General features: G+C 38.0%; 3 protein-coding genes and 8 pseudogenes across 21 annotated transcripts; 6 read left to right on the top strand and 5 right to left on the bottom strand.

Annotated features, from left to right (window-relative positions):
• The first annotated feature begins 218242 nt into the window (after positions 1-218242).
• On the top strand, positions 218243-219213 carry LOC311615398 (putative MAGE domain-containing protein MAGEA13P; annotated as a pseudogene). Its single transcript has one exon. The product of its transcript is annotated as a putative MAGE domain-containing protein MAGEA13P (transcript).
• An 88042-nt stretch (positions 219214-307255) lies between these two features.
• LOC311615581 (nuclear prelamin A recognition factor-like) lies at positions 307256-308558 on the top strand (annotated as a pseudogene). Its single transcript has one exon. The product of its transcript is annotated as a nuclear prelamin A recognition factor-like (transcript).
• Positions 308559-316264: 7706 nt separating this feature from the next.
• FGF13 (fibroblast growth factor 13) lies at positions 316265-837726 on the bottom strand. 11 transcript variants are annotated; one of them, XM_084870237.1, is made up of 7 exons: positions 837436-837726; positions 811261-811472; positions 531759-531926; positions 401296-401406; positions 394744-394847; positions 318942-319140; positions 316265-317648 (listed from the first exon to the last, which is right to left on the bottom strand). In XM_084870237.1, exons 2-7 carry the CDS (start codon positions 811307-811309, stop codon positions 317512-317514), a joined length of 768 nt encoding a protein of 255 aa, XP_084726363.1. In that variant the 5' UTR covers positions 811310-811472; positions 837436-837726; the 3' UTR covers positions 316265-317511. The 11 variants fall into 11 exon arrangements, with proteins under 11 accessions (XP_084726363.1, XP_084726366.1, XP_084726365.1 ...); XM_084870240.1 differs by lacking the exon at positions 837436-837726 and adding an exon at positions 824291-824415; XM_084870239.1 differs by lacking the exon at positions 837436-837726 and adding an exon at positions 812647-812773.
• On the bottom strand, positions 462705-464087 carry LOC311615397 (ornithine decarboxylase-like; annotated as a pseudogene). The gene has a single exon. The product of its transcript is annotated as an ornithine decarboxylase-like (transcript).
• On the top strand, positions 585642-586665 carry LOC311614767 (glyceraldehyde-3-phosphate dehydrogenase-like; annotated as a pseudogene). Its single transcript has one exon. The product of its transcript is annotated as a glyceraldehyde-3-phosphate dehydrogenase-like (transcript).
• On the top strand, positions 693643-725381 carry LOC311615396 (choline/ethanolamine transporter FLVCR2-like; annotated as a pseudogene). Its single transcript has 4 exons — positions 693643-693709; positions 706181-706428; positions 722305-722450; positions 723977-725381. The product of its transcript is annotated as a choline/ethanolamine transporter FLVCR2-like (transcript).
• Positions 837727-960570: 122844 nt separating the features above from the next.
• LOC311615788 (uridine-cytidine kinase 2-like) lies at positions 960571-961340 on the bottom strand (annotated as a pseudogene). The gene has a single exon. The product of its transcript is annotated as a uridine-cytidine kinase 2-like (transcript).
• A 10173-nt stretch (positions 961341-971513) lies between these two features.
• Positions 971514-1008752, top strand: F9 (coagulation factor IX). Its single transcript, XM_084870216.1, has 8 exons — positions 971514-971743; positions 978513-978676; positions 978859-978883; positions 984471-984584; positions 989723-989851; positions 992912-993117; positions 1005275-1005389; positions 1006179-1008752. Exons 1-8 carry the CDS (start codon positions 971656-971658, stop codon positions 1006724-1006726), a joined length of 1389 nt encoding a protein of 462 aa, XP_084726342.1. The 5' UTR covers positions 971514-971655; the 3' UTR covers positions 1006727-1008752.
• Positions 1008753-1017181: 8429 nt separating this feature from the next.
• Positions 1017182-1088391, bottom strand: MCF2 (MCF.2 cell line derived transforming sequence). The gene is made up of 27 exons (XM_084870918.1): positions 1088084-1088391; positions 1071548-1071667; positions 1070318-1070434; positions 1068481-1068630; positions 1066667-1066800; positions 1066240-1066354; positions 1060771-1060890; positions 1056340-1056541; positions 1054602-1054792; positions 1053065-1053239; positions 1049304-1049341; positions 1046522-1046610; positions 1044895-1044961; positions 1044077-1044192; positions 1043904-1043973; positions 1041236-1041328; positions 1040168-1040260; positions 1036976-1037101; positions 1036116-1036337; positions 1031379-1031471; positions 1030284-1030362; positions 1029673-1029733; positions 1027352-1027461; positions 1025248-1025342; positions 1022071-1022177; positions 1021109-1021207; positions 1017182-1018609 (listed from the first exon to the last, which is right to left on the bottom strand). The coding sequence occupies exons 1-26, from the start codon at positions 1088132-1088134 to the stop codon at positions 1021144-1021146; spliced, it is 2898 nt and encodes a 965-aa protein (XP_084727044.1). The 5' UTR covers positions 1088135-1088391; the 3' UTR covers positions 1017182-1018609; positions 1021109-1021143.
• On the top strand, positions 1063410-1063804 carry LOC311615055 (histone H3.3A-like; annotated as a pseudogene). Its single transcript has one exon. The product of its transcript is annotated as a histone H3.3A-like (transcript).
• Positions 1088392-1095239: 6848 nt separating the features above from the next.
• LOC311614956 (large ribosomal subunit protein uL11-like) lies at positions 1095240-1095738 on the bottom strand (annotated as a pseudogene). Its single transcript has one exon. The product of its transcript is annotated as a large ribosomal subunit protein uL11-like (transcript).
• Between the last annotated feature and the right edge of the window lie 57695 nt (positions 1095739-1153433).

Here is a 1153433-nt window from a genome sequence, read left to right as displayed (position 1 = left end):
ATCCTGGGAGAGGCTACCATCCCTCTCCACATGTGAGGGTCCCTCTAGGGCCCTCCTGGGAGGTCAGAACGTCTTCTGACCTCCTGCCCGTGGTCTTATGGCACGTCTGCCAGACGTATTCAGGCACCAATTCCACGAGGGGTTTTACGTCCCTCCAGAGCACTCACACAAGGACACAAACAAACATACACCTACCGTGGCCAGTCAGGCTCTTCGGATCAGGTCCCTCATGGTCCTGGCTGGGGATCCCGAACGAATTCCCCCATATGTTATGCCCAGACTTCGTGATCCCCAACGACCACCAGGGAGCCGAGTCCGATGCAATAAACAAAAGAGCCTTTTCCATGCTAGCATGGGCTCTGTCCCACTCATGCCGGCAGCAAGGCGGAAGACAGAGCAAATTTCGCCTAGTCCAAGGGTTTTACTCTGGTCGGTGGTGATGTCACTGCCTTAGCTAACCCTGATTGGGCTGAGTCCAGTTACAAAATGGAGGATAACTCCTCCCTGCCCCACAGTGGAGTCAGGAGCTCATCCTCGCCCCGCCCTGCCCTCTCAATCCTTGTATGGAAACCAGTGGGGCTGGATGGCAATATGGAGTTTTTATCAGTCTTATTCCAAGAATAGTGGGGTGGACCATCCCCTCTTTTCAACCTAGCCACTGAGGATTCTTTGGGGTTATTCAGAGCCTTTGTTTCCTTTGTATAAATCAAAATGCAGGCAGGATGTGGCAGGCTGTATTCCCTACATTGAGGCTACTGTGCTGTCTCCCCATATTCTCTCTCTTTTTCCCAACATCTCTTCTGGGGAGAAATGGCCCCTTGGGTTTAGAGGATTATGAAGAGTCCTGGCCACATCTTGCTGTTCTGTCTCTCTCCCCAGCCTTTCCTCAGGCTCCACAGATCCATACCTCTCCCTGCACTGATGCCCCAGGTGAATTTTTGCAACTGAAAATCCTACATTCTGGGTTTAGCAAATAAAAGCAAAGACAAAATAAAAGCAACAAACAAAACAAAATACAAAACTGCATATTTATCTCCCCCTGCACTCAGCCATTCAGGTTGCTTTTCAAGCCATCTTTCATGGTGCAGCCCCCCTCCCCACCCTGTGGCCATGATTCCAGCTCTAGATTCTCTTGGTGCCATCAGCCCTGCAGGCTTTTCTTTTCACAATTGAGCATTGTGTCTGTCACCATGGGAAGTGGCTTTGGTGAAATTCAGCCTCCACCTCATTCTCTTGGCCTGGGCACCAGGCATTCCTCTCCAGATCCCCACTCCTATCATCCTTCAGGCATCCTCTGTATTTTCTTATTGAAAATTGTCTCCTAATCTGTGTCTAATTTGTTAATTCTGGGTGGATGTTCTATGATTTAGTTGCTTTTTCAGTCTGGCCCCAGGAGGAGGTGTGTGACACGTCTGCCTATTTGGCCATCATTTTATCCCCCCCTCCCAACAGCCGGATTTTTAAAATTCTAGACCCATAAGACTCATAATCAGAAATGTTTTCATATATTATTCAATTAAATTATTATCAAACTATTATAAGCATATAAATCCTCGTTAACATAAAATACTTTCCGGGAGCCTATCTATAGGTCCTATCTATAGGTCCTAAAAGATATACAAAAAGTGATTCAGGGGCAGGAAGCTCCGAAAAGCTATCTCCATAGCTTTTCTCCCATTCTTAATAACTCCACAGACTATTCCTTTTGGCTCATTAAATAATTCTGCAAAACAGTATTTGTATGGGAAAAATGAGTCCCAGTGAAAGAAAGAACTTAATTAAACCTCACTAATCTACTCAGTGACAGAGTTGTGACTAAAACCCAGGTCTTTTAGCTTAGTATTTTCTGCCATATCATCTTTCTGAAAAATTTACAAAATTTTCAGAAAACAATAATAAATTTATCTTCATATACATTCACATACTTGGGTGGTGGTGAGGGTATGTTAGTGCTCTCATTTCTAAATCTTGACTTTATCTCATTTCTTTTGCTCACCTTTTAGTTGGGTTTCTTATCTTGCATGGATGGAAGTCAGAGATTGGAACAGAAACATGATTTCAGGGAACAACATCCTAGTTAAAAAGCTTTCCAGAGCAGCAAATCATTTATCATTGTAATTGATAAATTGGCACTTAATTTGATGATAAAATGGCTATTAGGATTGACCTTGACCCTTAGTAGATGATAAATAAGTATTAGTGGCCTTTTATTCTCTTTTTCATTTAAGAAAATGTACATTGGAGGGCATATTCTCAAGTGTTAGGACAAACAAAGCACTTACAAAACAATATGATAATGACTGTGCAGATGAACACCTTCGCTGGGTTCCTCAAGGACCCAGGAGGTCTTGAACATTTTATATAATGAAATGCAAGCAGCACAGCCAGTGTTGTTCAGTGGTTGAGCTTCAACCTATGAGCCAGGAGGTCACAGTTTGATTCCCAATCAGGGTCTATGTCCCAGTTGGGAGCATTATCCTGAGTGAGGGGCCTGCAGGAGCCTGCAATGATGATTCTCTCTCATCACTGATGTTTCTCTCCCTTTCCCTTCCTCTCTGAAATCAATAAAAAAAAATTAAAAAAAAAAGAAATACAATAAAATGACCTTGCCCTAGTCAGTTTTGCTCAGTGGGTAGAGTGTCAACCTATGGAATGATGGGTCCCGGCTTGGATTCTTATCAAAGGCACATGCCTGGGCTGAGTGCTTGATCCACAGGAGCCAGCTGATGAATGATTTTTTTTTTCTCTCTCTTTTCCTCTCTAAAGTCAATAAAATATATTCTTTTTTAAAAAGGACCTTATATATTTATCTTCCCATCTGGCATCTCATCCTGCAAATACTCTGTCTCAGTGGTGTGTATTACAGATTTTTTTTTTTTAAAAAAATGCACAAAAGAGATGAGTTAGTCCTGCTTAGGAGCATTGTTATATTAATGAAATTAATCAGTTACAATGGCAGCCGTAGAACAGCAGGGAAGCTAACAAAATGGTAGCAGTTAAAAATTGCCTGCTGGAGAGAGGCATAATGCAATCAAGGATGAAATAAAGCAAATAAAGATTGTGTTTAAAACAAAACAAAACAAAACAAAAAAACCTCAGCAATCAACTGTCAATAGGGTCTTGGGATAAACAGAAAGGGAATTATTCAAACTCTAATGAAGAAAGTGTTTGCAGAGATTGTGGTTCCCTTACTATTTCATTGTTTTTTTTTTTATCATAGTTTCAATTTCTGTAAATCTCATAAATAGAAAAAAAAAATTCCCATTCATTGTACAAATATGTGACCATGTTCACATGGTATAATTTGGTAAGTCAGAAAAGCAGACTGAAGTACTGGGCCTTGGGTTCAGTTCTGCCAGTTGTCAGCCTTCCAATGAGAAAGTCCTTTCCTTCTTTAAGCCTTAGTTTCCTCATCCAGTGAATGACAGGGTAGACTATACACTGAGAGGGCAGGGCAGGGCGAGGATGAGCTCCTGACTCCACTGTGGGGCAGGGCGGAGTTATCCTCCATTTTGTAACTGGACTCAGCCCAATCAGGGTTAGCCAAGGCAGTGACATCACCACTGACCAGAGTAAAACCCCTGGACTGGGCGAAATCCGCTCTCTTTTCCACCATGCTGCCCGGTGTGAGTGGGACAGAGCCTATGCTAACATGGAAAAGGCTCTTTTGTTTATTGCATCGGACTTGGCTCCCTGGTGGTCCTTGGGGATCACGAAGTCTGGGTGTAACAGGATCTCTGACCAACCAAGGCCAGAGTTATCTTTTGGGCCTCTCCCAGAGGAGTGCCTCTGGGAAAACACATCTATCTGATCCCTGGATATCTAAACAACAACCTCACCTAAAGTCCTGACAGAAACAGATGTTTGAGTAAGATTGACAGCTGGAAGAGAGGCAACGCAGGCATAGTGGTCCCATTTGCTTTCAGTCAAGGCCTTTGAAGACAGACACAAGCAGAAGAGTGGTGGATCCCTTGGAGCTTCAACACAGTGCTAAACATCAAAGAGAGTCTCTGACAGTGGTCAGCATCTAACTACCTAACAGAGATCCAAGAATTGGCAAATAGAACAGAAGAGTGGAGACCCAAACCAGTCACATGGGGCATTAAATTGCAGCTGAAGCAAATGACACTTCACATTTTTATTTTTTTTATTTAATAAGAAAATTAATTTTTTAGTATTATCCTTTTTTAATTTTTGTTATTCTATTTTATTTTTTCATCCATTTCTTCTTCACATGTCCCTTTTTCATGCCTTTCTTCTTTTATTCCTGCTTTAGCTTTTCCCTTTTGTTTGTTTTTACCCCTTGTTAAAAAGTGATGTTCTTTATTTGCTTTATTGATGTGTTATTATTATTGTACTCTCTGTTGGGTTACTCATATATAATTTCCTCTTCCCTGCTCCTACTCCATTTGCCCCTTCTTTTTCTCTTTCTTCACTACTCAATTTCTTCTTCTTCTTCCTCTCCTCCTCACTTGCTATTTTTGGCTCCAATTTTTTAATTAGTTAAATACTTCCAGTACTATGTCAAACAAGAGTGGGCATCCCAGATTTTTGGAAAGAATCTTTCCAATCTTTACAAAAATCAGCCTTTTTTAAAACGCCTCAGGACGTGGGAAAAACTGTTAAAAATCAGGACTGTCCCACCAAAAGCGGGACGATCTGGTCACCTTATTCTTAGGGGAAATTTGCCCATTGAGTATGATGTTGGCTGTGGGTTTGTCATATATGGCTTTTATTATGTTGAGGTATGATCCTTCTATTCCACCTTATTAAGAGTTTTTATCAAAAATCAGTGTTGGATTTTGTCAAATGCCTTTCCTGCATCAATTGATATGACTGTGATTTTTATCTCTCAATTTGTTTATGTGATGTATCACATATATTGATTTGTGGATATTGAACCATCCCTGCATACTTGTGATAAATCCTACTTGGTCATGCTGTATGATCTTCCTGATGTATTGCTGGAGCCGATTTGCTAGAATTTTGTTGAGGATTTTGGCGTGTATGTTCATGAGGGATGTTGGCCTATAATTCTCTTTCATTGTGTTGTCTTTATCTGATTTTGGTATTAGGGTGATTCTGGCTTCATATAAGGAGTTTAGAAGTGTTCCTCTTGAATTTATTGGAATAGTCTGAGGAGGATAGGTTTTAGTTCTTCCTTGAATGTTTGGTAAAACTCTCCTGTGAAGCCATCTGGCCCTGGGCTTTTGTTTGCTGGAAGCTTTTTGATGACTGCTTCAATTTCTTTCATAGTTACTGGCCTGTTGAGCTGTTTAGATTTTCCTGATTGAGTTTTGGAAGGTTATATTTTTCTAGGAATATGTCCATTTCCTCCAGGTTGCCAAGTTTGTTGGAAGCGAGTTGTTCATAGTATTTTGTAACAATCCGTTGTATTTTGGTGGGGATCTGTTGTTATTTCACCTCTTTCATTTCTGATTTTTGTTTATTTGGGTCCTCTGTCTTTGCTTCTTGGTGAGCCTGGCAGGAGGTTCATCAATCTTATTTATTCTTTCAAAGAACCAAGTCTTGGTTTTGTTGATCTTTTGTATTATTTCTTTGAACTTTATGTCATTTATCTCTGCTCTGATCTTTATTATTTTCTTCCTTTGCTTACACTGGGCTTTTCTTGTTGCTCTTTTTCTAACTCTTTGAGTTGTAGGGTTAGGTAATTTATTACCATTGTTTCTTGTTTTTTGCAGTAGGCTTATGGAGCTATGAACTTCCCTCTCAAGACTGCTTTCCCTGTGTCCCATAGATTTTGGATTCTTGTGTTTTCATTGTCATTTTTTACCATAATGTTTTTTCATTTCTTCCTTGATCTCTCTGTTGACCCAGTCATTGTTTAATAGCATGCTGTTTAGTCTCCATGTGTTTGATTCTTTTAGATTGTTTTTTATTGTAGTTTATTTCCAGTTTTATGCCACTGTGATTTGAGAAGATACTTGGTATGATTTCTATTTTCTTGAATTTGAGGAGACTTTGCCTATGTCCCAGCATACAGTCTGTCTATGAAAATTACCCATGTGTACTTGAGAAGAATGTATATTCTGTGGCTTTGGGGTGAAATGTTCTGAAGATGTCAATTAATTCCATCTGGTCTAGTGAGTCATTTAGGATTGATGTATCCTTGCTTATTTTTTGTTTAGAGGATTTGTCCAATGGTGATAGTGGGGTTTTAAAGTCTTCTATGATTGTATTAATGTTAATCTCTCCATTGATATTCTCCAGTAGTTTTTTTTTTTAAAGCATTTGGGTGCTCCTGCATTGGGTGCATATATTTTTGATAAGACAAACCTCAAGAGGGATTCAAGTGCAGAAGGGGCATTAGAGTCAGAAGACCTCTATTATAGTTTTATCTCTGTTATTAACTAGCTATGTGACCCTTAGAAAGTCTCATCCTTCTAATAAATCTCAGTTTCCCTAATTATAAAGTAAAGAAGTTGGGCTTAATGAGCTCCATTCCTTTCAGGTATTCTGTTCTAGGAAAATGAACTAGGGGTAAACCACAATGACATAATTACTATGAAGTACTATAAAATAAACTGAGAGTAAATAACTACCTTGGTCAAAAACTTTGCTGCAGAACTGATGCTCTATCCACTGAGCCAAACTGATTAGGGCAAAAGAGCAACTATTGATACAATGTAGCTCCACAGTCGAAAGAAGCCAGCATTATCCACAGAAAATGTCTGAAGACCAAAGTGGATCTGATCTCCAAAGAAGACAGTGACTGCAACAGAATGTATCTGAAAAGGTACTATTGGCAAAACATAGCTCTGAAGCCAAAAGAAGATGGCATCATCAACAGAAAATGTCTAAAGGCCAATGTGCCTCTGAACTTGAAAGAAGGTGACAGTGTTGACAGAATACGTTTAACGAATAGTCATCAAGTACTACCAATACTAGTAGGAACTGCCTTCTCAGTAAAAATGGAGTACATGAGGATGCAATTCTCAAACATTGTTGTGGTGGAATGACTGTTAAATGTCAATTTTGCCTATCACTAAATTTCTCTGTTGAAAAGCCATCCGATGGGAAATTTACTCAATGTTGTAGCAAAAGTAAAGTCTGTCCAAATTATATACATTTTTCAGAATACCTGGCATATTTAAAAATATTAACGACAAAGATTCTGACAGTAAAATTTTCATGGAAAATATTTATTCCATAAATGGTTCTTTTGCTTTTGCTTCCATGGGTGCAAATATTGTATTGCCATCAGGATATGGGCCATACTGTTTTATAATACACAGTCAACTTATCATCATCCTGGAACTTTACTTCCTTTCCGTGGTGTTTCTCAGAAGTTTGCTCAACTTTATATTTTGAATATAGCCGAAGCAACAAGTAAAAGATGAGCAATGCCAGAAAACGAGGGCTGTTCAGAAAGACTCAAGGTCCACATCAACAACCACATGCATGAAATAAATGAATTAACAAAATCATACAAGATGCTGCAAGAGATAGAAAAAGAAGCCCAATCTGAAGCAGCAACACTAGTATTGCTCCCATTGAAGTAGCAATGGTGATTAAATATGATTGTAATAGTGATCTGGGTAGACATAATTCTCCTCATGTAAATGAAGTTGCTTTCATATTCAGAAACGAATATGGAGAACCTCCTTTTGAAAGGGACTTGTTCATTCTAAACCAGATCCCAATAATCCAAATGCCACTAAAATGAAACAAATCAGTATCCTGCTTTCTACATTAGATGCAATGACATATCCTATTCTTTTTCCACATGGTGAAGAAGGCTGTGGAACAGAAATTGCATTAAGACTCAGAGACAACAGTGTAATTGGCAACAATACTAGACAAAATGTAAGAACACAAGTCACATAAATGCAGTATTATGGATTTCATCTCTCTTTGTGGGACATGTTAAATCCTATTTTAAATGCAGGAAAATTAACTCAACAGTTTATTGTGGATTCATATTCAAAAATGGAGGCAATCAAATACATTTCATTAAAGTTGAGAATTGAAAAATATAGTAGTTTGATGGATTATCTCAACTCTAGATCTGAAAATGACAATGTGCTGATTGGTAAAATTATAATACTTCCATCATCCTTTAAGGGTATTTCCAGCCTGATCACCCTACCTTGACCCTCTGCCAGAATGATCACCCCTAACTGCCTCTGCCTCTGCCCCCAGTCTAGCCTCCTTCTGTGGGAGGCGACCTGGCAGATCAGGGGAAGGTACCGCCCCCATTACCCTACTGCTGCTGCCACTGCCAGGCTGAGCTTCAGCCTTCCACAGCCACCCACAGCTGCCTAATCTTCGCTTGCAGCCATTGTGGCTCTGTCTGGAAGGATGTCTGAAAGATGTCCACACAAATTAGCATATTACCCTTTTATTAGTATAGATTTGGGGACCATTACAACCACACGGAACATAAAGAAAACACATGGCCCTGGCCAGTTTGGCTTAATGGAGAGACCATCGGCCTATGGACTGACAGGTTGCAGGTTTGATTCTGGTCAGGGACACATGCCTGGGTTGCAGGCATGATCCCCAGTAGGGGGAGTGTGGAAGGCAGCTGATTAGTGATTTTTATCATTGATGTTTCTATCTCTCCCTCCCTGTATGAAATCAATAAAAATAATTTATTAAAAATAAAACACATGATCTTTACTCTGGGCTTTGTCATTTTACAATATCCTTTGTGCAGTATTTTAACTTCCCTCAACTTTCCTTTACCTTTACCCACCCTTAAAATGCATTCTATTTTGGGGAAGATGATCAAGAAAGTGATTCTAGTGGGTGGGTAGAAGGTTTTTTTTTTGAGGGGGTGGGATTGTGAAAATATTTAAAAATTGAGCATGGTGATTTTTGTACCACTCTGAATTTACTTTAAGAAAACAGTTCATTGTACACTTTAGGTGACATGTACAGTATATGACTTAGATCTCAACAAAGTTTTTCTTTTTATTTCTTTTTGAATAAAGACAAATCTTATAATCAATTGCAGATATTTTCGGAGACCTCCCCGGATTTGCTTACCATGTTCCCAAACCATGGCTACGACTCTATGACTCCCAGTTGCCTCTGATCCTGGTGGATCTGGATGGTGTGGTTTGTGAAGGAGAAGGTGGCGAGAGGCTTGTGGAATTTCTGCAACCCCATTCCCTTGGTCTTTTCATAGGGCACCCAGGCCATTTCTACTGTGCCAGCTCTCTGCTTCCTTTAACCTTCTGGGCAAAAGAATCCTGCGTGCTCTGGCTAGAAAGTGCATTCTCTCTTAGGTGGCCTGAATGCTTTTTTAAAGGTCTTTTTTATGGATACAAAACAATAAACAGACATGTGGAAAGCTTTTGTCAAATTCCTTTTACATGGTTCTTCCCCTCCTATGGGACGTGAGCCATGGTGCTGAATTCATCCCAAAGGATGTCTTTGTGCAAAAGCACCCAGAATGGCACAATTCCTGCAAGATGCCCTACACACTTTGCTGTCAGGACTCAGGGGGGCTTGAGGGTGAGTGAGGCAGTGGTGCCAGCATAGGACCCAGAAGACCATGCCCCTGATCCAGTTGGGGGTCCTTTCGTGATCGTTCATCTCGCTATCTCAGCTCCCTAACCAACTTTTCGGTCATCCATTCATTTGTTTTGGTCATTACAGCCCCTGGCTTTTTATGTGTTAAGGTTATTATTATTATTATTACCATCATCATCATTAGTCTTAATGATACATGAATATTTCAAAGAAAATTAACCATAAATTTTAAACAAATATGAAAACATGTTCTTAACTGCAATGCAATATTTGAATGAATTTAGATGATAAAATATAATATCTCAAAGCAATATACTAAAGTCTTCCCCTCTGTGGGGTAATATGGCTGGAAAAGTTGAAAAAACCCAGTGTTCCACCTTGCAATGTCTCATTCCTATCTGGCCACAATTTCTCAGACTCCAGTTTCTATGTGACTCCTGCCTCATGATTCTAATAAATCTACATTTCTCTTTAGAACTACTTGGGGAGAAACTATTTGTGTCTGTTAAAGTGATTCTACTGGAAAACTGTGACTTGTTTTCTAAAAAGTTTTCCTAATAAAAGGAATTCACCTATAATTTTGCACTTTAACTTAGACATTATACAGAAGCATCCCATTCTTCTTCTGGTGCTGTTTTCTTAATTATATACTGCAGGGGAAACACAGGATGAATAGGCAATACCCTTTTGTCCCATAATGCCAACACAATGTAGGGAATGAGTTTCTTTGTTAGTGCTTATTCCAAGAATTCTCATTAATTTGATTAATATGGATAGAGCTGTCAACTTTCATTTTCACTAAACAATAAAACAAGCCTAACCTTGAACTTATGAGACTAACAGCTCAAGAAGCAGATCAGATGAAATTGGGATATTAAAATTGAGGGTGATTTTGAAATTCAAAACTTGAAATATATTGCATTAATATGACTAAGTTTTCCACTTAACTAAGTCACAAATTAATCAGTTTTTAGAAATGTCTAGATATAGCTTTTAAAGGTGGGAACAAATTGCACCCAAAATATTTAACATTTTAGAAAGGATGTGAGGGCAGGAAAGATACTAATATTGTAGAAATCCCTTAAAGGTAACACTTTTAGGAAATAGTTGGATAAAACAACCAAATAAATAGATTGTTAGGGAGTAGGTATAAAAGCAACTGAAATTAATTGTTTGGAATTCTGGAGAAGGGCCTGTCATTTCCTGTGAACCCATTAGTGCCAGGAGAAATGCAAGAAGCTGAGAATGTAAGAAGCAGTGCTAAATAGTGGAATATTTTCCATAATAGAGCTTGTAGACTAATGGAGAAGATGGGCAAGTAAGCAATTTAGCAGTTCAATCTAGTAAGTAATAAGATATAGGCATTCTAAGTACTCTATAGGTGCATACAAAGGAGAATACCTAACAAGGATGGAAGGCTGGGGATGGCAAGGGCAGGCTTCTTGCAGAAACCTTGAACTAAGTTTTAAAGGAGAAATAGTTAGGGAAAATATAATCAAAATTAACATTGGGAGTACGAAAACCTGTGGTAAGAAAGGAATGAAGCTAAAACAATTAAAGATCCAACAATTTCACTTCTGAGTATTTATCCAAAGAAATTGCAAGTAAGGACTCAAAGCTATATTGTATATAAACTAGAGACCTGGTGTATGAAATTCATATATGGGTATGATTCATAGGCTTATAACATTATTTACAATAGCCAGGAAGGTGGAAACAATCTAAGTATCCACCTACAGATGAATGGGCAAACAAAATGTAGTATCCTATCTAAGAAAGGAATAATATGCAAATTAACCATCACTCTGCTACACCCATAAGCCACACCCACCATCCACACCAATCTGGAGTGAGTATGAAAATTAACCCACCCAAGTTGGCTGCGGCAATGGAGAGAGCAGGAGGAAGGCTTGGGTTTCCCTGGCAATGGAGAAAGCCAAGCTTTCCACACACCCTGGCTGGCCCAGACCTCCACTTAAGGCTACAAAGTTTAAATTATAGAAGATAAATAAAAAAAAAATGGCTGCAGCCACAGAGCTAGAGAGAGTACGCAAGGGTTTCCCCTGGAGATGGAGGGAGCCAAGCTTTCCACCTGCCCAGGCTATAAAGTTTCAATTATAGAAGGTGAATAAACCCCAACAGAAATGGCTGCCACCACAGAGTGAGCAGAAGGCTTGGCACTGCTCCAGGCTACAAAGTTTCAATTGTAGAAGATAAATATATCACTGATACCAGGGCCTCTGTTTGGATCACCAAGGGGCATGGCCAGCCTGCAAACCACCAAAGGCCCCTCGCCCAGGCTGCCCCAAGCCTGAAGGGAACCCTCACCCTTATCAGGGACACCCTTCAGAGCAAACCAGCTGGTCCTCACCCACGCACCAGGCCTCTATCCTATCTAATAAAAGAGTAATATGAAGATAGACCATCACTCCAACACACAGGATGACTGCCCCCATATGGTCAAAGATCCTGCCCCCTTGTGGACACAAGATGGCCACCCCAAGATGGCCAGCAGGGGAGGGCAGTTGGGAGGGACCAGGCCTGCAAGGGAAGGCAGTTGGGGGCAATGAAGCCTGCAGGGGAGGGCAGTTAGGGGTGAGCAGGCCGGCAGAGGAGGGCAGTTGGGAGCAAACGGGCTGGCAGGGGAGCAGTTAGGCATCAATCAGGCTGGCAGGGGAGTGGTTAGGGGTGATCAGGCTGGCAGGCAGAAGTGGTTAGAGGCAACCAAGAAGGCAGGCAGGTGAGTAGTTGGGAGCCAGCAGTTCTGGATTGGAGATTGTGCAGGCTGGCCTGAGGGACCACCCCCCACCCCCCGTGCATGAATTTCATGCACCAGGCCCTTAGTATACACATAATGGGCAAATAAAATGTAGTATATTGTATAGATATAATAGAATAGTATTCAGCTTTTAAATGAAAGGAAAAATGACACATGCTGCATCATGGATGAATATTCAAGATATTATGCTAAATGAAATAAGCCAGTCACAAAAAAACAAATGTTGTTTCATTCTACTTACATGTGGTAATAAGAGTAGACACATTTATGGAGACAAAAAGTAGAATAGTGGTTAACAGGAGCTGGGGTGAAATAAAATGGTGAATAAATTTTTAACCATTGGCCCAGTGCATTAAATTCATGCACTGGGGGTGAGGGGATTGTCCCTTAGCCCAGCCTGCACCTTCTCCAATCTGGGACCCCTCAGGGGATGTATGACTGCCAGTTTAAGCCTGATCCCCAGGATAAGACCTAAACTGGCATGCTGACATCCCTCTCACAATCTGGGACTGCTGGCTCCCAACCTCTTGCCTGCCAGCCAGCCTGATCACCACCTAACTACTCCCCTGCCAGCCTCATTGACACCTAACTGCTCCCCTGCTGGCCTGATTGCCCCAACTTCCCTCCCCTGCCAGCCCAGTCACCCCTAACTGCCCCCTGTAGGCCTGGTTGCCCCCAACTGCTCTTCCCTGCAGGCATGGTCCCCCTAACTGTCCTCCCTCCCCTGCAGATCCAGTCACTCCCAACTGCCTTCCCCTGCAGGCCATCTTGTGGTGGCCATCTTGTGTGAGGGTATGATGGTCAATTTGCATATTGCCTATTTATTGAATAGAATGGATACAGAGTTTCAGTTTGAGAGATAGATGGCGGTGATGGTTGCAGAACAATGTGAATGTATTTAATGCCACAAAAATGCATACTTAAAAAAGTAAATTGTTATTTTTCTACAATAAAAAGTAAAAGAAGAGATCAAGACTCCAAAGCCTCTTCCTTTTAAAATTAAATGTTATTAGGGCATCCTGGATACTTGCAATTAGATGGTTTCTACAGAGATCAATGGGCAGGAACAAAGAAACAGTATTTTAAGGAATAATTTTAATCTTGGGGGAATATGGAATATGGGTTGGCAGCCCAAGTTTAGCAGTTGATCCTATATTACCCTCTAAGGTGAGAGGCTTCATCTATCACAATATGTTGGGAGGCTAAAAAGTCCTCCTACCCTTGTCTCCAATGCATTGTAGCTATGCTTTCAGATTATTGGCTATTTGAGAGTGTGTGAGTATAAGACAGAAAGGCTAGACCATTGGAGAAGGTGCTGAACAGCATAGATTATTATAAATCTAAGGAAGAGACTTTATAGTTCTTTTATTCTTCCAAACTGTGGAAAGTAGCAGTGAAGCTATCACAGTGATGAATGGTGAAAAAAATGGTATGCAGATTGGTTTTCTTTCTTTCTTTTTAAAAAAATATATTTTATTGATTTTTTACAGAGAGAAGGGGAGAGGGATAAAAAGTCAGAAACATCAATGGGAGATAAACATCGATCAGCTGCCTCCTGCACACACCCCAAGGGGGATGTGCCTGCAACCAAGTACATGACCTTAACCAGAATCGAACCTGGGACCTTTCAGTCCACAGGCTGACACTCACACTGAGCTAAACCGTTTTCAGCAGAGATTGGTCTTCTGTATCTATGACAGCACATTTGTTTGTTCTATATAGTACTTCGAAGAATTGGAATTGGCCTGTCATAAAATATGCCCGTGGTAGTAGTGCCAATATTTTAGTGGTAATAATGATGGCAAGTTTCTTTGGAATTCTTATTACATTATAATCTTTGTCATGATGGCATTATCTAGTTGGCCTCACCATAGCAAGCATGTTCTAGTGGTGGTGAAAGCATTCTCTAATGTCAAGGGGGCATACCAGATTTCAAGTAAAGAGGCAAAGTGAGAGATACCAGAAATGAGAAGTGGGATTATTCCAGTAGGAATGACTGTGGTGGAATAAAATAGGTTTTCATGGTGAAAAAAATGGTGCTAAGAGACATTATTTTTATTTTTTATGTTATTTTTAATAAATCTTTATTGTTCAGATTATTACAGTTGTTCCTCTTTTTTTCCCCCATAGCTCCCCTCCACCCAGTTCCCAAACCATCCTCTGCCCTTACTTCCCCCCACACTGTCCTCATCCATAGGTATACAAATTTTGTCCAGTCTCTTCCTGGATCCTCCACACCACTTTTCCCCTGAGAATTGTCAGTCCACTCCTTTCTATGCCCCTGATTCTATTATATTCACCAGTTTATTTGCTCATCAGATTTTTTATTCACTTGATTTTTAGATTGACTTGTTGATAGATATGTATTTGTTGTTCATAACTTTTATCTTTACCTTTTTCTTCTTCTTCTCCTTCTTCTTCTTCTTCTTCTTCTTCTTCTTCTTCTTCTTCTTCTTCTTCTTCTTCTTCTTCTTCTTCTTCTTCTTCTTCTTCTTCTAGAATACCTTTCAGCATTTCATATAATACTGGTTTCACAGTAATGAACTCCTTTAGCTAATTCTTATCTGTGAAGCTCTCTATCTGACCTTCAATTCTGAATGATAGCTTTGCTGGGTAGAGTAATCTTGGTTGTAGGTTCTTGCTATTCATCACTTTGAATATTTATTGCCACTCCCATATTGCCTGCAAAGTTTCTGTTGAGAAATCAGCTGACAGTCCTGTGGTTATTCCCTTGTAGGTAACTGTTTTTCTCTTGCTGCTTTTAAGATTTTCTCTTTGTCTTTTGCTCTTGGCATTTTAATTATGATGTGTCTTGGTGTGGTCCTCTTCGGATTCCTTTTGTTTGGGGTTCTCTGCACTTCCTGGATTTGTCAGTCTATTTCTTTCACCAAGTGGGGGACGTTTTTGGTCATTATTTCTTCAAATAGGTTTTCAGTATCTTGTGCTCTCTCTTCTTCTGCCCCCCCCCCCCCCCCCCCCGCCAATAATTCAGATGTTGGTACATTTGAAGTTGTCCCAGAGGCTACTTACACTATCTTCATATTTTTAAATTCTTTTTTCTTTTTGCTTTTCTGGTTGGGTGTTTTTTTGTTTGTTTGTTTGTTTTTTTCTTTTTTTCCTGTTTTTTTCTTCTTCTTTGTATTTCAAATCTTTGACTTGATTTTTGCAATCTAATAGTCTGCTTTTGGATCTCTGTATATTATTCTTTATTTCAGTCAGTGTATACTTAATTTCTAATTGGTCAATTTTAATATCCTCAATGTTGAATGGAGAAGAGACCACCCAAGAGGCAGAGACCCCTACCCGGGAAACAACTCCAAATAGCCAATTGCGGAGTCAAATAACAAATTTATTACAGATTCGAATCTGGGCTGCCGCCACCAGGATGGAGCAGGCAGAGACAGCAGCCAGCAGTTACAAATCCAGCTTTTTATATACATTTCAAAAAAGGGGGGTGGAGGTCCACGGGGCTGGAGCTGACTGGTTTCTATATTACTTAACCTTGTGGTTGTATGTATCGGCCAGATGGCCTAATCTCCCTTCTTGGTTCGTTCTGTTCTTTTAGCCTTGACTAACCCAGACTGTTGATTTGGCCTTCAGGTCCAGGAGGGGGAGGGAGGAGTAACTTTCTACCCTCCAGGCAAGGTCAGTAATTTCCCACTCCTCAGCAAGTAATCAAAGGCCAAAGTCAGATAGCAAAGCTAAAATTCAAACAGCAGTTTTTACCAAAGTATGGTTGCCACTATATTTCACTCAATGGTTGTACTAAATGTATTGGTGGTTTCTAGAAAATTCTTGAAAAACCTTATAACTGTGGTTTTGAACTCTATATCCAGTAGTTTGCTTTCCTCCACTTCTGTCATTTGTGACCTGTTTTTTTGTCTCCACTTTTTGGCTGTTTCCCTGAGTTGATAGAGTAGCTTTTTGTGCTAGGTGTCCTATAGGGCCCAGTGGCTCAGCCTCCTCAGTTACCTGAGGTGGTCACTCTTGTTGCACCCCTTTGTGGGCTGTGTGCACAGTCTTGTTGTAGTTAAGCCTTAATGGTTGTTGGTTTCCCTGAGAGGAACTGACCTCCAGGCCAATTGGCTCTGAGAATCAGCTGTGTCTATGGTGGGAGAACTTCTGTGCTGGAGACATCCTTATGCGGACAAACTTGCTTCAGTGGGGCTTTGGTGCTCACTGAGTCTGCCCCCTGAGTGTGTCCCTCATGGATCTGCTGAGTTGTATTCTGGATGGTCCCACTCTGACCATAGGGTACACTGGTTCTTGGATCTTTAAGTAGGTGCTAATTTAGCCTCTGCATAAGGCCACTCAGCAGGATCTCAGAGAGATCTTCAGATTCCTCTTCTTTGTTTGGAGGAGCCCAGATGAGGCCTAGCTATGAAGCAATGCAAGCTGTTGTGGTGCCTTGGGCCTTCTTTTGGATGTTCTATGTCTCTCTGACTCAGTTGCAGTTTGTTGGGTAATTTTAGATTGCAAAGGACCAAGCCCTTCATATGCAAGAGCCTCTGTGCACTGCTTGGGTGGGGTGGGGTCTCAGGGAATCCACAGGATGGAGCAAACAGCAATGAATGATCCTCAGGTCTGCCATAAGAGGCCCCCAGGTCTCAGTGTCCTGCGGTAATCGCTGCAAGCATCTCTGAGAGAAAGCCACCCTTGAGTTCAGTCTGGGGACTCATGAGTATGGGTCCCCAGAGTCTCTCCCTGAACTGGGGTTAAGAGAAGTCAGGAGCTTTTGTTTCCCTCCTGATTGAGAAAGGCAACCGTGTACTCAGTTGCCAACCCTTTTCATGTGCACGCCTCCATACCTCTGCACTTTACTTCCGCACCTCCTCTGAGTCTCAGTGTGCTTTTCTCCTTCCTTCTAGTTGTAGAATTTCCAATCAGCCAGCCTTCCTGTGATTCTGAATGATGTCCATTTTATCTTTTAGTTGTAGTTTTGAAGTGTTTCTGTGAGGCAGCAATTTCCGATAATTACCTATGCTGCTATCTTCAAGAGTCATTATTTTTAAAGGTAAAAGTATTTGATTCTAGATTGGTGAAGGAGTACATAGTTGTTAACTATGAGAGACAGAAGAATGAAATTCTAAGCAGAAGATGCAGCATTTATAACACTATTTGGTCATCTCAGCAATCTCTCAATGTCTGCATTACTACCCCTCATGTGCTAATGAGGGAACTGAGATTCATCAATGTTAACTAACTTCTTCTGAGTTCAAGCATCTAGTGAATTGGTGGAACAAGAACTCCAACTCATATGTCAAACTCTAATGCATTAACCTTATTATCACAGTGTGTGTATTCCAGATATAATATCTGGTTGATATACCTAATAATCAAATATGTCAACATTTTAATTTTCAGACAGCAATTTTGATATTGTGTAGCCATAAAAAAGTCAAATTTGCCATGAATCAACAGTCTTACCCAAGCTTCTAACAAGGCTTCCAAGTTCATGCTAATCAAGTGGCACTCAGCAAAATGAGGAAAGCCTGAGGACCCTTACTTTTCCTGTAATCTGTGGAAGATGCCTGGTAAAATTAAGTACCATTAACTATCTCCTTAATTTGTATAATACATGGCTTGTTTCAAAAAAGAAATTCCAGAATTCACTACATGGTATATAGATGATATTCAATAAATGTTATAGTTGAATAGAATGAAAACAAATCCCTGCCTATCAGCACTATTTATATGCACAACAGTATTTTGAATTTGTTTGAATTTTTAAAAATTTCATATTTAATAAAAAAGCCTCTTTAATTTGTGCTTCTATCATTATGCAAAATGTCCAAAACTGTGTGTGTGGTGAGAGGGTTAAGTGAATTGAAGAAAGGAGGCTAGAGCTAGATAAAAGTAAGTTTGCCTACACAGTTGAGAAGTTATTGTATGCAACTCATGTTATTTTTCTAGGTATATTTTATTCAGGACAGCAACAGTTTCTGCAGCTGTCAATTTGTCTTTTCCCCTGGATATTCATCATGGCAAAAATATTTTCCTTTGTAAAAATAGTGGACTGAAGTGACAGCAATGTAATTTATGATTCCAGCCCAATACCAGGTTTGATGAGAAACTGTCTTTACACAGCACTACACAGTTTCTACCCACCAAATCTTTGATCTAAATCTTGCTTTCTATATGCAAGCACTGATGGGTGCTTTATTTTATTTTATTTTTTTATTTTATTTTTTTACAGAAACCTCTGATTGGCTATGGCAGAATCTATTTTGAAGATTCAAATGTCAAATAAATTAGAGCCCTGTGGCCAAATGGAAGTGCTGATTTGGGCCATGGTTAGTTTTATATCAGCCAATGTTTTCTTTATAGTAGCCTTTTCTCTCTGGTGTGCTGAAATGATGTAGGTCTGTTTCCAGCATAATCTTCTAAGAAAGATCCTATATAGATGATAAACTGGCTTAATTAATAACTTTTTATTATAGAAAATTCAAGCGTATACCAAAGTAGAGAAAATAATAGGACAAATGCCCATGTATTCACTCTCCCCCTATACTGAATTATTTTAAGGCAAATTCTAGACACAAGCGATTTTGTTTGTAATTACTTCAGTATGCATCTCTAAAAGGTAAGGTTTTTTTTTGTAAAACATTATCAAAAGACTGTTATCTTGCCTAAAATATAATGGTAATTATTTCATATCACTAACTACTCAGAGAGTGCTCATATTTGGATAAATTTGATTGAGGATTTCCTTATCCTCAACTCTCTTGCAGGTCCCTTTAGGGATTTTCTCTAATCCTTTTGAGTTCAGCTCCAGTGATATACAGTATAATATAGTGGCAATTTTATTCACCAGAATTCTCCATGAGGATTATTTGTAGAAAAAAATAGAGAGGGAATTTATGCCTCCTGAGAGACTTTATGCTTCTGCCTCCACTATGAGCAAGAGCAAATTTGGGACCCTGACTGGTTTTCTCAGTGGCTAGATCATTTTTGCCATGTGGACTGAAGGGTCACGGGTTTGATTTTTAGTCAAGGACATATATCTGGATTGCAGGTTCCGCAGCCCAGTAGGGGTGCATGCTAGATGCAACCAATCAATGTGTCTCTCTCACATCAATGGATGTTTCTCTCTTTCCCCTTCTCCCCCCCCCTTCTCTCTATAGAACACTTTTTTAAATTTAAATTCTTTATTGTTTAATGTATTACATAGGTCTCCTTTTTGCCCTGTTGACCTCTCCCCGGCCACCATCTCTGGAAATTAATAGAAAAAAATCCTCCAGTGAGGATTTAAAAAAAGAAAAACAGCAAACCAGGGGACATGGAACCTTCAAATGGTACATTGGGGCCATTAGGTGGAAACATAGCACCAATGGTCATTCTGGAGTACAGATTAGGGTTGCCATACATATCAAATAAATATACAGGATATGCAATTAAATCTGAATTTCAGATAAAAATAGAAAATAATGTTAGTATACATTTGTCACAAAAATTGCATGGAACATGCTTATATGAATAAACTGCCATTGTTTCTTTGAGATTCCAATTAGACTCTGTCATATATTTTAGCTTGCAACTGTAAGACAGGTGAAAAATGGATTTGGAAAAGAGGAAAATCACTAGAAGAGCTCATGAGGCTATGGTTTCTTGAAGAGTTGAGAGTGCTTATAGGAGCTGGAGGTTATGGCAGAAATGAATAGGACAAAAGCTTTAAAAAATGTTTTGGGGCTCTGAATTATAGCCCTTTTAATGCTTTTTGAAATATTTGAGTAAAACTCAGGATTACTTTTTTGCAATGAGTTTGGTTGCTTAGTATGTTTTTTTGAATGTGACACTACTCTGAAACTGAATCACAATTTTGTTTTTTTTAATAAGTATTAATTTTAATAAAATTCTATCACAGTGCTAGGAGTGTTTTGTCAGAAATGCAAATCAATTCCATACACTCTTGCATATGTATTTATTCTTATATTGTAACTAATGCACAAGTTCAGTGCACAAATTTGTGCACCAGTGGGGTCCTTCAACGTGGCCTGTGTGGTATCAGGCCAAAAACATCTCTCCAACATCCTCCAAGGGGACCTGGATTGCGAGAGGGTGCAGGCCAGGCTAAGGAACCCAACTGGTGCAGAATTGGGACCAGGGAGGGATGCAGGAGGTTGGCCAGCTGGGGAGGGACTATGTGACGGCTCCAGGGCATGTCCAGCCATCTTCTCAGTCCCTACCAGCCAGATTCCAGCAGCAAGCTAACTTACTGGTCAGAGTGTCTGCCCCTGCTGGTCAGTGCACGTCATAGTGAGCAGTTGAGTGGCCTAAGTATATCGTTAGCATATCACACTTTGATTGGTTGAATGGGAAGCTGGATGACCAGACATTAACATATTAGGCTTTCATTATATAGGATAAACAAGCATAAAAAACAATATTTCTTAATGAGAATTAAACCCAGAGAATTTGTGGGAATTCAACCAAAGATGTGTTGGAAGTAAATTACTTGCAATTAAAAATGAACAACTTTTTGCTCTTTTTATCAGATACTTAAATTAAATGCATATCTTGTTTATACATGAAAGATTTTCATGTTTGTATGTGTTTTATCTTTTTTACTAAATTTATTGGGGTGACATGGGTTAATAAGATTATAGGTTTCAAGTGTACATTTCTAAGATACATGATCTGTATATTACATTGTGTGAGTCCACCACCAAAATTCAAATAATCTTCTGTCACCATGTATTTGTCCCCCTTTAATCTTTAATTAATCTGTTGGACATTTGTATGTGTTCTTGGAAGAAGTATCTGTTCAGGTCCTCTGCCTATCTATTAATTGGATTGTTAGGTGTTGAGTTGTATGAGTTCTTTATATATTTTGGATATTAACCTCTTGTTGGAGCTGTTTTTTTGTGTGTGTGTTTTGTTGTTGTTGCAAATATCATCTCCCATTTAGTTGAGTGCCTTTTTGTTTGTTGTCTGTTTTGTTTGCTGTTAAGAATTTTTTAGTTTGATAAATTCTCATTTATTTATTTTTGCCTTTATTTCCTTCCCTTCAGGGGCAATTTCATAAAATGTTTTTGACTACCAAGTTCCATAAGTTTAGTACCTATGTTTTCTTCTAGGTCATTTATTGTTTCAGGTCTTATATATGTCTTTGATCTATTTTGAATTAATTTTCGTATAAAGGGACAAACTATTGTATAATCTAGTTTCATTCTACAGAGTTAAGGTCCCTCAGTGTAGTTTCTGGCATCTCCTCCTCCTCTTCCTCCTCCTTCTCCTCCTTCTCCTCCTCCTCCTCCTCCTCCTCCTCCTCCTCCTCCTCCTCCTCCTCCTCCTCCTCCTTCTTCTTCCAAAATCATTGTAGAGGAAACAAGATAGTTTTCTGATATTTACTTAGACACTCAAGATTCTCAGTCTTTTCAGTTCACTCCACATTTGTAGTCTTTGTCACAAACTTAGAATATGTGCATGGTCTGTTCAGTAGCAAAAAGGGAAACTTTAATCTGGTTTCATTTCTTTTCTTAAACTTGAACAGATAATTAGTATGAAAGCACCAGAAATGTCACCAATATAAAACTCCCTGGCAGCACCTATTATACAAGTGCCATTTGACCAAGGTCTCTAATTTGCAAATTACCTCAAATTTAGACTTTTGACATAGTTGCAAAAGAGATTATATATATGTTGTGTGTATGTTATAAATATCAAAATCACCCAGATTCTTATAAATATGTTTTGGTATGTTTTAACTTTTAATATATATGGAAACAATAATTTGAAACTGTCAAAATGAAGTATCTTAAGACTCCACTTCTGATTGTTTCTGCTCATTGGTAATGAAGAGAGATTGAAGATGATGTCCCAATAATTCCATAAAGGACGTATGCACAGGTGACCTAGTGTGCCTCAGCCAGAAATTTGACACGTACGACCCTAGGTACTTAATTAATAATCCACCAAGCATAAATTACACAGGAGACAAACATGCAATGCACGAATCACTCAAGGTTTATTTACCAGAGTCCTTTTGGGTTCCAGAATCCTAGGCAGGCAACTCAGGAATTTGCACTGACAGACACACACGGTTCACGGAAGACTTTGCAGCTGCAGCTCGGCTTGAGTTGAGGCCTCTCTCAATGGCTCACAGGTCCATTGCTCAGGGTTCGGGGATCATGGCTCAGGCAGAGCTTTGACTGGTGCAGACAGGGAAAGTGGAGAGCGACCCTCTGTGGAGGAGCAGAAGGGGCATCTCTGATCTTCTGTGGAGCTTGCTCTTTTTATGTGTCTTCAGTGCTCAGAGGTGTCTTCAGTGTGTCTTATCAGCAGGTCCCAGGAGCCTTGCTATCTGGTCTTACATATGGGGTACATATCATATGGGGTACAGTTTTCTACGTACAGGTCACTCAAGAGTGCTTATCAGTTTGTTTACATTCCATTCCATACTTTCAGATATCACACTTCAATTCCACACTTTAATACTTATACTATATTATTTTTATCCTTATTACTATTACTATAACAGATAATTTATAAGCCTTTGTGTCCATAGTTTCTATAATTTTACAAAACTCAGGTATAACTATTCATTTGTACAGCAGTCCACAGTTCACAAAGCCTTTTCATATTTCGTTCCATATCTCATTGGGTTTGCATAACAGTTCAATGAGGTAAGCATAGCACAAATGTGAAAATTAAGAAGTTAACATTTGCTCTCGGTTATATAGCTAGTGGGGGAAAGAATCCAGACAAAAATCCAGTTGTTTTCTTCCTAGTTGATTTCTCATTGTATGTACTATTCTGTCTTAAGTTTCAGTATAAGAAAAATTATATATTTTATACACACATCCTGACTGTCAGCCCATTTGACAATTAGAGACTTAGATGTCAGTTGATTTCAGTTTATTTTTTCCAATATTTTAAAACTCCTTTCCCAATTAGAAGACCATTTCCAAGAACATTCATAAAAATGAACTACATCATAAGCAAAACATTTGCAAGCCATTTACTCTTTGAAGTATATATTTTTAAACCATTGTTTCCTTATGAAACACTAAACCAATTGCTGACTGTCACTCAAAATTAAAAGTTCATCATTTTTCTGGCCCTGCTATATTTATAATCATTGGAAGCAAGAATAAACTTACCTAGGGCATGCACCTGTTTTTTCATATTTTAATGTCACTTATCTTGAGTTTAAAAAGAGTGAAAAACTTCACCAGAGTAATGGATGTTTTTCTAGAGCAAATTTTTAGTTTGGGTAAGAGAGTTTTAAGTAAATAGGATAATGTTTCCTGGCTGGTTGTTTTGGTTGGTTGGAGCATCGTTCTATGCACCAAAAAGGTTGTAGGCTTGGTTCCTGGTCAGGGCTCATGCCTAGGTTATGGATTTGATCCCCCACCTGGGTGCATATGGGGGATATTCAATAGATATTTCTCACATCGATGTTTTCTCTCTCTCTCTCTCTCTCTCTCTCTCTCTCTCTCTCTCTCTCTCTCTCTCTCATAAATTAAAATATCATTGGGTGAGAATTTAAACCAAAAAGAAAATAGAATAATATATTAACATAAAATTATATTGAAAAATGATGGAATTTTTCCCAATAGCTGATTCTGCCTTTAAATAAATTTTCATATTTGCATTTCAATCTGAATTCCCATTGGACTGACAAATGCTGGTACATGACAATTCTGGTTCCTGGCATTGAGTCTCTGGTTCATCGCCTTTCAGAACATCATCTTTCACTGCCAAGGAAGAGACAATTTTTTAGATGCTAGTACACAAATCTAAGATTAGAGCATTCTGAGTGATTATCCACTGATAATCTGGATAGATAGGTCAAACCCCACTTGTTATTTAGTTCCCAACCAATGAAGATAGAGACAGATGGTGAAGAGCTACCATGGAATCAATGAAAACTAATGGTAGCTGATTTGAATACGTAAAGCACAACAAAGGACATTGTGGAATATGGGTTGGTTATCTTGATCATGGGACTAACCAACAACTGGATTCCAAATTTGAACTTTAATATCATGAAGGAGAGGGGGGAAGGAACACTATTAAATCCATATCTTAAGTATATATTCAATGTTTGTCTTGACTGGTTTTTGCATAGATAAATAGACCTCCATTTCTTAGGAGAGATGTAACCTTTAAATGCATTCCTAGATTAAAATTTGGACTCTACTAAAATATCCACTTAGTCTTCAGGATGTCATCAACAAAGGAAACAAAATAGAATACCCTTTTTCTCATTAATGAAAAGATTATAGTGATGCTTAATATATCATGGATAGAGGAGGAAATTGGATTCTATTCCTAGTCCATTGTTAATGACTTAACTTCACAAAATACTTAATCTTCACTTTTGTGCTTATTGTGGAAGCAATGAGATAAGTCTTTCTGTAAGAACCAATTATCCTGAATGACACCTTTTAATTCTGTAATTCATTGATTCCCCTGAAGTTGATAATTTGAAACCAAGTTTGGCAGTGAGCAGTTAACTTAATTATTATTGTCTTAGCATAATGACTGTAGTGAATAGTGTCAAAAATGTCAAGAATAAAATAGGCAGTCATCACAATTGTAAATAGATGTCCATTTGACTTTAACGAATAGGTCACTGATAATTTTGATTTACATTTCAAATATTTATTGATAACCTATTATGCTTCAGGCACTGTGTTTTAAATATACACGTTTCATAGTAGGGAGAGGAATAAAAATCCCCTGCTTGAATTGAGTTAAACAAACCATGTCAAAGAAGAACAATGAAGTTGAATTTTTAAAAAAGATTGGTAATTTGCAAATCACCAGTTGTATTCAGTCAGTCAACTGTTAATTGATTATTTTTTAAATAACTGAATGCAACCAAATAACTTAAAATAAAAAACACTCTGACTAAAGGTCAATTGGTTTATATAGAAATTGCCTACTTCCCTTCTGTTTTTTTAGATTGCTCTTTTACATTCCAAGAAACAGGAATAAGCCTTTTTGACCAGATTACATGGTATAAAACCAGAGTCTTAAAGTTTCTGATAATTTCTGAAAAACATATGTAATACATAAATATCCTATTTAATGAGAAATCTGGAGCTGAAATGCTTCATTATATTTTATTTTAATTATTGTGAAGTTATGGATTTCCTTTTGAAATACTAAAGTTAATGTGTGGAAACAAGGGTATTTCTCCATGTGACCTAAAAACATTGGTTTAGGGACTACTATTGAGCTTAACATTCTACTAGGTGCTAGATACTGGAGAGGTTGATTTTCTTTATTAGACCTTTTCGGTGACCAGTTAAGTGAAGTATCTGAGTGGTATTTATTATTGTTTTTCAAATATATAATGGAAAGAAAACCCACCATTCTATTTAATAGAGAAAAGGAATGAGAGAAAAGAAAATAAACTTTTGAAATAGTTTTTTTTTTCCTTTTAATAAGCCCTAATTTCTTTCTGAGCAGGAAACATTAAAATTCACAGATAATTATTCTAATAGATATATAATATATCTTATTGAGAAAAGCTTGTTAAACTGGACTTTGGAGTTAATGATCAAAGAGGACCTAAGATACATCCATGCTTGAAAAGAGTAAAGAAGCTTAGGTTGTAGAAGAACATTTAAAATTCATGCCTAACTTATTTTCACAGTTCAAAAAATTGAGATCCAAGGAAAGAAAAAGAGATAACCCAGCTAGTTCTTTTGTAGGAGAATTGTACTAGAAACTGAGTTTCTGATTCTAGTCCAGTCCTCATACCAAGCACACACCACCCATGCTGATAAAATTTGAGCAATGTACTGAGAACTCATCTGGTTTGTTGAAAAAAAAAATGAGACCAGGCATCTGTAATGCATCATGTCTATATAGTATTTATTCTTTAAGAAATCTCCAAATAGTAGTCATTTTTACATTTATAATGACTAGTGTAGTGTGTGCTATGTTAGGAAATCATTCAAATGGGAAGTCAGAGATGAGTGAAAGGGGAAAATATGTCTTTGAAAGGGAAACCCCTTCTTTTAATTTGAATTATAGCATTGGGGATTTGTCAAGAGGGGAAATATGAACACTTGAGAAATATTTTGTTCTCAGTCTTTTCTGACATGGTTTTTCACAAGGAAAAAAAAAATTATTGACATTCCTCTGCATTAGTGAAGAACTAGAAACAGTCTTGTTGCTCTTCTAGGTACCAACTTTCCAATCCAAAATAACAGTCTGATGAGCATCAACTAAGTGCTCTTTCTCTGGATAATTGGCTTCGTGGAAGCTGAATCAGCACTCATTTAGCAATACAAGGCCAAGTAAGTCCTGGCCAAGGAAAAATAAAATGTAATACATTTAGTGCTAAATTAGACAGAATCCACAAGCTGAGTGTCCACGTGAATCAGAGAAATGAATCACTTTATGGCATATTTGCCCTGAAGACAAATTAAAAAAAAATCAATCAGTAATTTGCATGCTCTGCTTTTGATAGACTCTTACATTTGAAGACAATTACTATTATAGTGGCAATAATGACACCTTACAATTTTACTTTGTATAATGCTTTTTTGTATACTCCTTATAATTTTAATTTCTCTAAGTTTCGCAGGGGTCTTCAAACTACGGCCCGCGGGCCACATGCGGCCCGCAGAGGAGTCTGATCCGGCCCGCCAGGTTTTTTGGGCAGTGAGCGCAGCCAAGGTGTTACAGTAGGAATTAGTAGTTCATATAGTCCGGCCCTCCAGCTCTCTGAGGGACCGTGATCTGGCCCCCACTTTAAAAAGTTTGAGGACCCCTGGTTTAGAGGGAAAGTATATGACTTTTCAAAACTGATACAAAATGGCAGTTCAAAGAAAAATCCCAAGAGATACTAATACTCCAGTTCTATAGTGCCAGCCTAGATTATGTTTAACCAATATGTATGACATTTATCTGAATCCAGAATTTTATATGGGTCATTTGGGTGATACTCTATGAGAAAAGGTAATGTATAGCCTTGTGAATTTTGGTATAAAGCTTAAAAATAACTTGTATGTTTTCTCAGGGTACATCAGTTCAATGGTCAGGAGTAACTGATTACCTCCTAGTCAGTTGTCACATGTGCTAAATTATGAAGATTCAAATTTAAAGGAGACACTGCCTATGGTTTATAGAGAGGAAGGGCATATAAATACAAAGAGCAGCAGATACAGAGTCCTAGGGTTATGGAGATACATGCTTTATTGATTAAATACAGGAGTTCACTATGTGCAAAACATAGAGTAAAAGGGGGTGCAGGGAGTGAAGGAATAACAAAAAATAATTAAGAACAAATCATGGAGAGAATTATGGGTTTCGTTGAGGTGCACAGACATGAAGGCAAATAAGCATCACTAAGGGGAGATGTGATATGTGATGGAGAGTGATATGAGCTGATTTTTCTTTTGTAGAAAGACCACACATGTGACCTACTGATGAGGGAATGGAGGGAATCCAAGTTTGTAGTTTATGGTAATAATCCAGTAGGGATATGATAACAGGGGTTATGACAGTACTAATTGAGATGAACAGAAAATAATGAATTTGGTGTGCTTTGTAGGTAAAATCAGAAAATAATAATGATTAAATATGAGGAGATGAGGGGAAGAGAAGTGTCAAGGTGACCCATAAGTACTACCATACCCAAATATCAATTCTGTATATTACACCATATCTATTCCTACATCAGTCTACCCATCTCAGTAAATGACAACTTCCAATTACCCAATTTCAAATTACAAAATAATTCCTTATCTTTCTCCTTTCACTTGCCACAACCCATCTGGAAGTACATTTTGTTGTTTCTACCTTCAAGACACTGACAGAATATGACCATTCTTCAACAACTCCAGTACTACTATCCTAATCCAAGCCATCATCTCTTACCTGGAGTATTACAACAACATCCTGACAAGATGCCTTGTCCCTGCTCCCATATTCTTCAGGGTGATTAGTGATTCATCCAGTGATTTATTTTAATTTATGTCAATCTTATCAAGCCATTATTTCTAATTTCCAGTTCTAAAAATACAGGGGATAAAGGAATTAGTTAAATAACACAAAGAAATGATCAGACAAAGCTCTTCAGGATAACTGGTTCAGGCTCTTCAATAAGTTACTGCTATAGGAAAAAAAGGTGGGGGTTGGAGAGCTGTACTACATTAAAATGAATGTAAAAGTCTAATAATCAAATGCAATACATAGACCTTAATTCTATACAAAAACACTATAAAATAATTTTTGGAAAAATTAGGGAAATATTTTAATCAATATTTTGTTTTTTTAAATGGATGTATACTAAAGTATTTCAGGATAAAATTTCATGCTATCTATACTTTAGAATACTTCAATGAATAAAATATACACAAAACAAATATGGCATGATGTTAATGTGTTTAATGAACATAATGAGTTTATGGTCAATATGAACAAGAGTTTGCCTTTTTTATTGAAGTCCTCGGTGAATGAATAAGAATTAAATGAATACTTGTTGACTGAAATTATAAATAGTAAAGCCAGGTTTGGTGGAAAGACTAAATTGAGTTCAGAGCATGTTGACTTTGAGGACCTATAGCATAGTTATGTGAAAATGTCTTATTCTTTATTTGGCTTGGAGAAGTTGTGGCTTCGTATTTTCAGTGGGAAGATAAATATTTTCTCATCCGGTAGTTTCTATTATTTCATTAAAGAAAGAGGCAATGCCATCAACTGAAAACAGTACATAGATGAAACTTAAAATTATGGAAATTGATGGTCTCACATTTTACATAGTTACTTAAGTGAAGAGAAGAAATTCAAGGTTGAAGCTTTTGGGAATAGTGATATTTAAGAGGCAGACAGACTTAGAGAAGGTCATGAGAAAAGGCCAAAAATACATAAACTGAGATAAAGAAAAACAACCAGGAGTAACTGTTGTCATGTAAACTAAGGGAAATAAGAGTTTTAAAAAGAGATGGAGACCAAATGACCTAGCATCGGCCAGCAAATTAAAGAAGAAATTGTATTCTTATTGCGTGGCATTATGTTGGCAAATGAAAGGTGAAGTGGAGTGTTGGAGGCTTAATTTCACAAAGAAATGAGATAGAAGTAAATATCCAAAATATGCTACTCTTTAAAGGTTTGACGAATACAACATCAATTGAGTGACTTTTCTTTAGGATTAGAAGGCATTTAAACACATTTATATGCTGAGAATGAGGAGATAATAGATTAAAAATTGAAATCAAATACTGAGTCAAAGCACATGAAGGAGCAAGTTTTAGGAAGAAACAACATATGGTACAAGTGAACAGGCTGACTTTCAATAGGAAGAGAAACACTCAGGCTCATACAATTGGGAAGAAGAATAAAAGGGTGCAGAAAAGAAAAACTATAGGTAGAATACTGGGAATGAAGGATTTCACACCAACAGATTCCTTGAGAGTCAGAGAGTTGAGAGCTGGGTAGAAATTTTGAGTAGAAAGGTACAGATTTGGAATTCTTATTTTGAGAAATAGGAATGAATTAATAATAAGTAAAGATATGGATATGCCTGTGAAGGACTCAATTGAGGTAAGAAATCAAGTATTTGCTGAGGCATTCATATGTGTAATTCTATAGGATTCTCCTTACCAGCTCTCTGGTTCTAAAAATAAATAAGAGGAATATCTTACCCTTTGGGACAGCATGATGAACTTGGAGAATACTATGTTAAGAGAAATAAGCCAATCTGAGAAAGACAAATATCACATGATCTCACTTTTTTTGTGTGTGGAATCAAATGAACAAAATGAATTGACCAACAAAATAAAACCTGAAGCATGGAACAGACTGACATACTTCAGTTGAGGATAGGGGGATGAGAAGAGAGAAACCAAAAAAACTTAAATCCTTATATGCATAGCCCATGGATACAGGCAACAGTTTGATGAAGACCTGGGGTAGGTGGGACGGAAAGAGGGGAGAAAAAAAGGGGATAGATGAGGGGCATCTGTAATGCTATCAAAATAATTAAAAAATATATTATTTGTTTATTTTTAAATATATTTTATTGATTTTTTTACAGAGAGGAAGAGGGATAGAGAGTTAGAAACATCAATCAGCTGCCTTCTGCACATCCCTTACTGGGGATGTGCCCACAACCAAGGTACGTGCCCTTGACCGGAATCGAACCTGGGACCTTTCAGTCCATAGGCCGGCGCTCTATCCACTGAACCAAACCGGTTTTGGCAAAAATATATATTTTTTAAAAGAAAGACAGATTATATGCTAAGAATTTGTAGGGCAGGTGCAGCAGCAGGGGGCAGTATTGTGTTGTGGTTAAGAGTGGAGATTTTAGTCATACACATGGCTTTGAGTCCTGGTTCTGCTACTTACAAAGCATGTAAGCTTGGACAGCCTCCTTGTCCTTTCAAAAACTTAAGTTCTTCATTTATAAGATGAGGGCAGAATGCTCATAGTGTTGATAAAATTGGATGGAATAATCTATTCAAACTGCCTGACACTTAGTAAGTTTACAATAAATATTAGCTAGGCATTAAACCAAAACCGAGGTGGGAAGAAGTTGAGAGGAATGATGAAACAGAAATTTATGTTATTGGCCATGGGTTCTAGGCAGCACTGAAAAAAAGTGAGACTGTGGGCTGCAATACTGGAAGTAAATGGAGTCAATAGAACAGTTTTTATTAAACGTGAAAAACAGTGGTAAAATTAGTGAGAGAATTATATAAAAGGTAACTCTGAGACTGGTATTAACATTAGAGATTTAAGAAATAAAACAATATGTCTATGTTGTGGTCTTACACACTCAATACTGATGATATAGGAATCTTTGAGAATTGAATTTGGAATTGGGTAGGCAATAAGAGATGCTACATCTTTTGTGGAAGGTATGATCTTTCACCTTTGAGCCCTACTTTTCTGAAATGGTGATGATCATTTCAGGAAAGAATGATCCAACTCACATTGCCTAAATTCTCATTAGATTTGTTGATAAATTAATCACATTGAATGTATTCACTCAGAATTATAAATAAAAGTTACAAGGAATCAGAAATGTCTCTGTTGGCCAAATAAGCCCAATCTCCTCCCAGAAGGAAGATCATAAGATCTAAAGGTACCTTGATGAGTATGATGTCCTGGTTGAGGGAGGATGCAGAAACATCATAGGCTCTGGTGACAAAGAAGTGCTCCCTCCACTTCAATTGCTCTCAAGGTACAAGCTTCCTTTGCATAGCTGGCAAGACAAGTGCCCACTCCAAAAATTCTTTTTCTGGACTTGAACATGATTGCCCTATAATTGGTACTTCTTATTACATCATCTTTCTTGTCTAAATAGATTTGTAGTACCTTTTATAACTTCCAGGATGATAACTTATACTAATTGCATTTGAGGTTGGCTACTTCCTAGGAAGACACTTTAATCTTATTAATAATATGTCATCCTGCTGGATGGGTAACTTCAGGTAATTTTTCCAATAGCCAGTTGCTTCTACTCACAGGTGAATTTCAAGAAGAAAACATTTCTTTTCAGATAGTTTCCTATTTTACCCTTTTAACTCTTGCATGTCTACTTTGGTTCCATAACATCTTAGCTGTTTTTAACCTCTTGAAGACTGTTCATAAACTAACCAAATGTACATAACTAAAGTATATACTGCTAATGCATATAACTAGTGTTTATACTGCTAATGATATTTTAAGTTTTTTATAAAAGTCATTGTTTGAATATTTTTTCACATGTAAAACATGAAACATCCAAGTTTTAAAATGTAAAATAAAGAAATGTAAGTGTTCAGATAAATCTTTGCTAGACTACTTTCATTGGAAAAACTGTTATGTGGATAATACATCAATTGACACCAGATCATTAGAGATGGCCTCTATAATTAGTTCATTCTGTAATTAATGAAATATATCCATAAAAATTAAGCCCCTTTCCCAAGGCCATACAGCCAGCTCAGTTGCATTTCAGAACAACCAGGAGAGTACTTGCAGCTGCTAAAGTTATATGTGGGGGAACCTGTAACTCTTAACACCCCCATTAATTTGGTGCTATGTCATTTTATCTGGAAAATCAATCCTTGATCAATATTTTCTAGTCAATATGCAGTTATTATGAAAAAAACATCAGTTATGTTGAATATGTTAACTATTAATACCCTCAAACATACTTTTAAAGGAATCTATTTTCTTTAAAAAAAAAAAAAAAAGGTGAAAGGGGTAGATAGATGCACTACCATGCATTACATAAATCTTTGTTGCTTTGAAAACATGTGTACACATATCATTGAGTCCAAACCAGAAATCAAGAGAATATGTACAGACTGCATGGAGTTTTGCAAAGATCCAATATTTAAGATGAAAAAATAAAGTAACAGCATTACTCTTGTTAACATGGGTCCTGATTGAATCAGTCACTCAGATTGTGCCTGATAAATGTCCCAATTTCTGGTTTCACTAAAATGTCTGAATCAATATAACATTTAATTTTCTATAACTGAAAGGATGAAAAGATTGACCTTTTAATATGCATATTTTCATCCTATGTACTCAATGTTATGTATTTCAGAAAAAACCAACTGCAGCATTCTTAGTGCCAACAGAGGGAGCTCATAGACAAAATGAGAAACTGCAGAAACACATAGGAAAATGAGAGTTTTTGGAGGGGTGGGAGGGTGTTCAAGATTGTACATAACTAGAAAGAAAGTCAGCAACAAAAATAATTACTGAAAAAGTGCAGAGATGACATAAATGTAGCCAAGTTTTGAAATCAATTAAAAGGGTCATTTTTCAACTCCCACTCTTACTGCTTCCACTTCCTTCCATCTGCTGATTAGAATGAATTCAACGAGGTAATATTAGCATCCATTTTCAGATGAATAGAAAGAGTAGCTAAGCAATTTTTGAAACTTTCTACTTGATTCCTTTAACCATTGCTCTGAAAATATCTTAAAACCAGTGGCCTGGTGCACGGATTCATGCACATTGAAAGGAAATTAATTAGAAAAATATTATAATATCACTATTCACCCTTTCTCTATAATAGAAGTGTCAACCAAATTCATGATTGACAATGACAGATGGAAATGCATGCTTGAGATTGGTGCCAGCAAAAGCTTTATATGTATTGCGCATGTTCAAGTCAACTTAGCCTTTTATATATATAGAATAAACTTGCTTAATTAGACCTGCTTTCTGATGAAGCTAAACTTTTTCCAGCCCAGTGAAATATCCCAATTCTCTTTCAGGTAATTGTCAGCAACACAGCAGTAAATATAAACACAAAGCAGATTATTATTGTAGATGCTGCAGGGAGAACAAAGGGTAAAATATTTAACTGCTGCAATGCTTGAGTATATTCTGCACAGTGAGAAAACCTGAAGTCATTTTCAAGGTCTACCATTTCTTAAGTCTTTTCAGTCAAGTCAAGTTTCTAAACTTTCTAAATCTCCATTTTCCAACTAATGAAAAAAAATAGGATTCCACCAAATCTCCTATCTACCTATTCCAGGACTTCTGTGAGGATCAAATGAGATGAGGCATGGGAAAAAATGCTTCACAGACATTTGGTTAAAGTATGAAATGTTTGTACCTGGCTATAAAGCAGGTTGTGTTCCTGAGCTAAGGAAACTGCAAGGAGGCTAGTTGTCGCTAAGGAGAGGAAGCCAGGCATTGCTATGTGACATCACTACCCAGTGCCCACAGCAACCATTTTCAGGCTAGGCTGGGCTGTGGGCCACATTTTGCACCATGGGGTCTTAGCAGCATCAGCTGTGATTTGGTGGGCTGTTGCTTTGGGGTGATGGTGGGGCCTGTGTCCCTCTTGGGGGAAGCTGAGTGTTGCTTTGTGGGCATCAGGTCTGGAAGCTCCTGCTTTGAGTGTTTTCCCACTGGTGGTCAGTGCACATCATAGCAACTGGTCCCAAGTTCGAACACTTTGCATATTAGCCTTTTGCATATATAGATATGTGCTCTTAGAGGATCAAATTAATTAATTATAAATTAACTAGAGGCAAGGTGCACAAATTTGTGCACAGGTTGAGTCCTTCTGGGTGGCCTACAGGGATCTGGTCCAAACCTGCAGTCCAATGCCACCTGCAGCTCCTACCTGCCACTCTTGCTCATCTCAGCCCCACTGTGACTGCTGTGGGCTTGTGCCCAATCAGTCCCAATTTGGAGAGACTCGCACTGCCACAGCAGTGCTCATCAGCCATGATCCCTATGTCTGGTGCCCTCCCAAGAGTAATGACCTGCAGGATTGGGATGAAACTAGCTCTCCAACATCCCCTGAGGGATTGCAAGTGGGTGCAGGTCAGGCTGAGGAACTCCACCTGTGCACAATTGGGCTGGGGAGGGACCACTGGAGGGCTCCAGGGCATGTCCAGCCCATCTCCCTCAGTCCCTATCAACTGGATCCCAGCAGCAAGGTAACCTACCAGTCAGAGCATCTGCCTCCTGCTGGTCAGTGCACATCATAGTGAGCATTTGGGCAGCCTTAGCATATCATTAGCATATTACACTTTGATTGGTTGTTTGGTTGTTCTGTCATTTGGTCTATTTGCGTATTATTCTTTTATTATATAGGATTTGAAGCTGGTTTTACTACACAGTGAGTCTCCATCTTTTAATGCTCATGTACCTTTATTTTAAGAGGTTTTTCTTTCCCTGAGCATACATTTTCTTATAAACTTGATCTAAATAAACTTTATAGCTCATATATATGTGGAATCCTAACTCAAACCATTATTGTGTAAACAAATTGAAGCCCACCTACATTTACATATTAATTTATCTAACATATATTTATTGAGAATCTATGGACTGCCAGATATAGTGCTATGACCTAAGGACCTACCAGGGAATATGATGGAGAAACTTATAATCTGTTGCAATTAACAGGCAATAATTAATCAAATGAATAAGATAATTTTAGAGACATGTTATGAAGAAAAGGGGACATTGTGAAAGAGTGACTAGTATGGGAGAGAAGGCATGCCTTTCTGAGGGAGTGATATTAGCACAAAATCCTAAATAAGGAGACAGACATGCGAATATCCAGCCAGGTTAGACAACCTTGTTTAAAGTGCTTGTGAGTGATATTATATCTGACTCAACTACTCAACAAAAATAGCTACAGTCGATAGCAAACAAATGGGTATGGCTGTGTTATAATAAAACTTTATTTACAAAATAGATCCATAAAATGGAAAGAGTCTTCTATGCAAAGTGAACAGCAAAATCAAGTCCTAAATCATGGATTAGTTTGTTGTTTTATAGGAATAAAAGGTCCAGTGTGGCTAGTATATAGCGAGCAATGTAAGAGTGATCCCAGCTTAAGTGAGAGAGGTAAACAGTGGTCAGATCACATAGGGCCTTATAAGCTGTGGTAAGGAGTTTGAATTTTATTCTACATATGGGATGATGCTATTGGAGAAATTATGGCTGCTGTGTGGTAAATATGTTGTAGGGAAGAAGAGTAGAAATGGAAGAAGAGTTACTAGCTAGTTCAAGTGAGATAATGGCAGCTTGAATTAGGGTGATAACTGTGGAGATAGATAGTAATGAATGGATTCAGCATGTGTTTTGGAAGTAGAATTAATAGAAATTGTTAATGGATAAGAAATGAAAAAAGGGAAATCTAGGGTTTTAACTTGAGCCACTGGTATGTGGTGTTATTATTGGCTGAGTTGGGAGAGATTAGGAGAAAAGTAGGATTGGGGGCAAGAAAGATAGAAATCAAAAATTTTGTTTGGAACATACCATATGATCTCACTTATTTGTGAATCTAATGAACAAAATGAATTGACCAATAAAATAAGACCCAAGGCATGGAGAAATGGAACAGACATATCTCAGCAGAGTGGAACAGATAAACCAAAGAACTTATATCTTAGCTCTGGAAGAGATAAACCAAAGAACTTATATCATTACTAGGGTCCCTAGGCCTGGCCAGTGATCAGGGCTGATCAGGGCCTTCCAGCTTCTGGCTGAGGTCTTCCTTCCTTCCATGCCACCCCCCTGGTGGTCAGCACACATCATAGTGAGTGAGCGAACTCCCAGTCTCCCAGAGCTCCTGAGGGGACACTTTGCATATTAGCCTTTTATATGTATAGAGTCCCATTGAATGAAGATTCGTGCAATAGGCCTTTTCTTCCCCTGGCTGCCAGCTCTGGTTTTCCTATGGCACCCACAACCCAGACCTTTGTTCTGGCCTCAGTGGAGAAGCCAAGCCTTGAGCCTAGGCTTCTCTGCTCTGGATGCAGAGAAGCTTACTTCTCAGCTTCTATGCTCTGGCTGCAGCAAGGCTTGGCTTCTCCACTCTAACTGTAGTGGAGAAGCCAAGCCTCTTCAGTCTTAAGTCTTCAGTCTTCACTCGGGTGCAAAGCCTTCAGTCTTTGCTCCACACCTGCATATGCAAACTAACTCACCAATTTTTGTTGGGTTTATTTTCATACTCACTCCTGATTGGTTGGTGGGCATCACAGAGGTATGGTCAATTTGCATCTTTCTCTTTTATTAGTGTACATATGCATAGCCCATAGACACAGACAAAATAGTGTGGTGAAGGCCTGGGTAGGGGAAGTAGGGGCTGGATAGGGGGCATCTATAATACTGTCAACAATAATATATATATATATATATATATATATATATATAATAAAAATAATATTTCAGCTTCCTAATACACATACAAAGAGGCAATTGCATGTGCAAGATTTTGCAAACTGTAACACAGGCCAAGCCTAAAGATATAATTTGAGAGTCACTAATTAATAGACAATATCAAAGCCATATAATTGGATGAGCTAACCTAGGGAGAATTGTCACATAGAGAAAAGAAGGAAAACTAGTGCTTAGCCCAGAGGCCCTCAATATTTAGAGGCTTAATGGAGAAGAAAAAACAGCAAAAGAGACAAAATGAGTAGTCAATGGGATATGAGGAAATCTAGGAAAGTGGGTACTTTCTGGAAGTTAAATAGAAAAATTTTTCAAGTTGAGAGAGTAAGCAACAGTTGTTTGTCAGATTCAGTTCCTGGTCATGCAAGTAACTAGCAGGGAAACTAAAACCAGAGCACATTAACTATTGTGCCTCTTAAGCAGGGAAAACGTACAGGGTATCAAGCACCAAATTATCACTCTGCTTTTAAAAAGAATAATCAGTTTTAACATTTTGGAGGCTGTGTTCTACACACAACCTAAAATTCTCTATTTTAAGCCTCTGTGGTTGTTTCTGCATTTGTTCCCAATTGGCAAGGTAGTGTTCTTAATTAGAGAATGAATAGTGTTGTTTATACCCATAAGTCTGGCTCTATCTTATCCAGTTTCCTTCTCAGTTTTCTGTTACCATGTCTAACCTGGAATCAAATGACACAAGGCCTTATTTCAAAACATAAGTGCTGGAATATTTGATGTCTCAATCTCTTGAATAAATGAGAAGAGGGGATAGGGGACCACAGCGTGTGTCAGCAAAATGCCTGGCAGGAAAGCAACATTATTCTGGGTACACAAAAGGATTCAAGAACTAAGAAAGACCTGTTCTATTCCTGGCATTAGAGGAGATGCTCCTGGAAAAGGTCAAGAGCTGTGGTTGTCTTTGAGAATTCTAGTCTCAGTGTCTTTAATATTGCCATGAGACTCCACAAATTGACCTTTGCCTTTGTCTCCATTTTAAATAGAGCCACTGTGACTGAGAAAAGCAAGTTGTCTAGTGTCCAAAGAAAATAATAAACTAGAGAAAATAGGTAGATGTTTCAAAAGTTATGTTCCTGGGGAGGAAGAACTCTAACAATGATTTTAAAAGTCTTGTGTACTTTTCCCATTTGGGAATCATGTGTTGTGATTTTTTTTTTTTGGCTTGTTCTTTTTAGCTGAACACACAAGGTTCTTCATGAACTTGTACCCACAACCTCTTCAGCCCCATCTCTCACCATGTCTTCATATGCTTCCTGTACCCAAGAGGTCATCTTGAAACCCTTGCAGTCCCATAAATCTACTGTTCTTTCTCTCTCACACTGCTGAGCTTTTTGAGAATAAGCTGTTTCGTTTTTCTGTAAGGCCCGTCTCTACCATTTTCCCCAACCACTGCTGCTACCACCTTAATTTAGCTAAACCCTATTTACTTTGCAAAGCTCAGCTCATATTAAATATTCTCAAGAAAGCTCCTTTTGACTATCTTTAGTGCAAATCTTGCTTCCTTGTAATTATAGCACTTATGGTATATTGAAATTGCCCTTTTTCTCTTTTGTTTTTAAGCAATGATATCCTTAAAGGCAGATACCGTATTTTGTCCCTGTCCATAATTCTAGATGCTAAAATACACTTGGAGCAGAAGAGTGCTCAATAAGTTTATTTTGAATGAATATATGAAGTCCATTAATTTGACTTACCACCTTACTTGGATTCCATGACATTTCAAGCCTGCATTCTACTGTGTTGCTAAACTACACTAATAAAAGAGAAATATGCAAATTGACAGTACCCTCATGATGCCCATCAGCCTATCAGGAGTGAGTATGCAAATTAACCCAACAAAGCTGGTGGGTTAATTTGTATACATAGACTCTGAGCATCTGGGGGTGGGACACTTGCATCATCACTATGGCGATGACACAGGCTTGCCACCCCACCCCAGCCACTCTGAACCTCTGGGCAGCATGGGATGGCAGAAAGGCAACTATGGCCAGAGCTAAGGCAGTGCTGGAAGCCAGGGTACAAAAGCCCATTCTTGCATGAATCTTCATGCATCAGGCCTCTAGTTGGATATAATTCATTTGGAGTATGTTCTCTGTTATTAAAATCTTAGTTTGTCCTTTTGGCCAGCTTTTCTTCTGTGTACTTATTTGTTCATTTGTTTTTAACCTGTATTATTGAGGTAATATTCATATACCATAAAGTTCACCTTTAAAGTCTATGATTCAGTGGATTTTAGTACATTACTAATTCGTATATTTCTTAATTCCAGAATATTTTCATCAGTTCAAAAAGAAATCCAGTATCTATAACAATCATTTTCATACCCTCTCTAATCCCATCCCTTGGCAAGTGCTTTCTGTGTCTATAGATTTTCCTATTATAAATGTTTCATACACATGAAACCATATAATATGTCTGCTTTCTTTCACTTGGCATAATGTTTTCAAGGGTTTTTCATGTTGCAGAATTTATAAAAACATGATTTTTTATGTTCAAATAGTATTCAATTATATGTATATAACACATTTTGTTTATCCATTCATCATAAACATTTTTGTTTGTTCTACTTAAAAACTATTAAGAATAAGATTGTTAAGTATACTCACATGTTGCCGAAACTGGTTTGGCTCAGTGGATAGAGCGTCAGTCTGCAGACTGAAGGGACCCAGGTTTGATTCTGGTCAAGGTCATGTACGTTGGTTGTGGGCAGCTGGTCAATGTTTCTCTCTCATCAATGTTTCTAGCTATCTATCCCTCTCCCTTCCTCTCTGTAAAAAATCAATAAAATATATATTTTTTAAAAAGAATACTCACATGCAAGTTCTTGTGTGGACACATGATTATAGTTATCTTGTGTATAATATTAGGAGTGTAATTACTGAGTCATATGGTAACTCTATGTTGATCTTTTTGAGGATATGACAAATTGTTTCATACAGTCACTGCACCATTTAACATTCCTACCAATGATATTTGAGGGTTCCAGTTTCTCCACATCCTTACCCAAACTTGTTATTTTCCATTTAATAATTATTGGTATAACCATCCTTTTGGGTTAAAAATGGAATCTCATTGTGATTTTGATTTGCCTTTACCTGATGACTAATGGTACTGAACACCTCTTTATGTGCTCATTGGACATTTTATATCTTTTTAAAAAATATATTTTATTGAATTTTACAGAGAGGAAGGGAGAAAGATAGTTGGAAACATCAATGAGAGAGAAACATCGATCAGCTGCCTCCTGCACACCCCCCATTGGGGATGTGCCCACAACCAAGGTATATGCCCTTGACCAGAATCGAACCTGTGACCCTTCAGTCTGCAGGCTGACACTCTAATCACTAAATGAGCCAAACCAATTAGGGTCATTTTATATCTTCTTTTCAAAAATATAAAATTATTTTGTACACATTTAATAGTGTTATTTGTCTTTTTATTGTTAAGTCATAAGTTCTTTATATATTTGTCAGATACATTGCAAATATTTTCTCCATTCTAGAGGTTGACTTTTTAATTTGCTTATAACTTTCCTTGAAGAACTTTAAAAAAAAAATTTGACAAACTTCAATTTACCTGTTTTTGCTTTTGTTGTTTATCTTTTCAGTGTTATATCTAAGAAACTGTAGCCAAATTTGAGATCAAATGATTAACCCATATGATTTTCTAATAGTTTTACCATTTTGGCTATTACATTTAGGTCTTCGTTCATTTTGAGCTAATTTTGTATTATAAGGTAGGGGTCCAAATTCTTTTTTTTTTTTTTTTTGCATATGGATATACAGTTGTCACAGTATCACTCAAGAATAATTTTTTCAATCATTCAATGGTCTTGGCACCGTAGACCAGATTGCAATATAAAGAAATGATAAAAATTGCTCTAAGAATTTGTATATTCTGTAGGCAAATAGTTATCCCTTCTTTCAACTAATATTAGATCCACAAATGCAACATCTACTTGGCAGTCAAAAATCTGGATGAAAAGTGGGGAAAATATATATATATCCTTCCAGATATTTGGTGTAAGGCATCCAAACACAAAATTAAATGAAGAATTGAGAAGACCATCCTATTAATGTGGGGCCTACATGCTATCATCCAAAACATTTAACTAATTGAATTATTGGTCTTCATGAGGTAGAAAGAAACTAGAGATCATCAAGAAAGACAACTACCCTCTCACTGTGCAGAAGCAGACCCAAAGGGAGCAAATGAATTGCCCAAGGCCACAAAACAAGTTAGTAGTCAAGCTAGGATTATAACCAAAATCCCCTTATTTGACAGAGCTCCCTCCACATTTTTGTGTTTCCATATTTGAAGTGTCACTAATTCTAGCATTTCCCTGTCACCAGGATGCTAAATCCCATAAAGAACATTAATCAACAACATTCCCTGACCTAGAGAACTTATAACCTAGTGAGAAATATATAAACAGATAAACAGGCAATTGTAATACACTATACAGTTATGGGTATTATGAGAGTGCCTAGAAAAGGAATCTAACCTGGATTGGGACATAATAAATGACTTATTAGAAGTGACATCTAAGCTAAAACCTAATAATGATGAGAAGTGAGGGACAATAAAGTTTATGCTCACTAGGGGAAATGGCATGTGTGAAGCAAGTTGAAAGAGAGAAAACATTGGGGGAAAGGCTTGCTAGAGGAAAGGGCTGAAAGGAGTAATGTAAAGATGGAGCAGGAAATGTGAAGTAAGGACTGATAAGGCTCTTCAGACTGGCTAATACTCTGAAGAAGACAGAATTTTAGTATCATATGTGTATAGGTATATTTCAGGGACACTCTATCCACGAGTAATCAGCATATTGGGAACTCTACACTAGACACTCTGGGAGCTTAAAATTTTAATAATTATTATAGCAAGCACTTATTGAGCATTTGATTCTATGAAATAAGTGCTGTAATTATCCTATTTTGCAGGTGAGAAAACTCTCTAATAAATGAGAAATATACATAGATAGTATGATGAACACTCATTAGAAGAAAATGTCATAGGACTTGAATGCTCAATGAAGATAGAAGACCTTGATATAAAAATATAGAATTGGATTGTAAGGGAGAGTTCTGAGCTGGATTAGCAACTATGGTCTTAGATCACCTCTCCCAAAAGAGTGTCTATGGTGACAGAAAAGCACAGGCTGATGATTGAACCTTAAAAGATGCTTATGGTATCACTAGAGAGTGAAAAAAAAAAAACATCATCTAATGAGACCAAAAATTAAATCAAAAGGGAATTAACCTACAGTATCCAGGAGCCTGAAGGTGGGAGGAATTTCAAGGAATGTGTGGAATGGATGTGCCAGCTAAAACCAAAGAAGGAAGTTACTGTGACCTCCAACAATGCAGTTTTACTTTCACTTCTCATTACTCCTTCAACTGTACTATGTAACAAAACAAATATTGATAGTTTTCTTGAAATAAATACAAACTGAGATGCAGAAATATGATGTGTTGACAGGTATTGAAGACAAATCTTTGATGTAGTCAAATCCTAAAGATGTGTCAAAATATCCACAGCCAGAAAATTTTTGGGCGCATAACTAGATAATTTCTTTGCAAAAGTATATTTGGCATTTCAAAAATAAAATTATTGATTTATTTCATAGGAAGAATCTACTACTATAACAATCACTTCTTCCCCCTCAAACAAGAGCCACTTCTCTTAAGTAAATAAACTGGTTCAATGGCATAAGGTTATTCATTTAAGGCTAAATATCTAACTTCTAGTTAAATGCTCCTGTTAGAATTAGAAGCCAGGAATGTGAAGTTCTAAATGGGTTCTTTTTCCTCTGGTGGGCCTTTTAATATAAACCAAATTAAGAAGAAATTCACCTTCTAAAATGGCAGCTATCTTGCCTTCATTCCCCCACTCCCATACCCCAATGGTTAACATAACTTTTTGATTTTTGAGAAGGCCATGAATTTTAGTGAAGAATTATGAACCACACTGTTTGAACCAATGATCTTTGACACTGAATACTAAAATACAGGAAGATAGGTCAAGAATATTGCACTCCAAGTTTGCTTCTTTAGCTTGATAAACTATAATTTCTGACTTGAAAGCAATACCTTACATAAAGTCATGTATAAAACACTAGAGGCCCAGTGGATGAAATTTGTGCACTGGGGTGGGGGGGTGGGGGGTATCCCTCATCCAGGCCTGAACCCTCTCCAATCTGGAACCTCTTAGGATCAGGCCTAAACTGGCAGTTGGACATCCCTCTTGCAATCCAGGACTGCTGGCTCCTAACGGCTCAGCTGCCTGCCTATGTGATTGCCCCTAACCGCTTCACCTGCCAGCCTGATCACTCCCTAACTGCTCCCCTGTCAGCCTGATTAACACCTAACTGCTCCCCTGCCTGCCTGATCACCCATAACTGTCCTCCTCTGCCAGCTTGGTTGCACGCAACTGCCCTCCTCTGCTGGCCTGATCTCACCCCCAAATGCCCTCCTCTACTGGCCTGGTCACCCCCAACTGCCCTCCGCTTCCTGCCTGATCTTACCCCCAACTGCCCTCCCCTGCCAGCCAATTTGGTTCTGATTGGTCAGTTTCTATGCCAGTCAGCATCTCTGGGCCTATAATTAGGGCCCGATCAGAAAGTCAGGGCTTATCAGTAGCCCCTGTGGAGGCCTGGATAGAAATGGAGGCGCAGCTGCTGACCAGGTTGGGAGAGAAAGAGAGAGGCAAGTGCTGATCAACAGCTGCCACAGAGGCTATGGATCAGACCCTGCTTCTCTCTTCAGGTCTCTCTCCAGGACTGATTCACAGCCCCTTCAGCAGTCAGTGTTGGGTCACCATGGCAACCCAGCACTGACTGCAGGACTGACTTCCCGTTTCGTGAGGCTCTCGGTCATTGCGGATGTGACAGACCCAGGATATTTTTAATATTAGGATGGTATGCTAAAATTTTCCTATAACTTTAATGTCTGTGCTCCTTCACACATGCCTTTTTGAGCTCAGCCAACAAGGTTAAAGGGAATGTACACTATTTCAACTAAATAAACCAATGAGATTTTTGTTTTCAGATATTACTTTGGCTTCATGTAGACATCTGTTAAACAGACTTTTAGTGGAAAAAAAAGTTAAAAATGCACAATAAATAGAAAGAAAGGAAGGCTAGAAGAATAAAAGGAAACCCATAGCAGGTTGAATCATTTTCTGTCTGACTTTCTATTTAGGTGGCCACTGAAAAGGTCAAGTCTCTTTCTCTAAATGAAAGTGAATCTGATTTAAATGGCAATATTGGATTTTTCAGATCACTACAGAATGGCAATCATGCTATTCAAATGATTAATTTCTTTTGTTGACTCCAGTTTGTCTTCTAACCTTTATATAACTGAATAGCAAATGAAAGCTCCTTAAATAATGCAAGGAACTTCAAACACACACAGGGACTATTCACTTTTTTCTCTGTGTCTTTCTGATATAAACTTCATATTAACCCTAGCTAGCCAGCTTTGAAAAATACTGTGCCAGTTAAAAGAAGGATTTATGTATATGTCATGGGAAAGAGGAATTTAAAATCTAGGTCTCCTTTTCAGATTCCTCTTTCTATTGGAATGATCCAGAGGAGACACTGTTACAGAGGGGGTCACACAAGGGGGCTTAAGGGAACGAAGGTGTAATAGATGTTTGGTGGGTCCTCAGAGTCCAACTTCAGGAATGAGGCACTCATTACCATATACTGTATGTATAATGTTAGCTGCTGATGGATTCAAACTGAGTTTCTTACTAAGAATCAGCATCAGCCAAAGGGAAAGCCTCACTCAAGGTTACTCTTACTCCTCAGGGACAGCCCTCTTCCAATGCCTGGCACTGTGGGTGTACAAAACTAGGACCCTAGGCCTGACTCAGCTCTAAAACTTTCCATAGGATCAGTGAGCACTGTTGCAACTGCATCTCAGTAGAACTCTCTCTGATAAGCTTCTTCCCCTCCTTTATGGTGCTTTTCTGATAGCACTAATCCAAGAAAATGCCTGCATAAAGATTTTCAGCTCAAGGTCTGCTTGGCCTAAAACAGGGGGCGGGGGGGGGGGGGGGGGGTTGAGATGTCACTTGCTAGCAGCATAAGAAGGCCTCTAAGGAGCTGGATGTTCCTCCTTTATTCTAGGTTGTTGATAAAATACTATATTCCTGGCCTTCCACTTTCAGCCTCAGATGTGCTGAGCTTTTGCCAGTACAGAGGGGGTTTCTGATCTATTTATACTTTTCCATATCTAGTGACTCCACTGGGATAAATGAAATACCCTCTGATATTTTAACTTTATTGACTAATCAATTCAGTTAAGATGGTAGGCCCACTGAACTGTGTAGATAATAGCCAAAGAAAAGTGAATAAAATTGGACAGGGGAATTTAAGAATAACATCTAAAGACTTATGTGACTCATAAATCTGAAACTTCTTTCCTCAGATTAAATAAAGGGCTGATTTATAGAGAAAATGAGTGTATTAGTGCAGGTGCTAAGACAGGCATTATTGATTAATACACAAGCTATTATTCTTGCACTTACAAATGATCCAGGATGACAAATAAGAAGGAATGTTTTGTGCCTAAGTTTGGTCATTTTCTTTATTATTATTTTTGAGGTTTTCATTACATTTTAACATACTTTTAACATTATTTTTATTTTTTTAATTACAATTTATATTCGACATTACTATGTATTAGTTTCACTTGCACATCTAAATTCTATCTGCAATTCCATTTGATTCCATGGATTTCTTTGTTGGTAATTTTTTTAAAATGTCATCTATAATCATCCATCAAGATCAATATACATTTTGTACAAACATGGAAAGCATTGACCCTGGCTTCACGGAAAAGTGATGGGATAGATTATCTGTGCTTATTGACAGGACTTGTACAATTTATTGGCATACCTGAGGAGTTTCTAGCCAATATGCGAGGCATCTCCATTTATAGACAAGATGGTCTTATAATGCAATAAGCAGGGAGGCCTGGCTGAGAGAAAAGCCAAAGCCTCTCTTTGAGCTGCCTAGCTCCACACTACATACAAATCTCTCAGAGTATGGAAATTAAACTCTTATTTGATTATAAATCACATCCTACTTTGGTGTAGGGAGAGTGAGAACACTTCACATATTGAATAATGATGAAATATTAATTACTGTCTTTTGAAAACAATGACTGAAAATATAGAGGGACAGCAGAAGAGGTTCTTGGGCTACTTTAGATACACTTATACAGTGATAAAAATATGTTATTAAAATAGGGTTCATTTTGGGTTCTGCTTCTTCTAATTTGCTTGAATTAATCAAAAGCTTATGGGAAAGGATTATTCAGTTTAGAAATGAAACCAACACTGTGTCCAAAGGCCAATATAGTCAGATCACATATATAAGGGTTTTCCCATTTTGGAAGTCGCTTGACATCCATGCCTTGATTAATGGTTTTGCTGTGATGCAGGGGTGGTACAGAACGCTTTATGTGACTTCATAAGCAGCACTTATTTTAAATTTTATTTTGTTGTTTAAAGTATTACAAATAATAGTCCATATATCTCCTTTTCCCCCCATTGACCTCTCATTTTTAAATTTCTCTGTGTGTGGGTGCATTGGGCTCTCTGGAAGACCATCACTATCATTTAGACTATGAATTTAGTAATCTATGGATTTAAGATGACTTACAGCTAACATAATTGTGATTATGTGCTTCAAAAACACCCAGATTACTTCTTATTTATGTGATGGTTAGAGGGCAACCTCCTTTATTCTGTTCTCAAGATTCAATTAGATAGCATCTCAGAGGCAATGACGAGCAGGCACCTTTTTTATTCTCACAGTTTCAACAGAGGGAGGGGGAACAACTGTGGTGTATTGAAAGGCACTCGAATGGGAGTTGAGAAAGCTTCTCTGGAACCCTGGAGTTATTGACAGGGTAGATATCTTGACTCCACCCCCCCCCCCCATTTCAAGTAAATCTAGTTTGCTCTTATATGTTGTATATATTGAGTTTCCATGTAAATATTTCTGTCACTAAAAAGTTGAAAATATTTAATAATCTCAAAGATCTTTAGTTTCCAACATTCTACACAATATTCAGTCACTACAAGAAAATACTAAAAGTTAAGCATATGTTGGGCCCTTTTACTAAAGAGTATCAATTTCCATATATCCTGAGAGTTTGAAATAATACAAGTTGTTCTTGGTCTCATTATGGAAATAGATATTTCTGGATTTCCCATGGCTCATGGTGTTTTTACTTCTACACAGAAAGTCAGGTTTATATGGATAGGGCCATGGTGAAATAAACATGTGAAGAGGCTAGGTAATTTTATGCCTTAGACTCAATATATTGGGTAAAGCAAAGCAAAAGTTTAAGGTGAAATGAGGACTGTTTTTAATTTCTAAGACACTTGAGGCAGAGGTGAACTATTAGGCTTGCTTCACTCAGATAAGGCCTGGACAATCTCCAATTCTCCAGCCAATTAGGCAGCCCCTAATCCCTGTGGAAGTTTCCAATACTGCATACTGTCATAAATATGAGTAAAGTAACCCATATTGGCTGTGAAATAACTTGAAATTACAATTTAGTTTCATTTTAGCACTCTGTATTATCCATCTCTGTCCAAGTTTATTCCTCAAAACTATGTAAAAAGAAAATCTCATTAAAGAATGAGATTTAAAGTTATCCAATCAGCTCTAAAATGCTTTATTGATCAATAAGGCTTTTTAAAGAAGAATTAGGATAAGAAAACCACTCAAGATTAGAAATTAGAATTTACACCAAAGTTGGAACGTGACCTAGAGCCTTAGTGTATTAATTCTTCCAAACACTCAGAAGGTTCTGCTATCAAGAAAATCACTGTCTTTGTGACTCCAAAACCCATCATGGCCCAGGATTTCCCTGCCTTCTCTCCCTCAGGACCCTGCACCCTGGCTATAGAAGTGAGGAATAAGAATCTCCTCTTTGGGCCTCAGCAATTATTCCTTGGTGTTTTATAGTCTCCAGAGCAGTATAACAGCTATGTGATTTTTCTTATTTCTCCAACAAATTTTTACAATGAGGACACTTTGGAGAATGATATGTTCACTATATTTTGATTGTGGTTTTGGTTTCACAGGTATATACATATTAAAGTACATCAGATTGTATAATTGAAATATGGACAGTTTATTGTATGTCAATTTTACTTTGATAAATGTGTTAAAATGTTTATTGGATGTTTCTCAAGTGTCAGACAACATACTTGATACTGAGAATACTGAGATAAACAGGACCTCACAGTTTGAGTCCTGTTCAGTTGAACCATATAAAATTGCTCTCTGTATACGTAAGAAATGAACAGTAATAGTGCAACCTAAAAGCTAACAATTACACGTGCTTGTACAGTCACCATGAGATTGGAAGTGTGTGTTTTAATACAATATAGATAAGAAAATTGGAGCTCACACAGGTAAAGTGACTTGCCAGAGGATACTTTCCCTGAAATTCCCATGCTTTAGCCACCCATTTACTGGGTTGTCTTGTTTGAGTATACTGAGGCATACTTGTCCAGTGCTGGACGTGTGGACTATTGATCAGAAACATAAAAGAGTAAACTCTGGGTATGAGATTACTGTGGTTTCTATATTCCAAATGGCCCTCAGAGGTGCTATTTCTAAGGCAATTCTAAAAAGCCACAGGGCCCCAAAGATCTTCCCTTTTCTCCATGTTGACATAGGTCTCCTTGTGCTTGGCATTTCTCTGTGGTGTAAGATACTTACCTCCATTTGTTGCAACCTTACATATCACTTGGGGCTTTGGTTTGTACTCTTCACCTGCTTCCCCCCCGCCTCTATTTCCAAATGAACTTCCATGGCTTCTGACTTTCATTTTTCATTGGCTTGGATATAGAATTTCCTGTCCAATGGTGAATCTTATCCTCAAATTAGAAAGTGTCTTCAAGACTAGGGGCTAGAGGACACTCAGGATACCACAATATAATACATTTTGTTAATTACTTTTTAGTTCATAAACTTAATATTTCTATCAGATTATATTTCTTTATTTTCTGTTATTTTTCAGTTACTTCCTATTAAATGGGAACATTAAAGCTCCTAATTCATAAAGATGTTATAAGCATTAAATGAGATAATTCATGCAGACAACTTAGGACAATGCCCAGTGAATAGTCAGCAGTAAATAATGTTAGGTATTATTATTATAAACACAGCATTATATTAACAGTGTGGGGGCCTGATGAGGTGGGGGCCTGATATGGTGGGGATCTCCCTTTTCCATGTCCAGAATGGAAAGAAAGATGAACGAACCAGTTCTAAGTGGAGGCAGCCAGGGATTGAGAAATGAAAGAAAGGAGGGAAGGAAGGAAGGAAGGAGGGAAGGAAGGAAGGAAGGAAGGAAGGAAGGAAGGAAGGAAGGAAGGAAGGAAGGAAGGAAGGAAGGAAGGAAGGAAGAAAGGAGAGAGGGAGGGAGGGAGGGAGGGAGAGAGGGAGGGGAGGGAGGGCGGGCTGGAGGGAAGGAAGGAAGGAAGGAAGGAAGGAAGGAAGGAAGGAAGGAAGGAAGGAAGGAAGGAAGGAAGGAAGGAAAGAAGGAAGGAAGGAAGAAAGGAGGGAGGGAGGGAGGGAGGGCGGGCTGGAGGGAAGGAAGGAAGGAAGGAAGGAAGGAAGGAAGGAAGGAAGGAAGGAAGGAAGGAAGGAAGGAAGGAAGGAGAAAGAAAGAAAAAAGAAAGACGCAGAAATAGAAGCAAGCTGGGAGGCAGGTGGGATGCCATGCTCTCTGATGGAGAGGCAGCATGATGAGGACTCTGAGCCCTCGCAGCACATTTATTTTATAACCCCAAATACCAGAAAGTACCACCAAAAACTTAGGATCAAAGGAGCTTATTTGCATTCTTGAGTAGGCCAGAGCATTCCTAGTGCTTGACTGGATTTACATATCTAGACCCGCCCCTGCCAACACTGGGGCTGATATGAAGGCCAAGCTGACATATCCAGCCTCTTTGGGGAAGCATATTCCCAGGGCGTGGTTCTGCCTATCGCCTTGAGTTCAGGTGATGATAATTAAAGAAATGCCCATGTGCCTTCCCAGGCGGCCCTCTACAAAATAGTCCTTGGGATATGGGTTAGAACAGGATAAAATTAGGAGTAAAACCTAAATTGATAATGCAAAGGTACTGCCTGCAAGTTGTTTGCAACCTATCATGCAATTTTAATATAATATGATTATTATAATAAAACAGGCAAAATACTAGGTGTACCAGTTAATAATGTGGATTTTGTAACCAAAGAAAGCATGATAATTTCAAGAGAAACATAAAAAGTGATTTATTTAAAGTAATGTCCATCACTAGCTACACATTTCCCCATCTTTCAGGTAATTTGTGGATACCATCTCAGAAGAACTTTTCTTGTTTTCAGGCAAACAAGAGACCCAATTTCCATTTCTTCATATGTTTTGAAGTGCTGCTCAGAACGTCAGTGTGCCATCTATCAGAACAAGTGGTAATATGAAGGAGCAAGGTCTGGTAAATATGGCAGGTGGGTTAATACTTCCCAGGAAAGATCTTTTAACATGTCTTTAACTGGTTTTGAAGTGTGTTATGGTGTGTTATCATGAAGCAAAATTACTTTGCCGTGTCTTCTAGAACTTTCTGGTCATTTCACAAAGCTTGTTCAAATTGATTATTTGTTGTCGGTAGCGATCAATATTAAATATTTCAGCTGGTTTTAGAAGCTAATGATACCCCACACCTTCCTAATCCCACCAAATGCAGAGCACTGTCTTCTTTCCAAAAGGGATTTGGCCTTGCAATCAATATTGATGGTTGACCTGGATCAACCCATGATTTTGTGCATTTGGGATTCTCAAAATAAATCCACTTTTCATCACCAGTCACAATTCAATGCAAAAAGGACTTTCTTTCATGCCCTTGAGGCAACATTTTATTTATGACTTTTCAGTTTTCCATTTTCTTTCATTCAGTTGATGTGGCACCTATTTTCCTTCCTTTAAAATCTTTCCCATTGCTGGTAAACTATCAGAAATTGTTTGCTGAGCAACGTTTAATCTTTCTGCAAGTTGTTTTTGACACACATCTTCATCGAATAATGTTTGTAATTGTTGGTCTTTAAACTTTTTTGATTGACCTGGACATTCTTTGTCTTTCATATAGAAATCATCACTTTTAAAGTGTTTAAACCAGCATTCACAAGTATCTTGAGATGGAGCATGTTCACCATAAGCTTAATGAAGTATATAATAACTTTTCCTTCAAAGTAAAACAATAAACTAAAACTTCCTGCAAATGCTTTTTTTTATACGAAATTTGACATTTTTAAGTGTAAAAATATTCATGATATTAACACCTTCAGAAACTTTGACATATGAAGTTTTGAAGCTTCCTGTCAATACAACAAAATAGCATACACATCAACTCATATATATATCAACATATGTGTAACTCCATCTTTTGAAAAAAAATCCACATTATTAACCACTACATGTAGTACACTAGAGGAAAGATGAAACTCCAAGTTTAGGATAGGGGATTGTGAAAAACCTTCATGGAGAATGTAGCATTTAAAGTAGTCTCTGAAGGACAAGGCAGCTTTTGCCATGAAAGATGGACAGAAATGGAGTGAGAAGGGCAAAAGGAACCACATGGACAGAGACAGAGGTGGGAAAGTGTTCCCAGGCATTTAGAAGAAAGAGAAGTTGGTATAGGTACCTGGAAGGCCATAGGTTTCATAGGAGGTGAAGCTATAACAATAGGCTAAGATCATACGTGCAGTAGATTTCAGTGTGGAGGGATCATAAGTACCTGTTAAGAATACTTTGTGCATACTGAGCACAATGTTCAATGCTAAATGTTTGTCACAACTGCTAATGAGACTGATTCAGAAACTAACTACAGTGGGTAGCCCTATAATTTGCTTGTTCTTAAACTACCTGATGGGATCTATGAGATTACAGCATTACTTGTGACATTGCTACTAAGGATGCACAACTAGAATCTAATAATGAGGACACATAAGAGAAAATCAAATGGAAAGGCATTCTAAAAAGTAGTCTGAATATTCAAAAATATTAAGATCTTAAAAGTCAGAGAGGCCAAGGGATTGTATAGAAAGGAGAATAGAGAAACATAATTAAACATGCTGTTCTGAACTAGATGCCTTTACTATGAAGGAATTTATTGGGATAGTTGATGAAGCTTGAATGGTATCTAGGGATTAGATTATTGTTATACATCAATATTAATTTCCTGATTTTGATAGTAACATTATGGTTATACTAGAGGCCCAATGCACAAAGATTCATGCAAGAATGGGCCTTCCTTTCCCTGGCTGACAGCATTGTTTTTGCTCCAACCAGAGCCTCCTCTTTTCTCTGGCCTGGAGCCACCATTCCACCTTCCCACACTGTCCAGAGGCCCAGAGCATCCCGTTCTGCCCCAGGCCACTCAGTACCTGTGTATGCAAATTAACGCACCATTTTTGTTGGGTTAATTTGTGTACTCACTCCTGTTTGGCTGGTGGGCACCATGAAAGTATGGTCAATTTGCATTTTACTCTTTTATTGTATAGATAGGAGAATACCCTTGTTTGTAGGAAATAGTCACTGAAGTGTTTAAGAATAATGGCCATCAAAATAGCAACTTGCTCTCAAATGATTCACAGAAGAAAAAAAGCTCCCTGTACTGCATTTACTCTATTTTAATTTTTTCTCTAAGTGTGATATTGTTTAAAAATAAGTAAAATTACTAAAATAAGTTTTCCATGGGGAAATAGATTAAAATAATGTTACCAAGTATATTTTAAATAATGCTGTTTAAATAAGGCTTCCATGGTGTCTTGAAGAGTACTCTTAGATTGTCAGCCATCTGTGTGCAGGATGTGGTCCAGGAAGTCAGCATGGCAAAGGCTTCTATGACTTTTGAGGGACCACACAGAGAGAAAGAATATTTGGGAATGGTCTTCAGCTTTAGACCTTTTAGTCATATATGTTAACCTTTGGTCCCCTCACCTTGTTGTAAGAAGTAGAGAGCAGAGAAATAAAATTGTGACCCAAAACAATGTGATAATTTTCTCTGCTTATAAAAAAACATTAGCAGGTGTATTTATATCTTACCTCATACATTTTGATAAGCCCTATGGGGACCTAGAAAATAATTTATCATGTTTGGCCTCTTTACCTCAGCATAATCAGAGAAAGCTCTGGATCAATAGTTAAAATGCATAAGGGCCACCTACTTAAAGTGAGGTTTCATCAGGATTATTTCTCCTTCAGTTTGTTTAGGGATTGTGTAAAACCTATCACAGAGTATAAAAATTAGAACATTGTCAATCCTCACCCCAAACCCCTATCACTGCAACAGTATCTGCCACTGCCACCAACAGTATCACAACTACAATCTCCCACCCACTCTGTGACAGCATCTATTTAAAAATTCCAAGAGGTGTGCTACCTTGCCCAGTGGCTGAACCAACTCCCATTATTGAGTCTATGTAGTTTGAAAGGCCAGTAATTAAATCCCTCTGCCAGTTACCTGTTAAGAACTTTCTGTTTTTAAAATATGTTTTTTATTGATTTCTGAGAGGAAGGGAGAGGGAGAGATAGAAACATCAATGATGAGACAGAGAGAAACAAATACCAATCAGCTGCCTCTTTGCATGCCCCCCACTGGAGATTGAGCCACAACTTAGGCATGTGTCCTGACCCGGAATCAAAACTTGACTTCCTGGTTTATAGGTCAATGCTTAACCACTGAGCCATGCCAGCTGGGCCTGTTAAGCACTGTAAATAATTCATGTGTGTATTGTATGCCAGGCACTATGCTATGTGCTGGTGTATTAGTTAATTTAACTGGCATAAAATCCTATCAGGTGAGTGCTTCATTTATTCTTAATTTTATAGATTAAGATACTAAGATTTGCCAAAACCACTTTGGCTCAGTGGACAGAGCGTTGGCCTATAGACTGAAAGGTCCCGGGTTCGATTCCGGTCAAGGGCATGTACCTGGTTGTGGGCACATCCCCAGTAGGGGGTGTGCAAGAGGCAGCTGATAGATGATTCTCTCTCATCAATGTTTCTAACTCTCTATCCCTCTCTCTTCCTCTCTGTAAAAAAATCAATAAAATATATTTTTTTAAAAAGATGTCAAGATTTGGAAAGTTAGGTTTAAGATCACACATCTCTTATATTTCAGAGTTATGATTTGATCCTAGATCAACTTCACTCCAAAGCCTATCTCTTGGCCACTTTGCTCTACTATCTCTCACTCATTTGATCTTATCAATTAAATTATATACATACCCCAACACCTCAGTGTAACTCGTACTTTAGAGCAGTGGTTCTCAACCTTTCTAATGTCACCACCCTTTAATACAGTTCCTCATGTTGTGGTGACCCCCAACCATAAAATTATTTTTTTTCATAAAATTATTTTTGTTGCTACTTCATAACTGTAATTTTGCTACTGTTATGAATTGTAATGTAAATATCTGATATGCAGGATATATTTTCATTGTTACAAATTTAATTTAATTAAAGCATAATGATTAATCACAAAAACAATATGTAATTATATATTGTGATATATTTATTTCTAATTACAAATAAATGAATTTTTTTCTTGAAACATAGTGTAGCATGGGTAGCAGTCTTAATATAACAACAGTAAACTACATTGCCACATTTTGTGACAGTATGCGTAAAAAGCCAACGTTAGTGAAAAGGTTGAGATTGCTTCTTTCTCATCAGATCAGAATGAAGATCATCTTCTACAACAAGTCTACTTCTGTATTTAGACTTGATAACCAATAAGCTGGAAAACCCTGTTTCACAAAGATATGTTGTTGGAAATGAAAGAAGAAGGCACAACACAGTCCAGTCAGAACAGGATATGACTGCAAACACTTGATCCAGAATTTTGTAACTGGCATTGTAGAGAAATCAGTTCTCGCTGCATTGCTGTTAATAAGTTCAATGAACTACTCTTGTGCTGTCTCAGGAACATCTTGAACTTTGACTGTGAATGAGCTTCTAGCAAGTGCAAATGGGGTGTCAGGTAGATTTGGAAAGTACGATGACATTTCATCTGCAAGCATGTGCAAGTGTTCTTTCACAGAAATTATCACCATAATCTTTTTGTCTTGTTCAATGTCATGTTCCTCAAAGAAAGCAGATAAGGTAGGCAACATGTAAATTTTATTTTCATCTTTTTCTTTTTTTTTGCCAAAGATGAAATTTCATTTGCAATGATCAGATCTTTTCAGACAAATCAAGGCATGTTGCATTTGGTCCTTGCAGTGATAAATTTAACTCATTCAAGATGACAAAGATGTCAACCAAGTAAGCTATTTTCTGCAGTTCACTTTTATCGCTGAAACGTGCTTTGAACTGAGGTCTTGCTTTCTGATTAAAAAAGTGTTTTGAGTTCATCACGAAGATCAAAAACAGGTTTTAAAACTTTTCCTCTTGACAACCATCTCACTTCAGTGTGAAATAGCAGAGCATTGTTCAGTGCATCCAACTCGTTTCACAGTTGTGAAAACAGTCGATTGTTTAAAGTGATCGCCTCTACAAAATTGACAGAACTTATGACGCTTTTCATTACTTTTCGTAACTCTTGTGGCAGTGTCTTCATTGCTAATATTTGCCTGTGAATTATACAGTGAGTTCAAAAGAATTTTGATGACTCATTCAGTACCAAACGTTGAAATCCAGATCAACATCCTAGCATAGATGGAGCACCATCTGCAGACACCACAAACCTTTTCCCAAGAAATGAACCCACTGTGCCAAATACATCATATGTAGTAGTTGTTGTTTCAAGAGTTTTGCAAAAAATAAACTCATCTTTAAAGTTGCCATCATTAATATACCTCACGTAAACCAGTAACTGTGAACAGTTTGCAACATCTGTAGATTCATCAAGCTGGATATTAAATATTGGAAGTGGAGTAGATTTAATTTCCTAGATTACCTGATCAAGAATATCAGCAGACATGTCATCTATTCATCTGCGGACAGTGTCGTTAGATAATTAAATTGCACTCAATTTCATAACAAATTTGTCTCTGATCATAACTCGAACAATGTCTTTGGCCGCTGGCAACAGTAAATCCTCAGCAATGGTGTAAGGTTTCATAGCTCTGGCGATTCTGAGTGCCACCAAATATGAAGCTTCAATGGCTGCTACATTTTGTTTGTGGTACTTGCCACCAGTATCAAGTCTGAATTTCTTGAATCCATCAGCTTTGCATCTAAAATAGTTGGTATCCTTGCTGGCAAAGCTCAGATGCTTGTTTTCAAATGGCATTTTAGTTTTTTCAGTTTCATGGATTTGGCTGATAGAACTTTACAACAAATAACCCATTGCGGTTTCTCAATTCTTTCATTTCTTATTTTGTTTATTTGGGTCCTCTCTCTTTGCTTCTTGGTGAGCCTGGCTACAGGTTCATCAATTTTGTTTATCCTTTTGTAGAACCAGCTCTTGGTTTCGTTGATATTTTGTAATGTTTCTTTGGTCTCTATGTCATTTATCTCTGCTCTGATCTTTACTATTTCCTTCAGTCTGCTTACACTGGCCTTTCTTGTTGCTCTTTTTCTAACTTTTTGAGTTGTAGTATTAGGTAATTTATTACCATTGTTTCTTTCTTTCTTTTTTTTTTTTTTTTTTTTTTTTTTTTTTTTTTTTTTGCAGTAGGCTTGTGGAGCTATGAACTCCCCTCTCAAGACTGCTTTTGCTGTGTCCCATAGATTGTGGATTTTTGTGTTTTCATTGTCATTTATTGCCATGATGTTTTTTTTATTTTTATTTCTTCCTTGATCTCTCTGGTAAACCAGTCATGGTTTAATAGCATGTTGTTTAGTCTCCATGTGTTTGATTCTTTTGGGTTGTTTTTATTGTAATTTATTTCCAGTTTTATGCCATTGTGATCTGAGAAGGTACTTGGTATGATTTCTATCTTCTTGAATTTGAAGAGACTTTGCCTATGTCCCAGCATATGGTCTATATTTGAAAATGACCCATGTGTACTTGAGAAGAATGTATATTCTGTGGCTTGGGGTGAAATGTTCTGAAGATGACAATTTCATCTGATCTAGTGAGTCATTTAGGATTGATGTTTCTTTGCTGAGTTTTTATTTAGAGGATTTGTCCAATGGTGATAGTGGGGTATTGAAGTCTCCTACTATGAGTGTATTGCTGTAAGTCTTTCCCTTGATATCCTCCAGGTGTTTGTTTGTTTTGTTTTGTTTTAATGTATTTTGGTGCTCCTGTATTGGATGCATGTATGTTTGTTAAAGGCAAAATTTAAAAGAGATTCAAGTATAGAAGGGGCATTAGAGTCAGAAGACCTCTATTCTAGTTTTATCTCTGTTGTTAACTAGCTATGTGACCCTTAGTAAGTCTCAGCCTTCTAATAAATCGCAGTTTCCCTAGTTATAAAGTAAGGAAGTTGGGTTTAATGAGCTCTGTTCCTTTCAAGTATTCAGTTCTGGGGGTAAAACCACTATGACATAATTACTATGAAGTACTACGAAATAAACTGAGAGTAAATAACTACCCTGGTAAAAAAAACTTTGCTGCAGAACTCATTAAAAAGGCAGTAACTGGTAGATGAAAAAATAATTAAGACAGCTTATTATTTTCATTAATCATGTTATCCTAGAAATTAATCTGTTACCTTTCTCCCACAGGAGCTAGCCAAAGGTGCCAAATTGCAATTCTAAGAAGTAAAGAGCTCTGTATTCTTTTGAGAGAATACTAATTGCCCTTAGTTTAGCCAAAGAATGATGGTTTGGGGGCCTCTGCTAACACAGAATGTGGCTGCAGGCTGGGTATAGGTAATCACAGGTTCCCATATTGAGAGTTATGTGAAAGACATGGAGCTTCCTTACTCCCCCGACACACATACATGGACATTCTCCCTGAGGGCTTTTCCCCCTCCCCATGAATAAAATGGAATGCCTCCATAATGCACTGGAGAATTTGGACTACTTCTCAAACAACAGGTATAGCCTTTCCAATTTCATAAAGAAATAAGTGGAGGTAACTACAATCCCCAGTTGGGCCTAGGGATTGTAGGAATTAATCTTTTCAGCTAGAATTGTGATGGGAGTCCACAACACTTCTTAACCCTGAATGTCTCTCTCCTGCCAACTCAGAGCTGACAGGATGAATTCAACCAAGTCATATTCTCTTAAAGACAAAGGGTTGAAGGTGTGAAGCCAACTCTGTGATTTGGGAAACTTTAAAGTGATTGATGAGTGGCTTCAAATGTTGGGTTTAAGGCACTGAAGTGAACCCCTATTGGTGTCCTTTGGAAATGGACTCATTTCATGACAGTATTATTTATGACCTGTGCTGACTGCAGCAGTACAAGTGAAAGAACTTGAATGTTCACACCCTGTGTCTCCACCAGTGCATCATGAGCCACAAGACAATTCTTTTTTTTAGATTGAGAAAGTCATCTGGGCAGGACCCAAGAGACCTTGCTGACCTCTTCCCCCTCTCCCCCCACAATTGTGTAGTTTAGCAATTTTCAACTGATGTGCCATAAGAAGCACACCTGTATGCCACAATAATTTTTAAAACATGTAATACCTGACAATTTAGTAAGGGGTATTGGCCTCTTTTACCTTATAACGTTAAATAAAAAATGGAAACAGCCAACAAAACAATAGCTATCCAGTGTGAACAAATCAAGATTATATCTACATTTTGTTGCATCAGCAAAAAGTATAGGTTTTGGTGTGCCACAGAATTTTAGTTATTAGTTTATGTGTGCCAGGAGATATAAAAGGTTGAAAATTGCTGGTTTAGCTGAAGAAATAGGAGTGTTGAGCCTCAGCAGTTGGGTCAGGGATATGCCTTCTGGTCACAGGAAATTAATGGCAAAAATGAAAACTCAAAATCCTAGGATGAATAATTAACTAGAGCTCCTTTTCCTGACAGTGATTCTTAAATGGGGGCAGCGATGTTTCCCTATCACCACCAAGGGTTCATGGAGAGTCAGATTAACTCACAGTAAGGATGTTACTGGCATTAATACTCAGGGATCTGCAGGAAATTAGATAATCCCACATTTTAAATTGCCAACATGTCCCATTTAGATCCACTGCAGGCTATACCAGGCTATACTTAGAAAAACACAGAATAATACAGAGTCATGGCTTAACCTGTCTCTTTTTCCTTAGGGAAAAGTGTAATGGGTGTGAAATTTGAAACCTTGGTTCTAGTTCAAGCTCTGGCATCATATCATCATGTGACCTCAGACAAGCTTTCCTCACTAGACCTCTTCATCTGCAAAATAGTAGTTTTGCTGAGATGGTTATTAAGAACTCTTCCAATCTAATATTCTGGTTCTAGAATGACCAGGAACCAGTTTTTTAAATAAACTAGATTCTTGCACCCCACCAGAGACCTGCTAAATCAGAATTTATGAAGGTGGGGCACCTGTATCTGTATTATCCCCTCCCCTCAATAATTCTGAAGTGCAATAAGTTTGAGAACCAGCAGCCTAGTGGTGTAAATGGTGTAGTTGAATTTGGTCAGCTAGCACTCAGAATATAAAGTGGTCAATTATACCTTTCATTCAGAGTTACAGCAGCATTTGTGTGATGGCAGGCCTGTCCTCACTGAATCTCCAAAACTGAGCGCAAGTCCTTTTGTGGACTCACTACCAGAGACTGAAGCATATGAGAATGTCAGCTCAGGTATTGGGGGAGCTGGTGGAATAAAAGGGTCCAGAAGTGGCAGTCTGACTTTTGAAAACTGTAAGGTTTACTTCTCTAACAACTGAGAGGAGACAGCCTGCTTTTGTTATAGCCACCTGCCCAGCACCTGCTTTCCCAAGCAGCTGCCCTGACAGAGCTACAAGCTCAGACTCTATATTCCAATTGCTGTTAACTACACAACTTCTGTACTCAGATTAAGCAGTGCCTCTGAAGCCTGTCTCCTCATACAACTCTGGCAGCTGTGTCCTCCATCCCAGGACAGTTAGATGGAGCCTGCAGCAAGCACATGGCATACAAGACACCTGGAATTATTGATGGCTGCCTCCTATTGACTCGTGGAGTGCTTTGTTTTCTCATCCAACAAACCAAAATTAAAGGCCTCCATCATTGTTCAAAGCCTAAGACATAGAGTTTGCTTTTGGCTCGTTTGGTGGAGAAAAGGTTGGCTCTTTTAGCTTGGACTTAAGTGTCAGACAGACTGCTTTTATTGAATAGATGCAGGAATTGTGTTCCAAGGAAGCTTTAGAGATTTATTATCTGGTATTCTAGATGACCTTCAGGTTGACAGTCTGTCGGTAATCACCCTACTAAATAATGCAAAACATGTTGGCCACACTTTCCTCAGGAATTTCAAGTCATCTCAAGGCAACGAAAGAAGGGGAGAAGTTAATTGCCAAACATAAGCTAGTGAACCAACTTAGGATGGACCCCCTCTTTTATAGAGCAACCTTTTGGAGTTTATTTGGCCCAAAGTCATAAACTATAAAATGTGGGGGCTTATAAATAAAATTTAAATATCATATTTTCAACATGATGTTTCTTAAAAATGAACAATATGTTTCCTCATTCACTGCCCCCTTCCCCCAAGAAGAAAAATCAGCATTAAAGCATTGTTTATAGTTCCTGAGCTAGGGTACCAGTTTTTACTCAGAGAAAATGCCAAAGAAGGCATATGTCCATCATTCAAAGATTGGAGTTGAAGATTTAATTACAAATAATTTATTTGGAGTAAAAACTAACTCAAAATGAAGGCCAAATGACAATGCATTGTCCATGAGGTAGGGCCATTATATACCTATTGGAAAGCTTATTAGTTATCAATATCCCCTGACAGGAAGGAAGAATTTTTGTACCTAACAGAGTTGATAAATGTGGCAAACATAAGTTCTACATTTTAAAATCAATATGGAATATTTTTCAGAACAAACCCAGATCAAGCCAGCATATCAAACATGAATGACTAACAATAAGAATGAAGACTAATTATTTAAATGAGTTCCAGGGGACAAATAAAAATTAAAAAACAGAAATATAGAAGGAGATAAGGTTGATACAAGGAAAATAGACCTAGCCAATGTGGCTTAAAGGTTGAGCACAAACCTATGAACCAGGAGGTCAGAGTTTGATTCCCTGTCAGGGCACATGTCCAGGTTTGGGGCTAGAACCCCAATGGGGGTGTGCAGGTGACAGGTGATCAATGATTCTCTCTCATCATAGATGTTTCTATCTCTCCCTCTACCTTCCTCTCTGAAATCAATAAAAATACATTTATTCAATAAAAACAAAAGAAAAATGGGCTCAGCTTGGTTCATGGAAACTTTTCTCTAATATAAAGGATCATTGAAATGTGAAAGGGACTTATTATGACAGAAAGCAATAAAATGCAGACAAGAAATGAGCAGGGATTCAGTGAGAGGTCTTCACAGCTAGTGTACAATTTCGGACTAATATTGTTACTTGTGAATCAAAATCATACACAGCTATAATGCAGACGTCCTAACATAACCACAAAATCTTTCAGGTTGGAAATATTCCACTGAAGCTTATAATCTGCCTGGACCCATTCATTTATTCAATAATCACCTATAAAGAATTCTGGATATTCATTGGTGAACAGAACAGTATCCTTGCCCTCAAGGGGTTCACAGTGGCATAAGATAGAGATATATTGATATATGGAAAATTAACCTGCCATGCAATAACTACAGTAGCTGAAAGAGGCACAGGGGTATTGTGAGATTACAGAGAAGGGAAACCAAGTCTGAAATGGCAGGAATAGAATACAGATGGACTTTCATAGGGGGAGACTATGGAGTTAGACACATCTGAGTTCATATGCAGTTCTACCACTTACTAGTTGGTTGTGACTGAGAAAGTCACCAGTTTCCATGAACTTCTGTAAAAATGTTTTTAAGAATTTCATCTGTAAAATGGGAATAATTTCACAACCTACCATTTAGGGTCATGGTGATTAAATGACCAATCCATGGAAAGTGCTAGCACAGTTTCTGCCTTCTAAGTATTTAGAAAATAAAAGAGCACATATCTTTTTATTTTCTTTTTTTTAAAAGGAGTGGGTGCTATAGGCAGTAAGGAAGTAGGTAGTCTCCTAATGCAAAAGTTTTGGGTTTCTGCCATCTTTTTCCATCCTATATAATAAAAGCCTAATATGCTACGTGTCCGGTCATCTGTTCAACCAATCAGAGAGTAATATGTCAATAATATGCTAAGGCTGCTCAACCACTCACTGTGATGTGCACTGACCAGCAGGGGGCAGCTAGTAGGCCAGTTGACTAGTCACTATGACATACACTGAACACCACGGGGCAGATGCTCTGACCAGTAGGTTAGCTTGCTGCTGGGGTCTGGCTGATCAGGACTGAGCAAGATGGGCCTGACACACCCTGGAGCCCTCCCATAGCCCCTTCCCAGCTGGCAAACCTTTCGCATCCCTCCCTGGCCCTGATAGGCCTGGCCTACAGTCTCTCGCAATCCAGCACTCCTCAGGGGATGTCTGAGAGCTGGTTTCAGCCCGATCCTGCAGGCCAGGCCAAGGGACCCCACTAGCGCATGAATTTGTGCACCAGGTTTCTAGTCCTAATATATAAATACCTGAAGGATCCATCAACCAGAGGTCAGTCCTGCAGTCAGTGCTTGGGTTGCTGTGGTGACCCAACACTGACTGCTGCTGTGGCAGGCATAGTGACTCAGCACTGACTGCAAAGGGGGCTGTGGATCAGGCCTAAAGAGAGCTCCGGCAGAGAAGCAGGGTCTGATCCATAGCCTCTGTGGCAGCTATTGATCAGCCCTTGCCTCTCTTTTTCTCTCCAGACCTGGCCAGCAGCTGCACCTCTCTTCCTCTCTGTTCCTCTGCATGGTGGGGGTGGCGGGGGTGGGGAGAGGGGAGAAGGAGTTGCTAATCAGCCCTGCCTCTCTGATCAGGCCCAGAGATAGGCCCAGAGACACTGACTGGCATAGAAACTGACCAATCAGAACCAAATCCCTGTGAGGAGCCAATGGCTGCCTAGGAGGCAAAGCTTTTGACACTGACTGATAGAAACAACCAATCAGAACCTAACGTGGGGGCTGATGGGGGTTTTTAAAGGCAACAGCTATTTGCTGTAAGGTGTAAGAAAGCAGTTCAATTTTTTAATGACCAGTTTGGCAGCATAGAGAATATGGTTGGCTATCAATCCAGATATAGTAATTATGTACATTTGTTTGCCAAGAGCATCTTCTCCTGCTTAAAATGGCTCCCCCCCCCCCCCCCATTTAAGCAATGCTATCCTATCTAAGAAAAGGTAATATGCAAATTAACTGTCACTCCATGACAAATATGGTGGTGCCCATAGCCATAAGATGGCGGCACCCAGTCCTCTCAGCCCCGCCAGAGTCCCCCAGTCCTGGGAGGGCAACCACTGAGAACAGACAGCACGAGTGGCCTGGCAGAATGCTTGCTTCATTGCCATGGCAACAAGGCAAGCATTCCACTCTGGCTGCAGAGGGCCTCTGGGCAGTGGGCATGGCATGGAGAGGTTGGGTGGGGGAATGCTTGTGTCATTTAACCGGTGATCAGGCGAGTGTTTTCCACACCTGGCCATGGATGGGCCTCTGGCCAAGCCAGGGTATGGATGGGCCTCTGGGCCATGGAGATCTTCTGGGCAGTGGGCACAGAGTGACTAGGTACTGCAGAGAGCTACTGGCACATGGATTCGTGTGCAGGGTTACTAATCTATAGTAATAAACATGTAATATGCTAATTAGATCAGAATTAGATCAGGTTGACTGGCCATTTTCCATAAGTCAAACTTCTATCTGGACAAAGCCATGGTGGTGGGGGTCAAGGCAAAGAGGTAGTTGTGGGTGAGATCAGGCCAGCCTGGTAAGGCCACTGGGGGTGAGATCAGGCTGGCAGAGGAGGGCAGTTGGGGGCAACCAGGCCAGCAGGGGAGGGCAGTTAGACGCAATTAAGCAGGCAGGAAGAGGCAGTTAGGGTTGATCAGGCAGGCAGGCAAGTGAGCGGGTAAGAGCCAACAGTCCCAGATTGCCTTGTAAAAGTTTTCCTTCTGTTGCTACCCTTTGGGATTGGGCCTAAACCAGCAGTTGGACATCCCCCAAGGGGTCTCCAATTGGAGAGGTGCAGGCTGGGCTGAGAGAACCCCTGCCACCCATGCATGAATTTCATGCACCAGGCCACTAGTATAGATATAAAAAGGGAATGATTTTTCTGGAAGTATTTCACTGAATTTGTTCTACCAACTCTGGAAAACCACTCACACAACTGCTATTGATATCTACTGCCTTAGAGAAAGCCGGTAATTAAACACATGAGCATGTGCACATATACATATGCATAAGCTATAAACACACACACATATCCTATTGGTTCTGTCTCTCTGGAGAAATCCAACTAATGAAGTCACATATTTCATTTACATCTTTAGAAAGATCCATGAGAGTTAAATAGTAGTTTTCACATTCACAGATAAAACAATGAGGCACAGACAGACTAAGTAGCATGCTTAAGACTAAAGAATTATCCCATGAATTTATTTTTCCCCAGACTGATTTAAGATCCTATTTAAGCTCTCCATTTGCACAGAGCAAAAATTTACCAGTGGCTTACAAATGTTATCAGTGATTCCAATATAACTAGTGGTTCTAGGTTGTAATTGCACCCAGCTTAAACTCTAACACCCTTTGCAGGACATGGCATAGTACACACAGACATACAAATCAGACTCTCAAATGCAAATAGAATAATCAAGTTTGGAGTATACTTCAGTGTTCACAAAAGCTACTTCCATATCCTATAGAAACTTCTCCAATATGAAAGTCTGTTCTGCCTATAGCAAAGACAGACCTCCAATAAATCCAATTTTTCTCCAAGGATGAAAAATACAAGTTTGTAAAAACACTTTCTCATTTCTTATCAAGGTGCCTAATGTCCTGGGTAAAGCTTGGCCCTTAATGAAACTACTAAATGAAATTGGTATAAAAAAAACTGGACAGCAAAGTGGAGTTATAAGATTGGGGAGAGAGAATCAAATGGTAGACAAGATTAGATTTCATAGAGGTGTTGGCTGGTGTCAGATTTTCTGGCAAAAGGTTTTATTCATCCAACATTGATTGAGAGCCAATGCTGTGCCAGACATGGAAAACCAGACAAATATTATACTGTCTCTGTCTTAAAGAAGCTCATAATCTAGTTATATCTCACAAGATGATAGGGAATTCTTTTGTCTGTGGAGCAAATAGTTACCAACTGCCAACTATGTGCCAGGCCCACATGCTAAATACTAGACAGAGAGTGGTGAGTAAATCCTTGTATTATAGACTTCAAGACCCAGTGAAGTTCACAGTCTGCTTGGCTCTTACATCTGCCCTCAAAATCACCAGAATAAGGAGAGAACCCTAGAGACCCCTCCCCAATCTCCTTGAGTTGGTCTCTTCTGCAACAATGTACTATCTTTCTTTGTAGATTATAAATTCATTCTCTTTCTCAGGAACATAACCCTGTGACTGAGGAGAGATTACTGTATTTTAAATTTTATAAAAATTAATGCTTTGGGGGGAAAATAAGGCAGACAGAAATTATATTCAGACATGCAATCTCCTCAGCCAGGAAGGAAGGCAGCCAGAGGGAGCGCTGATGGCCATTCATCTTTCCTAGCTCAACCCTAAAACAAACAATCTTTTCTGACTATTAAAGGCCCAGGAACAATTTAGAGAGCAAGACTGCACTTGCTTTTTCTCCCATACCACATTAAATGAAATGCAATTCTGATGTTCAGAGAGGCTCAAACTAAGTACATAATACAGATACATTTTTCAAAGGGCCTGCCATGGCTTTTTATCCTCCATAGTATCTAATACCTGTCAAACATTTTAGATTAAAATAAGTATGAAAAACACAGCCTCGCTCAGCACTTCCTTTGCTCTGCAGACCAGAAACTGGGATGAAAATTATCTCTGGAGTTTAAAGTCCATATTGGAGTGTCCCTCTCCTTGTATTAGGCATTTACTATGTTTATAAATAGTATATTAGAAATAGCATTGGGATTGGATTTGGGCATACCACTGACCTGCTGTTGTCCTTGGGATGTCACTTCATCTCTGTGAATCTCAACTTTCTCATTTTGAGACTGGGAATAACAACCCTTATGCTCCTCTCAATAGGATTATGATGAGATTCAAATATATATAAGGGATTTGACACATGGTAGACACTTAACTAATAGTTGTCCATCTCCTTCATGTCCCCTGTCTTATCCTAAGGACATACTGAGAGCAGTTTCTTTCTTGGAGTTTATATCCCAGTTTTTTCCTGGGCTTATTTTCTACTTCTTTATTCTCTTCATGTAACCAGAAAATTCCAGAATACTACCTGACTCCCTTCAAGTTTTTATTGCTTCATTTTGGTCTCCCTTTTGCTACCAATTAGGAGGTAAGGCATCCATGCAGTATTTGTACAACCCAATCAAATGAGCATGTTCTGTCATCATGGAGAATATGTATTATTTAACTGATGAAAATCCTCTAATAACGATAAAGTTTCATGTTCCATATGAAAACAAATCTCTAGCGATTAACATCCTTTTGTTATCAGTATGTTGCAGCAGGTTGACTGAATGGCATGGGCCAGCTATTGGCAGCACTCCAAAGCCATTAGTTGAGAGCTTAGGTTTCTAAGTAGGCTGAAAGAAAATAATGTAGGAAAGAGGAAGAACCCTCAACACTTCTCATCTAATCGCATAGGAGTGGCCTAACACTAACTACCCTCCATACAGAAAACCCCAAACATTTTTATTTTGTTATCTCTTCCCCCATTTTGACCTTTTTTGGTTCATTTATTAAGCTGGCATGTCTATTGCAAATTTACAGTATGACTTGGGAAAGTCTCCTCCCTTCTCTTTGTCTCAATCTTCTCTGTAAATTGAATAATATACACTGAGTGGCCAGATTATTATGATCTCTGAATGAGTAATTCTCTGGCCACTCAGTGTGTGCATGTGTGGCATATATATTAGAGGCCTGGTGCATGAATTCGTGCATGGGTTGGGTCTGGCCAGCTTGGCCAGGGGGCGGGGACATGGGCGGTTGGCTGGTCTGCCTGCTAGTAGAAATCCTGGTCAAGGGGACAATTTGCATATTAACCTTTTATTATATGGGATATACACTGAGTGTCCATATTATTATACATTCAGAGATCATAATAATCTGGCCACTCAGTATAAAGGAGAAACTATGGAATCCACTGGATATTTTTATTGTCTTCACACCGCCCCCACTACTACATCCAACACTAAAAATTCCCTAAATAATTAAAAGGGGTTCTCCACTTAATTCCAATGAAAGGATTTGTGAGCACCACATCCATTTGTAGCTAGGGTTCAAGGTCTGGAGAAGGGGCTAATGCACAAATGAATACACTAGAGAAGAAATATAAATTTAGAAGGCATGGTGGAGCCAGGTGGAGACCTTTCTCAAGTAGAGAGGCTCTCTGAATTCTGGGTCCCCTTTGCTTTTATTCACTTGAATAAACATTTGCCATTTAGGAATTCAAACAGGCATATCAAATGTAAGGTTTGATAAGCAGTAAAAGGATTATCAGGTAAGGGCCATGGTTGGCAAACTGTGGCTCACAAGCCACATGCGGCTCTTTGGCCCCTTGAGTGTGGCTCTTCCACAAAATACCACAGCCTGGACAAGTTTGTTTTGAAGAAATGGCATTAGAAGAAGTTTAAGTTTAAAAATTTGGCTCTCAAAAGAAATTTCAATTGTTGTACTGTTGATATTTGGTTCTATTGACTAATGAGTTTGCCAATCACTGGATTAGGGATTGCCTTCAGCCATTTGGCCAACAGCAGGGCAATATTGTGCTGATTTTCAGCCCTGCTGAATATTGCATTAATATGATAACTACTTGTTGGTCTTAGCCTCTGGCATTTCTCCCTTTTTGTTTTCTTAATAAATTTAGAAAAGTGCATGCCATTTGCAGAGTGAGTCCTTTTAAGACTTTTCATTCGGCATCTGCAGACTAGAAATAAAGTTCTTTCATGTTCTTTTAAAAATTGTTGTCAGGTATTTGAGGAATTAGTCCATAGAAGGCTTTGTTCTGGGCCATTTGTTCTGGGCTTTGTTCAGTTCTTTATGAGTTCCCTACCCAATTACTGTCCCCTTGTGACATGACAGCAATGATATTCGAGTTCTGGATGGTGGACAAACAGTGGGCAATGGCAATGCAGGTCTGATCTTTTTTGGCTTTTTCTAGGGCAACCTGCACTAAGGCATAGCTGATAACTGCTAGCATGGCAAGGCATCTTTACCATCCCCCATCTCTGGACTGTTTCTCCTCTGTCTCGTCAGCGTGTTGCTTGGGGCTACTGCTATCTGTGGTTGGAGTAGTTGATTGTCTGAAACCACAAGTACAGGGTGAGGATCAGGGTATAAGGTCCTCTCTCAGATTCATGTTGCAGGTATCCACACAGGCTTGGAAGAGTTTTCTGGAAATACACAAGCATATCCTCGACCAGAGATTAATAAAGGGACCCTTCCATAAACTAGACTCTGGATCTTTCCATTTAACCAGACCATTTTCCTTTGGCTTATTCTGAGACTAGTGTAATTCCATGGGTGTCTTGCCAATAGCATTACAAGTGAAAACATTTAAAGTAACTGTGGCTTGGTGTAGTTTACTTACAGGAGATTTATCCACCATTCCCCCATTTTGTTTTTTTTAAGTTGGGATTTTAGAAGCCCTTGAGGCAGACGTAACATGTAAGGGAGACTTTTTTTTTTTTTTTTTTTTATAATTCGTTTTGCCTACTGTACAATATTTTGACAGGCAGATGTAAAAGCTGATGGGGATTCTGTGGCCTGTTTTAATAAAGTCATTTCCTTTTGTTAAAGGGCTAGGGCTTGTTTAAATAGTATAAATGAGAGGGCAGGGCGGGGCAAGGATGAGCTTCCGACTCCACCCCGCAGGGCGGAGTTATCCCTAGCCCTCAAAACCCCTGGACTGGGAGAAATTCGCTCTCTTCCGCCATGCTGCCGGCGTTGGTGGGAAGGGCCCATGCTAGCATGGTGAAGGCTCTTTTGTTTATTGCATCGGACTTGGCTCCCTGGTGGTCCTTGGGGGATCACGAAGTCTGGGCATAACATATGGGGGCTCGTCCGGGATCCCCACCCAGGACCATGAGGGACCCCAATCCGGAGAGTCTGACTGGCCGCGGTAGGTGTGTGAGCGCTCTGGAGGGACGTAAAACCCCTCATGGAATTGGTGCCCGAAGACGCCTGGTGGACGCACCATGAAGGCTACGGGCAGGAGGATCAGAAGACGTTCTGACCTCCCTGGAGGGCCCTAGAGGGACCCTCATGGGGAGAGGAATGAATCCTCTCCAGGACGAGGTGAGCGGCGTGAGCCGTTGCCTCACCTGTGGAAAGTGAGCCTTTCCCAGGTCTGAGTTTGGTATCTGTGGGCGACATGGCGCCCCAGGATGGAGCCGGTGAAGTGTGGCCGGCCTGGCGGTGCGGGGCCCCCTGGCGGCGTTGGGTCGGAGGGGGTGCTCCCGCGGGGCTCAGTCTGCGCGGTGGAGCGCGGTTGGGCAGTGGTGGCCTGGCTCAGGGAGCAGGCACCTGGGTTAATTTGCTGGCTGCCCAGAGAAGGGGAAGTGGAGCCGGGAAGCCGCTGGGGCAACCCACGCTTTCTCTCTGGGGGCCGCCTGAGTAGCGTGGCTGGGGCTGCAGTGGCAGCAGCCTCGCTCCGGGGGCCTGGGCTCTGGTGGCCTGGGCCGGCATGGAGGCATCTGGTCCCTGGCGACATCGGGTACTGGAGAAGAGCTCAAGGGTGAATCTCTGTGCTCAGTAAAGTGAAAAGGCCAGTTCAAAATGAGTGTGCATAGTTTTGGGCTGTGCTTAAAACTTTTCTGTGTACAGAATGAGCCAGAATGAGGTTTAAAAATGGTGAAGATAACCGGGAGATAAATTAAAACTAGTTTCCCAAGTCATTGTAAGCAGCTTTTGAAATTCCCAGCCTTGAGGCAGAATCTAGAGGATGATGGCTGAGAGGCTTCAGGTAAAGAATGTGTTCATTTGCATTTGAATGCTGCTCCAGCAGCAGGGAGTGGCAGGTGATTGGTGGTGAAGAAGCCCACAATGGTTCCTCTTCCTTGTCATTGGTATCAACTAAGCAGAGTCATATAGCTACTTTAGTATGAATTGTGATTGACCTATGATTTTCTGACATTGTCTTAAATCCTAGTAAACTGCCTCTGGTGTGGAGAGGTCTAGGGGAGGCCGGAGAGCGCAAGACTATTAGCTCTCCTACAAAGAGATTATTAGTGCTTTGTTTGAACTTCAGAAAAAAAAAAAAAAAATTTTGAGATCTGAAAAAACTGTATGATTAGATTTGTTGCTGAAACTTTACCCTAAATAAGCAGGATGTATTAGAAATGTAATGTTATTAATCTAAAAAAAATGCCAAATATATTTGACTTGCCAGCTTTAAAAGCTCAAAGTATAAATTGAATTAGAAAAAGTTAATTGCAGTAACTAGATGCCTAGAATATGGCAGGCTAAACTGTATTGTATGTATTAAGAATAAGCAATAATGATCAAAGATCTCAAGGATTGATTTATTCTCATTTGTCAGATGAAAAAGTATGTAATGCTTACACTTAAAACAATTATTTTAAGTCAGTTTTTCTGAAGTAATGTTTAATGTAACATGAAACTTTTATATTTGATTTGTTTTGTTTTGCTTTTCTCATATGCCATTGTTGTTGAATTTGAGCTTGTACCTGCATCTTGTATTTTGTTTAAACTTTGGAAATCATTTTTAGTTTCAATCATGTGTATCTCATGTGTATCTACTTTATAGGTTTGAGTAGACTTCATCACAAAGGTTTATAATTTATTTAGAATTGTATTAAAACAATGTGAAAACAATTATTTGTATGATTTAACCCCCCAAGACTGCTTGGACAATTTTCACCGATGTTCTGCATGGGGGGAGTAGAGGGGCTTAGAAATGCTGATAGATCTGTATCTGTAGGAAAAATGTGGCATTTTGAGTTTCAAGAGGCTGGGAGCCTGGGAACAGGTACTGGACCTGCTCCCTCCTCCCTTGCCTTTTCTTTAAAACTTGAGGCATGGTTATGTATTTTTGGAAGATAAGATTTTTATAAAAATTATAAAGATTATGTCCTGGCAGGTTAGCTAGGCGAGGCAAGCCTGTTAGTTTCCTGATGGGCATTGGGGCACCCTATTTAGTCTTGAGAGAGCCAATAGGACCAGGAAGCCACCGGACAAACTGCCTGTTTTCCTTGGACATCAAGAAGGACTGTGGTCCTCGGAAGGAACACGTACTGGGGGAATGCAGCTGTTGAACTGGTCCAAAGTGGAACAATGGATCTTTGAGGAGCTAAAGAAGGCTCTCATCTCAGCAGCTGCCCTAGCCTTGCCGGACGACGCGGAGCCCTTCCACCTCTACGTGAGTGAGGTAAGAGGCATTGCCAAAGGGGTTCTCACTCAGACTCTAGGTCCCTGGAAGAGACCTGTTGCCTATCTGTCTAAGAGACTGGACCCTGTGGCAGCAGGGTGGCCAGCGTGCTCCCAGGCAGTGGCCACCACAGCATTGCTGGTGAAGGAGGTATAAGACTGGCCATCAACCCTGCCGGCCTGCTTCCAGATGATGATGAGAGAACCCATTCATGACTGCACAGAGATAACAGACGACAAGGTACTGTTCACGGATGGGAGCAGTTACGTTCAGGATGGGACCTGATATGCAGGGGCAGTGGTAGTCACCTTGGACCACACCATTTGGGCACAGTTCCAGAACTTTTGGCCTTAATCCAGGCCCTTTGATGGAGACACTGTGCCATCCACAGAGGAAAGAGGGTTACCAACTGCAGCCAGAAGGAATTGGCTGAACAGAAGCAAGCCACTGAAGGACCAGATGGTTGATGGACCCTCCAGATGACAAGACTGTTGGTCCCAAAGGCTCTAGGTCAGAGTTGCCCGGTGACACCAGGTTAAGTGTCACCAACTTCTGAACTTCTGTGAGGCAAAGTTGCTAGAAGTACTGTCTGTGCACAGGTAAATGCTAAGCAAGGTAAGGGGATCCCCCCTGGGAATTCAGGTCCCAGGGAACCTCCCCAGGAGAGCATTGGTAGGTGGATTTCAGAGATTAAACCACCAGCATTAAGGTCTAGTTTTTATAGACACTTCAGATTAGGTTGAGGTATACCCCACTGTCAGATAACAGCCCCACCTTGGAAGCTAAGGTATCTCAGAGTATGGCAATAGCCTTAGGACAGGTAGGGCGACTCGGGAGGAAGGGGGTTTAACTAAATGTGTCTTAAAATCGGTGAAAATTGGACCAACCCCCTGTCCTTTGCCCTCTTAAGGGCCAGGTATACCCCTTACTGGGACAAGTTTCCCCTTTTTGGGAGGGGATCATGTATGGTAACCATTTTCTTGCTCAAGTCCTTACAGGCTCTGCAGTTTGCTTGTTCCAGATGCACTGCCAGTGCCCACCGCAGACCCTGTAGCCCCGGAACTCAATGTGGGTAAAGAAATTCACTGTCCAAGGACTCAAAGGGATGCTGCACTGTTATCCTGAGCACGCCTACTGCTGTTGAAGTAGATGGCACCCAGACCTGACTACATGACTCCCAGCTCCTGCATGGCCTGGATCCTGGCAACTACAGGCCAGGAGGAGAACTGATACCTGCAGGAGGGGAACTGGACTTCAGTGAGGACAATACTGATGGGAACTGTGGTACTAAGGGTCTTGTTAACTGTATTTGTTGTTTATGCTGAAAGGAAGTAGGCTGAGTCAATGATTTGACTAGGCACATTAGACAAGGGGGGAATGAGAGGGCAGGGCGGGGCAAGGATGAGCTCCCGACTCCACCCCGCAGGGCGGAGTTATCCCTAGCCCTCAAAACCCCTGGACTGGGAGAAATTCGCTCTCTTCCGCCATGCTGCCGGCGTTGGTGGGAAGGGCCCATGCTAGCATGGTGAAGGCTCTTTTGTTTATTGCATTGGACTTGGCTCCCTGGTGGTCCTTGGGGGATCACGAAGTCTGGGCATAACATAAATAGACTTTGGTCACTGAGTCATTTTAATTGAGTAGTTGCAATTCTGTTTACCAGGCCAGCAGCATAGGCATATAAGAAATAATATTGAGAGGCTTTTGGAAACTCTGCGATTCAGCCTTGATAGTATTTAATTATTTTCTTTTCTTTTCTTTCTTTCTTTCTTTCTTTCTTTCTCTCTCTCTTTCTTTCTTTCTTTCTTTCTTTCTTTCTTTCTTTCTTTCTTTCTTTCTTTCTTTTTTTTTTCACAGGAGTATTACTGGTCTGGATAACTTGGTCTAATTTATTGCATGATAAGTAGTTTTACCAGTAGAGGAGCCATCAGTAAAAAATAGTTAATGCTGTAGGAATAGGTTTTTGCTTAGTACAACTAAGTCCCCCTGAATATTCACTTATTTCAATTTGCCAATTTAAATCAGTCTGAAATAAGGTTTATTTTCTAATTTTATTTGTTGTTGGGTATGGACAGTAAATGACACTAATTGGATTTCTGCTATCAGTCTTTGAATATATTGATATAAGCTTTGTTTAGGGAGGCAAAAGGAAAATTATTTACTTTCTTTTTGAGGCCTATTACAATGATTTTAATTACAGTTTTCTAGATATTTGAAGGGAATCTCCTATTTTTTTCTCCCAGAGTAATTTCTAGGCCACATTTAGGGAGTTCCTTTTCAAAACCTTTTTCTTTCTTTTAAACAGAGCAACAAACTTGCTTGCTTTTCAGAAATACCAATAGGAGAAAGGTATGCTGTCAATACTGCAATGCATACATATCAAGTAAAAGTAAATATTTTTTTACTTGTGGTGTCTTATTAATGGTAAGATTTAATGCTTGAATAATAACTTTTAGTTTACTTTGTAAATATTAGTGGAAGAGATTTAAAAATTTCTCCTTTTTAATAAGCTTTAAATTTACTTATAAATAGTATTCATTTTGGCTAATGCTCATTTGCATATGTATGCAAATTTTACTTTGGACTTTGTTAGAACCAATTGTTCATAAAATACTGGCTTCTCATATAAATGAGTTTATATGAGACCTTGATTATATTGTGAAAAGCTAACACTAAGTAATTAAAGTATGCATCTTTATTGAAAAAGTAAAGAAAGCAAACTTATACATTTGACCTATGAAATACAGAAGCTGCCCCATGCCCCAGCCTATCTGAAGAGCAGGCTGTCTGAGGGCACTTAAAATTCTGCTGCTGAATAATCTGGTTCTGTATAACAAGTATTCGGTAACTTTGTCCTACCACGCTTAGACGTGTAAACCTTTATAACATTGAAAACATATGTATATAAATAAAACACAGTTATTAATTTTTATTTGATAAAGCTTCCCACATGACTTCAAGTATATTAGATTGAACTAATTTGGTTTAAAAGTATTTCTTTTTTTTTTTTTTTTTTTTTTTTTAAAATATATTTTATTGATTTTATACAGAGAGGAAGGGAGAGAGATAGAGAGTTAGAAACATCGATGAGAGAGAGTCATCGATCAGCTGCCTCTTGCAAACCCCCTACTGGGGATATGCCCGCAACCAAGGTACATGCCCTTGACCGGAATCGAACCCGGGACCCTTTAGTCCCCAAGCCGACGCTCTATCCATTGAGCCAAACCGGTCCCGGCTAAAAGTATTTCTTTTAAGAAGAGAGAACAAATCCTTGAATCATTTCAAGACGCTTGAAATGTCCCAAAGCTATCTCTCAGTTAAAGTCTTGAAATTTAGCTTGGAAAGACTATCAAATATACATAACCCAGACTACTAAATTTAAGCTGTTTTTTATATTAAAAATTGGTTCAGATCATAGAATTAATCCTCTTTTTTAATGAAGCCAATAAAATATTATATTCTAGGTAGAAATTTTAACACACGTATTACAAATAAAGACTACAATATATTTTTAAAATAAATCTTTATTGTTCAGGTTATTACAGATCTTCTTCTCTCCTCCCCATCCCCCCCATCCCCACCCCAATAGCTCCCCTCCAATGGCAATGCAGGTCTGACCTTTTTTGGCATATCAAAGGTAAAGTTTAGTAAACAGTGAAAGGATTATGAGGTTAAATTGCCTTCAGCTATTTGACCAACAGCAGGGCAATGTTATGTTGATTTTTAGCCCTGCTGAATATCACATTAATATGCTAACTATTTGTTGTTCTTAGCCTCTGGCAAGGATTGAGGTCAGAGAGGATTGGACACTGTACTTGTGTGTCTTCCCTAGTCAAAGCATGGTTTTAACATAAAATTGGTTTTTATATTTTATTGAAATTTAGTAACCATATATTTTAAAGTGTGTGTGTGTGTGTGTGTGTGTGTGTGTGTCCGTGCACACACGTGTGCACGTGCATAGCAGGAAGGTACCCATAAGACCAAACAATTATCTGACACCAGCTGAGTGTCCTATAATTCAACTCAATTCTGACATTATCTGCCCATAGACAGTGTTGGATCCCACAGTTAAGGATTCAGTATGAAGGGCAGGAGGTAAAAGTCTACCCTCACCCTTCAGTCATAAGGCCAGGTTATAACCTGAGCTTCTGAGCCAACCAGTTCTAGATTGGAAGTTCTAATGACACCATTCTTGGTTTGATTAATTTGCTCAGAGAAATATTTTACTTGCCATGTCACTGATTTATTATAAAGTTACATAAATCTAGAACACTATAAGGCAAGGTATCCTGAAAGGGGGGAAAGCTTCTGTGCCATCTCAAGGAGCACCATTCTTCCAGCACCCAGAAGCTCTCTTATCTGGGCCTTTTGAAATTTTATGGATGATTCATTAGCTAGGCATGGTTGATTAAATCACTGGTGATAGGTGATTAGATCAATATACAGCCTCTCCACCCTCTCTAGAAATTGGAGAGTCTGAAAATCAGGGACTGAAAGTTCAAAACTTCTATTTATGGTTAGTTCCTTTGTAGTCCAAGCCCCATCCATAGGTATTTTATGAAAATTGCCATATTTTTTCTCTTTTTGTTGTTGTTGTTTTGTTAATCTTCACCCAAGGCTATTTTTCCATTGATTTTTTTTTTTTTTTAAAGAGGGTGGAAGGGAGGGAGAGAGTCAGAGAGAGAGAAATCTTGATGTGAAAGAGACATATTGGCTGGTTGCCTCCTGCAAGCACCTACCAGAGCCAGGGATTGACCTTGCAACTGAGGTATTGTCCTTGACTAGAATTGAACCTGGAACCATTCAGTCCACAGGCCAATGCTCTATCAACTGAGCCAAACCATCTAGAGCAACATAAATTTGGTCTTGTGCAAAGAGTTTTGTCACAGGGACAAGACCCATTTCACCTTTATATCCCTGAAACATTTTTAGGAACTGATGACAAGAAAAAATATTATAACAAAAGATGCTTCCATTGCACATATTGCTCAGGAAATTTCAAAGGTTTTGGAAGTTGTGATCCAGGAACCACAAACATAGATCAAATACACATGAAAAAGACACTGAGTGGCCAGATTATTATGATCTCTGAATGTGTAATAATCTGGCCACTCAGTGTGTATCCTATATAATAAAAGGCTAATATGCAAATTGCCCCCTTGACCAAGAGTTCGACCAGCAGGCAGGTCAACCAACTGCTCAGGTCCCCTCCCCCTTGCCAGGCTGGCCAGATCCCACACATGCACAAATCCATGCCCTAAGCCTCTAATATATATCGGGCCTCTAGTGTGCACGAAATTCATGCACTGGGTGTCGGGGGGTGTGTGTCCCTCAGCCTGGCCTCTGCCCTCTTGCAGTCTGGGAGCCCTTGGGGGACATCCTTAGTGCTGCTATGAGCCAGGCTTCTGGCTGAGCAGAGCTTCTCCTAGGGAGCACACTGACCACCAGCGGGCAACTCCTACATTGAGTGTCTGCCCCCTAGTGGTCAGTGCATATCATAGTAACTGGTTGTTCCACTCTTTGGTCAATTTGCATATTAGCCTTTTATTATATAGAATATACACTGAGTGGCCAGATTATTATTCGTTCAGAGATCATAATAGTCTGGCCATTCAGTGTATATTTTCAATAACCAAATATGTATACTTTATACAAATCACAATTTCACAGAAATGTAACCAAAAGCACCAAGAGATTTATTGGCAGGATATTGGAAAGCTTGCAGAAGTAATAATTTGCTAAAGAAAAGACTTAGAAAGAGAAAAGAGCCAGGGCAGAAACAAATTGAGCTTAAGAGTACGTCTGCTTGCATGGATGAACTCCAATCATGTATATTTTGCCCTTGCATCACTCTGCTTAAGATTGAATGGACTCTTTTATTTCCATTTATGTCATCTGCTGGCCTTTTGGATATGAGACTAGTATAGGGCATAATGAACCTTTTTGACTTCAATAGTGGGCTCTACAACTTTAAATAACATGATTTAACTATTCCACTTAACAACGCACAAATCTTTTGCCTTCCTACATTGTAGCCTGAGAATATGAAGTTGTGTTCTCCTTTTATATCACCTCACCACCTTCCTCCAGCTTTCAACAGTTTGTTCCATTATTTTTCCTATTGTGAATGTTGATAAGATGCATGCTCTGCTTCATAACCATGCTTTTTCTATAGTTTTATTTTTTAAAAATAAATCTTTATTGTTTAGATTATTACAGGTTTTCATCTTTTTTACTCCATAGCTCCCCTCCACCTGATTCCCAACCCCACCTCATGCTCTTAAACCCCCCCCCCCCGCACTGTCTTCATCCATAGGTGTAAGATTTTTGTCCAATCTTGTCCTGCACCCCCACTCTCCTTCCCCCTGAGAATTGTCAGTCTACTCTATTTCTATGTCCCTGATTCTATTATATTCATTAGTCCATTATGTTCATCAGATTTTTTATTCACTTGATTTTTAGAATCACTTGTTGGTATGTATGTATTTGTTGTCATTTTGTTGTTCATAATTTTTATCTTTACCTTTTTCTTCTTCCTCTTCTTAAAGAATACTCTTCAGCATTTCATATAATCCTGGTTTTGTGATGATTAACTCCTTTAGCTTTTCTTGTCTGTGAAGCTCTTTATCTGATATTCAATTCTGAATAATAGCTTTTCTGGGTAGAGTAATCTTGGTTGTAGGTTCTTGTTGTTCATTACTTTGAATATTTCTTGCTACTCCCTTCCTGCATAGTTTCTGTTGAGAAATCAGCTGACAGTCATATGGGTACTCCCTTGTACAATAGATAACTAATTATTTTTCTCTTGCTGCTTTCAAGATTCTCTCTTTGTCTTTTGCTCTTGGCATTTTAATTATGATATCCTCTTATTTGGTGTTCTGTGTGCTTCTTGGACTTGTAATCTATTTCTTTCACCAGGTAGGGAAAGTTTTCTATCATTATTTCTTCAAATAGGTTTTCAGTATTTTTCTTTCTCTCTTCTTCTGGCACCCCAATAATTCGGATGTTGGTACGCTTAAAGTATTCCTGGAGGCTCCTAACACTATCTTCATATTTATTTTTATTCTTTTTTTTGTTTGTTTTTCTGGTTTTGTGTTTTTTGTTTCCTCATATTTCAGATCTTTGGTTTGATTCTTGGGGTACTTTGATTTACAATTGAATTTCTGTATATTCTTTGTTTTGGACAGTGTATGCTTAATTTCTGATTGGTCCTTTTCCATTTTTCTAGCATTCTCATTAAGATCCTTGATGGTCTCACTAAACTCCTCATGGGTCTCATTAAGTTTCTTGGTGGTTTTTAGAAGATTCTTGAGTAAACTTATAAATGTGGTTTTTGAACTCTGTCCAGTAGTTTGTTTTTTTCCCCATTTCTTTCATTCATGACATGTTTCTTTGTCTCTGCATTTTGGCTGCTTCCCTGTGTTAATGGTGTGGCTTTGTGTGGTAGGTGACCTATGGGGGCCAGTAACTCAGCCTCCCCACTCACCTGCGGTGGACGCTCTTTGTATTGTGGGATGAGTGCAATGTCGTGGTGTATTTAAGCCTTGATTGCTGTTGGTACACTGGGAGGAATTGACCTCTGGGCCCATTGGCTGTGAGTACCCGCTGTGTCTATAATGGAAGAACTGGTGCGCTGGAGACATGCTTATGGGGCACTACTTGCTTCAGTGGGTCTTTGGTGCTCACTGAGTCTTACTGTTGAGTGTCACTTATGGATGTGAGGACTTGAAATCTGGTGTCATCTCACACTGACCACTAGGTACACTGGCTTCTGGATCTCCAATGGGGCTCAGGTCAGCTACTATCTGAGGCCACCCAGTAGGAGCTACATTGAGAACTACAGTTTTCTCCTCTTTGCTTAGGATTTGGAGGTTTTGGAGCTGTCTAACCTGAGCTGCAATTTGTTAGGTTAAGCTGCAATAGAGCAGGCTGTTCATATGCAAAAGCCACTACATGGAGCTTGGGTGGGTTTGTAGAATGTGTGGGGTGAGATCTCAGGGAGTCACTAGGGTAGGGCGTGGCAAACAGTAATGGCTGCCAGTCAGCTGTCTCTGTGTCTCAAGTTGCCAAGTCCCCTTGTCTCGTGCCCCAGGGTAGTAAACAATGATTCCTGTGTGCAGCTCTGCAAGCAAGCCACCTGCACTTTCTGACCTCATCACAGATAGTCCGACTTCTCCCCATAGTAGTTTGGGTCCCCAGCATCTCCCCAGAAACTGGATATAAGAGTAATTGGGAGCTTGTCTCCCTTCAAGTTGAAAAAAGCAGCACACCCAGAAGCCCTCCGCCAGCCTGATTCGTGCACCTCTGTACCTTAGCTTTTCAGTACTTGTGCACATCTCAATGCTCTTTTCTCTTTCCTTCTAGTTGTAGAACTTCCACTCAGCCATCTTTCCCGTGGTTCTGGGTGATAGATGTTTTTTCTTTTAGTTGTAGTTTTGAAATTGTTGTGTGAGGCAGCAGTTTAGGTGTTTACCTATGCCACTATCTTGGTTCCATCCCCCTAGAGATTGATTTTTTAAATTTCATTTTTAATTTTAGAAATAAAGTTTAACATTTATGAATTATTTGATTTATTATTTTGTTTACATACCAGAATAATTGATTTCTCTCTAGTTATTTTGATTGTCTAAAACTTATTCTCTAGCAGTTTACTCACTCATTTCCAATTTTTAATCTCTGGAAGTGTTTAGGATTTTCTCTTCATCCTTGTTGTTCTGAAATCTTTCAGTAATGTATGTATGTGTGTAAGAGAAATAAAGTAATTTTTCTTTATATTTCTAAGCATTAGATAGGCTCTTTTCATCTGAAGTCTTATGCCCTTCACATCTGGGAAATTATCATCTATTATTTTAAGGAACAATTTTTTTCTTCTATTTTCTCTGTTCTATTATGCTAACATTTTATTAGTCAAGTTGTTGAACCTCCTGCAATGAGATTTAAATAGTAAACTTTATCAAACTATTGTTTAAGTACCATAATATGCACTTATTTTAAGTATATATCTTTCCATAAAACCATCACTCTAAAGCTATGGCATGATTCCTCATCATAATTTTGAATGCTTTTATTCTCCCAACGCCAGGTGCAGTGAACAATTGTTCTGCTTTCTGGCCCTATAGATTACTTTGGTCTGTTCTAAAACATCATATAAAAAGATTATACGATGTGTATCTGGCTCTTTCATGCCTAGTTTAAAAAAATATATTTTCATCCATATTATTGCACTTACCAGTAGTTCATCATTATTACTGAGTAATATTCTGATGTATGGATATACCATAATTTATTTATCTGGGATGTTTTATATCAAATTTTAGCAGATCAGAATATATGTAGAGACTATGAATTTTTTCCCTTTGGTGTTATACCTGTGGTTATGTTATATTACTTGGTAAAAGAGACTTTGAAGATGTATTGCTAATCAGCTGAACTTAAGATAAAAATAACATTCTGTAATGCCTGGTAGGCTCATTGTAATAACATGAGCCCTTAAAAGAATAAGAGGAGGTCAAAATGATATGGCAGAGGAGGGGAGTCATAAATATTTGAAGCATGAGGAGGACTTGATGTGCCTTTGCTGGCTTTTATGATGGAGGGAACCATGGTCCAAGAAATGCAGACAGCTTCTAGAAGGTGAAAACTTTCCCCAGGTTGATAGATAATAAAAAAAAAAAAAAATAAGGACTTCAGCCCTACAATCTAAGAAAAACAAAAAACAAAAAAACAAAACAAAAACAAAACAAAACTAGATTCTTTCAATAACATCAATGAATTTGGAAACAGAATTCATAGAGCTTCCTAATAACAGATCAGCTGATCAGCAATTTGCCCTTGTCCATTTTTTTTGTGAGAAAAATGGCACTTGATGATGCTTTTCTTTAGCATGTCTTCTCAGAAAACAGAAAAAAAAGAGGTGTGGAGAAGAAAGGCAACTTACTAAATGATACAAACTTCTTAACAAATCAATATAAGCATTTCTGGGGAAACCTGCTCTCCCTTGAGAGACTGTCTCTGTCTCTTGCCTGTGATTTCAAGTATTTATGACTGCCAGACTAAATGACAGAACAGGTAAGGAGCTGCTTGGGGTTTATTAAAGCTAAAACACAAGATGGAGTTGATTGTGTCCATGAATCATATGTTTATATATCACTAGGTACAGTCAAGCACAAAGTTCATTGCCACATTTTCCAAGGTTACTATTAACAACATATTAAAAATAAGGATATTTATTCTATCACAGTTTTGCTCTTCTATATTAGATCTGAAAATCCTTGACATGGCTATATTTTATCACCAACTCTCTCACTCAATATTTGCACATACTTTGAAATAGTCTTGAGAAAAATAGGAAAAATATCAAGATACAAAGGAAAATAATACTTAAAGGAAGAGTAGGATATGAACAGAAATAAACTATTCAGAGGTTGAGATTAGGAGATCTTGGTGATTTTTCCCCCAGAAGTTTCTTAGATCAGAAATCCATAATGCAGGAGAATGAAGAGTAAATTTTACATGTGGAAAGGTTGAGAAGGGGTGCCTAGGTGAAAAGGAAGAAAATAGGAGGGGGGGTTAAGAAAAAGTCAACCTCAAAATGGGGATAAGTGAAGCATGATTGTCTGTAGAGAATAAAAAGCCAGTAGAGAGAGGGATAAGGTGTGTGTGTGTAAGAATAATTGAAAAATTGAGCAGAAGAAAAACAACCTCTTTCTGCTTTTTCCTTAATTTTACCTTCCATACAACTCTGAGTATCTTATTATTTAAATATCTATTATCCTGCCACCATCTTATTTAAAACCAGCCAACTAACAAACGTTCCCACCTACCTACCTACCCACTATAAACATCTTCTGTGGTTCCATAAATTTTCAGTACAAGTAGAGGTAAATTGCTTATCCTGCTAATCAAAATTCTCTACAATATTGTCCCTGCCTTCCTTTAAAACTTTGTATTGTGCTTCTCTCTAAAGAAACCTCTTGATTCCAACCAAATGATTCATTTGCTATCCATCTACTGATGCTCTTTATCTGACCTGAAATATAATTCTTTCACTTATTATTATGTTTTTGCTAATATTCTTTCCATCTCTTAGGGAACAATTTGACTACCATTTCCTCCATCCACCCTTCTTCCCAGAAATGATGCTGGGCATACAATACAGAAATCAATAGTATTTTCATTTATATCCACCAAAATGATCTGTCTTGTAAAATCCTGCAATGCCAACACTGAAAATTCCTTCAAATATTCTTTAACCTAACTCTCTCACTGTTCAAAAAAGTGGGGTCCAGTGAGGGGAAGTGTCCTGCAACAGTGACACAGTGAGTATCTCAAGCCAAAGACATAACTGCCTCAGCTGATTGCCTCATTATTTATTCTCTGATTCTTATACATTGCAATATTCCAATATAAATATGTAATTGTTTCACACATCATTGAATTGTTCTGAGTTCCCAGAAGGCAGGTGATATGTCTACCACTTCTTTGAATTTCCCATTACACTTAATGCATTGCTTTGGACAGAACATGCTTAATTAAGCAAATAACTATTGATTGAACAAGAAAGGATACATCACAACTTGATATAAACCATCAATTTTCATTATATTATTATCATATTGTATTAATTAAATTTAGTAGTGGCCTTGGGACCCTGAGTAGTTACAATGACAAAGCATGATATTTCAATATAGTCTGGTAAATTCAAGGCCCTAATATATATTATTTAAAGCCTTTGAAGGGAAGATCTGGAATTGCCTTTGAAAGTCATTTATCATAATAGTCCCCATTTTATTGATAGGAAAACAGAGGAACAAACAGAACTTGCAAAATGGCATAGTCATAACCAGAGGCTAAGTCTCCAATTTCTTTTCTAAAAAATTTTTTATTGATTATTTAGAGAGGGAGGAAGGGAGAGCAAAAACTATATCATATGCCTCCTCAATCCCCCACCCCGCTCTTGGGGATCAAGCCCACAACCTGGGCATGTGCCCTGACTAGAATAGAGCCTGCACTTTCCTGGTCCATTGGATGAGACCCAACCAACTGAGCTACACCAGCCAGGGCAAGTCTCTAATTATAAATTCTCCATGGCCCAAGAGAGTGTGTTACACATAGTGATGTTTAAACAGTTAAGCAGCTGAAGTTTGAAGTCTGACTCACTTGGCTCTGCCACTTAAGCCAGTTTAATAACCTCAGTGAACCTCAGTTTCTTCATGTGTAATAATAAGCCTGTTTGGGCAGCTCTGAGGTCAGGCAAGGAGATAGTACTCTCCACAGACTGTGGTTCCTCTTGCATTAGATTAAAATGATCCAACAACCAGTTTGGGTCCAAAGCCACTCAGGCCCCTGAAGACACTAAATAGAGTCATGGCCTAAAACACAGATGTGCTTTAGATTTTTCCCATAGGCCTGAGATCAAGCAGAGTGCTTCCATGCCTGCCTAGCATAGACACAAACATGATGACAATTTGGAAGATTAACTAATTATATACTGTAAGGTATTAGTAATTACGCACTGCAGTAATACGACAGCATCCTCAGGAGCTATCTCTCCTCCATGACAGGATCTTTATGAAACTGTCAACAATGACAGCTAAAAATCTCTGAGTGGAGGAGGACATTTTGTCCCCAAGGCATTCAGTTGGAGCTGCTTAGTGCTAGGAAAGCCACAGGGACTCTGAGGTCTCACCAAAGGTTGTAAAACAAAGTAATAACCAGGAAATATAGAAATGAGTCTTCCAAGGATAAGTAGCACCAGCCTCTTGAGTGGCTGTGGCTACAAGTAGAGTTCAGACAAGGCTAGGTTGGGATTATGGACACCAGGGACACTTATTAAAAAGTAGTGGGAGATCAGGTCTGATGGAAATTAGAGGAATAAACCAATAAAATGGAATTCAGACCTAATATCAAGAAAGCAGATATCCAAGTAAGTGGCAGAAGGAAACTGTCATTTACTGGGTACATAAGATGCATAACAAATTACCACAAATTTAGTGGCTTAAAAATAGTATTCATTTATTATATCTCAGTTCTATATATTGAGTCAAGGAATGACTTAACTGTGTCCTTTGCTCAGAGTCTCACAGGCTAGTCAGGGTGTCACCAGGGTTGTGGTTTCATCCCAAGTTTGGAATCCATTTTCAAGCTTGTATGTTGTTCTTGTCAGAAGTCACTACCTTGAAGTTTTCTTCTTCGAGGCCAGCAGGAGACAGACTTCTGACTATGATCTCTCACTCTCCTTTAAAAATCTCACCTGATTATAACAGACTACATAGAATAATCTCCCTTTTTATTAGCTCAAAGTGAAACTAATTACGGACCCTAATTACATTGCAAAGTAGTTTCATCTTTACCATAAAACATAATCTAAGCACAAATGTGATATCATATTTGTAGATTCTGCCCACATTCAAAGGGAAGGATTATGCAACAAGGAATGAAAATATTGGAAGATATTTTAGAATGTTTCCTACCATAGCCTTCCATCTGCTGTCCAATGACACATATCTTCTATATGCAAAATACATTCACAGTGTTCCCAAAAGTCTGACCCCATTTATTGCATCATCTCAAAGTCCAAAGTTACACCATCTATATCTAAATCTGATAATATCATCAGCTCAAAAAGCAAAAATCTCATTTAAATCTCACCAGAAAATAGGTCCAAATATCATCAAGTAAATTGTCTACAGAAAATCAGAGATAGTGGCTGGTAGGACAGCAGTGAGGGATAGAGTGTGAGTGAAGGAGTGAAAGGGGAGTGTGTGGACATGTGTGTGTGTGTGTGTGTGTGTGTGTGTGTGTGTGGTAGAGTTAGATCCTATAGGAATTTCAGGAGCTGGCAGACAATGCTCTCCTAGACAGAGAACCCCTGTTATCACTGAAATCACTCCCAGGGCAGCCAGCTCTGGTAGAAACCACACTATCTTGAATGGAAGAGCTGCTATACCTAGCAGCTCAGCCTCACCATCACCCAGATTGTCCTCAGACAACACCCTGGATGTTACATGCATTCTAGCAAAGACCTGAAATCTCCGATGAAGACTCACAGAAACCAGGAATCCAGATTCTCCAGATGCGGGCTCCTGAGGGTCCTAGAGTGTGTCCCCATACTCCTGGCCCACCGTATCATTCCCAGGTACAGGACATCTTGTGGTTTAGTCTTGAACTGCACTCACCCCCCACAAGCACATGGCATCACCCCTGACCCACACATCTTGGCACCTGGACCCATATGTGAGAACAAAATTGGGGAGAAAAAGAAACAACTCCTAAAGGAAAGAAAAGAAGTCAGGAGAAAAGGGACTAAATGAAACAGAGGCATGCAATATATGCAGAAAAAGAATTCAGAATAAGGGGCATGCAGGTCCTAAACTGGCTTGAGGAGAAAGTCAACAACTTAGGTAAGAATCATCAGGAAATAAAAAGTGATGTGGATACAATAAAAAAATGAAAGGTTTCAACAGTAGACTAGAAAAAGAGGACAGAATTAGTGAATTAGAAAACATGGTAAAAAACAAAACAAAAAACAAAAAACAAAAACACACCCAATCTGAACAGCAATTGGAGAAAAAAAATTAGAAAGTAGAAGGAGAACCTAAAGGAGCTTTGCGACAACATGAAATAATTACATACATGGAGTGCCCAAAGGAAAAGTAGAGGATAAAGGATTGAATTTTTTTTTTTGAAGAAATAATGAAGTCCCTGATGTGGGAAAGAAAAAAGTCACACAAGCACAGAGAGTCCCAAACAAGATGAACCCAAAACAACCCACACCAAGACACATCATAATTACATTGGCAAACATTAATGACAAAGAGTCTTAAGGGCTGCAAGAGAGAGATAGAAAGTTACCTACAAGGGAACTCCAATTACACCATTAAATGATTTTTCAACAGAAATTAATCAGGCCAGAAGGGAATGGACTGTAGTATACAAAGTGATGCAAAGCAAGGGACTGAATCCAAGAATACTCTATCCAGAATGGTTATCATTCAAAATTCAAGGGGAAATCAGGTGATTCTGACAGGTATGAGGAGATATCTCACTGTGGTTTGATTTACATTTCCCTAGTAATTAGTGATGTTGAATATCATATGTAGAATATAAAACAAAAAAAACAATGAAGAAATGAAGCAAAATAAATAATTCATAGACACAAAAACAGATTTTCAGTTACAAGAGGAGAAGGGAGGAATGGAGTGAGCAAAAAGGGTAAAAGGGGTCAATTGTATCGTTATAAATGGAAATTAGACTTTTGGTGGTGAGCACAATATAACGTCTATAGATATAAAATGGAAAACATATAATGTTATTAATCCAAAATTTATATAATATTATTAATCAATGTTATCTCAGTAAAAAATTATAATGAAAAAAATTATGAATTACTGCTGAGGAATATAATAGGTAAAAATATGCGTCTTATTAACTGCACATTCGATTCAGTTTTAAGTATCTAAGCAGAGACTGTCAACTGAAGTACTCATGTATAGCATAGTTGTTTCAAATGCACCTGCTCATTAGGCCAGCTGAAGGACTAAGGATGGATTCAGGATTTGCCACTTCTGCTTACTAAAAGAAAGTGTCTCATCATTTTTTTTAATGTGCTGTATCAAAAATTCTCAAAGATCTCTGGGCAAAGGCTAGAAAGGTGATAATTAAGCATTGGGAGAATATTTGCTTTAGCAAGAACATATTTTTTTAAATGAGAGTAGCTGTTGGGTGAGATAATATTCTGCATGAAGAATTGATTGATAAAAGCACGGAAATAGTTTTCATTTTCTGATACCAGCTTTCTGAGCTTTGGGCTTATTTGTAAGGTTCCTTAAGTTCAGCTGATTACTGGTAGGAACTGAAAGGACTGTAGCAGAATGTTTCATATGAAATAATGGGCAAACACATAAATGCAGAAACACAAAAAGGCAATAAAATTTTACTGCTGTTTATTAGGAGAATGAAAAGTCAGAGACTGAAGTTCTTTATGGTGTGCTTCCTGAGTTAAAGCCACAAACCCTTCCTAACCTTATTCCTGCTGCCCTCTTCTCTTCTCTTGGCGGCCAATTTAAGGTTTTGGTTTTTTTTTGTTTTTGTTTTTTTTGTATGAAGTACCTGCCTGTTAGGATTTTTTGTGAGCTTAAGTTACTAAGCTTCTATTGCAAAGGTAACAGCTTGTTAAGCAATCAGCTTAACAACTAAAGGTTACTCTTAAATATTACATTGCACATTTATTTTTATGTCTACCATGCAAAACTGCTTACAAAGGAAGTGTGTGCCATAAAGTACTATTGATTCGAGAGCCCTTTGCTGCATTGTGGTACATACTGTCATAAGGCCAACATCTGAGATGTGAAGGATTCTCTTCCTGCAGCAGGAACTATGTGAAAATGGCCAGGAGAGTGCTACTGACATCACACTTTTGCTCCTGCTTTTCCAATATTGAGTGCAAATTCCTTTGGCCTTTTTCTGTGTTGTTCCTGAGAATTCTGAGGCCATTAGGAAGTTAAGGGTACTTACTAGCCTGGATTATCTCAGCATTCTTTTTTTTAAAATATATTTTTTACTTATTTCAGAGATGAAGGGCGAGGGATAGAGAGATAGAAACATCAATGATGAAAGAGAATCATTAATTGGCTGTCTCCTGCACACTCCCTATTGGGGATTGGCCCGCAACCCCAAGCATGTGCCCTTCGCTGGAATCGAACCTGGGACCCTTCAGTCAGCAGGCCAATGCTCTATCCATTGAGCTAAACCAGCTGGGGCTCTCTTAGCATTTTTAAGCTACTCTGCCTTATCCTACCTACCTCCTACTCTGCACGTTTCCGTCTTGATCTCTCAGTGGTTACTATGGGACTCAGGATGGAGGTGTGCATGTTTTAACATCTTTAGCTCCCTTTTCTTAAAGCAGCTCATACAATGTAAAGACTATAATATAAGACATATTTGGATTTTACTCTGGACTCTGCCATTCACTAGCTTTGTGCCCTTGAGTTAATGACTTCATATCTCTGAGCCTTATTTTTCTGATCTAAAAAAATTAAGATAAAAAGAGCTCATCCATAGAGTTGACAGGAGAATTAAGTAAAATGATGTGTCTAGCATTTGGCACAATCTCTAAGCATGAGGCAATCCCCATGGCCTTGCAGGATCCCTTAGAAGTACCAGGCCCTCTCTGCTCCCCTGACCCACTCAATGACTTCTCTGACTCTGCTCAGAGACTTCCAGCTAAGGTCTCTTCTCTCAGTCATGATCTTACTCCTCTTCTATCAGTATTCTAAGAATTTACAGGAATTAAAAGTAGTCCCTTTTTCACAATAGTTGTGGACCATTGACCTGTAGCATCTGTAGATTACTTTCTTCTTTTACCCAGAGCCCTCTTTAGTAGAACTGATGCTTTTTGTACCTTGGCAACTGGTTTAAGCCTTGACTTTTTTTTTTTACACCAGCAGATCCTGATTCTAATTGAGCTGGTAAGGGAGGTAGGGACACTATAACTTATAGCTTCTATCAAATCTCTGACCAAATGCCACAAAGATTGGCCATGGCCAAGACTAAGCTTCAAGGCAGGCAGTGGCATTGGGCTTTATTTCACTCATTCCACAGCTTTATAAGCTTGAAGTTTGCTAAGATATGGCTAGGTTCAATGCCAGCCTCATGGAGGGAAGAGCAGAGCTCCTAGTAGCAGTTGCCAATTTTTTTTTATGCTTAAGCTAATGAGTCCTTCATGTTTAAACTGCAGTCTGGACTGCTTTTGTCTGAACAACCTGAAGGCCTCCAAGCTTCATAGAGCTAGGAGGGGGAAAAGCATGCATTTGACTTACTGAATTTGCTGGCTGTATAATTTTACAGAAACCTAAAGCAAGTGCTAGAAAGGACAAATTCACTCAAACTAGCTCTTTGTAATAAAAAAAAATGGCTTAGTTAGGGAATAGAGGTACTTCCTCAAGGTGGCTTTGCCAAAGCAACAGGCCAAAATAGTATATACTCTTACAAAGCAGAGTCCTGCACTAGAAGACAAATGGATGGGACTACCTACTAGATGATTCAATGTCATGATGAGTTGCCAAGCCCCTTTGTCCTCTTTACCAGCAGCAAGGATTTCAGTAAATGTTAGCTCCCTCCCTCTCCCCTGCTCCTTAATCCTGGCACACAAATAGCCCCACCACCTTCCATATAGTCCTGTTCAGATTGCTGTAGCAAATATTTCATTTCAGGCTATCTTCCTTACAGGGGTCCTCAAACTTTTTAAAGTGGGGGCCAGATCACGGTCCCTCAGAGAGCTGGAGGGCCGGACTATATGAACTACTAATTCCTACTGTAACACCTCGGCTGCGCTCACTGCCCAAAAAACCTGGCGGGCCGGATCAGACTCCTCTGCGGGCCGCATGTGGCCTGCGGGCCGTAGTTTGAAGACCCCTAGCACCTCTAGGGACTGCCTATCATGCAGCTGGTGTGCACATTCAGATGGCAAGTGATTCAGGGACAGTGTCAGCAGAGTAATGGAAACCACAACAAGAGAACAGGTTGTCTGAAGAGACTAACTATTGTGAGCCCAAGTGCCCATTGATTATTGTTTTCAGCAAGCTGAAAAGGTGCAGTTTGGGCAATTGGATATTTTGCTGAGACTAAATTTGTTGGAATATCTCAAGATTTTTGTTGAGATATCTTGCCAAATTAGAGACATCACAGCAGGAAGAAAACCTGATTATTTACACAGTACAGGAGGTCAAGGGCACATATCTGGGTTGTAGGTTTCAGATTTTTTTGAGAGCTGATACATGCTAAGTCAGCAATATACAAAGAAAATAGGGAACATGGAATTACTTGCTGCTATCACTTAGGACATTCATAGTCCACCCCATGTCTATGAAAAGTAGCTCTCTTTTTGTTCTGATCCTCATGGCCTTAGAGGCTTCTCCATGGCATGATTCTTCTCTACATTTGTCTTGCCTTTTGACTCTCTCTGTATAAAATCTGATATTTCTGTCCTCTTTTACCCTTTCCCTTTTGTAAATTCACTTTTTTAAGGGAATTGATTTCCCCCCTCTACCATATTGTCCATTTTCCTATGCCTAATATGGCTTTCAGTTTGATCTGCCAGATTACCCCAATTGTCTCATTCAATTTCAGGAGTTTGCAGGTAGAAAGGACATCATTTGAGGAAATAAGGTTGCCCAAGAGTTAAAGTTACATGAAAAGTTAGTGGGCTTTCTAGATAGCTTATGAGATCTCCTTCACACAGGTACACTAGTGATAGTTCAGTGGCTCATTGATGTAGGTGTTGGAGGGAGGTTTTTAATATCTGATAGGGCAATGTTAGGGGGAACATTTTGTAAAGCATGGCTTTCCTCACAGCACAAGCAGTCCCCTGCCACCCATCCGCACTTACAAAGGCAAACTGAGCTGGTCATGATTGTTAAGGCATCCTGGCTAATTTGTATATTACCTCTTTGTGTATATATAGATGTTCCCTCTCAGACTTGATTCTAGTATATAATTTACTTTATATGATTTTCATTAGTTACTTATGTAACTGTTATTAAAACCTATATATTAACTGAATGTATTTTAAATGAAAACTCATAAAAAATAGATTTTAAATTGAGTTTAAAATAAATGTTGCATTGGAATATCAGAAGGAAGGCACGGGAGGGTGGGTGGGTGGAAGAAAATCAACCAAAGACCTTGTATGCCTATCTGTATAACCCATGGACACAGACAATAATGTGCTAAAGAAGGCCTGGGGTTGTGTCAGGGGTGGGGCTGGGTTGGAGGGAGTCAATGGGAAAAGGGCAGACATATGTAATAGTTTTAACAATAAAGAATTATTGTATTTAAAATATAAAATATATTAGGTATGAAATACAATTAAAAATAAATGCTAATATGTTTATAGATTTGAGAGCAAGAATACTAATTTGTTCCATTCATTTTTCATTGAGAAAATAAATAAATAAAATAAAATGAATGCTGCATTGACACAATTTTGTTATAACTTCTTATTCTCTCTAAACTATACCAAAAGTAATTTAAACTGCTAGAAGGTCCACTTATATATTTTATAAGCCTGAGATTTGTCATCTCAGGAACATAAGGTGTTAATATTTTTAAGATAATTATACTTCTCATGAGGAAATAAAATGGGCTTTAAGATCTAGAACTAATGAAGGATAGGCCATCTTGTTCTAGTAACCTCTATGTTGTAAAAACTACTGTTTAAAATTTTCTACTAAAATGTTCTTTTGTTTTGTGATTAACTTTGCTATTATTGGCTTCTGTAAACACCCTTGCTCGTATAATAGAGAAAATGAACTCACTTATCTGGTCCTGCAAGACCTGTTTACTTAAGCAATGCTCAAATTTTGGAAGGCCATAAACCATACAACCCCCAGACAGAGTTATCAATACAGGTGCCAGACCAGACCTTGAGATATAATCTCACTGCCCCATCCCAGCACATAGGATTTTTTTGTTTGTTTGTTTGTTTGTTTGTTTTTGTTTTTTTTTTTTTGTTTGTTTTTTTTTTTTGTGTGTGTGTGTGTGTGTGTGTGTGTGTTTTGCAAATCCTGTGAAAGGTCCAGAAGCCCCATTCCATATTTTGGATACAAAGAAACTAGGAAGGAAAATGAAGATGGTTGTCAATAGAAAGGCAGACTTCAAGATACTGTGTGAGTGAGAAAACAAAGGGAGAGTATGTGGTCACATGGAGAGTGTTTGTTGGTGAGTTGAGAGACAGCTATAATCCAGGAGACTGTGGGGGACTATTGAACGGGGCTCCCCTGACCGGGCAGCCCCCACTGCTGCTGGGTTCCCTCCCAAAGCAAAGAGCTCGGATGTGGAGACCACGCCATGTTGAAAGGAAAGTGATGGTATCTGATGCCTGAAAAGCCCAAGGAATCTACAATTACAGCATCCACAGAACAGCTGCGAACATTGGTCCCCAAAGTGGTGCAAGCATACAGATTCAGAGGAGCTCTACACTCCACCACGGAAAGGTCAGATTTCACCTGGGATATTGAGATCTGTGGTCCTGGCAGGAGAGAGGAATGCGCAAGTGGGAGCCGGAGACCTGGGGAAGTCTGCACCTAGAAAAATCTATGGCTGTTGGGTTTGATGTGACCCATGAATGTGGAAGGGGGTCCACAAAGTTGCTAACAGAAGGGAGCTCTAAAAAGCAACCTATTTTGATCTGGGCACAAAAGGACAGTCTAAAAATTTTTAAAGTGTGCCAGCTGCTTAGACTCAAGGGGAAAAAAGACTGCACAGACTTGCATAAAGCTCCAGAGTTTGCACACTCAACTTTGGCTCTTTTTTTTTCCTTTTTCTTTTTCCTCTCTAAATCCTTGCTCCTGATTACTAAGCCCAATAAATAGGATCACAGTTGGGGACACTATAAGAGACTGTAAGGGAAAGTTGTTTTTTTGGAATCTGGGGATCAGAGCAGGGAATAACCATCAGAGAACCAGCTCTGGGGCAACCTGCTCTCCAAACCAGTATTAAGTGCCAAAGGGAAAACAAAATCTAAACACTAGCTAGAGAGGACCTATTGATCACCCCCTAACCATTCCCATGTCAGCTTGATTGATGTCTAACTGCTCCCCTGCCAGCCTGTTTGCCCCCAACTTCCCTCCTCTGATGGCCTGGTCACCCCTAACTGCCCTCCCCTACAGGCTTGACCACCCCCAACTGCTCTTTCTTGCAGGCCTGGTCCCTCCCTTACAGGCCTAGAACATCCCAACTGCCTTCCTCTGCTGGCCATCTTGTGGTGGCCATCTTGTGTCCACATGTAGGCAGGATCTTTGACCACATGAGGTCAGCTATCTTGTGTGTTGGAGTGATGGTCAATCTGCATATTACTCTTTTATTAGGTAGGATAGAGACCTGGTGAATTGGTGGGGGCCAGCTGGTTTGCCCTAAAGGTATCCCAGATCAGGGTGGGGGTTCCCTTGGGGATTTATTTATCTTCTACAATTGAAACTTTGTAGCCTGGAGTAGAGTCAAGCCTCCTGCTCACTCCATGGTGGGAGCCATTTCTGTTGGAAATTATGTATTTTCTATAATTGAAATTTTGTAGCCTGGAGTGAAGGCCTGAGCCAGCCAGGGCTGCAGAAGCTTTGCTTCCTCCATCGCTCAGGCAACCCTAGCTTCCTGCTCTTCCAGCTCAGTGGCTGCCACCATTTTTGCTGGAATTTATTTACCTTCTATAATTAAAACTCTGTACCCTTGAGTGGAGGCCTGGACCCACCAGGGTGTGTTGAAAGCTTGGCTTTCTCTATTGTCAGGAAAACCCAAGCTTCCCTTCTGCTCTCTGTGGCTGCAGCCATCTTGGTTGGGATTAATTGGCATACTCACTCTGGCTGGTGGGCGTGGCTGGTGGGTATAGTGTAGTGATGCTTAATTTGCATATTATCCTTTTATTATATAGGATAATAATTTAAACAATAAAAAAATTTGCATGGGACCTCAGAGCAAGGCACTAAATGATAGGAACAAAAGTTGCTACTTTCCTATTAAAATTGAAAATAGTATGTGAGAGTCAATAAAGATTCAGACACAGGATTGAGACTTAACTATGAAATCCTCCTAACTAAGTGACTAGTCTTTTTAATATCAGTTTTCATCCATGCAATATGAGGATACTTCCTATCCTATTACGATGTTGTAAGGAATCAATGAGATCATTAATTTATATAAATTTCTTAGCATAGTGCTTGGCAATTGGTAGGCATACAATAAATTAAATTTCTATTATTGGAATAATTAAATAATATTTACACTAGTAGTGTTATATTGCAAATCAGTGAGCTAAACAGCAGACATCTTAATCAATAAGTCAACTTAATTGGGAGCTTTTATTACACTAGTGGTCTCAGAGGAGTTGTCTCTCAAAGTCTGAGCCAAATAACATGGAGGAAATATTCCCTTTATACCTTCCTAGCTTCTTTTTTTTAAATATACTTTTTAATGTTTAAAGTAGTACATATATCTCCCCCCCCATTGACCTTTCCCCAGCCTCCCCTAACCCCTGTCGCATGCCCTCATTCCATGGTTATGCTTGGTTATGCTTATATGCATGCATATAAGTCCTTTGGTTGATCTCATAACCCCCTCCCCACGGCTCACCAGCCTTCCTGCTGTAATTTGAGTCTGTTCGATGCTTTACTGCCTCTGTATCTATCTTTTTCTTCGTCAGGTTATAATGTTCTTTATTTTCCATAAATGAGTGAGATCGTATGGTATTTTTCTTTCATTGACTGGCTTATTTCACTTAAAATGATGCTCTCCAAGTCCGTCCATGCTGCTGCAAATGGTAAGAGTTCTATCAGCCGAGACCGGTTTGGCTCAATGGATAGAGCGTCAGCTTGGGGACTGAAGGGTCCCGGGTTCAATTCCGGTCAAGGGCATGTAACTTGGTTGCAGGCATATCCCCAGTGGGGGGTGTGCAAGAGGCAGCTGATCGATGTCTCTCTCTCATCGATGTTTCTAGCTTTCTATCCCTCTCTCTGTAAAAAATCAATAAAATATATTTTTTAAAAAAAAGAGTTCTATCTTTATTATAGCAGCATGGTATTCCATTATGTAGATGTACATAGTTTTCTAATCCACTCATCTGCTGATGGGAATTTAGGCTGTTTCCAAATCTTAGTTATGGTGAATTGTGCTGCCATGAGCATATATCCTTTGTGATTGGTGTTTCTGATTTTTTGGGATATATTCCTAGAAGTAGGATTACTGGGTTAATGGGAGTTCCATTTTCAATTTTTTGAGGAAACTCCATACTGTTTTCCACAGTGGTTGTACCAGTCTGCATTCCCACCAGCAGTTCACGAGGGTTCCCTTTTTTCCTCATCCTCACCAGCACTTGTCCTTTGTTGATTTGTTGATAATTGCCATTCTGACAGGTGTGTGATGGTACTGCAGTCATTTTATTTGCATCTCTCAGATAATTAGTGACTTTGAGCATTTGGCATATGTCTCTTTCCTTCTGTCTTCTTTCAAAAAGATTCTATTTAGGTCCCTTGCCCATTTTTCTATTGGATCATTTATCTTCCATTTATTAAGTTGTATAAGTTCTCTGTAGATGTTGGAGATTAAACTTTTATAAGTGATAACATTTGTGAATATGTTCTCCCATACAGTGGGCTTTCTTGTTGATGGTTTCTTTTGCTGTGCAAAAACTCTTTATTTTGATGTAGTCCCTTTTTTTAAATTTCTCTATAGCTGTCATTGACCTAGGAGCAGTATCGGTAAAGATATTGCTTCGGCATATGTTTGAAGCTTTGCTGCCTGTGGATTCCTCTAGTATTTTCATGGTTTCCTGTCTTATGTTTAAGTCCTTTATCCATTTTGAGTTTATTTTTGTGTATGGTGTAACTTGGTGATCTAGTTTCATTTTTTGCATGTATCTGTCCAATTTCCCCAATACCATTTATTGAAGAGGCTGTCTTTACTCCATTGTATGTCCATGCCTCCTTTGTCAAATATTAATTGAGCTTAGTGGTTTGGGTCAATATCTGGGTTCTCTATTCTATTCCATTGGTCTATATGTCTGTCCTTGTGCCACTACCAGGCTGTTTTGAGAACAGTGGCCTTGTAATACAGCTTGAAATCTGGTATTGAGATTCCACCTACTTTGTTCTTTCTCAGGATTGCTGTGGCTATTATAGGTCTGTTTTTATTCCAGATGAATTTTTGGAGAGTTCTTACTAGTTCTGTGAAATATGCTGTTGATATTTTAATGGGGAGTGCATTGAATCTATACATTGGGTAGTATGGGCATTTTAATGATGTTTATTCTACAAATCCATTAACATACGTTCTTCCATCTGTTTATGTTTTCCTCTCTTTTTTCAGTGTCCTTTAGTTTTCTGCAGATGTCTTTTACCTCTTTAGTTAAGTTTATTTCTAGGTATCTTAATTTTTTTGGTGTGATGGTGAATGGGATTGCTTTTTTAGTCTCTCTATAAGTTCACCATTGGTGCATAGAAATTTCAAAAATTTCTCAGCATTAATTTTGTATCCTGGTACATTACTGAATTCATTTATTAAATCTAACAGTTTTTTTTTAAAATATAGTCTTTTGGGTTTTTAATGTACAATATCATGTCATCTAAAAAAAAAGGAAAGCTTTACTTCTTTTCCAATTTGGATGCCTTTTATTTCTTCTTCTTATCTAATTGAAATGGCTAGTACTTCCAGTACAATGTCAAACAGGAGTGGTGAGAGTGGGCATCCCTGTCTTGTTCCTGCTCTTAGGGGAAATGATTTTAGTTTTTGCCCATTGAGTATGATGTTGGTTTTTGATTTGTCATATATGGCTTCTATGATATTGAAGTATGATTCCTCTATTCCCTCCTTGCTGAGAGTTTTTATCAAGAAAGTGAGTTGGATTTTGCCAGGTGATTTTTCTGTATCAATTGATATAATTATATGGTTTTTATCTCTCAATTTGTTTATGTGATGTATTTGATTTGTGGATATTGTACCATTCTTGCATCCACAGAATAAACCCCAGTTGGACACAGAGTATGACCTTTCTAATGTAATGTTGAATCCAATTTGCTAGGACTTTGTTTAAGATTTTTAGGACCTATCTTCTTCAGAGAAGAAGGTCTATAGTTCTCTACCTTTGTAGTGTTCCTTCTTCTTGAATTTTTTTGGAATAGTCTGAGGAAGAGAGGTTTTAGTTCTTCTTTGAATGTTTGGTAAAACACCTCTGTGAAGCAGTCTGGCCCAAGGTTTTTATTTGCTTAAAGTGTTTGATTATTTCTTCAATTTTCTCCATAGTTATGGGCCTATTCAGATTTTTTATTCTTCCTGACTGAGTTTTGGAAGGTCATATTTTTCTGAATCTATGTTCATTTCTTCTAGGTTGAACAGTTTTTCAGAATAAAGTTGCTCATAGTATATTTACATTGTTTTATATTTCTGTGAGGTCTGTTGTTATTTTGCCTCTTCATTTATGGTTTTATGTATATGGGTCCTCTCTCTTTGTTTCTTAGTGAGCCTGGCTAGAGGTTAATCAATCTTATTTATCCTTTAAAACAACCAGCTCTTGCTTCTATTGATATTTTGTATCATTTCTTTTGTCTCTATTTATTTTATTTTCATTCTGATATTTATTATTTATTTACTTCTGCTTACTCTGGGCTTTTCTTGTTGCTCTGTTTCTAATTTTTTAAGTTGTAGAGTTAGATAATTTATTATCAGTTTTTTGTTTTGTTTTGTTTTGTTTTTGAGGTAAGCCTGCAATGCTATGAACTTCCCTCTCAGAACTGCTTTCACTGTGTCCCATTGATTTTGAATTGTTATGTTTTCATTGTCTTTTGTTTCCAGGATGTATTTTATTTCTTTTTTGATCTCTTTTGTAACCCAATCACTGGTTAATAGCATGCTATTTAGCCTCCACGTGTTTGACTTCTTGTGATTTTTTATTGTAGTTTATTTCTAATATTATGCCATTGTGATCTGAGAAGATGCTTGATATAATTTGAATCTTTTTGAATTTGTAGAAATTTTGCCTGTATCCCAATATGTGATCTTTTTTTTGAAAATGTCCCATGTGCACTTGAGAAGGATATATATTCTGTATTTTTTGGTGGAATGTTCTGAAGATGTCAATTAAATCCATCCGATTTAATGAGTCCTTTAGGATTGCTGTTTCTTTGCTGATTTATTTGTCTAGAAAATTTATCCAGTGATGTTAATGTGGTATTAAAGTCCCCTATGATGATTGTATTACTGTTTATCTCTCCTTTGACATCTTTCAGAAGTTTATTTATGTATTTGGGTGCTCCTGCATTGGGTGCATATATGTTAACCAGAGTTATAACCTCTTGTTGTATTGATTCCTTTAGTATTATGAAGTGGCCTTACTTGTCTCTTGTTATGGTCTTCACTTTGAAGTCTAATTTGTCAGATATAAGTATTGATACCCCAGTTTTTTTTTTCTCTTCATTTCATTTTCAAAGAAAGATCACATATTGGGATATTTTTCCATCTTTTCAATTTCAGTCAGTGTGAGTCCCTTGTTCTGAGGTGGGTCTCTTGTAGATAACATATATATGAGTCATGTTTTCTTATCCATTCAGCCACTCTATGTAATTTGATTGAATTGAACCATTTAATATATTTATGTTTCTGGCTATTATTGATAGTTACTTATTTGTAGCCATTTTTATTCTTTATATCTGTATTTCTTCTTCCTTTTACGCCAGTCCCTTTAGCATTTCTTGCATTGCTGGCTTCATAGTGATAAATTCTTTTAGCCTTTATTTTTGTTGTTGTTGTTGTTGTTTTGTTGGTTTTTTTTTTTTTGTTTTATTTTGTTTTTGTTTTGTTTTGTCTGTGAATCTCCTGGTTTCCTCTTCTATTTTGAATGATAGCCTTGCTGGGTAGAGTATTCTTGGATTCAGTCCCTTACTTTACATCATTTTGTATACTTCATTCCATTCCCTTCTTGTCTGATGTGTTTCTGTTGAGAAATCAATTGATAATTTAATGGAGATCCTTTGTAGGTAACACTCTGTCTCTCTCTTGCTGCCTTTAAGATTCTCTCTTTGTCAGTAACATTTGCCATTGTAATTAAAACGTCTTTGTGTGGATTATTTTGGGTTCATCTTTTTAGGACTCTCTGTGCTTGTGTGACCTTTCTCTTCCCCTATCAAGGAAGTTTTCTCTCATTATTTCTTCACATAATTTCTCTAATTCTTGATGCTCTTCTTTTCCGTTTGGAACCCCTATTAAAGGTATGTTACTTCGTTTTGTATTGTCCCAAAGCTCCCTTAGGCTCTCCTCTTGCTTTCTAATTTTTTCCTCCAATTGTTGTTCAGCTTGGGCTTTTTTTCCTGCCCTATCTTCTAATTCTCTAATTCAGTTCTCCACTTTTTCTAGTCTACTATTGACACCTTCTATAATATTTTTTATTATAGTTATATCACTTTTGATTTTCTCTTGATTCTTACATAGGATGTTGATTTTCTCATCCGTTTTGTTTATAAACTGTATGGCCATTACTCTGAATCCCTTTTCTTACATATTGCATGCCTACATTTCATTAAGTTAATTTTGTGGAAGTTTTTTTTTTTTTTTTTTTTTTTTTTTTGTCTCCCCATTATTGCTGTCACTGAAGGATCCAGGCTCTGAATTGCACAGCTCCAGAACCAAGATGTGCAGCAGCAATGGATTGGCAGTAGTCTGACACATGACAAGTGTCATGGGTGAGCTTGGGGTCCAGGGTGCACAGATGCAGCAGGTCAACGGGAACCCTGTGCATTCAGAGAGTCATGGGTTTGCCCAGAATGTGTGGGACCTGTGCTGCTGTGGTTATAGGCAAAAGGAGAATGTGCTTAGTGACTCACAGGAGCCTGTGGCCTGGATGGATGGAATCTCGATATCTGTGGGTTTGCATCTGTGGTAGCAGGTCTTTGTTTAGAGAAGGTGTAGGGTCTCTGTTTTCAGCTGAGGCCAGTCTTGGTAGTGGTGGGGCTGGGATCCTATTCACAGCAGTTCTGCCCTTCTATGCCAGCACTGGCCGCCCAGGAGTGCTTACAGGAAGCAGGGGCTTCCTGTCTAACAATGCCTGGTCTGCCCACCCCTAAAAGTGCTGCAGAATCTAACTTACCCTCACTCACACACATGCATATAGTACACTACACACATCCGCACACTCTCCTTTCACTCCCTCACTGTCTCCACAACTGCCGTGCTGCTGGACACCATCTTGCTCAGTCTCATGTAACTTTTTGTTTTAGTGCCAGCAGCCCTACAAAATCCTTGATAGGAACCATCAGTAGGTTGTGACCATCCCTGTAGCTGTCATTAACTTTGTGAATTCTAGGGGAAGTGGGAATGCTGATAAAAAGGCTTTTGAGGATTCTACCAAGTAGAAAATTGCATCTTACTCTAAAGATATTGATTCCAGATTCTGAGATTCTAGAATCACTCACTTGCATGATCCATGTCTTCTTATATTTCTGTATTAAAATACCTTCTGGGGTTATGGAATGGGAGTGGTTATGTGTCTAAGCACAACTTCCACCCCACTATCCTTTGACGAATATTCTTTGAGTACTTCTTATATGTCTGATATCATCTTTATTTGACACTAGTCACTCTCATTTGTGTTTGCACAGATGTCTTCTTCCATTGGAGTTTCAATTATTTTTTTTCATTTTACTTTCTTCTAATTTATATTTGGAGAAACAGAAACTTCCTCAGTAGTTTCTGTTAGACACCCTGAGCTAGCCATGTCAAGCACTCTCTGGTCACCTTCCAGATAGAACAGTTTCTGAAAAGAAGTCTTCTAAACTCTTATAACCTGTGCTGTGGGTGGGATGAAATCCAGCTCCCTGGGCATGCAACCCATGTGCTTATTTAAAAAAAAAAAAAAAAAAAAAAAGCTTTGCTTAGAAGGGCCCAGACTAGGCTGAATGCTCTGCTAGCACTGTCTTAAATAAATTATTAATAAAATTTTAACAAAGCATCCCACATTTTTATTTTGCCATTGCCTGCACAAGTTTGGTAGGTAGTTATAGATGGGACCATGACCCACTGTGCCAATGGGAGCTGTGCTCACAGAAACGATTCTTCCTAGCCTCATGTAGAGCCCCCATATTGGATTGAAGGAGAGTGAAGAAATGAATGTCCAATAACCAGTGTTAAACATCTTTCAGTTATATTATATTTTGTAAATTGCTCTACAGGCACATACTTCAGCTATAGTATGGTCAAGTTAATTACCTGGTTTACATTTACCACTACCACATACAAGATGATCTTAATAAGTAACTTAATATCTTGGACCCTCCGTTTTCTATCTATAAAATTGAAATAACACTGTCTTATAAACATGAAAGGGTATTTGTTAGACTCAAATTAGATAATTTATTTGGATGCCATTGATTGCTATTCAAACTTTTGAAATAACTATAATTGTATATTCTTTCCAAGGTTTATACACAATAGTTTGAATTTTTGCCTATTTAACAGAATAAGCAGTAGTGATTATCTTTTAGAAAGCTGTAGGAGTTAGGAAATGCACAAAGCAATGGATCAAAAGGAACTTAAAACGTTGCAGAGAATACATGACAGTTCTTGTGTTGGAAGCTATCCAAGTAATTACCTAATCAGCATGATATTTTCAAGTTATTATTTTAAACTAGAGGCCTTGTGCACAAAATTTGTACATTGGGGCCAGGGGTCCCCTCAGCCTGGCCTGTAACCTCTCACAGTCTGGGACCCCTTGGGGCATGTCCAGGACTCCACTATCCTTACTGCCCACCTGCTCCCTGCTCCTTCCGCTTGACTCTCTGCACCTTAGTGTTGTTATGGAGGCGGAAGAAGCTCATGCCACTTCTGCTGTGCCTGCCAGCAGTGAGCCTGGCTTCTGGCTGAGTGGAGCTCCCCCTGTGAGAACACACTGACCACCAGGGGGCAGCGCTTGCATTCGGTGTCTGCTTTTGGTGGTCATGTGCATATAGCAACTGGTCCTTCCACTGTTAGGTCGATTTGCATATTAACCTTTTATTATATAGGAAAATAATTAAGATCTCATGAGCATTATTTCTCAGCTACAAATCTATTATCTTTCTGCATATTAGCCTAACACAAGCATATCAAACTCACTGCCCACAGGCCACATGTGGCCCACAATGAGTATTTTTGCAGCCCAGCTAATATAACATTATGTAAGAAACGTTTTAATAAAAATTTTGTAACTTAATTTTTATAATATCCTGTTATCTATAATCTACACTAAGAAAAGATAAATATGCTAATTAATCAACACTCTGTTAAGTGAACCCACACCTACCAGCCAATAAGGAATGAATATGAAAATTAGCACAACCAAGATGGCTGCAGGCCAGAGAGCTGGAGCAAGCAGGAGGCTTAGGTTCCCCCAACAATGGAGGAAGCCAAGCTTCCCACCCATCCTGGCCAGCCCACACCTCTGCTCAAGGCTACAAAATTTCAATTATAGAAGATAAATAAATCCCAACAAAATGGTGGCAGCCACAGAGCTGGAGCAAGCAGGAGGCTTAGGTTGCTTCCTGGCTGGCCCTGGACTCCACTCAAGGCTACAAAGTTTCAATTATAAAAGATAAATAAATCCCAACAAAAATGGCAGGGGCCATGGAGCTGGAGCAAGCAGGAGATTTGGGTTGCCCCTGGTAATGGAGGAAGCCAAGCTTCCCACCTTCCCTGGCCGGCCCTGGCCTCTGCTCAAGGCTACAAAGTTTCAATTATAGAAGATAAATAAATCCTAGATACTTGCTTCCAGCTGGCCTCTGCTCAATTGGGTGCTGAAAAAAAGAAAAAAAGAAGGGGCTGGGACCTTGGGTCACCAGGGGGTGATCAGGCCAGGATCGGATAGCAGGGGCTGTTGGGGGTAAGCAAACCAGTAGGGGGCCAGTTGGGGATGGACAGGCCATCAGTGAGGGTCAGTTCAAGGTGATCAGGACAGTGAGAGAGGCAGTTTGGAGTCAGCAGGCCAGCAGGGAGGCAATTGAGGGTGAGCAGGCCAGTGGGGAAGGAAGATGGAGGTGAGCAGGTCAGCATGGGGACACAGTTGGGGGTGATCAGGCTGCCGGAGTGGGCAGTTGGGGTGAGCAGGCCAGCACGCAGAGTGGATAGGGGCAATCAGGCCTGCAGGCAGGCAGGTGAACGGCTGGAGCCAGCAGTCCCAGTTTGTGAGAGGGATGTCCAATTGCCAGTTTAGGCCTGATCCCTGTAAACTGGCAGTAGGACATCCTTTGAGGGATCCCAGATTGGAGAGGGTGCAGGCAGGGCTGAGGAACAACCGCCCCCTTGCCCCCCAATGCACTAATTTTGTGCACTGGGCCCTAGTTACTAATAACAAACTACAACATTCCATAATGACTGATTAGTATAATCATGTTGCATTCATCTCCCTTACAGGCCTTCATGTAGGCGCATAAATTTCTCTCCACTAATGCTAGCAGCGACTATTTTAGCATCCGATTTCCACATCATTAGTCTTATACTGACTTGTTTGGTGACAGGAAATATTTCACTTTTGGAGAACAAGAAAAATAGATTTATTTGCATTACTCTTATTAATTTGTACAGATATTCAGTGTCTGGTAAGTTAATGTTCAATAAAAAATATTGTTATTAAAATGTAATATTATTTTATGTTAATGATTACTCTTTTATTTAAGCCCTTTGTATTCAGCATGTCTCTATCAAAATAAATCTACATTTCTACTTTTTAAAATGTTTTATTGTCTAAAGTTTTACTTATGTCTCTTTTTCATCCAATTGACCCCCAACTCCCAGCCATTCCCACTCTGGGCAAGCCCCCACTGTCCCAGTGTCAGTGTCCATTGACTATGCCAATATGCATGTATATAAGTTCTTTGGTTGCTCTTCAATTGACCATTCCCTACCATTTGTCTCTAGGTTGATCTATTCTTGTTTATCAAATTATGTTGATGATTATATACCACGTATGAGTGACATCTATCTCTCTCTGACTGGCTTATTTCACTCAGCATAAAGTTCTAAAGTTCCATCCATGTTGTTGCAAATGTTAAAAGTTCCTTCTTTTTTATAGCAGCATAATATTCCATTGTGTAGATGTACCAGTTTTTTAATACATTCATCTGCTGATGGACAGGTAGGCTGTTTGTAAATCTTAACTATTGTAAATTGTGCTGCTATGAATATAGGGGTGCATATATCCTTTCTGATTGTTTTTTCTGTTTTTTTGGGATAGAATCCTAGAAGTGGGATTACTGGGTTAAATGGGAGTTCCATTTTCTACTTTCCACAGTGATGCACCAGTCTGCATTCCCGCCAGCAGTACAAGAGTGTTCCTTTTTCTTCACATCCTTGCCAGCACTTGTCTTTTGTTTATTTGTTGATGAAAGCCATTCTGATCATGTGGTATTTATCTTTCACTGACTAGTTTATTTCACTTAGCATAATGCTCTCCAGATCCATCCATGCTTCTGCAAGTGGTAAGAATTCCTTTTTTTCTTTCTTTCTTTCTTTCTTTCTTTCTTTCTTTCTTTCTTTCTTTCTTTCTTTCTTTCTTTCTTCCTTTTTTTTTTTTTTTTTTTTTTTTTTTTTTTTTTTTTACAGTAGCATAGTATCCCATTGGGTAGATGTACCACAGTTTTCTAATCCATTCATCTGATGATGGGCATTTAGGCTGTTTTCAAATCTTAGCTATTGTAAATTGTGCTGCTGTGAACATAAGGGTGCATGTATCCTATCTGATTGGTGTTTTTTGTTTTCTTAGAATATATTCCTCAAAGTGGTATTACTGGGTCAAATGGCAGTTTCATTTTTAATTTTTTGAGGAAATGCCATACTGTTTTCCACAGTGGCTGCACCAGTCTGCATTCCCACCAGCAGCGCAGGAGGGTTCCTTTTTCTTCACATCCTCTTGAGCACTTGCCATTTGCTGATTTATTGATGATAGCCATTCTAACAGGTGTGAGATGATACCTCATTGTTGTTTTTATTTGCATCTATAGGATGATTAGTGACTTTGTGCATCTTTTCATATGTCTCTTGGCCTTCTGTATGTCCATGTTTGAAAAGTGTCTATTTAGTCCTTTGTCTATTTTTTTTACTGGTTTATTTATCTTCCTTTTGTTAAGTTGTATGAGTTCCTTGTAAATGTTGGAAATTAAACTCTTATCAGAGATAATATTGGCAAATATGTTCTCCCATGCATGGGCTTTCTTGTTTTGTTGATGGTTTCTTTTGCTGTGAAGAAGCTTTTTATTTTTATATAGTCCCATTTGCTTATCTTCTCATTAGTTTCCATTGCCCTAGGATCTTTTATCAGTAAATGTCTGCTACTTTGTTGCCTATGTCTTCTTCTAAGATCTTACATTTAAGTCCTTTATCCATTTGAGTTTATTTTTTGTGTATGGTGTAAGTTGGTGGTCTAGTTTCTTTTTCTTTTTCTTTTTATTTCCTTTTTTTTGTCCAGTTTTTCCACCATTTATTGAAAAGACTGTCTTTTATCCATTGTATGCTATTTCCTCCTTTGTCAAATATTAATTGAACATACTGGCTTGTGTTGATCTCTGGGTTATCTGTTCTGTTCCACTGGTCTATATGTCTGTTCTTTTGCCAGTACCAGGCAGTTTGGAGAACTCATTGTTGTTTTTATTTGCATCTATCGGATGATTAGTGACTTTGTCACTAGAAGGCCAAGAGACATATGAAAAGATGCACAAGTTGCTTTATAGTATAGCTTGATGTATTGTGATCCCCCCAACATTATTCTTCTTTTACAAGATTGCTGCAGCTATTCGGAGTCTTTTTGTATTCCAGATGAATTTTTGGAGTTTGTTCTTGGTCTTTGAAATATGCCATTGGTATTTTAATAAGGATTATGTTGAATTTATAGATTTCTTTGGGTAGTAAGGACATTCTAATGATGTTGATTCTACCAATCCATGAACATGGTATATTTTTCCACTTGTTCTTGTCTTCCTCTATCTCTTTCTTTAGCATCCTGAAATTTTCTGAGTATTGGTCCTTCATCTCCTAGTTAGGTTTATTCCTAAGTATCTTAATTTTTGTTACAATGGTTAATGGAATTGCTTGTTTAATTTATCTTTCTGTGAGTTCATTATTGGTATATAGAAAAGCCATAAACTTCTGGATGTTAATTTTTTATCCTGCTACATTGCCCAATTCATTTATTAAGTCTACCAGTTTTTTTATGGTGTCTTTGGGGTTTTCTATGTACAATATAATGTCATCTGCAAATAAGGATAGTTTTACTTCCTTATTTTTTGGATGCCTTTTATTTCTTCTTCTTGTCTGATCACAATGGCTAGTACTTCCAGTATTATGTCAAAGAGGAGTGGAGAGGGGGGCATCCCTTTCTTCTTCCAGTTCTTAAGGGAAATGTTTTTAGTTTTCGCCCATTAGTATGATGTTGGCTGTGGGTTTGTCATATATGGCTTTTATTATGTTGACATATGATCCTTCTATTCCTACCTTGCTGAGAGTTATTATCAAGAAATGGTGTTGGATTTTGTCAAATTCTTTTTCTGCATCAATGAATATGATTATATGGTTTTTATCTCACTTTCTTTATGTGGTGTATCACATTTATTGATTTGCAGATGTTGTACCATTGTTGCATCCCCAGGATAAATCCTACTTGGTCATGGTATATGATATTTTAATGTAATGCTGGATTCAATTTGCTAGAATTTTGTTAAGGATTTTGGCGTCTATGTTCATGATGGATATTGGCCTGCTATTCTCTTTCTTTATATTGTGTTTATATGATTTTGGGATTAGGGTAATGCTGGCTTTGTAGAAAGAGCTTAGACGTGCTCTTTCATATTGAATTTTTTTTAATAGTCTGAGGAAGATAGGTTTTATTTCTTCTTTTAATGTTTAATAAAACTCCCCTGAGAAGCTGTCTGCTCCACAGCTTTTGTTTGTTGGAAGTTTTCTTTTTTCTGATTCAATTTCCTCCATTGTTTTCAGCCTGTTCAGATTTTTTTATTCCTCCTGGTTGAGTTTTATAAGGTTGCATTTTTTTTTAGGATTATGTCCATTTCTTTTTTGTTGTTGTTGTTGACCAGTTTGTTTGAATAGAGTTGGTCATAGTGTTTTTTATGATTCTTCATTTTCCTGTGGGGTCTGTTGTTATTTCACCCCTTTTGTTTCTGATTTTTTGTATTTGCATCTTCTCTCTTGGCTTCTTGGTGAGCCTGGCTAGAGGTTCATCAATCATTTTTATACTTTCAAAGAACCAGCTCTTGGTTTTATTGATTTTTTAATTTTTTTGTCTCTATGCCATTTATTTCTGCTTTGATCTTTATTATTTTCTTCCTTCTGATCACACTTGGTTTTTCTTATTGCTCTCTTTATAGTTCTTCAAGTTACAGAGTTAGATGGTTTATTGCCAGTTTTTCTTCCTTTCTTTTTCTCTCTTTCTTTCTCTTTATTCCTTTCTCTCTTTTTCTCTCTCTCTCTTTCTTTCTTTCTTTCTTTCTTTCTTTCTTTCTTTCTTTCTTTCTTTCTTTCTTTCTTTCTTTTAGGTAGGCACGAGAGGATATAAACTTTCCTCTTAGGACTGCTTTCACTATGTCCTAAAGATTTTGAATTGTTGTGTTTTCATTGCTGCTTGTTTACAGTATGTATTTTATTTCTGTTTTGATCTCTTTTGTAACCAACTCATTGTTTAATATTGTGCTATTCACCCTCCATTTACTGTGTGCATGATTCTTTTTAATGTAATTGATTTCTAATTTTATGCCATTGTAATCTGAAAAGATGCTTGATCTAATTTCAATCTTTTTGAATTTGGAGAGATTTTGCCTGTGTCCCAGTATATGGTCTATCTTTGAAATGTCTCATATGCTCTTGAGACGAATGTATATTCTATAGTTTTGGGGTGGAATGTTCTAAAGATGTCAATTAAGTCCTAGTGAATCATTTAAGATTGATGTTTCTTTACTAATTTTAGTCTAGAGGATTTATCCAGTGTTGTTAATGGGATATTAAAGTTTCCTAATATGATTGTGTTGCTGTAAATCTCTCCCCTGATATCTTCCAGAAGTTGTTTTATATATTTGGGTGCTCCTGCATTGGGTGCATAAATGTTTACTAGAGTTATATTCTCTTGCTATATTGATCGCTTTAGAATTATTAAGTGGCCTTTCTTATCTCTTCTTGTTTAGGTCTTCATTTTGAGGTCTATTTTGTCAGACATAAGTATTACTTCCCCTGCTTTTTTTTTTCCATTCACCTGATAGATATTTTTCTATCCCTTCACTTTCAGTCTGTATGAGTCCTTTGTTCTGGGGTGGGTCTCCTATAGACAGCGTATATATATATGGGTCATGTTTTCTTGTCCATTCACTCACTTGATGTCTTTTGATAGAAGCATTTAATCTATTTACATTTAACATTATTATTAATAGGAACTTGTTTGTAGCCATTTCTGTATTTTATGCCTGTGTTCCTTCTTCCCTTTATATTTCTTCTTTTTACAGCATTCCCTGTATCGTATCTTGCATTGTTTGCTTCGTAGTGATAAACCCAATTAGCCTTTTTCTGCAAAGCTCCTGATTCCCTTTTCAATTTTGATTAATAGTCTTGCTGGATAGAGTATTCTTGGATTGACTCATTTGCTTTGCATCACTTTGCATACCTCCTTCCATTCCCTTCTACCTTGATGTGTTTTCTGTTGAGAAATCATTTGATAATCTGATGGAGGATCCTTTGTAGGTAACTCTCTGTCTCTCACAGCCTTTAAGACTCCCTTTGTCATTAACATTTGCCATTGAAATTTTTATGTATCTTGGTGTGGATCTTCTGGGATTCATCTTGCTTGGGACCCTCTGTAATTACATAACTTTTTTTCTTCCCCTTATCCAGGAAGTTTTCTGTCATTACTTCTTCAAATAGATTTTCTAATCCTTGCTGCTCTTCTTGTCCTTCTGGCAGCCTTATTATATGTATGTTACTTCATTACATGTTGTCCCAATGCTCCTTTCAACTCTCCTGCTTTTAAATTTTTTCTCCAGTTGCTGTTCAGATTGAGCTTGTTTCTCTACCTTATCGTCTAACTCACTAATTCGGTCCTCAGCTTCTTCTAGTCCACTGTTAAAACCTTCCATGGTGTTTTTTTTTATTATAGCTATATCACTTTTTATTTCTTCCTGTGTTTTTTTTCCCCCATAGGTTACTGATTTTCCCATTCATCCGATGTATTAACTGTATGACCATTACTCTGAATTCTTTTTTCTGTCATGTTGCATGCTTCAATTTCATTATTCTTTCTTAGTGACTCCTCACTTTCTTTCCTTTGGAGATTATGCCGTCTCCCATTCTGACTATAACCACAAGTTTCAAATGTCTACTTACATGGGCCTGGGCCATGTGCAGTGGGAGCTCCCACCCCGAGTGTCACTGAAGAACTCCGACACCAAGACATGTGGCTGCCATGAGTTGGTGGGAGCCACGCTTGCCCAGGATCAGAGTCACTGGTGCTCAGTGTGGCCTCATGTGCACACCTAGAATTAGGGACCCAGCCTGTGATGCACTGAAACAGAGACCTCCTGTGGCATGTTGCCCTGTGCCTGCACCACGAATCGAGTATCAAAGTCTCTGTTGCTTGGTGTGGCCTCACACTGAAAATCAGTGTTCCTGTGTGTGTATGCACCAAAAATTGGAATAACTTGCTTTTAGTGTGAATGCACTGGAAATCAGGCATCCCAGAAACACACAATGAGAAACAGAGTCAAGTCACTGATGCTTAGTGCTGCCTCTCACCTGAAGAATCAGGGTCCTGGTCAGTTTGGGGGACTGGTTGAACAGTAGCACTGTGTCAGCAGGAGGTCCACTCCTGCACTGTGGAAAACAGAGTTCCGTGTGCACTTGCCCAGAGTAGAAGTCAGGTATTGCCTGATTGTGTTGTGGGGAACAGATTCCCAATGTCTGCGTGCTCCCAGGTTTAAATTCCTTCAGCTATGCTGAGGCTCGTGGGAGGGGCAGGTCAAGCAGTTCCTTTGGCGCTGCCATCAGCCTGTGAGGAGGGGAATGGACTCTGTGACTCACAGAAATCTGTGGCCCAGATATCTGGATTCTTGGTGTCTGTGGGTCTGCAGCTGTGGTAGCAGGTCTCTGTCCCCAGTGGCTGCAGGGTCCCGGTTTGCATCTGAGATCAGACTGGGTGGTGTTGAGGCCAGGATCCTAATCTCAAGCAGCTCTGTTTTTTAAGATGGCATGGTTTCTGTGCCTGCACTGGCTGCCCCTAGTGTGTCTGTGGTGGCCACAGGGCTCCGCTGTGTAAGACAGCCTGGTTTGGCACCCCCTTGGAAGACCTGCAGGATATAACTGTCTCTAGCTCATACACACACACACACACACACACACACACACACACACACACACACACCATGTACACACACTCCTCTATTGCTCCCTCACTCTCTCACACTTTCTCCTCCCTACCTTCCTGCTGGTTGTTATCTTCCAGCATCCTCTGTGTCTATGAGTTTTATTTGTTTGTCTTGTCTATTCATTTGCTGCTTTCAATTTTATATTTCACATATGAGTGAAATAAAAAAGTTCAGAACCATAAGTTTAACTTGTATTGATTTTTTTTTTAACCAGAGGAGCCTGTACCCTCCAGAACTGTCAGTCTTCTGTCCTGTTACCTGGTTCAAGGTTAGGAGCCTAACCACTTTTGAAGGTTGAACTCTTGCATAAGCTTCCTCTCATTCTCTATAGTTGTTCTGACACTTTTATGGAAAGTTATTTCATCCTCTGATTTACACAGCGAGTTTATTTGGGGGCTCATTTGCCACATTTTCAGAGTAAATTGCATAATGTGCATTCCTGATTTACAAGCTGAGCTTTGTTTCTATTTCTTCCAAGTCTAGAACTTGCTTCTTGGTTAAAAACACCATATTTCCAAATTAGTAGACAACTAGTTGTGCCATATGCTGCTCTAAAAATTTAGGGAGGAAATATCTCACAACCACGACTAGGGCTACTTCAGCTGCAGGCAGCCCATTTTTTAGGTAGGCAGCTTTACCTAATTCATGCATAAATTATTCTAGCATCTAAGCAGTCCATATAATTTGGTTATTAAGATGGTCAGAAACAGCCGAAACGGGTTTGGCTCAGTGGATAGAGCGTCAGTCTGTGGACTGAAAAGTCCCAGGTTCGATTCTGGTCAAGGGCTTATACCTTGGTTGCAGGCACATCCCCAGTAGGGGGTGTGCAAGAGGCAGCTGATCGATGATTCTCTCTCATCAATGTTTCTAACTCTCTATCCCTCTCTCTTCCTCTCTGTAAAAAATCAATAAAATATATTTTTAAAAAAAGATGGTCAGAAACATTGATCAATCATTTGTGGTTTTGTTTTAATTATCTCGCACATATGGCATAAAGTTTAAAGTTAAAAAGCATTTTAACAATATACTTCATTTCATTTTGTTATATCACCAAGAGCCATTCATAAGTGAATCTTCATATTCCTATGGCTTAACCTCCAGTCTTAGCACAGATCCTTCCTTAGTACTTTAACTATTGAAGAAAGACCCTGGTTGGTATAGATCACTTGGTTGGGGCATCATCCTATATACTGAAAGGTCCCAGGTTCAATCCCTGGTCAGCATGCATATAGAAGGCAACTGATGGATGTTTCTCTCTCACATCAATGTTCCTCTCCTGGATTAGTGCCCTCTGGGGTGTTTCACTATATTTGTCAATCATTCCCCCAAGCATTTAAATCCTGTAGACTGGAGTACTTTGAAAGGTGCATATGCATGCAGCCTTGAACAAAATTTATCCCATTCAAAACATTAATGACAAAAGGGAGACAAAATGGAATTATTAATTTTGCTTTCTAACTAGCAAAAATAATTATTTTCCTGAACAACTGTGCTCAACTCCTTGAAATGAAGAATGCTGATGACACTAGGACCAGAATTTTGTGTGCTGCTCATGGAGTAGGTGTCCCCCAACCCCGCCTGGGAGCTGGTTGATGAATATCAAAGAAAGAACAGCGTGTATGTGAAGAGTGGGCTCTACCAATGGCCACTTGGGCCCACTACAAGCTGCTCCTTCCCTCATAGCTTCCATTTCCTTATTTGTATAAGCAAAGGGTTGGATTCCTCAGAATAACAAGATTTTTATAGGGAGGTGAAAGATCAAAGACTGTAGAGAACTGTGATAGAAAAGCATGGGCTAGGTAACCAGGTTGCCTGGATTCAAATTCTGGCTTTTTAATTTACTAGTTGAGTAGCTTTGGGCAAATTACTTTAACACCCTGTATTTTAGTTTCCTCATCCACAGAAACTGGGTAATAATACTGCCTACATCACAGCATTGTTATAAGAATGAAATGAACTCATACATGGAAAGTTTAGCATAATACCTGGTACACAGTAAATACTCAATAAATTGTAACTATTATTATTAGCCATGGTCTGAAAACTAATAGAGGTCCAGAATTTCTGATTAAGGTGATGTCTGGTCCTAAAGTCCCAGAAATTTCAAAATATCAGTTTCCTCATTGCCCCTCAGCAATCTCAATAGTAGATCACAATCCTCTTCACCTAGCTGAGCTATTGGTGAATGGAATGCCCCCCTGTTGCCCTCAACATACCCATCACATATACCCTATAGTGCCCCTCTCTTCACAATGCTTTACACAAACCACAAAGTATATCCACAGACACATAGCACATGCAGGGCCCATCATATCACATTTCCATGCATTATTCAAAATACACTCTCGCCGAAACCGGTTTGGCTCAGTGGATAGAGTGTCAGCCTGTGGACTGAAGGATGCTGGGTTCAATTCCAGTCAAGGGCATGTACCTTGGTTGTGGGCACATCCCCAGTAGGGGGTGTGCAAGAGGCAGCTGATCGATGATTCCCTCTCATTGATGTTTCTAACTCTCTATCCCTCTCTCTTTCTTTCTTTAAAAAAATCAATAAAATATATTTTAAAAAATACATTCTCACATACACTTTCTCGATCTAGCTTGTTCCAGTAATTAAATGCAGTAATATTTCCAACATGCAGTTTTAGGATAGTGGCTCAGCCCCCAAAGGCCACTTCCTCCACAGCACTATGTGCCTTGCCTCTCTTAATGGAATCGATGTGCTTCGGCTGACCTTCCATGGCCCCTCTGCAGCTGGTTGCCAAGCAAATGAGAATGTCTCTTATATGCATGCATACAAGTCATTCTGTTGAGAATGTCTCACATTAACTGACTGAGAGAAATCTTCATTACCTGAAGTTCAAAGCTCTTCTCTTTCCAACTCTGTATGACCGCCAAATGACAGAAAGAGTCCCTTCCTGGATCCCAATCACTGCAATAGTTGCTGCTTTAGAGGTCAATGCAAAATTACAACATGAATGATCTATACAACGTGAGTGATCTATAATCCCTTGCCTGAGCCTCTCCGTTGCTTCTGTGGCCTCTGTAAACCAAGTTGTTCTAACAAACATTATATTATTCCATAGTTTGAGGTACAGATAATAATTATTGGGTCAGTAAAACATAGCATAGCTGGGTCTCTAACTTATTTGGATTTGTGTAAAGCATCTTAAATTCTCCTCAACACTAGTTCAGGTCTCAGGACAGTCAATGAGAACAGTGGGAAACAGAAAAAAAAAAAGACTATTTGGTGGAAATTCGATTTAAGAAAATGAGTATCCCTTCTTCCAGCTGTCACTTTACACAAACCTTTCAGGGTCAATGAACCTCTATGGAGCACCTGCTAGTCTCAAATTTTCTTTTATTGTTTAAAAACTCTTCCTCCAATACCTTGTCAGTGGATGTACTAGAGCAGCAATACACATATTAATGTGCTGCAGAAAAAGTACCACCCATCACTAGACCACAATCCTGCTGTGAGAACTTATTCAAAACACTTCTCCACTTTTCTCTGGATAGCAGGTTTTCCATTTGTCTGTGTAAAGCTTATAGGCCTGTTTTTTTGTTGTTTTTTTTTAAACTTCCCCGTTGGTGAGTTGTCTGAAATTATCATTTGAGGTATACCCACTTATTTATAAAATTATAAGAGGTTATGTCCTGGATTTTAAAAGTACACTAGACCTAGGTACTCACCTTATACTTGTAATAATTTCCTAAAATCACTAGGATTCAGTGATTGGGACATTGAATAAAGGAGTGTGGCTTAAAAGCCCTTAGCACTTATAACTAGAAAGCCACTCTGAAGAAAACAGATCTTAATTCCTACAATTAAAGACATCTGAAGGCTGAAACCAGGACTAAAGAGCCCAGAGATACCACATTGGGATGGAAGGGGACTGGCCTATGGTTAGGGAACAGGCTTATGTTATGGTTCTGCTTTGCCACCCATATGCTGGGTGAGCCATTCATATGTCTTCTAAGGACTGAAGGACTATTCTTTTTCCATTTTTAAAGACAGTTGGACTAGATAGTCTTGAAGGTCTCTCCTGGGTTTTGATATTTGTTCCTTCCTCCCTAAAACTTTTGCATATAATATAACCTATTTAAGAGTTACACATGATGTCCCCAATCATGGTAGAGTGTTTGGTTGCCAGGTGAAACAAGAAAACATATATGTATGACCATCCTTATTGCCCTCACCAGTCACCAAGTGTGTATCCTTTCTGCTGACAGTGTCACCAGTCATCGTTGTGTTTGCACACATATTTATACTATTGCTTGACTTGAATAAGAGCACCACTGACTATCTGATAGACAAAATGGCAGTGGATCCTTCATGACTGCCTTGTGTGCTCCCACTGTCAAGGAAACTATCTGATCATATGTGCTGATAAATGTGGAGGGGCTGTGTAAAATATAAAGTATAGTAGAAATAAGAGCTGTTATTAAAATAGTAAAATATTTATCCAAATGGCACTACTCATGTAACACTGTGGTTAGTTCTTTCCATTTTTGTAAAAATACGTATTTTATCTTAGTATCCACCCATCCACATGAATATCACCCTGAATGTTTTCTTTATAAGCTACTCCCTACTTCAGTGAAGGAAAAAGGAATAGTAGTATAGATTTTTTTGTTCCTAGGACACTTAATTCAGTGAAGGTTTTAGACCTTCTTTAATAAGAAAATGCCTGCTTTTCTGGTGTGTACTCTGGTTATCTAACACCTTGCTAAAGTGATTAAAATGAGCACATGAATTTTTAAATATATATTTTATTGATTTTTTACAGAGAGGAAGGGAGAGAGATAGAGAGCTAGAAACGTCGATGAGAGAAACATCAACCAGCTGCCTCTTGCACACCCCCTACCAGGGATGTGCCCGCAACCAATGTACATGCCCTTGACCAGAATTGAACCTGGGACCTTTCAGTCTGCAGACCGACGCTCTACCACTGAGCCAAACCAGCTTCAGCAGCACATGAATTTTTAAAAGAAAAAGGTACTGGGTAGAGGGGGGCAAAAGTGGGGGAAATGGGGACATCTGTAATACTGTCTACAATAAATATAAATAAGTAAAAGAAAGAAAAAAAGAAAAGAATTGGATTTCTATGCTTTGGAATTAGGGGTGTCGAACTCAATCAGAGAAGGGGCCAAAATCTAAAATCCAGCCTAAATCGTGGGCCGAATGGTTTACTGAACAGTCATAAACTGACAATGTCATAAACTGACAGCGGAGTGCAGTGATGACAGCGCCGTGCGGGCCACATTGCAAGGCCTGGCGGGCTGGATTTGGCCCTCGGGCCTTGTGTTTGACACATGTGCTTTGGATTATACTTAAGGATAGGTTGGATTAACTTGATCTTGACTGAATAAAGGATACTCTCAACAACTGTAAAGTTATTCCAATTCCAAACATTGCTTTCTGGAATGCTGCAGCACAAAATGTCACTGTCATTTCATAAGCACAAGTATATTTTAGTGCATAAATAATGTACCTTTAGAGGCTCTTAAAACATTCACACATACATAGATATGTATTTACAATTGTTTTTGCTAAACCGCAATAGTAAACACTTAGTTGACTTGTAAGCACTTGTATTTTGCTATTTGAATGGGGAGAATTATGATTGCAGAGCAACTTATTTACATAACCAAGAGGTGGCAGTATTATATCCATTCTCTGTACCATGTATAATTTAACAATAAAAAAGTAATGTGTAAATGAAAATATGTAACAAATATTTTTGTCCTTATTTATCAATGGTTATATTAGTGGTAACCAGTAAAAAGCATACATTAAAGTGTGATGTTTCCTTTTAATTAATAATCATCACCCCCCCAAAAAAATATGAGAGCTAGAAACCACATTTTAATACCACTAGTGAGTGTATAGCAGCTCTGGGGATCCATACACATCCCCTTCACTAATCATTTGTTTTATGGTAAAACTTTCACATCCTTCCCAAATATAGTGAAAATTAATTTAAAATTACTTTGAGACTCCTCAAAGTAAGAGTTTCTCTTTCTATGTAAAAAGCAATTCATAAATAAATAAATAAATAAATAAATAAATAAAAGAATACAGATAAATAGCATCTTACAACTGATTGTTACTAATGAAAAATAACCACTTAAAATAAAACCCTTCTACCGAAACCGGTTTCGTTCAGTGGATAGAACGTTGGCCTGAAGACTGAACAGTCCCGGGTTCGATTCTGGTCAAGGGCATGTACCTTGGTTGTGGGCACATCCCCAGTAGGGGGTGTGCAAAAGGCAGCTGATCGATGATTCTCTCTCATCGATGTTTCTAACTCTCTATCCCTCTCTAAAAAAAAAAAAAAAAAATCAATAAAATATATTATAAATAAATAAATAAATAAATAAAACCCTTCTGATTACCCCCAAGATTGTTTTGACCATCTTCTAAGTTATGACTTGTGACTTGTGTTATTGTCCAATTATTTTTCACATAAATTACCTGAATTGGTTCTATTTTATTTTATTTTATTTTATTTTATTTTATTTTATTTTATTTTTTAATTTCTAACCAGTCTAGGCATCAAAACCTAATAACAGCAGAAGCAAAATTATTAAAAAATTGGAATCTATTGGGTCACAAATTTCCTATAAAACTATTCTTGGTAAAAGTCAATACCATAAATACTTACATCTGAGCAGTCATAAATGAGTATTTGGAATACGAGTTTTTAGAATAATAGTCTAAGTAACAATTTAAGCACATCAAACTTTCTGACAGTCTAGGAAAATGCTATTTTAAACCATGAGCTATGTTATACAAATTTTCTAAAAACCCACCATCCATGGAACTAAGCCATTTAAGCATTTGGAAATATATTCTATACTATTTAGATACTTAGGCTACTGATTAGAATTAGCACATAGAATGTCTGAAGCATTTGTTATACAGGTTCTAAGTTATTTTAAAACAATTAAAGGTCATTTAGATCATTGATATCTGACACATACCTAAACATTACCAGATTTCAATTTCTAAAAATATATTCTATAAAGCAGTCATGATATTGGAAGTTCCAATTGTGCACATTTGAATATTTTATACTTGAGGCTTGGTACACAAAATTCCTGCATGGGTAGGGTCTCTAGCCTGAGCCGGCGATCCCGGCCAATTGGGGACTTTCTTCCCCTGGCTGCCAGCTGCCAGCCAGGACTTTCCTTCATTCTGCGCTGCCCCTTAGTGGTCAGCATACTTCATAGCAAGCGGTCAAACTCCTAGTTGGTCAAATTCCTGAGGGGGCAATTTGTGTATTAGATTTTTATAGGATAGGGCCTTTTTATTAATTTTTTTTCATATATTGCACAAACAACAAACACTTCATATGTCTACACTGAGTACCTAGTTTGGGGGAAACTGATCTATGAACAGCATTCAAAACTCTTACATATGAAGATTATGTAATAAAATGATACAGAAGAATTATGTTGTGCCAATGATCACATGAGATCAAATACTCCTTTCTAATAACTTCAAAGTAGGCAAGGGTTTTAATTCCTAAGAAGAGTTAGGGGATTAATTTAATTATTATAATATCCCCTAAGAAATCTTCCAGTTTCATCACATTGTGGAATTATTTCTAATCTCATTTTCATTCTTAATCAAATTTGATGCATTATTTTGTCCTTTCCTACAACATGAAATTAAAAAATGTATTTCAATGTTTTAATTGAATTTAATTTATTTTCATGTGTATAAACTAGAGGCCTTATGCTCAAATTCATGCAAGGGGCTTGACCCTCACAGACCTGACTTCATCTGGAAGGTCATCTGGATGGTCATCTAGAAGGTTGTCCAGATTGTCATTCTGCTATTCAGTCTAATTAGTATATTAGCTCTTTATTATATAGAACTAGAGGCCCAGTACATGAAATCCATGCACAGGAGTGGGGGTGGGGTGTCCCTCAGCCCAGCCTGCACAGTCTCCAATCTTAGACCTCTTGAAGGATGCCCAAATGCCCATTTAGAACTGATCCCAGTGGGATAGGGCCTAAACTGGCAGTCAGACATCCCTCTCACAATCCAGTACTGCTGGCTCCCAACCTCTCACCTGCTGCCTGCCTAATTGCCCCTAACTGTTTCTGCCTGCCAGCCTGATTACCTGCTAACCACTCCTCTGCCAGTCTGATCGATGCCTAACTGCTCCCCTGTGGGCCTGATTGCCTCTAACTGCCCTATCCTGTAGGCCTTGTCCCTCCCAATTGCCCTCCCCTGCAGGCTTGATCGCCCACAACTGCCCTCCCCTGCTGGCCATCTTGTGGCAGCCACACGGGGGTGGACATCTTTGACCACATGGGGGCAGCCATCTTGTGTGTTGGAGTGATGGTCAATTTGCATATTACCCTTTTATTAGATACTGTGTTTCCCCAAAAATAAGACATCCTCTGAAAATAAGACCTACTTACAGGTTTCCTTCTGAGTGAAATATAAGGCATCCCCTGAAAATAAGGCCTCCCTAGGCTAAACATGAGAGATTTGGTCCAATAATTCTGAAAAAAATGGAGTCACAAGAAATTCACCAGGAAATTCAGGAGTTGGATTGTTATGATGATGTTCCAGAAGATGATGACATGATTGTCATTGAATAAATGAGTAAATTCTTGATACTGTAGGATTCACAGTTTGTTTGGTTTGTGTTGACAACTACCGTACTACCATACCATATACAGGTAATAAATATCCTTTATTTTCATTTAACAATAAATGTGTACCATATTCTTCTTCATGGAAAAATAAAACATCCCCTGAAAATAAGACCTAGCACATCTTTGGGAGCAAAAATTAATATAAGACACTGTCTTATTTTGGGGGAAACAGGGCAGGATTATGTAGTTGTGTCATGATAGCTTATGTTTCATCAGTTCCTCAACTTCCTCTATATACAGCTATTCCTGTAACACAGTCAGATTTCTACCTCCTATACTTCTATATTTTTAATGTTTTTTTAATTGATTTTAAAAAGAGAGAAAGGGGCCGAAACCGGTTTGGCTCAGTGGTAGAGCGTCGGTCTGCGGACTGAAAGGTCCCGGGTTCGATTTTGGTCAAGGGCATGTACGTTCGTTGTGGGCACATTCCCGGTGGGGGGTGTGCAAGAGGCGACTGGTCGATGTTTCTCTCTCATCGACGTTTCTGACTCTCTATCTCTCTCTCTTCCTCTCTGTAAAAAATCAATAAAATATATTTTTTAAAAAAGAGAGAGAGAGAAAGGGGAAGGGATAGAGAGATGGAAACATCAAATGAGACAGATAAATCAATTGGGTGCATCCTGAACATCCCCTATCAGGAATCGAGTCTGCAGCCTGAGCATGTGCCTTGACCGGGGATCAAACTCGGAATTTCTTGGTTCATGGATTGATGATCAACCACTGAACCACACCAGCCAAGCCCATACTCTCATTTTACCTTCTTGCTAAAAGATTTCTTATTCCTGGGAAATATGTGGGTGGTCAAGAAGAGAGGGAAGCAACAAAAATATCAATATTTATTTGTTTATTTATACAGGTATTTTGCTATGTTCTTTACAGTGATTATCCTATGTAATCATTGCAACAACCATTTCAGATAGACTGTTAGTATCCCTACTTAAAAATTAGGAAATTCAGATTTAGAGATGTGAGTTGACTTGCTTAAAGTCACACAATTGGTAAGTGCCAAAGATAGAACAAAATTCCACTTAATGAAGGCAAAACCACCAACAGCAATAGTATCCATTTACTGAATTGCATTATGTGTCAGGAACCATGCTAAGCATTTTATTGATACAAGCATTAGTTCCTTTAACATTACAAACTCTATGAGGCTGGGGCTAATATTATCCCCATTTTACAGGTAAGCAAATGGAGATACAAAATTTCTCTAACCTGCATAAGGTCAAATAACCAATAACCTGGGGTTCAAACCCAGCTCTCTTGACTCTAAAACTATTAATTATGCTGTTCTAAAGTAGAAGACAAATTGAAGGTGGGTTCCAAGGATGACTCATTTCATGAAAGTATTTTCAAATAATTCTATAGTTGTTCAAAGGTGTAAAATTTGACTTTATGGTTCTGGTTGGTAGCTTCCCTTCCAAAGTAGAGTCTGATGCTTTCTCTGCACAAAAACACACGTTTCCTCTTCCTTCAATACAATGTTTGGTTCTGTCCTAAAAATAGGGTCAATCCAGGAGGAATCATACCAATGTCAAACTTCTGACTCAGAAAAAATCAGTTTAATCAGGAGTTGAAGAACTTGTCTATACGGATACCACTTATAGGTCCAAGTGATTCTTTGCCAACAATCATACCATAAAAGCACCATGGATAGAACAGATCCCGTTGGATTTCACAGATCCTTTAAAGTGAATGGCTGCTTGAAGAGGAAGGGGACTCTGTCCTGGAATATTCACATTGAAAGGGAGAACTCATTGAAGGCTAAAATAAAGAAATGAATCACACATGTTAGAATTTTATATAAATTGAAAGACATTTTATAGACAATAGTGCATATCTAGGACTACAGAACATACTTTTTCTCAGGGGGGAAAACTGTTTTTAATTAATGCACCATGAAGCAGAGTTATCTACAAAATACTACAATTGAAGAAAACTTTATTGTACTTTGTACAAAAAAAGTATTTCTATCTTAGTCTCCAAAGATTAAAAAAGTTAATGTCAAAGAAAGAGACATCTATGCCTTGAATTATTAAAGTTGTCAGTACCTATTTTTAAAAAGTCAAATTAATGTGCAGTACTGGATATCTGAGCGTCATTTCCATTTGCAGAAGGCAAAGGCAAGGATGTTGGCTTCATCTCTCCATTTTTTATTTATTTTTTCTAAATAATGAACAGTCTTAAAAGATGAGTTATTTATAATCAATTCATTCATTTAAAAAATAACATGTTTAAGAATAAATACAAGTATCGTCAGTTGAAGGTTTAGTTCAGTGATAGGCTTGTCTTTAGAAATCTATGTATAAAATCTCATCTATTCATGTGTGCATTAGAAATTTACTGCATGCTAGTCTGCTAGGTTTTGCCTTGTGTCATGCAGTATGTTGTTGATATACTATTGTATATAATGAAAGAGATTGGTGATATGGCCTTACCTCAGAGGTTTTCTATTCAAGCTTTCTATTCAAGCATTGTGTGTATGTATGGGTAATTTCAACCTGAGTAAATACCATGGAAGTATGACTTCAAATAAAGCTCCATCCTTGTGACATTGGGCAAGTTAATCTCCCATGCCTTAGTTTTCTCTTATGTAAATTAGGATGTTTGATTTATTCATCCCATAGGTATTTTGGGGTACCTATTGTATGCTCAGCACTAAGGTTGTCATGGTGAATAAGTCAAAGCCCTTGACTTTATGCCACATTTAGTCTAAGTGGAGAGGTGGTCCATAAATATAGAAACAAAACTATAATATGTAATTTCAGAAAGTAGTATGGTCTATGAAAAAATAAAGCAGAATAAAGGAAGAGAGAGGGACAGATAGGATGGATGAACTATATTTTTGATAGAATGTTCCATGAAAGCTTTCTCAAAAAGGGGACTTCGGAGCAGAGATGAAAATGTAATAAGGAATTCAGCCATTCAAAGATTTAAGGGAAAAGGTTTTCATGCAGAGGGAGATATCACAAAGATTCTAATGTTAATGTGCCTAATATGTTGGAGGTTCAGGCGAGAACATACAGATGGCCAATATATATATGGGAAGATGTTTAATGTCACTAATCATAAGAGAAATATAAATTAAAATCATAATGAGATATCATTTAACACCTGTAAAAAAAACTATCATCAACAAATCAACTAACAATAAATATTGGTGAAGATGTGGAGAAAAGGGAACCCTGTGGACTGTTGGTGGGAATGCAAATAGGTGCACCACTATGGAAAACAATATGAAGGTTCATAAAAAAATTAAAACTGGAACTGCCTTATAGTCTATATCCCCTTACACATATACAACCTAGAGAGATTACACTTTCTCCTCAGTCTTCACTAGAAGCATAAGATCTGTGAGGAAAATAAAAGAGCAGGAGTCAAAATTCTGGGGAGTGGCTTGAGGTCAGTGTCATAGTTATGGAAAAGGTGCATCAGATTAGAGAACAAAATATATCTGGATTTCTCCTTTTCTTAATTAGATAATCATTGAAAGGAAAGGAAAATAAAACTTGTATTGGAATGAAACTTATAAAAAGACCTTGAGGAATAGACCTGTGATTGTCAATTTTTTTTCATTCCAACATATTTAAGATATTATTTAGAACCTAATCCCATTCATTTACAAAATGGGTATGGAGGAGTAGTTTATGCCAATAAATGCCTGACAGTATTATATGGAGGTACTGGTCATGGTCAATATTCTTTGTATTCTCAAATGATACTTAAAGTAAAGGAGAAACAATTTTATCTGAGGCAAAGTAAATATTGACTGCCATCTGAAGGGTTTATCTAGCAGTCTTTGTAAAAGCAAAGAATCTCCAGTGTGCTGAGGAAAAACAAATTCATTCTCCAGGTGCAGAGTCTAAAATCATCACCCACAGCCATGTAGGTCAGGAAAGGGAGCTCTCAGATTAAAAAACAACCTGCAGAGTAGATTTCAGCCCCCCCCCCCACACACACACACAATTTAATATTTGTACCACTTAATAGCTAAAGGCCATCTCTGCATAATATTCTTCATGAATGCTTCATGAATAGAGCAGTCAGTAGATGCATAAACTGTTTGTTGACATCTTTGTTCCCTTAGCTGATTGTGTTAATTTTTTAAAACTCTCGATGAGAGCTAGTGAGGAGGAAAAAAAACAAACTTTAGGCATTGTGGCATTGTATAATTATATCCATATTTAAAATGTTCTTTTTGTTTTTCATCAAGTTTTGAGGCTCACCCTATATCACTATGCACTGACAGCTTTAATAGAAGAAAAAATAAAGCAAACAATTAGCCTTGAGGAAAAGATATAAACTAATGCACAATTCATGAATTTGCTACTCATTTATACCTGCTGTGATTCTAACAGAATTGATGAAATACAACAGTGGATTATTTTGAACAATTTTGACTTAATCTTCTGGAAAAAAACAACCCTTGGTGTTGATATTATTTAAAATACTAGAGGCCCGGCGCACGAAATTTGTGCACGAGGGGTTGAGGGGGTGGGTTGTCCCTCATCCCAGCCTGCACCCTCTCCAATCTGGGACCTGGGACCCTCTGAGGATTGTATGACCATCAGTTTAGGCCCAATCCCACTAATGGGTGATCAGACATCCCTCTCACAATCCAGGACTGCTGGCTCCCAATTGCCCTCCCCTGCAGGCCTGGTCCCCCTCAACTGTCCTTCTCTGCTGGCCCAGTCACCCCTAACTGCTCTCCCCTGCTGTCCTGATCACCAACAACTGTCCTCCCCTGCAAGTCTGGGTCCCCCCGAACTGTCATCCTCTGCAGGACTTGTCATCCCCTAACTGCCCTCCCCTGCAGGCCTGGGTCCCCCACAACTGCCCTCCCTTGCTGTCCTGGTTTCCCCCAACTACCCTCCTCTGCTGGCCTGGTCACCCACAAGGAGCGGCCATCTTGTGTCTTGGTGTAATGGTCAATTTGCATATTACTCTTTTATTAGATAGAATGACTACTTATGGATTGTATGCAGCATGGTCTTTGTCTGATAGAGATTATGTTTAATGATGGGATTTGGTACAATTTTCCTAAGTAGGCTGGGATGACAATCAGGGCAGCTTCATTACTGCCACAAAAGCACCCCTTAATGGGATAGTTTCACACACACAGTTTCCATCTGCAGTTGTCACACTCTGGCTAGAATCCAAATCAAGCCAACTTATGCAAAGATGAGAATTTATTGGTTTAAGTGACCAAGTAGAAAAGCAGGTGTATTGCTGGTTGTGAGCAATGACTAAACCCAGGAATTTAATCATCCCCTAATTATACTCTTTTTCTCCATTACCAATCAGTTTATACATCACTTTTATTCTCTCAGATTAGCTTGATAAAGTTACCACTTTTATATAAATAAATGGTCCCTTGAGAGCTACCTCTGGGGAATATAAGACTGTCCATGTCTTCACAAAGCTTGCAGAGACCTACAACAGTGGCTTCTGGGTTTATGCCAGCCACATTTCATCTCCTGGTGATTCCCTGAGATCCTGATTCACACAGTTTGCAGTCCCACCCAAACTGCTTGCAGCAGTTTTTACATATGAATGACTTGTCCTAGCTCAGACTTGAGTTTCCTAAAATCTCTCTCAAGAAAGTAGTAACTGGACTCAGTGTGCCTCATATCCCTCCATAAGTGTCGTTTGGCCTGACACTAGCAGCAGCTTGCTCAGGTTCACATCTTGGCCTCTCCTGGTCATCTTCAAGCCCAACACAAGCAGCAGCCATCTGCAGATCTCTCTGTAGTTCATGCACGTAGCCCCAGACAGGGCACAGGCAGTGGCTGACTTTGAATCTACTGGGTGGCCCCAAAGCCAGTGAACCTGGTGGACAGCTTCAGATCATACCAGATTACAACTCTACCATATCCACCAGCAACATACTCAAAAGGCAGACTTAGTGAGCACCAAAACCCCACTGAAGCAAGTGCTGCTCCATAGTGGTGTCTCCTGCACAGCAGATCTCCCACTGTAGTCACAGCTGATCTTCACAGCCAATTGTCCTGGAGGTCAATTCCTCCCATTGATGCCAACAGCAATCAAGGCTCAACTATAATAAGACAGTACACACACCCCACACAGTGATGTACTCACTAAGTTCAGAAGAAGTAGCTACTACCTGCCTAGAGTTTGGAGCTATTCATATCTCAAACAAGATTAGTGGAAAACCAAATAAAGGAAAGGGAAAGAATTAAAAATCATATTTATATTTCAAAAAAATCAAATGGGTTTAATTTTTCTGGATTCTCCACAGACTCCCATTTTGGGGTTGAAGGGAGCTCATTACTCAGCCTTTTTCTCACTTCTTTTTAAAATTAGTCTGGAAGTAGACATAGGAACCATATAAAAATTAATTATTTGCTTATAGTGTAAAGATAGATTAGAAGAAATGGTTTGTACTGGTTGCCAAAGTGGATGTTGCAGATTACTTCCCCTCAAGTTAATATCATTGGACTTACATATTTGGAGAATTGCGTCTGTAGACGAGGCATTTACCCAGTTAGCTATACAGAAAGTATACCCCCTGAATGAGCAGGAATCAGAGGGACAAAAACCAGGAGATTTGCTGGCTTGCTGGAGAAACTAGGTCTTGAGCTTTGATCCAGATATCCTTATAATAGGTTGAAGCAGGAGTAGAGAGAAAAACAATTGCCCCACAATAGAATAAGTAATAAATATATGTTATTAATTATATAAATCCAACCTAGGAGAGGGAAAAAGTATGAGATCTCTGTTACTACTTCCTCCTGGGGAGTGGAACAAAAGCTCTTTCATGGGAATATGAGGAGCCATGATTATCCTATAGGTATATACATTCTTACTTTATACTTTTTTTTCACTTTTTATGTTATAAATATTTTGTGTCATTTACATTGTCTTCCAAATCATAATTGTAATAATTGTGTAATTCCTCATCATTAAGATAATTACTACTTCACCAGATAGTTTACTTTATTAAAGTAAGTGGTTTCTTACTTTTCTATCTCAGATGAAACTTAAATAGACATTTTTATGGCTATACCTTATTTTCTCTTTTTGAATTATTTCCTGAGGTTGAATTATAAAAAGTTAGTTTAGCAAGCCATATGTCATACATATCCAAACCAAAAATGTTTATTTCACCAGTATCATAAACATGTGCCAGTTTTCCCACAACCTTGTGAACATCATAGATGATCAATAACATTTTGATTTTGCCTAATTTCACAACTATAAAAAGCACCTCATTAACATTCTCTTTTTTATTTCTTTAACTAGTGGCCCAGTGCATGCATTCATGCACATTGAAAGGAAATTAATTAGAAGAAATATTTTAATATCAATATTCATCCTTTTTCTATAATAGAAGTGTCAACCAAATTCACAATCGACAATGATAGATGGGAAAACATGCATGTGATTGGTGCCAGCAAGAGCTTTATATGTATTATGCATGCTCTAGTCAACTTAGCCTTTTATATATATACTATTGATAGATGCTTGGTGAATGAAATTTGTGCACTGGAGGGGGGGGGGTCCTCTCAGCCCAACCTGCCCCTTCTTACATACTGGGAGCCCTCAGGGGATGTCCTACTGATGGCTGCAGTCTGGCCTCCCTTTGTGGGAGTTGACCGGGCTGATCAGGGAAAGACACCAGCCCCATCACGTGCTGCTATAGCCACTGCCAGTCACCGCAGCCACCAAGGTGTTTTCATTAATACAGACTCCGGTCCCTTCACCATGAAAAATGACAACTTTATTTAGGCATTTTCAAGATGTGTCTTTCATAGGATATGAAATTTTTTTCTTTATTTATTTCTTTTTTCTTTTTTTAAAATTCTTACCTGAGGATATGTTTCCATTAACTTTTAGAGAATGTGGAAGAGAAAGGGAAAAACAGAGAGAAATATGAAAGTGAGAGGAACACTTTGATTGGTTGCCTCCTGCATGAGTCCTGACCTGGGCCCCAGCCAGGGAGGAGCGTGCAAATTAGGTACATGCCCTGGATCAGAATCTAACCCAGACCCTGCAGTTGGCAAACCTAGGCATTATCCACTGAGTCAAACATCCTGGGGCAAGATATGACATTTCTTAGTCCTCCAGCAGTGGGCCTTTGTGGTTTTTTTTTTTTTCCAGGAGTGTGGTGGAAAAGCCCTAGATCACCTTTTTTGGATTCTTATACCCACATTACTAAGAATATTACCAGTGGCATATAGGGAGCTTAGCCATTGAGTGGTCCTAAAAGGTGCTTCCTCTGTAGTTCATACCTATCTCCTCCCAGCTCCACCCCTGCCAAGGCCTAAAGCATTAGGGACTAGGCAGAGCCCCACCCCAGTTCCCTCTAATCGCCTCCTCTGCCCTTGCCAACACCTAAAGCCTCCAGCCCTGGGCAGGGGACCCCCAGCTGGCTCTGAACACCCAGCACCACCCCCAGCCAAAGCCAGCAATGGCAGACTGAAATCTTGGCTTCCTCTATTGCTGGGGAAACCCAAGCTTCCCTCCTGCTCTCCATGCCTGCAGCCATCCTGGTTGGGTTTATTTGCATATTCATTCCTGATTGGCTGGTGGGCATGGCCTGTGGGCGTTACTTGTGGGTATTATGGAGGTATGGTCAATTTGCATATTACTCTTCTATTAGATAGGATAGAATAAACTTGCTTAATTAGACTGCTTTCTGATTTATCTAAATTTTCCAGCCAAGTATAGCACCCAACTTCTCTTTCAGGTAATTGTCAGCAGCACAGCAGTAAATATAAACATGAAGCAGATTATTATTGTAAAACATGCAGGGAAAACAAAGGGTAAAATATTTAACTGCTGCAATGTTTGACTATAATCTTCGCAGTGAGAAAACATGAAGTTGTTTTCAAGTTCCACCATTTCTTATTTCTTTTCAGCCTGGTCAAAGTTTCTAAGCTTTCTAGATCTCCATTTTCTGGCTAATGAAAAGAAAATAGGATTCCACCAAGTCTCCTATCTACCTTCTCCAGGACTTCTATTAGGATCAAATGAGATGAGGCATGGAAAATGCTTCACAGACATTTGGTTACAGCGTGAAATGTTTTCCCCTGGCTATAAAGTAAATCATGTTCCTAGGCTTAAGAAACTGCAAGAAGGCTAGTAACCCAAAAGAGGAAGCTGGGCATTGCTATGGGACGTTATTACCGGGACAGACACTTAGCATATTAGCCTTTTATATATATAGATTACTAGAGGTTTTAAATATTTTCCCATATGTTTATTGAATAATAGCACTTCCTTTTATAAATTGTTAATCTTAACTGCCTACTTATCTATTGAATGTCTTTATGTTTTTCTTAAAAATTTATGAGCTTCTTGGATTATATAGATATTAACACTTTGTCATGTTTACTAGTAATTTTTTCTTGTCTGTTTTTGCCTTATTATTTTAATAATTTTATGTGTATGTAGAAGTTTACTTTTTATGGAGTCTACTGGTGTATCATCCATTTATCCCTTGAAAATTTGTCAATAGCTTCAAAAATAATATTGTCAATCTTTTTCTAATATCCTTTGGGGGATACAGTTATTTAAAAAATAAAAACATGTCTAACTTCCAAAATTTTTTCATATAGATCACAACAACCTTGAATTCAACCAGTTTGTAAAAGCATTAGTTAATCTTTAAGTAGATTTTTTTCTTATTTATGTTGAAAAAGACTTTTTCTCTTTAAGCAACCAAATATGGATCACAGCGGGAAGTATTAACTTCTAACACTTTATGAAGAGCACAAACCTTCTGTTATTTCATTCACATAAAATATCAGTTGGCAGATGGTATTTATCAGAAAATTGGGAAGAAAAGCATTTGAACTGAGATTCATAAATTGAAATTTCTCTTAAGAAAAGTGCCTGTCTGTTTGGTTGTATATTTAACAGATAATAAACTTAGGGCTGGTAGAGAAAATGGAAAGACAGGGAGAGAAGGAATTTTGATCTTAAACATGGATTAATTTTTAACTAGTTATGTAACTTTCATTAGTTATTTACCATGTCTGGTCCTATTTTCTCATGGGCTTAATAAAAATATTAGACTGGATGATTTACTAAATCCCTTTTGGTTCTAGCATTCTAAAATTCTCCATTCATTTATTCATTACTTCATTCAATAAACACATCTTAAGCCCATAATATGTGGCAGGCACTCTGCTATTTGCTGGGAATAAAATGTGAAATACAACAGCTGCCCTGGCTGGTGTGGCTCAGTTGCTTGAGCATTTTCTCATGAACTGAGAGGTCATAAGTTCTATTACAGGTCAGGGAACATGTCCAGGTTGCTGGCTTGATCCCCATTAGGGAGTGTGCAGGAGGCAGCTGATTGATATTTCTCTCTCATATTGATGTTTCACCCTCTCTTTCCCTCTTCTTCTCTCTCTAAAAATAAATAAATAAATAAAAACATACTTTTGAAAAGTATTAAGAAAAACCCTTATCTTTACTGACCATTTAGTTGGGAAGAGAGAGAGATATAAGTGGAACATTGACATTCCATGTGGTCTGTCCCATAATTGTGGTGGAAAGCTAGAGAAATGCATTGAGAACTAAGGGAGCACAACAGAGGAGCACCCCACCTTCATGCCTTACTTAACACAAGCTGGATTATCAAGGAGAATATTTCTGGGGGAGGTAACACCAAACTTAAACTTAAATATAAATAGAATTTAGTTAAAGGAGAAGAGATGCATGGGATTTTGAGACATTCTATGCAGATAAATCAGAAGGAACAAAGGCGGAGAAGCATAAAACAGCAGGAAGCATATGGAGAACTTTAAGTTTTGATGTTACAAGAATTTGGAGTGTGAGTCACAAAGATATGGCTAGAGGATCCTCAGCTCATGGAGGATCCCTGCATTAAGCTAAAGAATCTGGAATGTATCTTCTACAAAATGGAGAGTCAACATCACAGAATTTCAGGTACCAGAGTGCTGGGGATCTTGTTCTAGCCTGACAAAGGGTTTAGCATTCTGGAGAAAGGGACTGTACGTAGATGATTAAAGAGCCAGAAGACGAAATATAATTTTGAAAGGCATTGGGGGTCAGAAGATCTTCAGCTAAAGGAGCCAAAGACTCTTACCTTGACCAAGTACTCATGATTTTATTCAGCACAATTTGTCCTAAGGCAAGGTGGAAATAATACACTTAAAAGGGTAAGGTATCAAAGGGTATTGTCAGACTGGGGAATAGCCTACAGCTGTTCAGGTATTTGGCCAACAGGAGGCAATAAAATGTCCTGAGCAGTATGGCAGTTAACAATCCTATTCAGATTTGGGGGAAGTGCCATTTAGCCATTTCCAACAGGTAAACTACATATGTGGCTCAGCCACTGTTGAGTCCACCAAGTCTCATCAACCTTTTGATGGAACTCTTGTAATTATTACATGCTGGAATTGGTTCCCAGCATCAGAGTACCATGATCAGATTTGTATTTTGGCAGAAGCATGCAGGGTAAATTGAAAGGTAGTAGAGAGTGGAGGCGGGATCAGGTAACATACTGAAAATCTATTGTCACAATCTAAGTGTGATCTCATGGGCTTAGATGAGGACAGTAAAGGTGGCTACATATGGTTGTTCAAGTTGTTCACTGAAAGAGGGTATCTCACTGAGGGGAAAATGGGAGCTGAGATTTAGTCTGCTCCAATCACCAAGGCTTTACCCTTCTGGAGAGACACTGTGCTCTAATTCAGTATCTATTATTGTTGAATCTCCACAATGCCTGGAGCTTCAGCTGGAAAACTAGAAGACTTGAAGACTGGTGACTAGAATTATCTGAAACCTTGCTCTCTCACCCACATCTATGGTGGTTGATGCTGGCTCTAAGTTAACAGATAAGCTTGGATGCCCAACCAGAATACAACTCTGTAGCCTGGCCATCCTCACCGCTTTGTGGTGAGTTTTTGAGAGTGAGAGTTAGGACAAGAAAATAGATGATAAGAGAATAGAAGGGGAAAGAAGTAAAGGGAAGAGAACAAAAAGGAAAAGGAGGTTTTAAAAAAAAATGGCTCATACAATCGTGGAGACTGGAAAATCCAAACCTTCAGGGTAGATACATTGAAGAGTTGATGTTACAGTTTAAATCTGAAGGTAATATACTAGCAAAATTATTTCTTATTCAGGGTCAGTCTTTTCTAGTAAGACCTTCAACTGATTAGATGAGGCTAACCCACATTATTGAGGATAATCTGCATTACTCAAAGTCTACTAATTAAATTTTAATCTCATCTTTAAAATACCTTAAAGAAAAATCTAGAATAATGTTTGAACAAATATCTGTACTGTACTCAAGCCAGTGACACATAAAATTAATCATCACAGTTGTCAAACAGTTGAGTATGCCTAGAGTGCACAACCCATGTGAAGAAGGAGGTTTTGCAAGTTGAAACTACAGAAACAAATAGAGTCCAAATCTGTGAGGATCTTATAAGTAAAGCAAGGAACTGAGGACTTTATCCTTAGGGAAATAAAGAGCTATTAAGAGACAAAATTTTCACTTTAGAATAATTATGACTACAAAGTAGAAACTTAATTGGGAGGGTAGAGTATGGAGATCTAGTAACAGAAAAATAATGTGGTTTAAGCAAGATATGATGCTAGCTTGTACTAGGAAAGTGGTGGTGAAGATGAAAATAAGTGATGGTAATCTAGAGATAATTTTGAGGCAGAAGAATTGGTCATTAATTTGATGTGATAGAGAGGGAGAAAGAGCCTAGGTTGACAGTTTGCTGTTTGAGGCCCTGGGTAAACAGAGATTTAATTTGCTGAGATGAAGTAAAGAATAGGGGTTTAAGGTTTGAAGGAAATTATGACAGGTTCATTTGGTATATGCTAAATTTGAGATACTATGATATTCTAGCTAGAGTGACAATAGAACACACAGTTATATAACCCTATCCTTTGTAAATCAGTGAAAGGTGTTTTTTTGTTGTTGTTGTTTGTTTGTTTTGTTTTGTAATCCTCACCCGAGGGCATTTTTCCACTGAATTTTAGAGAGAATGGAAGAGAGAGTGAAAGGCAGAGGAAAATTGATGTGAGAAAGGCACATTTATTGGTTGCCTCCTGCTAGATCCCTACCAGGACCCAGAGCCAGGAAGACACCTGCAGCTGAGGCACATGCCCTTGGTTAGAATTGAACCTGGGACTCTTTGCTCCACATGCTGACACTCTATCCATTGTGACAGACTTGTTAGGGCCAGTGGAAGATTTTTTAAAGTTACCATGATTCTTCTAGTTTTTTCTCTACATCAGGAAAGTGCATTTGTTGTGAATTCCTTGTAATGTTTCTATGATCTAATGATTTCCACCCCTCCTCCCTGGATTCACTATGTATGCAATATAGAATGAAACAGTGGAGCTGTATACACAAGAAGCAACAATAACTCCTGAATCTCCATAAGATTTTTACATTAAAATAATAGGATGTGGAAGAGAAGAAGATGGTGGCTGGCAGGACAGAGGTGAGGGAGACCATGTGAGTGAGTGAAGGGGTGAAAGGGGAGTATATGGATGTGGTGTGTGTGTGTGTGTGTGTGTGTGTGTGTGTGTGTGTGTGTGTGTGTGTATGAGGGAGGGAGGGACAGTGAGACCTTGAAGGAATAGCAGGGGCTGGCAGACCAGAATCTCTTGGACAGGGAGCCCCAGCCATTACTGTGGGCACTCCTGGGCTGCAAAAATTGGGCACAGAGCCCAAGCCATCTTAAATGGGAGAGCAGCCTCCTCTAGGAACTCAACATCACCATCACCCAGACTGGCCATGGATACTGTCCGGGACCCTGCAGCTACACAAGCAAAAGTCCTCCTGCCTCACCCACAGACCTGCAGACCCTAAGACATCCACCTCCAAGGGCACATGGCTCCCACAGCAGAAACTGGGACTTCCTCCTCCCCAGCTGCTGACCTGCAGAGACTGCAGTTGTGCCAATCCAGTATGCAGGCTTCCCAAGCTAGCCAACTTGGCAAGCAGCTCCCTGGCATCTCTCTAAGCCACCACTGGGCACATGGGTATCTAACCAAGGGTGCATGGCTCTTTCAGCAGAAACTGACTTCCCCTTTCCCAATTGCGTGCACATAGACACTGTGGTCACACTTATTCAGCGCACAGGGCCCCCAAGAGCCGGCTACCCCAGCGGGGCCTCTGTGAGCTGCTGCTGAATATGCACATATTCAACCAAGGAAATTCAGCCCTTGCAACAGAAACTTGGACTTCCCTTTCCTGTCTGCCAGCTCACAGATGCTATGGTTGAGCTGCTCCAGTGTGTGGGTCCCCTGATAATCTGCCACTCCAGAAAGTGGATCCAAGGCACTTCTGTGAGCCACCACTGGGCACACATGTATCCAACCAAGGATCATGGCTCCTAAAACAGAAACTGGGGCCTCCCCCTCCCTGGTGGCTGAACTTTGGACACCATGTTCATGTTGCTCCAGCACACAGGCCCTCCAGTATGCAGGTCCCTTTAGCCTGACGCGTTGGCAGGAAGCTCCCAGGTGCCTCTGTGAATTGATTCAAGGCACAAGCATACCTAATCAAGGATGCATGGCTCCTGCAGCAGAAGCTGGGTCTTACACCACCCAGGCTGCCAGAAACTTGTCTCTGTGGTCAAGCTCTTTCAGCCTGTGGGCTCCATGAGTAGACAAGCCTAGAAGACAGCTCTTGAACCCTTCTGTGAGCTGCAATTGGGTGCATGTCTAACCAAGGGCTCACAGCTTCCTCAGCAGTATCCATAACTTCCCCCTCCTGGCTCCCTGCTTCTGGACACCATGGTGAGTTACTGAGAACTCGCTTTCCTGAACAAGGTCACACTGTCTCATCCACAGATTCTAAGACTCTCATATCTCCAGCTGCTGGCTCCTGAACCCCCTTGTGATTTTCAGAGGGAAATAACTTTGGCCATAGTCCCTCTGCCTCAACCACAGACCTCAGGACAGCAGCCTCTCACTGTCACAGGATCCAGGACCCTAATAGTGGGTTGCAGAGTAACAATACCCAAGCAAGATTCACACAACATTGGCCAATGTCACAGTACTGAGCCTCAGGCCCTAATACCCCTTCCTCCCAGGCCATGGACTCCAGGAACTCACTGTGAGCACATAGCAGTGAGACTTTAGGAAACCCTTTTCATAAGAGCCAGAACCATGATCACATTCACAACAGCTTGCACAATGAAGATGGAGGTTAGTTACATTGGCAGACAATCTGTGGTGAGACTTCATCCGTGAATGAGAAACTAACATTCAAGACCCAACAACATCAGGAGAACACAAATAGCTCAAGTAGGGGGCTCCACTAGATCACCAAGCCCAAGGAATCTGTGAGACTGCACCACTGGGTCCTAAAAATTACCAACTACATAGCACCAGCCCCAAAATAACCTGAATAGCAAAGCAGTTGGTTCTAAGACACAGAAACAATTAGAACATAATAGCAAAAACTATGGATACAAAAAAAAAATCCAAAAGGAAAGAGAAAGAGGAATCCCCAGAAAAGAAATTAAATTAAATTAAATGGAGGCAAGTAACTTGTCAGAGAAAGAATTCAGAGGAAAGGTTATAAGGGTGCTTAAATGTCTGTATGACAAATACACAGAACTCAATGAATATTATAAGGAGCTGAATAAGAATGTCATCAACATGAAAAGAAATCAAGAGGAAATGAAGAATGACATACCTTCAAAAAATAAAGCAATGGAAGGTGTCAAAAGTAGATTAGAAGAAGCTGAGGACTGCATCAGCGAGTTAGAAGACAAGGTAGAAAAGCCACACCAACACAGCAGCAATGGGAAAGAAAACTTAAAAAGCAGGAGGAGAGCATAAAGGAGCTTTGAGTTTACATAAAAAACAACAACATCCACATAATAGGGGAACCAGAAGGACAGGAAGCAGAGCAAGGAATAGAAAAGCTATTTGAGGAAATAATGACAGAAAATTTCCCTGATGTGGGGAAGAAAAAGCCACGTAAGTCCAAGAAGCTCACAGTCCCAAACAATATGAACTCCAAAAGACTGACACCAAGACATATACTAATTAAACTGGCAAACATCAACAACAAAGTAAAACTTTTAAAGGCTACCAGAGAGAGACAAGAGGTTACTTATGTGGGATATCCCATTAGTATATCAACTGATAGTTCAACAGAAATACATCAAGTCAGAATGGAATGGAATGAAATAAGCAAAGTGATGCAAAGCAAGGGACTGAATCCAAGAATACTGTACCCAGAAAGGCTATAAATCAAAATTAAATGGGAAATCAGGAACTTCACAGACAAAAAAGGACTAAGGGAATTTATTACCACCAAGACAGCAATGCAAAAAATGCTAAAGGAACTTCTGTAAAAAGAAGAAATATGAAGGGAAGAAGGAATACAGGCATAAAGAATTAAAATGGCGACTAGCAAGTTCCTATCAATAATAACCTTAAATGCAATAAATGCTCCAATCAAAAGATATAGAGTAACTAAATGGATAATAAAATATGACCCATATATTTGCTGTCTAGAAAGAGACTCACCTCAGAACAAAGGACTCACACAGACTGATACTGAAGAAATAGAAAAAAAAAATTCAGGCAAAAGGAAATGAAAAAAAAAAACAACAACAAACAAACAAAACCCTGGAGTAGCAATACTTATATCTAACAAATTAGACTTCAAAATGAAGACTATAACAAGAGATAAGAAAGGCCACTTCATAATACTAAGGGGAGAAATTCAACAAGTGGCTATAACTCTGTTAAACATATATTCACCCAATACATGAGCATCCAAATACATTAAAAAAAACAACAACACACTTCTGGAAGATATCAAGGGAGATATTGACAGCAACACAGTTATAGTAGGAGACATTAATACCGAATTGACACTACTGGATAAATCCTCTAAACAAAAATTTAGCAAAGCAAGAGCAATCTTGGATGACTTACTAGATCAGAAGGACTGAATTGACATATTTAGAACATTTCACTCCAAAACTACAGAATATACATTCTTCTCAAGTGCACATATGACATTTTCAAAGATACAACACAAATTAAGACACAGGCAAAGACTCTTCAAATACAAGAAGATAGAAATCATATCAAGCATTTTCTCAGATCACAATGGCATAAAATTAGAAATCAACTATAATAAAACAATTTAAAGATATCAAACACATAGAGGCTAAATAGCATGCTATTAAACAATGTTTGGGTTACTAAAGAGATCAAAGAAGAAATAAAAAGTATCTTGTAAACAAATGACCTTAAAAACACAGCAATTCAAAATCTATGGGACACAGTGAAAGCAGTCCTAAGAGGGAAGTTCATAGCATTACAGGCCTACCTAAAAAAAAAAAAAAAAAAAAAAAAAGCAAAATGGCAATGAATTATCTAACCATACAACTCAAAGAATTAGAAAGAGAGCAACAAGAAAAGCCCAGCATAAGCAGTGGAAGAAAATAAAAAGAATAAAAAGATCAGAGCAGAAAGAAACAACATAGACACATACACCAAAATACAAAATATCAATGAAACGAAGAGCTGATTCTTTTAAAGGATAAACAAAATTGATGAAACTCTAGCCAAGCTCACCAAGAAACAAAGAGAGAGGACTCAAATAAACAAAATCAGAAATGAAAGAGGTTAAGTAAAAACTGAGTTAACCAACATCCAAAGGATTATAAAAAAAAAATTACTAGGAACAACTCTATTCCAACAAATTGGATAATCTTGATGAAATGGACATATTCCTAGAAAAATACAATCTTTCAAAACTCATTCAGGAAGAATCAAAATTCCTGAACAGGCCAATAACTATTGATGAAATTGAAATAGTAATCAAAAAATTTCCAGCAAATAAAAGAACTGAACTGGATGGCTTCACATGGGGAGTTTTACCAAACATTCAAAGAAGAACTAAAACCTATCATTCTCAGACGATTTCAAAGAAATCAAGAGGCAGGAGCATTTCCAAGCCCTTTCTACTAAACCAGCATTACCTTAATCCCAAAACCAGTTAAAGACACTACAAAGCAAAAGAATTACAGGCCAATATCTCTGATGAACATAGATGCTAAACTCCTCAACAAAATTTTAGCAAATCAGACCCAGCATTACATTAGAAAGACCATACATGGTGACAAAGTGAGATTTATTCTAGGGATGCAAAGCTGGTACAATATCCATAAATCACATAAACAAACTGAAAGACAAGTCATGTAATAATATCAATTGGTGCAGAAAAGGCATTTGACAAAATCCAACACCCTTTCTTGACAAAAACTTTCAGCAAAGTGAGAATGGAGAAAACATACTTGAACATAATAAAAGTCTTATATGACAAAATTATAACCAACATCATACTCAATAGGCAAAAAACAAAACAAAAACCATTTTATCTAAGAACAAGAATAGGACAGGTATGCACACTTTTGCCAAACTTGTTCAACATAATACTGGAAGTGCTAGCCACATTGATCAGACAAGAAGAAATAAATGGCATCCATTTTAGAAAAGAAGAAGTAAAACTATCATTATTCGCATATGACATGATATTGTACATAGAAAACACCAACCACCATCAGAAAACTACTAGACTTAACAAATGAATTTGGCAATGTAGCAGGATAAAAAATTAACATCCAGAAATTAATGGCTTTTTATACACCAATAATGAACTCACAGAAATAGAAACTAGAAAGACAATCCCATTTACCATGGCAACAAAAAAAATTAAGATACCTAGGAATAAACTTAACTAAGGCAGTAAAATATCTGTACTCAGAAAATTACAGGATGTTGAAAAAAAGAGATAGAGGAAGACATAAACAAATGGAAGAATATACTATGTTCATGAATTAGTAGAATCAACATCATTAAGATGTCCATACTATCCAAAGTATGCAATCAATGCAAGTGTAGATTCAATGCAATCCCTATTAAGATACCAACAGAATATTTCACAGACCTAGAACAAACTCTCCAAAAATTCACATGAAATTAAAAAGACCCTGAATAGTTGCAGCAATCCTAAGAAAGAAGAACAATATTGAAAGGATCTCAATACAGTAAGTGGCAGAATTTTAGAAAATCTCTGATTCTCATACATTTTTGTCTTTGGTAAAAAGCATCAATCCAGGCCACTTGATATGAAGCCTAAAGCTCCTGAAGGCAAAACTGTATGAAACTGGAGCAGGATGTTTTTGGTCTCTGCCCAGGTACTAAAGAGCTAGAAAAAACTGCACTTAGGCCACAGTTACTCTGATCTTTCAATGTCCAGAAGAGAAAGATACACAGTGATTTGGGGGACAATATGAAACCTTTCTAGAGCAGCTGCTCAGTTTGCTAAGGAATCAGTCATACTTGAGTTGGAATTCTCTGGACTTCATTCATCCTATATTGTCTTGAACAAATTATTTACCTTTCCAAAGCTGTTTTTTCCATATGTAAATGATGTTAATAATAGTGCCATCCAGATAAGTGATTTTAATATGATTATGGATATAAAGCCACTAATGGAATGCTTGACTCATAGTAGTGCTTATTTTGTTGACACCAAATTATGCTCAGAGACTGAGATTGTCTTTGCCAATAATTTATTTCACACAGGTTCACTCGGTAATTGTAAGTTACGATAATTTCATAAGCCAATAGTACACAGGATAATGTCTCTTAACAAGCTAATAAAAATAATGTACTATATTCCAAACCAATGATAGACTAATTGCACTACTGTTCTAGGCAAAGGGGAGATGAAAGAAATAAAGTCAAAATTTAGTTGAGGTATCCTGTTCTAAAAGTTGTTCTTGGAGGAGTCAGTTCTTCCAACTAAAATCTGAATATCAGCTACTGACTTAGGTCCCTCACTAGTAGGAAATGTAGCTGGCAGGCGATGGGACTGGTGTTGGCAGGCATGGTGGGGTGCTTCAAAGGTTATCACTCCAGAGATCATTACACAGCTTGTGCAACTGCTTATTAAGAGTAGCCTCACTAAGGCAGGAACAGATATCCATTTTCTTCCTGTAAGTACTGCATGATTTAACACCATTGCTGCCCAAGAGCCTGGCCATGTAGGACCAAGTGTCTCAAGATCTTCAGAGGGCTATTTAGATCAGCAAAGATTAGTTTTGCCCAGTCCAGACACTCTCAGTAAGTCCTCATTTACTTTTGGTATTTAAAGTTTAAATAATCATTGCATCATAGCCACTCTTCCATATGTTCTTATCCATAAGTCCCCAGTGGTGATCACCAACAGCTGAGCTACTGAATGCTTTAGACAAGAACAGATGTCTATGAAAACATCCTAGCACAGCTTCCTCAATGTAAACAAATTCACTTTTAGATCAAAACAACTTTACTTAAGTCATAAACAAAAGATTTGCAATCATAACAAACCAATACACAACAAAGCTCAAGAATGACACTTGTCATGAATGTTTCTCAAAGGCTCCAAACACTGAATTCCCCAAGCTTCTCCTCTTGTAGTTTCTAGTTCTTATATAATCTACAGAAAATACCTGGTGCTGCTATACTTCATTCCAAATGTGAAAACAGTTAGCAAGCCTTTATTTATTTAGTTCTCATGCCTCCTGGTCTGCAACCTTACCTTTTAGCCTTTCAGATGTTTATAGGTCTCCTCAAAATGGCTCCATATATGTTTCAAATTGTTGCCAGCTGCAAAAGCCTCCAAAATCAACCACCTGCTTGTATTTATTTCCCTCATTTCAGACAATTTTGTGGCTTTCTTAACAATACACAGTTTTTCCAGTTTGTTCCAGTAAATAAAATGCAGTTTCTTGTGTTTGTCCTAGGGAGCCATGCTGCTTCCTGATCAAGTATTATAAACTTTTTTTTCAACAAAAGGATAAATCAGGGGGTGGGGGGTCTGAGGATTCACTCTTCATCAATCAGAATCCTAAGACAGAAAAAGTCCCTACATATGGGAATTTATCATCACTTGGAAAACCAGACTAGAATGCAATGATTAGTTTGAAATGTTGTTTGACTTCTGAGCAGCATGCGTCTAAAAAATACAGAGCTCTAGCAGGCATTTCAGATCCCTCTTCAAACAGTCCTCTACCCAGGAAAGCTGATAGAGATTAATCTTTAAGAGTCTGGCTAGCACAGCATTGAACATCCTATAAGCTGACTATAAATACTACAAACACCATAAACACCTATAAAAGTTATATGGGCTGACCTCATGCAATGCAAGATATCATTCCTATCATCAGGATGTAATTGGTCATTTTTAGGACATTTGGTCCCTGCCAGGACTATACTTTGACCTGTGCAGCTGAGAAGAAAGTTGGTAACTGTGCAGGATATTTGTCTCTAAATGTCTGAGGAGAAAATATAAAAGTTATATGGGCTGACCTCATGCAATGCAAGATATCATTCCTATCATCAGGATGTAATTGGTCATTTTTAGGACATTTGGTCCCTGCCAGGACTATACTTTGACCTGTGCAGCTGAGAAGAAAGTTGGTAACGGTGCAGGATATTTGTCTCTAAATGTCTGAGGAGAAAATATAAAAGGAAGAGATGAAAATTATTCAGTGTGGTCAGTGGGGCAAGAAAGATAATATAGAGCTTAAATTGTATTGCTCCAGCATCAGGTTAACTGTATAACTAATGAATACAGCATGTAACAAAAGGTGAAATAGAAGATATTTTCAAAGTTCATCGTTAAAATAATTTTACTATCTTATATTTGCAGGCAAGTTAGTCAGGGATAGAAGGCTACAAGCCTCCTTATAGGATTGGTATTCAGAATTGGGTGACAAGGTCAGGCAGTATCACTCTTATTGGGATAAAAATTGAGAACAAAATAGATGGGGTTAGCCACCTGTGTAAATCTTTTCAGAAGCAACCAACCCTAACAGATTACTTGAAAATGAAATGAAAGCAAGTCCCTAAAATTTCCTCAGGAAGATGCCAATCAAAATGTCATGCATTTAGGATCTGCTGTGATCTCAGAATTGTTAATTAGATTACTAGTCAATAAGAGCTGAAGTAGTATATTTATTTGCTGAGTGACATTGGGTAATTTTTTTTTAACCTTTCTGAGACTCACTATGTTCTTCTGAAATATGGTAAAGGCTCATAACTACCTGACAGCATTGTTGTATTGTATGAAAACATTCATTAGAAAGTGTTTTGTAAATTATTAGAGCCCTAAAATATTAGGAGGAGGATGATAATGAAAAAAGTGCAAATGGCCATAGGCTATAGAAGAAGGAGAAATTCAGTATATATTTTTAAAACTGTGATTATGCCTAGGCCTCACTGCCTTGTTTAGGAAAATAATTGAGGATGCTACTTTCCCCTTTATATCTCCTTTAACCCTATCAGCTATAATTACCAGCAATTTGCATTAAAATTCCCATTCATCTCAGAGTCATTCTTTCTATCTGGAGACAAGTATCTTCCTTTATTTTGCCAAGCCATCCCCTTTCCTATTTTTTTCTCTCTCTTTCATACTTTCAAGCACTCCCTACTTCTTCTTGTAATGAAAGGAAGATGGGGAGTAGTTCATTCTCTCTCCAACATCTTTCTCTTTTCTTACCACTTCCTTTTGCTTCTCATTCCCCAAAATACATATGTATGTAAAGTCCAAAATATATGCCTTTGATTAAGGCCCCTAATCTCCAAGTGGAGCAAGGACCATATTGTGTTTTTTATTTTATTTTATTTTCAGTCTAGCCCAGAAACCCAAATGTTATGAGCATTCCTACATATTTTGGGGCTCATAGTGTTACAGTCATAAGATATCACCAACTGATATTTTACCATATGATTCTGCAATTTATTTCAAGTTTCTACTCATGTTTCTATCCCACAGTTCTTTTGTAAGTCCTACAAGATTGTGTGCTATATGGACTATGCACTGTCAATACACAATTCAATTTGGTTGTTTTGGAAAACACTTAAGATAGGGTTCTGCACTAGAAAACAGATTACTCCAGGGGAACTGAGTTCAGGTTATCAGGCTGCCATGAACTAGCTATGTGATCTTGGCAGATCATGTCTTTTGTTGAATCTGACTCTCATCTGTAAAACTGGTATGATCACTGCTTCTTTGCTTGTCTTACAGAGCCATTGCAAGGATTCACAGCATCCTACACTTGTGACTCTCATAGAATTTGTTACATTGTACTTCAATGTTTTTACTTACCTGTCTTCTTAACTAAAGTAGCAGTTTCTTGAGGGTCAGACCTACTAGAACCCCAGAACCCAGCATAATGCCAAGCACCCAGTATTGTTCTCAACGATATTTGGTGAAATAATGAACAAACTAATTAATTAGGTAATAATTGTGAAAGTGCAATGTAAATATAAAACCTTATTCAAGATTATTTCAAAATATTCTAATGCAAAAACTATTATAAATATCTGCATACCCATTTTACAGATGGAGAAATATACTCAGAGGGATAAAGTACATTGTCCAAAGTGATACAATAAATTGGTCAAGAAGAAAGGAAAAGAGCTCTTTTATCACACTGTCTCTAGTTTTGCTATCAGTATTATTACTATTATTGGTTGGAGTTTTGAGGTATCTTACTATGGGTCATGTGGGATGAGGTTGTTGTAGCACCCAATTTGGCCTGCACCTTTCAAAGACATTAAAGAGTGCACAAATGATTGATTGAATATGTACAATATTTATCTGTATAAGCTTTAAAATCAGTTTATTTGTAAAGTAATCCATTACGCCATAAATTCAATGCGAAAGGAAACAAATTTTTAGCAGAGTCCAGTTCAGTAAGAAACTGGTACCACAGAATTGAAGTTAAGAATATTTACTGGAGTGACTATTTGCAGATAAGTCAAATGGCAGAAAACCAGGCTCTTTTAAAACTCGTTATACCACTCCCACTGCCCTCAGGAAACCAAGTAACTTGCATTTTATTAAGAAATGGTTACCCTAAGATTCTTTAAAGCTAGAATGGATGCAGCAATCAGGTTTATGGAACAAGTGTAGGATGGCTTTCAGGAGCCCTGCAATTGCAATGTAGTGTCTCAATCAATTACATTGAAATAACAGCAGCTGCAGACATGCTGTTACCATAGAAACACAATAAAGATAGCTTATAGAAATGGACGACATGACCTAAGCACCCCATACATTTCTATGTGAAGATGATTCAGAGCATAATTATGCCAACTCATGCCACAGAGAAATACCCATTTTAATACACAGAACACAATCCTTGAAATATTCCTAAAGTTCCCTTTGGGGACTGTATTATAGCAAATATACTAAGTAACCAAACCTAAGTGGGGTTCAGGAAAACCCTGTCTGGATTCAGTTCCATGGGAGAACAGTTCATCCTTTCACTCTACTGTCACTCTCCTGCTCTAAGCAAGACCCCCATCTCTTCTCATCTGGGCTTGTGTAATAACATATTAGATTGACCCCTTGCCCTAGTTTTGGTTTACCTAGAACTCTTCCTTTACATTGTTTGAATATATGATTATGCTACTATCTAATGAAAACTATTTCCAGTGGTTTTTCATAACCTCAGCTGTGTTTCCAAAAATGTACTCATGCCTTCCATTTTCAAATAAGTTTGAGATGTGCTTCTTAAAATATCCCCACTTCTGGGCATTCATTCTGTATTCTAATGCATTGAGAACTGAAAAGAATATTATAAGAAATGTGTTAGGCTTGTTTAAGCCCAATGATTCCATACTTATGTCACCACAGAACGCTTTTCATACTACCTTTATCAACATGTTCAATGCCTGATACCAATTTATCAGTCTCTTCACTGTCAAAGCCATTTACCACTTTTGAGGAAATCATTGGGTAAGATGTTAATAACTGATTATATATATATATATATATATATATATATATATATATATATGCTGTAGTAGTTACAATTTACTGAGAAAATTGAGGTTCAGACCTAGGAGACCTACTTATTTTCCTAAACAAGGCAGTGAGGCCTACAACATTCAAGCAAAGTTAATTAAAAGAGTTAGCAAAGAGGAGTAGGTTTTGAGTTCAATTTACTGAGAAAAACAAATGTTATTTTTTAGCTCATTGACTTGAATTTTTGTTAATTAATAAATTTTACTTTATAGAGACATTTAGATTCAAATTTGAATGGAAGGTACAGGAAGTTCCTACATACTCTTACCTGCACACAAGCACAACCTCCCGTACATTTGTTACAAATTATGAACTTAAATTGATAAGTCATTATCACCCAAAGTCCATGATTTCATTAAAGTTCACACTTGGGTATATCTTAAGTTTTCACCATAAATGAAAGTTCCTTGTCCATTACTAACCTCTATTGGGATTGCTCTTTTATTTAAAAACTAGAATCCTAGTGCATGAATTCATGCACCAATGGGGTCCCTCTGCCTGGCTTGTTCTCTCTTGTAATCTGGGACCCCTCAGGGGGTGTTAGACTGCCAGTATTGGCCCAATCCCAATAGGCCAGGCCTAGGGGCCCCCACCAGTGCAAGAATTCATGCACTGGGACTCTAGTCTTATCTAATAAAAGAGTAATATGCAAATTAACCATCACTCTGCTACACCCATAAGCCATGCCCACCAGCCAAGCCCACCAGCCAATTAGAGCAGGTATGGAAATTAAATCCAACTAAGATGGCTGCGGCCAAAGAGAGCAGGAAGTTTCCCTGGCAATGGAGGAAGCCAAGCTTTCTGCCTGCCCTTGCCAGCCTAGGCCTCCACTCAAGGGTACAAAGTTTCAATTATAGAAGGTAAATAAATTCTAAGAAAAATGGCGGCAGCCATTGAGCTGAAAAAGCAGGAGGCTAGGGTTGCCCCAGGCGATTGAGGAAGCCAAGCTTCTGCAGCCCTGGCCGGCTCAGGCTTTCACTTCAGGCTACAAAATTTCAATTGTAGAAGATACATAAATTCCAACAGAAATGCCTGCCACAATAGAGATAGAGCGAGCAGGAGGGGTCGTGGCTGTCTTGCAAACCACCACAGGCCCCTTTCCCAGGCTGCCCCACACCCCAAGGGAACCCCCACCCTGATCTGGGACACCCTTTAGGGCAAACCAGCTGCCCCCCACCAATGCACCAGGCCTCTATCCTATCTAATAAAACAATAGTATGCAGATTGACCATCACTCCAACACACAAGATTGCTGTTCCCAAGTGGTCAAAGATCCTGCCCCCACCCATGTGGACACAAGTTGGCCACCACAAGATGGCCAGCAGGGGAGGGCAGTTGGGAGGCACCAGGCATGCAAGGGAGGGCAGTTGAGAGGGACCAGTCCTGCAAGGGAGAGCAGTTGGGATGGTTAGAGGGTGATCAGGCTGGCAGGCAGAAGCAATTAGGTGCAATCAGGAAGGCACTTACTTACCCCCAACACAATAACAATAACAACAAAACTCATGCAACTGCATAATAAAAATGTGAGAACGCAAACATAAAAGAACCCAGAACTTCCTAATGAAAAAGCAAGAAAATAAAGTTATACTATAAAGGAACAGTAATCAAATGGGCACCAAACGTTTTACCAGCAATTTGTGCTTCTATGCATATATTGCTCAACATTGAACATCCTGTAATTGAACATAATGAACACTGAACTATGAATATATCATCATTGAGTGTTCTTTCAAAATGCTGTAGACTCTATATTCTTCTTTCTTAGGGTATTACCTCATTCTGATCCATCACATAAATAATTCCTTAAGGAAGAGTGAGTGAGAATATTCAGAAACTTGAATATTTGAAAAAGTATTTGTTCTTTCCTCAAATGTGATTGATATTTTGTGTATAGAATTCTAAGATTAAAATTATTTTCTCTTAGAATTTTTAACACAGCACATTATTGTGTTTTCTGACACCCAGTGTTTCTTCTCTATAATTTTCCAATACCTTTTTAAAACTTCAAACAGTCAAATAATAGATCTCTTGGATTAATGCTTCATGTTTCACTTCTCTCATATATTTGTCTGCTTGTTCTAAATTGTGTGAAATCTCTATTTTTTTCTAACATTTTCTAAGAGCTCTTTAGTTATTGGATTCTTTTTGCTTTTTCTGGGTTTGCTTTTTCATGTTGCTGTCTTCAAATATATACTTATTATTTGCCCTTCATATTTTAAGATTTAGCAATAGAAAAGGTAGCCAGAATTTTTAAATATGCAAAAAGCTTGTTCACTCACAAATTTTGCTTTGAGGAGAAAAAACTATTTTATAAAGTTACTCACAGAAGCCAAAATCATCTTGGAGGTGCTAATTGCTACACTAGCTGCTCTAGTTAGTATGCCAAATATACATAATTAACTTCTTTGGGGAAGGCCCTTATAATTTTGTTTGCTTGTTTGTTTCCATGTATGATAAATACCTGTGGTTGGTGGTGAAACGTATATAAGCTTCAGTTTTTTTTCTTTTTTAATTGTTTAAAGTATTACATATATCCCATTTTATTTCCCCACTAGTGGCCCGGTGCACGAAATTTGTGCATGGGGGGTGGGGGGGTGGTCTCAGCCTGGCCTGCATGCACCCTCTCCAATCTGGGACACTTCAAAGGATGTCCTACTGCCAGTTTACAGGGCTTGGTCCTATACCACCAGTTGGACATCCCTCTCACAATAGGAGACTGCTGGTTCTAGCCAATCACCTGCCTGCCTGCTTGCCTGATTGCCCCTAACTACTCTGCATGACGACCTGCTCATCCCCAACTGCCTTCCACTACCGGACTTCTCACCCTCAAATGCCCCCCCTGCCAGCCTGATCACCCCCAACTGCCCCTCCTGCTGGCCTGCTTACTCCCACCTACCCTCCCCACTGGACTGCTTACCCCCAACTGACCCCTGCTGGCCTGCTCACTACAAACTGTCCCCCTGCTGTCCTGATCACCTCTAAATGACCCCCAATGATGGCCTGATCACACCCTGGAGACCCAAGGTCCCAGCCCCTCCTTTTTATCTTTACTTTTTGTTTTTTTTTCAGCACCTGCTTGAGTGGAGGCCAGTGCTGGCTGGAAACAAGAATCTAGGATTTATTTATCTTCTATAATTGAAACTTTGTAGCCTTGAGCGGAGTCCAGGGCCGGCCAGGGCAGGTGGAAAGCTTGGCTTCCTCCATTGCCGGAGCAACCCAAGCCTCCTGTTTACTCCAGCTCCGTGGCTGGTCACTATCTTGGTTGGGTTAATTTGCATACCTGTTCCTGATTGGCTGGTGGGTGTGGCATGCGGGCATAGCAGAGTGATGATTACTTTGCATTTTCTCTTTTATTAGTGTATATTGACCTCCTTCTCCACTCTCATCCTCTCCCCATGGATATAAACTTCAGTTTTTGGAGATCACATTTTTCTTTACTGATGCCTTAGTACTGAGTTTTTCAATGATTGCACAAGTCAAATTTATCTCTTCCACAGCTGTGGACTACAGCTTTTTCTATTTCATTCATCATTAATACTCTCCCATTCACTCTAGAACACCTTCAAGGAATTTGTTGAAATCTCTTTTTGCTAGTCACCTCCTCTAGTTATCATTATGATTCTGGATTAAATGGTGCCTTAGGAAAAAGAGGTGTTAAAGGAAGTTGGAGGTGGGTGGGTGGAAAGAGATTAACCAAAAAATTTATATGAATATATGCATAGCTCATGAACATAGACAATAGTATGGTGAAGGCCTGTAGCAGAGGGCTAGCACAGGCTAGAAATGGTCAATGTTAGGGGGGGCCAAAAACATGGCACCTGTAATACTTTCAACAATAAAGATAATTTTTTAAAAAAAATAAGTGTTCTTTATACAGCATGATAACAAGAAGCAAGAAGCCAAACAATCTGATTTTTAAAAAATGGGCTGAGGATCTGAATAGACAGTTTTCTAAAGAAGACACACAGATGGCTAACAGGTGCATAAAAAGTTACTCAACATCACTAATCATCAAGGAAATGCAAATCAACACCACATTGAAATATCACCTCTCACTTGTTAAAATGTCTATTAGTACAGACAAGATATAAAAAATGCTGATGAGAATGTGGAGAAAATGGAACCCTAGTTACTGTTGGTGAGAATGTAAAATGGTACAGTCACTATGGAGAATAGTATGGAGGTTTCTCAAAAAATTAAAAATAGAACTACCATATGATCAAGCAATTCCACTTTTGTGTGTGTGTGTATATATATATATATGAAAGATATGGAATGATTATCTTGAAAAGGTATTTGCACACTTATGTTTATTGAAGCATTATTAAAATAGCCAAGACATAGAGACATCCTAAATGTTCATCGATGGATGACAAATGTTGAAAAAGTAAATTACAGAAGAATATATATATATATATATATATATATATATATATATATATATAATAAAAGGTAATATGCTAATTATACTGGACATCCTTCCAGATGTCCTTCCAGACAACCTTCTGGGCAAAGCTGGAGCTGTGAGGGAAGCCCGGGTCCCAGGTGCCAGAGGGAAGCTGGTGCTGGCAGCCAGGGGAAGGCCTACTCTTCCACAAATTTCATGCATTGGGCCTCTAGTATATATGGGAAGTTGGACATCTCTCTCACAATCCAGGACTGCTGGCTCCCAACTGCTCTCCTGCCTGCCTTCCTGATTGCCACTAACCACTTCTGCCTGCCAGGCTGATCACCCCCTAACCACTCCCCTGCCAGCCTGATTGATGCCTAATTGATCCCTTGTTGGGCTGTTTGCCCCTAACTGCCCTCCCCTTCAGGCCTAATCCCCCTTAACTGCCCTTCCCTAGAGACCTGGTCACCCATAACTGCCTACCCCTGGAGGCCTGGTTCCCCCCAACTGCTCTCACCTGCATGTCTGGGTCCCCCCAACTTCCCTTTCCTGCAGGCCTGGTCACCCCCAACTTCCCTCCCCTGCAGTCTTGATTGCCACCAACTGCCCTCCCTTGCAGGCCTGGTCCCTCCCAACTGCCCTCTCCTGCTGGCTATCTAGTGTGGCCATCTTGTGTCCACCTGGGAGCAGGATCTTTGACCACATGAGGGCAGCTATCTTGTGTGCTGGAATGGTGGTCAATTTGCATATTACTCTTTTATTAGATATTATATATATATATATATGTGTGTGTGTGTGTGTGTGTGTGTGTGTGTGTGTATACATATACATACATGTATATATATACACACAATGTATATATGCTTATTTATATTAAGGTCAAAACTGGTAAAACTATATACTAATATTAAGAGATACACAGGTGTGATCAACTGCATAATAAACAACTGAGTACTCTAAACAAAATTTAGAAAAGCAAATCTGGAAAAATGAAGGAGGCTGCTATAGAACTGGAGCACACTGGGTATATTCAAGGTATTGGTAATTTTCTTAGTAGTCTTTTTGTTTTGTTTTGTTTTTGTAGCGTTTTTAATTAATTTTAAACTGAGGGGGGGGGGAAAGGGAGAGAGAGATGGAAACATCAATGATGAGAGAGAATCAGTGATTTTCTGCCTCCTGCATGCCCCCTATTGGGGATCAAGCCACAAGTCAGGCATACCTGACCAGGAATAAAACTGTGACTACCTGGCTCACGGGTCATCACCACTCAACCACTGAGCCACACCAACTGAGTTTTAGCAATCTTTAAACTGAACCTGTCAATATATAGACTCTTTGGTTAGATAATATAGTTCATAATTTTGAAATGTAAAGGAATGAATATTACTTAATTTAGCAAATATTTAGTAAATGCGTTCCATATCTTGGCTGCTGGTAATATATTTGAACAAAAACATAAAAATCTCTTTTCTATTGATGCTTAAATTGTAGTGGGGGAAGACAAGCAATGCATAAGATTAACTTATAAAATAATTTGCATTTTTAAGAGTGATAGTGCTGAGTATAAAACATAAATCAGGGAAGAAGTTATGACATGTTTGGAGGATGGATGGCATAGAAGCCCTAACCAAAAGGTGAAGGTATGAGAGATGAGGTCTGAGAAATGATGGGGATTGGATCATGTAAGACATTATAGAAAGGACTTTAGTCTTTCTTCTAGATGAGAAGGAAAGTCATTGGAGGGGGGTGAGCAAAGGAGTAGATATTATATGATATGTTTTAACAGAATCACTGTTAATTAATGCCACATTATTTGCATGAAAAATAAAATAGATGTCAAAATTGTTCCCTTGCCATGTTTTAAGACCCTAAAATATGGTATCTCATTATTTTTGAATTTTGTTTTTGAGAAGAATGTTAATATACAAGAATAATAAAATATTTTACAAAGACATATTGGTATCAGGCTAAAATCAAGGGTACTAGTTTTGCAGTCATAGTTCATGTGTGAGATCATGCTAACCTGTGATCGGTGCTAACCAGGCTTCAAGGCATTTGCTGTTAGAGCTTATCTTCATGTATGCATCAGGTTTTGCAGTAGTCACTCTTCCTTGTAGAGGTTTCCTTTCACTATAAAATAATGCCAAAAGAAATGACTGTTAGAAATCCAGGTACAAGCTACATATTGTCATGTAGAAATCATAGTTTCTAAAGTGAAATTGCCTGACAAACCACACAGCTATTCATTACTCAGAACCTGAGAATTATTTCTACAGCTAAAACACTAAAAGAAAAATATACTTGAAATATGTAAACCAAACGAAGATATCTTTGCAAAGAAATCTAAAAAATAAGTGTAAAAATAATGGTTTGGTTGTCTGCTCATATTTCAGTCATTGTGCATTAACAACTTTCACAGGTCCATTGAGAAATGAGTCCACAAGCAGATACTAAGATTATATGTTGAACTTCTTGTTTGCTTCTATTTTACAAAGTATGAATATGTAAAATTTTATATGTGATGAATTTGAGGAAAATAAAAATTAAAATATTAGAAGTATGAGTTTATAAAATACAATAATTAAATTAACAAGCTTATATTTTGCTATGTATAATGGCCATACCTATCAACTCTATTTCTCTTTAAGGCCATACCAATCAACTTTATTTTCCTAGAGGCCCATTGCATAATATTCATGCAATAATAGGTCCCTGGCTTCACTCCCAACTGCTCTGGAGCCAGCAAGTCCCTGCTCCCCAGCACCTGGGAGCTGGCACATCACCATTCCCCAGCTGCCCAGGAGCAGGCAAGTCATCGCTCCTCGGCCACCCAGGAGTCAGCAAATTCCCACTCCATGGCTTCCTGGGAGCCAGCACATCCCTGCTCCCCAGCTGCCCGGGAGCCAACATGTCCCGTCTCCCCCGCTGCCTGGGAGCCGGCATGTCCCTGCCCCTGGTTGCCCAGCGCCAGCAAGTCCCCACTCCCAGCTCCGGGCCGCCCAGACCTGGCATATCCTAACTTCTGTCTAAAGCACCACTTGAGTATCTCCCTCCGCTGCCTCCTACCCCTCATAGCAGGCTTCACTCCATGCTGCTCCTTTGTATGCAAATTAACCACCATTTTTGTTGGGTTAATTTGCATACTCACTCTGATTGGCTGTGGGCATACAAATGTATGGTCAATTAGCATTTTTCTCCTTTATTAGGTCAGATACTAGAGGCCCAGTGCATGAATCAATGCATAACTGGGGTTCCTTGGCCTGGCCAGCAATCTGGGCTGATTGGGACTGGCCAGCTGGGGCAATGGGAGGAACCACAGGAGGTTGGCTGTGGGAGCACACAGACCACCAGGGGACAGCTCTTGAGTTGAGTGTCTGGGCTTTATAATCTTTGTTACACAGAGATTTGTATTGGATGAAGCTATAGTGGGTAGTAATAGAGGATAAAAAATAAAAACTGAGTGTTATATGTTTACCTTGTGTCATGGATTAACTGGATTGAACATATTTCAATGTAGTCTGATGTTTTCTTCAGGAAAGAATTCTATACTCAGAAATGAATCAGTCAGAAGTACTTTATGGCAGACAGCCTTTCAGTATATAAAAGTAACAAAGGAGCCAGAAAAAAACAGATTAATACTGGGTTTATGCAAGGGCCAATCCTGTACTTTAAGGGAGATTAGCTGCATAGACCTAATGCTTTGATTTTCCCAATGATAGGTAAGTGTCAAACAGGGGAAATAATAAAAAGAAGCTCTTAGCAAATGAATGAGCAATAAAATAAAGCCTGACACTGAACCCTGCTGAGACATAGAGTGCTTAAATTGACCAAAAATTGACTGAGGTAGAAGTTCAAGGCTACCTATGTCAAGTAAGTTAGAAAAGAAATGACCATTCTTTTTTTGGTATTCCTTTTGGTTCTTGAGTAGGCTACTGTATTATTTTAAGCATATATAATAGTACTATAATAAATATTTTTTTTGTTCATTCTACAAATATTTATTGAGCAACTATAATGCAGCAGATACTTTGCTCAGTGTATATATAAAGTGATGAACAAAATAGATATGGTCCCTGTACTCATCAATTTAATATTCTAGTAGGATAGGCAAATATTAAGCAAAATAGCCTATAAATATATGAATGAATACATACAAATTGAGAGGGATAAGTGCTCTAAAAATAATTGTGTACAATAAAGGGGAAATAACAAGGGTACTCACAGCTGATTGTGTGTTAGAGAAGACTTCTCAGAAAAAGTGACTCATTTCATTTAAAACTCAAAATTGCCTGGCTGGTGTGGCTCAGGGGTTGAGCATCGACCTTTGAACCAGGAAGTCACTGGTGGTTCAATTCCAAGTCAGGGCACATGCCTGGGTTGTGGGCTCCATCCTCAGTGGAGGGTGTGAAGGAGGTGGCCGATCCATAATCCTCTCTCATCATTGATGTTTCTCTCTCTCTCCCTCTCTTCTCTCTCTGAAATCAATAAAAATATTTAAAAAAATAAAACTCAAAATAACTGTAAGTGAAAAGTGTTATTATTACCGCTATTTTACAAACAAGAAAAGGAAAATTTATAGTGAGTGTGGGAACCCTGATCAGAGTATGCTGGATGTTTAAGGCCAATTTGAGTGTGGTGGCCCTGTCCAGAGTACACTGGATGCTCAAGACCAAATTGTCATACACAGGAACAAAAGCAAGGACACAGTGATTATACTGTCCACAATGAGTAGGTGTGCCTGTCTGCAAGCCAAATAGGAATGTGACTACTTGGATAAGAATCCTCTTTTATCTAACATGATATAAAGATGTGTTGTTGACCAACCAGTGTGCCACTGTGTGGTAAGGGTCCTGTATTTGCTACTGTAATCACAAAGACTGCTTTTTATGGAGGGCTGGGCTGCTGGAAGCCATTCCAGCATGTCATAATTGCAAGAGCTTCATCAAAAGAAACTTGATGGAACTTAGGGACTTAACAAGGGCTGAGTCACATATGTTATCACCTGTTGGGAATGGCTAAAGGCATTTCCCCAAACCTGAAAAGGATGCATTAAATTAATTGCTCACTGGCAGACAGCTCAGGGCATCGTAATCTACAAGTTGCTGCCTTCTTCTGTTGGCCAAACATCTGAACAACCAAAAGCAATTCCCCATTCTGACAATGGATTCTGTATGAAACCTTACCTTTGATGTGTATATCTCCACCTTGCCTTAGGACAAATTGTGTTAATAAAAAGCAAGGGGTCCTAAGACAAGGAAAACTTGGTTTCTTTAGCCAGGATCCTCTACCCTCCCCCCCAAATGACTTTTAAAATTATGTTTCGTCTCTGGACTCTTTAGTAATTTATGCACAGCCCCTTCTCCAGATTGATGAACCCTTCTAGATGCCAGATCAAGATATACTGGCATTAAATGGCACCCAGCATCTGGTGTTAAATGGCACTTGAGACAAGGATGGAAATCTGTAAAAGAAGTATTCACCTGAGCGGATAAAACAGCTCTAATGATGGTGGTAAGATGAATTGTGTGTAAAGCCCATGTCAGTTTCGGAAGCCCATGAATCCGCAAGTGCGTGGGTGATGCTTTTTGTTTAAGTTAGATTATAATAGGAAAGAATTAGGTTAAAAGGAAAAATTATAAACAAATTGGAATATCAAAAGGTACTTTTTGAAAAATGTGATTTCTTGTTCAAATTAAAATTATAATTTATATTTGGAATTGAAAATCTGTAACAAGAAATAAAAACCCACTGCCGAATCCGCCTCTAGTGCGGAGAGAATCAAAAGTGTCTGGAGAGGGCAAAGCTATCAGCTCTGCTACAAAAATATTCCCTAATTCTTTTTTTAAGAACTATAGAAGAACACGTGGGGAAAAAGACAAAATTTGGCTAAAATCACTTTAAGTGCTAGTTTTTACTTTATAAAGATAATTAAGGAAAATTTAAAAATCTGTCTTTTTCTATTAAGCATGCCTTTAATTGGGAAAAGAAACAAGGCCAAATCAAAGCACGCAGGATGTGGAGCAAGGGAGACACGTGGTGACCCTGCAATATGGATGCCCACTCCCTGAATATACTTATTTAAAGTCTCCTTCTCACCATGAAAAGTTTTACAAAATTTAGAAATGTGTCTGGATTTCTATGCTCAAAAAGAGAAAAGCTAGCTTAAAACAAATGCAACAACTGTCCTATTTTTGGACATCTAGATAGAGTTCTGCGTGAAACTTGACTCTCTTTGGGATGGTACAGAATAAAATGCCAGGACGTTTATTTTCCAAAAAGATGGCAGATTTTACCCAGGAAAAAATATAGGCTAGGTTTAAGCAAAAAGATTAGTATTTCCATAATAAAGAATAATTTATAAAATTCTAATGAATCTCATTCAAAAGTTAACTTTAAGGCATCCAAGAAAATCAGTAAATTGTCTCTGTTACAAAAACTTGCCAAAGAAAATGCCTTAAAATAATTATAATTGGATTTAAATCTCAAAAATTGTTGAAACATAGATAAATAATATTTTAATTATAAAGATTTAAGTAGCCCATGTGAAGACTGGCTATGCCCTATGTTAATTAAGAAGGATGGTCACCTTTCCCCAGAAGTGAAGGGGCTAGGCCCTAGCTAGCCAAACACTAGTTTTTCCTGCTGAAAGAAACTCTTAAAGCAAAAAGATAACTTTTTAAATCAGCAAACAGAATGTGACAATTTTTCATTTGAATGGCAACAAACTTCCTCCAAACTCATTTGGCAGCTTAAAACTTTGGGAGTTTGTTAAATTAAATAAATAATCTAAATATTTGACTTGCCATCTCTAAAAGTTTAAGGTTCTAATTAAATTGGGAGAAATTATGTAGTTGTGGTAATTAATTTCCTAAAGTATAGAAATTTATTTTTGAAAAAATAATTTTTGTGTTTTCTCTGAAATAATTTGGAATTCAAAATATGTTGCTTATTGGTCTAACTAAATAAGAAGGATTAATTCTATGATCTGAACCAAATTTTTAATACTGAAACAAGTTTTAAATTTGATATCTTAAGATAATTATAAAAAATATATAATCTATCTATCTATCTATCTATCTATATATATATATATATATATATATAATGGTTTTTCCAGGTTATGTTTCAAGGCTATAACTAAGAGATTATTTTTTGAAAACTCCAAGGGCCCACAGTGATTCAAAAAATTTGTTCTCAGTTCTTGAAGGAAATATTTTAAATTTAGCCAATCTAATATACTTGAAATCACATGGAAAGTTTTATGAAATAAAAATTAATCAATATATCTTACTTATATACATATATTTTAAATTATATGAAGGTTTTGGCCTCTAAGGAGGGCAACATAAAGTAACAAAATATTCCTTAAAATCCAATAGCAGAATTTTAATAACAAAAGCCTCTAGCCACCTGCATTTTAAATAGGCTGGAAGTGGAGCAGCATTTCTGCCTTGTGAATCAGATGTATAAGTTTACTAAATTTAATTGTTTGATTTTTCAATAAAAATGCCTACTTTAATTACTTAATAAATTAGCTTTTTAAATTATAATCAAGGTTACATATAATGTCAGCTAAATGAAAAGCCAATACTTATATAAACAAATAAATTGTAGTAAAGTCTTCTAAGAAAGTTACTGAAAGCTTCCCATAATCCTTATGTATATGCAAATAAGCCTAAGGGGATACACTTTAAAAATATAATTGTAATCTTAATAAAAAGGAGAAATTTAAAAAGTTGAAATCTCTTTCACTAATATTTACAGGGTAAACTAAAGATTGTTGTTAAAGTACTAATCCTATCTAATAAAAGAGTAATATGCAAATTGACTGTATTTTTGCTACACCCACAAGCCCTGTCTACCAGGCATTCAGAAGCAAGTATGTGAATTAACCCAAATCAAGATGGCTGTGGCCATGGAGAGAGCAGTAGGCTTGGGTTTCCTGGGCAATGGAGGAAGCCAAGCTTTCTGCACAGCCTAGTGGACCAAGGCCTCTGCTTAAGGCTACAAAGTTTCAATTATAGAAAATAAATAAATCCCAACAAAAATGGCTGTGGCCACTGAGCTGAAGAGAGCAGGAGGCTTGAGTTGCCCCCAGTGATGGAGGAAGCCAAGCTTCCTGGCCAACCTAGGCCTGCGCTCAAGATTACAAAGTTTCATTTATAGAAGATAAATAAATCCCAGATACCAGGGCCTCTGCTTAGGCTGCCAGAGGCATGGCCAGCCTGTAAACCACCACAGTCCCATACCGCAAGGGAACCGCCACCCTAATCTGGTACACCCTTCAGAACAAACCAGCTGGCCCCCACCAATGCACCAGGTCTCTATCCTATCTAAGAAAATAATAATATGCAAATTGACCATCACTTCAACACACAAGATCGCTGCCCCATGTGGTCAAAGATGCCTGCCCCCATGTGGAAACAAGATGGCCACCACAAGATGTATAGCAGAGGAGGGCAGTTGGGAGGGACTAGGCCTGCAAGGGAGGGCAGTTGTGGGCAATCAAGCCTGCAGGAGAGGGCAATTAGAGGCGTCCAGGCCAGCAGAGAAGGGAAGTTGGGGGTGACTTGAATTGCAGGGAAGGGCACTTGGCGGGACACAGGCTTGCAGGGCAGAGCAGTTTGGGGGACCCAGGACTGCAGGGGTGGGTAATTAGGGGTGACCAGGCCTCCAGGGGAAGTCAGTTAGGGGCAAACAAGTTAGCAGGGGAGCAGTTGGGCATAAATCAGGCTGGCAGGGGAATGGTTAGGGGGTGATCAAGTTGGCAGGCAATTGAGCAGCTGGGAGCCAGCAGTCCTGGATTGTAAGAGGGATCCCAGATTGGAGAGTGTGCAGGCTGGGTTAAGGGACACACCCCATGCACGAATTTTGTGCACCAGGCCTCTAGTCTGACAATAAATAGTAGTCAACATAAGGGGAGTCATTGTAATATAGCTATTGGGCCACATGACTCAGTATTCAGCAGCAGCCCTGGAGGTTGCTTGTGTAAAAAAAGAAAGACCGAAACTTTTAAGGGAAACTCTAAAAGATGGCCTGGAAATTATGCTGGAAGGAAATAAAGAGAGGTTTCCTTCAAATGTCTGGAAAACTATAATTAAAGGTATATATATATGGCTTCAAAAACAAAAGTAAATAACTTGTGCTTTTGCCTCCCTGAATATAGCTAATGTAAAATTTCTTAAAGACTAGTAGCAGAAATTTAATTAATGTCATTTATTGTCCATAATCTAGGATAAAGTTAAAAAAAGAAACTTTATTTCAGACTAATTTAAATTGGCTAATTTAAATAAGTGAATATTCAAGAAAATTTAATTGTATTGGGCAGGAAACTGTTCTTAAAGCATTAACTAAATTTTTTTTATTGTTGGTTCATCTCATAATAAAATTGCTTAACATTCATTGAATCCATATCAATCATATTTATATGCAGAAAATTAAAATTAAAAGTTATCAAGACTGCATTGTAAGATTTCCAAAAGCCTCTTCATATTATTTAATTTTAAAAAATGGGGGGTAGTGGAAAAATATCCTGTAAGAAAAATTACATCAAGTCTTAATTGCTTTAAATTTTTACTTTTCATTTGTAATGTTGATAGCAAGACACCCATGAAAACACACATGGTATCAAAATAAGCCAAAGGAAAATTGTTTGGACAAAAATGAAGGGATCCCAAGTCTGATTTATAGAAAATATTCTTTTATTAACCTTTGGTTGCGAATATGTTTGTATATTTCCAGAAAACTCCTCCAAGCCAGTGTGGATTCCTGCAACAATAGGTCCCAGAGAGGAACTGACCAGACTGCTCCAACCACAGAAATAAGCAGTGGCCCCCAAGACAGAGGAGAAACAGTCCAGGAATGAAGATGGTGAAGACACCTTGCCATACTAGCACTCAGCAGCTGTGCATCGCTGCAGTTGCCTAGGACCAAACCAGAAAAGGTGGGACCTGCCCTAGGCTGCTATGTGTACAATGTTTGCTATAGCCACTTTATGCAGCTACTGCTTTGTAAGCTACTTTGAAGAACTACATTGTCTGATGGCCCCTTGTTAGCAATGGCTACTTGCTCTATAATGACTCTACTATACACCTATGACTACTTATATCTTCTCCATCTAATACCTGGCATCCATGGTGGGCACAGCCCCTGGCAGAGAAAAACCTGTATACTCCAACAGTTGGTGTAGTTAGCAGGATCAAGGAAGAACTTACTCTGACGGTGGGTAAGGAAAGTGCCAGCAGACGACTCAACTAGTAATTGGAAGAAACAGTCACACGAGGGCTACATGATACTATATTCCATGCTCTTCACTACTATCCTACACGAGTACCAGTTTGTGGATCAGATGTCTGAGAGTTTCCCTGAGCTGCTTTTTTTAGGCTTATATCTTTCTATTTATGCCACTTAACAACCAGCATTGTTTTACTTTCTGAGATTGAGCAGGGAACATTGTGTGGTCCCAAATAACAAAGAGATAACAACAAACCACAAGTGCTGGCAAGGATGCGGAGAAAAAGAAACCCTTGTGCACTGCAGGTGGGAGAACAGTATGGATTTTCCTCAAAAAGTTAAAAATGGAGCTCTTATTTGACCCAATCATCTCACTTCTAGGAATATATCCCAAGAAACTAGAAACACGAATCAGAAAGGATATATGCACCCCTATGTTCACAACAGCACAATTTACAATAGCTAAGATTTGGAAACAGCCTAAGTACCCATCAGCAGATGAGTGGATTAGAAAACTGTGTTACATATACACAATGGAATACTATGCTGCTGTATAAAAGAAAGAGCTCGTACCATTAACAACAGTATGAATGGACCTGGAGAACATTATGCTAAGCGAAATAAGACTATTGGATAAAGGTAAATATCACATTATCTCACTCATTTGTGGATTATGAACAATATAAACTGATAAAAAAAAATAGATTCAGAGACATAAAAGCATGGAACAGACCGTCAAACCTCTGAGGGAAGGCAAGGGAGGGTGTGTGTGTGTGAGGGGAGTAAGAGATCAACAAAAGGACTTGTATGAATGCATAATCAATAGTCACAGACACTAGGTGGGTGAGGGCATGTGCTGGGGGTGGGAGTGTCCAGGGAGAGGTCAATGGGGGGAAAATGAGACATATGAATGGCAAGAAACTACAACCAATTGATTCACTTGGCTAGGGCATATGCCATTAGTTCTTTATCCACTAGTCCAGGGGTCCTCAAACTTTTTAAAGTGGGGGCCAGATCACGGTCCCTCAGAGAGCTGGAGGGCCGGACTATATGAACTACTAATTCCTACTGTAACACCTCAGCTGCGCTCACTGCCCAAAAAACCTGGCGGGCTGGATCAGACTCCTCTGCGGGCCGCATGTGGCCCGCGGGCCATAGTTTGAAGACCCCTGCGACTAGTGTAATGCTGGGCACTTAAGGTTGCTTCCATAGATTGACTATCATAAATAATGCTACAATGAACATAGGGGTGCATATAATTTTTGAATTAGTGTTTTGGGTCTCTTCAGTTATATACCCAGAAGTGGAATTGCTGAGTCCTAAGGAAATTTAACTTTTAAAATTTTTGAGGAATTGTCATACTATTTTCGATAGTAGCTGCACCAATTTGCAATTCCACCAATAGTGCACAAGGGTTCCTTTTTACTCTACATCCTTGACAACAATTGTTGTTCATTGATTTACTTTTAATATTGATCACTTGTTATTCATTATGCTTCCCATTTCCTTTCACATTAATTAGCTTTATCATTTTTTATAAATTAATATTTATTGAACCTTTATTATATGATGTGCACACATACAAACACACATACATACTTTATTTTGTACTGTGGATACAGAGATTAAATGCAGTCCTTCAAGAACATCACTATACAGTGAGGAAGGCAGTCAAGTAAATAATTTACTAACACAATGCCTAAGTTCTCAGAACATTTATTATAACATCTTGAAACTGAAAAGTAGGGAAGTATTAATACCTTTCTCACTGATCTGTTATCAATCACCCATTAATCTGATTATTAATTTACATCTTATTTTTCCATCAACCCATGCTCAAACTGAGTATCATTAAAAAAATCTTATTGGGTATTTGTTTAGCATCTACAAAGATAGTCCCCATAATTCTTGCTACATTGATAACACAACATAATTTTTTTCATAAATAACATTTTAGACACAAATATAAATTAAGTTTTAAAAAGGTTTTTTTTATCAAACCTTATAAATATGCAGTCACTTTAGTAAAATGATTGGAAAAATGACACACAATTTTATTGCTCCCTTCTCTGTGTAGAAAAATAATAAAGCCATTCATTCAATATATAGTACTTCTTATGATTAATCCACAATTGAGGATACTATAGTTGGCTTCCCAAAATGTATGGTGAAATAGAAGGAATTGAGAGAAAACACATAAAACCTAGTCCCTCTTTATTGAAGGACAATTCTATTTGATGGGTTAGATGTGACCTATAAACATGGAGAAAATAGGACAGGGAAGAAGAGGAAAGCCTGGTAGAAAGAAATTGAAGGGTGGTTGCTATAGTTATAAAACTCCTAGACCTGATCAAAGAGAGAAAAGCCAAAGGGGTACTTTCATGTGCTGGAATAGGAAGTTTCAAATCTTTCTTATTAGCAATTATCTTGTTTATCTAATATCTGGGCATTCTAATGACTTTTTCTTTAATTTTATTCCAAAATAAGCAGTTCAGTCATGTTTATGAAGAGAAAGAAGATGTTATTAAAACACCTTCTTTGACTTTTACTTTTTTCCCTCTTTCCTGCAGTAAACTGCTCAAAATTAACCCCAAAATGAAAAAGTCACGTGGTAATGACTGAGCTCATTAATGTGAAGGGAAATGGAAGGCATATTGAATAACAAGTAAGTAACCAATCTTAAAAATAACTGCTAATTGATGAAGTGCTAGTGATGGTCATTTCATGGTGCTATATTTAGTACACATGAGATTCATCTTTTAAACTTCATTTTAGAGGAGATGGGAAATTTGAGCTTTAGAAGAACAAAAAGTGGGTTTTAAAAAATGAAGAGGAAATGAATGCAGAATATTCAAATGTTTGGGAAGATGGATTATTTTCTCAGCTATCATATATTTGTTTCTCTTGTTTTTCTGAAATGTTTTCTTTGGGCATCTGGGTTTTCAATACATTAAACATAAAAGTTGCACAAGATCAATAGCAAATATTTCACATTAGTGAAAAAAAAATTGATCATTTCTTTGTATTTGGAGTAGGGGGTAACAGATGAAGGAATAAAATTAATTCCTATTCCTTCTATATTTTAATTGCAAAATTTCAATGTAAAAAAAACAAGACTAATCTATATGTTTGTGGACAGAAACTCTGTGAGTGAGAGATTAATCAAAAGATCAAAGTATAAAAATAAAGAATGCATTAAAAGGAGGATTAAAAATGGCAGTGGAGTAAATGGGAGCCACACTGACACTCTTCCGGGACAAAACTGGAATTATAGTAATTAAAATGCAGAAAAACCATAATGAGTAATCAACTGAAGATTATCTGGAAAGAACCCTTAGAACCAAGGATGGAAAGTAGAGACCACATAGAGACTGCTAGGACGTACAGAGACACAAAAGGGGTGTCTGGGCTCCCACAGACAGCTGCTGATGGTCCTGAGGGATATCTCAGCTGTGGAGGTGTTCCCATGAACTCTACGGTGTGAACTTTAAACTTGTCTGCCCAGACCAGAGAATTAGAACTGAGAAAAGTGCCCAAAAGAACAACTGGCTGTGAAAAGTGGTGGGGTTGCTATCTGCCAGCCAGAGACAGCTGGAAATACAGGCACCCTTTTAAAGGGCCAATACACAAAATTTTGTTTGCATTCATTCACTTTTGGTTCCATAAGAAGGAGGGTAGAGTGAACTGGAGCTATATGAGTAGAGACCAGACCAGAATTGGGGTCTCTGGGGTGGGAGATCAGAGACAGTCACTCCAGTTTCCTATGTTGAGTCATTACCTTAAGCTGTGGAAGACATCTTTCTCCATGGATCCTTGCTATCCAGGAGGTTTTTGTCTGAGGGAAAGGGAGTTTCTCCACCCCGTTGTAAGACCTCTCACCCCACAATGTATAGCCTGAGGCTAATCAAAACTGAGTGTCAATTGGACTGCAGAAAGAGGCAGATTTCTGGAGGCTTTGAGTCTTTGCCTGATCTTCTTCTAGGCTTGGAGCTAGAAAAAGAAGGCTTTGGTGCACATCTTGGTCATTTCCAAAGGCACCCCGCCTCAGGAGAGGGAACAAGCTGTGGATTGCTGTTATCCACACACAGGGTATCTGACATTGTCCTGCAGTAGAGATTTGGAGTCATAGCAGATGTACTTATTACATACACACAAACCCAAACATGCAGCCAAAATGGGGAGACTAAAAACCAAGCCCCAAATAAAAGAATGAGAGAATTCTCCAGAAGAAGAGATAAATTAAATGGAGATAAGAAATTTATCAGATATTGAGTTCTGAATAATTATTACAAGGATACTCAAGAGCATTAGAAAAGATATAGTAACTATGAGAAAAGAACAGTTGTAAATGAAGAATGACATACCACTAATAAAGAACACATTGAAAAGAATACACAGCAGATTAGGTGAAGCTGAGGATCAGATCAGTGAATGAGAAGACAGGTAGAAAAAATCACTCAATCAGAGAACAAAAAAATTAAAAACAAAAACAAAAACAGGAGGACAGATTAAGGGAGCTGTGGGACAACATGAAAGGAAACAACACTCACATAATTGGAGTGCCAGAAGGAGAAGAAAGGTAGCAAGGGATAGAAAATGTGTTTGAATAAATAATAGCAGAAAACTTCACTAACATGGTAAAGGAAAAAGTCACACAAGTCCAGGAGGATCAGGCATAAACCAGCAGTCAGACATCCCCCAAGAGGTCCCAGATTGCAGAGGGTTCAGGCTGGGCATAGGGGACGGCCCCCATGCATGAATTTCATGCACCAGGCCTCTAGTAGAAATATAGAACAGACTATGGAATCTTAGAGAAAAGGTGGGGAAGGGTGGGTGGGTTGGAAGAGATAAACCAAAGAACTTGTATACATATATGCATAACCATGGACACAGACAATAGGGTGGTGAAGGCTGGGGTGGGAGGTTGGCTAAAAAGGTCAATGGAGCAAAGGTCGGACATATGTAATACTTTCAATAATAAAGATTTAAGTTCAAAAAATATCAAACTAGCCTTTTCAGATATAAATCTCTGTATGGTTAAGATTTATTCTCTGCAAAAATCTTTGGAGACAAACTACTTTGGTTCACATCACATCTCTTCCATTTGTAAATTTAATCTGAACCCTTTCTGGCATCCATATTGTCCCATGTTTTAGACTTTTAAAAAAATTATATATATATATTTGATATTCAAATGGACTTGAGTTTGAAACCATCTCCGTCACTTAACTGTGTAACCAAAGGAAAATTAAATCATTTTTATGTGTCCCAAATCTTATTCTTTAAAATTGAGAAAATGCCTGCTTCAGGATTATTGTAAGGAATCAATAAGTATTAGAACATGTCTGCTTAGTTTCTGGCACATCATGATCATTCAATAAATGCTACTCTTCTTTTAACTCCTAACTCACATGCAGACTAAATATTTCCTTTAGATGAGTGCTAATGGATAATGGAAAAATCAATCACTTATGCTGTGCTACTCCAGTAGGTAATAGACATATAAACTTTCTTAAAATGATAATCACTTCAAGAATTATTCAGGGAAGACTTTAGTACATATGCCTTTCAAATTATACACTACAGACCATCCCCACTACTACTGTATTAAGTGTTTACTACATACATAATTCTGCTAGAGATTACAGACATGTGTAAGATATAAATAACTCTTTGACTAAAGATAGTGACATTTGAGGTGGGAAGACATGAAATAGAAAGTACATAATTTATATCTGTGTCTAAGATAGTATTTGTCAGTAGTTCTCAAAGGAATTATCCAAAATAAGTAGTATGAGGCTTCAGAAAACTACACATTGGACTGATCTACAGGCTTAAGCAAATAAGATAAACTTAGCATTAGAGTTGAGTAACCTTAGATAGAAAGAGTAATGGGGCAGGAAAGAAAGGCACAAATTAAAAAACAAATAAACATATGTGTGTTTTTCAGGTCAAACCTTAGGCAATTACAAAAGCTTTTCATGGCAGGCATCAAAAGGCTATCCTCCCCACACTAGACTTGGTGAATAGTCAGAGCAGTAGAGTCTCTGAGGGGAGTTGCAGTCAAGGACTCAGATCCCTCTGGCTGGTCATCATCTTAACATATTTGCACTGCTAGCCCCTGTGCCTTTATTCCTAGGTATCTTTATCTGAATCCTTGGATAGAGGTATCTTTTAGGGGTCTCTGCCAAGGCCTCCTATTGACTGTGGAAAACCTTGGACACTTCCTTACTTTGACTTAGTACCCAGTACTTTTCTACTCAGAGCCCTCTTCCCTCACCCCTCTCTGCCTCACCTCATATTTCTTAAAAATGCTCATGCCTTTTGTTCCATATTCCTCCAACATTGAGATAGCCCTCATATTTACACTGATGACTTGACCCAACTGGTGCATGGTTCCATGGAGGAAAATGAAACAAGAGTCAGTCCTTGCTTTAATTTTAGCCTCTTGCTTATACTATCACAGAGTGATTAAAGGCCTAACCCTTTCCTAGTTCAGGACTCTTCAATTATACTATAGATGATGATATCCTTGGCATATAGCTAACAAACAAAAAACTGGTATTTCAGATCTGTTTTCTGAAATCTTTTAAGCTAAAATCACATGCAAGAATTGACTTTTCAGCGACTAATTTTGACACCTTTTAGATCTGTATGAAAGTGTGTTGTGTTGAAGCAGCAAACCAATGAGTGCTGCATTTTGGATATTTCGTTTTATCTTTAGTTAAACACCACCTCATGTATTCATTTATACCATTTAATTTATGACACACTGTTGTAGTATGTATAATTTTGTGATCTTTATTGCCCTTTCTGTTTATTTTTTTAAGTATCTAAATAAATTGCTGTGTTGTGCTTAATGTAAAAAAAGGGGGTGGGGAGTCATGACTAGAAAAAATTAAGATTGCATAGAAAGGACCTAGCTGAGTGGGTTTTATAATAGATTATTATATTATAAACATTTATGTTTTGAAAATCAGATCTGCTAGCTTTATTTCCCAAAATCAAAATGTAAAATAAAGACGTATTTTTTTGTAATGATTTCTGTAAGTTTCAATAATTTACCTTCTATTGTGTATTCCCTAAACAACTACATGGTTCAATGAAATTAAGCACCCTTCAACATTTGGCACTAAAACAATAAGCTTATTTGTTAAAAGTGTTGTCAAAATACTCTACTCAGTATTTCCACCTCTCGTGGAGTTAGCATGTTCTATCTCAGTGATTAATGTTATTTATGGTGGGCAATGTTAATAGCTCCTATTGGACCACCACTTAGCTGTAAGAATACCCTAATAAACCATATCACCCTTTTACCCATGCTAAGGAGTTCTACTGGTTAGTAGAGTTGGCTTTCAGGGCATCATCCTAAGTGGCATGGATGCTTGTGGTCCCATTTACAATTCATGACTATCAGAGTAGAACCAGATTCTCACTGGTCTTTCTCTCCCAAGCCTGGAACTCTAGATGTGGGAAGAGACACTTATGAATGACTCATTAATATATTGCTCCCTCAACTACAGGTAAAGGAGATGGAGGCCTAGCAGAGGCTCAGCTACATTATCTTCTTTAAAGAGAAAATTTTAATACACAAAATATTCCTTGACTGAGTAATGCAGACTAGTATAAAGCTATCTTTCAAATATTGAGGTATTTTGAAAGGACATAAAGACATAATAGTTAACATTTAAACTTCAGTTTGGCTTAAAAATTTGTTATAAAAACAAGAAAACATAGAGTATAAAATCTGCTTCATCATTCTTAAACCCAATATCTAAGATCAGATAATCACAAGTAAAACATGCCACACGTCCTCTACTGTCTATCAGTTCATCTAACTCATTGAGGCCGAGGGATAGCAATCATCCTTTGAGCCACTGCTTTTATCTTTATACCTTAGAAATTCTAGCTAAGAAAAAGGCCAACAAAAAAACTACGTGTCACAAAACACTAATGATAATGTGTCTTTACCATTAAATTATGTCTTTGTGTGTGTGTGTGTGTGTGTGTGTGTGTGTGTTTGGGGGAGGATTATTATAATTTGTTTCATTTTTATTATACCTTCCCATTTTTATTATAAAGATATTTTTTCTCAAACCTCTTGCTCTTGCTACTATGTTTACTAGTGAATAATCATAGGTAACAAAAATAAAAGATCAAATAAAAAACAGATGCTAACAGGAAAAAACAACATGCTAATAAAAAAGCTGTCAATGCGGCATGTGCAGGAGGCAACAGTAGATGTTTCTCTCTCATATGAATATTTATTTCTCTTTCTTTCTCCCTATTCCCTCTTCTTTTCTTCTACTCTCTCTGGAAAGCAATGGGAAAAATATAATCAAGTGAGGATTTAAAAAAAAAGCTGTGAATATAGTCTAGCTTTGAAATATTTGGTAAAACTTTTCAAGTTTATTTTTCAGGTAAGTTTTTTCTTAACATATGCATTTATGAGGACTTTCCTCTAAGACTGTGATTTTCAACTGGTGTTCCATAAGTGGCACACATGTGCATCCCAATAATTTTTAAAACATGCAAAAAGTATTTAGTCAGGGGCACTAACCTCTTTTCCCTTAGATTGTCAAAATAAAATAAAATAAAATAAAATAAAATAAAATAAAATAAAATAAAATAAAATAAAATAAAATAAAATAAAATAAAATAAAATAAAATAAAAATAGCCAGCACAAAAATAACTGTCCTGTGTGAATAAATCAAAAGTATACTCTTTTATCAGATCAGCAAAATATATTTTTTTGATGTGCCACAGAATTTTAGTAATTACTTTATGTGTGCCATGAGATGAAAAAGGTTGAAAATCTAAATCAATGTGCATATTATGCTGAAGCTTTGTTCTCAAAGAAAATAGTAAGTCAGAAAAGCAAGTGTAGCCTTATTGTATATGACAAAATAAATTTCAAGATAACAAGGGATAAAGATGATACTTTATAATGATAAAGGGACCACTACATAAAGAAAACATACCACTTCTTAATATATATGCATCCAACCAGGGAGCACCAAAATATATAAAACAACTACTCACAGACCTAAAGGGAGAAACAGATCAAAACACAATAATAGATCAAGCCTTAATACTCTATTGACAGCCCTAGACAGATCAACCAAACCTAAAATCAATAAAGAAATATCAGCTTTAAGTGAAATACTAGACCAAATGTACATAATTGACATTTAAAGAATTGTTTATCCCAGAACATCACATTATACATTCTTCTACAGTGTACATGGAACATTCTAAAAGATATACCATATGTTGTGTCACAAAACTAGCACCAAATTCAAGATTTAAATTATATAAGCATATTTTCTTACCATAATGCCTTGAAATTGCAAATCAACTGCAAAAAAAGAAGTAAATAAACCCACAAAAACATGGAGAGTAAACAACATACTACTAAAATATGACTGGGTCAGCCGAAGCCAGTTTGGTTCAGTGGTAGAGCATCGGTCTGCAGACTGAAAGGTCCCAGGTTCGATTTCGGTCAAGGGCATGTACATTGGCTGCGGGCACATCCCCGGTAGGGGGTGTGCAAGAGACAGCTGGTCGACGTTTCTCTCTCATCGATATTTCTAGCTCTCTATCTCTCTCCCTTCCTCTCTGTAAAAAATCAATAAAATATATTTTTAAAAATGACTGGGTCAAAGAAGAAATAAAATATGAGATCAAAAGATATACTATTTTATTGTTATTCTCATTTGTCTCTATATAGAGACAAATGAGAATAACAATAAAATATAGCAAAACCTCTGGGATGCAGTGAAAGGAGTAATGAGGGAGGTTTATATAATTACAGGCCTATCTCAAGAAACAGAAGAAATCCCAAGTAAATAGCCTAACATCACATCTTAAAGAACTAAAAAAGAACAAAACCAACCCAAAGTCAGCAGAAGAAATGAAACAATAAAAATTAAAGCAGAATTAAATGAAATAGAGAACAAAAGACTATACAACAAATTAATAAAAAAGGAGCTGTTTCTTTGAAAAGAATAACAAACCCCTGGCTAGACTCACTAAGGCAAAAAGAGAAAAGACTGATATCAACAAATCAGAAATGAGAGAAGATAATTTACCACAGATATCACAGATATGCAAAGGACCATATTAGAGCATTATGAAAAACTATATGCCACCAAATTCAATAACCTAGAAGAAATAGATAAGTTCCTAGAAATACATAACCTTTCTAGATTAAATCATGAAGAATGGGAAAATCTAAATAGACCAATCAGCATAGAGGAAATTGAAATAACCATCCAAAACCTCCCAAGAAACAAAAGTTTAGGACCAGATGGCTTCATCAGTGAATTCTACCAAATGTTCAAAGATTTAAAACCTGTCCTTCTCAAACTCTTCCAAAAACTTGAAGAGGCAATACTTCCTAAAATATTCTATGAGGCCAACATAACCCTACTACTAAATCCTGGCAAAGATAATACAAAAAAAGAAAATATAATCCATAGACCAATATCTCTGATGAATACATATGCAAAAAGCCTACTAAACAAAATAGTAGCAAATCTAATATAACAATAATGTAAAAATAATATATAATGATCAAGTGTGTTAATTCCAGAGGCACAAAGATGGTTTAACATATACAAATCAATCAATGTAATACACAACATTAACAAGAGAAAGCATGAAAATAATATGATCTTATTAGCAAATATAGAAAAAGCATTTGATAAGATGCAACATACATTTATGATTAAAAGACTCAATAAAATAGGAATAGAAGGAAAGTACCTTAATAGAATAAAGGACATCTATAATAAACCTTCAGCCAATATCATACTCAATGGTGAAAAACTGATCAGGAACAAGACATGATGTCCACTCTCACCACTCTTATTTAGCATAGTGCTGGAAGTCCTAGCCAGAGCAATAAGGCAAAAGAAATAAATAAAAGGCATCCAAATAGGAAATGTAGAGTCAAACTGTCACTTTTTGTAGGTGACCTGATTCTGTACATAAAAAAACCCTCAAGACTCCACCAAAAAACTATTAGACAAAATAAACAAATACATTAAAGTTGCAGGATATAAAAATCAATGTGCCAAAACTCATGGCCTTCCTGTATGCTAACAATAAAACTTCAGAAAAATAAATGGAAAAAAACAACAACAATTTCCTTTGCAATTGCAGCCAAAAGAATAAAATACTTAAGAATATACTTAACCAAGAATGTGAAAGACCTATATACTAAAAATTACAAAGCATTATTAAAAGAGATTGAAGAAGACACAACAAAATGGACGTATATCCTGAGTTCTTAAATTGGAATAATCAACAAAGATAAAATGGCCATAATACCCAAAGCAATAATCAGATTTAATGCAATTCCCATCAAAATCCCAATGTCATTTTTTTAAGAAATAGAATGAGAAATCATCAGATTTGAATGGAACCACAAAAGACCATGAATAGCCAAAGCAATCATGAGAAAAAGGAATGACAATGGAGGTATCCTGCTACCTGATTTCAAGTTATGCTACAGAGCTACAATAATCAAAACAGCATGATATTGGCAGAGAAATAGACACACATATCAATGGAACAGAATAGAGAACCCAGTTATAAAACCACATGTAAATGGACAGATAATTTTTGACAAAGGAGCTGGAAATACACAATGGAGTAAAGATAGTCTCTTCAATAAGTGGTGCTGGGAAAACTGGAAAACCACATGTAAACAAATGAACCTGGGTTACAGTTTGTCCCCATGTGCAAAAATAAATTCAAAATGGATCAAAGACCTAAACATAAAACCCAAAACAACAAATTACGTAGAAGAAAATATAGGTACCCAATTTATGGAACTTGGTCATGGAGAACATTTTATGAACTTGACACCAAAGAAAAGGAAAGTAAATGCAAAAGTAAGAGAATGGGACTATTTCAAACTAAAAAAGTTTCTGTACAGCAAAAGAAACTAACAACAAAACAAAGAGGCAGTCAACCTGATGGGAAATGATATTTGCAAAAATTAGCTCCAACAAATTTTAATTTCCAAAATATATTTAAAAAAAAACTAATAAAACTCAATACCAAAAAGCAAACAACACAATCAAAAAGTGGGCAGAGGACCTGAAAATACACCTCCCCCAAGAAGACACAGGAACAACTAATAGATATGTGAAAAGATGTTCAATGTCACTGACAATTAGGGAAATTCAAATCAAAACTACAATGAGATACCACCTCACACCTGTTAGAGTGGTCATTATCAACAAGACAAACAATAACAAGTTTTAGAGAGGTTGTGGGAAAAAGGGAACCCTCATCTATTGCTGGTAGAAATGTAGACTATTACAGCTACTATGGAAAGCAGTCTGGTGATTCCTCAAAAGTTAAGACTAGAGCTACCATAAGGCCCAGCAATCCCTCTCCTGAGTATATACCTGAAAAAACTCGAAATCATTTATTTACAAAGATATATGCACCCCTATATTCATTACAGCATTATTTACAGTGGCCAAGACATGGAAACAACCAAAGTGTCCTGAGATAGAGGACTGGATAAAGAAGATATGGTACATATACACAATGGAATACTACTCAGCCATAAGAAAGGATGAAAAAGCGCCATTTGCAACAATGTAGATGGACCTCTAGACCATTATGCGAAGTCAAATAAGTCAATCAGAAAAACCTAAGAACCATATGATTCACTCACATATGGAATATAAAACTGAAAATTGTGAACACAAACAGCATATGGTGACTGCCAGTAGGATGGAAATAAGGGCAGAAGTGGGTTCTAATAGATGGTGACAGGAGATTTGACTTTTGTTGGTGAGGACAGGGTACAATATACAGATCTTGTAACATAAAAACCCACACTTAAAATGTACATATATGTTCATGTGGACCATTGTCACCCCAATAAATTTAATACATAAAAGAAAAAATAGTATTTTGTCCCAAATATTAGCAGTTTGAAGCTGATTAACTAATTTGAGGAGTAACAATGACACTTCTATTAAAGTAGGCCTTCTGAATTTCTTTTTGTTTTATATCTACACTGATTCCCAGAACTTGAATTCCAATTAACTGAGCTCACACAAAGTGCCAAACATTTTGCTATGGAGATAGAAACCCAGAGAGGGCATGCCCTTATATTCAAAACCCTTAAGATATACGGGAAATACAGAAATAGAAGCAAATAATTCTAATACAGTGCAGAGTGGTACCTGTGACAATAGAGATATGTTCCAAGCACTATATGTAGCATCTACTTAGGTGGGAGAAAGGGGGGCTTTATTGAGGAGGGATATTTACTTTGGGTTTTGAAATATGATTATGAGTTCTTCAAACAAAGGACAATGTAAAAGGAGTAAAAATTGATATGAAGTTAAGATGACTGGTATAGCCAAATATATGGGGCAAAAGAAAAAAAAATCAAAAAAGCCTACTGGCTTTTTCTATTGATTTACAGCTTAATCATATGAGCACAATGAATATTTAGAGACTGTATGATATAAAAAGAACAATCAGAATAAGCTATTATGTCTTCCTGAATCTCATTTAAAACTTAATTAAGGCTACTGAGAAGTTGGCAAAGTCCCATCTGGGTAGAAAGAGATAGATCTCTCACTGTGAAAAAAACAAAGTCAGCTTATTTCTCCACAAGCCTAAGATATATCTTTAAACTCCACTTTGCAGTAATGGAAGAGTAGATAGTTTTGTTGAAGAGACATTTTGTTTTATAAAGTGTTTTTAATATATTTTCATCTGATCTGTATAACAACCCTTTGAGGTATGAAGAAATAGAACATGTATTATTTTCCACTTTACCGATATATAAGCTCAGAGAAGTAACGTAAGTTGCAGAGCCAGGACCGAAATCCAGATCTTCTAATACTACAATAAATTCTTTGCTCTCTACTATACCACATGCTTTACCAAACTTTACAACACATTTACAGAGCAAATTATGCCATGAAAATTGTAATTGTACTTAAATTGCCCTATTGTCATCTTTAATTGTATCAATTAAAATGAATTCATTCACTTCTTCACAATAAGGCTATTAATAATCATATCCACCTCCAAAGACATGTAGACATGAGGTAACTCCCTCCCCCCCTCCGAAATCCTTACAGTGTAAATCTCTGGGTGTTATTTATTATTATTATTCCTTGCTCTTTGCCCTGGGAGATTATCTTGTGCAGACTTACAACAACCATCTCCCTTGCCTACAGCTTCCCGTTGGGTTTGGCCAGTGGAAGACACTGGCATACCAGAAAAAAAAGTGAAAGCAAGGTTGGAGAATGTATTCGCTTGCCTCCCTTCCTGCTGGCCAATAATGGATGACAACGGTCCTCTGCTAAAGGCCACAGCTCCTGTCATGTGGTCCTCTACATATAACTATCCTCTCGAAGTTCCGATAATCAGTTCCCCTGTTGTTCCTTCAATACCAGATTTACTAACAGGTGCTGTTGTTATTCCTGGGTTACTTCACAATTCCTTATGGCTTTCCCTAAACCTTATTCACACTTTTGTAAATAGTCCCAGTGTTAATTTCTCTTCAAAGTATCCAAGATGTGTGTGCCATCTGTTTCCTGCTTGGACCCTGACTTATAAAGCCTCTAATGTTCCTTTTAGTTTCCTTGTATCCATTCCCGATAATCTTCTCATGCAAGCTCCTGATTTTCTAATAACCATCACATATTCACTGGGGCATCTTCACTCTCACTGTCCCCCAAATGCTTACTTACCAGTAGTCGCAAAGTTATTTACATGATTATCTCTGTCAGGTGAGCTTAGTAGTTAAGAATGTAACCCTTTAGTCCCAAAGGAGCTATGGAGTTGTTGGTACTTAAAACATAATTGCATTAGTTTAAGGACAAAACTCATAATACATTGCACAAACATGGGGTATATTTATCAGCTGGATCTAATATATATATATATATATATATATATATATATATATATATATATATATATATATATATATATATATTACAATTTTCAGCTTTAAGCAGTTGATAATGTGCTACTAAGTTTACTGTACTCCTAAATTATGATGACCCTGAATCTTAGAAACCATTTTTGTAATTTGACACAGTGACTTCTCTAGAGTATTTATGTAGTTGAAAGAAAGAAAAGTAAGAAAATGGATAATGACTTCTAATGCAAAGAAAATTTGTTAATGGGAGAAGAGCTGTTATTTTGAGTACTAACATTACCATGAACTCTCAGCATAAATTGGCTTTCCCTTGACTATATTTCCCTCTACATTTAAAATGAGAACCTTCTGAGAATGGGTTACTCTGTTGCAGGTTAGCACCTGCAGCTAGGACAAAAATCAGAGAGCTACTGGAAACAATCATCCATATGTCAGAGCAAAGCCTATATAAGTAAATACGCCCATAGAATAACTCAAGTGAGCATGAACACTTGAAGAATAAGATTCTGCAGAGCTGTTGTAACACTGAGTAGTATTTCTGAAGTCTTAATTCTTAACATATAATAGAGAGAAAGCATGAGCAAACATGTCAACAACAAACATGCTTGTTTGGTGTTAGAAAACTGCATCAGTTATTCTTTATGTATTTACTACTGGCTCCATGAAACAAACTCTCAACTAATTCAAATAACTCTTGCATTTTACTGTCCACTAAATTGACACTTTTGACCAAATTATTAGTTGCTCTGGTTTTCAGTAGCAGAGGTAAGTTCTGACAAACTCTAAGCAGATGGATGAAAGCAATATAGTTAATTTTGTAATGAACATCTACAAATGATCACCAGAAAAAAATCATCTAGTTTGGGATCACAAAAAGATTTCCTAAAGCATCATTACAATCCGGTTCTTTAAAAATAGCACAACAATGACAAAATTTGGTGATAACTTCTAAAATTGCATTTGAACTAGGACAACTTCCATGCACAGAAATAGAGATAATTTATTGCCAGGGTGTTTCTAGTGCCTGTGGGTTTTAAAAATAAGTTGCTGTTTTACTCTCGATCTGGAACATCTCATCATCACCCAAAGGAATATTTGGTTCTGGTGTCTTATATATTTACTATCTTTAAAAGTTAGCCAGAGGATTGCAATCCTTGACATTTACATTTATCAAATTTATTGTCCACAGGCTTTGAATTGCTTATTTAATTTAAATTAATGGGCCATGTAAAGCTAAACTAATTAAGGCAGAATAGTCTAATCAGTCACTTTAAAATCTAAGATTTACTGCAGACATTCAAGATTTGAATTTGATTGCATTTATTGAATCAAGTCAGAAAGCTACTTGACTGTAATGGTTGGGCTAGACCAGTCAGTGGTCGGCAAACTCATTAGTCAACAGAGCCAAATACCAACAGTACAACAATTGAAATTTCTTTGGAGAGCCAAATTTTTTAAACTTTAACTTGTAATGCCACTTCTTCAAAATAGACTTGCCAAGGCCGTGGTATTTTATGGAAGAGCCACACTCAAGGGGCCAAAGAGCTGCATGTGGCTCGTGAGCTGTAGTTTGCCGTCCACTGGTCTAGACTAATCTATAAGGAAGTCCAACCTAAGATTGAGGGTAGAAGTTCAATTCAGTTCAACACTTGAGCACTGTGTGCCCTACAGGTGCTGCGTACTGGGGAGAGAGAAATGGCTAGACATCTTACCCTGCCTTCAAGGATCCCATAGTCTATTGAGAGGAATCAAAAGGGAGAGACAATATTTCAAGGGATGAACCTTCCTATCTCTTCTCAGTCTGAAACTCACCCTTCTGAAGAGGCTATAACTTCCAGAGATGGATTAGCTAAAAATTTTTGCTGAGTACCTATTTCTATATGTCAGAAACTGATACTATTGCTAGTGACTGGAAATACATAGATCAAGTTTTTGGTTCTGTAATTGAGATGTACCAAGAGAAGACAGAGAAAATAAACAAATGTTTACAATAAAATAAGAATGGAGTAAAATGAGCACTGTGAAGAAAAGCATAACTTGTTCTGGAAAACTTGGGGATTATGAGATGTTGCCAACTAGTTAACTCAATAAATATAATAAACATTTAATAAGTGCCCACTATGTGCCAGTTGATGGGGGTGAAAAGATGAATAAGACATGGCTCCTTCCCTGAAGTAGTTCATGATTTAGTGGAGCTATAAATCTCAAGTTTTAAAAACGTTTGCATCAAATAATTAAAAAATAAAATAAAAATTGAATCCTCAACCTTCTGAAAGACATATTTCTGGTTTAGGGTAAAAATAATAAAAAATATAGAAAATTCTGTGGAAAGAACGAACAATGTACATTTATAGACTCGGAATTGTCAGTTAGATGAAGTTTAAACAATTGATTTTACTGAGTAAAAAATAATTTAAGAGCTGAAGTTCAAAAATCACTCACAATATAATTATAATTCCTATAAATTAAATTACATTAAGTTGCCTCAAATATTTTCCTTGGATTAAATTTAAATTATGACATTAGAGTGTTTGTATAATATCAAAATCACTGGTTGAAAAGTGTAAGATTTGGTTAACTAGTTTTTATCTCCTAATGCTAAATGTTGTAAATATAATAAAAATAATTTTCTATAAATATAAAAATGTTTAAACATTCACAAAATTGCTGCCTTAGTACATTTATGTTCAATAGGGAGTTGAATTGGCAAGGTACATAATTTTTTATAGTTGCATAAAGAAGTTTGTTTGCACTTGCACAGGACATATTATTTTCAAGTTCCAAAGTTCATAAATGTTATGATTATAAATAATCTCCCTCTAAAAATTTCTCTTTTATAGCTAAAAATCATTATTTTTGGAATTATTTTACATGTATAACCAATAGTTAAGTTTCTTATGGGAGATATTTATAAGGTTTTGTCACTTAGAATTATGGGAGGTTTACTGGAGAACAATTATGCCACTTGCACAATATGTGCTTGCCAGTCCACTGGCTTTACCTGCCACCTAAGTGAATCCTCAAAGCTGTTAGTAGTATGGGAGAAAAAATTACTACATCATCAACATGAATGGTCACTTGAAATTATATTAAGCTTTCAATATGAAATTTAAGCCTGCTATACTATAGTATATTTAGAAATCATACACATTTTTAACATATAAATATGGCAAAATCTCTAAATCTTTTCAAGCAATAAAACTATCACACAAATAATTCATATCACTCCTCCCATCTACCATTTTGTTTTCTAGTATTATAATCCAATCTTATTTTTTATCAAATCACCCAAAATTAGTCATTAATTTATGATTATACCAAAATTAGTCAATAGTGTGATTAGTCATTAATATGAAGTTAGTAAACTTGTTCTATAAAAATGAAATAGTAAATATTTTGGGCTTTTCAAGCCATATGGTCTCTTTCACAACTACTTAATTTGGCTGATGTAGCCTGAAAATGCCCTCAGACAATTTATATATATAAAAGTCTAAGCGACCAGTCGACTGATCACTATGATACACACTGACCACCAGGGGGCAGTCAACTTGGACAGATGAAAAGAGAAACAGGTGATTGAGTCTATGAAAGATCGCAAGCAGGTCGAGGTGAGCTGCAGTTCACATTGGGAGGCCAGGACATTGGCCCAAATTCTGCCACTCCCCAGGCACCACTCTGGAGGCATGGTGCCCCCAACCTCCATCAACCGCTCTGGCTGCATCCTCCCCAGGCAGCAGGACCAACGGACAGAGAGAAGGGGAAAAAAGAGACCACAAACTTGTTCTTATTGCCTGACATTAAAATACCTTGTTCCTCTGCTTTAACTTGAAACAACTTTGAAGGGTCCAGAGCTCCCCAAGGAATCATCTCAGACTTTTGTGTTGCAGCCATATTTCACCTATGACCAATCCTACATTCATTACTGCCTCACATTTATTGCCGACCATACTCCCCAGTAAAATTCCTACTTGAAAATCTTCATTTCAGAATCTGTCCCCTGGGGATCAGGACCTAAGACATCCTCCAAGTGGCCTCTCTTCCTCCAGCAGGTTTTCTTGGGCTCACTCACCTGAAGGTGGTTACAGGGTTCCCAAGAGCATAAAGGAAAACCACAAAGATTTTTAAGGCCTGAGCTCAGAACTTGCACAGTTTCTACTCTTTGACATTATTTTGGTCAAACACATCAGTTATAAAAACAATTTTGAATGGATTAAGTAATATTAAAAGCAGTGATGATGATAACAATGAATTTTCTATGTTTGATTTTCTCTCTATTCTAATAATTATGTATATAACTTATTTAATATCATATCATGAGGTAAACACTGTTGTTCTTTTTTTACAGCTAAAGAAACAGTAGAGTTTCATCAGATACTTACCTAAACAAGCTGAATCTACTACATAAAATCTATGAAATACCATTGATCCTAAAGTGGAGAAGGGTATCACAGTACTGTGATGTACAGAGCAGTCATTCAAATTGGCTGATTTCACTTTTGGGCTTTAAATCATGGAGCAATGCTGCTGCTAATGAGAAATTTCTTTAATTTGATCATTTTATCAAACAATTGAGACTAAGATTTTATTTTAATTCTACACATGTATTCATGGACCTTTACTATATTTTATTCACTAAGGGATTCCTAAACCAAATAAATTTCAGTTGAAAGATTAATCTGGTACAGTCAAACCCACTGTTGTGCAATAGAGCAGACATTTTAAGCATCAAGGCAGTTCATATTTGGATAGAGGTGGTTTTAATTACTAAAATGTCTGCCTTTTACTTCAATGATTGCTTTTCCTCAACTTTCCTTGATAATTAGAAATTACTTATTAATCGCTACCCATATACTACAGAGGCAGCATGAATTTTGCATGAAACTTTATACAGCTAAGAACTAACTAACCAACTGTCCGCTCTAACAGCCATTTTTGAAAGAGTGTGAGAGCAATGTCATTGCAACATTTTCACCTTATTGATAGGCAGGATGGATGTTTGGTCAGTCTGGCTAGATGGGTATTATCCTTTTCCCTCACTACTCAAGTCATACTTGACAAAGAGGCTGATTTGGTCATGAGAATGCAAGTTTGTACCCTCTTATACTAGAATTTCCAAACAAACTTCTAGAAAACAAAAAGTATGGTGTAAATACCTTACTATTACAACATATGCATTTTTCATCATTGTGGTATGGTAAGTTGCCTATTGTTGTCTTTGTGGAATCTCAATGTTAAGCTCTAACAATTCCCTGTCAATTGTACTATAGCTAGGACACCACAGATACGATTATTGATATAAACAGAGATTCCCTTTTCACTTAATAAAGTAAAATACAAAAGTAACTTCCCAACGTGGGACAATATTCAGTTAAATTATTAAAAAAAACTGATATCAATGCATTATCAAAGAATTTGGGGGGGTGTGATCTACTTCCTCTAAAATATAGCATTGATTTTTTAAAAAATCATAATCATGCTCCTAGGAAAGGAGACTGAGCACAAATAAAGTTTGAAAGTTTCCCCAATTAACAACACATAGCAAAATCAGAATATTAATTTTTATTTTATTGTACTTATCACTTGTTGCACATATTAAATAAATTAAGCTTAATAAACAGATCTCTATGTTAGGCTTCTTGACCTCAGTATTATTGTTATTTTTTAATATGGCATGCTTCATGAATTTGAGTATCATCCTTGTGCAAGGGCCATGCTAATTTCTGTAACATTCCAATATATACATACATATATACATACACACACATATATATATGCACACACACACACACACACACACACACACACGTATATATATAAGAGCCTAAGCAACAGTCAGACCGTTTGACCATCTGATTGGTACCTATGATGCACAATAACCACTAGGGGAAGACACTCAACACAGGTGCTGCCAAGCTATGACACACCCAGAACCAGAGGAAGGAGCCCGATTCTGGAGTGCATCACCTGATAACCACCCTCTCACAATACAGTACCCCTCAAGGGATGTCGGAGAGCCAGTTTCATCCAATCTCCTCAGGCCAGGATTCATGCACTGGGCCTCTAATTTTAGTATAGTCTTGCAGAAGCATGCACCTCAATATTATTATTGATGTTACTTGTGGAATAACTCAGGAAAATTATTTTGATTAATTTGTCAGAGGACTAAGGAAAGATTTTACCTCATTTCTGATTCATAAAATTGTTATTTAATTTACTTTAGTTGACAGTGGAAAAAATAACCATTTGTTAATTATCAGCCACTCGTGCCCTCTATTGTATTATATTTAGGTTTGTAAACTTCCATAAGTAGGACAGGACCAGAACACTGATGACAGAGTTCTTAGGGTCCCTGACTATTCCTTTCCACAGATCACTGGGTATTGTGTGCACCTAACTCAGAGAAAGTCCCACCTCACAAAATGTATCCAAACTTCTGAAATTGTGAGAACAGCAACATTTTGATTCATAGAGCAAAGTGCTAAAAGTTGTTTCAGCAAATGATTTGTTAGAACTGAGTTAAAAATGTGTAGCACTCCCTGTTTTTTCAGCTGGCTCTCTATTTGTTTTTACCATATGTGACTGACATATCAAAACAGAGGTAGAGAAATAATTTTTAATTGTGCCAATTAAAAACAAACAATAACCTTAAGGCAGTTTGTTTTCTCTTCTTAAGTATTCCCAATTCCAGAGATGACATCTTGTTCTAAGAAAATTAAAATCAAACCATCAGTTAGTTGTATCTATATACACAGATATTTTCTTCAGTATTCAAATCCCTTTGAAAGTATCTGTCCTTTAGCTCTTAATTTCTTATTGTGTTTTTGGTACAAGCCTGAAATCATCATTAAATTGTCACAGATGGTTATGCCTTGACACATTTTTCCTCAGACAGTCTTTTCCTTGATAGAGTTGAGAACTAGAGTTTTACTTTTATTTGAAAGAAATTTTGAAATCAGAAATGCTAATGTAATTTTACACCATATACTGGAATAAGTTTCTTTTCCTCCTCAGAATTCCTTGGAGAATATTGATTTAAGTTTTGTGGCTATTTGTGATCAACTGAAAACTTTTAACAAAATAATTAAAATAAATCCACTTTTTATTCATTCATCTGTCTAGATGTCCTAGACAGATGTATTTTAGGATCAATGTTTGAAGCCACTTTCCCTAGCTTTCCAAATTACTGTCACTATAAACCTGAGTGCCAATAGTCCCTAGTAATAGCCATGTGTGTGTGCTATTACACACACACACACACACACACACACACACACACTGCAAATACCAATGCTGATGTTTGTAACCTGTTTTCTCAAGTTCATGCGAAAATATCTACTTGGTTTATATGCTGGATTGATAGGGAAATTCCCTTCCATATATCTATAGACACAGACCCACTTCTTGATTCTAGCTGTGAGTTCTTTAAAGCTGAAGACCTCATTAACTTTGATTGTGAACCTTAAATAGCCAGCTTAATACTGTGGGCTCTGAGTAGATTCTTGGTAAGTTACAGACTGATTATCTGAAAATCACAAGATATGAAGAATCTGTTAATTATAATAAAATTAAGTTTAATCTATAATGTATACTAGAGCCCTTAAAATGATAAACATTATGGAAACCAAAATTCGAGGTAAACATGATTACAAACAGTCCAGAAAATGTCAATATTGGATTGTGTCCAATAAAAAGCCTGAACACCCCCTCATATACACTCCTAATATGTGCCCCTACTTCCTTCTTTCCCATTAACTGAAGAAGAGTTAAAGAAAGGAAAGCATATAGGGGGTGATGCTGTGCTTATCTTTCTTGTTCACTTAATGTGCTTATTATTTTTCTTCACTTCTTGATTTAGTTTGTTCCCCTTTGTATCTTCATTTGTGTATATGGGAAGTAAATAGTAGTAAGAGCATAGAACTCAGTTATAGCTTAAGCCAACTTAACTAACTTTCTGTGTATTACTGACCCCAAACAATTGTAGAAAATGGGTGGGCCTGGTAAATGTCCAAGTTGAATCTCCTCCTAATATTAAAGTATTAATAATGTTAAAATAAAGGAGGTAGTTTACAAAAGTTAACTTCAATTGTCTCATCTCTTTAGCAATTCATGTGAAGCAAAAAGAATTGGTGTCCAATGACAATGCAGTGCTTTTCTTCCTTCTCCCCTTTCAGGATTCCTCCAAGTTAGGATTGGCAAAAACTGCCTTTAGTGGCTTCCCATTCTGGGGTTACAGATATATGTGCTCCTTTGTATTGACAAATGTCAATCCAATATTGACATTTTCTGCTAAAGCTTTGGTGAAATATTTAATTGATTTTGTAGGAATACAGATTAGCACTAGACCTCTTCATTCTACACATGAGTAAACCAAGGTTCAGGGAGGTAAAGTAACTTGCCTAATATTACCCAGCTAGTTGGTTACACTCAATGCAAATACGATCATGCTATAATTCAGGATGTGGAAAACTCTTGCACATTATGTTAAATACAGTAATATTCCTCCACAAGAGCCATTTGTAACGGAGGCTTTGATGAAATGAGAACTTCGTTAAGATAGAAGATGGAGGTAAGCCCTACATGAAGTTGCTTAACTTTATTATATTCTCTTTGATAGGCCTGTGTGGAATGATATAGTAAGTATCATGAAAATAAAGGGTGCTTGAGTTATCATTTAAGTACTGGGAGACAATACTCATTAATAATTCCTCTCATTGCCTGGCCAACATGGCTCAGTGGTTGAGCATATATCTATAAACCAGATCATACTTCAATTCCTGGTCAGGGCACATGCCCAGGTTGTGGGCTCAATCACTGGTTTTGGGTATTCAGGAGCAAACTGATAAATGATTTCCTCTCATCATTGATGTTCTATCTCTCCCTTCCTCTCTGAAATCAATAAAAATATTTTTTAAATTCTTCTCATTTACTTTTCTCCTTTTTTTGCTATTGTAAAATGTACATATAGGGAATGCACATATCTTAAGTGTATAATTGATTAGGTTTGAATATAGAATATATCCATCAACTCAGAAAATACCCTTGTCTGCCTTTCCAGTCAATTTCTAACCAATCTAATGCAACCATATTTGGATTTTTATTATCATAGATTTATTTTGCCTGTTTTTGTACTTCATATAAATGGAATCATGAAGTGTTTACTTTTTAAAATTCTCTGGCTTCTTTAACACACATACAGTGAGATTCATTCAAATTGTTGCATATATCTGTTTCATTTTTTTAAATTTCTGCCTAGTATTCTATTGTATGCATATAATACAACTTGTTTATCTATTATCTCTTTGATGAACATTTATGTTGCTTCAAGTTTTAAACTCTTATGAGTAAAATTCTTATAAATATTTATGTAGAAGTCTTAGTGTGAACTTGTTTTTATTTCTCTTGGATAAATACCCAGAAATGAATCATAGGATATATTGAACTTTATAAAAACTACCACACTGAATCATAGGATATATTGAACTTTATAAAAACTACCACACTATATTCCAAAATAGTTGTGTCACTCTACACATCAACATACAAAATATGAAAGTTCCAATTATTCCACATCCCTACCAATATTGTGTGTTGTTGGCTACTTCAATTTTAGCCATTCAAGTGGTATGAAATACTCTCTCACAGAAGTTTCAATTTGCATTCCCTAGCCAACCGTTCATCACAGGCCTTCACCATCCTATTGTCTGAATCCATGGGTTATGCATATCCTATCTAATAAAAGAGTAATATTCAAATTAACCATCACTCCACTACACCCACAAGCCATGCCCATCAGCCACGCCCACCAGCCAATCAGAGCAAGTATGCAAATTAACCCCAACCAAGATGGCTATGGCCACAGAGAGCAGGAGGGAGGCTTGGGTTTCCCTGGCAATGGAGGAAGCCAAGCTTCTGCAGCCCTGGCTGGCTCAGGCCTTCACTCCAGGCTACAAAGTTTCAATTATGAAAAATACATAAATTCCAACAGAAATAGCTGCCACCCCAGAGTGAGCAGGAGGCTTGGCTCTGCTCCAGGTACAAAGTTTCAATGTAGAATATAAATAAACCCCAGAATCCAGGGTCTCTGCTTGGGTTTCCAGGGGGCATGACCAGCCTGCAAATCACCATAAGACCCTTGCTCAAACTGCCTTAAACTCCAAGGGAACCCCCACCCTGATCCGGAACACCCTTCAGGGCAAATCAGCCGGCCCCCATCCGTACACCAGGCCTCTATCCTATCTAATAAAAGAATAATATGCAGATTGGCCATCACTTCAACACACAAGATGGCTGCTCCCATGTGGACACAAGATGGCCACCACAAGATGTCCAGCAGGAGAGGGCAGTTGGGAGGCACCAGGTCTGCAAGGGAGGGCAGTAGGGGGTGATCAACCCTGCAGGGGAGGGCAGTTAGGGGTGACCAGGCCAGCAGAGGAGGGAAGTTTGGGGCAAACAGGCTGGCAGGGGAGCAGTTATATATCAATTAGGCTGGCAGGGGAATTGTTAGGGGTGATCAGGCTGGCAGGCAGAAGCAGTTAGGGGCAATCAGGAAGGCAGGCAGGTGAGCAGTTGGGAGCCAGCAGTCCTGAGTTGTGAGAGGGGTCCCAGATTGGAGAGGGTGCAGGCTGGGCTGAGGAACACCCCCCCACACACACACACACACATAGTGCACGAATTTCATGTACTGGGCCTCTAGTACATATATGAGGTCATTGGTTGATCTTTTCCCACTCACTCTTCTCTGACTTCCCTCTGAGGTTGGACAGTCTGTTCTATACTTCTATGTCTCTGGATCTATTTTTGTTCATCAGTTTATTTTGTTCATTAGATTCCACATATGAGTGAGATCATGTGATGCTTATCTTTCTCTGACTGGCTTATGCTTAGCATAATACTCTCCAGGTCCATCCATGCTGTTTCAAATGATGAGTCCTTTCAGTTTTTACAGCTGCATAGTATTCCATTGGGTAAATGTACCACATAGTCATTTCTCATCCATTTGGATTGGCAAATTCTTTTACAATGTAATCAACATAAAGGTTAATATATTAATCCAATGATAAACCCAAGTAAGAATCTCTAAGATGCACATAGTGCTCTATATTTTGTAAAGAATAATTATAGTTAGGGAATTGTTGTTGGATAATTATTTCCACCTCTTTTAATTTATTTGTTTATTATTCAACTTACTGATATTTATCAGAACTATATAACTTAGGTGATTAAGTAGCAGCACATAAAAAGCTAGTTCTGATTCTCACAGTGAGGAAGTGAATATTTAATTGTGGGAAGGGGAAGAAGGAAAGATTTTAAAGTCATTTGCAAAAGTACAAAGTCTAATAAGGCTTAAGGTATTTGCTCCTCTAGGCACATTCTCATTTTGTTGTTGGTGGTGTTTTGTTTTTGTTTGTTTGTGTTTTGATTTTTTCAGGACCACAAGAAATCCTGATCCAAATGAATTAAACCTCAGTTATGAAATTTGACTGCCAATGAAATGAGCAGAACAAATAAGTTAAATGTCCACCTTATTAGTCAGGGTTCTCTAGAGAAATAGAACCCTGTGTGTGTGAATAAATTTATTTTAAGTAATTGGCTTTTGTAATTATGGGGCCTGGCAAATCTAAAACTGCAGTGTCGGACAGCAGTTTGAAGACTAGGAGAGCCAATTCCCCAGTTCTAGTCCAAAAGCAATCTACTGGAGAATTTCCCCTTGCTCAGTGATACTGATTTTTTTGTAGTATTCAGACCTTCAGATGATAGCATGAGGTCCACCCACATTATGGAGAACAATCTGCTTTACCCAAAGTTCATGGATTTAAATATTAATCTCATCTAAAATCTCATCTTCCAATTTGACACATAAAATCAACCATCTTATAGACCTTTGATAAAAACTATTGAAAATATGTTTCTATTTGTTTACTTCTTATATGATTCATATCCTCAATTATACTGGATACTTTCATTTGCAGTTCTATTTAAACTAAAAATAGTCACATAAATATCCTCATATTTAAAATGTAATTTTATCTTCTATTTGTACACAGATATGAAAAAGAAATTATTGGAAATGATTAATCATGTAAAATTTGACAAATGTATATATTGAGAACTTATAATATGATAGGGATTATAGGAGAAATAAGAAATAAGTAAGACATAGTCTTTATTGTCACATGGAAGAATATTAATACTCTTATACAAGAAGTATGAACACAATGAAGGGGAATTCAGAGAAGGGCAACATCACATCCCATTGAAATAATATATGCATTCTGTACTTTCCTTCAACAAATATTTATGAAGTTCTACTACTAGGTCAACCATTATTTTATTTTCTAGAGATATAGCAGTAAAATAAGTAAACTCCCTGTCTTCATGGAATTTGATTTCTAGTTGGGGAGACAGACGCCAAACATAAAAACATAAAAACAAGTAAGTAGGGTGGTTTCAGGTCCTGATAGTATTTCACATACTGGGGTAATGGGAGAGAAGATTACTGGCATTATAATTTAAGTTAAGGTGGGCAGGCCTTTCTTTCTACAGAGTTGATTTGAGCTAACACCTGAGTGAAGAGAAAGGGTTATCTATGCCTATGTCTAAATGAAAAGCATTCCAGTTTGAGGGAATAGAAAATATAAAGCCTCTGTGGAAGAAATGAGATTGGGATGAGTCAGATGAGTCCAAATATATTGTAATATTTTATGTCCAAGGTAAATTCTTTTGCTTACTTTACATTTTGTACAAGTAATGAACAATTAAATACATTATGAAATATCTATCTAAAATCATGAAGAATAGGGTGAGGTCATCAGAAGGACTATCCAGAGTACATACAAAGCAGCAAAAGTCCTCTTTCCTCAAAGTCATTTGCTTTCTAATTTCAAAACGCGAATAATATGAAGTAAACTAGTAGCCCAGTGCATGAAATTTGTTCATGGAAGGGGGCGTTCCCTCAGCTCAGCCTACACCCTCTCCAAACAGGGACCCCTTGGGGGATGTCTGAATGCCAGTTCCGGGATTGGGCCTAAAGTGTCAGTCAGACATCCCTCTCACAATATGGGACTGCTGGCTCTTAACCACTCACCTGCCTGCCTGCCTGATTGCCCCTAATTGCCTCTGCCTGCCTGGTTATCCCTAACTACCTTCCCATGCCAGCCTGATCTTGCCCCAAATTACCCTCCCCTGCCAGCTTGCTCTCACCCCCAATTGCCTTTGCCTCAGCCCCGACCACAATGGCTTTGTCTGAAGGAAGTTGGACATGTGGAAAATGGCCACTCAACCTGGTCTAATTAGCATATTACCCTTTTATTAGTATAGATTATATAGCATAGGATTGCTTAAATGGGGGGGGGAGAGCCTTTTTCAGCAGGAGAAGATGCTCTTGGCAGACAAAAATACATAATCCCTATATCTGGACTGATAGCCAGACATATGCACTATGCTGCCAAACTGATCATTAAAAAATTGAACTACTTTCTTACAGCTTACACCAAACATATGTTGCCCTTAAACCCCCTCCTCAGTCCCCACCTTAGGTTCTGCCTCCACAGTTCACCCAGATTTAGTTCTGATTGGTTTGTTTCTATGCCAGCTAGAATATCCAGGCCTATCTCTGGACCTAATCAGAGAGGTGGGGCTAATTAGCAGCCCCTGATAAGGCCCAGAGAAAAACAGAAGAACAGCTGTTAGTGAAGCCCGGAGAGAAAGAGAAAGGCAAGAGCTGATTAACAGTTGCCATGGAGGCTGCACATCAGACCCTGCCTCTCTCTCCAGGCCTCTCTCCCGGCCTAATCCACAGTCCCCTCGGCAGTCAGAGCTGAGTTGCCGCACCCACAGCATTAATTGCAGGACTGACTTTCGGTGTTACGTCAAGCCTTTGGTCGTTATGGACCCTGGGCTTTTATTTTTAGGATAATTCTGTTTTAAAATGTTTTTTATTGATTTTAGAAAGAGGAAGGGAGAGGGAATGAGAAGTAGAAACACCAATGATGAGAGAGAATCATTGATGGGCTTCCTCCTGCACACTCCTCCTGATAAGGAATTGAACCATTACCTCCTGGTTCCTAGGTTAATGCTAACTGAGCAGCACTGACTGGGCTAAATAGTTCTTTTTATACACCTCAGTAGATGATTGAGTTTATCCCATTCATATCAAAGAAATAATAATCTTGATTGGGTAATGGAATACTTTCTATGTATACCAACACAATCTCAGATAATTGGAAGGAGACTTAAAATTATCTCATTGAAGTACCTCCAATGATTCTGTCCCCATCAAGACTTTTCTCACCTTATCCCATCCCTTAATTGGTCATCTTTGATGAAATCATTATCCTTGCAGCACTTATTCCTTGGTCTGAGACCTATCCTATATCAGTCAGAGTTCTTAGTTATAGGTAATAGAATTCACTTTAGGTAGTGTAAGTGGCAAGGGATTGTTTATAGATTGCAAGATAACTTATAGAATGTCTTGGAGGATGAGGGACTCAACCTTAGATATTACACGGCCAATAACAATACAACCAAGTGGAAAGCCCAACCACACGATGGGGCTTCTCTAGCAGAAATTCCACTAATACTCAGAACCAATAAGTTTAAACAACAAATTGTAGAACCTCTGCCATAGTTTCCCTGGAAGATTCACTCTTTATTCAGAGTGAATAAATATAACAGACAAGTGGATCTGACTATTGAAGCCTAGATCATGGGCACAATCTTAAATACAAGGGAATCTGGGAAATGCAGTTTCGTGGTTTCACGATTTTCTATAGAGGAAAGTATGGTAGAAGAGGATTAGAATGAATACTGAGTGAGACATTTTGCAATATTTTTCATATTTCCTCTCTGATCTTTCTTGACATTAAACATCTCCAGTTGCTTTAAATGTCAGAGGATGTTATGTTTAGAATCTGTTCACCATCCTGGTCCTTCTCCTCTGGGAATGTCTCAGTGCAGGTCCCTCAAAATGCCAAACCAAGAACAAGGTAAAATTACCAGGTATCTGTTGAACTGTGCAAAATGAAGCAGCTCTATCACCTTTTTTTTAGATACAGAACATCTAATAATACAGCTTTATAATGCTCATGGAATCTAGTGAGTAAGACAACAAAATTTATTTACATGTCCCTCACTTTTTAAAGGCACATTACCCCAAAATTGTACTACTGTACTTATAGAGCTTGTTTTATACACAAAAGTAGGCCATCAAAATGTGTCACTATTAAATTTCATATTGCTAAAATCAGAATCCAAAACTTAATATCAAGAGGCTAAAAAATAGGCAAAATCTGTTTTCCAATGAAAATAGTTATCTTTACTGCCTTTGTCTCTACTAAGGTTTGGCTATGCATGTCCACTATGTTCTAGCTCAATTCATTGATATAAATGATTAATGTGACAAGGCATAAGATAGGGACCCACAATGTTGATCTATTAATTAGAATAAAGATAAAAAACCCAATATGTATAATCACAATTGTCTGGTCCAAATATACCCATAGGGGAGGCTTTATAAAATATCATATATAAATCCAATTACATAATTTTCACAGAACACCCTTGATCTGTCATTCTGATAAAATTCAACATAATATCACATCACCTTACCCACAGAACAGATCTGCCTCTTGATATCCCTGTTTCTGACAAAGAGGCCCTTTCTCATTTAGGTCACCCAGGATTGAAAATTAAACATCTCTGATACCTTCAACTCCTCCCCATGATCAATTAATCACTACACCAGTTATTTATTCTTCATTGTTATGCTCTGGAAATTTTATGTCTTCATTTACTACTTTCAATGCCCTAATCCAGATCCTTATCACTTCAGAGATGGACCACTGCAAAAACTTAACTGATTTCCCTCGTTATTTTATGTAGTGACAGTATGAAGAATGGCCCCCTTTTTCTCCAGTCACTCCCATGTATAATGCACTCTCCTACTTTCTCTATACACATATAAAAAATTTGGGGGAGGGGCTGTAACTTGAAGACAAATATTATAGTATCAATCCCCCATTATTCTTCAAATAAATAATACAGAAATACTGCTTAATAGATATACAGTACACAAATACACTAACTAGTTGTTAACTACAGATAGAATCCATTGACTCAATTCACTTATTAAAGATAGATATGGAATATTCATATAGCACCACAGTTATGTGAAGATAATTAGATGCAACTTCTTAGAATAGAGACCACCACATTGAATTCATCTGAATGGTCTAGTGGCAAAGTATTAGGAATTTGTCATTTGAGAATCTTCCAAAGATATAGGATGCTACTTCAAGTAGAAATCTATTGGCAGACAAAATGACCTGAGTTCAATGCTTTACTTGCAGTGTTAGGCTAAATCATATTTGGCAGTAAAATCCATCGAGAGTCCTCTAGAGACCCATTAGAACCAGATAACACTGAAGTATAGAAAATGGCTTGCATTTGAACCATCATACCAGCTTAATAGATGTAAAAAATAAAATGATTGAATAGTTTCTTATAAGGAGGTTCATCTAACCAGGCAGTTCCTAAAAACAGTCAACATATATATACTTACTAGGTCAATATAGTTGAACTAACTCCTTTGAACTGTATGATCTAAACACAAGTGACAGGAGAGATGGACTGATGCCACACCAAATATGTGTTAAACAGAAAAATTAAATTATATAACTTTTAAAATAAAGTATTACTACATGAATATGCCTCATATGTATGACATAAAATTAGAATAGTCTCTCTATTGGAAAATCACTGGCAGCCACTGTTTTATTTGGTGAGCACATAGAACAATGGCTGCCAGTCCTGTATATGATATATATTTGTTTCAACTAGAACAATTTGTTATCATTGTAAGGCATTTGGAAAGTACATAAGCACAAAAGGAAAGTGAAATTCACTTAAAATACTACTACTCAAATATTACTGCTGTTACCAGTTGGTAAAAGTCTGTTATTTTAATATATTTTTACAAATAGGAATTTTATTGTACATATTATTAAAATAAATATTTTCTACAATCAAAAAAATTGTTCTCCATTTTATGTCATTTATATTGCTTAATTAAAATCCACAAATCTATTTTTTATTAAATTTAATCTGTCTTTCTTTAAGCTCCATTTTAAAAGACCTCATGAGGGCATGATAACTAATCTCTGATGAAATATGAAGGTCTTTGGTAGCTGTCAACAAATGTCAAATAAGTCCCTTGCAAGGAATACTGAATGTTTATATTATTTCTTGGAGCCTCTATGATAAAGAAGATTGCACATTGGAAAGCTGCTTTTCTGGGAATTGGGAAATCTGACCTCTACTTTTGGCTCTGCCACTAAGTGACTACTACCTCATTTTCTTATCTAGATATGGAATTAGAGAAAGGCAGAATATTTGAAATTATCTGAATATTCATTGAAAACCTATTACTATGTAGCTAGAAGGTATAGGTAATCAATGTGTCTATAGTTTGGATGTTGAATTACTGAACAGCATACACTATTCAAAAGGTTATGATACGAAGCAGTTATAGCTGTAGTATTAAATTAATTGAACATGTGGGAAAGGGTAAAGAGAAAAAAAATTGTCATCCCTTTAAAACCTGCTTTGTAATTAAAATAAACACACACAAAAGTCTCCTTTACAACAGAATTGATATTTATAAATAGTCATTAGATAATGCTAGGTCACTGATTTACTGAAGTTGAAGTCTTGATGATTTATTGGACCTTTCCTATAACAACATGCCTTTTTCTTTTACTATTTTTATTCATTCTCATTCCATATCAATGATCAATATTGGTAAATATCAAAGGAAGTCTCAAGCAGGATAGTTCATTATATTAAAGTTTTGAATTATAATATCATGTGCCCTACTTATATTCTAACTAGAAGCCCATTGCACGAAGAGATTCATGAATAGGCCTTCCTTCCCTTGGCTTCCAGCATCGGTTTTCCTTCAGCACCTGGGACCCAGGCCTTCACTCTGGCCAGAGTCTGTCATCTTCATCTTCACTGCAAACTTCAGAGTCTGCAGTCTTGTCTTCGCTGAGGCACTTTGCTCCTGTAGATCCCTTCGAGTGCCCCCCACCACACCTCCCTGTCATATCAGGCATTCTGCCCTGCCTGGCCACTCCAAGCCTGGAGCAGCTGGGCAGCTGCAATCTTTGGCCTTCTAATTTGCATACTCACTCTGATTGGCTATGGGCATAGGTCAATTTACATTTTTGTCTATTATTAAAGTAGTTATGTGCCGGAAACCAATCATTGTCTCACTAATAGAAAGAGGCTGGTCAACTTTGAAGCTCTGAAAGGTCAGAGCCAACCACACCCTATCTAATTGAGACAATGGTAACTGAGGCAACTTCCCCATCTTTTAATCATGTAAATCCTTACTGATATGATAATCCGCTTATAACCTGCCTAAGGGCTATGGGTGTTTCCCAAAGCTGCTTAAGGGTAATGGGTGTATCCCATAGCAGCCTCAATAAAAGGGATAACAAGGCCAGAGCCTAGAGAGTCTTCCCACTAGAAGTTGATTCCCGCCTGGCCCCCCATTTGTCCCAAATTAACTCTTTTCTAGTTTCTCTCTTCATTTTAGTGTGTGGCCTCCTCCAGAAACCAGACCTTGAGTGGGCCCTAATCACGCGGGTCGTGTTAAGGGTTCCCACAGTTATGTTAATCTTTCCTGAACTGAATCTGCTGTGAACTCTTTTTAAATGGACTAGGAAAACGATTGTATACATGTATTAATGAGGTAGCCTATTTTTAGTTTGTGGTCTCAGTTTTAATGACTCAAAGTCACTAAAGAATGATATTAACTGTGTGGCTCTTTAAGACCTTACAGCTGACAGAGAAGATAATGAATCATACAAAGGAGCAGAGCTCTGACATTTTTCACAGTGATAAAGCATTGGGCCCAGAGGCAGGAATAAAACTAGGAATCTCAAATTACTGTCACAGAAATCTCTTAAGTTTTTAATACTAATCACAAGCACTCTTCTGGAATAAGAAGGAAAAGTCCCACTTTTCTGGCCACCTGCCCTTTTCCCCTGTACTGCTCCTGTGTCTGCCTTCTTTAGACCTGGTTTCCTTTGCCTTTATTTAAATTTTTCCTCAGTTTTCTTTGATCACTGAGAGCAAAAAGTCAGCACGAAGTCTATGAGAGGTAGAAAGAGGCAATAAAATTCGGGGGGGATCAGAGATTTAGGCTGTGAAGTGCATTGCCCTGCTATTTCCTGTTTCTGGCCATAGGAAATATATTGACATATTGAAGAGTCAGATGAAGGGAGGACAGAAGGACAGGAAGCATTGAGTATCTTTTTCTTTTCTTCTCAGGGATCTATGGGGGCCTTGCTCTGAATGATATGGGGAAATATGATGAAAAGTGACAAAGCACTGTTACATGTACTGCAAAGTTTGGCAGCAGGAGAACTGACTGAAAGACATGTAAACCTTCATAACTGACACTTGTATCAACATTTCACTGGTTCTAAGCCAGAAAACTGGCTAAGGACTTTATGGAAAAGAAGCAGGGACCAAAGACTTTGAATGGAATCAGTGGTCAGATTACAGCTTCTCAAGAGAATAAGGGGTTGATAAGAGAGAAAGGCCTTTAGAGAAGCAACCAAAAGCTTTATCTTCTTTTGTTAAGTATTCTGCTTATACTCATGAAAAGTTTCTCTAAGACAACTCTTAGAAAAGCCTTGATAAAAATTAATATTCAAGATTTTGCCTAATAATGAAGAGCAAAGGGTTAACTAGACAACTGCTAAAGCCTGTCTCTAATATTTCTTCATCACACATCCCTGTTAGTAAAATAACAATTACTCCCAACATGGCTGACATTTAGCTAGCAAATTCCTATATAGCCCTACCTATTGTTTGCATCTGTTCTAATTGGCCAGTGCCCAATTAGGCTATAGTACTTCTTAGACAGATTTTGGAAACAGGATTTCCTTTCATAATTTAGCCTGAGATCCACTGTTTATGGATAGAAAGGTCTCTTTGGAGTTCACATGGAGCATAATTCCCTATTATTTATTTATTTTGTTAGTCCTCACCTGAGTATATTTTTTATAAAGAGGCTGTAACTATGAGAAAAGTAGCACTAAAATGTAAACATTCAGATTCTAAAGTAGAAGATTAACTCCATCAATCTCTACAGAAAGTGGAAGGGAGGGAAGAAGGGGAAGAGAGAGAGGGAAACATCAATGTGAGAGAGAGACATTGATTGGTTGCCTCCCACACATGTCCCAATGAGAGCCAGGGGATCAGACCTACAACCCATAATGGGGGGATAAGGACACATATGTGATACCTTAATCCAGTGGTCGGCAAACTCATTAGTCAACAGAGCCAAATATCAACAGTACAACGATTGGAATTTCTTTTGAGAGTCAATTTTTTTTAACTTAAACTTCTTCTAACATCACTTCTTCAAAATAGAATCGCCCACGCTGTGGTATTTTGTGGAAGAGCCACACTCAAGGGGCCAAATAACCACATGTGGCTCATGAGCTGGAGTTTGCTGACCACATCTTAATCAATAAAGAAGAAAAAACCTGCAACTCAGGTCTGCTCCCTTAACTGGGAATTGAACCCAAAACCCTTCATTTCCCCAGCGATGTTTTAACCACTGAGAAACTCCAGCCAAGGTCAAATTTTCCTATTTTACAATGACAGCCCAGTGCTGCCAACTATTTAAGGACTTACAAAATTAATAAGTTAGGGAAGACTTGGGGAAGGGGTAAATACAAATTAATAGAAGATGCTTTTGAGTCCTAGGAGGAATCTACTAATCCTCTCATCATCATTTCTGTTTTAACATATTGCTGGTTGAAGGGATATCTCATTGCTGCTCAGCTCTGCCAAAATCAGGACACCCCAGGACCTCTGGCTACTTCAAAAGCCACACAGCCAAAAGAAATCTAGGAAATGTCAAATAGCAGCAGGGACATGCTCTAGGTGGGTTCCCTCAAATAGCACCAGGTGGAGCAGCTGAAGCAACAATAGGACAAAGTTAGCAGTGGCATCACTAAGTTTTACAAACCCCAGAATAAGACAAAGATATCTGGAAGCAGTTAGTATCTCTGGTCAGATGGCTATAACTAGTATTCTGCAGTCTTTTCAGTCCAGCTTGTGGTTATTGGGTATGAAAGAGAATCACCACAGAACAATGCCAATACCAGTCATTCACCTCCTCATAATAAGAGGTATGAAAGAGGCTGTAAGTATGAGAAAAGTAGCACTAAAATATAAACATTCAGACTCTAAAATAGAAGATTAACTTCATTCTTATAAGCAAGTACAGGAGGATCTTTGAAGTTCATCATTCCTGCACATCACCTCATAGTGTAGGTGCAGTCCTACCAGGAGGCAGAGAATGGGATGAAATAGCTAAACATCCTTTTCAGTTTGATATAATGCTATCAGCGACACTGTCCAGCCATAAAAAAAAATTGGCTCAACATGTCCAATAATCTCAGAAAGATGAGTTCCTTACAAAGTGGGTTGTATCATGGTATGATCAAAATTACATAGATTATGGAGCTGGGTATACCTTGGTTTAGACTCCAGATGAGCCACTGAATGTGTGTCTTATGACTTAAATCAACATGGTCTCAGCTTGATCTTTTGTCAAGTGAGACTAATAATAGTAACTATTTACTGAAGTTTAATAAGGATTAACTAAAATATTGTGAAAACTCCTTGTACAATGTGCCCAATAAATGGTTATTTATTATTCTTCCACTTTGCTCTAATTTTTTCTTGGCTTCTTGGAGTACATGGGCTTAAGTCAGATACTTTTGTCCAGAGTCTATCTAAAGACAAAACAATTCCTGCCTTGTAGACTCAAAAAAAAAAAAAAAAAAAAACTCTTCTATAATCATCTGGGTTATGTAGAATGGATGTTAAAATAAACAATTAATTAAACCAGAACATTTAATTCACTAGTATAAGAGGCAGGAAGGAAAACCAGAATTCTCCAGGCTCCTTGGTCTGCCTTGTGTATCTTTGCTCTGAAGGCTTTGGCCAGATGGGCTTCATAGGATTTCAGCTTGTCAGGGTAGGGTATGTATGGGAAACTCATCAGTCCTCAAGCTTTGCCCCAAAATGCTTGATAATTATCCCCATATATGAAGATATCATATTGACTGATCAGAGAATTCTGGGAATTGAAGAGTACAGCTAAAATCTTTCTGGACAGCACAGCCATTTTTTTTTTTAGAGTAGAGAAGAGGAAGACCAATAAAGAAGGTTGCAAGCAGTTGTATTGCTAAGCATGCTGCCCTACTTACCTTGTCTAAGATCAGCCACAAAGTTTTCTCTCAGACAAATCTAATCGAGTAGTGGCCTAAAGAAGACATTATAAAGAATCTAGTTCAGAAAACAGCTGAGAGTGACAAATGCTTATCAGAGCCAAGTTGTTTCCCTAGCTAGTCTTTGCAGGTACTTTGAGAAATTCTGGGGGAAAGCAAACACGTTATACATGTGCCATATATTGTATGTAAAATTGGAATTTTCTCTGTTGAATTTGCTTGAAGATAACTTAGAAACTATTTCCTTATAAAAATACTCATACCAGGATTTATTTCAATATATTTTAGAATGGCTTATCTTCATATGCAACTTTTCATGAATATAGTTATTAAGTAAAAGTCCTGCACAAAGATGGATAGAAGTGATGATTTATGAAGAGCCAAGGAAAGCAGGCATGAGCTGGACACAACACTTTCTACTTGTTCAACTGCTTTCTCATTGGTCATCCTGTACTAACAACCAATTACCAGGGACAGCTGACAAAGTTGCTTAAGAGCCTGAAATTATGAATGTAGTTCCTTAATTTTCTGGAATCAAACATGGCCACAAAGTTGTTATGTGTAACAGAAGCTCTTGTAGTAAGTATTATGTTCTGTAGCTATATACTAATATTAAACCTATTAAAAAGTGATTCTAGCCCTGGTTTGTACAGCTCAGTTGGTTGAGCATCATCTCAGTCACCAAGAGGTCACTGGTTCAATTCCTGGTCAGAGCATAGACCTGATTGCAGGCTCGATCACCAGTAGGTGGCATGCATGAGGCAGCCCATTGATGTTGATATTTCTTCCTCTCTCTCCTTTTCCTTCTCTCTCTAAAATCAATAAAAACATATTTTTTAAAAAAATTATTCTAAGGACCTAGACAGTTCACATGTGTCAGCTATAGGTCTTTGGTAATAGAGAAGAAATTATAATTTAGAAAAGCAAGAAGAAAATCAAATTAGTTTCTATTAAAATTAAAGGAAAGTCTTAGCTGACTTCATTAAGACAAGTCAAAGCCATTAGGAAATCAAATTACATGTCTAAAATCATGAAGCCTACAGATAGAGCAATAAGAATGAAATATATTCCTTTTCTAAATTTATCCAGTATTACCTCAAAATCTTGGCTGAAACATAATTCATTTTCTTATGTCCCTTTCCTAGTTAGAGTTATAGAACTTTACATAAGAGGCTAAAATTATTCTATAATAATATGTTAGCAGGATTTTTATTCCGTATTTACACCTGAATTTGTATCCTGGCCAAAAACAGTCTATAACATCAAGAGCAATTTCAAAATAAGCCAAATATTTACTTTCATTTCTTAAACATTGTTATATCAGTCAGAAATCCAGCAGAACATAGATGACATAATCAAATATTATAAGTGAGGAATGTTTACAATAGGGGCCATTTTTACAAGGTGGTAGGCAGTGTAAGAAAAATCAACAAATAAGGTAAAATGTCTGGGTACAAAGAGCAGAGGGAAGCTGCTAACACATTAACACACTATACTGAAGGAGCTAGAGGAAGGAATTGCTATTACTAGAACTCAGTGAGAGCTGTAGCCATGGGAGAAGGGACTCTCATCATGAATTGTAGGTCTTAATAAAAGACTGCAGCCATGCCAAAAGCATAGCAGGTTGAATGTGGGATAAGGGAATCAATATCCTACTTAACTTCTCTCTCAGCACATCTTTTGATCTTATGTTAGTGCCTCCTGCTGACTGAATATGACCTTAGCCCCAGCTAGAGATCCAAGACATGCAATACCTAGAGCCTCTAAATATTACACACACCTGCACTTGTCCACTAGATTAGTGGTGAAGAGAAAGAAGTGAGAGGGAATGGTTCAGTCCAAAATGGTCATATTTAGTAGATACCTCAGATTATAACCATTGTTAGTATGTTCACTTTTAACAGTGTTGTGCACAGAGTGGGCAAGTAAGTTCTTATATGAAATAACTAGTCTTTCTAGACATTTAGAAGTGCTTTATGTACTTAAAAGTATAAGTAGTAGAACAATGCTTCATATAAATAACTTTTAAAACCTGATAGAAAATATTGTCTTTAGAAATGGAATTGTTAAATCACCTCTCCAAACAATGTACTCTATGTACTTGTTCACTACTAGGTTGAGGGAGGTGGGAGAAATTGAAAAAATATGTTTTGCTAGTGTGTAATAGAAAAATTTAGCTTATCTTTTGTAACCCTATATGTTACATGCATTTCATTTAACTTTACTGTATATATTGTGATTATACTGGACAAATAGGTCCTAACTTTATAATATCTAGTCTCTAAATATTAAAAAGGTTGCCAATGCATGAAAAAAGTAGAATTAGCAAACTAGCACATTTTGTACACTTTGTGTTAAAATTCATAAAAAAGCTGTCTTCTGAAAAGGACTTTGGAAATAAAATTGTGAAATCTACCTGAAAGTGATACATGTGCCTATTCAACCCATTGAGTTGATGGTGGTCAGGAGGAAATAAAGGGTTCCAGAATAGAATTTCTCTATATGGAAGACACTTTCATATATTACCATTGTTACATATGTGTAGTTTATTCAACACTACTGTGTATATAGTGGACAAACTTAAGTCCTTATTTGAAACATCTAGTATTTCTAGATGTTTAGAAGTGCACAAAGTATGTTAAAAGTAGAGGTACTAAAATAGCACATTTTGCATATATCCTTTTGTTAAAATCCATTTCAAATACTATGTTTTGGAAATGGGATGATCAAACTACGTCTCTGAGCAGTACACATTATTATATTTGTACTGGGAGGAAGGAGAAGAAAGTACAAAGGGCTTTATACCAATATGTTTATAGATATAAAAGATTAACCATCTTCCCTTGTGCATGTGCATTGTGTTTTACTTAGCTGTGTATATATTGTATGTGAAGGACACACTGATCTAATTTACAACATCTAGTCTTTCTAGATGTTCCAGAGGTTGTCAGTGTATGACAGAAGTAGTTACTAAACAAATACATGGTGTACAGTTTGTGTTAGATTCCTAAAAAGAACTGTTCTGAAAACATGAGAAGTAAAATTGTTAAAATCCTCTCTAAGCATTACAGATGCTTTACTGTACTGTCCACTGTGTTGACAGAGATGAAAAGGGGAAGGATTTTAGGCCAGAAAGTTCCTTCCTATTCAGAAGACACTTTCAGATTATAGCCTCTATGTGCGGTTTAATCAAACCAATACTTATTTGAGATGGCTAGTCTTTCTAGGTGTTTGAAAGTGCAAACATATGTTACAAGAGTTAAAATTACACCCTTAAGTATTTTTTTCTGTTAAATTATAGGAAGTAATTGTGGTATTTGAGGAATGGAATTGTTAAATTTGATGTCTTGGAGAGTATGCTGACTGTTCACAAGGGAAGGGGTAAAGAAGGAAGTACAGAAAAAAATGGTTCTGTGTCCATGACTTTAGAGAAATTAAAATTATCTAAGCATTGTTACATATGTGCATATTAGTTAATATTGATGTGTATTCAAGGATAATGCTTGAAGGATATTAAAAGTAGACATAATAAAATAATCCCTTTATAAAAGAACTCTTGTTTGTTCTTATGAAAGACTGTCATCTGAGAGTATCTTTGTTAATCCACCTCTTGGAGCCAGGTGTTCTGTATTTAGTCACTGACGTGGTAGAGGATGTAGAAGAGGAAGGGTGAAGGGAAGAGCTCTTTGCTAATATCTCCATAACTAGAAGAAAGTTTTGGTTATAACTATAGGTTTATGTGCATTTTTGTAAAGTTCCTATGTTTATTGTGGACAAGGTTCTTTATTTTGCAACATTGGTGTTTTTAAGATGTCCTGAGGTGACAGTGTCTGGCAAAAAGTAGAGCTAGTGAATTAACCAATTTGTAAATATATTTTTGTTATAATTGTTAGAAAAGAGGCATCTTGGGCATGGAGTTGTTGAACCATCTGAGAAATGGACATCAGGACTTGTTCATGCAAGGGGTGTGTGTTGATGTGCTTATATTCACATTGTGTTGATAATCACTGATGTGCATGCATCTCTTTAGACTGTGCTATAGGACTATGTTAAGTACTTCAGTCAAAACTTTCCACCTTGCTAGTATTTTAAAATATAAATCATAATTCTCTTAGAAGCATTATACTTTGTGTACTCTTGTTTTGGATCTCATTTTTAATGGAATATTAAGGGGACACAGTATTTTAATTATAACTTTGTGAATATCTTTTATAGAGAGGTCTGTTGCTATTTTTATCCTTTATGAAATTTTTTCACCAAGTAAGGCAGGATTACATTTTCTTCCAGATTGAGTTAATGTAGAATATTCTTGGTTATCAAAATACTCATGTCTTTTGGACTTTGAAATGGTAAATATTCATGATATGTGAGAAAGCATTATACATAACTGTACCATCTTAATTACATAAAAATGAAAGCTTAGTTGTATAGATGCACAGGACTTAGAAGGACACATGAGACTGTAAACTGCTTGTGATTATGGATAGCTTTGTTCTTTGCTTGAGTTTTTCAGTGCACATGCTAACTTTAAAAAAAATAAATGTTACTTTAAAAACCTAAAAAATAATCAAGAAGAAATCAAGAATGATATAGCTACAATAAAAAATCACAATGGAAGGTTTCAACAACAGACTAGAAGACGTGGAGGACCAAATTAGTGAGTTAGGATACAGGGCAGAAAAACACACCCAATCTGAATAGCAATTGGAGAAAAAATTTAGAATGCCAGGAGTTTAGTGATAACATGAAACAAAGTAACATATGTATAATAGGGGTACCAGCTAGACAAGAAGGGGATCAAGGATAAGAAAACCTATTTGAAGAAATAATGACGGGAAACTAGAGAGAGATCTACAAGGGATCTCCCATTAGATTATCAAATGATTTCTCAAAAGAAAATCATCAGGCCAGAAAAGGATGGGATGAAGTATACAAAGTGATGCAAAGCAAGGGACTGAATCCAAGAATATTCTACCCATCAAGGTTATTATTCAAAATTGAAGGGGGAATCAGGAGCTTTCACAGATTTAAAAAAAAAAAAAAAAAGGCTAAGGGAGTTTAACACTACCAAGCTAGCAATGCAAGAAATGCTAGAGGGACTGGTGTAAAGAGAAGAAATAAAAAGGTAAGAAGGAACACAGGCACAAAAAATAAAAATGGCTACAAACAAGTACCTATCAATTATAACATTAAATATAAATGAATTAAATGCTATAATCAAAAGATATCAAGTGGCTGAATGGATAACACAACATTACCCATATATATGCTATCTACAAGAGACCCACCTCAGAACAAGAGACTCACACAGACTGAAAGTGAATGGATGGAAATTTATTTGTCAGGCAAATGGAAATGGAAAAAAAAAATGGGGTAGTAATACTTATATCTGACAAAATAGACCTCAAAGTGAAGGCCATAACAAGAGATAAGAAAGGCCACTTCATAATACTAAAGATATCAAAACAACAAGAGGATTAACTCTGGAAACCATATATGCATCCAATGCAGAAGCACTGGAATACATTAAAAAAAAAATTTAAAAACCTTACTGGAAGATATCAAAGGAGAGATCGACAGCAATACAATCATAGCTGACATCACTGGATAAATCCTCTAAACCAGTGTTTCCCAAAGTGTGGTACGTGTACCCCCAGGGGTATGAGAAGAGTTTGGTGGGGGTACACGTTGCACCGGAGTTTGGTGGGGATATGCATTGCACCATGCTTAGCTGCACCTAATTCTACATTCTTATGAGTACGAGGGGTACTCAGCGTTACGAAAATTATAGAAGGGATACACATGTCAAAAGTTTGGGAAACACTGCTCTAGACACACACAAAAAAAAATCAGCAAAGAAACAGCGATCCTAAATGATTCACTAGATCAAATGGACTTAATTGACATCTTCAGAACATTTCACCCCAAAGCCGAAAGACATGGAATATATGTTCTTCTCAAATGCACATGGGGCATTTTCAAAGATAGACCACATATTGGACCAAGGCTAAGCCTTTCCAAAGTAAAGAAGATTGAAATCATATCAAGTATCTTCTCCAATCACAATGGCATGAAATTAGAAATCAACTATAATAAAAACACTCAAATACATAGAGGCTAAATAGTATGCTATTAAACAATGAATGGGTTATCAAAGAGATCAAAGAAGAAATAAAAAAAACTTCCTGGAAACAAATGACAATGTACACACAACTACCCCAAATCTATGGGACACAGTGAAAGCAATCCTGAGAGGGAATCTCATAACATCACAGGCATACCTCACAAAGTCAAGAAAAACTTTTAATAAGTTATCTAACCCTATAACTTAAAGAATTAGAACAGAACAACAAGAAAAGCCCAAAGTAGGTAGAAGGAAGGAAATAATAAATATCAGAGTGGCAACCAGAGAGACTAAACAAGCAACACAAAAGATCAATTAAAATAAGAGCTGGTTTTTTGAAAAGATAAACAAGATTGATGAACCTTTAGCCAGACTCATCAAGAAGCCAAGAAAGATGACCCAAATAAAATCAGAAACAAAAGAGATGAAGTAACAACAGACACCATAGAAATATAAAGGATTTTAAGAAAATATTATAAACAACTATATTCCAATAAGCTGGACAACCTGGACAAAATGGACATTTTCCTAGAAAAATACAATCTTCCAAAACTCAAGCAGGAAGAATTGGAAGACCTGAATAGGCTGATAAATACTGATCAAATTGAAGCACTTAAAAAAAACAAACAAACAAACAAACAAACAAACAAACAAAAAAACAAACAAACAAAAAAAAACTCAGCAAAACAAAAGCCCTGATCTGTATGGCTTCACAGGGGAGTTTTACCAAATATTCAAAAAGGACTAATGCCTATCCTCCTCAAATTATTCCAAAAAAAAATCCAAGAGGAAGAAATACTTCCAAGCTCTTCTTATGAGGCCAGCATTAGCCTACTTACAAAACGAGATAAAGACACTACAAAGAAAGAGAATCACAGGCCAATATCCCTGATGAACTTAGATGCTAAAAACCTCAATAAAATATTGGCAACTCAGATCTAGCAATATATTAAAATGATCATACACTATGACTAAGTAGCATTTATTTGGGAGATGCAAGGCTGGTACAATATCTGCAAATCAATAAATATGATACATCACACAAACAAATTCAAAAACAAAAATCACATGATCATATCAATTGATGCAGGAAGGGCATTTGACATAATCCAATACTTTTTTTGATAAAAACTCTCAGCAATGTGGAAATAGAGGGAGCATACTTCACAATAATAAAGTCCATATATGACAAGCCTATAGCCAACATCATACTCAATGGGCAAAAACTAAAACCATTTCCCTTAAGAAGAGGAATGAGATTTTATTCCACATAGTACTGGAAGTCCTAGCCACAGAGATCAGACAAGAAGAAATAAAAGGCATACAAATTGGAAAGGAGGGAGTAAAACTGTCATTATTTGCAGATGACATGATATTGTACATCAAACATGTCAAACTCAAAGGCTAGCACAGGCCAAATAAAGAAGGTTTAAGTTTATGTGGGCCACAAAAAAAGGTTCAATTTTCATAGAAACATAGGTTTATTTCAATAGAGACATGCTGAATATAAAGGGCTGAGATAAATTAGTAATTGTTAACATAAGTACATTTGAAAACAAAATTAATATTTTTGAACATTAACTTACCAGACACTGAATAACTGAACAAATTAATAAGTGTAATGCAAATAAACATATTATCTTTTCTCCAAATGCTAAATATTTCCTGTTGTGCACACCAAACAAGTCAGTACAAGACTAATGACGTGGCCATTGGCTGCTAAAATATTCCCTGCTGTATTAGTGGAGAGAAATAGTGCATCTGCGCATAAGGGAAATTAATGCCACATGATTATAGTAATGTTTTTAGTTGTAATTTGTTACTAGTGATTATATAATAGGATATTGTAAAAATTAAGTTATGAAATTTTTATTAAAATGTTTCTTACATATCATTATACTGGCTGGGCTACAAAAATATTTGTTGTGGGTTGCATGTGGCCTGTGGGCCATGAGTTTGACATGCATGTTGTACATAGAAAACCCTAAAGACTCCATTTAAAAACTACTAGATTTAATATATGCTCTTGGCAATGTAGCAGGATACAGAATTAACACCCAGAAATCAATAGCAGTTTTATACATCAATAAAAAATTTATAAAGTATATGATTAGTTTAACCACTATGCTGTACCCCTGAAACTAATACAAAATAATATTGAATATGAATTATAATTGGAAAAATAAAAAAATATACCACCTCTATGTTAGAATCAGTGTCTACTGAAAAAAAAATCTTAGAACAAAGGCAAATACATTATTTTCTGCAATTTAAGTAAAAACATACATTTCTAATGCAGGGCTGTATTGGTGTGCTAACCTACTCAGTATGCACTGAACTACAGACACTTATCTAAATAATGCTTTGGAATATCACAAAAAATATAGTTAAAACAAATGGTTTTGTTCTTTTGAAACTGTGCTCTAAGCATCTGTTAGCCATTTGTACATTGCTCGCTCTGCTCTGATTGTTATCCATCCCTAATGGATGTATTTCAACACTAACTAAGCCTCTAGTGATGAGGAGACTGAGTATGATGTTCAGCAGGTGGTACCATTCCCAGTTGGCAAGGTTTCAAATAATCACTAAACAGTAGGAAAATATCTCCAGTGTATTACAAAAAATATTTGACATGTAATTAGATTGTACATATTTAATTAAATTAAATTAAATATGTACAAATTTACAGACTGTGAAAGGGTGCAGGCCAGGCTGAGGCAACCCGTCTCCCCACCCCACCCCCAGTGCACAAATGACATGTACCAGGCCTCTAGTTTTAAATATTTTTATGTAATTATGTCATTCAATTCTCACCACACCCTATGACAAGAGGATTCCCATTATTCCCATTTTACAGATGAATGCAAAGAGGCTTAAAATGGTTAATTAACTCGTGCATGGTTTCACAGTTATCCAAAAATGTAGACCTTCAGTTTGAACATAGTTCTGTTGAACTCAGTATTAATCACCTTTGTCCAATAGATTATTAATGCTGCTACTAGAAATAAAGTCTAATAAGCTAAAAAAAAAAGAAGTATTATATTAAATATAAAGGAAGGGAACCATGACATTGTGGGGAGCAGTGAGGAAGGTAATTCCATGTAGAAGTATACATGAATAAAGCTAAAACTCTACAGATCATATTTAGGCAATGAATGGTAAGGAATTCTGACCTGGCAGATGGAAAAAGCAGAATAAGGAGACCAAAATAGCATTTTGGGGTAAGTCTGTCCCATGTTTGAATTTTTTTTTTTTTTTTTTTTTTTTTTTTGTGTGTGTGTGTGTGTGTGTTTGTAAGAAATTGGGCTTTATTTTTTAAGACAGTGGTCTGCCATAAAAGGTGTTTTAGAAGAAGGGTGACGAATTTAAAATTATAGGATCTCTATGCTTGCCTAAGTGGTGCTGCCATATGCTATTATACAGAAAGCTGCACATTTTCACTATTATGGTAAGCTGGTCCCAGTGTGGGCAGGTAAGATAGCTTGAAAAGCCCAAAGTTGGGCCAATTTCAGTACTAAACCTCTAGTACTATATTAATTATCATATAAAATGTTTGTAAAATCTGAGCCATTTGAAATTAATTTCTCAAACAGATAAAATTGAGACTAAACATTCAGGAATCACAAATTCTTCTAGGAACTGTATGAGTTACAAAGTGAAAGAAATATGCCATTTATATAGTGGTGATTTCTGAAATTAATTGTTTAATGAGGTGGTAAGATATCATATTAGGACTGAAAGTTAACTTTTCTATCCTATTGAAATTTTTTGTTTGTTTGTTACTTCCATAATTTCCCTCCCAACTCTCTTAGTCTTAGCTCAGTGTTTTGAATATAGTGAGCCCTCTTCATGAAATGCCATTGCTCTGTCTTTCTGCTTAATTTACTCCTTTGTTTAAAATTGATGAGAGAGAGAGAGAGAGAGAGAGAGAGAGAGAGAGAGAGAGAGAGAGATCACTGATTTGTTGTTCCACTTATTTATGTGTTCATTGGTTGCATGTAGTATGTTCCCTGACAGGGGAGATCAGAATCAAAACCTTGGCATACCAGTACAGTGCTCCAACCAACAAAGCTACCTGTCCAGGGCCTTGCTTGATTCATTCTTTAAAAAAAAACAACTATATTTATAATTGAAAGTATTAAAGATGTCTCCTTTTCCCCCCATTGGCCCCTTCTAGCCCGGCCCAGGCCTTCACCATGCTACTGTCTATGTCCATGGGCTCTGTATATATGCATATAAGTTCTTTGGTAAATCTCGTCCCACCCAACCACCCACCCACCCACCTCTACCTTCCCACAGAGATTCAACAGTCTGTTCCATACTTCTATGTCTCTGGACCTATTTTTTTCATCAGTTTATTTTATTCTTTATATTACACATATGATTGAGATCATGTGATACTTGTCTTTCTCTGACTGGCTCATTTTGCTTAGCATAATACTCTTCAGGATCCTCCATGTTGTCACAAAGAGTAAGAGGTCCCTTTTTTTTTTTTTACAGCTGCATAGTAATACATGGTATAAATATACCACATCCTTTTTATCCATTCATCTAGTGATGAGCAATTAGACTATTTCTATATCTTAACTATTGTAAATTGTGCTGCTATTCTTTATGATTGGTGCATACATTCTTTCTGATTGGTGTTTCAAATATCTAAGGAAATATTTCTAGAAGTGGGATCACTTGGTCAAGTGGCAGTTTCATATTTAAATTTTTTTAGGAAACTCCATACTGTTTTCCATAATGGTTGTACCAGTCTGCATTCCCACCCGCAATGTACTAGGGCTCCCTTTTCTCCACATCCTTGCCAACACTTGTCATGTGTTGATTTGTTGGTAGTAGCCATTCTGACAGATGTGAGATGATACCTCATTGTCACTTTGATTTGCATCTCTCTGATGATCAGTGACTTTGAGCAGTTTTTTTCATATGTCTCTTGGTCATCTGTGTGTCCACTTTGGAGAATTATCTATTTAGGTACTTTTTCATTTTTTAATCAGATTGTTTTCCTTTTGTTAAGTTGAATAAATTCTTTCTACATTTTGGATATTAAGCCCTTATCAGATTTATCATTGGTAAGATGTTCTCCCATACAGTGGACTCCCTTTTCATTTTGTTGATGGGTTTTTTTTTTTTTTTGCTGTGCAGAAGCTTTTTATTTTGATGTAGTCCCCTGGTGTTTTTATTTTTTTTTTCTCCTTAGATTCTTTTGCCCTAGGAGATGAATTGGTAAACATATTGCTACAAGAGATGTCTGAGATTTTGTTGCCTATAGTTTCTTCTAGGTTTTTATTATTTATTTATAGTTTTACAACTTAAATTTAAGTCTTTTTGAGTTTATTCTTGTGTATGATGTAAGTTGGTGGTCTAGTTTCCTTATTTTGCACATACCTGTCCAATTTTGCCCAACACCATTTATTGAAGGGACTGTCTTTACTCCATTGTATGTTCTTACCTCCTTTTTCAGATATCAATTGAGCTTAATAGCTTGAGTTGGTTTCTGAGGCCTCTGTTCTGTTCCATTAATCTATATGCCTGTTCTTGTGCCGGTACCAGGCTGTTTTGATTACAGTAACTTTGTAGTATAACTTAATATCTGTTATTATAATCCCTCCAACTTTGATCTTCTTTCTCAAGATTGCTGTGGCTATTCTAGGTTTTATTTGGTTCCATATAAATTTTTGGAGTATTTTTCTAGAGCTGTGAAATATGCCATTGTGTTTTATTGGGGATTGTATTAAATCTATATATTTCTTTGGGTAGTATGGACATTATAATGTTGTTAATTCTACCAATCCATGAACATGTTATATTCCTCCACTTTTTTATATCTTCTTCTATTTCTTTTTCAATGTCCTGTAGTTTTGTGGCTTTATTTATTTTTAATGGTTATGCAAGACTTGGTTTGGGTATCACCACCTTCTGCATTAGCTACCTATGCTTGTACATTTTTACCTACTCCATGCTTTTTTAAAAAATATATTTTTATTGACTTTTAGAGAGAAGAAGGGAGAGGGATAAAGAGTTAGAAACATCTATGAGAGAGAAACAGTAATCAGCTGCCTCTTGCACACCCCCTACTGGAGATGTGCCCGCAACCAAGTTACATGCCCTTGACCGGAATCAAACCTGGGACCCTTCAGTCTGTAGGCCAACATTCTATCCACTGAGCCAAAGCAGTTAGGGCCATACTCCATTCTTAATTAGGTGCACATTCTGTAGGTAACCAAAGCCTCTTATTCTCACTTCAAGCTTCCCTTATACTTCCTCTTATACTGGGTTGTAGTATTCTGTTTACTTCACTATGTCACAATGACTGTGAGTTCCATGAATGCAAGGATAGTCTTATCTTTGTGTAAAATAATACAACTTCTGTATAAGTTTTCCATGTAACTACATATGTTATAAAATTATGTTAAATGCAACTTCCAATCTATATATATATATATAAAGAGCCAGGGGCTGCCACATCTGAAATAACCAAATGGATGATCAAACAGGCTGCATGGGGTGACAATGCCAACAGGAGGTTAGTGAGGGACAACCAAATGACTGAACAGCAGGCTGTGTGGGATGACCAGATGGGCAGGGTGGGGCAGTGAGAGGTGACCAAACAATCAAACAGCAGGCTGAGTGGGGCAATCAGGCTGGCAGGGGGCTAGTGAGGGGTAACCAGGCCAGCAGGGGGCAGTTGGGGTGACCAGGCTGGCAAAAGGGCAGTTAGGAGTGACCAGGCTGGCAGAAGGGGCGGTGAGGGGCAGCCATGCTGGTGAGGGGCAATTAGGGGCCACCAGATCAGCAGGCAGAGGCGGTTAGGGGTGGTCAGGCTGGTAGGGGTTCATTTAGGGGCAATCGGGCAGGCAGGCAGTTGAGCAGTTAGGAGCCAGTGGTCCTGGATTGTGAGAGGGATGTCCGACTGCGGGTTTAGGTCCAATCCCCAGGATCGGGCCTAAATCAGCAGTTAGACATCTCATGAAGGGTCCTGGATTGGAGAAGGTGCAGGCTGGGCTGAGGGGATGAATACCCCCCACCCCCGTGCATCAATTTTGTGTGCCAGGCCTCCCTTTGGTTATATTATAAAGCAATTGTAAGCAAATTAGTGTGGGACTGACATAAAACAAACAGGCATACATAGATCATTGGAAAGAAGAGAGAACCCAGAAATAAACCCATGCATTTACAGACAATCAATATTCAAAGGGGGTGCCAAAAAGACACAGTGGGAAAAGAATAGTTTCTTTAACAAATGATGTTTGGAAAAGTGGATGTCTATATGCAAAAGAATGGAACTGGATCCCTGTCTCACACAATATACAAAAATAAAATATAGGGAGAAGCCTTTCTAACATTGGTTTTATCAGTAAAATTTTTTGTATATAACTCCATAAGCACAGGCAATAAATGCAAAAATGGACAAATGAGATTAGACCAAACTAAAAAGCTTCTAAACAGCAAAGCAAACAATCAACAAAATGCAAAGGCAACCTATGAAATGGGGAAAATATTTGCAAACCACATATCCAATAAGGGGTTAACATAAAAATATATAAATAATTCTTATAACTATACTAAAAATATGAATATCCTGATTGAAAATATGCAAAGACCTACATTGGCATAATAATAAATCTAAATGGTCAATGGTGCATGAAAATGTGCTCAATTTCTCTAATCATCAGGGAAATAAACATCAAAACCACAATGAGATATCATTTCACTTCTATTAGGATGGATATTGTCAAAAAGACAAGAGATAAGTATTGGCAAGAATGTGAAGAAATGGGAACCATTGTATACTGCTAGTTAGAATGTAAATTCATACCACTCTTATGGAAAACAGCCTGGAGAAAATTAAAACTAGAATGATATGGCATTCCCACTTCTGGAGATAGATCCAAAATAACTGAAAATAGGATTTCAAGAAATATTTGCACGTCCATGTTCATTGCAGCATTATTCATCATAGTCAAGATGTGGAAACAACCTGTCATTTAACAGATTAATGGATAAAGAATATTTAAGCCTGTCCTGTGTGGCTCAGCAGTTGAGCATTAACCTATGAACCAGTAGGTCGTAGTTCAATCCCATATCAGAGTGCATGCCTGGGCAGGCCTTGTTCCAAACAGGGGGCATGCATGATGATTCCCATCATATGAATGATGTTTCTGTTTTGTCCTCTCCCTTCATCTCTGAAATCAATAAAAATACTTTTAAAAAAGAAAATTTAACACTCACACACAATGGGATATTATTCATTGTTTAAAAAGAAGTAAATCTTGCTCTAGCCAGTTTGGGTCAGTGGATTGAGTGTCTGCCCATGACTGAAGGGTCTCAGGTTCCATTCAAGGGCACATACCTTGGTTGCAGGTTCAATCCCTGGCCGCCAATCAATGTATCTCTCTAGCATCAATTTTTCTCTCTCTGTCTCTCCCCCTTCTTTCCTCACTCTCTAAAAATCATTTAAAATTATCTTTGGGTGAGGATTAACAAAACAAACAAAGAAGTAAATCCATGTGCAACAACATGAATGAATTTGGAGGACATTATACTAAGTGAAATAGGCCAAACATAAGCAGATAAATGCTGCATGATCTCATTAATATATGGAATCTAAAATAATCAAACTCATAGAAGCAGAGAGTAGGATAGTGGCTCCCAGGCCTTGGAGGCAAGCAGAAATGGAGTTACGCTGGCCAAAGCATACTAACTTTCACTTATACAAGATGAAAAAGTTCTGGAGATATAATTTACAACAGAGTAATTATAATTAATACTACTTTATTGTATACTTAAAATTTGCTAAGGTGATATATCTAAATCTTTTACACACACACACACACACACACACACACACACACACACTGACTATGTAGAGATAATAGATATTTTAACCAGTTGGATTTTGGCAATACTTTCACGATGCACATGTATATCAAAACATCAAGTCATATACTTTAAATATATGCAATTTTTATGTGTCAATAATATCTCAATAAAACTGTTAACATTTTTGCTGAATGCCTATGTAACTTCACAGGTATTTCTGGAGAAGCAATTTGACTGCTTAAGAACCATTATTTTAATCTTAAATATTATAAAATAAGGTGAGATCCTATTTATCTTTCTTTTTAGTTAATGTTTACTTTATTTAATGGCTATATATTTACAAAGGAGAATTAATGGGGAAGCTAAAATTGGATGAAACAGAACTATTGGTACAGCCTTACACTGAGAATGACTATAAACACATTCAGAGGATACAGTAGAAATTATTAACTCCAAGATCAATTTGAAATATTATGTTCCCATATCCCATCAATACCAAGGCAACGTTGACTCCACTTCTTGGCTTTTTGCATTTGTCCTTTAGTTCTTATTTACTTTTCTAGTAAATTTTGGAAATCTTTTGTGTTTGGACCAAGCCAGAGATTCATTTTCTACTTTCAACTTACTAAAGGGAACTTTTTGCTAGGTATTTGAAATCCTGGCTTCATATTCATATTAAAAGTACTGTAGGACTACCAGGAAAAGCCTATTATAAGTTCTAAAAATTGGCACCCAACTTTCTCTCTAATTTCTTCACTTCAATCTGTTGAATTTGAGTTTTATGAAATACAAAGCTAATCTCAATAATTTCTTCCTCCACAGTGTTTATTGGGATAAAAGTAGCTTCAAGTCCTTTTCCTGAACACCATAAACAAATATCTAGAAACTGGTTTTCCCATTGGCATATGGAGCTACTATACTACATAAAGCATACATTCAATATACAACTTTTAAATATGGCAGATATTTCTCTTATGTAACATGTCTTCCTTATTATATAAAACGTCAGAGGAATTTTTCATCCTCCTGAAGGAATTTAGGAATCAACACTCCTCTCTTGGAGGGATGAAACTCTTATCTACAATGACACTGTAGTTTATGGTTGGAATGTACAGATCCTAGAGTCCCATGCTATGCTGCTTGTCATGCCATGAGCATGTTAGGCTAGTTGCTGAGAAGAAAACAGACTAAATCTTAGTACTCTGCAGTGTAGATAGAAACTCTGAGCCACATCCAGCAGTATTCCTGCCTCTATAATCTAGTAATGACTGTACACAGTAAGAACTTAATATATATTTGTTAAATTAGAAAGTCCATCTGCCTGACCATTTAAAGGTTTTTTTGTTAGTTTGTTTCTTGTGTGTCCAATAATATAAATTAAGTGATTTATTTGACTGCTCCTTCTTAAACTATATTTTATTTTCCAAATGTATCATATTTGCATAATTTCCTTTCGTTCCTTGGAAACTAAAGTTTTGATGTCCATCCACATTTTATTGAAATCATTGCCTTCCTATCAGCATAGTCCATAACTTTCATTTATGTGCATAAATTTATGATATGTACCTATGTGTCAGACCCTATCCACAACTCTGACTTCATCCATACTTTCTTCGAGGAAGAAATTCTAATTAGAATAGCTATAAGCATATTTAATGTTGTTAGGCTGATGCCTTCAAAATTGTGATGAGATACAAAGAGAACTTTTCAACCTTTCAGCGGCCTGAACTTCTCTCACTACAGGACAGCAGAACTGAGTTCTCTGTGACAGCCAGATAATGTGTGTGTGTGTGTGTGTGTGTGTGTGTGTGTGTGTGTGTGTGTGTGTGTAAATGAATAAAGTAAATAAAATAAAGGTCTTTTCTTACCAATAACAACACTGAGAAATAAGATACTGCATTTTGATATGGAATATTGAGTTGATTTACTTTATGTAACATTTTTAAAGTTTCTTGCATTAAATATCTCTTAAGAAAAACATTATCAACACAGTCTCCTTTCATACTATATTAGTATTATCTTAAAATTCAAGAATTTCTTTTTAAGACATACTCAAGGATGAATATGATTTAATTACAAGGAGAGAAGCCAACAAAAATACTTTGGCACAGAAATTTTGTACTCTTCCAGAATATAAGTTATTTCCGTTTTCACAATATTCTCCTTTCACAGCTCATTGTTTACTATATTACCATAAATATGAAGGAAAGAAAGGTTAGATAAGACATAAAGCACATGATTTTCACATTCAGCAACAGAAATAAGTTGAACATTCATTCATTCATTTATTTGACAAACCTTTTGACTATCCACTATATGCTACAATTATGGGTTGGATTCCATAGGAAGCCAGTTTTAAGAAATACTAGTACTTCCATGTGTAAGATGTTTTCTAAGGAATGCCCTTGAGATAAACATCTATAGAAGGGAGAGGAAAGGAAAGAGGAGTGGGCAGTGGGAAAGTAAAGTTATAATGTAGTCCAATTAAAATTTTGTCCAATCCCATAGGGATCTCTGCAGCTATGGTTGCCCTCCCTTTGGATGGGTGTTACCAAGACTTATATGTATTTGTATATCAATTCTCATTGTGTCTAAGCCACTTTGGGAAGTGATATGACCTTGAGCAAGGCAGTTCTGTGTAGCTGATGTGATCCCTGAATGAAAGCTGCCTGATGACAATACTCCCAACATCTGGGTCAGCTAGTGTTTCACCAAAGTGGGTTCCCAGTGGCATATAATTTTGTCCATCATACCTACACACTATACTAGGGGTTAGAAACACAAAACTAGGCACAATTCTTACCCTTGGAAAGGTCAAAATCTGGTAGGATAGATTGTCTTAGAAACACACAAAAACAATATGATTTGTTTTGTGCTTATGGTATTTAAGGCACTGTTACAAATATTTTGCATACATTATCTCTATTAATCCCCACCAGGACTCAATGTGAGTGGCACTGTTAATAACCTCCATATGACAGAAGAGGAAAAAGAATCAATGGTAAATGACTTGCCCAAGGTCCAATGGTAAGTGACTGATGGATCCAGGATTCAAACCCTTTTAGTCTGACTCATTTAATAGGTGATATAATATTTAAAGCACACATAAAAAAGCATGATGTATTTCGCAGAACTCTGTTTCAAAGAGCAGGATATTTTCTAAAACACAATGCAGATCACATCACTTCTCTGTTTTAAAGCCTTCATTTCTTGTCTCTTAGGTCAAGGCTAAATTCATCAGCATAAGGTTTTCCAAAGTACTTTATGAGCTAGCCATTCTAGCTCTTCATCCTTACCTTTTTATTAATTGTTGTGGTCTCTCTCTCCCTTACCCCTTCATTCACCCACACTGTTCAGGAGGACCAACTTGAAGCTTCATTACACAAATAAGGGTATGTTGTTTTAAACTTCAGAGCTCCCTCTTCCAAGAATGATTTTACCAAGATGATCCATGATCATCCAACCAAATCTTACATATTCTTTATAACTCAAGAGTTACCTTGTAAATCTCTGAAGCCTTCCTCATATTTCCCAGGTAGTATAATTTACTTCCTCCTCTTTATTCCCTACTGCACCTTGTACATAATTTAACTCTAGTGCCATCATGCAATCTTTTAATTATTTATATGCATTTATACTTCTTTTACCTGAAGACAGGGATTGTATTTACTTATATTTGTATTTCTGGGCTCTTGCAGTTTCTGGCACAAAATAGATTGATATATTTTTGGATTAAGTCTTCTGGATTCATACTGGCACTTCATCCCTCACCCAATCCGTCCTCAAGTCTTGTGGAATCTGCCTCTTAAATAAGATTCTGAACCTCAAATGTCATCTTCATTCCTGCAAGCATTGATTAGTTTATTGTAGTACCTCATCATTTCATACCTAGACTATATCAGCAGCTTCCTAAGTGGTTTTCTTTCCTACTTCCTCCTCTCTTCTCAGACTATCTCCTTCATGGCTAGCAGTGATTTGTCTGGAAATGTAAATGGGATTACACCAATACCTTAGCTAAATCTTTTCTATAAATCCCAATAACACATAGGATAAATTTCATATTTTACGTTACTTATGTGGCCTGCTGGTTATTTGTACCCTGCTGATCTCTAAATCCTTATTTCACATTATTCCCCTATATTCAAAGCCATAATGATAAAAAGTGTTACTCCCAGGATAGCTAATAATTTGGCAGGCAATCAAGTAAATATTCATTCTGTTCTCTTCCACATTTCACCAGGTCTCCAGAATTGTGAAAGAAAACATTTATATTTGAAGGCACTAGTTCATGAAGAAATCTCCATTTTGTCTGCAATGAATTTATTTTAAGCATAAAGGTTCAGATAGGCTAAAATATAAAGGAATGGGAAAAGTATACCATATTAACCATAATAACAAAAAGCTGCTGTAGCTATATTAATTTTATAGAAGCAGACTTGAAAACAAGAGGAATCATGAGAGATGCAGAACATAATAATAATAATAATAATAATAATAATAATAATAATAATTAAAAAAAAGGAATCAGTTCTCCAAGAATATACAGCAATATTAAATGGATATACAACTAAAAACAAAGTGATAGAATGTGTAAAGCAAAACCAGAGATAAAAAGAGAAATAGAAAAATCCATTATTATAGTGGGATTTGGATACTTCAATATCTCTTTCAGTAATTGATAGGTCTGAAAGGCAGTAAATCAATAGGGATACAGGTGACCTCAACAGCACTATTGATCAATTTGATCTATTGACATTTATAAAATACTCTATCCAACATCAACAGAATGCATATTATTCTGAAATGACATAAAACAGTTATCAAGATAGGACAAATTCAGAGCCATTAAACACACTTTAACAAATTTAAGAGAACATAAATCATACAAAGTATATTCACAAACTACTGTATAAAGGAATTAAACTGAAAATAAATAATAAGAAAGTAGAGTATCCCCCAAATTTTGGAAATTATATAACTTAATTCTAAAAAATTCATGAGACAAAGAAAAAAAACAGAGATTAAAAATATATTTTTGAAAGCACTGCCTTTAAATCTGATGTGTCTTGTTTGTAGGTTCATGGGCCAAGCAACAGTGCTAGAGTATAGGGACTTATTATAACTGGGACTCCAGCTCTCTCAAGAGAAGTACTATTTAAAAAAATAAAAAAGGAATTTAAAATTATATATATATATATATATATATATATATATATATATATATACACATACATACATACACTAGAGGCCTGGTGCACAGAATTCGTGCACTCAGCCTGGCCTGCACCTACTCGCAATCTGGGAGTCCTCGAGGGATGTCTGACTGCTGGCTTAGGCTCTCTCCCGGACATCCTTAGCTCTGCCACAAAGGCAGGAGAGGCTCCCACCACCTCTACTGTGCTTGCCAGCTGTGAACCCAGCTCCTGGCTGAGCAGTGCTCCCCCTATAGGAGCCCACTAACACCAGGGGCTCTAGTTCTTGCATTTAGTGTCTGCCCCCTGGTGGTCAGTGCACATCATAGTGAGCTGTTGAGAAGCCTTAGCATATCATTAGCAAATTACACCTTGATTGTTTGAACAGCCTACCAGATGACCAGACACTTAGCATATTAGGCTTTTATTATATAAGATCTGTAAAACAATAAAATTTTAAGAAAAGTAGATTAGAGTAAAAATCTATAAAATTGAAAACAGAAAAACAATAGAGAAAAATCAATGAAATCCAATGCTGGTGCTTTGGCATGATCAATAAAATTATAAACTGCTGGTCAGATTAACCAAGAATAAAAAACTATAGAATTAACAATATCACAATGAACTAGGGATCATCACTACTGATTCCATTAATATTAAGAGACTAAATAATGAAATACAGTCAAACCTTATTTCTCAAATATTTCCCATCTTGAACAATTCAGTTCTCCACCAAGTTGTTCACATAAAACATGTATTCATTAAAGTCAAAAGTCCTTTATATAACAAAGCAGGTATTCTGAATGCATATGTTAAAAATTTGACAAATTATTTTACCTGTGTTTACTTATGTAGACAAGTTTGTGTATTTAAATGTAAGTATTTATGAACATTTTAATTTCAGAGAAAAGTTTTCGATATCTATAACTATACTTTTAAATTAATATGGAATAGGTCTAGTAAATGCATGCATTCATCTGTCATCTTGATTAAACAAATGTATATGGCTGGGACATGCTTTAGCATACGTCTGAACACAGCTGGCCCACATTACTGCATTGAAGATGACAGCATAGGTAAATGTGGTACTCGCCATCTCCGACAACCATATCAAAATTTATAACTAAAATACAGAACAACCTTCATTCAGAACCACCTGATATCTAGCTGAATAGAAGTCCTACAACTAGAGAATTAAAGACGAAACACATTAAGACTGGTATGAGGTACTGAGAAGAGGGGTGGAATTAAATTGCAATCTGGCTGGGCCCACACCCACCTGTGGTGGTTTAAAATTGGGAGGGGTATCTTGGCTGTGGAGGATTGCCTGAGGAACAGAGGGTCCCTGCCCCATATCAGGCTCCCCAGCCCAGGGTTCCAATGCCAGGAAGAGAAGTCCCCCAACTTCTGGTGTAAAAGCAGTGGGAATTATGACTGTGTGACACAGAGGCTGTGGGAGTTCCTCCTAAAGGCCCCATGCATGGATGTATTTGGACTTATGTACTCTAAGCCCCAGTGTGGAGCCATACCTAGAATGGAACATGGAACATTCAGATGATCCCTCTATTCTAGGGACCCCCACAAGTTCATCCAGCCTTTACTGTAAAATTGATGTGGTGGGGGTTGGTAAGTATGGCCAAGTGTGATGCCCCTTGCTTCTTCCTATAGATCTCAGGAATGTGAGCTCCTGTTCTGAGAGTTTTGTTTCAGGCCAGTAGAGGAGTGGGGTCCAGGCTTTGACAAGAGAAAGATGAGAACCTTGAGTGAACACTGAGGGTTCCTTCCACCTCAGAATAGTGGGGATATCTAAAATTCTTCTCCCCACTCATGTCAGCACTGGAAAGGGGTAAAGATTGTGATTACAGTCTACAGTCTATAATGTCCACTCATCTCCCCTTATAGGGGCTCAAGTAATCCCTAGTAGGGGGAGGGTGGGTGAGGGATTTGGTCTGAATCATGTGTCCTCAAGTCAGAAGAACAGAAGAAGCCTAGGCAGTGCCCAGAGTCATTCAAAGTCAGGATTCAGAATATCTATCAAGGGCTCCACTCACACCAGAACAGAGGAGATACCACAGTGCCTGACCACACATAATCTACTGTCTCAACTGGAATTTATAGGCTCTGCAAGATGGCTACACCCTGAGGAGCTTGCTCAGATCCTCCTAAAGGTTCTTAGGGAACAGGCCAATCAGGAGACTCCTATAGTACTATCTAAGGAAAGACTTGTTAAGGCAGCCCTGTCAGAGCTTACAAGATTATGTTTCCCACACTATTCCTTTCTCCCTCAGACCATTAGTCCCCATCACCCAACCTGCTGCACACACTCTTGCTGCTGGCCCCAACACAAGTCATCATGCCTCTCAGTAAGAAGAGTCGGTGCCCCAAGCCTAAACAAAGCTTTCAGGCCCAAACAGAGGTTCCAAGCCTCATGGCTGCACAAGTTCCTCTAACTGAGGAGGGAGCTGCCTCCCCCTCTTTCTCCTTTGATTCAGAGCACCACAGAGGTTGTGCTTGCTGCAAGAACACCAAATGTTCCCCAGAATTTCCAGAGATCTTGCTCCTCCTCCACTGCCATCAAAGCCACTCCATAAAGCAAGTCAAATGAGGGCTCCAGCAGCCAAGAAAATGGTCCAACAACCTTGTAGGCTCTACCAAATCCTTGTTCATGGAAGTGCTACAAAATAAGGTGTCTGAATTGGTGCACTTCTTGAGTATCAAGTATGTAACAAATGAGCCCATCACAAAGGCAGAAATGCTAGAGTGTCATCAGTGAGCTCAAGGATCACTTCCCTGTGGTCCTCAAGAAAGCCTATGAGTGAATGGAGATTGTCTTTGGCATTGAAATGAAGGAAGTGGACCCCTCCAGCCATTCCTATGTGCTCATCAAATTACTAGACCTCACCTATGATGGGATGCTGAGTGATGATGACCAGGACATGGCCAAGACCAGCCTACTTATATCTATCTTGGGCATAATCTTCATGCACAGAAACTGTGCCTCAGAGGAGAGAATTTGGGAAGTGCTGAATATGATTGGGGTGCATGCTGGGAAGAATGATTTCATCTATGGGGAGCTTAGGAAGCTCATCGCTGAAGATCTAGTGCAGGAAAAGTACCTGAAGTGCCAGCAGGTGCCCAATAATGATCCTCCACACTATGAGTTCCTGTGGGGTCCCAGGGCCCATGCTGAAACCACCAAGATGAAAGTCCTGAAATTTTTCATCAGGGTCACTGGTAATGAAACAACTGCTCTCCCACACTGGTATGAGGATGCATTAAAAGATGAGAGAGAGAGCTAAGGCCAAAGCTGCCACCAGTTTATAGTCAGTAAAAGTTCCAGTATCATATCCAGTAACTTCTCCTGTATTGAGTGAAATCTGAGGAAGATTCTCAACTTGGTGTTTAAAGCGGGAATCAAGGTTCTAACTAGTGGATGATGAATTGCAGGGTTATTTTTTTTTCTTTTTGGTATGTTTCAAATGTTCTGCCTCCTAAAAGAATTATTAGCTTCAGAGTGTAGGTTCATGAATAGCATTGGTAATGCATTTAGTGCTGTTTAAGAGGTTTAAGGAAACAATTTTGCTGTTCAAAACATACACACACACACACACACACACAAACACACACACACACAAAAAAAAAAACAACTGGGGAACTTTCCATCTTACTTTGTGATCTGGAGCAGGATAGCATTGCATTGGAATGGGAATTAGAAATGTAAAAGTGCTCAGCAATGAAATAGATGAGTTTAAGAAATAGAGGAAAATGTACAAGATGGATATCCTAGGATTCCTATATTCCATTTAGTCTGTTGTTTTATAAATTTAAAGATATATACCTGGATTTGTTTGGATAATTAAGGAATATATGCAAAATTAAACATTAATAAATGTTACCCCCAGTTCAATGGCTCATTTATTCTTTTTAAAATTTATTTTTATTGATTTCAGAGAGGGAGCTAGAAACATCAGTGATGAGAGAGAATCACTGATAAGTTGCTTCCTGCACATCCCTTACTGGAGATCAAGCCCAAAACCCGGGCATATGCCCGTGACTGCAATCGAACCTGAGACCCTTTAGTCCACAGATATTGTGCTTGCTGCTGGAACACGAAGTGTTCCCCAGAATTCCCAGAGAGCCTGCTCCTCCTCCATCACCATCAAAGCCACTCCATCAAGCAAATAAAATGAGGGCTCTGTTGGAGGAGAATGCCTCTAACATCCCTACTTGGGGTCTCCTGTGGCTGAAAAAATTCTAGGAATTTTGAGTTGCATTCAGCTGAGGAAGATTTCCTCATATCCCAAATTAATACAGCCACAAACAAGGAACATTTACTGAGTTATATTTACAACTGGGATGGAAAACATCTGGCCCGTGAGCCATATAAGACCTGCAAAATTATTTGGTCTGGCCCTGCAAAGACATTAAGGGTTAATTAAATATTTGCCCAAACATAGCAGGCTAATTTTTAAATTGATAATTTTGTATGGCTTGAGAATGATGTTATAAATATCCAAATGGCCCTTAACAGAAAAAAGATTCCCCACCCTTGATGTACAAGTTTGGCTCAGTTGGTATCTTTGTCCTAGAATGATGCATATTCTCTGAGTTGTTATGGAACACACACACACACACACACACACACACACACACACACACACAATCACAGAGAAGCAAGTGATAAAGTCTGGAGTCAAAATCATATTAGAAATTTCTGCTTTTTATTAAAGATCCAATCAATGTGAGGCTTTATCCAGATGTTTTACTTACATTTCATATATTTCAGCAGTCCTTCAGGTCAGGGTTTATCAAACCCACTTCTCACATGAAGAACCTAAAATCCCTACCTAGCACTTGGCAATTTGCACAAGAGTATAATGCCTAATAAGTGACAGAACTAGGACTAGATCTCAGTCCTCAATTCACCTAGGCCTACACTATTCCTACCCCTCCCAGCCTTTCATTTTGTTCTTCTTATCTCTTCCCAGTATTCCATGTTTTTCAGGCAACAAAAAGAAGGGTCCTGGGCTAAGGTACTAGAAGCAGGCCTAAAGAAGGAAGGTGACAAGGAGAAGCAAACACAATTTGGGGGTTTATCTGTGGGCTTTATTTACCTATAGTCCTTCCTAAGCCCTATGGCTTCTTGAGAGCTGACCCTGCCCAGGTGTTGGCATTTTTATCCAGTCCCAGCACTTTCCTGTATTATGGCACCCTTCCCCAGTTTTTTTTTTCCATGTGTCCTCTTATACAACTATGGAACCTGGCCGGCTTACCAGCCTAATATTTCCTCTTCCTCTGAAGACTTTATGCCCTGCTACCAGAGAAACAGCCCAAGATTACCTACTTATCCCCAACATTGAACATCCTACCACCTGCAGAAGCCTCCTGGCTATTGCATCCCTCTTTTTGGAGTCACAGTAAAAAGTTCACCTGGAGGATATTTAGATAATGGATATCCCTCCTAGCATCTTAAACAATTCACAAGATGTTTTTCAAATAGACTGGTGAATAGAGTCTAGTTTAGTTTTCATATATGGGATATAACTCTGAAGTTAGTAAGGGTTTTTGAAGCCATATATTTGCAGTAGGATTCTAATAAGATGTCTTATTTGAAACAGACCACTGATCACATCAACATATGAATGAGCTTACCTAGATGGTCAGAAACCAAAACCTTCTTTATAAGTGGTAAATGAGGAAACACAATAGAAATCACAATATAAGCAAATATCTACATGGGCTGAATCCCTAAAGCCCTGGAATCCTCCTAGGTGATGAACAATGGTTTCTTGATGAGCATATTAACTTTAATTTAAAAAGAAAAAAAAAGAATTACCATCTTTCCCTGCCTTTTGTAAGTATATCTGCCCTATAAGAATATACTGGTTTGCAGTATACCTGATGGTATCTATACGGTTGGGGAATGTTCCATCATATGGAGGGTAGCAGAGACTCAACAGTTATCATTTTGACTATACATTATAAGGGAGGAAAATATTCTCAGTCTATTGAGATTATAGAGGTTATTTCAAAGGACAGTGTAGGAATCCCTGCTAAAATTTACAGAATTCTTTGAAAACAAGATGAAATCCTGTATTTGAAAGTACCTATCACACAGTAGGCACTTGAAAAAGTTGGCACTAGAAAAATTATAATTTTAGATATGGATCCCATGTTTCAAGAGAAGTTTTCAAAGAAACTGAATCCAAGAACACAAGTAAAACAGAGCAATCTGGTTGAAGTAAAGATTATAATCCAGGAGTACCCTTTCCTCTCTCTCAGTGACAGTGGCCCTGGCACCTAACCACAGAATTCTAGGGCTCTCTCTGAGCACTGCTGGGAAAGCTCTACTCTGGAGGACCCTTCCTCAGCCATGGACTTTGTCAGGCCCCTACACAGACATTCATCTTTGTAGACTCTATTCTGCCCCATGTGCTGAATCCCAGTTTTATTGCCTGGCTTTCCAGCACTGCCAACAACTTGTGAGCCCACAACATTTACATACCAAGCATACCTTATCATCCTGTTTCTTGTTCCCCAATTCATTATCCCACCACTGACCTAGACACACACAGTTACATACTGTCCTACCCACTCATAATTTCTATTATCAGAATGAGACTAGCTGCCTTCCCTGAAACCCACTATCCCCCTTGAGATTTTGTTAGGATTTTTCACTGGAACTTCCTTTCTGATGACAACAATCCTTGTCTCTTCCTTCATTCCTAGCCTTGTCCCCAACTGTTTTCTGCTAGTGCTTTATCTGGTAGCTTCTGAGTACCAAAAAACATGGAGGGCCTTCCAATGTTTCAATCATGTTTCACTATGAAGGCAAAAACCTTCCAAGTACTCCAATGACTCATGAATTATGAGGATTTCCACTCTGACTAATGGAAACAAGTACTATTTCTGAACCCATGTGAGTTACAGAGTTCTCTTTTGGTGCAGCAATTTTCTCTCCATTATTCTGTCTTGTGAATTCCAGCCTTCCTGGACTACTAGCTACAACTCCTCAACTCAAGGAGGCTGTCCAGCCTCTCCCTTTGTGCACTGTAGCCTGCATTATCTTCCTAGGCAATAAACTGCGTTATCGTAGGACTTATTTGTTTTTTATTTCTTAGAGATCACTTTCCTTTATGGCCTGATATCCAATAAATTGAAAGTTGTTTTTTCACATATTTTATCTGGATTTTAAGGTATATCATGTAGGAGTTAATTTCCTATTACACCATCTTTGCTAGAAGCAGAAGTTCTGTAATCCAAATTTAAAATCTAAACTTGTCTAGAAATGATAAATGTCCCACAAATTTTAATCTTATTTAAATTAAAATCAGATTGAAAGTCTGTGAGACACATTTATATTAATATAGACATGCACAACTGGAAAAATATCAACAATTTTCTCTACTAGTGGAAATGTAAGAGATTTATTTTCTTATTTATGGTTTTAAAACTTTCCAACATTTCTGAAAAACATGAATTATCTTTATAATTATAAAATATAAATACTTTTATAGCCCTGGTTGGGTGGCTCAGATGGTTGGAGCACTGCCCCTTTTGGCAAAAAAAGGTTGCCAGTTCAATTTCCAGTCAGGGCACATACTTAGGTTGTGGGTTTGATCCCCAGTTGGGGTGTATACTGGAGGCAACTGATCAATGGTTTTTTCATTTCTCTCTCTCTCTCTCTCTCTCTCTCTCTCTCTCTCTCTCTCTCTCTCTCTCTCTCAAATTAATAAATATATTATCAGGTGAAGAAAAAATATTTTAAGTGTGATTTGACTACAAAAAATAAATGCATATTCTCTAGATGGTTTGCTTGCCATATTGATCAATCTCTTGCCAGATTCTACCCAGCCTCTGCTGTGACTAATGCTTGTTTGACTAGAAAGGAAAAATTTCACAATCCAATTAGTAAGCTATATGCAGAAATCCAACTTTCCTTATACTTTCAAAGATAATGCTACACAGATAAGAATCTATCTTGTTTTTAAAGCCCTCTCTCCAGAAAGAGTATTAACGTATATTTTAAAAGAAAAACTTACATTTTTATCTAAATCATATTCTGTAGGATATAATTAGAGCCAATATTTATATGAAGGACAATATACAGGCAATTTGTGGAGAAGTAATTATAATTATCACATTTACTATTATGAGTGTTTATGTCTGTTGTCAAAGCTCTTACTAAATAAATCATATTGTTTAAAAATGTGTTCTCCAATTATTACTGCATTAATTCCAAGTTGTGCCTGAAAACTCACTTTTACTTTTCTGTTGTTGATGCAACATTTTTTTTAAAATATATTTTTATTGATTTTTTACAGAGAGGAAGGGAGAGAGATAGAGAGCTAGAAATGTCGATGAGAGAGAAACATCGACCAGCTGCCTCCTGCACACCCCCCACGGGGGATGTGCCCACAACCAATGAACATGCCCTTGACCGGAATCGAACCTGGGACCTTTCAGTCCGCAGACTGACGCTCTACCACTGAGCAAAACCGGCTTCGGCTGATGCAACATTTTAATAAGAATATTTATAATTTCCTTTCATAGAATATTGTCAACAGTTTAATCCACAATTATGTTTCACAAACCAAACTGTAGAAAGTGCCATGATTCATAATTTCGATAATGCTTCTCTACTGTATATGCTATGTGCTTGGTTGTTAGCTATACCTCACATAGTCATTTTACACACTCAATAGTTATACCATTTTGCTGAAGCCGGTTTTGCTCAGTGGAAGAGCGTCGGCCTGGGGACTGAAGGGTCCCGGGTTCGATTCCGGTCAAGGGCATGTACATTGGTTGTGGGCACATCCTCAGTGGGGGGTGTGCAGGAGGCAGCTGGTCGATGTTTCTCTCTCATCGACGTTTCTAACTCTCTATCCCTCTCAATTCCTCTGTGTAAAATCAATAAAATATATTTTAAAAAAAATAGTTATACCACTTTAATGATTTAATTAATACACTGTCCTAACAAAACCATTAATAGTCATTGATATCACTACATTTTATTTGTGTGCCTTAGGATTTTCTCATCACTTCCCTTTTCTTCTCTCCTTCCTTCTTTCTTCTTCCTTCTCCTCCTCTTCTTCTTCCTCCTCCTCCTCCTTCTTCTTGTTTTTCTTCTCTTCTCTCTCTCTCTCTCTCTCTCTCTCTCTCTCTCTCTCTCTCTCTCTCTCTCTCTTCTTTCTCTCCCACATAGACTCTTTCCTCCTGTGAGCATTCTGTGTTTATTTTTTAGACTATAGCCCTATTTCTGAAAATAATCAGTCCCTCAGTTTACCACATGCTTTTGATATAAATGTGTTTCTATAGACCTTCAGGTGTAAAATATATGCACATTATTTATTTCTTTGCAATAGAATAATCTTATAATACTTTTATTTTTACCTTTTTTAAAAAATTATTGAATTTTTGAGAGAGAGAAACATCAATTTGTTGTTCCACATATTTATGCATTCACTAGTTGATTCTTTTATGTGCCCTGACCAGGGATCAAACACAAAACCTTGGTGTATGGGGACAACACCTTACATTTCCCTTTTTAAACTATAGGTTCACATTCTTCAAATCAAGATGCAAGTGAACTAATAAGCACAGTATCATTGCCAATACCACTTTTTTTTTAACACCATTTTATATTTAGTAGCATTTTCCCTTTGCAAAATTAAAACTTTATTTCTCTACATTATCACCTTGTTTCCTTTATATGCATTTGTTGTAGATCTACATAATTTGATGATTACTGCACATTATTAAACAATGACAAATTACTACTATATTATAAGACATTTATTCATTTATATGCTTATTAATTGTCTTGTCATTTTTACCCTTTCGGCAAACTCCTGTATTACATATCATTTTCTCTACATGAAGAGTTTCATATACTTTAATCTTTAACTGCAATGGACTAGATATTTGTTTCTTCCCAAAATTCATGTGTTTGTAGGGGGAGCCTGTAGGAGGTAATTAGGTCATGAAGGTGGAACCCTCATAAATGAGCTAGCTAGTTCTCTTTCTGCCATGTAAGAATACAGAGACGTCAGTAGTCAGTAATCTGAAAGAGAATTCTCACCAGAATCCAACACTGTTGGTACCTTATCTTATACTTCTAGCCTTCATAACTGTGAGATATAAAATTCTGTTGCTGACAAGTCACCCAGCTTATGGTATTTTGTTATAGGAGCTTAAGTTGTCTAAATTAACACAGTGTCCAAAGCCATTACTTTGTAGCATTCTTTAAATTTTTTTTCAGCTATTTCAGATTCCCTGATCTTTTCAAAGAAACTGTTTTTGTTCTTCTAGTTTCAATTTTATTGATTTCTGCTCTTATCTGTATTACTACTATTATTCTGTTTGCCTGGGATTTAAGAGTTTTACTTTTCTTTTTCCAGTTTTTAAGGTAAAGCTGATATTACTGAGTTAAGTCTTTTCTTTCTTTTCTAATATAATCATTTAATAACAAATTTCCCACTTAGCACTGCTTTGGCTGAGTTTCTTAAATTCTGATATGTTGTATTTAGATTTTCATTCAGTTCAAAATATTTTCTAATTTCCTTTAATAACTTCTTTTGAAACATGGGTTAGTAAAAATATATTGTTTAATTTCCAAATATATTTGGATCTTGTTGATATAAAACAAATGTTAGGGTTTTAAATACTAGAGTGAGGGGTTTGAACCTAATGCATTTAGCAATGAGGAGCCATTGAGGATTTTTGTGAAGTATACTGACATGATCAGAGCTATGTTTGAGAAAATACACTATTAAGAAGTTGAATGGATCAGAGGCAGGAAGTTGGTAGGTAGCTATGAGCAAACTATTTATTCTAGCCAAGTATGGCATATGCATGTACATTTATTGATTTTTGTCTCTGTTTCTGAAAGACCGTTTACCTAAATATTCAGATCACTTTGAATTTAAATGTACTAGCAAATGTACTGAAGCATCCATCTTATATAAACTCTGCTGTTTGAAATTTTAATCCTGGTATTTGGCTTCTGTAAATGCTTGCTTGCTTGCTTAAATAATAAGGAAAATAAGACTACTCCCACTTCAGAGAGGCCATTAAAACTTTCTGGGATGAAATTATCAGTGCTGGCACCAGACCAAGCCTTTGGTTGAGGTCTCAAGGCCCCAGCACATAGGGGCTCTTTAAGGTCTTGCAAAGTAGGCTAGAAACACCCCATATTTGGGAGACAAAGAAGGTAAAAATATATAAATAGAGAAAATTCCTCCATGTTGGGGCCCAGAATTTGAGAGACATTTTCCTCTGGACCCGCACATAATAAATGTAACTCCATCTCTCTAAGTATTGCTTGGTTCTCTGGTTTTCTGTAACAGTACTAGTTAGTGCCATCTGCAAGCCTAATTAGTACACACTTTAACTATCTATATGAATGACTGATTTAACCATTATTATGACCAAGCCAGTCAAATTGCTTGTATTCAACTGAAATTGTTGTTAGTGGAATAGATATTTGAATTTAATAGATGTATTTGAAAATATAAGTAATTGATATTTTGCTACTTAGAACCTAAAATGTAATTTCTGTGAGACATAATTAGTTTGAAATCAGAATCACATAAATCTACTTATTCTAAATTATATACCTAGAAGTCTAGTTGCTAATATATTTTTACAAGGTTTCATACTCTTTTAAATAAATAAATAAAAATTCAACAAATCTCTTGGAACCTACATATACTGTAGAAGCAGAACAATTGTCACCCAATGTTTATGACCTAAGAGGTAAACAAGATTAAGTGGGGCTGGGCTAATAAAAAAACAGCATTCTATTCAGCAAAGATTCTTCAATCTTAAAGATTTTGTTATTTTTTCAATTCGTGTAAATATCACACATTCATATTATACAAGCAGGAAGTTGGAACATTCTCTTAAATACATATAAGGGAATAAGAACAATTACTTGCCATTAATGGGAAAAGAGCAAAGCTTATGAAGTTATGCTCTGAAGTAAAAGGATCTGCTAGGGCTTTCACATGTCTCTTCACAGTCAGCAGAGGAGAGACTCTTAAATAGTGAATTAGCTGTACAACACTCATCCTGAAGTCATAAAGCATCTTTCAAAGAACACTCCAAACTTTATCAATACCTTTTTGCTATTCCCTTCAATGTGGCTTTCACTGAGACTGTGGCTCTTAATGTTTTGGGGTATGAATCCCTTTCAGAACCTAATGAAAGTAGAAGGAGGGGAACTTTGCAAAAAAAATGTTCTCATCTCTAATAAAAGAGTAATTTGAAAATTGACCATCACTCTAATACACAAGATGTCTTCCCCCATGTGGTCAAAGATGGCTGCCCCTATGTGGACACAAGATGCCCACCACAGATGGCCAGCAGGGGAGAGCAGTTGGAAGGACCAGGCCTGAAAGGGAGGGCAGTTGGGGGGGGGGGGCAGGCCAGCAGGAGAGGGCAGATAGGGGTAATTGGGCCAGCAGGGGAGCAGTTAGGTGTCAATCAGGCTGGCAGGGGAGGGCATTTGGGGGGGACCAGGCCTTCAGGGGAGGACAGTTGGGGATGACCAGGCCATCAGGGGAGGGAAGTTAAGGGCAATCGAGCCAGCAGGGGAGCAGTTAGGTGTCAATCAGACTGGCAGGGGAGTGATTAGGGGTGATCAGGCTGACAGGCAGACCAGCGGTTGGTAGCCAGCAGTCCTGGATTGTGAGAGGGACATCTGACTGTCAGTCAAACATCCCTCAAGGGGTCCCAGATTGGAGAGGGTACAGGCTGGGCTGAGGCCCCTCACCCCCACCCCACCGTGCACAAATTTTGTGCACAGGCATTGAGTATTTACATAAAGCTCATAATTTTGTCCATAATTTCAGATGGTTGATTCATCACTATTATGGGTTCATTGTGTCCTCCAAAATGATATGATAAAATCCTACCCCCCAGTGCCTGTTAATGCAACCTCATTTGGAAATAGTCTTTCCAGATGTAATTGCAATATTATGGTGGGCCCTAACCTAAGGTGGCCTTATGAAAAGAAGGAAAATAATATGAAGACACAGAAGTACAGGGAGAATATCATGTGAAAATTAATACAGAAATTGGAGTGATGTACCTGTAACCCAGGGAACACCAGATACTGAAAGCTGTCAAAATACTCAGAAAGAACCAATCATGCTGACACCTTGATTTCAGACTTATGGTCTCCAGAATTATGAAACAATACATTTCTGTTGTTTTAAGCTACCCAATTTATAGAACTTTGTTTTGGCAGCCCCTAATTCACCTTCAAGTCCTATCTCTGTGTCTGTTTGTTTGTTTTTAATAAATCTATGAAACCCAGGATACTTCCACTTTCAAATAGTTGTTTAGCAGTCAGATCTAGTGACAAGATACTTTCAATAGAGTATAAAGCAAGTTTTGTTAAAACTTCTATGATTAAGACAAGATAATATTACGTTTTAAGAATTAATGTGTAATTTAATGAACTATTGAAGAGTGTGCTTTCAAAACAGGAAGAGCTGGTAGCAAATATTTCCTTCCCATGTTCAGATTATCCATATGACTAACCTTTGTTTACTCGCTGATTAATGTGTTTACCTGTCCTCTGAATGAGCACAGAGTTGAATGTCAAATTTGCAGCTGACTCACTTTATAATGGATATTCAAACGCACTCTTTTTCAGGTGCTAAGCAAAAATCTATCATAGTAAAATAAAATGTAGGCAATGAGCAAATACATTTGTACCTACTAAACCGTGTGAGTTCTTTTTAAGGTTGTTAACTGGGACTTATGTCAGTTTCTCATGCCCATAGGTCTTTGAAATATGGAAATATATTAATTTAAAAATGTATGGGACATGGGGGGAATTAGGACATCTGTAATAGTGTCAACTATAAATACAAATGTTAAAAAATATGTATGGGAGCTTAAGTAAAAAAACAAACAATATGAGCCAGTACTTCATATTGCTTTTAGGTCAAAGAAACTGCTGAAATTTTATGAAATCAAATAGGTTTTGTGAGGCTTAAAATTAAAGAAGGACATTTTTCCCATTAAATTTTCTTTAAGTTTTCAATCTCTAGGGGAAAATATACTGTTCTTTTAACTTTGAGAATGGAGCTCTATTTTAGGAAAGGTCTCCCTCTAATTTTCTTTTGTGAAGTGATAAAATATTCTTCCCATTTGGGTATAAAGAGAAAATATAAACATATGTATTAGGAGAATTACATATTAATCAAATATTTACTAAGTGTCTATTACGTACCTGGAACTATATTAGACAATGGAAATACAGAGAAAAAAAAGGAATCATGCTGATAGAAGACACAAAAATTAACAATTACAGTATGTGATGATTGATGGGAAGGTGTTTGGAGGATGGGTGCCCTACAAGAGACAGATTTGAGTTGCTTCTTAAATTTGGCCGATGTATTCCAGGGAGATGTGAGAGCATGAACTAAAGCAAAAGGTAAGAAACAGTGTGTTACTTGGGACACTTATACTAAAAAGTATTCATTGTTTATTTGAAACTCAAATTTAACTAGGTATCCTACATTTTTTTTCTAAATCTGGCAACTCTTTGCAAGAATTTCTGTGTTGTTGGAATGTCAAATGCAAGTCAGAGGTTGTGAGAGATGGAACTGAAAAGGTAAGCAGATGTTAGATTGTGAAAGATTAAGTTGCCTAACCAGATAGCTTGTACTTAATTTTAAGAACAGTAGTGAGCATTGAAAAGTTTTTAGCAGAAAAATAATAAAATGAAACTTCTCTTTTTAGATGGGTTATTCTGACAACACATGGAGCATACCTGGAAATAAGTAAGACTAAGGATAACACACTAATGTTAGCATGATCCAGGAGAGAATGATTGTAGCTTAAACTAGTGCAGTTGTTGAGAGAGATGGGAATAAGGTGATGGAAGAAACTTTTAGGAGTAAAATCCAGAAGTTTTGGTTGTTGGCTAAATGGACTGATGAGAGAGAAAGGGAGTCTAAGATAATTCAGAGATTCTATATTAGTGTTTGGATATATGACATGGGAAATATAGAAGAGGGGGTGAGATTTTTAGGAAAGAGGACAAGTTTTTTGTTTTGTTTTTGTTTTTTTGGGGGGGAAGGGGGGAGGCATAATGAGCTGGTAGTGCTAGTGGACAAAATACAAATGACCTGAGAGTATCAAGAGAGCATTCTGACAATATAGATTTGGGAATCACCAGTATAGAGTACCAATTAAGAACACTCATTCTTGCGGTTCATGGAATTTAAAATCTTCTTGAAGAAAAATTGCTATTCATTGCAGTTCTTCTAGTTCTAATCTTGGCTCATAAATATACCATTGGAAGATTCAATACAGCTCTGGCCAGTATTGCTAAGTGGTTAGACCGACAACCTATGCACTAGGTTCAATTCCAGGTCAAGGGCATGGGCATGTACTTGGGTTGCAGGTTTGATCCCAGGCCTTGGTCAAGGCTTGTGTGGGTGGCAACCAATCAATGTGTGATGTATCTGTGTCACATAATGTTTCTTTCTCTCTCCTCTCTCTCTCTCTCTCCCCTTTCTCCCTTACAACATCTGTAAAAATCAATATATTTGGATGAGTATTAACAAAAAGATTCAATACAATAAATAAACAATTATGGCAGGACACTGTATTTATTGAAAACCATGTAGTGGAGTTCCTATTTATCTAATTTTGGAATGATCTCATATTTAATATACCTCGATATAATGTGAGAAATTGAAACTAGGAATAAGCCAACTTGGAGAAAAACCTAACAATATTTTTGTTGAATGCATATCTCATTTTCATTGCAAGGTATGACCTAACATGAGCAACAAGATTACTTATCTGGGCCAATGTAGGCATTATAAAAGGGAATGTCTGGCCTTTAATACAGTTTAAAACTTCTACTTTGTAATATTGGCTGTAACTTTATGTAGTAAAGGAGCTTGTTCAATTCATGCCAGAGTGTAGAATAATGTCGGTGAAAAGGTGACATTCATATGAAAAACAGTTTAACTTGGAGAGAAAGAACTTTTTGTGTAAATAAAAATGAATCTTTCATTGCCTATCAAGATTCTAACATATGTACAAGAACAATAAACATATAGGTGGATTATTCAAAGCATAGAATTAAACAATTTATGTGTTATCTTATAATTTTCAAGCAAGTCCTATGAACTAGTATATGGTTATTCCCATTCTGTCATTGAAGAAATTGAAACTCAGAAGCATTGCTCATCATTTATCTAGAGTTCACAATTTCCAAAGCCTACACTTAATATCACATGTATACATATACACACATGTGTGTACATATATAACATAAACACACATCTTATATAATAAAAGCCTAATATGCTAAGTGTCAGGTGGTCCAGTGGGCCGTTCAACCAATCAAAGCATAATATGCTAATGATATGCTAAGGCTGCTCAACTGCTCACAATGATGTGCACTGATCACCAGGGGGCAGACGCTCCGACTGGTAGGTTAGCTTGCTGCTAGGGTATGGCTGATTGGGCTAAATGAGACAGGCTGAATAGGCCCTGGAACCCTCCAATAGTCCCTCCCCTGCTGGCCAACTTTCTGCATACCTCCCTAGCCCTGATTGTATACTGGTGGGGCCCTGTGACCTGGCCGGCACCCTCTCACAAATCAGGACCCCTCAAGGGATGTTGGAGAGCCGGTTTTGGCCTGACCCGCAGGCCAGGCAGAGGGACCCCACTAGTGCATGAATTTGTGCACCAGGCCTCTAGTATATTTATAAAACTGTATTGCCTATTTACTTTTTATCACTGTCAAAGTGACCATTTCTAATTTTACTGCTTGATTCACAGTTCACATTATAAATCTTCAAATGATTCCTCTCTCTCTCTGAACAGTTATGAAATTAAATAACCAAAATATTGCTTTCACATATGTCAATTTACCTTCCTATAGTTGAGCCATAGAATTTCAATGCTGAAAACTGTTAAAGTATGTCATTTCTAACTGCCCTTCCTGTGTAGGAATTCCTCTTTGACATCTTGACATATGGTTTTTAATCTCTGCTCAGATATCTACAGTGACTAGGAGGAGAAAAGGCCATTAATTTCATTGATCAGAAGCTGTGGTAGGTACCTAATTTGTCTTTTAAAGATTGACAGAGTCAGCCCTAGCTGGTTTGGCTCAGTGGATAGAGCGTCAGCTGTGGACCAAAGGGTTCCGGGTTCGATTCCAGTCAAGGGCACATGCCCAGGTTTGCAGGCTCAATCCCCAGTAGGGGGCATGCAGGAGGCAGCCAATCAATGACTCCCTCTCATTGATGCTTCTATCTCTCTCTTCCTCTCCCTTCCTCTCTGAAATCAATACAAATATATTTAAAAAATAAAAATAAAAATAAAGATTAACCGATCCATCCCTGTTGTTACAAATGGCCAGATTTTGCCCTTTTTATGGCTGAAAAATACAGTGGTGCCTCGCATAATGAACGCCTCGCACAGCGAACTTTGGACAGGTTTTTCATGAAACCATCGGCCAAAAAGCAGAAAATGGATGAAGATGTGCAAGATTCGGTAGACTCTACTTAGTCTGTCTTAAAATTAAAAAAATGTGTTTTTTTTTTTTAAAAATTATGTTTTTAGATGTATCTAAATAAAAATATGTCATCTTAGCATATTTTTTTTATGTCATCTTAGCATATTTTATGCTACAGAACGAATTATTTTTTTTAACATGTATTGTTATGGGAAAACGCGTTTCACATAACGAACTTTTCGCATAACAAGCTTGCTCCTGGAACGAATTAAGTTCATTGTGTGAGGCACCACTGTATTCCATTGTGTGTGTAAGTATGTTTGTACTTGTACGTGCATGTGACTTTTTTTCTTATTCATCCATAGGTGAGCAATTCGGATGTTTGGATGTTTATATATCTTGGCTATTATGAATAATGCAACAATGAACATAAGGAGGCATATGTATTTTCAAAGTAGTGTTTTTATTTTCTTGGGATAAATACCCAAAATTGGAATTGTGAGATCATATAGTAGTTTTTAATTTTTTGAGGAATCTCCATATTGTTTTCCATAGTGACTGGGCCATTTACATTCCCACCAACAGTACACAAAGGTTCCCTCTTTTCTATAACTTGCCAACATTTATGATTTGTCTTTTTAATAATAGCTATTCTATCAAGTGTGTGGTGATATCTCATTGTAGTTCTGATTTGCATTTCCCTGATGTTGAACATCTTTTCATATACTTGCTACCCATCAAATGTCTTCTTTGGAAAAAATGTCTATTCAAATCACTTTGTATTTTTTTCTTCTGACTCCACCATAATACTAACTTTCATTTGGCCCCACTTTTCATTGCACTTACATTTTAGGAAACTAGGAATATTTTTTATGACATAACTTTGAAGAGTATTGTAAAGGTAGAAAATCACATTCTTTTATAATTTGTTTTTTACTAATGTATTAGGAAAAAATGCTTTACTATTAATACTGAGGGTGGAGGGATAGAACAAAATTATGCTGATCTGTGCTGTTTTCAATTATAATATAATTTATCTTTTAAACTAATCTGTGAATGAAGTGAACCTAATTTTCACACTAGAAATTCAAGATAAAGAGAGAGAAAAACACCTCAGAAATATACAGTCAAAAGTATATCAGTTCACTCATAGATATAGAGGATAGACGCGTGGTTGCCAGAGAAGAGGGGTTTGGGGGGACATCTACACAATGGAATATTACACTGCTGTAAAAAGAAAGAACTCTTACCATTTGCAACAACATAGATGGGCCTGGAGAGCACTATGCTAAGTGAAAAAAGCCATCTGGATAAAGATAAATATCTCATGATGTCACTCATTTGTGTAATATAATGAAGGATATAAACTAATGAGCAAAAATAGATCTAGAGACTTAGAAGCATCAAACAGACCATCAAACTTCAGAGGGAAGGCAGGGGAAGGTCAGAGTGAGTGTTTAGAGATCAACCAAAGGGCTTGTATCCATGATTATGAGCATGATCAATGGACACACACAGTAGGGGGTGGGGGCATGTACTGGGGGTGGGAGCTGGCGGGGAGAGGTCAATGGGGATAAAGGAGACATGTAAAACTTTCAATAATAAAGAATTTTTTTTAAAAAAAGTACAAATTGGTAGTTACAAAATAGTCATAGGAATCAAAGTATAGTATAGGAAATATATTCAATAATATTATAATAACAATGTATGGTGCCAGGTGGGTACTGCATATACTGAAGGGAATACTTTGTAAGGTATATGAGTGTCTAATCATTATGTTAAAACCTGAAATTAATACAAAATAATATAGAATATAAAAAAGGAAGCCAATCTGTCTTTGTAGACAATATCTTTTATATGGAAAATCCTAAAGAATCTACACATAAAAATGAGTGTTATAAAAGAAATTCAACAAAATTGCAGAATATAAGATCAACAAACAAAATTCAGTTGCGATTTTATATATTAGCAATGAGCAATCATATTTGTGTATATGTCCCTGGCCAGTGTTGCTAAGTGGTTGGATCACTGGACAGCACGCTGAGGAGTTGCAGGTTTGACATCAGGTCAAAGGTACGTCCCTAACCCAACTGTAGCACCTGCAAGAGACAACTAACCAATGTGACTCTCAAATCAATGTTTCTCTCTCTCTTCTTCCCCCGCCCTCTTTTATACTCTCTCTGAAAATCAATGGAAAAAATATCCTTGGGTGAAGATTAACAAAATAAAAAGTAAAAAATATTTAGGTACATTTTCACCAGATGTGATACCATTTACCTATCCTATTATCTAGCATATAAGATTACTAGAGGCCCGGTGCATGAAATTTATGCATGGAGGGGGGTGGGTTCCCCCTCCCTCTCCAATTGGAGACTCCTTGGGGGATATCTGACTGCCGGTCCACATGTGTCAGGCCTAAACTGGCAGTCAGACATCTCTCATAATCTAACTGCCCCTGCCTACCAGCCTGATAACCCCTAACTGCTCTCCCCTGCCAGGCTAGTTACCCATATCTGCCTCTGCCTGCCTGCATGATTGCCCCTAACTGCCCTCGCCTGCTGGTCAATTTGGTTCTGATTGATTGGTTCCTATGCAGTCAGCATCAAAAGATCCACCTCTTAGGCAGCCATTGGCTACCCAGAGCACCCAGGTTTGGTTCTGATTGGTCGGTTTCAATGCCAGTCAGTGTCAAAACTCTGCCAGCTAGCCAGATATTGGCTCCACACAACAGCCAGATTTGGTTCTAATTGGTCGGTTTCTATGCCCATCTACATCAACAGCTCTGCCTCCTAGACAGCCATGGGTTCTTCACAGAACCCACATTTGGTTCTGTTTAGTCAGTTCCTATGCCAGTCAGCATCACCGGGCCTATCTCTGGGCCTGAACAATAGCCCCCAGCTGAGGCTTGGAGAGAAAAAGAGAAAGAAAGAGATAGGCAAGTACTGATCAACAGCTGCCACTGAGGCTGCGGATCAGACCTTGCCTCTCTCTCTGGGTCTCAGCCCCTTGAGCAGTCAGTGCTGGGACACTAGGCAACCCAGTGCTGACTGAAGGACTTTCGGGTTGGTCAGCCTTTGATCATGATGGGTTGTTGCTAAGTGAAAAAAGCCATCTGGATAAAAACCCTTGGCTTTTATATATTAGGATAATTAAGTTCTTTCGTGAATTTAATGAGTATCTGTGTTAGTGTTGCTACTGTAACAAATTGCTACGAACTCAATAGGCTTAAAGTTATACAAATTCATTATCTTAATATTGTGAAGGTCTGAAGTGGCCTTGACTTGGTTAAAATCAAAGTTATTTTCAAGGCTTAATTATTTAGAGACTCCAAAGCAGAATATATCTCCTTGCCTTTTCTAGCTTTCAAAGAGTGCTGGCATTCTTTGCCTAGTAATCCTGTCATCAGTCTTCAAACCATCATTCCAACCTCTGCTTCTATCATCATAGCCACTCTCTGTCTGATCTTAATTCTACTGCTTTCCTTTTATAAGATTGATCACATTGGGCTCATCTGGATATTTTCACATTAATCTCCCCACCTCAAGACTTTCATTAATTTAATCACATTTGCAAAGTACCTTTTGCTATGTAAATTAACATATTCACAGATTCTGGGGTTTAGGATGCAAACATATTTGATCATTATTCAGCCTGCCACAGCATTTTTGCTGAGTTCCACACATATTGGTTCAACACCATTCCCTGATTTACGGGCCTAGTTAACCTTTCAAGGACCATCAACTGAATCAATTAATCTAGCTGCAATTAATTGAATAAATTGAGTGGAATGTACCACAATGAACTGAACATGCCAATTACCCACCACCAATGTCTGGACACACATCGAGTGATTTCTCTAGAGTTATAACTTTTATTAAAATAAGTGTTGGTTATGGATATTCACAATCTTGCTTGTATTAGAGTAATGCTTGGGATATTTCACAGATTCCATGTACATTTATTAATGCTTTTTGCACATTTTTCACCAACATATTATTTTGATGCTATGTATTATTTATTTGTATTTCCCCACAGTAAAATCAGTAATGTTTTTATTGGTAAATAGAACAAACTCATGCTTAAATATTCATTTGAGCTATATTACAACCTGTATTTTCAGATATCAGATAAGAGAAAATATAAATATTTTTTAAATTAATTTAATATACAAAAGAGTTTATATATATATGTAATTCCTGGACCCAAGTCCAACATAGTGGGGAGAGGTTCCTCTACACCAGAAGGGTGTCCAAGACTTCAACTCAATTTTAACATTATATCAACCCAGAAATAGCATGAGATTCTACAGGTAAAAGGTTCAATCCTATAATCACACCCTTCTAGGATAAACACACACTTCATGCTGGAAGCCAGTTCCAGCATGTCATAATTGCAAGAGTTTCATCACAAGGTTGATGGAACTTGGGGACTCAACAAGGGCTGAGTCACAAATGTTATTACTTGTTGGGAATGGCTGAAGGCATTTTCCCAAACCTAGAAAGGATGCATTAAATTGCTTGCTTGCTACCCGACAGCTCAGGGCATCTTAACCTACATGTTATTGCCTTCTACTAGTCAAACACCTGAACAGCCATAGCATAATTCCTCATTCTGACAATGGAGTCTGTAGATGAAACCCTACCCTTTGAAGTGTATATCTCCACCTTGCCTTTTGTGTTAATAAAAATCAAGGGGTCCTGAGACAAGGAGAACTTAGTTTCTTTAGCTAGGCTCCTCTGACCCCCAATGCCTTTAAAAATTATCTTTCATTTCTGGACTCTTACTTAAGATACACACAGCCTTTCTTCAGATTGCTGAATCCTTCTTAATGCTGGAACAAGAACCCCGGCAACTTCAGACACCAGATGCAAGTCCAAGTTGTTACATGGACTTCAAAATGACTGGCTATAAATCAGCTTTCCACAATCCTCTCCTTGGGTTCAACTAATTTCCTAAAACAGCTCACTTATATAAATGATTCTGTCATGATAATCTAGTTATTATTTAACAAATAATAAATGGAAGACTAGATAATATAAGTATGGCATTTATACAACTTTGCTATTTGAACATTCTCCAAGTCTGTTCCTCTCAGATTAATGGGGGAAGGGACTGGACAAAGGCAGTTTGGACACATGTCTAGTAAGGTCTGAGTAAAGTGGGAAAGTGCTTACCTCTCTGTCAGTCACACCTAGGAATGAGTCAGTGACCAGAATAGGTATGGCCACTGCAAGGACCCTAAATCTGAATACTTAAACTTCTGAACAAAGGAGTATACCCTCTTGGTATTTATTCTCTTGGCTCTTGCCTCTCCTGCCTGCCTACACTGATGTTGCAGGGAGCAGGCTCCCTTGCACTCACCCCTGTGGCCCATGGCCCTGTAGACTCCACACAATGGACTAATGGACTTCAATTAGCTTGAATGCTGAACTGCAACCAGTTGCAACATGGAACTGAAGCTCTGGACACCGACCCTCCATTTGGTTCTTCTGGACCCTCAGCTGTACCTTTTTCAGGACTGGGTTAAGGGGCTTGGGACTGTACAACCAAGGAATGTAACTCCCCACAAATAAAGTCTTCTATCACATCTCATTCTTCCAAGGGGCTTCTGAAATGGCTTATTACAGTGATACCCCAAGAACCTCACTTTGAGCAACAGAGAAGTTTTATTTGATTCTTTGGTAAAATGTATATATATTTTCTGCATTGAATAGTGAAGGCATATCCTGGCATATCCTGAATTTTTTTCCTAATCCCTACCATACTGTGTCTTCAAAAAGAAGTTTCTCATGATCAAATTAAAGTTGATTCTCAAGATATTAAGAAAATCACTTTTTCAGGAGTTCATATTCAAAGTCCCATTAATACTTGTGAAAATTACTAGTTCTAAATGTAAACTATATGTATAATTATATATCTACATATATAATCCCCTGGGAAAGTTGACAATAATTATAGTACTGGAACATTCACTTCCTCTGCCTGAGATTCTGAAGAAATGTTAGAGGTCTTCTGATCTAAACTCTAGCTCCTAGTCATGTTACTGACCCATTTAATAAACATGCCTCAGTGTGTTCATTGGATATGCTGACTTAATAAAGGAGACTAAAGACGGAAGGCTCCTTTAGGACATTCTTGGAAGAGCTGTGTTAGCACAATTTCTAAGACTGCTTTGGGGTATTCTAAATTACCTCTACTCCCACCCCTTCTCTTCCTCCACTCCCACACATTACTGCTTTGCTGATCAGGCTCTTTACTTGTATTTACATATATATCTGCTTGAACTATTTTGATAGGAGGAAGTTACTGAGAATTTGTCTTTAAGCTTCAGTTTTATTCTGTGTCACTAAGTCCAGAGGATAGAAATCTCTTTTTACAGACTATGGACTCAGCGTTTCTGTATCTTCACTGCAGTCTGTAGCAACTGGGGATTTGCATTATCGTACTGTTTCCTTATATATCAAGAAACATAATTTATTAATTTTTAAAAGAAATTATATATATTGCTATTTCATTGTCTCTATGTTTTTCTTTGTTTCCATTTGTCTCCCTAAACTGTGAGCTGAGAGGTTTCAGAGCCAGACTTTGAAATGAGTCAGCTGTTTAGAGCTCAGACACTGAAAGAGGTTTCCGTAGCAACGGGAGATGTGTGGGAAGTCTAATGCACACTATAGCTTAAGAAGCAGGATTTACTGGCTGAAGCACAAAGCTTTCTATTCGTCCAAGAGTTATTTTCTCAGTACAGGGATATTTGGTTTGTGTTAGTTTTAAGCTAACATCCAAACATGTTAAAATTTCTTCTGTACGTAAACTTTGCATTTTGTAGAAATGAATTAAATACTGATATTAAACACATACTGTTTCAAAATAACCATAACATCAATATAACACTGTTAACTAAAGGAGCTAAGCTTTAATCGATGGTAAATAGCATAAGTATTTTATTGATCTCACCACAAACATTCACTGGTACAATGAATTCAATCTGGCAAATATCTTGTCTCCATCCTTATCTATAAAGTGGTCCTTAAATATATAGAAAATATCTGACACTTAGCAGATTTCAAAGAAAAGATTTCATCTTCCAGACAACCAATCTATTTGATCTATGGCCAGCTGATTTGATTGGTCAAGAATTGTACTAAGCAAGCTAAGGCTTCTGGTTTAATTAAACATTCCACATAACCCTCTCTAGTTGCACTGTGATGCAGCCATTAGGCAGAAGTGAAAGAATCAGTGTATTTCCACACATGCTCTTGAAAAAGCAACTTCAAGGGCACTCCATGATAGGAAACTTATTTTTCTGTAACACAGAAGCCATATATTGTCTTGAAAACCAAGAACAAAAGGACTTGTGATCTAAAAAATCTTGCAATTGGACCATGAGGGTGGTTGTAAAAAAAAAAATCTGCGATGGAAAATTTTGCAAAATACTCTATCTCAACATTTAGTTAAACATGGTAATTTACTAAGCCAGGTTTTTCTTCCATAATCTTTGAGAGTGTGGTGAGAACTTGGTTTATGAAAATCATTCCGTTCTCTTTATTTCTGTTGATATCATCTTTACTCTTCTGTCCCCTATAGTCTGTTACTATTATGTGGCAAGTAAGCTTTATCTCCCTTTAGAGTAATTTTGTTGATTTCTAAAATGACCTCATAATTTTTAGCTAAAACCTACCTCAAATCTGTGATCAAAATAATTAAAATATTGAATGGTCTTTTTAAAATGGCCATCACTAAAAGCTATGTGGGAGCAGCAATGTTTTATAACTTCAAGATATTCCATGATTCTAGACTCACCTCCATATTTACAGAAAGTCAGAGCAAGAATTGATTTAGTGATTAAGTAGTCGAAACTCCTCATTTTATGGTAAAACTAAGGCTTTTATTAATAGAATACTTTTTCAATGAAATAAAGTGAGTTTGGTGATCATTTGATTGGAAATATATTTTCAGTTCTCTGCTAATATATATTTTAATATCAAATTGCATACCTGTTTGTTTGTTTGTTTGTTTGTTTGTTTTCCCCCCAAAAGATCTTACATATATGTAAGGTATTTAAATTGAATAGAAAATTAAACTTAATTTTTTTGTGTCTAGGTTCTATAACTTTTATTATTAGACAACTAAAATGGCGTTCTCTCTTTGTTGATGATAAAGAAAAATGTTGAAAATGTCTAATATCAGACTGCTGTGTAATGTTCATAAACACTAAGAATATAAGTGGCACACTAAATCTTTTTTTCTATTTTTTACTGTGATAAAATACACATAAAATTTATCATCTTAATATTTTTATGTATTGATTTTAGAGAGAGAGGGAAAAGGAGGAAAACCTTGATTTTTTGTTCCACTCATTTATGCATTCATTGGTTGCTTCTTATACGTGCCCTAATCTGGGATACCCACAACCTTGGTGTATGGGGATGACACTATACCCAACTGAGCTATGCGGCCAGGACCATCTTAAAAATGTACAGTTCAATGGCATTAAATACATTGATGATAATGTGCAACACATTAACTCTTATTTCTGCATTAATATAACAATACTAGAGGTCCATTGTATGACATTCATGCACTGGGGGGTCAGGTGGGGGAGGTCCTTCAGCCTGACCTGTGCTGTGTCACAGTCCGGGATCCCTCTCGTAGTCCAGGACCCATCACTCCTTATTGCCCACCCTCAGAGGAGGCAGGAGAGGCTCCCATCACCACCACTGTGCCATGAGCCTGGCTTCTGGCTGAGTGGCAGGGGCTCACTGACCACCAGGGGGCAGCTTCTGCATTGAGTGTCTGCCCCCTTATGGTCAGTGCACATCATAGTAACTGGTCCTTCCACCTTTTGGTTGATTTGTATATTAGCCTTCTATTATATAGGATTAAAGACATAACTATAGATGCATCAAGCTACTTCATTCAAAACAGTGTCTCATGGTTCCAATGAAAGCATTTTTGTATTGCTTTTCTTTTACTATATAGGCTGTAAATAGAAAGTATGTCTATAAAACAACTTTTCAAATATGTGTATCAATTTTATTTTTGAGTCTGCTTTCCATCTTGGAAATGCTGAGATAGTAAAATTAACCCAAATCCCAATTAACCATGTATTGAGTAACTAATATGATTTTTAAATCTTCATCTGAGAATACTGTATGTTTTTATTGATTTGAGAGAGAGAGAGAGAGAGAGAGAGAGAGAGAGAGAGAGAGAGAGAGAGAGAGAGAGACATCAGTGTGAGGGCAGGACTGGGAGCCTGGAGGGACAATGGGGTAATAAGAACACATTTGTAATACCTTAATCAATAAAATAAATTAAAAAAATAAAAAGAAACATCTATCAGTTGCCTCAGGTATGCACTATGAGAAGGGATCAAACCCCTAACTTTTTTGTTGTATAGGACAATGCTACAACTTACTGAATCACCCAGCCAAGGCAATATGCTTTAACAAATACATAACCCATACTTTGTGTCAAGTAGGTGTTTGCTGAATAAATGAATGAATGAATGAATGAGAGAGTGAATGAACATCCCCAATTGCTTTTTACTGGTCTCTCTTTGGCTTCCATCCCATCCTCCCAAGTTGGGAGTATTAATCAATACATTATACTATAGTTTCACATGTCATACACATTTCCAATTTGATCCTTTATTTGAATCCCAGTGTTAATAGATCTTCCTGCATACTGGACATGAATTCTTAACTTGTGAGCTCTTTTCCCCAAAACCAATTATATCCATAAGAGAACTCCTTTTTCCATAGCTACCTCCTCCAATCAAAATCAGGTCTATCTATATATATAAAAGCCTTAGTGATCTTTACAACTGGACAACTGGGCAATTGGATGACCAGCCGGTAGCTATGATATGCACTGACCACCAGGGGAAGACACTTAATGCAGGAGCTGCCCTCTGGTGGTTATTGCACCCCCACAGCTAACTTCCAGCAGCCAGCCAACTTCCTGCTGTCCCTCTCCCCAGCCAGCCAGCCCTGATCACCCTGATCACTGGCCAGGCCGAGGGACCCCACCTGTGCACGAATTTGTGCACCAAATCTCTAGTTTCAAATAATGTTTTTCCTGTTAAAATCACTTTTATTCTGGCTTATGTTGTACAGATAGAAACTGTGGCTCAGTTGGTTGGGCATCGTTCCACACATTGCAAGGTTGCTTGTTATATTTCTGTCAGGCTGCATGCCTGGGTTTCAGGCTTTATCCTCATATCATGCTCACATGGAAGTTTCTCTCTCGAATTGATGTTTCTCTCTCTCTCCCTCTCCCTTCATTTTCTCTAAAAATCATTTTTTTGGAAGTACACTTTTATTTTCTTAAGCTATATAAGGTTTAAAACTTTGAATCATCTTTGGCAATTTCTACTCACATAGCTCTCGGTTCATTAGTCAGAGTTCCTATCCATTTTCTTTATAAATGACTGTCATCTTCATCCACATTGTTTCTCTCTCTATGCTCATTTCCAAATATTTATCACTTCTCCCTTGGATTACTACAGTAGCTTCTTAGCCAAGCCCCCAGTTTCCAAGTTCTTCCTCATCCAAATAATCACCATTTCTTTCCCTGTCTGCTATCTCCTACAACATTTATAACTTGTGTCTCTCAATTTAGCACTGTTATTTAGTTTTACACTAGCCCTCATTGCTGTTGTAAATTTCATTTCCCTGATATATTATAAATTTAAAGGCATACACATCTGAAACTTCTCTGTATTTCTTACAGTCCTGAACACAGAGTGGCCACTCAAAAAATTAATAAATGTATATGGAAAAAAAAAATAAATAGAAGGAAAAGTAATAGAAAGCAGACAAGAAAAGGAGAAAACAATCAAAGAAGAAATAGAGGGGTTTTCTATCTGAAAATAACCTTAAAGGAGCGATATCTTCCAATCTTGTCCCAGCCTACCCCTATTCTACTGGGCCTAGTAAAGCAGTTGCCAGGCCTCTATTCTTTTTTTTTTTTTTTAAATAAATCTTTATTGTTCAGAATATTACAGATGTTCCTCTTTTTCCCCCTTGAAGGTTCCCCTCCACCCGGTTCCCACTCCACCCCATGCATTTACCCCCACCACTGTCCTCATCCATAGGTGTAAGATTTTTGTCCAATCTCTTCCTGAAACCTCCCCCCACACACACACACATTCCAATCTGAAAGGCAGGAAGCAACGGCTGAGGGAAACTCCCATTTTACCCAGTGATCCCATTTCTAGTACTATATCCCAAGAAACTAGAAACACCAATCAGAAAGGATATATGCACCCTTATATTCATAGCAGCACAATTTATAATAACTAAAATTCGGAAATAGCCTAACTGCCCATCAGCAGATGAGTGTATTAGAAAACTGCAGTACATCTACGCAATGGAATACTATGTTGCTGTAAAAAGGAATTCCTATCATTTGCAACAGCATGGATGGAGCTGGAGAGCATTATGCTAAGTGAAATAAGTTAGTCAGAGAAAGATAAATATCACATAGTCTCACTGATTTGTGGATTATAATGAAAAACATAAACTGATGAACAAAAACAGATCCAGAGACAGAAGCATCAATCAGATGCTCAAAAACCTCAGAGGGTGGGGAGAAGGGAGAGAGATCAACCAAAGGCTTTGTATGCATGTATATAAGCATAACCAATGGACAGAGACAGCAGGGGTTAAGGACATATATGAGAGTGGGGTGGGGTGTTAATGGGAGGATATGGACACATATGTAATACCTTAATCAATAAAAAATAAATAAATAAAAGGATATTGGATAGAAGACAGAATCAGCAGGAATTCTGACAATGTAGGTTCAGAAACAGTCAAGAACCAAAAGAAACTAGTCAATGAGAATTACAGCCAAAGCCATTCCACAGGAATAGCTGGTGTTGGCAACACTGCTACTGGCCACTTGACTCTACCATCTCAGTGAACAACGTCTAGTTTTCTGTTTCTTTGCATTGCTCCCTCAGAATTCAAAGTCCTAGAAGGGAGTATTCAATTGGTAAAGCCTAAGGTATACATCCATGACCACGTGCTAGGGAGAAAGAGCTTAAAGTACCTCACCACTTCAAAATCCATGGTGGCAATGGAAGCCTAATTCCCATCAAGATTCACAGATGGCAGATTCTATCAGAATAGAATGGTTGTTTATATATTAGGTAGCCCCCAAAATGACAACTGTAGATGAATATAATCAAGTTTATAATTCCTATTCCAATATTTCAAAATTTATAAATTTTCAGACATTAGATCTATATACTATATTTTAAATAACACACTGAGATTTGAGGCAATATTTCATTATCAAACACACTTATATTTCAGAATTGAAAGATATGATTATTAACACTCAACTGAGACACAGTTGTCCAGAAACATTAAATGGAAAATTCTAGAGATAAACAATTCATATGTTTTGAATTGCACTCCTTTATGAGTAGCATGATGAAATCTCACCCCTCAGCCTATCCTGCTTCATCCCCTCATGTCCCACCCGGAACATGAATCATCCTTCTGTCTAGTGTATCCAGATTATATACACTACCTTCTTGTTAACTTAATGGACATCTAGGTTATCAGATTGACTGTTATGGTACTTCAGTTCTTATGTTCATGTTACCCTTATTTTGCAGGCATATCTCAGAGATAGTGCAGGTTTGGTTCCAAACCACTGCAACAAAGTAAATATCCCAATAAAGTGAGTAACACATTTTTTTGTTTACTAGTGTATATAAAAGTTATTAAGTGTACAATAGCATTATGTATAAAAATAATGTGCATACCTTAATTTAAAAATAATTTATTGCTGAAAAATGTTAACTCTCATCTGAGTCTTCAGCAAGTCATAATCTTTTTGCTGGTGGAAGGTTTTGGCTCAATGTTGATGAAAACACATTATCTGTGAAGCATAATATAGCAAAGTGCAATAAAATGAGGTATGCTTGTACTTAATATTGGCATGAAGCATAAAAATGATGATGCTGGCAATTTGCATACACTAAAGAGAAGCTGTAAAATGCTTCCTTTAAGTGAGAGGTGAGTACAGTATAATAAGATATTTTGATAGAGAAATATTACATTCACATAACTTTTATATTACAGTATAATGTTTGAGTTGTTCTATTTTATTATTTAGTTATTATTGTTAATCTATTACCATGCCTAATTTAAAAATTAAACAGTATCATAGGTATACATGGAGAAGAAAAGTACAGCATATGTAGGATTTGGTATATTAGTGGTTTCAAGCATCCACTTGGGGTCTTGGAATGTATCACCCACAGACAAGAGGGACTACTATAAAGACTAGAGAAAGTCTCAAATCACTTTGGGTAAGATTTTACCACTAAATAAGGTCAAGTGAGTTCTGATTTTTTCTAGATAAATTTTGAATTTTTTTATATTATCAGAGCTTTGGGGATTTGAGAATTGCAAGAAAGATATAGTCGGCCTATCTGTGTTAGTAGCATAAAAACTCATGAAAGTTTTCAGAGAAAGAAAAATTTATTATTCTAAAGGATTAAAAAATAAAAAAACTTAGCTGAAACCAGTTTGGCTCAGTGGATAGAGCGTCAGCTTGCGGACTCAAGGGTCTCAGGTTCGATTATGGTCAAGGGCTTATACCTTGGTTGCGGGCCCTTATACCTTGGTTGCGGGCCCATTCCTAGTGGGGCGTGTGCAAGAGGCAGCTGATCCATGTTTCTAACTCTCTCTCTCTCTCTCCATTCCTCTCTGTAAAAAATCAATAAAATACATTAAAAAAAAAACTGACTGAAGAAGGTAGCATTTGTTCCCAGTCTAATATAAAGGATGGATAGAATTTGAATGGACCTGGATGTGAGGAAGGACATGCACACTAGAAAGCATAGCATGAGGAAAATTGCTGGATGGAAAAACTAAAATACATGAAGAATAGCTAAGATCAAGTTTTAGAGTCTGTATAGGGAAGAGCAAAATATATTCTTGAAAGGAGAACAAATCATAGAGAACCAAATTAAATGATTAATTTTATTCTTCATCCAATGAGGAGTCATTGAAAGTTTTTCAGAATGGAATTCTAATATCAAAGCTATGCTTCTGGAATGTTAATCTGGCTGTATTGTGTCACTTTCAAATAATTTACAAAGATAAGTTTTATCTGATATCTGAGGAGTTTATTTTATTAAATCGAAATAGATTTTCTCTTGTCTTTGTCTCAGTAAAGATAAAAAGCTGCTCAGCACCATGAGTTCAATATTCCTATACTTGAAGAACATTTTTTAATTGCCTACTAACTTAAATATTGAACAATTGTCAGAACATTTGTGAGGAATTAGGTTACTTGTGTAAGATAAACCACAAATACACATGTAATGCAGAATACTGGGCTTTAAAGGTTAATATGTGACTTCTTCAGTTGTTGCTTACTTTGTTTAATGATCTAATATCAGTATGCCACATGATGATCAGAATGAGTTAATTACAATTATTTCATGTGACAAAAATAAAGAAAAATCAACTCCAACAAACATTTATTAAGCATTCAGTGGGAGCCAGATATTATCCTAGATAATTTCTGTACATGATACTCACGTCAAGAGTGAACTATTGCTTGGCCACACACCAGGAAAATAATCTCTCTCCCTCCCTTCTTCATCACAAATCCCACCTTTCTTTCTTGGATATAAAACAAAACTTTCATCTTTGACATTTTTTTTGTCATTAGCAACAAGATAGCTTTCTTCATTTTAAAGTATCTCTGGTCACAGAAATAAGAGTGACTATATATCAGAAACCATTGTCTGCCCCCAGCTGATTAGCATCCAAAAGCACAAAATAAATGCATCCCTGACATTTTTTTTAATGAGATTAGCCCATTATTTTTCTACTAAGTGTGAGCTACAAAAGCATCTTTATGGCCTCTACCCTCACTACTACATTTTGCCTCCATAGTATTATCCTACCTACAAGCTGTTACCTGCAGACTCTGCCATGACACATAGTTGACTAGTTATGGTTGAGTTTAAACTGCAGAATATTTCCAGTAATTAAGAGTTTAAAGAATAAATTCTTTTTAAAAAGTTTATATTTCATCAACATCATTAAAACACTATATAGTCCATCCCTTTAAATACCATAATCCCTCCCACCATCAACTAATTTTCCAAAGTTACTCATCTTTGACTTGGAAAACATTATTTCTCTCAATGTTCTTGAAATTTTCTGGCTGTGGTTAAAAGATTTTTTTTAAAAAAAGAAAGACTTCATATTTATCTAGCTCCTTTTAACTGCAAAAATAGCATAATTCAATGCAGCAATTCTCATATTGATTCTCCCATGGTACATGGTATGGAAAGCATGGATATGCTTACCCACTTCTCTGAGAAAAGCCAATGCACTAGTCATAACTGCATTGCTTTTCCTCTCATTCAAAAAGGCAAGTCAGAAAGTAAAAGACTGAGAGTGACAACATAATTTCCTGGTTTTCCTTCCATCCCAGTAAGTGTCTTTTATTTTATTTTTTAAGTATATTTTATTGATTTTTTACAGAGAGGATGAAGGGAGATGGATAGAGTGTTAAAAACATTGATGAGAGAGAAACATCTATCAGCTGCTTCTGGGGATGTGCCTGCAACCAAGGTACATGCCCTTGACTGGAATCAAACCCGGGATCCTTCAGTCCCCAGTCCAATGCTATATCCACTGAGCCAAACCGGTCAGGGCCCCAGTAAGTCTCCCTTATTGGCCTATCTTCCACATCTTGACTTCAAAATAATGGAGCATTTTGGGATTCAATTATAGGGACACCTCTTCTCTTTCTATATTCTGTTTTCCTTGATATCTAAGATTAATTTAATTTCTATGTGTTGATGACTTCAAAATTTTATATTTCCAAGGTAAATCTCTCCTCTGACCTCCAGAAACCCTTCAGTTTCTCTATCTTGATATTCAATTTTTCAAAGACATTTCAAACTCAGTTTTTCCTCATACTCTTCCTTCACCAGCTGGCTCCTCTTCCAATATGCCATGCTTCAATTAATAGTTTCACTTTCTATTTAGTTTGGTAAGTCAGAAACCTGAGAATCAGTTCTAACATTTTTTCCCTCGACATTTATATCTAATCTATCCCCAAGTCCTGTCAATATCATCAGCTTAATATTTCTCAAATCTGTCCATATTTCTCCCTTTCTACAGCTTTCCCCCTACTCTAAGCCATCATCCCACTTCACCTGGACTACTATAATTTACTCTGCACACAGCAGACATAGATTAAAATGTTGATGGTGCCTTAGGAGTTGCTCAACTCAGCAGTTTTCAAGCCACTGGGGGAATAAAAGTGGGGGATCATGACCAGAAGTCAGTTACTTAAGAGAGTTGTTCATCTTTAAGTAGACTATCGTGAATGACACCCATCTCACTGTGGAACAGTCTAAAGTCACTGTTTATATAGAGACATAATACAGACTATATGAAGTAGAATTCAGGAGCTTAGAAGCCTGGGTCCATTTTCCTGTGATAAGTGGGCTTGCAGCCATGACTCTTATAGCAATCCTGAACCTGCCTTTGAATGCAATTTGGACATCTTAAAAGTTTATACTCAGAAATGGCATTTGTTTTTTTTACAAAGATCTCCTCTAGTTCCTGGATTTATTGAGCTATGTCTGCTAAATTCAATTCTCCAGCAGAAGAAAAAGGATGAACAGAGAGATGTATATAAAAGCAGGGATAAAGGGAAGAGATGTTCCATACTGGAATATAAAGGGACAGATAAGATGATCTAAATATTGAGAACAAGTGTTATCCATAGCTACTTCTGTTCTCTTGAAAAATCACAAAATCAATCTCATCATATATTTCTAATTAGACATGAGACTATGGTAACAGTAGAGTTCCTCATCTCTTACCACTCTCCCCTCCCTTATTCCCTTCCAGTCACGTTGTCTCTTTGCTTTCCTGGAATATACTAGACTTGCCCCAGCCTTAGGGGTTTATACTTTGTGCTGCTGCTGCTGTCTGCACTCATCTTTTTTTCCAGATATCATCATCACTTTATTTTTCATTTCCTTCATGTCTCTTCTCAGACAATATTTGATCAGAGAAGACTTATATAACATTCCCCACCTGTACTTACTATCATTCTTGTTGTCTATATACCACCAGCATTTTTTAAATTGAGGTATACCTCAAATATAACATTATGTTGATTTCAGGCATACAACATAATGATCTGATATTTGCATATTTTGCAAGATGATTGCCACAATAAATCTAGTTAATATCCTTCACCACACATAGTTACAGAGGTTTTACTCTTGTGATGAAAACTTTTAAGATGTACTCTCTTAGCAACTTTCAAATATGCAATACAATAATATTAACTATAGTCACCATGCTGTATATGACATCCCCATGACATTTATTTTGTAACGGAAATTCTGCAACTTTTTATGCCCTTCACCTATTTTGCCCAGTCTCCAGCCCCCTGCCTCTGTCAACCACCAATCTGTATCTCTGAGGTTATTTTTTAGATTCCACATATAAGTAAGATTATATGGTATTTCTATTTCTTACTACAGCATTTGAAAACAATGCCAGACTTATAGTAGGAGCTCAATAAATATTTGTTAAGTGAAAAAATGAGTAAATAATCTAATGCAACCCAGTGATAAAATACCCTAGTGAAAATAATTCCTAATTCCTATTAATTATTAACAAATGCTAACCAAAAAAGTCTGACATACTTAAGCCACATCAATCTGTTCAGCTAGAATCCAGGACAGTCTCTGCCAACACCCACTCAGAACCCTTTCTGCTCCTTCCATTCCCTAAATGTTTCTATTCATGCATTTGCCTTGTGACTTTGTTTTCCGTCCTATCTAACCTTTTTTTTTTTTTGTCCAAAGGAAGAAGCATGGATATGAGGATAATCTGACTGCGACATCTGTCATCCCATTGATCACCAGGGTTGATTCTGATGATCTGGCTGGCTAGGCAGGTGTCCTCCTCCACCCCCACCAATCCATGTGCATCCCTCCAGAAGCTGCAAGCTGTGTGCTTCTTGAAAGAGGACGACTTTCCTCTAGAGGAGAGAACCAGTCTTTGGTCAAGGGTATATGAGTAGCTGCGCTCCCCTGTTAGAACTTCCAAACAAGCTCTCAAATGAAGTAGTATAATCCCAGTGTCTACCACAGCTTCTCCAAAGATTTCAGTTTTATAAGGCTTATTCAATAGCCAGAAAGTGGTGTATTAAAAATTCCCATACATAATCTGGTTCAATTTTAATTTTACATATTTCCACACTTGGATTTATACAAACAGAAAGAAAAGTCATTATAGGTAGGAGAAGGCAAAAAGCTTTTCTACATTTTCATTGATCTAATGTATAGTGACTAGAGGCCCAGATCACAAAATTTGTGCACTGGGGGTTGTCCCTTAGCCCAGCCTACACCCTCTCCAATCTGGAACCTCTCAGGGAGTATCCTGTGGTACAGGGCCTAAACCTGCAGTCAGACTTCCCTTTCACAATCTGGCACTACTGGCTCCCAACTGCTCACCTTCCTGCCTGCCTGATTGCTTCTAACTGCTTGGGTCCCAGGGATGTGCTTCACTGACCAGTGAGATCACAATCAATGGGATATTCAAACCATCATCAAGGGAGTATTCAATCATACATAAGTTTAGAAAATCAAAATAACTTTTAAATGAGCACAGAACCCAAAACAGCAAAGTTAAAATATTAAACAGCCATTTTCACCCAAGTATGGACTGAAACAGGAATTTTAGGGGAATATAGGCAGGCTTAGGGTATTTTTATAATTGGGGTCCATGGAAAAAACACAAGGTCATAGACTGGGAGAAGGTACATTTCTATAACACAAGGAAACTAGGTGTGGTTATATCTCCATAACACTAGGGAGAGGCAACAGCTACATCTACATAAAATAAGGGAGCTGGAAGTAGTCAACAGGTCTATATTTCCAAAATAAAGAAGAAAACCCAGAAGTAATTGGAGGACAATGAGGGAGGAGGGCCTCAAGAGTTACTATGGTAACCTATTTGAAAAGGAATATTGATCATTCATAGGGGATATCAGGACACAGGAACTTCAGTCTTTATAAACCATGGAAACAGGAAGTCTGGGACCCTTTCTTTCTCCCTCCCCATGTGGGCATCTGTACTTGTTCTTCAATAAATCTCCACCTTTGTGATACTATCTTCTGTTCATGTATTCATTCTTTGACTGTGGTGGACAAAGAATCTGGGTTCCAATCCAAAAATTCCATTTCAATGCCATGCACCAAAGGTTTCCAGTTGGATTCCTGATTGATCAGGGCACATGCTGGGATTGAGTGCCTGAGGCAGTTTATCCATGTTTGATTTCACATCAATGTTCCTCCCTCTCCTTTCCTCTCCCTCTAAAAATCCCAGCTCTATAATCACAAAGTCTTGTGATTTTGCTCTATGTGCCAATCTGTAACCTACACACCATCAGGGAGTTTGGGCTTTTGAGCATTAGTTTCACATTCTCCTTAGCTATGCCATTCATAATAAAATAGCCAATCTTTCTTCACTGCAATTCTTGATGGTTAGTGTTTGGCTGTGCTAGCACCTGGTGGACGAACTCTTATCTGTTCCATCACATTTGCATTGCTTCATCTCACCGGAAGAATTATCTAAATGTTGTTGACTGAAATAAACTTGAGTAGGGAGAAGATGAAATCCACTTTTTATTTCCAACTCAGAGGATGATAATGAGTGTCACCACATTCTAATTACTGATTTCTGCCTGGAGGAACATCTTGGCTTTTCAAATTAACAATAACTTCATATGTGATGCCTATACTTTGTTCTTTTTCTTTGAGCTCATCCAATTATTGTGTACTGCTTTTGTTTCTTAGCCCTAAACACTACCTTTAGTGGTTTTTTTTTTAAATGAGATTTTTCCTAATTATAAAGTATTTCCAGTTGTATTTGAAATCATGGTTAAATAGTATTTTTTGCATATATTGGAAGGTTGGATAAAGTGTCATCTCTTATTTGGGGAATAATGCAAGTTATAAAGTATTGTTTTGAAAATTTTTAAACAAATCATTTTTATCTGTTTAAACTATTATCAGTTCAAAGTATATGCAATTTAAAGTAAATTGCATCTTCTTTGCAAATCAGTGGCTTTGAAAGCAAGCTACTTTGTTAATTAGATAATCAGTCCAGGAGACATTCTGCAGTTTCTTGCTTTTCACAGAGTGTGGGACTCAAATCATATAAGAAAAACATGGATTCACCATATTCCTGAAATATTTTAGAAAGAAATCAAACACTTGCACAAAGTTTCCCAAGAAGCCACTTTACCTATTTTTATCAAGTAATTACAATTGAGGCATTACAATTAGTGTCTTCCAAACAATACTTGTCATATATACCTCATTATTTGCTGTTGCAGTGTTTTATCATTCCCAAATGTAACTATAAATTTCTTGAAGACAGAAAAATTATATCATTCCTTTATTTGCTCCCAAAATAACAAGCAAATAGCTAGGGTCAGAGTGGGTTTCCAAAGGCAAACTGATTAATATGTTTCTGCACCATTTCTCCTTCAATGCACTGGCTACATTTGTGCTTGCGGTTCTCCATGAGTATAAAATCCAATAAAATTAATATTTTAACTCAATTGGTCATCTACAATTGCACTGAGATCATGCATTATATTCTCTGTGGGCTTTTAGATAGGCTTACTGATCTGCAGATGGGAGAGAAAAAAGAAGTGTAGATTAGACACATTTCTAACACTTTTTCCAGTCTCCATTAAAAATTGTATAACCTAGGAAGACATCAACCAAAGTACTTATATGCATGCATATAAGCCTAACCAATGGACACAGACACCAGGGGGATGAGAGTGTGAGTGGGGGGGGGGGGCGCGCGGCGGTTGGGAAGGTAATGGGGGGATGAGGACATATATGTAATACCTTAATCAATAAAGAAATAAAAAATAAATAAATTGTGTAGCCTAGAGGCCGAGGAACAATTTTCATGACTGCTTTATTAAGAGAACTCAGCTTTATTTCATTGATTTATTTATAGAATTTTTGGTCTAATAGAAAAGATGTAACCTCTGAACCATTTATTACACTTCTAATCAGGTTATGTACTTCGAAAAAGGTTATACATACTAGAATATCCCAATTACTTAGCAACCCACCCTTCCTAAGGGATTGGGCAGTTTACCTCACTGCAATAAATCATTACTTTATATGAATACATTATTAGAAATGTGTCTGTGAGCATTCCATTCAAATTTGCTAAAAGGCTCTTCAGTTGATTTGTGCTTATGTAAGAGAATGTGTTCTAAACGTTGATCTGATTTAACTGTGAAAATGTGAAATAGGCTAGTAAATTTTGAACTTGCAATTGAAAGAACTGGTTCTAAGTGACCCTATCACTTATTAGTCAGGTAGCCTTGGGCTAGTTATTTATTAAAGTCTATAAAGCTTTTATTTGTCCCCTGTAAAATGGTGAAAATGTTGCCTGTCCTTGTATCTCTCAGGGCTGTGAGGATTTATAAGTTTTGCAAGCAGTAGACCATAATACACATTGAAGGGATGATAGATAGCAATACCGTAAACAAACAAATCCCCCTACCTTGAGCTGTTTTTTGTGGATTGAAAATAAATTTTCCTGGGGGATATTTTAGTTTCTAAATGAATAAAACATAAAGCCTTACTGGCAAAAACTTGTTCCTTGCATAGAAACATTGTCCAGCTCTCTCTAGAAATGTGCCTCTGCCCTCTCTCTCAGAAATATCTACCTTATTCCCAAGTACTCCTGTCACCATGCAATTCCTCCCCATTCTTTCAGACCCATTTAACATCTAGCACCTCAAGGATGTATCCACAGCACACTCATTTCTTTCTATACTGAACTTGTAGAAATTTTATGATAGTTTAAGCAGTTTGATTAACTCTAGCTGGTCTTGCCATCCTTCCCTGACCATCCCCAAAAGGTCTAGGTTATAGGACCTTTCTCAGTGGTCTCAGAGACCCTTTGGCATGGTTCTTTTCTAGCACCTTTTGCACTTCATGTTTTAAAGAGAATTACAAGATATATCTGACATAAATTTAAATAAAATTATATTTAGATCATTTACTCATTCACCACCAAGTTAAGAAATAATGATGTTATCAGTATATTGAAGCCTCCTGGGCACCCATTTCTCTAACCTTGAATTGATGTCCATCATTCCATGTAATTCTATGTTATTTAACTGCACATACATGTAGAATTGTATACTACACTGGAGGCCTGGTACATTAAATTTGTGCACTGTGGGGAGGATGTCCCTCAGCCCAGCCTGCACCCTCTTGCAGTCCAGGACTTCTTGGGGGATGTCCACCTGCTGGCTTAGCCCCAGCAGGGGATCAGGCCTAAGCCAGCAGGCAGACATCCCTCTCACAGTCCGAGATCCCTTGCTTCTTACTGCCTGCCTGCTTACTCCTTACTGATTGGCTCGCTGCTCCTTAGCAGTAGGCTCCTTACCAGTTGGTTCACTATTCCTTAGCTCTGCCACAGAGGTAGGAGAGGCTCCTGCCACCACCACTGTGCTAGCCAGATGCGAGCCTGGCTTCTGGCTGAGCAGCTGCTCCCCTTGTGTGAGTGCACTGACAACCAGGGGGCAGCTCCTGTGTCAGTGCCCAAAATAGCAACCAGTCGTTCTGGTCATTCTGCCCTAATGGTCACTTAGACTTTTATTGTATAGAAGATAGTATTATTTGGTATGTTTTATTACTTTATATGGAACTAGAGGCCTGGTACACAAAATTCGTGCACTGGAGGGGACTCCCTCTCTTACATTCTGGGAGCCCTCAGGGATGTCCTACTGACAGTTTAGGCCCCGCAGTCCTAAGCCACAGTCTGGCCTCCCTCTGCAGGAGGCAACCAGCTGATCAGGGGAAGGCACCACCTCCATCACCCTGCTGCTGCTGCCACTGCTGGCTGACACAGCCACCAAGGTGTTTTCATCAACACAGACTCCAGTTCTTTCACCATGAAAAAATGACAACTTTAGGCATTTTCAGGATGTCTCTTTCATAGGATGTGACATTTCTTTCTTTATTTTTTTATCCTCACCTGAGGATATTTTTCCATTGATTTTTAGAGAGCATGGAAGACAGGGAAAAACAAAGAGAAACATCAATATGAGAGAGATACTTCAATTGGTTGCCTCCTGCATGAGCCCTGACCTAGGCCTCAGCCAGGGAGGAGCTTGCAACCTAGGTCCATGCCCTTGGTCAGAATACAAGCCAGACCCTGCGGTCTGTAGGCTGAGGCTCTACCACTGAGCCAAACCGAGTAGGATATAACATTTCTTAGCCCCTCCAGCAGAATACCTTCATTTTTTCCTCCAAAAGTGAGGTGGAAAAACCCTAAATCAACTTCTTGGATTCTTATTACCCAAATTACCAACAATACTGCCAGTGGTGTACTGGGAACTCAGTCAATGAGCAGTCAGAAAAGGTGTTTTCTCTGCAGCTCACATGCAGAGGCAGGACTGCTGGTGTGTCATGGCTGGAGCAGCCCTAGGCCCCTCTACCTGTGTCTTCTCATAGGGTGGCCAAACCCAGGCCCCTCTGCCTGTGTCTGCTCTGGCAGCCCCCTATCTCTGTCTCTGTCTTCACCCTGGGCCTCACTGCATGCTTCATCTCCTCCTGACCAGTTGTAACTGATATGGCATCACAGTTATATTAAACTGGAAGTCTCCTTATGTGATATACACTTTTATCAAATGTTTGTGAGGTTCCTCCATGTTGGATTCCTGAGTATAGTAGAACATTCAGTTTTGTGTATACCACAATATAGTTATCAATCCTTCTAGTTGATAGACTTCTTAAAAATGTTTTAATATAATTATGTTATGAACTTTCATATACTTGTTTTTTGTTGCACATGTAGAACATATACATAAAATGGAATTATTGGGTCATAAAGTATGTATGAGCTAAGCTTTAGAAAATATTACTAAATTTATCTCCAATGCAGTTGTAGGAATTTAGATTCCCATCATAATTGTATGGGATTTCACCTTGGTCTACATACTTTCCAACATATAGTGTGGTTAAACTTTTAAAATCTCATGGGTTTTGTGTCACTCCAGATGCAGACTTCATTCTTTCTTATCCTACTATGTGGTCCATGATTTTAAATGTATGTAGGACAGTAAAGAATTTCCTTGCATTTGACTTCTATTTGTTTGTTGTTGTTGTTTTAATTCTCACCTAAGGATATTTTTCCATTGATTTTTAGAGAGAGTGGAAAGGAGAGGGAAAGACAGAGAGAAATATTGAAGTGAGAGAAACACATGGATTGGTTGTCTCTACACAAGTCCCAACTAGGACCTGGGCCAGGGAGGAGCCTGCAACCAGGGTACATGCCCTTGACCAGAATCAAATGCAGGGCCCTTCAGTCCCCAAGTCAATGCTCTATCCACTGATCCAAACCAGCTAGGGCTTTATTTGGTTTTACATGGGGAGCATCAGGAGGAAATCAAATGGAGTGCAGAATTTTCATTTGTTCACTTACCTCTCTGTGGAATCACCACATCATGAGTTAGAATCATACCTTCATAATTTATATTGAAGTGAACTTTTCCTTACTGAATTTAAGGAGTTCTTTACCTATTCTGGATATCTTTTTTGCTTATGTGCATTGCAAATATTTTCTCCTAATGTGTGGTGTATCATTTTACTTAAAAGTTTGTACTAGTATAAATTTTTAAAATTACAGTGGTTCTATTTATCAAATTATTCCTTTTACAATGTATGTTTTCTCTGTCTTCTTAAAGAACAATTTCTCTACTCTAAAGTTATATTTTTCCTGAAATTTCTTCTAGAAAAGTAATAAAAGTTTTATTTTTCACTTTTGACTTTTAAGCCACCTAGATCTAATTTTTGTATATTCTGTGAAGAATAAATTCACATTTACTTTATTGTTAAATGGATATAGCCAATTTTTACAGAACAAATTTTGGACTGTTAACCTTTCTTCACTATGAAGCACGTCATATATCTGTTTCATGCTACTCTTGTCTTTATCATTCCAGGTTTAGTGTATGTGCTGACAAAGCAAGCACTCATATTCTACTAGTACTTTATTATCTGGTAATGTATCTCCAAGTGATAATTTCCTCTTGCTTCTAAAACAAATTACCACAAGTTGAGGGCTTAAAACAACACAATTGTGTTCTTTGAACTGTAAATTCTAAAGGCCAAAAGTCTAAAATCAGTTCCACTTGTGAAAACCAAAGTGTCATCAGGATCAAGCTCCCTCTGACGGCTCTAGGAGAGAATCTGTTTCCTTTCCTTTTCCAACTTCTAGATGCCTTCTGAATTCCTTGCATTCATTGACTCATGACTCCTCCCTCCATGTTCAAAGCCTTAACAAATTCAAATATCTCTCTGCTAAGGTTGTTACATAGTCTTATTTTTTCTGTAGTAGAATCTGCCACTGCCTCCCTCTTATGAGGGTACTTATAATTACATTTAGGGCTCACCTAGATAATCCAGGGTGATCTCCCCATCTCAAAACCCTTAATTTAATCATGTCTGCAAAGCTCCTGTTATAACATAAAGTAACATTAACAGGCTCCAGGGATTAGGACCTGGATATCTTTGGGGGCTATTTTTCATCCTACCACACTCTCTATTAGTCCTGTGAACTTCTTAAAGGCCTCTGGTCATATTAGCCTTTAAATTCCTAATTAATCAAATGTAGAAAATGTTCAGAAAACATTCTCAGGAATAAATACAAATTTGTTTCATTTTCATGCTATGATTGTTAACTCCTTCAAGGAAGACTTTGTATCTTCTTTTTTTTACCTTCCAGTGTATCTATAACAGCATAGATCTCTTAAATTTCATACCTTGAGGCAATATAGTAGAGTAGAAAGATATCTAGAATCCACTCTTGGCTATATCATTTATTATCAATGAATTTTAGGGTATTTTAATTCACTTTCTTCATTAAAAAAAGAGAAGGAAAACTAACCCTTGCTGGTGAGTCCTCAAGCCCCATACACTTCTGATTCATATTGAGCACTTCTACTTTTATCTATTTTGTTTAACTACAGAGCTTTTTAATATAAAATTTTGTTTGAAAATCAGAAAGTTCTGCTCTTTTAAAAACTTTTGAAAATTACTGTTTTTATCACTTTCTATCATGGGGATACTGAAACTCAGTGGTGTACTGCTTTACCTCCTTAATTTACTTTCTGAAACCACTGCATTGAAACCATTTGGTTGAAAAGGCCACTAACCACTGGTGTCCTTATTCTGGGGGTTGCTGACAGTCTGTCTTGTCTTAACACATAAAAGAAAACCATGTAAACTCTAAGATACTATATGAATATATGATCAGTGGCATATTTTTCTATAGGCCGGTGGAGATTCAAATCTGCAGTACAGTCCCATCAAATTTTAAACCATAACAATCATTTGGGGATAAGGAATAGAGGTGAGGGTTACAAAATGCTCCCTGAAAACAAGAACAGTATCTAATTTCTTTTCATATGCACACATTTATATTGAATAGATGACATAGTATCTGACTGCAAAGGACTTATTAAATCTTTGTTAGTATTATATCATATACACAACTTTAATCTATTTCCATCAGTAAGACAGCCAAGCTAATTAGATTTATTGTAGGCCAATATTTACTGTTACTCAGATATGACTTAATTGTCTCTCTCTAAACTTTACCATAGAGCTCCTAGAGTTTGCTGTCATATATCCCAGAGATAGTCAATAAAATTAGTAATAAAGAAGATCTAGTTTTTTTCCATGTATTTACTGGAAATACAGCTTTTCTGAAAAATAAAAAAAATCTAAACCCCATTTTGTTATATGAGAAAGAACTATGTTGATGTACTCTGATCACTTACAGTCTATGTGATTTTAAACATCCTTTTCTACCCTTGTGAGTCATTTTCTCAGTTTTAAAATTAGAAAATTCAGACTAAATGATCTATGAATTCCTCTTCAGATTTAAGGCTCTATAATCTATTATTATATGAGTAAGTGTATCACTTTAACCCATTGAATTGGTTTCCATAGCTGTCTGTACCATTCCATAACTATTTAATGCTTACTAGGTACAGAAAGTGTTGATTCTGTTAGTGATAATGTTATTCCTTGACACAAATTGTGATTTCTAGATATTTTTCAAGTTGACCAAGAGTAGCCATGGCAACAGAGGTTAAGTTGACTATTGCTTTATTGTAAAGTATCAGAGTCTTAAATTCCTCCTCTTTAGAAATGAAGTAAGGAAGTAAAAAACATGCTGCTAATTTCTGAAATTCAATTAGTGAAAATTATTCCCTCCTCTCACCATGCCCTACATCTAGGTAGCCAATAAATATTATTGATTGTAAGACTATAATATCAATGGCATCTGACCTATACTTTGTGGTCAAGTTAAAGTAATTCAAGACTTCATTCTTTTATAATATTATAATACTACAAAGGCCTCCTAAGTAATCTTTGTTTATCTTCTCATTTCATCCATTCCACCCTTCATATTATCACCAGGGTGCTTTCATAACATACAGCTCTAATCATGTTATGCACCTGTTCAAACATCTTTTCTGGGTCCAGAGAATAAAACTTAAACTAGTCCCTATGTTATTCCATATTCAGCAACATTGCCTGATCTTCCTATGAACCTTGCTTCTTAGACCTACTTAACAGCGTTCTGTTCTAGAGATGATCCCAATACATCCCTGTCTTTGGAAACCTTTCCCTTTCTATCTGCAGTCTTGTTCTAATGTATTTTTATCAAAACTCAAGGCCTGTTCAACTTTTAACTCCTTTGTAAAGATTTTCTTTATCCCTGTGTTTGAAATGTCTCTTTCCTGCTTTGTGTTCCCTTCATTCTTATAGATGCTATGTTCCTACAAACCCTGGCACAATATAGGAACCTGTATGTTTGAAGTGAATTGAATCAATAAATAATTTATACAATACACTGAACTATGGGATATGGTAATATAATGAATGCTGTACCATGTGAGAGTATTGTTTCTTTTGGTTAAAAAAATGTTCATCAATTGGTTATTTCATATAATTTAACCTAATACTTAGCTGTATAATTGGATTTGCTATTATTTCTTTTTTTCTGGAAAGAAAATTTCACAGCATAATGGAGTCGTAATATAATTAGAGTGGTATGGTTTTTATACCTAGAACAGAGAATGTTTTTTAGAGATTCTTATTTGTATTCGTACCTTTTCAGCATTCTCATTTTACTCACTAGATCAGATCACCTAAACCAGTACACTAAGGTCATGTAAACTCAAGGCTAAAAATCAAACATTGCTGAAAAAAAAAAAAAGCACATGCACTTATTGGAAAACACTCATTTCAACCCAAAACAGTATGGGTAAACATCCTGATTCAATGGCAATTTTAATTTTTATTCAGCTCATCTGGTTTCACTGAGAAGATACTATTAGATTCTTGTTGCACTTTACAAATGAACTGAATTCTAATTCCCTTCCTTAAATTCATGATGATCTATTTATAGGAATTACTAAGACTTTTCACAAATGAAATTGAATACACTTATAACCTCTCTTTAATGCACTGCAATCCACTGGGCCCACAGAGGTAAATTATTTCCTGGAAATGGATGTCCTACAGGATGCCAGCCAGTATACTTGAATTACACCTTACATTTCTCTAATTACCAAATATGTACTTTGGAAGTCAGTAATCACTGGAAAGTATATGGTTTTACTGTTCTATATTTAAAATGTTCTTTTTTATTGTCTTGGTTACTTAATCTCCTTATTGAACATAATCTGTTTTCAACTGTGTCTCAGATGTTCTATTGTTCTGTTAATTTTACCTAATTGCATATTATGATTCTTTAAACTTGACTGGCTAACGTACAATTAATTCTATACAAATGTCTAATAAATTATAATGTGGAAATATCAAGATTTTTTTAAGTGATATATTCTTAAATAAAACCAGGCATGAATTCATCCTCCCTTTGGCTTTTGAAAGAAAAGAAATAGATGCCCTGCCAGCCAGAATTCTGAAATTACTTCTATGTTCGACCTATGGATCTGAGCCAGTGTGACACCTGGCCAAAGTTGCAGCTGCACTAAAAAGAGGTTCTATAAATTTTTCTATGCTCCACCTTCAACTTTCCATTATCCATTTTGCTCTGGTGCTATATTGCAGGTTTCTATCTCACCTTATCATTTCTAGATTCTGCCCATTTGCCTCATATCTTGTTTGTAATCCTAAATTGGGTTATAAATTTATCTAACTTCAATTTTAGTTCTCCCTCTGGTCACTGAAGACTTTGCAGACAAAGGGTTAGGTGCCTATACCCTTTGGATGACAGCCCAACAACCAAGGCTTCATCTTGTCCAAGAACAAAGTTCAGAGATTTTGCCTAATTTAATATTTACCGTTCTGTAACCACAAATCTAAACCCACATACCAAATGCTTTTGGAAGTTTTCAAAATCCAGGAATCAGTGCAAATGCATTTTGATGACTAGATTAAATATGTTTAAAATGATGGAGGATGAGCGTAGCAGTTCCAGAAAATGATTTGGAATCTGTAAATGTAAGTTTGAGTCCCTGCCCAATTACATATTAACTGGTGACACTCGAAAAGTTCTTTATTTCTAGGGGTTTCTATTTATTATATATTTCTTAGGGCTGCTGTGAAAATTAAAAAAGATAACCAAAGCAAAAACATTTTTCAATAAAATAAAAATATTTATTGGAACCATAAGGACAAATAAGTAACATTTTGAATGGAATGAATCCTTTGACATTTTACAAAGTGGCAAAGAAAATGATTATCTAAAACATAAAGGTAAGTTAGAAAATCCTAGTTTCCTGTGGGTCCTGCAGCCTCCGGGCAAAGGTAATTATTTATGCTAACTGGATATTGCCAAATTGGAGAACTTAAAAATTCTCCAATTACCCCCTCACTTAGATTACTTACATGCAGAACTGGCTGCCATTATATTTCATGTCTTCTTTCCAATATTGAGACTAATAGAGCACAGTGACATGAATAATAGCCAATCTGCCACAACACACTACAACTCATAACTTGATTCATCAATGCAGTTTTGGTAGTGCAATTTTCCTTGATTTGAAGTTCCAGAGGCCTGTGATTTCCCTCTACAGAAGCTTTAGACTGAACAGATACTGTATTTTGAGGGACAAAGACTCTAATGTTTAGTATAGAATTATAGTTTATAGACTAAATCAATCCTTTCTAAGTTTTCATACCATTTTTTACATAAGAAATAACTGTCACACCACAATTTACATAATTATTGTCTTTACAAAGTATTTCATTGCTTTTCCTTAATTTTCCTTTTGTAAAGACAAGTTTGAGTTAGTAGAGCTACCACCAAAAACTTTTTAATTGAGTGCAAAGTCTATAATCACTGGTCATGCTGAGGGTAATCCATTTATGGCCTGTCTACTTACTTGTAGATTAAAAGAAAAAAAATTCCTGCTATTTCCTGAGAGATTCTTTCTTCACGCCAGTGAGATATTATCTTTGTTGTAGGATATCAACCATTTCATATTCCTATACCTCTAAAATCATGTATCTATGTATCCATAGAAAAGTGAATTCTTTATTTTTAACTGTGCTAATAGCCAATTTTCACACAGTGGACCAACCTGATCAAAGAATGACCTGAAACAGCATGTAAAGACAGATGACATGGAGACTTGCCATTACAATCCAAAAGACTGACTATTAAAAGTTATATGTGTTAATAGTTAAATCTGTTTAAAGATGGCACCCACACAGCACAACTTTGGGAGAGTTATTTTCAGCTCAACTTCAGATAGATGTTGAACTCATGTTCTAGGACAACAGAGTGAGTCCTTTTATGGTTTGAGGTTGACATTTCAACTGATTGATACGTATTTCTTGAGCCCTTAGCATATATCCAGGGCTGTCAAAGTGACTAAATTGTTTGATTGAGTTAGGATGCAAAAACTGAGTTTCAAAGCAAAGATAAAATGTATGAAGTAAAAAGAAATAAATGAAAATGATTGGGTGAAAGAGTCTGAGGTACCTTAAAATTTCCTAGCAACAATGTGTCTAAAGAGCAGGCTGGGGAAGCAGTACACAACAAGGGTCAACAAGAGCCATGTGCACATGGCCACAGAAAGAAATGGGACAATGAGGACAGATAGACAGTTGTCCTGTCCAATTCCTCTAATAGCCATTAACTACCTTAGGAGGAAACAGTGCATTGTGTCAGAATAGTCAGAAGTTGTGTTTGTTTTTATTTTTAAATTAGTATATTTAAGTAATTTACACTCAAAATAAAATATTTAAAGGAGTAAATGAAACAAAGTCTTATTTCTCCCTTTAACTTTTGGCCCAAATCCTTAGCTAACTACTATTAATCAGTTTTTGTGCCTCCTTTTGGATAGTTTCTATGTGTATAAAGGATATACATATATGCCTATTCTAGACTATTTGCATAAATGTTCTTAACTTTTCACACCATTCTAAAGTTGCTTTTTTAAAGAATATACCTTATACATCTTTCCACATGTGTAAATAAAGAACCACCTGATCTTTTTAAAGTGCTATTGCATATTCCACTACATGAATATACCATCATTATTTAACCAGTTCTCTTTATTTTGTATTTTGATCTTTATTCGAAACAGGGTAGTGGCCATATGTGTATAAATGTATTGCATAGGGTTATTTTTAGAAGCAACTTTGATGGATAAAAGAAAATATAGGGTGTTTTTTTAAATTATTATTGGTTTTAGAGAGAGAGAAAGGGAGAGCGATAGATAGGAACATTTATGAGAGACATCAATTGGCTGCCTTCTGCATGCCCCCTACTGGATGTCGAGCCCAGAACCCAGGCATGTGCCCTAACATGGAATAGAACTGGGAACCTCTTGGTTTATTGGTTGATGTTCAACCACTGAGCCATACTGGCAGGGCCATATTGATTTCTATTGTAGAATAACAAACTGTCCTGTAAGCCACAACCATTTGTTCATTCATGGTTTTGTGGGCTGGCAGTATGGGAAGGACTCAGGTGGCATGGCTCATTTCTACTTCATATGACACCAATTGGACTCACTTATGAATTTTCAGTCTGTTGGTGGATTGCCTGAGAGGTTGGCTGGTCCTGGATGTCCTCTCTGTCAGTGGCTCCAGCGCTAATTGTTGCTACAGCTGGAATAGCTAAGCTTCTCTTTCTCACCAAGTGATTTCTCTCTCCCTGTGGTGACTCATCCTTAAGAAGGTTAGCCCAGGTTTATTCACAAATTTGTAATGATACAAGCAAGTGAGAACAGATGTTAAAAGCTTCTTAAGGTCTAGACTTGGAAGTCACACAATGTTAATTCTGCCACATTGTATTAGCCAAAGAAAATCCATAGCATCCCATATTAAAGAGTGAGAGGATAAGCCAACTCTTGATTGAAGTTGTAACAGAGTTACATTGCAGATGTGTATATACAGAGATGGAAGAAAATGTTTAACTATCTTTGTAAACAATCTTCTACAAAGAATGTTTAGATTTTATTTTTACAAATCTTTCCAACTAGGATAATATTGTAATTTCCAAGCCACTGTAGAATAATGATAATACAAGAATGAGGCAAGACCCATTATAAAGAATGAGCCAAGTAGACTTGTTAACTGATTAAATATGGGGTGAAAGGTAAAAAAAAAAATTACATTCAAAACTAGGTTTTTATGTTATTGGCAAAGTTTAGAGTATTAGGGCTAGAAGAGACCATAAGACTTATGTGCTTCAAACCCATCTATTGCTCAGATTCATTCTTCAAAGACATTTCTGAGGTGCTTGAGCACCTTTAGTAAAAGGGGCATTTCTATCTCCTATGGTAGTTCATTTCTGTTTTGGAGAGTTCTGCTACATGGATCTCTCCTGAATTAAGCCAAAATTTGCCTCCATGAAACTTCAACTCCTCTGTTCTATTTTTATCTGTGGAGTTCAGAGAATGATTCTATTCCTCCTTTGCCATTAAGATCTTCAATAAGTGAAGCTCACTGCTATGCCCTTCCTTAGTTTTTCCTCTCTTAAATATCTCCTTGTCAGTTTACAGCCATACCACCCTGAATGCGTCCAATCTTGTCTGTTACTAGTAAATATCTCCAGGTCCTTCATCTGTTCACCACATTATATATATTTCAGAATATTCATTCTCTCTGTGGATAGCAGTATGTGGATATACCCCTGTTTTCTAAGCTTTCTCAAAATATAGTATCCAGAACAGAATGTAATATGCAAGGATGGTCTGATTAGTATAAACCATTATCTCTTTTCCTTGAAGCTTCCATATTGGTTAATAAAGCCAAAGCTACACTAGCTTTTTTGGAAGTTGAATTTTATACTTTACTCATTTCTATTTTTTAGTAAATGAAGAATGCATGTGTTTGTTTTCCCCCCCAAGTATTAGCACTGTACCAGAAGACCTTTGAAAAATCCTGTCCTTGCAAGCCAGGAGCTTTTTGCCATTTTCCATGAGCAATCTTTTATTTTTTTTTAAATAGGCTTAATAAACTCTCATTCAGAATTCTTAGAGTGGTATTTTTACTAGTACTTGGCCATTTTATCCCTAAATGATAACTTATATTATACATTGCATTTGTATGGTTTACAAAACACCAGTCTGTGGAAAAAATTTTAAACTTGTTGAGTTTAAAACTAGGAATTCAGGAAGAAAAAAGGAGGGCATTAAGAAAGCAGATAGTAGTGTTTATACATACAAATGCAATGTATAAGTTATCATTTAGGGATAAAATGGCCAAGTACTAGTAAAAATACCACTCTAAGAATTCTGAATGAGTGAACAAAACATGAGATAGTCTGCAAAAAATATTATATATTGCTTTCTGTCCTGAGACCATCTGTCTATTGGTTACTTTGTCATTTTTTTTAAGTACAGAGGAAACCCACTTCTCTGTGTCCCAATGAGAAAGTGTAACTTGTAATTATACATTAACATTATCAATCATCTGGGTTATAGGAGTGAGGTGTACTTTCCCCTAAGACACCATAGACAGGTGATGCCTCAAAAGCTTGGTTCTTCTGAGAAGGGAGAGAGTGGTAAGGATTACACTTTCAAACTTTTTTAAAAGAAAGAAATGTTACCATCAAAGGCTTGAAAAACATTATAGATAAAAATTGTTCTTTAATATTGTATTTATATTTTCTTTAAAAACTCTTTTAACTTCCTTTTGAGTTCAAAATAGTTCACTTGCTGCCATATAAAAATAACTAATTAATCAATTTAGTACCAGGAAAGCAGAGGCATTCCTTGACTTTGACTAAGAATTCCCCTAAAATAAGAACCGGCTGTTTTAAACATAAATATAAAGCTTTGTATTTATTTATATCAGTAATGTTTCATCTTTTATTTTTATTTTTTAAAAATATATTTTATTGATATTTTACAGAGAGGAAGGGAGAGAGATAGAGAGCTAGAAACGTCGATGAGAGAAACATCGACCAGCTGCCTCTTGCACACCCCCTACTGGGGATGAGCCCGCAACCAAGGTACATGCCCTTGACCGGAATCGAACCCGGGACCTTTCAGTCCGCAGACCGACACTCTACCACTGAGCCAAACCAGTTTCGGCTTTTTTTTTTAATATATATTTTATTGATTTTTTACAGAGAGGAAGGGAGAGATATAGAGAGCTAGAAACGTCGATGAGAGAGAAACATCAACCAGGTGCCTCTTGCACACCCCCTACTGGGGATGTGCCCACAGCTCAGGTACATGCCCCTTGACCGGAATCGAACCTGGGACCCTTCAGTCCACAGACCAACGCTCTACCACTGAGCCAAACCAGTTTTGGCAGTAATGTTTCATCTTTTAGATTCAGGCAAAGAATGTAGCTCAGAGAGAACTTTAAGCTCATGCTTATGTCATAACAATACATTCATTGTCCCTATTAAATTATTTTAATGAGTAGATTTTATATATACTAGAGACCCGATGCATGAAAATTCATGCACTGGAGGGGGGTCCCTCAGCCCGGCTTGCCCCCTATCACAGTTCAGGAGTCCTCAGGGGTGGGAGGCGACCAGGTAATCAGGGGAAGGTGACACCCCCATCAAACCTCTGCTGCTGCCACTGCCAGCAGCACAAGCCTCGGCCGGCCCTTGTTACCTGAGCATTAAGCGACCCTGGGCAGCTGGGCAGCCACCATCTGAGGCTTGCCTGCACCTTGGGCTGGCCCTGGGCACCTGGGGAGACTGAGGGGACTAGGGGACTTCAAAGGAAGGCACATGGCAAGGCTGGGCCTGCCTCAGGGCAGACATGACCTTTCCGTGCACCTGCTGCCCCAGTGGGGCTAGAGGGACTGGGCACCACCATCTTGAGGCTATGGGTGCTGCCATCTTTGAGGGTGGGGCAGTCAATTAGCATATTCCCTCCTTATTGGCTGTGGGAATCCCCATCTTTGAGGGCAGGACAGTCAATTAGCATATTTCCTCATTGTCTGTGGGTAGTGCCATCTTTGCAACAGTGTGAGAGTTCATTAGCATATTCACTCTTTATTAGATAAGATTATGAATGTCCCCCTCTAAGTCGTTAAAAATTGTTGAACAGGACAAGCTCAAATTTCTACTCTGCAGTATGACACTAGAATGTTCCCTCCAAGATTGCAATTAGCCAAAATCAGCACCTTTTGTCTACAGTAATTTGACCAGGGCTGAATTAACCAAGCTCTACTGGGCATCATCCTATGCTTCTGTACGTAATCCAATGGGACATAATGAAAACACTACTATCTGCTTTCTTAATGCCCTCCTTTTTTCCTCCTGAATTCCTAGTTTTAAACTCAACAAGTTTAAAATTTTTCCACAGACTGGTGTTTTGTAAACCATCATAAGTAAAGTTATTTCTAATGCAGAGATATTTTTAAATGTCCATAAAGTTCTTTAATTTAAAAATTCCAAATTCATCTATACACCAAATAAAGTGAAATAGCCCAATGCACACTATTCTTAGTTCAATCTGCCAGAGCATATTTGCATAATATCACAATGTACTGATTTCAGCTGTTTGTAATATCAGGACCAGATGGAGCAAGGCCAGGAAACAGAGCAAAAGTGGCAATAGATGCTACAGTACTGTTTCTCATTAATGAGAAGCTTAAAGAATGGCCTCTAAAAAATAACACTTGTCAGAACCTTAAATGGGCACTGTCTAAGGAGTATTGATTGATATCAACTAGCCAGGAAATTAGAAAGAAGAGAGTCATAGTGGAACAATTCATCTTTGTCAATAAGAGGAAACTCTTTCTGTTGGAAACCATCTCTCTCCTGGCTTATAGGATGCAGTCTCCAAGAACTGTATGTTCTGTAGCAATTTTTATGTGTTGTTTTGAAAAGTTCTTCAATCAAAATAATTATGTATGCTTATAATTGTTGCCTTAAATCACTTTCTTAAAAAAATGTTTTTATTGATTATTTGGAGAGAGAGGAAGGGAAGAGGTTAGAAAGATAGGAACATCAGTGATGAGAGAGAATCATTGATCGGCTGCCTCATTGCACACCCTACACCAGGGATTGAGCTCTCACAACCTGGGCATGTGCCCTGACAAGGAATTGAACCAATGACTTATTTGTTTCTGGGTCAATGCTCAACCATTGGCAGGGCGTCTTAAACCATTTTTAATTACATTTTCCTACTAACAGAAAGTGCTATAGAAATGAAATGTTGACCTAATGCACCCAAGAGTTGATTAGTATTGTAATAAAAATGGGGGAAAGTTGTCATTTTTGTCAATGATAACTAAATATTACATTCTGTTAATTTGACCAAATGGTAATTTTCTCATTAGAGTGTAAGTACCATGGAATTACTTTGCTCAATGCTATGTTCCTAGTGCCTAGAGAGTGCTTGACACATAGCAAACACTCAATAATATTAATGGCATGAATAAATGGATTAATGTATCCTTACTTCAATAAACTTCTGCTGGATTTTTTTATAATATATTTTATTGAGTTTTTACAGAGAGGAAGAGAGAAAGAAAGCTAGAAACATTGATGAGAGAGAAACATCGATCAGCTGCCTCTTGCACACCCCCCACTGGGTATGTGCCCGCAACCAAAGTACATGCCCTTGACCGGAATCAAACCTGGGATCTTTCAGACTGCAGGCCGATGCTCTATCCACTGAGCCAAACCAGTTTTGTCTCTGCTGGATTTTTACTATGGGCAAGACATCAGGTAATATTGATTTATTCAACAAATACTTGAGTGCCTCCTTTGTCTCAGACACTGAACTAGATTTTAAGGGTATAACTTTGTGGCAAATAAAGTGTGCCCACTTTGAACTTACAGCAAGAAGTAAAAGGTAGTTTCCGTACTCTAGGGAGCTATTTTAAAACTGAGTTGGGGAGGTAAGACATAAACACCAGAAAGTTAAATGAAGAGACTTTGCAAAGGTAATATAAAAGCTATCATCCTTTTTTATGTATATTTCTAAAACTTACAGAATCCACCTGAAATTAAGTTTATGTCCACTTTTTTTTCTTGGCTTTGTTTTGTGAGGGCTTAGATATCCTTACCACAAACACTTAATCCTATCCTTTCTGTTATTCCTCACTCTATTTATTTTCACTTATCATTTTTTCTTTGCTGTATAATATAAACCTCCAACCAAACAGGAAACAAAATAAAGTGTGATACATTTTGTTTACTTTAAAAAATCCCAACCTTATTGCTTACATCAAGAAAAGTAATTACACTTCCATGTCTGTTGGCTGTATCATTTCAGCACTTTTAATTTAGATGTAGTTACATTTGCAAAACAGTTTAGCTGTGAATTTGGCAGGAAATTTCTGAAGAGTTATTTTGATTCTACAGATAGTGTGCCCAATGTCTAATAAGCAGATCTCCTTTGCAGTATTACATTTTTATCTTTACAAAAAATGTACCTTGAAGGCTCATACCTTGGCAAAAGCTTTTTTTTGCTAGCAAATAATACAATTAGCAGTATTGCTTTTCCTGAAAGTGATTATGTGTTGAATTTTTAAAACTATAGTAACAATACAGGAGAAACTCAATGAAAATGATATTTAAAAATTGTGTATGGTTTATCTTTGTGATTATAAAACAAATGCATATTGAGAAAGGAAGATGGCTGCCAACGGGAAGGCAGACTGTAAGATAGTGCATGAGTGAGAGAACAAAGGGAGAATGTGTGGTCACACAGGGAGTGTTTGTTTCTGAGTTGAGGGACAGCTATACTCCAGGTGACTGTAAGAGATTGCCAGACAGGGTCTCCCTGACCAAGCAGTCTCCACTGCTGCTGGGATCCCTCCCAGAGCATATGGCTCTGACGCGGAGACCACGCCATCTTGAAGGGAAGAGTGGATGTTGTCAAAAGCCTGAAAATCCTGGGAATCTAAAACAAAGGCACCCAACAAACAGCTGCGAACCAGGGAACATGGGTCCCCAAGTGGTGTGAGCATGTGGATTCGGAGGAGCTCTGCACCTCTGCATGGAAAGGTCAGATTTTTCGTGGGATAAGGTGAAGTATGTGGTCCAGGAGAGAGAAATGCACATGTGGGAGCTTGAGGATCCAGGGAAGTCTGTGCCTTAGGCTGTTGGGGCTGCTGTCATCCACGAATGTGGGAGGGGAATCCACAGGGCTGCTAACATAAGGATACTCTAAAAGGCAATCCAAAGCTGAACTGGGCACAAAGGGCAGTCTAAAAATATTTTAACAGTGTGCCAGCTGCTTAGATGAAAGGGGAATAAAAGACTGCACAGACTTGCCCCACAGCACCAGAGTTCATGCACTTGCTCTGGCTCTTTTCTCTCTCTCTCCCTCCCCCCCCTCCCCGTCTTTAAATCCGTGCTTTTGGTTACTAAACCCAATACATAGGATCACCCAATTGGGGACACTGTAAGGGACTGCAGGGGAAGGTTGTTTTTGTGGAACCAGGGGTTCAGAGCAGGGAATAACAATCAGAGAACCAACTCTGGGGCACCCCATGCCCCCAAACCGGAATTAAGTGCTACAGGGAAAACAATATCTAAACACTAGCTAGAGATGACCTATAGACCCAGAGGTCAATCCAGAAACACTGCCACCCAGAGGTTGAATCACAAATTGACTCTTGTGTAAACACAAAGGAGTGTAAGAAACAGAGAAGTACTGCCTACTTGAAAATCAGGACTGTGGCCTAAAACACTGAGGAACAGTAAGATGCAGAGAACTTCAATACTGTCCTGAATGGAAAACAGGCATGCCAAACAGGACAGTAGAGTATGTGAATGTCTTTCACTACTGCACATTTTTATTTTTTCATCTTTTACTTAAGAAACTATTGTGGTTGTTTTTTTTTTTTTTTCTTTAATTGATTTTACCTTTTTAATTGTTACATTTTTTTATTATTTTTTTTAAATATATTTTATTGATTTTGTACAGAGAGGAAGGGAGAGAGATAGAGAGTTAGAAACATCGATGAGAGTCATCGATCAGCTGCCTCTTGCACACCCCCTACTGGGGATATGCCCACAACCAAGGTACATGCCCTTGACCGGAATCGAACCCGGGTCCCTTCAGTCCCCAAGCCGACGCTCTATCCATTGAGCCAAACCGGTCTCGGCTACGTTTTTATTTTTAATCAGTATTATTACTACTAGTATTTTACTTTTTTTTAAAGTGTCACTTTATTTTCTCTATTTTATTTTGGGATTAGTGTTCTACGTTCTATTTTAACTTTTCCTTTAGTATCATTTTACTCCATCTCATCTTTACCTATATGACAACACTCTCTTCCTCACTTTTCCCCTTTTGTTGTTCTGTCTCTCTTACCCTATTCCTGCTTTAGATTTTCCTTATTCCTTCTTTTTTTACCTTCTGTTAAAATTTCTCCCTACTTAAATATCTAACTTCCAATCCCCTGCATTTAGTCCATACACACCTCTCTCTTCTCTTTCTTCACTACCCAATTTTTTTTCTCTGTCCTTTTATTCTTGTTTGCTTGATTGTTGATTACATTGGATCTTTTATGCTTGTTTATAAGATTGTTTTGCTTTTTCTTTTTGTTTGTTTTTGCTTCTGCTGACCCTCGCCTCACTTGATAATAGTTGTTTGTAGTTTGCATTCATCTCTAGGTATTTGTTACTGGCATTTGTTGGAAATAGCGGTTGTTCTATTGGAGTTTTCTGCCCAAATAAATAGTTATTTTCCCCTTTTCTTTTTTATTCTCTTTCCCTTCTCTGTAACTTTTCTTTCCTTTTCCCAATTTTATTTTGCACTCATTTTTTTTCTCTTTTTCACTCTTTGTTTCTTCTTTTCTTCTTATTTCTTTCTTATCCCTTAATTCTCTTTTGTCTGGTGGTCACCTCATTAGTATTGTGAATACATTTGTGTTCAGTGCCTTGTGTTGTATTTTGTGAATTTAAATTAACACAGGAGAGAAAGAATTACAAAACCAGGCACCTGGAGAAGAGAGATCATGGGGAGACAAAGAAACAGCCCGCATATGAAAGAAAAGCAGGCATTACCAGAAAAGAAAGTAAAGGAAACTGTCGGAGAAAGAATTCAGAGAAATGGTCATAACGTGGCTGAAAAGAATGGAATAAAATTCAACAATATGTGTAAGAAACAAGAGGAAATGAGAAAGAACCAAGAAGAAATGAAAAAATGACAGTGCTGTTATAAGGAACTCAATAGAAAGCATCAACCATAGACTAGAAGAAGCAGAGGACCACATCAGTGAGCTAGAAGACAAAGTAGGAAAAAAATACCCAAGTAGAGCAGCTTCTAGAAAGTAAAATTAAAAAGCAGGAGAGCCTAAGAGAAACTTGCAACACAAAATGAAACAATATCCACATAATAGGGGTAACGGAAGGAGAGGAAACTGAGCAAGGAATAGAAAACCTGTTTGAAGAAATAATAACAGAAAACATCCCTGATACAGGGAAGAAAAAACTCACACAAATCCAAGAAGCTCCCAGAGTCCCAAACAAAATGAACTCCAAAAAAATGATGCCAAGGCACATTATAATTAAATTGGCAAACACTATTGACAAAGTAAGAATCTTAAAAGTGGCTAGAGAGAGACAGAAAGGATCCCCCATCAAAGAAAAAGGATCTCCCATCAGACTAGTGATTGGTTTCTCAATAGAAACACATCAGGCAAGAAAGGAATGGAATGACATATATAAAGTCATGCAAGGGAAGGGTTGGAATCCAAGAATACTATATCCAGCAAGGCTATCAATCAAAATTGAAGGTGAAATCAGAAGCTTCACAGACTAAAAAGGACTAAGGGAGTTTATTACCACCAAAACAGCAATGCAAGAAATGCTAAAAGGTCTGCTGCAAAAAGAAGAAATAGAAAGCAAAGAAAGAACACAGGGATAAAGAATAAAAATGGAAACACACAAGTACCTACAAATAATAACTTTAAATATAAATGGATTAAATGCCCCAGTCAAAAGATATAGGGTAACTGAGTGGATAAGAAAACATGACCCATATATCTGTAGTTTACAGGAAACCCACCTCAGAAAAAAAGACACACACAGACTGATGGAGAAGGGATGGAAAAAGGTTTTCCAGGTGAATGGAAATGAAAAAAAGCCAGGGTAGCAAAACTTATATCTGACAAATTAGATCTCAAAGTGAAGGACATAAAAAGAGATAAGGAAGGCCACTTCAAAATACTAAAGGGAGCAATCCAAGAAGAAGAAATAACTCTGGTAATATAAGAAATAACTCTGGTAATATATATTCTCCCAATACAGGAGTTTCGAAATACATTAAAAAAAAAAAAAAAAAAAAAAAAAAAAAAAACTTCTGGAGGATATCAAGGGATAGATTCTCAGCAATAAAATCATAGTAGGGGACTTTTATACTACACCATCACAATTGGACAAATCCTCTAAACATAAAATCAGCAAAGAAACATCAATCCTAAATGACTCACTAGATCACAAGGAATTAACTGACATCTTCAGATCATTTCACCCCAAAGCCACAGAACATACATTCTTCTCAAGTGTACATGAGTTATTTTCAAAGTAGACCATATGCTGGGGAATAGGCAAAGTCTCTTCAAATTAAAGAAGATATAAATCATATCAAGCATATTCTCAATCACAATGACATAAAACTGGAAATCAACTACAATAAAAAAATCCAAAAAAATCAAATACCTGGAGATTAAATAGCATGCTATTAAACAATGACTGGATTAACAGAGAGATCAAAGAAGAAATAAAAAAAAACATCATGGCAACAAATGACAATGAAAACACAACAATCCAAAATTTATGGGACACAGCAAAAGCAGTCTTCAGAGTGAAGTACATAGTTCTACAAGTCTACTGCAGTAAAACAAGAAACAATGGTAATAAATTACCTAATCCTACAATTCAAAGAGTTAGAAAGAGAACAACAAGAAAATCCCAGTGTAAGCAGAAGGAAAAAAAGAATAAAGATCAGAGTAGAGATAAACAACAAAGAGACCAAAGAAACAACACAAAAGATAAAAAACAAAACAAAAAAAAAAACAAGAGCTGGTTCTTTGAAAGGATAAACAAGATTGATGTACCTCTTGCTAGGCTCACCAATAACAAAAGAGAGAGGACCCAAATAAACAAAATCAGAAATAAAAGAGGAGAAATAACAACAGACACCAGAGAAATACAAAGGATTGTTTAAAAAAAAAAAGACTATGAAAAACTCTATTCCAATAAACAGAACAACCTGGAGGAAATGGACACATTCATAGAAAACTACAACCTTCCAAAACTCAATCAAGAAGAATCTAAAAATCTCAATAGGCAAAAACTATGGAAGAAATTGAAGCAGTCACCAAAAAGCTTCCAGAAAACAAAAGCCTGGGGCTTGATGGCTTCACAGGGGAGTTTTACCAAACATTCAAGGAAGAACTGATACCTATCCTCCTCAAACTATTCCAAAAAAATCAAGATTAAGGAGCATTTTCTATGAAGCCAGCATCACCTTAATACCAAAGCCAGATAAAACAACACAATGAAAGGAATTATAGGCCAATATCTCTCACGAACATAAATGCCAAAATCCTCAACAAAATTTTAGCAAATTGTATCCAGCAGTGCATCAGAGACACCAACAGAAGACTAGAGGAACACAAGAATCAAGTCAAAGATTTGAAATACAAAGAAGCAAAAAACACTCAACCAGGAAAGCAAAAAGCAAAAAGAATCCAAAAATTTGAAGATAGTATAATAAGCCTCTGAGACAACTTCAAGCATATCAACATCAAAATTATGGGGCTGTCAGAAGAAGAGAGAGCGCAAGATACTGAAAATATATTTGAAAAAATAATGACTGAAAAATTCCCCTACCTGGTGAAGCACACAAAATAAGTGAAGTGCACAAGTCCAGGAAGCACACAGAACCCTCCTCCCCCACTAAGGAAAAAAAAAGGGAATCTAAAGAGGACCTCATCAAGACACATCATAAGTAAAATGCCAAGGGCAAAAGAAAAAGATAGAATATTAAATACAACAAGAGAAAAACAGTAAATTACCTACAAGGGAGCACCCATACGATTGTCAGCTGATTTCTAAATAGAAATTATACAGGCAAGAAATATTCAAAGTGATGAATAGCAAGAAACTACAACCAAGATTACTCTACCCAGCAAAGCTATCATTCAGAATTGAAGGTCAGATAAAGAGCTTCACAGACAAGAAAAAGCTAAAGGAGTTCATCAAGACCAAATTAGTATTATATGAAATGCTGAAAGGTATTCTTTAAGAAGAGGAGGCAAAAGAAAAAAGTAAAGATAAAAATTATGAAGAACAATACATATCTATCAATAAGTGAATCTAAAAATCAAGTGAATTAAAAATCTGAGGAACAGAATAAACTGGTGAATATAATAGAATAAAGGGAATAAAATGGGAGTACATTGATAATTCTCAAGGGGAAATGGGTGTGGGGGTACAGAAAGAAACTGGACAAAAATTGTACACCTATGGATGAGGATAATGTGGGGGATTAAGGGCAGAGGGTGGGGTGGGAGCTGGGTGAAGGGGAGTTATGGGGGGAGGAGAATAAATTGTAATAATCTGAACAATAAAGATTTATGAAAATTAAAAAAAGAAAGATCATACACCATGATCAAGTAGGATTTATCCCAGGGATGCAAGGATGGTACAATATCCTCAAATCAATAAACATGATACATCACATAAACAAATTGAGAGATAAAAAACACAAAGTCATAGCAATTGATGCATAAAAATCATTTGACAAAATCCAACACCCATTTTTGATTAAAAAAAACCACCTCTCAGCAAGGTGGAAATAGAAGGATCATACCTCCACATAATAAAAGCAATATATGACAAGCACACAGCCAACATCATACTCAAAGGGCAAAAACTAAAACTATTTACTTTAAGAACAGTAACAAGACAGTGATGCTGACTCTCATCACTCCTATTCATCATAGTACTGGAAGTATTAGCATTTTGAGATTAGACAAGAAGAAGAAATAAAAGGCAACCAAATTGGAAAAGAAGAAGAAAAACTGTCCCTATTCCTAGATGACTTCATATTATACATAAAAATCCCTAAAGACTCAATCAAAAAAACTATTAGACTTAATAAATGAATTTGGCAATGTATCAGGATACAAAATTAATGCCAATAAACCTATGGCATTTCTATATACCAACAGTGAACTTACAGAAAGAGAGACTAAAAAAGCAATCCTATTTACCATTGCGCCAAAAAAATTAAGATACCTAGGAATAAACTTAACTAAGGAGGTAAAAGACCTATATGCAGAAAACTACAGGACACTGAAGAAAGAGAGAGAGGAAGACATAAATCAATGGAAGAGCATACTATGTTCATGCACTGATAGAATCAACATCATTAAAATGTCCACACTACCCAAAGCAATCTATAGATTCACTGCACTCCCCATTAAAATACCAATGGCATAGACCTAGAACACATTCTCCAAAAACTCATCTGGAAAAAAAAAAGACTCCGAGTAGCCACAGCAATCCTGAGAAAGAACAAAGTAGGTAGGATCTCAATACCATATTTCAAGCTGTATTACAAAGCCACTGTTCTTAAAACAGCCTGGTACTGGCACAAGAACGGATACATAGAACAATGAAATAGAATAGAGAATCCAGATATTGATCCAAACCACTATGCTCAATTAATATTTGGCAAAGTAGGCATGAACATACAATGGAGTCAAGACAGTCTCTTCAATAAATGGTGTTGGGAAAATTGGACAGATACATGCCAAAAAAATGAAACTAGACCACCAACTTAGACCATGCACAAAAATAAACTCAAAATGGATAAAGGCCTTAAACATAAGACAGAAATTCATAAAAATACTGAAGGAATCCACAGGCAGAAAAATCTCAGACATATGCCGAAGCAATTTCTTCATGAATGCTGCTCCTAGGGCAATGGAAACTAAAGAGAAAATAAACAAATGGGATAAAATAAAGAGCTTTTGCACATAAAAGAATCCATCAATGAAACACCAAGAAAGCCTACTGTATGGGAGAACTTATTTGCAAATGTTATCACTGATAAAGGTTTAATCTCCATTTACAGGGAACTCATACAACCCAATAAAAAGGAAGATAAATGATCCAATTAAAAATGGGCAACCGATCTATATAGATACTTCTCAAAAGAAGATAGAAGGCCAATAGACATATGAAAACATGCTCAAAGTCACTAATTATCCAAGAGATACAAATCAAAACAACAATGCGGTACCATCTCACACCTATCAGAATGGTAATTATCAGCAAATCAACAAATGACAAGTACTGGTGAGGATGTGGAAAAAAAGAACCCTCATGCACTGCTGGTGAGAATGCAGACTGGTGCAGCCACTCTGGAGAACAGTATGGAGTTCCCTCAAAAAACTAAAAAAATGGAACTCCCATTTGACCCAGTGATCCCACTTCTAGGAATATATGCCAAGAAGCTACCATGTTTCTCTGAAAATAAGACATCCTCTGAAAATAAGACCTACTTACAGGTTTCCTTCAGAGTGAAATATAAGGCATCCCCCCGAAAATAAGGCCTCCCCCCTAGGCTAAACATGAGAGATTTGGTCCACTGATTCTGAAAGAAATGGAGTCACAAGAAATTTACCAGGAAATTAAGGAATTGGATTGTTATGATGATGTTCCAGAATATGATGACATGATTGTCATTGAATAAATAAGTAAATTCTTGATACTGTAGGATTCACAGTTTGTCTGGTTTGTGTTGACAACTACCGTACTACAATACCGTATACAGGTAATGAATTTCCTTTGTTTTCATTTAACAATAAATGTGTACCGTATTCTTCTTCATGGAAAAATAAGACATCCCCTGAAAATAAGACCTAGCGCATCTTTGGGAGCAAAAATTAATATAAGACACTGTCTTATTTTCGGGGAAACAGGGTAGATACACCAAACAGAAAGGACATATGCACCCCTATTTTCATAGCAGCACAATTCATCATAGCTAAGATTTGGAAACAGCCTAAGTGCCCATCAGCAGATGAGTGGATTAGAAAACTATGGTACATCTACACGATGGAATACTATGCTGCTATAAAAAAGAAGTAATTCTTATCATTTGCAGCAGCATGGATAAAACTGGAGAGCATTATGCTAAGTGAAATAAGCCAGGCAATGAAAGAAAAATACCACATGATCTCACTCATTAATGGAAAATAAAGAACATTATAATCTAATGAACCAAAAGATAGATACAGAGGTAGTAAAGCATTGAAAAGACTGTCAAATTACAATGGGAATGCTGGGGAGTGTTGGGGAGGGAGAGAAAGAGATCAACAGAAATATTTGTATGCATGCATATAAGCACAACCAATGGACACAAGACACTGGGGGTGGGGTGGAATGAGAGCATGTGTCAGGGGTTTCAGAAGGCTAGGGTAAGGTCAATAGGAAGAAAAAGGAGATATATGTACTACTATGTGTAATTCTTTAAACAATAAAATAAAATTAAAAATAATAAAATAAAACAAATATACATTTATAATTATACATTTATAAAATTTAGAAAAATAAAGAGACAGTAAAAGCCACTCATAATTCCACTACATTAAGTTAAGCACTTTACTACATTGGAGAAAATAATTTTAGTTATTTCTGTTTATGTTATTTTAACAAACTCAGGAGTAAATGCTTCCGGAAACCAATTACTGTTTCATTAATAGAGAGATGTGGACAGGAAGCTAGGAAGGCTGTCAACAACATTAATTGCTCTAAACACTAACCCTTTAGTTGAGACATTGTTAGCTGAAGCCGCCTCCACCTCTGTTTGTCCTATGCAAATTTCTGTTATTTCCTGCCTAAGCACTATGTGTGTTTTCCCCAAAGCCTCAATAAAAGAGATAGCAGAGCCAGAGCAGTGTGTAGTTCTCCCACTGGAGTTGGACTACCGTCTGGCCCCCCATATCTCCAAATTAAATGTCTTCTAGTCTCTTTTCATTTGTGTGCAGCCCTTCTTTAAAGCCTGAACCCTGAACCGGGAACCTGAACCACATGGGACATGAAAGGGGATCCCACAATATGCTACAGGTCCAGGATGGAAAAATAGGCATTATCGCAGATGTCTTTCTAATTGATTATTAGAGACTATTAATGGACTAAAGGAAATTCTCAGACAAGGATACAGTGATGGTTAATAATGGCTGCCTTTTTCTTTCATTTTTTTATCCTTTCTTTCTTTCTCCTCATTTATTATACAACATTTCAAACATAATAGAAGCAAACTATTCTAATGAAACTACAGGTACCTATCAGCTACTTCAACATTCTCCCATTTCTGTTTCATCTATATATCCCGACCTTCCCAAGCTACTTGATTATTACCTTTGTACCTTTATAGGTAAAAATGTCATATGTTAAAATTCACACATTTCAATTGCACAATTTTTAATTGTAGATACCACTGCACTCGGACCAGCCACAATTGCACAATTTTTAAAAATGGGTACATCCATGTAATTCACATCAATATCCAGAAAATTTTATTTTCAATCAATCCTGCTACTTCTACACCTTGGAGGCATCCAGGGTTCTAACTCTTCTAGAACTTTGTACATACATACACTCCACATACATATTTATATACAGTACTAATGGCCTAGTGCACAAAATTTGTGCACATTAAAAGGGAATTAATTAGAGGAAATATTTTAATATTGCTATTTGCCCTTTCTCTATAATAGAAGTGTCAGAGATGAAAGAAAATTAGTAAAATGTATATGAAAATCTTCCTCCTGTCAGAGTCTGGGGAACTCTGTGGGACCCAGAGTCAATTCCCTGCCAACCAGCATGTGCCTCAAAATTGTGTGATACCTAGATCCAGACGGCCCCATCCCATTGGGTGAGATCTAGACCTGGTAGTCCCCAGCCCTGTCAAGCTCTAGATCCCCCATCAAGCCCAACCAAGTGGAGGGCACAGCCTCAGGTCCCCCGTCAAGCCCTGCCAAGTGGGGGACACAGCCCTTGGAGCACTCTCAGGTCCCCTGGCCAACTGCTGGGTTGAGGGGGTCCTGTCAAGCCCTGTCACGCCCTTGAGGTCCCCTGTCACGCCCTGCTGGCCAGGAAGTATAGCCTGAGGTCCCCTGGCTGGGTGCCAGGACAGAGGCGACAGCCTGAGGTCCCCCAGCCTGAGGAAAAGGTCATAACCTGAGGTTCCCTGGCCCAGCACTGTGGTGGGGGGCATGCCTTGATGTCCCCTGTCAATCCCCGCCAGGCAGGGTGTGTGGTCTGCAGTCAACCATCAAGTCCTGCAAGGCTGGGGGCACAGCCTCAGGTCCCCCATCAGCCTCACTGAGTGAGGGGCATGGGCTGAGGTTCCCTGGTTCCAGGGCATGTCCAGCCCATCTCACTCAGTCCTGATGGGCTGGATCCCAGAAGCAAGCTAACATACCTGTTGTAGTGTCTGCCCCCTGGTAGTCAGTGCATATCATAGTGAGTAATTGAGCAATCTTAGCATATCATTAGCATATTACACTTTGATTGGTTGAACAGCTGACTGGTCAACCAGACACTTAGCATATTAGGCTTTTATTATATAGGATGAACTCTGTTGTGTATGACTTCATTTAGCATAGCACCCGTGAAATCCATCCATATTATTCTGTGTATCAGTAGTTCATTTTGTTTATTTCTGAATGTATGAATAAATTATCGTTTATCCAGGGTTTTTTTTTGTGTGTGTGTGTTTTTTTTATGAACACCTGAGCTACTTCCAGTTTTCTCTATTATTAACAAAAGTGATATAAACATTCTGGTGCACATTTTGTGTAGATATACTTTTATTTTTATTGAATAAATACCCAGAAAAAGAATACCTAGGTCATAGAAAGGTGTATGTTTAGAAACTATCAGTCTTTTTCAAAATAGTTTTAAACTTTTCCCACTCTATCAACAATGTATGAGTTCTAGTTGCTCCACATTAGGTGTAATCAGCAATTGTAATAGGTATATGTATTTCACATTATGGTCCAGTCATTAGCATGACCAACTTTCTAACATACATGCTTCTAGGCTGAGGCCTAGTGGACACTAGTGACATCACAATGTCTATGATGTCACAAAGGCTGTTCCTGGCTGGAGTGTGGGGACAAAGTAGATGTGAATGAGCACTGGTGTCTGGTACTTTGAGAGGCTCAGGCCATCTGGACAATCAAGCTAGACCAACTAGAGTGAAACATCATGTCTGAAAAAAGAAGCTGTCATAAATCCTATAAGCTTAAGAAGCAGACATTCTCCAGCACCACAAAAGCCAAGCTGCAGTCACCCGCCAGCCATGTGGATGGCCGCCTGCAGGAAAACCACCCTGCCCAGCACTTGAACTCATCAACTCAGGTTTTCCTCCCTGTCATTATCAAACACATGATGACCAACATTCTACAAATGGTGAGCAATGAGGCCCCCAACAACTGCAGTGTTCAGAGGGCAGTGGACAACAATCCAGACCTCAGCCACCACTTCAAGGATGATATCAATTCTCCAGTGAATAAAAAGTTCTAATCCAGCAAGAACTGTTGATGCCTATATCCCAGAGACCGGATGGAGTCCACGCATCTTCATCTATTTCCAAAATATCTCACAGAAAGAGGCCTGTGTTGCTAACACCGGCATATGATATTAAATCATTTAAATCTATTGGACTGCTTCTGGCTCTTCTCAATTTCATTCACATTACATTCAAGTTGTCTGTGAGACATCCAAGGTAAGAAATTCCATAGAGAGTTGAAGGGATCGAGGGTATAGTCAGATTGAGTTTGTTGAATTAGTGATTCAGAGGGACAGAGATAACAGTGTGGGGAGTGGCCCTGGTGAGAGAACCTGGTTAGGGATAGGAGAACGTCCTCATTGGCTCTGAAGATGTATGGCTGTGTGAAAGGGTCGGAAAGTTGGCTGGCAGCTATCTTAATTTTAGGGATAGCATGGAACAGCCTTCTCTATCCCTTCTCTTTTAACATATCTGATTCTCTATATTTAAACTGGTTTCTTGTAAACAACGTAATAGTTGGCTCTTGTTTCTTTATCTGGTCTGTCAATCTCTGTCTTATACTTGTGCATTTAGAGCAGTCACATTTAAATGTATCACTGATATTCTTGAGAAAATATCTACTGTGTTTGTAACTGTTTTATATTTATTACACTTGTTCATTATTTCTTTAGTTGCTCCTCTTTTTCTGACTTCTCTGGTTTTATTTGAACATTTCCTACAATTGTATTTCATCTTCTCTATTGGAATATCAAGTTTACTTTTAAAATTTTTATTTTAGTAATTGTCTGAGAGTTTGCCATGAACACTTTTAACTATGTCAACCTTCAAATAACACTATACTACTTCACATGTAGTTTTATACCAGAGTATTCCCAATTCTTTCTGCCTATCCCTCTTGACATTGCTTGAAATATATTTCATTTATTTATACGCTATAATAATACAATACATTGTTACTATTGCTACTTTAAAATTATCTTTTAGAGCAGTTAAGAGTAAGGAAAATAAAATATTTTTCTTTATTAAAAAAAAATTTGGCTGGCAGGGGATGGGGTCTCCTAGATATGTTGAATTTCAATTATGATGGTACTACTTGAGTGTGGCTGCAGACAATGAATGAGGTACAGAGTCATCATTTGTGATAGGGAATGCCTAAAAGGCCAGAGGGTGACAGGAATGGTGCTGGGGTGAAGAAGGATGCATTGTGATGGGGCAGAGATTTTTATGTGAATGCTAAAAAGTGATGGAGGAAATTTTGAACAAATATACAAAAGAAAATTATTATTATATTAATTTCATTTATTATTTATTTATTGTAGGGAGTGACCTGCTGGAAAGTTGCAAACAATTCCCAACTTAGAGGGCACAGTCCTGTAAGCATAAGTAAGCTTGATCTTGTGACTGCTCCCTACATCTTTTCTGGGTAGCTAATGGGCTGTGGAAGGGGCACCAAATGGTGCCAAAACAAGTGAAACTTACAAGAACATTGTAAATTACCTTGTTTGCCCCTGACTATAAATAAAGCATCAGCTTTGCAGTCTGGATCTATTTTGTGGCCTCAGCAAGGCACATAAGATCCACCTAGACCCAGCTTATTCTCTTGTCTGTCTTTTCCTTTCTCCTTTACCAGCACTCCCTCAGGCTCGCCAAACCCTTGCTGTGCTGGCGTGTCTCAATTTATGCCCTCATTCCATAAAATGACTTAAAGTAGGGGTTATTAGCTAGATAGTACTGTGGTTCTTCTTGAGGAATACACCCTTTTCTCCTCTTTCATTCACACATAAATATTAATGTTACATATAAGCTACTCTCTGGCCTAAGACATGCAATTCAAGCAGTTCTTAATAGTTATTAAATATTAGTGAATAGACTTACTTGTTAATGTATTCTATTGTAAATATAATTATCAATTTCATTCTCAGATGAAACACCAATGGATTTAATAATCATATATTTGATAGAACACCATAGAGTTATAAGTGATTAAATAAGAATTTTAAAAGGTATGAGCATATTCTATGTAAATTCTGTTTCAAGTGATGAACTCAAAAGAAAGTTCAATTCTTATAAACACTTTCATGAACTGTACTAAGTTATAAAACAGGTGTGACATAACATGTAAAAATCTTAGATTAACTTTTATGAACAGTAATCATTCACCCTCCTTTGTAATTGTCAACATTTGAGGTTTTCAATATTTCACCATAGTCTCAAAGGCCAAACTTTGTTGCCTCTTGGCCTTTTAATAAGGGGCTGGTAAAAGTCTGTCCAGATAACCTGAGCAACTGAATTTGATGGACTGTGCTGAAGATAGCAATTCACCACTCATTGCCACATGATCTTGGACATTCATTTATTCCCTTTGAGCATCAATTTCCTCACCTGTAAATGAGAATAAGAGTTCGTCCATCTTTGGGTTTTCACAGGGATTAAGCCAATTTATGCCTATACTCTGCAGTTTAGCACAGTGCCTAGCACAGGGAACTCTTCACAAATACCTGCGTATATCTTCTTCCATATATACCAGATGTATATGTGTGCTTCCCCAGGGTGCTGCTGGACCTGGTTCTGATGAGATTGCTGGATGCTTGGGCCACTGGCTCTGAAAACCATACCTTGCTAAAACTCAGAGAGAAAAAAGAGTGCTATAAAGATAAGAAGTAAGAGTTAGGCTCTGGCCAGTGTGACTCAGTTGTTTGGGTGTCGTCCCATGTATCAGGAGGTTGCCAGTCGGATTTCCAGTCAAGGGCACATGCCTGTGTCATGGTCTCTCTCTCTCTCTCTCTCTCTCTCTCTCTCTCTCTCTCAAAATTAGTAAAAACTAAAATAAAAAAAATCAGAGTTATAACAGAGTACTAGACAGTCCCTACATTGTTTTCCTCTTGACAACCCTCTAATTGGTTACCTACTCTCTTTGATTTTTACTATTTTTCAAAACAGAATTATCAAGCTAGTTCTTTGCCTGCTACACAGGAGCAATCTAAGAATGAAAGTAATAATATTGGGCCCTGATTGGTTTGACTCAGTGGACAGAGCTTCAGCCTGTGGACTGAACGGTTCCAGGTTAGATTCCGTTCAAGGGCATGTACCTTGGTTGCAGGCACATTCCTAGTAGGGTGTGTAAAAAATCAATAAAATATATTAAAAAAAGAAGTAATAATATTGGAATTGGGCCTACAGCTCTTTTGAATATGTGCTTGTGTAAATCCAAAAAGCATTTCTGTACTATCCTTTACTCAAAAACTAATATATCCCCCCTACTATTGTGCTATCCTTCCTACAACTCTACCCTGTATGTCATAAAGTCTTCCCACTTTGGCTGGTTAGAATACAAAATATTCTCAGCCCTATGGGAACTTTGGAAATTGTTCAGCTTAGTGCTTTATGGTGATTCTATTTCTTGTGCCTAGTAATTTCCTCTCATGCATGCACAGGAGTAATAAATCAAAAACTCAAGAGAAACCCTTTGCAAATTTCTAGAGTTTTCTCTATGCTGCTTTCTCCTCTCAGATACTCTGCCCCATGATTGATTACCAGCTACATTGGCCTTCTTGATTTATTTATTTTATTTTTATTTTTTTGTTAATCCTCACTGGAGGATATTTTTTCCATTGATTTTTTTTAGAGAGAATGGAAAAGGGTGAGAAAGAGAGAAGAGATAGAGATAGAGATGAGAGAAAGAGAGAGAGAGAGAGAGAGAGAGAGAGAGAGAGAGAGAGAGAGAGAGAGAGAGAGAGAGAGAGACATTGACTGGTTGCCTCCAGCACATGTTCTGACCAGGGCCAGGGATGGAGTATGAAACCAAGGTACATGCCCTTAACCTGAATTGAACTCAAGATCCTTAGGGCCCCAGGCCAACACTCTAACCACTGAGACAAACTAGCTAGGGCAGCTTTCTTAAATTTTTATTTTTGACTCTTCAATTCAGTAATACCACCAGGGTATGCTTTGGTTCTCCCTCTCTCTGCATTGTAACTTGGAAACAAATTCCTGTAATAAGTTTGGGAAACTGGAGAGATCACCTCGTTTTTTTTTTCTTTTCCTATTGAGATAACAGTCCTGCGAAGCCTATTGTCCAGCCTGAAAAGAATTGATTTATGTATTGTATCCAGTTTTCTAATTGCTTAAGACAGGAGAGTAAATATGATCTTTATTGTGGATGACTGTTATAAATTTCGTGGTTTCTTGTTTCCTGCTGATCTTTTAAAGTTTTCCTTTATTTCTTTAAGTACAGTAAGTATAGCTATATTATAGTTGATTACAGATTGTTCCAATTTCTCAACTCTTTGTTCATTATTTTTCTATTGTTGAATAACAAATTACTAGAAATTGAGTTACTTAAATTAACAACCAATTATTAAGCATACAGTTTTGTCAGAAATTCAGGTGGAATTCTTTGATTGGGGTTTTCACAAGGCTAAAATCAAGTTTTTGTGTATTATGTCTCAAATTAATTAAAATAAGCATTGCTGGTTGAATGGAGCACTTGGTATGCTGGGTGCTTAGGCAGAAGGTTGCAGTTGGCCTACTGGGAATTAGTTGAAGGTATAAAGCTCTGAGGCCAGTATGGGGCTTCAGTACCTCAAGTGAGGATCCCAGATGGCCAAGGCAGGATGCTTGTGCTGGGATTCTCAGTGGACTTTGAACCACTTATAACTTTGTTGAGAATGCCCCTGGGGAGTCCGAGGTCCTTAAGGCCAAAGCATTGCTCTTGGAGTGTGAAAAATCAAAGGTCTCATTGTCTGACGTTAGCCATCATGTTGACACTTTACCTAGATTGTCACAATCTTCACAAGTCCACAAAGTAGGTACCACTAGTAACCTGGTGCCTGCTGTCTGTTAGTTTGGAAAATCAACAAGAGATAACAAATTTGTACAGACTTAAAGTAAAACAACAAAGATAAAGAAATAAAAGTAAAAGAAGAAACAACTCCAACATTTAGAAGATGTTTATGACATCATCTGCAGATGACTGACTGCTTAATGATACCTTATCAGATTGATGATGTTTTCATTAGCCATTCTCAAGAAGAAACATAATAATGTTAGAAGAAGCAAAGAAAAATTTGTAAGGAAAAGTGAAAGTATTAGAATTCACAGTGGATTTGATTCAGCAAGTGTTAGCAGATTTGTAAGTTCAGTTATATGAAAAAATTAGGAGCAACATATACCTTGAAGCCAATGAATTTTAAACATTTTATGATACTTTAAGAATTTTGTTTAATGTATTTGAATATTTCTTAAAATTTAAAAAGTAAGCTCTTCTTTTGACCCAGCAATTCTACATCTAAAAACTTTATCCTAATAAACAAGTATATATATTAAAAGCCACACATATGTTCAACAGAATATTATTGTCAATAGAGAAAAACAGTAAACCCGAATGCCCAACAATAGAAAACTGGTTAAAAATATATATGATAGAGGAAGATGGTGGCTGGCAGGATGAAGCTGGGAAAGAGGAAGTGAGTGGGGGTGTGAGGGGAGTGTGTGTGGAGGTGCATGGGGTGTGCATGAGTGAGTGAGGGAAAGTTGGATCTCGATGGAGCAGCGGGAGCTGGAGGACAGCCTCTCCTTGACAGGGGGAGACTACCACCGCTGTGGGCACTCCCTGGATGGCAGGACTTCAGCATAGAGCCCACGCCATCTTGGGTGGCCTTTTTTGGAAACTCATCAGCACCACCAACAGGACAGACCTTGGAGCTGCCCTGCAACCAAGCACACACTCTAGCCAGTATCCTGCTAGCCCAGCTGCAGACCCAGGGACACTGGGATCTCTATCTCCAAAGACACACCATTCCGCAGCTATAAGTGTAACTCCCTCCCCCTCAGCAGCAGAACCCCGGATTCTCGCAAGCCGAGTGCATTTTCGTGCAAGCATGGGAACACTTTACTCCTGCTAGCGGGTGTCTCCTTGGACAGCACTGGGGAGAGGACAAAAGCACCTGAGGGTGTGTTTCTGTGCGGGCTGGGGTGCATGCGTTCATCATCCCATAGACAGGCCTGAACACCTTGCGGGTGTTTCCTTGGGCAGCACTGGGGAGAGGCCAAAAGCACACAAGGGTATGTTTCTGTGTAGACAGGAGCTAGCGCGTTCCCAGTCCCACAGGCAAGCCTGAACACTTTACTCCCACTTGCGGGTGTCTCTTTGGGCAGCACAAGGGAGACACCGAAAGCACCCAAAGGTGTGTTTCTGTGCAGACTGGAATGAGCAGCCCCGCAGTGGAAATTCTGAATTCCCTCTTCCTGGAGGGTTGCCACATTCACCCTAGCTGCTCAATTGCAATGCCGGACCCCTTGGAGTATATTGAAGTTCTGTGCCCTGAGAGCTTGCCGTCCTGGCAGCCTGGCACACCGAGCACTACTAACCACAAGGCGCTAGTGGGAGCCACTGTGAGCTACCGTTTGGTGTGATTTTGAACAAGCCGGGGCACATTCCTCTTCAGCAGTGATTTGAATTCACTTAGCCTGGATACAGACCCATAGGCACCTCAATTGCGTGGCTACACTACCAAGGCCCTTCAGAGTCCTTTAATGTGCCTCACTGAAAAACATACTGAGGGGGCTCCTGTGAACCTCTGCTGGGAGTAAGCACCTATCCACCACAGGTGCAACAGCAAAAGCTGGGTCTGCCCACCCCACAACTGCAGAACCCTGGGAAAACACAGTCACGCCTTTCCAAAAAGCAGGTCCCCTGAGCCCCAACACCCAAACAGATGGTTCCTGGGGGCCACTGTGAGTCCCTGCAGTGCACGTGTGCTTACAATTAGGCTGCAGGAAAGCAAAAATTGGGACACTCCCCCCACAGCAGCTGACTTCTAGACACCGCAGTTGTGCCTCTCAAGCTCGTAGGCCTACATCAAGAGAACCCAAATAGCTCGAGTAGGGAGCTACACTAGATTAACAAACACAGGAAAACTGAGAGATTACACCAGTAGCACCATCCCCAAAAGAACCTGGGAAGCAAAGCAATTAGATCTACAATTAAAACATTACAGGAAAACTTGGGAAGACAAAAAGTCAATCCCCAAAGGTAAGAAAAAGAGGAATCACCAGAAAGGGAGTTAAAAGAATTCAAGGCTAGCAGCTTATCAGAGATAGAATTCAGAGTAATGGTTATAAGGATGTTTATACAAAAAAAAATTTAAAAAAATTGACAGCCAGTTTGAAATGGACTTGCCATGGCCTAGAGCAAAGAATATCCTTACATGATATTATTCTACAATGTCGTTATAATTTTTCCCACAGTTGGGTTATCCCCATTACCTATAATAGTACCTCCCACCCTTGGGTATCAACAAAAAAAATCATAGTTTTGGTGCTTGGAGACAAAGGTAACACATCTCTAGATATTTTAGAATTACAACAGCATAATGAACAATAATCCCAAAAAGTTACAAACCAATTCTTTGAATGTCTGGCAGCAATTTAAAAATGACATGAAAGGATTTAATCCTTCCCACTGTGTAGAGGACCCCCTGGGAAGGTACCTGAGCATTCTATATTGGCCCTTCTTGCCCTTTTGGCCAAGAGTGACCCTCTTCTCGTGGTCCAGTTGCACACAGCTATTGCCTGAGCTTTCAGTTCATGCTGAGGTTGAAGCATCATGGTGGCTGGTACTATGGATCTGTCTCTCACCCAGTGGAGTAACCTGGGCCCTCTTTGGAGAAGAAACCTGGGTTTCCCAAAATATAAGATCAGTGCCCGGGCCCACCAGCAGGCAAGGGGATCCCAAGGCAGGCACTGGGGGTGCAGGCCACAGGGGCATAGGCTACCAAGGAGACAGAACTGAACCTCCCATCACCCTGCTTGGCCCTGGAGGATGGCTGGTTAGCCAGAGACAGGTAAGATTCCTCAGGGAAGGAACAACCTAAGACAGGCACAGTTGCAGAGGGCCAACAGGAGAGAACTTGGGGGTCAAAAGAAGTGGGGCATAGACCCTTACTGCCCCTGCAACTCGACAGGGGCCTGAACCTTCACCCCTTCTGAGGGAGGTCTCCTGTCCCCATGGCTGATTTGCTTCCCATGCACAGCTTAAATTGGGACCCAGGTAACAGACAGAGATTTGGCTGACAGCAGCTGCCCTCTCACTGCAACAAGACTTGTTTGAAATGTCTTGTACTCATGGTGTGGTGAAGTGGGTCTTTGATATCCAAATCCAGCCTAGTACCAGAAATGCTCAGGGCCTACTCAAGAAGTCAAATAATCCTTTCCATTAAAACACACTGTGTAAAATAAAATTGTTGATATAGCGTTGAGTTTGACAGTTGAATAGTAGTCAATTTCTCAGAAGTAATTAAATAGGCTAATTGAAATAAGTGAATATTCTAGAAAAATCGATTGTACCATAAAAAAGCTGTTCCTAAAGTGTTAACAAAAATTCTTATTGGCAGTTTATCTCATGGTAAAATTGTATAACATGTAATTAACCTTAAGCAGTCATATTTTAAATAATTAAAATGTAATAGCTATCAAGACTACATTATAAAATTTCCAAAAGCCTCCTAATATTTGAATTAAAAAAGGTGTTGATAGTGGGAAAATATCATATAAGGAAAAATACCCTGCGAGTAAATTACATCTAGAAAATTTGTACTTTAGAAAATTAACTTTCATTTGAAATGCTAACAGCAAGATACCCATAAAAAACATACATGGTGTCAAAACAAGCCAGAGGAAAATCATTTGGGGGGAAAAAAGTGAAAAGGGATCCTAAGTCAAATTTATAGACAATATCCATTTATTAACTTTTGGTTGAGAATATGTTTGTATATTTTCAGAAAACAACTCTGAGATCATGTAGATTCCTGCAACAAAGAGGAGTTGACAGGAGTGCCCCAGCCATGAGGACAGACGAGAAACAGTCCAGAGATGGAGGACACTGACAACGCCTTGCCATACTAGCAGACAGCAGCTGTGCGTCACTGAAGGATGCCCACGACCAAACCAGAGACAGTCGGACCTGCATTAACATTATTTGCCCACCAATCAGATCTGAAATACAATGGCTGACAAGCACACATAAGAAACTGTTTAACATTGAATTTGGGACCCAGAAAAACTGTTGGCGCAGAAAGGAACTCACTACAGACTGATTCATTTGCCTCTCAGCATAACTATTATGGCTTGTCTCAGTTTCAGTTCTTATAAGGGAATTCCTTGTATCACATGATCTAACACATTTAGGGGAAATAATGAACAACATAAATTGATGAACAGAAACAGACCTGGAGACAGAGAAGCAGTGATCAGACTGTCAAGCCTCAGAGGGAAGGGAGGGGAAGGTGGGGGCAGAGGGGAAAGATCGACCAAGGGACTTGTGTGCATGCATATAAGCCTAACCGGTGGTCATGGACAACAGGGGTAGGCATGCAAGGGGAGGTGTTTAGGATGGGAGTGGGAGGATGAGGATAGCTATGCGATACCATAATCAATAAAGAAATTAAAAATAAATAAATAAAAATATATATGGTATATGAATATAATAGAATAATGGAATAAAATATATACTGAGTGGCCAGAATATTATGACCACCTGACATTTGTAGGCAAGTTAGCCGTATACTGCATCATATGAGATATGGAAGCCTGAGGCCTGTTCAAACACCATTGCTGTCTGCAGTTACCAAGATAAAATGTCTCCAATTTGCACAGGAACAGAAAGATTGGACATTCGATCATTGGAAAAAACTCATGTGGTCCGATGAATCATGTTTCCAGTTGCATCCCGCAGATGTTCCAATATTTCAGTTCTTTGTTCATTATGTTTCTATTGTTGCATTAAAATTGCTACATATTGAGTTACTTAAATCAACAACCAATTATTAAGCATACAGTTCTGTCAGAAATTCAGGTGGAATTTTGTGGGAACAGCATGAAAGCATGCACCCTACATGCATGAGTACAATCCTTCAAGCTGGTGAGGGCAGTGTTATGGTTTGGGGTATGTTTTCCTGGCATGATTTGGGCCCTTTAATTCATGTGGAACATTTGAATAGCACAACATACCTAAGTATCGTTGCTGATCAAGTTCATCCTATCATGTTGATGGTGAATCCCAAAGAAGATGGCAGCTAATCAGTGATTCTCTCTCATCAATGTTTCTAACTCTCTATCCCTCTCTCTTCCTCTCCGTAAAAAAATCAAATATATATATATATATATATATATATATATATATATATATATAGTGGTTTGATGGATTATCTCACATCTATAATAGATCTGAAAATAGCAATGTGCCAAGTGATAAAATGATAATAGTTCTGTTGTCTTTTGAGGCTAGTCCCAGAAATATGCAGCAGCAATATCAGGATGCTATGGCAATTGTAATGAAGTATGGCAAGCCCGATTTACAGCAGACCATGCTGTTTTGTTGCATAAGGGGGAGTCTTGATGGGGTACTGATAATTTTTTTCAGTGTTCATTCTTATAATAAATAGAAATTTCTTCAAGAGTCTCCTTCCGTGTTTCCTCGAAAATAAAACATCCTCCAAAAATAAGACCTACTTACAGGTTTCCTTCTGAGTGAAATATAAGGCATCCCCCCGAAAATAAGGCCCCCCCTAGGCTCTGTCTCAGAATGAAAATTAATTTACCGTAATCAGATAATGATTTCCACAGGAATGACGGCCTATCTCCAGACTCTTGATATTGCAATAAACAAGCCATTCAAAGACAATTTGCACATGGAAATTAATGACTACATTGAAAATAGAATGGAGAGAAATCAGAGTGGAAATTTTGTGAAACCTAAACTGCAAGAAGTTGTAACTTGGGTGAAGAATTCATGGGAGAAAATCACTTACAGTTGCATTGCAAATGCACTGCGAGGCAGGCTACCTTGACAAGAAGTACTCATTTAAAGACAGTGCTATTGCTAAACATGAGAGATTTGGTCCACTGATTCTGAAAGAAATGGAGTCACAAGAAATTCACCAGGAAATTCAGAAATTGGATTGTTATGATGATGTTCCAGAAGATGATGACATGATTGTCATTGAATAAATGAGTAAATTCTTGATACTGTAGGACTCACAGTTTGTCTGGTTTGTGTTGACAACTACCGTACTAAAATACCGTATACAGGTAATAAATTTCCTTTATTTTAATTTAACAATAAATGTGTACCGTATTCTTCTTCACGGAAAAATAAGACATCCCCTAAAAATAAGACCTAGCGCATCTTTGGGAGCAAAAAAATTAATATAAGACAGTCTTATTTTTGGGGAAACAGGGTATTAGGTTTTCTCTCAGTCTTACTTTAAACTGCTGCTGAATTTTCATATCTTTATTAGCCTCTGTTAGAATTTTAGGGGAGAAAATTTTTAAAATATATTTTATTGAATTTTTACAGAGAGGAAAGGAGAGGGATAGAAAGTTAAAAACATCAATGAGAGAGAATCATCCATCAGCTGCCTTTTGCACACTTCCTACTGGGGATGTGCCCGCAACCCAGGTACAAGCCCTTGACCGGAATCGAACCTGGGACCTTTCAGTTCGCAGGCTAATGCTCTATCCACTGAGCAAAACTGGTTTCGGCAAGGGGAGAAATTATTTTTGACTGTAGTAGTGATGCTTTCCTGAAGACCTTTTAAAACTGAACATACAGAAAAAAATTATCCATGTTGATATTTGACAAAATCCAACAACCTTTATTGATAAAAACCCTCAGCAAAGTGGGAGTAGAGGCATCATACTTCAACATAATAAAAGCCTTATATGACAAACCTACAGCCAATATCATACTCAACCATTTCTCCTAAGAATAGGAACAAGTCAGGGATGCCCATTTTCACCACTCCTGTTCAACATAGTACTGGAAGTGCTAGCCATAGTAATCAGACAAGAAGAAGAAATAAAAGGAATCCAAATTGGAGAAAAATAAGTAAAACTGTTATTATTTGCAGGTGACATGATATTATACATAGAAAACCCTAAAGACTCCTTCTTGGTCACTCTTGAAAGCTTGGCATGGATTCCTGACATATTGGAGAAAATTGTGTGTGTGTGTGTGTGTGTGTGTGTGTGTGTGTGTGTGTGTGTGTTGTGTTTTGGATTTAACCCAGATCTCTGAAACAGAGATGTCACCTACCTTCTGATGCAGAAGGAAAGAATGTGACAGGCAGGGACTGGGTTCTGGGAGCAAGATTTTTTTTTTTTTAATTTCCTAAAGATCACCTCCAGGAATAAAGACCACTTTGGTTCTCGTTTCCTGAATTATGACTCATGGGTTCTTTCTGGAAAAGGAACATTATTAGGAGCTCAAATAGAGGGCCCTGGAATCAGTTCTGCCAACTTTGTTTGTAGGAACTTCACGTACCTTGTAGGTGCTAATGTGCTTTTGGTAAAATCACACTGACATTTTTATTACACCCAGAAGTTAAGGTTACCACAAGGAAAATATCTGTATAGATTTTACTTCTAATATATTATGTGTTAATAAAATCACTCTACATTTTTGTGTTAAAGTTGTATTAACATTGATGGGCAGGTACATCTAGCTCACATGTAGATTTTATAGAGATTGGGAAGTGAGGCTTTTTAGGTCACTGTAATTTTCTAATATAATTTGCTTTGACACCTAAAAATAAAACTTCTCTCCATATTTCCTTTTAATTCCAATATCTTTTATGTGCTCTCTGTGGATACATCAATAAGTTATACAGGTTCATGCTGTATATAGAGCAAATTTATAAATGCAAAAATTACCATTCAAAATTAGGCAGTTCTAGGGAGGGTTTGTGATTCAGTTCTGTGTGTATTCTTGAATTGTCTTAACCCAAATTAACTAATGTGAAAAATACTGAAAACCAGTATCAGATATTTTTTAGCTTGAAAAAACCTGTAGATAATCTGAACCTAATTATTTATTGTATAGAAGAGAAAACTAAGATTCACTAAGATTAAATATATAACCTAGGTTCATACAGCACAGTTTAAAATCACTCTTTACAGTGTTTTATGAAATAAATGTACAATATGTAACCTGCAGAGAACACCATATGGTTGCCCTTTAATAACAAAATCTTATACTCATTTGTGGAGCAACTACTTTTTTTACGGGACAAGCAGATCAGAGCATCAACTCTTTCTACTATCTATTAGCTAAACATTGAGCTCAGAATTTTTTCAAAAGCCTCTTTGGTAATCGTGGAAGGTCACAACCATTAGGGATGAGTCACTCTATACTCAAGCAAATTTTTACTGAGATTCATTTATGCTAATCAAGAATAATGGGCTGACCATGAGCAATAGTATCAGCTAATATAAGTGCTGATGTAATGTAAAAGTAGTGTTGCTTTTACTAATGAGCCAGTTTGTAATGAAACAGAGCCTCTCATCCCTGTACTACCTCCATAGACCTGTCAATCCTTCAAATTCCCTAAGGCCTGTACTTCCTAAGCTTTGACTGTAGCTAGAAGAAACTAAAAATGATTTCACAGTTTTTCAAAAAATCCTTTTGGCATGTAGTGTATGCTAGGTATCTAAGCAGCAAATAAACCTCAGCTTCATGATTTTTTTTTGGCTATACCTCTAATGGAGGTGAAATTAAAGAAAAAGACTATTGATTTCTAACACAATTGTGATTCCCTACAGAATTATGCAAATATATTATGGTCATTATTATATGAACTCCTCCATTTGTTTCTTTTGGGGCTTTAAGAGAATAGTTACTAATAGATTTCCCTAGGAATTGGTTGTCTGATGATGACTCATTTTTTAATATAATCTCTGCTTTTCAGAATGCTTTTATTGCCCCTAATTCTATAAGCACTGCCATCCCCATCTCCTCCCCTACCTTTCAACCTAAAAATGAAACAATGACTTCAAACCAATATGTAGTTCCATGTGATTTAATAGTGAATATATATTTGCAAACTAGAAATAGATAAGAGGCAGATTGCATTAATACAATTTTGATATTTCTGAATGTTTTAGATGAAAAGTAACAAAACATTTTTGTGCATGAAGTGCCTTTATGATTCCAGAAGAATTTAAAATCCATTGATTTATTCCATCCTCAAAACAGCACTATGGTGTTCATAGCACAAGTATCAGTACCCTCATTATATGTGAATAAACTTAGGCTCAGATGAGTGGAATGATTTTCTCCACCTTACTCATATAGTAAGTCTTGTAGTAGAGACTAGAACTTGTGTGTACCTTGATTCCTACCTAAATAACTTTTCTTTAACATGCAGCTGAAATGTTCACTTTTTAGACAAATTGTCTTCATTGAAATTGATATTTGGCAATTTGCACTAATGAATTCAACAATATTACTTAAATGAACTTTACCATGCACAAGTAAATGAGCATTTCCAATGTGTTTAAAAGAGTTAATAAAAATATGTTACTACAAAATAACTGCTGAGATACTTGGAATTCTGACTGGAAAAGGCAAGAAGTCAGAAGATGCTAGGTAACATATAAAATGGTAGAAAACAGTATATATATATATATATATATATATATATATATATATATATATATATATATTTTAATCAAAAGTTCCAAAAGTTCACCTTTTAAAAATGATAGCAGGCAGTTAATAGGGCTACCATTCTCTTTTAGCATAGTCAAGCCTTTTCTCTTAGGTATTAATCATATTTTCCTCACATTTAGCATGCTATCTTTCAATATGGGGAAACAGTAGAGAGTACTTGTAAAAAAATATAGATTTAGGATGCAGATTGTGTAAGGTTTGATCTTATCAATTACTGTCCTCACCAGTTTTTAGCCATGTGACCTTGGATCCTTAGTCAGGGTCATTGATTCTTCACCTGTAAAAGGGTGGTCATGTACTGACAGGTGGTTGAAGATTGTACATAGCAGGTGGAAGGGTGAGACAATGCAGGGAATAAAACTAAAACTGAGTATGTATTTGTCAAATAGTTTTTGTGGATCTCTCAATCTGAATTCTTCTGAGACTCTACTTGCTAGGATATTAATGTGGCAAATAACAGAATACCTGAGTAAGAGATTACTTAAAACATTAGTGATTTATTAGCTTACTTGGAACTCCATAGTGAGCCTTTTTTTTGAGCTTTATAATTGCAGAACTTTAAGTTGGTTTCTCTGCAATTAGTTTGAGTTCCCCTTAATGGTTATAAGATAGCTACCACAGATCAACACATCAAATTGTCAGAGGACTTAACAAGCATGAAAAAGGGACTTCCATTATCTGCTATTCTTCATGGAAGAAACCTTTCACAGAAGCATTCTTTTTCCTGAAAGAATTCCTCTTTCATTTTTTTAAAATGAAACTGGGTCACATTCTCACTCCTAAACAAATCCAATGGCAAGAGAGCAATGGGGCTTCTATGGTTGGTTTATATTGTAGAGGTACTATCTTTTCTGAGCCCACTGTCACCTATCCTGAACAAAATCAGGGTTCTGTTAGCAAGGTAGCAGGAGAGCATGGATGTTGGATAGGTAATAACCAGCAGTGCCTGTCAAGAGGACACAGAGACTGGTATCTGGCAGGAGATTTCTATGTGATATAACCTAACACAAAAATCTACCTTCCCTTTGAAATAATGCCAAGAAGGAAAGCCAAGAAGATTTTTTAAAATAATGTTAATTATGAAACACTGCATGGTTGCTTTTTCTCTCTCTTTAAAAAAATATACGTATTTTATTGATTTTTTTACAGAGAGGAAGAGAGTGGGATAGAGTTAGAAACATAGATGAGAGAGAACCATCAACCAGCTGCCTCTTGCACACCCCCTACTGGGGATGAGCCTGCAACCAAGGTACATGCCCTTGACCGGAATCGAACCTGGGACCCTTTAGTTCACAGGCCAATGCTCTATCCACTGAGCCAAACCGGTTTCGGCTATCTCTCTTTTTTTGATATAAGTAAAATTTGGTATATAAAACCACATAAGCTTAAACTGAATTAGGGAATAAGAGAAATTTGGACTATTAATAATTCACAAACCTTTTCAAGTTTGAAAAGAACATTAGAAAATATCACTATTTACATCCTGGAATCTTCTATCCAGCCTTTAAGTTTTCATTATTATATCAGTGTCAAATAATTTTTTCTCTCTTTTTGAACACTTTCAATAATAGCCACCTCACTATCTCATGATGCAGTCCAGTGCTTCTCTGAACAGTTTCATTAGAAATTTCAACTTTAAATACATATCCTACCTAATAAAAAAGCAATCTGCACAATCCGCTCCACAAGCCATACCCACAAGCCATGTCCACCAGCCAATCAGAACGAGTATGCAAATAAACCCAACCAAGATGGCTACAGCCACAGAGAGAAGGAGGGAGGCATTTCCTCAGCAACGGAGGAAGCCAAGATTTCCACCTGCCCTTGCTGGCCTAAGCCTCCACTCAAGGCTACAAAGTTTCAATTATAGAAGGAAAACAAATCCAAACAGAAATGGCTGCCGCCACTGAGCAAGCAGGAGACTTGGCTCTGCTCCAGGCTACAAAGTTTCAATTAAAGAAAGTAAATATATTCCAGATACCAGGGCCTCTAATTGGGTCGCTGGGGGGAGTGGTCAGCCTGCAAACCACCACAGGCCCCTCACTCAGGCTTCTGGTGAATGTTCTTAGCTAGGAAAAAAAAAAAAAAAAAAAAAAAGCAATCGTACACTGTTAAAATTTACAGTAAGAATGAATCTTCTCATGAAATTCCCTAACTCATAAATTAAACATTATAAGCATGTCTTTATAGGAAAAAAAACATAGTATATATAGGTTAGATACTATGCAAGGTTTCAGACATTCACTGGGCATCTTGGAACATATCCCATGCAGATAAGGGGGTTCTACTGTATATAATAGTTTTGAAATAAAACTATAGAGATGGAAAGCAAATTAGTGGGTGCCAGCTTTTATGAACAGGGAGAATGAAAGGGAATTGAATGTGACTATAAATGAACAGTACGTGGTGTTGGGAAAATTGAAAAGATACATGCAAAAAAAAAAAAAAAAAAATCAACAAGCTAGATCACCTTCTTACACCATATATAAGAATGAACTCAAAATGGATTAAATATGTAAGTGTAAGACTCAAAAAGGTAAAACTCTTAGAAGAATATATAGGCAGTAAAATTTCAGACATTTCTCAGAAATATATTTATATTTTCTGATATACCTCTACCAGAAAAGGAAGCAAAAGAAAAAATAAACAAATGGAAATACATAAAACTTATTTTTTTTTTACACAGCAAAGGAAACCATCAACAAAATGGAAAGATAGCCTACTGAATGGGAGAATATATTCTCCAATGATACATCTGATAAAGGGTTAATATTCAAAATGTATAAAGAACTCATATAATTCAACAGCCAAACAAACAATTTAATTATAAAATGAGCAGAGGACCTGAGTAGACACTTCTCCAAAGAGTACATGCAGATGGCCAATAGACAGATAAAAAGATCTTAACAACACTAATTGCCAGAGAAATGCAAATTAAAACCACAATGAAATATCACCTCACATATATTAGAATGGCTATCATTAATAAATCAACAAACAACAAGTATTGATGAGGATGCTTTGAAAAAGAAATATTTGTACATTGTTGGTGGAAATGCTGAGTATTGCTGCCACTATGGAAAATGGTATAGAGTCCTCAAAAAATAAAACTGTAACTGTTTTATAACCCAGCAATTCTACTTCAGGGTATATATCCAAAGAAAGCCAAAATATTAATTTGCAAGAATATATGGATCTCTATATTCATTGAATCATTACTTACAATAGCCAAAATATGGAAGCAACCCAGAGCCCATCAATAGACCAGTGGATAAAGGAAGAAGTGGTACATAAACAATGGAATATTACTGGGACATAAAAAGAAGGAAATCTTGCCATTTGTTTCAGCATATTGTACTAAGTGAAATAAGTAAGTCAGAGAAAGACAAATATCATATAATCTCACTTATATCTGGAATCTAAAGAACAAAATAAATGAAATAAAAAATTGAAACAGACTCATTGATACAGGGAACGGACTGATGGCTGCCAGAAGAAAGATGGGTTGTGGTGAAAAAGGTGAAGGATTAAGAAGTACTAGCTAGTAGTTACAAAATAGTCACAATGATGTAAAGTACAGCATAGGGAATATAGTCAGTGGTAATGTAATAACTATATATTGTGTTAGGTGAGTACTGAAAATATCTGGAGGAACACTTTATAAAGTATAAGATTATCTAACCACTATGCTATATGCCTGAAACAAATGTAAAATAATATTGAATGTAAACTGTAATTAAAAATCTAAAATATATCTTTTAAAAAATTAAATTCAAGCCCTGTCTGGTGTGGCTCAGTTGGTTGAATGGCATCTGTGCACTAAAGGGTCACTGGGTTTGATACATGGTCTGGGCACATACCAAAGTTGCAGGTTTTTTCCTCTGTCAAGGTTGGGGGGAAAATATCAATGTTTCTCTTTCTCTTCCTCTCTTCCTATTTCTCTAAAAAATCATTAAAATATATTTTAAAAATTCAAATAGCCATATACCTTTCCGCTGAATATTTGGCAGAAAAGTATACAAGAATACTGTATATACAGCATGACCCCCAATGAAAATGCCCACTTAATTTTATAAAGATTATTTGCAATAGTTAAATAGTTATTTCCTAATCTACCTTGTAATTTGTAGGATGCAGTTTTCCCTTATGTCTAACTTCAAAAGTGCTAGGAATGCTATGCCATGGAATAAAATTTAGAAACGGAAAATCACAAAAACAAAATAGAGAACAGAACAAGGGATCTTGTGGTGATGAAAGGTTTCATATCATGACCATTGGTAATTACATGTACCTATACATGTAATAATCTTGCATGAAACTACACACACACACACACACACACACACACACACACACACTTATGTAAACACACATTAAATGTATTGTAAAATTCATGGAATTTAAATATGGCCTGTGAATTGTACCAGGTATCAATTTCCTTGTTTTAATACTGTACAATAGTTGTGTATAAGTTGTTAACATTGGGGGAACTAGGTTAAGAGCACAGGGACTTCTTTGTATTCTTTGCATCTTCTGTGAATCTATAATTATTTCAAGATAAAAATACAAAGAACTCAATCAGAGTAGGCTTCTGACTATTCCTATGATTGTAACATTGCTCTCACCTCCATTCTTATAGCTTTCTTCATGTGAAGAGAAGAGGTGAGAAGGAGTAAACTCTAGTCATCAGGAATTGAAAGGAATCTTGGTAGATAAATTTGAGTTAATACCATGGCACAAATAAAGGTTCACAAACACTACTTCTGGTATCATAAGTAAAGAGCAATGATGATGCAATAAAGAGGGCAATTTGTGGGAATATATGTTTGCTTATTTGTATATATATCTCTGTTAAAATTTTACTATGTATAATATATGTTTAATAGTGAATTTCAGAATGATAACCTTTCAACCTCACTAAAGGGTAGTTTTAGATATAGGACATTTCCTCACTGCATTTCTTTTTTTATATAATATATTTTATTGATTTTTTACAGAGGAATAGAGAGGGATAAAGAGTTAGAAACATCAATGAGAGAGAATCATGGATCAGCTGCCTCTTGCACACCCCCTACTGGGGATGTGCCCGCAACCCAGGTACATGCCCTTGACCTGAATCGAACCCAGGACCCTTTAGTCCGCAGGCCAATGCTCTATCCACTGAGCCAAACCGGTTTCAGCTCCCCACTGCATTTCTATTATATTCTGTGAGAACAATCCTGGTTCTGAGAAAATGTAAAATATTTTATGTGTTCTCATGCTACCATTGTAATGCCAGGTTAGAAGGGGCAGATGAGTTTTCCCTACAGCCCAAGGGACTGAACTGACTCAAGTTACTTAATTGGTGGCATAAACCTTAGTATTTGCTATGAGTTGCTAATTTATCAAAATATGGTTCTGTAACACTTTGTAAATATTAGATTGCATTCTGGTCAATAAGGTAATTTATCTGTAGCCATCCTATCTTTCTCATTTGACTATATTATTTTACAGATTGAAGGGCATATTTATTTCATCATTATATTCTCGGTGCCTATATAAGATGTGGACTTCAGTAAGAACCCAATAAATGTGTGATAAATGAATGGCTGAGTGTGGCAGATGAGGTCATCACTCTTGGAAAATGTTTACTTTTTGGTTCTTAGCTTGGATAATAAGGATAGCATATTTCACCCTCTTTACCGTTTTATTATGAGAGATTTTACTTTCAAAGTTTGATGTCCAAATATGACATAGTTCTGGAATAGTTCTAGATCCAGGGACAAATTAATGTGTAAATGGACTGGGAATTATTTGGCACAGTGTTTTGAGGGAATGATTTCACTCAAATATCTTTCTGCCATAAGCTACCTAAAAGGTCCTTGTTGCAGTCCATTCTGGCTTCTGTAACAAATAACCACAGGCTGGGTGGCTTATAAACAACATAAATTTATTTCTCCTAGTTTTGGAGGCTGGAAGTCTGAGATCAAGCTACCTGTACTGTTATGCTGGGGACTGTTTCCAGGGTCCATCCTTCTTGTTGTGTTTTCACATGGAGGAATAAATGATGGATCTCTGTGGGGTATTTTTATAAAACATTAACCCTGTTAAATGAAGGCTTCACCTTCATGACCAGAGCTTCCTAAAGGCCTAGCCTCCTAATAACATCACATTGTGGGTTAGGATTTCAGCATATGAATTTGGGGTGGGAGACACAAACATTCAGACCTTATCAGCCCTCAATATAATCTTACATTAGGATAACTTAGATATCCTTAAACATCATTGATTCCAAAATACTCATTTTACAAATGAAAAATACTGAGAGAGGAGAAATGACTTATCTTATGGGTCATCAGGCACCTGAGAGGGCTAGAACTAAAGTGCATATTTCCCAAATTCTAATAAAATTAAAACTGCACTAAGCTTTTTCTACAATGAAATAATTTTTTTCATGAAACAATGAGTTGGAATCATCTGGAACCTGGTCTGAGGGACGTACTGGGAGATCAGTAATGTGTAAATTAACTCTAGGACACAGAAATTCCACTCCTTGACATTTACCTAAGGGAAATGAGAATATAGTTCAAAAAAACCATGCTCTATTCAACACTGCTCAAATTTGGAAGCAGCCCAACTGTTGTCAACTAGAAAATAGGTAAATAAACTGTGATATATTTATATTATGGAGCTTTCAATGGTGATAAAATATTCTATATGTTGATAAGGGTCTGGGTTTCATGGTGTGTGAATTTGTCAAAACAAATCAATTGATACACTTAAGAGGTTTGTATATTATATTATATAAAAATTTAGCCCCCCTCCCAAAGAAGTATACAAATATTGTGTGTTGGTATATGAGTATGTGACGGAGGGGGAGGGGAGAAGGAAGGGGAGTGGAGGAGAAGAGAGAGGGAGAGAAAGACCATTTAAATGATTTTGGAGACATAAACATTCCAAATAAACTTCATGTAAAAATAATTAAAATATACATTTTGGATGAAAGAATTTATTTGAAGAATATTTTCTCTTCATCATCTTGCTGATTTTTCTTTTTCTATAAGACTGTACTGCTTGACAACCCATATTGCTTGACAAATTATTTCTACAGCAGGCGGAGAAGAGATTGTTCAATAGAAAAGGGAGAATTTAGTAAGGCTGATCCACTCCAGTGTAATAATCAAGGCTGTGAATCATACTTTTCTCATAGATCATTTTCTTTGGTTTTCATCTACTGAAGAGAATACTTTGCTTATTGGGTTTCTGCAAAACATATAGAATAACTAGGTTTCAGAGACATTTCAATAATCTAGACCTAGGTGACTCGCAGTCTCTTTCAGGTCATGAGACATAAAGGAATGAAGCATTTCAGATAGATCATTCTTTTCCTTAACATCTCTTGCATATCATGGACTTTGACTCCTATTGTCCAGTTACACTAGGCTAAATAATGTTTTTTGGACACTCAGTGCTATGTCATGACTCTATCCCTTGGCTTATAATGTGAATTTTTGTGTTTGTATTTGTTTTGTTTGTTTTTGCCTAGAGTCATCTACTACCTTTCTAATTATTAAAGTCCTACTCATCTTTTGAGATTCAACTTTGAAACTTATGAAATTTCCCTAGTCAATATTTTCCCTCTGGTAATTTGATTGTGTTATAGCATTTATCATATTCTGACTAAATTTGATGAGAGTTTCTATGAAATAAAACCTATGTATTTGGGTACTAGCAAAGTTTAGTCACAATATTATAAAGGTGGGGTACAAGTAGGTTCCAGTTGTGAGTACGTGAAACACAGAGCTTATTCTTGTATAATTATTTACTAATTATTGGTTATTTTCCACACAAACAGCTCCAAACCTATTTTGCCCCACCGTGTATGTAATTCCTGTGACCAAGGGCATTTGAAACTATCTTTGCTAAAACCTCCCTGAGAGTAGGAAGCAGGACTCTTTATTTACTGTCCAGCTGGTCCACAATACACACACACACACACACACACACACACACACACACACAATTTTGTTTTCTGTGTAGTTGACATTCAATATGTTGGTGAGTGTAATGGTGACATATTTTTAAATGTCCCTAAGATCCATGAAATGCAAACATTTTTAAGCTGTTTCGCTCATCTGGTTTACATTAAAGGGAAAACTGTAGTGCAGCCAGCCATTTAGAACTAATCCATTTTGGTTTTGCAATTTTAAAAGAAGAAAATAGCAATTGGGTTGCAATCATTCAATTTGTACAGGGGTATTAGCGATGGAGAGGTTTGCATAGTGAAGAACATAAAACTGAATAGTTATTTCCAATTGGCATCCCAGTAAGGAAAATTTCTGTTGTTGAACCCTAGAGTAGGGGTGTCGAACTCAATCAGAGAAGGGGCCAAAATCTAAAATCCAGCCTAAATCGCGGGCCGAATGGTTTACTGAACAGTCATAAACTGACAATGTCATAAACTGACAGCGGAGTGCAGTGATGACAGCGCGGTGCGGGCCACATTGCAAGGCCTGGCGGGCTGGATTTGGCCCTCTGGCCTTGTGTTTGACACATGTGCCCTAGAGTATAGGACCTAGACTATCTCTTTTTTTTCTTTTTCTTTTTTTTTTCAAGATTGACTCAGTCTCAATTTATTCATCCTTATGTGAATGCTTTATGCAGACCTCAGTACATTATGTGCAGCACTGACAGCTTATATATATATTTAAAGAACCAGGATCTGTAACTACCGAGCGAACAACCAGTCCATCACCTGGCCCTCAGGCTCCATTGATCAGAGGATGGCTAATGGGGGAACTGGGGTCCCTTAGGCTCCAATAAATCCATGACAGCAGCAACTGGTGAGCAGGTGGGAGGCAGACTGCTTGCTCTCTCCCCTGGCCAACAGGTTCCCATTGATCAGGGGATGGTTAACAAGGAACCAGAGTGAATGGTGTGGGGCACTGTTGAGCAGCTGAAAGGCAGGCCTCTTGGTCCCTCCTCCCAGCCTTCAGACTCCAATCAATCGGTGGTTGAGGAGGGGCAGAACTGGGGACTGGCTTCCTTAATAGTTCTATAGGTTCAATTTCCAGAAGACAGGACAGGCACCAATGAACCAGTGCCTCTGGCCCAATCCTGACAGCACTGCCAGCCTCCTGGAACTCTTGCCCTGTGGTTGCTTCCCCTACCTAGGCACTCCACAAGGAAAAAAGGATATTGCCAGTAGCCCCAGGGGTGACCAGCGGTGACTGACTGCTCTCCCTAGGCTTCTTCCAGGTCACTCTAGCCGGCCCCCACCTGGTCCACTCCAGATGAAGTGTGATCGCTGCATACAGAAGGAATGTAGTAAAAAAAACAAAAACAAACCAATGACCAAGAGAATGTCGCAGACTCAATGTCTGGAATCTGGCTCAGGAGAACAGAGAGAAGGGAGAATTCCATAAGTTGACCGATGCCAAGATATTTCTGACTGACTGCCTATTATGTGACTTTTGTGAGACTGCAGAGAAAGCAGTCTAAGTTTCTCAACAGAACACCAAGGACTTCTTCCATACTCTGAACCATGATAAGAAATGTGATACCTCACAGCACAAGGTGTTGGCAGTGTCTTTGTGTCCTTAGTTTCTGCCTTATTTTGCTACTACATTCAGCCTCAGTGTCACTGATGCATCCAGAAGACTGTGGCTTTCTCAAAAGCCTTGGGGTGCACTCTCTGACATGAAGATAGCTGTGAAAATCAGCATTCTGGAGAGTCAGAAGGAATTTGTGCGTCAGTACTGCCAGCACCATGAGGAAAAGCCCCACTTCTCATGCTGACCTCTGCCTGCCCTGGCTGGGTCTGATATGCAGAACATGTGCTATGTCATTCCATAAACCCCACATCTGCTCGGCCACATCTCCCCAGCACATCACGGGCTCTCTGGTGAAGGATTATGTCACCAGACAGCAGAACCTGTCCCCAGACAAGATTTTCTACATCATTTTGGCCCTCCAAGAAACTGGAGGCCCTTTGAGAAGATGTTCCCACAGCTTTACATAGTTCCCAGGTGTTAAACTCGGGTGAAATAGTCCATATAATGGAGCAAAGTGACCTCGCCTTGAATGATGCTGCCAAGGACACTGTTTGGAGACATGAAGGAGAAGGAGGTGAGGTTCCACGAGGATGCAAGCTCAGACGGGTACCTGGCACACATTTTAAGGCACATGACCAAGGAGCTGTTCACGAGGACGTGGGATTGCTCACCTACCACATCCTGAAGAACAAAAACTTCCAGGAGGTCACCCTTAAAAGGGACAGAGAGGCTCTGCTACGCTTTGAGGCTGCTTATGGCTTTCTGAACATCCAGAAATGGTCCTGAAGCTGTAGAGGGGCAAGTTCCCCTGCCACTTCGTGGAGGTCCTGGCCTGCGCTGGGGATGACTAAGCAGCAGGGGCCAGGCCCAGTCGGACAACTGGTATGCAGACGGGGCACTGCTGCGGCAGATGGAAGGCATCTACACTGCCATCCCAGGGTGGCTCCCAGAAACCAGTGCCCATGTGCAAGAGCTGTACCAGAAATGGCTGGGGTGGGGAGGCAACTCCCCCTGGGCCCAGGCAGCCCTGCACACCACCTAGCAGGGCCCAGGGCAGTCTTCCAGGACATCAAGTGGTAAAGGTCCAGCAGATGCTCGGCCTGCAGGCTGCCTAAAGGGGGGGTGTCAGACACATGAAGGAAAGGCTTAGCATCATTACTTTGGTTTTTCAGAATTCCCTGCTCCTCATCTGTCGGCTCCCTCCCTCTGAGGGGCACTGTCATCCTCACAAGAATGTAACTGGAATATTGTATCTCAAAAGGATTTCCCTAATGTATGCATCCTCTTATCCGATGATGAAAAAATCCCAAAGAACAAGAATGGAGACAGACCTCTGTCCTTTAGGCTTAACACAAACAACAACAACAACAAAAACCCAAAGTGTTCTGTGAAGAGCTGAGACTTGGTTCTGTCCACGTGCCTCAGAGAGATTGGATGACAAAGTGGCCTGGTTTGGCTGACTTTACCCACTTATGTTACTCTTGAAGGTGTCTTTGGCACAATGTGAATAAATTGCCACCTTTTGGAATAGGGGCTCATATGAAAGTATGCATTCCCAACTTCCCTTAAAACAGATATATGTTCTGCAGCTGTGGCCATCATCCAGAGATCAGGTCCTGTCGCTGGGAATCAGGGGGCACTGGAGTGGTGGCTCTTCTCCTCCCACCCTCCCACATGTCCTTTTACATTCAGGGATTGAGCTGAACTCACTCTGGGGGAGGCCTGGCAAGGGTGATAAGTGTCACAGATGGAAGGATGGAGAATGGAGAGGCAGACACCATGCTTGGTCCCTCTCTGGGTGGGGTAAGGCAGATGAAGGCTGGCCAGCCCGCCCCACAATTGGGTGAGATAGCGTCTCTGTGTTCACCTCTCATCCCGTGGGCCTGGCCACATCCCACAGCTCTGGGCAGCCCTCTGTGTTCCATGACAGTGCACTCTGCCCTCACATGCTGCTCACCCTAACTGAGAAGGAAGAGAGCAGTTGGCATACAAACAACTACACAGAAAGATAGGGCTCATAGCTGGCGAGCACAGTGGCAGTGATGGGAGCCTCTCCTGCCTCCATGGCAGTGCTGAGGAGCAGTGAGCTGAGTGGTAAGGAGCAGTGAGCAGGTGAGCAGTAAGGAGCGAGAGGTCCTGGACTGCTAGAGGGATTTCCAACTGTCGGCTTATGCCTGTTTGCTATGGGGAACAGGCCTAAGCCAGCAAGTGGACATCCCCTGAGGGGTCCTGGACTTCGGGAGAGTGCTGGCTGGGTTGAGGAAGCCCTGCAGCGCACAAATTTCGTGCACTGGGCCTCTAGTAAGGTAATAAATATCAACTGAGCCAAAAGCAGAGCAATTGACTCACAGGAGCTGAGCTTTACTCAATCATCACCTGTGTACATTTCTTACTCTAATTGTTAACTCTACAAAATTGGAAACAAATTATTTTAAAAGTAAAAAAAAATTATTTTAAAAGTGCACATTAATTATTTAAAATAAAAAATTCACAGACATGCTGACACGTGAGACAAACATGGGCAATACTCATTAATGTACAGAAGTGTAATAGCTGGCAATATAGTATCAGAAGACAGAGAGCCTTGACTTTTTAACATAGCTGTCCAAGTCTCCCTACTGAACATATATGCTCATCCTCCCAGAGGAATAGAGCATTTCTGACACATTTAGTGGGTGCTTCTCTCTGTATGTGTGTGTGCACCTATAAAGTGATTGTATGAGAGATAGAGAGGAATAGTGTTTGAAAAAGCATTAATAGAAACAGAGAAATTAGATTGATATTTTCCTGTTTTAGAATTCTAATACTGAAAACCATCCCTGCTACGTGTTCTAGAAAGACTTCCTACAATATGAGAAAATTGCAGCTGTTACAAATCTCTTCAAGAATGCCCACATAGAAATTAGAACATTCTCAAAGTGATGCCATGTACTTTTTGTATTTTTTTTATCAGAGTAAATGTGATGAAAAAATATCAGACTCTTGGTACTCATGTGATATTAACAAAAGGGATGATTGATTTGGCATGTACAATTGTTCTCCATGCAACAAATTCAAGCTGACCTCTAAAAAGCAGCATAATGTTAAAAGGTCAAAAAGGTCCCAGGTGATTATCTATGAAAGACCCAGATACTGATTCACTAAGACTTTTCTCCTTTCTTTTTTCATATAAAGCTAAAAGCAGCCAAGAATTAGAGATATATCCTGTTGAGTCCACTAAAGCCTTCTCAATTCTTATTGGGAAAGTGTACACCCAAGGTGACAAAAAAAAAAAGCTAGCATGGCTACCTGGTGTTTTCATCCCAGGATAGCTCACTGCATCAAGCCAAACCATGAGCCTACATCTTTGCATACTGAGTGATGAAAAGTTTTCACTGTAGATATGGTTAATAATTTGGAGTACCTATTATTTTGGTGATTAGAAGTGGTCATCTATTATGCCATTGCCATATCCCTGTACATATTTTGTTACTGACATGTGGGTGTTGCTATAATCAATACCTAAAATGTGGAAATGCCTTTGAGTAGAGCTTGCAAGAATTTGGGGAAGCATGATAGAAAAAGCCTAGATTGCCCTGAAGAGCCTGTAGGCAGAAATATCAATGTGCTAGTGAGGACACATTTCAGCTAAATGAGGCTTCTACAGCACATTTACATTATATCTATTCAAAATAGTTATCAATTCTGATTTTATTACAGAATGGATATAATCAGCTGGTTGTGATGGATAGATTAATTTTTCCCCCAAGTATTCATGCAGAAAATGGATGATTGGAAAAATTTGGAAGCATGTAGCTGGGGTCTTTGAAACATTCTTCAGTGAGCTTGACTGCCTTAGGACTGGGGCAAGGAAGGTGAGGAGGAGTGCAACAGATCACTTCCCCTCTCAATCCTTTAGGGATTCCATGGCAATAAGTATGTTTCTCTCCAGGCACAAACAACTTCTGGAGGAAAAAGCTGGCATTTGTTTTGCTTTTACATTACTAAAGGCCCAGTGTACAAAATTTGTGCGGGGGGGGGGGGGGTGTTCCACAGCCCAGCCTTCACCCTGTTCAATCTAGGACCCCTTGAGGGATGTCTAACTGCCTGTTTAGACCAGATCAAGGTAGGATGGGACCTAAACAGGCAGTCAGACATCTCTCTCATAATCCAGGACTGCTGCCTCCCAACTTCTTGCCTACCTGCCTTCCTGATTACCCCTAACTACTTCTGCCTGCCAGCCTGATCACCCCCTAACCACTCCCCTGCCAACCTGATTGCCCCTAACTGCCCTGCCCTGCAGGCCTGGTCTCCCCCCGCCCCCCCTACTGCCCTTCCTGGCAGGACTGGTTGCCCCCAACTTCCTCCTCTGCCAGCCTGGTCCCTCCCAATTGCCCTCCCCTGCTGGCCATCTTTGACCACATGGGGACAGCCACATTGTGTGAAGTGATGGTCAATTTGCATATTACTCTTTTATTAGATAGGAGAGAGGCCTGGTACACGGTTGGGGGCCAGCTGGTTTGCCCTGAAGGGTGTCCTGGATAAGGGTGGGGGTTGCCTTGGGGTGTGGGGCAGCCTGGACGAAGGGCCTTTGGTGTTTTGAAAGCTGGTCACGCCCCCTGGTAACCCAAGTGGGGGCCCTGGTATCTGGGATTTATTTATCTTCTATAATTGAAACTTTGTAGCCTGGAGCAGAGGCCAGGGCAGGCCAAGGCATGTGGAAAGCTTGGTTTCCTCCATTGCCTAGGAAACCTAAGCCTCCTGCTCACTCCATGGCCACAGCCACTTTTGCTGGGATTTATTTACCTTCTATAATTAAAACTTTTTAGCTTTGAGTAGAGGTCAGGGCCGGCCAGGGTGTGTGGAAAGCTTGGCTAACTCCATTGCCTGGGAAACCTAAGCTTCCTTTTTGCTCCATGGCCACAGCCATCTTGGTTGGGCTAATTTGCACGCTTGCTCCTGATTGGATGGTGGGCATGGCTTGTGGGTGTAGCAGAGGTATGATCAATTTGCATATTACTATTTTATTAGATAGGCTAAGAAGCTTGAAGAAAGTGGTTGGGTCCTCCCCTTTGTCCCTCATGCTCAATACAATGCTAGAATTGGATATGCACTCACAGACAATGGTAACAACATGAGATGGAGTGCTATGCCACAGAGCAGTGGTTCTCAAAGTTGTGGTGGGTATCAGATTTGGAAGATTCTCAGGTCTAGCCTAAAACTATGGAATCAAACTAAATGTCACAGGTGATTCTGGTACTCATAAAAGGCTTGAGCCACCACTAGTAATATTGCAGTGTTAATGTGTGCTCTGTGCAACTCTGGCTTCATGGCCAATAACTTATACCAGCATTTCTCAAAGTTAAGCAGGCTACTTTAACACAGGGCACTTTTTTATTGTCTAAAATTTTACATATATCTCATTTTCCCCCAATTGATACCCCCTGCACCCATCATCACCCGGAGCAAGCCCCCACTGCCCCAGTGTCTGTGTCCATTGGTTATGCTACTATGCATGCATACAAGTCCTTTGGTTGCTAGCTATAATACAGGCTTTTAAGAATTTATTATACTAACATACATTTTGAACCCCAAAACAGGAATTAGTGTATGCCAGTGGTTCTCAAAGTGTGGTTCCCCAGGTCCAGCAGCCTCAGTATCCTCTGGGAACTTGTTAGAAATCCAGTCTTAAGCCCATCTCAGACCTGCTTAATCAAAACCTCTGGAGATGGGATTGAGCCATCTGAGTCTTTCTTATAAGCCCTCCAGGTGTTTCTGATGTTACGAACAGCTTGAGAGCCAAGTCTTTGCAGTGTTTTCCCAAATGACTCTTTTATCAAACATGTGGCAGGGGTAATATATTCTGCCATAAGAAATGTTACTGAAGTGTGTGTAATGAAGATGTGTGAAAGCATCAGCACTTGTACAGAAATTTTTTTGCAAGTATTTGATTGTTGTTTTATATAAACACACCCTTCTATTAAAAAAAAAAACAAAAACACAAAACACAAAAACTTGAGGCACCTCAAGGAGAATGCTGGCAGTAAAGGATTCTTCCAGAGTATTTTGATCACCTCTTATTTATGCCAGGCTTCCCTGAGACACCAATGTCAGTACACCACTAGCGACCTATGCTCTTAGTGAACAATGACAAAGCCAAAGCAGCAATCAAAATAGTCAATAAACCAAACCTTAAAGTCCTTGGACCAAGAGAAAGAGAACACATTCTTTTCTTTACTGAATGAAAATTAGCAAGACTTAATAGGGGGCAGGGCTGAATGAGTCTACTTCTGATATATGGTATAAAGATAACTGAGTACACACTTCATGCAGGTAAACTTTTTTTTCTTTATTATTTTAATTATCTAAAGTTTTACATAAGTCTTCTTTTTTCCAATTGACCACCCCCTCCCACCCACCCTGGGCAAACCCCCACCTCCCCAGTGCCTTTGTCCATTGGTTATGCTAATATGCATTCATACAAGTCCTTTGGTTGCTCTCTAACCATAGCTTCCCTAATATTTGTCTCTGGATCTATTATTGTTCATCAAATTATGTTAATCATTATATCCCACATATGAGTGAGATCATGTGATATTTATCTTTCTCTAACTGGCTTATTTCATTTAGCATAATGCTCTCCAGTTTCATTCCTGCTATTGCAAATGATAAAAGTTCCTTTTTTGCCGATTTAAAAAAAAATTTATTTATTGATTAAGGTATTACATATGTGTCCTCACCCCGCCATTACCCTCCCCACCCCACCACTCATGTCCTCAGACATATAGATCAATGGGATAGAATAGAGAACCCAGAAATCAAACCAAACCACTATGTCTAATTAATATTCGACAGAGGAGGCATGAACATATAATGGAGTCAAGACAGTCTCTTCAATAAATGGTGTTGGGAAAATTGGACAGATGCATGCAAAAATAAATAAATAAATAAATAAACCACCAACTAACACCATACACAAAAATAAGCTCAAAATGGATAAAGGACTTAAATATAAGACTGAAAACTATAAAAATACTAAAGGAATCCACAGGCAGCAAGAACTCAGACATATGCCGAAGCAATTTCTTCACTGATACAGCTCCTAGGGTAATGGAAACTAAAGAGAAAATAAATAAATGGGACTACATCAAAATAAAAAGCTTCTGCACAGCAAAAGAAACCATCAACAAAAGAACAAGAAAGCCCACTACATAGGATAACATATTTGCCAATGTTAGCTCTGATAAGGGTTTAATCTCCAACATTTACAGGGAACTCATACAAATTAATAAAAGGAAGATAAACAACCCAATAAAAAAAATGGGCAATGGATCTAAATACTTTTCTAAAGAAGACAAAGGAAGGCCAAGAGACATATGAAAACATGCTCAAAGTCACTAATTATCCAAGAGATGCAAATAAAAAAATAAAAAAAAATCAATGCAGTACCATCTTACACCTGTCAGAATGGCTATCATCAACAAATCAACAAATGACAAGTGTTGGCAAGGATGTGGAGAAAAAAGAACCCTCATGCACTGCTGGTGAGAATGCAGACTAGTGCAGCCACTGTGGAGAACAGTATGGAGTTTTCTCAAAAAACTAAAAACGGAACTCCCATTTGACCCAGTGATCCCATTTCTAGGAATATATCCCAAGAAGCTAGATACACCCAACAGAAAGGACATATACACCCCTATGTTCACAGCAGCACAATTTATAATAGCTAAGATTTGGAAACAGCCTAAGTTCCCATCAGCAGATGAGTAGATTAAAAAACTGTGGTACATCTACACAATGGAATACTATGCTGCAGTAAAAATGAAGGAGTTCTTATTGTTTGCAACAGCATGGATGGAACTGGAGAGCATTATGCTAAGTGAAATAAGCCAGTCAGTGACAGATAAATATCACATGATCTCATGCATTTTGAATATAATGAACAACATAAACTGATGAACAAAAACAGATCCAGAGACAGAGAAGCATTGATCAGACTGTCAAACCTCAGAGGGAAGGTAGGGGAGGGTGGGGGTAAGAGGGAGAGATCAGCCAAAAGACTTGTATGAATGCATATAAGCCTAACCAATGGACGCAGGTATACTTTAAAACTCAGGCAGAATGAGGGTTTAAGGTGGAATCCCAAGGTGACTGAACTGGGTTGGGCTAGGAGCTCCTGCTGAAACACCTTAGCATTGGGCAGCTTACCCTCTGTACAAAGACATGCTGATTATGGCCCCAGTAACTTTATTTTATGGATATGCCCTGAAAAGAACCATTAATTATGTTTTACCTATTTATCTAATTTTACCTTAATTTATTGGCTACTCCTAAAGCACGAATTTCCAGGCAATGGCAACTTTGGGGAGCTAGTGAATAGTCAACAACATTAAATATGTTTACATTTTCCTTCAGCTCTCAGAGGCGGAAAGGACCTTAGATGTTTATTTATCTATCTTCCCTCTACCTACAAAACGAGCAACAAAAGGGAAAATAGTGTGGATGGCAGAGAGAATACTAGAACATAGGTCTCATTTGTGCAACTCCATCACTGAATGTGAATGAGAATTTTTGTTCCAATGTAAGTCCAAGTAAAATAACTAGTACAATAATCATTCTTTAAAGTGTATTCATGTTAACATAAATATTTAGAATGTAGATTGTCTGAGCGGAGTGACCTTTTGTATAATTCAAGATTTAACTCCAGTTTCAATGACAGTTAATGGTAAGTAGACATTCAATAAAGACATGTTGAAGAATTTTTCCTTGATTGAATATAAAGAGTTTATTCAGTGCGTATTTGGATATACAACAACAAATATTAAACAACTTTTTTAAACATTTTTGTGCACAGGACAGAAAACTGCCTGTACATGCTATGTCCACTTTTGGAACACAGATTTGAACAATTATTAATGCACAAAATCTTACATATCATGCAACTCTAGGCCAAGATTCCAACTTTCTTCCATGCAACAGATATGAAGATCTATATGGAAACCTAGCTAAGTCTTAAACACTTTTCCAGAAGCAAGTATAAGTATATGTTGTTTAGGGGTAACCAGTCTTAATATTTCCTTGTACATAATATTCACGTGCCAAATACAGTGACAAGAGGACTCATACACATAGAGGTAAGACATTTCTTATTTTAACAACACAAAAGACAATATCACAGTTCCACAATTCCTGTGTTTACATAAGAAGCCACAACAATAGTTTAACATGATAACACAAATGGAATTAAGAGAAATCTAAACTTGAGGATAATCTTTTTTTATTGTTTAAGTAATATTTATTGACTGGGGTTGACAATACAATTCAATTTCTATGCACAAAGTACAGCACAAGAACTTGACCAGAGTACTACAATACAACAACAACAAAAAATTGGTAAAATCATAAGAACACTGTTACCTTGAGCCTGAGATGCCAATTCAGATCCAACCCTGAATTTGGTTGATTTGGATTAAGTGACACAGAGTCAATAGAACCACTGAATTTCAGAAATCAGAAAGTTGCACTATACCAAAGTAAAGAATACAGTTGAATCAAGCATAGATAGAAAACATTAAGCCAAGAAAACACACAGATCACATAATTTTGTTTGCCTCTACAAAACATGTAAGCAGTTAATTTTGTTTTATTTTTGAAGAGCAATTGTGGTCTTTTAAATTTTCTTTCTTGGAGGGCAAATTTTTATCAGCATTAGTGCTGTGAAATGATTGTGGTTTGTCATCCCCAAACTTAAAGTGAGATCATGAGAAAATTGAGCAGTCCTTCTCCTGGATTTAGTTCACTGATAATGCTTAGCATTCTTTTGCACAAGCTCAATCTAAATTATGGGGCTTTAGTATGGATGATAAAGTTTAATGGCAGGTAGAATAGTGAACTCTGCCCATATGTCTGGTAAATGTCACTGACAAATTTGAACTTTTGGGTGAAGGACTGCTAGAAGAATTCAACAGCACCTGGAGTAAGGTTCTGTTACAGAGCCCTTGTTTTGCCCTCACTGGCTACGTTGATTCATTGTGGCTCATGGATTTGCCTCCATTCAGCACTCCAGAGACACTTCTGCTCTTGGTTGGGGTCCCACTTCCAGATCTGGAGAACTCCGTGAGATCATGCAGTGATGGCTCCTTGTACATGGCCACTGAAAAGCATAGAAAGAGGGTGTCAGATGCCTTTAAATAGACACACCACACTGGCCCTCAACTCTTCTTCTAGTTACTAGGCTTCCACACTTAAGGCCAAACATGAAAAATGCTGCCTTCAAGGACTCAGTCAGAAGTGAACTGGATCAGACTAAGTAAAATCTACGTTTGGTGAAGTAGTAAATAAAGAATTCTAATGCCTAATTTCCATCACTTATGGTTATGTATATGAGAGGATTAATGAAAAATGTATTTAATAAAGCTCTTCTAAGTTTAAACATGACCTAGAGAATGTTGTGCAAGCTAATTATTAAAAAAATTTTAAAATGTTGATTTTTATCATGATTTAAAATGAAACTCCCCAAAAGTCTAAATATTAGCACAATTCTTAATGAAAAAAATGATAAATATGATTATTGTTATGCTGTAAATAATAGTACTAGCTTGTGTTAATGGAATACTTACAATGTACTAGATACTGTTTTGAGTGCTTCATATTCATTAACTCTTGTAATCTGTGTAAGAATACTCTGACATACTATTCTTATTCATATTTTACAGACATGGAGCTTGAGGCACACATGTGGCAATAATCTTCTCAAGACCATCCAGTTAATAAAGGGTAAAGCTGGGTTTTGAATCCAAGTAGACTGGTTCCAGAAAAATGTGCTGGAAAGCAATGCTATGCTGACTTACTGGGCAGTCTGCCCTACTTGAAACCCAGAGTTGAACCCTAGGCCAGTAACCTCTTGGAGGTCTTGCTCTGCTTTGTCTGCATTTTCTAGTTCTTCTCCACCATGACTCACTACTTTTAACATTCCTATTCTCTGCAGTCCATTCCTATCCTCCACCTTTTCTAATTTGCTACTAGTCTGCTAATAATGACTGAAAAATGAAACTATGAATGAAAATTGAGACAATATTGTTAGGTCCTCAGGGAATGTCCAAGGAGTTTTCTGATAAATGTTACGTATACACACATTTAAGCATCTGTTTTTCTGCCCAGGGATCAATCTGGCATAATTCGAGGTTCTTGGCTGTCCTGAACTAGCAATTAAACTAGTTCCATATAAGTAAGGTGTTACTATATCTAGATATATAATGCAAAAATTAAAACCAAAAGATTAGATGCTATTTTTTGCAGTTTAATGTTTTTAAGTGTTTAAACTATTACTAAATTTTTATATAAAAGCCTTAATGTGGAAGAATTATGTTCCATTTTCAAAGGTGTGCAAAAGGAATTATTTAAATACATACTCATTTAATCTCAGCTCCTATAACATTGGGCTTACCTTTCAGTGGTTTGGGCAGAAAGTGGGCTGCAGGCTTGTTCTTCTTCACATGGTTTCCTTTCATGATCTCTCCTTCTTTGTTCAGACCCAGATACCACCCTCTGCCTGACTGCTGCTGGCGGTATATCATCGATGAATATGTCACGTAATAATTTTCAAACACGGATTCTTTGAATTTACACTCAGGTGTGAAATGTTCCTATAAGAAAAGTAAATAAACTAAAGCTCAATATTTGAATCTATGGATTTCATGGAGAACCATGTGGCATTGCCCTTCGGAAGTTAAGGACATTCTTTGTTAAATCTTGTGTGACTAGTGCTCTATTTTAATAGCATAAACTATTTTCATTGGAAAACAAGACTATATATAGTACAAGTACCACTGATTAATGATTAGCTCTTTTTGTAGTAAGGTAATGTAAAAATTAGAACCAGCCACATAAGTGTAATATATCAGACAAATACAAGAGTCAAATATAAAAACGATAAGCATCAAGCTGTCATATGGAGCTTAGTTTACTTGGGGATTAAATATTAGAAAATAAATATTCAGTCCTTGTACTTACTTTTCATAGCTTCTCCAATTACTATAAACTATAATTTTCAATTGCCCAAGACAGGAATCTGTGTTACAATGCTGGTTGCCTATATTTCTAAAGGGATGCTATAACAAAAGACTCCCTTTTACTTTTAGGTAAAACAAATTGATTATTAAATTGATTAATTTTTAGGTCATTAGATCTTGAGTTAAAAAAAAAATTCCTGCTCACCCTTACCTTACAGTGAAGTTTACAAGCAAATCAATATAGAAGCAAGGAATTTACAGTAATTCTATAAGTAGACATGAGAGAACAGCCCAAGGGACTTTTAGTCCTGGAATGTGATATTCTGCCACATGCTTGACCATGTTTTCTTTAGAGTTGTCCATATAAATGAAGGGTTTCTGACCCAACTGTTTCAGAAACAAAAATAGAAATAGAAAACCTTCTTTCAAGTTTTGTGTATGTGTGTGCATGCAATAAACATCTATTAAAATAGCCATTTGTAAGCAAAATAAAATGAAGGGCAGATTTTAATCCCAAAGTAATCCATAAGTAGCAAGGGATCCACTTGGAGTGTAAGATAATAAAGAAAATGTTAACTGAGCTACATGTAACAGGGGCACCAAGGAAACCATTAGATTTTTGCTCATTTGATGAGATGTTATCAGGAATAACTTTTAATTAAAAAAACTTAAACTACCTTGTAAAAATACTGCAAGCTTTCTGGACACCAGTCTTTTCTTAGCAATGCCTCCATGGTCCTACCTTTCTTCACTTTCATTTAAGATATCATTGTAAGCAATGTACACTACCACAACAACAAGATCTAAAGCACTTTCAGAGAGTCACTTAAGCAAAAAGGGGGAACATTCCTCTAGTTGAGGTTGCCTTTCTCTGACAATTAAACAACTGAACATTTTTCTTCTTTTTCTTTTTTCTGGGAATCCACAAAAATTTCAGCAAATCTCATTGATTCCCACCTGGCCTGCAGAATTCATAGATTGGAATAATATTTTGGGTTTATTTCTGCCTGAGGCACACTTGATAGATCCTCAAAAAATTCACACAAATTCAACCTACCCAAGAATAAACATTACATCCAGAGAAGCTATCATGTGCTAGGAACCAAAGTGCTCTAATGATGGGCTACGAAAACTCCTCTTTGTTGAACTCTCAACATAGGGAAAGCCAAGAAATGCCTACAAAGAAATTTGACTCAAAGTCTCTACATTCCCTCCAGTGATGAGGACAATTGCACAAAACACTGCTAAAAGTCATTGGGAATTAAATCACCATTTGGGGATGGTAATCTTATCATTGGAGTGTGGATTTTAGTTTCCTAAAGAATCAGAAATCATTTAAAAGTAAATATGGTGAATAACACATATGATGTAGACAAGTGATTCTTTGTAGCCATATCAAGATACTATATGATGGACTACAAAATGATGAGGTGGGATTATTGTGTGCTCTAAGACATGTCCCCAAAAGGGCTGTATTTAATGTCTTGTGTGATCGCAGCATCAATCAATTTATTCATTTATTTATACAAACTTTCTGGCAATCGGTCATATGCTTGGGTGGTACTAAAAATTTATAGGTAAATAGCATGTGGCCTCCAAAGCTTATCACATAGTTTCAGGAGTCAGAAACATAGCCAAATAACCTTGTCACAAGTTTTTCTGCCATAAAGGATGGGATGGCTGGTTTGAGGGAGGGGCTTTAGGTGGTTGGCAGGCCAGCCCTGTCTCCTATTGAGGTGGGGTGGCAATCAGGGGACAGTCCTAGCCAGGGGGAGGAGCTTTGGGCCTATCAGGGTGGTGGGGTCAGATTGGGGGCATGGCCAGTTGGGGGGAGGGGCTACAGGAGGTTGGCTGCTCAGCCCCGCCCCCTATTGGGGTGGGGGTTGCAATCAGGGGCAGCCTGTTGGGGGAGGGGCTGGGAGCCTATTATGGTGGGGTTGGCTGATGGGGCGGGGCTTGCTGGGGGGGAAGGGAAGGGGTGTTTGGCTGGCAGGCCTTGCTCTTGATCCTTAATCTGGGTGTGAGAGTCCAATAAGGGACAGCCTGGCTGGGGAAAGGGGCTATGAATTTGGCTGCAGGCCTCACCAATTGATTAGGCTGATTCGCTATAGTGGGCATCATAGTGACGAGTTGTTAGGTTTTTATGGCTGTTTCAATAGCTGCCTTTTTATACATATATTAGAGGCCCAGTGCACAAAATTCATGCATGGGGGGGTGCCCCTCTGCCCAGCCTGCAACCTCTCCAATCTGGGACCTCTTGAGGGATGTTTGAGGATCTAAACGGGCAGTTGGACATCCTTCTCACAATCCAGGACTGCTGCCTCCCAACTGCTCGCCTGCCGGCCTTCCTGATTGTCCCTAAATACTTCTGCCTGCCAGCCTATTTACCACCTAACCACTCCCCTGCCAGCCTGATTGATGTCTATCTGCTCCCCTGCCACCCTGTTTGCCCTCAACTTCCATCCTCTGCTGGCCTGGTCACCCCTAACTGCCCTCCCCTGCAGGCTTGATTGTCCCCAACTGCCCTCCCTTGCAGGCCTGGTCCCTCCCAACTGTCCTCCCCTGCTGGGAGGTGGCCACCTTGTGCACACATGAGGGCAGGATCTTTGACCACATGGGGGCAGCCATCTTGTGTGTTGGAGTGATGATCAATCTGCATATTACTCTTTTATTAGATAGGATAGAGGCCTGGTGCATGGGTGGGGGCCAGCTGGTTTGCCCTGAAAAGTGTCCTGAATCAGGGTGGGGGTTCCCTTGGGGCATGGTGTGGCCTGAGCAAGGGGCCTGTGGTGGTTTGCAGGCCGGCCATGCTCCCCAGTGACCCAAGGAGAGGTCCTGGTATCTGGGATTTATGTATCTTCTACAATTGAAATTTTGTAGCCTGGAGTGGAGCCAAGCCTCCTGCTCACTCTGTGGCAGCAGCCATTTCTGTTGGGATTTATTTAGCTTCTATAATTGAAACTTTGTAGCTTAAGCGGAGGCCTGGGCCGGCCAGGGTGTGTGGACAGCTTGGCTTCCTCTTATCACAGGGGAAATCCAAGCCTCCCTCTGCTCTCTCCATGGCCGGTTGGGTTAATTTGCATACTTGCTCCTGATTGGCATGAATTATGGGCGTGGCTTGTAGATGTAGCAGAGTGGTGGTTAATTTGCATATTACTCTTTTATTAGATAGGATATACATAGATTAGTGCCAATAGCAAGGGCCACTCTTCTAATTCTTAGCTGTGTTCTAATAACAATTTTCTATATTTAACATTAGCAGGTTATTTATGCAGGTCTGACTTGTACACATCGATTTCTCCCCAGCCTAATGAAAATAATATGTAGATTAAAATTAGATTTAAAATTCTGTTACAAAAGAATAGAACTGTAAAATATAAGTCATACCCATGGGGTGACCCTGTAACTACCTATATTCTCTATATAGGCTTCCCCTTAATCAGTGATTTCAAAATCCATGATTATTATGTTCAGGACTTTGATGTTGGCTCCCAGGATATATTTGATGTGCATGGGTTTCATTATTGCAAATCAAAGCATGGGAGGGGAGAGGTTGGGGAAGAGGGATCAACCCTCATCCAGTGCACTGCAGCTAAGCAAAATTATTATTCATGATAAACAGGATAGTTTGTTCACACAGATATAATCTGGATCATGCAATACTTGAGGGGCAGGTCCTAAAGTAAGGCTTATTTATAGCCAATGATCAATGCACATATGATGAAATAAATGAAATAATTAAATATCATAAGACGTACTATTGAAAGTTCCCTTTTAAATATGACACTATATGAATAGAGGGCTGTTTTACAGTAGAAACTAACAAGTTAAAACTTGCCTTGGAGGTTAGAAAGAATAGGTGATAAAAGGAGGAAAACTGTCTACAGATAAATTCAATTTAATAAACTGGAGAAGGAGGGAGAGAGAAAGGAGAAAAGGATGGTGTGAGGGAAGGAAAGAGGTTGAGAGAGGAGAGGGAGGAAGAGAAGTGGGGATACTAAAGACAAATCAGTGTTTAAGCTACAAGAATAAAGATATTTCCTTTTAACGAAGTGTAAGGCATTATGCTTATACTGTTGGTCTTTGGGTCTGCAAATAGCTAAATAGTTCAGTTAAATTAATTACCTTGATTTATTTTTTAAGGGGTGCAGTTGGAACCTACCAGATTACTACCTTACTGGATTTGTTGTACGAGGATCCAATAAGATGATGCATGTGAAAGAAGCACTGAAAATTGTAAAGCTCCAGAAACATGAAATGTGGGATTCCTTCTGATAATACATGCCCAGGAAGCCAGGACAAAATAATAAATAAATTATCTTCTTGTCAAGGTCCTTTTTTCACTATGGAATCAATTTATAAAGAAAGGGTCTATCTATATATGTCTCATTAACATGGAAGAATAAAATTTCTGCCAAAAATTAGGACTGTTCATCAATCACACTTTGTGTTTAGTGTTCCCCTACAAGCTTAGTTCCCAGAAAACTGTTTTGTCTCCTTTCATTTTTCATTTCTTCCTGCAGTGGACTGAGAGGCTGCAGTGTTTCAAACCATAGCACTAAAGAAACAGAGTGCTTTAAAATGGACTTTATGAAATTCAATGCAACAAAATGACTTAAATGTACACATGTTAATTAGTAACCATTTGTTTAAAAATGCAAATTTTAATTAAAGAATATTCACACGTGTCTATTTTTCCTCAGATGGTTATAATGAAACTTTTTGGTAGTAATTTCATATTTTAAAGTATTTCATAGAAATTTTAATTTACCTTATGTTGTCCTCACAAAATATACCAGCACAGTATTGCTTTTTTTCCCCTTAATTCTTTGCAAACAAAGATGAAAACAATATTAAGGAGTCTGTTAACCAATGGCCTGTTTAAAACAGAATTAGAATGCAGACATGGACATATTTTAGCTGTGGAGTTCATTTAGTCCTTCATATTGGCTTGTTCTGGATTTTCCCGTATTTCTGTAAAGCAGTCTCATGCAATATATTACTCAGATTGTCAAATTTTGAAAAGCAATTTGTTTTATAAAACACACTGAAATAAGCTAGAAAAATAAAGCAGGAAACAAAACAAACATACATCCCTTACAGAGCCCAAGAGGGGTTATTTTCGTCTTGATATAAAAATTAGATGATCCAAAATCCTCACTCAATTCTAAACCTGGTCAGCAAATACAGTTTGCAATGGAAATAACTTGCTGATATTTGCAACAATGGGGAGGGTCAGGCCACATATCTCCAAGGTTGTATAATTGTCTTAAGACAGTATTAGTATGACCGGAACCTTGAAGAAGAATGCAAATTGATCAGGCACTGCCATTAGGTAGCAGTGGATGTACTTCATTTTACATAACACATGTTGTAGAGAGACTCTATAACCATTATATCAATATTATTTGCAAAATCTTACTAGGGAAATCTCCCTGTGGGACAGTCTCTTTTGCAAGTGAAGAACACTTTTCTAAAGTTAATAACTCTCTAAAATTGTTTTGGTCTATTGTGTGCATTAACTCTAGACATTGGCTTTTTTGTTGTTGTTAATCCTCACCCAATGATTTTTTTTAAAGAGAGAATGTAAAGCAATCTCATGCAATATATTACTCAGACTGTCAAATTTTACAAAGCAATTTGTTTTATAAAACACACTGAAATAAGCTAGAAAAATAAAGCAGGAAACAAAACAAACATACATAGCTATTTTTTTAGGGAGTTACTGGGGTGGCTGTTTGTTAAGGAATTTACATACAAATAAAACAAACATATATCCCTATTATTATATATATATTTTTTTAGGGAAGGAGGGAGGGAGAGAAGGAGAGAGGAAGAAAGAGAGAGAGGGAGGGAGGAGAGAGAGAGACAAAAAACATCAATGAAGAGAGAGACATACATCAATTGACTGCCTTCTGCAAATGCCCCAACCAGGGCCTGATCAAACCTGCAACCCAGGTACATTCCCTTGACCCAGAATCAAATCTTCAACACTAACCACTGAATACAATGGCCAGGGCTGGATGTTGACTTTTCTTATAGCAAGGCTGACTTATATGCTTTAAAGAGGAATCAAATGTCAGAAATTATTTGCTAAAAATAAACTTTTCTGTCTGTTGGCTAGTTAATGAAATTAATGTATGTCCAGTGGATAAATATTCTCCATTACTATGATCCTTTTTAACTTGTGTAATAATTTCAAAGTGGGGTCAATCCACCTGCAAGGGAATTAATTTCATGATTTTGGAAGTATTTGTACTTAGCAAGAGAATAAGCTTAAGTAGGTTCTATTCTTTTTTTTTTTTTTTTTACTTTTTAAAAATATTTTTTATTTTATTTTATTTCAGATAGAGGAAGGGGGAGGGAGAATGAGATAGAAGCATCAACCAATCAGCTGCCTCCTGAACATCCCCTGCTGGGGATCAAGACCAAAATCTGGCCATGTGCCCTGACAAAAAATCAAACTGGCCACCTCTTGGTGCATACGACAGTGCTCAACCAACTGAGTCATACTAGTTGGTGGTTCTATCTTTTTAAATAGTCATTGCAAGCTCTTATATGAATATTCAAAGCCTGGGAACTCTGAAAACATTTCCAAAAGATCCAAGAAATTGACATGAAAAGGAGAAAGATTCTTTCCTTATAGATCAATTGGAGAAAACACACACACACACACACACACACACACAAAAAAAAAAAAAAAAAAAAAAAAAAACACCAAAAAAAAAAAAAAAAAAAAAACCTGGCAATGAGGTGGACTATTAAAAAAAAATTACAGAGATTCAAGATGCTGGCCAATGGGATGGCAGTCAGTAAGACAGTGTGAATGAGTGAGAGAGCAAAAGGGGAGGGCTTGGGCATGCGGGCAATGTGAGTATTTGTGAGTAAGGGACAGTTATATTCCATAGGACTGTTAGAGACTGACAGACCAAGCTCCCCTGACTAGGCAGCCTCTATTACCACTGAAATTTCTCCCAGAGCGGCTGGCTCTGCCACAGAGACCTTGCCATCTTGAAGGGGCGAGCGACTGTGATCAGAAACCCAGCCTTACCTTCACCTGGGGTAGACCTCCAATACCCCCTGGGACCCTACAGCCACAATGCCCAAGGACCAGCTGCCTCTCAGCTGTGAACCCATAGACACTGAGACTCCAGCATCTCCAGCTGCAGTCGCCTAAAGTTTATCCAGGGGGAGACAAAGTGGCGGCTGAATATGTGAACAGGCCTTCTCACAAAGGAGATAGAAGAAACAGCTGAATTGAATAACATATACCCAGAATTGGCGAATTAAACACAGCTGGTGATGCAATCCATGGACAGAAAGGTCAGAGGTCGCCTGGAGAGAGGTGGAATCTGGGATTCAGGCTGGAGGGAGAAATGCGCACAGCCAGGACTAGAATCTCAGGAGATTGCAACAAACCCACGGCCCTTGGGATCAGTGTAGTCCTTGAATGTGCTGGCAGTGGAGGACCCTAGATCTAAGCCTGGCAGACTGTGCCCGGAAAGGCAGCCTGCAATGCTATACTAGCCACACAGTGCCAGGGGGAGAAAGCCACTAGGTAAAGTGGTTGCTTTGATTTTATAACTTCCTTGCTTTTACGTGCTAAACCCTGCACAGGATATTTTAATTAAAAACACTCACAGAGACTGCAGGGGAAGGTGATTTTTGTGGAAACTGGGGAGCAGAATAAGGAGAGATGAGCAGGAAACCAGCTCTGGGACAGTTCGTCCCTCCAACCCAGTCTTGAGTGCGGCAGGGGAAGAGTCTAAACACCCCCAGGGAGCCCTGGGACACTGGTCTGAGGAGCCATTTGGTCCAAGAAACTACTACAGAAACACTGCCACTCAGGGGCTGTGTCAGAAATAGATGCTTGTGTAAATACAACTGAAGGCAGGCAGAGAAACAAAGTGAGCAGGGTGATCCCTCCTGCTTGAAACCAAGGTTGTGGCTTATGACACAGTGGAGTGGTGGATCACTGGGAACTTCAACTCTGTGCTGACTACCTTACAGGAAACAGATGTTCTAAGAAGAATAGTAGAGAGGGGTCTTAAACTAGCCCCCATGGGTCATTGAAGCTCTGCTGAAGTGAACAAACTTCACTACTTCATTTTTTATTTTTTATCTTTTACTTAAGAAACAAAATTTTTCTCACTTTATTTTACTTTTTTATTATATTTTTATGTGTTATATTATTACTATTATTTTACCATTTTAAGTTTTATTTTATTTTATTTTATTTTGGATTAGTGTTCTACATTCTAATTTTATTTTCATTTTTTATCATTATATTACCCCATTTCAATTTTTACTTTATGCCAGCACATTCTTCCTCACTTTTCCCTTTTCATCCTATTTCTCTTCTCCTGTTCCTACTTTAGTTTTCTCTATCCTTTCTTTTTATCCACTATTAAAAATTGATCATGCTCAGATATCTAATTTCCTCTCCTCTGCTCCAAGTCCATACACACATCTCTTTTCTCTTTCTTCACTAGTCAAATTTTTCCTCTTTCTTCCTTTCTTCCTTTCTTTCTTTCTTTCTTCTTCTCATTTGTTTGTTTGTCAGTTTGTGTTTTTTTATTTTTTTTTATTTTTAATGCTTCTGTTTTTCCTCTCCTCACTTGTTCTCTTCTTCTGTTAATAGCCTAATTAGTTTCAATAACCAACAAAGGCTATCTGCTCTCTATTATCCTTTTCCAAAAGTAGAGGAATACATAGATGGATAGATTAAAGAAAAGGAAAAATTACATTTCTTTAGTATATATTTTTAATATATATTTTTCCAATTATTATTTTTTATTTTTTATTATTATTATTTTAGTATTTTGTTTTTTACTTTTTTTCTTATACACTCACCAAGAAGCAAAGAAAGAGGATATATATAGAAAACATCAGAAATGTAAAATAATAACCGGTCCCACAGAAATACAAAGGAGTATCAAAAAATACTATGCACAGCTTGATTCCAACAAAAATGAACAGCATAGAAGAAAATGTACATATTCTTAGAAAAACACAAACTCCCAAAACTCAATCAGGAAGAAGCACAAAACCTAAATAGACCGATAACTACTAAAGAAATTGAAGCAGAAATCAAAAGTCTTCCAGGAAACAAAAGCCCTGGCTTTACAAGGGAGTTCTACCAAACATTCAAAAAAGAACTAAAACCTATTGTCCTTAGATTATTTCAAAAAAAATTCAAGAGAAAGGCACACTTATAAGCTCTTTCTATGAAGCAAGCATTACCGTAATCCCAAAGCCAGATAAACACACCACCAAAAAAGAGAACTACAGGCCAATATCCTTGATAAACATAGATGCTAAAATCCTCAACAAAATTCTAGAAAATCGGACCCAGCATTAAATAAGAAAGATCATAAACAATGAGAAAGTGGGATTTATTCTGGGGATGCAAGGATGGTACAATATCCACAAATCAATAAATGTGATACAGAGCACAAACATATTGAGAGACAAAAATCACATAATCATATCAATCCATGCAGAAAAAGCATGTGACAAAATTCAACACCCTTTCTTGATTAAAAACTAGGCAAAGTGGGAATAGAGGGATCATACCTGAACATAATAAAAGCCTTATATGACAAACGTTCAGCCAACATCATACTCACTGGGCAAAGACTAAAACCATTTCCCTTAAGAAGAGAAACAGAACAGAGATGCTTACTTTCACCATTCCTGTTCAATATAGTACTGGAAGTGTTAACAATAGTGATCAGACAATAAGACAGAATAAAATGAATACAAATGGAAAAAGAAGAAGCAAAACTGTCCTTATTCGAAGATGACATGATACATAGAAAAACCAAGGACTCTATCAAAAAACTACTAAACCTTATAAATGAATTTGTCAATGTAGGATACAAAATTAACACCCAGAAATCTATGACCTATTTATTCACCAATAATGAGCTCAAATAAAGAGAAGCTAAAAAAAAAATCCCATTTATCATTGCACCAAAAAATTAAGATACCTAGGAATAAACTTAACTAAGGAGGTAAAAGACCTGTATTCGGGAAACTATAGGACATTGAAAAAAGAGATAAAGACATAAACAAATGGAAGAGTGTGTATTGTTCAGGGATTGGTAGAATCAACATCATTAAAATGACCATACTACCCAAAGCAATCTACAGATTCAATGCAATCCTTATTAAAATACCAATGGAGTATTTAAAAGATCCAGAACAAATTCTCCAAAAATTCATCTGGAATAAAAAAAAAGACCCTGAATAGCTGCAGAAAATTTTAGAAAGACGAACCAAGTTAGAGGGATCACACTAACAGATATCAAGTTATATTACCAACCCAAGGTTCTCAAAACTGCCTGGTACTGGCACAAGCATAGACATATAGACCAATGGAACAGAACAGAGAATCCAGAAATTGACCCACGCCATTATGCTCAATTACTATTTGACAAAGGAGACAAGAATCCAAGACAGTCTCTTCAATAAATGGTGCTGGGAAATTTGGTCAGATACATGCAAAAAAAAAAAAATCATCAAACTAAATCACCAACTTATACCATACACAAAAACAAACTCAAAATGTCTAAAGGACTTAAATGTAAAATAGGAAACCATAAAAATCCTACAAGACTCCTACAAGGCAGCAAAATATCAGACATGTCATAGCAATATCTTTACTGACACAGTTCCTAGGGTTATGGAGACTAAGGAGAAAATATGAAAATGGGACTACATCAAAAAGCTTCTGCACAGAAAAAAATAAAAATCAACAAAACAACAAGAAAGCCCAGTGCATGGAAGAAAATATTTGCCAAAGCTATTTCAGATAAGGTTTTAATCTCCAAAATTTACAGAGAATTCATACAACTTAACAAAATGAAGATAAATAATCCATTCAAAAAATGGGCAAAGGACCAAAATAGACACTTTTCTAAAGAGGACATACAAGAAGGCCAAGTTACATGAAAACATGCTCAACGTTACTAATCATCTGAGAGATGAAAATCAAAATGACAGTAAGGTACCATTCATACCTGTCAGAATGGCTATATCAACAGATCAACAAAGGACAAGTGCTGGAGAGGATGTGGAGAAAAAGGAACCCTTGTGGTGCACTGCTGGTGGGAATGCAGACCGGTGCAGCCACTGTTGAAAACAGTATGGATTTTTCTCAAAAACTTAAAAATGGAACTCCCATTTGACCCAGTAATTCTACTTCTAGGAATATATCCCAAGAAAACAAGTTCCAATCTAAAAGGATCTATGCACCCATATGTTCACAGCAGCACAATTTACAATAGCTAAAATTTGGAAACAGCCTAATTGCCCATCAGCAGATGAGTGGATTAGAAAACTGTGGTACATGAACACAATGGAATACTAAACTGCAGTATAAAAAAAAGAACTCTTAACATTTGCAACAGCATGGAATTGACCTGGGGAGCATTATGCTAAGCAAAATAAGCCAGTCAGAGAAAGATAAATATCACATGATCTCACTCATTTGTGGAATATAATGAACAACATAAACTGATGAACAAAAATAGAGCCAGAAATATGGAACAGACCGTCCAACCTATGGGGGAAGTCTGGGGTGGGAGGTAAAAGATTCACCAAAGAACTTGTATGCATGCATATGATCATAACCAATGGAACAGACAGTAGAGGGTGAGGGGTGGTGGAAGCGGCCAGGGAGAGGTCAATGGGGGGTGGAGGGGAGGAGACTTATGTAATAATTTAAACAAAGAATTTAAATTAGAAAGTTATAGCAAGGTGGGCGCATAGGATATTCTGGTTCTTCAGGAAATATTGAGGATTGGAATTTTGATTTGTGTTGAATAGTGATTGTGTTAAATTTGATAGGGTCTGTTTCTTTAGAAGAGAATCACTTACAATGACCAGAAATTTACTTCAAACATTTTAAAAGGAGATTTCTTATCTTTTCTCCTGCACAAGTAGAAAAACAGTGACTGCTCAAATAGAAGTCATTAATGTGTGCTTTCTTCTACAAACCATAAACCCCGGAGTCTCATAGGACAAAATGCAAAGGCCTATAAATGATGAAAAAGGTGTCACAGAGGGCTATTGGACTGCCACATCACATTACACCTGCAAATTACTTCTGAGGATAGAAAGTCTAAAAGAGAGTAATCTCTCCATGAAGAGAGTGCATTGAAAGGAGCTAATGAGAGAATGCTGGTGATAGACATTTACCATGAATATGAATGAGGGAAGTCAATGAATTAAATTAAGACTCAAATGGAAGAATACATTCTAAACTACTACTTAATGAGAGCCTACTGTGTGCCAAACACTGTGGGAGGCTCCTTTGCATATGTAATGATCTGATTTAATCTAGACAGCAGTTCTCTATAGTAACTCGAGTGGATCTACATCCCTATGGCCTGAGAGAGAGGAATTCTCCAAAGAAAAGAAATCCTTAATTCATTTCTTTATACTAGTAAACACAATTACAAGTGTCATAGTCACCTTAATAGTCACTATGCAGGCAATACTTGCAATGTCAATTTTCTTCTAAATGTACAGTTCCAACATTTGCTGAAGTTTCAGCCCCTCCTCCTATTTGTGTGCCCTGCCTCTTTGTACACCGAAGATCTCTATGCAAACCTGCCTCTTCCACTTTCAAGATATCTGAATTTGGGCAATTCACCCATGCTCTGTCCCTGCATCTATAAAATACCACCAAATGCATCACAGGAAGGATTGCAAAAGCCATGGAAAGCAGCTAGCTTATGTGTAAACACTCACTGATGGTGGGATCCCTCCTCTTGCCTTAATTTTCAGTTCATGTGATATAAAAGAAAATGCAGCATCTCCACCCCACTCCCAACTTGAAACCATTATGGAAATTACTGGTGGTCAGTGAAAGCAAACAGAGCAGCACATTTCCATTTCTGAGACAGGTTCCTGTTACATGTTAACTGTATATATAACTGCACTCAGTACTGATTCCTTTTCAAGAGTAACAATACATGAGATTTTAATTTGAGGATTAAAATAGCCTAAGATCCTAAAATCTGAATTACTAGAACATTTATGCAATATTACCTAGTATCATTAAATGTGACCCAGGGTCATGCCCTAGAAACTTCTGGTTTAGAGAGGTTACTGGAAAGAAAAAACAACAACAACAAAAATAAAACACAAACTGATAATAAAATACGTAACCCAGCCAAAACGGGTTTGGCTAAGTAGATAGAGCGTCAGCCTGTGGACTGAAGGGTCCCAGGTTCGATTCCAGACAAGGGCATGTACCTTGGTTGCAGGTACATCCCCAGGAGGGGGTGTGCAGGAGGCAGCTGATAGAAGTTTCTCATAGATGTTTCTAACTCTCTTTCTTCCTTCCTTTATGTAAAAAATCAATAAAATATATATTTAAAATAAAAATAATATGTAACCCAGATATGTGAAATATATAACCCAGAATGAATGGGCCAAATGACATTTATGTTTCATTTTAACTTATGCTACAAAAAGTACAATATTGTCTCACTTCTTCTGTTCTAAATGCTCTTTTACTAGTTCTACTTTTATAATGTAGGTTACTAATAACAACAATAATGAAAATCTAATAGTACTTTCTTTAGGTTTAAGCAGTACCTATTTTTAAAGTTTGCTACAACAGCTTAAATAGTTATGGCATTCAAGTGACAGATAAGAGAAAATGTAATAATGATAATGACAATAAAGATAATGATTATAATGGATTTTGGTAGACCTTTATTTTCTCTCTAACGATCTTTTTTTTACAGTTGAAGAAATTGAATCAGAGACGCTAATTATAATGAAATCTGGCTTTCACATTTTCTTTTAGAGAATGAATCCAGGCAGAAAACTAGCTCCTTTTAGATGAAGCTGGAATCTATATAAGGTAGTTGTTGATGACATGTGAGAGTTCTTTATTTTAAGGCAACCTGATCTCTAAGATGTTTCCAGGGATGCAAAACACTGAGGACCTAGGGGCCCTCACTGGTCCTGGGTTGCAGAAGGGAGAGATTTAACACAGAGCATCAGCCAAGCCTGCCAGCCTGTCTCCCAGTCCACTGCTTTCTCCAGAACAAAGATTTTTTTTCTCTTATATAAATGTGTGCATTTAACATTCTGCTAGATCATGCCAAGAAAAGTTCATTCTACCATTGCAAAATGATCGCAACTGATTAGGCACATATCCTTTTTTTTGTTGTTGTTGTTTGTTTTTTTCTTTCTTTCCAATGACCTCTCTAAACTAAACGTCTCTAGGGCATGACCCTGGGTCACATTTACTGAAACTAGATGATGTAGGTAAACAGGTAAGGAGAAATATAAACCAATTTAGTCAGACTCAAGCATGTATGTGAGAGCCCGTGCTTATAAGACAGAAGGGGAGGAGGCAGAGAGAGCAAGACAGGCAAGGGTGGGGACAAAGAGACAAAGAAAGATGACAAGAAGTGAAAACAGAGAAAGTAAATGTGATGATTTGTTTTTCCCAGTTCCATAATTCTGTGGCCATTGAAAAAGGTCTCCCATACCCACCACTGCCACACCCACTCCAAAGGTTTAATGGGGAAGGTAGAAAAGTGTGTCTGCTGTGCTGGAGATAATTTCTGTTTCCTCTCCAAACTCTCAGTTGTGCTCTGAGCTCAGGATAAAATCTGAAAGGCCACCCAGAGCAGTTTGTGTTCTTCTTTAACCTTAATATCTGTAGATTTATAGAGAGGAACCTGATAGAGGAGTACACCCATTTATTTCTTCCTGGAGATTTTCCTATGTGTAATGCATATCCATCTCTGAGGGCTGGGTGGGGAAGGAAGGAAATCTAGGTCTCAAGAAATTCAGGATTATGCAAAGTCCTGAAAAATTAATTAAAACAAGACTTGGCAATATGAACGCCACTATTACAAAGTGAATTACTATATTTTCATAAAAGAAATGTAATGCTTAGAACTATAGTTATGTCTTGGTAAACAAGGCAACAATTCCCTACTTATGACAAGCCACCACCACCTGTAATGACGTTTATTATTCCTATCACCCTAAATTATGGTTATGTAGAAACCACTGCAGTGAAGCCTGACTTACAAAACTTCAGTGCTTCACAGGAGTGTTCAGACTGAGCACCCAACTATAATTCATAAATGAGCTTTCAATAGCTTAGTTTTAATTAAATTTTGTTTGCTCTATAATTCTTAAAATACTGCAACACTTTATATTAATTTTTAAAGAAAGAGCTTGATGCTATTACATTTTGAAATAGGCAAATTATAGTTCTTTATTCAGATATGTCATTTCAAATTTCAAATATTTGTTACCTATGTATTACTGTAGTTGAAAACACAATGCCATAATATAATACCAACTATAAGAATATATAAAAATGATTAATACTTAATAAGCTTTGCAGAAAACCACAACCTAGTTGAAATAATTTTCAGCTTTCATTTTCAACAGCGTCGACAGTTAAAGTATTTGCATGAGAATGCAAAATGCATAAATTATTACCACAGGGAACACTTAAAATTTAAGGTAATTATGTAGCACAGAAGTGGTTCCAAAGAACTCAAACAAAATAGCAAAAACTCCACAGTCACTATTTAAGATAATTATTATTCTGTGTTACCAGTGATCTTGATCACTAAAATTCCTCTCTATACAGTTACATTCACATGATCAAGTCTTAGTTCTTTTATCATCAAGCTCTTGCAGCTGGCCTTGAAAATTTGCATGCTGTAAAAGCTGAACTAGACATCTAGTAGAGATGAATTCTCCAGTTATGTTAATGCTGTGAACAAAACCATAATATTCCCTTAATATATCTTATCATTTCACTTTTATACTAAGCATGCATCCAAATCAAATCCTATTTTTTTACACTCCTCCTGTTCAAAATCTTTTAATGGCTCCCTGCTGCCTACAGAATAAAATCCAAACTCCCTGGTCTGGTGTTCAGGGCCCTCCACAATCTTGCACGTGTTTGTCTACAACTCTACGAGAAGATTTCTCAACTCAAGCCAGATTGGAGAAATAAAACCAGGAACAAAAGGAGCAGAGATTTTTCTTATGAATGGAAAAATACCTCCTCTAATCCAATTTCTGTGCTTCAGAGGCTGAGCTATTACTGTAATTAGAGAGAAGCCCTAGATCCCAGGGAATCTGTAACAAATCTTTCCTAAATTTCTTTCTTGTGCTCTACATTTTTTTTTAAATTAAAGAAAATGACCTGAACTTTTTTGTTGTTGTTGTTAATCTTCACCTGAGGATATTTTTCCATTGATTTTTAGTGAGAATGGAAGGGAGGAGGGAGAGAGAGAAATAATATCTATGTGAGAGAGGCACATCGATTGGTTGCCTCCCACTCTCGCCCTGATCAGGGATTGAACCTACAATATAGGTACGTGCCTTTGACCAGAATTGAATCCAGGACCTTTCAGTCAACAGGCCAATGCTCTATCTATTGAGCAAAGCCAGCTAGAGCTGACCTGCACTTTTTAAACGTTTAAGCTGCCTGGTGCTGTGGTTCACATACTGTGATTTAGCAGACATTATGTTTGTGCAGGAGCTGCCACCTGCTATGCCATTCTCTGAGGTCACTTGCTAATAATCAGCACCTCTTCTTTTCACAGCACACAGAGGAAAAAGAATCAAATGTCAGCATGTCAGAAATCTCCAGGCTCAGCTTTGGCTGGATGCAAAAGCACTTTACAATTAATTATTTCTGAAGACTTACACAGCATCAAGGAAGAGGGTAATGAAATTGTATTTGAACAGAAGAAAGCTAAATTATTTATCTCATACTAATTTTTCTTTTTGCAGATGGCTGATGATGAAAAAATCTATACTGCTAAATATGCCACATTATTACTTTAAAGGTAAGCATAGGGGCTAAAACTTTAAATGTTCACAATATTTTTGCATTTAAGTCTTATGGCTCATATTGATTCCACATAAAGGCTCTTCTAACTGCATGCGATTGGTATATGACAAATTGGACCACCAAGTCATTATAAGTGCATCATCTATTCATGAATCATGTCAGCAGCTGGACTGCTTCCCTTTTTTTAACTTCTCAGAGAGAATGAATTTGGGATGTTGCCACTTGATGTCTACTGTATTCCTCAGCATTAGGAGGGTGTGAATACTCCTTCCCCCAAAGAAAGAGAATGATATGTCCCTTCAGTGAGATCTCAGCAGAACTGGTTAAATGCTGACATCCAACTAAAATAAACAGTCAGTTGATGCAAAGTGATGATACGGAAGACCAGATATAATCCTTTTCCTTTTCTGCCCACGTTATGTCTCCAGGGAAAGGGTGGTATGGATTCAATATCTAATCCTTCCTTCCCCCACCCTGTCAAGGATCCATTTTCTCTTTGCTCTGTACCCTCTATTGGAAAGATGAGACATGGACTTGTTCTTTGGTTGACCCTCAAATGCCAATTATTCAGGAAAGGAGAGAATATATTCAATTATATGTGCTGGATCATATAAACCATAACACTTTCAGAATTGTCTAGCTATCCTATACTGTCCCTAGGTAAAGCAACTAAATCTTCTGGCCCTACAAAGGAATTGATTTGTGTACAGAATCATGATGCATGATTTGCTTAGTGAGTCAGAGTTTCTGTGAACAGCATCTTATATATAATGTTTATTGTTTTGCAGAATGTGCAGTATCATCTCTGGCTGACTTATGGAAGCTGATTATTTTATACTAGAAGCCCAGTGCATGAAAATTCATGTATTGGAGTGGGGGTCCCTCAGCCCAGCCTGTCCCCTCTCACAGTCCAGGAGCCCTCAGGGGCAGGAGGTGACCCAGCGATCAGGGGAAGGTGATGCCCCATCACACTTCTGCTGCTGCCACTGCTGGCAGCACAAGACTTGGCTGGTCCTCAGGCAGCCCTGGGCAGCTAGGCAGCCACCATTTGAGGCTTGCCTGTGCCTCAAGTGTCAGCTGGGCAGCCACCATCCAAGGCTTGCCTGCACTTCAGGCCAGCCCTGGGTGGCTGGGCAGCTGCCATCTGAGGCTTGCCCGTGCCTCAGGCTAGCCCTGGGTTGCTGGGGGGCTGAGGGGACTCTGGAGGCAGGTGTGCAGAGCAGCTGGGCCCACCTGGGGGCGGGCCCAGCCTTGTTGTATGTCTGCCACCCAGCAGGGCTGAGGGGACTGGGTGCCACCATCTTGTGTCTGTGGGCTCTGCCATCTTTGAGGGCAGGGCAGTCAATTAGCATATTCCCTCCTTATTGGCTGTGGGTGCCATCATCTTTGCAAGGGTGTGAGGGTCAATTAGCATATTCCCTCTTCGTTAGAATACCATTTTATGGGGATTCTCATGCCTATCATGATCCCTGTTTTTGCTAAATGAGATGCTGGCACTCATGGTGCTTAGTATTTTGAAACAGTAGTTGCCTTCCCCAGACAGTTGTCCAGAAAGCACTTCTTGAGCTGCAACCAGAACCCGTGCCATGCCCCAAAATGTGTTCTTGCAGTGAGAGATAACAGAACAAAACTGAATTGTATAGAATACAGTGTCCAAGCAAGATACAGACCTACTGTGGGTGAGTGTCTTCCTACTATTATAACCTAGTTAGGCCTTCATTCCATTTGAAAATGATGTATTTGATATTATCATATCATACATTTAAATGCTCTATTTTATAATCAGCAAGAGCTAAGCATTTACTAATCTCAGAAAATGTGTGAGTATTCTAGGTCAAGGTATAGCTTAGAATTCAAAGAGTTTATGTTGAAACCTAAAAATAGATCAGTCAGAATTGCACCACCAGAATAACCAAAATTGCCACTGTTAGAATACCTAAAAAACATAATTCATACATTCTAGGACTAACCAAACATAAGTCAATTTAATCAGTTAACTATAAATGATACCTTACATTATACACCAAGATAAGATAATAAGGCTCCATTTTTAAGTCACCTTCTTGCATGGTGAGATTACTAGTAGATCACCAGAAATATACTTTAAACGCACTTTGGTATTTCAGTGTCACTGAAGTTATATTTTTTGCAATACCTATCTATGGAGAGAATATTTACAGAAGACTGATACTGGCTGAAAATTATTGTGAAAAGGAAAAAACAGGGTGCTATAGGTTAAGTGACCAGAATTAAGGACAGTATGAATATTTTGAGTATGAGTTTTAAACCTCATAGCTTTAGGGGTGACTCTATAGGCCACACCCAGTAGTCAGTGACTTAGCTAATTTTCTAGCATTAGGAAGAAACAAGTAACATGTTAAACAGAGGTGAAACCATTAGAACTGCAGTGTTTAACTTCGGGCAAACAAATCAAATTACATGTGCAACTCCAATGAGGAAGCAAAGGGATGGCTGTTCAAACATCCACCAGTCATTGGAGGATGGATATACACACAAAGCTAGTGTGAGAACTGCTACAGATTACATATTTGTCCTCTTAACAACATTACCAGTCTGTTCTTAATCTAAACAGTCTCAATGTTTACCTACAGTTGCTTACTGTATTTTGAGTAATAATAGGTTTGATTTTCCCTAAGCCTGAGTCATGGCCTGGTAGTAAATTAGTAGCTAAGGAAGGTGCATTGCTTCCTTGAGGCCACTGAGCCATATTTAAGGCATAATATGCTTGCTTTGGTTTACGAAGATTCTACTGACTCACTGCAGTGAGAGTTGTTTTTCTTGCACTGCTGACGGCTGAGGTAAATGAATATACTTGTTTTTGTCTCCTTGCAGTTTGGATAGGATGGCCTGAGTGAATTACACATTCTTGCCAATTCCACTGTAACCCACAAAGCATTTGCCCATAATGTTTGTTTAAAGATTAAGGTTCATTCTGTAGCTGTGGAACAAAGTAAAGTTAATGAAGGATGAGGGAAGTTGTAGACTCCTTGATAGCATTCTCTAATTGACTGCATTAGCTGGCCATTGGTGCCATGAAGGTCATATTTGTAGTAAAACATTAATTTATAACATGAGGCAGATCATGTAGCTCCTCTACTCAATCCCCTCCAATGGCTTTCCTTTTCCAAGTTAAAACCAAAGTCCTTGTCTTGGAAAAGATCATATATAATCTGATCCTGGCTACTTATCTACTCTCATCAATCATGTGATCTCTTTTTCACTTTATGTCACAAAGGTTTACTAGCTCGTCTCTTGACCATGTCAAGCATATTATCATTTCAGGCCTTTGAATGTGCGGATACCTCTGCCTGGAATGTTTTTCCTCTAGATATTTATCTGAACCCTTCCCTGTTGTCCATCAAATGCCACCTTAACACAGAGGCTTTCTCTGACTATCCTACATGAAAATGTCATATATCTCCCTGCATAGCCTATCTCCTTAACCCTGCTGGTTTATTCTCCAAAACACATTGTACATTAATTTATCTACTGTCTGTCTACACCCTCTAGAAGATAAGCTCTATTAGGACAGGTATTAAGTTTTGTTTATTGCTATATATCCAGCATTTGGAATAGTGCTTCAATTATTGAATTCATGTCATAGAAATTTGCTGCATAGATATGAATCCTGGTTGACTGACAGATTGAAGGGGCAAATTATTCCAGATTCCTAAGATCTTTACCAAAATATTAAATAATTATTTGTTGTAAAATGGTATTTAGGGTTCAACTGAAGTACAGTTATTGGGACTTTCATTTCACTATGGTTATAAAATGCATTATGATTATAAGCCAACATCTCTACCCAATTAAACAAAATAAACCTTTATTAATATACTTTTGAGTTATTCATGAAAGACTTCATAACAATGGTAGGTCAAGATGAAAGGAAATAGCTAAAGAGAATACCTTTGAAAAGTATGCCAACAGATAATTAATCACTGAAAGCAGCAAATCCTGACGGCTAGTGAATTTCAAGACCTAATCTCAGCAATATATGAAAGTGCAATCTTCTCAACATATTAGAAATTATATGCCTACATATTGAACAAAAGAATAAATGAAAAATACATCTTTCCAAAGAACATGCTATTATTTAATGAATGAATTAAAATATATTAAATAAAACACTAAAATATCAAGAAGAGTTCAAATCATGAAACTAGTGCTTAACTCTGATGTGTCTTTAATGGGGGGCTAAAACCTGATATGACTTGTGCTGAAACTGCTCTGTGTAAAACACAGGGATCTCAGGCTAAATATAAATAGTAGATAATGATTCACATATCATTTCTTTGTCATGACCACATTTTGTCATCAGTTTACCAAAGAAAAAGGTAAGGATTTTTTAGAACGAGGGATGCTAAGTAAGAATATATGCCAAGCTCTAGCTGGTGTGGCTCAGTTGGTTGAGCATCATCCTGTGCACCAAAAGGTTACCAATTCAGTCTTTGGTTGTATATGGGAGGCAACGGATCAATGTTTCTTCCTAAAATCATTTTTTATCCCTCTCTCCCTTCTTCAATGCTAAAAGCAATAAAAAGCATATTTATGTGGGATTGAAAGAATGAGGAGGGATAAACCAAAGAAATCATATACTTATATACATAGCCCATGGACACGGGCAATAGGATGGTGAAGACCTGGGGGTGGGAGGATAAAAGCTGTGAGGAGGTGGGTAAAGGTGGGTAAAATGGGAGATGTCTGTAATACTATCAACAATGAAAAATATTTTAAAAAGCATAGTTATAATGTATAACTTGCCATTTATTTAAGTACAATGCAGTTGTGTGTTTTTTGTTGTTTTTAAAATCAGTGCCATTCTTCAGATATTGTTTACATCCCATCTAATTATTCCTAGGTCTTTCTTGTTCACAGTTAATACCGACATCAGAAAATACTGTTACAGTGCTGCTTTGTAATAGTAATCTGTTCATGGTCATCTTCATCCAGCAGTAGCCAGACATAGCTATCTAGTCAGGGAAGAAGCTGTTTCTTGGTAAGAGCATCCTAGACTCAGGTTTAATAGCTATTTTATCCTGAGGGCCACTAGATAGGCTCAGTCATAATAATAGATATTTGATGTTAGAAATGGTTGACATTTATTAGACACTTGCAGTATGTCAGTAATGTGCACAGGGCTTAACATAACTTATTATATGGAATAGAATGAAATATAATATGTAAATCCAATAGCTATGGTAGCAAAAATGGCAGAGTTTCCCTGGGAAGGTTTCTAAGGATTTCTCTAGAAGGTAGTTGCTTCTGAGAGCTGATAGGAACAGAAAACAAGAAACATCTTGTGACACTCCCTCTTGGTTTGCCAGGAGTACAACTGTACTTGTTGGAAGAAAATAGCATAGCCTTTTGGGGGTTTTATGACAGCCAGTGAATGAAAATAGCTATTCCAAATTGCCAGTCACCAGAAGCATATGGGTCTAACTAACACTAGCAAGTCTTCTAGCAGATGCAAGCAGGTCACTAGCTTAATGCTGGAGGGTAAAAAAAAAATGGTTATGGTTAAAAATGGTGGGGGGTAAAACATAGCCTCCTTTGCAATCCTTTATGTAAACACTACTAAACTGTAAAACAAGTGACAGGCAGATACTTCTCTGAACCTTGGAAAATAGATAAAATGTGCAGGAAAACAGTTGGCTGGAAAATCCTAATTTGGGTACATTGTGAGTCATCCTAACCATGGAAATGCCATATATAGAAGGGAATAAAAGTGCCAGCTACAGTCACTGTTAATGCCTACCTTACTTAATTTGATTGATAGTGTTGAATGGAATAATCCCTTGTATTTAATGACCCCTACTGAAGCCTTTCAAAAACTATGGCATTTCAAAGATTACCCCTGTACACTGCGCTCAGCTACCAATTATTGGTAAAATGACTCATTCATATTCTTCTTGGATGAAGTCTTGTTCTGTAGGAATTACAGGAAATCAATCTTAGCAAAATCAAAGCTAATTAACTAGCATATGTTAATTTATTACCTTCAGGCAGGGTACTATGCTAGATTCTTGGAAATTAATAAAAAGATTTAGTTGAATCTTTAGTTTTAATTTTTATCCCATAGGGTTTCATTTATCATAAATAAACAACCCATTAAAGTCACTAACTCACAGATGGGGTGTCCATGTGACTGCACCTAATATTAAAATAACATTAATCACTCCATGTTCTTCAATTATCTAGTTAGAATCAAACATAGATATATTTCCAGCAATCGCTGACTTTATCCCTAAAAAGCTAGTATTAGGAACTTTTGCCTTAAATCACATATGTATGCATAATCTATTTGAAATATTTAAAAAAAATCTGACTCCATGTTATACAATGATATTGCATGTGATCCTGGAATAACATTACCTAGGTTTTATATCTAATTTTTTCACTTTATGGTTGTGGCTATCTGTTTAAAGAAACCAATCCAATGACTAGGATTTATGAACATTTATTTTGGGAATACACAATAGAAATTTAGTTTATTTCCCACTATTTTACCTGCTGCAAGAAAAAAATCAACCCCAAATGCAATTTCTATACAGATGCCACAAATCATAACTTGAAATATTTGATTATAGGTATTTGATTAATTATATTTCTTTTTTGACTACTATACTGTATAAAAGAGCAGAAAATTCTAATGAAGATCTTGCTTTATTGAATTGCTTCAGTTTTAAAGTGGCCTTACAAGTGCTGATAGTAAAACATTTATTATGCCCAACTGGTTTTCTTTTCTTGAGAATCAATTGTAAAAGTGGAGACTATGAAATAGAATCCCATTTTTAACTGCTCAAAATCTCACTGAGACAAAGCCAACTAGCCATAAGCTGAGCAGTTAGATTTCACCAGGACTATAATATTTGTGTTCGGGAGGAAGGAATATTTTTCCTAAGAGAGGAGAAAAAAATAAATGTTCTGCACTCAAGTAATTTTCAGAATGAGAAAAAAAAAGTGAGCCTGTTGAAACAGACAAGTTTCCTTTAAAGAAAGGTGTGAGCAAATACTATCAGCATTTACTAACAGAAATTTCCATCACTACCACAGTTATGAGATAGGCTGCTCAAGCACATCCAAGAAATCAATCCTTAAAAACTTGTTTATGAAAGCAAACAGCTAATCCAATTATTGTAATTGTGCTTTTAAAATTATATTTTGATTTATGTTGGCTAAGTAGATAATTCAAAGGTTATAAATATAACAAATTTGAATTCAATTTACTGTATAGAAGAATAATCATCATTATGAAATGTTACAGGAAAGAACTTTTCATTTTGCCTGAAAAATGAGCATTCATCTGTCTGGAGTAGCTTATATAAGTTCAGTTACATTCTTTTCAATCAAACTGTTCTAGTGGGAAAGGACCTTTGGCTCTGTCACCAATTTAACTAAGACACTTCACTAAAGTCTGGCAAATGTTTGAACCTTGAGCTTCATAATGTATATAATTGAAAGAATGATATGACCTTGCTCATTTACTAGTTATGGAATGATAAATATTAGTTTTGCAAGGCCACATAATTACAGCTTTTTTCTCAAAACTGTCTAAAGAGGAAGGTACTTTTCAAAGTGAGTAAACATCATCTTCTGCATATTCTAGCAAACACATGAAATTAAAATAAATTGGCTCACATCACACCTCAATGATGTTAAGTCACAATATAGGATCTTAACGCAAGTTGATGGTGAAATACCAGCTTGCTTTTTTTATGAAACATACAATCCTGGAAATTGGTCTTTTTATAGTTCCAATCCTCCTGAAATGTGAAGGTAACAAGCAATGGCTTTAAAATAAAATGAATCACAGACTTTCACTATCACATTAACACCTTCTAAAACAATGGGGCAAAATGTTTCATAACGTGATTTTAAAAAATTAAGTATAAAATGGACATTATAAACTTAACCATTCTTCTTCTTGTCATAAGCCATGTGCTTTTACTAATTTGATGCCTGCTTGGAGTATTCATAAAGATAGGTATCACATAGGTTAATAACATGACATTGATCAGGGGGAATGGAATTTAATTTGTTTTCCAATTTAATTTGTGAAAGAAAACCACCCATTCCATTTAAAATAAAATGCTATAGCCTTCCCTGAAAATCTTGTGGATTGCAAATAAGTGAAAGCAGCCTCACAATCTTTAAAAAATCCACCAGTATGTTTTGTTTAAACAATTTAGACCTTGTCTAGTAAGGCAAACCAATGACTTGGAGAGCCTTCCTAAAAGTACTCTATGGCATACATTTTATTTGAATGTTGCTCTATGGACAATATATTTCCCACTTTTTGAAGAAAATGATTTGAAATTTATTATATTTTGGGAGTTACACAGAGAATACACACTCACTTAAGAAAAACATAAGTATGAAGAATAATCTCTGCTCCAAACACCATTTTATGTAGTCCAAAGGTCGAACAGAAACACACTGGAGTTCTGCTCTTTCAGATAATATACCATGTGTTGTCTTTCCAGACGTTTATTACCTCTACTCCTCATTCACTGGAGGAGTTAGTGCAAGTAAATGGATAACAAATTACCCAAACCACATGGTTACTTTAGTAGGCCATGTCTATGTCATTTTCCCTTCTTTACCCAATCCCTATCATGACTGCCTTACTAGGCCCTCACCTTTAGTTGCATGTCAAATAAGAGCTTGGGAATGTTTATTAGAAGCAGTAGAACCTCAAACATTACCCTCTTAGATGTTTGGTGCTCCTATACAATTTGCATTTGTGGACACAAAGTAATAGTTTGCTTTGTACCTCTGATAAATCTAAAATATGATTTACTGTCTTTGCAGAGAAACTTACAACCAAAGGTTCTAGTTTTCTAAGCTTTGACACTGATTCTTCTTGGTGCTTTGGAGCTTCAGTTGTGATGAATGAAAATACTTCATGGTGAATTTCTTATGATATTACTGCTGCTGCATTGCTTGATTATATTAGATACTTTTCATACTAAGAAGTCCAGGAGGCACCATGATTCTGTTCTGAGGTTTTCCTCGTTTCTTACATAGCTTTCTGTTTTCACCAATAATACTAGCCAATCATTTAACTCATCTAATTTAGTAAAATAAATGGAAAAAATTGCTAGATTAAGTGAGAAATAAAGGTATAGGAATAGTTGAAGATCAAAATTTCTTTGTTAATTTTCACGGGTAATTTGCTATTTTCATGTGTTTCACTCTGCAGGAATAATTTCATTTTATTCGATTCAATAATTGGGATATAATGAGAAATAGAATCAAGCTGTGCAAATGTTAATGACAAAAATCTCACACTAAGAATTGTTTCTTTAAATGTGATGTAAATTTAACTAGGTAGCATATATAATACTTAATAAATAAAGAAAAAAAAATTTCACCAGGTGGTTCTAACCTTCTTTATCATCTTTGTCTTTGGGAAAAATATAACACAATCCTCAATAAAAACTGTCTAACTTTTGATTCTTTTTGGAGAAGACAGAATTAAAATCAACCCCGCCCCCAAGCTTCATTGTAAGAAATGAGGGAATTTTCATTTACACAAAGTCTCATCCAAGTCTATGTGAAAAATATAAAAAATTCAACATAGTGATGTTGAAATTTATGCTGTCCCTGATTTCTATAGGCTTGGCATTGAATGATTCACTTCCTGAACATTGACAAAATCAGATCCATTGTTCCTTTAATTTTCCCTATAAAATAAGTTTTCTTTTACATAAGAGTATAGTAATAGATAATGACAAGTATAGTAAAATATGTTCGTAGTTACAAATGAATGATTAAACTGTCTCAATAGCAGTCAATATGGTTCCATAGTTTTACAATGTGAGTTAAAAAGTATCTTTGGAATATGCTTTAACTGTCATATATATACACTGAGTGGCCAGGTTATTATGATCTCTGAATGCATAATAATCTGGCCACTCAGTGTATATCCTATATAATAAAAGGCTAATATGCAAATTGTCCCCTCAAACAGGAGTTCGACCAGCAGGCATGCTGGCCAACCACCCATGTCCTCTTTCCCTGGCCAAGCTGGCCAGACCCTACCCATGCACGAATTCATGCACTGGGCCTCTAATATATATATAAAATCTATATCACACACACACACACACACACACACACACACACACACACACACACTGAGTGGCCAGATTATTATGTGTTCAGAGATCATAATAATCTGGCCACTCAGTGTGTATATATATATATATATATATATATATATATATCTTGTTCAGTATGAGAAAATTAACCAAATAATGTTTTCTAAAAAGCCTTAAAAAGTAAATGTAGTAAGCAGCAATATATATACTGAATTCATGTCCAGAAAATTTCCATGCTTATATGGAATAGGGCCTTTGTTGGCAAACTGCGGCTCACGAGCCACATGCATCTCTTTGGCCCCTTGAGTGTGGCTCTTCCACAAAATACCACTGCCTGGGCGAGTCTAATTTGAAGAAGTGGTGTTAGAAGAAGTTTAAGTTTAAAAAATTTGGCTCTCAAAAGAAATTTCATTGTACTGTTGATATTTGGCTCTGTTGACTAATGAATTTGCCAACCACTGGAATAGAGCATGTATCCATGATAGAGGAATAAAATGTAATTCAGGTAAAATGGAACATCTGATTGAAAAGAGTATTTGATTACATTCAAAAGTTGCTTCTATACACTAAAAGCAGCAAGGGCCTCTTCCATTATCCACTTGCTAATTGTTTTTAATCTACTCTGCAATAAAAAAACCACACTGCACTAATGGATAATCATTAAGAAGAAGGAAATGGCTTTCAGCTAGCTCCCAAGTCTCTCCAGGTCCAGAGAACACATCAGCTGTCCTTAGCAAGCTCTGATGCCTACTGAGTAGCTGCTGGATGCTGTCACCAGCCAGCTGACAGACTGACATGACAGCTAAAGTGGCCCTTTGCTCCAGAAGGCTCTCAGCTTTCACATTTCCTTTTTTTAAATCATCTGCTCCAAAGCCTTATTCAGGCTTCTAACCTGTGCTTTTTTTTTTTTCACAGACATTTTAATTCTTTATTATTTAAAGTATTACATAAGTCTCCTTTTTCCCCTATTGACCTCTACCCAACTGCCCCCATTCCTCAGCACATGTCCTCACCTCGCTACTGTCTGTCCATTGGTTATGTCCATATACATGCATACAAGTCTTTGGTTGATCTCTTACCCCTTCACCCCACATTCCCTCACAGGTAGGACAGTCTGTTCCATGCTTCTATGACTCTAGTTCTATTTTTGTTCATCAGTTTATGTTGTTCATTATATTCCACAAATGAGTAAGATCATGTGATATTTATCTTTCTTTGACTGGCTTATTTTGATATTTGACAAAGGAGGCAAGAGCATAAAATGGAGTCAAAACAGTCTTTTCAATAAGTGGTGTTGGAAAGATAGATGCAAAAAAATGAAACTAGACACCCAATTTACACCACACAAAAAAATAAACTCAAAATGGATAAAAGACTTAAACATAAGACACGAAACCATAAAAATCTTAGAAGCAATAGGCAGCAAAATAGCAGACATTTGTCATGGCAATATCTTTACTGATACAGTTCCTAGGACAATGGAAACTAAAGAGAAAATAAACAAGAGGGACTGCATCAAAATAGAAAGCTTTTTCACAGCAAAAGAAACCATCAACAAAAGAACAAGAAAGCCCACTGCATGGGAGAACATATTAGACAATGTTACCTATCTCTGATAAGAGTTTAATTTCCAACATTTATAGGAAACTCATACAACTTAACAAAATGAAGATAAGCAACCCAATCAAAAAATGGGCAAATGACCTAAATAGAAACTTTTCGAAAAAGGACATTCAAAAATCCAAGAGACATATGAAAACATGCTCAAAGTCATTAACCATCTGAGAGATGCAAATCAAAACAACGAGGTACCACCTCACACCTGTCAGAATGGCTATCATCAACAAATCAACAAAGGACAAGTGCTGGAGAGGATGCGGAGAGAAAGGAACCCTTCTTCACTGCTGGTGGGAATGCAGACTGGTGCATCTACTGTGGAGAACAGTATGAAGTTTCCTCAAAAAACTAAAAATGGAACTCCCATTTGACCCAGAGATCCCACTTCTAGGAATATATCCCAAGAAAACAGAAACACCAATCATAAAGGATATATGCACCCCTATTTTCATAGCAGCACAATTTATAATAGCTAAGATTTGGATACAGCCTAAATGCCCATCCGCAAATGAGTGGATTAGAAATCTGTGGTACATGTGCACAATGGAATACTATAGTGCTACAAAAAAGAAGGAATTCTTACCCTTTCAACCGTATGGATGAAACTGGAGAGCATTATGCTAAGTGAAATAAGACAGTCAGTGAAACAAAAATATCACATGATCTCACTCATCCTATATAATAGATAATATGCAAATTGACCCTCACACCCTCACACAAGATGGCCACACCCATGTGTTCAAAAATGGCCACCACAAGATGGCCAGCAGGGGAGGGCAGTTGGGGGTGATCAGGCTGGCAGGGGAGGGGAGTTGGGGGCAATTGGGCTGGCAGGGGAGCAGTTACGTGTTGATCAGGCTGGCAGGGGAGTGGTTAGGGGGTTATCAGGCTGGCAGGTAGGTGAGCAGTTGAGAGCCAGCAGTCCTGGATTATGAGAGGGATGTCCGACTTCCAGGTTAGGCCCTGTGGGATTGGGCCTAAACCAGCAGTCAGACATACCCCGAGGGGTCTCAAATTGGAGAGGTTGTAGGCTGGACTGAGAGACTTCCCCCCTCTCCCAGTGCATGAATTTTATGCACTGGGCCACTAGTTTGTCCATAATAAAGAACCTTATAAGCTGATGAACAAAAATAGATACAGAGGCAGAGAAACATCGGACAAACTGTCAAATGACAGTGGGAAGGCTGGGGGGTGGGGGCAGGTAAGAGATCTACAGGACTTGTATGCATGCATATAAGCATAACCAATAGAGGCAGAACACTGGGAGGGGGGTGAGGGCATGTGCCTGGGGGTAGGAGAGGCTGGGGGAAGGTCAATTGGGGAAAAAAGGAGATAGAAGGTATATGTACTACTATTTGTAATACTTTAAACAATAAAAAATAATAAAAACATAATAAAAAAAGCAAACTGGTCAGCTATCTAAAATCCATATTTATATAAGAAATAAGTTTGAGTTAATATGTATGTTTATGCATGTGTGAGAGTGAGTATGTATATGCACATTCATGCTCACATAGGAATGGGAAAGATGCAAACACTATGGTCTGTATTTTTAATGCTTTATACTTCATTCAAATTGTTGTAGTTGAAACTTCAGTTATTTCAGAGTCATGATGGTGAAGCCCTACAAAGTCCCACAGCATATTCTCTTGTGATTTACCTGTCTTTTTTCTATTTTTCATCATTTGATAATCTACTAGTCTCATTTAGGTCTCTTTTAGCACGCCCCCAAGACTTCTTTTACAAGCTGCTGCAAGAATATCTTCTGAAATAGCTCTATAAATAAATACATAAAGAGTATGGCTGTTCCATTGGCCTATGTTGGCTCATTGGTACAAACTCCAAGTTGGCAAATTATCCAGGAAGTAACCATTACAAGAACAATCTGTTTGATTGATGCACTGAAGTCTGAAAATTGTTATGACATGAAGCTTCCTATCCAGATTGGGGAAAAACTTTGGCTAACACAATATCTTCTGGACAATAATGTGATTTGGGGGAGGGAGGGTAAGGGAACAGGGACTCATGAAGCTATTCTAAATTATTCCAAATTATTTGTCAGTTTGAAATGTTACATTCAATAACTGTTCATGCTCTGAAATGACACATCATTCCTTTAATCTAGTGAAATCACCTTGTTTTAAGCTATTTTAGAACAAAATATTCAGAAAAACAAGCAAAGTTCAACTGAAAAAAAGGAAGTTGTTATAAAAGAGATCAGTCATTAATTAATCAGTCCTTAAAAACTAGTCTGTGGTTGTGTATGTATGGGAGAGAGAGGGAAAAAAAAGAAAAATAAATAAAAAATAATTTTAAGAAAAATATTATTTTCAATTATAAATTTGTATTTACATATTTTTTTCTGTTGTACATTCATTAAGTATCTGGATAAAATCCTTTGGAGCATGATCAAAATATAAACTGTATGGGGGGGAATGGAACAATAAAAAGTGTATATTAAATATATAAAACAATTTCCACAAATGGCTGGTTATAGAATATTTGCAGTTCGAAAATACCAAGAAGGTTTCCCACATAAGTGGAAGAAATTTATTTTACCTCTTTTTAAAAGAAGCAGTGGTAGAAGGATTAAGAAACAGGAAAATAAGGAGGTGAAGAAATTGTATTTCTCTCTCTACAAATATCAAACAATGATCTATCTACCTCCAAGAAATTAGGCAACATATAGTAACTAGTTGGCTCTGAGAAACCAAAGAAACAAAGGAAAGATATTCCCTTCTCACCTCTTCCTACCTTCTTCACACTGCCCCATTCAGTTTCAGTCCTACATTGTTTTTAAATTCAGCTGTCAACACTCAAAGACATGCTGAATCCAACAAGCTCCCTTGAAATGAGGAAACAAGCCTGTGTCTCTGTACTACAAGGGTTCTCAGAGCCTTGGAGTTTGCTTTAGTCCTATAATCTGGAAAGTATTCTTTAACTCAGTTTTCAGAGTTCACCTCAAGACAAGATCGAGGCATAACTAAAGCCTAAAATTCCTTCATTAATAATGAATTTGAGTCCACTGTGGGTCAGTGGTTGAGCATCATCCTACAAATCAGGAAGTCACTCTTCAATTCCCAGTCAGGGCACATGCTGGAGTTGCAGGCCTAATCCCCAGTAGAGGTCATGCAGGGGGCATTATTTTCTTTCATCATTGATGTTTTTATCTTTCTCTCCCTTCCTCTCTGAAATAAATAAAAATATATATTTTTTTAAAATAATAAGTTTGAAGGGATAAAGCTAAGCTGTGTCCCTCTCCTTGGTTCTGTGGAGCCTGGGAAGCAGTGTCATTTCTTCAAATATTATGTTAATGTTGAATCTGGGGTTCAGTTCAATCCAAACCTCCTGTGGTTTCAAGTTATTCTTGATCTATGTACTTAAGATAGTTTCACCCAATGCACAGAAGAGCAATTGTACTTACTGCTATTTTTCCTACTTGTTTTGAGGGCACAGTGGCTGAGCCAATATCTGTGGCTTTCAGGAAGACACAGGAAAAATAATTTTGAAATATTCCATAAACTCTAAGAATCCGTGTATCTACAATGCACTGCCCTTATGACTGGGCCTTTGGAAATTTATCTTAAGCACCTAGCATACTGTATTTAATGCCCAAACATTAATTTGAGCAAAGGTATACTATTAAAAGCATTTCATTCCTGCTTATGATGAATATGCAGATTATTTTGTGCTAGTTGGTTTCAGTATTCTGTAAGTGCTCATTAAATGCAGGCAATTTAGCTGAGATGTAATAACACTTAATTCTTGAGAGAAAAGCCATGCCTTTACCCTCATATAAAACAGGCAGAAAAAGTGGGCGCCTGACCACTTTTTTAATAGATCCCAGGATAAAACAGAGCTGCAAAAGGTGCTATGTTTAAATAAAAAAAGAACAGCAATCTGCTATGAGGGAAAGAAAAAAAGCAAGGACCAATAATGCCATAAACTGAATTAGGGAGGCACGTGGTCATCAGCACACTGTCATCATATGAGAAAGGACCCCATTCCAGGTATAGGCATATTTAGTCTCTTTCTATCTGGCTCTCTCTCTCTCTCTCTCTCTCTCTCTCTCTCTCTCTCTCTCTCTCTCACACACACACACACACACACACACACACACACACACACACACACCCCTCAGTTCTGCTCAGCTACTGAAAAGATTCAATGATATACAAGATATTCAATGACGGTGGTAGAGTGGACTATTCTCATCAACACTCTTACGCAGTGTGCTTTTACTTTAACATGTAAGTGATCTCTAAGAAGTTTTGTTAGGAAAATTTTGTCCTATGGTTTAATTCCCTGTCACTTACATTAAATTTTTTAATTGAGCTACCCACATTTTGAAATCAAGATGTTTAAACTCATGAGAACTTCACAAATCTATGGAAAAAACTAGATCCTTGAATCCAAGAAGCAAACAGAACACCTAATTACCTTAATCCAAAGAGGCCCTCTCCAAGGCACTTTGTACTGAAGCTGTAAAATATTAATGACAAAAAAACATTTCTCAAAGCATCCAGGGAAAAGAAGGAAGTGACCTACAAAGGAAAACACATCAAAATTTCATCCAACTTCTCAGAAGAAACTCTACAAGCCAGGCAAGAGTGGAACCAAATATTCAAACATCTGAAAGAGAGAGATTACCAGCCATGAATAATATATCCAGCAAAAGTATCCTTTACATATGAAGGAGAAATAAAGACATTCCATGACATACAGAAGCTGTGGGGTTTTATCACTAGAAAACCTCCATTGCAAGAAGTACTTAAAGGAGTTATTCTACCTGAAACAAAGATCATAAGGTCACAGTACCACGAGTAAGATCACCAAAATTTTACATCATAAATAGGGATAATTTGTAACAACAAAAACATAAAAGAGGAGATGTGAAAGGTCTGAACTGGCAAAAGAAGATTAAGATCAGATGCACTGAAAAGAAAAAAAAAGTATATGTGCAACTTCATTTTATACACCTAATGGTAACCATACATAAAAATCCCCAAACCAGGACACATGGCTTTAAAAAGGAGGAAACAGAGGAAAGATGTATGAAATACCACCAAACAAAAACAACAGACAGAAACGTAAAGAAAAAGAACTAATGGAGACATAGAGCTACCAGAAAACAAAAACAAACAAAAAAAAATAAAATGGCAATAAGAAATCTTCATACAACAATTATTACCCTAAACATGAATGGTTTGAATGAACTAATAAAGAGGCACAGAATAGTAGAATGGATGAAAAAGTAAAATCCAACTGTATACTACCTGAAGAGATATATCTAAGCTGCAAAAACAAAGTTAGATTCAAAATAAAAGGGTGGAAAGTTATTCTCCAAGCAAATAACATCCACAGTAAAGCAGGAATAGCCATACTTATATCTGAAAAAAATAAATGTCAAGATAACAAGAGACAAAGATAGATACATTATAATAATAAAGGGAATACTACATCAAGAAAACATAACACATCTTTAAATATATCTAACCAACTAGGAAGCACCGAAATATATAAAGCTACTCACAGAACTAAAGAGAGAAACAGATCAAAATACAATCATAGTTCAGGACCTTAATACTCCATTGACAGCTCTAGACAGATCAAACAGAATATCAAAAAAGAAATATTGGTCTTAAATGAAACACTAGACCAGTGGTCGGCAAACTCATTAGTCAACAGAGCCAAATATCAACAGTACAACAATTTAAATTTCTTTTGAGAGCCAAATTTTTAAACTTAAACTTCTTCTAACGCCACTTCTTCAAAATAGACTTGCCCAGGCTGTGGTATTTTGTGGAAGAGCCACACTCAAGGGGCCAAAGAGCCGCATGTGGCTCATGAGCTGCAGTTTGCCGACCACAGCACTAGACCAAATGGACATAATCGACATTTACAGAACCTTTCATCCCAGAACATAGATTATACATTCTTCTTCAGTGCACATGGAACATTTTCAAGGGTAGACCATATGTTAGGTGATAAAACTAGCATCAACAAATTCAAGAAGATTGAAATTATTCCAAGCATGTTCTCTGACCATGATGCCTTAAAATTAGAAATCAAGTGCAAAAAGAGAGTAAAGAAACATCCAGAGATTAAACAACATTCTACTAAAAATGATTGGGTCAAAGAAGAAATACAAGACGAGATAAAAAGATATATAGATACAAATGAGAATGATAATACAACAAACACATAAAGACTTCTGGGATGCAGTGAAATCAGTAATAAGAAGGAAGTTATATCATTACAGGCCTGTCTCAAGAATAAAGAGAAATCCCAAGTAAAAAACCTAACATCACATCTTAAAGTACTAGAAAAAGAAGAATAAATGCAACCCAGTCAGCAGAAGAAAGGAAATAATAAAAAATAGAGCAGAATTAAATGAAATAGAGAACAAAAAGACTATATAAAAATCAATAAAAGAAAGGGCTGGGTTTTTTTGTTTGTTTTGTTTTTTTAAATAATAAAATTGACCAATTCCTGGCTAGATTCACTAAGGCAAAAAGGGAAAAGACCCATATCAACAAATCAGATAGAGAATTCACCACATACATTAATGTGGTGAAATGATAGAGAATTCACCACAGACATTACAGATATACAAAGGATCATACTAGAGCATTATGAAAGACTATAGGCCACGACATTCAATGACCTAAAAGAAATGGATAAGCTTCTAGAAATATATAAAGTTCTTAGGCTTAATCATTTAGAATTAGAAAATGTAAATAGATTGATCAGCAGTGAGGAAATTGAAACAACAATAAAAAACCTCCCAAAACAAATGTCCAGGAGCAGATGGCTTTACCAGTGAATTCTACTAAACATTCAAAGAAGGTTTAAAACCTATCCTTCTCAAACTCTTCTAAAAAATTGAAGAAGAGGTAATATGTCCTAACATATTCTATGGAGCCAGTATGATCCTGATACTAAAACCTGGCAAAAATAACACTAAAAAAGAAAACTATAGATCAATATTTCTGATGAATACAGATGCAAAAATCTAAACAAAATACTAGCAAATCAAATACAATAGTACATCCAAAAAATAATACATCATGATCAAGTGGGGTTAATTCCAGGAACATAAGGATGGCTCAATATATGCAAATCAATCAAAATAATACACATTAATAAAAGAAGGGATAAAAATCATATGATCTTATCAATAATACAGAAAAAGCATTTGATAAGATACAACATCCATTTATGATTAAAACACTCAATAAAATAGGAATATAAGTTAAGTACCTCAACATAACAAAGGTCATGTATAATAAACCCTCCGCTAATAGACTTAATAGCAAAAAACCGAAAGCTTTTCCTCTAAGACAAGAACAAGACATGAATGTCACTCTCACCACTCTTATTCAACATAGTGCTGGAAGTCCTAGCCAGAGCAATAAGGCAAGAGAAAGAAATAGAGTCATCCAAATAGGGAAGGAAGAAGTCAAACTGTCATTTTTTGCAGATGATATGATTCTGTATATAAAAAACCCTAAAAATTACACACACACACACACACACACAAAAAAAAAAAACAAAAAAAAAACAACAACAAAAAAAAAAAAACACAAACAAAACAAAAAAAAAACTATTTGAAACATAAACAAATACAATCAAGCTGCAGGATATAAAATCAATGTGCAAAAATCCATTGCCATTCTGTATATTATAAACAACAAAACTTCATAAAAAGACATGAAAAAAATATACAAACAATTACTTTTGCAATTACTACCAAAATAATAAAATACCTAGGCATAAATTTGACAAAGAACATGAAAGACCCATATACTGAAAATTACAAAGCATTATTAACAGAGATTGATAGATTGATAAAGACACAACAAAAATATCTTAAGTTCATGGTTTGGAAGAATCAATATAGTTAAAATGGCCATATTACCCAAAGCAATATATAGATTCAATATAATCCCCATCAAAACCCCAATGCCATTTTTTAAAAAAATATTTTTTTATTTATTTCAGAGAGGAAGGGAGAGGGTGAGAGAGATAGAAACATCAATGATGAGAGAGAATCATTGGTTGGCTGCCTCCTGCACCGGAATTGAACCTGGGACCACAGCCTGATGCTCTGTCTACTGAGCCAAACTGGCTAGGGTCCAATGCCATTTTTTAAAAAATATATTTTATTGATTTTTCACAGAGAGGAAGAGAGAGAGAGATAGAGAGTTAGAAACATCCATGAGAGAGAATCATCGATCAGCTGCCTCTTGCACACCGCCTACTGGGGATGTGCCCGCAACCAAGGTAAATGCCCTTGACCGGAATCGAACCTGGGACCTTTAAGTCCGCAGGCCGACGCTCTATCCACTGAGCCAAACCGGTCCCGGCAATGCCATTTTTTTTTAATAAATAGAATGAGAAGTCATCAGGTTTGTATGGAACCACAAAATACCCTGAATAGTCAAGGCAATCCTGAGAAAAAAATAAGGAAGCTGGAGGTATCCTGGTACCTGACTTCAAATTATTTTACAGAGCTATGATTATTAAAACAGGTAATGGCAGAGAAATAGACAAACAGATCAATGCAACAGAATAGAGAATCCAGCTATAAAACCACATGTACATATATGGACAGATAATTTTTGACAAAGGAGCCGGAAATACACAATGCAGTAAAAACAGTCTATTCAACAAATGATACTGAGAAAACTGGAAAGCCACATGCAAACGAATAAAACCAAAATTAATGTTGTACCCATGTACAAATATTAATTCAAAATGGATCAAAGACCTAAATGTAGGACCCAAAACAATAAATTACATAGAAGAAACTATAGGTATCAAACTTATGGACCTTGGTCATGGAGAACATTTTATAAACTTGACCCCAAAGGCAAGGGAATTAAAGGCAAAAATAAATGAATGGGACTATATCAAACTAAAAAGCTTCTATACAGCAAAAGAAACTGACAACAAAACAAAGAGGCAATCAATCAGATAGGAGATGATAGTTGCAGCAGTAGCTCTGACAAATGTTTAATTTCCAAAATATATAAAGAACTCATAAAACTCAATACAAAACAAATAACCCAATAAAAAGGGAACAGAGGACCTGAAAATACACCTCCTCCACGAAGACATATGAACAGACAATAGGTATATGAAATATGTTGAACTGCATTGGCAATTAGGGCAATGCAAATAAAAAAAAAACTACAATGAGATACCATCTCACACCTGTTAAAGTGGCCATTATCAACAAGATAAGCAATAACAAGTGTTGGAGAGGTTGTGAAATAAATGGAACCCTCATTCACTGCTGATGGGAATGTAAACTGGTATAACCACTATGGAAAGAAGTCTGGTGATACCCCCAAAATTAAGAATAAAGCTACCATACAACCTAGCAATCCCTCTCCTAAGTATATACCTGAAACACTCGAAATCATGTATTTGCAAAGATATATGCACCCCTATATTCATTGCAGTATTATTCATGGTTGTTAAGACATGGAAACAACCGAAGTGAACTGCATTAGAGGACTGGATAAAGAAGGTATGTTACATATACACAATGGAATACTATTCAGCCATAAGAAAGGATAAAATAGTACCATTTGCAATAACATGGATGGACCTTGACAACATTATGCTAAGTAAATCAGTCAGAAAAAGCTAAGAACCATATGATTTCACTAACATGTGGGATATAAAACTGAAAGCTGTGAACACAAACAGTGGTATGGTGATTGCCAGAAAGAAAGGAGTTGGGGGAGGGGGGGGGGAAAGGGGGTCTTAATATAATATAATAGCAGAAGATTTGACTTTTGGTGGTGGTCACACATTGGAATATACAGATCTTGTAACATAGAAACTGACCCCTGAAACCTATATGTTTATGTTGACCAATGTCATCCAGTCAGTTTAATAAACAAATATTAAAAATAAAAGATGCTCAAACTCTGAATGACTGACTGCAGTCCAGCCTCCTTAAACTGCTGAAGAAAGAATGAATGTTCCCCCTTTCTGAGAAAAGCCTAACACATAAACATACATATATGGCCTAAGTGACCAAATGACCAGAACCAGAATGATTGGTTGACTAGTTGCTATGATGCATAATGACCACCAGGGGCCAGATGCTTAATACAAGAGCTGCTCCTGGCGGTGAGTCCACTCAGCTGACTGACGGGTTCTGGCCGCCCACCAGCCCGGTGGCAGCCACTCAACTCTCTCAGTAGTCCTACAGGTCCAATCTCCAGAGAACAGGCTAGGCACCAAGGTACCAGCACCACTGGCATGATCTCCACAGCATCACCAGCCTCCTGGAAGTTGGCCTCAGGCACCATGGCCACTCCCCCTTCCTAGACTCTCCTCAAGGAAAAAAGGATATGAAAGCAGCCACCAGGTGGCTCTGGACAACCCACACGAATGTCAGCAGGATAGATCTGGATCCTGGGCAAAGGCATCCAATTACCCACCTGGAAGGCTGATTACATCCTGGCCCCCCACCCAACCCCCTTGGGACTCCACCCATGTAAGAATTCATGCACCGGGCCTCTAGTCATCAATTAAGGATCCAACATCTAAGCGGTTTTTTCCAGGTATAATACACAGTACATTTGTATCTCTGAAAGGAAAAATGTGCTGTGTTTTTACTTTTAAAATTCAGTTTTCTGCTAATGAGGAAATTGGTGAGGAAGCTAAATTCTCCTAAATTATGACAAAAAATCTGTATAAGAGATTATTCAAGTAAGAAACATTTAAATAATGTGGAGAGTTTGGTACTGGAAAGAGGATTGGTTTGGAATTAGAAGAAGTGGGCTCAAATTCCAATTCTTTTTTTAAAAAAAAAATATATTTTATTGATTTTTTACAGAGAGGAAGAGAGAGGGATGGTGAGTTAGAAACATCAACAAGAGAGAAGAGAGAATCATTGATCAGCTGTCTCTTGCACACCCCCTACTAGGGATGTGCCCACAATCAAGGTACATGCCCTTGACTGGAATCGAACCCTGGACCCTTCAGTCCGCAGGCCAACACTCTATCCACTGAGCCAAACCGGTTTTGGCTCAAATTCCAATTCTTATACCTATTTATTATATGTGCTCTTTTTCAAATCACTTCATGTCTCTGAATGTCAGTTTCCTTATGTAAGAAGATATAATAATAATCCTGCCTGATCTCACATGATGGTTGCAAGGATCAAATGAGGAAATTAATGTGAAAACACTGTATATTTTAAATGGTTATATATATATATATATATATATATATATATATATATATATATATATATATCAATTACTATTATATATGAGTAGAATTCAAGTGCCCTGACCTAGATATGATGGTCGTATGTATTTAAGTGTGAACAGTTCCCTATTCACAAAAACAAAACCAAGGAAACATAAACTTAAAAACATTATTATTATTCAACCATTAAAATGATAAGGAAGAATGTTTTAATATGAGGATATTAATGATAATGAGATTTTGAACATGGTGTGTATAGAGTGATTTTATATTTATATATATATCTAAATAAATCTACATGTATATATATATGTATATCTCTATATCTTTATCTATATCTCTCTGTATATCTATATCTCTATACATATCTATGATATATCTATCTATATCTATCTCTATCTGTCTATCTATCTGGAGAAAGACAGAGAGACAGTATAAGGAATGTTAACTGAATGTTAATGGTTGGCTCATTAGGGCATATTTTTATGGGTAGTTTTTATATTTTCCATTTTTTCTACAGAAAATGTACATTACATTTAGGAACAGAAAATAAGGACGTACAAATCAATATATCAGTATTCCTTAAAGACAGGGAGGGAGAAGGAGAAGGATAGAGGAAGAGAGAGAAACTCAATTAAAAGTTAAAATTCTTCTTCAATCAAAGACCATAAGGCAGTTAAAATGAAGCAAAACTACCTCAATTTATAAAAAACAACAACAAACTACTGCAGAGACTTATCAAGGTTGAGCTTCTTATGAGTAGACCAGTTGAATTTTCATGAAGCACTGGGCTAGTGGGGTAGATTCCAGGTTGAAATGGCTTTGAAATTGAGTTCTGATCAAACTTTGCCATGCGGTGGTAGCCTGTGCCCTCTGTATGGGAAACCCTGCCCTGCGCTCCCTTTAGTAAGCATACAGATAGAGTGCAGACCAGGGTCTCCCAACAGCAGCTGATTCAACATTCCATTTCAGGTTTCCTCTCTTCACTTGTGATGTTATGTGGGGAATGGATGGCTCGTTGAGTTACCTTTTCCTTTTGAATTATTCTGCTGCATTGATGAGTACGGTGGCCTTGTGGATCAGTTGTCCCCTGTAAATAATTGTACTTTTGGAATTTTTATAAATCTTATTAATCCAGTCTTAGAAAAAAGGCAAAATATGACAATATAAAGATAAAATCCTCATAATTTTCTAAGAATTATAGACTGCTGCCATATTGGCCTGAAGTCAGCACGTCACTATGTGGACTGTAATAGCAAATAAGAAGACTAAACATTTATTGACTCTGTGCTTAACTCTAAAATGCTGTGCATGTGTCATCTTATTTAATCTTCTTAGGGAGGTCTAGCTTACAATTACCTCAATTTTATAAATGGGAATACTAAAGAAAGTAGGATTAATTCCTTACTTTTTACCAAAGAGTCATAAACTGTATAAGCAGTTGATCTGTGTTTCAAATCCATTTAGTCTGGCAGAGCCCTCCTTCTTAACTACTTCAAACATCTTGAAGGCAAATATTAACTATTATTTATTAATGATGTTGGAGCCTGTTTAAACCTAAGGCATCAAAAGGCTGTTACCACAGGGTGAGAAGTAGATTATTCGGTTTTATTTTGGAGACAGACATAGTGTTGGCTATTTTGAGTTTGAAGAGCCATTAAGTGATAAGAAAATTGGAGATGTGGGGTAGCCAGTTGTTCATACAAGTCTGGTTCTCAAGAGTGAACTTGTTTGAATATGGATGGTGCCCAAAGCTATAAGAATACATTAAATAATTCAGAGAATATCTGCAAAATAGAAGACAGCCATCGAGGCTGGAACCTGGGGTAGAGAAGACATCAACATTTTAAAAGATGTAAAAAAGGGATGAATCAAAAGAAAAATAGTGGTGGTGTGGAATAAAGAAAACAGTGTTGTGAAACCAAAGCAAAAAGTTAGTTTCAATGAGGAGGAGGAGACCAACACAGTTCACTGTTACAGAAAGGAGAAATAATAACTCAAGTAAGCAACAAATTATATTTCATGGTTCTAGTGACCTTAGTAACAGATGTTTAAGGATGATGGTGAGTGCAGAAGACAGAATGAAAAGGGTTGATAAATTAAGTAGTAGATGAGAAAGCAAAGAGATTAATTTTGTTCCTGGCTATCAAAGGAAAGAGACAGGTAGTTTGAACAGAAAACAATTCCACGAGGCCTTTTTATGATGGGCAGTCCTGAAATGATCTGTATGCTAAAAAGAAAAAGCCAATAGTCAAGGAGATAAAGTGTGGGGAAAAGGATAATTGATGAATTTAGTCTGCATGTCTTTAGAAAAGGATGCAATTAAGGGAAAGATAAGAGGGTGTAGCCCAAAAAAGAAGAGGCTTTCTTTTACATGACCTGTAAGACCCTTAAAATATTAATATTCTTTAACAAAGGACAAAAGAAGTCTAATATAAATTATAGTGAGTTTTGGATAATAGGAAGGAAATGTTCTCCTATGGCTCTATTTATTATATTACGGAAGAAAGTAATGCTACTTCAGACAACTACAAATAACCCTTATATCTGATGCTAAACCTAGACTTTTCAACAAAAGCTTGCTCTCCTTTTCTGTCTTACCTTGCTTCTTCTAAAAGCTAAGAATGAAATGTGATACCTTTGCATGAAAATGGCATGCAATCTACATGTAAGTTGACAAGAATATATTAAAACTATGTTAGTTCAATAATATGAATTGGGGTTCCCTCCTTCATCCCAGTCTCCATTATGTCATTATTATCTCTAGATTACACCTCCTGCTTCCCCTAAAATACATTTAGGATTTCTCCTGTGTGTACAACAAATAGCATGATGTACATTTCAGCACTTCTTCAAAGAGACTTAGTACAATCAAGTGAGATGTGACTTTGGGTGTCGCATATACAATATAATATACAGATGATGTATTATAAAATTCTACACCCAAGACCTATGTAATTTTATAAACCAATGTCACCCCAATAAATTCAATAAAAAAGAGGCTTCCAAGTGCTAGGTACAAGCTGTAGAAGATCTTATGGTGTTTTCCCCCCCTTTAGATTTAAGTAGTCTGATTCTCAGTATTACTCATGGGAACTGCTTCAAAGGCTGAAGTGTCAGAATCAGATAGGAAAAGAAATGTGTCAGTGGAAAGTTGCCACATGTTATTGCACAGTTTTATTGTCAGCATCAAATATAACAAAAAATGTCAAGAAGGTTAGGTTGGTATATTTTAAGTGAAAATGTTCAACAGATTTGATTTTTAACTTAAATAGCTCTCCCTGTTAATAAAACATTTCATTCTCTTTGAATGTACTTTAAGAGAGAATTCTAGGGCAAAGTACACAGTAAAATCTCATTTATTCAAATTTTACTAGTTTGAAATTTAGAATAATTTAAAAAGAGAATAGGGGAGAAAATCATATTGTTTATCAATCCATTATTCACAGAGTACAAAATAATGACACTGAAGAAATTTTAAAAATACCTGTAAATCAAATATGAAAAAATGCATGTGTAAAGATGTTTAGCACAGTATTGTTTTATAACAACAATAAAAAATTAAACAATCTAAACATTCATCAATAAGATTGGCTATGCAAATTATGCTACATACATATAATAGAGTATTAATAACATTTTTAAAATGATGTGGGTGGGCATTTATTGATATTGAAATATATGCATGAGATGTAAGTGAAAAAAGCAAATTACAGAACAGCACATATTAAATTATAACATTTAGGTACAATCAAGTATATATATAGGTATATATACACATCGAGGCATATGGCTGACAGACACCAAAATCTCTGGTTGGTAAGTAGGGGGTGATGTTTAAACTTCTTTACATTTTCATATAAAATAAAAACTAGAAGTAAAAAAGTACTGGGGAACAAGCTTTTGTGCAGTCCTCAAATAACTTAAATTCACATGAAAACAACTAAAATATGAATTATGCATCACTTCTTTAAATCCAGTTATCTCAAGACCCTTACTAAAAATGAATTAACATAACTTGATTTAATATAGGGAATGGGTATAATTGCACCTTTAAGATAATACTTTATAAGACTGACCACCTTGTAATTCCTTTTATTAGTGAGTGGGTTATGTGTATGTATATGTATGAACTGAATAGCAAGTCTCAAAGTTGTTCTTTAGCCGTGGCACACCCATATTACCACCATCACCATCATAATCGTCATCATCTCCATTAATAACCTACCTCATCATAAAGGATATTAAAAAGACATAAAATGTGATTATGTAACTCTTAGGAGACAAATGTATAATTATAATACTCATAGTGGCTCTGGATGGCATGGCTCAGTTGGTTAGAGCATTGTCCCTAACAGCAAAAGGTTGAGGGTTTAATCCCATTTGGGGCATGTATGAGAGGCAACCCAATCCATGTTTCTCTCTCATATTGATGTCTCTCTCTTTCTCCCTCTCTCTCTCTTCCTCTCTCTCAAAAATCAGTAAAGAAATAAATTTTAAAAAATGTTTTAATTATTAAAAATACCCATGGCTTTCCCTAGCAATAAATCTAAAGAAGAAATGAATCAATGAACATACTATAGGAGTTCAAGATAAATTAAGCTGAACACTAGCTCTGCTTCCTGCAAGAAAAACCTCTGGTTTTCATATTTATATGTACCAGTTTTTAAAAAATAAATCAGCATTTCCACATCAAGGAGTAGAATAAAAGTATAAATCTTAAAAACACAGTCAATGGTTGTTGTTTTTTTCTCATATAGCACTTGAACATTTGAATTTGAGCATTATTCTTTGAAACTGTTTCAAGCATGAGCTAATAATCCATTAATTAAAATGTTCAATATACATTTATTGAGCACCTACTATATAGTAGGCACTATTTCATGCATTTGGGATAGATCACTGAACAAAATACAGAACCAGCCCTCAAGACACTGACATTCTAGTAGAGGAACACAATAAACAAACATGTACATATTCATTATTGCAACAGAAACCATGAACAAAATTCCTGTTTATAAGTAACATATTCTAGTGTATTGATACAAACAATATACAGATAAACATTTTACTCAACAGGTATACATTTAACATATATGAAAATGCTATTTTAAATTAGTCAAGCCTAACTGATTTGGCTGAGTGGATAGAGCGTTGGCCTGCATACTGAAAGGTCCTAGGTTCAATTTGGGTCAAAGGCAAGTACCTTGGTTGTGGGCACATCTCCAGTAGGGGGTGTGCAGGAGGCAGCTGATCAGTGTTTCTTTCTCATCAATATTTCTAACTCTCTATTCCTCTCCCTTCCTCTTTATGAAAAAAATAAATAAAATATTAAAAAATAAATTAGGAAAGAATCTTTGATAAGATGATGTTTGAACAGAGACCTGAAGGTAATCAGAGAGTGAACAATGGTGATATATTGGGAAGAGGAGCCCAGACATAAGGGACAGCCAGTGAAAAGAGTGTGTCATGATGTGAAGGGAGCAGCATGAAAACCAAAGTGACTTGAGCATAGTAAGTGGTGAGAGAGAAGTTAATCAATATTAGGAGGGTGCAGCCAGACAGATAATTGGGGGATCAAGTCACAGAGGGTCTTACTAAGGATTTTGGAATTCACTCTCAGGAAGTTACTAGGGGACTTGCACAGAGGAGTTATTATAGGATCTGAAAAGGATGACTATATGGAAAACAGTGTGAAGAGGCAAATGATGAAAGAAGGAAGACTAATTAGGAGGCTATTGCCAGAATCCAGGTATGACAGTGTGGACCTCATTGGTATAAATGAAGGGGATGGACTAGATTGATTCTCTGGTGAATATATTTGAAGGAAAAAACAAGATTTGCTGATGCATTGGGTATGTACTATTATTAGTACTATTGTTAGATAAAGAGGCAAGGCAACTCCAAGGATGCAATGGGGAGGATGGAGTTGCCATTTATTGAGATGGAGAAGACTATGGGTAAGAGTGAATTTGGGGAAGGGAAATGACTTTTTATTTGGACAAGTTAAATGAAAAATGCTAATTAGGCCTCCAATTGTAAATATCAAGGAAGTAATTGATTTTAGTTAAGAGGCCCTGGATGGAGATTTTGGGGAATATTTGAAGTCATGAGAGTAGTACATCAAGAGAGTAAATATAAAGAACAGAACAGATCTAAGAACTGAGCCCTAGAACCCACAAAAGTCTAAAGGTGAGGAAAATAAGAAAGAACCAGCAAAAGAGACTTAGAAGGATGAGCCAGGGATAGAGGAGAAAAAAAAAAAAAAAAACAAGAGAGTGTGGTATCCTGGAAGCCAACTGAATAAAGTGTTTTCAGGAAAGAGTAGTGAACTGCAACAATCACCACTGTTAGGTCAAATACAAGGAAGATGAGCATTAGACATTAAATTTGGAAATAAGTAGGAAATTGGTAACTTTGAGAAGAGTACTTGGGTGGAATAATAGGGTTAGGGGTGGGGTTGGGTAAAAGCCTGATTGGAATAGGTTTAAGAGAGAATGGACCAGAGATGGAAGACACTGACAATGCCTTGCCATACTAGCAGTCAGCAGCTGTGTGTTGCTGAAGGTTGCCCAGGACCAAACCAGAGAGGTTTGGACCTGTATCACCACCATTTGTCCACCATCCAGAACTGAAATATCATTGCTGACAAGTACACATAAGGAACTGTTTGACATAGAAATTGGGACTCAAAAGAACTGTTGGCCCAGAAAGAAACTCACTATAGACTAATTCATTTACCTCTCAGCATAACCATTATTGCTTGTCTCATTTTCGGTTCTTATAAATGTATTTCTAGTATCACATGAGCTCACTCATCTAGGGGAAATGATGAATAACATAGACTGATGAACAAGAACAGCATCGATCAGACTGTTGGACCTCAGTGGGATAAGGGAGAGAGATCAACCAAAGGACTTGTGTGCATGCATATGAGCCTAACCAGTGGTCATGGACAACAGGGGGGTAGGGACATGTGTGGGGAGGGGTTTGGGAGAGAATGGGGGGGGGGGGGAATGAGGACAAATATGTGATACCTGAATCAATAAAGTAATGTAAAAAAAGAGAATGGGAGGCAATGAGATGATGAGTACACAATTATTTAAGAAAACTAATAAGTGAATTGGTATCTGGTAAGGGAAGTATAATAAATGGATATTTTTTTCTTATTTAAATGGGAAAAATAATAGCATGTGTGTATGCTGATTGGAATTATATATTAGAGGGGGAAATTTAATTATAATGAAGGGAAGAGGGACGATTTCTAGAGTGATAATCTTGAGTAAGAGTATGGGATAGTATCCAGTGCAAAACTACAAAGGCTGACTTTATATAGGAACAAGGAAAAGTGATCCATAATAACAGAAAAAAGACAGAGTATATGGGCACAGATCTAAGTGGGTAAGTAGAAATGGTGGTAGAAGTACAAGGAAATTTTGTTCTGACTTTCTATCTTCTTTGTGAAACAAGAATCTTAGCCTAAGGAGAGAGATAAGACAAACACATAATTTCAGGGGAAGAAGGTATGAAATAATCAACAAGGTTGGTATAAAAGTAATTCAAATAAGGAAATTCTAACAATACTAATACTGCATCAATCACCACTGTTCTTATCAATTTATTACTTGCTAACTTTTGCTGTTCAAATTTGTTAATTCTTTGGTTATCCCACGCCCTTTTCCCCAAGGAAAGAAGTGAAACTTTATTTTTTTACAAAAGCAGAGCTCAAGTGTTGTAAATAGCTCCAAACAGAAATGTTAGATATACATACATACATTTTCAAATTCCTGATTACCTAAATCCAAGAAACAGTATTTTCTCAATTCCAAGATAAAGGATAAATTAAATCTAAAGTTTTCTTAAATTTAAAATATTTATGACTTTGTTATGAAAAATTTTTATTGCATTTATTTTCAATTTTTAATTACAGTTGGCATTCAATATTATTTTGTATTAGTTTCAAGTGTACAGTGTAGTGATCAGACATCCAAATAATATATGAAGTTATTTTCCCACTGTAAGTCCAATACCCACCTGGACTTACATAGTGATTATAATATTACGTACTAACTATATTCCCCATGCTGCACTGTACATCCTCATGACTATTTTTTAACTACCAATTTGTACTTTGCAATCCCTTTGTGATGAAAATTTTAAGGAATCATAATAGTCATCTGCTATATTTTAACTCTATATTGTATACCACATTGCAACAATAATTCTGTGAAAGAAACATTCTTGTGATTTTTATATTTTATTATTATCATCATTAATTTACTCCCTTTTTTACAATGAGGCAATTCTGATAATCAAATATGCATATTAATGACAATGTCATATATTAAACCAACATCTATATAAAGGGGAATGGAAAACTGAGGTAGCTTCAACACTGATGTTTTGCTTTTTAATTATTTAAAAATATAAAACAATAAAACTAATTTTAGAAACTTTGAAAAAGCATAAAAATACTATCATGCAATAATAAACACTAAATTTTTTGGAATATGCATCATTTTTATAATTAAAGAGCCAAGAAATGTGGCCTGAGTCCTCCACGATATTTTGTTGTTATACCTTCATAGTCTTTGCATTTTGTAGTAATTCATGTTCCTTTTAAATCATGGAGAAAATATATGCTAGTTGCTAAGACATCATTATTATTAATTAATTAAAGGTTTTGCTTTAGATGAGATATATTTGCTTTGAAAGAATAGAAATATCTTTAACCTGCAGTAAAATGGCTTTATATAGAGATACTTTGTGGTGGTGACCAAAGATTAGACAGAACAGAAAAAGATATAAACAAGAAAACCTTGAAAAACCCATAATTTAGTGAAGCTGCAGCTACCTAGTTGGTCCCTATAAGATCTGTTAGCACAGCAGCCTAAGAAAACAAGGTTAACTGGAATTAGGTCTAGGCTCATTTATGGGGCCTTTCTGGGGTGAAAGGCATGTTAAAACATGGATGGGCTTAATACTCATGGAAAACTCATTGAAATGTTTATTGATACTTTATTTCCATAAATACATGTTTTATTCACCAGACATCTCACTGAATTCAAAAAACCTTATCTGGGCCCTAGTCTCCCAATCTAGAGGAAAAAAAAATAGATCATTCTGGTAGAGACTGTTGAGAGTTCCTTGTAAATTATAAATTATTTCCCATCCATTGACCAATCAGAAATTTAAAAGGTGGAGAATATAATTAATATTTAAAACTAGGTCTTCCTTCAAATTTATCGGGTCTAGTAATACTTAATGTCGTTTTTCAACATTCGTTTAAAATCTTGCTTGGCGTTGACTTGTATTGACATAACCTTCAAACACGTGGTATCTACAGAACGTGTGAAGTGCAATTAACAAGTTTTGCTTGAAAAAGTTTGTGTTTGGTTTGGTTTTTGTTGCAAAACTAGGGCTAAGAAGATGGCGGATGAAGAGCATATTCGGCACTGCATGCTTTACGAGTTCCAATTAGGAAGAAAAGCAAGTGAGGCTGCAAAAAACATCTGTAGTGCTCTTGGACAAGATGCAGTTAGCGCCAGAAAATGCCAGCGTTGGTTTGAGAAATTTCGCAAGGGAAATTTTTCGTTAGATGACAAGAGTGGTCGAGGCCGTGTGTCCAATTTTGATCAAGAAGCTCTTCAAGCTCTTTTGGTGCAAAATCCTCAAATTACCCAACAAGAGCTTGCGACAACTTTAAATTGTTCACAGAAAACAATTTCCAATCAATTGCGTGCACTTGGCAAAGTCCAAAAGTTTGGAAAATGGGTTCCTCATGAGTTGACCGACAACAACTGTAATCAAAGAGTCACAATTTGCAGTTCGCTCCTCTCTCGTCAAAACCGTTTGCCGTTTTTAGAGCAAATTGTTACCGGAGATGAAGAATGGGTGCTGTGTGTTAATTTGAAAAGGCGGCCTCAATGGTTGGACAAAAATGAGGCTCCGCAGCCCACGCCAAAACCTGACTTGCATGCGAAAAAAGTGATGTTGTGTGTTTGGTGGAATTTTAAAGGAATTCTTCATTATGAACTTTTACCATCTAACCAAACCATTACAAGTGCAGTGTATAGTGCCCAATTGGAAAGGTTAGCCCAAGCTTTAGGAGAAAAAGAATCCACGCTGATTAATCGGAAGGGCGTAATTCTTCACCACGATAACTCACGACCGCATACTGCAAGAATCACTGCTGAAAAACTGCGCCAGTTGGAATGGGAAGTTCTCCCTCAACCTGCATATTCTCCTGATATTGCCCCTTCCGATTACCATTTGTTTCGTTCTTTGCAAAACTTTCTTCTTGGAAAAAAATTTAATAATGAAGAATGCCTCAAAAATGCATTGACCGAATTTTTTGCATCAAAATCACAAGAATTTTACAACAGAGGGATTAAAATGCTTCCTGAGCGTTGGGCACAAGTAGTAGAAAACAACGGCAACTATTGTATATTGTTGATTAAATTGTGTTGTATTGTTTAAATAAATTCGATTTAAAAAAAAGTATTAGAAAACGACATTAATTATTACTAGACCTAATAGTTGATCCTTTCCCAGAGCTTTTCATTTTTCACAATGAGATACACTGCCTGTTATAGCCATGTGCTGAAAGACTATCTCTGCAAAACAGAATAGCAGTTTGGTGATGAAGTATGGAATGATATCTTAGGAAATAAAGGAGCATTCCAAATAATTTATCCCTTGAAATGGATAACTAAGCTGTTTGATTCCATCATCTCAATTTTTCTTTTAGTAGCTCCCATGCGTTCTTTGCTCCTTTCTGATATATGACATAAACCATTCACACACATCTCTGGTCCACAACAAAGCTAAGAAAGAAAAAAGCTATGACTGTGAGACTGTCACAATGCCCAACTTGTGCACATTTGTGACAGGACCATATGTTTTTAATGCAAGACAGGTGATCCATGGAAAGTCTTAGCTCTGGAATTATCCTAATTTTACATAACATGAGCTTTTGTGAGTGTAGTGGTGTTTTGTTTTGTTTTGTTTTGTTTTTCCAACTGATAGCCCTCAGTTAATTTAATTTAGAAGAGCTTCCAGACTATAATGTACAAAGAAGTACGCTCAACCAAGGAAAACAGGATAACAAAGCACTCACAAGAGATGTTTTTCTTTATAAAAATATTTCATAACAAACTCTTAAAAACTAACTGCTTTTCCACAAGCCACACTTGTAAACAAAAATTAAATTTTAGACTCTACAATTGCATTACCCTCAAGAAATGTTTCCAAAATTTTTGTTACATAGAAGTCTGCTTTGGTCCAATATTCACTCAACCACAGCAATGAGGATAAAAACAATTATGGAACACCTATATGTGCCAGACAATTGACACAGGTAATCTTATTGGACCCTAGGAATATGAAATACCCCACATTTCATGAGTAGTCTTAAAATAAAAAACATAATTTGTCTAAGGCAAAACAGCTGGCAGGTGATAATAGAGGATATATGTGTTTATGGTGCCTATATTAAGTTTCAGAGGTTGAGTCTCCTATTTCCCCTATATTCTGTGACTCTGTGAACAGGGAAAATAATGTTATTTGTGGCTACTACCTTAATTCCTTCCCACACATTTCTATAAATATATAATGAGACAGAAAATTTCCTTCATTGCCATGTCTCAGGAATATTTATAATGCCCCTAAAAGTTGTACCACTGAGATGGTCTGTCTCCCTAAGACAGGAAAAAAACTGTCAACAGTAGAAAGCTATATCATAAATTCATCAGCATTGTCCTACAAGTTAAATGTACTCAGAATCCTCACTGTTCTTGACAGAATTATACACATCTCTTACTTAAAATATATTGTGAAGGAGAAAACTCAGAACACTGAACTTACTATGTTTCTCTAAAATGAAATAATTTCTGCATAACTAAGAATTTTATGAAAGACTAGAGGCCTGGTGTAAGAAATTTGTGCACGGGGGGAGGGGAGTATCCCTAAGCCCAGCCTGCACACTCTCCAATCTGGGATCCTTTGAGGGATGTCCGACTGCCTGTTTAGGCCTAGTAGGGATCAGATATCCCTCTCACAATCCAGGACTGCTGGCTCCCAACTGCTCGCCTGCCTGCCTTCCTGATTGCCCCTAATTGCTTCTGCCTGCCAGCCTGATCACCCCCTAACCACTGCCCTGCCAGTCTGATTGATGCCTAACTGCTCCCCTGCCAGCCTGTTTGCCCCTAACTGCTCTCCCCTGCAGTTCTGGTCACGCCTAACTGCCCTCCCCTGAAGGCCTGGGTCACCCCCAACTGCCTTTCCTGCAGGCCCGGTCGCCCTCAATTTCCTTCCTCTGCCGGCCTGGTCACCCCCAACTGCCCTCCCTTGCAGGCCTGATCCCTTCCAACTGACCTCCCATGTTAGTCTTATCACCCACAACTGTCCACCCCTGCAGACCTGGTCCCTCCCAACTGCCCTCCCCAGCTTGCCGTCTTGTGGTGGCCATCTTATGTCCACATGGGGGCAGCCATCTTGTGTGTTCAAGTGATGGTCAATTTGCATATTACTCTTTTATTAGATAGGATTCTATGTCCTCTAAAATTTATCTTTAATTTCACTACCATTTAGAGATGAAAGGAGACTATAAACTATGAAACAGATTTTCTTGGCTTATTTATGAAGGAATAGGACAGAAACCCTTGGGTTTAATTTTAAGAAATCCCAAATGCCAGTATTTATTTTTGATAAAATTAAATATAAAGGAATAGATAAATTAAGCTAAATCAAACCTATTACATTAGCCTTTCTTTTCCCTTCAGACCATCAAAGCTTGGATCTTTTATCTACTAATAATTCCTCCAAAGGAATCTCAAGCATGTTTTCTTGCTAAACAAGTAATATATATTCTAGAGAATCATAACTTGATAAATTCATAAAAGAGAGAAAACTCTCATGAATATATAAAAAGCTTGCTGATATTTTGTATTAATACTAATAAAACTTGTTAGCAGGGTAACTGGAAGTAAATTTGTTTCAATTTGATCTATGATTATATATTTGTAAAATCTTGCATATTCAGCTCCTCAGAGATCCCTTTTGATAAATATAAACTATTTTAATACTGTTTTACTGGATTTGGAATGAAACCATAGAATGGGTAATTACTATCTGAGAAAGTAAAGCTTCTAACTACCACAATTACCCACATTAATTCAAATTGCACAAAAACAGAAATAACAAATGTTTGGAGCCTGCACTATGGAGGAAACTAAACAAACCAGTACACACACACACACACACACACACACACACACACACACATTAATAGAGGAAGGAAATCATTGTTTGGCATAATAAGATTTGAGGTTGAAGTCCACTTGATATGTTTCCTGGGGCAATACCAGTAGGTCAAGGAAACAGAGGAGGCAAATGATATAATAACTAAGTGCATCATAAAAATTTATTTCTAAACCCAAATGAGAATTTTATCAGTTTAGAAATATCTATGCATGTACCTTACCATTTTCAAAAATGGTTTCCCTCCCTTTACTTACAAAAAAAAATGCCATATTAAGACACTGTTTAAACATTCATTCATTATATGAGCCATAGACTATGGAAATGTGACATTTTCCATAATTCAATGGGTTGAACAGAAGGGCTATTAACTAGAGGCAATTAGAAGACACAAACAAACAGTCATCCTTTATTGGTCAAGCCCAATTATGCTCCCAGTGGAATCCTAATGTTAGTTTTATATAAATATACCAGAAAATAAAAGGCAGAGAAATAGAAAATAACAATTCAATGAAAAATTCATTAGAAATCTAAGTCTGATGTTTTTAAAGTTAATATCTTATTATTGACAATATTACAGATGTCTTCTATTGTCCCTGCTTCCCACCTCCACCCAGCCTCCACTCCACCACAGGTCTTCACCGCACTCTTGTCTGTGTCCTTGGGCTATGCATATACGTATATAAAATGTAAATTCTTTGGTTATTCTCTTCTTGTCCCCCACCCCTCTTTTCTCTGAGATCTATTAGTCTGTTCCATGCATCCATGCCTCTGGTCCTATTTTGTTCATGAGTATTTTTTGTTCATTAGATTCCACATATAAGTTAAATCATGTGATATTTGTCTTTCTCTGACGGGGTTATTCCACTTAGCATAATGGTCTCTAGGTCCATCCATGCTGTTGCAAAGGGTAAGAGATCCTGATTACGATTGGAAAATAATTATTCCTTTCCTCATGTATAACCTATCTATTTCAAAGACTATCAACTGGCCAAATACTACTAAGGATGACTCATTCAACCTACACACTACTTAAACCTATTGCTATGGATTTCATTAAAATTTTAATGTTGAATGGAAAGTTGAGGTATTTATGTTCTTCAAAATAGATTCAATTTCCATGGGCCAAAGGACTAACATTTAATACTCATTTAATATTTGAAATAATTCAGGTTTTGACAAAAGAAAGGAGCTGCCCACATGCATTCATTAATCTGAACAGAATTTAAAAGCTGCATTCCCAGATTTCCAGTTCAATGTATCCACTAGTAAAATTGTGATATTACTACTTATTTGACCAGTGTTTCTCATGTATTAAAAAAAGACATAATCAAATAGCATTTTATTCACCACTATTTTGGAATGGTGACAAAGATTTGGTATACACATAAACCTCAATGATGAAGAGGGAAAGAGACATGTACACATTTCACATATAAGTTGGACATCTAAATGGTTTCTAAATCGTATGATTTTTTCATCTTTGGCTTCTTACATAGCAAAATTTCCTCCTATAATTTATATACTAAATATTAGCATAGTGCCTTCTGGATATTTAGTAATGAATTTTGTCTGGTGGGAAATATAAAAGAAAGAGAGCACCATTCTTACACACAAATAACTTAAATATGGTTTTGGGACACCAGATTTACACACAAGAAACAGCTGGAGAATAAAAGAAGTACATAAAAATAGTACACACATTGTGTTCTGAGAACACAAAGTGAGGCACTGTGACACTTACATAAGCTTTTATAAGGTTGGAACATTAGAAGAAAAGACTCTGATATTATCAGATACTTCTTTCAACTATATATTTACAATTGACTCAACAAAGCCAAACAGAATTATGGCCTCTAGGATGTGTAATTCATCTTCTATCAAGGGACTTTTATGAAATAAAAATGTGAAGGTAGTGAGTCCTTTTATGAGCAATACAGGAAAGAAGGTAATTATTGTAGATAAAACAACGTAAAAACAAATAAGAAATTTTATCTCATTTGAATTCAGATGTCACATCTAAAGGGGGGGGGGAAACTACTAGGTATTCTTTTTGTTTTCTTATTTTTTGATTCTTTATTAAGGTAGAAAAATACTAGGTATTCTTATAAAAGAAAATTTCAATTAAAACAGGGTTGGTAAGGAAGTTTCTTTTAGCAAACTACAAGAAAATACAATTAAATAGTGAGGAACAATTTTCCCTTAAATTAGGTGGAATGACCATTGAAAGCATATAATTTCAAGGGACTACCATTGATATCATAACAGCAAGAAAATCTTTATAAGAGCTTTGGAAACTATATGAACATGCCACAAGAGCATATCAGAATCAGTGATTCTAGAATTCTGCAGAAGACTGAGATTCAAACAACTAAACAAAAGTTCATATATCTTGCAAGAAAGCCACTTAATTTCTTTTGACAGCACTGCCTAACATATAAATATTATGTACATACCTACAACTTGTAGAATAATGCAGAACCCTTTCAGTGTGACTCTAGGCCATAATAAAAAATTTAAATGAACAAAATGATGAATTTCAACCTACTATTTTTGTTGTTGTTACAAAATACACCTATTGTGACTTTTTATTTAATTCAGCAGTTCAAAATAGTAATCTAAATATAGTTTTACTTGACTACTTGTCAAGTACACATACTATAATATAAGGTGATGTAGGCAATAGGGCTATGAAAGGGTAAATCACCATCCTATATAATAAAAGCCTAATATGCTAACTGTCCAGTCGGCAGTTCAACCAATCAAAACATAATATACTAATGATATACTAAGGCTGCTCAACTGCTTGCTATGACATGCACGATGCTATGACATCACCAGGGAGCAGATGCTCAATGCAGGAGCTGCCCCTGGTAGTCAGTGTGCTTCCACAGGGAGAGGGTGCTCAGCCAGAAGTAGGGCTCATGGGTGGTGAGTGTAATAGCAGTAGCGGGAGCCTCTCCCACCTCCAAGGCAGCACTAAGGATGTCCAACTGCTGGCTTAGGCCTGCTCCCCATCATCAGGACATCCCCCGAAGGGTCCCAAACTGTGAGAGGGTGCAGACTGGGCTAAGAGACTACCTTCCCCAAGTGCACGAATTTTGTGCACCAGACCTCTAGTATATAATATTATGTATTTTGATATTATTATTACACTGGGCTATTTTATAATTCTACCCTTGGAGTCCTAAAGACAGGGGAAACTTTTTATAGCAGTTTCTTTGTATCACATAAACTAAACTATCACACAGGGGATTCTTATATACAGAGAAATACATTTACTTTAAGGTGTCCCCATGAACTTTTGACCCATCAAGGATTCTGGTATAGCAGCTCTGCATGTGGCTTCTTGAAATATTAATCTCATCAATATATTAAATAAAACATTGGTTTATGATGAAATGGCAATAGGGTTGGGTGGCAACAATAACAGCAAATCAAGATTTAATAAGATCTCATAAAAAAGATAATTTTTTTCCATGACTGCAGTATTTAGATAAAACTCCCCATGAAAAACATTATATTTTTAATATCTTGCTGCTAACTTCTAAGAACAAAATTTAATCCTGAATTTGAAGAGTAAATGCATTATTTATGCAAAGGATATTGGTTGGCTTCAATTTTTTCCTAATGCTCCAACAAATATTTGAAAATGCAGTGTAGCCACTTGGTTGGGTTAACCCATATGCCAACTTATAACCAATAAAACCGTTATTAATTCATTCTTTATACCATTCAGAAAAAGAAAGTATTGTTTTCCTTTTAAAAGTGAAATGGTAACATGTTGAACAATTTGTGAAATCATTAAGGAATGTAACAAAAACTAACAACTTGCTGAAAATACTTTCCAGGATTTTTCACACTGGGCACTATATTCATTTCCCCTGACTTAAAAACACTATATGAAGTTTGATATCTCTCAGGTTAAAGAGCAATGAGCCATACAAAAAAACAACATTTACTAATTACTAATAGTTGCTATTTATTCAATAAACCAATGGGTTGATATATCATACTCTTATGATACAGTTCATATATAGAGAACTTAATATGCTTTTACCTCTATACAAATGGCATGGAAATCTTGGTATAAATAATTTCTTGGATTTCTGAATTTGGGTTTAATGAAAACTATATAATACCAGCTAAGAAAATTATGTCATGTTAAAGAAACAACTGAAAGAAGCTGCGCAAATGGCATCTGCATAGAAGATTAGTTATACATAGAAAAAAGGGCTAGATTGAATGTTTACAAAGCCTCTCAAAGATGGACTTAAGTCACCATCCAACGATGCATAACAATACTTCAGGAAATAATAAAAGACACTCAATAAGGCATGGGTGGTTAAAAGAAAATAAAACTCCAAACCAACTAATTATCAATCTTCTTTCAGCATGCTTTATTTTTTAGTATCAGTATTTAGCCAGTACAATAACATACAACAGCACCAATGAAATCTCATTATGTTTCCAATTTTTAAACTAAAGTAATTCACAATTATTATGACAAAAATGGCAAATACTACCCCATCTCAAATGGAAGACTGACCATACAAAAAGACCACTATATGAGTGCTCCTCTGTTTACCATAAAAACTGTAAAATATTCTAACAAAAATGCTAAATAAAACAACAAGTAAACCCAACCATTTAGGTATGTAATCAAACAATTTAAATCCCGAGAAACCAAGATGGTGGCATAGGTAAACAACTAAACTGCCAAAGAAAAAGAGAGAATATTAAAAGCATCAAGATTAAAACAGTTAATTACCTATAAGGAAGCACCCATATGATTGTCAGCTGATTTCTCAACAGAAACTATGCAGGCCAGACAGAAATGGCAAGAAATATTCAGTGATGAATAGCAAGAACCTACAACCAAGATTACTCTACCCAGCAAAGCTGTCATTCAGAATTGAAGGTCAGATAAAGAGCTTCACAGACAAGAAAAAGCTAAAGGAGTTCATCACCAACAAACCAGTATTATATGAAATGTTGAAAGGTATTCTTTAAGAAGAGGAAGAAGAAGAAAAAAGTAAAGATAAAAATTATGAACAACAAATACATATCTATCAACAAGTGAATTTAAAAATCAAGTGAATTAATAATCTGATGAACAGAATAAACTGGTGAATATAATAGAATCAGGGGCATAGAAAGGGAGTGGACTGACAATTCTCAGGGGGAAAGGGCTGTGGGGGGTGCAGGAAGAGACTGGACAAAAATCGTATACCTATGGATGAGGACAGTGGGGAGGAGGTAAGGGCAGAGGGTGGGGTGGGAACCGGGTGCAGGTGAGCTATGGGGGGAAAAAAGAGTTACAATTGTAATAAACTAAAAAATAAATATTTATTAAATTAAAAATAATAAAAATTAAAATAAGTAAATAAAAAAATTAAATCCTATTTGCATTGCTGCTTGTATGAATAGTAGCACAATTGGATTAAAAAGGCAATGATGGTAAACTTGAAAATATCTGCCATCATATAACCTCCTCTACTAGCTCATTTAATTTGTGCCATTTTATGGGATGTGTTTATTACTAAAGTGAGAGCAAGAATTATTAGGTACCTGAACCAAGTGATCCTGCACTGTTGAACCTCCACTATAGAACTTAGCACTTAGAGGCTAATCAAAATTTCAGAGAATACTAGTAACCTTGCGGAAGCAATTGCACTTCATTTCTATTTTGGCTCTCCACAACTGCCCTGCCCTGACTGAGGTGTCCCAACTGTCCAAAAGAAAGGTAACTGGGTCTGAAATAAATCTAGTCCAGAATTGTTTCAAAAACATCTAGATTTCTTATATTTCTTTACTATTATTGTTCCTTGCCTACTTGCTTTCATCTTTTGAATGCTTTGAGAGTGTTTAATTATAAAAATAACTAAAATTACTATACAGCTTGTAGCAAAACAACTGCCACCTTTGTCCACATCCAGGTGCAAGCCCCAAGAGGCAGAGCCCTTACCTACTGACAGCAAGAACGAAAAGCAATAGGTGAAAATCACCAAAACGTGTTATAGATATTGAAAAACAACAAAACAAAACATCTCCCCTGATGCCGAAACTCCAGTAGTCTCACCAAGGCTTCAGATGTTTAAGACAGCAGTTCATGAGGATGGTGAATAAAAGGATAAAATTATGGAAAGGAAGAAAAAAGCCTCCAACTCAAAATCTGGACAGAAGGAATACCAAGAAAGCTTTCAAATCACATAAAATAAAATGCTGCACTGTGTGTCTTAAATGTGGACAGAAATCAAGCAGAAGTACAGAGCAAAGAAAAGCACTAAGCAAAACCACCCATAAAGGTTCTGTTGACCTCTATTTTTAAGTTTAATTACTAAGTTGAATACAGTCTCATACCTAGGTCAAAGACATTCACTAGCAGTTAAAGTGTTTCCCAAGCCTCTTATCTTATGTGAAGTTTAAGAATTGTTAGAATCAAATATCCTTGTGACACACAAGTGTTTTGGTTTATTGATAGTCCTACTGAAAACAAAACTTTTTTGTTTGAAGAAATAACTCTATTTAGGAATAGAGGAATACAAAGAAAGATATGGCTAAGTTACTTCCACTATTGGTCAGGATATTAGGAATGCAAATATAATAAACAACTTTATTAAAAATGTTTTTATCCGCTTACTGTCCCTAGTGTTAACCATTCATCCAAAAACCCTTCTAATCAGAGAGAAGTGGTAAGTGTCTAACAGGGATCTCAGAGTAAGAGATGATAAGGGTCAAAGTCTTGCTCCATTGTTTTAACAGTCATGCAAAGTCACTGATATAAAATGGCAATTCCATTCTGGAGAAATGAACACTTGGTATTCTTCAAATATCAGTTGTTAATATATCTTACATGTTATAGCTCCAAGAAGTTGTATCAATGGGTCAGCATTGCTTCTCTTTGCTGTGCCTACTGCTGCAGCATGTAATCATAGAAAAATGAATAAGATTTCCCTCTGTCACTGTCCAAATATGTTTTGGTTGTTTGGATCCACTCTAAGCCACCTGTGTTATACAAGTGGAAGACTTTTTTAGAGTCACTTATTTATAAAACTTTTAAAGGACTTCAATTTACATCATTTCTTGATATAATTAAAACCTGCTTATCCACTGTATTCCATTTTACCTTCCCATGACCTATAAACATGGTCTTAATGTAATCTGCTGAAGATTGTGGTTCTAAACATCCAATATATATTGTTCAATAAAACCGGTACATTTCCATTATGATGTATCCTCACAAACTATCAAACAGGAGAGCATTCAAATTATTTTCCTATGTGGAGTTTTCTAGCAGTGAGTTCTGGACTAAAAATAGCACTGCATAGCTGCAGAAGTCAGGGAGAAATAGTTTATGCCTATCCTTCTGTAGTATAGGGGTGGGGAACCTTTTTTCTGTCAAGAGCCATTTGGATATTTATAACACCACTGGCCATACAAAATTATCAACTTAAAAATTAGCCTGCTTTATTTGGTCAAACATTTATTTAATTAACTCACCCCTAATGTCTTGGCAGGGCCAGACCAAATGATATCGAGGGCCTTATAGGGATCTTGGGTGAGACGTTCCCCACCCCTGCTATAGTAGGTCAACTATTAACAATTAGGATGCTGAACATAAGATGAGTCTCAATATAGATCATGGTGACTACTATTTGGGGTGCCTAGTCACCTTGTGGATATTCTACATATATTTGGTAATTGGTTGGTTGACAAAGATCCTGAACCCTTTTTAGTCCCTGTTTCTCTGGGAGTTCTTGAGACTGGGCTTCCTGAGACTAGAGGAAAGAAGAGAGTTTTTAGGAAATCTTTCCTTTAAGGGTTATAATACAGTAAGAAAGCACTCAGCTTCAATTCTCCCCTAGGCTTCTGGGAAAATAGCCTACAAAGAGGCTCTTTCATTAACATTTATATTACAATGAATCATAATTATGATGGGCAAGGACCAGAAAATATTTTTTACAATATTTGTGAGAATTTTCTAATCAGACAAGCAACAAAACTTTTGTTATTGTAGTCTTGCTGATTTTGTGGCAGCTTATAGCAATAGATTTTTTATAAACAGGCGTTTTTGTTAAAATATTTGCTATATACAATCAAGTTTTACCTGTTAGAGTCTCATTTATGAAAGCTGTCACTGTCATTTTCTAGTGTTTAATTGCCAATTATGAAAGTATTATGGAATGATTCATACTCTCCCTCTGGTAAGCATTTTTCATCATCTGTATTATAGCATTCTGCATTCTAACACCTTGGAATTGTTTATTTACGCTTGACTTTTTCAAATCTCCATAATCATTTTTTTTCTCGGGTAAAAATGGACATCATTTCTAATTCTGGCTACTTGTGTTAATGCTGAGCCAGATTTCCTATACATACCTGAGACCCATAAGGAAGACAATGTTAATATATTATAGCTACTGGGTATATATATCTAAGAAATCAATTGAGGCTTTCCCAGTAGTTCCAATTCCAGGACTACCAAAAGCAGTTAGCATAAAAGTATCCAATGAATAACTTAATCAAAATTTTAACATAGACTTGTTATCTATTCACACATTCAACCTGGGCAAAACATATTAAATGTATTAGTTAGGGTTTTGCCAATTATTAACCTTGGTTCCAGCTATTATAATGATCAAAATGATGCTTTCATTTAAAGTTTCCTTGTTAAGCAGTGACAGTTCCCTTTAAGCAGTATAACCACTGAACCAGTGCTGTTGCCTTTGGTTATTTTTCTTGTGTCTCAGAAATTTACTTTCTTATATAATCTTAAAATGTTAACACTTGAGAGGATCCATGAAGAGTTATAATTGGGCCCATTAGCTTATTTTAAATATTCAAAAGGCCTGGCAGAAATCATATAATTTGCTTTCATTGTTTATTATATATATCTGAATTAATTATGTATTAGAAAGGTATTTTTTACTTGGCATTTTTCTATGAGTAAGGGGAGGTGAAAAGAACTCAAATTAGTTACTACTTAATGAGTACAGGATTTGTTAGATAAACCTTTTTATAACACAACTTTAATAGAAAGAAAGGCAATAATAAGGTCTTGATAGTTTCTGTGGATTAATATTATATAAACATTTAAGGTTGCTATTTCCTTTGTTGATTTTCTGTCTAGAGATTTTATCTATTAATGTCAATAAGGTATCAAAATCCCCTACTATGACTGTATTACTGTTGATCTCTCCCTTTATGTCCATCAAGATATGCTTTAGATATTTAGGTGCTCCTATCTTGGGTGCATAAATGTTATATGAGTTGTATCTTCTTGTTGGATTTCTCCCTTTATCATTATGTAGTATCTTCCCCCCCCCCTCTTACTATAGCATTTGTTTAAAACAGACTCCTAGATACAGAGAAAAGACTGACAGTTGTCAGAGGGGAGGGGTTTGGAGGAGGGCTGGGTAAAAAAGGTGAAGGGATTAAGCAAAACAAACAAAAACAACGCACAATCTCAGACAGACAACAGAATGGCAATTATCAGAGGGAAAGGGGGACTAAGAGAGGTAGGAGAGAGTAAAGGGAAGATAAATGGCAATGAAATGAGATGACTTTGGGTGGTAAACACAGAGTACAATATGCAGATAATGTATAATTGTACACCTGAAACCTATATAATTTTATTAACCAATGTCACCCTAATAAATTCAATAAAAATTATGCTGCAGCATTGTAAATAAAGATATTAATAATATATATATATATATATATAATTATACAAACAAGAAGGGAAGAACTAACAACAATGTTTTCACCAAGACATGAGATTCATTGGATAATTACATAAAATATAGCCAAAAGTTTAATTTCTTTGTTTTATATAGCTATTAAGCATTACCAAATATGTCTATAGAACAATCTGCAAAGGTATTTCATGTTCGGTGTAGGATATATATTTAAAACAGAATTATTTTAGGAATGCCAAAATAACTCTTACCATAATAGTAACAGAGTGATAAATACAAGATTGGTTTCTTCCATTTGTCTTTCATGTATGTGTGTTGAATATGTGTGTGTGTGTGTGTGTGTGTGTGCATTACATATTACCTTTTTATGTCTGGCTTTACTTGCTTAATTTCTCCCTCATTGTTCTTGCCAATTATTTTATTCTATAGCTCTAAGAGACTGGCTTTTTTTCATACAAATATGAATTTCACTTCTAAGTTAAAGCTGTTAGACACTCTATTAAGTATGTGTCCCATGACCTCTGATTTGAATTATTTTTCAGTTTGGCCCCAAAAACATTATATGGAGCCAATCTTACACTATTTAGCTACAAATACTACTGTGTCCTTGATTTCTGAGGAAACACCATCCTTAGTCATTCTTCACCCTATGAAACTAGACCTTCACCCTGGATAATTTACCAGTTTGGGTTATTTTTTTGCAGATACCATGAAGAGAAGGCACTTGACTCTGAAGGTACAACCAAACAGATTTATCTGATTTCATATTAAAATAATGCCAAGCTAGATTGTCTTCCACATTTGAAGGAAACTTCCATTAACTGCAAAATGATCTAAGTATGTGAAATAATCTGTGACTTTAGAAATGTATTTCAGGTTTGAAAATTATGCTGATTCATTGGTATTCTGAATTAATATCTAAGACAAAAACAGCTACCTCTGTAAATTTTTCAATACAATAATTTTATTGACTTATAACTCAGTAGGATCAGCACAATAACTGGAAGCCTCTTTAAAAATTAATTTTAGCTTCTTGAGCTAGCAGAACCATACATAAGCAAATAAAATGTGCTTATTTTATCTGCATTTCTTCTTGTGAAATAAGTTCATTTTCTTCTTTGTACATGTTTACTGATACCACTCAGAAATATGAATATACGTTTATAACTTCCCTTATAACCCATTAGTCTGAACTAAAAATGCTCATAAAAAAATGTTTATCCAGAGGAGAACCAAGATGGCGGCATAGGTAAACACCTGCACTTGCTGCCTCTCACAGCCACATCAAAATTACAACTAAGCTGAAACCGGTTTGGCTCAGTGGATAGAGCATTGGCCTGCGGACTCAAGTGTCCCGGGTTCGATTCCAGTCAAGGGCATGTACTCTGGTTGTGGGCACATCCCCAGTAGGGGGTGTGCAAGAGGCAGCTGATCGATGTTTCTCTCTCATCGATGTTTCTGACTTTCTATCCCTCTCCCTTCCTCTCTGTAAAAAAAACCAATAAAATATATTTTTTTTAAATTACAACTAAAAGACAGAACAACTATCATCCAGAACCATGGGAAAGCTGGCTGAGTGAAAGTTCTACAACAAGTAAAGAAAAAAGCACATTGAGATTAGTAGGAGGTACAGATGTGTGGAGGCGCACACAGACCAGACTGGCAACCTGGTGCACTGCATATTTTTTTTCCATCAGGAGGGAGATACAAGGTCCCAATTGCTCTGAACTCCAGTTCCAAAAGAAACTCTGTGGACCCATAGCAGAGAAACTGGACTGATTTGCATCTGGCCGGAACATGAGGGCAGCTTTCTTTCAGAGGAGGTGCTCATAGCAGTCATTGGTATTGTGCCAGGACCTCTCCTGTGCAGGGATGACTGGCAGCCATTGCTGTTTGCTCCAACCTGGTGATTCCCTGAGACCCTGTCCCACCCAATTTACAACCCCACCCAAGCTGTATGCAGTGGCTTTTGCATATGAATGATCAGTCCTTTCTTAGCCTAAAACCTGTCAAACCAGCAGCAGCTGGGTCAGGCAACTGAAAGCTTCCAAAAGAAGGCCCAGGGCTGGCACCAGCAGCAGTCTGCCTTGCTTCACAGCTAAGCCTTATATGGGCACTTCCATATTGATACAAAGAGGAGGAATCTGCAGATATCTCTAATTCCTGCTGGGTGGCCCCAGGCAGTGGCTGACTTTGCATCTCTGTGGAGATCCAAGAGCCAGTGTTCCCAGTGGTCAGTGTGAGACCATACCAGACTACAACTTTTCACATCCATAAGAGACACACTCAGGGGGCAGACTCAGTGAGCACCAAAGCCCCACTGAAGCAAGCTGTGCCCCATAAGGATGTCTCTTGCACACGACTCTCCCATTGTAGACACAGCTGGTCCTCATAGTCAATTGACCTGGAGATCAATTCCTCCCAGTGATACCATCAGCAAACAGGGTTTAACTACAACAAGACTGCACACAGTCCACAAAGGGGTGCATCGAGAGTGTACACCTCAGGTAATTGGGGAGGCTGAGTAACTGGGTTCTATAGGATACCTAGAAAACAAGGCCACTCATCAACACAGGGAATTAGCCAAAATGCAGAGACAAAGAAATATGTCACAAATTAAAGAAATGGAAGAAAGCAAAATATTGGATATAGAGTTCAAAACCACAGTTATAAGGTTACTCAAGATCTTCTTGAAACCTCTGAGAAACTTAGTGAGACCTTCAAGGAGATTAGTGAGAATACAAAAAAAAAAAAAAAAAAAAAAAAAAAAAAAAAAAAAAAAAAAATAGGAAAAGGACCAGTCAGAAATTAAGCATATGAAGACAGTGTAAGGTGCCTCTGGGACAACTTCAAGCATACCAACATCCGAATTATAGGGGTGCCAGAAGAAGAGAGAGAACAAGATATTGAAAACCTATTTGAAGATATAATGACAAAAAACTTCCCCTACCTGGTGCAAGGAACAGACTTACAAGTCCAGGAAGCACACAGAACCTCAAACAAAAGGAATCCAAAGAGGACCACACCAAGACACATCATAATTAATTGCCAAGAACAGAAGACAAAGAGAGAATCTTAAAAGCAGCATGAGAAAAACAGTTAGTTACCTACAAGGGAGTACCCATACGACTGTTAGCTGATTTCTCAACAGAAACAATGCAGGCCAGAAGGGGAGTGGCAAGAAATATACAAAGTGATGAATAGCAGGAACCTACAACCAAGATTACCAAGATTACTCTACCCAGCAAAGCTATCATTCAGAATTGAAGGTCAGATAAAGAGTTTCACAGACAATAAAAAGCTCAAGGAATTCATCAACACCAAACCAGTATTATATGAAATGCTGAAGGGTTTTCTTTTAAGAAGAGGAAGAAGAAGAAAAAGGTAAAGATAAAAAAAAAAGTATGAACAATAAAGTGATAACAAATACATATCTATCAACAAGTGAATTTAAAAATAGAGTGAATAAAAAATCTGATGAACAGAATAAACTAGTGAATGTAATAGAATCAGGGAAATGGAAAGGGAGAAGACTGACAATTCTCGGGGAGAAGGGGGTTTGGGGGTGCGAGAAGAGATTGGACAAAAATCTTACACCTATGGATGAGGATAGCTGCGGGGGGGTGGGGGGGTGAGGGCATGGGGTGGGGTCGGAACCAAGTGGAAGGGAGGAGCTATGGGAGGAAAAAGAGGAACATCTGTAATAATCTGAACAATAAAGATTTTTTAAAAAAAAATTTTATCCAACAGCCACTAAAAACAAAAATGTTTGTTAGATATAGGCAACAAAATTTGGAACTTAAGTTTTCATAGTCAATACTTTTCTAATTTTATTTTAAATAAACCAAATTAAAATAATGAATTAATTGAATATTAAAATAAGCTAAAGTTGCAAGCAGAATTTGAAATTTTTTTGTCTACTTGTTTAGTAGGGGATGTTATATATGATGGCTACTGGTTACATGCAGAATCCATCCATGAAATCATTTTTATTTTATAAAAATCATTTTCTTCTACCGTATTTTCCGGCATATAAGACGACCTCCTAATTTTACAGTTAAAACATAGGTTTAGGCCTATATTCGCTGTATAAGACTACCCCCCACTTCCGAGGCAACACCAGTTCTTTTTTTAATAGACCGCCTCTCTGACTCTGGCCAATCTGAGCAGGCTTTTTACTAGAACACAGTGTTCGGGTACAGAACATGTATAATTTGCATGCATAAAAAGCCTGCTTGGATTGGCTGAGTTAGAGAGGCGGTCTATTAAAAAAAGAACTGGTGTTGCCTCGGAAGTGGGGGGTAGTCTTATACAGCGAATATAAGCCTAAACCTATGTTAACTGTAAAATTAGGGGGTCGTCCTATACACTGGAAAATACGGTATATTAAATACGATAGTCTTCATTTTCATTTTAAATCTATTTCCTTTTATAATTGACCCAAACCCACTTCCCTAAAGAACTGAGATATTTAGACCAGCACCCTCCATTGAATTATATTAACTACATAAGCCTCTATTATAAAAACCCTAGATGCTAAATTATATGAACTTGCTGATATACAGACCTGACATAACATTTTGAATGCTACAAATGTTTGCTAGGAATACATTCATCACTCTGAGTTGATTGATGAGTTCATTTAAACTTCAACATCCTTTCTATATTAGAATATAGGCTATAGCTGTGAAGATATCACTGAAAATTAGGTCTTAAGTTGTCACATACCAAAATCAGACTAAACAAATTTGCAAAAGTAAGCTTGCAGTTGATAGCTAAATGTACTGAACATCTGAGGCATCTTAAAATAAACCAATCTTCCACCCTCAGTATGAAATGAAAACATAAATAAGAACCAAAATTTAATTCACCTAGACAATATAAACTAACCTTCCATTAAATAATGGTATTTAAGCACAATGACTAGAATGCTGAATCCAGAAAATTCTTTGCTGCTGGATATTCTTTTTATGATGCTTTTTCACAGTGGTTAAAAAAAAATGTTAACTTTTCACCTCCTCAATTTAGCTATTAGTCATTTCTCAATTTATTGACAAATTATTTTACTTTTTAAAATAGGTTGGGATTCCAGGAAATTTTTAAAAATTGGGCTCTTAGGAGCAGGATGTTTATTCAAAGTGTTTCTCAATGGATTATTTACTAATTGTAAAAGAGAAAAAAGCAAGAAGTGCATATTGGAAAATTAGACAATATCTTGATTGGATCATCAAAATTAACATCTGATGAGAGAAGAAACCTGGCAAATTAAGGTATGTGGTAATAATCCAGTAAAGAAGGAAACTACATTTATTTGTTCAGGTTACAAGTCTTACTAGGTCCCTGTAACACAAACTGTCTCATTTCCATGGCAACAAGCTGACTCTTACAGAGACCTGCTTTCTGTTCTTCCATCTAGTTTGTTGTCATGGTCTCAGGACCATAAAACAAGGCAGTAAAATCACTCCTATTAAGTCCTTTCTAGAACAGAAATGGTTTACTTACCAAAGAATTTCTACTTGTTCATACAATTTAGCTACACCAACCCCAACAACTGCCCAAGTAACAATCTGGACTCTGAAAATAGAAAACTAGTGTAGATGAAAGGTAAGTAACTAGGCAGATAAAAATACTACTGCTTTGTGGAACATTTCAAAATCAAGAAAAAATGTGTGTCGGGTTTAACTTTGAATTTTTATTATCTTACTAGTGGCCTGGTGCACAAAATTCATGCATCGGGTGGGGGGAGGTTTCCCTCAGCCCAGCCTGCACCCTCTCCAATTGGGGACCCCTTGAGGGATGTCCACTGGCTCCTAACTGCTCACCTCCTGCCTGCCTGATTTCTCCTAATTCTATCTGGCTGCCTGCCTGATCACCCATAAGCTCTCTGCCACCTGCCTGATCACCCCTAACTGCCTCTGCCAGCCTGCCTGATCATCCCTAACTGCCCCCCTCTGCCAGCCTGATCTTGCCTCCAACTGCTCTCCCCTGCTAGCCTGTTGCGCCCAACTGCCTTCCCTTGCCAGCCTGATCACCCCTAACAGGCTCTGCCTTGGCCCCCACCATCATGATTTTGTCTGGAAGGAAGTATAGATAGATTATATAGGATAGGATTGCTTAAATGGGGGGAGGGTTCATCTGGAGGAGATGCTCTTGGCAGACAAAAATACATAATTCCTGTATCTGGACTGATAGCCAGCCATATGCTCTATACTGCCAAACCAGTTGTTAAAAAATTGAACAACTTTCTTATACCTTACACCAGTGATCAGCAAACTCATTTGTCAGCAGAGCCAAATATCAACAGTACAATGATTGAAATTTCTTTTGAGAGTCAAATATTTTAAATGTAAACTTCTTCTAATGCCACTTCTGCAAAATAGATCACCCAGGCCATGGTATTTTGTAGAAGAGCCACACTCAAGGGGCTAAATAGCTGCATGTGGCTTGTAAGCCACAGTTTGCTGACCATAGCCTTAGACCAAACAGCTGTTGCCCTGAAAACCACTTCTCAGCCCCCACCTTAGGTTCTGCCTTTGCAGTTCACCCATATTAGGTTCTGATTGGTCAGTTTTTATGCCAGTCAGTGCCAAAAGCTCCACTTCCTAGGCAGCCATTGGCTCCTCGCATTTCACCCAGATTTGGTTCTGATTGGTCATTTTCTATGCCAGTCAGCATCTCTGGGCCTGACAATGGGCCTACACCTGACCAGAGAGGTGGGATTGATCAGGAGCCCCAGCAGAGGCCTGAGAGAAAAAGAGATGCGGCTGCTGGCTAGGCCCAGAGAGAAAGAGAGAGCAGGGCTGAACAACAGCTGCCACAGAGGCTATGGATAAGACCCTGCTTCTCTCTCCCTGGGCCTCTCTTCAGGCCTGACCCACAGCCCGCTTGGCTGTCAGTGCTAGGTCACGGCACCTGCAACAATGGGCAGTCAGTGCTGGGTCGCCATGGCAATACAGCACTGACTTCTTGTCAGTTGAGCCTTTAGTCGTTTTGGATGGTAAGTTCCTGGGTTTTTATATATTAGGATTTCTAATACCGATTATTATTATTATTATTATTATTACTCTATTAATATTAAAATAAATCCTAGGACATTAATAATATTTTCATATTTAAGACTTTTGGTTTTCTATAATTAATGTTTATTTATTTAAAGCAATTTTGAAATATGTATTATAAATAGCATTATAGTAGTAAATATTTATACTATTGAGTTTTGAGGAACTCTCAAAAGTATGTGTACAACTCGTTATTATTGGTAAAGAAAACCAAAAGGTATGAACAATTTCTCTATTCACAGTGAATAGTAATATCATTTAGTTCCAGAAAGACTTAGTTATATCATGGAGAAAAGTAAATGTGTTATAAAATAATGGCTAATTATGATTCTCTGTGCCACAGATGGTTTCTTACTGCCACTTGAGCCTACATCAAGTCTGTCCCCCATGGAAACAAGGAAAAATAAAAGGGGAAAGGTGTAGTGCAATAACCTAAGATTAACCATGGGGAGTAAATTGCTATCTCTATAGCAATAACAACATGGAGGTATTATTTCTTCATTTAATGAACAAAATGGGGGAAGATGTGGTAAAAAATGTAAAATTGAATTTAAAAATTTAAAAGAAATTAAGGGTTTAGAAGCATAAATAAAAAGAGTAGAAAAATGGAATAAAATAAGAAAGTTCTTCCATGGATAAACATTTTCTTACATTTCAAAAAATAGTCCTTCAGAATGTAATGGCAATTTTTTTTACAAGATCAGAAAAATATGAACTGCATCAGAAATTTCTAATAAAGGATTAAGCACACATAAATTCATAGTTTATGATTTCATTGCAAGGGTTCTAAATGCTTGAATGCTATTCAGCAATCATTTTTCTTAGCCCTATACCAGTAGTTTTTAACCCAGGCTACATATTAGCATCAACTGAGTAGCTTTAGGAAATATTCATGCACAGACCCAAACCTCATATTCTGATAAAACTGCTTTAGGTTTAGTACACTAGAATTCTTTTTAAAGGTCCCAAGATGATTCTAGTAGGTAACTATGGTTGAGAATCACTGTCTCATTAGGGATCAACAAACACTTTTTGGAAAAGGGCAAGATAGTAAATAATCTAGGCTTGTGGGCCACAGGGTCTCTGTTACAACTATTAAACTCTGCTGTTATAGTGCAAGAGCAGCCTTATACAATATGTAAATTAATGGGGTGATTGTGTTACAATAAAACTTTATTTACAAAACAAGCAATAGGCCCGATTTGGTCCGTGGGCCATAGTTTACTAGAAAATTTATCTTGTTTTTCTCAAAATAAGTATTCCAAACATTCACCTATGCCATCCTATGTTCTGATTTTCAGCAAATGGCTTCTCATATTTCAATGGGAAAATACAGATAATTTGGCTGGAAATCCTTCAACTTTCTCATCCATCACCTGCAGACTTACTATACCTACATCTGCATCTGTCCTCATATCTTTGCCTCCTGTTGTATCAGTAAGCCTTCTTTTCGAAGTGAATCTAATCCTTTCACTTGTACTCAATTCCATCACTCTTCTGGACTCCTATGGAACCCCACTCCATAAAGAATCCCATTTCCTATGTCTTTAATTTCTCCCTCTCTACTGGTTCTTTCCCTTCCACTAAAACTATATTCAAGTGTCTTAAGCAAAGAACCACCAAAGCCTTCCACAATCCTGTGTCCTCCTCTACACATTCACCCATAACTCTCCTTAGAAATTCTACACACACTGCCTCTACCTTCTCTCTTCCCATTCACTCCGCAAGCCACTAATCTGGCTTCTGTCTCCACTGAAAGTGTTCTTATCAAGATCACTGAAGACCTTTATATGGTCTTAGTTCTCATTTTACTTGTTTTCTCTAAAGCAGTTGACATGGCTGACTGTTCTGAAAACTCTGTTTAGCTTTTGCAATACTATGCTATCTACAACAATTAGTTCTGCTGCTGCTTGCCACATCCATGCTGTTATTTGCTAATATTATAAATTATTTTTTCTTCTTATGTTACATATTCTCTGAACTATTCTCATGGCACCAGCCACAACCTACATGTGATAACTCCCACTTTTTATCTCTACTTCACATCTCTTTCTCTAGCTATGTGTTGTACTCAGGTATCTTCCTTCTTAATTCTGCCCTTTTTCCTTTGGTCTTCACCTTGATTAATAACTTCACCATCAACCCAATTGCTAAAGGTGAAATTCTCCCTCTCTCTCAGGGCCCCTACCAACCTACTACTGTGCAAATTAAATATATATATATATATATATATATATATATATATATATATATATATTTCCCTGAAGGTATTTTATTTCCACATGTGTGGTAAGAGGCAACCAATACATATTCAACCATCCATAGTAGTCCTGTTTTCTCTCAAAATCCAATAAGTCGCTAAATTCTGATGATGATTCTACCTCTAAAACACATGTGTCAAACACAAGGCCCGCGGGCCAAATCCAGCCCGCCAGGCCTTGCAATGTGGCCCGCACCGCGCTGTCATCACTGCACTCCGCTGTCAGTTTATGACATTGTCAGTTTATGACTGTTCAGTAAACCATTCGGCCCGCGATTTAGGCTGGATTTTAGATTTTGGCCCCTTCTCTGATTGAGTTCGACACCCCTACTCTAAAATATCTTCTGAATCCATCTTTATTAAGCCTTTGCTACTGCAAATGCTTTAAGTAGACCTTTATAATCCCTCACCAAGATTATTTTTCAAAAACTTTCTTACATTTTTTTACTTGTCCACATCAGTAGCTCCTACTTCATTTTCTTACTTTGTTTCCTCCTTAGGTCATCATCCAATTCTGTTTTCTCTTTGCCAAGTGGCAGCTAACAAAACTGCATACATTTCAGTAGCAGATACTGTGGTTTTATGTAAGGGAATAATGATCCTCTTCCAAATGAAGCATGACATTCATTTAGCTTTTTGGTCCCAGGGACACAAGTTGCTGAAGTCATTAAACAGACTATATCCTCAGAGAGTCTGGGCACCACACTTCAAATAATAATAAAAAAATGGAGCACCCATTGAGGATAGTGATCCACATGGTGAAGGGAGTCAAAATCAAGATCAACAGAAGGTGTTAAAAGAACTGAAAAATGTATGTTGAAAAGCAGATTGATTCTTTCCTAGATAATTTTCCCCTAGGTAAACTCCAATATTATCATACATCTTTCATCCTTTACAAAAACATAGTTCACTTTCCTTAATAGCAATTGCTTACCTAAGATTCCTTTTTCTTAATAGAAAATTCACACAGCATCCCACATGTGCTCTCTATTGGCCTGCCCAACATGGAAAGGAATCCCATCAATCTACAATATTGATTCCCCTAGGAAGCCTTAGAAATGAACTCATACTGACATTTACCAGTTTGTTGGAATAATGGTCAATTTGAATGGTAGGCTATACACTTTTTGTTTATTTATTTTTTTCCATCACTAGTTAGCCCCTGTATGTCCTCTTCCACCTCCCAAAACCCTTCCCCCAATCCTTTCCACCCCAGTGTCATCCATGTCGATGAGTTATCCTTTTTTTCTCTCTCTCTTTTAATTCTTTATTGCTAACTCTTTCCCCCCAACCCAGAGCTGTCTGCCTGCTTTCTATCTATGAGTCTGTCTCTATTTGCTTGGTACTTCAGTTTGTTCATTAAATTCAACATATGAGTGAAATCATATTACTTGTTATGCTAAGTGAAAAGAGTCAGAGAAAGGTAGGCTATAGATTTTTAACATAGTTCTCTCAAGGTAATACTGAATACCCTAATTTTCTTGAATGGGGAAACCTGACATACTACCTAATTTAAATTACATTTTTTTCATTCTAACTTAAATATTATTTCCAATTTAAAAAACTGCATTGTTGCAAAATTTTAAAATGTCAACCTTTCTCTTCATGGCACTATAATAGTGACCACAACTTAGTAAAAATTATTTCCTATGCCATCTGGTACTTATCTTCTCAAAAGTATGTCCAGTATATTCCATTTCCTTCCCATGCTGAAATACAAGTTTCAGAAAGCAGTCATTTATTTTATTAAAAACCTACCTTTGAATCGGGTCCTGTTGAGGTAGTCTATTAATCTGAATGAGGTTAATTAAAATCCTTCATTATTAAATTATCTTACCTTGATGCACAAATCTGAAAAGCAAATCCCTTTCCTATTGTTTATAATAGCAATGTATTAAAGTGACAGATTTCATGAACTTTGCAATAAATCAAAATATCTTTCATTTGTAGAAAGAATAAATTCACTGCATTTATTAAACAATACAGTTAAAATGGCCTGATAGGAATATTGATAGTGACCAGGCTTTGAGGATTATGTGATAATTAATCTTTTATCATAGTAATATAAAATGGACTCCCCAGTTTACTTAATGAATGGGCCATTTGTGGTCTTACTCTTCTCCAACCTTTCTTTCTCATCTCACAGTCTCTAGATACCTGGCTTTGAAATAAATTGTGGACACATGAGAGAGCAAGAGCAGTTAAAGAAAATGACTTTTGTATTTGGAGAAATAGATTTCTAAACTCCTGGTAATAGCCTACTTCAAGGCTATCTAGTCAAATATTTACAAGGCGTTTTCTCCATTTTTAACATACTACCCTTAAAATATATGAAATTCAAAACAAAGATTTAAATATTCATATATTTATTCATATATTAAGTGGCCTCTTATAATTTGTAACTAGATCTACTGATGATAATGAAACTCTAAACCTGGTATTGTACTATTTCTGTCTATACTTAAATATTTTTTTTAAAAAAACCTTAAATATTAATTTGGCCCCATGTTGCCAGTATGAATTGTTGTCTACAATGTTTATAAATTTCTTGGAAAAAGTTCCATTTTTTACTGTTCATTATAAATTTGCAAAAAAAAAAAAAGTAAGCATAAATTCTTTGTACAAAGAGGTTGAACTGTGCTTGATGAAATAATAGTATTTAAAGTAGACACAGAAAACATGAAATAATTGAACTAAAGATAAGAAACAAAAGCATATCTAGAACTGTTCCTTATGTCCTAGCTCTGATTTGAGAAAAAAGTTTCATCAGCTTCTTTAGAAATAAACATGGATAAATTTATGTTGAACTGAGCCTATAGAAATGGCTTTCCCCCAGGCTGCAAAGCAGGATAGCTACATAAAATAATAAACCAATGCCATTGTATGCAAAAATGTTCAGTGGATCTTTGCTATGACACCTAAAATATTAGCTTCAAATTATTAGTAATAAAGGTAATTTTCACTGGAAGTTAATTTATCCTTTCAAATGAGATATTCCTACCAAGAACACTCTTTCTTGCATCACAGAAATCTGCCATAACACATATGCAGCATATTTCATTTCATATCAGATAAAAACTGTAATAATCAAAGCATGGGCAAGTAGAAGGCTTACCGAAGTGTACAGGTATCCCTCGCTGTTCATTGCCAAATACAGCTTTGTTTGAACTCCTTGAATAGCCACCACTCGAAGTCCCACGGGGATGAGGTTAAACAGAGCTGAAATGTAAAAAAATGTAAAAACTATGTTATATTCTGAAATCCATAGGTTTCAAAGTTTCCAAAAGCACTATCTGGTTCAGCAAAAAGAGATGTGTGCTTGGTAAGAAAATATAGATACTGACTATATTTATACACATACAAATATATAGGGCATCTTCCACTCTTTAGGATACTTGACTCGTGGTTGCAGTCACATAACTGGGACTATAACTACACATATTCAAACACCCTGTAAAAATGGAAGATAATTCCATAGTTTGTATAGCGTTAAAGGTGGGAAATCTTAAATCTTCTGGAGTGATTCTGTTATAGGAATTGGTCTATAGGTTAAATAGCTTTATCCTCAACAGACTAACAGTTTAATCTGTGCCTTAGACAACTGCTGCAATTCATGGAGACATTTACAGTCTACCATTTGGGGACAAATTCCTAGAATCTTAGAAAAGACAAGAGTCCAATTCCCTCATCTAAATTGTCTGCATTATTTCCATTGCAACAACCCAAAAATAAATCCAGGCTTTGGAAAAAATGCATTTTTACTTTCTGTGTTCCAAAGTAGTATTTCTTAAAGAACAAATATTTTCCAAGGTAGGTTTTAGAGGGGTCCTAGTTTTTCATTTCTAGGAGCAAAGCTTATGGGAATAAAAATAATGAATTTGATATGTTTACTTATTTTTAATTAATTAATTACTTTTTGCAAAATAGTTGTAAGTGGGCAACCAGCTGATGCCAATGGGGCCCTCATTTCTCCATTTTAAGGTTTGACTGCGTGAAAGTTACACCCATGCTCTCCTCACAATCACACACCACTCACTGGAGAAAACCAGTGGGTGTCCTCCCCCTACCAGCTGTCTACTCCCTCCTACACCCTGAATAAAAATAAAACAGTACAGTTTTAAAGTGTAGTCCTTGCCACACACATCTTTTGAAAATAGTCTATGCACCTTTCTCTCAAGAGACCTAGACCAATGTTGATGATTTCTGTCTTGAGGAAGATGATAAATCAGTCTGCTATCACTTCTGTGAATAAGAATATATAAAGGAGCCGAAACCGGTTTGTCTCAGTGGATAGAGCATCGTCCTGTGGACTGAAAGGTCCCAGATTCGATTCAGGTCAAGGGCATGTACCTTGGTTGCTGACACATCCCCAGTAGGGGGTGTACAGAAGGCAGCTGGTCGATGTTTCTCTCTCATCGATGTTTCTAACTCTCTATCCCTCTCCCTTCCTCTCTGTAAAAAATCAATAAAATATATTAAAAAATAATATATAAAGGAGTCAGACCATGGGTAAGAACATTTTTTTTTATCTCTTATCTTGCTGCATATAGGTTCTGCTCTAGTAGATGGGGTCATATGGATGAGAAATATTAAGGCACAACTAAACATTTCTCAGTGAGCCTACAATGTATTTTTCCCTTAAAATCAGAGTGTTACCAAAGAGGAGCTAGGACATACTGTACAGTTCAAAATACAAGTGTTCCTACCACATGTCACTGATGGTATTTCATTTAATACTCATCATATTAAAGCTGTGCTCTTCTGTTATGTGAGGTAAAGGAAAGTAATTGCACAGATTGCAAGCCAGGATTTCATGCTATATTTGACAATGCAATGAACAGGAAAGAAGTCTGAGATCTTTGAGAATGTCATGTATATCTCTTTCTGTTGAGGATGCATTGCTCAGAGTAGGCGCTCAACACCCATTTGTGGGTTGATAGCAATTTGTAAGGTGAAACAGGTTATTACATTTCTGGAAAGTAATAAATCATAATCCCATCATATAAAAATTCATAGTTTACAAATTCTGATATTATTAAAATAAAACTAAACCAAATCAAAACCTCCATATGGAATTAGTTTAAAAGCCATACTACTAGACAACTACACACCAACATAAATATGAATCCTAGTTTAGTCATACTAAAAAATGACAGAGTATGATAAATAAATTCCACAAGTTTCTAGAACTTGACTTTTTACAATATTCTGAACCTCCTTAGTTCTCTTAATCCAGCTTATAAGAAGTAGAGATTGGTTTGATTTTCACTTTGTACCCCAGCCACTTTCTGGTGTGGGTTCTTTCTAATGAGCAGTAGAACGCTTAAATTCCAAACATCAGAAAGTAGTAGAAGGAAGAGAAGCAAAGAACAATACTTGTATCTTGAATAATGTTGTTAACAATATAGTAAATATGAATTTCTCACTAGGTTTCTATGAAGCCTAATTCAAAAACAAAAATCATACTCAAAGAAAAAAAACTGAGGACAGTAGCAAAAGCATAAAATGGCTGGTCATACTACTCCAATCTTTTCTTTATGATCAAAATAGATCATAAATTGGGTTGGTTTAAAATCTGTCTAAAAGGCCAGTCTTTCCAGATAAAAATGCAAAGCAATTTTATTAGGAGTGATCTTAGACTGATCAATGTTTTTCTCTATTTCTTTAAATATGGATTACTTCCTCATGAACTTAAGATATTTTTTTAATTAGGATAAACCTACTGTAAATATGATAGATAAATAAATAATAGATTTAATTTGTGTATCTAAAACACATTACTACTAGTAAATACATAAATTCCATATTCCTCAATGTTTTGAAGAAGCTTTTAATAAGAAGGGTGTTTTTTGTTGTTGTTGGTTTTGTTTTTGTTTTTTGTCCTCTGCCTATATAACAAAAATTAAATTCCTTGTACCTTGCAGGGACCGTTTTCTCAGAGATGTGCACACAGTTGGTACTCAGTGTTTCTGAAATCAACAATGAGGTCATCCTTTCAGTTTGGCTAAGGTCAATTTCTCAAAGGGAGTAGTTAATAAAAATATACCCTAGTGAAGGTTGGAAAGACCTGACGCATTAAACTGGTAATACCACTGTAGGTTTGAAGAGAAAGTTGCCTATTCTATTAATATAGCTCTCACTGCACCCAAGGCAGATATAATAAAACTGCTGCCATGAAATGTCTATCATTTTTTTTTTCCTTTTCAGGAGAAATACATAATTTACAATGGCTGATTTGCTCATGATGAGATTTTATTGGACGGACATTTATCATTAAAATAAATCTATCTGAGGTCATCTTAAATACATAATACCAAACACATGTTTTTATAAATAAATGTATCTGGGCAAACGTGAACTGATCTGTCTTATCATCATCTTGCTTACCATCTCTGAATTAAATATAAAACCAATCAAATTAAACTAAATGAGAAAAGTATGATTAAAAATACTAAAAATTAGAAAAATCTATACATATTAAAGCCAGTGACCAGAATGCTATAACAACCAGAACCAGAAAGACAGGGCGCTATGATGCACACTGCAGCCAGGGAACCTGCTGATGGAGGAGGGGTGTGTCCAGCAAGCCAACCTTCCTTGGCCCCTCCCCCAGGCCGGCCCCGCCCCTGATTGGCTTCTCCCCATGGTCTCTCCCTCAGGCTGGCCTAGCCCCTGATTGCCCACCCTGCCCCAATAGAGGGCAGGCCCTGCTGGCCAACCTCCTGCAGCTCCTCACCCCAGCCAGCCCCACCCTCAATGGGCTCCCACCACACCAATCAGGGGCAGGGCCTGCCAACCACCCCTGGCCCTTCCTTCCCCAAGGCCACTGGCCCCTGACCTCCCCTCACACCAATTGGGGGTGGGGCTGGCCAGCCAAACTCCCATGACCCCTACCCTGGCCCCACTTGGGGATGGGGCTAGCTGGCCCACCACCCACAGCCCTCTCCACAGCTGGCCCCACCCCTAATAGGCCCCACATCCCAATTCGGGGCAGGGACCACCAGCCAATTGCCCAAGACCCCTCCCCCCAGCCTGCTGGCTCTGATCCAGCCCTAATCAGGGAGGGTCAGCCAGCCATCCTCCTGCCATCTCCTCCTCCAGATTAGAGCTGGGCCAGCTGGACCTCACCCCCACCCATGCATGAATTTGTGCACTGAGCCTCTAGTAAAAACATAATACTAGAAATACATGGTAAGGAAATCCAGTAATACATATTAAGAAAATACTATATAATTGAAAAAGTGCTCCAGAAAAAAAAATTTTTTCCTCTTGTTCTACTCATTTAAAGTAATTAAGTAATGAATGCCAAGAAAATTGCTTGGCTTTAGGGTGAAAATTATACATGGCTAGACTTCCATTTTAATGATCCTCTTAATCATTAAACATTCTTGTTTTATTATGACTTGTACCCTATAATATCCTCAACTGGGAAGATACGCTAGCTCCCTCGCCTCTGGTCACACTTATTATCAAAGGTAGAGTTGAGCCCCACAGCCTTGCTATTTGTTTTGAGATACTTCTCATTTGTATCCTTCATGTTATGGTAATACTTACCATTGATTGACTTACCTTTCATTATTTCAATGTGCCTAAACACAGATTCTGGTTATTAATCTATGCTCTTGAAAGATCTTACAATATTGTTAGCATACAAAAATGCCATGTATATCAGTGACAATTATAAGACAACCAGAGATAGAAGCTATGCATGTGGAGGAATTGAAGAGTAAAATCTACTAAAGCTACATAGTAAGGAACAGAGCCTTGTTTTACATATATGTGTGTGTGTGTGTGCATGTATATGTATGTATATGTATATGAATATATATGCATATATAGCCTAAAATGACTATATGCGGTGTAATCTTAATGTATTTGGTACATCTATGTTTATAAGGCACCACAAATGAATCACTTATTCTTTTTTTCCTTTTCAGAAAATACATGTGAACACTAGACCCAAAACAAATTTTTATCTGATTCCAAGGTTAAAAATAAATGGGAGAGCCCTGACTGGTTTGGCTCAGTGGATAGAGCATCAGAGTGCAGGCTCAAGGGTCCCAGGTTTGGTTCCAGTCAAGGGCATGTACCTTGGTTGTAGGCACATACCCAGTAGAAAGTGTGCAGGAGGCAGTTGATCGATGTTTCTCTCTCATCGATGTTTCTAACTCTCTATCCTTCTCCCTTCCTCTCTGTAAAAAAATCAATAAAAATATTAAAAAAATAAATTGGGGAAAATTTGACTGTTTGAGGCTCATTTGTAGCTACCATAATCATAAATTTCCTTTCAACAACACCCAAAGGATCCACTGTGCTGTGGTACTTTGGAAAACAGCAGCTTGCATCCCCTAATTTCTTCTCCACATACCAATTTGTACATATTGGCTTACAGGAATGTTTTATTACTGAACATCATTACTAATGTCTGTAGTTACACTTGACTAATTTTTTCAAAGGAAGAACATGCATAAGAGAATGTCTAGGCTACTTTAATATCACAACAGTAGCATGTCATTTTGCAAAACAGTGAAGAACCATTCAGTATTTTTTTCATCCTAGCTACCAAACGATATTTCCTCACAGGTAATTAAAGGAGACTTCCTCCTGAGGTCATAACTTCGCTATCAGCACAGGAAACATTCTGAATAGGTGTGAAACTTTAACACTTAACTTTGGAACCCTAGTCTATGGCTTTGCTGTCTATAGCCAAGAATCTATACAAATGTATCATAATAAGACTCATTAGTATTCAGACTGGCTTTCCTTGGCAGAGTTCAGCCAAAAATGGGAATTATTTCTGGGAAATTATCAAAGTCTGAGGGAAATGCAATATATATTAGAAAAATGGAGAATCAATTGCCAAAACTAGATGTTTTAGCCTCATAGAACCTTTCATAGGTCTGCAGGAATCTGTAAATTGTAAGAAAACACCAATTATTATCACTGAAGATGGGGCTTCACTATTTGTGTGTTTATGTTTTTATCACTCCAAATAAAGAACACATATATAATAAGAAAATTATGTAAAAACTTGGAATCATCTTACTTTAATAATTATATACAAAATTTATTTTTGACATGTTTATTTTTTAGGTTCAACATTATGGCCTCCAATTTGGTCTTTACTTAATCCATAGTTAAAAATAAAGTACTAAAAGAGACCTCTTTACCCACCTGTGGAGGTATCTCTGTTAAAATCCCAATTAGTGTCATAATTATCAGTGTGTGTGGAGGGGGGACAGAAATAAAAGCTTATAACGTTGAATTCTTATGACATGAAACCATTTCTCTCTTTTGGGACAGGTCAATTCTTTAGAGTAGAAATAACATGCTATTTCAGGATCAGTTTGTGGGTGAGTAAATTTTCTGTGGGGGGAAAAAAAGTAATAAACTCTAACGGACAGTCATAAATCCATGCAGATTAACATGGAGATGACATTTGAATTGTTCTTCAGAAGGTGTCAACATTATTTTCTTTAGTTCACTGTTTTAGATATTTTTAGGTTCAACTTCCTTTAGATTAATTTTCATAACCAGAATTACATAGTATTGACTACATTTTGCATTGTCTTCAGCGTTTAGTAAGGGTTGTTTATTTTAAAAATGAGGAAAGAAAACCATGTCAACAACATGCTGAGATATACTTATTTATTTTGCATTCACTTACTGTAAGTGCTATCCTCGTCTTTTGTGCCATCAATGGTTCCATCTGCCTGCAGCTGCAAGTGAAAGCCTTGTCGGCTGTATAGTTTGGTAACTATACCCTTAAGTTGAGGCTCTGTAAAGAGAACCAGGGTTTGGATCATATGTTAAGTTGTGTATAAGTAGTTGAAAAGATTCAGAATTCAAACTTATAACTTTATGTACAACTTTTAGTGGAAAAGGTCAAGCTATTTTTAAACAGTCCTCTGAAAGAAAGAAAACAAACTTCATTTTAGAATAAATCTCCAATCGAAGAAAACTCTTGATTTCTACCTCATAACACTGATAAAACCCTAAAGCTGACAGCAGCTACAGCTTATGATAGCTTGTCTTTTGCCTTCCAGCCTGGTCCTCTATCCCAATGAGTATTAGGAATGGGTTGGCAAATGCCAAATTCTGCCTTTTAGCAATGTGCCACTTTTCACATGGAAGGAAAAGAAAAAGAACAACTGTAATTAAGAATGATTTACCAAACAGGAACCAAAAACACACTAGTAAACATTTCCCTCAGAATTATGGAAATTTGAATAACAATCCCCTCCATTCTAAGAAAGTTGAAATACATAAATAATCCACAACCCCATCAAGGGACTTATATATAGAAAATTGAACTGTGATACAAAAAAAGGCAGAGGGGAGAATAAAGCAGCCATTATCATACCCTAGCATATTTATTATCCTTAGGAAATTGGGTGCAAAAAGACCAGGGTTTTTTTGTTGGTGGAAGGAAAGAAAAATAGTCCATACTTATTTTTGAATTTAATGTGAGAAATATGATTATCCTAAATATGTTCTCAATTAAAATGATTTTCAATTATGACTTACCATAGATTAATAAAGTACCTAATTTACCAATAACAGCTATGTTATCCAAAAGTTGCTTATGTTGAATACACCTGCACTGAAATAATATTTATGTGATTATTCGAGCCTCATAATCATGCTTTGTAACCACTTAAGCCTTCCAGCTAATATTTTGAAAAACTTCAAGCCAACAGAAAATGTATGTTTGCATTTCCATTCCAGGGTGTGTAGAACACATAAATAGAGAAATAACAGATTGGCAAGTCTGAAATTCTGCAGTACTTACCTAGTTAAAAGAAAAAAAGCTGAACTGATTCATTTGGTTATGAATCCCCAAATAAGCTGCAGGTTAGGCTGAATGCCTACCTTGACACAACCTGACACCTACAGCTGTGTGAATTTCCCCTGGCACAGGAACATGCTGTTAAGCTAATCACTCAATAGGTTCAAAATGACCTACACTCTGGCTATGCATTTAGATCCTCTCTACTGCATTTTAGTAGCAAGTAGGCAGTTTTACTCTTTTAACCAGATCACTCAGCTCTTTGATAAAAGGTTCTAGGAACCCACTCCCCTCTTTCCAGCAAAAAAATCTCCAAGCTGCACCACAAGTCAAGTCTGTCTGATCAGCTTAAAAGTAATCAAAGAAACAGAATGTCCAGACAAGGGAAACCCAGAGAAGTTGGAGGGGAAGGGTCAGACTTGCAAGAATAAAAGGCAAGGGAGGAATTCCCTAGGTTATCCTTGGTTGTGGGGGAGGGAGAGTGGTGTCTGCCCAGCTCCGCGCCTGAAATGTATACACACACACACACACACACACACACACACACACACACACACACAAACTGTGGCCATGTCTGTGTCGCGCCCGCCCGCCCAGGGGCTTGCACACATGTGGTACGCCTGAAGCTAGGGGCGCGCCGCCTGAGCAGGGCATGGCTCTGCGCCTGTCCCAAGGCAGTGGCAATGCAGCAAGCCCGGTGCTGTCATGAAGGAGATGAGAAAGCAATCACTTCCCTCAACATGCACATTGGCTAGGTGGCCACATCCAAGCAAGGTGAGCCACCAACAAACTCACCTACACTCACCTACACGCCCTCTTGCTCCTCCAAATCCATAAAGTATGAAGCAAAAAAACCACCACCACAACAAAACCAAACCAACCCAAAGCCCCTTCCGACCTGGTCTCCTTCTGCGCCTCTTTTTGGAGCCGAAGAGTTTGACCCGGGAAAAGACGTTTAACTTGTTTTTGTCGCAGCTGGTCTTGCCTTTGCTGGGGCTGCTGACACATTTGCAGGCGTTAGATTTCTCCCGCTCCCGGGCTTGTCTCTTCTGCCGGATCAGGGAGCTCGCGATCGCCGCCGCCATGGCCACGACGCCCACCACCACCACTTCTTTCCTGCCCCTTTCTGGCTTTCCCTCCTCCGCCCTCTCCTCCGCCGCTCCTCTGCTGCCCTACGCCTTTGCCGCCTTTGGCTCTGGAGCCTGCTCGCCTGGACTTCTCCGCTCTAGGGCTTCAGCCCAGGAGGGGGCTCAGCGTGCCGTCTGAGCTTCTCTGGCAGCAGTGGTCCCGCTCAAGCGCGGGCTTCGGGGTTCGGGGTTCGAGCAGCAGGCTGCCTGGGTCCAGCAGGCTGCCTGGGTCGAGCCTACGCCACAGCCCCGGGCCGGGATCGCTAGCGAGACGGGGGACAGAGGCAGAGCTGCGCGACTGTGTGCGCTTGGCCCCTGCGCCCTGAGGACACTGTGCAAGTCCAGGCGGCTCCTGTTGGAGTTTGGCTGCACCCCCCTCTCCCTCCCAGCCCTGTGCTTCGCGGAGGGGGGTTGCAGGAGGGAGGCGAGGCTGGCGGAGGGAGTGCGCGGGCGGGAGAGAGGCTGCGAGTGCAGGCGGGGGAGGGAGGAGGAAGGGGGCGACGCTCCGGGGAGCGCGTCCTCACCCTGGCCCCTCGGACCCTCGGACTAGTCCTTGCAACTTCTCGGGGTGATGATCAGGAAAAGTTGGCCGGCGCCAGCTTTCCGATGGGGATCAAACAGGTAATGGCCTCCCATCTTCGCGGTGGTTGTTGCTGCAGCTGCTCTGGGCAGGGCGCGGCACGAAGTCTGAGCACCAGAATCCCGTCGCTGCAAGCAACCTCCTCAGGAAGAGCTTTTCTCCTGCTCCTCTAGCTAGACAGCCGCCCAGAGGCCCCCTCCCCTGGCGGCCCGGGCCTCTCCCACCCGCCCCCCACCCCCCAAGTCCCCAGCTGGCCGCTGGTGCTAACACCTGTAGGGGCTTAAGCAGTGCCCCATCACTAAATCCTTCTCCCTTCCTCTTCCCTTCCCGAAAGGAGCTTCGGGAACAACAGTGATGGAGGAGGTACCAGGATGAGCTAGTTGCATTGGAGGAGCGGAGGTGGGGGTGAAGGGGGTGGTGCTTGAAGATGGGGAACAGCAGGATGGGGTGTTTCTTAGTATATAACTCTCAGGTGACCAGGTAATGAATGCCCCAGCTGGAGTCCCCAGGAAGTTCCTGTTACTTGCTCTGAGGTCGGACTCACCCCGCCCCCCTACACACACACACACACACACACACCATTGAGGTATTTTGCCTGGCAACACTTGTAGCCATTCTGGAGAAAGACCGGAGCTCCCAGATGAATTCAGCCCCCCTACCCCCACCTCCACTCCTGTGGCAGCAGCAGAAGCAGTGGCACTGCAGAGCTGCTTCCGAACACCAGGCTGCCACCCAGTGGTTTTGGCTGAATTTTCATTTCTAGCCAGTAGGCAACATCAGAACCCTGCTTTTCCTGGATGCCCCCTTATCCATTACGTTGGGGTTGGCATCCCAGCAGAGCTTGAATTGTGCCCCATAAGCAGTCTTGGGGAAATGCAGAAACCAGCCTATCCTCCTTATTTAAGTCCTAGGTTATCTCCAATCTCCTAACTTCTTTCTTTCTCCTCCTCCCCCCCCCCCCCCCCACACACACACACTGGCTCCTCAAGCTCAGGCAGCCTCTCTCCCTCCAATTAGGGAATCAAGTTCAGCCTTTTGCTCACCTCACTCTATTCACAAGTTCTGTACTTGCCCTGTTCTGTATTTTAATCTGCAGTAGGAAAATAAGGAATGTTGAGGTCAAGAATATTACGGAGAATGGGATATATCCACATTCCTCCCTTCAAACAGAAGCGACTATTTTACATGATTTATGATGCCAAAAACGATGCCTCCAATAGGGCTGCTCTATCTTGGAGCTGCCACTACACTGCCTTTACTGGACTTCCCCCTCCTTCAGATCTTTTCAGAATAGATGTAGTTGCAAAACCAAATGCCCAGACTCCAGCCCTTCTTTTCTTGCCTGAACTCCCAACTAGGAAACTTGGACCATCAGAGCTGAATCACCTTACCCTTCTGTAGATTCCACAATTGGTCCACTGCCAGCTGCTGACACCCACTCACACACGCTTCTCCCCAAGTTTGAATATCTCTTGCCTCATCAGAAGCACTGCCTTGGCCCTAACCGGTTTGGCTCAGTGGATGGAGTGTTGGCCTGTGGGCTGAATGAAAGGTCCCAGGTTTGATTCCAGTTAAGGGCATGTACCTTATGTACCTTGGTTGTGGGCACATCCCCAGTTGGGGGTGTGCATGAGGCAGCTGATCGATGTTCCAAAATCAGTAATTCAATATATATATATATATATATATATTGCACTACTATGTGCCAGCAGAAACAGGCTCGGATGAAGGTTGCAGGGGCAAGATAAGACAGTTAGTTATAGGAGGGTGATACCAAATGGTCTGAGATTCCCTGCAGAATAGCCTACATCTTTGTGCTTTTGGATTTCCCACAACAAAATGGAGGACATGGTAGAATGACAAGTCAATTCAAATATCCAATTCTTCAGACTTTGATTCATGGGGGGGGAAGTCCTAGTCTGCTCCAACTGGACTTTGAACACCTTGAAACTTGGACTAGGTCCTATCTCCTGGCACAGTTCCTGTCACAGAGTTTATGCTCAATAAAAGTTTATTGGAAATAATTGATGATGACTGGTTTATATTGATTCTGGAGGATGGGAGGATGTTTCCTGGCCCAGAATGTATGCGATTCAACTTCCAAGTATTATGAAGGGACATAATCTCACTAAAAGGAGGGTCGGACCAAAGCTAAATATTTGGGGTGTGGAAGGGGCAGTTAAGATATTCCTACTCACTCTCTGCATGTTTCTATCTTCTGAAGATCCCCAATCCCAAAGGTCTTTCTTTCTTTCTTTCTTTCTTTCTTTCTTTCTTCTTGCTTCTCTCTTAAGGCACCAAACCAAAGCAGGCATGAAAAAACTAAAGAAGGACAAAGTTCTGATTCAGGCAAGGAGTAGAACTTAGAAAAAGTGGGAATGAGGAAATGGTACTGAGAAAATGAGGGTTTTCCTACAGTCTTTTACCTCCACTTTCCACTAGAAGAGCACTCAATGTTGGCTTGTGCAAACACCATTCATAAGGTATTTTCAGGATGCCTGGAGAATTACTAGTATGGCCACTAGAGGGTCAGTACTAGAGGTAAAAGGGCATGGGGAAGACTTTAGGAATATACAATGTGGAGAGAACATCATGACAAAGTGGCAAACATGTAAATATTTAAGTTTTACTAACCTCTATGCCATGAGCTCATCGAACCACTGGGCCAAAGCTAATAAGATTCTATGTGTGTTTATGGAAACCTTTCTTAAATTTTATAATCTTAAAAAATGAGAATGTATAGGAGGACCACAAGCTCTTACTGCCACATGTTCCCATCAGTCCATAAAAGGTACTTCTGCCTTTTTAAAGCCCCCATTATCATTCTCTCTGTATAGTTGAGAAGTAACTCATGATAGGTGAGAGTGGAGATAGGGGCCTCTAATTCTCTGTGTTCTGTCTACCTACAGACCATATGCATCCTCCTTCCTCCTCCTCTAAAGGAACTCACAGCGGCCTATGACTAGATTGGAGGAAAAAAATAGAAGGCCATTTTGATTTGGGGTTAAAATCACAGTATGCCTTCAGCTTAACCATTAATTAAGTATATATTTTTATCCTTTCCTAACTCTTGTGTGTATTTCTTAGGTACTTTAAAATTCAGATAAGAATGTGAATATAGCCTAAACCGGTTTGGCTCAGTGGATAGAGCGTTGGTCTGCGGACTGAAAGGTCCCAGGTTCGATTTCGGTCAAGGGCATGTACATTAGTTGTGGGCACATCCCCAGTAGGGGGTGTGCAGGAGGCAGCTGGTCGATGTTTCTCTCTCATCAATGTTTCTAGCTCTCTATCCATCTCCCTTCCTCTCTGTGGAAAATCAATAAAATATATTTTTAAAAAAGAATGTGAATATAACTCTCAAGTCTTCAAAGGAGAACTGTGCCCAAATTCTAGTCATAGTTGGAAAACATATAAAAGAAAGACTGCACTCCACCCTAGAAAAGCATATATTGTCTTTCGTTTGTATTTTAATGCTACCCCAGTAGTATGCCATTTTCATGGGAAGAAGAAGAAATAACTTTTTAAAAATATATTTTATTGATTTTTTCAGAAAGGAAGGGAGAGAGATAGAGAGCTAGAAACGTCGATGAGAGAGAAATATCGACCAGCTGCCTCCTGTACACCCCCTACTGGGGATGTGCCCACAACCAATGTACATGCCCTTGACCAGAATCGAACCTGGGACCTTTCAGTCTGCAGACCGACGCTCTACCACTGAGCCAAACTGGTTTCAGCAGAAGAAATAACTTTCTATTGACAATTATTTCCAAAGTACTTTGCTCTACTGTCTTGTTCTGTGCTTGCCAGTTTGTACTGCACCTTTGCTATGGAACTTCCTGAGTCTCCTCCAGATTAATAGAATTTCAATTCCCAGGACTTCCAACTTCCTATCATGGGTAGGTCCACTCTCCTTTGCTTCTCCTAGACCTCCTCCTCTCACTGCACTATCCACCTAGCTCTCTTCAATTATGTAAAAAAAAAAAAAAAAAAAAAAAAAAAAAAAAAAAAAGGAAGCATATATAGCTCCTTTCTCCAATTCAATTCACAAAGAGTTCTAGCCTGAGTGATAAGAGAAATATGGTTTCATTCTGACTGTAGCTAATGGGCTTGTGTGACCCTCAGGATGCCATTTCTCCTGTTGGGGCCTCAGTTTTCTTTCTACAGTAACCCCATACATTCAATGAATGACTTTCACATTGTATTCTACAGACACTAAGAGTACATGGAGGGGATGTAAGTTTCCTCACCCATGGTTCCATAACAGCATCTCTGCTTTCATTTATTTTATATACTAGGGCTTATTGTATAACTTTTTTTTATGAAAAAAGGATTATATTGTTTGAAAATCAAACAATGTTCGAAATATGAAATGTTTGAAAATCTCTTGATGAAATGTTCCTTAAAATAATTTTGCTCCTGAGGGTCAATGATTTTATTTTATTTTGTACATGTCCCTATTCCTCCAAACTGTTTATCTTCCCCTCCTCATACTTTTGTCCTCCCCTTTCCACCCCACCAGAACATGAAATCTGAACTGGATTCCAATGAAAAACACATTAAGTCTCCTTGGCTCTATTCCTCTGGATTCGCTTGAGAACCAGGCTTTAGCATTCTCTTCACTTCAGAGAGAGTTACGTAATTTATCAGAGCATAGAATGCTAATCATTCTCTGTCAATCTCTTGGCAGGGCTCAGATGAGCTGTAAAGAAGCTAAGGGGACCTACTCCTAAGATTAATCTCCAGGAGAAAGACAGAAATCCAAACAGATGTGCCTGTGATAAGTAAAAATGAGGGAATTCAGACAGCCTAAGTAGGAGCAGCCTCCAAGCCATTTAAGCAGGAAGGAATTGGCTGTCTTTCTGAAATTCTGAAAATGAGAGATTTCAAACAGCCTTTTTTCATGAAGATAAGTTTAAATGGAGCCACTTGCCAGATTGCTATCTTCATTGCCCATCCACCAGAATATCTGAGTGAGCGATTACCAGGTCAAAGACAATAATGAGCTCAAAGTGAGGAAAGGGAGGCAGAATCAAGAGTACCAAAGTCAAGCAAAATTGGGATCCCACCTTAACTGAGTAGGGCAGCAAAGGGGGTATTTAAGAAACTGAGCAACAAGTACCACCTTTCGTAGTACATCCAAAGCCAAGATAAATGACTAGATAGATATACAAATTAGAAGATTAGAGAAAAACCATTAGAAAAAGCATTTGACACCTAACTTCAAGCAAAACTGAAAATGCAATTTAAGGGACTCGTCCATGTGGCACTGGAATTCCAGGGACAGAAGAGTGATGACTGTATTTTATATAATATAACCTGACATATGTATTAGCTGGCAATGAGTTTCTCATAGTCAGATCATTTGGAGGAACTATACTTCAGAACAAAGGTCTCCAGAACCAATTTTTTAGCAATTGATTGGCTCTCCTGACTTGCATTCCTGATGAAAAGCCAAGGAACCCTAGGCTTGCATTGCACTAGGATGATGGCTTAATTTTCATTATGTCCCATTTTTGAGATCATTCTCTAAATACTTGAGCTGTAGAATTTACTAAAGCCACCTCTGGTTTCTTTTAAAATCAGTTGTGAACATACTGATTAATTCTGATCCTTTAAGAAGAAAAATCATATAACCCATAGGATTAATAATAAAAATTTATTAATAATGAAAATTCATTATTCAGTTATAATTTACAAAGAGTAAAACCATAAAATACCCTGATGGTATTAATCATATCAATGAATTCAGATCTTTGCCATTTAATTAGTCATAGCAGCTGCAACATTAAGAGTTCAAGGCTGTGGATTATCTGCTTGGTCATTTAATCTAGAAAACCTGGAGAGAAATATTAGATAGTTGGTGTCAAGTTTTATTTTATTTTTGTCATAAGTAAAGAACACAAGGAAATGAGTCTAAACTACAATTTGTGGAGATTTAAGTTTTGTACTTAAGGAAAACCGTATTTTTAGTAGAGATTGTTAAAATGTCATGATTGCTGATTTTCCTATAAAAGCTTTTTATGAATAGAACAAAAATTTTATCTATCTTGGTGGGTACGTGAGTTGATTTCCCTGAAGACTCTCATTCTTTTTTTTTTTTAATATATTTTATTGATTTTTTACAGAGAGGATAGGAGAGAGATAGAGATCCAGAAACGTCGATGAGAGAGAAACATCGACCAGCCGCCTCTTGCACACCCCCCACCGGGGATGTGCCCGCAACCAACGTACATGCCCTTGACCAGAATCGAACCTGGGACCTTCCAGTCTGACGCTCTACCACTGAGCCAAACCGGTTTCCGCTGAAGACTCTCATTCTATTATAAAAACTATAATATATACTATTTTTATTACCCAGGGCCTGCAACCAAGAATTGGTCACAGGGAGAGGGGAAGCAACATCTTGCTAAAAAAGCTTAAGGTCTTGTCCCTATGGGGCATGGAGATAGCTAGTGCCATTGATTTTGGAAATCCATATTGGGTGAACTTGGAGCACGTGGGTCAAAGGAGTTAAATCCATTTTATAAAGTTTCTCTTGTCCAACGTTTGGGAAATACTTTCTAGATACAATAAATTTATTCTTAACCAAATTGCCTCATTGGTGACAGAGCCAATAAAAGCCCCAGCTTCTCTAAGTAAGGATGATTTAATTTTATTCAATAACTAGAGGTCCTGTGCATGAAATTCATGTACTGGGGGTGTATGTCTCTCAGCCCAGCCTGCACCCTCTCCAATTTGGGACCCCTCAAGGGATGGCCGACTGCCTGTTTAGCCCCAAACCAGGTGGGATCAGGCCTAAATGGATAGTTGGACGTCCTTCTCACAATCCAAGACTACTGGCTCCCAATTGCTCACCTGCCTGGCTTTCTGATTGCCCCTAACCACTTCTCCCTGCCAGCCTGTTCACCCCCTAACCACTCACCTGCCAGCCTGGTCACCCCTAACTGCCCTCCCCTGCAGACTTGGTCCTCCCCCCCAACTTCTCTCCCCAGTAGGCCTGAGTCCTCCCCAACTGCCCTTCCCTGCAGGCCTAGTTGCCCCCAACTGGCCTCCTCTGCCTGCCAGGTCACCCCTAACTGCCCTCCCCTGCAGGTTTGATAACCCACAACTGCCCTCCTCTGCAGGCCTGGTCTCTCTCAACTGCCCTCCCCTGCTGGCCATCTTGTGGCAGCCATCTTGTGTACACATGGGGACAGCCATCTTTGACCATATGGGGGCAGCCATCTTGTGTGTTGGAGTGATGGTCAATTTGCATATTACTCTTTTATTAGATAGCATAGAGACCTGGTATACAAGTGCGGGCCAGCTGATTTGCCCTTAAGGTTGTCCCAGATCAGGATGGTGGTTCCCTTGGGGTGTGGGGTGGCCTGGGCAAGGGGCTTGTTTGCAGGCTGGCCATGTCCCCCCAGTGACCCAAGCAGAGGCCCTGGTATCTGAGATACATTTATCTTTTATAATTGAAACTTTGTAGTCTTGAGCAGAGGCCTGGGCCCACCAGGGCAGACAGAAAGCTTGGTTTCCTCCATTGCCAGGGGCAACCCAAGGCTCTTGCTCTCTCAGCGGCAGCATCCATCTTGGTTGGATTAATTTGCATACTCACTCCTGATTGGCTGGTGAGTGTGGCTGGTGGGTGTAGTGGCGGTATGGTCCATTTGCATATTACTCTTTTTATTGGATAGGATATTTGAAGATATTGAAAGAGAAGTTGCGCTGAAACCGGTTTGGCTCAGTGGTAGAGCATCGGTCTGCAGAATGAAAGGTCCCTGGTTTGATTCGGTCAGGGGCATGTACGTTGGCTGAGGCAGCTGGTCGATGTTTCTCTCTCATCGACGTTTCTGGCTCTCTATCTCTCTCCCTTCCTCTCTGTAAAAAATCAATAAAATATATATATTTTTTAAAAAGAGAAGTTGCTATTTTATAAACTGATTAGTAGCTAACAAACATAAATGAGGTGTTTCTATGATGAGACATTTATGGCAGATTAAAAATGAGCAAGACTCAGAGGCAAAATATCTGTAAGACTGGGTTCATTTTTGCCCAGTGAACTAAGTAATATAAATGAAAAGCTAGGGGGAAAAATGATGGAGGATTTAGGACAAAAGCAGACAATCAGTAATTTTCCTGGATCTAAGATTTTTCAGGAAATAAGATTTCTGGACAAAGATGACCTAAACTCAGGATTTGAAGATGGGAATGCAGTGCTTGTAAACAATGGTACATGATTAATTAGCATATGGGGGTGGGCTTCTAAGACAGCAGAAGAAACTCTGTATTGATTACCTATTTGCTAATGACACTGATTCCATCAATTTCCTATCAAGAGTTGTCATTTTAAAAATATTTTTTTATTTATTTCATAAAGGAAGGGAAAAGTAGAGAGAGATAGAAACATCAATGATGAGAGAGAATCATTGATCAGCTGCCTCCTGCATACCTTCAACTGGGGATCGAGCCCATAACCTGGGCATGTGCCCTTGACTGGAATTGAACCCATGACCCTTCAGTCCACAAGCTGACACTCTATCCACTGAGCAAAACCAGCCAGAGCAAAAGTTGTCAATTTTTAAAAAGCAGAGAGGTAATGGGAAAATATTTCTGTGTTCCCTCAGTATTAAGAATCTTGATATCTTGTTTTGGACACCAACCAGGATGTGGGCAGTAGCACCTGCTTAATTCAGAGGAATGATATCCTCCAGATTCTAAGGAGACAAAGGAGAGGTCCATGATCCACCTGAGAATTGTGCAGATAGCCTAGATTTAAAAAGCCAACTTAAGTATAATTGGTATGCACTTTTATATTGGTTATCTTAGTTTCAGATGTATAATATATTTTTATATTTTCAACATTTTCATCCCTTACTATGTAATCACCCTACTAATTTAGTAATCATCTGTCACTGTGAAAACTTACCACAATATTACTGACTATATTCCCCTTCACCTTTTCACCTGAACCCTCACCCCTCCCTGCTGATAACCATTCCTTTGATCTCTGTTTCTCTGAATCTGTTCTATTTTGTTGGTTTTTTTAAATTTTATTATTATTTTTTTAGGTTCCACATATATATAAAACCATAAAGTATTTGTCTTTCTCCGCTCTAATTATTTCACTTTAGCATAATACCCTCTAGATCCATCCATGTTGTTACAAATGGCAAGATATCATTCTTTTTATTTTTGCATAATATTCCATTGTATAATATCTCACACACACACACACACACACACACACACACACACACACACACTACCTCTATTTTATTGACTCACCTAGATGGTTTTTAAACTTTCCACTCTACTTTCCATTTTGGGGGCCAAAACTTGTGTTTCAAATGGTGATAACACTCAATAAATTCTGTGGTTATAATTGGACAAGCAACCTTTTCAATACTGTAACTATTTTTCTTTAATCCTTACAACAACTTCTAAGGTAGATATTATCACTATTGACATTTTACAGATTAGAAAAGTAAAGTATAGAAAGATTAAGTGATATTTCATATTATTTCCTGGCCTGTACTATGGTGGTAGTGCCAGTGTTTAAGTCAAGGATATTCAGCCAATACAATATATGTGTACAACACCAGCCTTTAAATATGAGTTTTCCCTCTTTGGCACTGCTTCTGGAATGTTGGTTGATGAACAGTGAGTGTGGTGCCTGTAATGGCTATCTTTTAGCTTGAATAACAGAAAACTATGCGCACAGAACCCCAAACAAAAGGAATACAAAGAGGACCACACCAAGACACATCATAATTAAAATGCCAAGAGCAAAAGACAAAGAGAGAATATTAAAAGCAGCAAGAGAAAAACAGTTACCTACAAGGGAGCACCCATAGGACTGTCAGCTGATTTCTCAACAGAAACGATGCAGGCCATAAGGGAGTGGCAAGAAATATTCAAAGTGGTGAATAGCAAGAACCTACAACCAAGATTATTCTACCCAGCAAAGTTATCATTCAGAATGGAAGGTCAGATAAAGAACTTCACAGATAAGGAAAAGCTAAAGTTGTTCATCACAACCAAACCAGTATTATATGAAATGCTGAAAAATATTCTTTAAGAAGAGGAAGAAGAATAAAAACGTATAGATAACAATTATGAACAAATACATATCTATCAACAAGTGAATCTAAAAATCAAGAGAATTAAAAATCTGAGGAACAGAATAAACTCGTGAATATAATAGAATCAGGGGCATAGAAAGGGAGTAGACTGACAATTCTCAAGGGGAAATGGGTGTGGGGGTGCAGGAAGAGACTGGACAAAAACCATACACCTATGGATGATGACAGTGGGGGGATAGTGGCAGAGGGTGAGGTGGAGGAGAGCTAAGGGGGAAAAAAAGAGCAACAATTCTAATAATCTCAACAATAATGTTTTGTAAAACAAACAAATAAATACATAAATAATTTAAAAAATAAAACACACACACACAAAAAAAAAAAAACAGCAACAATTTTGACCTCATAAAGCAAGTAGCCCAGTATCTATTAGAATGATCTCCCATCAACTGTAAGCACTGAAAATTAAATCCAAACTGAAATTACTGCAATTATCCTGCTTGTATTAGGAATCTAATCAACCAACAGAAAGCAGCAAGGTGAAATGAGCTGAGACTACAAAGAAAATTGGTCCATGAGGGTGCAGGGGCCCGGGTTTTTTTTTTTTGTTGTTGTTGTTGTTTTTGTTTTGTTTTGTTTTTTGTTTTTGTTTTTTGTAGAGCTACATATATACTGGAACATGAATTAGACCAAAAGGTAACTCGGTTTAAGAGGTAAGCAAATTCAGTTTTGACCACAACCCATTTAACAGACATCCACCTGCTCCTATATTTTGTTGAGAATTTAAACAATAAAGTGGCTTTACATGGATCCTGTGAACTGAAGGAGAATCACAGTTACCATTTTCCTAAGTGTTTTACTGAAATTGAAAATGATAATACCTATAAAAGCTCTCTGGTGCTGACATTTCCAAGTCTCTTTACTAGCACACAAAAAAATTAGAAAATGGAGAATATAACCTTTCTAGCCCTGTACTTTCTTCACAAGGGTATAAAATTGAAATGCAGTCTATATTCTAGCATCATAACCAAATAGCAGGAATGATAATGACATGAGAGCTACAATAATAGCAGCTATTTTTTAAAGCATTTACTCTCAACCAGGCACTGTTCCAAATATGTTGCATATGTTAACTTATTTAATTCCCACATTAACTCTATGAGGGAGGAACTGTTATTGTGTCTATGATATACATGTGGAAGATGAGATTTGAAATGGTGAGGTTAAAAAAAGTTGCCTAGGTTCATACACTAACAAGTGTTGGTACTGGAATAATAACCCAGACAATCTTGCTATACACAGATATGCAAATAATCTTAATATAATCCCAATTTATGGTTACTTACTCATATAGATGGGTTATATTATATATTTTGTGGATTGTTTCTGACATTTTTTACTTCCTCTTGCTTTTTCTTTTTTGTCGTTATTGTTGTGGTTGTTATTTGTATCATTGCTAAATTAACATTCCAGTAGTAAGTTCCCAGGATAAGTAATAATACTACTAAACTTATTGAAAGATATATGAATTTCTTCAAGAAGAATGAATACTTCTCTTTTTTTTTTCTCCTTAATGCTCACTTCAGTGATTTCTGTTATATTTTGCAGCTTGGAAATCACTTACTTACATGTATACAACTAATACTAATGTTGCCATGGGAATTTAGATCAATGCTACTAGCAGAGGCCTGATTTGCATATTTTGTTGATTAATACTGGTACTTGCTAATCCCTGTCAAACTCTCCCATCCACTGCCATGACTAATCTCATGTGTTGGTGATATGTAGGATTCATGAATGTCAGGAACTGATTTCTCGGGGTTTTTAACACTTCAGTTCTATTCGGTAACAGCTTAATTAAACCTCAAAAAAAGGAAAGGTCAACAGAAAAATAAAATCAAGTCTTTTAGAAAATTAGTTAAAAATGATAAGGGAAAGTAGAAAAAGCTAAGAATATAATACAGGGGTAGGCAAAAGTAGGTTTACAGTTGCTCATATGGCAATACTATAAATAATACAAATTTAATTGATAAATAATAGAAGAATAAACTAGTCACTATAAACCTGCTTTTGCCCACTCCTATATAATAATACAATATAATATAATATAATATAATATAATATAATATAATATAATATATACATTTCATTCTGAATATTCACTGAGTTGATCATCTTGACTAAGAGTATTCTCTGTGCCTGGTAGTGTGCAAGGTGCTTCCATATGTATTATTTCATTCCATTTTCACAATAATCATATCAGGCCTGGAGAGGAGAGTTTGAGCCACATTGCTCAAATTCATATATCGATAGCTATCAAGTGATACTGTTTGAACAAAGATGGACCAGACAAGTGTGTTTGACTCCTTCCACACCACTGGAGTGGGACTGTAGGTGGAGTTTAGTTTCCATCCAATATCATAATTCTCTAGAGAACAGAAAGAGGGTAAATAACAAGAAGATGCAAAGAAGCAGATTAGGGTCCACTTTTACAAAGCCATTTATAACAACAGGAGCTGTCCAAAAATACACAGAATAGATTATCTTGAGAAGTAATCAGTACCTTGTTACTGGAAGTGTTCACATGGGGGCTGCAGAATTCACACAGTCCTGCTAAACCCCTATAAGATGTTATAGAAGGGATTCTTGAATTTAGTGAATTAATACATCATCACGGACCATTTGTCAAAGCTCCAATACAAATACCACCAGAGAAACCCATTAGTCATAAAAAGTTGGTCATGTGAAACATGCTGAATAAGGAAAGTACTCCCTTGACCGAGTTCTCATTGGTGGTTAAAAAGGGGAGAGTTAGAGAATAGTACTTACAGGGTTTTAGGGGCTGAGGTTAGTCATTAGGTGGTTTTAGGGCAGAATTTTATAAGTATGGTCCTTACAAATTCAGGTCAAAATTTGTAAATTAGGTGAGTTGCTGGAATAGTCAATGGTCTTATCCTTGGTGCACATGAGCAATATGGAGTTACTCTTAAAAGAGTCCAAGCTTATTTTGCTCATTATATTGCACATATGAGTGAGATGTTACACTTATCTTTCTCTGATTGGCTTATTTTGCTTAGCATAGTACTCTCCATGTCTCTCCATATTGTCTCAAAGGGTAAGAGATGCTTCTTTTTTCACAGCTGCATAGTATTCCACGGTATAAATGTATATCATTGTTTTTTATCCACTCATCTTCTGATGGGCACTTTGGCTATTTCCAGATCTTCACTATTATAAATTGTGCTGCTATTTGTAGAGGTGCGTATATCCATTCTGATTGGTGTGATTTGGGATTCTTAGGATGTATTTCTAGAATTGGGATCATTAGGTCAAATGGGAATTCCATTTTTAGTTTTTTGAGGAAACTCCATACTGTCTTCCACAATGGCTGCACCAGTCTGCATTCCCACAAGCAGTGTACTAGGGTTCCCTTTTCTCCACATCCTGGCCAGCATTTGTCATTTGTTGATTTGTTGATGATAGCCGTTCTGACAGGTGTGAGATGGTACCTCATTGTTGTTTTGATTTGCATCTCTCATGATTAGTGACTTTTATCATTTTTTTCATGTCTCTTGACCATTTGTATGTACCCTTTGGAGAAGTGTCTATTTAGGTCAGTGGTTCCCAATGTGGGAAACATGCCCCAGAGGAGGGAAATTTGATTTTTAAGGGGGGCAATTGGAGAATAAGTTATTAACAGTGAATTTTTGCATTTCTTATGGTTCTACAGGCCTCATATACAGCATATAAATATATATTATGACATATTTATGCATTTCAGTTCTCTATTATATGTTTTGAAATGTATTCTATTTATTCATATCACTTCATATTATTATATTTTATTCATATTATTATTTTTTAACAATTTCTTAGTGATTTCTTCCTCAGTTCTTCAACTGTCCTTTTGTTATTTTATTTTTCTCTTTCATGGATACCTTATTTTTTAAAAGCTTGTTCAGACCAATTTAATAGTCTTTTAGGCTTCCTTCACATGAATAGGAGTTCACTTTTTGAATAATAAGAATTATATGACACAGAGAGGGCACCAGGATTTTAGAGATGCTTAGGTGGGGCATGGCAAAAAAAAAAAAAAAAAAAAGAAATTGGGGACCACGATTTAGGTCTTTTGTCCATTTTTAAATTGGATTGTCTTCCTTTAGTTAAGTTGCATGAGTTCCTTACATATTTTAGAAATCAACTCCTTATTAGAAATATCATTGGCAAATATGTTGATGATAGCCATTCTTACAAGTGTCATTTTAATTTGATCTCTCTGATTATTAGTGACTTTGAGCATGTAAACAAAATAGATCCAGAGTCATAGAAGCATGGAATAGACTAAAAAATCTCAGAGGGAAGGTGGGGTTGGGGAGGTAGGTGGGAAGAGGTTAACAAAAGAATTTATATTCATATATGCATAGCCCATGGACACAGACAATAGTGTGGTGAAGGTCTGGAAGGGTCAGGTGCTAGGTGAAGGGGGTCAATGGGGAAAAATGGGGAGACATCTGTAATACTTTCAACAATAGAGATAATTTTTTTTAAAAGCCTAAGCTAGAAATAAAAAAAGTCACAAAGAAACTGTTATAGACAACAGGAGACTAAAACATTGCTATTAGATGTGTTATCCTGATGGGACCGTGAAACAGAACAAGGGCATTAATAAAAATACTGGTAAAGTCCAAATCAAATCTTGGGTTTAGTTGATAGTTATGTACCAGTATTGGTTTCTTAATTTCAACAAATGTATTAAAAGGCAGGGTCCATCTAGTCTGAGTAAAGTATCTATTTAACCTGAACTATGGGAAAAGAAGTAATGGGTTTTAAATGGGTTGGAATGGATGTATCTGGAATAAGACCTATTTTCCACTCACTGTTGTTTTTATCCCCCAATTTTATAATTTCCTGAGTTAAGGGAACCAGGCCACCTTGACTATACAGATAATACTGCACCAACAGGGCGGTGAGAAGACAGCTGCTCAGTCTGTAGGGAGAAGTATGGACACTCACCATCACTGCTAATAGAAAAGCAACATGAAACTCATGCTATGGTTATTTATTAGTGGATTCAGCTAACTGAATCTAAAATCCACAGCAGAAGTAAGGGGGAGAGATCAACCAAAGGACTTGTATGCATTCAAGTGGTCATGGGCAACAGGGGGGTAGGGGTATGTGTGGGGAGGGGTTTGGAATGGGGGGATGAGGACAAATATGCGATACCTTAATCAATAAAGAAATTAAAAAAAAACACATCAACACAGCAGAAGAGGTCAAAACAGGTCAAGAATAGCTCCTTTATATCTCATTGAATCAGAAACAGCACTCTTGTTCTTCCTAAGCTGTACTGTGAGATTTCTCAGCATTAGGACTCCCAGCACCAGACATTATGAATTAAAGTCTTTACCTTTTAGAGGAGCCAGCTGCAGATGGTGTTTGTGATTGCAGCAGAGGAAATGCCATTTAGGGGAAAGGGAATTGATAATATAATGGCTTATTTTCTAACTAAGGATATTTGGCATGTACTCCCAGTGGTATTTACTTTTACTTTCCCAGGGACTTGAAGCTCCTTTTCTCCACCCTGAAAAAATAGTGGTATAATTGGTAATGGACAAAACACGGCTTTGCCTTTGCAAAATAAGGACGAGGGATTGCAACAAGTCAACATTTGTTATTGGTTTATATGTGATAATTAGAAACAGCATTTAGTTGTGTCCAAGATAAGCTTTCATTTCCACTTTTTAAACTACAGGCTTGATGGAATGATGAAAATAAGAATCCTCAGTTTGAGTCTTGGTTCTTTAGGAAAACTCTTTCTTACACTCTGGTCTTCTACATCCTTGTCTATTACATAAGAGATCTATGTACACGAAACCTCTTTGAATTTAATTGGTCCACTACAAATCAGAAGACAATGACAATGGGAGTTTATGACAAAGTCACAGAATTATTTGTCCATTATATTCAATTGCTCCATCAGATTGAAAAAGTCATGAAATACAGATAGCCAGAAACCCTAGGGCAGACTCTCTCTACATAATGTAGATGATAGTGGTAGAGTGACTAAGACAATGGGTTCCACAACTAAAACTTAGGTGTGAATCTTGTTTCCATAGCATGTTAAATGTGTGACCTTAGCATGCCAATTGACTTTTATATTCCTCAACTCTGAGATGAAAATAATGATAGCAACGATCTCCCTATAATTGTGAGCACTAACTGGGTTAATATTTGGAATGAACCTAGCATGTAGTTGGTATATAGTACGCACACAATAAACTGTAGTTGCTATTTCTGCTATTCTTTTGTTTATATATCTTATTAAAACCACCTTTTTCTGCATACATATCTGAACAAAAATAGCCAGAACCTCCCATCCACTGTAGACTAATGAAACTTGATTGATATTTAGTTGAGACCTCCAATGTTTTCCCATCTCCTGAGCCAGCCTGGGCCTTGGCTGGCTGGAATATAAAAGGAATAATAGCAAATATTCTATGCATCAAACACTGGTCCTTTACATGTACAAATTAATGTACATGCCAATGAGGTGGATACCATTATTATCCCTAGTTTTTGGATGAAAAACTGAGGCATAGGGAAGTTACACAGCCTGCCCAAGTGGCAGCCAGTATATTATCAGAGGCAGAATTTGGACTGAAACAGTCTGGTTTCAGAGTCCCTGCTTTTAACTATGCTTTCCTGTTATAATAGACTGTGTTTGTTAAGTGCCACACACATTACACACCTTATCTCTAATACTTAGGTAATCCTAGAAGGTAGGCATTATGCTTATCTCAATTTTTACCAATGTGGAAAGTGAGGCTCAGAAAGACTAAGTAACTTGCCCAACATTAGATAGGAAGTGCTAAAGTCTGTCTCCACAACCTGTATCATGTCCACTCTACCTCCCATTAACAGGGACAGGGACAACAGAACAGACTTCAGTGAAGGCCCCTTGGTGCTAGTCCAAGCCCCAAAGGCCCTGGGGAGAGCTGTAGATCTCTAGAACAAGATTTTCTTTTATATAAAGGCAAAAAATTACTAAAGCGCATAAAGTAAGTTTTCATAGGAAATTCAAACTTGTTCAACCTTTATAAGAATAAATCTTAAGTGAATAAAATAACATTCTGACTAAAGCCCATAATCACATCACTTTTTATGTGATGAAAATACAATGAGATGCTTTTAAAAAATAACTGTGGAACAAATTCACTCTAGTTAATTCTATGGGAGAGAGTCCTTCTAGATTTACTCTAGAAGTACTAAGATGTCAATGAGGCTAATACATTTTGTGATATACTAAGAAAATATACCTAGTAAAATATAAAACAAAGCTAATAATGAATATGTCTTTCTTCTTAGATTTTTGGAACTATAGCCCACAAAACACATTCTAAATGGCATTACAGTGAACAACAAGGGATTAGAAAAATATATAAGTTCTCTGGTTTTTATGCTTTTCCCACTGGACATTACTTTCATATAATTCCTTATTTCAATTTTGTATATAAAATGTATCCCCAATTCAACAAGTTCCTAAGACTAAATATAAAAGAGAAGACAAACAGGAAAACTTATATTTTAAATATAACAATGACTTTCACTTGCCTGGTATTTTAATATCATATTATCTTTTCTAAACCATTGTCAGCAAAACATGAAGAAAAATATGCAAATTCATACTCTGTTTAGTATCCTTATATGAACATATTTATATTAAATCAAAGCATTTTATGAATCATAATCCAGCATGCAATGGCTTATTTGCTTATACTTCTCTCTAAGCTGATACAATTTATATTGTTTTTCTGTTTTGTCTCTATGGGTTATAACTCCAGGTTCTCCAAAGTTTCATAGGGGAGTTAATCTCTTATGTAGCATTTAAATGTTAGCAGACAGAGAAAAGTTTTTTCCCTTTTTCCATTCCCAAATATTCCATCCTTGAATCCATAACCCTTGACTCTTTAAAGACATTTCATTGAAAATTTACCATAAGCAAACCCTGACCTCCAGGTTGAAGACATATGCCACAATCTCATATATGAAATTATAGTTTATTCAAGTGTGCAGAGAATTTTGGAATATTATGTGATTGGTGGATATTTTACTATCATTATATTAGTACTATTACTGCTGCAATAATGGTACTCAAGCACAAGTCTAAAATGTGATGGTAAATAAAACTCAGAAAGTATGAATTAAAATTCCTCCATACTTCTGGATTTATAATGACTAGAAGATACTGGTTATCTGCCACTGGACAAGGGACAGGAAAACAGAGAGACACCCACCTCTACTCAGTTCCAAGAGCATAGTACAGGGAGGGCAGGGATAATTACTGAGAGAAACCCCACAGGCACTGAGAATGTTGAATGCAATGACTACCCCCATTAGCTCTGTACTGTTGTGATGGGCAAGAGATAAGAAAAAGAACATTCTTCCTGCCAAGTTTCCAGTAACAGTCTGCTGAAATATGGGGTTAAGGAAGGAGAACAGAGACAAACTATCCAGGTACTCAGATTGAAAATTCTGCTAAAGAGTTGTGATCCTGCTCTTAAATAAGGTGAAAACTATGGTGATTGGATTATAACTAAAACAACAACAACAAAGCTTAGATCCAGATGAATCTAACATTAGATTGATCCCAAACCAAATACTAATGGCCTAGTCAAAGGTATTTCCATTTTTTAATAGTGATATGATTTACCTCAATTTCTATAATTTTATACATAGTGACTTATATTCAAAGAGAAATTACATAAATAAACTGGTGAATATAATAAAATCAGGGGCATAGATTGGGAGTGGATTGATACTTCTCAGAGGGAAAGAGGTGTGTGGGGTGTGGGAAGAGACTGGACAAAAATCGTGTAGATAGTGGGGGAGAGGTCAGGGCAGAGGGAGGGGTAGGAAACAGGTGGAGGGGAGCTATGGAGGAAAAAGGAAAAACAATTGTAACAATCTGAACAATAAATATTTATTAAATTAAAAAGAATGAAATGAATCTGCAGCAGCTCTTATAGGTAAATTTATAATTTTATATGCCTTTACTCAAAAAGAAGACAGTTAAAAAATAAATGGTTTATATTCCCACCTTAAGAAACTAAAAAAAGAACTAACTAAATCCCAAACAAGTAGGAGAATGAACATAATAAAAATGAGAACAGTAATCAATGGCATAAAAAAAAGAGCCCTGGCCAGTGTGGCTCAGTTGGTTCAGGTTGCACCCAAAGGCTGCAGATTAGATTCCCAGTCAGGTACATGACCACATTTCAGGATCGAAACCCAATCATGGGCACATGCAGTAGACAACCAATCAATATTTCTCTCTCAAATCAATGTTTTTTCTCTCTCTCCTCCCTTTCTCTCTGTATAAAATCAATAACAAAAATATTTATAAAAACAAGCAAACAAATAACAACAAAAGACACAAAGACAGTCATCAAGGCTGGAAGCTGATTCTTTAAAAAGATTAATAAAATGTAAACCACTAGTAAGACAGATGAAAAAATGCTAAGTATTAACATAAATGAAAATGAAAACAGCACTAGAAGGGCTATAGACATTAAAAGGATAAAGGAGAGTCTATATTGAACAACTCAAAAGTAAGACAAAAAGACCTAGTAAAATATAAGTGAAACACTTGGACAGATGCTTCAATAAAGAAGCTATACAAATAGCCACCTAAACACATGAAAAAGTATTCAAGATCATTAGTCATCAGGAATATGCAAATTAAAACCAGACTGTAATGTTACTATAAACACACAAGAATAGGTAGAATGAAAATAACTGACAAACTTAAATGTTGGTGATTATATGGAGCCCTCAGAATTCTCATTGGTGAAGTGTAAAATGATGGGAAATTTTTCAGCAGTGATTTAAAAGTTAAACTTAGATAAACCTTATGACCCAACAATTTCACTGCTAGGTATTTGTGCCCCTTTTAAATTAAAAGGTATATGCACAAATTTTTTATAAATATTGTTTATAGAAGCTTTATTCATTGTAGCCCTGGAAACCATTCAGATATACCCGAAATGAAAGAACAGGTAAACAACTGGCATATTCATGCAATGGAAACTACTGAGCAACAAAATGTAATGACTTACTGATGTACACAGATATTTGGGTAAATTTCAAAAACATTATTCTTGGCAAAATAAGTAAGCACACAATAAAAGCACATACAGTAATGTTTCCATGTTTCCTTTTATATGAAGTTCTAAAATAGGAAAACTAACCTATGTTCAGTGATTGCTTCTGGCAGTAGAGGGATGCTGACTAGGAAAGGGCACACAGGGAACTTTCTGGAGTGATAGAAATGATCTATGTCATACATATGGATTATATAAGTGTACGTATTTTTCTTAACTGATCACTGCCTACTTAAGATCTGAGCACTTTAATGTATGTAAATTATAACCAAATAGCAAAAACTTTAAAAGTAATATACACTCAAATTCTGTGGATATGGGACGCTAATTAGGGAAGGACAATAATGAAAATTAGGAAGAGGGAAATTAGTAGAGAATATTTCCAGGAAGATTTCTCTAAGGGAGAGGTGTTTAGTCTTCCTGTTCCAGAATCACATAGAGTATTTGTTAAAATGTATTGTTTTGGGTTCCAACCAAATCAGCTGGTCATTTCCAATTTTAACCAGTTTCACATTGAATAGCAATGTCACACACTAAATATTGGCAACAGTTGGATTAAAAAATGTTCAGCCCAGAACACATAATTTTTCCATATAGGAATAGTGTAGTTAAACAACAACGAAGCTAATGCTTAAAATGTGATTTTAGATATTCTCATGAGTTATAAATGTTATGAGTCAGCTTTCATAAGCCTATAAAATCAGATTATTTTATTTTCTTGTGATGACTTGACATTGCAATTTTTAGTTGGATGTTTGAAACTTTGCATCTGACAGAAACTATAATCTTAACTGAGATTCTAAATTTTCCTAAAGGAGAGTTTATATTGAACTAAGTTAGTTAGATAAATTGTCAATATATATGCATGTAAAAATGTTTAAGAAAAGTGAGCTATAGTGTGTAAAACAATAGTTTTGCTTTCCTTAAGCATATCGCATGTGTAGAATTGCTGTTGGAACATAAAGACACCTGCCTATGACTGATAGTAACCAAAGACTATCAACCTCTTAAATTGGAATTTTAAATATATAAAGATCTTGTCATCAAAATGGTAACATCCAATCAATTAACCAATATCTATTATATCTGGGACAGTATCATGGACCTGTTTTAAAGACTGGCTCCAGTGTTCATTAAAGGGGGAACTCTGTGTCATTATTTAACTGCTCTGAGCCTCAGTTCCCTCAGTAGTAAAATGAGGAAAATGTTCACGTACTTTGCAGGATTGTAGTAAAACATTTGAGTTCTACCCCTAAAATATTTATACTGGGGAGTGCCCCCCCCCCAAAAAAAAAAGGAACCTGACTTCTTATTTTTGGGTTCACCTTTCCTTATCTTTGGAATGTTAAGATCTATAGATCAAAGTTATGTTGTGATTTAGAGGAATCAGGACAAAAAGTCTGCTAGAGTTGCTTCTATACTATATAGTCTATGTTTTAATTAAGTACTACTAGAGACCCAGTGCATGGAATCATACACATTAAAAGGAAATTATATAGAAGAATTATTTTAGAGGCTGGGGAGGGACCAAGGAAGGTTGGCCCCAGGGCATCTCCACCCTGTCTCGCCCAATCCCGGATTGGTTAGACCCCAGCAGCAAGCTAACCTACCAGTCAGAGAATCTACCCCCTGGTGGTCAGTGTGTGTCATAGCGACCAGTCAAATGGTCAAACGAATTGTTGGACACTTAGCATATTAGGCTTTTATTATATAGGATATATGCCTGCAATATAGTAGGATCTCAATGCATATTTATTAAGTGAATGAAAGAGGGCAAAAATAATCTTCATAGCTTGGGTTTAATCCAGTATAGCTCAGTAATCATGAACTTGACTAGTTTTGTTCTCTAACTATTTCAGCATACTACTGTGAAGCAGTGATTGACTAAGTAGTCATAGAGTCCGCAGGACTCAATCAATAGTCCCCCGGCCTCACATAAATGACATTTTAAGTTAATATTTTTATTAACCCAGTGCTATTAATTGGATAGATAAATAGAAGTATTGAATATGACTTTGCCTCCTAGGAACTTATAATCTAATAAATGAGCACAAAGTCTAATATAATAGGAGGAAGTTTAGAATGGGTATCATATGATTGGTTTAACTAGTAAGTACTAGGAGAGTTCTAGGGGTGATGAAGTCTTATTGAGTTGGGGGAGGGGAGAAGACAGGCATCTCAGAGGATTTGAACCAGTTTGATACACATTAAGTTCCTGGTTAAATTACACCTCTTCAATGAGGCCATCCCAGATCCAGCCAGCAGAAGGCATCTATTCTAATCCTGTTCCCCTGTGGCTTTTTGTAGTTCCATTACAGCACTCATCACAGTATGTCTGGTATTAGCTAGATGGGCAACCAGATGGTGTCTTCTTGGAAGGCAGGGCCTATGGCTCTTTCATCTTGGCACCTTCCTTAATGTGTAGCACATCACAGAGAGGGCACTGCATATATTACACATTAATGAATTGGATAAATTCTTCTAGGTGCAGTGGAGACAACTGGATTGACTGAAGCAGTTCTCTTAGGGAAGGAAGGAGAAAGGACTGGAAAGGTATGCTGAGACAGACTGTTGTAGGCTTTGCTTAAAGTCAACTACCCCTACCCCCAACTGGTTGGCATTCAGTGAATCCAGTTCATTTCACTTTTTATATAGGGAAGGAACATGATGAATGGCATTTGGAGACCTTATCATATTCTATTATATTAGTATTACAGCTGAAAAAAGTATCTTCTTACTCAACTGTGAAGTTAGGTCTGAGTAAAATAATGAATATTAAAAAGAATACTGGAGTATTTGGTCTTCACATAGATGCATGCATGTAAACAACCAAAGAAAGAGCCCTACTAAACATCTGCAATTCTTACTCCTCTGGAGCTCCAGTATATGCCTAAATAATACTCATTGTCATGCAAGGAAAGGTTCCTGAATCATAACTTAGTTGTCTAAGAACATAGTAAAGGATAGAGTTGGGAAAGAATTAATATTTGGACATTGAAGGTCCACCTTGAAATAGACATTGGGAGTTGGTATAGGTAACTAATTAGAGTTTTGGGTTCAGGAGACATGTATAAACCCTCTTTAATATGTTAATGACCATGCCTGTTATTTACAACTCCCTTTGAGTAGTTTTTTATTTTATTTTATTCTATTTTAGCCTTGACCAGGGGGCTCAGTTGATTGGAGCATCATCCCATACACCAGAGTGTTGTGGGTTCAATTCCTGCTCAGAGCACATACCTAGGTTGCAGGTTTGATCCATGGTCAAGGCTTGTACAGGAGGCAACAAATCGATGTTTATCTCTCACATTGATGTTTCTTCCTCTCCCTTCCTTTCTCTCTAAAATTAATAAAAGCATATCCTCAGATGAGGATTAAAAAGTTAAAAATTGTATTTTAGAAGTTAATAGTATGCCATATTAGATAATAGTTGCTAAATTTTAAGTAACACTAATAACTTATTCAGAAACTTGCAAAAAAAGTAATCAGATTTAAATGTAACTATTTTTAACATTCCTACAAATGAGGTACTATTATATTAAAACACTAGTAGCCCAGTGCACAGATTCATGCACATTGAAAGGAAATTAACTAGAAAAAGTATTTTAATATTGCTATACATCCTTTCTCTATAATATTGTAGAAGTGTCAGAGATGAAAGAAAATTAATAAAATGTATATGAAAATAATATATCAATTGATTAATAAACAAAACAACATGATATAACACCAACAAAGACATGAAATAAAAACAAGAAAAACATGATATAAAAACAACAAAAACATGATATAAAAACATTGATAAAAACAATAACTAATAAATTGATTAAACTTATTCTAATATCTCCCTGTATACCACATTAAGAGTAAAAACACTTTAAAAATGCTTGACTAATTTCCCTTGTGATGAATTATTTACAACTTTAACGTCACATGCTCTTCGAACGTAAGAAAAAGTAACATATAACTGACCATGTCTGAAAATGGGTTCAGGTAGGAATATTCCTACTGTCTTGAGTTTGTCTTTGTGATTTATTAATAGTCATCACAAATGCTAGCATCATGGAAAACTGTCTTCGAATTAATTTAAATGGGAGGCCAGTGTCAGACAGGGACAGTTGTGCCAATAGTTGGTTTTCAGAAATATACTGTCAACAATGCCACATCCTTTCAGCTTCAGAATGTCAACAAAAATAAACAAATTCATGATCCACAATGGCAGGTTGAAACACATGCATGCAATTGGGGCCAGCAAGAGCTTTATATGTATCGTGCATGCACTAGTGAACGTTTATTTTTAAATTGCCAATGCACAGCACATGTACCGGCTGGCCAGTTGGTCAGTCAGACAATGGATGGTCGGTCACTTAGCCTTATAAATATATATATATATATCAATATATATATATATATATATTGATATATATATATATTGATATATTCTCTACCAAGCCCTGGTGAAACAATTCTTTCTAAAGAGAATGTAGATATAATGTTTATATCTGCTATAAAAAATTAAGACTTTCAAATGGATAGATTAGAATGTAATCCTTTAAATATGTATATTATAATCAAGTTCTTTGTTTTATAAAAATACAAGAAGGTTCCTTTCCTTATTACATACACAATGCAAATTTTAAATGTGACTGAATTTACATATAACTTTCTGGAAACAATTTAATTGTATAAAGGCATAGTTGTTCTGTGGATTGCTTACACTTTTAGTCAATGCCCAGTTGCACTGTTGGAATGAAAAGAAAAGTTATGGCATATTCATCTTTCTCTCATGGACCTGTTAGCCCTAGGGAAAATTACAAAACCTCTTCCACCCTAAAGGCACTTGTTTCCTGTTGGATATCCTTCATCCTTCACAAGAACTTAGTTGTGATGAATTGTCTTACTGTCCAAGACCTTTTCACTTCCCGTAGTATTCACAAATCCAAAGTCTCCAATTTTAAAAGCAAATGGCAAAAGACCTCTATAGAATTCCAGTACACATTCTAAAGACACAGTTTGGAGAGAGTCCTCTGTTCAGTTTTATAAGATCAGTATAGATTTTTAAGTCATATCCAAAGGAAATATATTGAAATAGTTTTGTGTGTTCTATTCAGCCATTGTCAATATATTAATTTACTCAACAAACACTAAATATCTACTAAACCTCAGGCCCATATCTAGGCAGTCAAAACTGGTATTATGAGGAAGCATTGCCCAGGTGACAATGGCCTCAGTGTTTAGAATGAGTGATTTATGGAACAGTCGAAAGTACACATCTATATCCTCTGAAAATGAACTAAGTGATTATTGATAAACCAAACAATTAATAAATAAATCATTTTCTATCAATAAAAAATTACCAAATGTTGTTTCCTGTAGTTCCCAAAGAGGGAAATCTGTCCTGAGGTGTTCTACATTTTGAGAATTCTAAGTCAGAATGATATATAAACAATCAGGCAGGCCACTGAATAGAAGGCCCATAACTAGCCAGAAACAGAGAAAAACATAATGGGATCGTGAAAAGCTGAGTAGTCAGGGCAAACAGAAAGCAGCACAACAAGGACAAAAACACTTAGAGAAGTAAGTGGGTGAGTACAAAACAGGATGGTTAGAAACAAGACTAAAATAATAAACTAAATAAATCCAAATTCTTTAATTTAAATAAGTATGATTATGAGGGCTTCAAGGCTGTCAGGTGTTACACAGAGCCTGGCTATTGTCTATACTTTAGACTCCATGAACAAGGACAAAAACACTTAGAGAAGTAAGTGGGTGAGTACAAAACAGGTTGGTTAGAAACAAGACTAAAATAATAAACTAAATAAATCTGAATTCTTTAATTTAAATAAGTATGATTATGAGGGCTTCAAGGCTGTCAGGTGTTTCACAGAGCCCAGCTATTGTCTATACTTTAGCCTCCGTGAGGACCAAAGAAGAGGCACCAGATTGACTGAATGATGGGGAATTTAGGGTGAATGCTCCTTCTTTGAGACCTGTTGAAATGAATTATTTTCGCTTCCAGTAGTATTCTGGGTGCAGGGACTGGGACAATCTCATCTGTGTACCAGGGCAAAGAGATAAACTACCTGACCTTTCTTGGGTCATCCTTCTTTGGTTGTGTAATCCTTTTCTTTGGTCTCATTTGCACTGTGCTACTATGGATTCATAGCTTATACCATATTGCATCAGGTACTTTTAACATTCAAAAAGAAACTCCAGTCACTGTCAATCTGCCCCATATTTTGCATTCATTTTTACTAAGCGTCTCAGTTTGCCATGAACATACATCTACTTGAAACAGACATGTCTATTTATAACATTTCATCACTCAATCTAGAAGTCTTTTGTAAACAAAAAGTTGGTTGGTGCTTGAATCTAACGAAGGAGCTTAAATGGCAACATGATCATTCCCAATCAATGTATGCACATGTTAATGCAATATTTTTTGGCGAATATTACCTATGTCATAGACCTTACCCTACAAAGAGTTAATGTACATGTTTCATTCAAATACTCTATAAGCAGAGCGATGAGTTTAAATGTTTCTGCCAGGCATACATCACCTGAGATAAGGGGCATAGAAGCTGTAGTCTGTTCCTTAAAAAAGATAATTATAAGCTGTTTCCCACCTGATAGGTTTTCAGAAACTTTGGTGAGTTTCTTAGAGGCATGAATTGTGAAAATTAAAAAAAATGAAATGTTGAATCCACCTCAGAAATTCTATAATGATTTTCATCACTAATTTTAACTATTGAAATGAGGTTGTTGTTTTTTTTCTCCTACTCATGGGGCGAACAATTGAAAAATAACCAAATAAAAAATACCCGTACAACATGACAGATCAATTGGAGCTTTTGTTTGCAAAAGCTCCAGGACCACTCCAAGGAGTCTAAGAGATCCTGCCAAGTACTCAGATGGGGAAAGCCTAATTAGTATCAGTTAATTCCATGCATAAACAAATACTGTGTAACAATTTCAAGACAACGGGGAGGATTTTGAAGAAACAAAACTTGCTAAGAGTAGTCACTCATTTGGACAATATGTCCTAGCAAAAGAAAACATTCGGAAGAATCAGCATTGACTAGGACCCTTTTGACTTCAGTGTTCAAGTGCAAAGGGTTTCACTTAGCTTGATGCAGCTACTTCATTCAGATAATATGCAGTCTGCCAAAAAGTTTCCTACGAAAATATGTCACTTTCCATTTACTTATTGGTACAATTTCTCATGAAAAAGCAGTCCCCGGAATAATTTTAACCCTCCAAAAGAATGCTTGTATTGCTATTTTCAGAGGCTTGAGAGTGGCTGCCCCGGCAACCTTCTCTCATCTTGTTTTTCTCCATGAGCCAGAGGCTCTTGGGCGTTGGTCCCATTAGCTATCTGCCGCATCTCCATTGCCGCCATGGAGGAACCCATCCTCTCCTAGTTTTACTCAGACATTCTGGAGTGCCTATCTTCTGTGATTTCCCTGTAGATACACCTAATAAGATTCTCAGAATTAATGTGTAATTGTGTCCACCTTGCCTTAGCTCTCTTGCCTTCTCTGACTTTCCCTTTGCTGCGCTTAAAGCAAAATACATTTTAAAACCAATTATAATAATTTATTCTATTTTCTCCCTTTAAAATGCAAATGAATGTTTTGCACTATATGCATAGAGTAAATGCAAATCTGGAGGGTGGAAATATCTCTTGAATCAGCCAGTGGCAAGGTTCTCTAAACACAAATAGGGCTTTAAATAGACAGAAATACAATTCACTCTTCTATAACAATTAATATCTAAAATTCCTCTTAGAGAAGAAAACAACAAAGGAAGCATTTTTCAAGAGTCTATGCTCAACAACCACATATCATGGGGTATAAGGAAAGTCAAAAGCCCCTGTCCCATCCGGAAAGAAATGATCTCAACAGAAAGATACCCAGCTTAATTTTGCTAATTTTTACAAAGGCAATCATATCCAAGATAAGCTTTCAAATCTATATTCTTCAAAAACATTGCTTAAATAAATCTTACCTGAATATGACTTCCTTAACAAAGCCATGCTTCTTTAAAAGCTGGTCCTACCCAGACAACTGCTGTCTACATTTGGAGCAGTCACAGAGCGAGGAGATCAGAGAAAGTTTAAGGCATATCTCAAGTATTCTCCAAGGTACTGGCCAGAAACATCAAGCCCATAACTCGCGGTATAGAGAGATCATTAATGGGCATTAGTGACAGACCATTATGACTCTCACAGATCATTAATGATTCATCATGTAGCGGTATTGTTCTGGCAATAATCAGACCAATGCTTGGACTCAGATATAAGCTTCGCCCATACTATTTGCTTAAACTTATTATTTCCAAGCAGAAAATTCTATTTGGCCTTCTAGAATTACGAAAAATACTTTGTAACAGGATCCCTCAGCACATTAGAGGCACTTTTGAAGCTCTCTGCCTTCTTTGGTAGGCGCTTCTCCCAGTCAGGAATCTCATAGTCTGAAAGGCTCCCCAACAGCTTTTGGGATGTAGAAAATGTGTCTTTTATTTTGAAATTAAATTATTGATGAACAGAAAATGCTACAAGCAAAACAGACAAGTGCTACAGTTGCTCAATCCTCTGTAACAATTACTTGCAAAATGCTAAAATTCTACCTGAATTTTGAGTTTCTTGCCAAAAAATACATTTTCATATTGAAGTCTTTTGTTAAAAATTTAGAGAATCTGCTAGCAGCCTATGTCTAAGGCTTTCAGCTAATTATAACAACAACAAAAAAAAAAAAACACAAGAAACATAGACTATTTTAACATTATACCATATATGTTACTGAAGCACACTCAACAATGTTAATATAGGAATCATTTTTTTTAAGGAAAAGTGAAACTCCAAACAAACTTGTCATGCTTTTTATTTTCTTTATGAAATATCCACTCCTTTTGTTAAAGATTCAAATGGAAATTAAGTTATTCTGGGAGCAAACAAGTCTTTCCTATTGAACAGATTGGATTCTCCTTCTGTGTGGCTCTGGGAAAACTTCCCTTGAGTCAGAGCAAAAGGAAATCTGTCTCAGACTCTGAATATTGTCACTATCAATGAATACTGAAGATTTACTGACACCCACAAGGAGCTATATTTATTGAGTCCCACCACCCATACTCAGTGCTATATGGAAAGGAAGATTGTGTATATCTAAAAGCATTCCATAAAACTCACTTTTTTTTTTTCCCCCTTAAGCTTCTCTGAGTAATCAAAATTGCCTTGTTCTCTCTGCCTCCTCATTTCCATCCTAAATGAAAAGTTAACAGACAGCTGCAAACATGAGTCTTTCTCAGATGGATCCAGCCTCAAGTGAATTTAGTAAAGCTTTAGGACCAGATTTCAGCAGCAGGCAGAGGATGGAGAAAATGTGTTCTGCCCTAAAATCCAACATCCCCCCCCATCCTCCACCAGTAGCCTAGAATCCAAGGGCCTGAACATCAGCAGCCCTCAGAATCCAAATGCGTTAAAGAGCTGTTCTTCAGCAGAGACAGCTTTCAGGAAGTATGTCCTGTGCAGTCACCCAGGACCCTGCTCTGAGAAAGACCCTGTACTTGGTTTCAGGCTTTGTTGTCACCATTTTTAAATTCTTTAAACATTTTTGAACAAAAGACAACATTTTTCAACATTTTGTTTTGCACTGGACCCTGCAAATTATGCAGCCAGCCCTGTCCCTTTAAAAAAACATTTGTTACCAGTCCGCCTGCTTAGAAGGGCAGCTGATGTGCTTCAGAATGTGGCCAGAGCTCTTCCCCGGGGTCCTGTGACTGGGAAACTGACCTAGTGCTCAGCCCACCAGGCACACAGTTGCAAATACTCAGATTCCTGTTTGCAAACCAAAATGGCTAATGGAAGAATTTAGGCTTCAGTGAACTCCTTATACAGGAGAGATGCCAACTTCCTTCAAACAAAAATAGCAAACCCTAATATGGAGGCGGTCTGTCTTGGGCAATATAAGAGCTCTTTAAAAAAGGCATTTCCCAAGGGACAAAACTAAGTCATCTCAATGAGTGGTCCTAGTTCTACAGACTTTCTTTTAGCTGTGCCATAGTTTCTTGTGACCCTACAGGGGCTGCACTGGTCAGCGCAGGGGGGAAGGAGATTCCCCTGGGACAAGAGAAACTCAATCATTGATGTCTAGACTGCACAGAAATAAACAAAGTGAGGGCTGATATGGAGCCAAATTGCAAGACAGGTAAAATGTATTGCTGCTATCGTTTTTCTCCTTACCCTCAGACAAATTCTCAGCCACTCCTGGCCTTCCTGCTACTTAGGGCCTCTGTGCTGCTCTCTAACTGTTGTCCCTACATTGTAGGAGTTATCCACCCGTTGGGCTTGGCAGCCTCCTGGGGACCCCATGCTTCTGTCTTCTCTTACATTCCCATTCTCAGTATTCACCTAGTCCTCAATGTGGCTGATCTTGGTTAGGTGTTATGAAGGCAAGAAATCCGGATTAAACTAATTGGCATGAATTTTTAAATAAATGACAGCTTTCACAAAGGTGTTTTCATTTGGAAAAAAAGAAAAAGAAAAAGCACCTTGTTCTCTGATTGGCATCCTCCTGGGTAGTGGGACAAATGAAAGGATTTTAAATGATAGAAAGACACAGACAATGGCAGTGCTCACCTGTTCAATTAACCTTAGGGATATAGGTTTGTGCTAATCCAGCCCAATGGCTCATGGGAAACGCCTAAACATACACACCAGAACGTTTCAGTTCTCTAAATATCACAGGCTCTTTTTTTTTTTTTTTTTAATCTTCACATGATATCCAGCTTGGGATACCCTTTCCCCTTTGTCTTCCTACTTTCAAGTAGAAAATCTTCTAGGAAGCCTTTTCAGTCAGCCTTTTCATGCTTCTCAAGTTGACCATGTCCTCCTCAGTCCTTTCATTGTCCCTAACACAAACATTTATCATTGAACACTGGATTGCTTTACAATGTTTACATGATCCCTCCTTTACTGGACAATAATGGCTAGAGGGTAAGGACCACATGCAAATTGACAAGCTCCTGTGAATGAATGAACTCAATAGCGAATAGTGTGCCAAAACTGGTTTGGCACAGTGGATAGAGCGTTGGTCTGCGGACTGAAAGGTCCCAGGTTTAATTCCGGTCAAGGACATGTACCTTGGTTGCGGGCACATCCCCGGTAGGCAGCTGATCAATGTCTCTCTCATCGATGTTTCTAACCCTCTGTCCCTCTCCCTTCCTCTCTGTAAAAGATCAATAAAATATATTTTAAAAAATAGAGAATAGTGTATCCTAAATGCACTGGAACCCTGAGCCTGTGTGGCTACCATAATTGTGACACATAAACATTTGCAGGTTGTAGGGTATAGTTTTGCATTAGTCCATGCAGGCAGAGGTTGCATAAGCAGCCTTCACTTCCCTTGTGATGATTTTAATTCAGATCTAATCAATACTGGGGTCAGTGCTCAGTGCTGTGTCACTCACCCCGTTCCAATAAATGCCATTAGCACCCAATGCTCTCTCTCTGCCCATTTACCAAGAGAACCCCTCTGAAGTCAAAATCTATCATCTTCCCCTACAGGCAAAGTCTAACTAAACAGAAATTGACAAATCCAGTTAACTCTCTGATGAGTGGCCTTTAATCTCAACCCAAGATGTTACGTATCTCAAAGCTTTCATTGCACTGTGGTCAATCGGCCCAAGTAAGCTTCCGCCCTTCCTGGAGGCCCCAATCAATAACCTGCCCTCCTCTTAGAGCCCAGACACATCAAAAGCAATAATGCCTGATATTTAATAATTTCCCATTAAAATGCAAAACTCTGTCTCCAGGCCCCCTTGACAGTTTAATTGTTTTTAAAATGTCTGCAGAAACTGATGTAAACAGATTTGTACTTGATATGCCACCATGATCTCTTGGCTAATTAATAAAGAGCATTTAGTCGCAAATCAGACATCTTGGCTGCAGTAATCTCCCACTTTGGGAAGATTTATGGGAGTGAGGACAGATAGATTTTTCATTTAAAATAACCAATGAGTTAAAATTTTGTGTCCATGCAAAATTCTGCACTCAGGTGTTTATAACAGCTTTATTCATAATCCTAAAAACATGGAAACAACAGAGATGTCCTTCAGTAGGTGAATGCATAATTAACTGTGGCACATACAGACAGACTATGGAATATTATTCTGAACTAAACAGAAATTAACTATGAAATGACATGCAGAAAACCTCAATGCATATTACTAGGTGAAATAAGCTAATCTGAGAAGGCTATATACTATGTGATTACAGCTGTATGACATTCTGGGCAAAGCAATATTATTGAGACAGTAAAGTGGTTGCTAGGAATTAGGGGGAGTGGGTAGGGAGAGATGAATGAATAGGCAGAACAGAGAGGATTTTTAGGACAGTGAAAATACTCCACATGATATCATAATGATACATGCATGTCATTAAACATTTGTCCAAATCCATAGAATGTGCTACACCAAGAGTGAACTACAATGTAAACTAGATTTTGGATGCCAGTGTATGCTCATATAAATGTTCTATACTGGTAGGGGATGTTGATAAGAGGGAGACTGCATGTGTGGGGACAGGAAGTACATGGGGAAATCTCTGTATCTGTCACTCAATTTTGGTGCTAATCTAATGAGGATGAATATAGGAGGCAACTGGAGGGGAGGGTCTAGCAAACTGAATCTGTGCCAGTGACAGGTGTCCTAGTGTACATTCTTTTTTTTTAAATATATATTTTATAGATTTTTTTATAGAGAGGAAGGGAGAGGAATAGAGAGCTAGAAACATCAATGAGAGAGAAACATCGCCAGCTGCCTCCTGGACACCCCCTACTGGGATGTGAACCACAACCAATGTACATGCCCTTGACCGGAATCCAACCTTGGACCTTTAAGTCCGCAGACCAACGCTCTATCCACTGAGCCAAACCGGTTTCGGCCTAGTGCACATTCTTGTTGGCTTATAATTAAGTCACTGCCCCTTCCTTAGGCAATAGTCTGTTTCCCTGGGTGCTCCCAGTCTGCAGGGGCCACGGGCCGGGAACTTGGCAGCTTGGCCAGAGGCAGGCGGAGTTGCTGGTGCCACCTGGGCCAGGCATTTAGATACAACTTAACTTCCCCATTCTAACTGACTCCAGAAGGGCTGTGAAAACCCACCACAAAAGCCCAGTAGTTAGGAAACAGATAGGAAACAAAGAAACTTAAGGATATATATGGGGTGATCTCATTGTATTAGCTGTTAAGGCTTTGGATCTTCGAAACTGCTGAGTCAGCAGCGCTGCTTTAAATAAAGGTTTTTTCCCCCCTGAATTTCCAAGTACTCATTATGTATTTTCTGGTCACCTGATAAATTCTGCAACATAATTTGGTTTCCTGATCAGAAAACACACAGCCAAGTTGCCCCTTTGAGGCAGCACTGCACGAGAGCAGGTGGATAGGACCGCTCCACTGAGCCCAATTGTGGGGAATCATGCCTCCAGTGATTTACTGGGGCCCAGTACTCATAGGGCCTGGGCAACTGAGGCCTCCACTCACACCTCAGTGGACTCCAAGGAGGACAGGAAAGCCCTTTCTGGAACCAGATGTCGGACCAGTGAGTTTTCCCCCAGGGGTAAGGTGACCAGATTTTAACATTGGTAAGGCGGGACACCATTGACCGAGGGGGTGGGGGATTCTTCTTGATTAAAAATTTGGTCTATATGAAGCAACAAACATTTTCATAGAACGCAAAAAATAGTATTATAATATATATTTTTTAAAAATTTCAACATAAGTACAATTTACAAATATAATAAATAAAACAATCATGTATAGTATTATTTTATTCTTTGGCATATTTCTCATTTGAGTGAATTCTAACATCTGATCAACAATTCGAACTTTGATAAGCAGTTATCGATAATCAGTTCTCAACAATTATTTGTTATTATTAAAGTTTAACATTATAATATTAACAAAATAATATAAAACTCATATCCTGGCTAAATAGCCATATGGCCACCGAAAACCTTATACTCCCTTCCCATTCTCCTGCAGTTTCCTAGCTTGTCCTGCATTCTTTCCAAAAATTGGGACTTTTTAAAAATACTGAGGGATGCGGGCCAAATTGTTAAAAGTCGGGACTGTCCTGCCAGTCCCGCCAAAAGCAGGACGTCTGGTCACCTTACCCAAGGGACCAGTCTTGAATTCAGGCCTGTCTTTTGGGGACAGAAGAAGTGACTGATCACCACTTTAGGCAAAATATTTGCTTCAGTTCAGGAACTTTCCATGGGTGGAAGTCAAAGCTGACTGTTGTGTGAATGTGAACCTAAGAGTTTGTGTTAAGTGAAAGTTACCTTGTGTTGTCCTGTGTCTCTGTTAACTGGGAGGGATTACAAGGTTTAACTGCAAACATAGGAAGTAGCTCCTTTAAACCCACTGTCTTAGAATGTATGCTAAAGAATTTTAAGAAGGGCCCAGAACACTGCCTGTGATGCAGGTATCTCTCTGTGAAATCAAGGGCTTCCATCTTATGGCTGAGGATGGGAAACAGAAATTCCAGGCCTAGGAAATACATTCTCCCAAAATACTAGTAGTCCCTTGGGGAGAATGCTGAGGTTCTGGGGAGGGGCAGTTCTGAAACCAGGAACAGAAGACATTGCTCTGCTTTAGCGGTTCTTAATGCAGGGGGGTCTGTGATATAAGCTTTTAGTGTGTTGTGTGTGCCTATATAAGGATTTTTCTGGCCGAAACCGGTTTGGCTCAGTGGCAGAGCGTCGGTCTGCAGACTGAAAGGTCCCAGGTTCGATTCCGGTCAGGAGCATGTACGTTGGTTGTGGGCACATCCTCAGTAGGGGGTGTGCAAGAGGCAGCTGGTTGATGTTTCTCTCTCATCGACATTTCTATCTCTCTATCTCTCTCCCTTCCTCTCTGTAAAAAATCAATAAAATATATTTTAAAAAAAAGAGTTTTTCTGTTGATGTTTTATGTTTCTTTGTTGTTTGTTTAATTTAAAGATGGGGCAAGTCCCACTTTGGGGAAGCCCAGTTGTGTGTGGTGAGGTTGAACACTTGACAGAGATTGCAGGACGTCCCAGCAGCTGCCAGGAATCCTTATTCTTGGGGACTCTTTCTGCTCTCCCTCTCAGGTACTTCAGCCACCAAAAAATTAGCTAGTGAGATCTCTGTCTGTATGTCTACAATGTAGTTTTGGCTTTCTAACTTATAGGGACTTTAGTTTTCTCTTTCATGGTTTATGATTATAGGAAACTGTCTGTGTAGGCTTTGTGCCACTCAGAACCAAAGGTCATTTTTGCTGTGCTGGGCTAAAAATTTAAGTTTCTAAGACTAATTTGAAAGTGTAAAATTTGTGAAGGTTGCACATGTTAACCCAGAGAAGTTTAACAAAGGCCAGACAAATAGCTTCTTTCATGCCTGCCTACAATATTATAAACCTGTGCAGGCTGGCTAAAGTGGAACTGAGGCTGGCTACGGGGCAGTCACAGCTTTGCTGCTTCTTCAGGAAGAATGGGCGGGCAGTAGGCAAGTCTTCTCAGCATTTTCTCTATAACATTCAAAGTATATTCTGTACTTCTGTGGTTTAACTTGAATAAAACAATTTATTCGCCAGATTGAAAAGGATTAATTCTGTGGTCAAGACTAAATCTGTAATGTTAAAACCAGTTTAAGCTTTGATAATCTTTAAATTGGCTATTTAACTGAGAGATAATGTTGTGACATCACAAGCGCCCTGAGGTGACACAAAGATCTACTCTCCCTAAAAAGCAATATTTTTGAATCTTGAATTAGACCAATACAATATACTTGAAATTACATAAGGAAGTAGTAAGCTATGCAGGCTGGGTTGGTCAATCAGGTTAATGCTTCCACAATGGGCAGTTCTTGAATAAGGGTGGATTGCCTTCCAATGGTGACTCCCAGGTCCATGGGGGCATATGACTCCCTGGCAGATTAGTATGACCTTTCTTTGAACAGAAAGGGCAATCATGGTTAACAGCATAATTAATATTTCCCATAACTGTGACTAGTCTCCAATGTTCTGTTTTCCCCCACAACACTGGGAGTACCTTCTACAGTAGTTTAAGGTAATCAGATGTCCCACTTTTGGCGGGACATTCCCGCTTTTTAACAATTTTTTAATGATTAATCTGGACTGTTTTAAAATGCCACGGGATGCGGGACAAATTGTTAAAAAGTGAGACTGTCCCTCCAAAAGCGGGACATCTGGTCACCTTATTCTAGTTGTGAAGCAGGGTCACTCCTCTTTTTATAAAGGAAAATAAAATAAAACAGTACTTTCACATTGAGTTATTCATTACAAAATTGGTCAAGAAAATGCTTTAGGTAATAATTGGCCTTAAAATCTCAAAATGTTAAGATATAATAAATGAATTAACTAAAATGAAGGATCTGTGATTAAGCTTTTCAGTAATAATGATAAATATGCTAATAATAAAAGTTCAGTCACTCCAGAGGAGATTAACTATGCTCTCGGTTGGAGGAAAGGGCCAGTCATCCTTCTCCCTGCAAAGGCAGAGAAGCCTAAAAGAGAAAAAGGGCAGACAGAGAAATGAGATCTCTTGTCCTGCCTTCCCCTCCCTATGTGACCAAGGGACAATCTGAGGGAACAGTCAAGATGGTGATTTACAATCCCAGCCTCCCCCTCAGGAGGAGAGCTATCCTGAGGCCACTGCACCACCAGAAAAGAGCTTTTCTAGGCTCCGAAAGGAGTTGGAGCAGAAAAAAAAAAAGAGTCAGAACCTCTGCTGGAAGATACACATGGCTTAGCTGACTAGCTAGATACATTTTTGGACCCACAAGTGTATAGGCACACCCAATTTAATGTCTCTCTTGGGGATACTATTCTCAGGAAAAGAAGGCGGAATGATTTGAAGGTCAGCTATGGCTATCTGGGAAAGAGAGCATTTGGCTAGCCCTGGTGTGCTTCCAGCAGATGTAAAATTTCTAAACCCGGGAGCCCCAGTGGGACCTTAACAACAAGACCCACAGGGGACACATGAGAGATCTCTCAGGGAACTAATAATTAAAGGGATTAGGGAAGCAGTTCCCTGGTCTCAGAACCTAAATAAAGCCTTCAATGTTCAGCAAGGCAAAGAAGAAGGGCCTTCTGAATTTTACCAAGACTAAAAGATCAAACTAGAAAGTACTCAGGGCCAGACACTAAGCACCTGTTGGGCCAAGAAATATTGAAAATTATATTTCGTCACTAATAGTTGGCCTGTAATTTCAAGAGAACTGCAAAATTAGAAAACTGGAAGGAAAGAAGTGCAGAAGAGCTATTAAGAAAGACTCAGAAGGTCTATGTACATTGATAGATCCTCCCTTCCTCCAGTTGATGGACAGAGGTAAACCCCACCTGCAGCCAGACATTCCTGAGCACTGAACCACCAATCAGCACCTGTCAAATACCCTAAGCTCCTCATTCCTAAGTCCCTAGGTCCCTAATCATAGGCCTTACAACAAACCACCTATCAGCCTGTGCTGAGTGCCCTAAGCCCCATCCCCTATCCTCCCCTTAAAGGTGCTTGTACCCCGGCCCTCGCTCTCTTCTGCGCTCTCTCTCTCTCTCTCTCTCTCTCTCTCTCTCTCTCTCTCTCTCTCTCTGGAAGCAGCCGGCAGTGCTTCTCTACAATAAAGCCTGTGTCCTGGCATCCTGGTCTCCGACCTTCTCTATTTCATCTTTTATACATAAAGATAAGAAAGACGGAAACAGAAAGCTAATATAATGTTCACAGGTGTAGAACAAAGGGCCCAGGGAAGGGCTGGCCTGGAGGGCCAGAAACAGAATCCACAACAATATCACCCAAACCTTAGCATGTTATCTCTAAGGAAAAAAATGGCAGTTTTGAATCCAAGCAGCTAGAGGTTTGGAAACAGGCTTCCTGGTCTGAACCCTTCTCCTTCGCCCTTTTCTCTAGCTTCCTAGGCCTATACATAATTTCCCAAAGTTTTTGATAACTTAAAGGCTTTAAAGCATTGCTGGGTTAAATGATAAATATCTAAATATTTTTAAATAACATAAAATAATGGAACATTAACTGCTAGACATTTTAATTTGCCTGCTCTTAGTTTTTATTAAAGGTCTCTTGTACTTTGTTGAATGTATATTCTCTTGAAAGTGAGTGTTTTGAAAATGTATTCATAAATGTAAATGTTGGCTGTTTACTTTTTGGTAATCATTTAAAAACGAAGGTTTCTAAGAGTGAAGAATTTTAATACATTTTAAAGAAAAAAAGTTGCTGAACATATAACAGAAAGAAAGATTAGAGTAGAACTATTTAATGGAAGGTCTGAGGCATTGTTATGTATTTTGAAGGAAAAGAAGGTGGTTTCTAAAGCTGGTTATTTCTGAAAGTTGTAGGAATGTTTCTGATAGTTGTAAGAATGTCTGTGAAAGGTATAGAAAGTTTGTAGAAAGAAATGCTAAAAGGAAACTGACTAAATGGCACAGGCCAGTAAGCCAGGACTAGCAAAACAGGGAAACTAGATAGTAAAAATAGCAGTTTTCAACTATCTACAAAATACTATGTTCCCTAAACAAAGGATACTTAAGAGTAAGTGATTTGCATTTTGCCTCCCTAAACAGAGGGTAAATAGCTTATATAAAGAGATAGATATCAGAAATCCAATTTGTCATTTGTTGTCCATACCCAAGGCCAAATGAAGTTATAAGCCTTATTTTGGTTAGTTATTTTCTAGTAAAATAATTGTTATATTAATCAGGTATTTAGTTTAAAAAAAAAAGACCATCTTTTTTAATTTTAAGAAACTTTCTCTTGATCTAGAATTGGCTTTACATTATCCTAATAGGCTCTGAAAGGCCTCAAATGTTTGTTTTCTCTCTCATGAAGGAAAATTTTATACTGAAGATACATAGGAACCTTTGTCAAATACAGTTATAACTAATGGTTATTGGTTATAATATCATAGAAAGTTGGGTTTTACAGAAAGGACAACAGTCCATGTCATCTGCATTATAATAAAATCCATGTCATTGTAAATTTCTTCTTGTCATTTGTTTTGCTATAATGCACTTGTAAGAAAATACTACATCTTCTGAAGAGTCCATGGAAAGAACTGGCAAGGAAAATCATAAGATCTTAAAGCAAGTTAGTGTATTTTTCTCCCTATATTATCCCTCTGAAATTTGGCAATTCTTAATGAATAAATCATGGCAATGTATTTCTTTGAATAAATTCAATAAGCCCAGTTTCCAATGGTGATTTTATTGAATGAAAACTTTGACTGGAATGTCATGTTTTAAAGAGTTATGTCTGGACTCTGAAGACTTGACGCCAACAAGAGTGCCATGGAGAAAGCCTAGTATCTGCCTTGGTAGCCCTGAAAAATGGATGGTGCTGGAGCATCAGGCCCATACCTTGCCATCGCTGATGGTTGGAGTGGAAGGGGTGCAAAAAGGGTACCTTTGCATCCCTGAGGAACCCCCACACACTCTTAGTGGTGATGAGTAGGAGGGTTGCTGAGATGGGCCTTGACGCCTAGAGTGTGGGCCTGGGTGGAGCCAATGTAGGTACAGATCATGGTGAGGAATTCACCTAACCCATCAGATATTACAGGTAGGCCTGATGGCAGCAGGATTGCTTGGCTTCTCTGCCCTGAGGGGCACATTGAGACTCAATCATGAAATTCCAGCAAAGGTAGTCAGTTACCATTCTTGTTGGGTTTATGCAAACAATAAGGCCAAATTAAATGCAATAGATAAAATCGTCTTAATTTGGCTCTTTAATAAAAATAAGGGTGATTTTAAGGAGAAAAATTCTATTTCAATAGGAAATGTTTTCTTTTCTCTTCCACCAGACCATTTGTTGTAACTCTTGCTATTCTAATTGATTAATTAGACTAAATTTTATAATACAGTTTGTCTCTGCCAGGCACAAGCCCACCTCCTTCTGTGCCCAGGCCTCATTGTCCCTCTGACAGAGAACAAGGATCTCTTAGTTCTGAAAGAAAAATTTGCCCCTCCTCATCATGGAAGTAGTTAGAGTAGCCACCAATACCTACTTTCCCTGAAAGAATTCAGAGCCACGATCCTTGAGGGGATGTGTTAGGCAGTTGGACAGACATGAGCAGGGCAAGGATGACGGGCCAACTGGAGGAGAAATTCACTGAGTGGCCAGATTATAATGATCTCTGAACACATAATAATCTGGCCACTCAGTATATATCATATATAATAAAAGGCTAATATGCAAATTGTCCCCTCGACCAGGAGTTCGACCAGCAGGCAGGCTGGCCAACAGCCCATGTCCCCTCCCCCTGGTGAGGCTGGCCTGACCCCACCTATGCATGAATTCATGCACTGGGCCTCTAATATATATACACTGAGTGGCAAGATTATTATGTGTTCAGAGATAATAATAACCTGGCCACTCAGTGTAAATGGGACCCTAAGACATGCTTCTCACCACTCCAACTGCTCAGAAGCCAGAAAGGAAGAAACCTGTGTAAACTCCCTCTCCCTTCCTCTAAAAAAGCCAACAGGTTTTAGAACACATAATGCAGATAGAATCAGTAAGCCCCGAAGCCCCAGATGTTACACGAGACAAGATCTCTGGACTGCCATTACAATACCTTGGGTGATAAAAATGAAAAAGACTCAAGTTACTGAACACCCTACTCCCTAGCTTTGAGTCTTCTATTGAATTCTTAAGGCTGAAAATCAGCTTGAGGGTCAAGAGGGGGAAATGAGGCAGAATATAGGCGGTAACCTGGGGGGTGGGAGCTAGCAATCCAAATCTGTGCTAGTGACCAGCATCCTAGTGCACATTCTTGTTAGCCTATAATTAAGTCACTACCCCTTCCTTAGGCAATAGTCTTTTTCCCTTGGTGCTCCCAGTCTGCAGGGGCCATGGGCCGGGAATTGGCAGCTTGGCCAGAGTGGGGGTCTCTGGTGCCACCTGGGCCAGGCATTTAAATACAACTTAACTTCCCCATTCTAATTGATTCAGGAGGGGCTGTGAAAGCCCACAACAAAAGCCCGGTAGTTAGGAAACAGGAAACAAAGAAACTTAGGAATATATAAGGGGTGATTTCATTGTATTAGCAGTTCAGGCTTTGGATCTTTGAATCTACTGAGCCAGCAAGGCTGCTTTAAATAAAGGATTTTTTTCCTGAATATCTGAGTACTCTGTGTATTTTTGGCCGCCTGGTAAATTCTGCAACACTAAAACTACTCCGAAAAAAAAAAAAGTCTACTTAATAAACAGCAAATGGGTACCTAATATATTCAAAGAGTACATGTTTCCTTATTGAATCCTCATGACAATCCTGTAAGGTTTTCTTTGCTCTTTGTTTTTGCAGGTGAGGAGACTCCGACTAACAGGTGAAATTTTTTGCTCAAGATCACATAGCTGGCAACTGACTGGAACACTGTCAAAAGTTTCAAAGCTTGCTTAATGGTTACACTGGATGCTCTTTTTGGTTTATCATAACCCATAATCTTCATGATTCTGTGCCCCCTTGCTCCATAAAGCATTCTCCAGTGAATCCAATTGGTTTAAGTCCATCATCACTGCCCATATCACTCATATCCCATAATACCAACAAGTTCCAGGTAGGAAAGGAAATGCTGCACAGGAAGCCCTTCACTCCAAATGGATGATGGGAACTGTTGCTGTCAACTACCATGAGCTGCACCTGTCTCTCATTTTCTCTGAGAGTAGCAGGGGCAGAGAGGCAGCAAGGGGGATCCCTCTTCCTCTTCCCTGTGAACACAGGACCCAGCTTTAATAACAGCCCATTGGCTACTCTGCCCACAACTCAATTCCCAATTAGAATCACCAAGGCTCTTAGTACAGAGGCACAGGCTAAGCCTTGGACACTCCCAGCAATGCCACCTAATTAGATGGGATTGGGGTGGTGATCATTTCTTCATTGGACTATTATAAAAATTAAATGAGAAATTCATATAAATTCCTGGTCAATGCCTGGCACACTGCTCAATAAAAGTTATATTTCTTCTCTTCCCCTTGGTCCCCTTTTTCCCATTTACTTGTATCCCCTATAATCTCATCATTATCCTCCTTAACAGTTTTGGCAGTATTTTTTGTGGAAACTGATCACTAAGCAAGCAATCCATGAACCGTTAACAGTCCTAACAATGTACCTTTGCACAATGTACCTCTGCCATATGCGAGAGATACAAATAGAAAACACTCACATTCCCACAGAGCTCAGAATCCAAAGGGGAGATAAACATGAATACAGTTTAAAAAAATCACTCCAATACAAGGCCATAAGTTATATGCTGAAGGCAGAAACTGGAGATAAGATGTTAAAAACAAGATTCTATTTAACTAAGTCACTGGTTATACAAATTACAATTCCCCAAATATTGACTTTGTTATGTGTGTTGTCCCATTATGGTTTTGTAGAATCAAAACTGAACTAGTGCATATGAGTTGATACCACTGTGTCTGTGGACTCTTAGTAACAAGATCTAACAGATAACCCACTTCTGATACTTGGACAGGTTTTCTATAATAGTCTATTTTATGTCAGGGTTAAAAGCAAAATAGCACATGCTTCTATTCTGATTATGACATCATAGTAAACGACACCTAAATTTTTTGATGAACAGATTCTGAATATACCACAAATCATGTGTCTTTAAATTTAATGTCTGGATCTTTTAAAGATGCCGGAAGGGTTGCTATGTGTATTCATGTGCACATGCACATGCATGCCCATTTTATTAGCAGAAAAACATGTTCCAAACATACATAATTTTCAAGCATGCTGGAAGAGTTATCATTTCTTGCTAAAATTGTATGCAATGCAGGGAAAAGAGAAAAGTTATTTGGTTTCTGCAGTTTCTCTCTGAGGAAGAACATATTAAGGGAGAATGGCTTCTCTTTGTGTTAATAGCACCCCCTGGTGGACAGCCAGCATATTTCTACTGCATGTTAAACCTCCCACCCTCAGCAATTTTTATTTTCTTCTGGAGAGTTTTATGGAGCAAAACATTAAATATTCAGATTTTAGATTCATATCTCATAACAATAAGAAGATAATCCAACTATAGTCCTCTGTCTACTTATTCTGAAGTTTCTCTTAGATTATTTTTTTAATTTAAAATGTTTATTATTGACACTGTTGCAGATGTCCCCCATTTTCACCTCCTTTGCCCACCTCAACCCAGCCCACCTTTTGACTGATTTTAAAATTAATGTCAAATACTTGCCTATTTTAGAGAGACTTCCTTTTCATTTTTTTAGTCAGCAAACATTTCCTGGGTGACTATTATGTGCTAGGCCTATTCTGGGTGCTTGAGAAACAGGAATAAACAACCTCAGGTCCCTGCCGGTGAGGAGCTTGTCCAAAGCTGAGAGGTACCATTGGGAGACAATCTTCAAAAGTACAAGGCTGGGAGCAAAACTCAAAAAAGCTGAGTAGGAACCAGAAAGATTTCATCAAGTAGGTGACAGTTGACCTGAGTGTGATCAGTTGAACTATTGTTCCCAAGGCAGAAGGGGCTGGTGAAGAAGATAAAGTATTTCAACTAGTAAAAATAGAGAAGGAAAAACACTTAGGGGTGTGAAACAACCTGAAACCAGATGGGACACATCAGAAACTGGAGGTCGTTTGGCACACAGAAGAATTTGAAGGCATACGCTGAAGAAGTATACAGGGGATATTTAGAACGCCAGTTTACGGAATTAAGATTTTATCTTAAAGTAATTGGGTTTTACAGCAGAAAAGATTAAAACTACTTTCAGAAAGGAAACTTGGGCTACAGCATGGAGAATATGAGGGGAAGGGGAAAGGCTGGTGATAGGGAGCTCTGCTAAGTTATATCAGAGAGATGATAAAGATATAAGTTAGTACTTTACTGTGAGGGTGGTAACTGGAGTAGTAGGTCCCCTATGAAGACCCCAGCAAAACCTGGATCACTGTCTATAAAACAAACATCAAGCTAGTTCTATTGACTACAAAACAATAGACTGGAGTTGGGGGAGGGAATAGGCAGTGATTATTTCAAATAGTCACCTAAGCGACTCTTTGATTTGGTCAACACAATTTGGATAGGCTCCATCCCATCTGAAGATACACGAGGGAGCAACAGAGCAATGCAATAAAAACATGGGCTCCAGAGCCACATAAACATAGACTTGAATCCTGGGTATGCTACTCATTATAAGCTGTGCTTCCTTGAGCCTCAGTTTCCTCCTGTGAAAAATGGATGCGATAATTATATCTATCATGTAGGGTGGTTGCAAGAATTCAATTAAGTGATATATATATAAAGTACTTACTGTTGTGCCTGGCACATAGTAAGCCAGTGATAAAAGTTAGTTTATTTTATCTCCCTCTTCCTTCAGTGTTCCCAGATGCAAATTAGTCTTTTGTAAGATGGCTAGTACACAAGTCCCTTAGTACCTCTCTAGTGTAATCTGCCCTGGACTAAAGAAAACCCCGTTTTGAAAGATATCTGGTAATTTCCACATTTTGTTTCCCTCCTAACCAGGACAGTGTCTAAGCTCTGCAGATACAGTTGAGAACAAGCCAGGTTCTCATGGTCCAGAGAGTCTGGTTTGCATACCTGCCAACTCTCACTGTAAAGCATAGAGATTGGAAATGAGGCTGGCAACAAAATCCTATGTATTTCTACTTCCTCCAATAAAGAGATAGGTGAGCAGGAAAAGACTCAGCCAAGAAGGGAGGCCAAGTGGATTTGGCATTACTGAGAGCAAATAGGTAGATGGGTGCAGGGAGGGAGACAGTAGGGCTAGGCCTAGAGGAATTCCTTGAGTTAAGCTGTACCTCATGAAGTGGTGTTTTATATGATTCTCCCAGAATTAGCATTTCTAAGTAAGTTGTGGTGAACACTAGTACGACCAAAATTCTCTGACTGAAAATATCCTCTGATAAATAACTTTGGGAAGACCTGTTCACTAGACCCTACTCCTGGAGATTCCTTTTACATTTGGCTTGCTGAAGGTTCTAATAAAACATACGGCGAATAACTCAATTAATGTGAGAAACAATGGGTTAAACATACTAATTTGCCCCAGAATTCTTTATTTGTCACTATAATTATGCATGTTCCTTAATATTACTATTTAGTGAAAAACACTCTGAGGGCTAATGCCTCCTAAGCATGGACATCTTTAGCCAGGACTGACAAACAGAATCACTCAGAGAGGCCCCCATTAGTGGTCTCCCAAGGGTCCTAATCACAGATTGGTTATACATTCTCAACTCATGTGTCAGATGACCACAGACAGATGGGGTCAGAAAGTGCCTTGGGCAGGGCCAATTCCATTGGTTCTGGTATATCTGATTTCTAGACTAGGGTTCCCTCAGGGAAGTTTTGAATCCCTGGTACCGAGAAAATGGTAAAAGTGAAGTCCTTGAAGAAAGCAGTCCTTGACCTAGAGAGAATGGAGCTTTGGGGCCTGCCACAGTGATTCTAAGTTTCTGAGGTAATCAAAAGATAGAAAAGGGAAGAATTCAAATATACTTTCTCCAGCCCAAATGTTCTTTGAGGCTTCTTCTTGTCCTTATAAGCTCCCTCCTTTCACACATGAATTAGTGAAAACTCAGAAAGCTGGATCATAGATTAGGGTTACAACCAATCCTGCTATATTGGTTCCAAGACAATTTAAATATAGTTTCACTGAATTACACAAAACTTTGATAAAATTGGGATTTTTTACCTGTTATAGACTGAGATGTGTATTCCCTGTAATTAATATTTTGAAATCCTAGCCCTCAATTTGGAGATAAGTCCTTTAGAGAGATAATTAAGTTTAAATAAGATCACAATGGTGAGGCCTAGTACAATAAAATTGGTGTCCTTACAAAAAAAGAGTGAGAGACTAGAGAGTACTTCTGCCCCATGTCCCTGTCCCCCATCTTCCTCTATCCATCCTCCCTCCCTCTTTCCTTTCCTCTCTCTACATGTACGCAGAGGAAAGACTATGTGAGAATGTAGCCATCTACAAGCCAGCACCTTAATCTTTAATTTATAACCTCTAGAACTATAAGAAAATAAATTTCTGTTGTTTACATCAACCAATCTGTGATCTTTTGTTATGACAATCTTAACAGACTAATATTGTATCTATTTCTTTCTAAACCATATATAACTTTGCTATTTATTTTCCAAACAACCCCATCTTGAGAATAAAACAGCAATCCAAACTTGCAAAACTATATAATGCTTGGGAAAGTTGATGCAATCAGAAGCAGTTTAAAAACAGGAATGCAATTTTAATGAAACTGAAATGAGACAAAATCACAATCTCCAAATAAAGAGCAAAATAAATCTAACGATGATCTAATATGTATCTGGCTCTGTGCTTGGCTATAAGAGGCTTGGGTTGACAACATAATGTTGAATAAAATCTACTCCCTTCCTTTAATGAATCCAGCATTTAGTGGAGGAGACAGACAAGCAAATAGATATTGAGAAAGCAAACTTCTATGTTACAGAGGAGGGGCACCTAAAACATTGGTCATGGTTTGGGAAGTTAGAATCAGGGAAGGCATCCCAGAAAAGGTGATATTAAGCTGAGACTTGAAGGAAAAGCAGGAGGCAACCAGATGAAGAGAGTTACTGCTCTAGAAACTGGCAGAGCCCACAAAAATCATACAAATCCTCTTCCCTAAGTAAGACCTTTTCTCCCAGAAGAGAGACCAAGACACAAATAGTCTATACTAATAAAAGGGTAATATGCTAACTAGATCAGATAGACCAGACATCTTCTGGTCATCTGGTCCTCCTTCTGGACAAAACCACAGTGGTGGGAACCAAGGCAGAGGCAGCTACAGGTGATCAGGCCAGCAGGGAAACAGTAAGGGGCCATCAGGCTGGCAGGGGAGGGCGGTTAGAGGTGATCAGACAGGCAGGCAGAGTGGTTAGGGGCGGTCAGGCAGACAGGCAGGTGAGCAGTTAGGAGCCAGCAGTCTCAGAATGCGAAAGGGATGTCCAACTGCCAGACATCGGACCTAACCACTCTGCCTGTGGGATTAGGCCTAAACCAGCAGTTAGACATCCCTCAAGGGGTCCCTGATTGGAGAGGGTGCAGGTCGGGCTGAGGGACCCCCACCCATGCACAAATTTTGTGCACTGGGCCTGTAGTTACCTTAAAAGATGATAAGTGTAATGACAAGTGTGGCACAAGGCATTCTAAAAGCACAGACAGGAGCACCTACAAAGCCTAGGCTCTGGGTTGGCCAGAGATGCCTTTCTCAAAGCAGGTGATGGGAGCTGAGATTTGAGGCCAGTAGTCATTAGTCAAGTCATTTAGAAGCAGGAGAGAAAAAGTGTGGGGCTAAAACAATCCAAGGTAGAGTAAAAAACTACAAAGACATAGGCTTGAGACAGTCTGACACAGTTGAGGAATGCAAGGAGTTTGAAACCCTTGGATCACAGATTTCCAGGGTTAGGATGAGACATGAAATTGTGAAAGTTTCATGTGGTGCCTCATGGATCACAGAAACAAATTTGACACAATCCTGTATGCCACAGAGAGGAAATATGTAAAGTTTTTGAGCAAGGGAGAGACCCAATCAATTGGCATTTTAGAGAGATCTCAGTGGGTGCAAGACTAAAGCCAAAGAGACCTTTTAAGAGAATGTCAACTGGCAAAAGAAAAATGTTGATATCCTAAATTAAGACAATGACACTGTGACTAGAGAAAATGCCAACCTACTTCAGAGCCAGTGTAGGTACAGAATTGATAGCACTTGATTTTGTACTGGAGATGGAAGATAAGGACTAGGCATGTAGGTATCAAGGAATCCTCTAGGGTTTCTGGATGGTTGAGTGATTGTCATTCATTAAGATGGGGAGCCTTGGAATTAATTTTAACAACATTCTATTTTTACAGGTGAGGAAACTAAATTTGGCCACCATCATTCTAAAAACAAGTGATAGCTGGCACTACAAGGCAATATTTCTGAATCTTTGTCAACTAATCGTTTTGTGTTCATACACACATATACAAATTCAGTTTTAGATATACCTATTGGGGACATGGCAGTGGAGATAATCTAGAATTATAGATCTGGAATATGAAGGAGGGAGTTAGAAGGATAAAGATTCTGGAGTTAGGAGCAAAGAGATGGTAATGACAGTCATCGGAGGTGGGGTAGATGAGATGAGATGCGCTGGAAAGATGAGAAGGAGTCTGATGATGAAACCTGGAGAAACACCAACATTTACAGAAGAGGAAAGAATGCAGTAAAGTAGACTATGGAAGAATAGACAAAAAGGTGAAGACAAACTAGGAAATAGTGTTGTCACAGAAACCAAGGGAGAAGAGAGGTTCAGGGAGGAACAAGTGCCTCCTGAGAGTGCCAAGTAAGATGCTCTTGAGAAGTCAAGTTAGTTTAGGATTGTATGTGTCCACTGGATTTTGTAATCAGAAGGCCTGTAGCAACCTTGGAGAAAGTTGTAGGGGCAGTGTATTGAGGAAAGAAAGGGAGGTGAAGAAGTTGTTTCTCTCTCCTATTCTCTGTACACAGTATATTCATGCACTATTCTATAGACTAGTAGATTCTGGCAGAAGGGATGGGGAAGTGATTCAGAGGGTCCCTCTATATTTCAGACTTGATTAATTTGGGGGAGTTAGTTCATAAAAAGATGCCACATTTCAATTGCACAGTGTCTTTTAGTCTTACTTTAAACCATTTCTATTACTATCTTTTCTTCACATTGTTAATAACCTATACTGTTGAAAAACAGCAGTTTTGGAGATGTGCTTAAAGCGAGTAAACATATTTTCCTTTTCTCCAAGTCCATTAGCAGTAAATTCTGTTCACAAGCTGGAATGGAATTTCCAGTAAGAACAGATCTCACAAATGGAATGCATCATTTTAAGTAGTATAAGGGGTATTCATAGTAAAAAGTAATGATGTGATGAGGGCAGAGTCTAATATCATTTCATATAAGAAGTAGGGAATTAACCCTGTTTGCCACCACCACCATCATCATCATCATCATCATCACAATTATTATTTACTAGATTGTTTAATTTACTTTTCACAATTCTCCAATCCAGATATGACTACTTAATCCTATTTTATGAATGATAAAACAAATTACAGATAGTATAGCCTGCTCAAGTTCACATAGTCAATAGCTGAACTTAGACTTGAAGATATTCAATAATACAATAAATATGATTATTAATTGACTACTTATGATAGACCATACACTAAAAAAGTCTTCTTCCAAGTAGAATGCACGAGTCTCAGGAATGGGTAAAACAATTGGATGTGGCAAGAACATATTGTACCTTCAATTATATTTATTTTTCTATCATTTTTAATTTCTATGCTTATGTATATTTTATAATATAAATAATTAAAATATAAACTCTATTAGTAGATATACACATATACCTAATTTGTATACAAATAAATATTCATGCTAAGATAGAGATGTGTTAACAAAAAGATTGTAGGAGACTGGTGTAGACATAGTGGTGATCAAGACCTCACTAGCCCTAAACTTCTAGAATAATTGCCTAAGACCAACTGTCCCCAAGCTCCTGCTCCTCAGCTTCTCTATTTTACACCACTATGAAGTACAAAAATCCTTTGCATTGTTTGGTCCAATGCACAAACCATGGATTTAATTTAAAATATGGTTTTGTAGACAATTTATTTTCCAGGTATTTATCCTCTGAGGCTATTTCTCATTGTCAGGAAAAAAAAACAAAAACCAGAAGTATCTATGTTTGAATCAGCACATTCCATTACTCATTTTTATTGATGATGATTTTTTATAGTTGAAACATGAAAAAATGAAATTGAAATATGGACTTAGATAACTGACCTTATTATATTTTAGATTCAGTTTTCACGCATCCTAATCACTATTTTGCTTTTATATGTTTTCTTTATTTTTTTAAATCCCCACTCTAGGACATGCTTTTACTGATTTTTTAGAGAGAAGGAAAATCAGAGGAAGAGAGAGAGACACATTGATGTGAGAGTGAAACATAGATCAGTTGCCTCCTGCATGCACCCTGACAAGGGATCAAACCCACCACTCTTCAATGCACAGGACTACACTCCAACCAACTGAGCCACAACAATCAGGACTGCTTTTATATGTTTAATCCATCCAATCATTTACTTATCCATTCTTCAGATTTATTGAGAGAATACTGGGTTCCAGGCACTGTTCTGGGCACTAAGGAATTCAAGCATTCAACCTGTATGTCAGCACATTTAGAATTTTTGCCTCTCCCAAGAGGCTAAATACTAGGGAATATCTTTACTTATCTGGAGTGTTGCTTTTTTCCTTGATCTGAGTTTCTTGGACAACAACAGCCAAAATGGGAGGTACTGTCAGAGTTACTCATATTTAATTGTCAGATAAGAATATAGCAAATGTGTAATGATTTTTAATTGGTGGAAATGAAGCCATAGTTCCAGAAGTGATTTCCCTTTTGATGGCTATAATCTACACTTTGAATTTTAGAGTACAAAAATCAGAATGTGTTTCTTATCCTTTAGATGACAGTGTTTGTTACACATCCCTATCAGAGCAGAGCAAAGAAAAGGCAGCTGGTTGTCAAAGATTCCAGGAGGCCTTGGCAGTTTTTCCCTTCCTCCAGCTTCCCAGTGAAATTTCAGAATGGAGAAACCAAGCCAGCCAGTGGGTGCTGGAGTGGATTCAGAGTGGAGCCTGCCAGGGCAGCCAGTTTGAAGCAGGCCTCCTGTATGCTGGCTATTAGCAGGCAGCTTCCTGGAGATGGCAGCATTAGCTAATGATTACTACTTCAGGCAGTACAGCTGCTTTTTCTGCTTTCTCCCTAACAATTTGCAACAGGAGAGGATAAGCAATGGGCCCAAATAATCAAAGACCCTCGCCAAGACCATATGTTTCTAACTAAAGTGGGGAGCCCTAGCTAGGCTTATAGAAATAATCTCTTTTTCTTATCTAATTTCAACACTCACCCCTCACCTGCTACCCCAGCCCTTTAACAGAACCTCCATAAATGCCAGGCTGCCTGGGGAACAATTAGACCATTGCATCACTCATTATGAGTTGCAGACTCTACATTCTAGTCATCCTGGTGAACTCAGTCCTTCCATCCTCCTCCTGTTACCATCCTTCAAAACCCAGAGGCAATGTACCATGTATATTTCTGGCTCTAGGCTCGTGTATACTCCAACTGAATACCCTCCTTCCCTCTGTCTAGTTATAATACTTTACCTATATTAGGCTGAACAAAGCCCCTGTTATCCATGAAGGCTTCCATGGGCATCACAACCCATAGTCAGGTGTCTATCCCAGAATCACAGTAATACAGTGTGATGATAGTCATATAATGGAGCTGTATATAAGAAGCTTCAGAAGCCCAAATGGGAGCAGGGGTTTGATGGGACAGGGGATAGCAGAGAGGAGAAACATCCCTGTCAGTACACCTAGTGCGACACTTCCTGACTTGGCACCTAATCACATACTGTTTTAGGAACCTGTGTGATATCACAGTTTGACCCTTAGGTCACTTTACATTTTATATATGCTAATCACTGCTACCTCAGTGGCCCTCCACAAAATCCCCACTCCCCATCATCTGTGTTTTACCTGAACCTAATAGGTATTAAATATACATGTAGAGGTGAATATAAATCCAGCGTGGCACCTCAGTGAATTTTGGGGAAAAAAAACTAAAATTAACTACCTTGTGATTGTTTTTTGTCATGATTAAAATGTCAATATGGTGCTTGAAGGAAGAACTATTGTAGATGCTCTCTTTGAACTGCTTTGTGCCTAGAAATGTGTGTGGGTTGATAGTGAGTTGGAGGTTACCAGATGTGGCAAAGGAGCAGATAATGAAGGAAACAAAACAAAAGAAAAAAATGCCTAAAACAGGATTCCTGACATTGAAATGCTCAGATTAATGGGAAAGACAATAAACTGAGTGCTACAATGAGGGGTGGGCAAAGAGATTGGAAGCAGCTAGGATAGAGAGGAAGTGTGAGTGAGGAACGTTTATTGAGAACACACTCTATGCTAGGTTCTGTGATTATTTTATTGCTTTACATGTACTAGTATTATCTAATTCAATTGCTTTAGCAACCCTGGAAATGTAATACTGTTATTACACCCATTTCTGTTTTTTTTTTTTTTTTTTTTAAAGAACAGTTTGATTTTTAGAGAAGGAAAAGGAGAGGGAGAGAAACATCAATGTGATAGGGAAACATGGATCAGGCGGCCTCCAGCACACCCTCTACCAGGGATCAAGCCTGTAACCCAGGCATGTGCCCTGACCAGGAATTGAACCAGCAACCTTTTGGTGCATTTGAAAATGGTCAACCAACGGAGTCACACCAGCCAGGGTATATCTATCTCTAACACGACAAAAAGCAAAGTTAATTGACTTTCCCAAAGCGGCACACCTAAAAAATAAGTAGGGGCAAGACTGAAGCCAGGCCAGTTGCACTCTGAGGGCTGTACTGTACTGCTCACCACTGTGTGAAAGTGACATATTCAGTACTAATCAACATTGTCACATAATGTTTTGGCTCTGATTTCTTGGTGACTGGGTATTTTCTTTTTTTTAAATTTAATAAATCTTTATTGTTCAGATTATTACAGTTGTTTTATTATAGTCACTGTTTATTCTGTTCATCAGCTTTTTTATTCACTTGATTTTTTAGATTCACTTGTAGATAGATATGTATTTCTTGTTCATAATTTTTTATCTTTACCTTTTTCTTCTTCCTCTTCTTAAAGAATACCTTTCAGCATTTCATATAATACTGGTTTGGTGGTGATGAACTCCTTTAGCTTTTTCTTACCTGTGAATCTCTTTATCTGACCTTCAATTCTGAATTATAACTTTGTTGGGTAGATTAATCTTGGTTGTATGTTCTTGCTATTCATCACTTTGAATATTTCTTGCCACTCCCATCTGGCCTGCATAGTTTCTGTTCAGAAATTAGTTGACAATCTTATGGATGCTCCCTTTAGGAGGCCAGAGCTTTGAACAGTCTTTTCCAGACACAGCTAAGAGGAACCAACAGCCACTGAACTGACCAGGGAAACACAGAAAGCTCCTGGGTCCTAGTGACTGATTTCCAGACTCTCAACTATCTTCTCAGTTACCACCATCTAAAGGTTAATATGAATCTGCCTTGGCTTCTCTCACACAGGAAATGCAAATCCCTTGGCAGACCCTATGCACCATCCTTAAACTGCCCAGCTCCTGTGTCTTGCCCTGAAGCATGCTGGTCCTACAGTTCTTTTTGCTTTGGGCAAGTTTTGATGACAAAAACTCTCAAAAGTAAAATCATATATTCTTGCTAAAGGATAAAGCCAAAGTCAATATGTGCATTCTATCTTATATAGCAGTCCTTTAACTTATGCTAATTTAATACTAAATCCACAATCAATTATTTGGCTATTTACTAATGAGAAATAATGAAAGTGGCCTGGTAAATAAATTCATGACCCCCTCCCTTTTTAATTATCTGGAATGGCCTGTACATACTTCCTACAGATGTGTTCATACTCCAGATCTGCTTGAAGAGTACAGAGACTCCTTACTTTACCTAACTCTTTAAAGCCAACTGGGTAACAAAGAGCAAATTGCAGCCTATTGTAATGAATGGGAATTGAGCGGATAAAAATGTTTACTAGTACTGTACATAGTTACACTCAGTTTCCATTGCAGATTGCTCTGAATCATTGTTCAATTTTGGTTCATAGGTAAAGAAGCAAATGTACAGTGACCTTTAGATCCCAAACCAAGGGCTTAGAATGACATTGTGAATGTGATGAAACCACTTTGCTTCAAGATCTCAATGTATCTAACTTTTTGCAATAGTTTGGGAACACTGCATATACCAGGAGAATATTGATGTCTTGACATTTCCCTAGGGCTTATTTCCAACTGGTCACCTTCCCTGTAAAATGCCATTGATGGCAACTGGCTGAGAGGAAGCTATTTATAGTAAGCAAAGCAGGGCGTAGCTCCAGCAGACACCTCAAGTGATCTTTCTTTTACAACCTGTTGCTCTGGACAAACAAACAAGAGAAGAACTAAGTCCTAATACAGGTTGAGGAGAAAGAAAATGCCTTAAGTAGTTATAAAGGCCCAGCTTGTTGATCCCAGGCCCTGGGTTACAAGGAATATAGGGTGACCTTTAACCCTGCTTAGTGTAGTCCAGCCTGCCTCACTCTGACCTAATCCTGGGCTCTTCATTGTCTCCTTTGTCCTGCTTCTTGAATTAAGTTTGGAAATGTGGAAAGGATTTATATCCTTCAAACTCAAAGACCTGGATTGATTCTGCCATTTAGGAGCTATGTGACCTTCGACAATTATGTCACCTCTCTGAATTTCAATCCTTCACCTATAAATAGGGCTGGTCAGGGTTGTTCTGGGGCTAAGAAAAGATAATTCAAGTAAAGAAAGGGATACATGATAGGCCTTCAACAATGGCAATTGTTACTGCTAATACTGAAAGTCAGAACCCTTTATTTAACCTCTTCTCTATTCCTAACAATGATTATCACAGTTACTTCATGAATAAAAGTGGCATTTTATGAGTCCTTGCTATGGGCCAAGAACTATGCTAAATGCTACACATTCCTTGTTAGAGCATGTGAGGGTGGGTGGGAACAAGTGGGGAGATGATGGTTGTAACTGAAGGAATAATCTGGTTCCCAAACTTCTGCTAATTTCAGCAACCACTATTAGTCTTGGAGATGCTCACATCAGAATCCCTCAACAAGGCATAGTTAATCCAGATCAAGGTTATATATATATATATATATATATATATATATATATATATATATTATTGATTTCAGAGAGAGAGAGAGAGAGAGAGAGAGAGAGAGAGAGAGATCGATCAATGATGAGAGAGAATCATTTATTGGCTGCCTCCTGCATGCCCCACACTGGAGATCACCCTACAGCCCAGACATATGCCCTGTGTTGGAATCAAACCATTATATCCTGGGTTATAGGTCCACTGAGCCATGTCAATTGGGCCAGAGCAAGGTTATTTACAGTGTAGTTCACCTAATACATTTTCCATCCTTCAACAATTTCTTGGGTTCATCCTAAACTGAATAGGCAGAAAGGTGTTGCTGTGTGGTTTTCATGTCTCTGTGTGTGCACATAAATGCCAAAGGGAAAGGCAAGGGGGAGAAAGCCCCTTACATTAACCTCTCACTGTTCTTTGAATTCCTGTTTTGATTCTTGGAAAGAAGATCAGGCAACTGATGCAAGCTTGACTTCATGTTAGCATCACATTGCAAGGTTGGAGCCTCTTTGGAGAATTGAGATTCCAGAAACCCCATTGTGAGTGGAATAGGGTATTGGGTGTATGTCCAAAACAAAGCAAAATTTTAAAAGATAATTTAGCCAAAACCGGTTTGGCTCAGTGGATAGAGTGTCGGCTTTGTGGACTCAAGAGTCCCAGGTTCGATTCCGATCAAGGGCATGTACCTTGGTTGTGGGCACATCCCCAGTAGGGGGTGTGCAAGAGGCAGCTGATCGACATTTCTCTCTCATCGATGTTTCTCTCTATCCCTCTCTCTTCCTCTATGTAAAAAAAATCAATAAAATATATATATAAAAAGACAATTTATTTCAGATTAGAAGCCTGAAAGTTACAAGGCTTGCCCTTGTCCATATCATTCCACCTGATCCAAGATTCCACTTCAACACATTATCAAGGCTTCCAGTTTTCATCCTGTAAACTAATATAGCATAGGGACTTTATCTACAGGTCACTGAGTCAACAGTTGAACTGAATTAGAATCTGCATCTAAATCAAGCTAGCCCAGACCCTTTAACACTCCATCAGAGAGGTGCCTAAAATGCTATAAGAAAACCTGGAACAAATGAACAAGGACAGGTGAAAATGAAAGCTATACTTTCTGCAGCTTTTAGGAACATGTGTATGGACATATTTTACATTACCAGAAGCACTAGGTCAAAATTCTGAATGTGCAGATTTATGTTGCTCTCTGGCTGCTCTGGATCAGAGCAGAATTACCATGTTAAGTGTGCCTAAAAGAACCCCAGGGGGTTACTTTAAATCAACAAAAAGGGCTCTCCCCAATGCTTTTAATGGCCCTTGAGATTGACTATTATATTGTATATGATGCTGTCTTATCTTCCTTCACTTGCCATCCAGTTCTTATTGATTACTTATAAATTTAATAAAAGTCACAGACTCAATTTTTCACTCTCATTACCAAACGCAAGCATCACCTATGAATTGAATAGTAATGCTCTCCCAGAGCTCTGAGCACTTTACCACACCTGGAACTGCTTTGGGAATATTCAAAGCCAAAAGCTTTGAAAGAGCCACTGAGGCAGCATCAAGTTGAGAAGGAGACATGCTGCCACCCATACTGTTATAGCCAGTGGTAAGTCAGACTCTCAAAAAGGAAACTGAGCCCTGACCAGTGTGGCTCAGTGGATAGAGCGTTGGCCTGCGGACTGAAGGGTTCCGGGTTCGGTTCTGGTCAAGGGCATGTACCTTGGTTGTGGGCACATCCCTAGTGAGGGGTGTGCAGGAGGCAGCTGATTGATGTATCTCTCTCATCAATGTTTCTAGCTCTCTATCCCTCTCCCTTCCTCTCTGTAAAAAAATTAATAAAATATATTGGGGGGGGGGGAGAAAACTGATAGTGCACCACTGTGTGATGTCTACCCCATTTGGCTTGAGAGGAGGAGCTGAGGCTGGGGACATTCACTGTCCAGCAGTGTCTGTCATAAAACAATCCTATCATCAATGTCTACTAAGGTGGTACCATGTGTCCTATCTATCAAATTCACAGGATATTTTTCAATTCTTCAAAATATATGTACAACCCTCCCCCCCCCAGACACACACATACAAAATATATATATAGCAATTGACATTGAGAACCACACTTTGCTCTTTGTTAGTCCCCATTCCTGACCCCACATTATCCTGGTCATTGTTTCAACTTCTCCTTTACTGCCCCATTTTCTACTTCCTGACTCCTAATTATAGGTGGTACCCAAGGTTCTATCAACAACTCTCTTAGTTCTTCTTTCTGACTTTTTCTCTGGATCAATGCTATACAGTAGAACTTTCTAGAATGGTGGAAATGTTCTATACCTTTACTGTCCAATATTGTAACCACAAGTTACTTCTGGCCATTGAGCAACTAAAGTGTAGCCAGTCTGAATGAAGTAGATTTTTAATTACAATTCATTTAAATTAACTGGCAACTTGTGGCTAGTTTCTATCTTATTGGATAGTGTAGACTTTTGCATATAGCAGTTTCATCTCTTTGCATGGCTTTTGGTGGCAATTCTATGTTTATGGCTTCTTAATATGCTTTTAATTGATAGCCAACTATATGTAGAAGGTCAAATTTCATAAATGCTACCTATGATAAAATTTATATGTATAGGTCCAACACATACAATAAATACTTATTAAATGCAAACATGAACAAAAGATTGGATTAATTTTAATTTCATCCATTCTTAAGAGAACTAGATTTTTAACTAAGAGCAATACTATCCAGACCAAAAAAAATTGTCTGGTTGTTGAAAAATAGAACTTATGCTCCTCTCCAAATGTATTATATTGTTTCACCACAATTACAATCTGAAAAGCTTAGATTCTTTCTTCAGGGGAGGCAGCATAGTGTTGGGGTTAAGATCTTGGTATCTGCATTTAGACTGTATGAATCCTGGCTCTACCACTTACAAGATATAAATGTAGGCAAGTTAACCTTTCAATTTCTTCATTATAAAGTAACCTAATAATAAAAGCCCAGGGTTTCAACAACCAATCATGACCGAAGGCTGACCAAACAGAAGTCAGTCCTGCAGTCAGCACTGGATTGCTCTGGTGCCCTTCACAGCCGCTGCCAAATGCTGTGGTATAAAACACAGTGTGCAAGTGATCAGAAGCGTAGGCACCACCTCCATGACAGACCCCCACTTCCATCAGTCCCACCGGGCCTGAGGCACCCTCCCATTTCTCTCCAGGCCTCCACCAGGGCTTCTGATCAGCCCTGCCTTCCTTTTTTTCCAATTTTCAAGGTACTTTATTGGTAAAACAGGTCACAGAACTCAGCCTTGGCTCGTTCTGCCAATACACAAGCTACAAATGCTTGCTCTGCAGTAGCATGTTTGAAAATTGAATAAAAATCATAAAAAACAAATATTCACATAGTTTCCATAGGAACACATAAGTGTGACCCCGTCCCCTAAGCTTTTCAACTTGTTCCATCTGTGTCACCCCCATTTACAAAGACATTTCAAACTAGCACTCATTAAGTTAAGTTGTCCGCCCAATCCTTAAGTCAAGCTACACTCACATAACAGCTACAAGGATAGCATCTACCCATTAACTCTGGCATAAGCGCAGGCTGCTGGGAGGAGCTCCATCCCACTCTTCCAGGCACAGGACAAAGGCAGGGTGTAGGTGTCCTCCACCGTGGGCGGGAAGTCGCAGTTCTGGACTTGCTGCATCAGTTGCCATGTCAGCCTGACATCACGTAGTAGATCATTGGCCTCTGGAACCCACTGAAGGTAGAGGCAGCAGCCACGGTGTAAGCACCCATGTTTTCAAAGAGCATCCAGTCCCCCACGTGCATCTTGGGCAAGCCGCAAGGCTCCAGGATGCAAGATCGAGGTCCTCACAGGTCGGTCCCCAGATGATGGAGTAGTACCTCTCATTTGGTTTGGGTCTCTTCTGCAGAAGGGGATTCACATGTGCATGATCCTAGATGATGCAGTTAAAGGACCCATATACTCCATCATTCACGTAATACATGAAGGTCTTCTCCTTTGACTCATCTTCATCATCGGAGCCCATTCCTTTCTTCAAGACCAGTCTTTTTTTGTTTTTTTGTTTGTTTCTTTTTGCAATGATATTAACTGCAAGCGTGACAGCTGATGCAGCATAGTATCTGCCCAAATCAGCTATGAGTGTCACTCCCGAGTATCATGGAAAATACTTGTCCAGGGCTGGGTTGATTACACTGATGATTTCCTCAAATTTAAGCTTTGCATCCTCAGATCCAAGAAAGCCACCACTGATATCCATCAGGTACATGTTGAAACCAATCTCAGTCCCCAAGTGGAAGACACAGTGGGGATCGAAGATGGCCTGCACAAAGGTCTCAGGGTCAGTACAGACACTGCCCACGTGAAAGCTCACACCGATGACATTGATGCTTAGCTCCTTGGCCCATTCCAAAAGAAGCCTGTTGGTCTTGAGTGTGGCACCAAATTTAACATTGAGACGACACACTGCTTTGGAGTCATTGGTGGCAATCGGCAAAACCAGCTTTGCCTTTGGATGTACCCTGGCAACTTTCATCAGCTCAACTACACTATTGAAAGTCACCATCTGGACTCTGTTACTGGCGGCATATTTAATCTGAGACACTTGTTCACAAGGGTTTGCATAAATGATCCTCTCTGGAGGCACCCCAAGACTCTGCACCAACTGTATCTCAGTCTTGCTGGCACAGTCAAAGCCCGGCCCGATGGCGGCCAGGGTCTTCACTATGGTCCTGCTGTCATCGCATTTGTCTGTATAGAAGGGGGTGACCCCAGGAAGAGCTTCTAGCCACCACAGGTGTTTCTTTAGAATGTCTCCCAGGTCCACTACATCGTCTGAAGAAAAGACTTAATTTTCTGGTCCAGGATGTCCTTGGCAGTAAAGCCCTCATTGAGGAAATGGCAGTCAAATTCTTCATTACTAATGATGTTCATGGTTTCTGGATGTTCCCAAATGCAACACAAAGGAAAATGAAGAGACGGGACTTAGAAAATTATTGCCAGCTGTTCAGACCTGGCTCTCCAAGAACTTCTAGTCCATGGGAGACTGGTCCTCTCCGTCAGCAGCAGGAATGCATCAGAGCGCCGGCCGCCTCACGCCAACCCCATGAAGCCGCCGCTGCCACCTCCGAGCATGCAGGACCGCAGCCCCCCTCCACCCCCCGCCTCGCTCTCTCCTTCAGAGACTGCCTGCCTGAGTGGCACCTGAACGGAGCGCTGGCAGAGGGGCAGCAGTGGAGGCTGAGGGAACTGACCCAGCCCTGCCTTTCTGATCAGGCCCCATTGATAGGCCCAGAGATGCTGACTGGCAGAGAAAATGACCAATGAGAACCAAATCTGGGTGAATGTAAGGAGCCAATGGCTGCCTAGAACAGTGTTTTTCAACCTTTTTTGGGCAAAGGCACACTTGTTTCATGAAAAAAATCACGAGGCACACCACCATTAGAAAATGTTAAAAAATTTAACTCTGTGCCTATATTGACTATATATAAAGTAATTCTCTTGAATAGGAATCAAATAAACACAAAGAAAGTATTTTATAATTACTTTATTATGAAATATTAAGTAAACAAAATAGTGAAAAATTATAAAATTCTTGTCTTGTCTGCACCTACGGCACACCAGGCAACATCTCGCGGCACACTAGTGTGCCGCCGAACAGCGGTTGAAAAACGCTGGCCTAGAAGGTGGAGCTTTTGATGCTGACTGGCATAGAAACCGACCAATCAGAACCAAATTGACCAGCAGAGGAGGGCAATTAGGGGTGATTAGGCAGGTAAAAGAAGTTAGGGGTGATAAGGCCAGCAGGGCAAAGCAGTTAGGGGCAAGATAAGGCCAGTAGGGAAGGGCAGTTGGGGGTGAGATCAGGATGGCAGGAGAAGGCAGTTGGGGGCCAGCAGGCAGAGGCAGTTAGGGATGATCACGCAGGCAGGCAGAGAGGTTAGGGGTGATCAGGCAGGCAGGCAGGCAGAGAAGTTAGGGGAAATCAGGCAGGCAGAGGAGTTAGGGGCAATCAGAGAAGCAGGCAGGTGAGTGGTTAGGAGCCAGAGGTCCCAGATTTTGAGAGGGGTGTCCGACCACCAGTTTAGTCCTAATCCACTAAACTGGAGGTTGGACATCCCCCGAGGGGTCCCCAATTCGAGTGGGTGCAGGCTGGGCTGAGGGAACCCCCCCCTCCTTGCATAAATTTTATGGACCAGGATTCTAGTGTATAATAATAGTACTTGGTTATTGTGAAAATAAAGTAAGATAGTATATAACATTGCACTTAGTGCAATGTCTGGCATATACGGTAATCCTATATAATAAAAGGGTAGTATTCAAAATGACCCTAATGGCAGAACAATCACTGGATTAGTTACTATGAGGTGCACTGACCACCTCTTGATCCCTTCCTCTGGCTGTCAGGCACCGATTACCCTATGGCAAATGGGAACTGGGGGTGGGTGGTAGCAGGGGCAGGGCCAACTGTGGGCAGCTGGGGAAGATGGCCCTGTCACAGGCCAAGCCTAGGGATTGTATCAGTGCACGAATTTTGTGCACCAGGTCTCCGGTAATGGTAAAAATAATAGATAATATTAACCTGGATCATAAGCTCTTTGAGTTCATTAAATCTGATTTAGACATGTTCTGCATTAGAAAATCTAGGGACTCTGGATCTCAGGTCCAAAATGAGGACCACTTAAGGTGGTTGCCAAATCCTAGAAACCTTTAGTAGCAGAACTGTCTACTCAGCATAGTCCCATACACTCAATTCTGAAATAATCTCAGCCCCTGGCTTTTCAAGCCTTGTAGGACTGTTGACTACAATAGTCAACTACAAATTTTTGGAAGATGTTCTGGATTTATAAAGAGACAGTCCCAAAATTGCTGAGGTTGTTTTTTTTTTAATTTTTTTTTTATCATATCTCACGATAACATGAGACAATGGAACCCCCTGCTTATCTCACAGAAATATTGGAAAATATGTATATACTAGTGGTCTGGTGCATGAAATTTGTCCATGGGGGATGTCCCTCAGCCCAACCTGCACCCTCTCTAATCTGGGACCCTTTAGGGGACATCCCTCTCACAATCCAGGACCGCTGGCTCCTAACTGCTCACCTGCCTGCCTGCCTCCCTGATCACCCCTAACCACTCTACCTGCCAGCCTGCTCACCCCCAACTGCTCCCCCTTGCTGGCCTGATTGCCCCCAATTTCCCCCCTTGATGGCCTGTTTGCCCCCAATTGCCCCCCTTGATGGCCTGTTTGCCCCAACTCCCCCCCCCCACTGGCATGCTCACCCCCACCTGCTCCCCCCACCAGCCTGATCACCCCCAACTGCTCTCCCCTCTTGGCCTCATCACCCCTAACCACCTCTGCCTTGGCTCCACCACCATGGCTTTGTCTGAAAAGTCTCCTGGTCTAATTAGCATATTACCCTTTTATCCTATATAATACAGATATAATATGCAAATTGACCATCACTCCAACACACAAGATGGCAGCCCCCATTTGGTCAAAGATGGCCACCCCCATGTGGACACAAGATGGCTGCCATATGCCAAAACCAGTTTGGCTCAGTAGATAGAATGTTGGCCTGTGGACTGAAAGGTCCCAGGTTTGATTCTGGTCAAGGGCATGTACATTGGTTGTGGGCACATCCCCAATAGGGGGTGTGCAGGAGGCAGCTAATCGATGTTTCTCTCTCATCTATGTTTTTAACTCTCTATCCCTGTCCCCTCCTCTCTGTGAAAAATCAATAAAAATATATTTTAAAAAAAGATGGCTGCCACAGATGGCCTGCATTGGAGGGCAGTTGGGGGTGATCAGGCCAGCAGAGGAGGGAAGTTGGGAGGGACCAGGCCTGAAAGGGAGAGTAGTTGGGGGCAATTGGGCTGGCAGGGGAGGGGCAATTAGGGGTGACCAGGCTGGCAATGGAGGGAAGTTAGGGATGACCAAGTCTTCAGGGAAAGACAGTTAGGGGCAACCAGGCCTGCAAGGGAGGGCAGTTGGGGGCCAACAGTCCTGCAGGGGAGGGCAGTTAAAGAGTGACCAGGCTGGCAAGAGATGGAAGTTAGGCATGACTGGGCCAGCAGGGGAGGGCAGTTAGGGGCAATCGGGCCAGCAGGGGAGCAGTTCGGTGTCAATCAGGCTGGCAGGGGAGTGGTTAGAGAGTGATCAGGCTGGCAGGCAGACAAGCATTGGGAACTAGCAGTCCTGGATTATGAAAGGAATGTATGACTGACTCTTTAGGCCTGATCCCATTCACTGGAATTGGGCATAAACAGTAAGTCAGACATTCCTTGAGGGGTCCCAGATTGGAGAGAGTTCAGGCTGGGCTGAGGGACACACACCCGCCCCATGCCCATATATATATATTAGAGGCCTGGTGCATGAATTTGTGCATGGATGGGTGGGGTCCAGCTAGCCTGGCCAGCGGGAGGGGACATGGGTGGTTGGCCAGCCTGCCTGCTGGTCGAATTCCTAGTTGAGGGAACAATTTGCACATTAGCCTTTTATTATATAGAAGATATACACTGAGTGGCCAGATTATTATGCGTTCAGAGATCATAATAATCTGGCCACTCAGTGTATAATATAAAATGCAATACACTTTATAGTATATGTATACATATACATATATCTATTTTCCAAGCTTGCTATGAGCTGAGCAGAGGACTTCATTGTCTCTAGTTATATCCATATATCTATCTATCAATCTATCTATCAATAAATCTCTCTATCTATCTATCTATCTATCATCTATCTAGATATATAATATAAATAAACAATATATTATATATGCCATATAATACAAAAACATATCCTACATATATGGAGGAGTTTCCCCTATTTGAGTAGGTCCTTAATACCTACAAGTCTAGCTGGGAAACCATGTGTATCCTTTTTGGTTTGGGGACAGACACATAGCTCACTCCAAAAGTATTTGCAATCCTTCCATGTCACATCCAGTACATTAGCCTGTGCACAAAAGTGTGGCTGTTTGTATCTGCAAAAGCACTGTCTCCCTTGTACAACAAGCAAGATAATTGAAAGAGAAGACCTTCAAGTCAACATTTGTTTTTAGATTGAATATTCTAGTAACAGTTCATTAACATCCTCATTCATAGCATCATCCTTTTTCCTAAATCATGAACCTTAACGTGAGGGACTGCTTTGACAGATACTAAAGAGTTGGCACTCTTCCCTTTGTGTACCACCCCCTCCCTGTCTTAAATTCACTAGCTGTAAAACAAGGTCTTCATTTTTTTCCCACATGGTGAGCTGTAGTTTTTGCTACATTTAGTGCTAAAAATATATCCTCAGTAATAGGATAGTACTGCCACTCTTGCATTTATTTATTAGACAGAGAGAAAACAGAGCTGGGGAAGTAGCTGAATTGGGGCAGCATAAGTGCAATAAGAGCTCACACTGTCAGCTGGCTGCTTTTTACCAAGAAGCAAGTGGTTATCAGCCAGATACCTTGTTTTCTAACCTGTGCCTGCAGCACAATAGGAAGGAAGACACTCAATTCGTCCAGTAGTTCCAAAACCAGCCTCCTTCCACCTGCATGAGTAGTGTTTGCTGTGTTTCTAGTCTATACCCTGAGCCAAGAACCTCCCCCCCACCTCTTCCATTTCCCAGGGAGCCTCAGATCCAGGGCTCTGTGAGAACAGGCCAGTAGCATAGGAATAAAGTATGATTAGGCAGCATGTCAACCCTGAACCAGGCCAATGAACTCTTTTTTTAAAAAAAAAATTCTTTATTGATAAGGTATTACATATGTGTCCTTATTCCTCCATTACCTCTCCACCCCCCACTCCTGCCCTCACCCCCCCGTTGTGTATGTCCATTGGATAGGATTATATGCATGCATACAAATTCTTTGATCTCTCCCCTTTACTCCCACCCTCTCCTACCTTCCCTCTGAGGTTTAATGGTCTGATTGATGTTTCTCTGTCTCTGGATCTATTTTTGTTCATCAGTTTATGTTGTTAATTATAGTCCAATGAACTCTTGGCAGTTTTTTCAGATGAAAGCATTTGTAGTTAACCCTTTAATACTCTAATGCAGTGATTCTCAACTTTTCTAATGCTGCGACCCTGCTAGTGGTTCTCAACCTGTGAGTTCGTGACCCACAGGTTGAAAACTGCTGCTGTAGAGCCTAAGACCACTGGAAAACACAGATATTTACATTATGATTCATTAACAGTAGAAAAATTACAGTTACAAAGTAACAACAAAAATAATTTTATGGTTGGGGGTCACCACAACATGAGGAACTGTATTAAAGGGTCGTGGCATTAGAAAGGTTGAGAACCACTGCTCTAGTGAAATACTAAATTCAAATTCAGTTGTTCTTCCAAAATTAAAATTTAGGTATAGGGCAAACCTCTAACCCTGCTGATTATAAACACCCAACTTTTTTTTTTTTTTTTTTTTTTTTTTTTTTTTTTTTTACAAATAGTACAACAGTTACTAGGTGAACACCCATATGCATGCACCTTAACCAAAGTTTAGCATACTATGGTCCAAAGGTCAAAGACAGCACACTGCCACCTATTTTTGCATAGCCAAAGTTAAGAATGATTTATTTTTACATTTTTAAATGGTTGAAAAATATAAAGAAGAATATTTCGTGATACATGGAAATTATATGAAATGCAAATGTCAGGGTACATAAGCAAAATTATATTGAAACATAGACATGCCCATGTGTTTCTGTATTGTTTGTGGTTATTTTCTAACTACAGTGGCAAAGTTGGAACAGAGACTGCAAAGCCTAAAGTATCTACTATATTATCCCTTTATTAAAAAATTTGCCCTGGCCAAGTAGCTCAGTTGGTTAGAGTGTCGTCCTGACATGCCAAGGTTATGGATTTGATCCCTGGTCAGGGCACATAGAAGAATCAACTAATAAATACAGCAATAAGTGGAACAACAAATTCATGTTTCTTACCCCCACCCTTCTGGTGATTTCCTCTCTCTCAAATCAATAAATAAAAAATTTAAAAATCTGTCAACCACCTTCTTAGTGTTCTAATAGCTTCTTTTATAAAATGCTTGTATTAACTGTTTCCTTTACATTAAGACCTTTGTAGGAATCAAACTAAATTATTTGTATAAATGTGCCTTCTTGGAAATTTGAAAGACAACTTGGAAGCAGGAAGAAATTCTGCAATCCTCTGAGAGATGTCTGTTATTTTTCTTCAGTCAATTCATTCATGATAATGGCAAGGATCTTTCAACTCAGTAAATAATGTACTAAGCCTCTGAGTGGCAAAAAAATGAGTTAAGAACTCGAGTTGAAGGGACCTTAATTTGGATATTGGCCCTACCATTTGTTTAATATGTAACTTAGAGAAGTCTTGTGGCCTTTTTGAGCCTCTTTCCTTATCTGTAAAATGGGTTAATAATATTTCACCCCATTTAGTTCTCAGCCACTCAGTGAGATAAGTAATTAGTTAAAAGTACTTGTTAAATGCAAAAATAAAAATTTATTGCATATTGGTATGATTATTATTACATATCTCTCCCTTATTGACTTGCTTGGCCAGCCCCTCCAAAAATACCATACCTATTAAGAATAGATTCCTCTTATAGAAACTAATTACACATATTGCATTTCTCCAGGTAGGATTTTGTGATCCTGTCCTCTATTACATACTCCATCATCTTATTTGTCATGGAAAGCTAGACTACTTTATCTCACTGCTACCATGCCAGGCACTCTGCCCTAATGCCCATTTGTCACATAGTAGAAAGCACCCCAGACATATTTCAAAACAAATCAAGGTATACAATTTGAATTACAGATGGTCTAGAGGAGATTTCAGAAAAAAATATATAGCCACATAAAAATGAACAAGTGCTATGCTGTCATGATTAAGAAAGCTGGCTAAGCAGTCAGATGCCCTTGGGTTTGGATCCCCACTCCATCCTTTATAGCTGTGAGGCCTGGAAGAAATCATACTCATATTAGTATCTTTGAGAATACTAAAAACCTTTTGAGGTGTCATCATTATCCCAGAGATGGCATTATCATAATTTACACAACTGTCAAGCTCTGTAGGTTCTGGTTCCTATACAATTCTTCCTCTCTTTTATTCAAGCCTTATTGGACTTGGTCCAGATCCTTGAATGTTCCATGTTTTATTCCACCAAAAGGACTTTGCATGGGCTGGGAATGAACCTTCTACTCACATTCAACTCTTGTTCACTTCATCTAGTTAACAGTCATTCATCTTTAAGACCTCAGTTTGAATGCCATTTATCCAAGAAAATTGTTTCTAACCCTATCCTCATGGTCACACAATTGGTTTGATTCCTCCTTACTGATCCCCATTGCACCCTGTACCTCTGTGTAATAAGCATTTGACACCAATACTTCCATTTTTAAAAGTGGAGATTAAATACTGCTTGTTAAGTGTTTGTATTGCCCATGAGATCAAGGACTAGATCTAGCACCATTATATCTCTAGCGCCTAAAACTGCCCGCTACATAATAGAGTATCAGTAAATACTAATACATATTGTAAAAATGAATGAATGACTCTGTGATGGGCTCTTCCTTACAGGACACCAAACTTATTATCTCACAGGGTTAAAAGTTTCAGAATGTTAACATCTACACAGTGGTCAGTTCACTGATGACAAAATGACTTAAGGAGCAGGAAGAACCTTTTCAGAGTAGTAGTTCTAACCTCCCTGCTGACTTAATTTCAGCAAAAAACCTATTTCTCTTTGTTGTTGCTAGTAAGAATGCTATTAGAAGCCAAATAATGCAGTCCCTATGTAGGCTGTTTAAATATTTTTTTGGTATTGCATATAATTTATTAACATCAACAAAGGCATAACTGAGCTGGCTGATGTTTTCTTTCAGTGCAGCAAAACAAGGCATCTATTTTCCCCAGTAGGTATGTGAATCCTATAATTCCAATCAATACTAATGACAGCATGTGCCTGCAAAGAGAGCAAAGTGAATGAGGGAGGCTGTTACTATTATAATCTTCTCACAACCTCCCATTGCTTCAGTGACAAGGAGACAGCTTCTTTTTCTTGCTCTTGAAACGAGATCAATATTCTCACTCATATTGTCCATGTCTTTTTCCCAAGATAGATAGAAGCTCCATTTTGAGAAGAGTACACTAAATTATGTTCTCTGGCAGTCAAGTATTTTTCTTAAACTTAATGTGTGCACACATCTCCTTGGGATCTCATTAAAATGCAAATTCTCACTCAGAAGTTCTGGGGTGGGGTCTGAGATCCTACATTCATACTGCTAGTCCATGGAACACACTTTGAGAAGTGAGTCCCGATTGGTTCTCTGGTCTCATAAATGGTAACTGATATGATCAATGATCATTTTGAGGCTCTGCAAATGACTTCTGAACAACTGCAAAAGAGAATATATCAATTTGAAACTCTGGGGCCATTGTCAAGAATTCTCAAAAAAAAAAAAAAAAAGAAGAAAGAAAGAAAATTCTCTAATAGAGCATTCTTTGGGAAGCTAAGAGGTGTTTCAAGCTTGGCATATAATGGTTATAAGCAGAGACTCTAGTCAAAAAAAGACATGGGTTTCCTGCCCCAGCCAGTTACTATGTGAGGGATCTTGGCTAGGGCATTTAACTGTACTATCAGTTTTCTCATCTGTGAAAAGGGCCAACAATTGCAGGGATGAGTTTGGAGGATTAGAGACCAGAATTCAGAGCCTGGCAGTGATTGTAACAGCACAGCTAAAGGTCATCTTGGCCCCATAAAACCTGCTGCATTTAAAACCAACACTAGCTGGCCAATTGAGCTTCCGCATGGGTAATTTCTTCTGTGGAAATACCTGCTCAGAGGGGACTCTGGGGAAACTGCAAAGCTAAAGAGTTTCTGGACTTGTCTCTTAGCCTTTTGAGATCACTATTGCTATCAATCCCACCAGACAACATCATGGAAGCCTGGGATAATCTCAGACTTCCCTCCCTATTGCCATGGTTATTCTTTCAGGCCTGCTATTTAGGCACCTATCATTTCATCTCCAGATACAATCAAAGACTTGGGAAAATATAGAAAATTCTCCTCTCTATGAAATTTGGGGAAGTTTTACAATTTTAGGCATGCATATTGTATCAGCTCCAGAGTCAGATGGTCCAAATTTCATGCGTGACATTTTGCAGATAGGCCACTGTTGTAATTCTTTTAGCTTCTATGCTTTAAAAAGTCAGAATAGATGTTAGCCTTAGAGGTTAGTGACTAGAGTGGCTCTTCTTGGGGTGCAGGTAATGTCCTGTTTCTTTATCTCAGTGCTCATTATTTAGGCATGCCCCCTTTGTAAACAATAATCATTAATTATATGAGTACTCCTCTGTATATGTTATACTTTACTACAAAATTTAAAATAGCCCAATCACATTACTCATCAATAAAGACTATGCTATGTTGTGAATAAATGTTTTAATATTTAAAAAGCAAAAGTAAGTAGTATAGTAATATATATAATTTCACAAGGGCCAGTCTCTGTGCAGCAGCCCAGAAGGTGATGTCCTACTAATTTTCATGATCAGTTTATTTCCTTTTATTTGGGTCTATGTGTGAAAAGATGCATGAAGCAGGTTCATGGAAATCTACAACTCCTGTGGGAAGAGTAGTAAAGACTGAGCAGTTTGTGGTCCAGTACACCATATTCCTGACTTGTTTATTTTGGTTCTGTCCCAGGTGATATCTAATTTTGTTTTGCTGCAGAAGCCAACATCCGGCATCAGGTGTCAGTTATGAATCAGCATTGAACATGATTCAGCTGCTCTTTCTAATCCAATAACAGTCAAAAAGTTTTATCTATAATATACAGAGCAATAATATATACTTGATCCATGACTACTTCAAAAGTAGTCACAAATGGATCCTATTTCATGATAGTCATTGAGGTTAGTATTGTTTTCTCAAGGATACATTTGTATGAACATACTAAGGAGTTATATTCAACTTCTATTTGGTTATACATTACAAATGCTTTATAGTATAACTAACAGTATCATGGTGGGGCAGTTAAGCATGTGGACTTTTGTGTCAGATCCAGATTCAAGTCCTTGCTCTGCCACTTCCTAGCTATGAGACCTTGCACTAGTTACTTAACTTCTCAGTTTGTTATCAAAGGATCCGGTTGTTATAAAGAATTAAAGAGATAATATTTATACAGTATACTTAGCCCAGTAATTATTATTATAGTATTATCATGCCTGTGACTGTTGTGGAAAATTTATGAGCTAAAATATATAAAATACTTTTTGTAAAGTTATTGCTTGATTAATGCTGCTGTCTTAAGACCACTGTATGAATGGTTAGCATTGGTGTGAAAACAGTTGACCCATAGGAAGCTGGGTATTTCCTGATTAACTTCAGTGTAATTTGGGCTGAAGTAAAGAAAAATGTGACTATAAAGTACTGTCCCTGAAAAGGTCTTTCTTGAAAAGCCCTCTAGGACTGTGGCAAGCTCACCTTGTGTCTGGCCTCCCATGCTGCCCACCTGCAATCAATCATTCAGTTCCAGGAAGAATCAACAGAGAAAGTTGTGCATCCTTTTACCTAAGTGAAAACCCTTATTCTGGATTTCTCTCACTTTATATCATTCATGTATATATTAATTTTCATGCCTACTTAAGTCATGATTTTCCCAAAAATATTTTAAAAAATAAGTGTTTGAAAATGTATTATTCAGTGAAATAAAAAAAAGTTACGTGGTCAAATTATATAGAAATTCTGTATACTATATTCCTCTTGAGGTCTGGACTCTGATCTGACAAAAAGTGCCATTAATTCAATCACTAATCCATTTATTCATTCATTAATTCATTCATTCAATGAAATATGTATTGAGTGTCTGCTATTTGGCTGTCACTATTCTTGGCATGGGGAGGGGGGGGGATAATGAACAGGAAACATAATTATCCCATAGTGCATTGGTTAATCCAGTGTTTCCCAAATGGATTCTCTCGGTAAAGAATCTTCATTAATGAGGCACCCCTTTGTCCTCCACCCTCACTGCAGCTAAAATGAGTATCCAGAGGTTTCCAAAGCATTACATTCAGTTCACACCTCAGTGAATTGGCTTGTGCCACTTCACCTTCTGCCTGGAATGCCTTTTCTCCCCTCAACTCCTTGCTGCCTAACTACCCCCATCCTTCCATCTGGATTCTGCTCAAGCTTATCCTAGAATGTCTTTTAGTTTGTGTCACTGGGCTGAAATAACTTCCTTCTCTTTGCTCCCATTGTGTCCACTGCACACCCTACATCAAGCCATTTTTTGTAACTATCGCTTTACTTGTCTGTCTTCCACCAGTCTCTGCATTCCTAGAAGGAAGGGACCATGCCCCATCCATCTCTGCAATAATATGGTCCTTGGCTCTCAGTAGTGACTTTTCAAATACAAGCATACTTAATTTTATTGCGCTTTGATTTATTGTGCTTCACAAATGTCACATTTATTTTTACAAGGAAGGCAGACCCTCCACCAGCAAATACAATAGATAACAATTTGCTATATTGCGACACTGATACTCATTTTGTGCAATGATCTGGAACTGAACCCGCAATATCTCTGAGGTATGCCTGTTAAGTGAGTCAGACCAACAGTCTTGTGCTTTTATGCAAATTATTTTAAATGGCACCTGATCTTAGCAGGCTCAGGCTGGGAGTGCATCATTTGGCAAGTGCAAGGTGTGTATGAGTATGGAGGGAGGGGCTCTTTCTCTAGATGCAAGGCATGGGAGTCAGAGAATGGATTAACTTTCAGTCTCAATGACTGCTTTGCGATCTGTTTGTTAGCAATCACAGAATTAAAGAATGAGATTCCAGGCGGGGGTTGGGCATTTTGGAGAAAACATTACAGAGATTGACCTCCACAGCCCTTTCAGAGCTGAAACACTCTAAGTAAACTAAAAAGACATTTCTATACAAGCCTGCATTTTTAGCATGTTTATTTTCTCTTATTTAAATTACCATATATATGTTGATTGTACTCAGCTGATGGCACATTAACCAAATCAGACATCTGCTGCTCATTTGTCTCTAAAGAAGTGAAGCTCATTCTGTAGGATTCCATTATAATAAAACAAGTTAAGATAGGCCTTATTGTTTTATTTTACTTGTGTAATTTGGAAATTATAAATAGCTCTTAGGATTACCAGATAAAATATAGAATGTTCAGTTAAATTTGAATTTCAGTTAACAATATTTTTTTTTTTTTTTAGTGTAACTATGTCCCATGCAGTATTTGGGACATAATTATGCTAAAAAAATTTGTTGTTTCTCTGAAATTTAAATTTCACTAAGTATCCTCTATTTTGGTTTGCTAAATGTGGCAACCCTACCTGTGATGCCTTTGTGTATTCACAGCTAAAACAGGATAGTCAGATTTCCCTGGTATTGCACCTCCAAGGAAAGTTACTGCGCTTTGGAGCAGTAATTAATGGAAAGTAGAGAGCAACTTTATTTTTGCTGTTGATTTGTTAGGTTTTGCTCTCTCTGCTTTTAGAGAAAATAAAAAGTTGTTATTTCTTTAAAATTATGTTTTTAGGACTTGCCAGTGTTTCTCAGCGGTTAGTTTGTCAGCCTGTGCACCAAAGGGTCAAGGGTTTGTCAAGGGCATGTACCTGAATTTCAGGTTCCATCCCTCCCCCCATCCCTGTGTGTGGGAGGCAACCAATCTATATGTCTCTCTCCTTCTCTTTCTCCTTCCCCCTTCTTCCACTCTCTCTAAAAATCAATTATAATAATATTCTTGGGTGAGGATTAACAAAAAAGTATTAGAAGGACGTTTTTAGGATATTACAATGAGGAGAATAAAAATATCTATGTCTCAGAGCCCTAGCAAGAATTAAATGTGATAATGTATTTTAAGCATCTAAACAGAGTAAAAGTTCCAGAAATTGAAGCTGCTGATATTTTCATTATTTTATTGTTGGTATTCTTTCTAAAACTGGAGCGATCTACTATGTGCTTTCTTTCTTCCAGCATATAACAAGAGGGATTACAATATAGGAGTAACTATTTGGGGAAGAGGAAAGAAAGGAGGATTCTATACCTCACATTTCACTCTAAATGACTGTATTTGTATTTCAAATTATGGCACTCATAACAATAGTAAAAGCTATACCCAGACAATATTTTTGATGCTGTTTATTTTAAATTATTTTTTATTACGTGTGTCAGTTCTTTAACTTCATGCTGTTTTCAATCATGCTTAACATTGTAGTTGGGAAAACTTTGTTAGTATTGTTAGTGAGTTGCAAAGATGGAAAGATGAGCAACATGTTCTGATAGCCAGATCATAAATTAGAAACTCCAGTTCTACCACAAATTGATACACCATGGTTCTGACCAACCCATATTTTCTTTGACTTCTGTGACCTATTAATAAATCATTAATTTGAAAGCCTTTTAAAAATCCATGCAGTACTCCAGTTACAAATAGATCTTTTGTTGAGCTGGTATTGCCGCTCACATTATTAGTTCCAATGGTAATCCAGACAAAGTATCACTTATTGAGTCTTGCTGTTAGAGCTAGTTATGAATGTATATATAGTGGGCCCAAATCATAGCAGTATAGAAGACTATTTCTTCACCACTGGCTGGACTACCTGCCATGTCATTTTAAGTTCAAATTTATGGCTGGTCTATATTTAGTTAAAAAAAAATGGCTTCACTGAAAATTGATAGCTGTGATTGGTGATCGGTTCAGACTCAGTACAAGCACATGATAGTTGTCACATGGAATGAAAAGAGTTCAGGATTCCAGAAGCCAAGTTAATTCAAATAGAACCATGAAATTAGTTAGCCCACCCATATGGTCTGTGCTCTCCATAAAATGCAATGTGCCTGGAAATCTAACATGATGCACAGTGTTGCTCCTTCCAGTGGAGTCACATGAGGACCTTCCAGAGAAATCCTGATCTCATTGGGTCCCTAGAGGATATAAGATCAAAGGTGGACTTAACAATTGGTATAGTTAATGGGAATCCCATATTTCAGAGATAAAGTTGGTAGGGGAATTGCCAACATGTCACTGTTTCCACTTGGACATTTTAAAACATAGTAAATACCAATAAAAACTACCTACTAGCCTAAGAACTTTGAAATACCGAACATCAAATGATGAACATTATCCACATTTTGTAAAGCCATGCTATAATATATTGTTAGGTGGCTAAGGCATTACAACCAAAATAAAATTTTGACTGTTCATATTCCATAGAAATTAATTTTTATAATCTTACTTTTTAGCTGTTAGTATGCTTGCTATGATACAAAAATTAATTTAGGTTTAAGCAACTTAATTGAAAATATAGTTTTTGGAAGGGTAATTTCACAACTTGAGAACACAGAGCATTCAGCATTCATCTAATGTCTACAGAGCACACTTAAGGTGCTATATGCCAACAATAAGACATACACTTGCTTTTATTTTGTTTAGCTTCTTTCCAGCTATTGCAGTTGATTTTGTTAAAGCCAACCCCAAATAGATTTTACCTTCACAAGTGTGTATGTGAGTAGATTCCAATAATCTAGGCATTGGCATACCCTTCCACATTGCTTGACACAAGCTCCCATGTACCATGCATTCCAGTGACACCAGTACTACTGTCCTCTGTCCTTTCATTTTTGCATTCCTTTGTTCTAGCTTATGAGTCAGGGGAAGACTTAAAGAACATGATGATGACTTTTAAGGAGATGATGATATGTTTAAAAAGAGTAGGTCATGGTGGCCCTATGCATTCCTCACAGGAGCTATAAAAGTTAGGACCTCAGTAAGTTAATTCTTGTTAAATAAATACTGAAAGAATGAATACTGACATTTTACCCTTCTTACAAACATGCCTCAAATGCTTCTACATTAATAGAGAGATGATGCTGCTGATGATGCTGACGATAGCTAAATAGTACTTAATATGTGCTAAAAGCTAGTTTAAGTGCTTAGTACATATCAACTCATTTAATACTTCAATCATATAAAGTAGGCACTATATTTTTCCCAGTTTATAGATAAGGAAACTGAGGTGTAGAGAAGTTAGTACCTTACCCAGAGTCATCCAGCTGGCAAGTATCAAAATTAGGATTCAAATCTAGACTTTAGTGCCAGAATCTATGCTCTTATCCACCATACCAAATTGTCATGTCTTCCTAGACCTCTCTTTACACCTCCCAGATTTTGGCTTAACTTAACACTGTTAACACTTTTAAAAAATGACTAGAAAAAAGGGCATGCTATCTAAGTGCTTATTTCCCACATTGAATGGTGAGATACTTGGAGGCAAGGCCCATGTCTTATTGTCTCTGTATCTTCATGGTTTTCGCATTATGAAAACATAGCATATGTCCAAAATAAATATTTTTAAGAGAACTGATTTGAAATAGTTGGTCCATATGAAATTGACAAATTATAAGTCAAAATAGTTTATTGTCAATTTCCTTTAGTTCAGCTTGCTAGAATATGGACAAAATACTCAAGATCTGATGCTAACCATATTCTTCATACTATTTAAAGGCTTTATTAATTTTTAGCACATTGATACTTACAGGAAGATAACAATATCATCAGATAGTATTATACCCTACTATTGACAAGGTCAAGACATGGGAAAGTTGATAGTTCTTGATTTCCTCATGCATCTATTTTATTTCTCATTTCCCTATATGGCAGGTACATAATAATGGGTTATCTAAAACACCATTTAAAATATTTTATTGATTTCAGAGAGAAAGGGAAAAGAATGGAGAGATAGAAACATCGATGATGAGAGAGAATCATTGATCAGTTGCCTCCTGTCCGCCCCCTACTGGGGGGGGGAGAAATCAAACCTGCAACCCAGGCATGTGTCCTTGGCTGGAATAGAACCTTGGACCCTTTAGTTCACAGGCAGATGCTCTATCCACTGAGCCAAACAGTTAGGGCTACAACACTATTTTTAAATGGCTCCAAACCAACAATGGGCAGTGCATACCAGACATTTTATCAAGGTGATATCCAGATCAACTTTCCAAAGAAAATCTCCATCCCTCTTATCCCCTGCTCTCATTAATTTATTTTTCAACAAATAATTCTCAAGAGTTTCTTCCAGACTGGGCTTTGAGGATACAAAGAAAATATATACTCAGTTCCCATTGGTGGCTTTTGGAACTCTTATGTGGTAATGATAGATCTCGCCAGAAGATGGCACTCCTCATTCTTCTTTGTATTCCTTTTCCATCGTGATGAAAGACCAGCAGTCCCAGAACAAATATAACCATGACATGTTTCACAATTGATATAGTTGACTTCTTATATGAATAGATTTCATAAGAAACACTTTAAAATTATGTCTTGTTTTTTTTTCCCTCAGGGACTTGCAAAAGTTACTTTGGGAGAGGGTACATATTGTAACATTAAGGGCATGTTGTGACATGGAGGCATGAATACCTTCTCTTATTGCTTGTCCCTACTCTAAAGGAGCACTCAGGGTTAAGGAAAGGTAGGGCAGAAAGCTTCATATAACATTGTAGGCAAGCAGTGCACCTAGGCCAGTGGAGCTCAGTGGGCCCCAATACTCACCAAAAGCTTCCCAGGGAAGTAGATGCTCCAATTGCATCTTAGGAGTTCCTCTTACTGAGTTACTAGATCCTGACTATTCCTATCCAAACTGGTGCCACAAGCCTATGTCTACCTTCATCTTGACCTTCTCTGGCAAATTTTGACCAAGGATTGTATTTTAGTGAAAAGAAAAGAAAAGAAAAAAAATCCCCAAAACTAATACCAATACTGAGATGACTTAGATGTTAAAATTATCTAACAAGGATTTTAAAACAGCCATCAACACTTTATAATGATAAAGGGAACATTATATCAAGAAAACATATAACTTCTTTATATGCACCCAACTAGGAGGCACCAAAATATATAAAACAACCACTCACAGAACTAAAGGGAGAAAGAGATCAAAACACAATCAAAGTTGGAGATCTCAATACTCCATTGACAGCTCTAGATAGATCAACCAAACAAAAAATCAATAAAGAAATATAGGCCTTAAATGAAACACTAAACCAAATGAACATTATTGCCAATAATAGAACATCAGATTAAAGATTCTTCCCTAGTGCACATGGAACATTCTTTTTTAAAAATATATTTTTATTGATTTTTTTTACAGAGAGGAAGGGAGAGGAACAGAGAGTCAGAAACATTGATGAAAAAGAAACATTGATCAGCTGCCTTCTGCACACAGCCTACTGGGTATGTGCCCGCAACCAAGGTACATGCCCTTGAAGGGAATCGAACCTGGCACCCTTCAGTCCCCAGGCTGATGCTCTATCCAGTGAACCAAACCAGCTAGGGCACATGGAACATCCTTAAGGATAGACCATATGTTGAGTCACAAAACTAGCATAAACAAATTCAAGAAAATTGAAATTATACCAAGCATGTTCTCTGACCACCATGCCTTGAAACAGAAGTATGGTGATTGCCAGCAAGAAGGGGGGGGGGGAAAGAAGGGATCCTAATATATAAGATTATAGGCACATGTTGCAATACACAGATCTTGTAGCATATAAACCCATACCTGAAACATATATATTCATGCTGACCAATGTCATCCCCATTAATTTAATAAATAAATATTAAAAAAATAAAACAGCCATCAAAATATTTAAATAGCAATTATAAATTTTCTTGAAATAAATGAAAACAAAATCCAGAAGAGAAATAGAATTTATAAAATAATCAAATGGAAGTTATTGATATATAAATAAAGGAATCAATGGTAGAGTAGAGATGACAGAGGATAGACTCAGTGAAATTGAGAATGGATCAATAGAATTCACATAATATGAACAACAAAAATTAGACTGGAAAAAATACTAACAAAAATAAAAGGTCCAGCAAATTATATCATGGGAATATCAGGAGAAGATAAAGAAAGTGGACGGTGGAGGTAAGAGGGAGAGGTCAACGAAAGGACTTATATGCATGCATATAAGCCTAATCAATGGACACAGACAATATGGGGATAAGGGCATGAATGGAAGGGGGGGTAATGGGGGAATAAGGACACATACCTTAGTCAATAAAGAAATTTAAAAAAGAAACTGGAGCTAAAAATTTGTAAAGAAATAAGGGCTAAAACTTCCCATGTTTGGTAAAAGATGCAGACCTACAGATTCAAGAAGCTAAGTGAACTTCAAATAGACTAAAATGAAATGCAAGCCAATACACATCATAATGAAAATTCTGACAAAGGAACACAAAGAATAATTCTTAAAAGCAGAGAAAGAGAAAACACATTACCCATACAGGATCACCAATTTGAATGACAGCAGATTTCTAATCTGAAACCATGGAGACCAAGAGGGATTAGCACAATATTTTTTAAGTACTGAAATAAGATTATTTTCTCTGAGAAGAGCCATAAGAAAATGCATACAAGCTATAGACTGAGAAAACATTTAGGGTGAGCAAAGTAGGTTTACTGTGGCATTGTGACAACCTTTTGAATTAATAAATCTATTATAATAATTAAAAACTGCATGACTTTTTTCCATATGAACAACTATAAACCAACATTTGTCCACCCCTGTATTTACAAACCACATATCTGGCAAAAATCTTCTAGAGTATCAATGTATAGAGAACTGCCAGAACTCAACAGTAAAAATCAAATAATCCAATTAAAAGATGGGCAAAAGGTATGAATACACATTTCATCTCATGGAAGAGATATACAGATGACAAATAAGCCCTAAAGAAGACACTCAAAATCATTAGCTCTTAGGGGAATGCAAATTAAAGCCACAATAAGATACTACTATATACCCACAAGAATGGTTAAAATAAAACATTATAAGAACACAAAATTCTAGTGATGATGTCAAGAAACTGGATCATTCATATATTGTTGGTAGAAATGTAAAATGGTGCAGCTACCCTAGAAAATGGTCTGGTGGCTTCTTTTAAAAACTAAACATGCAAATAGCTACCAAGTGATACAATAAATGTACTCCTGGGCATTTACCCCATAAAAATGAAAACCTATATTCACACAAAAATCTGTACACAAATGTTAGTAGCAGATTTATTTATAAGAATAAAAACTGATAACAGCTCAGATGTCCTGCAATGGGTTAAATAAACTCTGGTGTATCCATATCATGGAACTCAGCAATAAAAATGAATAAATTATTGATACATAGAATATTTGGATGAATCTCCAGGAAATTATGCTGAATGAAAAAAAAGCCAATTCTAAAAGGTTACATACTATATGGTTCCACTTATATGGCAATAATGAAATTGCAAAATTATAGAAATGGAGAATAGCTTAGTAGCTGCAAGTGGTTAGGGTCTGATGAGGGTGGTGAGTGTGGTTATGGAAAGGTGACATGAAGGATTACTGTGTTGGAATTGTGCAGTGTCTTGACAGTGGTGATGTGTACACAACTTACACAAATGACAAAATTACACAGAATTTAACATATATACATATACAAATGCAGGTAGTACTGGGTAGGACTGATGTTTTACATCAGCGTTAATTTCCTGGTTGGGATATTGTACTGTGTTATTGCAGCGTATTACCATTGGGGGAAGCTGCACAGATTGTGCAAAAATTTCTTTGTGTTACTTCTTGTAACTGCATATGAATTGACAATTATTTCAATAATAATTTCAATTAGAAAAACACAATCAATTGTTGTTCAATTTTAAAAAGGTTTCACTTAAGGCTTCATATTCCTCTCTAGCTACCACCTATTTTGTTTTTGTTTTCCTTCACAGCCAACTTTTAGTTCTCTGTCCCAACTTCCTCATTACCTAATCAATTCCCAACCCACCACAATGTATCCTATCATTCCATTGAAATGGCTCTTGTCAAGGTCAATAATGACCTTGTCATTCTATCTACTGCTCAAAGTTTTACCTAAATCTTTTGTTTAATTATAATTTTATTGATTTCAGAGAGGAAGGGAGAGGGAGAGAGAGATAGTAACATCAATGATGATAGATTCATTGATTGGCTACCTCATGCACATCCCCTACTGGTTCATAATTTGATGCTCAACCACTAAGCCATGCATTCTGGGCTCTACTTCTACGTTGATGTCTCAACATGTTGACTACTTCCTTCTGGAAACACTCTTCCCCTCTCCTATTTCATAGACCACTCCTTGATCTCACTTTTATGCTCCTCTTTTTTTTTATTTGCCTATTTCTTTCCCTTCCAGTTCAGCTATCATAGTAATCTTATTCTAGTAATTAACTTTATGAAGATCTTCAGAGTACTGACCTCACAGTTTATAATCTACCTTATGTGTTCACTTCATTCTAGCCAGATGTTAGGTTCAACAATACATCATTCTATTCATAGTCCCACAAATAAACTTAATCCACTAAATTCTCTCTCCCTCTATCACATCTGCCTTTAGTCAACTCCATTGTCGGCCTACTTCATCCCTGTATTTTAACAGCTGAATATTGTCTGAAAAACACACAGCTGTGTTAACAGGTTTAATTTTAAAATCATGGTCACAAATTTCAAACGAGCCCTTTATAATTGTCTGAAGATCCTACCACACTTGTTTTAATACTCACATTCTCACTCTCCAAAACAACTATTTCACAGCTTTTTCTCCCTTTTAAAATCTACAAATACATCCAACATCTGACCTTTCACTCACAAATGACATCCTTGCCTTAACTGGCAAAGCAGGAACTATAGTGAACTGTTCCTCTTTCTCTACTGGGCTAACTCATCTATATGTGTTTGGTATCTGTCCCAATTCCATTAGCCTTCTTGGGTTTCCTTCCTCTGGTTATTTCTTTTCTTTCTTTCTTTGTAATTTTTTTTTTATTTTTTTTAAAAAATATATTTTATTGGTTTTTCGCAGAGAGGAAGGGAGAGAGATAGAGAGCTAGAAACGTCGATGAGAGAGAAACATCGACTAGCTGCCTCTTGCACACCCTCTACCGGGGATGTGCCCACAACCAACATACATGCCCCTGACCGGAATCGAACCCAGGACCTTTCAGTCCGCAGACCAACGCTCTACCGCTGAGCCAAACCGGTTTTGGCTCTTTCTTTCTTTTTAAAGTTCTCCCTCTCAATCTGATCATCCTCATCAATTATAGCTTTTTTTAAAAAAAAAAATCCTTTGATCCCACACCTTCTTCATTCCAGTTGTCCCCTCATTTCTCTGTTCCTCTTCACAACAAAATCTCATAAATATTCTATACTCATAATTCCAATTCCAACTCTTAACCAGTGTTTTACTCAAATCACTCTAATCCAGTTTCCATCTCCACCACTCTATAGACACTGCTTTTTGCCAAAGTTATCAATGACCTGCATATAATCAAAGTTAGTAGTCTCTTCTCTGCTCTTAATTTACCAGCAGGACTTGAAACAGCTGACTAGTCTTTGTATTTTAAAACCTGCTCTTCTCTGGCCTTCCAAGACACTGCACTCTCCTGGTTTTATTTCTATCTCACTGGCCTATCCTCAATCTGTTTTTCAGCCTCTTTTTCTTCTCACCCTAAGTGACCTCATTCAGTCCTATAGCTTTAAATACTATGTGCAGAAGAATCCCAAACTTACATTTCCACTCATACATCCAGCTGCTTACTTGACATCTTTACTTGAATGTCTAATAGTTACTTCCAAACTAACATGGTTGAATCCAAATTCAAGATTCTTCCTGCAAAAATAGTATTCTCCCCCAGCCATTTCCAGTTACTTACATAAAAAATTTAAGATTTATTCCATTTTTTGTCACCTCATGTTCAATTCTTCCACAAGTCATTCCTATGCTACCTCTAAAAATGTATCCTGAGTCTGTCTACTTCTATCCATCACTTCTATTGCCATTCTTGATATGATCTATCATACTTATCTAACCTAAAGCAATTGCTTTTGATGTTTTTTATTAGCTTCTGCAACTCCCTACCATCCATTCTCCACTAAGATTCATCTTATAAAAGAATAAATAAAATAAATAAATTCATTTATTTCTTAAAATCTTCCAGGAATACCCACCAGCCATAGAATAAAATCCAAACTCCTTTTCCTACCTATTTTTTTCAACAAGTAATTTGAGAAATGACAGAGGGATTTTAGTCTTCACTTTCCATGAAAACACACACACACACACACAAAAAAAAAAAAAAAAAAAAAAAATAGGGGAGAAAGCAAGGGAACTAATATGTAAATTCCCACTCTGTGTCTGCCCCTGAGGAGGAGACTGTTTTATTTCCAGGAAATTAAAATCCCTTGATATTTCTTTCCCAAGCATGGTTCTATCTCTTTGCAAATCTGGGTCTTCCCAAGGGACTGCTGCCCAAATAATATCCTGCCTCCAATAGCTTGTTAGAATTTCCCTGCCCATCTATTTACCTCCCCTTCTACTGTCTTTCTCACCACCTAGCCAAATGCAGCCATTATTCATTACCAAAAGAAAGGCAATGAAACCTTGGCCTTCTGTCTTCTGGTTCAGCTCAATCTGCCACTAACAAGCTGTGTAACCCTGCACATGCCACATAACACTTCTGAGCCTTAATCGAAATCATCGCTATTAACACTAATATTTCATTATCAACTGCTAGTTCTCAAGTCATAACACATTACCAATTCTACTAGTACCAGGGCAAAGAGAGGAAACAAATAAAAATTCATTGGGCATTTCCATTTATTTATTGGAAAACCTTTATGGTTAACTAAAGCTCTGATTTTTTCTTTTGTGAGGCAGATAAATTTTCAACTCCTGAATCAAATTACCAATATCTGCTAACTTAATAGCTTAAAATTTGGAACAGTTTTAGACTAATTTTTTAAAGTGATACCTAGGTCTTAGTTGACTTTTCAAAGGAGAAGATTTTTCCTCATTCTCTACAGTGTGAAAATGTTTTTTAAAGAAATTAAATGAAGAACCATGAGTTGATATTTGAATTAATCGCTAATCAGCCAGAAGCTCAGGGAAGTACTGGCTCTGGAAACCCAGATAGGGCTGCACAGAGGAAGTGGGCTGGACAAACCCAAACTGCCTATCCAGTAGTGCCCAAGCCTGAGGCTTCCTGGCCGTCCAGCCTTCATACACTCTGTCCTCCCCTCCACCCTATCCATTTACCTGCTCCTGGTGAATCTACCTCAGAAACATTTCCCAGATAAGACCAAGCTCACATGACCAATTCTTTCTCTCTTCAGTTGTACCCACCTAATGCCTTTTGTGTTTTCACACTCTATGCCTTTGTCCTTTGCCTTTAGTAAAATTTCTGCCTCCAGACTTTATTCTCATCCATCCTTTCAAATGCAGCTGAAGTGGGCCATCCTGTGGGAAGCACCCCAGCCCTAACTCCATAAGGCATAGCTCTTTTTCCATCCCTACACTCTTCCAGGACTCTGTCCACAGCCTTTCCCAAACTGCACAACAGTAACTTTTAAAGTTTACAGGTTAAAGCTGAATCTTTGAGACTTCCTTATTTTTGTACTGCCAGCACCTGGCACAAGGCTGTTGCATTTTCAAAGTACTTAGTCACTGTCAATTCATTAAATTAGCACAAGAATGGCTCCTCAGAACTTGAATTTTCCCATTCAGGAAACAAAAATTGTACTTCCTTGACCCAATGCCTAGTATGAAGGCAAGATGTGCCTTTTGTATGTTACAATGTTAATTGGCTGCTTTGTTTAGGGAAGTCTTTTCTTTTACAATCCTTTCTGCTATTGCACTTGAACTGAAGTCAGAGAACTGAACTGTTGATTTGTATTAAACTGCAATTGAAGGAGGAAATAACAAGGCTAATGTGAATTCCTCAATAATTATCCTAGAAGGCTCCCTCAGCAGTCAGAATTGTAATATCTTGATGTCTGCGGCAACACTTTAATTTCTGTACAATGCAAGATATTTATGAACAGTCAAGCTGGTTTTGTCACTCTAATGACCCTAATTGGAATTTGCCAGTAAAACAAGAAGGAAAACTCCATGAGCATTCAGCTAGAAAAGTGAAATGCAATTAAAAATGATCCATTTGTAGTTGTCTAAATTTCTCAACTTATCCCCAGGACATTTTTAAAATTTATGAATTTTGACATAAAAGATATTAGCTTTGATCTGTGGTCTTTATAACAAAATGTTCACCATAGTTAAAATGTTCATTTGTTAAAACTGAATATCTCTCCCCACCCCCCAGGTTCTTTATTCCTTCCTAAACTCTGATTTATACAATTTCACCCAAGAGTGATAAGAGACTTAACTGTATCCCAAGGAATTCATTTTCAGGGGTATAAGTTGCATGCTGTTTCTAGTTTCTCACAATAATATCATCTTTCCCCTTCTAAGCTCAACTTTCTCTATTGGAGGATCCAGATGTGTCTGCATTTCTCCATAGCAATTGATAGAATGTCTACCATGGACTTGGCACACTTTAACTCGAAGCTAATGATAAAAACAACAACAATAATAAGTTTTAAAAACATGCATTGACATCAACTACATTTTCTGTACATTTTATTATGAAATCCTAACATCACTGCAAGGTAAGAGGGATTATCCTTAGTCTGTGGATGAGGAAACTGAAATGTAGAGTCTTGTCCAAATTATATGGTTGGTGGGTGGTAGAGCTAGCGGATAAGCTATGTTTCAATGGCTCCAAAGGCAAGGTATTTTTATCTCTTATAGGAGTCTCTGACCAAAATTGATTTTTTCATCTCATTCTGTTTTGCAGGTCAGTAAACTGAGTCCTACAGAGGTTAAAGTAACTATCCAAGGTCATATCACCAGGAAGTATTGGAGTAAGTTGTAACCCAGTTGTCAGACTCCTTAGTTTATGTTCTCTCTTTTTAACTATGCTGTTTCCCTGAATTAATGAATCTAGGTTGACCTGAGACTGATTTCAAGGGGTGTCAGGAGAATTAGGGGACTTGGGGGCATCATGGGTGAGGGGTGATATTTTAAAAAGTGGCGGTGGAAGGCAGCCATAATACTATCTTCATATTCATAGTGATTTATTTTTGCCCAAATTGCTTGATTTCATATGGTTCAAATAATCACTGGGGAATATGGTAGTGGTTGAAATGGTAATCCCCCCCCCAAAAAATATGTGTCCATATCCTAACCTCCAGAATGTTTGGGGAAAGGGACTTTGCATATGTGATTAAATTAAGGATCTTAGAATCCTTAAATTCAATTACAAATGTATTTATGAAAGAAAGGTAAAGGGATACTTGAGTCTGACAGAAGAGGGGAAGATATAGAAGAGGATGTCATACAAAGACAGAGGCACTGATTAAAATGATGCACTTATAAGCTAAGGAACACCAGGGAATGCTTGGATCCACCAAAAGAGATAAGGAACAGATTCTTTCCTAGAGCCTCTGGAGGGAGTGAAGCCATGCCAACAACTTGATTTTGGATTTCTGCCCTCCAGATAGGTGAGAGAATAAAATATTATTGTTTTAAGCCATCAAGTGTGTGGTAATTTGTCATAGATGGCACAACAAACTGAGTATGGTTTGAGGTACCTACATTAGTATACACACAAAAGAAGAGTCCTGTCTACCTCTAGGGCTGAATAGCTTGATCATTACAAATCCCCAAATAGGTAATCCAAGATGCTTACAATGCAAGCCAAAGTTCTTGGACTATAAGACATAAGGAGTAAGTGTATAGCAGTCAGGGCCTGTGGTTAGAAACACCCAAGCTAATACATGTGACAGGAAAATACTGGTAGGCATGCACATTAGAATCCTGACTAGGAATCAAGACCATACCAGATGCATTAGTCTATAAACATAAGGACTTCAGCTAGGCTTCAATTAGGACAATTTACCCTGCCTTTAACATCATCTGAAGCCTCACAATGTGGAGAAATGGTATGGACTTTAGTCTAAAAACCTTGAATTTGAATTTTCGCCTTTGTTCAGGGTTACATGGTCATTGAGCTGACATGACTAGAAAGTTTCTCAGTTTCCTTATATGCAGAATTGAGATAATGGCAATAACTATCTAATTGCAATGTCAGGATTAAATTACATGTTTGCATGTAATATCACAAAATAAGAGCTCACTAAATGGCAGTTGTTCTGCTCGCTCATGAGACCTCAGACTGCAGCTCTATTATTGTCATCTTTTCCTTGAGTTCCTCCAGGAGTCAGGGACCGGCTCTATTCTCATGCCCAATGTTTTAACTTAAGGGGAAGACAGCTCAGAGCAACGGCCTCCTCTCCTTCGTGGACACAATTCCAAAAATAGGACAGTGGTTAAATACCATGGATTTCATAGCTCAGAAGAGAGGTGATGACTTCTCACTTTGTCTGCTAATTGTTCCTTAGCTCTTACAGCAAAATTGCTTGGATGAATGATGTGACTATTTCCAACCATTATTTTTTGTAACTTAAGATAAAATTTAGTACACTTATGAAATAAATGGCTCATGGGGATTAATGTTTTTAAATGAAGTCAACAAAAACAACACAAGCTACTATCACAGCTAATGGGCTAGATCCTGTCATGATATTCAGTGATGGTATCCACTTGAGTGGCTAGAAAGATTGGATGACACAAGGGACAAGGCGTTTGGAATGAGTACTTTCTATGAAGTCACACTTCATTTGCATTGTGATATCAAATGACTTAATTCATTTTCATCTTTTATGCTCAGTTCACAGGCCTTACCTGCAGTCTAATCTGTCAGATCCTTTCAGAAGTGTTACAAGTAAGATCTGTCAGCATGACAAGTAGTCTTTTTTTTTTATTCCTACAGTTCAGTGTTCTTGCACTCTGGGATTTTGACAACTGAGAAAACTCCTGCAACTTCTTATGTAATCATGGATAATATCAGGTGTGAAGAAACTGACCTACTGTCCCAAAGGCAATCATTCTGCTTGAAGATATTCTCCAGGGAAAGGGTGAAGTGAATAAAATTCAGTGTATTTTTACAGTCTCTATTACTATTATTAAGTCAGAGGTTAACTCCTGCTTTAGAATGACAGTCATTTAAAAGATAAAAAATAAACCAGAATTATAAATAACTGCAGCCATGAATAATACAATGCTTACATTTGTCCTTAATTGAAGAGTTATTTTGACGTTTTGTGCTGTGCCTGACATCTTAGAGTTTCTCCACAGAAGTACACAAGAAGTCAAACTCAGACAATCCAAGCAAGGTTTTATTCATTCTGTTGGGAGTTCTCTTTACAACTACAAACATTGGATATAATAAGGGTCAAGTTACTCTCTCAAGAAGCTGAACTGTAGGTGGAATGGAGCCAGATTAATTAACTCCTACATAGGTTTAAGTTATTTATAAATCCAAGAAATAAGCACAGCCTGTATTTCCAAGCGCCTTTAGCTAACACATGTAACCCTTTATTGACCAGTTTAAAATATTCAGATCCTCACTTCTACACTGGAGAAATTTTGGTTTAGCCAAGTCAGTTCTGCTATCCTCACTTAATTTTTCACATATGATTTGGAAAATATGCATATGGTCCTGAAATACAGACAGTAAATCTAGGCTAGGTTCTATCATGAGTAATTCCTATGAGTAAGTGACAGACCTACTCTGATTCATCAAGATCAATCCACATTGAATGGCCTTCATAGATTGATAGACAACACATGAATATCAAGTCTGAGCAGGTTAGCTTTGGAACTTCTGTGTTGTAAAATAAGTTACATGTTTGGAAACACACAACACATGTTATGAAGACAATGATTTCAGAAATAATTCCCTTTATTGACAACATGGCGCACATAATGGTTTCATTCCAGTCGAGTTCAGAAAGCCCTTGCATAGGCAAACAGAATTATAGGACTGGGTTAGGCCAGATGAGTCTGGAGAAGTGACCATATGTAATAAGTATAATTTACTGTCCAAATCAGGACATTTTTTTAGGATGAAACTAAGAACTATTAATAATTACATCAAGACCTAGCTATAAGGCAGGAGAGGGCACTGCTATATAACTCATACTGGCAACAAGAAGATAACATCTTTCACAATAGTAAAGTTCAATAAAGGTTTCTTGAATTAATAAAATAATAGAGTAAAATTTTTATTGCTTTACTTCTCCAAAGTCTTTCAGTCACTGATCATTGGGGTTGGTATACAATTATTAAGGACTTGGTGGTAGTGATGGTGTAATTTAACTTGTGTTCTAATAAAGGGAAAGAACAGAGTTCCAATCACTAAATCCAATGGCTTTCTCTCAGCTCCACCTTCCTCGATTTTTTGAAATATCTGATATTATTGGCAAACCCCTCTTACCTTGCTTTCCATGACATTCTGCTGCCCTGGATGTTCTTACTTTCCTGACAACTGTTTCACGACCCCCTTTAACTAGTTTATTTTTGCCTTTTTCTTGACTCAATACCTTACCTTTCTACATGTGCTTCCTTAGTGGTCCCTTCTACTCCTGTGTACTACTCACACAATTCCCAAACTTTAGCCTCATTCCAAAGCATCAATTATACAATACAAAGATCTATCTGCACCACACTCATAATATTTGAAACAGAACTAAACATCTTAAACCAACTCTTTCTTCTGATTTATTTTTGTGAGGGGCACCTCCATTTGCCAATGAACCAAAGCTTGAAAATCCTGCTCATCTTTTTTTTTTTTTCCCCTTTCGCTAGGACACATAGTGGACAACACCAAGTTCTCCTGGACCATTTTACTCAATCACTCCTATATTTATCCAACTCTAACGGCAATCAGCTTGGTGCAAGCCCACCATCATTTTCTTGCAATAGTATATCTATCTGCTAATTAGCCTTTTGGTCTTCATTTCTAGCCCTTTGCACTCTGCTGCCCCCTCTCAGGGGACATCGGAATTCTAGCATATCACTTGGATGTCCCCTCTCAGGGGGGACATTGCAGTTTATTAGTGATTACGGGTAATTGAGTTAATTCAACGCACGTTTCAGCCTCAAAGTAGCGTCGAGTAGCTGGTAGCCAATGTCCAGAATGGTTCGGAGTGCAAAGGGTTAACTTTCTAATTCAACCTATGTCTCTATGGTCAATTAAATTACATTGGAGTAACAACAGTCTCTTCAGTAAATGGTGTTGAGGAAATTGAACAGGTACATACAAAAAATGGAACTAGACTACCAACTTACACCATATACAAATAAAATCAAAATGTGGAGAAACCAAGATGGTGGCATAGGTAAGCACTTAAACTGCTGCCTCACACAACAACTTCAAAACAACAACTAAAAGACAGAATGTACATCATCCAAAACCACAGGAAAGCTGGCTAAGTGAAAATTCTACAACTAGAATGAAAGAGAAAAGCTCACGGAGAATCAGAGGAACTGCAAAGGGCTGAGGTATGAAGACACATGTGCAGAGAGGAAGGGCAGCTGAGTGCCTGGCTGGCTTTCTCTGGCAGGAGGAAGAAGGAAGCTCTCAATTGCACTGAACCCCAGATCCGGGCGAGACCCTGTGGACCCCGGTGCATACAGGGGAGTTTGGACTGTCAGGTAGAGAGAAAGGCACACGGGCTCAGGGGAGCTGCAAAGGGCAGGGGTCTGAAGGCACAAGCACTATTGCACACAGAGAGGACTGACTGCTGAGGTTGCCCCTGGCTTTCCCTAGTGGGAGGGAGTTGGAAGCTCCTGACTGCACTGAACCCTAGTTCCGACTGCACTAACCCCAGTTCCAGGCAAGCGTCTGGGGGTCCAGGCTCTTACGGGAAGAATCTGGACTGTTAGGTGGAAATACAGAGGAACTGTGAAAGGCAGAGGTCTCAAGGCGAGCATACAAGTGCTCACAGAGAGGACTGACTGCTGAGTGTGCTGCTGGCTTTCTCTAGCTGGTGGGAACCAGAAGCTCCCAACTACACTGAACTACAGTTCCAGGAGAGAATATGGGGATCCAGATTCATTGGGGGAGAAATGGGACTGTCTGGCAGCGGGCGAAACTTGAGGGCAGATTTCTCTCAGAGGTGCTTGCAGCGATTACCAAAGGACACTGAGACCCAGGGACCTCATAGGGCAGGGCTGATGGGAAGCCAACATTATCGGCTTAGTCCTGAGACTCTTCCCCATCCAAGCTGAGCACAGAGGCTTTTGCAATTTTGCAAGTCTTGTCTCTAGCACAGAAGTTCTCCTGGCATAGACATAGCTGATCCTCACAGCCAACTGGCCTGGAGTTCAATTCCTCCCAATGATACCAACAACAATCAAGAATTAACTACAACAAAGTTTTACACAGAATCCACAAATGGGTGCACCAAGAGTGTCCACCGCAGGTAACTAGGGAGGCCAAGCCACTGGGCCATATAGGACACCTAGTACAAAAAGCTACCCTACCAACTCAGGGAAGCAGCCAAAATTCAGAGACAAAGAAACAGGTCACAAACAAAATAAATGGAGGAAAACAAATGACTGGATATAGAGTTCAAAACCACTGTTATAAGGTTTTCCAAGATTTTCCTAGAAAAGGGCGATGAATTAGCAAGACCCTTGAGGATATGAAAAAGTACCAACTAGAAATTAAGCATACACTGACTGAAATAAAAAATATTATACATAGACCTTAAAGCAGATTAGTGGAAAGCAAGAATCAAGTCAAAAATTTGAAATACAAAGAAGCAAAAAACACTCAACTGGAAAAGCAAAAAGAAAAAAAAGAACCCCAAAATTTGAAGACAATGTAAGAAGCCTCTGGGACAACTTCAAGTGTACCAACATCAGAATTATGGGGGTGCCAGAAGAAAAGAGAGAGCAAGATACTGAAAACCTATTTGAAAAAATAATGACTGAAAACTTCCCCCATCTGGTGAAATAGACTTACAAGTCCAGGAAGCACACAAGAGGAATCCAAAGAGGACCACACCAAGACGCATCATAATTAAAATGCCAAGAGCAAAAGACAAAGAGAATATTAAAAGCAGCAAGAGAAAAACAGTTAATTGCCTACAAGGAAGCACTGATATGACTGTCAGCTGATTTCTCAGCAGGCCAGATAAGAGTGGCAAGAAATATTCAAAGTGATGAATAGCAAGAACCTAAAACCTAAAATCAAGATTACTCTACCCAGCAAAGCTATCATTCAGAATGGAAGGTCAGATAAAGAGCTTCACAGTTAAGAATAAGCTAAAGGAGTTCATCACCATCAAACCAGTATTATATGAAATGCTGAAAGGTATTCTTTAAGAAGAGGAAGAAGAAGAAAAAAAGTAAAGATAATAATTATGAACAAATACATATCTATCAACAAGTGAACCTAAAAATCAAGTGAGTTAAAAATCTGAGGAACAGAATAAACCAGTGAATATAATAGAATTAGGGGCATAGAAAGAGAGTGGACTGATAATTCTCAGAGGGAAAGGAGTGAGGGAGGTATGGGAAGAGACTGAACAAAAATCGTACACCTATAGATGAGGACAGTGAGGGGGAGGTAAGGGCAGAGGGTGGTGTGGGAACCGGGTGTAGGGGAACTATTGGGGAGAGGGATAGGAGAAACAATTGTAATAATCTGAACAATAAAGGTTTATTAAATTAAAAAAAGAATAAAGTCAAAATGGACATAAGACTTAAATGTAAGTAACAAAACCAAATAATCCTAGAAGAAAACATAGGCAGTAAAATCTCAGACATTTCTTGTTGCAATACATTGATATATCTCCTCGGGCAAGGGAAACAAAGGGAAAAAATATACAAATGGAACTACATCAAAGTAAAAAGCTCCTGTTCAGCAAAAGAAATAACCAAGAATATGAAAAGGGAACCTATTGTATAGGTGACTATATTTGCCAATGACACATCTGATAAGGGGCTAATTTCCAAAATATATAAAGAATGTATACAACTTAACACCCGAAAGGCAAAAAATCCAATTTAAACTTGGGCAAAGGACCTGAATAGACAGGTCTCCAAAGAGGTTCTATAAATGGCCAATAGAAATACGAAAAGATGGTCAACATCCCTAATTATAAGAGAAATGCAAGTTAAAACTGCAATGAAGGTGGGGGAGGATGAGTGGGTAGGAAGTAATCAAAGTCCTTGTATGCACATATGCAGAACTCATGGGCACAGATAATAAGGTGGTGAAAGCCTGGGGCAGGGGATGGGGGCAGGCCAGAGGGGGTCAATGGGGGAAAAGGGGAACATATGTAATACTTTCAACAATAGAGAATTATCACCTCATATCTGTCAGAATGGCTATTACCAACAAACCAACAGACAAGTGTTGATGAGGAGAAAAGAGAATTCTTGTGCACTATTGATGGGCATTCAGACTAGTGCAGCTACTGTGGAAAGCAATATGGAATTTCTTCAAAAAATTAAAAATGGAACTGCTTTTTGACTTAGCTATCCCACTTCTGGGGATATATCCTAAGGAACCCGAAGCACCAATCAGAAAGAATATATGCACACTTACGTTCACAGCAGTGCTATTTACAAGATCTAAGTGCCCATCTGTAGATGAGTGGATAAAAAAAAAGCAGTGGTACATTTACACAATGGAATACTATGCAGCTGTAAAAAAGAAGGGTCTTTTACCTTTTGAGACAGAATGAGTGTAATGGAGATTACCATGCTAAGTGAAATAAGCCAGTCAGATAAAGACAAGTATCACATGATCTCACCCATGTGTGAAATCTAATGAACAAAATAAACTGATGAACAAAATAGATACAGAGACATAGAAACATGGAATAGACTGATGAATCTCAGAGGGAGGACAGGTTGGTTGGGTGGGAAAAGATCAACCAAAGAATTTGTATGCATAACTAGTGATGATAGCCAGATGAAGAGGGGGCAGGGGCTGAGCGGAGGTGGGCAAAGCAAGGTGATGGGGACATCTATCATAATGTTAACAATAAAAAAAATCACAAGGATTTTAATTTTCCTCTACTTGAATGTCAAGATATCACCTATCTTAGCAGCATAATTGCTCTTGCTGGATGAGGATGTATGGTGATTCAGAGGCCATCCAAGTACTAGGTAAAGAATTTGAATAGAAATCCCTCCAAATAACTAGCAGGGCAGGTAGGAAATAGGGGCCTGGAAAGTGAGCATCCAGACTGCTGGGACAGGAGTTGCCTCACATTCATTGGGGCCCGTTTTGTTAATCTCTAACCTGGGCTAGTCTCAAACATTCTTGCTGGGGAGTCTTGGCAGTTCAAACTGAACCTTCATGATTTCTACCCACACAGCCTCCTGAGTGAGACCCAAATAAGCAATACCTGTAGAATCTCGTTTGGAGGCCAACTCTATGCATGGTACTTGATCCCCAGAATGTGATTTTTAGGCTGAGTTTATGAAATTGGTAAGATAGTGCCTCAGTTATCTAAAGATGCCACTGTTGGGAATCTCCTGGCCATTACAGTCAACTATTTGCAAATCCTCTCAGATTGGTTAATGATATTTTGATCTATAGTACTGGTGAAGCCTTCCTCTCATCCTCAAAATTCCACTGTTTCAGAAAACTAGCAACAGTAGACTTTTCAAAGAAGCACAATTTTGAAGCTACATTTGCTTCCTGTATAGCAGGGTTGGTCTTTTGATTTGATGCCAGATGGAGTGACAGCACGGAGTTAAGTTTGGGACTGAGAAGCAAATGAAGGAAACAAAAGCCATACTCTGAAAAACTGTGCCCACATTTGGTGTAGTCGGTGCCATCATTCCTGCCTGAGTTCCAGAAAGGAGTCAGTTCTCCAGGTGACCCTCTGAAGATAGGCATATCTTACCACATTTAGACTTACTGTGCTTTATAAAATCTGACACATTCTGCTTCCACAGAATTTAAAATTTCCTCTTCACTCACTTAAAATATCCTTAGCTCCCTAGCAAGGAGAAAGAATTTAAGCTAAACTTTAAACACTATGCTTCTTATTTATTCTCCCAAACCTCATTTGTTGGCTTACTAGAACTATCCGCTTTACTGTCATGGACAGATAGATTCTTTAATTATGGCATTATATTTTCTCAAAAAGCTTTCTATATCACTGTCACAGCTCCTCCTACCACCATATTACCTGTTTTATGTCACCTGTGCCAGATTGGTGAAATGGATTGTAGACCTGAAAGTATCACATATAAACTCAGGTATTGATTTTCAGTATGCACATATATGCACAATCATTATTTAAAGCCAATAACACTTGTCCAGTGATGCTTTTTACCATGATTATTGGCCACAAATTAGTTCAAAATTAATTATGTGCCTGTGAGATGTGCACACACATAGAAACACACACACACACACACACACACACACACACACACACACACACACGAGACCACATACATTATCAAGATCTTCATGGTTCATAAAAGAAGAATCATTGACACGATATATCGCAATCTATACACGTTGTTACTTTGTGCATTATCAATCTGACTTTGATTTTTTGTATACACACATCTTACTTTTTAAAGGCTTCTTTGTAATTCACCTCTACCTTGTGTAAGTATATCAGAAGAAAACATTCAATTCATTATTGCTTTGTGTTATATTGTGGTAAGTTTTGAAACAGATGAATATTTAATTTTCTTAATACTGTCCTTCCTCCCACTGAACTACATTCAATCAATTTTATTCCTGAAAACAGATTATCTGCACTCTTATAACCTCATTTCAGACAGTGAGATTTAAAATACCTCACATTACTTTTGAAGAAATAGTGAAACATCAATGTAATAGTGGGCAAAGGTTAACAATAATATTATGTAATGTCATCATGATTCATTTGAGATTAAAAAGAAAGACTCATAAAAATTTATTGATACCAATCAAATGGAATGGCAGATGTTTCAAAATTAATGTCAGATGTAAACTGACATGGGTTTATATAAGTTATATAAATAGAAATTAATATATGTAGCACCGCCTATACATTCAATTTTAAACAAATACATTTGGATATAAATAATATAAACTATATATAATAACTTTGGGGAAATAAATATAGAAGACAATATCAATGTCAAGCTATTTTTAGATATTAGTGTATGAAGAAACCTCTTTCTTTCCTTTCTTAAAAATATTTGAAAATCCTCTGCTATATTTTCAGATACTTGATACATCACACCTGAAATAAAGTAAATTTAAATAATGGCATAAAATATGTACTAAACATACACACATACATTGAGGAAAGAATATAAATATTAAAATGGCTGATGCTCTTATTAAATTGATTGGATGGATTGTATTTTTGAAATGCAATATTTGATTGGACCTGTGCTCCAGCAGTCTAAAATGGGGGGGAGGCAGGAGTGGAGAAATTTTTTTAGGCCTTGCAATCTAATGAATCCTCTGCTAAGCGTCTGGAATGAAAAACCAATTAAAATTTCATGATTCAAAAAATGTATAGAGTTAGTTGAATACTATAAATGTGAGGCCTTAACCAATTTTAATCCTAGAGGAAAATGAGAATATTGGGGAACTATTAAAAGTGTTGGATGTGCCTTAGATGAAGTGGCTCAGTTGGTTAGCATGCCATCCTGTACATCAAAATGTGGCAGATCCATTCCTGTTCAGGGCACATACCCAGGTTGTGGGTTTGAACCCTAGTTGATCAATGTTTCTTTCTCACCTCTCTCTCTCTCCCTTCTTCCCTGTAAAATTAATTTAAAAAAATCTGTAGTGGCTGATTACCTTAATAAAAAGTCTATAAACTCTGTCCATTATTGAGGCTCCAGGATGGAATGTAGTAGATACTCAATAAATAGCTGTTAATAAATGAATAGATTAATGAAAAAAGATCCTTAAATATCTACAATTTTCCAAAATACTCTTTTAATTATTTAATTCTATAGCAAAAATTGTATGTGTACTTCTCCACGCTCATCTTACTCTAGTCACTTTTGCTGTTTTGCTAAAGACTTTAAATCCCTTTAAAACTCATGGTTTTCTTGCTAAATTATCTACCCAATAATTACAATAAACATGTTATGTTGATCAGCAGTAACTAAACAATTCTAAAAAAACACCCAATTTAATAAAATAATCTAGTCAAATTGTGAGTTTGAATCTATTATGTATAGTTTTAGAACAATGAATCTCAAACTTTATGTAAATGAATCCATGTATAGAATTAAAAATTTAAAAACACACAATTAAAAGCAGAGCTGATTTGCATAGGGAGGTGGCCTTTAGTCTATCCCTGAATATATCTGTCCTCTAACTTCATCATCTCTTTCCTAGAACTCCACAACTCAGAAACCCCATGGTTCCCAACAGCAGTTTGAAAACTACTACTCTAGGAAATGTCCTTCAGGAAGGCAAGAGAAGGGAAGCCGGGTTCTATCTCAGGATGGGGACATGAGGACATGAATTTGGCACTGGACAACATGGATAAACTTAAAAAAAAAAATGTATCACACGGTAAAATGAGCAACAGCTACAATCAGATTTGGTGGCTTCCTAGAATAGCACAGCCTGTACTCCTCTTGGTAGCAGCTGCCTTAGCAGAAACACACAACCTGCTATCTATATTCAGACTGCACTGTTAACACTTCCAAGTGCAGGAAGTGCTTTTCTCCCCATGTACCCTCCCACCTGCTTATCTGCATTTCCTTCCTTAGTTTTTCCAACTGAGAAACTGAATTAGTACTACTCTGAGAAAATGACTCTGCATCCTGGTCCAAGTTGAGAGTATAGTTTTAGAAGGAGGTAATTATCTCTGGTGCTAGAGATAGACCATACAGGGCACAAATGTTCGAGATTCCTTGAAAGTCATGTGCTCTGCAACACTCCAATATCTATATCCCTTAACCATGTGCAAACACTATCGCGAAATTAGGGCATTTCCACCTCAAAGCAAAGTGGAGAACAGCACCCAAGGCACTCTCAGGAAATGTCAAAGTCATCAGGTGAAGCCATATCAAAGAACACTCTTACAAAGAACTAAAGCCAAACAATGTTTTTTCAGAGCTTTGAATGCTCAAACCCTTCTTCTCTCCCTGAGTATAGTGTTCAAGGCCCAGAACAAATGTTACCTCTTGCAGGAAGCCTTCTTTACTACAGTCTTCAATGATCCCTCTCTTTTCAGGCCTTCATTTGTGCTTATCATTTTTATCACATCTCATTTTAATTGCTTACATTTTCTCTTGAATTATTCTGAAATGGTTTTCTATCTTACCAAATCAGACTGGACACTAAAAGTACAGATAATTTATAATACATAGTAATGAACCACTTTAATTTATAATAAATAGGAATGAACCACTTAGCTCTAGGTCAGGCTACTAAAAATCACATAGGTGAGAGCTGTGAACTAATAATAGCTTCAGTATTGACTTGTCTTTTAAATTCCACATTCACAAAGCCAACTGGCTACCACAAAATCTTCACTTCAATGTTCTCAAAATTGACATGATCATAAAAGGACTCTAGATTTTCAATCCCACCACTAGTCCTTCCTGATTCCCCCTTATCTCAGTAAATGATACCTTATCTCAGTAAATGATACCACCTTATCTCAGTAAATGATACCACCATTTTCCAAGTTGTTTAAGCCCCAAGCCTACAGTTTATATTTCATTGTTTGCTCTCCATCATCTCTTACCTCCAATCTATCAAAAATCTCATTAATTATACCTATAAAATATATTTTAAATCTAAACTCTTTTCATTATCCCCACTATCACTCTAGAGCATGTGTGAAGCCCACAAGGAATATTTTTGTTGCCCAGCATCTCTTTATCAAAATAAACCTATGTTTCTGTGAAAAGTTGCAGCCCACATAATCTTAAACCTTATTTATTTGGCTCGTGGTAGCCTTTGAGTTTGACATGCTTGCTCTAGAGTCTAGAACAATGGTTCCCAACCTTTTTTTTTTTTGGCCATGCCCCATGTAAATAACCCCATCTCTAAAATCATGATGCCCCCCCCCCCAAAATAATAATTCTTATTATTCAAAAAGTGAACTTCTATTCACATGGAGAAAGCGCCAAAGGCCATTAATTTGGTATAAACAAGTTTCCAAAGAACATGACATCCATTAAAGAAAAAAATAAAAGAATTAAATGACAATTGCTAAGAAAAAAAATCACTAAGAAATTGTTTTAAAAAAATAATAATATGAAGTGATATGAAAAATAGCAAATAAAGTTTCAAAATATATAATAAAGAACTGAAATGCATAAATATGCCATAATATATACTTATATACTATATATGAGGCCCCTAGAACCATAAGAAATGCAAAAAAATCAGTTAACTCATCTCAAATTGCCCCCCCTTTAAGAAATCAAATTGCCCCCCGTGTGGGACGTGGGAACCACTTGTCTAGAACAAATCACCATTGTCGTCTGCCTGTATATACCATGTCATCCTCCTCCTAACTGAGCTCTCTGCTTGTGATGTTGCTCCATTATAATCCATTTTCTAATTCTCATTCTCTCCTGCCATAATCCCTTGCTCTACCTCTTCTCCCTCACACAAATTCTTTGGTCAACTGAAACTTTACTAGGAAATTGAAGAACTGAGGTCTGTCCCCTTGTCACTTTCCTGTTACTTCTTGCTCAGCATTGCTAAGATCCTGAGACTTAATTTATCAAAGATAAGAGCTCCAAGTTTTCTCTTCTTTTTTTCAATATCTCCAGCAATTTAAAGAATTCCTCACAGCAGATGCTTTCATGACCCCTTGACATCTCTGGGTTCTCTTATCCATATTCTCTCTCATTTGTCCACGTTTTCCTTAAATTTATGATGCTTCATCACAAATGAAGAGAGTGCTATCTAAAAATTGTTCTAAACAAAGTAGTGAACTGCTTGCCTTGATCTGGCTACCATATTTGTTTTAATTAATATTGGGTAAATATATTATTTTAACAGTTACTAAATAGATAAGTATGGGTTCCTGTTAAGTGTATGGACCAATCTAGACACCTCCTCCAAATACCAAAAGCACTGCAGCTAAAGCAGTTTTTTTCTGACTTTTATCTATGCAATTCCACTTTTGAATTTCAGTATACACTTTTATTCACTTGTTGAGTTTGTGATGTTAATTCTAAACTTTTAAAGTATTTTTTGTCTACAACTCTTTATTAAATGCAGAAACTATGTTTTGCATCTTGAATGGAAGAGTAAATTGATGATAAGTTTGCTAAATGGCCTCATTCACATTGAACAGGGAAGAATGCATAGTACTTTCAAATCGATGAGATATCACTAAAGTAATTCACACCCTCACAGAGAGTTGAGAGAAGAATGGCTGAGAATGGATTGTGCTTATTGGAGTCAATTATTTTTAAGAGGCTACCTCCTGATTACAATCAAGAAACTAAAAGGTTTGATTTTTTAGCATTAATTGGAACAGAAAAGAGGGAGCTAAATATTGTATTAATTCCAATCTTAATAATGCTTAAGAAAGGAACATTGTTATTTAACAGCTTTAAAAGTGAAAAAGAATCTCCAATAATTCGATATAAAATTTGTCTAAAGAGGCCAGTAGTTCTTAAACTGGTGGGCAGTGTCATGAGGCCATAGTAGTTGATCATTATCATAATCATTAGGCTTTTACTGAGATCCTAGGCACTGGAGGATTAAGTTTGAGAAGGAAGAGAGACATATCCTGTGATGTGGGAAATGGAACAGAGGGTGAGTGCAATTGCTGGTAAGTCTAAAGAAATAAGATAAGAAAGTTCACCCGGACTTTTTTCTGTAACATTAGGAGTTCACCTGCTAAGTAGTTGTGGTGATTTAATTTTATATGTCAACTTAATTGGGCTAAGGGATATCCAGATTGCTGGTAAAACATTATTTCTGAATGTGTCTCTGAGTGTCAAGGAATTAGAAGTGGTTAGGATTTCCAGGAGAGATTAATATTAGAATTAAAAGGCTGAATAAGAATATCACACACCAATGTTGGTGGGCATCATCCAAATGATTGTGGGTCTAAATAGAGCAAAAAGACAGAGGAAGAGTCAATTTGTTCTCTGTTTGGCTGGGTATCTATCTTCTCCTGCCCTCTTATATTTGCCCTCTTGGTTCCCAACTCCCGTGGTTCTTAGGCCTTCTGACTTGGACTGAATTACACCATCAGCTCCTCTGGTAATCCAGCCTGCGGATGGCAGATTGTGGAATTTCTTGGCCTTATAACCTAATTATTCCTATAATCTCTCTGTCTCTCTCATATCTCTCTCTGTCTCTCCTCTCCTCTCTCTCTCTCTCTCTCTCTCTCTCTCTCTCTCTCTCTCTCTCTCTATCTCTATTTCTCTGGAGAATCCCAAGTAAAACAGTAGGCTTCAGATAGAGCAAAGACTCGAGCCAAGTGGCAGAAAGTTTAGGACATTTGTTGTGAGAGATGGAAAAGGGAGACAATAGGATACATGACAGACCTGGTGACTTAATGGCAAGGCTATATATACTATGTGTACTTTCCAGTGTAAAGGAACAATATGTGAAATTTTTCTTTTTTTATGTCCCAGAGTATAAATAAGCTAAAACATTAGAATAAAACCAAGTATAATACTTTTTGTAAAAACTGACTTAATGGAGGTCAAATGAAGTGATAACTGAAGATGCATACTAGTAATGTCTTATCCTTAGTGATACAAAGTATATCTTAAAAATGGAGCTGTGTCAAAGGTCTTGGCCATAAATGCAGGTCAAGTTTCATGAAATTCTGCCAATATTCTGTCTAATCATATTCAAAGAGATCATAATATAAAAACATTTGGTCTTTAAAGACAAGGAATCAGAAGTGGTTAGGATTTTTCTATGCTAAAAAGCCTCTAATTCACATGCCTTCCTTCACTTATGTCATAGTTTCACAACCTCTAAGAAAAAAGAATGTGGTCTTTCTGCTTCAATGAGCAGGCTATAGGCAGTCCTCAGGTTACATTTGACTCGATGTACCTCATTTCGTGGTTATGTTGCCATCTCCCATTTATTTATATATAAAAAAGTTCTTATATGCATGCATACAAGTCCTTTGATTTGCCAGTATGATTGATGCTTCTCTGTCTCTGGATCTGTTTTTGTTTATCAGTTTATGTTGTTCATTATATTCCATAAATGAGTGATATCATGTGATATTTATCTTTCTCTGACTGGCTTATTTAACTAAGTCTGTATGCATGCATATAAGCCTAACCAATGGACACAGACAACAGGGGGGTGAGAGCATGAGTGGGGGAGTTGGGGAGTTAATGGGAGGATGAGGACACATATGTAATACCTTAATCAATAAAGAAATTTAAAAAAGAAAAAAGAAAAAAAAAGTTCTGTCATTTCGATGTATGTACATATGTGCTTTATGTTTTTTTTTATTATTTATTTACCACAAGTAAATTATATATATATATATATATATATATATATATATATATATATATATATATATATATATAACATAGTAATTAAGGACTATGGTCTTTGGAGTCACACAGATCTGGGTTCAAATCTCAACACCACCATTTACTGACTATTTGACTTTGGGGAAGTGAATTCCAATTAATACTCCAGGTTTCTATTTTCTCATCTCGAAATTGGGGGCAAATAATAAAATCAGACTCACAACATTTTTGGGAGGATTACAAAAAATAATACATGTAAAGCCTCAACCTGGAACCTGGCACATAATAGCACTCCATAAATTGTAGTTAAATAAAAATAAGTAAGCACTTCCTTTTGCCTTTGCTTCAAAGAGAAACCTAACTTGTTCTTTGCCTTTGCAGTCCCCCATAGTAAGCATGAAAACCCTTTCAAAATGGACTGCTGTTTTGAAGAACTTGACCTATGGACTCTGATTGCAACATTTGAGTCCTTTTTTTTGCTACTTAAAAGCTATGTGAAATCAGGCAAGTTACCTTTCTAAGCCCCAGTTTTCTCATCTGCAAAACAGGAATTAAATGAAATCATGTATGTAAAACACAGTGATTGGCATATAGTGAACATTTAAAATGTAGACGATTGATACTATTTTTAATATATTTTTATTGGTTTCAGAGAGGAAGGAAGAGGGAGAGATAGAAACATCAATGATGAGAATCATTGCTCGACTGCCTCCCTCACACCCCACACTGGGGATTGATCTCACAACCAGGGCAGAAACCCTAGCCTGGAATTGAATTGTGACCTACTGGTTCATAGGTCAACGCTTGACCACTGAGCCACACTGGCTGGAGAGCAATTGATACTATTGAGTATACTCATACTTGGCAGCAACTGATACAATTGAGTAGGCTCACAGTTAGCTGAAGATAACATTTTCTAGAGGCAGTCTGACAAAAATGGCATTCTAGGTTTCCCAACAATATTGCCCAAAGCTCTATACCAGTGGTCAGCAAACTCATTAGTCAACAGAGCCAAATATCAACAGTAGAATGATTGAAATTTCTTCTGAGAGCCGAAAGCTGACTTCTGTGCATGGGTCACGAAGTTTCAATCGCACTGTATATGCGTGTCCACACGTGGTATTTTGTGGAAGAGCCACACTCAAGGGGACAAAGAGCAGCATGTGGTTCACGAGGCACAGTTTGCCAATCACTGCTCTATACTATACTTGATTCCATGGTGGCAACCACACTCACACCACTCTGGCTGTTTGGCTTCTTAAAAAGGGACTTTATACTCCTTAGGGAATAAAAAAATAGTTCAACTCCACTGGGCTTCTAGAAAATGTAACCCCTCTCCAATAGTGGTTCTCATAGTTCAGGTAAGGGCATTTAGGAAGTAGCATCTAAAGCTTTCCCTGAGAAAATAAATCTATCCTCTCAGTCCCCAACAGTTTGCTTTCTGATTTATAACAATTTTTTTTTGCTAGAAGATCATTATAATTGTCCTTTCTGAAATATTTGGTGTGCAATTTCCCATAGGACCTTAGTATTATAATAGTTCAGTTTTAGGATAATTCACCTAATGCATTACGTGCTCTCAGGAATAAGTTTGCTATTTCTGAAAACCTCTTATCATTTTTAGGCTAAATGAATATCTTTAGACAACATATGACTGCAATGTACTAATGACATCCAGATGGTCTAAAAGTTGGCACACCCCTTAAATGCTTAACTCATTTTCCTACAAGTCTTTCATAGTGTAAACAAAATCTATCCAAAACAAAACTGAAAACTTATGCATTTTCCACAGAGTATAGAATATAGAAACATAACTCTAAAGTACAAATTTCTCAAGTGGTAAAATAAAAGACCTGAATAGTAATATTTCAAAAATATTCTGGTCATAAAAGCTTTTTCATGATCTGCATACTGTATAGCACATGTGTCAAACACAAGGCCCGCGGGCCAAATCCAGCCCGCCAGGCTTGCAATGTGGCCCGCACCGCGCTGTCATCACTGCACTCCGCTGTCAGTTTATGACATTGTCAGTTTATGACTGTTCAGTAAACCATTCGGCCTGTGATTTAGGCTGGATTTTAGATTTTGGCCCCTTCTCTGATTGAGTTCGACACCCCTACTGTATAGAAACAAAAAAAATAAGATTAAATAATGCTGTTAAGGGAAGAAATCAAACAGCCTAACCCAAGGCTGCTATCTCTGACTAATACAATGGTTTTATCTTAGAAAGTTACATATAAATAAATGCTTATTTAAAAATCCTAGTTTGGAAAGGCCTTACAAAGCAATGTTGCAGTAAATCTATGAGTAAAATTAATTATGAATTCCATTTACATCTTTTATACATTAAAATGCTCAAATAGCAAAACATAAAGTGGGATTTACTTATGACCTCAGTGATCCTAGAACAATAGCTAAATACTTTATGCAACTTTTATTCTAAGATATGCATTATTGTCCTAAGCTGGTACACTGAAATATTAACGCACAATAAACTGAAAGACAAGCCATAAACTTTTTTACACATGGAATTGTAGAATGGAGGGTTATATATGTCAAATAGACTCCTCTATAGGAGATTAAACTCCCTATTCCATTGGGTATACCTTAAAATTCAGTTAATATCAAAGGAAAAGTCTGCTGAAGAATGTTGTGATGCTGGAAAAACTTGTATACAAGCTGTCACTGACTACCAACCACCTGGAAACTTCTAATGACAGATTAGTATGTTCTATGGTCCCTGGCGGCCTGATCACAATGACTGCAACTTGATAGCCTCTGTCTATTAAAGGACTCTCCTGAAGTGGGTGCAGTGAAAGAATGATAGCAAAAACAGATAAGCTTTCATAGGGGGGAGGTACTTTGTAATTACAAGGGCACTTTTATCTGTCTAAAATAAGAATGAGATAGGGCTCCTCAGAGTCTTTGATATTCTAACCTGCAGTGCAAACCTCCAAGGCAGTGGATGGCAAGCAGCTGTTTTTCAGATAGTTTTAATCTCAGGACCTTTCCTATGGGAACATTTAATATGAGTAACATATTTGGAAATGCTGCTCTAAAGACAATTTTAACAAGAATAGGTAGCATTTATTAAACTCCATGGATAGAGCTTAAAGTGACACTCAGGAGCCAGTCTGGAAGCACAGAGCAAGATGGGTTGCATTAAGTAGTTTGGAAGAGTGGCTGAAAACTGTACATGACAATGGCTGAATAGGCTTAAAGATGACCTCGTGAGTTAAAAGACTCACACAGAGCTCAATCTTCATCTTCATTATTTATGATAATAATAAAGATCAGCTTCATTGTCCCTTGCTATGTTTCAGACACTATGGTCAATCACTCTCAAAGACAGCCCTGTAATTTTCATCTGTTATTCTCTCTATTTTACACTCATTTGTTCCAATAACCCAGGATGTGTTAGAAGTGAGGTTGAAATCTAGGTTTGTTTCACAGTGAGTTCAGTATTCTTTCCATTCCACTACAGCGGTCTCTCATGAATGCATCAGTAAAGACAAATTCTGAAGGATCTATAGAATACCATGTTATGCTGTAGTTAATTACACCCAGCAGAAGACACCAAGAGAAAATAATATATAAGAATGGACTCTCACAGCTCAGCACTTAAAGTACAGAAAAATACAATTAGCAACTGAAATGTTTCTAACCTGAAGTAGCTTGCAAGCACATTTTATGTGGAAGTAATTGCCTTGATAAAATAATGAATCTACTGCTCATTCAACATTTTAAAATTTCCATTAATGGTAAAACAGCACTCAAGAGATAGACCTTATTGTGCAACACATTCTCTGAAAGCCATTTACTAGTAAGACAAACATGCCCTTCACAGAGATGTTTAACACACAGTATTTTCCAATTCTGAGAAGTATTATTTTGTGCATTAAAGAGATACTGGGTGGCTCTAATTACTTAATATGTCACTGTACTTCATTTCTAAAGCAGCAGCATTGCAGTTTTCAGTGATAAGCTTGTATTTGATATCTACTCTATGCCAGGAAGAAGACATGGGTCTTGCACTCTATGGGGAGACAAAACCTGTTAATCCTAGGTAAGCAGTGAAAAGACCTAAAATGGAGGAGTTCAGTGCTGAAAACTGACAAGAGGACAAGGGTGAACTGCTTCCAAGAGGGTCTCAGGGTAGAAGTGTTGAAAATAGATCTGGGAAGACAAAAGCTGAGGTTGTATTTGAGCAAGGCTTTTAAGAGTTTTGTACTTGACCAACTTTGCATTTACAGGGATGACCTGCATTGTCCATAGTAAAAGAAAAGTGAAAAGACCCCAAGTATTTTGAAAGGTCCAGAAATGAATATACTCAATAAATCATGTCTTCTATTTGTAGAAAAACAGATTGCAATGCATATTTATGCTACTACAATTGTACAGAGAACAAGAGAATTACCACAGCAGTGTCTTATGTGTCTAGTATACCTATTACTTTGGAAAAACAATTTTTTTAATTTTTTATTGATCTATAGAGGGAGGAAGGAAGAGAGAGAGAGAGAGAGAAAGAAAGAGAGAGAGAGAGAGAGAGAGAGAGAGAGAGAGAGAGAGAGAGAGAGAGATCAATGAGAGAGAGACACATCTATTGCTTGCTTCCTACATGCACATCAAACAGGGATCAAATCTGAAACCTAGGTATGTGCCCTGACAGCAAATCAAACCTGTGACCTTCCAGTGCATGGGATGATACTCCAACCAACTGAGCCACACCAGCCAGGGCTAGAATAAATTATTTTGTAAATAAAAATATAAATTGGAATTTAGTCACATTTTAAGCAAGAGTTCAATTCACCAATTTAGGTGATACCCCAGATGAAGAATAAATATATCAAAAGATTGGTTGAAATCACTTACAGTTCAAAATTCAAATAAAATATTTTAAAATACCTACTGGATTGCCAAGTTCTGCCTAACCAAAATTCTCTGAGATTCAGTTACATGAGATATAAAATGGGAATAAAATAGCTAAATTAATGAATTTATATAGAGATTACAGAAGCTTGACATATTTGGCCCTGACTAATTTGATCATATGACAGTTGAATACTCAGAAAATGTTTTCTTATCCCCATCTCCACACCAGCCCATGCCTAAGCTTTACTCTTCTCAAAGCTAGCCCAGAATCAAGTCCATCAGTTTCACCAAGAGCCTTAAAAAGGAGAAGCCCATGATCATCACCATATGACCATGAAGCCCCTCTAGCTTTTGAACTGCCCAGTTGAAGGCAGCAAAAACTTGAAAATTATGAAATCAGGCTTCATCAAAATCTATTAGTCCAATTTACATTCAAATTGTCCATAACGTTGTTAGGAAACCTAGCAAAAATTTGAGTGTTATTTTAAACCATTCTGACATAGAGAATGGTTCAAAATAAGAAGCAAATTAGGTATCCATTCAATCAATTTTTTAAATTTATAGACCCAAGGAAGGAATGAACTTTGCCCAAGTCACATAACTCACTGGGAATACATTACTATGATAAGGAAATAAAAGCAAGCTAAAAAACAAAAACCCAAAATATATTAAATTAGCTGAGAGGCGAATTTCACTCTACTCTTTGATAATCCTTTAGAATATTACTTTCTCTGAATTTTAATGAATTTAATTTTTGTATGTCACTTAAAATATTATGCAAGGCTTCACAAATTCTCTTTTTCCTGGTCTCGTGTACTTTTTGTTGTAAAGGAATCAAGAGGATAAGGAAAAAATGATATGTTTTTAGGGTTGTTTGAAGGACTCAGAGGAAAGCAACTAGCCAAGTGCAGTCAATGTTAGTTGAGTCTCAATGGTTAGATTTAAAGTTCTAAGCTCTTGAATTTTGAATTAGATAGTAAAATATGCCAAAGCAAATACTATGAAAAGCTTTCACCTTTGCTCCTCATCAACTCTGATGAAAATATAGAGTGGACTGAGCAGAAGCTTTCTGAAAAGACTGCAATGAAAATATCTTCCTACATAAGGTTATACTTGATCCTGGGTCCTTAACACAAACTTACATTTTTTTTTAAATCAGATATGAGAGTCTTGACTCTTAAGCTCCTAGAAGACAGGAGCTCTGTTATACTGTTCCATATTTCCTATATTAGACACAAGAAAAAACAAAGTAGGTACTCATTAAATGACTATGGAATGACTATTTTAACAGAGGCCTCAGCTTTCTTATAACAAACCACAGCACTGAGTTCAACTGGAAAGTTTTATAGTTCAGATAACTTAAAAAGCTTTTGGAGGTGGTGAAGGAAGGATTGGAAGCATAATGAAGAATTTGAATTCAGTTGAAACTATTAGTACCCAAGGAAGGTAGACATTGGTTGTGATTAAACAGCAGCGTTTTGACTGGCTCTTGAAAAAAAAGGGGTAATTTTCAGACCATATCTTTCTTATTTTCATAGTTATTATACAGTCAAATGTTTCTTAATAATGCAATTTCTTTCCTCCTGGGGCATGTGGCAATGTCTGAAAACATTATTTTTGTTGTCATAAATTGGGGGTGGGCAGGTGTATATATAGAATCCAGGGATCCTGTTCAACATCTCACAATGTACAGGTGGCCCCAGAGAACAAAGAATTATCTGACCCCAAAGGTAAATAGCACCATGATTAAGAAATCCTCATATAGTTCATCACAGGGCCTGGAATTAATTGAAGGAAAAATGGTTATGTCAACTAATTTTTAGAGCAAGAAAAAAGAATTAACAAATATGCCCACTGGGTTTTAGTTCTCCCTTGTGTTTCCAATATTAATTTGGTATTACTTTTAATCTAATGTTATTTCTTATCAAGTATTGGAATGTGTTTGTTTATTTGTTTAGATCTTCTATTTGGGGAAAAATAGGCAACAATGCACAGGGATGATAAATACTACCAATTGGAGCACTCTATGGGGCAGAGGTTCATTTCTAATTTTCCAAGTGTCCACTTTCTGCTGTGAGCAGAAAGGAGAAAAAGTTTAGACTGTGTTAAATTTAAATGTCTTCTCCCTACTTACAGAGATATTTCTCCTATTCAAAGCCCTTTCTCATGGCCAGCAAAGAGATGAGAAAAGGATGACAGGTTATCAAATGGTTTTACAAGCTATAGGAATATATAGTCTCCTTAGTTAGCTACCATTTTCCACCATTGCGAACCCAATCTACATTTTAAGATACAGGATACTCTCTAAGCACAGATTTAATTAAAACACAATCAGGGGGGAAAGTAGCATTGTATAGGCTAAGAACAAATTAAATGTTATTAGGGATAGGTGCATGAATGCAGTGTTTCTGTCATTTTCCTGTCTTGGTAAAAAGGGTACAGAGCAAGAAGGGTCTAGCAGCTATAGCTTATGGTCTTAGAAATGTATAGCAACCTAACACAATCTTAAGGGCTGATCCAAGCACAAGGCTTTATTCAAAACTAATATCTTCAAAAACCCTCTGGACCAACTTACATTATGAAAAAAGTTAATTAACTTAATTTTTATATTCTTACCCTGAAAACACAAAGTTTCTTTCCTCTCTTGAGAAGAGAGGAAGAGTTATTTTACCTTAGACAAGGGGACACCTCATTCAGAAAACTTTCACCCAATTTTGTATGAGAAACTAAAATTTCCATGGGAAACAATTTGTAAATACTGATGAATACATAGCTTAGTTATATAGATTCTATATCAACTCAATAGTTTTTCGCCACAAAACTGTATTTGTTCTTTTGAAATATTAGTTCTTTGATTATGCAAGAAACTCATTGCTAGACAAGGAATCAATTTCCATGGTCTAGTAAGAGTGTACATGTTTATAGAGTTAGCAGAAAACTTGTTTTACTGGAAACACACATCATGTATTCCTTGAACGTAGTATATAAATATAACTCCAAAGAATGTTAGTTCTACAATCCTGAACTCAGGAGGCACCGTATATATAATTTGAATTCCCAGTGGTACAATATTTTTGGGGGGGGGGTTTCTGGTTACCTCACAGTTTCTTTTTATTTTTTAAAATTTATTATTATTATTATTATTATTATTATTATTATTTTACATATGTGTTCTTATTCGCCCATTATCTCCCAACCCCCATTCATGCCCCACCACCCAGTGGTCCAATATTTTTAGGCTATTAGAAAATATTGAGCAAGCTTAACCAAATTAAAAAAGACAAATAACAAAAGAATACTTTATTCTTGGCAAAGACTTAAACACTAGATGCATTATGGAAAAGAAAAATCAATAACATCTTTAACAAAGACTTACTACTAAAGAAATTACAGGCAATATGTGGTTCCTCATCACTCTATCTATCAAACAAACCCAATTCAAAGATTTATGCCAGCTATTTACAGGGGTGTGGGAAGTGGAGAGACATAATATGTTCTATACAATAACGTGGTGTTTAATGACGGAGATAGGTTATGAGAAATGTGTCATTAGGCCATTTCATCATCATGCGAACATCATAGAATCCACTTACACAAACCTAGATGGTATATATAACCTACTACACACACATGTTATGTATTATAGCCTATTCCTAGGCTGCAAACCTGTAAAGTGTGTTAATGTACAAAACAACCCGAGATCAAATCAAGCACAAGAGAACATGATGCAATTACGAGATGTGATAAACACAAGATATTTGAGGTTGCTGCTGGTATAACATGACATAGTATTTTATAGTAAACTTTTTAATAAGTAGAGTAACATGTAAAATGATAATAAAATGTATAGTAAATACATAAACCAGTAACATAGCTGTTTATTATGATTATCAAGTACTATGTACCATACATAATTATATGTGCTGTACTTTTATATGACTAGTAACTCAGTAGGTTTGTTTACACCAGTATGACCACAAACACATGAGTAACATGTTCTGCTATGATTCTAGGATGGCTACATCACTAGGCCATAGGAATTTTAATATAATCTTATGAGACTACCATCATATATGCATTACATTGTTGATGGAAATGTTATGCCGCACAGACTATTGAAATAAATAGGGCTACAAAGTCTAGATGTTAAAAGGAATGGGTGGGCAAAGGTATGTATAGTTGTGAGTATGCAAACTTGTATCCTTGTGTTATTATTTATTAATTATTGTATTATTTTCCATACAAAGAACTATAAACCTATTTTTGCCATACCTGTATATGAGAGGCTTTCATTAAATTAGTAACTCCTCACTGCATTCTGCTATACTGATGTATCCCTACTTTCTACAGGTCAGTTCTTCCTTGGCTTTTTGAGCACCACATTCTCCTGGTTTTTCTTTTTTCACTCCTGAGGAGTCCCTTCCCTATACCACCTTAAAATATTTTGTGCCTCAGGACTCACTTTTCTACCCACTCTTTCTCCTTAGGCTCTCATGGTTCCTCGATAGGCTGAAAAGTGTTAAATATCTGCCACCAGCCTATAACTCATTCCTCAGCAATTTGAAGGCTAGGCATGTAGTGTCTGACACATAGTAGTCAAAGTTACTTCATAAGTGTTAAATGAATAAGTGAATGAAATATAAAACTGGATTTATGGGACTTCAGTGGTAGTACTGCGGAAGGGAGCTAAGTTGTCCTAGAACAGTTGGAACCACCATGGTTAATCAACTGACCACAAATGTATGAATGAGCTCATACAAGATCAGTAATGCCCAGTCTAAATCAGTAGACCCTATAGACTATTGCTGCACAATATTTGGTTTTGTCAAAAATGCCCATGAAGATATTTGGTTCACGACAAAAGGTCCTTGATATTTAGTCCTGTCAAAAATATCCATGGATCAATTTGGTTCATAGTTCATTAGAAAAGACAAAAACATTTAACCTTGTTCAAATTGTATAAATGTTACTTTTTTGAAATTCATGAAGAATCTTGAATTTCACATTGATTATTTTCTTCCTCATCAAGATCAGCAGGTTTACTCTAAAGTCAACAACAATATATTGACTTGATTATTATTTGTTCTATCTGTGAACAATTTTAATAATGTGGATTTGATTCTTTTTTTGTAAGGTTGGTGGCTGTATTTGAGTGTGACCACCAAGAACCTGGATTACTTGTTTGTGGTTCTGCTGTTCATCTTTTCACACTTTAAGAACCTCTCAGCATAGAAAAAATGCCTTCATGGATGTTTTGCAACAGGACCAAATATCAAGAATCTTTTGGTATGTACCGAATGACTCTGAACATTTTGGACAGTACCAAATGTTTGCTAATCATAAACTATCTATAGCAGACCTATACCACCTATAGACTATGAGAAAAATGAATTTGTTCTCGGTGTGAGCCATTTTGTTTTAGGATGACTTAAAAGACAACAAATGCTAACTGATAGACTAGTTCAGACTTCTTTTCCTGCCAGTCTTTCTTCTTTGGTGTAAGGATGGTGCCTCTTGTAACTGCTGTGTCTAATAACCAGAATAATGGTTGGTTTGTACAAGTCAATGAATATCTATTGACAAATACATTAATTCTGTTAATGGTGATTAAAAGCACCATCAGTCACTTGCTGCCTAGAATTAGGGCAAATGGCCAGTTGAACTCAGTATATCAAAATTTGTTATTTGAAGAAGCTAATTGTAATGATAAATATTTATTGAGTATTTATTGTTGAAAGACTGTGCTATGCTTCTGGCATTTATTTAATAAAGCTCTATTCAGTAGGGATGAAATAAAGAATGTATGTTTAAATAGAGTTCTCATTTGGAATGGAGCTAGATCTCTTTTAAGACACCAGTCACTGCTCCTAAAGAAAAAGCTGCACTAGAATAAAACTCTCCTAAACTATTCTGATTTGCTTTGGAGATTTTTTCTTCCCACAGTAAATACTCTGGGTATATTGAATTAATTATCCTCTAAGTGAACAGTTAACTATGCATGATAATTAGAAATTTACTAAGTCAGTTCATGAATCTTCTAACATGGATCCAAAATACTATTTTCTCAGAGGAAAACAAAGTGATTACAGAGCAAAAATGGCTGAAGAAGGAACAAAAAAGAAAAAGTTACTGGTTGGAAGCAGTTCTAAATCCTACTTTTAAATATATATATATATATATATATATATATATATATATATATATATATATTGATTTTTTACAGAGAGGAAGGGAGAGAGAGAGTTAGAAACATCGATGAGATAGAAACATCGATCAGCTGCCTCTTGCACACTCCCTACTGGGGATGTGCCCGCAACCAAGGTGCATGCCCTTGACCGGAATTGAACCTGGGACCCTTGAGTCCACAGGCAGACGCTCTATCCACTGAGCCAAACTGGTTAGGGCTAAACCCTACTTTTTGAAATGTCCTTTGTTCTTTCCTTGTTGTGTGCAAAGTAGTAGATTTTGTACATAGGCTAAAGCAGGCCGTTAGAAAAATGTCCTCACTGTATCAATGGCCTGCATGAGCCCACATTATACTTGAGTGCTATAATTAGGCTTGTGTTGCTGTTGTGAAAGGGCATTAGTAGAGTGACCACGTGAGCTCTATTACTTCTCTGCATCTGTTTTTCCTCAATAAACTATTTTAACTAGTTATGTATGTGTGTTTGAATATATGTGTATGTTCACACTTTCTTTGTATGCCAATTAAATAATACATTTCATTTGTCCCAGTGTTTTGCATTTTACAAAGGGGCAACATCAACAGTGTCACTATGGGGGCAATGTAACATCTCTGGTAGAGCTATACTGAGACAGCTCCTGCCTCAACGAGGTCCTTAGTGGAGGGCCTACACATAATCAAGGGGAAGTCATACCAAGAGAGAGAAACAGAAGGAGCAAATAAAACCAATATGGACATATTTGTCCCTTTCATCTACTTGCATTTCAGAGAGACTACCCTAAAAGATTGTGCACAAGATTGCTCCACTCCCCAGTGGGCACAAACATTGAGAGCAAGAATGGAGCCTCTGAGTTCTCACTGAGGGGGACCAAATCTGGATGCTATTGAAATAGGCTTTCTCTATCTATGGGAACCCAACTCAGAAACATGGCACTCCTGGAACTCTTCCCTTATCTTTGGGAGACAATTCATGGCAAAACCAGTTAAGGCTATTTTAAGGTCTAGTGCACATGTGTCAAACACAAGGCCCGCGGGCCAAATCCATCCCGCCAGGCCTTGCAATGTGGCCCGCACCGCGCTGTCATCACTGCACTCCGCTGTCAGTTTATGACATTGTCAGTTTATGACTGTTCAGTAAACCATTCGGCCCGCGATTTAGGCTGGATTTTAGATTTTGGCCCCTTCTCTGATTGAGTTCGACACCCCTCGTCTAGTGGTTTCATGAGGAAAACTATGGGTATGAAGCCTTATTCCATTTAAAGGGGCACTTCGAGAAAAGAAAGAAAAAAAATAGGACCTGCACTTAGTAGATGTTCATGTAAGGAACAAAGGAGAATATGTGACAAATTACATGTTGCTTTGTTTAACCCTTTGCCTACTGCTTATGTCAACATTCAAACCAGGTTGTGGAGAAACAATAAAAAACAAAACAAAACACAAGAAAATGTACTGAGTTAAGTGTACTTTGCAGAGAGGTAAAGCTATCTCTCAACAGTGGTAGATAAGATGGTGCTGAGCTTTTTCTTTTATCTTGCTCTGAAGAGGGGAGTCATGGGTCAGGGTATAGGATAAACTGAAGCAACACAGTGTGGTAGAAGAGGTTACCTTGGGATATTTGGTTTCAAATCCCAATCAAATCACTTATTAGCTGTGTGACTTTGAACAAGTTATTTCACATCTCTACATTCCAGTTTCCCCATTGTGTCATTCAAGATTGATGACACCTACCTCATGGGTTGAGAAGATAAGCAAAAATAAACCTGAAGTGCCTGGCATATTAAAAGATGCAAACAAACAAACAAAGCACAAAACCCTGATAGTTAAGCATCCATCCAAAGCACAGTTACAGAGTAATACTGCACAGAATACATCACACAAATTCCTGAGACCTCCTTCTTCATACTTTTGGAGGGAAATAAACTATTTCATGCAATCTCATTGCTTGTGAAAACAACACAGAAGGCTATCTTGACAATGACCCAACCCAATTTGGCAGGACATTCTCCTCACATGTTTAAGTTAGTTCTCACTATGCAAAGGGACTTTTGTCATTCAGGGACTTTAGTCAGCAGATATTTTGTGAGACCAGGTTTTGAAGTAGAAGGTCAATTGGCCTGAGGTGATTATGAACAGGCCTGGAGCTAAATAAATGTATGCCAGCATAGTGAATAAATCCAATTCAGACACTGCAGATTATAAAGGATTTTGACCAAATTAAATTTGTCCTATAATCATATTAAAGTTAAAGCTGGCTGTTTCTCTTTTCACTGAAGAACAAGTCACCTTTTTAACCTATTGTGGGTGTTGTTTTTTTTGTTGTTGTTGTTTTTGTTTTTTCCTGACAGTAGGTATAAAGTCCCTCTATCTCTGTTTAATTAGTATGTGTCTCAATAAGATGACACTGGAATAACTGGCTCTCTATAGGTTAAGCCTTGTTATTACAGACTCTTGTAATTGAAAGACCATGGAATTTGGAGGGAGGCAAGCTGCATTTGAGTACTGGCTCCATTTCATAGTCACATGACCTGGAACAAGTTATTTCACTTCTCTGAGTCTGGGTTTCCTCATCAATAAAATGTAGAGAGAGAAAAAATATCTACCTACCTCCAAGGATTGTTGTGAGAATTAAGATAATGTTAGGTAAAATATTTGGCACGTACTAAATTCTGGATAATTGCCAATTATTGTTTGCATTATTTACCTCAAGCTAGAGAGTAGAGTTCCAACAAGTTATTAAAGATAATTCATTGCTAATATCCAGAATACCCATACCTATAGGTAACACCTAATTCTATGAAACTGGATGTGCTCAGAGATATTAATTTTTAAAATGTTTTTATTGATTTTTTTTTAGAGAGAGAGGAAGGGAGAGGGATAGAGAGACAGAAACATCAATGAGAAAGAAATATCATCAACCAGCTGCTTCCTGCACAACCCCTATTGGAGACTGAGCCCACAACCTGGGCATGTGCCCTGACAGGGAATTGAACCAGTGACTTCTTGGTTCTTGAATTGACACTCAACCATTGAGGCACACTGGCTGAGCTCAGAACAAGTCTTAACATTCCTATCAATGTTGTAACTTGATGGAGATGAGAAGAATGGACCAAGAGAATCAGCTTCTTAATAATTGGAGATGATGTTTCCTCATTTCTACCATTATAAGTGAAGGACATCCCCTGGCTTAAAGAAAGGCAGTTAGGCAAATGACCTGATTACATGTTTGTTTTTTAATCTAAGGACAGTTCTATTATATCCAAATTGAATTTAGCTATTCACTAACCATTCTACTCATTCTTTGTGTAATCACCTCCTTCAAGATAAGGGTGATTTCATTTACTTCACATAAGTGCTACACTCCTCCTAAGTATAGGCACACACAATTAGCAAGTACCTCCTGAGATCTTTTTGCTTATGACGGCTCCTTGTCATAAAAAACGTTGAGAATGGATTGTGGACACCGTTTTATTTATTTAAACCTAAGACATCTTTTCTGCATTAAAATTGCTTTTTGTTTGTTTTTATTTCTCAACCAAGGATATTTTCCCCACTTATTTTTAGAGAGTGGAAGAATGTGAAAAAGGGGAGGAGAGAGGAGAGGGAGAGAGAGAGAGAGACATGATTGGTTTTGCCTCTGGCACGTTCCCTGACTGGGGTGGGTAAACAACCTGCAACTCAGGTATGTGCCCTTGACTGGGTATGGAACCCATGGCACTTTGGTGCACGGGCTAGCACTCTAACAACTGAAAAATGCTGGCTAGGGCTTAAAATTGCTTTTGGACAACAATCTCACACAAAGGGCAAGAGTATATGGAAAAGTCATGGAGGCCAGAAAACAGTTTCAAATTGAGTCCTGTCATTTATGAGAAAGTGTTTTAACCTTTTTGTAACAGTGTGTGAAGTGTTAGAAGCATCTCCTACCTGACATTGTTTTTGTGATCATGCCTCTAAGGGGCTCTGCAGAGTGCTCTCATTGTATATAGAAGTAGCTCAGTGGAAATATGCTCTCTTTTTCTTCCTTTACGTAGATCTGGTCTTCTAACCAATGTACACTTGTTATTTCCAAACTGGACACTCTGTTCTGAGAATCTGGAGCTGTTCTGAGAATATATATCTTAAAATAGCTGGGGCTCATAAGTAGAAATATGCTAGCACATGGGTAGAAGTGGACATGTGATTTTGATGTGTTGGAGTGAGTGTGGATATTGGCTGTGAAGCAAGACAAGGGTAAGTGTTGATAAACTTCAGGATGTTATATCTCATTCCACACTTTCCTCAGGGCATTATTCAAGCTGCATATTCTTAGCATACTAAACAAATGCTGTAGCGTATAACATGAAAACCTGAATCAATGTAATTTGCAATGCTGGGAATGATTTACAATCATGGATAGCATTTAAAGTATCTGAATTATGTCAATGTCAGTTTTCACATCCATGCTGCTATATGAATTTTATGCTGCAGGAATTGGTTATGTTTATATAAGAGGACAATGCCTCAATCATGATATTCTGTAGTATAACTTGGGGATAAACAATCAAATTGTGAGCAGTTTGAGTCAACTTTTGCAATCTCATCCTAGGGCAGTAGCAATCAAATAAAGATATAAAAGTACTTTTATGGCATAGGAATACTTTCTTCTCCTCCACTGTCTTCTTTAAATACACTCAGACATGGTCCCTAGACACTCTTTCAACTACATTGCAAGCTGAGTCATAGTTTAAGGGCAGAACAAGTGTTGTAACAATTAATTGCAAGAAAGAATGTTGGTCAAAAGGTGGCAGATTACCACACTTTTATGGAGAAGTGTGATTTTTATTTTTTAAAAGCAAAGAGTGGCAAAAAGGCAAGGGGCTTCAAAGAGGAAGAGATCAACCAAGGGACTTGTGTGCATGCGTATGAGCCTAATCAATGGACACAGACAACAGGGGCGTGGAACATTAGTGGGAGGTGGGAGTAATGGGGAAATAAGGACACATATGTAAAGAAATTAAAAATTGTGCTCGCTTCGGCAACACATATGTACTAAAAAAATTAAAAATTAAAAAAATTAAAAAGGCTAAATTATCCTTTCTTCCAATAGTAATAATAGTAGGTGTGTGTGTGTGTGTGTGTGTGTGTGTGTGTGTGTGGTGGGAAGATGGATACCTTACAAGGCCACAAGTTCTAAAGGTCATATAAGTGCTGCCTGTCCAGCAATGCCCCTTAATCACAAGGCACCTCTTAAAGAAGGCCATGAAATCAGCATGATAAGAATTCTTAATTGACAGCTGACATCACACAACAGACTGTATGCCAAGATGATATTTTTCTAATGCAAGTATTCCTACCCTGTTAGCACTTTAGAATTACCTTGGAAGCTTTTTTTACTTTTTTTTTTTTTTAATAAACCCTGTTGAGCCTCTGCTACAAGAGATTTTGCAGGGTTTTGTTTGGAGAATTAGGTGAATTGGTTGGTTTTGGACTGATGGTGTGCTCAGGCATTAATATTATGAAAAAGATCCTCAACTGATTATGACATTTAGTCATGGTTGAGAATCATCTAAATATTCTAAAGCATTGTCATTCAAAGTATGGCCACAGACTTAGTGCTGACCTGTGAGCTGTTTCTAAGTACAATTTTATTCAGTTCAAATTACATTATTTTTCACAGAAAGATAGCAGTAATTTTTAAAATTGATTTTAAAGAGAAAATAAGAAGGGAGAGAGATAGGTTTCCTTCTGCACACACCCTCACTGGGGAACATGGAACCTGGGTTTGTTCCCTGACCAGGAACTGAGCCCCTCAACATTTGGTGTATGAGAGAATGCTCTAATCAACTGAGCCACTGGGTCAGGGCAATAGCAATATTTCATTGATGAAGAAGCAGTGCATTGATTTACATTCTGGCAAAGCTCCTATCTCATTGTGGACTGGTAACAAACAATTTCAGATACAGCACTCATCCATGAACCACACTTTAAAAAATATATATTTTATTGATTTTTTACAGAGAGGAAGAGAGGGGGATAGAGAGTTAGAAACATTGAAGAAAGAGAGAAACATCGATCAGCTGCCTCTTGCACATCCCCTACTGGGGAAGTGCCCAGAACCAAGTTACATGCCCTTGACTGGAATCAAACCTGGGACCTTCCAGTCCGCAAGCTGACGCTCTATCCACTGATCCAAACCAGTTTCGGCATGAACCAGACTTTGAGTAGCACTGCCCTAAAGATAGTAGGTGAGGGTTAGAGGGGAAAGGGAACTGCATTCATCTTCAAAACTGTGTTAATTGTCAAAGCCCAGCTTTGATCCAAATACATTGTTCAGTGGAGCCAGTATGGCATTTCCCAAAGCAAACTTGTCGGATGTTAACAAGTGTTTAGAATAAAATGGGTCCAATAGCTGGAAGTTTGTCACTGAAGTGCCCAAAGTAGGAGAGATTCCTAATCTGTAAGACTCCTCAAAACCTTAATATAGTCTTACACACTGTGATTCAGTAAGAGTGGTATGGAATTTGGGACACATGCATTTGACCAAAGAATATGTCTTTTTCACAAATACATGATCAGTGTTTCATGAAACATGATTTAGAAATTATTAGTTTGATAATTATTTAAGAACATGTGAAAGATAACAGAATTGATTTTTGCGTTGTATTCCTCCAGGCAAGTGAGTTATTGAAAACAAAAGGCAGTGATTTAAAACAAAAGGCAGAAATTTTTCTGGTGCCATTTTCATTACCCTTCAGTTGCATCTTCTTAACCAGGCTGACTTCTACACATTAGTGTTGGGCTTGGTTTGAGGAAACAGCTAAAAGTCACTCAGGCTCTGCCTTTTTGGACACGGAACATAGTCTACATGGGTCATACCAAATTGGGTCTGAAAGGCAGATTTCCTTCTAATTTATTTTTAATTTAAGTGATTTTATCAACTGGCTGTGAAGAGAAAACAAAAACATAACAGAAATCACTGAGCTACAAGACCCTCAAAAGCATCCTGGCAATGTACCCTGAAGTAACAGATTTGATGGGGCAGAATTCATACTGAGAGATAATTTTCAGATTTTTTCAAGTATTAGCACTTATATTTTGACATTAAAAAAAATCAGCCCTAACCAGTTTTGCTTGGTGGATAGAGCATCGGCTGCAGACTGAAGGGTCCCAGATTCAATTCTGGTCAAGGGTATGTACCTTGGTTGTGCGCACATCCCCAGTATAGGGTGTGCAGGAGGATGCTAATCAATGTTTCTCTCTCATTGATATTACTAACTCTCTATCCCTCTCCCTTTTTCTCTGTAAAATTTCAATAAAATATATTTTAAAAAATCAAAATCACCACCATAATTCTGTCAGCCATCCAAGTATCAGTATTGGCTTCACATAGGAAGAAATATCTGCTTCCAATATTAACCAAAGGAAATCTCAGTTATGAGGGTTGTAAAGAAGAGACAACTTCTTAGGGCAACTACCCCACCAACTCAACAGGGACATCTAGGATCAAGGGAGAAGGGAGACCTATTGCTTTAAAAAGTGAATCGTCAAAGTATTAATAGTTGTTAGTTTCTGCTGTAAAAGCCAGCCTAGAGTTGCAGTTGAGATGTATATCTATCTATCTATCTATCTATCTATCTATCTATCTATCTATCTAAAGCCTAAGCAACTGACCAGCCAGTAGCTATGATGATCAATGACCACCATGGGTCATTGATTTTCTCTTTGTCTTTTGCTCTTGGAATTTGAGAGAGAGAGAGAGAGAGAGAGAGAGAGAGAGAGAGAGAGAGAGAGAGAGAGAGAGAGAGAGAGAGAGAGAGAGAGAGAGAGAAGAGAGAGAGAAGAGAGAGAATAACAAATGCTGGCCTGAAATTGAATTATTGGCTGGTTAAATATACTTCTTTGATCAAATTATTAGTTTCCCAGGGAGTAGAAATATATCCCCAAAATATGACTTAATTTTGATTTTGCTACAATAAGGTGAGGAAATAGAAGAGAGAATGTGCTTCAGTGTCATTACTACTTTGCTATTGTTATTGGGACATTATAAGTTGTCTTCTAAGCAGTAGCTGAAATGCAACCAAGAGAAACACATTCAACCACTCTGTTGGGAAAGATGATGTTTACTCATTGCTAATCACCAAGCCCTTCAGATTTCTGGTTTTATTTTGATTTTGATATGGACCATATTTTGAAATCTTTTTTTTTTGTGTGTGTGTGTGTGACTCCATAATCATGCTGCCCTTTGCTTCAATGAGCAAATAAATTTTTCTGACACAATTTTCATTACCATTTAGGTCATAAATCAAAGTCAGTGAAACCCTAAGTATTATTTTTATTTATTTTTTTATTTTTAATAAATCTTTATTGTTCAGATTACTAGAGTTGTTCCTCTTTCTCCCCCCCACATAGCTCCTCTTCACCCAGTTCCCACCCCATCCCATGCCCTTATTCCCACCCCCAATGTCCTCATCCATAGGAGTACGATTTTTGTCCAATCTCTTCCTGCACCCTCCACACCACCTCCCCCCAAGAATTGTTAGTCCACTCCCTTTCTATGCCCCTAATTCTATTATATTCAACAGTTTATTCTGTTCATCAGATTTTTTATTCACTTGATTTTTAGATTCACTTGTTGATAGATATGTATTTGTTGTCACTTTGTTATTCATATTTTTATCTTTACTTTTTTCTTCTTCTTCCTCTTCTTAAAGAATACCCTTCAGAATTTCATATAATACTGGTTTTGTGGTGATGACCTCCTTTATGTTTTTCTTATCTGTGAAGCTCTTTATCTGACCTTCAATTCTAAGTGATAGCTTTGCTGGATAGAGTATTCATGGTTATAGGTTGTTGCTATTCAACACTTTGAATATTTCTTGCCACTCCCATCTGGCCTGCATTGTTTCTGTTGAGAAATCAGCTGACAGTCCTATGGGTACTCCTTATAGGTAACTGTTTTCATCTTGCTGCTTTTAAGATTTTCTCTTTGTCTTTTGCTCTTGGAATTTTAATTATGATGTGTCTTGGTGTGGTTCTCTTTGGATTCCTCTTGTTTGGGGTTCTCTGCACTTCCTGGACTTATAAGTCTATTTCTTTCACCAGGTGGGGGAAGTTTTCAGTCATTATTTCTTCAAATAGGTTTTCAATATCTTGCACTCTCTCTTTTTCAAGCACCCCCCATAATTCTGATATTGGTATGCTTGAAGTTGTCCCAGAGGCTCTTTACACTATCTTCACATTTTTGGATTCTTTTTCTTTTTGCTTTCTGGTTGGGTGTTTTCTGCTTTTTTTTATTTCAAATCTTTGACTTGATTCTTGTGATCCTCTAATCTGCTGTTGGGTCTCTGTATAATATTTTTATTTCAATCAGTGTATATTTAATTTCTAGTTGGTCCTTTTTTCATATCATCAAGGGCCTTGCTAAATTTATCAGCCTTTTCTAGGAAATTCTTGAAAAACATTATAATTGTGGTTTTGAACTCTATATCCAGTTGTTTGCTTTCCTCCATTTCTTTCACTTGTGACCTGTTTCTTTGTCTCCACATTTTGGCTGCTTCCCTGAGTTGATAGAGTAGCTTTGTGTGCTAGGTGTCCTATAGGGCCCAGTGGCTTGTCCTCCCCAGTTACCTGAGGTGGACACTATTACCTGAGGCCACCCAGAAGGAGCTACAGAGAGATCTGCGGATTCCTCCTTTTTGTTTCAGGTTTGAAAATGCCCAGATGAGGCCCAGCTGTTAAGCGATGCAGGCTGTGCTGCCAGGACTTAGGCCTTCTTTTGGAAGCTTTGGAGTTTTCTGACTCAGCTGCAGTTTATTAGGTTTTAGATTGTATAAGGACAGGCCATTCATATGCAAAAGCTGATGCGCAGCACTTGGGTGGGGTTGTAAATTGGGTGGGGCAGGGTTTCAGGGAATCACCAGGGTGGAGAAAACAGCAATAGCTACCAGTCAGCTGTCTCTGCAACCCGCACCCTCACACAGGAACAGTGATCACTGCAAGCACCTCTGAGAGAAAGCCACCTTTGCTTTCCTGTCCCCATATGCCAGACAGTCCAGTTTCTCCCCATTTGAGTCTGGGCCCCTAGAGTCTCCCTTGGAACTGGAGTTCAGAGTAATTGGGATCTTGTATCTCCCTCCCGATGGAAAACAACAGCACACCCTATTGCCATCCTATTTCAAGCACCTCCGCACCTTCTACCAGTTTCAATGCCTGTTTCTCTTTCCTTATAGTTATAAAACTTCCACTCAGCCAGCCTTCCCATGGTTCTGGATGACATCTAATTTGTTTTTTAGTTGTAGTTTTGATGTAGTTGTGTGAGGCAGCAAGAACATGTGTTTATCTATGTCACCATCTTTGTTCCTCTTAGATTATTTTTAAATTAATAGTTATTTTAAATTAATAGTTATTTTTTAATTAAAAGGTTGAGAATAAAGTATTTTATCTATTCAGAGTCACCCTAACATATGGCCTTATGTGCTCCTAATAAATTATAAATAGCCCCTTAATTTTTCAGATTTGGAAACTAGTTATATCTTTTCTGAAAGTCAAAACATTTTTCAGGTATCAAATATTAGAGGTTGCTTCATTGTACTGGACTGGCTATTCATTTAAATAGAATTAATTCAATTTTCTCAAAAGGTAAATTAGTACTAAAATTAAATAGACACATGACAAGAAAAGATAGTTGAAATATAAGGTAAAGATGAAAATAAAAATATTTTCCTCAGCATATTCCTTCATATTCTTCTACCTCCTTTCTTTCTTACCATTTAGATAAGATTTATATACATGTGATAAATTCTCTTTCTGGTATAAAGAAACCATGGCATTAATAAAATAATAGACATTGTGCTAAGTACAAACATGTCCCTTTAACATTTGGCACAGAAATTTGCTTTATTTTGGTTGAAAAGCTGATATACTTCATCACCAGTCTGGAGCACAAATGCTCTTCTACAACCAAAGTAACTATGGTTGGATGCCTCTTTGAATAAAAAAGGTTAAGGATGTCCTGAGGAAGATGGAGTGTGTGTGTGTGTGTGTGTGTGTGTGTGTGTGTGTCTTTTAAATCACATGAAAACAAGATTGTACAAAAGAAGCCAAAGGATTGATTAAAAGATGGTGACAAATCCCTGAGTTCTGTAATATTTTCCTATATTATGTTAACTCGTACAAATTTACTATTATAATCAGGATATTCAATCCAAAAGCAAATGCTAGGAATCCATGATTTAGTTTTCTCCATAGATTTTCAATAGTAATCACATGCAAGCATGTATATCATGGTGTGATTCTTTTGTACAATTTTTAAACATCAGTAAAAGCCCAATGACAGGTGTTTATTATTAGCAACTATGCTGCTAATAGATTGACTTTGAGAAGTTACTCTAATCATTGATTTCCTTTTGTCACACATGACAATGAAAGGAAAAAATAAATAAAAGAATACAGTTCTGATAATTATAGTTTCTCTTGCCAAATGGTTCCTGGAACAGTAAGGAAAAAGATTTTAGTAATGATTTCCACTCTCCATGTGGCTTTCTCATAACAAAGACAGCTGCTGGTTGGTACTAGGCCAAATTAGACTCTCAGATATTTGTATGTGCTTCTTCAGCCAAATTCCAGTACTCAGATAAGATTACATCATAAGTGATTTTTATGACAATAATCATAACAGTGAAAATCACAAGCATTTGGATCAGAATATATAAGTTATTTTAGAATTGGCTTCTCAGAAATAGAAGACTGTTTTTAGCAAAACATAATTTGGCCTTAGTGTATCCTGAAAAGCAAGATATATAACTCATTTTATGTAATGTTTTACATGAATTCTGAGGGTCCCCAAAAATGTCTTGAAAAAGACAGATGAGCCAAAACCGGTTTGGCTCAGTGGATAGAGCTTTGGCCTGTGGACTGAAAGGTCCCAGGTTCGATTCTGGTCAAGGGCATGTACTTTGGTTTTGGGCACATCTCCAGTAGGGGATGTGCAGGAGGCAGCAGATTGATGTTTCTCTCTCATCAATGTTTCTAACTCTCTATCCCTCTCCCTTCCACTCTGTAGAAAATCAATAAAATACATAAAAAATTAAAAAATAAAAAGACAGATGACTGTGAAAAGATTAAATAAGTTGTCTGTACTAAATCTCAGGTGGTCATAAACTATGGAAATTACCTGGCCCTTATAAAAAATATTACCAACCAGCCGAAGCCGGTTTGGCTCAGTGGTAGAGCGTCGGTCTGCGGACTGAAAGGTCCCAGGTTTGATTCTGGTCGAGGGCATGTACCTTGGTTGCGGGCACATCCCTGGTAGGGGGTGTGCAAGAGGCAGCTGGTCGATGTTTCTCTCTCATCGACGTTTCTAGCTCTCTATCTCTCTCCCTCTCTGTAAAAAATTAATAAAATATATTAAAAAAATATTACCAACCAAAATAAACATCAATATTTCATCTATAATAATGCAAAAGAAGTTGGTATATTTGTCAATTCAGTAAGAAGAAAATTAATTCCAGTCTTATCAAAGTACACACAAACCTCTTTTACCTAATTTAATTATTTCAAAGACATCCAAGTCAAAATAGTCCTTTCCTCCCAAATTTAAATATATTTTACATTTTTCATATGAGGGCTGTAGAAACATAACTTCTTTAGAAGAGGTCATGCTGATAGTTTGGCATGCACACAGCAAGCAATGGATAGATTCAACATCCTGTCCATTGCCTTCACTTGCAGTAAAATCGGTGGACATCTGATTTTACAAGGTCAATTAAGGTCTCATCCTTGGGCACAGAGACAGTGAAAGGAACTCTCTCTTTAAATGCTTAACATGAGAATAAAATGTGTCAAGGTATGGGGCATAGTTTAGAACTAAGATTATATTCACTTGTACTTGAAATTGTATCACAACCATTTATGCCAAGTATAATAAAGCATTATAGCAAATGTAAGAGAGAACTGAAGACTGTACCTTATAGTATTTAAAAACTAATCTTGCAAAAATCTTCCAGGTCACCAGAATGGCCATGGAACTCTTTGAAACTTACAGTTACTTCACTTCCTGGTAATGATGAGCTTTGGTACCGTACATGAAGTAAGCATGTTAATTTCTTAGCAACATTTCCTTATCTGACATCTCTTCCCCAGAAAATTTTCTTTTGCCCCCACCTAAGGTCTTCTGTGTCTTGATAATTTGTACAGAGATCAAGTGGTTTCATTAGCTTCTGTGCCTTTGTTTGAAGGGGTTACAGTAAAATTGTAAATGTCATCCTAGAAAACCTCAATACTATTTACAAATAACTCATAATGAGGAATACGGAGTTAGCTTCGCTATTCCAGTGGACTTGGCAGGAGAGCAAGACTAAGGAAAATCTTCAGTCAAAAAAAAGACTAAATGCCCATCATCAAAGTATTAAACGTGAAAGGATGGCAGCCACTCAACTTGTGGATGGAACAACAGACTAAAACTATCCAAAACTTATATAAGAGTTTAACTGCTACCTATTCTCAAAGTAATTTTTTGGATCTGAAAACATTACTAACAGTATTAGCAATACACTCAAGATAATATTTTGTAAATCAATAGATCCTGTCAAAATTATATGCAATAAGAAAAAGGATGGGGATTGAAATTTAGTTATTCAACTGTTCTCTATAGAATCTGAGTATTGTTAAAACAATTTGAAATTTCTAACCAATTGTTTGACTGAATTTAACCAGCTGCTTCTTAAATTACATTTTTTTTTTTAGTCAAGCCAAATTTTATTTTTCAGGCTGATGTTCTAACTGTTACATAATTATATAATAAGCAGTATATATCTATAATATAGATATTGTTTTGTACTTGCAAATATGCACACATAATTTTAGAGAAAAGAAAGCAGAACAAATTGAAATGCATTACATATAGTAAAGTAATTGTCACTGGTTAATTTTTTTGTTCCATTAGCACACAAATGCAAGTTAGTATTTTCTCTACTAAATCACCAAAAGATTTCTTTTACTCACTGTAAAGGATCTCCATTTACAGCTTCAGATAGGTAAGTGTTGACATGAGAACTCATACCCAAAGTGGATATAGCTTGTATAACAAAATATGGGCAAAATAAAATAGGCATATTCTATTGTTGAAATAAAAAAATGAGAAATATACACTTCTCATTTTCTGCCAATAAACATTTAAAATTCTATTTGGAAGGAAGGAGAAGGGGAGACTTTGAGATATAAAATTGTGCTTCCAAAACTATGGAATAGAGTTGATGTGGAATAATTTTCTTACACACGAAAATTTGAACATCACCATATGGATGGTAGTCTTTTCCAAGTAAAACAGACAGTTGTACTGAAGATACCCATAATGTTACAAAAGGGCAACTTGAAATGGGAATAAGGTTGCTTTTAAAAATTGGAGCACAACCGTTTATGCAAAAGTCTACACCGACTGCCATAGGACAAGTTAAATTAGTCACATCCAGTGTTATTCATTGGTAAACTGCTGCAATAGTATTTTATATGGATGGGGGTGTAGGATGGGGTGGCAGGCTGTTTTCCAAGAAGCATTTAATTAGCATCTATAGTACACATCTCAAATGTCATTTTGGAAATTGAAATATACACAGCTGGCAAAGAAAATTACCGCATTTTGTGATGTAAAAAATGTTCCTGTTTGACCTATGCAGAAAAGTGGGGGGGAAATACTCTTTCTGGGGAAACCAGGTACTTTAGAGATAGGTTTATAGCATGGATTGCAAGGAATACTGTGAACTCAGTTTAAAGAATATCAGGTAGAGTTTTCCAAACCTGTGGTTGAGCTGAAAAGAAAAACAAACTACTCATTGTTTCCTTGAGGCATGCATTTCAGGGCGTGCATTACATGGCAAGTCTGGGCCTGCTTCAGCAAACTAAGTAGATCACGAGCATTCTTCGAGCGCAATGCAAAAGCTTTATGGAGTGGAAGAGAGTATTATTTCATTTTTGAAGTGCCATTCCTCAGCCGACTGCTGCTTCAGGAATGCCAGGTGATGGAAACAGACTGGGTCAGACTTTGGCTCCAGGTGCAAGCAACTTTAGCAGCCAAACCGGGTCAGTGTATTGACACCAGCTGAAAACCTTTCAGCTATGAGAAGCAGGAGGACGCTGTGTGCTGTGCCAGAGATGACTGCATTATACAGTGTCCCATCTGAGACTGCATAACACATTCACCGACAAACCAGGAGGCCTCCTAATTATTTCGGGAGCCTAACAGCACACTAGAGGGCAATGCACAGTCAAAAAGAAAGAGAAAGAAAGAATAAGAGAAAACAAGCAAAACACGCGTCTGTCGCTCACAAACCTTCGGGCTCTGTGTTTTCTTTGTGGTGTACTTGCTTCAGCGGGCAGCAGAAGATTTCGTGACACTTAGCACGAAAGGGGGACTCTTTTTTCTTTAATTCCGCAGATTGGATGGAATCTTGCCGTAACATAATGTATTCCTGTGTGCCAGGAGGGGCGTCATCCAGAACTGTGGTCACCACATAACAAAATGAACTCAAGTTAGAGCTTCATGAAAGCAGCGAACGTCTTAAATCAAATCTACTCCCAGGAAAGACTAAAGAAACAACATTCCCCCAAAAAGTTCCAAAGAAAAGCATTTAATAGCTTGTCCATTTTATTTTTAGGGGCTTTGTTTAAAATACTAAACGGTTGGGAATAGCTTACTCAACTACAGAGACCTCTACTGCCAGTACAATGAAAAGGTAGGTAACAGTGTTAAACTATGCCTGGAGTGAAATAAAATATTTTAATACCATTAACTATATTGTATCTAAATAAACACCATGCAGAGCTCACATGTCTCGATTTGAGATACAGCATAAATATAGGGATGGGGAAAAGTTATTCATATGTAAACAATACCATAATAAATAAGAATAAACTCTTGTTTTGCATACCCACAAGTGTAAACCTACTTTTACCCACTCCTGAATTTACAGGTGACACTGGACATTGTCCACCAATTATCAGTTTACTTCTCTTTCCTTGCTCTTCTGCTGGCAAGAATACGACATCCATGCAGTATATACTGACTCTGACAGAAAATTTAAGGGTGCTGCTTTCACTCTTTTATTTCCAAAGAAAACTAGGGCCGTTGCAAATATTCCTCAGATATTGAAAACCCCTTAATGAAAATAAGAAATCCCAATTGAGAGCCTAGTAATCAACACTGGATCAAAGACCAACCTTGTTGAATTGTGGAAGAGCAGGGCCTGGTTCATTACTTTTGGCTGTAGAAATACACCAAGCCCCCCTCAGCCCACATTTTCTTTCTAGGCCCTTTGTCAATTTCCTAAGCATTATTATGAATTTCTAGTAATTTTCCCCTGCATGTACAGATGTCTGGTTTTACAGTGTCAATTGCAAAACATTCTTTAGCCTGATAACCAACCACCGAAGGAGGTGCACATTTGAACTGCATTTGTAGAAACAGGGAACTGACACAGGGACGAATTTTCTCTTTTTTTCACCCTTCCCAAAGAGGACATTCCATTTTGCCAGGAGTGAGTCAGTGCCTCCAAGAGCTGTGATTAGTGACTTACTGATTCATTCTATTCCCCCAAATGCATACACTAAATATGCATTTAAGAAGACTGGTACCATCAACAAACTTCTAATGGGGAGAATAATGCTGTGGTGTTTAGGGAATATAAACAGCTTGTGACTTAAATCAGATCGGAAGCTTCTGTGTTTAGTGTAACATTCCCAGCCTATTGGCTAGAATCTTAATGGGCTTTAAGAGTTTTCTTTCACGTTGGGGTAAAAATGATATAAAAACCAACATAACTTTCAAATTAGTATTATGAGTTTGGATTAAGTTTTAGATAGCTAGCCTGTATATGAAATTGTTGTCTTCCTTTGTAAGTCATTAAATTATGCAAGAAGCTGATGAATATTTTAGTCATTTTTCTTTTTATTTTCCTCTAGCATTCAGCAGCAGTAATAAAAAAAATTTCATATAGATACACCACTACAGCTTTTCTTGGCAGAGAGTCCCCTTCATCTACTAGGAATGTGATTATAACTTCTTAGAATTGCACTGAATGAACATCTTTGCTAGCAACAGCTGCTATTCATAAACACTTGCAACCATTTCCTGCCATGAGCAGATACTTATGATAATATAGACACTTATCAAATTCCAGCATCACAGCTGAAGAAAAATGCTGGTTGTACCATCCAAAATATTTAAAGAAAACTTCCCAAACTTGGAACATTTTTTTAAAAGAAAGGAACACCCATCTGAGAAATTCTATTTTCATGCACTGTATATAAGAATCATATTTTTAGATTAAAGAACAGTTAGAGAATGAAAAATAACTTTTTATAATACATAGGGAACTTGCTATTCAGAAGTACATGATAAACATATGTAAACTGTCTCCAATTTTTATTTTTCAATTCCAACAATGACATCACAAATTAGCATATCTGGAGATTAATAGCAGACTGAAGCTAATAGCCTTTGGCTGACTCTCCATCCATCAGCTTTTCCCAGCTGGTCATTAATTCCCAGAAAAAGGCCTCACAGTGCCATCATTATTATTTAATTAGATACAACTAGTTATCTGTAACATACAACAAAATTCAAGAGAGCAGGACATGCTGACTGATATAAGAACCAGCCCAAAAATTCATCATGATGAGGGAAACATGAAGGTCACAAAAGTGCAGGATAATTACTTTCCACAAAATGCTCTCTCTCCTGTTCTTTCTTCAAATTGAATTTAGCAAGTGCAAAAGGTGCCAAGATGAGAGCATTTAAGGAGCCATCTCAGTAATAACCATAGGCACAGAACATTTCTCTGCAAATCATGAACATCTGGAAGTTAATGGTTCAGGTTGGGTCTCAGGCTGTCTTTAATCTATGTCCTAAACATCAGTCAATTCAGGCAAAACAGAAGTTTGATGTCATATGACACAAGAGCCAGAAACATTTTGGACTTTCTAAACAGAAGTAACATTGTATAGGCAATATCTCACTCAGATCTATAAAATCTCTGAACTTGAGACTATTTTGTATGAAAAAAATTAAAACTATTATATCAAATCCATTTATTCCCAGGACTCCCTCAAGTAAGACAGTGGCTGTATATGCAATTGACAACAGCAGGAGTAACAAGGGACTTCCTACAGTACCCCAGCTCTAACGCAGGTAGGTACCTACTTCTAATTCCTTAAAAAAGGGATAAGGATGCAGTGCTTCCAAGGGGTATTAGCTCTAAAAAATGGAGAGTAAACCTGCAAAGAAGTCAGCCTATAAAAAGAGGAATTCTTTTTATTTCAATGACTTAGTCCAATAGTTTCTACCACTTCCCCCTTCTAGTGCATTCCCTTCTTGCACACAATCTCTGCTCATTGAAAACCACTCCTCCCTCTGTTCATTTCAACCATTTGTCCACATTTATTCAATTAATCTTGCTGTCCTTCCCAATGATAGGCTTATCCAATCTTGGAGGTAGACCGAGGACTCCAGTGATTAAGTAGACAATAGATTTACACAAAGCCTTCTTCAGTTTCAGAGGTTCACCTTAACTCTTCAAGGCAGGTAAGAGTACCTCATAATTGGTTTCTAAACTGTATGGCCCCATGCTTTGAGAAAGGCTGCTGAGCCTCATTACAACAACTTCCAAGGAGTAGGCTTTCGCCAGAAAATTGTGACCTTATAGCCAGTTCCCTTGACTTTGATCACACAGCCCATGATCACACAGCCCACCTACTCGGGATTCCAAAGTCCCAAAGAGTGGTAGAGAGTTGGAGGGGACAAGTGGACACATGCATATCCACACATCCACTGACACACAAACACGAAAGGGTGGCATACTCAGACAAGGAGGTGCTAAAAATAAGTGACTTTTGTTTGCAGGATAATAGTTATGACTAGAATTTGTGAAAGAACTACTTTCTAGTATAAAAGGTATACATACCATTGACTATCCGTTAGGTGGACAAGCCTGCACCTAGAACTGGTTTCCCAGTAGCAGCACTAGACTGGCATTAAAATCATCTCCATTCTCCTTCAGGCTTCTCAGCAATCACCAAGATCAAGATCAGAAATGGGAGACAGTCATGGTAAGGGAAGAGAGTTTAAGTCTAAGCCTGACGACTTGGCTTAAGCTACTCAGGTTCACAGAAATGTAGTACACCCATTTCAAATTAGACATAAATAAAGACCCAATCTATAGTAAAAAAAAGATCATTGATAAACCAAATAATTCCAATTTAATAGACCATTTAAATGTATATATGATACATAAAACAGCTATCCAAATATTTAGTAGAACTACAAACACTACAATGTACTCAGGGAGAGGAAGTAATTTTTATTGGAACAATTATTGGAAAAGCACATCCAAAATTCTAGTGTGTTTACCATCAAGTCTAAAGTAAAACTGCTTGGTACAAACATTGATATATTAAATAGGAATCAGGTTCTTCAGTAATTTTTAGCTTCAAAGATTATACCTGTACCCAATGAGTTTTTCTTTCTTCATTCAAAGACAAAAAAGCAAGTTTATAGGAAACTATTTAGACAATGCTACAAAAGCACTTGCTCCTCACCAGGACAGTATAATTTGCAAGGTATGCTGACTTCACGCTGGAAACAGTTAACAATTCATCAATTAGTTTGTGATGCTGGGTTTTGCTTTTAAATTTACTCATCACAAAGATCACTCAACATATTTAATGATATATGATTTTAAATCAAAGCAAATCTGAGATCACTAGAGCTATGGCAATCACATACAGCCATGGGATTCCCAAAGGAAGTTACTATTTACTACAATAAGCAAATAGTTAAAACCACCTATGAAACAGAAAGTATGACAAATACAAAAATCATCCAATGACCTGACATAATGAGAAAGTGAGAAGAAAACAGCGTAATTAGAGTGATACTCTTCCATGTCCCTGAAAACCTGTCATGCTGAAAAGTACATTCAAACATAGGATGAGTTAGCTCAAGACCTCCATTCTGCTTCACAGGTAACTATCCATCCACTTATCTGCTTTTGATATTCAAGCTTTACTGCCACCAGTGGACATTATCAAGATGGCAGGTTTAAATGTAAATTAGTAACAAGTAAACAAGTCACGGAATAAAACAGATCAATGCTAATGACCATTTCATTTAGCCAAATTAGAAATGACTTTTAAAAAAAATCTAGAAATGTGTTAAATTCTTATTTGTATTTCCCCCCATCTCCATTCAGTTCCCCAAGCACTATTAGATCTTTCTCCAAATTCTGTTTGTTCACACTGTTTTTGCTATTTTCATGGTAGAATAGGAAATTCAAACTCCATACTATAGCAGTCCCCCACTTCCTAAATTCCATTGTAGGACTCTCTTCTTGCTCATACTAGCTTTTAATTAATGTGTAGACTATACCAGGCTTTTTCTTCCCATAAAGCCTTGTATTTGCTGCTCACTGTGATTCCCCCTTTATTTCCATTTGGGCTCTACTTAAATGCCACTTCCTCAAATATATCTTTTCAGGCACCTTAAGTACATTTGCATTTGTCACCATCTAATTATTGTATGTATGTATGTAATATGTGTGCATCCATGCATGTATGTACTTGTCTCTTACCTGATTCTCCCCACAAAAATACAAGCTCTGTGAAATATAAACATTATTTGTCCCATTACCATTTAATATGTGGGTCCAGCACAATGCCTCACTCAAAATACACACTCAAAACTTATCATTAATCAAATAAAGGATGCCCTCCTTCCTGTTTATCTAACCTTCTGTCAAAGGTAAGGTAAAGAGCTCACTCTAACTCTTAATTTTCATATAATAGTTTATGAAATTTATCTTGTTTTGTCTTGGGACATCTTTTTGGCTATTAAAAAGTTAGACTGATAATTATTTTCATATATATCTCTTTTCTCTGCAACTTGAATGTAAGTTCCTGATAGATGAGAACCATATTTCTTTGAGTATTAATTTTGTTTTCCCAATGACCTACAATTCTTCACACCTGGTAGTTTCACAGGCATGAAATCAGTCCCTTCTAGGGCAAGCCATTTAGGGGGACTAAATGGGAAGAGTTTAGCACATTGCCTGACATCTGATGTGGAGGAAATGCTGTCCACAACAGAGATAAAACTGTTGGAAAATGCAGTCTGGTGGCTAGGAAACCAAAATCTCCACCCTGGGTTGCTGCTTACTTTCTGGTGTCCTTTGGAATGCCACGTCACATTTTTGATCCTCAATTTTCTCATTTCAAAAATTAAGTGATTGAACTAGGCCAGGATTTCTAAGCATTGCTAATTTATTTGGAGCTAGATACTTCCTTGTTTTAAAAGGCTGTTTTTGTTTGTTTGTTTGTTTGTTTGTTTGTTTGTTTTTGTGTGTGTTTTGTACTGCATGATTTTTTAATAGTATCCATGGTCCCTACCAATTTGTGACATCCAAGGGTATAAGATTTTGCCAAATATCCCCCACAGTGGGATGAGGGCAAAAGTGCCTTAGTTGAGAATCACTTGACTTGATGATGGGTATAACACACCTCATTCTCAAGCCCCTTTTAAAGAAGTAGTACTAATCCTGGAAGTGCCTTTGTGGCTCTCAAAGATGCTAAGCATTCACCGTAGCAGAGTGGTGCAGCAGAAGTGTGCCAGGGCCCATCAAATATGCTAAGCATTCTGCAAGAGCTCATCTAGTCAATTCAGGGGAGTTTCACCCCTGCAGCCCAGATCAGAAAGAGAAAAATGCACTAGTAAGCATGATAACCATCCAGGTCACAGAAAGCTTTTGACTGGCATCATGTAAAGTACTACTACTACACATCAGTGGGGTCTTTCCTCAGCCTACAACAAAGGCTTTTTCCAGTGAGCAATGACATTGAACAGCACCAATAGCAGTGCTAGACACTAGGTAAGTACCTCTAGGCATCTGCTATTCAGGTGGGGCCCAGCCAATCAGAGACTTGGCTCATGTGGTGATGACAAAAAAAGGAGAGGCTGGGAAATCCTCTGTGGCTTATTAAAGTAGGAGGAATGACTCATGGCAGAAAAGAAAATATGGTTATATTTCTCATGGAGTAATATGTTGGCTGACAATTGGCATTGCTTCCAGAATGCCATCTGTAATTTCTTGAAAATGTTCAATCATGAAAATTTTTATTTTCCCTCATTTTGTTTTTAATGCAAAGTGCCTCTGGCTACCGTGTCCTAGGAACGGAAACATCTAGGCAGCCATTACAGAGTACTTACAGACTCATTTTAGCTGTTGACATTGCACCAAATTTTGCCTCTTCCTCCATGCATAATTAGAAACTGTTAATACAGACACTCTGGTTAGACTCACACAATGATGTCTTAGTTACTTGCAGAAAATTTCTTGCCTGAAATTTTGATCTTAAGACCTTACTTGGGCTATATCACAGGGTAAATTAATATAGAAAGTCTATTTTCTTCTATCAGTCTTCCATTTTTGGAGAATTCAATTTCAGAGGAGTTAAGTATCCTTTCCAATATTCATAATGGGCATTTTCAAGCACTACAGCCATGTCTTTCAGGAAAATATGCTCATTGACACCATACACCTTCACATGCCATGCTAGAAGTGTCTTGCATGATTCATTGTCACTATTTCCTTCATATTGTTATTTCATGTTTCAAAAGCTAATCTCTGATCCAATTCTCATGATTGCCCTAAGTCCCTGGGATGTTATGAGAGCTCAGGAAACCCAACCTCAAGGCTGGTGACAGAAATTGTTTGGTCCTAGTTATAGTGACTGAAAAATTATACCGTAATGTTGCTTTAAACTTATATGAATGGGAGAGTGATAAATGCCATCATTCACCTCTCCCTTCCCATATCCCCCATAAAAAAGGTATCTAATTAGCAAACTAATTTTATTTTATTAGTCAGGAAATACTACTTTTACTTTTAAGCAAGCTGTCTTCTTTTATTTTTCCTGCCTGCTAGTGTTCTGTGATCATATGGGCCTCTAGCACCTATTGGTGCCTCCTTCTACCCACAGTGACATCGGTAAAAGTTCACTCAACTACATTAGCGGCCTATCTTGACTAACCCTTTGGCAGGAACCATAAAGCTCATACCAATAAATGAGCTGATCTATAAAAACCGTTTCTCAAAAACAATAAAATATATGTATGTCATTGTGATTTTTGTGCTACCTGGCATTCCATGTAATATGGTGGAGTCAGTGTTTCCAGAAGCAGTAAAAAGAGAAAAGAGATAGGAGAAGGCTCTTCACTTTGATCAGGAAGTGAGTCTTGACACATCTTACTTCATTTACAATACACACTGGTTAAATCCTTCTCTTCCTGGTTAGTCACAGGCTACACTTGAGCTCATCAAAAGGCAGTTACTTTAATTTGAGCAATATCATACTCATCATTTTACAAGCTCAAACAAATGGTCCTTAAAACCCCCAGGAAATGCAGTTCTTACCTATGTGCTGTGGAAGAACATGTCCCCTTTTTTAAAGTTAAAAGAGGCTCCTTTTTAGCTAAGGAAAGCATTAGAACAAAATCCCCAGTTACAATAGCTGAATTCTAAAAATTCATTCTAAAAAAGAAAGATTTCAATTGAACGAGTGTTTTATTTGCACATATCTCTGCCACAGTTTCCAACTCCTCATTCAGTAAAAAAAGGAGTTGGTGTTTCTTCTGGAGGTAGGTCTGAGGAGGAGGGATGTCCCTTCAGGAATTTCAGATGTAAGAATACATCGTGCCATATTAGAACCTATCTAAACTTGAGAAGAATTTCTAAGCAAATTACAATATATTCAAAATTGTTTACTCTTGGTAGTATGCCTGTCAGAAAAAAGGGCATTAAGATTATTTTTAAGACCTCAAGCCATCAAATGTCCTTAAAATAGCACTTAGTGACTTAAGTGTACATGAATCATGAATAATTAAATTAAATTCCCCCTCATTCCTTGAAAACCCAACTGGTTAAGTGGGGTTTTAGCAAATGAGCACTCCTTCATCCTAGTAAAGGTAAGGTCTTCTGAGGTGGACTCTAAGCTGGGTTTGGTGCTCACACTTAGAACACAAGGTATACTTAAAGTATATTTTTAAAAGGAATAATATCAAATGCCTAGTGTATATTACCCACTTGCACATCATTTCTGGTATTCACAACAACCCCATGAGACATGTATCAATATTGTTCCCATTCGTCACACCGGAAACTGGATATTGAAGAGGTTAAGGAAAATGTACACAGTACCCCAGCCCCCAAGATGCAGAGCTGAGGTTCAAAGCTAGGCATTCATGCCTTCAGAACCTATATTCATGCTCACTATACCATATCTCATATTAGTCTATATGTCTGTGGTAGGCAGAATAAGCCCCTCTCAAAGATACCCACATCCTAATCACTGGAACCTCTAAATATGTTACCTTATTTAGATTACAATTTTAATAATTAAGGTTGCTAGTCAGCTGACCTTCAGATAAAGGTTGCCCTGTATTAGCCAGGTAAGTCCAAGGCAATCATGAGCTCTTAAAATTAAAAGGAGGCATAAGAATGAGTCAGGGAGATGAAAAGGAAGAAAAGGAAAGGCCAATTAAAAGTGTAAGAGGACTCAACTTGCTGTGGCTGGCTTTGAAGATAGAGGAAAGAGGTCATGAGCTAAACATACATAGCCTCTAAAAGCTGAAAACAGCCTCAGTTGGTAGCTAGCAAGGAAACAAGGATCTCCATCCTACTAGGAACTAAATTCTGCTAATGACCAAAATGAGCAAGGGAACGAATGGATCCTCCTCTAGAGCCCCCTAAAAAGAATGTAGCCATGCCAAAACCTTTGATTTGTCCTGGTGAGATGTGTGCCTAACTTATCATCTACAGAACAGTAAGATGATGATTTGTGTTGCTTAAGCCACTAAGTTTGTGACAATCTGTTATGACAGCAATAGAAAACTTACACAATATCCAAATCTCAATGCTGAAAACCTACTAGGTTCTAAAGTCCATAAGCTATTGTCCATCACAATTATCAATTATATATGAAATTAACATATCTTCACAAACTTTCACCGGAGAAGAAAACACATGCACAAACACATGCCTTTTTATTTTCCATTCCCTGTCACAATACAAGCATTTTCAATATTCTTTCAACAAATACTTATTAGGAATCTCCTATATGCCAATCAATTTTCAATGCATATATTATACAGCAGATGGGTAAATGTAAACAAAAATCTTAGCCTTTATTGTGTTTTACACATATGGGGTGGGGATGGGGATAAGTAAGCAAGGTAGTAAACAAATCAGTAAGTTAAGACATCCAAGGGTATCTGAATCACTGATGGGAATGGAGCTGCTCTGATTGGCTGCTAGACTCATAGAGGGGAAAAAAAATAAAACCTTTACAAGTTAGCTTTCTGTTACTGCAGAATAACCTATTCTAATTTAAATATCACAGAAAGCCTCAGTGAGTAGGTGATGTTAGAGCAAAAGCCTGATTTAAAAAAAAGCACAATGGAGTGAAACATGGAGGTATCTAGAATAGTGGTCCCAGTAGAGAAATTTAAAAAAAGGATGAGGACAATTATGTGATACCATAATTATATATATATATATATATATATATATATATATATATATATATATATATATATATATATATAATTTTTTTCACAAAGATCCAGAGGAAGGAGTTTGACTTGATTTTTTTTTAATGAAGGAAGCCAATGTGGCTGGAACTGAGAGGCTGAAAGAAAATGTGGTAGGAGGTGAGTTAAGAAATGTAATGGGGGGGTTCTTTAGGAAGAGAAAGAAGATAAAGATAAACATTATGAACAACAAATACATAACTATCAACAAGCGAAACTAAAAACCAAGGAAATTAAAAAACCTGATGAACAATATTACTGTAAATATAATAGAATCAGAGGTATCAAAGGGGAGTGGACTGACAATTTTCGGGGAAAAGGGGAGTAGGGGGTGCGGGAAGAGACTGAACAAAAACTGTGCGCCTATGGATGAGAACAATGGGGGGTGGGGAAAGGGCAGAGGGTGGGGTGGGAACCTGGTGGAGGGGAGCAATGGAGGGGGAAAAAAAGAGGAACATTTATAATAATCTGAATAATAAAGTTTATTTTTTTAAAAAGAAATGTAATGAGAAGCCTGCTCATATAGGCCACTGAAATAACTCTGGCTTTAATTGTAAGTAGCAGGGAGCCATTGAATGGTTGCAGGCAAAACAGTGACATGATCTGGCTTATGTGATCAGAAGCTTACACTTGATGCTATAAACAGACTTCAGGGCACAGGGGTAGAAGCAGAGAAATTGGTAAGGAAGCTACTGCTATAATCCAGACAAGAGATGATAGTAATTAGTAAGCAGTGGTACAGGTGGCAAAAAAGTGGCTGGGTTTTGGGTACATACTTTAGGGATATAGACTTTTCAGAACAGAGGTTATGTCTAGCAGTATGCAGCATCAATTTAATATAGATCATCTTTGATAATGGTAATTCCATGGAATATACACTTCTCAGAGGGAAAATATTTTCTGTGTGTCAGCTAATTCTACTCTTTAGGCATAGGAGGAAAGAAATCTCACACTAAACTCACCCTTGCGGTATCATTATACTAAATATGTCTACATAGAATATGATTAGGTAGGTACTCAGCAAACATTAACAATGCATGAGAATATTAATGGCAGTGATGTAGGTGATAGGAAGTTTGCAAAACAACAAACACTCGAGAAATTGACTCTCTTCAGCCTTGTTTCCATTCAATACATCTAATTTTCCTCTCTCATTATGTCAAAGAGACCATCAAACAAATCTAACACTTCATGTGCTAATAGGAGAGAGGAATGAAGAAGAACATTAGAAGTGAGGATGCCGAAACCGGTTTGGCTTAGTGGATAGAACGTCAGTCTGCAGACTGAAGGGTTCCATGTTTGATTCCGGTCAAGGGCATGTATCTTGGTTGAGGCACATTCCCAGTGGGGGGTGTGCAGGAGGCGGCTGGTTGATGTTTCTCTCTCATCAACGTTTCTGGCTCTCTATCCTTCTCCTTTCCTCTCTGTGGAAAATCAATAATATATATATATGAGGTGCCTGGACTCATAGCACAGCCTAAGAGCCTACTCATAACTATGTGTGTCAATGCATATATTATATAATGGATGAGAAAAAATGTAAACGAAAGCCCTTGCCCTTAAAGTGAGCCAGATTCCTCAAAAATGGAGTTTACCAGATGATATCTAAAGTCTTTTCCAATGCTTAATTTGTAGAGGAGAGTGGTGGTCCTTCCTTTACCTTTATATGTTCTTCACTATAAAGCTCACTAGCATAATACTCCTGTCTTCTCTTTGTCCCAACATTCATTATTTTCTGGTTGGGGCACTGGTGAGCTTTTAAAAGGGAAACTAGCATTCATAGCCTAGCCTCTTCCTTTTCTCTTTCTCCTTGGGGACCTGCTTACCACAAAAAGCATGTGTTCCACTCTGTTCCTCTATGCCTTAAGTTTTGCAGGTAGAGGCCCTATGCAAAGGAAGGATAGGAGAGTTCCAGAGATGCTTATGACTGAGTGGATACATCTGTCTAATTACAGGGTTCATTGTTATAATACCAATCTTTTCACAGATAAAATAAAGGTGAGGTGGGGGAGGGTGGGTGGGAAATAATCCACCAAAGACCTTGTATGCATATATGTATAACTCATGGACACAGATAATAGGGTGGTGAGGTATGCTGGAGGAGGTCATTGGGGAATAAAGAGGGCATATGTAATACTTTCAACAATAAATATTTTTTAAAAGAATAAAGGTGATATTCTGTTGCTCATACACCTTTCTATTTTGGCTTCTGATTTGTTCACAACTTGGACAGAGAGAGAAAGGGAGTATTGTTCCCCTACCAATATTCTCATTAATATTTATGAGTGCTCAGAACCATGGCTTGGGAGAATTGGAAAAGTCCTAAAGCCTTTATAGACTGTCAAACGCTGCTTGTCTATTTGGTTCATGGAGGATACTAGAGAAAGAAGCAGCTGTTTTCAATGGCCAAGATCAGAGGCCAGGATAAATAGGAGGGAGTAATCAGGAAAAGAAGATATAAAGGAGGGAGGGGGGGAAGCATGAGTGCTGGTTTGTTCCTTCACAGATGGAATGAGCAGCTAGGCATTCATTAAAAAATCTTCTGCTGCCATAGAAATCATCATCTATTGATGATGTTCTTATAATCCCACAGGAATCTCAGTAGGAAGTCTGATTTCAAAACAACAACAAGGGGATGGAGAGGGGTAAGGCAGGTCACACATGGGGTCAAATATATTAATGTGATGGGGACAAGCTGATGTGAATCTTATTGGATTGCACTGAAGCAAAGTGCCCATACCAGGAGGCAGCACACAATTCCAAAATCTGATCTCTCTGTTGTTTTCTGATAGTCTCTGCAATTTGATCCCCTCTGACATACCTCCCATATTTGCATTAATTAAACTCAAGTTGAGAAACTTGGTCATTTGAGGAGTGCCTATTGGAAACTGCCACTCTTATAAATTGAGGAAGTGGAGTCCTTTCCCAGTTCTCAAATTAAAGATGGCTCTTTTCTTTCTCCTTAATGGAGAGTTAAATGGAGTTCAAGACTGCTCACAAGAAAATCAGGGCAAAATATTCTAAGTAAGTGCTCTCCCAATTAGGCATTTAGTTACTGAGTGGTAGACAAGATACCTTTAAAGTTCCTATGAAATGCAGAAGTATCACCATCAGTAATCTTTTAGAGTTGACTAGAGTGCAGTTCCTTCCCCTCTCCTTTCCCAATGCCTTTGTGTAACACTTGTTTAGCTGACAACTTCTCAGAAACAAGGTTAATGTATGTGAGGTATTCTCAGAGGTTTCAGTTATCACCCTTGAGTCTGTCTCTGATTGGCAAAAAGATCCTGAGGTTAAGCTATGGGACCTTAGCAAAATGTTTTGGGTTGAGATCAGGGTAAGTGACAATCAGATTTAGGAAGCTGCAATGATCATAGCCTGACCCACTTTGGAGTTGCCAACCTTTTGCTGCAGACTGATTTTTTATAATTCCTTCTGGTCTGCAGGGGACTTTGGAAGTCCCTTACCAGACTTCTGGTGAACAAAAAGAACACAATGTTCTTTTTTATATCCAAATTTAAGGTGGTTGCAATGAATGGAGGAAGTGGCGAAAGCAAGTAGAAGAGGCAGTAGGCATGCCTAGCTGGGATTCTCCAGCAAGAGAAGGCCTCCTGCCTTTGCTCCTGGCTTCAGCTTTAATTCCTTGCCAGGGAGCAAGTGCAGCTTGTTTCCCTTCTCCCAGAAGTTCCATGGAGGCACACAGCCTAAAATGTTGTAACCAGACTTGTAATGTGCTCCTGTAATAGCTGTAGGAAACAGCCTGACAAAAGTCTCTCACCCTCAACTCAGGTTCACAGTAAAAGCAGGAACTGGGTGAATCATAACTGGATTAGCCCCACTTGTCAGGGCAAAGGGTGTTAAGTGCATAATTACTGGAGAACACTATAATTATTATTTTACATATGAACTTGACTGGGCCATAGGGTGCCCAAATATTTGTCAAACATTTCAATATATACTGAATTAAACAGATTGCCCTCCCTAAAGTGAATGGGCCTCACCCAATCAATTAAGGACTGAATAGAACAAAAGGGCTGACCTTCCCATAAGCAAGGAGAATCACTTTCTGCCTGATGGCTTTTGAACTGAATATTCAGCTTTTTTCCTAACTTTTTACTCAAATTGAGACAGTGGTTCTCCTTGGGTCTTAAGCCTACTTGCCTTTGGACTAGAACCATACCATAAGTTCTCCTGGTACTCAGATCTTAAGACTTGGAATGGAACTAAGTTATTAGCTCTCCTGGTTGTTCAGTCTGTTGTCTCACCCTGCAGATCTTGGGACTTGCTAGCTTGCATAATTATGTAAGTCATTTCCAGATGTAAGGTCAAGTTTCCTTTAAGTTAATAAAAAGGAGATTAATCTGGGTGGGCCTGACTTAATCAGGTGAAAGCACTATAAAAGAAAGATTTGCCTACTGGCCTTGAAGCAATATGCTGCCCTGTGAGAATTCCTGGGTGAAAGCCATGTGCCAAGGAAGATTGGGCAGTATCTAGAAGCTGAAATTGGCCCCCAGCTGACAGCCAGCAAGGAAATTGGGACATTGATCCTACAGCCACAAAGAAGTGAACTCTGTCAAAAATCACATGATTTTAGAAGATCCTGATGTCTACAAAGAAATAAAATGCAATCAACATCTTAATTATGGCCTTGTAATATTCTTTACATAGGATCCAGCTATGCCATGACCTCCAAACATTACTGGCAGGGACTTTATTAGCCACAAATGTGCTGTTATTTTGAGGCTTTGATTCTTAAATTAATGAAGCAGGCTGTGGTGATGAACCAGAGTCATTAGGATGAATTCCTCTCTGTATTATTTAAAGATTACCATGATAAAGGAAAACAATTTTCTTAAATTTAGCATTAGTCCCCTGAGAAAGGTTATAACAAGGAGAAACCAAGATGGCAGGATAAGTAAACACCTAAAGTGCTGCCTCTCACAGCAATTTCAAAACTGCAACTAAAAGACAAAACAGACATCATCCAGAACCACAGGAAGGCTGGCTGAGTGGAAATTCTGCAACTACCATGTTTCCCTGAAAATAAGACACCCTCCAAAAATAAGACCTATTTACAGGTTTCCTTCTGAGTGAAATATAAGGCATCCCCCGAAAATAAGGCCCCCCTAGGCTAAACATGAGAGATTTGGTCCACTGATTCTGAAAGAAATGGAGTCACAAGAAATTCACCAGGAAATTTAGGAATTGGATTGTTATGATGATGTTCCAGAAGATGATGACATAATTGTCATTGAATAAATGAGTAAATTCCTAATACTGTAGGATTCACAGTTTGTCTGGTTTGTGTTGACAACTACCGTACTACTGTACCATATACAGGTAATAAATTTCCTTTATTTTCATTTAACAATAAATGTGTACCATATTCTTCTTCATGGAAAAATAAGACATCCCCTGAAAATAAAACCTAGTGCATCTTTGGGAGCAAAAATTAATATAAGACACTGTCTTATTTTCAGGGAAACAGGGTAGAAGGAAAGAGAAAAGCATACTGAGACTCATAGGAACTGCAGAAGGCATAGGTATGGAGGTGCTTACATGGAGAGGGCTGGCAACTGAATATGTGCCTGGTTTTCTCAATTGGGAGACAAAAGCTCTCAACCTCTCAGAACTTCAGTTCCAGGCAAGACTCTGGGGACTCAGACTCATATTGGGAGAAACTGGACTGTCTGGCAGTGAGCAAAATTCGAGATCAGCTTTCTCTCAGAGGTACTTGTAGCAATTACCTTGGGACACTGAGACCCCGGGGGACTCTTATGGTAAGGCTGAAGGGAAGCCATAGCTGTTTGCTCTGCCCTGAGATCCCGCCCCATGAAGCCATTGCTGGTTGATCTGCCTTGAGACTCCATCCTGAGACTCAGCCCCATCCAAGCTAAACCAAGAGGCTTTTGCATATAATGGGTCCTTTGAATTCTATACTTACATAACAAACTGCAGCTGAGTCAGTGAGACCCAGAAACAAGACCCCACAGAAGATTGCATTACTTCACAACTGGGCCCCTTCAAAACCCAAACAAAGAAGAGGAATCTGCAGATCTCTCTATAGCTTCTGCTGGGTGGCCTTAGGCAGAGGCTAAATTAGCACCTTCTTGGAGATCCAAGAGCCAGTGTAACCAGTGGTCAGTGTGAGACCATACCAAATTACAACTCCTCAGATCCATAAGGGACACACTCAGGGGGCAGACTCAGTGAGCACCAAAGCCCCACTGAAGCAAGTCTTGTCTCATAAGGGTGTCTCCAGCACAGAAGTTCTCCCAGTGTAGACACAGCTGATGCTCACAGCCAGTTGCCTGGATGTCAATTCCTCCAAGTGATAACAAAAACAATCAAGGCTTAACTATAACAAGACTGTGAACACTGCCCATAAAGGGGTGCACCAAGAGTGTCCACCTCAGGAAACTGGAGAGGCTGACACACTGGGCTCTATAGGACACCTAGCACACAAAGCCACTCTATCAATTTAGGAAAGCAGCCAAAATGTGGGAAAAAAGAAACAGGTCACAAATGAAAGAAATGGAGGAAAGCAAATGACTGGCTATAGAGTTCAAAACCATGGTAATAAGGTTTTCCAATAAGTTTCTAGAAAATGCTGATAAATTTAGCAATACCCTTGAGGATATGAAAAAGGACCAACTATAAATTAAGCATACACTTACTGAAATAAAAAATAATATACAGAGATTCAACAGCAGACTAGAGGATCACAAAAATCAAGTCAGAGATTTGAGATAAAAAGAAGCAGAAAACACCCAACCAGAAATGCAAAAAGAAAAAGGAATAAAAAAATATGAAGATAGTGTAAGGAGCCTCTGGGACAACTTCAAGCATACCAACATCTGAATTATGGGGGTGCCAGAAGAATATACAGAGAGCAAAATACTGAAAACCTATATGAAGAAATAATGACTAAATACTTCCCCCACCTGGTGAAAGAAATAGACTTACGAATTCAGGAAGTGCACAAAAAAACAAAATGAATCCAAAGAGGACCACACCAAGACACATATAATTAAAATGCCAAGAGAAAAAGACACAGAGAGAATATAAAAGCAGCAAGAGGAAAACAGATAGTTACCTACAAGGGAGCACCCATACGATTGTCAGCTGACTCTTCAACAGAAACTATGCAGGCCAGATGGGAGTGGCAAGAAATATTCAAAGTGATGAATAGCAAGAACCTACAACCAAGATTACTCTACCCAGCAAAGCTATCATTCAGAATTGAAGGGCAGATAAAGTGCTTCACAGATAAGAAAAAGCTAAAGGAGTTCATCAACACCAAAGCAGTATATGAAATGCTGAAAGGTATTCTTTAAGAAGAGGAAGAAGAAGAAGAAAAAGGTAAAGATAAAAATTATGAACAACAAATACCATATCTATCAACAAGTGCATCTAAAAATCAAGTGAATAAAATATATGATGAACAGAATAAACTGGTGAATATACTAGAATCAGGGGCGTGGAAAGGGAGTGGACTGACAATTCTTAGGGGGAAAGGAGTGTGGGGAGTGTGAGAAGAGACTGTACAAAAATTGCACACCTATGGATGAGGACAGTGGGTGGGGTTTACGGCAGAGTGTGGGGTGGGAACCGGGTAGAGGGGAGCTATGGAGAAAAAAAAGAGGAATAATTGTAATAATGTAAGCAATAAAGATTTATTTAAAAAAGAAAAAAGGTTTATAACAAAAGAAAATTTCTAAATACCGTGTTTCCCTGAAAATAAGACATTCTCCAAAAATAAGACCTAGCACATGGAAAGATAAGACATCCCCTGAAAATAAGACCTAGTGCAACTTGGGAGAAAAAATTAATATAAGACACTGTCTTATTTTTGGGGAAACAGGGTAGAACCTGAGTAGACTGAAGTGTCAGTAATATTTCTTCCATTTGAAATAAAGTCATTCTAAATATGAAATATAAAATCCTCCTTTAGATGAGTAGTTTTCTATTCATTTGTGGTCATCTTTATTTTCTGTTTCAGAGAAAAAGATTATTTGAAAACAGTAATTTTAAATAATTTAACTATTTTGAAGAAAAATATTTTCTCCTCACAAATTTTAAAAATAATTTTATGGATTTCAGAGAGGGAGGGAGAGAGAGATGAAACATCAATGATGAGAGAGAATCATTGATTGGCTGCCTCCTGCATGCCTCCCCCTCCTATAGATGGAGCTGGCAATCCTAGCATGTGTACTGGCTAGGGATTAAATCCTTACCTCCTAGTTTACAGATTGATGCTCAACAACAGAGGCACACTGGCCAGGCTTTCTTCACAATAGATTTTGTGGTAAAATGTATAAGATAAAACTTGTCATTTTAATCATTTTTTAAAATGTGTAATTCAATGGCATTAATTATGTTCAGTTTTATGCAAAAATGAGCACTATTTCTATTTCTAAAAATTCATCACCATAAACAGAAACTCTAACTTTTAAGTGATAACACTACAGTCTGCTCTTCACCCATGTCCTAACAACCTCTAATCTACTTTCCATCTATGAATTTGCCTAAATAAATGGAACCACACACTATATATATTTATATTGGTGTCTGGATTATTCACTTAACATAAGGTTTTCAAAGTTCATCCATGTTATAGCTTATATTAGAATTTATATTGTTTGTATTATACCACATTTTGTTTATTCATTTGTCTGTTAATGGACACTTGGTTTTTTTACAATGTTTGGGTATTGTGAATAATGCTGCAAAAACCATGGGCCGATAAGAATCTCTTTGTGTCCTGATTTGTAGATCTTTTGGGTATATAACTGGGAGTGTAATTGTTTGGTCATATGGTAGTAAGTCTATCCCTTTGAATAACTCTTAAACTATTATCCAATCCTCACTGTCCAAGCCATTTTACATTCCCATCAGCCTTGTGTGAGGATTCTAATTTCTCTACCTCATTTCCAACACTGTCAATAGACATATGAAAAGATATTCAATATCACTAATAATCAAAAAATGCAAATTAAAGAGAAATCACATCAGACCTATCAGAATGGCTATCATCAATAAATCAACAACCAACTATTGACAAGTATATGGAGAAAAGGAAACCCTAGGGCACAATTGGTAGGAATTTAGGTTGATGCAGGCACTATGGAAAACAGTATAGAGGGTCCTGAAAAAAATTAAAAATGGAACTGCCTTATAACCCAGTGCTTCCACTTCTGGGTATGTAATGAAACTGCCTTATAATCCAGTGCTTCCACTTCTGGGAATGTATTCAAAAAAATTCAAAACATTCATTCAAATGAATATATGTACCTGTATGTTCAATGTAGCATTATTTAAAATAGCCAAACTATGGAAGCAACCCAAGTGCCTACCAATAAACTAGTGGATTTAAAAAGTTATATACAAAGGAATATTACTTGGCCACAAGGAAGAATGAAAATTATCACATGATGTAATGGATGGACATAGAGGGTTTTATGCTCAGTGAAATAAGTTAGTCAGAGAAAGACAAATATCATAGGATTTCGCTTATATGTGGAATCTAAAGAGCAAAACAAATGAGCAAACAAAATAGAAACAGACTCAGATTTACAGATATCAAACTATTGGTTGCTAGAGGAGAGGGGGGCTGGTGAGTGGAAGAAAAGGTACAAGGATGAAGAAGTACAAATTGGTAGTCACAAAACAGTCATCAGGATGTAAAGTACAACATAGGAAACATAGTCAATAATATTGTAATAACTATGTATGGTGCTAGGTGGGTACTGGAAATATTGGGAAGATGACTTTATAAACTATATGATTTCCTAACCACTATGTTGTATACCTGAAACAAAATAATACTGAATGTAAAATATAATGGAAAATAAAATTATAGTCATTTTAATTGATATGGAGTGATATCTAATTATTGATTTGATTTGCATTACTCTAATGACTAATGATGCTAAGAAGCTTGTCATGTGCTTATTAGACATTGTGTATCTTCTTTGGAGAAACATCTATTCAAGTCATGTGCCCATTTTTTTTCTATTTTTGTTGTTGAGTTTTAAGAGTACTTTTTAAAAAATTAACTTTATTGTTGAAAGTATTATATATGTCCCATTTCCCTCTCATTTATCCACTCTACCCCTCACTTGCCCCCCCCCTCAGGCCTTCATGACACTATTGTATGTGTCTGGATTATGCATATATGCATATAAGTTCTTTGGTTAATCTCTTCTCACCCACCCCTGCCTTCCCTCTGCAATTTGACAGTCTATTTTATGTTTCTATGTCTCTAGATCTATTTCGTTCATCAGTTTATTTTGTTCATTAGATATTACATATGAGCAAGATCATGAAAATCTTGTCTTTCTCTGAATAACTTATTTCACTTAGCATAATACTTTCCAGGACCCTTCATGCTGTCTCAAAGGGTAAGATATCCTTGTTTTCTACTGCTGCATAATATTCCATGGTGTAAAGGTACCACCACTTTTTTATTCACTCAAATACCGATGGGCACTTGGGCTGCTTACAGATCTTAGGTATTGTAAATTGTGCTGCTATGAACATAGGGATGCATATATTCTTTCTGATTGGTATTTCTGATTTGATTTGTTGATAACAGCCATTGTGATAGGTGTGAGGTGATACCTCATTGTCTTTTTTAACATGTATCTCTCTAATTATTCATGACTTTGAGAATTCTTTCATATGTCTCTTGGCCATCTGTTTGTCCTTTTTGGAGAAGTGTCTATTTAGGTCATTTGCCCATTTTTTAATTGGATTGTCTTCCTTTTGTTAAGTTGTATGAGTTCTTTATATATTTTGGAAACTAACCCCTTATCAGCTATATCATTGGCAATTATGTTCTTCCATACAGTTGTCTCCCTTTTAATTTTGTTGATGGATAATTTTGCTGTGCAGAAGCCTTTATTTTGATGTAGTCCAAATTGTTTATTCTCTCCTTGTTTGTATACAGCTGCTCCTCAATTTATGATGGAGTTAGAGTCTGATAAATCAACCTATCATAAATTGAAAATGTATTTAATACACCTAACTCACTTAGCATTGCAGTTTACCCTAATTTACCTTAACATGCTCATAACACAAAGTTAAAATAAAATAAAAAGGCAAAAAATGGTGGCAACACAGTACGCCATCAAGTATCAGTTATTTTTCTCATGATTGCCTGTCTTAATGGGACCTGTGGCTCACTATTGCTACCCAACATTATGTTAGAGTATCATAATGTGTATATATATATATATATATATATATATATATATATATATATATGTGTGTGTGTGTGTGTGTGTGTGTGTGTTTTGTGTGTGTTTGCCCAGGAAAATGTTAAAATTCAAACTTCAAACTATAGTTTCTATTGAATGTGTATCACTTTTTAAAATTTATTTATTATGGTATCACATAATTTTCCTCATCCACCCATTCCCATCCCAAACCCCTCCTCACATATGCCCCCACCCTCCTGTTGTCTGTGACCACTGGTTAGGCTTATATGCATGCATACAAGTCCTTTGGTTGATCTCGCCCCCTTTCCCCCCACCCTCCCCTACCTTCCCTATGAGGTTTGACAATCTAATCAATGCTTCCCTGTCTCCAGTTCTGTTTTTGTTCATCAGTTTATGTTGTTCATTATTTCCCCTAGATGTGTGAAATCATGTGATACAAGAAATACACTTATAAGAACCTAAATTGAGACAAGCCATAATGGTTATGCTGAGAGGCAAATGAATCAGTCTGTAGTGAGTTTCTTTCTGGGCCAACAGTTCTTTTGAGTCCCAATTTCAATGTCAAACATTTCCTTATGGGTACATGTGTGTACATGTCAGCAATGCAATTTCAGTTTTGGATGGTGGACAAATGGTGGATTTGTACCATCATAAAATTACAATAGCATAAGTTGAACCATCATAAGCTGGGGACCAACTGTATTCTAGATATTAAGCCTGTATCAGATATATGATTTGGAAATACTTTTCCAATTGTGTAGGGTGTCTTTCCAACTTCTTGATAATGTTTTTGCATAAAAGTTTTTTATTTATATGAAGTCCAATTCATCTAGTTTTACTTCTGTTGATCATGTTTTTGGTATATTTAAGAATCTGCTGCTAAATCCAAATCATGAACTACCCCTATATTTTCTTTGAAGGCTTTTATGATTTTAGCACTTATATTTAGTTTGTTAATCTATTTGAGTTAATGTTTACATGTGCTGTGATATAGGGGTAGAACTTGATTCTTTTTGCATGTGAAAATTCAGTTGTCCCAGTTGTTGAAGAGAAAACAGTTTCTCCATTGAATGGACACGTCAGCCTTATCAAAAATCAATTATCCAAAAATGTATTAGTTTATTTCTGGATGATCAATTATATTCCATTGTTTTATGTGTCTGACCTTATACCCATACCACACTATTTTGATTACTGTAGCTTTATAGTACATTTTAAAATAAAGAAGCCTGAACAAATAAAACAGATTCATAGATAGATACAGAGAACAAACTGATAGCTATCAAACAGGAAGATGATTCGGGGATGGATGAAAAAAGTGAAGGGATTAATTGGTAACTATAAATTGGTAGCTATAAAATATTCACAAGGTGTAAAGCACAGCATAGGGAATATAGTCAATAATCCTATCTAATAAAAGAGTAATATGCAAAATGACCATACCTTCACTACACCCACCAGTCATGCCCAATAGCCAATCAGGAGCAAATATGCAAATTAACCCAATCAAGATGGCTGAGGCCATAGAGAGAGCAGGAGGCGTGGGCTTTCCTGGCAATGGAGGAAGCCAAGTTTCCCACACACCTTGGCGGGCCCAGGCCTCCACTCAAGACTACAAAGTTTCAATTATAGAAGATAAATAAATTCCAGATACCAGGGCATCTGCTTGGGTCACCAGGGGTGTGTGGCCAGCCTGCAAACCACCACAGGCCCCTCACCCAGGCCGCCACATGCCCCAAAGGAACCCCCAACCTGATCAGGGACACCCTTCAGGGTAAACCAGCCAGCCCCCACAGGTGTACCAGGCCTCTATCCTATCTAATCCTATATAATAAAAGAATAATATGCAAATTGACCATCACTCAAATACAAGATGGCTGCCCCCATATGGTCAAATATGGTTGCCCTATGTGGACACAAGGTGGCCACCACAAGATGGCCAGCAGGAAAGGGTAGTTGGGAGGAATCAGGCAAGCAGGAGAGGGCAGTTGTGACCAATCAGGCCAACAAGGGAGGGCCCTCGGGAGGGACTAGGCCTGCAAGGGAGGGCAGTTGGGGGCAATCAAGCCTGAAAGGGAGGGCAGTTAGAAGTGAGCAGGTTGGCAGAGGAAGGAAGTTGGGGGCAACCTGGCCTGCAGGGAAGAGCAGTTGGCCGGGGACCAGGCCTGAAGGAGAGAGCAATTGCAATTGCGGGGGGGGGGGGGGGGGGATCTGAAGGGTTACAGGCTTGATCCCTTGCCCTGGTCAGGGTGTGTGAAAGAGGCAACAAATCAATGTGCCTCTCTCACATTGATGCCTCTCTCTCTCTCTCTCTCTCTCTCTCTCTCTCTCTCTCTCTCTCCTCTTCTCTTCTCTTCCTCCTCCTCCTTCTCCTTCTCCCCCTCCTCCCTTTCACTCTCTCTAAAAATCAATGAAAAAAAGCCTTGGGTGAGGGGTAACAAGAAAACTTTAAAAATGCAAAACCTGTGAAATGCAATAAAATTAAATATGTCTGCACATAAACTAGTTTTAGGAGTGGGTACAGAAGGAGTCCCGAGGGTTTTCCTTTTCCCCTTCCCACCCTAAAATTGCGCTCCTCATTCCAGGAGGTTTAAAAACCACTGCCCTTGATCACAGGTTTTGAGCCTGGCAGAAACAATGTAGAGGCCTGCCCCAGACAGCATTTCTATTCTCTAGGACAACGGCAGCCACCACTTGTAACTGGAGTTCCAAGTCTGGCACAGAGCAGATGTGATGTGAAGAAAAAACTTGGACATATGGCTCTGTTAAGACACAGCCCAAGCAAACTGCAGTGTTGTCATCTTAAGCATCAGCTGTCCAAGGATGGCTTTGGGATTCAACAAAGGGGTTTTCTACTGCAGTATCAGCACTCATCACACTTTCACTCATGTGTGCATCAAGCAAATAAAATCAGCCTAGTGCAAATTTTTTCTCTTTAACACAAAAGAGACTGAAAGAGTAATCCCATGTGGTTTGAAAATAAAGCCAACTTCATCTCTATCAGCAAGAATTTGTATTTAGCCACACCTTCAGCCAATGCATGCATCAGGGGGTGGAAGGATTGGCTGAAGGGACAGAGAGCAGTACATGTGATTCCACCTCATAAAAGAAAATTTTTATTCATGACCATAAGGTAAGCTCATCTCCCAACAGCAATACCAAGGCCTGCACTTAGGAGAGCAAGCACAGCTAATAGAAGGAAGATCAATCTCTTCAAGAGGACAGAAGGCATACCACAAGGGACCTGGGCTTACAAGTCATTATCACCAAAAGGTTTATTAAAGAAAAACAATGAGCTCAGTTTCTCTAGCTTTGGGGAATGGAAAAGCAGAAACTGTCCATTCATTCCCAATTTTTATTGAGAATCCTTGAAGAGCCAGTCATTGCTCTAAAGAGAAAAATGCCCATAGCATTCAGAGGAATATGAGGTTATGAGAAACACAAAATTCAGAGCATCCTCTGATGTTGAGTCTTATAACACACCAGGATGCAAAATGTCCTTATCTCTGATGGTGATAAAGGAGCCTAGGGGACATTCAATGATAAAAAGAAGTTGCATGAGGCAGTGAGCTCCAAATTCTGGTTCTGTGTCTGCCTGTCCTTTGTTGTGGGATCTAAAGCAGGTTAGTTCCTGTCTGGCTCCCAGTTTCTGTCTCTTTGAAATGAGACAGTTGGGAGAATGAAAGACTTCTCTCACAATTCATAGGAGTAGAGCCTAAAAAACAAGCATTAAACTGGGTGAGTGTCCTATTGTAGACTAGATATACTCCAACCTTTCTCACATTGATTAAAATAAATACTTAAATGTAATTCTATGTTCTCTTTGCTCTGAGGTGATGATTCTAAATGAAAATTTTCAGTAATCAGTGTCATTTCTATTGAATGCCATCAAAAGGTTTTTTATGCAGTAGTGAAAAACACTAAATATTATCATTCACTAATAACAACAGATACAGAAGAGATCCAAACCCAAAGCCAGTAGAATATTTACCAAGTCAATGTATTTAGCATTTCAGTTCAAGAAGTGCTTTCCTATATAGTTCCTCATTTTGAATTAATTTGATCTTCCTAACAACTACATGAAATACAAAATGCAAGCATGACGTGTTTGTTACAGTGAGGGAAGCTGAGGCTCTAAGAGTTACGTGCTTAGACTTAAACAGAAAATACATGACAGAATTAGAAACAAAACCAAGTCTTTGATTCTAAACTCAGTAGCTAACACAAATACATGTCTTAGGTTTAATAAACTCATTAGCATATATATTCAGTACCTACTATGTACCAGATCTATGCTATACACTTTCTGAGGCCTATAGAAGTGAGAAAACCAATGAATGAAGTTAATGTATGAATGAATCGGTCTTGCCTTCCTCTAGTCTTATTCTATACTATTCTTCAGAGAGAGAAGGATTATCTGTGGAGGGTATATTATGTGATAATATAGATTTCTCTTCCATGGAGCATCATAATAGACACCATTTACAACCAGAAAACCTTTTGAACTAGGCAAAATAGTGTTAGTGGCAGAGTTAAAAACAACCCTGGGAAAGAAAACATCATTAGACAAGGGTTATTCAATTAAGGACTGTCAACATTGCCTCTTCAGAGCCAATTACTCCAGAGAACTCTTTTTCTTTTCTTTTTTTTAAAATTTAAATACAGCAGCAGTAGAAACAAAATGAATTGAAGGGTCCCCCTCAAAAGACTACAGAACTATACTTCCAGAGGAAAACACAAAGATATAATCAGCACCTCCATATACTAAATTGCTGGAAAAGATGGTAGGTATTTTTTTGTTTGTTTGTTTGTTTTTTCATTGAATTAAAAGGCAACAAGGCTCTAATTTTTCCATGTTTTGGCAAGAAAATTATAAGTAACTTGCATAACCCAGGGAACACAGACAATAGGGTGGTAAAGGCCTGAGGTGGGGGTTTGGAGGCAGGATCAGGATTGGAGGGGTCAATGGGAAAAAAGGCAACATATGCAATACTTTCAACAGTAAAAATAGAAAATTATAAGTAGCTGTTCCCCCTGGGTTTAGCTTAAAATTTAAATACAAGCATTTGTATATAAGCCCAGTGTGTGAATGCTGTCATTGACAAGTATATAGATTACTCAGCATTTGTGTTGGGAGGAAGTGATATAAGCTTTCTTTAGCCAGGTGGCCTACAGGAGCTGCTCAAGTTTAGATGGTTGCTTCACAAAGGGTATTTGACCAGGCCAAGCTTACTCTCTACAGTTGGATGGGCATAGTGCCTTCCTAACGCATGTTATGGCATTTACATAGGGGTGTGATAGAATTCTCTCATATACCCAGCTTTACCACAGGGTTTGTGGTAACTCAGTTTAGCCACTTCATACACAGCATGAATAAATTTAAGATGAAAGTTTCAGGCCTGTCACCAATGATTACCTTTGGGCATAAGAAGAATGAAGTGATAGAGTGGAGATGACTATGTTAGCTAGTCTCACCACTGGAAACATAGGCCATACAGCATCTGAAAAAGTCTATCAAATACCCAAGGTATCAAATTCCAGAGAATTCCCATATTTTAGTGTGACCAACCACAAAGACATCCCTTTAAGGTTCTGATGAGCAAGAACCCCAGAAAGCTTTCTAGGAAAACCAGAAGAGGGATTCAGTCAGTATTTGTAATTGAATTGCTTCCCTTTTGCCATCTTTGTTATAATGGCAAGAGAGGTTCCTGCCATTTTTGATGACCTAAACCATTGATAGATTCTACTTTCCTCTACAAAAGAGAAAATAAAAGTCACAGTCACCAGCTTTTCCTATAGGACACCGAAACTTTGTCCATGCATTTCTTAAACCCCATATCTCACCATCCAACTCAATCATCCAGTTGAACTAGAAGCAAGATGATCCAAATGCATTGAGGTGGGTTGTGGTTTGTATGTATATTTGTTTTGTTTTTGTTTTTTTGCTGGGGAGTTAACTGGAGCTTAGGTATAAAGGCACAGGTAGCACTAAGACTGTCTGGATCAGTATCCTACACAACATAGCATGGCATTAATTGATAACATTTCTCAATACTAACCAATCAAGATCCAAGACAATAAACAGCAGTAGAAAATATGCTGCCACACGATAGAGATACATAAGGACATAGGTGGCTATGCAAGTGATGGAAATGAATGTAAAATGAGGCCCAGGAACAACACAGCCACAATCCAGAAACTCAAGTCTTACATAATCACTTGGGTGGCAAGCACAGCCAGCCACTGGTAGGCTTTAATGAGGACTACCTAGGCAAACTACAGTCCTCTGTTTGAAATGTATTTCAATATCCCTGGTGGTTGCCTGGAACTGTGGATAGTACCAAACCCTATCTATCAGGTTTTTTCTCCTATACATATATATCTATGATAAAAGTTTAATTTGTAAATTAGGTACAGTAAGAGATTAATATTAATAATAAAGTAGAACAATTATAACAACATACTGTAATTAAAGTTATGTCCATGTGGTCTTTCTTTTTCAAAATACCTAGAATTTTTCATTTAAAATTGTTGAACCAGCCGAAACCAGTTTGGCTCAGTGGATAGAGCGTCGGTCTGCGGACTGAAAGGTCCCAGGTTCAATTCTGGTCAAAGGCATGTACCTTGGTTGTGGGCACATCCCCAGTGTGGGGTGTGCAAGAGGATGTGCAAGAGGCAGCTGGTCAATGTCTCTCTCTCATCGATGTTTCTAGCTCTTAGCTCTCTCCTCTCCCTACCTCTCTGTAAAAAAATCAATAAAAATATATTTAAAAAATAAAAATAATTGTTGAACTATGGGTAACTGAAACCATGGAAAGTGAAACAACAGATAAGGGGGGTACTACTGTCCTCGGAGAAAACAAACATTTGGCTTGGATAAGTGGAGATGCATTGGCATCCCCACACCAGGAGGGAGTCAAGCACATTAATAAGCACAATGACAAAAATAAGTATTTGCCTTTCATAACACATTTCTCTATAAGGGCACAGCAGATAGAACTGGGAACTATCTCTGACAGCTCCTTACTAGCTTTATGATCTTGGGTGAGTCAGTCAGTTAAGTATCTGAATCTGTACTGCTTTATCAGCAAAATGGGGTCAATTGCACTCCTCTACTTGACAGGGTAGTATTAAGATGTGAGACAGGGCAACTCACACCATTAGGACTGTTGGGGGAAGAGAGAACAGGGCAAAGGGGATTGAATACATGGAATCAGGTTAAAGCTAGACTTCAGCTGAGCCCACTGCCTTGCTTGGTTAGTTCCTTTCCTTGTCCTCTCCTGCTCCTAAGACAACCAGTTTTCAAAAACAACTCTAGAAAACTAATATGCTCTTTTTTCTTTGTAAAGGTTGATTTTGGATTATATTTCACTGACCCAGGCACCCCAGGTGGTGAGAAAGACCATTTATATTCATCTCTACTACCTTCCCTGCCTTAAGGTGCCAGGAAATATGTTTGCTAGCCAAATGGCACTAGAGGTTCTACTGTTAACACCAGTGACCATCTTTCAAAATCTGATCATTTTATACAAGGGTCTTGATGATATTGTTTTATAGTGATTGATGTTTTTTTTGTTGTTGTTTGTTTCTGTTTTATTGGCAAGTGAATCCACAGGAGGACTTCCTTCAAATGCCTCAGTTTAGCCACTTGCTGTTCCCCCTTGCCCAGAGCTCTCTGCAGATAATCTGTATTACCTCCCCACTTAATCCTTCAGGTCATTATTCAGATGTCATCTTCACAATTTAGCTTTCTCTAGCCACACCCACACTCACAGACACACACTCCAGCACCCCCATCTCTCTTTCTTGCTTCATTTTTCTCCACACTACTTATCAACATCTTACATAAAAAATAAGTTATTTATGTTTATTGCCTCTTCTTCCCCTCAGGATTGTCAGTTCCAACAAGGCATATCTTTTTTCTTTACTGCTGTACCTTTAGTGCCTAGAACAATGCCTGGCTCATTAAATATTCATTGAATAAGTGAATAAATAACTCCTTAATTTTAATGCTCTCACAGAAGCTTTAGACAACTGGACTATATTTCCAATGTTCATATATTTCCCCTCTCTCTATTTCATCTACACCATTTCCAATATATTAGGCTCACTTAAAAACAAACAAACAACAGCAAACCCACAGGTGGCTCAGTTGAGTAGGGCATCATTCAGTAGTACACAAAAAGGAGGTTTCAGGTTTGATTCTCAGTCAGGGGACCTACCTAGGTTTTGGTTTCCATTTCCAGTGGCGTGTATAGGAGGCAAGCAATCAATGTTTCTCTCACCTCTCTCTCTCTCTCTCTTGTTCTCTCGCTTTCTCTGTCTCTCCTCTCTCTCTCTAAAAGTCAATATAAACATATTCTTGAGTGAGGATTAAATTTTTTTAAGTAAACAAACAAAAAACACAGTGACAGTCTTATTTATTCCCATGTCATAGTTCCAAATGTTCACCAAACCAGTCACAGTCATTGAATCTGAATGGGTTATGATTCATATTTGTTTTGAAAGTGAAAATGTTTAAAGCTACCCATCCTGCCAGTCATTAGGGACAAGACACTGCAAGAAAAAAAACCTGACACTTCCCTAGTAGACAAATAAAATCCAAAAGCAGTGAAGATTGTAACTTCTAAAGGGATCAAAACCTCTGCCCTCACCCCAATAAGCTATATTTGAACAGAAATTCAGTAGCTTCTATTAAATCAAGCTATTGTATTAATATATGCTACTTATTTTAGGAAACCTAAACCTAGAAAATAATATATGCTTATTTTTATATTCCTTCAATAATATATGATATAGTGCTTATGTATACTTTTTATGATTTCAGAAAGGAAGGGAAAGGAAGAGAGAGAGAAACATAGATGATGAGAGAGAATCATTGACTGGCTGCCTCCTGCAAACCCCACACTGGGGATTGAGCCTGAAACCTGGTCATGTGCCCCAACTGGGAATCGAACCATGAACTCCTGAATCATAGGTCAATGCTCAACCACTGAGCCACATCAGCTGGACTGATAGAATGTTTAGGAACACAACCAATACTTATTAAGTTGTTTTTTTTATCTGGCATAAAAAAAGAAATCTTAGTGCACCACTGTACATCTACATACACAGTACACAGTTTGAAAATTCAAATGTTTTACTGGGTCATTTCAATGGTTGACACAAAAACAGAATTGAAAGTTGTTTTAAGCTTCCCAAAGTGTGGGTATGCTTTCACCCATATCCAACAGCACAGGTGCCCAGAAATGGCTTCCAAACCTTTACTAGCTCTAAAACCTCGGGCTCTCTGTGTCTTACATTTCATCAATTATAAAATGGGAAGAACCTTATTGGGGATGTTGTGAGGATCCTATGAGAACATAAATGTAAAAGAACTTTGTAAAGCAAGATATACAATAAGGTTTGAGATAAAGCTGGCCTCCCATCAGGCCTCTAAAATTCAGCTTGTATATTTTCCATAACTTAAATTTCTTAAAAAAAAAACAAAAACCACACCACACAATAAAACACTAGGAGGATAGAAAAGCCCCATAAGTTATGGCACAATAGTAGAAAACCAGAATACCATAATTACTTGACATCTGAAATTAGCAGATGTGGTCAATCTGTGCTCTCTCTCTAATCTTGTGTTTTTTCACCTGTTAAACCACTATGACTGGGAGTCCTGCCTTTGTCCCAGGCTACCCTTTTGTATTAGGGCTAGTGTTATCTACTCCATTCCAGTCTGGTAGATAGATACAACGTAGCATGGTGATTCAGAGCATAGACTATGGAGTTAGACAACATGGGTTTGATTTCTATAACCCTGAATTACTAACTGAGCAAGCTTTACAATGCTGCATAGCCTCACTGAGTCTAGGCATGCTTATCAGTAAAACAGGCAACTGAGTATGAGTATGCACTTAACTCAAGGGATGGTTGTTGGGATTAGATATATAATGTGTGTAAAATGCCCAGACCACAGAAATAATTTAAAAAGGAACAGCTGTGGTTTTCACATCAATGAGCGTTGCCCACATTTTGTTTTTGTTTAGAATTTACCTTTTCTACTCCCAGATTGTCAATGTGCTCAATGAATGTCAAGGAAGCCCTCCCCAGCTGCTAGAACAAAAGTTAAACAGTCTTATCTGGCCAAATCATTGTGCATGTAACTGACATGTCCTATTCCTTATTGCAGCACGATGTGACAACTTGGAAAGAACATTGGACTTGGAGTCAGAAGACTTCAAATTTCAGCCCTACCTCTTACCAGCACTGTGATCTAGGCTAATTCATTGTACTTCTCTACAAGAAAATAACACTTCCTGGAGGGTAGGTACCATATGAAAACATGTTCATCTGTCTCCAGCATAGTGATTTAATCCTAGTAGGTACTTGACAATGACTCCTTAAAAGAATCAAAGACATGAATATATCTGAGCCTCAGTTTCCTTTTGCATTCAAAGGGATAGTAATTGTTGTACTACTTATCTCTCAAGGTTATTTGGAGATTAGGCTTAGCTTAGAACAACCTCTCCTTCCCTTGACCAAGCACTGATCTTACTCAATTGTGACTGCCTTTTTATGCTGGTTCCCTGTACCTACTAAAAGGTCTCATTATTTCCTTCTTTCTATTACTCTCTTCTAGTTAATACCGACTCATCCATGTTTTCTCAGATGAGAAGGCCCTTTCTCTGACTCTTCATAGCTCTTCCTATAAGTCCTCCATGAAATAAAATTACATTATATTTATATGGTGATTCATTGTTATTGCTAGGTTGTAAATACTGCCGGGCAGGGCCCATGTCTATCTTTCCACTAATATATTTCTAGTTCCTTAGTCAATTGTTCATCTACATGAAGAGCTTATTAAAAGTGATCATTTTGCTTCCCCTGCCCTATGGGATGTATCAGTGAACATATTGCTAAGAGAGATGTCTGAGATTTTACATCATCACAAGATGGCCACCAAAAAATGGTCACTACAAGATGGCTGGCAGGGGAGGGCAGTTGTGAGCAATCAGGCCAGCAGGGGGATGGGGCAGTTGGGGGCAAACAGCCCAGCAGGGGAGGGCAGTTAGGGGCGATTGGACAAACAGGGGAGGGCAGTTGGGGGCAATCAGGCTGGCAGGGGAGGACAGTTTGGGGTGATCAGGCCAGCAGGGGAGCAATTAGGTGTCAATAAGGCAGGCAGAGGAGTGGTTAGGAGCTACCAGTCCTGGATTGAGAGAAGGATGTTCCACTGCCAGGTTAGACCAGATCCCACAAGGGGTCCCAAATTGGAGAGGGTGAAGGCTGGGCTGAGGGACACCCCTCCCATGCACAAATTTTGTGCACTGGGCCTTTAGTTATTTATAATAGCTAAAATCTATAAACAGCCCTAGTGCCCATCAGTAGATGAGTAGATAAAAAAGCTGTGGTACATTTATACCATGGAATACTATGCAGCAGTAAAAATGAAGGATCTCTTACCTTGTGAGACTGCATAGAGGAACCTGGAAAGCATTAAGCTAAGGGAAATAAGCCACTAAGAGAAAGATACATATCACATTATTTTACTCATATGTGTAATCTAATGAACAAAATAGATCCAGAGACATATAAGATGGAACAGACTGTCAAACCCCAAAAGGAAGGCAGGGGTGAACAGGTGAGTGGGAAGAGATCAGCCAAAGAACTTATAAGCATATACGCATAATCATGGACACAGAAAATAGTGTGGTGAAGTCCTAGGGTGGGGGATGGGAGTGGGCTAAAAGGGGTCAAATGGGGGGGGAAGGACATACAAATATGTAATATTTTAAACAATAAAGATTTTTTTATAATATATTTTATTTATTTTTTACAGAGAGAAAGGGAGAGAGATAAAGAGCTAGAAATGTCGATGAGAGAGAAACATCGACCAGCTGCCTCTTGCACACCCCCTACTGGGGATGTGCCCGCAACCCAGGTACATGTCCTTGACCTGAATCGAACCTGGGACCCTTCAGTCTGCAGACCGATGCTCTACCACTGAGCCAAACCGGTTCAATAAATAATAAAGATTTAAAAAACAAATAAAATCAAAGTGTATCTTGTATCAATGAGTGAATTTTTGAGTAAATGAATAAATGAGAAGTATTTGAAACAATGGAAATGATCATCCTTTCTGCCTCACCCTTTTGCAGAACTCTCAGGTTATTAAAGAGTATTGCCATTATGTGGTATCATTCCATTCCAATGCTATTATGAATGGAATGATGCGGGGAAAACCACCTACTGCTGATACTATCATGAGAGTGCACAAAGGAATGTGGACTGCTGATGGACCTTGGGTGTTAGCAGGGTTAACACCAAGAACCATTGTTTGTTTTGAGATAGCAGTGGCTCAAAGCAATTTCCTGATCTAATAGCCTCAAAGTAAATGTTTAGGGGACCTTACTGATATTTACTGATCTTTATTGACCTTGGAGACTGCTACCTGTTTGTCGTGCTTTACTGGGGACAAGATGTGTATCTAACTGAATAAAAAGAGAATAAGGCCAGGTTTCAGTGTGCCTCTCCAAGAGAGAGGTCTCTACCTGCCCCCACCCCATGCCTTCTAAATTCATATTTCTTATATAGTTTTCATTTGTGCATTGGCCCTTCCTTCAGATTATGAACCCTAGCCATGCATGTTGCAGCAGAATGATACCACACCCTACTATTTAATAAGAAAACTATACTGTAACAAATTCTCAGATACTGAAACTGTGAAAGCCAGCCTCAAGCTCAATCTTTGTGGGCACCCATCTGTCTTATTATGATCACAATGGAACTTTCATGTCCTTGGACCCTAGTCACTTCCTCTGTCTCTAGCATTTGAGCTCACAAGCTCCCATTTTCCAGCTTGTCAGGAACATGAATCAGTGCTCTACTATTCATTTATTTATTTTTCTTTCTTATTTATTTGTTTATTTATATATTTATTATTGTTTGAAGTATTACAATAGTAATATATATGTCTCCTTTTTTCCCCCATTGACCTCTCCCCAGCCTCCCCTACCCCCCAGTACATGCCCTCACCTGCCCCTCTCCAGTGTCTTGTATCCATCAGTTATGCTTATATGCATACATACAAGTCCTTCGGTTGATCTCTTACAGCCCCCCCTCCCGCAACAACCTCCCCTGGCTTCCTGCTGTAGTTTGACAGTCTGTTCAATGCTTCTTTGCCTCTGTATCTATTTCCCCCCATTTATTTCTTTTAAAAAATCTTGCCTCTGCAGACTAGAAATAATCTATTCATATAATAGCAAAAAATGTTTGAGTCCCAATTTCAGTGTCCAACAGTTCTGAGTCCCCGTTTCAATGTTCTCTAAGATCCAAGCTCAGCAGGCTCTCATTTGGAGTGGTGCTTCTCAGACTCTATAAGGTGCTATAATTTAGCACTACTTTTGGCCTAGTAAGGGTTGTGGGAAGGGGAAGGAGGTGGGAAGCTGGAAGAGAGGTAATCCCTGTTTGCTTCCAAAGCCACTACCATTTTCCCTTCTTCCCCATCCTTCTACCTAATCATATGTCAGGGTGATGGCAAAAGCAAAATTCTATCTGCTACTATAAAGTTCATGAGCTAGATCCCTTACAGTGGTTCTCAACCTTTCTAATGCTGACACCCTTTAATACAGTCCCTCACATTGTGGTGACCCCCAACCATAAAATTATTTTCGTTACTACTTCATAACTGTAATTTTGCTACTGTTATGAATTGTAATGTAAATATCTGATATGCAGGATGTATTTTCATTGTTACAAACTGAATATAATTAAAGCATAGTGATAAATCACAAAACAATATGCAATTATATATTGTGAAATATTTATTTCTAATTATTTATTACTAATTCCTAATAAATTTGAGAACTTAATGAAGACTTTTAGTTGCATCTTATTTATGGAAATCAAAGTTCTTCCAGCAAAAATTACCTCACAAGTATATGAATGCATCTGTATTATGCTCATAAATAGCACCAGGAGAGGTTTAATTCAGAAAATCTAATGAGGAATACAAATAATAAATAACTAAGGAATTAGAATGGAAATGGAATTTTGAGAAAAAAATAAAGAAAAGAGTAGCTTTTATTTTCAAAGGTTCCTGATGCCTTAATGAAAATTTCTGGTCAATCAATGCACACAGCCAACAGGGGTGTGAGGGCATGAGTGGGGAGGTTGTGGGAATAAAGAGAGGATAAGGACACATATGTAATACTTTAATCAATAAAGAAATTTAAAAAATATATTTGATATTCACAAAATATAAATTAAAATAAATAAAACCCAATTTTCCACTACCACCCCCCAAGTATCTACACCATTCCAACCAGCTTTCCATTGGGAATAGCATGCATTCTATAAATAAGAGGCCAGTAATAGAATGTATCCAAGAGGGGAAAGCAAGCACTAACAAATTTTCTTTTTATATAATGCTATATTGATCTGAGCTAGAGGCACAGAATTGATCATATTATGTTAAATAAAGTTAATGATCCCATGCCACCTCAAATTATTGAAATATATTTGGAAAGGACTTTGCATCCTTACCTGCTTCTAGTCTGTGCCATATATATATTCAAATTAACTTATTTCTACTTATACCCATTGCATAGGAAAATTTGGAGATTGGGGAAAAAATAAAGAAGCTAACAACTACACCCAAACCCATTAACTAGAGATAATCCTTTGTTGACATCTTGGCATGATATTCCTTCACATTATTTTTTCTACATATTGTTAGTTTTTTCTCCCATGCAATTAGCTAAACTTTTATAACTCAATCTATTCATATAACACTATATAATAGGTGTTGTCCATGTTATTAAAATTTTTCATACACTTAAATTTTAAATGATCACATAATATGCTATCAAATAATCCCTTAATGTTGAACAATTAGGATGTTTCCATTTTTGTTATAAGAATAAAGCAATAATGTACATCGAAATCAGATTTGCAAATCAAATGCAGACAAATGACAATAAAATTATAATATTTAGTTTTTGTTCTAGATGTAGAATTACAACATTCACAGGATATATGTATTTTAAGGTATAAACATCTGGTCAACGTGATTTTCCAAAGGATTGTTTGAATATACATTTCTAACCGTGTCTCAATTAGTGGTCTTTAACAATGGATATTATCATTAAAATACAAATTTATGTAACAACCTTTTGCCAGTATGATAAATGAAAAATAGATATTTTACTAATTTTTATTTTCTTGATTACTAGAAAAGAAAGTTAAACATTTTCTCATAGATTTATTGGTTCTTTGTAGATTTCTTTAAGCCCTTTGAGACTGGGGTCATTTTTAAAATGAAATTCTAAATATTTTCAAAGGAAAATAAACAAAACTTCTTTCTATATTTCTAACTTCATCCTAAATGTCTTTATCCACTGTCCAAACCTACTTCTGATTGTGCTTTCCTCAATGGAAATAAACGGTTTTCTCTATGCCTTTGTATGTATACAGATCTTAATTAGGTTAGTCCTCAGCCTCCTTTTATTAGAAAAAAGATCCTTTAAGTCAATGGTTCCCAAGCTTTAATGCACATAAAACATCATTTGGAGTGCTTGTTAAAATGCAGATTCTTTTATTCCTCTCCCAGAGTTTCTGATTCAGCACTTCTTGGGTGAGACACAGAAAGTGTATTTCAGAAAGTATTCCAAGCAATTTTGATGTAGGTAAACTATAGACCACTCTTTGAGAACATAGCTTCAGCCACACATTGTTGATCTTTGGTAATCCTAGAAATCTCATAAGAACTCTCCTGTGCTTCCCCTCACCAGTTTTCTCAATGTTTCCCTGTAGGGGTAGCACTGTGGCATTTGGGCCTGGTTAATTCCTTGTTGGGTAGAATATCCTACTCTAGGCACAGTATTTAACAACACTGGTGCCTGCCCACAAAATGCCAGTAGTTGCCTTCAATGAGTGACAATCCAAAAACACTCCTACAACTTTGTCAAATTCTCCATGGGAATGCATGATTACCTCTGGGTGTGAAACAATGCTAGAGTAGTACCTTTGGCTCAGTAGTTCATCACACACATGCACACACACACACACACTTAGCCCAATAACATGTTGTTGTTTTTTTAATAACTCCAGATCTATTTGCTATTCCTCAGAGAAGATGATGACATTTGCCACATACACAAAATGGTAGAAGTAGAGTAGAAGAGAATCTAGGGAACAGAGAACATATGGCTGTCTTTCTTTTGGCCTCAATGAATCAGTATCTTTTTTAAGCACACTAGGAAAACAATAAATAGTTGGAAAACTAAACAATGGTTTACATTAAATAATGATTGCTCATATGCCTCTCAGATAATAAAGATCTTGCTACTCTTTGCCAAAGCTGCCATCCTATGTCTAGGCTAATTGATTGTAGGCAATCTGATTGCTATGGGCATTGGAGGCAAAGGTGAATGAATGTTCCCTTGGAATGCACACCACACAAAGGCAGAGAAAGGCAGAGTGAGGCAATGAGTATATTGCAAGCAGCTCGTGGCAGCCAGAGGATAATTTGTGAAAAAGTGCACTTATATTTTTGGCCACTGAAAGTTTTGATGAGCCCTGGAACTTCTTTCTAATGTTTCTGGGAAGTGTAGCCTCAGTGAGGGGACTCACCATGAAAACAGCTGCATTAGTAGTTGGTAAACTGTAAATAGAAATAATATATTTTTTCCTCAGTCTATGGAATAAAATGTCCCAGCCACCGTGACTGTCAGCTTCTTGGATTCATTTTATTTTTTGTCCTAAGTGGGTTGAAGGAGAAAGGCTGAATAAGTGACTTTCTAGGGATGCCTTCCAGTGAATAATATTATCAGGATCCTGGGACTACTGAAAATGCAAAGCAGGAAATGTGTGGTGGAGCTGAGAGCGAGCAAGCAGGACCATACAGTATAGGCAATCTCTGTAGAGATAGGCATTTCTGCCCTTGGACAGATGGCCAAGTAGGAGGCCATAGCATCCAGGAGATGACTGCAAGATTATTTTTGAGAGCTCCGAAGACCACATCCCCAAGTAACAGTAACTCAGTAATTATCTGGGCAGCAATACTGTCAGAACATTCATACATACCAACTAGAATAATTGAGTCCCTCTTTCCAGAATCTTTGCAGTATATTTATTGGCCATATGACCTCTTGGCAGCATAAAACATGAATAATCTCTTGTTTCTTCTTCCAACTCCCCCTTACTCAGTTCCCAAGACTGCACTTTGTCTTGCCTATTAAATGGCCCCAATATATTTATACATTTGACTAGAATACTGAACATCCCATTTGGCTCTGTATGTATGCTCAATGCTTCCCCTGGGCCTCTCTTACATGACAACTTGTTTAAAAAGTGTGTTAGTAGCCGAGACCGGTTTGGCTCAGTGGATAAAGTGTCGGCCTGCAGACTGAAAGGTCCTGGGTTCGATTCCGGGCAAGGGCATGTACCTTGGTTGCGGGCACATCCCCAGTAGGGGGTGTGCAAGAGGCAGCTGATCGATGATTCTCTCTCATCGATGTTTCTAACTTTCTATCCCTCTCTCTTCATCTCTGTGAAAAATCAATAAAATATATATTTAAAAAAAAAGTGTGTTAGTGACTCTACCAAAGAGATCTCCTTTAGAATAAGGAGATTAAAAAGAAACCTTTGGTTTTCACATTTCTGCCCAGAACGATTAGGAAAGAAGAACCTGAGGTCTCTGCTCCAGCACAGGCAACCAATCTGTTGGTCTTGTGTCCTACTCAGACACACAGCAGGGGAAAGGATGAGCATCTATTCTCCAGACTCTCTTCCTACTGCTCTGGGTTGTTTGTCTACACTAGTCTAGGTGCCTATCCTTAGGTCAGATGCTCCCTTGTTGGCTCCCCTTCTTCCTGTAGTTTGCTGAGTAAATACATCAACCCAGGTGGAGGCTTTGGACCTGTGGCTTTCACACTCTACATTATTTGTCTTGAAAAGACTGTCTGTGTATCATCTATTGTCCCCAGGCTGGTGGTTGCTAAATTTTCACTCCAACCTAACTTATCATCTAAGCCTCATTCCTCTATCATCATCTGTCTACTGAGCATTTGATATGTACTGGGCTATTCTGCTGCTACCTCAAAATAGGTCTAAAACCGTAATCCTCAAAACCACAGACTAATAAATCAAAGGGGGCATCAGAGAGAATATTTCCCCACTCATACTTTCCAGCTTTAACATGCAATACCAAATTCTCCCAGGCCCTAAACAGTGTGCTTATAAATACAGTCTTAGGAATTAATCAGACCTGGGTTCTGGCTCAGCCTATTCCTGGCACTGTGACCCACTATTCTACCTCCTGTTTATTTACAGTTTTATTTTGAAAAGCATTGACAAATAGCATTGTATAAGTTTAAGGTTACAACATGATGATTTAATACATGTATATATTGTAATACTAGTAATTACCACAGTAAGGTTAGTTAACAACTCCATTACCTTTGTATTGTGTGGTAAGAACATTTGAGATATACTTTCACCAACTTTCAAGTAAACAATACAGTATTGTTTATTATAGTCACCATGCTTAACTACCCTTCCTTCAAGGGAATTTCCTCAACTATCAATCATGTATGATAACAGGACCTACTTTCCATGGTGGCCATGAAGATGAATTGAGAAAATGAAGTTAAGGCACTTGTGGAGCTCACAATAGGCACTCATATAATGGTAGCTATTATCTGTACTGTAATGTTTTATTTTATTTTTTTTAAATATATATTTTATTTATTTTTTTACAGAGAGGAAGGGAGAGAGATAGAGAGCTAGAAACATCGATGAGAGAGAAACATCGACCAGCTGCCTCTTGCACACCCCCTACCAGGGATGTGCCCGCAGCCAACATATATGGCCCTGACCGGAATTGAACCTGGGACCTTTCAGTCCGCAGACCGACGCTCTCCCACTGAGCCAAACCGGTTTCGGCATGTACTGTAATGTTTTAAATCTTTATGTACTTTATCTTACCAAACCATTTCAAATCTTCTTTGTTGTCCTTCATTCACCTTCATTCATTTGTGTATTTATTGTGTATTTACTAAATGATTAAAGCGTGCTAGGCACCAAGGATAAAGCAGTGAATAAAAGAGACATACTCCCAATTCTCCTCAAGCTTATAGACGATTGAATGAAAACCAACATTACAAAATAGAAGTGTGATAAATATTATGATAGAGAAAGTAAATATCAATAACTTAGCACACAGTAACCCTAAACCATTGTGTCTAGGCTTTTGCAGTATCCTCCAACTGGTCTTTACTTCTAGATACTCACTTTGCTAATCCAGCCTCCATATGACCAACAAATTAGTCATCTTAAAACACTGCTTTCTTAGTGTATGTCTCCTCCCTAAACTTTTAATGGCTCCCCGCTTCTTACAAGGTATGTCCAAACCCTTAGCCTGGCCTTCAAGAGGAGGTTAATGTGCAAATGCACAGGCTTTGAAGTTAGACAAAATCTGGGCTCCGCTGCTCACTAGGTTTATAAATTGAACCAGAATGTATAACTCCTCTAAGCCTCAGTGACGTAATTAGCAATTTGAGAAAACATTGTTGCTCTCCCACATCTGGGACTTTTACATGTTACTCCCCCTGCCTGAAATAGTTCCCCAACACTTTCTCTGCGATCTCCATCAGATTAGCTCCTAAGTATCCTGAAACCAGCGTTCAGCAGCAAATTGGATGGAAAAGTAACAAGATAATATAGAGTATGGCAAGCATTTAAATCCCTGATCCAATCAAAAGTTCCAGCGGGCACTCAATTCAGCCATGCTTGGCTAAGTGAACATGGATCCCAGGCTTAGAACGGATCATACTCCATTGAGCCCTAACTACTATAATCCCTAAAGCCACATGACATTAGGCACAGTTGCTAGAAATCTACAAGGGAAACTCACCAATGGAACATCAAAGCAGCACAGCAAATGCTGCACTACTGCCACACCTCTTTGTTAAGCTAGCATATTTCTACTATGCTACCTCCAGAGGACTTTTAGGAAGCTACCCAAGGCTAAGCATACTTGCTATTCAACCTGGGTACGTCAGAGGCCTGGGCACATGACCAAAGAGCTTGATCCACCAAACTCCTACAGAATTGATGGGTCTCAGCTCTCACACCATAGCTATGGCCTATATGGTCAGCCATAACAATTTGTCATGTGAATGTATTTTAGGAGCCAGACACTGGTTTAAATTCAGATCTGAACTAGGGTTATTTACTCTGTGATAAAGGAACCCAAAAGCTCATGATTTTGTTTTATTCTTCATGAGCCCAAACATTCACAGGACTCTGGCCAACATCTGCTTGATGAGAGAATACCCTCTCAAGCTTTCAGCAGAACTGCTGACAAATTGTTCCACATGTACAAAACTCAGCCATAGCATCAGCTACCTCTGAAGTTAAATTTCAGTTGCCTAAATGAATTCCATAGGATCTTTCATCATCTAAAGAGGCACATTTGCTCTTCTGTTTTAAAATGGTTCCTCTGACATTGACAATAACAACAATAAAAATTAAGATTTCCTAGAGGAGCTGGAGACAAATGGCAAAAGAGAGGATGTAAGAGCACTAGTTTATTTCATTGCATACCTTTTAACTACCTAAAATATGTAAGTTGTTTGAGGGTAAGTGCTACTTATGTTATTTACCTATGTCATCAGTGATTAGTACAGGGTCAAAGCTAAGAGCAGCTGGTCCATAATATTTCTTTTTTTATTTTTATTTTTGTATTAATTTCTTTATTGATTAAGGTATCACATATTTGTCCTCAACCCCCCATTCCAATTCCCCCCTTCATGTCCCCACCCCCCTATTGTCCTTGACCACTGGTTAGGCTCATATGTGTGCACATCAGTCCTTTGGTTGATCTCTCCCTTTTATCCCCACCCTCTCTTTGAGGTCCAACAGTCTGACCCATGGCTCCTCATCTCTGGGTCTGTTCTTGTTCTTCAGTCTATAACACATCCCACTAAGTAGGTTCCTGGTATATGGGGATGCGGGTGAATAAAATTGACAGATTTGTTATGCTTCCTTCTACTGAGGCAGATCATTAAGTACAAGGACAATGGAGGGCCCAGGACACACTTTATACCTCAGTTCTCTGAGGGAGAAACACATGGATTTGTTTGCCTTCATTCAGCATGTGAAGGCTCGCTTTTTCCTCTGTGTTTTCTTACAATTTCAAAGCATTCATTCCTCCTTTTTAAAATGTATCTTTATTGTTGAAAGTATTATAGATGTCCATTTCTCTTCTTAATAGAAGGTTCAAAGTATACTGAGAGATTATTAAATGTCCCAAGTTTTTTGGGAAGTGCAGCTTCATGCGAGGGAGAGAATAAAAAAGAGAATGATTTCTTTTACCATCTTCAGAAAATATCAGAGCAATGTTATAGCTGAAAAGGAGAGAATCTGCATGATTTGACTTCTATATTCAATTGGCAGTTTATGAAAGAAATATTCAGTGACACTATTTGATGATTTATTGTTGTCACCCTTCTCTTCACTCCTATTCTATCAGGCCCACTGCAAGGGTTCATGGGGACACTGAAATTATTGGAACATTTTGTTTCACCAGGAAAGATCTTTCTGGCATTTGCCTACATGCTGGAGGGTTCAGTCTCTCTTCCCTGATCCATCACAATTCCATGTAATTTACTGAATTAGAACCCAGACTCAATGCTCTCTCTTGTTCACTCAGATTTTCTAATCTTTATCCAGTTCTTTATTCATGGCACAGCCAGTCATTACTATAGATTGGAAGAGCTTAGATGAGGTAAAAAGAAACTCAACACTTGCTGGCTGTGGGTCAGGGTTGATATGTGTGAGTAAGAAAAACAGGGAAATTGAGGCCTACATTTAAACACCACTTTCAATGTCATGATTGTTAAGCTGATTACAATCCACTTGCCATGTGCAGCACAGAACATTATGAAAACTGTACACTGTACTCAACACCATACAGAACAGCTTTTCAGGGGAACACCATCTTTTTAGCCTATTTCTTGGTGTAAAAATCTAGTCACATCAGCAAAATTCACAATTTTGGAGCAACGATTGCCAAAGTTGTCATTCTCAGTAAGTTTGATGAGGTTTCAAGAGAAACTGAGGTTTGGGGCCCAAGTGACACATACCCAGAAAAGCCTTCTGGATCTTGAACCAGAAAGTAGCTAGACATAGAATGAATATTCATAACTATATATACGTGATAGGCCAAGTCAAGAATGAGTTGGCTATACTCTATCTTGGATTTCTCCAAGGAAGAAATCCCCATGGAGTGTATTTTATTCCCAAAAGACTTATTTTTAGCTGGTAAATGAGTGACCAGTTCTCATATTCCCATGAGACTGCCTGCAGTGGAAGCAGAGTGCTAGGCCAGCTCCCTAAGTGAGGTCATTGACTTTCAATATGAAAATTGTAAATAATACAATTGTGTGTGTGTGTGTGTATGTGTGTGTGTGTGTGTGTGTGAGTGTGTGTGTCCTCATACATGTAAGTAAATGTGCACGTGCCCTGATTTATAATCATGAAAAGAACTAAGTTTTAGAGAGAGAAAATGAGAGATAATAACTTAAGTTGTATAAAACCAGAGGTCCAATCAGGCCAGGAAGTCAGTAAGACTCTTTTTTTGCTCATGAGTCAAAATCATTTTTACTCTATATTTGTCAACACTTTGAGGCTGCCACTGGAGGCCCCACTGCATTCTAAATTTAACAAGCTGATCACATTACAGTGTCCAAATCTCCACCAACTCAGGGTTCTACACAGGATCACATCCTAACCCTTCACAACATATCCTTATGCACATCTCCATTCTTATTCTCTACCCCTTGATTTGTCCATGCTGGAACTCTTAATATTTACTTCTGTTCCTCCTGCTGATATTCCCTGTTTTGTTACAAGTTACCATCTGGAAACTCAATACAGAACCTGGGTTTCTGTCTTTCCTACACCCATAATTCTAATCCATCAGTAGGTCTTACAAATTCTACCTCAAAAATAGGTCCCAGATCTGATCACTCATCTGCACTCTAACACCACACTCCAAGTTACCACCACTCCTCTGCTGATCTCTTCCAGTAGGGTCCTAATTTATTTCCTCTCTTGGCATTTTTTGTCTTTTTTCACTTAATTATTCACAAAACCACCAGGCAACCCTTTAAAAACCCAAATCCTATTGTGTTGCCTCTAGCTTAATACTGACTAATGGCTTTTCCTGCTGCTTGAAAAAAGGTCCAAATATTTTCACATGGCCTGCAAGGCCTTCGATGGTGTGGCCCCTCCCCATCTTCCTGGCTTCATCTTCTCTGACTCTCCCCTGAGCTCACTGCTATTTTCTGTTCTTTGGACATAATCCACCTGTTTCTACCTTAGAAGCTTTGCACTTCCACTTCCCTCTGCTTCTTTCTTGGCAAACCACTTCACATCATTTAAATCTTACTCTTAATACCACCTTAGACCTACCCCTAAGCTATAGAAACATCCCTCTAATTACTCTCTGCTTGTTCATGCTGCTGGATTTTCCTCAGAGCATTTAGAACTTTATGACATTAGTTCAGTATTCTGTTACACATTTATTACAAATCTCTTCACTTTAGCACATAATCTTTGTGTGAATAGGGACCTGGTCTGTGTTGTGCATTGCTGTATCTCCAGCATAATGTCTGTAATGAGTGAGTTTGTGCTGAAGGCATATTAAATCTGCTTCTTTTTTTAAATTTTAATTCCTCTTTATTCCCCAGTTGCAGTATTTAACATCCAGACTAATAAAGTTGAATATATTATGACACAGAGGGTGGGGCTGTTTGCTGGAATTTTACCAGGCCTGATAGTTCTGCCGCAGGCTATAAGCCCAGTGGCAATATAGAACTGCTCTCTTACTGAAACCAGTTTGGCTCAATGGATAGAGTGTCGGCCTGCAGAATGAAAGGTCCCAGGTTCGATTCCGGTCAAGGGCATGTACCTTGGTTGCAGGCACATCCCCAGTGGGGGGGGGGGGGTGTGCAAGAGGCAGTTCATCGGTGATTCTCTCTCATCGATGTTTCTAGCTCTCTATCCCTCTCTCTTCCTCTCTGCAAAAAATCAATAAAATAAATTTAAAAAAAACCTGTTCTCTGTCATTCATCACCAGGAAACCTTCGCAGGAGTCTGGGGAGCTCAGCGTGCTGAGGGCAGAGCTATCTGTGGAGGGGTCAGGGCAGAGATTTACATATGCCCCCTGTAACATGTTTCCTTTATTTTCCATAGCATTCCTTTTGTTGGCACCCATCAATATGCACATCTCCACGAGTTTCAGGCTCTTGTGAATCTGTATACACAATGTTGTTTTTTCCTTTCTTTCTTCCATGCCTTATCCCCTTGGCAAACTCCTAATGATTCTTCAAAATCCAGTACAAGCATTGCTGCCTCTACAAATATTTTCCTAACTCCTGTTTCTTCCACTGCTTCAAAGTATACCTTGTCCAGGTAAGTTAACAATTACAAAGCAATGTGATGGCTTCTCTTCTAAAGTGTAAGCAACATGATGTCAGTTACTGGGTTTTTCACGTTTTGATGGGGGAATGCATTCACAGACTCATTCATTAGACATTGAGCACTTGCTATCAGGAAAAATTCCAAGGCCAGTGCCCTTTTCACCATAACACACTCCACAATTGCTGATGAGCACCTCCAGCATTCTTTTTTCCAGTTGAATTTCCAGTTAAGTTTGAAGGTGTTAGCTGTCATGAAATTTAAATTAGTAATCCCTTGCTATTTTTAATCCCTGTAGATCTGAAGAATCAGTAAACTGAAAGCTTTCTGGGGCAGGGGGGACTAAAACTGCATTTTGGAGAGATAACGCAGATGGAAAATAGGAAAGGAAGGATAACAGACAAAAAGGCAAAATGAGTAATGTCAACCAAAGTCTAACAGGATTTTTAGAACGGGATACCAGAATAATTTTAAGATATAATGACAATAGTTCTCAAGAATTAAAGAAAAAAATAATCCTCACATTTAGGGTCAATTAATATTTGACAAAGGAGGTAAGAGCATACAATAGAGTAAAGACAGTCTCCCTAATAAATGGTGTTGGAAAAATTGGACAGGTATGTGCAAAAAATATGAAGCCCAATTATACCACATACAAGAATACATTGAAAATGAATAAAAGACACTAAGTTTGAGAAAGGATAAATAATATCAAATCCATACTTAGAGACATTGCAATGAAACTGTAGGGCCTTGAACAAAAAAATATTTAAAGTGACTGAAGAAAAACAAAATATTGCCTATAAAAATAATCCTATTGACAACAGCAATAATTCTAATGTTGGCAGTGGGGACTAAGACATCTCTATTCAGTTAACCTATAATTAGACAAGTAAAAGGGAAATTTCAACATCTTCAGTCAAATAAAATCTTAGTTTATTGCTTAGAAAACATCACTAAAAGGATAATTTGAAAAAAGGCAACTATATCCAAGTAAAATGAGAATGTAAGAGAAAAAGGCAAGCGATGTAGTTGCTGCTGAATCTAAATAAATACTAACTGTAAATAAGAAAATAAAACGATGGCCAATGGAGGGAATGTGAAAACAAAGTGAACAAATACTGGTAGACAATAATTTGATACATGGAAATTGAAATATCAAAGTTAAAACCATAGACTTACAATTCCTTATAATTCTTGGGTATAGAGTAAAGAAACTGAATAGCTTTAGATTTATGAAGCTAATAAGTCATACACCTTAACATTTAAAGAAAATAAAACAGTAAAATTATAGGAAGAAACACTAAAGGAAGGGTTTTTCCCCCTGTTTTGTAAGCATTGAACTGGCGACTTTAGAATTTACTTTCTCTGATGTTTTGATAACATCCAAACCTCTTACCCTGCTGAGCTGCAGATTTAATGATGTCAGGTATTTCTGTTAGAGCCAGAGCAAGCATGTCAAACTCAAAGGCTAATACTGGCAAAATAAACAAGGTTTAAGTTTATATGGGCCACAAAAAAAATTAAAAATGTCATTTTTATAGAAATGTAAAGACATGCTGAATACAAAGATCTGAAATAAATGAGTAATCATTAACATAAAATAATAGAACACTTAATAAAAATTAACATCTTTTCTTGAACATTAACTTACCAGACACTGAATAACTGCACAAATTAATAAGCATAACACAAATAAACCTAATTTTCTTGTTCCCTGAAAGCAAAATATTTCCTGTTGCGCAAACCAAATTCAGTCCAAGACTAATGACATGGCAATTGGCTGCTAAAATATTGGCTGCTAGTATCAGTGGAGAGAAATGGTGCACCTGTGCATAAGGTGCATAAGGAAAATAAATACAACATGGTTATAGGAATCGGTCATTAGCAAACATTGTAGTTTGTGATTAATAATCCTACATAATAAAAGCATAGTATGCTAAGTGCCCAGTTGACTATTCGGCTGTTCAACCAATCAAAGTGTAATATGCTAATGATATGCTAAGGCCACTCAACTGCTCACTATGTTGTGCACTGACCACGGGTGGGTAGACCCTCTGACCTGTAGGTTAGCTTACTTCTGGGGTCCGGCTATCAGGACTGAGCGAGATGGGCTGAACATGCCCTGGAGCCCTCCCACAATCCTTCCTCAGCTGGTCAATTTCCCATGTCTCTTCCTGGCCCTGATTGTGCACCGGTAGGGTCCCTTGGCCTGGCCTGTGCCCTCTTGCAATCCGGGACCCCTCAGGAGATGTCAGAGAGCTGGTTTGGGCCCAATTCCGCAGGCCAGGACAAGGGTCCCCACTGGTGCACAAATTAATGAACCAGGCCCCTAGTTATGTATAGCAGAATATTGTAAAAATTATTATAAAATTTTTTTAAAACATTTCTTACATACAATTATATTGGTTGGGCTGCAAAAGTATTTGTTATGGGCCTCTTTCAGCCATAGGTCGCAAATTTGACATGCTTGCCCTAGAGTATGGCAATCAGCAATAATTAATGATTATACCAAGGTATACATGCACCACCTGTTTTATGTCACACACACAAAGGTTCTTCATGTTGCTCATTGGCTGAAAAAAAAATTGAGGGAATGTTTCCCTTATTATGGTAGGTGATTCAATCTCATTTTCATCTAATCTGCTATTACTTCTCTAAATGAAACCATCCTTCTTTACTAACAGGATTCAATCAATCCTGCAAATTCTTTTCCACATATACTCTCACAATCTTATTTTTAGTAGTCATTTGAAACTTCTATCTGCTAACTTTTTATCTGTTTTTTTGGAAAAGGAATAAAAAGTCTAAAAGGAATCTCTATTTGTTATCCATCTTTCCTATCCATGCAACTAGCAAACAAGCAGGCAGGAAAAATGAGAAAGAATAGAAAATCATTCAGTGATTAAAACCCTGCATAAGAAACATCTTGGTAGAAATATTTAAATACCATACATACATATTCCCAGGCAATGGCTTTTGTAATCCATGAAGGCATTCTGGATGTATTTGTGAATGGGCTTTATATTTCAAGCAAAACACAAAAAGTATGTAGCATCACCTAAATGCTTAAATAAGACCATAACATCAGTTACAGGTGCCCCTGAGGGACCCCATAATTGACAAAACACTCTTAGTTTAAGGAAACACATTTAATTAAATATCAAAAGAATTAGAAGACCAAAAAATAGCTACATCTTATGTGGACAAGAGGAGCACCTGATGATTAATATTCAAATCCAGAGAACTGGATTAGACTGTGAATCAATTTTTCATTATTTGTTATAGGAAGAATGGGTTTAAAGTTCAATTTCATAGAAGTTGAGATCTGCTATTTAATCTAGAAATAGTAAAAAGGAAAAGCTGAAAAAAATCTAGTTCTCAGCAAGTTTCCAGTCCCTATAAGTTTAAAAACAGCTTAGCCCTAGCGGCTCTGGCTCAGTGGATAGAGCGTCAGCCTGCTGATTAAAGGACCCTGAGTTCGATTCTGGTCGTGGGCACATGCCCAGGTTGTGGGCTGGATCTCCAGTAGGGGGTAAGCAGGAGACAGCTGATCAATGATTCTCTGTCATCATTGCTGTTTCTATCTCTCTCACCCTCTCCCTTCCTCTCTGAAATCAATAAAAATAAATAAATTTTATATATATATATATATATATATATATATATTTCCTAAGGAACTTTTGATATACACATAAATATATTAATACACTGCCTTTGGGGAGCTCAGTGGACTGCTGTTAGTGTGCATTTTTGGTCTAATATATTTTGCTGCATTTTGTAAGGGAAGGAAGAGTACACATAAATTGTAATTTCATGAAAAAAAAATTACTTAAAAGTGACTAAGAGGCCCTAACAGACTCTGGCTTTGTAAAACACTTTAACAACCTTGCATAAATAGAGTTATCTAGATCATGTCTCCAACAGGAGAAAGTCAACATCATAGCACGCCAAAATGTTCATTCATCTTTACTCCAAAACTTCAAGGGAAGAAACTGCCATTATCTATAAGGTATGGCTTTACAACAGAGCCCCAAATAGGCCAAAGCACATTGCTCTTTCTGCTACAGAGCAATGAAGAATATTCTGCTCTGCCAGTTTGGATTTCTGATAAGTTCATGGATGTCATAGATATACAGATACAAATGAAGTTTATCCAGTTCATGTGATCATTTTACTGAAAGAGTTTTACAGAGTTGAGTAAGAATCATGGAAAAATTCCAAATAACCCAATTCAAAATATTATCAAATGAATGCTCAGTCTGGTATATCTGGAATGAATATCCCCAGGCCTGTGATCATGTCTAATTTTCCTTAACTGCAAAATGAGGATAAAGACAGAATGACCCTCACAGAGTTGCTGTGGGAACTAAATGGGTTAATATACAGCCTTTAATAAATACCAGCTGGTATTGTTGTCTCTGTCATTTGATATACTCACTGGTCTTACTAATACTAGATGAATTCATTCAATCATTCATTCACACAATCCACTGCCTTATTTAACATATATTTCCTGAACATCTGCCATATGCTAGTTACTGTTCTAGGCCCTAGGGTCAGAATATAATAAAAACAAGTCCCTGTTCTCTTGGGCCTTAACTTCTAGTGGGTGATATGGACAAAAATAATTAATAAACAGTTAAAAGCATATTGTCAGGTAGTGATGTGTGCATGGAAGAACAATAATACAGAATAATTGGGCTACTTTGCACAAGTAGACCTCACTAAGGGTGACATTTAAATAGAGACTTGAGGTTTTAATGTTCCTGGTGACTAGGCCACCTATATATATATTTTCTAATTCAATTGCTCAGGCAATTAGTCTAACAGGCTCCCTTAGTCTTCAGTCCTATGTCTCCTTTTTGCAACATTAATATTTTTGTTACTCAGGAGTATGCAATGATGCTGACAACATCACATTGAGGCAGCCAAAAAAGTCTCATTTGCAGCCCAGCTATAAAAAACTTTAATGTTAAATTTGGCAGATTATTATTTCACCTGCTGATCTCTAAAGAGTAAGCTGCTTAAAATACCAAAGGCATATTTCACAGACCTAGAAAGAACTTTCCAAAAAAATCATCTGGAATAAAAAAAAGATCTAGAATAGCCACAGCAATCCTGAGGGGGGAAAAAGAATAAAGTAGGAGGGATCTCAATACCAGATTTCAAGCTGTATTACAAAGCCACTGTTCTCAAAAACAGCCTGGTACTGGCACAAGAACAGACATATAGACCAATGAAATAGAATAGAGAATCCAGATATCGATCCAAACCACTATGCTCAATTAATATTTGACAAGGGAGACATGGACATACAATGGAACCAAGAAAGTCTCTTGGATAAATGGTGTTGGGAAAATTGGACAGATACATGCAAAAAATGAAACTAGGTCACCACTTACACCATACCCAAAAATTAACTCAAAATGGGTAAAGGACTTAAACATAAGATGGGAAACCATAAAAATACTAGAGGAATCTACAGGCAGCAAAATCTCAGACATATGCCAAAAGAACTTCTTCAATGATACTGCTCCTATGGCAATGGAAGCTAGAGGAAATAAACAAATGGGACTACATCAAAATAAAAAGTTTTTTTCACAGCAAAAGAAACCACCAACAAAACAACAAAAAGGCCAACTATATGGGAGAACATATTTGCAAATGTTATCACTGATAAAGGTTTAATCTCCAACATATACAGGCAACTTATACAATTTAATAAAAGGAAGATAAATGATCCAATAAAAAAAGGGAAATGGACCTAAATAGAATATTTTTAAAAGAAGACAGAAGAAAGGCCAAGAAACACATGAAAGCATACTCAAAATCACAAATTATCCAAGAAATGCAGGTCAAAATGACAATGTGGTACCATATCACACCTGTCAGAATGGCTATCATCAACAAAAGACAATTATTGGCAAGGATGCAGAGAAAAGGAACCCTTGTACACTGCTGGTGGGAATGCAGACTGGTGCAGCCACTGTGGAGAACAGTATGGAGTTTCCTCAAAAAACTAAAAATGGAACTCCCATTTGACCCAGAAATCCCACTCCTAGGGATATACCCTAAGAAACTGGAAACACCAATCAAAAAAGATATATGAACCCTTACGTTCATAGCAGCACAATTTACAATAGCTAAGATTTGGAAACAGCCTAGGTGCCCATCAGCAGATGAGTGGATCAGAAAACGATGGTACATCTACACAAAGGAATACTATGCTGCCATAAAAAGAAGGAATTCTTACCATTTTCAGTAACCTGGATGGAACTGGAGAACATTATGCTAAGTGAAATAAGCCAGTCAATGAAAGAAAAATACCGTATAATCTCACTCATGTATGGATAATAAAGAACATTATAAACTGATGAATAAAAGGATAGATACAGAGGCATTAAGCATAAAACAGACTGTCAAATTACAATGGGAATGTTAGGGAGAGGTGGGGGAGATAAGAGATCAACTGAAGGACTTGTATGCATGCATATAAGCATAACCAATGGACACAAAACACTGGGGGTGAGGCATGTATGGGAGTGGGGTCAGGGGGCAAGGGTAAGATATGTACAGATATAATATCTTAATAAAAAATAAAATAAATAAATAAAGGTAAGCTGCTGCCTTTTGCTTCCCCATTTTAAAAATAAATGGCTGCTTCTGTAAAGTACTGTGTAACAAAGAGGCTACATGGCTTTCCATCCTACTTATTTCCTATGATTCAATTCATTTATGACAGCAGTGTTAGCTTCTACCTCCCCAAGGAACTGTGTCCAGACAGTGAAGTACACAGGTGTGGATACATTTGTTAGGAAAGGCCTTGGGGGAACTTCTTAGCTCAGCTTAACAAGGGAAGTGAGATCAAGGGGCCTTCTACTCTCTCCCAGTGCATAGGATGCTATAGCATGACTTCCATTAATGTAGAATCTACTGGAATGAAATTATGAACTGTCTCAGTCCCCCCACAGTCACCTCTCCACTAGCTCCTATCCTCTTTTCCTAATAGACTGATAACAAGACTGTGGGTTGGTAACAGAACAGGGAGTTAAAATGCAGGCTGCAGCTGTAGTTCTAATAATTCAGCCATAGGAGAGTGGACAGAGCTGTCACATGTCCTGAGGCTTAGGCATTGTATTACTACTGTTAAGAGAACTCTAGGAAGCATTCCACGTGGCTTTTCATTTTCTGCTCCCTTCCAGCTGGAAAGAGCACAGGCCTAGAGGACCACCTTCAAATAGAGACCCTGCCAATGAGCATGCTCATTAGGCAGGAGATGAGGTGGGGATGTGCTTTCGGGTAATTCCCCTAGGAGTCTAGCACCAATTGGGATTTCTGCTCTGGGCCATTCTGGTGATCTTATCTGTTCCTGATTTCATTTTTACACCTGTTTTCTTAATAAGCCACATAAATTTGGGGATCTATTGACAGCTTTACTTGGTTTTGAAAATTATAAACTCAACTATTATTTATCAAATATCAAATAAGGATGCTGATTAGAAAAGGTATCCTGATGTGCTAGAGAAAGCATTGATTGTGTCCAAAGCCTGGGGTTTTAATATTGAGAGAAGACAGAAAGGAAGATAATATTACACTCAAATAGTAGTGGATTTGTCTGTGAAATGCGATCATAGGTGTTTTTTTCCTTATCATTTTCCATATTTTTCAAATATTATCTGATAAGCATATCAAATCAGAACACTGCCATCATATAAATGATCAGTGTTAGAATCCCATTTTTATAATTTATTTTTTGTCATTTTAGAGCCAGGTACAGTCCCTTCTTTGGGTATTTATCTTTCTCATCTATAGAAGAAGAGGCAGAGAGAGTCTCTCTGTTCCTCCTGTTCATCAGACTGCCACTCTTCCTGCACAGTGCCAGCCACAACCCTGAGATACGATGGTGAAGGTCAAAGTGGACAGATTTGGCAGCATTGGGTGCCTGGTCACCAGGGCTGCTTTTAACTCTGGTAAAGTGGATATTGTCGCCATCAATGACCCCTTCATTGAACTCAATTACATGGTCTACATTTTCCAGAATGATTCTACTCATTTCAAGTTCAAAAGGCACAATCAAAACTGAGAACGGGAAGCTTGTCATTAATGGAAAGTCATTTATCTCCATCTTGCAGGAGTGAGATCCCACCAACATCAAATGGGGTGGTGCTGGTGCTGAGTATGTTGTGGAGTCTACTGATGCCTTCACTACCATGGAGAAAGCTGTAACTCACTTGAAGGGTAGAGTCAAGAGGGTCATCATCTCTTCCCCTTGTGAGGAGGCCACCATATTTGTGATGGATATGAACCATGACAAATATGACAACTCCCTCAAGATTGTCAGCAATGCCTCCTGCACCACCAACTGCTTGCCCCCCCTCCTTGCCAGCCAAGGCCATCCATGACAACTTTGGCATTGTGGAGGGACTCATGACCACAGTCCATGTCATCAAAACCACCCAGATGACCCTCTGGGAAGCTGTGGCATGGTGGCCAATGGGGCTGCCTAGAACATCATCCCTGCTTCTACTGGCACTGCCAAGGTTTGTGGGCAAGATCATCCCTGAGCTGATTGGGAAGCTCACTGGCATGTCCTTCTGTGTCCTCATCCCCACTGTGTGGGCTGTGGATATTACCTGCCACCTGAAAAAAGCTGCCAAATAGGATGGCATCAAGAAGGTAGTGAGGCAAGCATCATAGGGCCCCCTTAAGGGAATCCTGGGCTATACTGAGGACCAAGTTGTCTCCTGTGACTTTAACAGTGACACCCACTCCTCCACCTTTGATGCTGGAGCTGGCATTGTCCTCAATGACCACTTTGTCAAGCTCATTTCCTGGTATGACAATGAATTTGGCTACAGAAACAGGTGGTGGACCTTATGGTTCACATGGCCTCAAAAGAGTAAGAAGCCCACTGGACCACCAGACCCAGCAAGAGGAAGAGAGACCCTAACCTACAGGGGAGTCCTTGCCCCAGATCAATCCCTCTGAGATTCTCCTGACCACAGTTTCCATCCCAGACCCGCTAAAGAAGGGGAGGGGCTTAGGGAGCCCTACCTTGTCATGCACCATCAATAAAGTTCACTGTATCGGGGGGCGGGGGGGGGGTTGTCAGAGAGCGAGCAAAGGCAGAGACTGAAAGCATAAACTTTAGCCCTACCAGTCTGAGTTGCTAATGCATTTTTGGAGGTAATATTAATAGGTTTAGGCAATTTAAAGAGCTGGGCCATTACCTGCACTTCAAATCACCCTGTCCAAAGCTGCTGAGTACTGAGGAAGCTATAAAATTTTCTATAGGGTTCTGACACCTGGTGCAAGAGCTATCAGGTGCTATTATTCTGCATTTGCTTGTGAGTCACAGTCATCCTGATCTTGGATATTCAAATAATATTGTTACCACAATATGTGACTAATAACAAACTATTTTATAATATCTTTCTTGAGCTAAAGCAATTTCTTTACTTTAAATCCTGCCTTGGAGGGTTTATCAGAAATGCATATAACAAAGTACATCAATTATATAATTTATCCTTACAACCACACTATTAAACAGGAATAAGCATGATTATCTCCTTTTTGTGAATGGTGAAACAGGTTCAGAGAAGCACACAGCCAGGTAGCAGCATTTGAACCCATGTCTGCTCAGCTTTGCTAAATGCCAGTCTAGGAATTTGACTGAAAATAGAAGTGATCAGCTGGGTGTGCTGGGAGTTGGTTACTGAGCTTCTAGTTTTCTGTATTTGTTTCTCCTCTGTTACTCAAGGGATCAAGTCCTCTAGGAAGAAGGATTTAGTGTCGTTTTGTTATTTCCCTGGTCCTTGGTACATGAAAAGCCCCTCTTCCATTCCCACCCAAAGCCAGAGGCTGGAGGCTTGGGAGAGGGTATGGGAGATGATGACCCATACTATAAGTAGAGCAGGTGGTAACTATGGCAGGATATGAGATCCTTCCAACATCCTGAGACCCTTTGGTGCTCTGGAACTCCACAGCAAATATTTTATCCTATATCACAGACAACTAATAACTTACATCTCTCCCAAATTTCTCAACCATTACTGTAAACCTTCAAGCAAGATGCCATATTCCTCATATCTACACTGTGTGGCAAGATTATTATGATCTCTGAACGCATAATAATCTGGCCACTCAGTGTATATCCTATATAATAAAAGGCTAATATGCAAATTGTCCCCTCAACCAGGAGTTTGACCAGCAGGTAGACTGGCCAATCGCCCAAGTCCCCTCCCCCTGACCAGGCTGGCCGGACCCCACCTAGGCATTAATTCATGCACCGGGCCTCTAATACACACACACACACACACACACACACACACACACACACACATACACACACACACACACATGGTGGCCAGATTATTATGCATTCAAAGATCATAATAATCTGGCCACTCAGTGTATATGCCTTGAAACATTCAGAATTATAAACACCTAGAAAAAGATCCCTGTCTTCAGAAGGTATGCAAGAAACAATTCCATGACTTGAGTCGAAATATAAATGCCCAACATAGATCCTGACTGAACATCCACTTCTGTTTTCTGAGAAAAGAAAAAGAAAAAAAAAATGAGCATCCTAAGTCCCTAAGCAAACAGTTTCCTACTCTCTTGTAGATTAGTCTTTGTGTATGTCCCAGCAGCAGCATAGCACATTTTATACAAATGTTTAGGACTGACATATAATATAGTAATCTAGACAAATTCAGTCCAGAAATCTAAATTCATTTTAAATCACTCAAAAATGACAAGCAGAGATTCATTAATCTAATGTTGATGAATGGATAGTTTCATCTCCCTGATGTCTTTCCCTTCATGTACTGAGTTTACACGTTTTACTGACACTAGGTTGTTCGCTGGGCTACATTTTAAGCTTTTCACAATCATTCTCCCTTTGCATTTAGCATACTAAATAAGAGTGGTTAAGTCCATGTAGAAGACAGCGAATGACTCAACCAGAGTCATTTTTCAAATCAGAGGCAGATCTTAAATCAGAACACTGGCTTCAGAGATTTGGGCTCTGAAGGCATATTTAATCAACAAATCAGCTGTCTGTATAAAGGAAATGAAGGAAAATGGAACTAAATTCAAGTTAAAAACTTCTCTTATCAATATAGCATTATTTCATTGATTTGGAGTAAGAGATTGACAGAAATTGACAAAAGCTGGCCAAGCAAAGGAGCAGATTAAAAAATACAGACTCCCAGACCCCCACCTCACACCCACTGCATCAACATTTTGGAGATCCTGTGTTTTAATAGGCTTCCATGTGATTTTGTTGTGCCGCTATATTTAAGCCAATGCATTTATGTCATGCCCTTCCATTCTGGGCCTTAAAAATAAATAAAATACAAAAAAAAATCCATGAAAAATTTACATGAGCCTTTGGAAATCTTCATTCACTAATTATAAATCAATCATCAGTTCTCTCATAAATTTCAAATATCTCTTAGGGTTCCTCCTAAGAGAGCTTCCAACTCCCTCCTATAGCTTCCCTGGACAGCAAGCAGCTAATGGCCAAAAAAATATTGAGATCCAGGCAAAAGGGTACTGGACCAGATGGTTTGACCCACTCCTTCCTCTTGAGCAGTGTTTGCCTTCACACAAATCTGCTTCCAGACATTTGAGGTCCACTCCAGTTCTTTGGATCCTCTCCCACCACTATATTGCTACATGGTAATTTAGGCCAACCTTCTAGCTTCTGCCTGTTTTCTCATTCCTCAAATTAAATCTTAGTCCCTCATGCTGCATTATTTCTCAGTTCCCTAGACAGCAGGGTTGGGACATTCATGGCTCAGAATACATTTATTGCTGCTGCCCTTTTTCTTTAAAAGCAATCTGTCTGAAAGCTTGCAAGACAACTAATGGTTTCCAAAGCTTCTGTAAAGCCAAAACTTTGCTAACATTTCTGAACTTCTCTTGGACCTTTCTTGCCTTAAAAAACAGAAAAAAAAATTAAGGAAAAATAGTCTTTCTTGTTTGGACCAAAGGGAAAAAAAAAATACATGCTTAGGTTGGGGAGTCCTGGGTGAGAATTCCTTGGAGAGGACAGGAAGTGGTAGGAAAACTGCTCCAAGGCTAGGCTTATTTAATCTTAGAAAATCCAGGGTCAGGTCTTGTAGCAGTGTATACCTCACCCATATCCTTTTGGTGTGGTGCTCCCTGCTCCTGTACACACAAACAGTTTTCTACTACCTTCAATTTCTGCCTGCCAGAGTGCATTCTTCGGCTGGGGAAACTCACTCAGTTTGGGCATGGGGTAGGATGGAACATTAGTAATCCCAGGGAGTCAATGTTTTCAGGAATATGTCTCAATAGACAGGAGTTGGTGAATAAATGCTCATTTTTCAACTCTGAGGCATGTTTTGCACAACTCCTATAATCTCCATGATGAGTGAATCCCAGCTGCCCACAGTGGGAACCTGTTATTGACTTTTATATTCTTTACTTCCCTGTTCATTAAACTACTCCAGTAATGGAGTTTCCTGAAATTACCTGCCAAATAAACCAGTTGAACTCAAATCCTTTCTCAGGTTCTACTTCAGGGAGAAGCTGACTTAAGACTCTTATCATTATCATCCCCAGTCCCATGACTGACTCTCTCCAACTCCTGCTGTCATTGCCACATGACCATCTCTGCTTGAAAGCCAACAGGTCTGGGAACAGTGTTGTAGACAGCAGCCATATTTTTTTAAATATAATTTTTATTGATTTTTTACAGAGAGGAAGAGAGAGGGGTAGAGAGAAACATCGATGAGAGGGAATCATTGATCAGATGCTTTTTGCACACCCCCTACTGAGGATGTGCCCGCAACCAAGGTAAATGCCCTTGACCAGAATTGAACCCAGGACCTTTCAGTTCACAGGCTGACTATCCACTGAGCAAAACTGGTTTTGGCAACAGCAGCCTTCTTGCCCTTAGGTGAATGCTAGCTCTCTTTCCAATGAGATTATAGGAGTTGTGCAAAACATGTTATTGTGCAATGACTGTTCACATATGCAGTTTATATGCACAATAGCAGTAGTTTAAGGTTAGCAATACCTGTCTCAGCCCTGGAGGAGGGACCTAGGACAGTTCTGAGATGTCACTAGGATTTTACTGTCTATGATGAGGAGGGAAACTTGGTGAGCTGGCCAGAGATACTTACTAAAAGGTGTCATCTTAAAATTGCTATGCAGAGTCAATCATTAGGAGTTATATGCTAAGACTTCTTGCTTAGCCCACCAGACTGGCCACTCTATAAGATTCTAAAGCTAAGGAATATACTTCTTGGCTCTGGTCTTTCTTAAGATTGACCCATGTCATTTAAAAGTGCACTCTAACTATTACGAAAATTTTCTTCTGCCATCTTCATGATTCTATGTGGAGGGACTGCCTGAAATATAACACTTTTAGTTGGCATTTTCCACAACCTCAGTTACCCCACCCCAGAGAAGGAGTAACCAGTCTATTTTATGTTTGGAAGAATGAAATGGGCGTATTCATCTAAGATGCTTGCTTTCTTTTGTAATCTTGCTTGAAGGAACATGTTCTAGTTGGTTTGGCTACAGACCCAAGTTATTATCTCTAAATAGGTTTATCAGATATCAAAGTGATATGTTGATATTGACCTACCTCACTACTATGTCTCATTTTGTTCAGGACTCAGATAGAGGAGAAGGAGTCCTATTTATTGATCCACTAAAGCCGCAACAGGGGCTTATATCTTGTTACCTTTCACTGTTAAAAGATACCCAAATACTCAAGAGTTCATTACTGTCCTCAATTTCCATACACACACTTCAGAAGGGTAAAGACTCAGTATTTGCCATGTGAACTTTAGAAAACTACTTAAACCTTCCACACCTCCATCATTTTATTGTTGTGAGGATTACATATGAAGTAAAGTGCCTGACATATAGTATGCATAAAACAAATGGTAGATCAGTTTACATGGTAAAACTGTCTTGGTTTTTTCAATTTCTTCCTGGTCCCAGTACTCTCACAAATCACACTTCTTACCAATTTCATAACAAATGATTTTGTAAATACATGTTTTCCCTGAATCATAAGAAGCTCCAAAATGTGAACAGCAATTAGTTCTGTGATGTTTGAGTAATTTCCCTCAATTGGCCCTGCTGGTGTCACACAAAGGTGCCTCCAGAGATTTGGAAGGATCATAGAGTAACATCTGTTCATAATTCCCAGTGAATTGATTATAAAACAGGAGGCGAAGACTTATAATTTTCATGACAGGTCTTGGATGATAAATTCCTAACATATTGGCCACTTTGACAATTCTAAGTCCATAGTGGCCAAACAAACACAGATTCCTTATGTCGTTCACCAAATGATTGGAGTTGGCAAGTAAAATAGATCCATTTGTAATATCTGGTCCAGGTAAGCTAGATCACAGAAGAAACAGACTTTATAATGTGGGGAAGCTTACGTGGGTGCTTGGATTATGATGCATAGAAAGATTTCACTTCTGGCAGGTCACCATCAGAAGTAGGTAGCAATGACTCAGAGAAGGGCTAGCTTTCTGTGTATTGTAGTGATTATAAATTCCAATTTCTGGTGTTGACAAAGAGAAATATTTATGTGAAGCAGGCAGAACACAATAACTCCTTTTTGACAAGATTGCTTTAAAAATTATTTTAGTTGGGAGCATGATCATATTATTGCTTTAAGTTCAGGCATAACATCAATATCCAATCTAGTAGTGGTCATATGAGCAGAAGCAGGAAGAAGTCATCCAAGCCAATCTTTGCACAGATTGGAATACTAATTTCTACAAAGGAAAAGGAATTTGCCCACGTTCACATAGTGAATCAGTGACAAGATCATGACCACAGCCAAGATATTCAGGCTTCTGGACCAAAGTTATTTTTACCATACCAGATTTTAAAAAGAGAGCAATGATGAAGGAGAAAGAGGGGGAGAGAGGCAGAGCAAGATAGTACATAATAGGAAATAATTTTTTGAAGCTGACCCTTACTACAGTTATATAGTGGCCCAAAGAGCACTAAAATTATCTATAATAATAAAAGCATAATATGCTAATTAGACCAAATGTCCATCTGGACAACCTTCTGGACAAAGCTGGGGTTGCCAGGGAAGCCTGGGTCCAAGGTGCCAGAGGGAAGCTGGTGCCGGCAGCCAGGGGAAGGAAGGCCTCCTCTTGCATGAATTTCATGCATCGGGCCTCTAGTATAAGAATAAAGATAAATGCCGAAACCGGTTTGTCTCAGCGGTAGAGCGTCGGTCTGCCGACTGAAAGGTCCCAGGTTTGATTCCGGGTCAAGGGCATGTACATTCGTTGTGGGCACATCCCCGGTGGGGGGTGTGCAAGAGGCAGCTGGTCGATGTTTCTCTCTCATCGACGTTTCTAGCTCTCTATCTCTCTCCCTTCCTCTCTGTAAAAAATCAATAAAATATATATATTTTTAAAAAAGAATAAAGATAAATAAAAAGCCAAAACCGGTTTGGCTAAGTGGATAGAGTGTCGCCTGCAGACTGAAAGGTCCTGCGTTCAATTCCAGTCAAGGGCATGTGCCTTGGTTGCGGGCATATTCCCAGTAGGGGGTGTGCAGGAGGCAGCTGATCAATGTTTCTCTCTCATCGAAGTTTCTAACTCTCTATCCCTCTCACTTCCTCTCTGTAAAAAATCAATAAAATATATTTAAAAAAAGATAAAGAAAGGAAAAAAAGGATAAACATTATATTCAATAACTATACAGTCTAATACTTAAGAAAATACACATTTAGCTTTGAGCCTCTTTCCCCATCCTTCACTTTGTGAGTAGCAAGTCTCCCCTAAGTGAATTTCCTTTCCTGTAATGTACCACAAATCCTAAATGATAGTTCACTCCTGAATGAGTGCTTCCAGTTATGTAAAGAATAAAGATAATCTTTAATATGCCCCATGTGCTGAAGCCAGTTTGCTCAGTGGATAGGGCGTCGGCCTGCAGATTGAAAGGTCCCAGGTTCCATTCCGGTCAAGAGCATGTACCTTGGTTGCGAGCACATCCCCAGTGGGGGATATGCAGGAGGCAGCTGATCTATGTTTCTCTCTCATCGATGTTTCTGGCTCTCTATCCTCTCCTTTCCTCTCTGTAAAAAATCCGTCAAATATATTTTAAAAATATGCCCCATGTCTCATGCTTTCCTAAAGTTTATTCTTCTTTTATTTCTTTTTCCATTTTTGTTGCCATTGCTGTTAATACTCATCCAAGGATATTTTTCCATTGATTTTTATAGAGAGTGGAAAGGAAGGAGAGACGGAGGGAGGGAGTGAGGGAGGGAGGAAGGGGAGAGAGAGAGAGACAGAGAGAAAGAGAGAGAGAGAGAGAGAGAGAGAGAGAGAGAGAGAGAGAGAGAGAGAGAGAGAGAGAGAGAGAGAAAATACACCTTGACCTGGGCCAGGAATCCAAACTGCAACTCAGGTGCCTTAGACCAGGAATTGAACCTGCGACCATTTCAAGCACAGGCTGACACTCTAACCACTGAACTACACTGAGCCAAGGCTGTTTTCACTTTTAAGTTACCTTGCTATGAGCATCTTTTGCTCCTGGAAGCATCCATGAGTGTATATTTCTTCAGGGACAGGTTGCCATGACATAAGATTAGGCTTTCAGCTCTCTAATTAAAAATAAGCTCTTCACTTCACAATGACAGTTAAACCTCAAGAGCAGCAGGAGCTACCAGAAAAAAGGCCAGTGGAACAATTTTCATGAATTATAATGAGTCTGAAAGGAAAGTTCATGATCATTCATGTGAAATAAGGAGCTGTCAGGAATTTTCTCAGGTCTGACCCATCTTCCTTGGATAGGACATGTGACTATCTCTGTGTCCATATCTGACAAGGGAGGGGAGACATACCACCAGATAGTTCAATCATCTTGGAGCAAAACCTTTCCAAAACATTCAAAAACACTTCTGTCTCCTTAAATAAAGGACAAAAATATGTCTCCCAGTCCGCTTGTTCTTCAATAGTATTTTCGTGTAGCTCTTGGCTATTGACACTAGGGCTTGCTGTTCATTTTTGCTCTTTCTAGGAACTGGACCTTCACTGTTTGGCTTAATTGACCCCTTCAACTACCAATTGACCCCTTCAACTACCTGCCTTGAGCATAAAACTCTTCACTGTACCATTACCCTGTGGCATACAGACCCTATTCTCCAAGTAGCTCAGCTCACAGAGTTCTGATCTGCCTGCTTCTCCCATGCAGAAGGAAATCCTGGATCACAAGAGAATGTGCCTCTGCGCTGCGTATACTAAGCCAGTGCACTTCATGAGGTCTAGTGTCTGCTTATTTTAAATGAATCTATCATATTCACACTCAATAACAGTCAAGTTGCTGATCACTTACCATGAGACCAGGTACTACACTAAGGGATACAACAGTCAAACAGACACAATCTCTTCTCTTATGGAGCCAAAACCATGTGAGATACATAGGAGAGTAATGTATAGTTACATGCAGTATGAGAGGTGCTATAATAGCATAGCACAGGGGAGGAACTTGGGATTAGACTTGAAAAGTGTCGAGGAAATCTTCCCAGAGAAATAGATATTGAGTCTTGAAGGATTACTACAAGTGAATGACTGGCAGGCAGATAGTATAACTAATTGAGATAAGTAAAAAATAATCATTATATGCTCTCATCAGAGTATCTGTCTTTAGAATTTCCCTTACCCCTTCCAATGTACTGCCTCTAATGTATGAGGTGCTTCAAAATCAGATCAACAAGAATATTAGTTGATGTACATAGTACTAATATTATGTACAAATTAAGAGCAAATAAACTATTTGATACTCTAAACAGTTTACCTGTGAATAAAGTGCAAAAGTTATTTCTTATTCAAGACTACAAAATCTATAAACCACAATGGAATATAATGATAAATATTGCTACATAAAAATTTAAAATGTGTACATTTAAAATGATACTATGAACAACTTAAAAAGTTACAGACTGAAAAAGATTTGTAATATATGTTACAAAAAAATAGGATAGCCAGTAACAATAAATAAAGAACTGCAAAAATGTCAGAGAGGGCTAAAAAGCTATTTGAAAAATTGGGCAAATTACATGAATAGAAATTTCAAGGAAAATAAAGTAAGGTAAAGGAATGTATAAAAAGATGCTTCACCTCAAGCATAATCTTGAGAGTGTAAATCAATGAGAAGAAAAAGGTATAGCACTGAAAATAGTTTGTCAGTGCCTTTAAAAATAAAACTAGACCAGACCATACATCCCAGCATGTGCACCGTCAGGTATTTATCCCAGAGAAATGAAGACTAATTTTTTAAAAATTATAAATTATCCAAATGTCCTTCAATGGATAACTGGTTAAACTGTGGTGCATCTATACCACAACATGCTACAAACAACTTGGATGAACCTCAAATCCCTGCACCAGTGGGGTTCCTTGGCCTGGCCTACGGGATGGGGCTGAAACTAGCTCTCTGACATCCCCTGAAGGGTCCCAGATTGTGAGAGGGTGAAAGTCAAGCTGAGAGACCCCGTTGGTGCACAATCAGTAATGGGGAGAGACACGGGAGGTTGGCCAGCAGGAGAGGGACCTTGGGAGGGCTCCAGGACATCTTGCTCAGTCCTGATTGGTGGGACCCCCAGCAGCAAGCTAACTTAGTGGTTGAAGCATATGCCCCTTGTGGTCAGTGCATATCATAGCAACTGTTTGACCAGTAGACTGTCTGCCTCCTGGTGGTCAGTGCACTTCATGGTGAGTGGTTGAGTGACTTTAGCATATCATTAGCATATTACACTTTGATTGTTAATATGCTAATGATATTAGCATATTGATACTAATAATATGCTAATAATGTTAGCATATTAATTAAGTATCCCATCATAAGAAGACTGGATGACAGGACACTTAGCATATTGAGCTTTTATTACATAGAATTAGTGGGGGAGAAAACAATCTCAAAAGGCTATAGACTATATGGTTCATTTTACATAACTATGTAACATAATTATAGCTATGAAAATTAGGTTAGTTACAAGATATTAAGGAGGCGTAGAGGGAATTGCAAAACCACCAAGAGCATCAACATCTTAGCTTCAAGGTAATCAATGAGTGGAACTCCAACAACTTTTTGGAATCCGATGGACAGGTTACCTTCAGTTCCTGAGGCTACTTAATTAGTGAAAACTTTTATGTTAATATTTCCCTTTTAAAAAAATATGTATTTTTATTGATTTCAAAGAGAAAGGGACAGGGAGAGAGATATAGAAACATCAGTGATGAGAGAGAATCATTGATCGGCTGCCTCCTGTACACCCCCTACTGGGGATCAAGCCTGAAATCCAGGCATCTGCCTTGACTGGGAATCAAAGTGTGACCTCCTGGTTCATAGGTCAATCTTCAACCACTGAGTCACAACAGCCAGGCCAATATTCCCCTTTTTTCATTTCAGGCATTCTTCTTTTAAGATATCTGTATCCTTGCCTTAAAGAGATTTGGTTTTGTAAAATTAATTAAAATAATGGGCATAATGTGCATGACAAATAGTACAAATATGATTAATGGTTGGTATAAAATGGTGATAATGATGATGATAATGTTGTTCCTTTTTATATAATCATGGCTGAAATTAATTACACATGTCCCCACAAAGTAAGCCAAGATTATTTAAATAACTCATGGAGGCATTCTTACATGAACAAGTCTACCTTTAGTGGTTTTCTTTTTAGTTTTTTCTTTTTCTTACATTTCCAAATTTTTATTTTGTAATCATTAATTTCTTTATTGATTAAGGTATTATATTTCTGTTCTCATCCCCCCATTAACTCCCCAAGCCCTACTCTACTCATGCCACAGAGTTGTATGACTATTTTTCAGTGATTTAACCACAGAGAAAGTAGGACACAAGGAGCATGGTAAGAATAACTGCATGGAAAAAATGTTTCAAGTTCTCTTGATCTTGTCTACTCTCTACCTCATATCTACAGACAAATGATTCAACAGTTCATGGAAACACTCCATGAATTCATACATACCTCTGTCTAATTATGTACAAAATAATGGGCACTGATTTTAATGTAGTTAATATATCCTGCAAACAAAGCTCTTAAGAGCATGGATCTTAGATTTAACAAGGCTCTGCCACTTGTGTATGCCCTCAGACCAATTATTTTACCCCTATGAGCTTTAATTTCTTATCTATGAATATACAAATAATAAAATCTATGTCTTAAGGTTATTTCAAAGATTAAATGAAATTGTATAGAACACTTAATATGGTGCAGCAGGTAGTATGCACTTAAGAATTAGCTAATATTAATATATTCAACCATTAAGTATTATTCATACCAAAATCAAACGCTACTAATCACCGCATCATGTCTCAGAAGTTCCAGAAGGGAATGAAGAGCACATTAAAATGAATTGGGTTAGAATATACATCCAGTCATCATTCCTACCAAGTTGAAATTGTGGAATATAAACTCCTAAGTATATTAAGAACTCACTTTACTGTGAATTTGGGTGATGAGGCTATGAACATTTATCAAGTTCTTTTCAAATTTAGTATTTCATTATATGGTATTAATCCTATATAATAAAAGCCTACTATGCTAAGTGTCTGACCATCCATTCAACCATTCAACCAGGCACTATGATGTGCACTGACCACCAGGGGCCAGGCACTTCAATCAGTAGGTTAGCTTGCTGCTGGGTTTAGCCAATCAGGACTGGGCGAGATGGGCTGGACACGCTCTGAAGCCCTCTTGCGGTTCCCCTTGCCCCCAATTGGCCTGATCGGGACTGGACAAGATGGGCCAGACATGCCCTGGATGAATCCATGTACCAGGCTGGTTTTGGCCCAATCCCCACAGGTCAGGCCAAGGAACCCCACCGGTACACAGCTATATATTATATTAATCCAAAGTGGCCCTGCCATTTTTAGTGAAAATGTTGATGGGATGTGTATTTTAAGAAATGCTACTACCAAGTTGCTTTGGGCTAGTCTTAAAATTATCCTTTTCCTTCTCTATTTTTGTTGATTCCCTTAGTGTTTCTGACTTATACCTAGAAAGAGCTCTTGAAGCTATGGTTTCTCCACATGATTTTTTTTTTTTTTGCCTTAGCCTAAGAAACATATCTTGTGATTTATAAGATGAAAGTCAATATTTATGGGACAGCTTGATTGCAATCCTATACATAGGCTGTGAACAGACTTGGGGGTATTTCAATTATCTATCTAGCCTCATAAATCTATTTATTGTGATAGTTTTTTCCACAAGAGATATTTGAATGCATGTTCTACTAATTCTGCACTATGGTAGGAGTTGTGGGGAGATCCAAAAATTATGAGGTGGAACACGAGCTTCATAAGAACAGAAAATTTATTGGGGAGATAAAATTAACACACATAGAACAACCATACGAATCAGTTGATCAGGTTCTTATCATGGGATTTTAAAAAGACCCAAGACTGCTGTGATATTATTGCTCATCTTGGTCTACAGTTCAGGAGTCAAAGACTGATTTTCTTTTTGGTGATGCCCCAAAATAAACCTCTTCAAGAAATAACTTCTCATTTCTGAGCATCTTAAATGTTTAAATATTAGATTTGGGATTCATAACTGTATCCTGAGTAAAAGCAATATTTATTATCAACGTTCAAAGTCCATTATCCAGCATCAAACATACTTCCAGTGGCAGAATTTTAATCCCCCCTCTTTGCTATAAATCTCGAATCCCAACTCAAGATGGACCCAATGATTCTAAACACCTCATAACACCTCATGAGGAAAGTCATGGTGGGTTATTGTAGACTGGTCTGCATAGGACTCTGTGAGCCTCAATCTACTGTAATTCTCTTCTCTCTGTCCATTTTCTTACTGGATGAGCTCATATATTTCCATGGCTTCAGCAATCTTCTTGGGGGTGGGGGTGGGAATGGGGGTGGGTATAATCTCTAAAGCTACATCTCTAGGATATAATTTTATGCTCAGCTCTAAACATGGCTTCCATTTGTGCACTAGGAAGCATCTTTCCAAACCAGATTTTCTCAGGAATACCCAATTTTATTTTAAGCACTTCATTTTCCCAGTGGACCATGCAGTCTGTTAACTCCAGATACACACATTTGACTCCTTTCCTATCTCTCCCTATTTTCCTATATCTAAATCATGACAAAGTCCTTGTAGATTAGCCCTTAAATATCTTTAGCTGTCCACTTATTATCTCCACTGTCACTTTCATAGCTCATGCTAATATTTTATCTTCCCCTGAGTAGTAGCAACAATGTTTCATAATAGACCTCCCTGCTTCATCTCTTGCTCCATCCAATCATTCTCCATAAAGGGAGCAGAGTCTTCTTTCTAGACTGAAAATCCATACCAAACACTTTATATAAGTTTGCTGAATTGAGATGAATTAATTTGCATTACCAAATCTTCTTAAATGACAGTTTCCTTATTCAGCACATGTGCACATTCATAATTTATGGATGCTTTCAGTGCCAGAGAATAGATATGATTTCATGGTATTTTGCAAGCATAATGTCCCAAAACTTAAAAAAAGAAAAAATACACTTGTGTTTTATTCACATTCCATCAAATCACCAGCATATTTTAAGTATGATAAGCTTTATAATATCAATTTATTAAAGTTATGATTTCATGTTTTATGGTATTGCCCTTTGGAAACCAAGCAGATTTGAGAGTAAAGTGCTACCATTGAGATAGAGTGTACTACTGGCTCATATAGGGCAATGGAGAGGTAATCACTAAATTAAGCCCTGGTGAATGTGAGAGGTTAATTTTTTTTAACCTTCATTTCCATTTATTCTCATTTATTCCCAGTTCTGCTAAATGACTAAAAGATCAAATAGAATATATGTAACTATATGATCAAAACAGAAGGCTGATTCACTGACTTTTCTAGATTGGTAGTACAGCAATTGATCTTCTACAACCTTGCAAACACCATCTTGTACAGCTACACCAAATGCTAGCCAGACAAGCCACTCTGTGATGTTACCAAATTTAATTCAGGCCTTCCTTACTAATTTGTCAGTGCCAATTTTTCTCCTGTAACATGTAAATCAAAAGTAGATGCTCAGACTGCTCATCATTCCCCAAGCTATGTCTTCTCCTGAAAGATGCATGTGACCCTTGGCTACTGCTCTACATCCATCTTTCTCCTTTTTCACAAATCTCTAGCCACATAGACCTTCTGGATAGTTCTTAAACAAACACTGAGCTCTTTCCCATTTGTAGGCCTTTGTATTTGCTGATTCATCTACCTGAATTCTCTTCCTCTAGAAAAGTACTTGTCTACCCGCTACTCATATGTTAGTGCAAATGCCACTTTCTCTATCTAAAGCAGTAACCTTCACCACCACCTCACATGATCTTTAGACCATAACCAGGTCACTCTGTCTCCAGTGGCATCATTATCTCTGCATTTCTGAATTGATCAAGGCAGGAAAAGATAACCATGTGGAAACTTTAATACCAGGATTTATAACCTTTTTGCTGATGAAAACTTCTTTTTGATTTTTCTGAAGCTTTATAAAGTAGAGACTAGAGGGTGTATTAGTCAGTATTCTTTTGATTGAAAATGTCAGAAACCTCACTCAAATTAGCTTTAGTAACAATGGGACTTTATTGGCTCACAAACGGGATGTCCAAGGGGGTGTGTTGGATTCAGGCATGACAAGATCTCTGAGTTTGAACAACATCACCAGTACTCTGCCTTTCTTCTCCATCTCTCAGATTTGCTTTTCTCTCTATTGATTTCATTTTCAGGCAAGATTTTTCTCACACTTGGAAAAGATGATAACCAGAAGCATCAGGCTCTGTGCTGGGGACATAGCAATGAATAATAAGAAAGACATGCTCCCTGCTCTCTCACAGGCATGACTTGGGGAATGATGATCTGTCTGGGCATCTACCTCTGTCTGACATGATACAGGAGTAAAAAAGCAATAATGCATGTAGTAAGGACATACATATATGTGCAAAAATAATAAATAGAAATCATTTCAAATCATACTGAACACCACTCAGGACATCTTAGTCACATATTCCCATATATTTTCATTCTAGCCAGCCTTTACAGAGCACCTACTCTGTACCCACCTATGCCCAAAGGTTGCAGAGCAGAATTGAATAACCAAGCCCTTGTCCTTGAATGTCACACACTAGTATAATATGCCAAAATAACTCAAACACCAGTAAGCAGAATAGGTTGGAAATCATAATGGATATCCTAACCAAGGGCTATGAACCACCCGAATAGGTGAATTTCCCTAGTAAGTGATTGAGATAGGGAGATGTCAAGAAAAACATTTTTAAAGGAGTCAATGTATGAAGTGATGAGGGGTTGACCTAGAGGCATGGTTGGCAAACTGTGCCTTGTGAGCCATGTGCGGCTTTTTGGCCCCTTGAGTGTGGCTCTTCCACAAAATACCATGGCCTGGGTGAGTCTATTTTGAAGAAGTGGCATTAGAAGAAATTTAAGTTTAAAAAATTTGGCTCTCAAAAGAAATTTCAATTGTTGTACTGTTGATATTTGGCTCTGTTGACTAACAAGCTTGCTGACCACTGACCTGGAGTATTGGTATGGTGACAGAGAGGCATCTGAGAGTATCTGGGAAGTCAAGGAGCAGCAGTTCTCAATGAGAACAGTCAGGAAGGGAGTGATGAGTTCAGTCTGAAACAGTTTTTATATGAAGAGTATAGAAAAAGCAGCTAACATTGCCATTTCTGTTCCCATTTGTAACAGACTTATATATGCCAAGAAGCATACTTCCTATACATTATCCTACTTAATTACTCATCCAATGCCTCTTGAGAAAGTAGGTATTGTTAGCCCCACTTTTCACTTGTGAGACATGAAAATTGGGGAAGTTATGGAACTCATGCAAGGTCACAGAGCAAGTTAGGGTCATAATCAGCATTTGACCCTATACCACCATCTGACTCTTTCTACCTGAACCCCTTACTTTATAATAGCATTTATTTTCATAACTGGCAACTACCAATATTTTAATGGCTCACTTTCCTATTAAAATCATTTATAGTTGAAGAAAAAAGCAAGAGGGATGACTAAACCCCATGTTGATTTATTTTCGAAGACTTTTTACAAGACTCTAAGGAGCTCTCTGACAGTGCTAATTTTAACCAAGTCGTTGTAAATCAACTTTGGATTTCTCCATGCAAGGCAAAGTACAAATACAAGTGTATGACTCAGCACAAACCAGCTGTGGTTCTCCCTGAACCCCATTACCCACACCCCATAAAAGATGAGTAACAACCCCAAGACTCACTAAAGAATTCTTGTTCAGATAGCCCCCACATTCCCTGTCTTCTCAATTTCCTATACTAAGGCTCTTGTACCAATTCCCAAAGAGTCTATTTCTAGTGAATCTTCTTTTTATAGTCCTTTCTTGTCCTGGTATTAATGCCAGCAAGGGTTTTTGTCTATGGGACATGTCATGAAAATTATAAATGGCAGTGAGCATCTGCTTTTTAGACCACTGATCAGAGGGAAGGTGATCAAGTAAGGGTTCAGATTATTAGTAACAGTAGCATCAGCAGCAGCTATAGAGATCTTGTCTCCATGTCTGGATGAGGTCCTTCACATAAAGACCACTGAGATGCTGGCCTGCATTATTGTTACCATAACAAAGATTCCCAGGACATCCTAAACTCAAATTTTACCTGTAATTTTGTTCTATCTCTCTTGCTCTCACCACCTACCCCAAGAAATGGAAGAGAATGATTTTTTAAACGTTGATCTAGAATCCACAGCTCACAGCCCAGTGGATGGAAGATTTTCTCTTTTGCTCTTCCAAATATGCTCTTCACTGTAAACTGCTAATCATGTGATCTGTTATTCATTCTACAAAGATATAATGCTCCCCTACTGTGTGCAAGACACTGTTTTAGGCTACAGGAATACAAAATGACAAAACAAAGATCCTTCTCTTCTACACTTAAAACAACTTACTAAACCACAGGCCCACTTTACCTATCTTTCTAGTCTACATTCTTACTACTTCTCACCATGGCAAGCCTGTATTTTTCAGTAATACCACTCTCCACATTATCAAGCATAATGTATTTGGGTCAGATATAAAGCCTCTGCTTGGGTTTTTGCTTTCTTTCTTAGCAGTGACTGTCTATACCTGAAATGACAGTCATTTCTCTTGCTCTCATCTCAAAGACACATGACTTGCACCACAAGGCATAGCTAAATAAATCATAAATGGACAATTGAGCCAAAGGAGGCCACTTGGGCATTGGGACACAGGAATTCTAGTAAATTTCTGTTGATTCTTTGAACCAGGAAGTGAATTTAAAGTTGAGGCTGATGAGACCATAAGTCTGTGAAAATAGAAAAAAAGTGTGTGTATGTGTATGTGTGTGATGTGTGTGGAAGAGGAGAGAAGAAATAAACTTGAAGCAGTCTTAGAAACAGTAATAAATGTCTATATGACACAAGATGATGGAATAATTAATTTTAGTTTTTGACCTTCTAGTTCTTGGATCCTGCCACAGGATCTAGGGCAGGCTGTATTCACAAACCCCTCCAATCTCTTTGCCTCCTTTATTTAAGCAGTTTACAGGGATTCTAAACTTACGTGCAGCACTTCACACATTTGTAGTAACATGCAATAACAAAATACATAATTAAAACAGTTTTAATAGTAAAGGATACATTCCAAGACAGCCCAGACAATGCCAGACTTATTCTTCACTTATCCCCAGCATTTAGCAAATAAAAAGTCCTCAACAATCAAACTGATGTTTGACAGTAGTTGAGGAACTGAATGAAAAAAGTGAAGAGATTAAGAAGTATTAATTGGTAGTTACAGAATAGTCATGGGGACATAAACTACAGCATAGGAGATATAGTCAATAATATTGCCATAACTATGTACGGTGCCATGTGGTATTGGAAATGTCAGGTGGAATACTTTGTAAAGTATACGATTGTCTAACCACTATGCTGTACACTTGAATCTAATACAAAACAATATTGAATGTAAACTGTAATTGAAAAATAAAATAAAACTTAAAGAAAAAACACCCATGAGGTCCTAAACAACCACTTGCCTTAGTTGGACAATATCATTGCTTCCTCTCCTCTGTGCTTACAATATTCTCCAAGATCTCGTTAGCCCAGTTTAAGCTCCATTTTGCCAGAGCCTCTTCTCTGGTTCCATGAGTCCATAGTGATGACTTCCTTTCCTTAAACTACTCTACAGCAACTGTAGTCCACATTAATCACCCTGGTCCTCAGTTAGACACTGTCATGAACTGTTATTTCCCTGCCTTACACAGTGTGTGTGTGTGTGTGTGTGTGTGTGTGTGTGTGTGTGTGTGAATCTTCTCAACAGCTACAGTGTCATCCACTCACAGTCCCGAAAACTGTCTTTGGCTAGAAGAGTGCAAAATAAATACTTGTCTAACAAATGCATCATACATTCTAAATTCACCTTTTTTAGTCCCTCAGCCAGTCTTTGGTAAGAAACTGATAGATTTCAAAGCCATGGACTTAAGCCAGCAGGGTACTGGGTGCCTAACAGCAAGTGGCCTGAAAGAATTAATGAGCTTCATTAAGTCTGAGAGAATATAGCATGTTTATTTTGAGGCCAACATATAAATCAATCTCCCAGTGAATAAAGTGCTGTGCGAGGGTGTCCAATTGTGTGTTGTTTTTTTCTGCTGCATTTATGCCATAATAGAATAATGTTTCTATTTTAAAGCTGTTTGAGTTCAACTAACTATTGTGTGTATTTATTTATTTAGTAAAAGCCAAATTTGGGTTGTAGGGTTTTATTTATTTTAATGTTCACATAAACAAGGTAGATGGATAGTAAAACGCACATGGAATGGAAAATGTGATCAACTGCTTTCTAGATGAGACAAATTTCTGTCCACGAAAGACTTTTTCAAAACCAGAAAATAGGCATAAATGAAAATTTGTGAACAAACATCCTGATGTTACTTAGGAGGACAAATCTTAAAGTATTTTAATTTTTAAGTAAAAAGTAGTCCTTCACAAAGCATAATTTTTCTTCATGAACCTAAGAACCTACACTGTCAAACTCCACCTGCTTTCACTTACTAAATCATCCTCCCCATGCAGTTATCTCAGCAACTTAGTAGATATGATAACAAATAAGGCCAAGCTGCCTCTGTGCTGCAACTGTTTACCAAAAGCCTGTCACAGGAACCTAAACCACAACTTGACCAAATGGATTTATAATTGAAGTTGAAAATCAAGGGCTGTGGAGATATCTCAAATCTCCCTGAGTTGCTCTAGGCTAAACCATTTGATTTATCCAAGCAACTTCGGTCACCCAGGCACACACATATCCTTTCCTATTTAATAAAAGGATAAGATGCAAATTAACTGTCACTCCATCATAAATATGGTGGTGCCCATAGCCACAAGATGGCAGTGCCCAGTCCCCTCAACCCCATTGGAGTCCTCCAGTCCTGGGGGTACTGCCACTGAGATCTGGCAGCATGAGCCACCTGGAGGAATGCTTGCTTCATTGCTGAGGTGATGGAGGGCCTCTGGGCAGCAAGCACTTGCTTCATCACTGAGGCAACGCTCTGGCCACGAAGGGCTTCTGGGGGACAGGGGGCTGGCTTGCAGCCTTTGCAGATGAGCACAGGCCTAGAGAGGAGACAGTGGGCCTGCCTCCCACAGAAGCAGTGGGGCTCCCTCCCTGTGCCCACGCTTGCTTCTGCTCAGCAGAAGCTACACAACTCCTGTAGAAGCAGCATGATTCCTGGCCTACGAGCTCGATATAACGTGATGGGCTACTACTATTAAATAATTGGTTGACTGCAGAAAACAAGAGAAGAAAGGACAATAGAAATGAGGGGATCCTCTAACATCAATTCTTTTCTGGAGTAAATTTCTCATGAAATGTACATTGAAAAGGATTTTCTACCATGATCAGAATTCTAGTCATGTTTTTTGTTGTTGTCTTGTTTGTTTGTTTTTCACTCAAGGCCCATATTTCGGGCCATTTACCCCACAACTACCCACAATGCTTAGAAATAGTGAGTATGTGCTGTAGTAGATAGTAGAAGAAACCAGATACAGTACATATGCCAGAGCAGACTTGGTTGTTATTAGATAGAAAAGGATCCTATTTTTAGTAACTGTCAAGTTTTCCCTAGCCAGCAGCGAGGGCTGCAGGTTTGTCGACAACTGGGGAGTACAAACTGACAGGGAAACTTCTAGCTACAGATGTTTATGGGAAACCTTCTAGAGAACACTGTCTAGGACAATATGAATCCCCTTTGCTTAGCAGATGTATTTTGTGAAACTCCAAATCACCAGGGAGCTGAAATTCTAAGCAGAATGCTCTTGTCAAGAATCAAAATAATGAACCAACATCTCTAAGCTGAAACAGGAAAATAATATCCATTGAAAATAGAACATGTCACAATGTCTAATTTGGGAGTTGAGTTTTCTTTCAAACCTGAAAACAACTCTGTGTGGCCAAATTGCCTCGAGTCTTCAACATATCTAATAGCTATATGTATATGAATAGAGTAATCAGATTCTATCAATTGATATACAAAAACCTGTATATTTCTAGTTTTAGCCAAGGATATTAAGATGATAGAATTTACTGTTTCTAAAAACTCATGTGTACTTGACTCAAATGTACCCTAAACACATATGAATCTAGTAAGAAGAACCTAATGCAGGATGAATGACAGCATTCAAAAATAGGCTTATGTGCTCAAGTAAAAACAAGTATAAAAATAGGAAAGAATGATCACAACTCAGTTTCTAAGAAATGAGCTTTGAGTCTGTAGATAGTGTTTTCCCATGCGCATTTCCCAACAGCTCAGGAGGCCATTCAGAATGAAAGTCAACAGCAAACCATTCACCACACCCTGCCATTATAGAGGTCACTCTTCTGTGGAGTTTAGAGATGGTCATCCCTCCTTAAGGCAAGCTTTTAACAATGTGGCATCCTCTCTAAAGGAGGCCATTGCCACCGACTGTTACTGAGATCGGTCCCAATGGTGCACTTGTGACTCCCAACAGTATCCTTTTAAACCTAAATATGGCCATGAAGATAAGAGGTACACAGTGTAAATTCAAAAGAGTTTAGGACTTTTCACAGAAAAACAGCCCACTGATCTAATCTTTCCACAACAATTCATAGTTTATGGAGCCATCAAAACAAATCCCCTTCCCTGAAATAAACTGAAAAATAACCCCAGCAAAAAACATAAGGTAAAAAGTATGTCATGAGTGTAATGTCAGTTTCTTTTTACGTTTTCAGTTTGTTTGCTTCTTGATTTTTTTTTAAATTGCCATACTGTGCTTGCAAGAACCAACAGGAATCCATTTAATCTGGGCTTCATTGCAAGTTCTTCAGCTCTACCTGCCTTGGTGCACAGAGGCTCAGCAATTTCGTCCAGTCTGAAAGCAACCTACACATATTGGAGGGAGTGGGAAGCTCAATATTGGAAGGAGTGGGAAGCTTAATATTGGAAGGAGTGGGAAGCTTAATATAAGGCCCATCTCTGCCACTTACTGACTATATGAGACTTAGGGTAAGTAGGACCTTTCCAGGTTTCCTTTTCTCATCTATCAAATGAGAATTATCCGTGTCTTTTCTAGCTTGAAATAAGTCTTTAATTTTACACCTTTCTGACAAGGAGCATCCAGATCTTTAATCAAAATTTCTTGATTAGAGGGTAACAGAGATAAACTTAGGATATCCAATAGCTGACTTGCAGGTTAAGTCTATGATCCCTAGCACAGAGGTTCTGCAGTGTGGCCTGAGAGGTCAGTCACTCAGAGAGAGATAAAGTGTTGCCTACCACCCTTATACTGAGGGCCTCTCTGAGTCCCTTGTTTCAAGGAATGTGAAGAGGGCAACACTACTCTCCAATTCCTATTCTTGGATATCCCTAGGGTGAGTAACTTGGGAAGAGGGTCACTCTTATTGAATTACATTATCTTTATATTAAGGACAAATAATAAAATATGTGGACTCTTAGCAATGCCTAATTGGTCTCTATGTGTCAGGCCTCACTTTATTTACACTACCTTGCATACTTCTGTTAGATAAATATTCCTTAAATATTTTTGTCTTTCCAATCTGTTGCTCACAACTTGTACTAGTTCCCTATACCCTACAGGACTAAGTTCGTGATCTGCCTTTTCCACCAGACTGGAAAGTTATGAAGGCACTGATCATGCCCTGATCATCTTTAGATTCACTGCTTCCACCATAGTAACTATACAAATTAAGCCAGATTGGTAATAAAAGTTTTTACCTAAGTGGTTGGTTACATATTATATTACTGTAACTTTCTGTTTTGCTTATCAATATTTCAAAATTGTCTATAATCAATTGATTTAGTTTGGCTTTTCTAAAAAAAAAAAAAAACAACAACAACAAACAGTTCTGCTTTCTGAGAATGGAATGTAACCTCTTTTGCTTTGAACTTTGAACCCAAGAGCTAATTCCAGATACCAGCAATGCATAAGGCACTATGCATAGTGTCTTAAGCAAAACCTGACTGTCCTGGAGGGGGTTCTATATTAATTAAGGATGCAACAATGATGCCATAGGCACAATATGGCAAAAGCTGTGAAAGTGGTCCCAGCAAAATGTCATGGGAGTCAGCAGAGTGAGTAGGCTCATAACCAATAAGCAGGAGAAGACTCCTTCTCCTCATAAAGCTGATATGGATAAAGCAGCAAGAAAATTCTTTATCCATATGACTATGTCTCAATAATGCTCAGTTTGATTGTGGGTAAGCACAGATGAATTGCAGTCATAATAAAAACTGCTTTTAAATTCTGCCTAATTAACACATAGCGCACTAATAATTTTGCATCTTGTCTAACATATGAAAATACTTTGATGGGAACTTGTATTTTATTTCAAAAATGTTTTGCTCATGAAACATGACTCTTTGTTCACAGCTTTGAAAATAAACTGTGCTATAGGTTGCAAAAATGCATCTGTAATTTGGAGGCGCAATAGGTTAGAAATAAAAACATTGGATTCCGTGGGAAGATACAGTAGTTATCCAAGCTAATCTCTCATAAATCATATTCAACTCACCTTTATCATGATACAAATGTGCTCACCCCTTTGACATTTGACCCAAAGAGTCTTTAGGTGAGTTAAGCAAGGCAGGAATTGTTACCTGGGTGTATCAGATAAGGAAAGAATCAAAGAAGTGCCTTACTAAAGGTCCCATAACCAGTAAGGGGAAGGATTTGGGAAAAGGCTATGCATATTCCCAAAGCTAGTCTAGCTGGAATCTATTTTTTGGTGACAAAATTTTCCCACTATTTCCTTCCTGTACCCTGGACTAGAGCAAAACCTAGACTTTAGGAAGAGGACCTAGAAGAGAGAGAGGGGGAAAGGACAACTCCCCAATTTGGCAGATATGAGTGGTCTTTCTACCCTTTGGCACTAGAACTGAAGTATCCAGTCTAGTTCTTGCAGAAAACTTTATGGCCTTAAATGGGTCAGGGCCTATGTAAGTCAAAGTCTGCCTGCTCTGTACTACAAATACAAATAAGCACTGAAGTCATGTCAAACACTGACAGAATGCTGGCAAGAAGAACATTTGAGGACTGTACACTCGAACAAGGGCAAAAATGCTCTTTCTCCCAGCTTCACATGACTTTCCTGGAACTTGCACTATTACCACGCATAATCCCACATTGCTCATATGGCATTTTTGAAATCATGGCATTCAGTAGCTCAACAGCAGAGATGGCACATGGGATGACAAGTTAGACTTGAAAAGAATCAGAAGTCAAGTTCAACCAATTATTCTCTTATTACCCTTCTAACTCTGCCAAATCATCAAAGGCTTTAAGTCCCAGCATTTTTGTGCAGGAACTAAAAAGCAAAAAATATATCCTATGTGGGGTGTGCTTGGTTCTTTCTTAAATTTTTGGGTTTTTTTTTTTTTTTTTAAATTAACAGACAGTAAAATGGACTTTTATTGGTGGACAGTTCATTAACAAATGCATAGGTCTGTGGAACCACTACCACAATTGATCACTCCAAAATATTTCTTCATGCTACCCTTTTTTTTAGTTACACCTTCCCCCTCTACCCTTAACATCTGATACCTTCTTTGTTCTACATTATTATCACTTTGTCTTTTTAAGAATGCCATATAAATGAGAACAATTTAACCTGTGTGGTATCTTTCATTTTGATGTTCAGGAGACACACTTGCAGATCCGCTGCTTCCAAATGCAAGTAATTAAGGGCACTGCCTGGCTGGGCTGAGGATTCAAGAAATCCTTGTGATGACTTAATCTCCACACTGATTCTCCTGGGCCCCTTATGCTTCCTTAGAGCCACCCAATGGGACAGTGCATACTAGGTGATTCCAAGGTCTTCAAGATGCACCTGAACTAAGATGAGTAATCTCAAAATTCTTAGTAAGATTCAGCCATCTTTTGGAAAGAAGGCCCCTAGTCTACACCGGGTGTGCTACAATGGAACAGCCAGCCTACTACATTCTACTGCCCCTCGATAAAGCTCCATCTCTGGGCTGCCTCTCTCTGCACAAAAAGAACTGCCCCCTGAGTGATCTTAATGATACATGCCAAGATGTTCTCAAGCTTCAACCCAGACTGAAAGGCAATGTCAACAGCATTTATGATCCTAAGTTTTGGAGTCCATCTGCCTGGTTTGAATCATGGCTTTGTCCATGATTCTTTTTCTCCTTTTACTCATTAGGAAAGCTTTTTCATCTGAAGAGTGGGGGCTAATAAAAGATCTCATGTGGTTGTTGTAAATATTAAATGAGATAATTTACACGAAGTATTACCTGGATAGAGTAAGGATTCCATAAGCATCCATTGTTATTATAATAACTACAACACCAGATGACATTTGTTGTTAACATTTCAATCTCTTGCATTAGACTGAACTGAGGTCCTTGATGGTGGGGACCTGGTGTCATTCATCTCTACATATCTAGTGCCATGGATGGCCAGCATAGATTCACCTAACTCCTGCTCACACTGTAACACATTCATTCATTCAACAAATAGTAACTGAGCACCTCATATGTGCTCCTTTCTATGGAAGCACACCTTCTATGGGAATATTTCCATGAAAACCCACATATGCTGGTTTCCACAATGAGCTCCAATGTTTCACTCTTCTCCATCACCTCTCTTCACTGGAGCCCTCAAGTACTGAAAGTAAAAATGGCAAGGCCCTGGGTTAAGAGAGGGTCATAATACTATAGAGAGCAGTTTACACTTTGGTGAGGAAAAGCTTGAAGGTAGAGGTAAGATGAGTGTGACTGGCTTTCTTTATCTCTGCTTGAGAGAACACCTTTCTGCATAGCCAGGACATTTCTATTATACTAGAGGCCCAGCACGCATGAAATCGTGTGCGATTAGGGTCCCTAGGTCTAACCTGGCCTGCGATGCATGGCCTCGCCACCCTGCGACACTACCTGGAGCTCCCAGTCCCAGATGCTCTGCGATACTCACAGCCCCTCGACTCTTCGGCGAGGCTACTCCCACCCCGTGACTGCTTCACAAACTCACTGCCACCCAGGTGACTGTTCCACTAAGCTCATGGCCACCCCATGAAGCAGCCTGCTACCACAGCTCAACAGTACCCAGTCCCTCTCAGCCACCAGCCCCCCTCCTCATGGTGAGTGGCTCGGCAGCTGGGGGAGGGAGGGGACTGAGAGGTGCTTCAAGCACTTCATGGTGATTGGTGGCCTGTTAGGTCATGATGGCACCTAGCTCCTTAAATATATTAAGATGACTATTATGACAGCAACAATTCAAGGGTCCCCTTTTGCTTGAATAGAGGTGTTTTCCTTTCTCTCCAGCACATCTCTAGTTCCTTCTTTAGAGAGCCTAGCAGAAACCCGGAGAAAAAGACTTTAGACAAAATGAGTCTTTCTGGCCTTGGAAATTTAGCTCAGTGCACTGGGGCTATGGTTATACATTCATGTTGGGAACCATAGACCCAAAAATTGTTCCTGTGTGTATTATCAGTGAGCAAGCTAGAATTAGCAGTACTTGAAAAATACCAATATTTCCAACAAAACTTATAATAACACACACACACACACACACACACACACACACACACACACACCACAAGTTGGATGTGAGACCTTCATCTAGACTTATCTTTGCACATGAACCATCTCTGTGGGACACTTTACATAGCCTTTATGATTGCCTTTTGACTCTCTAAATAAAACTACAGGTGACATGTGAGCAGGAGCTATTCCCTGGTCCTCACAGTATCCGTAGTGTATGACACAGTACTTGGTACATTGTATTATACATTCCCAGTTAATATCTGCTGAATGACTATTTGTATACATCTATGTACACATCAAAGACTGCATGAATGAACACACATTTCTCTGCCAGCCTATGCAATCACATATCACAGTGTACTCTAATTTTTATCCCCTAACCCCCAATCTCTACAGCAGCTAGCACTGTGTCTGACATAGTGTAGATAGTCTGTTAATATTTGCTAAAGAAGTAACTCTAGGTAATGATTTGGAAATGAGAAATCAAAGGCCAGGGAGAAAAAGAGAGAGCTATTAAACAATCAATGTTCTTCATAGTTACCTACACTTCAATATTCTGCATTAGAGAGAATATTTTGTACAATGCATTAGAGGAAAAATTTTGGAGTGAAAAAAGAAATATGGAAGTCACATGCATAAAACATTAAAGCACTAAGAGTCGATGAGATAACTGGAGCAGTGGTATAGATGGAGAGGAGAAGAAAGCCCAGAAACAAGCTCTAAGTAACCCTATCATTTAGAGATTGGTTAGAGGGGGATAAGCCTATAAAGGAGATTTAGAAGGATTATCCAGGGAGGAAGGAGAAGCAGGAGAATGATCAAGTAAACCAAGAAAAGAGGGCAATCTACTAGTGGATGCTACTGAGATCAAATAATATGTGAAAAGAGACCATTTTATTGAGCAATATAGGAGGTCACTGGTGACTTTGAAAAGTGTAGTATCAGTGGCAGGATGACTGCAATGAAAAAACGGAAGAAGAGAGAAGAGGAGATATAGGCTGTCAGTACAGACACAATAAGTAAGTCCTTTTCCCAACTTTCGGGGAAACTTAATCACCTTGCCAAATGACTTTTAAGTGGTTCATTTCCTGCTCACTACTTATAAAGACACTTCTCCTGGTCAAATCAGAGCAGTTCTAGGATGCAAATAACAGATATCCAGAAAAGGGAGGCAGGGTGGCAAGCTCTTGATCTGAGATGCACAGGATTCTGCAGTCCCAAAGAGTTGTGATTTATCTGCCTGTGTTGCCTTATTTGCTGTTGAGCCTCTGGAACATTCTCACCCTCTCTATTCCATCCATTATTAATTACATCACTGTAATAAAAAAAAGAATTAAAGAGAATTTGGACTGCATGAAGTAGGAGTTGCAACAAAATACTGCGCTATTCAATGATGAATTTTTAAATGAAACATCTAAATACAGATTTCTCCCCAAGAGATATTCTGATTTGAGGCTAAGCTTGATGTACTTCCAAGAAACTGTCTAATTACAAACGAGGCACTAAGCCTAGAAGCTTAGGTAAGTTTCTCATGTAGAAAACAATGCAGTCTTTTCTACCCAGCTCCTCCTGTGCGTAAGGTATAAGGTGAAGGCCAGATAAAGCTCTGATGAGAAGCTTGTACATTAGGTTTTCAGAGGCATTTGCTGAGGTTTCCCTGTCTTGGAGTGGCTGGGTTTAAGTGTAATTTCAATTTTACTTTGCTTTTAAAGGGCTTGGGGAAGAAAAGCTGTTATTTAAAACCAATTTCCCAAACAAAAACAAAAACAAAATCTGAATTGCCCCAAGATTGTCATGCTTGGGTGACACAGTGCCAGGAAATAATGACTCTGGATCTAGCCTGACTTTCTGTTGACATTGCAAGAGCTGCTAGTGAAAATTTATTTATGGAAACCAAGCCATAGGTCAACTGGCCCAGGCCTAAGTTAAATGATCTCTCCCTGCATTCATTTGCTAAAAGCAAGAAGTCTCAGATGTTTCATATTTCACAAATTGGAAATCCCCAGTTTTGTACAAAAAGTCATTGAATTTCATACAATGGTATACAAGTGGGAGGTTGCTGCTCCCAAATTTGAGGACAGATTTGGTTGTATCCAAGGCTTCTCATTTCTCTGAAAACATAGCATTGCTATTATCGTGTTTCCCTGAAAATAAGACATCCTCCAAAAATAAGATCTACTTACAGGTTTCCTTCTGAGTGAAATATAAGGCATCCCCCCAAAAATAGGCCCCCCTCCTAGGCTAAACATGAGAGATTTGGTCCACTGATTATGAGAGAAATGGAGTCACAAGAAATTCACCAGGAAATTCAGGAATTGGATTGTTATGATGATGTTCCAGAAGATGATGACATGATTGTCATTGAATAAATGAGTAAATTCTTGATACTGTAGGATTCACAGTTTGTCTGGTTTGTGTTGACAACTACCGTACTACCGTACCGTATACAGGTAATAAATTTCCTTTATTTTCATTTAACAATAAATGTGTACCATATTCTTCTTCATGGAAAAATAAGGCATCCCCTGAAAATAAGACCTAGCGCATCTTTGGGAGCAAAAATTAATATAAGACACTGTCTTATTTTTGGGGAAACATGGTATCTACAGGTGTCTAAAACCTTCTATTCACTACTGTGTCTTTATATTCAAGCCATCTTTAAGAGAGAGTGCCTGGAAACCAATGCTTTGATCTAAAAGAACACCAGACAGAGCTTAAATTTGCAGTCTATAGGCCTGTGTTATATTTATTCCCTGATAAGACTCACTAGCAAAGATGAGGGTTTATCATTAGAATATTGTTCAAAGAAATAGTCTACATTCCCAAACACTTATCCTGCAAAACACTGTCATTGTCATCTATCTTTTTTTGAGCTACTACTTACTATATACCTGGCATGGTGAGAAGGGTGTTTACATAGGATATCTCACTTGATTATTTTATTTATGAAACAAACCTTGGTATATGGTATTACTATTCTCTCCATTTCTTAGGCAAGCAAACTGAGGCTCAAAAAAGTAAGCAATTTGCCAAGGGCATATATGTAGTAAATGTCAGAGCTTAGACTCTCAGAGTCCAAGGTCTCCCAATAGTCAAGACATTTTATTCCAGAGGAGGGAGTATGTTTTGAAACATATACACACATCTACATAACAAATTGGCAAAGAAAAGGACATCTTGGAGGTGGCCTACAAGCCTTGACCCTGGTTATTTAAGCAATGAGATAATGTCCTCTTCTCTGCTTTTCTCCTCTTCTCAATTCCTAAGAAAAGCCAGTAAGAAGAAATGCACCATTTTTGTAGGCTAGCTACTGAGCTAATTCTCCCTGTCCATAGTAAGAACCTTTCTCAGAATTTTACTTAACACAACATCTCTAGACAATTAATTAAAAATTATTAATTAGACTCAAAGGTGTTTTTCATCTCTTGAATTCAAAAGGAAAAAAAAAAAAAGAAACAACATGCCTCAATATTGAAAGAAAAACAAAACCAGGGAAGTTCTCATTATATTGGCTTGTTGCAGTCTTCAAATTTTTTGTTTGTTTAGATATTCAACATATAACTTTTCATCTTCGACATTGTTTTGACCATTTACAAGATTGAATTTTTTTTTTTAAATCTGGCCTGATGAACAGTTAGTTTTTGCAAGCATTAAATCAGCCAATATTCTACATTGCTCATGAAATTTATATCAACTCTACTTAAAATTCTGAGGTGGGAAAAAAAACTCATCTCTTTTTTCCTATTAAATCTAAACCTTGCATAAGAATCATATATATATATATATATATATATATATATATATATATATATATATATATATATATATATATAACAGTTCCCTATCCTGGCCCCTGTGGTGATATATATATATATATACACACACCATTTTATATATATATATATATATATATATATATATATATATATATATAATCACCACAGGGGCCAGGATAGGGAACTTCTAATCAAAGATTGGGCAACCTATTCCTCTCATGGGGATCTGTGCATGGGAAGGTTACTGGATCACTCCCACAGTCCAGTGATGAAGGTCTGCAGAGGCCTCCTGTGAGCTCCAATGTGGAATGTCAAGTAGGAGCTGGCCATCTGGTCTAGTAGGCTGTGCACAAGTTATTCTGGTCAATGTGAATGGCACACTACATATAGGACAGTACATGACAACCAAAGCCCTACAATTAAGCCTGTGTCTCGACATGTTATTAGCTAGGGCTCCCAAGTATGGTTTCCAATGAAATTAACACAAAGTATGTGCCACTGAATTTTATCATCTTGCCTACTGGGAAAATATGTCAACAATATCATTAGCTAATAATTGCCAACGGATGTGTACCACATGGTTAAAGGCAGGACATCAGAACAGGCTAAAAGTAGGAAAAACCAAAAAGCTTAGTGGCTCCCCATTCTATCTAGAATGACTGGAAATGAGCTATCCTGGGGTATTCTTATTCACATTCTAATCATTTTAGCAAAGATGATCACTGTAAAAAAGTTGAATGCTGAAATTCACTGCTAAGAGAGTAATTCCCTGCCTTTTCAGCCCTCAGGAAAAAAAGTGTAAGAGGATAACATGGACACTATTTGGCCGCCTAAGTGAACCTTTTCAAAAATACGAGCACCTAAGATATTCTATAAGGGGGTGCCTGAAATAGTTTATGGAAAGGACACTGGCTTGCTACAAATTCAGAACTGAGAGTTGCCTATTAGCATTATTTTATAGGTTATTTAATGATTCCGCAGTGCAATTTTATTTTTGGCATCTCCTATGTGTTAGGCATATTACAGGAACTCCATTTACATCAACTCACTCAATCAACACACAATCCCATGAGATAACCATCATTGTTCCTATTCTACCAATTCAGCAAATATCTATGGAATGCCTATCTGTGTCAGACACATAAGTTAAAAGTAACAGGGAACTGACTCAGGGTCACAGAACCCCCAAGTGGAGAACCATACATTGAACTCACGTATCATTTACTCCTAAGATTGTACCCTTTGCTCAAAACTATACTTTCATTCCAGTTTCCATACTCCAAAAGTTCTGTACCAAACACTGTCACCTTCAGAGTTCCCCAAATATAATTTGCCATTTTCTCCTTCTCATCTGATCATCAAAAAGTCCTTGTCAACAAAGAATACAAGCCAAAATGGAGCTTTTAGACTTAAAGCACACTAAAATTGAGACTGTGGAAAAAGAAAATTGAGACTCTGACATGAGTTCTGGTCCCCCTAATCAGTAAGGTGTTTTGTGACCCTGGGCCAATCAATCACTTTGGTTATTAAATCTTAGTCTCCTCATCAGTCCTTATAGGAAGAGAAGATAATTATTCTCCACAATATTACATGAAAGTCATGATGAGAATCAGTAAGCCTAACATAGATTATAAAGATCCCTGAGATCTAGCAGACCCCTAACTAACTCAACCATCAAGTGTTTCCCTTTGTATCAATTTACTGTGGTCACATTGGTTATTTCATGCTGACCAGATGCTCTCATGGGCAGTTATCAATGACTGAGAAGAAAAAAAAAGAATGAGAAAAGGAATTATAATGTGATAAGTGTAATTTGTCTAGTAGGCCAGATATTGAAAAACAGGAAATGCAAGGATAAATTAATTTTTTTAAAAATGGGAAAAGGAATCATAATGTGATAAATGTAATTTGTTTAGTAGGCCAGATATTACAAAACATGAAATGCAAGGATAAATTAATTAATTAAATGCCCTTGGTGATGAAAATTTTGGAATCCCCAGACTGGATCATCTCCAAGGGCCCTTACAGCTCAAAAATCATCTAAAGTACTCTTGTGCTGCCTGTAGATCCATAGGCTGCATCTAAGAGCCAGGCAGGCTAATTTCAGGATGAAAGATTAAAATGCAGTTTCTATATTGCTGCTCCTCAAATATATTAGATATTAATGCTTTTAGTGGCTGAAAAGCAGTAGCAATTTTCTCATTAGTTTTTTTTTTTTTTTTTCTTTCATTCAAGAAAGAGGTAATCTAAATTTTTAAGAATAAACATTTCCTACCACTCCACTACCATCATGGGATTAGTAAAATCATTTTGATTTTGGAAATCCATCTATCTTTCTGTTCTATATTCTGGTCCAATATATCAAAGTACCTATTATTTATCCCATACACAGTTTTATTTTCCCCAGTTTACCTCCAAGAAAAGCTGTTGGTCACCATTGGACTAAGGATTCTGTTAATGCTGGTGATGGATGAGCTGAGATGGGGTAATAAGTGTACAGAGGCAGCACACACTGAAAATAAGTCAGAGTGCACCTTCAAGGAATAGCTAGGAAAAGGTAGCTGCCATACTCAGAAAAGCAGAGTCCCATGATTGACCTGTGAAGGAAAGGGGCCACATGCTAACCTGACAAGCTCAGGGAAGGCCGGCATGGTAGTCGTGCAAACTCAGAGAGCTAAAGTAAGCACAAAGGATGGTCTGAAATGAAAATTTTAACTAAAAACAGTTTATGGTGGATAGTCATGTCCTATGCTGGTATCTTCCCTGACAACGGTCAATCTTTACCTTAACTGAGACTGTCTATTGTCTTTTTGCATCTAAGATAACATATCATTGAAATATCAAAGTAATTTTCCTTTTTCCAGGTGCCTCAAAGCCCAGGCACTGCTCTGTGGAGACTAAAAATCCCCTCATTGTTACTGAGTTAACTGTTGGCTGTTAACTGCCCTGCAACCACCTAAATAAAAAAAATTAAAAAAGTGCCTATCATTTGACTTTTTATCCAATCCTGGAGGTTTCCCCACTTTCCTTTGAACACCTTCCTAATCTGTCACCAATGGATTCCATGTAACCCACTTAGAGGCCCAGTGCACAAAAATTCATGCACTCAGGGAGGGTCCTCAGCCCTGCCTGAATGTCCTCTTACAGTCCAGGACTCTTGGGGGGGATGTCCACTTGCCAGCTTAGGCCTGCTGGGGATTTGACCTTAACTGGCAGTCAGACATCCTTCTGGCAGCCCAAGAACCCTCGGGGGGATGTCTGACTAATGGCTTAGGCCCGCTCCCCGCTGCAGTTGGACATTCTTAGTGCTACAGGGGAGGTGGAAGAGAGTCCCACCACCACTGCTGCCCTCACAGCTATTAGCCTGGCTTGTGGCTGAGTGGAGATTCCCCTTGTGGAAGCGTATTGACCACCAGGGGCCAATTCCTGCATTGAAAATCTGCCCCGTGGTGGTCAGTGTGTGTCATAGTGACTGGTTGTTCCCAGTCATTCTACCGTTATAGACTACTTGCATGTTACCCTTTTAATATATAGGATATGTTTTTACTGATTTCAGAGAGAGGAAGGGAGAAGGAGAGATTGATAGAAACATCAATGGTGAGAGAATCATTGATCAGCTGCCTCCTGCATGCCCTGCACTGGAGATTGAGTCTACAACCTGGGCATGTGCCCTGACCTCCTGGTTCATAGGTTGATGGTCAACCACTGAGCAGCACCAGCTGTGCTGTCTCCATTTTTTATTGTAATGTATAAAATAAGATGCAAGACTGCCATTCTCCAAAGCATTACCTCAATCTACTGAGATTCTGCTTCTCAGCAATTGTTGACAGTTTGGGTCAAATAAACTCACAAAAAATTATTCACAGGTTTGAATGTTTCTTATGATAATAGGCCTGTGGTGTAATGTAAGGCTTGGACTTTAATTTCCTACATCTACACTGAGTGGACAGATTATTATGATTTCTGAACACATACACTGGCCACTCAGTGTATGTTCTATATAATAAAAGGCTAATATGCAAATTGTCCTCTCTACCAGGAGTTTTACCAGCAGGCAGGCCACTCCATTCAGAGATCATAATAATCTGGCCACTCAGTGTATATATCCAAAATGGTGTTCTTAACTGTTGTACATAATAGTCCATGGGATATGCACTAAGCCTCTTTAAAAGCAAAGTCTTAAAAACATGGGGAATGATTAGGATTATTTGTGTAAGGACTGCTTCTCTGTCCCTCTAGCACAGGTATTGACCTCTACCATCATGCATAAGGAGGGTAAATCATAGATAGCAACAGAAGAGGCTGTTGGATGTCTAGTCTAGCGATCATTCAGGTAGTGGAGTATGAAGGAAGCAGTTTTGTTCACTTTTCCTTGACATATCCATGAATTGAGGGGACTATCCCCAGTAAAAAAGGAGCTACCTACCCAGGGATCTTTATTATTTTGTTTATTGACATAGTTTACCAACAGAAGGACATTCAGGGACTGAGACTTATATTGGTGAGTATGTATTCAATTAAGTGATTATGCATGAACTAAAATAATAGGTATATGGAAATAAGATTCAGTGGTTTAGAGATATAGGAAGTCTGAAATAGTTTTTTATCAGGAATAAGCAAAGAAGGTATGTCTGTGCACTCATAGTGACTGTGGGTTACCTCCACAGAAGCTTGGCTAATATTGCAAGCTTTTCATCTGACTATAGAGACTATTAGCTAATTAGATTATGTAGATAAGTTGACAATTTCATATCCCATGTACATATTCCAATGTATGTTTCTATGTTTCTTATTTAATTTTAATCAATTTATTTCCTCAGAACAAACTCCTTCCAAAATAAAGAGTTATAGCAATTAAAAGCAATGATCTGGCATCAATTTAAATGACTTTAAGTTCTAGCTCTGTCACTTACTCTCTGTGTAACCTTGGGAAAATTACCTAACAGCCCCAAGCCTAAGTTTCCCCATTTGTAAGGTGTGTATGATATCTCTCTTGCAGAGTTCTTGTGAGGATTGGAAATAATGCAAAGACAGCACTTGAAACATGGCTAATATTCAACAAATAGTAGCTATTTGTTATGAATTATTAAGAAGAAGAGGAAAGCATTAGATGGAAGACTGTGATATGGACCGAATTCATCAGCTGTTCTTCACATAGCCTAGAGAGAGAAAAAAGTCACTGTATCTTCATTTGCATCCATTGGACATTGGAAACTAGTAAGCAATTACTTATGGCTCCAATTTGACTTATATATTTTTTTTCAGAAGGACAAAATGCTCAACAGTTAAAAGCGAATGAAATCCATGTGTTAAAATTGTAAAGAGGAATTTAGTAAGAGAGTCAGTGGTTATCAAAAGACTTGGGAGTTTTCTCTGCCTCCATTTAACCTCTTTGAACCCAATTTCCACATCTGGAAGGAAGATATAACAATCCCTGACTGGTAACTTCAATATGCTTTTTGAGAATCAAATAAAATATAGAAGATCCATATAAACTGTAAATATTTAACCATAGGAAGCATTGTATTATCACCACCATCATAATTTTCAACTGCCCCTCCAATCCTTTGAAATACTAGTATATTTTATTTGCCATCTGACCTACCAACACCCATTCCTCTACAAATAATTCATTAGGAACTGAACTATTCACTGGTAAAAATAGTATCACAAAATATGTTTCAATCATAGGAAATGTACAGAGAAGTGTATGCTTCTGACTTTTCCTGTATAATCTCTAACCATTTTTGGAGTTTGGGAACAAAACTGCATTAAAATAATACATATAAACATACCATTTTTGGTACTGCAAGCCAATGTTTTGTGACAAACTGAACTGAACATTGTCTGTCTTTACCATTAGTAGGTACTGCATTCTGACTTAGAATATACAAAGTTAATTTCAGACTTATCCATTGCCCCTCCAACACTTGAATTAGTAGCAACAGAATGACTGCTCTCAATACAAAGTTAATGCAATATGAGGCAGAATAACTGACAATTTATAGGGGCAGGGGGAGTAATTTATGTGTACAAAATAGCCCTATTAATTAGGTATTATTCCCATTGTATAGATGAGAAAATCAAGTCAGTAGCAAGCCAGAATTAGAGCCATAATTTCTTTGGCACCAAAATGTATGATCTTTCTACACCAGCATTGTTACAGAGATCAAGAAAAGTGAGAAATTATATCTAATTGAAGAGACCTTGGAATATGTAATATTTTAGGTTGACCTTGAAAAATGGTGCATTAGTTTTCTAGGGTTGTGAAGACAGTCAGAGATTGTAGTTGCATGGTTATGAGCCAAGAAACACCAAGGATTGTTGGCAACCACAAGAAGCTAGGAAAACACAAGGAAGGATGCTTTCCCAGAGCCTACAGAGGGAGAATATCCCTGCTAACACCTTGATTTTGGACTTTTATCCTCCAGAAATGTGTGAGAATAAATTTCTATTGTTTTAAGTGACTCAGCTTGTGCTAACTAACAAATAACAATGACCACCCTAGAAAACTAGGGTTTCAGTGATCTTTTGCATTTTTTTTGTATTTTTTTTGTCCTTATGTAAAACCCACAGCCAATATCAAACTCAATGGGCACAAAATAAGACCATTTGCCCTAAGAATAGGAACAAGACAAGGACGCCCACCATTCCTCTTCAACATAGTACTGTAAGTACTAGCCATTGCATTCAGACAAGAAGAATAAATAAAAGGCATCCAAACTGGAAAAGAAGTAAAACTGCCCTTATTTGCAGATTACATGATATTGTACACAGAAAAGACCAAAGACTCCATAAAAAACTACTAGACTTAATAAATGAATTCAGCAATGTAGCAGTATACAAAATTAACACCCAGAAGTCTATGGCTTTTCTATACACCAATAATAAACACACAGAAAGAGAAATTAAAAAGGCAATCCCATTTATCATTGCAACAAAAAATTAAGATACCTAGGAATAAACTTAACCAAGGAAATAAAGGAACTATACTCAGAAAATATCAGAACCCTGAAAAAAGAGATAGAGGAAGACATGAACAAATGGAAGAATATACCGTGTTCCTGAATTGGTAGAACCAACATCATCAAAATGTCCATACTATCCAAAGCAATCTATATTCAATGCAATCTCCATTAAAATACCAACAGCATACTTCAAAGACCTGGAATAAATTCTTCAAAAATTCATCTGGAATAAAAATAAAAATTAAAAAATCCCGAATAGCTGCAGCAATCTTGAGAAAGAAGAATAACGTTAGAGGGATCACAATACCAGATATCAAGCTATACTACAAAGCCACTGTTCTCAAAACTACTTGGTACTGGCACAAGAACAGACATATAGACCAGTGGAACAGAACAGAGAACCCAGAAATCGACACAAGTCATTATGTGCAATTAATATTTGACAAATGAGGCAAGACCAAACAATGGAGTCAAGACAGTCTCTTCAATAAATGTTGTTGGGAAAAATGGACAGATACTTACCAAAAAAAAAAAAAAATGAAACTAGACCATCAACTTACACCATACACAAAAATAAACTAAAAAAGGTAAAGGACTTAAACAAGATGGGACACCATAAAAATCTTAGAAAAAGCCATAGGTAACAAAATAGCAGACATTTGTTGTAGCAATATATTTAACGATCTAGCTCCTAAGGCAATGAAAACTAAGGAGAAAATAAACAACTGGGACTACATTAAACTAAAAAGGTTCTGCATAGCTAAAGAAATCATTAACAAAACAAGAAAGCCCTCTGCATGGGAAAACATATTTGCCAATGTTATCTCTGATAAGGGTTTAATATCTAACATTTACAGGGAATTCATAAAACTTAACAAAAGGAAGACTAACAACCCAATTAAAAAAATGGGCAAATGACTTAAATCAACACTTTTTGAAACAGGACATTCAGAAAACCAAGAGACATAAAAACATGTTCAAAGTCACTAATCATTTGAGAGATGCAAATCAAAACAACATGAGGTACCACCTCACATCTGTCAGAATGGCTATCATCCACAAATCAACAAACGACAAATGCTAAAGAGGATGTGGAGAAAAAAGAACCCTCCTTCACTGCTGGTGGGAATGCAGACTAGTGCAGCCACTGTGGAAAACAGTTTGGCGTTTCCTCAAAAAATTAAAAATGGAGCTGCCATTTGACCCAGTAATACCACTTCTAGGTATATATTACAAGAAGACAGAAACACCAATCAGAAAGAATATATGCACCCCTACGTTCATAGCAGCACAATTTATAATAGCAAAGATTTGGAAACAGCCTAAATGCCCATCAACAGATGAGTGGATTAGAAAACTATGGTACATTTACATAATGGAATACTAAGCTGCTATAAAAAAGAAGGCATCCTCACCATTTGCAACAGCATGGATGGAACTGAAGAGCATTATGCTAAGTGAAATAAGCTAGTCAGTAAAAGAAAAATACCACATGATCTCACTCATTTATAGGTAATAAAGAACCTTATAAACTGATGAACAAAAATAGATACAGAGGCAGAGAATCACCGAACAGACTGTCAAACGGCAGTGGGAAGGCTGGGAAGGGTTGGGGTAGAGATTAGAGATCAACCAAAGGACTTGTATGCATGCATGCATATAAGCATAACCAATGGACGCAAGACACTGGGAGGGTGGTGAAGGCATGTATTGGGGGGTACAGGAGGCTGGGGCAAGGTCAATTGTGGGGGGGGGGGAAGGAGACATACTATCATTTGTAATACTTTAAACAATAAAAAAGTAATAACAATTTTTAAAAAGCCACCAAAAATATGAGGGTGATCAGTATGTGCCAGAATGTGTACTTGCATTCTAGTGCGACACTGAGTTATAAATCCACACATCTGCATTTAACCTCTTTTAACCAACATGTCGCATTTCTGGGAAATCATTACATGTATTCTATCATACAATTTCAGTTTTCAATAAAATTATCCTCTCTGCTAGGGAGTTGTATAATCAAATATATCATATCTGTGCTGGAAGATTCTGTTATTAGCATTAATCAAAATTATAAAGATATGATTTATAATTATATATAAAGATCTGTGTCTGTAACTGTAACCTGTCTCTTCTTGGTGGGTCATCTCTGTGCTCAATGATTCTGTTTGAAGTCTGGTAATGAAAAAAACACACAATTTTTTTATTTGCCTCTAGCATAAAAAGAGCTCTTGGTGAGATTGGTATAACATGAAGTTAAAATTATTATATCTACAGCTCATACCATTTGTGGAGGCATATATGTTATATACCCTGTGCTAAGAAGTAATCATACAATTATTTAATTAATGCTCATAATTACCCTATGACAAAGCAGGAGGTGTTATCTCTTTATACAAATGAAAGCACTGACTCACAGAAAGATCATGTAACTTGCTGGATAGTACTAGAGCCAGGATATGAATTCAGGTCTGTTGAACCTCAAAGTCACCCTGTTGAATTCTGCATTATATGGCCTCCCATCACTTCATTCTGATAAAAATTATTGGATGAACTAATGCTTTCACTATAAAAAATAAGATCAAGGAAGGGTGCATGTTATAGTGGTTAAAATTAAGGCTTTAAAAGATACCACAGGAGAATATCTTCATGGCTTTGGGGTTGGCAAATATTTATTAGAACATAGGAAGTGTGAATGATAAGAGAAGAAAATCAATAAATTAGACTTCATTAATCTAAAAGATCCTGTATTGTCAAAAGAGCAGAGAAAAAGTAAGCAAGCCACAATCTTGGGAAAATATTCACAAAACATATATATGATATAGAACTTATATCTGGATATGATTTATAAATAACCCCTACAACTAAATAGTAAGAATATAAGCAAGCAAATAAAAATTAGGCAAAAATACTTTTACAGGCACTTCATAAGGATAATAAATGAATGGCCAAAAAAGACATGAAAAAAATGTTCACCAGAGACATGGTCAAGGAAATACACATTGATATGAAACCATAATGATACCACAACACACCTGTTAGAATAACTAATGTTTAAAAGACTTCAAATATCAAAGTGCTGACAAAGATGTGGAGCACCCACAACTCTCATACATTCTTGGGGGAAGTCTATTTGAAAATATGTTGGGCAGTTTCTTGATCTATTAAACATACTATTTCTATATCACCTAGGAAATCCATATCTTGATAAGTATCAAAGATAAATTACAATATATGTCTACAAAAAGACTTGAACACAAATGTCCATGGCAACTTTATCTGTAATAGCCCAAAACTAAAAACCACCGCAATGTCCATCAACAGAAAAATGGTGAACAAACTGCTATATTGGAATGCTAGTTAATGACTAAAAAGAAACTATTGGCATACATAACTTCATGGACTCATGCAGAATGGGGGGAAAATAGATACAAGGAACTTCATAATGTGTACTTCCATTTATATTAAATTCTAAAAAAAATCAACCCATGATGAAAATAAAAACAGAAAGGCCTTTGTCTCCACAGATGGAGAAGTTAGGAAAGAACAAAAGGGGACATTTTAGGGTGATGTAAATTTTCTATATCTTCATGAGGTTTTGGGTTACATAGGAATAAGCATTTGTCATAAAATTGTACACTGAATATTGGTACATTGTATATAAATTTAACTTAATTTAAAGGTGTGTGTGTATTACTGAAAAGTGAGATTTAAAATCAGACAAATTTGAATTGAATCCAGGTCCCATCCTATAATATACACCACAAGTATTTATTCACTGAGCCTCTATTGTATGTCAAGTACTATTTTCTTTGCTGGGGATCAGAAGTTACCAAAATAGACAAAAGATACTGCACTCACAAAGCTGTTTGGCTACTTTGCTATAGGTAAAGAATAAGTCACTGGCCCTAGCTAGTTTGGCTCAGTGGATAGAGTGTTGGACTGTGGACTCAAGAGTCCTGGGTTTGATTCAGATCAAGGGCACATGCCTGGGTTGCGGGCTTGATCCCCAGTAGGGGACATGAAGGAGGCAGCTGATCAATGATTCTCTCTCATCATTGTTGTTTCTACCTCTCTTTCTCCCTCTCCTTTCCTCTCTGAAATCAATAATTTTTTTAAAAAAAGAATAAGTCACTGAAGAATATTCATAAAGGAAATAAGGTGATCCAATTTGTATTCTCAAAAGATTATGCTCATTCCTGTTCAATAAATGACCACTTATCAGTGGTGTGGCCTTAGCTAAGTCACTTTACCTCTCTGAGCTTTATCTTTGTTTTAAAATTGGGAAAGATATTAATGCCTATCTCGAGGGTTACCATAAGAATTATGGAAATATAGGTAGCAACTGACATTTAGAAGGTTCTCAATAGCTATTATTATGATCTACCTGAGATAATTATTTCTACTCCATTACATTAATTGTTAAACTTCATTACTTCAGCTTCAGTCATAAAAGAGAAAATGCATTTTTTAATGATCTGAGTGATGTTCTGGGGAAGCCAACATGAAGCAGATCCCTCGAAGTTCACCCTGTTCTAGGATTATGTATCCTGGACTTAGTCATCAAGCCACTAAAGCAGGAACAAAAAGAATTACCCATGGAGAAATCTCATCTTTGGGGTTCTCTAGATAAAATGCAAATACTCTAATTTTCTGTGTGAAAATCACCAGGTTTTAGTGGCAAGCCTCTTTAATAAGGAGACAATAAAAGTTCGGAGACTGAAGAAGTCAGGGAAGGGAGGTTCTTTAAAGGCTCCTCAATCAGTCTCCACACCAGACTATATATTAAAATCACCTGAGGAACTTGAAATATACTATATATCTGTGACCATACTGTAGACCTCCTCAATCAAATTGTCTGGGAGGGACATCTTTATTTATTTTTTTTAATATATTTTATTGATTTTTACAGAGAGGAAGAGAGAGGGATAGAGAGTTAGAAACATCAATGAGAGAGAATCATCGATCAGCTGATTATTATGCACACCCCCACTGGGGATGTGCCTGCAACCAAGGTACATGCCCTTGACGGGAATTGAACCCGGGACCTTTCAGTCTGTAGGCCGATGCTCTATCCACTGAGCCAAACCGGTTTTGATGACATCTTTACTTTAAAAGGAGAAAATAACTATTTAAGATGATTTTTAAATACTCAATGCCTAGACTAATACACAGAACAACTGTTCAAGGGCAAACTTCTCCCTCCTTAATGGAGAAACTGAGATCAAACAGAGAAAAGGGAACTAAATCATGATTCACACAATAGTTAGTGGTTAAACTTTTGCTCTCATACCCATGTCCTGCCACATTTCCCATGTTCTCTCCATGCAATAAGGATATAGATGGCTGGTGGTGAATACAACATTCAGAATACAAAGACTATTTTAGAGTTATAAGGAATATATCAAAGAAAGCAAATGGCTGGTGCTCTGTTTTTCTTTTACTCCTCAAAACACTCTTCTAATCTAGACATTGTTTTCTCCATTTTGATAGATGAGGGAATGAAGGCCCAACAAAGACAAGTTAACTGACCAAGACCACCAAGATAGTAAGTGGAAGAGCCATGATTCAAGTCACACATGAATGCATCCAAAGTGTATACTCTCTTTTTAAAACTATATATTTTTATTGATTTCAGAGAGGGAGAGGAAGAGAGAGATATAAACATCAATGATAAGAGAGAATCATTGATCAGCTATCTCCTACACACACCACAATGGGGACTAAGCCTGCAACCCCAGGCATATTCCATGACCAGTAATCAAACCACAACCTCCTTATTCATAGGTGGATACTCAACCACTGACCTATGCTGGTGGGCCCAAAGTGTGTACTCTTAACCACTATACCATGGCACTATCCTGGTTTGGAATTTTGAACTAGCAATCCTTCACTACTTTCTGAATTTCAATACCCTGGATAGGTTGAAGCTATGTATAAGTGGATATCTGGCCTGGAAGATGAGCTCTCTTTGCTTCTGATGCACAGAGAAGCTCCACACAAAGAAATATTGATCTTTAATTGAGGAAGTATAGAGACCAGCTTGTATCTAAATCCAACAAAAGTGTCTGTGAATTGCCTTTTTGCTTTCTTGAGTTTGTTTGTTCTTTCTCTCTCCACTCTGGTACACAGAAGGAGTGTTCTTCATCTTGGACCAACATACAGCAAAGGGAGACCAGAACAGATTTAGCTCAGCTTACCGTAGTCAGGTCCATAAGTGTAGATAGTGCATTTGGGACTCAGTCAGGTTTCTTGAAAGTAACAAAGTAAGGTTGGAAGATTGGGGTGAAGAATAGCCCAGTAATAGCCTGGGTTTTCTAGCTAGAGGCCTGCAGCCAAGCAGGTATCATGCCAGGGGCATTGCCAGATGCAGCTTCTTTAAAAAATTATAGCAGATTGTTTGTGGAAAGCCAACAGTATGGCATTTTATCGAGAATAAACAGAATGCTTTTGAATATTATGTGTATTCTAATAGAGTACAAGCTATAAAATGAATGCAGACAAGGGAACCAGCAGAAATGAGACAAAATGAAAATGGCATTGATATAAGCACAACACACAAGTCAGTTTTATTTCCATTTCCTGCTGCTGAAATTGTGGTGATTATATGAAATTGTGGGTTTAAACTGTGTCTTTTCAGGTTCTTTGTGAAGCTAATATGGTATGGGTGGTAGAAGAATTACAATTAGAAGATAAAAGAGAAATGCCTTAGTCTTTTCCTTAGAGGTCAGGAACATGGGTTTCACTCTCAGCTCTGCCACTGACTAAATGCACAACCTTGTGCTAGCCATTTCTTCATTCTTTGAATCAATATTCTAACATAAAGAAATTAAGAAATTTGACTATATCACTGAGTTTCAAACTATGTACTTCAGAACTGCATATGAATCAATACACCACATTCATAAAACAAAGGATACATTTTATATAATAATTTCAACATATGTAAAGAAAGCACTATACGAAAAAGAACATGCATTTATGGTAAAAATCTCAACAAAGTGGGAATGAATAGACATAACATACCTCAACATAATAAAAGCCATATATGGCATACTAATGGCTTATATCATCCCCAATGGTAAAAAGCTGAAAGCTTTTACTGTAAGATCAGGAACAAGACAAGAATGTTCACTCTTATCACTTTTATTTGACATAATCTTAGAAGTCCTAGCCACAGTAATCAGACAAGGAAAAATAAATAAAAGGTATCCAATTTGGAAAGGAAAAAGTAATGATACCATATATAGAATCCTCTATCAAAGACTCCACCAAAAAACTATCAGAACTAATAAATGAATGAAGTAAAACTGAGGATACAAAGTTAATATGCAGAAATATTTTGCATTTCTATACATGAATTATTAACTATAAGAAATTAATAAAAGTCTTATTTATAATTGTATCAAAAAATAAAACACATAGTAATGAATTTAAATAAGGAGATGAAATATACGTACTCTGAAAACTGTAAGATATTGATGAAAGAAAACTTAGATAACATAAATAAGTGGAAAGAGGCCAAGCTCATGGATGGAAGAATTAATATTTCTAAAATGTCCATACTACCCAAAACAATCTAGAGATTCATTTAATGTTCAAATAACACCAAAATGCTGATGGCATTATTTCACAGAACTAGAAAAAATAATCCTAAAATTTTTGAGCCATTAGATACCAAATATCCAAAGTAATCTTGAGAAAGATGTATGTTTCATGCTTCCTGATTTCAAACTATATTACAAAACTATACTAATTAAAATAGTTTGGTACTAGCAAAAACAGACAAATAAATCAATGGGGCATAATAGAGAGCCCCAAAATAAACTCAGACTTGTATGGTCAATTAATCTTTGACAAAGGAGGCAAGAATATACAATGAGGAAAAGACAGTATTTTCAATAAATTGTGTTGAGAAAAATGTGCAGCTAAATGCAAAAGAATGAAACTAACCCACTTTCTAACAATTTTATATAATAAAGAGGTAATATGCAAATTGACCCTCACACCCTAAGGAAGATGGCCACTCCATGTGGTCAAAGATGGCTGCTCCAATGTGGTCAAATATGGCCAACACCAGATATGAAAAGTATGTCCAGAACAGGCCTGCAGGGCAGGGTTGTTGGGGGTAACCAAGCCTGCAGGAGAGGGCAGTTCTATTTATAAAATAACTCATGAGGATGGAATGATCAGCATAGGGAATATAGTCAATAATATTATAATAACTCTGTATAGTGACTGATGATTACTAGACTTATTACAAAATCTTTGTAAGGAATATTAATATTGAATAACTGTTATACAACTAATAATACTGTATGCCAACTATATTCAATTTTATAAAATAATAAAAAGGAAAGGAGAGCAAGAGAGAGATCAGCTCCCATATAATCTACCACATCAGAATTAGAGAAATCATTACAAGACACAGAGTCTCTTCAAAAAGAAGACAGAAAGCATTATTCAAGCTAATTGTAAAGCTTTGAAGTGAGGAGGAACAATTAATATTTCCATAATACATTATCAAAATGCACAGATGATTTCATGGCATTCAAAAAGACTTGGCACAGCTACTGGGTACTATTTAGCAGAAAGGTAGATGAAGAATGAGCAGGCACAGAAATAGACTTATTTTTCATCTCCAGATTAGATTTATCTTCAACTCAAGACAAAGAAAACAGATGGGAGTTAAAAGTTCAGCTGCCAGAAATAGAATCCCCATTTGACTTTCTTGGCACATAGTAAGAACTCAATAAATATGTCCTGATGGTTCAGATAATGTTCCAAATCAGACACTGGTGGGAACATTAAACTCTTTCAGACCCCCAGACTCCTTTGTCATGATTCATGAAATACCTACTCTGAAATTCTGTGCATCTGCTAGAACCCCACTCTTGACAAGAGGCTCTGACCACTTCCATTGCTGAACAGCTCTCAGCAGTTTAGGGAACAAATCATCTTGGAAAGAGAGTTAATGAGTGTCCCTACACATATGCCTTAGAGGTTATTGTTGCCTTGAAATGTCTAGTCAATCCCCACATACATGCTTCCTTGGAGATATGTAGCCAAGGTGACTCCCATGGCCTGGCCTAGTGCATGCCTCTGGCCTTTCTGCATCCCCATCTTACCACAGCAGTGCTCACCTACACAGAACTCCTTGGTACTTGCTGCATACTAACTTGGATTGTTGGACTTGTTTTCTATGTAGTATCTGACCTCTCTTATTGCACTGCATACCCCATGGGAATAAGGAGAAAACAAACCAAATAGAATCTTCATAGCTGGTGTTTTGCATATGCAAAGTCCTATTTAACTTGTCTTATTTCTTTCATATCCATTCATTTCTGATGGATGTTTAAAGTGTTTTAAAAAGGAATGTGATTAACTTGAAAGTTGTTATAGGTCTTTGAATTTGGTCAGGATCAACCAGGTATGCATCAATTTCATCATCTGTAAAATGGGAATGCTGATTCTCCACTCACTCATACATATTTTTAATAAATACTTGTTGAGCAACTACTCTCAACTAGGCTGGGAGCTTGGATTTAACTGATAATATAAATTTAAATGAACACAACTATAGATATCTTAAATATCTAGTATATAAGGATACTTAAAATTTAAGTAAATAATGTCCACCAAGGATGATGTATTACTTGATAGAGAAGTCGCAAGAATGCTAAAGAAACATGTAGCAGTAGTGAATGCAATTCTAATATAATCTATAGAGCAAGAAAGCTTCATTGAGGATGAGGACAGACTTACAGCAGAAGTGCAGTTGAGAGAGAGTTTTCTAGGTAGGCAAATAGCAAATGCAAACAAAGGTTATGGGGTCTGAACAAGTTTAATTCCAGATCAGAAATCAGCTAATGATGCTCCAAGGACCAAATCTGGCCCATCACATTTTTATCTATGACCTTCAATGTAAGCATAACACCTAGCTCTTCAAGGGCCCATACATTTTAGTAAAGTCTGAGTCTATTGAAACTTGAGTTTCTAAATATCCAGAGGACTGATCAATGCTTTAGAGATAAGGGATGCAGTGGATATTTCTACTTTCTTCTGCCATAGAACATTTCAGCCATCAAAAAATATGTAGTTCCACCCATCTAAGGAGGCAAGAACAATAATATACAGATTGTGATGGGACTAAACCTCCAGAGTAGAGGCCTGCTTTTCCATAAATACCTGACCCTAAACTGAGGAATTCTCACTATAAGCCAAGTTGTTTGTCCTACTGAAGAAAGAACTGCTAGATAGTATGCTGTTTCTTTGACCTAAATATCCTTCCCAGGCCATGTCTCTCACCTCTACCTCTTTTGTTCATCCAGGTCATGATTTGGATGTTAGTTTTCTTCAGAAGGTTTCCTTAACTCCTCTTTCAGGCTGTATTAGGGGCCTCTGTTCCATGCTTCCTGTTACAGTCTTTGTGCTCTACTCATTTGTATCTACATCTCCTTTAGAGCAGCAGCAGCATTCATTTACTAATCACTCTATCCCCAGTGCATAGTACAGTGCTTTGTACAAAGGACACACTCAGAAAATGTTTGTTAAATTAATGAAGGAACAAATTAATGAACGCTAGGATATATTGTGTAGAGTCAAGATATGGAACAGGTAGCCACCTACTACATTCACCTTGAAGCCCAATTTTATTGAAAAGATAGTTTCCTACATTTTTTTCACCAAGCATCATACAAATGGACCTAATGTATGAAGTATCACTGGGAGCAGGGAGGTTCTAGAATTATTTAAGAAAACTCAGGACTGGGTACATAATTTGTGGGGCCCAGTGCAAAATGAAAAAGCAGTGTGTTGCTGGTTCTAAAATTAAGAATTTCAAGATGATTACAGAATAGCAATAAACCAAGAACAGATCACACAACCATAATACCAGCCCTGAAGAGATTCTTAGAGACCAGAAGTCTATTTTATGTTCATAGCTAATTAAAGAATACACTAAAGAAGAGTTGTTTTAGCATGGATGGACCAAAAAGATATTATGCTAAGTAAAATAAGTCAATCAGAGAAAGACAAATATTATATGATTTTATTTACATGGGGAACCTAAAGAACAAAATAAATGAACAAGCAAAAATCAAATAAACTCATGGACTCAGAGAACAGACTGATAGTTGCTGGAGGGGATAGGGGTTTAGGGGCTGGGTGAAAAAGATGAAGACATTAAGAAGCACAAATTGGTAGTTACAAAACAGTCACATAATGTCAGTAATATTGTAATAACTATGTATGGTACCATGTGGCTACTGGAAATATCAGGGAAATATTTTGTAAAGTATATGATTGTCTAGCCACTATACTGTATACCTGAAACTAACACAAAATAATATAAATTGTAATTGAAAAATAAAATTTAAAGTTCCTTACAAAACAGAAATTTTAAAAAGGAAGAGCTGTTCTTATTTTTGGTATTTTTATAAATGGAAAAGTACTATTTTTTGCACTCAGACAAGAAGAATAAATAAAAGGCATCCAAACTGGAAGGGGTTGTTTTAGAAGGTCTGTAACTTTGTTCACATGGTGAACACTGGTGCAAAAACAATGCATGAATAACAATATACACCATTTTCAGTTCATGTGGTCTGGCTATTTCCTCTCTTCACCTTTCAAATACAATAAGCACAATTAATTTTCTTGATTTACATTTAGTTTCTCTTTCTCTTAAAGGAATAGTTAAGCTTTCAAAATATAATGTTTTATAAGATGAAGAAAATATTGAAATACCACCTGAATCTAGCTCAGTAAATGGTGGAAACCTTTGCTGACAGTGCACAAACTCTTCAATGATCTTGCCCATTATCTACTACTTAATAGACAAATTGAATCAATCTTAAATTGATAGAGAGTAACTCTTCATATTAAAATAGTGTGGGAAAAGGTTTCTTTGCACCATGGGTGTTTTAGTACACTTCCTAATCAATATCTTATTGACCTTAGTTGGTACTTAATTGGCAAGGAGTTAACTACATATGCACTCAAAATATATTTCGCTGACCGTAGGGAAGCAAGGAAGAATGATGGAGGAGAATACAGAGGTAAGATGAGAAAGAGCAACACAGACACAGAGAGAGATGAAGGTGGTAACATATAAAGTCTCACTTGGAAATGGTCCTTAATTCTAAGTCACTGCTACTAACCAGATGGCACTCACTATCCTTGATTAAGGTTTAACTTTATTGCAATTGAAGCTAGCTTACAACTCAAAGACTTAAGTTCTGACAAAAATAAAGCATGTTTTGAAACTGTACTGGCCAAAATGGTTGCCAGTAGCAACATGTGGTTATTTAAATTTAACTGTGAGTTAATTAATATTAAATACAATGACATCAATTTCTCATTAGGATTAGCCACATTTGAAGTGCTCAAGAGCCATATGTGACTAGTATCTACTATATTATATGGTGAAGATATAGAACATTTCTGTCATCATAGAAGTTTCCATTGTACAGCATTATCCTAAACCATTACTTTATAGGTGACTTGATGAGATCTCCATAACACTGTTTAGCTCTCTCTCCCTCAGAGCTTGCATCTGGGAGAATTTAATATACTTTTGAACCTGTTTACTCTCCATGGTCTCACTTCCTGATTCTCTGATGGTTAGAGATCACTTGATGGTTTCAATCAATAGTAATGACAATAATAGCTAACATTTATTGAGTACCCATTATAATTATACCAGGTATACTTGATTTATATCACATACTCAACCCTTACAACCCATTTTACAGAAGGGGAAACTAAAGTATTGAGAAGTTGGTATTTTTTTCAAATCACACTGCTGGCAGGCAGCAGACCCTAGGCAGTTTTTTGAATCTAGGCAGTTTGACTCCAGAGATATTTATTTATATACCATACTATTGAATGTTTTAGAGGAGTGTAAAATAAAAAATAAAAGACAGATTTCATGTACTTTGAGACCTAACAATTTAATCCAGGAGACTAGAAGACTAATAAAATAAGGTAAATAGTAAATTATTCAAAAATTGATAACTACTAAGAGATTTTGACCATGGTATAGTGGCTTTTCCAACTAGCATGGGACAGGGTTGCTAAATCACAGTCTTTTGGGCATAGTGTTTTCAGCTGCTTTTTAAAAATATATTTATTGACTGATTTTAGAAACATAGATTTGTTGTTCCACTTACTTATGTATTCATTTTAATCCTTGCATATGCCATGACTAGGGATCAAACCCACAACCTTGAAGTGTCGAGATGGTGCTCTAACCGATTGAACTACCCGGCCAGGACAAATTACAGGCTTTTGGACAAAAGCTTGTTAAGTGGTAACCCTACCCACTTGACCTGAAAGTAATGCCAGAGCAGACACAAACATCTACCATTCTTCAGTTTTCTGTGTACAAATCCCTCCCTGTGATGAAATGTCAAGGTGAAACATCTTCTATGAGAAACCATCCTGGTGGCTGTCTAAAAAGACTATAGTCACTTAAATGTAGGATAGATTGGTGAGACATCACAGGGCTGGAAGTGTATTAGCTAGGAAACCAAAATGCCTATATTCTGCTATTGGCTCTACCAATGGTCAACAAGCATTGCCACATTGGATGAGTCCAGGCTTTTTTCCAGATCTTAGTAGGCTCATCAAGAGTACACCAGACTAGATATTTACAAGTTTGAGTACATATCTGACTTTCCAGAAGGTAAGGAAAGTCAGTTGTCCATCATTTGCAGATTCTTTTTTTTCTACCTCCATTTCCACAGTGGGCCTTTTCCCTTTTGACAAAAGAGATAGATTCCTTGAGCATCCTGAATTTTATCATGGAGCAGTATTGAGGACTAAAGTCCTCTGAATACTAAACAGCAAAGGAAGAAGGAATTAAGGATGACAGATCTGTAGTTATAAAATAATCATGGGGATGTGTAGTACCTCATATGAAATATAGTAAAAATATTGTAGTAACTATGTATGGTACACATTGGGTACTGGAAAATAAGCAGTGAAATAAGAGGAAGTGTAATCTTGATAACAGATGAAACAAGCTCCTAGACACAGTTCTGGAAGAAAGTATTATTATTTTCAAACTGACAGATGCTTAAATCATAAAAGTCACAGCCATTGCCAAGTGAGGGGCAATGTACATTGGAAAGAAAAAAGTCAATGTCCAATGCAAAAGAGGAAGAAAAGGGCATGTCTAAGGCAGGACTGTTTTTTTTTTTCATTTCTGTACTCCCAGGCCCAGCATAGTACCTGGTATACATAAGTCACCCAAGAAATGCTGAGAGACCTATTCAACTAAACCAAGATCACACATGCAGAGGGAGCCACAAGCTGTGGATTGTTAATAGCTCCAATGAGGGTATTAAGGGGAAGACACAAACAGTGTCTAACATTGTGCTGTACCAGAGACTGGGAATCATAGCAGATCTACCTAATACAGCTTCTGCACAGTAAAAGAAACTATCAACAAAATGAAAAGGGAGCCCAGTGTATATAAGAACATAGTTTCCATGATACATCTGATAAGGGGTTTATATCCAAAATATATAGAGAACTCATACAACTTAACAAAAGGAAGACAGACAATCCAATTTAAAAATGGGCAAAGAACCTAAATAGACACTTCTCCAAAGTGGACATAAAAAGGGGCAAGAGACATATGAAAACATGCTCAAAGTCACTAATAACCAGAGAGATGCAAATCAAAATGACAATGAGGTACTACCTCACACCTGTCAAAATGGCAGGTGTGAGGCAGTACCTCATTGTACCTCATCAAAAAATTAACAAATTAAAAGGTTTGGGGAGGATGTGGAGAAAAAGGAACCTAATACACTGCTGGTGGAAATGCAGACTTGTACAGCCATTATGGAAAACAGTAATGAATGGAGTTTTCTCAGAAAATTAAAAATGGAACTGCCATTTGACCCAGTGATCCACTTCTAGGAATATATCCTAAGAAACCTGAAATACCAATCAGAAATAATATATGCAACCCTATGTTCATAGCAGCACAATTTATAATACCCAAGATCCGAAAATAACCACAGTGCACATCAGTACTTGTTGCGGGGTGGACGGGGGTCAATGATGAGGGGTGGATCGATATCAATGGTGTGGGGTGACTGAGAGTCAATGAGAAAAAAGGAAGACTTCTGTAATACTTTCAACAATAAAGATAATTTTAAAAAAAAATAACCCTTGATGGAAATTCCCTATTATTCTGTTTTCTGAGTATAATTACATGAGAAATGTTGGTACCCAAACAGGCTAAATAGTTTGAAAGTGTCTCAAGATTTTGCCAAAGGTTACTCTGGACAAGTGGGGACTCTGAGCAGAACTGCATTGACCCAAGTGTGCCTACTTCCAGCTGAGAGTCCATGAGAAGGAAAACAGTCAAGTCTCTTGGGGAAAACAATCAAATCTCTCCCAAAACCTAAGAAAATGTTTCTTTTTCTGAAAATGTAAGTGATAACTGAATGTGGTTGCCAATTTATCAAACCTCAACTTAAAGACATGAAATAATTATTACCTAAACTATTATTGTTTAAAAATAAATAAGTAGTAAATTATAATACAATTTTCTCAATAAAATGATTAGCATTAGAATAATCTTATAAGGATAGACTATTATTTTTCTGATTAAAAAAAAAGTCCTCTGGTAAAAAAAAAAAATGAAATATAGCCTTTTTTTCTACAAGGTGTCTTCAGAGATTTAAAAAAAAAAGACTGCTGCATTATGTGATCTGTATAGGTACCATATAACTTGACTACTAAAAAATTAGCACTTTTTTATAATCAATTCTTGAATCTGCAGGCTTTATATACATTTACTTATTTTATCCACCGGACAACTAGGTACCTTATTATACCCAGTTGACAAGTGAAAAAAAGAGGCACAGAGATGCTGAGGAAGTCACTGACAATTACATGCCTTGAGATAAGATTCAAACCCAAACAGGCTAGCTCTAGAGCCTGTGCTGTTAACCACTCTTTGGTTATGCCTAAGTACATGGAAATTTACCAATGGTAAGATTATCTATTTCTAATGTTTTTGCTAAAAAACAGCAATAGAGCCCAGCTCCATGACTGAGCATGGTTAATTAGAACCAGAATATCATTTTGAGCTCATCTAGCATAATTTCTCTCATTTTACTCAAGAGGAAACTGGGAGTCAAGCCAAGTCCATGCTCAAGCAATAAGTAAATGGCAGAGCAAGAAATTGAAACTATAAGTAATGACCCCACCCTGAATTCTTCCGTGACACAGTACACTTGAAGCTGAATGTTTCTTTTACTAGACTAGAAAATCCAGTTAATCACTGCATTATAAGGAGTATGTACTGCTCCACATATAAAGAGGGAAGGACACATTTTTCCATATCATAAAAATATTTTTTTAAAAGGTTAGCATATCAACTAAATAGGCTCTAGGGTTAATCTCTATGAAGTAATACAATTTTCACATTGAATCCATTTAAAAGTAGGAATATGTTACAATTTATTGTTTATCACATGAAATTCTGAAAAGTATATCAAGCTACTCACAGTAAAGAAACAGAAAATTAACAGAAATGAACTATTTTTTAACCACCAGTTGTCCTGCCATCTCTTCAAGCCAAATATTTAATACTGTTTTAATGTTACTTGTGCAACAAATCTTTTAAATGAACAAAACTACAAAAAAAAACTTATGAAGAAAGAAAATAAAACTGCAATCCTCAGAACATTTGTAACAGCTTATTAAATGTCTGTGCCCCTATGGAGGTCTTCAATAGCCCAGACACACTTCAGATTTGACCCCTAATCATTAAGGACCTGAAGATAAGGGACAAGATACTATAAAAGATGGTTAAGATTCTTCTGAGGTACAGCATCAATGTTGTGACATCTACAAAGGCAACAGCAGTTTCAGTAGGAGTGAGAATAAGCATCTTCTGTTTTACTATGGATGTAATTATTTTAAATATCCATGCCTCCTGAGGGTCACTGTAACCTCTGACCCATCCCTCCTCTTATCCTAGAGTTAGCTCCGAGATCCTGTTCCTAATCTACAAATAGACCTCTAGGTTCTTCTAAATACCCCACCACTCCAGCTGGAACCAGAATCAGCAGCAAAATGCAAGGTGCAAATCCTGCAAATAACTCCAGATGTACAGCTCTGCAGATGAAACACATGACTTAAATCCATTCCGTAGACTTCTGAAATTCAAAATTGGGTAACTGTCAGCTAAAGCAAAGATTTGGCTTGTGTTCACTTTGTTGAGTAATCCCAACAATGACAAAAATTACTTCTTATTGGCTGAGATAAGATCCAAATGATGTATAAAAATATGAACATTAGCAAATTAGCTGGCAGTAATAGGATCCAGATAAGGGGATTCTTAAAATCATATAGAAAAATATCTCAGGAATGGTGGTTGAAGTTGAAATTTATTTTCTTAACATCTATTATTCAGGTTTTGGCTCTGAAATGCATGCACAACATTTTGATGATCAAGTAAGTATATATGAAATATGTTATTCATTTGTGAGTTCATTGTCATTGTTGATGAAGGGACACAAACATAATATATATCATTTCATCAGTAACTAAAATATATTTGAAGATAGAAATGAATTTTCTCATTATAAGATTAAAAATAGCTCAGTTTTATTGCCATGGATTAAAATAATAGTTTAGTTTATAAAGCCTGATCGCTACTCTGTCAGGTTTTCACTTGTTCCATAGTTAGGAACAACAAGCAAAATCACTGCCCCCCCCCCCCAACTCACTGTGTGTGCTCCAGAGTTTCTTTTTTATATATACACCACTTGCTTAAATTTAGGTACTTCCAAATCTCCTTCATTAACCCTTATCTCTTCTCCCTCGGCATTCTATTGCTGTGAATATCATCTCCTCTCTGGCTTCAACTCTCCATATGTTAACAAGTCTTAAATGGTCTTATTTTTTTTGAAGCTGACTAACTTGCCAATTAACTCAGCAAATTTAATTTCTAATTGTGATTACAGGTGAATTGGGGCATACCAGGTGCTGCAGAAATATTTTCTGAATAAACAAATTAATAATTGAATAGATCTATATTCTAAAATGATGAGTTATTATCATAGGTTCCTCATCTGGGATCTCCAATTCTTGTTGTGTAAGAAGTACAGGGAAGCCCAAGTTTGAAATGTACTAAAAAAATTTTAGTAGTGTTCTAAAAGACTCCAGGTAAATTCTGTCATTTAAAATAACTCTGGTGCCTAGCTGGTGTGGCTCAGTGGTTGCGTGTTGACCTGTGATAGAGAGGTCATGGTTCAAGTCCCAGTCAGGGCATATACCTGGGTTCTGAGCTCAATCCTCAGTGTGGGGCATGCAGGAGGCAGCCAATCAATGATTCTTTCTCATCATTGTTGTTTCTATCTCTCTCCCTCTCCATTCCTCTCTTAAATCAATAAAAAGTAATTTAAAAATAAAATAAAATAGCTTTGCTGTTATTGGTATGCCGAAGATATGTGCTTGAAAGGATATGCAAACATTACATATATGACTGCAACATATACATAATATCTGGAGGCCAAACTTCCTCTAGTCTGGAACCAAGAACTTGATTTTATGAAAGATGAATAAATTCTAGAGATCTGGCATACATCAGAGTGCCTGTAGTTAAGAATACCATACTGTACACTTCAAAATTTGTTAAGAAGGTAAATCTCATGTTAAGTGTTACCACAATCTTTTTAAAGCCAGAAACTCAGGTGAATGGGACAGCCAACCAATATAGTTGCATCATTTAAAAATGCAGTCACAGAAAGCAGCAGCTAGAATGGACATAAACAGAGTTTTGAGGTTTTATGTAAGGGGTAAAAGAGGAAATTGTACAGGTACTTCATCCTGAGCATGTTTGCTGGCATCTTCCCTATGGTAGCTGGTCACAGAGTGAATTTCTGTTATTTCATTTTCTGGCCACTAGGAACTATATACAAATATTTTGGAGATTTTTAAGAAGAGAAATTAATAGCAATTTAAGTAGTAGTTGAGAAGCAAAGTAAGGACTATGGCTTTGACACTCTTTCCTTTAACTTTTGTCTTTGGCTATCTGCTACCACTTATAGATGAATCAAATTTATTCTGTTCTGCCATGGAAGGTGGAAAATGAGGTTTTTTTCCTTTGTGTTAATGATATGTTCTTAATATCCCCAACTAGGAATAATGCCAAGAAGAACAATAAAATGATCTAGAAGGACTCATCTTAAATTGTAACAAAATGAAAACTGCTCTCTAGATGCCAGTATGCCAACATAGAAGAAATCCATTTGACAAGTCAATTGATTTGCTGGGATTTTATTTTACTGTGCAGTCATCCTGTATAGTACATTGAGAGGCTATGCTGATCATAGACACAGTTTCCACAAGAGCCTCATTGGATTTTTCTCCAGTTGGTGTGGACCACTGATGACACTATACCTTGAAAATTTCCTAACCCAAAGTATTTCCTTAGAAAGGAACTTGCACACAGAAATATTCAATAAATAGTATTATTTTTATTTTTCATATTTGGAAACTTCTGAGCCAATGATATTTGGAATGTGAATATGCTATTTGAAAATAACATTCAAAATGATGGGTCTCAGAGAGATAGAGGTAAGTATCACAGATATGGGAAATAGCTCATACATCTAACCATAATGGGAGACTAATTAAAGAGGATGGTTGAGTCACACAATTTAGTATTATGCAGACATAAAAATAATGATGTAAAAGAATAATGACATGGGAAAATATTCATGATTTACTGTTAAGCGGGAGGAGGGTTACACATTTTAGTGGGGTTAAATGTCCTACCTAGGGTTATAAAACTACCATGGAAAATACCTAGAATCAACATTCATCCAACTTTAACCCATGTGCATGCCCCTATATCACAATATCACCCACAAATTCAAGGTTGGAATCTGAAAATATGCTACAACATTCACCAGCCTTGAATTAAAGGAAGACTTACCATAAATTTCTAGCAGAGCTTGTAAATAGACTTTGTAAAAATAAATTAATGCTGGGAATATATTTTTCAGTTTTGTAAAAGAATCTGTCTAGACAGTGTGTGTTTAAGCAGGAGACATCCTAATTTGTGAAATTACAGTTTTCCTTTTCCCCCAGAAATGAACTGTATGATACCTTCAAAGTGAGCTTTTTTTGAAGATACAAGCAGCCCTGGATTGGGTATTAGTTCTGGATTCTAGGCTTGAATCTGTACTGTGTGACCATGTGCAGGTCTCTTAACTTTTGAGAGCCTAAATTCTTATCTATCTCGATTTGTCAGTGTTTGAATTAGATATTATTTCAACTCTCTTTCAGCTTTCTGAGTAAAGATCGAAAAACACAGGCTTTAGACTCAGACAGACTTTATTTTGAATTTTCACCAGGGCCTCTACTAGCCTACATGGCACCTCTATGAATTAGAAAAGCTCAATGAAGGCACAACCCTTTAGGCATAGATAGACTGAGCATATGAGTAAACAGTGTTCCTTCCTTGGGAGCAGGTAGTTATCAGCCAGGGCTCATGATTTTGTTAGCATAGCGTAGGTTAAATTGCAGCCCCTCTGCCTCCAGCTTGCTCCCTAGGTATCTTTGTGCATTGGGGAAACAGCAAGCCTCCTTTAAACTGGAGGCTTTAAAAGTGCAGGCCCACCTAAACCTCAGAATCAGTAGGAAAGGATAGTGGGACTGGCCCAGAATTTAGTAGTCCACACATACCTACCTGCCAGTGCCTTTCCATGATGTTGTGCCTGTAATTGTTAATGGATTGCTGCTACCTAAGGATCCTGGGATGATTCTTACCATAACAAAAATAAACACTTCAAACTGAGGACGCCTGAGTCTGTTCTTGACTTAGGGCCGGGCTTTTTCTGCGAGGGACTCAGAAGTCACCAGAGTCTAACTGCCAGTCTCTGGGAGATGGGAGTGCATCCACTGTCCACCAAAAAGTAGAACCATCAAACCGTTCGGTCTCAGTGCAGACACAGGTCCGTGGCTGAGGGTGTGGAGGCCAGACCAAAACAAAACAGCAGAAACACCCTGCCCAACTGGGCAGGTACAGCTGCAGTCCACGTGGCCTGGGTAGTGTAGAAAGCGCTACCCTCTCCCGGGTCCTGTGTTGGCACCATTGCCTAGCTCACCCTCAAGCCCCACTGAGTCCTGACAGCAAAGTGTGTAGGGCACCCTGAAAGAGTTGTACCATTCTGGGTGCTTTTGCCCAAAGATACCCTTTGGGATGAATTCAGAGCTACATCTCACTACCCCATGAGCCTGCAAGAACCATGTAAAAGAATTTCGATAAAAGCTTTCTATATCTCTGTTTATTCTTTTGAATCCATAAAATGACCTTAAAAAAAGCATTCGGGCCCTAACCGGTTTGGCTCAGTGGATAGAGTGTCAGCCTGCGGACTGATAGGTCCCAAGTTCGATTCCAGTCAAGGGCATGCACCTTGGTTTCGGGCACATCCCCAGTGCAGGAGGCAACTGATCGATATTTCTCTCCCATCAAAGTTTCTAACTCTATTTCTCTCCCTTCTTCTCTGTAAGAAATAAATAAAATATGTATTTTTAAAAAAACAAAAAACATTCGGGCCACCGAAGAGAGAATGCACTTTCTAGCCAGAGCACGCAGGATTCTTTTGCCCAACAGGTTAAAGGAAGCAGAGAGCTGGCACAGTGAAAATGGCCCTGGTGTCCTATGAAGAGACTAAGGGGTGGGGTTGCAGAAATTCCACAAGCCTCTTGCCACCTTCTCCTTCACAAACCATACCATCCAGATCCACCAGGACTGGAGGCAACTGGAAATCACAGCCGTGATTTGGGACATAGTAAGCAAATCCTAGTGGGCCTCTGAAAACATCTGCAATTGATTATAAGACTAGTCTTTATTTAAAAAGAAATAAAAGAACAGCTTTGTTGAGATCTAATTCATATACTGTACATGTCAACTAAAGTCTACAATGAACTGCTTTTTAAAGTAAATTCAGAGTGGTACAACCATCACTATGCTCAATTTTTAAATATCTTTACGACCCCATCTCCTCCAAAAACAAAACAAAACAAAAAAAACCCGTCTACCCACTACAATCACTTTCCTGATCATCTTCCCCAAAATACATTGCATTTTAAAGATGGGTAAATGAAAGTTGAGGGAAGTTAAAATATTGCACAAAGAATATTATAACAAAACCCAAAGTAAAGATCATGTGTTTTCTTTATTTTTTTTCTGAAAGACAGAGTGAGGGAGAGAGAGATAGAAACATCAATGATAAGAATCATTGATCAGCTGCCTACCACAGGCGCCCTACTGGGGATTGAGCCTGCAACCCAAGCATGTGTCCCTGACCAGAATGAAACCTGGGACCTTTCAGTCCACAGGCCAATGATTTCTCCAGTAAGCTAAACTGGCCAGGGCCATGTGTTTTCTTTAAATTCTACATGGTTGTAATGGTCCCCAAATCTATACTAATAAAAGGGAATTATGCCAATTAGAGTGCATATCTTCTGGACATCCTTCCAGACAAAGCTGCAGCAGCTGCAAGGGCCAAAGCTCAGGCAGCCATGGGCAGCTGCGAAGGGCTGAGGCTCAGGTCAGCAGTGGCAGCAACAGTGCGATAATGGGATGGTGCCCCCAGAGGGAGGCCAGACTGGGGGCCAAGGCACAGGCAGTTTGGGGTGATCAGGCCTGCAGGCGAGGGGAAGGTGGGGGTGATCAGGCTGGCAGGGGAGCAGTTAGGGATCAATCAGGCTGGCAGGGGAGTGGTTAGGGAGTGATCAGGCTGGCAGGCAGAAGTGGTTAGGGGCAATCAGGAAAGCAGGCAGGCGAGTAGTTGGGAGCCAACAGTCCTGGATTGTGAGAGGGATGTCCCACTGCTCAATTAGGCCCAATCCTACTAGGATCAGGCCTAAACGCGTAGTGGGACATCCCTCGAGGGGTCCCAGATTGGAGAGGGTGCAGGCTGGGCTGAGGGACTACATCAAAATAAAAAGCATCTGCACAGCAAAAGAAACCATCAATAAAACAACAAGAAAGCCACTGCATGAGGGAACATATTTGCCAATGATATTTCACATAAGGGTTTAATCTCCAAAATTTACAGAGAATTTATACAACTTAACAAAAGGAAGATAAATGACCCAATCAAAAAGTGGGCAACAGACCTAAATAGAATCTTTTCAAAAATAGACAGAAGGAAGGCCAAGAGACATATGAAAACATGCTCAAAGTCACTAATCATAGAGAGATGCAACTCAAAACAACAATGAGATACCATCTCACACCTGTCAGAACGGCTATCATCAACAAATCAACAAATGACAAGTGCTGGAGAGGATGTAGAGAAAAAGGAACCCACATGCCCTGATGGTGGGAATGCAGACTGGTGCAGCCACTGTGGAAGACAGTTTGGAGTTTCCTCAAAAAGTTAAAAATAGAACTCCCATTTGACCCAGTAATTGACCATCATTCTTATAAGCAATGTTATGTTATACTGAAAGATGCATAAATGAGGATCTCCACCTTTGAGAATATTTCCTTGTATCAATAAATATTTTATCCCATTTTTTTAAACAACTGCACTATATTTCATCGTGTGTTACTTTTTCTTAACTTCCTATTATTGTACAAGAGGCAATATCTAACATTTTTGCTATGAGGAATAACCAACAACAAATTTTCTTGGAAAACATGGCTTTATGCATATCTTTTATGTTTTATTTTGAATGAATTTTCTAAAAGTGGAGTTGCTGGATAAAAGTGATCACAACTTTTTAAGGTTTTGATACATACTGCCAAGTTGTCCTAAAAAGGACAACCTTCATAAAGGATTGAGAAAGTGCCCACTTCCCTGTACCTTATCAATATACTTCATTGCACTTTTAATCTTTACTATTTTAATATGTAGGAAATATTTCATTTGTGTTCACATTTTTCTTTTAGTTGAGCTAAACATTTTGGTCTCACTTCAAATATCAATTATTTGAACTTGTGAGGAGGTTTTAAAAATATAATCTAAGTGATGATAAATAAGTTTGGTTCTTCATGTTTTGATAATAAGCAATATGTGAAAAGAATAGGAAAGGCATCATTATCTCTATCTCTATTTTTACAAATAAAGAAATTGCTATTCAGAGAGTCAAAGCAATTTTCCCAAGGTAATTGAAAGATAAAGACTTCCAGAATTCTTCTGAGTCCCTTCTCATCCTGAAGTTGCAAAATAAACATGGAATCTATAAACAATCTAATACCTTCCAAATGCAAATGAAAATGTAATATTTACTATGGTATAATTCAGTGCTGAAGTTGGCCCAGCCCTCTCCTCTTATCTCTCCCTTATAGCATTATCTTGGGGGGGAAAAAAAAAAGCAAAGGAAGGAGGAAAGTAAGGCAGATGGGCTGGGGAGGTCTCCCAAGCATAACTAGAACATATTTTGTTTCAGCATTTGGCTCCATAACAGTACTTGAGATGACAGTCTGTGAGGTGCCTCAGGGCCAATCACATGGCTTCCTTACAGAGGTCCTATCTAGGTTGTTCCATTCTCTGTGGTCGCAGCATGTCTCCAGTTCTTTTTTTATGGATATCCTAAAAGAAATGTGCCACTCAAGTTACATTCTCCCACACTATACAAATATGCTCATTTCTTAATTTTAGTTTTTGTGTTTTTAAGAAAGATGTAAATGCACTAATTACTTTCAGTCAAAGTCACATTTTATTATATATATTTCCAAAATATACATTTCCTTCCTTTATATCAAATACTAAACTCCGACCTCTATGGTAAATAAGTCAGCATTCTTTGAAATGATTCAATGTTAATTAAATACATTTAAGATAGATAATAGAGTTAGAAATGTAAAAAAAATGATATTATGTATATATGTACATATAAACACATACTATATATGTACTATACATATACATACATACACAAAATAAATAGCTGTTTGATTGTATGAATAAAGGCACTAATATGGGTCTAAATGTAGGGAAGAAAAAAGTAGCATTCATTCATAGTCTACCATGTGGTAGTTGCTATACTTATATAACCTTAGAAGTAACCATTTAAGTGGGACAAGGTGATGCTGAACTGGTCCCTCATCCTACTGAGCATTTTCACACCTCAGGTCCCCCCACCCAACCCTCAATCACAGGGATTGTTTTCAGTAATTCTGTATCAGGTGACTTCCTTTTGGGCTATGTTAATTCAGGATGGTTTGAATTAGAGACAATTAAACTCATAAATCAAGGGCCAGGATGAGTCATTTATTTTCAACCTCCTGACCATGTTTTCAGTGGAGACCAGTGGATGAACCCCTTACAAATAGAGGCCTAAGATGTGTCGCCAACTTTTAAATCTTCCAGACTCTATCAAATGTCTCTAGTAAAGATGCATCAAATCCACTTTGAAAGATCTTTCTCAGTGGAGATGAGTAGTAAATCAAACTCCTTAAAAAGTATGCCCTCAAAACTATCATCTGTCTCAAGTAACTCAGCATTAGAATCACCAGTACTACCAAGCCAAAGAAATTTACAGTGAACACAACTGGATAAAATTCATTAGCTGGATGGCCAACTTTGAGTAGACCTAAAGATTGGACTGAGTTTTGAGGCCCAAGGAACTCTATTGCCCATCACTACAGGAACTTCCCCATCCTTTATTTACTACTTTAAAAACATTTTAAACAGCTTTGTTGAGATATAATTCACATACTATATAATTCACCTTTTAAAGTAGACAATTCGATAGTTTTTGTATATTCAATGAATTGCCCAAGCCTCATTATAATCAATTTTGGAACCTTTTCATCACTCCAAAAAGAAACTTCATACATTTTAGTTGATCCTACTCCCCATATCCCCACACACATTCTCCCATCCCTGAGCAAATGCTATATAGTTTGTATTTCTGTAAATTTGCCTATTCTGGACACTTCATATAAATGAAATCATGTAATAATTGTCAAAAATATCTAACTCTGAAATGTAGGTATTTCAACATCTTATAAAGAAGGAAATCAGAGCTCAAAACATTTCATAATTTGCCCATGATCACACAGGTGGACAGTGGTGAAACCAGGAAACAAACCAGGGTGTGCTTGGATCTAAAAATCAATGAATACTATTTTTATCTTTCCATTGTAAATCTTCAAGAAGACCTGGATTCTAGCCCTAAGTTAGCCACTATTTTGCTTTGTGAAATGGAATGATTCAACGCATACTTTGTTTGATAGAAAAGACTTGGGGAAGGTTTGTGTATAGATATTCAGAGACAGAAATCACCTGGGGTGAACAAGTGGGTGGATGAAGGTTCCATTTACTGAAATGGGTAAAAATTGGAGAAAGGTAGGTTAAGAGTTACACATTAAGGAAAGAATCAAAATAACACTAGAGAAAATAAAACAAAATATTCACATTATGAAAAGCTCCAGAGTACAACAGTCAAAGACTGAAACATGGCAAAGAGATAGAGAGGGTAAGAGATATGAAGGGCATGCCCTAGCTAGTTTGGCTCAGTGGATAGAGCATCGACCTTCAGACCAGAGGGTCCCAGGTTCAATTCTAGTCAAACGCATGTACCTAGTTTGCATGCTCGAACCCCACCACTGATCAGGGCGAGTGCTGGAGGAAACCAATCAATGTCTCTCTCACATTAATGTTTCTGTCTCTTGGTTTCTCCCATGCCCTCTAACTCTCTCTAAAAATCAATGGGAAAATATCCTAGGGTGAGGATTAACAACAACAAAAAAGAGATATGAAGGACAGAACTAATTTAAGCATCACAGGAATTCCCAAGGAAGAAACCAGAATAACTGGAAGTCAAAGAGTAACTTAAAATACTAGTATAGCTCAAGATAACTTTCCTAAATTAAAGATAAAGCTGATCATATTGGTAAAATGGGTTCCTCAAATTCTAGGCAAAACCAGTGAAAACAGTTCTGCATCTAGATAAACATAGGGTGTGCACACACATGCACAAGTACACACTTGTATGTCTGTGCAAAATTCTATAAGAATAACAGCCTAGACAAAACAGATCAATAATAAAACAACTATCAGGATGGCCTTCTCCAGGGATGTTTGGATTTTTCCCTTCTGATATTTAGTACTGCAGGCCAAAAGGTTGTGGAATAAAATGACTAGCAAGCATTATTACATCATTAAAGACTATCATTTTTAGCCTGGAGAAACAGTATTGAGTAATTGAAAAACCATCAAACTAGGTGCCCTAAGGCCTGACAAGTAACATGATCAGATGAAATCAGTCAACCTCTTAAAGCATGGTTCCTTTCTATTTCATAGCAAGATAATTAAAAATAAATTCAAAGTTTGTAAAAAGAATAAAATATAATGTTTTAGTTATTTAGAACTACAAATTTACTAATAGAATCAGCTTAATGGCTTTCACTTTCCTTTCTTAAAGTGGTTTTGTTCTGCCCTTTTCTTCTCAACAGAGATTTGTGGTTGAGACAGCATTACCCAAGAAGACATAACAATTTCTTCCTTCTTCTCTTTTCAATGTGGCAACAACGTAATTGCAAAAATATGTCTTTTGCACAGAGATTAGCAATTGTCTTAACATTGTAGATTCTCCAGAACTTGCTCCCATCCTGTTTAGTGAATCTTATCACTCCTCTCTCCAGAGTGAAGATGATTGGTCTTTCTTTACATTATTGATATCCGATCTACCCTCCATCACCCATTCTATACTATGGGGTTTGATTTATGCCCTTCCCAGTACCTTTGTTAAATGGCGTTGGCTTAGCATTAAGGAAGACAATGTTATGTAACCTCAAAATTCCACCTTTGTTATGAAATTTTCCCCAAGGACTGCAACTATCATTGAAATTCTCTAATTCAAAATTTCTAAAGTGTGGTATAAATAATGCGATTGGTCATATTCTTAAATTTCTGTAATTCACAATTTAATTGTTCTTTTTACTATTTTAAGTATGTTTTATTGTATCCCAAATTCCATTTTAATTCCTTTGGTGGCTAGGAGTACAGAAGTATGATGTCCAAAAAGAGCATGTAAGAACATGAGAAAATATCTATGTTACAGTGAAGTTAAAACAAATCAAGACATGATATTATATTTTACATATAATCTCAACTAGAAAAAATATGCATAGAACTATGTTGGCAGTAATAATGACTGGGTGATGATGGAATTGTGATTGGAAGGATAGCTAAAATAAATCAGTAATTCTAATTTTCACAATGACCAGATATTACATTTATAAGTTTAAAAAGTATATTTCAGGAGATAAATATTAGCCCTCCATATCCTAAATATTATAATACTTCTAAAAATTAAATTCCTCTTTAAGGTGTAATATTTAGCCCTAACTGGTTTGGCTCAGTGGATAGAGCATTGGCCTGCGGACTGAGGGGTCTCAGGTTCAATTCTGGCTAAGGGCATGTATCTTGGTTGTGGGCATATCCCCAGTGGGGAATGTGCAGGAGGCAGCTGATCAGTGTATCTCTCTCACTGATGTTTTTAACTCTCTATCCCTCTCCCTTCCTTTCTGTAAAAAGTCAATAAAAATATATATTATTAATTTTATTAGAAATAAATAGGTTTATTATATGATGATTACATGTAAATATATCTGTAATGTATAATAGCAGTATAGTCTAAAGTAACTGACACAAAATGGCATATTTACAGGGAAAATCAATAAATCCATAATTATAGCAGAAGATTTTTAATAAAAGTCTTTCAGAAAGTAACAAATCAACCAAGCAAAAAGTTACTACAGGCATAGGAAATTTGAACTACCTAATTAACAAGCTTGATTTAATTGAACTACAATGAATCCTTGTACCTAATGATTAGAGAACACACATTCCTTTCACATGTAAGACATTAAAGAACTCTGACCACATATTGGCCATAAAGGAACTATAAAAAATTCCAAAGAAATGCTTTTAAAAAGACATAAATTCCAAAATTTCAAGATCCAATAACAAATGGGAGGAAAGGGGAGGGGAAGAAAGGGAAAGAGGAAAACAGATATTTTTTGGAAACTGAAATATTAATTTAAGTAATTCATCAGTCAAAAAGTATTGCAAAAGGATTTCAAATATTTTGAATCGAGTAAGCACTTAATAGGTGAAAAGTTTAAAAATAGCTGCTATATAAACTTTACATTTGATCAATTTGGATAACTGAGAACTGGACTGTGCTAGAAAACATCATCAGTAACTAGTCTCTTTCATCCATATGACATGCCCTGCTTTGTTTAACTCCACACACCAAAGAAGACCCTGTAATAAAGTTTCTGTAACATATTACTTGGAATGTTTTAAGACTAAGGCACATCTACTATATAACCCTAATAAGCAAATAGACCAAACAGCAGAACAACCGAACAACAAACAACTGGTTGCTATGACGTGTGCTGACCACCAGGGGGAATACATGGAACATGGTTGTTGTCGGCCACAGCAGGATAATGGAGCAGGTGACCAGAGGTATCAGACCAAGGTAGGGTGCTGGTTGATGTCATCAGGGAGAGCCTCTGGTGGTTACCGAAAATTCTTTGCTCCCTTGGGCTTTGGTTCCACCCAGTGCTCACACCAACTGCTGGCATTGGCCCTGCTCACACCCACTGCCAGTGAACAAGCTGCCACTTGCACCCACTGCCAGCATTGGCCCCACTCACACCCAAAGCTGGTGCCCGGCACGGGTCCCTATTGCTCAGTGCCATCAGCAGGTGTGAGTGGCGGCTGCTGGCCCCAATTGCCCCTGAGGGTTTCTCCACCTCCCCCTGCTTCTGAGGAGCAACCGGGGCAGCTGCTAATGGTGCCAGCCCTGCTCACACCCACTGCTGGTGCCAGCCCAAATAGCTCTGGGACATCATTGGGTGTGAGTAGGGCCAGAGCCATCAGCGAGTGGGAGCATGACTGCCAGCAGCCAGGGGCCATAATGGAAGGGACCAGGTGGAGGTGGGGAGGATGGGCCAAGACCTGCCCCTGTGCCCACTGCAGCCTCATGGCCCACAGTTCCTTTCAAGGTGCACAAATTTGTACACCGGGCCCCTAGTAGAGGAATAATTATTAAGAAGATGGGAGATTAATCAGACAGGGATGAAATAGGAGGAAAAGGAAGAAGGGGAAGCAAGAGTAATGAATTAGTCTTGGTAGGAAGGAAGAGACTATTTTCTTCTAAATGGGAGAGAAGGCAAAAAAAATGATAGATATGTAAAGAAACACAGAGAGAACATATTATTTTAAAAGGGAAAAAATCAATCTGTGGCCTGAAGTTATTTCTAGTTATGTATGTAAAAGCCTATCTATATTACTTTTTCCTTTTCTTAAATAAAAACAATTAAATCTAATATTTTAATTAAATGTAGCATGCATATTATAAGTCCTTTTAATAAACACATTTGTTGTTTTATTTAACCAGCTTTTTCAAAAGCCTATGATTTCTGTATATTTTTCCCTGTATTCTGTTTTGGACATACAATACCTAGACATTTTTAAGATGACTTCAAAATCCAGTTAAAGTTTTTAAAAATTCATCATATTCCAATGTTTTCCCTTTGGTCTGCCTCCCTCTGCTCTGTAAAGTTCCTCTTCTCTTTATCCAACCCAGTTCTTATCATTTCCTTCACTTTCCTCATTTTCTAAAAATTATTGATTGCATGAGCATTTGCAATCCATGTACTGATAATGGTGACTTTGTAGCAGAAGTGAAACATATTTATTATATCACATTCAACCAAAAGGAACACCCAAAATATATCTACCAAGTCCCCAACCCAAAGATGCTACCTGATCAGGAATAATAATTCCAACCCCAGCCACATGAGAGAGCAATCGCAATGGTCTTAGAAGGCAGATTAAGTGTTATATATGAAGCTCGGCTTCCTGCCGTTGAAATAAATGGCAAACCTTCCCAATGGAACTATCTGCTGGTAGCTATATGCTCTCAAGTGACAGTGCTTATCAGTTCTAAGTCAGGCACTATTCCAAACACTTCATCATAATGAATCATCCACTCTTCATAAAAACCATGTGAGGTTATCATTATTATTTTCTACAGATGAAGAAATGGGGACATAGATTTAAAATATAGATAGATTAGAGCATAAAAGCAGAATTTTCTGAAATCAAAATAAAGAATTAATGTATTAGCTGAAACTCTCTGGACTAAATCAGAGATCATTAATCTTTTTCTCTAAAGAGTTAGACATTTAGGTATTGCGAGCTGTGTAGTCTCTGTTTCAAGTACTCAATTCAGCCATAAAAGTATGAAATACATCATAGGGAACATATAAGCAATAGGCATGACTGTACTCAAAGATTTTTTAAAAACATATTTTATTGATTTTTTTACAGAGAGGAAGGGAGAGGGATAGTCAGAAACATCGATGAGAGAGAAACATCAATCAGCCGCCTCCTGCACATCCCCCTGTGCCCGCAACTAAGGTACATGTCCCTAACTGGAATCAAACCCAGGACCCTTCAGTCCACAGGCTGACACTCTATCCAAACCAGTTAGGGCTGTACTCAAAGTTTTAGTAATGAACAATTAAATTTAAATTTCATAAATTTTTCACATAACACAGAATATCATTCTTTTAAAAAGCATTTTTATCTTATATATAGGCCATATAAAACCAGGTGCCGATTGAATTTGGCTCATGGGCTGAAACTTGCTAACCCCTGGTGTTATCAGGAACATATCTGATAACAAATACAGAGCAGCATAATTACAAAGACACATTTTATTTCAAGTGTAAATTATAACACCAACAAAAAAGGTAGAAAGCCAGACCAACAGAGAGGCAGAAGAAAAGAGAAAGAAAAGAAAGGGGTGTAGGGGTGAGAAGAGATGGAGCAAGGTAAAGGAGAGAACACTTTGATCCAGCTTTATATTTCTAAAAAAATTATGTAAATAATCATGAATGTGTGCAAGATTAATTCCTTCTCAAGGATGTTTATACCAGTATGATTTACATTTCCAAAAAGATGAAAAAAACACACTAATACTAGCATGAGGAGATTGGTTAAATAAATACAGTAAATCAATGGAGTGCTATATTGAATATAATTTTGTGAAAGAGTATAAATAATATTTGATCATGTTCAAAGACAATCAGGCAAAAAATTAAAAATGTTAATGTAATCTAATTTTTGCTAAAAGAATATAGACATACAAATCATTAAATAATATGCATAAAAATGTTAACAAGACTATCTCTAGTTGGTAAGATTGAAAGTGATTTTCTTTGTCTATATTTTTTTGTTTTTAATATTTTTATAATGATTACATCTTACTTTTCTGAAATCAGGTAAAAACTTCTACCTGCCTTCACCCCAATCATGGAATGCTTTGACACTTTTGAAGAGTTTCTAAAAAGTTTCTCCTTCTTTTAAAATATTTTTGGCATAGGTACATGAAAAGAAAAACACATTTTCCCCTGATGGCTGGTTCTTATGTTCAGTGAACCCATAGAAGATCAGCAGGTAACATACATCATGCAACTAAACAATAAACAGTTAAATGCACAAATATTTCCCCAAATATCATTTTGAGCAGAAGTTTCATTGGGAGCCATTTTTAAAGACGATTGCAAAGTAAACAATTTCAATATTACACTCAGTTTATAGTACTAGGAGGATATTTGCAGGTCACAGACTATCTAAAAACTGGGTGGAATAAAAGCTAGATCAACCCCTCAAAAGCTTTCCCAAGTTAACTATCCATGCATTCTCAATTTTATTGCTGCTTCATACCAGAAATCTCACAATACTGAATACCTGCCTTAAAACTTCCTTGAAATAGGCAGGGGAACAAATAAATTAATAAAATATATTTTTTTAAAAACAACCAGAATAAAGAGTATTAAGAAATTCAATGTCTTCAAGATATCACTTGCAACAGATGAAGTTGTATCCAAGCAAGTTGTCCATCTGGTAATAAATACTGACATAATACTATGCCCTGAAGTTTGGTGTCCTTATCTACACTCAAGCTTTGGAGTCCAAGAGTTCTCCCTCATTACTCACTTATCTACAACTTATAGGGCTGTCATAAACTTCCCTACTAGCCTCAGGCGCTAACCTGGTTAATCTTCCACCTACATTTCATCTCTCAATAATAGAATATTGGGATATAGCTCTATTCTAATAACCAACACCACAATTGATTACGTCTGAATCCTTATGTAAAAACCTCTGGTCTCTTGAAATGTTTGCATCCCAGATATGCCCCTTAATGACCTATTTGGGATTATTTTCAATCATGGTTTGCCACCTCCATCTGCACCCAAAGTCCTAACATCACCCAATGAGAGTCCTTCAGTCCATTGATCTCTATATTACCTTCCAATCTACCAAACTTCTGTCTTCATTTCCATCCCTACTCTGTGTGATTTGATGGCTACAAGCCTAGGCTCTCTATATCCTCCACATATTTCCACCATTGTCCTTCTACCACAACCCCAAATCCCAAACCTTGGTCAAATACTGAAATCTACCCTTTTGCTCTACCCAGCAAGAAGAAGTCGTGCAAGCCAGTCAGTTTAGCATCATTACCAATTCACAATCCCCAACCTTTGCTGGAGTTTTAGCAACTCCCCTTTTTACTTTTCATCAGCCCATTCTTAATTCTGCCCAATGATCTTGTTAAGCCTTTATGCTCAAAAGCCCCTCACACAACCTTGCCCCTTCCATTTTAAATGTCTGGCTTGTCTTCATGCTTCATGAACACAATTGATGATTTCATCTATGATTTCCTTAACTTCCTATATACATCTCCAACATAAAACTTTAAAAATCACACCATTACTTATTTTTTTCCACTCAAGAATGATGATTGAGATGTCCCTTATCCAGTTCATGACCCACATCTTCTCCTTTCACTTCTTGGACATTGGCCCTCAAGTCCTTTCCTATACCTCAAATCCTTCTCTCCATATAGACCCTTTCCTTTCAAACTGGAATTTGGTCAAGTCACATCACTGCCTGATCTTTAAAAAAAAATACCCATCCCTTAATGACCTGTTACTTAGAAACCACACCTTTCTCCCCTCCCTACCCCAGCAAAATCATTGGGAGCACTAGACTAATCCCTCACGGTCTTCTTCTCCTTCACTCCTTATACTGTGGATCTTTTCAATCTTTATCATTCTGGACCTCTCTTCTACATCACACAATGTTCAGCCCTTGATCCATCTCAAAACTTCCTCCTCATTTAGCATCCATGATGATGCATTCTCCTTGTTCTACTTGAACCCATATGACTATGGCCTCTCTTGTACTGCTTGTCACAGGATTCAGAAATGTCCTTGGCATGTGTAGACTCAATGTTACTTATTATATTCCCATTCCCAACTTCCCTGCCCTCATACCACTTACCAGTGAAATGTCCTTTGTATAATATCCAAAACCTAATTAAGATTTTTAGCAATGGCATATATATATATTTTTGTTTTGTTTTATTTATTTTTTCTTTATTGATTAAGGTATTACATATGTGTCCTCATCCCTCCACTGCCCCCCATACCCACACTCATGCCCTCACACCCCTATGTCTGTGTCCATTGGTTAGGCTTATATGCATGCATACAAGGCCTTTCGTTGATCACTCCCTCTTACCTTCACCCTCCCTTACCTTACCTCCGAGGTTTGATGGTCTGATCATTGCATCTCTGTCTCTGGATCTGTTTTTATTCATCAGTTTATGTTGTTCATTATATTCCACAAATGAGTGAGATCATATGATATTTATCTTCCTCTGACTAGCTTATTTCACTTAGCATAATGTTCTCCAGTTCCATCCATGCTGTTGCAAATGGTAAGAATTCCTTCTTTTATACCACAGCTTAGTATTTCATTGTGTAGATGAACCAGTTTTTTTTTAATCCACACATCTGCTGGGAACTCATGGAACTTAACAAAGGGAAGATAACCCAATCAAAAAATGGGCAATGGATCTTAATAGATACTTTTCAAAAGAGAACATAAGGAAGGCCAAGAGACATATGAAAACATGTGCAAAATCACTAATCTTCAGAGAGATGCAAATCAAAACAACAATGAGATACCATCTTACACCTGTCATAATGGCTATCATCAACAAATCAATAACCTACAAGTGCTGGCAAGGATGTGGAGAAAAAGGAACCCTCGTGCATTACTGGTGGGAATGCATACTGGTGCAGCCCCTGTGGAGAATAGTATGGATTTTCCTCAAAAAACTAAAAATGGAGCTCCCATTTGACCCAGTGATACCACTTCAAGGACTCTATCCCAAGAAACCAGAAGCTCCAATCATAAAGGATATATGCACCTCTATGTTCATAGCAGCTCAATTTACAATAGCTAAGATTTGGAAATAGCAATGGCATATATATTTTAAAAGATGATGGCCTCGTGATTTTTATGTCACATATATGATACAATTACGTTTATGAAAATATTAATATATTTCCTCCTAACATATGGAAAGCAATAGCATGGGTTAGTTAAAAGGGCTTTAGTTTAATAATTAAAAATGGGAATAGTAACATTGCCCTCAAAATATTATGATTAAATGATATAAAGGTACCAGAGTGACCAGAACAGTACCTGGCACAAAGCAAATGCATAATAGATGTTTGCTGAATCTAAATCTAAAGTCATGGAGTCTCCTTGGCTATTAAACAATTGGTCAGCTAGAAAAATACCAAGAGAGTCAAGGGAAGTAAATCATTATTAGACAAACAAATTGTCTGGTGTATTCATATTAAAGCCAAAGCTTAATAATATCCTTTGACATATGCAAATGATGGCATGGTAATCCATTGTGTCTGGTGAGAGGCCCAGCACCAGCCTTCATTCTTCTCTCCACCATTCCTGCTAGCAGCATGGTAAGAACTAGTGGCAGCAAGGAGGTGGGTGAGCTGGAACCTAAGCTTGTGAGGCTGGCCAGAAGACATAGCAGGCAACATTCTCCTCCTTCATCTGTGACCAAACGCACCTTGGCACACGCCTTTATAAAGCTTTCAAACACCAGCAATAAAAACAATAACAACAACAACAAAACATTGGCAAATGGACTAGTTCTTGATTTTTGCAAGCAGTCATTTTGGCGTTGTTCAGCCAGTCTTTGAATGCTTCTCCTCCCCAAGATTAATGAGGTCACCATAGGAGTTTGTAAATAGATACAGGAGGTGAAACTGCCACATTTCTTTAGCTCCTCTTTTTGGTTGTCAAGTGAAATTACCCAGTGCAGCTTTAATAGCGCTCAAGGCAATCACAAATTTAGCACACATTACACATATCCATTGCATCTCTTCTACTGTGCCCCTTATTCAAAGTGGCATTTGATTGTATTGGGAAAATATTTGTTCTTATATAAGCTTCCTTAGACATTATAAAATGTACTGTCACTTACAATCTAACTGATACAGAGAGTTTTACAAAATGTGACACTGATCATTTTTAATTCAACAGGGGCATTGATGTAAAACCATTTTCTCTAACAGAATACAGGGTTTTTTCTCACATATTCTTAAAAATATAAATGTTTCAAAACTTATTTATAAGGTCAATATACTTTTATGATGTGGGAAAGATTTTGTCCAAAGCAATAAAACGCATCATACTTTACCTGTCATATATCCTAAAACTCATTTGTAACTCTTTAAATTTTTCAAATCATTTATCTACCTAAATATAATTTCATTCATACTTTACAGTTACTGCATGGATTCAGCTTCTGTCCAAAGTAACACACTGTTGTGACATTCAAAACATAAATACCAATTAACATCTGTACTTCTTTTGTCCAAATACAGTTTTATGTCATGTCAAGTTTTCACTCAATAGTGATAAGCCATACATGGAGCTATATCTTTAAGCATGCTATATAAAAAGCCATGGGCCTTTTGTACTCTTTAATGTCACTGTAAATAAAGAGGCATAAAAATGCCGGCAGACAAGGAATGAAAGGACAATGTGAGACTCTGAGAGGAAGACTTCAGGAACAAATATGCCTCTGTTCTTCTAGAACAGTCATTTCATCTCAAATTTTTCAAACAAAATCAGAAAGTGTCAAAATACAGTACATATAGATACTTATTTCGGGCAAACTGTTTCCATGTGCTTTTAAAAGAATGGACAATACACAAACATCCAAGGCAAACAATAAAAATCACACAGAACTCTTTCACCCAGGCATGACTGTCAACATTTAATCGCATGTCTCTAATTTTATTTACTTAGCAGTAAGTGAGTTAATGTACAAATCTCCACCCAAGTGACATCATGCAAAGCTAAGATTACAGTGTAGTTAGAACTCTTTTTTATCAGCATTATGGTACACTGTAAATAGTTCTCATATCACTAAATACCTTTATACTATTTAATATTTATATATAAATATCCACTGTATGGATGTACTAAATTAAAAGTACAATTTATAAAAGAACAATAGTATTCAGATTAATTTATATTTGGATAGGGAAATCTGAAGCTTAGAAGTGGTAACAGCCATTACACAAACAAATATAGTAATCCTTGAAACTTTTTTGTAATTTTATGGAATGCTTTGGGAATCACTGTCATTGAGACAAAAGAGCAATCAGACATCTGAGCTCTATGAAAAATAAAAGCCAAATGATGATGTCCCAAACCTCATTTCATCCCATCTTTTCTTATAGGTCCTGAGATGGTCCACACTATATTTATGAAGTGTGGTGTGTGTGTGTGTGTGTGTGTGTGTGTGTGTGTGTGTGAGAGAGAGAGAGAGAGAGAGAGAGAGAGAGAGAGAGAGAGAGAGAGAGAGAGAGAGAGAGAAGGTAGAAGTTGCAATGAGGAGAGATGTGATCATGGAACACTTCCATAAAAAAAGTTTTGCTTTAATTTATGTACAATGGGCTCATGGGTAGCATTTTTTTTTTAGTAAAAGAAGGTTATTCTGCCAAACACTTAAATGCATGCATACATACATACATTAAATTAAATTAAACTAAATTTTGAAAACAGTACTTGGAGCCCATGGACTGGGTTTGCATCATTAGCTCAATTATGTCAGCAACTATATGACATTAATACAATCATATTAATACAATCATGTTTTCTCCTGGAGTTTTAAATTTTCTGATCTATAAAGTAGAGACAAAATATACACCCCACAGTACTATTAGATACAGTAATGAATAATACACAAGAAAACATATATCCAAGCATTAGGTACTAGGTACACAGAAGGTGTTTAATATATGTTAGCTAAAGCTGAATTTAACTGCTTAGTGGTCCCCAGAAAATGAAATTATAAGAACACCATCATAAAGTTAACTTCTCAGATTCAGTCTAAGTATAATAATGCACATAATCTAAAATATCATCAAACAGTTACCTCAATGATTTAGATGACTTCTTGGAAAACTTTTTTTCTGTATATTTGAAATTGCAAATATTTTTGACTTTGTGCACCATACCATGTGTCAAAAACGATTCAACTCTGCCACTGTAGTGTGAAATCAGTGATATGCCATATGTAAACAAATGGGCAAGTTCCAATAAAACTTTATTTACAAAAATGGGCTGTCTGCCTGCTGGCTCTACTTTGCCAAACTTAGTTTTGACAGTTGCATGAAATCAGCCTGGCAAGTATCAATAATTTGGGGATAAAACCTTACACAAAATCCTCTATAAAACTCTGTGGGTCTTTGTGGTCAGTTCTGCCAAACCTTGTCATGAGAAAGAAGGTATAAACTTAGGTACCAAGGAGTTCAGTGGGATATATATATATAAGCTGTATTCTTTCCCCAGTGGTTTCAACCCAATCACAGGTCATTCTGTTTTTGTTTTAATTTGAAGGTTAAAGCCCATCAACTTGAGTCAATGGCAATCAACCTAGCCCATCTTGGTAAGAAGTCACATATCCAACAACCCTACCAGATACTCTGCTGGCAGCTGCATACAATTCACCTTTGCTTGTGTCTATATGTGCTTTCCCACTCCCATGTGGGAGCTGACAAACTGTCTATTCATAAACACAGTCATCAAATACAAACCCTGATCTTCAAGAGTTCAGACTACCTTGAGAAAGAAAATATGCATCTATGAAATCAGAGCAGGTACACAATAATGTAATAACAAATGAACAGGTTCCTACCTCTCTATGGATATGTAACATGGCTGGAGGAAATGTTTTCTCCACAAATTGTACTGGCCAAATCATAATTTCTTAAAAAGAAATATCGGTGATGCCAAATTTAGTTGTAGATAAATATAGAACTCTAGTTGAAGGAATAATGGATTGACCACAGACAGCCTTTTCCATTCAGCTTTTCTTTTCAACTTACTCCCTATGAAGCTCTTGATACCTCTCCAGAGTATATCTGTAGGGTCTGGGGAACATAATTTGAAAACCACCAAATATAGTTGTTAGGATTGTCTCTGAGAGCCCATTTACTTCTATACTGTTCTATAGTTCTATGTCAAGACTTTACAATCCTATGAAAGCAATACACATTCAGTAGAAACTATACTTCAAATTTTCAATTTTGAACATTTTCTGTGCTAATTATACGTAATATCATTCTATCTCATAATGCTGAGCAGCAGCAGTGAGCCACAGGTCCCACTCAGCCATCCATGCCTTAAACAACCTATACTCTGCAGTGTATACAATATTGTCAGTATTTTGTGCCTATTGTGTTCTGAGCACATTTAAGGTAAACCAGTCTAAACTATGATGTAGAGCAAATTGTGTGTATTAAATGAATTCTGAACTTATGATGGCTTTATTGGAATGTAACTTCTTTGTAAGTCCAGGAGCATCTATATTGTACCTAAGTATCAAATGAGCATATAACTTATTCCCAGTTAGGTTGCACACAGAAGTTGTTAGGGAGTGATAATTGATAAGTAAAGAAGGACAAAGAACCCTCAGTTCCATAGACACAGAATGACTTAGTTTGGACATTGGGAAGCAGACAGGAAGGAAAGCATCAGCCATGTTAGTGAGTAACTTAAGAAGTTTTGATACATCAGTAGCAGCAAGTGGGTGGGAGTTCATGTTTGTATTTTGCAGCTCACTGCATCCTGCTCTATTGGGGCCTGAATTACAGAGGAACCATGACAGCTGAGATGGAAGGATGTTTCTTAACTCATTTCTCTATCACCTTTCTGCTTTAAGTTAATAACCTTGCAGTCCCTGGAGGCAGATCACACACATTTCAAAAGAACAGAAAACTTCTAGGGACTTTCTGTTATTCTTTCAAATTGTGGTACCCAGGAAGAACCAGACTAGTCAGCTCACCTTTTTTTTTGACCTGGTGAAATAATTAAAATACCAGAGTCTGAGCATTTAATTATACTAAAAATAAGTGCTGCTAAAAAGTCAGGGGCTAATTTGGAGAGATTTGTGGGCCTTCTTTTTCACACAGCTCTGTAGGGAAACTCCCAGTTTGCATTTAGATTACATCAAAGCAGAGCAAAATTAGAATTTCTACCAGGTATTGCTCTATTAAACAAATTAATTTTTATTTGTAAAGGTAAGTTATATTATATTATCTGTCTATATATTTTGTTGCAGAGGGGTACTGTGTAAATAACCAATGCTAATAATAATAATAAAATGTTTAAATATATCCACAAACTCTGAGAAAAGAGAAAGCCAGAATGGTCACACTTATTCTAATTATATATATATTTCAATTTAACAAACCTTTATCAATCACCTACTTAGGTATGAGATAATTAACACCAGATGGCCACAAGGCTTACATTACTGTCCCCATTTTAGAGATGAGGAATGAGGAAATCAACACTCAGTGATCAGCCATCTTACTCTTAGAAAGTAAACAGGTAAGAAATATTTTTTTTACTGTGCATAAGCTTTTTATTTTGATGCATTTCCATTTATTTATTTTCTCCTTAGTCTCCAATGCGGTAGGAGATGTGTCAGTAAAGATATTGCTACAACATGTGTCTGTTATTTTGCTGCCTATGGAGTCTTGTAGGATTTTTATGGTTTCCCTTCAAACACTTAAGTCTTTTATCTATTTTGAGTTTGTTTTTGTGTATGGTGTAAGTTGGTGATCCAGCAAAAGAAACCATCAACAAGAAAGCCCACTGCATGGAAGAACACATCTGCCAATGATATTTCAGATAAGAGTTTAATCTCCAAAATTTACAGAGAACTCGTACAATTTAACAAAAGGAAGATAAATGATTCAATTTTAAAAAATGGGCAAAGGACCAAATAAACACTTTTTGAAAGAGGACATACAGAAGACCAAGAGACATGAAAACATGCTCAAAGTCACTAATCATCAGAGAGATGCAAATCAAAACAACAATGAGATACCATCTCACACCTGTCAGAATGGCTATTATCAACAAATCAATAGCCTACAAGTGCTGGGGAGGTTGTGGAGAAAAAGGAACCCTCCTGCACTGCTGGTGGGATTGCAGACTGGTGCAGCCACTGTGGAGAACAGTATGGAGTTTCCTCAAATAGTTAAAAATGGAACTCCCATTGGACCCAGTAATTCTACTTCTGGGATTCTATCACAAGAAACCAGAAACACCAATCAGAAAGGATATATGCAACCCTATGTTCATAGAAGCACAATTTACAATAGCTAAGATTTGGAAGAAACCTAAGAGTCCATCAGCAGATTAGTGGATTAGAAAACTCTGATACATCTACACAATGGAATACTACGCCACTATAAAAAAGAAGGAATTCTGCCGAGACCAGTTTGGCTCAATGGATAGAGCAGAGCGTCGGCTTGGGGACTGAAGGGTCCCGGGTTCAATTCTGGTCAAGGGCATGTACCTTGGTTGCGGGCATATCCCCAGTAGGGGGTGTGCAAGAGGCAGCTGATCGATGACTCTCATCGATGTTTCTAACTCTCTATCTCTCTCCCTTCCTCTCTGTACAAAATCAATAAAATATATTTTTTAAAAAGAAGGAATTCTTACCATTTGCAGCAGCATGGATGGAACTGGAGCGCATATTATGCTAAGCAAAATAAGCCAGTCGGAGAAAGATAAATATCACATGATCTCACTCATTTGTGGGATATAATGATAAACATAAATTGACGAACAAGAATAGATCCAGAGATAAATGGCAGGGGAGAGGAGGTTTAGAGAGCAACCAAAGGACTTTTATGCATGCATGCATATTAGCATAACCATTGGACTCAGACACTGTGGTAGTAGGGGCTTACTGGGGTGGGAATAGCTGGAGGGGGGAGTCAATTGGGGGGAAAGGAGACATATGTAAAACTTTAGACAATAAATAAATAGAAATATATTTATGGTCACAGCTTATAATAATGGTAACAGCTAGTCTTTTTCAAAGTATATTTTTATTGATTTCAGAGAGGAAGGGAGAGAAAGAAACATCAATGATGAGAGAGAATTATTTAATGGCTACCTCCTTCCTACACACTCCACACTTGGGATTGTGCCTGGGAATTTGCTTAATCAAACTTTCTAGTTTATAGGTAGACTAGAGATCTGGTGCGCAAAATTCATGCACGGGGCTGGGGGAAGTGCCCCTCAGCCCCCTGTACCCTCTCACAATTCAGGACCCCTTGGGGGATGTCTGACTGCCAGTTTAAACCCAATCCCACAGGATTTTGAGCATTCCAGTGGCCAAATCAAAGAGACTCAATCAATAGTATAGTATCCTTAGCTTTGGCTGCTCATTAGAATCACTAGAGAAAGGAATAAGAGCATTGGAAAAATTATATGCTAGAAAAATTAAATCTTGAGAGTGGGGCCATGCCTTAGATAATATTTCTAATATGCAGCTGTAATTATGTCATTCAGTAGGTCTGGCCAATGAATAACAGAATTCCAAATGCTCTTAAGTTAGAAAACACTTTAATTGCTCATGAGAAATAGAGCTATTCTTGGCAATGAGGACTGAACTTTCCTCCCATAGGTTCCTCTAAATTGTATTGAATGGGTTATACTGATAATGCTCCTAACACCATCTCTACCATCAACACAATGACAGGTCTCTGATGAATAGTTCTGGTAGGGTTCTCTATTGGAAGCCTGATGCCTAGTGCTAAAGTACACTTCAGAGAATATGACTTTAGGTGGTTTGAGATGCATTAAGCCAGGGGTCTTCAAACTACGGCCCGCGGGCCACATGCGACCCGCAAAGGAGTCTGATCCGGCCAGTCAGGTTTTTTGGGCAGTGAGCGCAGCCGAGGTGTTACAGTAGGAATTAGTAGTTCATATAGTCCGGCCCTCCAGCTCTCTGAGGGACCGTGATCTGGCCCCCACTTTAAAAAGTTTGAGGACCCCTGCATTAAAGGGATAGTGCTCTATGAAGTGCTCACTTCATTCACAAAGAGCATTTCTAGAGAAGCAGACAGAAAAATACAGTTTTGTACCCACTGTATGCAAAGGAGAACTTTCTGAAACTCCAGCACATTTCTTAGCAGTTAGGTGTCATGTACAGTAATTCCAGATTATATACTTATGGTATTAAATATATAAAATATTCTTTGTTTGCCAAGGGACTAGTATGTAAACATAAAAAGTCATTTTTATGTAAAGCAAATATTTAAGGATCACAGAGAAATTCAATAGTGATCTATAAAATAATACACACATGACCTATGAAATAGTGGAATATTTGAGAAATCTATTGATTTTTATCTTGACCAATGCAACAGAAACACCCTGGTATCACAAATGTGTTTAAGCCGCACAGGTGATAGAACTCCAATTTTTACAATCCACTTGCAAATCAAATAACAGCCCACATGTTGTCAAATGCATGACATTCTGCTGTTTCTCAAGGCCAGCCTCTACTTGGAACCTAGAACTCCAGGCCTCTGGGGGTCTCTACAAGGTCTACTTTTCATTCCCCTTTCTCTGAGTCCCATGGAGTTTGATTAGCCATCACCCCAGGATTTCTGTTTATTCTTATCTCCTACTGTGGCAATTCAAGGAATGTCTTTCAGTACTTTCAAATGTCTTTCTAGCCCTAGGATCCTTTTTTAAAAGTATAGTTCGACCTATAAACCAAATATTTTCTTTGTTTGCAGAAACCCCATCATCTTGTCCCTGCCAAAGGCCTAGGTCTGTAGGGTGCTCAGCTTGAAATCACTGCCTTACAGCAAGCACAGGTTAACCATGAGGGTTGAAGTCCTAAATTTAAAGGTAGGCTCAGATCAAGTGGCATATTCTCTTAGCACCAATAAAAACAGCTCTTCTATCATCTTTGGACAGCTTTGCAACTTTAATCTTCACCACCTACTTGTCCTATAACTTCCTGCAACATGGCTCCCTTTGGTCACATCTCCACAGTTTGTGGCATCAAGTGACAAGCACACTGACCTTGGATTAAGGACAGATGGGTCCCATCCTGAGCTCTCTCCTTTACTTACTGTGGGTAAGCCTTTTAAAATCTGATCCTCATGTTCCCTCTCTATACAATAAAGAAAAGAATTTCTTCCTCATGGACTTGCTGTATTAAAGGAGGAAATGTTCATGAAGCTGCTTATAGAAATGAAACACTATAGAAATAGAGGTTTATTGGATTACTTTCCCATTTCTGCTATTAAAAATTGACTACAAATTTACTAGTGTTTAAAACAAGGCAAATTTGCCAAAACCGGTTTGGCTCAGTGGATAGAGCATCAGTCTGTGGACTGAAAGGTCCTGGGTTCGATTCCAGTCAAGGGCATGTACCTTGGTTGTGGGCACATCCCTAGTAGGGGTTGTGCAAGAGGCAGCTGATCAATGATTCTCTCTCATCAATGTTTCTAACTATCCCTCTCTCTTCCTCTCTGTAAAAAAAATCAATAAAAAATATATATTTTTTTAAAAGGCAAATTTATTCTCTTATATTTCTAGAGGTCAAAATTCCAAAATAGGTTTTCTGGGGCTTAAAGCAAGGTGTTAGCAGTTCTGTGTTCCTTCTGGAAGTTCTAGAGGGGAATCCACTTACTTCCTTAACTTTTACAGTTTCTAGAGGCTATCCAAATTCCTTTGCACATGGCTGCACATCACTCTGATCACTGCTTCAGTTTTAACATCTCCTTCACTGACTCTCCTTCCTCCCTTATCTATATGTATAAAATGCTAATATGCAACATATCCCTCAGAAGTTCCACCAGGAGAAAGAAAGTTTGATCGCTTACTATGATATGCACTGACCACTAAGGGATGGCATGGAACATAGCAGGCGACCAGGGGTGGCTGGGGGCAGCAGGGTGCTAAGGGAGTGAGGGAAGGAGGAGGCAGGGAGGTGGAGAACCTGATTGGCCCTGATTGGCCCTGATTGCCAGCCAGGCTAGGGACCCTACCTGTGCATGAATTTTGTGCACTGGGCCTCTAGTTTCCTTATAAAGACCCTTATGATTACAGTGGGGTCAACCAGATAATCCAGGAAAATCTCCCCATCTCAAAATCCTTAACTTAATCACATCTGTGAATTCATTTTACCATGCAAAGTAACATATTCATATTTTCTAGAGTTAGGTGCTGTACATGTTTAGGGGTCACTATTTAGTCTACTGCAGTTATATATTAGATACTTCACTGGATAGCCTTCACTTGTCTGTCCAGATCGACACCCCATTCCTCTTCATCCTGCTGTGTGCTCTAGAAGGCTAACATCTATGGACTACATCAAGCTGATTTCCTTCTCCTATGGCTTCCATTTGGGTTTGGCCCATATGAGGCTGGCAAGACAGTGAAGGAAGGGTAGGATATGTGGCCCTACCACCATATTCCTTGGTGTTGGGCTACTTAACATTTGCTGAATGTTAAGTGCTACCTGTGTTCTTTTACCAAAGGGCACTGAACTGACATCAGGCCTTCTCCAAGCTGCTATCCAGGCTCCATAAGAGCGCCCTAGCCCAGCTGTATCATGGGAAGGGATGATAAGAACTCCCTAGCTTTGCTAGCCCTGGAATGCTTCCCTCTCCCTTGGTTGTATCCTTTAATCACTGACCCCAATCCCTGGCCACAGCTTTGTAAATAGTTCCTTCATTAAATTATCCTTTAGTTACTTGTTTGGATGGTCACCTGTTTCCTGCTGGGAAACTAAGTGATAAAAATACCAAAATTACTTTTGAAAGGCTTACTATGGCCTCCTTATTACAACCTTCTTGCCTGTCTTCGTTCCCTTGACCTCTCTAGAATATTTGATAATGCAAACAGATTTTCCTTACTTTTCTAATTAAAGGATGGAGTATATTCTTTCAAAATAATCAAAGCTTCAGACTTTTTTTAGTTCTTTGAACAGTCCAAACTGTTCCCATCAAGACTTTTCTAGATGCTCTTCCCTCTGGCTGAAATTCTTTTTTCCATTGCTATTTCCTCCTCATTTAGAGCTCATTTTAGATCTTATTTCTTAAAATATGCCTTTCCCGATGCTTCAATTTAAACAACTGCTATTCTCTATAGTAGCAATGCTTGTTTCTCTCATAAATTTTTCACCATCTGTGTATTTAATTAATTCATATGACTCCAGGAGAGCAAGAGATCAGGTCTATCTTGTTTTCCCCTATACCTCCAGGGCTGATGACAAGACCTTAAAAATATTTGTTAGTAACAACAGACTTATGTAAGACTGAAAGGACTATATAAAAAGAAGAGTGAAAGGACATGTTCTGTACAATGTCATTACATGTTTTATCTCATCTAACCCATGTAGATAAGTAGATATAAAATTTTATTTTATAGAAAATAAAGAAGATCCTTAATGAAAGTGAGTATTTTGCTGAAAGTTAAGCAGTTAATAAGCTTGAAACTAAAATTTGAAAATGGGCATTCTTTACTCCAAGGCTCTTGCTTAAAAAAGCTAATGTTTATTCAACACTCACTTTATGCCAGGCCTGTACTACGTGTTTATAAACATTTTCTCATTTTAATGCTTACAACAACCCTACAAAGTGGTGATCATTATCATTAATAAACAATTAGGAAACTAAGGGTCATATAGGTGAAGTAACTTGCTGGAACTCACAGTTAGAAAGCAGTGATTTTGATATTTGAGTCCAGTGAAGTCTGACTCCAAAGACCTTTCCTATGTCAGAAAGTGCTAGAGGCCTTAAAACAGTGTCAGAAGGGTTAAAGTCTAACATAAGGTAAGGGCTATATAGAAATTACTTATTCTTTAGTTTCCCAGACAGGATGACAGAAGAAAGGTTAGGCTTATTTTGGGGAACAACAGCAAGTTATAACCAGAGGAGAAGGAAAGCATAGATTTTCAACTCCTAATTTGTTCCAATACTCGCCATCAAAGGTAATGAGCCAACAATTGGAAGAGGCAAAACTAAAGTAGTTTGGAAGAGAGGAGACTGGAAAAGAATACCTGGATATCCTAATTGATCTTAACTTCACTGGAATAGAAGGGGGGGTATTGTTTTGTTCACCCTAGAACAGCAACTGTCACATAACAGACTTTCTCTCAGCATTTTATGAATGAATATTCAAGTCTCCTGGCCTTTTAAGATGATATCACAAGCAAAGAGAGAACCCACAGATTAAGTTTCTGAGTGGCCCTTTATTACTTGAAGAAAGGTGAAGAATGTGAGATATGTCAGAAGACTAGGGATAGGTAAATTATTTCCAAAATGTTTTATTATTTGTATTTTCAACAAATTAAATGAGATCAATGGAATACTTTCCCTGAATAGTTTGTTTAACAGGGTGGCTTCAGAGAGTTTTCTATGAAGAACCCTAGTGTTTACCATCATCTTTTGAAACATCAATTGAGCATTTACTGTGTACATGTATTGCACTAAATGTTTCAAGTACTTCATTGCATTTAATCTTCATTATATCCCTATAAGACAAGTATAATTATTATTCTGTTTTCACCAGTGAGTGAAATGAGGCACAGGGAAGTTGAGTACCTTGTCTAGGTATGACATTGGAGTCATTGCCAAGGCTATATTGTAGTTCCATCTAACCACTATAGTTACTAAACCTGCCAAGGAAGTTGGAAGCACTCTCCAGCCATAGGGGTCAAGTAAGAGACTCACAGAATAATAAATCCAATTTCATTGAAGTATCACTTTTGTGAGGGGAAGGGGGTTTAGAGAAATGTTTTGCATCTAGGAATAAAATGTAGAGTAGACTGGTAATATCAAAGGAAACTAAGAACCAATATACTATGAGACAAAAGAGTGGGGGAAAGGGAGAGTCAAGACTTGTCTAAGAAAAGAGGAACTCAAATGAATTTGAGTAGGCCAATATATGTATAATGAAACACAAAAATTAACCTCTATTATGTAAAATATAATGGGCAGATCAATTTTCTATAATAAAACATTTAAATGAATGTGGTATCACTTTTAAGAGGATTAGCTAGAAATATAATGTGCATATAAAAGCACTGATGCTCCTGTATGGTGAACTTGTAAGAACAATAATTTTATCTATTTATCTATGTATTATTTATTTATTTATTTATTTATTTATTTTTAATGCTTTACTGTTTAAAGTATTACATATAATATTTTATATGTCTTCTTTTACCCACAATGACCCCTCCCCAGCCTCTCACCCTCACCCCCCAGGACATTCCCTCACAACCTAGTGTTTGTGTCCACTGGATATGCATACATACAAGTCCTTTGGTTGACTTTTACCCACCCCTGTGGTCTGTTCAATACTTCTCTGTCTCAGTATATATTTTTGTTCATCGGGTTATGTTGTTCATTATATTCTACAAATGAGTAAGATGATGTGATATTTATCGTTCTCTGACTGGTTTATTATACTTAGCATAATGCTCTCCATATCCACCCATGCTGTCACAAAAGGTAAGAGTTCTTTCCTTTTTACAGTAGCATATTACACCATTATGTAGATATACCACTGGTTTTTTAATCCACTCATCTGCTGATGGGCACTTAGGCTGTTTCCAAATCTTAGCTATTATAAATTGTGCTGCTATGAACATATGGGGGGAGGGGGATATGTCCATTCTGATTGGTGTTTCTGACTTTTGGGATATATTCCTAGAAGTGGGATTATTGGGTCAAATAGGAGTTCCATTTTTAACTTTTTGAGGAAACACCAAACTGTTTTCCACTGGTCCATTGGCTGGACCAGTCTGCATTCCCACCAGCAGTGCACGAGGGTCCCTTTATCTCCACATTCTCACCAGCACTTGTCATTTGTTGATTTGTTGATGATAGGCATTCTGACAGATGTGAAATCGTATCTCATCCTTTTGATATGCATCTCTCAGATGCTTAGTGACTTTGAGCAAGTATTCATATGTCTCTTGGCCTTCATACATCCACTTTCAAATACAGGAGCACCCAAATACATAAAAAAAAAAACTCCTAGAAGATATGAGGGCTAGATTGACAGAAATACAATCATAGTAGGAGACTTTAATACCCAACTATGACCATTGGACAAATCCTGTAAACAAAAAAATCAGCAAAGAAACATCAATCCTAAATGACTCATTAGATCAGATGGAATTAATTGACATCTTCAGAACATTTCACCCCAAAGCCACAGAATATACATTCTTCTCAAGTACACATGGGTCATTTTCAAAGATAGACCATATGCTGGGACATAGGCAAAGTCTCTTCAAATTTAAGAAGATAGAAATCATACCAAGTATCTTCTCAGATCACAGTAACATAAAACAAGAAATCTACTACAATAAAAACAATCCAAAAAATCAAACACATGGAGACTAAATAGCATGCTATTAAACAATGACTGGGTTACCAGAAAGATCAAGGAAGAAATAAAATATGAAAACAAATGACAATGAAAACCCAACAATCCAAAATTGATGTGACACAGTGAAAACAGTCTTGAGAGGGAAGTTCATAGCTCTACAAGCCTACTGCAAAAACAAGAAACAATGGTAATAAACTACCTAACCCTACAACTCAAAGAGTTAGAAAGAGAGCAACAAGAAAATCTTAGTGTAAACAGAAATAAGGAAATAATAAAGATCAGAGCAGAGATAAAAGACATAGAGACCAAAGAAACAAGATAAAATATCAACAAAACCAAGAGCTGGTTCTTTGAAAGGATAAACAATATTGATTAAACTCTAGCCAGGCTCACCAGGAAGCAAAGAGAGAAGACACAAATAAATAAAATCAGAAATGAAAGAGGTGAAATAACAACAGACCCCACAGAGATACAAAGGATTGTTAAAAAATACTATGAACAACATTATTCCAACAAATTGGACAATTTGGAGGAAATGGACATATTCCTACAGAAAATATAACCTTCCAAAACTCAATAAGGAAGAATCTAAACATCTCTAATAGGCCAATAATTATGGAAGAAATTGAATCAGTCATCAAAAATCTTCTGGCAAACAAAAGCCTGGGTGGCTTCACAGGGGAGTTTTACCAAACATTCAAGAAGAACTATCCTCCTCAGACTATTCCAAAAAATTCAGGAAGGAACACTTCCAAGCTCCTTCTATGAAAACAGCATCACCCTAATACCAAAATCAGATAAAGACAACACGATGAAAGAGAATTACAGGCCAATATCCCTCATGAACATAGATGAGAAAATCTTCAACCAAATTCTAGCAAATCAGATCCAGCAGTACATCAGAAAGACCATACACCATGACCAAGTAAGATTTATCCCAGGAATGCAAGGATGGTATAATACCCCAAATCAATATACATGAAACATCACATAAACAAATTGAGAAATAAAAATCACAGTCATATTAATTGATGCAGAAAAAGCATTTTAAAAAATCCTAGGTGCTTGGATGCAGAAGGCCTCTGTCAATGGAGGTGGGTTGGTAGGAGCATCGTGTGCCCCAAGTGTGCCTAGAGAGAGGAGTACCCAGGAACAGGATGTGTGGGACCTGTGTCCACAGTGGCAGGTCAGACTCACCCTGAGAGTCATGGTAGAGCCCTGGAGCCTTAACTTATGGGGCCTGTTCTGTGGCAGTGGGTTGGTGAGAGCATTGCACACCCCGAGAGTCACAGGAGAGCCCAGCACAGGGCTCTGGGCCAAAGCAGCAAGTCAGCAGGGGAAGGAAGCATGCTCTGGAACTCATAGGAGCCTGTGGCCAGGGAGGCTGGAGTCCCAGTTTCCATGGTCTGCAGCTGCAAGGGCAGGTCTTTGGCCAGAGTGGCTATATGGTCCTGGGTGTTGTCTGAGGCCAATGTGAGTGGTCGTGAGGCTAGATTCTTAGTCACAGCTAGTCTCCCATTCAAGATGGCATGAATGAAGGAAATAATTAAGATCAGAGCATGGTTTCTGGAGAATTTCACTTTTGACCTAGCCCTGGACACTCCACATGCTTATTTACTAATTTAGGCCTGATAACTTTCCCTTAAGAGAATTGAATGGAAGGATGGTGCTGGCTGAAGAAGGAAGAACCTGTGGGCTAACTTGGGTATTGAGACTCTATATGGAACCTAGTAACCAGCTAATGTCAATTTTTGTCAAAAACACTAAAAAATGGTTTGCTCTGTTTAGTAACCCAGCATACACAGGAAATATCCTAAACATTCAATCACGTGAGTAAAACTGCTGACCTCATGGTGTTTGACACTATTCCCTCATGGTATATGACAATACTGAGCATTTAGCCATTAAGTAAAAGAATTGGTATGTCTACATTACCTAAAAGTCTAAATGAAATTTACAGAGATCAATAAATAAAGCACTGTTACCTGTGTCTATTTCCATTTGCAAAGCCTGGGCTGTGCTTTATCTAATATAGAATAGTGTTGTTATTCTTAGCAAGAGATGGGTTTTCTCTGTGGCCCATTTCTTCTTTTTTTTATTGATTTCAGAGAGGGAGAGGGAAAGATAGAAACATCAATGATGAGAGAATCATTGATTGGCTGTCTCTTGCACACCCCGTACTGGATATTGAGCCCACAACCTGAGGATGTGACCTAGACCAGAATCAAACCCAGGACCTTTCAGTCCCCAGGTCGATATTCTATCCACTGAGCCAAACCAACTACAGCACTGTGGCCCATTTCAATATGGTACTCAAACATGCAACATGGGTTTGGGATATGTGGAGGTAGGGCCATAAGAAATTAGCCATTTGGACCAGTAGTCACACTGAGAAAGGAGTGCTTCAATACTATAATAATCCAGGCAGTGCCTGGAAATGGCTTAGTGCAGTAGGTAAAGCTGTAAACAGCTCATTGGTAATATCTGCACTTAGGAGTTTAGGGACAGAGTCATGTATTACATGATGATGGTAAATTCTCTCAGTTGCAGAACAAAACTGACAGTTATAATGACAGCAGTTTATACTGCCTACCAATTAACATCCAGTTATGTAAAAATATTTAATTTTAATAATAAAGTACAGCTTATGATTCCTTTTGGTTTCTTAATTTAAATATTATTTTTAAAAGACAGATTATCCAGTATATAATTTATTCAATTTTGTGCAGTGCTCATCTTTACTGAATTATATGTAATTTTTTTGGACATGGCCCTCTAAATATATTATGAACTGAAAAAATGTGAGTCTGAATTCACTTATCATTGAAAGACATCACCATATAATATTAAATTTATACTTCTGAGAATTTAATTTTTAAATGTATCATGGGTCCTGATTAGTGCATTACTTCATTTTTAAAAATCTGTGTTCATATTTTAGAATCTGAACCTACAGAGGACAGAAAATGTTCCTTGATTCTGTATCCATAATGCTTGTCACACTCTTTAGTACATTTATAGGTCCTCAGTAATTTTGTGTTTAATACATGGATGTCATTTGTGTGTTATCTGTTGGGTAAGGGAGGGGTGCTCCATTTCTCAGTCCTATGCATACATGTGAAGGAACTTCAGCTAGAGCAATAGTCCTGACTGCTTACCCACCTATGACTTACCCTACTACAAGGAGGAAGAAGAGGTTATCTGACTGGTGGGGCACATTCATTGAGCTATAATTATAGATCAGGGAGAGCTAAACTATAATTAGAATAAAACAAGTAGAGAAAACAGTTTGATGGTTTCTCAAGAAGTTAAACAAAATTACTATATACCCAGATATTATACTCCTAGATAAACCAAAAGAAATGAAAACAAGTATTCAAAAAATAGTTGAATACAAAAATTTATAGCAGCATTATTCAAAATAACCAAAAGTGGAAACAACCCAATGTCCATTAGCAGATGAATGGATAAACAATGAACTTAAAGGCACTTAGACAATGGAGTATAATGTAACTGTTAGCAGACAGTTCTCATTACAGAGTTAAAGCCTAATTCTCCCATCAGCTTTATGCATAAGAATGTTAGCGTATGTCTCCATTTGTTTGTCTTTTAAATTTTATTTCTCAACTAACTTGAAAATGAAAGAATGAAATGCTATTTTTGGGATGCCCCAGCCCCATCAACAAAATTGAAAAAACTGACAAGCATGGCTACTGTGGCTTCATTCCGTTTAATGATTTCAAGTTTAAATGGCAGAGAGTTAATGACAAAGATGGGCCTATAGGCCCCCCTCCACTATAGCCCATCTTCCAGGCTCTACCAAGGAAGGCTAAGCATTTGTTCAGAGAATACATCAACAAAGAAAACAACTTGTCTGCTCTCCAGATACAGGGAAATGTAGACACAAAGACTTTATTCAGTATTCTCTTAGTTCAGTCATTCAAACTGCTCAGTTATCCACCTCATGGGATCTAAAAGGCATGCTAGGACAGAATCAATAGAATTAATTCCTCAACTACTCAAAGTCTTCTTTTAACTCTAAAGCACATCGTCACTATACCAACAATATCTGGGTTTAATGAACTAAGAATCCATGTCACCATCTCACACAGCTTCTCAGATTCTGAACAGTATAGGTTTTTCACTGATTTTAGAGACCATAGAACTGAATTCAAATGCTAGCTCTCCTACTCATGGGTGGCATGATCTCAGAAAAGTTAGTCAAGCTCACTGAGCCTCAAATTCCTCACCTGTAAAATGGAGATAATAGCATTACTTACCACTAAGGTTAGTTGGAGGCTTAAATGAGCAAATGAATTCAAAGATGTTTGCATAGTACCCAGCACACACTGGATGCATACTGGTAGTTAGTTTACTCTCTCTGTAAGTGGGTCTTCTTTCTCTTCCCTTGAATGGGCTTTATTTGTATATCAATGGCTTTTTAGGCTTTAAGGAAAATTATACAGAAATTCAATGTTATGGTTCATTGTAACCTTTCAGACAATACAGAAGTAACTAAAATAAAAGTAATAGCATTCCCTTCCCTCATCCAATAACAGCCCTGGATGTAACCACCATCAAATTTTGTGTTTATATTTCTATATAAACAAACAAAAAATATATGCTGATATTTAGGGTTGCTTTTTAACACAATGTGATCATACTTTTCACGCAATTGTAAAGCTTGCTCATTTTATTTAATTATATGTAGTGGAGAGTCTTCCAAATTTGTAGACAACTAGATAGGTCTATAGCAACTTTTTTTTCTAGCCATGTGTTAATCCCAAACAGGGAATTACCACAATTTATTCAACTATTTCCCTACATATGGCTATTCAGATTCCTTAGTGTTGTTTTCTTTAAAAAAATATTCCAAATAAATGCTTCAACAAATTTGATCTTTCTCTTTTAAATTCCCTGTTCAAATCATTTGCTCATATATTCATTGGGTGGTTCCTTTTTCATACAAATTTGTAGGAGTATTTTGTGTATTAGCAATATCAACTTTTATACTGTCAAATGTATGCAAATATTGTACTCTGATTGATCAATTTTGTGTAAAAAAATCTGCAACGTGTTTTCTTTAAATAATATAGATCCATGTCTTGTTTAAGGAAAATCACCCTAAAGTCATATACATATTCTCTTACACTGCTTTCTAATACTTTGATAGTTTTCTTTTTACATTTCCCCTTCAATGTATCTAGAATTTGTCTTTGTATATGTTGTAAAGAAGAGGCTCTGTTTTTATATTCTTCTAACACCATATATTGAAAAAGCCAGTCTTTCCCTACCAACTTCAATAATTCCTTTACCATATAGCAGGATCCTATTTATACTCGGATCTATATTCTCAATTCTGATCTATTCTTTTTTGTTGTTGTTGTTGATAGCTGGATCAATATCTCACTCATTCCTTTATAGTCAATTTAATATCTGACTGGGAAAAATTTTCCTCATTCTTCTTCTTTGCCAAAATTTCCTTACTTATTTTATTTATTTGTTAGCAAGAGATGTTAGCATATTTATTCTTCCACATCACAATCTCAGTGTTTAATATAATAATCTTGCCATGCAGGGGTATGATATGACTCTAGCTTTGAACAAGTCTTGTTTTCTGTCATTACATTAAAGATTTATTTTTAACATAGATTGTGCCTTCCTAATTGATTCTATTCGTGGGTGACTTTATTTTTTAAACCTTATTATGAATGAGATTTTGTTCTTTTCCTAACTGGTTAGTGCTATTATATTGGGTCGGCAGCTAAGTAATTGCGGGTTTCACACATATATGGCTTCAGTTGAATTTTTAGGTTTGCAGACGTAGTACAAATGTAAAACACATTTTGTTATTGATAGCTGGCTATTCAGCTGTTAATCAGTAAAAAAAGTTTTTTGATCTGTTTTGTAGTTTTCGTTTGGCGTTCGTTGAAAAATGGAAAATCAAAAGGAACATTTTCGTCATATTTTGCTTTTTTATTTCCGCAAAGGGAAAACGCATCGCAAGCTCATAAAAAGTTATGTGCTGTTTATGGTGACGAAGCCTTAAAAGAACGGCAGTGTCAAAATTGGTTTGCCAAATTTCGTTCTGGTGATTTTTCACTCAAAGATGAAAAACGCTCTGGTCGTCCAGTTGAAGTTGATGACGCCCTAATCAAAGCAATAATCAATTCGGACTGTCACAGTACAACACGTGAGATTGCAGAGAAGCTTCATGTATCACATACATGCATTGAAAATCACTTAAAACAACTTGGCTATGTTTTAAAACTCGATACATGGGTTCCTCACGAAATTAAAGAATCACAGTTAACGCAACGCATTAGCAGCTGCGATTTGCTAAAGAAACGTAATGAAAATGATCCATTTTTAAAACGACTGATAACTGGCGATGAAAAATGGGTTGTTTACAACAATATCAAGCGGAAAAGATCGTGGAGCAGGCCAGGTGAACCAACTCAAACAACATCAAAAGCTGATATTCATCAAAAGAAGGTTTTGTTATCAGTTTGGTGGGATTACAAAGGAATTGTCTACTTTGAACTCTTACCACCCAACCGAACGATCAATTCTGATGTCTACATTGAACAACTAACGAAATTAAACAATGCAGTTGAAGAAAAGCGGCCCGAATTGACAAATCGAAAAGGTGTTGTATTCCATCATGACAATGCAAGGCCACACACATCTTTGGTCACTCGGCAAAAATTAATGGAGCTTGGTTGGGATGTTTTGCCACATCCACCATATAGTACTGACCTTGCACCATCTGATTACTTTTTGTTTTGATCTTTACAAAACTCCTTGAATGGTAAAAATTTCAATAATGATGATGATGTCAAATCGTACCTGATTCAGTTTTTTGCTAATAAAAACCAGAAGTTTTTTGAACGTGGGATTATGATGCTGCCTGAAAGATGGCAAAAGGTCATTGATCAAAATGGGCAATACATTACAGAATAAAGTTATTTAGTTCCATGAAAAAATTGTCTTTGATTTTCTTTTAAAAATCCGCAATTACTTAGCTGCCGACCCAATAAATAAAATCAGTCTATTTTTATGTTTATTTTACATTAAGACACCTTATTTAAAGTCTTATTCACTCTAAAAAATTTACAGTTGAGCCCTGTCTACTGTGGCTCGATTAGTTGGGTGTCATTCCATGCACTGAAAGGTTGCTAGTTCAATTCCTAGTCAGAGTACATGCCCAGATTTCAGGCTCCATCACAGGAGGAAAGCATGCAGGAGGCAGCCAATCGATATTTCATGCTCACATTGATGTTTTTCTCTAACCCTATCCCTTTCTTTCTGTCTCTAAAACTCAATGAAAATACTATATAATAAAAGCATAATATGCAAATTGACTGGACATTGGTCGCTATGATGCACACTGACCACCAGGGGACAGGTGCTCAACATAGGAGCTGCCCCCTGGTGGTCAGTGCACTCCTACAGGGGAGCATCTCTCAGCCAGAAGCTGGGCTCAAGGCTGGCGAGCACAGCATCAGTGGCAGGAGCCTCTCTTGCCTCCACTGCAGGTGGGCTGTAAGCAGCAAGGGTTCTCAGATTTTGATAGCCCCAGACTGTGGGAGGGACAGGAGGACATCCCCTGAGGGGTCCAGGACTGTGAAAAGGTACAGGCTGGGCTGAGGGACTGTGCCTCTGGTCTTAAATAAAAGAATTTACAGTTGCATCTTTTTGTTTTTATAGATATTATATTCAAATAATGATACTTTTGCCATATTTTCTGTTTATAAAACAAATTTATTTTCCTTCACATTTAACATTAATGATTACCTCCAAAACAATGTTGAATGACAGTGATTATTGGGGAATCCAAATTGTTCTTAGTTTCAATGAAACTGCAATTTGTATTTCTCAATTCATTATTATGTTTCCTATTGGTCTATGGTAAATATGCTTCATCATGTTTAAGAGATAGCTTTCTATTCCAATTTGCAATTAAAATTAAGCATTCTTTCCTTATTATTAAAACTCTATCAAGTATTTTTCTCTATCTACTGTTGGCACAGCCTTTATGCTTCAAATCTATCACAATGATAGGTTTTCAATTGTCGAACCAACCTTGCACCCCTGTAATAAACCTACCTTAATAAAGTGTATGTCATTCATCTCCTGTACGACTCCCATATTCTCTGCCCAACTGCCAATCTGAATCCATGAAAATGAATGAATTAATGGGAAATTATTTGGTTCAGGAGTGTCAAAAAAAATGGTTTGTATACTGCCCCTGCCCTTTCAAGTTTCCATCCTTAGTTGAGTGCTTCTACTGTGTAGTTCTTGGCTTTTTCAGGCAGGAAGCTTTGCCCGAGTCACAATGGCAGCTGGGCTTTAGAGGGAAGCTGATCTGAGTTTATTGTCTGCCTTACGCAGATGTTATTTCTATCTTACTGTTTGAATGGAGTCTCATAATTCAGCTACACATGGCACAAAAGGCAATAAGATTTAGAATACCATTGCATGCCTTCTGATTTCTGGGATCAGTATATTTACATAATGGGCATTCAGGAGAACAATTTGGGCTATTTTTGACATAAGACTGGCATGAACATTTGGGAGAGATCTAAATAGTCACCTGTCATAGTTCAAAGCCCAATCTATTAAAATCTTTCTCATCTTAGATGTCAACACTTGTGTCAAACAATGCGTAGCAACATATCTTTACCATATTTTACTTTTCTAGAATAGTCTCAAATAATAGCTCAGACAACCTTTCTCAGTCATTGAATATGATAAGCATAACCAATTCTATAGGCAGTGTGCTAGACTCTGGGAATCCCACATAGGTAGAAAACATGCTCTCAACGCAATCACTTTAGTAAGGAACAGACATATGTTAACAAATCAATGTGATATGAGATAAAGTGTGATAAGAGAAGAACATACAGGGTCCATGTAATTCCAATCTACCTGCCTCAGCTTTCATCTTAAATACAATACCTGACTTTCTTTCAATAGAATTAAACAAGAATCTCACCTAGAGTGATAATGCTTCAAAATACTAACTTTCAAAATGCAGTAACATGCTAAAAGAGAAGCTCTTCATCACTATCCCAAGCAGTGCCTATCTCAAAATCATGCTCAGTATCAACAGGCATCCTATGTTTTGGATTGTGTGAATGCCATAAAATATTAAAAGTATTAGAGCCTACAGAGGAGAGGGGCAAAGCCAAAACAAAAGAATGGTTAACTAGATAAACAGGCTGAAAATAACTGGAGAAATGCTCATAAAAGAATCATTTTGGCCGAAACCGGTTTGGCTCAATGGATAGAGCGTCGGCTTGGGGACTGAAAGGTCCCGGGTTCGATTCTGGTCAAGGGCATGTATCTTGGTTGCGGGCATATCCCCAGTAGAGGGTGTGCAAGAGGCAGCTGATCGATGACTCTCTCTCATCGATGTTTCTAACTCTCTATCTCTCTCCCTTCCTCTCTGTACAGAAATCAATAAAATATATTTTTTTAAAAAGAATCATTTTGTCACAAAGTTATCTCTCCCTATGTAAAATGACATTAATACCCTGCTTCCCCAAAAATAAGACAGTGTCTTATATTAATTTTTGCTCCCAAAGAAGCGCTAGGTCTTATTTTCAAGGGATGTCTTATTTTTCCATGAAGAATACGGTACACATTTATTGTTAAATGAAAATAAAGGAAATTTATTACCTGTATACGGTACGGTAGTACGGTAGTTGTCAACACAAACCAGACAAACTGTGAATCCTACAGTATCAAGAATTTACTCATTTATTCAATGACAATCATGTCATCATCTTCTGGAACATCATCATAACAATCCAATTCCTGAATTTCCTGGTGAATTTCTTGTGACTCCATTTTTTTCAGAATCAGTGGGCCAAATCTCTCATTTTTAGCCTGGGGGGGACCTTATTTTCGGGGGATGCCTTATATTTCATTCAGAAGGAAACCTGTAAGTAGGTCTTATTTTCGGAGGATATCTTGTTTTCAGGGAAACAGGGTAGCACCACTTTTCCTTAGAGGGAGGCCATTACATTTTAAAATGTAATTGAGTAATATACTTCCAGTTTACATTCTGGGAGATGGTGTATATATATCCTGAAAAAAATAGATTTCTGCTTTTGTGCATGTTTTTTCAGTCACCTGGAAATGTAATAGCTCAGAAGAATCATTTCCAGACCTAGTTAATTCTTATTGCCTGAAGTAATTCTATGCCTCAAATAAATCAGCCTCTACTATATGGATTAAAAATGTGACCAACTAGCCGAAACTGCTTTGGCTCAGTGGATAGAGGGTCGGCCTGTGGACTGAAGGGTCCCAGGTTCGATTCTGGTCAAGGGCATGTACCTTGGTTGTGGGCACATCCCCAGTAGGGGGTGAGCAAAAGGCAGCTGGTCGATTTTTCTCTCTATCCCTCTCTCTTCCTCTGTAAAAAAATCAATAAATTATATTTTTTTAGAAAGCGACCAACTCTCATGAACATGCTCTTTTTCATGATATCCTGTGCATAAGTGTGAGAAGCATTTTAAATTGTTCATTGTCTTATTCAATAAACTTCCTGCTATCTGGCACAGCTCAGAAATGATATGTATGGTCTTAATGAAGCATTTTACTTATTGGATACTCACCAAATATACTTAGACCCCCACTAAATATACAATACATAGATAGAAATGTGCAATAGTAAAACAAAATTAAGTCAAATGCAACCTTTCTTTGATGAATCAGACAATCTGTTGAGTCCAATAATCCAGGTGTCAGAAGCACCTAGGTAGCAGAGTGGTTATACCTATTTCCATCATCATTCCAGCCTAAGACCTGACTAACATATCAGTAACTGAAAAATGTCAAAGATGCCCACTATGGTTATTCAGATATCATAGAACATTAAAACCTGAAGAATCTTGAGGATCACTTGGCCTCATGGTCTATAATTTTACTTAGGCCTTGAATCCTTTATTCAAATGAAACCCGGAGAAGAGCCCCCATGTACAAACCAGCAGAAAATGGAGCTACTTGCATTGGAGATGGGAGCTGAAGTGTCAGAGTGCCTTCTTCAGTCATCTCTGAGAAACCTCTGTGGAACCCTAAGAATCTACAGAATGCAGATTATAATTAAGTGTTTTGACTAGATTGATAGTTTTCAGATGAGGAAACTAAAGCTTGTTATAGGTTATTAGGAATAATGTTGCTATGAATATTTATGTACAAGTTTTTGCATGGATGTATGTTTTCAATATGCCTAAGTACATAGTAGTAGTGGAATTGCTGAGCTATATATATTTTTTTCTATTATAAAAGTGGCTTGCTTCGGATCACACTATAAAGCAGTGACTGATCTGGAACTAGGAGCCAAGTCTCCCAACTCCAAGCCAAAGAGCATCTTTCCAACCCTAGCAGTCTTCATTGCAGTTTATTCTACTCTGTATTTGGACTAGAAAATATGAGTTAGTGCCCTGACCAGGTGGCTCAATTTATTGGAGCATCATCCTATACATCAAAAGGTTATTGGTTTGATTCCTGGTTGGGGTTCATACATGAGGCAACCAATTGATGTTTCTATCACATTGAAGTTTATCTCTCTCCCTTCATCTCTGTCTCTAATATCAATGAAAAAAAAATCCTCAGGTGAGGATAAAAAAAAAAAAAAACAAAGAAGAAGAAGAAAGGAAAAAGAAAGAAAGAAAAAAAGGGCAATGATTTCTGAGAATTCCATGTTAGCTTATGACTGATTTCAGCCATATTCTGAAAGTTCTCCTGGGGGGAAAAAAAAGAAAAGAAAAAGAAAGAAAAATTAAAACTATATTTTTGCCTGTTTTAGGCCATTAATTTAACAATGTTATATCCAAGATCCAAGAGTTATCACAAATTTATAAGTCCCTAAAGTTTTCTTTCTAATATGTACTTAGATAAAAGGAGTCATTTACCTTGTCTGTCCATTATATCAATATTAGAGGCACAGTGCACAATTTTGTGCACCAGAAAGGTCCCTCAGCCTGGCCTGCAGGATCAGGCCAAAATCAGCTTTCTGACACCCCTCAAAGGGTTCTGGATTGCAAGAGCATTTAGACCAGTCCAAAGGACCCCACGGGTGCACGATCGGGGCTAGGGAGGGACAGCAGGAAGGCTCCAGGGTGTGTCTGGCCCATCTCACTCAGTCCTGCTGAGGACTCCAGCAGCAAGATAACCTACCAGTTTGAGTGTCTGTGCATGTAATGATGACTGGCTGAGTGGCCTTATCTTACCATTAGCATATTATGATTTGATTGGTAAAATAGAGGACCAGATGACTGGACACTTAGCATATTAGGCATTTATTATATAGGATGTGATATGTGATATAGTTGTTTTCTACCGAAATATTCTTTATGAGGCCTGTTTTAGGATGCTAGGCCTTAGCACTTGGAGTAATGGTTATTTATAAAACTCATAAGTTAAAATAATAAAAACTAGAAATTCCAATCAAGATGGTGGTGTGTAATAATACTGAATATAAACTGAAATTACAAAATAAAGATAATAACTAGGATGTGACATGCTTGAATGTGAAAACTTTTTGTTACATCACACCCCCTTCACTACAGGATTATGAAGCAATCCATCTATTCTGAATGAATGAATGGTGTGTTTGGGATATTGGGGGGGGGGGGTTTGAGGGAATCAGCAAAATCAACAGTCACTGCCAATCAAGGAAGACCTACTAAGCAGCAGGTGATTTACAAATTATCTGAAATGGATATGTGATCATTATATTTTACAAACTAGGAACTGAGTGTCAGATAATTACTTAAGAACTAGGATTATTCCATTTGAAGTAAATTCACAGTGAAGAAAGTGGGCACAGGTTCAAGCTAAGCCTAAATAGCCAGTCAGAGATTTAGTGTTCATCTGAGGAGCAAGCATAACACAATTGACCGAGGGCAGTCACTACACAATGAGAATTTGGGAGTTCATGTTTACAGTTTCCCCTCATCTCCTTTGAAAAATACAAACTGCATGAAATTATTGAGCATGGTTGTTATTACAAGGGATTTTGAAAATGGCTAAATGTACTTTCAACTCAAGCAATTGTGCAGGGAATCATTTTAATCAGATTCTCATTTGGTATGAAAGCAATAAACATCTTTTTAAAAGATTTCTTTCTTTACTCTAAGTGGTGATGAGTAATAATGTGGGTGTAAATCATGTTAATTCTCCCTGAGCTATTTAAAATTCTTAATCATTATCAGAGTACAAAACAAAACGAGATATTTTATGTGTACCATTAAAATCTGTATTTGCTGAAAAGTCACTTTCTGTGACTTAGATGATGGTGGCTCTCAGTGCTGGAGCATGCAACTTTCAATGAAAAAAGAGTTGTTTCTTTAGCCTTCTATCTATACCCTAAATATACAGATACCCCATCTACCTCCCGCAATATTAGCTTCAATATCTGTAAATTAGTAGCAGAAAGGAAGGAAATATGCATGATAGAAATTGCCTGGTTAAGTAGAAAGAACCCTGGAATAGGAATCATGGGGCCTACCCACTAGGCCCAGATTGTCTGGCTATACTATTCCCTTCTATGAGTTTCAAGGCACCTGAGCATTCTATATTGGTCCCTCTTGCTCTTTTGGCCAAGAGGGACCTTCTTCTCACAATCCAATTGCCCACAGCTGCAGCCTGAGCTTTCTGTTCATGTCACGGTTGAAGCCTTGTGATGACTGGTACCATGGATCTGTCTCTCACCCAGTGTAGCGAGCTGGGCCCTCCCTGGAGAAGAAACCTGGGTTCAACTTTCCCATAAATAAAATTATGGGATTGGTTAGATCACTTCTAAGCCCTTCCAGAACTAGAGTGCAGATTTTTGTTTTACATAATCTGGTATCAAATAGGGACTACACAGGAAATTCCAGTCACTCATCGAAGGTGCATATGGGCACCTACTTTATGTCAGACCTGTGCTGAACAACACATAAAAGAAAGAGACCTTCAAAGGGAAGCCATCACATGCAGACTAGGTAAAGAAGAATCAAGGAGGTTTTTCAGTAGAAGTAGCATCTGAGCTAAATTTTGAAGGCTTTCTCCACATTTTCAGAAAAGACAGAAAAATACTAGTTGCTCCAAGTAAGGCTCTAGATAAGAAATGATCTAAGATTAATTAATTTAGATAACTTATCTTTAGAGTTACTTCCGGAGTCTCACAAAAAGATATACAACCCACATCTCTATTGGGACTATGTCCATACAATGCAATATTATTTGGCAATAAGTACAAATGAGTACTGATAGATGCTACAACATAATGAACCAAGAAAACATGATGCTAAGTGAAAGAAACCAGTCACAAAAGCTACATATAATGTAATACCATTTATATAAAACAAGTCGAATAGGAAAAGCCAATCTATAGTGTTCAGAATTCTAGTGGTTATCCTTGTGGTGAGGAATAAGTTCTGGATGAGGGCAGAAAAGGGGCTTCTGGAGTGCTGGTAATGTTACCTATATTATTGTGGGGGTTATTTACCATGGTTCGTTCAATTTATAACCATTTAATGAGCTGAACCTGTAGGATTTGTATACTTTTCTGTATTAATGTAGTTCATCTAAAGTAGTTTACTAAAAAAATTCTGAAGAGGCTATTTATGATTTAGCTATTTTTATCTTCTGGGGGATTATTAATTTTATACAATAAAATACTTGCATCACCTTGAATGCTATGTTTGAGGTCAAAAGCAGAAAAGAAGCAGTGCGGCTTTGATATGGTTGTCTTCTCTTAGTTCCCACAATGGGCTTCACACATTTTAAAGATCAGAAATAGCAACTGTCCTGTGGCTGGCACCCTTGGTATACAAAGTAAGAGGGCAGACATTTTAAATATAAAAGTCAATGTTCCTGGCAAAATAAATACCTTCCTTATGGAAGCCTTTCTCAGAGCATATTTCTCCCACCTCTCTCTTTTCTCCCTTTCTTCCTTTCATTTGTCCACCTACCCATTCATTTCAAAATGCCATGTGCCTGGACTGTGCTCAGCCATACCACAGTGAATACGAGAGACAAACCTAATAGACTCATGGAGTTTACCAAAAAACCTCACCAAGGTGATTGAGCATTCTAAAACTTCACCTAAGATAAAAAATAATTTTGATTCTCATAGAGACTTTTAAATTTCCTAAAATCATGTTTCCAGACAATGGACTGAGTCCAATTTCCTATATTACTTGCTGATTTGACAATTCATTCAGTGACATTGAAACATTGTTCACATACACTGATTCTCAATATAATCAAGTGAGAAAAATATACCAAAAAGAGGTGAAGGCCATAAATCAATAATTATATCACAATAGCTTCTATAGTTAGCATAAAGCTGCACATCAATAAATGTATATAATAATTGCAGGCTCCCAGGATGCACAGAACACATTTCAAATGAATACCTAATTCAATCATGCTCTTTCATATGTGCAAAAATGATTTCAGATCAAACATCAGGACCCATGGAACCTACCACCTTACATATGGTGATGGAAGCCTGGGTGGCCACATGAGATGAAATCCTGATTAAATCTGCTGTGGCCTCCTGTTTTCTTTTTGAAAGTTACACTGAGTTCATGGGGATTAATCAACCAAACAGCCTTCAAAACTGCCTTCATTTTTCATGCTTGGAGATTTAAATAGGATAAGGAAGAGGAATGTGGGGAAAGAGAAAAATTTGAGAATCACTTTCACTATTAATATGACCAAAAGCCTGAAATTTCGGAATTTTTGAGAAATAACTTTTTAATCTTTAACAAAAGCCATCCAAAAGCTAACTGATTGAAGAAAATAGCCCACATGGCCATCAGAAGAAGAGTGGATAAAAAAAGCTGTGGTACATTTACATCATGGAATACTATGCAGCAGTAAAAAAGAAGGATCTTTTACCCTTTGAGACAACATAGAGCAGTGGTCAACAAACTAATTAGTCAACAGAGCCAAATATCAATAGTACAACAATTGAAATTTCTTTTGAGGGCCAAAATTTTAAACTTAAACTTCTAACGCCACTTCTTCAAAATAGACTCACCCAGGCTGTGGTATTTTGTGGAAGAGCCACACTCAAGGGGCCAAAGAACTGCATGTGGCTCCTAAGCTGCAGTTTGCCTATCACGGGCATAGAGGAACCTGGAGACTATTATGCTAAGTGTAATAAGCCAGTCAGAAAAAGACAAGTATCACATGATGTCACTCATATGTGGAATCTAATAAACACAGTAAACTATTGAACAACATAGATCCAGAAACATAGAAACAAAGAGCAGACTGTCAAACCTCAGAGGAAAAGTAGGGGTGGGTGTGTGGGTGAGAAGAGAGCAATCAAAGAACGTATATGCATATATGCATGACCCATGGACACAAACAATAGTTTGGTGAAGGCCTGGGGTGGGGCAGGCAGGACCGCTACAAGGGGTAAATGGGGGGGAAAGAGGGACATGTAATACTTTCAACAATAAAAATTTAATTTTATAAAAAGATTGAGCATCCACCTATCCAACAGGAGGTTGATGCTGAGTTGCAGGCTCAATTCCCAGTAGGGGGCGGGCAAAAGTCAGATAATTAATGTTTCTCTCTCATTGATGTTTCTATCTCTCCCTCTCCTTTCATCTCTCTCTAAAAATCAATAAAAACATATTTAGTGAAAAAAATAAAACTCTGAGTCATTTGACCCCTGAACTCCCCGAGGCAAAGAGCCATCATACAATGTACCCGAATGACTGCTAAAATAATAGATGGTGTTACACTAGGCTTTTCTTCAAGGGTAAAGAGAAGAATATTTTCTAAGGAAATATGTACAGGAGGGTCTCCCTGCTTCACTGCTTCAGGCTTTTCATACACAAGGAGATGGGATTAAACTTTTTCAATGGTCCCCTCAAAGGGACTTTATGTGGTATGTGTGGCCCACTACACAAGGACCCTAAAAGATCCTTTGTATTTTCATATTTCAATTTTTATTTCAACCTTATTTTATTCCCAAAATTAGACAATCCTATTAATGTTGTTTTATGAAAACAATGATTATTATATACATATTTACCATTTCTTTGCTCTTGAAAAAAAAAAAAAGCTCCAAAAGATACTCTTGACATGGCCAACTATTTATTTTTCTCTATTACTGCACATATCCTTTTCCAAATTGCTTTGTACACCCAACAATATTTTCCAAATACATCTGTATTAATACATATGGATATAGTTCACATATTTATGTGCCATATAGCACCCCAGTATTTAAATATATTACTACTTATAATATTAATACACTCCCATGTTGCTGGACATGAATTTTTATATGGCAATAAACATTCTTATTCATGTCTTCTTACATGTGCAAGGATTACTTCATAGTAAGATACTAAAAGAGAAACATTGGGATCTTAGTAAGATATGCACATCATTGACATTGCTAGACATTGCCACAGTGCTCTCCAGAGCAGGTGTATACATTTATACTCCCATCAGAACTCCTAGTTCACTACATCTTCCCTTGGTATGACTGCATGATATTATCATGCATTTTACTGCTTGTCAACTTGATGGCTGTAAAGGACTGTCTTTTTTTGAATTTAATTTAAATTCTTCTCTTTACTAGTGAGGGTAAGTACCTTTTTTCAGATGTTTATAGATGAATCAGGTTTTCCCTTCGATAAGTTGCCCACTCATATTCTTTGCACATTTTTCTAATTGAACATTTTGTCTTTTTCATACAACACTTTTTAGCTTTCATACAATACTTTTTAGCTTCTGGACATTAATACTTCCTCATTTATAAGAACTAAAATAACTTATACGAGCCAGTGTCTTGTTATTTTAAACTAGAGGCCTAGTGTACGAATTCATGCACTGGTGGGGTCCAGGTGGCCCACTCCAGATGGGGGCCATTGTTAGTGGACCGGCTGAGGCTAGGAACCATGGGCAGGGCCATCCAGGGCGAGGGACCACAGGTATTTTAGTCATTGTGTTGTTCGGTCTAGTTGCATATTACCCTTTTATTATATAGGATTTTCTTTGTGGCACATTTTCATCAGAATTTTTATTTTTAATCATGTGAAATGTATCAATGGTTTCCATTCTATAGTTTTAAGAAATCCTTTCCTATTTTGGTATCATTAAGATAATCTTCAAAATTTTCATAAGCAAATAATTTTTACTTTTAACATTTAGGTCTTTATTCTGTCTTGAATTTACACTTCTGTATAGACTGGGGAAGGGAATTTTACTTTCTTTCATGAGTTTGTTTCCAGAATTTCAATTTAGTTCTATTGGTATATTTGTATATTCCTGTACTAATATTTTTATTAATATGGCTTAATAACAGTTCTTAATACCTGATAGAATTTAGCCTCTTCATCTTATTTTTCTTCTCAAAAAAAATCTTAGCTAGTTGTTTTCATTTCTTTTTCTATACAATCTTTAAGATATTTGTCAAGTTCCATGAAAATATCTGTGGGGCTTTATTGGAATTGTACAAACTACAATTAAATTATGAAGAGTTAAATTATTTATGATACTGATTTTTCTAAACCATTAAAATGTTCTATTTATCTTATTATTTATATTAGGCCATTATATTATTCAACAAAATGTCATAATATTTCCTTAAAAGACATATTTTGTTAGGTATATCATTAGATTTATTATGGGTTGTACTACTAAGTGAATGGGATTATTTCCCTTTCAAATTTAGAAATTTATCTTGCAAGTAAACTCTAATTGTAGTATATATTCATACATTTCATAAATGGTGATGGAAAGAATACCTTATGTGCTTGAAAGTAGCTGACATCCAGAGCTTACCAAATTAAAATAAAATTTGACCTTTCAATAAACAAAATAGGATAATTCCAATTATGTTTGAATATTGCTTTTTAGTTAGTAGTCTATATTACATTGTTTTTTTATTTCAGTAATTAAAATTTTTCCTATAAAAGCTTCTATTTTTCCTACATGGAACTCACTCCATTGTGTTAGTTCTACATGCAAAGGTTTTTCTTATTGTTCTTTAGAATATGTGTTGGTTCTTTATTTGCATTTAATTTATATTCTTATTCAAAGTTATGTTTTTTCTCCTTAGAAGATTTTGGGTTTAGAGGATATATGTACACACACACACACACACACACACACACACACACACCCCACATGTAAATACACTTCATCTGTTTTTTTTAATATATAAAGTATTTTTTTTCTTGATATTATTTTCTTTGCTCTGCACTTAAATTCCTTCCTAACTGTTCTCCTCTTCTAGTAATCCTGTCCTTGCTTTAACAATTAACCTTTTTCATCTTTGAAGACAAAGATGTCTTTGTTTTCTTTATAGACAAAGCAGGGCTTTTTTGTTTTGTTTTGTTTTGTGTGTTTTTGCTTGTTTGTTTGTTTGTTTGTTTATAATTTTCCTCTTATCTTAGACCTATGTTCCTTTTCTTAGAAATCCAGTACTTATTGTGAAAGCATTATCTCCTACCAACTTGGTATTACATACATCTGCATATTTAACATAATGTGTATTCTCTGTAATGAGCTCAATAAAAGGTGAAATGGATCCATAACCACCTAAATATTCATATCTATAATCACCATTCACAAGTTTCAAGGATTCCTTGAGTTGATATCATTCTTTGGTTTTTCAATGCACTTTTAAAATCTTCTTGCAATGATTTGTTCAAAGATTAAATTTTTTTCAGAGCAATGGTTTCCTTCTATTCTATGAATGAAACTACAGGAACCAGGGCTTTCATTTTTAAATAGTTTATTATTTATTGGTGAAAGTCATAGTTATTTATATTTCCTTTTGTTTTTTCCTTTTCTTTTTTATGCTTCTTTTCCTTAATGTTTTCCAAAATAACTTTTTAAACCAATGGGGTTGTTTAAAAGGAAAGTAACTTGCTCTGGCTAGTTTGGTTCATCAGCTCGTGGACTGAAGTGTTCCAGGTTTGATTCCAGCCAAGGGCATGTACCTTGGTTGAGGGCACATCCTCGTGGGGGGAGGGCGGGAGGCAGCTGATTGATGTTTCTCTCTCATAGATGTTTCTAACTCTCTATCCCTCTCTCTTCATCTGTAAAAATCAACAATATATATATATTTTTAAAAAGGAAAGTAACTTGATAAACTTTTTACTTGAATACAGTCAAGTGAGGGTACACATACTCTAATGGGGTATTGATTATGTTTAGGTGAGATAGGAGTGAATTTTTGTTATATTGTATTTGGAAATATTGTGCCACTTCATCACAAATAGGAATGAAGCATTATGTGACCCAATTCTTAGGGGTAGGGATTATGTGTTATGTTTTCTGTATCCCCAATATCTTTCACAGTGTTAGGCACAGCATCAACACCCAATATATAAATCCATTCATGAAGTGGCATCGTAGCATGCAACCTGAACCAGCTGCTGAGAACAGTTTGGAGGAAGCTGTTTTTAGGAGTAGTGATTCTCCAGGTACCCTGTACACTTCTTAAAATCCAGAAGCGTGATCACCACTTAAGAGCTAATAATTGTAAACTCTCACATATTAAGTATATATTTGTCTATGTACTGTACACTGTCCATTATGACGACTGTATAATTGTAGTGCTAACATTTTATCCATTTGAAAATGAAGAAAATGAGAACATTTGGAGAAGGTAAATGATTTGCCCAAGGGCACATGATTAGCAAGTGATGAAATCAGGATTCAGAGTAAAGTCTAGGTGACCTCCTCTTTCCTACTATCTTCCATTTACTTAAGCTATTTGAACATCTCTAGGTCTTAAGTTTGTGTATTTTTTCATTTTTAGTTTTCATGGTAGTTCTGATTCTTAAGAGACAGTAAAATAGAGAATTATTAAAAGCATCTGATAGAGATATAAGAAAGGAAGCAAATAGCTCAGGCTATTAGCCTAGTTCTCCAAAATTTAAATAGAGCTGTGATGCCCAAACCGGTTTGGCTCAGAGGATAGAGCGTCAGTCTGTGGACTGAAAGGCCCCAGGTTCAATTCTGGTCAAGGGCATGTACCTTGGTTGCAGGCACATCCACAGTAGGGTATGTGCAGGAGGCAGCTGATCAATGTCTCTCTCTCATCAATGTTTCTAACTCTCTATTCCTCTACCTTCCTCTCTGTAAAAAATCAATAAAAATATATTAAAAACAAACAAACAAACAAATAAATAGAGCTGTGAGAAATGACCAATCCCAGAGAGTCGAGCAGCAGAAATTGACCCTATTTGTATGGTCGCCAATCATCTTTGCAAGTGTTCTAACACTTCTGCCACTATTGGTTTGCCCTAAACCATCACATAGTAGGATTGGTTGGCTGTTTCCAGAAATGGCACCATTGCTTGTTGCTCACCGGGCCTGATAGACAGAATTGACTGTAAGGACAGTGACAATCTCTGAAGTATACTAACCTAATATGAAAGCGTACGTGTATTCGCAGTTAACATTACTAATGCTATTCCCATTGAATTTTTAAAGACTTTGTAAAATAGTCTAAACCTTAATGTTATTACAGAATAAAAAAGCAACTGCTGCCCTAGTTTCATAACAAATGCAGGTCAAATACATTTGAATTGGGAAAAGTAAATTTAATTTGCAGGTTTCTGTTTACATGTTCTGCTCTATTTTCTTTTATAAATTAGTGAAAAAAAGTTCAGAGGGCTTTTTTAGTTCAAACATTTTTGTTTGTTTGTTTGTTTCATAATGGTAAATCAGTCTGCTCAGGCAAACAGAACATCAAAACAGTAACAATAAGGAGTTATCGTTGGAAGGAGATCCAATTTACACATAAATATACCCACTAAAATTTGAATGAAATTTTATAGAGGAACAAAGGTGGCTAATGTACTTGTTGAATCTTTTGAAGCAGCTTCTAAATAATAGCTGCAGAAGTATACACAGATTGTGCCAACTCTAATCAATCTTATGTATTTCTTCTGCAACATTATCAAATACATTTCATAGGAGGGTAGAGCAACAGAAAAACTATGGTAGCTGAAGTCAAGTATAGCTAATTTTCTGGTTAATAAATATGCAATCTACAGAATTCACCCATCCATAGTGATTAGCTCTGATATGGAAGACAGGTTCCCAGCATGCATTGCTTCTATGGGTTTTATGTTGATGGTATGGGCTTCTCAAATCTAGATGGATATAAAAGATGGTAGCAGTATGTGAGAAAAAAGCATATTCTATTTTATATTCCAGCATTAAGTATAATAGGAAGGCAATTTTTCATGCCAAACCTGGTAGGAGGGAGCCCAGAGTAGGTCTCAGATTCTCCTGTAAGAGTTAAGAGCTCAGAAAAGCAGATGGGGGAAGGGTGACAGCATGGAGAACAAGATGGGAACCTAATACCTACAGAACCAGCAAAATCAGAAGATGACAAGGTCTCAGAGATGAAGAAAGCAGAGGTAGTGTCTCACAGGCTTAATTATCAGAATGTATAATATGAGCCCAGAATTCAAGTTTTCAGAGCAAGTTTCCCAGAAGAAAGGCCACTCCGACTTTAGCTTTTTTGAGAATCCCTGAGTACAAAAAGAATGAAGGATCTGGGGCTGATACCCACCCACACCCTCACACCATCCAAACTAAGAACTAACATAATCATTTAGAACAGAGTGGGCATTGGGAGAGTTACAGTGAATGGACAGAAAAATAGATGTGCACACAGACTTTAATATGAAAATTCTTGGGCACCGAAGAGCAGTGCAGGACTGGTTAGGGTATGTACTATGTAATCACAAGTTTCTGGGTTCAAAACCTAGCTCTGAAGCTTGCTATCTATGTCATACTAGACAAATTACCTAACCTCATCTCAAGATATGGGAAATGGTACTTAATTCCTATGACTGTTATGAGACGAAAATGTCTCTCAATGCATCTAAAACACTCAATGAAATGCCTTCATCATGGCAAGTACTCAATAAATGTTAGTTGACATTATTCATAAATGACCAAAATCAAAACACTACTAACTCAAAAGGTGGGGGGGAAATTGGAGAACATCTGTAATACCGTCAATAATTTCATAAAGATCATGAAAAGCAAAATCATTCCAAAATTTTCCTCCCAAACTACTTGCTCTGAATTTTCTTAAAAGTAAACATTCTATTAACTCCATGCCAATCTCTCTTGCTTACACTCATGTGCTTTTTCTTGAGCTATGCTATTCTAATACTCCCTACCACCACATCTACCTGCAGCTAGAGAGGACATATTTCCTACCTGTATAGAAGTGTTACCTGCCAACTTAAAAAATGAGAGAGGACTCACAAAAGTAATGTGGAAACATTAAGGAGGCTGAGGGAAAATATTCTAGAAGAGGTAGGTATACAACCTAAATTCCCTCTTTCTCCTTCTATATTGCACCCTTGATGAAACCCCAACATGAGTTAATCCAACTCTCTAATGACTCCATGTCTGCTCATAAGCAGCATAACATGGTTAGGAAAACACACAACCATATTGTCTGTTTCCTTTTAAACTGATGAGTCAAACCTCAAGTGTGGGCTTTCTGTGTGGTCTGCCATCCTGCTCTCTTCCCCTAACCCATTCATTTTTCTGCTCTCTTTGAGAATATTTCAAAATTGTTTCCTCTCTTCTCATACCTCTAACTCTCCTTTCTTCCTCCTCACTTAGCCTCTGATTTCAGTGAAGAAAAAAAAGCAACTAGGATAAATTTTACATCTACCCACAACCACATTTACAACAGCATCTGTACCCATAGAATCCGCTTTCTCTCTTGTTATCTGTTAAAGAAGAATCCTCCATCTTCCAAGGGCAACCCCCACCACTAATGCACCTGTTTTCTGTATAGTATTATGACATTATAGCAATTACCTAATACTATAATATAGGTCTATTTGTTTACTGTCCAGCTCCCCATTAGAATATAAAAAATCCTTGAGTATAATGTATCCTGCAGCAAATAGTAATACCTGGCACTTATTATGTACTCAGTGAATATCTGTGTAATTAACCAAAAATGAGAGGAGGAAAGAAAAATATGATTTCTCACAGTGAAATTTCCTTTTTACACACTTATAGTTATCTCCTTCTCTCCCTGCATCTCTCATCTTTTTGATAGAAATATAATGTCTCAGGAGTCTAGGTTTTTAAAAAGTGATGCTCTTCAGGGATGTATACCTTGGGCATCCATGTGAGTCATGAATACCATGTGAAGCCTGCATAGAATATGATCTTGACTAAAGAGTGCCCATGAGTGAGGCCCTAACCACAGAGCAGGGCCAGCCAGGGATTATGGGAAGTATGCTTACCAACCAAAGTTCTATTTAGGATCAAGATCCAATGACAAGAAAGCATTTTAACTTCCTCCTTTCCTTGCCACTGAATCCGAGGCTGTGTCAGGGAAAGTTCAACACTTGAACACCTACAGAAAGTATTCTAGTGAGGAAGTACATGGCTTGTATATACCATCTGCACAATACTCAGAATGCCAGCCAGTATGAATAGGGAGGGACCTCTAGCTTGCCCTCTCTGTCTATGAGTAGGATACTCAGTTTCAGAGCACTGTGGCCAAGATGGATGAAGAACCAAATCAAACAATGAATGTAGAGGGGCTTGTTATTAGATAACAGGCATGATAAATACACCAAAGCAGCTGTTAAGAATATGAACATGAAAGAAGAGAAAGGGAAATGGGGAGTGTGAGGGGAAAGAAGGTTTAAGAGGTGGAAGAGGGAGAAAAGAAGATAAATAATTTAGTTCTATATGTCTGTGTTGAATATAATGTACTGAAGATTGCAAATATGACTACTGAACTCTGTAACTGGAAGTCAACAGTTTAGACATCATGGACAAGTCCTTTTCTTTGTTTGGGCTTCATCAGTCAATGCAGGGAGTTAGCATCTTAGGTGATCTCCAAGGACCGTCACATTTCTGACGTCTGTTAATACATAACCTTTGCAGTTACTAGTTTGCTAATCTAGGTCAGTGGTGTCAGCAGGCACTTAGGCCAATCAGGAAACAGTTTGGAGCTTTAGCGGATGTCCCTGAAAACAGGCAGAGACTCCCAGTGCCAAAATTATTTTGGACCTCTAATGGAGCCTTAGCTGCCTTCCCATAGCTCCTATCTTTCTTCCCAAGAATACATGCTCCTTGAGACCTACTCATGTACAGGTCTCATTTTACAGCTTATTTTTCCTGAGAAATTAACAGCACAAACTAAAATTTGTTCCTCAGCTCAGAATGAAGCAGTCCAATGAAGTTCAGCCAATTTATCCTTGAATAATTTTTTGGCTCTTTAATGATGAATTATTTTGAGCACTTGGCCCCAGAACCTATTTCGCAATGACTCAATATAAATAAGACCTCTCCTAATCTTTGTTCCTGGCCTCTTCTGAACTTTCATAAATCACATCTGATCCCTTGGGAATGGCCTTTGTAGTCTTCATTTGGGAGAGGATCCAGCATGGAAGGTACCACACTTACAGTTCTTATGGACCATATCATGAAATCAACCAGAGGCAGATATCACCAGATAAAGAGAGCCTGGACTAGGAAAGCAGGAAACAACCATCTCTTTGTTGTTTCCTTATTTTTAAATCTTTTCAAGTTAACTGGTATGGATTTAAATCACTTGTTCACATATAGCCTTGTAATATCTTATATTTCAAAGAGGCCCATGGTACACCAGAAAGAATAATAAGAATACAAAAGACCAAGTAAAATTTTGGATCTACTGCTTTACACACTTTAGACAATTTACATAACCACTCTGAGTTTCCTGATTCTCACCATCTCTAAAATGGTTATGATAAAATATAACAAAAGGAAATGAATAAGATATCTTAGTCCACAGCATAGCACAGTGTCTGGTACATATATGTACAAAAATATTAGCTACTTGCTATTGATCGTATTAAATGAAATAATGTCTCTGGGCATGTTGCATAAAAGAAAAAAAAACTAACCAAAGTGTGTTTGAAAATACCTGATTCCAATGTAAGAAAATAAAAATTTGCCTCATTTTCATTACAGTGCATCCTCATCCTCATCTACTAAGTGAGCAAAAAGCAAGTATTCACATTTATCTAAAGGAATTAATCACAGGTGGAAGCACAGATTTAGGCACAGGCTGCAGAACCATTATAATAACTGAAAACCACCTAAATGTCCAAAAAGAGAGGCTAGCTGAGAAAATTTTAATATATACATAAAGTTGACTACTAGGCAACAATTAAAAAATGATGCTCTGAAAGTATATTTATTGACAGAAAAAATATGGCCAAACTATACTTGAAAGAAAGGTTAAGAAATAGGTGTTTTTTATGCATTATAAATCTATCTGGTATGAATTTTAACAAACATTTTACATTGGAAATAAAATAATAGAGATCATATTATATGTATTAAAATAATAGAGATTGTATTATATTTGATTTTCAAATATATAGTGTATATGTTAAAATATTTAGATACATTTTCAATAACTTTACACTAGAAGGTAATTCTGCATGGTACAAATTGTAGTGAATTTCACTTTTTATTTGTATTTAGCCAAACTCTTGTTTTTTTCAATGATTTTTTAAAAACAATGATCTTGTATTTTTGTTCAAAACAAATGAACAAAAAATGGCAAATAAGGTCCCTAACCATAAGTCTCTAATTCTCTCAAAATAGTAGAAACTTCATTTCCAGGGCTGATATGCTGGTTTCTGGAAGTCCTGAGCCTCCCAGAAAGCACACAGACACCTACCTACCTGCTGCCCTCTAAATCTATTGTCAGAGAGACAAAGGCAGGGATATTTCTTGCTTTCCCTGATGTAGGAATTATGCCATCCTGTCGGGAAGAGGGGAATACAGAATGACTGCTTAATGAGTATGGGATTTCCTTTTGGCTTGATGAAAATGTTTTAGAAATAGATAGAGCTGATAATTGCACAACACTAAACATTGTAAATGCCACTGTTTGTACATTTTAAATGGTTAGATTATATGTTGTATGAATTTCACCTCCATAAAATAAAAATAATTAAGCTATGAACACCAAGTGCAGGTAACTTCATTACATATGTAGAAAATTTGCCTATTTACTTTTGTGTGTCCAACATGCAAATACTCTGCACATCTAGATCAAACTTTTAAAAGAAGCCTCTTCACTTTGTTTCAGGGAGATGTATATTATTAATCATCATTATCATAGTCATAAGGTTTTAGAACTGAAAAACAGCTCATCCACCTCCTTTTAGAGAATAGATAAATGATGTTAGAGAAGACTCAAAGATATTAATTTACAAAATAAAATTTAAAATTCAAGTGTCCATGGTCCCATATTCTTTACATAATAATCCACTACTATTATTTTCTTCATTTAATTTTTTTTGGTCCTCTTTAATATTATTTTTAAATTAGAGGCCCAATGCACAAAATTCATGCAAGGGGCCTGGCCCTAGCAGCTGTGGTGGTTTGCCTTATCCCTTGCAGCCCCAGCTTCATACAGAAGGTACTTTGGCTGTCTGGTCTAATTAGTATATTACTCTTTTATTATTATAGATTATTTCTTCATAATTTTCTCCTATGTATTCTTATTTGGACATTGAATTCAGTCTATTCCCTAAGTCCTTTATCCTTATTTGCTTCCTATTATTTTCCATCATTTTGCCTTTTTACTTCCAAATTATTTTTTAATGTTGACTATCATTTTTATTTTCCAAGGGCTTTTTTATTTTTCATAATATCCTGTTTGTTTCTTTGTTTTTGTTTCTTAAAAAATTTTTTTTTCAATTACAGTTGACATACAACATTACATTAGTTTCAGGTGAACACCACAGTGATTAGACATTATAAAACTTACTAGAGGCCCGGTGCACAAAATTCGTGCACAGGAGGTCCGTCAACCTGGCCTGCATCCTCTCACAATCTGGGACCCCTTGGGGGATGTCTGATTGCTGGTTTAGGCCCAATCCTGCAATCAGATATCCCTTTAACAATCCTGGACCGCTGGCTCCTAACCACTTGTGTACCTGCCTGACTGATTGCCCCTAACCACTCTGCCTAGACTCTACACACTGCGGCCCCTGCCACCTTGGCTTTGTCCAGAAGGTCATCCAGAAGGACGTCTGGAATGACATCCAAGGTGGTTCGGCTGTCCAGCCAAATATGCATATTACAGTTTTATTATTATAGATATTTATTGCTTAATCAAATTCTCTGCCTCATGCCACTTTCTATAATAGAATTTGCTTTCTCCATCCAAAAATCCTTTGATATACTTGTATTTTTACCTTGTGTTTTGAAAGTATAATCTAACAAACTCATCCTTGTTTGTAACAGTTATTTCAGGTAGATAAGTAGGTGATGGGTTGTGGATTAACTCAGTAATGTTCCACACCTTCCTGGCTCCTACCACTTTATACCTGGGAAAGCTGAAGATCTAAGTTTAATCTAAGTCTCACAAACACTGTCATTAACACAGCAGTTTCTGTGTCTGTGCCTCTTACACTGCCCTGACTCCATAACCCAGATAGATTATTTATTTGAAGGACAAAAGTAATCTTTCCATCCATGGCCAAGAAAATTATACCTTCCCAGTAGTTTGTACAGATTAATTTCCTAGGAGGCCCATTACTGAATGCTTCTTGAATGTGTCTCTCCATAGTTGCACAGTAAGGTTGTCACTGATCTATTTGGAATCAAAGAAATATTGACATGACAGAGGCAACAAAGATCTGGGCATTTTGTTAACTCATATATCACTGATTTGGAGTTTTTCAGCCCCTCCATTCAGCTATTTGGAGTCGCCAGAATGGCAGGTTGTTGTTTTTTGTTTGTTTGTTTGTTTTAAATATATTTTATTGATTTTTTTACAGAGAGGAAGGGAGAGGGATAGAAAGCTAGAAACATCAATGAGAAACATGGACCAGCTGTCTCCTGCACACCCCCTACTGGGGATGTGCCCGAAACCAAGGTACATGCCGTTGACTGGAATCAAACCTGGTACCTAAAGCAGTCATATTTTAGTACAAAAAATTAAAATTTAAAAGCTATCAAGACTACATCATAAAATTTCCAAAAGCCTCCTAATATTTAAATAAAAAGGGTGATAGTAGAAGAATGTCATGTAAGGAAAAATATTCTGTAAGTAAACTACATCTAGAAAAAATTTACTTTAGAAAATTAACTTTCATTTGTAATGCTAACAGCAAAACACCCATGTAAAACATGCATGGTGTCAAAACAAGCCAAAGGTAAATCATTTGGGCAAAAAATGAAAAAGGATCCCAAGTCAAATTTATAGCAAGGATTCCTTTATTAACTTTTGGTCGAGAATATGTTTGTATATTTTCAGAAAACAACTCCAAGACCATGTGAATTCCTGCAACAAAGAGGAATTGACAGGAGTGCTCCAGCCACGAAGACAGAAAAGAAACAATCCAGAGATGGAAGATGCTTACAACGCCTTGCCATATTAGCAGTCAACAGCTGTGAGTCACTGCACGTTGCCCAGGACCAAACCAGAGAGGGTCGGACCTCCATTACCACCATTTGTCCACCCTTCAGAACTGAAATATAATTTCTGAAATGTACACATAAGGAACTGTTTGACATAGAAATTAGGACTCAAAAGAACTGTTGGCCCAGAAAGAAACTCACTATAGACTGATTTATTTGCCTCTCAGCATAATAATTATTGCTTGTCTCATTTTTGGTTCTTATAAGTGTATTTCTAGTATCACATGAGCTCACTCATCTAGGGGAAATGATGAACAACATAGACTGATGAAAAAGAACAGACACAGAGACAGGGAAGCATTGATCATACTGTCGGACCTCAGAGGGAAGGTAGGGGAGGGTGAGGATAAGGGAGATAGATCAACCAAAAGACTTGTGTGCATGCATATGAGCCTAACCAGTGGTCACGGACAACAGGGGGGTGGGGACATGTGTGGGGAAGGGTTTGGGACAGGATGGGGGGAGATGAGGACAGATATGTGATACCTTAATCAATGAAGAAATTTAAAAAAAAAAAAAACACGCCAACTCATTGGCACTGAAATATAAATGTAACCAGTATCCAACTCAGTTCTCTGATCTTGGAACATGATTCCCCTGTCATTAAACAATGTGCTACAGGGGAAAAATGTTGATTTTTTACAGAGAGGAAGGGAAAGGGATAGAGAGCTAGAAACATCAATGAGTAACATGGACCAGCTGCCTCCTGCATACCCCCTATTGAGGATGTGCCCACAACCAAGGTGCATGCCCTTGACCGGAATCGAACCTGGGACCTTTCAGTCTGCAGACCCACGCTCTATCCACTGAGCCAAACTGGTTTCAGCAGAATGGCAGGCTTTAAAAACATGCTAGGAACCGCTGGCATTCTGAGGAGTTTGGATACATTTGGAGACAATGATCTGAATTAAATCTGGATCCCAGCCTACAAAGGTTTACCCACATCACACCAGTGAAACCCTTTATGTTGGCCTTGGGATGAATGTATTAAGCTTCTGCACTATAATATCGGTCATCATAATCATAACAATAACTATATCTTCAAGCACCATGACCATGCTAGGCAGTGTAACATGAAGTAATTTACTTAGGCTAACAATGCACCTGCATGACAAGTCCCCACCCAGTAGAGGTTCCTAAAGATCAGGAAAATGGCTACATTACTACTAAATGACTAAGCCAAAATCTGCACCCAGATAGTTTTATTAGAAAATGACTATTAATAATGATCATGAAATTAGCAAAGCTTCATTATATGCTTACTATGTAGTAGGCATTTTAGCCAATGTTAAATTTGCATTACAAATCTGTTATGCAGATTCTTCATGACTTAATAATATTACTGTCTTGGTTTCCAGAGTTACAAATCTGAAAGGCACTAGAAATATTGGAGATTTGGAGACCCAGAAGGCAAAAAAAAAGCAGAGGCCATCCTTTGGTCTCCATCCTTATCCAATGATATCAAATGGTAGCACAAATCCATGCCGCAAAGGCAACCATTTGAGCCTTAATTAAAACACCCAGCTACACAAACATTTCTTGTAAAGTTGAGTCATAGAATAGTTGAGCTAGCCAGAACCTTGACCAATCACCCTGATTTGTAGAATAGAAACCAGAAGTCCTGAGAAGGGGAGTAATGTGTTTTCATCACCTCACACAAAATCTCAGGGTTTTACAAGCCTTTCAGAGTGGCATGTGGGGACACCCCAACATTAACCAAGGATTATTAGGATACTCTGTGATAATGTGGCAATTAATCCAGAACAGGCCCTGACCCTTAAGGAACTCACTGTCCACTGAGAGAGACAGAGAATTCACAAACAACATGCATTCAAGCCAAGAAGGAAATTCAATGGCCAGGCTATGTTAGTTCAGAGGAAGAAAAATTCTTTCAAGTTGGAGACAGGGAGTCAAGAAAAGCTTAGCAAAGTAGAGGATATTGACAAATGACAGGTAAAATGATGAGAAAGAGAAATACATTGAAGTCAACAGGTATAGCAGAGGCAGAAAACTTCAGGGTGTATTCAGAGGGGTACAGTTTGGCTGGAAATGAATACAGGTGAAGGAGACAGAGGGCTGTTGAGTTGCTATGGAAGCCCATGGGCAGAAAGCTGAGGAGGATAGACTGTGCCTTAGCTGCTGAAGTCTGAGTACAAGGAGAAGTTTGTTAGGACTGGATTTTGGAAGGGTTTGCCTGGCACTGCACTACAGTAAATGATCGAGGGAAAAGAGGCCAGAGAGGAAAGATGCAGGAAAATGGAAAAGAGGTAGGAGGATGTTTGTTCCACCAGCAGACAAGAGGTAAGGACAGACTCCCTGAAATGGGGTAGGGTCTTGGGAAGTGTAAACAAGTGGCTGCTTGGTGTACTTTTCCTTCTCTTCCACTAGATCCACACTTAATTGCTAAGTGGCATTTAAGTAATCTGCAGCAGGAAGTAGTCACGTTATATACACCTTACACCTTAAAGATTCTAAATCCCTGAAGGGACATGACCACACAGCTTCTGAATATTCAGTCCCTCTACTCTGTTCTATGTTTTGCCAAACTGGCATAATTGAGCACCTTTTGACATCTTCAAATTGCAAATTGTATGCCTTCATCAAAATATTTCACTAATTTCCTTTTTCAGAGAGGAGCTTGGGGGTGGGATCTACAGACAGAAGCCAGTCAGTTCCGAATAGCAGTCCTTAATTGTCTGTGATCACTTTTTTCCTGGGTGATCAGTTCTTGCTGGGGCTTTTTGCTATAGCATTCCTCAAGCAACCTACCTCCTAGGATTAAAGCTAACAAAATAAACTACTTGGCATGCAATTAAGTATGTCCATTCAGATGTCAGCAGTTACCAACTGAATCTCTGCAAAAGTAGCTGGGAGGCATTTGACAGAGGAAGATCTTCCATGTTCCTAGAAGCATAGGTTTAACCTACTCAGAGCAACATTTGCAATATTCCCACCAGTCAGTGACAAAGGCTGCTGAAAATTAATTTGGAGGATTTTGTTTTCTTTCCAAAGATGAATTACTGACCTTAGGATAAGGCAATAATCTTGAATAAAACCAAATACATCTCCAATCTTCCTATAACAAAATCTGTTTTACAACTATCACCAAGACTAAAAGTGGAACAACCACAAGAAATCTAGAGAGCTTGAAGTGATCAGTAAGGACAAAAATAATAAAGGCCTCCAGGGATGAGCATTGGGGAATGCTACAAATACCCATGGACAACTATGTACCAAAACCAGCAAAGAGATGTAAAATTAATAGGCCTGTCAGCTCCTTATAATACGCCAGTTTGAAAGTATAGCTCTAGTGGGCTGGGGATAATTTTGTCACAATCAAACCATAGTTTACATATCCATGTGCTTTCTTGCCTTCAGAGTTTTTCTTTGCTGAATTCCAACTTACTGCCCTGTATATGCTCACAGATTTCAGACAGCTTCTTCTTTTTTTTTCTCAGCTGTCTTCAGAGATATTGTGTATACTTTTCAACCATCTGCTATTGCTAAGGGAGCCAGGGATAGTGGAGAAGCAATTGACAGCTGGAGCTATCTAACAGGAAAAGATAAGCTCCCACCTCTGCCAGGGAGAAGGGGAACTGGTGAAGATATTGAAGAAGAGTCTGGAATTCCTGCTTCAGTTGGTAAACTATTATTTTGTATGTTAAAAGAAGATGTGATCCCAAAGAACTCCCTCAGAATTACAAAGGTATTATTGGTTCCAGTCCACTGAGCCAAGATGCACATGCATGGTAGTATTCGGGATACCAGTTTGGAGACCTGTACAAGAACACAACATTGTCTCTGTTCTTCCAATTATCTCCTACAACTGAATGTTACTATTTTCTGAGTCCTCCAATAATAAACAATCACACTGCTACTGCACAGGGAGCTGCATACAGCATGTCTACGTGCTTTGACAGACATTACTTCATAAGATCATCCCAACAGTTTAATCTTTCTCAATAAATGAAGAGGCTGAATCTTAGAAAGATGAAATGAGTAGACTAAGGTCACTCTGCTTGGTAGAGGATGCCAGCAACTCAGCCTCATATCATAATTTCAATGAACAGAAAAAGTAGCCAGCATCATAAACCATTCAGAAATAATGCTGTCTTTTATACATACCCTCTATAGTGCCTGTTTGTTTGTTTGTAATTAGATTAATATTTCAAGGGAGGCTTACTTTCTTAATGTGGCAAGACCCAGAAAACCAAGATTCATAATGAAATTATTCTGCATCTTATGTATTGGGTCTAGTAATAATTAATGTCGTTTTTAAACATTCATTTAAAATCTTGCTTGGCGTTGACTTGAATTGACATAACCTTCAAACACGTGGTATCTACAGAACGTGTGAAGTGCAATTAACAAGTTTTGCTTGAAAAAGTTTGTGTTTGTTTTTTTTTTTTTGTTGCAAAACTAGGGCTAAGAAGATGGCGGATGAAGAGCATATTCGGCACTGCATGCTTTACGAGTTCCAATTAGGAAGAAAAGCAAGTGAGGCTGCAAAAAACATCTGTAGTGCTCTTGGTCAAGATGCAGTTAGCGCCAGAAAATGCCAGCGTTGGTTTGAGAAATTTCGCGAGGGAAATTTTTCGTTAGATGACAAGAGTGGTCGAGGCCGTGTGTCCAATTTTGATCAAGAAGCTCTTCAAGCTCTTTTGGTGCAAAATCCTCAAATTACCCAACAAGAGCTTGCGACAACTTTAAATTGTTCACAAAAAACAATTTCCAATCAATTGCGTGCACTTGGCAAAGTCCAAAAGTTTGGAAAATGGGTTCCTCATGAGTTGACCAACAACAACCGTAATCAAAGAGTCACAATTTGCAGTTCGCTCCTCTCTCGTCAAAACCGTTTGCCGTTTTTAGAGCAAATTGGACTGGAAAAATGGGTGCTGTATGTTAATTTGAAAAGGCGGCCTCAATGGTTGGACAAAAATGAGGCTCCGCAGCCCACGCCAAAACCTGACTTGCATGCGAAAAAAGTGATGTTGTGTGTTTGGTGGAATTTTAAAGGAATTCTTCATTATGAACTTTTACCATCTACCCAAACCATTACAAGTGCAGTGTATAGTGCCCAGTTGGAAAGGTTAGCCCAAGCTTTAAGAGAAAAAGAACCCGCGCTGATTAATCGGAAGGCGTAATTCTTCACCGCGATAACGCACGACCGCATACTGCAAGAATCACTGCTGAAAAAACTGCGCCAGTTGGAATGGGAAGTTCTTCCTCAACCTGCATATTCTCCTGATATTGCCCCTTCCGATTACTATTTGTTTCATTCTTTGCAAAACTTTCTTCTTGGAAAAAAATTTAATAATGAAGAATGCCTCAAAAATGCATTGACCGAATTTTTTGCATCAAAATCACAAGAATTTTACAACAGAGGGATTAAAATGCTTCCTGAGCGTTGGGCACAAGTGGTAGAAAACAACTGCAACTATATTGTTGATTAAATTTTGTTGTATTGTTTAAATAAATTCGATTTTAAAAAAAGTATTAGAAAACGACATTAATTATTACTAGACCTAATACATGGTAGACATAATCATACACCTTTCTTTATGGTGCTGAAGAATTACGATATAACTCTGAAAGTAAAGTTAAAAAAAGACTTCAGAGACTATATACATGCAATGAAAGATAATTTATAACATACCTGCATGAGTTAGAAACAAAATATGGAATAGACATTAAGAAAGTGGGGCTAATGGATGAGGAACTAATGCTAACGGAGGAACTGGATGTGGAAGTGCTGTGGTCCAATGCACTGAGGGACCATTTCTAGGTAAGAGGAATTGCATCTGGTGGAGGAGTACACCTTGCCAAGAGCAATGTCATACACAGAGATTAGATGTCCTGTTGAATAAAGGTCATAAAAAGAGAAGGCTAACTCAATCAAGACACCAATCCCCCACCAAGAGCCAACTATGTGGGAGTAATGGTAGGGAGTCCAAAACCAATTACAAAATGTTCTCTCTATCTTCAAGGCACTAAAAGCCTAAAGGAAAATAAAGAGCATGTTGCCTTGCAAAAATAACTGATAAGAAAGGATAGTCTGTATGGAGGACCAAATAAAGTTTCCCAATCTGGGTCATTCCATTAAAAGCTCTGGGTCTTAATGCAGGCATTGAATACCACTCTGTATGACTCGGGGTGATATACTGCCCCTTCTTTTGCCTTCATTTCCTCATGTACACAGTCATTGGGTTTGGACAGGATAACCTGTCAGACTATTTATTGATGTGGCAGCCCTAATGTGCTCTGCGGATTAGTGAGTGAGAGGACTGCCTGTAAACAGTAAATCACAATCGCCCCCAAATATACATAGTCCCCAAGCACTCCTGATCTCCAGTTGGCCCTCTGGGCTCTTTCCCAGCTTTCTTGGAAACAGCTGTCTCCTTCCCCTTTAATCAAGAAGGTTTTGTCTCCAAAATCCATGTTATGTGTTAAGATTTCAGGAACAGCCTGTAGATAAGGTATGACATGACAAAGAAGATCCTTCTGAAACCCAGAAACTCCCACTCAGGGAGTAAAGAGAGATCTTATAGAGACAGGAAGCAGCCAAAGCAATTGTACATATTCTTCCTCATTTCAGCAGTTTCTAAGCTCAATCAACAAACAAGAGATCACTTTTGACCACTGAAATACCTAAAATCTGACAGTGAGATAGGAGCCAGGCAGAGATACACACTTAACAGTGACTCAATAAATAGCAGAGGTTTTGAGATGAGTCATGAAAAAGCGATAAGTTGAATTGTAGAAGAATATAGTCCACCAGACTTCACTTTGAATCTAAGCTTTGCCATCTATTGGGTGAGTAGCCTTGACTAAGTTGCTTAACCTCTCTGAATCTCAGGTTCTTTCATCTGTGAAACTGGAGACAATAATACTACCTACCTCTTTGAGTTGTTATTAAGATTATATATGACTTAACACAATGCTTGCAATATAATAAATAGATGCTAAATAAAGAGAGAAAATGGGAGTATATCTAGCTATCCCTTTCTGTATCCTTGTTCTCACTGAGATATTCCTTGTCCATGCCCACAAATGCATCTGCTCTCAGGAAAGAATCTAGCAAAATCCCTCATTTGTTAAGGAGCATGAAAAATTATGATATGTGGGGTGTCAATGATTGATGAGGTCTCCTATGCTTTCCCAGACTAGATAGCATTTTTAACAGGGAGAAAATGCTTTAATAAAAATGAATTAAACTTAAGTGGTAGACTTTAAGGCTTCAACCAGTTGACGAAAAAGTAATTTTAGAGGTAAAGACATCTTCACATTACCCTAGATTGCACATGTGACCTACAATTCACTTTTTCAATTTTACACTTTGCCAAGAGATTAATTCCTGTGCAGTTCCACTCAGTTTAATTTAGTTCAATTAAATTTCACATATTCTGAGTTGTCCCCTGCCAAGTGCTTAGAATGCAGGAAATAATAAGACAGTGTCTTGCCTTCAAAAGAGTCACAACCTGTAAGACTTTGCAGACATGTAACCAAGTCATTAAATACAAAACATAACATCATATTTGCTAAGGAGAAGTTTGGGGGACTACGTTATGGAAACACAGGAAAACAAGATATCTATTGGTTTTGAATAAAATAGATGAACTTTCATGAAACAAATAGAATTTGAGATGAGCTTGAGAAACAAATATTTCAAATGATGAAGATCTATGAAAAGATGGTCAAAATGTTAGGAAGGGTATAAATGAAGGTACTGTCTATGGGAAGTCAAGGATATATCAAGAAAAACCTAATGTGGCTGAAAATCAAAGTTATGAGTTTAAAAAAAAACTTTTTCTTAATGGAGGGACATGAGGGTCTTATGCTAAGCAAAATCAGCCAGTCAGAGAAAGACAAATATAACATGATCTCACTCATATGTGAAATTTAATGGAACAAAATAAACTGGTCGACAAAATAGATCCAGAGACATAGAGACATGGGATAATCTCATGAATCTTAGAGGGAAGGGTGGAGGGAAGACAAGAACGAGATTAATTGATGAATTTATATACATAAACCATAAAAATTAAAAAATAAGGAAATGCCTCTTATGATTTCTAAGTGTAAAAGGTAACTATATGACTAGTACCATGCTTTAATAACACCATTTTGATAATTATGTGAACTTTGAAATAAAAGGGAGTATTACCAGAAGCAGAGGCACAAATAAATGCTATTAAGAATTAAACAGGGCAGTTCTGAAAATGGCAGCTGGCAGGACTGAGGTGAGGGAAAGGATGTGAGTGAGTGAAGGGATGAAAGGAGGTGTGTGGATATGGTGTGTGTGTGTGTGTGTGTGTGTGTGTGTGTGTGTGTGTGTGTGTGTCAGTGAGGGACAGTTAAATCCAGCAGGAGCAGCAGGGGCTGGCAGACCAGGCTCTCTTGGACAGGGAGAGACTACCACTGCTGTGGGCACTCCCCGGACTGCAGGACATGGGCATGGAGCCCACACCATCTTGAAGGGGAGAGTGGCCTCTTCCAGGAACTCATCAGCACCACCACCCAGACAGGCCTTGGACACTGCCCGCGACCTGGCAACCACTCCAGCCAAAATCCTGCTGCCCCACCCGCAGACCTGTGGGCCTGGGAACTCCACCTCCAAAGGTGTAATGCTTCTACAGCAGTAAGTGCGACTTGTCCCTCCCCAATGGCAGACCTCCAGAGCACACCATTTCTCAGGCAGCTCTTGGGAACTTAAGTTTATTTTAACATTAAAAATTCTATGAGTATGCTAATGCTTTGGAGGACTAAAGGAGAACAAAAGAAATAAAAGTATGCTATGTTATCATCTCAAAATATACAGAAAATATATTTAATGAAAAGTATATTCATTTACAATAAAATTTATTAGCTAATATAGGTGATTATTTTTCCAACCTAATAAAACCTATGCATTACAAAATAATCTGAGAGCATCGTAATTCAGCAGTGAAATACTGTAAGTATTCCATTTAAAATCAGGAACAAAAGAGAATGTCCACTTTGATTCAACATTGCACTAACTGCACCAGTGCAGTTAGGTCAAGCAATGGAAACGTCAGCATAAAGACCAGAAAGAAAGATATAAGACTGTCATTATTTGCAGATGATATGATTGACTACATAGAGCTAAAAAAAATCTTATAAATTATTATAATTCTATTAAGATAATTTAGCAAGGTTGTCTAATTCATGCTTCTAAAGTACAGGTAGCATTATTCTATTTCCCAGGCTACATGGTAGACCCATAGGGGTTCATTTTTTTATTATAATTAATTTTAATCTTCATAAATATCTTATATTTACTCTTCTGTATACACCTCACCATAAACATGAAAAAACAATCATTTCCCCCCACCTCCTTTCCCCCTGGCTATGACCATACTGTTTGTCCCTGTTATGTCAATAAATTCAATAAAAATAAAATAAATAAAATAAATAATATGAGTAATAAAATAAAAACTAAACAACCAGAAAGTATGGAGGCGAAAGCATTGGGGAGAATAAAGGGAGCAGCTCCACTCTTTACTGTTAGGAGATACAGAGTCAGGATGTCAGGAAAGGGGCTCCAGGCCATACTGCTGTGTATGGCTGATTCTATCTGGGGTTTCTGATGAAGGGAATAGTGTATGGATTTTTTTTTGTCTCTATAGAACAATTATTCTACTACACCTAAGCCCCAAGAAGGGCTGACAGTTGTCAGAATACTGACACAAATGTAGATCACTGCTGTGCTTTCCTGATAGTCTAGGTTGGAAAGAGGAGGGCTTCAAACAGGGAAATAATGGTGAGGATGACCAGCTGAGAGTTCTTAGAGGGAGCCCACTACACAACTCCAGAACTAAAAGGAGTCTAAAAAGAGGATAGAACTACCCCTCACCACTCTGTCAATAAGGCCTCCCCAATATGAGCAACCTTTGGCCCAGAGCCCCTTTCCAGGCAGTCTGACTCTGTATCCCCTAACAGTAAAGAGTAGAGCTGCTCTCTTTATTCTCTCCCTCACCATGGTGGTCTCTTAGCTCCCTGCCTTGCTTCCTCTGGCAATCCAATGCCTACAAGCACACCCATCTTAGCTCTGGCCTTCAAATGACATAGCCAGATGAATCAAGTTAGTATATGTTTGCTGGGTCTGACTGATCCAACCTCTCTTCTTGGAATAACAGTTGAAAACAACCACCTCATTATAAGATAAGAACAACTCTTACTCACTTAACTAATCTTCATCAAAGGCATAATAACCTGTCAAACTGCTGTGTATGGCTGATTCTGTCTGGGGTTTTTGATGAAGGAAATAGTAATAAACAAAAAAAGAAATGTTCCTTTCTGTCTCAAAAGAACAATGGTTCTACTACACCTAAGCCCCAAGAAGGGCTGAAAGCTGTCAGAATACTGATACAAATGTAGACTTGAGGTTTGTGCTTTTGGTTAATTCAGGACCAATGACTAGGCTCCTAGTCACACAATGCTTCAACTTCTATCCTTGAGCTTTTCTGTACCATGTCCTCTCCTCTGCCCCCACTTATGTATTAAAAGAGGGGACAAGGCCAGGAGTATATCAAACCCTGCTATGAAGAACCACAGTACTCTTCACGAATCCCTCATTAGGCCCTTAAGGTGGGAGCAGAAGAAAGCAAGCACTGGACTCCCTACCAAAAATTCAAGAAAAGTAGCTCTAATTTGACCTGTTAGAAATATTGGATTTGGCATAAGATTTCAGAGAGTATAAGAATTACTGTTAGGTGAATGCAAAGAAAAACAAATAAACCAAAAATATGTGAAAACTCCTATGTTAGAAGGCAATTCTTGTCATAAAAAATGACAACTTACTCCTGGATTAATTAAGTCCAAAAAGCCTGGAACAATAACCTGAAGTTACTGGCAGCAACTGAGATGCAGACTTGAGTGTAAGGAGGGCGCGCATGCGCGCGCGCACACACACACACACACACACACACACACACACACACACAGACTCAACAACCACCAGGGAGGCAAAACAACATTGGGCAGGGTATGAGCAGGGTTTGCAGAGCAGATGGCCTTAGCATGAAACACAGCTTTACTATGATCAATAGACCATGTACTAAGGACACGCATGCAGGAGATTATGAAAGTGGGGAAAAACTACCAAACAACTACCTCAATCGTGATATGCTAGCACCTACAAGTGAGAGAAATGGAGAAATGAAAGAAGAGAGAGGAAGCAACAAAAGAAAAGAGGAGACCAGGAGGAAGGATGATAACAGACAGATAAGAATGAGAGTGGGAAAGTCTGTGCAGCACTGACAATAAATACTAGAAATTTTATCAAAAGACCAAATACCAAAAGATAGCCAACTCAGGGAAGACAGACTAACATGTAGAAACTTGGCACTTCAAGGGCCCAGGTAAGGTGTGAAATATAGTGGCAAAGATACTTTGGTAAAAACTGCTGTTTGAATTTTAACCCTGCTAAGTCTGGCTCTTGCATCTGATTAAAACACTGGGTACTTACCTCAGCTTCCAGGTGAAGACCTGGAGGCTAAGGCAATTTTCCCTTGTCTGGGACCAGGACCACAGGAGATTGATTCCCACTGACTCAGTAGCTTCAGGGATAGAAACTGTAGATAACCTTTAGAGACTAACCACTGAGCTCTGCTTCTGTGTTATCACTATGGCAAGATAGGGCCACATTCCAATGTCCAGCAGGATGTGACTGGGAATCAACCCTGCGGGCTGTCCCCAGTCTTGAGAATTTAGTCTTTAGGATTTAGGAACAAAAGGAAAATTCTTGTGGTTTAAACCTTTAAAAGGAATTGCCTACCCCTGAAAAGGTGCAGTCATTTGGAGTCCACCTGCGTGTGGTGCTCTTATGGCTGTCCTGGCCAGTTCAATAAATCATTGCCTGCTTTTTTAAAAAATTAACTAATCAGCCTCCCGTGGTCTTATTTTGAACCCAGGGTTCGACCCCACAACAAGGTGCCTTCTGGGAGAGCTGTGATACAAGGAAGAGGAAGAGTGTTTTGTTTTCCTTTTGAAAGGCATGAGTACCTACAAACAATAGGACTCATCCACTAGCCAATAAAGGTGAAAAACTTCATGATAATCCCCACTTTCTTGAAAAGAAAAAGCTCAGACACAAATGCTCGATGTAGGGATGTGGTCACTCGTATGACAAAAGGGAAATGGGCATTGCTAACTTTATACATGACCCACATTCCTTGGTCCAAGTGGAAGAAATGGATATACTGCCATCCATCCACTGGTCTTTTTCAACAATACCACAAGCCAAGAAAAGTAGTTGCTGTGGCTTAGCTAGCATCTTTATAAGACACATTGAAAAAAATCAAGCAAGAGGAGCAATCTATTTTTATATGACATGTAATTATATCAAATGCCATAATCAATTATATTTAATGTATATTATATTAGTATCAGTGGTGTCTAAACCATTAACTTACATTTATCATCCTTACTTAAGAGTACCGTTTTAGGATTACTATTCTTAAGAAGCTAAGAGGTTTCTTCCAAGTCTGTTCCTCTCTTTCAGACTCCATGCCTTTTTTCTTTCATAACAAGAAGTGAGTGACATCCATCTCCTTTAGTCCTGCCATGGTAACAGATGACTAAATAATTTGGATTTTTGAGACAGATTATTTTGTACAATCGATATTTAATTTCCTTTTAAACTTTCTTGTAGATATACTCCTAAGCTCTGTTCATGCTAATGTTATACCAGCTTTCATGTAGCTTTCAAGTAACTTGGTGCCAGTTTTAGTAAGGAACCATCTTTTCTAAGGCTAACATGCTCTGAGTTTGATCAATCCTCAAACATGACTCATGCACCTTCAAATTGAACAACCTATCAACGCTGGGAAAACTTTGCTGCTAAACCATAAATGCACTGGTCTCAGAGAATCAACTCCCACCTCTACTGAGAAGCTGGAATTAGAACCAAAGGACATATTCTCCTCAAATCCATTCTGACAAGAAGCCAATAGTCCACTATGCCTCCAGAGATGAGTGGTTTACTTAGAAATCAATAAATGTACTTTATAATCAACCTTTAAGCCAAAAGCTATTGAATAGTCTATTGTAAATATCTAACAACAGGTGCAATTTATTTTACTGATATTCCAACTGAAGCATTTGTTTTGAAATCATTCTATTATTTATTGTTTTTAATCTAAACACAATATCATATTTTTAAGTGAGAAACAAGTTTAAAATTTTTGAACAAATATTCAGTGGAAATTGGGTGTTACTTTGCCTTTCAAGAGAAGTAAATACAATTTGAGGAAATATAAAATCTTCAGAATAAATATATAATGATTTTGCAATAAGAAAGAAATACATTCAGGCTCCAATATACTCACTTTAAAACTGTTGTAAATGAAAATAAATGCAGATTTAAAAATCGATTTAATATCTCAGTATACCACCAGATGCACCTCCTAAAACAACTCTGGGACACTACTACAGAACAATTTCAGAAGATGAGAAGAAAACAGTACTCTGGAAATACAAGTTAATTGTATAGACAATTATAAATCATTAGAATTTCAAGTAGCATTTACAACTGGATTATTCTGAAGAAAGAAAAAGGCTTTTGAGAGAAATGTAAAGCAGAGCCTAAAGCAATGGCAGGCTTCCAACCCACCCCAGGCTCCCTCAGCAGAGACCCAGGCATCTAACATGGGCTGTGCTATCTTCAGTCCTTGTAGTCTCTTGTGGAACTTCCTGGGAAAATGCAGCCAAGGCATTCTATAGGACTGTGATTTCTTAAGAAATTGGGCTATCATGAACTTGGATTCATTCAGGAGTTTAGACTTGGAAGAGACTCACAGATCTCTGAGGAGAGAGGTTGAAAGGGTGAGGGTGGGGGACTGGAAGAGATTAACCAAAGAATATATATGCATTAGCCCATAGACACAGACAATAATGTGGTTTAGGGTGGGGGCAGGGTGGAGAGGGGAAAGGCAGGGAAGGGTAACAGGAGAGATCTATAATACTGTCAACAATAAAGAGTTTAGGCTTGTGCTGTTTGCTTCCATATTTCACAACACTGAACCAAACAAGTAAAGAGGAGAACCTACATAGGCTATGGCCTTTGCTTAGGGCTGATGCCTTATGAGAATGCTGACTTGCAGCCACAGGATGCTGTAACTACATCTGTACAAGATGCACACTTTAATGCATAGGTGGCTGCTTTTGTGAACTCTCCTACAAATTAAAGTCATTAGAATGGTGTTGATATATTCACCAAAACAATTTTATTTAAAATAGAACTTAAAACAGTTCTGATAGACATCATCCAAATGTATAATGTCCTTGACTGTCCCTTTGAGAAATATAAATTTAATCCAAAACCACATGCTCATGTCCATATTATGCAACTATTTGTTTCTTAACAGCTGTCTCAATGGTAATTAGAACAGGTCAAGACTATTAGAGAATTTGGGTCATTGTGGAAAACTGGACTGGGAGAATGGCCCAATGGGAGGGTTTTCATCTCTTCCGCTATCTCCCTCTTTTTGTCTCTTTCACATTTTCCTCTCTGCCCCACTAAGCTTATCCCTCCTTCAAAGTCTAGCATCAGGATTCCCTCATCAATGAAGCTCGCATAACTTTTCTCAAATTTGCATAGCATTTATAATCCTTGTCACAATAGAGCATCTTATAGTTCCTATTGTTGTTTATATATGTGCATCTTCTCCTCCCTACTGTTTAATAACACAACAATTATCAAATATCAAAGAGCTCACTGAGGCCACAACACATACTAATGCCATAGTACAGTCAGGGAAAATAAAAATATGCTTACAGATAGAAGTTCTAATTTTAAAGTCCCTGAGTCATCATACACTAAAAATGTGACCCTGGAGGAGACATCTAACTTGTCTACACCTTCATTTCCTCATCTGCCAAGTGGGATTGATGATATCTAATGACGAAGGAGGAGGAAGAAGAAGAGGAGAGTCAGGAAGAGAAAAATGAGTCCTTGTCACCACAGCATTGTGGAGGCATGAATTTGGAGTCAGATGGACCTGAGCTCTACCGTTTACCTTCTGAGTCACCAAATACAAGTTATTTAGACACTCAGAACCTATTTCCTCATCTGTGAAATTGAAATAAAAGCACTTTCCTTGATGGCTTGGTTTGTGAGTTAAGGACTGAAAGGACCTAAAGGAGGGCCTGGCACATAACAATGCCTCCAACAAATGATAGGTATTATTATTACACTTATGACATCGTTATGAGTCATACTTGATCCCTGACCTCAAGGGGTTCTAAGATCAGCAAAGGAAATGAGGCACTTAGAGATGTATCTTTTTCCCAATGTGCAGCAGCACATGCTGAGTGCCACATAAGTAATACAGATGGGAGAAACCTGGATAATGGAAAGGAAGGGGAGTTCACAGGAACCTGTAGTAATGTGGGAAGGGCCCATCATTGTGAGAAAGAGTTTATCGATGTGAGAAGACTCCATGCTGAGTAAGGAACAATTCCCTCAAAATTCTTATCCCAGCATTAAGTGTTCACTCCTTGTCAGGTACTTTCCCACAATAACATCCAAACTTGGAGTTTAAACAATGTCCTAGAGGTGATGGAAAATCAGAGATGACATTCTTTTTTTTTAATCTTTATTGTTGAAAATATTACATATGTCCTCTTTTTTCCTCCCATTGACCCCTTATAGCCCTCTCTCACCCCAGGCCTCTACCACCCTATTGTCTGTGTCCATGGGTTATGCATAGATGTATATAAGTTCTTTGGTTGATATCTTCCTATCCACCACTCCCATCTTCCCTCTGAGATTCAAAATTCTGTTCTACCATTCCATGTCTCTGGATCTATTTTGTTCAACAGTTTATTTTGTTCATTAGACTTGACATATGAATGAAATCATGTGATAAAGATTACTTTTCAATCAGAGGAGTGACATGGTAAGAGCTGCACTTTAGGAAAATTGATCTGAAAGTGCTGTGCAGAATACATTTAAGAGGCCAATTACTTCAGAGTATACAAAAGATGAAAACCCAAATGTCTATCAATAGATGAAAGAATAAAAAACTATGGTCTACCATAGAATGGAATATTATTGGGCCATAAACAAATGAAGTACTGGCACAAGCTACCACATGGACAAATTTTGAAAGCATAATGAACCTTGAAAACATGTTTAGGTATTCTGCCTTTCCATTTATATGAAAAGAGTTTAGGGCTTGTTTGTGAAGTGACAAAAATGTTCTTAAGTAACAAGGTGCTCAATAGAGCTGTTTTAAATAGAGGCCAGTCAGGAGCCACTACAGCAGTCTGGGTGTAAAGTGCTACAGTCCTGAGACTGGGAACCAAGGGCAGACTGGAGTAATGTGGGAGAGGAAGAAGTGAGAAAATATTCTCAGACCCAGATTCAGAGGAAGATGACTCACTGTGTTCTCAAAAACCTGGAGCAGAGATGGAAGTGTGGTAGAGTGGTAAAGACCAAAGACTTTATCATCACCCAGCCTGGGCTATGGATCTGTTGCATCAACTTAATTGCTCTTTGACCCCGATGAAGTCATAAACCTCTTTGAGCCTCAATTGTCAAAATTGTGCAAAATGCAGGAAATGATAGTATCTGTCTTATAAAGTTGTTGGTAGAGATCAATGATGAAAATGTATTAATGTCAAGTAAATTGCCTGGTACATAGAAGGACCTCAATAAATATTAACCACCATGACCATCATTATCATTATTCATAAATACTTTTGACTGAATAGGGAGAACAATGGGGACATTAAGTTCAGAGGAGCAGTTTGGAGGGCCTGGTATTTAGGGAGTCCAAGTTTCTTCTCATTACCACTAAGAGACATATTAGCTGATATGACTTCACTACTCAAAATACCTCATAAGCTGTGTTTCCAAAAAGAACAGTGTAACTTAATAGCCAGTCTATCAGTAAGGAATATCCTCCAAGAAATGGGGACTTTGGCACACTCACAGGTAACCAGGGACATTGGGCAACATTGGACTGCTATACCCTAATTTAGGCTTAGCCATTTCCTGCCTGCCCGACAAAAGGAAAATACACACCCTAAAGCAGTCATAAGCACACCAACTCACACTCCTTGATATAGAACCAGGATCGTGAAAGTCAGAAGTCAGCAAACTGTGGCTCATAAACCAATTCCAGGCTGCCACCTGTTTTATAAATGAAGTTTTATTGAAATAAAGACATGATGATGTGTCTCTGTACAGTCCATATCTTCTTTCATATTACAATGGCAAAGTTCAGTCAGTAATTGTAACAATATAAATTGCATAGCCTCAAATATTCACGATCTGCCCCTTTACAGATAAAGTTTGCCCAAACCTTCTTTAAATTATATTTGGCCCACTATTGTGTCCAGTATGATTTTCTATTTCCTTCAACATTTTCCATATTAAATTCTATTCTTCTTTACTATATTTTACCAAGGCCATTATTAATATTAACATTGTTTTTCAGTAGGATTCTTTATCCGATCAACTCTTACCAGACTTAAACAAGCCTCAGGTACAAAAGGTGCTGGACTCAGGGCTGCTGGGCACTTTAAAATATATACTATCTACAGTAGGAGATGATCTCACTCATCTAGGGGAAATGGTGAACAACATAGACTGATGAACAAGAACAGACCCAGATATAAGGAACCATGGGTCAGACTGTTGGACCTCAAAGGGAGGGTGGGATAAAAGGGAGAGATCAACCAAAGGACTTATGTGCACACATATGAGCCTAACCAGTGCTCAAGGACAATAGGGGGGTGAGATCATGAGGGGGGTGGGGGATTGGAATGGGGGGTTGAGGACAAATATGTGATACTTTAATCAATAAAGAAATTAATAAAAATATATAAAACCTATTGGTGATTCATTTATTCCTTAACCTGCAACTGCATTGATATAGCATCCATATATCATGAGGTGCTGTGTGCAGTAGAGATAGGGTAAAGGTGAAAATATGCACGGGGCTGGGAACTGGAAAGCATCTTTTCTAATCCCAACCTTTCCAATAACTTGCTGAGTGACTCAAGAGGAATTTCTTTCCATTTCTGGGACACAGAATCCTCCTCTGAACTTGAGATCCTCTATGTTCTTTCCCAGCCCCATGACCCAGGCTCCAAAATTTATACAATATAAACTACTATAACCTACCTCATTATATGTATCAAATAGTGATGGTCCAATAAAGTAGAGCATATAAAGTAGTTAGTACAGTGTGGGGCATATAACAAGCCCTCAATAAACAGGCGCAGTTACTATCACAATTAATAAGTATTATATTAACTTTTAATTTATTAAACACTTAAATTACATCATCATCTTTTTAGAATATGGTATAACATTATTTTACATTACAATACTTTAGAATACATTGCAGGCTAGCGTGACTAAGAAAAAAAAATGACCTAAGTATCTAAACATAAAATATATAATATGATTATTTCCATTACAAAAGGGGTTTTTCTTTTTAATCACAGGCTCTTGCAAAAGTTAACTTCCCTCAAGTAAATATGATTTGTTGTATGAATATGTGGTTTTCATTCATTCTTCAAGATCATTTCTATTGTGTAAAAAACCACGGCATACTTGGTATACATTGAGGGGAAGCACTGTTGATTTATCTGGATACTAGCAGGATTCCAGAAGTAATGTGAGTGACCAGGATTGTATAAGTCAGAGTCAGCAAACTATGGTAATGCTAGTCCTGTATGTCTGTAAACTGGAGCTGAAGCAAACTTGGACTTCTAATGCTACCCTGTTTCCCCAAAAATAAGATAGTGTCTTATATTAATTTTTTCTCCCAAAGTTGCACTAGGTCTTATTTTCAGGGGATGTCTTATCTTTCCATGCGTTAGGTCTTATTTTCGGAGGATGTCTTATTTTCGGGGAAACACGGTAGATATATGACCCAGTAGCCATCCTAAGAGAAACTCCTCCTGTGTTCAACTTATGGAGCACATTCCATATACAGAGGTGTCCTTAAGCTGCCTGGTAATTCACCATAGGCACTCAAGACTGACTACCCTAACTTGTTAGATGACTCCACAGAATCACAGAGCAGTTTGGAGAATTACCCAGGCCATCCATGGTCTCTGCACAAAATGATCCTTTGTGCAGAGACCATGTTATTTTTCATTGTTATTCTACTTTTAATATGTATTAGAACCACAGAGGTCCAGTGCTATTTATCTCTATATTTTCAACATGAATTTGTTCAATTCCGATGCCATAAATTTCTAAAGGAAAGGTCAGGTGTCACTCTTAGAAGCCATCGTTTTGTAATTCTGTTTACTATGGTCTTATGGCCCTTGCACTTACAAACATTTAGGGCCAAGTGGAGAACCAGCTGTAACAGATAGAATGGATAATTGATTTGGGCCTCTAAGATATTTATCCTCATTATTATTTATGGTACATGAATTAAATATTTTAATGATTTATTTCACTGGGTTCAGACTCAGAGAATGTGTGAGCAGAGATGGCAACCCCTAAGACCTAAATAGGACTCCAAATAAAATGATAACATGTGAAAGCTTCTACATAGAGTTAAAATGGGGTTTTGACATTCTTTATAAACAGATTTTAAACTCTTCATTGCCAAGTGTGAAAGAGTCAGGATTTGCTGATACAAACAAGACCCTGAAGGACAAGGAGACCAAGAAGACTAAGAAGAAGCTGGGGGAGAAAAGCAAGACTCTCCAAGCAACTACTCTGAAATCACTACTGTACCTACTGAACAGATAAGGAACTCAATCCTCAAGATATCTCCAAAAACTTCAGAAGCTTGTAAATGATCCTTTGTGCAGAGACCATGTTATTTTTCACTGTTATTCTACTTTTAATATGTATTAGAACCTGGAGGTATAAAAGTGATTTAAACACAGACCTGCCCTTAAGGAGTACACAGTAGAGTGAGGAGGAGGGTTGTGTGGACAAACTGGCAAATACAACAAAGTATGATAAACAGATGCATATGCTAACACTATTATATTTGGCACCTGGCCCCTTAGTAATGCTTGTAGATGCTATTTTATCTAAAATTATGTTTTGGGTTTGTTTTTGTTTTTTTGTTGTTTTTTTGTTGTTGTTGTTGTTGTGGTTTTTTTTTGTTTGTTTTTTTGTTTTTAGTTTTTTGAGGAAAAGTATATTTTCATTTGTCCCTCAAAGGTGGGTTTCCTTCAAACAAAAGCAACTGGTTGTCATGAATACATCAAATACAAAAAGGTCTCAAAAAGCCAAGTCAACAAAATAAACTATTCCCTGCAGATGGAAACTAATCAAAAAGGCTTAGATCATCGATAAAATATGATAATCATAAAATATTTATCTTTCACTCCTGAGAAGAGAAGAATCCAGTTATGAAAGCTGGCCTTTCAGGCCATCTGCCAGGGCTAAGTCTGAATCTCCAGTGAATTTTCAGGAGAGTTTAAAATAAATATTTATACCATAGTAGATGTAGACTGAGTAGAGTAAACTTTATTTGGAGAGTTATCTCAGAAGGGATGATGGTATTATCTCATGTACCCTCTGGGAGGGAACAAATGAATTTGAGGGACAGTAGCCCCTAATTGGGCCCAATTTAAGGGGCTTCTGGGACCAAGGTTATTGGGAGGGCCAGAGAAGGAGGGTGAAGGGGAACTAGGTAGGAGGACAGGAAGGGAGGAGGGCCCTGAATGCCTGGTGGGATTGGGGTGGGGTGATCCCATGGGCCCTAGGGAATGAGGTCCAAGCCTCCTGGGAACCAATTGTCATTTGAAGTATCTAAGCAAGGAGAGAACTCATTTCTGGACCAAAGGCTGTACCTAGCCAGAGCGCTAAGAATTAATGAAGGCATCTGCAGGGCCAGGACCCAGCTGAAGGGTCTGCAGCTTGCCTGAGGGTCAGTGGTTAGGGACAGCGGCCTCTACAGAAAAGTTGGGGCCAAAGTTTGGAGGTGAGCATTTGGAGACCAACTTGTGGCTTTTATGCAAGTTTGTCTCCTTTTCTTCTGAGACAGATTAGGATAAGTGCCCTGTCACCTTTATGGGACCAGCCAAGGGTACTATCACTTTAAACTGCCAGAGTCCTTAGCATCAGCCCAGGGCTCTAAGAGAGACCTTGGTCATGGTGAATGAAGATCCCAACCTGAAGGAGCGGAATGGCACTTCTGAGCAGGAGTATGAGCTCCAGGCACACCCCAGCATGCCTGCCCATCTCAGCCTCTCTGTGTACACCAGAAGTTCAGCCCACCCTAATACCTTGGCCCAACCAGGCGGTTTGGCCACTCAACTAGATTAGCCCACTCTGTTAGCTCAGGCCCTGAGGACCTCAGTATGATTAAGGTAAGCAAGCACAGTTGGACAGTGGTCCTATTGTTTAGTTGCTACTCAGTATGCAATGTATTTCAGTGGATCCAGTATGGCTCCATCAGTAACGTCTTCATGAACTTTTACAAGGTCAGTCCCTTTACCATTTATTGGCTGTCCACGTACTACATGCTAACCTACATCTTTCTACTACTGCTGGTGGCCTAGGTGCTGGGAAAATTTGGCCTTTACACCATTGCTCTCTTCAGCTCCACTCTTAACTGCTTGGGGGCGTGGGTGAAGTTGGGCAGCCTGAAACCACATCTCTTCGCAGTCACTGAACTGAGCCAGGTAATCTGCTCTGTGGCCCAGGTCTTCATCCTGCATCTCTTTCATCTGGATCAGGGCCAATGAGGTTTCAAAGACCTGCTACATAGCTTTCTTGGGCAATCAGTTTGGAATTACAATTGGTTTCTTGGTACCTCCCCTTTGGGTACCCAATATTGAAGACCAGGACAAGTTTGCCTATCACATCAGCATAATGTTCTGCATAATAGGAGCGTTTTCCACTCTTTTTTTTTCATCCTTGTTATCAATCATATTCAAGGAGGAGCCTAAATATCCCCTCAGCAGGGTCCAATTCCTGAACTATGCTTTGGAATGCCCTGATGTTTCATATTTAAGTTCCATTATCCAGCTCTTCAAAACCTCAACTTTGTGTTGCTTGTCATCACCTATGGTCTGGATGCTGGAGCTTTCTATGTCTTGTCCACACTGCTGAATCGCATGGTGATCTTGCACTACCCAGGAGAAGAATCAAATGCTGGAAGAATTGGCCTGACCATCATCATTGCAGGAATGCTTGGGGAAGTAATCTCAGGCATCTGGCTGGATATGTCCAAAATCTATAAGGATACAATCCTAGTGGTCCATATCATGACTCTGTTGGGCATGGTGGTGTACACAATGACCTTGAATATGGGACACGTTCATAACTGCTAGCACAATGGGCTTCTTTGTGAAAGTTATTTCCCACTGGGATTTGAGTTTTCTCTGAAGCTAACATACCCAAAATCAGAAGGCATATCATCTGGCCTCCTCAATGTATATGCCCAGGTATTCAGGATCATCTTCACCATCTCCCAGGGCCATATTATCAAACACTATGGAACTATGCCCAGGAACATCTTTCTGTGTGTGTTCCTCACCCTTGGAGCAGCCCTCACTGCATTCATCAAGGCAGATCTCAGAAGGCAGAAAGCAAACAAGGAAACTCATGACAATAAACTCCAGAAGGAAGAGGTGGAGAAGGAGGAGGAGGAAAGCAATATCAGCAAAGCATCCACCACTGTATCTGAAGAGCACCTCTAAGAGAAAAAGATGGTTGCAACTCAGGGAACATATCTTCAGTCAACACAACTCTCATTGCCAACACAAAAGTCTTCACAGGATCACAAAGGTATTCTGCTCTTACAAGTCATACAAATTCATGATAGGAAAAAAATAAGAATAAACATGTAAGAAAATAGATTTATCTAAAAAGTCCTAACTGTACTACCTACATATAACTATGGTTAATATATTTTAGTATGTGTTTTCAGATCACATTCTATGCATATAAACATGAATCTTTAAGCCTAAATGATATAGAATGTTTTTTACATATTTTATTACAAAATAAGTGAGTTTTATTTTTTTTTAAAAAGGATGTTAGGTAACCAGTGCAAAAAATAAATTGTTTAATATGGTGTTCTCTAGTTTTTATTCTCTTGACAGCAAACAAAACCAGGTTCCGATGGTATTTGTCCCTGTTCAGGGAGATAGGACCAGATCATTAGTGTTTATTAACAACAATCCCAGCAACAAAAAGTTTATCAGCTGTCAATACATGTCACATGTGTTCCATACCAAGAAAAATATTATTTACTTCAATACTAAGAAAAGGGGCAAAAACCATAAGATATAGGCCAGGGAACCTAATGTTCTTTTAGATGAGGAGGATTTGGGGGGGGGGGAAAGAATACATAGGAAGGAGGAACAGAAGACAAAACTGTTTCTTAGATGACATTCTCTTTGACAGAACTAAGGCTTTCTCAGTTATTCAGAGCGTAGGCTTTGGAGTCAGGTAGACACGAGTTGGCATCTGAGCTCAGCCACCTATTAGTGGTGTGACCATGGATCAATGACTTCCTTCTGACTACCCATTTCCTCACATGTGGTGAAATAGGAATAGACAAAGACCATAACTTTCTCATGGGGCTGTTGAGAGGCCCAAAGGAAATAATGCATATTAAGTGCTTTTAATACTGCCTGCCACTCAGAGAACTATAATGGAAATTATTCTTATGGCTGCCATGCAACTCGACCCAAGGAACCCTCAGGTATATAAACTAAAAAGTATTTCTAGATAAGGGTCTTCAAGCCCTTCACATCTCAAAGAAGAACACTAAAACCCAATGAAGGAAAGATGCTTTCCAATGACATACATCTATTTTCAATTAATTCAGTAAACATTTATTGAGCATTTGGGAAAAACACTATTCTAGGAGTATGGTGGTGGGCATAAGTAAAAATGTGACTTGTAGGTGAAGATGCTTACAATCTATGCAAGTTATTTAATTCCTTTGTGCCTCAGTTTACGCATCTAGAAGTTGGGGCAATAATACCTACCCCATACTGAGAGAATACATGTAAAGTGCTGAAAACACTGCCTGAAACATAGTATCACACACACACACACACACACACACACACACACACACACATTTATATATTTTGTATTTATATTTGGAGTAAATTATATGTATATGTTCATTTTATTTATTTTTATATATGCATGTAATTGGAAGACTAGATAGGATGAGGCAAAAGTCATCTTCCTATATCTTCATCTGCTTTATTTTTTACTCCTGACAAGCAAAGTTGTGGATATATGGCATACTCCATAGCAGTGTTTCAGTCATTGTTTGTGTGGGTGTTCAAAGACAATTTCAGTGGTTGTGGTGGTGGCCTCCTCCCACTAGACTGCAGCCCTAGCTGTGGTTCCTGAAAGCCAGTGTTGCAGCAGTAACCTCCTGATTCCCCACCTCCCTGGATGTGAAAACAGGAGTGGCTACATTTGGTGTGCTGGTTCAGTGCTGGCATTGTGGGTGTCATTCCTGGAGACCAGAATACAGGCCCCACTTTTACCCATTCCAGTGATTTTCTAAGTACCTGCCAGCCTCATCAACCCCTAGCCACTTAAACAGAATTAAACAGAACTAAATACCTGCCTGCTTCCAATAGCAAGAATAGTTTTTGACAACTACAGATGAATGTGGACTGCTACAAATAAGTAATATCTCAAAAGATGGGAGGCAGAATGAGAGAGAGAGGAAACACATCCCACCTAGTGGGAACAGCCAGAACAAAGTAGAGCAAAGGAGTGCAGGATATAGTCCAGTGGCCATGAGAAGGGGCTTCTTGCCAGAGCAGACAATCACAGCTAGTCTGACAAAGGTTTTCTCTGGAGAATGATGATCCAAAATTAATCCCATGACCATATTATTAGACACCAGAGAACTGGGAACATTTTTACCATCCCAGAGAGGCAATGCTGGAGGATTCTCAGTACCATTACAACCCACAAGAGTCCTCTTTTATAAAAAGCCTATTTCATAAAAAACAGAGAATAGAATGGTAGTTGCCAAAGGCTAAAAAAGGAGGAAAATGGGATGATGTAGATCAAAGGGTACAAAGTTTGAGGGATAAGAACAATAAATTCTAAGGATTTAACATAAATAGGTGATTATCCTATATAATAAAGAGGTAATATGCAAATTGACCATAACACTCTCACACAAGATGGCTACCCCCATGTAGTCATAAGAAGGCCATCTACATTTGGTCAACAAGATGGCCTCCATAAGATGGCCAACAGGAGCGGGTAGTTAGGGGTGACTGGGCCAGCAGGGAAGGTAAGTTGGGGGTGACCAGGCCTCCAGGGGAAGGCAGTTAGGGATGACCAAACCAGCAGGGGAGGGCAGTTGTGGAGACCAGGCCTGCAGGGGAGGGTATTTGGGTGGGTGGGACCAGGTCTACAGGGGAGGGCAGTTGGGTGGGACTGGGCCAGCAGGGGAGGACAGTTAGTGGCAAACAGGCCAGCAAGGGAGGGAAGATAGGGGTGACCGGGCCCGTAGGGGAGGGCAGTCAAGGGTGACCAAGTTGGCAGAGGAGGGAAGTTTGGAGGCAGCCAGGTCTGCAAGGAAGAGCAGTTCGGGGTGACCAGGCCTGCAGTGGAGGACAGTTAGGGGCAAACAGGCTGGCAGGGGAGCAGTTAGGCATCAATCAGATTGGCAGGGAAGTGGCTAGGGGTTGATGAGGCTGGCAGGTAGAAGCAGTTAGGGGTTATCAGGAGGGCAGGCAGGCAAGCAGTTGGGAGCCAGCAGTCTTGTATTGTGATAGGGATGTTCAACTGCCTAAATGGGATCAGGTCTAAATGGATAGTCGGACATCCCTTCAGGGTTCCCAAATTGGAGAGGGTGCAGGCTGGGCTGAGGAACACCCCCACCTCTCTAGTAGTTAATAATATGATATTATATACCTGAAAGTTGATAAGAGTAGATCTTCAGCATTCTCACCACACAAAATAGTTATCTATGCTAACTATGTAAGGTAATTATATATATATATATATATATATATATATATATATATATATATATATAATCTCAAATCTTATATTGCACATTATAGAGATACAATTATATTTGTTAATTATTCATCAATATTTTTTTCAAGTTCTCTTTTAGTATTTGGGAAAGAAATTTGGAGATATATAATTATGGTGTCATACTCCGAATATGGAAAATGTTTCTAGCAGGCAGGATATGGATAGAAATGAGGCTGCCTAACAATGAACCAGTTTATTGCTTCTAAACATACAGTTTTTATTAAAGTATAGCACTATTAACTCTATTTTATTGGATTCCAGTATTTCTGCCAAGACATTTTTGTCTCAGTGCCACAGAAAATTTCCCCAATGAAACTGTTTCAGTTTATGAATGCTATCTATTTCCAGGAAAAAAAAAAAAAAAAAAAAAAAAAACATGAGCTGCCATAAATGGAAAAAGTTTACATAAGAGAAACAAAACAGAGCACCCAAAAAGGAACAGTACATTTAAAATAGAATGCTTCAGTACAGCCAAAAATTAGCATAACAAATAGCTGATACATTTTCTGCATTCTAAATCCTTAGATATGAAGCATTTTTCAATCTCTAGTTTATATATGACATATTAAAATTTAATCATTAAGTTTCTGATGTACAATCCCTCCCCACCTTCTTTTACAGATAATAATACATATGAGCTGTAATGTTTCATTCCATGAGTGTTTAGTAGTAAAAATTATTGTAAATTATAAGACCAATAAAAACTGGGGTCATATTTGTTTGATACTAAAAAGAAAAACAATCTCTATCATGTTTTAGGGAGACAGAAAATATACAAGATTAAGCATCAAATAGACATGGAATTGAGTCCTAGTTCCAATGTTTATTATGTGCATAATCTCAGGCATATGTCTTAGTCTCTTTGAGTCTTGATTTCATCATCTGTAAAATGAGGATTATGATAATTCTACCTCACAGGTCTATTATGAGACTAAATAAAATAATATTTGTAAACATTTTAGTATATTGTACAATATATAGTAAGCTCATAATTAACATAAACCGCTTAGTTATCTACCATTTTATATAATAACAGATTTGAGATATAATACACAAACAATAGCATTCATCCATTTAAAAGAGGCAAATTGATTTTTGTAGTAATTCTCAGTATCACAACAGTCTAATTTTAAAATATTCTTGTCAGACCCAAAAGAAGCCTTTAACCCATTAGCAGTCATTATACTGCCTTTTTAATGCCCATAAAAGATTGTTAAGACCTTGGGCCCTGGAGTCATTGACAACTGAGTTCAAGTACAAGCACTGGCATTTTCTAGCTGTGTGATCTTCAGAAAGTTGCTCTCAATCTTACTGTGCCTCAGTTTCTTCACTATAAGTGAAAGGTAATAATAATGCAAATCCTATAGGGCAACTGTGAAGATCTGCTGAGAAATGAATATATAGCACCTGCCATTGGCTGGCCCATAGTGGGCACCAAATAAATGGCAGTCATCATCTTCACAATCCTCCTTTTCATGCATTCTGCTTATTTTTCTCTTCCCCTACTTCATTCACCCTTTCATTATCATTCCATAAAATGCATCTCCAAGGTCCATAATAGTGCCTTGCACATACTAGTAGCATGCATAATACATATAACATGAACTAATTACACTAAGTCCTCCCATATCATCATTGATAGATTCTTAGAAACTGCAACTTTAAGGAAAACAATATATAATGAAATCAACTGTACCATATGCTAATTGACCTAAGTTCCTAGAGCATATTTCTAATCACAAAAAACATTGGCAAATTTCTAAATAAAAGCCCAAAACTCCTCTAACATTAAATACTGAAATAAATGTGAGCTGCACAAACATTTTTTCAATAAATAAAAACCAGTCAGATTTTTATTTTTAAACGTGATTATTCTAGTTCCAGGTATAAGAGTGCCATAGCCTCTCAAGGCGGCTCAAGGAACAAATCAGGACCCACCCTGGACAGAACTCCCTTCCATCATAGAGCTATTCACACAGACCCACACTCACTCAGACTGGGACAATGTAGACATGTCACTTCATCTATTGTACATCTTTGGGATGTGTAGGAGGACATCGAAGGACCCAGAGAACATGGGGAGAATGTGCAAAGCCAACAGCTAGTGAATCCAGCTGGGAACATTTTATGTTTGTTTGTTTTTTATAAATGTTATATCGAAATTATTTTATTCAAGGAACTGTTGCACTTAATTATGTAGTGGTTGTGTGTACATATACATAAATGCATGCACACACAGGTGTGTATATATTTTTTCATTTAGACCACATACTATTGCAGAAAAAAAATTAACATGGCTTCTTAAGAAGTAATAAATCATAATGAAAGAAAAGGGAAATCTAACACCAACTAGAGGCAAATTTATCCAAGGGCTGTGTCTATGGACACTGCTCCAAATGATCATAATCACTGTCCAATTTCAGCTACAGAGACCTAATATAATTCAGTCACATTGTAGAACTCCAGTCCAAGCCATTATCTTTCTCCTCAACAGCTTTTCTCCCAGCCTACAGATTGTGAAGTCCTGATAAAAAGCCAGGCCCCCTGATTCCAAGGTCTATGCTCTATGGGATACATCATGCTGTTGCTTTATTAAAATTTATTCTTTCTCGGGAATCAAGAAAAATAAGTATACTTGCCTCCTCATGCATTGTGCAATGGTGGCAGTTACACAGAATTAGGAAAACTCTATTAAAAAATACAACATCTCAAGCCTGGCCAAATGTGTCTCAGTGATTGAGTATTAACCCATGAACCAAGAGGTCCCCAGTTTGATTCCTGATCAGGCCACATGACCAGGTTGTGATTTGATCCCCAGTAGAGGGCGTGTAGGAGACATGCAATGGATAATGTTTCTCTCTCAACATTGATGTTTCTATAGCTCTATCCCTCTCCCTTACTCTCTAAAATCAATACAAATATATCATATCCTATATAATAAAAGGCTAATATGCAAATCGAACTAAAGGTGGAACAGCCAGTTGCTATGACACACACTGACCACCAGGGGGCAAACATTCAATGTAGGAGCTGCCCCCTGGTGGTCCACACACTCCCACAGGGGGAGCGCTGCTCAGTCAGAAGCCCTGAGTTGGGCTTTCAGCTGACAATCACAGCAACTGTGGTGGGAGCCTCTCCCACCTCTGCAGTAGTGCTAAGGATGTCCCACTGATGGCTTAGGCTCACTCCTCATGGGCTCCTGGAGGGTGCAGGCCGAGCTGAGAGATCTCTAGTATTTTATGAGATTATATATATATATATATATATATATATATATATATATATATATATATACCTTTCCATAGTAGATGTTGCTAATTCAAATCAGGCTGGGGTTGAATGTATTTGGTTTATCATTTGAAATTCATGGTTAAATTATAATGACTCACCTCTTGAGTAAGAGTCCATTCACAATTCCTTATACTTGGTAAGAATCCCTTTCATGTGCTTCATAAGTGGCAGAATGATAGAACAGAAAAAAACACTGGAGTGGGAGTCAGAGGGCAGGGCTGCTATCTGGTTGTTTTGGCTAAGTGCCTTTGCTGCTCTGATTCTCCATTCCACTTCCTGAAAACGAGGGAGACTGTACCAGGGATGACTAAGGGCCCTTCAGGGCCTAATATTCCCAGATTTTCTGATGTCCCTAGACAAAGCAAAACTGACTTCAGGTTCTCTTAACACTCACTTTACAGCCTCAAATGGTAAATCCAAGTGACTTAATCATGAGCTGCTCACAGAAAAGCACAGAACTTAGTTCTCCATCTAAGGCCATAGGGCCCAGATAACTAGAAACTGGCTTACTGAAGAGAATGAGAGAAAATACATGGACACCAAAAGAATACCCTTTGTATAGAATAATTTACTGTAGAGAGTCTGTATTGTTTCAACTTGAAGTAAAAACAAAATAAATAAAACAAAAACAAAAATCTCAAGAAAAGAGAGAGAGAGAGAGAGAGAGAGAGAGAGAGAGAGAGAGAGACAGAGAGAGACAGAGAGAGAGAGAGAACTGGATCTGTTTTCAAAAACATAATTATCCATAATCTAGATGTACAGTGGTATTTTATTAACATTCCAAGGCAGAACAGAAAAAAAAATCTGGATGTACAAACAGAGAATCAGGGGCAATTGTTCACACTACCAAAGGCCATGAGCTTGGCTCTGACACTGAAATGCTAGGAATGTGACCTCCATCCAGTTCTGTTCAACCACTGGACATTTATTGGGTAAGACTAAATGTCACTTCCTGGGTCAGGGGATAGGGCTATCAAACTCAGTACAGTCAGTCCCTGCCCATAAGGATCTCATTGTTTCATGGGTGAGAGAGACACTTAAACAAGAAGCTTTCTTGGAGGTACTTGTCCAAACTCTCTGATCTTCTGTTGTTTTCTCACATGTTCAGTGGGGGAAATGAAACCTGCCTCACACCACTGATGGTGAGAGGTCAGTAAGGCAATTTTTGGAGAAACTGAACACAATAAAAGCCATAACATTAATGCCCATGATGTTTTATCAATCTTATGTAAAGTATGACCAATATAATCTACTTATTTTTATATTATTTCTTCACAATAGAATACCCTACGTGACAACAGGGATCTTTGTTTTGTTCTTAATAAATATCACCAATACCTAGAACAGTGCTTTACTTAAAGTAAATGTTCATTACATCGGAAAGGAAGGAAGGTTGTTTTTTAAAACTTTTGCTATTTTTAGCAAACTCCAGAAAATTTTACAAGTTGACTAGCATCCATTCTCTTGTTATCCTTACTAACAAAATGCACATTTTATTCAGTGTGGTCACCTGTCCAGCTCAAAAACAGCATTCCTAGCCTCCTTTGTAACTGGTATGTAAATGACAGTTGTAGGTGGGGCTTCCAAATTGCTCTTCAAAGGGATTGACTAGGCTGGGAAATACATCTCCTCTAGCTCCTTCTTCCTCCTTCCTGACTGGAAAGCCAGAAAGTTTCTTAGATCCGGAAGTGGCCTTAAGGCTCTGGCTGGGTGGCTCAGTTGGTTGGAGTGTCATTCTATACATTAAAAGGTTGTGGGTTCAATTCCTGGTGAGGATATGTACTAGAAGCAACTTCTCTCTCTCTCTCTCTCTCTCTCTCTCTCTCTCTCTCTCTCTCTCCCTCTCTCCCTCCCTCTCTCCCTCCCTCTCTTCCTCCCTCTCTTCCTCCCACCCTCTATACCTCTCCTCTCCCCTCCCTCTCTGTCAAATCAATAAACATATCCTAGGGTAAAGATTTTTTAAAAATGTGACAAGAGTATTTTTTTAATATATTTTATTGATTTTTTTACAGAGAGGAAGAGAGAGGGATAGATAGTTAGAAACATCAATGAGAGAGAAACATAGATCAGCCTCCTCCTGCACACCCCCCACTAAGGATGTGCCCGCAACCAAGGTACATGCCCTCGACCAGAATCGAACCCGGGACCTTTCAGTCCGCAAGCTGACACTCTATCCACTGAGCCAAACCAGTTTCGGTGATGAGTATTTTAAAATTAAGCTGTGGTGATACTTGCCCAAATTCTGTGGATTACTATAAAAAAAATCAAATTGCACATTTTAATTATTTTTAAAAAATATATTTTATTGATTTTTTACAGAGAGTAAGGGAGAGGAACAGAGAGAGCTAGAAACATGGATGAGAAAGAAACATCGACCAGCTGCCTCCTGCACACCCCCTACCAGGGATGTGCCCGCAACCAATGTACATGCCCTTGACAGGAATTGAACCTGGGACCTTTCAGTCCACAGACCAATGCACTATCCACTGAGCCAAACAGGTTTTGGCTAATTGCACATTTTAAATAGATTAATGTTATGGTATGTGTATTATATCTCAAAGCTGTTATTAAAAATTCAGAATATTGCTTGGAATATCAGAAAGCTAGAGGTGCCTGTGTCCTAATGACATTATAACTGCACAGAAACTTCATTTATTTAATATGACCTTTTCTCCTTTATTTCCTTTTCATTCAAACTGGCCTTGCCCAGCACCCTGACTCACCTGCCTCCTTCTCCCTTGTGTGTCTACTCCCTTAATCATTAAGCCTTCAGGACAAGGAGGCCCTGGTCAGCATCAAATAATGTTAGAAACAAAACATCAGGTCTGTTGACCACAGAAACAGAGCTTCAATCAAAATAAAGATAACATCTAGGCATCAGTTGTGTTTCAGTTCCAGACACAGAAAAAGGGAAAACAGATGAAGTGATGCCATGACTAACCTTAGAACCAGATGCACTGATCAGCTGCCACCTAAACTAGCATTGACCAATCAGTAGAGATCATGACCCCGACTATGACCTTAACTCCCTTAGTCACCATAATTAATGATTTTTCCCCCTATACAACCCATTCTCCGGAAGCCATTGGGGAGCTAAGTCTCTGAATATTACCTCACCTATGACTTCAGTCCTGGGCCACTATCTAAAAATAAACCCTTATTTTCTTTGCTGCAAACTCTTGCTCATGTCTTTTGGGGTTTTGATGCATGCAGGCAAATGGACCCCTTTAGTCCAGTGACAACATCATAGAAGAAACACTACCTCTACTCTGGAAGGATCATTTCCAGATTCCTTTCCTGTGACAGAAATATATTTAAGAGATTGTTTTTGAGAAGTTTCTGTTATTGGAGGTGAATGACTTTCCTGATACATACAAGTTCTCAGTTCAAATGTTTTTTATTTATTTCAGAGCATTTCTTAATATTTTTTAAGTTATATCTTTGTAGTTTTGTTGTTATGGTTTGCCTTCCCCATTAGAATGTCAGCTCTATGGCTATAGAAACTGTGTCTGTTTAGCAAACCATCTCCTAGTGTGTGCCTGACACATAGTAGGAGCTTAATAAAAATTCATATAAATTATTAAAGTAGCTTAAATATAGTATGATATATAGTGGGAACACCATGTCATTCCTGTTTTAAAAAATAATGAGTGGCCCTTTATAATTCAATGAACAAAAATGCACCGATTTCCAGAATCACTTCTGTTAATACAGTTCAATAAAAGTTTATTGGGCCGAAGCCGGTTTGGCTCAGTGGTAGAGCATCAGTCTGCCGACTGAAGGGTCCCGGGTTCGATTCCGGTCAGGGGCATGTACATTGGTTGCAGGCACATCCCCAGTGTGGGGTGTGCAGGAGGCAGCTGGTCGATGTTTCTCTCTCATCGATGTTTCTAGCTCTCTATCCCTCTCTCCTCCTCTCTGTGAAAAATCAATAAAATATATTTTTTTAAAAACTTTATTGGGCATCAATTAGGTGTTAGCCCCTATGCTGGGGACTAAAGATAATTGTTTCCAAATGTCTAAATCATAGCAGTTCATATAAAACTTCATAATACTGATAGTAAATTAACCAAACTCCTAGACTCTTATAATTTTCATTAAAAAATACACGTTCCAAAATAGTGGGATGCTCTAAGATTAACATCCTTAATATAGTTTTCTCATTTCTGGTATTTTTCTTCCTAGATCAAGAGAACACAGAAATGAATATTTCTCATTTGTCCCAAAAGACCAGCTCATTTTTGGTAATTAATATATGAGAGACTATAATAATTCTATTGTAGATTTCTCCATTCTAGTAGTTGAAGTCTTCCCATGAATACTGTTTTGGCATTTTTTAAAATCTTGAAACAGAATATGGATATTAATATAAAAATGACAAATGCCCTTTCTCACTTATAAACCTAAAAGCTGATTGTAATGGTCTTTCAGTAGAAGCAGCCCAAAGTAATATAAAAAGTTGTTCTGGAGGTTGAATCTTGTTGCTTCCAGTTAGTACAAAAAAAGATGGGGAGAAGAAAAAAAGTTCCATTTTGCAGTTTGTCCAGTTAACCAGGAAGAAATAAAATCACACCAGGGGTAGTGTTAATGAGGACAGGAAAGGCCAAATTGAAGAGCATTCAGCAGGAGGGAGAATGGTACAAAGTGACCATGTTCCCATCTCTGCCATGGCAACCACCTGATTACTGATGGTTAGACTTCCCTGGGGACTGCTAATGAGAAAGCAAGTAGACCATTTTGCTTCCCAAGATGAAATATGCTACCAAATTGGGCATTAAAAATATAAGCTACAGTATTCGACGAGGAATAGCTAAGCTAGGACTAATAAAGGGAAGCATATAACAATAAGAATTGCTGCCATTAACTTAGAACTTAAAATGTTCCTGGCACTGTGCTAAGAACCTGCTAGGAATAAGTACTTAGGACATAAAAGGGGGAGGGAGTGCCAGAGACCATTTAACCCATTGGTTCTCAGTTGGGGTGGTTTTGGAGCCCTGGGAGCATTTGGCAATGCCTGAAGGTGTTTTGATTGTTATACTTTGGGTGAGTGGCATAGGAAGAATGCTACTTGCATCTAGTGGGTAGAGGCTAGGAATGCCACTTAACATTATACAATGTATAGCACAGTCCCACACAGCATTATCCAGTCCAAAAATGTCAATTGTTAAAAAAATTCCGAATAAGCTCTATCCCTTATGGTACAGGGGAGATCAAATTCCAGAAAGAGTGGCATGTCCAAGGTCACTCATCTATCTGTCATCTATATATCTTTCTGTATACCTCTATTAACCAAAGTTTCAATTTTCATTTGAATAAAGGGTCCTGTTACTTTAAAAAGTGTGAAAACCACTGCTCCATTCTCCAGGTATTATCAGAAACTAAAGCAAGTGCTTCCTCTCTTTCCAAAGAAGTCCATTACTGTTCTGAAAAGCATATAACCCTCTGAGTTAATTCCTCCTACTATCATTTTGAGATGAGAAGCACGGCCATAAGCAGAAGGGAAACAACCACCGCCCACCCACCCCCCACATACATTACATCCCACAGATGCCTGAGGTGGTACCTGCCTGCTGCTCAGGACCCAGAAAATGAGCTTCCTGTCCCGCCTTTCCTCACAATTACTGCCCACTCATTTGCTCAATGAAGCATCCCCTCGCCTGCTCCCTCATGCATCTGATTATCTTCATATCATCTTGGTACAAGGCACTAAGCTGGAGCTGAGAATAGGGGATCAAGGGAATCTAGAGGAAAACAAGGTATACTCTATCCAGGTGCTCTGTGGGTCCTCTAGTCTTGTATGGAATGGGGAGGGCATAAACAATTTTCCACCAACTAAGCTGGGATAAGACTCTGAAGACTGCACAGTACTGTTAGAGGCCACAGGAGGAAAGGAGTACATATAGCAGCTGGAAGAATCAGAGAAGGTTTCCTGGAGGAGGTTGCAGGTATCTTGCTTTGCCAGAGGCAAGCAGCATATTGTCCTTTTACAGAAGTATGTATACTGGGAAATGGGTAGAATCCGCAAAGGAAAAGACAGACAGAAAAGGAGCTTCAGACCTACTCTAGTTTTAGAGCTTCTGACATTTAGGCAAAACAAGAGAATTTTTCTGAAACTCCTATAGCCTCAATTCCTAGCAAAATGAAAACCAAATTCTTACCTGGTATCGAGTGCCCTTTACTCCCTAGCTTAAACCACTCCTCCCAATATAGGATCCCGCTAAGAAAATCATTGCCACCATGACTCCCTGGAAAGATTCCCACCTCTCAGCCTAAGACAGTGTCTAAACTTCTGCCTCTTGGAGTACCCAGGTCCTTGCCTACCTTTCACACTGGCAGCTAGTTCTAAGCCTGAGAATAATGGGAGTTACACCTGGCATCCACTGAAACTATGAGTACGAGTAGTAATTACTAAGCAGACATCTTCCTTTACTGAGTAATGACCATGTACCCGTCACTTTAAATCTATTTGTTTACTTAATTCTCCCAAGGATGTGCTGTTAGCATCCCCATTTTGCAGTCAAAGAAAAAGAGAGGCAAGGAGAGGTGACATTGGTTCCTGAAGGTCATGCAGCTAGCAAGTGGCTGAACAGGGATTCGAACGTAGTTCTGATATGCCCCACAGCAGAGCTGCTCTCCACCAAAATATGCATCTCCAGGGCACCTTCCTTGGGCTCACAGTTCTCCAAGATCCCTTGCTCCTCCAAACTATGAAGCACATGGGGTCTGCCACTCTTCTAGTCCACATATCTTTTGGCTACTAATAGAAATTAGCAATAGTAATAATAGCAGACATTTCAACAGTCCTTCCATGTGACAGGAACATATATTATATATATTTATATTTATATATATATAGATAGATATGTATGTATATATATATGTGTGTGTACATTTATATATGTGTGTGTACATATACATGTATATACATATGTGTGTATGTGTGTGTGTGTGTTTTGTTGATTTCTGAGAGAAGAAAGAAGAAGGAGAAAAAGAAACATAAATGATGAGAAAGAATCATCTATTGGCTGCTTCCTGCACCCCGCCCCCCTTACTGGGAATCCAGCCTGCAATACAAGCATGTGCCCTGACCAGGAATCAAACTTTGACCTCCTGGTTCATAGGTCAATGCTCAACCACTGAGCCATACTTGCTGAGCAAGGAACCATTTTAATTGCTTGACATAAGTTAGCCCATTTATTCCTGCCATATTATCACTGCCATCCCGAATTTACAGATGAGGTAAGTGAGACACAAAGAAGTTAGGACACTTGCCAAGGCCCAACAACTAATAGATGATCCAGCTAGGATTTGAATTTAGGCAGTCTGGCTCCCTTGCTTTCTTCAAGTCACTATATTACATTGCTTCTTATATCTCTCTCCATTTGTATTGATAATGAAATTGAGGTTCAGGGATGTTAAGTAACTTGCCTGAGGTCACACAGCCAATAAGAAGAGGATATGGGATTGGAACCCAAGAAGTCTACTTCCAGAGTTGATGCTCTTAACTCCTACTGAAAAATGAGTTCTATTGGATCTCCCCAGCTATAGCCTTTATTTATATATATATATATATATATATATATATATATATATATATATATATATATATTGATTTTTTACAGAGAGGAAGAGAGAGGGATAAAGAGTTAGAAACATCAATGAGAGAGAAACATCGACCAGATGTCTCTTGCACACCCCCTACTGGGGATGTGCCTGCAACCAAGGTACATGCCCTTGACCGGAATCGAACCTGGGACCTTTCAGTCCTCAGACCAATGCTCTATCCACTGAGCCAAACCAGTTTTGGCATAGCCTTTATTACATACCACCAACGAAAACCAGTAAGTTCTATAACCCTTCCCCCCAAAAAAAGCACTGCTGGTTTTCAAGCATTTCTGGCTTGCTACAGGACTTCAGGATGTGTTCTCCAGGAGGTCTACTTGGACCCTGGCCTCAGCTACTTCAGAACGTGTCCAAAAGGGTGGTTGAACAGCCTGGGCCTCCCAGTCTGCAGACCCTGTGAGCCAACCGGAAAATCTAAGCCCCTGCCTCCAGCATCCCAGACTAGAGTCAGGCCCAAACTGACAACCAGGTTCACTACTAACAAACATATGACTAATGGAGGCAGAGGAGGCAGGGGAAAATGACAAGGTATTACTCATTTTTAAACCACAAGTGTACAATTAAAACCTTACTCGCTAATACTTTCAGGTGGCACTCTCCTGACAAGTAAGGATGACTTTTTACAAGCAATATTGCCATTTTATAGTAGTAAGTAGAATGGGAAGAAGCATATAATCTTTTATTGTGGTTTTTATTTTCCCTCAAGGATTCTAATGTTACAATTCTTACATCACAATAATTTATTGAATTTCCTTCTATTTTTCATCCATAGAGCCTGTCACAGAATGGATTACCAATTTCCAACCTCCATGAGAAGACTGAAAAGGACTTTAAATGTTTGGGGTGCTTTTTTGATAGCAACATATCTGCAGTGTTTATAAAATAAGCAATAATGTGGATAAAAGAAAGAGTATATGTCTATATTTTGGAAGATTCGAATTCCAAAAGCGGCTCTATCACTACCTGTGTGACCATAATTAAGACAGCTACCATACTCTAGGCCTATTTTAATCCAGGTACCCTGGATTTATTTTATACACACACACACACACACACACACACACACACACACACACACTGAGTGGCCCAATTATTATGATCTCTGAACACATAATGATCTAGCCACTTAGTGTATATCCTATATAATAAAAGACTACTATCCAAATTGTCCCTTTGACCAGGAATTCGACCAGCAGGCAGGCCAGCCAACCACCCATGTTCCCTCCCCCTGGCCAGGCTGGCTGGACCCCACTCATGCAATGGTCCTCTAATGATTATTATACATTCAGAGATCATAATAATCTAGCCACTTAATATATATATTTCTACCTATAAGACAGAAAAAAATTTTTTTTTCAAAAATAAAGAAGGTAATGGGATCATGACATTGTATAAAGATCAAACCAAGTGATGTCCTTTATGGAAGTATGGACAGGGGTGTCACAGAAATAGAAATTGCATAGAAACCAAGATGGCAGCATAGGTAAACACCTAAACTGCTGCCTCACACAACAATTTAAAAAATACAACTAAAAGACAAAATGAACATCATCCAGAAACACAGGAAAGCTGGCTGAATGGAAATTATACAACTAGAAGGAAAGAGGAAAGCACATGGAGATTCAGAAAAGCTGCAAAAAGCTGAGGTATCAAGACACACACACAGGCAGCTGAGTGCCTGGCTGGCTTTCTCTAGTGGGAAGGAGACAAAAGCTCTTGACTGTACTGAACCCCAGTTCTGACTACACTGAATCTTAGTTTTGGGCAAGATCCTGGGGACCCAGGCCTATATGGGGGGAGGGGGGGAATCTGGACTATCGGACAGAAATGCAGGGGAGCCACAAAAGGCAGAGTTCTGTAGGTGCATGTGAGCAAGTACGCAAAGAGCAGACTGCCAGCACAGAAGTTCACCCATCATAGACACAGCTGATCCTCACAGCCAATTAGCCTGGAGGTCAATTCCTCCCAGTGACACCAACAACAATCAAGACTTAACTACAACAAGGCTGAACACACAGTACAAAGGGGTGCACCAGGAGTGTCCACCTCAGGTAACTGGGGAGGCTGACCCACTGGAACATATAGGACACCTAGCACACAAAGCCACCCTACCAACTCAGGGAAGCAGCCAAAATGCGGAGACAAAGAAACAGATCACAAACAAAAGAAATGGAGGAAAACAAGTGACTGGATATAGAGTTTAAACCCATGGTTATAAGGTTTTTCAAGAATTTCCTAGAAAAGACCGATAAATTTAGCGATACCCTCAAGGATATGAAAAAGGACCAACTAGAAATTAAACATACACTGACTGAAATAAAATATATTATACAGAGACCCAGCAGCAGACTAGAGGAACACAAGATTCAAGTCAATGATTTAGAATACAAAGAAGCAATAAACACTCAACCCGGAAAGCAAAAAGAATAAAGAATCCAAAAAGTTTAAGATAGTGTAAGAAACCTCTGGGACAACTTCAAGCATACCAACATCAGAATAATGGGGGTGCCAGAAGAAGAGAGAGAGCAAAATACTGAAAACCTATTTGAAGAAATAATGACTGAAAACTTCCCCCACCTGGGGAAAGAAATAAACTTACAAGTCGAGGAAGCACACAGAACCCCAAACAAAAGGAATCCAAAGAGGTCCCCACCAAGACACATAATAATTAAAATGCCAAGAGCAAAAGACAGAGAATTTTAAAAACAGCAAGAGAAAAATAGTTAATTACCTACAAAGAAGCACCCATACAATTTTCAGCTGATTTATTAACAGAAACTATGCAGGCCAGATGGGAGTGGCAAGAAATATTTAAATTGATGAATACCAAGAACCTAAAACCAAGATTACTCTACCCAGCAAAGCTATCATTCAGAATTGAATGCCAGATAAAGAGCTTCACAGATAAGAAAAAACTAAAGGAGTTCATCAATGCCAAACCAGTATTATATGAAATGCTGAAAGGCATTCTTTAAGAAGAGGAAGAAGAAAAAGGTAAAGACGAAAATTATGAACAACAAATACATATCTATCAACAAGTGAATCTAAAATCAATTGAATAAAAAATCTGATGAACAGAATAAACTGGTGAATATAATAGAATCAGGAGCATAGAAAGGGAGTGGACTAAAAATTCTCAGATGTTAAGGAGTGTGATGGTTGAAGGAAGAGACAGGACAAAAATCGTATACCTATGGGTGAGGACAGTGGGGTGGGGGGGCAGGTAAAGGCAGAGGGTGGAGTGGGAACCGGGTGGAGGGGAGCTATGGGGGCAAAAAAGAGGAACAATTGTAATAATCTAAACAATAAATATTTGTTAGATTAAAAAAAGAAATAGAAATTGCTACACATCTTACTTCAAGGGTATTTTTAAGTCTCCTTAGAAATAGTCTCTCTAGGGGAATATTTATATTTAGTACTGATTATTTCATAAATATCTTCAATATGGTTCAGAAAAATATAAAATGGTTGTTATTGACACCACTAAAATTTCTTTTGGCAAAAGAAAAGATGCTTAGTTGTTTTTTTAGCTTGAAAAATTATGGATTCTGTAGTGCTTCATCTGCCAATCATTTTAAAAATAATTAGTTAAGAATGAAAACTAGCCGAAGCTAGTTTGGCTCAGTGGTAGAGCGTCGGTCTGCGGACTGAAAGGTCCCAGGTTTGATTCTGGTCAAGGGCATGTACATTGGTTGTGGGCACATCCCCTGTTGCGGGGGGGGGGGGGGGTGCAGGAGGCAGCTGGCCGATGTTTCTCTCTCATCGACGTTTCTAGCTCTCTATCTCTCTCCCTTCCTCTCTGTAAAAAATCAATAAAATATATTTTTAAAAATTAAAAAAAAAAGAATGAAAACTATTTTTTCCTTTGGTAAAACTCCAATATAACCTAGAAGAGTTCCTATGTTTATGATGTGATTCCATAGAGTTAAATGTCTTTGTTTTTATGAGCAATAACTTACATCAATTAAAACAAATAGAAAAAGCAAAAGAATTTTATTCCTGTTGTATTACAAACAAGCACTTTAAATGATCCATGGCCCTTAATTGAATCTTGGGAAAATCATGAAGCAAATGTGGGCTAGGCACTTGCTCAATGTCAGGTTCTATGTTAGGGGAGCCAGTTTGAATGAAGATGTGTGGCTAGCAGATCAACAGCTGCTGCAGAATCAAGGCCTTGGAAAGTGGTAGTACAGTAGGACAAGGATAAATGTTAACAATAGATCCAAGTGCAAGCACCAGCCCCTATCCACCTCCTCCAACTCATCCACATGTCATATCCCACATGCATCCCTGGCTCCAGCTACCAATGCCTGGATCACCTTGTGTCTGGGCTCTTGTGTGTTCATATGACGTGTTTAACTCACAGCAATTGGTTAGCCTTGAGAAATTCTATCTCATGGCCTTCTATTTTCTCATAAATCCTTTCCAACTGCCCTCCTGTGTGGCCATCTTGTGGTGGCCATCTTGTGTCCACACGGGGGCAGGATCTTTGACCACATAGGGGCAGCCATCTTGTGTGTTAGAATGATGGTCAATATGCATATTACTCTTTTATTAGATAGGATGATAAATTATCACAATAATTTTCATTTTATCATTTTATTCTGTGCTCTTGCATTAAATCTCTTGATCAGATAAATTTCAAATGGACTTATTTTCTATTTATAATTGTTTAAATAATGAATATTCATAAGTAAAGTTGACCTATATTTTTAATGTGTTTTTTTCTCCCCAATTTGGGAATTGAAATCATATTTTTTTTCCCAAAAGTAAATCTGGAATTGAGTAAAGCAGCATCAACTCAATATTTAAATACAATTTAGGGAGAACAATTTTTCTTTATGTTTTTAGAAAGTATAACATAAGGTAAGTTTTTACATTTGTAGGCAGATAGATCTGAGTTCAAATCCTAGCTCTACCACTTATTTGATGTGTAATTTGGGCAATTCTTCTACCTGTTAAGTCTAGGCATGTTATTAATTTTTATGAATGAGCCACATGCATTTGCAAAGAAAATTTATAACTACATTAAGAGTAAATAATGTGATTAGTTTCAAATTTATGTTGTCATTTTTAATTAACATAAGAGCAAGAGGACTCTGAAAATGTGCATTTTCTTTTTTAGATTGTAATCTTAGTTATGGTAATTCTTCCAAAGGAAAATGAAATGCTGTTAGTGGATTTCCAAATGTTTCCACTTAACATAAGAATGACAGTTAGTCTAAACAAAATATTTCAATGTGCTAATTCTAACCAAATGTAGTAATTGATGGTACTTATGGTACCAGTTTAAATACCATCAATTACTACATTTGGTTAGAATTAGCACATTGGAATATTTTGTTTAGACTGTCATTCTTAGGTTAAATGGAAATATGAATGGGGGGTTGGAGGGTAATGGGGGAATAAAGACACATATGTAATAACTTAATAAAGAAATGTTAAAATTTGGGGAAGAATAATTAAAAAAATAAACTGGTAGTAGTAGAATCAAAATATACCAGTGTTGCAATATGCACCTTTTCTAGGCAAATGGCCATTGGTTAAGGGGAAAATCCACATACTTCTTTTCTAATAATTGACCAGTACTTTCCAATATATAGCCTTCACCATTGATAGTGATTAAGTGAAAAAAGGGGCTCCAATGGTTAAATACACTGGGAAAAGCTAACTTACCCAAAGTTTCCCCTACTGCAAAATTTCTCAGGATCTTTATATACTAATGTAGGTTATGAATCTCTAAGAAAAGGACATTGGTTCTCCAATATTTGACCATGGGAGCTGAACCTGCCACTACTAAGCATTAGTATTTTTGTGCAGTACACTTTGGGAAACACTATTAGCAAATAAAAAAGCAGCTCTCCAAAGGCAGCATTGTCTGGCCTTTGGAAGCAGGTTCCCCAGGCAATCACAAACATACTACAGTAGAAGGCTTAGTAAATTCAAGCTGGGGACAGTTCTTATAGGAAAATTAGAATATTTTTTTCCACTGGTAAGCTGGGGCAAAATAAATTCAGAGTGTATGGGGAGCAGGTAGTGAGAAGAATTTTCTTGTAACAGTTCTACAGATTTCAAAGTATGGCTATACATTAGGGACAAAGCAAGTCAAACTGAGATTTAGATGGCAGAGGGAGAAGAAAAAGTATATCATAAGAAAATATCATGTCTCCTTTGAGTTTCACAATCATGAAGTTATAGTGGCCTCTCCCTCTCATTATGACTTACTACATTATATGTATTTAATAATAATAAGTAGCAACAAAAGCAAAAATAGCTTGAAAACATTCACAGCACAATTTTCTGAGATGTTAACAAGCCAGGTTTTAGCAGTAAATTGACACATATTTGTGCATTCTCTCCTTTGATTGTCACCTGAGAGATACAGGTATCAGCATGAAAGGGTGGTCAGGTTGAAAACCCAAGTTTGGTTTGACAACAGAAACGGTTTTTTTTTTGTCCAGGAACAACTTGGTCAAGAACCAAATTGTTCAAAATGGGAGATATTTGAGAACTGAGGTTTGACTGTGTATGATTTTCTAACTGCTATGCTGTACACCAGAAACTAATACAAATAATATGGAATGTAAATTGTAATTGAAAAAGAAAATAAGAAACCTGCCCAGACTAGACCCTGCCTCTAAGGAAATGCTTTACCTGACTCCCCACCCTCATGCTAACTTAGATGCTCTCATCATCTCAGGTATCACAATGCATCATACTTTCCTCAAAACCCAAACATCTCTGCTCATAAACTTCCAGACCCTCTTTGAAAGTAGGGACGATTCCTGTTCACTCTTGGGTCTCCACATTACAGTACAAAGTAGTTTAGAACAGTCAGTCCCCAACCCACATCTGATGATGGAGTGAGCATAAAGCACAAACACTTTTAAGGAAAAGAGTAACAAATCTAAAATGATTTTGAGAGCCTATTAGGCTTTAATTGTGTCTGGTATCATTCCCTCCAGCTTCACATAGCTAATTTCTAGTTACCCTTCAAGATTCAATGCAAAAAGCTCTCCTGGCCAATCATGGATAGAATCAATGCCCCTCCTCAGGGCTACCCCAGTCTCTCACACACATACAGTAATCTAACTAACTCACTGTATTGTAAATGAATGCTAACACGTTCAATATTTTATCTAAAGTGTGAATTCCTGAGGGCAAAGAATGTCCCTTACATTTATATCTAAATCCACTTGTCCAAGTCTCCAAGACCACACCCAGATTCAATGATTTGCTCAGACTCACAGGAATCAACAAATTGTTGCACTCACAGCTGTGATCTATGACAATAAGATGTACAAAGCAAAATAAGCAAAAGTAAAATCACATGGGTACAAATCCAGAGGAAACCAGGAGCAAGCTTCCTAGGAAGTGACACAAAATACACTTAATTCTCCTAACAACAAGAATGACAACACAAGTGGAATGGTGTATACCAAGGAGCTCATTAGACATAGTGCCCAGGGTTTTTCTTTGGGGCTGGTTTGATAGACACTCTCTGCCAAGCACACATCAAAATCCCTAGCTCCCTGAATTCAGCATAAATTACATTGTTAATACAAACAGCTTTGGCACAGTGAGACATCTTATCATTTAGGGAATGGTAGGAACCCTCCTGAAATCCAAATTCCCGGATGCCAGCCAGGGACAAACCTTCTAAGCAGGAGGTCTTTCAAGGATAGCAGCCACACCTGCCATGTTAACTTTTTTCTGCACAGTGTATAACACCTAGCACTGAGCCTTTTGCAACAGGCATTCAGGCAATGCATGAAGAAGGAATGAATGACTGCCAGACATTTAGACAGGCAATGTACCTATATGAGCCATGACTTTTCACAAGCAACTGTAATATAAGTGTTATTATTCTAATTGTTGACTTAGAAAAACCAGCTGAGAGATGTTAAACAACATCCACAGTCACAGCAAGGAAGATGGTAAGGCTAGGATTTGATCTTAGAGCCTATTCCTGACCTTAAGCCTTTGACATTTTTCCACAGCTGCCTACTCAGTGGGGACTATGTGTGTGTTTAGGGGGAAAAAAAACTTTCAAAACAATCTGAAGCAACCTTTACCTATCCACATCAAGTTCAAGTTCTGCCTTGTGTTCAGTGCCTGCTCTGGCCAGTGCACTAGCATGGGCACTGGGAAGACAGAGATGAGAAGGTTTTGTCACCATCTTTGAAGACCAGGTAACAGATAAGGGTTCAAAAGTAGATATCCAGCCGAGACCGGTTTGGCTCAATGGATAGAACGTCGGCTTGGGGACTGAAAGGTCCCGGGTTTGATTCCGGTCAAGGGCATGTACCTTGGTTGTGGGCATATCCCCAGTAGGGGGTGTGCAAGAGGCAGCTGATCGATGACTCTCTCTCATCGATGTTTCTAACTCTCTATCTCTCTCCCTTCCTCTCTGTACAAAATCAATAAAATATATTTTAAAAAAAAAAAGATTGCTTTAAAAAAAAAAAAGTAGATATCCATTGCTCCTCTCTCCTAAGACTGACCAGGGACTGTCCTCTATTAATGCAAAATTTAAAGGACTACTGGAATCACTATCAACAATTAATAACAGCAGCCAACATTTATTTACCAGGCATTGTGCTAAGCACATTACATGCATCATTTCATTTATGCCTCATAGCCTTATGAGAGATATTTTTTAATTCCTCACCTAAGAATATGTTCTTACTGATTTTGGAGAGAGAGGAAGGGAGAGGAAGCAAAACATGTAACAGCTTCCCTCCTTCCCCACCCAGACCAGGGATCAAACCCACATCCTGTTATGTGCCCTAAATAGGAATTGAACCCATGACCTGTCAGTGTACTGGACAATGCTCCAATCAACCGAGCCACATTGGCTAGGGCAAGGTGCATATTCTTATTAGCCTCACACTGCAGATGGACAAACTGAGACTTAGGGTGATTAAGTAACTTTATCAAGCCCAAACACCCAATAAGTGGTAAAGCTGGGATTGAAACCCACTTCTGTTCACCTGTACAACCCATGGTCTTAACCATAGCACTCACTGCCTTTGGAAAGCTAATGTGAAAGTGAAAAGGATAGCCAAAGAAGCAAGGCAGCAGAATTTAGCCACACTAATCCTTCTCCCAACCCAGGGGCTCTTTCTGCACTAAAGGACAAAATGGTCCTCCTTGGAGCCTTTGTACCTGCTCTTCTGCTTGGAACACTCTCTCCCTCAAGCTTTTATTTATAACTTCCTGATAGCCTTTGCTGAAATTCCACCTTCTGCGTGTGGTCTTCCCTTACCACTCTATAAAATTGGCACCATTTCCCTGCTGCACACTCCTGAATCATTGTTGCTCTCCTTTATTTACTTGTTGGTTTCTTTACTATCTTCCACCCACCCCATTAACCATTTGTCCATGATCATACTAGAATGTAAATTTCACAAGGGCAAGGATTTTTTTTTTGTCTGTTTTATTCCCTGACTTATTCCCAGAACCCAAAACAATGCCTGTAATGTAGCAAATGCTCAATAATTCTTTGTGGAATGAGTAGTAACTTCAATATCCTTTTCAAAATGCAAATTATTAATAGATCATGTTACTCCAGGCTTAAAATTCCCTAACGACTTCCCATTGCTGTACAAAAAGGTTCAAATCCAGCATTATCTGCTGTCGCCCTCTGCTCACTAGCTCTGCTCGAGCCCTGCTGGACTTTTCTGTATTTACTGTTTCTTTCCCTGATAAGCCTTCACATGTGCTGAGACATCCACCTACAATGCTGTCCTTCCTTCTCATGTAGTAACCACTCCCTTCTCTTATAGTAACCACTCTACATTCATCCCACAGACTATGACAAGTAATTTGATATTATGCATCGTTTTCAAAGCCTTCTTATTAACTTATTTCTATTTAGCTCTTCATTATTCTGTTTCCACTAATAAACCATAAAGATGGAGACCATATAAATCTTATTCAGTACTCTGGTGCTTAAGGGGCACATAGTAGGTACTGAGTAAATATTCCTTAAATGAGCGCTAAAAGCTAGTGCCTGATAATGCAGCTCAAATCACATTAATTTCTGTAAGTGTAAGGTTATGGGTTTGGTGCACCCTGAAATCAACATACTGATTAGTCTGAGGGCCAGAAAAAGACTTTGCAAGGCTCAAGCATTCAAAGGACAAGCACAGCCTGAAGATTCCCCATACAAAGACAGACCACCTCATACTTTCTGTGAAATTTAAATCGATGCTGTAAATATCAGTCCTTAACATGTGCATCTATCACCTGAATATGAGGACAGATAGTTTCCAAAACAGAGTTATGATAAATGCGTTTTGCCATTTTTCTAAGCCACAAGCAATGACTGAGGTGTTTGTTGTCAATATTTTAGTTGTCATTGAAAAAAAATAGCACAGATAATCTGCTATAGGTTCTGCAGATAAAAATGACTGCCAACAGAAATAGAATAATAAAAATGCCACCACATAAAAACATAATAAATGGCACCACAGACAAAAATAGACAACGTGTAAACTTCCAGAGAACAACAAAATACTCTCTCCAAGAAAATTTTAAGTGCATAGTTCTTCAAAATCAGCTGCTAAATGGTAAGCCTCTGTAATTCTTAAGAGATTCAGGGGGAGAACTTGTGTTTGTCTTTTAGGAAGAGTTAAGGATTAATACTGAGGTCTTAGACACCAGTCTGGCTGGGTTCAACTCCTTAGATACTTTCAAGCCATGTGACCTTGGGCAAGCAGTGTTACTACTCTGAGTCTTGGTTTCCTTATTTATGGAATGAAATAGAAAATAATAATACCTTCCTTAGAGGTTTCATCAGGATTAAATGCACTAATGTATGGAGGGAGGAGGACAGAATAAAGCATTCATCAAATGTCAGTGACTTCTTTGAGGTGACAGTGGCTATTATTATCCAAAGGTAATATGAGCTAAAGGCTAAAGAGATATTGGCAAATACAGGACCTAATAGACTTTCTTTAATGAAAAGAAAAAATTCTGGGAATTTGGAGGCTCATCTAAAGCCATTCAAAATAAAAATATTGTAAAGGCATACCGTAGAAGATAGGGCAATGCAAACACTGCATTCCCTCAGCCTGATAAGCAGAATAAAAATATAAGGAACCAATGAGATTAAAAGGTCAATGGTAAACTTCTTGCCTCTGAGAAGCATGCCATGAAGATTGTGAATAGAGACACAAAAGCATCAAACAGACCATCAAACTGCAGAGGAGGTTGGTTGGGTAAAAGATCAACCAAAGGACTTATATACATGCATATGAGGACAACCAAGGGACACAGACATTAGTGGGGTGAGACATGTGCTGGGAGAAGGAACAGGCTAGAAGAGGTCAGGAGTCTGTAAGTACATTTATGCTTTGGGTATTTATTTGGTAATCTAATTGGCTGATGCCCCATGCTCAAGTTAATAAACCCAGTAGTTTGGAACAGCTGCACAGTGCAGCCAGAAACCCTGGAGACAAAAAGCTTCCCTCTTAAACACTGCCTGAGAGTCTTTCTTTCCCTGGGGAGGGGAGAGGGAAGGGCAAGTTCACTTCCACATCCTTTGAGAGAAAAGTCCTAGGACTGTAACTCTGAAATAATTACCCCTCAAGGCAGATAGCTTCTCTCCACTCTTCCACAGTCATGCCCTTCAGGCAGATCCTCCTTTTTCCATGCTTAGACTCCCTTAGTCTATAGCCATCCTAATGTTGCCAGTGGCCTCCTTTTAAAACCAAGTCAGGTCCTGTCACACACTTGTTGGAAATACATTCAACAAGTCCCCACTACCTAAGGGAGAAAAATTCTACAAACCTCTGCATAGCATTCAAAGCTCTCCATAGCAACAATCCTCAAAACTTTTTTTTTTATCTCTGCATCTGAAAAATAATTGAGAGGTGGCAGGGGGAAAAAAGAGGCAATCTCTTGAAAAAAATTGTGGAAACTAAAGAGTTTTTATTATATGGGTCACATCTGTCAATATTTTTCATATTAGAAATCAAAACTGGGAGAAATTTTTAAATATTCAAGTATTAATTTATGTAAAATTAGCAACAACAAACCTATTACATGCTAAATGTAATTATATAATTATATGGTAACATAAATACCATATTTTTATTTAAAATTACCACATTTTATGTAAAATAAGCATATTTTTCAAAACAACCACAAATGTAAGTATGACCAACACTGTCTTGCATTTTTAAAAATATATTTAATATATAGCTTATTAGAGGACACCTGGATTTCAATGTCAGCATTCTGCTTTCATTTTGTTGTGAGAGGTTGTTTTACTTGACATACATGAAAACATACTCCAGCTCAATACAGATATGTAATTAGACAAGGTGGGACTTCTCAGACCTCCTCAAAGGAACTTGGGGGTGAATGGGGATCCTTGGACCACACTTTAAGAACTACTTCTTGATCAGTGGCTTCCTAGGAACAAGGTATGGCATTAGAGTAGGGAAGGAATGGGAGAGAGGGATTACAAAAGAGTACAAGAAAACTTGGGAGTGATGAATATATTAATGATCTTGACTGTGGTGATGGTTGCACACGATATACACATAAAAACTTATCTAACTATATATACTGGTATATTTGAAATATGTGCTATTTGTTGTATGTCAATGATCTATATATATATAAAAACCTAAGCGACTGAACAATCAAATTGAACAACCGGTTGCTATGATGCACACTGACCACCAGGGGGCAGACCCACAACACAGGAATTGCCCCCTGGTGGTCAGTGTGCTCCCACAGCCAACCTCCTGTGGGCACTCCCCCGAGCCAGCCACTATACCCCGCATCTGCCCTGAGCACTGGCCAGGCCAGGGAACCCCACCCATGCAGGAATTCATGCACGAAGCCTCTAGTGTTTCAATAAAGCTATCAAAACTAGAAAAAGATGGAGGAGTAATAGTTTCATCATGGCCTCAACCTTTCTTCTTCCTCCTGTCCTCATAAAGCCACACAAACCACAAAATGCCTTCCTGAAATGCCTTCCTAACAATGCCTCCACTTTGCCTCCCCTCCCTTTTCCCACTGGAGAAATTCCTCAAAATCCACATCAAATGGATCTCAACACCCTTTGCAGGGAATACTATGCTACTGTCTCCTTCACTTTTATGGGTCAGGAAAAAATAAGGTGAGAGAAGCTGGGGGCATATAGTCATCTGAATTTCCTTAGATTGGTGTATCCCTATTAATCTTTTTGAATCAAGAAGAGACACCAAACCCCAACTAGTATGGCTTATTGGATAGAGAGGCAGCCCATGCACTAAAGGGTCACAGGTTTGATTCCACTCGAGGGCATGTACCTGGGTTGCCTGCTTGATCCCCTTCCCCAGTTACCAATCCATGTGTCTCTCTCAAGTAGATGTTTCTCTCTGTGTGTGCTCCCCTCCCTTCCACTCTCTCTAAAAATCAATGGACCAATATCCTAGGTAAGGATTTTTTTAAAAAGAGACACCAAAAAGGGGGGGGGAGGTTAAGCAATCTATAAACAGCGCTATAGGTCCTATAGACAGGAGAGGAAGCCTCCTGTTATAGGGCCTATGGGGAAAACCCATCTCTATTGCCTGTTTCCCACCACACATACAATAAATACAGAGAACTCCATAAACATACTCAAAGGAATGAAGGCCACACTTAGCCATATATAATCCTCTAAGTGTAAGGCCCAATGGCAGATACTCACAAAATACCTGTGCTGCAAGTGAGTCAGAATTTCCTCAATAAGACTCAGCTTCTCAATCTATAATAGGCATTTGAGAGCATCCATCTTCCCTGGTTGTCCTAAGTTCTTACTTACAGAGTGTCTTAATTTCTAGGGTTACCATAATAACATATCACAAATTGGTTGGCTTAAAACAACCGAAATTAATTCTCTCACAGTTCTGGAGGCCAGAAGTCTGAAGTCAGGGTCATGCTCCCTCCGAAGGCTCTTCAAGCTTTTTTTAGCTTCTGGTTGTTGCCAGCAATCCTTGGTGTTCCTTGGTTGGGGCTGTACAACTCCAATCTCTGCTTCAGTCTTCACATGGTCCTGTATGTCTCTGTGTGTCTCCAAATCTCTTTCTCTTTATAAGGACACCAGTCATTGAATTTAGGACCCATCCTGATTCTGTATTAGCTCATCTTAACTTGACTATATCTTCAAATGTTCTATTTTCAAATAAGGCCATATTCTAGCATTCTGGGTACACAGAGCATGTGTGAAAGTGCCTGGTACATAGTAGGTACCCAGATTATCCTCCCTTCCTTCTGAAAAATCAGAACAGTTGCAGAATACTCCCTTGATAGCAGGATGCCTGGGCTTTCTACACACATACCTATAAGTGAGAGAGACCAGCAGAGAAATCAAGGACAGCAGTAGATGACAACTGTTTTCCTCCTCAGCTCCTGCATTCCTCCCACGATTTCTGGGTCCTTGTATTTCCTTTTTTCCCCTCACCTCACACCCCATGGGTAGTTCATACAGAACACACACCTGCCTATTCAGAGTAGAATTTTAAATGCTGTCCAGGAATCACCTCCTGAAACTTAAGGACTATAACTCTAAAATTTCTTAGTGAGGGAGATGAAATTTCCCAGTGAGATAGGATGTTTGGTGTACACAGCTTACACGATAAATCCCAAAGATCAGCTTTATAAAATGAATTAAAAGGAAAGAATGACTGAATATAATTACGCTAAAAATGTCTTCCCAACTCAGCTGCAATCCAGAATATTGTAATTTGGACTTTCTAATGTCAGTGGCCAATAGTTAAAAGAAGACATGAGATGTTATGGTAAATAATCATGAATTATTTGTTGGAAAAGAGAAACAAATAAATATCGTATGTCCATCTTGAACACTAAAAGGTCAGCAATGTTCAACAAAACCCACATTTGGGGACCTACACTTAAGCAGTTGGCTCTAATGATCCTGGATTTAATGTCAGTTTTGCTGTCAATATATAACAAGCAGGTCAATATATAACAAGTACCCTCCCCCAGAGGCTTGGATGCTTGGGATGTGTTTTGAGATTCATGGGGGCAGGCAAGGTAGTATCCTGATCCCCCTGCCCAGAACACAGAGATATTTCAGTCAATGAGGTGGCCAGTCTCAGAGTCTTGATTCCCTTTTGTCCTCAATACCAAATCTTAAGTAGTTATTCCAAGCATCACATCATTATTTCTCAAAGGCAACCTGGACTTAGACTCCTGTGATGTTAAAATGGCCTTGACCTTTTCAGCTATCAATCTTGGTGATCTGGCAATGTATTTGCAAAACCCTATTATTTCCTTTGAGAGTTTATTTTCCCTCTCTGATTTTATTCTATTCTTTATATTTTAGTCTTTCAGGATGTTTACACTGCCTTCTTCAAATTGTGATACATAACAAATCATAAATTTTCACAATTTCAAAGGTTTTCCATTTCCAGACCTATCAACATAATACATACTACTATAATACATAATATTAAATATTTTAAAAAAATCAATTGAAAACATTGAATTGACATCAAAAGAGGGATCACATGCTGTGATACATCGAGAACATTTTGTTAAATGGACACAGGGTCAATACACAAGGACTCAATCTTTACCAATGCTAAAAATCTGAAGTGTTCACACTTATAATGACCACTAATACCATATCTGTCTGGTATCTTTGTTGAAAAAAAGTCTGTTTAAGTGTAAAATGTCCTCAGAATAGCAGTTCAGTATCTGGGTCAAAATTCCCATTCAGGTAATTACATTTTCCCAACCAAATGTTAATTAATGCTTTTTAAAAACACTGTTGGATAGTGCTGCTTGATAAGATTACTTAAGCAGGTACATGCGTATAAAACAACCTAGATCTCCTATGGGTCACTTTTTCTATGCATTGCAATCTATAGCCTCTGATTCAAGAGTGAGTATCCACAAAAGGAATCTTGGACAGTCCATTGAGACAAAGCTAAACTTCCTTATATGTATACTTCCCATAAACTCTGAGAAAATATTACACCAATCACTTGCTTATCCAGCACAAAACTTATTTGTACATTTCATCTATCCAGAACTTATATAGCAACAGGAAGAGGAGCAGAATAGGTCTCTTCGAGGTGCACAAGTGTACACAGACACACAACACATATGCAAACTCGTAGTTCTAGAATTGTTATCCATAGGACAGCTCTTCAATTCCTCACACTAGAAGTTATTTTCTCCTACTTTATACAAAGTTTTTACAATGTTTGCTATTGATCATTATCTCTATAACTGAGAACCATCAAATGAGAGGGAGGATAGTAAATGCCCCAACTCTACCAACAAAAACAACAACTCAAAATTTCAATTACTGGGCTGCCATAAAAGGAGGCCTAAAAATAAACAAAAGGCCCAACTCAGAAACATCAGCCCAAAAATTCTATAGTGGTCTCAGATTATGTGGTGAAGGACAAAATGCTCCTCATACCTTAAGAATTGATTCTTCTTAGGAAGATTTTGAGTTTCCAGTAAAAGGTAAATTGCATTCAGCAGTATTTGGTTCAGAAAAAAGAAAGAAAGAAATAAAGAAAAAAAGAAAGAAAGAAAGAAAGAAAGAAAGAAAGAAAGAAAGAAAGAAAGAAAGAAAGAAGAAAGGAAAAAAGAAAGAAAGAACGAAAGAAAGGAAGGAAGGAAGGAAGGAAGGAAGGAAGGAAGGAAGGAAGGAAGGAAGGAAGGAAGGAAGAAAGAAAGAAAGAAAGAAAGAAAGAAAGAAAGGAAGGAAGGAAGGAAGGAAGGAAGGAAGGAAGGAAGAAAGAAAGGAAAGAAGAAGTGACTAGTATATTTTAGAAAGATATTGACTCAAACTTTTCACATTAAAACAAATTTGGTAAGACAACCAAGATGGAGGCATAGATAAACACCTGTACTTGCTGCCTCTCACAACCACATCAAAATTACAACTAAAAGACAAAACAAATATCATCCAGAACTATGGGAAAGGTGGCTGAGTGGAAGTTCTACAACTAGAAGGAAAGAAAAAAAAGTGCATTGAGACTGGTAGGAGGTGAGGAGGTGTGAGAAATTGTCTGGCAACTGAGTGTGCTGTTGTTTTTTTTCAGTCAGGAAGAAGATACAAGCTCCTGATTGCTCTGAACCCCAGTTCCTGGAGTGTCTCTGGGGATGCAAACTCATACAGGGAGAAAATGGACTGTCTGGCATTCGGCCAGAATACTAGGGCAACTTTCTCTCAGAAGTGCTTGCAGTGATCATTATTCCTGAATGGGGCCACAGGACACAGAGACCTGTGTACCTCTCTGGTGCAGGGCTGACTGGCAGCCATTGCTGTTTGCTCTGCCAAGGTGATTCCTTGAGACCCATCCTACCCAATTACAACCCCACCCAAACTGTGCAAAGAAGCTTTTGCATATGAATGACCTTTCCTTTTGCAGCCCCAAAGCTAAAAAACTGCATCTGGGTCAGAGAGCTCCAAAGCCTCCAAAAGAAGGACCAAGGCCCGGCAGCAGCAGCTTCACAGATGGGTCTCATCTGGGAACTTCCAAACCCATTACAAAGAAGAGAAATCTACAGATATCTTTGTAGCTTTTATTGGGTGGCCTCAGGCGGTGGCTGACTTTGCACTTCCTTGGAGATCCAAGAGCCAGTGTACCCAGTGGTCAATGTGAGACCATACCAGATTACAACTCTTCACATCCATAAGTAACAAACTCAAACAGCAGACTTTGTGAGCAACAAAGCCCCACTGAAGCAAGTCTTTCCCCATAAGGGTGTCTCCAGCACAGCAGTACTATTGTAGACACAAAGGGGTACACCAAGAGTGTCCACCTCAAGTGAATGGGGAGGCTGAGCCACTGGGCTCTATAGGACACCTACCACACAAAGCCACTCTATCAACACAGGGAAGCAGCCAAAATGTCAATACAAAGAAACAAGTCACAAATGAAAGTAATTGAGGAAAGCAAATGACTGGATATGGAGTTCAAAAACACTGTTATAAGGTTAATCAAGAATCTTCTAGAAATGTCTGAGAAATTTAGTGAGACTCTCAAGGATATGAAAAAGGACCAATCAGAAATTAAACATACACTGACTGAAATAAAGAATAATATACAGAGATTTAACAGCAGACTACAGGATCCCAAAAATCAACTCAAAGATTTGAAATATGAAGAAGCAAAAAACACCCAAACAGAAAAGAAAAAAGAAAAAAGAATCCAAAAATATGAAGATAGTGTAAGGAGCCTCTAGGAAAACTTGAAGCATACCAACATCTGAATTATGGGGGTGTCAGAATAAGAGAGAGAGAAAGATATTGAAAACCTATTTAAATAAATAATGACAGAAAACTTCACCTACCTGGTGAAAGAAATAGACTTACAAGTCCAGGAAGTATAGAGAACCCCAAACAAGAGGAACCCAAAAACACATTATAATTAAAATGCCAAGGGCAAAAGACAAAGAGCTAATCTTAAAAGCAGCAAGAGAAAAACAGTTAGTTACCTACAAGGGAGTACCCGTAAGACTGTCAGCTGATTTCTCAACAGAAACTATGCAGGCCAGAGGGAGTGGCAAGAAATATACAAAGTGATAAATAGCAAGAAACTACAACCAAGATTACCCTTACCCAGCAAAGCTATCGTTTAGAATTGAAGTTGAGATGAAGAGCTTCACAGATAAGAAAAAGCTAAAGGAGTTCATCATCACCAAAGCAGTATTATATGAAATGCTGAAGGATATTCTTTAAGAAGTGGAAGAAAAAGAAAAAGGTAAAGATAAAAATTCTGAACAACAAAGTGACAACAAATACATGTCTATCAACAAGTGAATCTAAAAATCAGGTGAATAAAAAACTCTGATGAACAGAATAAACTGGTGAATATAATAGAATCACAGGCATAGAAAGGGTGTGGACTGACAATTCTCAGGGAGAAGAGAGTGTGGGGGGTGCAGGAAGAGATTGAACAAAAATCTCACAACTGCCAAATCCGGTTTGGCTCAGTGGATAGAGAGTCGGTCTGTGGACTGAAAGGTCCCGGGTTCGATTCTGGTCAAGGTCATGTACCTTGGTTGCGGGCACAACCCCAGTAGGAGGTGTGCAAGAGGCAACTGATCGACGATTCTCTCTCATCGATGTTTCTAACTCTCTATCCCTCTCTCTTCCTCTCTGTAAAAAAATCAATAAAAGTATATTTTTTTTAAAAAAAAATCTCACTATTACAGATGAGGACAGCGGCTGGGGGAGGTAAGGGCTTCCAGGTGAAGGAGAGCTATGGTAGGTCAAAAAAAGAACAACTGTAATAATATGAACAATAAAGATTTATTTAATAAAAACTATTTTGTTATCTAAGTGGCAAATAACTTCCTCCCTTGGGCTGAGGTAGGAGGTAGCATTGTAGAGAAGGATTTTTTAAAATATATTTTATCGATTTTTTTACAGAGAGGAAGGGAGAGGGATAGAGAGTTAGAAACATCGATGAGAGAGAAACATCGATCATCTGCCTCCTGCACACTTCCTACTGGAGATATGCCGGCAACCAAGGTACATGCCCTTGAATGGAATCGAACCTGGGGCCTTTCAGTCCACAGACCGATGCTCTATCCACTGAAGCAAACCAGTCAGGGCGATAAAGATTTTTTTTGGAGATGGTGGCTTGGTAGTCTCATCGATTAGCACATCTTTTTTTCCTATTTGATTCATCCCTCAACTAGACAATGAAGTAGGCCAAGGCCATCTTCAGTGCCTTCTCTCTATTCCATGAACAAATATTTGCTTTGTGCCAGGCACGGTACTAGATATTGGCAACAGAACAAGATAAAATGGTCAATATATCACAAATTAGGTGCTGTAACTGCCCCAAATCCCCTCTTCCATTGCAGCAAACAAGCAGTGTGTAATAGGCTAATGGATCAAAAGGAGTTTTTTTTTTAATGGTTAGTTTTACAAAATTAATAATGTTTCCATGGGTTATGCATATAACCCCCATTTTTTTCTATCCCCTTTTCCCTCTGAGATTTGGTGGGGGGTGGGAGGATACATCTGTAATACTTTCAACAATAAAGATAAATTTAAAAATAAAGAAAAATAAAAGAAAAAAGATAAAATGGTCAATGCCTGCACACAGCTCACAGATTAGATAACAGATAGAACACCAGTTGGTCATTGTATAATTACTGGGATGAAATGAGGCTAATTCCCCTTGTATTAGTGGCTCAATCAGGCTGCTCTCCAAGGCCAATGGATCATTGTCTGAAACTTTTCTGGTGTTCTCCCCTATATCCTTCTAATATTCAGCTTCATGGGCCTTATATGTTAGACTTCTAAAAGTACACAATCAAATAAACCATGAATTCTCTTAGAGGTGATATACACGTCAAGAAGTGAAAGTTGTTTTGGGGGGAGGGAGGCAAAAAAAAAAAAAAAAAAACATTTACAATGACTTATGGCCTTCAAAGTTCACCTTACTCAACAAAATCGTATTGCTTATCATTTCATTTCTCATGTTGGGTTTTCTTGGATATCACATAAGAATCACTAACAATGAATTCATGATGATACACAAGATATGCAAGATTGATGCCATATGGTCAACATACAGTTGTGATTGGAAATAATTCACTTGAATGATTGCTAATTCTAGATGTTACATAGCAAGTGATAGCCTGGTGTGCCTATTAGCTTCTGTTGGCTAATATTGTTTGTGAATACAGTTTATATTTTATCCTCAATTTATATTTTGTTTAATTCTAAAACATAATTCAACTCATGTTTAATTATGTCAAATGCAAAGAAAAGCTGCCAGCAAGATCTGAATAAATATCTAGCAGCAGCAGCTAATTTAGAAGTTATTTTCTCACATCAAGTAATAATAAAAACATATTTTAAGAAGTTAATTTAATTTTTTTCAATGTTTTACCTTGGCCACTTTGGACAGAGCTCAGTGGATAGAGCATCGGCCTGTGGAAAAAGGGTTCCAAGTTTGATTCCCGTCAAAGGTACATTGGTTGCAGGCTCAATTCCTGTGCAGGAAGCAACCAACCAATGTCTCTCACATTGATGTTTCTCTGTCTGTGTCTCTTCCCCCCACTTCTACCCTCTCTAAAAATAATGAAAAATATCCTTGGATGAGGATTAATAAAAATAATATTTTTTGATATTTTACTGGAAAATAACTGAAATAATTTTTTTTAATTTGATCACATAGTTGTTACCATTACATATTTCCAATATTGGAAATTTGCATATGTAATTTGAAACACTGCAATTTTAAGTAAATAAATTGCAAAGCAAATAAAAATAAACACATGTTTATTGTTAATATTTTTTTTTAATTTTCAGTTTTGCTTTTACCTTTAAAATGTCAGTATTCTTAATTCAGCATGTTATAAAGGGTAAGTGAGCCTATACTTCATAGTTTTGCACCTAAAGCAGACATACATACAGCAAACTAATATGAAAAACATCTCCGTTATTAAAATTTTATGAGCAAGTAACTAGCAAAATATGTCTAGAAAGGATCTTTAGGGGAGCAATAATGAAATTTTTAAAAAGCTTGAGAGAGGATTCTGAAGATGGCGACCAGCAAAAAGGTAGGGAGGTAGAGAATGTGAGAGAGTGAGGGAGCGATAGAGGAGTGTGTGGACCTATGTGGTGTGTTGTGAGTATGTGTGTGTCTGTGTGTGTGTGTGTGTGTGTGTGTGTGTGTGTGTGTGTGTGTATGAGCTAGGAACAGTTAAATACTGTAGGTCTTCCAAGGGGCTGCCAAACTGGGCAGTCTTAGAATGCAGAGCCCTGCTGCCACTGTGGACACTCTGGGGGAAGCAACATGGGCACAGAAACCACACTATCTTAAAAAACAGAGCTGCTTGAAACTAGGATCCTGGCCTCAGCACCAGCCAGTCTCATCTCAGACGCAAATCAGGACCCTGCAGCCAATGGGGACAGAGACCTGTGACCACTGCTGCAGATCCACAGACACTCAGATGCCAGACATCCCAGCTGAAGTTTTCTGTGAGTCACAGAGCCCATCCCCCTCCCTGCAGGCTCTCTGCAGCACCATAGGAACTACTGTGTTTTCCCGAAAATAAGACATCCTCCGAAAATAAGACATAGCACAACTTTGGGTGAAAAAATTAATATAAGACACTGTCTTATTTTCGGGGAAACAGGGTACTAGACCCACCCCTCACACAGGGCCACAGTTCCACTAAAGGAATTTGAGCCTGGGTGCACATGGACACTGGGAATCTGTTCCCTGAAGGCAATTGAGCAACCGAACCCCACACCCACACAGGGCAGCAGTGACACCTGACTTCAATTCTGGGCAAGCACGCACGGAAGTCTGTTTTCCACAGTGCAGAAGTGGACCTCCTGCCAACACAGTGCTACTGTGCAATCCGGTCCCCCCCAAGTAGAATGGGAACCCTGAATCTCTGCACAAGAGGCAGCACTGAACACCAGTGACTTGACTATGTTTTTCATCACGTGCGCCTGGGATCCCTGATTCCCAGTGCATTCACACTAAGAGCCAGTGACTCCAATTCTTGGTGCATGCACATACAGGGACTCTGATTCTTGGCGTGAGGCTGAACCAAGCAACAGAGACCCTGATACTAGATTCTTGATGTGGGCACATGGGAATTCTGACTCCTGGTACACACAAGGGGACTCAGATTTTTAGCACAAACTGGCAGGGTCTCTGTATCAGCGTGGTGCAGATGGAGTCCCTGATTCTAGGTGTGTGCACTAGGCCACACTGAGCACTGTTGACTCTGATCCTGGGCAAATGTGGCTCCCACCAAGACACAGCAGCCACACATTGGTGTTGGAGTTCTTCAGTGACACTAGTGGGATGTGAAGCTCAAACGGCATACCACCCAGCCCCACGTAACACAATATTTCAACCTTCTGGTGATAGTCAAAATGGGGAGACAACCACACATTCCCCAGAGAAAAAAAAATGAGGAGTCACCAAGAAAGGAAATAAATGAAGAGGAAGCAAGCAACATGACAGAAAAATAATTCAGAGTAATGGTCCTACAGTTAATACACTTGATGAATGAGAAAATCAAAAACCTATGCAAAAAATCAGGAAGAAATCAAAAGTAATATATCTACAATTAAAAACATTGTGGAAGGTTTCAACAGTAGACTAGAAAAAGCAGAGGAGTGAATTAGTGAGTTAGAAAATAAGGTAGAGAGACAAGCTCAATCTGAACAGCAACTGGAGAAAAAAAATAAAAAGCAGGAGGAGAGCCTAAGGAAGCTTTGGAACAACTCAAATGATGTAACATACATATAATAGGGCTTCCAGAAGAACAAGAAGAACAGCAAGGGTTAGAAAATCTATTTGATGAAATAATGAAAGAAAGCTTCCCACATATGAGGAAGAAAAAAGTTACACAAGTACAGAGATGAATCCTAAAAGACTCACACCAAGACATGCCATAATTACAATGGCAAATGTTAACAACAAAGAGAGAATCTTAAAGGCTGCAAGAGAGAGACAGAGAGTTACCTACAAAGTATTCCCCATCAGATTATCAAATGATTTCTCAACAGAAACACAGCAAGATGGAGGGGAATGGAAGGAGGTATACAAATTGATACAAAGCAAAGGACTGAATCCAAGAATACTTTATACAGCAAGACTATCAATCAAAATTGAAGGGGAAATCAGGAGCTTTTCAGACAAAAAAAAAAAAAAAAAGGCTAAGGGTAAAGGTAGTTTATCACTACCAAGCCAGCGATATAAGAAATGCTGAAGGGAATGCTGTAAAAAGAAGAAATAGAAAAGGGGAATGAACACAGGCATAAAGTACAGAAATGGCTACAAACAAGTACCTATCAATAACAACATTATTAATCCATAAGTGGATTAAATGCTCCAATCAGAAAACATTGAATAAGTGAATGGATAAGAAAATATGACATATATATATATATATATATATATATATATATATATACACTGTCTATAGGAGACCCACCTCAGAACAAGGGATTCACACAGATTGAAAGTGAAGGGATGGAAAAATATCTATCAGGCAAATGGAAATGGGGAAAAAACCAAAACTTATATCTGTCAAAATAGACTTCAAAGTGAAGACCATAACAAGAGACAAGAAAGGCCATTTCATAATTCTAAAGGGGTCGATACAACAAGAGGATATAACCCTGGTAAACATACATGCACCTAATGCAGGAGCACGAAAATACATTAAAAAAAACTTCTGGAAGATATCAGGGGAGAGACTGATAGCAACACAATCATAGTAGGAGACTTTAATACCTGGTTAACATCATTGGATAAATCTAGACAAAAAATTAACTAAGATATTATCAATCTTAAATGACTCACTAGATCAAATGGATTTAATTGACATATTTAGAACATTCCACCCCAAAGCTACAGAATATACATTCTTCTCCAGTGCACATGAGACATTTTTAAAGATAGACCACATATTGAAGACAGGCAAAGTCTCTCCAAAATCAAGGGGAGAGAAATCATATCAAGCATCTTCTCAGATCACAATGAAATCAACTACAGTAAAAACAATCACAAAAATTCAAACACTTGGAGGCTGAATAGCACACTATTAAACAATGAGTGGGTTACTAAAGAGACCTGAAATGAGTTCCCACTGCCTCCAGGAAAAAACACAATTAAATCCTGAAAGATTACAAAGATGTTCATAATGACCTCCTCCCACACCTTATGTTTCAGCCAAAGTAAATTTCTTTCACTTCTTCCAAAATGTGCTGTACTTGTCACCTCCAAGCCCTCATGCATGCCTTCCTTTTGTGGGGAACACTACTGCACCTGCAACCCTTCTCCACTCTTCCTTTTCAGGATAACTCCTAGTCAACTTTTGGGTCTCAGTCTCTGGACTTGTCTCACTCCCAACCCCACCCCCCCCACCCCCAACCTCAGGTCAAACCAGGTGCCCCTGTCATGTACTACTTTCTCTTCTCATAACCCTAAGAAAAAATGAGCAGACAATTGAGTTTAGCATTGTTTTAATCTTCACTGGACTGTGAGCTCTGTAAGGGCAAGAACAATACCTGCTCTTCTGATCAATGGATCTCCAGGGTCCAGTTCATGTTAATAGCTCAATAAAATATTGATCAGATTGAGCTGCAATAAACGGAAGAGAGATTTGGAGTCTGGAAAGGCTTTGGGCTGTCAATTCAGCCCCATAGACAGCCAAAAACTCCAATATTAGTAGGACCAAACTTGGCTTCCACTTTCCTGGTGATTTCTGGTTTAATAGGAATTTGCCTCAATGTACTGTGGTCACATGAGTTTGGTTATTTAAGCACAACTGCCAATATCTTTATTAAGAGAAAACTAAAAAGTACTGACATGGAGGTTAGGAAACTTGAGAAATGTGATGACCAGCTCTACCCCTTACCAGATTTCTGACCTTGATCAAGTATTATCTTTCCACTAGTCCTCAGTTGGCAAAATAAAAATGATCCATATCTTCTATCTTCTAGTTTCTTCCTCCTGATCTTATAGTATATGACTTTTCATCCTAATTTATAAACCAGGTTATTCCACCAATGGGTTGTTTGCAGGGAGGCATTGGGAGTTTTTTTTCTCTTTAAAATATAAGAAATAGGAATGCCTGGGTGGCATGGCTTAGTGGTTGAGCATCAACCTATGAACCAGGAGGTCACAGTTCGATTTCTAGTCAGGGCACATGCCTGGGTTGAGGGCTCTGTGCCCAGTGTGGGGTTTGCATGAGGCAACTTATCAATTATTCTCTCTCATCATTGATGTTTATCTCTCTCTCCCTTACCTTTCTTTTCTGAAATCAATAAAAAATATTTTTAAAAGAAATAGGAGAAATAAGAAAGGGAAATAGATATTGTGGGTTGAATTGTATCCTTCAAAAAGATATACTCAAGTCCTAAACCCCAGGATATGGACTGAATATTTATGTCCCCCTAAAATTCATACATTTATACCCTGGCCAGTGTGGTTCAGTTGGCTGGGTGTCATTGTCCCATGTGCCAAAGAGTTGCTGGTTTGATTTCCAGTCAGGGCATATACCCAGGCTGTGGACTTAATCCCCAATTGGGGGCATGCAAAAGGTGGCTGCAAAATGTTTCACTCTCTCTCTAAATATATTTTAAAATTTCATACATTGAAGCCTTAATGCCTAATGTGATGGTATTTGGAGGTGGTCCTTTAGGAAGAAATTAGGTTTGAAAAATATCATGAGGGTAGAGTGGCACTATTATCCCTATAAGGGAATCAAGATAACCAGCTCACTCTCTCTGCCATGTAAGGATACAGAGAGAATATGTCCATCTATAAACTAGAAAGAGGGTCCTTATGAAGAACCCAACCATAGTGGCACCCTGTTCCCAGAATTCTAGTCTCCAGAACTAAGAAAACTAAATGTTTGTTTATGCAACCCAGCCTATGGTAGTCTGTGATAGCAGCCTAAATTGACTAAGACACTTCAGTACCAGTGAATATTTCTTTATTTAGAAGTAGTCTCTAGAGATATAATCAAGATAAATGAGGTCATACTGGATAAGGGTGAGTCTGATTCAATGACTGGTACCCTTATAAAAAGAAGAAAATTTAGATGCAGAGAAAGAGGAGACACACATAGATACACAAGATCGAAAAGCCTATTGGAAGATGGAAGTAAAGATTGAAATGCCTAGGATTGCCATCAACCCCAGAGGCTAGAAGAGGCCTTCAAATGGAGCATGGCCCTGCTGTCACCTTGATTTTAGACTTATAGCTTCCAGAACTGTAAAGATAATGAATTCTGTTGTTTCAAGCCATCAAATTTGTGGCAATTTGTTATAGCAATCCTAGGAACCTAACACAAGTATCACCTTGAGAAAAAAAAAAGTTCTCATTTTACTTAAGATCTAATATTAATTAACTATCCCTAAATGGCATGCCCTTGGGTCCTAGTAGTAAGAGGACTTTTGAGGACAACTGCTAGTAAAACAGGGTTCTGTCTATATCATAAGCAAACTCGTGTTCAGGAGTAAAGGAAGAGGCCAAAAATATCCCTATTTTGAGATACTATTTGATTTTTCTATTCAGAACATTTTGTGCTGCTCACAAAGCTTGCAATAACTCAACCATTTTAAGAGAATCAATGAAACAATGTATTTACCAACATCAAATCATCAACAGAGAGGTATGCAGGATAACATATCCATTGTTTAAGGAAAGCATTGGATGACTATATAACATAACCATGAAAGCAAACAATTATGAACAAGGGTTCTTCTGGACATATTATCTGAGAAGACAGTGCCCAGAAAATTACTGCTGGTTAATTAGAGTTGTCGTCAATATCAAAATATAGCTACTAAGGGACAATAGGCCCTGAGCAAAAACAAGAACAACAAAAAAGTCAATTTATTTTCAATAAGCAAAGAGACAAAAAGTGGAGTCTACAGTAGCAAAAATGATGTGGCAACTATAGTCAAGAGCCCTGGGCTCATGACAGTGCTGGTATTTTCAGTATTTTTTAATTTAATTTTTTATTTATTGATTTTCGAGAGAGAAGAAATGAGAGGGAGAAACGTTGATTTGTTGTTCCACTTAATTATACATTTATTGCTTGACTCCCATATGTGCCCCGATCGGGGACTGAATTAACAAATTTGATGTGTCAGCATAAGGCTCTAACCAAATGAGCTACCCAGCCAGGGCCTTTTCAATATCTTTTGATTGAGAAAACACTGAACCAGCTAGTATGCATTGAGTAGTTCTGTTAATTCATATTCCATAATAATAAAGGTTAACCCAGCACCTACTTTGAACCAGGAAATGTTCTAAGTACTTTTTTGGGAACTAGCTTAAGCCTGACAACCCTCTGAAGTAAAATTATGACGCCCATTTTATAGGTCACAAAACTGAGGCTCAAAGAAGTTAAGCAATTTGTCCAGCATCATTACACATCACATAGCTTGTGCATTCTAGATGGAGAATTTCAAACCAAGCAAATTCCAGAGCCTATGTCCTAAACCTGTTATTACAATAGTAGCATATACATGAAAACCAGCAGCACGCACATATTGCACCTGAAGCATTGATGACACTTCTAGATTTTTAGGGTCTAGGACTCACAGGTTGGGACCCAATGCTGGAGATACTTTAAAGCCTAGACTAGCTCTGTGTCTCTATGGAAGTCCCTGACAGTTCAGTGCTGGCCAAAACTAATAGGAAAGTTTCTCAATTCACTAACTTAGGCAAAAATATCCCCCAGCACTCAGATGATGAGAAGTATAGGGTTATAACTTATTGGACTTGCTAAGTTGTACTCCCTGAGTTATCTTCAGGAGACTTAAGCTAACTGTGGATTCCCTCACTCACCATTCTGTGGTAGGAACTTGTAAGGTCCTGGATAAAGAAGGAAACACAGAAATGTTCAAGGGCTCTTACTGTACACGACATAGGAGCCTGGACCCAGCACTCTTCAGATGGATGTTTGGTCTGGAGATGCAGATGCCTAGTGGATAACATATGGGTAGGAAAGGAAATGCAAATGTCTCCCTGAGAGTCCTGTTTTCTCCTTTTAGGTTAGGGTGAGCTCTTAAAGAATGGTGCACCAGATACAAAAGCAGTCTTTTGGAACTTGTCCTCTCCATTCTTCAGAAAGTGCTTGGGATATGGGGATTCCTCCTACTAATGCTGCTATCAGCTGTTGGGCCAAGGTGAGGCAGGCCACAGCTAGGGATGTTTGTCTGGCTGAGCTTTGGGCAGGAGGGACTTCTCTTAAAAGAGCAATCAAATCCAAAGCAGAGCTTCTGAGATCAACTTGCTTGGTAATAAATAAAAAATTTGCCATTACTTCCATGGGTTACCCATGCACTGCACACTAACTGATCTTTCTGCTAAGTTCCAGGCCCAAGAAGCTAACTGTCTACCTGAGAACTCAACCAGCAGGGAAGATATACATTTTATAAGGCATAAAGCATATACAATTCAAGACAACTCTTTCTAGAAATAGGTCACAGACTAAGGTACATAAAATTAGGTATCTGGCTTTATAAAGGGCCATTCAAGTACAAGTATCTGAGACTGAAACTTTAGATATGTGACAAATCCACCTCTCCTGACAAGTACCTTAAAGGTAACACATGGAAAACTGAATTCACCATCTCTCCACTCATCTCACAATCTGTGGGGGACAGAGACTAAGGTGGCTCCTACATGCCCAGCCTTCTTGTATCACACCATTATACAATGCCCCCACTTGAGTGTAGGTGAAACCTGTGACTTGTTTCTAACCAAGAGGACACTGCAAAGGTGACAGGATGTACATTATTATGTGCACATGATTAAATTATACTAGAATTTAACAAACATCTTGCTAAGAGACTTTTTCACTTGCTTATTTTAAAGAAGCAAGCAGTCATATTAGAAAAGGTCATTTGGCATGGACTTGTGGATAACCTCTGGCCAAGAAACTGAGGCCCTCAACCCTACATCCTACAGGCCTAAGTAAATGATTCTCCAATTTTGTATGCATAAGAATAGTCAAGGGAGCTTATCATAAATCAGTGCCCACTTACAGAGGTTTGCATAGCAAAGTGGGAGGCCCAAGACTTTTGATCATTTTTCTACAAAATTGTGATGGTATGTTTCTACACTGCATCAAACAATTAATCCTAATTCTTGTTCATTTTTTCCTGCCTAGAGTTCTTGTCATTTTATCACTTATTCTCCATTATGATTGCCACAGGCTTAGTATATATCTCATCTTCTCTAATTTGCACTAATGGAATATTATCCTATCCATCCTTTTTCCCTGCTTCAAATCTCTCTTATCAATTTTTCATAGTACCCCCAGAATGATCCTCCAAAGACTGAAATAAGATTATGTTCCTCCCTTTCCTCAAAAACCTTCACTGGCAATACAAAGATTAACAAGGTCATTCTTCATAGCCCTCATATACATAATTATGAAATTTTGACAGCCAACAATTGAAGAATAATTCAATAAAATGCATTATACCTATATGATTGAACACTATGCAGTCATGAAAAAAATTATGCGATAAGGATGTTTTAATCGCACCAAACAATGTTCACAATATGATAGGAGAAGAAAACATAGGTAGAGCTGTAAACATGTATATCCCCACTGAATAGATTAAACACTGACAAGAAATTCACCAAAACCTTAATTGGTTTTCCCCTTGAGGGAATTATGCTGTATTTTTTGCATGTTGCTATATTTTCCAGGTTTCTGACAATGAGCATGACATGAAAAAATAAAATAAAGTAATCTGTAAATAGCATATAGGTCTCCTCAGTGTTAGGAATGTGCTGCCAAACCTAGCAGTGAAGGTCCTCTATGACCCTAATTACTTTACTCAACCTCATCTCCAAATACACCATCCTCCAGCCACAATGGATAACATGCTCTTCCTCAGACGTATACCATGTCTTTGCTCACATGGCATTTCCATCTCCACCTTTAGATCTCTCCCAATGTTCATGTAAGAAACCACCTTCCTCCAGGAAGTCTTTCTCTGATTCCTTACCGATGAATGCCCCCCACCTCTGCTTTCCTATTACCAAATCACTTGCTAGGTTACTTGTTCTTTCATTTATCACGCATTCAATTCTGCTTTCAACCCCATAGCAGTTTATATGCCTCTCTACCCTACAGAAAGAAAGCACTGGGGAGGCACAGAACATGTTTGAATCAACTCTCAACTCCCCACTTTGCCCAAAGGGGCCTAGATATTCTCTCTCTCTCTCTCTCTCTCTCTCTCTCTCTCTCTCTCTCTCTCTCTCTCTCTCCCTTTCTCTCTCTCTTCTCTCTCCAGCAGATAGCTCAATACAGAAGCTGCCCCCTGGTGGTCATTGTACTCCCACAGTGGGTGCACCAATCAGGTGACAGAAGGGCGCCAGATGCTGGGCTGATGGCTGGTGAGCACAGCTGCAGCATTAGCTTGAACCTCTCCCACAGGCAAGCCCTTTGCTTGCCCCTGGCCAGCACAGTTGGGCTGGGATGAGCAGGAGTGATGCCTTACCCAGCCCAGACTCAGGCTCCTCCCTGGAAGCCTGCAGCTTCTTGAACTACTTTGTGCTTTGTGGGGTACACACAGAGAGTGGGCTGCAGCCCAACAAGCTGGCTGGTAAGGCCATGCTGTGAGAGTGTGAAGTCCACTAATCCCCACAGGCCAGGCCTAGGGACCCCACTGGTGCACGAATCCATGCACCGGGCCTCTAGTGTTCAATATAGAAATGAAATGAAACATAGAAGATATTTATAGCAAGTAAATAACTACATCTTTTGGAAAAAGGCTGAGCATGGTTTGGATCCAATGGGACATCAACTCCTGTTTAAATTCAGCATTTCACAGGGTAAATAGAGCCATAAATCATATTTTCTGTCTGCAGATATGACTATGCATCATCATGAGGAGTCTACTTAAAACCAAAGGCAAGACAGGTACACTTCAGTCAACAAGCTAACACCTTTGAGCTTTATGGGCCATAATAAATGACATTGAAAAAAAATTAACAGGTCCTTAAGCTGATGTTTATGACAAATTGAATTAAGAAGTCAAAACCTAAATGAACCAAACACCATAAAGCCATCTGAGGAAAACAAGGCCAAAGGAATACTTTTGGGAAGTCTCAAAGCAAAATAGATTATTCCAGGTATATTTGAAGGGCAGTAGTGCAAATATGAGAAGGGAATAGGAAGAGAAGTGGCATTTTCTGAGCATCTTCCACATAACAGGCATGTGATGCAGCTGGTACATCCCCAACATTATTTTTTATGAGTTTATATTAGAGTTTGTTTGAGCCAAACAGAAGACACTCCTGGAAGCAAGATCTCATCAGGCTCAGAAAAAACACTTCCTACTTGACATTATTTAGTCCTCACAACAGTCCCATAAGGTAAGAATTATCAATCCCATTTAATAGATGGGCAACTGAAACTCAGAAAAGTGATATCATTTACCGAAAGTCACATAGCTAATAAGTACTAGAGTAAGGACTCAAATCCAGGTACTTCTGATTTTGCCCCAACTCTTTGCATTAGACTGGATCACAATGAGGCCCCACCTTCCACCATGAACCCAGCTATAGTTCCTCCAAGTTGCCACCAGACAGCCCTTCCTAAAACCCTATTGGAATATTGCACTTCATCTAAATCTCTTCACCAATTCTCTACTACCTAAGGCCCTGGTTGGCAAACTGCAGCTCATGAGCCACATGCGGCTCTTTGGCCCCTTAAGTGTGGCCTTCCACAAAATACCATGGCCTGGGAGAGTCTGTTTTGAAGAAGTGGCATTAGAAGAAGTTTAAGTTTAAAAAATGTGGCTCTCAAAAGAAATTTCAATTGTTGTACTGTTGATATTTGGCTCTGTTGATTAATGAGTTTGCCGACCACTGACCTAGGACAACAAATCCAAGCTCCTCATCTAGATATGAGATCCTTTACGACCTGGCCCATGCCTATATTTTCACTTTCTCACTCTTTTTAAAAATGTATCTTTATTATTGGAAATATTACAGATGTGTAGAGGGCCCCCTGGGAAGGCATATGGACATTCTTTAAATTGTTGTCAGCTGAGTCCGAGGCAACTGGCAGAGCCATTTCTCAGATACCCCCTCCCCTAGAAGACAGAGAGTGTTATCAGTACTAACTTTTTACCTTTGTCCAGGTGTCGGGAGCTAGGGCGAGTCTAGATATGTAAATCCAGTCAAGCACCAGGAATGGTAGGGTCTACTCAAGAATGCAAATAAGCTCATTTGATCCTAAGTTTTGGTGACACTTTTTTTTTAGTTTCTGGGAGTTCATTTTTGGTATATAAAAATGCCATCGATTTCCGAGTGTTAATTTTATATCCATTGACGAATTCATTTATTAAACCTAGTATTTTTTGGTGACATTTTTAGGTTTTCTATGTACAATATCATGTCATTTATGAATGACAATTTTACTTCCTCCTTTCCAATTTCCATGTCTTTTATTTTTCTTCTTGTCTGGTTGCTTGAGCTAGGACTTCCAGTACTATGTTGAATAAGAGTGCTGAAAGTGAACCACATTTAGGATACAAACTAAATCTGCTGGTGAGGATGCAGAGAAAAAGGAACCCTCGTGCACTGCTGATGGGAATGCAGATTGATGCAGCCACTGTGGAAAACAGTATGGAGTTTCCTCAAAAAGTTAAAAATGTAACTCCCATTTGACCCAGTAATCCCACTTCTAGGAATATATCCCAAGAAGTCAGAAAAGATATATGCACACCTTTTTTGTAGTAGCACAATTCACAATATCTAAGATTTAGAAAGAGCCCAAGTGCCCATCAGCAAATTATTGGATTAAATACTCGGGTACATCATCACAATGGAATACTATGTGGCTGTAAAAAAGAACTCTTACCATTTGTAACAGTATGGAGGGTCCTGGAGCATATTATGTTAAGTGAAATAAGCCATTCAGAGAAAGATAAGTATTACATGATCTCACTCATCTGTGGAATCTAATGAACAAAACTAAACTGATGAACAAAGTAGATCCAGAGACACAGAGGCATGGAATAGACTGAGGAATTTCAGAGGGAAGTCAGGGTTGGGCTGGAGGGTCAGGAGCAATTAACAGGGGAATTTATATGCATATATGCATAGCCCATGGACATAGACAATGGTGTGATGAATGCCTGGGAATGGCAGATGCAGGGTGAAGAGGGTCAATGGGAAAAATAAAACAAAGGGGACATCTGTATGGGGGCCTGATGCAGCGGGGGCCAGACATGGCAGGGATCTCCCTTTTCCACATCCAGCATAGAAAGAGAGATGAACGAACAGATTCTAAGGGGACGTGGCCAGGGTTTGAGAAATAATAGAAAGAAAAATAGAAAGAAGATGCAGAGATAGATTTATAAAGCTGGGAGCCGGGTGAGACGCTGCCACTCTGATGGAGGGACAGGACCCTGAGCCCACGCGGCCCATTTATTTTATACCCCCAAATACCGGAAGTATCAGCAGTACTTGTCATTTGTTGATTTGTTGATGATAGTCATTCTGACATGTGAGATGGTACCTCATTGTCATTTTGATTTGCATCTCTCAGGTAAGTAGTGACTTTGAGCATGTTTTCATATGTCTCTTGGCCTTCCTTCTGTCCTTACAGGGAAGTTCATAGCATTATAGGCCTACCTCAAAAAAAAAATTAATAAAATATCTAACATTACAACTTAAAGAATTAGAAAGATAACAATAAAAAAATCCAGAGTAAGTAGAAGGAATGAATTAATAAAAATCAGAGAGGAAATAAGTAATACAGAGACAAAAAAAAAAAAAACACAAAAGATCAATAAAACAAGAGCTGATTGTTTGAAATGATAAATTAAGTTGATGAAACTTTAGCCAGACTCATCAAGAAAGAAACAGAGAGGACACAAATAAAACAAAATCAGAAAGAAAGAGGTGAAGTAACAACTGACCCCACAGAAATACAGAGGCTCATTAAAAAAATACTATAAACAACTATATTTGAATAAGTTGGACAACCTGGACAAAATGGACATATTCTTTGAAAAGTACAATCTTGCAAAACACAATCAAGAAGAATTTAAAAACCCTGAATAGCCTTAGCCAGTTTGGCTCAGTGGATAGACTCTTGGCCTATCCACTGAAGGGTCCAGGTTTGATTCTGGTCAAGGGCACATGTCTGAGTTGTGGGCAAGACCCCCAGTGGGGGATGTGCAGGAGGCAAACACTCAATGATACTCTATCATCATTGATGTTTCTATCTTTCCCTCTCCCTTCCTCTCTGAAATCAATAAAAATATTTTTAAACGCACACACACACACACACACACACACACACACACACACAAACACCTGAATAGGCCAATAACTACTGATGAAATTAAAGCAGTAAAATTAATTTTAAAAAAAACTTCCAGCAAACAAAATCTCTGGTCCAGATTGCTACACAAGGGAATCTTACTAAACATTCAAAGAAAAATTAATACCTATCATCCTCATACTATTTCAAAAAATCCAAGAGGGAGGAACACTTCCAAGCTCTTTTTATGAAGCCAGTATTATCCTAATTCCAAAACCAGATAAAGACACTACAAAGAAAATCACAGGCCAATATAACATAGGTGCTAAAATCCTCAAAAATTTTTTAGCAAATTGGATCCAGCAATATGTTAAAAAGATCATACACCATAACCAAGTGGCATTTATTCCAAGGATGCAAGGCTAGTACAATATTCGCAAATCAATAAGTGGGATACATCACATCAATAAACTGGAAGACAAAAATCACATGATAATATTAATAGATACAGAAAAAGCATTTGAGAAATTCCAACATCCTTTTCGGATAAAAACTCTCAGCAAAGTGCTAATAGAGGGATCATACCTCAATATAATAAAGGCAATACACAACAAACCTACAGCCAACATGATACTCAATGGGGGGGGGGAAACAAAACTATTTCCCAAAGAACAGAAAAAAAAAGCATGGATGTCCACCCTGTCTCTTAACCCCACACACGCTTCCCAAATTTTTCATCCCCTTTCATGATCTTGTGCCTTGGCAAATAATATTTTCTCTGAATTTCAATTTAAGAACCTGCCAAAGTATACTGTCCATCTCCCTTACTAGATTGTGAACTCTTTAAGGGTAAAACAATCTCTCTACATCCTGTACTTGGATTAAAAACTTGCACATACTAAAATGTTTATGTGAAAATGACAGGTTTAATATAAACATCAAGACAAAATATATTCTAATTACAGAGATGAAGATAAGTAAAAGTTAAGTCAGCAATTATATACACACACACACATACACACACACAAACACACACACACACACACACACACACACACACACACACACACACACCAAACAAACATTCAACATTGCATTAATTATAGCAAAGTAGAGGCTCATTCAATGACAATCATCTCAACTCTGAGCAACTTTCCGTTACCAATCTGAGATATGAATACTGGAAACACCTGAAGGAAGACAACAACTCACTGAGGGATGTGGCAATAAGAGTGCCTCAGATAAGTGACATCCCACACTGAAAATACACCAAATGCACAGCCAGGTGTCAAAACCTCAAGTGTCCCTGATCGCTCATGGGTGATAATGATAACTATTCTTATCAATGAATCTAGAGTCCCAGGTGACAATCACAGAACCCATAAATGATGCCTGTATTGACCAGCCACACGATTGATCGAGAAGATAAACACAACATCATTCATCAGCCCACAAAGTACTAGTAAGACAAATTTCGCTTAGCAAAAATGAGGGACAATGTCAAAATGTACATGCCCTAAACTGCTTTTTTAAAAAAAGCATAGGTGTCCTCTCAAACATTAATATGTATATGCTGTGGATTAACGATTTGCAAACTATAACAATGCAACTTTAGCCGAAACCGGTTTGGCTCAATGGATAGAGCGTCGGCTTGGGGACTGAAGGGTCCCAGGTTCGATTCCAGTCAAGGGCATGTACCTTGGTTGCGGGCATATCCCCAGTAGGAGGTGTGCAAGAGGCAGCTGATCGATGACTCTCTCTCATCGATGTTTCTAACTCTGTATCTCTCTCCCTTTCTCTCTGTACAAAATCAATAAAATATATTAAAAAAACAAAAACAAAAAAACAATGCAACTTTACCAGAATATAAACTACAAATATCTACCCTTTCTAAGACCATATGATTATACTTAGAGATGACATCAGACTTCACAAGATTCTGGTATTCAAAATGAAAACTAGGGTACTATTTTCATGCTCAAATGAATAAATGTGAGAGCAAATGTTACAGCTGCATGGTGTTTCATTTAACACCATTTGTGTACTGAACTAGTTTTCACGAAACATTCATACTTCTGGCAAGAAACACATGGAAATTGTCAAAATACCAAATCTCTAACTCTGGGTGAGTGTTGTGTAAACAAAAATAAGCAAGTTTCCGTTTCCCTGCCTCATGGAAGAGTCTGTATAAAATTTTCTTGGAACAAAGAATCCTGTTGCTAAAACTATAGTATTAATTAAAAGTATAAAACCCATTCCCCTAAATCCTTTCAGTCCACATGGTACATCTATCCCAGACTCTAAACCCCAAACACCATGTACACAAATTGGTCCCGAGCAAGCCAAACTTTTCCCATTTAGGTTAATCCACCCTCCTTGTCACAGTCCATCAGGCCTCTTTCCTGCACATGGCCCTTTAAGTCCAAGTTGCTTAATCCAGCCTGCCACTTCTGTTGTGATCCTCTTCCTACTTTTATCTCTTGATACCCATTTCCCATGAATCAAGACTTCCTATACCAAAGTAATCTCCATTCCCCAGAAAGACATGCTCTCACAGACCTGTCTGACTTTGCAGGTGCTATTCCTTCTGCCTGGAAGGTCATTGCTCAACACACAAGATGGCTGTCCCCATGTGGACACAAGATGGCCACCACAAGATGGCTGGCAGGGGAGGGCAGATGTGGGTGATCAGGTCTGCAAGGGAGGGAAGTTGGGGCAGGACCAGGCCTGCAGGGGAGGGCATTTGGGGGAAAAATAGGCCTGCAGGGGAGGGCAGTTAGGGGTTACCAGGCCAGCAGAGGAGTGCAGTTGGGAGCGACCAGCCTGGCAGGAGAGGGCAGTTAGGGGTGAGCAGGTTGGCAGGATAGGGAAGTTAGGGGCAATCAGGTGAGTGGTTGGGAGCCAGTAGTCCTGGATTGTGAGAAGGATCTCTGACTCCCCTAAATGGGCAACATCCCTGGAGAGTTCCCAGATTGGAGAGGGTACAGGCTGGGCTGAAGGACACACACCTATCCCCCCCGCCCAATGCATAAATTTTGTGCACCGGCCCTCTAGTCATAATAATAAAGAGCTAATATGCTAATGGTTGGAACGCCATAACCCATAACAACAGGAGGCTATCTGTGCCTGCACTTTTGGGACATTGCTCTGGAGATGGGGCAGAAGCGGGGAGGTGCCTAGAGAAGGCGGGACCAGCCCAAGGCGACTTGAGGGACTGAGGGCTGGGCTTGAAGTGGCCAGAGAAGGCCAGAGAGGTCAGGGATTGGGCCAGGAGTACTGAAGCTCTGTGTGGGGAGGTTCAGGTATCAAGGCAAGGCAGAGGGTGGGTGGGCAGGGCTGCATGATTCACATGCTGGGCTCCTAGTCTAATATATGTACTCATGGACTATAATCTCCCATCAGCAGAAATAGGTTATGAACAGTGTCCCAATCCATGCTCTGCCTTACTGCCTTGTTTGCCTACTTGCTTATCTCCTTAGCACCTCTCTCATAATGACTTTTATTTTGTAAAAAGTTAAAATTCCATTTTATATACAAATTTTATGGTTTTTCTAAAATATGTAAGGCATTAAGAACAAATCAGCATGCCCATTACACAACAGCTTCTTGAGTAGGCCCAATGACTGACCACTGTCACTTGAAAGAGCAGTGCTAATGGTTTTCTTTTCAATGTGTGATTTCCAAATGAATGAGAAAGTTAGAATGCTAATGACTTTATATAAGAAAACAATAAATTATCTTCTATACACTGTGATTATGATATTGCTTTGAAATGCCTACTATTCATAAACTTTTAAAGAGTGAAGAATATGCATTATTCGGTTATTTTCCTTTATAACATTCGTCATTTCAATGTGACTGGTTCTCTCTTCTCTCTCTCTCTCTCTCTCTCTCTCTCTCTCTCTCTCTCTCTCTCTCTCCTCTCTCCTCTCTCCTCTCTCCTCTCTTCCTTTCTTTTTATCCCTCCCTCCTTTAGTCCCTCCCTCTCCTGTAAAAAAAGAAAACACCAATCTTAAATGCATATGTTGGAATGTGATTTCCCCCCCCCCCTGCCATGAGTCCTCAATAAATATAGTTGTTTAAAACTAGCTTCATCAAAATATGCTTCTAACATAAAATTCAGATATGACTGTGTATTTCTATTTTATTTGTATTACATTCCCCACAGGTCCATAAAAATCTCATACACTTTCATAAGCATATGAAATTGTTTTGAAATGGTTATTTTTTTCTCCTTAATATCAGGACCCAAATCCAATTTGAGTAGCAAGTTTTATGTGATTAATTTGATGGTTCTTGGGCAATATCTGCAGCATACTAGGAGGCCAGCCTTAGTGGATGGACACATTAACTCTTTTGGTCAGCAGGTCATATGGGGAAATGACAATCAGCCAGGCCCATAGGAGTCTTGTTTCCTGACTCAAACATCAGGCTTATGCCAGATTCCTGATTGCATTTCTAACATTTTCCATTTCATCCTTCTTCTTGCCCCTCTCCATATTCTACTTGACTGTACTGGCTTCCACTTTTTTTTTTTTTTTGGCTCTTTGCAAAGAAAATAGGTATTTGATCCACCCTTGCTTTTCAAGGTCCTGATTTTAGGAGAAGAACATTACTCAGTGAACCTCTGCATAAAAATCTAAAAATAGAAATCATATAGGGAGAAAAAAAGATCAACTTGCTCACTATTGGCAGACACCAGAAAGCTCTGGGAATAATTTATATAGTATTCCACAAACCATATGCCAGAACTCTGCAACCACTAATTAATCCATATATTCATGTTCCAACAGTCAGAATCTGCTGGCAGACACAGAATTTCTCAAATCAAGATACAAATTTTACATAACACCTTATTAGGCTAGGATACTTGCAAATTGTATTAGCTATGATTTTTTTTATCCTGAGCCAAGAACCAAAAGTAACGTTAATTTTCCGATTTATATGAGACATATGCCATCTCCAAGTTTATCTCCACTGTCAGTCAATCAACAAAATTCATCAAAAGTACCATATTTTTTCATGTATAAGACACTATTTTTCCCAAAAAAAATCATTAGACTGAAAATCAAGGGACATCTTATACACAAAGGTCAGCAGAGGAGGGAATCACAAGGGTGGGTAGATGCCCATACCTTGTCAAACAGGCTTCCTCCAATCATGAGCCTTATTGTTACTGATGTCAGCTGATGCCATAATTGGAGGTGGAGGTGGAGAGTGTGCAGATGCAACAGGAACCAGAGCGTTCTGAGCCCATAAAGATGTCAAAAAATAAAAAGATAAATGCCAGTAAGTGATTGTCTTACTCTGCAAAATTCAAACTGAATATACTCAGCTATGCAAAAGAGCATGGAAATAGAGCTGCAGAGAGGCAATTTGGACTTTCTCCCACAGAGTGGAGAAAACAGAAAGAAAAACTCCTTAAGATGCCAAAAAAGAAGGCCTTAAGAGGAAAACCAGCAAAATGGGCAAATTTGGAGCGGGGGCTTAAGACTTGGATTATGGAGTAGTGTCATAGTGCCTTATGTGTCTCAACCAAGCTTATTCAATGTCATACAAGAATGTTTGCAAGCAAAATGAACATTGTGATTTTACAGAAAAGGCAAAATGGTGCTTCAATTTGATGAGGAGAGAAGGGTTGGCCATGAGAACACGAACAAAGCTCAGAAAATGCCGCCAGTTTAAGAGGATTATCTCACATATATGGACAGTGACTCAGAAGATAGAAGTGATGCAATAGAAGTTGAAGGAATTGTCTACGGCCATACCACCCTGAACGCGCTCCATCTCGTCTGATCTCGGAAGCTAAGCAGGGTCGGGCCTGGTTAGTACTTGGATGGGAGAAGTTGAAGAAATTGATATGTCTGGAACTAATAAGGATTAAGAAGAGAGCAGTGATACAACAGAGGCTGAATAAAGTGATATGCTGCATAATATCATAGTACTGGTATGTAAACATTACCTGTGGTAATTATTAAAAAAAAAACTATGTTCTATTTTATGTTTAAATATGGACCTTTATTTTGGGTTGGAAAAGTGGGGGTGTCTTATACATGGAGACATCTTATACATAGAAAAATATTGTATATTATGTGCTAGGTACTAAGGGGGATACAAAAGCTGTATAAAACCTGCCTGTTTCAAATCTTCAAAGAGATTTTAATATAGTTAACACTATGGTCCGAATGTTTGTATGCCTCAAAATCTCATGTTGAAAAATTATTGCCCAAGGTAACAGTTTTAGGTGTGGCCTTTATGAAGTGATTAGGTCATGAAAGAAGAGCTATCACAAATGGGACTCGTGCCCTTATAAAGTGGCGACGAAGAACTCTCTATTCTACCATGTCAGAATACAACAAGAAATCTGCAACCTGGAAGAAGAAGGACCTTACACAACCATGCTGGCACTCTGATCTTGGACTTCCAGCCTCCAGGACTATGAGTTATAAATGTCTGCTGTTTATAAGCTACAGCAACACAAACAGACTGAGAAAGTTAAAGAAATAAATACCTACCAATTTAAAAAGTTAATTACCATTCTGAAGCAATATGCATGTACCATTGAAGAGTAGTGTCAAAAAATGTAGGGGATGTGAAGGAGGCAGCTGATCAATGATTCTCTCTCATTATTGATGTTTCTAGCTCTCTCTCCCTCTCTCTTCCTTTCTGAAATCAATAAAAAATATACTTTAAAAATTATTTAGGAGGTAGTTAGACAAACTCAATACAATAGGAATGTCTGTTCTAAAAAATAAATTCAGAGGCCTTATGGTGTTCTATTAGAAATCAGAATATCTGGGCTTAATCCCAGCTATGCAGCCAACTATCTTTTGGACCCTGAACAAGCAATTTTACTTATCTGGCTCTCAAGGATCTCATCTAAACAATGGACCAAAACAACCTACCTCATTGAATTGTTTTAAAGAGCAAGCACTATGATTAATGGAAAGCATTTCCAGAAGCTACATTTTTCTATACAAACAAAAAACCCTTAGGCAAATCCTTTACCCTCTCCAGGCTTCAGTTCCTTCAACTGCAGAATGCTGGGTAGTTCTTTGAGGTCACAGAATTTATGATGATGACAAAAGTGAAAATATTAAAAAAACAAACAAAAAAACAAACAAACAAACAAACATGAGAGACATCATTTATACCATACTTCCAGAGGTGACTTCCAAATCAATCAATATTCCTATGAGAGAGCAGGGCAGGGTGAGCATAAACTCCAGACTCCACTGTAGGGCAGGGCGGAGTTATCCTCCATTTTGTGTAACTGGACCCTAGCCCTCACACAACCAATCAGGGTCAGCCAAAGCAGTGACATCACCACTGGAGTAAAATCCCAGGGCTTGGCGAAATTCTCTCTCTCTTCCGCCATGCTGTCAGTATGAGTGGGACAGAGCCCATGCTAGCATGGAAGAGGCTCTTTTGTTTATTGCATCGGACTCGGCTCCCTGGTGGTCCTTGGGGATCACGAAGTCTGGTCGTAACACTTATCCATTCAACTGTAACATCCCCAGAGAGAATGCTGTCAAGTATACACAGGTATTTTTATGCTAACACCCCCAACAATCTCATTACAAACTTAGAGCCATCAACCCATTCTCCACATCACTATGTTGCATATGGAATTTATGCACTATTGCAAATTTTGAAACTCTCCATGAAAAAGTTAAGGGGGAAGATCCAGAATGTGATTAACAGAATTTCTCAATAGTCAGCTTGTTATTTAAGAGCTTTAAAGAAAGATCAAGTGAACTATGTCTAGGAAAACATACCATATGTTTCATGTGGTCTGCACAATTTGGGTGTCAGGCCTATAATCATAATTTTGTGTGAAGTCTGTAATCACAGTCAATTTTCTTGCATTCTTTGCCCAAAACACATTCCAGTTATCTCCCTGCTTTATCTTCTGATTGCAGGAAAGAATAAGGAATTAAACTGCACATCAGTGTTCTAGATCCTTCTTATATCACCTTTCTTATCTTAAAATTATTGACTAAGCAAAAGAAAGAAGGGCGAGAGGGATGGAGAAATCATGTACCACCCAACTACCTAACAGTTTTTTAAATATATTTATGAATTATAAGCCATCAAGGTCAAGAATTGACAAATACACTTTATAAGATACCATAAGTGCCTTTTAAACAATAGTTTTACTTTTCAGAACATTTAACTCTATGGTTAATATTCCATGATGCCAATTGACTCCTCTGGGGGCAGCCTAGGCCTGGTTATTTGGGAAAGAAGTAGACCGAAGCAATCCCAATGTGGTGTAAGGGGAATAGTTTTGACATGGAAGGCTCTTGTCTGTCAAGTGCTCATTTTTAATCAAAGTTCTCTCCAAATATTAAGACTGTCTTCATCTTTAGGAGTCAGTCTGGATGGATTCCACAACTGCAGCTGAGCTCTGAGGCAAAGAAGAACAGCACAGAATGTACCACAGATCATAGTTAATCCACACTGAAGATCTCCCAGTGGACTAGTGAAGCAACATACTCAGACATGGTCCCTTCTTATTCTTAGTCTTTTCTTTACCTTCTCATTACATATCTTCAGACTTTTCATATGTTTTCTTGAGTGGACTTTTCCCATTTAGAAAAATCATTTTTTCATTTATTTAGGGAAAGATGCATCTCTTTCTACCAACAATCAGTTTTCAACCTTCACTTCTGCTCATACAATTCTGAGGCAGGCAGTCTTTTTATTCCAGTGCATAAAGAAAAACATACTGCTTCTTAACAGTGTGATCAGAGGCAAATTGATTAACTGATCTGTGCCTTAGTTTTCTAATCTGAGATGAGGAGGATAATGGAAACAACCTCACAGGCTTGGTATGAGGACTAAACCTGCCTCATATGTGAAAAAAACACTTTGCAAATGGCGAATAGCTGTTTTAATATCTGCATCTACCTATAATATGAAAGTCTCATGGACTGGTCTGATTTATTCCCATATTCCCAGAATCTAGCACTAAGTGAGACCCAAATGAGACACTGATTATCTGTTTGATGAAGGCCTGAATAACTGATGAGTAAAGAAATGCGCTCCCTGTGTGTTCCCATAGTACCAACAGCAGGGTCCTTGTCTTGTGTATAGAGCACAAGGCCTGGTTCAAAGTAGTTGATCAAATAAATTTCATCTAATAAATGAATGAATGCTCCTGTCAGGCAATACCCAGCAGCAATGCTCTATAATCGTTTTCATTTCCATTCCTGTTTCCCCCTAGCCCTCTACTTGGACTGCACTTTCCACTCACCTTACTTATCTCATCCAAAGCCCCCCTTCTTCCATACAGCCTCATTGTTTTGCCCTGCCCTTAGTATGGTCCCTCGGAACATCTCCCACATGCACAAAATAAACAGCTTAGCTATATAGCTTATAATCTCCCAACCGTCTCACCACCATTTCAGATATAAACTTCTGAGATCAATGAGAATGCAAACTCTTTGGATAAAAACAGTAGGTGTTATCAATTTGCTATGTTCTTTAGAATGACTGGCACCATGCTGTACACTCAGTTAAATGATCTTCTAGAGTTTAGGTTCCTTAAGGGTTTCCCATGCATTAATTGATCTAAGCTTGGGTGGCCACTGCAAAAATTCTGTTATCCAAAATCCTCAAAAATTGAGTTTTCTGAAATGTTGGGGGTTATTTTTTTATTAGTTCTGTTTCTATTTGGATGAGAAAACTCACTTTAAGAAATACCATATACTTCCTTAACTTCTCAAGTAAATCTCAAACATATGGGGCCATCAGTATTACAATGGACTTTACTTATAGCTCAAGATGCAATTGAAAGTGGTATGCAGTAGAGTCACCTGATTAGTTGGTGACTGTGTAGTCACTGTCTCCATAACTTCCTAACCTCAGTGTTTGGCACACTGACCCTCATCCCACAGTGGCTACTGTGCTATAGGTTGCTGATCTGTATTCCTGCTACCAAATACACCCAGGAAGTACCCTACATCTGTCCTGCTTTCAGGTACCATTCAATTAAACAGTCATTCACTCTTGTGCCAGGTGTCAAGTGAGAGAGAATGGTTCCAGTTTTCTGAAAGTTGGAACAAACAGAAAAGATGGCTGAGAAACAAGTAATCAATATGTTTTTCAATAGGACTTGGGCAGCTTGCTAAAGTAGTAATAAAAGGATAAACCAATTACCTATTTCATTTATTCATTTAACAACCATTTAACACAGGCTGCTCTACAGAGCCTAAAAAGATAGTCCCTGCCCTCTTGAGGCTCATAGTCTAATGAGGAGCAAACAAGCCATGATTTATGTATTATTGTTTATTATGCAATAAAATGACTTCTTTAAGAGAGATATTCACATTGCAGTGAATGTATAGGAGTAGCAGCAGCGAGGTCTGCCAGGGGCCTTTAAGAAGGCCTCACAAGAAAAAGTGCAAGGCATATAGCTACCAGCCCTGCCCTCGAGACAGTCTAGCTGGAGTGAGGTATAGAGAGGAATACCCACAACCATTCACCCCAGGAAGATAGAGATATACCATCATTCTAGTTGCCTCTTTTCTCCACTTCTGCCCTAATATTTGCCATAGCCCACGTTGGTCATAATGACCAACTCCTTAAGTTTTCCAGCTGCCCACTGCAGAGAGAGTGCAGGCCTCTGACCAAGTAGTAAATTGTGGCCATCTGGGGCTGGCTCTAGTCCAGTGGTTATCAACCTTTCTAATGCCGCAACCCTTTAATACAGTTCCTCATGTTGTGGTGACCCATTACTGAACAGGATTCCTTTACAACTCCTTTTCTTCTCTAACAGAATACATACTTTGTTCAGACTTTTGCCTTAGACAAAGACCTAGGTGAATAATCTCAGTTGTAAGCACACACATATGTAATAATAGTAGCAAACAAACACTTATAAAGTACTTACTATGTGCCTGTCACTATTCTAAGTGTTACACACATTAACTGAATTATTCCACACAACAATCCACTGGGATACACATTATTGTTATTCATATTATACAGGTGGGAAAGGTAAGGCATAAACTCTGTGTGCTCAGCCATTATACCATATAATCTCTTCATTATGAGATGCTGACAGTCCACAGAGCAAAGGGGACTTTAGTGGACAGTCTCAGGCATACCTTTGCTTGAATATCAAAGGATAAAAACCTCAAAGGGAATACTGAAAGGCATAACCTAAATATTTTCAAGTGTTCTTACTGAGCAAACTTCCAGTTTTCCATTTTGAACTTCAATGGACCATCACTCTTTTATGTTAAACTAGAGGCCCAGTACATGAAAATTCATGCACTGGAGGGGAAGTGCCTCAACCTGGCCTGCCCCCTCTCACAATCTGGGAGACCTCAGGGGCCAGAGGTGGCCCAGCGATGAGGGGAAGGTGACACCTCCATCAAACCTCTGCTGCTGCCACTGCTAGCAGCACAAGCCTTGGCTGGCTTTGGTTACGTGAGCCTCAGGAAGCCCTGGGTAGCTGAGCAGCCACTATCCGAGGCTTGCCTACACCTTGGGCATTGGCTAGGCAGACCACACCTGAGGCTTACCTGCACCTTGGGCTGGCCCTAGGTGGCTGGAAGGCTGAGGGCGGGTCCAGCCACACTGCACGCCTGCCACCACCCCTGGCAGGGTTGAAAAGACTGGGGGACTCCTGCAGGGCTGAGGAACTGAGTGCCGCCATCTTGTGGCTATGGGTGCCACCATCTGTGTGACAGTGTGATGGTCAATTTTCATATTCCCTCTTTATTAGACAGGATAAATTAAAGTGTCAAAAGGTTGCTTCTTTCAAAATTTACTATTGTTTGCCTTCATATACTACTAATATTAAATATTCTATATTATTTCCATCATTGAATGACAGCAAGGCAACAGAAATGTAAGCCCTCCAACTGATTCAGGCCTGTCCCTTTCACAGTATATTATCTTTAGATGTCAATAATAAATTACCCAGATGTTTCCTTGGGGTAGGGTGGGATGGGGTGGGGTGGGGGAGATGTCAAAATTAAATAATGTGGATGATAAAAGCTTCAGAACCAAATATATAATTTCAAACGTGAATAATGCAAATTTGAGGAATTTCCTAATAAAGCGTTGTGTGTCATTTTAATGGCTGAACAATCTTTCACCATTACAGGCATTCTAGTCTATCTATAAATATAAAAGCCTAAGCAACTGTTGCAACTGAAACAACCAAATAGATGACCAAACAGGCTGTGTGGGCAACCAGGATATCAGGAGGGTTAGTGAGGGACAACCAAACAACTGAACAGCAGGCTGGTGGGGCAACCAGGCTGGCAGGCCGGGGGGGGGGGGGGGCGGGGAGGGAAGAAGGGTCACCAGGCCAGCAGAGGCGGGCAGTGGGGCAACCAGGTTGGTGTGGGGGACAGTTGGGGGAGACCGGGGTGGCAGGGGGGCAGTAAATGGCGACCAGGTCAGCAAGGGGGGCAGTTAGGAGTAACTAGGCTGGGGGGGGCAGTTGGGGGTGATCAGGTAGGCAAGCAGGTGAGGAGTTATGAGCCAGTGGTCCCAGACTGTGAGAGGCAGTCAGACATCCCCTGAGGGGTTTCACATTAGAGAGGATGCAGGCTGGGCTGAGGCAGGGGGCGGGGATGAGCTAGAATGGGTCAATGGGAGGGGGGAAAGGGGTCATATGTAATACTTTCAACAATAAAGATTCCCCCCCCACCTGCATGCCATGCACCAGGCCTATAGTTCATTTATAAAAGTATACTTATAAGTATAGTGGTACACCAAGTGCTTTCACATATCCTATCTCATTTTATTCCCTAACAAGCTTGGTATGTGTATGAGAGAGCACAAACTCTGAGTTTTATTTCATTGCAAGTGAATTAACCTATGCTCACATTTTTTCTCTTCCAAGTTCTTTAACAGATGAAATTTCCCTTAAACAGATCACTTTATAAAATGTGTCTTAGTACCAATTTATTAAATTTCCTGTCAACTGATACATTCTGTATGGAGTCTTTGAAAGATGTTTTGAGAGTTTATTTACAATCACTGAAAGCAGATGGCTCATTAAAACTTACAGGTAATTGCAGGCTCCTTAAACTCACAACATAAATATATTTCAACATTTAAATAGAAGACCATTTTCTTCCAAGGCAATTTTCTCCATTCACAAAATAGAGACCCAGTGACACAAAGAGGCTCACCACCCATGGGTATCCAGTTCCTGTCCTCTTCCACAAGAACATTCAGTTCCCTCCTTCCCACCACCATCCCATTCAAATATTTATATAACAAATGAGCACTTAACTAAAGACAAGAAAGGAAGGTCAACCTGCAGTCATTTCCCAATTACAATAGTTCCTTGTCCTCGCATAGATCCACTGCAACACTCTGTCTATTTGTATACAATCATCAGACAGGTAGTACCAAAAATCAAATATCACATGCCTACATCTTGTCCAAGAAATAATTATTCATTCTGGAATTGAGGTTTCCCCACTTCAGGATCAGAACTTTGCTCTTCCAGTCCCAGTGGGTCTTCCCACCTATCTACCTGCAAGTGCCAAGAGTTAGAGCACTGTTGAAAGTGAGATGAATAATATGCATCTAATAGTCCCGACATTAATCCACAAAGGAGAACCTCTCTTCTCCAAGACTGTGACTCACTCACTACTTGATGAAGTGGTTAAACACTGCTCTCACCTGCACCTTTTGGGTTCTCAGGAGAGGCTGATCCACCTAGCTGTTACTCTCTCCTAGTTTCAGAAGTCAAATGATTCAAAGTAGCTCAAGCTGAATCTGTAACATCATACAAACTTTATTTTTTAATATGATTTTTTCCATTAATTCAAGTTCCATTCTAATCGCACCATGATATACTACATGTCCACTCAATCATAGGATATCAGGTTCTGGTCAGTGTCAAACTGTCAAGAATAAAGCTTCAGATCTGTTGATCAAGGAAACAGTTTTGGTCATTTTAAAGATAACATCTTGACCTTAGTTGGGTTATCAGCTCCAGGCCCATGAAAGTGCAGGAAACTAGACAGAATGATGTCATGTCTGATATCCGACCTAATACAATGGTCAACTACTCCCTACCCTGTTTCCAACCAATCATTAGAGTTCATGTCCCCAATTCCCTTAATCACCATGATGAATAATGTTTCCATATATAATCTACCCTCATGTGGGCCATCAGGAAGCCAGGTTCTTGTGGGGTTTTTTTTAATCTTTATTGTTGAAATTAATACATATGACCCCTTCCCCCCCCATTGACCCATTCTAGCTCACCCCCACCCCCTGCCCCAGGCAGGAAGCCAGGCTTTGAATCACTAGTTCACCTGTGTCTCCTGGCTTGGTGCCATTTCCTTAAATAAACCATTACTTCCTTTGCTGCTAATTTCTGTTCATGTCTTTTGGGGCTTTGCTGCACACAGGCTAACAAACTCCTTTAGTTTGCTAACAAACCTTCAAACCATGGAGGTACTCATTCTTCCAAGATATAAAAATGGCTTATGCTTTCATTTGCATAAATGAAAATTATGGCATACTTTCATTTGCAAATTAACAAATAGTTTTCAACACCAAAGCAGGTGTATACATGGTTCAGACTAGTTTAGTACATGCAAATGTTATGTGGATGCATATACACAAATTTCAGAGACTACAATAGAAAAAAAACTGTACATTTTTAAGAATCAAATAAACATATACATTGGAAATTCTGCCTTGCCAAATTTATACAAGAATGAAGAAAGAAGGACTTCACTCCTATTCAGTAAAAACAACTCTATCTGAATGCTGGATAATACATATTTTTATTCTTGGGCACTTTGTTTCCCCAAGGCAACCTGCAAAATTTGGAAGTCCTCTTCCCGCAAATATCTGCATGGCTGTCTCTTAGGTTTTTACTCAAATGTGAGTCCATTCCTTACCACCATACACAAAACTACATACATTCACCCCACCAAAGCCACCACCACCACCACACATTTTTAGATTATTTTCTACAGCAGGGGTCCTCAAACTTTTTAAAGTGGGGGCCAGATCACGGTCCCTCAGAGAGCTGGAGGGCCGGACTATATGAACTACTAATTCCTACTGTAACACCTCGGCTGCGCTCACTGCCCAAAAAACCTGGCGGGCAGGATCAGACTCCTCTGCGGGCCGCAAGTGGCCCGCGGGCCGTAGTTTGAAGACCCCTGCAGTCTACAGTATTTGTCAAAAGATAACATGTATTTTTACCTATGTTTTTCTCATTATGTGTCCCCACTTCTATATATACACATTCGCACACAACTATAAAAAGGGCAGGTGTCTTGGTTTTATTCACTGCTACATCACCTGTGTCAAGATCAGTGCCTGACATGTGGTGGATATTCAATAAGTATTATTGAACAAATGTTAAATGAAAACTCTTGGCTTTCAATGTTAAAATAAAAAATTTACCATGCAAGCTTTACTCTTATTTTAGGATGAACAACCATTTTCATTTCTTCATGTTTGCTGATGCATTTCTGACTTAACATGACTGTCTTCTTCAGAGAAAACACTGAAATCCATATCCCGGGAACATTTTTGGAACAACTCTCACTATTATAGCCTCAAATGTGAGCCACTTAGTAGTTATAGTTCATGCACCAATGAAAATGGCCCTGGTCAGTAACTGCATTATATTTGCTTTGCACTGGAGCAAACTCATTAGTTTAAAAATCAATAATATAGAATTCATAAATCCCACAGGGGCCAATCTTGGGCTGTCTAACTGAAAAGGGGATGCTGAATATATTGTGACACGTGCCTGACAAATCTAGCAATACCTACTTTCTAAAAATAAGAATATTTTCAAAGATTTACATTTATTCATTATGGCAAAATTACAAATTCCATCAAATTTGTAAAAATTGTGCTGACTATAAATTCATAGTATTTTGTGTACTTATGCGTAATAAAGTATTGCTATCTAACCATTATATAATACCAGCTTTTCTTTTTACTATTCTGAAGACACCAATTCTTTGATGCAATGATTCCAAAGCACTATGACTTCATATTGTTGACCTTAGACTCCAGCCCTCATCAACAGCAATGCCAGTACCTGTACATTTTCTCTTAACTACACTTGGGTTCACAACAGTTGTGGTTTTGGCTTTGACATTTGGTGTTTCTCAAACAAGAAAAGACCACGTTGCACAAGACCACGCAGAGCCGGAGGTGAGATGAGAAGTCCCACAGAAAGCAGTAGCACATGCCCCTACTACAGTATGTCAGAGATTCAGGGTACATGGATTTTCTGAAAATGCTCTTCAGTGGTTTCTATTCTCTGCCCTAGCCCATATCTAATGACAACCACCCTTAAATTATTAGGAGAATGGTCTATTATACTGGTAAACACTAAATGCTTAAACACTATTATCTTGTTAATAGCACCCCTTAACACTTGGGATCTGGCATTATCTACACAATACAGACTCCAATATTAACATAAAGCTCTTAGGTGATTTTTTAATTGCATAAAATAAATGCAATACAACGGGAAAATCCTATATAATAAAAGGGTAATATGCAAATCGACTGAACAGCAAGACAACCTGGTCACTATGACATGCACTGATCACCAGGGGGCAGTCGCTCAATGCATGAGCTGCCCTCTGGTGATCAGTGTGCTCCCACAGGGGGAGCACTGCTCAGCTACAAGCCAGGCTGATGGCTGGCGAGGGCATTGGTCTGCCTCTGTGGCAGCGCTGAGGATGTCCAACTGATGGCTTAGGCCTGCTCCCATCAGTCGGAAGTCCACAAGGGCTCCCGGACTGTGAAAGGGCGCAGTCTGGGCTGTGAGACACCCTCCCCCGCTCCCCCCCCTCCTTAGTGCATGAATGCTGTGCAACTGGACCTCTAGTTGGAACTAAAACCTGAGTTTTCAAGTCTCAGTCCAATATGGGGATCATTATAACACACTCACTCTAAGGTTTGATTTCCACTTTTGACTATTCAGTCTTCATTTGAAAATAATACTCCCAGCACTAAGCTCCAAATAAGGAGATAATATGCTACTACCCTGTTTCCCCGAAAATAAGACAGTGTCTTATATTAATTTTTGCTCCCAAAGATGCGCTAGGTCTTATTTTCAGGGGATGTCTTATTTTTCCATGAAGAAGAATACGGTACACATTTATTGTTAAATGAAAATAAAGGAAATTTATTACCTGTATACAGTACGGTAGTACGGTAGTTGTCAACACAAACCAGACAAACTGTGAATCCTACAGTATCAAAAATTTACTCATTTATTCAATGACAATCATGTTATCATCTTCTGGAACATCATCATAACAATCCAATTCCTGAATTTCCTGGTGAATTTCTTGTGACTCCATTTCTTTCAGAATCAGTGGACCAAATCTCTCATGTTTAGCCTGGGGGTGGGGCTCATTTTCGAGGGGATGCCTTATATTTCACTCAGAAGGAAACCTGTAAATAGGTCTTATTTTCGGAGGATGTCTTATTTTCGGGGAAACATGGTATGTACCTAACTGGGAAATGTACCTGCATAAGAAATGATGTGTGATTGACTAATGTTCATTTATTTTATCAATATTTATTGAGGGTCTGTTATATAACTTGGAAGTAAAGGATATTATGGACATTATCAATCACCATCAAAAATGGGTCTGCAATCACACTGAGGACACAGGAAATGAAGAAGAAAAGATACCAAAAGAAGTAATAATGCCCAATCACAACATTTATGAGTACTAGAGATGAAACTGGATTCCAGAAATATGAGAGTCATCATTCTTGACTCCTCTCTCCCCCTTAATTAAATATCAATGTACCTCTTAAGTTATTGTTAGCATTAAGCCCTAATTCTTCCAACCCCTGAATAGTGCTCTTAAATCTTTTGACATCATCCATCTTCCTTCCTACCGTGCTGAGTCTAAGCTTGGTTTCATCAGTATTTTCACTCCTTCCCCTGCTAGAACTGTACATCAGATCACCATGCAACCCTCCAAAGGCTTCCCAATGCATTTAAAATAAAATTCAAAACCCTTATCCCCATAGACGAAACTCTCAATACCTTTGTGTACTGCTCCTTACCTAACTCTCAAGGTGCATCTCATGCCTCTCCTAGCCATACTGAGTATTATTCAATTATTCACATTTATACTTATATTTGCAATCCTTCTCTCTCCCTCTCTCCCTCCCTTCTATCCATTCCTCCCATTTCTTTGTCTTAAGGTTTGGTGTTCCCTCTGTTTAAAATTCTCTTTCCTTTCCCTCTTTGCCAGGCCAGTTCATACCTCACTTTTTTTGTCCCAGTTAAACAGCTCTCCTCAGGAAGCCTTTCCTGACCATTCAAAAGCTGAGTTACCTGCCTTCCTCTGGACTTTCACAGTAGGCTTCTCCTACTATGGCACTGCTAATTTATCCCAATTGACTATTTATTTGATAGTCTTCCCTTTTAGACAGTGAGCCCAATGAGAGCAGGGACCATCTATAGCTTGTTCACCTCTGTATCACCAGAATTTACAATCAAGCCACTGAATTTACACAGAGCTGGCATCCAATACATGTTCAACAAATGAAAACATGATATGAATGAAACTATCCTGAAATTTATATGTGGCAATATATGGACAATATTTGTGAAAGCACATTTATTTTTAGGCACTGCTAAAGTCCAAGCTGAGAGACAACATGAGTGATATAACATAGAGTCAGAAATAAATTGTGTCCTGTGTGATGTTATCTGTTAAATATTGATGATCTTTTTTACAATAAAAGTTTATGACCTACAAATATTAGCCATGCCACTAGCATGTACTTTTGTATGAATACAGTTGATTAAGTTGTTTTCTGAACTGGTAGTATCTGAGTGCTAAACAATATATATTCTTAATAGCTACTAGTAAGAGGTTATTCCTGTTATCAATTAAAATAAAATCATACTATAAACACATATATGGATTTCTGATCATAGAGCATACAACTGACAAACTTCCAAGGCCTCTGATTTTAGCAGTAAAAATAAATAACATTGACAAAAACAACATAAAATCAGGCTTCTATTTAAAATTTAATGAGTTTTATTCATTTAAAAGATAGTATCCCATGGTTTTATGCACAGTCAGCATATAAATATGTATATAAGTTAACACTGAGCCTGCGTGAATGCTAAGTAATTTGTCTCTTTAAATATTACTTCCAATCTAAAAACATGTTCATTAAGAGAAATTGTATTTTAGATATTCCTGCTTTAAAAAAAAAAAGGGGGGGGGGGATTAATGATAATAGTCACTGAAATGTGAGTGGCACAATCCAGTATCTGCAAGGACTGTTTATGTAACAACAGCCACTCACTCCTCTAGAAACACTGAACTTCCTTCAGTTCTCTACATAAGCTATGTTTTCACTCATCTCCAAGCCTTTGCATATACTGTTCCTATATTCCAGGATACTTTTCTTCCTTCTCATCAACTGACAACTCTTGTTCATCCTTCAGGTGTCCAGTTAATGTTCCTACTACTACTACCATCCAACTAGGTCAGTTCCCTTTCCTATGAGCTTCCCTAGATCTCTAACCTCCCAGGTCAGGGTACCAATTCCTTGTCTTTTTCATCTACCATCAACTCCGTGGGAGCCAGACCAGGGACTCTTTTTCTCATCAGTGTTTCTCCAGTGCCTGGCACTGAGCGTGCCATAGGGCTAGTGCTCTTTGAATGAATGGTGTCCAGATTCTCAGGCATGTATTTCTAAATATGTGTCCGTCACCTGAAAATATAAGTGTATCCCTATGCTTTCTGTTTACCAATGGGAAACAAAATATATCAAACATTGCTAAGACTTTTATTAAAGAGCAGAGTTCACTTTGGGTGATTTCTATTTCTGGTAACATATAAAGATATAGGGAGGTTTCAGAAGACAGCAAGGGGGTGTGAAAAACAAACCTTGGAGCCAATATGAAGAATGGGAAATCTGTGCCCTAATACAAATCTCAATCACAGATCTAGCTGTACAATCCAAAGCCAAACATGATACTTGTGCAAACCACCTTCAGCAGTGGCTGGGAGAATGGACAGAGAGAATGATCAGAGGGACCTGCAGAAAGCAAAACTAAAGCCCAGGCCTGGATATTTCCTCTATTTGATGCCAAGTATTCAGCAAATGTTTCTTCTACTTCCCACAAAGGATTGAGGGGGTGGGAGATTTAATTACCACATATTTAAACCTAATTTGTGCTCCTGAACATAAGTCATGTCTCACACATAAAAGAAGCAGAGAAAAACAAATAAAAATGTCAAACTGTTCCAAGACTAACTAGGAAGTTAAAATTTTCCAAATGACAGACAGCCAAATTTCTATTCAAACAAGCATTTATTGCCTTTGTTTTATGGGCTCTGTCCTAGGTACTGGGAATGCAGAGATGAATGACAGAGTCAGGAAGTTTACAGTATACTATTATAGTAGTGGAAGAGACATACAAAGCAAAAGGGGAATAGAAATAAATTGCAAAGGGCACAGGAAGGCACAATCTACTCCAAATTTAGAGATAATATGTTTTAAAAGTTATCACTGAGGAACCAAATTATTTCTTTAAAAAAAAAACACTGTACAAAAAACATCATAAACAATATACCTAAGAGGACCAAGAAAATCCTGTTCACTCTTCTCAAGGTTCTCTAACTTGCAAGTCACTGAATTAACACATCAGAAATCCCGTCCCTAATTGTTTGGGCTCTTCCTTCACTTTATTCATCAAGTTAATTTGATTATCTAGGACTAAAGACTGAGGGAAAAAATTGATTATATATATATATATGGTATGTTTTTCTGAAGAGACCCAATACAACATGCAAAAAAATATCATTCAGTCTTTAGAAGGAAGAAAGTTCTGATTTATGCTATAACATGGATAAACCTTGAGGACGTTAGGTTAAGTGAAATAAGTCAGGCACAAAAACATAAATACTCTATGATTACACTTATATGAGGTATCTAAAGTAATTAAACTCATAGAAACAGAAAGTAGAATGGTGGAAATAGAGTTTCCGTTTTGCAAGATGAAATACTCTTGTAAATTGGTTGCACAACAATATGAATATACTTAGTACGTCTAGAACCACACATTTAAAAATCATTAAGATGGAAAATTCTATGTTATTATTTTACCACAGTTAGAAAAAGAATAAAAAAAATTTAAAGGATTATGCTATAATGATACATGGTACCTAACATGATAATACATAATACATAACATGATACATTTTTATGAACCTCTATTCCAAGAAAAAGTGGTAATGGTATACAAAGTCCCCAAATGTTTAACTTGTAAAACTTTTTCTAGTGAAAGTTTCCTCATCTAATACCTAAATAGGAAAAACTGTAATACTTCAAGCAGTTCTTTTAGTCATGGGTAAATACAATAGTATGAGAGGAGATGAACACATTTTTTTTTTCATATTCTTGCCTTTATGGGGAAAAACAATACAAGAAATCTTATTTAGTCACAGCAGTTACTATAAACATCCCAAGGAAAGCATATTAATAACAGCCACCAACAAAAGGCCTAGTTTCAATAACGGAATGTCATAGAGTCAGTAAAAAGAAGGTTGGGGGTAAATTTGAACAGATTTTAAAAATTAGGATGTTAGCATCTTTTTGTAGAGCAATTAAGATTGGAAATAGCTAGTAGAGACAATATTTTAATTAGAAATGTGGATTAGATGGTGTCTAAAGGCTTTCTAGTTCTAAATCAGAATGACTGATAATATACTTGATAAAAAGGAAAAAAATCAGAGAAGCATCCTAAATATTTATATAAATCTTTGATTCTGCTATCAGTAGAGTAAAAGAGGCTACCTGCCTGAGTCTATCTATGTGGTCACCTGAGAATGCACTGGACTAGACCGCTGCCACTAATTTTCTCTAAGACCTTGGGCAACTCACTGCCTCTCTGAGGGCCTAATTCCCTCTTCCTTGCAATGGGAAGGTTAGAACAAATGGTTATTATGGTCCTTTCTAGCCATTGTAAATTCTGATTAAGAACCTGGGAAGCATGGTAGTGATGGTTGCAGAACAATATGAGTGTATGTATTGCCACAGAACTGTGCAGTTAAAATCACTAAAATGGAAAATACTATGCTATATATTTGACCACAATAAAAATAAAGATAAAATTAACATTTTTAAAACATACATGGAGAGCACAGAGCAATAGCATATAATTAGAATTTGCAGGAAACCCAAAATGCTTCCACAAGAGGCCTTTAGGCTTGGCATTTCTTTCTTTCTTTTTAATCAAATAATCCTTGATTTCCAAAGCAACGTTCAGATACAACATGCTATTAAGAGATACCTTTTCATAAAATATTAAGTCCCTTAATGTTATCCTCATTCAACATTTTAGTGCATATATATGACTAAATTTGCATTTTCTCTTTTAATAATATATGTAAATATATTATATATAATTATATTATATATATTAGCATATATATATATACTAATAAAAGAGAAACATGCAAATTGACCATACCTCTGCTACACCACAAGCCATGTCCACCAGCCAATAAAGAGTGAGTATGCAAATTAACCCAACCAAGATGGCTGTGGCCCTGGAGCAAGCAGGAGGCTTGGGTTTCCTTGGCAATGAAGGAAGCCAAGCTTCCTGACCACTCTGGCCAGTCCTGGCCTCCAGTCAAGGATACAAAGTTTCATTATAGAAGATAAATAGATCCCAACAGAAATGGCAGCCACCAGAGAACAAGCAGAGGGCTTGGCTCTGCTCCAGGCTACAAAGTTTCAACTGTAGAAGATAAATAAATCTCAGATACCAGGGCCTCCACTTGGGTCACCAGGGGGCATGGCTGGCCTGCAAAGCACCACAGGCCCCTTGCCCAGACTGCCCCACACCCCAAGGAAACCCCCACCCTGATCCGGGACACCCTTCAGGGAAAACCAGCTTCCCCCCACCCATGCACCAGGCCTCTATCCTATCTAATAAAAGAGCAATATGCAAATTGACTGTCACTCCAACACACAAGATGGTTTCCCCCATGTGGTCAAAGATGGCTGCCCCCACGTGGACACAAGATGGCTATCACAAGATGGCCATCAGGGAAGGGCAGTTAGGGGTGACCAGACCTGCAGAGGAGGGCAGTTAGAGATGGCCAGGCTGGCAGAGGAGGGAAGTTGGGGGTGACTGTGCCTGTAGGGAAGGGCAGTTGGGGGGGACCCAGGCCTGCAGGGTAGGGCAGTTAGGGGTGACCAGGCTGCAGGGGAGGGCAGTCAGGGGCAATCAGGCTGGCAGGGGAGCAGTTAGGCATCAATCAGGCTGACAGGGGAGTGGTTAGGGGGTGATCAGGCTGGCAGGCAGAAGCAGTTAGGGGCAATCAGGAAGGCAGGCAGGCAAACAGTTGGGAGCCAGCAGTCCTGGATTTTGAAAGGGATATCCAATTGCCTGTTTAGGCCCAATCCTACAGGGATCAGGCCTAAACAGGCAGTTGGACATGCCTCAAGGGTCCCATATTAGAGAGGGTGTAGGCTGGGCTGAGAGACACATACCCTCATGCACAAATTTTGTGCACCGGCCTCTAATATATATATGTTTATATATATATATATATATATATATATATATATATATATATATATATGTGTGTGTGTGTGTGTGTGTGTGTGTGTGTGTGTGTGTGTGTGTGTGTATATATATATATATATATATATATATATATATATATATATATCTTTCATAAATTGTGTCTTACCTACAATACAGTCAAGAGAGATGCACCCTGGCCAAAATCTCACTCTCAGTAGAGCAACTACTCTCATTACTTCCCCCTGTAGAAACTAAGCAACTCAACTTCTGGCTTAAAGGCAGGGGAACAAGTGCATTCTTCTACCAGGTTTTTCAGATTTTAGGAAGATGCCTCTGCATTCAAACTCAATACAAGATTTTTCAAGGTATTTGTTTTTGTCACAATAGCCTCAGAAAAGAGGATGAACTGTCTTACTTCTCTTTCTTCCCCCTCTGAGCATGCTGATCTTTAAAGACATGCTTTTTGTTGCATTAATTCAAAGGTTGCTTTTATGTCCAGTGCAGTGGATAGAGAAAGCTGTGTGTCTTTTTAATGGTGAAATCTGTCAAGTCTCAAAGGCTATTGTGATACAAATCAGGTCATTCTATATAGCCTAAACCCCCAATTACACAGGAGAAATAAAAATCATTTATAACTTAAAGCAACTAGCAGTAACAGGTCAATGCACCTGATTGGTCATGAACCAATTACAGGGACACTGCTTTGGTTCCTGGACAATGATAAGAGGAAGGGGTTCACCCACACCTGCTCCAAACCTCATATTCCTACCCACGCCCCACTACCAGACACAGGCAGGAAAGCAGTGTCCAAGAAGTTAAATTCCCTTGCCTACCTATTCTGAACTGGCAAAGTGATATCATAGATGTCCCACTCCCACCACCTTATCCCACAATATCAAGATCCATTGAAGTTCCATCCACCAGAAAGGCCACAATATTTGAGTATTGGCCCCTGCCATTATAATAGCTGTTCTTGGATTTTCAGCTCTGGGTGGCATCCCCAAAGGTCCCTCCAAGCCCTGACCTCCTTGGAAGGGCTGAAGCTCTAAAATTCCCTTCCTTCCCAATTTTCTCCTGAAGAGAATGCAGCAAGAGGAAAAACTAAGAAAAGACTGGTGCTGAAACTGGTTTGGCTCAGTGGATAGAGTGCCGGTCTGTGGACTGAAAGGTCCCAGGTTCGATTCCAGTCAAGGGCATGTACATTGGTTGTGGGCACATTCCCGGCAGGGGGTGTGCAGGAGGCAGTTGGTCAATGTTTCTCTCTCTTCGACGTTTCTAGCTCTCTATCCCTCTTCCTTCCTCTCTGTGGAAAATCAATAAAATATATTTAAAAAAAAAAAAAAAAGACTGGCAATAGGAGAGAAAAGAAGAGCAAAGAAGCTCTTCTTTTCTCTCCTATTTCTCCAAAGAAGGAGAAAGAAAGTTACCAAACAGAATATTTGCAGGTGGAAGATAAGCAGGGCTGGGGGCACTGGAGATTATTTACTTCAAACCACCAGAAAAACCAGAACCCAAAGCACACAGTTCATTGACAACAATGGCGAGCAGAGATCTCAGGGCTCTACCTTCACAGTTTTTGAGATACTGAACAATTTGAGAAACTGTTGAAAGCTACAGATACCATTCACCAGAAACATACGCATTTATTCGTAACTTCTCAAGTTCCTTTGATGTCTTGAGGACAGTATCTCCCCAACTTGCCTGATCATAAGACTCACCCAGACACTTGTTTACAATTCAGATTAGCAAACTCTCTTCCTAAACTTCTAATTCAGCAGGTCAGGGGGAGAGGGGTAACTATTTTTTTTTTAAATAAACCTTACAGATGATACCTAACTTCAGGCAAACTTGAAAAACACTGCTCAGGAGCAGTAAGTACCTAAATTGAATATTAGACTCACTTGAGGAGATTTATTTAAAATATGGGTCCATAAACCTCACACCCATATTATTATACATGATCAAATTATAATCCTGGGGGATGTATGTGTTGATGCTCAGGCATGTTCAGGAAACTTAGCTATAGTGGTCCCTGGGCCAAAGATAAACAATAATCCATGTCCAACTACATCTAGGCTGCCTCCTTGGTAGTTTGGCCTGGGCAGGGCCCCACTGGCCATGATAGGCAACAAATCACCCACTCACTGCTTGACATATGACTGACATGGAACAGAGTGCTTTCTGCCCTGAAAATCTGGTTCCTCTAAGTAAATTTGCAAAATATCAGCTCAATGAAGACAAGGGATTGTTATATCTCTTCTGCACATTGCTGTATCCTCAGTGTCTGGTTCAGTGGCTGGCATATAAATATTTATTGAGTAAATTAATGGATGAATTAATACATTAATTAGTATAATTAAAATCCATTAAATTGGAGTATGACTATCAGACAGATATGTGAGCTGTAGATTGGTTTCTATAGTCAACAGGCCCTATAAAGAGAGCCTTTTAACTTTAATGATCAATATAAAAATCACTACAATTTTAGTAATATCAGTATCACCATTGACCAAATTCTAAGTATATTTCCCATACACTATCTCATTCCATCTTTAGAATAAGCTTGTGAGATAAATGTAAATATCTCCATCATTGTAGAGAAGCTTAGAAAGATTATTTGCTCAAAATCTCACAGCAAATAAGCAGAAAAACTTAGATATGAACCTAAGTGTCTAAAATCCAAGTTTTTAACCATATAACTACTTTTACATGGAATATAGTTCATTGTAAAGTAGAAATTATATTCCAAATTACATTGGCAATATTAAATCCAGATGGAATATTGCTGTCATCCTAAAGGATTTTGGTACAGTTTGGAGTTTGCTTCTCATTACATCATTATATACATTCACAGCAGAAAAAATAGAAGATACAAATAAAAACTACACATCTTCTATAAGCCAACCACTCAGAGATTTCTTTTGGTGTCTATTTTTTCAGGATTTATTCTAAGCATTTATTTTTGTAGATGGATATATATTTATGTAGATACATACATAGATTATGTGCATTTCTTTTGCTAATTATAGTTTTATGCATGTATATACGTATTTCATATACGCACACATCTGTATATATACATATGTAAAATACAAATTATGTTTGTGGAACTCAGTGAGCAGACTCTCATCATGGTATACAAAAGCCTTTCACACCCACAGGCACAAAATCACCTTCTTTCCTTGCCATGCCCTAGTCCATTCCTAGTGCACACACTAAAAATGGTGGTAGGGAAGATTATTTAATGAAATAGAAAAGCATTCTAACACATTAGGAGAATAGAGCACAGTGTGTACTGCATGATCCCACATATTCACTTAAAAGATTATTATTCTTGTATATGAGTGTATTATAAAAGTCAGAGAAAAAAAAGACTGAAAGGAAAAATCTCAAAAAGTCAACCTGGGAGTGGAACTCTTGGGTGATCTTTCCATTTTTATGTTTTTACAATTTTCATAACTGTCCCCAGTATACATGCATTATTTTGTAATCTGAAAACAAAATCAATACAATGAAACATGCAATATAAAAACACACAAATAAATTCAAAATAGCTTGATCTTTCTGCTCAAGATGTAGCCTATGATTTTGAAGTGTTAACATCAAATTAGCGTTGACCAGAGGCAGAACTAAAAGCTCTTGTGTTGGCCAAGCCCTGACTTCTAGGCTTTGATTGGAATCTGCTTCCTTATCTGACCTTTAGACTTGGAGCAGGTATGTCAAGTGTATACAGAGCAAGGACTACAGGATGGCATGGTGGGGGCGGGAGCACTTCCTCTGGCTACCACCATCTTAGCGCCACTGTCTAGATGTGAGTGTGGACCTCTCCCCAGGCCCCTGCAGCGCCCACCTCCCTTCACCCCTCACCACTGACTCCAGCCAAGGCTCACTTTGCAGCATCCCCAGGTGAGAGGGTTGTACAGTGGGCACCCCTGGCAAGTGGTTAAAGCCCTCCACTGCCAGCCATCATAGCCACTGCAATGGCCTGCAAGGGAGCTTTGTCACTACACTGTGCCCAGTGGCTTTTCATCAAGTTTCACCTTTGGTGACACAACTTTTCGGTGTTTCTATTTTAGGCAGCAGCCACATCAGGAGGCTAAGGAGCACAGAGGTTTGTAATAAACCTGCCTACCAGACACTCAGTGACGGAAGGATGATAGTTAACCAGACTAGTCAGCCAGCGTTACTGTTATGGCCTGTTTTTTCAGCTGGTCAGGAAATAAATGCTCCCAAAAATGAGAGCAGCGAGGAGCGCCTGGCCCAGTTTCCAGGGGAATGGTTCACATTGTTCCCAGAGCTCTGAAAATCACTTGCAAATCCAAGAGCTTTTGGAAGTCTTAGCGTTCAGTAAACACCCCCCAAGGGGAGAGGCATGCATACACATAGAGAATCAAAGTCAAAATAAGCAGGTAAATTCACAGCACTTCAAAGTCATGGTTGAAAGAAGATTCTGAAAATATCTACAGGCATATTCAAGAACTGCACTCAGCCTGCCTTCTTTGGGCTGTTTACTTCTACTTTTAACAGCAATATAAATATTTTCAAGAACTCAATCTATTTACTAGCCCCCAGGTCAAGAAGAGTAGAGAAGCTACTTACATCATTCGGAGGGATTTTTTAAGAAACGGATTTCACATTTGTTATTAAACTTACCTGTCATCATTCAAGAGACCCATCACTGTTAATTACGGCTGTTAAACATAGCATTTGTAGCACAGAGAAACTACATGATTCCTAACTTTGAGAACTATAATTAATATGCTCGTTCAGAGTGTGTGTCTCTGTTAACAAGATATATTTTGGGAAATATTATCTAACTGAAGGCAGCATAAATAGTGTAAAATATAAAGCTCACACTTTTTCCCCATTTAAAATGAGTTTTATAATAAGTAATGAAAGGATTTTTCCATAGAAGGGGGGTAGGTTCTTTTGCTGAAGCCATTAAGGGAGAAAATCTAGACACTGAGAACCCTCCAATGATCCCAGCATACCCTAAGGAACCACATTTGGTTAAAGAAAACTACTGACATCTGTTGACAAGAAAAGGAGAGAGGGAGAACAGGGTGGGTTGAGAGAGAAAGGGAAGGGAAATAAGACATGATTCTGATGAGAGGCAGACTCGAAGCATATGCCATGTAATGGAGAAAAAATAAACAATTGGGAATTTTACCCAGCAGTGAAATAAGAGGAAGTGTAATCTTGAGAACAGGTGAAACAAGCTCCTAGACACAGTTCTGGAAGAAGTACTATTAACTTCAAACTGACAGATGCTTAAATCTTACAAGTCACAGACATGACCAAGTGAGGGACAATATACATTGGAAAGAAAAAAGTCAATGTCCAATGGCAAAGAGGAATAAAAGGGCACCCACAGGTAGGACTGGGTTTCTTTCATGTCTGCACACTCGGGCCCAGCAAAAGTCACCCAAGAAATGCTGAGAGACCTGTTCAGCTGCACCACGACTACAGCCCTGGAACAATCATACATTCAAAGGAACACTCTTCCTAATCATGTTCCCATTATTAAACGGCAAGTAATTTGGTGTTTGTGCAAACCTAGATAAGAAAAGAACCAACTGTGTTGCCAAGGAAGGCAGTATAACAAAGTGGTTAAGAAATGGATTTGAAGTCAGTGAAAGTTGGCTCAAACGCTCCACCATCTTGCTACCCAAGTGATTTCTGACAGGACTCAACTGCTGAGATACAGTTTTTGAATCTGTCCAATGAGAATAATAATAGTATGTATATCTGTCCTCTGGAGATTGTTATGGAGATTTCATAAGGTATTTCATATGAAATACCTAACATGTAGTAAGTGCTCAGAAAAACTATTATTTTAAGGAACCCAATCAAAATTACTTTCCCAACCTATCTGGGTATTAGAAAGTCAACCCAACCATTGGCATTAATTCCTTGGTGTTAAAGCTCTGCCTCTGGAAATCCTTAGTTGAAATGTAAATATCCCCAGGCATGTCAAATTAATTCACAGTGAGTCACTGACAAAACCTTTCTCCATCATACAACTTCTGATAGGACAACAAACTGGGAATGATCATAGCATAGGACCAAATGAGTTTTGATATGTGTGTGGTACATACATTACACAATTATTTATTGACTATTGCAATGCCAAGCAGTGTGCTAGAAATTTGCAACCCACCATCTGTGTGACCTCATACAAACTATATAATCTATCTAAGCTTCAACTTCTTCATTTCTAAAGTCCCTAAATATTAACCACTACTTCATTTGGCTATTGTGAGCATTAAATAAGATATATATATAAAAGTAATGCCTAGTAAATAGCAAATACCCCAAAATTTAGAAGCTACTATAATGATAACTATAATAACTGTGATCATTATTATTATTGTTACCAAATTAATAAAACATATTTCTGCTTAAAGGAATTTCCTACCTGACTAGATTATTCAAAAAAAATAATTCTTATGGACTTGCTTAGTATAAGTCCCTGTTGAGGGTCCTAATATGGGGCAGGTGAAGCTCTTCAAACAAACCAGAAGACAAGTAAGAAGAGGTGTCAACTAGGGAAGGAAATAAGATGAAATGAGAGGTTGCTAGGTGTCAAAAACAAAGAGTGCATACTGCATGATTCCATTTATATTAATTTCACTAAGAGGCTAATATATGGCAGAAATCAAAATAGTAGTTTCTTTGAAGGAGAAATGACATTTAAGGGACATGAGAGAATTTTCTGGAGTGATGAAAATATCTCTATCTTGATTTTAGTGTTCATTACATGGGTATAAACATTTGCTCATAATTGAGATGCACACTTAAGATTTGGGCATGTTACTATGTATAATTACAATTGCAAAAAAGGAAATGGGTTTATACTATTTTTTAAATTAACTCCTTTCTAATTTGGCCTCTAACTGGGCTTGCCTTTCACCAAAATCTTTTTTTTCTTTTCTTTTATCCCAGGCCCTACTGACAGGATCCAGAACAATGGATAGACAAGTACACCTGGTAATTCCTTTGGTCCTAAGAGTAATTGTCCAAACCAAATCTGAGGTCTCTGCAGAAAACTGACAGTAGGCAGGACAAGCCCTACAGCACCCCCTAGAATGTCAACCCAAACCTTACACCAGCAAAAGCCAGAAGTTAAAATGAATCAGCAAGAACACCTGCTAACCTCTGCCCTTTGCCTGTAGGGAAGGTCATCAGCCAGTAACACTAATACCATTTCCATTTGAAAATCTATGCCAAAAGTCATTTCAAAGGGCAGAGGCAAGAGTAGGGTATGCAGACTGTTCTACAGTAATAACATACAGTAATTGTAATCTAGGCTTTATGTTTCTCACAAATCAAGATCCTTAATAAAACAGTCCTTCACATTTCCATTGTGCCCCCCAAACCAAAAACTTCTCTTTCCTAACATAAAGCCCAATTTTCAGGGTTAATGGCCTGGAAAACACCACTTTAGAGGAAAATAAATGGCCATCTAAATGAAGGAGAAATTGGCCCTGCTGGCTGGAATGGTGGTCATAATGATTACTTAATGTATACTATTTTACTTTCTTTGGGAAATTAGTGCAATTACCCAGAAATCCACAGCCCTAAGAAATGTTTCCTCAAGATATGGCATTCATGCCCTGGCTGGTGTGACTGGGTTAATTGGAGCATCATCCGGTACCTTGAAAAGTTGCAGGTTTGATTCTACATCAAGGAACATACCTGGGTTGTGTGGGGTTTCATCCCCAGTGAGGGTGCATACGGGAGATAACTGATAGATGCTTCTCTCTTACATACATGTTTTTCTTTCTCTCTCTCTCACTTCCTTCCTTTTTCTCTAAAATCAATTTAACAAGATATGGCATTCATCAAAGTAATATAATGCCACATTTAAAAATGTAAGAAATTTGATTCGAGTTTGTAGAATTGATGTGTCACAAATAGATAAGCTAAATATTGAGTTATGAAGACTGACTGAAATGAACATTACAAAGCACAATGAGCCCGACATCTAGTCCTTAGTCTGTGCTGAAAAATCTCAGTGCTGACATGTCTTCTGGTTAGGGAAACATAAATCAGTGATGCAGACAATGATTTATGCAGAGGTTTGTCTTCTTCACTGATTGCTAAAACCACATTATGTGCCTAATTTTCATATTTCAAATATTATATTAAACTTAGAAAAGTAATGGACATGTCATATCCTCTCCACCTGCTGTACTTTAATTCCTTTTTTTCCCTTTTTGGGTTGTTTAATCTTGGCATTTATTTCCTATTCCTTTCAAATTTCTCAACTCCAAAAATAAAATTCATAATAAAAGGCACTAAAAATCCTTTTTACTGTATATATTTGAAGAGCTGCAACTCATTCTGGTTGTTGTGTGTTGATTATAATTCTCAGAATGAGGAATTGATTTGAACATAAGACAGTACAGCTGCAAAGAGACCTGGAATATTAACAGTTTCATCTCCCTAGTCATTGGCTCGAAAAGCAGGCCTCCAACTTACCACCCAAACTCTGATTCCAATTCTCTACCCAGTTCTGATCCTGTTCTCAAGGCCATCATACATTTCCCTGCCTTAGGCATGAACCTCAACCCTTTCCTTCACCACACAGCTCATTTACTGCTTCTCACTCAGGCCTCAATATGACATCCATTCACAACACAGCATCCATTCCTGCCCCAACCTCACCTATATCTCCAGCTTGAGAATGCATCCTAATCCCTTTTCATGATTTGAAAGGGACTTAGAGGAAGCAGTACTAAGTAAGGTAGAGGATACAGTACCCCTAACCTATGTCCCAACATGCTCTCCTTTTTCACTTTAGCCTCTGAATAAAGAAGCTGCACACCACTAGAAATAATAATGAAGACGATCAGGGGGCACTGTGCACACATCTTCTGTACCTATCCCCAAGAACACACTTAACATTTCCAATTAGAAATCTCCCTGGCCACACCACTCACCAAGACTGCAATCACAGTCTTCAGCTCAGAAGAAAATACGGGGCTTATAAAATCCCATAAAAAACACTGGTCCTTGATGATTTATTCACAAGGGGAAAAAATAAGTCCCTGCATGAGTAATGGGTAGATTATGATTGTTGGGTTTTAGTAAGAGGTCACCAACATCATGATTTCTTGTGGTTAAAATACCTCTAAACACCTGCTTTGCCAGGCACAAGCCTGAGAAAGCCACTTGGTTGGTGCTATTACAGTAATCCCCAAGACCAAGATGATTTTTTGGAATGGCATTCAATGTTCAAGTAGTGATATTCTGACCACATGACCTGTCCTTCTTAGGTATGGTTAGAGAGGCCATTGGAAAAGGCCAGGAAGTGAGCAGAAAATGAGCTGGGCCAATAAATTCATATGGCAACAGCTGTGCAAGTGTCTGAGTTCTTGGTCTATGCCAGGAATTGTCCTGCACTTCCCAGCAGCCAGCAAGCATACACCCAGCATGATGCTGGTACCAGCAGTCCCATAGAGAAACCACAGTCCTCCCCACCTGGAAAGTTGCATAAATATGATACCTCTCTGGCTAAGCATAAGGGAAAGGGTTATCAAAAAAACACACCCAACTCTGAACAGGTAGCTACATACTAACCAAACAATAGTTTTGAAGTCTATAATTGTCTAGCAATTTTACTCAATCCAGAAATTATTTGATTTTACCTGTAGCAACTACAGATTTCCTGAATGCCACAGGAAAACAGTTGCAGTAAACCAGGTCCAGCCTTAACTGAGTGCTTTTCCAAGAAAGAACTGCTGAAAAGATCTAATATGATGAGGTAAAGAAGTTGAGTCAAAGCTAAGCAAATATATCTGCTTGTAAAAACAAATCTTACGTTTTGTTCTTCCCTGAAATGGAAATAGGTCCTCTTGTGCAGAAGCTGAGTATCCTAAAGTATATACATATCTACCAATTCCAATGTTTATGTAATCCCTAGGCCCTGACCTGGTAGCCCAGTTGGTTAGAGCATCCTCCAGATATGCCAAGTTTACAGGTCTAATCCTTGGTCAGGGCACATACAAGAATCAACCAAGAATGCATAAATATGTGGAATAACAAATCAAGTAGATGTTTCTCTCTAAAATCAATTTTAGAAGTTTATGCAAATCATAAATAGATACACAAAAGATGATTTGATGTGCAAGGGCTTATTATAACAGCTTCAAAAATCAAGATGCCTCCCACCCTGCCAAAGAGGGTAGTCTATCTTGGCTGGCTACATAACTGAAAAGCTTATCCAAAATATTGTTGTCCATCATTAGCCTTAACCTCCACTTAGTTAAAGAAAACATCATTTAAAAAGACAATTGGCAATTTATATGCTCTGAAGGCATATTTCACTAAGCAGCATAAATTAATTTACTGATTACCTACTACCTTTGCTTTTAAAATTTTAGAAACACTGTACTGTATGATAATCATCTATGTAGTTATGATAGGCTGTTGGCATGAACCCCAAATGACAGAGTAGGAGGCTGAATGTAAACAAGCAGTAGAATATTAAAAACAGATTATGAAATTCATTCAAACTGTTACTAAATTATTTGACTTGATCCAATCATTTGTCATACCTTTGTTCAAAATTAGATATGCAGATATTTTAAGTATCTATTAAAAGTTTAATCCTATATCTTTTTTAAAAATATATTTTATTGATTTTTTACAGAGAGGAAGAGAGAAGGATAGAGAGTTAGAAACATTGATGAGAGAGAAACATCGATCAGCTGCCTCCTGCACACCCCTTTCTGGGGATGTGCCCACAACCAAGGTACATGCCCTTGACCAGAATGGAACCTGGGACCCTTTAGTCCGAAGGCCGACGCTCCATCCACTGAGCAAAACCAGTTTGGGCAAATCAATCCTATATCTTCCTATGTTGCTAAGTGTGCTCATGAGTCTCCTAGTTTAAATTTTTAAATTACCTATATATAGGAAATTTACAAATAATCAAACCTGTTCATGAATATGGTCAATACATTTTGCTGATTAAAAATATCAGTAGACTTGGTATCCTTCATCTTTAACATAAAAAGTTATGTTTAAAATTTAATCAATAAGACCTTTAACATAGTTGAAAGGGAGAAATACTAATGACCATTAGGCATTCATTATTTTGAAAATGCTCTAAATTAAACAACCAACTGAAAGGCAGGAAAAGGACTCCTGCTCTTGACAGCCATAAGATTCCCATCTCCTCAGGAAAGTAAATTTCTTAAAAGTCACCTTGTAAAAATATTTTAATTTTATTCTAATTGCAACCATAATTCCAAATGCTAATTACACAACTCCTACAAAGAGATATTCTATTTCAAATGTGGTGAGTCAACATAAGAAAATGTTATGACATACGCCTAGTAAAATTTTCACTATTGAGCTACAGAAACTTGCTGAAATGTTCACAGGCTTAATCATTTCTGGACGATTGCAAATTATATTCCTAAAACACCAATTCACTTCCTGTGAATGAATTTGGTTTTCAGATCCTCCCAAAGGCAGCTTGAAATAAAGCTTTGTTAGCCACCTGATGGAAATCGGGAACCAAAGTTCCAGAAACAAACTTCAAACACTCCCAGATCCATAAGGGAATCTCTTGCCTAGATCTTCTATTGTATTTACCTTTCTGGGCCCTCAGTGGAAAAAAAAAACATTTAAAAAAACCCTGAAGTTATGTCCTCTTAGCATATGAATACCCGATGATTAAGATACAATATGATTAGGAAAAGCACTGGAAATGTATAACAGTTCTACTTTCCAAGTGATTGTTTCAATTAACTTGTGAGCCTCAATAGCCAGTGGGTATGAGAGGGTTTGAGGGGTTGGTAGCAACACTGATCCTTAGAACCACAGATTGAAAACCCATCACAAACTTCCCTAGCCTTTAGTCAATGCTTTGCCTCCTTGGAAGATAATGGGCTCCTTTTAGAAACATGGATAAAGGCCCTGAGCTGAAGACTGACAACTTTTCCGCGGGGGAGGGCTGAGGGTGCCCTAGAATCTCAGGGAAAGAAAGCTCTGAGAGATGGGGAGAGGCAATAAGGAGATGAGAAAAAGGAACAGGAAAAAGAGTGGGAAGGAAGGGGGCCCCAAGGCTGAGAGGAATTGGGGCCCCCATAAAGGAAAACTACCCCCCTCCTGCCCGGTTGCATCTCCACTTTTGTAGCATGAACTCGTGTGGGTCGATGAGGCTCGGGCCAATCCAGCCCACTCCAGCGTCTGCTCTGAGGACACTTGCACCTTTAAGGCACCTGCCTTTCCCCCCAACTGGTCTACCACACCTGCCTCTGTGCGATGCTGCCTCCACTTTGCTGCTGAACTAAGCCAGGTCCTCAGCAAGGCAATGGCTAGGACCGACCTATGGGGGCCAGCGGGGACACCCCTTCCTTTTCCTGAATTCTCCCCAGCTTGAGCCCTGCTCCTCTGCGGGCCCCCCCCCCCCCCAGCCCTCTGATGTGAGGCCCCAGGCAGAGACGGGCGTGCGCGCACACACACAGGGGGCCAGCAGCCAGGCACCCAAGGCCAGGCACCTGGAGAGCAGAGGGAGGAGACGAGCCTCAGCTGAGGCTCGCTCCCACTGAGCATCAGTGGCAAAGGGGACAACAGCCTTTGTTCTCCCAGGGATTGGTGAGGCTGCGCTGCTTAGGCGCAGAGCGGGCGGCGCCTGGGCACCAGTGATGCTCACTTTTGCATGCGGCATGGGGAAGGTTACAGGCTCCTGTCTTCTGGGGAAGGGGCCAGAGAGTTAGGGAGTAGGGGTTGTGAGGAGGAAAGGAGTGTGTTTGAGGCTAGGGGGGTAGGGTTTTGCGTGTTGGCCGGCTCTTTGTTTGCATTGGGGGCGGGGAGAGGGGAGTTGAAGGTGGATCCAAGCTTGCGTTCTGACAGCGGGGCAGATCCCTGAGTATGTCACTATGTTGCACCCTCGCAGCACACATGCACACACATGCACTCGCACATACAGGCGGACAGCGGGTAGCAGGCAGCGCTGTGCCCGGCTCTCCGGGTTGCAGCAGCTTTGACTGCCCGCAGCGCCACCACCGCGCGTCCAGAGGGGGAGTAGACGAGGCTAGAGGCATTCGCAGGGCGACAGTTCCACGAGAAAGGAGGGAAAGTGGTGCAAACCCAGGTCCCCCCAACACAGCGGCCCTCGTTTCCCCTCTCTTGCCCGGGTTCACAGAGGTCATGGACACCTTACACTCCTGGAAAGAGGCCAGGAGTCGCGGAAGGGCGGAGCGCACCGGACTCGAGGGGCGCAAGGGGAAAGGAAGGGAAAGAAAACAGGCGAACTCGGCGGGCGGGCTTACCCTTAGAAGCATCTTTCTCTTCTTTGGGCTTGGTCACCTTTCCACTCATAGATCCCAGCTTGCTTGACACCGTACACCCAGGAGACGGAAGTCCTCGCCGAGCGGGCTGGACTTGGGAGAGTGTTTAGGCGGCAAGTCGCGATCGCGAGCTCCCCTCGGTGTGGCTCGGGGAGGGATCTGCTTTCCTCCGCCGTTGCCGCCGCCGCCACCGCCTGCGAAGGAGTGGGAGGAAAGGAAAAGGGGTGAAGGAGGAGCCGATGCCCCGGCCACCGCAGCTGCCACCGCCGCCTGGAGCCCCAGCTGCCGGCCGCAGGAGGAGCCGCTCGCCTGGCTCCAGAAGTGGAGACAAAGCAGCCCGGAGCTCCCTCCGCTCTCTCGATCGCGGCCTCCAAACTGCCCGCCCGCCCGGCCGCCTGCCCAGAGAGGCACTCGCCACCCCGGTTCTGTCGCCAGCCTCCCGGGCTCCACGCGGGCCGCCCTCCGGGCAGGCGCGGGCCGCGCGGGGAGTTGCCTGGGTGGGCTGCCCCGCGCGCCTGCGGGCTGCTTTCGGCCCCCCGCTCCCTGCTTCCCAGCCGGCTGCGAGCCGCCAACTCAAACCAAACAGAATCCCAGGGAAGGTTGAAAAAAAAATCAACACAAAGACAAAAATACACATTTAAAAATAACGAGCCTCTCCGAAAGGGAAATGTTTGAACGTGTGATGAGCAACGTGTGAGCCTGTTACACCGCAGAGCCAGCCGCGCAGCTTCTCCCCGCGGAGAACCAGGAGGGGAGGGTTGCATCTTTCTTTCCGTGAAATCAATTCTCGGGATCCTATTATTTTGCCAAAAGGGGGGCCCTCCCCGAGTGGCTCGGGCAGAAGAAAGGGAACCGATGGCCCTTACCTGCTCTCTCTCTCTCTCTCCCTACACCCACACCCCCTCGGAGCTCGCCCGCTCCCTTGATCGCGCTCCTCTTCCAAAGAACTCTGGGGTCCCGGAGCCGCGACTCAACACCAGGAGTCTTCACCAGCCCTGGCAAGGTGTGGGCACTCGCGGGGCGGGCGCGGGGGGCGTGGGCCGGCGGGGGCGGGGCGCACTCAGCCGCCCGCCCGCTGTAGTAAAGGGAGAGCTCGGCGGGGGCGCACGGACGTCAGCCGCTGGTTGTCAAAAGCCCAGCCAGCCCAGGGGAGACTGGGCGAGCCCGTAGGCTGGATGTACTCCGTCCCCTCCCGGGCACGCAGGGCCCACGGGCGCTGCGGGAGCGAACTTGTACTGTCAGCAGCGGAGATCCAGCCTGGCGCCTCCCCGCATCTCCCCTGCCTCCAGTCCCTCCGTCCTTGTTCCACTTTGCTCCCAGCACCTCAGGTCCCCTCTCAGCGCTCTCCAGGCCCTTGCTGGTCGCCACCTGCACTTTGGGAACTCCGTCGTTGGCCACCGCCTGCAGTGAGCTGTGCAATCTCAGTCCCAGAGTCAGCAACTCCTCGCCGCCTCCAAAGGCCAGCTGCCCAAGTTGAGAGAGCCAGGCTCTCTGTGGGAAGGGAGCACTAGGATCTGGGTGTCACTAAGGCACAGAGCAAAACTGACAGCAGCGGCTGCCACCTCTTACCCCTACCCCCACATCCAGGCCCCTCCTCTTAGGGCTGGACGCTCTGGCTGGCAAACTGGGCTTAAAGAGTGCCCACTCCCAGGGATGGCCAACCCCAGGCAAATGGAGCGAGGTGGGGCTGGGGCTAATGCTGCGATAAGTACATGTCACCTGGGACAGGTTAGTGTGGAAACATAAGTAAGGTCCCAGAATGTTCGAACTAAACAGTTCGGAAAACTGCTCAGAAATTGTACAAGAGGGGGAGGACTGAGGAGAAAGAACCAAGGAAATGAAAGGAGGAATACGAGGTGACCAGGGAAGCCCCTTTGTGCAGTGGCCTTTTCTGAAGCCTGATGCTCATCGGAGGGGACTGTGCTGGCCTCTAACAGGACTCAGAGCCATCCATTAATCAGACCATAGGCTCCAGACTGACAGTGGAGACTCTGCCTCCACTCCCGTGCAGAAAATCCGTTTCTCCTTGTCCCACCGAACCCTACCCGCTCCTTAATTTAGTTTTGTTAATGGTATTAAACCAGATGGAGAAATTATAGAGATGGATTAGTCCTACTGAATCCCAGGCGGTAACCCAATTACAAGAGCCTGCTGTGGCTTTCAAGACCAGAAGAGTGAGCTGCCCTTGCAGCCAGCTTTGGTCTAAAGGTCGGCAGCCCTCTGATTTCAATTTGCAGCTTCAGTCCTAGGTCTGGGAGGAACTCCAGGCCTGTTTTTCTTGCAAATTATATCTAATAATCGGGAGGTTGATGACACAATGTGATTATCCAATCCAATGTTAGACCATTAATTAATGTCAGTACTCCAGGGAAAAAAAGAATTCCTCTTCAAATGACTGAAATTCAAAGGGAATGGAGAGTTGGATGGTTTAGAGGAAAAGTAGAGGGGAAGTAGATAAAGTTTTTAGATAGTTTACACCCAATAACAGTCAGTTATCATGGATTTAATGCCTACCCTGTGCCAAGCAGAATGCTAAATACATCATTATCTTATTTTATCTTCACAACAGACTAGGTCGGCAAACTGCAGCTAGTGAGCCACATGCGACTCCTTGGCTCCTTGAGTGTGGCTCTTCCACAAAATACCACGTACCCTAATTAAGTTAATAACAATGTACCTACCTATATAGTTGAAGTTTTAAAAAAATTGGCTCTCAAAAGAAATTTCAATCTTTGTACTGTTAATACTTGGCTCTGTTGACTAATGAGTTTGCTGACCACTGGACTAGGAAGTTTTGAGACATTGTTATTTCCATTTTACAAATGAGGAAATTGAGTTCTAAGAGGTTAATCAACTTTCCAAGAGGTCACACAGCTGGTAAGTGGTAGATCCTGGATAAAAAAAAAAAAAAACTAGGAGACCCAGGATAGAAAACAGGTGCATCTCCTTTTAGACAGCACTCTTCTGTTAAATCACGTGGTCTCTCAACACTCCTATCAGCCTCTCAAAAGGAGGGGAAAGCACATCTCCCTCTCCCTCCTTTCTTCCCTCTCCCCAAGAGAGCCTCTTTTAGGAAAAGGGTTAGTCTTTGTCTTGAAAGATCTTCAGCATCATACTTATGTTCATCCTGTCTCAGCTTTCCTGCCACATTAAACTTTCTAGGAAAATTCTCTGCACAGATCAGAACTGTCCCCCACCCCAAGAACTATCACTAATGACACCTCCAAAAAGTGTAACTTCAACTGGAAGCCATATATCACCCTGTTCCTTGAAGGAAATTAACAGTAAACATATGACTAAAACTAGGTAGCTTAATATGATTGAGTTGAAGAAATGTCTACTTAGGAGTATTAGTAGAGTCTGTCCATGAACACAAAAGGTCAAATAAAGAGTGGATCACTTACCACCTGCAAAAAATAATCAGAAGACAAAGAAAATAGATACTTCAAGAAAGAACAATATAGTGATGTGTGGCCATATGGGGGCAAATCAATGATGTCATAAGATTATTCCTGGCACAGACCAAGGATTATCAGCGTTCAAGTGCCAGAACAAGCAATCTTATCTAAATGAAGTTTCTGAAGACCCTGCTAAGAAGATCGTGGCATCCTCCTTTGGGAAAGGCAAGGGGGCTTTCTCCTCCTCAAAGCTCTGTGAGATGTTTAATTTGAGAAGAATATTGGCATTGGCTCAGAAAAAGGCATGCTACAATGTCCAGCCCCCAAGCAACCTGGTAATTTGGGATGGTCAGAGAGAAGATCTGACATCTGTGTGGGGGCATTTAGAGGTTGGTCTTTTCCCCACCACCAAATGAACTCAGTCTTGAAGCATTAATAAACCCCTGGCTTAGTTTGTAGCACTTCCTCTTTCCTACCCAGATCTTTCTGCCCCAACCCACAGTGATGAAAGTGCCTTCACTTTTCACTCTAACAATTTGTACTACTTCAATTTTCTCTGCTTTATCACTATCATAAAATGGTACCAGCTATCTTGTCTCTGCCTCTGCAGATAGGAGAGAAATCAAACATCTGATAAAACTCGGGGTGCAGGGGTTGAGTAACCTAGTCCTGTAATTAAATCAATATTCTACAATAAAAAGGCAGATGACCAAGCCTTTATAGAGTAAGGGCAGAAGCTTGAGTATGGTATGAAAGTGGAAAAGGTTCCAAGAGTTTCATTCTCTTAGCCCTGTGTCTATTTCATACCAATCCCCAAAATGCCTCCAAACACCAGCCTCTGGATTGTATGTTTGCTCATCCTCTAGCAGCTCTGAGCAGTGTTTCTGGGCAAGATGCCACGAGGTTTCACCGTCTGCACTGGAAGCTAGGGTTGGGGTGAGTGGGGACACAGAGCACAGATATACTTTTTCACAGCAGGTTTGGACTAGCTGAGGGTAGAGTCATTGTCATCAGGCACAACCACATTAGAGGTTTAATGACAAGACTGCTTCTCACTGGACCCAATGTGTTTTTCACTTGGGAAAAAAGCCACAGCAGAAAGCTGGTCCAAAAAGAAGCAGCCTGGCCCTGGCTGAAGCAGCCTGGACCTGGCTCAGTTGAAAGGTTGCCCATTTGGTTCCCGGTCAGGGAACATCCCATTGAGGGTTTTATTTTATTTTTTTCTCTCTCCCTCCCTCCTTCTCGTTCTTAAAAAAATCAATAAAATATCTTAAAAATCAAAAGAATAATAAATAAAACAAAGAAGAAGGGGCCTGACATAGCCTACACTTTCAACCAGTGTACTTGAAATCAAGAAAGGCTCACTGGACCAATATCTGAAAGTTAGAAGTCATTTTCTTTTTAAGCTCCTGTCATAGCAATGTGAATTTAGAGATCCAAATACTAGAGCTCTGCAAGTGATTAATTTCTGATTCAAACCCTCCAGTGCTGCTCTACATCATGATTTAAGATTGCTTTCTATCAGAATCTCTGGGGAGCTGTTGGATTGCTGTGACATAAGAGTAAGATAATCTCCAAAGATGGTGATTGTGGCAGTTTTAAAGTACTGCCATTGAGATGTGGGCACTCTGACCTCTTTCCATGATTCTGGGTGAGCTTGTAACTGTTATACAGTATGGTGAAGGTGATGCTCTATAAGTTTTAAGCTATGTTTGAAAAGGCCATGCAACTTCTACATGACCCTCTTGGGACATTTGTTTGCGGAAAGCCAAGTGCCATGCATGAAGTGCGCATACCCTCACAACACTGTGCTAGAGAGTTGACATCTAGGCTCTCCGGGTGACAGTGCTAGCTGAGCTTCTGGACTACAGCCATATTGACTGCCAGCCAAGCAAGAAACCCATTTTGGATGTCCAACAGAGTCAAACCACTAAATGACTACTGCCCCTCCTCAGTGGAGAACTATTTATTTGGTGGACCTGTTGTCAAATTCCCAACCCATAAAATTATGAGAAAGCCCTGACCAGTTTGGCTCATGGATAAAGGGTTGGCCTGCAGACTGAAAGGTCCCAGGTTTGGTTCCTGTCAAGGGCATGTACCTTGGTTGCAGGCACATCCCCAGTAGGGGTTGTGCAGGAGACAGCTGATCGATGTTTCTCTTTCATAGATGTTTCTAACTCTCCCTCTTCCTTCCTCTCTTTAGAAAAAAATCAATAAAATATATATTTTTTAAAATTATGAACAAAATTAAACGGATTATTTTAGCTGCTGCATTTTAAGGTTAATATGCTATGCAGAAATAGTAAATGGAATAGTTACCATCCATTTCTTCTAATCTGGCATGCATATGCCACTCCGCCCTCTAGAGGTCATGGCCTCATGAATCCAGGCTGGCTTTGTGACTTGTTTTTGCCAATTGAATGTGGCCAAAGTGATACTATGCCAGTTCCAAGTCTAGACTTTAAGATACTTGGCAGCTACATGTTCACTCTAGGGTGCAGTCAGTCACTGTATAACAAGGCAGATAACCTAAGATGTGTATTATGTAGAACCGAAGCTGGCTAGATGAAGAGACTATGAGAACTAAGAAACTCAGCTGATGGTAAAAACAAAGATTTCAGATATATAACTCAAGAAAAGCCATGGCAGTCACCTCCCAGCCATTCAAGCTGTGAGGCTCTAGACTTCAGGGAACAGAGAAGATCCAGTCCTTTTATGCTATGTCCAAATTCCCAACTCACAGAATTGTGAGGAAAAAATGATTTGTTAAGCCACTCGGTTTTTGCGTGAGTTGTTACACACAGTAATAGATAACTGAAATGAGAATCCTAGAATCACATTTGGACCAAGCTGTCAGTTTCTTGATATATAGACTAGAATGGTACTTTAGAGTTGGGGAACGTGATAAGTCAGAGAGATATCAATGATTTATCCGAAAACACCTTAACACTAAGACCTTTCCAATCTACAATAAACATATACGATTTTCTGTCTCCTGTTACATTTAACATTTGGACCATTGTAATGTGATTTTGGGATGCATTTCAGGAAGAAAACAATGAGCCAGAGCTTTTCTAAGGATCTACCCTTGCTCCAAAACATGCTTCCATCATTGAGAAGCATCAGCACTTTGCCCAGCATTCCTATCAGTCCACATCATTCAGAAGCTCCTGTGTCAAGAGGAATGGGTAATCAAATGTGAACTTTTCCTCCCAGCATGGTCCTGATTCTCTATGTCAGAAACAGAAGACCTAGTCAATGTATCTCCAAATAAGTAACACACAAAAGATCATGGCCTCAGTCAGTTTCCAGAAGATTTTCAAATTCTGCTCTTGGCTCCATTCTCAGGGTTAAACTAACAATGCTAACAAAAACTTCAGGCAAAAATATTTTCTTTCTTGAAATATTCTTGGCTATAGTAGTAAATTGCTTTCACACTTTCATTTGCCCATATCTTGACTTCTCAATGAGACTGTATGCTCCTATATGACAAGGACTAGGTTAAACCCTTCTAAGAGTAATGCCTCCCATGGCCACCCCATGGCTTATGTAGCACCCAGCACATCAAAGGCACAGTGACAAGTATCATCACTGTAACACTATTTAATTTACTGTGTTTCTCACTTTGTACTAAGTAATTATCCAGATTGTGCCATTTTTCACTCAAAGCAACCCTTTAACATAGTGACTATTATTATGTCCATTTTCCAGATTAGGAAACCTGAGAGGTGAAACAAATTACCCAAGATTGCAGTAAAAAGGAACACCCCAGATTGAGACAACTCAAGTAGACCTTCTGCTTCCAAAGTCCCTGCTTTTCCACTGTTTGGCATTGCTTATTTTGTAGATGTTGTGGAATAACTAGTGCCTCTAAAATTTCTCCAAAGATAAAGCGAAGCTTTAGAGCAAGAGCAGAGATATCAGGGCTTACTGGGCTTTCATTAATTTCCTGTCATCATCTGACCTCCAATGTGGTAGATATGGATGGGTGCTGTTCATATTCCCATTCCAGGAAGGGCTTGCTGCCAACTGTGGCGAGTGGGGTTAGTTGGAAGCCTCTAGCCATCAGCTCCTTCAGGGTGTGTATCAGCTGTAGAACCATGACCTCATCTGAGGTCATCTTCCTAAAGCAGCCCACATCCAATGAGTGAGCAAGGACTGGCCACTTTGGATTAAGGCAGGCTCTCTGAGAGACTACTCACTCCAGAGCTCCCCTCCCCGCCCCCATCTGGTTGGCCAAAGCTTTGTTGGTCCTGCTTCACAATTTAATTTATCCTCTGCCCAATCCTTCTCCCTCTCCCTTTACTCCCTTTCTTTCACAGTTGTTGACTCTTAAATTCCCTCTACTTTCAGAGAACCCTTCTCACTTTCAGTGACTCTTCTCACTTTTTCTCTCCAATTCTGTTTTATTGCACAGGTTTTTTGTAAAGGAAGATTCTGAGAATCCTCCTCTTCTTCTGGTTGTTTAAGTCACCTTCATTTTTGCCTTTTGCCTCTGACTCTCCTGTTTTGGGGAAATTGCTTCAACCCTTCTTTGGGGCCTGGATTTACACCTGCTGAAGAGCCTTGATACCCAGCTGAAACTGATATGATTGTTGCATTTTAGGAAAAGAGGAGTCACTTGGTGATAATCAAGAAATATCAAGCTGAGTTTCTAATAATGAAACTTTGTACCTGCAGTTTTCTTGACTTGAAAATGTTTGTAATCCAATGGTGTGATTTACCTGGCGCAGAATGAATATGCACCTGACACATGGTCAGAGTGACTGTACCCATCACACTGTTGGTGTCACTGTACTTGCCAGACTAATTGTGGTCTTAGGAACATCCCCTACTCAGTTTCCCACTTCTACAATTCTTTATTCTTCTCCATTCCACATCTGCAAGTGCAGCCTCCTTTTTCTCTTTTTGTGTTCTCATCCCCTCTCTCACTTTTAGGGTCTCATGACTGTTCCCTATTACCCCCCCACCCATATTTGTTCCACTCTGTTACATAAAGCCTCCCTCCTCACTATATCACCCTGCTTACAAGGTCAGGATTTACTGTTGTCTGCTTCTGGAAAGAGCATATAATATCCACGATAGGAGAGTTGCTTCCATGCTGCTAGGCCAGTGAAAGAGGAGCCTCTTTGAAGGTCCCCAGTTGGTATGGAAGAAAAAAAAGCAACAGCGTCCTATTTATTCTCTTTAGTTATAAGATAGATGCATTTTTCAGGCAACAAAACTAATTACAAAAACAAACAAACAAACAAACAAACAAACAAACAAACAAAAAATACACACACACATGAGAGGTACCCTGGCAGGGTGACTCAGTTAGTTGGAGCATTGTCTAGTTCACCAAAGAGAGGTTGCAGGTTCGATCCCTTTCCCCCCTCAAAATCAATAAAAGCATATCTTCAGATGAGGATTAAAAGAAAAGAAAACATGGGAGCAAATTAATATATGGTGCTTTATATAAACTGTTATTTTATTCTTGTAGCTTAGATAAAAGTTAGATATTGTCACTGTATGATTTCAGTTATATGTGGAATCTAAAGAACAAAATAAATGAACATACAAAGCTGAAATAGATGCATAGACACAGAGTGGATTGATGGTTGCCAGAGGGGAGAGGAGTTGGAGAATTGGGTGTAAGAGGTACAGATTAGTAGTCACAGAATAATCACAGATATGAAGTATAGCATAGTGAATATAATTAATATTATGATAAGTATGAATGTTGCCAGGTAGGTACTGAAAATATTGTGAGGAACATTTTTAAAGCATATGATTGTCTAACCACTATTTTATCCACCTGAAATCAATACAAAATAACTGGGGGGGAAACCTGAGATATTAAAAAAGTTAGATATTGTTACCTTTCATCTATAAATAATGAAAAGGGCTCAGAAAGAGAAATTTATTTTCTCAGGTTCCCAGAGCTAGTGAATAGCAATAGCAAGATGTGAACCCTGATCTTTCTGTGGCAAAAGACTATCCACTTTGTACTGCCAGATGCTGACATGGTCAAGAAGGCTTAGGTAACAGTCTTGGCATGAGTTGGCATGGGCCAGACTATTCTGGAAGAATGCATGACTAATAAATGATGCTTTGGCTTTGGTGTTAGTGGAGAAGGCATTGCTAAGACCAAAATCAAACCATGCCAGTCAAGAGGTGAATGCTATTGTGACCCAAGACCTAGAAGTTTTCTGCAGAGACCACTTCAGTAATATCCATAATTCCATACTGCTGCACTTTAGTCTTCCTGCTGGGGTACATTCTATTGTCTTCTCAGATACTCCTGCCACTTCTGACCAAGGCCAGGAACTAGGTTACCCAGAAGGCCCTTCCCTATGTAGCTTCAGGTAGAGTTTTCCATTGAGAGAAATGCACTGAAGTTTTGAAAGATGGGAGTAAAGCAAAAGTCACAATTCCCAGAAGGCTGTGACAATGTGGCTTCACTGATATCTCTATAAGCTCCCACTTTCTTGGACTTTTTACAGGGAGACCTGATGACTTCTCAAAATTCCTGTGAATTCTGACTTCCTCACCTCCAATGCTTCCCTAGGGGACCAGACCTCTAGGGAAGGGCAGTTGGGCACATTTGTCTGTGCCTCTGAAATGGACCTTCTGGACCTTCACTCTCCTAGATCCTTCCATTTTGTATGAGCCTAGTTTATATATATATATATAAAACCTTTTTTATAGAAATATTTTAGAAGCTCTATTTTCACGATATACCGAGACTGACAAAGATTCCCTGGAAGTCATGTAATTAAGGTCCAATCAGGTATAGTCATATTAAGGCCTTTTTTTCTTTATAAATGACAGAAGGTTCTGGGAAGATGATAACCTAAGCATGAGTTGTTTCCCATTCCTAATTCTAGGCTGCTTGCCTGTTTTCAGCTAAATAGCTATTAAGGTCTATGCAGAAGAGCTGCATGTAAGTGAAGGCCTAGATATTGTGGGAATCTCATCAGAAAGAAGTGTTCTCAAGCTTTGTTTTGAGTACTGAACAAAGCCTGGATCCAGCACCAAAAAGGCCCAGAGCAAGGAGACCAAGAAGTTGGGAAAACAGTATCAGACAATGTACTCAATCTTCTAGATCTCCAAGAGGCCAAGACAGAGTGAATTAAAGCAGCAGAAAAGATCATTTAGAGATAGAGTAGGTGAGGAGACTTAGAAAGAGGGCAGCTGCCTTCAGGTACTTCATTTATACCATTTGAGGGCCTACTAACACTTGGGGGAGCTCTCAGATATCCCTGACACAATGAGCTGACCCTGATAGGCTGACAAAGAAATCCTACAAAATAAAAGAGTAATATGCAAATTGACTATCACTCCACTACACCCACAAGCCATGCCAATCAGGGGCAAATATGCAAATGAAGCCTATGAAGATGGCTGCAGGGCTACAGAGAGCAGGAGGAAGGCTTGGGTTTCCCCAGCAATGGAGGAAGCCAAGCTTTCCACCTGACCTTGCAGGCCTAGGCTTCCACTCAATGCTACAAAGTTTCAATGATAGAAAATAAATAAATCCCAAAAGAAATAGCTGCCACCACGGAACAAGCAGAAGGCTTGGTTTTGCTCCAGGCTACAAAGTTTCAATTGTAGAAGATAAATAAATCCCAGATACCAGGGCCTCCACTTGGGTCGCCAGGGGGCGTGGCTGGCCTGCAAATCGCCACAGGCCCCTCGCCCAGGCTGCCCCACACCCCAATGGAACCCCCACCCTGATCCAGGACACTCTTCAGGGCAAACCAGTTGGCCCCCACCCATGTACCAGGCCTATATCTTATCTAATAAAAGAGTAATATACAGATTGACCATCACTCCAACACACAAGATGGCTCCCCCCATGTGGTCAAAGATCCTGTCCCCATGTGGACACAAGATGACCACCACAAGATGACCAGCAGGAGAGGGTAGTTGGGAGGGACCAGGCCTGTAAGGGAGGGCAGTTGGGGGCAATCAAGCTTGCAGGAGAGGGCAGTTAGGGGTGACCAGGCTGGCAGAGGAGAAAAGTTGGGGGTGACCGGGCTTGCAGGGAAGGGCAGTTGGGGGGACTCAGGCCTGCAGGGGAGAGCAGTGGTGGTGGTGGTGGGGGGACCAGACCTCTAGGGAAGGGCAGTTAGGCGTGACCAGACCTGCAGGGGAGGGCAGTTAAGGAAAAACAGGCTGGCAGGGGAGCAGTTAGGCATCAATCAGGCTGGCAGGGGAGTGGTTAGGGGGTGATCAGGCAGGCAGGCAAAAGTGGTTAGGGGCAATCAGGAAGGCAGGCAGGTGAGCAGTTGGGAGCCAGCAGTTCTGGATTGTGATAGGGATGTCCAACTGCCCATTTAGGCCTAATCCTTGCCTAAATGGACAGTCGAACATCCCTTGAGAGGTCCCAGGCTGGAGAGGGTGCAGGCTGGGCTGAGGGGACCCCTCCATGCATGAATTTTGTGCACTGGGCCTCTAGTACTATATAACCATCTGTGTGGGTCCAGCAACCAGCAGAATATTGATTAAGGTGTTCATTATAAGAAATAAACAGGCTCCGCCAGTGTGATTCAGTGGTTGAGCTTCAACTCATGCACCAGGAAGACACAGTTCCATTTCCTGTCAGGACACATGCCTAGGTTGTAGGCTCAAACTCCAATAGGGGATGGCAGGAGGCAGCCCATTGATGTTTCTCTCTCTCCCTCGCCCTTCCTCTCTGAAATCAATAAAAACATATTTTTAACCTTCATATAGAAAAGCCAAAGTGATGGAATGTCAGAATGACTGGAAGACTGACCAACTGGTCGACTGGCCTCTATGATGTGCACTGACTACCAGGGAGCAGACACTCAATGCAGGAGCTGCCCCCTGGTGGTCAGTGCACTTCCACAGCAGGAGCACTACTCAGCAAGCTTACCAAGCAGTGGCAGTGGTGGCAGGTGCAGTGGGGCCAGGATGAGCAGAGCAATGCAGGCTCCTATCTGGCCGCCTTTCACTTCATACACTACTATATCTCCCAAGGGATCCCAGATTGCAAGAGGGTGCAGGCCAGGCTGAGCAACCCCTCCAGTGCGTACGCCAGGCTTCTAGTAATACATAAAATCCTAAGTGACCAGTCAACCGTTTGACCAGTTAACTGTTTGACCAGTCGCTATGACATGTACTGAATACCAGGGGGCAGATGCTCAATGCAGAAGCTGCCCCATGGTAGTCAGTGCCCTCCCAAAGCAGGAGCACCGCTCAGTGAGCTTACTGAGCAGATGCAGTGGGGCCTAGATGAGTGGGAGTGGCACAGCGCCAGGCCTAGTCTCAGGCAGTACTACATCCCTCAGGAGATGTTGGACTACCAGTTTCAGCATGATCCTGGGGGATCCGGCAGTCTGACATCCCCCGAGGGGTTCTGGATTGTGAGAGGGTTCAGGCCAGGCTGAGGGACCCCACCGGGCCTCTAGTTTTTTATAAATAAATAAACTGGTGGGATGACAGACAAATGATAACTTGAACAACAACAGAGGTAACAACAAAATAGGAACATATGCAGAAACTCTAGTGCAGCATTTCTGGAACTGCAAAATGTGATTCTCCAACAAAACAGTTCAGTAGATGAATTGAAGGAGAGGATGACCACTGCTAAAACCCCAAATACTGACCTTGAAGATAAAGTGGAAGAAGATTCACAGAGCACCAAGTCAAAAATACCAGGAGAGGGAAATCATGAAGGAAAGTGTAAGAGACTTGCAGATCCTGGCAGATTCTGGAAACTGGAGCCTGTGGGCTAGGGGCAACGGACCGTGAGGTGGTCAATGCACCTCATAGTGTTTGGTCAAGCAGTCATTCTGGTCATTATGATGTTATGGTTGCTGGGTTTTTATTATATAGGATAATTATAAAATAATATTATATTAAACTCTATAACAGCAAATTTGAAAACATCGAGAAAATATTTTTAGAAACCAAAATTAACCCAACAAGAAGTATTTTATAGGTTAATTATCCGAAACAAGATTGAAAAAGTGAATTAAATAGTTACCACTGAAAAAGTCATCATAAAAGATTGTTTCATCTGTTTTAATTCAACTAGTCTTAAAAATAAATACTTTCAATTTCATTTAAACTATCTTATACCATAAAAAGAAGAGGGAAGCCCCTTAATTCTCCCCACCCCCAGTTTTATTGGGATATAGTTGGCACATGACATTGTGTAACTTTAAGTGTTCAATGTGATAATTTGATACATGTATACATAATAAACAAACTAAGGTTAGTTAACATTTCCATCATCTCACATAATGAGCATTTTGTTGTTGTTGTAAAAGTGAGAATATTAAACATCTATTCTCATAGCAATATTCAAGTATAAAATACTTGTTAACTATATCATTATGCTATACATTAGATCCTTGGAACTTATTAATTTTATAACTGAAAATTTACACTCTTTGGCCAATATATTTCCATTTCTCTCACCATTGGCCCTGGTACCCACCATTCTTCTCTCTGTTTCTATGAGTTCAATGTTTTCAGATTTCACATGCTACTGACATTAGACATGATTTGTCTTTCTGTGTTTGACTTACTTCCCTTAGCATAATGGCATCAAGGTCCATCTGCAGTGCAAAAAAAAAAAAATGGCAGGATTTTTTTTCTTTTATGGCTGAAAAACATCCTACTGTGTGTGTGTACACTAAATAGCCAGATTATTATGATCTCTGAATGCATAATAATCTGGCCACTCAGTGTGTGTGTGTGTGTGTGTGTGTGTGTGTGTGTGTGTGTATGTGCATAATTTAGAGAATTTAGAGACCCAGTGCATGAATTCATGCATGGGTGGGGTCCAGCCAGCCTGGCCAGGGAGAGGGGATATAGGCAGTTGGCCAGCCTGCCTGCTGGTCGAACTTCTGGTCAAGGGGACAATTTGCATATTAGCCTTTTATTATATGGAATATACACTGAGTGGCCAGATTATTATGCATCCAGAGATCATAATAATCTGGCCACTCAATGTATATATACATATATACACATATATATACAGACACATGTATCTCACATCTTCTTTACTCATTTACCTATCAATGGACATTTATGTTTCTTTCATGTCTTCTCTATTGTGAATAATTCTGCAGTGAACATGTGAGTGCAGATATTGCTTCAAGATACTGATTTTATTTCCTTTGGATATATAGCCAGAAGTGGGATTGCTGGATCATATGATAGTTATATTTTTAAATTTTTGAGGACCCACCTGACTGTGTTTTTTATAGTGGCTGTATCAATGTATATTCCCACAGCAATGGACCAGGGTTCCCTTTTCTCCACATCCTCACCAGCATTTTTTTAACTAGTAATCTCTTGCCGTCTTTTATTATACCTACAGTAATAGATGTGAGACGATATCTCATTATAGTTTTGACTTGCATTTTCCTGGTGACTAGGTATATTGAGTACATTTTCATGGAAATTTATATATCTTCTTTGGAAAAATACTTATTTAGGTCCTTTACCCAATTTTTATTCAGGATGTTTGGATTTTTTTCTATAAAATTGTATGAGCTCTTTATATATTTTGGATATTAACTATTTATCAGATATATGGCTTGCAAATATTTTCTCCCATTCCATAGGTTGCCTTTTCCTTTAGTTATTATTTTGTTTGTTGGTTTATGTTTGTTTGTTTGTTTTGCTGTACAGAAGCTTTGTAGTTTTATATAGTCCCACTTACTGATTTTTGCTTTTGTTTCCTATGCTTTTGTTGTCATATCCAAAAAAGCCATTGCCAAAACCAATGTCTAGGAGTTTTTTCTCTATGTCTTCCTCAAAGAATTAAATTGTTTTGAGCCTTATGTTAAAGCCCTAAACCATTTTGGTTTAATTTTTGTGAGTGGTGTAAGATAGGGGTCCAATTTCATTCTTTTGCATGTGGATATCCAGTTTTTCCAGAGCCATTTATTAAAGATACCATCCTTTCTTGATAGAGTATTCTTGCCTGTTTGTGGCCTGACAATTATGTTCCATTGGTTTATGTGTCTGTTTTTATGCCAGTACCATACTGTTTCAAATCCTATATCTTTGCAATATGGAATGAAATAAAGTAATGTGAGGCCTTCACCTTTCTTCAAGATTGCTTTAGCTATTCAAAGACTTTTGTGGTTCCATACAAATTTTAGGATTGTTTTTCCTAGTTCTGTGAAAAATACCACTGGACTTTTAATAAGAATAGTACTGAATCTATGGATGTATTTGGGAAGCATGGCTATTTCAATAATATTAATTCCTCTGATCCATGGATATAGTATATCTTATTATTTTTGTCTTCTTCAGTTTCTTTCATCAATGTTTTATAGATTTTTTTATAGTCCTTTTACTTCCTTGGTTAAATTTATTCATAAGTATTTTATTCTTTCTGATGCCATTGTAAATTGGATTGTTTTCTTTATTTCTTTTACATACAGTTTATTCTTTATGTATAGAAATGTAATTGATTTTTATATGTAGATTTTGTATCTTGAAAATTTATGAATTCACTTATTAAATATTAATGTGTTTTTTGGTGGTCTGTGGAATTTTCTATATCAAAATCATATTATCAGAAAACAGACAATTTTATTTTTTTCTTCCACATTTGGATGATTTTTACTTGTTTTTCTTGCTTAACTGTTCTGACTAGTTTTAGTACTGTTGAATAGAAGTGGTGAGAGTGGAAATGCTTGCCTTATTTCTAATCATAGAGGAAAAACTTTCAACCTTTCACCTTTGAGTATGATGTTAGCTATAGGTTTATCATGTGACCTTTATTAAGTTGAGGTACATTTCTTTTATACACATTTATTGAGAAGGATTTATTTTTAATCATGAAAGGATATTAAATTTTGTCAATTGCCTTTTCTATATCTATCGAGATGATATGATATGACATTTGCCTTTCATTTTATGAATGTGGTGAATCACATTTATAGATTTGGATGTAGCCAAAACAGGTTTGGCTCAGTGGATAGAGCGTCGGCCTGCGGACTGAAAGGTCCCAGGTTTGATTCCTGTCAAGGACATGTACCTTGGTTGCAGGCACATCCCCAGTAGGAGGTGTGCAAGAGGCAGCTGGTCGATGATTCCCTCTCATCTATGTTTCTAACTCTCTATCCCTCTCTCTTCCTCTCTGTAAAAAATCAATAAAATATATATATTTTTAAAAAGATTTCGATGTTGAGCCATCCATGGGATAAATCCCACTTGATCATTGTATATGATACGTTTAATGCACTGTAGATCTTAGTTTGCTAGTACTTTGTTGAGAATTTTTGTATCTATGTTCATCAGAAGTAGTTATTGTTTCTTGAGTTATTCCTATCTGGGTTTGGTTTATCAGGGTATTCTGGCCTCATAAAATAATTTTGGGAGTGTTTCATTCTCTTGTTGTTGTTTTGTGTTTTTTGTGTGTTTTTTGTTTGTTTTTGTTTTTGTTTTTGTTTTTGTTTTTGTTTTGGAAGAGTTTAAAATATTCAGCATTAAATTTTCTTTAAATGGTTTCTAAAATATACCTGTAAGGCCATCTGGTCCAGAGCTTTCCTCAGCTGGGAGGTTTTTGATTATTGATTCAATCACCTTACTTATTCCTAATCTGTGCAGATTATTTATTTCTTTATGATTCAGAGTTGATAGAAGATATGTTTCTAGAAATGTATCCATTTCTTCTAGATTGTCTAATTTATTGACATATAATTGCTCAGAGTAGTCTTCAATGATCCTTTTATTTCTGATACCAGTTGTAATGTTTCCTCTTTCCTTTATATGTTTTTTTATTTTTTTTACAATATATTTTTATTGATTTCAGAGAGGAAGGGAGAGGGAGAGAGAGAAAACAACAACAATATCGATGGTGGAGAGAATCAATGATTGGCTGCTTCCTGCACACCCCCTACTGGGGATTGAGCCAACAATCCAGGCATGTACCCTTGACTGGAGTCGAACCCAGGACCTTTCAGTCCACAGGCTGATGCTCTATCCACTGAGCCAAACCAGCTAGGGCTGTTTATTTTTTTAGTTCTCCCTTTTTCCTTAGTAAGTCTAGCTAAAGGTTTGTCTATTTTGTTTCCCTTTTCAGAAAACCAACTCTTAGCTATCATTGATCTTTTCTATTGTTTTCTATTCTCTATTAATTTATTTCTGCTTTGATCTTTGTTATCTCTAAACCTTCTGCTCACTTTGGGTTTAGTTTGTTCTTGTTTTTCTAGTTTCTTGAGGTGTAAAGTTAGATTGTTTATTTGAGGTATTTTTAAAAAATGCATCTTTATTGTTGAAAGTATTATATATTTTCCTTTTTTTCCATTGATCACCTCCACCCCATACTGCCCCTTGCCCTCACCATGCTATTGTCCCTGGTTATGCATATATAGATATAAATTTATTGCTATACATTTCCCTCTTAGCACTATTTTTACTGCATCCCATAAGTTTTGATATGCTGTTTTACCATTTACATTTGTTTCAAGATATTTTTTTAAATTTTATCTTTGGTCCTATTAGTTGCTCAGCAATGTGTTGTTTAATTTCCAAATATTTGTAATTTTTTCAGTTATTTGCATATAATTGATTTCTGGGTTTATACTATTGTGGTCATAAAAGATACTTGGTATGAGTTCAACCTTTTCAAATTTGGTGAATCTTGTTTTATAATATAATCTATAATCTATCCTGGAGAATTTTATTTGTACACCTGAAAGAATGTGCATTCTGTTATTTTTGGATGGAATATTCCCTCCTGTTGCTGCATGACCTCCACAGAGGCATGCATAAGGCAGGGGAGGCAACTGTTGACAGGCTGAGGGCATGGAGGAGCTAACTGTAGGTGAGCTCAGGGGTGCAGGCCAGTGACAGGAGACAAGGAGATGCAGGCTCACAAGCAGCTGTGAGGATCTTGGCTATCAATGTGCATTCCATAGCTGTTAAGGTCTTGCAACATGTGTGAACATGGCATTTGAGGCTGGTGATTGGTGTCAGGTTGGTGTCGTGCAAGTACACAACTGGAGGGTTTAGTCCTGAGAGTGGCTATGAGGGTCTAGGTTTGAGTTTTGCACTTGTGCAGCCAAAGAGGCCTGGGATGGTTGTTGCTATGGGTATGGGTCTGAGTCTGAAGCTCAGGCAGCAGCAAGCGGAAGGGAACTGAGAGGAATTCAGAAGGCTGGTATCAGTAAATAAAAATACCTGTGGGGTGAGATCTGCAGGGAAGTGTGTGATGGCTTTGCTGGCCATTGATTTCTTTAATGGCAAAAGCTGCTGGGGTCTTCTGCAAAGCAGGTCACTGGGAACCCCCTTAATTCCTTTTTATGAAGCCAACCCAAATTCAATATCCAAACCTGCAAAGGAGGCTACAAAAAAGAAATCTATAAATATTCTCTTTTTAAATATAGATGCTGAAATTTTTAATAAAACATTCCTCCAAATAAAATCCAGCAATCTTTCAATAAAGTTAAAGTTTGGCTACATAAGGGCATGGTAGAATATACTATTGACTCTAATTCTTTCCCTATCTCTGGATCTAGGAATTTTTCCATTTGATTTTGGAGTTCCTGCCATAAACATTTGTATGGTATACATTTTCTTGTCCCTTAACTTTGGGATCAGTCAATATCTTGTTTGGGTGACTAAAATGAGATAGAAATGTGCTTCTTCCAAGACAAGGCCCTCCTTATGCATTTTCACCTTCTGCCTTGTGACTCTGGCAGTCACCTAGAGAAAGTCTGACTAGCTGCCTCTCTCCAACAGCAGGATAAGAGTTACCTGGGGCAGAGGCATTCTAGTCACCACAACCTGAAGCAAAGCAGCCTCAACAGACCTATAGTGAAAAGCAGTCACTCAGCAGAGCCTAGACCAGATCCTCCAGACCCCAAACTAATATGAGGAATGACAAATCATTGTTTTTGTTTTTATTTTTATTTTTATTTATTTTTATGCTTTTAAATATATTTTATTGATTTTTTACAGAGAGGAAGAGAGAGGGAGAGAGGGATAGAGAGTTAGAAACATCGATTGCTGCCTTTTGCACACCCCCCACTGGGGATGTGACTGCAACCAAGGTACATGCCCTTGACCAGAATTGAATCTGGGACCCCTCAGTCTGCAGGCTGACGCTCTATCCACTGAGCTAAACTGGTTTCGGCTCATTGTTGGTTTTGAAGCCACTGAGATGTTGGCTGATTTGTTTCACATAAATTACTAACTGACATATAGGATTATGTTTAAAAATGCAAAAGAGGTTCAATATAAACTCATCTATCAAAATAACTCATTATATCAATAAATTAGAGAACCATATGAATAATTAAATCAAGAAACACTTAAAAGTCAATTGATAAATTTCACCTGTATTCCTAATACATATCTAAATTAAATAGGATTATAAGGAGACTAGAGACCCAGTGCATGAATTGTGCACAGGTGGGGTCCCTCAGCCTGGCCAGTGATAGACGCCTATTTGGGGGGCCAGCTAGCAGTGGGGAGAGACCATGGGAGGTTGGCTGGCCTACCCCCTGATTGGGGCCACTGGGGGGCCAGCTAGCCAGGGAGAAGGGCTGTGGGAGGTTGGCCAGCTAGGGGGAAGGGCTACAGGAGGATGGCTGTGGGAGCACACTGACCACCAGGGGGCAGCTCCTATGTTGACTGTTTGCCCACTGGTGGTCAGTGTGCATCATGGAAACTGGTCAAAAAATCGTTCTGGTCATTCCAGTCATTTGGTCATAATGGTTGCCTAGGCCAGTGTTTTTCAACCTTTTTTGGGCAAAGGCACACTTGTTTCATGAAAAAAATCACGAGGCACACCACCATTAGAAAATGTTAAAAAATTTAACTCTGTGCCTATATTGACTATATATAAAGTAATTCTCTTGAATAGGAATCAAATAAACACAAAGAAAGTATTTTATAATTACTTTATTATGAAATATTAAGTAAACAAAATAGTGAAAAATTATAAAATTCTTGTCTTGTCTGCACCTACGGCACACCAGGCAACATCTCGCGGCACACTAGTATGCCGCGGAACAGCGGTTGAAAAACGCTGGCCTAGGCTTTTATATATATAGATTATTTAAAATAGTACAGACAGTTTATCAAAAACAAATGCCAAAGGGCAAAATACTGATTTGTTCAAATCAAATTTAAAACTACACAAGAATGCTTCTTACCCCTACTATTATTCAACATTGCCTTGGAGAATCTAGCTTATTTTAAAAAAGACATCAGAAAATTAAAGAAAGGCAGAACTAATACAAACATCAGATATCTATTTCTTTGTTAATGGCATATTTGTACAGCTAGACAAAAAATACACTCTAGTAAAATCTGTAAGACTTATTTAGAGAATTTGGTATTATAACAAAATACAAGGTTACTATACAAAGAAATAGTATTTCTCAATTCAAGAAATCAACACAAGAAATAAAAGTGGTAAAAATTATATTCATAACTAAAAATCTCTATGGGGGAAGTGTGGATGGAGGTGGAAGAAGATAGAGGAGATAAATGGTGATGAAAAAACACAAAATAAAGAAAAAAATATATATATATTAATTAGAGAAGTATTAAACCAATATGAAGAAAATTGTAATAGCTTACCAAAACACTAAAACAAAATCTGAAAAAAGAATGAATGGTATAATCATAGGACTTCATGTTACAAAATTTCAAATTTATCAAGTCAGTATTATTTTTTAAATTCCAATTTAAATTCTCAACATATTTTTTGAGGGAAAAAGAGGGAATTCATTTGTATACATTAAGATTATACCTATATGGAAGAATAAAAAATTTGAATAGCCTTGAAAAATAAGAATAATGAGAAATATTTTAACAAAATGTCATAATATTCCCTAAAGTCACCATAATTAAGTAAAAATATGATAATGTCATGAAAATCATAGGCAATTAGTTCAGAAGAATAAAATAGAGAATGCAGAATTACCATAAATCCCATATAATTATTTAACATATGCAAAGGTGGTACTTCATTTCAGTGGAAAAATGATGAATTGTTAATAAATAATATGGATGCATCTGGCTATTAATTTCATTTTTTTTTAATTTCAGAGAATATAAAATTGAACCTCATTTTACACCAAAATCAATATAGTTTTTAGAAAAAGACATAGTCAAACATAAAAACAGTAAAAGTCTTTTTTCTTTAATCTAGTAAAATATATGCACAACCTAGGAGTAAGGTGATCCTCTTAACCAATCCTGAAAACCCAGAAGTTAGAAGAAAAATTTGACTATATACAATTTTTCAAAATTCTGGCACAGATACAATAATTAAAATCAATAGAAAAGAAATTGAAAACTTAGCTTCACACAGAACAAATAAGGGGTTTACAGATATAATGTACAAGGACCTATTACAAATTGACAAGGTAAAATATCCCATTCAAAAAATAGATGAAAGATATTAAAACAACAACAACAACCCACCACTTTATAGAAAAGCAAATCCAAAAGGCCAACAAGTTTTTCAAAAGATGCTCAGTCTCCTGAATAGCCAAAGAAACTCAAGTTAAAATAGCAATGAGATGACACTTTCACCTGATAGGACTGGTAAAATTTTAAAAGAGCAGTTAGTTAGATCAACTGTTGATGAGATTGTAAGAAGAAGTATACACCAATACATTGCTGGTGGAATTGTGCACTTGCCACATGCTTTTTAGAAAGTAATGTAGTAACATTTAATGAAATTAAAGCAATGTAGGATGGGCGTAGAGATTATTATGCTAAGCAAAATAAGCCAGCCAGAGAAAGAAAAATATCAGATGATCTCACTTATATGTGGAATCTAATGAGCAAAATAAACTGACAAACAAAATAGGTTCAGAGGCATGGATGCATGGAATACGCTGACAGATCTCAGAAGGAGGGGGCATGGGAGGAGATGGGAAGAAATTAACCAAATAACTTATATGCATAGCCCATGGGCCCAGACAATAGGGTAACAAAGGCTTGGGATGTGGCAGAGGCTGGGTGGAGAGGGCAAAGGGGAGGAATTGGGGGACATCTGTAATACTGTAAACAACAAAAAATAAAAATTAAAAAAAAAAATATATATATATACACACACACACACACACACACACACACTTTTCAACCCAGCTATTCCATCCCTGAGAATCTGTTACAGGGTAATAAAAACAAGTAAATATATATACAAAGGTGCTTATTGCAGTGTTGCTTTAGTGACAAAAAATGGATATAAAGTGAATGTCTGCTAAAAGTTGTATGGTTGAATAAATCATTCTCCATCTACATCACAAAATACTGTTCAGCTCCAGTTACATGGAAACTAAGCAACTTCAGTCAACTTGAAAGTTTCTTTGAATTAGAATAATAGCAACAATGAACACAGAAAACACACACACTGTTTTAAGTGTTATATGCATTTTAACTCATTGAATCCTCATAGCAACCCTATGAGATAGGTATTGTTATTAATCTCATTTTCTAGATGAAGAAACGAAATCCTGAAGGTCATACAGCTAGTAAATGACAAGAATTTTGTGGTAACATATAGAAAAGTGTGAGTAACATGATATAATTTCTGTAAAATAATCTGTAATAAAAAGATATATGCATGTGTATATGTGTACATATGAATGTTTTTATATAATCATGAGAATAGAAATATGGGAGGACACATACTAGGCTAGTAATAAGGGTTATTATATATTTTATATAATTATATATTATATCGATATAAGTAAATGAAAAATAATTAAAGTGCCCTGGCTGATTTGTCTCATAGTTAGAGTGTCAACCTGTGCATTGAAGGGTAAGGTGCGATTCCCAGTAAAGGGCACATACCTGGGTTACAGGTTCAATCCCAGTGTGTGAAAGGCAACCAATCACATCTCTCTCTCTCTCTCTCTCTCTCTCTCTCTCTTTCCCCCTCCCTTCATCCCTTCTACTCTCTCTCTCTCTCTAAAAAAAATCAATGGAAAAAATATCCTCAGGTAAGAATTAACAACAAAAATAATAATAATAATAACTAAAGAGACATAGCATTTTAGTTACAGATAATTCCAGAGTGATTGCAGTTACTACACCAGGTCAGATAAAGAAGGGAAGCCTATCCCAAGGGAAAACCCTGCAAATCCCCATCACGCAATGTCTTCTATACTTTCTCTGCCCTCCCTGGCACTATGCTCAGACCTCCCTTATGTCAGAACAACTGTATTTAGAAATGCCAGGTGCTTTTCCCTCCTACCTAAGTCACAAGACTACCTGGAATCCAGTCATCACTGTGCTATGAGATTGCCCAACCACAAAAGGCTTTTCTGATCCCACTTTTGTGCATAGATCTCAGATTTGGAGTATGGAGAAGAACGGATTTGCCTCACCTCCACATCTTTTATGAAAAATCAAGCCTTATCTATTGCAGAAGGATTTAAACTTTGTCATGCCCACTGACACACTCCACACTCATGGCCAAGGTGTTTATAGAGAGAAATGGATACAGACCCGTCTGCCAAGAAGCTTGGATCCTTGAAGGAAAATATATACTTTTTATATTAGGTACTCAATGGATGTTTGTTGAGTGAAGGAAATCATTCAAATACAAAGTAGAGGGTAAATTGTTGAATTACAGAACTAAAACCAAATGCTATGGGAATTGGAGTGGGGAAGCACAAACACTTTGAGAAATTGTTTTATAAACTTAAGGCATTTGAACTAGATGCAGTATTTCTGAAAGTGTTTGATCCTCTGATGTACTTAAAAATGCCAGACCTGTTGAATGAGAATTCCCAGAAGTGAGTCCCAGTATTTGTTTTTTAAAGATGCCCTCCAAGTCATGCACACTAAAGTATACTCATGAGATTAAGCAGATTTGGGTGCCCAGGCACAAAAGCAAAATAAAAAACATGGCCAATTCAATTTTACTGAGGCTGGGGGTGGTGAAGAGGAATAATGAGGAATAAATTTGGAAAGGTGGGTTAGGGCTAGATCATGGAGGATCTGGGGAATGCCAAGTGAACAATTTTGAACTTAATTGATTAAGAAATTTAACACAAATGGACAAAAAAAAAAAACAACCAAAAAACATGAGGGCCTTGACTTTCATAGTGCTTCCCCAATTTGGCCATGCATCTAAATTATCAGGATTGCTTACAAAATTCCAGGTTCTGGGGCTCCATTCCCAGACCTTTTGAATCTGAATTTACAATTATGCAGCCCAGAAATTATATTTTAAAATAATCTTTCCAGGTGATTCCTCGGCAGCAAGCCTGGCATTGGTTCATGAATGAAGTTAGTAAATCATTGCTCTACTAACAAATTCATTCCTGAAAAGTTGTTTGTTCATGGAGATTTTATTAGTGGAGTTATTTATTCACAGTACAATGCAAGTATGATATTTAGAGGCAATCTCTACCAAATCCCTTTCTCTAGACTCTAAACACATACCCAATTTAAATGCAAACCTCTTACAACTTTCAATAAAATGTGACAACATGTTTGTGTGGTAAAAATATTGCCTGGTATTAATGATGCCATATGGGTACACAAACACAACATGAGGAAAATAATTGAAAATGTGCTAGTTTCATCTAGTTTTGCAGCAAAATGATTGAACCTTAAAATAATATTGGAAAGGAGTAAGTTATAGTAAGATGTGATACTGAGAGCCATGGCTTCAAAATAGAAATATTCAGCATATATTCATTTTCAGATCAGAGGGTAAGTTGAGGCAACAATCAAGGTATAGACCAGATGAGCACTTATTCCAGCTCATGCTCCAATTCAAATAAAAGGTAGACCATATAACTTCCAAGATGTTTCTTGAAGGATTAAGATTTTAAATGTGTTATTTGGACAGTCATCTACTTTAAAGATGGGTAAAAGGAAACAAAGTGAAAAGAGATTATAATGTTTAAACATCAGTCAGTAGTTCATTTTTTTTAAGGAAGACAGATGGTTCTGAGTCTGAATATTTGTTTCCTCCATCCATGTAATATTTTAAGATCGTCATTTTCATTTAAAGTAAAGATACCTGTTAGTAAATGTCTCTTCGTTTATATGAAAACATCTTGGTTTGGCAAGGTAGAATATTGGTATAGTAGTTTGCTTAGTGCAAGACTCAAAAGTTAACTTTAACCAAGAAATCGTTGGTGTTTAACCTTCTAACAACCAAAGCAGCTTCTTTTATTCTCAGAAGGCTCCTAACCTCAAACCCAGAGATTTCTAGCTTCCATTCAATTCCAACTCCTTCGAAGGCCCATTGCTATAAACAGACTAAAAAACAGAGATGAGTTCTGATATTTTAGGAAGAAAATGGAATCCAAGCAAGTCTTTTGTACATCTAGTTTGGATTCCCTCTTTTGCTGGGACTGCCCAACCTATAAGAATCCCTGTGCTAGGCAACTGCATTACTCTGTTGCTGTACATCAGAAAAGATAAACACAGCCAGTGCTATGAGCCAAATTCAAATTATCAGAGTTAGGAGCAGGACAGGAAGGACAAGGTTTCTAAAATAAAGTATCTATAGGCAGAGAAGTTGAGAAATGGTTACATTTAATACTTGAGGTGCTTGTTTGCTAGCTAATACATTGGCTTTGTAGTAGGAGGATACAAGGAAAGGCAATAATTCCCAAACACTGCTGTGGATTGCTCAGCATATAAGGAACATGGACTTAGACTGTCATTTGTAAACTATGATCTGCCCTAATATTTGCCTCCCTGACGCAGGCCCCGGCGAAATCTGGGCCAGGGCTAAGAGGATCACAATTTCAGTAGTATTTCCCCCAATGAGTTTGGTTTCACCTACCTTAGAATTGGAGATTCAATAGGCCTGGTGATGAGAAACAAGCAAGATCTCACCATAGACCAAAATCTTAAAAGGGCCAGCAGTCACGCGCTCCCAAGGGGAGGGAGGAAGCTTCTTGGTCATATCATCACCATGTCTTTCTGAAATTTACCAGAGTCTGGATCTGAACCAAAGCACCCCCAAATTCCTAAGCCCCTCCTGGTTTCACGGGCTCCAGGCAGGAAAAGCAAATAGTCCAAAGTGATTTGCAGGGGTCAGTGAACCCTGTGTGGTTCATATAAGACTGTTGTGAGGAGTGGTAAGTCACAGGGTCTATATTGCAGCTATTTTTAGTGAAACCAAATTCCTTACCCAAGTTCTCTTGCTTCCAACTTGTTCTAAGTGTAGACCAGCTGTGGACAGATCATCTTACTGGACCAAGGCTCTGTCAAGGCGAAGGGACCAAACCAGGGAGGTGGGGCAATGAGCTGACTGTTGGTGCTTTGGCTCTTTTTCACTGTCTCAGCCGTCTCCAGAGGGAAAGGGCATTCCCCTCCAACCTGTCAGAAACTGGATAAGTTGGTGACATTAGAAGATAAAACTAAGAAGTTGGCAGTCCTTCCCCTCTTTCCCCAATTCCTACAATCTCTCTCTCTCTCTCTCTCTCTCTCTCTCTCTCTCTCTCTCTCTCTCTCTCTCTCTCTCTTCTCATCCCCACCCCCCATACACACACATGCTAGTTGATGCAAGCCAACTCCGGATCTTGGTCTGACTTGCTAGAAAGGTCTAGAAAAGAAAGTGTCATCATCCAGGAGCCAGGCCAGGGGTGAAAGTATAAGGAGAACTGGTGTCTAGTCACTTTGCAGCTGTCATTTATTGTTCTAAGATGTAGTTTTACTGGGGACAAAAATTCAGGGCACATTTATTTTTACTCCAAAACTTGACCAGAGTTGTTAATTTAGAAGAAGACAGATCTCTGGGATTCTGAGAGTGGTAACTACCTCCCCGATATTCATCTAGTTAAAAGTCTTTACAAACTGTGGGACAAGACCTATTAGACAGTAGTGAAATCTGTTTATTGGGCTGTGGTCAGCATTTAATAAAGGAAATTAAATGAATAAAGTAGACTAGAATAGAACAGAATACAATACAATTAAATAGAATAGGTTGGAATAGAACATAAAAATAAAATAAAATGCATGACTTTTGTTTCTTCTATGTATATATGTACTCAATCAACACATAAAATGTATTTCTTAATGCTGGTCATCTCAACATTTCACTTTTCTATAAATGCACTGATCTCGACTATTTGGAAGAAAATAGCATAAAGAAAAGCCCTTGGGTCACCCCCAATTTTACAAGTAATACTACTATCACTGTTTTAGGGGGATTTCATTATACATCAGGCACTATTAATATTTTTAATCTTATGTAATAATTATCAAAACCTTCTGAGGTAGATTTATTCACATTCTACAGAAGAAGCAGTAAGTCTCAGTATTAGTAAGCTCAAGTATCTAATAAGGGGAAGAGTTGATGTACGAATCTAGGCCTATTTTTCTCCAGAGTTTGTGTTATCAGCTCTGGACCACATCCCTTTTTATTTAATCAATGCATAATTAATTCATTAATTAAACAAATATAAAAATCCTGGCCGTGATGGTAGCTTTATAAAAAATAATATGAGAATTTTTAGAAAAATAATTTCAGATTCATGAAAACTTATAGTAACCCCTGATTTAAAAGATGGTTAAATTTGAGTAACTTGCCTATTTGACTCAGAACCCCATGCCCCAAACCTACCCTCAAATGGTATCTGAAAAATCAGCTGAAAGAATATGATTTCAAGGTACTAGGTTTTACTAGGTAATACCAAGGTTCATGGTATTACCCCTCTGTTTGTTTCCACTCTATTGTACACAGAAATCTTGTTCAAGGGTCCATTTTTGTCTTTTTATAGTTTGAGCTAAATTAGTTCAATCACTTTTGAGTTGAGTAAAAAAATCATACTTCTTCCACTTCCAAAATAAGCTCCTCCTTTGGGCATACAGAAAGCTTAGAAGAAAAAAAAAACTGAAACATTAAAGATTCCCACTTCATAGCTGTGTACTTTTAGGTCCTCATTACTTTCTTTTAAAATTCCTACTGATTTGATCATTTTTCAAACTCCTATGTTCTCTTGTCACTTTTGTAATTCTTATAGCACACACCCAGTAATTTTTGTAATTCCCATGCCCAGTGTGTTAAAGACCCTAGGTATTGGCCTCAACAAGTGCCACCTTATGGAAAGTGCATATAGGGTATAGGGGCTGGGTAGGATGGAAAATATTAAATACAGCCTCCTGCAAAGCCCCCACTGACGTTCATGTTAGGTAAAAAATGCCTCTAGGGAAGGCCCCCTTTTGTTCCCTGGCTGCTTGCTTGGATCAGAGTAATACTGCATGGCTGCTGGCTTCAGAATAGGATTCTCTCCAAGCCAGGGAAGGCTGAAACTTGACCTCACAGGCTATTTACTTCTTTGTAGTAGTTCTTGGCCACTCATCAAAGCTTCTCTGAACTCTTTGTTTGAAACGAAAACTAATTGACTCATAGATACTTGCAGACTTCCCATACAAGTTGTTCATTGTCACCAGTGACTTGACCAGAAGGTGGGGTCATAGGTACTGTCAGGAGTCCAGCCCAAATCTCAGCTCTCCATGGGAGCCCAGAAACTTCTTGGCTGGGCTTTGCTTTTAGGGGCAGACATTCACCCCCACCTGCAGCTACATCCTTCCGATGCTTTTCAAAACAGGAACAGTTGTCTCAATCTTCCTGGGTCTCCCGGCTATTCTATATTTGCTGGGAGGGAATAGGATATCACAGGCCTGCCCCAGCCAGAGGAGGGCTGACTTGTCTAAAAGGAGCTTTGGAACTCCCCACTCCAGGGCACATTCCTAGCCCTGAATGTTCTAGCCCTGACTGTTCTAGTTGCCACACTCAAGGAAGCACAAAGGACAAAGAAAAGGGGTTATACTTCTCAACTTTACCACTCTGCCTGAAGCTTCTATGACCCAAGGACCTTTAATAATAGGACTCTTCCCCTGGTATTTACAGCACTAATTGCTCAAAGCTGTCTTATACTTTCTCTTTAAAAGCTCAGTATTTGTCACAACCCTCCCAGGAACTGGAACAGAAGGCAGGTATTAGCTGCTCCACTTTGCAGACCAGGAGACTGAAGGGGTCAATGAAGACAGACTATTCCAAGCATGGACAACAAGCAAAGGCCATGAAGAAATGTGGTCCTTTATTTCCTCATTCATTCACAGACACTGATTGAGTTGATTCTTTTCTAGGTGCCACACTAGGCACCAGGAAAACAGCAAGGAGCAAGTTTATAACCTCCAGTTTCTTCAATAAAGAAATGTTAACCTGTTAACCGAGCGGGACGTATAAATACGTCAAACGTAAACAATATCGGATACGGGTAGGACATATAATACGTCCTTGAAATATATGTTGCGCCCTGAAACAGGAGGGACGTATATTTCCGAACAACAAAGGTATTAGTCATCCATACATGTCTCGACATGAATTTAAGACATGGAGGGAATCAGTATAATTTCGCTATTGAGAGTGGTGGACGTGTTCTGGGTGAGCAGTGATGGGTACCTACTTACACTTACCTACCTATTTTCGTATTATATATTATTTACTTATATTTTTTTATATCTCCAACCTTTATATAATAGAAAAACATATAAACTTGGTCCAATCATCAATAATTTGTTAGAAAAGTTTAAAAGTTTTTATGTATGTGAACGAGAAATATGTGTAGATGAATCTCTTTTATTATGGAAAGGGAATTTATCTTGGAAACAATATATATCTACAAAAAGAGCTAGATTTCGAATGAAGTTGTTTATTTTGAGTGAAAGCCAATCTGGATACACACAAAATATAATTTTATACACAGGCAAGGACACAAATTATGGTTCGAACTACCCACAAGAAAAACAATCAACAAGAATTATTTTGGAGTTAACACATGACTTACTGAATAAAGAGTATAGGATTTACTTAGATAATTTATATACGTCAATTCATTTGGCTGAACTCTTGTGTCAAAACAATACAGACATTGTTGGAACAATGAGGATAAACAGAGTCGGATTCCCAAGTGAAATAAAAACAAAAACAAAATACAGAAAAATGAACATATAGTAAGAATCAAAGACAAACTTGTGGTTTTAAAATGGAAGAATAAAAAAGACATATTGATGCTCAGTTCTATTCATAATGACGAAAAGACAATGATTGAAAAGAGAGGAAGAAGGCAAGAAAAACCGAATGTTGTCCTAGATTATAACAAGAATATAGGTGGCGTAGATTTGGGAGATGGAGTTATGGTGGCCTACACGGCTGCCCGTAATAGGGTAAAAAAATTTTATAAAAATTTTTTTCTATGATTAATTGATATGTGCTGCTTCAATGCATATATTATATACAAAAAAGATAAAGGTCATTTGGATCGATTATACTTTTTGATAGAGTGTGTAGAGAAATTGGTAGATAACAACATAGTGAAAACCCACCCAAAGACATCAACAAGCAGTTCTACATCTAAACCATCACGCTTAGTTGAAAGGCATTTTCCAGAACAAATGAAAAGCGATATAGGAAAAACTAAATCCAGGAAATGCCAAGTTTGCTACAAAAAAGGTGTTAGGAAATAATCTACATACTAGTGTCCAGATTGTAAGGTAGCACTATGTATCAACAATTGTTTTAAAATATATCACACGGAAGTTGAGTTTTGAATTTTTACATCTATATTTCAATTTTTTAAACTCAATATTTCTATTTTATTTGTATGCTTTTGTTTATTGTTCTGTAATTGTTAACTTTTTTATATTTTTTTATTGTGTATAGAAATAAAAAATATATATTTTTTGTAATATTTATAATTGTAAAATTTATAATTTTTTAATTCGCTGTTTCCATTTTTTTGTTGGTATTCTTTTCTATTTGTTTGTAATTTTGTATTTTCCTTTGTGCTTTATATATAAATAAACGAAATTATATATATTTCATTTATTTTAATTAAGTATAAATTTTAAAAAAATAATATATACTTCCACTGGGCGTGACGTACTGACAAGTCCTAGTGAAAGAGTATGCTCCCGTTGTACTTTGCGTAATTAAAAAGGGAACTCCCCAGTTAACAGGTTGAAAAAGAAGGGAGAACATAATTATTGAAAGACATTTGAGAAACATAACCAAATGCATTGCATTGACCTTGTTTGGACCCCGAATCAAACATAAAAATGTAAGAAAACATTTGTGAAACAATAGAGGGAATTTTAATATGGACTGGATATTGGATAGTTAAGAAATTGTTAATTTTTTAGATTATGATAAATTACAGTTATAAACTTACCTTACCATTTAGAGACACACTGAAGCCTTTGTAGATGAAGTGATAAGATGTTTGAAAATGGCTTTAAAGTATGATTGATAGGAGGGGATGGGCAGGGATATAGATTAAATAACAATGCCTTTGAGTGATTATTATTGTAGCTGGTTAATGGGTATAGGGCAGTTCTAGTCTAGTGGAAAGATACCTATTTTCCAATAATTCAAATAAAAATTTCAAAATTGAGTCCCATTGAACTGAATTGTTCCTGTGGCTAAAAGCTTGGAATTCTTCAGTAGGACATTAGATTGAGATAGGGAACAACTGGTAGCTCATTTAAAAATAAGTATCATTAAAAGATGGAGAAATGAATGCTAGATAATAAGAAACATCAAGACTAGTGCACTGGAGAACAAGACTGGAAAGTAATAGAGTAAATGCTGGGTTTCTCTGACCCCATCTTGTTCAAGCCTGCTTTGTTCCCATGGCCTCCAGGCTAATAATTTCTGCTTAGACTTGCATATAAATATGCTAATCATTAGAGGAATTCTGCTTGTGGCTTGAGGAGATAAAGGAAGTATGTACTGTTTATCAAAAATTTGCAGGAACCTTGTAGGTTCACATAAATAAGCACACTCTTCCTTAAACCCCTACTGGCATCTATATGTCTTTGGTTGTCAATCACCTCTTGCCCTACCCATTCCTCCTTCCATTCATGTAAAAGAAGCCTGAATTCTGTACTTTCTTTATATGGATTTGAGGTACCCCTTTTTCTTGGTTGGTGCCTTCTTAATCAATAAACCTTTCCTTGCTCCAAACTCTGATGTTTTGAGTTTAGGCCATTTGCAGCATCAGACACACAAACCAGTAACAATAATACCCACAAACACCTTCAATTGGAAGGAGCCCAGGGAGATGAAACTGTATTGAATAAGGATGGGGAGTGTTGTCAGAAGAGAGAAGGGGAACTTTTTGAAACCACTAGGATGGCCTTCAGAGATTTTTGCCTTGTGCTTGGAGTAGTGGCAGAATTATTCACAAGAATGAATAAAAATGCTATTCTGTTGGGCTAATCAAAGAAGGAAGGCCTCAGCCTAGTCATATGTGAGGAGCAGGAAAACACATGTACTTTGGTCCAAATAACTGCTTTTTTATTTTTTGTTGTCTATTGATAGTTTCCTTAAAATCACTGAAAAATCACTGTTCCAGCTTCCCTCACAAATCTCAAACATTATAAAGGCTAACATGATTAACACTATACAACTGAGGTTCTGGACCCAGTCATACCAGAAAAGAGCTCCTGTACTATGATCCATAGTCTAGCTCTTCTAATTATTATACATGGGGAGTGGGAGAGAGTAGAAACGAGAAATTGAAAAGCTGCTTATCAGCCTGTGGAAGTCACTCCAGCTCTCTGAGCTTTAGGTTTTTTTTTTCTGTTTTGTTTTGTTTTGTTTTGTTTTGTTTGTTTTTTGTTTGTTTGTTTGTTTGTTTTAATCTTTAAAATGTCAATAGTGCTCTGCTGGCCTGGCTAAGTGGTTGAGTGTTGACCTGTGAACAAAGAAGTCATGGTTTGATTCCCTATCAGCGCACATGCCTGTGTTGTAGGCTCGATCCCCGGTATGAGGCATGCAGGAGGCAGCCAATCAATGATTCTCTCTCATCATTAATGTTTCTATCTCTGCCATTCCTTTCCTCTCTGAAATCAATGTTAAAAATGTAGATTAGTAATAAGGTATTTGGAAATACTTAGCATCTTGCCTGGTTCATGGTAGACCCTCAAAAATTTCCATTTCTTCTTTTGTTCTACCCCTCTATATTCCAAGGTGACATGGAAAGAAAGTGTTTTTCCAAAAGCACCTGTTAAACTCATCAACTGAACCATAGGCAGAAATCCTGAAAACAGAGTTAAGCCATTCTATCGCTCTGCCTGTCCTCACCCCTTGGGTCATTTGGAATTGCCTGATCCCTCTTAATTTGTGACAGAGTAGAAATAGTCATACCCTAGAATCTGAGGATGTTACTAGTCTACTCATTCTAATCATCCTAATCTAACAGTGGACTGAGAGATTTGTAGTATTTCTAAAACTCAAGTTTAGCCTTAAAGGTCAATTGATTGAATCCTCTCCTCCATTTTACAGATAAGAAGACTGATCCCAGAAGGGGAAGAAGTTGGCTCAAGGATCACACAGTATTTTAGGGACAGAGTCAAGAGTAGATATTAGGGTTGAAAGACCAGTGCTCTTTCTATTGCTACACAACTATTTATAAACCTTTTTTATTTTAACAAAATGCAATATACAGACGGCCCCTGATTTATGATGGTTCAACTTAACTTTTTTTTTTCCTTCTATATGATGGAATGGAAGTGATACCCATTTAATATAAACCCTATTTTTAATTTTTAATTTTTGATTTTTCCCAGGCTAGCAATGTGTGGTATAATACTCTCTCAATGCTAGGCAACAGCAGTGAGACGACTTTGCCTAACTCTAGGCTAATGTAAGTATTCTGAGTACACTTAAGGTAGACTAAGCTGAGCTATGATGTTCAGTAAGTTAGTTGTACTAAATGTACTTTTCTTATGATATTTTCAATTTATGATGGCTTTATTGGTATATAACTCTATTGTAGGTTGAGGAGCATCTCTATTAGCTAAACCAACTTCTTTCAACATACATCTACAATAAGGCCTTTTAGAGATGAGGCAAATGGATTAATTAATGATGGCTCCTCAAAGAAAAGAGTTGTCCTAATATTCATCCAACCAAGGCTGATAATGTGGAGTGGGATGTACGAGGGAAGGAAGCCCCTGGGCCTAAGCCATATATTCACAGAGGGCCTTAAAGTTAATTTTTAACATCATCTTTAAATGATAACAACAACTATGAACACATAGTACTTGGTATGCACTAGGACCTGTTTCAAGACCTTTATAAATAACTGGTAGCCCATCACGTGATACCGCACACAGTAGGCTGCCCTCTGCTTCCACAGGAGCCTAAGTGAACCATAGTGTGCAGCTGGGAGTCGCACTGCTTCCACTGGAGGCACATGACTTCTGCAGGAGTTGGAAACAAGCCACTGGTGCCCACAGGAGCCAGGATGGAGCCGTGCTGCTTCCACAGGAGCCGGGAGGGACCCACACCAATTCCACAGGAGGTGGGAGGGAGCCGTGCTACTTCCGTAGGAGGTGGGCCTGCCATCTCCTCTTTGGGCCTGCTCTTAGCCTCAGAGGCTGCGGGCCGGCCCCCTGTTCCCCAGAGGCCCTCCACAGTAGGGGTGGAATGCTTGCCTCAATACTAAGGTGACAGGAAGCCAGCATTCCAAGCATTCCACCAGGCCATTCTCACTGCCCTCTATCAGAGGCCACGCCCCAGGACTGGGGGACTCCAGTGGGGCTAAGGGAATTGGGCACCACCATCTTGTGACTATAGGTGCCACCAACTTTGTGATGGAGTGACCGTTAATTTGCATATTATCCTTTTATTAGATAGAATAACATGTTAATTCAAATAAAGCTATACTACAGTGGTATCTTAAGTTAATGTTAAAATTGTTTATATATATACATATATATATGTATATATATACATATATACATATATATATGTATATATATATAATATTTTTTTCTTTTTTAAAGGAAATTCTCCACTACTTGAATTTAGTTCCAACTTTTTAAAATGCTTTTATTGATTTTTAGAGAAAGAAAGGGAGAGGGAAAGAAGGATAGAAATATCCATGATGAGAGAGAATCATTAATCAGATGCCTTCTGCATACTTTCTACTGGGGATCAAGTCCACAACCTGGGTATGTGCTCTGACTGGGAATCAAACCAGTGACCTCTTGGTTCATGGGTTGACACTCAACCATTGAGCCATTCCGGCTAAGCTATATTGACAACATTTTAAACATAGAAGGATTGTGGTAACTCTATTTTGGCATTATTTCTTTTCTTAATATATCACAAGCTTCAAACAATGAAAGAGGTCTGGTTATTGACCTTGGAAACATAGCCAAGAGACTAAATTTATCGTTTTTTATTTCCATGGAGTCTACTTTTTTTTCCTCTTCCATCACACTGATTAGTCTGCCTGGCCGCATTTTCCCAGGTATCTTTTTATGGCCAATCCCTTAAACTATTTGGAACTTTTAGGGTACTTACAAAAATGTGATCCCTGCTTAGGGCAGGAGTTCTATCTTTCCTGTCCCCATTCATTCATTAATTTATCCACTTACTCATCCATCCACTCATCTATCCAACCATCCATCTATACATTCATCAACTCACCTATCTATCCATTTACCTACCCATCTACCTACCCTTCCATCCATCCATCCACCTATCTACCCATCCAACTGACATTTGTCAAGATCCTCGCGTACACCAAGACCTATGTTGATGCCAGTTATCTGAGATGAAGAGGACACACTAAATGTAATTTATTTGTTCACACGTGATAAAGGAGGAAGAAGTAAGAGTTTATATATGGAAACCACAGTGAAACAGTGGTATAAAAGCATGGAGGAGGGGCACCTTGCCAAGTCTGTTTGCTTAATTATTTTTAGAGGCAAGTGTCAAGAAAGACTTTCCCAAGGATGAAACACCTCAGAGGACACTAGAAAATAACAGTAGGAGATCCCAGCAAGAGTTCCTCAGCTTCTGGGGTCATAATAACCTTGGAAAAGATGATGAAAAGTATATTTCTCTAGATAAAGGCATATATATACTTGTACACATATTTTACCTTTTCAGAGGTGAATTTAAAATCCAGTTCCATCACTCACCAGTCATGAGATTTGGGGCCTCAGTTACCTAATTGGTAAACTGAGAGTAACAATAGTACTTATCTTTCTCTCAGGGTAGATGTGACAATAAAATAAAAAATTATGTGTAAAGCCCCTGCAGAGTCTTGGCAATCAATAACTCATAGTACCCTTTCCTCACCCTAAGTGGAATTTAATTTTCAAAAGCAATGAGATGACAACATAGCCAAGAGGCTAAATTTATCTTTTTTTTGTTTCCATGGAGTCTATTTTTTTTTTGGGGGGGGTGGTCTCTTCTATCACACTGGTTAGTCTGCCTAGCCTCATTTTCCCAGATATCTTTTTATTGTCAACCCTTTAAACTATTTGGAACCCTTTAGGGTATCTATAAGATGTGATCCCTGCTTATGGCAGAGGCCTATCTTTCGTTTGTAAATCTTTTCTATCTGGAAGGATTTCAACATGTATTCCAATAGGGCTCCTAGATATCTCTAGCCACAAACAGATCCCCAATTCTAACAAGGTAATGACATGGGCTGGAGGTACTATGTTCATCCTATGGGAAAATACCTCCATCATTCCAACCAATCTCTTAGATTAATTTCTAAGGTGTGTATTAGTTTCCTATGGTTCCTAAACAAAATATCATTTATCACAAATTGGGTGGCAAAAATCACCAGAAATGTATTCTTTCACCATTTTAGAGGCAAGAAATCTGGAATCAAAGTATGCGCAGGAATGGTTCCTTCTGAAGCTCCTGAGGAAGAATCTATTCACTGCCTCTGTCCTAGCTTCTAGAGGTTGCTGGCAATGCTTGTCATTCATTGGCTCATATGTATATCATTCCAATCTCTGCCACTATCTTTTTATTATCTCCCCTAACTTTATTTTTCAATTACAGTTTATATTCAAAGTTATTTTGTATTAATTGCAGGTGTACAGTCTGGCGCTATCTTTATATTCCCTTCTCTGTGTCTTTCTGTGTCAAATTTCTCCTTTCTCTTATGAGGACACTTCTCACTAGATCTAGGACCCATCAGATAATTCAGGATAATTTAGAGATGCTTAATTTAACCATATCAGCAAAATCCCCTTTATACAAATAAGATAGCATTCTCAGGTTCTGGTAATTAGAATGTGAACATTTTTTTGAGGGTTGACCAGTTAATTTACTATAGGTCTTATTTCTGTGACTAAAGTCCAGCTTTTTCAAGCCTGGAAATTGGACTTTTTCATGATGTCAGTAACTTTGAGTAAAGTGGAATGCACATGAATCAGTTTAAAATTGGTGCCAGACACAGTGCTGGGGCTATGTATGCATTTCCTCACTTATTCTTCATGACTATTATAGGCAGAAGATGCTATAATCATCTTTATTTTGCAAATGACACTGATAGTACTTCAGTAATTAACCTTAGGTCATACAGCTAGTATGTAGTGAAGCTGCATTCAAACTCTTTTCTGCCTGATTCTGAAACTTAATTTATTGAGTTATGACCCAGGACAAGTCACTCTTCTGAATTTTTAAAAAATCAAAATACATCTAATCCTAATGACCATACAAGTTAAATACATTATTATTACCTCCCCCTAAAGACCAGGCACCTGAGGTACAGAGAAATTTAGTAATTTTATTTAGTATTAAAGCTAAAATATCTGACTCTGATTGCCTCTGATCTGTAAGATTAGGAATGAAGATTCTAGAATGTCGATTACATCAGGCACTTTGTGTTTTTTCACATGGAGTCTTTCCTGTAAACTTGCAACACAGATATTATTATTAATCTATTTTATAGAAGGAAACTGAGGTTCAAAAAGATAAAACAACTTGTCCATGCATGATGGAAGTGAGATGCAAACCTAGGCCTTTGTGATTGGCCAACTATGTTCTTTCCACTACCTTTTACTGTCTCCCAGAATTGTGAGGATCTAGAGATATAATGTGTGTGACTGGGACTCACTTTTAAAAGAAGATGGGTCTTATGGAAAGCTAAGTAATTATGTGTTCTCTTCATTAGCATAATAATTGCCACTGTTTTCCTCATCATCAACGTACTTTTGTAGTTGCCTAAACTAAAAAGTCCAAGGCCAGAGTCAGCAATGCCCAGGGGTGCTACCAGCATGCACGGCTCTGATCAAATCCTGACAATTAAAAAAAGTTGCATAACCTGAGGGAAAAAGGATGAGTTGGCATGAAGCACACAGTCTGGTCACACTGTAGTCAAGCTTGGAGTGTCTAATTAAGCATTGAGTGTGTGCCTCCTAGCAATGGCTAAAAAGAGGGGAAGGACAGAACCATTCACCCTCTACATATACAAGGAACTGAGAAAGCAGAATCTCAACAGGTCACCAAGGGCTTTTCAAGGTGAACTCAGCTATTACCAAGGCTGGGGCAAGGTTGGGGATTGAAGGGAGTCTGGAGTTGAATCTATCAGAAATGCATTCTACTACACTTGAGATCAAGGGTGGAAAGGATGCGAACACACAGAGCATGTTCCCCCAACACACCAACTCTATCTCGCTGCTTTTCTGATGTTTCATTTTGAATGATACAATCATTCTTGAACCTGATTCTAATTACAAAGGTATTTATAAGAGGAAGGCGGGGAGAGGGGGGTTGGAGATGAAAGCAAAGGTTGAAGTGATGCAGCCATAAGCCAAAGAATTCTGGAAGCTACCAGAAGCTGAAAAGATATAATGAACGGATTCTCTCCTACAGCCGCTAGAGGGAGTGTGGCTCTGCCAACACCTTGATTTTGGCCCAGTGATACTGATTTCAGACTTATGGCCTCTAGGAACTGGGAGAGAATACATTTCTATTGTTTTAAGTCATACAATCTGATCATTTGTATGGCAGCCCTAGGTAACCAATAAAAGTAGTGAGCAAGATAAATGTGATTTCTGCTCTCATGGTATGGGCAAGACAGATATTAATTCTAAAAAATTAGAAGGCTTGGATAAAAGAAGGCGAAAAGATTAAAACACACATATACATGTAACACATAGACACAGACAACATTGTGGTGAAAGTCAGAGAGAAATGGAGTGGGTGTAGGTGGAAGTGAGCAAAGGGAGGATAAATGAGACTGGAAAGAGATTTTGCTTTGGGTGACAGGCTCACGATGCAGTGGGCAAATGATGCTTTCTTGACACTGGAACCCTATACGATTTTGTGAACCAATGTCACCTCAATAATTTTAATTAAAAAAATAGAAGGCCATTGAGTATTATGAATGGGAAGTGCAGGGTACAATGATAGTTTATGTATCAGCAAACTCATAGCCACAGCTTGCTTAGCCTATAATACATGCAAAGGGAACAAAGGATGGGCTCAATGGCTAAGAACTAGAAGAGGAACTTCATATACTGAAAAGGCATGGCAGGAGTGAATTTTAATACTGACACTGAAAACAGTAATTTATCTTGATAGTGCTTTATGAGACTAAAAATATAAAGGCTATAACCCTCATCCTTGCTATTAGCATTTTCATAAGTTACACAGAGGCTCTTATAACCCCTGCCCAGAAGAATGCTTCTCCTTTGTTAAGATATACGGACACAAGTTATTATAGAGGCAGTCCTGTGGCCACTTATGCTGGGATGACAATTAGGTCATCTCCATAAAATTAGTAGTGACTGACTAGAACACTGATCCGAGAAATACTCTGAGGCCATGTCCAGATTCAGTCAGAAAGAATGATATGATTTATTAGCAATACTTGCCAAGAGCTGCGTATAGTGGAATAGAAGAACAAAACTCATGCATTTCTGACCTTCCTCTAGAGCACTATTCTCAAACTTTAGATTTATCAAACTCAACTAGGGGGTGTTAAAAAACATTGCTGGGCCCTGCCCCAAGAGGTTCTGGGGGTGAAGCCTGAGGATTTCCATTATTCACATGTTCTCAGATTATGCTGATGCTGCTGGTCTAGATTTCACACTTTGCAAATCACTCCTCCAGAGTGTTCTCAAACTTCAACCTGAGAATGAATCACCTGGAGTCCTTAACTAAAGGCAGATTATGACTCAGCAGGTCTGATTCTGATTCTATACCTCTTGTAAGCTCCCAGGTCATGCCCATACTACACCATGGACTACACACACCTAGAGTGTAAAGGAACTAGAAAAATAATTCTAAGTTGAGGTGGCGTGGCACACACATGTGCCAAGGACAATTGTGAGGTGCCACAAATAATTTATAACTAAATACTTTTTTTCTAAAATAAATGAGGAAATATTTATTGTTGTCTCTATTTAAAAAAAATCTCTTTTACCTGTGCACTTATACTAAGAGAAAGCTACAACTAAGTGAATTAATTGTGTATAGAATCAGAGACCATCCCATCTTCTCTTTCTCCCTGCTCCCTATTCAAATCTTATTATTTATATGGATAAATATAGGGAGTTAGGAGGGACATGGAAGACCCCACAGTACTCTCCATGACTTAGGAAAGGGGTAAGAAGACATATTTCCACATGGGTGACCTATGGGGGGGGGTCAGGGAGTTGCCCTTGAAGGAGTATTGAGTGAGGTAAGGGTGGGCTCCTCCCCTGAGGCTATCACCTGCTCCCCAGGGATTACTGACTCTGGAGGCACTGGGTAGTGTTTGGAAAGCTGTGGAGGTGGAACTGAAAGGGAGTATGGTGGGCTGGGTATAATTTCTTCATAGGCCAGGCCCAGCACTACCATTGAGAACAGCCTGGGGTCCAGCTGGCTCCATGGCTCATTAACAGCAGGAGCATCTGGTGATTCTTGCAGCTCAGATATCACCCAGTTCTGGGAGGTTGAAGATGGGTTGGGGGGTCCAAAGAAAACTTGGAACCAATTTATTTTGTCCATTAGATTCCACATATAAGTAGGATCATATGGTATTTGCATTTCTCTGACTGGCTTATTTCACTTAGCATAATGCTCTCTAGGTCCCTCCATGCTGTCTCAAAGGGTAAGAGATCCTTCTTTTTTCTGCTGCATAGTATTCCATGGTGTAAATGTACCATTTTTATCAATTCATCTACTGATGAGAACTTGAGCTGTTTCCAGATCTTAGCTATTGTAAATTGCGCTGCTATGAATATACATTATTTCTGGTTGGTATTTTGGGTCTATTCGGATATATTCTTAGAAGTGGGATCACTGAGTCAAATGGCTCTTCCATATTTAATTTTTAAAGGAAACTTCATACTGTTTTCATAATGGCTGCACCAGTCTGCATCCCACCAGCAGTGTACTAGGGTTCCTTTTTCTCCACATCCTCACCAGCACTTGTCATTTGTTGAATTGTTGATGGTAGCCATCCTGACAGGTGTGAGGTGATACCTCATTGTTCTTTAAATTCACATCTCTCAGATGATCAGTGTCATTGAACACCTTTTCATTTATCTCTTGGCCATCTGTATTTCCTCTTTGATAAATGTCTATAAAGATCCTTTGTAGCTGAAACCGGGTTGGCTCAGTGGATAGAGCGTCGGCCTGCGGACTGAAAGGTCCCAGGTTCGATTCCGGTCAAGGGCATGTACGTTGGTTGTGAGCACATCCACTGTAGGGAGTGTGCAGGAGGCAGATGATCAATGATTCTCTCTCATCAATGTTTCTAACTCTCTATCCCTCTCTCTTCCTCTCTGTAAAAAATCAATTTTATATATATATATATATATATATATATATATATATATATGATCCTTTGTACATTTTTAATTTGATTGCTTGTTTTCTTGGTGTTGAATTGTATGAGTTCTTTATAGTTTTTGGAAATTATCTCCTTATCAGATGTATCATTGGTAAATATAGGGTGTCCCAAAAATGTATACACACTTTAACCGCTGATATATCGCTTAATGTAAACTCCTTTTCATGTTTAACTGACTTGAAATAATGGGTGAAGCCAGACTGAGCTTTAAAGAAAGAAAATTTATTCTAAAGTGCCACTAGACTTTTTTTATGGGTATACATAAAAACACAAGTTTAAGTTACAAAACCAGCAACAGTCAATGAATTGAAGTCACACAAATATTGAATGAAATGATTTTTGATGTTTGTGTTTACACTGCTTCATGTTATAAGTAGTGCCTAGACCAGAACAGCCAACAGTTTGACAACAGCATTGACAAAAAAAAATTCATTATGTAAATTATTTTCAATTTTGAAACTGAACTGTATATTAAGAAACACTGACTTTATAATCATTCAAAGTGTGTATACATTTTTTTTTGGGGGGGGCACCCTGTATGTTCTCCCATTCAGTGTGTTGTATTTTGTTTTGTTGATGGTTTCGTTTGCTGTGCAAAAGCATTTTAGTTTGATGTAGTCCCATTTGTTTATTTTATCCTATTTCCCTTGCTCGAGGAGTTATACTATGAGAAATGTCTGAGATTTTACTGCCTTTTTCCTTCTAGGAGTTTTATGGTTTTATAACTTATATTTAAATCTTTAATTCATTTTGAGTTTATTTTTGTGTATGTTTAAGTTGGTCTAGTTTCACTTTTTTGTATGTATCTATCCAATTTTCCCAACACCATTTATTGAAATGTCTGTCTTTACCCCATTGTATGTTTTTGCCTCCTTTGTCAAATATTAATTGACCATAAAGACTTGGATTTATTTCTCTATTCTGTTCTGTTCACCTATATATCTCTTCTTATGCCAACGCCATGCTGTTTTTTTATTACTATGGCCTTGTGGTATAGTTTGAGGTCAGGCAGTGTGATACCTCCAACTTTTTTCTTTCTCAAGATTGCTGAAGCTATTCATGGTCTTTTGTAGTTCCATATAAATTTTTGGAATATTTCTTTTTAGATCCATGCAATATGTCATTTGATTTTAATAAGAATTCTGTTAAAATTTCATTGGGTAGAATGAACATTTAATGATGTTAATTGTTGCAATTCATGAATATAGCATATGCTTCCATTTATTTGTATCTTTCTCATTTTCTTTCTTTAGTATTCTAGAATTTTTTAAATACAAATCTTTTACCTCCTTAGTTAAATATATTCCTATTTACTTATTTCTTATTGTTGTTGCAATAGTAAATGGGGTTCTTTTTTTAAATTTGTCTTTCTGATAATTCATTATTGATGTATAAAATGTCACTGATTTCTGAATATTAATTTGTATCCTGATACTTTATCAATTTCATTTATCAGTTCTAGTAGTTTTTAGTGAAATAGTTAGGGTTTTTTATATACAGTATCATGTCATCTGCAAGTAATGACAGTGTCACTTCCTCCTTTTCAATTTGGATGCCTTTTATATCTTTTTTATGTCTTATTGCTGTGGCTAGAACTTCCATTACTATGTTGAATAAATGTAGTGAAAGAGGACATTCCTGTCTTATTCCTGATCTAAAGGAAAATACTTTTTTACTTTTTGTTCATTGAGTATGATGTTGGCTGTGGGTTTGTCATATATGACCTTTATTATGTTGAGATATAATCCATTTCTTCTGACTTTGCTGAGAATTTTTTTTATCATAAATGGGTGCTGAATTTTATCCAATGCCTTTTCTGCATCTATTGATATAATCATACGATTTTTTACTTCATTTTGTTTATGTGATTTGTCACATTCAATGATTTATGAATCTTGAACTAAACTTGCATCCCTGGAATAAATTCCACTTGATCATGGTACATGATCTTTTCAGGTGTTGCTGAATTCAGTTTCTTAACATTTTGTTGAGGATTTTTTGCATCTCTGTTCATCAGGGATGTTGGCCTATAGTAATTTTACTTCTTTGTAGTGTCTTTATCTGGCTTTGAAATTACAATAATGCTGGCCTCCTAAAATGAGCTTTGAAGCCTTCCCTTCTCTTGAATTTTTTCGAATAGTTTGAGAAGGATAGGTGTTAGTGCTTTGAATGCTTCTTAAAAATGGCCTGTGAAGCCATCTGATTCAGGACTTTGGTTTGCTGGAGATTTAAAAAAAAAAAAAATACTGCTTCAATTTCATTAGTTGAAATTGGTCTATTCAGATTTCCTGATTCTTCCTGATTCTGTTTTCAAAGATTATATGTTTTTAGGAATTTATCCATTTTGCCCAGGGTCCTCTCGCTCTTTTTTTTTTTTTTTTTTTTTTATGAGTTTGGCTAAAAGTTCTCCAATCTTGTTTATCTTTCAAAGAAACACTCTTGGTTTCATTGATCTTTTGTATTGTTTTTTGGTCTCTATGTCATTTATTTTCACTCTGATCTTTATTATTACCCTCCTTTTACTTACTCTGGGCTGTGTTTGTTTTTCTTTTCCCAGTTATTTTAAGTGTGGGATTAGATTGCTTATTTGAGATTTTTCGTGCTTCTTGAAGTAGGCTTATAATGCTGTAAATTTTCTTCTGAGAGAAGGAAAACCCCTATTTGTAACAAACTGCTGTTTGGAATTTTCTGCTCTTAGATGGCCTCTTATTCTAAAATGTTGCTTTCCAGTCTTCTTTAGCCTGCTTGAATAATGATAAAGAGAAATTTAGCTATATGACCTTGTAGGCCAGAGACTAGATATGCCATAATCTCAATGCCATGCCAGGTGCACTTTTTTAATTGGATAGAACTGTATTGTTTTCAAGGCCAGCATCAAAATAACCACTAAATGCACATAGGGCTGGCTCTTTAATAAAAAGGGAAGTTCTGCTTGTAGCCTTGCTTAGAATTTGAAATCATTTTCTCTAAGCCCATCGCAGGATGAATAAAGTGGGTCTCTCCAAACTCTCCTCCTGCATTGTTTGATTGTTTGGGAACTCTGTAACAACTGTGTCCCATAAATTTTTGTGTTTTGTGGGTTCATTTTAATTTGTCTCCAGGTAACTTTTGATTTCTTCCATGATCTCATTGTTAACACTTTCATTGCTTAATAACATGTTATTTAGCCTCCATGTGCTTGTGTATTTTTGGGTTTTATTTATTATAGTTGATTTCTAGTTTCATACCATTGTGGTCAGAGAGGATGCTTCATATTATTTCAAACTTCTTGAGTTAATTAAGGCTTATCTTGTGCCCTAGTATCTTAGGGAATATTCTGTGTGCACTTGAAAAGAATATAAATTCTGCTGCTTTGGGATGAAATGTTCAGTAAATATCAATTAAACCCATCCAGTCCAGTGTTGCTGTTGCCTTGTTGATTTTTTTGTCTGGAAGATCTATTTGTTGATGTCAATGGGGTGTAAAAATCTCCAACTGTGACTGTACTGCTGCTAATCTCTCCTTTAATGTTCACCAAGATTTTCTGTATATATATACATATATATTTGTATATGCTTGGTTGATCCCTCTAATATTATGTAATGTCCTTCTTTGTTTATTTTTATGGCCTTTGTTTTGAAGTGTATTTTGTCTGATGTAAGAATTGTTATCCCAGCATTTTTTGTTTGCATAAAATATATTTTTCTATCTCTTCACTTTGTCTGCATGTATCTTTTGTTCTATGGTGGTCTCTTCTAGACAGCCTAGATGTGGGCCAAACAATTGTTTTGTTTTCTTATTCAATAAGCTACCCTATGTCTTGATTGGAGCATTTAATACATTCACATTTAAAGTTGTTATTGATAGGTACTTATCTATTGCCATTGTATTCTTTATACCTATGTTCCTCTCTCTATTTTTTTCTTCTTTCTTCTTAAAAAAAGGCCCTTTAACATTTCTTTCAACACTGGTTTGGTGATAATAAACTCCTGTAGCTTTGTTTTATTTATTTTTTGGGTTTTTGTTTGTTTGTTTGTTTTTTATTTCACCTTCAATTTTACTTTTTTATTTTTTGTAATTTAAATTCTTTATTGTTTAAAGTATTATATAAGTTTTCTTTCTCCCCTGTGACCACTCCACAGCCACCCCAACCCCCCAGCACATGCCCTCACCTCCCCCCTTGTCTGTATACATTGGTTATGCTCACCTTAAATTTTAAGTGATAGCCTTCCAGTTTAGAGTAGTGTTGATTAAAAGTCCCTGCTTTTCATAATTAAATATTTCATGCCAATCCCTTCTGGCCTGAAGTGTTTTGTTGAGAAACCAGCTGACAGCCTTATGGTAGCTTTCTTGTAGGTCATTATATGTCTTTCTCTTGCTATTTTTAAGATTCTCTCTTAGCTTTTAACCTTTTACATTTAAATTATGATGTGTCTTGCTGTGGGCCTTTTTGAGTTTATCTTGATAAGGACTCTCTGTGCTCATGAACCTCTGTGACTTTTTCCTTCATCAGGTTAGGGAAGTTTTTGGCCATTATTTCTTCAAAAAAGTTCTCAATCCCTTGCTTATTCTCTTCTTCTTCTGGTACCACTATAATGCAGAAGTTGCTATGCTTGATGTTGTCACAGAGGTCCCTTAGACTTTCCTCATTTTTTAAATTCTATTTTTTTGTTATTGTTGCTCTGTGTGGGTGCTTACTGTTATCTTGTCCTCTAAATTTCTGATTAGATTCTCTGCTTCAATTAGCCTGCTGCTGATTCTATCTAGTGTACTTTTCATTTCAGATCATTGTATTTTTCATTTATGATTGGTTCTTTTCTATGGACCCTATGTCCTTTTTAATACTATCTCTAAATTCCAACAGGAGTATCCATTCCTCCCCTAAGGTTCTTGAGCATCCTTATAACCATTGTTTTAAACTATACATCTGGTATCTGGTGCTTCCATTTCATTTATTTCTTTTTCTGGGGACATCTCTTATTTCATTTGAGACACATTTCTTTGTCTCCCCATTGTGTCTGATTTCTTTTGTGTGTGTTTAATTCTGTATATTAGGTTTATCTGCTATGATACCCAAGCTTATAATGAGGGATTTCTGATGTAGGTGCCTCATATGTCTCAGTGGTATAATCTTCTAGATCACCCAAGCAAGGTGCTCTAGAAATATTTCTTGTGTAAGTTATGTGATCTCTCCTGTTGTAGTTGAGTCTTGGATGCTATTGGCACATTTGTGGCCCATTCTCTCTTTGGGGCCATACCCCCCAGATGTGCTCTTCATAACTTCTACATACTCTGAGTCAACTTCCCTCTATTTAAACTCCAGGTGAGTGCCCTAGAGCTAGCTCCTTTACATTGGTCCTTTAAGAGAGCACCTGGCATCCTAGCAGACTCCCACCTCTTCCCAGCAGAGTGAGAGAGAGAGACCACTGATTTTCATTGCCAGATGCAGGATCCTATTCTTGGTCCTCACGCTCTGGGTGTGGGGTCCAAGAGTGAGATTGAGACCCCACACTTCTCAGGTGGGTCTTTTGCCCCTGAAATATCCCTCCAACTTCTCAGTTGCCACATATAGGCTCAAGGTCCAGCCCTCTCTGAGTTTTCACCCTTCCTATCAGTCTCTAGGTAGTTTATTATATAAATACTTGGAGATACTATACCTATTCAGCTGTCCTTTAGGTAGTCATTCAAATTGATTGCTCTATAATGGAGCCCTAAATCCATTTTGGTGCCAGGAAGAGATTACTGTAGCTTCCATCTACTCTGCAGCCATCTTGAAATCAAATACTATAAAAGTGTGTTTTAATCTTATCTTTTAAAAAGGTTTTAAAACAATATATGCAGTAAACTTTTGTTTAAAGCAATGTATACATATGTGTGCATACCAAAGATCTGAAATAAACATCAAGATTTAAATGACAATTACTCTGAGTGATAGCATTATGAGTGTTAAACTTTTTCATCTATCTGATTTTCATCATTTTTATACATTAACATGTATAGTTGATATTATAAAGAATAAAATAATAAATATCTGTATACAGCTTTCTTATACATATGAGAAAAAACACTACAGAATGATATACATGTATCATCTTTCCTAAATTTCTCTTCATCCTTCCCATCTTCATTTCAGTGGCTAACTCTCCTGATAAATTTGGTCCCAACCTTATCATGTAACTATATTGATATTTAGATTGTTCAATTTGCTGAAACCGGTTTGGCTCAGTGGATAGAGCATCAGCCTGCAGACTGAAAGGTCCCAGGTTCGATTCCGGTCAAGGGCATGTACCTGGGTTGCAGGCACATCCCCAGTGGGATGTGTGTAAGAGGCAGCTGGTCAATGATTCTCTCACATCGATGTTTCTAACTCTCTGTCCCTCTCCTTTCCTCTCTGTAAAAAAACAATAAAATATATTTTAAAAAAAGATTGTTCAATTAAACCTTCATATTTTCAACATTCTAGAATATATATATATATATATATATATATATATATATATATATTACATTTCATATTTCCTTGAAATACTTTGAGATAAAATAATATTTTGATGTTCATATTCAATTTCACTTATTTAATTTTCCTTTATTTTACTTCTATTGTATTTGGTGTGCTAATATGACACATCACTAATTCCAATATTAGTTTTAACCAAACAATAGTTTAAATGATCACATTTCCCTTTGCATCTAAAATATTTTAAGTATTCATATCATACATATATTTAATTCAGATACCAGTGAAGAATATAATTTTTGTTTACATGTACTATCTTCATTGGAAAATCGCTTATTTACATCTTGAAATTATTATTATGATAAAATGTTCCTGAGCCGAAATCAGATCCTGAATTGTCAACAAAGTCTTTTGCCTGATTTTTTCTAAAAGTCACTTAATCTACCCTCTCTATTAAAGGATTATGGAAATCAGTACATACTGATAAGTTACTGGATTTGAAATAGTAGCATTCTTTCCTGGATGCCAGCCCAAATACAAATCTGAGCAAGAGCAGTAAAGCACCATGACCTAAAGTACAGGTATTTGCATGAGTCGTGAATTACTTTTTGCATTTTTCTAGTTGTTATAAGAGTAATCAGTATATATGGTCTGATTCTCTGAAAATCTCACTGAGAAGCACAATAAATTGAAAATTTGCTTTGGCCCAAGCTAAAGATGAGATAATTTGGTTCTTGGATTTCCTCTGTAGAACAATTTGAAAGGTGGTCTCCAAAGAGAAAAAGGCAGGGATCAAAATCCACATTCACGAGGAAATTTTTTTATGGACATGACAAAAGACCTTGTCTTCTGTAATAAGAATACCATACCCTAGTGGCTTAACAAAAAACATTTATTTCTCACAGTTCTGGAGTCTGGGAAGTCCAAAATCAAGGCATGGGAAGAGTCAGTATTTAGTGATTGCTCACTTCCTGGTTCAGAGACAGCCCTCATTTCCATGTGTCCTCACATGGTAGAAGGGCTCTTTAGCCCCTTATCAGGGCACTAATGCCATTTATGAGGCCCTAACTTCATAGCTTAATCACCTTCTAAAGGTCCTACCTCCAAATGCCATCACATTGAAGGTTTGGTTTCAACATAATAATTCCAGAGGGACATTCAGTCTTTAGCAGAGCTCCAGATAATAATATCCCCTGGAGAGCCTCAAATACCCTTGTAAGATATAGCCTCTGAGTTTGACAGCCAAAAATATTTTGCTTCCTTTGATAGAAAAGAAGACATTTCAATCCTTAGATTTCAGCTTCAATAGTAAATTGGTACCAAACTAAGGAGAATTTTGTTGTATTTAAACAATGTGATTAGAAGATCATTTTGAAAACTTTAGAGATAAAAAATCAGACGTCAAAAAAGTCATTAGAAAGGCATTTTAGGAAAAATACTGAATTTGATGGGTCAGCCCAAGAAAACAATAGGAGGAGGTGGCTGAGCATAATGCCTCTTCATTCTTTCTTTGTCTCAGTTTTACTGAGAAATAATGGACATGCATCACTATATAAGTTGAAGGTTTCCCACTGGCTGATTTGAGATTACGTCTGAGAGAAGGGAGGCAGTGAAGTCTTTACTTAAGTGATATTTGAGTATTTTTATCCTCATTCTCCAAAGTAATTCTTAAGAACAATATGCCTCTTTATACATTTAAAGTTGATTTTTGTCATATGTATAACTAGGTACAAGGAATATAATTTCCCACATATTATGAATAAAATAAAAACTGTTAAATTATTATTTATTAGCATTATTTACTTTAAGTATACGTAGCTCCTGTTTCTTTTCTTAACTTCATACATTCATTCTGTCCCACCCTGAGATTTTTATTATAATATTTTTATGCTTGAGTAACTATAATTAAGTTATATAAAATATAAAATAAATTGAAATAAAATTTTTAAAATTTTCTATGAACCCAAGACTCAACATGTTTTCTTCAGGACTGAATTATAAATATCACTATTACACAATAGTTTGAAATGATATAAATATACATTTGATAAAAAGAACTACACCTAAAATAAAATTCTACTCATTTCTTAATACATTAGATGAGGATAAGTTCTCAATTAATTTGTGCATCTCTCCATTAATATTAATTTTTGGCAAAATGAGACTAGGTTCAATTCTATCCCTCTTATGTTGTTGGGTTTTTGTTTTGTTTTTTTGGTATATATAAGGGCTAAGAAACTTTATTCACATAAATACTAGAAAGAGTTTAGTATAGCAATGTCAATAAATTTCCTACACTACTTCTGAATTATATGCCCAAACCACTTAGTTATATTTCATAAAATATTGTATTTAATGATCTCTCTCAGTGGGCAAGTCTATTAAGTCCTCCTGACATCTTTTCTCAGGCAGATCAATTTCAGGAGAGAATACATTAGGAAAAGATATGGAAATGGATACAGAGTGTCTATGTACTCCCAGGGGTATATTACCCCCAACTCAAAAATCACTATTTTTTTGTTGTTGTTAATCCTCACCTAAGGATATTTTTCCATTGATTTTCAGAAAGAATGGAGAGGATAGGCAGAGAGAGGGAAGCATCAATATGAGAGAGACACATTGGTTGTTTTCTGCATGCATCCCAAACAGGCCAGGGATCCAGCCTGCAACTGAGGTATGTGCCCTTAACTGGTAATTGAACCCAGGACCTTTCAGTCTGTGAGATGAAAATCACTATTTTATTTTACTTTCTTAAAACTGAAATTTTATGTAACTTTTTAATGAAAAAAACTAAAGCAAAATGTTAACGTATTACTTTTGAATGTGGGTATATATTGTCACTTCTCATATTTTCTATGCTCTTACTGTGAATTTAAAATATCTCATTTAATATAACATAATTCATTTCTACCTGACAATAGTTAAAAGACCTAATGAGAACATTTTGCCCAAGTTGCTTTGATTTCTCAGATTTCACGGTGAAGTCCATGATGTACTTTTTCTTTTTCTTTTTTTTTTCAGTATATACATTTTTAAATAACAATTTTAAATCAATTGAAGACTATACTATAAAGCCACTATGATCAAAATAGCATGGTACTGGCACAAGAACAGACAGATTTATCAATAGAACAGAACAGAGAACCCAGAAATTGACACAAGCCATTATGCTCAATTAATCTTCAATAAAGAAGGCAAGAACATACAATGGAGCAAAGACAGTCTCTTCAGTAAATGGTGTTGGGATAATTGGCCAGCTACATGTTAAAAATTAAACTAGGCCACTAACTTACATCATACACAAGAATAAACTCAAAATGGATAAAAGATTTAAATGTAAGTTATGAAACCATAAAAATCTTTAAAGAAAACATAGGCAGCAAAATATCAGACACCTCATATATCAAAAATTTCACTGATAAAACACTTAGCACAAGAAAAACAAAGGAAAAAAAACAAACAAATGTGACTACATCCAAATAAAAAAGATTCACACAGCAAAAGAAATCAGCATCAAAATGAAAAGGGAACCCAATGTATGGGAGATGATATTTACCAATGACATATCCAATAAGGGTTAATATCCAAAATATATAAAGTAATCATACAAATCAACAAAAGGAAAACAAATATGCCAATTAAAAAATGGGCAGATGACTTAAATAGACACTTCTTCAAAATGGACATACCAATGGCTAAGAGACATATGGAAAAATGCTCAGCCTTGCTAATCATCAGAGATATGCAAATTAAAATGACAATGAGGTATCATCTCACACATGTCAGAATGCTTACCATCAATAATTCAACAAACAACTGCTGGCAAGGATGTGGAGAAAAGGAACCCTAGTACACTGATAGTGGGATCCAAACTGGTGCAGCCACTATGGAAATGAGTATGGAGTTTCCTAAAAAAATTTAAAAATGGAATTCCCTTTTGACACATAAATCCCACTTCTGGGAATATATCCCAAGAACTCAGAAACACCAATCAGAAAAAAATATATTCACCTCTATGTTCATATCAGTGTTATTTACAATAGCTAAGCTCTGGAAACAGCCCAAGTTCCCATTAGTATTTTATCCCATTGGATAAAAAAGCTGTGGTACATTTACACTATAGAATACTATGTAGCAAGAAAAAAGGATTTCTTATCCATTGTGACACCATGGATGGACCTTGAGATTATTACATTAAGCAAAATAATCCAGTCAGAGAAATACAAATATCACATTATCTTACTTATACTAAGTGTACCGGTTAATAATGCGGATGTGTAATCAAAGAAAACACAATAATTTTAAGAGAAACATCAAAAGTTCTTTATTCAAAGTACTTTCCATAACTAACTACACATTTCTCCCATTTTTCAGGTAATTGTGGATACCATCCCAATAGAACTTGTTTTGAGACAAACCATACAGAGACCCAATTTTCCACTTCTTCATACATTTTGAAGTGCTGCTCAGAAAGTACATGTGCCATCAGTTGGAACAAGTGGTAATCTGAAGGAGCAAGGTCTGGTGAATACAGTGGTTGGGTTAATACTTCCCAGGCAAGATTTTTTAACACGTCTTTAATTGGTTTTGAAATGTGTGATGGTGTATTATCATGAAGAAAAATTACTTTGCTGTGTCTTTTGGAACATTCTGGAAGTTTCACTATCAAAGCATGGTTCAAATTGATTATTTGTTGTCCATAGCAATCAGTATTAACAAGTTCACCTAGTTTTAGAAGCTCATAATACATCACACCTTCCTGATCCCACCAAACACAGAGCATTGTCTTCTTTTCTGAAGTGATTTGGCCTTGCAGTCGATGTTGATGGTTGACCTGGATCAATCCATGAGTTTGTGCATTTAGAATTCTCAAAATAAATCCACTTTTCATCGCTAGTCACAATTTGATGCGAAAAAGACTCTTTCATGCCACTGGAGCAACATTTTACTAATGACTTTTCCATTTTCTATTTATCTTACGTTCAGTTGATGTAGCACCCATTTTCCTTCCTTTAAAATCTTTCCCATTGCTTGTAAATGATCAGAAATTGTTTGCTGAGCAAGGTTTAATCTTTCTGCAAGTTGTTTTTGATTTTAACATACATCTTTATCCAATAATGCTTGTAATTGTTGGTCTTCAAACATTTTTGGTTGACCTGGATGCTCTTTGTCTTTCACATCAAAATAATCACTTTTAAAGCATTTAAACCAGTGTTCACAAGTATCTTGAGATGGAGCATGTTCACTATAAGCTTCCTGAAGTATGTGATAACTTTTCCTTCAAACTAAAGTAATGAATTAAAACTTGCCGTAAATGCTCTTTTTTGGCACAAAATTTGACATTTTTAAGCATAAAAATATCTATGATAACACCTTCAGAAAATTTGACATGAAATTTTGAAGCTTGCTGTCAATACAACAAAATAGCATACATATCAAATCGCATATAAATCAACATATGTGTAACTCCATCTAGTGAAAAACTGCATTATTAATCGGTACACCTGGTATGTAGAATCTAATGAACAAAATAAACTGGTGAACAAAATTGGTCTAGAGGCATGGGTGCATGGAACAGACTGACATCTCAGAGGGGAATGGGAGTGAAGGGGCAGGAAGAGATTAATCAAAGAACTTCTATGCTTATATGCATAGTCCATGAACCCAGACAATAGTGTGGTAAAGGCCTGGGCTGGGGTGGGGTCTGGGTGGAGGGGGGGAAAGGGTGGAAATTGAGGTACATCTGTAATATTGTCAACAATAAATTTATAAAAAGAATGTGTTTTATTTTCATATAGTTGTTAATTTCCCAAGTTTACCATCTTATTGATTTCTAGTTTCATTTCTTTTAGGATAAAGTATTTTATATAGTTTTAATATTGTTTAATTTGCTAAGACTTCTTTTATGACCTTTGCTATGGCCTGTTTCTCTATATAATGTGTACTTCAGAAAAATGTATATTCTATTGTTGGGTACAGTGTCTGTCAGATGAAGTTGGTATTGTTCAAATTCAATATTTTTTATTGATCTTCTCTCTACTTCTACTCATTTTTTAAAGTGAAGTATTTAGATTTCCACTGTTACGTAGATCTATTCAATTATCTCAATTTTTCCTTCATATGTTTGGGGGCTCTATTATTAGCTATGTATATATTTATCTCTTCTTGATAAATTATCCCTTTTATCAATAAATAGTGTCATTATTTTTTCTTGTAACACTTTTTAGTTAAAGGGAGTCTCTTGTAAACTTACTCATTGTGTAAATCCTTCCTATTTATTTTTGGTTCTACTCCCATATTGTCTCTGTGAACTTAGGCTACTCACATTATTTCTCTGGGCTCTCTTCCTCTGTACAACATAGAGGGGTCTATAGGTGTGAAGGCTAGATGATCTCAAGATCATTGCTTCTACTTAGTCATTGCACTTTAACTTTTTATGAGGCAACATATTCATGTTATACTTCATTGATTCTAAGGTATATATTTTTCAATTTTAACATTGCAGATTCTAGAATGTATGTTATAATTGGTGTATAAGAGAGTACTGTTTAATTGTTAATTTTTAGCATTAAAATTTTCTAATGGTAGAAAAGAAAACATTCTACAAAAGCAGCATCTTAAATTCTATAAGGTACATTTATCTCATCCTATTCAGGAGGCTTAAGCTTTTTAATAAGGGTGACCAGCTGATATCCTATTTCTTCTCTTCAAGCTCTGGACCTACGGTCTCTTATTGGACTAATACCAAACACTCCTTCTTGATAAGCCTCAGATCCTGGAAAAAGGGGTAGATCTCAACTTGCTGATTTTTAATACTAGATCATTAAAGCTGGCACAATCATAAAGATAAACATCCAACATCCTCTTTGTTCACAATAGGACATTGAATCCCACCTTGGCAAAAAAAAAAAAAAAAAAAAAAAAAAAAAGACTTCTCAAGGTCACAAGGAGAGTTAGTGGCAGAGTGAGTGTTATAACTGTGGTCTATTGATTTTCTCTACTAGACAAAGCCATCTCTCTCTCACTCCTCCCCTCTCAGCTTATTTATCAGAATATCATTTTGCAAATAATTCTAAAGGAATTCTCCCACCTTAATGGGCAGTTAGAATGGAGACAGCTACATATTTTAATTTTTTTAAAATCATGTTTATAATTCAAGTAATGTGATTTCCATTTGGACATGAATAAAAATGTTAAGATAAGCCAGAGCTGCATTGCAGATAATGTTCTCTTCCTTCCAGGCACCAGCCAGGTCACTGCTATGAGATCACTGGCAGCCTTTGTTAACCCTTAGTGGCAACCCAAATGTTTTTGTCAATTGGATCATAAAATGGAAGTATTAGCTTCAGCCTTGACATAGCTATCTATTGTGTGACCTGAAGTCTTGGTTGGTAGAGCAACACTTGGCCCGAGGTTTCTATAGCCAAATATGGAGCAATTTTAGAGGCAATATTTTTAAGAGAAGCTGCATCAAATGGCAAACAGATAGCTATTAAGAACCTTGAAAAAGTATATATAAGTAGAAATTCAGTTTCTAAGACTGTATTCTTTGGAAATAATAAGATAGACATACAAATATCCTATCTAATAAAGAGGGAATATGCAAATTGACTGTCATGCTGTAACAAAAATGGCTGTGCCCACAGCAGAGGCAGGGATTCCACAACACAAGTTGGCTGCCTTCACAGCTGAGGCTGAGTTCCCATAACGAGCTTTAAAGAGCAATCAGCAGGGACCTGAGGCTGTGTGGCACTAGGCTGGGGCAGGGCATCTGAGGCTGCAACCTCCACTGGTGTGGTTTGGCAGGGGATCTCAGGCTGTGCCCCCTCCTGTGGGACTTGACAGGGGACCTCAGGCCACATCCCCCACCCACAGGGCTTGATGGGGGACCTCAGGAGGGGTGTCCCCCTTTTTGGTCTGGGCAGGGGGACCTTAGGCAGAACCCCTTGCCATGACGCCGGGCCATGGGACCTGAGGCTGTGTCCCCCACCTGACAGGGCTTGATGGGGGTGGGCCCAGCTGTGTCCAGATCTAATCCAATGGGGGTGGGGCCAGCGAGGTCTGGGTCTCCTGCAATTTCAAGGAACACATGGGTGGGAGGGAACTTGACTCTGGTTCCCATGGCACACCGCAGACTCTGACAGGAGGAAGATTTTCATATACATTTTACTAATTTTCTTTCATTTATGACACTTCTATTATAGAGAAAGGGCAAATAGCAATATTAAAATATTTCCTCTAATTAATTCCCTTTTAATATGCACAAATTTCATGCACCAGTTCACCAGTGTATATATAAAGATGAATACAGAAATACTATTCATTATATTGGAAATAAGTTAATATTTAACATGTGATTAAGTACATGATAGTTCTTTAGAGTGAAATTATATACAGCCACTAAAAATAAAAATGAAGTATGTATTTATAGTTATAATTTTTTTTCCAAAATTGGCCAAAGGGTAAGTTATAAAATAGTGTGTTAAGTATAATTCCATGTATATAAATTGAAAATATATGTATGCTATATGCATATGAGAAAGGCTGAAGGTACATTCCCTACATGTCAAAAGTGGTTTCCTATTGTTGGTGGAGTTAACTAATTATTTTCTCCATTTGTTTGTCTATACTTTGTAAATCTTCCAGAAATTTCTTTTTTGAATAATCAAAATGATTATTTCTTTTCTTTTCTTTAAAAAAAATATATTTTATTGATTTTTTACAGAGAGGGAGAGAGAGGGATAGAGAGTTAGAAACGTCGATGAGAATCATCTATCAGCTGCCTCTTGCACACTCCCTACTGGGGATGTGCCCTCAACCAAGATACATGCCCTTGACCAGAATCGAACCCGGGACCTTTCAGTCCACAGGCTGATGCTCTATCCACTGAGACAAACCGGTTTCGGCAAAATGATTATTTCTTAATAAAAACCACAGAAGACAATTTAAAGCATAAGGGGATATGTATCAGGAAGACTATAGGGATGAATCCACAAAGCAGAAAATATGGATCTTGGACAAAGCAGTGCTGACCAAGGAAAGGCAGAACTTCTCTTTGTAGACAAAGCTGCTTTGCTTTATGGAAGGCTCCTGTGGAGAAATACAAGCAATGGTCCCAAGAGCTTAAGGGCCTGTGTCCCAGAGCAAGGCACTGTCTTTGGCCCACACATCCACACACTCTTCCTACCAATGCCTATCATAATTTCCCCAATAATTGCTCTGTAAATGAGTAATAACTGAATAATGATAAACAGATACACAGCTATTAGCTGCTCATTAATATTTTTTACATAACACAGCAAAGGCAAAAACTGCATGATTTTGTGCAAATATCTAAATTAATATTTCAAAAAGAAACATTTCATTTACAACATTCTGATATTTTCAAATAAATATATACACAAAGAGATTACTCACTCATTTACATATTTTTACAACTTCCCTTGAGTTTGGGGGTGATATGCCTCTAAGCTCAGAACACTATAAAATATTTATTACATTAAAATTACATCTCATCTTTATGAAATGATTAAACCCAGGTTTTCTTGGAAAGGATATGAAGCAATCAGCCTTAATTAAGTTCTCACTCTGGCACTGACTGAGCTATGGGGTGTTGAACATTTGATATCCACCTCAACCCTGAGGTCCCCATGTCTGCGCCTGTACAAACTATATAAAACCTCCTCTGAATCTAAGAGTAATGACTTCACAGGTGGATGAAAGCTAATAAGTCTTTGTGTCACCTGTTAAAAATATGGAGAATTATTTGTATTTTTGCCCAAAGCTCCATTAGGGTTTCTGGTATTGAACATGCATAACTCCCTTCACCCAATGGGATGGTTTTGCTTATGTTTATGCTTATGGATCAGAGTCACTGCTGAAGGACTAGAGGACAGGTTGATTTCCAGGTAGCCCATGAAGACTGGTGGTGGGGAAGAAACACCCCTCAGCCACACATTAGACCTCTCCTCAAAAATACCCCCTCACACACACATATTCCACCAATTAGAGCAGTGGTTCTCAACCTTTCCAATGCCACGACCCTTTAATACAGTTCCTCATGTTGTTGTAACCATAAAATTATTTTCGTTGCTACTTCGTAACTGTAATTTTTCTATTCTTAATGAATTGTAATGTAAATAATTTTATGGTTGGGGGTCACCACCACATGAGAACTATATTAAAGGGTCGCGGCATTAGAAAGGTTGAGAACCACTGAATTAGAGAAATATTGGGGTTGAGCAATGCGTTTTCATATACACAGAAGTAACTTACCCATTGGTGTCTACTCTTTTTAATCAGTTTTATATAGACAGGAAATGGTCTTGTCCTAAGTTTTGTTGATTCTTTTGCAGGAGGGATAAGAGAAGAATAAAAAAGGATATATGAAAGTGGAGAAAAGAGGTTATTCACTCACTATATACCAGATTTCTCCTAATCAGTGATTTTGCTTTGCTGGCTTGTTATACCTCCTTTCCCTCTATATTATGGACCTCCAGAAACTATTGTTTTCCTCTGTATTAGTTAAGATAAGTAAAGCTAGCTTCCGTAAATCAAACATTAGTGGCATAGCAAAAAAAAAAAAAAAAAAAAAAAGGTTGTCATTCATATCACAGTCCAATGCAGTTTTCTTAGTTGAGTAGCTCACTCATTGTCATCCCAGACCTAGGATCCTCTAATCTGCAGAGTTCTTGCCCTCAATCTGATGTATAGGAAAGTGAATAAAGATCACATGGAGTTATTATGGGCTAAGTCTGCACAAGATTCACATCACTTTCACTCGTATTTTAATGGAATAGTCACATGACCAACCTTAATGCAGGGGAGCTTGTGAATCATAGTTGAGCTATGTGGCTAAGAAGAGAACACAAATATTGGTGAGTATTAGGGAATCTCTGCCACATCCTCCAAGGTCAACCCCTTCATTCTTTAATTTTAAATCAGGAATACAAACAACTAAGTCATTGTAATAAATTTGGAGATAAGTAAAGACAAACAAAAAACAAGTTGGGATACTGAAACTGACCACAGCATGACTAATACCTCCTCCAAATGACCCAAACGAAATATTCAGCCCACAAATTAGAGGTCACTTGAATGAAAACAGACCATCTACTGACAGAAATAATCTGCTTTCTGACAATAAAGCACTCAATGGTTGAGTCACATAATTAGAGGTGAATGACAGGTGATATAAAACAGGCATATGGCCTCTCAGCCTACAGAGAAAGTGAAAACAAATGTGACTAATAAGGGATGTACAGAGAGAGAGGTTGCAGAACTTCCCATATGTGTGCAGACCACCTACTTATAGACTGGGATACAGTGGCTTTAGTGGAAATAGAGAAGGTTCTGGAAGTAGACAGTTCTGTTTTAAACCTTTTGCCTGCCACTTACTGGCCTTGTAGCCTTGGGTGGGGGTGGAGGGGGACAACTCAGCCTCTATAAGCTTTGATTTTTTTTCATCATTAAGATTGGTATAATGATAATACCTTTCTCACAGAGCTACTTGAAAGGGTAAATAGATTAGGTAAAAGTGATTGGCATGAAACTTGGCATAGGGAAGATGCCCAAAAGAGTGCTCGTGCATGCCTGTATGTATGTGTGTGTGTGTGTGTGTGTGTGTGTGTGTGTGTGTGTGTGTTAATACTGGAAAGCTAATTTCTAAATGTGCGGTCTTCTGCTATAGCCTGTCCCATCTCTCAGATATCCTAGCAGGCAAAGGGGGATATAGGAGGCAATAAGATCAGAGAGCTAACAGGGACTTTTAGAAGAGACTTGCAGGCCATTGTAAAGGCTTTGGCTGTTATTCTGAGTGAAATAGAACCTTCAGGGACAATACTAGTACCTACCTCTCAGGCTTGTTTGAGGATTAAAAGAAATAATATGTCAATGATTAGCACAGTGCCTGGCAAATAAACATCAGCATTACTGTAAATAGTATTCATATTATGTCTTATTCTTATTCTGAACAAGAGAAAAGTGGTGCTGGTTGGGTAAGGGGAAAGTGAAAATAAATTTGTGGCATTCCTTTGGCTGGCCTCAGTCTTCTCAATAAAGTAGAGGGTAAAATGAGGGCACCAAGAAGGTCTTGAGGTGAGTCACAAAGGCCTGGCAGTGCCCATATAATAAATGTTGATTTCCTCAGTCCAGTTTTATATGGGGGTGATATCTATAAACAAGGTGAGATGATGCCTGGAAAGTTCTTTGTGTTCCAGAGGAGAAAATGTCCTGCAAATTTGTTGCTATTATTTTGAAAGCCAAATACCATGCTTTGAAATGCAGCCACCCTCTCTTCAATATCTAGTTATGTTTCCAAAGCATAGGAAGGAAAGAAGCCAACTGTTTATACACAGAAGTATTTCTGGTAACTGAACTAATTAAATTAAAAGGTAATATTTACAAAGCTCACAAAATAGCATGTATTATATCCACAGAGACCTGTTTTAATTAAAGCTCTCCCTTTAAAATTCATTAAAGTAATCAGTTCCAAGGAATGAGGAGCCCACATATTAGATTTGAACATGTGAGTGCTGCAGATCCCCTTCCACAGGTGCAAGAAGCAATGATTTCAACAATTGTGAAGAGCTCTTCTTTCATTTGATTTAGTTTTTTAAAAATATATTTTATTGATTTTTTTATAGAAAGGAAGACAGAGGGATAGAGAGTTAGAAACATCGATGAGAGAGAATCATTGATCAGCTGCCTCTTGCACACCCCCTACTGGGGATGTGCCTGCAACCAAGGTACATGCCCTTGAGCGGAATCAAACCTGGGACATTTCAGTCTGCGGGCCGACACTCTATCCACTGAGCCAAACCAGTTTTGGCCATTTGATTTAGTTTTATTTAAACCTTTTTATTAGGCATAAACAGCTCAGTTGCCTATTATGTTGATCACCTCATAATTATCATCACCTGGGCAGAGCCATGACTCAGAAGCTGTCCCTCCTAGGGAAGAAAGAATGGAAAAGGGGAAGTTGACTATTGAGAGACAAAATGTCACCATCTTCCCCAGCCTCAAAGAGACTTTGTTCTTATGCCCTGGAGCCTTGGCTGTATATTTGTTCGGGGGCAGGGGAAAGAGGGATGATTGGAAGAGCTCAGTGGGGGTAGCTTAGGGTGGTAACAATATCATAATAATAACAGCAACTACAACCACAACTATTATGACTACAATCTATGGAGCACTTACTACATGCTAGGTGTACACATTATTGTATTTTGAGCCTTATAGCAAGCTCATGAAATGGACACTATTATCATATTCATTTCACAGATAAGGAAACTGAGACCTAGAGAGGTTAGGTCACTTGCCAAAAGGCCACAGAGAGTAACAAGAAAGCATTGTAGGGGAAAAACGACTGGACTTGGAATTCCATTATGGCCACGTTCTAGATGTGAGCTCCTTGATGTAATCTCCTGAGCTTTGCTTTGCTCATATGTAAATGGGCATGATTATGTCTACCTTATCTCGTGACAAGAATCACATGTGGTAATACAAGTATAGCATGTAGCACAGAGTCTGGCACAGAGGACACACTCAATGCATAGTAGTTATTCATACCATGAGAGTGTGAAAGAGAAGCTGGACACCTAATTGTCAGGGAGCCAGCTCCCCTGTGCCTCAACTACCTCCCTTGTTATTGGGAGACTAGGGAAGGTGGCAGGAAAGTTGCCCTGCGAAGGGAAGATGGGGTTTAAATCAGCTTGTGTTAGGATGCAGAAGAGCCCTGAATGTGAAGGTGCTGTAGCAGCCTTTAACAGTCAGCCCCTCTCCTCACAGAACAAGAGGATCAAAGTTTTCCTGAAAGACACTGAGGTGGGCATACTAAGTACAGACTAACAGCAGAGCACAATTAAACCAGGAAAGGTGACAGTAGAACTCAGAAAGGGATCTAAGTAACTCCTCCCAGGAAAACAAGTTGTCACTGCCAGATGGAAACACTGAGAAAGGCCCTTGATGGCAATTTTGTCCAACCTCCTCAGTTTTCACAAGGGGATAACAAGGCTCCATTAGTATAAGTCTCTTTTATTTCATGTCCAGAGAGCAAGTCTCCACACTGGTTCAAGATAACACTGTCACCTTCTTAGTTGCATGACCTTTACAATTTTTTACATTTTGAAAATTAAGGTATTATATGTGTACATATCTTACCATTGCCCCCCACCCCACTCCCATACATGCACTCACTCCCCAGTGGTTTGCTTCCATTGGTTATGCTTATATGCATGCATTCAAGTCCTTCAGTTGATCTCTTATCTCCTTCACCTCTCTTTAAGCTTTCTGCTATAATTTGACAGTCTGTTTGATGCTTTACTGCCTCTGTATCTATCTTTTTGTTTATCAGTTTATAATGTTCTCTATAAAAAATAATTGTTAAATAATTAAGAGATACGATGAAGAGACATTTCACCAAAGTGGATATACAGATGGCAAATAAAGATGAAAAGATGTTCAACATCATTAGTCATTAAGGAAATGAAAATTAATTAAAAAATAAAATAATACATCTATCAGAGTGGTTAAAATAAAATAAAAAACACACCACCAAATAAAGGTAAGGATTCAGAGAAACATCACTGACATGGTACATCCATTTGGGAAAGTAGTTTCACAGAGTGCTACAAATCTAAACGTATAATTTCATATGACCCAGAAATGGTACTGTGGTGTGTTTATCCCAGAGAAATGGAAATTTATGTTCACACAAAAATCTGTGCACAAATGTTCATAGCATCTTTATTCTTAATAGGTAAAAAGTGGAAACAGCCCAGATATTCTTTAGCAAGTGAATTATTAAACAGACTGTGGCATATCCATACCATGGAATGCTGGTACTTATCAATAAAACAGAAACTATTGAAACGTGCAACAACTTGGGTAAATCCTCAGGAAATTATGCTAGTATAAAAAGCCAATCCCAAAAAGGTTTAAAAAAAAGCATGATTCCATTTAAAAAACATTTTTGAAAAGACAAAATTTTACAAATGAAGAGCAGATTAATGGTTGCTAGGAGTTAGGAACAGGAGAGAGGGTGGAAGGATGGAAGTGGATGTGGTTATACTAAAAGGGCAACAGGAGGGATCTTTTTGTGATTGGAAGTGTTCAGTATTTTGAATTTTATGATGGATACATGAACCCATACAGGAGAAAAATGTATAGAACTAAAAACACGATACGTGTGCATGCAAGTGCGCGCACACACACAAATACACAAAGGAGTACTGATAATAGGGGAAATTTGAGTAAGATTGGTGGATTATATAATGTCAATGTCCTGATTCTATAATTATACTATGGTTTTATAAAATATTGTCATTTGGGTTATCTGGTCAAAGCAAACAAGCAATCTTTCTATATTTTTACAACTGCATGAATATCTTCAACTAGTAAGAATTTCCATTAAACATGCTACTGCAGAAGTCTATAGAAGAGATAAGAAAATTTGACTTGGGTGATAATGGAGGTCTTTTCAGTGCATTATTCAATTGAAAGAGACAAGGTAAATATGGTTTGTGCAGTATTATTTAAAATGATGCACATATACATATTTGTACACCAACATCAAAAAGTGCTAGAAGGAAACATCAGAAACTGTTGAAATAGTGGCCTCTGGGAATTCTAGCATGGGAGGAGACTTTACTTTTCAAAATAAGCCTTTTCCTGTTACTTGCTTTTTTAAAGCCACATGCTTATATTTCTTGTTTACACTAAAAAATACATAGAACCTAGAATATATTACATAAAATATAAACTTCAGTGTTTTAAAATGTGACTTCTTTTATATTCAACTAGAGGCCTGGTGCACAAAATTTGTACATGGGGGAGTCCCTCAGCCAGGCCTGCATCCTTTTCAATCCAGGACCCCTTGTGGGGCCTAAACTGGCAGTCAAACATCCCTCTCAAAATCAGGGACCATTAGCTCCTAACCATGCTCTTGCTTGCCTGCCTGATCGCCCCAACCACGTCTGCCTGCCTGCCTGATTGCCCCTAACCACTCTAATGCCTGCCTGATCACCCCTAACTGCCTCTGCTTGCCAGCCTGATTGCCCCCTGACTAGTCCCCTCCAGCCTGGTTGTACCCTAACTGCTCCCCTGCTAGCCTGGTTGTCCTCTAACTGCCCCCCTTCTGGCCTGGTCACTGCCCCATGCCAGCCTGGTCTTTCCTAACTATCCTTGCCAGCCTGGTCAGCCCCTAACTGCCCCCCTACTAGTCTGGTTCCCCCCCCCCAACTGCTTCCCTGCTGGCCTGGTCCCCCTCTAACTATCTCCCTGCTGGACTGGTTGCCCCCTAACTGTCTGGAAGGAAGGGACATCCAGAAGATGTCTGGTCCACTTGGTTTAATTAGCATATTGTCCTTTTATTAATATAGATGCTAATGCACCCATCAAAAAATTATTACCTTTGCTCTGATAACTCCAAAACTCAAAATTACAGGCATGAGCAAATTGCAGAAGAAGCTATTGCCAGGGAGTGGGGTGAATTGTGATATTATCTTCATGTGGGGTGAATTGTGATATTATTTTCATGGTGGTTCAAAAAAGTTCCCGAAGGCACTGTATTTTGATGTCAAACACTATGGAATAAATGAAGTTTGTGTGCTAGTGTTCTTTATATTATCTCACTGTTCACATTTAATTATGTTTATGAAAATAGGCATATATAATTTAAAAGTTTATATACTCCTAATACTTGGTTATAAGTATCAACAATATTGATAGAAGTTGTTGTCTAATATTTCCTACAGTCTACCAGTAGGGAAGAGAGGAACTGATGCACAAATTACAGAAATCATTTGGGCCTAATTCTGTGTGCATCAGAACATCCCAAAAAGGCTGATCCATTGTAACTAAATGAGGAACATTTAGGGAGCAGTTCTTCAGTACAATTAATTATTGTATAAATTCTCTGAGACCTTTTGATATAAATGTAAGCATCAGCCACATACAGAGGCAACTCTGCACTAATAAATCTGTGTAAACAATAAAGGTAGTGGGCCACACTTAGGTTTCCTTGGGCCAATGTAATTTTGAAAATGTTCTTTGACACTTATGAAAAATCTCTGATTAATCATTACTCCACAGCAACATTTTTATCATACAACCTGTTTATCCCCTTTTTTAAAATTTTTGTATCCTCCTTTATATCTTGGGCTGGAGTTATTTAAAACATATAATCTGGGACTTTGGTTCCTACTTCCATAGACCTTAAGAGCTGGAAGGCATCATCGCAGCATCCCTCCCTCTGGCCTGGTTTTATTACATGGCCACCCTTATGTTTAATTCTCAGTGACTGCCATGCTCTGCCTGGTATCAATTAGGACATACTTTAGAGACCTTTACAAATGTAGATAAAAACTCCTGGTCTTAGTGTAGTTTAGCCACACAATGTTTGACTTGAGAAAAACAAGTAGATTCTAGTTGAAGCTTGTCTCTGGATAGTCCCCAAGGGCTTAAGTAGGATTGACTGCCTCTGACCCAAGTCTGATGTTGGGCTTGCAGAGAAACTCCTAATGGGTCTGGGTGACTAACTGGTAAGTGACTTGAGACTACAGATGTGTCTTGACTGAGCAAATCTTGGCAACCAAGTTTTAGAAGTTGTCACAACGTATTTATTTTCTCCCTGGTATGTCAGCCAACCTGTCAGGATAGCTCCACTTAGAAGACTTGTAGGCACCTCAAACTAACCATATTTCCAAATGAACTCAGGCTTTCTCTTCCAAAGTTGTTTCCTCCCTCATCTCAAGTTTGAACTCTGACTTCTTCTCTCCACCCCAGTTCAATCAGTGACCAAGTCCTATTGATAGTTCCTTCAAATATCCTTCAACTCTCTTCCTCTTTTCTATTCCTGCCTTCAATGCCTTAAGTCAGGGCTCCAGCAACACCCACTCAGATGACTGTAACAGATTCTTTTTTCCCATTCTTTGCTCTTCCAATATATAATGGTAATAATAATTAACACATATCATTTTCTTCCTATACTGCTCCATAATAGTTGTTTCCTAAGAATTTTATATTCCTTACCTTGTTTATTTTTTTAAAATACGTGTTTATTGATTTTAGAGAGAGAGAAGAAGGTAGAAACAGAGAATCATCATCGTGAAAGTAAACATTGATCTACTGCCTCCTGTGAAATAGAAACATTGATGGGCTGCCTCCTAGCTGTCCCCTATTGGGAATGCCCACCACTTATTGTGGATTGAAACCACAATTTGGGCATGTGCCCTGACTGGGAATCAAACCTGCATCCTTTTGGTGCACGGGACAACATTCAACCAACTGACCAACATAAACTCCTTAGATTGTTTAACTTGCACAACTCCATAAGTAACTGCTGTTATCATATCCATATTACAAGTGAAGAAACTAGTCTAGATTTACACACATCCAGTAAGTACCCAAATTTATCCTATATTGCAGAAGTCTCATGCTTTAATGAACATAAAAATCATGGGGTAGAAAATATGTTAAAATACTCCTCCACCCTTTGATGCTCTGATGTAATAGGTCTGGAATTGACTGACAATCTTCATTTCTACCAATGTCAGTGATTCAGATGCAGGTGGTCCAAAGATTATACTTTTAGAAACAATGGTCTACAGCTTCAGAGTGAGCTTATTAAAATCAAAATCTCATAATATTATTCACTGTCTAAAACCTTTTGATTGTTCCTTATTGTTTTTAGGATAAAGTCCAAATCCCTTGGTATGGTACACAAAATCCTCCAAAAGTAGTTTCTGGCAATCTCTCTATCTTTATCTTCATCCTCTTCCCCATACCAGATTTCTTATAATTTTTATTTATTTATTTTAATATATATTTTATTGAAGTTTTTACAGAGAGGAAAGGAGAGGGATAGAAAGCTAGAAATATTGATGAGAGAGAAACATCGACCAGCCGCCTCCTGCACACCTCCCACTGGGGATGTGCCCGCAACCAATGTACATGCCCTTGACCAGAATCGAACCTGAGACCCCCCAGTCCACAGACCAACGCTCTATCCATTGAGCCAAACCGGTTTTGGCTAGATTTCTTATAATTTTTAAAGCTATTCATTAATTTATTCATTCTCCCAACCACCATTTATAAAGGTTTTACTCATGAATTTCCTGCCTAAGGGCTATGGGTGTATCCCAAAACCTGAATAAAAGGGATAGCAAGGCCAGAACAAAGCAGAATCCTTCCTCTTGAGCTGGGCTCCTACCTGGCTCCCAATTCCCACATTTATATTTTCTTGTCTAGTCTCTTTCATTTGTGTGCAGTCTCCTCCAGAACCCAAACCCTGAACATGAATGCTGAACCACATGAGGCATGAGGGGGGGTGGGGACACTTACAGGATGACCCAAGATAAATCATCTAATAGTGGGTGAATCTCATATTACAACATTGGAGAGTTCCTGTTACTCTGGTACAAATTGATGTTTTTATTCTTGTAAACAAAAGTCTAGTACAAATGCTCTCTCATTAAAGAAGTATTGTGGCAAATCCTTTTGTAAACTGAAGAAACCTTTTGTAATGCAAATAAGCTCCTTTTATTTTCTTTGTATTGTTTCTGAGTTTTGTGTGAAGGATTTTCTTAGAGGATATATTAGCAATGTCCCAAATCACAAATATATTGCTTATTTATGAGTTTCTTATTTTGGAACATGGCCCACCTAGAAATTCATATTCTATTGTTTCTCTTTATTGTTTAATGAGACTTACAAAATACTGACTTTGTTTTAGACTAGCTTGGCTTTGGAAAATTTGCATGGGATTTTCAAAACTAGCAAGGACAAAAGTCAAGCAGATCTTGGAACTAAAGAGGAGACAGGTGTCAAATATCAGGATAATGAAACTAAGATCTTTGTTTTTGCTTTCATTTTTGTTTTTCCTTTGTAAAATGAAGTAGGTGGCCTTATGTATTCCAAATAGGGCAGAAAGACTTTACTCTTTTTTTGGTTCTTAATGTGGAGTTAGGGCTCTCAAGTCATTAAAAAAAAAAGCTGTCAAAACTTATAAGTTTTGCTTTAAAAAAAAACAAAAAAAAAAAACACCTACAAACCTCTGATAGGTATTGGGACCTATTTGTTTCTCAGTTGGATAATGGGCATTTTGTTCTCCTGTAGTTCCAAACTGGATAGCTGAGACATAAACAAGAAGCTGGAGAAGCCCATTGAGATTTAGGGTGTAGTCTTCTTAAAAAGGACGTACCATTTTTTTTTAAAAGAAAGTACCAATTTTTAAATGGGACTGGAATGATAGTATGTTAGGGCCATAGCATTGGTCACTACAATTGAATAAATATCTATTTCATTGATCACCAGCAACAGCAGCATCAGAAGTTGATAATTGAAGAGATATCTTTTACTGAGGAGACATTATAGTGCAATGGTGATCCCAGTGCTCTTGAACCCTTTCTTTGAGAAGATAACTAGAATTAACAAGACACAAACCAGCAAACTTCAAGAGAATCAGGGAGACCATGCAGTGAGAAGCAAGACTTCTAGAAGCAAATTCTTATTTATATTCAGAACTGGGCCACAGAAAAGGGAATGGATACCAAGTATATTGTTGTGTAGACACAGTGTCAAATAGTAATTGGTTTTTAAATTTTTGAATTGAGCAAAAGAGTTGTTGGTAGGAAGTACCTAGCTGATAGAGAGGGTATATTCCTCAAGTTGAGGAGTGAAGCCTGGAGCCCAGAACAATGAGCAAAATTCCCTGAAGGAACCTCCTGACTCTGTGCCACAGGTGAACATGACAACATATACACACATCACATTTGGTCTTATCTTCCTTCATGTAACTATGTGGTATTTTTGAGATGCCAAACTGGGTCAATAATATTCAGTTACATTCCCAATAAATTCAAACACAACTAGAGAATAAAAGGGAACGAATTTGTTCAAAATTTAAGTAGTCACTGATGACATCTTTGAAATTATACTTGATGAGAATCCTCAAAGGATATGATTAATAGATGAATTTGTACAATATGAAGTCAATTCACTCCTAATTATGCTCTCCTTTCCTATGTAAGAAAACAACTAATTTTTAAACAAACTGAATTGTGATCCTGCATTTGGTTTATATAACTTTGAATTTCTTTGTTTTTAAAAACTGCCCATTGACATCTGCATCCTCAAATTTCCTACCCTAACTGTTTTGTCTGCCACCCTAGTAATCCGGCCTTGTGCTTTAATTTTTATCCATATAGGATGAGGAAGCTTGGGAGACATCTGGAAAGGAAGGTGCCTCTAGAAATAAGGAATAAGATGGGCTACTTGGAGTCTAACAGCATTTTGCTTTGGATAATTTACTCATTCAGTTATTTATATTATGTGATTATACTGTCCCTAAAACCACATTTTATTGCATAGAGTTGAAAATGGTTATCATTGCTCACTTCAAAAGTAATTGTAGCTAATGTATAACTATTAGCTCTTGGTAAAAGACAAACAACATGAACCCAGAATGAGGACCAAATTAGTGATAAATGGTAGTTATAATAAAAATAATGCCTTAAGCACCAATCAGCTGGGAGTTACCCAAGAGACCAAGGACCAGATTAACTGTATTGAGGAAAATCCTACTAGGTCTCCAGAGCTCTCCTCAACACAGGAGTGGGCCTGGGAAAGGGGAAAAGAGATATGGGAAGAACTTGGGATTGGAATCTGCAACTTAATGATAGCGCCTGGAGAATACCTCTCTGCTAAAGGGGCAACTGGGAGGACCAATGCTGAGTCTTCATCCTTATCAATGACCACTTTGTCTCTAAATCTAATGGATAATTTTCAGTCCTCATCTTACTTGACATCTGTCCCAGCACTTAATTGCTCTCTCCTTGAAGCACTCAGTTTTCTGGTTACCATTCTGGCTAGTTCTTTTCCATCTCCTCATTTTATCCTCTACTTGACCTTTCAATGTTATTAATCAGAGTTCTGTAGTCAGTCCTCCTGTATGTTCACTTTACACTCACTCTGGGTGAACTCTTTCACTCCTTGGCTTCAATGATCATCTTTATACTGAGCTGACAAAATTCAGATTTCTATCTCCTTTCCTCTGAGCTTCAGACCTATATCCATCAACAGCTCATTGCCATGCATCCAAGGCACCTCAGTTCAACATATCTCAAAATGAGTTCACTGTCCTTCTTACTCTTCCTTCTGTATTTTCAATCCAGTAAACAGTTCCACCATTCACACAGCATGAAAGCCTGAAAACGGAGTCATCACCTCCCTTTTCCTAATGTTCCACAACCAATTCATCATCAAATTTTTCCATTTAAAACTTCAATATCTCTCTCAGATCAACCTACTTTCTCATTCCCCTTTACCACTCCTACTCAAGCTTTCCCATTATCTCTCACTGAACAATAGCATTCAAACAGGTCTCTATATGCACCCCTCTGGTCTGCCTTCCCAGAACCCATTATCTATATAGCAACAAGGCCTTTCGAAAATAGAAGTCAAATCATGCCACTCTCTGGCATTAAATTCATCAATCGCCCCTAAAAGAAAGTCTAAACTCCTTACCATGGACAAAATGCCTGCCACCTCATTTTTTTACCTTTGGCTATTACCCCTAGGCCCACTAGCAGTCTCTCACCTCTTTTAAACTTGACATGTGGGTCTTCCGTAATGTTTCCTCTGCATCTAATTATTTCTCCCATCCAGAACCTGGCCTCTTACTGCCTTGGCTTAGATAACTGCAATCTTCAGAGTTCAGATCAAAGACTAATTCCTCGGGAAAAACTTCTGTGATCCTTCAAACTTAATCAAGCCCCCATTATCTGCTCTCTTAGCAACCTGTTCCTTTTCTTTCCATCACCTAGACATCAAACAAATGACTACAATAAGAAGTATATAATTACAATTATGCAGTCCCCTTCATTAGATTGTAAGGACCATATGGTCAAGGATAGTGTTTGCTTTTGAGTCACCAGCATATTTCTAACACTGAGAATAGGACTTGGCACAAAATACGTATTCAGTTCATAGAGGTTAAATAAATAAGTGAATAGCTCTAATAACCTTTTTATCATTATGTATTGCCAAATAAACTATTGTTTCTTTCTTTTTAAAAAGGTTTTTTATTGATTTCAGAGAGGCAGTGACAAGAAGAGAGAGAAAGAAACATCAATGATGAGAGAGAATCATTGATCTGCTGCCTCCTGCACATCCCTCCACTGGGGATGAAACCTCAGCGCTTGCACTGACCAGGAATTGAACCATGACTTCCTGGTTCATAGATCAATATTAAACCACTAAACCACACTGGCTGGGTTCAACTATTATTTCTGGTCACTAAGGGCAGAGACTGCATGCATCTTGCTTATCACTTTAGTCTTAATGCCTAGCTCAGTGACTGGCAAAGAAGTTAGTCTGGTTCAAAGGTAATCTTTAGACTCATTTCAGGGACACTGAGAAAGGCATCTGTAGAAGCTTGCTACTGAATGCCAAGCCTATGGAGGCACACTTAGTATTTTCAGAAGGAGAAGCCATGGTGTGTAAGAAAGAACTGCCCAGAAGTTGACTCCCAGAGCTAATTCTTCTGGATGTCAGCTGTCTCAAAGATGTTTCCAGAGCAGGAACACTGAAACAGGCCCTCCATTTTCTAGAGTCCCACAGAAATAGACACCTTAACAGTGTGAATGTTAGTAGTGAGGGCCTAACCATTATGAGTAATGGGTGTGAGCAATTGGCAACTAGCCAAGCTTTGAAGCAGCAGAGATGAGGAACAGCAGAGAAGATGACTCTGACAGGTGGGTAGATTTACAGAGAATTTAGGAAAGGCAATTAGAAGCTTCTATGTATTGAATGTTTAGCATGTGCCAAGCACTGTTCCAAGGGGTATACAGGTATTCTCTCATTTAACCATTGGGGAACTATGAGGTAGATTTCTTTTTAGATAAGAAAAATTGAGGGAAAAAAGACATTAGGTATTTTGTCAAGGTCAGGAGGAAGAAAAATGGCAGCAGAATAGATAGACGGGTCCCAAGCCTTGTCCCAGAGCAGAAAGAAAGAACAGCTGAGGGTCACACAGGGAATATTTGTTGGCAAGTTAAGGGACAAATATACTCCAGGAGAAGGTGGAGAACTGCTGGATGGGGTTCCTCTGACCAGGCAGCCCCCACTGCTGCTGGGTGCTTTCCCAGAGCTACAGGCTCGGAGGCAGAGACCACACTGTCTTGAAGGGGAAAATGTATGTCATTAAGAGCCTGAAATTCTACAATTGCGGCAATCACCAAAAATCTCCAACATCTACAGGCAACTTATACAACTTAATAAAAGGAAGATAAATGATCCAATTAAAAATGGGCAATGGACCTAAATAGAATCTATTTGAAAGAAGACAGAAGGAAGGCAAAGAGACACATGAAAACATGCTCGAAGTCACTAATTAGCTGAAAGATGCAAATCAAAAGGACAATGCAGTATCATCTCACACCTGTCAGAATGACTATGATCAACAAATCAACAAAGGACAAGTGCTGGTGAGGATGCGGAAAAAAAGGAACCCTCATTCACTGCTGGTGGGAATTTTTGTTTTGTTTTGTTTTGTTTTGTTTTTTACTGCTGTCCTGACAGTTCTTTATATATTCTTTATACTAGTCTTTTGTCAGATATGTTGCTTGCAAATATTTTCTCCAAGTCCATAGTTTATTTTTCACCCTCTTCACATGGGCTTGTATGGAACAAACATTTTTAATTTTGATGAGGTTTAATTTAAAAAAAATAATTTTATTGTTGTTTAAAATATTACAAATAGTACTTATGATTTTTATATTTTTTTCTTTTATGGATGATGCTTTGTGTCCAGTCTAAACACCTCTTGCCTAGTCCTACTTCCCAAAGATTGTCTCCTATGTTTTTTTTTTTTTCTAAAATTTTTATAGGTTTACATTTAAGTCTGTGACACATTTTGTGTTAATTTTTGTGTAAAGGATATGAGGCTTGGGTGAAAGTTTATTTTTTTTTTTTTGGGGGGGGGTGGTGGAGGAGATGTGTTTTGTTTTGTTTTTGCCTTTGTATGTCCAATTGCTCCAGCACTATTTGTTGAGAAGTCTATTTAATTACTCTTGAAATTTGTTAAAAACAATTGAGCTTATTTGTGAAGGTTTATTTGTAGATTCATTATTCCATTTCATTGATCAATGTGTCTATCCCTCCACTGAGTATACTATCTTAATTACACTAGCCTTATTATCAAACAGAGCATTTCCTCCCACTTTATTCTGACCTGCCAATATTATTTTATCTATCCTGGGGTCTGTGCCTTTCCATATGCTTGAAAAAATATTTAGTCTGTTGTATATATTTAATCTTCTATATATACATCAATTCAATCCTGCTGGTTAATAGCATTGCTTCTTTATCTTTGCTGGTGCTCTATGTAGTAGTGCTATCATTTGCTGAGAGGGGAGGCTTTAAAGTCCCCAACTATAATTGTGGTTTTGCCTATTTCTATTTTCAAGCCTATCAGTTTTTATTTCTTATATTTTAAGATTCTGATTTTGGGTATGCACGCTTTTAGGATGGTAATATCTCCCTGGGTGATTTATCCTTTTATAATTATGTAATGTCTCTCTTTGTAGTAATTTTTTAAAATTAGAAGACTATTTTTATCAGATATTAACATAGCCACACCTGCTTTTATAAATTAATATTTGCAAAGTATATCTTTACCTTCCTTTTACTTTCAATTTGTTTATGATATTGATTTTAACTATTACATTGAAAAATAGTACTGAGAAAGAAATCAAAAGCACAAAATGATTGCATTTTGAATCTAGCTACCTTTTTGTTATTCTATTATCATTATCATTATTATTATTATACTAAAGGCCCAATGCACAAAAATTCGTGCAAGAGTAGGCCTTCCTTCTCTCGCCTGCCAGCACTGGCTTCACTCCAGGGCCAGGTGGCTTCCCTCCAGCCCTGGTTCATCCAGAATGATGTATGGAAGAAAGTCCAATCTAATTAGCATATTATCCTTTTATTATTGTAGATTTCCAATTTTCATGTTTTCTTGGTGTATTACAATATAAATATCTGTCTTGTGACGATTTATTAGTGTAAACCTTTTACCATTCTAAGTGTAGAAACCTCAATTCCATTTAAGTCTCCGTAACTTCCCACTTTTAAAAATCATTATTTTTAGTGTTATATGGTGTTATAATATTTGTTTTAATCATCATGCATGATCTATAAAACTCTTGTGGGAATGAATAGGCTATTATTTGTATCCATATTTCTGTTCTTCCCATTATTCCTTCTTTTGTCTTGATGATTCAAATGTCATTGATAACCTTTCTATTTGAAGGATTTACTTTAGCCAATATTTAATAGTAAGTGTGCAAGTTAAAAAAAATTCTTATAGTTCTCTTTTGCCTAAAATGTTTTGATTTTTCTTCATTACTGAATGCTTTAAAATATTTTTATTTTCTCTTCATCCATCCTAAATGATAGTTTAAAGTGATACCGAATTTATTGTTGATAGTTCTTTTCTTTCAGCACTTGAAAAATGTGTCACTTTGGACCTCTAATTTTTCAGGTAATAAGTACACTTTGGAATTGCTGTTCCCTATAGGTAATATATTTTTCTCAGGCTGATTTCAAGATTTTTCTTTGTCTTAATTCTTCACAATTTAATTATGGTGTGTCTTAGTATCATTTTTCATTAATTTTCTTATTTAAGGTTCATTCAGCTTCTTAGATCTGTAGGTTTGTATTATATCTTTTGCCAAATTAGAACTTTTCAATCATTATTTCTTCATATACTCTTTCTGCCTCACTATCATCTATCCTTCTGAGGCATTAATTACACAAACATCAGAATATTTTATTTCACTATAATTCCCTTGTGTTCTGTTTCCTTTCATTTTTTTTCTGTTTTTTAAAATGTTCTATTATTCTGTCCTCAAGTTTATGCCCTCTTTCAGATCCACATTACTATAAGCCCATTCAGCAAGTAATTTATTTCAAGTTTAATTTTCAGTTCTATAATTTTCATTTGGTTCTTTTTTATGACTTATTTTCTTGCTGATATTTTCTATTTTTTTCATTTGTTACAAGAGAATTTATAATTGATTACAGAAGCATTTTTATGAATGCTGCTTTAAAATCACATCAGAACATTCCAACATCTGATTCATCTCAGTCTTTGTATTAATCAGTTGATTGTTTTTTTCTTCCTCATTCAAGTTGTGATTTTCTGGTTCTTGTTATAATGGGTGGTTTTCAAGTTTATCTTGGACATTTTTGTTCATTATGTTGAAACACTATGAGAACTATTTTATTCTTTTATTTCACTAGTCAGTCATCCCCTTTTAGTTTAGCATGCAGGCCTTGACCTAATTTTGTGTGCTGTGGCTCCAATGGAAGTTTGTTTTTAACAACTTTGTGGTGTTATTTTGATTTAATTCATTTATCTGGTGTCACTGAGGCTCCCTGTGTTTCCTGCTAGTGCTGACCAAGGTGTGCAAGAGAGGTCTCATAAGGTCAGGTTGCATAGTGTTCTAGGTAGAGGAAAGGTGTTTTGGAATCACTTATTGATGCCACCACTTTCCTGGTATTTCTCAGTGAAGTATAAAGAATTTTATAGCTATGAAAATAAAGAAGTTTCCAAGACATGTCCAGTTGCTATTGACTGGGTTCCTTTGTCTAGTTCCTCCTGCCTGCCCTGGTGTCTCTCTCTCAGAAAGGGAGGAGAATATCAGGTTCATTGGGACAAAGATGCTTCCCAGAATGTACCTCTGTCAATCTTTATAAAGTGTTTAATTTCTAATACTTTTATTAAGGTAAATTTACATAATACAAAATGCATATATTGCAAGCATTAAAAAATGACTTTTTTTGTAAAGGTAGGAAGTTTTGAAAGCAGAACCACAATCCAGTTTGAAATTGCACAATTTGCTCACATCCTTTTCATCTGCACAGTTTGCTCACATCCTTTTACAATTAATCCACCCCCAGACCTAGGCAGCCACTGATTTGTTTCAGATATGTATAAATAGGCCTTTTAATGGTCTTTCAATAAAGGGAATCATACAAAATACAGGGATTTTTTGTGCCTAGCTTCTTCAACTTATCACATATTTCAGGTTCAGTTATGTTGTTGCATGTACCTATACTTCATTCCTATTAATTAGAAAGAATATTCCATCATGTTGAATATTCCAAATTTTGTTTATGTATTATGGAATTATTAATAATTCTTTGGATTGTTTTCAGTTTTTGGACATTATGAATTATTTTGAAATGAAATTTTGAGTGCATATGTTTGTGTGTGCACATTTTTTTCTTTTTTCTTTGGTAGATTTCTAGGAGTGGGATTGCTGAATCATATGTTAAGCAACTGATGAGCTGATTACAAAGTGACTACCATTTTTATATCCTCACCAGCAGTTATGAGGGCTTTTGTTTCTCTGTCTAATGAGTTATTTTGGCCATATTGTAATTTAATCGTTTTAATCGTTTAAATATTATTTCTCTTTGTTCTTTGAACATATTTATAATAGTGGCTTCGATGTCTTTTGCACTACATCCAACATCTTGGTCAATTCAAAGACAGCTTCTTTGACCACTCTTTTTCCTAAGCACATGTCACACTTTGGTGTTTCTTTGAATGTCACACCATTTTTGTTGTTGTTGTTGTTGTTGTTGTTGTTGAAAACTTGGTATCTACAACAAAATTATAGAAACTCTACATTGATCCCCCCCCCCCAGGGGGATGGTTGCTTAGTTAGATAGTTAGTTAGTGGACTTTATCTATGCTAATTGAATCAAGTCTCTATCTATACTCATTGTGTAAAGTCTGTTGTCCCAAAACATGTAGCCACTAATGTCTTTGCTCAGATTTTAATTTTCTGGGTTTTTTTTAAAGCCTGTTTTCTTATATGTCAACCCTGTGTGAGCATATTTTTTAAGAGCAGCCAATGACTGGTTAGATATTGTGCTCAAACATATTCAGTCAGTAAAACCTCCTTCCACGTTTTGCTAATGGATCTCTGTGTGAGTTGGAGGTTGCATTTCAAATCAGGCAGTTGAAGATTTTACTTTCTACTAGATTCTACTTTCTACTGGGACCTCTCAGGTCTCTGTCACATATGAGGTCTCACATTCAGCCAAGGCCTTATACTTAGCAGGACTCTTTTTGGACTCTCAGCATTCATGCAGCCCAGATAATGTGTAAAGCCTTCTGGACTGCCAGAGAATTGTGAGAGTTTATAAAGGCTCACCAGATTATCTCATTTCTTGGATATTCCTGTAAAGTTAAAGATTAGTCTATCAGTTTGTTGCTTGCCAACCAAGATGACATTCATTTGTAACCAAGATCATCTCTGTTTCTTACAATTCCATGGGGCATAGGATTTTCTATGCTGCACTCCAAGTTAATTTAGTGGTCTCTTGCAGCAAAGTTGTTGGTTTCACTGCTTGTCCAAACCTAGCAGAACTGCTGCACTGATAAATGTAGGGGAGGCAGGAGCACCCACAGAGTACTGTTCTGACATGAGGTTCAGTAGTTTTTATTAAATAAACAATTGTCAATTTATTCTATGTCCTTGGTAAATTTATACAGTCCAGAGATGGGTATTTTGTCAATTTTGGTCAGGTCTACAATTGCTTGTAGGGGATAATATTTATCTATCTTCTTCTCTGGCCATAAACCATAATAGTCATTAACTATTTTTCTTGTTGCCCTTCTTGCCTTGCTACTTTTCAGTTCTCAGGAAATAGCTAGATCATATCCTACCTTCTCTATATAAAACACACCACTGGATTTCTATAACATTAGAAATAAAATCAAACTAGTTAATGTGACCTAAAGCGTCTTAAATCACCTGGTCCCTGCTAGCCTCTCCCACTACATTTTCTACTACTCTCCTCACTGTTGCTACCCAGTCAATTCACTGTGCTTGAACAGGCAGTGAAATCTCAGACATATGCTGAAGCAATTTCTTCACTGATACCACTCCTAGGGCAATGGAAACTAAAGAGAAAATTAACAAGTAGGACTACATCATAATGAAAAGATTTTACATAGCAAAATAAACCATCAACAAAATGACAATAAAGCCCACTGTATGAGAGAGCATATTTGCAAATGTTATCACTGATAAAGGTTTAATCTCCAACATCTACAGCCAATTTATACAATCTAATAAAAGGAAAATAAATGATCCAATAAAAAAAAATGGGCAATGGACCTAAATAGAAAGAAGACAGAAGGAATGCTAAGGACCTTTTCAAAAGAAGACAGAAGGAATGCCAAGAGACATATGAAAACATGCTCAAAATCACTTTGAGGGTCCTGGCACTGAAGTTACCCTGCTGGGATGTCTTTATAGGTGTCCAGGATGAGTGAATTCAGAATTTCTACTGCCAGGGGCAGTGTGTTCCTGTTTATCCAAGATCACATCCAGCCAGGACTCACAGCAGCTCCCACAAGTGCCCTGTGGGTAGATGCGCTCAGGGCACCTGCCCCTTAAAAGTGCATGCATGGACTGGTGGTACATTTGCCTGCGCAGAGCTCTCACACACTTTGAGCAGAGGCCCTGGCAATGAGGTTAAGCAGCTGGGGTGTATGTGGGCAGTTATTCAAGAGGAAGGAGTTCAGAGTTTCTACCGTGGGGCAGCACATCCTTGTCTGTACAGAATCACACCCAGAAGGGGCTCAAAGAAGCTCCCCAGAGGACCCTGTGGATATATGGGCTCAGGGTGACTTCCCTTGTCTGTGGCAGTGAGTTTGCCTATGCAGAGCTCTGATGCACTCTGAGGGGGCCTGTCCCTGAAGTTGCACAGCTGGGGTGTTTGTGGGCAGTTCAAAATTTCTACTACAGGGCCGCCAGCCTTTGTCTGTACAAAGTCACACTCGCGGGGGTTCCCAGTGGCTCCCAGATGCTGCATATGGAGTGGGGTGCTCTGGATGCCTGTTGACTAGAAAAGAGCTATTGTGTTGTCTATAGTTCCGCCACTGGGGAGGGGGAGGTTGCACTTACTGCTGCTGAGTGGTGCACCTTTGGAGGTGGAGGTCCCAGGGTCCACGGGTCTGTGGTGGGGCAGCAGGATTTTGGCTGGAGTGGCTGCTGGGTCACGGGGCATTTCCAAGGCCTATCTGGTTGGTGGTGGTGATGAGTTCCTTAAAAAGGCCATTTTCCCCTGCTGGAGTCCCACAGTCTGGGTAGTGCCTACAGCGGTGGTAGTCTCTCCTTGTCCAAGAGAGCCTGTCTGCCAACCCCTGCTGCTCCTGCAAGATTTAACTGTCCCTTACTCACACACACACATCACACACATCACACACATCCACACACTCTCCTTTCATACCCTGACTCACTCACTTCCTCTCTCTCACCTCTGTCTTGACAGTCACCATCTTTCTTCTCTCTAAAGATCCCAAATTTGTATTAATCGCAATCTTATGTTTTTTAAAAAGGAAATTGGATCTATTTTATATGTAGAGTTATTATTGATAGAAGGTTAAGTCCAGATAACAAAGTCAAAATAAATTTTGTTTCTTATTGTGTAACCAGATGTGATAAGGGTCTTTCCTTTTTTACATAAAAAACATCATTGCCAACATAGTGCAGCACTAAGAAATTCAGTTTGTTTGTCTCTTGTGCCTGGGGACTCCTATGTGATGTTATCTACTGTGGGTAACCAGTGACAGCTCCCTCTAATAATCCAGTTGTCAGAAGGGTACCTTTCTAGCACCATCTTATTATGAGCAATATCAACACAGACTATATCATTTGTAGTCCTATGACCATCTATTCTCTCCAACCTCACCAGAGTACATACCATATTGAAATGGGGAATGTTAAGTTCTTTCCTAAAGAGTGTGAAAGAGTGAGAGGAAGTGAGACTAAATGGAAGTTATGGTCTTTTTAAACCTAATCACATAAGTAACCTTCTGTCACTTTTGCCATAACCTTCTGTCACTTTTGCCATATTCTGTTCATTAAAAGTGAGTCCTTATACCCAGCTCATATTTAAGTAGAGGAGATTATATGAGGGTGTGAATACTAACTAAAATGTGCCAATCATTGGGAGCCATTTTAAAGATTGTCTACTATATATGATATCCAATGAAGGGGACACTGAATAACAATGGTCTTTCCAACATATAGTACTGCATCAATTGCATACCCATATTGTTAATCAGGACCCTCAAATTGTATACAAGAAATAACTTCATATAGATTATAGACCTAAATGTAATAGGGAAAACAATAGAACTTCTGGAATAAAGAATCAGAAAATACCTTCATGGACTTAAGTTAGACAAAAATTTCTTAAAGGGGGTGTAAAGAGTACTAACTATAGATGAAAAGATTGGTAAAGTAGACTTCATTACAATTGCAAAATTGTTGAGTTTTAATTTAAATATATTAGCTTAACTAGTACTACGGTAGTTACTGAAATAAACAATGCAACTACAATTAATTTCTTACTCATAGGATAGAAGACTCTCTTCTAAGCAGTGACTCAAAGACTCAAGTGCTTCCATATAGTGACTTCCAGGTCAACCTGTTATTATCCTGATATTTAACAAGTGAAAGAGTTCAGGAAAGGCAAACTGTATATTCACCTTTCTAGGTGCAGAAGTGATACATCACTTTCATTCAAATTCCACATATTACAGCCAATCTGGTGGCCCATCCAACTACAAAGGAATGCTGGAAAGTGTAGAGTAGGTTAGAGCAAGCCATGAGCACTAGCTGACTTGGCCAAGATTGGGAAATAGAAAACAAAGTATTTACCACTTTTGAACACTATTATTATATCAAGTTGAAAGAATCTCAAAATGGACACATAAAAAAAAAAAAAAACTATGTGAAGTAAAAACAAAATTAAAGTTTAGATATTTAGCCCTGGCTGGTTTTGTCCAGTGGTTAGAGTGTCCGCCCATGGACCAAAAGGTTGTGGGTTTGAATCCTGGTCAAGGGCACATACCTCAGTTGCAGGATCCATCCCCAGCCCCTGCATAAGGGAGACAACCAGTTGTCGGTAGACCTCTCTCTCTCTCTCTCTCTCTCTCTCTCTCTCTCTCTCAGTTTTTCTCTCTCTCCCCCCCACCTCCCTCCCTTCTACTCTCTCTCTAAAGATCAATGGGAAAAGTATTATGAGGTGAGGATTAAAAAATAGTTTAGATATTCAAGGGAGCCCCTGAACCTCAATCTATAAAGATCCCTTTTCTGCCATCCTAACCACTAAGGCCACTTGAAAGATTTATATTGGATAGAGCAGAAAGTTCTTGGCAAGGAAAAGATTAATAAATCCAGAAAATGAGAGGAAACAGCAAAAAAGACAAAACCCAGCATCACAGGCTATGTTTGAGGAAGATTTTTTGAGAGATTGAGAAATAAGTGAGAGGTTTGGGGAACCTCTAGTGAATGAATGGCATTTAAGATTTAAGGAAGATCGTTATGAAAGTTTGACATACATTGAAGTTTGAATCACCTTTGGTGCATTTTGAAACCACATCTATAGTTACAATTGCAATTGTTTTTAACATTTTTTTCTTGATGTTCAAAATAATGCTTCTTTGAATGTGACCTTGTGCCAAGACTGAGTCTTGATATAGATTAGCTCCATAGAGGTTACAAAAATTATTAGAAAACCCTGACAAACATTTCCATTAAGTTCTCGCTTTCAAGGGGTGATGGCAAAGTATATGTACTTTATAAGAACTGGAATGGCTGCATTTATTTCCTTGTGAATATAAGGGCATATGAACCATAAATGGGGCTCTTATGTCCAGGAACTTATGACCCTCACTGAATGTTATCTCATTGATACCAGCAACTGATATTTTTTTAAATATATTTCATTGATTTTTTTACAGAGAGGAAAGGAGAGGGATAGAGAGTTAGAAACATTGATAAGAGAGAAGCATCGATCAGCTACCTCCTGCACACCCCTATTGGGAATGTGCCCCCAACCAAAGTAAATGCCCTTGACTGGAATCGAACCTGGGACTCTTCAATCCGCAGGCTGATGCTCTATTCACTGAGCCAAACCCATCAAGGTAGCAACTGATATGTTTTAAATAGTTTCCTCAATGTCAAAATTAGTAGAACCAAGACATTTCTACTGGGATATTAATGAACAATAACAACAAAAAGGAAGATAGAAGCAGCTTGATTTAGGGAAAAGAGCAGGATATTTTGGGATCAGTCAAATCTGAATTTCTATCTGGACCTATTAATTTAACTATACGACATTGGACCCAATTATTCAAGATTTCTTAGTGTCAATTTCACCCTCTGTAAGATGGTGGAAAGGGCACCACTTCACAGGGTTATGATGAATGCTTAATAATTATAAATATAAAGCACTTAGCACTGTGCTTAATGAATAGTAGGTGCTTAATATATTAGAGCCCTTTCCCTTGATCCCCACTTCTGGATTCTAAAGTTTAGAGCATGATAAGATAATTCTTTGAGTAGGAGATTAATGATGAGAAGGAGGAGTGTTCTTAGTGATGGATTTATTCAGGGGGAGGGACACAAGGAATGAAAGGGTTGCAACTCACTGCATGCAGAGGTGGCAAGCCACATGCACACTTTAACTGGTCTTTCAAGATGGAGAGGTATTTAATCAAGGGAAGAGGAAGTTAAGGGATGAGGAAGTTAGGACCATAGAACTTTATTATAAGCATAGAGCTCTGTAGAGAGCTTGTGTACTCTTGCAATTGAATACAAGAGTTCCTACAAGGGGATGGTAGATGGGGGCTGGCAAGATGGAGGTGAGGGAAAGAAAGTGAGTGAGTGAGGGTATGAAAGGAGAGTGCGTGGTGTGTGTGTGTGTGTGTGTGTGTGTGTGTGTGTGTGTGTGTGTGTGTGTGTATGTGTGTGTGTGTGTGAGGGACAGTTAAATACTGCAGGAGCAGCAGAGACTGGCAGACCAGGCTCTCTTGGACAGGGAGATACCACTGCAGGAGGCACTCACCAGACTGTGGGAATCCAGCACGGAGCCCATGCCATTTTGAAGTGGAGAATGGCCTTTTTTAGGAATTCATCAGCACCACCAACCAGACAGGCCTTGGAACTGCCCCGAGACCCAGCAGCCACTCCGACCAAAATCCTGCTGCCCCACCCACAGACCCATGGACCCTGGGACCTCCAGCTCCAAAGGTGCACCACCCAGCAGCAGTAAGTGCAACCTCCCCCTGCCCAGTGGCAGAATTTCAGACACCACATTTTCACATTTCCAGCCCACAAGCATCCAGGGCACCCCACTCCATAGGCAGCACCTGGGAGCCACTGGGAACCCCTGCTGGGTGTGATTTTGTACAGACAGGAGCACACAGCCCTGCAGTAGAAATTCTGAACTGCCTCATCCTGAATAACTGCCCACAGACACCCCAGCTGTCCAATTTCAGTGCCAGGGCCCCTCAGAGTGCGTCAGAGCTCTATGCAGGAAAATGCACCTCCACACTCACACATTTCCATGGAGCAGGCCCCCTAAGCTCATCTATCCACAGCGCGCTTAGAGGAGCAGCTGTGAGATTCTGCAGGATGTGATTCTGCACAGACAAGGGTATGCAGCCCTACAGTATAAATTCTTAATTTCCTCTTACTGAATAACAGCCCACAGTCACCCCAGCTGCTCAACCTCAGTCCCAGGGCCCCTCAGAGTGCCTCAGAGCTCTGTGCCAGCAAACACACCTCCACAATTTTGCATTTCCAACAGGCAGTCACCCTGAGCCCATTTATCAACAAGGTGCTCTTGGAAGACACTGTGAGCTCTCCCTGTGTATGATCTTGGCCAAACAGGGATGGACTACTCCAGGCAGTAGAAATACTATGCTGCTATAAAAAAGAAGGAATTCTTACAATTTGCAGCAGCATGGATGGAAGTTAAGACTATTATAGAGACTGAACCCATGATGTAATCCTCATTAGCTCTGTCCTCTAACCACCAACACCCCCACACACACCAAGTTCACAGGCACATTTCTGATATGCAGCAGTAAAATGAACTCTACAAAGAACAGTTCACACCATACAAAATGATGTAATCCAATGACATCTATTTCAGCATAACATTGTGTTCCATTTAAAAATAAAATTTTTAGGGATAATAAAAATTAAAATGATGGTTTTGAAGTATTTTGAGTAAAATTGTTCTATCAAAGAGGAAATGTTATGCAAATGGATTTGCTGCTTCAACCATGCAGAGATATAAATATTACATATTAATAGATTTGACCTAGTTGCAGTCATCCTCGGCTTCATTCTCATCTTATCTCCACATGTTTATGCTATATTTGGGTAGCTTACTCTGAAAGTCCACTCGATACCATGGATATGTGAAAAGAATGAGAAATAGGTTGTTAGAATGATAAAATGCAATACTGAAAATAAAGTGGGATTGAAGAAATCTTTTATTATTACTAATGTAACTTAGAATTATTGAGGCTTGGAAATTAGCACTCCTATTACTTCTCTGTCTCCAATTTTAAAATAATATATTAGATTATCTCATTACATAAATTTTAAATTATGCTTGACTATGGCAATTATAATTCAGCTTCCACTGAGCTACCTGTTGAATTTCCTATCACCCTCCTCTCAACTAAGCAAGAATATTAATAAATCCACTTAGCAAGTCTCTTTGAACTTTAAAGTTACAAAGGGACTTAGAAAGCATTTTACCCAGAATTTTTTAATTTTCTAGGGTACATTCTGGGGTACAACTGAGAACCAAATGAAAACCACATCCTCTTTCCTCAGAACACTGTATATATGTACTTATACACACATGCAAAATTTTGCATAGTTTCCTGGGACTTAGAGACCCCAATGAAGCCCATCTGTAAGACCCAGATTAAGAACATGTGTTCTAATTTCTCTTTTAAAAACAAAGAAGTTAAGGGTAAAGACCGATATAAATTTATCTTCCCAAATATGGTGGTCCAATTTCAATCTGATTAAAAAATAAAAAACAAAGAAATTGAATACATAAGGTTTAAGAAAGATGTCATTTGATGTAAAAGCACTATGGATAAACTTTGAGAGTCAAGAGTGATTTTAAAATGTGGAACTTGGATATATATTTTCTAAATGGAAAATTATTTTAAGTGCTATGTCAAGAGAATAGTGAAGATCATTCCACCTGCCAAATTTAATATACATTCTTTTATTTTACACTGTCATGTATATTTTAACAAATAAGTCCACACTTACATTCCTGTTAGTTTCTTTGGAAATTGCACAATTTAATTATACTTTATTCCCATTCTAAGGAAGGCCTATAAATGTTCTATTTGTATGGTTGTCTGTCTATTGTTTTGCCTGAGAAAATAAATTTAGTGTGGACACACTGACACATGAAAAGTTTCTCTTTAACCTTATGGTTAACCTTCTTGAAGTGCAAAGTCAAGATTTACACATTGTTTAAACCCTGGTTGTTTCCACATTCTCTGCAAAGAAATTATTTCCATGGGGTACCTTTTTATTAGGGTCAGCTGGTGAATGTTATCTGGAGTGGCTGTTTTAAAACAATGTAGTTAGAGACCAAGCTCTTGCTGTAAATATATCATCTGTAATTCTATCAGATCCCAGTTATCCCGGAGTCATGTGAAGCTAGGACCAAACATTGACACCAGGAATCAAACATAGCATGACCTACTGGCTTCTATAAATCCTTTTTCTTCTTGAATATAATGGAATCATATGAACTATGATATGGCTTATAAACTTTAAAGCACATGTTGCCATTCTAAAGGCTAAGTATAGATTGTGGTGAGAATATGGACACTAACGGATTGTGTGCCATAGAAACTGAGCAGACCTAATTTGAGCAGAAACTATTGCTATTTATTTCTTTATATAATCAGCATTATAAATAAAATATTTCTGAGAGTAAGAGTTTGTGATCTTTTAAAAGTAACATGTTTGTAATATTTAAAATTACTTGTGTTTTTCTGAATGTAGTGCACCAAATACCAATTTTTCTTATCACTTTCTACTTTTTTGCAGAGCAATATTGAACTTCAGGACTATGAAATTCTTGAGATTGAATTTGGAAATTTTTTGCAATTGTAGGAAATTGCAAAAATGCTTAGAATTCCAATATCCACCTGCAGAATCATATACTTTTAGTGCTAGAAGTTATTTTGGAAACAGTCTACTTCATAAATTGACTACACTACTGATAAACATGTCTGCACATTTTTCTCCAGGGAAAATATATAACAAGGTGAATGGTATTTTTATATTCATTCATTTGAACAAAAGGCTGAGTTGATCCACACACAAAAAAAAATAGCAAGAATGGAATCAGTTGACTAGGAAAAGGGTTTAATTTTGAGTTTTGTAGGAGATAGGAGATAAATCCAGAATTTTTGTTTCCTGTATGTTGACCATTCTTTTTTTTTTTAATATATTTTATTGATTTTACACAGAGAGAAATTGAGAGGGATAGAGAGTTAGAAATGTCTATGAGAGAGAAACATCGACCAGCTGCCTCCTGCACCCCCCCCCCAACTGGGGATGTGCCCACAACCAATGTACATGCCCTTGACCGGAATCGAACCCGGGACCCTTCAGTCCCCAAGCCGACACTCTTCCACTGAGCCAAACTGGCTTCGGCTGTTGACCATTCTTGTTCTTTGTCCAATCAGTTATGGCTTATCAGTGTAGCAGCCCTGACTTATGGACATGGGTTAAATCCCAGTAGTAGTTTTACTCATTTCCATTTCCAAGTATACACCTTTGTAATATATCACCCTCCCCCTGATTTCAGTCTCTTCATTTATAAAAAGAGGGGTTAGGGTACAAGATCATTTCTAAGGGCCCTTTCAGTTATGATACTCTAAATTATTATGATTTTATACCTAGAACTATAAATATGTAGAAACATCATATTCTTGAAAATTTTAAAGAATGGACAAACACAAAGACAGGATTGAAGGAGTGCCTCTATAATAGGGTTAGTGGAGGTAGGGATAAGTTTAACCCTAGCAATAAAGAGTGAAAATAGAAAAGAGTTCTAAAACTCCCATAAGTACTTCCACATGGAGAGTATAAAAGGGAGTGTATGAGATTTAATAACCTAAACTCAAGCAGTTTTAGTGAAATAAGAGATGACTGCTGATGATGGGATATTTACCTCTCTTACCCAAAGACATTTACCTCTCTTACCCAAAGATAAGGCAGACTCCTGACAACTCAGAGCCATAGGTCAATTCTTCACTACTCACTAACTAGGATCGTGGACTAGTGAGCTCTGACCAAGGCCAAGGATTTGTTACAGAAAAAAACAACAACAATACTCCATGCACTAATTCAAGTTTACCCACTGTAATTCTTGGCATGAATCAAGAAACAAATTTGTTTGAACAGAGCAGTATTTCCATCTTCAGTCACATTACTGTGTGCTATGATCCTATTAATTCTCACAAACAAAGCAGCTCCGTGGGACTGGATGTGCACACATGCAACCTCCAAGATTCACTCAAAATGATTACATGGGGGCAGTAGGTGGAAGTCATCTACTTTCTAATTCAGGAAGAGTTTAGGAGTTGGAGGCTGTCTTATGCTCAAGGCAAAACTATGGACCTGAATACTTCTTGAAAACACTACCTATTTTAAGATTGAGGGAAAGGCCGAAGCTGGTTTGGCTCAGTGGTAGAGCGTCGGTCTGCCGACTGAAAGGTCCCAGATTCGATTCCGGTCAAGGGCATGTACATTGGTTGCGGGCACATCCCCAGTAGGGGGTGTGCAAGAGGCAGCTGGTTGATGTTTCTCTCTTATCGATGTTCTAGTTCTCTATCTCTCATCCTTCCTCGCTGTAAAAAAATCAATAAAATATATTTTTTTAAAAAGATTGAGGGAAAGTATCAGATCTGCTCTCCAAAAAGTATCAAATCTATCACCTTTGCCTCATAAACAGTAGAGAAAACAAAGATAGTTCATTCCTTGATGGGAGGCAATCTCTTATGGTAGATAAAAACATGAGCTCTGGAGCCAGACTGCCTGGGTTTTCCTTCCCAACTCTGCAATTTATTAGCTGTATGACCAAATTATTTAACCTTACTGCACCTCAGTTTCCTCATAGGGAACAATGAGTAATAGAGCTTAGTTCATAGAATTGTTGAGAAAATTGAATGAGTTAATACTTCTAAAGCAGTTTCAACAGTGCCAGGCAGAATAAGTGATATTTAATTGTTTATTAAACAAAATAAATAATCTATTTATATAAAAGCCAAGCAACCAAATGTCCAGAATGACCAGAACAACCAGTAGCTATGATGCGCACTGCAGCGCCTCCCCCTGGCCGGCCCAGCCAAACAACCTCCCATGGCCCCTTCCCTCCCCCTTGCTGGCCCGGCCCCAATCGACCCCAATCGGCCTCAGTCCTCTAGTCTTTATATGTTTGGTACTAGCTAAAATATCTTAAGGTCAATAGTAATTTAGATGTTTTTTTTCCTTTATTAAAAATCTTCAGCATACTTGCATAGCAGAAGTACTAATGGCCAAAATCAGTAGAGAGGGGCCTAGAGAGCTTCACAATACTTTGAATCTATGACTTCCTTTGACTGAATGTTTGTGTCCTCTCAAATTTCATATGTTGATATTCTAACCCCCCACTGTGATTATGTTAAATGAGGCCTTTGGGGGGTAATTAGGTCATGAGGGTGGAATCATCTAGAATGGGGTTAGTGCCCTTATAAAAGAGACCTCAGAGAGCTCTCTCCCCTTATCCCATGTGAACACACGTGAATCAGGAAGCAGGTCCTCAGCAGACACCAAATCTGCCAGAGACTCAATCTTGGACTTGACAGCATACTGTAAGAAATAAATTTGCTTTTTTATAATCTACCCAGTTTATGATTTTTTGTTATAACAGCCCAAATGAACTAAGAGAATGACAAAACTCAGGGGATGTTCTATCTAAATTATAAATCCAGAATGATGCAATTAACATAAGGCATTTGTATTAATTAGAGTAGAGTAACCCAAAAAATAGACTCATATATGTGATAGGCTCAAATATAATAAAACTTTATTTTTTATTCATTTAAAAGCTGAAATGGTAACAGTGGACATCCCTGTCTTATTCCTGTTCTTAAGGGAAATGGTTTTAGTTTTTGTCCATTGAGTATGATGTTGGCTGTAGGTTTGTCATGTATGGTCTTTATTATGTTGGGGTATGATCCCTCTATTTCCACTTGGCTGAGAGTTTTTATTATAATAAAAATTGGTGTTAGGTTTTATCTAATACTTTTTCTGCATTTATTGATATGATCATGTGATTTTTGTCTTTAAATTTGTTTTTTTGCCCTGCTGGTCTCTACATACAATGCTCCATCTGCCTAGGGAGCCATTTCCTACTTGAAGCCCTGGGTTTACCCATCCAAACACCTGGGGTTCATCTCTAGTCTCTTGCTCTAATATCTTCCTAATATGACCCTTCTCCTATGGCCTAGAATTCTGAATACTTATGTCTACTGGAAAAAGTTCTTACAGACCTTCAGACAGGCTGGACACCAATCTACAGTCTTATTATGAGCACACTGCATTGCAACCTGAATGTCAATGGGAAAGCTGCAATCTGGAAACACACACACACAGGTAACTTTCATCTGTTGTTTAAAGTTAAATGGCCCACTTGGGATTAAATCTATCACCTTGGCCTCATCAGTGCTTGGCTCTAGCCATCTGAGACCTGACTAGGCTAGTGTGAGTTTGCTACAAATAATATCCTCAAGGCATTTCTATATTAGCAACAACACAGCCCTTTATAAAAGGGATGATATGTCAACAAATCAACAAACGACAAGTGTTGGCAAGGATGCGGAGAAAAAGGAACACTCGTGCACTGCTGGTGGGAATGTAGACTGGTGCAGTCACTGTGGAGAACAGTATAGTTTCCTCAAAAAACTGAAAACGGAACTCCCATTGACCTAGTAATCCCACTCATAGGAATATATCCTAAGAAATTAGAAACACCAATCAGAAAGGATATATGCATCTCTATGTTCATAGCAGCACAATTGACAATAGCTAAGATTTGGAAACAGCTTAGGTGCCCTCAGCAGATTACTAGATCAGAACTATGGCACATCTATGCAATGGAATATTATGCTGCCATAAAAAAGAAGAAATTCTTACCATTTGCAGCAACCTGGATGGAATTGGAGAACATTATGCTAAGGAAATAAGCCAATCAATGAAAGAAAAATACCACACGATCTCACTCATTTATGAATAATAAAGAGCATTATAAACTGTTGAACAAAAAAGATAGATACAGAGACAGTAAAGCATCAAGCACAATGTCAAATTACAGCGGGAAGTTTAGGGAGAGGTAGGGGAGATAAGAGATCAACCGAAGGACTTGTATGCATGCATATAAGCATAACCAATGGACGCAAAACTCTGGGGGGTGAGAGCATGTATGGGAGTGGGGTGGGGGGCAATGGTAAGATATGTACATGTATAATACCTTAATAAAAAATGAGAAAAAAATTAAAAATAAAAGGGATGATATCAAGAACTCATTGATAGCCATGTTGTGTATAATAAACAAGGAGTCTATGCATTCACCTCTCAAAACCACTTAAAATCTGCCATAAGGAAACATTTCAGAAATTGTTCCATGATCATTGTTCAATAGCAATGTCATCAAGCTGAATAGAGGCCCTGAATAACTCAGGACTCCAGAGGGTCTATTTTCTGCTCATGGTTGTTTAACAGGGGGGAAATGTCTTATAATCATCAGCACAATGTTTTATAACTTGAGGGCATTGTAGTATTCCAATTTGGGGTAACTAAAGCAATTTCAGGAATGAGTTATTTTTAAATATTCTTAGACTTGAAGTAACTAAAAATAACAAGTGAAAATAAAGACAAAATCGAAGGTCAAAATGTGGTTTACCTTCTGTTGCTACACAGCTAGTCCCAGATTTAGCCACTCACCTTCCTATGTTGCTGAAGTAGGCATTAGTCCCTGGAAACTCACTCAGCAAGTAAGAAAAATGGGAAATATCTGCTTGTGTGATGGATGTCAGGCTCTAGAAGGATCCCATTTGCGCCCCTGCTCCTACATAGCCCCCAATTTCCATATTATTACCTCTTTATAGCTTTATTCTTCTGAATTCCATTAAGCTTTCAGCCTTTTATAGTCCTCTGTGGAATAAACATGAGAAACTCTTGAAGGTGTCAAAACATGAACTCTTACAATGATCACATATCAGGAAGAGAGTAAACGAGGCTCCCAAGAGAATTTCTGGCACTGTATTCTGGAGAGGAGGTATTAGAAGAGAGGCAATATATTGCCAAAGACATAACCATTGGGCTGACTTGGGTGTGCCTGAGTCAGAAATAAGACTGGTCCTACTGGTTTTTGCCAATTTCAGAGGGAACCCCTTTCTTCCTTTAGCAGCCTGGGAGTCCAAATTTGTAATCCAGGTAATGCCAATTCTGTGTATTAAAACCCAAACTTGGGCCCCTACCTACCCTGTGGCTCCCCTGATTCAGTCGGTTTCTTTCAGACCTTCTATGTGGTTCCTCTGTGCTTATGTTCAATAACCGCCTCTTCTGGACTGGGTTGTAAGGTCAGAACCTGGAGTCCATAAAGATTCTGCCAAATTCTGATTTCAAGAATGAAATGAATATCAGGGAAGGGCAAAAAGAGAGCAGCAAAATTTTGCTCACAAAGCCAGGATCTATTTCTTCATGCTTGAAATCCCAAGCTTTCCTCTCCCTATTCAGCAAAAATAGTAACTGGGTCAAATATAGAAAATTCATCACCTCTCCCTTTTATTTACTTCTCCATCTGTGTACAGACTTCATCAATGATGACAATGGGGACTGGCTTAGCTTTGGAGCTTTGGTTAGCTATTTGATGTGAGGAAGCAGCTGAGAGAGCATACGCGCATGCCATTCCTGGGCCCTGCTCTGAGGTAGGGGGAGGAGAGGTTGCTATTGGACTTCTCCCTGTTTGTCAAGTGAGAGATTGTTCTTGGAGCTTGTTATAGGACCCCTAGAAAAGATGCCTTCCCAAATTTGCTTTTTTAGGAAGTCATACAAGAGATGTATTTTAATATTTGTTGCATATTTTTTCTAAGCAAAAATTGATGATAATAATAAATGCCCACTCTATATGACTTGAGAAACAGAAAAAACAAAGTAAAAAGAAGTCATCTATTATCAAACTACTACAAATTAACCATAATAATTACTCTCAATTATGTCACTTTGGTTTTTCCTGTGCATACTTATAAAAATAAAGAAAATTATCGCCGAAACCGGTTTGGCTCAGTGGTAGAGTGTCCATCTGCGGACTGAAGGGTCCCGGGTTCGATTCTGGTCAAGGGCATGTACCTGAGTTGCGGGCACATTCCCAGTTGGGGGTGTGCAAGAGGCAGCTGGTCGATGTTTCTCTCTCATCGACGTTTCTAGCTCTCTATATCTCTCCCTTCCTCTCTGTAAAAAAAATCAATAAAATATATATTTTTTAAAAAAAGAAAAGAAAATTATTAATTATTTATAAACCCCACCACACTTTTCAGTATTTTCTAAGCAGGATAGATGCTGAGGAAAGTTGGGTTACCTCTCACATTTCCTGCATTTAACAAAGCAAAGTTGAAGATCCCGGGGAGATCTAGCTTTTTCTGACTAAAAAAGGACTAGAGCTGTGTTTCAAATATGGTGACTACTAGCTGCATATGGGTAATTTATTTTACATTCAATATAATTAAATAAAATTAAAAATATATTTTCTCAATAGCACTAGCCATATTTCAAATGCTTAATAGCCACATGTGGTTAATTTAACTTAAATCAATTATAATTAAATACATTTTTTTCTCAATTGTGTCAATCACATTTCAGGTACTCAATAGCCATGTGGGGCTAGTGACTGCCATATTGGACAGAGAAGCATACAGAACATTTTAATCAGTGTAGAATATCCTATTGGAAAATGCTTTACTAGGGAACCACAGAAGAGGGGGATATGTTGACAATAAAAAGGGGAGTCACTGAAGGAATTTGAGAAAAATGGAGGAGAGAAAAGTAGCTGCACAAGGACATTAAACTTTGGCATAAGATAAATCATTGAAGGAAAAGTGTTGTTTGAAATACTACTCGGCCATAAAAAAAGAAATACATTTTACCTTATGCAATAGCATGGATGGATCTCGAATGCTAAATGAAATAAGCTAGTCAGGGAAAGACAAGTATCACATGATCTCACTTATATGTACAATCTAGTGAACAAAATGAACTAACAATCAAATGGAGACAGACTCATAGATACAGAGAACAGGACAGACCGACAGCTTATAGAAGGCAGGGGTGTTTGGGGCGTAGAATGAAAAAGGTAAAGAAATTAAGGAAAACAACTCATAGACACAGAAAAAAAAGAAGAAAAATAAGATGTAATATATACATATATTACTTCACCATAAAAAAAGAATGAAATCTTGCCATTTGTGATAACATGAATGTCCCTTAATTTTTTAGCTCTATAACAAACATTTCTTATATTCATCCTTCACACACACACACACAAATATATCTATATCTATCAATATAGATATAGATATAGATATAGATATAGATATAGATATAGATATAGATATAGATATAGATATAGATAAAGATATAGATATGGATATATATTTATATATGTGTGTGTTTATATATTTATAATATTATGTATGCAATACTTATTATACTAGTACTAGAGGCCTGGTGCATGGAAATTCATGCACTGGAGGGGGTGTCCATCAGACTGGCCCAACCCCTCCCACAGTCTGGGAGCCCTTAGGGGCAAGAGGTGACCCAGCAATCGGGGGATGGTGATGCCCCATCACACCTCTGCTGCTACCACTGCCAATAGCACAAGCCTTGGCCATCCCTGGTTACCTGAACCTCAGGCAGCCCTGGGCAGCTGAGCGGCCACCATCTGAGGTTTGCCTGTACCTTGGGCCAGCCCTGGGCAGCTTGGGGGCTGAGGTGACTGGGGGACTCTGCCACTTTGAGGGCAGGGCAGTCAATTAGCATATTCCCTTTTTATTGGCTGTGGGCACCACCATCTTTGTGACAGTGTGAGAGTCAATTAGCCTATTCCCTCTTTATTAGATAAGATATGTAATTAAACACACACATTCGTTTATTTTTATATATTTCTAGAAGTCAAATATCCTGGGTTAGGAGATATACACATTTTAAAGCTCCCAATACATATGGTTAATCCTATATAATGAAGAGCTAATATGCTAATTAGAACAAACAGCAGAATGACCATCTGGATGACCTTCCGGACGAAGCTGGGGCATTGGGCCTCTAGTTTTTGTTTTTGTTTTATAACTGCCAACAGTAATATATCCATATTCCCATTTCCTCACACCCTTCCCAAACCTACGTATTTTTATTCTTTTTGTTTTCAGAGATACTATTTATTTTAATTAGAAGTACTTTTGAAGTTTCTCAAAACAAGTTCAGAAGAACACTTCTAATACTAACACTAATTTTTAGCTTCTTTAAGCATTATAAAAATCCTCTCCCCTATTATGAAATCCAAAAGAAGCAACTTTAATCTCTAAATTACTTGGCGCATCTATGTGAGTGCTTAACAATCTGCTTGTATTCAATATATTTGCATACATCTCCATTTATCCCAACTGGATCAGGATTATATTTTACTCCCCTATAAAATACCTCCAGGACTTAGCATAATGTTTTGTATGCAGAGAACGAATGATGTATATATTGAGTTTAATTGTGTATTTTTGTGCCCTGATGAAAAGTTAAGCTCATGTTGGGCAAATAGAGAAACATGGTACTGATGGTACCAGAACTGATTTTTTTAAAAAATTCTGGCTCTGCTGTGTACAAACCCTGTTTGAGCCTCAGCTTCCCCAGCTATGAAATGAGGGAGTTGGTCTGTGATGTTTCTCATCCATTACAGATCTAACACAGTTCTATTCCAAGGTCCTCAATGTGTGTAGGGATTGGGATGGCATGGTATGGTAGAGGGTGTTTTCATGTGAACACACATGCATTAAAATATGTGAGGGAAAAGTGATGTATGGATGCTCTCTCTTCTCTGCTGGGAGTTGATAGAGATAAGGAAAAAGGTAAAGATGCAGCAACAAGTTTGAACACCAATTAGATAAGACTTCAAAATACACAAGCCACTATAATAAATTGTTTTGAGATGTCTGCTTTGGGCCAATGGGGTAAAAGATCCCATGATGCATTGTGCAGCTGAAGGTCATATTAAAGAACCAACATTTTCACTGTTCTTTCCCCACTCAAGTAGCAACTAAAACGTCTGTGTAGCTTAGCTCTTGATTAAAAGCAGCAAGAGAATTTGTAACATGAGTTAGTAGCCCCCTGAGACTGACACTGAATGGGTCTAATATTAAGAGCCTCTATCTAATTAACATTTGGAAAAAAAACTTTATGCCAAGGATAGATCCCTTCATCGGTGGCATGTCTTGATGCCACGGCCTCATGAATGAATTGCTATCAGGTTTTTTAGTTGGAGATTTTGTGTGGTAATAAGAGTGAGCAGAAAATGAGATAGCAATTTAATAGGATACCACAAGCATCCAACATTCTGGTCAAAAATATATTAGGCACAGACTCAAAGCCAGGGCCTCACTATGTACCATCAACCTGTGGGAATCTGCTCCTCTGCCTTCTTTTATTAAACATTAGTTCATTTGAATCAGGGAGTCTTTCCACAGATTCATTGTGAAGAACCACAGTTACCAATACAAACTGCAGTTCTTGAGAACACACAGAAAATTAAAAATCATTTTCTTACCCAGTTGGCATGGCTCAGTGGTTGAGCATCTACCTATGAACCATGAGGTCACTGTTCAATTTCAGGTCAGGACACATGGCCCAGGAGGGATGTACAGGAGGTAGCTGATAGATGATGTTTCTCTCTCGTAGATGTTCCTATCTCTCTATCCCTCTCCCTTCACCTCTCTATAAAAATATATATATATATTTTTTAAAATCATTTTATTAATGGGTTCACTGATGTCCTGAGAGCAGAAAGTATTTTCTCAGGGTCACACAGTGTTAAAGTAGCAGAACCAGGACAGGAAGCTAAGTTCAGTAGAAAATATTGAGGAGCACCCCTACTCCTGTTTCATTCACAGAACCAATATTGAGTATATACTGTGTTCCAGGAATAGTGCTAGGCATTGGGGACATATCTGATAACAGGCAGATCTGTCTTCATGGAAGCTTTCTAGGATGGCTCACTCTTTACTGACAATAAACTACTTGCCAGAGTTCCAAAGCCACTTCTGAGGTCCATTTATACTAGAACCAAAATATCAGTGTTCACTGTAAAGAGTCCAAAGGACCTCATTTTGGGGACTGAATGACGTCCAGGTCTCCTTTACTTGCCACATTCTCTCAAAAATGTGCAAAGGACTAAGAGCAATTCTCTTTTCTATCAATTGTTTTATAGGGATACTAAAATAGAAGCAGCATCTTGTCAAAGGCATCCATGCTAACCATAAATTTTATCAAATTCACAGTGCTTTGAGCCCACATTTTCATTAGTTTAGAATGTGCAATGTTTGTTTCAGGAGTAAGAAAATGAACTAAAAACATGTTCCATCAAGTCAGATAGCTGTAAGTGACTGAACCAGGACCAGAAATCAGGCCTTTTTTACTCTGCAGAGACCAGATGAGAAAAATTTTGGGAAGAAGACAAGCAGACACTTACAAGATAATTACCAGAACTAATGGGTCATACATTCACAAATATTTATTGAGTCCTTACTGTGTAGCACATTTGTAAAAAGCGATGTATATGGAGTGATGAACCAGATAGAGTCTGGACTCTCAGAATTTAAAAACAGTGACAGCCAATCTTAGGAACCAGACAAGGCTGACATTCCATCACACCGCCTTCCAGCTGTGTATATTCTAGTGCACTATTTATTTCCAATGGGATGAGTGCAATTAGGGTTTTCAGGATGTAGAATAAATAAATCACTATTCTGTTCTGTCCTCTGAGCTAATAAATTATCCCATATACCCTCAAAGATTTTTTAATTTCTTTCTTTCTTTTTTTTTTTTAGTTTTTCATTGGCTTTTTTAATTGTCTGAAGATTTACATATGTCTCCTTTTCCCCAATTAACTCACCTCCCCCCCCCCCAGCCATTCCCACCTGGGGCAAACCCTCACCACCCCAGTGTCTGTGTCCATTGGTTATACTAATATGTATGCATACAAGTCCTTTGGTTGCTCTCTAACTCCCCTTCCCCTACCGTTTGTCTCCAGATTGATCTATCCTTGTTCAAATTATGTTGATCATTATATCCCACATATGAGTGAGATCATGTCATATTTCTCTGACTGGCTTATTTCACTTAGCATAATGCTCTCCAGTTCCATCAATGTTGTTGAAAATGATAAAAGTTTCTTCTTTTTTACATCGGCATAGTATTCTATTATGTAGATGTACCACAGTTTTTTTTTTTAATCCACGTGGGCTGTTTACAAATCTTATATATTGTAAATTGTGCTACTACGAACATAGGAGTACATATATCCTTTCTAATGGGTGTTTCTGTTTTCTTGAGATATAATCCTAGAAGTGGGATTATTGGGTCAAATGGGAGTTCCATTTTTAAACTTTTGAGGAAACTCCATACTGTCTTCCATATTGGCTGCACAAGTCTGCATTCCCACCAGCAGTGAAGGAGGGTACCTTTTTCTCCACATTCTCACCAGCACTTGTAATTTGTTGATTTGTTCATGATAGCCATTCTGACAAATGTGAAAAGGTATCTCATTATCGTTTTGATTTGCATCTTTCAGATGATTGGTGATTTTGAGCATGTGTTCATATGTCTCTAGGCCTTCAAAAAGTGTCTTTTTAGATCCTTTGACCATTTTTTTGATTGGATCATTTATCTTCTTTTTGTTAAGTTATATGAGTTCTCTGTAAATTTTGGAGATTAAAATCTTATCAGAAATATAATTGGCAAATATTATCTCCCATGCAGTGGGCTTTCTTGTTGTTTTGTTGATGATTTCTATTGCTGTGCAGAAACTTTTTATTTTTATATATTTCTTTTATTTATTTTCTCCTTAGTCTCCATTGTCCTAAGAGCTGTGTCTGTAAAGGTATTGCTATGACATATGTCTGCTACTTTTGCTGCCTATGGAGTCTTGTAGGATTTTTATGGTTTCCTGTCTTATATTTAAGTCATTTAGCCATTTTGAGTTTGTTTTTGTGTATGGTGTAATTTGTTGTCTAGTTTCATTTTTTGCATGTATTTGACCAAATTTCCCAGCACCATTTATTAAAGAGGCTGTTTTGACTCCATTGTATGCTCTTGCCTCCTTTGTCAAATATTAATAGAACATAATGGCTTGGGTCAATTTCTGGGTTCTCTGTTCTGTTCCATTGATATATATATGTCAGTTATTGTGCCAGTATCAGGCTGTTTTGAGAACTGTGGCTTGGTAATATAGCTTGATATCTGGTAATGTGATCCCTCCAACTTTCTTCTTCTTTATCAGAATTGCTGTAGCTATTCAGGGTCTTTTTTTATTCCAGATGAATTTTTGGATAGCTTGTTCTAGATCTTTGAAATATGCCATCTGTACTTTAATGGGGATAAAAAATAAAAAATGTGAAGTATGAAAGGTCATTCACTTCCTCTACTATTCTGCTTAGCAGGTCTGTTTCCTGTCAAGTACACAGCACAGTATTGAAGTTCCCTATGCTCCACCACTCCTCAATCCTCTGTATCATAAGCCACAACCTTGTTTTCAAGCAGTTGGGATCTCTTTGTTTTCAGCCTGCCTTTAGTTGTATTTAGACAAGAGTCAATTTCTCATACAACCGCTCAGTGGCAGTGTTTCTGTATTAATGTCTGGTGCTATAATGCCCACCCCTACCCAGTGTTTAAATTGCTTTCCCTGCAGCATTCAATACTGGGTTGGGGGGATAGACTGCCCATTTGGAAGTCTTCAACAATTACTTGGAATTTCTGCTCATCTCTCCCCATCTGACCCCCAGGTTCCAGAAAAACAGCATTCCCCTGCAATTTCAGTGAGTGTTTTTTAATTGTAAGATCCTATGTATTGGCCTTAGCAATCAAAAGCAAGGATTTAAAAAAAGAAAAAGAAGGAAACAAAAGCCGCAGAACTGCACAGACTCGCATCTTTTTCCCCTGGCACTCCACAGCTAGTATACTGGTAGAACTTTAGGGTGCCTTTCTGGGCCCAGCCCTGCTGTGAATTAACTTCTATAGTCCCCTTCTGTCAGCAGCCCTGTGGACCCCCTTCTACATTCAAGAGCTACACTGATCCCAACAGCCACGGATTTCGTGGGGCACAGTCCTCCTCTGAGACTATTTCCTGCTGTGCATGTTTCGTGTGCAATTCTCCCTCCAGTCTGGATCCCAGATCTCACCTTTCCCTATGTGATATCTGACCTTTCCATCCATGGATTGCCTCACCAGCTATGTTTAATTTGCCAATTCCTGGTGGATGTAATCGATTCAGCAGTTCCTTCTATCTGCTCTGTGAGAAGGCACAGGGCTCATCCGCATATTCACACAGCTTTGTCTCCTCCTGGATAGACTTCTAGGCACCCACAGTCAGAGAGACTGGAGTTTTGGTGTTCCTAGGTTTGCAGCTGAAGTAGCTGTTCCCTGGGGGGTTGTGGTTGTAGGGTCCCAGGAGGTATCTGAGGGTCTCCCTGGTTTATGGTAAGGCTGGGCTTCAGATCACCACTACTCTCCCCTTCAAGGTGGCGCAGTCTCTGAGGCAGAGCTGGCCACTCTGGGAGAGAGTTCAACAGCAGTAGAGGCTGCCCAGCCAGGGCAGCCCCATCCGGCAGTCCTCAACAATTCCTTGGAATATAGCTGTCCCTCACTCACAAATACATACACTCCTCACACATCCATGCACTCTCCTTTAGTTCTCTCACTCACACAGTATCTTGCAGCCTTCTGTCCCATCAGCAGCCATCTTGGATATGAGATTTTCTAATTTCTGCCTACATTATTGAATGTTCTCAGAAAACTAAGGAGAAAGGGAAGACCACAGCTTCCTGCCATCTTGATAGTATATGATTCCCAAAATGTATTCCCAACCTCTTATTGAGTTACAGTTCTAATATCTAGCTTTCTGCATGCCATCATCACATGTTTCTCATTTGTTCTCCTTGGTTCTGTGAATGGCAGTCATCTATGCCCAAAGACTTGGCATCTTTTATTCCTCCCTTCCCCATGCACTCCACCTCTAATTACTTGTCAAGTCTTCTCTATTCTACCTTTGGATTCTCTCTCCGTCTGTTTCCTCTTCTTGATCTCCAACATCTGAAGGGACTGTGATGGCTAATTCTGTTTATCAACTCACTGGACTAAGGGATACCCAGAGAGCTGATAAAACATTATTTCTGGGCATGTCTGTGAGAATGCTTTTGGAAGAGATTAGCATTTGAATCCGTAGCTTAAATGAAGAAGATCACCCTAGCAATGTTAATGGGCATTATCCAGTCTATGGAAGGCCTAAACAGAGCAAAAAAGAAGAGGAGGGGCAATTTGCTCTCTCTGACTGAGCTAAAACATCTATTGTCTTCTGCCTTGCACATCTGCACTCCTGGCTCTCAGACCTTTGGACTTGAACTTACACCATCATCTTTTCTGGTTCTCAAGCCGACAGACTGTGACTGAATTATACCACCGGCTTTCCTGGATCTCCAGTTTACAGACAGCAGATTATGGGACTTTTGGGCCTCTATATCACATGAGCCAATTCCTATAATAAATATTCATATATATGTTCTCTTTCTCTAGATAATCCTAATATGGGGACTAATATTCAGACAGGACAAGTGAACTGTCCAAGATTACATTGTACATAAACAGCAGAGGTGGTATTACAGCCAATGCATATCTGACATCAAAGTACATAGTCATGCACTATGGCAAATATGACCCTTATTTACTCTCACTTATCCAACTCCAATGCTTTATTAGACCTTATTTACAGTTTCTATTCAGCCTTTACTATAAAATCTTTCTGATTAATCTTCCTAAAGCATTGTTTTTACTAAAAGCTTTTATCATTGCTTTCTAAATGTATCAGATGCTTGGTATATTCCAAGATCAAAAACAAGATCAACATGGCTTAACCATAGTAGATGCAAGAATATGTTTTCATCATCTCGGTGTCTTTCTTCTTGTGCCTGAGAAGTAATAATTCTGAAACACTCTTTAAATTATAAATTTTCTCTAGTTCCATAGGTGTGTATTATCTCTTCAACTAAAATGTAAACTCTTTTAGGTAAGGTGCCATGATTTATCTATCTATCTATCTATCTATCTATTTATTTATTTCCTTTTCATTTAATTTATTGGGATGACACTGGTTAACAAAATTCTAAAGGTTGCAAGTTCACAATTCTACAGAATATCATCTCTACACTCTAATGTGTGTTCACTACCCCAAGTCGTCTCCCTTCATCAACATTTATATCCCCTATACCCTCCTCCACCTCCCCACCTCCTCTCCTGTACAATCACCACACTTTGTGTCCATGAGTTATTTTTCTTTCTTTTCTATTTTGATCAATGCCCTCCAACAGTCCCCACCCAGGTTCCTTCTCCAGACAGTTTTCTGCCTGCTCTCTATCTATTAGTCTGTCTCTATTTTGATTGTTAATTCATTTTGTTCATTAGATTCCACATATAAGTGAGATCATATGGTACTTGTCTTTCTCTGACTGGCTTATTTCACTTGGCATAATGTTCTCCAGGTCTTTCCATGCTATCAAAAATCGTACTTTTTCTTTCTTTTTTATGGCTGAGTAGTGCCATGGTTTATGTCTTTGTATGTACCTCCACAGCGTCTTGGGGTGGGGGAAGAAATTTTAAAATACTGAAGGGAGAGTTATTAAGTAATACACAAAAGGACTACTTTTGTATTCCATTTTTTTTTGAAGGACACTTGAAGAACACACAGATACTGCCTGAAACTTTCAAGTTGGAAAGCTTACAAGTACTTATTTAGCCATGCTGAGCATTCTATCTGTTCCCACTGACCTCATCTTCACTTTTTCCCACTGTCTTGTAAATTACCTATAATAAAATAAGTTTGGCATTGTTGTTTCTTAAAGGCAAGCACTATGACTCACTCATCTCAGTGTTCACCCTCTCCCACAGCACCCAATGTATTACTTTGCACATACTAGATGAATAAATGATTTATTAAAATATATTTTTATTGATATCAGAAGGAAGGGAGATGAGAAGAGAGAGATAGAAACATCAATGATGAGAGAGAATCACTGATGGGCTGCCTCCTGCATGCCCCCTCCTGGGGATCGAGCCTGCCACTTGGGCATGTGCCCCGACTGGAAAAACAAAACAAAACAAAACAAAACAAAACAAACAAACAAACAAAACAAAAAACCTGGACCTTTCACAGGCTGATGCTCTGTCCATTGAGCCAAACTGGCCAGAACAATAAATTATTTTAAAATAAAATATAATAACAGTAATAGTTTAAAAGAAGATATACCACAGTCCAGGGACCTTCAGTTTGCACTGGCTTGTCATTCTGATCCTTCCAAATGAATCATATCCCAAATGGAATTCTTCTCCCCAAACAAGCCCCTCTGTCATCTCCATTATCCTGTTTTTGCCATCAGTAGCACGAAGAATCTTCCAGTATCCTAGATTGGATACTTTAGGGATCTCGTTAATGAAAGTAAAATGTAAATGGCAATAGATTAAGTTGAACTGTTCAGTAGACATTTGGAAACTAAGGCAGAGGTGGAATGGCTACTTTTAGCAATGAGGAAGGGTTTTGTCCTTCCTTTGAGACTAGAGAAAAGAATTATAAATATGAACAGAGTCAGAGATAAGTTGAAGTGGGGAGAAGAGGATATGTAAGGGACTCAGCCTCATCAAAGTAGAAGAGGTCATTGCTAAGGCTGGGAGTGGAGGCTAGATGAGAGGAGGTCTGAAATAACTGGTTTCTGGGACTCTCTTGGGTACTGAAAAGTTTGAAATTCTGCAAGGATCCTGAATCAACCTGACATTCTCAAATGAAAGTCCCATTGTTTGCACTTTTTGAAAAATGACTGTAGAGGCTGACTAAATTAAAATTTTATCCTGGGCAATTTATGGGTATAAGATGAATGTGCTTTGGGTAGAGTGGCCCACTTACACAGGTCCCATTTATAGCATAGGTAGCATATAGTTCCTCTTATAAAAACAATAATTCTTAGATATAGTGTAAGATTATTCTCCTATGCAATTCTTCCATTGCAGTTTTAGGATGGAATAGAAATTCAATTCCAAATTGTTAGTCTTCTTTATCATTATTATTAATTAATTTTACTTGAAGAAATATGTCAGTACCCATATTTTTGTTCTTTTAACCTCTTACAAACTTTCGCTTTATGTAGGTCATTTTTCACCTTCTTTTTTAAGGTATTTTATTTTTATTTTTTTCTTTAGTGAGTAAAGTATTACTTATGTGTCCTTATCCCCTCATTGCCAGCTAACCCCCCACGTAATGCCCTCACCACTCTGGTGTCTGTGTCCATTGGTTAGGCTAATATGCATGCATGCTTATGTATACTAATAAAAGCCTAGGCAGCCCTCGTGCACAATGTCATCACAAGATGGCCACCATAAGATGGCCATCACAAAGATGGCTGCCACAAGATGGCCATGCGCACAGCGGAGACAGGGCTCCGTGGCCAATGCAGTGAGGCCTGGGAGTCCCGTAGCTCCACAAGGTTTGGAGGAGGCCAGTCCCGGAGTTTCCACCACCTCACACAGAGGAGGCAGGTTCCTGAGGAGGAGACGGGTTGCAGCAGGGGAGTTCAGTTGTGGGTGATCAGACCGGCAGGGGAGGGCAGTTGGGGGTAATCAAGCTAGCAGAGGAGGGAAGTTGGGTACGATGGGGTCAGCAGGGGAGGGCAGTTGGAAGCAATCGGGCCAGCAGGGAAGGAAAATTGGGGGTGATTGGGCCGGCAGAAGAGAGCAGTTGGTCAGGCAGGCGAGCAGTTAGGAGCCAGTGGTCCCGGCAGTTGAACATCACCTGAGGGGTTCCAGATTGGAGAGGTTGCAGGCCAGGCTGAGAGACACCCACCCCCATGCACAAATTCCGTGCACTGGCCACTAGTCTATATATATATATAGCCAGTACCCATGACTACCCGGACTACCAAAAAAAACAGTCACTATGTGCTGCATTGAGCACCTCTCAGCCCCTCAGTCAGAATAAAAGTTAAACAGTTGTCCTCAAACATTTTTAACAAACACCTTAAGGGAAAAGACTTTTTGCACTAAGTGAGCTCTGTGTCAGATTTTCTCTGGACAAGAATGATTTTTTGCTTTCTTGGGGGCAATATTAGCTCTATTATGAATACATGACTTACAATATTCCAAAATTATTTGTTTTCTTTTTCCATATAACACACATAGTAATATCAGCATAACACTACAATTACTACCTCCACCAATCTATGATAATAAAAGGGTAATAAGCTAATTAGACCAATCGTCTTCCGGATGTCATTCCAGACATCCTTCCTGATGAAGCTGGGCTGGAGGGAAGCCAGACCATGTCCCAGGTGCCTGCTGGCAGCCAGAGGAGGGAAGCCCAGGTTTCAGGTGCTGGAGAGAAGCTAGTGCCAGCAGGCAGGGGAAGGAAGGCCTACTTTTGAATGAATTTTCATGGATTGGGCCTCTAGTATTACTTAATAGTTTAAACATTTTGGATGTACTAACTCTTTCTTCTCCCATATCTTTAATGGTTTTACTATATCTACAATGCCTCATCATATAGCCATTCCATATTCTCTCTCTCTTAACTATCACTTGGACTTAATTCTGGGAGTATCTATATATTTAATGCTCACAATTCATCCTTATGTTGTTATATTTCTAGACATATAGAGAGATCTTTTGGCTATCTAAAGATAGTTCTCCATTATTTCCTCAAGATGTGCTTATATCAGTATTATTTTATTTCCTAGATATCAATAATTTATCTGTGCCCTCTATATTGGAAAGTTGGTGTTCCTGGATATAAATTTCTTGCCTCACATATTCTTTCATTGAATATCATAAAAAGATTACTCAATTCTGTTGTGGCTTAAAACTTAATTGTTAAAAGTCAGATTACATCTGATTCAATTTTTTTTCTTTTAAGCCTTGCTCTCTTTATCAAAGATGCCTAAAGAACTATTTAACTTTAAAGCTTGGTGATTTTACTAGAACCTATTCCTAGTGTTTTTCATTCTGGGTCAATATTCTTAGGTAAACAGTGAGTGTGTATTTTCTTCCTTCCTTCTTTCCTCCCTCCCTCCCTCTCTCCATTCCTTTCTTTTTTTCTTCCTTCCTGCCTCTCTTCCTCTCTTCCTTCCCTCCCTCTCTCCTTCCCTCTGTTTCTTCCTTCCCTCCCTCCCTCCCTCCCTCCCTCCCTCCCTCCCTCCCTTCCTTCCTTCCTTCCTTCCTTCCTTCTTTCTTTTCCTCACCCGAGAATATTTTACCATTGATTTTTAGAGATAGTGGAAGAGAGCTGGAAAGAAAGAGAAAAACATCAATGTGAGAGAAACATATTGATTGGTTGCTGAACATGGCCCAGACCTAGGAGAAACCTGCAACCAAGGTATGTGCCTTTGACCGGAATCTAACCAGGGACCCTTTGGTCTGCATGACAACCGTCCATCCACTGAGCCAAACTGGCTTGGGCATATATTTTCTCTGTGTGTGTGTGTGTGTTTCTGTTCCATTGCTTGGTTTCCTTCTTCAGGTATGTTGGATCTTCCTTTCTTGCCTTCCATGTGTACTATTTTCACTAAGGTTATTTCATCTCTTCATTTATTTTTTTAAATTTGCTTAGAGGATAAATTTTGTATTAAGTGATTTTATCACAAAGTATAATAAATAAAGACAATGATAGGAAACTTTTTATAATGTTTACAACTGCTGAGGTAAAAATAAAATTAAAATAACATTTTTCTTTAAATCTTCTCTTTCTCAAGGCATTATTTGTTATTTACTCACCCTTGGATTTCATTTAGTTTGTTCATTTTTAAAATATATTTTTCTGCTATTTCTTTTTTTAAAAATATATTTTATTGATTTTGTACAGAGAGGAAGGGAGAGAGATAGAGAGTTAGAAACATCGATGAGAGAGAGTCATTGATCAGCTGCCTCTTGCACACCCCCTACTGGGGATATGCCCGCAACCAAGGTACATGCCCTTGACCGGAATCGAACCCGGGGCCCTTCAGTCCCCAAGCCGACGCTCTATCCATTGAGCCAAACCGGTTTCAGCCATTTTTCTGATATTTCTAATTCTTTTGTGAGTTGGTACCCTTATTTATGAATTTTTCTAAATCTGATTTATATTATTATTTTATATCTTCTATCATATCCTTAATACACTTTAATTTTTTAATGCATAACAATTTTTATCTGTCTTCAAGGTATGTCTTCTGATGTGTTTTCATGGTATAAAGAATATTATTTTGCTCCTTATTATCTTTTCTTATAGTAACTTTAAATTATATTTTTGCCTTTATATGTTCCTGTAGCTTATTTTAATGTGAATGTAGTTTGACACAACTTTTAGAAAGAGGCATAAAGCAGATAGACTTTATAACTTCACAGAGTCCTCTCTTCTGTTGTTTTTGTGTAGTATTAATCAATATGGCTGTTCTCTTTCTGAGATTTCTTATATCTGCTTTCCTCCTCAACTTTTATTTAATGTTCTATTTCCCTCATCTCTATTGTTCCTACTATGCTCAAGTGCCAAGAGTCTCTCCTCAATATGAGGCTCCATCATGATAAGCGAGTCCTAGTGGGTCAATTTTAATATATTATATGAATAAATAGCTCTGGTTCTTTCAGGTCTTCTTAGCACTGGCTCTTATAATTTATTTTTATTTAATTTAAAATATTTTATTTAATATTTTATATATATTTTTTCATGTATCTCAATAATCATATTTATCATTTTCATTGGTTGCAAGCAATACCATTAAAGTATCATAATTTTATAACTATTTCTCTATTAATGGCTGTTTGGGATATATCCAGCTTTCTATAATAATAAATACATGTAATAGTTTCCTTATGAATTATATCCTTAAGACAAATACCCTGGAGTGAGACTATTTAGTAAAAAGGTATGAATATTTCTATGCCTCTTGCTAAAAACTACAAGATTGTTCATCAAATTCACTGAGGTAATTTGTAATGCTGCTAGGAATGTATAAATGTTTCAATTTCCTCAAATAGTCTCATCACTAGTTTTAATAATGTTCCTTTACTGTTGCTAATTTTAGAAGTACAGTATAATGAAACATTTGATCATTGTTTTAATTTGTACTTCTTTTACTGTTGGCAAGACTGCACACTGTTTTCTATGTTAATTTACTAATGGTGTTTCATCTTATGTAATGATTCTTATATATATTTTTTTTACCACTGTCCATGGTGAACTTAATGCAATTAAAAAAAAAACACAACTCAATATATTTTGGAAATGTCATTATATGTATTAAATATAATTCTGTATTTTGTCACTTAACTTTTATCTTGGTTTTATTGTGTTTTAGTTGTATTAACATATTGTGCAATCACACTGCCTATTTTTCCCTTCGTAATTTATTTCCTCCTTTAATCAAACATTATCTCTCTCAGTACCTGAATAAATGCTACATGTTCTCTTTTTATTCCCCAATAATTATTTTTTTCTAAATACTTGACACTTTAATTTCTGTTATTGATTGTGATATATTATTATATGAGATATAGGTTTGTTAATTTTCCCCATGGTAATGCCATTATCTAAATAGCATTCATAAAAATGAACCCCTTCCCTGTTGTTTTATTAAATTTAATTGGATGTGTTTTGAACTCTTATACATGTTGATTAAAGCCTATATTCATATTAGTAGAGGGTACCTAATTTTAATCAAACAGTCTGTGTCTACAATGCTGCTGTTTGAGAAACAAAGTCAAAGCTAGCATCATATCATCAAATGTTATAATGGAAAGTCCTCAAAAGTAGCCTTTATCTTTTTCTTCCCTCCCTTCCCTTCCTTCCTTCTATAGAGAGAATGCCATTTACTCCTTATTTCTATTCCCACTAAAGACATCCAAGTTGCCATCTGAAGAAAAATAGCTGGCTTTTTATGCTTTATGGATGGAGAAGGTGGAGAACCAATGTATGTATCCAAAAGCCTTTTCTAGAAATCTCCTTCCCTTGTGCTTTCATTACTCTCTAGCATCTAATTCTTCTCAGACAGAAGTAAAGAAATGGTACTGACTAAAAGGGAGAATAATTTGGATCTCTTGGACTGACCATCACATCCACACATTCCTCATATTAGACAGTATATGTGTTTCCAGAGTGTGAACTGAGTCACTGTAAATGTAGCTGTATTCTCCCAATGAGTGGAGTTATAATGTATACTTTCTCTGTGGCATTGTTGACAAGTAATTTTGTAAACCAAAACTTTGGTAAAGCAAACATTAGGCATGCTTCAGAATCACTTGTGATTTTTAAGCAACTTAGGCCTCTCTCTGAGAATCTATATGCCTTATTGACAGAATCTTTAGAGTAAAAATGGAGTGGAGTAATTTTACTCTTTAGAGTTAAAATGGGAATATGTGTAATTTGACAAAGCCCCAGAGGATAATTTTATACCTATCTCCTACATTCATGTGCATGTGCACACACACACACACACACACACACACACACACACACACTCACACACACAATCCCTAAAGCAAGGTACACTGATTATGTTCTATAAATTCCTATATTTTCCTTTATTGGGTTTTCTTAAATGGGAACCCATTTGTGGAGTATACAACCAGACAGCTGCTCTTATATGCCAACGAATGTAGACAGATACAAAGAGGGTCATCAATAATTTTTAAATTAAATTGAGTCTTCAAAAATATATTTCCAAAAGAAAGGTTTTGTGCATTTGGCAATCTGTGCTCTGTCATTTAACGAAGCTGGCACACTTTTGACTTTAGGTGGCAATAAAATGAATAATAATAATTTAAACAAACAAACAAACACTGCTTCACAGCCCAAGTGTCCATCAGTAGATGAGTAGATAAAAAAAGCTATGGTACATTTACATAATGGAGTACTACTTAGCCATAAGAAAGAACTAAACCTTACCCTTTGCAACAGCATAGATAGACCTGGAGAGCATTCTGATAAGCATAATCAACCAGTCAGAGAAAGACAGGTACCATATGATTTCACTTATGTGGATTGTAATGAACAAAATACACTAACAGATTCATAGACACAGAGAACAGAATTACAGCTATCAGAGGGGAGGGGGGTTGTGGAGCTGGGTAAAAACGGTAAAGGGTTTAAGCAAAAAATAACCCTCATAGGCACAAACAACAGTATAGTGATTACCAGAGGAAAGGGGGGTGGGAGAGGTTAAAGAGTATAAAATGAAGATAAATGGTGTTAAGAGGAAACTTATCTTGGTGTGGTGAACACACAATACAATATACAGATAATGTGTTACAGAATTGTACACCTGAAACTTATATAATTTTATTAACAATGTCACCACAATAAATTAAAAAAAGAAAAATAGGAAAGAAAAAACTGCTTCAGAGGCAACTTTTAAGCTCTAGATATTCAGTCTAGGACTCATGAGACATAATTTCCTACTAGGCATTGGACCTGCAATGAAGGCAAAGAGCAATTATGTGAACAAAATATCATCTCAAGGTTTAAATATGCAGAGATACATAAGATAGGGGAATATATAACTCCAGAGGTCCTACCATACGTCAGACAGTATTCTAGATGTTTTTAAAATATTCCCCCTAAATTTTATATTAACTTGGGGAAGTATGGAATCTGTAAATAGATTATGAAACTGAGGCTTGGAGCAGTTTAGAAACTAAGTTCATATAAATAGTTGGTGGTGAAGACCTGGGATCCAGGTGTTTCTGACTCAAGGGCCCTGCTTTTACCCACTAAATTTCAATGTGGAAGAAGCAATTTAGCAACATTATCAGCTAGATAGACAGCAGATAATTAGCAGCAAATGTCACCAGGGTTGGTTGTAGGATGGTGATGTTCAGGCTTCCTACTGCCTTTTATTTACCAGTGACAGTGGAATGCTGGTGTCAGTGGCAGGCTAAGAATTAAGGTAACAAAGCAGAAAGCAATCACAATCCATGGTGTAGTTTTCCATTTGTCTATAATGAAGTGAAGAACAAGGAGGCCACTGTCAACCAGTACTGAATTTGTGAGAAAGGAGAGGAATAAAAGAAAATTTAAATAACTCAGCCTTCTGGGCATTATCTCTTGTTATATTCCATTTGCCTTATATCATCCAATCATTTGCAACATGCCCATCTCTTTCATTCTCCCATTCAGCATTGAGGAACACACCCTACTTGCTCTGTCTTCTTTTGACACAGCTAGATTTCAGCCTTAATCTTCTTGACTAATCTTCTAATTAGTCTTCTTATTTCATCCCTAACACTTCTAATTAGTCTTCTCTTATTTTATCCCCAACAGGTACTTAGATACCTTCATTGTTCATGAAAGTTTTCTTAAATCCAAGTCCTTCAGAAATTTATTTCATAGCCACAGTTAAGTATTTTTAAATATTTAATTGTGGTAAAATACACATAACATAAAACTTACCATGTTAACCATTTTTAAGTGTACATGATCTCACTCATATATGGAATCTAATGAACAAAATGAACTGATGAGCAAAACAGATCCGGAGACATAAAAGCACACAATAGAGTGCCAAACCTCAGAGGGAAGGCTGGGGAGGGTTGATGGGAGGGAAGAGATCAACCAAAGAACTTGTATGCATATATGCATATACCATGGACGAAGACAATAGTGTGGAGAAGGCCTAGGGTGAGAGATGGGTCAGGCTAAAAGAGGTCAATGAGGGTAAAAGGGGACATTTGTAATACTTTCGAAAATAAATATTATATATCCACACAATGAACTATTATTCAGTGCTAACATGAAATGAGCTACCAATCCATAAAAAGACATGGAGGTAACCGACTCTTTGTGCAAATAGCAATATTAAAATATTTCCTCTAATTAATCCCCTTTTAATGTGCATGAATTTCGTGCACAAGGCCACTAGTATGTAATAAAGGCCTAATCTCCAAAATGTATAGGGAACTCATACATCTTAACAGAAGGAAGATAAATAATACAATGAAAAAATGGGCAAAGGACCTAAATAGACACCTTTGAAAGTGGACATACAGAAAGCCAAGAGATAAACGAAAACATACATAAAGTCACTAATCATCTGAGAGATGCAAATCAAAATGACAATGAGGTACCATCTCAGACTTGTCAGAATGGCTATCATCAACAAATCAACAAATGACCAGTGCTGGCAAGGATGCAGAGAAAAAGGAACCCTTGTGCACTGCTGATGGGAATGCAGACTAGTGTAGCCACCATGGAAAACAGTATGAACTTTCCTTGAAAAATTAAAAAGGGAACTTCCATTTGACCCAGTAATCCCATTTCTAGGAATATGTCCCAAGAAACCAGAAACACCAATCAGAAAGGACATATGCACTTTTATGTTCATAGCAGCACAATTTATAATAGCTAAGGTTTGGAAACAGCCTAAGTGCCCATCAGCAGATGAGTGGATTAAAAAAAACTGTGGTACATCTACACAATGGAATACCACCCTGCTATAAAAAAGATGGAAGTTTTACCATTTGCCACAGCATGGATGGAACTGGAAAGCATTGTGCTAAGCGAAATAAGCCAGTTGGAGAAAAATAAATATCACATGATTGCACTCATATGTGAGATATAATTATCAAGATAAACTGATGAACAAAAATAGATCCAGAGACAAGGTAGCACTAAACAGACCATCCAACCTCAGAGGAAAGGCTGGGGAGGGGGTTAGAGACCAACCAAGGGACTTGTATGCATGCATATAGGCATGGCCAATGGACACAGATACTAGGGATGTTGTGAGAGCATGTGCTGGGGGTTGGGGGTGGCTGGGAAGATGTAAATGTGTGAAAAAAGAGACATGTAATACTATATGTAATTCTTTAAACAATAATTTTTTTAAAAAATAAGCAAGTGCCTTATTAGCATTTCTTCCTATGGTACTTTGTCAGGAAGACAGGCAATGAAAGGCAAACGTTCATTGCACAATTGATTATACTAAGCAAAGTTTCGGGATATTCCTGGGTAGGGACTGAAAAGTATAATTATGTTTCTTTGACTCCCAAAATGCTGTACTCAGAGGGCTGCCAGAGTCAGCAAGAATACAATCATCTAGCAAGCCAAGCGTGTCAGAGATTTGAGGCTATAAAAGATGACTAGCAATATATCAAAACATCAACTTAATCCAATTGTTCAAGCAAAGATGTATTAGAACAGCTGCCTTGGGCCTGTTGGAGATTGGCTGACATAGTCCTTCAAATCCTGACAAAAGGAGGCCATAGGGCTGTATATCATCAGCCTTAATATTTGCAACCCCATGTAAGAATTGCATTGCCTCTGTTGTTAGAGCTCCTACTACCAGTTTGTGTCCTGTGCCTTTGTGCTGACAGTGCTGACGGCTTACTTCACATTCAGAAATCAAAACATGAATGAGACAAAGTAAAAAGCTAAAATAAGTATACAATGCTAGTAAATATTTTAATTACTTTTATTGGGGTGACATTGTTTAATGAAGTATATAGGTTTCAAGTGTACAATTATATGATACATCATCTATATATTGCATTGTATGCCCACTACCCAAAGTCAAGTCTCCTTCATCACCATCATCCTATTTTCATCCTTTACTAGTTCCCCCATCCCCTTCCCTCTGGTGAATACCATACTGTTGCCCATGTTGATGAGTTACTGTTTGTTATAAATATTTTAATTTTATATATATTATGATGCTTAGATATCCAAAAAAAAAAAAAAAAAACAACAAAAAAAAAACAACCAACTTTCTGTCTGGAAGAATCTATCCATCCTGGGGCTATCTCAATTCTTAGAGATAATAGAGGGCCCAGCCAGAAGTATATCTTTGCTATATAAACCAACTAATCCAGAGCAACTATCTCTACTGCCTGATCCTTTAAACCCATAGGAGACAATATCCTTCTAACTTTATTAACACAGGTTCTGGTCCCAGACAACTAGGGATCACCCCTATAGCCCAAAGCTCTTGGAAATTATTCAAACTAGCCAATCCAAAACTCTTTACCCTATGTTGCCCTTCCCACAGATATTCCAATGAAAGCTGATGCCTAAACCTTTCCTCCTCCCTCCTGTCTTCTGCCTCCTGAACACCTTAGTGCTTTCCCAAATGGCCCTGCAAGACTTGTCATACCTTTTTTCTCTAGCACTTGTGAGTATAATAAACTTTGTTTTCCTGAGCCTCTCCCTTTTCTTGTGGCCACAATGGACCAACCTTCTCATAAAAGAATACAGCAAGGGGCCCTAACCAGTTTGGCTCAGTGAATAGAGCGTAGGCCTGTGGACTCAAGGGTCCTATGTTCAATTCCAGTCAAGGGCAGGTACCTTGGTTGTGGGCACATCCCCAGTATGGGATGTGCAGGAGGCAGCTGATTGATGTTTCTCTCTCATCGATGTTTCTAATTCTATGTCCCTCTTCCTTCCTGGTGTTGTGGAGTGAACACAAGTAAAGACCACTGGAGTCCAAACCAAATTAAAATTTAGGGAACCTTTATTGCTGGCCAGCAGATGTTCTGCCTTCCAGACAGGGAGGTCAGAGAGCAGCCCTGACCCTTTGTGCAAGACCACCTTTTAAGCACATTAACCACATCCTGTTTTTGCAGAATAAGCAACCCAACCCAAAACAAAACAGTTTTTCCCAAATAATGTCAGGGCCATGCTATTGACGACCATGTCATTTACAGGATTATCTTTTCTTTAGAAAGCTGACAGTGTTCTATCTTGCAAGGCTATTTTGTGAGGTGCAAGGGGAAGGGGTCATGAGACCAAATCTCAAGGCCTGACCTGGTATCAGCACTGACAACCTTATCTGGGGCATAGTCCACAGCCTCTCTGGAGTGCTCAAAAATTCTATTCTCTAACACTGGGAAGTCCAAGATGAAGGTGCTGGCAGATTTGGTTCTTGGAGAGGATTCCCTTCCTGGCTTGCAGATAGCCACCTTCTCCTTGTGTGCTCACATGGCAGAGAGTGGTATTGCTAGTGTCTCTTCTTTGCTTCTTTTTTAAATCCTTACCCAAAGTTATGTTTTTATTGACTTTCAGAGAGATATTAAGGGAGGAATGAGAGAGAGAGAGAGAGAGAGAGAGAGAGAGAGAGAGAGAGAGAGAGAGAGAGAGAGAGAAAGAGAGAGACCATTTGATTGCTTCCATATGAGCCTGACTGGGAATCAAATCTGCAACTTTTTGGTGGACAGGACAACACTCCAATCAATTAGTCCACTGGCCAGAGCTCTTCCTCTTCTTATGAGTAATCCTATAATCCTATAATGGGGGCTTCACCCTCCTGAACTCATCTAATCCTAGCTACCACTCAAAGACTCCATCGCTTAATACTGTGACATTGGCGGTTAGGGCCTCAACACATGAATATTATGTAACATTTGAATATTACATCTAATTCTAGTCAAATAAAGACTAATGGGAGTAATTTATTTCCTGTGTTACACTTCATTTAGCCATTACAGAGGCAAGGAAAAATCATCCTCTACTGTCCTTCTAGAATTGAGATCAGAAGACAAATTTATAGTTAAGATACTTTAATTCTAAGGACTTAGATTAGACTAAAATTATTTTTGGAAAATATTCCATACTATAGCTCACACAGAGCATCTAATTTAAAGACGATTTATATCTTTCCCTTCTTGATGCAATTACAACCAAGCTCTCAAGTTAAAATGCATAAAAATACAGATGATAGCTCCAGAACTGAATGCTTGAGTTACATTATCTTCATTGATCTTGCTTTGCAATTAGTTTTAATAGTGGAGCCAAATCATGTTCATAAGTGACTACACAGAAAGTTCATCAGTCTGGCTTCTCTACTAAAATCCCAACCAGTGCAGAGTTAGTTGAGAAGACTATGGAAGTTATTCTATGTTTGTTTTTAGGGTTTTTGCTGTTTTTCTTTGTTTTTGGTGAGATGCATTTTGCATCTCTTAGAAAATGAAAAGGAAAAACACCTCTGTTAGTGTGAATGATGTCCTTCTCTGTAAAGATTCTTCCTAAGGACCAGAGTAGCTACACTCACCAATACTCTCCTGAACAATGAGCCATTTGAGAGACTGACAAAGTGAAAAGGGGGATAATATTTCTATCAATTTACATTTACTGGAAATCTTCTCCCACTTTTCAAAACTTCAATTTTTGAACACAGTTGGCCATTAGGATATTTTTTTCCTGTAACACAGGAAATAAATTACTCCATTAGTATTTATTTGATTATAATCATATGTAATATTAAAAATGTTTAACAATGAGAATTTCACAGACATTGAACAATAAGAAAATATGCATACCTGAGCTAGTTAGTGAATGTCCCTTATTTCACTAGAACTTAACTCCTTAATTGCTAGATTTAATAGGGTGCAGTGTAGAATGAGAAGGCTTGTCCTGCCCTTGAAAAACAGCTGGAACTGGAACTGACTGGACTGGAAGTTAGGCTACAGCAGTCTCCAAGTTACACAGCTAACACAAAACTGATTCAAGATTAGAGCACCAAACTCTGAAAACTATGCTAATACTGGTCCCTCCTATGAAAAAGAAAATAAAAGGCTCACTCAATGGTTCGCATTTAATGACTTAATTATGACACATCCTTATACAACTTATAATTCTACTAGAGGCCCGGTGCATGATGTTCATGCACAGGGTGGGGGGGTTTTCCTCAGCCCAGCCTGCACCCTCTCCAATCTGGGATTTATCTCACAACCCAGGACTGCTGGCTCCCAACTGCTCCCCTGCCTGCCTTCCTGATTGACCCTAACCACTTCTGTCTGCCAGCCTGATCACCCCGTAACCACTCCCATGCCAGCCTGATTGATGTCTAACTGCTCCCCTGCCAGCCTAATGCCCCCAACTACCCTCCTCTGCTGACCTGGTCACCCCTAACTGCCCTCCCCTGCAGGCTTGAGCACCGCCAACTGCCCTCCCTTGCAGGCCTGGTGCCTCTCAACTGCCCTCTCCTGCTGGCCATCTTGTGGTGGCCATCTTGTGTCCACATGGTGACAGGATCTTTGACCACATGGTGGCAGCCATCTTGTGTGTTGGAGTGATGGTCAATCTGCATATTACTCTTTTATTAGATAGGATAGAGGCCTGGTGCATGGGTGGGGGCCAGCTGGTTTGCCCTGAAGGGTGTCCTGGATCAAGGTGGTGGTTCCCTTGGGGTGTGGGACAGCCTGGCGAGGGGCCTGTGGTGGTTTGCATGCTGGCCATGCCCCCTGGTGACCCAAACAGAGGCCCTGGTATCTGGGATTTATTTATCTTCTATAATTGAAACTTTGTAGCCTGAAGCAGAGCCAAGCCTCCTGCTCGCTCTGTGGTGGCAGCCATTTCTTTTGGAATTTATGTATCTTCTATAATTGAAACTTTGCAGCCTGGAGTGGAGGCCTAGGCCAGCCAGGGCTATAGAAGCTTGGCTTCCTCCATTGCCCGGGGCAACCCTAGCCTCTTGCTCTGCCAGCTCCGTGGCTGCTGCCATTTCTGTTGGAATTTATTTATCTTCTATAATTGAAACTTTGTACCCTGGAGTGGAGGCCTGGGCCCACCAGGGTGTGTGGAAAGCTTGGCTTCTTCCATTGCCAGGGAAACCCAAGCCTCCCTCCTGTTCTCTGTAGCTGCAGCCATCTTAATTTGGGTTAATTTGCATGCTCGCTCTGATTGGCTGGTGGGCGTGGCTTGTGGGTATAGTGGAGTGATGGTTAATTTGCATATTACTCTTTTATTAGAGAGGATAATAAGTTTCTGTATTGGAAGAGAAAGATTGCAGTGTACATAGGGAGGTTTATCTGAAAAGAATATAAGTTTCACCAGTAAAATTTGGAATAAGAAAAAATGATATAACCATTGTTTGGATGGTAGGTCACTCTACTTTTTTTATTATTTAAAGATAGAGGACTCAACCACTTAAAGACAACCAAAGTTCCCCTTTCCACTAGTCCCTAGCAATTTTCCCAAGAATCATTAGGAGTGGACTTGATTGACAGATTAGTGACTAACATTCTTCTTATAAGTACTTCATGCTCATTTTTTTAAAATATATATTTTATTAATTTTTGTACAGCGAGGAAGGGAAAGAGATAGAGAGTTAGAAACATCAATGAGAGAGAGTCATCGATCAGCTGCCTCTTGCACACCCCCTACTGGGGATATGCCCGTAACCAAGGTACATGCCCTTGACCGGAATCGAACCCAGGGCCCTTCAGTCCCCAAGCCGACGCTCTATCCATTGAGCCAAACCAGTCCTGGCCATGCTCATTTTTAAACCTTGGAAAACACACAAAAATATAAAGACTATAAAAGTCACCCACTATCCTACTGCCCAGATATATATCCACAGTTAAAATTTTCTTTCAGTCTTTTTATTACACACACACACACACACACACACACACACACACACATTATATATATATAAAATACAAAAATTGAAATCACCTATATTTACTCAAAAACTAAATATTATGGGAATTTTTTAATGGTCATTAAAATTTGTGAGAAAAAAATAAAAGTCTTCTTAATACTCTAACATATGGATGTAGCATAATTTATTTAACCGTTCCCCTATCTTTAGAGAATAGCAGGGCTTGGACAAGAAATATATGGTTATGTAAATAACAGGACCTGAATTAACTACAGAAGATTAAGAACTCCAGGTTACTCCTTGGTTTCTGCAATTTAATAGAATCCAGGAAGGCAGGGCAATCAAACACAATATTTTTAGTCTCTAGAAGGATCCATCCATATTCAAATATATTTAGCCATTTTTGCTGAAAGGTGTCCCCAGAGCAAAATATTTAAGATAGAGGATCCTTATCACAATGATGAGACTCATTCTTGTATGGGTAGAAACCATTGCCAGAGAACACCACTCAGGAAATTCACATAGGTCAATCAAAATCCAGCTTTGGTCTAAAAAAGTGAATCAAGGTTTCTATTTACCAAATTTATTATATTGAAAAATATCTAAACTTGAGTTGAAATTAGTCAATTATTGCATTTTTAATCCTCTAAATTATGGTCAAATTTTAATGAGGGGATTTATGCCTCCAGAAACAAATTATAAAGTGTTGTAGCTAGGCACATAAAGAGGTGCTCAGTCTTCTCCAGATACATCATTTACATACTATTTAAAAAGAATTACATTTCTTACTGATATCTTTGACTTGAGGATCGTGGGCTTGAATGTAGTTCATCTGGAATATGGAACAGAGCAGGTCATTTAGGGATGGCTGAAAGAGCTGAGGTACTTTCATGGAACAATGCTTTCAGAGGATGGTGAAAAAGGAAATGACCAGAAGTATATCAAAATGTACTGCTGACATTAGGAAGTAACTATTCATCCAGGGGCCATATTTCCCAGTCCCTCCTGAATCTCTTGGGCCATGTGACTTGTTCTGGTCAAGGAAATAAAAGCAAAAGTGGAGTATTTACCACTTCTGGACCAAGTATCAAGTATTCCAACTTTATACTGTTTTCTTTCCCTTCTGAAGTTAACAGGAAGGCTCATACTGAACACAACAGCAACACAAGATGGAAAGAGGTTGCATTCTTGGGTCACCATTTAGAGTAGCTGCTCAGGACAACTGACTACCCAGGAACATCAGCAATGGATTTTGTGTAACTAAGAAAGAAATATTTATTACGTTAACCCATTGACATTTGAAAGTTGTTTGTTAAATTATTCAGCCTATCTCAATGGAGACTCCCTAAAAAGGCCTCTGCTGTATAACAACTTGGGGCACTTCTTCAAGATAGATATCATTGTTTCTTAATAAAACTAAGAGGGAAAAGATGGAGAACAACACAAATGGGGAAACACATGGCAAAAAGAGAATAAAGAACCAAGGTTTATAGTCACAGGGAATCAAACTTAAAGTTCCAAAAAATCAAGGCAGTGGAGGAAAGTCTAAAATCAAATTTATTTATATATGAGTGAGCTCTTGGTTTGTTTCTGTCCTACATGACCAATGAAACAAGTTACAGATATATTTCTGTCAATAGGCAGTATTTCTTTGGTATTTAAATAATTTCTGTTCCCCAAATAATCTCCCTTTTTGATTGATAACTCTGCTCTTGTTCTTAGGTCACATTCTAACTCATTGAATTCTCTTGAGATTTTGGTTACTGGTTGAAGCAACAACAAAGGCATGAAAAATAGATCAAGATTTCATTACACAGATTAATGATGTTAGTGAAAGCTTTTTTTATCCTGAGCAAGTCACTCAAGGTTTTGTAGTCAACTATAGATTTCTTTAAATTATAAAAACATTCACAGGGACATAAAACCACAAATCTGGTTACTAATATCTTGAGTGGTAAGTGCTCCTTGTTTTATTCTCCAAGGATAAAGGAGTGTCAAATTGTTATAATGTGTTAGCCCTTGCCTTCTGCAACCCACCGCCTCTGCCCCTTTTGGATTTGCTGACCTTCATTTCTATCTATCTATCTATCTATCTATCTATCTATCTATCTATCTATCATTTATCTATCATATATCTCTATATCACTCTATATACCCTGTTTCCCCGAAAATAAGACAATGTCTTAATTTTTTTCTCCCAAAGTTGTGCTAGGTCTTATTTTCAGGGGATGTCTTATCTTTCCATGCGCTAGGTCTTATTTTCGGAGGATGTCTTATTTTCGGGGAAACACAGTAGTTTAAGATAGCTAGTTAACTAATGTAAGCCCTAATAATGAAGTGGGCAAGAAATATATTAAGTGCTAAAACTAAACCTAACTAGGGCATAGAGTTTTATAGAAACCCCAACCACACCAAAAAATGGGCTCTACACTGTCTTGCTGCTCTAGTATAGATTGGGGCAAAAGTAAGTTTACAACTGTTCATATGGAAAATAATACAATAATTAATACATAATAATATAATAATAAACTCTATTTCACATACTCACAACTGTAAACCTACATTTGCCCCAAGTTATATTATCCTAAGATGACCTAAGTGTTCTGTCTCCACTGGCCTCTCAGTTCCTCACAGTATAGGCATTATATACTCAATACTCCGCCCAGAATCTGGCCCATATTAAGTACTTGACAAATGCACACTGAGAAGAACTAAGTTCTGGAATGCTCAGAGTAATGATTTTCTTAGAATACTTTCTGAATTGGTAAAGTCTGTTTGCATGGGTTTCCACCTCAGTTTCTTATTAGGGCTGAATATCATCCTTGCAAACCAGCCATAGCAACCCCCTATAATAAAATTTTGGACCCTGTTCTCAGTAGATTCATCTATTGTTTGAGGGCCTTCTCCAAAAGAATCAGAAGTCACTCCCAACTTGATATAAGAGCACTCCAGCCAAATGTACCCCTCCCACCCACAAACACACATATAAACTTTGGTCAAGAGGTAACTCATCCCACTCCACTGGATACTGCATTTTATATTGTTGGACAGCCATGGCTTAGGAACACAGCCTGTTACTCCTCTACCTTGTCTCTAAACTTATCCCACTATTCCGACTCTTCTGCCTTGTCTCTTAGCTTGTCCCACTATTCCAACTGCATCTCCCTCAACACCTGGTCACTGCAGAGGCTCTAGAAAGTCCCTCTACAGAGTTTCCTCACTCCCCTAACCCCAATGTATGGCCCAAAGAAAGCTGCAGGAACATTCCAAATGACTTTTGCTACTTATCATATCTTAAGTTTGCTACGTGCAATTAATAGAATTAGAAATTCATAGAATATATTGTATTCTACCAATAACTCATTTGATCCAGGATTTATTGAAGGCAGAAGAACTCTACCTACTTACAAAATGAATTGAAGTGACATATACCTGTGACTAATCTTTCTCTATATAAGGCTAATATGCAAATTGTCCCCGTGAGAGTTTGACAGGGAGATTGGGAGATCTATCCTCTCCTTTTGGAACTTCTATTATGCAGATGCTGTTTTGTTTCATGTTGTCCCAAAGTTCCCTTAGGCTTTCCTCCTGCTATTTCTTTTTCTTTTTTTTTCTTCTTCTTTTTTTTTTTTTCCCTAGAAGCTGCTCTACTTGTTTTTTTTTTTTTTTCTTTCTTTCCTATCTTGTCTTCTAGCTCACTGATGTGGTCCTCTGCTTCTTCTAGTCTCCTCTTGATGCTTTCTATTGAGTTCTTTACAGCAGCGCTATCATTTTTCATTTCTTCTTGGTTCTTCATTTCCTCTTGGTTTTTATTCATATTGTCGAATTTGTCTTCCATCATTTTCAGCCACCTTATGACCATTTCTCTGAATTCTGGAAAACTCTTCCTACAGTGTTCAGACCCACAGTGGTTCTGTTTCTATTGCTCATTAACTCATCCCTATTTTTAATTTAATTTATTGGGGTTACAATGGTTAATAAAATTATATGATTTCAGGTGTACAATTCTATAACACATCATCTATATTTTGCATTGTGTGTTCACCACCCTAAGTCATGTCTCCTTCTATCACCATTTATCCCCCCTCTACTCTCTCCTACCTCCCATATCCCCATTTCCCTCTGGTAATAATCATACTGTTGTCAGTCTATAAGGTTTTAGAACCAGCAACTCATCTTTTGGGAATTTATATAAAGAAACCCGAAACACCAATTCTAAATAATATGTTTTACTCCTATGTTTATTGCAGCATTGTTTACAATAGCTAAAATTTGGAATAACCCAAGTGTTTATCCGTAGATGAGTGGATAAAAAACATATGGTTCAATGAAATACTATGCAGCAGTAAAAAGAAGGATGTCTTTTCCTTTCCGACAGCATGAAGGTACCTATAGACTAGAGTATTATGCTAAGTGAAATAAGCCAGTTAGAGAAAGACAAATACCATATGACCTCACTTATATGTAGAATCTAAGGAACAAAATAAACTAATGAATTGGAGACAGATTCATGGATACAGTTAACTGACAGCTGTCAGAGGGGAAGGGGTGGGACTGGGTGAAAAGGGTGAAGGAATTAAGAGGGAAAAAATCCCTACCTCATGCACAAACTCATATTTCATTACTCATTTTCCTAGTGGTGACCCATTCATTTTGTGATCAAAAGAAAATCAAGGCAGCCCTTCCCAGTGGTCTTGTTGGTTAGAGCACTGGCGGCCTACACACTGGAAAGTTGCAGGTTTGATACCCAGTCAAGGGCACACACCTCAGTTGCAAGTTTGATCCCCAGCCCTGGTAGGGGTACATGTGGGAATCAACCAATCTATGTGTCTCTCTCACATTGATGTTTCTTTCTGTCTATCTCTCTCTTCCTGGTCCCCCTCCCACTCTCTCTAAAAAAAAATCAATTGAAAAAATATCCTTGAGTGAGAATTAACAAAACAAAACAAAAGAAGACAGAAAAAGAACAAAGAAATCAAGACCAAAAAAAAGATGTAGTGTTGGGAAAAAGGAAATGGAGGTCAAGTGCAGTTGAGCCTTGACATGGTTTTCCCTGGCTGGTGATGGGTTATACTGAGATGTATAAGGAGGTCTTCAGTCCAGTTTGGCCCCTACAGTGGAGGAACATATGAAGGGATGGCAGAGGTAAATAAGGTGACATTATCTTGTCTGGCTCCAGAAGCATCTGGTGTGGCCCAAGGGCTCGAGCATAATGTCATTATAGAAGAAGAGAGCCAGGAGTAGACCAAAAAAATCTTAACTCTGTGTATGTGAGTGAGAGAAGAGACAGAGATGGCACCCAGAGGTTAATGCTTTCCATTATGCACCCCATAAATAGTTTGCTAGATTTTGCAAATAAACATATAGGACCCCAAATTGAATTTTAATTTCAGATAAATAATAACTGGTTTTAGCATAAGTAAACCCCAAATATGGAATGGGACATACTTTTACTAAAATAATTGCTCTTTATCTGAAATTTAAATTTATCTGGAAAACCCTACTGAAGAGTGTTTAAGAACTTGAGTATTGGAGTCAGACAGAACTGGGTTTGAAAACAGCTCCACTGGGCAAGTCACTTAATTTTGTGTGTATTTGCCTCCGTTTCCTCAGTTGTAAATTGGGAACAATAATAGTGCCTACTTCACAGGCCTACTGTGAAGACAGTCGTTACTCAGAGAAATTAGTATCTTATTATCCAGAAGCCTATCAAGGGATACAATAACTCAATCAGAAAGGTGGTAGTACACAACTTGCTCAGCTTTGATTGTGACCTTTATACAAATGAGGCCCAGAAGCAATATCTCTAACAAACTCTTTCTCCACTGGCTGCTGATAGACCAATTTCCACAGCATCTCAGACTGTCCAAGGCAAATATAATATCTTTTCAGACGATAACTCTTCAAGACAACTGTGTCTATTCACAGAATCACCCTTCTCCCAGGCTCAAAATCTGTAAGTCATCTCTGTCTGCTTTTTCCTCTTCCATGACTACATATCTAATATATTTCGTTGAATTAACTACTTTCTGTTTGCATGTTAATTTTCTTTCAATACTGTAAGACTATGAAATTCTGACTTGGTGTTATAACCATGCTTTCCTTGGTACACACACATGCTGCTGATTTGATCAATACTTCTTTTAGAAGCAGGAAATATTTTTATTGATTTTGGTATAAATGCCTTCATATAAGAAAACAATAATGTGAACCTTGGTTATTGGGAAGGTCACAGATCTTGGATCTAAGCTAAAGGCCTCCATTTTATAAATATATATCACAGACTTAAAACCTCTTCTACATTCTAAACCACTTCAGGCATGTTTCTACACAACCTGATCCAATTACTTTTGCAACCATACCCTACACCAACACAGAATATCCACCAGTTCATAGACATACCTTTCATTTTTTACCTCCATATTTCTTTGATTTTTGTTACTCCTTCAAACTCACATTTTGGAGCTCTACATTAAGTGATATATCTTAGATAATCTCATTTATTGCTCATACTCAATCTGTGAAGTGATTGGTATCACCATCTTCATGTTATACATGAGGAAACAGGCTGAGAAGTTTAGTGACTTAGTCAAAGACACATGCTACTGAATTTTAGGGTTTGGTTCTGAACTCAAATTTCCCAACCTAAATCCCATATACTTTCCACTACACCACACAGCTTTCCTTGGTACAAAGTGCCTTCAACTGTACCCCATTCCAAATTTTCATCTATGAAAATGCCTTTTTATAGTCTCCTTCAAATACTAGCTCCATAAATCTTCACTGATAACCAGATCCTAAAATGAGCTCTTGTTATACCGATTTCTTTAGCATGTCCTCTGCCCATTCAGTCATTCAATCAACAACTGTGTAATTACTGTGTGCTAGCTTCCACAGGAAATGATACAGAAGAGACACTACTCTTGGGTCATATATTTTTATGGTTTATATAATAAAATCATAGAATGATAGTTTTAAATTCCATGTCATTTAAAATCCTTATTTTATAGATCAATAAACTCATACACATGAAGTTCATAAGCAGAGCCCAGACTAGAGGGCTCCATCCACACTTCTCATCAACTTTGTATCCATGACTTCTTTTTATTAATAGGCTGTCAGCAACTTGAGAACAAGAACTGTGTGTGAATCATTTTTGTATATCCTTTAGTGTTAACACAGCCACTCCAATAGCAAGTAGAATATATGATAATGGTGGCAAATAGGACAGATGGATTATCTACACCCTTAGATCCAAATGAACAAAAGAGCTAAATATTTAACATTTATAAAACATGTTACAATTCAAAGTATTCCTCACATTTCTCAGTAAGGGAGTTTTCACAAATAATGGATATATTATACTGCAAAACTAAGCTTGTGGAATCACATATTTAAAAAAATAGAAAATGTTGTTTTCTATAATAACCTATAATTGTTCATTGTTTCTCCATTAATTCAATTCCAGAATTACAAATAGCATATTACTACCTAAACATATCTGAAAGCTACATACCTATTAACTTCAATCACGAAGAATTCACTTAAATGAAAAAGGAAGAAGAAAATTCCTCTTAGTAGACAAAATAGATTTTATGAAGTATAGGCACTAAAGAAATATATTACATTGAATCTTTGTGTATTCATTCCACAGTGACTCAATGCTTACGCTTTCTCTGTGCAATGAACTCACTCTGGGACTCTTAAGTCTTAGTTTGGGAACATTTCAGACATAATTTTCATATCCAGTAGGCAATGAAAAGCAGCAAACAGAAGGTATAAAAGATTAGCCTGAAGTAAACTATTTAATCCCATTCTCATAGTTCACTGTAATTCCAACAGCCACAGGAATATGCAATAAATGCTAAAGAATGGACATAATTCAATGTCAGTCTATTGATTATGGTATTTCATAACATCTGTGAACTTTGTTACATATAAACACACTGTGCAAAAGAACTTGGGTTCCTTCTTAGCAGCAGCCAGACTACAGTGGTCAAAGTTAGAAATTGTTCATTTATCTTTCTGTATTTTAAAAAACAAAATCATTACCCTTGTGTAAGTGAGGGCACTAAATTGCTACCCACCTTTAAATTTTTCAGCTTGTGACAATTTCTATATGGATCTTTTTTTTTTTTTTTTTATCAGCAGGAGGGGGTTAAAACAAGGAAGTAGTAAAAATTCCCAAGTCTTCTCTAGAGGGGCTGAGCCTTTTAGAATGTAACTTTATTGGCAAGGTCTCATTTAGAAAGGTCTGGAAATAGTATCTAACATATAGGAAAATATTAAACTTAGAAACACAAGTGACAAAAAGGAAACACACCCTGTAGGATTGGCCCTTGCACAGTGTATTCAAGAAGAACTGAGAAACTTGGCAATGTCTGTACCACTGCACACTGACAACAAATATTTTTGGCATGAAATCATACATGGTATATCCTACCTAATAAAAGAATAATATGCAAATTAACCACCACTCTGCTACACTCACCAGCCACGCCCACCAGCCAATCAGAGCAAGTATGCAAATATACCCAACCCAGATGGCTACAGCCACAGAGAGCAGGAGGGAGGCTTTGGTTTCCCAGGCAATGGAAGAAGCCAAGCTTTCCACCTGCCCTAGCTGGCCTAAGCCTCCACTCCAGGCTACAAAGTTTCAATTATAGAAGTTAAACAAATCCAAACAGAAATGGCTGCTGCCATAGAGCAAGCAGGAGACATGGCTCCACTCCAGGCTACAAAGTTTCAATTGTAGAAGGTAGATAAATTCCAGATGCCAGGACCTCTGCTTGGGTTGCCAGGGGTCATGGCTGGCCTGAAAAACACCACAGGCCCCTTGCTCAGGCCGTCCCACACCCCAAGGGAACCCCACCCTGATCTGGAACACCCTCCAGGGCAAACCAGCTGGCCCCCACCCCTGCACCAGGCCTTTACCATATCTAATAAAAGAGTAATATGCAGCTTGACCATCACTCTAACACACAAGATGTCTGCCCCCATGTGGTTAAAGATCCTGCCCCCACATGGACACAAGATGGCCACCACAGGATGGCCAGCAGGGGAGGGAAGTTGGGAGGCATGAGGCCAGTTGAGAGGGACCAGGCCCTCAAGGAAGGGCAGTTGGAGGCGATCAACCCTGCAGGGGAGGGTAGTTAGGGGTGATCAGGCTGGCAAAGGAGGGAAGTTGAGGGCAATCAGGCTGGCAGGGGAGCAGTTAGACATCAATCAGGCTAGCATGGGAGTGGTTAGGGGGTGATGAGGCTGGCAGGCAGAAGTGGTTAGGGGCAATCAGGAAGGCAGGAAGGTGAGTAGTTGGGAGCCAGCAGTCCTGGATTGTGAGAGGGATGTCTGACTTCCAGTTTAGGCTTGGCAGTGGAACATCCCTTGAGGGGTCCCAGATTGGACACCGCCCGCCCCCCACCCCCGGCCCCGTGCATGAATTTCATGTACCAGGCCTCTAGTGTTTATAATAAAAAGACATCTACAGATCAACTCAGAGAGAGCTGAATGCTTATTCTTTGTTGCAATGAAACTGATGTCTTTAAAGCATTCGTTATTTTTGTGTGGAGATCATCATAGGTAAATTTAAGTCTTTGGCCAGATCAGGGAATGGGCAGAGGACAGCCAACTCCCCACTGCAGCTGCCACTGAGATCCAGAAAAGATGGGTGTGAGTGCTTGAAGGAACATATCATACCACTTAGGATTCTCCCAGGAAGCTAAATAAGCAACAAACTATGAATGAAACTCACCTTTTTTACCCATCCCCCAAACCCCTCCCCTCTAATAGCTATCAATCTGTTCTCTGTATCCATGAGTCTGTCTCCATCTTGTTAGTTTATTTTGTCTACATATAAGTGAAATCATATAGTACTTGTCTTTGACACCTTGTATTTTAATTTTAAATAAACAAGGCATAATTTTTAGTATTCATGTGTCCAAATAGTTTTATCTTTCTGTATTTAAAAGACAAAATCATCACTTTTTGGGACATTGTTATACTAATATATATATATATATATATATATATATATATATATATATATATATATATATATATATATGTATATATATATATATGTATATATATATATATATATATATATATATATATATATATATTCATGGTTTATCTGAAATTTAAATTCAACTGGGTGTCCTGTATTGCTATTTGCTAAATCTGACAATCCTAGTGGGGCAGAAATAACAAATATTTTAAGAATTTCACTCTGAGGTTGTTTAGCTGTACTTATGTTGTAGGCAGTTAGACAGGCTTGTGCAAGGCAAGGAAAATGAGCCAGGTACAGAGATCACCAGGGCAGAAAGTCTTGGGTGCCTAACAAAGGACAATTGTTGGGTGGAACCTCGCCCACCAGCATATCTTCCCCTAGCATATCACTGGTCTTGTGGTTTAGACCTCCTGATCTTTTTCTCCCTAAAGATACCATTCTAGGCCTCAGTTGTATTTCAGCTCCTGGCCCAGAAAAGCAGCAAAACCAGGCATCAGGATCAGTTGCATTGAATAGTGACCCCCTCTCCTGGCACGCAACCCTGAAAACAACACACCTGGAAAGCTGCTGAATATTCTATTGAGATCTACCCCTGGTATTGCCCCTAATATCCCCACTCTTAAAACCCTTAACACAGAGGACCCTGCATGCTCTTCCTCCTGGGAGAACGCCAGTGCCTTTCCCTTCCCCATCCCCCTAGGTGTGTTACCATTATCTTCCTCACTCACAAGATCCAAGGACCCTTTCTTTACTTATACAACTTCTTTTCTAAGCCAATTTCTTCTACCTCAGTGATTTTCCACATAAATGTTCTCATAGTTTGAGTCTGGGCTCTGAATTCTTTCCTAGCCAGAACTCAAATTATGGAGGTTGCTGAACCCAGGTCTGGCCCAACCCCACTGTCTAACATCTGGTTCCATTCCTGCTGCCTACAACATTAGGGTGTGAACTTCAGGGCTACCACTAACCTGTACAAGTTAGAGTTAATTATTAAAAGATGCCCCTCACCAAAACCGGTTTGGCTCAATGGATAGAGCGTCGGCCTGCGGACTGAAAGGTCCCAGGTTCGATTCCGGTAAAGGGCATGTACCTTGGTTGCAGGCACATTCCCAGTGGGGGGTGTGCAGGAGGCAGCTGGTCGATGTTTCTCTCTCATCGGTGTTTCTAGCTCTCTATCCCTCTCTCTTCCTCTCTGTAAAGAAATCAATAAAATATATATATATTCTTTAAAAAAGATGCCCCTTTCTCACAGGACCAAGCAAGGGTACAAGGCAGAGTGGCTCATAGGCTCAATATCTGCCCCTCATTTTCTTCTCAACCCTGCCTCCTTTCCATGTCTTCAAACTTCAGCAAAGAAGGCTACACGCAGTCTAAGGTCAAAGGTATGAAGAACTGTAAAGTCCTGACCCCCACCCCCAAACACACACGCAGTGCAGGACTTATGTGAAAAAATGCAGGAAAAGAGAAGCAGGATGATTTCAGGGGATAAGCCTCAATGCAATGATCAAATAGCCACATAGAATTCAGAGGTAACTGTCAAGAATCCCCAGATATTGGAAGGAGTCTAGGCTGCCTACTTTGCATTGAGTAGAATTAGAGTCCATTATAAATGTCAGGGTAAAATTCAGTAATGGGACAATTTGGGCATATAAACAGGGATGCAGAAGGGTGATGAGGATTTAAATATCAGGAAGCAAGAGAAACTAGTACTCAGACTTTAAGACAGGACAACTGTTACATACATGCTCTGTGAAACTTCCTAAAGGTTCTAGGCAGAATTCATTCCTTCTTCTTTGTGCTCCATTATTTCTGATACAAACCTCTGTTAAGCCACAGGGAAAGAAACAATCAGAATATAAAGTGCAACTCTCTCTCCAACTAGATTATGAATTTTAATGTGTCAATGTAAGAAATGTCCAAACCTGTAATGGACATTTATGAATTCGTTAGAGCCAAACTGATAACATATGCTGGGAAACAAGATCTCATATGCCCCAGAGAATAACAGTTTTGCAGCTTCTTTTATGCATTTGAATTTAAGGATTTAAGGAGGAAATTTAAGGAAAGTTATAAGGTGGGGAAAAACAAGGCAGGAATTGGATTACATGATAACAAAATTATGTGCTTTCTTGAGAGAGGTTACAATTTATTTGAAAAGTGTCTTAACACAGATCCATAGAAACAATGGACAGCTTGCTTAAGGCAAAGATAAACTTTTTTTAAAAAAATGTTTATTGTTAATAGTATTACAGATATCTCCCATTTTCTCCTCCCTTTACACCCCTCCTAGCCCTTATCCACTCCCCAGGTCTTCACCACCCTATTGCCCATGTCCATGGACTAAGTGTGTGTGTGTGTGTGTGTGTGTGTGTGTGTGTGTGTGTGTGTGTGTATGAACACTGAATAACCAGTCATTATGATGTGCAATGACCACCAGGGGGCACATGCAGAAAATAGCAGGTATTGGCATCCAGCAGCAGAGCACAGAACAAGGCAGGCATTGGGTGCAGCAGGATGGTGGAACAGGTGAGCACGGGTGCCAGACCAAAGTGAAGTACTGGTTGCTGTCATCAGGGCAAGCCTCTGGTGATTACTGAAAATTCTTTGTTCCTGTCCACTGTTGTCCTCTCTGGGGCTCACACCTGCTGCTGGTGCCAGCCCCACTCATGCCCACTGCTAGCACCAGAGCTGCCGCTTGTACCCATTGCCAGCACACAGCGCCAGCCCCAATTGCTTGGCACCATCACTGGGTGCGAGCAGAGGCTGCCGGCCCCAATCACCCCTCAGGGCTTCTCTATCTCCCCCTGCTCCTGAGGGGTGATCGAGGCAGCATCTGCCACTGGCACCCGCTGATAGTGCCAGCCCCAATCACCTCACACCGTCAGTGAGTGTGAGCAGGGCTGGCTCCATCAGCAGATGGGAGGGGTGGCAGCAGGAGTGGGGCTGCCTGCAGACAAAAGACCAGGGGCTGTGGCAGGAGTGGCCGTATGGGGACATGGAGAATGGGCTGAGACCCTCCCCTGTGCCTACTGCAGCTTTGTGGCCCACAGTTCCTTTCAAGGTACACAAATTTGCCCACTGGGCTCCTAGCAAGTATATAAGTTCTTTGGTTTATCTCTTCTTGTCCCCCCATATCAAGTTATGTCAATCTGTTCTGTGCCTCCCTGCTTTGGGTCTTATTTTGTTGGTCAACTCATTTTGTTCATTAGATTCCACAAATAAATGAGATCATGTGATATTTGTCTTTCTCAGTTTGGCTTATTTCACTTTGCATAATATTCCCCAGGTCCATCCATGCTGTCCCAAAGGGTAAGAGATCCCCTTTTTATAGCTGTATAATATTCTATTTAAAAGCTGTAAATGTCCCACAGCTCTTTATCCATTAATCTACCAATGGGCACTTGAGCTATTTCCAAATTTTAGCTACTGTAAATAACACTGCTATAAACATAGGGGTGCATATATTCTTTCTGATTGGTGTTTGGGGGTTTTTAGGCTATATTCCCAGAAGTGAGATCACAGGGTCAAACAGAAGTTCCGTTTTAAATTTTTTGAGGAAACTCCATATTATTTTCCATAGTGGCTACATGAAAAAATGCTCAAATTCACTAATCATCATAGAAATGCAAATTAAAACAACAATGAGATATCACTTCACACCTGTCAGAATAGCTACCATCAAAAAGTCAACAAACAACAATTGCTGCTGACAAGGATGTGGAGAAAAGAGAACACTAATTTACTGCTGTTAGGAATGCAGAAAGGTAAACCTTTTATTAAAAAGTTATATACCTGGGTTCCCTGGAGTGATTGACGTGGTAGAGGCACTTCAAGAACTACTCAGTCCTGGAGCGGAAAGATTGGGTGAAGACATGGATGCTTTACCCTGAGATGAGTAAAGAAGTTTTCATTATAAGTGTTGTATTTTGTACCTCAAAATCAACGCAGGAGAAGGAATACCACATAACCAAACATCCTGAAAAGAGAGGCCATGGGGAGACAAAAACATAGTCCGCACATGAAAGAAAAGCAGGCATCACCAGAAAAGGAAGTAAACGAGCCAGAGGTAAGCAGCCTGCCAGAGCAAGAATTCAGAGTAATGATCATAGCATGGCTAAAAAGAATGGAAGAGAAATTTGACAAAAGCCAAGAAGAAATGAGAAAGAACCATGAGGAAATGAAGAAGAGCCATGAGGAACTGAAGAAGAACCAAGAAGAAATGAAAAGTGACATCGCTACCATGAAGAACTCAATAGAAAGCATCAAGAGTAGACTAGATGAAGCAGAAGACCGCATCAGTGAGCTAGAAGATAAGATGGAAAAAAATACCCAAGTAGAGCAACTTCTAGAAAAAAAGATTAAAAAGCAGGAGGAGAGCCTACGGGAGCTTTGGGACAAAACAAAACAAAATAATATTCGAATAATAGGGGTTCCAGAAGGAAAGGAAACTGAGGTAGACATGGAAAAAGTATTTCAAGAAATAATGACAGAAAACTTTCCTGAAATAGAAAAGAAAAAACCCACACAAATCCAAGATGCCCGCAGAGTCCCAAGCAAAATGAATCCCAGAAGACAGACTCCAAGGCACATTATAATTAAATTGGCAAACAACAACGACAAAGTAAGAATCTTAAAAGCAGCCAGAGAGAGACAGAAAGTTACATACAAAGGAACCCCCATCAGACTAGCAACTGATTTCTCAACAGAAACTTATCAGGCCAGAAGGGAATGGGATGAAATATACAAAGTCATGCAAAGGAAGGGTCTGAATCCAAGAATACTGTACCCAGCAAGGCTATCAATCAAAATTGAAGGGGAAATCAGGAGCTTCACAGACAAAAAAAGACTGAAGGAATTTATCTCCACCAAACCAGCAATGCAAGAAATGCTAAAGGGTCTACTGTAAAAATAAAGAAATAAGAAGTGAAGAAGGAACACGGGTATAGAATAAAAATGGCGTCAAATGAGTACCTATCAATAATAACCTTAAATGTAAATGGATTAAATGCTCCAATCAAAAGACATAGGGTAACAGATTGGATAAGAAAACAAGACCCATACATCTGTTGTCTACAAGAAACCCACCTCAGAAAAAGAGATGCACACAGACTGAGGGTGAAGGGATGGAAAAAAGTTTTCCAGGCAAATGGAAATGAAAAAAAAGCTGGGGTAGCAATACTTATATCTGACAAATTAGATCTCAGAGTGAAGGACATAACAAGAGATAATGAAGGCCACTTCATAATACTAAAGGGAACAATCCAACAAGAAGAAATAACCCTGGTAAATATATATGCACCCAATACAGGAGCAACCAAATACATTAAAAAACTCCTGGAGGACATTAAGGGAGAGATTAATAGCAATACAACCATAGTAGGAGATTTTAATACCCCACTGTCACCCTTCGACAAATCATCTAAACAAAAAATCAGCAAAGAAATATCAATCCTAAATGACTCACTAGACCAGATGGAATTAATTGACATCTTCAGGACACTCCACCCCAAAGCCACAGAATATACATTCTTCTCAAGTGCACATGGGACATTCTCAAAGATAGACCACATTTTGGGACATAGGCAAAGTCTCTTCAAATTCAAGAAGATAGAAATCATATCAAGTATCTTCTCAGACCATAATGGCATAAAACTGGAAATTAACTACAATAAAAATAATCCAAAGAAATCAAACACATGGAAACTAAACAGCTTGCTACTAAACAAGGACTGGGTTACCAGAGAAATCAAGGAAGAAATTAAAAACATCCTGGAAACAAATGACAATGAAAGCACAACAATCCAAAATCTTTGGGACACAGCAAAAGCAGTTTTGAGAGGGAAGTTCATATCCTTACAAGCCTATTGCAAAAAACTAGAAAAAATAGTAACAGATGAGCTAACTCTACAACTCAAAGAGGTAGAAAAGGAGCAAGAAGAAAAACCCAGTGTAAGCAGAAGGAAGGAAATAACAAAAATCAGAGCAGAGATAAATGACATAGAGACCAAAAAAACAATACATAAGATCAACAAAACCAAGAGCTGGTTCTTTGAAAGAATAAACAAGATAGATGGACCTCTAGCCAGGCTAACCAAGAAACAAAGAGAGAGGACCCAAATAAACAAAATCAGAAATGAAAGAGGTGAAATAACAACAGACCCCACCGAAATACAACGGATTGTTACAAAATACTACGAACAACTCTATTCCAACAAACTGAACAACCTGGAGGAAATGGACATATTCCTAGAAAAATACAAACTTCCAAAACTCAATCAGGAAGAATCTAAAAATCTCAATAGACCAGTGACTTGGGAAGAAATTGAAACAGTCATCAAAAAGCTTCCAGGAAACAAAAGCCCAGGGCCAGATGGCTTCACAGGAGAGTTTTACCAAACATTCAAGGAAGAACTAAAACCTATCCTCCTCAGACTATTCCAAAAAATTCAAGAGGAAGGAACACTTCCAAATTCCTTCTATGAAGCCAGCATCACCCTAATACCAAAACCCGATAAAGACAACTCAATGAAAGAGAATTACAGGCCAATATCCCTCATGAACATAGATGCCAAAATCCTCAACAAAATTCTAGCAAATCGGCTCCAGCAGAGCATCACAAAGATCATACACCATGACCAAGTAGGATTTATTCCAGGAATGCAAGGTTGGTACAATATCCGCAAATCAATAAACGTGATACATCACATAAACAAGTTGAAAGATAAAAATCATATAGTCATATCAATTGATGCAGAAAAAGCATTTGATAAAATCCAACACCCTTTCCTGATAAAAACTCTTAACAAGGTGGGAGTACAAGGATCATACCTCAACGTAATAAAAGCTATATATGATAAACCCACAGCCAACATCATACTCAATGGGCAAAAACTAAAACCATTCCCTCTAAGAACAGGAACAAGACAGGGATGCCCACTATCGCCACTCCTCTTTGACATAGTACTGGAAGTACTAGCCATTGCAATTAGACAAGAGGAGGAAATAAAAGGCATCCAAATTGGAAAAGAAGAAGTAAAGTTATCCTTATTTGCAGACGACATGATATTGTATATAAAAAACCCAAAAGACTCCATTAAAAAACTAATTGGCTTAATAAATGAATTTGGCAATGTAGCAGGATACAAAATTAACACCAAGAAATCTATGGCATTTCTATACACCAACAGTGAGTTTATAGAAACAGAGACTAAAAAAGCAATTCCATTTACGATCGCACCAAAAAAATTAAGATACCTAGGAATAAACTTAACTAAGGAAGTAAAGGACCTATACGCGGAAAACTACACGACACTGAAAAAAGAAATAGAGGAAGATGTAAACAGATGGAAGAACATACCATGTTCATAGATTGGTAGAATCAACATCATCAAAATGTCCATACTTCCTAAAGCAATCTATAAGTTCAATGCACTCCCCATTAAAATACCAACGGCATATTTCACTGACCTAGAAAGAACTCTCCAAAAGTTCATTTGGAACAATAAAAGACCCCGAATAGCCACAGCAATCCTGAGAAAGAAGAGTAAAGTAGGAGGTATCTCAATACCAGACTTCAAACTGTATTACAAAGCCACTGTTCTCAAAACAGCCTGGTACTGGCACAAAAACAAACATATAGATCAATGGAATCGAATCGAGAACCCAGATATCAACCCAAATCACTATGCTCAATTAATATTTGACAAAGGAGGCACTAATATACAATGGAGTCAAGACAGTCTCTTCAATAAATGGTGTTGGGAAAATTGGACAGATACATGCAAAAGAATGAAACTAGATCACCAACTTACACCATACACAAAAATAAACTCAAAATGGATACAGGATTTAAACATCAGACGGGAAACCATAAAAATACTTGAAGCATCCACAGGCAACAAAATCTCAGACGTATGCCAAAAAAACTTCTTCACTGATACTACCCCTAGTGCAATGGAAGCTAAAGAGAAAATAAACAAATGGGACTACATCAAAATAAAAAGCTTTTTTACAGTAAAAGAAACCATCAACAAAACAACAAGAAAGCCCACTGTGTGGGAGAACATATTTGCAAATGTTACCACTGATAAAGGTTTAATCTCCAACATCTACAAACAGCTTATACAACTAAATAAAAGGAAGATGAATGATCCAATTAAAAAATGGGCAATGGACCTAAATAGAATATTTTCAAAAGAAGACAGAAGGAAGGCCAAAAAGCACATGAAAACATGCTCAAAGTAACTAATTATCCGAGAGATGCAAATCAAAACAACAATGCGATACCATCTCACACCTGTCAGAATGGCCAACATCAACAAATCAACAAACGACAAGTGTTGGCGAGGTTGTGGAGAAAAAGGAACCCTCGTGCACTGCTGGTGGGAATGTAGACTGGTGCAACCACTGTGGAGAACAGTGTGGAGTTTCCTCAAAAAACTGAAAATGGAACTCCCATTTGACCCAGTAATCCCACTTCTAGGAATATATCCCAAGAAACTAGAAACACCAATCAGAAAGGATATATGCACCCCTATGTTCATAGCAGCACAATCTACAATAGCCAGAATTTGGAAACAGCCTAAGTGTCCGTCAGCAGACGATTGGATCCAAAAACTATGGTACATCTACACAATGGAATACTATGCTGCCATAAAAAAGAAGGAATTCTCATCATTTGCAGCATCCTGGATGGAATTGGAGAACATCATGCTGAGTGAAATAAGCCAATCAATGAAAGAGAAACACCACATGACCTCACTCATTTGTGGATAATAAAGAACATTATAAACTGATGAACCATAAGATAGATATAGAGACAGTATATCAACAAGTAGACTGTCAAGTTACAGCGGGGACGGGAGGAAGATCTGGGGGAGATAATAGATCAACCGAAGGACTTGTATACATGCATATAAGTGCAACCAATGGACACAAAACTCTGGGGAGGGAGGGGATGTGTGGGAGGGAGGGAGGGGGTCAAAAAAAATCAATAAAATATATTAAAAAAAAAAAAGTTATATACCTGGAGCATAACTACCCACCATACCAGGTTAGGAATTTATGATCAGATGACCCCTGAGGTTACTTTCCATAGAACTTATTTTCCTCCACAAAAGGGAGCAAATATGTCACCCCAAAATATGCTTCCTTGGCAGAAGCACTATTTTTTTTCTAGACACATTGTCTATTTCATTTTTTAAATTTTATTGTTCAATTGCAGTTGACATTGAATATTATATTAGTTTCAGGTGTACAGTATAGTGGTTATGTAGTAGGAAGTTACTCAGACCTGATCAGAGCAAAAATAATGGGCCAGTTATAGAATTTCACCAAGGAAGAAGACCCAGGTGCCTAGCAATGAGCAGAACTGAGAAAACAATGACCGCACCCACAGGGTAATCTTTTCTCCCTTGGCATATATCTAGTTGTGCAGTTTGGAGCCTCCCCTGACATTTCCTCCCATGACATGTTGCTGGTCATGCAGTAGACTCCCTTGGAGGAGGAACCAGAGGCTCCTCCTATTCAATCCCTTCGACAACCACTCCTTTAATCATCAACCCATAGTGATAACATCTAGGCCACAGTTGTGTTTCAACTCCAGGCCAGAAAAGCAGCAAAACCAGACAAGCAATGCCATGGATGACATCAGGACCAGCTGCAATGACTAATGACGTCCCCTTCTCTGGTACCAACTAATCAGTGGAGATTACAACCGCGAGAGGACATACCTGGAAAGCTGCTGAATATTCTATTGGGATCCTTCTCTGATATCCCCAGGTAAATATTCTCAAGACAGAGGATGCAGAATGTGTCTCTCTCTATGGAGCACAACCGCATGTTGCCCTACCTCCTTACCTCAGGCACCTTTTCCTGGCCACAACCAAGGTACACGCCCTTGACCGGAATCGAACCTGAGACCTTTCAGCCCGCAGGCCGATGCTCTATCCATTGAGCCAAACCGGTTTCGGCCAGCCTCATTTCTTGTCACTTTACTTTCTCCTACTTTATTGGCACTGTGCCTTAAACATGACCCATGTTTTTTTTCCATCTTTCCTCATATCTTTATTACTAAGACAAGATGCTTTTTATTTGCTGAGCACATGGAATGAAATACCCATCTCTGGACCCATTATACTCTGAGTTTCTTATACTAAATACAACTCAGTAAATATTTGATGAATTGAAGTGTGTGGTATTCTATGAGTCATAAAGGATATCATTAATCCTCAAATTAAGCCTTCAATGTAGATACTGCATCTGGCAGGTGTCTACTAATCTGACTCATACCCCAAAATACACAATTTCTCATGGTTGTAAGCATTTGGCTGACCTAAATGGACCAGGAAATGTGTAAAGAGCTATTTTAGAGCTTTTAGAGCATACCCCCTGCCCAGAAAACATACCAGGACATGCATTCATGAAATTACTTTTGACACCAGTTTCAACCCTCTGCATCTTGTTCCCCTCTCTAGTTGCTCCCTTATGCTTATCTGGCTTCCAGCTAGTACTGCCCTTCTAGTGGGGTGATCTGTTTGATCAATCTTGTGGCTCTTGACCCTCCTGCTTTTCTAACCAGCTATAAATTCCTTTCTTCTTCCAGACTAAGAACATTCTGAAAAACTTCCAAGATACCATTACACTTTGTATGAAGACCTTAAGACTAGTAAAAATAAAGTGTCCTCACTTTCCAAGAGAGATCATATAGTTAAGGAACTATTTTCAAATGTTATTCTCAAGTTTGATAGAAATAACTGAAAACTTCCTGTCTTGTTTTAGCAGGAGCAGTGCAGCTTGCAGATGACTGGGTACACTACCTTCCATTAATTATTCCTGAAATCCTGGGTCCTGATGGGGAGGATTGTCGGGACCAAAGTTTATTATAGCAAAATCTCCTCTGAAACTACCATGTTTATTGACCATAGAGGGACCGTGCATTGATTTCCCCCACTGTGTGTGACATTCTTATCATTTCCCAGCATAAAGCTTCTTGTTGGTACTTTTTCTAGACTGAAAAAGAAAGCATTATCTGCTTTCCCCCATTCTCACCTGCTGAAAATCCTGTCATGCTTTTATGATTCTGAGATGGGTGATAGAAAGGTTTTGTCTAAAGGGCTCCAGGACACTAATCCAGACAAATGGCAGATCTGTTATCAATGAGTTTGCTCTGCTTCTCTGTTTATAGTTGCTGAACAAAAAGTACAGGACCATGAGGAAAACATTTACACATTCATTCCACAAATATCTAAGGAACACAAACTCTGTGCTAAGTGCAAGGAATCCAGAGGTTGCATCCCTCAAGTAGCTCAGTACAGGAGGTAAAAGCCAAACATCATTTCCTTTTTTATTATGTTCATTCAAAGCATGCATTTCTCAGATTTGGGAGAACCCTGTTCAACCTTGTCACAACAACTACTACCTTTTTTCCTTCAAGAGAAAATGATAGTTTTGCTTAGGGAATTTTGCATGTAGAGCCATTGGGCAGATGATAAAAGATTTTCATGGCAGTGGTTTATTATAGCCCCCCCTTTTTTTTGCAGATTTTATTCAGCCTTAGTCAATATTCAATTCACAAGAGAATTTGTTTCATTTTTTCCCCTTTGTTTTGTGGAAACACTCTCTTCAGGTAACATGAACTTGAAAATGTCCCACTTCCATACATTGTGAATAGAGCAGAGATAGAAGGGAGGCTGTGCTGCTAAAGAAATACAAGAGGCCAGTCCTGAAAATAGGCCCAGGCTGGCAAGTGAGGGGTCAGAAAAGAGTTCTTAGATGTGATATTTGAGCCAAATCTGAAATATTGGAGGCATAGGAGAGGAGTAAATGAGGCTAAGAGGACTGTGGTAGAGGAAGACCTCATTCCAGGCAGAGTAGACAGTAAAACAGTAAAAACAATGGCATTGGGGGAGGAACACAACTCCAAAATTACTGAATCACTAGCAAGAGATGGGAGATGAAGCTGGCAGAGTAGACTGAATTAGGTCACCAAATAGCTAGCCTCACTTCCTTGGCAAATAGGAACAACATAATGTCTGTAAATGATCTAACAAAACCTTTGCTTCTTTTTTATTTTTTTTAATTTTTATTGGTTTCAAGAGGAAGGAAGAGGGAAAGACATCAATGATGAGAATCATTGATCAGCTGCCTCCTGCACGCCCCCTATTGGGAATCGAGCCTGCAACCTGGGCATGTGCCCTTGACCAAAATCGAACCCAGGACCCTTCAGTCTGCAGGCTGATGCTCTCTCCACTGAGCAAACCAGCTAGGGCAACCTTTGCTTCTTTTTAAATGTTATTAATATTTTATTAATGCTTACCACCTCATCTAGCAAAGCAAATCTCCTTATTTAGTGAAGTATAAATACAGCTTTTTATTTTTAGTCCCATAATAAGCCTGAAATGAATAGCACTAGAAAAATTTACCATGAGTATTTTCTTTCTACACATGCACTGAGAAATATATGTATTAGAATAAATTTAGGGTAGGAGAGGGATACTGGGTAAAATGAGTAGATACAAGAGTTGTTTGTAAAAGCTACTGATCCTCCTTAACAAACAAAAAAGATAGCCCTCAGATTATTGTGAAGAAGGGATTACAACAAAGTCAATGCAAACCTATATCATAGTCTCATCCTATCTAATAAAAGAGTAATATGCAAATTGACCATACCTCTGCTACACCCACAAGCCATGCCCACTGGCCAATCAGGAGTGAGTATACAAATTAACCCAACCAAGATAGCTGCATCCACAAAGAGAGCAAGAGGCTTAGTTTGCCCCCAGCAATGGAGGAAGCCAAGATTTTTGCCTGCCCTGGAGGGCTCAGGCCTCCGCTCAAGGCTACAAAGTTTCAATTATAGAAGATAAATAAATCACAGATACCAGGGCCTCCACTTGGGTTACTGGGGGGTGTGGATGGCCTGCAAACCACCACAGGCCCCTCAACCAGGTCACCCAAGGAAACCCCCACCCTGATCCAGGACACCCTTCAGGGAAAACCAGCCAGTCCCCACCCATGCACCAGGCCTCTATCCTATCTAATCCTATCTAATCTTATCTAATAAAAGGATAATATGCAAATTGACCATCACTCCAACACACAAGATAGCTTCCCCCATGTAGACACAAGATGGCTGCCACAAGATGGCCAGCAGGGGAGGGCAGTTGGGAGAGACCAGGTCTGCAAGGGAGGGTAGTTGTGGAAAATCAGGCCAGCAGAGGAGGACAGTTGGGAGTGACCAGGCCTACAAGGGAGGGCAGATGGGGGCAGTTGGGGGGGATCAGGTTTGCAGGGGAGGGCAGTTAGGAGTGACCAAGCCTGCAAGGGAGGGCAATTAGGGGCAAACATGATGGAAGGGGAGCAGTTAGGCATCAATCAGGCTGGCAGGGGAGTGGTTAGAAGGTGATCAGACTGGTAGGCAGAAGTGGTTAGGGAATCAGAAAGGCAGGCAGGTAAGCAGTTGGGAGCCAGTAGTTCTGGATTGTGAGAAGGCATCCCTCGAGGGGTTCCAAATTGGAGAGGACACCTGGAATACACACAACCCTGCTCAAGAATTTTGTGCATCGGGTCACTAGTAAAATTATAAAGAGCATCCAGACTGTTCTTTAAAGAAATTTAGTATTTGCTGAAGAAAGCCCATTCTTTTTTTTTTAATTTAAAGTTTATTTTTCAATTACAGTTTAATATTATTTTGTATTAGTTTCAGGTGTACATCATAATGGCTAGATAATCATATACTTTACCAAATGTTCCCACCAATATTTCCAGTACCCACTTGGCACCATACATAGTTATTATAATACTAGTGACCCAGCACCTGAAATTGCACACATCCCGGAATCCCTCCCCTCTCCTACCTCCCCATTCATGCAGCCCCACCCACCAGCACGTACCTGCTGCACATGCAGCGTCCTGCTGATTAGTTGATACAATATGAGGGCGTCACAACTATTATTATATTAACTCTTTATTATATAGGATTATAATATTTACTGTATTTCCTGTACTATACTTTACATCCCATGACTATTTGTGACTACCAAATTGTACTTCTTTTTTAAATGCTTATTTATTTTCATTAGAGTTTACATTCAATATTATTCTGTATTAGTTTCAGATGTACAGCATAATGGTTAAAAAATCATGTACTTTATAGAGTGGTCATCCAGTGTTTAAAGTACTACCTGAACCCATACATATGGTAGTTATCACAATATCATTGACTATATCTCCCTATGCTGTAGTCTACATTTCTGTGACTATTCTGTAACTATCAGTTTGTAGCACTTCATCCCTTCACTTTGATCACCCTGCTTCCAATCCCTCTCCTCTCTGGCAAATGTCAGTCTGTTCTCTGTATCTATACATCTCTTTCTACTTTATTTGTTTATTTTATTCATTAGATTCTACATATAAGTGAGATTACATGGTATTTGTCTTTCTCTGACTGACTTATTTTATTGAGCATAATATCTTCTAGGTCCAGCCATGCTGTCACAAATGGCAATATTTCATTCTTTATTATGGCTAAGTAATATTCCATTGCATATATGTACCACACTCTGTTACCCACTCATCTATTGATAGGCACTTAGGTTCCTTTGAGGAAGTCTATTCTTTTGAAGATCTAGCTTACTTTTTATAGCAAGTTCCTATCTACTTATATCTGTGATTTCTAGGAATACTGCCATAGAAATTTGGCCCACAAAATGAACACTCTTTCTGGTTTTGAATTCTGCATTCTTAAAGTGAGAAACTGCTAAAAATAAATATATTTTTAAATTTAAAAAATAAGAACAGTCTTTTAAAAATATTTTTTATTGATTTCAGAGAGGAAGGGAAAGGAAGAGAGAGATAGAAACATCAATGATGAGACAGAATCATTGAACAGCTGCATCCTGCATGCCCCACACTGAGGACTGACCCTCCAACTCCAGATATGTGCCCTAACTGGGAATTGAGCCATGACCTTCTAGTTCATAGATCAATGCTCAACCACTGAACTATGCCGGCCAGGCAAAAATAAAGGTCAGCCTTGATGTTATCTTTGCATATGAGGAGCACAAGTAAACAATTCAAAACTGACAGCAATATGCAACACTGGTACATATATACAGTTTTTAAAAATATGATAAAAGTGCATTTTCATCACTCACTCAGGAAGACTCAAATGGTGATTTCCAAAGGGGTGTGCGTGCATATGTGTGTGTGTGTGTGTGTGTGTGTGTGTGTGTGTGTGTGTGTGTGTATTTTCTGGACATGGAAGAGGGGGTTTTTGAGAACTTCATAAAAACACATTTCAGTCCAAACAATCAATTCAATAGCAGTTTCCGCCATTTTGCAGACTCACATAGTTTATTGCTTTCCACACTGATCTCTGATACAACAGCATGAACACTTAGCCCTTGGATCAGCCAAGAATGAACTTTTAGATTTGTACCATTCAGCATTTTTTTTCATCCATCACATATTTACTATGTCCACTATCAATGACCTCAAAATCCAATTGAAGAGGAAACACACAGCTGAACGTGTATAGCCTACTAAGTTCAGTGATCGAGGTAAGAGCATGGAGAAAGAGCAAATACCTACCCTGGCTAAGCCATACCATTTCACTTGGTATCTCAACTGACAATTAAATGCATAGATTCTTCCCAGCCCAATTATAGGGCTAACATTTAGATTTTATTGCTACTGTGCTTACTTGTATGATAAATATTTTACATGTATGATCTTATGTAATCATCACAAACACCATATGAGGCATATACAAATTCTATTTCATGAGTGTAGAGAAGATGAATAAACTAACCAAGATTTCCAGTCCAGCTTGGCCTAACTCCAGAGCTCTGGTTTACTGCATCTCACAAAGATGACTCTCCAGTTTTAAAAAAAGAAAGTGACTAATTGGGTTAAAAACGATAGAGGGGTTGACCAGAGTAAGAAGGGGTCTTTGGATTTCATTATCAGGAAATCACATTTGTGCCCACTGTACTAGTGTCCTAGGGATGCCATATCAAAGTACCACAAACTGGATGGCTTAAATAATCATCTCCCAGTTCTGGAAGCTAGACGTATGAGATCAAGGTGTTAGGAGGGTTGGTTCCTTCTATGGTCTGTGAGGAAAAATTTGTTCTATGTCCCTAAGGATACAAGCTTATGGTATCCTTAGCCCTTCATTGGCTTGTAGATGGCCATATTTTCCTTGTGTCTTCTCTCTGTATGTGCCAGTCTTCATGTCCAAATCCCCCCCCTTTTTTTAAGGACACCAGTTATATTAAATTAAGGCTCACCTTAGCTATGTAATTTTGATAATCTCTATAAAGACTCTTTCTAAATTAGGTCACATTCTGAGATATGGGGTTAGGAATTCAACATACTTATTTTGGAGGGTCACAATTCAACCCATAGCACACACTGAATGAGTACCTTCAGCTCAGGAGTACCTACAGACTGTAAGGAAGGGACACAAACTGTGATGTGAGGTCACAGGAACAGGCTGGGAGCTAGAGGAGGCTTGACACATTTTTCAGATTAGAGGAAAAACTCCAGGAGAACAAGAGTACTTCAAAAACTGAGGAGAGAAGATAACTGATGGAGCAGAGTTTGCAGGGAATAGAATGGAGTATGGATCCTCAGAAAGTATGTAGGATGCCACTTCTGAAACAAAGGAGCCGAGAGATTTAAACAACTGGTATTTATATGCATTTGTGGAGACATCTGTATCACCTCAGCCCCAATCTCCCCAGATTCTCTAGAAGCCTGCCTCAAATTTCTTCAATAACTTACACTTATAGTTTTATAACTTTATAGCCATTTGATTTGCAGCTCTATAATTGTCAGGTATTGCTTACCACAATAAAAATATCACATATTCATTTCTAGAAAAAGTATTTTGATTGAGTGAATAAATGAATGCATAAATATAAAGAGAAGGAGTTGTTACATAAAATAATCAGGTCCTGTAGTACACTGATCTGCATGGGTGATAATAAACAGTGAAGCAAAGACTTGTGGGCAAAGGCATGGAGAAAGCACTGAGCAAGGGTATCAACAAGGCACACACCTCTGCCAAGCCACATGATGGAAAACATCCCTCCATTCGCATCTGCTCATGCACTAGTAACAGGACACTAGAAACAACTGTGAAATCTGTCATAATCATTTCCTACTAAGGTGAGCAACAGGTACATGTGGACCTGAAAACCTCATCATACAATGAACAGTTTGAAATAAAAGGATGCTTATTTCCTTAAATGTCCGTATTTTAACCCAGTTGTCAAAATCTGAAGCTACTAGATAAGGGGCAAGTCTTACAAATTGGTGCAAGGTGGGCATTTTTGAAAATGGTTTGGCCTAACTCCAGACCTCTGGTTTATTGAATATCACCATGCTGAATCTCCCATTTTAAAAAGAAAAGTTAGCCGAAGCCGGTTTGGCTCAGTGGTAGAGCGTCGGTCTGCAGACTGAAAGGTCCCAGGTTTGATTCCGGTCAAGGGCACGTACCTTGGTTGCGGGCACATCCCCGGTAGGGGGTGTGCAAGAGGCAGCTGGTCGATGTTTCTCTCTCATCGACGTTTCTAGCTCTCTATCTCTCTCCCTTTCTATCTGTTAAAAAATCAATAAAATATATCTTAAAAAATAAATAAAATAAAATAAAAAGGAAAGTTACTAATAGGGTTAAAAAATACAGAGGGGATGACCAGAGTGAGTAAGAAGGGGTCTTTGGATTTTGTCATCAGGAAATCATATCTGTGCCCATTGTACTGGTGTCCTAGGGCTGCCATAACAAAACACCACAAACTGGGGAACTTAAACAACATAAATTTATTGTCTCCCAGTTCTGGAGGCATGGTAACTAGTCATAGAGCAGAGTGCCAATGGTTCCAGCAGTGATTCGTGGAGTTGGCTCTAGTGTGCTGACCTGGGACTTGGTAAAGCATGGCTCTTGCCATCTCATCATGTTTGTTTCAGCAAGTTAAAAAACACATTAGGGAAAGTTGAAATGTTTTCCCCTGGATATTTAAGCAAATCAGTGCAAGGGTACAGAGTGTAACCAGAGGGGCCCCTGTCTCTCCTAATTATAAACATTGGCCATAAGATATAACTCAATAAGTGTCATTCCAATAAATTCAATTTAAAAAGAAATAAAAGAGAGCATAGCTCAAAAAGCAAGTATGACCACACCACAAGTATTTTTCTCTTAGACTCATACACACTGTATATGTTTATGGAACGAGTTTATATATAGCTTACCTGCCTAAAAGCATGATTTACTCCTTATAAAACATGATATCTTATAATTGAGCACATCCTCCATACTCTTTATTCTCTAGTTTGACAATTCTCTTTTGAAATAAAAAGTTCTCAAAATCAGTTCCGTGTGTGTGTGTGTGTGTATGTATCATAACCAAGAGAGCATTTTCGCAAGAGGGGACAAAACTTAATAAGCCTAACCCCCCAAAATAAATAAATAAATAAATAAAGGTTTCAGAACACCTGACAGGTTCAAGCATTAAGATCTTTCCCTTCAATTTATGAGTCAAAGAACATAATTTTTGAACATTTATATCAAATTACAAAAATTATTATGTAGTCCAACTGCTATACTGCCTGAGTATAATTCAAATATTCCCTTTTCATAGTAGGGTTCACATTAACAAACAAACCACAGAAACAATGCCTGTGGAGTAAGGCAGTCAGACGATTTACTGCTTTGCTCTCTTTTCGCCATTCTCTCTTTTCCTTTTGAGAGCTAAGAGGCAATTTCCATTGTCTCTATGCACTCTGGTTAACCATGGAAGAATGCTGAATTGCTGAAAGTCCAACTGTTGCTCATTCACGCCAGTTAAAGGGACCTGTGCTTAAATCTGTTCCAGGCCATCTTGCAGAAATGAGTCTTTCTGACCAAAGTTCTCAGATGGGGAAAAGCACTGAAAATTAATTAGTACTATTCCTAGGTACCACTGAGGATGTTGCAGTGCCACTATGCTTTAGCAAATCTCACCTGAGACTTGAAGGTATGTTTAGAAATTGTACCAGCTCACTAATTTTCTAAATTGATTCTTACAAATGACAGATTCTACCAGACAAGATCAGGGAAGGTAAAAGTCAAAGAACAAAGAACCAATAGTTGGGCTGAACTTTCAAGTCACAATGTACATGGCCTTGACCTTCTGCTTCAGAAGAAATTTGTACAGCAAGGATGGCTCTTCAAACAAACAAGGATATGAAATCAGCCTCCAAGCTGTCACTGGTGATATGAAATTTAATGGTGATAGAGGGCTTAAGTAGTTTGGGGTCCTCTTTTATGTGACCTGATGTTGAATGTAAAAAAAAAAATGATGTCAAATTTTCAAATGTTTGGTCTCTCTTGGCTCATCTCTATTCTACCACTCCCTATCCCCAAATTAGAAAAAAAGAAGAAATTGGCAATATACTAAATTGACCTGTCATGATGGTGGAGTGCAGAATGTCTTAATTATAACACACTACATATACTAGAACAAAAAGTGGTTCTGTTATAATATTTGCTTTCACACATCTGTAACTGCCCAATATCTTTGCCATCTTGCAACAAAATTTCCAAAGGAGTGAGGAGTCCCCCTATATACAGTCAACTCTGAAACCCCTCTCCCAAACCAATGGAGAGTGCAGGTCTAACAGAGTGTTGGGACTCCTGGAGACAAACTTTGTTTTGCATTTACTGTGTCAGTTATAAACTTGGGATTTCTCAGATCACCACACTGGCATCTCTATCTTAGTCATATCTGTTAGATCTTCCCCATCTCTCTGACCTTTACATGTTAGAGAGCCCCAGGGCCCAGTCCTCAAATATCTTCCCTTGTCTATTCTTACTCCTTTGGTGAGCTCATCTGTTTCATGTCTTTACATTGAAATTTCATCTCTATGCAGACAAATTACACACACACACACACACACACACACACACACACACTAGGGCAAAAATAGATTTAGTTGTTCATGTGGAAAATAATGTAATAAATAAATAAACAATAGAAGAATTAACTGTGTTTCACATACTCAAAACTTTAAACCTACCATATATATCATCTAAAGCCCAGCTGTGTATATGCTTAGTAGCTTCACTTAAATATTTTATAGGCATCTCAAATTTAACATGTCCAAAACCAAGACCTTTTTTCATAAAACCCACTCCTCTTCAATTATCCCCATCTAATTCCTAACAATCCCATTCTTCCTGTTGTTGGGGGGAAATCTTTAGAGTCATCCTGATTTCTCACACCCACATCCCATATATAAGAAAATCCCATTAGTAATACCTTCAGAACACATCTAGAATCCTATTACTCTTACCTACCTGGTCCAGCCACCATCATTTCTGCCCTAGATTGCTGCAACAGCTTCCTCACTGGTCTGCTTCTGCCCTGGATTATTTAAACCTGTTTTCAGGCAGCACGATCCAGTTAACACATGTCATCATATCACTTCCCTGTGCAAATCCTTGTACTGGCTTCCAACTTTTTCAAGTCCTTGCACTGGATTACAAGACCCTCCATGATCTGCTCCTCCGTGTGATCTACGACATTGTTTCCTATCAAGGTCTGCCTCCCTTACTTAACTCCAAACATTTCACAGACCTAGCTACACATAGATCTATCTCAGGGTCCTTGCACTTGATGTTCTTCCTTTGTCTATACCGTTCTCTTCCCCAGATATCTACATGCATTATTCCTTGCCACCCAACTTCAAATGGCACCATTTCCCATACACCATAGGTATACTTCCTGCCCCCCTATATTCTTTTGTTTTACTCCACAGCAATTACTACCAACATACCATACATTTTATTTATTGCTTAATTCTGTCTCTCCTTACACATGAATGTATATTGTATGAGATGAGAGATTTATTCTTTCTTGTCTGCTTCTCTGCTTTATTCTTAGGATCCAGAACAGTACCTTACACATAGTGGGTGCTCAATAAATATTATATAGATAGATAGATAGATAGATAGATAGATAGATAGATAGATAGATATGAGTGTGAGTGTATTTATAACTGGTTTCATATGGGCTTCATAATTAGGTATCACTAGTACTGGTTGGCACAGTTTGTCATATAACCTTGGGGTCAAGTTCTGTTTCAAGGCATTTTATCTCCATGTTGTTTTCTTAAATAAGCAGTCATAAGAAACCATATGTACAGACTGCCAGAGCTCCCTGTCTTTCTGTCTACTGGAGTGGAACTGGGGTTCAAGGGAGGCAGGGTCAATGTGTGTGGCTTCTGGACTCTGAGGCCTGCCTCTTATGTGCAGGAATGTAACCACTAAGACAGCCATTGATCTGCTGCTTGGATAGCCCTCCATTCAGGATGTGCTGGATATGCTACACAATGAGGTTGATAGCCACTAGATTATCTACACCTCTAGGAATTATCATGCCTGAGTATTTCTTGTAGGCAAGCAGAATTCCTCAAAGGCAGATTTGACGAAGGTAAGGTACTGGGATAAAATCTGTTCCAAGTCCCTCCCCCTTTTACTTATGTCCCTTAATATTCTGTGGGAGAGCCTAGTGTATGCATCTCTTTATCTGGAATAGATCTCACACCTCTTCAGAGTAAAAGGGCAAAATGCCTTCAAAGAAAACCACATCGTCAGGGTAGATGTTGATCATCTCTTCCTTCCAAAAATGGGAGTCAAAGTCAAACAAGGGAATCTGCATGGTTTTCCCTTCAGTAATTTGAGTTTTGAGAATGAGTTCATTGTCAAAAACATCCGGTGGTCAAAACTGAACTCGCCTTTCAGGGCTTTGACCTTCTGCTACAAGGTGAGGACCAGGTAGAAGCTGTCCTGGCTCAAGATGACCACCTGCTTCTGGCAGTATTCCACCTTGTTTTACCCCAAGCGCTGTACAATCTTCCCACAAACAGAGGACTTGCCACTAGCCGAGCCTCCACTGATACCAATCAGGAAGGGCTTGAAGCCAAAGCCGTTGGACTGCTGGTGGTTCTGTGAGGTCTGCTTGCTGTCCGCCACCATGGCTCATGTTGCCCCTCCTCCGTGGCTGGTGCGTGCTGACGCACATGCCCTCACTAAATATTCTTTTAATAAATTAAAATTTCAAGACAACTAGTTAATTCAAGAAAATAAGTTAAATATATTAAAGTAGCTAGATACTGAATAAAATATTCATTCTAGCCAATTATTCGTGGAGTGTATATGTATATGCATATGCATATGCATATGTACATGTATGTAATTGTGTGTAAACAAACACATTATATATATGGAGAGACAGACAGACAGACAGAAACAGACAAAGAGAGAAAGGGACAGAACCCACATCAGTTAGCAGTGAAACAAGAGACAGAGATAGGAATGGGGTGGCTAAGCAGAGATGCTCCCAGCCCCTGGGGCCCCACCAAAGGTAAGGCCAATTTTGTAGGCCTAATGCTTTATAAAAATAACTTGCAAATTTATGAGGAAGTATTATTGAGAATTCAATAAGCCATACAAAAAAGGCAGATTCATTCAACCACAGGCTAATTTTTTTTTCATTTTGTTCATAAAATGGCTATAATTAGTTATAGATATAAACAGAATTACCAAGTCTGATTATTTTTTATGTCATGGTTTATCATAGAAAAACACATACTAGACTCAATAGAAGGAAAATAACAGATGCTACAGGAAGAAAATGAGGTTTACTACAAATTAATAATCATGTTTGCTCTTTTTACTGTAAAGCCTTGCCACTCATTTCTGTCATTTGTGTAGGGAAGCTATTTTTGCAAAACAAAATTTTTAATTCATGCACTTCATCTTAACCTACATTTTTTACTGTTTGAAAGTTTTCTTCCCAGGCATATTTCACTGTGACAAGATTTCTTAGATGAAAGCAGAGTTTAAGGTAGGTTACTATATATGTCTAATTAAAAATTTGAGACAATTGGTCTTTTGATCCAGCAAGAATTCAAAAATTTACTCATTAATTTATTTCTAGTAAAAGTGAAATGAGATGGTTTAAGCAGCAGAACAAAGAATAACTAACCTGGTCTGAACATAAACTCAGCTTCTGGTATAACAGAATGGAATGAAGGCAAGAACACTGCTTAGGACTTAAGAGTCTTAGTTTCCATACCTTTAAGGAAACTCTTTTTCCTGCCTATCTCAAAGGGTTGCTGTGAGACCCAAATATGAAAATGAAGGGGAGTAAACTCTGTCAAATTAAAAATCCTATCCATATATAAGCCTAAGTTCCAGGAGATCTAGAATGATCTTGCTTGTATTTGATTCCCAAGATTAGCAAAATGGAATTATTAAAATGTAGAAAATTTTGTTTCCCAAAGAAAATGAAATGCTTTAAAAAGCAAAAGCTATGTTGATTCACTCAAAAATTCCTTTTATGTTTCATGTGCTATGATATATTATCTTGGAGGCAATATGAAGTTTCTCTTCTAAAAATACAACAGTTTTGAGGATAATAATTTAAGAATTTCAGACAATCCAATGAATTTCCCTTAGAATATCTCTTTTGAAAAATGACCAAGTATAAATTATATACCCTTTACCCACAATTTGTTTCATAACAATGGATAACCAGAGCAGCTGGCTGACTTATAATTGGCTACCTCCTCCCTATATGGTTCTTGTTTCTAGAATGCAGGGGGGCAGAAACTACTTTTACAAGAATCATAGATGCATACTGAAAGCCAGCTACTTATATGTCAAAAATCTTATTACCTAACTTGGGTAGAATGGCGACCTCTCTGCTTCCTTTTATCCATGTAGTCACATTATGTTATGCATTGTACTTCATTTTCCATGGGTTCCTTTCCTCATTTGCAGATTCTTACACAGAAAGAAAGCCAAATGATTATCATGGCACTCTCCTGTTTGAATTGATAAAGAGATTATGTATACCAACATGTTTTTAGCTGAAATATGAGAGTGTTTACTTCACAAATCATCCACTGATGCAACCTAAATCTCAAAACCATAAAATGAAAAAAGTCAAATCCTCATGTTGTCAGTTACAAGTCTGAACCCCAGTAAACCTGTATAAGTAGGTCAGTCACTACCTCAACATTCCAGCTTGGTAGCCTTCCATTATGCTTTCTGCTGCCATTTACTCAAAGGCAGGCACAATGACTGATAATAGATACAAGTTTTAGCCTACACACTACTATGATATACAGTTGACAAGAATCAAAAAAGAAAGAGAAGTATAATTTATTTTATCAAATGCCTACAATGTGACCAGTAATTTACAGATATTATGTCACTTAATTATTCATTCATTAAATTATTCCCAAATGACCTATAAAGGTCAGGCAACCCAAAACAAGCACAGCAGACATTTCTACCTTCATGTAGATTACAGTCAAGTTTAAAAAGATATTTTAAGATAATCACACCTTCTACTGCCAGGTAGAACGAAATACATCACAACAAGTAAATAATTCTGCTCTGATAACTAATTAAATATGGTTGCATAACAAAAAAAATTATATTTTGAATGCATAAGATAGCTTCAATAATAATTACTAATAGATAAACCTTACTTTCAGAGAGTATACAACCATTCTAAGCCCAGTGCTACAAAAAAGAAATAAGGGAGTCCTTCAGCATGGATGGACCTGGAGATTGTTATGCTAAGAGAAATAAGCCAGTCAGAGAAAGACAAATACCATATTATCTCACTTATATGTGGAATAATGATGAACAAAATAACTGTTAAAAAATAGAAAAAGATACATAGATACATAAAACAGAGTGACAAATCTCAGATGGAAGAAACAGAGTCAGCGCAGAGAACCCCAAACAAGAGGAATCCAAAGAGGACCACACCAAGACACATCATAATTAAAATGCTAAGAGCAAAAGACAATAAAAGAATCTTAAAAGCAGCAAGAGAAAAGCAGTTAGTTACTTACAAGGGCATGTCCATATGATTGTCAGCTGATTTCTCAACAGCAACTATGCAGGTCATAAGGGAGTGGCGAGAAATATTCAAAGTTATGAATAGTAAGGGCCTAAAACCAAGATTACTCTATTCAACAAGTCTATCATTCAGAATTGAATTAAAGGTCAGATAAAGAGCTTCATAGACAAGAAAAAGCTAAAGGAGTTCATTACTGCCAAACCAGTATTATATGAAATATTGAAGGGTATTCTATAAGTATAGGAATAAGAAGAAAAAGATTAAAAATATGAATAGCAAAATGGCAACAAATGCATACCTATCAACAATTGAATCTAAAAATCAAAATAAATAAGAAATCTAATGAACAGAATAAACTGGTGAATAAAATTAAATCAGAGACATGGAAATGGAATGGACTGATGATTCTCAGAGGGAAGGGGAGAAGATATTAAACAAGAATTTTATATGCATATATGCATTACCTATGGACACAGACAATATGGTGGTGAAGGCCTGGGGTGGGGCAGGAACTGGGAGGAGGAGGACAATGGGGGGGAGGGGAAGAGGGACATCTATAATAATCTCTACAATAAAGATTTAAAAATAATAATAAAATAAAATAAAAATAGGAAAAAATAGACTAGGATCAAGGCAAGGATTTTCTTTAGCTCAGTACTGTGATTCAACCTAGTACCAGAAGCTCTAGAAACGACAGTAGGCAAAATGTATATATAAAGACATGCAGACTAGAAATGAAGAAATAAAACTATACCTATTTGCAGATAGCATGACATTGTAGATTTCTTCACAGAAAATTGTAAGCAATCTATACAAAATGAGGAAAAATACTCCTAGAACTAATAGGTTGTTTCATCAACATCAGAAGATACAAAATCAATGCATAAAAATCATTTGCATTCCTATATACTAATAATGAATTTGTAAAAACAGAAATTAAAAATATAACAGCATTCCTAATTACTCCAAAGAAAATAAAATGGGAATTAGAAGATGGCAAGTGGCAGGAAGTAGGGAGGGAGAATGTGTGAGAGAGTGAGGGAACCATAGAAGAGAATGTAGACGTGTGGGGTGTGTGTGTGTGTGTGTGTATGATAGTCCAACAAAATTATTAGACTTAATAAATGAATTTGGCAATGTAGCAGGATACAAAATTAATGCCAAGAAATCTATGGCATTTCTTTACACAAATAGTGAACTTATAGAAAGAGAAACTAAAAAAGCAATCCCATTTACCATCACAGCAAAAATTTAAGATACCTAGGAATAAACTTAACTAAGGAGGTAAAGACCTATATGCGAAAAACTACAGGTCATTGAAAAAAGAGATGATAGAGGAAGACATAAACAGATGGAAGAATATACTGTGTTCATGGGTTGGTAGAATCAACATCATCAAAATGTCCATACTATCCAAACCAATGTACAGATTCAATGCACTCTCCATTAAAATACCAATGGCATATTCACAGACCTACAACAAACTTTTCAAAAATTCACCTGGAATAAATAAAGACCCTGAATAGCTGCAGCAATCCTAAGAAAGAAGAACAAAGTAGGTGGGATCTCAATACCAGATATCAAGTTGTATTACAAAGCCACTGTTCTTAAAATAGCCTGGTACTGGGACAAGATCAGACATATAGTTCAATGGAATAGAATAGAGAACCCAGAAATCGACCCAAACCACTATACCCAATTAATATTTGACAAGGGAGGCATGAACATAAAATGGAGTCAAGACAGTGTCTTCAACAAATGGTGTTGGGAAAATTGGACAGATGCATGCAAAAAAATGAAACTAGACCACCAACTTACACCATACACAAAAATAAACTCAAAATGGATGAAGGACTTAAACATAAGATGGGAAACCATAAAAATACTAAATGAATCCACTAAGGCAGCAAAATCTCAGACATATGCTGAAGGAACTTCTTCACCCATACTGCTCCTAGGGCAATGGAAACTAAAGAGAAAATAAACAAATGGGACTACATCAAAATAAAAAGCTTTTGCACAGCAAAAGAAACCATCAACAAAACAACAAGAAAGACCACTACATGGGAGAACATATTTGCCAATGTCATCACCCATAAGGGTTTAATCTCTAACATTTACAGGGAACTTATACAACTTAACAAAAGGAAGATAAACAATCCAATCAAAAAATAGGCAAAGGACCTAAATAGACACTTTTGAAGGTGGACAGAAGGAAGGCCAAGAGACATATGAAAACATGCTCAAAGTCACTAATTATCTGAGAGATGCAAATCAAAACAACAATGAGGTATCATCTCACACCTGTTAGAATAGCTATCATCAACAAATTAACAAATGACAAGTGTTGGCGAGGATGCAGAGAAAAAGGAACTCCTTTGGAGTGTTGGTGGGGATGCAGACTGGTGAAGGCACTGTGGAGAATAGTATGGAGCTATCTCAAAAAAAAACTAAAAATGGAACTCCCATTTGACCCAGTGATCCCACTTCTAGGAATATATCCCAAGCAACTAGAAACACCAATGAGAAAGGATATGTGCACCCCTATGTTCATAGCAGCACAATTTATCATAGCTAAGATTTGGAAACAGCCTAAGTGCCCATCAGCAGATGAGTGGATTAAAAAATGTGGTACATCTACACAATGGAATATGATACTGCAGTAAAAAAAAAAAGGAGTTATTACCATTTGCGACAGCATGGATGGAACTGGAGAGCACTATGCTAAGTGAAATAATCCAGTCAGAGAAAGAGAAATACTACCTGATCTCACTCATTTGTGGAATATAATGAACAACATAAACTGATGAACAGGGACAGATCCAGAGACAGAGAAGCATTGATAAGACTGACAAACTTCACAGGGAAGGTAGGGGAGGGTGGAGGTAAGGCAGAGAGATCAACCAAAGGACTTGTATGCATGAATATAAGCCTAAACAATGAACAAAAACACCAGGGGGGTGAGGGCATGAGTGGGGGGTGGGTTGGGGGGTTAATGAAGGGATGAGGACACATATGTAATGCCTTAATCAATAAAGAAACTTTTAAAAAGAAAAGAAAATAGTTAGGTATACACCTGTCATAATATTTATAAGATCTATATGCTGAAAATAACAAAATGCTCATGGAAGAAATAAAAAGCCTAAGTAAATAGAGAGACATATATGTCCATACCATGGAAATGGACTGGAAACTCACATAGTAAAGATGTCAATTCCTCCAAATGTATATACAGGTTTAACACAATCTCTATCAAAACCAAGATTTATTTGTAGCTACAGATAAAATTATTTAAAAATTTATATGGAAAGTTATTGGCCCTGGAATATTTAAAGCAATCTTGCCATAGAATATTAAAGTGGGGGGATAACTCTAAATGATAAAAAAATCCTTACCATATAGCTATAGTAATTAAGAAAGTGTGGTATTGACAAAGGGATAAACACATACAGCAATGGAGCAGAATAAGCAACCTAGAAATATACCCAAACCAATCTACTCAACTGATTTGTAAAGAAATTGCACAAGCAATTCAACAAAGGAAGGACAGTACTTTTTTTTTAATTGTGCTGGAGTAATCAGACATCCATAGGTAGCAAATATGAAGCTCAACCTAAGCCTCGTTATCTTATATAAAAATTAACTCATAATGGAGCATGGGTATAAATCTAAAACTATAGGATATTTTAATGGGAAAATGTTTCAGAATTAATCTTAGTAGAAGGCTTCTAAATGTAACACTAAAAATGTATCCATTTTTTTAAATGATAAATTGGACTACTAGTATATAAAAATTCAAAATATTGCCTCTGAAAGACCCAGTTAAGAAGATTAAAAGACAAGCTGCAGCCTTGGATATGATATTTGCAAACCATATAACTGACAAAGGACTCATATCTGCAATATATAAAGAACTCTAAAAATTCAACAATAAAAAAATTAAATAGTCTAATTTTAAAATAATCAAAAGACACGAACAGATATTTCACTGAATAGGATACACAGATGTTTAATAAGTAAATTATAAGATGTTCAACATCATTAGCCATTAGAAAGTTACAAATTAAAACACAATGAATTATTGCTAACCACCTATCAAAATTTCTAAAATAAAAAATAATGACAATACCAAATGCTTTCAATGGACAAGAAACTGGATTTCTTATCCATTGTTTGTGGGAATGTAAAGTGTCATTGCCACTTTGGAAAACAGTTTGGAACTTTATTTAAACACTAAACATTCAACTACCATATGATCCATAAATTACATTCCCAAGCATTTATCCCAGAAAATTAAAAAATTACATACACATAGAAACCTGTAAATTAATGTTCATAGCACATTACTGAAATAGAAAAAAATAGAAATGATCAAAATGTCCCTCAGGCCTGGCTGGCATGGCTGAATGGTTGAGCATTGATCTATGGACCAGGAAGTCATGGTTCGAGTCCCAATCAGGGCACATGCCCAGATTGTAGGCTTTATTTCCAGTAAGGAACAAAAGGAGGCAGCTGATTAACGATTCTCTCTCATCATTAATGTTTCTCCCTCTCTTTCCATCTCCCTTCTTCTCTGTAATCAATAAAAATATATTTTATATTTTAAAAAGTCTCTCGGTAGGTCACTAGTTAAACAGTGGTACATTGACACTGTGGAATACTACTCAGCTATAACAAAGGAATTAGCCAATCTTATAAGGTCACATACTCTATGATTCCATTTTCACATTTTCAATATAGAGACTGAAAACTGATTAGTAGTGCCAGGAGTTGGGAATAATTATCAATAGAAGGTGAAAGTGGTGTGTGATTATAAAATAGTAGCACAAGGAAGATCTTTGTGGTGAAAAATTGTTCTGTATGTTGATTTTAGTGGTGGTTACATAAATCTACATGTGATAAAATAATTTGGCATTGTACACATATATCAATGTCCATTACCTGGTTTTTATATTATAATATATATATATATATATATAATTGATTTTTTACAGAGAGGAAGGTAGAGGGATAGAGAGTTAGAAACATCAACCAGCTGCCTCTTGCACAACTCCTACTGGGGATGTGCCTGCAACCGAGGTACATGCACTTGACCGGAATTGAACCTGGGACCCTTCAGTCCGCAGACCAACGCTCTATCCACTGAGCCAAACTGGTTTCAGCATACCGCATTTATATAAGACTAGAGGCCCAGTGCACAAAATTCATGTACTGGGGGGGAGCGGTCCCTCAGCCCGGCCTGCCTCCTCTCACAGACTTGAGCCCTCAGGGGATGTCCTACTGATGACTTAGACCCGCTCTACGGGAGGTGACCGGGCTGATCAGGGGAAGGCACCAGCCCCATCACCCCTCTGCTGCAGCCACTGCCAGCCACTGCAGCTGCCAAGGTGTTTTCATCAACATGGACTCCAGTCCCTTCACCATGAAAAAGTGACAACTTTCTTTAGTCATTTTCAGGATGTGTCTTTCATAGGATATGACCTTTCTTTCTTTTCTTTTTATTTATCCTCACCTGAGGATATGTTTCCATTGGTCTTTAGAGAGTGTGGAAGAGAGAGGAAGAGACAGAGAGAAACATCAATGTGAGACAGACACGTTGATTGGTTGCCTCCACGAGCCCTGACCTGGGCCCCGGCCAGGGAGGAGCCTGTAACCTAGGTACATGCCCTTGATCAGAATCAAACCAGGACCTTGCAGTCAGCAGGCTGAAGCTTTATCCACTCAGCCAAACCAGCTAGGGCAGGATATGACATTTTTTAGCCCCTCCAGCAGTGGACCAGTGGAACAGCCTAATTTGCATATTACATGTAAACATTGGGAATAAATGGGTGAATGGTATATGGGATTCATCTGTACTGCTTTTTCAATTTCCTGATTGCAAAACAAAGTTTAAGAAGTTAAGTTTCCAATATTTTTTCTAATTTTAATAAAATTACCAAACCACAGATCCAAGAATCTCAATGAACCCCAAGAATACCTTGGCTCATTATAGTTAAATAGATAAAAGTTAATGTTAAGAAAACTTACTGCCTACTCATCAGAAACAATGCATGCCAAAAGGCAATAAAATGACATATTTAATGTGCTGAGGGGTAAAAACAATCAACCTACAATTGTAGATACAGCAAAATTACTTTTTAAAGATTAGAGAAATATAGAGATATTTTCAAATAAACAAAAGCTGAGAAAATTCATCATAACACCTAGATTATCAAAATTATTAAAGAAAATTCTTCACAGTGATGAAAACTTATAACAGATTGAAACTTGGATTTACACAAAAAAAATGAAGAACATCATAACAGCTAATATGAAGATAAATATAAAATATTTTTCTCATTTTTTTAATTTCTTTGTGAAATTACAGGAGTAATAATAATGTAATACAGGATTTACAGCATGTAGAAATCAAATGTATCACAACAACAGCACAAAAATGGTAGGTAAGTGTTGATAGAATGTTTTGCATCCTTAACCAATGGGCACAGACACCAGGGAGGTGAAGGCATGAGTAGGGGGAATAGGGGGACAATGGAGGGATAAGGACACATATGTAATATCTTAATCAATTAAAAAATATTTTAAAAAATAATGTTATGGGTCTTTTATAGTGGCCTGATGCACGAAATTCATGCAACAGTAAGCCTTCCTTCCTTTGGCTGTCGGCACTGGCTTCCCTCTGGCACCTGGGACCTGGCTTCCCTCACAGCCCCAGCATTTTCTGGAAGGTCATCCGGAAGGACATCTAGTCTAATTAGAATATTATGCTTTTATTATTATAGATGTGAAGTGGAGTAATATATTAACTATTATATAATATTCATTTATATTTATATACATAATATATACATATATTTGTATATATATACATATTCACACATACATACATGTGTTCTGAGATAAGGTCCATATGATTCAAAATATGGTACATGGCACAACAAAGTTTATAAACTCCCCATTGTGAGAAGGAACATAAAAGATCCACCAGGTGACTCATGGTATGTAAGCATTGGGGGTGTTTCAAGGAGAATGACCAAATGCTTTGTACTTCCCATCTCTTTATATTTAAACTATATGATAGTAGTGCTCCCTGACAAAGAAAATATGAATCCCACTGATAAATTTTGCTGCCACAGCAACTATAGCCATTATACCTCCCCTTATTTTAATGATGTGTTGCTTCCTGCTTCAGCCTCAAATCAGGCACGGGGGCAAAAGTCCATGGCATGACAGGTGAAATTTAATGGTGGCTACTGCCTATTCTCTTCACTTAACCTGAGAAGCCAATGCAAATAACCCAAAAATCCACTGAGAGAGACTAACATTGTTTCCCAGAAGTAAATACAGTTCAGCTTGTACTTTGGAACAATTGGTCAACCTTGCTACTTGCACAATTGACTAGCAAGGGTTATGCAGTGCTGGAACATGATCATGGCAGAATCACCAGGCCTCATCACCATCTGTCTTTTAGGATATCTACTCAGTGCTGAATGTACAGGTTTGTTTCCTTTAAAAAGATATATTGAGTATGCTTGTCTTTAAGATATAGAAATGTCTGGTTCTATCTTCTTCATAAATAACAATTATATGATTTGACAGCAGTGTTTAAGATTCTAGTAATCAGTATGTGTGTTGACAAGTACTGGTTCTCTGGTATATAAATCTTAATTTTTAAAACTAAATTTAAAATGCTTATGGTATATTTTTAATGGACACTTTGAGTTTATGATTTGACAATGTAATTCCTCTTATAAAGCATCTATCTCCTTGGTTAAAGAAATCAAAAGTGGGAAAAGACTTTAACAAGGAAATAGCAAAATATGGAGAAAAAATTAACTGTTGCTTGGTTACTTTTACTCACCACTTTGAATTCAAACTGGGAAACATTAAAATCACAAAGAATGGTTTTATCTGCACAAAAAGTTTGATTTAAGATATATGATGTATTTCACCCTGGACAGTGTAGCTCAGTAGTTAGAATGTTGGCCAGTGCACCAATGGGTCATGGGTATGATTCCCGGTCAAGGGCACATACCTTGGTTGCAGGTTCGATTCCTGGCCCTGGTCAGGAGGCAACCAATTGATGTATCTCTCTCACATCACTTTTTCTCTCTCTCCTCTTCCTCCCCTCCAGTCTCTCTAAAAATTAACAGAAAAAATATCTTCAGGTGAAAATTAACAACACAAAACATAAAAAGGATAAATGAAGTATTTCAAAATTTTGTAACTATATAATAAGGCATGCCTTTAATTTTAAAAATCTATAAAATTATATAGTTTCAATTTAAAATTTTAGTTAAAACAGACAAATTTTTCATTTGTACGTTGTTATTTATCATTAAATTTTTCATGGATCAGGAAGAAATTGTTTTATTTCTGATTTTGAAGATCTCAGAGTTACTAAATGGGGAAACTCAATACTCAAATTCTTAGGAGAGCAAAGCCAGTCCAAGAATTGACATGAAGAGTAGTAACTGATTAATGCTATGTGGATCACTTGTTTTTTCCCCCACAGCTTTAGTGACTTTATGCACTGTCCCCAAAGGAAAGCACACAGGAAAGAAATTACCTCATTTAGACAAACAGTATGTTCTCACAGGAAGAATTTATCACACTTACTTGTCAGCCTACTATAATCAAATCTAGTAGCTGAGAGTGCCAGGATCAGGGATGCCAACCCTAAGCATCCCCAGAAAGCAGACTGGCCCCATGGTTCCCACTCCAGACATGATGTCAGACTGAAACGCAGAAATAATGATACAAGAATGCAAAGGTTAAATCAAACTAGCAAAATGGGTAGAGTTCAGGAATAAAGAAATTTAGCATGAAAACTAAAAGCAGGACATAAAGCTAGGATTTTACAAATACCTCTTCAGTGTGAGGTCAGCAGGACAAAGGATCCAAGCCCTTCCTTCAGGATAAGTGGTGAGATGATGGTGTTTTTAAGAGGGCTACTGATTGCTCAAAAACCTCAGATGCTGGGGGGAAAAGGATTGATATGAAGAAAAAAGAGGAACTGGTATTTCAGAGCTTTGGAAATAATGACTAAAAGAGATAAGCCTAAAAAGAGGGTAGAAATATGATCTCAAGCAATACTGAGGAGAAAGGCAGTGTTATTCTGGAGTCATTGGAGTCAAAGATAATAGGCCCTTAAGGAGAGAGCCAGGGGAATTTTCCTAAGATGGGCAGTATTGATGCAGCATTCTTTGTTGCTGTTCAATTGTCATTGGCTTCTAAAAAACAGTTTAGGTTAATGATTTACTGAGATGTTGCAATTTTATGGCTGTTGCTCTTAGGTTTTATTGGATCAATGTAGATTTTTGAAATCAAAACTGTTTTGTGAAACCAATTCAGTTTTGTAAGGTGCATGAACCAAAACTGTATTTCATTCAGAATGAGTGAATGAAAGGAATGAATAAAACATAACTTCAATCTATATAGTTTACAAGACTTTACAATACTGAATGACTGTTATGGTACCAGGCACTGTGGCAAGGTACTTGGGTCTTGGGGATAAACCAAATTCTCCTCTTTAGCCTAAAGCATCATGAAGTCAGAAGACAGATTTCAATATAATGTGCTAAAGTATGTACCAGGTGCTAAAGGAACATAGAAAAAGAAATACATTAACTGGTGAAACACCTGACAGACAATATTTTGAGCTGAGTCTTAAAAAGTGAGTAGATTCCCTCTTCTTAAATGTCTGACCTAGGGAATTCTATGGAGACAGGATCATTCATGTGTAAAGATCCAGATCCACAAAGAATGTGAGGATATTCAATAACTCAGTATATTTTGAATATTGAATATGACAAGTCAGGCAGGATAGTTAGGCAGAGTCAGGCCATCAGATAATTAAAGTCCTAAACTAAGGAGTTTGGACAATAGAAAGCAATGTGTAGTCATCAAAAGTACAAATACCACTAATGGGTTATTTTGCATGCTCATGCTGACAACATTCTAAAAAACTGTTTAGGGAAGGGTTATAAGACTAGGGGAAACCAGTCTTGAGGTTACTGCAATCATCCAGGGAAAGCAGGAGAACCTGAACGTGGACATTAGCAATATAGAAAAAGGAGAGAAAGGAATTCAAGTAACATTAAGGAAGTAAAAAAGATATGACTTAACCATCTTGGTATAGGAGGAGAACAGGTTTAGAAAAAATGTATAGAGTATGTCCTGGACATTTTATGTGATTACTGGACACAACCTAGTGCCTAACAGCATGGACTGTGCATGTGACTGCCAGAGTAGAAATATTGGCTGTGACACTTTAGTGTGTAACCTGAGGCAAATTATTTAACCTCTGTGAATTTCTGTTTTTCTCAGTCACAAAACAAAAATGAGAAGGCAGTACCTCTTCATGGGACTGCTCTGAGGACGGAATAAAATAATGGATGCAAAGCACTGAGCCCAGTTTATCAATATCATAAGCATTAATAAACATCAGCTGTCTTTCGTCACATTGCAATGTACAGTTAGGGATCTGAAAATAAGATCTGGAATTCAGAAGATGTATTTGACTAGAGATAAATATTTGGAATGCACTGTTGAATAATAGTAATTACAACTGTGTGTATGAGGATCCAGAGAGTGAGCATGGGTATTATGACACCTAGTACAGGGTCTGGTTGTAGTGACTGTTCAGAAAATTGTATTGAAAGAGTCAGGGATAGATTAGGGTAGGACATGAGTGTACTTGCACACACTGAAAGAGAGTGCCTCCTTCAACTTTGTGTACTAAATGTCTTGTTTACCTTACCCCAGTTCTGACCTTGACAAGGATGAATGGAGTGAAAAGGGAAAAGGTTGAAACTGGAGCCTGAGAGAACTCTGAACATTTCAGGGGCAGGCAGAAGAGGGGAATTAACTGATTCAAGTGGTGAATGAATAACAAGAGTTAAAGTAAAGAAGAGAGCCAGAATAGTGATTTAATGAAAGTGTTCTGAAAAGGGAGAGATTAATAAGTAGAAATGCTTCAGAGGAGTCAGGAAATAAATAAACTCAAAGTTATACATTAGGAAGTCATGGCTGATACTGACAAGTCATTTCATTACATGGATGACAGTAAAGAAGGGAAAGAGCTACAGAAAAGAGCTCTAAAGAGCCAAAAGGAATTGAGAAAATTTTGAGACTATCAGTTTTACAGTTGACTTATTTAAGACCATCTGGATGAGCAGAAACTAAACTGGACAGCCAAGTCACTGAGTCCCATAAATTTGAGATCCAGTTTTATTTTCCAGGAAGGAAGAGAGCAAGTGAATTAGTAAGGAAGAAGAGCGATGACTGACATATACAAGCCTACACATATTATTATTTCACTGATCCTATCAACAACATTGTGAAGTACAGTCTATCTAATAAAAGTCTAATATGCAAATTGCTTGACTGGGAGTTCAACCACTCTCTATGACATGCGCTGACCAGGGTTGGCACAGAATATGGTGGGTGTCAGCAATGCAGTGCTGGCAATGGGTGGCAGTGGAGGCGCTGCAGGCCTGATGTGCCTCAGCAAGAGCGGGACCATGGCAGGTGAGCCAGGCGAGGCCAAGGCGGGTGCAAGTGGAGACCAGATCGCCCCACAGACAGCAACCAGTGGTGATGGCAGGAGGCAGGGCGCCCACCCAGCTCTGGCCTTGATCAATTGTCCTACAGGCAGGATGATTTGGAGCAGGTGCCAGGCCATGTAAGGTTACCAGTCCAGGCGGCTGGGCTGCGAGGCTGGGGGTGCAAGCTCAGGCTCAATCCTCACAGGACACCCTGAGGGACCCCACAATGCACAAACTCATGCACCTGGCCTCTTGTATTCTTATAATACTACTGGCATACTCATACCAAGTTAAGCTTCAAAGATTGTGTGACTTGCCTAAGATCTCACAGCCAGCAAGTTGTAAATTCAAATCCAGGTTTGTCTGATCTGTTTGACTCCAAAAATATGTTTTCCATTAGATCACACTATAAATGGATTCAGACATAGATGCTATTATAGATGTGCCCAGGACCAAATCCATGAATTGCCTGGCTGGGGTGGAGGGCCTGGTAGAAGCTGGGAGGCATCAATATGCGATGGCATCTACCTGCAGCTTTGAAATTATCTCACAAGGTGCTCAGCTGCCTCAGAAGAGAAGGAAGGCAGCAGATGGCTGCACTGATCTAGTGGTTTGGATTGGAGGGTATTGCAGCACTGAAAAGGGGTGAAGGGAACTGAGAAAACTGACATGTGAAGAGAAGTCTAAGCTAAATTTAGGGAAAAAGTGAAACCCCAAGAGTATTCGCTAAATAAGAGAAAAGTAAGGTTGTCAAGGAACTGGAAGGGCTCACAAAGTGAAGAGATGCAATGAAAAGAGAGGAATATAGTTTACGTAGTTTGTTTCTTTTCTTATTCTTTTTTGGATTTAATGAGAAAACATCCCCAAAATTCCTTGGAAAGTTCATTTTATAAGGACCTGATTCTATTCAGATAATCTCTTGAAGAAAGAAATAACTCCAGGTGATTATTTATATATATATATATATATATATATATATATATATATATATATAGAGAGAGAGAGAGAGAGAGAGAGAGAGAGAGAGAGAGAGAGGATTGAGATTGAGGAGGGAGGGAGGGAGTGGAAGAATTAGGTTAGAGATCTCAATCCTCAAGAGCTCAGAAATGTCTCTACAGGCTATGCAGTCATCCTATCTAATAAAAAAAAGTAATGTGCGAATTAATCACCACTCTGCTACACCCACAAGCCATGCCCACCAGTCAATCAGGAGTGAGTATGCAAATTAACCCAACCAAGATGGCTGTGGTCACAGAGTGAGCAGGAGGCTTGGATTTCCCTAGGGATGAAGGAAGCTTTCCTCACACACTGGCCTTCCTTGATCTTCACTCAAGGCTACAAAATTTCAATTATAGAAGATAAATAAACCCCAAATACCAGGGCCTCTGTGTGGGTCACCAGGGGGCATGGCCAGCTGACAAACTACCACAGGCCCCTGGTCCAGGCTGCCCCATGCCCCAAGGGAACCCCCACTCTAATCAAGGACACCCTTCAGGGCAAACCAGCTGGCCCTCACCTGTGCACCAGGCCTCTAGCCTAAAAGAGCAATATGCAAATTGACCATTACTCCAACACACAAAATGGCTGCTCCCATGTGGACACAAGATGGCCACCACAAGATGGCCATCAGGGGAGGGCAGCTGGGAGGGACCAGGCCTGCAAGGAAGGATATTTGTGGGCAATCAGGCCAGCAAGGGAGGCCAGTTGGGAGGGACCAGGCCTGTAGGGGAGGGCAGTTAGGGGTGACCTGGCAGGCACAGGAGGGAAGTTGGGGGCAACCAGGCCTGCAAGGGAGGGCAGTTGGGGGGGACCCAGGCCTACAGGGGAGAGCAGGTGGGGGGACCAGCCTGTAGGGGAGGACAATTAGGGGCAATCAGGCTGGCAGGGGAGCACTTAGGTATCAATCAGGCTGGCAGGGGACTGGTTAGGGGGTGATCAGGCTGGCAGGCAGAAGCAGTTTGGGGAAATCAGGAAGGAAGGCAGGTGACAGTTGGGAGCCAGCAGTCCTAGATTGTGAGAGGTATGTCCCACATTGGAGAGGGTGCAGTGTTGGCTGAGGGACACACACCCTCCCGTGCATGAATTTCATGCACCGGGCCTCTAGTAGCTAAAATAAATCACATCCTGAATCCAAGCAAAAGACATATCACTGGAATTCTTACAACAACACATGTCAACTGAAGGTGTTGTGGGTCTAAAGATTTTTTTAAAAAAATTAATGCAGTGGTTTTTCTTTTAAAGTTAGTGAGAAAACCTTGGGTTTCATTTGGAGCAGGACCACAAATAGGTTTCTGTTCTTCAAAGAGATATTTGTTGTAAAGTCATTTGGGCAACTGTATCCTGAAAGCATAGCTCAGCAAGGGTGATGGATCACCTTGCAAAACATCTACAATTGGCTATTTTCAAATAATCAAAAAGTGTGAAGTTAACTGCTTATTTAAGAACTTTCTTTTTCACCCAAAGTTCAAATATGATTGAAAATCTGACCTTTTATTATAGGAGCTCTTTTGACTAAAAATCAAATTGAGTTTAAATTCCTAAATCTCAATGTGTATACAGTATCACGAGAACATCATACATTTTGTCTCTATGCCCCAAAGATAAATTGGCTTTGGGATTACTTGGATTAAAAACAAAACCTTCCCTAAAAGATATATTTAATTTTCATGATGTTTTATTTTTCCTAAAGCTAAAGAATAGGTTTTTTTTTAATTTCAGTTTTTCTTGATCGTGAAAATGCCACCAAAATTCTGAATCGACCAAAGAGATATAATTCAGGTAAATTGGAAGAGTTTGTTCAAGGGAACCTTGAGAGAGAATGTAGAGAAGAAAAGTGCAGTTTTGAAGAAGCACGAGAAGTTTTTGAAAACACTGAAAAAACTGTGAGTATTTCCACATAACATTATTCAAATGCAAAGAATAGTAAATGTAATAAAGAGAAACTTCTCTTTGTGATTTTAAAATACCTATACATATATATGTATTATAAATGCTATAAAAGAGAAGGAATGAAATCTAAGACATTTTAAATGCCACCATTAACTTCTCCTCTTTTTCTTTATAGACTGAATTTTGGAAGCAATATGTTGGTAAGCAATTCATTTTATCCTCTAACTTGTATATGAAACATTTAAGAAATATGTATTTTTTTCTTTGTTTAAATACATAATACATTAAACTTTGACAAAGGGACTCAGATAAGTAAGTTCCATTACTTTATCTAAGATTGAATACCACAGGTATGCCAGCATGAGAAATGTCAGTTGGCAGATAAGCTTACTCCTCCACAGGGCTTCAAAAGGAACATCTGTCCACCCCAGGAAGCTGGAAGAAAACAGATGGACTCCAGCCATTCTGGACTCCCTGATGTTTCTTGCACACTCTAGGGATGCTCCCATTTTAGAGTCTTTGATCTAGCTGTTCTTTTCATGTGGAATGCTCTTTTGCTAGATTTCCTAGGCTCACTACCTCACCTTTATTTGGGTCTTTGCCCAAATATCACCATCTCAATGAAGCCTACTTTGATCATCTATTAACACTTCAACCTTCCCCTCTCATAACCCCTTCACTCCAGATACCATATCCCGCTCTATTATTTTTCACAGCACTTTTCACCATTTGAAGTACTATATAATGTTCTTACTATACTATTTATTATTTATTTTCCCACTTCACTTGATGGCAACCTTCACGTTGGTAGCAGTATTCAATTGTTTTGTTTACTGATGCATTCCTAGTACCTCAAACAATATCTGGAAAGAAGCACGAGTAAATATTTGTTAAATAAATTTACCACAATAAGGAAAAGTCAAAAATTAATGACAACCAAGGTTTTTTATCTTTATTGTGGAGATTATTACAGATGTCCTTCTTTTTCCCCCATTGCCCCCTCTACCCAGTTCCCACCCCACCCCACACCTTCACCACCCTACTATCTGTGGTCCATAGGTAATGCATATATGTGTATAAGTTCTTTGGTTACTCTTTCCCTGCCACACCCCCACTCTCCTTTCCTCTGAGATTCCTCAGTTTGTTCCAACTAAGTTTTAAAGTTAATTTAAAATCCAGCAGCAGGATCTTGTGACAGTGTAAATTTTACAGGTTGACTTACTTGAGCAGCAAATTCACTGAATTTCATCAATTTGAGATCCAGTTATAATTTCTATTCTGGAGGCATTGCTGGGCTTTTTCATGTTCTCATAACTCATATTTCTTCCATTTTAAAAAATGTTAAATATATTTTTATTGATTTCAGAGAGAGAGGGAGAGGAAGAGAGAGATAGAAACATCAATGATGATGGAGGATCATTATTTGGCTGCCTCCTACATGCCCCCCACTGGAGCCCGCAACCTGGCATTTGCCCTTGACTGGAATCGAACCTGGGACCCCTCAGTCCCCAGGCCGATGCTCTATCCACTGAGCCAAACCAGCTAGGGCCCATTTTTGTTTTTAAATGATGGAAGAAGAAGTAGTTTTGTCCATTATATTTGCTTTATCTGCCTTTCCTTGGCCTCGGTAATGAACCCTACCATGCCAATTCTCTACTGAGTTATTCCCCTACAATTCGTCCAAACAAGTCTTCTCATTCTCTGTTTCTACTATATTTAAATTTTTGAAGCTTGTGATATATTTTTAAAATACACCAATTCCTAATATTCTTGGCTGTATTTAAACTCCCATGATCCTTTCATTGCCCACCCCTGACCCAAGAAACCACTCCCCTAGCAAAGGTAAGTCAGTACTTTTTAAGACCCATATATTGTAGATGGGCTCCTGCCTTCTAAATCATAGGCAGTGGTTACTGTATTCAGGTAAAGATAATGGGAAACATTAAGGACATGCTTCTGTCACTACATTATCTGTCTATAAAAAAATAAAAGACAAACAAGGACCAAAAAGAAAAATATAGTAACTCCATGCCTCTTTTCACTTGCAACTGAGATTCCTAATTGCCCCCAAAATAGCCTATGCTAGTTATCACTGTGTGGGCTGCCACATACATCAGGGACACAGACCTCTCACTCCTGCCCTATTCTGTACCATCAACTCACAACATAAAGCATTAAATCACATTAACCAGTATCTGACAAGTACTTTATAGTTTACAGAGTGTCTGTCACACTTAATCATCATACCAACCATGTGAAGAAAATATTATTAGCCTCATTTCACAGAGGAGGAAACTGAGGTTTAGGAAGAATAAAAGACTTTTCAAAGATCACCTAGCTTGGGAGTCATGAAGCCAACCCCTTTCCTTCAATATTACCCCCTGAGCCTTCAAATTTAAGCGGAGTTATTCATTAAACACTAACCTAGTAGCCTTAAACAGGAACCGCTCACTTGGCAAGATCTGGTTGGTCCCTTGTCTTTGACTGCTACTGTCTGTGGCTTTGCCTCAGCCTAAAGTACACACAGACAAGCACCCAAAGGAGGACTAAATGCAGGATAAAATGACACTCATTTTAAAGATATGTCTCAGCAAATTAGTTGCTGTGTAGCTAGCTGGTTGCAAGCCCAGACCCTTTCAGTGAAACATCTTAAATAATTCAGATCCATTGGTCTATAACATAAAATGGAAATAGAGCTCATTTTTTTAGAACAGTTCTGAACATCAATAATAATAATCCAGATATAACATATTTTGTTTTTATAGAATTGGAACAAATGGAAGTATTTGTGCAAAAGCACACTGGATCAAGGTGCAGAGAGGACAAGCAGACTTTCCAGAGAGGAGCTATTTCTAAGAATGGATATTAGTCCTTAGTCAATGGGACTTACTAGTAGATACATGCTACTGACAGAAAATATGACAGATACACTACTGCTCTCCCTAAAGCAGATAATGATCTACATGCTAAATGATAAGAAATTTTGCTCTAAAGTATGACTGATAATTAGAAATTAGTTGACCCTTTTCTCCCATTCTTTCATTCTTATATCAACTTTATCTTCCACTGTTTTGTTTCTCTTATATTATCTGGTTGATATAGCTCCCATTTTTTCTTCAGGGTTATTTATATTAGCTCAAAGTGCATACAAACCTACCTTCTGGTCCTATTCATACTTTTCTCCTGAAACTTCCTTAGAAGTATGGAAGGAGGCAGAGGTCTAAGAAACCTGACTTAAAGATTCCCTTCTCATCCTGACCCTTCCTTCCCCTCTTGCCTATTTCTTTCCCCTGTTTTCTTACCACCAGTGTCTTCAAAGGCTTTCAAGAATTCTATAAATGTAGAAACTTTAGGAAAGGTAGAAAGGAAACATACTCAATCTACACATAAAAGGGACATTTTTAGAAATTTTTCTCTTTGATTCTGTTTATTGAAAGTTGTTTCTCACTTTACTTAGGCCATTTGGGACCTAACTCATAGAATATATTTAATAGTAACAGATGCTTCTAGCATCTTTATCTATTGTTTCAAATTATAACTGCATATTATACATAAAAGTTAAATGATAACACAAGGAAGAATGCAGGTTCCCCAGCCCTGGTGCTTGCAGGAGGCAACCAATGGATGTGTCTCTCTCACATTGATGTTTCCTTCTGTCTCTTTCTTTCCTTTCCACACTCTCTAAAAATCAATGGAAAAATACCCTTGGGTGAATATATATATTCTAGGAGCCCGTTTGTAGGAAGATTCCTGTAAGTGGCCACTGCGGCTGCGCACCCCGCCCCACCCCACCCCACCCCACCCACCACCACTGTTGTGGCTGCCACCTGTGCTTTCCTTCTGGCAGCCACCTTGCTTTATGCTTTTCCTCCCTCTTCCTTCTAAGCTGTTTTCAGTTTTCACTCCTCCCTCCCTCATTGTATGCAAATTAACTGCCATCTTTATTAAGTTAATTTGCATACTTGTTCTGATTGGCTGTGGGTGTGGTGAAGGTACGGTCAATTAGCATTTTCTCTTTTATTAGTGTAGATATATTAGGTGCCCAGTGCATGAATTCATGCACCTTGAAAGGAACTGTGGGATATGAGGTTACAATGAACACAGAGGCAGGTCTCAGCCCATCCTCCATGCCCCTGCCTGACTACTCCTGTGTGGCCCCCAGTCTCCTGTCGTCACTCCCACTGTCGTCACTCTCACATGCTGACAGCACTGGTCCTGCTCACACCTGCTGACAAGGCAAAGTGATTGGGGCTGGCACCAGCTGTGGGTGAGTGGGGCCGGTGCTGTCAGCAGATGTGAGCATCAGCTGCTGCTCCAATAGCCCCTCAGGAGCAGGGGGAGGTGGAGAAGCCTTCAGGGGTGACCGGAGCCAGCAGCTGCTGCTTGAACCCACTGACAGTGCCGAGCAATCAGGACCAGTGCTGGGAGCCAGCTGAAGGTATGAGCAGCAGATGCAAGCGGGCCCAGCACTGGCATCAAATGCAAGTGCTGGGCAGGATCATGGCACAGGCATGAAGAATTTTCAGTAACAACCAGAGGCTCACCCTGATGACAGTGACCAACACCCCATCTTGGTCTGATGCCCCCACTCATCTGCTCCACCATCCTGCCACAGCTGATGCTAGCCATGTTCCATGCACACCCCTGGTGGTCAGTGCACATCATAGCGACTGGTTGTTCAGTGTTCTGCCCTTTGGTCTATATTAGGGATATATAGATATAGATATAGATATAGATATAGATATAGATATAGATATAGATATAGATATATAGATATATATATTAAGGAAGAAGATGCATTTGCTTCAAGCCTAGGCCAGCAGTTCCTTGAATAGATGTACCATATCTGACTCAGCTCACACTGCAAGATCTGTGATAGAGCAGGCTTTGCATGACATCTATATATATAAAAGCCTAAGCAACCATCACAACCAAACAGAGGACCGAACAGGCTGCATGGGGTGACCAGGCCAGCAGGGAGGTTAGTGAGGGCAACCAAATGACTGAGCAGCAGGCTGCATGGGGTGACCAGGGCAGCAGAGGGGGGCTGTGAGGGGTGACCAGGATGGCAGGGGGAGCAGTAAGGGGTAACGAAGTTGGCAAGGAGCAGTTAAGATTGACAAGGCTGGGGTGGGGGGTGACCAAGTCGGCAGGGGGGGAAAATAATGGGTGATCAGGCCATCCGGGAGGCAGTTAGGGGTGACCAGGCCAGTGGGGGGGGGCAGTTGGGGGTGATCTGGCAGACAAGCAGACAGGTGAGCAGTTAGGAGCCAGTGGTCCTGGATTGTGAGTGGGCTGTCCAACTGTCGGTTTAGGCCCGATCCCACAAGGGGTCCTAGATTAGAGAGGGTGCAGGCTGTGCTGAGGGGACCCCGCCCCATGCACGAATTTCATGCACAGGGCCTCTAGTATAAATAATGATTTTTGAAGTGATGTGATTTGATTTGGAATTAACTCTACCACCCATTCTATAAGAAAGGACTAAAAATTCTTCTCACTATATACTGAAAAAATACATTTTTATACTTAAACATTCTTCTCTCTTTCCTCTTCCAGTTACATGAACTATGCACATGTCTTCTTCAAGGTAATTTCTTAGGACAGTGTTAGCCTCAGTTGTTTTTAGAAATGCAGGAAGCCAGGGACGCCCTGTAAGCAACTGGATTCCAGGTCAAGAGTTCTTCTCTGACCCTAAAATCATGCTCCCCTCACCATGAGTTTGTGCAGGGAGGACCAAGCTTTCTAAACAATTCATCTTCTAATTCAATGTTTTAACCTATCTCAAAGATGGAGATCAATGTGAGTCTAATCCATGTTTAAATGGTGGCCTATGCAAAGATGACATTAATTCCTACGAATGTTGGTGTCAAATTGGATTTGAAGGAAAAAACTGTGAACTAGGTAAGTAACTAGTTTTGGATTACTCATGGCTCAAAATTCACTTTGAGACTGGAAAATGCCATATTTATGTAGCATAATTTTCCCTTAAAAACTTATACATTTTTATTGTGGTAAAGAATACAACATAAGATCTACACTTCGAACAAATTTTGAAGTGTACAACACAATATTATTAACTACAGGGACGATGTTGTGCAGATGCCCAGATCTTATTCATCTTATATAACAGAAACTATACCAATTGAAGAGGAACTCCCCATTTTCCATTCCTTCCCCATTCTTGGCTTCTATGTTTTTGACTTTTTAAAGCACTTTATATAATCATGCAGTATTTGTCCTGTGACTGACTTATTTCATTTAGCAAAATGTCCTCCAGTTTCATCCATGTTGTTGCATATGAAAGGATTTCCTTTAAATGCTGAATAATATCCCATTGTAAAACATACTTTCAAAGCTTATAAACGTTCATTTTATCTATAGTCATAGTTTCCAGGATGAGGTCAAGAAATTATATTGAGTAATAATATTTGGTGGATAATAAGTAATGATGTTCCACTCACTTATTAATCCTCAATACAACCATATGCAGTCAGTACCATTACTAGGATCCCCTTTCCATGACGATGAGAAAAACTATAGCTTAAAATCACAGAGGGAAGTAAATGTTCAAGCCAGAACTTGAATTTCAGTTTGTCTGACCTAAACCCATGCTTCTAACTAATGTCCACAAAATGCAAAGAAAACTAAACCCATCAACGGAACTCATGATTGAATTGTTATAAACATAGGCAGTGTAAGTCAAACAACTTACACTTTGAGGTATGGCAAAGTCAGTACTCTCATATAATAGCCACTTCTTCACATATACCAACTACTATATATACTAAAAATCTAAGATCATACATTATTTGCACTGAAAGAGTTCATAATAAATTTAGGTTCAGTATGTATCTTTTTCTCTCATTGCCTAGAATATTCTTTTTTTCTGAGATTTTGGCAATTAGAACTATACATCCCCAAAGTCCTTTAACTACTTGTTTATTTCCTCTGGATGCAAGATTACTGGTATTGTGATTGTGAAAAGCACACAGTACTAGTGACAGATTTTCTTTCTACTCTGAAACTCCAGAAGAATAGAGATGTGATCCTAGGGAGAGAATTTAACATCACGGGTTATATAACTAAGGGCAAAGAGTCGAAAATTAGCAGGATTCTATTAAGGTGTTATAGCAATCCACCTGACACATAGATGAGAAAGGCATACAACAAAATGAAACGCAAGCTGCTGCCTGTGTCCTATTGAGAAAGGGGAATAAGTCACCTGTAATGTTCAGAAATCCTTTCAGTATTAAAGAGAAATCCATTGGTCATCTTCCTTTCAAGTAAAAAAGATAAAAAGGAATAGAAGATAAGAAAAGAAAAAGGTGGAAGAGACAAAACATTTTAAAAGAAAAGAGTGAATGCAGGTGGATGAGCTTACATGGCCTGAATTCCCATTCCCTCAGATTTCCTAGTGAGGTGTAAACTTGGGTTACCTTTCCTGTGGTTATGTTAATTGGTTCAACATCTCTGAGGTGCCACTTTCAGTTGAAAGGTTATAATTTCAAATTCACATTTACCTAGATAAATTTGATCCTGCTATTATGAAAATCTGCATAAATATTTGAAGTAGTTACTCATTTTCAGCTTAAATACTATAACTCTTGGCAGTAAGGGAATGATCAACTCAATTAGATTCAGTTAAGAACGAAGAATACATTGTAGTAAAGTATAATTGAAAATAGTATTCCTAAATGTCTTTAGTTTAAAAATAGAATAGCCCTGAGAATATAAATATGAGCCCTGAGAATAGCCCTGAGAATATAAATATGAGCACAAAAAATCCTTAAAATGTTTTGCTATATGTGTGAGGCTATGGACCACAAAACAAAAGTACTAAGTGTACAACTGGACCCATTTCAGTCCTCTCAGATTCCCCACATTTTGGATTGGTTGAACTGCTTCCACCACCAAATCTGGCCTCTGGGTTATATTGATATCTCCCGGCCCATCTTATAGGGATTTAGAAAAATCTTTCCATGCCAGGACCGGTTTGGCTCAGTGGATAGAGCGTCGGCCTGGGGACTGAAAGGTCCCGGGTTTGATTCCGGTCAAGGGCATGTACCTTGGTTGCGGGCGCATCCCCAGTAGGGGGTGTGCAAGAGGCAGCTGATCGATGATTCTCTCTCATCGATGTTTCTAACTCTCTATCCCTCTCTCTTCCTCTCTGTGAAAAAAATCAATAAAATATATTTAAAAAAAGAAAAAGAAAAATCTTTCCAGCTCAGTTAGTTCAGAAACAAACTGAGAATTCTCTCAAAAAACTCTTTATCTCAGAAACTAGAGGACAGGAAAAGAGAAAACATACAAACTCCCATTGCCATTGCTTCAAACTGAACTAAAGAATAATCTAGACTAATCTCAAAAGCTCCTAGATAGCACAGTTTATGAAATACCTGGGCCCCAAGTTTCTTGCCTCATCTTGGCTTGTAAAGAGAAGATAGATTTCCATTGTTCAGACCTTTTTATTTTTCTTTTCCCTTGTCTATGAGGCTCCTCTCCAGGGCAGAGATGTACCAACATTCAGGACACATTTTCTAGTTAGAAAAATAACAATTGATTGCCTATTTTGTCCCCTTAGCTAGAATAAATATCAGTATGTCCCTAGCTATACATCACATTTGATTCCTCTACAGATAGATCAAGGTATGTAAAAACTTGGTCATTTCAGTTCCTTCTAAGAATACAAGAGGCATTTTTCTATAGTAATATAGGATGGGAAGGAAGTTATGAAGTTATGAAGTTAGGAAGTTAGAAAGTTAGGAAGGAAGGAAGGAAGGAAGGAAGGAAGGAAGGAAGGAAGGAAGGAAGGAAGGAAGGAAGGAAAGAAAGAAAGAAAGAAAGAAAGAAAGAAAGAAAGAAAGAAAGAAAGAAAGAAAGAAAGAAAGAAAGGAAGAAAGAAAAACACTTTTTTAAATTATGCTAACAGACCACAAACACTACTGATTTACTATAAATTTCTGTGGAGTGAAAACAAGAAAATACCGTTAGTTTTAACTAGACAATAGCATGTTCTATGGTAAACTTATTTAAACAGAACATCTTTTGTCCACACTTTGTTTTGCATATCAGTGAATATATCAGGGTAGAAGGCAAAACAAAATAAAACAGAATGGTAACATTTGTGGTAGACATGAGGGGTCAAGAAAGAAGAGTTTGTACCAACATGGAGGTAAAATAACATGTTTTAGGCACTGAGACCAGCCTCAGAACCAGGGAGACCCATATCCAACACAGTGTCTGACATCTAAGTGCTCAATAAATGATTGATGAATGTGCCCCAGAGTGACTGTCCCTTAGATCCTGGACTATGAACCTTTCCACTGGATATCCTGTGCTATTATACTATTTCCAGAATGTTGAGTCCTTTATCTGAGGGCAAAAGACTTCTGATTGGACAGCAATATTTCTCACTGAATGTACAAACCAAGCTAGAGAGCAGCAACAACATACTGGGTCATGAAGAGCAAGGACAAATGTTGCAATTCATGGAGAGTTATTTAGTCAAGGGCACAGAATCAGAATTTGGAAAACCACACCGTCTTTACTCATTCCTGTTATGCATGCTCTGTACCAAACCAGGCTAGACCTACCACCTACTTCTATTAACTTATCACAATCTCATATTGACTGAACACTTTATACAGGTTATATTTGATTTGGCTGAACACTTTAGTACTGTTTTTAGCAACAAAAATGATAGCTAGTCCCATGTATTCAGTATGAGTGAGGAGAAAGGTCTTTAAAAAAATAAGTAAAAAGGACCAAGCAACATTTCTCTGGATCATGCACTTAATGGATTATTGGTAGCAAAGGTTAAAGTTCAGGCTGTTTTCTCTACCTGGCAACAGTTGATTGATGATTAGCCTCCTTTTATTTCCTGAAGTGTCAGTAAAGAACATGAGCTAATTGTTATCTTAGCCTATGCTAGCTTATGTAAAATACAATTCAAAAATGCAGACCTATCACTCAAAATTCCATAATATACTCTATAACCATATAGTCATTTTGTTAGCCTAGATTTCCCCTGAAAAAAAATGGAGTCTGTGACACAAGCTTATTTATTAGGATGTGCAATCTTAGGGAACAAGAGCAAGGGACAAGGGAGTGAGGCAATGAGGAAATTTTTAAATAAAAATCATTTACAATTATTTTATAAAACTACTTGGCGGTATCTACTAAACCTGAACACAATTTTCCTTATAAGTATACTTCTAGGAAACATGTATGCATATGTTATTTACTATTGATGAATATTTAGTTGAATTTATGAACATTTGTACAGTTATGAACAGTCTTATAAATGTTTTGTTATCAAAAACATTTATAAGAATGTTCATAACTGTATCATATAAAAACAAGAACCCCAAACTGGAAATTCAACTAAATATTCATCAATAGTAAAGTGGATGAATAAAGGTAGTAACACTTATACAATGGGAAACTACACAGCATGTAGATGAAGTACTGCTATACAAAACAACAGGGATGAATCTCACAGTCAAAATATTAAATGAAAGACAGAAGAGTGCACATTGTGAGCATCTATTTATATAAAGTTCATGAACAGGCAAAACTTATTTATTTTTAGAAGTTAGGATAATGGTAATTTTGGAAAGGAGGAGGACTATAATGACTGAAAAGAGACATTAGGAGAGTTAGGGTGTTAATAATGTCCTATGTATTAATCTGTTTAATGTTTAAACATGTGTACCCACTTTGTGAAAAATTCAGACTAAAGTTGTGAGTATTTTCTGAATATGTGTTATATTTAATAAACATTTAAATTATAGTCCATGATTTAATGAAAGTAGGATATTCAACCCTTCAGTTTTATGTCAAATCAAATATATTGCTGCCACCATTTTATGCCTTATTAAGAACTTTATTTTATCTTTCTACTCTTAGCTTAAGTTCCTAGGTTTTTCTCCATAAATGGCCCCAGTTATATTTGACCTACACATGAGTCAGTAGTTTCATATACTTTTTAGAAATGCATGTTAAATGATGCTATTACTGTTGGTTTTGCTTTCTTTCAGATGAAACATGCAGCATTAAGAATGGCAAGTGCAAGCAGTTTTGTACAAAGGGCACAGATAACAAGGTGTATTGTTCCTGTACTACAGGATACCAACTTGCAGAAGACCAAAAGTCCTGTGAACCAGCAGGTCAAAATCTAAATAAGTTTTTTTTCAAAGCTTGGCAGATATATTCTCCAAATCTACATTTGAACCATTAGCATTTTAACTAGTCTACACAATTATAATCCCTACTTGTCTTAACTTCATTATGAAATCATAGAAAAGAGGAGTTACATGAATTGGAAAAATTAATTTTTCAAATTCCATCATTTTAAATAGAAATTCTAAATGTCTTTAGTTTGAATTCTTTTCCATGTATCCACTTATTTTTAATTTTATATCATGAAGCAATTGGTTTTTGTACATATATTTATAATTCACCCAGACAAAATAATGTAGTAATCCTATGCCATGAAAGATACATAAATTATAGACTGATAGGCTTCTAGTACAAGGATGGGAAAATTTTAAGCATGATTCTGCCAAGGTGTGGCTGCTTTCCTCTGAGAAAGTTATTTCCTATCCTTGGGTCTCAGGCTGAGTTTACACCCTTGAGATCAGAATAGTTTTAAACCATGCCAGGCTGCTCAGCACAGTCCCTCCATTCAGCAGTGGACAAGGCAGTGTTTCCCAGTCATGTTAACCATGCTGCCATGTTGACAGCTGATTGGTGTATTCAGAACATCACTACCACACACTCAAATGCATGAATTCGTGAATGGGTGGAGTCTGGCCAGCCTGGCCAGGGGGTGGGGACATGGGTGATTGGCCAGTCTGCCTGCTGGATGAACTCCTGGTCAAGGGGACAATTTGCTTATTAGCCTTTTATTATATACTATATAGACTAAGTGGCCAGATTATTATGCATCCAGAAAGCATAATCAGGAGAAACCAAGATAGCGGCATAGGTAAGCACCTAAACTGCTGCCTTGCACAACAGTTTCAAAACAACTAAAAGATAGAATGGACATCATACAGAACCACAGGAAAGGTGGCTGAGGGGAAATTCTACAACTAGAAGGAAATGGAAAAGCTCACGGAGAATCAGAGGAGCTGCAAAGAGCTGAGATACAGAGACATGTGCATAGAGAGGAATGGTGGCTGAGTGCCTGGCTGGCTTTCTCTGGTGGGAGGGGGAAGGAAGCCCCCAATTGCACTGAAACCCTGTTCCTACAGCACCGAACCCCAGTGTTGGGCAAAACCCCATGGACCCAGGCTCATATGGAGGGAGTCTGGACTGTCAGGTACAGAGAAAGGCACACATAGACTCAGAGACTCAGGGAGCCACGGTGGGCAGGGATCTGGAAGCACGTGCGTGAAAGTGCATGCAGAGAAGACTGACTGAAGGGGTTGCTGCTAGCTCTCCCTGGTGGAAGGGAATCGAAAGCTCCTGACTGCACTGAACCCCAGTTATGACTGCACTGAATTCCAGTACCAGGCGAGCCCCTGAGGACCCACGCTCTTACTGGGGGAATCTGGACTGTCAGGTGGAAACTCAGGGTAGCTGCCAAAGGCAGAGGTCTGGAGGCACATGCACAAGGGCAGGGCTGACTGGAAGCCAAGACTGTCTGCTCAGCCCTGAGACTCAGCCCCATCAAAGCTGAACACAGATGCTTTTGAATTTTAAAAGTCTGGTCCTATAAGGCTGTCTCCAGCACAAGTCTCCAGGTGTAGACACAGATGATCTTCACAGCCAATTGGCTGGGAGGTTAACTGCTCCCAGTGATACCAACAACATTCAAGACTTAACTACAACAAGGCTGTACACACAGTCCACAAAGGAGTGCACCAAGACTGTCTACCTCAGGGAGGCCAACCCACTGGGTCATATAGGAAACCTAGCACACAAAACTACCCTAACGACTCAGGAAAGCAGCAAAAATGTGGATACAAAGTAATAAATCACAAACAAAAGAAGTGGAGGAAAACAAATGACTGAATATAGAATTCAAAACCACGGTTATAAGGTTTTAAGAATTCCCTAGAAAAGTCCAATAAATTTAGCCAGACCCTCGATGATATGAAAAAGGACCAACTAGAAATTAAACATATACTGACTAAAATAAAAAAAATATTATACAGAGACCTAACAGCAGACTAGAGGAACACAAGAATCAAGTCAAAGATTTGAAATAAAAGAAGCAAAAAACACTCAACCAGGAAAGAAAAAAGAAAAAGGAATCCAAAGAGTTGAAGATAGTGTAAGAAACCTCTGAGACAACTTCAAGCATACCAACATCCAAATTATGGGGGTGCCAGAAGAAGAGAGAGAGCAAGATACTGAAAACCTATTTGAAGAAATAATGACTGAAAACTTCCCCCACCTGGTAAAAGAAATAGACTTACAAGTCCAGGAACTGCACAGAACCCCAAACAAAAGGAATCCAAAGAAGACCACACCAAGACACATCATAATTAAAATGCCAAGAGCAAAAGACAAAGAGAGAATATTAAAAACAGCAAGAGAAAAACAGTTACCTACAAGGGAGCACCCATACTACTGTCAGCTGCTTTCTCAACAGAAACTATACAGGCCAGACAGGAGTAGCAAGAAATATTCAAAGTGATGAATAGTAAGAACCTACAACCAAGATTACTCTACCCAGCAAAGTTATCATTCAGAATGGAAGGTCAGATAAAGAGCTTCACAGATAAGAAAAAGCTAAAGGAGTTCATCAGTACCAAACCAGTATTATATGAAATGTTGAAAGGTGTTCTTTAAGAAGAGGAAGAAGAAAAAGGTAAAGATAAAAATTATGAACAACAAATACATATCTATCAACAAGTGAACCTAAAAATCAAGTGAATAAAAAATCTGATGAACAGAATAAACTGATGAATATAATAGAATCAGGGGCATAGAAAGGGAGTGGACTGATAATTCTCAGGGGGAAATGGATATGGGGGGTACAGGAAGAGACTGGACAAAAATCGTACACCTCTGGATGAGAACAGTGGGGGGTAGGTAAGGGCAGAGGGTGAGAGGGTGGGATAGGAACCAGGTGGAGGGGAGTTATGGGCTAAAAAAGAACAGTTGTAATAATCTGAACAATAAAGATTTATTAAATTTTTAAAAAAGAAATCATAATCAGTGTATGTCCTGCTTGCCAATGAGAAATACTTTTTTTTCTTTTTTCATTTTTCTAGTGCCATTTCCATGTGGGAGAGTTTCTGTATCATTCAATTCTCTGAAGCTTACTCGTGCCGACGCCTTTTTTTCCAATACGGACTCTGACAATTCTACTGAAGATGAAATAATTTTGGACAACATCACTCAAAGCACCCAACCATATAACGACTTCACTCGAGTTGTTGGTGGAGAAAATGCCCAGCCAGGTCAATTTCCTTGGCAGGTACTCTTTATTGATGGTGTGTCAAAACTAGAGGGTGGGGTGGGGAGGGGCAGATGGGACAGGTGGGAGGCTGAGGCTAGGGCATTAGGTATGGGAAGTGTTTAGGCAAGTTTCAGTACTAAGCAACATAAGGAAACCCCCATAGGTGGGGAGCTCATGAAAGAGAAGTCCATGGACAGTTACTATACAAGGTCAAGGAGAGTTTGGCCTCAAGGAAATAGCATATCAGGATTCCAGACAAGACACCATGAAGGCTAGAAGTCAGGTCACACGTACTGGGGTTCAGGGTACTACTTTAGCTTCAGCCCCTGGAAAAAAAACTGGTAAACAACAGAAAAGCTCTAGGTCCAGAAAAATTGTATTATTTCTAAAGGATTGCAAAAAGGACTCAAGTGGGAAGAATGAAGACAAGAACTGGGCTATTGGAACAAGGGTGTGAGATAGGGGCTGGGTCCAAGCCTGTGGTTCTCAAAGTGTAGTAACATCAGAATCTCCTGAGAACTTGTTAGGAATGCAAATTTTCATGCTACACCTTAGTCCTACCTGATCAGAGTCTCTGGGGGTGGGGCCCCGCAATTTGTGTGCTACAAGCCCTTCAGGTAATTCTAATGTACATTATAATTTGAAATCCAATGGTCCAAATGAAACAATCTTGTTACAGAAGCTAAGGTCCAAAACCACAAACAGTGGAATCATGGTACCTAGTCACACATTCCTCCAGGCGTGAACTGCAGACAATATACATGTGCAAATTTTTGAAGTGACAATCAAGAGATAAATTTGTAACAAAACCTGGGTTGTTACTGGCTATAGATAAAGCCTAAGGGATTCTATCAGAGAGAAGGTGTAGGTCCCAGAGATCAGGATCTAGGCTGGTCCTTATATAAAGTTATGCTGTCCAATAAGTAACTATTATAATAGCCACATGTGGCTATTTAAATTTAACTACCATTAAATCAAATTTAAAATTAATTTCCTCAGTGACACCTGCCACATTTCAAGTGCACAATAGCCACATATGACTACCATATTGGAAAGTTCAGATGCAGAACATTTCCATCATTGCAGAAGTTCTATTGGACAGCACTTGTAGCAGTCGAATCTAACATAAAACTACCTAGTGGCCACAATCATGTGGAAATTTCACTAAACCTCTCTACTGAGGTTTGAATGTTTGCCTTCAGAGACCAGTAGCTTTAAAGATATTTCAATTATCAAACATGTAGCAATTTAAGCTAGGATCAGGTAAATCTCCCCAAGTTTAAAACTACTGTAATTTTTTGAGACTATCTATGTATCTAGAATTCTTCAGATCACCTGGATTTACCCAATATAATGCTTATAAGATATTGGACTTATCCCTGGAAGTTAGGGATTTGGAACAGACATTCCAGAGAATGGTACTAAAGGGTTATAGACCATCACAACCAAAATGTTATATTTTCCTTTCCTTTACCTTTGTTGGAACATTTGTTGGACTTGATCTTATACACAATAAAATACACTATGTTCCTTTACACCCCTCTATCCCCTACTTAAGCATCCTAACAGTGCTATTTCCTTCACTCACTCATATCTTTGCTTTCATTTATGACTCTTGATAAGACTAACCTTTGACCTTCTTCATCAACATCTCCTTGAATAATCCCTCTCAGGTCAGCCACTCTAATTATTCTTTATTCTATTTAACAACTACACTGAGTGGCCAGATTATTATGATCTCTGAACACATAATAAGCTGGCCACTAAGTGTATATCCTATATAATAAAAGGCTAATATGCAAATTGTCTCCTCAACCAGGAGTTTGACCAGCAGGCCGGCCGGCCATGTCCCCTCCCTCTGGCCAGGCTGGCCAGACCCCACCCATGCACGAATTCATGCACCGGGCCTCGGTACACCACCATTCCTCTGACGTCACCTCCCAAAAATATGAGATACATTTGAGTATATAAAAGTCACTTTAGACTAAGAAGAAATAGAAAGGAAGCAAACCAGAATCTCTCATTTGTGGAAGAGCCAGCTCCACCTCATCACAGTTAATATATATATTGAGTGGCCAGATTATTATGTGTTCAGAGATCATAATAATCTGGCCACTCAGTGTGTCTAATTCTAATTTTATTATTTGTGTTCTTATATATTTTCATTGACTCTATATCCAACTTCCATGGGTAAGTTGCTTAGAACAAAAATTATGCTTTATAAGTTTTATCTTCCTTGGGCTTGTGGGACATAAAGAAATGCTTAGAATGGAAGACCCAGTCACCAAGGGTGTTTCATTAGCTAAGAAGATGACTTCCCACTCAAAAAAACACCACGATTTTTTTTAAATCCCAGAATGCACGCATTGTAGGCTTAGCATTGTTCCCTTGTCATCCCAGAAATGAAATGGCAAATATTTTTAAATGAGAGCTAAAAATATGGGGTTTTGTTAAGTCTCAGTTTAGTTACATAATCTGTTCCCTATGCACCCCCTTTAAGCCAATGTTTGAACAATGCAAGTCTTTCCTAATAGAAATTTTATTCTAGCAAGCTACTTTTTTTTTTCTTTTAAGCAAAAGAAACTATATATTAGATGACAGTTATAGTTGTACTGTGAGGAAGAAATATGTGATTCACATAATTTCAAATCTGTCATGTCCGCCTCAATGCACACTTGTAGTTAGTGTACCTATTATCTCTTTCTAATCAAGCCAAGCCTAGCTAATTTGGAATGTTCAAGATCACTTATCCATATATATGCACATGTGCGCACACATGTTCACTCCCTATTTTACTCACATGAATTAAGATTACAGGCTGGGGATCTACAAAGTACTAGGTTTTAGTTTTTCCCCCAAAAGGAAGAGCTGATCTACTTTCTTGGATATTTGAGAATGACCCAGTCATATTTCTGCGTTGTTTCCATCCTCACCAGAGGACTGTCCACACCCACCTCCATCAAGTTTCTCATGAAAGGTTACTTTAGCTGCATTTGGCTTCCCTCCTTTCTCATCTCCCCACGTATTCCAAGGAGCCCACCTTAGTTGTTCCGGTTTGCAGGTCTCTCCGGCATGCATCTGTGTTGAGCATGACTTCTTTGTTGAATTATAGATGTTTATTTTGTTGAAATGTTGGGGGTGGGGGGAAGACAGACTCACCTTTACGCCGACATTCCTCTGACGTCACCTCCCAAAAATATGAGATACATTTGAGTATATAAAAGTCACTTTAGACTAAGAAGAAATAGAAAGGAAACAAACCAGAATCTCTCATTTGTGGAAGAGCCAGCTCCACCTCATCACAGTTAATCTGCAGGGTGGAACTACTTGATTTGATTGCAAACAAAACTGCAACACACCTGCTTCAGCCCAAGGCAGCAAGAGAAAGCAAGCAACAGCTGGGGTTTCAAAGGCCAAAATATTCTATGACAATAAAATAGAAAATACTGTTTAGCTGTGCCACCTAAAAAAGAGTAGTTCAAAATGCTGATGCTTCATAAAAAGGGGTGGGAGATAAAGCAACCACTTATGTAAAGAAACTCCCCCCCCCAAAAAAAAAAAAAAAACACAAAAAAAAAACCCTGAGAGTTGACTTTCACCTTGAGTAATGAACAGTTTGAAGGAACTGGAAAGATTTAGTCTGTTAGAGAAAAGGTGAGCTGCTTGCAAGTGCTAAAGTGCCACAGTGGGGAAGGGGAAGATGACGTTTTGCTTGTGGATTTATGGGTGAAAGTTACAGGCAAGTAGGCAGGTTCTGGCCCTGGTTATGAAAGCCTTTTCCAACCACAAGACCGGTTTTGTGGGCTGGGTAGTTTTAGGAGGAAATGCTGTTTGAAAAAAATATCTGTTTACCGTACTTGAAGAGCTGTTCTGTCACTGGGGACAGCAGCTGCTGGATAACGCCATGAAGAGTATGTCGAGGGTATTGTTTTACCTACAGCGAGATTAGAGTATGGTAGAGGACAGCGATGTGCACTTTCCCTGTGGCCAGTCCTTAATTTATTATAGAGCTTTCACCTGGGAAGCTGGAGGCAAGGCCTCCTCAGCCACTGGTTTCCAGACACTTCCAAAACCCCCATTGGTTCAGGCCTAAAAGGCCCCGCCCCCCAACCTCAAAGGTGCAGGCTGGCCTGTTTGACCAGGAACCCACATCACCACACAGAATGCCTGAGAAAGAGGTAGAAGGCCAGTTTCCTTCATTTTCCCTCCAGGTGCCCCGTGGTGGTCTCAGAGCCACTTGAGAGCTTGGGAAATGAAGCAGGGATTCTGCATAAATACCTCAAGAGAGGATGCTAAAGGTTTAAATGCACTATATAGGAACAGAACGGCTATTTCCTAGAATCAATACATCCTTAACTTCCTTAGAGGAGTGGAAAATAAAACAAGACTCAGAATTTCACATAGCTGCATAGGCAAGCAATTAAAACTTTTCAATATTAGAGGGAAAAAAGGGAAATTGCAACGTTTATATTACAAGACCGCCTTCATCAATAGCTTAAAAGCTTCTTAAAAGCTTTGAGAAGCTAGGTGGTGTTGAGACTTTCCAAAGCTTTAATTTAGTTTTGATTCCTACGACCCTGAAGCTGTCAGCATGACAATTCTGATCATGTGCAAACTTACCCCAAGTGCTCCTCCCACCTCTTGTGCTTTGGCTTAAGATCTGTCCTACCCTGTATGCCAAGTACCTGGTCTTCTATTTTCTGTTTAATCATGGACTTAATAAAATGGAAGCCCAGTGCTCATGCTTTCCCTATCCTTTATATTAGGTTGTATCATATGCAATTGAAGGCATTTAAACTATTATATTTAACAGATAAAATATGTCTGTCTATTCTTTATTCTATTCTTGGCCTAAAAAATCTTAAAATGTTTTAGCATTTTTCCCAGTCTGGGTTTTCCTTAGCTTTGGTCTGATGCCTGAACTCTTGACCTGAACAGCTACCTACACAACCCAATTCATTCCATTCTATTAGGAGACACACGCATGGAAGACAGCACACATACTTACCATATGTATGAAACATGACTTTTTTTTGGTGGGGGGATTGAAGGGTTGGGAGGAAGATGTTATATCAAGATCTTAAGACTATAGAAATATATTCACCTGAAAAAGGTAACCCTCTATTTGTCCTAGCTCAGATGATAAAGTTCCAATTAGGATAAATAAAAAGATGACAATTGTAATTTCACGTGGCCCCACAAAACTATTTTGCACAGAACATTTAGACTATTATTCTGTAGGACAGTTTGATGAAATCTATTTATTTGACCCCCCCCTTCCAGGACAAGCCCCCACTGCCCCAATGTTTGTGTCCATTGGTTATACTAAGATGCATGCATACAAGTCCTTTGGTTGCTCTCTACACCCCCTCCCCTGCCTTCTCTCTGAGGTAGATGGTCTTTTCAGTGTTACCTTGTCTCTGGATCTATTTTTGTTCATCAGTTTGTGTTGTTCATTATATCCCACATATGAGTGAGATCATGTGATATTTATCTTTCTCTGACTGGCTTATTTCACTTAAGGCAGTGCTCTCCAGTTCCATCCATGCTGTTGCAAATGATAAAAGTTTCTTCTTTTTATAGCAACATAGTATTCCATTGTGTAAATGTACCACAGGTTTTTTTAATTCCCTTAACTACTGATGGGCACTTAGGCTGTTTCCAAATCTTAGCTATTGTAAATTGTGCTGCTATGAACATAGGAGTATATATATATATATATATATATATATATATATATATATATATATCCTTTCTGATTCAGGTTTCTTAGGATATATTCCTAGAAAAGTGGGATCACTGGGTCAAATGGGAGTTCCATTTTCAGTTTTTTGAGGAAACTCCATACTATTCTCCACAGTGGCTGTACCAGTCTTCATTCCCACCAGCAGCGCATGAGGGTTCTTTTTTCTCCACACCCTGGCCAGCACTTGTCATTTGTTGAGGATAGCCATTCTGACAAATGTGAGATGGTACCTCATTGTCATTTTGATTTGCATCTCTCAGATCATTAGTGGCTTTGAGCATGTTTTCTGATGAAATCTATTTGAATCACTAATCTAGTTAACCTGTTATTAAAAAAACAAAAGTGAGCATTGCCCCTGTGCCCAGAAAAATGAAGTAGAGATTAGGGCTGGATGAATCACATCTATGGGCATAACAAGCTATACATCATACAGAAATTATTTTGCTTTACATATGAGAGAAAAATGAGTATACAAACAGAAAAATATTTTTGAAAAGCTGGATGTGGCTCTTTAGGAAGAATGAAAGTTTACTAAAATCACGGAAATGCCAGGTTCAAGTTAAAAGGTTAGGAAGTGAACAAGGCAACAGCTATTACTCTGGGTTGGCATTGTCAATAAAGAGCATCAGAACAGATGTGTAAATGAGTATTTTGCAGATTCATGTGGACATATTTGGTGTGTATCTGTGTGTGTGTCTGAAAGGAAGAAAACAGGCTCCTGTTAGGACATGACAAACATGAAAATGTTTGACAGGTCAGAACTCAGTTGCCTTGCTCAGAACGTAAGCTTTCCCATCATTCTCCAAAGGTATGTCTTGCAAGAACTTGTCCTTGGTCAAGCAGACAGCTCATCCCCAAATAGCTAATATTTAGATCTTGAGGTAGTCAAGCAAACATTCCACAAACAAGCCTTTTGTGATATCTTTAAATGTGAATATATTTTAGGACTTTTTCTTGGCAAAGATGTTTGCTAAAATTTAGGCTTTTTAGGCTTAAAAGGACCCAACCATATTTCTTGATCATCCACCAAAAAGCAATAGAAACTCTGGCAGCAAGTCTTTGGCTGGAATTAGACTGGCTACATCATAGCCTCTGTGCCCAAGGGCTGTGGATAACACTCAGTCTGGCCTTACTAGCCCATTATGTCCAATTCATCTCTAATACAGAAATGAATTCTTAACCTCGGTTACTTGAATAGAGGCATTCAGTTGTAACCATTAGGACCAATATAGAACAATATTGTCCAAATTTGTTTGATGATGAAAATCACTTGGGGCCAGGGCCAGTTTTGTGAGCTTGTGACCGGTGCACCTTGCATAGGGCCCTGCTTTGCATTTGTGTTTTATAACTCAAGTCCAATGAGACAATGGGGCACACATGGGCTAGGGACTTGGATACTTGAATCACTGGTCTCACTCCTCAGTACCACAGGGGATGGATTCTTGACATCCCATTCCCATGTCCCCTGGTGTCTTGGCAAGCCCTGACTCTCCTTTCTCACACTTGCCCAATGACTAATGCCACTCCAACCCATAGCACATCTACTCATCCCCAAGAGCTACCAATGTTGTCATCCTCCTGCACAGTCACAGGAAAGGTTAAGTACGGGTGCACATATCCTATGCCATCTTGGGAGGGGGCTTGGCCACATGGCATCTCAGGAATAAGAATTTCACAGAACATTTGGAGGGTGAATGGTGGGAGTGAGCCTTTTTCCCACCTCTATTCCAGGTACTAAGCACATTCTGGCATATAAGTTGCCCTTGGGAATCTTCCCTTTGCAGTTGATTGCTACAGTGGGCCAGTGGGAAGAAAAGATTAACTTACCCTAACCACTACTGGGGCACAGGGCATCAGTCTGTTGGGAGGAGGGTATGGGGTATGTGTGCTTGCATGCTAAATTTAAGATGCAGCCCTGGGCACCTGTGGGTATCTGCCCTCCCGTATGTATCCCTCATTACTAAGGGAACATGACATTAAATAGTAAATTAAAAAGACCCTTATAGGTTGCCAGAAACCATCAAAGAAAATGAAAATTTTTGTATTTTAATGTCTTCAGTGCCATTTTCTTTACTTTTGAATGGGGAGGGGGGTTCTGCATTTTCATTTTGCACTGAGCCCCATAAATTATATAGCTATATCTGCCCAGAGTGAATACTTTTCTTATTGTTGACAGTATTACAGATTTCTCCTATTTTCTCCATTTTTGTCCCCTCCACCCAACCCCCACCCCACCCCAAGTCTTCCCCATACTATTGTCTGTGTTCATGGGTTATTCATATCAGAGTGAGCAGTTTTAAAATATAGCTCACCAATCACTGGGAATTCTGAAACAGAATTTTTCAAATTTAATTATGCATAGGGATTTTCCAGAGATCTTAATTTTTCTCTAGTCCCATCCCCTAAATATTCTTATTAAGACTGGGTGGGCCTTCAAATCTGCATTTTACAAACATCCTAGATGATTCTACTGCAATTGGTCCACCAACCACACTTAGAGAAATACTGTATGTTTAGAAGCATAGATTCTGAAGCCAGGCAGGCTAGGGTTTGCATCTTAGCTTCACCACTAACCTTAGGGTAATTAACATGCATATGTAAACCTCAGTTAGCTCACTATAAATGAAAATATTAATATCACTCTCAATGTGTTGTATTAAATGTACATAAAACATTTAGCACAATGATTAGTCCATAGTAAGTTATCAATAAATGTTCTAAAATATTTAAGAAGACTGTTAAGTCTAGGTAGTTGGTACACTGGGGTTTGTTATATTATGTGAGTTCTCCTATATTTTTACAACTTTTCAAAATAAAAAGCAACAACTAGGATGAGAGGGAAAACTAGAGTATGGAAAGGGGGGTCAGAAGCTTGCAATGAGTCAGCCCCAGGTAGGAGGCTGTTGCTTAAGTGTCAAGAATTTATCAGATGTTCAGTAAGTTGAATTCAGGACAAAAAGAATCTTCACTATAACTGTCCCAAGGACCTTCTCAGACTCACATTGAAAGGAACTGACTATTTCCTTACCCTAGTTTATGAATGGGCTGACACATGGGGCTATGTGTACTTTATTTAGTAAAAGGGCATCTATTCACAAGATCTAGTCAGTGCCCAGAAAGGGTTTACCAAATGTTGAGTGCCCTCTAGTGTTCCTTCTTAGCTTTCTTCCTTAAGTGGTGGATCAAGGCTCTTGCTTACATTGGAAGTGAAATTCTCCAAGTTGATCTAGTCACTGAGGTGGTAAAAATATTCATTGTCCTCTCTGATTATGCGCTGAATGTGCACATGAAAGACTGGGGTGCCCGCTTATCTAATAATGCCTAGGCTCATAGCAGTGCCCAAACACTTTTATCCACTGTCCCCCTCCCCTCCTCACAAAAAATACAACTTTTAGGACAAATGCAGGTGGCACATCCAGCCAGGAGCAGTCAAATATGGTTAGGAACAATGGAAGGAGTGCATGAATCTTTCTGTTCCTCATTACTTGGATAGCCATAAAAATAGCCATTATGTAGGCCATAGGTCTCATTTCATAATATTCCTATTTAAAAAGGGCTTGAAAAAAATCTTCTTTAAAAATCAATGTTTTGAGAGAAACCAAGATGGCAGCATAGGTAAACACCTGAACTGCTGCCTCGCACAGCAATTTCAAAACTACAACTAAAAGACAAAACAGACATCATCCAGAACCACAGGAAGGCTGGCTGAGTGGAAATTCTACAACTAGAAGAAAAGAGAAAAGCACACTGAGAATCAGAGGAGCTGCGGGAGTAAAGGCAGAGATACAACATGCACGTGGCGAGGACTGGCAGGCGTGTGCACAGAGAGGGCTGGAAACTGAGTACAGGGCTGGCTTTTTCAAGTGGGTGGGAAACAAAAGCTCCTGACTGCTCTGAACTTCAGTTCCGGGCAAGACTCTGCGGACCCAGACTCATAAGGAGAGAAACTGGACTGTCTGGCAGCGGGTGAAACTCGAGGGCAGCTTTCTCTCAGAGGTGCTTGCAGCGATTACTAGTTTACCATGGGACACTGAGACCAAGGTGCCTCTTAGGGCAGGGCTGATGGGAAGCCATAGTTATTTGCTCCGCCCAGAGATCCCGCCCGACAAAGCCATTGATATATGCTCCACCCTGAGACTTCCTCCCATCCAAACTGAGTGCAGAGGCTTTTGCATATGTATAGCCTGACATGAAATCTAAAACCTAACAAACTGCAGCTGAGTCAGTGAGACCCACAACATCCAAAAGAAGGCCCAAGGCCCCACAGCAGCTTCCATTGCTTCACAGCTGGGCACATCCAAAACCCAAACAAAGAAGAGGAATCTGCAGATGTCTCCATAGTTCCTGCTGGGTGGCCTCAGGCAGAGGCTAAATTATCACCTCCTTGGAGATCCAAGAGCCAGTGTACCCAGAGGTCAGATTAGGACCATCCAGATTACAACTCCTCAGATCCATAAGGAACACACTCAGAGGGCAGACTCAGTGAGCACCAAAGCCCCTCTGAAGCAAGTCTTATCTCATAAGGGCGTCTCCAGCACAAAAATTCTCCCATGGTAGACACAACTGATCCTCACAGCCAATTGGCCAGGAGGTCAAGTCCTCCCAGTGATACCAACAACAATCAAGGCTTAACTACAACAAGACTGTGCACACAGCCCACAAAGGGGTGCACCAAGAGTGTCCACTTCAGATAACTGGGGAGGCTGAGCCATTGGGCCCTATAGGGCACCTAGCACACAAAGCCACTCCATCAACTCAGGAAAGCAGCCAAAATGCAGAGACAAAGAAACAGGTCACAACTGAAAGAAATGAATAAAAGAAAACAACTAGATAAAGAGTTCAAAATCATGGTTATACTGTTTTTCAATAACTTTCTAGAAAAGGCCGATAAATTTAGTGAGACCCTTGAGAATATGAAAAAGGACCAACTAGAAATTGAGCATACATTGACTGAAATAAAGAATAATATACAGAAATCCAACAGTGGACTAGAGGATCCTAAGAATCAAGTCAAAGATTTGAAATACAAAGAAGAAAAAAACACTCAACTGGGAAAGAAAAAAGAAAAAAGGATCCAAAAAGTTGAATATAGTGTAATAAGTCTGTGGGACAACTTCAAGCATACCAACATCCAAATTATGGGGGTGCCAGAAAAAGAGAGAGAGCAAGATACTGAAAACCTATTTGAAGAAATAATGACTGGAAACTTCCCCCACCTGGTGAAAGAAATAGACTTACAAGTCCAGGCAGTGCACAGAAACCTAAACAAAAGGGATCCAAAGAGGACCACACCAAGACACATCATAATTAAAATGATAAGAACAAAAGACAAAGAGAGAATATTAAAAGCAGCAAGAGAAAAACAGTTAGTTACCTACAAGAAAGCTTCCATATGACTGTCAACTGATTTCTCAACCTAAACTATGCAGGCCAGATGGGAGTGGCAAGAAATATTTAAAGTGATAAATAGGAAGAACCTACAACCAGGATTACTCTACCCAGCAAAGCTATCATTCAGAGTTGAAGGTCAGATAAAGAGCTTCACAGATAAGAAAAAGCTAAAGGAGTTCATCACCCAAACCAGTATTATATGAAATGCTGAAAGGTATTCTTTAAACAGAGGAGAAAGAAGAAGAAAAAGGTAAAGATAAAAATTATGAACAACAAATACATATCTATCAACAAGTGAATCTAAAAATCAAGTGAATAAAAAATCTGATGAACAGAATAAACTAGTGAATATAACAGATTCCAGGGCATAGAAAGGGAGTGGACTGACAATTGTCAGGGGTAAAGAGGTAAGGAGGGTGTGGGAAGAGACTGGACAAAAATCTTACAACTATGGATGAGGACAGTGGTGGTGGTGGGGGGTAAGAGCAGAGAGTTGGGTAGAAACCAGTTGGACGGGAGCTATGGGGAGAAGAAATAGGAACAATTGTAATAATCTAAATAATCTGAACAATATTTAAAATAAAATAAAATAAAATAAAATAAAATAAAATAAATGTGTGTTTTTTTTTCTTCTAATAACCTGCAGCAAAAAATACTTCCTCGTGCAGGGACAGGATACTCAACAATAATTACTGATCTAAAGGAGTCAAGTCAGTGCATGTCTCAATGTACAATTATTGCAGAGAATCTAATGCACCTGGAAATGGAATCCGAGGACCCTAGATCTCCAAAAGAAGCTGTTCCCTCATATTGGCCTCATCCAGAGTTACCCTGGGCTCTCGCTGCATGTTCTCCTCAAGACAGTTACAGAAATTGCTTTTTTAATTATGCTCCAGAAATACTAATTCATTTGCAATACTAGGTCTGCCAGCAAGCTCCTAGAAGCCAACTTTTGCCCACTCCTATAAACAGCACACCTATTTACTTAGTTTTGAATCAAATATATTTGTAATAAGATTCACAATTTTGTTTCCACAGGTCCTTCTTCATGATAATAATGAAGGATTCTGTGGAGGTTCCATCGTTAATGAAAAATGGGTAGTAACTGCAGCCCACTGTATCAAACCTGGTGTTAAAATTACCGTTATTGCAGGTAAGTAAATAAGGGTATTGCTATACAGCATCACCACATCTTCTGTAAGACTAGTATATCATATTTTATGAAGGCCTAATAGGATAATTGTTAAATAACTTGGGCTACTGGTTGAGGGGCCATGGTTTCAAAACCCAACTTGCTTCACCCTCCAACCTTTCCAGAGTTCTTTGTTATACCTTTATTAGCACTCACTTCTGTGGGGAACAATTATTTATTGATGTTTCCATTTCCCTACCAGACTGAGCCTTCCCAAAAGCTGTGTCATAACACTGATCTTTGTATCTCTAGTGCCTGGTACAACCTGTAGTGGGCCCTCTAACATTTGAATGAATGGCCAAATGAATGTATTATCTGTGAGCAAAAAGGAATAAAAATATTAGAAATCGAGAATGGAGAATGTCTAGAATAAAATCCATGAGAAGTAGCTGCATTATCACATGTGAACAATGTAAGACTTTTAACAGCAAGAGTGAACAGAACTATCTCTATGACTGGGTCCTGGATCACTTTTTTGATCTGAAAAGTATTCATTGGTTCTCATTACATTTTATCTAAATCCTACCAATGTAAGATTGAGTTCTTTGGCACTTAGCTGCCAGTTAATTCAGTGATGCCAAGTGGACACTTTGAAAATCTGTTTCTTTATGTGAAAGGCTATTTGTGACTGAAGAAAAATTTGTTTTCAATGGGTGAAATGCCAGTTAAGTAAGTGATGCTAGGTGGACACTTGGAAAATGTGTGTCTCTGTGAGAAAGATAGTGACTGAAAAAGAAATGTTTTCAATAGGTGAACATAACACCGAGAAGGAGGAACCTACAGAGCAAAGGCGAAGTGTGATTCGTATTATCCCTCACCACAGCTACAATGCAACTATTAATAAGTACAACCATGATATTGCCCTTCTGGAACTGGATGAACCTTTAATGCTAAACAGCTATGTAACACCTATTTGCATCGCCAACAGGAAATACACAAACATCTTCCTCAAATTTGGGTCTGGCTATGTGAGTGGCTGGGGAAAAGTTTTTAACAGAGGGAGAACAGCCTCAGTTCTTCAGTACCTTAATGTTCCCCTTGTTGACCGAGCCACATGCCTTCGCTCCACAAAGTTCACCATCTATGATAACATGTTCTGTGCTGGCTTCCATGAGGGAGGTAAAGATTCATGCCAAGGAGATAGTGGGGGACCCCATGTTACTGAAGTGGAAGGTACCAGTTTCTTAACTGGAATTATTAGCTGGGGTGAAGAGTGTGCAGTGAAAGGAAAATATGGAATATATACCAAGGTATCCAGGTATGTCAACTGGATTAAGGAAAAAACAAAGCTCATTTAATGAAAAATGTATCTCCAAGGTTCACATATTTGGGATTAAAAATGAACAATGTCTTTTATGAACTAATCACTTTCTCCTCTCATCAAGATTTGAACATATACATTCCGTGAATATTGCTTTTTCTCTTTATGGGGAGAAATCTATCTAGAATTGATATTTTGTAGAATAAGTAAATTAGAAAATGTAATCACTTGAGAAATATACTTTGGTAATAATTTGTGACCTTGAAAAATTGTGAAGTTTTTTTTTTTCATCCTGATCACCAGGCATTATATTTCTCCACCAGCACCTCCCTGATTCTCCCTTCTTAGCAGCATTCTATGTTCCAGATATTTCTTACTTCTCCCACCAAAACTTCAATATGTATTAGATCATATCTAGGATATTTGGTCTAGTCCATCACAAGTCCAACACCACACTCATAAAGGAAGAACACGGGAACAGCTGACAGGTTAAAATTCACCAGAAACACCACTTCTTTTTCTGTACTCTTCTGCATCCTTTATCTTTTACAACTTCTAATCTCTATATCAGTTTATCTCTTTCTCTCTCCTTTTTTCCCTACACATAGAGGAGGTAAGGGAAGCATAATACTGTTTTACTGGTATGCACAATGATACATGTCTATCAAACCCAGACTTGCCTTCAGTTTAGTCTTGGATTTGCTTATCTGAACATAGGGATGAAGTAAGGCCTAAAGAACTTAGGGGGAAAGTTCCTCTCAGAGAGTCATATTATTAAATACATACATAATGGAAGGGATGACTTATAAGAATAGTTCCCTAAAACCTTGTAATTGTATTGTTATGGAGTTCTGACTAGAGATGGTTCTATGAATTCAAACTGAGATGGTATTGTAACTAAGAAAGCTAAAAATTGTTAACAGAAAGAGATCAGTTTGCAGTCTAGAACTAGTAGAGTCAGCAAGGAAGAATTCATCAGTGTGTCTCCAGTGCTAACCAGGGCTAAAGAAGTTGCCCAGACCAGAGAACTAGAGCATCATGTACCTGTGTATCCCCACAGTGAAGGGTAGAAATGTCTCACAGACATGTCATTCTAATGGGCCAACTAACTCCTTTTCTAGTTTCATGCCCACAAAGCAACTTTTTTTAAAAATCAGACCTTCTATATTAAAATTTCTAGAGTTGCTAACCAACCAGCATAAGTACTTCAATCTGTTAGACAGAATATTTCCCTTTTTGAATTAATAAACTGGTGTTTTGGGTTCAGACCTTAGCTTTTTTAATTTGGTTGATGTGAATCAGTCACCCGAGCCAAACCACACTATTGCTGATTTCTTACAAGTTATTCCTGTTAATACTCTAATTTTTCAAAATAAATATCAATAAATTTATTTTTTAACTTCTCAAAATGTGTTTGTTATTGAATCATTCACAGAAAAGGATCCCAAACAGTACATTCATCAAAATAACCAGAAGAATATGTCCAAAAGCAATATAACACATCAGAGATTTGATGCTCTGTTAGCAACTCAGCTTTTATGAGGTAGTGTGGATCCACCTGGGACAACTGAGTTTAAATAGCTGAGAATATGGTCTTGAATAATTCAATCCACCTTTTTGCTTTAATTTCTCCATTTGTATAATGAAGGAGTTTGACAGATGCTTTTTGACCTCAAGAATCTGATTATATTCCTTTATTTAAAAATATTCAAGGAGGGATTACTGTGTCCCACACACCAATAGTGTTCATTAAATTTGTGAGTTACATATTTTGTGAGTTAAATAAAATGATGTATGTAAATTACTTTGTCAATGGCTACTACATTACTACATAGTAGAAGCTCAATAAATGTTAGCTAAATCTGAATCTATGTTTATTCCAAAGTAGGAATGAGTCTTGTATTGGGTGTCATGAAAAGAGGTCATGCTTAACTAATGAGTGGTAGAAGCTCAATAAATGTTAACTAAATCTGAATCTATGTTTATTCCAAAGTAGGAATGAGTCTTGTATTGGGTGTCATGAAAAGAGGTCATGCTTAACTAATGAGTGGGATTGAGATTTCATGAGAAAATAAAATAAAATAAATCAGTTCTTCTGTTGGCTAAAGGAGGGAAAGAGGGAGATGACACTAATTGCCCACCTTAGGTTTAAGGAGGATACTAATTAAAGCATGGAAACTAGTTACTTCAAATTTGAATGACTAAAGGTTTGTAGGCCCAGTGCTCTGCAATCCATAAAAGTGAGCCACCCTGGCTTTGTTGCCATGGAAACCACTCATTCCTTTCAAAGGCAGCATTACACATCTGTGTCTGGTCTACCCTGTGGCAAAAGGTGAGCTCCTGGGCCCCTAACTCTCTAAACCAATTATCCATTTTTCTATGAGCTTGGAAATGACTGAATTGATCATGAGCCACCTGTAGCATGTTGCCACATTAAACATATGTGTTCTTTAAGCCCACCAAAGAGTCACTACTTAGGACATTTGCAGTCATCTAAGAATCATGAATGCTTTCAAAATCACTGTAGCTACTTCACCTAAATGGGATGAAGCATGCTGCTGCAGTATTGGAAGTTAAAAGAAAAGTGTTTTAATATAGTGCAGTCATTTTAACTTGCTGTTTAAATATAACTGCTTTTGGTTCTTTCTGTATATTAGTTGCTTAATGATGGCAGGAACTATGTACAGTCCAATTTTCTCTGACAAGGAAAAAAGAATGGGTTTTCTCCCCAACTCTCCTTAACCATGTCAGACCAGTTCATAAAACTGCTTCATTATAATTTTGCAACAACATTCGAATGCAATCTATCAATATATGATCTACATATGTCAGAGCTGCAAAGGCCCTTAGACACTATACAAACCACTCTGCCCATTTAACAGATGAGGACATTGAAGCCAAGATAAGGCCAGACCCAAAATAAAGTGGCAGAGCCAAGACTAGAACTCTGGTCTCCCACTCCATACTATGACAGTATAGTGCTTTCAGTTGGAGCACTGTATATTTTTAGAGCAGCTGGGGTAATCCCTTCAGCAAACCCGGACTGAAAACTGCCTAGAATTCTCAATAGTGATCATTGACAAACAGGTGACCAAATCAAGAAGACCAACAGATAGCCTGAAAAGCAGAGTGGCAGTCAAATGACTGAAGCTATAGTCTCTGACTCTTAGCAGGAACTCAGTAAATACATGTGGAATGAACCTATGCTGCTGGTGTCTGGCTTTTAACCCATCTGTGAGCTCTGTCACATGTTACATTTGACTTTTAGAGCACGTTTGTCAGTGTCATCTGGCACAGAGTCATTCAAGCAACATTTCAACTCACTTCATTGTAACTCTACTGGGTAAGACATATGCAGCACAGAGACAGCAGGCTACTCCAGAAGCTATTGCTTGAGGTTTGAAAGAAAGCTTCAAAACCCACTGGAGCTGGGATTCTGACAATGCAGTGCAGATGTGGGTGACTAGGAAACACATTTCAGTGATTGACAGACCTGTCTGGGCAAAGCACTCAGAAGCACTGCTCTTTTTTAATCTGCAGCTTATGCCATCTCCAAATCTCATGATTAAAGCTACAAAAACAATCATGTTCTGCAAATTATGGAGGCTGCTGATAAGAGTCACAGTAGGCAAAAGACTGTGGCATCCTTACGCTTTTCAACCAGTCCAGGTATACAGATCACTCTACTCATTTTCTCTAATAGTACTTTCAAGGCAGACCATTTTCACCCTGTCTTCAGGGTTATGGCTTGCCTTAAGATTGCCAGAGTTCCTTTCAGCCTCTACTATGGATAAAGTTATCAGAGGGAAGAATAGCAGGAAGACCCTTTCTTATACATATAAAGCAGTAATGGCTTCTGGCACAGGACCAAAGTTTCTACACACTATCACAGAACAGTAGTATTTCAAACTACTGCCCAGATCACTTCACTCTGGTAGGAGAGTTACCCAATTAGTTGAGAGATGAATAAAAACAGGAACAGAGATAGTCCTGATTCTAACGACTTCCTTTTAAAAGGTTGCTTCATTGCAATGTTAAATATGAGATCCTAATCTATAAAAAGTTCCCAACATAGTAAATCTCCTGGATGTTGTCATTCTTAAACTTTTAGAAATCCTGTAGTATTGAGCTTCTCCAGATCAATGATCATGAAGTGGCTTAAGTACTGACCTCATAAAGAAAAAGAAGTCTTATGATTTATACATTACATGCTTCAGTAAATATCTACATATATAAATATATTTCCCTCTTGGAATATATTATAAAATAAGCATGCATTTTCATATTAAAACTCAGCTCAAGAATGAAACAAGTCTCTGAGAAACTCAGTGCATGCTTGTTAATGATCCAATGTATAAATGAAAAATGCTATTACTGACCACATCAGTGCAAAACTCAGTCATCTAAGGTAGGAATGAGCTAGTCATCCTGAACACATAATGGAATATGCCATAGGAGGGGAGGTAGACAAATATAGAGAAACGTCCTATATCCATTTCCCTGTTAAATATTTATTGCTTTTGTTTGTGTTCTCCAGAGCTGTATTAACCTCTTTTGTATCTTCATCTTGTTAGGTATTTTGTATCTTCATCTTGTTAGGTATTTTGTTCTTATATCTTGTGGGGTTTTTTGTTTTTGTTTTTGTTGTTTTTTGTGTTTTGTGTGTGTTTTTTTGTTTTTGGTGTGTTTTTTTTTGTTTGTTTTTTTGTTTTTTTTTTGTCAGCTCTTGAGTTTCATTTGGATTTTGAAGTTTTATATCTGAATTAAACTGTCATTCTTGGCCAAAGAGATTTAATTTCTCTCAAGAAATTAAAAACTTATTTTCAGCTGGCATAAAAATTTCCACAGGCATGTATGAAAGGTAAGTTTGGCACAGGGTTTTACTACATTTCAGTCATCAGGGACAATATTTTTCACTGTCCATACTGTCTTCTATATGCTGTTTCTAGAGTTCTAGATGATCATGCTTAAGATCAGACTCTCTGTTTCCTTAGTTTAGAAAATCTAAATTTGGGTAACATATGTACTAAAATGATAGCTACACATTACCTAAAGTTGGGTTATATTCCATAAATCTTAGCATACTCCAAAAAGGAATTCTACTGAATACTTACTATGGGCCTAATACTATATCTGTTTCATAAGACAGAATCAGTGGTATGCTAGAACAGGCTTTACAAACTCCTAAGTGCCAATTTTGCACATCTCTTTCCAACTCCCAGTTCAAAGACTTAATGTCAATAGTTTCAAATCTGCCATGGTAGAGAGATTTATGCCATAGATATTGACAAATGCTACAAATGCATGCTATTAAAGAGACCCAGTTGTTTAACATTTACCAACATACCAATGAACACAATCTAATTATTTGACTAAAACTTCATCATTTTTATAGTTCTGCTACTCAATTATTGTCATGTGTGGGCACTAAATACACTATAAATTAAAATGTAAAGTTGTTTAAGGAAACTAAATATTCATGAGCCAAAAATATTGAATATCAGACCTTTAAGATTGTTCTCAGATAGCAACAGGTGGTTATTTTATTCAGTAAAATAAAATATTTCCTTAAGTACAAATATTTCTCATACACAACACATTGTTAAGTCAATGAAGGTTTATTCTGTGGTAGTTTTCTGCTGGTAGTTCATAGTAATTTGTAATTTATGTATAAAGACTGCAGAAAATAGTTCTTAACTGTTATTTTCAGCTGACATAAAGATGTTAAAAATTTCCACAGGCATGTATGAAAGGTAAGTTTGGCACAGGGTTTTACTACATTTCAGTCATTGGGGACAGGTATATTTTACTTTTCCAGTACTGAATTAATGTAAGAATTTTTAGTGTAAAATATTTCAGACATATAAAAATATACAGAGAATAATATCATGAACTTCTAAGTACCAACACTCATCCATTCCTTCTCTTCCCCCATTCATCCTTAATTTGGTGTTAATCACTATCCATCATACCCATATACCTTTACTATAAATTATCCTTTATATTTTCTTTTATATATTTTAAAACTTTACAAATGCAATCATATTGTATCTATCCTGAAATGTGTTTCCTGTGAGATTAACTGATGTTGATATGGACAGCTCTGGATCATTCATTTTAATTTCTATCTAGTATTTGATTGTATGATATGCCATGATCTTATTACCTATTCTAGTGTCCATGGTCATTCATGTTGACTACAAATGATTTACTCTTTTTTAAAAATATATTTTATTGATTTTTTACAGAGAGGAAGAGAGAGAGGGATAGAGAGTTAGAAACATCGATAAGAGAGAAACATCGATCAGCTGCCTCTTGCACATCCCCTACTGGAGATGTGCCCGCAACCAGGGTACATGTCCTTGACTGGAATCGAACCCAGGACCTTTCAGTCCACAGGCTGACGCTCTATCCATTGAGCCAAACTGGTTTCCGCTTATTTACTCTTGCAAACAATTCTGCTATAAACATTCTGGCCCATGCCTCTCTGAGCACCCGTGAGTGTTTGTTTCTCCAGGGTAAATACTTAGGAGTGAAATTGCTCAGCCATAGAGCATTCACTTCTGCTTCACTTGGTATTAGCAAATTGCTCACAAAGAGCTGTGACAATTTATGCTCCCTGTAGCAGTGTGGAATAATTCTTCTTGCTTCATAATCTTCCCAATACCTGATGTTTTCAGCAATATAGTGTCAGATTTTTAAGCTATTAATACTCATATTTAAAAATATCAGCTTTGCAATGAATTCAATTATTTTAAAACTAGTTGTAAATGTACAGGTACAGTCGTGTGTCCTTCCTGGGGTCAGTAAAGAAATCATTTTAAGTTCTAATATTAAATTTCAAAATGTCCCCTGTGATTTTTCGCCTTTAAGTATTTTTATTACGGTTGAAAAATTAGTGCCCACTTAGTAATATTTTGTTTTCATTTGATTTCTCTCATAGCTTAACATATACAAGAGAACAAAATGGGCAAAGGACCTAAATAGATACTTTCCCAAACTTGACAAGGTCAAGATTCCTATGAAAAAATTCTCAAAGTCACTACTCATCAGAGAGATGCAAATTAGAACAACAGTGAGGTATCACCTCACATGTCAGAATGGCTATCATCAACAAATGACAAGTGCTGGTGAGGATGTGGACAAAAGGGAACCTTAGAACATTGATGGTGGGGATGCAGACTGGAGCAGCCACTGTGGAAAACTATATGATGTTTCCTCATAAAAATGGAACTGTCATTTGACCCAGTGATCCCACTTCTAGGAATATATCCTAAGAAAACATAAACACCACTTAGAAAGAATGTAGGCACTCCTATGTTCATAGCAGCACATTTTACAATAGCTAAGATTTAGAAACAGCCTAAGAGTCCATTAGCAGATGAGTGGATAAAAAAAAAAAAAAAAAAAAAACAACTGTACTACATTTACACAATGGAATACTAGGTAGCTTTTAAAAAGAAAGAACTCTTATATGTATGAACCTGGAGGGTATTATACTAAGTGAAATGATCCAGTCAGAGAAAGGTATCACATGATCTCATTCATATGTGGAATCTAATGCAAAAAAAATAAAATAAACTGATGAATAAAATAGATCCAGAGACAAAGCATGGAACAGACTAATGTCAGAGGGAAGGTGGAGGTGGGAGTATGGGAGGGGAGTGATTAAAACCAGGGAACTTAAATGCATATTTACATAGCCCATGGACACAGACAATAGAGTGGTGAAGGTCTGGAAGGGGCAGGTACGGGGTGTAGGGGGTTAATGGAAAAACAAAACCACAAACACAGGGGACATCTGCAATACTTGCAACAATAAAGATAAATTACAAAAAGAGAACATTCACTATCGAACTAAGATAAAAACTATTATATAAGAAAATCCTCAGCACATCTATCTCTCATGCTTCAAATCTTTCTGACTTCCTCTCTGCTCCATCATATTTTAATTTATTCTTAAGCCTGTTTGTATTTAGTTGGTTGTTTTCATAATTGAGTTAGTGAGTCTATCTCACAAATACTTAAATAAAATGTACATTTGAAATGGTTTACATTTTTTGTTTAGCTTAAGGAATACATCCTCACAAAGTTCAACTTCATTGGCCCTTCTCAATATAGCATTATATTGTGTTGAAACTGCCTCCTCAGAATTTGACAGGCTAATTTGTACATGTGAAAATGAGGTTATCAACAAATATTAAGTAGACCCTCACCAAGTGAAAGGTAAAACTTGAATATGTCATCAGTCTTACTATGGAAAATATATGTATTTTGAACTAAAAAGGAATTACATTTTTTAAAGTGCACATAATTTTATTAATTTCCTTTTGTACAATATAAAGGGTTCTGGTTTTGTCTTTAATACTGTTTTGTTCCCAAGCATTTTGCTGTCCTTGGGGAGGCCCCATAAGACTAATTGCAAACTGTCTATTCCAAACCAATGTAGGGAAGGGTACTGAAATGTAATAAAGTGATTTCTTTTGACAATTAAATGCTTGAGACATGATTCATTAAGCACACTACAATCTACTGCCCCTATGGGAAGCAGATTCCTATGGTCTAGTATATTAATAAGCATTATTATACTTAATAACAAGCATTTTTTGAATGATGGAGGCTTTTGTTAATTTTATAATGCAGTCTTAATAACTGTAAATTTTAATTTTTGCACAAAAATATGACTGCTTTATGTTCATGGCATGTTTAGGACTTTTAACATGAGATGAACTACCAATAGAAATTTTAGTTACTACTTTAGGAACAGCTTTTTGTCCAGTACAATTAAATTTTCTTGAATATTCACTTATTTCAATTAGCCTATTTAAATTAATCTGAAAACTTGATTACTATTTTACTGTCAAATTTAATACTCTACCAACAATCTTAGTTTACCCTGTAAATATTAGTGGACATTGAAACGGGGAATCAGAACTGTTGGACATTGAAATTGTGACTCAAACATTTTTTTATTATATGATTATTTCTAGTCTGCAGAGGCAATATTTTTTAAAGGAAAAATACAGAGGCAAAGAAGCATTGAACAGACTGCCAAACTACAGCGGGAAGGCAAGAGAGGTTTTAGCGGGGGCTAAGAGATCAACCAAAGGACTTGTATGCATGCACATAAACATAACCAATGGCTACAAGACACTGAGGGGGCAGGTGAGGGCATGTACTGGGGACTGGGTGTAGGGGAGGCCGGGGGGAGGTCAATGGGGGGAAAAGATACATATGTACTATTATTTGTAATACTTCAAACAATAAAAAAAATACAAAAAATAATAAGCATTTTTCAGAGAAATTGTGAAACTGAATTGTTTTCTGACTAAACTCAAAACAAAATCATTGACCTAATTTCTCTTCAAGTGGAGCATTTATTATACACCCTTAGACTTTCAGAAATACACTCTGAAATTTTCTCTTTTCATAGCACAGATGTCAGAATGGTTTTTATAATAACTCTGTTCTATATTGTGAAATTCATGCATAATTTTTTTGTAAAATGTCAACAACACATTACTTCTCAGCCAACATAGGAATAAAAAACTTAAACAGATTTTAATTTTCAAGGTGTTCTTTGGAGATGGGTTAACATTGATTAATTCACTGATTGTGTTTCCTTGAAAGAGCTCAAAATAAATTTAAAGACAGAAAAAAAAAAATAACTGACCCTGTGCTGGGATGCCCATTAAGATATCTGAAGCAAACTCAGTTTTTAAATAATGGAAGAGTCAACCAAACCAATTTGTTAGATTTTTGTCTTCTAACAAATATTAACACACAAGTTCTGGAACTGAATTAAGTCTGGCAAACTTAGCTATAAGAAGCCTTAACAAGCAAAGGCTCAGAAAACAACTGCAGGTATCTAGATGTTTTCCAGGTTTCCTTGGACTCGATTATATGGAAGATTTTTCCAGTGTGTGGAAATATCCATTCATAAATATGGCTATCTAACCCCAGAAACCTCATTTATTGTTATCCTAGATTTGGGTGGAGAAACTTTTTGAGCAGAATATTTTACTCTAGTTCTAGTCAGATATCTCTATCAATCTCTATCTCTCTGTATCTCTATCTGTATCAGAGAATTCTCTAATTAGGCTAAAGGTTAACTCAAAATACTATGGTGCCTTTAAAGTATCCCTAGTAATTTAAAGGGAAAGGGTTTTCAATATATAATTAATATTATACTAAGCTGGATATTTTTAATGTGGAATTAATGCTATTACATTTACATTGTTAAGTACATTTACAATGTAATTAAATTTGAAGACTTAAAGGGAAATCGCTGCTTTTTTACAGTAGCACCTTTATAGCCCAATATAATAAACACAGTGCAGTTATATTTACAAACTTAGCATTCATTGTACAGTGATTAAAATATTAAAAGGCTATAACTGTATGTTTGAATCTATAGCATTTTGTATTGTCTTAAATGATTAAAATCCCTAGTTTAATACCAAGAAATTAAAATATTTTATGCAGAAAAGCATCGTGATTCAAAAACTTTATTTGCTAATTCTGTTTTCTAACCACAGGATCAGTACACAGAAGAAATAGATTTTAATTTCATTTTGTTGTTATTTTTCAGAAGCATTGAGTGAAATGTCCAGTATATGGCCATTTTCATGAGTGAGTTATAAATCAACCATCATAAACTCCAGCAAGTATACAGTAAAAGATTTATAATTTTCAGGTACCTTTGAATAAAATACAACTGGTTTGTTATAGAAATTGTTACATCAAATGATACTACTGGCATAAACTATAATCTTGATATAACACACAAGCCTATTTAAAAGATCAAGTACTTATGTATTATATAGTTATTGAATTTGGTTATTGTAACACATTTCATCAAAAAACGTGCACCTTTTTTTCATCAAAAAATATGCCAACTTGATAGTAAAACATACAATCCATGATTCAAAAGGCAGCAATTTCAAACCATTGTCTTCAGTGGTCCTTGTCATAAAATATTCCAAGCATAAATTCAACATTGCATGCAAAAACTAGCCCTGTGCTTTAAAACAAGTCATCACACTGTTTACATATGTAAAAGAAAGACAACTATACATGTATCATTTTCAAAAAATCTTAAGACAAAATATAACTAAAGAAAAATTTTACTGGAACAGATTTTTTCCAGAAAATTCAAAAGCAAGTAAAGACACTGGAAAGTAGAACTTTGTTACAGGAACACCTGGTGAAGATATATGAATATTTAACTTAAAGCTGTAACATGAGTGTCTAAATTGCAATGCATAAAATGTAAACTTTAACACATTCTAACCATAGGATTTTTAGCTTTGGATCTTTTTAAAACTATAAGACAACTCTAGAAACCCTCAATACCAGTCAAAGTGCAAAAGAGGTCCTTCAGAACATATCCCTTTGGTATATTATAGTAGCATAGATAACAAAATAAAATACTAAAACTATTAGTCAACGAAGTAGGTGAAAATCTCTGATCAGCTCTCCTCCTCTTTGGATTTTTGTTTGTTCCTGAAAAGTTACAAACAAAATTACAGGTAAGGCTTTTACCAGTAAATGCTCAAAATAATTGATTTGCAGGGTTGTTTTTTTTTTAGGTGGAATCTGAATGCATGCCATGAAAAACCATACTTGGAAACAAAGTAACACTGCACTTTTCACCTGTGGGGAATGGAAGGTATGAAGATACTTCTTGCCTGAATGAAACAAACAAACTATGAATGACCAAGTCCACCTCAGTCCTGAGGAAATTCTGTAAATGTCATGGGCAGCATAGGACCATTCTGACTCTTGTGCTGTTTATCTGAAATATTTTAAAGAAATATCATCTAGTCAGGCCACCAAAGGAAATCTTAATTTTAAAAGTCTATTCATTCTCCTTTAATTCAAGGGGAACTTAGTATCCTTGAGTTACTCAGAGCAGCATCTACAAAATAATGAAGAAAGATATTAATATTCAAGTGACTTTTAAGATAAAAAAAATGTCTGTGCTATGATTTCTAACACTAAAAATAATGTACAAAATGAATTCATTAATTTAAGGGAAACTGTGACTCATTAATGCTACACAATTGGCTTTTGAAAGTATTCCGAATATTAGCCTCTTATATTTTATCTTATTCTAACAAGCATAAATGTGTAACATTGTCAAGTGCTTGATCAACATGTGTAATGTTTCTTTGTATTTGTTTGATAATCTTTTCTGGTTAGTGTTTTCTCTGCCCTACATAAGAAATTGTTAACAGCTCAGCCATGAAGATATTGCCTTTTTTGGTTTTATAAGCTTTATTATTCTAGCTTGAACATTTATGTCTATGATCTAAGTCAAATTAATTTGTGTGTATGGAGTGCAGTGGAGGAATGGAGGTTCATTTCTTTTTCTAGATGGATATCTAGTTGCTCCAGCACCATTTGATTAAATAACTTTCCTTTTCCCATTTAGTTGACTTAGCACCTTGATTGGATATTAATTGATTATGTATCTGTGTGTCTACTGAAATCTCTATTTTTCTACATGACACTATATTTACTGTAGCCTTATAGGGTATTGAAATCAGGGTATGTAAGTCTTCCAAATTTTTGAGATTCTTTCTAGATTCTTTCCCTCTCTGTGTACATTTTAGAGTAAAGTTGTCTTTACTTTTTTTCCCCCAAAAGGGCTTGCTGAGATTTTGATTGCATTAACTCTACAGGTGGATTTGGAGATAATTGACTTTTTAACAACTTTGAGATTTCCAATTCTTGAATATGGCATACTAGTACATTATCTCTCCCTTCCTTAGGTCATTCTAAATGTATCTAAGCAATGACTTCTGATTGTCAGTATAAAAGTCTTAGATGTTGGCCATTAGACTTATTTCTATTTCATGTTTTATATTACCAATGTAAATGGTATTGTGTTTTGAAATTTCATTTTTAACACTTTGAGGTATGGTATAGAATTAAAATTTACTTTGTATGATGACTTTGTATACTTGGCTTTATAAAATCCATTTATCACTTCTAATAAGGTCTTTTGTGTATAGATACCTAATGATTTTGTACATATAAATCTGCTAATCACAACAGTGTTGCCTCTTTTTTTCTAATATTTTTGTTAATCTTTTTATTTTGAATTATGGCACTGGCTAAGATTTCCAGTATCAATGTTGAATAGAAATGGTGTGAGTGAATAATATCCTTGGCTTCTTCCAAATCTTAGTGGAAAGCTTTCAATATTTTATCATTAAGTATGATGTTAGCTGTGGTTTTTCACAAGTATACATTATCAAGTTGAGGAAATACACTTTATTCTCAATTTGGGGTGACATTTTATTATGAATGAGTTTATAGTTCTGTCCAGTACTTTTCTGCATTTATTGAAATTATTACATAAATTTCCCCTTCATTGTCTTAATATGGTGAATTATGTTGAATTTTAAGTGTAAAATACAAGTATTTAAAGCTATACATTTTATATCTTCCTTATCTGCATCCACAAATTTTGATATTCTCAATTTTCATCCAATTTGAAATAATTCTAATTTATCTTGTGCTTTTACTTATTTGTCCCATGTGTTTAGATTTATGTAATTCAATATCCAAAATTTAGGGATTATTAATTTCTAATATAACAATAACAAATAAGAAGTGACTCTATTTGTGGGGTTCCCATGTGACCCAATATTTATATTGAGCTCTATCAACCTTAGATTTTATTTCATGTCATAAATGAACCAAATAAGTTACTCCTGATCTAACAGATCCATATAAACACAATGTACCATTTACCTGGAATTTAAATACAAATCAAAGGAAATATGTACATATAATAATAATCTCCACACACAAGTTCACAAACAAGTCTGTTTTCTTTTTTTGTTTGTGCTGCCTTTTTATAAATAGCTCAGTATCACTCGCTGTGAAAATCTACAAAAACATTGGTCTGTATACAGAAATTCCATTTGAAAGGGTTTTTTTTTAAATAGAAATGAACATTAGATTCACTCTCATTACTTCATACTACCTTCACATATTAAATCTTGTGTACAGATACAGAGAAGTGTGTGTGTGTGTGTGTGTGTGTGTGTGTGTGTGTGTGTGTGTGTGTAGCAGAAACCTACCATAAGGAAAGGAATATTCTGTGAACTGAGAAAAACACACTGGTAAAGCATTCTTGGATAGTAAAGCTGATACCTTAAAAGTATTTTATCAGTATTTAGTTCTGAAGGATCTCTTGTAAGACACCACAGCATTGGAAACTTTCAAACCTATGAACCTTGTAAGAAAGAGTTTAACATGTTCATTAAATCCTAGCTAACATAGTAGGCTTGAAGCTTTATTTCTAAGTGCAAAGAGGTTCTTAACTTATGCCAATTGTATACTTGGTAAAGCTTTAAAATTTTTAGTCTTTAAACAAATAGTATACAGTCTGTTCATATTATACCTGCAACTTTGGCATTCCAAAACCAAGTCACCGATTTAAATCTTCAGACTGCTCCCGGGAATCAGGTCTTCTTTTCTTCTGTTTAGACTTTTCACCAGCCTAAATAATACGTTAATTAGTAGCCAACAATGGTAATATAAGCTAACAAAAAGCAAAGACATTACATTCCATTGCAGCTCGAATTTTCACAAAGCTTTTGCACATATTCAAAGAACTTCATGACACTGTTCTTGAGTCTTTTGAGTAACCTACAAAGGACTGAGGTTACTAGCAAAAGTGGTTATTATTTTAATGATACATCACTAATTTTCACCCTCATATGTATTCTCCTCCATCTTTAAAGGCAGAGTACATGGTCAATGTAGCAGTTCAGTTAAAGTTATTGACACAATAAAATAATAATTTCATATGAATTTTCTAAGATTTATGGGAGCTTTATTCAATCCTCTTCCAAACAATATTCCTTCTTGCTTTTGGTTTTCTAAAATTAAACAGTATATTTGGCAGAACCATCTTATGGCAGACGCATGACAGGATAAGACTAAAAAGTCAATATTTGAACTGATAAAGAGTAGTGTGACTATGCTGTAAAGGAGCAAAGCATAATAGGCATTCATAAAAAATGTGATTTGATGAATGAATTAAATTATCACATGTAATGCGACCTATAGCCATTAAAAGCCAGATGTATTAGCTAATGTCTGAGCCAAAGGTAAATGACAAGAGCATGCAGACTCATAGCATTTCATTCTTTCAAAGCATTTTTCACTCACCAAAGGTTAATATTCCTTTCAGTGAGCTATATAGGCATGGCTGAAGCAATGAAAATGAAACACTAATAAGACATGTGATATTTCCGCTTCTTAAGACTGTATAACAAAGATACAAGTAAAGCCAAACATTTGATTAGATACCCATGTGCCCCAGGCAGAGGTGGTCACAGGCATGGAGAACACACCTACCATTGACCCTCAGCATCTTCATGGAGAAGCTGAATGACATCTCCATTTTTAATCAGGAGGTCTTCTGAGCCTCTTTTTCTGTAATCTCTTAAGCCACTGGGCTTAATCTGTTAAGGCAAAATATATTTGCCTGCTGACTGAAAGGTTGTGTTGAAAAATTACATTATAAACTTGATGGTAAAACCGCTTGCACAACTGCATGCTCTGTGTCAAACAATTATCACAGTACTTCAATGGTAAATGGGATAGCTGCAGAAGCTTTGCAGGAACAAACATGAAGCAGTTTGTGATGGGGGAAGGGGAAGTGGAACATGTGCTTATTTAGCCTGAAGAACTCACTTTTATTTGCAAAAAGAGAGTTACATCATGAACTACACAGAAAATAACAGAGCACAACTAATTTAAGTTACATGAATCATAAGCATATATCCAGAAAAAAAGAACATTAAAATAATTTTAAAATACTGTTATTTGCAATCTGCTCTCGTGAAGAATTTATCTTGGCACATACAAAAGGCAATGGCCTAGAACAAAGATTTGCTTATGCCCCCAAAAGGATTTCTAGGCTTCAGACTGCTTGGCACAGGTAAAAATAATGGGTACAAAAATATCTGGGTCCAATAGAAGCAGATTGAATGTTGTGCTTTACTTGGCATTAATCTTTTGCAGCTTTATGTATTCTTTAAAGAATTAAGGTCTGTGTTTTTTATTTTACAGAGAGAAGAGGGAGAGAGAAACATTAATGTGAGAGAAACACTGTAATGTGAGAGAAACACTGATCAGTTGCCTCCCATACACTCCCCTACTGGGGATCAAGCCCACAACCTAGGTAAATGCGCTGCCCGGGAATCAACCACCAATACTTCAGTGCATGAGACAATGCTCAACTAACTGAGCCACACTAGCCTGGGGTGCAGCTATATTTTTAACTTGACTCATTAATAACCAAAGTAATCCAAGGCACACTGATTACATTTGGTTACACAGTAGATTAAGAAGAAAGAATATATCTCATGTACAAATGTATTCTGAGATATCTCAAGCACAATATCTTACACATTGAATACATGATTTTAAAAAGTAAGAGGACCATAATTAATTGTTAAGGAAAGAAAAGAAATAACTATGGTGTCAAGTCTTTACACATCCAAATGAATTAACTTAAAAACAAGATCCACATCACTTGGGATGAATGTCTTTTGAGCAGGACTTTTATTAAATGGGCCAAGGAGCAGACAGTGTGCCTTAAATAGTTGATATTTAATACAGTAGCTTCATCAAAATAGGAGAGCTAACCCCAATAACAGCTCTATGAGAGAAGCAGCACCCATTAATTCTGACTTTTTTTTCTTTTTATAAAGTGAGGCTAAAAGAGCAGCTCATTGCAACCCATTTTGCTTTGGGGGAATCATTCTTTTTTGTATGTTGTTAACTATTTTTTTCTATAACTTCCTTAATAACACAACTTAGGAAATTATTGGGAGAAGAGGAAAACCAATAAGTTTTTCTACATTTCCATCCCCTGTGATTAAAGCACTAATCAGTTTTGCATATTTGCTTTATTTTCTGAAACTACAGCTGGGAAAATGCTTACTGAAGATTTTATCAGTTCTTGACAATCCCCTCATAGATTTATATACAGCAAATGTTTAAACTCCAAATGGCTTCCCCTGACTTTTCACTTGCATCTGGATAACTACCATCCTCAAGCAGTATTAATTAAAGAAATGGAAGTTATTTTTATTATTTGTTTAAACCGATGGTTCTCAGAGTTCAGGAGACAGACCTTTGGGGGTTCCTGGCACCCTTCAAAGGGTTTCCAAGATCAAATCCATAGGAAGACATTATTTGCCTTTCACTCTTATCCTCTCACAAGTATACAGTAGAGTTTTCTAATAACTACCTGATATATAATAACATAACAGACTGAATGCGAAAGCAGATTAGAGACTTGCAAAAATATTTTTTCACTAAATCTTGTTTTGAAAAATGTAATTTTTAATAAAAATGTTATTTAAATGAACTTATAATGGGTTTATTGATATTTTAAAAGAGTGACTAAATAGCTATATTTCTTAGTTTTAATTTATAAGATGATAAATATCAATAAATGTAAACAAGGACTCTTTAGGATTATCAATAATTTTTAAGAATGTAAAGGATTCTTACTTTAAAAAGTTTGAGCACTTATGGTCCAGACAATTAACTCTAGACAAATCTCCCAACAACACTGAGCCTGTTTCCTCCTCTGTCCATTGGAGGTAATAAAGCCTGCCCTTCCTCTTAATAATACTATGAATATTAAATAGGAAATATTGTAAATTGTAAACTACCATACATCTATGTTTATGGTCACTGTATTATTAGTAGAAAGAACATTCTGTTACTTTTTAAAAGAATGCATTCAGGTCAATGCTCTGCAGCTTTGTGGTTATCCATGCCACCATTCTCATAGCTCAATATTAAAACTGCCAAATTGATTTTGTTGCTCTGAAGGGCATCAAGCAGCAGTCCATTGCAAAGAATTATTCCAAACCACCAAGGTGTGACTTCCGAAAATTGGAGATATACCCTAAATAGTCCTAATATCCCTCTAAAAATCCACTAGGATCGTAACAACATTGCAAACTACTTAAAGAGCGAAAGTAAGTTCAACACTTACTTTTACTTTAAAGCAACCTCCTTTAGTTTTATGGGGTGACCTCTTGCTCCAATATGCTGACATTTGGTATTAGCACATTTTTCAGCAGTCCACTAAAATATCTTCTTCAGATGTTATTTATGTGTAATGTTTATTTCCACTTTTTCCAATCTGGAATCTAAACTTTTTAAAAAAGTATACTTGACCCTTCTTTGTTCTTTGATTTTATCTCACATGCCTTGGTTGAAAACACAGTGGTGACATTTAACTAAATATGAAACTGGTCAATGCATAGAGACTTGGAATGAATGGCTATTCATCTCATCAACTTCAGTAGGAACTCCATGTATTGCACAAATAAGTTCTACTTACAGAGCAAAGTGCTTATTGAATGTTCATAATTGTTTCAAAATTTTAGACCATGGAATATACCACAAGGATGCTGACAAAAGAATATCCCTACATACTTCACTTATTTCATCAGTAAAACTGCCTTAAGAGTTTCTATTTATTTATTTTCATTTGTCATTACTAACCAGTAGGGTTTTTTCTTCTCCATCGTCAACATAGGAAGAAGAGAAATAGTTGTTTAACCATGGCTCACGGCCTTCAGAGATTTCTTCAGTCCAAACTATAAGAAAAACATGGAGGGTGGCAGTTACTTAATGGTGTTGGTCCATCACAAGGAGAGAAGTAAAATTTACCATAATAAACAAGTCCACAGTGGTCCAAGAATAGTATCTCCCTATAATAAAACCTCCAATGAGATTGCACTGTTTTAGAATTGCTGATATTTCAGAAATATCACGTCTTTTATTTATTAGGATGGTTTCAAGTTGGGGTTGGTGAGAGTTATTAAAAATAAGTTAGCCCTAGCCAGTTATGTTCAATGGCTAGAGTGCTGGCCCACAGATTGAAGGGTTGCAGGTTCAATTTCAGTCAAGGGCACGTACCTAGGTTGCAGGCTCGATCCTGGCCCTGGTCAGACTGTGTGCAGGAGGCAACCAATTGATGTGTTTGTCTCTTTTCCCTCTTTTTCTCTCTCCCCATCCCTTCCATTCCCTTTAAATATCAATGGGGGGAGGGGATATCCTTGGGTGAGAATTAAAAAACAAAATAAAAAATAATAACTTAAATAATATTCTGGAGGATATTTACCCCTTCTTACAGAAAATAATCTCTTCCAAAATTATTTTCTGTAGCCTTTTTAATGGTCCATTCAAATAGCACTTATATCATTCTACCTAGTAATATTTTTTACTTGTCTTATCTCTCTTATCAGGCAGAAATTATGTCATATAAGAGCCTTGCACGTTAAGATATGAATTAAGCAATCTAATGTAGGCAGAGAATTAACAGTATCACAACTTGGCTACACTGAACACTAAACGGTTCATGTAATTTCATAACAGTTATGCCAACTGACTCTGACTTGGTTTCTACACCTGTCAAATGAAGTCATCGGTATTAGGCTCCCTCTTGACTGCTCTGGGGCTATAGCACAAATGAGCTGATGGAAGTGACCTTTAAATGGATAACTGAAAGTTGAGCAATGTTATTGTTGCTTGTTTTCCTCAACTAATAGAGAACTCTTCCATATTAGGAAACCATCATCATTACTGCATATCAGGCAATCTGTAAGGCATTTCTCCAGGGAGGTCTATGCTGTTGATCCCACAGTTGTTTAGGTGACCCTGCTGGATGCTTCTGCAGCACCTTGTACTTCCCTTTCAAAATACTTTTCTCGTTAATTTTAACTGCTTGTTTTTGTGGCTTTTTAAAAATATATATATTTTATTGATTTTTTACAGAGAGGAAGAGAGAGGGATAGAGAGTTAGAAACATCGATGAGAGAGAAACATCAATCAACTGCCTCTTGCACACCCCCTACTAGGGGTGTGCCCACAACCAAGGTACATGCCCTTGACAGGAATCGAATCTGGGACCTTTCAGTCTGCAGGCTGATGCTCTATCCACTGAGCCAAACCAGTTTCGGTTTAACTGCTTGTTGAATTATCTTTTTTCCTTCCTAGCGTCATGGGATGGCAGCTGAGTGTATCTTAAACTTTTTTGCCCAGGGCTTTACACAATTCCTGGCACACATAGTGTGTTATATTTGATGAATTTAAACAAATTTTTGAAATAGTGTAAATAAAACAATTTGCATTAAAAACTATTCCAGGTATAAATAACTCTATTTGTTAAATCTATGGTGAGTAAATTGTGCATTCCTTTAAGCCAATATGTGTTTTATTCATCTTTCTACCTACACTACGTAGCAGGAGTTTCCAGACTTAAAAATGAATCAGAAACACTCACATGAGAACTGTACATCACAGATGGCTGCATTTTACTCCCAGAATTTCTGAATCAGAATGTCCTGGGCAGAGCCAGAGAACTAGCCTTCCTTAAAAATTCCTAGGTGATGCTAATGCTCCTGATTCAGGGACTGCACTTTGACAATCACTGCTTTGCAGTGCCCACCAGCATCTTGCAAATCCAAGACATATAATATAAGCCTTACAAAAATACTTTAATTTTATTTTCTTTATATAAAGATAATAGATTTTCAAAATGAACAATGAGAGAAAAGAATCTGCGCAATCATAAATCTGACCTTTGGATGACCATGACACGTACCTGCATTTGCTCCCTCCTGAACTATTGAGGTTGCCTCCTGGACCCCTACCACAGTGCTGGTGTGCTCTGGTTTAGTTATCTTTGGGACTGCAAAAGCTTGCTGTTGCCTTCTGAAATAGTAAATAGATTTTTTAAAAAGTGAGTTTTTACATAGCCAAAGAATAATTAGAAATTAAAAATGGTATTTGTTCTACTGATGCCATGTGTCAAGGATATACTCTGAGAATCCATTCAAAAAGAGCTAACTCCCCCTCATATAAGTCTGTGTGGTAATAGTTCATAATATACAAAAACTTAAACCCTAGGATCCAAGCCAGCAAGGTCTCTCTTTAAGATGCAAGGAAAATAATTACTCCCTTCTTGACCCAAAGCAGGTATATTGCTTAAATTTTCCATAGTATATTATACTGAATATTTGAAATTTGTTAAGAGATGGATCTTAAATGTCCTTAACCGCCACACACATACATACACACAAGGATAACTGTGTGAAGCAATGGATGTGTAAATTACCCTTAAGTATGGTGAATATTTCATAATATATATGCACTTTATTTTTTTCCATTTTTATTAAGGTATTATATGTTTACATATCTTACCATTGCTCCGCACCCCACTTCCATGCATGCTCTTACCCCCAGTGTTTTGCGTCCATTGGTTATGTTTATATGAATGCATACAGGTCCTTCTGTTGATCTCTTATCTCCCACACCTCTCCCCAACTTTCCCGCTGTAATTTGACAGTCTGTTTGATGCTTTACTGCCTCTGTATCTATCTTCTTGTTTATTAGTTTATAATGTTCTTTATTATTCACAAATGAGTGACATCATATGGAATTTTTCTTTCATTGACTGGCTTATTTCACTTAGCATAATGTTCTCCAGTTTCATCCAGGTTGCTACAAATGGTAAGAATTCCTTTTTTATGGCAGCATAGTATTCCATTGGGTAGATGTACAATAGTTCTAAACCACTCGTCTGCTGATGGGCATTTAGGCTGCTTCCAAATCTTAGCTAAGGTGAATTGTGCTGCTATGAACATAGGGGTACACATATCCTTTCTGATTGGTGTTCTTTCTTAGTATATATATATTCCTAGGAGTGGGATCATTGGGTCAAATGGGAGTTCCATTTTTAGTTTTTTGAGGAAACTCCATACTGTTCTCCACAGTGGCTGCACCAGTCTACATTCCCACCAGCAGTATACAAGGGTTCCTTTTTCTCCACAGCCTTGCCAATACTTGTCAGTTTGTTGATTTGTTGATGATAGCCATTCTGACAGGTGTGAGATGGTACTGCATTGTCATTTTCATTTGCATATCTAAGATGATTAGTGACTTTGAGCATCTTTGCCAATGTTATCACTGATAAAGTTTTAATCTCCAACATCCACAGGCAACTTATACAACTTAATAAAAAGAAGATAAATAATCCAATAAAAAAAATGGGCAACGGACCTAAATAGAATCTTTTCCAAAAAAAAGACAGAATGAAGGCCAAGAGATATATGCTCAAAGTCACTAATCATCTGAGAGATGCAAATCAAAATGACAATGCAGTACCATCTCACACCTGTCAGAATAGCTATCATCAACAAATCAACAAATAACAAGTGCTGGAGAGGGTGCAGAGAAAAAGGAACCCTCGTGCACTCCTGGTGGGAATGCAGACTGGTGCAGCCACCATGGAGAACAGTATGGAGTTTCCTCAAAAAACTAAAAATGGAACTCCCATTTGAACCAGTGATCCCACTTCTAGAAATATATCCCAAGAAACCAGAAACACCAATCAGAAAGGATATAAGCACCCCTATGTTCATAGCAGTGCAATTCACCATAGCTAAAATTTGGAAACAGCCTAGATGCCCATCAGCAGACAAGTGGATTAGAAAACTGTGGTGCATCTACACAATGGAATACTAAGCTGTGGTAAAAAGGAAAGAACACCTACTATTTGCAACAGCATGGATGGAGCTGGAGAGCATTATGTTAAGTGAAATAAGTCAGTCAGAGAAAGATAAATATCACATGAACTCACTCATTTGTGGATTATAATGAACAACATAAACTGATGAACAACAACAGATCTAAAGACAGAGAAGCATCAATCAGACCGTCAAACTTCAGAGGGAAGGTAGGGGAGGGTGGGAGTACAGGGAAGAGATCAACCAAGACTAGTATGCATGCATATAAGCATGACCAATGGACACAGACAGCAGGGGGTGAGGGCTTATACAGAAGTGGGGTGGGGGGCAATTAGGGGATATGGACTCATATGTAATACCTTAATCAATAAAGAAATTTTAAAAAATAATCACTTACTCATCATTCTGTTGAGACGAAAGCTGGTCCTGTTCAGTTAACTGATTACGCTGCTGTTGTTCTTTAATTGTGGAATAAAAGAAAGTTTATATAAGCATCATTCAGAAGCCACACTTCTTCCTTCCTTGAAGACCAATGACTTACATGCATTCACACACACCCCCATTCCTATTAAACTTCTCAGTCTTGAAATAACCAGTTCTGAATTTGGAATATGGAAAAGGACCGAGCAATTTAATATTTCATTCAAAAACTTCGAGTATATTACTAAAAGCACCTTACCCCAACATTGCCAAGCACTGATTACTTGAGGTCCTAAATAGTTGCTTCATGGTAAGGACTCAGAATTAATACAGTGGGTTTGATATGTTATTTCACAACTGCTTCTTAAGTGCTAGAGATCATTTTCTAATGTAAAGTTCATTCTCCAAAATAGTTTAAACAAGCCCATAGTCTTGATCTCTTACTAGTTTAACAAGCCCTTTCATTATAAATAGTTTAAAGTAAATATCATTCCCATTCCTGGTAAAACTTATCACGAAATCTGAGTCAATGAACTTTACTATACTTCTTTTTCTTAAAAAAAAAAAAATACTGGCTTATATGTTTACCTGTCAGAAGTTCTTGTTGCTTCAATAAAATATTTCTTATCTCTTTTAGCCATATCATCTTCACATCCATATTTGAAGCCTAAAGATTTTTAAAAGGGAGAAGAAGACATGTTTCCTCTAAAAAAGATAATTTATATTAAACCAATATAATTAAGTTTATCAAATATGAATCTGAACATGAGTCCTGAACCACCATATTCAATCTCTAACATTTTGATTCTTCAAACTTCTAAGAAGCAAATAAGCAACCATCAAATTAGATGAAATAATAGTCAAAACCATTTTGAGGAACTGCCTTTAAATAACAACACTCACACTAAATATGAAATATAATATTCAGTTATTTTTTGTAGGATAGTTCTTTTTAAATATAAATGTTTTATGTTTAATTTTTGTAAAATAAAACAAGTTCCACTATTTCTGAAAAGACAAAATAGGTTACTATTGCATAGTAATCTTGATAACTGATGACAGCATCCAAGCTTCCTTAAATATCCTCCATTTACTTAAAAGATATATTTGTTTAAAGATAGTAAGAAGTCTAAAACTAAATCAAGCCAAGAAAACATATTTTTATGAAATTGTAATCACCTAGTACAGAATTAAAACAAAGAAAAAGCACTGGGCACTTTAAACAGATAATATCATGGTCACCTGTCACAAGTTGTGATACAAATAATTATTGAAATTCCAACATCCTTTTGAAATGTTCTTTCTTCTACCCTTAACTTAAACAGGTTGGACCTTATAGCACATCTGAACAGAGATTTAACCATAGTCTTCAGTAACATAGATCAAGTTTCTATCACCATAGGCATGTGTCATTTAAAAAAGCCCATTACTAAGGTAACCAGACGTCCCGCTTTTGGTGAGACAGTCCCAATTTTTAACAATTTGTCCTGCATCCCGCTGGATGTTTTAAAAAATCCCGATTTTTGGAAAGACGTCTGGTCACCTTACCCATTACTGAAAAAATGTACAACTATACCAGAAAAAAAACAAAAAAAAACCTAAATAATATTTAAGTGACCTACATGAAAGGAATGTGACATTTTATAATGTAACCAAAATGATTTCTGGAAAAACTTTACCAACCTGGACAATATAAATTTCTTCTTTCCCAGCATACCAGATTTCAAACTTGCGTTTATCTCCTTTCACATATTCAGTGATTCCAACTTCATCCATCTATAATACATGTCAAAATTTTCATGAGCATTTTGAATACAAAAATACATTAAACCTACCCCCATCGTATTCTTAATAAAATTTCTCACCTGGGCAAAATACACATTTTATATTCAAAGAATATGAAATTATATGAAATGATATTTCAGTTACAGACCTGAATATTTAAATGTTTTCAGTGTACTATGCACTTATAGTGCAAACTGCGTGTACCATTCCAGTGATTGAAACAAAGGTTATATATCTGAACATTCAAGCAGTCCATCTAAGATTGAATTCTGTTATAAATTAATTGTATACTCTGAAAACAAATTATTATGTCAAAAGAAGTAAAAGTAAGCAACAACTGTGTGAAAAGGTCATCCAACATTAATTTAAATAGTTATTTTTAACAATCATTTGCAAAATAAGTTAATCTTACAACTTATTACTTATCTCTATAGAAATCCTATATGTTACAAACATCTACCTAACTTATGGGGTAGCAAAACCAGCCAGGTACACAAAGAGTCCCTCCAGTTCCATCATTCTCTCAGCCTTTCTAGAAAACAAATAATCTGTCATGGGAGAATGGTGTCTTTTTATAGCCAAATTTTTAGATATAATATCCCTTCCTTACCACAGTTTTTCTTGTCCTCCATATGATTGTGCATAGCACAGTCTCTTCCATTTTAATTCATTCTGTGCTGCTAATAGCATGGTTAATTCCATTTTGAGCAATTTTACTCCCTTTTATACACATTCTTCTTCAGTCCCCTTCTCCCTTTTTTCTTTCAACTCTTGCCCAGTAATCTAAAGGAATATCTTACTTTATATTCCACTTATGAGCCCTACAAATGAACCTATTTAGCGCTGATAGGCATTCAAAGTAGTGCTAGTCTACTCTATCAAGGAAATAAAAAGGACTATATTTAAAAATGAAGTGTGACATATATATAAAAAAGCTTATGACATCTATCCTGAATGTAGTCAGAAATTATTTTCTGAATGTCCAAAATATTTTTATATACCTACTCAACCACTCTAACCTACTTTTGCTGAAACATCAGAATTTAAAATAATAATTTCATATGCAATGTCTATTTAAATTGATTTCACTTTAATGCGTTACTTTGTCCCAACAGCATGATAAAATGGAAAGAGCAAGGGCTTTGGAGTCCAAGAGGCTGAGATTGGAATTGCATCTCTACCACTTAAATATGTAGTTATGTTTCTTGGTGCAAGTTGCTTAACCTTTCTGAACTTAAGTTTCCTCAACTATAAAATGGGGAGAATACCTATTTCATAGAGTTGACATAGGATTAAATAACAGACATTAAATGTTTTGGGCATACAATGAGCTTTGTAAAATATTAGTTTGCTTTCTTAACTTCATTGCAACACATACAATGCATCATTATAGATTATATGAGATTTTTCAAGTTACCCTAGAAATGTAACCATTATATTTATCAGACAATATTATTCTCAGTTCCAAATTACATGTATACAGAATATTAGTATACATTTATCAAAAACACACAAACTGGGCAGTATACATTAAATAAATTAGAATGGTTGCTACAAGGATAGAGAGGAGGCAAGTGTGGAGAATGGGGATTAAAAAAGAATGAATGAAGGAATAAAAGAATGAACATGAACAGGCTTCCCACCTTGGTGTAGTGATTGAGAGCATGGAGTATAGAGCAATCTGCCTGGATCTGAAGCTGCACTGCACCAGCTATGTGCTCATGGGTAAATCACCTCTCTAGAACTTAGCTTTCCCATCCACAAAATGGGAATAATAGGTTACTTAATAGTTCCCACTTATATAAAATTGCTATGTGGACCAAATGAGTTAACAATATTTATAAACACTCAGAACAATTCATACCACATAGTAAGTATTGTGTGGTATGTTAATTTTTTAATAGATGATAGCCCTTGCCAGTGTGGCTCAGTTGGCTGAGCATCATCTTGTCAGTCAGGGCATATACCCAGGTTGCAAGTTTGATCCCCAGGCAGGCAGGTGTGTAGAGGAGGCAATAGATTCACATTTCTCTCACACATCGATATTTCTCTCTCTCAAAAAAAATCAATAAATACATATTTTTAAATAGATGATAATAATAAATACATGAACTGAAGCCTCTGAGGAACTCAAATCTCTCCATCTGATTAACCTTAGGGACCTTTCTTTGCATAGAAAGGGCTTATAGAATATAGCACAAAATTCTTAGAAAGTACATTGCCAGGGCATGGAATTGCAGCTTTTTATAATGAAGTCCACTAACAGTGAGAGAAATTGCTCAGCTATAGTGAGCATATGCATTGATCCTGTCTACCAAGGCCAAGACTGTGAAACCAGGAACCCAGAGTATTACCTAACACAATGACTAGTAATGCTAGCAATTATTTAATTCTGGGATCTCATGATAGCTAAGGAAGAGGAAATAACCATAGTGAGGCTTAAGAAATAGCCTACCTTCCATCTTTCTGTTAGCGGCATCACTATTTTCCCAGTAATCCTGGTCTAAATCCTTGCATGCATCACTGACTAATCTCTTTTATTAGAAATACTAGGAATTATTGGGGAACCAAAGAAAAATCAATCATTTTTTTCCTTCAAATGTCAGGTATTTATTTCCTGCATCTAGTAAGTCAACAGCCCATTTAGCTATATTTCATTGAAATGTTTCTTACATCTATCCCATCTTCTGTTTCCACGGTTACCACTGTAGTTTAAATTCTCATGATTTATTACCTCACAATAGCCCTTACTTACTCCAATATATTCTAGAAATATTCTGTTGGTGGGTCCATCATTGTGACAAATTAAATTAAAGGTAACATGAAAATTTAATACAAATCAGAAATACTGCATTCAGTATTAAGTCACCCCACAAGTAAAGAGTTAACCAAATGGATTTAGGTAAAGTACCTTCCCAAGAAGAGATCTGCACTCTGTCCAATATCAGTTGTAAATGCTTTGTTTCTCAACCAATGTTTATTAGAAACATAAAAGACCCTTGGAGATTTGGGGATTTGAGGGTGGGTTGCTAATATCAAAGGAGCAATTGGGCATTTGTTATTTTAAAAAGTGAGAGTTTTAAAGAAGTCGTGACACTCCTGACAGTTTAGAAGTAAAGCAGGGAAAGAGGACAGTTGGAGACCTAACCCTGGCCAGGAACCTTGTTAGGAATAGCATGGAACTGGTGACCCTCAGAAGAGTCAAAAGCAGGGCCTGCTTATGTAGTAGCCTTCTGACACAAACACCTCAGGTCTATCTCAGGACACATTGCCTGTTCTCTTTATCACTGCTGATAAAAATGTCATCAATTCTCAAATTATACAACAATGAGAGAACATGCTCCTGAAAAATGAATTGTATGCATGCATATGACCATAACCAATAGATGCAGACAGTAGAGGGATGAGGGCATGTGTTGGGCCTGGAGTGGCTGGGGAGAGGTCAATGGAGGAAAGGGGAGACTCATGTAATACTTTAAACAATAAAGAACCTAAATTAAAAAAAAAAAAAGAAAAAGAAAAATGACTAAAATGATTGTGGTTGTGGAATCAAGTGTAGTAATTGTCTCTACTTTCCAAATCTTTCTATAGCAAATGCTATAATTCTTTTACAATTTAAAACTTGAAAGATAAAACTAATTGGGTGTAAAAAATAAAATTCGCCAATTATAGACTTATGCGAATTGCAAGTTCCTCTTGTCCAACATCAGAACCAGCTGCGAATATCACTGGACTGCCTGTGACTCCCTCAAACATTATTGGCCTCATTTTCATACCAAACTATAATAATATTAGAACAGAATGGTGGTTTGGGTTATAAGAGAGAAGAAAATAATTTCAAAAGATAGGACAGGACAAGTATGGACAGGATTCAGGTGTAGGTAGGTTTGAATACTGAGGGAGATTCTAGGGAATGGAGGAGGGATACACAAAGGAAGGTGGGAAAGGGCTAAGCACATTTCATTTTTAAATTACACTAAGGAAAAGGAATAAATTCTTTCCTCGTTGTCTCTTGTTATAAAAGTTCCCTGATACCAAGAACTCCACACAGTATCACCAGTAAGAGTGCTCATGGAGGAGCCTGGGTCACTTCTCATTATTTCACTCTAGGGGACTGCTTAGGATTGGAGTGAGAGAGAAAAAGGATGGAGGCAAAGCTCTGCCCTGCCTCACTCCTATCAGGCGGAGAAATTCTGCTTTACCTGACTTCTATATTAGACATCTACTTAAGATTTTATAGATGGGGGAAGGGTGTCAGAGGGAAGAAAAACTTCCAGTTATAAAATGAATAAGTCCTCAGGATGTAAGGTATAGCATGATGATTATAATTAATATTATGTTGCATATTTGAAAGTCACTACCAGTTCTCGTCACAAAAAAACATTTTAACTGTGTGGTGACAGATGTTAACTAGGCTTATTGTGGTGATCATATCATAATGAATACAAATATAAAATTGTTGTACACGTGAAACTAATATAATATAATAGGTAAATTATACCTCAATTAAAAATATTGTTTAAACAAAGGGATGTACCACTAAAGTACAAAACCCATTCACTTAAAGTGAAAAATTACACAAATTTAAATGTATATGTGAAAGAAAATTAGATGATGGAATTTAAATTGTCTTACCTTTAAAGAGCGCTTAAAACTGTATGACGGGTATCTACCAGAGCCTTCTCCACTTTCAACACGTCTTTTACAAAAAACAATGGCTTTTTCGTATAAGAAAAGGTGCCGCTGCATTGGTTTGAATCTAGCAAAATCCTTCATTTTTGTTGCACCTTTTTTGTGTCCAGTCCAAACACTGAATGCACCCTGCATTATCATCTTGCCCAGCTCATTTAGGTTTCCCTAGAATTAAAAATCAAAACTCATTAGTACAAGGCAGAGCTACATTCAGATTCTTGACATCAGCATTACAGTGTTTAGCTTAAACTACTAAAATCCTGATGCATAATTGATATAGTTTTTAAACTTCTTATATGAAACCATTCCATGTATCTAAAAAGTTTCCTTTACCCTGGCTTCATGTTCATGTCTCCATGTGGAAGTAGTTTTTAGCTAGGGAAACTCTCCTTATCTCTTCCTCAATCTTGATTGGCGAGTAACACCTACCAGTCCAAGTTTCTCCACTGGGTGGAGCTACCTCTAAAGATTTTATCTTTTTCTTCAATACCTATCCTGGAGTAGGACAAGAGGAAATACTGGGACAATAGGTCTCCTTTGAAGACCCAAACATTCCTTCAAGCAGGCTAGATCACACAAGGTCTAGACTTGGGGGTAGGCTTTTGGGGACAAAGAGAGTATCACAAATCAACTTGGATGGTGACCTGAAGCAATTCTCTCCTTAGCATTATCAGTAATAATGCTGATATTTAGATCTCCATTTGCCTGCCTCTTCTTATTTCTCAAATGGTTCCAAGAGAGGAAGAAAGGTATGTGAACATGCTAACCTCCTAAAATTGTAACAACCATTAAAATCTACTTACAACATAGCCATTTATTGCAATCTGATGCATAGAGTCATTAACTGACTTCAGTAAATCCAGCATTGTGTCAAGCGCCACCTTTAATTGTTCAGATCCTTCACAGTCTTTGCTATATTTTAATAGTTCCTGCAATTAGAAGTCAAGAATTAGGCTTAATAGTAGGCAGATATTAATAGCTGGAGAAAATGAATAAAATTTCAGCCAACATGCTTTCAAGGAGGAGTTCAAAGATAATGTCACTTTTTTGAGTAGTTTCTTTAATATGCTATTTGTCACATTAATACTATATTTAATAACAATGTCAAAACTGGAGAAGAAATGGACTATTGCCTGAACAGTATAAAGCAAGGGACATTCAATGCTTTTAGAGCTAAAGAACAAAGTTTTTAGGACATACTAGAGATTAGTTTGTAAAGCAATCACATTTTTTGGTCCTGTACACACAAAAAAATTACTTTTCTCCTTTATTGTTGAAAGTATTACAGATGTCCTCTTTGTTTGCTTGTTTCTTCCCCATTGACCTCCTCCACCCTGAACCATCCCCAGGCCTTCACCACTCTATTGTCTGTGGCCCTTAGCTATGCATAGAGCCTGCCTTCCCTCTGAAACTCATCAGTTTGTTTCATGTTGCTAAGTTTCTGGATCCATTTTGTTCATTAGTCTATTTTGTTCATTAGATTCTACATATGACTGAGATCATGTGATACTTATCTTTCTCTAACTGGTTTATTTCACTTAGCATAATACCTTCCAGGTCTATCCATGCTGTTGCAAATAGTAAGAGTTGTTTGTTTTTTAAGCTGCATAGTATTCCATTGTGTAGATATACCACAGGTTTTTTTTTATTCTCTCATCTGCTAATGCGCCCTTGGGCTGTTTCCAGATCTTAGCTATTGTAAATTGAGCTGGTCTGAACATAGGGGTACACATATTCTTTCTTATTGGTGTTTCTGACTTCTTAGGATATATTCCTAGAAGTGGAATCACCAGGTCAAATGGCAGTTTCATATTTAATTTTTTGAGGTAACTCCATACTGTTTTACACAGTGGCTGCACCTGTCTGTATTCCCACCAGAAGTGTACTAGGGATCCCCTTTCTCCACATCTTTGCCAGCACTTGTTATTTGTTGATTTGTTGATAATAGTCACTCTCACAGGTTTGAGGACATTGTCATTTTAATTTGCATCTCTGATGATTAGTGACTTTGAGCACTTTTTCATGTCTCTTGGCTTTCTGTGTGTCCACTTTAGAGAAGTATCTATTTATCTATGTCCTTTGTCTATTTTTTAATTGGATTGTTTGTCTTCTTTTTGTTAAGTTGTATGAGTTCCTTATATATTTTGGAAATTAACCCTTTATTAGATGTATCATTGGCAAATATGTTCTCCCATGCAGTGGGTTCTATTTTCATTTTATTGATGGTTTCTTTTGCTGTGCAGAAGCTTTTTATTTTGATGTAGTCCCATTTGTTGATTTTTCTCCTTAGTTTCCTTTTCCCTGGGAGATGTATCTGTAAACATATTGCTATGGGAGATGTCTGAGATTTTTTCTGCCTATGCCTTCTTCTAATATTAAATGGTTTCAAGACTTATATTTAAGTATTTTTGCCTGTTTTGAATTTATTCTTCTGTATGGTGTAAGTTGGTAGTCTAGTTTCATTTATTTGCATGTACCTGTCCAATTTTACCAGCACCATTTATTGAAGACTCTGTCTTTACTCTATTGTATGCTCTTGCCTCCTTTGTCAAATATTAATTGAGCATAATTAATTGAGCAAACACTCAGGGTGTTTTGAGTACAGCGGTTTTGTGGTATAACATGATATATAGTATTCTGATCCCTCCAACTTTGTTCTTCTTAAGATTGCTGCAGCTTTTAGGGGTCTTTTTTGGTTCCATATAAATTTTTGTAGTGTTTGTTCTAGACCTGTGAAATATACCACTGATACCTTAATAGGGATTGCATTGAATCTATAGATTGCTTTGGGTAATATGGACATTTTACCAATGTTGATTCTATAAATCCATGAACATGATATATTCTTCCACTTGTTTATATCTTCCTCTATCTCTTTTTTCAAAATCCTATAATTTTCAAAGTGGGTCTTTTACCTCCTTAGCTAAATTTATTACTAAATATCTTAATTTTTGTTGCAATGGTAAATTAGATAATTTTTTTTCATTTCTCTTTCTAAGAGTTCATTATTGGTGAATAAAAATATCATCAATTACTGTGTGCTAATTTTGTATTCTGCTACATTGCGGAATTCATTTATTAAATCTAGTAGTTTTTTATGGAGTCTTTATGGTTTTCTATGTACAATGTCATGTTATCTCTGAATAAAACAGTTTAATGTCCTCCTTTCCAATCTGGATGCCTTTTATTTTTCCTTCTTGTCTGATCACTATGGCTAGGACTTCCAGTACTATATTGAATAAGTGTGCTAAAAGCAGACATCCCTGTCTTGTTACTGTTCTTAGAGAAAATGGTTTTAGTTTTTGCTCATTGAGTATGATGTTGTGCAAATACATTTTAAAACAAGCTATGCTGGCCGAGACCAGTTTGGCTCAGTGGATAGAGCGTCGGCCTGCAGACTGAAAGGTCCTGAGTTCGATTCCGGTCAAGGGCATGTACCTTGGTTGCGGGCACATCCCCAGTAGGGGGTGTGCAAGAGGCAGCTGGTCGATGTTTCTCTCTCATCGATGTTTCTAACTCTCTATCCCTCTCAATTCCTCTCTGTGTAAAATCAATAAAATATATATATTAAAAAAAACAAGCTATGCTGTATTTATATTTAACACAACACTTTCACATTACACAAAGGGTGTGCCATCTTCACTTTCCATTGAGAAGACCCATATTAAATGCAACTGCAAAACTATAAGAAATATTTGCTTAATTCTTCTTAACAACAGTAAAAGTTCTGTAGTAAATGTTATGTCAATGTAACATGTATGTACAATTAAATAGCTAAAGAGACACCAGATATTCTCAACTTTACATCTATGCTTCCAGCACTTGCTTAGCCAGTGAGCCAAAGGAACACACTGAGTTGATCCTATTGCTAAACCTAGCCTTCCTAGTCATCGAGTCTACCTATTTCTAGTGTTTTCTAGTCTTCTAATCCCTTTTCATGACTTTAGCACATCTGACCCAAAGTAAAGAAAGAAACAAACGCTTAATATACTTACCTTCAACAGTAACTGATATTTAGTGATTCTTTGTACTGGTTTGAGTAAATAGGAATCCAGACCAAGTCTGTGTTTTAATTTTCTCTGACATTCCTGTGATTAAAATATAATTATAAGTAAATTTAAATGAAGACATCGTCCTGTGAAAATGCCAAGTGTTCATTGATTAGGACCAATGATGCCAGGTTTCTTACATTACAAGGAAATTTTACCAGAAAAATTAATGTTACATGTGGTATGACCATTTGAGGCAGTATATTTGAAAAAAACGACAGTAAACATTAAGTCAAGGATTTGTGAGGTAAAAAATTCAAAATTTCAAAGAATAAATATTTGTATATAAATTCACATTGATGTGGAATGTTCAAAAGGCAAAAAAGCAACAAATGACCATAGATGAACATTACTAAAAAGTTCTTCAAAATATCCAAGAAAAATAACAGAAGGTTCAGCTCCACAGGCCAAGGGCCAGAAAAGAAATAGGTTATACTGAATATAAATCAGATTGGGCATGAGAAGAGGTGTTTTTTTTTTTAATATCACAAGAAAAATACAGCCCTCATTAAATGGCTTTATATTCCCTGCCACTATAAATATAAGGGTCATAACTTTGGGTCCTGGGAACATGGTAGGTTCTATAATAAGGCCAAGGTGGGGGCTGTGTAGGATGAAATGTGTATATAGGAAGTGCAGAATACAAAAGAAGTGGAAGAGGTTATACCTATGTAAGATTCAGGACCCCCATCTGGATATGGATAAAACCCAATATACAATCTAATTCAAAACAATTATCAATCCTTAATCCATGTTGGGAAGCAAAAACATAAGCATATTGAAGATTTAGAGTTAAATACCAAAAGAAGTAGCTAAAATTGGTTGCCTCTGCGGATCAGCCATAAATGTGTTTGTGTGCATGTGTATGTGTGTACATATGTGTGTATTTTGGGGAGGGTAAAATTGCTTTTTAATCAATATATGCATACTTAAAGTAGAAAATGGATTTATAAATCAGAAATATCCCAGTATCTTTCAGAAAGAATATATCCAAAACCTCAATAATTACTATACCTGGAAAAAGGCGCATTCTGAATACTTCTTCCAAATTGCCTCTGATCTGGGTTTATTCTGACAATATTTTGCATACATCTGAAAATCAGTTTTCTGTGATAAAAGCAAGTTCAAATGTATTACCAATTATGAACGTGTACTTTTCTTATCAAGAATATATGAGCAAATGAGGTACCACCTCACACCTGTCAGAATGGCTATCATCAACAAAGCAACAACTGAGAAGTGCTGGCGAGGATGCAGAGAAAAAGGAACCCTCATGTACTCCTGGTGGGAATGCAGACTGGTGCAGCCACCATGGAGAATAGTATGGAGTTTCCTCAAAAAACTAAAAATGGAACTCCCATTTGAACCAGTGATCCCACTTCTAGGAATATATCCCAAGAAACCAGAAACACCAATCAGAAAAGATATAAGCACCCCTATGTTCCTAGCAGCACAATTCACCGTAGTTAAAGATTTGGAAACAGCCTAGATGCCCATCAGCAGATGAGTGGATTAGAAAACTGTGGTATATCTACACAGTGAAATACTATACTGTTGTAGAAATGAAGGAACGCCTACCATTTGCAACAGCATGGATGAAGCTGGAAAGCATTATGTTAAGTGAAATGTCAGTCAGAGAAAGATAAACATCACATGATCTCACTCATTTGCGGATTATAATGAACAACATAAATTGATGAACAACAACAGATCCAGAGACAGAGAAGCATCGATCAGACCATCAAACCTCAGAGAGAAGGTAGGGGATGGTGGATGGTGGAAGTACAGGGAAGAGATCAACCAAAAGACTAGTATGCATGCATATAAGCATAACCAATGGACACAGACAGCAGCGAGGGGTGAGGGCTAGGGGATATAGACTCATATGTAATACCTTAATCAATAAAAAAAGAAAGTATGAGCAAGAGTGAGTGTGGCTAAGCATTATAGGGAATGTGGCCTAAAGTGCTGCCACACTGGCAGCTGGTCAGGAACCCTCTTTATAGTAGAATAGCATGTCCATCAGAACAGATAGAGGGACACATAATTATCCAAGTAATTTTACAGCTTCTACTTACCAAGTTTGAGAGTTAGAGAGAGAAAAGCCTTCTCTAAATGAACTATAAAAGCAAACTCATATTTTCACAACTGTGTGCTAATAGGTTTCCAAGAAATATGCTCTTCCTATGGTGTTAGTCACTCGATTGCCTGGTGAGTGAATTTGTAGCTAACTTCCAAGGTCCTTGATTTATCATTGAGACATATTATTATACCATAACCCATTAGACATCTGCCCATGCTATTCTCTCTCCCTAGAACCACCTTTATTTGAGCCTTATCTAATGGGATGCCTCTTACTCACTCTTTAACAATCATCTCATGAGTCATTTCTTCAATTAAAGCATTATTTATAACTTCGGTCTATGTAAGATTCACTTCTTCTTGGCCCCTATAGAATCATTTGTATATCTCCAACATAGCACAATTCACACTGTACATAATGGCTTCCCTATTTCTCTCTGTGAATAGTCTTGGGTTTGGTACCCACATAGCCTAGCATAGTGGTTGATGCATAGTATGTTCTCAGTAGATGGCTGTTAAATGAATAAACATATCAAAAGGCATGTATTAAACTATTACTGGTTACCAAGGACTCTGCTAACCTTATAAAAGATACTAGTACAAAGATATATAGGATATGGACCCTGCCTCAAAAAGTTTTCCATCAAGTGGAGAAAGAATTCATGAATATACGTAAAGATTCATAGTAAATGTAAAATCCCCAGTGAATACCATGGTCATTAAGTCTGACAGGAGTCCAAAGGAAAGAGATACTGCTGCTGCTTAGGGGAAAATATGGGCATAATTTAAATATGTTTCAATTTAGGATATGTTGAGAAAGGTAATAACACAAATTTCTTCCTTAACCTTATCATTTTCTCAGTCCATAAATACTTTCTCAGATATATATTAGGAAGCTCTCAATAATCTCTGCTATCCAATAGACTCTCAAATTAAGACAGAACTGATATTTCAGGAACAGAAGGAACTAGATAAGCAGAGAACATTCTTAGAGGAAACTCTAATGGAGGAGAGTATGGTTACAAAACTTGAGAAGTCAACTGTATTAAGCATACTCTTGGGACATGAAGAAATGAGCTTCCCTGAATGATCTCATAGAATAAAAAAACAAAACAAAACAAAAAAACAGCTCTCTGTGTTGCAAAGTTCCTGTGATAGATGCCTTGGGTCTGAAAGGCAGGCTACCTTTGATTCTACTAAGACTTCACATGTATTAGAGGGGAATACCAAAGCATCTCAGGCTAAAAATTAACCAAGCCAAGAATGGTTGTGCTAAGATGATTCCCAACTCTCACATCTTCATAGCTGGGATGGTCCTTGGACTCCTGGGATCACCCAGGGGTCAGTGGACACAAGCTGAGCCATTGAAGCATTTCCTGCAGAACACAATGGCCATTTGCATCCTGTCGATATCCTATTGCACCAGTTTCTGTAACAAAACCTGGTTTAGCATTAAATACGTGCTTGAGTGATGTCTCCTCTAAAAATATAAAAACATAAAGAACAATACCTACCTTTTCTCTAAATCTGTTCTTACAAAATTAGCTACTATTTTGGTGGTCCATATTTATATATATATTTAAATAATAATTGAACTAACCCTTTCCAGGAAACAAAGTCCGACTCTTTCTGGAGCATCCATGCAATTTTCCAGACTGCTCATGAAAAGGCTGTGAAAATTTCAGAGAAAAAAATATGTTTATGGGAAATAAATTGGTCAATAACCTTTAAATAATATTATGAAAAATAAAATTCAATTCAGCAATTACATACTTGCTATGGAATTCATATATTTCTGCCATATTTCCAAAGAGAACATCCTTTTTATTTCTCAGGAGAGGTGGCATAAGATCAAACATCTCTGGATTATCCATCTCTGCTTTATATCCCTACCAAAAATAAATAACATTTATTCAGTTAAAAAAGATTCACATTAACATTGATTGGCCCACCAAAGGTGTATGTACAACAAAATGTATAGGGGATTAGTGGGTGAAGCTGCTTGTAATTTTAACATTAAATTTTCTATTTCCTAAAACTATATGTTATTATTTTTTAGAAAGTAGGACCAGGAAGTGAAGGTTTTCTACTCAATGGGTAAAATAAAATGATAGCTCATTGGCCTTCAGGGTACTTTATAGTACAGGAAACAAAATAGAAACTAAGTATGAAAAATTATATTACAGGTCATTAACTTCTACTTAAGCTAGCAATAAGTGTTTAGGTGTTTCAGACCAAATTCATATTATGGCATTTGTATGAAATGAATATTTTTCTCCCATTTTCAGATCTTCACATCACAATCTCTAAATAGTGCCATGGGAATAATTAGAACAATCTGCTGTATCACTAAAAGAACAGCTTCTCTCCTCTATAATACATTCTGAATCCACAAGTCTTACTCCTGAGGGAGAACCTGAATACCCATATCTGACAAACATACAGTCTCAAACCATAGCAGAAATACCCACTGCTGCCATGTGACAATCAAGGAAGCATGCGGGAAGAGAAGGCTGCCCTAAACACTTCCTAACATATGTAGCAGGGGAGTATTTAGGAAAAGATGGGAAAATACAATGTGACTCCCTTACCAACAAAACAGTAAACAGCTCGCGAACATAAATCTTCTCAGTCTGTATCAACTCATTTAGGACATGGCTAAAACACAAAGATCATATTTATCAATTATTTTATTGGTTTAGAATTGTAATGCAATATTTCCATTATCTAATTGTCTAATGTAAAAATTGTTAATACACAGGAACTACCAATAGTTTGGTTTTATTATCAAAATGTAAAATTAATTCTATGGTTTCTAGAACAAGTACCACTATAAGATTTACCACAAGATTATAAAATATATTTAAACGAATGGGGAACAGCACTCAGGACTTACTTTTAAATGAAAAAAAAACAAAACAAAACCCCTTTATTTCTAACTCACCAAGTTTAAGAATCAATCTACTAAAACCTCACAAACTCTATTCCCAAAAATCTAGGAAATACTTTTGGGGAGGGGGACAACACAGTTTCTTGGTTATAGTTCCCTCTCTTATCTCCCTCTCCCTCTAAAAGAAATATTCGAATTTTAGGCAGAATTTTTCCTTTTCCCCAGTAATGTTCTGATATTTTCCAAGACATTAAGTGGGTTTATTATACTGGATTTCCCAACTATAAATCATACTTAAGTTTTTGTAGTAATTTTGATTACTAACTCTTTATAATAAAACTAGAGGCCCAATGCATAAAATTCATGCAAGAGTCGGCCTTCCTTGCCCCGCTGCCAGCACCAACTTCCCTCTGGCACCAGCTTCCCTCTGGCACCGGGGACCCAGGCTTCCTCCATCCCCCAGCAGGCACCTGGGACCCAGGTTTTCCTCGCAGCCCCAGCTTCTTCTGGAAGGTCATCCAGAAGGATGTCCACCCTAATTAGCATATTATGCTTTTATTATTATTGATACATTTTCCTTCCAAAGCAATTTCCAATTGACATTCTATTTAAAATTTGTTTCCTCACTGCCCACTATAAGTAATCCTTTTAATTTAACTTATATCTTTAGCCTTTTTTTTAAACTTTTTACCTTTATCATTTACCTTTAAAAATATTTAATACATAAACACACACACACAGGGTGGAGCAAAGATAGGTTTACAGTTATTAATATGGAAAATAATATATTCAATAAATAATAATATAAGCATAAACTCTGTGTTTTGTGTACTCACAACTATAAACCCACTTTTCCCCCACCCTGTATGTATCTACATATACCTTGCTCTAAAATACTGGCTACTTACAACTCTATGATATAAAATTTAAAAGGTGAATATATTCATCTCTGAAATGTTAACAGAATACTATAAAAGTGAATAAAACAATGATTAGTAACATGTATAAAATAGCATTGTATATATACATAATCCTTTCTGGTTTTTGGAACACTGTCCCATTCACTCTGACCTCATTTACAAAAGATAAGATTAATATTCTGTAAAAGTCTAGTTAATTTTCAAGTCACATAAACAGAGCATATGTTGACCAGGTCTACATGCAAGACTTGTTATATATCATCTAGTGTTTTTTTTTCATCAAATCCTGTGTAATCCCATATTGTGAACTCGAAATCCCAAACATGTTCGCTTTGGACACTGAATCAGTGTCTCCTGCGAGTAGATATATATATATATATATATGTCTGTTAATAAATTAAAAAATACTTCTTTAACACATCCAAGGTATTGTTATTGTTCAAACTGGAGGATGGACCAGAACTTCTCTTCTCTAGACACTCATGCACCACTTCAATCTGAAATGATGAAAATAAGTTAAATTAGCATCTAAGTAGGCATAGCTCTTCAAAAAAAATCTAGCTTAAATTAAGTTTTCTCTAGGTCTAAACTGTGTAGATAAATTGAAAAATAACCCTATGATTATTTAGTCTTTCAAATATTAAAAAAAAACAAAAAACATTTGGGTTGCCTAAGAGGGCAGATTTAAGATAATAATTAGAATTTGCTTTATATATTTAGTAATATTTCATTTATTTGGCACTTTGGGGAAATGAGGTTAATTCATAAAAAGCTTATTGTTCAAATAACTAAAGTTTATTCATTGAAGAACCAAAATGGCTTGTCAACATTAATTTTTTAAAATATTTTATTGTTTTTTGTTGTTTTTTTTTTTAGAGAAAAGAAGGAAGGGGGAAAGGGAGGAGAAGGGGTGAAAAGAGGGAGGAAGGAAGGGGGAGGGAGGGAGGGAGGGAGGAAGGGAGGGAGGGAGAGGGAGAGAGAGAGAGAGAGAGAGAGACTTCCTCCTGCATGCCCCCTACTGGGAGTGGGAAACCAGGCAGGTACCCTCACTGGGAATTGAGCTGGCAACCCTTGGAGCATGGGAGGACACCCCACCAAATGAGCCACACCAGCCAGAGCTCAACCTCAATGACTTTTTATGGAAACCTTTCTAGGAAATATTACATGAATCCTTGAATTCTTTAACCCAGATACAGAACATCATTGATCATTTTCCTATTCACTCAGTGGCCATCAATCATGAACATAAATGATATGATAAAATCTAATGTTACACTCCAGGATTAGTAACATGTGCAGAAATGTTTATTGTTTCTTGAAATGACTGTTGTCTGTTCATCTGTCTTTGCTCTCTGCCACATGTCAGTTGTTGCTACAAGTGACTTCCCTGATCCTAAACTGCTAACTTATTTGCAGACTCTATGGGATTTGACTGCCTTACTGAATCAACTGCATGAGATTTATCCCAAAATTAACATTTTGCTCTTCAGAAGCGTCTGAAGTATATTCCAGGGATCCTGGCTATATTGAACAGCTGAGATGAGCAAAAACCCTAACCTCCAAGTAAGTGTAACATTACTTTGTAACAACTGGAACCCCAAACCAAGTACAAGATCTATCAGCTAAAATGCATTTCCTCAGAATATGACCTACTTATTACAAATACAGGTGGAAAGGAACAAACACTTATTGACTATTTTATATCTATTATGCAGGCACAGTCCTAGGTCCATAGCACACATCATTACATCAAATCCTCACACTAATTTAGCATGCTATGGCATACTTATCCCCATTTTACAGATGGGAAAACTGAGGCTCAGAGAAGTTTAGCAACAGGTCAAGGTTCATACCTTGTAAGTAATGAAACAGTCAAGCCCATGGTCTGTCACCATTATCATGTTCTCTCTTTAAGAGTGTGCTTTGATTTATGTCTGCTCAATGTACCAACTATTATCATTTTAATGCTATAATTAGGATTGAAAATACTACACACTCCACTTATCAGATAGGTATGCATTCTAACTTTTAAACAATTTCTGAAATACAAGTTTTTAAAGTTCTGAAACATAGCTACTTTTGAATATATAAAGATTGTGCAAATTGACTTGAAGTGGAAGAATGTGTGCATTTTGGAACCTAGTTCACTAGCTATAAATCTCACTGAGAAAATGTACATAGCCACAGCCTCCTATTTTCCCCTACAAATGAATAAACACACATAGTGGAATGCGAAGGTAGTTATGAGTTAAAACTAGAACCGAAAGACACGTAGGATGATGAAATTTGGCATTCAACCTGTTTCCTTCTTGAAACCAGAAGTTGTGTCTGTATAACATAACCAGGCATGGTATGTAGCATATTCACTAGCCTGCTGATAATTGTATAAAAGCCTTAGAACACTAACATACACCACATATTTTTCAAAGTATTTCACAAATATTAGGATATTTTATCTATACTTACTCTATAATGAGGGTATCCTATTATTACCCCCATTTTACAGATAAGAAAACTGAGTTCCAAAAACTTACCCAAGGTTATACAGCCAAGTGATGCAGCTGGGATTAAAGGCCAGGCAGTCTAGCTCTGTAATCTGTATCACTATGATCTCTATGACAAAGAGCCTCTTGACAATATATTCTTGTCTTTATTTACCATCAAGAACACACAAAGAAAAAAAAAGGAACACACAAAGAAAATATAGGGCATTGGAATTATGATCAGGCTACTCTCTGCAGATACCAGAATATCATGGATAACTGAGAAGGACTTATGCATTTATCAAGAAATTAATAGATGTCTTTTTCAGCCTAAAGTATGGTCCATTAGAACCTGCTTCTTACTTGCAGAACTGGAATTACTTATGAAAGAAATCCTCTTTTATAAAAATGTACATCACTTATTTATGCTTATTGAAATGGGGTGTGGGGAAAGAGATGATGGGACATAATGAGATATTCTATAAAAATTATTCTGAATTTGACCCAAGATTTGAGAAACTACTCATTCATCTGGGGATATGCCAGGGCTGCAATTATACACAATGCAGCATCAGCTTTTCCTTTTAGATTAAATAGGCTTTCAAAAGCACCATGTTTGAATAGATTAAAAATATGGTTTTAAGACCCTGTTCGTATTCTGGAACTACAGTAATAAAGCCAACTTTGAATTAATTAATGATATTTACTTTTAAGTTGCTCTTATTTTGTTTCCAAGTCTTCTTCCCTGGGAGAGAAATGTGAAAATATCTCAAACCAGAGTGAAAATCTATACTTTCATGCATGTTTATTAAACAGAAAGATAGTAATATTACAATGTGTTTATATAAGTATTTTTTTAAATCACACTATTCAAAACACTTGAATGTTTAAATTTAGCTATATGATCTCAACTTCTTATTGAGTATACTTTTGCCATGTTATAAATCCATTTTCTCCTTTATGAAAGATTCATTTGATTACCAAGTAAGCATGAAACTGAGTGATAGTACGCATAAATTATTTGTAGATGTGGTGTTCATCTTGACATATAAGCATTTGCTCAGATTGTAGGACACTAATTAACTGTGTCAAAAAGTTTAGAGAAAAATCTAAACTTAACTAATAATTACAGCATTTATTTGGCACTTACAATATGCCTACATTCTTATAAGCCCTACACAGGCAGTTTCTTTTTCAAACCTCAAGTCACCTTAAGAGATAAGTATTACTTCAATCCCCATTTTAAAGATATGGAAGTAAGGTTACTATCTTGTGCAAAAAGAAGAGGTGGTATTCAAATCTCAATTGTCTACTATCAGAAGCTGTGTTTCTAACCACTATATAGTAAAACAACATGTCTGAAGCATGTTAAGGTGCTAAAACAAAACAAACCAAAAAACAACTTCATCTAAATTCCAAGCTTTAATCGTTCTGTTCTTCCTGCTTAATCTTTCTTTTTCGTTCTGTTTAATCATTCTCTTCTGTTTAAAAAGGGTGAGCTCCTATATTGTTATGCAAGGAGTCCAGATGTTCCGACAAAGCCCAGTGCCTGGTCCACTCAAAGACTAGGTCATTTAAGCTTCTAATTCTCAGGGCTGCTGAAAAGGCTGCCACCCACACAGGCTTTGTAGATCTCTCTTCTCCATGGAAGAAACATACTTTATGTCTTTTCCTCCTCAGCAGGAGCCAGTGCAAGGCACATTCAGGGAAAGGTTATTATGCTGTTACATTCTCTAAATTTTATATTTCACTTTCATTTATTTAAAAATGCATTATATGTTTTAGGATTACATAATCATATATATATATAAATTAGACTTACTGGCAATTACTATATAAAATCAATTTCTCAATAAATACTGATGCCCATCACTTTAAAGACACTTGATATAGACATCTGAACTTATTTACAAATGTAAATTAGAGATCTTCACTAACTAGCTGTACTAATTAATTTTTGTTAAATACATGAAGAGATGAAAAAGGAGTATTTACAAAAGAAATGCACTTCTTTCTGAAAAGCAATGTAGATGAATTCATTCTTTTAACAATCTAAATATGTATAAACCTTATTGAGTGCCTATACTATATGCTAAGCTCCGTATTTGGTGCTAGGGATACAAACATAAATTGCACACAGACCCTTCCCTTATAGAGCTTACAGTCTATTAAGAGAAACACAAAACTAAATTAACACTAAAGGTGAGACAAAATAACCAGGGACTTATTATCACATAGCTTGAATATCCAAATGAACTGGGAAAAGGGGAGGAGAGGAAGGAAGGAAAATATTGCCTAAAGGAGGTGGCCTACAGTAGGAAAATTGATGGATCTAGCAAAGGGAAAAGAGAGAGGGAAGGGAACACTGTTCCTGAGAGCGAATAGTATATATGAAGTCCAAAGGCAAGATAACTAGGAGAATCTGAGAAGGGAAAATGGGGAGTCAGGGAGACTCTTACAGTTGTCAAAGTAATAGATGATATTAACTTGGATTAGGGAAGTGACAGTGAGTGATAGCAATGGGAATGGAAATAAGGGAGGTTCTTTGACTGATTAGAGGTGGGGAATGAGTGAGAAGATGAAACCAAGGGCCCAGGAATCATGGTGCTATTCACTGAGATGAGGAAAATAGGAAGAGCAGGTTTTGCAAGACAGAAGCAATCAGTTTGGGGTATGCTGAGTCTGGGTTGTCTATACGAAATTTGAGGAAGCAAATTGTAAATGCAGGTTTCAAGATTAGGAGAAAGATCTAGACTAGAGGTACAGATTTAGAAACTCAAACCACATTTTACCCCTCACAGACAATGATCTTTCATAACTTCCCTCTGTATTAAATGTTAACTCAACAAATATGTGTTACATTCTGCTAGGTGCCAGGAGGCAACTGTGCTAGGTACAGGATTCTATTTGATTCAAGTTAATAAAAATAAATACAAAGAACAAAAATCAGTTTGACTTATTTTATGAAAAATTAGCACTATGCTTTGATTCAATCCAAACTTATATATCTGGCTTCGTAATTTAATGTTTTGAAGAATTATTTGGAACTGATTGTTATAATCCCCACTACTCATAGAGCAATAGGGTAAAATGAATGATGTCTATAGCATAAGTAATGCTTAGATTTAATTTATAAACCATGATTTATGATTAATAAAATCATTTATCTAACCATGTCAGTAAACTGCCTTCTTCCTCATAAATGCACTAGACAGTCTTAAATTACAGCAAATTCAGGCTACTCCTAACAAATAATTTTATTGTGGATGAGACAAGAGTCTATAAAATGAAAAAAGCTTGATTTATTTTAATAGTGCAACTGTTTTCCTTGTTTTCTATTTATGAGTGGTCATTTGATGAAAGCACATAATCTACTTTTTTTTATATAGTCATTTTCCAAGACTAAGTTTAATACTGAGAGAATAATGGACAGTTATTATGAAAAATAAAGTTAATTGTAGGCAGAATGCAAAACTGAATGCTGATCCTTTTAAATTGTTTTAAATGCCAAACTGGTTTTTTACATACATAAACTCAGAAAATGTACTGATAAAAAGTAATAAAAAATGGGTACCTTTTTAAAAAAATGTACATGCCCTAGCCAGTTTGGCTAAGTGGATAGAGTGTTGGCCTGCGGACTCAAGGGTCCCAGGTTTGATTCTGGTCAAGGGCATGTACCTTGGTTGTGGGCACATCCTCAGTGGGGGGGGGGTGGTGTGCAGGAGGCAGCTAATCAATGTTTCTTCTCTCTCCCTTTCTCTCTGTAAAAAAAAAATCAATAAAATATATATATATTTTAAAAAGAGGCCACAGAGGCTGCTCAAGAAAAACTTTGGAGAAATACAGTCATCTTATTTCTAGAGTCATTCAACAACATAGTGAGGATAATTATTTTATCCCATAGAATGTAGAACGGAAAATGGATATTACATGATTGAAATAGGTCAACAAAGATTAAAACCAGAAAATGGACTCTGTGACAGGCAAAATTATTCTATTTACTTGCATTTATGTACAACAGGCAAGCCATTCTATTATCCAAGCCATTTACTTACTGGAAGCTTATAAGAACCAAGTTATAGTTTATTGAGGTATAAAGTGCATATGCGTGAGTACATACAGGCACACATGTGTACCAGTTTCATATGCCTTCCTTCTTCCACCTGCTGAAGAAAAGGTTGAATTTGATGCTGGTATAAATGTTCACACTCATTGCAAGTCTGGACTATTCAGTACAGATCTGCAACATCCTGTACTATATTATATCACCACTGTGGAACTATTGTATGATAGTGTCAATTACAACTCCTGCCTCATGCAATATAATTAAACATGATCAAATATGTTTAAATAAAATTTCAATTTATCAGGATTGAAGAATGAATTTGGTATTTACATTAAGAGTAACAAAGTAAATAAGAGCAATAAAATAAAATAAAAATTAAAGAGGGAATGTAAGATTCTTTACCAGGTATAGGTGGAAAAAAAAAAGGTGCTTTAGGTATGATTGCTTTGTTGGAAACAGGTACCACAAACTGGATTGGCCTCACATGCTCATATTTCAGGTTCTTAAAACCAACTTGTTGGTTCTCAAATACAGTTTGAATGCTTTCAAGCTTGAGTTGTACAGTCTGAATTTGAATCTACAGGTTGTATAAGAATTTTATGAAATATTTTATGAAATGGGATAATTACAAATACTATCAGATTTCTCAGACTCAAACAGTCCAAAACTTAATGTAGAGTTTCAAATATAACTAGAAGGAATTTAGGAGAGTAATGGAGACGGACTAATGTATTATCTCCACACGGTTATAATATGCAGAAGATCTCAACCAAAACAAATAAAAGAAAAATTTATCAAGCAGTCATGAAATAGGTCACTACATAAAGTGATTTACCCTTCATAAACAAGAAGGGACAGTGCCCGGAAAAGAAGGCATATTTAGCATCAGAAAGCCACCAAGTTAAGCACTGTCACAGTAGTTTGTTATGTTTCTTTTAGTTCACCATGTTGTAAAAGGCTCCTCAGAGCCATTATAAAGAATATCTCCTTCTGGCCTTTGTAGGCAATTTGACACAGCTAAGCTTCGTGGCATCCAGAGAATGAGTTGGTTATTGCCACAGCTATGTTTCTGTTTTTCTGAGGCATTTCCTAAGATCTGCCACTAAACACAGATTTAAATACTGTTCCAGCCAAAACTGGTTTGCTCAATGGATAGAGCGTCAGCCTGTGGACTCAAGGGTCCTAGGTTCGATTCTGGTCAAGGGCATGTACCTTGGTTTCGGGCACATCCCCAGTTTGGGGGGGGGTGTACAAGGGGCAGCTGATCGATGTTTCTCATCGATGTTTCTAACTCTATCCTTCTCCCTTCCTCTCGGTAAAAAAATCAATAAAATATATTTTTTAAAAATACTGTTCCAATCTTTGCATCAATTAGACATTTTAGCAGCAAATAGTATCACAAATAAACTTATCTACAAATGTGAAAACAGTGCTTCATGACATCTCCAATGGGGTGGTATTGAACAAACCTAAAGCTCTCCACCCTACAAACAGCAACTTCCGCCTGCTCCCCACCCTCACCAAGAAGACTGAGATCCTTTCTTTAAACCTTCCTTCTGTTGTTGGTTACTGCAGCACAAAGAAAAGATGTCTGGCATAGAGTGATCTTGACATTGGCCCAATATTTGCCAATGACAGCTTTGGTCTTTCTCCAAGGATGCACAAGAAAATGTATGTGAGAGCTTGTGGTATGTGAAAAGAGTTTAAAAATAATGGAGTCAGAGCTCAAAAAGGAAATTATTCTTAATTAAATAGCAAGAACAAGCTTTTGGATTTTTTTGAAGCTTAACAATGACACTGATATCACCTCTAATCCTTAAGAGCACTGTGTAATTGCAATTTGATATAAAGTTAGCTGTGAAGTAATAAAACTCTTACAACTAAACCTATGGTAATTATAGTTTTTAAAAATGTGTTCACTTAAAAAGAAGCCTCTTATCTTGAGTTCAGGGGATAAAAGTACATCAAATTCATATTGTAGGGTTTTAGTATCAAAGTTTATAAAGGGCAGAGCCATTTCAAGAAAATGTTCAATATCTTGGAGGGCTTTCTGAGCATTTTCTTTAGACTGAAATTTATCTATTTCCTGATTAGCTAGAAGACATTCTCCTTCATCACAGCACTGAAGACCTGGTGATCACACTACACACACACACACACACACACACACACACACACACACACACACTAGAAGACATTCTCCTTCATCACAGCACTGAAGACCTGGTGATCACACTACACACACACACACACACACACACACACACACACACACACACACACACACAATAACTATGCTTAAATGACAACATGTATGTTTGTCCCTTAAAACAGGTTTATCAGTTTATCAGTCCCGGCTTCTGTCAATCAAGGTTACTTTCAAATATATCTGGGTTGGGTCTCCAGAAACTCTGATTCAGTAGCTCAGGACCATAAGTCAGGTATTTATATGTTTACAGAGCTCCACGGATATCTCTGATGCACAAGCAAACCTGGGAAGTATTTCACTCATTTCATAACAATGAAATCATTCTTTAGCAAAAGCCTGACCATTCGTTCTATCAATACTAATATCTGAGCTGCATGCTATTTTCCCAAAATCAATAACTGAAATATGAAACTCCCAGCAAAATATAAAGTATAATATGAAAGCATAATATTGCTCAGAGCAAAAGATAAAAGTTTCATTGCCAGAGAAGATGTGCAGATTAAAATGCTCATGTTCAGCCCTGGCTGGTTTGGTTCAGTCAATAGAGTGACAGCCCATGGATTGAAAGGTCTCAGGTTCAATTTCAGTCAAGGGCACACGCCCACATTGCGGGCTGGATCCCAAGTGAGAGGTGTGCAGGAGGCAGCCAATCAATGATTCTCTCTCATTGATGTTTCTATCTCTCTCTCTCTCTTCCTCTCCTTTCCTCTCTGAAATCAATAAAATACATATTTTTAAAAAATAAAAAAATGCTCATGTTCAAATATGATGCCTGTAAATGATAGCCCTATTTTACATTCCACTGCCAAGACCAAACCTTCTCTTCACTGCTTACCCATGAATGGGGTCAGAACCTCAAGCAATGGAAGAATATTTTCCAGTCACTTTTGAATTTTTTACTGCTATAACTATGAAATTGAAAAGTTTCAGGTTTTATTAAAATGACCCCCACGGTTTTTTAAAGTGTTCTGTCTGCAAACTATCACTAGAGTAGAAGTTTCAGAGATGTACCCAAAATAGAAAGAAGCCATCACAATCAAAATCTCAATATTCAGAACAGCCGAAACCGGTTTGGCTCAGTGGATAGAGCATTGGCCTGTGGACTGAAAGATCCCAGGTTCGATTCCGGTCAAGGGCATGTACCTGGGTTGAGGGCACATCCCTAGTAGGGGGTGTGCAGGAGGCAGCTGATCAATGTTTCTCTCTCATCAATGTTTATAACTCTTTATCCCTCTCCCTTCCTCTCTGTGAAAAATCAATAAAATATATTTTTAAATATTCAGAATAGAGGCCAAAATTCTTATAATACCAACCTGCTATGAATTCTGCAGAGTTAATATGGATTAAATAAGCATAGTCAAACCCAGACCCCTTGCAAATTCCAAAGCTATACCAGACCCTGACCATATAACCTGAGAAGGACCCAGGAAAAATATTTATCTTCCTTTTCAGAAATGCATCATGCCACCTGACACTACCTGCTGTAGACGTTTATGCATTTCAAAGGTCCAGCTGAGCTGTATCCGTTTATTTTGTGTCTCATTACCCAAAATATTACAAAGATAATGTAGCTTGGTGCACCTGTGGCAGATCAAATCAAGTGCATAATGGTGATGTGATGCAAGTCTGTGTCCATGTAAAATCACAAACTGGACCTTTGCTGACAAATCCTGATTTTAAGAAAGAAGTAAAACAATAACTGCATGATCTCTGTTCAAAGAGGTGGGGCCAATAATTAAGACGCAGATTGATTGAGCAAGGAGATGTTTTGCCAAAAATATGATTTGATAACATACTTTTACAGGCTGCAAGAAAAGCTGTTACAGTAATTAGCTACAGCAGTTGATATCAAAAGCTCACGCATTTCTCGTGACATAAAAAAGAAAATTATCCAGCCTCCCAGAATAGGAATGAGATTTGCTTCTTGAAGGGTTGTACAGATTTAGAACAGAACCCCATATATCAAATGAAGTACACACCAGCCAAAGAAAGCTAATTGATTTCTCACATCCTAGCCTTGGAAATCCACCTGACACCTTTACAGACCTGAAGTGAACCTGTCACAGGGTTTGCATGTCAAAAGGGATCTTAAAGGCCTTGCCTCCACATCAACTGCTGACTCACCCCCACCATAGTGACTGAAACATGATAGGAGTTCAGGAAATGTTTGTCGACGTAAAATAAAGAAACCTGAAGCCCCATGTGAAGAAGTGACTAGCCTATCTAGTTAGTGGGCAAACCAGGGTCAAAATAGAATTCCAGTGTTGCAAGATAAGAAAGGTCTAGAGATCTGTTGCACAACAATGTGAATACATTAAACATTACTTAACTGTACACTTATAATGGTTAAAATATTAAATTTTTCCCTGACCGGTTTGGCTCAGTAGATAGAACATTGGCCTGTGGACTCAAGGGTCCCAGGTTCAATTCTGGTCAAGGGCATGTACTTTGGTTGTGGGCATATCCCCAGTAGGAGGTGTGCAGGAGGCAGCTGACAGATGTTTCTCTCTCATCAATGTTTCTAGCTCTCTATCCCTCTCCCATCCTCTCTGTAAAAAAAATCAATAAAATATATTTTAAAATAATAAATATTATGTCTTTCATCACAATTAAAACTGAAAACTATTAAATAACAAACAATAGGACCAAAGCCCCCTAGTTTCCAACCCAGTTTGCCTTCTTTTTCTACTCTACCATAGGGATCTGTAAATTGCCCCACAATCACAAAGATCTATAAGCACAGTTCCAGAACTGGTCACCACAACTGCTACCTTTCAATTTTTGTTTCTTGGTGCCAGTGGTTCACCCATAAAACTATTTGTTTGCTTGAGAACCCACTTTAAAAACCATGGACTTATACTCTCATACAAAACAGAAGAGCAGGAGGTTTGGAAGATGGCTGCAGATGGGAAGGCAGACTGCAAGATAGTGTGTGAGTGAGTAAACAAAGGTAGAGTGTGTGGTAGCACAGGGAGTGTTTGATGGTGAGTTGAGGGACAGCTATACTCCAGGACACTGTGGGGGACTGATGGATGGGACTCCCCTGACCCGGCAGCCCCTACTGCTGCTGGGTTTGCTCCTGGAGTGACCAGCTCAGACCCAGAGACTGCACCATCTTGAAGGGGAAAGTGGATGTTATCAGAAGCCTGAAAAGCCCAGGGAATCTACAACTATGGCACCCACCCAACAGCTGAGAAGCCAAGAACACAGGTCCCCAAGTGGAGCGAGCACGTGGATTCAGAGGAGCTCTACACCCCCTCACAGAAAGGTCAGATTTTGCCTGGAATAAGGTGAGGTCTGAGGTCCCAGCAGAAGAGAGAAATGTGCACGCAGGAGTTGGAGGACCAGGGGAAGTCTGCACCTAGAAAAATCCATGGCTATTGGGGCTAGCATGATCCATGAATGTAGAAGGTGGTCTACAGAGCTGCTAACAGAAGAGATCTCTAAAAAGCAACATATTTTGATCTGGGTGCAAAAGGACAGCCTGAAAATTTTAAAAGTGAGCCAGCTGCTTAAACCCAAGGGGGAAAAAGACTGCACAGAATTATGCACCGCCCGGGAGTTTGCCCACTTACTCTGGCTCTTTTTATTTTATTTTATGATTATTTGCTTTTCCTCTTTAAATCCTTGCTTCTGGTTACCAATACATAGGATCACCCAATTGGGGGCACTCTAAGAGACTGCAGGGGTAAGTTGTTTTTCTGAAACCTGGGGATCAGAGCAAGGAATAACCATCAGAGAACCAGCTCTGGGGCAACCCACTCCCCCAAATTGGTATTAATTGCTTCAGGAAAAATAAAATCTAAACACTAGCTAGAGAGGACCTATAGACCCAGAGGTCAATCCAGAAACACTGCCACCCAGGGATTGAATCACAAATTGACTCTTGTGTAAACACAAGTAAAAGAATATGAGAAATAAAGACACACTATCTGCTTAAAAATCAAGACTGGCTTACAACACTGAGGAGCAGTGGAATGCAGGGAACTGCAATACTATCTTGACTAAGAAAAAGGTGTGCCAAACAGAATAGTAGAGGAAGTGAATGACCTTCACTACTGAACATTTTTATTTTTATTTTTTCATCTTTTACTTATGAAACTAATTTTTTTTCTTTTCCCCTCACTTGATTTTGCCTTTTTAATTATTACATTTTTATTTTCAATCAGTATTATTACTACTACTATTTTATTTCTCTTTATTTTACTTTGGGATCAGTGCTCTACATTCTATTTTCATCTTTCTTTTAGCATCATTTTACTCTATCTCAATTTTACCTTTATGTCATCACTCTCTTCCTCACTTTTCAAATTAAAAATAATTATATTTTAATTATTACATTTTTATTTTCAATCAGTATTATTACTACTACTATTTTATGTTTGTGTGTTTTAAGTGTCATTTTATTTTCTCTTTGTTTTACTTTGGGATTAGCACTTTACATTCTATTTTCATCTTTCCTTTAGCATCATTTTACTCTATCTCAATTTTACCTTTATGTCATCACTCTCTTCCTCACTTTTCCCCTTTTGTTGTTCTGTTTCCCTTACCCTATTCCTGCTTTAGATTTTCCCAATTCCTTCTTTTTACCTTCGTTAAAATTTAACCCTACTTATATATCTAATTTCCAATTCCCTGCTCCAAGTCCATAAATGTCTCTCTCTTACTTCACTATCCAAAAATATATTTTTTTTTAAATTTTTTTCTCTCTGTCCTTTTTCACAACCAATGGACACAAGACACTGCGGGGTTGGTGGGATGAGGGCATGCAGTGGAATAGGGGAGGCTGGCGGAAGGTCAATGGAGAAAAAAAGGAGATATATGTACTACTATATGTAACACTTTAAACAATAAAAAAATATTAAAAAATATAGAAGGCCAAATTACATCAAAAAAAAGAAATAAACAAAACAAAATAAAAAAACTGGAGAGCAAAGCTAGAGTTTGTTAAGTAGTAAAGCTATGATTCGAAACTTAAAGATTGGCAGCTAGCTGAAACTTGTTTGGCTCAGTGGATAGAGCATAGGCCTGCGGACTGAAAGGTCCCAGGTTCTAGTCTGGTCAAGGGCATGTACCTTAGTTGTGGGCACATCCCTGGTAGGGGATGTGCAGGAGGCAGCTAGTCTATGTTTCTCTCTCATCGATGTTTCTAGCTCTCTATCCCTCTCCCATCCTCTCTGTAAAAAAAAAAATATATATATATATATATATATATATATATATATATATATATATATATTGATATTGATATATACTATATATATATATATATATTGATATATACTATATATATATATTTTTTTTTTAAGAGACTGGCAGCTAGCTCTTTTGAGTCATATATCTCAGGTACTTTGCTGTGTTTTATCTACAACACCTAAATGAATCCTTATATTCCACTCTGCAAAGTAGGTCCTTTCATCACCAATTTATAAATTAGGACATTGAGGCCTAGAAAATATAATCAATTTACCTAAGATCATACAGCTAGTCAGATTAAGTAGATCTATCTGTATTAATGTATGCTGGTTGAAATACATATAACAAATGATGGATATTTAAGGAATTATGTTTTTGTATGTTTCCCTTATTTCCAAGTACCTATACAGCATTCTTGATAGACATTTTTCTAGCTTCTTCAAAATGATTTATGATCTTGGTCCCACTGGCAGGCCTAAAACATTAGACACCATTATCTCAGAGGCTTCCTACATGATATATGCAGTGTCACTTCAGGCCCACATTGAACAGAATGGAAAACAGACTAATATTATTGAAAAAATTATATAGACTATTGCTGAGAGATTACTTATAATCATAATAAGGGTTTCAATCACTGACAAGCACCAATATGTATCTATCATACTCCATAAATAAATGAATATCTGAAATGTAATCTTACCTGAGGATTTTCATCTAAGTTTTCCAAATGTTTTATTATTTGTTTTATATGAGCTATAGTCCCTGTGACATCTGCCAACTCTGCTTGTTGATTTAATAGAAGTTCAACTTCATGCAAAGGCTAAAAATAGTAATAAAATTAGTCTTACAAGCAAATAACTATTAAGCATTTCCCTTAATAACCAAGTTGTATAGGAAACACTATTAAATAAGAACATCAATATGAAAAAATTGCACATATAAAAATATTTTCAGTTATTTTATTCACAGTAATTGATATAATCTGCTAAAATTTAACCTCATAGATATGTGTGAACTGATTATTTATAAAATATCACTATGTTGCCGAAGCCGGTTTGGCTCAGTGGATAGAACGTCGGCTTGAGGACTGAAGGGTCCCAGGTTCGATTCTGGTCAGGGGCATGTACCTTGGTTGCGGGCACATCCTCAGTGGGGGGTATGCAAGAGGCAGCTGATCGATGACTCTCTCTCATCGATGTTTCTAACTCTCTATCCCTCTCTCTTCCTCTCTATACAAAATCAATAAAATATATTTTAAAAATAAAAAATAAAATAAAAATAAAATATCACTATGCCGAAACTGGTTTGGCTCAATAGATAGAGTGTTGGCCTGTGGACTGAAGGGTCTCAGGTTCGATTCCGGTCAAGGGCATGTGCCTTGGTTGCGGTCACATCCCCAGTAAGGGGTGTGCAAGAAGCGACTGATCGATGATTCTCTCTCATTGATGTTTCTAACTCTCTGTCCCTCTCTCTTCCTCTATGTAAAAAAATCAATAAAATATATATTTTTAAAAAATCACTATGTACATATGAAAACATCTATATGTGGACATATATGGAAATATGTATACCTATAATATATATTTCCTAGCTCTATGATGAATGGTTTCAGAGACAAAGACCCGTTAGTAGCAATGAGGACTCCTAGCACCCAGATCTTGGTCCTTAGCATCATTTCCCAGAGAAAGAATCCAGAGCTTCTGGGAAATATCTGCTTCCAAGGCTGAGGCTTAGACCATCTCTTTGTGCTAGAAAGTAAAGAAGTGATAAAATAATGTTTGGACATATCACCAGGACATTGTAGCTAGCTTGAAACACCAAAATAGTTAAAAGCAGTAGTAAATTATGAACCATTGAAAATCTAGGCAGCCATGAACCCAAAAAGATAGATCGATAGATGATAGATAGATAGATTGATAGATAGATAGATAGATAGATAGATAATAGATGATAGATAGATATAGATAGATAGATAAATGATAGATAGATAGAAAGGCCCTTGTTTACAGTAGCATGTCTATGTGGACTGGTAAATGTGGAGACACTAGAGATAAAAAAAGAAACAGCATTTCACAATCATAAAGACTTTTAAATCAAGAATGATCAATTGATATTAAACCTATGGTGATCTTTGATGAAGAGCAAGGTACTTGCATGGGCCCAGCCGTTGTGGCTCAGTGATTGAACGTTGACCTATGAACCAGAAGATCACAGTCCGATTCTGGTGAGGGCACATGCCTGGCTGGATCCCCAGTAGGGGCCATGCTGGAGGCAGCCGATCAATGATTTTCTCCCATCATTGAAGTTTCTATCTCTCTTACCCTCTCCCTTTCTTTCTGAAATCAATAACATATATTTTAAAAGATATTTGCATGACCGTAAAATTCTTTCCCCACACATTTCCTACTAGATACAAGTGGAAAAAAGTAACTATACAGTGGAGAAATTTAATAGAACCCTGACTGGGTGATCAAAATCTACATCAACAATGAGGAACAGGTGGACTTAATTTCCTCCAGATGTGATACTCTCAGAGGGACACATCACATATGCAGTATTCTAGGTAGTCACACATAAGTTAATCTAATCATAAGAAAATGTCAGAAAAACTCAAAAAGAAGTTTTTATTTTTAAATGAACTGTATTATACTTTTGTCTATCTATAAGTTAATTTTTTTACTTAATCCCTTCATCTTTTTCATCCAGCCTCCTCTCCCGCCCCTCTGACAACTATCAGTCTATTCCATGCATTCATGCCTCTGCCTCTATTTTGTTCATCAGCTTATCTTGTTCATTAGATTCCACATGTCAGTGACATCACACAATACAATATATAGATGATGTATTATAGAATTATACCTCTGAAGCCTATATAAGTTATTAACTAATGTCACCCCAATAATTTCAATTAAAAATAAAATAAATAAAAAATGAAAAGAACTGTATTATTAAAAATGTCAATGTCATAAAAGATAAAATATGGCTATAGAAATGTTCTAGATTAAAGGCAAGTAAGGAGACATGACAACTTAATGCCATACAAGACTCTCTAGACTGGACCCTGTATTATACATGGGGAAATAAAGGTTGGTTGGAGCATCATCCCGTGCACCAAAGGACCATGGGTTCAATTCCCCATCAGGGCATATACCCAGGTTTTGGGTTCCATCCCCAGTCAAAGTGTGTATGGGAGACAATCAATTGATGTTTCTCTCTCACATTGATCTCTCTCTCTCTCTCTCTCTCTCTCTCTCTCTCTCTCTCTCTCTCTCTCTCAAAAAAAAGGCAATTAAAAAAAAAAAAAAAAAAAGGATAGCTGAAGAACGGTCTCTCTATACAATGGCTCATACAAAGCAAACTGCCTGCAAATAGACTGGTGGTAAAGCACCAAGGAAGCCACTGCTACCAAAGTCTCTCTCAAGCATACACCTTCTACAAAAGGGGTGAAGAAACCTCATCGTTACAGGCCTGGTATCATGGAACTTCCTGTAATTGAACATTAGCAGAAGTTTGCTGAAGTTCTGATTCACAAACTTCCCTTTCAGTATCTGGTGCAAGAAATTGCTCAGGACTTCAAAACAGATCTACACTTCCAGAATGCAGCTATTGGTGCTTTGCAGGAGGCAAGTGAGGCCTATCCAGTTGGCCTTTTTGAAGACACTAACCTATGTGCAATCCACGCCAAACATATAGCAATTGTGCCAAAAGACATCCAGCTAGCACACCACATATGAGGAGAATGTACTTAAGAATCCACTAAAATGGGAAACATTTCATTCTGTTTTTAAAAATTCTCTTCTTTATGTTATTGGTAGTTCTGAACATTAGATCCCCGCCCCAAAAAAAGGTCAAAAGATAACTATATGCTTACAAAAAGGGGACAAAAATCAGGTATTAGCAGTATTTCCATTTCCCATCTGTGTAATAATTCTTTTAATATAAATGTGGGGACAAAAAGCATTGATGCAAGTTAAAATGTTTCAGTAAACAAGATTCAGCAGTTCAACTTTATAAAAATGTAAATAAACATGTTAAATTTTTAAACAAGGCCACCATTTGGATTTCTTTAACAACATTAAATTTCTTATTGATGGCAAAAAAATGATAGTATTAAGTCAGTTGGCAAAATTGGAATACTGATGGTAGATAATATGAAAGTATTATATTATTGCCGAATGTACTAAATTTGGTAACCATACTATGGTTATGCAACATAATATCTCTATTCTGTATATTCAAAAACATCACATTTGACAATATTAAAAATATTGTGAAGGTTTGAAATTGCCAAACAAGTTTTTAAGTTAACTTCCTTTATATACAGAGTCTATCTGATGGCAATATGAAATACAGATCATGTCAATGAGATTATACTCCAAGAAGAAACAGAATATAACTGCAGTATAAAAATTTAATATGGATGCAAATTAAGATATATAGAGAGGCATAATAGGTATGTTCAGGAGAAGTGTTACTTTTCCATGTGTTCAGTTGGGGAGGAGGGAAAGACACAAATATCTAGAAGGACCAAGAGCAATTTGACCTATTCTTTCAGGACGATTTTATGGAGTGCATGGCATTTCAAAATCTGTTTGAATCATAGGAGGGAAAGGACTGGTATTAACTGTGCCCTGTGGCCAGAATGCAGTGCCCCTCAAAGACCTAATCCTGCTAGAACAAATGAAATACCAGGTAAGTAAGCCATTCGTTGGATTAAAAAAAAAAAATCTGGCCACATGGAAAACAGAAAAGAAGTGAGTTTTCAAGGATTCCCTGGTAACAGTATATGAAAGAGACTGTGAGAAGCTTGGACATGATAGCAAAGAAAAGAAGCAACTAAATCTAGGGAAGTAACGGAACTGAAAGGCTGTTCACAGACCAAGCAGAAGATGAATACCAGAGGACTCGGATCTCAGCTAAAGGGCAGTTTCCAGTTTTTGAATTTTCAGTAAGCGGACCTTTTGAAAAACATGATCTTCTTCAAAAGCATTTTTTGTTTGAAAAATGAACTTTTGCCCATTCATCCTTTTGAATTATGGGAAGAAGATTTCTAGCTCAACCAAGATAAAATCAATTTTTTCACACAAAAACATCCAGGGTCTGCCTGTTCTACTAAAATTTCAAATGGGCCCTGGCTGGTTTGGTTCAGTGAATAGAGCATCAGCGGGTCCCAGTTCGATTCCAGTTCAGGGCATGTACCTTGGTTTAGGGCACATCCCCAGTAAGGAGCATGCAGGAGGCAGCTGATCGATGTTTCTCTCTCATCAATGTTTCTAACTCTCTAACCCACTCCCTCTCTGTAAAAAAATAAATAAAATATATTTTCTAAAAATAAAAATGAAATTCAAGGCAGTGCAATAGGTTTGGCATCTTCCATTTTTTCCAAGCTCATACTTATACAGAATATACTTATAAACCTTTTCAATAATTATAACTAAACATGATTTAATTTCATTCATCAGGCTTTTCATAAGTACAAATTGCTGAATCAGAAAAAAAAAAAGTTTTGTTAGATCCTGTAAAACATAATCAGCAGAGGAATATGGTATTTTGAAAAATCAAGAAGGAAATTTATATTATTTCCTAGGAAAGCTATGCCATAAACTGAAAGCATTTTATATTTAAAGTAAATTTGAATAACAAACATCAGAGTAGAATAAACTTTGTCTTTCTCGTATATGTTAGCACACAAGTGTTCTTTTGAAGGGAATGAATGAGCCACAAAAGTAGAAATCTTGGCATTTAGTAGTTTTTTTTTCTTCATTCAAGGTCAAGGTTCACTCACAGTTGCCTCCACCCCACCCTCCCACCATGATCATTTGTGAGACTTTCTAATGATCAAGGAATAAGAAGCTCTAACATAATAAAAATAAATGTATAAAGAAATATTTAGCCCTGACCGGTGTGGCTCAGTTGATTGAAGTGTCGTCCTGAGAACCAAAGGGTCAAGGGTTCAATTCCCAATCAGGTCACAAACCCAGGTTGTGGGTTCAATCCTCAGTCAGAGTGCATACAGGAAGAAATTGATCGATGTTTTCTTTCTCACCTCTCCCTCTCTCTCTCTCTCTCTCTCTCTCTCTCTCTCTCTCTCTCTCTCTCTCTCTTTCCTTTCCTCTCTCTCAAATCAATTTTTTTTTTTGGGGGGGGGGGAATGAAATGTTTAACTGACCTCTTGAAAATCCTGCTCAAACTTCCATAGTTGCAGATACTGCTTCATTTTTAGTTGGTGTTTTTCCCAAAATTCATCAAAAGCAATTTCCATGTCATGTACTTGAGTCAGCAATCTTAACAAAAAAAGTCATAGAATTCCTTAAAAACAAAGGCTTGTTTTATAAGTAGGTAAATCAACTGGATCTGGACATTAAGAATTATAGGCAAAGTCACAGCCTATGACACTTGGTCTAAGTAAAAAACATCCCTGTCCACAGAACCTAGTCTGCAAGCAAATAAACTTCTGTGAGACAACTCAGGAATAAGTTCTTAAATTTCCAGAGATCCAGGAATACTTTAACACTTAACAGATTGCAGCAAAAAATGTGTAATTCTCTTTCGAAAGTATAAAATAAGTAACTCTATACCCAAAAGAAAGCACTCACTTATTCACAGTTTGCCAGTCACCACCTATTTGCTCGTGATGGTCAAATCTTGAACTGATAGCTTCTTCAGGGTCAGACACTTGCAGATTTGTTAGCAGAATTTTTCCTTTTTTGGTTACAGCTGTAATATCATTCTGTGCAAAGGTACAATAGGGGATGTATCAAATACCTGCCAGTAACCTAATCTGAATAACCTGAAGAGAAGGAAGCATATATCTCTAGCATGCAGAATAAAAATAGTAGTTTAAAATGGCTTTGCTTTCACAACTGAAATCATCAAGGAATACCTCAGTACCACAGAATCCAAAAGCTGTGAGAATCTCCAAGAAGCCTCTGACTATTGAGGTGGATGCTGCAATCACTATTTCTATAAGACCTTTACAAGCAGAAGTACCCTATGCACCATTTGTAGCCTCCTTCCTTTACTGGTAGAGAGTTCTAAGTTATTCTATTCTATCCTATTCTGCTAGCACTTTTAATGTACTTCAATAAAACAATAATAGCACAATAAAGTGTACCACACTAGAAAGCATACAGTTGCAAATAATATTTAATATATTCAGATATAATTAGATAAACGCCTTTCTACTAAAACTTAATTGTTGCCCATCACTGCCTGCCTTAAGTATTATGTCCACATCTGGATTAATTAATCTATCATGAAGCATATGCTTCTATCCAGAAGGTTTTAACCTTGGACGGTGGATTCTTCAGGCATGTAAGAGTAACAATGACTTCCTTCAGGAGATCAAAAAAATGGGGTGTACATGTATTTTTGTGGAAACATGTTCCATGACACCACCATCAATATGAATCTATATATATAAAAGCCTAATATGCAAAGTGTCCCCTCGGGAGTTCAACTGACGAGGAGTTTGATCACTCACTATGATGTGTGCTGACCATGGCGCGGGGGTGGGGAGGAGGGTACGGAAAGAAGGAAGGCCCCAGCTGGCAGCCAGCAGCTTCTAGGGACCCTACTCATGCATGATTTTCATTCACTGGGCCTCTATTAAGAACATATACATTAAGAGCTATTGCCAACTATGTGGCAAACACTGTACTTTACTTCATTTCATTCTCATAACAGCTCTACAAAGTATGCATGTATCATCATCAACCTCACTGTACACATGAAAAAACTGAAACATTGAAAGGGTAAGCAAATTTCCCAACCACACAGCATTTGAGAGACAGAACATTTTTTCTTGAACAGTTTTGCTTTTAGATTGTGATTCAGTACCCCAACTAGCCTATTATCATATGAAGAACATGAGTTCTACATGGAAGCCTAGTGCTTATTCAGATCATTTATAAACTTTTTGGGAAAAGTGAATTCAAAGGTTTCTTGGTGACTCAGAAACCTTCACAACCCAACACTCCAGACAACTGGGTAGGAGAGCTAAATCAACTTCCTAGTTATTGTAGAAAACATCAAGAACTAGTACTCTGTGGAAAAGAAAGCTTACATCCTATCTGTGGCAAGGGATGTGCCTATTGATGCTCACTTTAACTTTCTAAATGAGAGTGCCTTTTCACAGGATAAAGAATATGTAGTAACAAAAATGATTACAGAGCATTTATAAACTATTCAATTTACAAATAAACAATTTATCAAGAGAACAGATCATTTACAAAGGGGACACTTACATTGAACATATCCAGGACATTCTCCTCTTGTATTCTTATTTTTATTAGTGTGCTTTATAATATATAGTTATATCTTTTGTTAATCAGTGTGAAATGGACACACTGAACACCTCTCTAGAAAAAGACCATGGAAAACATTTGTTCATCTCCTCTATCAGACATACCTTCAACAGGTGGTACTTTTCAGCACGAATTGTAAGAATTTCTTCTATTGAAGGAATATCTTCTGGTAGGTCTGTCTCAGCTAGCTCGGTTCCAAAGGATTGTAACACTTGAGCCATATCTTTCACTGTGAGCGCAAAACTTTCTATAGCCTGCAAAGAACCAGTGATTCTTTTAATTCTGTGGAAACTCTGCTAGCATATCGAAAGCTGGGTCAGTAATTGTATTCACTTTTATTTAGGTGTGAGAACAAACACATAAACTACAAACTCTCCTCCACTAAGGAAAGTTGGCATTGCCCTTGACAATTAACTAACTTTTCATCTAAGCCTCCAAAATCTATAGTCAGGAGAAGAGTCTTCTTGAATGCCTTTTATCTCAATTTCTGTACTCATTTCTTAGACACCAATAAAAACTATTTCTTAAAGATGTCATGTACTGAGTAATTTGTTTTAAGACCTTGAAAAAATAGTGTTTTTCTTATTATAGTAAACTCTGTAATTGTAAAATTCCTCTATAGTAGCTTTACTTCTGAAGATAGATGAGAATATAAAAGTCACTTTATATTTATTATAGTTTATGAAGAAGTATTAGCATTCCAAGCAAGGTGATGGAATGAGATGATGAGGGAGCATCTACTCACAGCAATTCATTTCGGGTTCTATCACCCTAAAATGTCAAGTAAGATTTTGTTATTTATTTTGTTTCCAAATCAATTACTCAGAGAAAGAAGGACAACATACAGAGACCATATAAATCCCAAGTTTACCACACAGCTCAAGGTATCTGCTTTTCTTATTTATAGCTTTTTCAGTTAAAGGCTAGCACTGCTAATTTTGAAAATATACCTTCATATGAATGACTAGGACCATTGAATGAAGAATAAATAGGAGGAAAATAGAGTGCTGGTTTAATTAAACATCATTAAATTACATCCTTCAGAATGTTCCTGTATTTCTGGGATTTGGAGTAAAGATTCTTAGACCACAAACTCACCCCTGTGAGGTGCCAGGCCTTTGCCTATTTGTAAACTTCTAGAACAGAAGGAGTCTTTGCTACAAATATAACTGCCTTAGAAGCACTATTAGGATGGTAAGATTAACAATATGATTTTCACTTTTTAGTCTTCACCCAAGGATATGTATAGAGAGAGGAAGGGAGGAAGGGGGTGGGAGAGAGAGACACAGACAGGCAGAGACAGAGACATTGGATTGGTTGCCTCTCATACACTCCCTGACTAAGGATCAAACCCACAACCTAGGCATATGGCCTGACTGGGAATCAAACCATTTTGGTGTACAGGACAATGCTCCAACCAACTGAGCCATCTGGCCAGAACATGATCTGCATTTTTTTTGAGGGCTCACCATATGCCAGGCCCTATACTAAACATTTTACAATTGTTATTTCATTTAATAATCTTCCTAGTATCCTTATGAGTTAAAGTATTATTTCCATTTTACAACTGGGAAAACTGAGATTCAGAGAGGTTATATAACTTGTGCAAGGTAGCACAGTTAAAAATCATCAATGCTGTGATTTGAATCTCAACCCTTTGTTTCTTCAAGTTACTAAATGGCCTCAGAGGGGGTGAACAGAGGAAGATCTCCTTATTTCCTAGGCCACACCTTCAACTGCCATCCTTAGTGATTCTTCATCATTTCTAGATACTTCCTATAGAAGAAAATCAAGATATTGACTTATATATGTTTTTGTTTTGTTTTTTTTTAAATAGGAGCCCCAGAAGTCTGTTTTTCCCAAAGAGGAAAAGAACTCTAGCACTAGATTTAAAAGCTCACATGAACTACAGGCTCTACAGTAAGGGCAAAAGAAACATACATTTCTGAAGATGATCCATTCACTGTGGCAGTAGTGCAAGGTGCCGCCTAACTCAGGGGTTAATTGCTTGTCATCAATGTATGTCAGCAAATCACTAACTGAGCTCAGCATAACAACCTATATAAATAAGCAAGAAAAATACCGTTAACTGCCTTTTGTGGCATCCCTCCATTCAACTGTATAATGAACTTTAGCATTCAGTTAGAATAAATTTATAAATGATTCTAAAAACTTTCTCCTGTATACTCCCACACATGTATGCAGCACTACCTTCTTCAGATAATAACAGTTTTCATTTACAGAACATTTATCTCTGTAAAGCAAAATTAATTTCCATAAAAACCTAAACACCTAATTCTCCTTGATCTAATGGTCAACCTTCTGAAAGAATGTTATGCCTACCACAAAACAAAAGGACTTTATGTAGTCAGTTATAATTTATCAGGAGAGACTAATCTTTGCAAACATATCAAAATTTATGAGCACTCTATTTCTAGCCCTAAAACATAAAAATATCTGTTATAAAAATAAATACATAATATTCTGAACTGGCTCAGGATGTAAGTTCAAAAACGTAAAACACATACTCATTTTCTAAAATGAAATGTCTTGATTTTATGCACACATGCACACATACAGAGTGGGACAAAAGTAAATTTACTGTTGTTTGTATGAAAAAAAAGATAATAGCTGGAACCAATTTGGCTCAGTGGATAGAGCGTCGGCCTGCGGCCTGGAAGATCCAGGGTTCGATTCCGGTCAAGGGCATGTACCTTGGTTGTGGACACATCCCCAGTGGGGGCTGTGCAGGAGGCAGCTGGTCGATGTTTCTCTCTCATTGATATTTCTAGTTCTCTATCCCTCTCCCTTCCTTTCTGTAAAAAATCAATAAAATATACTTTTTAAAAAAAGAAAAATAAGACAATAATTAATAAATAATACAATAATAAACTCTGTACTCCTAACTATAAACCTACTTTTGCCCCACCCTCTATATGTAACATATGTGACATATGTCTTTTTAAAAAGGAATTACCTTATTAAAAATTCATTAATCTATTCCTTTAACTGTAAAAGCAAATGATTTTTAGGCTTTTTAAATTTACATTTTTGGAAGATAAATTCTATTTCTTTTAAATTCTTCACGAGCACATATAAAACATCAACAGCATGGTACAATATCTTCATGAGAATAAAAGGAACAACATATTTTTAAAAACTTACTCTTACCGGTAGTTTGAGCATGAAATCTTCCTGACTAAATCGAAATCCAATATCTGTGAAAGTTCGTTGAAGAAAACTGGTTGGACGTAGAACCAATATCAAGTGTAAGTTCCCAGGGAAGGAAGCCTATAGAAAGAAAAAACACAGGAAATAAAGAAAAAATTGTCAAAACATGTACTCAGCTGAGCACATGTCATCAAATTGTAATGAAAGAAAACAAATTTTAAAGTCACAAAAGCCACTAAAAGGACAACTTTAAAAATGGATGTTGATAAAATCTAAACACATGAAAATAAAAATAAAACCAATGTTAGGTTATCAAGTTTAGATCTTTGCAATACTCAAGGCATGAAATTTTCTCACACTAAAGTAAGTCCCAAGATACAAAGAATTAAACTCTTAAGTTTCATTTTAAAGTTAGTGATTTGTACCCAAATTGCATTTATTTCATGTAAGACAGAGTTAGGAGATATGTTCCTAGGGTAGCTCTAAAAGTCAAACAGAGATAAAATAATGTATACTTATAGTAAACAATAGAAGAAAAGTATATTATTAACTCAAATTTTATTTATATTCAAGCAACATTCACTGAGTATCTCCATGTGTCCAACTCCATGTATTTAAATGAATAAATATAGTATCTCCATGTGTCCAACTCCATGTATTTAAATGAATAAATGTCAGGCACTGTCAGCATTCTGTGTGCACAAATTAATAAAATACAGTTCACACCCTTCTTGCAAGAAAATGACAAACTAATAGTGGATCCCATTAATAACCATGATAAGTTAATATCAAAACAAAAGAAATAGAATAATATACAACAGGAAGTGGTACAACTGAGCATCCCATACCTAGTAATGTCAAGAAAGGTTTCTAAGCATAAGAAGGAATTAATTGGAACAACAGAATCTCATTCTGGTGCATCAAAGTTTCCTCAGCTTTTAGAATACTAACACATAGTGGGTGGTCAAAAATAATTGCTAAACAAAACCGCACAAAAGACAAGGAGGGAATTATGCAAAATTAGTGAGGGATAGACTATATAATAATAATAAACCACCACATATCAAATGCTTACTCAATGCCAAGTATTTATGCCAATATTATCATAATTCTTCTTCAGAATAATTATTTGAAGTAGTTAGGCTATCCTCTTTTATAAATGAAGAAAATGAGGTTCAGAAAGTTTAAGTAAAACTTGACCCAGCTGGTGAAGCATTAATTTGCACCTTAGTCTGTGCTAGTAATCACTATACTACCCCATTCATTCAAGAGGTTCTGATCAGAAAAGCTAGAGCAAAATGATGCTTGAGTATAGCAATGGGAGAAGTGCTAAAAGGATGGGCAGGAGCCAGGTCAGTTTTCTTCTGGAAGCAAGGGGAGACTTTAAGATGTTTTCATTGTATGGGGAATCACTCTGGTTTGTGGACAAGACTGAAAGCAGGTGAGCTAGGAAGCCAGGGATGAGACATTGCTGAACTGGGGCAACAAAAACAGGGATAAGGGTAGAATTTGGGAGATGCCATCTGCAAGACATGATGATTGAATGTGTCTGATAAGAAAGGAAAAAGTAGGAAATCAGTCTCCAGATTTCTGGCTTGAGTAACTGAGTGAATGGTATAACCATCACTAATGTAAGGAACACAAGAGAAACACAAGGTTTTAAGAGGGGAATAATATACTGATTCCCATTTATGGACATGTTGAATTGGAAGGGCCAGCAGAACATCCAGATGTTCATCAAATGCATCAGCAAATGTATGTATCAGGAAGGAGTGAAAGAAGTGCAGACTGGGAATGCAGAGTGGAATCAGCCTCAAACAACAGATTAAAGCCTAATAAAGCAAAATATGTCAAGAATGTTTAAAATACAATAATATTTCAGGCATGCTGAAATATTGGTAATTAAAACTATGAAACAAGCCTTATTAAGATATTGTGGGGCAGAGGTATTGGGAACACTCTACTTTCTGCTCAGTTTGCTCTAAAAAAAAATCAAGTTTATTAAAAGAAATAATTTTCACTGAGGTATAAGACCTCACCTCTTGGGGAAATGACATTTAAAATGGGGGATTTTAAAAATTCAATTTGAAGTGGTGATAAAACACAAAACAATTAAGTGGCAATGAGAACTAGCGGGAAAGAGAACTGAGTGTCATACAAGTAAGTAAAAGAGCACAAAATTAAATCAATAATTTAAACAATGATAATAAATAGTTGGCCAGTTGGGATGGCTGGCCAACTGTTGAGTCCTTCAGGTGGCCATGTCTTGCTACCCTCTCCCTTCATGAGAAACTTCTCCCCCTCCGCTATATACTGAATGTTTATGTCTCCCCCAAATTCACATGATGAAAGAAGCCCCAAAGTAATGAAATTTGGAGGTGGGGCCTTTGGGAGGTGATTAGGGCATGAGGCTGGAACCCTAACAAATGGGATTAGTACTGTTATAAAAGGGACCCCAAAGAGCCCAACCAGCATGGCTTAGTGGTTAAGCATGGACCTATGAACCTGGAGATCATGGTTCGATTCCTAGTCAGGGTTATGGACTTTATTCCCAGTGTGGGGAGTGCAGGAGGCAGCCAATCAATGGTACTCACTCATTGTTGATTTTCTATCTTTCCCTCCCTCTCCCTTCCTCTCTGAAATCAATAAAAATATTTTAAAAGACCCCAAAGAGATCCCTCACCCCTTCTGCCCATTTAGGGACACAGAGAAAAGACCTATGAACCAGGAAGTGGGCTGTCACCAGACATAGAATCTGTACTTCCAGCCTCTAGAACTATGGGAAATTTCTATTTAAAAGCCATTCAGTCTATGGAATTCTGCTATGGCACGCCAAACAAACTATACATATAAAAAAAAAAGCCTATTACTATTCTCAATATTAGTTCCTAATAAAAACTGTTATCTTTCAACATGATATTGCTCTTCCAATACCAAATGATTAGTAGTGGGATGAAAATTTTAGGTATAAGCAGGACCAAAGTCCTATCCTAGGGTTTTTTAAATTAGTGCTGAGGAAACTTTAAAAACTACTGGTACTTGTGACCCCTGCTGCTCAGGAAAGCTTCAAAGCCAAATTTTATAGAGAAAAATTAGATACAGAGAGTTCCAATGATAATGTACATTCTAAACTCTATTATGTATATAATGTATGTTTTATTTCATGCTAAGAATGGTACACACTTGCCACAATTATTGTAAGAATTAAAATAAATAGTGAATATAAAAGTACTTTTAAATTCTCAAAAAATTAATAAGATAATTTACTTTGGATTCTTAGACCTAGAACAAGTAAGTTTAGGTAGAAATACACTGGAATATGGATAGTCTTCCTTAAAGAGAGATGCTGACAAGGGATTTGTGCGAATTCTGAGCCTATTTTTAGATTGAGAACACTGATTCTATTTCTATCCCATTCACTTTAGAACTTTTTCCTTCTCCTTCACATGGGTAAATTACTAGTATTAGTATTATTATTATACTTACCTGCTTTGATCCAGCTTATTTTTTCATACTTCACTAGAATTGAAAGTACCCTACTTTTGCCAACACTTAAAGCAAAATTACTTTTATTCTTTCGTGGATTCTAGGTTAATGTAGTTGCATCTTCTATTTGACTTTATTTTTTTTATAAATATATTTTATTGATTTTTTACAGAGAGGAAGAGAGAGGGACAGAGAGTTAGAAACATCGATGAGAGAGAATCATCGATCAGCTGCCTCTTGCACACCCCCAACAGGGGATGTGCCTGCAACCGAGGCACATGCCCTTGACCAGATTCGAACCTGGGACCTTTCAGTCTGCAGGCCGACGCTCTATCCACTGAGCCAAACTGGTTTTGGCTATTTTACTTTCTTTTATGTCATATTCTCTGGTGTTAAATAGAACATCTGTGGATACAAGATATATGGATGACCAACTTAAAGCCTCAAGTTCTCACCCTCTTCCAAAACTGGGGTGGAGGATACTATGAGAACAGAGAAGGCCATGTGACAACCCTCCACCTGAGATAAGGCCCTGGTCTCTACACTGCCATTCCTAGGAAAACAAGGCTGTCCCATTAGCCAGGTCCAGGTCTGATCACATAGCAGGGAAAAAATTACACAGAAGAGAGAAGAACCACAATCCACAAAAACCACAGGGAGGAGTTTCAGTGGGGTTTGGAAGTATACACCGGCTCCTAAGTCAAAGTTTAATGTTTATTAAATCAGTTATCGTTTATTAAATCAGTTATTGTTGCTATTTGATAAAGTAGTTTATCCCAAACATTGACAGCTGTATAAAATGTTCCCAAAGGTAATTCTAAATCTATTCAGATCATTCTTAAGTAAAACTTTCTGATTAGTTTATTATACAGCCTTCTTCTTTAATTCCTTCAAAATGTTTAGTGACTTAATTATCATAAAATGCCCACAAATAAGCTGTATTTTCAAAGAAATCCAGATTTCTCTATGAAACTCCCAAGATTTTTAAAGATGGGAAACAAATTGAAGGTTTGTAAAAACATTAATAAACACAAATATTATATGGTCTAAACCAGTGTTTCCCAAACTTTTGACATATGTGTACCCCTTCTATAATTTCCGTAACACTGAGTACCCCTCATACTCATGAGAATGTAGAATTAGGCACAGCTAAGCATGGTGCAGTGCATATCCCCACCAAACTCCGGTGCAACGCGTACCCCCACCAAACTCTTCCCGTACCCCTGGGGGTACATGTACCACACTTTGGGAAACACTGTTCTAAACAAATACATCTATGGGCTACTAGTTTGTAAATTTTAAACTAAAGCTTCATATATCTGAACATAGGCCAATATCAATATGTACACTTTTCTGACTGTGATCACTGGCTGTGAGAATCTGGAGGAAATAGAGAAATTTTGAGAAGTTTAACCTGAAGGACCATATGGATTCAAGATGTGTTTGCAGATAGGCATAGAGAGACAGTACTTTTCCTCTATACTAAGATATTTATATAACTAAAAGCTTCAAGATAACCTATTTTAAAGCTAGTATTCAAATGAGCAATCAAAGCATGATGCCATCATTATCTTAATTCCAAAACCAGATAAAAACACTACAAATAAAATTACAGGCCAATATCCCTGATGAACATAGAAGCTAAAATCATATACAAAATATTAACAAATCAGATCCATCAATATAATAAAAAGATCATACACAATGACCAAGTGGGATTCATTCAAAGAATGCAGGGTGGGTACAATATCCACAAAGCAATGAACATGACACACCACATAAACAAACTGAAAGACAAAAATCACATGATCCTAACAATAGATACAGAATTAAGCATTTAACAAAATCCAGCACCCTTTTTTTTAAATATATTTTATTGACTTTTTTTTACAGAGAGAAAGGGAGAGGGATAGAAAGTTAGAAACATAGACGAGAGAGGAACATCGATCAGCTGCCTCCTACACACCCCCCACTGGGGATGTGCCTGCAACCAAGGTACATGCCCTTGACCGGAATTGAACCCAGGACTCTTAAGTCCACATGCTGACACTCTATCCATTGAGCCAAACTGGTTTCGGCAAGCACCCTTTTTTAATAAAAATTCTCAGCAAAGTAGGAATAGAGGGATCATACCTCAACATAATAAAGATCATATATGTCAAACTTACAGCCAACATCATACTCAATGGTCAAAACTAAAACCATTTCCACTAAGAATAGAAACAAGATAGTGGTGTCCGTTTTCACCACTTTTATTCAACAAACTGAAAGTCTTAGCCACGGTGATCAGACAAGAAGAAAACATAAAAAGCATCCAAATTGGAAAGGATGAAGTAAAACTCTCATTATTTGAAGATGAAATAATATTGTGCATAGAAAACTTAAAGACTCCACCAAAAAACTACTAGATTTAATTAACCAATTTGGCAATATAGCAGAATATAAAATTAATACCTAGAAATCTATCACATTTTTATACACCAATAATGAATTCTCAGAAAGAGAAACTAAAAAAATAATCCCAGTAACTACTGCAACAAAAACATTAAGATACTTAGGAATAAATTTAACCAAGGAGATAAAAGACTTGTACTCAGAAAACTACAGGATATTGAAAAAAGAGACAGAGGAAGATATAAACAAGTAGAGGAATATGCCGTGTTCATGAATTAGTAGAATTAACATCATTAAAATGTCCATACCATCCAAAGCAATCTACAGTTTCAATGTAATCCCTATTAACATACCAATAGCATATTTCACAGATCTAGAACAAATACTCCAAAATTTATATGGAACCAAAAAATACCATGAACAGTTGCAGCAATCTTCAGAAATAAGGACAAAGTTGGAAGGATCGCAATATAAATATCAAGCTATACTACAAAGCCACTGTAACCAAAACAGCCTGGTACTGGCACAAGAACAGGCATATAGATCAATGTAACAGAAAAGAAACCCCAGAAACTGACCCAAGCTATTCATAGCAGCATAATTTACAATAGCCAAGATCTGGAAACAGCCCAGATGCTTATCAGTAGATAAGTAGATTAAAAAAAAAAACTGTGGCAGAATCCAAGATGGCTGCTCGGGTAGGCAACTAGCCGCAGCCGCACACAACAATTTTAATAAATACAACTAAAATATAAAATGGACATTACCCAGAACTACAGGAAAGTCGACTGACTGGAAATCCTACAACAAGAAGCAAGGAGAAAACCAGAAGGAAGCACGGAGGAGCTGTAAAAGCCTAAGGTACGGAGACACGCGGCGCACGCGGAGAGGACGGAGCCGGAGAGGAGGGAGGCCGAGTGCCTGGCGGGCGTTCCCTAGCGGAAAGGAGATAAAACTCCGACTGTGCTGGGCCCCCGACTGCTCTGAACCCCAGTTCTGGGCCAGACCCCGGGGACTCAGGCTCAGCCATAGGGAGCTGGGCTGTAAGTCGGAACCCCGGGGTAGCGGAGAAAGGAGGTCCCGGAGGCGCGCACACTGCCCCCAGAGAAGGGACGGCCGGCTGTGCCGCGGGATTGCCCTGACGGGAAGGAGACTGGGGCTCCAGACTGCTGTGAACGCCACCTCCAACTCCACTTCCAACTGAACTGAACCCCAGTTTCGGGCCCATTGCGGGAGAGCTTACACTGTTTGGTAGCAGGCGAAAATCGAGGGCACCTTTCTCTCAGAGGCGCTTGCAACAAGTACTGAAGGACCCTGAGTCTCAGGAGTCGCATAGGGCGGGGCTGACGGAAGCCGAGGCTGTAGGCTCCACCCTGAAACGCCGCCCCATCAGGAAAGCTGCCTGCGAAAATGCCTAAACCAAATAGATCACAAAGGAAAGAAATGGAGGACAAAAAGCGACTGGATATAGAGTTCAAAACCACACTTATAGGGTTTTTCAAGAGACTCCTAGAAAAGGCCGATAAAATAAATGAGACCTATGAGGATATGAAAAGGGATCAACAAGAAATGCTAAGGGATCAACAAGAAATAAAGAATACATTGTCTGAAATAAAAAATATTCTACAGAGTCCTAAAAACAGAAGGGAAGATCGCAAGAATCAAGTCAAAGATTTGGAACATAAAGAGCCAGAAGACACTCCTCCACAGAAGCTAGAAGGCAAGAGAATCCAGAAAATTGAAGATAATGTAAGAAACCTCTGGGACAACTTCAAACGATCCAACATCAGAATCATGGGGGTCCCAGAAGATGAGAGAGAGCAAGATATTGAAAACATACTGAAAGAAATAGTGACAGAAAACTTCCCCCACCTGGGGAAAGAATTGGACTTACAAGTCCAGGAAGCACACAGAACTCCAAATAAGAGGAATCCAAAGAGGACCACACCAAGACAAATCATAATTAAGATTCCAAGAGCAAAGGACAAAGAGAGAATATTAAAAGCAGCAAGAGCTAAGCAGGTGGTTACCTATAAAGGAGCACCTATACGATTGTCAGCTGATTTCTCAACAGAAACCATGCAGGCCAGACGGGAATGGCAAGAAATATTCAAGGTGATGAATAGCAAGAACCTACAGCCAAAAATACTCTACCCAGCAAAGCTATCACTCAGAATCGAAGGTCAGATAAAGAGCTTCACTAATAAAAAAAAGCTAAAGGAGTTCATCACCACCAAACCAGAATTATATGAATTGCTGAAGGGGGTTCTTTCAGAAGAGAAAGTAAATAAAGATAAAAATATGAACAACAAATACATAACTATCAACAAGTGAATCTAAAAACCAAGGAAATTAAAAAAAAAATCTGATGAACAATATTAACTGTTGAATATAATAGAATCAGAGGTATGGAAGGGGAGTGAACTGATGATTCTTGGGGAAAAGGGGACAGGGGAATGTGGGAAGAGACTGAACATAAACTGTGCACCTATGGATGAGGACAATGGGGGTTGGGGAAAGGGCAGAGGGTGGGGTGGGAAGGGGGCGGAAAAGGAACACTTGTAATAATATGAACAATAAAAATTTATTTAAAAAAAAAATAAAATAAAATAAAAAAATAAAAAAAATAAAAAATAAAAAAAAATAAAAAATAAAAAATAAAAAGCTAGGGACGAAAAAAAAAACAAAAAAAAAAAAAACTGTGGTACAGTTACACAATAAATACTAAGTGGTTGTAAAGAAGAAGGAACTATTACCCTTTGAGGCAACATGGAGAGACCTGGAGAGTATTATGCTAAGTGAAATAAGCCAGTCAGAGGAAGACAAGTATTGCATGATCAAACTCACATGTGGAATTTAATAAACAAAACAAATTGATGAAGAGGATCCAAGATGGCTGCTCGGGTATACACCTAGCCGCAGCAGCTCACAACAATTTCAAGGGAATACAACTAAAATGTAGAGTGGACATTGCCCAGAGCTACAGGTAGTCGACTGACTGAAAACTCTACAATAGGAAGGAGGGAGAAAACCAGAAGGAAAATCAGAGGAGCTGAAAAAAAGCCTAAGGTACGGAGACATGTTGCGCGCTCGCACGCGCGCGCGCGCGGAGAGGTCGCAGCCGGAGAGGAGGAGAGGGCTGGGTGCTGCCTGGCGTTCCCTAGCAGGAAGGAAATAGAACACCCAGCCTGGGCTGAACCCCCGAACCGGCAGCGCTGAGCCCCAAGTTATGTGCCAGACCCTGGGGACCCAGGCTCCGGCAGGGGGAGACAATCCCGGGGGACGGCGAAATGCGGGGCCCCCCGGAGTCGCGCGCACATGGCGCGCAGAGGACTGAATGTTGACTCTGATGCTGGATTACCCTAGCCGGAAGAAACAAAGCCTCCGGCGGCAGCTCTGAGCCTCAGTCCAGACTGCCCCGAACTCCAGGTCTGGGTCAGTCCCTGGGGACCCAGGCTCGGGCAGGGGGAGACGGAGCTGTGAGGTGGAGTCCTGGGAGCGCGGCGAAAGGCCGAGCCCCCGGAGTCGCGCACACTGTGCGCAGAGGACAGTCTGTTGACTCTGATCCTGGACTCCCCTAGTGGGAGGGAGAAAGAAAGCTCCAGACTGGAGGAACGCCACGAGGAGCAGGAGCCCCTGCCGGACACCGGCCAGCCGGGCGCCAGCAAGGAGCCGGGCGACGGGGCCCCCAGTGGGGGGGGTGCCCCTGAGCCTTCGACTGCTGAGCGCTGGCAACGGAGCCAAGGACGGGGGCTGCTTCCTGGGCGGCGCCGACCCCGGCAACAGGCTGGAGCAGCGCGGGAGCCCACGGAGAACAAAGGGGTGCCACAGGCCAACCTGCTGAGCTCCCAGGACAAGGAGGAAGAAACCAAAGAAGTTCTCAATGTGAAGAAATCAAGTGAGAGCAAATGATAGTAAAATTACTTAAGAAAGAATACAAAGAAGATCTTGAAAAATCAAAGACTAAGTCAGAACTCAACGCACCAGCCAACATTGCAACATAAATGCGTTTTGTTTTGTTTTTTTTAAAAAGAAAAAAAAAAGGAGAAAAAAGGGACAGAATGTTGGAACAGCGGCGACCAGGCCTAGAGTGGCCAGGCACAAGGCAGTGGCAGCTGGGCCCGGAGCAGCAGTGGCCAGGCCCCAGAGCAGCAGCAGCCAGAACAAGAGCATCAACGGCCAGCACTGGAGCAGCCAGACCTGGGGCAGTGGCAGCCAGGCCTGAGGCAGAGGCGGCCAAGCCCAGGGTGGCCAGTCCAGGAACACCCAGACACGGAGTGGCTGGGCCCGGAGAAGCCCGGTCCAGAGCAGCCGGGTTGGGAGCAGCCAGGCCCAGAACAGCAGTAGCCAAGCACGGAGCATCCAGGCTGGGAGCAGCCAGGCTCGGAGCAGCCGGGTTGGGTGCGGCCAGGCCCGGAGCAGCGGCGGCCAGGCTGGGAGCGGCCAGGCCCGGAGCAGCTGGGTCTGGTGTGGCCAGGCCTGGAGCAGCGACTGCCAGGCTAGGAGCGGCCAGACCCGGAGCAGCAGCTGCCAGGCTGGGAGCAGCCAGGTCCGGAGCAGCCGGGTCTGGTGTGGCCAGGCCCGGAGCAGCGGCTGCCAGGCTGGGAGCGGCCAGGCCCAGAGCAACAGCTGCCAGGCTGGGAGCGGCCAGGCCCGGAGCAGCTGGGTCTGGTGCGGCCAGGCCCGGAGCAGCGACTGCCAGGCTGGGAGCGGCCAGGCCCGGAGCAGCCGGGTCTGGTGCGGCCAGGCCAGGAGCAGCGGCTGCCAGGCTGGGAGCGGCCAGGTCTGGAGCAGCAGCTGCCAGGCTGGGAGCGGCCAGGCCCGGAGCAGCCGGGTCTGGTGCGGCCAGGCCAGGAGCAGTGGCTGCCAGGCTGGGAGCGGCCAGGCCCGGAGCAGCGGCTGCCAGGCTGGGAGCGGCCAGGCCCAGAGCAGCCGGGTCTGGTGCGGCCAGGCCCGGAGCAGTGGCTGCCAGGCTGGGAGTGGCCAGGCCCGGAGAAGCGGCTGCCAGGCTGGGAGCGGCCAGGCCCGGAGCAGCCGGGTCTGGTGCGGCCAGGCCAGGAGCAGCGGCTGCCAGGCTGGGAGCGGCCAGGCCCGGAGCAGCGGCTGCCAGGCTGGGAGCGGCCAGGCCCGGAGCAGCCGGGTCTGGTGCGGCCAGGCCCGGAGCAGCGACTGCCAGGCTGGGAGCGGCCAGGCCCGGAGCAGCCGGGTCTGGTGCGGCCAGGCCCGGAGCAGCGGCTGCCAGGCTGGGAGCGGCCAGGCCCGGAGCAGCCGGGTCTGGTGCGGCCAGGCCAGGAGCAGCGGCTGCCAGGCTGGGAGCGACCAGGCCCGGAGCAGCAGCTGCCAGGCTGGGAGCGGCCAGGCCCGGAGCAGCCAGGTCTGGTGCGGCCAGGCCAGGAGCAGCGGCTTCCAGGCTGGGAGCGGCCAGGCCCGGAGCAGCAGCTACCAGGCTGGGAGCGGCCAGGCCCGGAGCAGCCGGGTCTGGTGCGGCCAGGCCAGGAGCAGTGGCTGCCAGGCTGGGAGCAGCCAGGCCCGGAGCAGCGGCTGACAGGCTGGGAGCGGCCAGGCCCAGAGCGGCCGGGACCGGAGCAACCGGTCCCAGAGCAGCCGGGTCGGGTGCGGCCAGGCCTGTAACAGCAACAGCCAAGTCCAGAGCAACTAGGTCGGGAGCGGCAGTGACCAGACCCGGAGCAGCTGGTTGTGGAACGAACCAGAGCAACAGAGGCCAGGCCCGGAGCAGCCAGGCCCGAAACAGCTTGCTCCTCGCCTGTACCTGCCCACGGCTGCCTCTCAGACATGGCTGGAAACTTTTGCGGGAACTTGAGGGTCTGCTGAATCAAGTGATGAAGGCTTAGATCTGGATGTGTTGAGTTAGTATAGCGCTGGGGTGTTGATCTGTGAGTGCCTTGGGTGGGGCCTGGATGAGGCTGGTTGACCTATTTGAAAATGTCTTTTGTGTGAAGTGTATCATTGGGCATGTGGAGGTATTATTGATATGAGAAAATGCTAAGTAACAGATTTACTATCTGAAAAGGGATTTACTATCGGGGAAAGGGAGGGAGGAAGAGACTGAACATAAACTGTGCACCTATGGATGAGCACAATGGGGGATGGGGAGGGGGCAGAGGGTAGGGTGGGAACCTGGTGGAGGGAGGAAGAAATGAGGAACCTTTGTAATAATATGAACAATAAAGATTGATTTAAAAAAAAAAAAAAAAAAAAAAAAAAAACAAATTGATGATCAAAATAGGTCCAGAGATATAGCAGCATGGAACAAATTGATAAATCTCAGAGAGAAGGAAGAGTGGGTAGGTGGGTGGGAAGAGTTTAACCAAAGTACTTGTATGCATATATGTATAACTCATGGACACAGACAATAGGGTAGTGAAGGCCTGGGGTAGGAGGGGGGGACAGGCTAGAACGGGTCAATGGGGAAATAAAGGACACATATGTAATACTCCAACAATAAAGATTTTTTTAATGGACAATCAAATAGCATATCACATAACATAAACAGTATTAGATGCATGCATATAAATCAGCAAATATATCTCGAATCCATTGAGCTTCCCCATTTTGATTTGGAAAAACTACATTCCTAAACACTTGGGAAGTTGCTTTAAGGCTCTCTAATTTGTATGGTTATAAAACATGAATGGCACAATTTCTATGTTCACCAAAATCAAATCCTAGATTTTAAAATTGTAAATCATTTTTGAGAACTTGTCAAAATAGCAAAGAGATGTGGGCAACTGTAAGTCTTGTTTTATTTTGTCATTATTTCTTTTCTTTTTTTTTTTTTAAATAGCATGAGAGAAGAAGCAGTATTGCTTTTAGCTTTATTGCAGGAATTGTTTTTTGGAGTTCCAACATGTGACTGCTTAAAGGCACTCAAGTAAAAACAGAGTATGTTGCCCATTTTCATAAAGCTCAGAGCCATTTCTCTGATCACTCACTGTGCATGGCCCACCCAACCCTCTACTGCAGTTCTTACTGGTTCTTCAGGTTCATGGGCACATAATTAGCTTTCTCTGATCTTTTCCTCCAAAAGAAGAGATTTACTCCCTTCTCCTCATGTGTTCTCTCAGATCACCCAGTTATATGGCCTTATAGCAATAAGGACAGCAGTAACAACACACCTCCATGCACGAATTTCGTGCACCGGGCCTCAAGTTATAATCTAATATCATAAATAACATAATGTTGAGTTGTTGGCATGTGTTTGACCTTAATAAGGTTCAAACTACGGTATCTGTTTAGAAAAGACTGGGGGAAATTTCATAACTCTAGCTATAGAGAAGAGTTTCCAAGGCCATGACTTACTTTTCTCCACACTCTTTCATACCCCACCCCACACTTTAAGAGTACAGATAGTATGAGTTACTTTACAGATCACAAAAAACTTGCCAAGTGACCTCAGGGGCACTACAGTCCTAGGAAATACTCCTTCCTTGTGGTTTGCCTTTCTTTTCCCATATCTATTCTCATCTTCTCTTCCTCAGTTGGTCACAGTCATTACAATTTCCACCAAGTAACCAATTTAATTCTCTCTTTGGACTTTAAATCCACTGTACCATCCTTTTGAGTACTACCTATCATAGCCTCCAGAATCAGGCCAACTCTAGAGATCATCCAAGGTTAAACCATTGTGTCACCAGATGAGTTTAAGATTTTTCACTCTGGTCAAGCACTATCCATGTAAGCAAAACAAATATATCTTCCACTATAATTCCGGGCTTCAGACTTAACCTAATAAATTTAATGTTAAGATATTTGCTGTTAGGGGCCTCTTCAACTAATTCATTTAAGAGAATAATGAACTAATCATCTGAGAGATGCAAATAAACAACAATAAGGTACCATCTCACACCTGTCAGAATGGCTACCATCAACAAATCAACAAACGACAAGTGCTGGCAAAGACGCAGAGAAAAAGGAACCCTCATGCACTGCTGGTGGGAATGCAGACTGGTGCAGCCACTGGGGAGAACAGTATGGGATTTCCTCAAAAAGTTAAAAATGGAATTCTCATTCGACCCAGTAATCCCACTTCTAGGAATATATCCCAAGAAACCAGAAACACCAATCAGAAAGGACATATGTACCCCTATGTTCATAGCAGCATAATTAACAATAGCTAAGAGTTGGAAACAGCCTAAGTGCCCATCAGCAAATGAGTGAATTAAAAAATGGTAAAACATCTACACAATGGAATACTACACTGCTATAAAAATAGAAAGAACTCTTAGCATTTGAAACAGCATGGATGGACATGGAGAGCATTATGCTAAGTGAAATAAGCCAGAGAAAGATAAATATCATATGGTCTCACTCATATGTGGAATATCATGAACAACATAAACAGATGAACTAAAATAGATCCAGAGACATAGAAGCATCGCACAGACCATCCAACATCAGGGTGAAGGCAGGGGGGGCGGGGCAGAGATCAACCAAAGGACTTGTATGCATGCATATAAGCATAACACATGGACTAAGTCAGTAGGGGGATGAGGCATGTGCTGGGGGTGGGAATCAGCAGGGAGAGGTCAATGGAGGAAAAGGACTAATATGTAACTCTTTAAACAATAAAAGTTTTTTTTAAAAAGGGAATAATGGAAGAAACAAAGAAAGGTATAAAAACATATGCTTTTGAATAAGGCCCAAATATCATCTCCTTTATGAGGCCTTCCCCATCAACTAGAATTTCTTTCATATTAGTTTGTATGAACATGTCCTATCACTTTGACCAAGTGATCCCACTTCTAGGAATATATCCTAAGAAACCAGAAACTCCACTCAGAAAGAATATATTCATAGCAGCATAATTTACAATAGCCAAGATCTGGAAACATCTCAGAAGCCTATCAGCAGATAAGTTAATAAAAAAGCTGTGGTAAGGTTTCACAATATATACTCTCCTATATAACTCTTTCAGTTCAGTAGCCACTCCATATTTATTTACCTTTGTAACCTATATTTTGTGTAACACAGTACTAGATAAGTCTCTTCAATGATTATTTGTATGCTGTATTTTTTGTATGTATATCAATATATAATATATTTGAAACTAAGTTCAGCACTGAGAATATATATCTACACTAATAAAAGAGAAACATGCAAATTGACCGCCCCTCCGCTACACCCACCAGCCAATCAGAGCGAGTATGCAAGTTAACACAACAAAGATGGAGGTTAATTTGCATACACAGGCTTGTAGTGAAGGCTGAAGGCAGCATAGAAGGAAGCCAAGCACTGCAGAAGGGAGTGAAGCTGCAAAGAAGCAAGCGGGGTGGCAGAGACAGGAGGGAAGCAGGTGGAAGCAGATGGGAGGAGGGGGCAGAGAACCCCTATTTCTCTGGCCGCAGGAAGCCCTATTCTTGAGGGAATCTTCCTGTAATGGGCCTCTAGTTTATATATAATGAACTAGGTAGGAACTTTCTGAAAGCAGTCAGTTACTTTTGATAACAAAAGTACTAATGTCAGTTGTACCCAATACCACAAAGCACCTAATACAGGCATTTATTGTGCACCATAAATTGTCTATTAAAAGTCTGAATCTATTATTCCCATAATGCAAAATCATGTGTAGAGCTGATGATACAAGTTTGTTAAAATAAAGATTCATATCCTAAACTGTAGTTGTAAAATAGCATTCTATGATAAGAGCATTTTTAGACTATAACACATTTACTCACCCACTGATGGTCAGTAACAAAATCCTTACTTGTTTTTTCACTTATCTTACTTTTGATTCCAAATGTCATTTTTAATGTCTGATTTTTACTTTCTTATTCTTTGTGTGTGTTGTCTCAGCATTTTTAATGATCAAGGATTAAATTTTAAATAATAATATCAATAATGCTATCTTAAGTTTTGAAAGAAATAGAGGGGCATTTAAACCCTGTTGATAGCCAGTTAGTTGTTAAATAAGCTAGCTTTATTTTGCATTTCCCTCAAATATATCTAAATATAACTTTAGAAATTTGTTGGGAATTTAGTATACAAGTGAGCTAATGAAGGTATGATTTTAGGTAGAAAATTGTTGGAAACATATCTGCAAGGAGAGATTTCTAAATTCTAGCCTATAATGAAAAGTCAGTCACTCTTTTTTCCTTAAAAAAATAAGTTGTCAACATGCTAACATTCTATATCTTTAAAGTTTTAATTTGGAGAAGTATTAACATCAGAAAGACTGAACCATTAACCTTTACATTTTTTTTTTTACTTATATAGTAACACCCAGGAAAGGCTTCCTTTTAAATATTGATGAAGTTATCTCCAGACCTTATCCATTATATCATACTCTACTTGACCATGATGAAAGACTGAATCCTTTTGTCAGATGTTATTTTAACTAGTGACCTAAAGCTACTCTGCCAAATGATTTAAAATTGTTTATACAGTCTGAAATAACATGACTAACAGTACTTCCTCATAAAAACTTGATTACATTTAGATTTTCAAATTATATTCTATGTTTCCCTATGTCAACATCACTGTAAATCACATCAATGCAATCCATACAAATACAAGTCTCGATTCTCTTATCTGTCCTTAAAAGCCCCATTCAGCAGTTTGTGCTATAGCACCATGCTGCAGCATTCCTGCACTTGAACTTGGGAACAGGCTTTCCAGGACTGCAGGCAGAGCCCTTACCGCATTCCTTCTGAACCTCATCTTGCCTCCCGGGGGAGTTGCTTCTGCCATCTCGTCTATACACAACAACACTCTTCTTTTCCAATTGTCAATGAAGCATTGATGAAATATGAGCTGCTTCTTGGGTAGTATTGAAAAACGGCAGCCAAAAATCTCTATCAAACAAAGCTACCGTTAGCTGTAGCTGCTTCCATTACTACCGTGGCAGCACTATAAGAAAACCACTATCCCTGATTAGTCAGCTGACAAATCCTTCCCTGCTGCTCATTGTAATTCAGAGTTGACACATCCCCAATTACTTAGCCTGATTGAACCTCATGGATTAGTTTATGCTGGACTTCTCAAGATGGTCAGGCAATTCCTGAGAGTGGAGGAAGAAGAAAAAAAGACTCTCCTCCTAAGGGCTTGATGGGACTGGCTTTCTCCTCTGCTCAGTTTGATTTTTAAGGTGGAATGCTAAGAATCTTTGTGAAGGTAGTATGAAATGATAGCTTGATCTTGTCCTATGTTGGTCTGTGACTTAAAATTCAATTATGGGTGTTTTTTTTTAATTTAGTCTGTTATATGTTTAAGCCTTATGGAAGTTTACAGGTTTTAATTTTTTTCCTTATAATAACCTAGAAAGAACATAACATGCAAATGTTTTAAGATGGATATGATTATCACCCAAATTAACATTTCCCCAAAAGGTGTAACTAAAAAAAAATCTTGTCTCCTATCATGAATTCTGAAGTATAACCTAATTGCATAGTGTATTTTAAAATCTACATATTAAGATCTTCAAATTGAATCATAAAATTATTTTATAGACAGTCATTTAAAATAATATACCACGTGAGAAACAAAGATAGCAGCATAAATACCTAAACTGCTGCCTTGCACAACAATTTCAACTACAACTTAAAGACAAAATGTCTTTATTACCCAGAACCACAGGAAAGCTGGCTGAGTAGAAGTTCTACAATTAGGAGAGAGAAAAGAGCATTGAGACATGCACAGCACTGAAAACCTGAGGTATGGAGGCAGAGGCATGCGAAATCAGGCTGGTGACACACAATTGGATGTGCTGCTTTTTTTCAACCCGAAGGGAGACACGCTCCCGATTACTCTGAAATCCAGTTTCTGGGGAGACCCTGAGGACCCAAACTCCTACAGGGAGAAGCTGGATTGTCAGCCATCAGGTCAGAAATTAAAGGTGACTTTCTTGTAGAGGTGCCCACAGCAATCATTGTTTACTGAATTGGGACGTGGACATGGGGACTTGGAAACTCTGAGACCCAGAGAAGGCTGACTGGCAATCATCGCTGTTTGCCACACTCTAGCCTAGTGACTCCCTGAGATGCTGTCCTGCACAATCTACAAACCCACTCAAGCTCCATGCAGTGGCATTTGAATATAAATGGCCTGCCCTATCACAACTTAACCAAACAATCTACAGCTCTGGTCAGACAGTTCCAAAACCTCCAAACCCCAAGCAAATAGAAGAAAACTGAAGTTCTCCCTGTAGCACCTGCTGAGTGGCCTCAGACAGTAGCTGTCCTGTACCCCAATGGAAATCTAGAAGCTAGTGTATCTAGTGGTCTGTGTGAGACAACACCAGATTTCAACTACTGTCATAAGGGACACATTCAAGAGGCAGACTCAGTGAGCACCAAAGCCCCACTGAAACAAATCCTGCCCCATAAGCTTGTATCCAGCACAGCAATTCTTCCATTATAGACACAGCAGGTCCTCATAGCCAATTGGCCTGGAGGTCAATTCCTCCCACCGACACCAACAGCAATCAAAAACTTAACTACAACAAGGCTGTACACACAGTCCATAAAGAGGTGCACCAAGAGTGTCCACCTCAGGTAACTAGGAGGCTGATCCATTGAGCCATATACCACATTTTCCGGCGTATAAGACGACTTTTGAAACAAAAAAGAAAGCCTGCTCAGATTGGCCAGAGTCAGAGAGGTGGTCTATTAAAAAAAGAACTGGTGTTGCCTCGGGAGTGGGGGGTAGTCTTATACAGCAAATATAGGCCTAAACCTATGTTTTAACTGTAAAATTAGGGGGGTTGTCTTATACGCCGGAAAATACGGTAGGACACATAGCACACAAAGCCACCTTACCAACTGAGGGAAGCAGTAAAAATGAGAAGACAAGGAAACAGATCACAAATGAAAGAAATGGAGGAAAACAAACAACTGGATATAGAGTTCAAAACCACGGTTATAAGGTTTTTCAAGAATTTTCTAGAAAAGGCCGATAAATTCAATGAGACCCTCAAGGATATGAAAAAGAAAAACTAGAAATTAAACATACACTGACTGAAATAAAAAAATTTATACAGAAACCCAACAGCCGACTAGAGGAACACTAGAATCAAGTCAAAGATTTGAAATACAAAGAAGCAAAAAACAGGCAACTGGGAAAGGAAAAAGAATCCAAAAAGTTGAAGATAGTGTAAGAAGCCTCTGGGACAACTTAAAGCATACCAATATCAGAATTATGGGGGTGCCATAAGAAGAGAGAGAGAGCAAGATACTGAAAACCTATTTGAAAAAATAATGACAGAAAATTCCCCCACCTGGTAAAATAGACTTACAAGTCCAGGAGTGCACAGAACCCCAAACAAAAGGAATCCAAAGAGGACCACACCAAGACACATCATAATTAAAATGCCAAGGGCAAAAGACAAAGAGAGAATATTAAAAGCAGCAAGAGAAAAACAGTGAGTTACCTACAATGGAGCACCCATATGGCTGTCAGCTGATTTCTCAACAGAAACTATGCAAGCCAGATGGGAGTGGCAAGAAATTCAAAGTGATGAATAGCAAGAACCTACAACCAAGATTACTCAGAAAAGCTATCATTTAGAATTGAAAGTCAGATAAAGAGCTTCACAGACAAGAAAAAGCTCAAGGAGTTCATCACCACCAAACCAGTATTATATGAAATACTGAAAGGTATTCTTTAAGAAGAGGAGGAAGAAGAAAAAAGTAAAAATAAAAATTATGAACAACAAATACATATCTTTCAACAAGTAAATCTAAAAATCAAGTGAATTAAAAATATGAGGAACAGAATAAACTGGTGAATATAATAGAATCAGGTGCATAGAATGAGGGGATTGATAATTCTCAGGGGGAAAGTGTGTGGCGGGTACGGGAAGAGACTGGACAAAAATCGTATACCTATGGATGAAGACAGTGGGGGGGGGGGGGTGCAAGTAAGGGCAGAGGGTGGAGTGGGAACCGGGTTGAGGGGAGCTGATGGGGGGAAAAGGGAGAAACAATTGTAATAATCTTAACAATAAAAAATTCATTAAATTTTTAAAAATAAATAAAATAAAACCTAAAAATAAATAAATAATATAACAAAGACAGTTAGACTTACCTATACAATGGCAATTTTCACCAGAATCCTTTATGAATACCAACTTTTGCTCTTGAAATTAGTTTGTATTCAGCTTTTACCTTTATTACAAACAGTGCCAAATGGCTACTAATGGTTGAGATACAATTAATTTGCTCTTGAGTATAGGTATAGAAACTACCACAAGCAGAAATGTTTAAAATGTTAAAAAGAAACACAAAGAATAATATATAGTTAGTTACACACTACCATCTCCTATTACCCCCACTTCCTGCCAGTGCCATCAATTTGGCAGTTATGAGAATAAAGGTACCCTGATTGCCCAGCTCTTTGCTGAACATGGTTCATTCCTCCCAAGTTAGACAGCATTCCTAGAAAAACAGAAAGAGGAGCATTACCTCCCCAAAGCAAGTCAGTATTCCTCTGTTAACCCCAAATCAATAGGATCACAACTGAATCTTATATTTCTCTTTTAGGAAAAACAAGATTCTATTACAAGAAATCAATTTGATTAATACAAAATAGGTTTTACTTCATTTAGCCCCATTGATGGGGCTCAACAATATATGGAGGTTAGATTTACTCTCTCCAAAGGAATTTTACCTTTTTTTAAAAACCACCTAATTTATTTGTCTATCCACAATTCATTTGAAAATTGATAGAAAGCAGGAGATGGAAAATGCACCAACTGAAATTCATAAAAATTCAATTTAACCCTGCCTCTTTTTATTACTTAGCTATTTATCACATAACTGTCCAAAGTGTGTACTTCCATGTAATTCCCTGTCTGCAAGACAATTAGGACATCTGCCTGGAATACTTAATCAGGAAATAAAGAGAATCAACATTACTATAAAAATGTGACTACTGCCTTAACTGGTTTGGCTCAGTGGATAGAATGTCAGCCTGCGAACTGAAGGGTCCCAGGTTCGATTCCGGTCAAGGGCATGTACCTTGGTTGCAGGCACATCCCCAGTAGGGCATGTGCAGGAGGCAGCTGATTAATGTTTCTCTCACATTGGTGTTTTTAACTCTCCATCCCTCTCACTTCCTCTCTGTAAAAATCAATGAAATATATATATATATATATATATATATATATATATATATATATATATATATATATATATATTTTAATGTGACTACTTTTGAAAAGGCAAAAAGATATTATACAAAGTCAAGGATTTGTAATTTTATTTGAGCAACTTGTGTGAATCAACTCTTCTCTCCATGGCTTATGATTAAAGAAATTTTAAAATTTCTGTTAAAGAAATTTTTTTAAAGTTGCTGACTTACCTAAGATGAGTAGTAATTCATACTGGGTATGAAAAGAATAATAATATCATTCATTTCACCATTGAGTTCAGTATACAGCTGACCCTTAAACAATGCAAGATTAGTATCCCAAGCACTCACATAGTCTAAAATATATATTCTAATAAAAGGGTAATATGCTAATTAGACCAAACATCTTCCAGACATCCTCCTGACAAAGCCACATTGGCAGGGGCCTAGGCAGAAGTGGTTAAGGGCAATCAGGTTGGCAGAGGCGAGCAATTTGGGGGCAATCAGGCCTGCAGGAGAGAGAAGTTGGGGAGTGATCAGGCCAGCAAGGGAAGGCAATTAGGGGCATTCAGGCTGGCAGGGGAGGGCAGTTAGGGGCAATCAGTCTGGCAGGGGAGGGCAGTTAGGGGGAAATCAGGCCAGCAGGGGACAGTTAGGAGCATCAGACCGGCAGGCAGAGATGGTTAAGGGCAATCAGGCAGGCAGGCAGGCGAGTGATTAGGAGCCAGCAGTCCAAGATTTCGAAAGGGATGTCCAACTGCTGGGATCAGGCCTAAACCAGCAGTCAGACATCTCCCAATGGGTTCTGGATTGGAGAGAGTGCAGGCCAGGCTAAGGGACATACCTCCCCATGCACAAATTTCATGCACCAAGCCTCTAGTATATATATATATATATAACTTTTGACTGCCCAAAACTTAACTACTAATAGCCTAATGTTGACTGGGAGTCTTACCCATAATATAAACAGTAGATTAACACATATTTTGCATATTATATGTTATATACTATATTCTTAAAATGTTACATACTATATTCTTAAAATAAAGTAAGCTAGAGAAAAGAAAAATTTATTAAGAGAAAGGAAGAGAAAGTATATTTATTGTAGTCATTGAAAAAAATACATATGTAAGTGAACCCACATAGTTCAAAGCCGTGTGCTGTTCAAGTATCAACTGGATTTTTTATACTTGTTAGCAACTTAGTACAGTAAAAAGAACCCAGGCTCAGAAGCCTAACAACCTCGATTTTTGTCTTACATTGACAAATCAACTTTCTCTGCTGGGTGTGGCCTCCTGTGTCAGTCAGGAGACAAATAAGAATTTCAGATGGTTGATAATGTTAGACTCCCAAAGAAAAAAGAGATTGATTCCCAGCTATTCTGGTCTGATTGAAAGTTGATGACATGGTACTTCCACAGACAGCCCTACTGTTGCCAGCTCAAAAGGAGTCTATGGCTTCTTCATCTTCCTCCTCTTTTATGAAAGAGAAGTTTCAAACAATGCCACTATATCCAGGTGAGCATAAAAATGAAAAAGATCCTCTTCCCTGTGGGCAGGATTGCGTATTTCATAATGTTTCCATTAGGAAAACTTTTTTATCTGGATCTTAAAAAGCTGGGGACTGGATTCCAAAAAGTGATATATGTCATTTTATATGTGACTCACTTCCTAACTCTATCCCAGGTATGGGGTATGGAGGGAACCTGGAAAGATACACTTGTTAAAAAGTGCTTTTTTTGGATGGTTGGATTATTAACTACTGTTTTAAACTTTCTTCTTTATACTTTTCCATATTACAATGAGTATACAACACAGCTATTTCCAGTTTTAAAAGTTCCCATAAAAAACTTGCCTTGCTCTGAAAGCCATAAGGAACCGTTAGTCTCTTCCACTCATAACTGAAACCATTAACTACTCATTCTTTCCCATTAGATTTTATTTTGGGTGGAGTTGTTTAGCTCAATCTCCTGTATCAACTCTTCTTCCTACTTTCCCACCTCACCATCAAATCTATTTTATTGTCTCCATCAGTAATTTTTCATCTCCATCAGTATCAAAATATTCTATATCCCCACAAACAGAACATATAATGTAAAACAAAAATAAGTTACCTACTAAAAATGCATTTGTACTTACAGAGATTCTTTGGAGAGAGATTTTGATAGAAGACCATGTATCCATTCTTCGATCAAGAATAATGGTAAACCGGGAGTCAGATCCATTTTTCCTGCAAAATAAGAGAAAATAATATGTACTTATTGGTAATAATCCAAATTTGCTAGATACATCCTTACTTCTGATTATTTCGTTTAATTTGATATCTTAACTAAAGACAGTTTTAGATTTGGAAGCTATCGCAAAAAGCTACCTTGGAAAACTAATTTATTCCATGACTCACTATTTAAAATATATTTTTCAGCATTAATGTCAATGTTTAAAATAGGCAACTGAGTGTAATGCAGTTAGATTACTCTAATGGATTTGGAATACTGCAATCATGGGTATGGGTAAACCTTATAGACAGCTGTCTTTCATGACATCAAATTTAACTTTCCATGGTAATCTACCATAAGCCAACAATCATTCATTTATTTATTCATTCAGAAAAATACTATTAAATATGTTTTAATCTTTTGTCTACCATTTTAGGGAATGCAATTTAGTGGATAACAAAACATTTTTTATTGTTAAATGATCTTTAATTGAAATATTTTCCTTTGTAGTTCTTAACTAGTAAGGCATTCCACTGCACCACTGTTGATGTCATCTATGACATCATGAGGGTGGCAGCCATCTGCATTGAAGCCCACAAACTGGGCAGTCCCCAGGATCTCCATAATGGTTACAGAGTTATATAGTTAAACATGAGTGCCACATGTGTCAGACAATATTAATAATCTCATCAAAAATGATATTATCACTGTGCTTAATGCAGTTTTTTCCCTTCTTTCTGTCTCTTAGGAGTTCTTTGAGGTCTTTGACGATCAGGGCAGAGGCAGAAGGTACTACCTCAATATAGTCCTATTTGTTCTGCATGGTCAGTTTCATTGTAATCCCCAGACTCTTCAAATCAACAATTACTCTAACCATGTAAATACCAACATTTTTTTGGAGCCAGACAAGGGGGTTGATCTTGGGGACCAGGGCAGATATGGCACCAACTTCCTCACTGTAGCAGTTAAAGTATATGACTTTGATTTCATTGGGGTTGAACTTTGGCAGCATGGTGGAGCAGCAGGTATTGGAAGAACCCAGAATAGACACGACCAAAGAAAGTTACACCTAAGCCTCCTCCAAGCCAAAAGCTTTTTAAAAGCTAGAATTTATATTTGCCCTAATATTACCACTTTCAAGCTTCAAGGGGTGTTCTGTAAATTTAGTTTTTTAGAATTTGATATTTGTCCAGGAGACTCTTCACAATTTTACCATCCTAGATTTGTGCCCTCTTAGTCTTCAGGGTAAGCAACTGTAAAATGTTTCTTTTAACAAATTTATCTTCAACCTAAATAAGATCTTTAAGGGAGCTTTTGAAAGATTATCTTAAATGTTCAAGTCTTAAATGTTCTCCAATATCAGTAAGTTCCTCCTAATATATTATAACTAGAGGCCCGTGCATGAAATTCGTGCACTGGAGGGAGGGGTTATCCCTCAGCCTGCACCCTCTCCAAATGCTCACCTGCCTGCCTGCCTGATTACCACTAATCACTTCTGCCTGCCAGCCTGATCACCCTTTAACCACTCCCCTGCTAGCCTGATAACCTTCAATTGACCTTGCCTGCTGGCCAAATTGCCCCCAACTGCCCTCCCCTGCTGACCTGATACCCCCAACTGCCCTTCCCTGCCAGCCCAGTCACTCCAAACTACCCCCCTCTGCCAGCCTGGTAGCCCCCAACTGTCCTCCCCTGCAGGTCTGGCCCCTCCAACAACCCTCCCTTGCCAGCTCCATTGCCCCTAATTGCCCTCCCCTGTAGGCCTGGTCCCCCCCAGCTGCCTTCCCCTGCTGGCCTGGTTGCCCCTAATTGCCCTCCCCTGCTGGCCTGATCACCCACAACTGCCCTCACCTGATGGCCATCTTGTGGTGGACATCTTTGGCCACATGGGGACGGCCATCTTGTGTGAGGGTCAATTTGCATATTACCTCTTTATTATATAGGATATCACTTTTGAGTCTATTTAACATTTAGTATTCTTCTTTTACCATTGGAAGAGCTGAAGAATAGCTGCCCTCACTTTTGACTAGTAAGATTTCCTTTTGCACAAATGAAAGCTTTATATATAATTATAAATTTCAACATATGTTCTTCATGGGGACAAATATTTCTAGACCCCTAATTTTGTATTCAGAAATCCCCCATATAATTTTTATAGCTATAGCTGACTGCTTCCCCTTCTATTTCTTATATACTCTGAAGGTGATTATGATCATTTACAATATTAATAATAGTTACACTTAATGCCCTAACCTATAATATTTAGCTCAGTGGGTAGAGCTGATGTTGGCCTGCAGACAGCAGGGTCCCCAGTTCAATTTCAGTGAAGTGCACATGCCTGATTGTGGGCTCAATCCCGAGTAGGGGGTGTGCAAGAGGCAGCCGATCCATGATTCTCTCTCGTCATGGATGTTTCTTGTCTCTCTCCCTCTCCCTTCCTATCTGAAATCAATAAACATATATTTAAAAAATAGTCACACTTAACAGCCATTGCCCTGTTATTACATTCATATGGGTATCTAATATAAAACAAATTGAAAATTGTTAGGAAATGCCATACCTTGCAATATATGTCAAATATGTCAGTACTTTTGTTATCACGTCTTCTGGTATGCATCTGAAATTACAATTGTCTGGAAATGTAATGATCCAAGCGTTGTCCTTCCCCCGACCACCTAAAATAGTATTTAAAAATCAAGGAAATTAATAATTTGTGTGAAGATAATGGAAGAAAGATAATTTTTAAATATGAGAGGAGCAGTTAGGAGAGAGGTTTTGGCCAATGTAACTTTTATAAGGGTGATACCTCTACATAAACCAAAATGGCACCATGCTACTAAGTTTACTAGTAAAAAGTGACAGAGTAGATCCTAAATGGATATGGGGGTGGAGAACAAAGTAAGTGAATATAGTTAGAAGAAAATGTAATGGAATATACAATAAAAAATATAGTTGATATCTTAAATTGGACAACCAAAGATATTGGGAAATAACTGTTTCTTTAGCAATGCTAAGACTTAATTTAAAATGGATAATTGGTGGTTTAACAGCAAGTGGAAACCTTTATATAATCAACTACCTCCTAGAGTCATGATGGGCCTGAAAGGATAGAGGAAATACATGATATTCAAATAGATTTGTGAAGACACAACATAAGCCATAATACCAACAATGGAATCCTATAGAAATCCTACCATTACAAAGAAAGACTGACCATAAATTCTCTGTGGGTTAAAATTCAAATGCACACCCTATTCCATGACCTCTCTGAAGCCTGAAACATGAGAAACATTGAGAATGAAAGCCACCTATGTACAGGGATAAGCCTTACACATACTTAAGGTTGTACTCTAAACCAGTGTTTCCCAACCTTCTCTCATGATGAGAATCACCTGGTGGAGTTGTTAAAACACAGATTCCTGAATCCCAACTAAGAAGTGCTAAACTAGAATTTTTGGGAACATATAGGTAAAATTGTATACTTAACTAGTGCTCTAAGACAGATTTTATATACAGAGCACTAAGTTAGGTATGCAATTTTACCTATATGTTCTCAAAAAATTCTAGTTTAGCACTTCTTAGTTGGGATTCAGGAATCTGTGTTTTAACAACTCCACCAGGTGATTCTCATCATGAGAGAAGGTTGGGAAACACTGCTCTAAACCCAGCCTAGCACATGTACACAGAATACTAGCTTAATAAACATTTAATGCTAAATGGTGATTGAAAAAAATTTTAGGGGGAAAGTTGTAGAGTGGCCTTAGAATTTAGCTTACTAATAGAAAATTTTAAAGAGGTTTAGTTGTAATTCTTACTTGGCTGAATTTAAGTGACTAAAGATATAAGGATATAAAATTCAATGTACAATAAAATATGACAATGGAAAAGGAGAAAGAGTGGAATTATAAATATTCAACCCAAACAAAAGTAGTAATTGAAGGGGAAAAAAACACACCACAAAACAAAACAAAAAATAATGGGACAAATAGTACAATAGTATATGTAAACCCAGCTATATGACTAATCACATTAAATGTACATGATCTTAACACCATAGCTAAGATTTGGAAACAGCCTAAGTGCCCATCAGCAGATGTGTGGATTAGAAATCCATGGTATATCTACACAATGGAATACTATGCTGCGGTAAAAAACAAGGAATTCTTACCATTTGCAAAAGCATGGATGGAACTGGAGATAATTATGCTAAATGAAATAAGTCAGTCAGAGAAAGATAAATATCACATGATCTCACTCATTTGTGGAATACAAAGAATATAAACTGATGAACGAAAACAGATCCAGAGAAAGAGAAGAATCGATCAGATGTTCAAACCTCAGAGGGAAGGTAAGGGAGGTTGGGGGTAAGAGGGAGAGATCAACCAAAGGCCTTGTATGCATGCATATAAACCCCAGCAATAGACACAGGCACCAGGGGGGTGAGGGCAAAAGTAGGGGGTACGGAGCAATGGGGGAATAAGGACACATATGTAATACCTTAATCAATAAAGAAAAAAAAAACAATATAAAAATAGAACCAGAGTTTTTGAAGCATCAAACAGACTGTCCAATCTATGAGGGAAGGCAGGGAATGAAGGTGTAAGAGATCAACCAAATGACTTTTATTCATTCATATGAGCATAATCAATAAACACAGACAATAGGGGGGGTGGCAGCATGTGCTCGGGGAGTGGGGGTGGCCAGGGAGAGTTCACTGGGTAAAAAGGGCAACTTATGTAATATTTTAAACAATAATTTAAAATGATTTTTAATTATATACAAATGCATATACATATACGAACACAGATAGATATTTTAGAAAAGTAAACTTCTTTTACCATGTGTATACGAAATCCTTAAATAAAACAACTTAGTACCTGCTACTTGATTAAATGAGTGACTTGACAGAATCATCCTATATAATAAAGAGGTAATATGCAAATTGACCATCATTCCAACACACAAGATTGCTGCTCCATGTGGACACAAGATGGCCTACAGGGGAGGGTAGTTGGGTGGGACCAGGCCAGCAGGGGAGGGCAGTTGGAAGGGACCAGGCCTGCAGGGGAAGGCAGTTGGGGGCGATCAGGCCAGCTGGGGAGGGAGGTTAGAAGCGACCCGGTTGGCAAGGGAGGGCAGTTAGAGGTGACTGGGCCAGCAGGGGAGGGCAGTTGGGGGCAACAAGGCCTTCAGGGGAGGGTAGTTAGAGGTGACCAGGCTGTCAGGGAGGGCAGTTAGGGGTGACCAGGCCGGCAGGAGAGGGCAATGTGGGGCAATCGGGCTGGCAGGGGAGCAGCTATGCATCAATTAGGCTGGCAGGGGAGTGGTTAGGGGGTGAACAGGCTGTCAGGCAGAAGTAGTTAAGGACAATCAGACATACAGGTAGTCGAGCAGTCAGGAGCCAGCAGTCCTGTATTGTGAGAGGGATGATCGACTGCCTGTTTAGGCCTGGTGGGATCAGGCCTCAATGTGCAGTCAGACATCCCTCAAGGGGTCCCAGATTGGAGAGGGTGCAGGCTGGACTGAGGAACATATCCCCCATGCACAAATTTTGTGCACTGGGCCTCTACCCTGTATAATAAAAACCCAGTTGTTGTAGTGTCATAATGACCAAAGACCCAAAGTCACCAGGAGGGACTTGACACTGCGTCCTGTGACACAGATGGGATTTGATTCTGGATCCCGCAGTGTGCCAGGTCTGGGTCTCATGTGATTTTACACACTGGGCTTCTAGTTAGTAATAAACATTTATGTAATCAGAGTACAGTAAAGGAAAAAATCTTAAATATGCCACCTTAGTTGCCCCTCACTATCCCAGCCAGCATTCACCTAGGACAGTGATTCTCAACTTTAATGCTGCGACCCATTAATACAGTTTCTCATTTTGTGGTGACCCCCAACCATAAAATTATTTTCATTGCTATGAAAGTAGATATATTCTACTTTCACCTATCATGCACTTCTAAAGACTTAGCTGAAAGTCAATACACAAAGGTGGTAAGATTGGTTTTAATCACATATCTAAATGTATTGAAAAACCTGCAATTATTCTCTAAATGTCCATTTTTAGCAACTATTTACACATTTATAAGTCTTTATTAAAAGTGTTTCTCTGCCAAAACCGGTTTGTCTCAGTGGGTAGAGTGTCAGTCTGTGAATTGAAAGGTCCCAGGTTCGATTCCCGTCAAGGGCATGTACATTGGTTGTGGGCACATCCCCAGTGGAGGGTGTGCAGGAGGCAGCTGGTCGATGTATCTCGATCATTGATGTTTGTAGCTCTCTATCTCTCTCCCTTCCTCTCTGTGAAAATATATATTTTTTAAAGTGATTCTCTCCTTCCCTTCCTCTCCCTCTCTCTCTCTCTCTTTCTCTTTCTCTTACACACACACACAATCACACACACACACACACACACACACAATCACACACACACACACACACACACACTAATAAGGACAAAACTAACTTTGCTAATAGATTCATACATTTATCTCATCTAAATATAGTAAAAGTCTGCTTACCAGATAAAAATGCAATGTCTTGCATTAAGTAATGACTGATATCCTTTACAGAGAGATGCAGCTCAGCATCTATGACAAATAAGAAAAAGAAATGACATATATGTTAAAGTACAGCTAGAACCATACACATGATTGCACATTGTGCTAAAAGGAATTCCAGGGATCCCACAGACCTGGGTCCACAGACATGCTGCTATCTTCCCTTTTTTGCTCTTCAGCTACATGGCATGGAAATCTCACTGTTGAAAACATCACTAAGTAAGTAGGACTAGTGTCCTAGTTCTCAGAATCTGTTCCCAGGATATAAACTACTCTCATTCATCAGTAAAAAGCCAGGGGCAAAGGTCCAAACCCTGGATATATAGGATGTCCCTAAAAACTGTATACACATAGATTTTTGAGAGCTCAATTGATGTTTCTTTATTTTCAGATTTAACCCATTAAAATTAATAATTATTCAAAGTGTATATACATATTTTGTACACCCTGCATATTTAAAGGTAGATAGCCATGGAGGCACTAGGGTAGATAGTCACAGAGATACTAGCAGACTGTCTTCTACTTATGATAATGCCTTTTTATGCCACAAAACTTTATTAGAAATTAAAAATTACTCCTCAGATCTCTTAACCTATTAAAGGTATTATTATTATCCCATTTTATAAGTCATGAAAAGAGTTGGAGAGTGAAACATGTGGCTTTTGTGTCACACAAACCTGAATTCAAATCTCAGTTCATTGCATTTACTGGCTATACAAACAAGTGCAAGTTACTTAGCCTCTCTGAGCCTGTTTCCTCACTTGTAAACTGGGCATAATAGCATCTACCTCACAGGGTGCTGTGACAGCTAAATGCAAAATACCTGACATAATAATAGGTCTTTTATAGATAGTATCATATTAACTCACTTTTGATCATTAGAGTAGAACAATATCCTTGTACTCATTGTTCAATATGCTTTACTTGTCCCTGATTTTAAGTGCTGATGTCTAATGTTCAATTCTAGTAAACTCTATAGGAGCCAAAAATCAAAGTCCACTATCTGTTTCTGGTCCATGAGCAAGAATAACTTTTTAAAAGAAAACAGGTCATCAAACTAGGCTATTTTGGATTATTTTAATGCCTGTGGTTTCACATCTCTTATAGAAGCCATATTTTCCACTTGTCTCTGATATAAAAGGCATTCAAAGACCTAGTCTCTAGTGGTGTCGGACAGATGGCACATTACTCTTCTTAGTGCTCCTCAAACCATACACTATGGATGTGGTTTATCAGGATCAAACCTGCTCAAGGGCATGACAAAAAACAAGTCCTCGATGTGTCCACACTAGCCACTTGAATAGGGTATCTGTTACAAAATGACTCACCCATCATCTTCCCCAAATTGAAACATAAAAAAATTAATTGAAAAATTTATTTTGATAAAATCTATGCCATTAAAAATCTGCATAAAAATCAATTTCTAAAAATGTCTTGTAATGTTTTTTAAATGAGGCTCCTGGTATATCCCAGGTCAAGATGTACACTTCCACATTTTTGTGTCTTTATTTCCAAACTGCCCAAATACATTTATTTTTTCAGTGTTACATATTTCCTCAGATAAAAGAATGTGTTTCTGTCAGCCACAAATATGTGTCCCACAATGACATTTTTAGACATGGAGACATAGAAGAAGGGTCAGAATGGGAATAATGCAAAGAGGACTAGAACTCTCTCTGCCCTTCAAGGCCTGTAAAAGTGGCAATGCCACAAATGTTTTCTGCCTTTTAAATAAGAGCATTGCGGAGAAACCAAGATGGCGACATAAGTAAACCCCTAAACTGCTGCCTGGCACAACAATTTCAAAACTACAACTAAAAGACAGAACGTCTATCACCCAGAAACACGGGAAAGCTGGCTGGGAGGAAGTTCTACAACTAGAAGGAAAGAGAAAAGAATATTGAGATGTGAACAAGCTCTGAAAAGCTGAGGTACAGAGGTGCGCGAATCAGGCTCCTGGTGGGTGTCTGGGTGTCCTGTTTCTTTCAATCTACCAGGGAGCACCCATACAGCTGTCAACTGATTTCTCAACAGAAACTATGCAGGCCAAACAGGAGTGGCAAGAAATATTCAAAGTGATGAATAGCAAGAACCTACAACCAAGATTACTCTACCCAGAAAAGCTATCATTCAGAATTGAAGGTCAGATAAAGAGCTTCACAGACAAGAAAAAGCTAAAGGAGTTCATCACCACCAAACCAGTATAATATGAAATGCTGAAAGGTATTCTTTAAGAAGACGAAGAAGAGCCGAGACTGGTTTGGCTCAATGGATAGAGCCTCGGCTTGGGGACTGAAGGTCCTGGGTTCGATTCTAGTCAAGGGCATGTACCTTGGTTGCGGGCATATCCCCAGTAGGGGGTGTGCGGGAGGCAGCTGATCGATGACTCTCTCTCATCGATGTTTCTAACTCTCTATTATCTCTCTCCCTTCCTCTCTGTACAAAATCAATAAAATATATTTTTTTAAAAAGGGGGAAGAAGAAAAAGGTAAAGATAAAAATTATGAACAACAAATACATATCTATCAACAAGTGAATTTAAAAATCAAGTGAATTAAAAATCTGATAAACAGAATAAACTGGTGAATATAATAGGATCAGGGGCATAGAATCAGAGTGGATTGATAATTCTCAGCGGGGAAAGAAGTGTTGGGGTATGGGAAGAAACTGGACAAAAATTGTACACCTATGGATGAGGACAGTGGGGGGCAGGTAAGGGCAGAGAGTGTGGTGGGAACCGGGTGGAGGGGAGCTATGGGAAGGGAGAAAGGAGAAACAATTGTAATAATCTGAACAATAAAGACTTATAGCATTTAAAAATAAATAATAGCATTAGGCCTGGCTGATGTGGCTCAGTTGTTGAGCATCAAACAGGAGTCATGGTTTGATTCCCAATCAGGGTACATGCCTGGTTGCAGGCTCGATCCCCAGTAGGAGTGTGCAGGGGCAGCTGATCAATGATTGATGTTTCTATCTCTCCCTTTGTCTCTCTGAAATCAATGAAAACATAATTTTTAAAAGATAAAAAACAAGGTGTTTATTAAATAAATAAATAAATAAATAAATAAATAAATAAGAGCATTAGGCATTAAAATATTCCTACAGCCCGAACTTGTTGGGCTCAGTAGATAGAGCATTGGCCTGCAGACTCAAGGGTCCCAGGTTTGATTCCGATCAAGGGTATGTACCTTAGTTGCAGGTACATCCCCAGTAAGGGATATGCTGGAGGCAGCTGATCGATGTTTCTCTCTCATCGATGTTTCTAACTCTCTCCCTCTCCCTTATTATCTATAAAAAAATCAATAAAATATATATTTTTAAAATATTCCTACATAATGAAATTCAAGTCCCTTGCTGCTTTGATCAGTAGAGGATAAATTGATGAATTTTATGTCAGATGGCAGATCTAGTATTAATATCTGCCACTTCATTCCTCCCACACCATTCAGGTTCCTACATAGTACAGAAAGATGTCCATTTACTCTAAATTGTGTTAACCCACTTGTATAATAAGATAGGTATCTGGCATAAAATAAAAGGCCAAGGACTAGAACTGGGAGGCCCTGAGCCTAGTACTGCCTGGGTCAGAGATCTGTTCTGAGGTCCTGAGCAAGTCACTCCCTACCCCTCAACTCATTACCCCATTTTATTTTTTATTTTTATTGATTAAGGTGTTACATATGTGTCCTTATCCCCCCATTGCTCCCCTACCCCTCCCAATCATGCCCTCACTCCCTGGTGTCTGTGTCCATTGGTTAGGTTTATATGTATGCATACAAGTCCTTTGGTTGAACTCTCCCCTTTACCCCCACCCTCCCCTACCTTCCCTCTGAGGTTTGAGGTCTGATAGATGCTTCTCATTACCTCATTTTAGAAGTTAAGGTGATACAACAAATGCTTTCTAAGACCCCTTATATTCTATAAGATCCAACGGCGAGTAAAATCCATACATATAAGAAAAAACATATTGATGTTTCTATTGTAAAATATCTTCCACAACTGAGCCAACAAAATAACATTTCCATACCAATGAAAAAGGATGAAATAACTAAGAGAGAAGTTGGTATTATTTTTAGAAATAATAAAGTCATGGGTCAGAAACAGACTGGAGAATGATGTGATAACACATGAGAGGAAACAGAAGATACATGTTATCACTGAGGAACTACAAAAAAGAAATAGTGTCAACTTTCTCCAAAGTCAGTACTGAGTTCCACCCAGCTTTGTATCTGATGCTCTTGAATTTCTGCACAGATTTTCTACTGAAATACAAAAGAACAAATATGATTTATAATGTTCATCTTGCTCACCCTTTAGACTCTTTTACATGATAAATGAAAAACCTAGATCACTAATGCTGGATCAAATCCACATTACCGCATGTTCCTTGTTAGCTAGATTCACATTTGATAGGAGGATTATCAAGCTGTCCCAGGTAGAAAGCTCAATTACTCACAAATGAAAAGCATGCAGTCTCTTTATTTATATGACTAGTTGCTAAACCCTAAAAAGGTCAGTTGAGAAGCCAAAAACAGAGGCACTAAGATAATAGGTAATCTGACAAACACCCTTTGAAAACACCCAGTTGTAGCAGCTTTTCATTTAAGAGCCTTGGCGAAGAACCACGTGCTTATAAAATAAAAAACACAAAATCAGGCACAACTGAAAACAAAAGACAAGAACAGTGCTTGCCAATTCATTCATTCCATATATTGATCAGGAAGCAAAAGAAAAACTTTTATTGTGAAGTCATCACTAATATTTCTTCTAGAACACTAAAGGTAGTTGTGCAAATAAGGATATAAGCTCCAATTTCAAATATGAAGAAATTTTTAAGTTCTAAAATCTGTCAAAATAAATATTTAGGATGGTTCACAGAGGAGGAAGATATACCCATTCAATTTTGTTTGTGTCACTTTCAGAGATAGAGAACATTTGTCATCTTTATACAGGGTACCCTTTATCGTTGTTTTTTTTTTTAAATGTTACATTCCTTAACTTATTTAAACAAGGGTTTGTTGAGCACCTATTATATGCCATCTACTGTTGTAAGTTATAAACAGGTGTTCTAGGTAAAAGCAAAGGTTCATGATCAAGTAAGTTCCGTGAAATATTGAGGTTAAATATACTAAAAAAATTCCCTAGCAAATACATATACTACAAGGATTGCAACTCCTTGTGTGTGTGAGCTATGTATGCAATGTTTCCCAAAACGATATGATTACATATCCATTTGTAGTTGTTTGTTTGGTTGAGTGCTTCATTGGTTGGCTGGTTGGTTTTGAAAAAGAGGGGAAGAGAGGAGAGCAACAGAACTAGAGAGACTCCAGGTGAAAAAGCACTTTGTTCTAGAAAATGTAGATAAAATTATGGTTATGGTATATAGAGAAACCCTTTCCTACCATTATTAGAGTTCATTTGAAATACAGCTGAGCATCTCTGTGGCAAGGAAGCTAGAGAGGACAATCAAGCATGTAGTTGGACTAGAATAAATGATCTTTTATGTACCACTCCTCAAAGAATCTATGCCTTTATGGTTTCAGCATATATTACCATTCAATGAAATTTCAATTCTACTGAGTTTACTAATGACTCCCACAGGGAAATTATAGTTTAGAAAGTTAAGTAAATTGGCATTCATAAGCATTCTCATTTTATAGAAAGCATTTTTAATCCAGATTCTGGTGTATAAAAGCAATATCTCCAACCCTTGAGTTTTATTTCACAGTGACTCTCTCATGTATATTTATCCCTTCCCAGGGGTTTCTCTTCATATAAAAATGAACAGGAGTCCTGACCCATGATACACACACATGTCATTTTGTCCAGGCAAACAAACTGGATAAAACAGCAAAAGTCTCTATTCTTAAGTTTTCTGAAAAATAAGAGGCAAAGATGCAGCATTATAAAATAGAAAGGAAGCCGAAACCGGTTTGGCTCAGTGAATAGAGCATCAGCCTGTGGACTGAAAGGTCCCGCGTTCGATTCCGGTCAATGGCATGTACCTTGGTTGCGGACACATCCCCAGTGTGGGGTGTGCAGGAGGCAGCTGATCGATGTTTCTAATTCTCTATCCCTCTCTCTTCCTCTCTGTAAAAAATCAATAAAATATATTTTTTAAAAAAATAGAAAGGAAAATAAAGGAAACATTAACCAGAAAGATACAGTCTCTCCCATAGCAATCAACCCACTGCCACGGGGGAAAGTATAGTAAGTGATTAGCGGTACATGTCATTTGTGGAGCTATGACTTATAAACAACTTGTGAAGCACTGCATAATGCAGTTTCTATACATTTTTTTTCTGTTCTTAACAATAATCTTTCAAAGTAGATATTTAAACCCTCCTCTTATAGATGAGGAAACAAGCTCCCATTCATGTACTTATTGATTCAAGAAATTCACACTGGAAAATTACCAGGCACCAGCCACCGTTTAGACCCAAGGTAGAATCTAATAAGTTTTTTAGAAGTTGCTTTTATGGTGTCACCTATTTGGTTCTCTAACCAGAGACAGGCGATCAAAACTGTACACTCAGAAGAATACATTCAATTAGCTCTAGATATGACTCCATACCTCCCATTTTCTTTGAGCAGAAATTTCATCCCAAAGCATATCAAGAATGTTTATAAATAATTTTTTTTAAGAAACACCATTATTTTTACAGCCTGAAATCCTTAACAATGGCACTTACTTTTAGGAATCACCTCTTTGAAGGTTCCCTATTGCTGATGTGCATGATTCAGATAAAATTAGGTTTTGTTTTGAGTCCTAAATTCTTTTGCAAGGCATATGGGATTCTAGGAGTATAATTTTCCCTTTCAACATGGATGTCAGATACACTAGCCCATCTGCAAAATGGTATTGGTTTAGCACATGCAACAAATTTGAAGTGATGTCCTGATATGTGTTATGCTTTTAAAAGTGGAAACAAATAAAAGGGTAATTGTGAAACCATCACAAAATGAATCCCCACTAAACTGCAGCAGAATGAACTATGCAGCACTTTGTTCTGCAATGAAGGTACAGAATGAAAGACTCACATAATTCGTGCCAACAAAAGAAAAGCAAGATTGTTGCTAAATTCTCCTTCTGTTAACAACCTACCAGACCTCCTTCCAATCCATTGTAATTCAATTCAGCAAACCACTGGGTTTCTATTTGCTCCTCTCTGCTAGGTGCTGTGGCCCATTGGAATATGAATAGCTTTTCATTTTAAAAAGCTTAAACAACCATGACATAAACAACTTGCCATAATATAGCGTATAGTATGTACTAAATCAGAAATAGGCAGGGGAGAAATGATAACATAAAAAGTAAGAGAGTGAGAAAAAGGAAGGTTTTGTAGATGATGTGACATTTAAGCGGGGCCTTGAACATTTATTAGGATTCAAATACATGGACAGGGAGATAGAGGACTTTCTAGGTAAAAGATACTAGACACTGACACAGGAGTAGTTAAAAAAAATAAGAGACTATATATGGCCTGATATGGTTTGAATTTAGATTGTGGGCAAGTCTAGCTAAAACCAGAAAGCAAGACTAGAAGCTAAAATTGGAGAACTTTGCAGGCCTTCAGAGGAGAGCAAGCTTCTGGAATGTCTTTGATCCAGGATCACTGACTTAACACAAAGGTATTTTCCAAGCAAGCAACTCTTACAACAGAAAAGCAGGGATGTAGAAACTGGTAGACCCTACAATCAATTAGATACCAATTTTTGGTGTAGCTTAATGCAATTCACTGAAGGTTCTCTATGGCTCCAAGTTGTTTATAAACACCTATACAACACAAAACCTTGGGGAGGGAAATGGAAAGCCCCTCTTTTGTGTTATAAACTCCAAATAACACTTGGTTTAAGTACTATTCTAAGATTTTTGTTTGGATCTGTTTGTTGTAATAAATACTAGTAATGAGTACGAATATATGAGTCCTGTAAGTCCATCTAGTAAGTCATCAAATCAGGGGAAGTCATGAGGATTCCCAAAACACAATCACTTCCCCAAAATTAGAAGTGAAACTTTCTGTATTTACAATATGATTTTATATATACAAAATACTAAGGAATTCATACATAGGGACACACATACAATAAAACCCTTTTAGCACAAACAAGTTCAGCAAGAGTATATAGTATATTAGATCAATATACAAAAATCAATTGTAATTGTATTGTGCAAAGTATAAGTGCAAAACTTATACTCTGAAACTGCAAAACATTATTGAAATAAAGTAAAAGTGATCTTAATTAAATGGAAAGCCATCCAACATTCATGGCCATATATAGTCCCCCCTTTTTTAAACTACTCCTGTTGCAACATTCCCTTAATTGTATACAGATTCTAAGCAATCTCTATCATAATCTTAGCTGGATATTTTTTCCTCCAGAAATTGACAAGTTGATCCTAAAATTTATATAAAAATATGTGGGAGACAGATTAACCAAAACAATCTTGAAAAAAATAAATAAATAAAGTTTGAGGACTCATACTTCCAAAGCTACAATAATAAACAAGAGAGAGTAGTAGTGGCATAATCCTATATAAGAAAACCCTAGAATGGCCAGTCTCTATGACATGCACTGACCACTAGGGAGCAGATGCTCAATTCAGGAGCTGCCCCTGAGAGGGAGGCAACTGGTGGGTGCCAGCGGGGCCTCTCTTCCCCTATTATCCCATCTGCCTGTAGCCCTACAGATGGCGCTGATAACCGGCCAGGCCTAGGGACCTTACCCTATATTTTGAGAACAGCCTCTTAGGTTTAAAAATTTAAATCTTGCAAGGCTACTCTAACACAGAAAAAATAGGATGATGCAGCAATGACATGCATGGACTCTGTCTTGCACATTTTGTGATCAGTCCTGATTCTGACATTTATAACTGTGTAACAATTACTAGACTTCTCTCTGCTTCAGTTATTCCACCCATAAGATGGGGAAAATGGTACTACTGCCTCAGAAGGATCATGTTATGTACTACTATTTATAATCAGGGCAAATAAATGTAGCTTCCCATACAATAGTAAGATGCCTTTCACCTGTATGAAAAGTATGGTCACTAGTGCATGCAGCATCCCGGATTGTGAGAGGGGTGGCTAACTGCCGATTTAGGCCCGAGATCCCCTGAGGGGTCCCAGATTGTGAGGGGATGCAGGCCAGGCTGAGGGGACACCCCCATTCACAAATTGCATGCACTGGGCCTTTAGTGATAGACATAAAGATCAATGGAATAGAATTGAGAGTCCAAAGATTAGCCCATATATCTAATCAATTGATTTTTTTTAACAAGTACAAGACAATTCAATGAGGAAAGAATAGCCTTTTCAACAAATGGTAATGGGACAACAGGTTACTCACACTCAAAAGAATGAAGTTGAATCCCTATTTTACACCATATACAAAAAATAACTCACAGTGGATCAAACATTGAAATATAAGAGCTAAAACAATAACATTCTTAAAAGAATAAATCTTTGTGACCTTGCATTAAGCAAAACCTCCATACATATGATCAAAATCAAAGCAACAATAAAAAAAACATAAATTTTGGCTTTGTCAAAATTTAAACCTTTATGTTTCAAATGACACTAACAAGAAAATAAAAAGATAATCCACAAGAAGGGAGAATGTATTTGTGAATTATCTGCTAAGGAATAAGGAACATAAAGTACACTTACTAATCAATAATAAAAGAGCAAATAACAATTAAAATGGGCAAAGAATTTGAATAGACACATCTCCAAAGATATAAAAATGCCATTAAGCACATGCAAAGATGCTCAACATCATTGTCATTATGAAAACAGTGAGATACACACTTCACACCCATGGAGATGGCTGTAATAAAAAAAAAAAGGGGGACAATAACAAGTGTTAGTATGTGGACAAATTAGAACCCTCATACACTGTTCATGGGAATGCAAGATAGTTCAGTCCCTGTGTAAAACAGCTGTGCAATTCCTCAAAAAGTTTTTAAAAAGTTACCATATGACCAAAGTTACTATATATACTTCTAGGTATAAACCCCCCAAAAATGAAAACATTCATCTACATCTGTACATAAATGTTAATAGCATTATTCATAATAACCAAAAGGTGGAAACAACACAAATGCCCATTAACTGAAGGATGGATAAACAAAAACGTGGTATATCCATACAATGGAATATTTTTTGGCAATAAAAAGTAGCAAAAGACTGGTACACACAACAACATAAATGGGTCTTTAAAAGATATTGCTAAATGTAAGAAGTGACAAATTTTGATTTAATTTACATGAAATATCCAGAATAGACAGATATATAGAGAGACAAAAAATAGATTAGTGGTTGGTTAAAAATAGGGGTATGGGATGATTGGGGACTGACCACTGAAGAACACAGTGTTTCTTTTATGAATAATAAAATGTCCTAAAACCGATTGTAGTGATGGTTACAATCTGTGAATGTGCTAATAAAAACATTGAATGTTACACTTCAAATGGGTACCTTGTATGGTATGTGAATTATATCTCAATAAAACTGTTACAAAAAAACAAATAAAGGAAAGTGAAGTTTGCAACAACAAAAAAGTTCATTTGAGCATAGGATGTACTTTCTGCATTTCTCCTTCAAAGAAATTTAATCATGAAAAACAAATAGAAGAGAGCTCAAGTTTTAGAAATATATGTTAAAAGAAAAAAAAGTGAAGGTGGAGCATAAAGATAAACCACAATATCACAGAAAGTTAACATGATTGTTATATTTGGGTATTTTGAGTGATATATACATAAAATTCTTATTATTTTGTTCAGCCAGTGTTGTTCAGTGGTTGAGCATCACCCCATGCACCAGGAGGTCGCTGACTCAATTCCCAGTCAGGGAACTTGTCTGGGTGCTGGCTTGATCCCTAGTAGGGGGTGTGCTGGAGGTAGCCAATCAATATTTCTGTCTCTTTCTCCCGTCCTCTCTCTGAAATCATTAAAAACATATTTTGTTAAATCAGATTTTTTTAACATAAAAAAGTATTTCTCAAAGAGGTAATTAGCATAGTATTTTTGAGTGCATGCTCCCGAGACAGATTGCCTGGATTTCAATTCCATTTCTACCACTTGCAAGTTTTATGACATTGGACAAGCTTGCATAAACTATGTCTCAGTTTCATTTACTGGTAAAATGGGGAAAATGATAATACCTAGTTCATGGGGTTACTGCAATGTTAAAGTTGTTAATACATGTAAACACTTGGAACAGTGCCTAGTATATGGTAAATGCTCAATAAGTAGTAGTAGTCATTGTTATAGAATAATAATAACATCATAATTTAAAATATTTAGTGTACAAGTAAGCATCCAGGTAGTGGCGGACAATGACTGGGTTAGCATTATGCTTATGCAAAGATTAGAGGCCTGGTGCACGAAATTCATGCGGGGGGGGGGGGGGGGGGTGTCCCTCAGTCCAGCCTGCACCCTTTCCAATCTGGGACCCCTTGAGGGATGTCCAACTGCTCCTTTAGGCCAGATCCCATTTAGGCAGTTGGACATCCCTCTCACAATCCAGGACTGCTGGCTCCCAACTGCTCTCCTGCATGCCTTCCTGATTGTCCCTAACCACTTCTGCCTACCAACCTGATCACCCCCTAACCACTCAACTGCCAGCCTGTTTGCCCCCAACTGCCCTCCCCTGCAGGCCAGGTCACCCCCAACTTCCCTCCTCTGCTGGCCTGGTCACTCCCAACTGCCCTCTCTTGCAGGCCTGGTCCCTCCCAATTGCCCTCCCCTGCTGGCCTGATTGCCTACAACTTAGATTTTTTTTAAAGTTCAAACTTCTACTTCTTATTAATTGAGTTAGAGGTCATTTGAATATCAATAAATTAAAGTAATAATGATGACACTAACTTTATATTTTGAACCTACTGACTCTTTATATCCATAAATATTTTTCAGACAAACACTGATCCATTTATTAAATAATATATCAATATAAATTAAAATCTCACTGTAATGTTAACTAATGTATTGAGTAGCTGGAGGTGGTCTTAGCATGCAATTGGTCCAGTTTATATGAAGGAAATACAGAAAGATTAAAGAAAATTATATGTACTTATTCAGATATAAGCAGTTTGTTTAGACAACGTTGTAAAGCATGCCCCATTCTCGCCCTGGCTGGTGTGACTCTGTTAGTTGAACATCATCCCATGCACCAAGAGATTCCTGGTTGGGGCACAAGCCCAGGTTACAGGAGGCACCCAATTGATGTTTCTCTCTTTCCCTCTCCCTTACTCTTTCTCTCTAAAAATAAATTAAAACATTAGAAAAAAAAAAAAGAATGCACCATTCTCAAATACACCAGATTCTTCATGGGTTTTTTATTTTAATGCATATTTTTATTAACTTCAGAGAGGAAGGGAAAGGGATAGAGAGACAAAAAAATCAATGATGAGCGAGAATAACTGATCGGCTGCCCCCTACTAGGGATCAAGCCTGCATCCTAGGCATGTGCCCTTGGCTGGAATAGAACCTGCGACCTTTCAGTCTGCAAACTGATGCTTTATCCTCTGAGCCAAACCGTCCAGGGCTCTTCATGGGTTTTATTTAAACTATAAGCCCACTAGGACAATGTTTGGCAAATACTTTCTTTGTGCTAAAAATATACAATAGCCTCTTTGTGCTTTATGAAAGGAAATTTTTTAAATAATATGACAAAATTACCTTATATTATATAATTTGTTTCTTTCAGACAGTAGGACTCAACTAAGCACAGAGGTGACTTTTACTTATTAGTTTATGGGTATTTATATTGTTTAGATGTTTTACAAATATCATATATAAATTATTTTATTGATACCAGTAAAAATAAGAAAATGGGAAAATAAAAGACCCTTGCCAAAAGCAAAAAAATAAAATATAAACCCACACAAAGAATGCAAGTATACAAGGCATTAGGCAAGAAGGAAATAAAGAAGAGGAGAAACTAAGAAGAGAGAGAGGAATGAAAGGGAGAAAGCCAAAAAGTGCATGATAAAAATGAGGTACAGCAAGTAGAAAATTACAGGGAAGTAATCTCCATCCAACAGCTTAGTGTCCCAGGTTGCTGGGCCTTGCCTGTGTCTCCTGTAGGTGTTTAATTAAGAACATGGCTATGGAAAGCTTTTCCTTCCTCCCTCTTCAGATTAAAAACCACCCAGCGGAGAGAGCAGGCTTTTCTTATACAGCTGCAGGAGCTGCCATTGTCTCAGGCACTTGCCTAACTATTACAGCTCAATGAATTCATTACTCAAAAATCCAATACATGTAAGTAAATTTTCAGAGGGACTAACACATTCCATAAAAAGAACTAAATGCATATGTGGTGATTTACTCTATGTAAAAATAGGCATAAAAATGTTTTTCCTTCTTAAAGCATCAAGGAATCCATGGCAGAGTTGGCTCAAGCTTATCTGTTTAGCACTGAAATCTTTTTTTTTTTTTTTCCTAAACGATTTTATCCTGCCATAGGAAGGGGATTACACACTTGATTGACAAATGGTCTTGTCCAGTCTGGAAAGGTCTTTGCAGATTCCTGGTCAATGTAGCATCAAAACTCATGCCTCTCATTTCTCTTATGTCATCTCCCCCTAGTCCCACACAGACTTGCATGCCAAATGCTGAATCACAAAACTAAAGCAATTGAGTTAGTGATTATGCTTTGTGTTGTTTTCATTTGAGCTTTTGTTTTTCCTTGGGATAACTCTTGTTATTATTTACTTTTTTGTCTCTTAAACTGTTAGGGTGATCTCTAGTATAAATCCATAATGTGAATGAATTAATATATTGTAATTTTTCTAAACTCATGAAAACTTTTATATGAATAGCCATCCAATATGAGCATTGGTGGTCCACAATGCATTACAGTAAATAATTCCCAAACACCTTTAATGTGAATACCCACTATTTGGGGAAACCTCAATTTGTACAACTACAAAAATGAAATTCAGACATTCCCTAAATTCCAATGCAATCCATAACAAAATCCATAGCAGAAAGTAACAAGCTAATCCTAAAATTATTATGGAAATGTAAGAGTCTCAAAATACAAGTCTTCATTAGTGAGACTCAAACCACTTTCTCTTCTGATCTCTATCTATATTCATCATCTAGGCTTTAAGTACCTCCTTTAAGGAGAATGACTCAGAAATTTACTATATACCCAGCCCTGATCCCTTCCTTGAACACCAGGCTCCTATACTCAACATCTCCACATGGACAGCTAATAAGCACCTCAAAATTAACAGGTGCTCATTTTCCCCATAAACCTGCTAACCCTTCGGGCATCTCCATGTCCATTAATTACAGTTCCTGCCATCTATTTGCTCAAGTCAAAACTCTTAGAGCCATCCTTGACTCCTCTTTTTCTCGTACCACATGGACAAACTTTTAGCAAGTCGTTTTGTCTCTACCTTCAAAATATATCTGAAATATGACTACTTCTCAACACCTCCATTATAACCTCAGGTTCAAACCACCATAATCAATTCTAATAGCCTCTTAATTGGTCTCCCCACTTCCACCTTTGTCCCACCTTTAGCCTATTCTACACAGCATCCAGAGAGATGTAAGTCACTCTCAAAACCTTCCTATAGCTCTTCATCTAACTCAGGGTAAAAGCCAAAGTCCTTAACAAGCCCTGTATCATATGGGCTCACCTGCACACACCCATGCATGCACACACACCTGAATGCACTCACTGCTTCAGCTACATTGATCCCTTTCTTATTCCTTGAACTCTCATCTCAGGACCTTTACAACTGTCCCCTCTGCCTGGAATACTGTCCCCCTCAGATACCCCTGATGACTTCCTAACCTCCGTTAGGTCCTTGCTCAATGCCACACCTTCCCATCACTGAAAGTAAGGAGAAGTTGTTCTGATTCTTACATCTGCTATATATATAAAATGAAGAAAGGGTTTGGGTGAAAAATAAATGGGAGAAAGTTCTGTGAGTGATAACTGGTCTCTTAGCTGAAGCTGACTCTGGGACAAGACCTTGGCAACAATAGAAAGGGATACTCACTTTAGCAGCAATCTTACAAGAGGCATCTCTACTTCTGGGCCGACCTCTGCTTCTGCCCTGGGGCAGATGAGGTGCAGTTTTTCTTTAATGGTGCCTTCAGAGGGTTCTTACCTAAGAATATGCTATAACAGAGACATCAGCTTTCAATCCTACTGGCAACTTCTAAGACTTACTAGTAAGTGTCTCCTAGTGCCAAGCACTTACAGCATGTTTGAGACATGCAATGAATAAAATGTATCTTAATTTTCTGATATATTTTTGTTGGTGTTACAAGAAAGTAAAATTTTACAATGCCACAACTAGCATACCTCAATTTACAAGAGAACACAGGTTTTACTGATAACTTAATAAAAGCATCAGCTCTCCAGAGCACAACTAAGAACTAGAAAAAAAGGAAATAAAAAGCTTTTATGCAATTGGAATAGATATCAGAGTCCATATACTAAAGTTGATATACTTGAGTAGTAGACTGTCATGGTCTGACTCATGGTCTATTTACTTTTATTTTGCAGACAATTCTAACAAATTTGGTTAACTCATTTCCTAGCTCATAACAGCACATCAGAGGGAGCAACAAAGGAGGGAGCACAGAGGATTAGGTGGTAACGGCTGGTTGATAGAAACTTAAAATAGCAGTAGCAAGACAGGACAGCTAACAGAGAGGGGATATATTAGAAAAAGAGGCATTACAAATTAGGAGGCAGAACAATCTGTGTCCAACATAATGAAGGGGCAAACAGCCCTCCACAATTTAGGAGCCCTCAAGGCAACACTATACATATATACAGCACATTAAAAAAAAAAAACTAATGCTATTAAAAGGATAACCTTAAGTCATTAAGGAAAGATGTAATTATTTCCAGATTCAGACATCAGAAAGGCAAATAATCTTTTTGAAAAGCTTTCAACCCAAAATGACTAGAGATTGGGGCAGGGATGAAGCACTGAAAATGCTGAACCTCAATTACCCATAAAATCACTTATGGGAACTACTTGGAATATAGTGTAAAATCACTTATGGGAACTACTTGGAATATAGTGTTGCAGGTAAGTGACCCATCATCATTGGCATACATTGTATACCATACTGCAATGTACACGAGCAATTAACTCATTTTAAGCTAAACTCTTAACAAAATAACATCTGCAGAGAACAGGTTTTCATACTTACTTAATCTGAGATTAACTTAGATCAGTAGAGTTTACATTCTTTTGTCCTGCAAGAAATGCAAAACATTTCTTCCTTTTCCCCTCCCCACCCCCATCTTCAGTTAAGGAGAGTGTGAGGGGAGAAAACCTCATTATTTAAGGGCAAGTTCAAATAGCAGTTTTACAGTAAATGTGGGCTACTTCTATGCTAGACTTTCTGAGTTACCAAGATAACCCATATAAGTAGGTTTTAAGAAAGTACTTCACTTCAGTGTTAGATGTTTAATGAATGCCACAGATGAGAGGAAGAAATAAGATTCACTTTTTTTCCAGCTCCAGGACTATTGGCCATTTCACTCTGAATGTTCCACAGAAACCACATACCCAAAACTGAACTCAAAGTTTATTCTTCCATTTCCTGCTTTAATTATATCGCCCCCTCCCCCCCTCGCTCTTCAGTCACTCTAACCAGAAACTTGGAATGAACCTAGTCTCCTTCCCTGGTACGCAAACCTCACACATAGTCACCAAGTCAAATCAACTTTACCCTCTCAAATCCTCAAGCTTCTCTCCTCTACCCCATTCCTAGAACTAACTTGGTCCATGCCATCATACACTTTTGCCCTGCTTTCTACAACCGCTTTTCTATTTGGGTCCTTTTCCTCTGCACTGCATACTCCACACACTGTGAGATTTGTAAAAGCAAGAAGCCCCACTATGCACTGCCACTGTTTACCACTGTGTACAGTGTGCATTGTACAACCCTAGCAAGGGCCAGCCTGTGTGAATGGACCTACTAAGGATTTTGTGGTGTACAACAGTACAACCATATGCAGCAGCCTTGTTCGACTTCCCCATTACAATATTCCAATGACTCTCCATTGCCCTACAAATAAAGTAAAGCCCTTTAATATGCCTTACGAAGCTCCACCTGATCCACCCCCTGCCTACCTCTCCAAATATCTCTCTCTTATACTTTCCACAATTTACACTCCACTCATTTAAAACAAAAATTTTCTCAAACCTACTATGCTGTGGCCTTTCTGCTTGTTTTTGTACATATTATTTCCTTTGCCTGGAATACCCCTGGCCCTACCTGTCCCCACCAAACCATCCCCATCCCCATCCCCCGTCCACTGGGAAATCTGTATGCATCCTTAAAGATTCAATTCACTCATGCATCACCCTTTCCCCTGAAGGCTTCCCTTAACTCCCTAAGGGGAATCAATATTTCTTCTTCTGGCTGAGCCACGGCAGATCATACATCAGAGTGTAAGTATTTTATCACACGGTAGCATGTTTCTAGTAGTCTATAAGTGGACATTATTGAAATGTTCTTTCAGAAAGTTCTGTAGCACAATGAAAAGCTTTGTAAACATATTTTAAGTATATGAATATTTCTAATACATGAAGTCCTTTTCACATGTAAGAGTGCCGTGTTCTAACAGCATAGGTACAAACCACTTCGAGGACACTCTGTTGGTCCATACAGCAAGAGATGGCACTGCTAAAAATGCTGAAAAGCAGAAAAGTACTGCAAGCCTGTGTGAAAACATTTAGGTGCTGGGATGTGCCATAGTACCCAGGAAAAGAGAGCCTGCCAGCCCTGAATAAGCATGGGTATTTGGAATGTGTGTGGTTGCTACCTCATTTGTGGAAAGATACCACTAGGTCTAATTTTTGGATAACAAACCTCCCATTGCGAGACTTAGCACCTGCTAAACCAAATGAAAATTTGAACAGAGGAAGACATGTTGATCCATGGCAGTACTTGGCGGACTGGTCTGATAAGCTCTGGCTGAACTTAAAAATCCCAGAATTGCACCCCGTTCTCAGGTTGCTCCCGAGCCCCAGCCTGCAGGGTCCCAAAGGAGCTGAGACCCTTGGAGCCCAGAACCTGCAGCACCAACCTCAAAGCTTAGAAGCTCATCACAGATGGCAAGTGACCAAGCTCACTTTGTGCCTCTCACACCCCCAAAGCATACCGCGACGGCAGCAGAAAAGGTTTTGTGGGTTTGGTGGAGTTTGTTTGTCCTTTCAGCCCTCGTAGCGAGGACCCCACGAGGTAGGAAGCTCATGGACCAAACAAGAAAGATGCACTAACCCGGTCGCAGGCGCCACTGCTTCTCTTCAACTCCTCCAACTGTGGTGCAGTCCGTCTCAGAGCCCCGGTGCCTTTTTCTGACTTTGTCCGGAGCCCCTCCCCGGACCCCCCCACGTAATATTCAACGCCCGATCATCGCTTTTCCAGCCTTCTGGGAATATTCTAGACAAGTGCGCTCACGGAAAGCTGGCTTCTAGTTTGCCGGAAGCGCATTTGGAAGAAGATAACCCTCCATCCCCACCTCTCTGGAGACACACAGAAAAGTCAAAGGAGAGGGTACCTGAACCAGCCCCAGGGGACACATGCTCACCTGGCTGCTCACACTTTCTCACGGGGCGCCTGCAGCCCGACGGGGAAGAGGTGCATCCTGCAGCGCAGCAGCAGCAGGAGGAACTAGGGATCGAACAAGGGATGGGGAGCGCCACACAGTGGGGACCAGGGTGCCTGCGCTGGGGGCAAGGGAGGACAAAGTGTGCTCGCCAAGCTAGGCGGGCTGAGGAGGGAGCAGGCTGGGAGAGAAGCAAGCTAGTTAGGGGCCAGGGCCACCCGGTGGCGCGCACAGCAGGGTGCCTACCTGCGATGAAGACCGAATGCAGGAGGCAGAGGTAGCTCTGGCCATACCGCTCCGTAAAGTCCATGCGCTCCAGGGCCACGGCCATGTCCACCTGCAGGGTGATCGCCTGGGCATCGGGCACGGACACGCAGGCGTGCTGGTCCGGGGGCAGATCCGGGGTCCTGGTGCCCAGCTCGGTGGTCTGTGGCTCGGAGGCCTGAGACACGTGCTGCTCCTCCGGATCTGGCGAGCCCAGGTAGGGCTGGGGACCATCTTCCGCCATCGGCACACTGGGGTCCGGGCTGGGACCACCACACCAGCTGTCCGCCTCTGAAGTCTGCCCCGGGTCGGTGCCTGATGCCCGCACCACCAGAGGGGTCCTGCCCCCGGGCCCGCTCGGTCCCGCGGTGGCCAGCCCTCCTGCCAGAGCCCGCTACTCGGGCCAGGGGCGCCAGAGGCCGCTGAGTGTGGTGATCCCGGAGCCCGGGAACTTGCTCAGAGTTTAGGGCCCGGTGGAGCGCTTCTGGCCACCAGCCACCTCGAAGGCAACTCTTCCAGGGTGCGCACACGCGCCCCCGCTTAGCTTCCTGGAGGATGCGAGGAGGCGGGGGATGTGGAGGAGGGGCTCAAGTAGCCAAAAGGGAGAACCCCTGCGGCGTCGCCCATTGTCAGGGAGGGAAGGCCGGGCCAGGCTAGCACACGTGGTGGGAGGAGCCCGCCCCGTCCTCGCACTCCCATGGCAACTCTGGCAAATCTTGGCGGTTCCTTAGCATCCCTGCCCGCACTGGACAGAGCAAAGATTCTCCACTGGGGGAGTTGCTCGGTGCGGACACAGGCAGGTGGCCCTGCCAGGACTGCTGTCCCTGCCAGCGCCAAGTGGAGGCCGGTCCTGGACAACCTGAAAGAGTCTATGCTGAAGCCGAAATATGCCCTCCCCACCCCCAATGTGCGCGCGCAAGCCCCCCACCCCCACCCCCACACACTCATTCCTGTCTCCTGGGGATGCTAAATCCCTTGCCCTCCAGATCCCGGATTCTTAAACTCCAGGTTCCTAGGAAGTCCCCTGTATAGATACCTGGGCTGCAATCCCTCAGAGCCTTGAGAATCCTCACAGGTCTTAGAGAGGGCACAAGAACACAGGAAGGCAAGGGGAGGCGATCCTTAAACAAGATTAGTAAGAAAGAAAAGGAGCTAGAGCTCTTTCCTTTCCCCAACGCCCCCAAAGACGGGGCAGAGGAAAGAAGGAGCTCTGTGGGCCTGGAATTAAAGGAGTGTGCAGGGGCCCTGCCCGAGGAAGCTGGAGTGGGCTAGAGGAGGCCAAGGGGTGTCAGCATAAAAGCTATGCAAGTCTGAAAAAAACAATTCAATGCCAAATGGTTCTCCCAGCTCTGCTCCAATGCCAGAAGTCTTCATGGCAAGCGCCACCCTTTACCCTTTTCAGAATGGTCTGTCAGGAGAGTGACCTGATATTATATAGGTAATAATTCCAAGTAAATCTTATAAATACTCTATGGGGAATCACTGATGCATATTTGAGGAGAAAGGGTCCACACACAATGCACAATAAGCAAGAGTGAATAGGGAAGGAACGCACACACACACACACACACACACACACACACACACACAATTTCCCTTCTAGCCAGTTTAAGCTCTATCTATGTGTCAAGTCAACAGGCAGAATGTTTGCCAGCCTCTATCTTGACTATGTGCAGAGGGGAGAGGAGCAACTCCTTATAATTGTCCTCTCTGTTGTGAACAAGATGGCATGAAGTCCACCAATGCTACAGTCGTTCTTTTATAAGTATTTAAGTAAAAAGTAAGAATTGCAGTCTATAAAAGTACTAGATAACTATATAGGAGGATATTTTTTTTATAACCATGGGGTGGAGAAGGCTTTACTTAGCATAATAAGAAAGGTATGCAATTGATCCACATAGGGAAAGACACTCTGCTATATTGTCAAGTGAAAAAAAGTAAAATGCAAAACCATATTAATAGTTTGGTAACACTTTTTGAATCATATATATATATATATATATATATATATATATATATGAATAAAAAAATGGTTGGGAAGCACATAAACCCCTAATAGTAGTGGCACCTGGAAACTGAAATTGACAATTGAAACAATTAAATGGAGAAAAAATATTCTTAACATCTATATGCAAAAGAATACATAGAACCTGCACCACACATCATGTACAAAAATTATTCAAAGTAGATCACTCATCTAAATGTAAGAGTTAAAATTACTAGAAGAAAACAAAGGTATAACTAATCTTGAATTGGACAATGGTTTTTTATACCATGCCAAAAGCACAGACAGCAAAAGAAAAACTAGATAAAGTTGATTTCAATAAAACAGTTTTAATGTGTGTGAACAAACACTATCAGGAAAATGAAAAGACAGCTCAGAATGGGAGAAAATATTTGGAAATCATATATCTGACAAGAGTCTAGTGTTTAAAATATATAAAGAACTCTTACAACTCTAAGATAAAAGACTAATAAAGTAACTTAAAAATGAGCAAATAATTTAAATAGGCATTTCTGAAAAGAAAATACACAAATGGTGGAGAAGTACTAGGTGTACTGGTTAATAATGGCAGAGTTTGTAATCAAAGAAAACATGGTGATTTCAAGAGAAACATCAAAAGTGCTTTACTGAAAGTAATGTCCATGGTTAACTACACATTTCCCCCATCTTTCAGGTAATTTGTGGATACTGTCGCAATAGAACATTTTTGTTTTGAGGCAAACCATAAGAGACCCAATTTTCCACTTCTTTGTGTTTTGAAGTGCTGCTCAGAAAGTGCATGTGCCATCAATCAGAACAAGTGGTAATCTGAAGGAGCAAGGTCTGGTGAATATAGCAGGTGGGTTAATACTTCTCAGGCAAAATCTTTTAACATTTCTTTAGTTTGAAGTGTGTGATGGTGTGTCATCATGAAACAAAATTACTTTGCCGTGTCTTTTGGCACATTCTGGGTCATTTCACGATCAAAGCGGGTTCAAATTGATAATTTATTGTCAGATCAGTATTAATGGTTTCACCTGGTTTTAGAAGCTCATAATACACCACATCTTCCTGAACCCACCAAACGCAGAGCATTTCGGAAGTGATTTGGCCTTGCAGGCAATGTTGATAGTTGGCCTGGATCAACCCATGATTTTGTGCATTTGGATTCTCAAAATAAATCCACATTTCATCGCCAGTAACAATTCAATGCGAAAAAGACTTTCTTCCGTGCCTTTGAAGCAACATTTTACTGCTGACTTTTTGGTTTTCCATTTGACTTTCATTCAGTTGATGTGGCACCCATTTTCCTTCTTTTAAAACAGCAGGTTCCCAACCTATGGGTCTCGACCCATTTGGGGGTCAATGGACCCTTTCACAGGGGTCGCCTAAGATCATCGGAAAATGTAGCAATGTAGTTTACTGTTATTATGTTAAGACTGTTACATATGCTATACCATGCTTCAAGACAAATTTTCGTTTATTTGTAATTAGAAATAAATATTTCACAATATATTATGACATATTGTTTTTGTGATTAATCACTATGCTTTAATTATGTTCAATTTGTAAAACTGAAAATACATCCTGCATATCATATATTTACATTATGATCAAAATTACAGTTATGAAGTAGCAACGAAAATAATTTTATGGTTGGGGGTCACCACAACATGAGAATTGTATTAAAGGGTCTCGACATTAGGAAGGTTGAGAACCACTGCTTTAAAATCTTTCCCATTGCTTGTAAACAACCGGAAATTGTTTGCTGAGCAACATTTAAATCTTTCTGCAAGTTGTTTTTGAGTTTGGCAAGCATCTTTAACCAATAATGCTTGTAATTGTTGGTCTTCACACTTTTTTGGTTGACCTGGACGTTCTTTGTCTTTCACATCAAAATCATTACTTTTAAAGCATTTAAACCAGTGTTCACAAGTATCTTGTGAGCATGTTCACCATAAGCTTCCCGAAGTATACAATAACATTTTTTCTTCAAAATAAGCTAATGAATTAAAACCTCCCGCAAATGCTTTTTTTTTGGCAAAAAATTCAACATTTTTAAGCGTAAAAATATCTATGATGTTAACACCTTCAGCAAATTTGACATATGAAGTTTTGAAGCTTGCTGTCAAAACAACAAAATAGTATACATATCAAACATATGTGTAACTCCATCTATTGAAAAAAATCTGCATTATTAACTGGTACACCTAGTACATGGAAAGATGCTCAATATCATTAGCTATCAGGTAAATGCAAGTCAAAACCACAATGTAATACCACTCACCCACTAAAATGGTTATAAAAAAAATACAGATAATAACAAGTGTTGGCAAGAATGTAAAGAATATGGAAAACCTGGGGGAGGGGTGGGAAGAGATTAACAAAAGAATTTATATGCATATATGCATAGCCCATGGACCCACACAGTAGTGAGGTGAAGGCCTGGGTGGGGTGGGAGCTGGGTAAAGGGGAGTAAAAGGGGGGAAATGGGAGACAACTGTAATACTCTCAACAATAAAAATAAATTTTTAAAAATAAAAATAAAAGTGAGGTCATAAAATAAACTAATGAATAAAATAGAATGAATGGCATGGAAACATGGAACAGACTGATAAATTTCAGGCGGTGGTGGTGGGAGGCAGGAAGAGATTAACCAAAGAATTTATATGCATATATGCATTGCCCATCAACACAGACAGAGGGTGGTGAAGGAATGGGGGAGGGGGGATGGGAACCAGGTGGAAGGGGGCACAAGGATAGAATGGGGACATCTGTAATACTCTCAACAATAAAAATAAATTTAAACATCAAAAAATAAATAAAAAATGGGGTCATTCAGGAAAAAAAAAACCCCACAACTTTATTCATTGTTGATGGGAGTATAAATTATTGCAGTCATGTTGGTTAAGAGTCTGGCAGTTTCTCAGAAAATTAAATATAGAGTTACCATATAACCCCAGCAATTCCACTCTCAGGTATCTATTGTACCAAAGAGGGATGAAAATGTCCCCACACAGAGACTTGCATATAAATGTTCATAGCAGCATTATTCATAATAGCCAGAAGGTTGAAACAATTTAAATGTCTATCCTTACAATGGAATATTGTTTGGCTTTAAAAGGAATGAAATTCTGATACATGCTACATGGATGAACCTTGAAAATAATATACTTAAGTGAATAGTGCCAGTCACCAAAGGGCGGGGTTGGGTTGGATGGCGGGCAGCAAAAAGGTAGAACATGGGAGACATCTGTAATACTGTTAATAAAAAAATAAACTTTAAAAAATGATTACTTGCTCTTTCCAGGTGGCTCAGTTGATTGGAACATTGTCCAGTACACCAAAATGAAGTGGGCTCAATCCCTTTTCCAGGCCTGTACAGGAGGCAAAAGATTAATGTTTTTCTCTCACATGGATGTTTTTCTCTCTCTAAAATCAATACACATATCCTCAGGTGAGGATAAAAAAAATGATTACCAGTGTTGTGAAGCTTTGCCACATTCCCTAAGCCAGATACCTTCTCTCCTATCTCCTTCATACTGATTATCATCATGTGTTGTAATTGCTTGCAGGTTGAAGATTTAGTTAGGTTCTGAGGTCTTGGAGGACAGGAGAAATATCTTATTAAATGCTGCCTTCCACGACCTGGCATATAGAAGGCACTTGAAGTGTGGGTTAATTGAATGGATGAATAAAGTGATAATAGATGAACAACAGTTCTTTAATTTTACTGTGGCTGCTTATTTGAAAGACACTAAATGAGGTCAGGGTTTTTCAGGCTTAAGAAGAAAATGCATAGCTACAATTCAATCTTCCCAAATTTACATAGCTCATTCAGATCCATTGACACTGAATTGCCATAGGCCTTAAAGTGTAAACTAACATCTTTGGAAATAAGGTCCTTTGGGATTTCATGAATGTCCTTGGATAAAGTCTGAGGATAAATTAGCCTTATAACAAATGCCTCTTTCTAGTAACAGTGATAAAGTTTCACCTAATTTGCCAGAACCCATAGTTCTCAACTCTCCAAGGTAGAACAGAGGGAATTTTAGTGACAGGGAATATTATTTTATTATAGTAAATTAGGCATAGGTTTTGAGAAACTGCAATCTCTGAAATGCTGAAAGAAGAAGGTGACAATAAAGTTAAAGGTATCCTAATTTGCTCATTATAACACTGATTTTGAGAGGTCCTGCAGAATTCAGGAAGTCTATTAACATGTGGGAGGATTACCAACAAAAACTTATTTGTGGAATAGGAATAATAGCAACCTCACAATTTGAATAGATTAAATATGATCGTATTCTAGAAAGGGCTGTATTAAATTTCATATTGCCTGCGCATACTTCAATATTCCTATAGAGAATCTCCCTTGCCCCACTCTAAATCCATGTGGTTAAGACAAGATGGCCAGTAACCCACTCCCCACCCCACCCGTACCCCTGATCTATCCAAGGTGGGGAGGAGACACAGGCCTAGTAAATTAGTGTATTCAGGGGTTTGCCACTGTGATGGGTTTAAATTAATGAGACACCATCCCAGGCCTTTCTGGAAGCAGTGAAAGGGAGAATAGCACTTCCCTAGGATTAGTTATAGGGGTGAGGTGAACCTGGGGCTGCAAATAGAGGCTGCCTAAGAATTAAACAAAAGCAATAAAAGCAGTTTGGCTTAGTGGACTGAAGGGTCTGGGATTCAATTCCAGTCAAGGGCACATACCTCAGTTGCAGGCTCCTCCCCAGCCCAGAGCATGTGCGGAAGGCAACCAATGGATGTGAGAGAAACTCATCAATATTTCTCTCTGTCTTTTCCCTCTCTCTTCCAGTCTCTCTAAAAATAAATGGAAAATATATCTTCAGGTGAGGATTAACAAAAGTAAAAATAAAATAAAAGCAGTTATTTGAAGACCTGGATCCAGCCATACCAAAAACAAAACAAAACAAAATTCCAACCCCCAGATTTTTCAGTTACATAGAGCAATCATTTTTCCCCTCTGCTTAAACCAGTTTGCAATTGAGCTTCTATAGTTTACAACCAAAAGAATCCCAACTAATGCATTATTATTAATGATACATATAATATAATTTAACTGTGGATTGGCATTGTGAAACCTTCTAGATGCATATATAAACCCAGGGAAGCATGTTAAATACTGGGGAGCCTCTTTGATACCCTGGGCTAATTAAGTTCAAATTGGTTAATGAACTACTTAATGTGACTCCAGGCCCTGACATTGACTTAAAGTTTACCCTTTCTCGGGAAATTGCACAGAAATATTTCATTTTCCAACATTTTTTAATCATTTGTTATCATTTTAACAACCAAAATTTTGACTTCCATGGAAAACATTGTTTCAGAAGTAAATATTTTCATTTCTGTTGGTTATTAAAGTGGCTGCTTCCAACTTTGCTCTGTTCTGAAGACCAAATGTTTTTTCTTCTGTTTTTTCATTTTTTTAGATAAAATTGACAAATAAACCAAATACTTCTTAAATGCTTTAAGAATATTTTCAATGCAATTATATTTGTAGCAAAGCAAACAACTACTGCTGTAAATGCTGGCAGTCATTTTATAAAATGTTCTGACTATGATAATATATTGGAAATGGAAATATTAACTACTTGGGACAAATTTGAGTCAGATGTAGAAATTTTGAATCAGTACCTTCCAGCTCTTTAATTTTTTACTAGAACTGCCTTTTTCCACATTAGCCATGATGAGTTTAGGCTTCAACAATTAAATGGAAATAAATTGTTTACTACTGAATTTCTGTACTAACCAATCAAATATTTATTTAGCTGAATTGGAACTCAAGACTGGCATCTGAAAAAGATGATCAAGTTAAACAGCTTGATTTAAGAAAACCACTTTCATCATAGTGGTCACATGAGGATAAAAAAGTACATGAAATAGACCCAAGCTGACGTCCATAATTATACATAATATTTGTTATTTCTCCAATATATATATTCATTCATTCTTTGGTAACGGTGACCAATTAAAATTATATAATGTGTTATTTACTTTGTATAAGGTCAATTTTAAAGATCTAAGTTTTTATAAATTTAGCAGGTCACCATCTTAATTTGATATAAGCCAGACTTGCTGTTACTACTACCACTAATAAAATGAATAAGTGTACCATCTTCATTTGCACATTTCATCTTCATTCACACTTGCAAGTACTTTTTCATTTTTCATCTAGTGAGCCTCCAAACAAACTTGGAAGGAAGGCACACTTTATCCTCTTTTCAGATAAGAAAACAGATTTAGAGAGACTAAGAGAGTTGCCCAAGCTCATGCTGTTAGTCTTTAGCACAATTAGAACTAGACTGTAAGCTTATTAACTACTAATTGAATTTCTGTCTCCATGGATTTTTCTATTCTGGACATGTTTATTTAAGTGGAATCATACCTTTTGTTCCGGACTTCTTTAATTTAGCATAATGCTTTCAAGGTTTTTCCATGTTGCAACATGTATTAGTGCTTCATTTCTTTTTATGGCTGAATAATATTTCATTGTATGATATGCCACATTTTGTGTATCCATCCGTCATTTGATAGGTACTATGCTTTTTTTCATATATAAATATTGAAACCTTGATATTTTTTAACTAAAAATATTTTTCTCCTTAGAACAGTTATTTTAAAAATAGAATCTCAAGATATGAGTAAAAAAAGTATATCCTACACTAAAATTTCAAACCAGAGATACACTCATTTTCAAAGTGTTTTGAGGACCTCTCTCTTTTGTGTAAAACCCTTCGAAGGTCTCTTACTGTTGTTGCAATGACTGATTCAAGGTTAATTGTGAAGTTGAGCATCTTTTTCTGTTTCCTAATAATCTAGCTATTCTCCTTGAGTCTGTTTTCAGAAGCCTCTGATGAAATAAACTTAGAATGGGGTGTGGATATTAACATAAAAGGACTGTGAAAGGAGAAAATAATGATAAGGAGATGATGAGAGAAGAATGGGGGTTAAGGATGTTCTTAGGCCCACTTCCCAGAGCTTCCCCTTGAACTTGACCACCTCCTTTCCCTGATGTAGGTTCTCTTTTTTTCCTTCTTCTCTATTTCCATCCGGGCCAGATCTCTTTGTTAAGATACTATCCCTCCTCCTCTATGATAATTTATTCTAACAAGGACCTTCTTTTTCAGTCATCTTATCTGGAGGCACTCGAGCCAGAAGGACAGAACAGCCTCATCTCAGCCTCTCCCAGGAAGAACATGTGATAGGAAATAAAATGATAACCATATTTCAATTTTTGATAAAATACTGATATTTTAGTGTAACTAGAAATACATTTGCAGCTGAAGGAGAATTCCACCACCACTACCAAGCCATGGAGCTAGAGGCCTAGGACATCAATTAAAATTTAACACTGAGCCCTAGCCAGGTAATTTAGCGAGGTAGAGCATTCTCCTGATACAGCAGCATCGCAGATTCCATCCAAGGTTGCAGTTTGATTTCTGGTCAAGACACATAAAAGAAGCAACCAATGAATAAGTAAAAAAAAAAATACAGCTCTCTCTCTCTCTCTCTCTCTCTCTCTCTCTCTCTCTCTCTGTCTCATCATCATCATCATCAAAAAATTAAATCTACCATTGAACTAGATCTCTTCCCCAACCTTCTTCCCAATGTTTAACCAAGGCTATTCCATGCAAAAGTTAGTCTGAGTGATTTGAAATTGCAGGTGGAATGCACTATTTTTCTTGTTGTAAGAGTCCACACAGCTTTTTAAAAAATTTATACATATACAAAGATGAAGAGAATAGGAAAGGGCCTCTGAAAAAAAGACGAGATTTTAACACAATTTGGAAATCAAACGTAAATAAAGGGGATGGGTATTGGAGGAGTAGAATGATTCAGCAAAATAAAATAAAAAAATTTTAAAGAGAAAAAAATCATGGACATGGACAACAATGTGTTGAATGCAGAGGTGTGGAGATTAAAAGTGTATGGGGGAATAAATGGTGATGGGAAAAAAATAAAATAAAGGAAAAAAGTAAACAAAGGCATGATTATTAAACGTGAGGGAGCAGCAGATTGGATAGGGTTGGGGTGGGACTCACAGAAACAAATTAGGATCACAGGGAGTTAGTTTGCCTGGCTGAAACCTGAAAAGTCTTGGGATTCAGAGATACCAGGTTCTGTGCAGGGTGAGAATGAGACCTGCACTGAAAAACACCGAGACTCATTAAAAGACTGGGAAAAGTTTATATTCTCTTTGCAGCCACATCTCTTATACCTTCCAACCCATTCACACACAGCACTACTCACCTTTGCAAGAGAGAAGACTTCTCTGGGGAACTTTAAGGGCCTTCAAAAATATTCCAAATTCTGTTATTTAGGGGTCTCCCATTACATGATTCTTTCGAAATTATCTTTATTGTTGAAAGTATTAGAGATGCCCCCTTTTTTTCCCTATACTGGTCCCCTCCATCCCTCTCCCAGCCACCTCCCCCAGGCCTTCACCAAACTGTAGTCTGTGTCTATGGGATATGCATATATGCATATAAATTCTTTGGTTAATCTCTCCCCATCCCCCACTTCCAACTTCCTCTGAAATTCACCTCTCTGTCCCATGCATTCATGTCTCTGGACCTATTTTGCTCCTCAGTTTATTATGTTCATTAGATTCCACATATAAGTGAGATCATGTGAGAAAGACAGCCATCACATGATTTTACTCCTCATCTTTCTCAAAAGCAATGACTTCCATTTTGTCAACCCCACCTATAAACTCCCCAATTAGCTTTTCTGGGCTTCGTTTTTAAATATGAATAGGCTGGTAAGGGTCACTAAATGTGTGAAGTAAATGACTCTAATGGTCACTTTTGTACGTCTATTTGGTTAGGCTACAATTATCCAATTAAACACTATTCTAGGTGTTGCTCTGGGGTATTTTGTAGAAGTCAAAACTTCTATAACAAGTTGACTTGAAGCAAATAGTCCTTGAAAACCTCGCTGGCCTTATACAATGGGATTGAAAGGTCCCAGGTTTGATTCCAGTCAAGGGCATGTACATTGGTTGCGGGCACATCCCCGGTAGGGGGTGTGCAGGAGGCAGCTGGTCGATGTTTCTCTCTCATTGACGTTTCTAGCTCTCTCTATGTGGAAAATCAATAAAATATATTTTAAAAAATAATAATAAATCTCTCTCTCTCTCTCTCCCCCCCACCCCCCCCCTGTGTGTGTGTGTGTGTGTGTGTGTGTGTGTGTGTGTTCCTCTGGTAAAGCCCGACTGACACCAGTCACCAAATGCAAAGGGAGACTATGATAAGCAGTGAAAATGAACTGCCCCACTCCCTAGCTTACCAAACTCATCTACTATCACTCTGCCTCTTGGTGCACATTATCCAGCCACACTAGCCTTCTTTTAAAAAATATATTCCTTTTTAAATTTTTATTGATTTCAGAGAAGAAGGGAGGGGGGAGAGAAATAGAAACATCAATTATTAGAGAGAATCATGGATTAACTGCCTCCTCTAGGCCCCCTACTGGGGACCAAGCCAGTGACCCTGGCATGTGCCCTTGAAAGAAATAGAATCTGGGACCCTTCAGTCCGCAGACTGACACTCTATCTATCCACTGAGCCAAACCAGCCAGTGCCACACTAGCCTTCTTGCTGTTCCTGTGACATAGTATACTTGTGTTCTTCTCAGAGCCCAGGACCCCTGGGGCTGCTTCCCACTGCAATGGTTTGTCTGGCCTGCAGGAACACCTTCCAAGAAACCCCCACATGCTTCATCTATAGCACTGATTTTTTTTTTAATTCATAGCAAAAACAACTTCCTAAAATTATATATTTGCACATTTATTAGTCTATAATCTGACTGTCTCCACTAGCATGCAAGCTCCAAGACAGGGACTTTTTGTGTCTTGTATCACCACCACCTAAAACAGTGCCTCATCTTTTATTTGAAGTGTTGATATATGGATGGATAGGTAAGTGAAAAAAAATGTATGGAAGTAACAGAAATAATTCTGGAAATAGAGAACTTTAAAAACAATGCTAATTGTATATACACTGAAAGATTCAAACCATTATTGTCACCCATAAATAATATTGTGATACTATGAAAAGGTAAAAATCAGAAAACAAGAAAGAGCCTTCTTATAACTGAAAATGATTGGCAAAAATTTTTTAATTTTTCATGGAATGGCCAGTATTAAGCTAGTAACTTGATGTCACTAACCACTAAATTGAAAAAAGAGGCACAGAATCATCTCTGACAGCTGCTGGTAAGCTGTTGTGTTAGAAGCTGTGATGTGTCATTCAGATCTCCCTTCAGAAATAAAGGCTTTATTTTCCTATCTGTTGAAAATGCTGCCAGATAAAAATCTTCATCTGTCAGCCCCCTGCAAGGATTGCCTCAGCTGTAAAGACCCACCTAATCTATGGTCACTGCCTCTGCCAAGATCAACCCATATCCAATGACTAAATGACATGGGGTATCAAGATCCAGCTCCTTTGCCGCAGACAGGGTTCACTCTGACAAATTATCCCATCTTCAGAACGTTCTCTTGGGCTGGATGAGGCTTTTATTGAGGTTTCTTTACATCTGACTTCTTCCTCTGCCCAGCCTTCCTTCTCTTTCTTACTCTTGTGAAAGAGTTAATCTCATAAATTTCCTATTTTCTTTTTGAAGTCACAGTTGAAGTCATCAGACAATGAGGAGGAGGAAAAGGAATGCATGCAGGAACTAGGGAAAGAAGGGAAAGGTGAAATGATCATTTTAAAGCAGAAAACTGGGTTTCTAGGAAACCATGGGTGGGATCATCTCATGGTGTTGAGAGGAAACAGAGAGAATCAATTCCGGAGGCCTAATATTCCACAGGAGACCAAGAAAGAAAGAACAACAAAAATATTGTAACTTTATATAATGACAGATGGTAACTAGACTTGTTTTGGTGATCATTTTACAATATATACAAATATTGAACAGCTATGTTGTACATTTGAAACTAATACAGTGTTATAAGTCAATTATATTTCAATAAAAAAAAGGAAGAACAGAGAAAATGGGGGGGGCATTTCAAAGAAATAATAGAATAGAAATAATTTTTCTAGAACTGAGGAACATGAGTATTTGTATTAAAAGGGCCCATCAAATGCAAAATGAGGTGATATTTATAAAAGTACACTGATGCACACCCTTATGAATTATTAAAGACACCAGAAATATGAAAAGCAACTAAATATTTACAAAGGGAAAAATAAATTCCTTACAAAGGGTATAAATAAAAATGGCATGGAAATTATCAGCAATGCTGGTTTCTAGAGAGTAATGGGGGGGAAAACCCTCAAAATTATGAGGACACTTATTTTTCATTTTAGAATTCTTTACTAAGCCAAAATCTCAAACAAATATAAAGGTAGACTAAAGACATTTTGAGACACACAAATAATATTTTGAAAGCTTATCACACATAAACCCTTCTTAGGAAGTTACTAGAGAATGCTTTCCCCAAAAATGAAGAAGTAAATCAAGAAAGATGAAGACAGCCCTAGCCAATTTGGCTCAGTGGATAGAGTGTTGGCCTGAGGACCAAAGGGTCCTGGGTTCCATTCCAGCCAAGGGCAGGTACCTGGTTTGCAGGCTTCTCCCTGGCTCCTGTTCTAGTCAGAGCATATGTAGGAGGCAATCAATTGATGTATTTCTCTCACAATAATATTTCTCTCTGTCTTTCCTTCTCTCTTTCACTTTCTCAAAAAAATCAATGGGAAAATATCCTCAGGTGAAGATTTTTTTAAAAAAAGAGATGAAGACAAGGAATCTAGGAAATAGTGATCCAATTCAGGAGCACAGACAAAGGAAATTCTAAAAAGCGAGGTTTGCAGCAAGCCTGAACAACAACCAGTTCCTGTGGGAAAAGAACAGAGGGCTCTGAGAGCAAGATATTCCCAGCTGCTTCTAACCAAATTCAGTAAGTGTCCCCTGGGGCCTTTGGTCCACCCAAACCGGCTTTAAAAACTTTGCATATCAGAGAATGAAGAATTGGAGTCCAACCCTTAATTCTTAGAAGATCTCCAGGCTCCCTTGTGTCCACTCCTTTTCCAGAATCTTTCTACATACACAAATTAATACTATAGAACAAGAATGAAATGTAAAGTTTTGCATCACTAGACATTCTACTTTTTAAAAAGTGAGAAATGGCACTGTGTTCTTTTGGAAGATAGTTCTCAGGAGGACCTATTTTTCTTTGCTCTCCAAGTGTATGCTTCCCAGCTACCTTCTGGGGACCAAAGTGGTCTCCCAGCATTTTGGTGTTTGAAAAATGTGCTTAAAATGAACTGCACACAAATAGTAGAAAGGCCTTTTCCCCACTGAAAATGAATTATTTGGTGTCCAAATTTACAAGCCAATCTTGTTTAAGTTTAGGCAACGTGAGGTAGTTTCTCAGAGACTGAGGCCCTTGCTTTCCATAGCAACTCCACCAAGGTACAGATATTCCAGAAAGCCAACCACAAAAATACAGATGATCAGATCTGTTCCACTAGGAATCACTGCTTTACTACTAGTGAAGTCCTGATCCAGAATTAGGAAATTCATGATTGTCTTTCCTTAAAGTCCCTAATTATTTTAGGAGACACCTATAGAGCAGACAAATAACAGGCAGAGAAAAATCTGAAGCAGGGTATTGCAGTGTGTATGTATAAATGCACCCTTACAAGAATTGCACCATTTATGCAAATAATTGATCCTAAATCTGTGGGATTCTGAGGAAAAGGAAGCCACTGCAAGAAATGGAAGTGGATGCTAGTTTGTATAGAAATATTCCAGGAATGATCCATTTATGCCTAAATCTATATTTTATGTTAGTCTAAGGCAAAGAAATCAATACCACAAATATTTGTCCTTAAGATAGTCACTCCTCACTCTCTGTTTCCTCAACCAAAAGGAACCGCAGTACATCACAGCCTGTCTATCCACCTTATCTGAAATTGGACTCATTCTTGTTCTTAACTTCATATCAAACAGGAAGATTTGGAAACATGTTTCAAATCCAATCTCTAACAGCAATTACAAACTTACAGAAGTCTTGACTTAAAGTAGAACACAGAAAACATTTCTATAAACCATACCCTGTATCATAGTAGAAGAAGGGGACCTACAGTTGTTTTCTTTACAAGGAAAACATTGGGGAAATGGAGCTTCCACTACAAAGAGCTAAGTGTAAGAGGAAACCAAGATGGTGGCATAGGTAAACACCTAAACTGCTGCCTCGCACAACAATTTCAAAATTACAACTAAAAGATAAAACAGACTTCATCCAGAACCACAGGAAGGCTGGCTGAGTGGAATTTCTATAATTAGAAGGAAAGATAAAAGCACACTGAGACTTATAGGAGCTGTGAAAGGCAGAAGTAGGGAGGTGCATGCAAGGAGAGGGCTGGCAACTGAGTACTCTGCAGGCTTTCTCAATCAGGAGGGAGACAAAAGCTCCTGACTACTCTGAACTCCAGTTCCAGGTGAGACTCTAGGGACCCAGACCCATACAGGGAGAAACTGAACTGTCTGGCAGCAGGCAAAACTCAAGGGCAGCTTCCTCTCAGAGGTGCTTGCAGTGATTACCAAGGTACACTAAGAACCAGGAGCCTCTTAGGGTAGGGCTGAAGGGAAGCCATGGATGTTTGCCCCACCCTGTGACCCCACCCCCTTAAGCCATAGCTGTTTGTTCCGCCATGAGACACTGCCCCATTCAAGCTGAGTGCAGAGGCTTTTGCAAACAAATGGCCTGGTGTTTTGAATTAAATATATATATATATATATATATATATATATATATATATATATATATATAATTATTGATTTCTTATAGAGAGGAAGAGAGAGGGATAGAGAGTTAGAAACATTGATGAGAGAGAATAATTGAACAGCTGACTCTTGCACACCCTCTACTGGGGATGTGCCCAAAACCAAGGCACATGCCCTTGACTGGAATCGAACCTGGGACACTTCAGTCCACAGGCGGATGCTCTATCCACTGATTCAAACCAGTTTCAGCTGGTCCTTTGAATTTTAAACTTACCTACAGTTGAATCAGTGAGACCCAGGACATCCAAATGAAGGTCCAAAGCTCCATAGCAGCTTGCAATGATTCACAGCTGGGCCTCATCTGGGCACCTCCAAAACCCAAACAAAGAAATGGAACCTGCAGATCTCTCCATAGCTCCTGCTGGGTGGCCTCAGGCAGAGGCTAAATTAGCACCTCCTTGGAGATCCAAGAGCCAGTGTACCCAGGGATCAAAGTGGGACCATCCAGATTATAACTCCTTAGATCCATAAGGGACACACTCAGAGGGTAGACTCAGTGAGCACCAAAGCCTCACTGAAGCAAGTCTTGACTCATAAGGGTGTCTCCAGAACAGAAGTTCTCCCATAGAAGAAACAGCTGATCCTCACAGCCAATTAGCCTGGAGGTCAATTCCACCCAGAGATACCAACAACAATCAAGGCTTAACTACAACAAGATTATGCACACAACTCACAAAGCCGTGCACCAAGAGTGTCCACCTCAGGTAACCGGGAGGCTAAACCACTGGGCCCTATAGGAAACCTGGCAGACAAAGCCACTCTATCAACTCAGGGAAGCAGCCAAAATGCAAAGACAAAGAAACAGGTCACAAATGAAAGAAATGGAGGAAAGCAAAGGACTAGATATAGAATTTAAAACCATGGTTATAAGGGTTTTCAAGAATTTTCTAGAAAAGGCTGATAAATTTGGTGAGACCCTCAAGGATATGAAAAAGGATCAACTAGAAATTGAGCATACACTGACTGAAATAAAAAATATTATACAGAGATCCAACAGCAGATTAGAGAATCACAAGAATCAAGTCAAAGATTTGACATATAAAGAAGCAAAAAACACCTAACTGGAAAAGCAAAAAGCAAAAAGAATACAAACATATAAAGATAGTGTAAGAAGCCAAAACTGGTTTGGTTCAGTGGATGGAGCGTCGGCCTGCGGACTGAAAGGTCCCAGGTTCGATTCAGGTCAAGGGCATGTACTTTGATTGTGAGCACATCCCCAGGAGGGGGTGTACAGGAGGCAGCTGATCGATGATTCTCTCTCATCAATGTTTCTAACTCTCCATCCCTCTCTTTTCCTCTCTGTAAAAAATCAATAAAATATATATATATATTTTTTTTTTTTTAAAAAAAGAGATAGTGTAAGAAGCCTCTGGGACAACTTCAAGTGTAACAACATCCAAATATGGGGGTGCCAGAAGAAGAGAGAGAGAGCAAGATAATGAAAACCTATTTGAAGAAATAATGACAGAAAACTTCCACCACCTGATGAAAGAAATAGACTTACAAGTCCACGAACTGCACAGAACCCCAAACAAAAGGAATCCAAAGAGGACCACACCAAGACACATCATAATTAAAATGCCAAGAGCAAAAGACAAAGAGAGAATATTAAAAGCAGCAAGAGAAAAATAGTTAATTATCTATAATACAAGGGAGCACCCATACGATTATCAGCCAATTTCTCAACAGAAACTATGCAGGCCAGATGGGAGTGGCAAGAAATATTCAAAGTGATGAATAGCAAGAACCTACAACCAAGATTACTGTACCCAGCAAAGCTATCATTCAGAGTTGAAGGTCAGATAAAGAGCTTCACAGACAAGAAAAAGGTAAAGGAATTCATCACCACCAAACCAGTATTATATGAAATGCTGAAAGGTATCCTTTAAAAAGAGGAAGAAGAAGAAAAAGGTAAAGATAAAAATTATGAACAACAAATACATAACTATCAACAAGTGAATCTAAAAATATAGTGAATAAAAATTCTGATGAACAGAATAAACTGGTGAATACAGTAGAATCAGGGGCATAGAAAGGGAGTGGACTGACAATACTCAGGGGGATAGGGGTGGGGCGGTGCAGGAAGAAACAAGACAAAAATTGTACACCTATGGATGAGGACAGTGGGGTAAAGGTAAAGGGTGGGGTGGGAACTGGATGGAGGAGAACTATGGGGTGATAAAAGAGGAACAATTGTAATAATCTGAATAAAGATTTACTTAAAAATAAAAAAATAATTTAAAAAATAAAAATAAAAATAAAAAGAGCTAATTGCCAGATTGGAAATAAAATATTTTTGCTCAAAATGTATAGGGAGGCTGGAGCAGATCTTTAAGGTATCTCCCAACCTTAAGATAAGCATATATATTAATATATATCTGTGCAGTCGAAACCGGTTTGGCTCAGTGGATAGAGTGTCGGCCTGTGGACTGAAAGGTCCCAGGTTCGATTCTGGTCAAGGGTATGTACCTTGGTTTCGGGCACATCAGGAGGCAGCTGATCAATGTTTCTCTCTCATTGATGTTTCTAGCTCTCTATCCCTCTCTCTTCCTCTGCAAAAATTCTTCCTCTCTGCAAAAATTCAATTATATATATATAATATCTGTGCAATGTGTGTATCTCTAAAGGCTTATTAAAATACTCTTGCCTTTACTTAGGTTTTTTTATTTATAAATTTTGTTCTTTTTTATTTTTTTCTTCAGCTAAGACAGCAGAAGGGATAATTTTTAAAATATATTTATTTTATTGATTTTTTACAGAGGAAGGGAGAGAGATAAAGATCTAGAAATGTTGATGTGAGAGAAACATCGACCAGCTGCCTCCTGCACACCCCCTACCGGGGATGTGTCTGTAACCAATGTACATGTCCTTGACTGGAATCGAACCTGGGACCTTTCAGTCCGCAGACTGATGCTCTACCACTGAGCCAAACCGGTTTCAGCCAGAAGGGATCTTTTATGGTACATGTCACATTCAAGCACAACTGAGACCAGAACAAGTCCAGAATGTAACAGGTCCAGGGCAACGTACCAAAAGGGACTGTTTTTACATGAGCAAGATGGCTCTTTCAAAAGGTGGTCATGGTGACCAGATGGTGATGTGTGCTCTAGAGAAGGTGTGAACAGCATGCATGCAGTCTTACAATTTGTATCAGTGTCTTAGCCTCTGGCTCCCCTTATTTCTGCTCCCGTGGCTTCACAGGTGCATAAGCCAATGGTTTACTTGGACCTCTGCCTCTACTTTCTTCTTTTTGTACTTCAGCCTGTGCATTTGCTTCTTCCATTGGCTCTCATGGCATCAATGTTTCTAAGAAGATAGCGTTAAGGCCAAGAGCCTTCTACATTTCTGTATTATTTACATATTTCAAAATGGACATATATTTAGTTGATAACAAGAAAATATAAACCATATTTAAAAATAGACAACTACCCTGGCCAGGTGGCTCAGTTGGTTGTAGCATTGTCCTGTGCACCAAAAGGTTGTGGGTTCAATTCCTTAATCCCCCAAGGTTGTGAGTTTCATCCCTGGTCAGGGCACATAAAATCCAGTAGCCGTCTATGATAAAAACTCTTGGCAAGGTGGGAATATAGTGATCATATCTAAACATAATGAAAAACTTACAGCCAATATCATATTCAATGAGCATGAACTAAAAGTGTTTCCCTTAAGATCAGAAACAAGATAGGGATATCTGTGTTCACCACTCTTATTCTACATGGTGCTGGAAGTCCTAGCCACAGCATCAGACAAGAAGAAGAGATCAGCCCTAACTGGTTTGGCTCAGTGGCTAGAGCGCTGGCCTGCGGACTCAAGGATCCCAGGTTCAATTCTAGTCAAGGGCATGTACCTTGGTTGCAGGCACATACACAGTAGGGAGTATACAGGAGGCAGCTGAACGATGTTTCTCACTCTCTATCCCTCTCCCTTCCTCTCTGTAAAAAAATCAATAAAATATATTTTTTAAAAGAAGAGATCAAAATCATCCAAATTGGAAAGAAGGAAATAAAAATATCATTATTCCCAGATGACATGATATTGTACTTAGAAAGCACTAAAGACTCCACCAAAAACACTACTAGGACAAATAAATGAATTAGGCAAAGCAGCAGGCTACAAAATTAACATCCAGAAATCAGTGGCATATATATATACCAATAACAAACTTTCAAAAAGAAGAAGTAAGAAAACAATCCCATTTACTATTAAAACCAAAAAAAATAAGGTACTTAGGAATAAACTTAATCAAGGAGGTAAAAGACCTGTAATAAAAACTTTAGGACATTGAAAAAGAAAAAAAGGAAGATGCAAACAAGTGAAAGCATATACTGTGTTCATAGATTGCAAGAATTAAAGTCATTAAAATGTCTATACTTCCCAAAACAATCTCCAGATTCAATGCAATATCTTTAAAATATCAGTGGCAGTCACTAATCATCCAAGAGATGCAAATCAAAATGACAAGGAGGTACCATCTCACACCTGTCAGAATGGCTATCATCAACAAATCAACAAATGACAAGTGCTCAAGAAGATGCGGAGAAAAAGAAACCCACATGCACTGCTGGTGGGAATGCAGACTGGTGCAGCCACTGTGGAGAACAGTATGGAGTTTCCTCAAAAAACTAAAAATAGAACTCTCATTTGACCTAGTGATCCCACTTCTAGGAATATATCCCAAGAAACTAGAAATACCAATCAGAAAGGATATATGCACCCCTATGTTCATAGAAGTACAATTCACCATAGCTAAGACTTGGAAACTAAGTGCCCATCAATAGATGAGTGGGTTAAAAAACTGTGGTACATCTACACAATGGAATATTATGCTGCAGTAAAAAAGAAGGAATTCTTACCATTTGCAACAGCATTCATAATAATAGTCTCTCAAAATTGGACAGGTACCATACACACACACACACACACACACACACACACACACACACACAAATGAAAGTGGACCACCAAATTACACCATACACAAGAATAAACTCAAAATAGATAAAAGACTCAAATGTAAATCACAAAACCATAAAAATCCTAAAAGAAAACATAAGCAATAAAATCTCACACATCTTTCAGAGCTACATTTTTGCCAATGTTTCCGAGGGCAAGGGCAACTCAGGAAAAGTAAACAAATAGGAATACATCAAACTAAAAAGCATCTGCACAGCAAAAGAAGCTATCAAGAAAATGAAAAAGAAACCCACTGTTTGGGAGAACATATTGCCAATGATTCATCTGATAAGGGGTTAATTTCCAAAATATATAAAGAACTTACACAACTCAACCCCAGGAAGACAAACAATATAATAATAAAAAAAATGTGCATCAGACCTGAATTTACAATTTTCCAAAGAGAAAATACAGATGGCCTGTGGTCATACGAAAAGATGCTCAATATTACTAATCATTAGGAAGATGCAAATTAAAGCTGCAAGGAGCCCTAGCTGATTTTGCTCAGTGGATAGAGTGTTTGCCTGCAAACTGAAGGGTCCCAGGTTCAATTCCAGTCAAGGACACATGCCTGGGTTGCAGGCTCAATCCCCAGTAGGGGCCATGCACGAGGCAGACAATCAGTGATACTCTCTCATCATCAGTGTTTCTCTCTCTCCCTCTCCCTATCCCTTCATCTCTGAAATCAATATAAATATTCTAAAAAACTACAACAAGGTATCACCTCACACCTGTCAGAATGGCTACAATCAATAAATCAACAAACAACAAGTGCTGTCAAGGATGTGAAAAAAAGGAAACCCTAGTGCACTGTTGGTGGGAATGCAGACTGGTGCAGCCACTGTGGAAAACAGTATGGAGTTTCCTCAAAAAATTAAAAATGGAACTGCCATTTGACCCATTGATTCCACTCCTAGAAATATATTCTAAGAAATTAGAAACACAAATCAGAAAGAATACGTGTACCCCTATGTTCATAGCAGACTAATTTACAATAGCCAAGATATGAAAACAGCCCAAGTGCCCATCAGATGAATGGATAAAGAAGCTATGGTAAATTTTCAGATTGGAATATTATGCAGCTGTAAAAAAGCAGGAACTTCTACCCTTTGTGACAGCATGCATTGACCTGGAGAGTATCACGTTAAGTGAAATAAGTCAGTCAGAGAAAGACAAATATCATATGATCTCACTAATATGTGGAATCCTTTTTAAAAAAATATATTTTATTGATTTTTTTACAGAGGGGAAGGGAGAGGGATAGAGAGTTAGCAACATCGATGGGAGAGAATCATCAATCAGCTGCCTCTTGCACACCCCCTACTGGGGAAATGCCCACAACCAAGGTACATGTCCTTGACTGGAATCGAACCTGGGACCTTTCAGTCCGCACAGGCTGACGCTCTATCCACTGAGCCAAACCGGTTTCGGGATTATGTGGAATCTTAAAACAGAAATAAACTGAAGAAAAAATAGAACCAGCGGCATGGATACATTGAACAGATTGACAGATGTTAGAGGGGCAGGAGGTGGTGGGACTACATAAAGGAAGGTGTAGTAGATTAGCTAAATAACATACGTAAATGCATAACCCATGGTAAAGACCAAGGGAGGGGGTGTGGCCGGGTGGAGTTGGGCAAAGGACATCTACAATAGTGTCAACAACAAAAAATTTAAATTAACTAGTGAATGAATAAATAAATGGAACAACAAATTGATGTCTCTCTCAAATAAAAAAATGGTATATTACAATGTTCAAATGTATTGCACATTTATCTTTGAGAATAACATTCATTTTTATTATGTTTTGTGTGTGTTTTTTTAATTATTTTTTTATTTTACATTCTCATTGTGGAAGATTTGAAATCTATGGAAAAGCATAAATACACAGAAAAGCAAAACCTGATTTAATGGACACCGTGGTTTATATTATAGCACACACACACTCCCCTAGTCATTTTGAGATCATGCTGTTTATAATTTTGAATATTTTTTTACTAAACATTAACAATTCCCACTGGCAATATCTTTTTAATGAGTGTGAAGAAAAACATGTCAAAACTTCAAATATCAAACTAGTGATGAAATAAGGTTAATAGATTGTATTTGCACAATGTGTTCTTTCATACTTTTATCATTAAAATCTAAGGTCCTACACAAAATTGCATTTTAAATACCACAAGGATAATACATTTTAAAACCTACTGAAATCTAAACATTTAATTAGACAGTGCTTTCAGTCAAATGGTCAGAAGATTTCTTATAATTAAAAGGACAGAATTTAGGGGGAGGGAGTTAAATATGCCACCAGTGAACACAGCATTACTTATACCCTTTGATGACACTTCAATGATTGACAAGAAAGTTAAAATTGCTATTTAGTTTACATAAAAAACAGTTTTAAGACATAGAAAGAAAAAAAATCTGTCATCCCTTTCTAGTTCCAAAATCATTAAGTAGAACAGATAATTTAAATGTCAGGAAAGGCCTTTCAAAGATTTTCAGAAACATTGACAAATTACACAAGTAATCTTCACCTGAGTAATATTTTTGAAATTTAAGATGTATTCTTACTTTATTAAAAAATATTCTGAAGTCTTCACATCAGTTTTAGCAGTTTTAAACAATAGTACACTATTCAATTAAAATTCAATGTGAATTTATATTTAGATTTCAATAGTACATGTTCATCCTTAAAGGTTATAAAATGTTTAAGTAGCACATCCATCTGTCCTGTGATGGCTCATATGAGTTTAATTATTGAAGAAATCTAAATGGAATTTCTCCCACAAATGCAGATCCTGCTGATCTGTACTGAAAACATGAGATTTGACTCTGGTTCTTCGATCTCACAAGGGAATTATAGTCTTGAGTTCACTATTTTTCAGTAGAATAAATCACTAATGTCTGTCACCTTATACATTACATTCAGCTAATGATCTCCTATCTATACATATAAAAGCCTAAGTGATGGATCAACTGGATGACCACAGGACAAGCTGGTAGCTGTGATGTGTACTGACCACAGGGGGCAGACGCTCAATGCAGGAGCTGCCCCCCTGGTGGTCAGTGAGCTCCCATAGCAGGAGCGCCGCTCAGCTGACCTATGGACCCCAGATTCTGGGCTCATGGCTTGCAAGTGCAGCTGCAGAAGCTCGAGCCTCTCCTGCCTCTGGCAGTGCTACCAAGCAGCAGTGCAGCAGGGCTGTGATGAGCCAGAAGCAGCACCCGCCCTGGGGCTTGCCACTTTGCACACTACTCATTCCTCAGGGGATGTCGGACTGGGGGAATCAGGCCAAAACCAGTAATCCCACATCCCCCTGCGGGGTCCTGAATTGCAAAAGGGCACAGAGGCCAGGCTGAGTGACCCCACCAATGCACGAATCTGTGCACCAGGCCTCTAGTATATTTATAAAGCAGTTACTACTTTCAGAATTTTCTTATTCATGATTGTTGACTTGCTATTGCAATGAATATATATTTAGGTTTGCCCTATACACAATTTTCAACATATAGAGTTTGTGTAATAAATTGAACCAAAACAAAGTTATTTCTTTTGGATCAATAACTTAAATCAAATTTTAAAAGGCATATCTGTTGAATTTGCACATATAACAGAGTTTGGAGGTAGCATTCTTACCGGAGATTACAAAATCGAGACTTAAAAGATCTCAGCAAGTTGGAATAGCAGGTTAAAAACCAGTGTAACAAGACTCCAGCTCAGACATTAAATTGTACTATTCTCATAACTCATCTATAAGATAGCACGTTTAGATTTGCAATAGGTCTAGATTCAGACAGAGACTGAGGAATGAAGTCACTTAAGTCATTTGTCAAGGCACAGGGACAGTAATTGGGATAGTTATTAGGAGAAGAAAGAGTGAATACAGAAGATTCCTTAGCTCAATGTTTGTTCATTCAACAAATGTTGAGCTTATACAATTTTCTAGACTGAGGGATCTATGGAGAGCAAAATCAGACAGGAAGGAGTTCTGCCCTCAGGGAGTTTGCACATGTAGAGGGAGGAAATATGTAAACCAATAAAGTATGATGTTATTATTTGATCAAACTTAAATAGGACCCACTTTGTGCTGGGTACTTTTCTAAGTGCTTTAAATGTAGTTCATCTACACAACAACCATATAATGGAGACACCGTTATCATCTTCAATCTACAGATGAGAAGCTGTAATACACAGCGACTTGCCCAAGGTCAGCCCCACTAGTAACTAGCAGAGTCCACACACTTAACTTCTATGCTGTGCTGCCTTGGGATGAAAATGGTGCCGGTATAGGGTGACAGAAGTGACTCTCACAACTTTCTCTCAGGTGACCTAGTGCCACCAATTATTTAGCATTTGCTCATTCAATAAACACTTACTAGGGGTCCTGCTGTGTGGCTGGCACTGCATTGGGCAATAAGGACATAGTGATGAACAAGACTGATTTAGTCACTGCCTTCAGTGGAGCCTGCAGAGCAGCAGGGAAGGAAAATATTGAACATGAAAAGGGAAGTGCAGAGGATGATAGGAGAGGATAGCCTGCAAATATCTCCATCAGTCAGGCTCTCCTCTATCTAGGGGAAAACAACACTCCATGACATCTGTTTGAAAGATACAAAACACAAGGGAAATTATTTAGGGACTGAAGATCAGCTAGAGGGATGGCTTCTCCCCATGACACCTCAGGGGGACAACATCAATTGCATGGGGAATCCATGGTGGGAAGTGGTACTAGTGTCAGATCTTCACAGCAACTTTGTGTATGTGGACACTTCATGGTAGTAGTAGAGACAGATGCCTTATGGAGAGAGCTCTTATGAGAGCCTGCAGGAGACGTTATTAGACGTAATTAGCTTTGAAGGGTTATTAGAGGTTCCACAGTAGCAGGTAAATACAAAATCCTCAGGGGCTGTTCACTCAGATCCTTTCCCTCATTATTTCCTATGCAGTGCCTGATCTTCCTCTCTGAAGAGAAGGGCAAGCTAGAGGGGCTGGTCAGCAGCCCTTTGGGAGCCTCAGTTGTTGGGCTGTGAAGCATGAAGATGAAAGTAAAAAGGAGTAGCGGCGTCCTGTGGAGTTTCCACAAAAGGGGAAAACAAATGGGAAGGCAGGTTGGAGCTCCTTAGAATTCCATGCATGAGAGGCTCAGTACAGGAAGCAGGTAGAATCGGCCTGGAGGGCTGTCTTGAACCAAGAAACTCAGCTAGCTACAGGGTTTTTAGTATGATTTCTGAGGTTTGGGGCTGGGAAGGAGTGGCCACCATCCCTGAGAACTCAGTACAGTCCCAGATCAGCACCCACGGAGCTCTAACAGGAAGGAAGCAGATAAAAGTAGCAAAACTGCCTGGCCAGTTAAACAACGTCAGCAATTTAATAATTTTTTTTAAATGTAACAAGATAAATGCTATCAATGTGGCATTATAATAATAATTGACAATGAGAGCACAGGAGGTGCCAGTACAATGGCAGAAAGAAATCTGGTATCCACTTAAAGCCAAGCAGTGTGGAGGCACCCAAATGTGGGCAACATTGTACTTCTTGCCTGATAGTGTCCTGACTATCCATGAGAAGACCCAGTGTCATCAAGAGAAGGGGAAGTGTTATTCTGTGCCTTCTGTATATAATGGCAGGAAAAAAAAAGTGCAGCACATTGCAAGAAGACTTTAATTCAAAAATGTTCTGATGCCTAAATGAATAAGTTAGCTAGAAAATCCAATTACGTAGACATTGGCAGTGCAAGATGAAAGAGATAATGCTGTTAAGGAAATTTAGCAAATGTAGGAACTAGTATGTGCTCAATAAATAGAATTTAAAAACAAATTCAGTTTCTGATCCTGCTTGCCCTCATCCTGCCAGGCTGCCTACTAGTAAATAAACGAATGAGTAAATGAATGAAAGAAAAGAATTGTTCCTGGAGTTCCCTTTTCCTCAGGGTTGCACTATGGTTCTTGGAACTAATGCAATGTCCATGTACTGAAAATGGTTGAGGGCACCTATCTAGTCCTCATTCATCATCTATACACCTTAACACCCGAGAGGTCAATTTTTCCAATCTATAAGGTGTCTCCTGCAGCCAGTTCTCCTGGCTCTTGCCAAGGCAGGTTAGGATCTTTTCTGCCTCAATGCAACCCCCCTCCCCCATGATCTCTCCATTCCTGCTATTTCCATGAAGATTCCTGCTGCTCAGTAGGAGAGCTTATTTCTTGTCTGCTCTTTGCATTCAAAGATCCTTTTTCTCATTTGTCTTCCAGCAGCCTTGGGAAAGGCGCTGAAATAATGCAATTCCAAGACACTTTATGCCCATGACTCCCCTTTTCCTTTTCCTCTATAAACCTACATTCCTACTAGTTGTCTTCCCTTGAAGCACAAAAACCAAGTCTGTGCAGGCAATTTTATGCTTTTCTGGTGCTATGTATTTCTTAAGGTAATGAGCTCAGCTTTCTGAATATGAAAGTAAAGAGAAAATGTGAAGAACCCCCCCCCCCATATATTATAATATTGCTCTCCCCTGTGAGTTCAAAGCCAGTTGAGAAATAGGCTCAAGCAGCAGTCACCATCTATGGTCCCAGCATGGCTCTAGGCCATAAAAATACAGCAAGGTCTAATTCAGACAAAACAGCCATCTATTATTTGCAAACCTGCATTTTAAAGTTTAGTCTAGCCTGAGGCCAAAATGACTTCCCCTGAATAGTTATAGAGATAAAGAACCATTGTACAGACTGTCAAACTATAGAGGAGAAGGCAAGGGAGGGGTTTTTTTTTGGGGGGGGGGTGGACTGTAAGAGATCAACCAAAGGACTTGTATGCATGCATATAAACATAACCAATGGATATAAGACATGGGGCAGGTGAAGGCATATGTGGGGGGAGGGGGCAGGGAGAGAGGGAGTAGAGGAGGCTGGGGAGGTCAAGGGGGGAAAAAGAAGACATATGTATTGATACTACTATTTGTAATGCTTCAACCAATAAAATAAATTAAATTAAAATACAAACACAAAATGACTTCTCCTGAATTGTATTTAAAATCTATCAAATTAAAAGGAAACTGATAAAAAGGTAATAATTGACTTTGTACATATAGCCTACCTTCAGTGAATGTGTAACAAGATCAATCACTTTCCTGGTAGGCATGACTGTCTTCTGTTTTATAACTAAACTATAATGAACAAATAAACAAAATAAAGTTTACTTATTGCCTGAAAAAAATCCATTAAAGGAGATGTGGTATACATCTTGAAAATGATGTAGGTAGTCCTAACTGGTTTGGGTCAGTGGATTGAGTGTCGACCTGTGGACTGAAAGTTCCCAGGTTTGATTCTGGTCAAGGGCATGTACCTTGGTTGCCAGCACATCCACAATAGAGAGTGTGAAGGAGGCAGCTGATCAATGTTTCTAACTCTCTCTCTATCTCTCTCTGTAAAAAAATCAATAAAATATATTGAAAAAAAGAAAAAGAAAATGATGAAGGCAAACTTCATTTTTTTAAAAAATATTTTTCATTGTTTAAAAAGAACATATATTAGTACATATATCTCCTTTCCCCCCCCCCCCATTGACCTTTCCCCAGACTCCTATACACCCTATCATATGCCCTCATCCCACTCTCTCAGTGTCTTGTGTCCATTGGTGTGCTTATATACATGCATACAAGTCCTTTGGTTGATCTATTTCCCTCCCTCCCCAACACTCCCTAGCCTTCCCGCTGTAATTTGACAGTCTGTTCGTTGCTTTACTGCCTTTGTATCTATCCTTTTATTCATCAGGTTATGATGTTTTTTATTTCCATAAATGAGTGAGATCATGTGGTATTTTTCTTTCATTGTCTGGCTTATTTCAGTTAACATAATGCTCTCCAGGTCCATCCATGCTGTTGCAAATGGTAAGAATTCCTTCTTTTTTATAGCAGCCTAGTACTCCATTGAATAGATGTACCATAGTTTTCTAATCCACTCATCTGCTGATGGGCATTTAGCTGTTTCCAAATCTTAGCTAAGGTGAATTATGCTGCTATGACCATAGGGGTGCACATATCTTTTCTGATTGGTATTTCTAGTTTCTTGGGATATATTTCTAGAAGTGGGATTATTGGGTTAAATGGGAGCTCCATTTTTAGTTTTTTGAGGAAACTCCATACTGTTCTCCACAGTGGCTGCACCAGTCTGCATTCCCACCAGCAGTGCACTAGGGTTCCTTTTTCTCCGCATTCTCACCAGCACTTGTCGTTTGTTAATTTGTTGATGATTGCCATTCTGACAGATGTGAAATCGTACTGCATTATCATTTTTGATTTGTATCTCTCAGATAATTAGTAACTTTTAGCATGTTTTCATATGTCCCTTGGTCTTGGCCTTCCTTCTGTCTTCTTTCGAAAAGATTCTATTTAGGTACGTTGCCCATTTTTTAATTGGGTCGTTTATCTTCCTTTTATTGAGTTGTATGAGTTCCATGTAAATATTGGATATTAAACCTTTATCAGTGATAACAATTGCAAATATGTTCTCCCATTCAGTGGGATTTCTTGTTGTTTTGTTAAGGTTTTTTTTTTTTTTTTTTGCTGTGCAAAAACTTTTTATTTTGATGTAGTCCCATTTGCTTATTTTCTCTTTAGTTTCCATTGCCCTAGGAGTGGTATCAGTGAGGAAATTGCTTCGGCATATGTCTGAGATTTCTATGCCTGTGGATTCTTCTAGTATTTTTATGGTTTACTGACTTATGTTTAAGTCCTTTCTCCATTTTGAGTTTATTTTTGTATATGATGCAAGTTGGTGGTCTACTTTCATTTTTTTTTACATGTATCTATCCAATTTTCCCATCACCATTTCATGAAGAGACTGTCTTGACTCCATTGTATATTCATTCCTCCTTTGTCAAATATTGAGAATAGTGGTTTGGGTCAATATCTGGATTCTTTATTCTATTCCATTGGTCTATATGTCTGTTCCTGTGCCAATACCAGGCTGTTTTGAGAACAGTGGATTTATAATACAGCTTGAGATCTGGTATTGAGATCCCTCCTACTTTATTCTTCTTTCTCAGGATTGCTGTGGCTATTTGGGGTCTTTTTTATTCCAGATAAATTTTTGGAGAGTTCTTTCTAGGTGTGTGAAATATGCCATTGGTATTTTAATGAGGAGTGCATTGAATCTATAGATTGCTTTGGGTAGTATGGATATTTTAATGATGTTGATTCTACTAATCCATGAACACAATATGCTCTTCCATCTATTTATATCTTCCTCTATCTCTTTTTTCAATGTCCTGTAGTTTTCTGAGTAGAGGTCCTTTACCTCATTAGTTAAGTTTATTCCTAAGTACCTTGATTTTTTTGGTGCAGTGGTAAATGGGACAATAACACACAGAACTTCCCAAAGTTATCTGCCCAGGCAACCCACTCTTTGAAGAAAACCGAATAACATTTTCTAGGACTCCAGTTTCATACAACCCAGTTTGGAAATGCTGAATAACAGTAATCTCAATCAGATTTTGATAGAGGAATGGGGTGGAATCATTCAAGATGGAGTGCTGGCATATATCCATTTTCGTGCTTTAAGGAAGTATATACTTTAGATCCTGAGGAAAAGGTAGGTGATTAACCTGATGCCTCATAATTATTGTAAATCGAAGGAGCTTGCTTATATATATTCTCACACAGATGGCAGGAGGCAGGGGTAGGCTAAAATTTGCTTGGGACACCTGAATAAGCAGTACTTGAGGGAAACCCAGTTTAAGGACAGAAGGGAAAACCTGGACCTGGGGCATTCTGAGGCCACCCACCTCAACACTAAGTGTTGACATGACTCCTGTTTACGATTTTATTTGGAGTATGAATGACTGCAACCTGATGGGCCCCACAGGAAAATGATTGCAGTAAGGTTTATTAATCTCGAGAATCCAGTGGGACATGCTTTAGAAGCCCCAAACTGCAGTGTAATGTAGTGGGAAAAGTGTGGTCCATACTTGGGTTCAGTCCTGTGGGATCAGGGTCAACATAATTAACCAATCTGAGCCTGTGTCTTTATATGTAAGAATCTGGAGTTTAGTGATCTCTAAACAAGGCTGTTGTGAAGATTAAATGAGGGATGTAAAACCATTACAGAAAGTGCTATATATTTATCAGCTAATAATTTATATATGTCTTCTACATGAGTTCAATTTAACGTTCTCTCCCATTATTATTTGTATGCTTGTTTTAATATAATTTTTCAAATTGTGATTTGAAAATTTTAGACATTAGTTGCAAAAATAGTAGAAAAAACTCCCCATGTACTTTCCCCTCAGATTCCCCCAAATCTAGCAATCACAGCACAATTTCAAAACTCAGGATATTAACATTGATATAATTTATATATTTACCATAGTCAAACTTTACCAATAATCCCACTAATGTTTAATTTCTGGTTCAGCATCCAACTGAGGATCACACACTGTACTTAGTTATGCCATTTTTATTTCCTTTATGTGGGCATTTCTTACTCTTGTCTTTCATAATCTTGATAATGTTTAAGATTACAAGACAGTTATTGTGTAGACTATCCCTCAGCTTGGGCCTCTCTGATGCTCTCGTGGTTAATGTTTTAATATTGTGTTAATGTTCACAATATTACATAAATAAACGCTTTATGTTTATTCATGCCATCAGGGGTAGTATAATGACAGAAATAGTGTCCTTGTTAAGTGCATAAACTCCAGTCAGAATACCTGGGTTCTAACTTTATTAAACTGTGTGATCTTGATTTGTGATGAAGCTTCCCTGTCAAATGAATACATGTTAATACCTATTTCATAGAGTTGTTAGAATTATTAAAGCAGTGAGTATATGTAAAGTCATTACAACAGTGCTTGACTGTATTTGTTAGCTAATGAGTTGGGATTTTAGTGACTTTGCTACTAGGAAATATGCCCTTGCAAACTGATGAAGAGACTAAAGCAGTGGCAGGCATTTAGAAAAAAAAAATCTCATCTTTTATTTCAAAAAGTGGGATTTAGGGAGAGACTGTGTCTCACTAAAGCAAGGAGTTCTGTACCATGAAAGCTACTAGTAGAAGTTTCCAACATTCCCCCAAATACTTTCTGCTTCCCTCAAACTCATTGCTCAAGCCTGAGCTTTTAAATAAATCTTTATTGTTCAAAGTATTGCAGATATCCCCCTTGTTCTCCCCATTGCTCCCCTTCACCTGGTTCTGGCTTCACCACCCTATTGTAGCAGGCATTTTAGCCATGAGCATCCTTTGCCCCTCCCCACCCAAAGAGCCAGAGCCAAAGACCTGCCTCTGGCCAAGAGGTGCACTGTTCCTTTCAGATATCAGCCTGCACCAAGAACTAGCTCCTACCACACAGCAATATTTATTCAGCATAATAGGTCTGCATACTAGGAACTGAGCCCATTTCCTTGCTCATCAGTTGCTGGAAAAAATGTGTCAAAAATTTTTTAAATGTCATGAAATAATTAAGTCCCCTTTCCCCTGACAACTATTCCCGGAACTAGCCCTTCAGGCTTCATTAGTATGCGTCCAGCACTTCAGCCATGGACACATTCACTGAATAACCATAGTGATAACCTCAGCCCCTAACCTTTGTATTTGCTTCTTTTTGAAGGGGCCAAACCACTCAAGACCCTCACAATACTTATTTTATTGGCCAATCCTGGGCAGGCTCAGCAGTGAGACAGCTCCCCAAAAGGCTGGATGGGGGAAGGGAAGGAAGCCTGAATAGACTAATTCTTAGAAGGTAGAATCTTAGAATCTAAAACAGATTTATGAAAATTTGGTAAATGACAACTATTCATTTTGAAAGTAAAAAAAACCACACACACAAACCCTTAATATAAAAAATAATGCTTTCATCTGAATAAGAAATAAATTTTTACAAAGTAATTTTGATCCTTTACCTCATTTGACCACCCCTGACTCCCAAGACGCCATTTTGCAGGTGAGAAGAAAGGATTGAGAGAGGAAATGGCTAAGTGGTAAAGCTGAAACTTTAACTCAGGTCTCATCTCCAAATGGAGCACATTTCCCACTTAAAAAAAAAAAAAAAAAAGGTCACAAAAAAAGAGAGTGAAGTGTGAAAATGTAACACATCAAGCTGCAGTGGAGTTTCTTAGTAGTTAAGGAGAGCAGGATTTTTCAAAAGGGACTTTCACAAGGCCTTGGGTGCGATGCAGGCTGAGCATGTCAGAGGTTGGAAAGTAGGTAGAAAAGTTGGGGATAGGGAAGAGAGAGAGGTGTACACACATATTTTGGATTAATTTTCAAGCTATTGTAAAATTCCTGCATTTTTTGGCTACTTTAGAATCAAATTATTTCAATGGGATGGAGACAAAAACCATACATCATATCACCTCCAATGTGTGGGCAGCAGCAAGGACACAGTTGAGTTTCAATATGTATTTGCTGATTTGGCTGGATTTTTACTATACAGTAACAAGATGCAATCTTATTCAATACTAGAGGCCTGGTGCACTAAATTCGTGCAAGGAGGGGGGCTGTCCCTCAGCCCAGCCTGCACCCTCTCCAATCTGGGG

The sequence above is a fragment of the Pipistrellus hanaki genome (assembly GCF_964339955.1).
Source record: "Pipistrellus hanaki genome assembly, chromosome: X".
Classification (NCBI taxonomy): domain Eukaryota; kingdom Metazoa; phylum Chordata; class Mammalia; order Chiroptera; family Vespertilionidae; genus Pipistrellus; species Pipistrellus hanaki.
The sequence above is the reverse complement of the archived record's forward strand: the minus strand, read 5'-3'. Positions and strand labels throughout refer to the sequence as shown.

Coding starts and splice junctions, on each gene's coding strand:
- F9 (XM_084870216.1), top strand. CDS start 971,656: ATGCAGTGCTGGAACATGATCATGGCAGAATCACCAGGCCTCATCACC. Junction 989,852..992,911: donor AAAGTCCTGTGAACCAGCAG/GTCAAAATCTAA, acceptor TCATTTTTCTAG/TGCCATTTCCATGTGGGAGA. Junction 1,005,390..1,006,178: donor TAAAATTACCGTTATTGCAG/GTAAGTAAATAA, acceptor TGTTTTCAATAG/GTGAACATAACACCGAGAAG.
- FGF13 (XM_084870237.1), bottom strand. CDS start 811,309: ATGAGTGGAAAGGTGACCAAGCCCAAAGAAGAGAAAGATGCTTCTAAG. Junction 401,407..531,758: donor AGAAAACACAGAGCCCGAAG/GTTTGTGAGCGA, acceptor TTCTCTTTACAG/AGCCTCAACTTAAGGGTATA. Junction 317,649..318,941: donor TCTGCCCAAACCACTGAAAG/GTAAGCCCAATG, acceptor TATGCTTTTCAG/TGGCCATGTACAAGGAGCCA.
- MCF2 (XM_084870918.1), bottom strand. CDS start 1,088,134: ATGGCAGAAGCAACTCCCCCGGGAGGCAAGATGAGGTTCAGAAGGAAT. Junction 1,031,472..1,036,115: donor GTTTTAAGCGCTCTTTAAAG/GTAAGACAATTT, acceptor CATGTATTATAG/ATGGATGAAGTTGGAATCAC. Junction 1,030,363..1,031,378: donor AAGAAATTTATATTGTCCAG/GTTGGTAAAGTT, acceptor AAAAATCTTTAG/GCTTCAAATATGGATGTGAA.